The sequence below is a fragment of the Mauremys reevesii genome, linkage group 11, assembly GCF_016161935.1.
Source record: "Mauremys reevesii isolate NIE-2019 linkage group 11, ASM1616193v1, whole genome shotgun sequence".
In the NCBI taxonomy this organism is placed as follows: domain Eukaryota; kingdom Metazoa; phylum Chordata; order Testudines; family Geoemydidae; genus Mauremys; species Mauremys reevesii.
The window spans coordinates 58,249,039-59,302,712 of NC_052633.1; the positions used below are offsets into that span (position 1 = coordinate 58,249,039).

General features: G+C 41.4%; 5 protein-coding genes and 4 long non-coding RNA genes across 12 annotated transcripts; 8 read left to right on the forward strand and 1 right to left on the reverse strand.

The window, feature by feature from the left end:
• Window positions 1-55,327: 55,327 nt before the first annotated feature.
• THSD7B (thrombospondin type 1 domain containing 7B) lies at window positions 55,328-788,725 on the reverse strand. Of its 3 annotated transcripts, none has more exons than XM_039494616.1 (28): window positions 788,609-788,725; window positions 475,669-475,833; window positions 376,214-377,024; window positions 367,271-367,522; window positions 357,143-357,312; window positions 348,758-348,913; window positions 346,600-346,797; window positions 289,189-289,380; window positions 284,235-284,469; window positions 281,231-281,346; window positions 273,674-273,806; window positions 271,168-271,271; window positions 209,504-209,698; window positions 195,864-196,127; window positions 173,489-173,667; window positions 110,328-110,461; window positions 108,916-109,069; window positions 88,103-88,244; window positions 86,590-86,705; window positions 85,455-85,572; window positions 72,040-72,185; window positions 64,626-64,785; window positions 63,983-64,156; window positions 63,793-63,888; window positions 62,378-62,460; window positions 60,846-61,038; window positions 57,588-57,675; window positions 55,328-56,448 (listed from the first exon to the last, which is right to left on the reverse strand). In XM_039494616.1, the coding sequence occupies exons 2-28, from the start codon at window positions 475,805-475,807 to the stop codon at window positions 56,367-56,369; spliced, it is 4,830 nt and encodes a 1,609-aa protein (XP_039350550.1). In that variant the 5' UTR covers window positions 475,808-475,833; window positions 788,609-788,725; the 3' UTR covers window positions 55,328-56,366. The 3 variants fall into 3 exon arrangements, with proteins under 3 accessions (XP_039350550.1, XP_039350551.1, XP_039350552.1); XM_039494617.1 differs by lacking the exon at window positions 788,609-788,725 and adding an exon at window positions 530,808-530,892; XM_039494618.1 differs by lacking the exons at window positions 475,669-475,833; window positions 788,609-788,725 and adding an exon at window positions 406,907-406,994.
• LOC120374644 lies at window positions 534,260-553,776 on the forward strand. The gene is made up of 3 exons (XR_005586193.1): window positions 534,260-534,315; window positions 544,377-544,480; window positions 552,321-553,776. It is a non-coding gene; the product is annotated as an uncharacterized LOC120374644 (long non-coding RNA).
• Window positions 748,652-768,088, forward strand: LOC120374643. The gene is made up of 4 exons (XR_005586192.1): window positions 748,652-748,958; window positions 749,881-750,102; window positions 762,334-762,440; window positions 767,672-768,088. It is a non-coding gene; the product is annotated as an uncharacterized LOC120374643 (long non-coding RNA).
• Window positions 754,033-760,745, forward strand: LOC120374646. The gene is made up of 3 exons (XR_005586195.1): window positions 754,033-754,224; window positions 757,740-757,923; window positions 760,629-760,745. It is a non-coding gene; the product is annotated as an uncharacterized LOC120374646 (long non-coding RNA).
• On the forward strand, window positions 777,408-785,806 carry LOC120374645. Its single transcript, XR_005586194.1, has 3 exons — window positions 777,408-777,534; window positions 779,857-779,970; window positions 785,764-785,806. It is a non-coding gene; the product is annotated as an uncharacterized LOC120374645 (long non-coding RNA).
• A 45,632-nt stretch (window positions 788,726-834,357) lies between the features above and the next one.
• Window positions 834,358-838,503, forward strand: CXCR4 (C-X-C motif chemokine receptor 4). The gene is made up of 2 exons (XM_039493547.1): window positions 834,358-834,512; window positions 836,880-838,503. The coding sequence occupies exons 1-2, from the start codon at window positions 834,477-834,479 to the stop codon at window positions 837,942-837,944; spliced, it is 1,101 nt and encodes a 366-aa protein (XP_039349481.1). The 5' UTR covers window positions 834,358-834,476; the 3' UTR covers window positions 837,945-838,503.
• A 77,212-nt stretch (window positions 838,504-915,715) lies between these two features.
• DARS1 (aspartyl-tRNA synthetase 1) lies at window positions 915,716-983,947 on the forward strand. The gene is made up of 16 exons (XM_039494719.1): window positions 915,716-915,781; window positions 917,601-917,658; window positions 926,486-926,578; window positions 936,514-936,616; window positions 956,214-956,316; window positions 957,682-957,762; window positions 958,451-958,510; window positions 970,047-970,158; window positions 972,150-972,284; window positions 973,270-973,417; window positions 974,356-974,502; window positions 975,650-975,692; window positions 979,403-979,483; window positions 980,184-980,295; window positions 981,509-981,580; window positions 983,316-983,947. Exons 1-16 carry the CDS (start codon window positions 915,716-915,718, stop codon window positions 983,405-983,407), a joined length of 1,506 nt encoding a protein of 501 aa, XP_039350653.1. The 3' UTR covers window positions 983,408-983,947.
• A 10,989-nt stretch (window positions 983,948-994,936) lies between these two features.
• MCM6 (minichromosome maintenance complex component 6) lies at window positions 994,937-1,018,422 on the forward strand. 2 transcript variants are annotated; one of them, XM_039495626.1, is made up of 18 exons: window positions 994,937-995,534; window positions 996,915-997,061; window positions 997,865-997,975; window positions 998,667-998,916; window positions 1,000,447-1,000,612; window positions 1,000,696-1,000,841; window positions 1,002,337-1,002,487; window positions 1,003,143-1,003,284; window positions 1,004,651-1,004,792; window positions 1,004,959-1,005,066; window positions 1,005,556-1,005,711; window positions 1,006,550-1,006,678; window positions 1,007,435-1,007,596; window positions 1,009,221-1,009,356; window positions 1,009,634-1,009,801; window positions 1,012,970-1,013,109; window positions 1,014,446-1,014,495; window positions 1,018,215-1,018,330. In XM_039495626.1, exons 1-17 carry the CDS (start codon window positions 995,437-995,439, stop codon window positions 1,014,449-1,014,451), a joined length of 2,358 nt encoding a protein of 785 aa, XP_039351560.1. In that variant the 5' UTR covers window positions 994,937-995,436; the 3' UTR covers window positions 1,014,452-1,014,495; window positions 1,018,215-1,018,330. The 2 variants fall into 2 exon arrangements, with proteins under 2 accessions (XP_039351560.1, XP_039351559.1); XM_039495625.1 differs by lacking the exon at window positions 1,014,446-1,014,495 and having other exon boundaries at window positions 994,939-995,534; window positions 1,018,215-1,018,422.
• A 6,593-nt stretch (window positions 1,018,423-1,025,015) lies between these two features.
• On the forward strand, window positions 1,025,016-1,053,326 carry LCT (lactase). Its single transcript, XM_039493758.1, has 17 exons — window positions 1,025,016-1,025,676; window positions 1,026,871-1,026,950; window positions 1,028,328-1,028,411; window positions 1,031,622-1,031,724; window positions 1,032,893-1,032,971; window positions 1,033,733-1,034,441; window positions 1,035,228-1,035,873; window positions 1,037,566-1,039,128; window positions 1,040,284-1,040,552; window positions 1,040,774-1,041,064; window positions 1,042,412-1,042,610; window positions 1,043,537-1,043,739; window positions 1,044,242-1,044,351; window positions 1,046,687-1,046,821; window positions 1,048,833-1,049,056; window positions 1,050,994-1,051,230; window positions 1,052,069-1,053,326. The coding sequence occupies exons 1-17, from the start codon at window positions 1,025,016-1,025,018 to the stop codon at window positions 1,052,278-1,052,280; spliced, it is 5,805 nt and encodes a 1,934-aa protein (XP_039349692.1). The 3' UTR covers window positions 1,052,281-1,053,326.
• Window positions 1,053,327-1,053,674: the final 348 nt, after the last annotated feature.

Consider the following 1,053,674-nt stretch of genomic DNA (forward strand, 5'->3'; position numbering starts at 1 on the left):
AAAGCACCAAAATCTGACACTGCACTGCTTTCATTTCTGCTGTGAGCAAAAACTTCCCTTTGCTCTATGACAAAAGGGGACTTTGTGCCTTACCAGGAGAAAGAAAATGAGGAACCAGGAGTTCAAAGGATAAATTCTTTCTACTGACGTGACTAGTTGAACGTACCCAAATGATCATCTTGATTCAGACTCACAGGGTGCAATTCACTCATGTGCAGTGGTCCAGCACAAAGCCTGTGCACACTTTGAATCCCACGTATGTCCCTTAACAAAGGGCTAATATGGCGTATTGAACATTGTGCCAGGCCTCTGCACAGAGTGAATTTCACCCATAAACTAGTCATTACCCAGATCATGTGTTTGAAGTCAAATTTTTAACATTTTCCTTTTTTACTGTAAGTTCTTATTCCGTTGATGTCATTTCATGCCAGCTAAGTTTAACACTATGGACATTGGGGGTTTGCAATCAGTGCTGAAGAAAAAACAAATTTGCAACCTGTTTCGAAAAAATACTTTAAATACTTAAAGTGCCAGTGCCATATTGTGGTTTGTCATGCAATACCTACTATACATTTGAATTTTAGAATTTGCTCTGGGTTTGGTTCCACAGCTTCATGATTGATGAAAAGTCCCAGGTTCTTGCTTTATATTTGTCTAAGCATATTCAAATCCTTTTCTCCTGGCATTAAAAAGCACTTAGGGTGGAATCCACAAAGGGACTTACGTGATACAATGCTAACTATCATGGTGCCTGACTTTTTGGCTCCTAGAAAATCACAGGAACAACACTGCAATCCACAAAGCCTGAGTTAGGCATCTGGTGTCCTAATGCAAATAAGGAGACATAGGGGCCTAAGAAGGCAATCCATAAAAACCAGCACACTATGCCGCACCCCACCAAAGCTTAACAATGGGAGATGCCAATGGGCTAAGCCCTGCCCCTTTCTCAGAGATAGGCACCTAGCTCTGCTAGTGACCCGTGAATGGGAATCCTTCTCTTGGCATGGATGCCTATGTAGTTTCCTGCAGGAATGAGTTAGGCACCTGCCTCACTCCACACAAAATGGCTAGAAGAGGAGGAGGACCAGTTCATGGTATCTAATTTATAACTTTCAGCCAAATAGTTAGAGCACTCACCTGGGATGTGGGAGATCCAGGTTCATTCTCTTCCCCACCCCACCAAAGGGGAAAAAGGGAATTGAAAAGGGATCTTCCAGCCCTCTGGAGAATACCCTAACCACTGGGCTCTGACATATTCAAATGTGGGGGCTTCCTCATTCTCGCCTATTGAAACTGTTCCACTCTGGATAAATAAATAGTGTGATTGGAACAGAGGGACTGGCCCCGTGATCTCCTGGCCCCCATGTGGGTCCCCTAACCACTGGGCTACAGATTAATTCTGTAGTCCAATCACACTTTCATTTTTACTCTGAAAAGGTTGGCACCGAGGGAGTTTAGACACCTACAGTGTTTGATGGGAGTTTTGTGGAGCCCAGTGGGGGACTTTAAGTGCTGAAGTAGCTTTGTGAATTCCACCCATAAGCTCTTTGTAGACACTATACATACATTGTTCTTAAATCTAAAAATTTAATTAATACCAGAACAATTCTAGGAAGAAAAGCCAATCACCTTTAAGGAACGTGGACTTGCAATTGTTCTAGATCAGACCAAAAATTTTTATGAGCTAATACAATGGATTATTATAATAAAAGCAACTACTGTCATTAAGGCTGCATAACAATTAATTGTGGATAAAAATCAATGATTATTTTGAAAAAATTAAAAATGTGGATGTTCTATACTTAAATTGGATTTTTTAATTTAAATTGGAATTTTTATTGTTATATAGATTATAATACATTTTTCTTTTTAAAAATACACCTGTTTACAATGAAATTTGTAAACCAATATATGTAAACCAACATATATTAAGGCCCAAACTTAAATAAAAAATAAATATGCTGAATCCATGAACATCTAGCAAAATTTTTGAGATAGAGGCTGCTTTTCTAAAGAAAGAATCGGGGAAAATCTAACTTTTGAGGTCAGGTTTATAAATATAGCACACAAGGTCAGCCTAAGTAACTTAGGACACTGGCTCATTTTCAAGAGGCTTAGACCAATAAGAATGTAAGATCCAGTCACTTTCATGTAGGCATATTTGAAAAATTTCCCAGGCTGACCTCAAATCATCAGTTTAATTCATGGACTACAGTTAATCCCTCTATTTAATAAATCATTTAGTTGTAAATGTGAAACATGTTTTGTTATGAGAAGTTTATGTATCCAAAAATTAATTTAAATGTTGTTTTGAATAAAAATAAAGTGTATATGCTGTTTTGTGTGTTTAAGTCCCAGTTACCATGCTAATTATCTAGTAAATAAGATATATATCATTCGCCGTTTTCTAAGACACTGAACATGTACAATTTATAAAAATCTAAAAATATAAGCTATATAATTGCTTAAATAAATATATATAGTTATAGTGTACCCCCCTAGGTACCAAAAAGGTTTACCAAATCTCTATTTAGTTATAAATCAACAAGCTTGAATGGTTATATCAACCAATGTGAATGCACCTTTCTTCAGAAAATAACTGAAGTACAAACAGAAAAGTTGATTTAAATTGAGGCTTTCCACTTGGTGATTTAAATCATTATTTAAATTATTGATTTAAATTGCCTTGATTTAAATCAATCCACTCTGCAATCCCTAATATCTTTCAGCTCCCTTGATGAGGGGGCGGGGCTACTCAATGAGAACAGGCGCTTAAAAAGCCAGATCCTAAGTGAAAAGGACCAGCAAATGGGAGTTTTGTGAGGGAGTTTAGGGAGGGTGAGCCAGATACACCTAACATTCTCTAAATTTAGGCCAATAAACATCCCCTCACCCCTCTGGGAATGATTTCTTTAGGTAGTGTATATGCCAAGGATATCTACTCTTTTGGGGGGGTTGTTGAAGGGTGGCAGACTTAAAGACTTTTAGAGGAATGCATGCTATTGGGTCACCTTAGGCTCACGAGCTAAAATCCTGGATTAAGATCCAGCAGTAATTCCTCCTGAGTTATGCCAAAAGGTGAGTCCAGTTTGGTCCAAAACAAGCTATTTGATCCCTTGTCCATTTAAATAAATGGGAATCTTTCCATTAACTTCAATGGGTTTGGGGTTAGACTAGGAGATGGATTATCTCTTTATGCTAGAGGGAAATATGGAGTCAAGAAGGAGGAGGTCTTGGAGGGAAACCCTAGGAACAGGGGCGGCTCTAGGGATTTTGCTGCCCCAAGCACGGCAGGCAGGCAGCCTGCCTGCCGCCCTCGCGGCGCCGGCAGAGCACCCCCCGTGGCTTGCCGCCCCAAGCACACTCTTGGCGTGCTGGGGCCTGGAGCCGCCCCTGCCTAGGAACAAGCAAACTCAGGGAAGAAGTTTAGGTTGAGATTGACATTTTGCAATTGCATTTTAGCTAATAAAGCCAAACCCTAGGGAAAAGGAGAAAGTATATTATTTGGGTGAATATTTTTCAGACTTTAGGTTGTTCACAATTTATTTGCTTTGACTATTCAGTATTTGTTATTCCTATTGTATGGCCGGTTACCTAAGTCACAGGGTACTGTTTTCTGCTCCTGCACTGGATGATTGTAACATTTTAAACAGAAGAAAAATAAGGAGTAAATAATGAAGAAAGCACTTGTAGTACAAATAATCATTTGTGCTTAAATTTGTAAAATGTTTGGGTTTTGCAGACTGGCTTTTCCCAGATACCGACCAGCTCTGCCAATATTCATTAATAACAAATAATGTGCCCCATGGAATCACAACAAACCATGCTTGACATTTATCCATACAAAACTGTTTGCGAACCAAGAGTGTTTTTGGAACTATTCATTCAGCAATATAAACTATATTAGAATTCCCACCCCCCAACTAAGTGTGTACCCTTTGGTTGATCGCATTAGACAACAAAACTGGCTTCAGTTATGAAAACATTCAAAATGTTCAGACAATTAAAAGGCTCAATCCTGTTCACACTAAGCAAAACAAGTTAAAGTTAAAAGCAAGTTAAAAAAAAATTTAAACAGCCATGGCAGCTGTTTATAGATATAATCAGCTATTGATAGATTGCATACTATTAATCACACTGAATGTAACACTCTGCTAATAAAACAGTAGGGACCTAAAATGTGTCATGAATTTTTTTCCATCATGTCTGTATAGTGTAGCCTGATTTGGGGAGGGTAAGTAGGGACAGTGGAATTTATCCACTTAATTTAGTTTTATTTAATAATTAATTTTCTAATTAATTAGTAATATTAATAATAATTAATAGATATTAATAATATGGGTATGGCTCGCCAATATGTGTGATCAGAAGATAAAGTTCGTCTTGAATCAGGCTTCGCAGAATTTATACAAGGAGATTGGGGGTATATGACAGGAAATTACACTGAGACAAAATTAGTCAATCAAGACCTTTTATTTAAAATTAATGAAACAATAAGTAAATATAAAATGTTAAAAGCAGTTTGAGATTACAAAGTTACAAAATATTACAGTTCTTTAAGAGATATGAATCTATGATAATACACAGTTCTAAATGCACTCTATAGCAGTAGCACTAGAGTGAATTTCACACCTCTGATAGAGGAAGTAATGAAAATAGTTATGAGTTTTAGCCCTCTATAAACTAGATGCTTAGAGGTGAAGCAGAAATAAGAATTTGTTCATACTTACAGCTGTGAAAGGACAGAACACTACGACATATCAGTAATTGACAGCTTTCGTAGGTGTGGGGAGGGTGAGGCGATGGAAGATAGAAAGATGGGTGTATCGCCTGTCTAATGGTGGATTGTCACCCTTTTTATAGGGAGAAATCCTTCCTCCTATGCCCAAATTTGTCTTTCCCCCATAGAAAGGTGAGGGTACCTGTTTTCATAGGCTGACCTTTTATGTGCGCATGGATGACAGATATGTACGCATCTGCGGTGTATATGTGTGAGATTTGTGGGCAGAAATTCCCCACTTTTCACCCTATCTAGGTGAAAGGTTAGCAGACATTCAAAAGGTCCCTAGACATTTTGCGTAGGTTTGTATCCTATTATTACTTTTCTGAGTAAGGGTCTTAAAGGTTGCTTTCAGCGTTACGGAGGAAATTGGCCAGGGTGTCTGGCCTGGATGTTTCTAGGTATCTTGCATTTTAGCTATTGCAAATAATTTTATTAATTTATAAAGCCTACACACTTTTATCAAAAAGACATTTTATACAGACCAACAGATTAATCCTCAGGGCTACTATAGTCACTAGCTCTAGCATCATTACAAAATATGACAGAACATATGTTTTCTCCCCAAACTTGCTAGCAGGTCTAACTGGAAGTGTTATCAGATTATCAGGAACTGACTAGTGGAAATGAAGCTGCTGTTATGATGTTTTCTGTTGTTTCTTAGAAAAAAGATCTCCTGGGATTCAACATTTTAGATTTTGTACAAACGCTTCAGAAATGAAATATTTCCAGCACAAGTATGCTGCAGCTTGCACTCTGCAAATATGTTTCTTGGAATAATTTTTGCTGCTACTTCTGCTCAAAGCAAAGGATAACAGGGGCTGAACAACATCTTTGCTGAAAATTGTGGCAGCTGCTGCCTTTGCCAAACTAGTGACCTTAGGTAATGTAGTGTGGGATGGATGACCCAGAATCTCCTTTGTTGAGTGTCAAAGCTCGAACCTGAATTCCCATGCTGAGTTATATAAATATTTTATTACTAGAAGGATAGCCTCTGAATCCAATTACAGTTACCTTCTGTTTTAGGTTTGCCTGCAAGAGCATGTAAGGCAATAAAAATAAGAGCCTTTTTAGAGACTAGGAATTTCTTAATATGAGTGGCAGGAAGGGAAAGAAAGGGAGATTTAGGCTTTACCGTATAAAATGACTTTTGATCTAGAACCCTCTTGGCTGGACTTTGAGTTAGGCCCAGCAGAAATTGAGATAAACCCTGAGCAGGCTTACTGAGATAGGAGAACGATGGGGAGCATGACCACAAGTCATGAGACACTGCACCCAAAGGGCCATGTCTTGTGACTGATTCTGAAATGCCAAGGAAAGGGTGCGTGGTACTTTTTCTCCCTACTCAACATTAAGAACCCAACATATGCAGAACCCACATGGACAGCGTGGGGTTCCAAATAACCATGTATACTAAATACAAACATACCAGCCTTAGCAACATACACTTCTACTCTTTTAGGTTCTGGTGGGCTTTGCTATAGAAGACACGGAGGCCCATTACAGTGCTCCCAAACTATTTAAAGGGATACTATCTAATTTCTATATACTTCAGCTTTTCCCAGGAACAGACATCACTCTAGGCAGGAAGCAGCCATTCCTCTCTGGGGAAGTTGCTTCTCTGGTATCAAACTCTCCCTAATCATCTTGTCAAACAAGACTGACTTGAGACTGGTTCTTTAGTGCTCTTGTTTAGTTGAATATCTGGGTCGTCATTTTGTAGCATGACTTAAGTTCAGAAGGGGCATTCTTCTCAACGTGGGATGCTGAAGGATTTGATCCAGTGCCTTTTTAAAAACCTTCTTGCCTTTAAAAGGAGTGACAAAGAGCCTCTTCTTGGTGTCATGACGTTAACCATAGAGTTCTTCTCCCTGTGAGGTTATTCATGAACAGCAAGGAGGTTTTTCAGGGTAGCATCATACAAGAAGTTGGAAGCCACCTGGAGGTACATCCAGGCCTTCTCATCTACTTGTGATCCACCAGGGAGTCGGATCCAGAGGATGTAGCCAATGGTTAACATTTTGGATAGTCATGGTTGAACCCAACAAAACTGGCTTTGTAACCAGCTCGTGATTTCTCCAGAGCTTCCTATCATAAGGATCTTTCATAAAAGCCACCATTCCACTGGGAAACCTGACTTCTTCTGTACATGGTAGGGTCACCCAAGGTCTAATAACATCTTATAGGCAGGTGATTTTGAAATGTGCATATTAGGACCAGGCAATCATCTGGCTTTCCCAGGATTCCCTGAAATTCTCCTCAATGTCCATGTAAAAAGGAAAACAGATGAAGGGCTTTTTCCTGGACTTGAACAGCCCCTTCAAGATTTTCTTGGGAGTTCTTCTAGGGCAAAATCCAGTACTGTGTAACGTCATCCCCACACCAAACCATGACTTGAATCTCAGCTCAGGGTTGAGGGAGTGGTAGAAATTATTTCATTCTGAATTTCTTGCACAGCTACTTTCCAACTGGAGCACAAATTTGAGGAATGTTGCACTAAGCCTAATACTCTTGAAGAACACCAAGTAGTACATATACATTGGGACTCAGGACCTTAGGATTTCTCTTTACAGCTTTCTGTGTTTATTTGATGTATTTATTTATGGAGAAAGGTGTGGATATCCAAAGATTTCCTGCATCCCTCATACAAACCCTTCCAGATTTCTGAACGCTCATCATTTTTATTTTTTCTTGTTTCCTGATTGTCGTTAGTTTTAACTATGTGTGTGTGTGGATAGCTAGATAGATAGATAGACAGATAGATAGATTCTGTTCCTATTTTTTTAAATTTAATACTTGTTGCAAAGCAAAAGTATTTAACCACCAAAAGAGGGAAATGCAGCCCCAGGAAAAATATACTGTTATATAAGTAAGAGCCATATTTCATAATTTCTCACAGGGCAGTAATATATTTTCATAAACACTCACCTGGTGTAGTGCCATCAAATTTAGGTGATTACATTAATGATCCAAAGCAAAGGGTAAAATCTACAAACTATTCAATATTATGCAACTTGAAAACAACCACTTTTTGCTTCTGCATCCTACAAGGCATAAAGCCTACATGGAAGTAAGCAAGGCCTGTTACTAGGCGTTCAGTAGCAGATGCATTCACTTAAGGGCATGGAGAGATTGTAGCTATTTGTACAGAGACAAAAGATTTCATGTTGACAGAATGGCCATGCACCGCAAGAGTTTAACCCAGTAGGTCCAAATACTTTCTTATTTAATAAGAGCTGTTCAAGAAAATTATTGACATGCAATAGAAAAATCAAACCCTAATTGATTCTGTCGTGATGCAAATCAGAAGTAACTCCATTTTACTGATGTAAAATTAGAGTAAGAGCAGAACCATACACATTGCCTCTAAAAACCTCCTGCTCTTTACACCAATAAAACTAGCCTTAGTTTTTGACCTGTTCCATTATAGAAAATTGTTAGCTGTTTCAGGATATGTATTTGAGAAGCAATCAATCAGCAGCAATGGTGTCTCTGAGCCAAAAGGGCTTAAAGGAAAATTATAATTATATATCATTGGCATCCATCCTGTATGAGAATTTTGCAGTAGATCATGACGTGATCTGGCAGCCTAAAGATCAATGTCAGATTGTGCCAAGAACAGGACTCTAGGGTAGACCAGAGCTTGGCTCCTAAATAGTTGATACCAAGAAGCTCTGACCCAGTGCAACAAGCTATATGTTTCAGTTACCTCAGCTGTGCATCTGAAACGAATTAAAAGTGAGTTTTAAACTGCTGAGCTATGTGGCCCTCTAGTGACCATGACAACGTGCTTGTACTGTAGCATTAATGCTTAGTTTGATTTGGAGAAGCAAAAATTAACAGTATTAAAAGTCTCCATGGAAGTACAGTATATTTTAGAAAAGCATTTAATAATAAATAAGGCAAACAATTAACTAATAATCCAATAAACAGAACAATGCTAAGCCTGATTAAACAACACAGAGGCAAGCACACCCTTTTGTTAAATGATCTGCTTTCAAAACTAAAATTTCAACAAACACACAGTTATTAATAGCAGTGCCTCCCAGTATCTCTCTTCATGCTACACTAAATAATCAGCTTGAAATTGTCTCCTCTCCTTTGAGAATTGCCTCTCTATTTAGAAAGGGATGGACAATTTCTGATTTAGTCCCAACCTCCAATTTAACTTCCTCCCACCTGCCAAACTTCATCCCTGCCAATGCCAGGAATGAACTCTCCTCTGCTAAACTCTTCCACTGCTGTCACCCAAACACCAACCCTCTTCCAGTGGCACTCCATCAAATAAGCACCTGACACATCCCTTTCTCAACAACTGAACCTACCCGGTACCTCCTACCATAGTCTCCATCCAGCTCAAACCTTTTAACAGGGCCCAGTTCCTCTCTCAGCTGTTGAACTGTCTCATATGCCATAGATGCTGGAACTAGGGTGGAGAGGGTGCTGTCTCTATATACAGTATTTGCTGCCTCTTCCATACAGACTCTCTGCAGCTCTCACTACCCAACACCATAAGTTACATTTAAAGTAACCCATCTGATCACTCCCTCAGGCTCCTCCTGCTACAGACGACCTCTCCTGACCTCATCTTCATGAGGCACCTGCCTTACTTGAAGCTAAGAGGCCACTGATGCCCTAGGGTTCCCCCTGCCTCTACTGCAGACAAGACACAGGGGCAGGGCCGCCCAGAGGATTCCGGGGGGCCTGGGTTCTTCAGCGGTGGGGGGCCCTTCCATTCTGGGACCTGCCGCCGAAGTGCCCCGAAGACCCGCAGCGGGGGTCCCCCCACCGCTGAAATTACCGCCGAAGCGGAACCCGCCGCCGAAGTGCAGTCCAGTCTTCGGTGGTAATTCGGCGGCGGGGAGCCCCCACCGCTGGTCTTTGGGGCACTTCGGCGGCGGGTCCCGGAACGGAAGGGCCCCCTGCCGCCGAATTACCGCCGAAGACCGGGCTGAACTTTGGCGGCGGGTCCCGCTTCGGCGGTAATTCGCCAGTGGGGGGTCCTTCCGCTCCAGAGTGGTTCCTGGTAGAGCCCTGCCGGCGAAGACCGGGAGCGGAAGAAGCTCCTGGGCCCAGCCCCGCAAGAATTTTCCGGCCCCCCTGGAGCAAGTGAAGGACCCCGCTCCAGGGCCCCCGAAAAACTCTCGTGGGGGCCCCTGTGGGGCCCAGGGCCTGGGGCAAATTGCCCCTCTTGCCCCCCCCTCTGGGCGGCCCTGCACATGGGTGAATCGCTGCACATCAGAGCATAAGACTGGCCAGCTGTCCCTGGTCATGCTCATGTGTTCAAGTGGCTCACGTCCAGCACACCCCTAAACAGGAGCGGCAGACTGCTACGTGGAAGGGACTCCTATCTGGGGCATGTGTGCTGCTTGAACACACGAGCAGGGACAGCTGCCAGTGAGCCTGGTGCCAGCACCAGTGGGTGGCGGGTGCGGGTGGTACAGCCACGCCGGAAGAGCTGGCAGTGCGGGGCACTGGGTCCTGGGAGTGGCGGCCCAACATGCTGCCCTTTCACTGCTGCGGTTCCTGGTAGAGCCCTGCAGCTCCACAGATAATGATTTACATCCATGGATATCCACGGATATAACTTTGTATCCATGCACGGTTCTAATTATCTAGTGATCCATCCCCTATTGTCCAGTCCCAGCTTCTGGCTATGAGAGATTTAGGGACACTCAGAGCATGGGGTAATGTCCCTGACCATGAACGTATCTCATTCTTTTCTAAACCAGTTATACTTTTGGCCTTCACAACATCCCTGGTAATGAGTTCCACAGGCTGACTTTGCATGGTGTGGAGAAAAACTTCTCTCTGTTACTTTTAAACCTGCTGCCTATTTATTTCATGGAATGACCCCTGGTTCTTGTGTTAGGCAAAAGGGTAAATAACAGTTCCCTATTCAGTTTTTCCACAACATTCATGATTTTATAGAGCTCCATCATATCTCCCCTTAGTCATCTCTTTTCTAAAATGAACAATCCCAGGCTTTTAATCTCTCCTCAGATGGAAGCTGTTCCACATCCCTAATAATTTTTGTTGTCCTTCTCTGTACCGTTTCCAATTCTAAAATATCTTTTCTGAGATAGGGTAACCAGAACTGCACACGGTATCCAGGTTGTGAACGTACCATTGATTTATACAGTGGCATTACGATATTGCCTGTCTTACTATCTATCCCATTCTGAACGGTTCCTACTATTATATTAGCTTTTTGATTGTCATTGCACATTGAGAGATGTTTTCAGAGAACTATCTACAATGACTCCCAGATCTGTTTTGTGAGTAGTAACAGCTAATTTAGACCCCGTCATTTTGGTTGGACAGTTGGAATTATGTTTTTGAATGTGCATTACTTTGAACTTATCAACATTGAATTTCATCTGCCATTTTGTTGCCCAGTCACCGAGTTTTGTGAGATCTCTTTGAGTCTGCTTTGGACTTAACTATTATGAGTAATTTTGTATTGTCTGCAAATTTTGCCATCTATTTGTTCACCTTCTGTTCCAGACCATTTATGAATATGTTGAACAGCACAGGTCCCAGTACAGATCCTTGGGCGACCATGCTATTTACCTTACTCCATTCTGAAAAATGAACATTTATTCCTACCCTTTGTACCCTTTTTTAAAAATCAGTTATTGATCCATTCAAAGATCTCCTCTCTTATTCCATGACTGCTTACTTTGCTTAAGTTTCTTTGGCGTGGGACCTTGTGAAAGGGTTTCTGAAAATATAAGTACACTATATCCACTGGATTACCCTTCTTCACATGCTTGTTGACATTCTCAAAGAATTTTAATAGATTGGTGAGGTGTGATTTTCCTTTACAAAATCTAAGTTGACTCTTCCCCAACAAATTATGTTTATCTATGTGAATGATAATTTTGTTCTTTACTATAGTTTCAACCAATTTGCCTGGTAGGTTAGGTTTACCAACCCATAATTGCCAGGACCTCTTCTGGAGCCTTTTAAAAATATCAGCATTACATTAGCTATCCTCTAGTTACCTGGTAAGAGGCTGATTTTAGTGATAGGTTACATACCACAATTAGTAGTTCTGCAATATCATATTTGAGTTCCTTCAGAACTCTTGAGTGAATACCTGGTTACTCATTACTGGTTAATTTATTAACTTGTTCAAATAATCTCTTATTGACACCTCATTTTGGGCCAGTTCCTCAGATTTTCCACCTAAAAAGAATGGCTCAAGTGTGGGAATCTTCCTCACATGCTCTGCAGTGAAGACTGATGCAAATAATTCATTTAGCTTGTCTGCAACAGCCTTGTCTTCTTTGACTGCTCCTTTAGCACCTTGATTGTCCAATGGCCCCACTTCCTGCTTCTGGTGTACTTAAAAAAACTGCTGTTAGTTTTTGTGTCTTTTACTAGTTGCAGTTTGAATTCTTTTTTGGCCTGCTTAATTATACTTTTACAATTGACTTGCCAGAGTTTATGCTCCTTTCTATTTTCTTCAGTGGGATTTGACTTTTAGTCTGAAATAACTAAATAACTAATTTCAAATCAGGGAAAAACAATCAGAAGGTAACAAAACAAATGTCTCCATGAAAGAGCATAGTGTATGTATCTTGGGTACAGTCTGTAGCAACCCTGAGAACAAATGGCTTCTAAATTCTCAGAAATGTAAAGGTGCCAAACTCAGAATCCCAGTTTCATAACTACAAACTACATATTTATGATATATATTCTCCATGCAAGGTTTTGATAAATAATGAAAAATTGGTGCATTTTAAAACATTTGAATTTTTCCAGCTTCAAATGTGTCCAAATACAGACTAAGTCGAGATCATGAAATTCATCTAATTTGTTAAATAAACTAGGATTTGAACCCAGGTTTCTAAAAATGAAAGGCCATTGCACTTTGTGCATGGTGACACCCATTGCTGCCACTTTCCAGTTCAACTCAAATTGGTGTTAACATAACACTTCAGTAGTTTTGTTTATTTTTGAAAGTGCTGACTGTTCTTTCTACAGCAGGATCAGCTCTTTAAAAATAGATGCACAAATGTAGTGAATTCATTTTGCTGCAAGGTGCAAACACCTTAACCGTGCCACATCCAAGTCCCAGAACATTTATAGTGGATTTTCCATTTCCAAGATGAAATGACCCGGGCATACAATGCATTACTCAATCATACTGTTAAACACAATTGTGTGTATTAATTCTATTAGCTTGCATGTTATCTATGCTAATATAGCTACAAAAGGTATATATTTTGTATATTTTTCTGAAGAGTTACTTTAAACTTATCACACAAATTGGGCTAGAAATGTGACCATCTTCTTGAAGCCCTGCCTATACCAGACTGTGATACATGAGCATGCCTGACATCCACTGCTAACTCATAAGTCAAAGTATAGTTCTACAGAGAAGCACAACTGGCATCAGAATATAGTATTTCTCTTCCGTTGCCAGATATTTTTCTTGCAGCTGGGACTTTCTACAGTACCGTATTTCATTCATTGGCATTTATATATATACCTTCACAGCCATATACTCATGCCAAAGGGAGTGGAGCGCCAGGATCTAGGGTAGTACAGTGCCTTTAAAGCTATCAAGAATTTGATTCCTTTGGCAAATTTATGTTTCGCAAGAGAACTAGTACAGAACAGCCTCATCCCTCAACAGAGACCCTCTCTAAAAATCCTGGCCGTTCCTTTCTGATCTGCAGAAGGGGTTATCTTACTTACCGAAATTCTCTTTGCAGTTCAGCTAGAGAAATTATTATCCATCACATCCCCTCCTTAAAATTATTTTCAGAACCCCCTGATAGCCAGGCGCCTAGATAAGTGTGTTGGGGGATGGCTGAGCAGCCATGAATCAACAGAGAGCAGTGAAATGAATCTACTCAAGCGCAGTGCTGACTTGAGGGAGATAAATTAGAGGGACGGGTGAACAGTTCTGTGGCATATAGAGTGGCAGTTAGTGGAGAACTGGCCAGAGAGTCAGGCTATCTGGGAGGAGTGTGGTGGTTGGAGCACACTCGGTGCTAGAGCCTTAGGGCCTTGAGATGAAGCACCTACAGCCTGACCAGTGTTACATGCAGCCCACTAACTAGGACTGTTTGGGTACAAAGATTGTTGGGCCCAAGAACATCCCCTCCTCCTGACACCCACGCTCCCCAAAAAGGACATTGCTAGAAACTATGTAGTCAGACTGTGGAGCACGGGCTTTATTCCTTAGCCTGCGTAAAAGAGAGCCAAGGAGCAACGGTGTCTAAGAGGGCCTAGCAACCTGAACAAAGAAACCCCTGTGTTCACTCCAATTGGCCCTGTTGCTCCCCTGCCACGAAGCACAGTACATATACCTGTTAACCAGGAAGCAATAAGCTGAAGGTGAAAAGGGGACATGCAGACTGTTCATTTAGCAAACTGAGACTGGATGTGTGCCCAGCTCAGTTTAGATAAGGTTATGGAAGGAAGAGTGCAGGGACCAGGCAGCTTCACTTTCATTCAAGAGCTAACAAGCAGAACAGCCACTTACACACCACACACTGAACAGAATGATATAACTGACTTCACGGGCCAGATCCTCAGCTGGTGTATATTGACATAGCTCTACTGTGGTCAGTGCAAACACTGTCAATCACAGAGTGGTATAATACACTGTATGGGAGTCTCCTTGCAATGAGACTAACCTGAGATACACTAAGGGTTTACGAATGTAAACAAAAAAAATTTACGTAAAATCCACCATATATACATTTAGGAGGCACTTTAAACTTTTAATATTCTACTGGCTCTTTAAATGGCTCTCTAAACTATGAATTAAACGCTTAGGTATTAATTAACATTATCTTATGGATTATCGTATTGCTCGATGGGCTTAACTGAGTGACTGGGGCTATAAGGGGCTAATCTGAGGCTCCCGGAGCTGGACAGCAGACAGGCTGAGCCAGCCGGAACAGTTGAAGCCTAGACGTCCAAGCAGGATGAACTTTGCCCGCGAACTTTGGCAGCACAGCTTTTTGAGCAGCGTGGAGCTCCGAGCCAAAAAAAAATGTGAAAAAAAAGAAAAAAAAAAGAAAAGAGGATGAGAAAAAAAAATCAACATAAAGAAAGAGGCAAATCATCATCAAATTACAAATCTAAAGAAAAAAAAAATTCAAAAAAAAAATTTCTCAAACAGAGCAGCGCCAAAGCACAAGCAGCAAATGCTCCATGAGCGCGTGGCAAGAATCCAAGCAACAAAAGCCACATGGGAAACTCATGGACTGGAGGAAACAAAGGACTCAAACTATCCCACAGTTCCTGCAGTTTGCAAATTGCTGCAGTCTCCATGCTTCTCTGAGGTCAGCGTGGTGCTATCGGGTCCAGGCATGGCAATTCACAACAGTCACTCGCAACCCAACCCCATTTCAAAACCCCCTCTCTCTCCTCCCTCTTTCCTACTTTGATCTCTCTTGAATGCTGCAGATAATGCTGCACGATGCTGCCACACTCAGCCCTCATGCTGCACATGCGCTGGTCCCCTGGTGGCTGATGGCCCCGTGGCACTCATACTCATCAGGGCCCATCAATCTCCTGCAAAAGGGCAGCTGCAGCAAAGATCTGGTGGGATGCTGGGTTGAAGATCTTCCAGGATCGGTTGGTCATCATGGGGTGTGCAATTGGATGATGAAATAACAACATCGTATAATCCCATCCCATCATGGCTGCATGGGCCCCACCCTTCATGTGTGCCCTGAAACCAGCAGCCCCCTGATGGGCCCCTCCTGAACTCTCTCCCCTCCCACTCCTCTCTCCTTACTGTCCTACTGTCCTCCTCATAGAGCCTCACTGCCTTATCACCTCATCACTCATCATCATCTCACCCATTCTCACATTCTCTTATTCTTCATCACACATTCACTCATCACACAATATTCTGGCTGAGGAAGAGTGGGAGGAAGGAGAGGGGAGGAGAAGGGAGGTTGCAGGTGGGGAGTGAGCATACAGAGCCCCCTGGATAGCATACACAAGCACACAGCTCTCATGCTCTCTTCTGTCTTCTCTGCTTCTCTGCTTCTCTGCTTCTCTCTCTCACTCAGTACTTCTGACACAGTTCTACGGACCTAGGCAGGCAGGATATCAGATTCTAGATTTTTTTGATTAGAGAAAGGAGGGGGGAGGGATTTTTGACTCACCCATCATTATTTTATTTGCAGTAGGGGCACAGCAGCTGCAGCCCCTGGCTGGCACAGCAAAAAGCAGCAACAGGACAGCAAACAAATTACAATCATCTTATTATGTATATATGGTATGGTAGATGCTGCAATATATACAATATCATGCTATGCATGCAAGCTAAAAGCAAGCATGCTGCTAGCTCTCGCTGCTGAGCTCTATCTGGCATCTGGTGACACACTCTGTGGGCAGTGACAAGGCTACACAGGCTCCATGATTGCCATGCTATGGAAATCCAGCAGAAAAGGCATGAAAAAAAAATCTGCCATTGCTTTTTGCTTTCTGCCCGTGAGGAGCGACTGACACCATGACCCCACCATTTACAGAGACACAAGCGACAAAATGAATTCAAATTCAAAGGGGAGGGGCGAGGGAGCGGGGGGGGGGGGGGGGGGATAGGGGGATAGTAGAGCTACTACCAACAATGCTCAGAAAGAAAACGCTAGCCTCGGACCGTGTGTGACACCACACATTTTTTGTGTTTAGTGTGGCCACGCACACTCGATTTTATAAAATCTGTTTTACAAAACCGGTTTATGCAAATTCGGAATAGTCCCGTAGTGTAGACGTACCCTATGTCTTTATACACTGCATCCTTTTTTATTATGAGACACTTTCCTGGGAACCTCATGACTGCCCCATTGCTATACTGTAGCCTGCCATGCAAAATTTATAAATCAAAGGAGCAAATTCTGATCTAACCTACATCCTTGCAAGGCTGGAGTAACTCCATTATTATTTACACCAATAGAAATCAAAATCACAGGGCTGTCCCAAGTATTATAACTGCAACATTTAATTAGAGTTATTAAGTAGAATTGGGTGTTTCATTTTTCCCATGGATTAGGTGAATGGATGCTCAATGTGGCTCTCCAATTGCAGAGAATACCTGAACTTCATCAGCCTGCATGCACAAGTTTCTGATTGGCAGCTCTTATTTTTATGTGGTCAGTTAAATCCCATCTTCTGTATCCCTTGAAAATTCCACACTTGTCAGCAAATTTTGCCCTGCATTGTCACAGTTTTAAGCATTACAATGCCTGTAAATTTCATTCTATCTGCAGTGTTTGTGACTACTGGTGCAACAGCAATTTCTGCAAGCTGACTGGGCGGTACGGCACAAGCACATGAATCTGAAATGCTTCCTGGAAATGAAAAGCTTTAGGATATGTGAGAGGTCAGAAAATGAGACACATAATTCAGTAGTATAACTGGGAGCAATGGTTGACTAGGTGATTCACTGGGATTGCCAACTTCCTACTTGCAGAAAACTGAACACTCTTGCCTGGCTCCCTGCCCGACCCCTCAGCTGAGGCCCTGCCCCAGCTCCGCCCCTTCTCCTATGCCCCGCCCCTACTCACTCCATCCTCTCACCCTCTGTTGATCACTCTCCCCACCCTCACTCACTCGATCATTTTCACTGGGCTGGCTCAGGGGGTATAGGAGGGGGTGAGGGCTCCAGCTGGGGGTGTGGACTCTGGGGTGAGGCCAGGGATGAGGCGTTTGGGTTATAGGAGGGGGTTCCAGGCTCAGGGGTGGAGATGAGGGGTTTGGAGTATGGGAGGGGGCTCCGGGCTGAGGCAGGAGGTTGGGGTGTGGGAGGGGATATGGGCTCTGGGCTGGGGGTGCGGGTTCCAGAGTGGGACCGGAAATTAGGGGTTCAAGATGCCTTGGGGCTTGAGGCTGGGGCAGGGGATTGGGGTGCAGGGGGATGAGGGCTCCGGCTGGGGGTGTAAGATATGGTGTGGGGCCAGGGATGAGGGGTTTGGGGTGTAGGAAGGTGCTCTGGTCTGGGATCGAGGGGTTCAGAGGGCGGGAGGGGGATCAGGGCTGGGGCAGGGGGTTGAGGGTACATGAGGGGGGTCATGGGGTGCAGGATCTGGGTGGCACTTACCTCAAGCAGTGCCCAGAAGCAGCAGCATGTCCCCACTCTAGTTCCTATGCGGAGGTGTGGCCAGGCAGCTCTGCGTGCTTCCCCATCTGCAGGTGCCACCCACGCAGCTCCCATTGGCCATGGTGCCCAGCCAATGGGAGCTGCAGAGCCAGCGTTTGGGGCAGGGGCAGCATGTGGAGCCCCCTGGCTGCCCCTACTCCTAGGAGCTGAAGGGGGGACATGCTGCTGCTTCCGTGAGCCACGCGGAACCACGGCAAGCAGGGAGCGTGCCTTAGCCCCACTGCATCACCAACTGGACTTTTAATGGCCCGGTTGGCGGTGCTGACTGGAGTCGCCAAGAACCCTTTTCGCCAGGCGTCCCGGTTGAAAACTGGACACCTGGCAACCCTATGATTCACACCAGAGCATATAATTGAGATTCAGGACAGGGCTATACTACATACCTATATCGGTATAACTACATTGTTCAGGGAGAAATCCACACCCCTGAGCGACGTAGTTATACAGACTTAACCAGGGCTGGCTCTAGGCACCAGTGTTCCAAGGGTGTGCTTGGGGCAGCCCTTTTCAAGGGGTGGCACTCTGCCTTTTTTTTTTTTCCCTTCGGTGGCGGCAAAAAATCTGGAGCCAGCCCTGGACTTAACCCCCGCCTCCCATGTAGAAAGTATAGTAAAAAAGGAGACTGAAACATCAGCCCTTGTATCAGAGGCCTAGTGTGAGGTCTGAGGCCTGACTTCTGCTAACTTTGCTTCATATCAACAAAGCTTGATCACTACTTTAGTTCAGGCCTCAGGCCTCACAAGAAAAAAACAGAAAGCACTGTCAGTGGGACAGCTTCTCCCATCAACATAACTACCACCTCTCCGGGAGGTGGATTAATTACACCGACAGGAGAAGCTCTCCTTTCAGAAGCATATTCACCTGAGAGCTACAGCAATGTTAAAACACTGATGCAGTGTTTTAAGTGTAGCCCTGCCCTTAGACAAGGCTTTTGATTTAAAGAGATTAGGACAAATGGGATTGTACTATAGATAAGTAGTGTGTTCCCCAGTCTATACCTGTTCTAGCAGTCATATGCCTTTTTCTGTGGAAACAGCTGAAAGTTTTGGCAAACATCATTTATAGGCACAATGGACCAAATTTACCCCTGCGTCTCTCCACTGTAGCCAATGAATTTAGTCTCCTCTCTATTAGATTCCACCACTGCTAGTAGTTTTGTTTTTAACACATTTGTTACTTTGTTCTACCTCCTTGATTTTTTAACTCCATAGAAAAGTACCATGGGCAATGGTAAGTTCCAGCAACAATGCATTTTCACAATCCCAGTCGTTCCTTTCCACTGCCTCCTGCCTTGTGTCTACCTATTCACCGTGCTCACTGCTACTACATGGTTTCAATATAAGATAGCGCTGCTGTAGATGGAATTGTGTCAAATTAAAAAGACTAATAATTTGGCCCTTTAGTCTTTGGAAGGATCTGGAATTTCAATGAGCCTATCTTCTAATGTATTCCAATAATCAATAGTTAGGATGGAGAAGAAGTCAAAAGGTTAGGCTGAGAAATCTCTACAGAGTTCTTCATACCTTTACAGAGATCATTATTCTGCAAGCCCTTAACTATAATTACGATAACGGATTGGAGTTCAGGCTTGCATAAAATATTTATTCTGTTTTTGAGCCAAGCTTATTAGTGCCAATGTATTATTAACCTTTCTTCTGTACCAGTGTCTTTTTTAATTTATGTTTTTGGTCAGTTAATTATTATTGGTCTTCTGATCATACCATTATCATTAGAAAAGGTAGGTTCTACGTTCTATAGAGTGAAAAATTTGATACAAATATATTTTGACAAATTCTGGCCCAAGGAAGTCCTGTCTAGCCTTTGAGAGTGCTGAATGTACTCAGCTGCCCATTTTCCTGGTGGTTTAAAACAGGACTCCCAGGGCTGCCATAATGCAGACTGCATTCTCCATTGATCCTACATTCAATTAAGGTATTGTACCCATCCTGGGTAGATTCAGATCTGGGAGTTTAAACAAAATTAAACTCCCAAACTCCCTTTAAAAAAAATTAAAGGAATTTTTATATTTAAATATTATTCTGTAGGAAAATGATTATTTTGACAATAAAAAATGGAGAAAAAAATTCATAGGTTTTAAGGGACCATTATGATCCTATAGCGGGTCTGATCTGCGTAACACAGACCAGAGATTTTTGCCCAGTAATCCCTACATCAAGCCCACAACTTCTTAACTCTGGTTAAGCAAGATCATCTCTTTTAGAAAGCCATCCAGTCTTGTTTTAAAGTCTTCAAGTGATGGAGAACCTACATCCCTTAGTAAAGTTTTCCATGGTTAATTACTATCACTGTACAAAATTGCACCATATTTCTAGTCAAAACATCAGCTTCAGTTTCCGGGTTTTGTTATTCCCTTCCCTGCTAAATTAAGAGCCCCTTACTGTCAGAAACCATAGCAGCAGCAATAGAAAGTCCTCCAAAGTATCCCAGTGGTGACCAAGACAACAAAAAGCACTGTTTAGTTAGCAGGCAGGCATATATTTGCAAGAGCTCAGCACCCACGTATGATTTTTGTTAAAAAAAAAAGTGTCAGACTGTGTTTCCCTTACTTATGCTCAGTAAGAAATCCTCTTGATTTTGATCAATTCCTCCAAATTAGCATTAAAATATGTGTGTAGAAGAACAGTACATGGATTTGGTTAATCACATATCCCTTTTTTTTTAGACACAGGATATAAAACTGAATGGGTAGGTACCATGATATAGCGTATTGCCCATATATTATCAAGAAACATAGCATGCAGATTCTAGAAGCTGTCTTGTTGAAAATAAAAGGCACATAATCATCTTAATTTGAGAGCAAAAGCAGAGCCCCCGACTCCACCAGCAAATGAACTGAAGGGCTTAATACTGCCTACAGGGTTCAACGATCCCTTCCATAGAGTGAAAAGTGAGGCTATGTCTACACTAGAGACCTTACTGAGCCACTGTAAGAGCTCTTGTGTAGCTGCTCTATGCCAACAGGAGCGAGCTCTCCCATTGACATAATTAAACCACCCCCAACAAGTGGTGGTCACTCTGTTGGTGGGAGAAGCTCCCCTGCTGACATAGGGCTGTGAACACCACCACTTATGCCGCGGAAACGTATGTCACTGCGGTGAGTGTTTTTTCACACCCCTTATTGACATAAGTTTTGCCAGCATAAGTGGTAGGGTAGATGTGGCCTAAGTCAGGCTGTGTGTGGTTGTGTGGGCCTCTTCAAATCTTCTAGTCTGCATGGTAACCCCACGGTTTAAGATCAAAGAGATGGAAATACCTGTGCCTACAGGTTCTGCAATGCCCACTGGTTTTGATTGTCTCCGTTTTAAAATTGTCACAAGTTGAACTCTCAAAGAAAGGAGGCACAGAGACGTAAAGGCCATTTTTGAAAATCAGCCCTTAGTGTTTACAATGTATTTTGCAGTGTTGTAGCTATGTTGAACACAGGATATTCGAGACGCAAGGTGGGTGAGGTCATATCTTTTATTGGACCAACTTCTGTCAGTGAAAGAGACACATTTTCGAGCTTACATAGAGCTCATCTTCAGGTCTGGGAAATGTACTCAGAATATCACAGCTAAATACTCGGTGGAAAAGATTGTTTAGCATAAGTAATTCACACATATTTCAAGGGACCATTCAAGTGAAGTGGTCAGTTAGCACCTCTGCAGTCATGGGGTGGGGGGAGGAAACAAAAGATGGGGTGGGAGGATAGTGGATTATAGATTGCTATAATAAACCATAAATCCAATGTCTCTATTCAGGCTCTATTCAGATTTTTTGTGTTGAGCAAAGGTCTGAGTTTAAGCTCCCAGGCTCATCTTTAGAAGGTGTTGTGCAGGTTTCCTTTGTGCATGAGCACTGAAAGGTCAGATATGGAGTTATCACTTTGTGAAATGTGTTCGCCCCTAGGCTATAGGGTGTTTTTGTTTTTTATCATTTTTCTGTGTGAGTTCATTAGACAGCTTAGTAATTGTCTTGCTTCACCCACCCAGTTGTGAATGCCCCAATAACAACCGTGTGGGTGAAGTGAGACAATAGCGTGCACTTACATAGTATAATATATTTGCAAAGCACTTTTCAAACATTAATTAGCTAAATCTGATGACACCCATGTAAGGTACGCAAGTATTATTGATATGTTACAGAGGGGGAAAGACACTGACATCACTAACCTGCCCAAAGTCATGGAGCAGAGGTCAATGGCAGAGCCAGGATTATTCTGACCTCAGGAGTCTTAAACACGTGATCCAGTCCACTGATCACACAGGCAAACACCAAAATGACATTATAATAAAGATGATCTCACACTACAGAATAATCAAATACCACCAATGTAACTATTATTATTACTGGTTGTGTTACACTTGTACCTAGAAACTGGGATCAGCGTCTAAACTTTTTGGAGCTTCTACAAAAGAAAATCAAACGGAACCTTTGGAGTTCCAGCCCATCACTTACTGTGAGGTATTTTGTTACCACTGCATCCAGAGGAGATTAAGGCTGGACATTTGCAGCAGACAGAGCCTTTGCAAGACAAGCTAACCTGCTTGGCAAACATTTACTGCCCAAGCTAGACAGCCCCATATCTACAACATAAAACAGGATTTTTTGTATTGATATTGGAAGCAAGGTAAAGAATTATACCTCTGTGTGAGGCAGATCCTCTTCCCTGTGCACAGGCTGACTACAGAGGGTTTGTACCAGGATGTTCTATGCTAGATCGAGTGTCAGTACATCTGCCTCAATAGTACTACACAGGGGTTGGCTAGTGGATCTGCTTGCTCACCCTGCCCCTAAAATAATTGTTTTGCTAAAACAGAAGGAGCCCCTTGAAAATTGTTTCAACATTTTCTTCCTGTTCACTGTGTTCTACATGCTCTAGTTCTAGCTGTAGGCTAGAATTATTTATACCACACTATAAATATCCACCATTTTTTACAGATACTTGGAGATGAAGTTCCTGCTGCGTCTAACAGACATATTGTGTGTGGTACACCAGGTAAGTTCAAACAAAAATACGTGGCAGATGCATAAACTAACTTGAAAGCCTTAAACATTACAGCTAAGAAATGTAGGGGCAAAATACCAGGTAGTTTCCCCTCAGCCCAAAGTCTGTACGTAGGACTGTGGAATGCGGGTTTGGACCAATGGCTAGTTTATTACTAAGGAGATTGCAAAAAAATTAAGATGTATCAGAGCTGGAGTGGATCAAAACCAGAAAGAGACCAGATTTGTTTTGTATTCATTTGAAAAAACTATTAAACACATGGGCTGTTATTTCACCACTAGATGGTGCTGCAGGGTCACTTTCATGTTGGTCCTGTCACGCTTGGCAACAAAGATTGACTCTTAGTAAGAGTCAAAGATTGACTCTTGACTCAATAAGCTGTTTTCTTCTTTCCAACCTTCTGTGGAATTCCCCGAGGCACTGACAGAAGTCTTTTTTTGAGGGGTCCCACTTCTCTACTGGACTTCTCATCCCATATGAAATATAGCTTAGTCGACTGTTAAAATGTAATTCATTGATGGGAGAATATATTCCAGGCACAGATCCTTTCCACCTAGAAGGGATAAGGACTCAGCTTTCATGTTTCTCATTAACCTTCGTGTATAGGCTGAAAAAGTGCTCATATTGAACATAGAGAAACACGTATTCTGCAAACCAGTAATGTCTGATGATGTCCGTAGTTTGAAATAGTTACCTTCGGAAAAAGCTGGTAGATCTTCCTCATGCCGCTCAGTGAACACGCTGGCAGTTGTTTCTCTGAGCTCAGCCTTGTCTACGAGAATAAAGGGGGAATACATTCAGAAATAGTGTCTTTTCCTCACTTCCCCCCCTAGATTCTAGTGGCAAGATCTGCCAACATATATGCACTTTCCTGCTCTGATTTATGCTGAATATTATCCACTGGAATTATCTTGTGAGCACAGTGTTGCCCATTCTTGCAAAAGTGTCAGATGAGAACTGGTTCCAGGATCAGAGCCAAAAGGAGTTAATGTTAGGATTTTTGTTGTTGTTGCTGTTTTAGTGTGTGTCTGTGTATGCCTGCCAGTGTGTGTCTGTAGACTGATATTGATATATATGGCATTCAAAGAAATATAAATGAAAAGGCAGGTTTATTTTACCACAGGTATCTACCACCCACAGCCTACTATCCCCTCCAAGAATGCTGGCTGCTTTACAGTTCCAGAAGCTATATGCTATTGTTAACCTTCAATGTTTTATTTATTTGGACTTATACAACAATACAAAGTTGAACATCCAAAAATGCTAGGCTCTCTGCCTTTTCTTCTATCCATACACAATTTATAAAGCCACTTAACAGAGCTGCACCTCCTAAAAGGTGCAGCTGTCATCAAATCAAATGGAAAACCAATACCTTATTGCATATCAGAACTTGCCCCTCATGCCTTCATCGTCCCTGCAAGCCTCCAGAAGAACTCAGATGAGCCTTGCACTGAGCCATGACAGTCAGCAGATTTGGGCTATGTCAGGCTCGTGGAGGGGAGTCCAGAATCAGTGGTCCCTCCTAGGTAGTGCCCTGTCAGCAGTCTCTTCTTTCTTATGTCAAGAGGACTCCAGGTTAACCATCTCCACTGACCACCGCTGGGACAGAATGGTTATGGGAAAGAGGCAGTGTCTCAGACAGGCAAGTCCCAACCTATTTCAGGCTTTAGAGGTTAGAACCAAGATCTTAAATTCTACTCAGACAGTAAGGCTAATTAACACTCTTCTGGGTAACAGGACTAGCACGTATTTCTTGTCTTAATTTCAGTGACTGTGTAATACAACATTTTTATTGAACATATTTTCCTTTGTAGTAATATGGGTAATTATTGATTCCAATATTCCCATCTCTCTCTCCCTATCTCCCACCTTTGCTGTCCCACGTGACCATTATGTGAGATCATTGTTACTACCACTGTTATATAATTTCCCCTACCCTCTTAGATGGATCTTACCCATGGCTCAGCACTCTCCTATAGATCGCTTTATCCCCAGAAGTTGCAGACTGACTGTAGTGTTTGTGGAGAATCCATTCCATGATCTATGCTAATCCTTTAGCGTACCAAGTAGAGCAGCCGGTTAGGCCACCTTAGTCCATTCCAAGTGTTGGGTTTGACTAAAGTGCTGTCAGCTACAAATGGAGAGGCCGCATACTATGTTCTGCGAGCTGCAGGATTGAACCAATGGGTCTGTGCAATCTTACTTTAAAACTACATACAATATCTGTGTGATTCATTCCAGAAGCTCCTAATCGGTTAAGACACAACACTGGTGATGAGGACCAACAAGAACCAGAAAATGAAACATACAAAAAAAAGTTGACGACAAAAAAAAAAAGAGGAAGGTATAAGCTTTTTCTGGCTGCTGACATTTTGATACAATGATGCCCATAGAAACAATAGTCCCTCTACCTGCAATTGCAGAAGCGCTCTCCTGCCATGCTGTAATCAGCACTTTGCAGCGATTATGCCTAGCTCTGTCAGACCAGAATCCTGGTGGCAGCCATTTTGTATGTGGCACATCCTCCGGATTGCATCAGAAAGCCTGACGGCATGTCTGTCTTAAGTTTAAAAAAAACGCAGCTGTGTACACAGAAAGCTGAAGATCAAGGTTTTTGTGACAACACATCTATCAAGGCTTACCTCATCTCCCACAGCCACTTTGCTATAACACAGTCTTAACTACAAAAAAAAATTGTTCCCGAGTTCCCTGAATTTCGTGTCCATGATTCTTAATCCTCTCTGGAACCCAGATGGGAACACTGGCTTGAAAGATTAGAAAATCTATTTCTTGCAATGAAGGAAGGTGGGTACCACAAAACGTGCTATGCACCTACACTTTGCAGGAAGTGAGGTGCACCATATTTTTAAAACATTGCCCAACATTGGGGATAGTAAAGACTCTGAGAAAGCTAAAACAACACGCACGCGGCACTTTAAACAACATAAAAACATTGCCTATGAACAATATACATTCCAGCAAGCACGGCAGTCAGAAGGGGAAAGCCTGGATGAATCTCATGCCTGCCTACATCGCCTTGTGAATACATGTGCATTCACAATTGTGGATCACAGGTTAAGAGGGCAGATCAAGTATGCACGTATGTTTGTGAGCTAAGCTGAGAAGACAAATTTGCTGAGCCTCCCCCGCCAATGACTCTCAGCAGAATACTGGACACTGTTCACGTGAACCATATACACTCGGAACCATATGCTCAACAAACAGAGCAAGGAAACCTGGCAACACGTTCAGAGACAGCACATGCAATCTGCACTAAGAACTCAATCAGAGATTGAATGCACTGGTCTCAAGATAGCAATCAACCCGAGACAATTCAGGCTTCAACTACAATGATGACAAATGTAAAATGTTACAAGTGTGGTGGCTCACAAGGTGATTGCCCAGCAAAAAAAGGGTTCTCTGCTGTAGCTGTGGAAGAGGAAACCACTATGCAAACATCTGTAGCTCTATTGTACCCCCACAGGTCAAGACAAATTTCCAAAAAGACGTCAAGATCAAGTGAATGTGCTTCAAGCTGCCGCCTCAGGAGCTGACAGCTCTTACGTCTTCACAGTGTTCCCTGAAAGAACATAAAAATGCATTTGTTTAAAGAAATGCTTATCAGTGATGTAGTCATGTCATATTTTGATTCCAGGAAGAGAACTGAACTTTTAGATACCAGCCCTTTTGGATTAGGAGCAGTCCTCAGACAGGTTGACCAATGTGGTGACATTTACACCATTGCTTATGCCAGCCAGGCTTTTTTACCCACTAAATAACAATACTCTCAGACAGAAAGCGATGCTCTTGCTGTAGCATGGGGATGGTCCCATTTTCATTCATACATGTATGGACGTCATTTCATGATTCTGACTGATCACAAACCTCTTGAACCAATGTCCAATAATCCCTTCTTTTGCCCACCAGCTCTCACTGGGTGGTGGATGCTCAAACTATCAGGTTATGACAATCACTTAGGACACAGCATTGGCTCCCTCTCTCTGGACAGCCTCTCCTTCACTCAGCCCCCCCTGCTTGACCATCAGAGTCCCCTTTTGAGCACATTCTCCATTTGGAGCATGCTCAACAGCAGCTGAAAGATGGGAACCTCCTGGCCCAGTATGGCTCCTTCACGCCCTTAGTCTCTGTACAAGGTCTGTAAAACCCCCATCACAGTATCCCAAATATAATGGTATCTTATATAAATAACACCATCGACCCAATTCAGAATACAGCCCCATATGTTTTAGTGCTCTTTAAAGCTGTCAAACAGACATGAAGTCTAGAGAGTGAAGCGCTCTGTTTAACTAGAGAACACGTGCACAATGGGCACTGGCAATGAAAGCATCTCCACAGTGCATCTCCTCCTTGGGGGAGGCTAGCCACACAGCCCCACTCCTTCTGCCCAAGGCCCTGCCCCCCAGCCACTGGAGCCCTGAGTCCCCATTCCTCCCTGCGGCCAGAGAAGCCCCAGCCACCCGAAGCACTGGGCTGCCAGGCCGCCCCCAACGCCAGGCTGCCAGCTGGCCTCAGCGCTGCCCCCCCAGGACCGGGCTGCCCCCAGCATCGGGCCACCAGCTGCCCTGGCCTGGTGGCCTCTGGCTGGCAGAAACACTGAGCTCGCAGTCCCGCTGTCTTGAGCACTGGCTTGGGGGAGAGGGTGGAGCATGGGCGTTGCCAGGGCTTGGTTTAGGGAAAGCATAGCATCTCCATGACTATTATACACACTGCCCATGCCACAGTGCCTCACCCATATGACACAGCTGGGACCCAGAGGGACCCCACTATGAGCATGAGAGGGTAGTACAAGCCTGCTCAGTCCTTTGGCCAGGTCCTCAGCTGTTCATAAATCAGCATAGTTCCATTGGTCCTCTAATAGGGTGACCAGACGCCCTGACATTATCGGGACCATCTCAAGATTAGGGCCCTTGTCTTAAATAGGCAACCTATTACAACCCAACCTGGTTTTTCACACTTGTTATCTGGTCACCCTATCTTCTAATGAGATTGTGATGTTGCTAATTAGTGCCAATTGTGAGGTGCACATCTGCCCGCTAGATTAGGATTTACCAACTCCTTTTACAGAGGCCTCCAAACAGACAGCATTTGGCAAAACATTGCAGTCCCTACTGGACTGGGCTGGTTTTGAACTGGCAAAGTGAGAGACTGTATAACCCATTACCAAGCTGGCTTCCTCATCCCCCACCCCAAATCATCCAGCTTGCAAAGCCAGCCAGTTTGCAGAATTTAAAATTGTTTCGAAATAACTTAATGCTGGATTTACACGTACAGAATATTTTTAATATTCTTTATATTTTCATTAAATAATAAAGGTGTGGCTATGACCCCTAAATAAATGAATATGTTTTCAATATTGTCTAGATCCTATCAGCTATATGGGGAAAATTAAAATTCAGATTTTATTACCGACTCCTTGGTTATTTGGAGTTATGAAGTTGTCATCAGGCCTTTAATTATTTTTCAGTTTCTACCTAATTTTCCACACTCATTGCTTTACTGATGCTAAGATCTGCCACTGTAATAGAAAAGGCCCCAGGTCTCTTATGATGCCGTGGATTGGAAGTGACAATGTTAATAAAATGTACTAGTCTCTCGTGCCACTAACAGCTATCAATATACTTCTCATCTACAACTGACATGCCATTTAATCATTTACTTTTGGTTCCAATAAACACATCTATTTAAATGGAGTAAATAGGGATATTAGGCTCTTGTTATTATGCATACACTGAAAGACTGGCTATTTTAATATCATAAAGAAATGGGTTCATTTGCCAAACCTCTTCAAGTGTGAACTACAAATCTGAGACATCAAAACTATATTAAATTTATTTTGTTCATGTTGATGTACTTTGAGCCCAACCCTTCATTACATGTGCAAAGCCCCCATTAGTACTCTGGGGATATATCCATGTGGTGTGAATCCATAGTTGGATAGAATGCAAGGTCCTTTGTGTGATAAGGATTGCCTACAGATATAGACCCAGAGCCACAAATGTACTTAGGCACCTAACTCCCATCCATTACTACCCAATCTATGTAGCTTATCAAAAAAGGATGCCTTGATCACAGTTTATAACTACCTATATGGGGAACAAATACTTGACAATGGGCTTTTCAATGTAACAGACAATGGTATAACAAGATTCAGTGGCTGGAAGTTGAAGCTAAATTAATTCAGACTGGAAATAAGGAATACATTTTTAACAGTGAGGATAATTAACCATTGGAACTGTTTACCAAGGGTCATGAAAGATTTACCATCACTGGCCATTTTTAAAGCAAGATTGGATTATTTTTAACAAAGATAAACTCTAGTCCAAAAAGAATTGTTTAGGGAAGTTCTATGGCCCATGTTATACTGGAGGTCAGACTAGATGATCACAGTAGTCCCTTCTGACCTTTGAATCTGTGAATTCCAGGGCAGGACACAAGTATGATGGGACTGAGGCTGACAGTATTGGAGTACAGTTCACGCTGCTGTTTACCACCACGGGATTAGTCTTTGCGACTATTCTAGCCGGCATAATAAGCTAGAGCAGCCCTGTAGCTGCACCCACAGGTCAGGGGAGGCATAAAAGTGGCCTTGTCACGTTCTCCCTGGTTCCTCCTGCCACCCCCCAAGATGAGTATTAGCGTGGCATAGGTGGAGATTGTACCCATTCTATCCCATGTACCAGTGTTGTTTAATAGATGTCTGAAGCAGCCCTTCGCACATGGATTGTCAGGTATCACTTAATTACGTCTCTTCTTCAGAAAGGGCTCCTCTATGGAGACAAAACAAGCCCCTCATTCTCTCCTTAATCAGAATTCAGATCAAGTGAAGACGTGTCTTAGGGGGCCATATACCCACCTTGAGACACAAAATCCCATTAAGGTTATGTGAGTCAAGGGCTCCAGATGGCACAAACTGGTTTTAGCTTTTCATGACTTGCTCTTTGCTGATGTTACTCAAACTATTTTTTTTTATTAAACTTGGAAAAATATTTAGCAGAAGACCTGCTTAAACTACCTGCACTGCCATAAGCCCTAAGTAATTAGCAAGCCCTGGCATTTCATTAGTACAGTTCCTCTAGCAATTCACACATCAGACAAAGCTCAACATCAAGCAGTCACAGCCAGGGCCAAGGGTCAGTTGCTTGCAGATCAATGGCAGGATGTGGCATGCAGTATGGTCACTCTTTGCTATGGAATACTTCCTTGTCATGGTCTTTAGCATGTGTTGGTGCATATATGCGAATGACAAGCAGCACTAGGCCAATGAAACAAGAGAGATTTCTTATGGTGTAATTACAGGGGGTGAAATCCTGGCTCCAGCAACTCTCCAGTGGTGCCAGTGGTGCCAGTGATTCCCAAAATCAGTGGGAATTTTGCCATTGATTTGAACAGAGCCAGGATTTCAGTCAGAGAGTTTAGGAATGCAGCATTATATAGTAGTTACAATAAAAGGCAATGCCATTTTTTTTATAATGAACTGAGTGGTACCAGCAGAGATTGTGTCATGCCACTGAACTTCCCTCTCCTGTCCTACAATGAGTGAGTGCTAGCAGCAGTGGCAGTGGCCCTTGCCCCATGCTGTTGCAATCCTCTGTTTACTGTGTCAAAGCTACAGAAGCCTGTCACTTCAGCTAAGGGCTGCTTGCCTTGCAGGCGCTGAATTGCATGGAAGCAGCTACACACACCCACACTCGGTAGAGTTGTTTGTAAACATCACGTTGACTTTCTCACAGGGAAGGTGCAGAACTTGGCAGGAAGATTGAACCACTTCCCAGTGCGGGGGTCAGGCTCTGAAAGGCCACCCACTGCGGTCAAAATCCTGGGATGGCATTATTAGGGTAATTGGGGCCGAAAGATCATGCCCACTGGTCTAGAGGGAAGGCAGCAGCAGAAGAGGATCCTCTGGGAGCTGGAAGGGGGTAATATTGCTTAATGCTGACAGAGCTCTTTTTCTCTCCTAAGTGTTTTTAAATGAGTAAATAATCTCTGTACTGCGGGAAGTTGAGCGGTAGCAGTATAATAATGGTACTGCCTGTTTTACAGATGGGGAAAAGAGGTCAAGAGACTTATGCAAGGCTACAGAGTGAGTATTAGTGCCAGGATTAGAACTCAGGTAAGTGGAGAGGGCTAGGTCCCAGCAGGTCTTAGGAGGGTAAGTGGGGAGCTTTGGGAGGAAACGCAGCAGTGGGGACATACAGAAATGTTGGAAGGCTCCTATACAATGGCACCAATTTGTGGGGGGGTTGGACAAATCCCCCCCAGGTTTTTGCTCAAAAGTTGCAGAGTCCACAGAGCCAGAGGCACCATGGCCCAACCATTTTTAAGCAGAGGTGGCATACTAAGCTAGAATAGCTACTCTGGCACAATCTGGAGCATTGCTCTGGCTATGTGGGTACAATGCCACTAAAATTTGACCAGCCACCGCTCTGTACAGAGGGACGGGACAGCCGGGCCAAATTTTAGTGAGTGGTGCTGCGATTTGGTACAGGGGAGAACTCAACTCCGGGAGGCACCGGCTCATGTACTGTATGGGTAAGAGAGAGGGAGACTCCTTGGCTGAGGGAGACCTGGTGTCCCTCTTGGTGGGGAAAAGGGCAAGATGAACAGGGACTGGAACAGGGTCCCTGTTAGGGGAGCAGGGACCAGAATTTGCCCTCCACCCCAATAAATATTTGAACTGGCACCACTGGAGAGTTGCAGGTGCTGCATGCCTCTCAGAATTTGGCCTTATGCTTGCAGCCACCATCTCTGAAAGAAGAGACATGAAGTAATATTAAAATACAGAGAATAGAAATGATGAAGGGCACACAGCAAACAGACATTGAAGAAGAACACAGCCTGCTCTGCTGTTGCTCCAGGGATGCAGTCATAGCAAACACTACCAAAAACAAGTTTCAGAGTAGCAGCCATGTTAGTCTATATCCGCAAAAAGAACAGGAGTACTTGTGGCACCTTAGAGACTAACAAATTTATTTGAGCATAAGCTTTCATGGCCCACTTCTTCGGATGCATGGAACGGAACATATATTGAGGAGATATATATACACATACAGAGAGCATGAAAAGGTGGGAGTTGTCTGACCAACTCTGAGAGGCCAATTAAGTAAGAAAAAAACTTTTGAAGTGATAATCAAGATAGCCCAGTACAGACAGTTTGATAAGAAGTGTGAGAATACTTACAAGGGGAGATAGATTCAATGTTTGTAATGGCTCAGCCATTCCCAGTCCCTATTCAAACCTAAGTTGATTGTATCTAGTTTGCATATCAATTCCAGCTCAGCAGTTTCTCATTGGAGTCTGTTCTTGATGCTTTTCTGTTGCAAAATTGCCACCCGCAGGTCTATCATTGAATGACCAGACAGGTTGAAGTGTTCTCCCACTGGTTTTTGAGTGTTATGATTTCTGATGTCAGATTTGTGTCCATTAATTCTTTTGCGTAGAGACTGTCCAGTTTGGCAAATGTACATGTACATTGTACCAATGTGATATATGCCATCATGTGCCAGCAATGCCACTCTGCTTATTCCTGCTTATTCCTTTGTTTCAATACAGCTGAGAAAGGACCTTACATTCTGGCTAAGTCACAGTAACTCGTGGTAACTTCAGCCTGCCACCACTTATAAAGGTGAAGGAGTAAAATAGCTCTGCTACTGCATCGTCATGACTTGGGGCTATCAATGTCCCATAGAACTACCAAGGGAAGTGCTGGATTCTCCATCACTTGATGTCTTCAGATCAAAACTGGATACCGCTCTGGAAGATATGATTTAGCCCGGCACAAGTTATTGGGCTCAGTATAGGGATAAATGAGTGAAAGATGATGGCCTGTGACATACAGGAGGTCAGATGAGATGAACTCTATGCCGTTAAGTTCTATGGAGACCCAGTGCACCATTCACAGACATTTTGCTGAGGCCACACAAGTGGTGACATATAGTGAAGGCGGCCTTGGCTACATCATCTCACCCTCTGCATACGTATGCTACAAAAGCACACTGAAGCAGAGGACAGTGATGCTTTGGGACCTTTAAGGGACATCCTCATGACGTGAATTACCCTGGAAGTTGGTGTTACAGCATATAGAGGTCAGCATTAAAGAGTTAGCAAGTGCTGAGTGATACACCATAGTTACCACAAAATTTCCTATTCCAAGTACAGGAGAAAACTGTGATAGCTCAGATCTGACTGAATGGCACCCCTTAGAAAGTCCTGACATTTTACTGGTATCCACTGTCCTTGTGCATCTGTTCTGCTGATAGAATGCTCTTTACATTGCATAATCACACTCTCGCTTTGTCAAAATTAAAGAATACATACTTTTGGTAATGATACTGCCCTTTAAACACCACCTGAATTTCTACCCTGCAGTTCCATTTACAAATATAGTCCATATGTCTGAGACCTATATCTTTGCTATTATTAATAGGGATGACCTATGGCTAGGAAGTGAAGTTTGCTAATTAATTGTCTAAGTACTTAAAGCCAGTGTATATTTTATACATTTCCCCTTTCTGCACATCGACTTGCTATCACAGTTTTAGTTTCAAGTCTCTCTCATACCTAAAGGGAATGTGGTATTAGAAAGCCTTTTACATGTCTACTGCGATAAGGCTGACAAGATGACTCAAGACCAGCTTGTGGAGAAACAGCCATGCCATGCATATATGAATGATTACTGTCTGAGCCAGAACTAACTGCAGAAAATTGAACTGATTGCTAGACAAATTGAGTCCGCTAAGGCAGAGGCTAAAATAATTGCTTAGGAGAGTATAGGCCCTGTCCAGCAGCTAATTCATTACTTGTGTAATCTCTAACCCAGCACAGAAGCAGCTGACAAGATGGTGGCAAATAGGTACAATTCATACACTTAGGCTGCACTATTTCAGGATCCATTGGATCGGAAAAGATCTCCTGCCATTGTTCATATAGCCAAGGACACAAAATAGCCTTGCAAATGATTACAATTGTCATTACTATAGAAAATACAAGGCGTTTCACTACAGCTCCCACTCCCAAAATCAGCCAAGTGAATTATCTGTTCCTGTCCTAAGGGTATTTCACTTCATCCTGTCCATAAACTGTTTTGTCACATTGAAATTTGCAACCTGTAGGTGGCTGCCACAGGACAATCACCTCGCTAGTTTTTGATGGTGAAGGGGGGAAATCTTGTCTTTGTAGTGGAAACAAGCTAGCAGAGAGTTCCAAAGTCTCCTTCTTTGTGCTGAAGCTCGTCAGCCACTGTTGCTCATTTCAAGTCTCCAGAAAAACTTATATTCATTAGTCTGCGTTTGTGATCCAGACTCCACCACATGCCCTCCATCTACCCATGCAGCACACAGCCATAGACTCAGCCAGAAGTGAGGACTTGACCATTGCCTGATGAGCTCTGTGAGCTGCTTGCTTTGGGCTCTGGCTTGCTGCAGGTATGTTGTACATTCTTCACCCCCTTGGCATCACCAGATACCTGCCAATGGCTTTTCAAAAGTTCCAGCAGAAACCTTTCTTGCTGAGTAAGTAGCATAAAACATTTGGGAATGGTACTATTTGACTCACCGGGTTCCCTGAGGGAATGATGGGAGCTTCCCAGGGGATTATGGTACTTTGACTGCTCCCTCTATTCTCCTGGGGCACATTACGTATCTTGTAAGACATTTCAAATTAGCTCAGAAACAACTGCTTCCGAGACGTGTGCTGGGATTGTGAAATACGTACAAGAGCAATGCAATGCAATGGTGCAGATCAGTGTGAGGGTGCAGGTGAGGCAAAACTGCAACAGTTCATAATCCCAGATAGCACAGCTAGTGTGGATGCACTACCTCGCTGATGCCCATACCCATGTGAGCCCACTGGCTCAGTTGGCTTTAGTGCAGTTCCCTGCTGCAGACATGGCTTTCGAGCACATCCTCAGTCCACTGAACCAAGGCTTGCCCCTTGTTTAGCTGTGTCATTTTCCCTGTATCTACTTAAGAACATAAGAATGGCCCTACTGGGTCAGCCCAAGGGTCCATCCAGCCCAGTATCCTGTCTTCCAACAGTGGCCTGTGCCAGGTGCCCCGGAGGGAATGAACAGAACAGATAATCATTAAGTGATCCACCCCATGGCTCATTCCCAGCTTCTGGCAAACAGAGGCTAGGGACACCATTCCTGCCCATCCTGGCTAATAGCAGAAAAAGGTAGTAAAGCATTCAGGCGACAGATAGAAACATATTTACATATATATATAGTGTTTGTGCCTTTCATTTACTCTTTGTGGCTCTTTGGAGGACTGGCTAAGAAGAATGGGACATTATAATCATCACAGTCCAATTCCTGAGCTGCAGCTTTGCTAGCACTGCGGGAGACAGAGCTGATGCTTTGACAGAAAAGCGCTTTTAGCCCAACTGTTTACAGAGAAAAGTTTGAGCTGAAAAGATTTCTAACAACAAAAAACAAACAAGCAAACCACCATCAACTAAAAACAAAAGAAAAAGCAACAAAAATAAAAGCAGAATCAAAGCCTCAGCAACCCCAGCCCTCCCAGATGACAACCAGAGACACTTGTTATGTACCTGCAGATTCTATATGGTGACTATGAACACCCCTGTTTTGGGAATGAATCTTCTTGCTGATGTGAACATGTAAATTTTTAAAGCATGTGCAGGCGGCGGGTGAGGGGGAGAGAAGGGTCCCACACTTGCACAGGCTGACCTCCCTTTAACCCCAGTCTCCACTGTGACATATTGCACTGAGTCAAACATAGGGCTGTGTGCAATTATATTTGTGCATACAACTGTAATGGGATGCTGTTTTTCCACAATACTCGAATCAGCTGTTTGTATGTGCAAAGTTGTGTCCCAGGAGTCACAAAAACCTAAGTGTGCTAAAAAGGCAAAACACAGCTCACCACTGGGGAATGTACAAAGTGTAATTTGACAAAGCCCAGTAGCAGCGAATGGTGCAAAGAGATACACCTCAATACCAGGAATTCAGAATTCCCGTGCAGATCTTCTGTTGGCATTTGTAAACCCACATTTTAAAATATAAACAAAGGCAATTCAGACTTTAGAGTGTGGAATAGAGAGGCCCTTCTACATCCCACATAGGAAAATATGGCATAGTATACACCTTGAACCTTTATATAATAACAGACCCACTCCTATAGGGTGACATCCTGGCCCATTGCCGGCAATAGCAAAACTCCTTTTGACTTTGATGGGGGTACGATTTGTCTTGACAAACTGGAATATGATGCTTTCTTACTAGGTCTGGGTATGCCCCTGACACTTTACTTTAGCAGTGGAACATCTGCATAACTCAGACATTTTATGAGTTGAGATATTACATCTGCATATGAATTGCTGCTTGTTCCGCTCTATCCATGTTGGTTTTGCCACGACATGCTGTTTTAATACTAGAAAGTGTTATTTTGGATACCATTTATACAGTACTTACATTCTTTACGAGCGCCAAAATCACAGAGTTATTGTAGAATTATTTTATTTATGCTAAAGGAAATCTATATTTTGTAGAGGGAGCAATACCATAAATGGGGAAGTGAGCTCTCTTGGGTGCCAGAGCATATTTAAGTGTAGCTGCTAGAGACTGTCTGAAGCTGTAAAGCTTTGCGCCACATCCACACTCAGGACTGTTTGTATGTGGAGTCCTGGCTACAGAGGCAGAACTGAGCCAAAAAAAATCAGTATAGGATACTGAGCTGAACTTGAATTTCCCCAAAATTTGGGAAAGAGGAAGCAGTTCTGGTCCAGGCTCATCTTTACTGCCTATTACCAATGTGATTGTTTGGTGTACATTCCTTGGCGGTTTGGGGAATATTTATTTAATTTATTTCAGTTTATAAAATCCACTAATCAAAATAATCTCTAGTAGATTTACGCTGCATGCTCCATGCTAATTATGTAGTGCAAATAATTAGTCTTTTCATGCTAAACTAACAAGTGACAATCCTTGGGTCTAAACACATGTATATTCCAGACACAATTAGTCTTCTATTCACTGACAAATATGCCAATACAAAAAAAAATCCATAAAGCTGGTATGTTTGACCAAAAAAAGGTTACTGTGGTTTGCCTTGTGTCATATTAACAAAACAATTTTACCTTCAGTGGATTTTTATGCTGTCAGATTCTTATACAAACAAATGGAACTTGAGTTCATGGAATAACCCCTTCAACCACAGAAAACTAAAATACACAAGAGGCATCAATACAATCTGCTTAAACCTAAAAAAAAATGACCAGCGCGCCCTTCATTATAGATTTCCACACAGAAAAGCCACTGCTGACATTTGCTGTTCATAAGATTACGCTTTTAAAAGAACAGTAGCATCTTTAATCATTCCACTACCAGTGTCCTTACAAACAAAGTTATGACAGGGAGTTCAAACTAAAAGATGAAAATGTGTCCATGAGATGGGTAGATGAGTCAATAAAAATAGACATAGATTTTATAGATTCCAAGGCCTGAAGGGACTAGAGTGCATCTTTTAGAAAAAAGATCCAATCTTGATTTAAAAACTGTCAATGATGGAGACTCCACGGTGACCCTTAGCAAGTTTTTCCAAAGGTTTATTAATCTCACTGTTAAAAGTTTACCCCTTTTTTCCAGTCTGAGTTTGTCGACCTTCACCTTCCAGCCAGGGGATCCTCTTTCTCTGCTAGACTGAAGAGCCCATTATTAAATATTTGTTCCCCATGTAGGTACAATATAACGCCACCCGATATGACACAAATTTGGATATAACGCAGTAAAGTAGTCCTCCGGGGGGGCAGGGCTGTGCACTCCAGCAGATCAAAGCAAGTTCAATATAACGTGGCTTCACCTATAAAGCGGTAAGATGTTTTTGGCTCCCAAGGACAGCGTTATATTAAGGTAGAGGTGTACTTACAGACTGCAATCACGTCACTCCTTAATCTTCTCTTTGTTAAACTAAATGAATTGAGCTGGTTGAGTGTATCACTATCAGGCAGGTTGTCTAATCCTTTAATCATTCTCGTGGCTCTTCTCTGAACCCTCTCCAATTTATCAATATGAATTGTGAGCATCAGAACTAGACACAGTGATAGCACCAGTGCCACAGACAGGATAATCTGGCCTGCTTTGCATTCTGTGGCAGAAAAGAAAAGCCATACACAGATGGGGAAACATATGTGGGTAGAGTTAGGAGAATGTATAGTTGCTGGATGGAGTGGCAAATCTTCTTGCACATGACAGGTAGGCAAGCCACCTTGTACATGGCAAAGAAGCTTATGTTAAGACAAAAAGATGAGGTCTGAGTCATTTAGTTCTTAAACCAAGAACTCTTCCTTTATAACAATGTTGTGGCATTCTGTTTTATTCTAACTTGTTTACCTGCATGGTGCTATTTCAGATTCTTAACTGTGAACAAACACATCAGCATAAAGTTGCCACTGCACATATTTGCAGGGTTGGGCTGGTAGATTCCAATCCATGCAAGGATTTACGCTCACACTCAACATTACACACAAGTAGTCAATGGGACTACTCCTATGTGTAAAACATGGGTATACGTTTTGGCACGATCAGGGCCTTGTATTGTAATTTTAAAACACCCAAATGGATTTGTCTGTAATTTGATATGCCACAGTATAATCCGTCACAGTTTTGACAGTTAAGCTATAAAGTTCATGGGTAGGAGGGGGAGAAAAACAAGGAGAACTTTTCAATGAAGATACTAATACAGCTTTAACTACTGTATAACAATATAGGCAGAACCCCAGCTGTCCACAAACAATTGATTATACACAGCTCGATAGCTGGTACTGTGTGTCAGGAGTGCTAATACAAAATGCATTAGTGCTAAAACAGACAGCTGCCAACCTGCCCAGTGAAACGGGATTAAATACCTACATCCAACTTCAAAAACATGTGAATAAATAATGAGTGTGCCTGTTATTTCCTATCTGTGGTGATTCTGTAGTATATTTATGGGTCAGGTTGCACACTTTCAGAAATTGGGGTTGGAGGGATGGATTTTTTTTCCATGTTGAAGGAAAAAATATCTCTTGAAAAAGCAAATATAGAATATAGTGAAGAAAGCAGCTTTGGAAGACCTTACCCTCTTATGCAATTAGCAAATGTGAATTCCAGTGTTTTAATTCTCTATAATATTAAGTGTGGCTTTCTGACAGTATAGGCTCTCTCTCAGTTGGATGGATGTAGCTAAGTGAAGTAAGATTTGCCCAAAGGGAATGTGGAAGTCTGCAGTGACAGCTCTAAGTGAGAAGAATGACCGACCATATTAAAGGTTAGGGAAGGCAACACTTCCATGATGGTCCTTCTGTGTCTGAGACTGAAAAAGGAATTGATTTCACCATCCCCTAAGATTCCTTTAAAAATAGGATGAGCAAAATATTTTGACTTCTTTTTAGTGATTTTAAAAATCACATCAACTGACTGCTTTCTTTCCTATAAAGTGGGACCATACAGTATGTCACATCTGAGAATACATCCAAAGCCCCACTTTCAAATAAATTGTCAGTAATTCTGAAGCCTGCATAACTGTTAGTGAGAGGACAAAACATCATTTTATTCGAGTATTTGTGTGAAGCTGAAGTTAGCTGGAAACAAAACAAGATCCACAGAAAACATTTTACAAATATATTAGAATCAAAAAATGAATTTTTTGGGAGGGGGACAGGGCTTTACTGAAAAAAAATTGGCAACTTGAACATGAATTTGTGAAATGTTTTGGTCACTTGACATTGGAATTTTTGCCCCTCCCCTCTCCTCCCCTGCCCCCCTTCTTGGCTGAAGAATTCTACTCAGCTGTATTTATATTGGTCACATAAAACTCTGGAGCTTGATCTGAAATTTTTCTTCAGACGTGTTGTTTTTTAAACACAAATTCCATTTTCATTAAAATTGAAGCAATTGACAAAATTTCTTTAAAAAAAACCAAAATGAAGCATTTGTTAGAATGTCAGAATATCCCATTTGGATATTTTTGGAAAGGAACATTTCACTTTTTTTTTTGTTTTGAGGTGATTTTTCTAAACAAAATTGATTGTTTTTTATATTAAACAAACCATTTAAGAAGTCAAAAGCAGAACAAAATGTTTCTATCAACCCAAAATGATTTTTTTAAAATTCATTTAATGGGAAATTTCATTTTCTATTTGTTTTCATTCAGTTTCCGATGGAAAAAAGAAATGAAAACTCACAGGATTTCCCAGGAAATGGAAAATTGAGGTTCCGCACAGGCCTCCTTAGAGAAGACTCATTACTGCTCTAAGTTCTGCAGTGAGTAATGGTGCCCTTGAGACCATTTTGTTAGTTGTGGATCAGGAAAGTACATGGTCATCCCTGGCCAAGCCCCCTCTTGTCCCCTATGCCAGAAGGCCAAGAGCAGGTAGCATAGAACTGACTACAACAGCTTTCTGCCACTTCAGAGTTCCTCTGTGCCAGGCAAATCCCTAGCTGTCCCACTATGGCAGCTTTCTGGATGTTGTGCAGAGGAAAACAGCCAAAGGGGGTGGGGGAATAATCTGGCCCTATATTTCCACATAAACATTTTGAGACTTGATATCCCATTCAGCAACAGGCATCCCATCTACACTCTGCGCATCAGGTTCCCTTTTCAACCATAACTGCTTCCTTTCCACCAGTCACAGCCAAGTGTCTCCATCCTCATCTTGGACAAACAGCAGGCACCGATGTTGACATATTGTGTCCCTCCTCCATCCACATCGCCACTTTCCTTTCTGCCCTCCTGCAGGTCAGTTCTTACACACTAGGTGTGTGATGCTCAGGGGTTCTCAGAATGCTGGTATGATTTAGAGTGTGTGGAGACTGGTGGTTTAGCCCGTGGAACCCAAGGAAATGTGAGAAAAACAAAACCAAATGTCAGCATTATAGAATGCTTCCAAAAGAGTGACATAGGAAATGGGGACAGCTGTCAACCAAAACATTGCTGGGTGAAATCTGAACACTTCATTTAAGTGTGAATCAGAAGAATTTTTGGTCCTGCTTTACGTGAAAATTTCAACACAAGCTTAACTTGGAATTTACCACTGATGCAGCCATACCTGCCTTTCTTTTCACTAGTGATACCTAATGCAGAATGTCTAAAGGTCTGATTCCTGCTCCCACTGGCATCAACGCCAGAGGCAGGTGCTAGCCCTGGCTCTTTTACCAACACATTTTTGTTCCCTCCTTTATCCTAATAACAAACCTATGCTGGGCCTGCTTACTCATACTCATCCTTTGCATTGAAGCTACCCATGGAGTAAGGGATTACTCAAGTGAGTAACTGAATCTGGTCCCTTATTTTCATGCAAGCTTTGCTTCAATGTGAGATGGGCAGGGACTCCTGAAGATAGCAGAAAACACTGTCCCATAAGATGCACTTCCCTATAGTTTTGTAAATCTATATTGTGAAGTCAGTCATTTGAAAAGAATGCAGTAACATGGTCCTGCCTGCACTCACAGTTTAACATATCCCTGATGTTTCAGTTTTCTTCTCTATCTGTTGTACTAAATGGATTTGTCAGAGCATCTCATTTCATTCTCATTCAAGCACCTACTTAATATTCATCATGTTGTTGGGTGACATTTTTATGTCTGGAGCAACACAAGTCTCCCATAAAATGACTCAAGGGCAATAAAGCATAAATTGTCTTTAAAACTGTATAAAGGATTTTGAAGTCACAAACAAGTCATAAAACAACATGTAGTTAGAAAGTGCTTTTTCCTCCCTGGGTTTATCAAAGTAGAACTGATCTGTCAAGCTTGTTTTATTAAGCAAATGGATGTGGAAAAAGCCAATGGCAATTCTGATATGTATTAATTTAGCATCAGAATTGGAACTCAGGAAGGGAGGGAAAAGTGGCCGGATGAACAGGTTCCCTTAGAAGTTTTTTGTTTTAAAAAGCTGATTGCAAGCTTTATGAGAACAATCAAACTCAACGAAGGCACAAAAGAAAAACTAAATTAAACAATGATAGGCACTAAGAAAATAGGACAAACTTATAAAACAAATTATTAAAAGAAAGCACAGAACATACTTGATTGTATTGTGCTCTGTGTGAAGGCTTCAGGCATTAAAGTCAATGGAGCTATGCTGATTTACATCACTTGAAGAACTTTCCTTCCCCTTTAAAACCACCATAAAGGTTAAAAGTTTTATTAAACATGGGGCCTTCACTATGTTGCTAATAGAATTTGAGGTTATTACAATTGAAAGCATTTTCAGGGTGGCATTTTGCAGCCAATGGCCAATTTAAGTCAACAATGAAACTCCCATTGACTTCAATGGCAACAGATTAGAGCCAACATTGAGTGCTTTTGAAAACACCAAGCTACAACTCTCATTTACTTTTCATCATTTTATGCCTTTTGCATGTCACTCAGCCTTTCTCTGTCTAACTTAAGTACTTACATGGCCCCCATTATTGTAGTTTCAGAGCAGCTTGCAATCCTTAAAGTATTCATCCTCACAACACGTCTGTGAGGTAGGGCAGGGTCATTACCACCATTTCATAGAGAGTGAAACAAGGCACTGAGAGACTAAGTCCCAAAGTCACACAGAATGTCTGAGGCAGAACAGTGACTTGATCCAGGTTTCCAGAGTCTGAAGCTAATGGCCTAACCCCCAGACCAGCCTTCACTTCCCCTGTCCTCCTCCTGCCCTTCCAGTGGGTATAAAGTACAGCTACCTGTTTTGTGCAGCTCAATGCATGACATTTTATGCAAACTAAGTAATAAGCTAATTTGCATGTTGGCAGCTGCAAGCTGACTTTAAAATATTTTGTAGATTTTATGCTCATGAAGCCCTGGTGAATGAAGCCCTCTGTTTATCTGCAAGGCCACAGAAGGTAAGCAAGCTTCCCACATATACCCAACATGCCTTAGGCATGTTCTGGGGAAAACTTTCTCCAGGGGTATCAGGACAGATCAAGCACCGTGGCCTATGCAGTTGTTGGTCTCTCTGTTGAGTTCAGTGCTGCCAGCTCTTATGGTTTGATCACAAGTCTCACAATATTTTATATTTTTACATGTAGAAGGTATTGTAACAATTGTTCCTAAAAATTTACCCTAATTTTAGGATGAGCTCAATTGTGGGAAAGCAGACAAAAGTTTATAAAATGTCACAATAACCTACAACAACAAATGCTGATTGGAAAAGGTGTAAAAGGGAACCAGATGGACTGAATTAGTCCAAAGAAAAAGACCAACTGATCTAACTCAAGAACTGTGGTAAAATCATGCCCAGTAAACAAGAGAAGTGTAGGAGTGAAAAAAATCACTGAACCAAAATTAATGTGTCAGAAATTAGGCCTAATTGGACAAAATAATGCAAGGACAGCTTACTCTGTCCATCACTCCCCTTCTGGGAGTCTTAAAAGAAAACACTTTTGGGGGAAATTAGATAGGGGAAGGGAATGCAACAAATGCTGACAAAGAAGGGGACGGCGCAAGCTTCACTGTCATGGCTGCCAACCCTGCCATTTTCTCCGATCCTGGGATCTACTGTAACACCACTGGGCATTTGTTGTCTTGCTCATCGGAGATGTCCTGACCAGACTAGGACAGAGAAAGGGACCCAGATAATATTGTCACCTCTGCTGACTCCAGCTGAATCTCAAATACCAGGTGGGATGTGAGACTTTGTCTCACACACACACACACTTTTTGCATGTTCTTTAGATATCCTCTCTTTCTTACCCCTCCCGTTTTTTTCCCCTCTAGTCTAATAAGAGTCTTGCCTAGCAGGCCAAGACTATATGTTATGTGATGCTGCTTTAAGCCTCTGATGAGAGAGACAACTAAAGCAATGCCTTAAATAGTCAGATCTCAGACTGGCTAATGAAAGCAAGAGCCATGCCTCTGGTTTTCCAGTAGTGAGACTGAAGTGAGAATCAAAGCCAGAAACAGAAGCTGCATTTTCTATCTGTGCTGTTCTTTTCTCTCCTCTTTTGCGCATACTTGTCTTGTTTTCTAGGAAAAGGGACCAGACTCTAAGAGCAACAGCAACAATAACAGCCCAAGTGCAGCTCAACTAACTTTTTTCTCTTTTCCCCAACAAGGATAGTTATGACTATGTAAAAGATTTTATGCAGTGTTCTAGTCATGTTTGTCCCAGGATATCTATATTTAATAGAAGGTTAAAAAGGATTGTTACTGATGTGCTTTCCATTGTACTAAAGCAGGCAGAGGTCGCTGTATACTAAACCTCGAACCTTGTTTAATGTTGGACAGTTTCAGTGTCATATTAATACCTTTGACTCTTTGGGCCCATGTATTCCATTGAAATTAATATGACAAAGGGTAACTCGCTGCTGCTGTAATCCACACACCTTCTGGGTGTGGTGTTCTGTCCCATCTATGGCACCGAGACCACTTAGAGAGAGATTAATGAGTCTGCTCTACAGCCTTAGACAGTTGGCTTTTAGCTCATGCGGTAGAGACTCATGCGCTAAGGTCCCAGGTTCAATCCTGCCCGCCGATGACCAGGGTCTGTTGGTGTTACTCTGGCACACCCCTTTGCTAGTAACCGCCCCGCCCCATCAAGAGCTCCTCCAATCCTGAAGTGGTCTACTTCTTCTTGTGAGCCAGCTTTAGGGCTGAGTCAAGTACAGTCCTACCCCTTCTGGGATACAACTGACTTTGTAAACAGGCTCTTGTTAACGCCTTCCTGGCCAGTGTGGATTCTGCATCCCCCAGCACATTCCTAAAACCCCCGTTCATGCATTCATGTGGGAATCTCAGCTTTTCTTTTTTAAAAACAGTAAGTTTTTAGCCCTCATAGTTGTGGGGAACATGCACTCCAAAAGCACCACACCAGAAGGCAAATCAGGTTATTTTTAAAATCACATAATTTTTGAAGCCAATCTCATGATTTTGGTAGCCTGAGTCATGATTTTTGAATTCTTGGAGCTGGCAATTCTGTGAATCTTTTCTGAATCTTCCAATGGTGGTAAGTTTGTGATGTGATGCTGGAACTGAGACCCTTCACATTAATTGCACGTAGAGGCCACCCTTCATATTTCCATGATATTCTCTTAGCACTTTAAAAATACTGTGCAGCATAGTAAAGACAGAGATTGGGGGTTATTTTCGTACAAACACAAAGTCATGCATTTCATGGGTATGATTGAAGAATAAAGAATGGAAATTCTAGTCCAGGGCCTGATCTGAAGCTCATTGAAGTAAATGAATAGACTCCTAATAATCTCACTGGACTTTAGTTCAGGTCCTTAGAGCACATCATGAAGGCAACATTTGATATAGATTGTGAACAGCTGCATGACCAAATTTCTGTAGAAAAGTCTGAATTATGGTGGCACAATGTAAATATATTCTGTCCTCTCAAAAGAGGGGAGCAGTTTGTTTTAGTGAGAAATCTGACAAAGTCATTCAGCATGAAAGCAATAAATCCGTAGATATTTTAATATGAAGCTTTATAGTAATATACATTACGGTGAGAAATAATTGTTGTAAATGAGCTTTACTTCAGAAAGAGATAAATAGACAAAGCAAATTGGATGTGACACTTGCTACAAATGTCTTCATTAGAGCCTTTTATCTCAATTCAAACTGTCATCGGCTTCATCAGCTGATTGCATTACGATTTGAGGCTGACATTTTCTGTCATGCAATGCAGTAGCTGTACCATACAGGAAATAATTTACAAACATATAACACTATTTATGTTACTGTTGGAAAAAAAAGTGGCAATACTCCATAGTACTTCAAAACAATGGGAAACCAGGCCTAACTTCATTCTTATAGCCACAGAATAGAAAATCAGTCAAGAGAGTCTGAAAGTGGCTCATGGCTTTGAGTGCCTACCTCAGGGCAGACTGGCAAAAGCAAGGCAGACACCCCAAACTGGTGGAATGTTCCATAATTAGATTTGACCAACCCAGCAACAAATGTGAACTCCTTGATCACTATAACAGTCTTACCATGGAGTTACAGACACAGATGGGGTGAGCAAACTTTTTAGCCTGAGGGCTGCATCGGGTTTCAGAAATTGTATGGAGGGCTGGTTAGGGGAGGTTGTGCCTCCCCAAACAGCCAGGCATGGCCCGCCCCACCCTATCCGATCCCCCTTGCTTCTCACCCTCTGATGCCCCCGCCCGGGACCCCTGACCCATCCACCCCTCCTGTTCTCTGTCCCCTGACCACCTCCAGACCCCCTGCCCCTAACTGCCCCCTGTTGCCCCATCCAACCCCCCACTTCCTTCCTGACTGCCTCCCATGACCCCTGCCCCATCCAACCACCTCTTCCCCCTGACTGCCCTTAACTGCCCCCCTCAGCTCCCACCTCCCCATCCAACCCCCTCCCTTCCTGACTGCTCCCCCAGGACCTCTGCCCCATCCACCCCCTCTTCTCTGTGTCCCCTGATCGCCCCCAAAACCCCCACCCCTGACTGCCTCCTGCTGCCCCATCCAATCCCGCCTCTCATTCCTAACGTCCTCCCCCAGTAACCTCCACCCCAACCAACCACCGCTTCTCCCTGACCACCCTTGGAACTCCTGCCCCTATTCAACCCCCTGTTCCCTGCTCTCTGACTGCCCTGACCCCTATCTACACCCCCGGCCCCTGACCACCCCCTGAAATACCCTGCCCTCTATCCAACCACCCTACCCCCTTACCGCACTGCCTGGAGCACTGGTGGCTGGCGGCGTTACAGCCACACCACCCGGCTGAAGCCAGCCACGCATCGTGCAGCACAGAGCATCGAGTCAGGCCTGGGCTCTGCAGCTGCACTACCCCAGGAGCTCACACCCCCGCCGCCCAGAGCATTGCACCCACGGTGCAGTGAGAGGAAGGAGGGGCAGGGGGGGGGGGGGGGCCTCCAGGGCAGGGAGCTCAGGGGGGGGGGGCAGAGGGGTCCCACGGGCCGGATGTGGCCCGCGGGCTGGTTTGCTCACCTCTGCTTTAGACCCTCCAGTCTATCTTGCCACCCAGGCAAGCTGGACTTTGTTGTGATTTTTGGTGTAAGTGACCATTTATCACTAAGATTGCTTCCAATCCCAAGAGACCAGTCTCTTACCCGCAGATCAGTTGGTATCTTTGATCTCATACCAAAGACAATGCCTGTAGCCAATTCTGTAATAAACTAACAAAAGGTTTATTAACTAGGAAAAAGAAATAAAGTTATTTACAGGTTAAAGCAAGCAAACATACACACAAGTTGCAATCAAAATCCTAAAAGCGATAGAGTTGTAGTGACCTGTCAATTCAAAATGTCTTTCAGGGCAGATGCAGGGGTAACCCCTGGGGATTACTGCCTTAATTTAATGTCTTTGGCTCATGCAAGTTCACACAGAAAAGAGATGAAAAATCTTCTTGTCATGTGTCCGCTATTTTTATTTTGCTCTTCCAGCACTGAAACCAATGGGAAGAAGCTTTTTGCATCTAATTCTCCATGGGTGGATGGGGCAGTTAAAGTTTTTGTCTTTTGACCCACAGAGAGAGAGAGAGTGTGCACACAGCTGGATTCACAAGTTCAGAGCAAACATTTTCAAAGTTACAAAGCAAAACTTACATATTTCCGTATAGCACGGAATGCAGACATTACAAGTGAGATTAATGCAGCAAATTCCAAGCATTTCATAGAGTTTAAACACTAAATACATTCTTATAAGACTAATACCTATTTTGAGCAAAACTACCATGAGCTGGTTTGGTTTGCAGCTATGAGTTTTGTCAGTTCCTAACTAACGCCTCCAGCCTTGGGCAGAGCTGGCACTTGGTTTATCAGCATCACAGAGATGAAAGGGTTGTTTTTCATGACTCTCTGTAACTTGCGTCCACCATGTACAGTCTGGGGTAAGCTAGCACCCTGCTTTTTTTCCTGAGTGCACAGAGTTGTACATTGAGTGAAAGTGGTGAAATCAGAATTGCAATCTGTACTGTGACAAAATAATATGTTTCCCTCCATGGAAGGCTAGCAGATTTTGCTGTTAGATGAAAGCAGTTATTTGCTCAATTAAATGAATATTTTGGGTGAGATAAAATTAAGACTAAATGATACTTGCTACAGCATTACTCTGTCTAGACCTTTTTTGCAAACATTATCACTGTTTCTAGCAATGGGTGCATTGGAGAGAGAGCTACTTTAGACATGCTGCTAATATTTAACTGTTGTGTTTTCTAGGCCTACTCAGAACAGGTGTAGATGAGATACAGCAATTTAAACCCCAATCACCCCCAATTCTGTGTCTATGCTAGAGCTCTCACCATTCTTAGCTGGGTGGGAAATTTTAAGGAAAAACCAGCTAGTGTAAACAAAGCTCCTGACACTTGTATTTTGTGTTACCCATTTCATGGTGAGGCCTTTGTGTAGAGAGAGAGGATCAATTGTATGGGGAAACTTTGGCAAACCAATAAAGTGCCTGAAACCACTACAGCTTATTGCTAAAGACAGCCTAGTCAGCAAGCTGTTAAAAGCAAGTCTCAGCTTGACCAAGGCAGGAGGGGAGGGGGGTTTAGGGTGCCACAGAAAGGGCAGCTTGACCCCACGTCCTTCCTGATAAGAATTGTGTTGAAGTTGCTGATACATGTTAGAAGAGCAGGACGTACCCTCAGGAATGTCTATTGGGGGTCTCAAGGCTGCAAGTTCTGGAAAAACCCACACCTGGTTATTCTATAATCAGAAGGAGCCTCTTGCTGGATCACTGAACTTGCTTACTTAACAAGGTTTCTTTAAGGGACATGTCATTCTGTTACTAATGTATAAATAAGGGGACTCGTTTGGGGACTCTTTGGGATTGGTCTCTCCCTCTGGATGCATCTTGTGTTCCCCACCGGCAGACGGGCTGCCACTGTGCCACTCGAGAGCCACACTCAGCTTTGGTAATTATCAAGGGTTGGGGGTGTGTTGCGGACGTGTGTAAGTGCTTGAGACTAGTAAAGTTTAGCTTTAAGTGAAAGCACTCTTGTGTTGTCCTGTTTGTGCCAGCCATCTATTGGTCGGATAGCCGTGTCTCCCCTGATTTATTTCCTGACACCTCCTCACACAGAGTAAAAGTTACCAAGCACTTTGGGTTGAAAGAACCCCGGGTAGCACAATGTTGATTGTCAAGAAACTGTTAAAACATTCATTAAATGGAAAAAATACTTACTGAAGTCTATTCTGAATTATTTGCACGATATTTCTCAAAATTTGAAAGGTGATAGGAAAGGTCTAGAAACTGAAGTCACCATGCCACCTTCTGCCCTCATTTAGGCACATGAAACCCCACTGAAGTAACTTTGGGCATACCTGGCAAACTAACAGTTTGGTCTTACAGTCAAAACTCCATCATAACCCTTCTGCTGGAGAAGGGGTAGCAGCAATAGCATAATTTCTATGGTGCACTTTTGATCTTCAAGGTGCCCAAGTATCCATCACCACTTGTCTTCTACATTGCAATCACAGAGTGGGAATGCACAAGGTAAATCCAAATTATTTAAATAATTAGGTCACATGACTTCAATCTCACAGGGGTGTTACAAGGCTTGATTAGTTACTGTTTGCAAAGAGCTTTCAAGATGAAAAGCTCTAAGTCAGTGTAACCCAAACACCTCCTGGGTGTGGTGTTCTGTCCCATCTTGTAGCACCGAGACCACTTAGGGTAGGTCCATACTTACCACGCGGGTCGACGCGGTGAGTTCAACTTCTTGGAGTTCGAACTATTGCGTCTAATCAAGACGTGATAGTTCGAACTCCCCACGCGCTCCGGTCGACTCCGGAACTCCACCACCGCGAACGGCGGTGGCGGAGTCGACCTTGGAGCCACGGAGTTCAACCCCGCCGTGTCTGGACGGGTAAGTCAGTCGAACTAAGGTAGTTCGACTTCAGCTACGCTATTTGCGTAGCTGAAGTCGCGTACCTTAGTTTGACCCCTCCCCATAGTGTAGACCAGACCTAAGAGAGAGATTAATGAGTCTGTTCTACAGTCTTGGCTATGGGCCATATGGCTTTTAGCTCATGCAGTAGAGGCTCATGCATTTAGCTCTAGAGGTCCAAGGTTCAATCCCACCAACCAATGACTGCTGGTCTATCAGTATTACATAAGCAATAAATAGCAAGTTACCAAGGGCGTGATGCAACTTCTGTTGAAGTCAAGCTAAATATGAATTATTCCCACACCCTTAAACATTGTTTAGGGCATGAACAAGCCCATCCCCACCGTCCCTGTCTATCTGGGGACACTTTTTGCACATCCTCTATGTTGTTAAGTCCCAGAAGTTTTCCTTCTAGTCAGACCCTTTTGATTGATCCTCCAACTGCACAATGACACGAGTGGCATGCAGACAATCTGGCTTCATTCTTAACATATATCCAAGATATTTCCATCTTCTTTGCTGGTTAACTTTAAAGATAAAGGGTTATTGAACTCTTCAATTAATCTTAGCATTTGTTACAAATTCATTCCACTTAATAGCTAGTGTTTTTCTAAGACATTTGCTTTTGAAGGCATTTAGATGTCTGTCTATACCTTACATGATATTTCCACCTTAACAGATAGATGTGAAAGCTGGAAATCCACCATAGCTGAAGGTCATAGAGCTGGAAATAAACCAGAGCTGAAGGTCATAGTTTGTTCTTTGAGTTGTAGATATTCAATAACCAAATCTTGTTTATGCTTGTGAATGCGGCTACCACAATGCAAGTTCATGAACTTATGTCCTTCTGGGCATCCTCACTGGCTTGCACATTACTGCCAACATACATGGATTGATGCACCTCTTGTATTCCTTTCCTTTCCAATGGAAGGTTTGAATTGGGAGTTGCTGTAGTTCTCACCTCACCCACCTGTTGAAATAGCTTAGGTTACTTTTCTTGGGTATTTTGACTATGATGCCATTGTTTCTAAAGACTTTTCTTGGTCCCATACTTTGTTGAAGAGTTCAGTGATTTTTATCAATGGGTCTCCTGATCAGAAGCTTTCAACATTTCCCCAGTGACTTGGTCTTCACCCACAGCTTTGCCAAGGTTAAACTTTGATATTGTTTGTGTTGTGAGATGTTAAGATGTCTAGTTTTGGGTGTTTCGTTTTTTTGTCAAAGTCAATAGTTTCTTGTGGTGTTGGCCTGTTTCGTACTCCTTGAAGGTGCTCCTCCCATTGTTTTCTTTGTTGTTAAAGGCTTTCCTCGTTTATCCTTGACTGGCCCTCCTTGCCAGTTAGTACCTTGTTGAGCTGATCAAATGTTTTATCATTCCCAGTTCTAGCAGCTGCTTCAGCTTGTTTGGTGCTATAATCCACATACTTACTCTTGTTTCTTCTTATGCTGCTTCTATTGCCTTTGGATCAGGCCCCACATGAACATGATGGTGTCTACTTTGGTGCGCTGCCTGCCAATAGGCATTGCAGCTAATTCAACATCCCAGTTAGTATGAATTTCAGAGCTAACACAACAATGGCTACTATTGAAAACAACTAAGCAATATTGTTATCATTGTGTTAAAACCTGCAACTTCAAGGCCATTGACTTGAAAACTAGAGTAACAGCCATGCTATAGCACCAAGGCTAGATTGCATTCATCACTAACCCTTGTAGGAAAGCCAGTTGCAACTTAATTACTTAGGCTTTCTGCAATGATTGAATTGCACCAACAGTAGCTTTTCAATTCCTACCTTTCTCCACCTGAACAATTAGTGCTTTGTGTTCCAATTAATTTGCTTGCCATTGAAAGAGTTGTTTTGCAGAATTTTTCAAAATGTGACTCTTCATAAAGCAAAAATGTTAACAGGTTTTTATCAGAAGGAAATTGAATCTTGATTTCTATTTTTATTCCATCAAAACATTGCCTCAAAGCCAAGCGAAGTCCCATAAATTGCTTTAATTCACATCTGTCCACAGTCCATTTTGCATTCTATTGTAACAAACCATGGTAATGAGTGCAATTACTGGAGGGGGGAAATATGCTTTTATAATTTCTTCCTAGGACATTTATTACGTCATAAGCAAGGGTTGCTTACATTTTAAAATAAGTACAAACTAGATTAGACTGGAAGATAAAAATGGTACACATTAAAATCTATACAGCAGACATACAGTAACTGTGATTAGCATTATGATTATTCATTCATTTTTTTCCTCAAGTGTAAATAAAACTTGTATCCAGCATACAAAATACAAGAGACAGCAGATTGGCTTAAAAACCAATACTATAGCACATATATAATAAGACTTTTGTTCATACCTACTGAGTATGAAAAAAAGAAATGACAATTTAATTCTTCCTTTAATTAAAAGCCAACCAAATCCTTCTAAGTCTTGCTGATGGGTGTAGTCCAAGCAACTAATTCATGCATATGATCCTGTAAGGCCTAGTTTACAAGTTTTACCATTTTAACTATAGTTAAAGCCCCCCAGCATGGATAGTTGTAGAGCTGCTTCTGTATAGGAAGAGGAATAAGCTATATCAATATGAGGCACCTTTATATTGGTATAACTGCATCCACACTAGGCTAGTTAACTGGTATAACTATATCAGTAAAATATCACCACCCAAACCAAAATAATTATATTGGTACAAAAACTGAGTATAGATAAGGGCTTCATTTTTGGCTCACAGCTGGGGCAGGGGATGAATAGCAGTCACTTAGCCTAGGTCATAGTACAAGAGTGGGTGAGGGAGGGTGACTGCTTTGAGCCAGGCAAGGGAAGAACTGCACTTTAGTTCTGGATGAGCTTGGAGCCAAAGAGAAAAGAACAGTGAATACTGTGAGGCTTACTTTAGGTTTCATGATTGACTATAGCCGGGTCTACACTAGACTACTGCTCACATAGCTCTGTTGTACATGGGTAGAAGAGGTGTGATCTCTGACCAACACAGCTGTGCTGGCAGAAGCCCCTGGTATAGCTTGTTTTGTGAGTGGTTTAACCATACTTAGCTGCGGCCACATTAGGAGCATTTTGCTGGCATAGGATACTAGTATTCTCATACCAGTAAAGTGCTCCTATTATAGGCACAGCTTGAGCTTGGAGCTGCAACCTACTAGAAGTGTTACAAATTCAAATCAAATTACATTATCTTTATTGGCACGGCTAGCTGAACAAACGATGCCAACACGTAAATGAAAGTAACTAAGTATCTGTCAGGAGGTAGCTCAGTGCATCAAATAACATCAAGCACATTGTTGGCACTTGAATAAATGAGATCTACCCAGAATACAGCTTCATAAAACTGGATATAAACCAAGTATCTGCCCAGGAGAGGAGCATGCAGCTGTGAATGGGGTTTTATCCCTTGTGCCTCTATAGTAAATTATTGTTAATTGCTGATTCTATGGTAGCTGCATAGCATGATGCTAGTTCTGCTGTCTTGTGCTCTCAGGAATGACTATGTACAACTCTGACAGGAAGGAAAGTCTTTCATTAACTCTGCAACTTTGAGGAAGTATCTTGCCTGTGTTCCTTAGACATTGGAGTAGGAAATGGCTTTCAATTTCAATTCAAGATTAGACAACAAGCAATAGCTAATTTAGAATCGGGTCAGCTGTGGTAAACCCAACTCTGTTTTAAACTGGGAAATTCCATTCCATTCCCCACACTAGGTCTCATCCAGTCTCCAGTACTTAGAAGTTGGTGTAAATCCTAAAGCATGAGGTTTAACATCCCTTCCAAAATTATCATACATTCTGAAAACTCTGGATATCTATATCTTTTTGAATCTTAAGTTCTTGGCCACGGTGACTGCATGTGGCAATGAGTTCCACAATCTAATTCCACTGTCTAATTCAACCACAAATTGTTGCACTAGATGTAATATTCACTTAAAATGTTGTGAAGGAGGTCAGACTAGATTATCATAATGGTCCTTTCTGGTCTTAAAATCTAGGAATCTATGTAATATTAACAGTAAGTGCTGTTTAATGTGGAAATGATTTGTTTCATTATTGCTTGTCTTTGAAAGCAATGACCTTAACCACAGTGGTGCAGCACAGAAGCCCAAGGAGTTAATTGGTTATAAATCTCCTGAATATCTATTGTGACACTGTAAATAAGGAATGTCCAATCTAAAGAGCAGTTCTCTGTACTGATCTGTTTATTATACTGCAGAATAATAATCTTCCAATCCACAGGTTGCCTATGAATTGATATAACACAGCTCACATAGTATTTGTGAACTGAAGACAAACCAATAATGACAAGCAACTGATCTCTTATTTAGACCTTTCCTTTTTTGAGTAACATCTCATAGTAGAACAGTGCAATAAATACATTGATAATTTACAACAGATGCTACCCACTGTGGTTGAAAAACAAGGACCTATAATTGAAAGAATATATATATTCATTGGAGAGCAATGACCATGGAGAGAATGAAGCATCACAGATTGACTTGTAATTCAAAGTGCACTACATCACTCACGTTGAGAGCAGCAACCAAGAGCTGCAGTTGTTTGGGTTTTTTTACATTGACTTTCCTACTCCACTGTTTTTCTCATCAGCTTATTTAATTGGGTTTGTTCCCTTGCCCTCCTCTGTGAACCATTCTGCCTGCACCTTTTCCCACAGAAAATTGTTGTCACATTTTGGCATTCTATTTCCTTTTCTTGTAACATATTACTCTGTATATTCCATTCAAAGTTCTACCTAAGGTAATATTATCACAAAAATCTTAGGCCCCGACCATTACCAAGTAAGGAGGCCTGTTTTCAACACTGTTAGTAGCCATAGACTAGACAGTAGGGTTGGTTGAACATTTTCTGTCAAAGTTATTTTTCAACAGAAATTGACTTTTCACCTAAATAAATTATTTTGCAGAAATTGTCCGCTTTCTGCTCAGAATTGGATTTTTTTCATCAGAAACAATGTATTTCTATCAGGAAATGTTACTGCAGTATCTCCTGGGTTTGCAGCTCTTATTCCCCCATTCTCCTCTGTGGGTCAGGCTGCCCAGCCAAATGACACGTCCCATGATGCCCGATGGCATGTCTCCCCCTTGGTGCACTGTGATATTTCTCTGAGAAAGGACACTGGGCTGCATCATGGGAAATGTAGTCTGGTCAGTGTGGCTGAGGGGGCATGAGAAATCTGAATGACAGCTACCATGAGGCTTCACAGCATCATTTCTGAATCAAAAATTTCAATTTCCAATCAAAAACTTTAGGTTTTGGCTGAAAAAATTTTATTTCCAATTTCCCCTGAAAAGATAAAAAAAATTGACAAAAATTAGAATAATTTTTGCCACCGTTTTCCACAGGAGAAAAACTCCATTTTCTGACCTGCACTAGTAGACACGACGGGACAATGTCCAGACCCACTCAGGTGAAAACTCTGGACTATCCAGGTTTTCATCCAATATAGAGTGTGATTTGAGGCATACTGAAGGGTCAAAATGAAAGTCTTTAACACACATTTAATTCAATATACTGGAAGCAAAATTCTTACTCTCTAACATTTTATTTGCTTATAAATACACATCAATACCACAAGATGGCACTTTCTTACTTGCAACACATACTATTACAAACACTTATCTTCTTCAAATGTTCCCAAGATGTTTACAATGGTAACTTTTTAGTATTTTTCAAACATTTAAAAAAGCAAGACCTTCTACAAACAGTAGTTGTGTCAGATGTATATTAAATGAGGTCAGATAATTAAATTCAAAAAAGAATTTATAAATATTTCAGATAAGAAAATTTAAATTACAAAAGCAGAGTTTGTAGTAATTAAACTGAATTATAATTTAAAATGGCCAGAATGTATCTACATGGTTTGATCTAATTTAAAATACATTTGTAAACAATCAAATTCTCTACCCGTTCATCAAAACATCTATTTACTCATCTTTTTAAAAAAACATATTCAGTAAGAAACCACCTATACCACTTCTTGTGCTGTAAATTTAAACAATCCTTATTCTGTCCTATTGATGGAAATGCCGCAAAATCATATTCCAGGCTAGAAAACAGCATAAGAAAGCACTAACTTTAAAAACCCAGAGAATTCCAGTTATTTCAACACATTCTTTTTTTTTGCATTCTCAAAATACACAATCCAGCTTCAAAGTCTTTTGAACTAAACGTAAACACTAGAAAACTCATTGCTGAAGTATGTGCAGAATAAGGAACTCTGCACTAATATAGTGCATAATGATGAAGTGTCAAATTTGTCATTTACATTGAATGTCACATTTTCCGTAGGATTGTCATGCTTTTTTTTTTTTTAAAGGAAATGTTATGTAAAAAATTGTATTTTTTTTATTCCTATTGTCAAACAGGAAGAGATGCATTTTCACAAGAAAAATTTGGAAAATTTTTCACAAGATCTAAAGGTCTTTGACTCCATTTTTTCAATAAACCAGAGGCAAAATTCCACATTTGCAATATTTATATTCTGCCTGGTATATTACACGTCAAGAGATTCCTCAAAAAACTGAGGAATCTGAAAGTTATAAAAGAGTAAGCAGTTAAGGCAGTTGAAGTATACATTTGGATTTCTTTTATGTTACATGTCCATGTCTCCATCATATGCAAAGGTCAGAGGCTTCTGTTGTGGAGGAGTACTTTGATGCTGTTTTGTTTTTTTGCTGAAAGAAAAATGAAAACATGCTTCAGAAATCAAAAATGTGAATTGAGATATCATTTGAAACCCTACAAATATATAAAACTTTATGCTCTAGCTATTTCCATTTGCAAATTACATGACACCTAACATACACTGGATACATTTAAGAAAACAAGTTATAGGACTATTTCTGAACTTACTGAAATAAGATTCCCACTGAGTTCAAAAGAATTATCACCTGAGTAAAGAGTGCAGGCTAAGGTGCTATTTGAAATATAGATAATTTTTATTCTTAATCTGTACACAAGGCAAAAACAGTAAAGAACAACTACACCTCACAGAAAAACTGAAACAGGTCAATTTAGAAACAAATTCTGCCTGTATCTCATAAATCCTCATTTCTTTTACCCCTTTTTATTGCAAAAAGGTAGAAATATTTGTTACACAGAACTTTATAAGTTCCTCCTTATTTCTCAAGGGATATCATAAAATTATACTTTGATATCATACTCCTAAACATCTCTATATTCTCAACCTGTGAGGTCACAAATAATGGGTAGTTTGGACTTTGATTAAAAAAGAAAGTAGCTAGAACAAAAATTCTTAAAAAACACACAGATTCTGTTTTAATACATACACTCCTAGAGTAAAAAAAGCAGAACAAGAAAAATATACATGGGCTAGATTTCTGGACACAGGAGAATGGTCAAGCTGTCAGGGAGACAGTTATGGCTGCCTGATTCTCTACCCCATTGTGATGCAGCTTTGAGCAGCTTTTTGCAGAATTTGCATTATTCTAACACCTGAGCCAAAGTAATGGGCCAAATTTATATCCGCTTTAATTCAATTACATCAGGGGTTCTCAAACTGGGGGTCGGGACCCCTCAGGGGGTCGCGAGGTTATTACATGGGGGGGTCATGAGCTGTCAACCTCCACCCCCAAACCCCGCTTATCTCCAGCATTTATAATGGTGTCAAATATATTAAAAAGTGTGTTTAATTTATTAGGGCGGTTGCACTCAGAGGCTTGCTGTGTGAAAGGGGTCACCAGTAAAAAAGTTTTAGACCCACTGAATTATATCATTGTGACACTGATGCATTTGACTGTCATGCATTTCAAATGACTTAAATAAAAACAAACAAAACACTTAGAGTACTTACCAAACAAGATATGATGTAAAAATCAGGAAAAGTATGATGAGAAAACCACCAGCTGATACTCCATACACCCAAATCTTAAGTCTACCATCTATTTTAAAATACATTGGGGTGAGAAAGGGACAGGAGACAGAATACAAATCACATTTATTAAGCTTTATTTTACTAATACTTCTAATTTTTACCAGTCTATATATAAAGAGGATGCATAATGTCTTAACACATAAGAATAAAATTAAGATTACTGACTGGAAACTGGTGCTAGGAGCTAACTAGAGCTGGTTGGAAATTTTGTGGCAAACTCTTTTCTGATTTAAAAAAAATGTGTTTTCTGCAAAATCTAAATTTTCTGTAAGAAAAATTTGATTTTGCTGATTTTTTTTCATTTTATTTATGGAAAAATAAAAATGAAATATTTTATTTCAGGTCATCCCACATAGACACAGTCTCCCCTCTTCCTGGCCTGCTGTGGTGTGTCACAGGAGTCAGATGACCACAGTGCATTCTGGGAAAAGTAGTCAAGGTGGGGAATCCAGTCCATAGAACATAATGGGGGGAAAAAGGCAACCTAACTACAACTTTCATGCGGCACAGGTGGACACAGTTCAATATTGAGCTGGCCCAAAGAGAAATGTTTTAATTTGAGAATGCCGAAACTTTTCCTTTTGATTAACAAAACTGACGATTCTGAATCAAAATATTATGTTCTGAAAAACATTCAGGATTTTGCTGTTTGGTATAAATTCCAGATGATGTCAACAAATGTCAACATATTGGATTTTCCCATGATATAGACATTATGAATTTTATTATGCTCTAGAGCCAATGTATTCCTTCCAAGGTATCCAGATACCATGGCAATGGCTGATTCATGATACCCTCTCACCCTCCCTCCTGGTTTTTTAAATTTTTTAAAAAACAGTCTATGAGACAGGCATACTTTCCGGGAAATGCATGTGAGCCAGTGTGAATAACAGACCAGAGACTGTACAAAACTCAATCTCATGTAAGAGTTCAACCATCACACAGGTGCAGCCAATTATTATCTTTTAAATCTGAATGGTGAGATTTTTTCAAAGATTACTATTTTTTAAAATTAGTTTCTTGAGGGAAGTGCAATTTACCTGGTACTACACTTTCCAATGCTACCAACACCTTGCTGGCCTGGGTTTTCAGTGGTGGTACAATGGGTCTTCAGGACTCCCTGGGTATCACAGATGTTCTATAAGGAGCTTGGGGGAGTTACAAGAGGCAGAGGAATGCAGCCTCCAAAAACCATAAACACCAAGGAAAAAGGCTCTGATCTTATGGGAAAGTTGTCCCTCTGTGCTACACTTGAGGCATCTCTTCCCTGCATCATGATTCCTTAGTCAATGACCCTCAACAGTTGCATTCTATCTCCCTCTATGGGAAGGGCTCATCATGGAGTGTCTGCTGACTTTGCTGTTGATATTTTTAATGGGTTAGGAAAGAAGCATGCTGCACCTCTCAACCTGAGCACGGATAGCTAGAAACCAGAGACCTAGAAAACACCCAGGTGGTCACACAAAAAGTGCCCCCTCACCTGATTTGTTTCTTTCTGCTCTCCTTTGCTGGTATAAATGCAGGGGAGCATCCAGCCTTACTTTTAAATTACATCTTGACTTGAGGAATGTCTCTGTACCTGCACTCTGGTTTCATAGAATGTAGTTTAATAGTAATTAGATAAATAATTATCATTTGCTCCAAAACTAGATCTGCATGGTCATGCAAAACATCTTAGGGGACAAAAATGTCAGACTCACCAAGTTGTTATGAAATGTAATTTTACATATATTTACAAATGTAACAAGCAAGTGAACTCAAAAATCAACTGTCAAACTTTAGAGAAAGACACACATACCACTGTTGTTGTATTGCCTCTCTTTCTGGACCATGCTCTGTTCTAAAAACCATTGACTGTACTATTAGCTCAGATATAGTAAATACCAAGATCAATTATTATATGCAAACCAAATAAGTTAATGTAACATTAAAGTTGATTTGAAGTCATACAGATCAAGACACACAGGCAGCCTTAACTCTGTCCCGCATAATATAATAGGAACTTTCATTACATTTCCCGATTTTGTGTGATCATCACAGACTAATTTGCAAACACAAGAAATACAATACAACACAATACAATACAATTATTTTGTGTATTATAGAGTTAATCTCCTTGTGGGGAACTTAACTTGCATGCTTGAGACTTCAGTCTATCAAAATGTCCATCTTAATGTTTTCTCACTATTGTTTTTTTGCATACAATTACTCTGATAAATATTGTTTCAAAATGGGGGAAAAGTAAAATAAAAATTTTAAAACATTTGCAGTGGGGAAGAAAAGATCAACCAAAGCTAGAAGAGCAACCCAGTGTGTTTGTTTCTGAAGACTCTGTATTTTCTGAAGTTCTCCCATTGAAGAATTTTGCCGACCAAACCTAGTTGTTATAGTTGTACTGTTCCCCAGAACTGTTGGTTAGGTTACTCAGTAAAGAATAACATCCAAATTAGTAATCAGATACTATACCCATGAGTCAAATCCACCTACTATTGAAGTAAATAGGAAGCCTGCCATTTATTTAAATAAGTACTAACTCAAGATATCACGTCAGTGCACAAATGCTAATTTCTGACCAGATTGTGATACCCTAATTCACAGCTACTGTAGCACCTTAACTCTACAATGGGACTACTTGAGGAACAAATTGCTACTCATTCTAAAGGTATCACAACCTAACACATAATCTCTCTCTTCTGGTTAAAGCCTTTTTAACTAAATCCAGTTTGTCTCTGTATTCATTCCCATTTTTTCCCCACATCCTTTCAAAACATGACAACACATGATTAATCAAACCTGTCTCCAGTCATGAAACCTGTAAGAAATCTTCTGCTTTAAGACCTTTAGAAATGCTAATGATGCAAGGTGTCTTTCCTTGGTACCAAGCACAACATTTGTAGAACATCACTATTTAGTAGCCAGATGTGATTCCAAGTAACTCCAAGAATTCCATATGGGGGTGCTTTTGCCAAACATTATTGCTTCATTCAGTCTCTATTATATCTCAGCATAATAAATTATGATTATGCTGGATATGACAGCGAAGGAATAAATGAAGAGATACAAACTAGCATACTAGTCTCACAATTTAAACTCTCCTACACAATCCTTGATTTTAAGATTTACAAAATATTACTTCTGTAGAGAAACATGTATTCTTTCTATTCAATTTTTTTTTACCTGGATTAAAAGGCTGAATAGACCATCCTTTGAAAATGTCATGCATTTTTGAGTTGACAGGTTTATTCTTTCCAGCACTGGTTTTAACATCAGCTTTCTTATCTTCCAAACCTGGTACCTTCATGCAGTAATCCAGGAAACCATTTGATCTCATTATTTCTGTATATCCTCTCTCACAACTGCAGACTCCACTCTAAGCAACAAATATTTGTTTAGTATTAAACCACATAGTGCATTCTACTAAGCATGTCAAGGAAATCTGTGATATTTTTCTGATTCCCCCCACCCAAGTATTCTGTGACTTGCTTATATTTATATTCTCAGAAATGTCTTACACTATGCACACAGACAGTGAAAGGCCCAAGTACACAATATATTTTCCCAATCATAATAATAAAGTAAAATATTTATTAATTTCAACAGCAGCCAAACTAGAATATCAGCGCTGGATAAAAGGAAAACCCACAGAGACAGGGCTTACAAAATACAATGGATGAGACCAAAGATACCACATGAAATCCAGTGAAGTCAATGGAAGATTTGCTGTTGACTTCACTGAGCCCAGGATTTCATCCATTGAGCCTGCTTACAGAACTGTGTAACCAACTGTAGCTACACATTCTGAGACAAAAAGAGAGCTTGTTAATATGTGGTTATGGCTGAGAAACTATCACTAACTTAAAGGAAAACAACAACAACATGGGAACCCTTTCAAAGAGCAATGTTTGAAGTCAGACACCTGGGGCTTGATTCAAAGCCCATTGCATCTGCTATTCCTGTTGACATTGGTAGGTGCTGCAGATGCCCAGCATCTTTGTAAATCATGCCACTTTAGGTGTCTAAGAGACCCAAAGTTTGAAAATGCTGTTTATTAGAGACAAGGTGGGTGAGGTAATAGCTTTTATTGGACCAACTTCTGTTGGTGAGAGAGAAATGATATTACCTCACCCACATTGTCTCTCTAATATTCTGGGACCAACACAGCTCTTTGCTTATGTCAGTCTAGATCATGGCCATTAGGCATACCCCAGAGTAAGGGATGGCATGGAGTCGAACCTCTCCAGGGCAAACATCCAACCTCAGGGTACCTGGCAGAGCCCCCAGTGGGCAGGGGGATGTGCCTACTATACCACCTCTCTAGGGTTAGTTGTTTGCTTCTCTGTGCACCAGCCTGACTCTGTAAGCTTGGGGATGTGTCACTGCCTCCTTCTGGCTCTCTCTGTCCCCACCCAGGGAGTAGAAAGGGAGCAGTCTCTGAGCTCCCATCTTTAAAGAAGTTCCAGACCTCTCATATCTATAGTCAACAGCTCAGATAAAAGTCTTAATTAAAAAGCAAAGCAGAAATGTTTCACTGTCAACCCAGCTCAGATTTGTGCAAGTCACCTTTTCCTCAGGATCTAAATTCTAAACACAAATTCCCAGAATCATCTCTAGGTGGTGTCATGGACACACCATTGTTAGAGGGGTTAGAAAGCTTCTAAGATGTTCAAGATAAGATAATTCCTAAAATATCTTCTGCAGCAGCCACTTACCTGGGTGCAGTAGGTGAATGGTTTTTTGCACTCTGGATTGCAGTGTCTGGTTTCAGCAGGCTGGGTGTGAACAGAACAACCTCCTGTAAAAGAAATTCTCATCACCACGTACTTTCAAGAATACATTTTATAATGTTTTGACAAAGATTAATGCTCATCTTTCTGGGGTTGAATAGCATTTTTTTTGCTTATATTAAAATTTATTTATATGCTTTTCTATGGAGCTTCATCATCATAGTAGCTCTGTATGATTCATTAGTTAAGCTAGCTTCACAAGGCAGGGAATTTTTATCCATTTTATTGATGGGGAAAAGGGGTAGAGAGAGATTAAATGACTTTCCTGAGGCCACACAGGAAGTCTAGAAGATTTCCTGCATCTCACACTGGTGTCTAATCCTCATGCCCACTACTCCTTGTACTGCTTGAAGCTTTCATGTGAATATGGAAAATGTGAACATAAGAATGGCCATACTGGGTCAGACCAAAGGTCCATCTAGCCCCGTATCCTGACTTCCGAAGGTTGCCAGTGCCAGGTGCCCCAGAGGGAACGAACAGAACAGATAATCATCAAGTGATCCATTCCCTTCTGCTCATTCCCAGCTTCTGGCAAACGGAGGCTAGGGACACCCTCCCTGCCCATCCTGGCTAGTAGCCATTGCTGGATCTATCCTCCATGAATTTACCTAGTTCTTTTTTTAACCCTGTTGTAGAACCAGCTCCTTTAACTACTTTGCTATCCTTGCAGCTAATGTTTGTTATATAACATTTTAAAAAAATCTTTATACATAGGAGTGGGGTGGGAAGATTTCTATTTTCATATCTACTTATTTCCTCATTTATATAACCAGAAAGAGATCCTAGGGACTTGCAAACCATGTGGACCCACTGGGCCTGGACGTGCTGACCATATAGTATGCTTTTCTATCGATAGGAGTGGATGAAGCTTCCTGGTGCACAGAAGGGAAGAAGAATTGCAGAATCTGCAAGCACGATGTCGTTTCTCCTTCTTTCTCTAAAATTATGTAACACTCACACTGATAACGGATACACAAACTGGCCCACTCAGGCCTTTTTAGTGAATTCATATTTGTGTTTGAATCACCAACAAAACCCGGGCATAAATTGGCAAATCGTCTCATTTACATCCTATTTGTTACAATGATCTGATATGAAGTTGGTGATTTCATATCTGTGTTTCCTAGCTAAATTCAAACACAAATATGTCATTATTAAAAGGACCTAATCAGACAATCCAAACTGAACTTTGGGAAATCTATGTCCAAAATCAGCTAACAATGGTTTTCATTTCTTTCAAGTTCCACATAATTTTAAAAACTCTTTACATTTCCCTCCCATGCTAACCCTAATAACTCTCAGCTAAGCTTCCACACTGTGTCCCATGCTTGTAGACATACCTGTGACATTTACCCCATCTGAACGCTGGCACCACACTGTACGTTTGTTATCTCTCCAAAGGCTGGTTTTCCATGCATAGTTATAACATTTCCCTCCTACAATTTAAACAAGACAAGGCAATTAACCTTCCCATAACTATAAAAACATAAACCTGTAGTGGAATGAAGCCAACGGCTGTGGCTTCAATACCTGAACAAGGCCGTGTCTCCAAGACTTGCTCAGGACAGCTGTCTCGGTTTTCAAAAGACTGAATGATAAAGGTTCTTGATCGAGACTGGCGACCAGTGGTCTCAAAGCTCCTGCCATCAATACACGTTAGCTCACATGAGCTCCACTCTGACCATCCTGTCAAATGGCAATCACCTACACGTCAAAAGAATAAAACACTGTTATCCAAAGGAGACAGCCTCAAAGGATAGTTTAAACATACAGCTAGTCTTTTGGAAATAATGCCAATTATAACCCGCTAGCATGGCTTCTTCTGTTATTTTTGTATCTGCAAAATAATGGAAAAACCTCTTTCAAAAGATCTAAAACCATCAGGTTGAACACACAGCTAATCTGTAGAATCACAAATTCTTATTACTGTCACCTTCATTTTCTCTCCCCCATGCCCTCCAATTGCTTGGCAGAAAGTCTGCTGTGTCTTCTCTTGGATTACATTAGAAGCTCTTTGTGGGCTGTATCTTCCTGTGTACTTGTAGTAGAACAATGGGGCCCTGAGCCTGATTGAAGGATGTTACCACAATGCAAATAATTAATAGCGGTTTGATTTATGATACTAGTTGTGACTGTTAAAACTAGAGAGGGATCCCTGCCCCTGAGAGCTTACCTGGGCAAGGCACAGAACATGGCAATTGTAGTGCATTGTCTTTTGATGGCAGCTCTCCACAAAAGGCATTTTTTACTTGTTTGGATGGAACAGACATAGAGGCATCATGAACCATACACGTGAGATTACGGATTTGGAATCCTTCACCGCATTGTCCACCCTGTGAGTGATAACAATCACATGTTGCTAACTTAAACAATAATCAAATAATAAGTGAATTTATATAGCACTTTCACCTGGAAGGATTTCAAAGTGCTTTACAGACTCTGGTCTCAATCCACAAAGGCATTAGGTGCCTAAACCCCACACATAAGCACCTAAATCTAGGGTTTAGGTACATAAATCCCAATGTTAGGCTTCACTGTGATCCATAAAACTTCTGCCATACCATATAGGTGCCTAAACTCACTTAGCACCCAAGTTTTCAAGGTAAAAGGTCCCTCAGCACCTAAGTTTCTGCCTCTGGGTATGCACACTGCTGCCTCACTCTAGACCATCTCCCAGATCTGGTCCCATTCCAAACCTGGAGAGTGGTGGTGGTACCACTGCCCACCTTATGCCTTTCAGCCCAGTGGTAAGAGCACTCACTTGGGATATTTTAATATTTTCAATTCTTCTCTCAGGCAGATGGTGGGTAAGCATTTAAACAGGCATCTCCCACCTCCAAGAAGAGTGTTCTAACCACTGAGCTATGGGATATTCTGATATGGGGATCCTCAGTCTCTCCTGTTTAAGTTGTTCCACAGTGGATGAATAATGACATAGTGATGGGAGCTGGGGGACTGGACCCTAGGTCTCTCACCTCCCAGCTGAGTGCCTTAACCACCAGGCTACAGAGTCATATCTCTCTCTCTCACTCCCGCCCCACCCCCCACATTTAAGTATTTATCCATACTGGAGCAGTCACTGGACCTGAGAGAGAGAGTGAGACTGACTCTGTAGCCTGGTGGTTATGGCACCCACCTGTGAGATGGAAAACCCAGGGTCCAGTGCTCCAGCTCCAGTCACTCTTTATCCAGAGTGGAAGAGCTTCAACACAAGAGATTGAGGGAGCCCACATCAGACTATCCCATAGCTCAGTGGTTAGAGCACTCTTCTGCTAAGTGGGAGAAACCCGTTAAAATCTGTACCCAGCTCTGGCAGAGGCGGGAGTTGAACCTGGGTCTCCCATGTCCCAGGTGAGTGCGCTAATCACTAGCTTTGGGTAGTCTGGCTAAAAGTTATAAGCTGGGCAGCAGCGGCAGCAGCACCACCTCTTCCTCCAGTCGTTTTGTGTGGAGCAAGGCATGCACCTAACTCATTCTCATAAAAAATGCCTTTGGTAGCTTTGCTGCCTGACTGCAGGAGAAGGGTTCCTGTTCGTGGATCTCTAGCAGAGGTAGGTGAGTTCTTGCTGCCTGGACTTAGGCACCTCTCTCTGAGAGTAAGGCACAGTTTAGGTCACACACCCCTGTTGACAACTCCCACTGGCTAGCTTAGATGGCACCTCGCCTGGTGTGCTGGCTTTTGTGGATCACATTTCTTAGGTGACTCTCTCTCCTGATTCTTTGCATAGGTTGTCTAGGTGCCTAACACAGGTATTACAGATTGCAGTGCTCTTCCTGTGATTTTCTAGGTGCCCAAAAATCAGGTGCTGTGAAGTGATGCTGAGCATTGCAATGCCTATGACCCTCTGTGGATCCAGGCCTATGTAACTAGATTGTGCCCACCTCCTCTGCAGGTGTGCAATGTTGGGGGGAGGGTAAACCTCCTTCTTGCACTTTTATGAAACAGCTGTGATTGGGCAGGCAGGAAGTACCAGGTTCCTCCCCACATGCACTGATCAGCAGATCTGGCAGGACTATAAGGGGAGATGTGCTGCATGCTTGAAGAAGCGTACCAGTGCACTTGCCTCCCCTGCACACCAGGAGGATGCAGGAGGATTTCTGTAGAGTTGAAGAACTAAGGAAGAAAACTGTCAGGAGCTTCTCAGGGTCAGGACATGGAGATGGCGGTAGGTACAGCTCCACACTGCCCTATCGGGGACTGGGCCTCAGTGACATGATCGAGCATGATGTATACAGAAATTACTTTAGCCAGCACTAAGATGTAATCATCTCTAGGGTAGAATTGGCCATAACTGTTAAATAGCTGCGTAATTCTCTAAACAGTTTGGACAAGGAAGTAAGAGTACAATACCCCATGGGGTACAATACCCCATGCATCCGACGAAGTGGGTATTCATCCACGAAAGCTCATGATCCAAAACTTCTGTTAGTCTATAAGGTGCCACAGGACTCTTTGCTGCTTTTACAATACCCCAGTGACTCTGCAGCAGGAATTCAAATTCACAGAGCACAATGACTGGAACTGGCTTTTGATCATCTGGATAATCAGTAAGTGTGAAATTCATAGAGCTTTAGAAAATATTTTCATGATATTCAAACCTTTCCAATTAGCACTGGAAACTGAAATCCTCAGTTTCGCCACAGAATGGATATGTAATGGGAGGAAGGAATGTAGGCTTCCATACATTCCCCTGACAATATACCGCAACTCTGATCTTAGTGGTTAAAAGATGGTCAGTCTTTATAACAATACAATCCTTGAACTCTTCAATGAGACTGCAGTGAATGGTGTCAACAGCGTATGTGTTTATTCTCTTTATTATGTGGACAATTAGCAACTGAAAAGTGGACAGAGACCACCCATTTATATCACGCACCCTACTGACCTGTCATAAAAGCTTAGCAACTTTTGGTTATCATGAAGTAGATCAGATCTGAACCAGAGCTGAAAGGCTCCATACCCTACCACCAGTCACCAGAGCCATACACTCCTTCAGTGCTGCTGTGGAATACTTATTGAAAAGCATTAACTTTATTGGAAAATCAATACCTTTTTATTAAACAGATGACAAAATGACAGTCACACCTTGAAGGATGCTATCGGGAGGAGGGAAGATATGACTGTTGTAGGTGATGGGGTTTGTTGTCCTCTCTTTAAAGATGTGGACTTGTAATGATGTTATGTTTATTACATATGTGCAACTTGAGCTTTATGGAAATGAGCATTTTATAAAACTCCTTAAGTAAAAACTCTGCTTTTATTGGGCTACTCTGGGAAGTGCTACTCTGGATCACCTGGCAGTAGATTCTTTCAAAATAATGGACCTCATTCACAGACCTAAAGGGCTATCTACCAAGTATATTTATTCAGCACTGGGCTTGGTAGCAGGAATCTCAAGACTGGCTTTCTCATATTCATGCAGTACCTTTCTCATTTTCTCTGCACCTCCTCATTGACAGGTAGTGAAATATAAGTGAGGGTATAACGAGTTGGATTTAAAGCAGTTGGTAATCAAATGTCTAAGAGAAGTATTAGTGCAGATTTACTGTATGCAGCTAGACATTAAGTTTTCAACATTGTGTTTCAATCTAGTCTGTATGTAACTTACTATTCTAAATTGCTATTTCACTGCAGAAGCCTCTGTTGCAGACTTGGATTAATGGTGCATGAATAGCTCATCCAGGTGCCAAACTGGGTTGGAGTTCTTAGAAATTACTGGTGGAGACAGAATATGATATGGAAGGAACTCTCAGCAGACAGGGTCTAATCAAACTTCTGTATATTTCAAACTTAGAAGAAAAGCACAAGGAAATGACTAATCGGTATTGTAGAGGACTAAAATGATATGAAAAGACACTTATTCTAGCTGACAATAATATCTACCTCTAATACAGTGCTGTCCACTATAAAGTCAGCCTTTTGTCAACACAGTTACTACACTGTGATACATCAGTGATATCTTTGGATATCCCTGTACTTGGAATAGGAAATAGCTACTGTATCTCAGATATTATGCTGTGGTAAATGTTTACCCTTTAATGGTGACCTCTGTTTATTATTTAAGGCTGGCTTTACAAACAACCAAACCTAACAATGTCCTTCCGTGGCAGGGATCATCATACTTTTTGAAAATGGAAAGTCATGATGCCATTTACAGAGGACAAGGGAAGCTTGCTTTTTTACTATATGTGGTGCATAAATAAAGCAGGAGAAAATACTGGTCCCTATTTGCTTCCTAAAACTATGTAGGACCCATTCCTGAAGTTCCAACCATCCAGTAGAGTTCAGTAGGAATTTGCTAGAGTAAGGATATCAATAATCAGCCCAAATTGAATAACAGGTGATAAACAGAGGAAGCTCCCCGAGGAGGTTATTGGACATACATAGCTCCCAAGAGTAAGGTCTGCTTGGTAAGTGTTCTCTCTCCTGAGGGAAAAGAGTTGTTAATTAAGGGCCCGATTGGGCAAGACTTTCCCTCATCAGTGAGCACCTATTTGGGTATGCATTCTCCTTTGTGAGAAAGGGCTGCATGATCAGACTTTGAGGGCCAGATTTTTGATGGTATTAGGCACCAAATGATGCAAATAGGTGCTTAGTGGGATTTTCAAAAGTGTCTAGGCACCCAACTCCCAATTAATGAAAGTTAGGCACTTTTGCAAATCCCATTGGGAGCCTCTCTGCGCCTTAGAAGCCTAAATACCTTTGGAAATTTGGCATTAAATGCATATAATTTAAATGATATTGAAGCCCTGGATAAATGGTTTGTTAATGTCTAACTACATGTCTCATGTTCCTTTAGTACCCAAATAATAAAAATTAGTAATACTTCATGTTGTTGATGTTTTTTATCCAGGTTATGATAGGATGTTATAGAGGGAAACATTCAGACTCAGGTTTAATTTTCTGCCATTTATGTACCTTATTGCTTTAGGACTGGTAACGTTCACTGCTTCTAAAAGGTTTTCCATCTCTTTGAAGGCTGCAGGTTTGCTCCTTGAAGAACTGGAAATGGCCTGTGATGCATGCAGGTTCATGGACAGTGGTAATCAGGGCTTGACTTGCACTGAACCACTGCACTGCCTTTGGGAGCTGGAAGTGCATTCCGGTACTATCACTGCCAAAAGTGCATTCCAACATATCTTTTTTTAGGACACAAGGACTGACAGTAATACCTACCGCTCTCTGGCTTAAATAATGTGAAAATCTGCAATGCAGAGCATCTGGTGGGCCAGGATCTACTTCTAAGCATGCAAACAGCTCTACTCATTCACACCAAACAACTAATTTAGGATTAAAACGGTTACTATTCTAAGACCACGAAATATTTTACAGATATCCTATAATACAGAAAAGATAAATATTGTATATTACTCATAATTAAGATTATTGTTTATTTAACCATGTCAGGCTACTTTCACAACAGATTTTTCTGGTGTCATTTTAGTCAAAGTCGATTCAACAGAACACCTGTGAAAAACAAGATTTTTGATAACTTGGAAGGTGAATTTACGATTCATTCCCTGAAAAAAATTAGAAGTAAATTGCCTTACATTTATATAACATGCCTCTTCCTTAAGAGCTTTGCTAAAATAAAGGAACCACTCCTCCTTCCCCCCAGCCCCATTGAAGTGCAGCCACCTCTGACAGCCATTTAATAGAGCACAGAAAGACAACACAATAGTTTAGGAAGGAAAGAAGAATACTGTATCCTACTGAAAGTGCCGGGTGAAATCTGGGGTAGACAGGATGTAATTACTTTATCTCAGCTGAAATTTGGCCAGCCTCCAGATTTAACATGCTTCTATTCTGCAAAAGGTGCCATTAACTTAAAAATCTTAGCAATATGTCAGGGTGTCGATTCAGTACCTAACTCAGAGAGAAGTGTCCACTCCCTTATCACCAGCACTATTTCCTACAATTAAAGGCCTCCCATCTAGTACTCATCAGAACTAACCCTGTTTACTTGGACAAGATTAGATCCCAGGGAGTTAGGGCTACAAAAATATTACATTTACATGCATGGGTCACATTATCAGTTGTACCTGGTTTGTATTTAGCAGAACTGAAAAGAGCAGGAGGAAAGGGTGGTCCTAAGTCATCTTGCTGCTTCCCTGATTGTGGGACAGCCAAGGGTCAAAACAGTTCCAGTTACAATTTACAATGGGCTAAGGCTGCTCTAGATTATGCCAGCTGCAGCAGTCATCACAGGCACACTTGCTGCATCCTCTCTTCCCTTTATGGGAGAAACGTGGGAGCAGACGATGGCACAAAGCCTGCTACATCATGATAAGGATAGATCAGAAGAAAGGCCAGGGGATCTGCACTTGCACACACATCTAATGGCCCCAACTCTCTTTGTCCCATAGTGTGGAACAGCAGCCATGGTGAGATCTGCACTGAGGTCATGTGCCCTTGGTGAAGGGAGTGGATTTCCTCTTGGCATTTCACTCATACTTCTTCCTCATAGAGGACAGTTAGTACGGGTTAATGGAGGTGAAACAAATTTCACTCTGTAGGAGTAACTTCGGTGTAGAAAATTCACATCAATTTAATTACAAATTAATTCACATCAGTTACTAAGGAGAGGGGGGAAAAGTGTAAGATAAATCAATGCAAGCACAAAGCAACACGAAGATAGTTAGAAAATGCATATTCCCATTGATAGCAAAGCAAGGGGGGTATGTGTGCTATGCATTGCAATTTAAGAGTCTTTTACATTTGTAGGCCATTTTGATAACTCCACTAAGAAGAATATAGTAATCAACACTCCACAGAATAACTTTAAATTGAAGTGTTTAAGACATTATAAATGTCTAGGGACATCAGTTATTCTCGGGGTCATTGTTATTACTACTTCCAAAATCTGCTACATACATTTGCTTGCTAGCATTGCTGTAAGTAATTATATAATGGCTTGCTAGAGCTGCACTCCAGGAAGAGTTGGCGGAACTCAATTCGGTACTGATATATGTGTACACTACTACAACTTGCACTGTTACAGTTAGTTTCTAAAGGTGTGACTTCAGTACAGCCTGTAAGTACCTACATGGGGAACACATATTTGAGAATGGGCTCTTCAGTCTAGCAGAGGAAGGTATAATGTGGTCCAGTGGCTGGAAGATGAAGCTAGATAAATTCAGACTGGAAATAAGGTGCAAGTCGGCAACAGTGAGGGTAATTAGCCATTGGAACAATTTATCAAGGGTCATGATGGATTCTCCATCACTGGCAATTTTTAAAACAAGACTGGATGTTTATCTAAAATATATGTTCAGAAGAGTTATTTTGGGGAAGTTCTATGGCCTGTGTTATACAGCAAGTCAGACTAGTTGATCACAATGGTCCCTTCAGGCCTTGGAATCTATTAATCTAATGGCTGGATAAAACACAATAGTTCAACTCATGATGAACTCACTTTGTTTTAAAGTGGATGTTAGCATGGTCTTAATGGCAGCAAAAATACTTAGATCTCTGAAAAGCTGTATAAATTAATTGTGTCACCTAATTGTGCCATTTGTCATTGATGAAATGCGTTTCTACGAGCATCACCTGAGAAGCGCCTCACAAGCATAACAACAAGACATACCTCTACTTTGCATGGTGACCATGCCCCGAGAATCCAAGTGTAGCAGGGTTTTACAGGACAGTTTCTGTACTGGCTGAGCTGTGTAGGGCATAGCCTTCCTTCTCCTTGTGCCTGCATAATTATGGCCCGAGTACGTATCATCTGGCCTAAACAAATAGAAAAGATACCAGTACAAAGGATTTATACTAGAAACAGAGAATTACTGGAAATGGAAAAGTTTCCAATATTATAACAGTGTTCTAGTGAGTGATGAATAATAAAGCAGACTACAATGCCGGGTAATGGAGATACTTTGAGTAACATAAAAAGGGGAGAGCTTAGAAAACTCTGGTGCTCAAGCTACATGTAGCTCCTTTCATGTTATTCCTGCAGGGTACTTGTGTTTGACTGCTATTCCATTCATTCTGCTGGACTACCAGATTATTATCCCAGAAGAAAGCCATTTTACAGCAGCATGGGAGTGTTAGGAAAGATGGGGAATTAACTCATAACATGATAATATTGTATCGCTGGATGAGAACACTGCACCAAAATGCAATATTACCACATGCCAATGCAATAGTGGGCTGAATGTGAGGCAGTGGGGCCTAGCAGAAAGAGAACTGAACTGGGACTCAGAAGACCTGGGTTCTATCCCTGGCCTTGCCATTGACCTTGCACAAGTCTCTGTGCCTCACTTCCCCCACCTGTAAAACAGGACTAATGATGCTGACCTCCTCTGCAAAGCACTCTGAAACATGCTACATGAGAGCTAGATATTATTATTGTTACATGAGACCAATCTGTGATTTCTTTGTGGCTAACAGTCAGATAGCAGAGCAGCTTATCCGTTAGTCTTTCTTCTCTTTCTCTCCCCTCCACTCTGTGCCAGTGTTCTTTCCCTCCTTCTCTTTCAGTCTTGTTCCTTCTCTCTCCCCCATATTCTTCTCCTCAAACCTCTTTATTCTCTCAATTGATTTATCTTCTCTCCAGTGTCATTCCCTCTCTCTTCTTACCCAGCACCCCTCTCTCTTCCTCTCCTCTTTTCTCCTTCACCCCTTTCTCCTTCTCTAAACCATAGTCATTTAGTCTTTTCCACATCCTCCCTTCCTTAGAATCATTCTCTCTTCCGTGCCTGTGAAGGCCAACGAAGCTGAAACATCAGCACAGCTTAAGGTTGTGATCCTGCATCAGGATCTGCTAGTCTCCTAAAGTCAATGAGACTCTGTACAGATGCAGGGATTCACCCTAGCAGATCCTCATGCAGGACTGAGATCTCTGGTTGTACAGTAGAACCTCAGAGTTACGAACACCACAGTTACGAACTGGCCAGTCAATCACACACACCTCATTTGGAACCAGAAGTACACATCAGGCAGAGACAAAAAAAAACAACAAACAAACAAAAAAACCCTGTATTTGTTTTTAATGCTATTCAAGATAGATAGATAGATAGAAGCCCATCATCATCTCCTTGTGACTTTACAACTGCTTATAGAAGTGTAGTGGAAAGTATTTTGATTTTTCTTTAATTAAAGCCATCTGAGAGTTCCATCTCTTTCTATGAGGTCTTAATGACACTGCTGACAAACTAACATACAGTGCTGCTATGGTGTGCCTCAATATTGAGTTAATCAATAAAAATAAAGTAGAATATATAATGAATGTTTATAGAGGTTTATCATTAATATTAGCTCATTTTGCACCAATAAGTTTTTTTTGTATAACTATCTTAGCAAAATATTTGGAGAAAACACTTATCAAGTTGACCCTGAATATGTTTAGTAAATATTCAGTGCTGTGGTTACGTCAATCTTATTACTTTAAAATATGTTTTCCAAATATATTCCTTGTGCATGTGAAACATTTAATGAAATACATGACTAACTCCTGATGTATTATTAAATATTACAAGCTACACAACTCTGATGGCAGCATCATTTTTAAACATTCCAATATGTTTTCATTGCATTTTTAACAAAGGAAATTTGAAATTTGATTTTTATGACCAAATTACATGCAACTTGTTGGAAAACTGCAAGCACTCTAATAGCCATTACTGTCCATAACCACTTTTACAATGTCCATTAAGATCCTATTTATTTTCAGTGAAATCTCCCTAACCCACTGAATGGAAAAGAAAAATTATGTTACCATTTCAGAAATAATAGAACTGAATACCATTCATTAAAATAACAGCAATCCTACTTCTTACTCCTTTTCTTTCCTTACAAAAGTCAGACTCACAGAAAACGGTTCTCTCACAAAATGGTCCAATTAGAACCCTGGTTACAATTAAAGGCGCGGGGGGGGGGGGCAGGGGAATCCACATACCGTGCAACCAAGTGACATTTAAAATCATATTATGGACAGAATTTCTGCCTTAGCTTTGAAGGAACTGAATCTGAGAAACAATAAAAAAAAAAAAGGGTCCCCTTAAGTGATGGATTATGAACACCTGAAATGGACGTAAGCAAGGCATATCCAATGCTAACACTGCCAGTGAAGGAAGCACTTATGGTAAGGTTCGCCCATTGGGATCGCAGTACTGTAGATGTGCTCTTAAACAGAGATGGGCCAACACAAATGCATAAAGCAAATGCTCCTGAAATCTGTGGAAGCTGAGAAATGGAGCTGACTCCTCATTGTAGTTATTATGGATACAGAGCAGCCAATTTTTAGCTGCTTGTCTTACAGCCATGCTTAGAAGAAGTCAACAAAAGAAGTCAACTGTTGCTAAGAATGTCTAGTGAGTGTGATTCCTAAAAGATGATTTTTTTATTTTGCTGGCGAAAAGCAAACTCCTTTAAGAGCTGCCAATGGGCAACCTTGCAAAATGATTGTCTATATGTTCACAATGCTGGTCTCCTGCTGTGAGCCCTTGTATGCCATTTTTAAACTCATTTTAAGACTATTTTTGGCTGAGTTGTTATCCCCTGGAAACAGGGGTTTGTAACAGAATTCCTCAAAAAAGCTTCCACCAACACCAGTATATTCAGCTATCACAGAATCAGATTTTGTGCTGTGACACAACCCCATAAATCCTCGTGGTTAAAAAGCAACTCAGAATTTCAGTGGGTTGAAGCAAGGGACTGCAGGTGGTTTGCGGTCCTGGCAGGATTATTCCCACCAGTACATTTCCTTTGTCCTCTCTAGTTTTGAAAGTATCAGGAAAGAAGGTTGCCACTAATTCTCTTGGAACTGAACATAAATTCAAATGTCTAAAGACAAAGTGATCTTTTAGCTTACAAAATTTTAATGATTAAAAACCTTTAAACTCCTGAAAAGTACTTGTAACACTATGGACATTAATTAAGTAATTTGCTTTTATCTGTGCTGAGACTGGCATATTTTTTGGCAAAATTAAAACTGACTGACAATTGAAAACTTTCATTTTTAAGAACAAAAATATCAGATAGCCTAGTCGTTGCATGACATGAAATATTTTCCTGATAGCTGCTATACAAGATAGTTAGCTCACCAATAAACTACAAAATCACAGGATACTCCTGAACTTGACCCATCTTTGCTATCTCCTTTCTCATGATGCTGTAAATAAATCATTGCAAAATAAAAGGAGTAGCTCAGTGCTGAAAGGGCATTTTCCCCTGGGACTATGCACTGAAGTGGATTCCTTAAAGCTCTGATTCTCTCTCTGTCTACATATAGTAGTCAGGTGGTCAGTAGCAACTCAAGTGGAAGAAACACTGAAAAAGTTATTTACTCTGTAGATATCTCATTGATAGAGACTGTTATCTTCATAGGTTTGAAATGAACTTTCTCCCTGTACAATCTCTGGACTGGAAGTGGCAGTGTAAAATCTCTATTGGTTCTTGTATCTCTCAGTGAACAAACTGAATTTCTCTTTCATCGGCTACGTCCTATTAAATGATCTGAAAATGCAGAGATAAAGGCTGCTGAAAACTGAAAGTGTGAAGTGCCTCTTCACTTCCCTCAAACCTGTCAAAAGTTCTGCAAGAAAAGATTGCTGGGCTTATTGTTGCTTGTTACTGCAAATTTTCATTTGGAACCAAGATGCCTAAAATATCTGCCAAAGTTAATTCCAGACCACCTCGGCAGAAATGTTGATATCTGTTTACTGAGGCCTTGAGCTGTTGCAGACTTTTATATTCCCTATCAAACAAGTAGAGCAGAGCAGAGCAGAGCAGTGAGAGGATGGCTTCATGTCAGTTAATATATGGCTGAAATAGGATTATGGAGACCAGGCTAGGTAACAGAGAAGGGAAGAAGAATAAACCCATACAGCCTTGGTCCACTTAAAAAGCAGTTGCACTACCAATGATCCAGCATGCCCTGCAGTTTAAATAACATTGTTTAAACAAACAGCTAGGTCTCCATGCCCCCATTTCAGAAAAGGTTGCTTTTAGTGTCTTCTTTTTCAGGCCAGCTCTATCACGCCAGGCCTTGGTTAGTTTTCTGACCCAGTAAAAAATAGTCCTTTTTCAGCGTTATGAAAGGTTTGAGGCAAAACCATAAAGGGTTTATCTCTTATTCATTTTCTTACCAAAGATAATTGTATTTGCTGGAGTTTCCCCTCAATAAGAGTCTTTCCAATACCTTCAGTAGGCTTTGGGTCAGGACCTTAGAGCACTATCCATTATCTACAGTATTATAAATCTGTGTACAGCAGTTCTGCAGTAAGTAGGAGGACTTCCAGCATATAAAACAAAGTTAGCCTATAGCACTAAATAGCATCCATAACAGAAACTGCTGAAAGCTATAGCTGTAACAGGCAAATATAATTTATTTCCATGCCTCACTAGGCTCGGCCAGGGCAGGAAAGAGAGATACACTCTGTTGATCATCAGTTATAAGAATCAGTATGTTCCCCTTTTGCTGCTATACACCACAGCCACACTCGAAGTGACATACATGCCACATATATAAAAAAGATTTGGTGCTATTCATTTAACCTGAACAGAATCCAATAGGGCACTCCTACACTCCATTAAAATATATCACAGAAGAATAATTTACTATAAGAGATGGGCAGAATAAAAGTGTTAGTGATGTTGCTGAGTTAAGTGACATTAAACCATACATGCATCAACAGTAAACTTTGATCTCATCAACAGTATTTCTGTTTTTTCCCTTTTACAGTAACTTATGTTTCCTGAGCAGGCACTTCACTAACTGAGAAAAGTCAGAGAAACAGATTCTTGTTTTGAATCTCAAATACTAAATAGGAGTAAGAGAGCAGCTGTAGCAGCAGTATATGCAGTTTATCTGCCATTGATTATTTTTGAGGAGTATGCAACTTATTATTTGGCAAATGAGACTCAGGACAATGATAACAATAGTTTCCTTTGTTTATTGTTATCCTTTGCTGTTTTAAGTCTAATTTATGGCTCAGCACTGTTCCCACTGAAGTCAATGCAAAACTTCCATTATTTTCAAAGGAACAAGATCAGATCCTTACCCTGTAAGATCCTCAGAATAGGGACCTGTCATTTTATTTGTCCAAAAAATGCAATGAACAATTATGAAACTGTATAATGATCATTCTTATAATACAAGATAAAGTAACTAAAATTGAGAAGCCTCAAATTATGCTGTTGGAGGCATATACAGGCAGAATTAGATAAGCACAGTTGACCTTCAGCAATATGCCAAGTTACTTAAGACAGGATGGTCTTAGTTTTTAATCAAGAGCTCAGACTGAATTTCATTTCGATAAACCTTTGCCCTCCCAGATTCTAACTTCCCCCTGCATCACGAATACGCAAGGTGGGGAGGGAGGAAGAAGGAAACCACTTGTGCCAACAAAGAGCACGTTTCTGTAACCTCAGTCCTTTGAAGATGTGCTTCAGTTCTCAGAGGGCAAAACAGGCTGATGTTTACCTGCCCCAATTTTCTGTAACTAGGACCAAGGACAGGAAAGAGAATGGCTGCAGGGGAGGCTGTACTCCACAGGGGCCTCCTCTAGAGGAATCTTGTGCAGGACTGGGACTTAAAAATACAATATAATAATTCTACCCTGGATCTTTGCAAGCCTCCTCCTGGTATCCATGGGAGAGCTGCTGTAGATCAAGGAGAGTAGACAGCCCAAGTTTTCAGACCCAGCCCAGACAACATATTTATCAGTGTAATTTGGCCTACTCTGCAGAATGAGTTCAAGACTACTGCTGTAAACTGAACACTTAAACCAATCCATGCAGCATTCCTACTTTTAGGATCAGATTTAGCAGTTGCACAGAGCCCTGTTATAAAATTGAAGGATAAGCCCTTTATATGATCCTAAATCCCTGATGGATGCAAATGTAATCACAGCTATCATGGGTTCTCGCTGGGGACTGCATCCAGGATCTCCAGTTCTAAAACCATGAACCTCTACAGCTTGAGCTAAAGTGGTAAAAAAAATGGTTACTTATTGTGCAGTAATTGTTGTCCTTCGAGATGTGTTGTGCACATGTATGTTCCACTGTAGGTGTGTGCATGTCCAGAGTCATAATGAGTAGAGAAAAGTATACTCAGATGACCAGGTTGCCACCTTGCATATATCAGCGATTGGGACTTTACTCAGGAACGCTGATGTAGTGAACTGAGCCCTGGTGGAATAAGCAGTTACTCTTGATGGAGGAGACTTTAGCAAGGTCATAACAGAGTTGATATAGTCAGAGACCCAGTGTGAGATTTGCTGAGATGACACTGATTGACCCTTAATTCTTGCTGCATAGCTTACAAAGAGCCATGTTGTAGTCCCGAAGGATCTACTACAGTCCAAGAAAAGCCACAGCTAAATGAACGTCCAAAGTATGAAGAGTCTCCTCTGCCTTAGATGAATGGGGTTTCAGGAAAGACAAGTGAAGATTAATTGTTTGATTTAGGTGGAAAGCTAACACTACCTTGGGCATAAACATAGGATGTGGCCTAAGGGCCACATCGTCCTTATTAAAAAAAACAGTAAGAGAAGGGTCAGCTAAAGCAGCTTCAAGCACTGAAATCCTCCTACCAGAAGTGCTTTCCACCAAAAACACAGTCTGCATTGTCAATAAAGATAATGAAGTTGTGGCCATAGGCTCAAATGAAGTTCCTATCAGTTTGAAGAGAACTAGATTCAAATCCCATACAGGTACCAGATCAGACACAGGAGGGTAAACATTGACCAGGCCCTTTAAAAACTCAAGAAACAGGAGGATGAGAAAATATGGAAAAACGGTCTACTGGCAGATGTAATGCGGAAACAGAAGTGAACCAATACTGCCTGGACCATGCTGGTGCAATGAGGATTAGTGATGCTTTGTTTTGTTTCAGCTTCCTGAGGACCCTTGGAATGAAAAGAACTGGAAAGAATAAAGTAAAAGATGACTGACCCAAGGAAGTAGAAAAGCACCTGTGATGGAACCCAGGCTGCAACCTGCCCTCGAGCAAATCTCATATATTTGCTGTTGAGGTTTGTTGCAAACATATCTATTGTTGGGTATCCCTAGTGGTGGAAAACCTGGAGGAGAACATCCAGACTAATTGACTATTTGTATGGGTCTATGAAAACCCTGCCGAGGGAATCTGCTAGAGTGTTCCTCACTTCTGGAAGACGGATAGCTTCAGGGACACTTTGAGACAAATACACAGATGCTACAGGAGGCTAGCCTTCTGGCACAATTTAGATGACTCCCTGCTTGTTCAGATAAAACATAGCAGTTGTATTGTCTGTGAGAACTTGAATCACTTGATTCTTGATGGTGGGCATAAATATTTTGCAGGGCTGACATACGGCCCTAAACTCCAGCATGGTTATATGGGGGAAAATTTCATGAGGCGGCCAAACATCTTGAGCCTGAAGTTGACTGAGATGAACCCCCAGCCTTTTGTAGATGCATCTCTAGCCAGAGTCATTGATGGTTCTGGGGACAGAAACAGAACTCCTTTGCATACATTTATCAATCTAGAGACTGAAGCACCCATGCAGGTACGCAAATCCACATGTTCAGAGGATGCCTACAACGTTGATATACTGAATGAAGCCAAGCTTGCAGACAGCAGAGGTGAAGTCTGGCATGTGGTGTTACATACATGCACAAAGCTATGTGTCTGAGAAGCTGAATGCAGGATCATATGATAATCGTTGGATAGCTTTCTGAAAGGAAGGTTATAGATTGGAACTGTTCCTGTGGAAGATAAGCCATGGCTGTTCCAGTGTAGAGATCTGCTCCTATAAAAATTATGCCCTGAGTTTATTGTATCTGTGATTTGTCCAATTTTATTTTCAGGCCAAGAAGGGAGAACATCAACCTGATTACTAGGACACTGTTCTGGACATGATTTCTTAATACTGCTTGAACCAGCCAATTGTGCACGTAAGGATATATTTGAATCCCAAACAACTGCTGTTATGCACTTGGTGAAAACTCTTGGTGCTCAAGACAAGCCAAAAGAAAGCACAGTGTACTATTAGTGGTTGATGTTTATCAGAAATTGATGGTACTTCCTGTGGGAGGGAGGTATTGCCATGTGGAAGTGACCTGAACTTGATTTTAGTGATGAATTTGTTCAGCTTTCTTACATCTAGGATGGGGTGGAAGCCACCAGATTTCTTTGGGACCAGGAAGTACCGGTAATAAAATCCTTTCCTTCTGTGTTGGTAAGGAACTTCCTCTATTTCTCCCAAGTCTAGAAGAGACCATAGCTCTTGAAGTAACAAGAGCTTCTTGTAAGAATGGTCCAGAAAAGGGATGGGGAAGGTGGGTTGGGAAAAGGAAGGGAGATGAACTGGATTACATATCCCTCCTTTACTGTGCTAAGTATGTATTTGTCCAGCCTGATGTTCTGCAAAGCACAGTAAAAAAGAGACAGGCATAATCAAAAGGGAGGAGATATCGTCAGTGTGCCATCCTCAATCGTAGAGTCAAAATGACTTTGAGGTAGTAATTGTCTTGTGGGAAGGGCCCGCCTCAGTGGAAGATGCCTGGTGACATTGAGAAGTTCTTGATCTTCTCTTAGGTTCTCTGATGAAACAATGGTCTCAGGTAGAGGTGTGATTTAAATAGTTTTCTTTTAGTAGCAGGAATATAGCTCTCAAGAAGTGAAGCATTGCATGAGAGTCCTTCACATGTCATCTGTCCTGGCAGAGAACACTTAGAGCCCTCAAAGGGCAAATCATGAATTGTATTCTGCAGCATTTTTTGGAATGCCGGAAGCCTGGAGACAGGATGAACACCTCATGGAGACAGCAGCGGTGACAGAATGTGAGTCAGTGTCAGTGGCATGTATTGCTGCCTGAAGAGACATATAAGGGTAAGATGACCCTCAGAAACTAAAGCTATAAACTGTTCCCTATATTCTTCAGCAACTTATCAGCAAACTTTGAGATGGCTGAATAATTAAGAAAATAAAATTTAGGTAAGAGATTGGTGATCCTCATTTGTAGTATGGCAGTGGAATAAGCTTTACAACCTAGGGGTGGCCTTAGATTGAGACTGGCAAGATTGCTCATTAGTCACTGTGACCGCCAGGGAACAAGGAAGTGGGTGGGTAAAGAAATAACCAATGTCTTTTCGAGGGATTTGGTAACATCTATCCACCTGCTTCACCATAAGGGGTATAGAGGCTGCAGTCTACTGTAAAATCATACTGGATCTAGAAGTGCTTTATTGATAGGAAGGGCAATGCTTCCTGGAACAGTAGTCTGTAAAATGTCCAGGAAAGCATGTGGGTTCTCTTGCACAATTTCTGCTTGGACTCCTAGAGAAGTAGTCACCCTTCTCATAAGGTCTTGAAAAAAGACTTAAAGGTCTCTGGGAGAGGAGATGTTGACTACAGGCTAACTGCTTCCTCTGGTGAAGATGAAGATATTTGAGAAGTAACGTTAAGTGACTCCTCCAATAATTCTCCCTCCTTCACAGGATCCAGTACAGGAGACTGAGGAACGTTAGCAGGATTCTGAGCAGATGAGTCCTGCACTATACAAGGAGGAGATTTCCTTCTAGACAGTGTGTGAGATGGTGGCCTAGAGTCTCTCACAGGGCAGCCCATAGAGGAAATGGCATAGACAGAGCCATCCACAGTGGAGGACACCATGTTGGAGCTTTCCTGTAAGGAACCCAATGCTCTTTAAGTCATCCATTCAGAAGACCTGTAAGGGGATCTGAAACACCTGGATGGAGAAATAGTTTCCTCCCTTTAAGAGTCGGAAGAGAAAACAGAAATGTCCTCAGAATAGGGAGAAGCAATTGCCATCAGGGTTCTAGGAGGTCCAGGCATTGGCGAGAGACGATATTCAAAAACACATATCTGTTGTGGTGGTCGGAAGTTGATGGTACTGGTGGTACCAGTGAAACCTCAGACTGTGACAATGGTGCCAGGTGCATCATTGGTGCCAGCAGTGCAGAGACAATCTCCAAATGCACTGTCAGTGTCAGACACGTCAATGGTGCATGCATGAGAGAATGCGTCGAAAGTGCTGAATGTATTGTCAGTGCTGACAGCGCTGGTATGATCACCGAGTATGTTGATGATTCAGGGTGTGTCAGTATAGTCTCAGGGTGTCAGTGCTGCTGGGTACATAGATGGAGGAAGCAGTAGAGTCAGCTGTATCAAGGGGAGAATTAGGTAAGAAAAAACAAAGTAGTTCTCCTGTGGATAAGAAGGCCTGTGGAGTTGGAGGCACCTGAGGTGAGTGTACTGAGCTGATGGTGCTGGCACTGCTGATGCAGACTGAATTGGCTGAAGAGAGGAGGGAGGTCCCAGCGCTGGTAAAGGCACCATTCTCAACAGCCCCAAGAGAGCCAGAGTCCATGGTGCGTCCGCAGATGGAATGGGTGAGTGCTTAGGTTTGTGGGGCTTCGAACGAGTACCAGAGAACTTACAAGATTTACTCAGAGACTAAGTCTTAGATTCTCTGCCAGAGTAAGGGTGTCTAGAACACTTTGAGTCTGATGGATAAGATAAAGCATGACGTTTTTCACCCAGCTTGTGCTTCGAGTGAGAAGCAGCTGGAGGGGCACTTCAGGCTGAATCAGAGTTCTCTGTATCTCAGTCAGGGCCTGGTTCAGATGCAGGTCACATTGCCTCCATCATGAGGTGAATCTTCAGGCAATTGTCCCTCTGCTTTTTAGTCCTAGTGGGGAAGGAGGTACAAATGGAGCATTTTTCCCTCACATGTCCCTCACTTAAAGAGTTTAAACAATTGATGTGCTGTCTGTGATATGAAAACAGTCCTGCGCATAGCACATTGTTTAAACACCAGGGATTTTTTCATAATAAATCTCTTGGGAAAACTACTGAACTACAGCTCCCTAAGTAAACTATTAAACATCAACTAAGTATGTACAGAAATGCTCTCTAACCTGGCTCACCAAAGCAAAGCTACAGGGAGCTCAAATCATCATCTCAGGTAGTGAGGGGAACTGAGAAGGAGGCGGTGGACAGGTCCCATTTATGCCCTCATTTGAGATCATGAGGAGAACAGGGACATGTCCACTGGCTAGTGGTACTGCTGGCAAAAATCTCCAACAGGTGCACAGGGTGAACACACACCTGCAGAGGAATGTACGTATGCACAGCCACTTGAAAGAGAACTTCTCTATCTGGTAGCTGTAGTAAACTTGTATCTTGCATTAAAATGGGACTCATAGCATATACTAAACTCAGTTATACAAACTTGACAATATGGCTCACCTAACCTTACTGAGATTGGAATGTACAATATCTTACACATAAGATATACTGGGTATATATACATATTGGGTCAGATCAATGGTCTAGTTTCCAGTCTTTTGACAATGGACAGTGACAGATGTTTCAGAGGAAATGAACAGAACAGGGCAATTTATCAAGCAATCATCCCCTCTCATCCAGTTCCAGCTTCTGGCAGACAGATGTTTAGGGGCACCCAGAGCATGGGATTGCATTCCTGACCATCTTGGCTAACAGCCATAGCTGGACCAGTCTGCCATGAATGTATCTAATTCTTTTTTGAACCCAGTTATACTTTTGGCCTTCACAACATCCTCTGGCAACAAGTTCCACAGGATGACTATGTGTTGTGTGAAGTACTTCCTTATGTTTGTTTTAAACTGGCTGCCTATTAATTTCATTGGGTGATCTCTGGTTCTTGCATTAGGTGAAGAGGTAAATAACACTTCTCTATTAGCTTTTTCCTCAACATTCATGATTTTGTAGCCCTCCTTAGTCACTTATTTTCCAAGCTGAAAAGTCCTAGCCTTTTAATCTCTTCTCATATAGTAGCTGTTCCATACCTCTAATCATTTTTGTTGCCTCTCTTTAGTTGATCTAATAATATGAGAATTAAAAGTCTCAAAGGTTTTTTTTTTAAATACAGCTTGGAATTAATATTCTTAGCATGTTGGCTGTTAAATAATATATCTGAAATGCTCATTTATGTTACAGGAGTACTATTTTACTGAACTGATGGAAACTCAATAGACAAAGAACACAATTAATGCAAATATTAATCTCTTTGATCATTTCTGTTACATGCTTTGATCTCTGCAATCCATCTAAAAAGACCCCTCCACTGGAGCGATCAATCTGTTTTCTCTTTGCCCTCAAATAAATTTGATTCAGATAAACACTATGGACAATTAGAAATTGATGCTCACCAGAAGCTTGGAAAATTATGTTGCAGATCTATTTTAAATAAAACCTACAGTACTTCTCTTCAACTGACCTCTCCAAGGATTTGAAAAACTATGCAAGACTAGATAAGGCCCTAATCCTGTAAATTGTTCTATGGGGGTGGAGACCTATTCCTGAAGTAACTGGGGCGCTACACAAATACAGGGACCTGTGCTCACATACCAAGCTACAGAAATGGGGTCTAAGGAAGTACTATTTACGTTTTTTTTTTAATTCTTAAGGTGATATTTAATTATTTTAATCATCATAAGGTTAGCTGTGCTGAAATTTTGAATCCTGAAATATACAATAAAGCACAAGAGAAGAACTAAATTAAAAAGAGATCCTGAAAACTCTCACCAGCTTTCCTTTTGCACTACATAAATTCTACGATATATATAAATACACTATATAAAAGAGTTGATTTTCAACTATGACTGAATGTTCAGATTTTGGAATTAATTAGTTAAATGATCCTTTGTATACAAGTCTGTTTTCTAAATTGTATTTTTCATGGTTGGGTAATTCAAAACCAGTCTGATGGATTTTTACGAAATGTAACAAAACAAAGAAAAGTCCTTACGTCTATTAAAAACCCTAAAAAAATGTCAGCAGATCATTTTCTAATGATTTACAAGATGTTTAAGTGATTATCACACTTCTAAAATCTGCACAGAAATGTATGTTGCTCTTTATTATTATGTATATGACTGGTTTTACATGCTCTACGGATTGCATAAACATCTGCAGGATTTGGGATATATCTGTGTTCTTTACCCCATGTCAACATTCCAAGGGATGCAGATAAAATGTGACAATAGTCTTAGAAACAAATTTACCTCCAATGCCGCAAGTGTTTGAACATTCTGACCAGGCTGACCATTTGGAAAGCTGACAGTTCACAGCACATTCCACAAGGCAATGAATGCTCAGTTTTTCAGGTTTTTCCAAGTTTAACTGTGTATGAAAAAAACAAACCTAAAATGTCACTTTGCTATTGCTGGTCATAAAATTAGAAACCTGAAAATTCATAGTGACTAAAGTGATACTCTCAAGGTCACCATTTACAGGGAGATTTTTCAGCTGTAATAATAGCTTACGTTTTTATGACATTTTACATCTCAAAGGCTCCCCAGACCCTTGCAAACTTTGGGCCCCATTCTGCAAATCATTATTCACATGACTTCGAAAGAACATAATCCTTTACTTATTGACTTCATTGGGACTGCTTGTGTATAGGGTCTATAGAACTGAGTTCTATACACATACATACATTACTCCATCATTGAAATCCTCCTTTAGGGTAGAAAGAAGAAACTAGATGACTAATCAGTGCACATTATTATTCTGGTACTCTTCTTATATTTTGGTTCCTGAAAACTTCTGACCCTAGCAGGGCCGGCTCCAGACCCCAGCGCGCCAAGCGCGGGCTTGGGGCAGCATTTTGCCGGCAGGGCGGCAGGCGGCTCCGGTGGACCTTCCGCAGTCATGCCTGCGGGAGGTCCACCGGAGCCGCAGGACCAGCGGACCTCCCGCAGGCATGACTGCAGAGGGTGTGCTGGTCCCGCGGCTCCGGTGGACCTCCCGCAGGCATGACTGAGGAGGGTCCGCTGGTCCCGCGGCTCGGGTGGACCTCCCGCAGACGTGCCTGCGGATGCTTCACCGGAGCCGCAGGACCAGCGGACCCTCCGCAGGCACATCTGCAAGAGGTCCCCCGGAGCCGCAAGACCGGTGACCGGCAACGTGCCCCCTGCGGCATGCCGCCCTGCTTGGGGTGGCCAAATTCCTAGAGCCGCCCCTGGACCCTAGCTAAATCGAATATTGATCATAGCAACTTATCTGTGCCATCTAAATGGTAACTGCAAAGCTCCAGCTGGCAGCTTGGGGTACAGTGTCAGAGTACCGTAATTTCCAAAATAACTGAGGTGTATGTTAGACTTTAAGCCATTTCTGTATTGTATTTATAAACTTCACCTGCTCACAGTAGTTCACATTCACTGATTTTCCATCACTGCGCATACAGCTCAAAAGGCGTCTCCGAATCCCTTGTCCACAGGTTGCATTTTCACTTAGCTGACATGTACTCCAATCTAAAGATACGTCATTGCATTTAGTACAGCAAGCCATCATTGACCTTCATTTTTAACTTGAATTACAAAGTGAGTTAGTTCTCTTCATTTAACTGTGGGACTTTAGAATGCGAGTTCATATCACTCTAAGAACAAAGCGGATAAAAGGAAGTTATTCTTAAAGAGAAAAAGCAAGTCTGAATTGGGAAATTCACTATCATATCTCCAATGTCTCTTAAAAAAAAGCAACACATCAGAATATGTCAAAAACTGTTTAATGCTGATACAATGTATCGTTTGAAAACAGTTGGCACATGCAGAAGGCCACATTTTTTGTCTGAAGTAAAATTTCAATTTAATAAAATAGCTATAAAAGTTTCTGAAGTGCTACTGTATTTTAATCTCTGGTGTCTCAAAGCAAAGCTCATCATCAAATGCAGCTTTGTCTAATAAAATATTTTCATTCTAGAAAAAACCTCTTGATTTTTTTTAGCTGTTTTCAACTGTGTGTTAAGCACCTATAGTCAGTTTTGATTGTCACTGCATCCTTCCAAAATGTTGTTAAAAAGGAAGTCAAACAAAAGTGAGCTTTTTAAAAAATAATGGTGACAGAAAAAATAATGTGCTGTGCCCTACACCATGTGAATCATGAACAATGCGAAGTGTGGTTCTGCTCTGAAAAGTGACCCTCCGAAACAAGTTTCATGTTTGTCACTCAGTGGCTTCCTGTTCAAATGCATTTGGATTATCTGTAGAAATGTCACTTTTTCTAACTGCTAACCCTACAAATTTAGTCAAGGATCTGAAAGTAAAGACGGGTTCTGTCCTCATGTATAGGCAGTAGCTGAATTCGCTATAAAGAGGAAAACATTTGTCTGCAATTTTTTCCCCCCAAGACAGCTATAATCAGTTGTAATTAAGATTCTGAACAACAAATTTTACTCTCAAGTACACCTGTATAACCTATATTGTCTTTAAAGTATACTCTTGGTGTCATCTGGATATGACTGACTTCATAATACTGACAATACACAAAAAAGAATAGACTATTTCATTCTTGCTAATTTATGATGTTTTTGCAGTGATAATACAAGTAATACAATCTTATATTATCCAAACATGCACAGATTTATACATGTGCTTAGCTGTAATGAATTCAATGGAACTACTAACACATTTAAAGTTAAGCACCTGAAGGATTGGGATGTTATTCATTGCAGTAAAGAGACAACTAAATACAAACAAAGAGCAGGTCTGCTAAGTAATAAGGTGTTTTTATACATAATTATTTTTAAAAGTAGAACTGTACTTTAATATTATGCTTTAAATTGTCATGTCACATTCTTAACTTTGTAGCAAAGAGTGTATTGAGAAATATGATACCCTGCATTTTTCTTGTGAATTAGAGTTCTGCTTACCTGTTAGATTGTACTGATACTGAAAGCAATTTTGATTGAGAACACAAGGTTGCATCTGTGAATCTTTAGGACAAGTCTTGGTATTTAAAGGCGATCTTAACACATGTCGAGTCCGTGTTTGCATAATATTGGGGTCACATACCTAGATAAAACATTAAATAGCACAAAATATCTTAGTAATTATTATAGATATGTACCAGCTGTAGCTGTTACATATATTTTGCTATTCTGGCATCAGATCTTATTTTATGTTACTTTTACCTTTGTGTTGTTTAAGCCACTTTAAATGTGTTCAGTTATGGACCTGTTTTGAAGGCAGGATCAATAATTAACAAATCCTTAATCCAGTCCTCCTAAGTCTTGGCATCTACTGTGCTCCTCTGTGAGATTATTGAAATATATATATAAAACTTTTCCAAATATAAATTCCATCTCTACATATGAATCCAATCAGGATAATGGGTTAAGGCAGATGGCCAAGAAATAATTTTAGAAGTTTTCTGCTTCAGCCCCATGAGACCCCCAAGCAGAATTCTGTCTCAATAAACATAAAGAAAATGAGTTACTACAAGAATTTTTGTTTCCCTAGTTGTTATAGCTGAGCTAAAACGTGCCTCGCATCTGAAAGAGATGGAAGAGGTGTCTATCTGGGACACAAGACTTCACTGAGTGACACTTACATCAGATGATTAATGCTTAAGCACTCCTTTCTCATGACTCTCAAAAAATCATTAACCATCTGCCAGTCATGTTATTTGTAACTTAAAGACCACCACTTAAATAGATAGCATCATCTGATAGGAATCTTTAATACCAGGACTGTATGAAACATTATCAAGGAATATAGGATGACTGTTACATTGTGAAGATTTAAAGCATATATTTTAGAAAGCAACAGAAGAAATTACAGCAGAGCATTCATTTATTGTATATTACTTTCTGCACATACTGTGTTTGACACTGTAGACAATATAGGGCTACATTTTCAAAAGCATGTGCTATATTATGTAGGTATCTGTGTGCCCATGCAAACTTAAATACAAATGAACAAATCCTCACCTGTGCATACAAAACAGTCCTGCCATCTGCAAATTTCAGTTTCCCTGTACACGTCAGGTGCACCCAGAATTGTGTGTGCAATTTAGCATCCATGTTTTTGAAAAAAAATGCTCTCCTAATTCTTTCAGCCTTGAAAGGTATGTGGAGGTTACCATGTAGCTGTATGCAGCCATGCATGCTGATTATGTTGCAGATAGATCAAGTCAAGAGAGAACTTGGTCTGTTATGTGGGGCCCCTCTCATTTCCTTTATCTCCTTTTCCAATGAACAACATTCCTGTTTTACCAAAGCATGCTGGAAAGACCTAAGAGAGCATGCTCCCACACATAAAAATACCCTGCTGCACTCCTCTGCTCTCTCCTCACCTCACTTGGGGCATCAGCCCCTACTCCTACATGGCTCCAAGAGAAGGATGGGGATGTACAGCCTGTGCTAAAGTATATGTGTGTCATGCTTTTGTAGGGGGAGTGGTCAATACTCATTTTGTCAATGTCCCAGGGGAAACAAAGTTGCAAGGCATCATGTCCTGATTTCCAGAGAAGGTGGAGGGCCTCTTTATGTCCCATCCATTTGATCACTGGAGTGAAATGCTCCCTCGCTCCCCATCGCATGATCTAACGTCATTTGCAAGAGCTTTGGATAGATGGGATCTCTTTTCTCTCTGACTTTAGCTCCATATTGGAGCTGACAGCCAGAGAGATGCTTTCTTTTGCCTGTGCATCTATTAACTTTTCTTTAGTGGCCAACTGAATGTCAATCAGGTGGGGAAAAGTCTGAACCCTCTTAGGACAACAGTGTAAATAATTGAGCATACTTAGTGCCTCCCCCAATATCAGCCAAATTATCACAGACTCCGCCACCCCTGTACAGCTGCTTGGGCTCTTGTGTGCTGCTACCAAGAGGAAACAATCTTAGTGATCTAATTTCAATGACTGTGAGGTTTGCGAAGGCTAATTAGGGATGCAAAGAGTTAGAGTTGTAAGCGTCCTCTCCTACAATACATACTCATGAGAATAGTTACTCTAAAGCCAATGGGATTATTTAAACGAGTAAGAATTATGCACAGGAAGAATGACTGCAGGATTGGGCCATAAAATAGATCCTATGAAAAGAAGCGTTGCCACTGTCAATTAGAGCAGGACTGGACACACAGTAAAAGGGGAACCAATAAAGCATGCTACTAAATGTTGGGATACCACTGAAAGCACTAAACATCAAGGCCCCAAAACACAAACACCTCAAAATTTGTAAGAGAAAACAAACACTAACAAGATTTGGCAATATACAAATGTAAGACTTTGGACTCTGAGTAATAAAAATCCCCAGACAAACCTATGTTTGCAAAAGCTAAAGAAATGCTGAAGGATTATAGCTTGCTTGGCCCCAATAATCATAGAGCGCTCTGCAACCCTCCACCCTACCCCCAACAGACTAAGAGGTAACATATACTGACTTATAACACACATATAACATGAAGGATTGCTAAACGGTAAAGTTAAGAGCTTGGTTAGTTATATTTTAATGATTTATAATTATGGACAGGGAATGAATATAGATAAGGTAACACTAAGGCCAAGGTTTTTCTGACGTGTGGTTTTGCCACTTCTTTGACATCGAATCATTGGCTGGTCTACTTAAAATTAGGTTACTGCTGACAGAACAACAGTATCAGCTTGTGCCAGAAGTTTTGAGGTGAAAACACACAGACCTGTAACAACAAGAAACCTTTTACTGGGAAAACTCATGACATAAAACCTACATAAACAACAACAAAACTGCAGAAATTATGTAAACCAAAGTTTTGCATACGTAATGTACGGGTTACATGAAACTCGAAGGGGTCATGTGCTAAAAGCCAATTGGATAAAGATTAAGTAGTCTGAAATGTGGAAATGTATAAAAATCCAAGTAAACAAGGCCCAAATTGGAGAACGCTGGACCAGAAACTGAAAGGATCATGACATAGATCAGAAGAGGCAACGATCAACATGGAAGTTGGAAGGACTTCCCGCTGCCCCAGAATGTGGTAACTTGGGCTCCTAGAACATGGTAACATGGGGGGAGGGATAGCTCAGTGGTTTGAGCATTGGCCTGCTAAACCCAGGATTGTGAGTTCAATCCTTGAGGAGGCCACTTAGGGATCTGGGGCAAAAATTGGTCCTGCTAGTGAAGGCAGGGGGCTGGACTCAATGACCTTTCAAGGTCCCTTCCAGTTCTAGGAGATTGGTATATTTCCAATTATTACCAATTCCATCTGGTCTGTTATTATTGTGAGATAGAAACGTGTGTTCAGACATTATAAGTGACAATCATTCTGTTTGAAACTGATTAAGCCTAAATTGGGTGGACTTATGACTCAGTTTCCTCACTTTAACCACCAACATAAATACTTGCCGAAAACCTGTATTAAATGTATACAGTGGAAGCAGTTGAAAAATTGTTCATGAGTATACTTACCATATATACTCATTCATAAGCTGAATTTTTTTAGTAAAAAAGGGAAGCATCAGAGAAGGGGTTCAGCTTATGAACAGATATAGAGAGGGGGAGAGGTGGGACACAGCCCCCTCCCTCCCACGCAACAGAGGGGGCAAGGAGAGGCAGCACAGCCAATAGAGCCAGAAGGGAAGAGGCTGGGCCAGAGTCTTTCCACTTCTGGCCACGCTGCTCTGCCCCCAGCCTCCAAAGCAGCTGCAGCTCTGGGGCTGGCAGGCTGCAGCCATGCCATTTGGCCTGCTGGAGCAGCTCTGGCCAGGCCAGAGACATCCTCTCCTGGCCCACCCCAGCTAAGGTGGGAGGGGATGGGATGGAGAGAGAGTGTCGGGGTCCCAGGCTACGGGTGGGGTCATGTGGGGGGTGGTCACAGGGGTTACTCCTCTGACCCACAGCTTCTCGCCCCCCCCTCCTCCCCAGATTTCCCCACCAGTTGCTGTCCCAGCCTGTTGGGGTAAGCTGCTGGCGGGATGGGACACTTTGTTTACTTAGGTTTAATCTGTGCCTGCGGACACTCAAGGTAAACAAACTGTCTCGTCCCACTAGTGGCTTATCCTGATGGCCCGGGAGCCAAAGTTTGCCGACCCCTGAATTATAGAGTCGGCTTATGAATGGGTCATAAAAATTTGCCATTTTTACTTATCCAGCTTGGGGGTGTCAGCTTATAAACGAACCGGCTTAGGATCGAGTATATACGGTAATTCACGACAATATGTTGTTAGTCCTATAGACTACTCAAAAGAAGGACAATAAAGATACCAAGGAAACTCTGGACAGCAAGATGTAAGAAACCTTCTATTTTCACAAATGCTTGGGAATTTCAAATACCATTCTTCAATAAATCATACTGAGATCTATTTTCAAATTTAAAAACTTTTTATAGAGATATCAGGTTAAAAACCACAGCCTTATTGCTTTGCACCTGCCAGTGAATACTGAACTGAATGTGGGAGAAAACGTGAGTAATGCCCTTATTATGAATATTAAAAAGCAATGTCATTGCATTGCAGCACAAATTCTCACCCCAGTTAGACTGCTGTAAATCTAAAACATCTTCCCTGACATCAGTGGAGCTCCTCCCAATTTATACCAGTCAAAGTGAGAGCAGAATCTGTCCCTATCTTGGAAAGCAGCCAGTGATCGCTCAGCTGAATGCACTTGCCCAGTGTTAAGGGAATACTGTTATGTTCTTATATTTATTTATCACCTTGTCAAATAGTTTTACATGGTAATCTTATTGAAATGTACATTGTTATTCAGGAAACAGTCATCTACTCATCTAAAATAAGCAATTGTTCTTAATTATCTGAAAACTAATCCCGTGATAAGTGTCTACCAATAGTTTATTACCTTTCTTGCAATTAATTTGGCTGTTTGTCCTCACAGGAAAGAATAACCTAAATGATTTGCCAATAAGACTCAAAGAAGGTATCTCAGTAGACACTCCTAGTTAGTGTTCTCCTGCATAACTTTACTATACAAAAATCAATGAATGTGCTCAAAGAAGTAGATATGTGCCGGCTCTGAAATACCTGCTTCTGTTTCCTTCAACAGGATAATATGCAGGCAGAAAATATGTACTCTTCGCAGGGATATAGCATCATCCAGTTGTGCACCATTATAGGAGATTAACATAACTCAGCACAGCACATTGTTATATGTTGTCAAATTGGAACACAAATTTATTGGAAAGTAGGGCTATTTTCCCACTCAAGTATCTTCCTAGCCACAGCAGGTAGCAGCACAACCATGATTCAAACAGGTCAGAGTACATCTTGCATTTACTGATATCCAAATAAATAAGTAGTTTGCTGCACCTCTGATAGCCTTCATTTTGATCAGTTGTGCTGATGAGCCATGATGTTTGGAAACAACAATATAAACAACAAACTAAATGCTTCCACTGTCTCTGAAAAATAAAAGATCTTAAAGGGAAAACGTTCAACTGATCAGGTTGAGTCTATGGGAAACATGCAAAAATGTAATCTATGCCAACTGTAACTAATATTCGGTAGCATTATTTGTTAAATTTCCCTTTACGTAAGTTGAAAAGTCAGTGTAGTGCTAGAATTGATTTTCTGGCCTTACTCTTTCATGTTAACTATTTAAAAAATTGAAGCAAATATTTTTGGACTGAGTAAGAGGCAGGAGGGAATGACTTGCAATTAAAAAAATTAAGGCTGGTATTTTCAAAGCTCCCTTTTGCACCTGAGTACTCAAATCCCATGGAACATCAATGAGATTTGGATACCTAACTCTTTTAGGAACCTTTGAAAATCCAGCCTAGAAGAATAAAATATTTACAGTCTGGTTAATCAACTAGGATGGGTATAACAGTGTGTGAGTAATTGAGAGGTATAAATAGTAAACACTAAGAAGGAAGAGGGATTAGTTAGGGTGATACACAGCAGGCGTGATGTAAACAAACATTTATGTTGCATACCAGGAAAAACTCCTAATGGTGATATTATTAGTATCATAATCACTAGCTGTTTAGAGCATTAGGTCCTGCATTGGGATCCACTAGTGCAGACTTCTGTACCTGTTAGTAGAGTCACAGTGATGTCAGTTGGACTTTGCACATGGGTGCAGAGTGCACATTAGTGGGATTGGAAGGGAGACTTAAGCAGCTCTGCAAACGTATAAGCGTATGTATACCAAACACGTCCCCACCCCAAAGAGCTTACCATCTAAACTAGACTAGAAATTATCCGAGGAAAACAAACTAGGGTCTGGTCTACACTGGGGGGGGATTCGAACTAAGGTACGCAAGTTAAGCTACGTGAATAGCGTAGCTGAACTCGAAGTACCTTAGTTCGAAGTACTTACCCGTCCTCACAGCGCGGGATCGAAGTCCGCGGCTCCCCCGTCGACTCCGCCACCGCCGTTCGTGGTGGTGGAGTTCTGGAGTCGACGGGAGCGCATTCGGAGTTCGATATATCGCGTCTAGATGAGACGCGATATATCAAACTCTGAGAAGTCGATCGCTACCCGCTGACCCGGGCGGGTAGTATGGACGTATCCTAGGAATAATTCCTGGAAGGAATGGATTTTGAAGAGGCAGGCTAGGGATACACATGAAGAGAGATTGATGCAAGATCAGGGGCCACAAAGCTGAGAGTGAAGGAGATGAAAGGAAAGAGCGACTATTGGGAGTACAGGGAGTGAGAGGAGAAGAGGGAGGGAGCTATGAGCAAGGACAAGTTTTCATATGGTCTTAAAGATGAAGAAGAGGCACTTGAATTTGATCTCATAAAAGAAACAAAGGAAATTATTCAGTTTTACCTGGAGGTGAAATGGTTGGAAGGGCTGAGCAGGAAGATGAATTCAGCAGCTTTTCAGGATGACTGGAGATAAGAGAGGAGGGTCAGGCAGGAGATGGTTCCTCTGATTAAGGGGAGTGAAGCCCAAGGCATGGGCAGAGATTTGGATAGTGCAGAAAGAGGGGAAAGGATAGTATTATAAAGGAAGAAATTATAAGATATCATGAGTGCTTTGCTCTGAAATGCTGTTCTGTGAGAATGTTAGAGTCCTCATAATTTGAGACATCTGTCGCTAGGCTGGAGAAAGCAGTAGGAAATATACCCAGGGAAAAACTCGGTTTTAGCAGGAGATGGATTAGATAAGACTTAACAGTTTTCATTCATTGCTAATATATATAAATTTATATTTTTCATACAAAAGTATTACTGAGATTCAACAGCATCTTACAGAGTTTCTTCTCTTCTGACAAATCTTAGTCCATTAAATAGATGTCATAACTGAATGTCTTTTCAAAGAGTTTGTTTTCTCTCCTAGTGTTCCAGTAATAACTATTATTTTCTTTGATCAAAGATTAATCTTCTTTTTACTAGTTAGGTAAGTGATTATCCCTTGGTAAGATAGTCCAGTTGGATTGTGCCCTGCATGAGCTTGTGTTTCTTGTAGAGAAAAAGAATTGTAACTTGAATCTACACTATAATTTGCATTATATTTGTACTGATAAACAGTGGTTTCTTTCCACACAGTGGGCTACTGGTGGGTGTAAAGCTGAAAGGTAGGGAGGGGAAAAAAGTAATGCAACCAAAAGACTGCAGATTCAGGGTCTGAAAACAAGATATGTTGTTATTAAAGTACTTATGGGAGTTGTGTGCCTAACTACTGTATATGCCTTTAAAAATCTCCTTTTTCATGTCTACTATTTTTTTATACCATGTAGTTACATATCCCAAGAATAATATTTTTACCCCAATTCACTGTGGGGGGGAGGGAATTATTTGTAGGTGAAATATTTAGCCTACAAAAATGAAGGCAGAGCTGGGGCTTAATTGAAAACCCTTTACAGACAAGTTCCAAGACAAGGTCCCTGACAATCCAGGCACTTAATCCTGCTTTCACTGAAACAAACGGTAATTCTGGTCTTAACTTCAATGGTAATAGGCTCAGGCCCTAAAATTAGGGTATGTCTACACTGCCCGTTGGATCGGTGGGCAACGATCGATCTAGTGGGGATCGATTTATCGCATCTAGTCTAGACATGATAAATCAACCCCCAAGTGCTCTCCCGTCGACTCCTGTACTCCTGTGCCATGAGAGGCGCAGGTAGAGTCAACAGGGGACCGGCAGCAGTCAACTCACCGCGGTGAAGACACCACGGTAAGTCAATCCAAGTATGTCGACTTCAGCTACGTTATTCATGTATCAGAGGGGTAGCGGTGTTAGTCTGGTTCTGTAGAAGCAGCAAAGAATCCTGTGGCACCTTATAGACTAACAGATGTTTTGCAGCATGAGCTTTCGTGGGTGAATACCCACTTCTTCGGATGCAAGTAGTGGAAATTTCCAGAGACAGGTATATATAAGCAAGCAAGATTAGATCAATCACGGAGGATGAGGCCCTGTTCTAGCAGTTGAGGTGTGAAAACCAAGGGAGGAGAAACTGGTTCTGTAATTGGCAAGCCATTCACAGTCTTTATTTAATCCTGAGCTGATGGTGTCAAATTTGCAGATGAACTGGAGCTCAGCAGTTTCTCTTTGAAGTCTGGTCCTAAAGTTTTTTTGCTGCAGGATGGCCACCTTAAGATCTGCTATTGTGTGGCCAGGGAGGTTGAAGTGTTCTCCTACAGGTTTTTGTATATTGCCATTCCTAATGTCTGATTTGTGTCCATTTATCCTTTTCCTTAGAGACTGTCCAGTTTGGCCGATGTACATAGCAGAGGGGCATTGCTGGCATATGATGGCATATATTACATTGGTGGATGTGCAGGTGAATGAACCGGTGATGGTGTGGCTGATCTGGTTAGGTCCTGTGATGGTGTTGCTGGTGTAGATATGTGGGCAGAGTTGGCATCGAGGTTTGTTGCATGGATTGGTTCCTGAGCTAGAGTTACTATGGTGCGGTGTGCAGTTGCACCATCTACTCAGGACACTCCCTACACTAACACCGGAACAAATCAACATACCCTTAGAGCCTCGACCAGGGTTATTCTATCTACTACCCAAGATCCACAAACCTGGAAATCCTGGATGCCCCATCATCTCGGGCATTGGCACTCTCACTGAAGGACTGTCTGGATATGTAGACTCTCTACTCAGACCCTATGTTACCAGCACTCCCAGCTATCTCCGTGACACCACTGATTTCCTGAGGAAACTACAATCCATTAGTGACCTTCCAGAAAACACCATCCTAGCCACCATGGATGTAGAGGCTCTCTACACAAACATCCCACACACTGATGGAATACAAGCTGTCAGGAACAGTATCCCTGATGATGCCACAGCACAACTGGTTGCTGAGCTCTGTGCCTTTATCCTCACACACAACTATTTCAAATTTAATGACAATATATATCTCCAGATCAGTGGCACCGCTATGGGCACCCGCATGGCCCCACAATATGCCAATATTTTTATGGCCGACCTGGAACAACGCTTCCTCAGCTCCCGTCCACTCACACCCCTTCTCTACCTACGCTACATTGATGACATCTTCATCATCTGGACCCATGGGAAGGAGACTCTGGAAAAATTCCACCACGATTTCAACAGCTTCCACCCCTCCATCAGCCTCAGCCTGGACCAATCTACACGGGAGGTCCACTTCCTAGACACCACGGTGCAAATAAGTCATGGTTACATTAACACCACCCTATACCGAAAACCTACCGACCGCTATGCCTACCTTCATGCCTCCAGCTTCCATCCCGGGCACACCACAAGATCCATTGTCTACAGCCAAGCACTGAGGTACAACCGTATCTGCTCTAACCCCGCAGACAGAGACCAACACCTAGAAAATCTCCACCAAGCATTCTCAAGACTACAGTACCCACACGAGGAAATAAGGAAACAGATCAGCAGAGCCAGACGTGTGCCCAGAAGCCTTCTACTGCAAGACAAACCCAAGAAAGAAACCAACAGGACTCCACTAGCCATCACATACAGTCCCCAGCTAAAACCCCTCCAACGCATCATCAGGGATCTACAACCCATCCTGAACAATGATCCCACACTTTCACAGGCCTTGGGTGGCAGGCCAGTCCTCGCCCACAGACAACCTGCCAACCTGAAGCATATTCTCACCAGCAACTGCACACCGCACCATAGTAACTCTAGCTCAGGAACCAATCCATGCAACAAACCTTGATGCCAACTCTGCCCACATATCTACACCAGCAACACCATCACAGGACCTAACCAGATCAGCCACACTATCACCGGTTCATTCACCTGCACATCCACCAATGTAATATATGCCATCATGATGCCAGCTATGCCCCTCTGCTATGTACATCGGCCAAACTGGACAGTCTCTAAGGAAAAGGATAAATGGACACAAATCAGACCAGTTTTAACTGTGTTATGAGCCATTCATCATAATCTTCATGAAGATGTAAATGTTCTATACAATAACATAACTAGTCCATTATAATATAAATGTATTAGCCTATACTGTTCATGTGCAGCTTTCTGTACACTGTAATTTTTTAAAAGGCACTGATATGTTCATTCATCCTGTACTTATTAAAATAGTTATTCTTTCCTCACTGATTTTCAGGCAAACTTTAAAATAAAGCAAGAAACCTGGACTATACTGCATAGTTATATAAAAGCAGACACAGGAAATGTATTTGGCAATAATTAGCACTAATATGGTGCTTTATACTTTCAAAGCACTGTACAACATCTCTTCCAGGTACATTTTCCTCATTTAACAGGTGGGAAAACAAAGAGCGAGAACAAAACTTCTGACCTCATTTATATCGATGCAATTTCATTGATTTCATGAGGGTGGCATGTGTGTAACTGCAGGCAGTATTTGGCCTAGACAGGCTAAGTGATTTGCCCAAGGCATACATAGTTAGTGGCAGAGCTGAAGTTAGAAATCCAGTGTTTCTTGCTACCACTCCATTACTTAAACTGCAGAACTTTGCACTCATTTATCCACAGGTACAGCGCCAACAGAAATAGTGTAAACTTTCCCCATAATGTCCCCTGACTAGAATACTTCCCACCCTCCACTTGGATAGCCCATCTCTAGTTTTGGAAATATAATTCCACATCTATTTAATTCTTTACTCCAGTCTCTGTGTCTTGAAGCCTCTGAACAGACTACTGATAAAGGTATCAGTTGTGATGAAAACGTTACTAATGTATACCGTTGTTTATCAAGAACAGAAATGAGACCACTATTTCATTTCCAACTGCCTCTGTAGGGAAAGCATTTCCAGTCACCACCAATTCAGACCTGTCATCTAAAATTAAAGCCCATGCCAAGTCTACAAGCCAACCACATCTCTTGCTCCCACTTTTAAAATCAGTCGGTATTTAAACACTATACAGATTTAAGAGAATAATAACTTAATTGTTACATATATGGCACCACCATGTGGAGAACAACCACTGAAGTAGGAACAGCTGCTCTCACTGAGTATATATGTAACCTTGTATAATTAACTAATTTCAGACTCTTTATTGTAAATGCCAACAGCTGAGGCAAACAAGGAGGTCACTCAGATCTGATATGGGGGCTATGGCTGTTATCAGCATGATAGCAGAGAGCTAACGAAATAAAATTGAGATAATTATTCCAGGGACTTGCAGCACAACTTGCATATTAACTCAGCTTAAAATGCTTTGATGAATTCAATTGAAGTCAATTAATTACATTTCCAAGTCAGATGAATACACAGTCAAGACACTGTAGGTACTGCATGTTATTTGATCACTGAATATTTAACAGAGATGGCAGAGTTTCAGTTTCTGGACTGTTTGGCTAGTTCTTTGAGCAATCAAATGATGTCTGAACACATTATTGTAACTGGAACTAATATGAAATCTCTAAAGCCAAATGCAAATCAATCTAATTTCTTAATGGTTTTTCAAAACAGGCAAGCTTCAAACTGTTTTTATTTTGAAATGAATTAAAGCCTTCGCGTTGAAACTACATGGATGTTCCTTAGTTACAAAGAAGAAAACTTTATGGGCCAGAAGACAGTCTTCAACCAGTGGAAGCCATGTTTGATTTACTCCTTACTGATAAGAGAACGTCAGAATAATAGGGAAGCTTAGAATAAGTAACTTTGAACTCACTGGGTTCAGCAAAGAAAAGAATGGAATGATAGAAAGCAACATTTGGGTATTAGATTTCAAAAAGGCACATTTTGGGTAATTGAGAAAGGTAGCATACAATGGGAAGAAGTATTAAAATCCGCCACTGAGCAGTAATGGTGGGAAATCCCTATAGGCGATCCCTAAAGGCACTATAACCAAAGTACAACAAGCTGCAGTTCAACTGGAAAAAACGAATGCAAGATGGAGCTGCAGAAAAATCTGAAATGAATCAAAACCACACTGGAAACAGAAAAGGGAGTGAGCAAACAAACACAAATTCTTAGAATCAGAGGAGGTGTCCAGAAAAGAGAAGAGCGGGGGAAAAAAATCAAAGTTTATGATAACCAAAGAAGTATAACTAAGACCTTTTACAAATATATCAGGTGAAAGAAGTATTGAGGAGTCCATTATTTGAGCACTGGCCACTTTCAAGTCCGACTGATTTCAAGAGGAGTCAAGGGCACACAGTGTCTTGAAGGTTAGGAATCCACAAGAGGAAGAGGACATATAAAATTATATTGAACAAGATACTAAAAAGTACACCACAGGGAACAATCCTTCATTGACAAGGAATAGACTGGATGGTCTGCAGGGGTCGGCAACCTTTCAGAAGTGGTGTGCCGAGTCTTCATTTATTCACTCTAATTTAAGGTTTCACGTGCCAGTCATACATTTTAACATTTTTAGAAGGTCTCTTTCTATAAGTCTATAATATATAACTAAACGATCATTGTATGTAAAGTAAATAAGGTTTTTAAAATGTTTAAGAAGCTTCATTTAAAATTAAATTAAAATATAGAGCCCCCCGCACTGGTGGCCAGGGCCGCCCAGAGGATTCAGGGGGCTTGGGGCAAAGCAATTTTGGGGGCCTCTTCCATAAAAAAATTGCAATACTATAGTCTCATGGGGGCCCCTGTGGGGCCCGGGCAAATTGCCCCACTTGCTTCCCCACACGAGCGGCCCTGGGAAAAATAAACCTGCATCTCGGCACAAACCCAGTTTTGAGAAAACTTCTTTACAAGGTATCACTGGTTCTCAGAATCAGCTAGTGCTAAAAGGCACTAAAGTGCATTAAAAGGGTTGGACAAATATTTTCCGTCAAAACCTTTTCTAGATCGAAAACTAGGGTTTTTTTAAAAAGCAGAAAAAAAATCATGTACAATGTCTGCTTTCCTTCAAAATTTGTTGTGTTTTTTTTAATTGAAAAGCTGAAATTAGTCTGCCAAAACCTGAATATGGTTTGGGGTTTCAGAAGTGTGTGGCCAAATATTTGCTGCTTGCTGTGTTTGATTGTTTAAAGAAACAGTAAAAAATTCTGCTTAAAAAAATCCAAAGCTTTTGAACCACCTCAGCTTGTGACCAAACACCTGAGCCCATCCAGTCAGAGATTTTTCCAGGTTTCTGATACTCTGCTGGCTTCCTTGACTCATATCTGTCTCCGTAACTTTGGGTTCATTTAGGTTAGAACATAAGAACAGCCATACTGGGTCAAACCAAAGGTCGATCCTGCCCGGTATCCTGTCTACTGACAATGGCCAATGCCAAGTGCTCCAGAAGGGGTGAACCTAACAGGTAATGATCAAGTTCTCTCTCCCCTGCCATCCATCTCCACCCTCTAACAAACAGAGGCTAGGGACACCATTCATTACCCATCCTGGACTTAACCTCCATGCATTTATCTGTTTCCTAGAGACTGGCTCCATGGGGTCCCTCACAAACTGGAGACAGTTACTGTGGGTTTGTCTTTAGTATAGCTTATGTACATTCTCCACGAACTGAACATTTGAGCTTGTTCCAGAATCTGGGATGAGCCTATGTTGTGAAAACTGACATGCTCAAAATAGCACCTGCATGTGAATGGACAGAGGGTGCTAAAATTAAATTAACCCAGGGGTTCTCAAACTGGGGGTAGGGACCCCTCAGGGGGTCACAAGGTTATTACTGGGGGCTGTGAGCTATCAGCCTCCACCTCAAACCCCGCTTTTTATTGCATTTATAATAATATATTAAAAAGTGTTTTCAATCTATAAGGGGGGAGGGGTCGCACTCAGAGGTTTGCTATGTGAAAGGGGTCACCAGGACACAAGTTTGAGAACCACTGAATTAACCCCTCTGAAGCCTCAGGGAATGCAGGGGACGGGTCTCCCTTGGTAGGGTTGGGAAGGAGGTAGGTGGTGCAGGATATTGCTCTTCTCATGTGATCCCTCTCCCAGTGGCTAATTTTAAATGAAGCTACCCTCCCTGACATGAATCTCCCTATGGCACTGAAATTAAATATAGACGATAATTTTGGCATTTGAGAAAAGTGAAAGGGATGGTAGCCCTAATGGAAAAGCTAACAGCTTGGCTCTTCTGCAAGCCTCAAACTGCTGAATGAGCTTTAGGGTAGGGAAGGCTGTGCCTCCCGAACAGCCTGGCCCTGCCCCCTATCTGACCCCCACCCACTTCCTGCCCCCCCGACTGCCCGCCCCCCTCAGAATCCCTGCCCCATCCTGCTCCTTGCGCCTCACCATCCCCCAGAGACCCCACCACCACCACCACCACCCCAGGACCCCACCCCTGCTCCCTGTCCCCTAACTTCCCTGACCCCTATCCACCCCCCGCTGAGTCCTGACAGACCCCCAGAAGACCCACGATCCAACCCCCACATTCCCTGTTCCCTGACCGCCCCCCCCACCTCTGCCCCCTCCCTGTGCCCTGACTGTCCATGGGACTCCCTGCCCCTTTATCCAACCCCCCCTGGCCCCGCCCTCACCCGGAGCCTCACCGCGTTGTGTCCAGGAGCGTCCCTGAACAGAACAGCAGTGCAGCGTGGATCCGTCGGGGCCTGAGCTCCACCCCACTCAGAGCCGCGTGGTAACGGGGCGGGGCTGCGAGCTCCAGGCTGAGTGGAGGGAGCTGAGCTCAGCCTGGAGCTCCCAGACCCGCCCTGTTACCACACGGCTCTGAGCGGGGCGGGGCTCAGGCCCCGCTGGAGCCATGCTGCAGCGCTGTCCAGAGACACTCCTGGATGCGCTGAGGCTCCGGGAGAGGGGAGGGGCCGGGGCGGGAGCCTCAACCATTCTCTTGGGGGTCCCCAAGGAGCCCAGGGCCTGGGGCAAATTGCCCCACTTGCCCCACCCTCTGGGTGGCCCTGCCGGTGGCCAAGACCTGGGCAATGCGAGTGCCTTGAAAACCAGCTCGCGTGCCGCCTTTGGCACCTGTGCCAAAGGTTGCCTACCCCTGGTCTAAGAGATCCATGTCCAACTGCTATGATTCTGTGAATCTCCTACTGAAACGAGTTTATTATCAATCAATATCCAAAGCACTTGAATTCAAGAAAAGGCAGTACATCCAGGTGCCTGGGAAGGAATTCTACCATGATAAGAATCATAATCAAGTATTTTTCAATCTAAGACTCAAAAGGGTGGGTCATTTCAGAGATAGCTATGACATGGTGGCCATTTAGTCCTGTCAACTGCTAAGAAGTTCATGAACACTGACAATTCTCAAGAGAGCCACAAATATCATGGGGATGGAGAAGCAACTCTTGTGAGTCTACAATTTTCCACAATACTTTCTGGCAACCTGTCTCACAAAAATCTATCACTAAATGTGTGTGAAATATTTCAAACCATATATATATATACACACGCACACACACACACACACACACACTAAAAGGCTTGTCTGAGTTTTTTTCTTTTGCATTTTGAGACAATCTCAATCAAAATTTTGATAAATATTTGAATAAATCATGTATCCAATTTCTTGAAATAGTTCCATTTTTTAAGTGAAAACGGTCTTGCATTGAAAGCCAAAAACTTGTGTTTCGCACATTTTCCATTTGAAAACAGCCATTTTGTTGCAATTTTGAATAAAGCAAAACTGTGAGGGTTGAAAATTGTATTCAACAAAACAGCAGCCTCTGTTGTATATAATTCTACCAAACAACAGTTTTTAATTTCACTTAAGTTTAGCTATGACTGTACTTTGTCCTCTCAGAAATCAGTATAAACCTCAACTTGGTCATCGTTTTCAATATCTTCTTTAAAAGGGCTCAGTACTGCACGACAGCAGTCAGTGGAAGTTTTCCCGTTGATTTTAATGGGAGGAAGATCAGGCCGCATATGTATAATTTTGACAATCATGCTTTGCCTTGAGAGTATACTAATGGATCCATGATTAATACATTTGCTATCCCCTATTTTAAATGTCTCATAATCTAACCCAAAATCATTTAAAATAATTTCACAGTTCTACCACTGAAATTTTTTTGGTGACCTAAATGGAATGAGAAAATATTTCAGTTCATTTCTTTGTGGACAGCTGTCCACACTACAAAAACTGCCATCAGAAACAACAGTAACTGGCAGCAGTGTTGGCAGTATCAGTAGGGAGCCCATGGATCTGACATACTTTGAAATGAAAATATGTTATCACTCCTAGACGAAGATTGTTTGAAATATGTTGGCTGAAGTGTCATGAGGAAGCATGCATCACCATTGTCCATGCTGTGCTTATCCTGTGGGTAAATAAAGGTCACAATAACAAATACCTTCACTTTGTGCATACAAAATATTTGTGTGTACACTTTACACATTCAAAAGCTATTCACATGCAAATGTCTGCACCTGCAAAACTTGGGCACATGTATGTATAGGTGCATATGCAAGAAGCATGGTAGTGGCCTTGCTGAAAACGTACCCCTTAGTATCTCAATCTAATGTTTTTTATTGGTCACTCTGTGTTCACATACACTACAACCACCTCCAATTTCTTTATGTCTGTCGTCAGCAACACCATTGTCAATATGAGCAACTATTCTAGAAATTTGTAAAAACCACAGTGATTTGCTTTTCACTCTTTGATAGAGCCTTGTTTACTCTGTAGTGTCCAAACTTATTTTATTCCAAAAGTGGTGCCGCTATAGAAAATTGTCAGAGCCTAAGTTTGTCTGTCAACTAGTGCTGTTAATAATTTGCATCCATATAACAACTTTCATCAAAGGATATCAGTGCATTTTACAATCACAATTTAATTAAACCTCCAAGCAACTTGTGAAGAAGGTGTTATTAATTATTATACCCATTTTAGAAATGATTAAATTGAAATACAAGGAGGTTAAGTGATTTTCCCAAGCTCACAAAGTGCGTCAGTGAACAGAAATGAGAACTGAGGCATCCTGATTCCCAGTTCTCTACTTGAATCATCATACTCCCTATCTTCCTATAGTATTTGCTTTTACTGAAGTACCTGTGATACAAACCAAGGTATTCTAGTTCTACTCAGGATCCTCATCTCTTCAAAGTCTCCAAAGTGGTCTCATAGTTCTGTTAGGACTGGTGAGGCACAGAGCACTTCTTGCATGGCACGGAGGGCTTTGAACTCCCACTGAGCCAATGTCCTTTGACTATGGGGCAAGTGACAAGTCCTGAGTTCTCATTTCATTTCTCCGACTCTGACACTTTGGGAGTTGAGGGCATTCAGCACCTAAAATGCCTGTTATTTTGCTTAATAATGAAATATAAGTAGGATTTTCAAATGTGCTCAGCGCCGGCCTCGCTCTGTTCTCACTGAAGTTATCACTGACTTATATGAGAGCTATATTAGGTCAATAGTGAACAATTCTGAAAAATTTACCCATGAAGACCAGTGCCCTCTTTGCTGTTAAGAAACAGAGCTGTTTAATTATCTGTGTTACTCAAAATAGCATAGGAGTTGAATGTCTTGGTGACTCTCTAAAATGCTTGAAGAAAAGGATCATCTTCATTTCACAATTTACATCAAGTATTCAGAGTCCTCTGTGCACAGATTTCAGTCTGAGTTAAGACCTCACAATATGCATGTTGTCAACTAGAGATACTGAAGTTATACCTCAAAGACCTGGATAACTCCTGACACAGGATACCCATTTAACTGAAGTCAGGATGGATATTTAATTACGGTAGTACAGCTGCCCTGGAAGAGGTTTTGCAGGGTCAGTACTAGAAATTTTGTTTCACTGGTGCTGTCATGTAATTTTTGTAGCAGTGTGATCAGAAATGATATCTTCTCACAGTGGTTAAAAGTTGGAGGTTTTTTAACCTCTGAGTTTCAACACGCTCATCATAAAAGGTGACATGCATTGCTTTTTCCTAAAATAATCCTTGTCCCCACCTGAAAGAAAACCTGATGTCTATTTCTGTTCTTTGTAGCACAAAGTTTAAGACCTCATGCGTTTGGCAGTTCAAAATGTTATGACTGAGACTTGGTCCAGCTTTTATTCCTTAGAACCCAAAGTACCGTCTCTACCACGGGAATCCTCTTTCATGTCACCACTTGAATGGTTGGCTTAGTGATAGAGCTGAAAACTGAGTCTCTGTTTGATTAGTAGATTGTACTTGGAACATCATTTAATAAGTCTCAGACCCAAACAAGCTACTGCCTACACTTAATATTCCCACCCATTAGTTGTCATTAGTTTGTTAGGCAAGCTGTATACACAGTTCAGGAATATAAATCCAGAACATAATTCCTAAAGCTAAACTCCCTGCTTTTCCTTCACTGAAGTGTATTTAAACTAACAATATATTTTATCTAGCTTGTATAGTTTCTTGGCCAAGATTCACAACGCAGGAGGACTAGCTGGCTCACCAGCCAGGACGCTACACCACAATCACACTCCACAGTATTTCCTCCCCTGTGCAGATTTTCCCCAACCTAGAACCAGACACCTGCCTCCTTACTACAGAATCTCCTCACACAGATCCTTGTGCTGGTCGTAGTGGTGGGTTGGTAGTATTCATAGGCAGGGCCGGCTCCAGGGTTTTTGCCACCCCAAGCAGCAAAAAGGGGAGAAAAAAAAAGCCGCGATCGCGATCTGCTGCTCTACCGCTGCCGCTTCAGTCTTCGGTGGCAATTTGGCGGCTAGTCCTTTGCTCCGAGAGGGAGTGAGGGACCCACCGTCGAATTGCTGCCGAAGACCCAGACGTGCCGCCCCTCTCCATTGGCTGCCCCAAGCAGCTGCTTGCTGGGCTGGTGCCTGGAGCAGGCCCTGTTCATAGGTGCAAACAAATCTGATCCTGTAATTCTTATTCACATGAGTAGCCCCACTGAGCATGTGGGACAACTTATAGTAGTAAGAACCATGTTTGTTAGTTGCTTTTGCAAGATCAGACCTCACTTTATAAACTCTTCAAGACAAAGACTCATTATTTTATGTCTGTTAAGCACCTATATATAGGTGCTTCACAGCAAGTGGGTAGCATAACTTTTAAAAGCAAACAGTCTGTTCAGTAAACTGAATTGATGCTGACACTTCTAATGCCCTAAAATTTCTTGTTTAGCACCTTCCAATGGTGAGTCTGTCACACAACATAGGACAAAAGGGAAACATTTACAGAGTTGGTCATTCCATGATAGCACAAACAACAACTAATTCCATTCCTGGAAACACTCGCTGGTGAAGAAAAAGACATTTCCCAAGACTAGCTGCTGCTATCACAATGGGATTTTGAAAAGCTATCCAAGAAACAGATATGGGTTTGGAACAAAGTGTTATACTGCATCAAAGCCCTGCTGCACTAGAGGTAAGTACAGGAATGAAAATACAATTTTTATTTGACATGTCCCCATGTGGAAGAAGAGAAGCTTGCCTGACTGTGCAAGGAAACTTTCTGTGCCTGCAATAATGGAAACACATGCTCAATCGTTGATCACACTTTTGATAATGAACCCTGTAACACAGGGACAATGTTTATCTGTCATTTAAGTACAGTGCTCTCATATAGGTAAATTACACAAGACAGGTATGTTACAAAACCTGTCTTGATTTTTCTAAGTTAAAATAATAAAGTAAAGCTGGGCAATTATTGTGTGAATCATAACACTGGTGAGTGAGAAACACTGCTATGTCATACCCACCAGGACCAGAAATTTGCACAAGATTCAGAGTTTCCTTCCATCTTTCTCTGGGAGGGAGTGTTTGGGGGTAACGTCATGGATGTAGGGACACTTACAAAGGGCATTTTGATAGTGGCCTGTGCCTTTGCGCAATTCACAGTCCTCTCCTTTCCTCATGGCACTATAGCTCAATCATGCAAGAATGGGCTTCTCACTAATTGCTGTCCCAAACACTGCCTCAAGAGTGTTTAAAGATGTGGAGAAGGAACCAGTGCCAGATAATGCAATTCTCTGCAGGTTTGAGGGGGGAAAAACAGTCATCTTCTCAGCCCCAACCTTGCTTTTCCCAGAGCCAGGTGGCTCCAGTGCTATGATTGACCTGTAGATACCTATGAGAGTTACATAATTCCCCTATAAAATACTTCCCTGTGCCCAGCAGAGATGGCCTTTCCTGGGATCAGGAGTCAGCAGGAGATATGCCATGGAGCTGCTGCTCTCTATCCTCTTTGTACCTGCTTTGGTACCAGTCCAAATGGAGGCGCAATCTGGCCATCTGTCATAAATAATCGCTATGTGTTTTTCTAATTAGTTTTTCTAAGGCAAAGTCTTTGGAGAAATAGCAGACATCTAAAAACATCAAGATTTAACCAGTCTGGATGTAGGATCCATTGAATTTGACTTCCCTTGGAAAGTCAGTTATCCTTGCTACTGAAACGTGTAAAGGGAGCCTAAAGTGACTCAAGAAGAGGAAACTGAGAAGCGGGCATGAAAACATTCCCTTAAGAGACACTGTAAAACCCATTTACCTGTGGACACTGGCTCCATTGTCCCCAGTCAGACATTACACACTCATTAGGGCAGTAAAGATTACACTTTTGGGCTTCATTAGGGATTTCAGACTGATCACACAGCATAATGGGCACAGTCTCGCCTTCACCATCCTCAGCAGTATTTACACATCTACAGGGAAAAAAATTAATAATCGATTACATCTGGTAGATAACAGCTTAATGTAGAGAACAACCGAGGTGCTTATTGACAACAGATCTGTATGTTTCCAAATGAGCCATTATATATATACACACCATGGGTCTGCACAGTAAAGCTGATCAAACTATTTGTTACAAATAATATTAATTATGAATTTAGAGAATTACTTTCAAACCTATGCTAACTCAATGCTGACTTCCTGTATGCATTTGTTATTTGTAAATATTTAATAATAATTGAATAATTTTAAACTATGGGATGCAAGCTTTAAATTTGACTTGTTGCTTTGTGTGAATATGAATATGAATAAATAATTGGTCACCTGTCACATGATATTGTTTCTGCTCCCTGACTGGAAGACAGTGTTTTAAAGAGGAGACTATGAGATAATAAACACACTTCCAGAATAAATTTTTGGAGGAATAATCACTAGTAACATTCATGAAAAGTTGGAGATAGAGGAATACTTTCCTGAATAATTAGTGGTTGCGTGAAATATTTGCAAATAATTAATATTACTCCATAAATCACAGTGACTGAATGTGGTGGATTTTATTTGAAAAAGATATTAGTGAATCAAAATTTTTTCCTTATTGTTATTTTGTTGTTTAGCCTGCTCTACTATACAGCTGGAATGTCAAAGGAAGAGTTCCAATATAGGCACTGTCTGACTTCAAAGAAGTCACGATCGTAACATTCTATAGGTGCTTGGCTGGCTGGTTCTTGCTCACATGCTCAGGGTCTAGCTAATCACCGTATGTGGGGTCAGAAAGGAATTTTCTCCAGGACAGATTGGCAGTGATCTTGGGGAATTTTTGCCTTCCTCTGCAGCATGTGGGTTCACGTCACTTTCCAGGATTATCTGAGCATATCTCACCTAATCATTTCCCAGCTTATAATAGCCTAGTCTCCTGCAGGTTGTAATATTTTGGTCTCATCTCAGTTGTTAGGTTAGTGTGCAGGTGCTGGATGGTGTTGGTGACCTATTATGTACAGGAGGTCAGACTAGATAATCTAATAGTTCCTTCTGACCTTTAACTCTATGACTATGAATAAAACTGCATCTCAGAGCAGCTTTGTCTGTAAACCTTTACATGTCAATGCACACCTCTTTCCACTTCAGAGATGTTGGACATTCACTTTCATAAGTCCAGTTACTTTTTCCCTATGAAAAAAAAAGTTTTAGCTTCTTTATATTTAAAATAATTATGCCTTTCTTTTCACGCACCTGATTTTTCTAGTTTGTATTCCGTCTCCACAGTGGAGGGAATTTTGTTCGCTGTTGATTTTGCATGGCGACCATGGTTCTACTACCCAGGAATACTGATTGCACTCAGTGTAACATGGGACTGCCTCATACACCTGCCAGGGAAAAGAATCAAAATGATTCATTTGAACCACTGAGTATCTCCACAGAAATGCCTTAGGAAAACAACAATAAAAAGGACAGCACTGAAAAACACCCTTGATTATATTTGTTATGCTAAAAATGGTGTAAAGGTTTAAATTCATTGATTCATTATTGACTTGCTGAAAGATGTGCAAATAGGTAATGAATTATATGGATGTAGCATCTCTAGAAAAAAAAATAAATAAAAAGCTATTTTCTAAAGCCTGAACAAGAATTCCATTACAATTTCATTTGCTCAGACTCCTCAACACAACATCTATCAGGTGTCCCTTCACACAATTATACAGCATATTGCATTCTTAGACGTCCGTTAAGACACTAACTGAAATATAAGCAGCATTTACTTTTTGCATTTAGTGTGTCCTTATAAGTCATTCGCTGTACAGAAATTAAATTTTATGCATTCTGAGCACTTTTTAAACCAAAAATTGTAAATAAGTTTTTCCTTAACAGCCACTTAACTTCCATATATCTCTCAGGCAAACACTATGGGTGTATTCATATGAACTCTGTTTTCTTCAAGTAAAGAATGCATCTGAAAGCCTGAAAAATGTTTACAACAGCTATTCAGACTATTAGTAACACTGTACTGAGAAACATTATATAAAAGTCTGTTTTTATGTTTAAATTAATAAATGTATTAACATTATTTTCAAGGAATACTTGAAAGGGCAGCTTCCTGTGCGTTTATTTTCATTGTATTTCACTGAACTTGGCCAATAAATCTAGCTTGCCTGCATAATTGAAGCTGAACTTTTAAGACACAGTGCTCTCCGTTGCTCATTATGAAACACAATACACCATGCTGGGGGAAAAAAAAAGACTGCATATAAGATATTGCTCTCCAGCACACCAAAATCTTCTTTGTCTTGCTGCTGGGGAACCGCTCTATTCTGACAATTACAATGTCCGTAACTCATACCTTTTCTTACAAAATGAGAAACTTTTACCACAGTGTTGTAGCTCACAATTTCATTAAAAAATGGCAGATGATATCCATGCATGTTCTGGCATTAACAATAAGGAACCCTTATTTGCAATATTTTTTTATTGGGGGGGGAAGAGGGAGACTAGAGATAAAGTACTGTATAATGGAAAACAAGATTGCTGCAGTGTCTGTATGTTGGTTGCAAATCAAATGAAAAGGAGAATATTTATTTTCTATTCCTACGGTACTTTTTAACAATGTGAGAAACTAATTTTAACTGTAGGCCTGTCTCCAGCTCTGTGTATACAGTGTTCAGGTTAAGCTGAAAGGGGCATGAGATAAACTGAAAAGTGGAAATATGTGAGGACAAAATGAAAGGAGACAGAGGAATGGAAGCAAGGATTGGTGAAAGGAAAGTAAGGCTTTAACTAGTAAAAGAATCACATTTCATGCCGTGAAAGCTGAAATGGGAAACGGGAGGGTCAGAAGCCAGTTGCTGTTAGAACAAGGAGGTGATAACTGCAACAAAGAAGTCAGCTTAGAAGGATGGGATAAGAGGAGAGAGATAAGAAGTGTAGCTATTTAAAAATAATAGAAATGAATAAAAATGGAAGGAAAAGCAACAAATCTCAGATTACTGAGCCTGTGGATCAAGGATGACAGGATATAACAAAGGCCCTACTTCAGGGACAATAAAAGTTTGTTCATGGGTGGTGTCAGGGTTCCTTCCCCACTCTGAACTCTAGGGTGCAGGCATGGGGACCCGCATGAAGACCCCCTAAGTTTATTTCTACCATCTTAGGTTAAAAACTCCCCAAGGCACAATTTCTCTCTTATACCTTGGATTAAGTAACACTGCCATCACCAAGTGATTTAAACAAACATTTAGGGAGGGCCACTTGGAGCCCTACCTTCCCCAAATATCCCCCCAAGCGCCTACACCCCTTTTCCTGGGCAGGCTTGAGAATAATCCCCCAAACTCCTACACTCCCTTTCCTGGGGAGGCTTGAGAATAACATCCTCACCAATTGGTACACGTGAACACAGACCCAAACCCATGGATCTTAAAACAATGAAGAATCAATAAGGTTCTTAAAAGAAGAATTTTAATTAAAGAAAAGGTAAAAGAATTACCCCTGTAAAATCGGGATGGTAAGTACTTTACAGAATAACAAAAGACTCAAGAACACAGAGGATCTCCCCTCTCGGCAAAACCTTAAAGTTACAAAACCAGTCATAAACCTCCCTCTTACACAAAGGAAAACACAAGCCAACATAAAAGTAAACTAACGCATTTCCTTGCTAAATACTTACTAACTTTATAGGACCTGGATTGCTTGCTTCCTTGATCTGTGTCCAGCAAAAGCCCAGAACAGACAGACAAAGCCCGTTTCCCCCCACCCCAGATTTGAAAGCATACCTCTACCTCGATATAATGCTGTCCTTAGGAGCCGAAAAATCTTACCGCATTATAGGTGAAACCGTGTTATATTGAACTTGCTTTCATCCACCAGAGAGCGCAGCCCCACCTCCCTGGATCACTGCTTTACTGTGTTATATCCAAATTCGTGTTATATTGGGTGGCGTTATATCGAGGTAGTGGTGTATCTTGTCCCCTCATTGGTCCTTTTGGTCAGGTGTCAGCTAGGTTACCTGAACTTCTTAACCCTTTACAGGTAAAAGAGGAATTAATCCCTTACAGGGTAAAGAGGGATTTTATGCTACCCTTAGCTGTATGTTTATGACAGGTGGGATGTGTTTTTTCTGCATATTTTTAAGCCTGAGTCATATTTCAAGCTCTCTGTGCACATAACTATGGGCCAGGTTCACTCGTGCTGATACACGGGGCTGAAAATTACACTTCCATGTAATAACCAACATACTAGTACAGAGCCATCATAAATAAGGGCAAGTGGCATTACCCTGGCACCCTTATCTTGGTGTTTCTGGAGATGGAGGAGGATAATTTTATGTTTCCAACTTCATCTCTCACCAGAGGGATGGGGGTCTTGCCCAAAGTTCAATATCAGCTCACATTGCACAGCAACTAGTGAATCTGAGTTAATCATGTCTTTACACTGAGGCACTGACATATACAAGGTTCAGGGATACTTAGATCTGTGGTTAGGGACCTAATATAAATAGTAAGACATTCCTTCTTACACATGTTTCAGAGTAGCAGCTGTGTTAGTCTGTATCAGCAAAAAGAACAGGAGTACTTTTTGGCACCTTAGAGACTAACAAATGCTCAAATAAATTTGTTAGTCTCTAAGGTGCCACAAGTACTCCTGTTCTTTCTTCTTACACATGTAATGAGTAGTCTAGCAGCAACAATACTGACATATTTTGCTGTACACTAACTCTAATTAATATTAATCTGAGTTACACAAGTGCAATGAGAAGAGAATATAGCCCTTTAATTACCATTTATTGGAGGGACTGCTAGTTTAATTAACATGCAGGAATGACAAATGTCCTTGCTGAAAAGTGTAGGGAGGCAAAGTGTGTTCCAGTGGTTACAGCAGGTGGCTTGGTGCCAAATTCCTTTCCTTCTATTCCTGATTCTGCCACTAACTCATTATTTGACGTTGGGCACAGAGCACCCCCAACAACTGAACTATCCAGGTGGAAATCAGTGTAGTGGTTCTGTTGTTACAGGATGTGCAGTCTGCACTCAGTCTGAACTTCCACAGAAGTTAATGGGAGTTTAACCTGAGTAAGGACTGATGGATTTGATTATAAATTACTAATTCATTTATAACTGAAAAATTGCTTAGGATTCATAGGTCACATCTAGTCAAAAATGGATGTTGAAATAATCCCATTCTTCTAAGCAGGCAGTGCTTTTCTAACATTCCTGCACCGTGTTTTCATGACCACCCAGAAATATGTATTTATGAACACAACCCCAACCTCACTCCAGACAGTGGACAGGAACGGTCTCCTCTTCCATCATTTCCAAGAAGTTGGGGAGTAGAATCATCCCTTTGAGAGGGTTTGAGGTTCACAACTGAGAAAGAGCTGAACAGATGCCACAGGGATGCCATCTCCTTCTAGCTCTCTATAGGTTTTTACTGTGAACAATAGGGTTGCCAGGTGTCCAGTATTTGCTTGGTCAAATAGGGACCCTGGCGGGCTCTGGTCAGCACCACTGACCAGGCCATTATAACTCCGGTCAGCGGTGCAGCGGGGCTAAGGTAGGCTCCCTGCCTGCTCTAGCTCCACACAGCTCCCAGAAGCAGCAGTATGTCCCCGCTCCCGCTCCTATACGTAGGGGCAATCAGGGGGCTCTACATGCTGACCCCGCCCCAAGCACTGGCTCTGTAGCTGCCATTGGCCAGAAACCATGGCCAATGGGAACTGTGGGGGTAGTGCCTACGAATGGGGCAGTGCGCAGAGCCACCTGACCATGCATCCACGTAGGAGCCAGGAGTGGGGGGGGGGGACATACCGCTGCTTCCGGGAGCTGCTTGAGGTAACAGCCACCCGAAGCCTGCACCCCTGATCCTCCTCCCACCCTCCAAACCTCTCAATCCTAGCCCAGAGCACTCTCCTTCACCCCCAATGCCTCATCCTCATGAGTATCTTTGAAAACTCATGGTGATTGGGGGAGGTCCCAGAAGACTGGAAAAGGGCTAATGTAGTGCCCATCTTTAAAAAAGGGAAGAAAGAGATCTGAGGAACTACAGGACAGTCAGCCACAACTCAGTCCCTGGAAAAATCATGGAGCAGGTCCTCAAGGAATCAATTCTGAAGCACTTAGAGGAGAGGAAAATGATCAGGAACAGTCAGCATGAATTCACCAAGGACAAGTCATGCCTGACTAACCTAATTGCCTTCTATGGTGAGATAACTGGCTCTGTAAATGAGGGGAAAGCAGCAGATGTGTTATTCCTTGACTTTAGCAAAGCTTTTGATATGGTCTCCCACAGTATTCTTGTCAACAAGTTAAAGAAGTATGCGCTGGATGAATGCACTGTAAGGTGGATAGAAAGCTGGCTAGATTGTTGGGCTCAACTGGTAGTGATCAATGGCTCCATGTCTAGTTGGCAGCCGGTGTCAAGCAGAGTGCCCCAAAGGTCGGTCCTGGGGCCAGTTTTGTTCAATATCTTCATTAACGATCTGGAGGATGGTGTGGACTGCACCCTCAGCAAGTCTGCAGATGACACTAAAGTGGGAGGAGTGGTAGATACGCTGGAGGGAAGGGCTAGGACACAGAGGGACCTAGACAAATTAGAGGACTGGGCCAAAAGAAATCTGATGAGGTTCAACAAGGACAAATGCAGAGTTCTGCACTTAGGATGGAAGAATCCCATGAACTGCTACAGACTAGGGACTGAATGGCTAGGCAGCAGTTCTTCAGAAAAGGACCTAGGGGTTACAGTGGATGAGAAGCTGGACACGAGTCAGCAGTGCGTCCTTGTTGCCAAGAAGGCTAACGGTATTTTGGGCTGTATAAGTAGGGGCATTGCCAGCAGATCGAGGGACATGATCATTCCCCTCTATTCAACATTGGTGAGGCCTCATCTGGAGTACCGTGTCCAGTTTTGGGACCCACACTACAAGAAGAATGTGGAAAAATTGGAAAGAGTCCAGCAGAGGGCAACAAAAATGGTTAGGGGGCTGGAGCACATGAACTATGAGGAGAGGCTGAGGGAACTGGGATTGTTTAGTCTGCAGAAGAGAAGAATGGGGGGGGGGGGATTTGATAGCTGCTTTCAACTACCTGAAAAGGGTTTCTAAAGAGGATGGATCTAGACTGTTCTCAATGGTAGCAGATGACAGAAGAAGGAGTAATGGTCTCAGGTTTCAGTGGGGGAGGTTTAGGTTGGATATTAGGAAAAACTTTTTCACTAGGAGGGTGGTGAAGCACTGGAATGGGTTACCTAGGGAGGTGGTGGAATCTTCTTCCTTAGAGGTTTTTAAGGTCAGGCTTGACAAAGCCCTGGCTGGGATGATTTAGTTGGGGATTGGTCCTGCTTTGCGCAGGGGGTTGGACTAGATGACCTCCTGAGGTTCCTTCCACCCCTGATATTCTATGATTCTATGATCCCCAGCCCCACCACAAAGTCTGCACCCCCAGCCGGAGCCCTCACACCCCTCACACACTCCAAACCCCTCAGCCCCAGCCCAGAGCTCCCTCCTGCACCCCAAATCCCTCATCCCTGGCCCCACACTGGAGCCCGCATCCCCAACCCAAGCCCTCACCCCCACGCCCCGACCCCCTGCTTCAGCCCAGAGCCTCCTCCCACCCCCTGAACTTCTCATTTGTGGCCCCACCCCAGAACCCGCATCCCCAGACCAGAGCCCATACCCCCTCCCACATCCCAACTTCTTGCCTCAGCTCAGAACCCTCTCCTGCACCTCAAAGCCCTCATCCCTGGCCCCACCCTAGAGCCCACACCCCCAGCCAGAACCCACATCCCAACCCATTGCCTCAGCCTGGAACCCCCTCCCATACCCTGAACTCCTCATTTCTGGCCCACCCTGGAGCCTGCACGCCCATCCGGAGCCCTCACCCCATCCCCGAGCCAGCCCAGTGAAAATGACTGGGAGAGTGATTGACAGAGGGAGGGGGATGGTATGAGCAGATGGACAGGGCCTCAGAGGAGGAGCAGGGCAGGGAGTGGGGCAAGGATGTTCAGTTTTGTGTGAGTAGAAAGTTGTCAACCCTAGTGAACAAACCAAAACAAGTCCTGTTCCCCCTGCAGTCCTGAGTTACCATCCAAACTTCTTCCCACAACTCTCCTGAGATTTTGCTCACTGGTAACTCAAAAGCACAACATGCCGGCTTTCCTTCAAGAGCACTTTTTGCTGCCACCTTGGCTAATCAACCCTCTTATTATTCTCCATGATGGCTTCTTTGTCTAACTGAATGTCTCTCAGATTTAGGATGCAGCTGTGGCCTTGGTTCTCTCTCTGACATCTCTATTTCCAGGTGTTCCTTCACCTGCTGCACCTGTCACAGTGAGTTAGGAGAACTTCAGTAGATTTATGCAGGCTCCTAGTGTCTGCTAACAGGGCAGGTCAACAGAACAGTCCATACCCCATTTCAATACATACTTTATACTCAGTTATATGTTCTAGGTCCTGTTCTGTAAACAGATGCAAGATTGACTTCAGTGGGATTCTGTATGGGTCTGCACTCAGACATTTCTTTACAGGATGGAGGCTGCTATTTGTAACTTTGATTCTGGCCTCACAAATGATGAAGTGCAACTTGGTCACAAGCTGTGCTCCTTGTCACAGTGGAACAGGATCATTTTCTAATTTCTCTCTCCTTGCTAGCAATGATATATTTTAATCAACGCTGATTTTTCTTTGTATCAGCAGGAGGGTCTCCAGGTCATATCTTCTGCTTATAGTTATAGTGTTTAAGAAGATCAAGGGAATGAACCTCATGATTCTGGGTTGCCCAGAGTGTGTGACTCAGCTGTGTTATTTTGTATGACTTACTGCCACTGGCCTTCATAGAGTTTGTTTAATTGTGTGTTCTCTGAAGCACTATAAAGCAGATAGTGAAGTCTGATCTCTGACAACCACCATCCACTCTCTCTCTGTGAAGTACAACCAAAACTATTAAAATAGTTTACTTAAATTGTTTTTCTAAATTCCCAGAGTTCACTGGATGTATGAAACCAAAGCACAGTGATAATATATTCACAAAACCCACAGGTGTAGAAATACACAACATTGCGCTAGCCACACAACCCAACTACTCAAGGAAAGGAACAAAAAAGGACAATGAATAGTTGTATGTCACCTGCCCCCTAGTGTCCTTTTTAAATATTGGGAGTTAACTGGAGTAGGTTCTTAAAAAAAAAAAACTTTCAATTTCCTTTACTTTTAGATCACAGGCCTGATTCAGGGGTCAGTTATGGGACTTCTGCCTCCCTCTGTTGGTGGAGAGGAGCTACAAGCCAGTGATAGCTGGACTAAGGATTTCCGGGTGGTGTAGAGCTGCCAGAATGGCCCTATGCTGCTCCCCCTTGCAGGAACTTGCTCGACACATTTGCCCTCTTCTAAAAATGAATCCAAACTAAACCTTTTGAAGTTTCTAAAATAATTGCTTCACTATTTCCCTCAATTAATTATTTATTATTAATTATTATTATTATTATTAATGTGTTTGGGCCAGAAGTGCAAAATACCACAAGAAATTCTGTTTTCATGGGGTGAAACTATGTCTCACTGAAATCAGTGGGAGTTTTGCCACTGCTTTAAATGGGGTCAGGATTTCACTTATGGTCTTTATGGCAGAATTAGAAGCAGGAAGCACCATACATCTTGTGAAAAATCATATACATTTGAGCTCCTCATCACTTTTTGCAGACTGAAGAGACTACAACAACTTGATTACAGATAAAGAAGAAGAATATATGGACGTTTTGGAGCATGAGCTTTCGTGGGTCGTCTGTTAGTCTATAAGGTGCCACGGGGCTCTTTGCTGCTTTTACAGATCCAGACTAACATGGCTACCCCTCTGATACAAGAATATATGGTGCTTTTATGATCAAACCTAAACTTTCTGAGGTTAATCTATAACTAAACTAAAGACCCTTTTAGGTCTTAACCATAAAATAGATCATTGGTACCTGAAGAGGTCCTCCTTCAGTGAATAAAAGGACATAAAGCTGCCTTGATTTGTACAGAATGAGACTATTACACCAGGGACTACCTTTTGCCTAAGAAATGTGAGCCCAGCTCCCATGGACCTCAGTTTTCAGTCTTAACTATTAAGTATTTTATTAGAATGAACAGAAACATTATTAATCAGTTCATTTCCTCTTGAATAAATGGTGCTGGAGAAATGTCCTAGTACATGAACATCTGAAAATAATTATGTGATGAGTTGGTAGGATTATCTTGTTTACTTCCTCAGAAGTTGGTGCAGAACAAATGTTAACTTACTTATCAGATCACCTAAAGAAATGGGTGCGCTTGCACAGGTGATCCGAATGATTAAAAGAAATAATGGCTATACTTGAGAGACAAAGGGCCTGCAGTTGCAGGGGCTCAGTACTTCTGAAAATCATAGTGACTTCATATTTCATTGAACATCAAGATTTATTGTCTGTCAAGGTAAATATCGACTTTGGCTTTGCATTAGTCAATATTTTAGCAGTCAGTAGATCTTGCTGTTTACCTCAACAGAAGTCAATAGCTGCTTATTATATTAGAACAACCAAACTGATCTCTGTAGCAGATGACTGGAACCCCGAGGACATCCTTTTTGTTATTAATTTTTATCAAAATGGAACAAATTCACCCCTGGTATAAACTAATTTCATGTCAATGATCTTGCACCAGGAATACACTAGACCAAATATGTTTAAATAGCCAGAACCCAAGAAATAAAAATGTACTTTTAAACTATGGAGACCACCAAGAATAAAACTAAAAAGCTGCATGTGCCACATAATCTAGTTCTGTAGGGGAGTGAGCTGATTTGCTCTGATTTCCAAAGGCACTTGATGGCAAGGAAGTCTGAACTTAGATATTAAGCACCCCTATTGAGACTTTCCAGCAGGGTTTTCACTTTTTTTATCCACTTTACGCTCTTTCCCCCAGTGCCCAGAGTTCAAGAGGAGGCAGCTGTTAGCCTGAATTGTGTTGTAATGACTCTTCTTTTGTTACAGTAAAAATCCATGTAGAGCCCAAATGACTTTTTAAAATCTGAACTGCAGTCACTATGGCTTTCACAGACAACTTGACATGATTGGGACTACAGCAAATTGGGAACTACAGCTGCTGTGATGTTTTGTAACCTCCACAGGCACAGTCTGCCTGTCACAAAAGTGGGGGTATTACAAAGTACAGTGTGAGCTCAGCCACATAGTGATTACCTGCAGTTCTGATTTAGGTGCAGACCTTGAACAATCCAAGTTCATCCAAATTTCATGAGAATTTCCTTTTTGTTAGGTGCTGTATTTACCAGTATGAGAAATAATGTTTGTCTCAGTTAGGAACTAGCACATATTTTGTCTTTTGGCTTCATTCAACTTCAGACAACCCGGTTTAAAAAAAAAATCAGTTTCTCTGGCTTAATTTATTCAGGCCGCAAATTGGCAAAGCACCCTTAGGTGCTACAGCAATACAAATAAATAAATAATTATAAACAATATTCAGGTAATTACTGGTCTTAACTGTTTTCCTGAGCCTGGCTGAATTTAGGCATGTTCTTAAATGCTTATCTGAATTAGGGCCGAATTGGGCTATATATCTGCAGGGAGAATATTACCGTATCAACAAATATTATATCAATAAATGTAATGCTGAATGACAACACTAAAAGTGTCAAACTTAAAATACTGTGTAAGGATAGTTTGCATACTCACCAAGACTTCTGAAAATATATCAGCCATTTATGTTTTCAAAGTGTTTGAACAAATCATTTTTAGGCTATGGCTTATTTGCAAGCTACTAGTTGCAACCATTTGCTGTTTGTTATTCAATATCTGGGTTGTATAGTGAGTTGTCTCAATCATATGGTATTGTTTCTGCTCCCTGATTGGAGTCAGGATTAGAACCAACTAAAAGAAGTGAATAATTCATGGTACAGGATTTTGGAGAAATAATTGTTAACATTTGTGAAACTATTACCATTCATGGACTTTTTCATATAAATGCTGGTGATTTGTCCCAATAATCCTACATTGCATGTTTGAAAAAGCAAAACAAATAAAGCACATTCATTCATTAATATACACCTGAAGTAGGAGCTGACTAGCCCTTATGGTAAGGATCAAAGAGGATCACTCATAAGCTTAATAAAGGTTACTAAAAGCTCAGCTGCTGCCCAACTAAGTTTAGAGAAAACCCACAAAACCACTGAAGTGATCCTACATGTGTCCAAAACATTATGGATGAAAAGGAAATCAATTTTACCCTAACATCTATGTGCCATAATACAAACAAGCAAGACCAAAGGCCAGTCTGATGTTTTCTGAGTATATGACTACAATGTGAGGGACCAGGTTAATTCCTAGTTCCATTTTTTAGTTTCCCCTTTCTGTCCAGGAGCTCAGCAGTACATTGCTCAGCCCTTCCAAAGGAGGGACATTTCAGGTTGGCCTGAAGCAACCTTTGTTGTTAAGTGGGTAGTACTGCTGATAGGCTTCAAAGGGATTCCCAGAGCAAGGAAGATTTTTGTGATGTCGGGGGGAGGAGGGGGGAGAAACATTTATGAATCCACTCAGAATTCCCTCCATCCCAGACTACCTAATTATAATTCTCACAGCAGCCTGGTGTGATTCCCAGTTTACAGATGAAGAAACTGAAGCTGGGAGGTTAAGTGATTTACCCAAGCTGGAGAGAGCGCCAGTATGAGAATTGGGATTCGAATGCTGGAACGCCATATTCCCTGGCTCATGCACTAACCACCAGTCCACCCTCATTTTACAATCAAAACAATGGCAAGTCTGAGAAGACATTTATGGATGAAGCCATCAACAAAGGAAGTCCTGGTAATGCTACAATACAAAACTGTGGCTTTAAAGTGAGGGATTAGAAGTAAGGAGTAGAAATGAAGAAAGAGACAGTAGGATACTGTTAAAAAGACAATTGAACTCCCAGTACTTCCTCAGCATATTCTTTAAGTGTTCTTTCCCCCCTCATGCAGTCCCTTTGCCTAACTTTAAAAGCCCTGGTCTGTTAGTCAGTCTCTCATTTTCTTCTAATAGATCATTAAATATGCAAAGACAGGTACCTCCGTAATTCAAATTGATAAGTGCAATGAATGGAAAATGTCTTGTTTAAAGAGTTAATTGAAGTGAGATCTACTAAGCCACAGTTATTATGGTTGGTACTTACAGAAGTAACATCTCACTGACCAAGGTTTATTAATTTATATTTAGCAGAGCTAAACGTTTTTATTTTCTGTAAAGCTGGTGCACACACTAAAAATGTCAAGCTGTATTATGCTAACGTGTGAGCATTCTTTACTGGAACTTAAAATAAGAAATTGGTGTAATTAAATGTGGAAATATGGGACAAAATATTCTCTAATTGTTCATTTCAACAAATTCCATCTCTCTAATTAGCTGCTGCAGGAGTTATGAGACCCTAAAGCTCTGTCAGCACTCGTATGAACAGGCTCGCAGCCAGTAATCCACAGTGCCTCCCCCAGTAGACGTCATGTAACTGTAGAATGATAGCAGCTAACACCATTCCTGCAGTGCTGGAACCAGAGTGCAAGACCTTCTCAACACACTCGCTCTCTGCCTTCCAATGATCTGATATGTTAAAAAGTAGAATTCGCTTGGGGCAGTGCAAAACACTTTAACTGCACTTATTGACTGATCCCAAAGGGCTAATATGAATTGCTTATTCTAGAGTATTGATAGGTCTGAAAACACTAATGATTTTTGTATTTATTATATAATCAATAATACTTCAAACAAGAAGACAGACAGGAATAGCATTAGTGATTTACTGTAACTATGAGCTTTATCACGCAAGATGCTGAGCACAGAGTGGAGTGCTCAACACCTGGCAAGATCAGCTCCTAGATTTCCGAGAGTAGGTTAAATTACTCCTGGTTGCAATCCCAATGTAGTGCAATTTAATCTTATATTATTCTGAAGAAATTGAGATGGCAACATACTTTACTTACGCACACACACACACACACACACACACACTTCACTATCTGAAAACTATTTCATCAGAAGTGGTGGTTCTGGACCTCAGAAATGCATTATGCAATGGGGTACCCAATTCTCACCTGCATGTTCAGTGCTCAAATAAGATTTTACGGTGCCACCATATACAAGGGCCAAAACTAAGGTGCAGACTCATTAGTGAGAATCTGTTGAATTTTTGATCATCGTCTGCTGATTCTAGAGTCTCTAGGTAAGGTAGATTTTGCTTTTTCCCTGACATAAAGCAAGGCAAGCATAGCAAATTTAAGTAGATATGAATAAATTAACGCCCTGTGTTTTGAAACAACACATTTTGCTGAAGCAGAGGAATACGTTCAGCAATAACAAATTAATGTAGTGCCTCTCTGGATCATTCTTAGTTATGCAACAATAATGTTTGATTCGGCCTTAAAGAGAGGAGGTAGAAAAGCTGACTGATGGAGAACAAAGTCCCTTTTTACTAAATGAGAACAATAAAGATCAAGACAGATTGCAACACCAACCTGAGCCTTTGTAGATGTCCATGTTAGCAGGGCATGACAAGCAAAAAGGAGAGAAAATTATATATTAATTAGTTCAGCTACTGTATTGAAAAAAAGCAGAATTCCTGCTTATAAATAAAATTGCTATAACATAAGGTTGTATCAAAATTCCTGGATTTCCCCATCTTTTAGGGGAAAAAACCCTCCAAGTAGAAATCAAACATATATTTGTGGGTGAATGAAAAGCAAAACTGTGCTAAAGAATGAAACAGATTTCATTCAAGTATCTTTGGGGTAGCATAATGGATTCTCAAGATTAAGGTTTTAGGGGTCAAAAACCCTATGAAGCTTTACTGGAAATGTGGCAAGAAACCCCACAATTGCAGAATACCAATCACAATAGAAATTAAAGCCTTGTAGACACATAAATCTTAATTAGGTGATGCTGTGTTTTTTGAAGTATATAGATTAAGATAGACTATATTTCAGGCAGAACACAGCCAGCTGTGCTTTATCAGATGGAGCTGGATCTCTATGAATACTAATCAATGACTACAAAATGGATGCCATTATGGAAAAATAATTGAACAATAAAAATTCAGCACCATGGATATAGTGTACACCATCACTCAAAAGGAATGCAATCGTGTGGGGAGAGTTTACACCTACACTTGCAAGGAACACATTGGCAGTGCAGTTGCAGAATTACTTAAGTGTCCATGAAAGTTGTTCTGTAGCCTGGAGGAAATCTCACTGTAACAGCATGCCAAAGTGAACAGCACATAATCAACTCCTGTTAATACAATCTGGACAGCACAAAGTCCCCACTGCAATTATTTTAATGAACCTTCAAGAGGAATGCACATGTCGAAGTGCCCCAGAAGCCCAAAGCTGGTGCAGCTCCTTGGGAATCTCTCAGCAACATTGCAGCAGTCCTGAAAGCGCCCATGCGAGCACAGTGTGGCTCCACATAGCAAATTCATTCCTTTGAACCAAAAAAGTGCCTTTTCAGTGGATGAGAAACCTGCCCCTGCTGGGATATGAGCCAGAGAGCTTTGGATCCAACAGCCAAGTCCTCTGTCCCAGGAAATAAAATAAAAACAGCAGTGAGCAGTAATAGCACCAGAAGAGCATCTTCTTTGTGCATCTCTATACACTAGGGGATAAGTGTACCGCTGGACAGAAATTTATATCCCAGGAGCACACTTTCAGGTACTCTTCCTTTTTAGAAATGTTTTGAATTAAGTTTCCACAGCAATCTAGAAGTCTTGGCACTAGGGGATGCAGTACTTGGCCATCATATACTATTCCCAACATAATCGCAGCAGAATCAGGGAAAACTAACAACTGCGTTTACAGCATTAACAAAGCCTCGGTTTTCAGATGCACTGAAAGCTTATGCCCAAATAAATGTGTTAGTCTCTAAGGTACCACAAGGACTCCTCGTTATTTATAGCATAGTAATTCACTGCATTTTGACTCCCCCTTTTGGCTGAGGTCAGTATTTCACCTTCCTCATTCTGTTAGTGGAGAGCATTAAATGGTTTAGAAATTTAGGTTTTCTGTCTCCATCTCTGATTTAGTAAAGACACAACATGACCATATAAATAACATTTTAGGGTATGGAACACAATCATATAAAACTTCTCCAAAAGAAGTCTACAAACTCATCATAAGTAGTTTATCAGCATTTTGTCTTCATGTCTTAAACCAGCTAAGGTATATGCCGGCTTCTTTTCTATCCCAATTTTAGTCTTGGACGAAAGTGAGGAAAAGCTGGGGTTAGTTGGACTGATACCATTTCAGCCAAGAAGCACGAGAGATTGGTTAGTCATAGGCTTGTTTTGTTTCTCAAACACATACCCAAGGGATGTCAGAGAGGATACCTGACTGGCCATAAGCAGAAGCAGCACAAATGACTGCTAGAGTTTCATGTATCCTCAGCAACAAAAAAGCTAATTTCTCTCTCCAACAGCGGGAGCAGAAATGGGAGCCAATTCACAGTGTTATTCCCTCTTCAGTCAGAGGGTAGGAAGGGGTAGCTCACAGGGGCGCGTTCGCTCTCATTATCCACTTGGCAGTGGGTGCAGAGAAGGGAGGCAATATACCATCTGAGCAGTCTCAGCAGTGAGATGCAGATGGCAGATAACTTGTAACAACTTCACTAGCACTGGCACTAAAGCAAGTGCCATACAGGGCCTGATATCCCTGGTCCCATCTGGCCTTAAAGTCTATGAGTCTAATCCATCCCCTCTAGCCACAGGGCTAGAAAGGGGATGTAGCTCAGAACCTTATTCTTGCTTCGAATCAGGAAATCTGTCTGAGAAGAGCAGGTATCTCTAGACACCAGAGTATTTGATAGCCTGTAGGGTAGTGTAGCAGAGGTACCCACCTTACTTCAAAATCTGGCAGATGTTAACACTGCCTCTAGAGATGCTATTAACAGAAGTAATTTCTTCTGTGTCATTATAGGTAACACAGACCTCTCTCTGTTATTGGGGTGACACCACATTCATGGTAAACTAACTGAATGAAGGTTTTTTTCATAGCTCTGAAAGTATTGTTGCAAACTCAGACTATTGTTCTAAAATTTTTACAATCTGAGAAATAATGGGGCTTCTTGGATAGTTCTGATATCATATAAGTGGCTGCAGCTGAATAGGAGTTAAGCATGAGAGAGCCTAATTTTATTCACCAAAGTCATGTGCTATATAAGGCTGATGTGCTGCAGAGAAAAACACTGTTCCTATTTGAAACTGTTCCCCAGTTCAACACATGGGTCTCCCCCCCCAGGACCAGCTGGTCAAACCCCTAGGGCTCCAACCCCCCGGTCCAACACCAGGGTTTCATGCCCCCCCTGCCCCAACCCCCCCTGTCACCCCTCAGGGACACTCCCAGATCACAACACACCTCACCTTCCCTCCCCCCTCTTCCCTCTCTCTCCCCTCTCTCCCTCTCTTCCCTCTCTCCTCTACCCACTGAAGAGGGCCCCTGGGAATCCCTCCCCCACAGGAAGCAGCCCACTTTCCCTCCCCCCCCCTCCCCAAAGGAAATCAAAGAATGGAAGAAAAGAACAAAAGAAAGAAAGAATTAAAAGAAGAAAGAAAAAAGAAAATACAAGAAGAGAAAAATAATGAAGCTGAATAAGTTCTGTATAATCCTCTTAACTCTCTCATCTCAACTCTCTCTTTTCTGAGAGAAAACTAAAAGTACAACCACACAAAACAAAAAAAAATAAGAAATTACACAATTACATAAGGAGACAAAGTATCTTTCTAATAAGACTCTCATGACTTAGATCTATTAAGGAAGAACTTGTAAAGACTTGATTAGAACGTCTATCTACTTGAACTCCTTGATGCCAAAGACTCTGGTCCCAAAAACAAAAAGTTCCCAGAGAAAGAAAAAAAGAGAAAAGAAAATCTCTTCCCTTTCCTTTCCTCTTCCTCTTCCAGTCCTCAGGGTTCCTGTACTAACCAGGTACTATGCTGCCCCCTTTTAACTGATACTCACTATCCATGACACGCATCCACCTCCTATGGGTAAACAAAAAAGATTTCCTCTAGTAACAAGACAACAACCACAAACATAAAAACAACCAGCACTATAACTACTAAGCACTATTACATACTAACAAAAGTTTAAATGATTCTTTCTGGGATTTTAGACTAGAGAGCAGCAGAGGAAATGTTGTTGTTGAATGAAGAAATGTGAGGAAAAATGAAGTGTCAGGTTGACTAAGCTCCAGCAGCCTTGTTGTTGTTGTTGGTGAGAAGTTTGTTGTTTCAGCATGGTTAGTTGGTAGCTTAGTAGCTAGAAGCAAGCGTAGCTTTTCACTGCTTTATAGGGCATATACAATGGGGGTTTTTTTTTTGCTTTTGGCTGATGGGCTCTTGGCTTTCAGACAGTTTCTTGCTGAGAAATACAACAACAGGGAGGTGCTGACTCGGTCCCTCCTCTCCTAGCACCTCCACCCCCACCTGATAGCGCGGAGGGGCAGGAAGGGTTCAATGGTCTGGGTGGTCAATAGTCTTCGACATGTGAGCCAGGGTCGCCTTAAGCTGGGCTTGGGCTTCTTAGGCACTTCACACACTTATCAGTCCACTTAACTGGATTTTCCTCTCATCAGTTGGTTGGGGGTTAGTGTGCAGCTGTAGTGTGGTACAAACGCCTGTAATATCCGGCCAAACCTAAGAAGGCTTTGGGCCTTCTTCTTGACCATTGGACTGGGCCACTGCTTAGCCTGGCCTGCCTTGCTGTTGGGGGGTTGATGGTTCCTGACCCCTGGTGTGGTAGGGGGTTCCCTCTGTTTTTGCCTATTTGACACTTTTTGGCCTTTACAGTTCCTGCTGCCCCCCTAACTGCCGAAAAAACAGTTTCAAATGTTGTTCAAGTTGGGGCCATGAAATCAAAAAAATAAATAATCATCAGAAAAAATGGCCACTGCTCTGCCAATCCGCTAGTAGACCTATACCCAGCCACAGTAGGTGGACCAGAAGGTGGGGCAAGGTGGCGAAGCACATTAGCACACATTAAATGCATGATGAAATTCATAGATTTTTTCTGGATTTTTCCCATGCAGTTCATGCAGTGGTACCCCTAGTACCCCTGGTTAAGTAGATGAATGATGGTAGAGCCCCAAACCCAACCCAATAGCTCATCAGTCGTGGCAGTGCAGTTGATGGTTGTGATAGTTGTCTAAGCTTTTACGGCATTACACAAGTCCACCCACACACCCCATCTGGTCCCATCTGGAGAACCACTGGAGACCACCATGCCATGCACTGGGCTGTAAGAAGACACCCCCACCCGCCAATTGATGCAGGAAGGGATGACAAAACATCGCTGACTGCATCCCAAGAGCCCCCTAAACAGAGAGAAAAAGTTCCCTCCTAGAAGTTTCAAAATCTCTTCCCTGATTGGTCCTCAGGTCAGGTGCCCACCAGGTACTATGCTTTAACCCTTTACTAACTATTCATGACACCAGTAAATAAATGCAGGTAGTAAAATGAAGGCTCCCTGGAGCCAAGAAATAAATCTTGGCGTCTGGCAGGGAATATGTGGCAAAGCACATGTATATTGTCTCCTGAAATACTGGGTAATGGTAAATCATCTCCTTACCCAACACCCTGCAGAGGGAAACCTACACCTCCCCACCTGTTTGGATCTTTGCTCAGAACTTCCTACTCTTTCTGTTGGATCATGGAGCATTTTTTTATATGGGTTGAGGTGCAGTAGGTCAAAATCTGATCCGTAAGCACCCTAACCCTGCTCTGTACCTCAAGGCAGGTAGACATCTTCTTGAATGCCCTTCTTTAGGAGCCTGATCCAAATTCACTGGAGTCAATGGAAAGACTCCCACTGACTTCAGCAGGCTCTGGGACCGAGTCCAAGGAGACAATACAGTGAAACTGTGCCTCTCTTTTCCCAAGAGAACCACTTCTGTGTTCAAGACATTTAGCTGAGGAAGATCGAAACAAAGCCAAAAGTTTATTTTATCAGGACAGGTAGAGAGGTGATTAGCAGGGAGTCATTAGAGCCTTAACAGATATGGCAGCTGAGGATCATCAGCTTAAAAGTGGTAGTTAAAGTTAAAAGGCAGAGCTAAAAGAACTGAGAGAAAGGAGATTAAAGAGACTTGAGGATCAGAAACTGTTGGTTCAGTCACTCTCCTTGAAAGTCAGTCCCATATTGAAAGATAGCTGCAATTTTATTGCTGTCCCAGACAAAATCATGGAAAGGCCGATCTGTATGCAACCAGTGAAGAGTTAAAGGACAGTAGCATAATTAATGCCAATCAACATTGTTTTATGAGAAATTGATTTTGTCAAAAAAGCTTGAACAAACTGTATTTTTATATAGCCAAATGCTAGGTCATATGTCCAGGAACAAAGATGAGGGACTTTATTTTGGAAACCAGTGATTTTGAGAGGGGCTTCAGGGTCATGATGCATAACCACCTGAAAATGAGGGCAATGTGCAATGTGGTGGCTAAGAGAGCTAACACAACCCTTGGATTTATAAGCAGGGGAATATTAACTAGAAATAGGGAAGTGTAATTACCACCATATAAGGCACTCATGACACCATTACTAGAATACCGTGCACAGCTCAAGTGTCTGCACTTTTAAAAAATGACATTCATTCTTTTAAAGGGTCCAGAAAAGGACTACAAGATTGATTCAAGGTCTGAAAACATGCCTCACAGTGACAGACTAAAGACACTCAACCTTTCTAGTTTATCCAAGAGAAGGTTAACAGATGACTTGATGATGATCTATACATACCTACACGGGGAGAAAATATCTGACAGTAGAGGGGAGGGCTCTTTAATCTAGCAGACAAAGACATGAGATCCTCTGACTGGAAGCTGAAGCTGGACAAATTCAGATTAGAAATAAGGAAAACATTTTTAAAAGAGAGGGCAAGTAACCAGTGGCACAAATTCCTACGGGTGTGGTGGATTCTCCATCACCTAAAGTCTTTAAATCAAGATGGGGTGTCTTACTAAAAGATATGCCGTATCCAAGCCAAAAGTTATGGGCTTGATGCAGGGATTACTGAGCAAAATGTTATGGCCAGCGCTAATCAGGAGGTAAAAAGAGATGATTATAATGATCCTTTCTGGCCTTAGAATATCTGAATCTATGAATCAATGTTTCTAACGCAGAATTATAAAATTATCTACTAAACATTAATTGGGGAACAAATTTATAGAGCCACACTAAAGTTATTGAAAATGCAAATGTCTTGATAGGCAGTGTCATTGAGGGGATTAATTTACAAACATGGATTGTATGGGGCCATCAGTGAAGTATCTGGGCAACCTAAACATGTGGATTAGAAACACATCAGGATTCCACAAAAAGGACAACACTCTTCTACTACGTTATCTGAAAAGGTACTAAATTAACTATAGCCACTAAGCGATGACTGAGAAAGGATTTGGAATCAAGCAGTGATAACCATATCTTATCGATCAGTGGTTGGCAACCTCTGGCACATGGCTCGCCAGGGTAAGCACCCTGGCGGGCTGGGCCAGTTTGTTTACCTACTGCTCCCACTGGCCGCGGTTCACCCTCCCAGGCCAATGGGGGTGGCGGGAAGAGGCGCGAGCAAGGAATGTGCTGGCCATGGCTTCCCGCCACCCCGTGACAGCAAACCGCGGCCAGTGGGAACTGCGATCGGCCAAACCTGCCGACGCAGCAGGTAAACAAACTGTCCCGGCCCACCAGGGTGCTTACCCTGGTGAGCTGTGTGCCAGAGGTTGCTGACCCGTTATAGATTCTCCATGCTGTTATTTAGCCTGTCAGTGCAGAATTGAAGAGGGTAGCAGAAAAAAATCATTAAAAAACAAACCCTCTCTTTACTGCAGTTCTCTTCAACAGGGTGATTGCATCTTCCCTCTGCTTCTTCCCAACAATCTCTGCCCACTTCCAGAGTGGATATAATGGAGAGCATAACTAGCAAATTCCCTTTAGGCTCCCTTGCCCTTGGGTAAATAATGGACTGTAGTGCTTTAATCTGCTCCACATCTGTCAGCACCAGCAAGTCTTGCTTCTCTTCCCTTCTGTGGGTATTGACTCCACCCCCTGGCTCAAGACCATGCCCCCATCCATCCTGCCTCTCTCCTCAGCATGCCTCTGATATGTCTACACTGCAAATAAAAGCCTGCGCCTGGCTCCGACCAGCTGACTTTGGTCCCAAGGGCTCGAGCTGTGGGGCTGTTTCATTGCAGTGTAGACGTCCAGGCTCAGGCTGCAGTCTGAACTCTGGGACCCTCCCACCTCACAGGGTCCTAGAAACTGGGCTCCAGCCTGAGCCTGGACGTCTACACTGCAATGAAACAGCCCCGCAGCCCGAGTCCTGTGAGCCTGAGTCAGGTGGCACAGGCCAGCCATGGGTGACTAATTCCAGTATAGACATACCCTGAGCTACAAGACAGCTTCCACCTAGCCCTGCTTCTGCACATGTGCAGAGAAAAAGAAAAGACTCATTGTACTACCACTGTAAGCACATATGTCTGTGCGTGTATGTCCAGAGGGAGGAAGGACATTGGGGGAGAGAATAGGAGAGATGAGAGAGCACAGGAGAGATGAGGTCCCACAGGTCCAGGTTAGGGAAAATGAATGCAATCCCAAAGGTGGGGAGAAGCTTGAGGGAATGGGTATGCATGGGGGCAATGACAAAGTTTTGAGGGTGTCTGGTGTGGTGAAAAAAAGAGAGGCATGGGGATGAGAAGCGGAGAAAAACTAAAAACAATGGGCAGGGAAATGAGTGTGATTGAGTGAGACAAAAGATGGAAAAATATTCATTATACTGAAATCAGCTTGAAGGAAAAACAGAACAAGGGTGAGAAAAAGTTAAACCCCAAAATACCAAATAGGCAACGAAAAGAAAATGGATAAGAGAAGGAAAAACACTCACAAAGACGACCCAGTGAGCTGTAATAGAAAGTGTAATAGAAAGTGTAATGCCTAAATGTTAAACAATGCAAAGCAAAGCATGGGCTAGGATTGGGTAGGTTCCTAGGGCACCAATACTGAAGTTAGCCTAGAGCAGCAAAATGCTCGGGGCTGGATCTGGCACCAGCTACTGCTCTGTTCTAATCCCGGCTCTATGAGTGACTCTCTGTGGTTCTGGGTAAGCCATATAACCTCTCTGTCTCCTCATCTCCTTGACTGTAAAATAGGGATAACAATTACCTACCTTGTCTGGGTATGGGGAAGATTAATTCTATTTTTAGAGACCACTGAAAATGAAAACGTCTGAGTAATTATTATTATTTTCATATTCATCATCAGTCAGATGGCTATTCAGATTATGGTTTCTTTTGCTCTTTTAAATTGTTAAGACAGCTAAAAAATTCCTAATTACACTACACCTGTTTCACAAAGTTATTTTTGGACATTCAGGCTTTGATAAACTGTAGGAGTTGGAGTCAAGCTTCATCAGCTTTACTTCAAAGCATCTTATACTGCAGCTGAACAGCACTGTGCTAATTCCAGAAGCATGCACATTTCTACAGTTGCTTTTAGACTGACAAAGTGTAATTCACCGCAAATACACCTTCTGTTTCAATATACACTGACGTAGGCAATGATCCACTGTGTTTCATTTCCCTTTCATTTAGACTTGATAAGTAACCAAACACTAAACATCGGCAAGAAAAGTAATTGCTCACTTCAGTCTTAAAAAAAAATGTTATTTAAATGGTGGCACAGAATTCTTCCCAATGTTTTCATACATGCATCAGACATATTTTGTAAATATAATTTTTCTAATGTTACACATTGATATGGAGAGGATGTAGATAGGGGCAGGTTTACACAACAAAATGTAAACTACATATGGAGAAATATCCCTGTTAGATCACAGACAGATGGATCACATTTAGTAACAGCTATTGTAGATTTTTTTTACTCATTTCCAGTTAGGGTATTAGAATAATCAGGCTGTTGCCTTCCATTATACCAACAAACATTGTCAGAGAGGAAAAATGCCAAAGGGCTGCTCTCCTGCATAAACTGGAGGAGAAAAAAAAAAGCACCAACCATCACCAGAGGAGAAAAATTGATATTTGTAGTTGCTTATGTTCAAATATGGAAGTATTACTCCTAATACAAATACAAAACATTACAACTAGGAGGAAAATATTAGTTTGCTGTAATGTGATTTCCTTAAATACAATAAAGTAGATTCATCAAGGATAAGGCCTGCTTCTTATTTCACTGACAGACATTTGACACTGATGAAACTTCATTGGCTGCAATGAAAATTTCTCCTGATTTACACCCAGGGAAGAAAGATCAGAATCTGATCCTGCACTACATACTCAGGCTGAGTCACAATGGGAGCCCATAGTAATTCAGATGCATGGTATCCGCGTGATACAAAGATTTCTATACTAAGACCTTGTCACTTTGGGAATTTGTTCTGATTCCAGCTGTTCTTCTTGCCTCCTTAAGAAACCCATGTACATCATAGAGCCTTTTCTAAATATAAATATGAGGTCTGATTCTGACCGCTCTTTTCCAGCATGAATCTGGAATGGGTCCATGGAAGTCATCCCAGTGTAAAACTGGGTCCACAAGCTCAGGGTCAGGCCCAGTACGTTTATAATAGGTATACAAGCATAATTATTCCAAACCATTAGATTTATGCAGCCCTTTTCTTACATAATTCCTCTGTGCAGCTGGGTGGATGTTTTGGATACAGCATGTATTATTAAACAAAAAGATCAAAAGTGTGTTGCCATGTCCTGCCATCTGGAAAGGCCTCAATGAATGTATCAGAGTATAGATTTCCTACACAAAAGGAGAGAGGGGATTTTCCTTCTCTGAACCACACAAAGACTATACCTGCAGAGCGAAAACAAAACCCCTTATCACACAGTGCACAGGAATGGCATGATTTTATGCAATACGAATAAAGGAAAACAGAGGTATCACTAAGGTTGGCACTTGACTACTGTAAAAATTGGAACACATACTCGGAAATGTTTGCTATCATCGCTCAATGGTGTATTGATGCTAACATCCTTAAAGTGGTTCTCTCTGATGCCTCCGTTGCTTTTGCCGGCCTGTAGTCAGTTGTTAGTACTACTACAACAGTCATGGGGAAAGAGATCATGGGAAAAGAGACTCACTGGATTTTCACATACTTAATTATTTCAGCACCTAGGACAGAGAACTACTGGAAATATTGGCTTACTCTATACTACATTTTGAGTAAAGATTTAGGCACTTAGGAATCTAAGTAAGTCAGAGGGATTTAGGCCCCTAATTATTATCATTTATATATATGTACATTTATATTGTGATAGCCGCTAGGAGTCATGAACCAGGACCCCACTGGGCTACGCACTGAACAAAAAGACGTTTTCTGCTGCAAGGTGCTTACAGCCTAACTATAAGACAAAAGACAGACAAGCATACTGGGGAATGTATGAGACGATATTGGTCAGCATAAGAGAAGGTGATCACAGCTTTTGAAAATATTGCCATTTTTCTTGAAATTTCCTTCCCTTAGTTTCAGTGAGGCAGCTACATCAGTGGGAGCACTCGTGTAGACAAGGCATCATTGGCTGCCAGCATTTTGACCACTGTGTTGTCAGGACTTGCTCTGAGTAGCTGCAGATGGCAGACATGATGGTTAAAGGCCACCCGTCCTTTGTCCACACTAGCAGGTCCATTGGGGAGCTCACTGTTATAGCGTCATGGGAAATTTTAAGAGAACTAGGCTAGAGTAGACAACTAAGGGGGAGATAAAAGATTCAGTACATGGACTAAATATCAACAGAGAGCAGGAAGCCCAATTTGCATGACAACTTGGCGTATGATCATGAGTTTTAGAAGAAAGCTATAAAAGTTGCTGATCCCGATTAGGGAAGTGGTAAGAAAGAAGAGGCTAGAGTAGACATTGACAGAAGGCCAGTATATTCTATGGCAATGAACTATTTAATGGAAACCTAAACAGATATTTGGGAATAAATCTGTATTCCAGACCCTAGGAAACAATCAGACATATACAGTATGGAATTAAACAAATGTATGGTTGGATCTTACTTGCATGGCAACAATATAGTGATTGAAAAAGGACAGACATTTGCCTGATATTGAAGGAAATAATGGGCCTGATGCTGCACACTTCTACTCCCAACTATGTGCTTTCTCCTGCCTGTAGTCCCATTCAATTCAACGGAACTACACACAGCAATGACTTCACAATCAGGACCCAAGATGGCACCTAATGAAGTTGAGAAATCATTCAAGGAATAGTTCAGACTTGTTCAAATACTAGCCCTTTTAGACACCAAAGGGCATTTTTGTGTGGGCCAACTGGCTAGGAAGGATTTTTTTTTCTTATACTCTGCCTGTATTTCCCATTTTAATTCCATCCCATTAGTCCTATTATGCCCGTGGGACCCACACTGTATAATTGCTTTCTCTCTTTGGTATTAACATGCTTCAGGTATTCATGAAATGCATTGAACTCCCTTAGCTGTTGCTCAGCCATACAAACCCAATCATGTCTACTCACTAATACTACCCCCCCCCACACGCATAATCCCAGCAGAAGACGCAGAGGAGCGTTATTGGTGATCTGGCCAATTAGAAATTCATTGCTCTTTGAGCAGAGCCTGCTATGTAGATTGGATGTATACCCTTCCCAAGCCCATGGAGCCCCTGAAGTAGAGTCAGAGGCTTCTGCCATCTCCCAGGGAAGGTAGGTGCATACCATTCCTCTTCCCAAGAGTTATAGGTTCTTCAGACCTCATCTGCCTTCTGCATGGAAGGGAAAGGAAGCACGGGGTGTTGTGTCTGTGTTTTCATTACTCCATTCAGTTTTATATCAGCAGCATATTTAACTTGTTTATAGCTAGCCCGCCTGCCTAGAACAGTTCTGTTGACTAGAAACAGCAAAGAACCATGGAATCGAGTGTTTTGGGATTAAACTCAATACTCTCCCTTAATTGGACATGCATGGGTTTCTAGAATGCTCTACATTCTTTTTAACGCATTCTTCATCCATTCCTATAATCCTTCTTGACTCCTTATAACTGAAGCAGAAGTTTACAATGTGAATGTTTAGTTCCCCAAAATTGAAATCATATGTCACAATATTATATAACCATCTGGTATTCTTTTCACAAATAAACCTAAAGAGATTAAACTGGCAGGCTTCTCTAGACGCATGCAGGTCATCACCCAGACATTACTACTATCCTGTGTACACACTCTTATCTTCCCCTCACAATTCCCATTTTTAATATTGCTGATGACATGATACAGTCTAATAAATAGCTGGTGCCCTCCCAGTGCCTTCCTGCATATTGATATATCAGCGCATTTTCTTTTTTCTCCTTTTTACAAGTCCTGCCTTAACATTCTGGCATTATAACCTGAAAATGATTAAGGAAATTTTAGTTGTCAAAGTTTGCAGATTAATTTTCTGGTAATCCTACCTGTCTTTCAGTGCTGGTGGAGTGAAGGAACTCTGGACTGGGAAGGCCCCGAAGGTTGTAAGGAGGTCAGGAGAGACATGGGAACCATTTTGTACTGTCATTGCACGGATGGTCACTCCCACCTAATGACAATAGTGCTGGAGCAAACTTCTATGTACAGTTACAGTTACTGTTGTAAGCAGTTATGGTCTGATGTATGTTAATAAGTTGTTACATTAAAATTCTCAAAAGCATATAAATGACTTAGAAGCCTACATCCCATTTTCAAAAGAGACTTTGGCACTTAGAAGCTTACATATCAATGACATTCAAAGGGGTTTAAGCTCCTAAGAGCTTGTGTAGACTATTAGTGCATGGCGTGTAAATCTACAACGCATTAGCATGCCACGCATGAATTGTGCATGTTGACACTGTTACAACCCACACACTAAAAATTCATTGGTGTGCAGTGACCTAGTTCCAGTTCGAAGTGGAGTAGATCAGAGCACATTAGGGAAACTTTAGTGCACAGTAGCAGGGTCCACACCCCAGCTTGCCACATACCAACTGTTCATTTGGATAAGCCCTAAGTCATTTAAGTGCCTTAAACGTTTTTACCCTTGTCTTACTGCATTTTTCTGTATCAAGGAGGTCAATCTGCTGTTGGGCATTTTATACGTGTTGAACCTTTGTTCCAGGTTTGCAACTCTGTAGGTGCAAGGAAGTTCAAATGAGAGTTCTTGCAGGGGAAATGTATCAATGAATTGGCATTTAGTTCAGCGGCAGGTGGTTTCTGAATTCTGATATAGTAATGGGAGGCAGGGGAATTATGGATGTCTCAGGAAAGTGAAATCCAATGGTACAGACTGCTGGGGTCAACCTGGGGCAACTACAACCCTTTTCACATGGGTATAATGTTTGTCAACTATGGATCCAAGGCCTGGGAAAGTTGAATGACCAAGTCAGTTCAAGAAACATGGATATCTAGGGGCCTCCTGTATTATTTATTTGGTCAAAGTGGGTGGTCTACAATCATTAGGTTGGTGGTTTCTACCTCTTGCTACAACAACTATTTTTCTTGTTAGGGTTGTATTCTCTTTAACCTCATTCTTACAGTCAGACTGTGAGTGCTTTCCATTCTGTGTATTCTGTGCAAATGGCCACATGGTGGACCTTGGAGGGTATGCTCTTTGTCAATGGATGAAACATATTGCTATTATTCCCAACATTAGAAACAAATAAAATCAAGGAAGAAATCAACATGCACAGTTTAGAATCATAGCCATTAGAGATGAACAATTCCCATGAGATTATTTTGTCCAACCTTCTACACCAATATTCAATACAGTATAGCAGGGGCAGCTGATTTTCAGTGGCACTTACACTGTCTGGGTCCTGGCCAGTGGTCTGGAGGGGCTCTGCATTTTAATTTAAGTTTAAATGAATCTTCTTAAACATTTTAAAAACCTTATTTACTTTACATACAACAATAGTTTAGTTATATATTTTAGACTTATAGAAAGAGACCTTCTAAAAATGTTAAAATGTATTACTGGCAAGCAAAACCTTAAATTAGAGAGAATAAATAAAGACTCGGCACACCACTTCTGAAAAGTTGCTGACCCCTGCAGTATAGTTTCAGGTGCTTTGTAGAGTCTAGTTTTTAAAGACTCACAATTGGGCTTTCACCACTTTCCTTAGGATACTATTCCAGTGTGTAATGGATCTTACTACTAGATTTTTTTTCTCTTATATTCAAACTAAAATGTCTCTGAAATCTTAGCTGCAGAACTCTTGGTTTAATTCCGACTTTAAGTGCTATCACCAGTACCAAACCAAGCAAAACAATCACCGATTGAAAGAACCATTCCACTCTACACCACTTTCATTCCCTCATAGCTTTCTTTAAAATTTCCTTTGAGAATGAAGTTTTTCAGGTTAATTTCAGCCCCAAAGAGAATTATTTTGCCATATATTATTTTGCTATATAGAAATTATAAAGTTTCTATAAAGTAAACTAAACTGTTTTTGAGTTATATGGGGGATGGGAAGTAGGAGGAACCCCTTCAAATTAAGATACTTTGCTCAAATAATTCCAAATGACTTTGGAAGCTTCAAGCTTCCCATGGAGTTAGTCTTCATGGTTAATGACCTTTGATATGTTTGAAGTCCCCAGCAAAATAATGGAGCAGGTCCTCAAGGGATCCATTCCGAAGCCCTTGGAGGAGAGGAAGGTGATCAGGAACAGTCAACATGGATTCACCAAGGGCAAGTCATGCCTGATCAACCTGATTGCCTTTTATGATGAGATAACTGGCTCTGTGGATATGGGGAAAGCGCTGGACGTGATATATCTTGACTTTAGCAAAGCTTTTGATACGGTCTCCCACAGTATTCTTGCCAGTAAGTTAAAAAAGTATGGATTGGATGAATGGACTATAACGTGGATAGAAAGCTGGCTAGATTGTCGGTCTCAACAGGTATTGATCAATGGCTCGATGTCTAGTTGGCAGCCAGTATCAAGCAGAATGCCCCAGGGGTTGGTCCGGAGGCCAGTTTTGTTCAACATCTTTATTATTGATCTGGATGATGGGATAATTGCACCCTCAGCAAGTTCGCAGATGACACTAGGCTGGGGGGAGAGGTAGATATGCTGGAGGATAGGGATAGGGTCCAGAGTGACCTAGACAAATTGGAGGATTGGGCCAAGAGAAATCTGATGAGGTTCAACAAGGACAAGTGCAGAGTCCTGCACTTAGAAAGGAAGAATCCCAGGCACCACTACAGGCTGGGGACCAACTGGCTAAGCAGCGGTTCTTCAGAAAAGGACCTGAGGATTACAGTGGACGAGAAGCTGGATATGAGTCAGCAGTGTGCCCTTGTTGCCAAGAAGGCCAATGGCATATTGGGCTGTATTAGTACGAGCATTGCTAGCAGATTGAGGGAACTGATTATTCCCCTCTATTCTGCACTGGTGAGGCCACACCTAGGGTATTGTGTCCAGTTTTGGTCCCCCCCACCATAGAAGGGATGTGGACAAATTGGAAAGAATCCAGCAGAGGGCAACAAAAATTATTAGGGGGCTGGAGCACATGAACTATGAGGAGAGGCTGAGGGAACTGGGTTTGTTTAGTCTGTAGAAGAGAAGAATGAGAGGAGGACTTGATAGCTGCTTTCAACTACCTGAAAGGGGGTTGCAAAGAGGATGGAGCTAGACTATTCTCAGTAGTAGCAGATGACAAAAGAAGAAGCAGTGGTCTCAAGTTGCAGTGTGGGAGGTCTAGGTTGTATATTAGGAAATACTATTTCACTAGAAGGGTGGTGAAGCACTGGAATGGGGAGGTTTTTAAGGCCCGGCTTGACAATCATCCTGGCTGGGATGATTTAGTTGGCGTTGGTCCTGCTTTGAGCAGGGGATTGGACTAGATGACCTCCTGAGGTCTCTTCCAACCCTAATAATCAATGATTCTATGAAGTACTTTGGTTCAAAAATCAAAATCTTATGAGCAACTGGAAATGTTAAAAGTGACTGGTCATGAACAGTACCTCATTATTGTGCTGCAAGCTATGTCACTTCAGAGAGAGAAGGAAAGGAAGATCTTTTTAATCTGGCTGAAGGGACAAAAGCCCTTTCCCCTGAATGGTCACTGTATGAGTGTGAGGTTAGAGAGTATCAATAATGAGCAATCTGAAACTGTGTTTGTTTTGTAACTGTAAACAAACCATCTTAAGCGGAGTGGACTTCTTATATATTAGTGAAGGAGACAGCTTTTTCACTGGCACCCACTGTAAGCCCTGCCAAACTGACCGAACATAAATAATGCTGTCAAAAATTGCTTAGCGAGCATTTTTACCTAGCATCTATCGAGCCTGCCAGCTTGAGTTTCAGCCTGCAGAGATTTAGAAAAATGTGAAAGCAGTTTATGTCTTTGACAGGTTCTTACTGTAAAAGTTAAGAATATATATCATGATCAGAGAGAGATGCATGAACAGCTGATTATTGCAGACTCCACACAATTATGTTTGGGCAGGAAGGGGAGGAGGGACCCATCAGTGACTCACATTGTCTAACATTTTGCAAAAAGCAATGGTAAGTCACTGATTTCATAGCCACAATATTGAAAGTTTTTTTAAAACACAAAAGAAAATGTTAGGAATATTTTAGGTGAAAAGTTTTTATGCTTTTATAATAATTCTTTCTAAATTGGGGTTTTCCTATAGAATTTATATTAAGCGAGATCTTTAGAAACTGACTGAATTTACTGGCACAAGTTTTTAGTTATATGCTTCTGAAAACTACACCTGTCTGTACAAATCTTTTCCCCACACTCATCCATTTTTGGAAAGCACAATGGGCCCAATCCTACTTCCCATTAAAGTCAATGGGCATGTGGCCATGGATTGCAATGGGAGCAGTATCAGGTACAATGTTTGCCAACGTTTGCATGTGGGTGTCAACACCAGCTCAATGAAAATGTGTTTTGCCACAAACATGACTCAACTCAGCTGGTCATTAGTAAATTGTCCCTTTGTGAATGAACATTAATTTATTCATCTTGTAATCAAGACACTGAATGACACAGTCTCTTTTTTACTGAAATGTTCATTAAATTTCAGAAGAGTGTCAGAACAACAATATAAAAGAAGTTCCCTGGTTGGGTTAAAGTGGAAAGACCCCCAGGGAAACCCCATCAAGAACCACCGCGCTATTGATGACCACCCACTGAGAAATCCATCAGACCCTAGAATATCTTTGAGGACAGTATTAGTCATTTGTGGTTTTGTAGAATTTCTATATGCATGGGTAATTGTAATTTTACTTATCGCTTTAAATAAAACTTGTAGTAAAGATAAGACTTATTTAGGCATAAGCTTTCATGGGTAAAAAAAACTACTTCTTCAGATGCAAGGAGTGAAAATTAGCAGGCATAAATACTGTATCTGTAATGTCCCGCATCTGTAATTTTCACTCCATGCATCTGAAGAAGTGGGTTTTTTACCCACGAAAGCTTATGCCCAAATAAATCTGTCAGTCTTTAAGGTGCCACCAAACTCCTCGTTGTTTTTGTGGATACAGACTAATACGGCTGCCCCTCTGATAGATAAGACTTTGTACTTCTGCTTGTGTCTGTGGTCACTATTATTGGTCTTCATGTGTTCCTGCTCTCACTTACATTGTTTTCCTACCACTTAAATTCCATTATTTTTGATGGAAACACTGTTTTCACTGGTGTATAACAGTACAGAATCAGATCTTTAAGTTTTAGTACCATTAGAACAATGATCAGAACCAATATCTATAGGGTGCCATATATACCACAGTTATGTTTCTCTGATTATTTGCTGATATCTAGTGTTTTTATTTGTTTTCTTGTACACATTTTTACTGTATTTTTACTGCATTTATTGACCTACTACTATAACGATTTTCAGTCTATGGGCTCTGATTTATTTACAGTAGACTTTTTTTTTTAAGTTCCTGAAGCTTATTCATTAAAGACTTTAAAATTTCAAAGAGCTGATTTTAAGTCTGTTGAACACAGGAGGTTTAAAACACTGTTTAATTAATTGAAAATGTCAGGGGTCCTGTTTCTTCTTTTCAAACAGAAAGGGGCAGTTACATCTCCAATATTGCCATAACAGCAATACTGTATATTTAATAGAAGCTACTTTTATGGGACACTAAGTAGCTGAACATTAAAAATCCAATGACACTCATAATTCATTTGGCATATTAAAATTAAAGTTTTGCAGGAGTCTCATTACAATTCAAGCAATATTCGTTAATTGATATTAAAAATAAACTGTTGCCAAATTATCTCTTTGGTTTATTTCTTTGAACAGTTCCAGTCCATGGAAAGAGGCATATAGTAGCTACAGTATGACTTGTTATAGCATTGTTCTTTAAACTATTATTCCAACAGTGGTGACTGCTCGCCTACAACTGGTTCATATGACAGTACTATAAATTCTAGCTTCGAAGGATTCCATTTTTATTAATAAATTTCAGTAAATGTCTATTTCACTGTACACACACAAACCAATGAAAAATATTTTTTACCAATAATAATCTACAGGTACATCTACACTGGAATAAAAGATCTGCGGCACAGCCCGGATCAGCTGACTCAGGCTTGCGGGCTCAAGCTGCATGGATAAAAATTGCACTGTAGACATTCAGGCTCTGGATGGAGCCCAAGCTCTGAGACCCCCCACCATTGCATGTCTACACAGCAATTTTTGAGCCCCAGAGAGGAGCCGTGTGAACCCAAGTCAGCTGATCTTGGCCAACTGTGGGTTTTTCATCCCTGTGTAGACATATCCTGAATTTACACCTAGGCAAAGTAAGAAAAATGTTACTTAAGAACTTCTGAGAGTTTAATTTAAGGATATTTACTTTGTATATTTTAAGATATGATGTTGAAAATTTATGTTTTAACAGTTATAAAGCTTTGACTTTTTGAATCTCTGTGTCTATTGTCTGACACCCTCCCAGAATTTCCAGAAACTGTGAAAATGTAAATTGATGTTTAAAAATGCTTAAAAATAAACATCAATATTATTCATCATTATAAAAAGAAATAAAAAAATCAAATTCAGCCAAGCCTAAGTATAGGAGAGATTTTCAAAGGCACCTTTTGTGATTACGAAAATGTTCCTTCCTGCATGATAATGAAGAGCCTCTATACAGATCATAGCACAACGCTGCTGTCCACCTCTCCGTTATTTGCATATTAACTAATCCATGCAAATCAGCCAGCCCATACATGATTGTGATTTACAGCATGCACAGCTAGATGGGAGAGTGTGAGTATTGGTCATATCTTACAGTTGTAGGTTTGTTTGGTCTAGAACAAGCTCTGGTTCGTCAAATGAAATGTAGGAACATTATTAAATGGGACAATGTTAAAACAATACAAAAAACCAGAATGGTAATATTTTCTTAGTACTTATGAAATTTAGTAACAAAAAACATTTAAAGACACCAGGATAAAAAGAGGAATAGTGTGCATGTGTGTGTATATATACACACATAGCGTTCCAGTATGATCACATTAATTTATTTGTATTATCTTAGTGCCAAAAGCCATAGTCAAGGACCAGGACCACTTTGTATAGACATTCTATAAACACAGGACAAAAAGATAATCCCTGCGCCAAAGAGCATATATTCCACACTGTATCACATCGTACTGCACCAAAGAAAGAATATAAAAGCACAACTTTTAGCCATTTCCTTAGCATCTCTTTCAATGGGTCCCCCTTCTTTCTTATCCCATTCCCCATGAAGTTTCCATAGGACTCTGTCATGGCTTCTCTTTCACTTTCTTTGCCCTTTGTGTATGGCTCAATTGCAGCCTCTCACATGGCTTCAACTAAAAGTTTTAGGCTGATGACTAGCAAATCTCTATCTCATTTCTGAGCTATCCCCTTCCATCCAAAACCCTATTTCAGCCACTTTCTCTCTGACACCTCCTCTGCCTCCTTCACTCTGCCAATGATGCCTATCTTGAACACTCATTTCTCCATTTTCCCCACAAATGTACCAACATCTTCTTTCAGACACATTGAACATCTCCCTGGAAATAAGATGCAAGACCACCACCTTGTCCAGCTTTCAACGCTTTCTCAAGATTCATTTCTGCTGTAATGCCCACAGACAACCAAAATCAGTCAAGCCATGTCTGGGTTGTGTGACATTTGGCAATAGCTGGTATTATTTACTTGCTTAAAAAAGCAACTGCTAAATGATTTGTAACCATCATGTCATGCAGATTGTAAGCCTGCATAACCATGTGATCTTATTACTGTTGCCATTGTCTTCCCTCTCCAACTAGTTCCTATTGTTTGTTACTCTCCTTTGTTGTATTTTATTTCAGTATAAGTAGATAATCTTTTTTGGGTAGGAAATGTGCCTTCATATGTGTCTGTGGAGCATCTAGCCTAATGTGGGTTTTTAGGCATTACTGTAATACCAATAAGAATAACCTTAACAGCTACTCTTTTAATCTATTTATCCTACTCTACCTTCCAGTACTCAAAATGAAGATGTGTTTGCAGTGCAATCAAGAAAAATCAAAGAATCAATTTTTCAAATCACAAGACATACAATTACTGCATCTGCAATTGTTTAAAGATCATTTTGCCTATTATCATATTTTGTGTTATGCTGAGGTTGAATGACAAGTAAAAATGTAACTGGATAACCTACTGAATAATTGGTAACAGTTCCTGTGCAGAAAAATTGTCATGAAGAATATAAGTGAAGAAAACACTCATGAAGAATATAAGTAACCACAAATTAGAAAGAAAAATAGAACACAGCTATTCAAGGGATTTGGACATTCACAGCCTTTGTACTGTGCCAGAACAATTGTCTCTTTTAGTAACAATAAAAAACTATAATTACCATCCAGTACTTATTTTACACTGTACATTTTCAAAGTACTATACAAACATTGGTCCCAAATCTCCAGTCCTTACTCAGTCCAAATACTCAGCTTCACTGAAAGTCTTGCCTCAGTAGGGACTCCAATGTATTGTGTAAGCATCTTGAAAGCCTCTGATGGAAGGTTCTGTTGGAGTGCAAAGTATTACTAGAGCATTACACATGCATCTGACGAAGTGGGTATTCACCCATGAAAACTCATGCTCCAGTACGTCTGTTAGTCTATAAGGTGCCACAGGACTCTTTGCTGCTTTTACAGATCCAGACTAACATGGCTACCCCTCTGATACTAGAGCATTAGTTATTTCATTCAGTTTATCTGTCTATCTATATATCTTATGGATTCCTCCTTTGTAAATTCTACTCATATGCCTATGAACTAGGTTTTTTCAGCTCAGTGCTATACAATAACCTATGGCACCCTATTTTTTATGTATTCATTTACAGTTAAGGGAGGAGGAGAGCTATAACTGCTCTGAGTATCTTTAAAGGAAGGAATAAAAAACATATTTCGTACGCAGCACAACTAAGACCTTAAAACAGCCCTATGTCACCATCTCTCCAATTTCAAACTTGGCAGCCAATTTGAAATGCTTTAACTACAGCATTTAGCAATAAAGCCATTCCTTAGGTGGCTTAAGTAAAATAAACTGGGGGTGAGAGTCTGTGGGTCAGTCCAATTCTTAGAAAGCTCCACCACATCTGCTAGCTGGCCTTTTCGTTGGGAATCTCAGCAAGGAGGCCAAGGACTGATGGAAACTGAACTATCACCTCAGGCCCAAAGGTGGTGGCACCAGAACACTGGTGAGGCAATGCAGAGAAACTTGCTCTGATGCTGCTCATACTGTACTTGCTCTGTGGACAGAGACCTCCACAGTTTCCCAAATTTTGTATTCTGGTTTCCTTTCATGGACAGGGAGAAGGTCAAAGGGACAGCACTTCACTCCCCCTAAAGCATCTTAGCGGATGTCTGGCAACTATCCTTCAGTGCTATTTTTCAATTCAGTTATCTAAGGGCAGGTCCATACTCACCGCGCGGGTCGACGCGGTGAGTTCGACTTCTCCGAGTTCGAACTATCGCGTCTAATCAAGACGCGATAGTTCGAACTCCCCGCACGCTCCGGTTGACTCTGGAACTCCACCACCGCGAACGGCGGTGGCGGAGTCGACCTTGGAGCCGTGGAGTTCGACCCCGCCGCGTCTGGACGGGTAAGTAAGACGAACTAGGGTACTTCGAGTTCAGCTACGCTATTCGCGTAGCTGAACTTGCATACCCTAGTTCGACCCCCCCCTTAGTGTAGACCAGGCCTAAGTGGTTTTTTCCCCCTCCAAGTTTAGCTGAGGCCCTATTCCAAAATGAGCACTATTCACATGTAAAGCTCCAAAGTTCAGCTACTTTTGAGCTGTCTGAAAAATGTGTAGCAATAATATTTTACAGTGTTTTCAGACTTGCAAAACTCATGAATGAATAACTAGATTTTTGTTAAGTTTTTTTTTAATTACTTTTGAACTGACAGCCAACAGCCCCAAGGGAGAAAGTCATTAGTGAATAAAGAGAGGGTTCTATAACTGAAACTGTTTTACAATCTGATCTGTAGCATCTGCTGTTTTTATTAAATACAAACTTTGTTCAACAATGACATCAAGGGCATTATCTTGTAAAGTTCATTTTTCAATATTTTGTATAATGAAACTGTTTTCTTTTCACCTTGTCCATGACCTTATGAAAAGAACTATACGTTCTTATGTATTTTTTGAGCAGAATTAACCTTCAATTGCTTTATCTAATTACAAAGTGTGAAAAATCACTCTCCAAATATCAGCTGTCAATAGCTTTGAAATTGGATTCTGAAGCTTGTGTTAAATTTAAGTTTCAAAAGTAACAAGGTTGTACACAATGACTGTCTCCTTGTGGGAATGCATGTGTAACATTTGGTATATAACCTGTTGGCTTTTATTAAACTGGGAATTTGGTACCTTGGTTTTAAAAAATACACACGAAAAAGAAAGATGGAGAAAAATACATGATGGTGTGGTGAAGTGTAAAAATTTTAGTGGCAAAAATTTTGGATGGTGCCATTAAAATATTGCAGGTCATCTCAAATAGCTGCTAGTAAAACCTTTAAATCCCAGTATACTATCTTGTTTTGTAAATAAAACTATTTTAAAAACTACACACGCACATTTTAGATGGTCTTCAAAACTTGGTTTGAAATTATATTTTCCTCTTACGTCACCTGTAAGCCATACACCTTAGGCATTATGTACCCACCCTGACAGGCTTCAGAGGAAACACCGTGCTATAGTTTTAATCTCTGCCTCTCGCTCCTGCTGGAGATGTTCATGTTTGTATAAACAATTAAATATTCATTGGATGACAGAGTGCAAGATTGACTCTACGGCCTCTATAGGGCACTCACAGGGCTTTGGGAGACTCAGGTTCGAGACCCTGCTCTAACAAACATTTAATTATTTATTCCAGCTCCAGCAAGAGAGATTGAGGGGGACACCTCTATCCCAGAGCACTCAATAGCTTTGAGTCAGGGCACTCATTTGGCATGTGGGAGACTGAGGTTCCTCATGGGTCTCCCATATCCCAGGTGAGTGCCCTAAGCACCAGGCTACTGGCTATGCTGGGATGGGGTTTTCCCTCTTCTTTTGACCAGAAATTCTATCCTGGACCTGAGGAAACCTTCCTGATGAAAGTTGTATTAAAAGGGCCCTTTCAAAGGAAGGTTTGGTTTCAATGAATCAGCACCTTCTGATGAAAAACTTATGAGCTTAAAATTCTCCAACCTATTCTCAAGATTAGTACAAACAAAAAAAATCCATAGACGTTCTAGCAGTTCTTAGTTTTATAAGGCCTTAAGGTTGCTTGATTTTCCTCTCACATTGGAATAACTTCACTGAAGTTGTGGCAGTTCACCAATATGAGAGGTGACTCAAGGTTTTGAAAATACCATAAATACCTTTCAGAAGTAAACCTGAGTTACTTTAATAGAGCACTGAAGTACAATAGAGTGCACCCACTCTGTCCTGTGGGTGCTGAGATCTTTTTCTTGGAAACCCACAATTAAAGAGTGAATCACAGACAACGTTCTTGATAAAATCTTGAACTAAATGCAAATTAAATGATCAACTACTGTAGATGTAATCTTTGACAAAGGAAATAATGAACTATTTTTTGCCTTTAGCAACTGTGGCATGGTTTGTGCTACTTCAGTTATCTAGGTGAAGAGATAAGTAGATTTAAAATAATCTAAATATGATTAAGATATCTTTTTTTTTACACAGTTTATCATAAAATGGAAACAAAACAAGAAAAAGTTGCAGGAATTGCATTTTGATAAAAAATGTCTGCTTCTTTAAAGCGAGCACTGTTTACAAAGCTGAGTGCGGATAACAGAGAACTCATACTGCAGTAGTTTTGATACCAAGACGGAAAGGAGCTGGTAGCTTGGTGGAGTTGAAATATTAATGTATTAGGCCATTCTGGCTCCCATATAAGTTAGTTAAGGGGAGTTTTAATCAAGTAAATTTAATTGGAGCAGGATCAGGCCTGTTAATCAAACAGTTTTCCTTCATTTTTATTGTACATATTTAAAATTATTAAAAAGAAAAAAGCAATAGACAGGTAGCGTATTATCAACGAGCTATTCACTTTCAATACTTTCATTATCCTCATACATTTGAAATGTAACAGTAAAAACTAATATATATTAACCTGGTAATTCTGTTAAAAGGAGTCCTTTCAGAAGTGAAATCTAGGTACCCACATACTGTGTCCAGATACCGCAGTCATGCATGAACTAAAAATATCTAAACAATCATTTCTTCCATTGGAACTTAATGGAGGGAGACCACAATAACAACAGCGATAATTTGCACAATGCAGTGCAACGCCGTACACGAATTTGTGACTTTCATCCTAGTTACTCTAAACGGAATGTTATTATCTTAGAATGTTATTGTGGGCTGGTTTTATTCCTCTGTAATTTCTTCTGGTGAGGAATATTCCTTTCCTTTTAAATGTCTAAGATATAAAAGGAATCTGTCAACCATGTAAAAACACTAAGCAACCAGTTGTGTTATCAGTGTATGTGTGACACCTGTAAATGATAAGTCTGCGCAGTGAATTCTAAAAACTGATTTCCTGATATGAGGTCTCAATTACAAAACACAGCATATATAATAATGCATGCTAGCTATAACCATACAATTTTGGGGCCATGCATTCAAATAATTCATATTTAATATCTCTCTCTTGGCACAGAAAACATTTATAAGATACAAACGATCTGTATTTCATAATTTAAAACCTACAATACAATATTTGCAAAATATTATTGGGCAAGTTTAAGAGCAGCATGTGGAGAGTTGGCTGTCTCTCTCGTTAAAACTAATGGGTGTTTATAAACTAAATTTCCAGGAATCATGTTAAAAAAAGTTACCCAAATGTTTTCCACATTTAAGGTGTAATAGACATTCAAAGGTCCTATTAAGTTACAACGATAAAAACATTTTATGCTACAAATCTTTCAATTTTTAGACATAAACTACTGATAAACCTGTCGTGTTATCTGAAAACCAGAACAAGACTCATGGCTATATGAGACTAGTTAGCATATGAAAATAATTGACTAGTATAAACACTAACCACCTGTTCTTGCATGTAGTATAAATTGGATAAAGAAAATCTCTTCCTGCTCACAATATAGATAAAAAATTGTACAATATTAGTGTTAACCTACAAGATTTCTATAAAGAAGTGCCAGATCCTGCTCTCTAGAAAGTCAGTTTGAATTTTCCCAATAGCTTTAACGAAAGCACAGACAGGCCAGATATTGTAGTGATAATTTCAGTAGACACTACTGGTTAGAAAGTTGTCTTTATAGAACAGGTCTCTGCGTGCATCTTTGACTATCATATCAGATATACTGACATGCACCAGTGCTGCAGATCAGCCAAAAAAATCAATTTAATCAGCTAATTAAACTGGGTTTATGACTTCCAGAACAGTGAAAAGCAACTAGAACATACTCATGAATCTAGCCCTGTAACTGTATGTTAGTAATATTATTATAGTTATCCACAAACAATTGTTTGTCCAAAGGGTTAATCATGTTTCAGGCATAAAAGGAAAAAAGGAAATAGGTTATACAGTGCCCTGGATCTATACATGAAATTCCCATGAATGAAGTTTCATTGCAGATCAAAGCTAGCATGTAGCCCTTTGTCATGTACTGTTGTAAAAAGAAAAAATATATAAAACATAAGAGGTCTGATTCCAATATCACTTATCCTGGTGTAAATCAGAAGTAATTCCTTTAATATCAGTAAAAATACACCAGTGTCAAACAGGGGTAAGAACACATTCAGGCCCCAGTTTTAAATGTTGCCTAACGATGATAAAAAAATTAAAGTATTCTAATAATAGGAGATATACCGATCTCCTAGAAGTGGAAGGGACCCTGAAAGGTCATCAAGTCTAGCCCCCTGCCTTCACTAGCAGGACCAAGTACTGATTTTTGCCCCAGATTCCTAAGTGGCCTCCTCAAGGACTGAACTCACAATCCTGGGTTTAGCAGGCCAATGCTCAAACCACTGAGCTATTGCTCTCCCCACTTCATTGCTAGTCACTGATTAGAGTTTTTGTTTTCATTTTATAGCCCAGAATGAATTTTCAGAAAAATTGGTACAAAACTCATATTAACACCAAACTCCCAAAGCAGCAGGATGAAAATGTGCCCATTTATGCTGTTAGGTTTACAATATCAACAAACAATTAGGTTGACTTGAGCAGGGATATAGGAGTCTACATAACACAAAAATAAAGAGCTTTGTATATGTTCCTTCTTATGTTTACTAAGAACATAACCATTAGAAAGGTTTATTTACATATCTTGTGGAGAAGCTACAGTATATAAGAAATCAGAATATTTCTGCCTAAAATTAGCATTTTAACTTTCCACAAAAGCAAATTTCTTTGTAATTTTTAAAGGCCTTTACAATTTGCCAAACTATTTGTATTTGCTAACACCACTAGCGAATTTGGTAAATGCAAAAAGTGTGGGAAGAGGTGTAGACAACCAGGTATAGTCAAAATCGGTTCATTTATCCCATATTTGGAATCTGGTTCTGTTACTAGAGAAATTGAAATGACTGTATCACAGCCATTTTGTGCACTCAGCCACCATTAACTGGAAGAGAGAACAACACATAGTTAGAAATAATTTGAGCTTTATGTAAGCATACAAAATAACTGCAGCTGCAGTTTTGCTGATAAGAATGGAAACTAAAATTGAAAGAATGATTAGAATGGGCAGAAGTGTGGATGGCTGAGCTTGGATCTGGGAGTTTGTGATTATGAGTTTTTGCTGATATTATGACTAGGAGTTGCTGTTGATATTAGGAAAATTGTTAGAGTGCAAGGGTTTACTATGAGTTATTAGCTTTGTTTTCAGCAACCTATAAAAAACGAGTCAAAATGTGTAATTTGGAGAAGTTTGAAGAGGTTTTTTTATGAGCTAGGAGGCCAAGAGCCAACTCTCCAGTGGCTATGAGGAAGGCTGGCCACCAGAAAACTGCCACTGACCACTGAACAGCACCTCAGATTTTGGGTAACTATATCAGGGTTGCTCTAGACTTACTATTTTAGATGTGCGCTTTAGACTCAATAAAAAGGATTTTTAGAGGGGAAAAAAACACTCTCATTTGTTCCAATCATTTATCTGACGGAGGAGCTGTGTCCCCCATCACTTTATTTCCTGAAACCTCCTGGAGATAGGAGAATATAAGTTATTGTAGTTTCAGGTTGAGAAAACCCTGTGTAACAGTTCTGTGGTTAGGAACTTTTCACCTGAATATAGTATATACCAAGGATTTATATATTTTTGAAAGTGAAAATGTTACAGATTTCACAGAGACACTGAGGGAATGCAAATTAGGTAAAAATGAATATATGAATTTTGATTAAAATATTTGATGGGGAGAGCATCCCAGAGCCCAGGCTCTAGCCCAAGCCTGAACATCTACGCTGCAATTAAACAGCCTATAGCCTGAGACCCACGAGTCTGAGTCAGCTGACATGGGCCTGTCGCGGGTATTTAATTGTAGTGCAGACATTCCTGAATTGGATATGTTAAATATATCCTATATGTAAGTATTTAGCTTGATTGAGTTTCATCATCATCTTTATAAACTTGACAGATCAGGACTGATGAGCAATGTACGTACTTTATACTATGGGGCACAATCTTTCAGATTTCACTCTCAAGAAACGAATGTTACTTCAATGGATGTTACAGGAACATAAGGGCTATTTATTTTATTTTACTCACCTGCAAGACTATCCATAAAGTCTATGTTTTCTGCCCATCAGATAATTACTCTACTAATACCTGGTTTATATAGATAGAATATTTACATTCTCTCTCCACTACACAAACTCAAATTATAATTGATTTCTCTGATGGATTTTCTAATGCAGATCTATTGCTTGTCTAACTACTAAAGCACCTACTTACTGATGTTTGTTTTATCTATGAACAAATTCGCACAGATATAAACCCTGTCCGACACCAGCTCTTAGCCACAGGAAAATGAGACATAGAAGACCCCCCCACACACAAACACGGAAATTCATGTTTTGGGAACATTATAATCAAAACAAGAGCCTGATCCTCACAAACACTGCTGGGTGTACTACTTACTGCTGACTTCAATATAACTACTTAAGGCAGCAAGCATTATGGCTTGTAAGTGTTGCAGGATCTGGCCCTTAATACAAATAAGTCAGCTACATAGCCCTTATGTAGGATATTACATGTTTACAACACTTGCCAAACAGTAACTCATTAATTTTATAATGCTAAAGCGAAGAACTTCAAGTGCTATATTTAACAGTTATTCTGGCATTATTAAATATATAAATTATATTAATGAGAATTAAAATTCATTGCAATTATAGGAATAAATGTGGATCCAGACCTGGATCAGGACTTTCTCAGTATTCTTGAGGTTTGGGTTTGGCCCTTTCTAAAAGAGCCAGATAAGAATTTAGCGCACAAATTTGAATCCAGATCTGGATTTCCTCAATTGCATTTGGTTTGATGTCCATCTTTAATTTACTGATAATGAACTACCAATTTCCAAATTTTGGAACATTTCAGTTTTTTTGAACTACCCTATTATGTTCTTTTAGAGTAACTTCTTTTAAAGTGGGAAGTAACTAAGCTGCCTGAAAATTAACTGCATTTTTTTTTCTGAAAATTTTATGTGCATTGGTGCGAGTTTGTCAAAGGGTGGTTATCTGAGAAAGCGGTTGTTGTGTGTACTCTCCTGCCACTCTGCAGTTATAGTTATATAACTTCCAGATCACACACCAGCAGTATCACGTTGTCTTTCTGACAGTCACTGAATTTATTAAGGATATTGCTTATTCCAATATTTTATCATGGATTGATATTATGGGTCTGGTCCTCCCCTACTGAAGCCAATAGGAGTTTTCTCTCTGACTTGAATAGCAGTAGGATTTGACACAGGGCAGCTTGCTGCAACGAGAAAGATGATAAGACAATTGGATAATAATTGGGCTAGTGGCAGCAAAGATAATGCTTCTTAGATAGTGAAGGAATCATTTGAATAGATATTCCCAGACAGCCACAGATTGCTTCTTATGAGACTACTGAATGTAGAGTAAGGAACAGATTTGACCTATTCTGAGATAATTTAAAACCTTTTATGGATTAAGGGCCACATTTTCATAACTTCTCAACACCCAACAGATTCTACTCAACACAATGGGAGCTGCTAGCACTTACAGAAATCTAGCCACTTTGTCTAGTTGCCTACATCTTTTGAAAGGCCTGTGTCCTACTAGATGGTGAGAGCCTCTTTTGAGGTGCTGAGCACCCTAAACTGCCGTTCAAATCAAAGAGACTGAAGGGTACTCAGCACCTGGTGGGTTTGGGTCCCCATGCTCATAAGGTGATGTTATTCTTTAGAAATCTTTCAACAGCATTGTTCATCATATTCTGTAGGTTAAGTTAGCATTCAGTGTAGGAAATTGGAGAGCCTTTGTGACATATACAATAACAGGAACAAATAGGTGTTCATTAACTACTTCCCCAGCCAAATGCACAGATCAAAAACAGGGCAAATTTTTAAAAATTGCATACTGACCAGGTTTTTGTGCTTCTGAAAGTCCTACTTAGAAGAGACTCTACTGCTAAATCCATATACAGTTGAATGTTACTCTTTTTCATTTATTAATAAGACTCAATTTTAGCCTCTTCAAAAACTTCATGAAAATATCAGTTTGCACAATAATTACCGGTAATTGACAAGTTCTTGAAAAACAATTTTGTTTGATCAAAAAATGAAAATTCTCATCTCTCTCAGTTAAGCCATAACTAATGAAAGTTTAGAATACTCTACATCTAAATTTAATAAAGTCATTCGGAACTACTTAGAAAATGCATTTTGTTGGCAGCATTAATGAGATCCATGTAGATGCTACAATAAATGGTTTATTCTTTCTCAATAGTTAGAACTGCATATTGTAAATCTTATTTACTTGACTATTTCTTGAGCTGATATTCAAATCTCTGCAGGATATGGGTATTTTTTTCAGAAAGTATCTGAAAGATTATCTACAATTGTTAAGTAAAACAATGCCTGGGATAATTTTCTTACAGTCTGACAAAAAATACAAATATTTTGATACTTAATGGAAACACTTGTGTGCATTTTGGTAGAAAAACTCAACTGATGGGTTATAGCAGGGGTCGGCAACCTCTGGCATGTGGCTCACCAGGGTAAGTACCCTGGAAAGCCGGGCCAGTTTGTTTACCTGCCGTGTCGGCAGGTTCGGCCAATCACGGCTCCCACTGGCCGCAGTTCGCCATCCCAGCCCAATGGGGGTGGCGGGAAGCCGTGGCCAGCACATCCCTCGCCCGCACCGCTTCCCACCGCCTCCATTGGCCTGGGACAGCCAACCGTGGCCAGTGGGAGCCGCAATTGGCTGAACCTGCCCACGCGACAGGTAAACAAACTGGCCCGGCCCGCCACGGTGCTTACCCTGGCGAGCCGTGTGCCAGAGGTTGCTGACCCCTGGGTTATAGGATCTTTAATGCCGATTTTTAAACTTATGCTCAAATCACAAAGTTAAATAAACTCCAGAAAGAAAACGTTGTTCCAGAAACCAGTTAAGGTTGCTCAATGACTTAACTATTACATCATTTACAAAATTAAAAAACAAGTAGATAAGGAAATCAGAAATCTTACACTGCCCACATACTAAACAAGTGTATGCTGGTATCACTCCTCTGATTTCAATGGAATTACACTGGTGTAAAATTGGAGTACCACAATGATGAAAGAAAGTGAAAAGAAATGCTTCATCACAAAACAACAGCTACAGCCAGCCAAAAGAGAGCATCTTGTTCACACATACATGTTCATACATGTTCACCTGTAATGTTCATTGTTGTTCTTACTGAAGTCAATGCCAAAAATACAAAAACAAAAAAACAAACACCACACTTCCAGTTCTAGTGACATAAATGGAATCAGAATTGGAACCATAAAGCAATTTGAATTGAAGGAGAGTAGGATTGGGACCCAAATATATCCACAGCAGAAAAACCACAAAGTTTGCTAATCACAACCTATCTTCTTCAAATGAAGCTGGCATGTGAGTTTCCATCTATATGGAAATTCTGAGGAGATAATAAACAGCAATTTTTGAGCTAGAAGGAGACAAATGTTATACAAACATCAATTTTCATATCAGAATAATAGTCAATGACATGCAACTCACAAACAGTTTGATAAATTTTCTTTGAACTGCTGAAATTTTCTATTTTGCTGTCAGAGAAAAAAAAAATTTCATGCCTTGCTAGTGCTCCAATCTTAAATTATATGGAGATAGTTTTGTAGTGGAAGGTAGTGGAAACTTGTATGTACTGGAAGTAGCCTCTCCATACATAAAGTTAATATAAAGCATTCACCAAACCACCAAACAAATTACCACAGAGTCAGCTCACTTGTTCTCACTCTACATGTAAAGTTTATATTTATCACACTATAGTATGTGGTCTAAATTCTGTCTTATTGGGGCTTCCACAGAAGTCAGTGTCTGTGAAATTAACACAAACATTCAAGGTCAGAATCTAGAACATGTGCAAAAATACATTATTTGTATTGCATCATTATTTATAAACTGCACCTAAAAATCAGTTTATTGTACTACTTTAGTATTATCATGATTGCTTTTAAAACTAATCCATAACTCTAACAAACATATTATATATTTGCCATAAAATATTTAATGAGTACTTTAATTAGTAATTTAATAAATACTAATACACAAAGGAAATGCCATTGATTCTGAATTCATACGTTAGCTTTATACATCTAGTAGATATTTTTAGTTTAGGGAGATTCTATCCTGATAGCAAATTTGTTTTGCAACCCACTATCATAACTGTCTTGCAGAGTGCACTAAGGTATCGGACTCAGTATGCTTAGTATACTAAGAATGGGAAAGGAGTCAATAGTTTTGAGAGAGTGGGAGAAATTTATGAGTGCAATTGTATGATGGGTTGCTTATGATGGCAGGGGGCAGGATTCAGCAGTGCTGAGGCTCACTTCTGATTTGTGTCTTTATGTATTTATGCTTTAGGGCTTTAGCTGGCCTCCGGCAGGGGTCAAGAAGGAATTTTGCCTCATACCCTCCACCTCCCTGTATATCTTCTTCCACTGAAGCATTAGGGATGGCCATGGAAGCAGACAGAACATTGAATGGGGTGGGCCGGGACTCTGAGGTCACACTGAGCGCTCTCTCTCTCTCTCTCTCTCAGGTGCTTGACTGGCTGGTTCTTGCTCACATGCTCAGGGTGTGGGTACAGGAAGAAACTTTCCTCCAAGACAGATTGGCAGTGACTTTGACATGGTGGGGGAAGATTTGCTTTCTTCTGCAGCATGTGAGTTCGCGTCTCTTGCTGGGATTATCTCGGTTTATTTCACTTAATCATTTCCCTTCTATTGCAGGGGCCTCAGGCATTCATGCACCTCGGTATCTCCTATTCTCCATCTGGTTTCAGAGTGGTAGCCATGTTAGTCTGTATCAGCAAAAAGAACAGGAGTACTTGTGGCACCTTAGGGTACGTCCACACTACCCGCCGGATCAGCGCATAGCGATCTATCGGGGATCGATTTATCGTATCTCATCTAGACGCGATAAATCGATCTCCGAACGCACTCCCGTCAACTCCGGAACTCCACCAGGGCGAGAGGCGGAAGCGGAGTTGATGGAGGAGCCGCAGCCATCAATCCTGCATCATGAGGATGGGAGGTAAGTCGAAATAAGATATGTCGACTTCAGCTATGCTAGTCTCATAGCTGAAGTTGCGTATCTTACATCGCACCCCCGTCCCCCCAGTGTAGAACAGGCCTGAGAGTCTAAAATTTATTTGGGCATAAGCTTTCATCAAATTAGGGCTGAATAAAGACTGGGAGTGGATGGGTCATTGCACAAAATAAAAACTATTTTCCCATGCTAATTTTTCCCCCTACTGTTACTCACACCTTCTTGTCAACTGTTTGAAATGGACCATCCTGATTACCACTACAAAAGTGATCTTCCCTCCTGCTGCTAATATCCCACTTTAATTGATTTGTCTCGTTAGAGTTGGTAAGGCAACCCCCATCTTTTCATGTTCTGTGTGTGTGTGTGTGTGTATATATATATATTCCTACTGTATTTTCCTCTCCATGCATCTGATGAAGTGGGTTTTAGCCCACGAAAGCTTATACCCAAATACATTTGTTCATCTCTAAGGTGCCACAAGTACTCTTCGTTCTTTATTCTTGGTCTGTGGAACGTAATAGTCTAGTCTCCTGTGGGCTGTAATACTTTGGTCTAATATTGGTTGTAGGTTTTAGTATGTAGGTGTATGGTGGCCTGATATACAGAAGGGCAGAACGGATGATCTGGTGGTCCCTTCTAGGCTTAAACTCTATGACTTTCTGGGCCATCATAAAATAAAGCTCGGCATGGCCCTATCATCTGAAGAATGCTCACAATTCATTAGACTCAACTAGTCCTACTTGTGGGAGAAAGTTCACAGATTTCTGGAGTTAAGGACTTGAAATGCAGAAAATAAATCTTGTTTTTGTCATGTTCCATACAGCAATTTCCAACCTCTGTGACACTGTTTTGTGTAACATCTCCTAGAGAATAGAAAGGATTCAGAAAAGTGCTGCCTAAATACAATAAAGCTCATATGGTTAAGACACAAACACTGGAAACAGCTGACTCAAGTAATATGAATCACAGAATGATTAAAAGCCCTCATAACTTACATTTAATTGAGCAATAAATCACAACAGACTATGCGAGAGTGCTGATTTATGTACACAGTACATAAAATGAGACAAGGCAGAATACACATCTCATTATACAAGACGATCTCTATTCATTCACTTTTCATTAATGCATAAAAATCCACTTCTCTTTAGTTTCTCGACCTGTGGTTACACCCTATAACATATTTATCTATAAGACAAACCAATGTCTAGCTATCTAACAGTAAATTAGTGTGGATTAACCAAATCTGTCCTTTTCAAACATGTGAATCCTTAAATTGTAACCTTTTATATTAACAATAAAAGACTATATAGGGACTGAACTTTGTTTGGCAAAATATAACTGCCACTACTAAGAAGTAAAAGCCAGAACAGGCTAATCTCACAATACATTTAAGTAATAAGATACAATAGGTGGTTTATGTTGGATGATGATGATTATCCAGCAGAACAGCTCAGGTTAGGTTACAAGCCTAAAGAACCACTGAGTGAAATGTTACCCTTGACTTCAGCCAAACTGTATGGGAATAAATGAGTGCAACCGATGCAGAGATGACATGACTGCTTTTCTAGCACAAATGCTGAAATATCAACTATGGAAGGGCTCTGAAGAAGTTCTGCATTCTACTGCAGTTTAGGGGTGGATTTTACTTCCCCATCTTCCCCAACTCACACCAGCCAAGTACCTGGAATCTTTGGAAGTGGAGTGAATTTCATCTATAGAGAAGGATCTATGCATTTAATCAACATCTTTCATAGAGGAAAGACATTTGTCAATCCCTCAAAAAGCTGTAATTGGACTTGCAACTCCAAAATCATAATGCAGTTCTCTTTCTAGCAGCCTATTAAGGCTGATGATCCTGATACTATCATCTAAAAAGATGTCTAAGTTGAATATTCAGATGCTAGCTTAACTGTGCATGCTTAGTTGATGGCAAGTGAGGAACAGTCTATATAGTCACATGATGAGATATCAAGAGATTGAAAGCGTTCAATTTCACTTTATATTATGCTGCAGTCTTGGGAAAGTAGATAAAAAGAACAACACAGAAGGATAATAATACTGTGTAATAAATGGATAAGACAAAGCAAACTAAGCAAGCATGAGTGGATTAATTTTTGGGTAATGGACACAATAAATCTGTGTAAGATAAAAATATTAATTAGTACTAATGAAAAGAGAACATACCAGCAACATTATCTACTTGAAATGGCAAAAGTAATAATTTTAATGTTAACAATGGAACTAATTCAGATGCTGTATATGAGTGCATACCTGACTTTTTAGTAAAAGTTTGAAGTGTTGGGTATATGAATTAGCATAATTTATTTCTTCATGTTCATTCTCGTTATTTTGGACTAGTACAACTTAATTTCATATATATTCACTGATTGTTAACAAGCTGAGTATCAGAAAGTACTGAGCCACATTGTTAGGACAGATAGGACACAGACAGAATTTCTCTGCTCTGGATGTTAAAGAAACTCCCTCCATTCACTGGAAGTACAAATAATTTATATCAAACTCTCCTTTTGCTTAAACAAAATCAGCCAACCAAACCTAATTCCTTGGTCCTAACTGAAGATGCACAAAATCTGTCAAGTGTGTAAGATAAACTTTCTTTTGTTTCTCCTTTTTTAGGGGCTTCTTCTGGCTTTCTTAACTGGCTTTCCCAACTCCAACAGTAATTTAAGTGCCTATAAAAGAATTGCCCATATTTTTATCTGCTCCCCTTTCCAACTCTGGAATGCCTTTGTACAATTAACTATTGGTCTGCTTCAATGAGTTCACCATTTACGACCCCACTGTTCTCCACTTCCAATTCTTACTAATCTGCTCCCTTCAACATCTTGATTACAGGTGAAATATAACTTCCTTAAATCAAAGTCTTAACTCTGTTGATTCATTTTTAGCCTGCAGCCCAGTGGGCCAGCTTACGTCTATTACATTCACTGCTTTGCATTATATTCTGCTTTATTAGATTCAGCAGTAATGCAAGGAACGTACAGGCTTGTATCCTGTAAGACACTGGCTTCAGCAGTTAGCATGAGGCTTGAGGCCTATCAACTTTGGCATAGATAAACTTAGGTAACTCATAAGTTTTGGGGGACTGGAAGTAGAGTGTAGGGGGGGATTTTGTCCATAATGACATCAGCCAACCACAAAACATGAACAGACACCAGCTTATGGAAGGTTTTGGATGGAATATCTGACTGCAAGAGTGTCATGGCAATGAATTGCCGTATATGATAATGGGGTGAAATCATAAATACACTAACCTATAGAAGGAGGACACCTTAACATTGGTAAGGGAAGGAAGTACAAGTAAGGAAGAAGGGAAAAACTCCTGTTGAATATGCATTAGACATAACAACATCAGCATAATATATTATAAAAGTGGCATCCTCGGGCAGTAGGAGAGAGAGATGTAGCTCTTGGGAGGGGCCAGAATGATGGCCACTGGTGAAGATGAGGAAGGTGAGGGTGATGAGGAAGATAATGGCTAACATTTCAGGTTGTTCCACAGGGGATGGTGTGAGTATGGATGTTCAGATGTACTTTCTGTGTTATCTCTATCTACCTTACTGAGTTAGAGCGGGTGTGACTTTGCTAAATGTATTAATACATTATTTATTTGTAAATATAAGTGAGTTCTTATAGGGAGTGCTGCACCTGTGCACATTGGGGTTCCCAACTATATAATAATTTTAACAATACTCGACCTGATCTTGGGACAAGAACCTGTTAACCCTCAAAGTGATAACTAGGAATTTTTATTCATACTCTATAGATCAGGCTACAAGACCCTTAATTTGAAGGATCCTCCAGTTAAGGCAATTTAGGAGAAACTGTGAACAGGAACTATCTGAGTGTGTGTTTACATTGATTGATACTGAAAATAGAACAGGTTAGCTCTAAAAATGGTTTCATCCATGTACATGGATATGTGTATGTGTCTATGTATATGGAGTATTTCAGCCAGTTTTGCTAATGTCAGTAAAGATGGGAAGAAGTACCACATGGCAGAACTTAATTGGAGATTTCAAAGCAGTAGAGGGAATTTAGCCACATGTCTTCTACTAAAATGGGTTGAAAAGATGTGATTAAGTCCCTTGCACTGTTCTAGCAAATCTCAGCCCAAGTACCAACATACATATCTACAATATAATGATCGCAAAAACTAGGTTTATTTAGCATGAAAAGGAGAAAAGCTGGAGAGACCTTAACTGAGGTTTTCAAATGAATAAAAAGCTGAATGAACACTTTTGATTTTCTCCTTTTATAAGAAGGGGATGGTTAGGAAATTTGGAATAAGTAAAAGAAATACCAATACTACAGTATGCGTGGGCCAGTTTTAAAAGTCAGTCTTTTTCTACAATTACCACTTAGTGGCATGTGATATCCCACAGTCTTCCTCTGTGCATGGGACAGAAGATAAATGTGGTAGCTCAGATACCTTTGTGTGTATATTGTGACTTTTTAATTGCATTGCATTTTTCATAGTACAATTTTTCATTGTACAATTAAAAAGAAGCAATCAATGCCACAGGAGACATTAAAAAACCTAGACTTTTTAGAAAAACGGTTGGATAGTTTCCTGACTTCTAGCAATAGCAGTAGTTGTGCAAGCTTAGTGCAATAACTCAAATTCTTCAGGGTAATACCTGATCACCTGCAGGTGTCTACCTCTTCACACTTGTCTCTTTCTTGCTTACACACATACGGTCATGTGTGCACATACAACATTACACAATTGACTATGCTCATCATGGGGCAGATCCTCAGCTTGTGTAAACTGTTATCACTCCATTGAAGTCAATGGAGCTACAACAATTGACATCAGCTCACCAGTTGAGGATTTGTCAACATGTTTGTTTGTTATGTCTTTCTCTGAAGCACCTGGATATCAGACTAATAATTGAACCTGACAAGGTAAATGATACTGCATGTTCATATTTTATATGTATTATAAATAGAAGTCATTCCTTAAGAGATATCATATGTTGTATTTAAGTCCAGCAGTTTTGCAAGAAACATTTAAGAGACTGAACAAAGAACCAAAACGGGGTATTATAGACTACTACAAAAATCACCTTTTAATTATACTGAGACTTCTTACACAGTCAAATCTCAAGTCACAATGGGAGGATTTATTCAGGCATCCTGTAATGTGGAAAAGTTTGCTGAGAACATTATTTTGTTCAGACTGTTTTATCTTTCCTGACATTATAAATGGCATTAGATTTGAAAAGGTATAGTTTAAGGTCAGTTGTAATTTCTGTTAAATGCCTAGCTAGTCAGAAGTTTATTAATTTGCCATTTTAATTTAAATTTAATAGGAGTCAAAGTTATCTCACTGTAGAGATGGTTTATTTTACTTTAAAATATCGATCAGACTGATTACAGTGTATTGTAGCTATAGACTGGATAATAAAATAGATGGTTGGGGAGGGTTTATTAATATTTGATGCTTTCTTGATCAACAATGTAATTTAAAAAAAATTAAAAATAAATCTGCCCTAGTTACAATGGTCTTTCTGATATAAGTGTGAAGAGTTTCAGAGTAGCAGCCGTGTTAGTCTGTATCCGCAAAAAAACAGGAGTACTTGTGGCACCTTAAAGACTAACAAATTTATTTTAGCATGAGCTTTCGTGAGCTGCAGCTCACTTCTTCGGATGCATAGAATGGAACAGTGTGAAGAGGTGATCTGGTGGCCTACACATAAAATCAGTATCCTGCTGTATTATAAAGAAATGGGACTACTCCTGTGAATAAGGATAAATTCTTGTAGAATGTAGAAAAGGTTTCATTACAGGATAACATAACCATGTTTTTTCTGCATTGTACAAATATAGGAAATCTTATATAGGCAGTGTAATTAAAAGCCATGCTTTGTAATATAGAGGAATGTTCACTTTAAACAAATATGTCACAGGAATTTATTTCTCACTGTAGATTGGTGCCTTTAACCAAAATGACTCCCTCTTCCTCACAGCTTGCATTCTTCTCCCATAAAGAAGACATTGCATTTTGAATACTGCAATAATTTTAACTCAACAACATTCAGCTGTACAATGATACTGTACTAGCTCATTTGAATTGGTGCAGGGTCCACAGAACCAACAGACTAGAACATCAATAGGAACTTTAAATACCCTTGTATCTACACTGTATTTTGTCCAAATGAAAAAATAGAATGGGTCCAACTCGTACTTATTAACCAATGGTGAAATGTGTCCATGGGCAGAGATGACACAAATGGCCCTGAATGCAGCAGTACTCCAGCAGTTCTCTTGAATGAAAGGATTGTGTAATATTGTTACCACAGAGAGAGCACTCATATCACAGTTCCTGGCTTCCTCAACTGGATCAATCATGGCAGTGATACATGTGACCTCAGCATGCCCTGAGATCCCTCACTCTAATTTCTTGCTGAAATAAGCTAAGCATGTAGTCCTCCTGCTGGCTTCTGAAGTTAGCATATGAGGAATGGCTGGCCAGTGGGTATAATAACTGCTCCATTGTTTCTGAACAGCATGCATTTCATCCATGATGGTTTATCTGCCAATGTGAATGGGAGCACATCACATAAGCCCAATCATGGGTATAAAGATGTGTTCTTTCTGACTTAACTTGCTCTCCTTGTTTTGTATCCTCATGAGCAAAAGCCTGGAGAGAATAAGTCTTGAGGTCAGTGAAACTTTCTTCACCAATATAGCAAAGCATGAATTATACCCATTCCAAAGATAACTTTAGTGGTTCAAAAAACACTGAAGACCTGATAAATGTCAAAACAAAGATTTTTACCTAAATAATGTAACAATGTTTAAACAATTGACAATGGAAAGGAAAGATGGTATTGTCAAAAAAGCAAAGTCCTGAGAATCAGGAGACCTTGGGAACATCACATGCCTCAGTTTCCTCAGCTTTAAAGTGGGGATAATATTTATCAGCCTCTCAGTACAGTTGTGAAGCTTATTTCATTTATACATGGAAAAAAATTGGAGTCCTTGGATGGAAGGTGTTACAGAACAGCATAGAATTATAATTAATTTCTGTTAGGTGCTGGTTCACTCAGAATATGATCCAAAGGAATTGACACATCCCTATTTTGTAGCCATTACAACACAAGCATGGTTACATTGTCAGTAAGAGAATCTTTAGAATTTTTTTTGTTCTTTTATATATAACTATATGAGAAAGTAAAGACAAACACAAAAAAATCCTACAATCTTAAATTAAATTTACCAAAGCAAAGGACTTCATACATTTTCTCTCCCTTTGGCTCACCCTATTTCTAGATAATGCTATCACATCTCTTATAATATGTACAGAAAAGGTTATCCATGGTCCTCAGAGTCTTGTATTCTAGGTTGGGGGTACAACGGGGTGAGTTAAGGACAAATTGGCATCTTTAACTGTACACGTTCTTGCTTTTGTCCAAATCATTGGACTAGCATGATTTTAACTATGTGACATAATATTTACCTTTCAGAATGAGTGTGACTGTTCTCCAGAATACAGAGACAAAGGGTATTGAATATTACACTGGAAAGACTTTGCAAAGAAGCATTAGAAAACTTTTTAATGGAACAAACAGGAAAAAAAAAGACTAAATCTGCTGCTAAGGAATAACTAAGGCATCAATCCTATTGTGCTCCTTTGCTCCTAATACAAAGACAAGCAAGAGTAAGTTCAGCCTCAGTCTTAGCCATTGTCACACTGATTTATGACACACAGTCTTGCAACATGACATACTGTCCACTAGAGATTTGGCACAAACCAAACTTCTTTCCTTAAAAATACTGCCCAAACTAATTTAACTTCAGTTCCTGAGGTAAAATGATAATACTTTTTCTACTGGGCAACTTGACCTTCTACATCTGCCTTTCCATTTAGTGGCATTTCAGAATAAAACAATCTCCGTACATTTCCTACTCTGTTACTGCATTTTCTAGTGCATGGTCATAAAAGATATAGGGTTTTTTTCCTTCAAAAAAGCCAACACAGAATTTCAATCAGAAGATGCCATTACTGGCACATTTTCAATCCAACAGATAGAGAATTAAATATACAACTTCTTTTTACAACAACAAAAACTCTTGGAATGCACATTTAATTAAAGAGTTTATAGTGATTTTAATAGATGGAGGAATGCAATCTGGTCAGTAAGGCAAGAGGTTGCCAGTTAATACCTTTAGGTTCTATTCCTGGCTCGTCTACTGGTTCCCTGTGTAACACTGGGCCAGACTGTACCTCTGTCTAGTCCTTTGTAAGTGGAAGATAGTAATTACTGTGAGGTAGAGGAGTGTTATGAGACATAACTAAGGTTTGTAAAGTCCCTTCAGATGCTCAGATAAAAGGCACTACAGAGCTTGAAAGTTAACAGGTATAATTATAGGGAAGGGTGAAAAAACTGCATACAGTATAAAGTGAAACAAGTGTACTTTCCAACAAATTGCTGAGCTGGGCAATTTTTGCATGGAAAATTAGTTCTCATGAATGAAAGTGGGCCTATGCAATACCCCTATTCAATAGAAAACTGTTACACTCCCTGCTTTGAGAAAATGTGAAAGCAAACCTACACCAAGAACATTATACCACCCCATCAGATTCACCAGTTTCCAAGCAGACTGCAGAATTATGAAAATCAAGTCATAAGTAAAAAGGCAACTCTGGGTTCCCTCAGAAGTATCTTTATATCCTTGAATCCTTCCATTTGAAAATAGCTTATTGAAGTTGAATGCAGAATTTGTGATTGCCTTACACAGCCCACTGTCCAGACGTATCCAATAGAGGATAAGTCTGCAGTCTTCATGGAAATTGGCGAATCTGATGGGGTGGTACAAGATTCTCAATGTAGGTTTGCTTTCACGTTTTCAAAAGGAAGGGGGGGGGTCTAACAGGCAGACTACAAAGGTCAGGCTTTGCTTTCTTTCTCCACTCAGGGAGTGGATGGTTATCCTGATGGAAAATATATTGTAATCACTTCAAAAACTCATTTTAGTTTTAGCAAAAAAGTCTATATGGAATATGGGCTTTTTTAGGGGTTTTTTTGCCACTGAGAATTTTTTCCACAGAGCTGTAGAAAAAAATCCAAACAAATCATTTTTTCTATATTATTAAAAATGACTAAAATTGGAAAAAATACTATCTGTACTATAGTTCTATCTTTTTACTTTGGAAATAAGAGAAAAACATCTCTTTTTCTATAGGAGAAATTGAGGTTAAGGGCAGGATTTAGGTATCTGAAACTGAACTCGACATGAAGAAAATCAAAGAAAGTACAATGGCAGAGCCACCGGAAAAAAACACAAGGTTTCTTTCCCCAGTTAAGCAAAGCCAGAACTTGCAGTTTTTATTTCTCCCATCTCAACAAGGTTCTCAGTGTAGCAATCTATCAATATCAATGATGGTTCTTTTACTTACTGGTCAGCAGTATACTGCATTCCATATATACTACATATAGTAGATAAAATAAGCATATAAATAACTGCATAACATTATTGTTATTGATACAATAGTTTGACAGAGCACAGAAATGACTGCATAGAACTCCAGTCCAATAAAAATGTAAGATCCACCTAACTGTGCCTTCGGAAAGGAGTGGGGGAAGGGTGCAACCAGCAGAATTCTGGTTTTCATTTCTGTTAGAGCAGGGCACACTGGACTGCAGTGAGTGCTTTACTACAGATATTCTTGACGTAGTTATAGACCCTAATCATGCACTTACCTGAAGAAAAGAGTAAGCCTGAAATTGACCCCAATTGCATGGGACACAGTCAAAATTAAGAGAATAAACATGAAATCTATCTACTAGTCACAATCAACCAGCGGACAGATAGATACATGTAAGAGGTTTTAACTCAGGTCCTGCAAATAAGGATTTGTATACAGGATGATGGCAGAAAAAGAGGAAAATGTTGCAGTGCTATCTGTCTGCTTCTCAAATCCTTCATTGTGCATGAAAGTCATTGTTTTCTGAGAATGCCTGATTCTACATAAGTATGCACCTTGTTCCATATGTTGACCTAAGATAAGACATGACATCTTGCTCCATTATGGTTACGGTTCTTACAATGCCAGTTATATATCAAAGGGACTTCTGCAGTGAGAGCAGGATTCAAGACAGTAGGATGTGGTAATTATTTAATGTTGCTCATTCCTTCATCTCTTAGAGGCTGCTTTCAGAAACTGACAACTTTGGCATATTTTCATCTTTGGGGCTGAAATTTGGCATATTTGTTGTTAGACCAAAAAGATTTTTTTCTAAAGTTTGAGTAAAAAACAGTTCTATCATTTTCTAGAATGGCAAAAGGGTATAAAAATTCAAGCTGCCTTAACTTTGGCATGTTCAAACTTCTGAGAGCTCTGCTTCAAAATTGTAACATTTTCTTCATGTAGCTTTTTTGTATAGCATATATTTCAGAAGAAGCAGATCTGTTGTAAAGTGTAAGGTAGTTGTACTTCTCATATTCCAATGTATCCATTCTCCTTTCTGGAGTGAACACTTAAAACTGTCAGTGAGGATAACATGTTCGTTTTAAATCAAGGCAAAATCTAAATTTCAGCTACCAGATATTTTCCTCCTATATTTGGATCTAGTAAGACTACCAATTCCTGTAAAGAATATGTTGTTAAATATGCACAAGAAGTATTAAAGAATGCAGGAAATAAAATATTTGTTGTTATTGTTCTCAGCAAGGAAAATCAACTTGCCAACAATATATTTCTGAGCAATCAACAAAGAGATGATCCTTAGAATTCACAAGTCTTTAAAATAAGATACATTTTTAGTAATCCCCAAAACATATAAAAATATTCAAGCTATATACCCCCTCTAGCTCGTATTTAACCTTCCATCCTGTAGAACTACATATTGAACAGTTTAGCAGGTGCATGCTGTGTTGCATATTTAAATAAGGGCCAAAAAGGTATTAATATAAATGTTATGCAACTTCTAACATGCACAGCATAGCAGAGAATATCTGGCAACTAACCCTATAATCCAATCATCTGTTTATAAATAATTGGTACTGAACTTTTACATGCTGTTTCCTTTTAATGTTGAAGGTATTGCAAAAACAATTTCTAGCACTTTGGGTCCTAAAACCAAAGTGATACAATATATTACATAGGTTTGTGTTAAAACACTGGCTGTACATTTCTTTAAAATGCCACAGTTAATCAACTGATTTCACAGGGAAATATGTTAAGCAATTTAAATGATAAGATGCGTAGATCAAATGATTAGATTAGAATACCTCACACACAGCCCACAAGGATTTTGTTTTTTAATCTAAGATGTATTAGAAAGTAACACAAAATCATAGCAGAAATCCATGAGGATCTGATTCATTCCACCAAATCTGTAATTCTCAGCTGGTTCCATGAATGAGACGCAAAGACTTTTCACTGAATTAGTTTATTATAAGTATTAGAGGATTAGTTTACTATGAGAAAAGGGCTCCATGCTTAGAAAAAACAAACAACTATGGCACAGACAGATGGTTAGAAGTTATGGCAAAGACTAACAGCCGATACCATGAGCTGCTGAATGCTTCCTGTAAGGTGCAGTGTCTCCTCGAGTCTTACAAGATTTTGAGGTACCCAATAACTTGAAAGGGCACAAAACATGTCACAGGATCAGATGCTAAAATCCTTCCCTCTCCCCTAAAACTTTGGAACCCAAGTTTTTTCTGCAATCTCCAATGGGAAACCTGAGCCTAGAGGCCTGGTCAAAATACTCTGAAATAAAATCAGGGGAAGATCAAGCAGGAGTAGGAAAGTGATATCAACGCTGAATAAAATATTAGTGACACCATTACTGGACTATTACATCAGTTCAGGTGTGTACACTTTTAAAATGATGTTGAAAAATTGGAGGACGCTCAAGAAAGAGATACAAGAACCTTGTATTTAATATGGTATGAAAAACATTCCTTAAAATAAGAGAGTTAAGAAGATTAATCTATTTAGGTTATTGAAGAAAAAGTAAAGAGGCAAGTTGATTAAAGTCTATCAGTAACTACATGGAGAGAGTTTATCAGATACTAGATGGCTCTTTAAACTAGCAGACAAAGGCATAATAGTATCTCAGGGCTAGAAGTAGAAGCTAGAAAAACAGGTCTCTAAAAATAATTGTAAATGAGAAATTGTCATCCTACAGGGGTCAAACAGGAAATTGTTCTGGCCCAATACTATTCAATATATTTATCAGTGATCTGAAAAACAATATAAAATCATTGCTGGTAAAGTTTGCATATGACAAAAAATTGGTAGAGTGGTAAATAATAATATCAGGTGAGTTCTACAGAGGAACTTGGATTGGTTGGTAAACAGGCTCACTTGAACAACATACATTTTAACACAGCTAAATGTAAGCTAGGAACGGAAAATGTAGATCAGATTTATAGGGACTGTCTAGAGCTCACTGGAAAAAAAAATTGTCAAAATTTTCTGATTCATCAAAATGGAAGCATTCTATGGAGAAATGTCAATTTCAATGAAATTATGATGAAAACCAAGCAGGTTTCCTGACAACTTGCCTATCCAGATCCTTAGCAACCCACGTGGTGGGCTTCTAGGAAGCCAGCGTTTCCAGGCTCAACACTGCTCAGCAGCCCGGGCTCCCATTTCATTCCTCAGAGAATTTTGGTATTTTGGAATATCTGAATTAAACCAAATTTTGAAAAACAAAAAACCTCTGCAAAATGAATTACAATTCTCTGCCCAGCTCTCAGACTTGCTTTTGAAAAGCAATGACTCAGAAGAGGACTTGGCTGATAATCTACTGAACATGAGCACCCAGTGTGATGCTGTGGCTAAGACAGTTGTGATCCTTGGATGTATAAACAGGAGAATATTGAACAGAAGTACGCGGCATCAGAGAGATCATTACTGCAATATTGCTTAAAGCTCGTGTGTTCACACTTCAAAAATGGTGTTGACAAACTGGAAAGAGTTTGGAAAAGGATTACAAGAATGATTTAACGATTAAAAATGTTTAATGTAAAAGAAGGGTTAAGAGTTGTCTTGATCATAGTGAAAGTTTCTACAGGGGGAGAAAATTTCTGTGTAGTGGCCTCTTTAATTTAGCAGACAAAGGTATAACAAGAGCCAATGACTGGAAACTGAAGTTTGACAAATCTAAATTAGATCACTGGAGTAACTTTCTTAGGGATGAGATGGCTTCTTCAGATTTTACTGTCATTAAATCAAGATTAGAGGTTAAATCCTGGCTCCACTGAAGTCAGTAGCAAAACTCCCAATGACTTCAGGATTTCATCCTTGGTGTGTTTCCAAAAGATACGCTCTAGCTCATTGCAAGTTATTTGACTTGATGCAGGAATTACTGGGTGAAGTTCTACAGCTGGCATTATAAATAAGGTCAAACTAAATGATCACAATGGTCCCTTCTGGCCTTAAAATTTTTGAATGTATGAAATCCAAATGGTCTTCCCTAACCATCAGTTGGGAAATACAAATCCTATTTTGGGACTAGTCATGATCATCACAGATAGAAACCTAACTTCATGCCACCTTGCAGGTGTGCCTATTATCCAAGTGAAAACTAGAGAATCTGATGCAGTTCTACTGACATCAGGACTTTCCATTCATAGGCCTATTCCAATGCACAGAGAAGTCAGTGGGAGTCTTTCTAGTAAATCCAAAGGGCTTTAGATCACATCTCATATGCCTAGATAAGGAGGCAAAAAAACTCAACTCCATTTAGATCACTAACAGTCATGTTTCTTGGCAAGGATTATACACCAGTGAATCCCAAAAAGTCAATAATTCTCAACTTTTGACTGTTTCTTTCCCTTAATACCTTCTAAAAGGGGTTTGAAATTAGATAATCTAATAGGCAAGGGACAGGGAAAACTTTATAAAAATAGATTTATTTTTAATAGACATCATCTACTGTATCTTTGGGTGACAAGAGTTCATATCCTTTCATTATGAAAGGAGCTTATTTTCCCTGTATGAGTTACTGTAGAATAACATTTTGCTTCTTTGGTGATCTGCCTGCTCTGTAAGGGAAAGCACTGAGGTATGGATATAATGAACCCTACCTGCATTCTCATATTATATTTCCTGAGAACCTACCACTACTGTTAGACTGCCATCTTTCTTTTTCAATGTATAGAAAGCAATAAAAAGATTTAAAAGGTTGTCTATATCTAGAAGGAGAAAAGGATAAATTGTGAACAACATTAAGCCACTTCGAATCCAGGCTTTCAAAACCGTCATACAGAATGCAGTTACTGCAGCCACAGTTGCAATATAAATGAGTGGTTCCTCTAGCTGTGGGACCTGCAGGGTATTAGATAAAGAAAGACCTAAACAAATAACATTATTGCAAAGTTCCATAAAATATATGTGTTTTTGTCCCTTTGCCAATTAATTTTGACAGACTGAACCTACTGAGATATGAGAGAAGGAAAAACTTTAAATAATGCTTTATCGATTTGATTTAGGGTACAAGTGTGTAAAATCAATCAAAACAGATATGAAAACACTATTAGTCTTTTTTCCACACATAACATTATTTAGGTAGCTGTTTCTAAAATGTTGACTTTTTTTAGGGTAATAATTCAGTCATGGTATTTTTTCCTATAATGTCATTCTTGGACATTAAACATATGCAGATTAACAGTACAGGGCATTTCCATACATTACAGCTTTAATCAGTACTGTATTTTAATAACACTCATGCGACAGTGAGGTGAAGATTTGCGTGTGCCTTCCATTCACTTCAATGGGCACTACTGAATGCAAGTCTGGCCCAAAGTGATGTTACAAAGATGACTTTCAGAGTGAAAAATGAAGACAATGAAATCCTATGAACCTGATTTACAATTAAAATGAATTTAAACTAAAATATTTAAAAGGTAAATCTTGGCCTCACAATGAATGAATAAATAGCAATTTGCTGGTGCAACATATGTAATTGGATTGTAAGCTCTTTGGGACAGGGTCTGTCTTTTTGTTCTTTGTTTGTACAATGACCAGCACAATAGGGTCCTGGTCTGCAACTGGGGCTCTGAGGTTCTGCCATGATACAAATAATAAAACAACAACAAAAGTGGCAGTTGGAGCAGAATTCTCAGTCACATACAAATCGGGATACCCCAGACAAAGGCCTAGGGATGCTATTACAGGGCCTGGATACAGACAGGAGTAATGGATGTGGTTTGTCACTCTTCTCCACCCACACAGGTGTGTGGTCCATTGTACATGCACTCTGTATAGATCCGCCATGCCTCTGCCAGACACATATCTAACCCCAAGTGCAGAAACGTGCCAGGATGTGCTGCTCCCTGCTGTTTAGAGGGGTACAGTGTGCAAATCATAGGAGCTGAATTTGTGTTGGATATGATGGGCTCAAGAGTGTGAAATCCCAGGGAATTATGTCAGGTACTGTATTTGTATGAACCTTGCCTTCTTAATTAGATGGCTGCCTCCAGGTGAGATAGAGTAAAAGTGAACATTTACAAATACCTGACATTAAAATTAAGGGAAAATTTACAGTGATACTGAATGATTTTGTTGTGGTAGTCTTTGGAAACAAATAAAAAAAGAAGAGATGTATTACTTATATATTATGATGTCAGCTTTAATAGACAATCTTCTTTCACTGTATTAAATTACAATATTATTTGAAGAAATGTTTTCCTCCTAATTTTCCATCTGAAATAGTTTAGTGTTATACTTACATGCATTAGTGCACATTCCTGAAAATTATCTTGTAATTGTCTCATAGTAACTTTATAGTACCTTTAAAAAATAAATAGTAATAGTTTGCACAATTCTAACCAGTATGATTTAATTAGCAAAAATGTTATCTTTTGAAATACTTAAAAACAATTAAAGAAGACCAATTTTTTAAATGATCAAGTCAGACATGATCAAAAACATTAAATTAAGACCATAACTTAAGGCATGGAAGATTTTTTTATCATCATACTTTGGAGTTTTTCTTAGAAGCATATCAAAATGAAATTTGAGGACCTACCTCAGTAACTACTTTATAGAAACCGTAAACTCCATAAGCTATTTGGTTGAGAACAGTACTTATTTAATGGCCCCTTACAGCACACTGATCAAAGCAAAGATATTTGATTATATTTTATTGGCTACTTAATACACCTCACCTGATTCTTCAGATCCAGTGTTGGGCATGGACGACCTCCATTGTAAGGCTTTTCTTTAAGCCACTTGGATCGAATTTTCATTCCAGCTCCACAAGAAGAACTACAAGAGGCCCAACTAGACCAGTCACTTAGTTTGCAATCAAATGGACAAGGAATTACACAAGATTCTTCAATGTATCCTAAAACAAAAATTCAGAAAAGACATCTTAGTCAAAGCAATATGATATAAACTGTAACTTTCTTTTCTTCACAAACTTCTCAGAGTAATGTAAGTAACAGTTTGAGAATCATCTAACTAGAAATACTCTATACAAGACTAACTAGAAATGTTCTATAGGACAGAAGAAAGTGGGAAGATATAGTAAGTGTTACAGATATTGAGGGGAGAATTACAGATAACTTCAGTTAACAATAACAGTTGTTACACTGGTATCAAGAGAAGAATTACTGTATGCTGAAGATACTTTTCGTGACAATTATGGCAGTACTGGCTAGAGCTAACAGTGGCTAGGATTTATTTAAAAAAATAATCTCATGGAAGACATGATAAACTTGAATAATACACCTCTACCTCAATATAACGTGACCTGATATAACACGAATTTGGATATAACGCAGTAAAGCAGTGCTCCGAGGAGCGGGGGAGTAGCAGGGCTGCACACTCCAGTGGATCAAAGCAAGTTCAATATAATGCGGTTTCACCTATAACGCGGTAAGATTTTTTGGCTCCCGAGGACAGCGTTATATCGAGGTAGAGGTGTACTAAAGATAACATGATAAGAAGAGAGTTACACTGAAAATAAATAACTATTGGAAGTAACCGCTAGGTGGCAGTTGCATACCCTATAAGAGTCTGCGCAAAACTAAGTTCACTCTAGGGGACTGTGTGAGCACCCTAGATCTAAACTGACATGGTGTTCTCTGTCTTTGGTGACTGGGATGGAAGTAGCTGCCCCCATGTGTTCTTGCTTATTTTACTGCAAATTGTATTCTTCCAATACTTTTATTCGCCCATTTTCACGTCTTTAGATATTATTTTGGTTTAAACATTTTGTATGGGGGAGGGGGCCACGATAGAATGGAACGGGCCACAACAATAGATCACTGGCTGCAGGATCAGCCACCATATCAGAAGGCCCACGCATGCTAACAGCAGAGAATGTAATGATGGAAATGGTGACAACTCTACTCTATCTCTGATCCCTTTGTTTTCCATACTTTCCCTTTAGCATTTTCATCCTGCCTATCCCCTCTGCACATTCTTTGCACTATAAAAAACTGGATTTTCTTACTTTACTGATTGTGCTAGTGCTAATTTAATGTGGTCCTATTGGCAGGGATCTTGGGCCAATGAGAGAGACCAAGACAGCCAAATGGTCATGGAAACAGCCCATTTGTCCATTCAGAGACAAGTCTCTGTGCTCCGGGGTGGGGGGAGGGGAGGGACTGTCAATTCTTGCAGAGGAATGCAAGAGAGTGAGTTTCTTGCACCCAGGGGCGGCTCTACAAAGTAGGCTGCCCCAAGCAGCGCGGAGCGCTGCGCCGCCCTTCCCCAGTCCCGCGGCGGGTCCCCTCTTCCCGCGGCTCCGGCATCCTGGGGAGGGCGGCATTTGGCTCCGGTGGAGCTCCCGCCGGCATGCCTGCGGCAGGTCCACCGGAGCCCGGGACGAGCGGACCTGCCGCAGTCATGCCTGCGGGAGCTCAACCGAGCCGGGAAGACCGGCCCCGCCGCAGTCATGCCTGCGGCAGGTCCGCTCGTCCCGGGCTCCGGTGGACCTGCCGCAGGCATGCCGGCGGGAGCTCCACCGGAGCCAAATGCCGCCCTCCCCAGGATGCCGCCCCAAGCGGGCGCTTGGCCCGCTGGTGCCTAGAGCCGCCCCTGCTTGCACCCTCCCTGTCTTGTCTATATCTGGAACAGCCAGGCACAATTCAGTCTTAAGGAAATATTAATCTCCCAAAATAACTTTATTATAATGTATCAGAAAAACAATCCACTTGTCTGTCAAATCTGAATCCTATGGAGCTAGCATGACACCAGCTGAAACACTATCTACACCATGAGCCAAAATGTACAAGCCAGAACCAGTATCTGCCATTCTGTAAGTCTGGAGAAGATGGAAATAAACACACAGGTCATCCTTAGGAGGTGCCTTTTAACCACTATCAGTCACAAGGAACTGCCAGTGACACTGTCTGCCATCAGGAAAGGAAGGGAAGGGGATGCTGCTGTTCAGCGCCGCAGCACTGCGTCTACCAGCAGCATGCAGTACACATACGGTGACATTGAAAAAAGGCAAGAAACTATTTTTTTCCCTTTTCTTTCACAGGGTGGAAGGGGGTAAATTGACGACATATACCCTGAACCACCCGGGACAATATTTTTGACCCTTCAGGCATTGGGAGCTCAGCCAATAATGCAAATGCTTTCCAGAGACTGCGGGGACTGTGGGATAGCTGGAGTCCTCAGTCTCCCCTCCCTCCCTCCATGAGCGTCCATTTGATTCTTTGGCTTTCCATTACACTTGTCACGCAGCACTGTGTTGAGTTCCTGCTGTGGCCTCTGGAGATTTTTTCAAATGCTTTGGCATTTCGTCTTCTGGAATGGAGCTCTGATAGAACAGATTTGTCTCCCCATAAAGCGATCAGATTTGGTATCTCCCGTACAGTCCATGCTGATCAGCTCTCCACGCTGGGCAAACAGGAAATGAAATTCAAAAGTTCGCGGGGCTTTTCCTGTGTACCTGGCCAGTGCATCTGACTCCAGATTGCTGTCCAGAGCGGTCACAATGGTGCACTGTGGGATAGCTCCTGGAGGCCAATACCATCGAATTGCGGCCACACTAACCCTAATCCGAAATGGCAATACCGATTTGAGCGCTACTCCCCTCGTCGGGGAGTACAGATATCAATATTAAGAGCCCTTTATATCGAAATAAAGGGCTTCATTGTGTGGATGGGTGCAGGGTTAATTCGGTTTAACGCTGATAAAGTCGGTATAAACGCGTAGTGTAGACCAGGCCAGAGCTGCACTAACTCTGTACTGATGTGGGAGAAACAGCCCATATGAGAACACAACAGTATAAACGTCAACTGTGTCTGTTTTAAATGGATTTTATAGTGAAGTTGCAAAGCAAACTTTCTGCTTTGAGATGGAAAACAAGTTGTGAATTCTCACACAGTAAAGGCCATGAACACCTTTACCCAATTAACCAGTCCCTTAGTTCTTGTTTCTGAAGGAACTAGGCTGACAGCTGTTATGAGATCTATTTGAATGTATTTTGAGAACTAGAGAAAGGATGTGTGTGAGAACAGTGGGTGAATGATTTATTAGGTAATTAATTATTTTTATGGATTGTTGAAGCCTATAGCAGCTGTTGAGGCCATTTGGTATAATTTGGCTATTAATTCCAGAGGTGTAGACAAGACAACTTCTCCAAGACTTGCCTCGTGTTTTTTCACTCTTTTGATGTTTTTGAGGCCCATATCATCTGTGGTTACAGCAATAGAAAGTGCTGGTTAAAGGGGAATTTTCAAAGCTAACCACAGGCTAGAGCTTCATGACTTTGAGGAGACTGGATCAGGTTGTCAGGGTCAGAGATGTATTTTCTGCCAAATTTGTTCAGGGACCTCTTGTGAGAGATAACTTAAGGTGGGACAAGCTGGAATCCCAGCTATGAAGACCAAAGTGAATGCAGTAGGTTGTATGCTCCTTTGTGTATTCCCCTTTGGAGTTTGATAGCTCCTGGAACACAGAACTGAGCCTATAGGGGTCCTCCCCCAGGACTATAGCAACCATGGCTCCAGAACCTCCAGATATAATTTCCCAGCCTGTTTAAGGTCTGGGTCAGGGACAGAATAGACTGGAAACTCCTAGAAAAGCCAATGAGGAGCTTTGGATGGAGTGATTTATAAAGACCCTTTGTTGGGCTGTAGCGGGGTGGCCACCCGGTCCTTCTCTGAAGGGCTTAAAAACAGCCCTGGGAGAGGGCTGTGGTAGGGGAAAACCTGGGCTTATTGGGGAAGTAGCCACAGCTGGGCCATGCCCCAATCATGCCGCAGCTGGCCCTATAAAGAGGCTGTGGGCGAGAGCACAGGCAGTCTCTCTCTAGGCACAGAGAAAGAAGAGCCTAGCTGCCTGGGAGTTGAGTAAGGTACCGGAGTAGAGCAGTGCTGGGGAATAGGGCAAGGGAGCCAGGGAGCTCCTGCCTGGAAAACCCTCAGGCCTAGCCAAAGGCCTGAAAAGGTACTGGGGTTGCAGAGGTGGAGCCCAGGGGTAGGTGGAGTCTAGTGATAAATGGTGGCAGAGAACCAACCCAGTTCCAGCTACCTAGAGCCAGTTGAGACCTCCACATAGTTCCTGAGGGCATCACCTGTGACAATCTGGATCTTCCTGAGAGGTCTTTCACTATTCTGTAGAGTTGCTTGAAGTCTCCAATTTGTGCTGCTGCTTCTGCCACAGCAGCCTTCTCTTTGAACCCAAGGATTTCTATCTTGCCTGTATCACTTCTGTATTTCTTTGTCCTTTTCTCTATATCTTACATCTACATCTGAAAGTGTTGCCTGTGTCTTGAATTCTTCCTTTTTTGCCTTGAGATCTCTCCTTTCACCAATCACTGCCCATGGTCCAGATGTAATCCAGGCATCTTTCTTCTGCCCTCTTTGTTGGCCCACTACTTCCTTTGCTAAAGCGACTAGAGTCTTCTTCCAGACTTTCATCAGCCTGGTCCTGTAAAACACTGGAAAGGTTGCTAAATGGCAGTCTGGAATCTGATCTGCTTTTCTTTGTCCTGGAACTGCTCTATTGCTATAATACTCTTTTTGTCTGCCTTCGGGATCTTTTTAAATCTGAGTTGTAATGTTGTAACTAAAAGATAATGATCTGAGCCAACATCCACTTCACTGCTGACTCTGACATCTCTCAAAGGAGATGTCAATCTCTTAGCTGTGCTCACATGATCTATCTGGTTGACAGTCACATCTGGTGATCTCCATTGGAGCTTGTGAATCCTCTTGTGCTGGAAGAGACTTAGCAACCTGGATAGGTTCCCTTTGGTTCTCACACTAATCATGCGCTTCTCAGCAGCCCTCCCCTCGTCACTCCTTATGAGGTATCTGACTTTTTAGTTTTCACCTGCACTTACATACTGAGTTTTTATTAATCTCAGATTGTGCCTTCCTCATAAGGGAGCTTTTCAGAATTAGAATCCTTGTTTCTGTTCTTTGGTCGGCATAAAGCAATTATATTAATATCACAGTTAATATCATAGGCTAGCACTCTAACCACTGAATCACCCTCTCTTTCCTGGTCAGAAAATGGAAAAAACAGTTCCAAGAACAGTTTCACAGATTTTTCTTTTTTTAAATAAAAATGTTTTTCAGTTGAAATATTCAACTCAGCTCTAGTAGTGTAAAGCCAATGCAAACAGCAAATATTGTATTCAAAGGATCTCACCGTAGACTTGATTATGCCTGAGTTTTTAACAAGAAGGATGTCCCCATTCAACATCAGGGTGACAGTCACAGCAGTTGAAGGCTCTGCAAAAGCCCCCGTGGATAGACTAAGCCCAGCTCCCCTGAATCGGAGCAGGTGAGCCCAATCCAACTAATTAAAGAGGGCTGGGCTTCACCTGGGCAGTTGGAGGGAGGAAGCACTAAGACATGCTGAGCCCTGGGAGGGAAATCCACACTGACATGGAGTTAGCTCCTGTGGTGGGTCCCTGGCACAATGAGCCAAAGGCTCAGGAAGTAGCCCTGTGGTTGCTGCTCCAGGAAGAGAGTACAGCTGATTCCCAGAGCTCTCTGGTAGGGGTGGTCTGAAGCCTGGGGCCAAGGACAGAGTTCAGACTATTTTCTGCATATTTGTTAACCTCTGTTAAGAGAGTAAACCTCTTTGCTGAGGACTGGGTGTGGCAGCATATGCTTTGGAGCCAGGGAGAAGCTTGGCCCTATGATACCATCAAACACGGCTTCTGAATACTCTAGATATGCCACTGCTGAGCTATGCAAGGTGCCCCACGCCAAAGGTTGAACCTGCTGATTCTGCGGTTTCCAATAATAGTAGTTTGCCTTCCTTTCATTGAAATGTCCCCCCTCCCTTTTTTTTTTAAACTGGAGGCAGACAATAAGGGTGACAGCTGCAGTAATTTTTCCGCAATTGCTCCTACTGTAACTCTTTTCTAAACTTGCATGACTGTTCCACTTAAAACTTACTCTATTTTAGTTTGTTACAGTCTGATCTACAGTTTTATATTGGCTTGTGTTAAGCAGCCTTTTCATTTATTATTCCAAAGCCATCTGAATTAGTCATCGTTTTTCATCATTTGTTACTTGCTACTCTTTCACTTTCGGTGTTCGTGGCAGATTTTGAGATCTTTGGATTTTGCATGCCCTGTATTCTTATATTATATAAACAATATAGGGGCAAAAAACGGACCCCTGGGATATCTCACTACTATTATTGTACCAACTAAAGAGGCTGCCATTCAAAGCAATTTACAATGAATTATGAAAAGAAAAAGAATTTTGCCAGTGATAGATTTTTGTAAATCACATTTTATGCAGAACTGGAGCTCTGTTAAAATTATGTGAAATATCAATTTTATTGGCTGTGTGACAGCCCAGGTAATTGATTATCAATAGGAACAAAAAGTGCTTTGTTTCAAAGTAGGATTAACCAGAAAGGTTATCAACTGACCTGTGGAGGCAAAATGGGTCTTTAAACAGTATTTACAGGTGTGAGGTCTAGAGAAAGACCTAAATTTATAACAGAAAGAGTTACCATGGCATTAGAGAGTAGTAAGGAATATGAATATAACAAATAAAACTGAAGAAATCAATGGTATTTCTTTCCAATACAGCTAAATTGGGATCCTTCACCAGACCTCTTAACTGTGAAAACTTTCTAGTGTTGAAAGTCCAACTTATTCTATTTTGCTTTCAGTGATAAACTGATAATCCCTCCCCACAGATACTATATAAATCCTGATGGCAGTACCAGTAGAATAATTCCAAAGCAGAACCAGTTCTCAAGACTGAGCAATATTTCACCTTCAAAGGAAGTAGAATGACAATTATCTTTTCCTGCCCTTGTCCTTGCAGATAGTTACTATTTGTTTTGTTAACCACTAAGGGGTTCATACGCTGAGGTCCCTATGTTCAGAGATTGCAGTGGATACACATTTCTTTGCAAGAATCTAAATGTGATAAACAGCTATCCTCAGAGGGGCTTAAAAATATAAAGACTTGTTTATGGATGTCCCATTATTGGAATTCAATGAATAAAATATTTCTAGCCAGATGGCTTCCCAAATGTCTCTGGCCCCAAATGAATAAGCCAGCTTTTGCTGGCCTGGTTGTCCACTAGACCAGCTTCTCTAGGGTGGAAGAATTGTGGAAGCTAGTTAGTTTGTCTCCCCTGTGGGAGACTTCAGGGGGGAGGAGGGATGTGTGGTGTTTCTCCCCTACAGGAGCCAGCCAGCTTGTCTGGTGGAAGACTCAAGCAGCTGGCCTCTGCATCAACCAGCAGGTTGAAGGGAGTCCACTTTAGACATGCATGATAATCCCAGATGTTGGCTACTGACTTCCAGCACTGGCAATTTAGGAAGCAACATACATACATACTATACCAAAAAAACCACACACACCCCAAAACAAACAAGACATATCTATATATTGAATATATTAATTGTAATATTTAATTCAATAATTTAAATATAATACGATTTTCTGAACATTATCAAAAGTTGTATTATTGGCATAGCAAAATGGGAGTGAAGAGAAAAGTCTGATTTCATCTCAGGAGTCATATTGGCCTCTTGCTAATCTTACTATTTTTCCTTTGCACTGAGATAGTTTGTTGTTGAGCCTTTAATATTGGCTCTATATGACATTAATACCACCTAATACAAGATATTGATATTTGCCTGGTTGTTGTTCTGCTAAAGTTAAATTTTTTGAACACAGTATTAAACAAAAGTGCCAAAAGCATTCCATGAGGTTGACTTTAAAGTGATTTGAAAATAAATACCTTTTCTTAAGCAGTTTTTGAAACCAATACACTTAATATTGAATTGGCTTTCAACTCATTTGAATCCACACAAGAGTATTTTATTATTTCAATTAACCAACTTCTAACAGTTCTATCCCTGTTAGGCAACCCCAAAATGCAATACAGCTGGGGACAGATGAGAATGGGCAGACTGTAGCCACCAGAGAGAAGAGGACCAGGAGGAATTCCACACAGGTAGAAGTTTCCAATCAATACTAGGTCCTCAGTATGGAAACTGTGGAAGATACTTCTCAAGATCCAGTTGGTCAAAGGGAATGGAGACACATATGGGACACACTGATGGCAACTTGACTCAACCTGTAAGAAAAAATCAAGCCTGACCACAAAGAGTTCTCCAGCCATCCAAGAAAGCTATACGATTCTTCTTGGGGGATTCAATACTCAGCAGAATTGAAATAACATTCTTCAAGGAATAGACAGACAACAGGACAGTATTCTGCCTTCCTTGAGCCAGAAAAGGAGTCGTGACTCACAGATTGACTTCAAAAACCTATCCAACAGGAAACAATCCATTAGTGATGGTTCATATCAGCACTAAAGACATTGCATCATAGGATATCTCACAGATCATAGATAACTTCAGGAACTCAGAGCGTGCTAAAGAATGCCCAAGCAATCTTCTGAGATACTTCCTGTCCCACGAGAAAAGGAAGACAGAAGATTCTGGAAGTGAACTGCTAGCTAGATATGTGGTGTAGGCTGGAGGGTTTTGGTTTTGTGGAACACTGACCCATCTTCTATGGAGAGAGAGAGGGCTGTATACTTTGCATACTGTATATTCCACATCTGCAGCAGGGGAACCAATCTTTTCAGGGACTGGTTGGCTGGAGTAGCCAGGAGGCTATTAAACTAATAAAAGAACAGGAGGCTAAAGAAGAAGGAAGATAAGAGTACTGAGCACAAAATTAGGAAGCCAAATACAAAATTGATCAAGGAACCAAAGGACATGAAGAGAAGAAATTCTTTAATTGCCTATACACCAATGCTAGGAGCTTGGGTAACAAACAAGAGCAACTGGAATTGTTCATTTATCAGCATAAATTTGATCTAGTTAGTATTACTGAAACCTGCAGGGAATGAGAGACACAACTGGAATTTTAAAATAAATGATTATAACCTCTCTAGGAAGGATCAAGTGGGCAAAAGAGGAGGGGGGTGACAGTCTAAGTAAAAATGGCATTACCTATTTCTGAGTCACTGATAACTTAAAAGAAAATTATCTTGAATCCTTATTTATGTTTAACAGATAAAGCACAAAATGGGATATTAGTTGGTATCTGCTACAGACCAGCAAATCACACTAGGGAACAGGATGACTGGCTCCTTAATATAATATGTAGGGGAAGGGGGGAAGCTGTATAATCACAGGGGAGTTCAATCTGAGTGACATATGCTGGAAGTTAGGCTGCCAGTTTAAAATATCCTTGAAATCTTCTTATAACTCACAATTCCCTAACTCAAAAAGTATTGCATCCAACATGGGGAAATTCTATATTAGACCTGGTCCCATAAAGAGAAACTGATTACCAATCTAAAAATTAATGGCAACTTAGGTACACGTGATCATTACTTGATCACATATATAATGTGCAAGCAGAATAAAAAACAGACCAGTGACATAAAATTGGTGCTTTAAAAGGGCCAATTTCACAAAGCTAAACAATGATGAGCCAAATCAACTCAGAGGAACAATTTATTCTGAAAAAAACGTGACTGATAAACTAATGGTTTAAGAACACTTTTCTCCATGCCCCCAAAACCACAATCCTACAACTGAGAAAGACGTCTGTATTGGTTAGTAAACTGACCTGGTTTGGAGGAGATGTGAAGGCAGCTTTAAGAAATAAAACAACATATAGCATATGGAAGAAAGGAAAGTTGATAGTAATTAATATCAATCAGAAGCTAGGAATTGTAGAAAATTGATAAGGAAAGCAAAGAGACACAAGGAGATCTCTATGACCATGAGATTTAAGAACAGTGAGAAGGAGTTTTTAAAGTATATTAGGAATAAAAAGAATCCTAACAATGACATTTGTTCATTGCTAAATGGAAATGGTAGAAATAATAACAATGCAAAAAAGTAGATACATATTTCTGTTATATATTTGGGGGAAAAGGCATGTGATATAGACATATCATATGATAACACTCTTTTCATTCTACTAGTATCTCAGGAGGATGTTAAACAGCACCTACACTAAAATAGACAGTTTTAAATCAGCAGGTCTGGATGACTTGCATCCAAGAGTTTTAATATAGTTGGCTGAGGAGCTTGCTGGACTGTTAATGTTGCTTTTAAATAAGTCTTGGAACACCTGGGAAGTTCCAGATGACTGAAAGAAAGCTAATATTGTGCCAATATTTAAAAAGGATAAATGGGATAAGCCAAGCAATTACAGGCCTGTCAATCTGACATCAATCCTGGGCAAGACAGTGGAGTGATATGAGGCATGATTAATAAAGAATTAAAGGAGGGCAATATAATTCATGCCAATCAACATGAATTTATGAAATAGATCCTGTTGGACTAAATTGATATCTTTTACTGATGAGATTATAAATTTTGTTGATAAAGGTAATAGTGCAGTTGTAATATACTTAGACTTCTGTAATGTGTTTGACTTGGTGTTGCATGACATTTTGATTAAAAAACTAGAAACACAAAATTAACATGACACATCTTAAATGGATTAAAAGCTGGCTAACTGATAAGTCTCAACATGTAATTGTAAACAGGGAATCATGATTGAATGGGTATCTCTAGTGGGGTCCCATAAGGATTGGTTCTTAGCCCTACACTATTTAACATTTTTATTGATGACTGGGGAAAAAACATAAAATAATCACTGATAAAGCTCACAAATGACACAAATAACGAAGTAGACAGGTCACTAACACAGAGTGAACTGGATCACTTGGTAAACAGGGTGAAAGTAAACAATATGCCTTTTAATATGGCTTAATGAAAATATATCCAGCTAGGAACAAAGAATGTAGGACATACTTACAGGATGGGGGACCCTTTCTTGGGAAGCAGTGACTCTGAAAAAGATTTGGGGATCATGGTGGATAATCAGCTGAACATGAGCTCCCTGTGTGAGTAGGAGTGGAGAGGTTATTTTATTTCTGTATTTTGCACTAATGTGACTCCTGCTGGAATACTGTGTCCAGTTCTGGTGTCACAATTCAAGAAGAATGTTGAAAAATTGGAGGGCCTTTTAGAGAAGATTAATAGTGACAGACACAAGAGGATCAATCTATTTAGTTTAACAAAGAGAAGGGGTGATTTGATTACAGACTATAGGTATAATTCTGTATATCGCTTCAAGGGCCACTGATAACACCACCATTAATTTCCTTTGAACTATGTGGAACAAAATAGCTCAGCTTAAATAAACAAGCAGCTCGGGAAATCCAAACGGAGGAACTGTTTCTAATTATATAGACTGAATTTAGAAAAAAAACAAAGATCTATTAGTTTTACTCATGTGATTAATATTTACATTAGTTGGCAACTGAATGTGAACATATATGAATTAATACTAATGAAGTAAATCTATATGGTTCCACAAATCTAACAGCAATAATTTTATTAACAAGTCCTGATGAAACATGCAACACACATCAGTGGGCCATCTGGTCCATTAGACCAGTTCAACTCCACTGAATCCATTTGGGTTGTGTAACAACCCTCATCACAGGTTTCTGCTCAGGGCCCTCTGCATCAATCACAGACTTCTACCACTAAAGCTAAGAAATTAGCTCCATGAGCTGACAGTAAGAGTAGGCTGTTATCCTTGATGAGAACTAGTCACTAAGGGAAAATGAGATCCAAACTTGTTACTGTTGTACCAGTATTTTATAATGCTAAACCAATAGAGCAAATGGAATTGGGCTTAGTGTCTTTAAATTGATAACAATGTAAGTTAACTCAAAGGACTCTTATGCATGTGATATTACAATTGAATGAATGTTCATAGAATATTAGGGTTGGAAGGAACCTCAGGAGGTCATCTAGTCCAACCCACTCCTCAAAGCAGAACCAATCCCCAGACAGATTTTTACCCCAGTTCCCGAAATGGCCCCCTCATGGATTACACTCACAACCCTGGGTTTAGCAGGCCAATGCTCGAACCACTGAGCAATCACTCCCTCCTACCCTTTTGCAGCATGTAATGATTTAAGGTGTCAGATGCACCATTATTTTGCTTTTTTGGAGATTTAAGAGATACTATAATATCAAAACTTTGTAAAAAACACACACACACACACACACACCCCCCAAACCTTTTACAATAAATATTTCACTGAGCTCAAATATTGAATCACATTGACTAATTTACTCTGGCTTTCTTTTCTGAACAAAAAAGTTGTATTCCTTCATTATCTGTAGCACACTGATTATAGATTCTAAACAGACCAGAGAATAAATTTTTAAAAAAGACAGTAAGTTTAACTCATCATTATAATTATTGAAATTTATCCAAAAGTTGCTTTTATTCTTCAATTTTAGAGCCTTTACAAGCTCTGAAACAGCAGTTTTCTTGGTGCTGATTTTGCATTATGTTTTTTCTTCCTTAAAAAAAAAAAATCAAGTTGACATCCACTATTTGGCTGAAATGTTAATATTAGTAGGTTCTACAATTAATTTTCTCCTTTGATACTGACCTCTGCATTTATTAAGTCAAAAGTACATTTTAAAGTAACAAAAACAAACCTACATTTCAACCTGAGGTCTGGGAATTCTGAACTCTTGCTGCGTTGGCCAGACAACACAGCACAAACAGAACAGTATGGTACTGTATATCACACAATGACCTGAAACCCTATCACTCTCCAAGAACAAAATGATACATTCAGAGAGAAGTGTCAAGTTTTATAATTTCTGTATCTTTTGCAGACATGGTTAATGATGCATATCCACACTTTAGGCCAAATTTGTATCAGTGTGTACACAAACACCTGTATGTGTATGAAATTCAGATTAGTCAGGATCCCCACTGAAAACCTGTACCTTAAGAATCTTTTAGGCCATAACCAATGGTGCAGATAAATAGATCCTAACATTGCAAGTCCACCATGTATAAAACTTCCATGGGTAGGTGTACACATCAAGAAAAAACCCTTGGCACCAAGTCTCTGAGCCCAAGTCAGTTGACTCAGACTTGCAGGGCTCAGGCTGTGTAGATGTTCAGGCTTGGGCTGGAGCCTAGGCTCTGGGACCCACCCCCTTCATGGGATTTCAGAGCCCAGGTTCAAGCCTGAACATCTACACTGCAATTTTTAGCCCCACAGCCTGAGCTCTGCAAGCCGAGTCAGCTGACTTGGGCCAGCCGTGGACGTGGCACAGGTCATTTATTGCAGTGTAGACATACCCTATGAGTTCAAGGGGAGATCCATGTATGGCAGCATTGCGGGTCTGGAGCCCTGCTTGGTACACCTCAGAAAGGTGATTTTATATGTGATCATAGTAACCATTCTTTCAGTGCATTTATTGTCTGCTATGTTCAAGCACTTGTTATATCGTCATACTAAAGGCTCAACTGTGAGCACTGTTGTACAATAGCATAAAGGAATGGGATGGGGGCTTGTAGGAAATCCTTTTGCACGAAGGCACTGGCTACTCCATCACCAGAGCCTGCCCTCCCATGCAGGTGGTCAGGGAGCAGATGGAACTGGTCCACATATCGAAGCTGGTGCCAAGGGAAAAGCGATCTGGGCAAGGAATAGGCTGGCACATGTGATCTCTCACTTTGGGAGAAAGGGAACCAGACTATGACCATGAGTCACAATCTGGTTCCCAATATGCCCCTTACTCAGGCTGGGTTGTAGGATCACAATCCAGCCCAGAGGCTTTAAGTAGTTTTCAGAGGAAAACATACATTCTTTGCTCACCAATCCCTTTTCCCTACCCGTAGAAGATAAAAACAAGGTGAAGTTACAGCACTCACAATTTATAACTAATTGTCCATAATGCAAACCAAAAAATTCAACTATCGGGGCCAATAAGTCAGTGAGGGGAGGGGCTCAGCGGTGTTCCTCGATCTATTTTGCTCAGTGTTCTGTAACTCAGGAAAATCATCTACTCTGCTTGCACTAAGGTACTAGCCTTTCCTTTAGGAAGTATGTTCTTTCTGAGAGGAACAGGAAAGCAACACAAAGCAATCTTCAATATAGCTGTACTCGTCCCATTTATAAAATGTGTATCAGAAATGCTCTAGGACCATTTACAACGGTAACAAAAATATTATAAAACCAATCTAACAGTTATTATTATTATTACTAAATGTATACAATAACAATGGGATCCTATTCAAGTCTCTACACACTCCCGCAACAAATCACAAAAACAAAATTGGATCATCCAGAGAACAGCAAACTCCCCCCCTCACCACCATTGAATATTGTATGACTCAAAGGTCCAATTCTGCCATAGCTGCGTAAATAGCTGTGCCTTGCAGCACAGTCTGAAGATCAATAGACCTGGGCTGATGGGATGTTCCAGAGTTGAGGGTCTCTCCCGAAAGCACTCTACCACCAAATGGCAATAAAAAAATGCCCCCCACCAGAAAATCATCGAAGGTCAAAAGATTCCGGCTCTGTTGGCGTAAGCAGGGGAAGCACACTCCAGATTTCAGGACTTCTCCACTGAGAATATCTTGCTGCCAGCTTCACAATGTGCTAAGCTAGGCATTGTCAACAAACACCCCAGCTAATTTCAGCTGCCAAGTTATGACCCTAAGATACAGGCAAGTCTCTCTCATTCAGAGAACTCAACCCAAACAATAATTCCATGATGTCAACTTTATGGAAAGGGAAGAGTGACTGTATATTTTGTTATACCCTCATAGTCAATGGGGAAATAACCTATGCAGGATTTCGTACATGGCCACTATTCTGCATTTCAGTAAAAATGATGTGAACTGTTGCAAATTTGGCAACAGAAAGTCAATTTAAGAAATTAGATTAACACCCAGCAGATCTAATCAAGGGAGGACATGATAGCACAAAGTTAGATGTTTGTTTCAACTCCCCATCCAGTTTGTTTATACTCTTCCAAACAGTCGGCTTCTCATTGGAATGACTGGAAAAGCAGAAATTTTTCAGTTGTAGAAGGCAAATGTGTTTGTCTTTTTTAAATTATCTCAGTAAAGGCATTTTGAAAAATGGCTTTTAGGTTGATTGGCTGTGGAGCCATAGAATATTCTCTGGGCAAATATTACAAACAGTTCAATAGAATAAAGGGCTTGGAGGAATTATTGACTGACAAAACGGGGCTGTAAACAGACTAGGATCTGGCCCTTTTTTTTTGAACAGATAATACAAGACAAAGTTGTTAGTAGAGCTAGAATAGTTTCCTAACTGAAAGGGAATATTCCAGCTGTGTGTGCTAATGTCATAGCAAGATATCATTAGCTTATAAAAGATGTCAGCTTTGCAATAAACCATTGTCAAATATGTTATCTATATCATTGCCCCTCTTACATAAGGCACAGATTTTAAACCAAACACTTATTTCGAAAACTTAGTTCTTTTCCAATCTGAAAGCTTTTTCACTATTTCCTGGTAGGAGAATTCTGGACACATGGGTCAGAATTAATCTCATTTTACAAGTTTTCAATTTGAAAAAGGATAAAACCTGGCAGATTGCAATTCCTGAACTGCTTGCTCAAACACACATAATAGTGGGCCTTAAATATTGACTAACTTTATTTGCCTATGTTAAAAAGGATCAATTACTTTTTAAAAAATGACAAGCTGGTGTTCCATGGAGAACAAACACAGAGCTAAGGATCTAATCACCCCAGTGGGGAATATAAACTTCTATTTATCTACCTTCATGACAGATGCAGCAATTAGATTGCAAACCTGGTGTGACTATGAGTTGACATGGGACATCAGCCTCAGGGTTTGTCTACACGGAGACTTAGGATATGCCTAGACTGCAATTAAAAACCTGCAACAGGCCTGTGCCAGCTGACTTGGGCTCAGTTTAAGGGGCTGTTTAACTGCCCAGGCTCTAGGACCTGACAAGGTGGTAGGGTCCCAGAGCTCAGACTGCAGCCCAAATCCAAACCTCTACACTACAATTAAACAACCCCTTAGCCCAAGCATCCGAGTTAGCTGACATAGGCCACCCACGGGTGTCTAATTGCAGTATAGACATACCCAGAATACACAGCAAGCTGGGGTGTAAAACCACAGGGCGCTAGTTTTATGCACATTAACTGGCCATGTGGACCCTACTACCATGCAGTAAATGTTTTGTAGTGTGTTTTGTCATACTACGGAAATATTTCAAACAGCAGTAGGACAAAGCACACTAAGGAACTTTTAGTGCAAGGTAGCAGGGTTCACCTGGCCATTTAGCACACAACAGGCTAGTGTGCTGTTCATTCATACCCTGCCTTGCCGCACACAGGTCCCCATGCAGACAAGCCCTATAATATACATTAGTCTTTTGTTTTACTACTTAACTTCATTAACAAAGATAAACACTCTGGTGTTTACTGTATCTTTTTATTTTGTTATGGTTAAAAAAATTCATTTTGTTACAGTAGCAGCAGAGGAAAAAAAAATCCTGATGTCTCAGAAATCCAGCTAAACGAATCTCTCCCATGTCTGAGCCTCTTCAATACATTTCTCTCTCCATACCAATCCTGTAGGTCATCTCCAGGTTTCTAGAGATGTTTATTTGAACACTTTTGGGATATTTTTACCAACTTAACTGCCTACCTTTAAGAAATGTCATCATACCCACTGACAACAGATTCAAAAACCATCTGAGCCAGCACATACCTTTGAGACAAGCATTTCCTGCATTATGGGGAGACAAACACCTCCACATTCTAGTTCCTGTGACAAGGTAACCTCTAATAGTAGTTAAAATCGATGGGTCTAAATCAATACACTGCCTAAATTCCTCTGTGTCTCATCATCAGTACTGAATGAATAACCAATGTACATATTTTAATTACCCCCAAACTGTTTTCATATGCCACCAAGGGTGCATCAACACAGGAAAACTTCTAAGCATTTTTCAGAACTGCCACAGCTGGCTACCAAAAATTTCATCTACTGTGTAGACTGGGTGGGGGTGTATTTACTGCCATGTCCTCTAACTAATTGAGTTACCAGAGGATACTGGATACTGAAAAAATGGAACATGGATACTGAAAAACACAAGGCAATTAGATATTTTTCTTGTGTAGACACCACCAGGTGTTTGGGGTTGACATATTGAATGTCTTCATATTTTTTGCTTGGGGATTTTGTGTTTCAGTTTTATGTTGTCTGTGACCTTAAAGAGAACGCAGTATGTTCTGAAGTTCACCGGCCTGCGAATTCAGTTTAAAGGAAGAAGAAACTCAGACAACATAGTGGTACAAAAAGCAGCTCAGTATAGCAGACACAATTACAACAGTTTAAAACAAACATCCAAAACCAACCATGAGCCCTGAAAGAAACAGGAGAAACCTTCTGAGCTGCAACCCATATGCTCTCCCAGTCTCTCAGGCTACACATGCCCAAAAGGGGGGTTAGGAAGAGCTCCCGCAACAGGGGCCTTAAAGGTACAGTACACAAATTCATGACAATGCCTTACTCTAAAATGAATTCTAGTGTATCATATTAATGGGGACAAAACACACTAAGAAGTGTCTCACTTTACTTTGGTGGAATGTGGTATGTAAATGCTATGCCATTTCTTAATGAACAGTGTTATTATGGATCACACGGCTGAGTGAGTTTCAAAAGGAGACTCTTACCAAAGTATATTTCAGTAGCTTAATGCACAAAGCAGCATACTAGATCGCACAATATGTTAAGTTTCTACAAGAATATTCCAAAACTTAATACACCTGTGCTAGGATGAGTAGCCCATTTTTGTGCCAAAATTTCTCTTGTAAAGCAGAAGTTATTTCAAATTACCAACAAATACAGAAAATGCAAAAACTGCTGGGAAGGGGCTCAGCCCTTTTGCCTGTTCTTAGGAGCCTTGAAAGTACACTGGACCTTTAAGAGCTTGTTCCTTTTTGTACATATTCACATATACATATACACGCACTTCAAAAATAAGGGGAGAACAGGAAAAAAAACAAAAGAACAACAAATAAAATAAATGGGCAGGGAGGAAAAGGAAAAGGCAGGGAACGGAAAGGAAGGTGACATCTTGTTTTCTTAGCCTTTTGGTTCAGATCCTCCAACCCAAATCTCTATGTTGTATCCCTCCTTGGTAGCAAGATTCCAGAAGGTCCATTTTTTCCTCTAGTTTACAAAGAATGTGAGACGGGGAATCCACTTAGGATGGTGGGGTTTTCCCCCAGCAGTCTCACCCCAGTCCTCATGGAACTTAAGGTCCTGCTCCTTGGGCAGCTTCCCGACAGTTTGCTGATGATGCAGGATAGTCCTTAATCTTTCTTGCAGCCACCCCCTTCTGCCTGGACTGTAGCCTCTTATTCCAACTGATGCTGGTCAATCTATTAGCGTCAGCTGGGTAGGTCCCTTGACCACTTAGAGGTTGAGGCAGAGTGGACTTTATACAGCTCATCACAACTGCATATGGCTAACAACAGAAATGAAGATTACTGATAAGGGCAGGATAATAAAAGTCGGTGAATGTTCAAGCATAGGGAAACAAATTTTCAGGCAAGCAAAGCAGCATCCATTTTCACAGGTGTGAACATCAGCCAATGTAGAGCGTCATTCTTAGGAATGTAATAAAAAGTATATAATATCAACAAAGAAGGAAAGCCATGATATTAAGATTTACATTTAGAGAGAAGGAACAACAGCCTGCAGCACTGCACCGGAATGTAGCACTAACACAGGATGTTGCTCATGCTGCTACTGCACATATTTTTCATAAGATGCTTTATAAGATATAGATTAGTAGAATGTGCATTCATGTGTATTAATCCCAGAGGGTGCCTTACCTTGTTTTAAATAAGTTTCTTTGATAGCCAGTTTGACCCATTTAGAAATAAAGGGGTTTGATGCGTTAGCTGCACCTTTCATTCCGTTGCCAAAGAAAACATACAGAACAGCAGAGCTTCTGACTGTTTTGTTCTGATCAAATGGCATTTGATTATCCTTGTAAGTGCCAGGCAATAGAGTATTAGTGTCAAATTCTTTTATGGATGGGTAGATTTTAAACAAAAAGGAAGGAAAATATTTATATTTAAAAAATGAACTTTGAACACAATAAGGTTGTGTGTAATATGTTGTATTAAAATGGAGGAAAAATTCTTTAACAGATATGGCTCCAATTTCACAAATTCAATGGCAGACATAATCGTAACTAAGCATGCCACTTTGTACTCAAGGAAACAACCAGAAATATCTGAGAGAGGTTGAAAAGGAGGGTCCAGTTGGGATTTCAGAGCTAAATTTAGAGCCTATTAGCTATTAGATAGACTGATAGTCGAAGGTGACAACATCTTTGAAAGTTCACATCATGTGAGGATGTTAGACTAGATCAGATTGTTCTTGTACCTAAATATGGAGTTTCAGTACATGTCGTCCAAATTGAACCAGGCAAACCGACTGGCAGAAAATGGCCCCAAAGTTACAAAAGGTAAATCCTTAGTTACATCCTTTCCCCTAGGAATGTCTTTTGGTTGAAAGATTTCTTTTCCCCTGACAAATACATATAGTTCTGTATATTTTGGTGTAAACTGCTAGTGATAGTGTGTATATATATATATATAATGCTTTTAATTTTATATATTTTATTCCACGTGCAGCTATCATGCACCCCTCCACTAATATACATGATAAAATCAAAAATAGTAGCAGGAACACTGAAATATGTAATTAAACAGAAATACAGCATATATCCAACTCAAGAGGAGAGAAAGTTCAACTTGAACATGGTGAAAAATTGGTCTGAATTAGCATGACTGAGTTTGACCTTTAAGGCACACTGCAAAGACCAGCTATTTTCTTCTGCTTTCAGGGAAAGAGAGATGTGTTGAGGGCTAGTACAGCTGGGTGGACATTTGGGGCAAGGTACTTCTTGGGGCTCATTGTTGGGTTTCATTGGTTATTTTCTGGCTTACGGGGAGAGCAGAGACAGAGTTTCATTTTTGTTTGTATGATTCCATTTATAATATGTTTGAAAATCACTTAGAACCTTGAGTACACATTTCTTTCTTGTCCCATCATTAGACATTGAAAGAAAAATAAATTATATTTTCCCAATTGTGTACCAGTTTGGACAGCTGGCGTGCTCTGGGGAGTATAAGGAATAATGTTGCTTCCCTGCTCCCCCATGAGAGAGCACAGTGTACTCCAAATTGAGCGGAGAGGTGATAGACACCAGTCATCTGAAGAGGAACAAGCTGCTGGGATTGGTGCATATCTGCTCAAGAGCTCCAGAGGACACTGCTTTTGTGGGGCCAAATGCCTCCCTGTGGTCCCCCATAGGAGGGCAGCTCTGCACTGTCCCTTACTATGGCAAGACCTTTTTGACTGTCCATTTTGAATCAGATTCCTTCATTTGTTAAGGCCTTCGACACCACATAAGCAGCATAGAGTGATCTGTCCAGAGACAGCTGGTAGAGAATTGTCCTTGCACAGCTGAAAGCCCACTTGCTCAAAGCTAAGGGAAACAGCTCCGTCACCTCCCGCACCGGCTGCCCTCCCAACGTCAAAGGAGGGAGAAGGTGGATCAGAGGCATTCTGGAGACAGGATGTGGGAGGGGGCATGGTGGAATGGAGTTCTGCTAGATCCTCCACTAGTGTCATGTCCATGATTGACCTTATGTAAATGCCAGAAGTTGGAGCAGGCCCCCTGCTGCTCCAATTACTGCTGAGGCCAGAGGCCGAGGATCAAGAAGCTACAAACAGTTCCCTGTGGCCATCACTCTCCACTACATTCAAGAGAGAATCACAGCCATTATACTTCCACATGAATATAACAAAGAAAAACATGGCTCAAAACAGATTCAATCGGTTCAGGGAAGCCACATACAGTAAACTCCTTTTAATTAGTAGTCACACAAGCCCTGGGTTCCTCGAAAGAAGTCACTACACAGAAAAACCCACCTCCCTAAACACCAGCTGCTCCCTTTTTGTAGAAAAGGGTTCTGAAGGAGTGTGAAAATGCAACGCTCCTCTTCCCGTGCAGCACAGAGGCATAATCAATTGTTACATGGCACACCATGTGTCCCATGTGAAAACCATGGGGAGTGGGTACAGCACTATGGTGCTGGAAAACAAAAGCATGGAAAAGCAGTGTTATGAATCTGTGCAGCTAACTGGAACAGTAATAAACAGACAGCTGCACATGGAATTCACACTAGGATTGAATCACTATGTTAGTTTTTTTACTCTTACCACATCAAATTCAAGCTGCTTGTCTTCATCTGGCAGGCCCTCCACAATGTGGTCCCAGGTACTCTCTGCTCTCGTTTGCTCAGATGCATTCAATGGCTCCCTGTTTTACTCAATCACCACCCCATTTGCCCTTCCCTCCACTCTCAGCTTCACACCTTCATTCATGCTATGCTGTCTTTTTTTTCCCAAAATTCCTCTTTAAAATTAAATTACTTCCTTTAATATTTCCTGTTCCTTGTGCCCCTCACCAAGAGTCACTCTACACTCTCCTTTATTTAAATTGTGCTGACTCCTGCCTTTCCCCGCCCCATCACATCCTGCAAACCATTCTATGTGAGCAGGCACCTGTACTCACACAACGTTAGTGATTTCAATAGCGCTCAATGTAGGTGCAAAGGCTGCCCACACAGAGTTCATTGTAAGATCAGGGTCTTAGACTGTGAACCCCTTCAGAGGAGTGATTATTTCTTGCTCTATATTTGAAAAGAGCAATTTAAATAACAATACTATAAAAACACATAGTTGTACCACATCAAAATAAGGGTGGGAGAAGGAACCTCAACTCTGTAGCTCCCAGATTAATACATGTTTTTATAATGTTTTTAAACAAATGGAAAATAAATCTATCCCTGCACTGTGACTATGTGCCCAACTTTACCTGCAACATGTTTCCATTTAATTTCACTTACAAATTCCCATAGAGAAGGATTTTATGAAGGGAAATATCAATGGATCCTTGTACAAAATAGTAACCACTGGATATTGCACTAACAGCTGTAAAAAGTGCACTGAAATGTTAAGAAAGGAGAATCACATTCAGCATTTATGGGATCTATAACAGAGTTGCTCCACTCCAGCAAGTGAAAAGTTACATATGTACTGAAGGGTGCAGAATGAATAGCCTAGTAAGCAAGCACTGAATACCTGGGTTGTTTACATTCATTGTACACTATTTTATCTCCTTACCAGAACTGCTACAGTAGGTTGGTTCCACAAGTTTGCCAGTCTTATCATAACAGGCAATAGCTCGGAGTCGCACACCTTCTCCACATTGGTTGGTCTCTCCCTGGAATCTCGTTCCTAATTGCAGCTCTGTTTTTCCTTCTGCAATAATGCAATCGGACCAATTTCCATGGGGCTGGGTGATAAATGTTTCACAGGGACATGCTTCTGTTTCAACTTGAGGATACACTACTGTATTCTGGCATTTGTCTCGTTTTCTGCTTCTCCCTGTTCCAACCAAAGAAATCTGCTTGTTAGCTTAACATCTGCTGCTTTTGATAACAGTGTGTCATATTATTTATACAGGAGTTTAATACATTAAAACCAAGATGATCCGAAATCTTAATGTAGAGGAATATTTCAAAAACATTTATTACTTGTTGTCAGTGCTTTAAAATGCTAAGCAAGGTAGTTATTTCCAGGGGCAACCAGGGACCTAGAGGAACTTAAGCAAATTTTGTTGTTGGCTAGAGCACTGAACACTATGAAAAGATTTGCCGTAGTAATTGTATGGCTAGAAAATTCTTTGTAATTGTATGTAATATCATTTCCCCCTAATTATCAGATGAAAACAAATTGATTATTTTGTCTCTATTCTTCCTGCAATCAATGGTTGCCAGAGAAACCTACAAAGGAGTCTAAGTAAGCGGCAACTCTTTCTTTGAAGCTACTTTACAAATTAGTTAAACATGCATGCTGCACACAGACTACTTTGAAGAAAATAGAAAAAAATAATCCCTGGTAAATTACTGAGTCTGGAACACATTTAAGTGGTATCCTCCCACCCCCCCCAAGCTTCTGATATATTTTAAAGGAATATTACTTAAGGGTCTTTTCCCCTCTGTGTCTTAAGGAGTACAACACATCTATTTATCTTTAAAGTACAGCCCCACACTGGAGGACAGTGTGGTATTTCCCTAGCTGGTCCTCCCAGAGACATTGTGCTTGAAGGACATGCCTCACTCCACACTGGCTATGAGCAGGTCCCATATGTGGGGGGGCGGGAGCAGACCTTGTTCTTTTTCAAAGGGTGTAGTAGAACCTCTGCTCCCCGGAACTTTGTGATTGCCTGCTGGAATTCTAGAGTGCAAGGGGGCTGATAAAACCCTTTGAAAAGGTGAAACATCTGCTTCTCTTGCAAGGGATTAATTCTGCTGGCCTGTGTGGAATGGGGCAGTATTTGTGCTGCCTGAACATGTGCTTGGGATTGCGTCTGGCCACTATGTAGAAGTGTACAGAGCTGGAAAGAAGGATTCTTGGGTCCTCTCCCATAGTCACAGACACTAGCGAGCACTCTCTCCTGGCTGACCGTTAGGCTGCTGTGCAGGGAATCCAAACCTTTGCTGCTCTGGATCTCTGGGTGTTTCAAGCTCCTGTAGCCTGAATGGAGTCAAGCCACTATCCCAATCTCGGGGTTCCCAGGTACACTTTTAGGGCACAAAGCTTTTAACTGGCACCCCTCTCTGAGTGTTGGAACTCCCTGTCCAGTCCCCACAGCTCCACTGTGCAGAGCTGACCCTTCAGATTCTCCAGTACTTAAACACACCCTCTCCCAGAGATCCACCCCAAAAGTGTGAAACCTCTGGTTACAATTTAACTCTGTTGGGGCACACCATAGTTGTGAAGCAGTCAACACACTTGACACAGTCTAACATCTTCATGCTCTTTTATACATAATCGCGTAAAGCATAGAGAGTATAGATCATACAGAAAACAAACATCTGAAACCATAATGTGGTTCTCACCCTTCTCTTGCGAGTCCTAGGGGAAGATCTGGGTGCAGGCAGGCAGGGTGTCCCCTGCCACATGCAGGTTGTTACTTGGTAGGTGGTCTCTCCCTCGTGGATGAGAGAAAGTGGCTCCTGAGCAGGCCAGGGTTGCCATTTAAAAGCTTCAGCCCTTTGTGTCAAGTGACCCCTTTGCCAGTTTCCTCACATGAGCACAGACTCCTGTCAGGTGACTTCATTGCTAGGGTGACCTCCCCCTTGCGCAATCTGCTCTGGGCAGGACCAGCAATGCTCGAATTACAAAGTGTCTTGGGAGGGACAGAGATCTGGGCCCTTTACTACTTTCAGCGGCTGGGCTCCTTCATCCCAGTAGGAAGTGAGAGGCACTGCCTGGCACCCTGGCCAACTGCTCAGCAGAGATTGGCTCAAGTCTGCCAGGTCCCATCCCACCACTCCTCCTCCAGCAACAAGCTGGGGAGAGAAACAGAAAAGGGGTAATGTACCGAGGGAAGTGGAGGTCAGGGACCAGAGGAGCTGGAAGGAAAGGGGTGTTGGAGATCTGGGGGTAGGGGTGAGGTTGGGAGACCTAAAATGGGAAAATAGGGTAGACAACAAGAGTTGTCATTATAAAGACCCTGGGTGGGGTAAAGGGTTGGAGGACAGAGATTGGGGCAGGACTAATGGAGGCAGAAGGGGTGTTAAATGCAGTGGGAGGCAGAAGGGTGTTGGTTGGCAGCAGAAGGCCAGCAGGCAGGGAGGCTGGGTTGGGACAGGAGGCAAGTTAGAGGTGAGGCAGGGGCAAAAGGCAGATGGAGGGTAATGGTGGGTAGGACAGATGCTGTGGTGGGTGCAGAAGGGGGAGTTATGAATGGGGGAGGAGGTGGGGCAGAAGGGGTAGAGGAGGCAGGGCAGAATGAGGGGAAAACTGGGGTAGGTGTCACAGGTAAGGGAGGAGGGACAGTTAGGGGTAAGGGAGGAAGTAGGGCAGATGGTGGGGATGGGGGGATAAGGGTAAGGGGAGAAGACAGTCTTGCTACAGCTGGGGTTGGCAGGATAGAAGATGCCAGCACAGGAGCCAATCAAAACACACCCTGACACCTCGCTGCACACCGTTTTCAACCAATTTGCACTCGGTAAAAACCCTCCTGCTCTCCCTCCACTCCGTAATTTGAAGTCTGGAGACTAGTCTTTGGCCTAGAGTGAATAGATTTCCAATGATAAGAGTCAACTCCCTCTATTATTATTCTTTTGCCACCAGGCCTTGGAATTTTCAACCCAACTTGGAGGCAAACAGAGTAGAAGGCAAAAGGCCGCACATTCAGAATGGAGTTTGCAGCCTGACAGACACAGCATTTACAATCTCATGTAGCATTTATAAACTGTACAGACATAGCCACAATTCATCACAATAGTATGCCTCCAAGATGCCAAGTCAAGATCTCTGGAGCACACTTCGATAAAATGGAGTTTGGTAAGTAATTATGTAACTACAAAATCAATAGACATTTCTACAATTCCTGAGATTGCACACAGTAAGAAAATACAGAATACACACAATCTACATGCTGAAACGTCTGATTTTCTAGTCCTGCACCCATTAAGGCAATGGGAAATTTGTCACCAGTTTCAGTGGGAACCAGACCAGGACTATAGCTGTACTCTCTATTCATCTCTATTACCCCTCAGATGTATACATATATTTCCAAAGAGAAATGTAGAAGTAGCAAGGCCTTAATTTTATTAGTTTCCAAAACCTAATTCTTTCAAAATGATGTGTTCTGGAGTTCTAAGGATAATTTTACTCACAAATGGGAAACTTTGCAAATTAACAAATAGGAACAAAAACCAAAAAAACAGGGAAATAATTTCCACATTTTTCCAGACAGGAGTTCAAACTATAATGTCTTACACTTAGGTCAGACTCAGATAACAAACCAGTTATCGATTAAATACACTGTTCCATAAGATAGCAAAATCACCACTTGGGTTTTTTTGTGAAAATGTGGTACCTTGAAATATTCAAAGGGAAAAAATCAAATTATTTAATGCCAACAATCCATCCTATAACAAATATACAAAGACAAATTCAGATCTGGGGTAAGAGAATACAACTCACCTGACTTCAGTGAAGTCCTGTACTGTATGCGAATATGATAATATGCTTTTAAATAGTTGGAGAGGCTTCTAGTGGCACTCACTGTTCTGTGCTTTGCCTGCCACTTCATAGCTCAAGAAGCTAATACTTGTCAACCAAAGGCTGCCAGGGTGGACAAGCTGATCTACTAGCAAACCAAGGGCAGGTCTTCACTACCTGCCGATCTATCAAGGATCCATTTATCGCATCTTGTCTAGATGCAGATAAATCGATCCCCAAACACACTCTCCGTCGACTCCGGAACTCCAGCTTGCAAGATACAGAAGCGGAGTCAACGAGGGAGCGGCAGCAGTTGACTCGCCGCCATCCTCATGGCCAGGTAAGTGTAGACCCCCCCACTAGTGTAGACCAGGGCCAAGAGGTAGAGCATTCTACCAGTTAGTAGAGCAGGTATTATTTGTGAACGCCCAATCACCTGGAATTGGGTGACACCCTAAACAAGGAATAGCTACAGGTACTTAGATGGTATGGTGATAGGCACTATGTTTTTGTGCCGAGATGGCACATAGAAATCCGAGATGGTGCTTTGATAACCTAGGAGTGTACGGACAGTAAGACCTTTCATATAGGCCATCACTGGGTATAAAGGTGCTTATATTTCAAAGTGTAGCAGTGTTAAAGAACAGGAAAATTGGTGTTTGTATTTTATTTAAATTCAGTAAGCTGGGCCTAATTCTCCACTCACTGTGACAATTTGAAGAATCTGTCCAACATATGAATTGTGTGTGAGATTATGAACTCTCTGTATATATCTTTACCATTCTACAAACTCGATTTCAAATATTCAACTTCTCTGTGGTCTCTTTACCTGCATGCTGAACTGAAATTCCAGCGGGGGTAGTGGCAAAGGCCTAACAAGAGTGTGGTTAAACTTTGATGATTGGCCATCTAAATAATAAATAGATGGCTAATGCCCGGGGCAAGTCTGTTTTTCAAGTATAAGCTCTGGTAGGAGGTCACGTTGGCAACAAAGTCACCTGGCAAGGGTCTGTGATCACCTGAGGAAGCTAAGCAGGACATCACCTGACAAAGGTGGATGAAAGTTATAAGAGAGCAGGAGCTGATCTACTGGGTGGGGGGAAGGGGGGCATTTTTCTTCACCTCAAGATGAGAGAAAAGCAACCCTACTTGTAGTAGTCTAATGAGGCAGACGACCTGCCTGCCATCCTGAGCACAGAGGTCCCTCAAGCACTCCCAACAGAAAGATGAGGTAGGGAGTAGCATTGCATTTAGAATGTTTAATATTTTCTAAATGAACTGTGTTTCCTTGTGCCTCTTCTGTTAAGTGAAAGAGCAATAACATGTTAGACTTTGTGCAATATGGTTGTGTGTTACATGTTTCACAACCACCACATGCTTGCTGAGAACCCAGAAAGCTCACACCTTTGCTGGGATTCTGGGAGAGGGAGTCACGACTGGACCTGAGGGCCTAGGCAAGTGGACTGAGGAGCTCTAATTCCATAAAGGGATAACAGACAAAGTTAGTGCCCAAAAAATGTGCCAGAGAAGCCAAGGGAGGCAAAGCCTGCTGAGACATAGGGAAGCTTAAAACACTGGGCAATCCCTCACAGCAATCTGGTGGACAGCTGGCAGGGGGGTGCTGACCAGATCTGCGATGCTTCACTAAGGCAGCCTAAATGAATTTGCCTTGCTGTAGTAACCGTAGCAAAGCCAATTTATTGCAATAAAGATACCTGTCACATGTGTCAGTGGGAGCAAAGCAACTGATTTAAGTAACCATAGGAGAACATCAGTTTTACACCAATTTAGGTCTTAGATGAACGTACTCCTGACTTACACTGGAGTAAAAGTGAGAGGAGATTTAGGCCCATGGTATAATATAGCATAAGAAATAGCAGTCAATATAAAAAAAAACCACATATCTAAACATACCACAAAAGGGCCATTCACTTAATTCCTTATGATAATAGCTTAGCTATATGTTTAGGCATAGTAATCAGAGATGGATGAAGAATTTTTATTTCTCTATAAGTGAAGGCATCACTAGGGAAGGCATTATACTATAAATATTTTGCCAGAAACAACTGAAAATTCTATAATGACATTTATGCAAAAGGGTACCTTTATTCTTTAATGAGCTGAGCTCATGAATAAAACACTTTGATTCCATTTGTATACGGAATTATGTTATTGAAAACCTGAATCACTCCAAACAATAACAAAATAATCTTGTAGTTGATTACAAGTTATTCCAGAAGAAAAGCAAAGTGATAGCCACCGTAGTTATACTACTATTCAATTCCTAAACATTATTATGCTGGATATGTTTACTAAAGCCGTCATGTTTAATTTTTCACTCTGCTGTAAAAGCCTTTGATGTATCACCTCTACTAATGGAATAACAAAAAGTAACCAAACTATGGTCCTTTTAAATGCAAAATAGAAAATATGAAATGCTTCAAGTGCAAAGCAGTATACCTACTGTAAGTCTTACCCCCTCCCTCTCAATTCAGTTCAATTTGGCTTAATAAAGTACATCAGAAGAAAAGACTGTTATTAAAACAAATGTACCCGAATTATTAATATTCTGCAATTCTTCTCAGTTTGTTCTGTGTTCAAATAACACATAATATTTTTCCAGTAGTTACTGTAGAATGGCTTGAACCAGGATGTTTTACTAATATTTGGAAATGACCAACTAAAACCAGTATAATGCCCTTTGCAAATTCCATAAGCCCAGCATTACTTACATTATTAAAGCAATAGGACTCCCACAACATTAGATTTCCAACCAGATTTAAGCCCAACAGTTACAGGCAAGTAACCTTGATTTCTTCTTCAAATGATGGTCCCTATGTGTATTCCACACATCCACATGGGTGACTGACAAGCAGTATTCAGACCGGTGTGTGTGTGTGTGTGCACTTAAAGATGCTTAAAAAACTGCAGTTGCCACCATTACATCCACAATGGAGGCCTGAACTAGCATGTAATGTTGTGTGAATGCATGAATGGAACTCCAGGCCACTCTGCATATGCCCAGTATTGGTACCCTCCTGTAGAGATGCTGTAGAAGCAACTTGCGGTCTTATGGAATGTGCCCTCATTCCATCCAGAGGAGGGATATGTGCTAATTGGTATCATGTGATGATGCAACCAGAAATCTATTTGGAGATTCTATGACAAGATATTGCTTGACTTTGCAACCTTTATGCTATAGCGAGAAATAGTCTTGGTGATTTTCTAATTGGTTTGGTCTTTTGTACGTAGAATTCCAGGCCATATCTAACATCAGTGAATGAAATCTATTTTCTTCAGCAGAAGCATGGAGTTTCAGGAAGAGAACAGATACATGGATTGGTTGGTTGACATGGAATTCAGAAATAACTTTAGGGAGGAATCTGAGATGAAAGCAGCGGGAAATCGGCTCCTTGTAAAAAATGGTATATGGTGGATTGGCCATGAATGTTCCCATCTCACTGACCCTTCTGGCCAAAGTAATAGCAACTAAACATGCAACTTTCATGGGAAGGAGGGGACACAGAACATGTTGCCAGAGGTTCAAATGGTGGTCTGCTGATTACTGGGTGAAAAGGTCCTGACTAGGTCTTTCATGAATTTAAGTGTTGTTGGGTGAATGAAAATGGAGGGAGGGAGGTATTGCTGCAAGACGGGCACACAATGAGCTAATGGAAAGACCAAAGTTCTTCAATGACAGGAGATAATCTAAAATGACTGGGATATCTGCAGAGTCTGAGGAAGAGCGATTATGCCATGCCCAGAAACATCTCCATTTAGCTAGATAACAGGTCCTACTTGAATCTTTCCTATTTTGATTAAGAATGGCTTGGATGGCTAACAAACATGAGCATTCTAGATCTGATACCCATCCAAACACCAGGCCATGAAGTGAAAAGGGTCTGGACTGAGGTGTCTGATTTGGCCATCTTCCTGAATTAGAAGATCTGGGAAGAGACAGATCCTGATAGGACAAGTTGACATTCTCAGAAGTTCTAGGAACCACAACTGTCTGGGCCAGGTGAGTGCTATAAGAATGACTCTAGTCCAGCTGTGGTGGAGCTTTCTCAAGACCTTTGGTAGCAGGGGAATGGGCAGAAGGCATATATGAGTTAGTCTGTGCATGACAGCAAGACAGTGTCACCCTGGGAGTTGTGACCAATAGCTGCTCTGGAGTAGTTCAGGGGAAGTTTACTGTTCATTTGGAATGTGAAGAGATCCCACTGAGGTGTTCTCCACTGAGTGAATATTCCATTCAGGACACAGCTGTGTATTTCCCACTGGTGGTCTGGTGAGAAGTGCCTGCTTAGGTTGTCCACTGAAGAATTCTGAACACCTGGCTTGGGTAATGATGTGGTTTCCAATGCACCAATTCCAAAACTTACCTGCTTCCTGGCAGCAGGGAAGGGATCTTGCCCCAACCTGCTTGTTTATATAAAATACTGTGGTGATGTTGTCTGCCATTACTTGGATACGGAGTGAATGTATGAATGGGAGGAAAGCCCTGCAGGTCAGGTGGGCAGCTCTCAGTTCCAGCAGATTAATGTGCAGCCTGACCTCCCATGAGGTCCAAGTGCCCTGTACTGCGTGGTTGTTCAGGTGAAAGCCTCAAACCAGAAGGATTGCACTTGTTACAGTGTGTCCTAATAGAGAAAGGAATACCCTGACCATAGTCTTTGGTCTGTGAGTAACCTGTGTTATCAGATTGCTCATTGTCTGAAATATTTCTTTGGGGAGGAAATCTCTTAATGAAAGTAACCCCAGCATCATTCCAATAAAGTTTGCCATCTGCATGCGGCTCAAAAACAGACTGTTCTTTGTTCACACAGACATCCAGTGCTGCTAGAAGATGGAGTAGCCGAGCTGTCCTGCTAGGAGCCAATCATCCAAATATGGGAAAACTGTGTAGCCATGGTGTTTCGTTTAGGCTGCCCTCACAGAGAAAACTTTCATCAATACGCTGGGTGCTGTTGCTAGTCCAAAGAGAAGGACTCTGAACTGGTAGTGTTCCTGACCTACTGGGAACCAAACAAACTTTCTGTGGGATAGATGAATATCTCCATGAAAATGGGCACCCTTCATATCGAGAGCTGCAAACCAAATTCCCTCCTGTAGAAAGGGATTATGGATGCTAGTGTAACCATCCTGAATTTTGACTTTTAAATAAAGATGTTTGGTTGTCAAAGATAATGGGTCTCCACCTGCTGTTTTTTGAGGACTAAGAAATATATGGAATAGAACCCTCTCCCTTGATACTGAGGTGTCACTTATTCTATTGGCCCTCATTGGAGAAGAGAATCTGTCTCGTGACAAAGAATGTCCTCCTAAGAATGTTCCATGAAGAGGAACCAGGAAGGAGCTTTGTGGGGAGGAAAGGAGAGAAATTAGATGGAGTAACCATGGTGGATAATTTCTAGAACCCACTGTTCCTTCATGATAGAGTCCCAATTGTGCACCAAAAGTGAGAGATGGTCCCCAAAGATTGGGGGGGACAGGGAGATAGAAATGGTTGGCTTAAATAATGTTGGGCAGTTCTCAATGGAGGCATCAAAAGTAGCCCTGAATGGGTGGCTGGGAGGGAATGGGTAGAAGCTGTGATAGTAGAGGATTCTGAAAATCGAGGTCTCTGAACGCTCTGCCACTTGCATGGATATATGACTGGATGCTGGTGGTAGAATGCTTGTGGAGGCAGTTGTCTTGGCTGCTGGTGTTTTCTCTTCAGGGCCAGGGTGTAAATTCTCAGGAAGTGGTGGATCAATCCAAAGTTTTTCGAAAGTGTAGACTTACATCAGTTTTCTCATTAAACAAATTTGATTAATTGAATAGTAAGTTCTCTATGGTGTTCTGCACTTCCTTGTGGAACACTGAAGAGTGAAGCCTCATCACTATACCAGTGTCTAACCCTCTAAATGCTGTGCCCATTGCAACCACTGTAGCTGCCAGGATATTTTTGCCTCTAGTCTGCCTTCCTTGATGAAGGATTGAAATTTGTCTCTTTCCTCAAGGAGATGTTTGTCCTTAATCTGCCAGTTAAAATTATGTTAGTGCAGTTAAAATTATATTTTGTTAACAAAGCCTGATAGTTTGTGATACAGAACTGCAGGCTCATAGAGGAAAAAAACCTTTCTTCCCAGAAGGTCCAACTTCTTGGAGCCCCTGACAGCGGGCATAATCTTAGGATGTTGTGACCTTGCTCCCTCCATGACTGCTTGCTCCACTAGCAAGTTGGGCACTGGATGGGTGAAAAAGAACTCAGTTCCTTTGGTTGGGACAAAATAGCATCTCTCAGCTCTTTTAGATGTGGGGGAGCATAGGCTGAGGTATGCCAGATTACTCTGGCTGGCTCCATGATGCCTTCTTTTACCAGGAGTGCCACCTTGCCTGGATCTGTAGTTTACAGAATGTCCTTGGACTTGTAGGTTACAGAACGTCAAGGAACCAGTGATGGGAATTCTGGACCTTCTCCAGTGGGATCTGAAGATCATTTGCTATCCTCTGCAGCAGCTCTTGGTACTGCCTCTCATTGTCTGGTGGAGATGGTGAGGACAGACTGATTGCTTCTTCTGGAGATGAAGATGAGATTTCCTCCTCATAATGACAGATCTGGTGGATGTGGAGTGGGAGAGGACTCATGGATTGATCCAAGACATCTGCCATATGGTTCCACAGGCCCCAGAAGGGCAACTACGAGGGGTCAACCAGATGAGGGGGACCCCATGGCATCAAGTACTAGAGGTCCCTGGGAAATTCATATTTGGGAGGATGGCATTCGGCTTTCCTTGAGTGCTATCAGGACTCATCTCCATTTGAGGAGATGAAGGACCAGCCTGAGCATCTGACTCGTCCGAGTTGAAGAATTGCTCTCATTCCACTGGTGGGGATGACAGTACCAGAAGGTGAACACTTCTACCTGAGCACTGGAGCAGAGATGGTTCCAGTGTTACTGAAGAAGTTTCATCATCCAATGCTGCAATGTCCCTCAGGAGAACTGGGCCCAAGAGGAGAGGGGACTGTAGCTAAGGGAAGAAGATATCGTCTGGCAAGAAATAAGTATCCATATGTCCCAGTGTTTGGGGCATTCCAGAAGTTAGGATCCACAGTTCTGACGAATCCCAAAATGTTGTGGGTGACCAGTCCCCAAAGGACTGATCTTAGATGGCCCAGTGGATGTTGATCTTTAGGTTTAGGATCGAAGCCACCAATAAAATTGACTGATTCTTTTGCACTTTAACCTCCTGCTTGGGTGGGGGGGCGGTCTTAAGCAGTCCTGAGACCTTAGGATCTGCATACAAAGGCTGGCCCGACCTTGACAGGGTTGGGGAAGGATCTCTTCTCTTAGGAACAGACTTGGACAGGAATCTGTCCTTGTAACCAGGACAGTGCTCCTTACTCTCATGTGAAGCCCCGGATCATGAGTCCTTGGGCTTACACAGCTCTAGGCTCCGCTCCAAAGTTCATGCTTGGAGGGGTGCTGCTTGCTAGTTGGCATCGATATACGGGGGTGGGGGGCTCCATGACCCAGATCTGTGTGAGAACTCATAGCCTTCTCCATAACCTGTTTCCTCACCTGAAGCTCATTATTTTGCATGTTCATGGGGGATACAAGTGGCAAATGATGCACTTTTCAGAGATATGCATCTCACCCAAACAGTAGAGGTAGCATTGGTGGTCATCACTCAAAGAGAAGAAGCAAGAGAAGAAATTCTTGAACCCTGGGACCCCAGGCATAGTCCCAGACTTTAGGGAGGGATTCCCCAGCAAGCGGAAAAACAAGCTATACTATAAAAACTCTATGCTAATATAAAAACAATAGACAATATCTAGTTACAGGCTATAAAAAAGAAGCTGGAGAAATCTGTGTACACTGAGGACTCCGACTCAGGCCATGCAGTGGTAAGAAGAAACTGAAGAGGCGTCAGCCCTTGGTCTGGAATGTGAGGAGATCAACTGCACTTGTGTGGGCCAATGGACACTGCCTGTTAAGAATCTCTGGACTCGGGGGGTATGGTGTGTATGCATTCCCATGTGTAGAATACACGTAGATATGAGCACTAGAAGAAGAAACCAATCTGCTAAAGACAAAGAAATATGTATTTACCTGTCTGACCTGCTTAGCTAGGTGGAGGACAATTAAAGTATATTTACATGTAAGGTAAACAAAGCCATTAAACTAAACAAATGGGGGAGATGACCATTTAACAATCATGCTGGAGGACAGAATCTGCACCCCAGGAAGCCTTCCTGGCTCTTCAGGCTGAGACAGTGGACTTTGAGTATCATAAGGGGAGCAAGAAGACCTTTTAGTTATCCATCACTGTGGTGACAAATTTCAGAGTGGTAGCCATGTTCGTCTGTATCAGCAAAAAGAATGAGGAGTACTTGTGGCACCTTAGAGACTAACAAATTTATTTGGGCAGAAGCTTTCGTGGGCTAAAACTCACTTCATCAGATGCATGGAGTGGAAAATACAGTAGGAAGATATATATATATATATACACACACACACAGAGAACATGAAAAGATGGGGGTTGCCTTACCAACTCTAATGAGACAAATCAACTACAGTGGGCTATTACCGGCAGGAGGAAAAATCACTTTTGTAGTGGTAATCAGGATGGCCCATTTCAAACAATTGACAAGAAGGTGTGAGTAATAGTAGGGGGGGAATTAGCATGGGGAAATAGTTTTTATTTTGTGTAATGACCCATCCACTCCCAGTCGTTATTCAGGCCTAATTTGATCATGTCCAGTTTGCAAATTAATTCCAGTTCTGCAGTTTCTTGTTGGTGAAATAGGAGATAGTGCTCTTTGAGCCTGTGAAAGTTGGATTCCCTAGCGCGGCGGGCTAGGGATGCTGCTAACTTGATGTAGGAAAGAAAATTGCTTAGGCAAAGATTGTAATTTACTAAAATTAAGTTTTAGTCACTAGAAAACATGTTTTGTTTTTTGTTATTTGTAATGACGTCTGTCTCATTCTTGCTTAGTATCACTTATATCTCTTTTCTCTGTTAGTAAACTGATTCTTGTTTTATTACAAAACCACCACAGTGCTGTGTATTAAAATTAAGTGTAAATTGTCAGATAATCTAAAAGGCTGATGTGTGCTCCATCTCTTTGGAGGCAGCAAGGTTCACTGAGAATGTCCAGTGAGAGGGTCTGGACGCTGCTTGGAGATGTCTCTGGGGAACTCAGGAACAGGGGTTCCACCGTTTGTTATTTGCAGGGCACAGTTAGACTGACCGAGAATTTAAGAGTTTGTGGGCAAGGTAGATAGTTCCTGATACACCAGCCTGACACACAGCTTAGCAGCAGCAAAGCTTTCACTCTTGCTAAGATAAAATGCTAAAACAGTGGGGCTCTGAGTTCTAGTGTCCTGAGTATGTCACAATAAGTATCACTTTTGATCCATCTGCAGCCAGGGACAGCTCCAATGTTTTTGCCGCCCCAAGCGGCAAAAAAAACAACTCGATCAGCGGCACTTCAGCCACAGCTCTGCTTGGTGCGCTGGTGCCCAGAGCTGGCCCTGTCTGCAGCCCATGTTGAACTAGTTTGGGTCAATTCCTGCACTGCCTTCACACCTACATGAGCCCTTTCTATATAATAATGGACAAATAATTTGTTCAAAGATGAACAATATTCTATCTGTAATCTGACAAAAGTTCAAAGTCAATTCAGCAACATCGGAAAAAGATTGTTCACAAGTCATGTCCATAAAGCATAACATATAAAAAGATTGATTGTACCTGTGAGTGATCTTCTTCTACTTTTTGTTGATTCACAATCTGAAGAGCATGCTGTAAATTTAGACCAAGGGGTGAATGTGCAATCATCTTTGCAGGGAATTAGACACTCCTGTTCCAGGGCAGGCATAGGTTCTGTCCACTTCATGCATTCAGTGACATCTGCAGCATGGTCATTGTCTGAGAGGCACACAACAGCTAAAGAGAAAAAAAAACCTCTTTGTTAATGCTGATACATTTAATTTCTGCATTCGAATAAACCAGCTACCTATATATGCAACATTTGCTTTTCTTTACCAATAACATAAAGAAAATCTATATTTAGTTATTATTCATACTGCATTCAAAGGTGAGCTAGGTGCTTCACAGACATGGTAAAAGACATATCCTTGCTTCAAAAAGCTTATGATGTAAATCAGACTCTGAAAGTTCAATATTCTCAAAGAGTCCATTGTTTTACACTTTGTGGGCAATATCCAGGGGTGGCTCCAGACACCAGCACAGCAAGCGTGTGCCTGGGGCGGCAAGCCACGGGGCGGGTAGGGCGTGCCAGTTGCTGTGAGGGCGGCCGTCAGGCTGCCTTCAGTGGCATGCCTGCGGGAGGTCCGCCAGCTCCATGGTTTTGGCGGTAATTCGGCAGCGGGTACGCCGAAGGCGCGGGACCGGAGGACCTCCCACAGGAATGTCGCCGAAAGCCACCTGACTGCCGTACTTGGGGTGACAAAATACATAGAGCCGCCTCTGGCAATATCTTGACCAATTATATAGCATAGGACCATCCAAAATCTACTTACTGCTACAGCTGGACAACCCATAACAGAAATTTGATATAAGCCATGATATCCATTTTGCTTCAGAAATTAGAATATAACCCTTTGGTTGTACATGACAGCATTTGAAAAGGCAAAGATATAGATAAGTGCTTGTATGTACTCATAAAGAATGACTACTTATCTTACAGTCAGTTTCACAGTTTCATAGAGTTTAAGGTCAGAAGGGACCATTAGATCACCTAGTGTGACTTCCTATACACAACAGGCTATTAAATTTCTCCTTAATACCCCTATATCAAGCTCAAAGACGTTACTTGCACTTAAGCATTTCAGTCCTCAGGAGACTCAACCATGTGCTACAGGCACAGAACAGGAGAGACCAAGGTGTCACCAATGTCCAGAGCCCCTACAATGGCAGGGAATTGATAGGGTGAGATATGCCCAAATCACCCTATCTAGTGAACCACACCTCACGTTCCAGAGGAAAGTGAAAACCCCCGATCTAGGGGTGGGTGGAATCATCCTCAACCCCAAATCACTGTGATCCTGGGCATGAGAACAAGACGCACCAGACAGGCACCTTAAGAGGATTTTCTGTACTACCTCTGAGCCCTGATCTACCCTGTCCAGTGTCCAGTCTCCAGCTGTGGTCAATCTCTGATGCTTCAGAAGAAGGCAGGGGGCAAAAAACAGAATACATCTAGCCAATTTTGCATTAGGGGGAAAATGTTCCTTCCTGACTGACATTTTGGGGTCCACCCAGACCAGTAAGGGGTTCTGTCACTGCCTGCCCTGTAAGCTGGGGGCCGTCGTACTGTGGAGCCATGGTTCAGATCCCTGACACTAGTAGGCAGCACAAAAGCATAAACTCACATGATGGCTTCCACCAGCCCATTTACTCTTTGCAGGGTAACACCAACAGCCCTTCCAGTCCTGAGCCTCCCCAAATACTTCCTCCCTGAGTTCTTAATTACCAGCCTCTTGGACACCATTCTGGTTGGTCACCACCACTCCCTGACCCAAGATGTGAAACCAGCCCCCTACTCATCAGCTCACTTTGGCACACACACTCCACACAGTTTGCACACCACAGACATGCTTGGAATGAAAATAAACAAGAAGTTGATTTAATAGTAAAACGACAGATTCTAATATGAAATAGTAAAGGGGAAGCAAACATACACAAGTTTTGCAGAAAAGAAACAAAGGTGCAACCTCAGCCTTTATCCTTTCATATTAGAAAATAAATTTCTAATTAGAAAAGGAATAATAAGAGTTACCTACTGCCTTAAAAGAGTTTCCCAGCATACCATCTAGCTATAGGAGGAATCCAGCATTCATGGACAGCCTCCTGCCTCAAAACTGTCCCTCGGTTCTGAATGTTCTTCAGTTCAAACCCTTTTCCATTTTAAAAGGATTTGCAGTTTTGTTTTCCTTCAGTTACTGTAGTTATTCAAAGAAGGGAAAACTCCTTCCTCTCTTTGTTTCTTGTCAGTTTCAAGCTTTCCCCCTTTGCTTTGATAGTTTCTCATTGTTCTTTCCTGAGCTGGACAATGGCAAGGTGCTTGAAACAAGTCTCCTCTGGTTGAGGAGGTAGCCCCTTCTTACTTGGTTGCTTCACTGCCCTTTTGTGAGGCGAAGCTGAAGTTGCATGACAATTACAGTTTTATTTATATACATAGATATACCTTCATAACCATAAACACTGTGTGTGTGTCTCTCTCTCTCATAATGACTATTAAGTTCAGTGCATTACAAGCTTTCACAATAGCTCTTACAGTCAAATAACAGTGTGCAAACAGTTGGTTTAACTTCTTATTGTGGGGGTCTAAACCTTCCGTTCTCCCCTTAGGGAGACTGTCTCACCATCCCTTGCAGGCTGAAGTCCTGAAGCATGAGATTTATTACAATCAGGCTTAATTCAGAGCTCCAAGTGTTATGAGCATGTTGAGGGTGATGCAGGTAATCCTGTTCTCCCCACGGCCATGAAGAAAGGTGATAAAGAGGGAGAATCAGATTCAAAGGCCAGAAGGATCCAGAATGACCATCTAGCCTGACCTGCGGCATACACAGGCCGGTGAATTTCTCCCAGAAGCTGGATTAAAGCGGACCTTTTAACAAGAGATTTAACCTTGTTTTAAAGATGCCAAGCAATGGTGAATCCACCACCTGCCCTGGTAAGCTGTTCCAATCTTTAATTACCCTCACAGCTAAGAAATTGCATCTTATGTCAAGGTTAACTCTAACTTCAACAGTTTGCAGTTCTTAAACCTGCCAAAAGACAAAGGGCTGTTGGCCTCAAATTGTCTGCTAATTCAGGAGACAGTCTGCTGTCCAATGGTATCATTTTTCAGCCCATTCTTTGGGGACCTTGTATAGAGAGTCAGAGAGTTGAAGATTTCATTATAATGCCACTTCTTCCCCTTCTGTTCCCCAGTGCACCACTAATGCTGATTTACTGTTGTAGATTCAAATTTAAAACATTATACTGCTATTGAAGAATTTTTTTTACATTTTATTTTACTTCAATTTTAACCCAGTTCAGAGCTTTCCTGGACATTTGACTATAGTGTGATGCTTAGAGCAACGGCAAAACTGTATTGTATTTGTATTTAGTTTTGCATGCAATTTTCCATGCCTTAGATCCACCCTCCTTGGGTTATGCTGCTAGTGAGAAGAGGTATTTTGGAGGCATATTGTGAATGCATGGCCAGATCTGAGAGATCTGCAAGCCATGGGAGCTGAATCCACCCCCTGTTCTGCAAGGAATGGCCAACCCCATTCCTCAGCCCCCATGGAACAATCAGATGGCAGCTCTGTAAGGGGAACCTCACAGAAATTCCAGTCCCTCGTGTGGGTTTTTCATGTCTGGGAATGATCTGGGCCTCTTGTTCTTAAACTCTGGCAATACTATAATGATAATGCTTAATCCAGAGCCTGGAAATGCCTCTTACATGAGTCCTGACTGCCAGAATCTGAAGACACAATTCTATTTAAAGACCTTTAGCTATGTGAGTACCAGTCAGCTCCAAATAGTTCTCTGCCATCTGGGGATATTGCTAGATTCAGTTGGCATATAAAAGTTTCAGTCATTAGTGAATCACATGTAGGTCACATCATCTAAGCCAGCATGAGAGAGAGAGATGTCTTCATGTAATGATGTTGTTTGGGAATGGGGGCCAAGGGTAGCTAAAGGCTAAGTCTGAACTCTGCCGAATAAAAGATAAAAAGCTCTGTAGCAGCCAAACTCCATAAACTCATGGAGGTTCTGCTGCCAGAACTGTGGATATCAGAGACTGATGATCTGAGCCCTTAGCTATCAACTTAGAGTCACGGAGGATATTTCATACAAAATGAAAGTGAATTTTTCCTTGTGGAAACATTGTGCTTAATAGTTCAAAGCAGGCACACTGTTTAGAGTCTCCAATCATAAACAATGGGCCAAATCCATTCATAATATAACTTCACTGACAGCAATCTAGTTGGATCAGGGTGAATGTGGCTCAATATACCTTGCCATTTCAAAGAGCTTATTGTACATAGACTGCGACCTTTTTCTGGAAAATGTTTTTTTTTAAAATAAGAAAAAACTTACAGCCTTTTAAAAAAATGTTTTTCTCAACTGCTGTTTAGAAGATGAATGTTAATATTATTCTGATTCTGAAATGCTAATAATTTCTGGACAGCTGACATGAATGGCTGATATATCAACATATGGAAATAGCCAGTGACAGGAAGGACAGTTTTGTGGTTATGATGCAGCAGTCAGACTTGGAAGAACTGGATACAAATCCGGTGTGACACTGGGAGAGTCACAATCTCTAAATGTCACTATGAGGACGATGACGCTACCCTACTTCATGGTTGTTTTTAGAAGATACATGTATTAATGTCTGTGTGCTGCCCACACACTAAGTTACAGGGTCAGTATAAGAGGCCTGGACAGAGATTCAGCCTATTGATGACAAATAACCACAACAAACCATAACAGCTTGCACTTTTATCGTGTCTTTCATTATAGGATCTAAAAGCTTCAATAATAATTAATTCTCACAATACCCCCAAGATTATTAAACACAAACTACATACAAGTTAACCAAGGCCGGGACAGGTTGCAACTTGACTAAGGCAATCAATCAGGGGCAGAATCAGGAGCAAAGCCCAGAAGACCCTTGCCTAGACACTAGATAATCTCTCTTTAAGGACCAGCTCTGTTGTCAGTTACACCACAGTTTGGCCCCAGGAGCCTAGTTAAGACAAGTGCTCTGACTTCATGTAAAGCCACATCCTATGCAGTAAAGCTGTACAGCATAACATTATCTAATTTAGATTTTATTATGTCTTATTTTTAAAGATTTGCTCTATTGTTTTATGGAGATTCCAAATTAATCCATACTTTAGTAACTATGCATAATTATTTTAATCTATCACCTAATATAGCTTAGTGCACCAGAGAAAAGGAAAGGTAATTAATTCTTTTCTTATATCAACTGGTCATTGAAGATACATAGGAAATCTATACCAGAATGAAGTCACAGGATTTTTTTTTTTTTAAATACAAATATTTCATGGGAGTATGAGGTGACTTGGCAAAAAATTAGAGAAGAAAAGAATTTATTAAAATGTAACTAGATTTCTGAGGAAAATTCAGTATTTTAAAGAGCATGTAAAAAAATCGAGAGTTGCTAAAGTCTCTTGAGATTCAAGTGACAGTAAGTCAGCATATTAATAACTACCTCCAAATTGCTGATCCTTGCCTTTCACTTTCAATCTTTTTGACCCTTACCATCTCTCAACACTAGCAGTTGAAAATGATACTGAGAGATTCTCATTCTCAATTGCGAAAGCAAAGGGGCAGAGGTTGCTTTCCTCTATGATAAGGCATGGTAATTGTCCTCTGCTGGGAAGGTTAAACAAGTAATAGACGTTGAAGCCTAAGGTTTGAACAGCCTCATTATCTTCATCAAGGGCACCAAAAATTACTTACATAAACTTGCCATATTGTCCCATCTTAAGTATAATTGAGGCAAAGTAAATATTTAAAACTTCTCTTTAGGAGTGTTATGACTGCTAGCATCTTCAGGAGATGAACAATATGCTATGCTACAGGAACTATGCTCTAGCATTTACAACTGCATAATTTAAAAACATGCAGCAATATTTATTATTATATGACAAAATGTCACAATTAATTATATTAACACTGACATGATTTTCAAATAGAGACAGATTTTAAAATAAACATTCTATGTCCCAATGCTCTTGTAGTCTAACTCCCTGATCCTACAAACAAGTACACATATGCTTAATTTTAAGTACACGATTAGTCCACTGAGATAAATGTGACCATTCACACGCTTAACTTTAAGCATGTATCTAAGTGTTCATGGGATCAGGGCCTATATTAGACATAGAACATGGAGTTCAGAGAACTTGGTGATAAAGATAAAGGATGGGCAAAGGAAAATAAGATAGTAAAATAAATAATAATGCAAATCATATTCTACAGCATGCATATCTATTAAGTGATAATATTTTTAAGAGAGACAAATGGCACAGGAGAGGAGGAGTACATAGCACAAGAGAAATCTGGGTGAAAAAAATGGGCTTTTAACAGAGACTTGGAGAAGGAGACAGGGACGCTTGGACCATAAGAAAAGTGATGTTGTTCCATGCATAGGGAGTAGAACAGAAAAAACCTGGAGACAAGAGTGAGACAAGAAGTGAAAGGGAATGAACAAGGTGGCCCAGCCATAGGAGCGAGCTTAGAAATAGGCCATGGAGGGGTGAGAGGCAAAAGAAAAGGAATCGAGTGTCAAGGCTGATGTTATTTGCAGAGTGGAGAAAACAACAGGAAATAAAGTCAGCATAGCTGCAGGAATCCAATTATAAGGTAATGTATGGAAATATGCAACTTATTTTTGCACATTGCAAACATATTAATTCCCTAGTTAAGTTATTGATGTCCTCCAAGGTAAAAAAGAACCCACTTCCAAATGCAGATGAAAGCATGGTGAATAAAGCTAGATCAAGACATTTTAAACTGATACTCGGAACAATGGGTAGCAAGTAAAAGATTATGTCATCCCATTCTTCTTTTAGTCTAACAATTTAGGATGTGGACTCTGCTCCCTTTCTGTGCTTTAGGCACCTTTATGTCTACACATCATGGAAAGAGAACTGGTCAGGAAGGGTTCTATAGTGGAAAGACAAAGACTGTCTGGGAATCCGTAATGGGGGAAAGAAGTCGCAGAAGGGTAGAGAAGTGTCCCTCCAAGTCAGGGCTGCCCAGAGGATTCAGGGGGCCTGCAGTCTTTGGTGGCGGGGGCCCCCCACCTCCGAATTGCCACTGAAGACCTGGCACTTTGGCGGCGGGTCCCAGGGTGGGAGGACCCCCCCGCTGTGAGTCTTCGGAGCAGTTCAGCGGTGGGTCCTGGAGTGGAAGGACCCCCCGCCGCCAAATTGCCGCCAAAGACCCAGATCGAGTGAAGGACCCTGCTCCAGGGTGGGGGCCTGGGGCAAATTGCAAAGGGCGGCCCTGCTCCAAGTATAATTTTTAGATGGTATTATTTAGACCACCCAAGAAATTATATGTGGATGAACACTTCCCTACCCTTTTACAAATGCCTTCCCCCTTTACAGACTCCCAGAGAGTTTTTGTTTATCCAGTTTAAATAATGTTTAAATAGCACCCTTAAAGGCCAAATCTTCAGCTAACTTAAAACTGTTCCTGAAATTTGTACATACCAATGCTGAACATGTTGATACTAAGCTGGCATACATGGACTCAGTAGCCTTACAGTTAGCTGTGGGACAAGGTGAATGAAGTAACGGGGGCATGCAAAAGGCACTCTTACTATTTTGGGAATGCAAAATGAAAGGCCACTTCTGAAAAATTGGCCCCAGTAAACTCCATTTGTATCTAGAAATCAGATTTTGTCCAAGTGGTTTGATTTAAGTGGAGTCTGCTGGAATTCACACAATCGTAGTAGATAACTCATTTTCATTCAATGCTTTATATTTTCAAAAGCCACTGTCAGTGCATGTCATACCACAAATGCATGACTTTTTCTTTAATTTTATTTGAATTATCATCCAAAACATGAATTGATTTATTTGATCTCCCAAAGCCTTGTTTTCATCACTTCAGTCACAGGAAACAATATGATTTGTGCTACATGCTGACTTATATATATGCAACTTTCGAGCAGAACAGCATGAGCCGCTAAAATAAATTAAACAATAAACCAGTAATTGCTTGTTAGGGCACTTTAATTGACTCATAAGTACCATATGTGAAGCAGGAAGGCTGCAGGAACCCAATTATAGGTTAGCTTATGGAAATTAGCAAGTCATTTTGTCACGTTGCAAACATACTCCCTAGTTAAGTTATTGGTGTCCATTAAAGGAAAAGGAATTTCAAATTCAAACACATCTTAGATGCCTTTGATAAACACAATGGATCAAATTTATCCCTGGTGTAACTCCAGTGAGGTTGATTAATAAAAATATTTGTCTTCAATGGTGCTAAATTAGGATGCATTTGGCCCATGTGTGCTTTCCATTAGGCCAGAGATACATTTTTCCCATAATCCTCAGTTCTCTCATTAAACTTCTAAATAAAATGTTCACATGAAGCAATTTCTGCTATGTCAACACTCCACATTTTATGAGTGGGACCAAAGGGCAGTTGTGGTCCATTTGCAGCCTCATGACTCGAGGAAATATAAACAAAATATAAATTTCACCCAACAGTAATTTATGATTCTGTACTATGTAGCAGTTATAAATGGATATGAACAAACACTGCTAATATTAAGACACTGCCAAACAAAGTGTGACAAATTATCATCTTGATTCCCATGATTCAGCTAAGTCACTGGCTAACAGGCCCTGTTTGAACTACCATGCAGGAGTCAAGTAAATCCCTTCATAGGAATTACAGATCAACCTGATTTCTTTCAGACTCACTAGCAGCTAAAGTAGGCTGGGGGCGCAGAAAGTAGCGCCGCCCCGCGCGCGCGCCGCCCCCTTCCCCGGTCCTCCCCTTCGGTCCCTCAGTTGAGCTCCTGCCGCATGCCGCCGCGCAGGTCCCTGCGGCCCCCCGCGGGCGCCGGGGGGGGCCGCTGCGCGCGCGGCGGCGGAGCTCAAACCGGAAAGCGAAAACGGGACCCCGCCAGCGCCGTCCGTCCGCCGTCCCCCCGCCTCCGACCCGCCCGCAGGCATGGCGCGAGCTCCACTGAGCCAAATGCCGCCCCCCCCGGGAAACGGCCGCCCCAAGCGCCTGCTTGGTGCGCTGGTGTCTAGAGCCGCCCCTGACTAGCAGATCTCATATATTTGAATATTGTCTCTCACCAAAGCATAAATTATACCAACGCTCCCATCTCACATATTTTTAAAGTAAATACCACAGAAAAGACAGGCTGCTTAATATTTGAACTTCTGCTTAAAACTAAATTTAGATGATGTTTAGATGCTCCCAATTTACATTCTGAAGTAAAGCTCAAAGCAGGCCAGATGCTTTTAAATTATTATTGAATGAAGCGCTAGGGCTAAAAGAGAAATTAAGCATTTCCTTTTGAACTCTGGCTAGTCATTCTCATCACTGCCACTAAACAGGACTGAACTGGAAACAGGGATGAGTTTGACATTCTGGAGCAAGTTCTATACTCTCATAATTTAATGTACCTCTATCGACTTCAATATAAAACAGTGACTGGCACAGAAAAGGTAAACCAGACACTCCCATATTTCTTCTCTCATAACATTAGAACAAGATGATGGTCAAATAAGCTAACAGGAAAGGCAGTTAAAATTGATTTTAAAAAGTACTTTTTTTATAAAAGGAACTCACTGCTATAAGATATCAGTGGCCAAGAACATAGTAAGACTCCAAAAGGATCGTACATTTACATGAATAATAAGAGTATCCACATTACAGTTACATTAGACAGACTATATTAGCCCTTTGCTTCAGGGCATATGCGAATCACTAACTAAATAAAGTTAGGAAGAAATTTCCCTTATGCCCAGATTACTCCATGATAGAGCACTTTGCCCCTTCCATCTGGTAATGGGCCAGTATCAAGAGACAGGATACCAAACTACAGCAACTAATGGTTTGATTTAGTATGTCCCTGTGTTTTATTTACACATACAACTAAAATGTGTGCCATACTCTAAACTTGTGGCATCTGGAAACTATATTCTTTAAATCACAATTATCTCTAGTTAAATGTGAGCTTCAGAAATTCCTTCAATAAACTTTTATATGGCGGAATCAAGGGTTTTATGTATTTAACATACAGAGATGCCGAACAAATCTTTAGAGGAACACCATTGTTGTATATGGCTACTGCAAAAGCATATATTTTTCATACTTTATATGTTGGGCTCAATCCGAGGCTCAAAAGCAGACTGCACACTGAAGCTCCATTATGTCAGAGTTACACAAGCCGAGGCTTGCAGGATTAGGCCCACTGGCCCCAATTCAGGAAAGCAGCAATTGGAAATAAAAAAGCAATATACGACCAATAGACGAGAAGGAGAAATGGCAATCAATATAAATCAGAAGTTATGAAGTGTAGAAAATTGATTAGGAAACCTAAAGAAAATAGAGAAAAATCCATGGCTGGCAGGGCTAAGAACAACAAGGAGATTGTATCAGAGAGGTAGCCATGTTAGTCTGATTCTGTAAAAGCAGCAAAGAATCCTGTGGCACCTTATAGACTAACAGACGTTTTGCAGCATGAGCTTTCGTGGGTGAATGCCCACTTCGTCGGATGCAAGAGTGGAAATTTCCAGGGGCAGGTAAATATAAGCAAGCAAGAAGCAAGCTAGAGATAACGAGGTTAGATCAATCAGGGAGGATGAGGCCCTGTTCTAGCAGTTGAGGTGTGAAAACCAAGAAAGGAGAAACTGGTTCTGTAGTTGGCAAGCCATTCACAGTCTTTGTTTAATCCTAAACTGATGGTGTCAAATTTGCAGATGAACTGAAGCTCAGCAGTTTCTCTTAGAAGTCTGGTCCTAAAGTTTTTTTGCTGGAGGATGGCCACCTTAAGATCTGCTATTGTGTGGCCAGGGAGGTTGAAGTGTTCTCCTACAGGTTTTTGTATATCGCCATTCCTAATATCTGATTTGTGTCCATTTATCCTTTTCCTTAGAGACTGTCCAGTTTGGCCGATGTACATAGCAGAAGGGCATTGCTGGCATATGATGGCATATATTACATTGGTGGATGTGCAGGTGAATGAACCGGTGATGGTGTGGCTGATCTGGTTAGGTCCTGTGATGGTGTTGCTGGTGTAGATATGTGGGCAGAGTTGGCATCGAGGTTTGTTGCATGGATTGGTTCCTGAGCTAAAGTTACTATGGTGCGGTGTGCAGTTACTGGTGAGAATATGCTTCAGGTTGGCAGGTTGTCTGTGGGCGAGGACTGGCCTGCCACCCAAGGCCTGTGAAAGTGTGGGATCATTTTACAATCTCCATTTTACAAGGAGATTGTAAAATGTTTTAAGAACAAAAAATCATAGCAATAATATAGACCCTTACTAGATGGAGATTGCAAAACTGTTAATGATGCAGGGGGAAAAGCAGAAGTGTTCAATAAATATTTCTGTTCTGTGTTTGAAAAGAAGGATGATGTACTTACATCACATGATGATGAAGAAGTACTTTTCAATCCACTAGAAGCTAAGGAGAATGTTAAACATAATCTACTAGGGATAAACTTTGTAAAGTGTCCAAACCTGAATAACTCATACCCAAGAGTCCTAACAGAATTGCCCAGGGAGATCTCTGGCCCACTGGTATCAATTTTTAATAAATCTTGGAATAGTGAGGAAATTCCAGAAGGCTGTAAGAGTGGTAATATATTCATAAAGGGCAAGTGGGATGACATGGATATAAACCAGTCAGCCTGAGATCAATCCCAGGCAAAATAATGGAAAACCTGATACGGGACTCAATTGATAAAGAATTAAAGGATAGGAATAGAAATGATGCCAGCCAACATAGTTTTATTGAAAAATAGGTCTTGTCAAATAAACCTTATTTCATTCTTTGATGAAATTACAAGTTTGGTTGATAGAGGTAATTGCATAGATGTTATATTCCTAAACTCCTGTAAGGCTTTTGACTTCATGCCAAATAACATTCTGATTACAAAATTAGCACTATATCAAGAAAGCAGATATTAAACAGATTAAGAAATGGCTAAGTGACAGATCTCAAAACATAGTTGTCAATAGGGGATCATCATTCAGTGGGGCTGTTTATAATGGAGTTCCACAGGGACTGATATTAGGCCTTATGCTATTCAACATTTTCATCAATCACTGCTCATAAAATGTGCAGGTAACACAAAGATTAGTAGTAGTAAATTTCAGTGAGGTCAGGGAAGTCATACAGAGAGATCTGGACAGCTTGGTAACTTGGGCCTGTTCAAACGAAATGTGTTTTAATTCAGCCAAATGCTGAGCTGTTTGTCTAGGAACAAGGAATGCAGGCCATATCTGCAGAATGGGGGACTGTATCCTGGAAAGCAGTGACTGTGAAAAGGAATTAGAGATCATAGTTGACAAGCAACTCAGAGAGATGCTGTGGCAATAAGGCTAATGCGATAAACAGGAGAGCAGTCAGTAGCAGGATGAGGGGTGATTTAACCTCTGCATACGACATCTGTGAGACCAATATTGGAATACTTCATACAGTTCTGGTGTCCGCAGTTTTAAAAGGATGTTGAAAAATAGGAGAGAGTGCAGAAAAGACTCACAGATATATGATTCAAAGGCTGGAAAAAATGTCTTACAGTGAGACACTTAAAGAGCTCAGCCTGTTAAATTTATCAAAAGGCAGATTGAGAGGTGACTTGATTACAGTGGACAAATACTTTCATGGAGAAAATACTGGGTACTAAAGAGCTCTTTAATATAGGGGAGAAAGGCTGAACAAGAACCAATGGCTGGCAGCTGAAGCCAGATGAATTCAAATTAGAAATAAGACCAAAAAAAAAAAAAGCGAAGGTCATTAACCATTGGAACGAGCTACCAAGGAAAGTGGTAGATTCTCCATCTCTTGATGTCTTTAGTTCAAGACAGGATGCCTTTCTGGAAGATGTGCTTTAGCCAAAACACAAGTGATGCTTTAGTCAAACACAAGTTATTGGGCTCAACATAAGGATAACTGGGGGAATTTTAATGATCTGTGAGATAGAAATCAGATTAGATGATCTAATATCCCTTCTGCCTTAATCTCTGTGAATCTGTGAAAAATTAGAGCCAGCGCATAATGAGAATTGAACTATTTTTAACATGACTGCTTAGTTTATTATTGTTCAGAAAAATCTATATTCCATGTTAGATAATTATTCTCATTATCTCTCAATGTAGCAGTAACTAGGTAACAAATGAGCTGTGAAAACAGAATTTAGAGATAATTTGGCTTTTTTAAAAATTGAAAATAACTTTAAAGTTCCACAGTATTGACCGTTTCTAAGAATAGATTCATAAATCATCATGATGATCTCATTTATTTTCCATACTGAACTGCTTCCTTTTCTAGGTGTATTTTCTCCAGATTACCCAGATAGCAACATTTAGTCTACTCCATTAGTTTAATGTGGGGGTACATAGTATTCTCAGGGTGCCATGAAACCTGCAGTCATGGAAGGCTTATTTATAAACCACCAGTATAGGAAGGCAAGATGTCTAAGGTCCCAATCTGGCAAAGATTTACAGATGTGCTTAATTTTACTACTGTGATTAGTCCCCCTGAACTCGATAGAACCACTTATGATAGTAAAGTTAAGCACATGTGTAAGTGTCTGCAGAATCATGACATACAGTAGGATATTACAATACAATGATTAAAAGAGAGAAGAAAAGGAACAAATAGTGTTGGGATGGAGATTAGTGATGAAAGGCTACTTAGAAATACTGAAGCAGGTTTTAAACTGATTCTGATATCACCAGTGTGTCCTACCCATTTTTAGATGTCACTGGCATCAGTTGACTGTGACGGAATAAAGGGTGATTTTTTGATGCACAGGTAGAACGGCTGTCCCAGGTGCAGAGGACAACATAAGAAATGCACACTTATCACATGCTTAGACTCTTCATACTTTTAAGATTCTGGAGGCTACAGCCACAAAAGGATTTAGATAGATGCCTAAAGTGGCAGTTAGGTAAGTCCAACATTCGGGTCCTAAAAAACCTGCTCAGCTGCTCTCTAACCCTGTAGGCACCTAAATTTCAGCTAGTAATGCCCCATGGTGCCTAAATTTCTGCCATGGGGCATGCACACAGCTGCCTACATCCCAACATCCAGATGTCCAGTTCACACCTGAGCCCTAGTGGGACCCTCAAACTATCTTGCCTTCAGGGCCCGATCCAGTAGTTCTGCTCACCAAATTGGGCCTCACACAAAATGCCGCAGAAGGTGGTGGCAGCTGTAGTCCTCTCCCACTTATAATGTTTAAAATGCTTAACTTGGTTAAAGCACTCACGCAGGTGCTAGAAGACATGGGTTCAAATCCTTCCTCTGCCTGATGTGGACCAAGAACTTGAACCCAGCTCTCTCTCCCTTTTCAGGTGAGTGCCCTGAGCTATTCTGGGATGGGTTGCTCTCAATCTCACCCGTTAGGGAGAGAAATACATTGTGTATAAATAATGTAATAGTCATTCAAGTGGAGATATAAATTTGGGTAAGTGCCTGAGCCACTGGGGTTTGGAGCCATTTTCACTCTCTCTCTGGCTCAATGACCATATTTTATACAAAGTGGAACAGCTCCAACAGGAGAGATTGAGACACCCACCCCAGAATACTCTTCTGGGTTACACAGTCTGTGGATGCTGTCTCGTTCCCTCACCCCACTTTTATTCTAGCTTTATGGTAGGTTTTTAATTTTGTATTTATTTTCAATGTATATTAAAAGGAAAAATCAATGAAAATATGTAAGATGCTTAATGATAGAAATCATAGTGCAGTCTTCTCAGAAAATGAATCAAAACACAAAAGTGGGTTTCTTTTTATCTCTTTCTGTGATCTACATTTGGCTAAGAACACTAGAGTTCAAATAACTAGCAAAACCAACCAGCGCATTAAATACCTATTTAGGACAGATTATTTATTACAATCCTTGAACATAAACAAAGACAGGCTGTCACGCACACACGCGCACACACACACACACACACAGATTGCATATGAGATTAAGAGGATTAAATATATCAAGTAACATGAGAGGCAGAAAATAAAAAACCACTCAGTCAAATTAGAAAATCAATTCGCACAATACTTTTGAAGAGATTGATCCTGGTATGACTGAGGACAGAGGGAGTTTTGCCACTGATTTAGGTGAGTAAAGAGACTGACCTAAAAATATTACAGACCTAACCCAGTTTCCATTAAAGTCAGTGGGAAGAGTCCCATTAATTTCCATGTTAATTGAATTGGAGGTCGATGAATGGCACCTGTCTCATAAATAGACCTAATTAAACAACTTGAGGAGGGATGTTTGGCAGCAGGTGAGAAGTGCACATCACATGAAAGGAAGGGTTGGGGGGTTGCAACCGCACCATTGCATTTACACTAACCTGGAGCCTCTGTGCGCTGGTCTGGTTTCCTGTCAGGACAGACTGCTTATACCCTAAAGGGCCTTTACAACAGTTTGGTATAGTCAGGGTACAGGGAAGTTTTGTCCACAGCCCCCTACACTGGCCACAGGAGGGAGAGAGAGACAGCATATGAACTGTTACACTAGCTCTACAAGCTCCTGAGGATTCTCTTGTACTAAGAAGGTCCTTGTGCTTTTTACTATGCTGGTTCTAACACAGTTAAGGACCAGAATACTTATATCAATCACTTCTACAGCTACTTGAAATATTCACAACAAATCCCAAACCACATGAATTTTTTATTATACAGCCTGAACATAGAGTCCTGTAAAAGAGTTGCTAAGGTCAAAACTCTTGAGTGAACCACAGGCTAATTTCTGGCTTTGCCTCAAAATGATCTATTATAATAAAGTTATAAGGCCTGATACAAGGCCTGATACAAATCTGAGTGGTACTGCAACCCCATACACCATGTCACAATGCCACTCACTCAAATTTGGCACAGCCATTCCTGTCACACTGGAGGGGCAGCCAGGCTAAATCTGAGTGGCCTGAGGGACAGAGCACTGAAGTGCTGCCTAAGGCGGCAGATGGTGTTGAGCAGCCTCCTAGGAGGAGGAAAATAGGGGAAAGGAATTGTGAGAGTGATCAAAGGAAAAGATAATCTCATAGGGAGGGAGGTATAAAAGTGAAAGGAGAGAGAAGGAGAATAGTCCACAATACTCAGACAGCATGAGCCTAGGGAGCTGTGGGGTTACAATGTTAGAAAGGGCAGGATGAGGATGAAACACAAGGAAACGAGGAAAAAATATGTATCCTGAAGCCAAGTTTAAAAATTAAGTGAATATGATGATGTCAAGAGGTTCCGTAGGATTGATCCTTGGAGATCCTTCAGATGCAGTAAAGGGCAATACACAGTGAAAGGCCTTGACTTGCTCCCTGTGTCCTTGGTTGTTGCTGGTTGTTTTGTGCAAGAAGCTCTGAGAATGAGTACTTAGGGTCTGGGCAGATCCCCCTGGATCTGGAGAAAGCAGTGAAAGGCCCTGATTTCCCCCTGCACGCTTGGCTGTAGTTGAATGTTCTCTTCAGGTAGAAATCTGAAATAATTCCCACTGAAGCCAACAGAATTACATCAGCATATAAATCAGAAAACGAGGCCCCAAATGTTTACCCTATGACACCAGTGCTTCCTAACTGTCTTCACTTCAATATGAGACAGAGTGGCAGACTCCAAAATGAGCACATCTGGATTGACTGAGTACTTAAGTGGGTATAATAGATGCCTTTGAACTTGATGGGCAGTAAATAGCACACTTGACCTTTGTAAAGGTCACTGAATACCAGCAAGTTTCCTTTCACTGTTATTAATCATAGCCTGTGCTCCCAAAAATATGCTGGGTGCCTCACAAAAACAAGTAAAGATACAGTCCCTATGCTGAAGAGTTTATAATTTAAATCTGACAGGACACAATACACAAGAGAGCAGGACAGTCAAAAAAGGGCACAGGGAAACAGAAAGGAAGGACAACAGTGACAATACTATGATCACATAGTTCCTCTCACATCTTGATGCTTCTGTTGGAGAGGGACTGGATGGACTGCATTGAGGAGTGAACACCCTTTTTATGGTGCAGAACCAAACTATATGGAGCATGCCTGCCTGGCAGCATTCACTTGGGATATGTGCCAAGTGAACAGGGGAGAGGGACACAGATAGTCCCTTGCTGCATGGATCTTCTCATTATCGAAAGAGCATGCATCCAGCCTGCACAGCAGTGTAATGCTTTGCGGTTCAACCCAGACCAGTAAGGGGTTGTGTCACTACCTGCCCTGTAGCTCTGGATGTCTCTGTGCAGTGTAGCCGTGGTTCAGAGCCCTGACACCAGCAACATGCTCACAGCACAATAGTCTCACACTGGCTTCCACCAGCCTGGGTTACTCATTGCAGGATGACCCTAACATACTCCCAGTCCCAAATTTCCCCCGAACTGTCTGTCCTGTAGTGTCTAGCCCTCTCGCTGAACACTTACAGAAATTAAGTTAGCTGCTCCCTTAAAGAGAAAGTAGCCAGCAAAGCACTGAATTGGTTTATTGTAAAAGTAAAACAAGTTTATTAAACAAAAAGTCATAGGTTTAAATTCTACCAAGTATAAGGAATATAGAAAGGGTTACAAGCAAACAAAAGTAAAAATACTCTTCTAAGAATAAAACCTGTTTTAACAAACCAGAGCCTCTAGTTGAAAGAAGTGTTTCTCACCAAGTCTCTTTTCCTGCACGGCTAACCAGACTCTCTGGCTAGGACCCTTCACAGAGCTTAAAGTGTTCGATTATTTTGTCTTCTCAGGTGAAGAATGCCAAAATGTCTTATTTTTCCCCTCCTTCATTGACCTTCCTTCAAGAGGCAGGAAGGCTTCCTGGAGATGCAATCTCCATGCCCCCTTATGACTTACCTGGTCACCTTTCCCCACTTGCTCTCCTGATGCTTTTGTTTACTTTGCATGTAAATATGTGTTTCTTTGTCTTTGGTCACACTTTGCTTCATTTACACCCTAGACACATTCAAGCAGGTGGAACCGCATTCTCTTCTCTGGAACAGACACGACTTAGGCATTGCTTGCCAAACACATGTTAAGAACACACTTCCACTTCATATCTGTAAAGTCATTTGTGGGTTTACCATACATACATCACACACAAATATTAATTATCAGTGAGTTATTAGTTTTCCAGTGATGTATTACATGCCATCTTTTGGGTATCTATCATGAGAACAGTTTGTCAACTGGCATTGGGAATTCTTAGGGTCTTACAGGTACTTCTAATCATTAGACTGAAGTCTCAGTGGAGTTGGTACATGGTTGCTTGTGGAGGTGGATTCATTCCATTTTCTCCCAGTCTTCACATTTACTTGTCATCTGGCTCAGATACCTGGTACTGAGGGATGGGATAGGGAATTGGTCTGAAATTGATTAAACTCATCCTGTGCTACTGCGGCGAATTCTGCTCCAAGTGCCATTGTTTCTGCCAGTTGACTAGAAAAGGAGTTACTCTGGATTTGTAATGCTGTAATTGAGAGCAGAATTTGTCCCATTAGGGCTTTTTTTTTTTTTTTTTTTTTTTGGTAAACTAGTCAAGTTTCTCCCAAATTCTGACAACTCTTTATAGCACTGGGGCTTGTCATCTTTACCTTTGCATAATAAAGAATGTTTAAAGGCTTTGCCATCTGAAATTTCCTGTCTAAAACTTATAAACAACTAAATCTGTTCAGACTGACTGCCTGTAATAAAAATGCACATTCAAATAATCTATAACACCTAAATTAAATACCTTTCTCAGTCATTCCAGAATACCGTCCACCTAATGTGAGCCGAAACAGAGATATTGTTACTTGAGACTGGAAGGTCATTTTGTACTTTGAAACAGATTAAAAAAAGCGAGAGAGAGATCGTGAAAAGGTTCTCAGGCAGAACTTGAGAAATCAAAAGTGTTGTGCCTTTCAGCAGACTTGCCCAATGGGAAACTTAACTACACAGCTTTGAATTCCATTAAGAACAAAGTCTGACTGTGATGTGCAGGCGATCCAAAAATAAAATAAAATAAATGTTTTACACATCTTCTTGAACATTCTTAGGTATTGTGGGGGAAAATGTTTTACAGAAACTGTTCCTCAGGGCACAATAGCTTTGTTAAGGACAAAAAATCACCAAAAAGAATAGACTAACAATAAAGATGCTGAAAGATGAATTTCTAAATATTTTGTTTTAAACTCTGATCCCCACTAAGAATTGGAACCAGTATTTTTCCTGGATCATGTAAAGTATTCACTGTTAATCCAACAGAGGAGTTGAAATAGGTTTCTCTTCTAGACAGAGATGAGCACACAATTATTTTTATTGTTCTTACTATTATGTTTATTGCTAAGGTCATCACTAACAGCACATTCATTTTTACTATTAGAAGGCTGCACTATCTAAATGGACTATTTTCTTGTCCTTTTAGTTGAGTTAAGATGGGGATGAGGGAGCGGAGAAAAGACTATGAAAAAATGTAAAGGGTAGTATACCTTCTGTAATGTGTTACTGGTCTTCCCACTTCCTATGCTTTGTCTTACCAATTAGAAACGACATCTCAATTAGTAACTGTAATTCAAGCGATCTCTATACCATATTATTATAGTGAATGGAGATTATGGGGATGATTGGCAAAACTTCTATCGATTGCAATAGGAAGAAGAAGAACAGGCCCTGATAGACGTTCCTTTAGTGTACATTTATAAGGAGCCTGATCCTGCAACCCTTAAATATACCAAACCCCAATTGATTTCAATGGGAATTATGAATGCATAAGAGCAACAGTATGAGGCCATAAAAGTTTTCCATTAATGATTGCTTTCCTAATGATTTTAACCAGATCATCATAATTATTTTCATCTATAGGAACTTCACAGTGATAAATGGATGCACAACTTGCTGGTTTATGTAAAAATTAAAAAAGTAGCAAAAAATAAATTAGTCAACAAAAAAGGTTCCATCAGAAGTTGCCTTATTGTACACATTGCCGGAAGATCATTAATACTTTTAGGTCTCCTCTGTGTGTTCTACTCTATCTATCCCTAGGGTACGACTGACTGTGATACCACTATATGTTTTCTTATATTACAGTCCTTCCAGTGCAAATCTTTAATCTTGACAATAATGAATTGTCAGTCTGATTGTCATCTTATTCCCTCTTTTCACCTTTCATCTTTGCTAAAAACTCACAACAGTTTTTGCCATGAAATTGCTATGTGCATGCTTCCTACTTGATGCTAAATGTTTTCACCAGTTGTCTCTTACAGCACTACTGGGGCATTTCAGACTTGTAACGGGGAGAGCATGAAGTAGGGGAAATGTGTGTGGGTGTCTTTGGGGAGTAAAGTGGAATAAAATTAATCTTCCAAAAATGATTTTTTTGGTTCATGTTGTGACTTTTTTTTTAAATAAAGAAAAAGTTTCTGTATTCTGAAATGTATCTAATGTCTGAAAAATATGACTTGTAAAAAATATAGAAAAAGGCACCAGAACAAGTCAACAGCAAGAGAAGCACTAACAGGCAATGGCAGCTCAGGCACAGGCTCCCATTGATGTTGTCAGTGACATAGCAGTCAACCCCAATGGCCATTTCTGTACCCTCCCACATGCCTTCACTGGCATTGGCCCAATTCTTCAAGGTGTTGAGTGCTTGAAAGGTGCTGAGCATCCTCAACTTCTGCTCACTTTAAAGGGGATTTGTGATGGGGCCTACAATCCCCACACAAAACAGGAAGGGGCTAAGAACCCTCCCTGCCCGCAGACAGAAAAACCAACCCCAACCCAGCTCAGTTGTGAGAAATGTCAGTGATGGAGAAACACACTCACCCCACAGCTGCTTCAGAGAAAGTAAAAGAGGGAGAAATAGGAAGAGAGGGGACAGATGAGCTTGGGACATCAAGAGAACAGCAACAACTCTTTTTCAGACTGCCAGAGGACCTATACCAGGCTGCCTTTAAGAGACTGGGAACCGTCGGGAGCACATCTACACTGCATCTTGGAGCAAGCCTCCCCAGCCAGGTCCACGGACGTGCATTAGCGGGGCTCATGTTAGTGCTCTAAGTACAGCAGTGTAGACTTTGTGGCTCAGGCTGGAGCTTGAGCTCTCAAGCCCAACACCCTCCCCACCCCGAACCTGGCTACAGAGCCCCAAGCTCCAGCCAAAACCAAAACATCTACACGGCTATTTTTAGAGAGCTAGCACAAGCCCCACTACCACAAGTATCATTCCCAGATGCAATGCAGACATGCTCCTGGTGTTCAGGGGAGGGAGCTGTAAACAGAAACCCAGGATTTTTTGACTAGTTTTTATTTCTGGACTCTGACTTCTATTGATTTGATTTGATTTAAGCAACCACTGCCCAGATACAGGACTGACCCAGGCTTCTCAAACTAGGACATTGCACAAGGCGGTATCCATCCCCGCTGACAAGCTTAGAGATCGGAGTACCTTTGAGAAGTGTTCAGCACCACCTTGCAGAATCAGGACCTGAGATCAGGACTAAAGAAGAGAAGCAGCCATACCAGCCAAATAGAGATCATCTTAACTGACATACACCCAATGCAACCAGAGGGAAGTCAGTCCAGAGTAGGATGTGGCCCTATTAGCACTGCCAGCAATTCTTGTTAATGTCAGGGGGAAAAAAAAAGATGCATGAAGCTGGAGGGAAGGGAACAAAGATTAACACCAATTATGCCGATACTGCCATTATGCTTAAAATCAAGCAAACATAAAAAGGGAGCATCCAAAACTTCCTACAGTGATAATTATCTGTTCCATTTTAAGATAAGTTATTTAGGAAATAAAATTTAATGAGAAAACAATTCAATACTTTGAAAACCCATTAAAATTCTCCTCTCATATCACTTTTCTAAGAGACTACTGATGTTTGAAAAAAATTAAATATATATTTCAGACACACAGTAAATAGCAGTTGATTTAATTTTACTATTTCACCAGACGACAGAGAGAAAGACAGAAAGACAGAAACTTAGAAAGCTCTAACTCTTGCTGCTACTCTAATGGAAGTATAAACATCCGTAGCATCCCATTAATTCACAACTCAAGAATTGTTGTATTTGTAAACTTTCTGAACGGGAAGTCTATCAAATTAAGATCTGTAAAGGTATTCAGAATTGATGGACCCACTAAATTTTATTTCTTTGTTTGCTTTTCTAGATCCTCTTCCCTTCATTGCCTGAAACCTTTGTTTCAGTTTCTCTTTAAACCTTTTTCTCATTCTATTCTCAGACTCACAATCTAGGGTTTACATCTTATCAGTTAATTAATTTCCTTCAAAATGAAAATATACCATAAATATTACAAAGAAGAAACCTTGCTCACGTGTATGGTTGTCAATGTTGAGCAATGCAGCTCTTGATCAAAGTGTGACCTTAAAAGCCCCTTATGCTGACTGGCAAAGTGCACACACAATAAAACATTTCAGAATATCTAGCCAAACAGTGACTTATAAAGAATCTCATAAAAACTGGCAACACACTGGTCATAAATATAATTGTGTGGCATATATACAGATTGTGTATGTAGAGTTACATGAGGCTGGAAATATTTTCTTAAAATATGTTTTGGAGACATTTGATCGACAAGTTTGCCCTAGAACAAAAAATGTTATTTTGCCTATTTTCCTGTGTCTCCAATGCAAACTGAGCAAGGTGAGGCTGAAGACAAAGGAAGTACATGTACATCTAATGTAAACAAAGTGATGAAGCCAACCAGAGAAGCAAATTGGCCAGAGGAGGAGGGAGACATAATGGCACCTGCACAAGCAGCAGTGGAGAAAAACTTTATCTGGGATACACTTCAAAGGTTCACGGGACTATAAAAAGAAGGGGAGCAAACCCATCAGTTATCTATCACTTAGGGAACATAGGGAACAGCATCCTCTGAGCCTGTGAATGGTGGATCCTCTTGGCAGGAGCTGCTGATAGCTTGCTGTAAGTGAGAAATTATTTTAGGTAAAGACATAGCTTGCTAGAATTAAGTTTTAGGCACCAGAAAGTTTTAGGCACTATGTCATTGTTTTGTTTGTAATTCTTCTATATCTCTTATTTTTGCCTGGTATAACTATGTTCTTCATTAAGAAACGTATTCTTGTTTTTTTACAAAACCATCTTAGTGCTTTTATATCTAAGTAAGTGTGAGTCCTCAGTTAAACAAACTGACTGGTGTGTGCTGTGCTCTTTGGAGGCACACCGATTAAGTTTGCTGAGCATCCAGGGATTTGGCACTGCAGAAAGACGTCTCTGGGGAACTCAGGGTTCCCTGATTATTACATGCAAAGCAAGGTTAAGATTGGCAGAGTCTTGAGGAGTTTGATGGCAAGGCAGACAGACCGCAGAGTCAGGGAGCTGGCACATGGTTCAGCAGCAGCAAAGCTTGCACGTGCTGAGACAGAGAGGTAACAGAATGGCTTACGGTGCTGGGTTCCCAGAGGAGAGTGTCAGACCTAGTCTGAGAGGTATGGATTTTAGCTTGTGTTTAAAATAAAGCTTCATGTTGGGGTTATAATTTTAGGGGGTGGGTACAGTGAGGATTCAGCAACAGCACACTTGTTTAAACAACATGTCGTGTGAAATCCTGGCTCCATTTGGCATTGACCAGGATTTCATCCATTATTTTTACTGCATTAATGTTACCCAGAGTAATGCAGTGCTTATGTCAGCATAGTTATAACCACTAAGACTTCACTCCTCTCCAATGAGACAAGCCAGGAACTGGTGAGGAGAGGTTCACATTCTTAGCCGATAGCCCAGGGGTCAGCAACCTTTCAGAAGTGGTGTGCCGAGTTTTCATTTATTCACTCTAATTTAAGGTTTCGTGTGCCAGTAATACATTTTAACATTTTCAGAAGGTCTCTTTCTATAAGTGTGTGTGTTTGTATATATATCATAACACTAAACTATTGTGGTATGTAAAGTAAATAAGATTTTTAAAATGTTTAAGAAGCTTCATTTAAAATTAAATTAAAATACAGAGCCCCCCAGGCCGGTGGCCAGCACCAGGGCAGCGTGAGTGCCACTGAAAATCATCTTGCGTGCCGTCTTCAGCGTGCATGCCATAGGTTGCCTACCCCTGCGATAGACCATAACTGGGCAACTACATATCAAAGGTCAAAGAAAACCAACTTTTTCACCTAAGCTGTGGCTGGCCAATGACAAAGTGGAATGAAGAAAAAAGGAGAAATAAAAAAGCCTGTAAACCAATAAAGTTTGAACTTTTGATTCAAGGAGTGGATTAATTCTGTATCTGGCACCTATAGACCACGAGGGACACAGAAGAAATGCAGGTGGAGATGAACTGCACAAGAGTTCATAATTTCTATCATCTGAATATAAATTACATCTAAGGTTTAAGATGGCAATGAAATGTCAGAGAGAGAGAGGAGAAAATGGTGAAGCACAGAAGTCCCTCATAATGGAAGGAGCAAAAGAAAAAATCTCCTTCAGAAATTGTAATGGGGAGATTAAATTGTTGGAGTTCATATAGGGTAAGAGTATTCTGGATGCATTGGCCAAGAATCTGTTCTCAGACACACCAGTGTGCATCCAGAGTAACTACTGCTCTCTGGCCCATTGATTTCTTGCTCATATTGTGTGATCAGTACTGTTTAAATCTGCACTGAAATCAAGAGGATGAAAGAGAGGGGGATGTAGGATCAGAGACAAGGTGGGATTACTAACCACCCAGAGAATGGCAGTGTTGGTACTGTGCAAGCAGTGAAGGTTTTGCTGCGATCAGTGCTCAGAGAGCTAAAAGAAGAGCATTTCTTCAAAAGCTTGCTGAGGAAACTGATGGCAATGAGGGAGTGAAGGTCAAGTGAGGTTTTTATTCTATACTTTTTTTTCAGGCAGAAGCAATTTTGAGTATAAGGCTGGGAAAAATCTGTGTGTGTCATCTAAATACCACACTGCTTGCTCCTTTTTACAGGGCTCAATAAAGGATAATGTGTCCTACAGGTAAAATGTTTTACAAAGGCTTTCTCCAGGCAAAATTTATGACCCATGCTAATTAGATAATTAGTGGGGAAAAGTTAAAACCACAAAGACAGAGGCAGAAAATATGGACCCAGATCATAGCCCTCTACAGACAAATCCACTGGAGACCCAAATATAATCAGAAAAATCCATGACCCTGGGGCTCGAGTTCTTAGAGCATCCTGGGGTCAGTGAGAAGGAGATTTGGCCGTGGCAGAGTGAGTACAGAGTCTACCTAATCTACAGGCATCCCAAAATCTGTGCAGAGATCATGTGAATGTTAAAGTAGCCTTGGAAACCCACGGCTGTCCCCTTCCTGCCAGCATTTCTCAAGCCTCCCTATCCTTACATGGTAGCATTGCTCCCTGAAGAGACTTGAGATATGTCTATATGACAATCAAAGGTGTGACTGCTGCTTTGATCTAGCTACTTCAAATAACAATAGCAGTGAAGCCACAGTACAAGCCTGCCTGGTGCCCTTTGTATTACTCAAGTGGCTAGCCCCTTCTGACAGGGCTTCACTGCCATTGTTATTCAAACTAGCTAGAACAAAACTAGCTCAGGTATGTCTACATGTACTGAAGTCACAACTCTGATTGCAGTGTAAATATACCCTTGGGCTCACTGCTCAGGCCTGGTCAAAACCCTGTCCTCTCAGAGGGACTTGATCACAGGGAATAGGCATTCATGTAAATTTATCAATTAATATGTTATTTGCATGCAATGTCTGCCTTGTAAGGCTCTCAAAGCATTGTACCAAGATGTGTGCGCCCTGTTTTACAGATGGGTAAATGGAAGCAGAGACATAAAATGACTTGGACTAAGTTAAACAGTGAGTCAATGACAGCATGTATGACAGAACTCTGGTGTCCTGACTCCTAGCCTGCTGCTCTCATCACTAGACAGTGTTCTTTGCTCAACAGTGGCAGCGTAATCTTAGGAAAATTTCCACAGAAGGATGATGCCATGGATGGTAATTTCCCCCCCAGCTGTTACATCCTTGCCCAACCTCACCAATGTCTATAGAAGAATGACCACATGGAGCTGACACAGAAAAGATATAGATTATAACCTTAGACCTATGAGTTGCGGTGTTCTTCCACCACTTGCATCTGAAGAAGAAATGTATCACCATGAAAGAAAGCTCATGCTGCAGAAACGCCTGTCTATCTATAGGGTGCCACATTCTCTTGCTTTTTTCTACAGATCCAGACTAACACGGCTACCCCTCTGATACTTGACAGAAGAGCAGATGATTGGATGATTACCGGGGACGGGGTAGAGAAGAGTGATGCTGTGTCTGGCAAATCTTGGTCCAAAAGACCAAGTACTTTGCCATTTGTCTTCTTTATCCCCTGTGGGATATATGGGAGGAGATCTTTCAGCCCATGGGGATGAAAATGTAAATTTGTCATTAGGAAGCAGAAGCATGTGTTTGTTAGATTTTTGTACTTGAAGTTGAAAAGTTTTTGAAGGAGCAAGAACAAAGAATATGTTACCATGCTGAACATTTGCTCCCTCTGCATCTAGAGGAATTTTTCATTGACATGCTAAAAAGCAAACATTCATCTTCTGGGCTGGATTTCCTACACAAATACTGTAACTAAACCATTCATACAAAAACTTCCATAAGGTTGGATTTCCTCCAAATGCTTTTGGGGCAATTTGTGGTTCATTCAGTAACGTGGATGTGTAAATAATCATATCGCCTTTGATAGAAACAATCTTCAACATTTGAAATAAAAAGCAAAGAAAGCATCCGGTAATTCCCATCAGTACCCAAACAGATATTCATCACTTAAGTAAGAAGTCTTTCTTAAAAGCACACCAAAAATTAGTATGGTGGGTAATGGAAACATTAGAGTAGTGGCAAATTGTAACTGGAATTATAGAATTTATAGAAAAGGTCCGATAGATGTTGCCTAGTGGCAACACTTTACAAAGCAATTAAAAAGCTCATGAATTGAAGATTTATTTTCATAACCTATTAGAAAGGTATCTAGACATATCAAACCAAATTATTTCATAAACTGAAATGGTTTTGTAGAAAATGTATTTTGGGTACATTCACTTCAATTCCTATAAACAGCAGAGCAGGTCTGTTTTTCAGCCTCTTTTGCGCTGATGAAACAAAATGTAATCAGTCTCACAAATTAAGATATTTCCTTTCATGAATATTTTGTTCTATGAGAAAATTATAAATTGGTGGGGAAAGAGGAGCATTGCTGATTGAAAGCCTCCCAAAGAATGGCCCCATAGGATACATGCCAGTTTAAACTGAAGAGGTCTGTGACTGGGATACATAAATATTAGTCCACTCCAGCAACAAAAAGAATATCCGCTAAAGCTTTGTGTCATTCCTTTGACAATCACACTGTTTCTTATAACTACAGGATTAAAACTATAAAAGAGACTTATCCCAATCAGTGGAAAACATTCTGAAGAAAGTCTCACTCAGGGGGGACAGAGTTTTAAAAGGCCAGTAAAACTTCTTATACCTTAGTTCAAACAACATGCAAGCCAACATACTGTAGATTTAGATACCATCTCAGTACATTTGATTTACTTGTATTTTCAACAGGACGACAAGTAATTCCAATATAAAACTTTATTCCAAAGCTGTGACCTTGACTTTTATCAAAAGTTCAACTGCAGGAACATTGTTTTGGAGAGCAGCTGAAGAAAGAAGAGAGTTCTCAAAGATTAGATAATGAACTGTCAAATAGAGCTTGTGAAATGCTGCTGCTGTGTCAAATAGACACTTTGATCTAATGTGTGACAGACAACTCAAAAACTATGACGAGGTCCATATGTGGCATACGGAGACTATAAAGCTTGAATTACTCATTTATTTATTTCATAAAGCATTAGGCTTGTGTAGCAAAGACATCCCTAGCACATTCCATGCAGGAATCATCTGTAGCAGGTAAAATGATAAAAGGCCAGGACTGTAAATTAAATACCATATGTTGAAGGTACATGATTAATAGTGTATTTAAAACTGAAACTTAGATAAAGGTCAGGAAAAGAAAGTGCCAAAAGCTGGGCTTCCAATATGGATAATGTTACTAAATACTCATGGGTGAACAATTATTTCAGAACTGCTAAATCATTCTTAAGTTGTTGATAATATCCTGGGTGGCTACATATGATGTCTATTTTAATCATTTAAAAATAAACACACTGTGCTAAATATTCACATCCATGTAAACATCTATCAATTTTTTTTCTTTCAAAAATAGTGGCAAGGAAAATTGCACATTACTTAGTACTTCACTTGCATGGAAATATGTTGAAACTTCAAGTTAAATCTTTTCTTGCTTGGCCAGATGAGAGCATTGTTAAAGTTTCAGGGCCATCTGTTTAGGAGCAAACTGCTATCTTCACAATTTCTGGACATTTCTGAGAGATTCAGAGCACAGTTGGGATTACACAGAAGAAAAGAAAAAATCAGGGCCTGATTCTGCTCTTACTTGCACCGTGTGTCATCATTTACACAGTGGGTATAAAATGCTATCATTCTGACCTGGTACCATTTTATATCCACTTTGCACAGGTGTAAGTGATGACTCAAGATGTAAGGCAGTGGAGAACCAAGATCTCAGTTTTCATCCTTAAAAGACAGACCTGCTGCTATGAATATGGCCTTACCAAATTCACAGCCATGAAAAACGCATCAGACCATGAAATCTGGTCTCTCACTGTGAAATCTGGTCTCATCCTATACTAAGCAGATTTCACGGGGGAGACCAGCGTTTCTTACATTGGGGGTCCTGACCCAAAAGGGAGTTGTAGGGAATTCACAAGGTTATTTTAGGGGGGTCATAGTATTGCCACCCTTACTTGTGTGCTGCCCTCAGAGCTGGGCAGCCAGAGAATGGTGGCTTGTTGGCCGGGCACCCAGCTCTGAAGGCAGCACCCGCCAGCAGCAGCGCAGAAGTAAGAGTGGCAATGCCATACCATGCCACCCTTACTTCTGCACTGCTGCCTTCAGAACTGGGTGGCTGGAGAGTCGCTGCTGCTGAGGGCCCAGCTCTGCAGGCAGCAGCGCACAAGTAAGGGTGGCAATGCCATATCATGCCATTCTTACTTCTGCGCTGCTGCTGACAGCGGCTCTGCCTTCAGAGCTGGGCTCCTGGCCAGCAGCTGCCACTCTCCAGCTGCTCAGCTCTGAAGGCAGCGCCGCCACCAGCAGCAGCACAAAAGTAAGGGTAGCACTACTACAACTCCCTCTACAATAACCTTGCAATCCCCCACAACTCCTTTTTTGGGTCAGGACCCCTACAATTACAACACCATGAAATTTCAGATTTAAATAGCTGAAATTATGAAATTTACAATTTTTAAAATCCTATGTCCATGAAATTGACCAAAATGGACTGTGAATTTGGTAGGGCCCTACCTATGAGATTAGGTACTGCTAGGGGCTGCTTTATGGAATTGCAATCTTACAAAGGGGTTTTAAGACAAAATAAAATAAATATGCTCTTGGGGCAGAATCACAGACAGTATCATTCAATGCCCTAATATACACTAAGATAAACATACAAGAACACACACACGTGGAAGGCTTTTCTTCAGGTTTTAATCTTAACGAGTAGAGCAAGAGGAAGATAATGGCTTGCCACATACCAGCTGAATATATGCTATCATCTAATAAATCAGCATTCATGACTGACTCAACCAAGAGCCATTGTAGTGCACAAAACAAAACAAACTATAGACATGCATATGATGGATTGTCCAAGGTAACAAAAATCCAGCTCAACTTGTTATATAAAATTGTTTATAAAATGAGGAAAGTTGGAGACAGGAACACTGGATGCACTTAAGTTAAAAGAACTATAATAAGGAGTCTTCAAGACTCCTAGAAAAGTCACTGTGGCATAATAACCTGAACGATTTTAGAGAAATGTCGATAGCTGAAATCATTGAAATCTGTCTGATTTCAATCAGATGAGGTGGCTGCTCATTTTTTGACCTTTTTTTTTGCGGGGGGGGGGGGGGAAGAGATCCCTAAAAAAAAAAAACAAGAGGAACAGAGGGCAGGGTAGACTGAAAGGAACAAGCTTCACCATCTTCTTTGCAGCTGCTCTCACCATTTTTTGGGACTCCAGGATCTATCATGATGCCATAGGGTCTTCATCATCCTGATCCTGAAAGATTTCTAGGGCAGATCAAGACAAGAGAAAGGGAACTAGATGTCATCAACACTCCACTAGCTTTGGCTGAATCCTGAACAGCTAAAACATAAACGTGAGGTTCCTGCCATCATCCTCTACCTCATATATATGTTTCTCTCCCTACTTTATTTCTCCTTTTCTATCTTTTTGTTTTTCCATTCTGCATAAAGAGAGTCTGGTTTAGTTAGCCAAAACAACAAGCTAAAGGCAATGCTTTAAACAACTTAATGCTGTTAAAAGTTTCCCAAGTCTTGGAGTAGCTGAAAAAAATGTATGTCTGTAGTTTCCCAGCAGTCTGGCTTCAGGCTATCAGCATCAGAGACAGAACTTTCTATTTTTTGCTACCCTGATGTCTCCCTATGTGTGAGTTTGCCTTGTTTTGTCTGCAAGGAAACAGGATCAGACTTCTTCCACAACAGTAGCTGCTCACAACTAACTTCTTCTCTTGCCCATCCCAACCAAAAGGCGAGTTAATACTCTATTTCACCACTTGTAAAACAGATTGTCAGACAAGGGTTCCCCCCTAAAATACTTCATATAGCTAAAGGGAAATGGAATAATGGTAATTGTTAAAATGAAAGCCTTATTAAACTCTCTTCATTTCAAATGCTTTAACTTCAAATGTGTGCTTAAAAAAAGTTTTAAATATTTTTAATTATGCATATTACAATATGAGTGTCCAGCAATAATTTGACAAAAACTCCAGACTACATTTAACCATGTAATGTTGTAAAAACAAGAAGAGGTTACTCAGTGTAAGATTTTGAGCTGGGGGGATGGAGGAGAAGATGAGGGAAGGGAGGTTTGAGCACCAGCTTCATCGTAACAGGCAACAAGACACCCAGAGATCCATCTAGACTGTCACTGGATGGCGATAGCAGACCCTTTGGATCTGTCTATGATAGAAACAAATAGTCTAGGTGACTTCTGAAATTGTTTGATTCTATCTAGGGAGAAGGCCAACACCCATCTAGCATCTAAGGTATGAAAAGAGTTCTCCTGTTGAGACTTATATGGTTTTGGAGAAAACACCAAGAGATGAATGGGCTTGTTAAGATGATAATACCTTAGATAAGAATTTAGGGTGTGGTCATAAAGAAACTTTGTTTTTGAAGAATACCATAAAAAAGAGGGAGATGTATGCCATTAAGGCCCCAATTTATCTGACTCTATGGGCCGATGGGATAGCCACTAAAAAGGCCATCTTCGTGGAGTCGCAGATGAGCAGACCTTCTGTCACAAGAGGTCCAAGTACTTTTGATCCTTGTCATACAGGGTAGTCTTAGATTAGTGTTGCTTACGCTGTTTTTTCACTGCATTCATCCTAGAGAACTAGGTCGGGGTGGGGAGGAAGAGAATAACAATTTGGAGTCTTTGGAGGAGACATAATATTTTTTATCTGCCTATTTGCAAGTTGGTGGAACTGTGGCAGGTGTTTGCCAAACAGTCCTTGCTGAGTCCAGAAGCATTTCATTAATATATAATGCAACTCAGTATGGTGTTGCTGATTGTAAAATGTCAAGCAATTTGTGTTGCAAATTCTTGACCTTTTCAAGTGGTATTTGAAGAGCACCTGCCAGCCATTATACGAGATCCTGAAATTGCCAGAAATCATGGGACGTGATGGTGGCAGCATGATCGCCTCATCTGGAGATGACAATAAGATAGGAGTCTGAGGGGTGGCCTCTTTATCTGCCCTAACTTTCTGTTCCTGAAACATCTCCTTATGCTGGGGTCTTGGTTAGGAGCGCATTGAATGTCTCTATCCTCCCAGTTGTAGTCAGTGTTCTGTCAAATTGTTGTCTGTACACAGCCCAAGGATCCCAATATGGCCACTGTGGGGACAGGAGATGGCACTCAAGGTTGGTCCCAACATCCCTGGTGCCGACCATGAGAATCTTCTCTGTGGGCATCGAAGAGTGGGTTCCTGTATGTTTGGGTAGCGAAACCCTGCCTGGAGATGGATGAGATTGAAGGGAGGTCTCCCTTCTCCTCCCAGGGGTGGGGGAACTAGCAGAAAATGGTGATGAACCAGGCAACACCAGGAATGATGGCAGCCCAGAGATTGGGGTTGCAGTACCAAGAACTGTTCAGCATCCATAACAATGGAGATTCCATTACATCTGTATCTAAATTCCTGTGGTACCATATGGAGGACTGGTATCCATGTAGCAGTGTGTTTGGTTCTCAAAGCAGATGGTATCATAGATTTAGAGTGTACCAAAGTAGGCACTGATCATGTCTGATGCTTCAGTTTGCATGGTAACAAGAGCTACTGGAGAGGTACCAATAATGAAGCTGTGCTTGATAGTAGCAATCTGGAGGAGTTCTTATCCATACCCTCCTTGTTGCACATAAATGGTACTGAGGCTTGGTCGGAACTCTGTGTCTTTAGAGCTCAAGGACATTCCAGCCCTGTCAATACCGGAGGAGTCTTTTGCCTCTACGGTACTGAGCTCAGAGGTTGAGGCTTCTGAGACTGTCATTCTAGTGGCAGACTGAGGTCTTTTGGAAGCAGGCTCCTTATGACAGAGGGTTAGAGCTCCTCTTCTTGGGAGCCATCATTGAGGTTTCTAAAGTCTTCCCTTTCCTAGAGGAAACCTGAGCTGAGGTCGAAGTGGCACTAGATCAAGTGTCTGAGGGGCGGGCAGGGTTTCCTGACTAGACTCTGAAGTTGGAAACACTCCATCAGTGGCAGCCTCAACTTGATCTCCTAGTTCCTTCTTGCTCTGGATTTGAGGGCCAGGGAGAAGTTATATTTCCGGGAAACATGAGATGCTGCCAGGCAGCAGAAACACTTAGAATGGCCATCACTTACCTGGATAGCCTCCAGAACGAGAGGCAGTTTGAAACCTGGAAAGCCAAACATGCCCTGCTGGGACAGGAACAAGGTAAATCCTCTCACTACTTTACTGTCTACTAGTCGCAGGACAGAGGTATAAAACCTGTGGGTGCCCTGCTAAAGAGCCGGCTTCCCCCTGTTTCCCTGTAGGGTGGCTGGGGTGTATGGGCCAAGACCCTTGGCAGGGAGCCCAGCTGCAGGCCCTAATGAGGGCAGGCTCAGGGTGATCTGCTGAGCCTAGTGGAACCAGCTGGGTTGATGACTGGGAAGGCATAAAAACCCAGGGAAAAGCTAGGGGGCAATGGGGAGGAGCCAGACAGGAAGATAGGAGGGTTGAGGCTCTGTCTCTGCTGGCTGACACAAGCCTCAAAGGCCAGATGACCCAGTGAAGGGTCAGAGCAGGGACGGGTGTTGGGGGAATTGGGAATTTGGGTGTTGTACAGCCACTGTAAATAAAAGAACATGGGTGAAGCACCTGCGAGAGGTGTTTGAGACCCTTTCTTTGGACAGCCCAAGCACAGGGCGCAGGGACAAGGAGAAGGAAACTTGTGCCGCCCTGTGACATGACTAACTACAAATTAAATAATACTAAATTAATAACAAACTAAAAACTATAAACAAGAACTATAGCTGAGGCACACTCCAGGCAGACATGCTAAGGCTCAGTCTCAGGCTGAGGCGGTTGAGAAGGAACTGAGGGCAGTTCACCTGCGCAGCCTGGTATAGCCTCATTGCACAACAAGAGGATGGATGTACAGAATGTGTGCATGGCCAAACAGACATTGCTAATGAAAATTCTCCGATCCAGGGCTCAAGAGGCACATGCACACCTGAAATGGAGTACCCTAGGGACATTACTCAAAGAAGAATTAAAGGTTTTTATTGACATCTTATCCCTTACTTAACCTCTGTATCAGCACAACCAATGGTTTATAGGGTCTAAGTTCTGTACAAACATTAACTTATAAACAATGGTGAAAAACTATAATTGTTATAGTAATTTTTCCATGTAACTTATATGAAGTTTTTACTTCTGCAAAGTATAAATCATTTAGATATAGAACCCGAACTTTTTGTTGCCTGAAGAGGTTGCCTAATGTACCTTAGCCTAGTATTGCCACAAACATTTTTCTACATGGCACTGACATTCCTGTCTCAATACATGACTGACTACTGATTTATACATTCAGTTCTTTCATATACTCTACTACACTTCTCTCCAGAAACCCAGAAAGATGTGGGGGAAAAAGGGTGTTACTACTTGGTCTCATTTTTTCTTACTTGCTGTGTAGAACAAATCCACCTGTTTGCATTGCACGAGGTTGCCCTTGATGTTCACAGGGTAAACTAACTGAACATTTATTTTCTTTAATTAGTGCAGCATAACTGTGCAAGCTATAAAACTTCACCATAATAATGCTACAAGACACACACTGGCAGAAAGTTCGCATCAGAAATAAGGTTTTCAAAGTTTCCTTTAAACACTTTTATCCATCCAAGCATCATTTTGTTGCAGATCAGATTTTTTTTTCAAAATCTATTGGAGATGCCTAAATTATGCAAGTTAGAGATAAAGGGTTATTTCTATTTTATCTTATGTTTCATCAAAGTTAGTTTACTGTAGTTCCAGAATAAAGTGCACTTGCAGAGTCAGGCAAAAGATGGAAGAACTATGGTGGCATAATGGCACAAAGGAAATGCAGCAATGCCAAACTGCCACAAAAGAAAACCTGAAAAAAATAAGTTGAAGATGTTTACACAACTATCACATAGCAATCACACCTTTTTCTTGAATGAAATTTCCCACTTTCCACCTCCAGATCAATTAATAGCAACAAATTTTAGGTTTCAGAGTAGCAGCCGTGTTAGTCTGTATCCGCAAAAAGAACAGGAGTACTTGTGGCACCTTAAAGACTAACAAATTTATTTTAGCATGAGCTTTCGTGAGCTACAGCTCACTTCTTAGCAAAGAAATCATTGGAACATAACAAGCCACTCCTATCAATAATGCATGAACAATTGTTGTCACGAGCAAATGGAATGCCAAAGGCAAAAGCCCAAATGAGGATTTCATCCTGCACTACTTAACCATTGGAATTTTGCCATTTACTTCAATAGAAGTAGTCCATTTAGGGTTGCATCCCACAACCTGTCTAACTCCCATCCGCACTTGCAAAAGGCCCCAAATGCAGCAAAGCTGCCACAGTTTCCACTGCATGGGAAACCAGGAAACACAAGGGGTACAGAGTTAGGAATACCCCTTCCCAAATACCCATTACTTGGGCTTAGAATAGGAACGTGCATTTTCCCCTGAGAACCAGATCCCACAAGATGCTCCACACTTTGAACTCCAAATGACTCCAGAGTTAATATTTTTAAATCAATACATCATATTGTATCAAAATCACATACACTCAGCAGTTTTCTTTTCATTACAAAGAACAGCTGCAGTTAACCGAACAGCATACTGTATATTTAACATCAGGAAAACTCAGAAATGGAAAAAAGCTTCTTGTTCTATAATTCTCACTAGGTCTGATTCACCAGTGTTTTACATCAGTTTATGCCAGTGTAACTCCAGTTCAAACCAAGAGCTGACTCTTATTCACAAAAAGAATTTCCATATGTGAGAAATTTTAAAAGTCCTCCTGATCTGTATCTAATCTAACACAAGGGTTTGCATCAACATTACTGACTTTTATCAGTATTTGAGTGCAATTTTATTCTATGAGACCTTAAATATTATCTTTATAAACATTTCATACAATCTTGGCTTTTTATCTGCAAATTGCTTATTATATATCTGTTCATTTATACCAGCTGCAATAGTGTAAATTTACATTAACGTATTTGTTGATTCTGGTTTGTCTACTGGGAAAATCCTGACACTCTGGATTTTTAATAAGAAGCACTTCAATAAAACAAAACAAAAATATGTGTGTATGTAACTGGCAAAGAGGTTTTTCCACTATTGATTGGAAAAACCAGTATTGATGTGTGAAGTATAATACAAACTGGGATTTTCATGCCACTTCAGAGTTATAGTGAGATTTCACAGGGAGTATTTTGTTCTGATTAACTTGCCCCCCCTCCCTTTTTTTTTAAAGCAACAGTTGGCAGCGTATATTTTGGTTCCAATAAAACATATGCTGGTTCCTGGAATTTATCATTTCTAATCCCAAACCCCATGGAAACAAAATTTACAACCAGCCCCTGTTTATGAGATAGCAAAAAGTTATGCAGCAAGGACACGCTTTTGAGGTAAAGTAGTAAAAAAAAACCTGAAATAAATAAATCAAAGCATCATTTTCTTAAGCTATTTTATACTTAGCAGACTAAATTCTGCTCAGTCACAACACAACCTCAGTACCTAGAGTGCCCAAACTTTGACACAATGATGCGTGTTATGTAGAGCCCTCAATGTCAGCACTTCCATCGCCCGAGGAGAAGTTTATTGCTTGAGTTCACCAGCAATGAAGACTTGCAACTGATCAGCCTGTATTGTCCTCTTCACAGGGAGAGGAAGATGCAGGACCAATTTTAGAACTCCTTCATCTGCATTTGGCTCTCCCTGGCACCACATTCTGGGCACCCTTGCATTTAAGAGTGCAACATGGTTAAATTAATTTTGGATATTCATTCTTGAGTTCAACAGCCATTATTTGGTGATAATGACATTTCTCTAACAAAGTCAGTAATGAATTAAAGAATTTGGGACTGTGCGGAAATTGGGGGCCTCACCTTCAGTCAAATTTGGCCAGCCTACCCACCCACCATGATGGAGGTGCAGCTGAACCAAACTCAGGTGGTGCTGCAACCCCACTCTGGCTCTGCTCCAGCTGCCAGTCCTGTACAGAATGAAGAAGGTCCACTCTGCAAAGCATCCCCATCCCATACATACCCACACAGACCCCTGAATGCCCCTTCCACCCCAATAACCCTCCACCATCCCCCACTTATCCTGACAGCCCCCACAGGCATCCCAGCAGCCCTGACATACATCCCACTTACCCCAGGCTCCAACATGCCCCACCTCACCACCAACATCCCATCCCCCAGCCCCATGCTTCTCCCATATTCCCCCACACACACAGTTCCCACAACTCACCTCACTTCTCCCCAATAACCATGAATCCCTCATCCTGCAGTCCCCCCAACACTCCCCACTGACCCTTCCAGTTCCATCCCAGGGCCTGGGACCTTCCTAGCCATTCACTGGTGCCTCCCCTGGCCATTCACATGGCATAGGTCAAATATGAATGAGTGGTACTGCCAAATTGCAACACCACTCACGCAAATTTGACCCAGCCACTCCTCCATCAAGATAGCGCGGAGGGGAGCAGCTGAACTAAATTTGAGTGGGTGGTATTATTGAGTAGCTGGCAGCATCACTCAGGTTTGCCCTGTTGCAACACCACTCACCCAAATCCAGTGGTCAGAGGACCCCTTGATATGGGGACCCTGTGAAAGTGCACCGAGTACAAATTGGTTATTCTGGGCCTGACCATAGTTACAGGGAGTTACAGGCAATGCAAAGATTTTTACTCCCGATTGAAAAGAAACAGGGGTAAAAAAGAAAGTACTGCTTGTCAGCACTGCTGATTTGGCAGGTGCTGAATCACTTAGCAATAAAGAAATGAAAAGAAGCAGGCCTCAAAATGCATAATGGAGGATCCAAAACATGGATATTCTAAATACTACTCGTTTTCACACACTGGGGTCAGAAGATTACTGAACTGGGAGGAAGGAGAATAGGGTCATTTGGCTTCAATAATGACACTATTCTAAACTATACTTGATAGGCTGTACTGAAATGTCCAACACCTTTCCTACCACCACAGTTCCAAAAGCATGAATTCCACAAGATACACTCACATTTTACTAAACTAAAGCCCGAGAAATCAAGTACATTAAATTGCCGGAATGATATCAGGTTATCACCAGTTTTATATTAAGACTTTAATGCTTGCAGCACCTCAAGACCAACCATAAACCGATAATGTGTTTCATTACTATTATTATAGTTGCTGTCTGAAATACTGACTCCCAGGGTCAAATTGAATTTCACACATCATTCTGAATTTTCTCTACATTTTCTCTATTTTCTCTATAGCTACTTTAATGTTTATGTTCATCTGTGAAGTTCACGCAACTAGAAAAGGTAGACATCTTTCAAGGTCTTATGATAATACATTTTAATCAAGGTGTGCTTACAGAAATACTTTGTTAGGTTTCTCATCAAATAACTTAAACTTGGTAAATGTATTATTTCATTCTGAATTTGCAAAGTATTTAGATTTGAATAAGTTAATGAACAAGGCAAAAGAAAGCATGATACATAAACTAAAACCAAAAGTGAATTAAAAAGCAGGCACATTCATATAAAGGCTACAATTAATCATTATGATGAGTAAATATGAAACAATATATCTATTGAGCTGACATAGCTTTTCTGTTCACCCACCACAGAAGTTAATTATTATGAACAGATGTGCTTAGATTATATCATAATTTATATTCCATGAAACTAAGTATTGAATAAAGCCATATATTTTAATGAACAACTACATTTCCTATTTGTTTGGGTTTTTGTTGATGAGTAAGCTCACCCAGCAACCTAGACTGTTCAAACCCATTCATTTCCAATTCTGCTGCTTTCATCTTTCTTACAGACAGTGATTTTTATGCTGGTCTATTAAGTAATTGTTTCAAAGGTGTATTGACAAAGCACCTGCTGATCAGGACAACCCCCCACGTATATGGCATGCCTGATTTCCAACAGCCAGGGAAACAAATGCCTCAAGGCTGCTCTTGCATATTTGAGTTCTCTCTATGGTTGATAGCTAGCAATAGCAGCCTGTCAGAGGACAGAGAATTAAAAGATCCCTTGGGTGTCCAGTTTTACTCCCTGAAAATGCAGGATTGTTCCCAACAGATTTTTTTCGAAGCATTTCTTACATCCCTTTTTAATTAAAAAAAATTGAGAAAAGGAAGGAGTGGCTTAGACCCTGCCCAGAGTAAGACATATCTGTTCAACTACATGGATTTACCAATATCACCTTTGATTTTCCTCAAACATTTCTAAATGAGTACCTGACATTATAGTGGAATAGTACCTTCACTTATAGTGGAAAAGAGAAAACAAATCAAATCTGAAGATTTATCCAAACTATGGGCAGCAGGGGCAGCAGCTAAAAAGATCTTATTACACAACAATGGTTTGAAAATCTGCCCCCTCAGATTTTCCTTGAGGATACATAAGTCTGATTCACCCTAGATTAAACAATTGCCAAAATAGATGGCCTTTAAAAAGGCAATTATATTTTAATGGGCTGGAAGGCTACTTTCATAGTGCATATATTTAATTAAGAAGTTTGCTTTGCCAACAAAGGCTAGGATAGCAAGAAAAAAAACCAAATCAGTATACAAGAGACACAGATAGAACAAGGATTCAGCACCTTAACAGCTAGAGTTCTATCAAAGAACAAATACTGAATAGCAGGACTGAGACCCTTGGGAACTAGGTATGGGCAAGAACATACAGATGGTGGGATTTCCCAAAGTTGGGGGTGTGATGGGATCCCCCCTGGGTGCAGCCTGGGACTGGGATGCAGCCTGAGACTATGCCCCCTGAACTGTCTCCAGCCTGGGCTGTCTCTCACAATGCCTTGCTAGTGACCAGCAGCAAGTCCCTCCAGGTGCTGTCATCACTCATCAAAACCGCATGTGGAGCCCTCACACCCAGCTGAATTGCACGAATGCTCCCAGAGCCACTCATGAATCACACAGAGAAATCACCAGAGCCAAATCCCGCCCCCAGCGCCCAGCGCTGTACCCCAGGAATATACCGTCTTGGACTGCTCAAGATGGGCAGTGCAAATTTATTAATCGGTTCACCATTTCATCAGTGAAAAGTGGACATGTACCAGCCTTTGTCAAACCTGAAGAGATTTGCCCCACCCGTCATACAAATTCACTGGTAAAGATAAACAAGTAAAAAAATTATTGACTATAAAATGTAGATTTTAAGTGATATTAAGTGACAAGCAAAAAGTCAGAGTGGTTACCAAAATAAAATAAAATATAAGCACACAGTCTAAACTCTCAACCCTATTAGATTGCCTATTAGACTGGGCAACATCTAGATTAAGCAGTTTTTCTCATCCCACTGGATATTGTAGTCCTTAATATACAAGTTTGACCCAGGTTTAAGGAACAATCTCCTCTTTTGGAGTCTTGTCTTCTTCTCAGGGCTTATCTACACTGCAAAGGTGTCAATTAAACTTGTGTCTTTCACCGGTACTTAATCCCCCCCCCAATGAAAGACAAAAGTTTTGTCGATGCAAGTGGCAGTGTGAACGTGACTTTGTCAGCAGGAGCACTCTCCTGCCAACAAAGCTAATGCTGCTCGTGGGGCTGGAAGTATTTTGCCAGCAAAAGTGCCGACAAAGTACCAAAAAAGAGCGTTTACACATGCTGACTTTTAGCAACAAAGCTAGCAACAAATCAACACAGCCTTGTCGTTAAAAGCTGTGTGGTGTAGACAAGCCCTCAATGTCTTAGTTGCTTGCAGCGAAGGTAGGGACAGGAGAAGGGCCCACTATGTGTCAACTCTGTCTGGTTTATATCCTCAGTCCATGTGCTTTGGGAGCACAAGTCCAGGCATGTCTAGGGGGCATTGTTGAGTCTCTCCAAGCAAGGTTGAGCAATTCCCCTGGGGTGGCCTCATGCAGGTGAGTCATTGAATTGTAGCTCCCTTGCTGGACAATGTCTGTTGATAGGTTGTTTGACACTCCACCTGGGCGTTGGTTACTTTCCTTGCTGTTGCCTCTGGAGAGCTAATAGCTGGCTGATTCCCCAATTTATAGCATGTTTTAGTGACCACCATAAAACACAATTCTCTTAACTTCATATACATTAATGATATACATACATGGATAGAGAAATGACTTTCAGAAGATCATAACCTTTCCTCTGATACCTTACAAGGCAGGCTTTATATGTAAGATCATGATTATATGAAAATGAGGAATATGGGGGTTACAGTACGCTCCCGCAAAGAATAGAATGTCACAAGGGGTAAGAAGCTATGTTTTCTAAAAAACTAAGTATTCAAGATTCAAAACAGACAGAGAACATCCTATCTATATTGGGAAGACTCTGTCTTATTACCAGAAATGTTTTCTCCAAAAACTCCTCAACACACCCTGAAGCTAACAGTTGGAAAAGCAATCATTTGACAAGTAGTGCCTGATATATGAGACAAAGGCAGTAGCAGCCAGAACTATCAAGAATCTTTGCTGTAAAATGGACAAATAAGGTTCTTATCACCACCTTTTGCAATTGAAGAATATGGGATGGATTTTCCTCTCATCAGTTTCACCCTGGTGTAACTCCATTTTCTTGGATGGAACTTACCCTGATTTACAAGATTAATCTTTTGGGGGAACTGAATCAACTCAAACACTTAGTGGCTTTGGGAGGGATGCCACTCCCACAAAAAGAGAGCTCAAAATATTACTGTGCAATAATTAGATTGTATTAGAAAATAGCCCACATGGATAAAACACCTGTACATATTTCTGGGCATAAAAGATAATTTCTATGCCACTGCTAAGTAAAGTATTTTGATAATACAACTGTCAAGTCCTATGGGTGTTGAACCTCAGTCCAATCCTCCATCCAGCAGCTCACAGACAGCAGGTGGCAACCAGGTCCCTGAAGCCCAAGTGGGGCACAAGCCCTGCCATGACGTTCTGATCAAGAGAACTCCAAGCTTCATGATAGGACTGCAGACCCTATTTAAACCAGAGAAGGAAGCAGGAAGTTGTCTGTACAACTGGGCTTCACCCTGACACAGGCCACACGTTTGGTATTACCTATTCTAGCCTTCTAATCCTGACTTTCTGGTGGCCAGGTCTTGGTAACTGGAACCAGAGGGCAGGAACCAGGAGGCATTGCCTAAACCTAACCTTCAGGTTCAGGTCCTCTAATTCCATTGCCCGATTCTGACTTCCTGGTATCCTAATCCTAATCCTGGCCTGATTCTGGATCCCTGCCCTCTCTTGATTCTGATCTCCTGGTATTCCACCCCATCCTGAATCCTGCTAATAGGCTCCTGGCCCCTAGACACTCTGCCCATTCCTGACACTAATGCCGAGGCCAGGTCGCTCATGCCCCAGCCCTGACAATAACCTACCTCCCAGATACCAGAATGGTACCATTTCTTCATCTCTCACACAAATACAACACGCTAAAAAAGGTATTTTCAATTAATTGTGTTGCCAGGCCAGACATGACAAACTTCTGTCATTGTAGGAGTGGCACTTCCAAAAGTGGAATAACTAAAAAGAGCACCCTAGGATGCATACAGCAATTGCTGGTATTGCTACATGCTTTGGTGGCACCACTGGGTATCTTGCAAGATAAGGTCCCCATAACCATTCCACCCATCTCTCGTCACTGTACAGTAGATCTAAAATGCCCATTCTAGAATAAACTCTCAGCTTTTCTGAATGGCAGGTTGACTGTGGGTTGTTCATTTATTCTGAAATTGAAAACAGTATTGTAAAACCTCAGCTTTAATCACGCTGCTGATGGACATATGAAACAGGCTATTTCAAGAACATAAACATAAAATTTCATATGTTATGAATATGATATCAAGAAACATTTAGCAACTTTGTGAGGGGTCATATTAAATAAATATTGTGGCTGAGGAATTCCAGTTAGCAACACTAGAGTGATGCTGCCTATTATCTAGAGTGCTAGCAGTAACGTAGAGTAGCAGTATGTGCTTATCTGAAGAAAGCAAATTCAATAATTCCCTGCCAAAAATCTGAATTGGCACTTAGTGAACAGATTAAGAGCTTCAAAATATGTTTATGCATTAAATTCAGTCTAATAATACCAGGATACGTTACGACTAAAACACTATTTTAAAAAATAGAAAAGCCATATAAATAAGTACATTACTTGCGAAGAACACACCCATATAATTTCCACTTTGGTAATCTCTAAAAGGGAATTGGAAACTCTGCACAAAGAATACAGTTAAACCTAGAAGATAAAGGCAGCAATGGCCAAGTACCATCAAAGTACAGACCTTTTCTCCTCTCCATCATCACACCCATCTCAAGAAACTGATCCTAACAGATGTTCCCTGATCAATGCTACAAAAGCAGGGGAAATACAAAAAAAAATCTTTGCCAGGGCTCCCCAGAGGAAAATCCCTCCCCAGAACCTAGTTGTCAGTGTGCTGTGAACAAAATTATAGTGTTAAGAATCGAATCCCACATTTCCATAAAAGCTTCTGTGTTTATTTACCCCACAGTTTAAAAAAAGTGTAGGGGTGAAATCCCTAACACCCACTGACTTCAACAGAGTCAGGATTTCACACTAGGAATATTCATGTGTTTTTTTGCTGTTGCCTAGTTACCCTAATACTGGTACTTCCACACTGCAACAATAAATCACCTATTGCTTTTTGTTCCGAAGGTGCATAAATGCAAGTTCTTCAACCTTTTCAGATAGCGAAACCCCTCCATATCTATGATTAGCATTTCTGGAGTTCCCCAGAATTTGTACATTCTGTTTAAGTGAGATCATTATGAAAAGAGAAAGGAAAATCATTCTTGCAACTTGTTGGAGCAAAAATCTCTGCAGTTTCAAATCTGGCAAATGACAATTGTAGCGATCTTTTGTCTAAACTTCCTCATCTGTGGCCAGGCTTAAGGTCTCTTGTTCTTAGTGGCCATTTTGAGGTAAAGTTTTGATTAAAGCCATTTTTCTAGGAAATGCATGGTAATGTAAATCGAAACCTAAACAAACATAAATGTGTGACAAATCTTATGATCAGTTAGAATTATTCTGGCATCAATTAGCTCTGCTTTTGATATTAGACACATAACAAGGTCCATTAAAATTCTATAAAAGCAAAATAAATAAATGACTACAGTATTGTACAATACACTGAAGAGGTTGGAATTGTTTAGAATACAGAGGAGATGAATAAGAGGGGATAAGACAATGACATTTGAAAGAGAGACTTTGTTGAGAGAGCAAATTGGGCTCTCAATTTCTCATAGCAAAGGAACACTCAATTAAATGGTAAAGCAGCAAACAATTAAAATTGACACAAAATACTTGTTTACATGGTGCATAATTAACCTATGGAACTCATTGCTACCAAATATAATTGAGGCCAAGCACTTGGCCAAAAAAAAAAAAAAAGGATCAGACATTCGTACAGATAATATCTCATGTAACTGTCAGATGTTCTAATTAAGGGCTATATACCCTTACACTTCAGGATCCTGATTATCACTACAAAAGTTTTTTTTCTCCTGCTGATAATAGCCCGCCTTAATTGACTAGTCTCGTTAGAGTTGGCAACACCCATTTTTCATGTTCTGTGTATATACATCTTTCTACTGTATTTTCCATTGCATGCACCCAATGAAGTGGGTTTTAGCCCAGGAAAGTTTATGCCCAAATACATCTGTTAGTCTCTAAGGTGCCACAAGTACTCCACACCCTTTTCACATAACTGTAAAATACTGCATTAAAATGGGCCCGATTCTCTAAGTGCCCTGTGTGACAAAGTGGGATATGTCTGTATCAAATTATGAACTGCATTTTGTATTATGTATTGAACATGTCTAAACTTGCCTGAGGGCAGCCTGTCCTACTGCATTCCGAACAGCTGCCTTGCCCAGCAAAGGTGTGTAACACCCACTTCCAAGATTATCTGAGAAGCCATCAAGATTGCCATCTGGAGTCATCGGCGTCGAAGGCATTTCAACTGCTGGTTCACCCCCATGGAACAATGGGTTTTCTAGACAGCAGCCCACAGTGGCCAGCACAACTGGTGGGGCTGGAGCTTCTCAGTTTGAGAACATGGCACAGAAAGAGGGGTCCTATTGAACAGTGAGGTTCTGCTATGTGCTGAGCATCACCACACCTATGAAGCACTTGCAGAAGACAAGGGGGACTCAGCCCAGCCTGAAAGACTGGTGACCCTCAGACTTGACAGAAGGGGTAAGCTCAGACTAGAGTAGGGTGTGTTTCGGGACTTTTGTTGTTTTCAAAGATCTGTAACACTCCAGTGTTTTTAAGAGTAAAGTTTCTGTGGGTATGAAATTCCTTTTCTAAGCCTGTGTTCCTTTGCCCCAAAGGGGTTAAACTACAAGTCCAGAGTGCCCCCAGCCTAGGTGAAGTTCTGGGGGAGCATGGTTAAGTGACTGTGGGGGCTCAGGAGCCACAGACACTAAGTTTGGAGTCCAAGACAGCTGGATGGAGGCCTTCCAGGGCCCAAGGAAGGGCTTAGATGAGAAATCTAAGTGTATCCTAGAGACCCAGAGCTAAAAATCAATGGGCAGACTCTATCTAGACTCTGCTGGTTTGGGAGGACATGGGCCCCAGCAATTGGGTCCACTTCCAACTGATGTCCATACAGTGGGGCACTGGGCCCAGTTATAACACTCTGCACACAGAGCTCTAACATCAGCTGCCAGAGGAGCTCCCTGTGGACAGTTCAGCAAGCTTGAGAGAATATACCAGTGTTCTTTCAAACCCTTCATCACTTCTGAATTCCTCCAGAATATTTTTAGTTTGCTGCAGTTTTGAACAGCAGAATGTATGTTCAAGTTCTTTTCCTGAAGCTGCTTACTAGTGAGATTAATCTCGAAAAGGATATTATACCACAAAATGAGTGAAGTCACTGATTTGAACTTGGAAAGGCCATTTGCAAGAGCTTCTGCATCTGAACGTGCCATATTGCCAGATGATCCAGTAAAGGCAGTATCATCAGAAATTTCAAATGTTTCCAAGCTTAGAGAGAAGAGGTTTCAAAGCATCAATGCGACTCTCCCATCTTGTTTGACTAAGTGGTTTCACAGTCGGAGAATTCACATGGCGAGTCAGAATCTCCCAATGGTGTGGTGAGCCTGAGAAAAACACAAACACGTTGTACCAGGTCAAAGAAACGGCTTGCCTCCAAACAGCATCTAGCAGCATCATTGACAACCAAATTCAGAGAATGTGCACTGCAAGGACCGAACAAGGACCTAGGATTGATTTCCATCATTCTCCTTTGCACGCCATTGTCTTTATCCTTCATATTACTCCCATTATCATAGCCTTTGCCACGTAAGTTTTCAACAGATAGTGACATTGTTTCAAGCTCTTGTTGAATAGTTTCAGTCATAAATGCTGCAGTTGTCTCTTTCAGTGGTACAAAACCTAAAAAATGTTCCTTTATGAGCCCTTCAACATTATCTTCACGTGCAGACTATTCCATAGCCACAAAATGAATGTTCATCGTCATTTGTTCAACATGACTCATATCCGGTGTACAATCCAGTATTATTGAAAAGTACTTTGCAGAATGGGCAGCTTCAACAATTTTCTTTTTAATGGCATTTGCTAGGATTTGAATCAGTTCATTCTGCATATTTTTTCCTAAGTAATGAACCTGTGTTTCATGATCCTTCATGACTGGATCAAACAAAGCTAGATATTCAACAAATTTTTAAAAGCTTCCATTACCTGGAGCATATAATTTTTCATTTCTACTGTGGCCGGGGAATGCTAAATTTTGCCCACCGAGAACTCCTATTAAAGCAATCAGGCACTCTAATATTTGTTGCCAATATTCTTCTTTTTCCTTGATCATATGTAAATTTTCTTTGTCGATAGTTTTTCCTTTTTTCAATTGTAATTCAAGTTCTTTCCAATTCTGAAAACATTCCAAATGTTCTGTATTTCTTTCATGTGAAGAGAGAATTGAAGCTATGTATTTCCAGTCCTTCGAACCATTTTCAGTAAGTGATATACCAATTGCTTGATTTCTAAACAACTTGCAACAAAAGCAAAATACAGAGTCCTTCGACACTGAATATTGTAACCAGTTTGGATGAATTTCTTCCCCATTAATGAGTTTCCTCTTGTGATGCTGAGCAGAGAATTTTCTTTTATTTCCATCCTCAGGGAAGGGAAATTCATGAACTTGTTTGAGTCCATGTTCCATGATAATTTCCCATACACTGTCACCACATCTGGACCATGAAGCTGCGTCCCCATACTGCAACTTGTTTGTAACTTCCTCATCCTTTCTTCCTTCTACGTCATTTACCGTATATACTTGATCATAAGCAGGTTCGTTTCATAAGCTGACCCCCCGCAGATGGAGAAGTAAAAATGGAAATTTTTTATGACCCGTTCATAAGCCGACCCTATAATTCAAGGGTCAGCAAACTTTGGCTCCCAGGCCATCAGGATAAGCCACTAATGGGCCAAGATGGTTTGTTTACCTTGAGCGTCCGCAGGCCCGGAGGTAAACCTAAGTAAACAAAAGTATCCCGGCCTGCAAGCTGCTTACCCTGATGGGCCGGGACAGCAACCGGTGGGGAAATTTTTTGGGGGGGAGAAGTCAGGGAGTCAGGGGAGTAACCCCTGTGACCACCCCCCTCATTCTTCCCATCCCATCCCAACCCACCTTATCTGGGGAGGGCCAGGGGAGGATGTCTCTGGCCTGGTCGGAGCTGCTCTGGCAGGCTGGGCAGCCCGGCTGCAGCCTGCTCCGGCGGGCTAGACCAGGTGGCGCGGCCACAGAATGTTCCAGCGGGCTGGGCCAGGCAGCGTGCTCTGGTGGGCCAAGCAGCATGGCCACAGCCTGCTCTGGGGGGTGGGGCCGAGCGGCACGGCCGCAGCCTGCCAGCCCCAGAGCTGAAGCTGCTTTGGAGGCTGGGAGGAGAGCAGCGTGGCCAGAAGCGGAGAGACTCTGGCCCCGCCTCTTCCCTTCTGGCTCTGCTGCTGTGCTGCCTCTCCTTGCTCCCTCTGTTGTGGGAGGGGCTGTGTCCCACCTCTACCACTCTATACCCGTTCATAAGCTGACCCCCTTCTTTGGTGCTTCTCTTTTCTACTAAAAAAAAAATCAGCTTATGAACGAGTATAAACGGTACTTCAATTTCTGCATGTGTCTCTGAAGGTGAATAAATTTTATCCACTTCCATATCAGTCTGATGCTGTGAGCTGCCTTCGTCTAGAAGTAAGTTTCCATCATCTTGAGTTTCCAAACTGCTTTTTTTGTGGATGATGTTATAACCCGACACTGACATTATAAACCGACACCGGTTGTTTGGAAAGTAATCCCCTTCCTCATGGTTATCAGATTGGAGTGTGACATCATCACTTTAGTAGTCTATTAAGCATTAACGCTGTTACTTTTCTTTTATGGACCTTATTTATTACATGTGAACCAGTTATAACAAAGAAAAAGTCACAATTATAGATAATAACGCTAAGGTTTAATAACGCTTAAAGATACTCACAGTTTGGATTTATAATGCTGAAAGATGTTGTTCTTTATTCTTTGGCACCAAGAAACACAATTTTCCACAGTATTCACTCGATTCTTAACCATCTACGTGCAACGTGTGTTAAAATGACTGTTTTGACATGTATCAACTCGCAATATCGCCGCTCTACATGAATTTCCGGCTATGAGATCTCGATGTATATTCAAGCTAGGTGTCACTAGTATTGCAGCTCTTGCCGCTGGTGGATGTGTATCATTGTGGCTGAGTTATTGCTTATCAAAATTGCGGAGTGGGTCATCTTGATCCTACATCGCAAATTTTAAAAAAAATTGCTAACGTATTATTTATTTTTGCAGTAAATAAAATATTTGACATATTAATAAATGTTCAGAAATGTAGATAAATGAATTGTAATTCATATTCCCTCCATACGCGCATGGGAATTGAAATAATAACATCTTCGTTATTTTGTTTTTTTCATCTTTTTTCATTTTTTTTATTTGATTTTTTTCCTCGAATTTGGTGCCTTATTTAACTTGGCACCCTAGGCGACCGCCTAGTTTGCCTACATGGCCGGGCTGCCCCTGCGTAGCTGTGATCTTTAAATCTTTGGAAGACAATGTGTCCCTGAACAACTGTAAAGGAAGTCAGAATTGACAGCACCTGCCTTCAGTTTGTGGGGAGACACTGCTCTTTATTATGTTTCTCATTCTCCCCAGTAAGTCCCAGCACAGTTTGATCCTCCTTGGGCTTCTTTCATTGTTCTGTTTAATGATGATCCATCATTTGAAAATATGGCATCCACTATAGATAATTGCTTAGCCCATGTACACTACAGGTCAGATTAAAGAAATCCAGGGAGGACTGAAGAGAGCTGAACTTAACCAGGGGGATGAAAGACAAAATGAAAATCTATCTCCCTTTAAATTTAAAGAGGAGTTTCCTTCAGCTAAGATGATCTTTACTCTTTCTGCATCCTTGTTAAATACAATCTGTGCACTGTCAGACCATATTGGGCTTTTATGATTGAAATGCTCTAGTGGTTTTTATAAATTGTGCACGTCGGACAGCAAGGCTCTGTTGGCTGAGGTGATTGAGCCATTTCCTATTGATCTAGTGCCTTCCCCTCCTCCCCTGTTCCTAATGAAGGCAGAAAGACATAGCCTGGAAATCTTTGATGTTCCATTGCTCTGCTCTTCATTATTTTGATCTTTTATCAATCCTTGTATTGGTAAATGTCTTGTAATATATGTTTTCTGTGTTTAAGCCTTCTGGCTTCCAAAGGCTTTTATACCTGATCAAGATTTTTTGCATAGAAAATAAAAGCTGTACCTAGTACTAGTTTGGTACTTTTGTTTTGTTTTCCAGATACAAGTAGTACATTGTAAAACGTCATGTTAGGAAACCTGCTTGTTTGCTTGTCTGAGTGGAATAAATTGCCAGTTACTGCAGGAAATCAAATATGTATAATTTTATCTGACATGGCCTTTATCATCTGTATTTTACAGAAAACCCCTTCAGATTGCTAAATTGCCTTTGAATAAAATGTATCACTGTGCAGATTACTGTCAGGATAAATTCTTATAGTCTTCTCAGTGATTGTGGTGGTGGCAGAAAGGGACAATGACTGCAATGAGCTGGGTTCTCTCTTGCTAGTGGTTAGTACCTATAAAAAGGGATACACCGTTTCTTTGACAGCCTTTGAAATACTGACACCACTATAATTATTTGAGGTGGAAGCTGGACTAAACACAGAAAGAGAAGGGAATTGTGACAGCACTGCTAAATATCTTGCTTCTGATACCTGCTAAAGTTTCCTTCCTAAGAAAGAGCTCTTTTGTGAACAATGTGTGATGAGAAATTATAATAAATCTTTCTTCACTTTGACCCATCAACTAAAATCAAAGTGAAGAAAAAAATTGTTCTGCAAGAACACAACACTAGGAGATCAATAGCATGCACAGTAATGATGACAATTAATTTCCATGCACAACTCCATTACCTAACCTCAAACTGTGAATTTTATACACACACACACACACACACACACACACACACGTGCGTGTGCACCTCCACTCCCCCCATGCTATCTAGTTCATGGAGTGAGGGAGACAGAAGTAAGATAGGATTGGAGGAAAACTGCATGGGGCAAAACACAAGTGAGTTATGCTGGTGTGATTTGCAACTAGAGCTGATAAAACCCCTTTGTACCACACCATGCCACCAGGTATGCTACGTGTAACGCATGCGTTACCAAAATATTATGTCAAATTTTTGGATGAGTTTTAAGAAATTGTCTTGGGATTGGGTTTTGTATCCCTTCCCTGTAAAGCTAAGTGTTTTAGCTGCCAAAAATCTTAGAGGCACCCCAAAAAAACCCTCAGAACCATTTCATCTATTGCACCTTATATTGACTCACTTGCTTTCTACCCCCTAATCTATTTTCCCAGGACTGATTCTAACATTCCCAAACCTCAAGCAGTTTTTAATAGACATAATTACAACAATATCTCTCTGCCTCAAAAATCTCTTTTCCTCTTCCCCACAAATTTGGAATTCCTACAATTGAGACTCAGTATGAGCAAAAAAGTGACAACCTTTCTAGCAAGACCTCCCCCTTCTCCTCTTCACTTCCAATACCCTCTCCTCTTCCTTCCTTGTTTTTTCTTCTTGTGAGATTTTATCTCACGGTTGCCAAAAACTCAGGAGATTTTGGCAGAATTGAATTCAAATTTAAAATCCATGTCATAGTCTTAAACTGATCTAGAGTGTGTGTGTTGGTATTTTGAAAGGTCTTGATTATAGATACAGGATTATTTTATATTCTAAAGATTTTAAACTTATTTTCCACAAACAGATAATATAGAAATTTACTGAAAGAGCAGATCAGGCCTAGGGTAAAATTTTCAGTTGCATCTAAGTGTTATCAAAAGCCAACAAGACTTAGACTCCTAAATGCCTATGTCACTTTTGAAATGAGACTTAGGTATGTTGAAAATTCTATCCCAACTATGTATAAAGAAATTTCACACTCTATGGGTAAACAACAATGGGTGGAAATTTTTTTATGGGAAACATTTATGGTTTCAATTTGGTCCAAAGTGCTCATCATGATTTAGAGGGAAAAGTAATACTAAGTAGCTAGATAAAAAAGTGGGAGTATCATTGGATGGGAGTGCAGGTTAATGATATTCAATTAACACTTAATTGATCTGCAAGAAATGAGAACTGTAAAGGAAGTAATGAAGAAGGTGGCTTCCTTTTCTTTCTGTCACTCAATAGCTATCTAGATAATTCCACTATGGTCGCTGAGTGCCTCACAGACTATCACATTTATCCTCACTGCATGAGAAGAAGTACTTAGAGAAATGAGAGAAGAGTGTATTATAGAAGCACCATTACTGGCACCTTGCTGGTAAGGATAGGTCAGTATTCCTAGTCTTTCTCAACTGTAGAAATTCATTTCAATTTCAAATTTGTTGTAATAGAGTAATGCTACTGTAGTTTGGTTAAAATTACAGCCTTCCAATAATAGATGGAATTTATTTCGAGGTTTTGTTGTTGTTGTTGTTTTGTCATCATACTTTTTAGTGCTTTTATAGTACTTCTGTAATTCAAGCAGATGGCTGTTTTTTTCTGATGTGTATTAATGTCCTACAATATTATACAACATTAGTCCACTACTCTGACTTCCTATAAATGCTTCCTCAAGACCAACTCTGCTCTGACACCTACAGATCAGTGCTCATTTTGTTGTGCATCAGTCAGGGGTAGCTGATTTTTGTTACTTACTAAATTGGAACCATCAGGAAACCTGTATAAACCACATGAGCTTATTACTGGTTTCCTTGTCCTCCCTTACCATGTGTTTGTTACAGTCATTTGTTTCATTTGCATTGTCTTACAGAGAGTTTTGCTGCAGTACTAGGTTTATAATTATTAGTCATTTTGGATCAACATAGATATATACATAAATAAAATGTAATCTAACAAAATAATTATTTGTTTGGTTGAAGTTTTGTTTAATTTTTCAAAAGTGGCCAATTTACCATATTTTCATTTACATGTGAGCCACTGGGTATAAATAGAGGGGTATATGTCTGGGTGCAAAAAACAGATTTCTTTGTTGTAACTACATTACGGGAAACGAAAGGTGAAATAAGAGACACTAGAATGAAGGGGAGGTTGATAAACTGTGCAGGCTGGGATGATAGGGTTACTTGTGGCCTCATCTGGAAGAGCAGTTAAAAGGCACAGAATCCCAAGACATTTGTACAAATAAAAGGTGGAAGGGGGGTAAGGTCCAAGAGAGAATGATAGGAAAGGAGTAGTTAAGCATGATATTATTAACAACAAGCCAGCAAAAATACAAAATATACAAGTCTCATGAATTTACAACACATTAGAGCAGTTACACTTGTAAAAATTCATTCAAATTTAACAAGTCACAAACATTAATGCATAATTTGACGATGACATAAAATATACCCTTACCTTTCCTGTGTGGGAGAATTCAGACTAAACAAGATTCTCAGGCAGAAAATTTCAGGGCTGCCCTGCAAAGTGTTGATACAGATCCTGGGTGGACTTTCACCCCTCCTCCCAAATATACACACGTCAGACTCTACTCCTGAGCTAACCCTACAAACTTATTTTTTCTATAGTTTGTTTTTCAAGTCCTCGTTACTGATGCTGTCACATGCTAGATCAGTGTTTATGCACTAGCTATCCTCCAAAGGCAATGTGTACAGCAGAGGGAGTGGGACTCAAGCCGCACACACTTGCCAATTGCCAGATACCTAAATCCAATATTTTCCTGGTGGTGGGATTCAAGACGTGGAATGACACCTAACTTTGGACCCCAAGAAGTGTTGCTATACATTCTCCATCTTCCAAGACCCCAAGAAGTGTTGCTATACATTCTCCACCTAAACACAGAAATCCCCCCACCCCACACACCCCTACATAGCAATGAGGGTCTTCACAGTCCTCCTCTCTTCCATTTTCTCATGGTTTGGATGAGTTTTGGCAGCACTGCCCTGTTTTTCTCCTCTCAGTGATAGGAGCTGGTTCGGTGGATTCAAAATATCACTGAACCGTTGTGTTGAGTCAGCTGACCTGTGTACTAACTGCATCTCTCTCTCTCTCTCTCACACACACACACACACACACACACACACACACACACACACACACACAGAGCGCCAATTGCTGACCAGTTCAGGTAACAGTGAAGCACACAAATTTTGGATATTGTTCCACTGATGGCATATCATTGAAGACCAAAAAAATTTGTGTTTCCAAATTTAGTGGCTCCTATGTTAGGGTTTGAGAGGTGTTGGAAAACCTTAACACTTACTAAAGATTATGGGCACCATCTTAATGTCAAAACTCCAGCTAGAAACATGATCAGACCCAGTGACAGTTGTGAAACCCACAGCACAGCTAAATATAAGGTTCTTATTGTACCAATGTGCTTATTTAAAAACTAAGGAGTTTTTAGAGGGAGCTAATCATTAGAGGGAAGCCACTGACAACAGGAAAGAATTATACACAGAATTATACCAAATACATATAATACCACTGTCAAAATTAATTATGAGTCGGTATTTTTGCCAAATTTTCTGCCATAAACTTATTCAATATAAACTAAAACTATCACGTTGTCATTAACCAGCCAACTGTAAAGAATTCCAATATGTGCATCTTGAAATCAATGGTTCTGTGAAAAACAGTCTGCAGTATTTCACAGCTGAAGTTTACAATTAATAAGTCTTTTCATTCAGCTAATCAGCAATTACATTAACCGCACACCTAACCACTATATCTGATAATTATTTTACAAGCAAAACAAAAATGACAATGTTGATGCATTGTGATGACAAATCTCATTATAACTGGGTTACCACAAAATAATTCTAACAGAAACAATGATAAGTTATATTGCCTTTACTATGCTACAACTTGATAATGCACTGGATAACTTTAAATTGTATATGGAATGTGAGCACATTTCTGAATGCTACATTCATAGACAATGCAAGAAGTCTTTCTTTTGTCTTATTTAGTTTTAGAATACTGATTTACCTCACCGCTTCATTACAAATATCAGAGGGGTAGCCATGTTAGTCTGGATCTGTAAAATCAGCAAAGAGTCCTGTGGCACCTTATAGACTAACAGACGTATTGGAGCATGAGCTTTCGTGGGTGAATACCCACTTCGTCAGATGCATGGACTCTTTGCTGCTTTATTACAAACTATATTTCTAGAGACAATTTTGTACATATTTTAGACTATGAGATTTTCCTGAAACAATCACTGCATTTAAACATACAACCACTAGAAACAGGTGCAAGATTGTTGGGTTTTTTTTTCCCTGCCATAATGATGAGTTTTTAATCTGTTCATCAGTCTAAAACAGCCATATGTACAACATACTTGCACATACCACAAAAGTTACCAGCTGGAGCCTGAAACCTGCACTGAAAGAGACAGAATATTCTTATATTTCCCCTCAGTGAGTCTGATTCCGATTTCTATATTATCCATTTAAACACAACCTTTTTATTGAAATGGCCTAGATCTAACTTTTAACGTGCTAGGGACCTAAAGGTGCTACCAAAGTTAAAACAGTGGTGTAGTGAGGCTGTGTGGTTCCCTGCCGTCCCGGAGAGAGATGAGTCCCTTCGGACACCAGAGTCAACAGAGCCAGGGAGCTCTGAGCCTGCCCCCCAGAGGGTCAAGCGTTGCCCCAGAAGTACAAAGACCCGTCCTCAGAGCTCACTGAGAGAGCAACCACTAGGGAGACCAGATGCCTCTGGCCTAGCTCGCGATTAGGAAACCCCAGCAGTCTGCGGTAAACCCGAGGACTGGCCTGACCTGTCCCACACCAACTACCAGGCGGTGTTGCCGAGCCTGCCCTATGCCAGCTACCAGGAGGAGTTGCTGGGCTGCCCCGCACCAGCTACCAGGAGGCGTTGCTGGGCTGCCCTGCACCAGCTACCAGGAGGCGTTGCTGAGCCTGCCCCGCGCCAGCTACCAGGAGGCGTTGCCGCGTCTACCCCTCACCAGCTATCGCGAGTAACCCATGGTGCTGGACCCCCCTGAGGGCACCACCCCAACCCAGGTACCTCAAGAGGGGGAGTTTGGAAGTAGCCTGGGGGCAGCCGACCCTAGTCTGGCTGCAGCACTGCCAGAACCACATCAGTAGCTTGCGGCCAGGATCCCCACTGACCCAGCAGCGGGTCTTCTGCCGCTGCTAAGGCCCCGGGCTGGGGCACAGTGGAGTGGGAGGGTCTGTGTGCCCCCTGCCACCCAACTCAAGGGTGGCAGTCTCCCCCTCTCCCAGGCCCTTTGGAAACTAGGGCCTGGGCCTACTGTTTATATATTGTTGTTGCTCAGCCCCTGCCTTAGGGCCTGACCCACCATTGCCCCGCCCTGACTTAGGGCCTTATTGTGTTTGTTTCTGCCCTTACAAAGGCCGCTGAGGAAGACTCCCATGGCTGAACTAATTCCCCACAAGACATCTTCCCGAGTTTAGTGAGGCGGTGTGGTTCCCCACCAACCCAGAGAGAGAGACGAGCCCCAGCTTACCTCTCTACAAGTGGTTTGAAGAAAGTGAGGGGACAGGTTCTAAACTCATCTATGCATTGTTGTGCTCAAATAGGCTGCTATGGTGGGTGGGTAAGTAAGCCATTAGAATTTCAGAGAGAGAGAGAGAGGGAAGACAGCCAAGTGGCCAATTGTTAACACATTGTCCACCACACAGAAGATCAAAAGTTTCTCTCTTGCTCCTCAGATGAAAAAGACTGGAAATGATGCAAGACAGACTGCTCAGTCCTTGAAGGGGAGGCACTACTTTGATTCTCTCTCAAACAACATCTTCTGCTCAGTGGCTGCCGCAGAACCTATATGTATGCAGACCTCCTTGGCTCAGGGAGGTGTGATGGGAAGTGCAGAACATTATGAAACCCAACAGATGCCCTTCATGTCCCCCCCCTCACCACACAGACACACCTTTATTATCCTTAATGAAGAGAAGCAGCAGTAATTTGGCCAACGAGATTGGAGAGCTTCACATGCAGGAAAGCAAGTAATTCAGCTGAGATAAGTTGAGAGGTTACAAATGGATCCCACTATGGCATGCTCCACTAATGACTGCAGCATTTCATTAATATTCAGGTGCAGTGAAGTCAGGGGGTATAAAAAGGGGCAGTTTCTAGGGGAAGGGGAATGCCTGGGGAACTGTTTTCCTTGTCTGTAGGAGCTTGGAGCAGTTCTTTGTTAGTTTGTTTATTAAGGTTTCTGAGCTAATCAAGTGTGGCTTCCAAATCCTGCACACTCGGTCCTTTTATTTTGCTAATATCTAAATCAATAAATGAGGCTTCTCTAAAGAGATGTTTTTGCTTTCCTTCAGAAGAGCCTCTGGTAATTGGTGGGGGAGGATCAGAATATGTGGTCTTCTGTGCAGAGGCTTTGCCAGGATATGGCAAACAAAAGTGACATTGGAAGTAAACAAGGGAGAAAAGTAGGATGCCTCTAGAATATGCCAGTGTGTGAAATGCAATAATAGGTATTATTTCCATGGAGGAAAAATGGTTTGTTTTTATTAAATTTGTTACCACTGTATTTTCATGACTAGTTTTTTTTTTAAGTGGAGCCTCATTACAGTCTGTCATACATGAATATTTACTTCATCCAATGGCTTTTGAAAAAAGACTTCAAAGAAGCTTTTATAATATAGGTTATGCATCCACTAATTAAATACCATCTATCCCTTATAATGAGCAACACTCTGCCCGCCCCAATCTGAATTTCTAAGGCAACTTGATTATGTCAGAGTTGAGGTAAGAGGCCATTTCTTGAGGATCCTCCATCACAGACATCAGAGAGCAGTAAAGTCATTGAAGGGCATCTAAAGCAGAAGCAATTTTCTCAGTCTTGACACTTTCTAGTAAATTAGTCACTTGTCGAGCAAAGTGACAGTTATACAGCAAAACAAAATCTTGTAGAGCTCTTCATTTATTCTTGGAAATGTTGTCTATGTTACTGTCAAGTAACAGCAAAGTCCCTAACCCGTTTCCTTCTGAAATGCCCTATCTCAGGGGGCTTCTTGCAAATCATTTCTTAATGAAGTTTAAATGACAAGTATTTTTTTTTAGCTTTAGGTATAGGTAACTGTTTTTCCCTACCTCCCTGACATTTTCTATTGTAACTAAATCGCTCTATAGAAGGCAATGTATGGGATACGAATAAAAGATTTGTTATTTAACAAAGCAATACCTCATTATAGGTAGCTTAACCACACCTTATAAATAATTACTAAATAAACAATCATTAGAAGTGCAATATATAGCATATAGAGGATTGCCAAATGTCTGGCTTTACTGTAAATTAATCCAAGCCAGATTCTGTTCTAATTCATGGTGAGTAGCATCTGACTCCAGAAGTGATTTCACTGAGATCGTTCATGGAGTAAGGTGCTATAGAACATATGTAAGAGTATCAGAATCTGGTCCATAGATGGAAATGGATATTTGATAAAATACATATGAGGGGGTGGGCGGAGAGGAAAGAGGAGTTAAATATAAACACATCTTTTAAAAATAATTTTTGCTTATTTTATTACACATAATTGGTATGCATTTATTGCTCCTGTAATTTTCCAGGTCTGTCAGCCCTGAAGATTGAAATCCTCTTATCTAGGCAGGATATGGACAGCAGGGCCTGGGCAGCAAATTGGAAAGTTTCTGCAACCTGAGGCTCTAATATGCGTTGAGACCACTTCTCTCAACTGGCAAAAGGATAATAATGGTTACTTAGGGAAAGAGAGATGAAAGAAATTCACATAAGCATTCTTTGGAGCATAAGTACATCTTGGATAAATATGCTGCAATGTCATGCAAACTGCTTCAACTTTAAAAATTTGGCCTCTCCTCTATAGCTGCTGTAAGGAAGCTAATCAGTGGGAAGTGTGGTGCTGCTATTTGGTATGTGGACTCATGCCTGGGGAATCTGAATGCAGCAGGTCAAGATATACCTGTGCTCTACAACCCCTTGATGAAATGCCAGAGTTCAAGATCCTCCATGAGACTTGTTTATTGAAGTGAGGCTGGGGTCAGATGTCTAAATACTTATGGACCCTAAATACTTATGGAACTTCAGGAGCTCCAAAACCGGTGACTACTTTGTTGCTGAGGGAAGGTGTAAATGAGGGGACATCCCCTTTCTTAAGCAGCAAGGCAGCTGCAGCTGCCATCTGTACATGTCCCTGCAGCTGCGGCAGGTGGCAGCAGAATAAGGCAGCAGGACAGCAGCAGCAGCTTTTCCTTAAGGTTTCCCCACCAGAGAGACTGCCCACTCTTTTTCTTCTCTTTAAGCTCCCTAAGATAAGCTACAGGAGCACTGACAAGCTGGTGCCTTCCCTCTTAGCAGCAGTTGGAGCAGAAACCAGGGGAGGGGCCTAATGTGACAGAGCACTGCACCCCAGGCCTGCAAGAAACATCCCAAGAGTCTCTTTACATTAGTCCCACCCCAAAACTCACTCATTCTCAGTGTCTTTGCCAACCAATAATGCATAATAGTTTGGCTCTAGCATATCACAGGATTAAGAAGCTGTTATGAAACTAGAGTTAAAAGCAAAGCTATGGAAAAATAGAGAAAATTAGATCTGATTGGATTCTGATATTTTATCAGCAACACTTTGCTTAACCCCATCATGTTATCAGGTTCCTTCCCTGGGTTTAGGATTTTCCTCCAGAGGTGCAAAGCAAAAAGCCCTCTATTTTAAAGTGTGAGAGCTTTTCCCGGAGCAAAAGCAAGTACTGTACTTTTTTTTAATATGCTTTGAATTTTGGTAGTGAAGTTCATAGAAAGTTTGTGCACTGTTAGAACAAAAAGATTATCTTCAGTTCACACAGAGAATGGGGAATAAATATGGGGATGACACTTCAATTTATTGAGCCCTCTTTGGAAACCTCCCATGGAAGGTCACGTGGTCAAAACCTCTTAGTCAATTGTATTTTCAGTTTTCAACAGCAGTTTAAAAAACACCACCTTTTCTTCCATTTGCAGCCCACACACTACCAGGGCTTCACTTTCCTTTCCTTTGTTCCCAGATTATGCAACAAATATAGTTTATCGTTAAAAAAGAATTCTAATCCTATAAAGGAGTAAATTGTTATGTCACATTCCTTGTAGCTTAAGATACCCAAAGAATAAGGTTTTCCCAATAAAAATAATATTTAATTAAAATTTGTATTGTTTTCTCAGCTGACCGAGAACAGTCAAATCTCTTAGCCACTATCCAGGAATCAGTCCAGATTTTTGCACTCACACTCTCAATATAACTGGATCTTTATACTGTCCAAGTGCTTAACCATCAACGGTCAGAGTCTGACTCTCTTTCCCACCCTGACCAGTACTTTACATCTCAAATAGTCCCATTGAAAATCCAGCCCCACGTAAATTATTGATAATCAAAATAAGGTAAATGTATAAAAAGATGAGATTTTTATCAATAAATGTCAGTAAAAGTTGATTTCACCATTCACTCACAACTGACCAAAAAAATAATCCTTCAATAATAATCCAAATTTACAGATAGGCAATGTAAGAAAAATGCTGCTAGAGAATGTAGAATTTCATGTAAGGATATTTACTTTGTACTTTTTGACATGAGATGTTGACAATGTGTTTTAACAGTTAAGTACCAGAGAGGTAGCCGTGTTAGTTTGGATCTCTAAAAAGCGTACATGCATCTGACGAAGTGGGTATTCACCCTCAAAAGCTTATGCTCCAATACATGGTAGTCTTTAAGGTGCCACAGGACTCTTTGTTGCTTTTAACAGTTAAAGCTTTATAACTTTTTGAATCTCAGCATGTACTGTCATTAACTAATTACTGTCCTGTAATTTCCTGCAGCTATGAAAATTAACTAGATACATTTTAAAATGCCTAAAACCCATAATTTTGCACAACTGTAAAAACTGTAAGATAAAACTAGAAATAAATGTTTAAAAATAAACATTGATATTTTCCATCAGAAATTAAAAAAACATAAAAATTGATGGAAAATATCAAATGTTTTCTTCCAAGCCTAGATATAGGACAGCAATTCCCCTTCTGGCTTTTCTCACCTCCAGAAGACTGCTTTGAGGTTTACCTCTTTCCACAGCACATCCACTTTATTTTTAACTGGCAAAAGAAGGTTACCTTGAAGATTTCATTACCACCACCTCTGAACGTTGAGCATACTGCCCTTCATGCACCCCAGACTCAGTAGGCCCCTCCTTCAAGCATTTTATTTTAAAACCTAGTATCTCCAATCACTTTGTTTCCAAATTGGCATGTGTAAAAGAGTACAGATTCTACCAAGTTCTACTCTCCACTGCACACATTTGATCAAATTAGTAATACCAACCATTTCTAGATTCAGCACAATATAAAACACTCAGCAAATTCTGTTTATTTCTCCCCGAAACCACAAAGGCTAAACATATTATACATCTACATGGTCAGGGAAAGCAAATTGCAACACATGCCCAAGTGTTGAACTAGGAAGCAGAGTGGACATGGAGGGAGTTCCTACAGCTTCCTGTGTACCATGGAGTCCAGATCCATACCTGCTTTGGAACGAGTGTGCCAGGGTGAGGAAGAAAGAGTGCTGAAGATGAAGCAAATTGCAATGCTCACCCAAAACAATACAGAGAGAGGGAACAATGGGCTGAAACTTCAACTCCCCTTTGGACCATGTAGTACTGGCTGTTAAACAGCTCCTTTGGCATATACCCCAGGTAGGCTCAGAGGATTCCATTCGTCTGCCACAGGCCTTCTGAGCACACAGCAAAGCTTTTTCATGTGGACATTTTTCTTGCCCAGGATTTCATTGTATGGTATTTGAAACTCATCATCCACATAGTGTTAAATCAGTATTCTATGTATAGCCTGTTTCTGCAAAGGCTCCCAAGCCTGGGAAATGCTTTCTTGAAAAGCTGTAGTTAATGTAATGCATGCATACATTTTCTGAATGGTGTTATACCTATTTCCTTTGTTGAATCCAGATACCTGTACTGTTTCGAAATTTGTCTCTGTGTTATGTGGCCAAGGGAAGTTACTATTGTATCAGTTCACAATCTCCTTCAGAATCTTTAAACAAAACACAGGGATTTGACAGCTGGAAATTTCCACTGTCTGCTCATCAACATCAATAAAGCAAAGGATTCTCTATGAAAATAATGTGAATTTTCTGTATTAAAATACACTTTTCAAACTATGGAAAGCACATAAAATATACTACAGTCTATCAATAAGAGAGAATTAATGAAAATCTTAGATTAAACTTTCTGGGGGCGGTGGGAAAAAAGGCTTACCTCTCGACTGCAAACCACGGCCACATGCTTCATTGATTCCCAATATGCCCTGTCTCACAGAATCTGGCACCAGTATACAGTGACTCCATTTATGGGTCTTCCATCTATGATAATAAACAAAGAATTAAGGGGGGTGTGCTATTATGGTTGCTTGGAAGTGAAGACAGCATTGAAGCAAATTAAAAAAAAATCACACTGGAGTGAAGGTTCATGGTACATATCAGTAATTTAGGGGTAAAAAACAAACTACAAGAATGTTGTAATTTTCCCTCAAACAAGCTTTACAAACTTAAGGTCAGATTTAATATTAAACTTATACAAAATCTACATGAGCCGCCAATCGTCCTCCTTTGTTCATTTCTTATTTACAGTCTCAGTGCCTTTTTCAAAGTCTACTGAAATCAATGGGAATCTTATCACTGACTTTAGTAACTTCTTGATCAGAGTCCTCTCCTGCAAACCCTTATTCACGAAGTTAATGTTTTGCAGAATCTGCCTTCTGGGTTACAATGTGTGATATATAAGAATGCAGGTGAGCATCTGCCCATATATTTTTACAGCTGCTTAGAAACATGTATGCATAATGTCTACCGGAATGTGCAGCTTTGTCGCTACATGCATTTTTACTCTTTTCAAGTACATGTTATAATGTCGTGATCTGGGACTCAGAAGTTTGTTTACAAAGATATAATGGATCTCTATTTTCTAATACCTGTATAACACATGGTGTGACATTGCACCCCATAATTTGTATGCATGTATCATTTTTATATCTGAAGGTATGAGTGTTGGCTCTATGCTTGTATTTAAAGTGTTTGCTGTAGGAAGCACATAAGGCAGATTTGGTCAACATAGTGTGAAGAGGTTATGCGAGTAATTGGGAGTACTTAGCTAACAATGGATCTTGGGAGACGCCAATCAACATCTAAGCTTTCCTGGGAATGTTCAAACTAATATGTAATCAATGGTGTCGGCCTGCAAAAAGCTGAATCATTCATAGACATATGACTTGCCCAGGTGACTGCAAAACTCCATCTTGTGGAAGGGATTTTACACAGGAGAAGAGAGGGGTTTCCACCCACAAGAGATAGACTATACAAGTCCCTGGAAACCCCTCCATTTTGTCTTCAGCTAGCTCAAGAGACAGCCTCTCCACTCCAAAGAGATGACTGAAAGAACTGGAACAAAGGACAGTAACTACGGGGGGTGTGAGTGATTGCTCCTGGACCCAGACTAGGAAGGATTCTAGTCTGTCAAAGAAGCTTATTGGAACATCTCTGAGGGTGAGATTTACCTGCATTTAGTTTTCTACTGTATTAGGCTTGCGTGTTTTTGTTTTATTTTGCTTGGTAATTTACTTTGTTCTGTCTGTTATTACTTGGAAACACTTAAATCCTACTTTTTATATTTAATAAAATCACTTTTTACTTATTAATTAACCCAGAGCACTTATTAATACCAAGGGGAGCAAACAGCTGTGCATCTCTCTCTATCAGTATTATAGAGGGCAAATAATTTATGAGTTTATCCTGTGTAAGCTTTATACAGAGTAAAATGGATTTATTTGGGGTTTGGATCCCACTGGGAACTGGGTATCTGGGTGTTGGAGATAGGAGCACTTCTTAAGCTGTTATCAGTTAAGCCTGCAGCTTTTGGGGGACATGGTTCAGACCTGGGTCTGTGTGTGTAGCAGGCTAGCGTGGCTGGCACAACCAGGCAAGGTATTGAAGTCCCAAGCTGCCAGGGAAAACAGGCTTAGAGGTAGTCTCAGCATATCAGGTGGCAGCCCTAAGGGGGTTTCTGTGACCCAAACCATCACACATGGGCAGAGAATTTTACTGAAGAGTGGTAAATAGTTTCCTTCGTTGTGCTATTTGTCTACTCAGAAACTAAAAAATACATATTAATCAGTGAGCTGTGTGCACCTGCAGAGAAGAAGGTGGAGTATCTGCAATAACCATACAATTATCATTAAGGTAGGTTAGTGATTGTGATCCCACATTAGATTAAACTGATATTTAAAATATATTCAGGGGTGGTTTGTTTTCTCATGCATCTTCACCCATTTTTAAAACGGAAGGTTGCCTTTTTAGAATGGTGTTTACACTGGTGGGAGGAGGGATAGCTCAGTGGTTTGAGCATTGGTCTACTAAACCCACAGTTGTGAGCTCAATCCTTGAGGAGGCCACTTAGGGATCTGGGGCAAAAATTGGTCCTGCTAGTGAAGGCAGGGGGCTGGACTTGATGACCTTTCAAGGTCCCTTCCAGCTCTAGGAGATTGATATATCTCCAATTATTACCTTTATTACCACTGAGGCTCATTTTGGTGAAATCACACATTAGTGCTACTAAAATGCATTTTTTTGTTTATACACAGCTAATATTTATATGGTATTTTTTGTGATGAAAAATTATTAAATAAAATGCACATGATTAAAATATAAAATGTATTTCTGGAGAACTAGAAACCCAATGTCAGAGATTCTTAGCTGCTTATTTACAGAACCTGTAAACTGGACAGACAGGAATATCTTCACATTCTCTTTCTTCATACAAGGTGTCCGGGCAGTCCTGTCCCCCATTGGCAGCGTTCTGAATGATAATCCTATATCGGAACTGTTTAATTGCTGTAGCATTGTCTGTAAGAAAAAAATGCAGCAAACATTTGTTTTCCAGGCATAGTTGGCATCATCAGTTAGTAGCTATCTAGGTTAAAATCCCGCCTGAGGTTACAACTAGTAAAACACTGAAAGCTTGATCCTGCAAAGCAGGGAGGGGTGCCGTTCTATATCAAAGATACCTTTATCTGCTTTAGAGTATCAACACATCAGAGGAACAGAACCCAGAATGCTTATGGATCAATCTTCTAAGTGATAAATCACAAGCTAGGGCACTGGGGGTGGGTCTGTTACAGATCATCAAATCAAACAAGAGAATGGGATGAGAAGCTCCTTAACCATCTATCTATAATGTGGAGAAACATGGGGGGAGGGATTATTCAGGACATATACCAGAGGTCTCAAGCTGCCACTAGTAAAACATACTCAGAGTTTTTAAAAATTATAGACAATAACTTTCTAACATAAACATTATTGCAACCAACGTGTGGTGATTCTACATCGACCCTCATTCTAACACAAGGTCACACCAACTAGAAATAAAGAACGTGTCAGATTTACAAAACTGGAGGCAGCATCCTGGAATGCAGTGACACTGAAAAGGACTTAAGAAAATGGTAGTTTCTCCTGAAATAAGAGATCCAGTGCAGTGCTGTAGCTAAGAAGACAAATGGGATCCTTACATAGGAAGTGGAAGTAGGGTGTTGAAATGCTTTCTGGAAAACCAAGTCCCATTCTAGAGTCCACACTCAAAAAGGATGTTGAAAAACTGGAAAGGGGTCAGAAAAGAACTACAAGAATTATTCAAGATCTGGAAAACATGCCTTATAATGAGAAAATGTAGGAAGCTCTATGTTGTTAGTTCATATAAGGAAAGGTCAACAGGTAACTTGATTATGGTCTACAAGTCGATATACATGAACGAGATTTCTGATAGTAGAGGGTTCTTTAATACAGCAGAAAAAGGCACAACAAGTCCAATGGTTGGATGCTGAGTAGATACAAGCCCCCCCCCCTTTTTTTTTTAAACAGCAACCACTGGAACAACTTGCTTGGGATGTGGTGGATTTTTCATCACATGAAGTCTTTAGATCAAGAGCCTGGAAGTCTTTCAAAAAGATATACTATAGCTTAAACAAAAGGTAGGCGCTTGATGAACAAATTTATGGATGCAGTTTATGGCCTGTGTTAAGTAGCAGATCGGACTACTTGATCACAATGGAGCCTTCTGGCTTTACAATCTATAAGTCTATGAATAAGCTCCTAAATATGTACTTAGTTAAAGATCACAAATAGTCCACATTGAAGTCACTGGGATTACTCACACACTTAAAGAAACGCTTCGCTGGATCAGGGCAAGAGTGATCAGCATCCTGTAGGCTCAAATCCTTGCTGATTTGTACACTTCAGAAAAAAAATCACCATGCAGATTAGCCCAATTACAAAAGGAGCGTCTTTTTCTGTGAAACACAGCCAAAACTGAAACTCATCATTTTTCCAGGCAAGGACGGAGATAGATTACATTGGAAAGAATGTTCATATAGAACTTGGCTCTTAGTAGGCATGCATACACTCCGCTCCTGTTAAAGATCCCTCTGATCCTTACTGGATCAGATCCATAAGACTTGGTTCAAGTCAGTGCTATTGAACCATCACCTCCAAGAAGACAACATTCGTTCAACTTCATATATGTGTATTTTAGATTTTTAAAACTCTATATAAATGTGTCTGCTTCATTAAAGATAATGACATGCTTAATGTTCTGATAATAAATAGCATGTTTGACTACAGAAGCCTACTTGCTTTAATGAGTTACGCACTATTTAAACAAAGATTTTTGCAACTTGGAAAACGTATAGTAGAATGTTTTGTGGAAAAGCTTAAAATGTATCATATCAGTGAATCCTCTCCCCAGTATAATGAATGCTGCCCACAACAGAGCACACAGTCAGTTGAAGGGTATTATGCAGGCGCCAAGCCTGAAGTCTTTGCTCAAACTCCCATTGAAGCAGATAAGAGATTTTTTTCTGAAACGGTTGAGGAAGGATGTGCCTGCTATCACTAAAATTAAAAACTAGAAGAAAAAGAAGAATGCATAAAACCAAATGGGTTTTAACTTCAGAAATTACTTCGTATTCAAATCTGCGTATCATCATACAGCAGCATCTCTACTATCACAATGTATATTGCTTACCCACAAAAATCTACAGTAAAAGAACACTGTTATGGTTGCAAGATGTTAGGAAATGCCACAATTAAGGTTACTTGTAAAACCTTAATTCAACCCTCCTGTACATATACATTATGATACAGTCTTCCATTATTTGATCACAAACTACTTTCCTCACAGGAACCCTGCCTCATTCAATGCACAGGTGGACCAGCTCTGGGGATAAATCAGGATTGTGTAGTACAGTTTTGTTTGTGTGTGATTTCCTATATTTTTTAAAAAAGCAAACTGAAAAACCAGATATTTCATCATGTGGCATCATACCAACACCCACATGGTTCATCAACAGAGTTGGAACCTTTAGATCCTCTAACCAGACTTTGGCACTGGAGGTAATGGAATAACTGATAGAAGTAGTAGGTTGTCATCCTCTGTGTGGACCAGTAGTAGAAGGGGATGAGGCATACACTTTGCCACTGGGTTTCAAAGATATTTGCAAACAAAAAAAAGAATGGTGAGACTCAGAAATCTTGGGTTCTGTTCCATCTCTGGACAGGAGTGTTCTCTAGTGGGCACAGACTCTTTTGCCCATTCCCCCTAAACTGTCCAGGGGGGGGGGGGGGGGGGGGGGAGGGGGCATGCCCCAGGCCCCCCCCCAGCCCCCCCCCCCCCTTTCAGGGCCCCTGGAGTGCCTTCTTTTCCGCGGCATGCCTGCTGCGCGTCGGGCGGGTCGATCGGGGCGTGGGGAGGCTGGAGCAGGAGGCGGAGGGGCGGCGGGGGGGCGGCGCTGGCTGGCCAGGCCTGGCAGGGCGCAGGTCAGGGTCAACCCGGAACGCGGACCACCGGCACCGCCGCGCAGCAGGCATGCCTGCAGCCCCCCCCCCCGCCCGGGAAGCCGCGAAAGGCCCGGAAGAAAGGGGCGCCCGCCGCGCTGCTGCGCTGGGGGGGGAGAGAGCTGAGCTGAGGGGGGGCCCCGCCCGCCGAACCCCCCCCCCCCCGGAATCTCTGCGGCCCTGAAAGTGTCCACATATCTTCCAACCTATCCCAGTCCTATATCTTCCCCACCCCTAGCTCCTCGTCCTAGTCCTATTCTCCTTGCTTACCTAGTCCTAGTCTTCCCCTCTGAGGTTGGTGTCCAAGTCCCAATCTCCCCCTCCATTCCCAACCTCTCCCCTTCCCCACATGCAATCCCAGTCTCCTTGCCCAGCCAGTCCCAGTTCCCCTCTCCTGCCTCTCCCTCTCCCCACTGATTCCCAGTCTTAATCTCTTTCCGAGACTCTCATCCAATTTCAGTCTACTCCTCCCCCAACTCCTTGCCCAGTTTCTTTGCCTAGACAATTCCAGTTCTTCCCTCACACCCTGCTTATAGAAGGATGCCTCTTCCCCCACTTCCCCACACTCTTTTCTAGTCCCAGTCTCCCGACACAGCTCCTAATTGGATTGATCCCTTCCCAAGCCAAATAGCTACCTGTTCTGTTCTCCACCCCCATTTCCCTCACCAGCTCCCAGTCCCCTTGCCCCTCTACCAGCCCCACCTATGACAGTATAACTTCAGAACAAAAAAAATAGGCATAGCATCCGAGGGAAAAAAAAACATTCTGACAGGGTCCAGGCTTTGTTCCATTTGGTTTTAAATCTGATGTAAATCACTGTTAAAATAAATGCAATAAGCTATTATCTAGTATTTTATGAACACTTGTCTAGATGACCAAACTACAGTGAAATTGCTAGTCTTTACTCTAGACAGCCACAGCCTGGAACAGCAGGGGCACTGCAGACTTAAATACATTGACACAGCTATAAAGGGGAGTTTGTGTATGCCCTGCACATACAATAGCAGGCTCCAGTGTGTGATATCAGTCTTTTAACGTTCCCCAGCAACACAATTCACCAAATCAAAAGCTCATGAAATAATCTTACCATGTTTTCTTATTAACGTTACTATTACAGCAGTGAAAAATATCTTCCCTACACCAGCCGTCTGTAATATAATTTAGGACGTGTATCGTCGTCTTTCATTATTAAAAATCAGTGGATAAATACCCCTACTCATTCCTAGCTTTACAGCATATCAATTCACACAGATATTGTCTGCGTACCCAACACACTCAGGAATGATCTCTTCTCAAGAGGGAGACAAAAAATGTAAGGGCACTACAAGGTTCAAGAAACAATAGATAGATCCTTCACTACCCATTGCAATATTTTTATTAGGGATGTGACCTTCCCATTCTAACACTCCCCCTCCCCCTTTTAGACCTCTATTGACAAATCATTGAAGCACATCATCTGTGATAAAAGTAGCCATCTCCCATGTGCAAACACCATCCATTTTGTAGGTTATTGAGTAACTCTAGAGGTGAACATTCTGCAATCTTCATTTTATTCCTTTTTGGTTATAATTTTCACTTTCATCCTCAGAGACCAATTACACCAATTATAGGAGACAAGGGTGAACAGAAGTCACCCTAGAGTATTTGAAATGGCAGAGAATCAATAAATTTACTTGTAACAAACTTTGTATTCTTGACTCATCACAGGTATGTGATTCAATTGCAATTCGTTTTTGAATTATGTATTCCATGTGTCTGTGGTTGCCCTAAATGCTGCCTGCATTTCTGAGTTGTGTGATAATCCTTTGCCAAAAGGCTACCTGATTTGTGATAACATTAAATGGAGGGAAAATACCAGTTTTTAATGTTAGAAAAGTTGGATGCAGTTTTACAAGATAAACCACAAACAGCTTAATTGGTAAAACTGAATTTTGCAAGTACAGATTAATCTAATCTATGATGTTATACTGGTACACATTTCATTTTAAATCTGTAATGCAATACGTTCTCTTGCTTGAGCTGTAGCTTAGTCCTTTGCAATCTGCATATTGTTTTCATTAAATAAAACTCTTCTACAAAAAACAAAAGCAGAAAAAACAAAAACAAAAAACTTAACAACCTATATACATATAATGGCTTGTAAACTTCAGATCAGGTTTGTTTTAACTGCACACTGCAAATGAATTTTTTTTTTACAATGCAGCCATATCAATAACAAATCTGCAAGCAACAAACTCCCACAACTGAGAAGATTTAATTTAGAATTATATTAAAACGATAACACTGCCAAGTAAATTAAATAAATAATTTATTCTCATTTTAATTGTAGAGGATTATTTAATAAACAAACTAATTTAAAAGGTAATTTATTCTACTTCATTATATATAGTTTATTTAATCTAAAAATAAACTGTTAATTAAAACAGGATTCACTTTTTAAAAAGCAACTCATTTACCTATAAAATCTAACCGGGACTAATCTATGTAGTCCACTGACAATCTGCAAAGGGCAAGGAGGCTGGTAGCAAAAATGAAAGTATTTTGATAACAACAAGCACTTTCATCCAAACAACTACTAAAATACTGCATTGGTCATAAAAGCTGACAACAGATCCCTGAAAACACAGGAGACTAAAGACCCGCTGTATCAAAGTTCATCTGGTAAATGAAAGTGATAAATGGTGCTTTAAAATCAGCAAAGCTGGGAATCTATTTATGCAAGCCTGGTGTGCCTCTAAAAGTTTGGGCTGGAGTCAAATATATGTTGGCTAACGTACTGATTTCATAGATATCAAGACAATAGCAATAAGGACTTTTGAAATTATAAGCATAAGAATGTTACAGGTTTCAAATAAAGACCACTTACATTTCAAATTTCTTTACTAGGGGGCCACCAACACCCTACAGGGTCTCCCTTAACCCCCACTGCCCCCTCCCCATCCCTTTTCTGCAAGCCCCCCCTTAACCACACTGCCCCCACCCCATTCTCCCTTAACCACACTGCTGTCCCTGTCCCCATCCCCCTTCTGCAAGCCTCCCTTTACCATTGCTGTCCCCCTGCCTCCGCAAGCCTCCCTTCACCACTGCTGCCCCCCTCCTACTCCATATGACTCCCTTAACTGCACTGCCCCCTTCCCCCCTCTACAAGCCTCCCTGAACCCCCGATGCCCCTCCCCCTTCTATAAGCCTCCCTTAACCCCACTGTCCCTTTCCAGCCAACAAGCCCCACAGTGGCCACTGCTGGTGGCAGCCACAACTGCAGCCCAACGCCAGCAGCTCAAGTTGCCAACAGTAGCAGTCACTGGCTGAGGCCAGAACTGCAGGATCAGTTCTAGCTCAGCCAGAAACTGTGAGCAACCAGGATCTCCGAGTGAGATCACAAGCATCCCTGCTTCACCTGTTACCCTGACTTCCTCTCACCACTCTGCCACAGCCAGACCCTTGTGGGAGCAAGGTTTCCTGAGTTGCACTCCTAGGTGTGATAGAGTCTCCCGGGTTTAATCCTGCAGCTTTCAGTGAGGCCATTCTGTCCCCCCACATTCCATTTAGGACTGTCACCTGACCAGACACGGTAGCTATATTCCAGATCCAAAAGCACACTCTAATCAGGAGTTGTGGCCCTGTACAGCACAGCTTCACGTACCCAAATCAGCCAGTGGAGTCCACTACATATCACAGAGTCCAATGGGTAGAATCAGTGAGAGTTTTACTTGGGCAAAGAATGTGGGATTGGACTCATAACAGACAGACATGGAAGTAATGATTTGAAAATCATATAGGGGTAGATTTTCTGAAGCATCTTCAGTTGGACTTGAACTCCTAAACCCTTTAGGCACTGTTGAAAATCTCCCTCTTAAATAGACATAATGCTATTTAGTGGAAGATTTGAGGGATGGTTTGAAACTTTCCAGTAGGCCTGGTGGCAGGTGAAGAGGGGGAGCCTAACAACCAGTCTGAAAGTCTACACTTTAGATCTCACTTCTAATGCTGTGAGGCGATGCTGGCCAGCCAGGTTTGAAAACCTGGGGAGTGTATCACAGCTTTGTTTTAACTAGGACTTTGATTAAACAGGGCTAACCTGAAGTTAGAATAAAATATAAACTCCATTACATTATTTTGTAATAATGAAGTAATTTTAAAACATTAAAAAGTTGCTTAAACAACAAATTTATTAGTATAGAAAGGTCTCTGATGGCCTGGCCATTCTGTAGTTTAATAATCATTAGGGATTAAGGGTACAAATATTTATCTGACCATGCATAAAAGTTGGAGACAAAAAAACTTACCCATTTACTTTCTCATGGACTCATCTATTCAAGGTAACACATACTGTAAACATAAAGACCTGTGAAACTTTATTGGTCTTGAAAACCATTGCCTGGGTGGGCTGAGGTGAACAGGTTTGCTTAAAATCTTATTTATTCTCATTTTCAGAATCTTACCATGTTGGCATGTCGTAGGGCAGTGTGTCCACTCACTGAAAGGGGTAACAACACAGTCTTTTTTACACGGGAGCAGACATGGACGCATGGTTTCAGGTCGGAGGGAATCTGGACACCTATCAATACAATTGTAAATACAACATATGAGAGTCCCTAAAATAGTGTGTGTGTGTGTGTATACACACACACACACACACACACACACTCCATCAGCTAAGTAATAAAAAAAGGATGCACATGGTTGTGGTTGAACTCCATAATGCATAGCCAACAAGTACAACAATTCAGTTCTTTACATCTTGAAAACCTTCCAGGTTTACTATCTAGCTTGTTTCTAAGCTCATTTCTGTTCATACTAGGCCTAATATTACACCCCAGCTACCTCTGGCTCCCAGAACAACTCTTGAGATCTGTGTGCAGCTAGCACAACTTACAACTCACCTTCAGGCTACTCTAAATTGTACGTAGGATTTGGCCCAGCCTTCACCAACCTTTGCTTTAGGAAAGTTCAAAGGTGTCTTAAAGCTTCATTTGCAATCCCCCTCCTGACCTGCACTGAGCACTCTTCAGGCACAACTCAAGATCTAGGTCTATATCTTTATGGGAATTTGTGTCTATAATTTTCTCAGTAGACTACAGTAAATAGATCTTTGTGATTTTGCAGTCAATTTCAGACTCCTAATTTAAACATGAAATACATATTCTAATGAAAAAAATCAGATGCAAGAAGCTCCATGTTTGAATCATGGGTGGAAGGGGAAAGGGGCAGTTCTCTGTGATCAGGAACATCAGCTGTTCTAAGTGGGAGAATAAAAACAGAATTAGCCTTTCACAATCTTTATTTATATCCATGTAGAAAGATTGCTTGGGAAATACTCATCACCTACCTGAACACATCCAACCAATAACTAAATATCTATCTATATGTATATTACTGTACCACTAAAAGATATTAGAAACAAAATTAAATCTGAAAATCATAATTCAGCTAACTGAACTATTAATACATTTTTGTACTGCTTAAAAGTATCAAACAAGGTTTTTAAAAAAGAGATACAATGAAATGCATTGATTCAATAACCATGAATATTCAAGAGGGAAGAAAGAATTCTCAGTGTGCAATGATTTTTTCTTTCATTACATCTAGAATGCAGTGGTATATAAGCCACTGCAATCTATTTTTATTCAGTGTTCTTTTTTATACCCCATTTTCAGTGGCTTTCAGTTTCATAAGGTGGTGTGTTATGTTTCAGCTTACATTTTTTCAAATAATGGGAGGGTGGGGGAGAAGCATGAAGTAAAAAATTCAGTGTGGTAACACAAAGATTATTTATTTGGATAAATTACGTTCCTGAAGCCACACGGCTAGTTTACTACTGCTTCAGCAGTTTTATATTAACACCTAACTTGTCAATTTTAATAAACAATTATATACTGTAAAATACATTAAAAACTAACCATTATTCTGTTATATTACTATCATTATGGTCTCAAAATTCGCCATTTTACTGCCAGGAGCCCCAAGTCTGTAAAGAGCTTCCACATAGGTGAAGAGATCCAAACATGTGACGCTTATTGCAGGATCAGGGCTCAAAGTCAATACATTTAATAGAGTACTATTCCTTTCCTCTCTGGAAACACCAGGTTATTCTAATCTCTTATCACCTCTTTTACACTTTTCTATCATTTTTGGAGTTCCACTAGTTACTTCTTTCCTTCTGAAATACTGGAAGTCCTTTCTTTAATTAAGAAACTGCTTTTGAGAAACTTCAAAGAGGTTTGGTTTTGTGTCTTTAATTTAATTATTTAGGGGGAAAGGGGGTTGCCATTGTAAAACACATTGAAGTGCAGAATAAAGAGGAACAAAATCATCCCAATGAGATCCTCCTTAGTGGCTCAATGACCTCCACATTTTCTGATACAATCCATTCCATTACACTTCACAATTAGAATGTTATTGTAACTATACAATTACATTTGAACAAAACATTTCCACTGAAACCTTAAAATGCAAGAGTGCTGAATTCTGAAGATCCCAGTGCATGCTATAATTTTCCATTTCTCTCATACTACAACCCAAGTCTTTTCTCTATAAAAACTCCCTCTTTCCTCCTCTGCTAGTCCTAGATCCATCCTCCCCTTCTCCCCAAGTGTTTACTTTCTCATTTCAGCTCCATTTCCACTTAGCTAGTAAGCAGAGGATGGGGACAAATAACTATTTTACACATTATATGGCACTACAAATGGTATAACTTAATGGTGATAAATTTACCGTACATTAGTGGGTACCAGACATTCTCTTCTTTGCTCAATTAATTTCATTAACCTCAAGAATTTTAATTAACTTTATTGAAGTGACCACAGCCTGCCCATATTTAGCAGTATTGTTTTGAGACATGCAATAAGATTTAAAACGAGGCTGCAAGGAATAAGCGATGGCTTGATTTTTTTTTATATTGGGGAAATTATCTGTGCATCTCATTTCCTGGGTTAGTAAAACAAAGTAGAAGCTCAGAATATACACAGTGCTAAATAAATGGTTTTAGTGTACTTATTGAAATAGCAATACAAATCAACTCTTCCAAGTGAACTGTTTCCTCTTTTATTAACAGGATTTTGTTAAAAATAGGTTGGTAGCTGTTATGTTCCGTTCCAGGTTATATTTTAATCACAACTTCCTAGCAGCAAAAACATTTGCAAAAAGTCAGAATAAGAATCATAGATTAACCATTGTAAATTTTTTCAGCCACTGAAAAAAAACTGTATTGTGACCCACTGACTGCTACATTTACAAATAAAACTGGTTTATCCATTCATTTTTTGTTATATAAAAAGATCCTCTCTCAGAAGCTGGAAAATTAAGCTAGCAATAAAAATACTTTCATAGCTTCAGTTTTCCCAAAACACATTTGAATATTTGCATTTTTAATGTACTGCAACTACAAATAATTACTCCAGCAATGCAGTCAACGCTGCATCTGCAAGAACCTCTTTCTCCCAATACCTTTTATTTGTAACCTGGCCAAAATTATTCTTCACACAAAAGACCTTCCGTGTTTGCATGCCCACTCCACAAGTAGCTTCTCCATTCCAGCTAATGGTAGCATTGAGGGCAGTTACCAAAGTGTCTTCAGAACAAGGACCCCATGGAGATGTTTCCCAATAAAGCAGTGTGCAAATGTGATCATTACATAAGCGATACTCCTGTAGGGCCCGGTGAGGAGGACAGGGTTTCCCACCTGAAAGTAGTGAAAAGAATAATATATTTATTATTATAATCAAGAGAACATTGTGGATGGATACCACATGTGGAAATATAAAGTTTGTTTTATGAGAAAGAAAGAAAGAAAGAAAGAAAGAAAGAAAGAAAGAAAGAAAGAAAGAAAGAAAGAAGTTGGTCGGTCGGTTTTTGACATTTATGGCTATAGTAACAGCCTTCCAAAATACTGCTTCCCCATTAAATGAGCCTTGAACAAAATTGAATTCTGAGGAACAAACAATGGAAACTGAAATGTGTGAAGTAGATTTCCAATTTCCCATGCTGCTACCACTATTCATAGGCTAATTGATTCCATTTAAATGCCAGCATCACCCTGGCTTTCCAACAACTATATTTAAATATTACCTTTATAATATGTTCACTCTGACAGATACAGCAATTTCCTGCCATATCCTTGTGGCACTGTGACAGAATACACCTGTGTTCACACCACCACACTATTATAAGAACATTTCTACAAAGGTATGCCTGGTGAGGTATAATTTAAAAAAAAAAACTCATAACTTTCTGATCGATAATATGAAAAAAAAATGCACATAGCAACATTATATGTAAAGCTATGAACATAAACTGAAATCATGACTGAAGTATATTTCCCAGATAAGGCTGGGGAGTGGCTAAACCAATTCCTCAGAGACAAAGGGCAAGCTTATGCCTCAGGCAGGTGTCCACAAGGCTGATGGACAATTACCTGCCGAGTGGCCATTCTCTGAAAAGAAAGGGGGCAGGGACAAAAATCTACATTTTAGCAAAGAAACAGCATGGAGTTTTCTTTCTTCATTAAAGTGTGTCTCATCTTCTCCCACGGGAAATGCTTCTCAAAGGGGGGGGCAGGACTATAAAATGAAGGGGGTAAACCCTCCAAGACACCCCTCTCCCTATCCACCTCACTCTGCACCTGAGAAGACAAAAGGAAACAGCCACTGGACTCTAGGGGATGGGTCCTGTCCTGAGAGTTTGGTCAGCAATCTGCTGGAGCATATGGTGAAAAAGTTTGCTTTGCAATTAAGAGTTTTGTAAATAGATACTACTAAACATTTTATCTTTATTTTTCTTTTAACCATTTTTGACTCTATGCCTCATTACTTATGCTCACTTAAAATCTCTCTTTGTAGTTAATAAATTTATTGTACTGTTTCAGCTAATCCAGTGTGTTTAAGTTGGAGTGTCAGGGTACTCTATTTAAAATAATAAGAAGGCATATTATTCCCTTAAAGAAATAACAGACTTAATATATTTGTACAGCCCAAAAGAGAGCTGCACAGTACAGGATATACATTTCTGGGGGAAGATCCAGGACTGGGATTGTGTTGCCAAGGCTAGTGAGAGCCAGGGTATAGCCGGCAGGCTGCATTTACACACAGACACTGAGGGCATGGTTGAATGATGGAAGGCTGTTTGTGAGTGGCCCAGGTGGGCGCTGCCACAGCAAGGCATTGCAAGGCACCCAAGGCTGCAGAGCAGGTGTGACATAGCCCCCCATTAGTCGGGACTCTGCCCTGGTATGTCAGAGACCTTTTTGAATTATGTTTAAATATCTTTGATGTCTATTGTATTAAATGAATGGTTTATGTATTATTGTGGATCAGGATTGTATGTACCTTCTCAAGGTGAGAGATGAGACAGATGTGAGATCAGGATTTGGGAAGGGGGGCTTCAAAGGACTATATTGAACAATGTGCTAGACAAGAATGGACTTTCAGAACAAATATCAAGTGGCTTTCCTGGGGAATATCTAGGGGGAGATGAAGGCAAATTTCCTACCCCCAGTTATGCAAAATCCCAGACTTTTGAAGTTCCATCCATAGGAGTAGGCCATTGTCTGCTGATCACCTGTTACATGAGGCCAAGATCAGAGGTCCAGAATGTACAAAGGAAACAGTGAAATAGTCCTGATTGTTCCGGTTTGGAATCTGAACTTGTAACCATGGGGAAAACCCAGTAGTGGGTTTTGAAGAATCACCAGAGCCCGAGGTGATTGCAATATGCTCCGTGAGATTAGGGAGGCTATACAAACAGAAAACTCAATAATAATGAGGGATTTCAACTATCCCCATATTGACTGGGTACATGTACCTCAGGACATGATGCAGAGATAAAATTTCTAAACACTATTAATGACTGCTTCTTGGAGCAGATAGTCCTGAAACCCCCAAGGGAACATAAAATTCTTGATTAAGTCCTAAGTGGAGCACCGGATCATGTCCAAGATGTGAATATAGCTTAATCATTTAGTAATGTAATTAAATTTAACATCTTGGAGGGGGGGGGGCAGAAATACCAAAGAAACCTACTATAGTAGCATTTAACTTCAAAAAGGGGAATGACACATGAATGAAAATTAAAATGAAATTAAAAGAAATAGTCACAAGAGTGAAATGCCTGCAAGCTGCATGGAAACTTTTTTAAAAAACCATAATAGAGGCTCAAATTAAATATATACCACAAATTAAAAAAAAAAGTAAGAGGAGCAAAAATGTCATCATGCCTAACTGACATAATAAAAGTGGCATTTAGAGGCAAAAAGGCATCCTTTAAAAATTAGAAGTCAAATCCTTCTGAGGAACATAAACTCTGGCAAGTCAAGTGTAAAAGTATAATTAAGCAGGCCAAAAAAGAATGTGAAGAACTAGTAAAAGACACAAAAACTATAGGTATTTTTTTAAGTAGTCTGCCAAACAATAAGTCAGGCCACTGGACTATCAAGGTGCTAAAGGAGCATTCAAAGAAGACATCGCCATTGCGGAGAAGCCAAATGAATTATTTGCATCAGTCTTCACCTCAGATGATGTGAGGGAGATTCCCACACCTGAACCATTCTTTTTAGCTGATAAATATGAGGAACTGTCCTGGATTGAAGTGTGAGTAGAGGTGGTTTTGGAACAAATTGATAAATTAAACAGCAATAAGTCACCCAGCAATAAGTCATCAGAATCAGATGGTGTTTACCCAAGTGTTCTTGAAGAAACTCAAATACGAAATTACAGAACTTCTAACCATAGTATGTAACCTATTGCTTATATCAGCTTCTTTACCAGATGACTGGAGGATAGCTTCGTGACACCAATTTTTTAAAAAGGCTCCAGAGGCAACCCTGGCAATTACAGGCTGGTAAGCATAACTTCAATATCAGGAAAATTGGTTGAAACTATAGTGATGAACTATGTATCTGATAATCCTGATGAACATAATTTGTTGGAGAAGAGTCAACACGGTTTTTGTAAAGAGAAATCATGCCTCAGCAATCTACTCATTCTTTGTGGGGATCAACAAGCACGTGGATGAAGGTGATCCAGTGAATATAGTCTACTTGGACTTTCAGAAAGCTTTTGACAAGATCCATCACCAAAGGCTCTTAAGCAAAGTAAGCTGTCATTCGGATAAGAGAGAAGGTGCTCTCATGGATCAGTAACTGGTTAAAAGATAGGAAACAAAGGGTAGGAATAAATGGAGAGAGGTAATAGAGGGATCTCCCAAGGGTCTGTACTGGGACCAGGGCTGTTCAACATATTCATAAATTATCTAGAAAAAGGGGTAAACGGTGAGGTGGCAAAGTATGCAGACAATGTAAAATTTCTCAGGATAATTAAGTCCAAAGCAGATTGCAAAGAGTTACAAAGGGATCTCACAAACGCAGGTGACTGGGCAACAAAATGGCATATGAAATTCAGTGAAACAGCCTCACAGTCTGAGCCCCATGAGCCTGAGTCAGCTGATATGGGCCAGACGTGGGTTTTTCTTTGCTGTGTTGATACACCCTCTGAGTACATTTCTCAGACATGAAGGAAAGCTCTGTATAAGCTTGAAAGCTTGTCTCTCTTGCCAACAGATGCTGGTCCAATAAAAGATATTACCTCTCCTTCCTTGTCTCACTAAAGTCATATTATTGTCCTTTTCTCCCTTTTTATCCTGATAGACAGCAGTATTTATCTTTTCCTGGTATTGTACAGTAGACTGTTTTATTCATTGTTCAGAATGTTCAGAAAGACTTGTGGCTTTTGATTGTTATTTATGTTTTATTTCTTTTTGAGAAATTCAAAGTCTTCAGTTCAAAGCATTTCACTTCTATTTTAGGTTTTCAGATCATATATTCTTGTGATTATAGAGCATGCGTATTTGCACATGTATTTTCTTTCAAATTAACAATTCTGGTTTTTATTTTGCTTTTGAAATTCTGCATCTATTTTGTTTGCATTTCAGAACATATTGCTACCTTCATGGGAAATATGCAGCTTACTTTAATTTTTTATTTTAATAATTTGCCACCTTTTAGTCTTTTTTAATAACAGTTGCCATTCTGTCTACACTTATATAGCAGTTTTCATCCCAATGTTCTTTACAAACATTGCACACACGCATACGCATGTGATTCCTCTTTTAGGGGTGGCAGATCCTCAGCTGGTGCGAACTGTGATAACTCTTTTGAAATCAATAGAGTTATGACAATTTCCACTAGCTGAGAACTTGCCCCTTAAAAATCAAATAATCCACAGAATAAAATTTATTAAATATCTTTCATTAAAACATAGTTATATTAGCAATGGGTATAATCTAGCCACACACAGATTAATCTTTGCACAGATTTTTGTAAGTGCAAAGATTCATCTCTGTGAGCAGTATTATTAATTATGACTATAATATTGGTGTTTGGGTCTTATCCAAATGCAGTTCTACTCACCCTCCCCTGGCAGTGCCAGGATAGATTTAGTTCTGCTTTGTTTCCCCTCTGCATTTTTACTGGAACATGAGTGGGAACAAGATGACCATTCTGACCAGTCATTAACAACACAGTCCATCGCACACGGTACTTCACAAACCATCTTTTCAGGATGGAGAAGCTCTGAGCAAAGGGTATGTGATACTTCTTCATCTGAAACAAACAAGATAAAATTAAGCATAAAAAAGTGGGGTGAGTGGGACCATTTTCAACAAATATGTTCTATGTTGCATACACAATCAGGCCTGATCTACACTAGGAAATTAGGTTGGTATAACTACATTGCTCAGGGATGTAAAAAATCCACCCCCCTGACCAATGCAGTTAAACGAACCTAACTCCTGGTGTTGACAGCACTAGCTTGACAGGAGAATTCTCCCATTGACCTAGCTATCACGTCTGGTGATGTCAGGGCCGGTGCAAGGAACTTCCACCTTGCGCCCCCCCCAGCCCTGCGGCAGCTCCCTGCCGACCCCTGCCCCGAGGCGCTCCCACCGTAGCAGCTCCCCCGCTCTGCCCTGAGGCGCCCCTCCCCGGGGAGCCGTGCAGCAGCTCCCCACCCCAGCTCACCTCGCTCTGTCTCCTCCTTGAGCATGCCGCCCCCGCTCTAATTCTCCTCCCCTCCCAGGCTTGTGGCACCAAACAGCTGATTGGCGCCGCAAGCCTGGGAGGCAGGAGAAGTGGACCAGCGATGGCGTGCTTGAGGAGGGGGTGTAGCAGAGGTGAGCAGGGGTGGGGAGCCCTGCGGCAGCTCCCCATCCCCCCGGCCCAGGGAGCCATGCCGCACCTCCCCACCCCAGCCTCCTCCCCAAGCACACCGACACTGCTCTAATTCTCCTCCCAGGCTTGCGGCACCAAACAGCTGATTGGCGCTGCAAGCCAGGGAGGAGGGAGAAGTGGAGCGGCGATCGTGCGCTTGGGGAGTAACGCTGTAAAAAAAAATTGGTAGCACTGCTTTTTGGTGCCCCCAAATCTTGGCGCCCTAGGCAACCACCTAGTTCGCCTTAATGGTAGCACCGGCCCTGGGTGATGTACGTACATCAATCAATGGGAGAACCCTTGCCATCGGTGTAAGTAGAGTCTTCACTGAAACACTGCAGCAGCATTGCTGCAGATTTTTAAGTGTAGACAAGTCTTAAAATCTGTATACGTGTGTAGAACAGTATGGAAAAAACTGTTGAAAAGAAAGCACTAAAAGCGTTTGACATATATACACCTTGAAAAAACAAAACAAAAATTTGTTTTAAGTCTGATATTTGATCTACAAGCTTAGGCCAGCTTCTGGGGAATTGAGAACACTGCTAATAACTAAGCCTTTTAGATTTATAAAAATCTAGGAGATAGCAATCATGAGGGAATGAAATGAATAACCTTCAGATGGAACAATACAAATCAGTTATTACCAGGGCCCCATATTTACCAAAATTCTGCAGCTATAGGATTTGTATCCAGCAATGCAAATTGTATATGCCCCTTTCTTGCTTGCACAAACCAGGGAGCTGATGTTTTGATACCTCTGCTGGAGCGTAGGCAGAATGAGTGGAGTGCCAGCTCCTGGAGTACTTCTCACTTAAACCTTAAGAGACATAGGCTATGTCTACACTAGGAAACTTACTGATGCATCTGCACCACTGTAAGGTCTCCTGTGTAGCCGCTCTATGCTGAGGGGAGAGAGCTCTTCCGTTGGCATAATTAAACCATCCTCAATGAGTGGCAGGAGAGTGTCTCCCACAGACATAGCTCTGTCCACACCAGTTCTTCTATTGGTGTAAATTGGTATAATTTTTTCACAACCATGAATGACATAAGTTTTACTGATAAAATTGCTACTGTAGACATAGCCTAAGCAAACAGAGCTGCTAGATCTCACGTAGGAGAGGAGAGAGACTGCACCAGGGAGTCCAAGGGAACCATGAACAAATGTGGGACACCTGGTAGCAATGCCAAGATTGTAATCCCTGTGGCAGGAGGTGGGCAGAGCAATGTAAAGAAAAAAAATGGAGGAATGAGAGTGAGAGGACACGGGTGAGAGAGCAGAAGGTTGAGGCCAGAGATGGTAGGCAGACGAAGTCTATGGAGAGGTTTGAAAACAAGAAGAGGGCTCACAGCACTGAACTGTTAAGGCTCAGGGTGAAATCATGACCCCATTGAAGTCAACAATAGTTTTGCCATATTCTTCAGTGGAGCTAGGATTTCACCCAAAACATAGAACACACAGGCCATGACAGTATGTGATTAAAAACCCCAAACAAAGCACACAATGAAAACATAGTGGGGGAGTAAACACAGCATTGTGTTCAGTTAATTAATTTATTTCTTTAACAAAGATTTTCATAACCTCACTATCAAGCAACAACATTTCTGATGTCAAAATTACAATTAAGAACAAAATGAAATAATAGCAAGTCTCTAAGACAATAGTGAATTTAGGGTAATGATGAGAGATTTCCCTAGGAATGAGAGTTGAGGGTTAGATTGTCTTGTCCATTTAAGCTCAGTGCAAATCAAGAGGATGGATCAAAGGTGGTTCTAAGCCACCTTTATGCCCCTCTCGCCAAATCCTGGGGCTTTCCAGGGTCATTGATGCCCAGTTGCCCTTAGCCTGATAGCTGGAGATATCAGGAGCATGGTGACACGCTAGCCACACCTCCTTTCTTTCCAGAATGCCTCCTACACGTGAGAAAGTGTGGGGATGGAGTACAGCTGCTACATCAGTTCTATCACAATGAGGGATGACACAAAGAGGATCCCCAGGTAGCCAGTTAAGATGGATTTCCAGCTACTTTACACTACTGGTCTGATGCAAAGCAGCTGGATCATAAAAGTCTACATTAGGGTGACCAGATGTCCCGATTTTATAGGGTTAGTCCTGATTTTTGGGTCTTTTTCTCATATAGGCTCCTATTACACCCCACCCCCTGTCTTGATTTTTGCTGTCTGGTCGCCCTAGTCTACATTAAGACTACCACAAATCCCCTTTTCAATATGCATCTATTTACCAATTGTTGTTAGAGCTATTATTTTTTCTAAAGCAAGATAAAACAAATGAATAGCTTCATTTAAAAAATAATGGAGCAGAATTTCCTAATCATTTTATTTGTAACTTTGTTACACAAACCATATAGGAATCTTGAACATTCCATATAACATTGAAATGTACCTTTTTGCAGACATAATTTGTTGTTGATGGAATTTTATCTCACAAACTATAATTGTAAATGGATTCAAAAGAAATGTGGTTAGCTTTGTTGAATCATTCCCCTGTAAAACTTTTCCTGACCCTCCTGTTTAATGATATGAATGGATACGGGTGTGTACGCAAAATATGTAGGCCGGCAGGAAGACAAGATTTGGTAACTTTGTTGAATCGCTCTCATATCTGAATTCTTTAAAGCTCAACTCGAGCTCTTTATGAGTAACAATCTCACTCTGACTGTTACATCTTTCACCTTTAGGATAATTGCAAACCTTTCCTTTTAGGTTTCTTTACCTCATATGAATCTGGGAAAAACACAAAGGAGTACCTATGCCTAATTAGAAGTAGGGAAAAATTAAAATTTAGACTGCCAGCTGCAAAAGAAAGCTGGCTTTTCCCCATTTCACACAGTATGGGAGTTGTGTGTCTCGCAAGGCAGCTGAGGATGCAATTATAACTAAGCAGGTAGAAATCTCTATTGCTTTTGCAAGACAACACATGTACCAGTGAGTAAATAAGACAGGCAGGGCTACTAGTGAGACTGCTTAAAGCTGTCAGTAGGACCACAGTAGTATCTGCATTCATATCCCTCAATAATGACAGACTCATTGCCCCTGAGGTACAAATAAAACTTTCCAAGCATGGTATGAGAAGTAATAGAGAATCTAGCAGGCAGACTATCAGAGACATAAAAAATATTTTATTTTTGTCCTCTCCCTCAGACTTGACATCCCTGATCACTCTATTATTCTAGCCTGCTGAATAATAAAATTAAATCCAAAAACTTCTCTGAAAGAGAGCCTCTGGTCCTGTTGAATTTAGGACTATTTCTACATTGCACTTGGCAAGTTCCTTTCTCTCTACCTACAGACTATGTTTAATCATTCCCTCAGAAGAGTCCATTTTATCACCCTTGGTCTGGATGCTAACATCATGCCTATACCCAAGGTGGAAAAAACCAAAACCTTAAGCCACGCTTCAATTATATACTTGTCTCCCTAAGTCATTATGATACCCACGTCCTTGCTAACATTTTGACAGCTTGCCTCTGCAGCAGTGAGTAACATACACGTGTACATCCAGGTGAGGCTGGATTTTAAGAAGTCATTGGTGCTATAATGCTAGAGGATTACATAATTTAGGTGAGTATCTGCATTCATCTATCCTCTGTTATTTATATTCATAGGAAGAAAGCATTCAAATAGTCAGCAGCAGGGTTATGAGCTGGAATGGACTAACTGGGTTTGAGGCCAAGATGCCATGCTACAAGCACCAGCTCCCCCTTTTCTTCTCTCACAGGGCAGGGAGTTGTCTACATTACATAGTGGACTTGAGGCTTGTGAGTGGCTGCCGATGCTGGACAGAGAAGCTGGGCCTCAGATCAAAATGTGTTGGTTTTTGTTTCTGTGCTTGAACCCTCGTTGCCTTTGAAAGCATCTGTGCTGTGCCTTGTACGATCTGTCTAAAATGTTTCCAGACCAACTAAAACCATTTGAACAAGATTTAATCCTCTTGATGCAGAATGTGGTGGTAAGTGGGTCCTGTTTTTTTTTCTCGATTTTTTCCAAGGGGTAGTTTGTGGCACAAGAATTCAGGTGTCTTGCATAACGTAATAGACAGCCTGATCCTAAGCCCCAGTGGCATATTAGCCACCAGGCCACCATGCCCAGAGGCCCTGGCTAATTAGGGGGTCCTGGAAAAATGGGCACCCCACACCCTGGCCTGCTCCTCCCATCTGGCACTCCTGCCAGGAAGTGGGGTTGGGGCGCTGGGGGGAGGGGAGGCTGCAGACAGAAGGGGTGGGGAGGGGCCCCAGCTTGCTCTGGCCCAGGGCCCCAGAAAACAGTAATCTCTCTCTGCTAAGCCCACTGAAATCTATTCAAGTCTTTCTATTGACTTCAGATCAGGCCTGTTGAGAGTATGTGCAACTTCACTCAGATCATGGCATCGCTCTCATCAGGGATGAGTTATGGCAGGATTCTGCTCCCAGCTTGGAGGAGGGCGCTTGTACTCATTAATTTTGAATTCATGAGGGAGACAGCTATGATGTGCCACACGTACTGGATGAGAGAGCGAGCCAGGAACACAACCACCCTCTCTAATTCTTCACCCTGACTACTACTTCTGACTCCAGCCAAATGACAGTGACAGCAGCAGCACTTTGAGTGCAAGTTCATGGCTCTCCCACTTCAGCAGAAAGAGGCAGATTTCAATGGTTTGATAGATGACTTTGCCACAAAATGCATAAAGATATTTTAAAACATTTGCTTAACTGATTAGATTTATAGTCATATTCACTGTGTGCACTTTTTAGACTGCTAGCAAAATAGAATCTGAGAAAGATAGCATATAAAAAAATATATAATGGGCATTTTTTATTTTCCATGGAAAACTACAATAGGGTACATCTGAAAAGACGACTCCGAGTTTCATGATTTCCCTTGGATGCAGTAATTTCCCAGAGTTTGCTGACTGGACCCATGTTTATCGTATGCCAACTGCTGTGATGTTTGTGTAAAGTTAAATTATTGCTCATTAGTAAACATAGCCACAAAATATATATATTGTTTTAAAAAGCTGATGTTTATGCATCAGAATCAGATAAGGAAAAAGGAACATGGACACTTTTGTGGGGGGAACCCTTTGGTTAACTGGGGCTCTTCAGTTGGCCTGGATTGGATCCAGGTCCCATTTAATCTAACCTACTGCTCTTATCACTCCCTTCATTTGCTCTCTTGAGATCCCAAATACTTGATCAATTTAACAAAAGGCCTCTTACGTTTATTTGGCATGGCAGACAGCCCAGAATTAGTCCCAAGAAATGATGTTTAAACTCTTTGAAGAAGATTTTCTCTGCAATTTACAGATAAATAGTTGGTAGCATTTGGTCTGGGCAATATTTTCTTCTTCCCAATTCTGAGGGCCTACAATGGATTTAAATGGTGTACAGGCCTCATGAAGACCTGCCTCAAAAGGGTGAAATGCATCCTTATTCCGTTTGTGGTATAGATGTAGTTGGCAATCAGAAAACAACTGGTAATAAAACTGTATGTTCAAAAGACAATGGCTGGCATATCAAGTGGGGGGAAAATCACCTATTCTAATAATTGGAAACAAGCTATTTGTTGACAAAGCATTGAGAATGTAAGGGCTTACACCTATAAGATACCGTTTTTAATGGCTACATTTCATCCACAACCCAAACAATAACTTTTTGACACTACTTTTCTGAATTCTTTCATGTTGGGAAATATCTGAGATCCTGAAAAGGAAGATTATAATGTTTTGCATGCTATTACAGAAGGACAGCACCTAAATACTAGGTGATTAGAGCTATATAAACATGATCTAATCTATCAAGATACTATATCCTGTCTTTCTAAAGACAACCATAACAGGCAATCAGTCCCAGTTTCTCAAAGTCAGTGTCCAATAACACTGCTCTACAGCCAAAATGCTTCTGAAATAAATGTAGTCCAACTTTACTAATTCTGGGTCACTGAGAACGAAAATGATGCTTAAAATTGTTGATTGGCTCTAGTTTTCAAGATATTGGGTCAGTATATACGATCCTTGACTTGGGAATGGCGGAGGATAAGTGAGTTATAAAGGGAAGGGATCTCAATTTAAACCAGAAATGACTAAAATACATCTTTGACTGGATCTATGAATAAATCTATGACTGGGTTTGGACAGTACTTGCTTTTTAGGCAAAACAATGAATGATGCAATCTGAAGCTGGTATTGCGTCATACATGATATGAATTGCATCATGTTATTCCTAGAAGTCATGGATGATGCAATCATAACGAAGCTTACATCACTCTGCTGAACAAATTGCCCTATATCAGCTCTAGAAATCATACAGTGTCGTGCTCTCTTATTTGTCAGTGTTTGATTTTGCAAAGGGACACATTTCTGTTTAGCCAAAGTGAGCAGAGATGCCTCGTACTTGTGTGAACAGTGCAGATAACTTCAGCTATGTTTGTGGTGAAGTGACTTTTGCATCACAAAAGCGCAGTATAACCACTATGGTTAAGAAAGCCTATCACCTTTATTTTGGCTGCAAAATTGGAGATCAGGCCAAGAGGTGGGCCCCACACATATGCTGCAACACTTGTGCAACAAATCTTCGCCAGACCAACATCAGTGGCAACTTTGAGGTGATTTGAAGGTTGTTGCTCTCTTGCTTGGTCTGCAGACTGGATACACAAAGTACTGCTGTTTTCTCTGCGAATGGGATAGTCGTGCAAGAGATTCCCACTACATCAAGAAAGATTGGCCACTCCAACAGTCATTGGAGCCTGGGAGGAAAAGTGTTCAGCATCCACCACTTGTTGAATCAAGGAAGATTTTGTTACCACCCTTACACATCAAGCTGGGTCTGATGAAGAACTTTGTCAAGGCCATTGACAAAACAAAGCTTTCAAGTACCTCCGTGAAAATTTTCCAAGGTTAAGTGAAGCTAAGATAAAGGAAGGTGTCTTTGTTGGTCCTCAGATTCGTGAACTTCTTCAAGATGATGCATTTGACATGCACTGCGTGGCAAGGAAAAAGACAGCATGGAAAGCCTTCCAGTTAGTGGCAATAAATTTTCTCGGAAACAACAAGGCAGACAACTACAGGTTGTTGGTGGAAAACCTCCTCAAGGCATACAAAAGCCTTGGTTGCAACATGTCACTAAAGATACATTTTTTGCACTCTCATCTAGTTTTTTTTCCACTGAACTGCGGAGCAGTGAGCGACGAGCACGGCGAGCGATTTCACCAGGACATTGCAACAATGGAGAAACGCTATCAGGGCAAATGGAGCCCATCAATGCTTGCAGACTATTGTTGGACAGTGACAAGAGATGCTCCATTTAATGAAAACAAGAGACAAGCCAAGAAGCGCCGAGTAGACACTGAATAGGACTAAACTATGTACATAACAGTTTTTTGCCTTTTGTTTCATAATAAATTTTAGTTATATAACCCTTTTGCTGATTTTTAAAGTGTTACATAAACAGGACAGGTGAAATATTATCATGTAAAGCAACCATAAACACATGAAAAGACCTAGGTTTACAATTTATGATTAAAACTCTACTATCTACACAATATACATAGACATAAAATGTAAAAACTTAAATATCTTAGAAACAGTAGCCAATCAGTTGTTTTAATTGTCATATTTGAATTCAGCACATCAAAATACATAATAGCACATTTTATCTCTGAAGCAGACGACTTCTCAAAAATTGTAGACCAGTGTAATCTGAAACAAAATTTAAGGATCGCCTAATGTCAAAACCATAGATGGTAAATGTGCATTACAAAAGCATCTGGCCACTGTTTTCAGAGCTGAATGTCATTACAGAATTGAACAAACACTCCTGAAATCTAGGGAAATCCAATTCTGGATGTAAATTTTGCAGCGTGGCGCGGCCCATTTCTAGTAATTGTAGGTGAAATTATTCCCAGCATGGAGTTGTAGCACAGGAACAATACATAGACTTGGAAAGATTTGATCTTTATTGTTAAATGTGAGTGATTTTACTGTATACACACAAACAGATGAAAAAATATTTTCAATGATGATAATAAAAAAAATATACAGATAGGCAAAGTAAGAAAATGCGGCTTGACACTTAACATTTGATTTAAGGGTATTTACTTTGTAAATTTTGATATGTGATTTGACTGTGTTTTAATGGTTACAAATTTTTAACTTTTTGAATCTCAATGTCTACCTGGCACTAAATAATTATTATATGACCCCCTCCCCATTGTGTGACCCTCCTACAATTTCCCGCAACTGTGACATTTTTAAATCAATAAACAATTTTTTTAAATGTCTAAAAATAAACATTGATCTTATTAGTTGAAATTATTTAAAAAAAAAAACCCCAATTCTGCCATGCCTAACTATACGTGACTTATGTATAACTCAAAATTAGAGCTAAGTGGAAATCTGAATCTACATTCTACAAGAAATCGATATTTTGATTTTTTTTCCCCATCTGAAATATTAACATTTTACACAGAATGAAAAATTTCAGTTCTGAAATGTCTAAATATTTTGTTTTGACATTTTTGGTTAAAATATTTTGACATTCCCAAATCAAAACATTTGTTGCAGTTTGTTGAACGGACTCAAAAAGTTTCATTTTGAGTCAGTTCAACATTAAACTGCATCTGCCTATGGTGCTGCAGTACCTCCTGGGAGTTGTAGTTCTGGTACATCCCTGTTCTGTTCATTCCCTCTGAAGCACCTGGCACCGGCCACTGTCAGAAGGCAGGATACTGGGCAAGATAGACCATTTTTATGTCCTCATTGTTCCTACGGGTTGGCTCCCTGGCCAGACCACATCTCCCATGATGCACGTGTCCAAATGTAGTCTGGTCAAGGAGCTAGACCCACAGAGCAGAGCAGGGGCATGAAGCACCCAAAGCACAGCTCCCATAAGGCACTGCTGAAACAACAAGGAGATGCTACTTCATGTTGAATCAACCTGAAATGAAATATTTCATTTTTATTTCCTTGATGGAAAATCTATTTCTATGGCAAAATTAAAATATTTCTGTGGAAATTCAGATTCTGCAGAAACTGCATTTTCCATCAAAAAGTCGTTTTAATAGAAAATTACCGATCACCTCTTAAAATAAAGTTTCAGTTGGACATAAATGGTGTAAGCGCTATAACTGTCAAATATGCCTTGGAGATATATTGATAACAGCTACAGTTCTCTTTCTGCCCTTTTAATTATCTGTAGCAACTACGAACACCATCAATTACCCCAATGCATATTCTAAAACTTTAGCTTCCTCTCAGAGCCAAAGACAATGAGAATCAAATGTACACACCATCACTACAGATGTGACATCCTCGCCTGGGGAACATCAATTAAACTGAAGTTGAAGTACGTTGAAGTACATAATTTTGATTGATAAGAAGTCTTCCAACTATTGTTAGTCCATCAAACCAAAGACTCCCATAATTTACATGTAGATAAAACTTCCATCTCTCCATCTTGCAAAAGAGAACCCCTACTGGGCAACAGACAGGAATAACTGCCCCTTTTCCTGTGCTAAGTGCTCTTTTGTTTCCTATACATTAACAAAGACAGAAATGACTGTGAAAAAATTAAGTTTAAACCAGCTAGGAATAGCTTGCTGGTGACCCATAAAACTAAAAGTTCCAGAGGTCAAACTCCCTAATACCCCAAGATGCCCAATATAGATTTCATCCCAAATTAGAAATTGTATATTTGTCTGCCTTATGACCCAGAAATACAAATCTCTATATATGAATAATCTGCTTTGTTCCTCCAATGTAATGTCGCATATCCCAGGACAAGCCCTGAAAAATGTAAAGAGAAGCTACTAGATATCTAATCTCTCTAGTAAGATGAGAGACTGTGCAGACTAGGAACTATCACAGATGTCTGGTTTCTCTCTAAAGAATTGTTACACTCCTGAAATGATATAAATTGTATGACACCAACAGTAAAAAGAATATTGAAAGATATACACCTAACAGGTTATAACTTTGAAATAGTAGAAGAAATTGCTTAAAAGAGGGGGCAATTCCAATTCATATCTGGGCTAATAGTGAAAAACAATTTTGGAAATGAATCAAACATAAAATGCTTCCGATAAGAAACAAATTGAAGAAATTCGTTATAGACCCATGCCATCTACTGGATATCAACAGAAGTAGCAGAGAAACTTAGGGCTTGTCTACATTTACCTGGGGATCAACGTGTGGCGATCAATACATTGGCAGTCAGTTTAGCGGGTCTAGTGAAGACCTGCTAAATCACAGAATCACAGAACTGGAAGGGACCTTGAGAGGTCATCTAGTCCAGTCCCCTGCACTCAAGGCAGGACTTAAGTATTATATAGACCATCTCTGACAGGTGTTTGTCCAAGCTGCTTTTAGAAATCTCCAATGATGGAGATTTCACAACCTCCCTAGGCAATTTATTCCAGTGCTTAATCACTCTGACAGTTAGGAAGTTTTTCCTATTGTCCAACCTAAACCGCTCTTGCTGCAATTTAAGCCCATTGCTTGTCCTATCCTCAGAGATGGAACAACAATTTTTCTCCCTTCTCCTTGTAACAACCTTTAATGTACTTGAAAACTGTTATGTCCCATCTCAGTCTTCTCTTCTTCAGACTAAGGAAACCCAATTTTTTCCAATCTTCCCTCATAGGTCATATTTTCTAGACCAGGGATCGGCAATCCATGACACGCGTGCCAAAGACGGGACACGAGCCAATTTTTAATGGCACACTGCTGCCTGCCGGAGCAGCATGCCATTAAAAATCCTGCCCAGCCTGGCCCGGCCCACTCTTCTCCACCCTCCGCTTCCCCCGTGGGAGCAGAAGCATAGGCATGCGCACGGGGTGTGCCCAGGCAAACCGTAATGCAGGGGTGAGCAAATGGCCCCACTCTCCCTGTGCGGCAAGCCGCAGAGTCCGCGCTCCCGGGCCGGAGTGCCCGGCTGAGCACATCAAGCCACCGGCCTCTCCCCCGCCTTCCCTCCTCCCCTGGAGCCATGCCACCGCCGAGCACGCAGCGCTCTGGGGGCCAGGACTTCACGCTCCTACGGGGCAGTGTCTGGCTCTGCGTGGAGCAGAACACACCACTAGGAGCCTCATGGTAAGGGGTCTGGGACCATTGGATAAGGGGTGGGGGCAGTCAGAGGACTGGGAGCAGGGTGAGTTGGACAGGCACTTGGGGCGGCCACTTCAGAGAGGGGTGGCACATCCAGTTATTTGGCGGCAATTCAGTGGAGGGTCCCTCACTCCCGCTCGGAGCAAAGGACCTCCCGCTGAATTGCCGCAGATCGCGATCGCAGCTTTTTTTTTTTTTTTTTTGGCTGCTTTGGGTGGCAAAACCCCTCGAGCCAGCCCTGGCTCCTGCACACACATACACCCACATTCCCACCTGCACCCCTTGCACCAAATGGGAGCTGCCCAGGTAAGTGCCCCACACCCAAACCTCCTGCCCCAACCCTGAGTCACCTCCCTCATTCTAGCTCCTGGCCAGACCCTTCACCCCCAGCCCTGTGCTCAGTGCAGAGAGAGGAAGAGAATGGGCCAGAACCAGGGAGAAGGTAGGTACCCACTGTATGTGGGCAGGGCCAGGACGCCAGACTGGCAGCGGGCTGAGCGGGTCCGGCAGCCGGGATCCCAGCTGGCAGAAGCCGGCGGATGGAACCCCTGAGTGGCAGTGGGCTGAGCCGCTCAGCCCACTGCCGGTCTGGGGTCCCAGCCGCCGGCCCTGCACAGACTGCTGCCAGTCTGGGGTTCTGGCTGCCGGACCCTTGCCGGGGTCCCAGCTGCAGGCCCCGCTCAGCCCGCTGCCAGCCTAGGTGAACAGAACCACAGAACAGCAGCGGGCTGAGTGGGCCAGCGGCATAAGATCAACATTTTAATTTAATTTTTAACGAAGCTTCTTAAACATTTTGAAAACCTTGTTTATTTTAGAATACAACACTCGTTTAGTTATATAATGTATAAACTTATAAAGAGAGACCTTCTAAAAAACATTAAAACGTATTACCAGCACGCAAAACCTTAAATTAAAGTGAATAAATGAAGACCCAGCACACCACTTCTGAAAGGTTGCCGACCCCTATTCTAGACCTTTAATCATTTTTGTTGCTCTTCTCTGGACTTTCTCCAATTTGTCCACATCTTTCCTGAAATGTGGCGCACAGAACTGGACACAATACTCCAATTGAGGCCTAATCAGCACGGAGTAGAGTAGAAGAATTATTTCTCATATCCTGCTTACAAATACTCCTGCTAATACATCCCAGAATGATGTTTGCTTTTTTTGCAACAGTGTTACACTGTTGACTCATATTTAGCTTGTGATCCACTATGACCCCCAGATCCCTTTCCGCAGTACTCCATCCTAGGCAGTCATTTCCCATTTTGTATGTGTGCAGCTGATTGTTCCTTCCTAAGTGGGGTATTTTGTATTTGTCCTTATTAAATTTCATCCTATTTACTTCAGACCATTTCTCCAGTTTGTCCAGATCGTTTTGAATTTTAATCTTATCCTCCAAAGCACTTGCAACTCCTCCTAGCTTGGTATCATCCACAAACTTTATAAGTGTACTCTCTATGCCATTATCTAAATCATTGATGAAGATATTGAACAGAACCAGACCCAGAACCAATCCCTGCAGGACCCCACTCATTATGCCCTTCCAGCATGACTGAACTTCTGATAACTACTTTCTGGAAACGATTTTTCAACCAGTTTTGCACTCACCTTATAGTAGCTCCATCTAGGTTGCATTTCCCATTTGTTTATGAGAAGGTCATGTGAGACAGTATCAAAAGCCTTACTAAAGTCAAGATATACCACATCTACTGCTTCCCCGCATCCATAAGGCTTGCAACCCTGTCAAAGAAAGCTATCAGGTTGGTTTTGACACTATTTATTCTTGACAAATCCATGCTGACTGTTATTTATCACCTCATTATCTTCTAGGTGTTTGCAAATTGATTGCTTAATTATTTGCTCCATTATCTTTCTGGGTACAGAAGTTAAGCTGACTGGTCTATAATTCCCCGGGTTGTCCTTATTTCCCTTTTTATAGATGGGCACTATATTTGTCCTTTTCCAGTCATCTGGAATGTCTCCCGTCTTCCATGACTTTTCAAAGGTAATTGCTAATGGCTCAGATATCGCCTCAGTCAGCGTCTTGAGTATTCTATGATGCATTTCATCAGGCCCTGGTGATTTGAAGATATCTAACTTGTCTAAGTAATTTTAAATCAACCGCAGATCACTCTCCCGTCAACTCCTATACTCCACCTGAATGAGAAGCGCAAGAGGAGTCAACAAGAGTCTCCCATCGAAACAGCATAGTGTTACCCTACAGTTAGTAGATCTAAGTACATCAATTTCAGCTACGTTATTCACATAGCTGAAGTTGCTTAACTTAGATCGATCTCCCGCCGTAGTGTAGACAAGGCCTAAGAATACTGACAGCTGAGAGTAATTTGGAAAGTGTCCAAAACAAAATAAAGAGGATTGCCATTCTTCAGCAAAACAGGATATAGAAGCCTAAGGTCACTGTGTGGATCTTAGAGTTGACTGAACAGACAAATAAGCTGCAGAATCTAGAAGTGCTATTGAACATGCGGATAACATTGATGAACAGCTCTCCCCGTCTTCCCAGGTTAACAGGACTAAGCAGCAGCAGTGAGATATCGTGTCAAAGATTATATTTCTCTTTCTATTCTTTAATACAAACAAATGACAGTTATCTTATTGAGTCTACACTCTTATTAATGAGTCCTCAGGTAACTACAGTTTGGATTTTAACAAATGCTATAAGCATGGTCTCCTTTGTAAGCCCAAGAAAATTGGCCTAAGAGATCTAAACAATAATTTAAGCAATTGCTTTTGATATTTAAAATTTGTCCTGTTCATACCAAACCATTCAAATAGGAGGGACCAAGCTCCTAGAAGTACCTTTAAGACAAATACATCCTTCCTCCTTGGAGAAGGACTGGAAGTATGCTAAATGTATTAGAAGCACCAAAGAATTGATAACTGGCGGTTATAATGAAATGTAATAAGGATTCTTGGTGATTTGTATTGTTCCTTGGTTAGTTGCTGGGTTCCAAGACAGGTCTATGTTAATTGCTTACATGAATGCACATGTACCATATTTTTCCGTGTATAAGACTATACTTTTTCCTAAAATCCTTAGCCTAAAAATTGAGGGTAGTCTTATACACGGAAGTAAGCCTCCTGTTCCCTGCCCTCTGACCCCCCCAACCCCTATCCACCCCCCCCACCCCGGAACTCCCCTGCCCTCTCTCCAACACCCCCTCCCTGCCCCCTTACCGCGCTGCCTGCACGTGGCTGGTGGCGCTACAATCAATCCGGGCAGTGTCCGGAGCCGGGCATCCAGGTAGGTGGGGTCGCGGCCGCCGCAGTGCCCGGACCGCACTACCGGAGCCGGGCGACCGGGACGCTGGAGCCGGGCGCTCAGCCGCCCGCTCCCGGCTCCCGCGTCCCCAGCTGCCCGGCCCGGTAGTGCGGTCCGGGCACTGCTGCGGCTGGGGACGCGGGAGCCGGGCGGCTGGGGCCCGAGGGCGCCGGGGACATGGGGAGCCAGGCGGCTGGGGAGCCGGGGAGCCGGGCGGCTGGGGACCGAGGGAGCCGGGGACACGGGGAGCCGGGCGGCTGGGGACCGGGAGCCGGCGGCTCGCCTCCCCAGCCGCCTGGCTCCCGCCTCCCGGCTGCCCGGCCCGTAGTGCGGTCCGGGCACAGCGCGGCTGGGGACCGAGGAGCCGGGCGGCTGGGGACGCGGGAGCCGGGACACGGGAGCCGGGCGGCTGGGGACGCGGGAGCCGGGCGGCTGGGGACGCGGGAGCCGGGAGCCGGGGAGCCGGGCGGCAGGAGTCGCGCGGCCGGGGAGGGACGCGGCAGGAGCCGGGCAGGGCTGCCGCCGGAGACCAGCCGGGCGCACGGCCCTCCTCCTTCCCTCTACCCCTACCTCCGCGTCCTCTTCCTGGGCCTGAGCAGCAAAGTCGGGGGGGACAGCTGCAGTGCGGCTGGAGGGAAAAGAAAACAAAACAAAAAAACCTGGGGCATGGCCGGAGCGGCAAAGCAGGGGAGAAAAAAAAACAAAAACCTGAATTTGGGGTTAGAAAAGTGGGGGCGTCTTATACATGGGGGCGTCTTATACATGGAAAAATACGGGTACTTTGTATTCAGTACATGCCTAGAATGTTCACTAGATCTACATTTGATTGAAAAACTGTTGTTGTATGACTAGGTCAGGGATCGGCAACCTTTGGCATGCGGCCCGTCAGGGAAATCCACTGGCGGGCCGGGACGGTTTGTTTTCCTGCAGCATCAACAGGTTTGGCCAATCGCAGCTCCCACTGGCCACAGCTTGCCGTTCCAGGCCAATTGGGGCTGCAGGAAGCAGCAGACAGCACATCCTTCGGCCCACACCACTTCCCACAGCTCCCATTGGCCTGGAATGGCAAACCGCGGCCAGTGGGAGCTGCGATCGGCCGAACTTCATGGACGTTGCAGGTAAACAAATCATCCCGGCCCATCAGCGGATTTCCCTGATGGCCTGTGTGCCAAAGGTTGCTGATCCTTGGACCAGGTGGTTCTGGGTGAATTAATATATGTTTTGAATGGTTAAGAGCACCAAGCATCCTGGTTTGAGCATACTGTCCAAGGTAAAAGTTACACTAAGAAACTAGCATTAAAAATAATAAGCTAACACTCCCTGGTATCTATAAAAGGGTTTTTCCTAATAGCTCAGTGGTTTGAGCATTGGCCTGCTAAACCCAGGGTTGTGAGCTCAATCCTTGAGGGGGCCACTTAGGGATCTGGGGCAAAAATTAGTACTTGGTTCAGCTAGTGAAGGCAGGGGGCTAGACTCAATGACCCTTGGAGGTCCCTTCCAGCTCTAGGAGATAGGAATGGAACTTAGGAGATATACCTATGTGGGCTATAACACTTATCAAATTGGCAAATCTAATTTGTTAGATTTCAGCTTCAACATTTAACTGGCACCTTGGCAGAGTCATAAAATTGAACCCCACTCCATCTTATAGTGGTGCTCAGCTGTGTGCTGGCCCTCTGCACCGGAGGTAATTCCACCCTTTATAGTTTTTCAGCTGTACCTGAAAAAAAGGAAAAATGACTCCTGCAAAAAAAGTTGCATATTTTAATGACAATTACCAGTTCTCCATCAATAGTTATCCTTGTATCACTTCGAATTTTCCACTGAAAATAATGAGTCTTCTAAAATACTCTGCATATCATAAAATGTTATGTCCCGTTTGAATCTCAGAAAAGAATGCCAATAAACTTTGATTAAATGTTTGCCTATTACAGAGGAAAATGTCAGCAGACAGTAGTAAATTCTGAAAAATTCATAGTGACTTTATGCCAGTTCACTAACAGCAATTGCCTATCTCCTTCAGGGAAAAGCAGTTTGCTGGCAAAATCTTGGCCTAGCCATTTATCAGTTAGTGGAAATATTAAATTTAAAAGCAATAACAATAAAAATGTAGCAATAAAAGATTGGATGTAGGCAATTTTGGATATATTCAGCTCATAATAACAATGCATGAATTTTTTCATGTGGCAACACCAAATTTAGACGAACACACCAGCGGATTTCTGAGCTAAGTTTTATTGCTCACACTACCTCTCAAACTGGAAGGCCAATATCACTTCACAGAAATTCTTACCTATTGGTTGACTTTTTCTAATGCCAGTCAACAGATAAGAACCTCTGTGAAAAGTATTGTCAGTTTGTCACGGAAGGCAGCAGTGTGTGGAATAAGTCTAATTGCAATGGTCCATCACTATTATCAGGGACCAGTAATAGAAAGAAAGAATGAAAAAACAAATAAGATTAGGGGCGAAAATCGAAAATGGAAAAAAGAAAAGTAAAGGATCGGGAGAATAAGCAAATGAGAACTAAAAACTACTGAGGAGAGTGTGAAAAAGCAAGGGACTAAGGATATGTCTACACTGTCACGCACAGCATATGGGTGTGAATAGTAGTGCACACCAAAGAGCAATTTTGTAACTCCCCCATGTGGACCCTCCGGGGGCAAATGAAAAGGTTCCTAGTGTAGTCCTTTTCAACGGGATTACATTAGTGATAACTAGGAACCTTCTAGTTTGCACTTGGAGATGTTAGAGTGCAGCACTTTGGTGTACACTGCTATTCACACCCCCATAGTTTGAATTGTGGATATTGTAGAGATGCCCAAAGAGAAAAAACAAGAAGAAAAATGTGTCTAGAAATGGATAATCACAGTAAAATATGAAAAGCAATCTCCCTAATACCTACCCCACTCTCCCTGCCTATGCCCCCTCAGCTGTGCACAAGTGGGCTCCAACATAATTGCCGCATTAGTGTCTAGGCACAAATGGCTTTGCAGTGTAGGGAATATAGGTGCAGCTGTTTTTCTTCTCTGTTCATCCCCCTCATGCAACTTAGGTCATTCACCCTCAACAACTGTGCTGGGTAATCAAAGAGAAGGTTATGGTCTGTAGTATTTAATTTAGTGCATCAGCGCAAGGTAGCAGCAAATGAATCACCAAAAAAAGTTTACAATGCCCTTTCTGAAGTAAAAATGAACTGTGACTGGGATGCCCGGGAGCCCACACTGAGAATGCTTATTCAGGGCAAACTGCAAGGAATAGAGCAGACAATCCTCAAAACAGGTGGTTTATTCTATAATTAGATTCATCAAGCCAGTAACAAAACTCAGTAATACCATATTGGTTACCAAGAAGCTAAAATACAGTCCCTTTTAAGCAATCCAACCTTTGGCTCCCACCTAGACAGCCAAGTCCAATATAGTGAGAGGTTACTAAAAATCTCATTAACCATATAGAAAGTTCTACCAATCCCAAGAAATCAAACATATGGCCCACCGGGTCAATGAATATTTCAGATCTCACCCAAATACACATTTACAGCCAATCCCTATTAACTAAATCTAAGATTTATCAAGAAAAATAGAGTTGCTATGGTTAAAAGATATACATACAGATATGAGTCAAGTTCTTAGGTCAGTTTCATAGCAGAGATGGCAAGGCTGCTGATTTGTAAAAGTCCTTTTAGAGTCAATTTAAAAAGTTATAGTCGAATAGACAGTCCGTGTGCAGAGTTTGTTCAAATTCTTCCATGAGAATTCCAGGGTGGATCCAGAGTAAGCTTGGAGACCTAAATCTTGTGGGCTTAGACTTTCCCTGTCAAAGTTTAAGCAGATCTGAAATAAAAAGGGTCAGGCCCAGGGCTTCCTTTATAAGCTGAAGCAAGTCGGATGTTGACAGGTAATCCTACCACCTGGACTTTGATGAAAGCAAGCCGACAGTTTGATCTCTATTCAATGGGTCCTTTCTCAGACAGTACATTTAAGTCATCCAAATTACTAAAACAGTCCACAGATAGTTTACTATGTAAAATTACAAGAGTCAAAGAAAAATGAGGACAATAATATTATACCACGTCCCATCTAAATGATAATATCCCCTTTTGAGTGCTGAATCAATAGAATACTGTAATGAATCATTGAAGACAGGCACAAAAGTTTAGCATCTACAAGCTAATTAGATCACATTGTTAAACATCTAACAAGATAAACACAGACAAATACAATTAGTATCTACTCTTGATTCTCTAATAATACAGACCTACATATTAAAGATTCTAGTCTATTTAACATGGCTTTCATAACTATCTACAAGGATGGTCCTGTTTATAATTTCAATACTCTTCTAATATATCCCTAAGGGTTGCTTCCAGGTCACCCAGCCTGCTGATTACTTAATCCTCACTGGCTCAGTGTCACACAAACATTTTCTCTGTGGACAAAAGTGTTAAAAAGCTGGGCCCTTCGTTCATATCCACAAGGGGGACAAAGTCTACAGAGGAAAACGCATAAAATGTTGGTGTGAGATTTGTTTTCCACAGTCCTTGGTATGTTTAAAATACCATCCTTTCAGGTCTCATTCTTTGGGGTTTAGTGGAATAATTATTAATATTTATTTCTAAATTATTTACTTTTTTGAAGTGTCCAAAAGCATGCCAAGCACTTCCCACTACAGGTAAGTGTCACACAAGCCCTAACGAGCCGACAGTCTATTTTCAAACAAGACAACAAAATAGCAATGTACTAATGAGGGAGAAGGACTGTGTTAATACCAGTAAGATCACACAGCTATTCAGCAAAGGCATGTGCACAGTATGGTGGAACAAGATTTATTTTTCTGCCTTCATTTAAATAAGTATATATGAGAAAATGTCCTGTTGACTAATTTCTTCTGTACAGCACAATAAAAATGGGCCTTTGGGAGAGATTTGAATGCAGAGCAAACTAGTTTGGGAATGACCTTCCATAAATAGGGGGCGGTGGACATGAAACAATATTACAAAATTATCACTAGTCTCAAGGTTAAAAAAATGACTGAAAATGATGAAACTGCATTACCTATGTTACCTGAAAAATGCTTATTTATTAGTAGCTGGCCCCTATATATTTATTGTTAGGCTCAAACACAGCCAGGTGCTTAAATAATTTGGTATTCATGTACATGCTGCTCTTGGGAGTGAAAACAAAGGGACTAATTCTGGCTTGCAGTATGCATACACAACTCCTCAGGTGCATCTGAAAACAAAATGAAGATGATTGTATTCTTGGAGAAAAGTATGTAAGCTTAGGTAGTTGCTCCTAATAATTAGTTAACATTGCATATCAATTTGAAAATGTAAAGCACCCTGTAAGTACTAATATTATCCTTATTAGGTTCTATTTCTTTTCCCTCTGTCTTTAGAGCTTTTCTTTTTCTACAACTGCTCCTGCTTGATATAAATTGTGGAATTTATGCAGGTGGGTTGATCAAATCTGATTATGATTAAGTTTTGTTGTTGAGAGTGCCACAGTAGTCTAACTGAAACAGGTGTACTTCTATTTTCTTCTCTATATTGCTTTGTTTAAAATGTTAATCAACATAAAATTTATGTAGGAAACTTTTATATGGACAAACTGGATCCACTAAAGTATTGTGTGCTTTGAAGAGGTATATTCTTGAATATTTAACAGAAAATAATGGCTGTGAGTGGGCTGCTTTACCCAACTAAAGACATGGTACATGCAAATTTTAAGTTTCCCGGGTAGAGACCGAAGGAGTCCCTGTTCTGGCTGTGGCTTTTGAGCATTATTGCAAATAATAAATAGTGACAATAGTGCTTTTTATTATCAGTGGACTACATCTTTAAGTGTCTAAGTACCCTCCCTGTATGCAGAATTCAGATACCATCTTGGTCCTCACGGCTACAAAGTGTTAGAAAGATCCACATTGTGGTACATGCTCTCTCACAGATACTTTACTTTTGTTCTTTCTTCTTTAGTTCTCAATGAAAAGAATGAAAATCAGTCTAACTGAAAGCCTGTGTGTATAGAAAAGTGTGAAGATGCCATTCATGCTCACTGCCTGGCTGTGATTATCAGAGGGAGTAGTGTAATAACCAAAGATCCTGTGCAACTGTAATGCCGACAGATCCCCATCATTTGTGGGTGGGATTGAACCAGAGACCTGTGCAGCTTAGTGCATGAGCCTCTACCACATGAGCTAAAAGCCAACTGGCTGCTAGCTAAGGCTGTAAAGCAGACAAATTTAACTCTCTCTAAGTGTCTCAGTGCCACTCGATGGGACAGAACACCACACCCAGAAGGTGTGTGGGTTACACAATGACACAGACTCGATGGATAGCTTTGCACAGGGCCTAAGTACCATTCAACCCCCCAAATATGAACCACAAATGAAACTTAGCAGTTTGCCATTTCTTTGATGAAACATAACCACCATAAGCAACTGGGACTCCTGTCTCTAACCAGAAAACTTAAAATTTGCATACACCATGCCTTTACTTGGATAAATCAGACCGTTCAAAACAACTAAATAATACTTAGTCCTGCCTTGAGTGAAGGGGCTGGACTAGAAGACTTCTTCCAGTCCTACGATTCTATGATTCTATCATTTTTACTCATAAATGAATGCCCCAAAGAGGAAGCTGTAATTAGCATCAGAAACTGACCCACTTATAAAGAACAGATTTGCACAAACAGCTTTAATGCGTGTTGGCAAAACTCTTGTTTTCAGATACTAATGCTGAATGCTAATGATGATAAATAATTATAAATATCTGGACTCTCTGAAATACATCCCACTCAAAGCCTGCAACTGAGTTTGTACTAAAAAAGAGGATCAAAATAAAAGAAGCAAATAAAATTAGATTTATGCCTCCTGCTCAAAACAGAGCTGATTTAGAAGCAACTGACACAAAATGCATTATATTTTTTTTGTCACCTTGGGACCTAATCCTGCAACAAGATTCTGAGAGTTTCCTATTGGACATGCAGCACCTGCCAGGAAATGTTCTGCAGTGGAAGGACTGAATTCAGAGGTAGATTATGTATTTGTTTTCTTCTTCCATCATGTCTCTCTTCAACTGCACAAAATACAGATTAAAATTGAAGATGAGGTAAGATGATGTAAAGAATGAAGTAATATTGAGGCACCATAATTCAGTGCCATTGCATTTATTTAGCTTCAAAACAGCCTCAAAGAAAAAAGAAATGTAAGCAGTAAGTGAGAATGGTCACCGGTTAGGAGTCCGAAAGAATGACTGAAATCTATTCCCAGAAAAAGAGATACAAATGAAACTGTGATCTTGGGTTAACGAGTAAAATCTATGGGGAAGTTCAAGTTTTGCCAAGTACCAAAATATCAGTCAGGATGACTAGGCAATTTTAAGTTGGTCTAAGTTACAATTAGCTAACACACACTGACATAGCCTCAACACATTTTCCTAATGAAGACAAATCCCCAATTTTAGAGGCACGAAAGTGTTTAATTTCTACTATATTTGGCATAGATTAAATATTAAACAAAAGGGGGGAATCAAACAACCTATACAGCACAATATAAATGTTACATTTTCAGTATGCTTCCATTTTGCCTTTGAGGCTGGAAATTTAATTACATCATTAATAATTATGTCTACATGTATAGCCTGTAGTGAATGATTCCTTTGGAGACAGTTAAAGAATATTAAATATCTAAGCTGCTCCATCTTCTATAACTGGTCCACTGGTAATACTGAAACAACAGTCTAATCCTACCCACAACTCAGCTATGATGGTATCTATAAAAGAATGTATACTGAAAGGAATAATTTAGGATAGTCTATAATGGAGACTGTTCATTTAGAAAAGTTTCAAGTTATTTTATTAATCGAAATGGTTAAAAAGATTTAAAATTAATTTTGTTCTTTAAAAAATTCTGTCATTCTATCATCCCCTTTATTTAGAGACTGAGGTGTTTCACAGCCAGAGAAATATAATATCTGGCAGCTGCTCCTGTACTTCATTGTCATGCAAAACGCTCATTGACTTCAACAGGAAATTTTACTGAGTAAGCAGTGCAGGAGCATGAACTAGTATGGATGGTGTAATTATTAGATAAAGAATATCAGATCTACACACTACCAGAGAAAAATGATAAGGATTGTAGTGTGCTCTTTATCCATGCATACTACCCTCATTACACCTCATTGGTATCATGGATATCAATGGCAGGTGCAAACATCTCTCAATGTACATTATCATCATCAGCCTTTAGATAAGGAAGAAGATTGTAATGTGACGATGTACAGTCTTCCTCTTAGGTTCCTTGTTGCTCCAAGGAGGAGAGTATGCTGCACTGGGTGTATGCTTGTCACAATGTAGTTATGTTGACACATCAGGGGGCATACACTTCTGGGTGCTTTGGAGTGGGTAGAATCAAGGCTCTGCCCAATCCTCAGCCACCTGCATGAGCAGGAACATCGCAAGTCTGTGAAATCTGTTTATCGTTGCACACAGGAAGTGGCAGCATGGAGCCCCAGCTCAAGGGACTACGGGGATCCCTGATGTCCCCTTACTCCAGCATGCAGGAAGAGCCAGGATTTGGCCCTTTATAAGCAAACAGCCAGTAATCCAGTCACATAAAACATTTAGCGTGCATATATGTTTGACAACCACTGACAAATTTCCTGTCAACCAACAGGACTAAAATATGCAAACTAGACTGTGAAGGGCGGGGTGGCTCTGCTCTTACTAATGCCACCCTAAACCATGAAGTTCTGCTCATACAGCAGCAACAGAAGAAGCAAGGATAATAACAAGGGGTGGAATAGCAAACAAGAGAGCGGGTATTCCCTCTGATGTCATTATTGCACCAACCTGTAATTAACTATCTTAGGCACAAGCTAAGGTTAGTGTTACAGGTCTATGTGTAAATTGCTAAGCCTGAATGGCACACACCGGTAGATAACCTTCTTATCCAAGCCTCCATGCCACACGGGCCTTTTACTATATTTGTGTAGGTTCCAAATAAAAATTAAAAATGTCTGAATTGTAAATGGTCTAGAAACTAACTAGTCAGTCTCTGTACAGGGTTTTTTTCCCCCTGGTGTTGGTGAACTACCACTCTAACTTTGCTACTAGATTAAAGGAAAACACAGAATCGGCAAATGGAATCAGAAGAAAACCCCCTCTATTCAAACTCCCTAAAGTGTCAAGCTTGTCAGGCAGTATTTGGACACACTTTTCAAAAATAAGAAGTAAAACAGTAAAACTGGAGGATATCTGATAAAATTTGGTTTCCTACCACTAAAAATTTCACACAGGAAAAAAGCAATAATCTCTCTGTAACTTAGAAAAAAATTCCATTCTGATTATTCAGTTATTAAAATGGGGAAGTGTCATTTTATGACAACTGCTTTCGGCAGGAGATATTTCACACTTACACACTCAGGAAATAAGTAAGGAACAATATTAAAACCTTCAGTGTTAATCTATATTTTCAAAGCTAAGCATATTCTGACAAACTTTCTAATAGACAGTGTTCAAAATTCATACTATATATATGAGCATGATTACATTACTCTAATTTATTTTTTCTCCTTTCGTGCACAGCAATAAAATTTTACCTTCGAACTTTCATTTATTACAACTTTTACTTGATTGAGTGCATGCAGGCACAAAAATGTAATAAACCTTTACTAATCCAATAAATTAGTGAAATCCTGACATTGCAAACAGAATCTCTCTATCTACATACCTATTTGAAAATGGAATTGAAAAATCATTTTGTTTAAAGTTCTAGTTAAGCAACAGGATTTTTTTTTTAATATTAATGTTATAGAATTTCATGTTATATGTTTGGTGAAAACTAGATAATATTTGTAGAGTTTAAATGTAATTATATTGTCAGTTTAGGAGCTGTTATAACTGAGAACTCGACAGACACTAAACAATTAAGGACTCGATCCACCAGGCTGTTGAGCACTGTCAAAGAAGTGCACAAAACCAAAGTGCCAGAACTGGATGCTCAGTGTTTGCTTGGCACCTGTGCAGAGACACTATTGTAAAACTGGACTCATTCCTGTTGCCATTAAAGTCGGTGGTAAAAGTCCCATTGAACAGGCCCACGCAGGGACATGTTCATGATGCTGAGCACTATGAGAATAGCTCTAATCAAAACACAGCTGAGCATTGGTGAATAGGAGGGAATGTGGGGGTAATGGATGATGGTGAGAAAGAGTATTTAGCCAGCTTGTGGTTACTGAAGTGCAGTGCCAGGAATACAACTGAGGTATGTAGAGGCCAATTTTAGGATTTTCAGTTACTCAGTGTCAGCTGGGAGTAGTGTCTTCTTGAACATTTTTAAGAGCTGGTCTAGATGAAACAAACAGCAAGGGCCACCATAAAGATCAGAAAATGACCCTTTGTAGGATCAAGCCCTAAAATGGGTAAGAACCACTATATAACACTGATGATACTTGACCATTCAAAATATCATAAGTAATCATGAACATGTATCATAATCTGTGGGAATCATTAACTCTGTGGGTAAAATACGAATAAGAAAACAAAGGAAAAAAGTAACAGCTTATGCAGCCAAAAACATAATATACTGTAAATGTTGCACCGAACTGTAGGCATAAAGTTGCCACAACCTCTGTTTTCCTCTGAAAGGTCACTTGAAACTGAAGTTAATGTTCTATTGATTAAATAACTGCCACTTTAATGGTTCTCAGAATAATGTAAATAAAACAGATAATGGCATGACTTTCTGCATACAATGTTCTAATCAAACTTCTTTCAATAATTGTCTGAGCAAAGGTAAGAGGAAAATAGGAGGGAAACCATTAGACCAGACTATGCTGAGGCTGTAAAAACTTAGCACTGTATTTTAGGAAAGATGGAGGAATAGATAGATTTGCTACACAAAGGAAGGATAGTTGTGTGAATACAGCACACAGGGATTCATAAAAACTGGGCTCTATTCCCAGTCTTAACACAAATGTCCTGTGATGAATAACCTTAGGAAAGGTTTCAGAGTGGTAGCCATGTTAGTCTGTATCAGCAAAAACAATGAGGAGTCCTTGTGGCACCGTAGAGGCTAACAAATTTATTTGGGCATAAGCTTCCCTGGGCTAGAACCCACTTCATCAGATGCAAGGAGTGGAAAATACAGGAGCAGGTATAAATACATGAAAAGATGTGGACTGCCTTTGGAAAGTTTCTTTTGGCCAGAAATTCAAAACCTAAAAATGTGCACACCAAAGGCAATATTGTGACTGGCTCCTACCTGGGTGTGTGTGGGTGGGTAGAGAAAGTACACAAGGAGTCCTCCATCACTCTATGCCTCATGCACAGTTGTGTCACAGTTGCAATATCTAGACTCAGTGGTTTGCAGGGACTTCTTCAAAGTTCACAGAACTCCACAGGGGAAACCCTATGGAGGGGGTCTGGAGCACAGTGGGGAATATGCTGCACTGAATGGGTGTAATACAGGGTCTCCCAGAGCTCATGTCTTCACTGCAGAAGTTAACTCAAGTTATAACTCTAGTGTTGCCCTCTGAGTACTATCCACACACAAAAACCCTTAATTCAAGTGTTTGGAGCTTTTAACTTGAGTTGGCTGGCCCATCTTGGATACAGGCTATAGTTCAAGCTGGCATAGCTCATCAGTTGCTAACCCAGTTGCTCTGTGCAGAACTCCAATCTCTGTACCTCTCCAGTATTATTTAGCAATATGGCTACACTCATTCAAGCAAGGCTCACTTGAGAGGAGTTTATTCAAGTGTAGATCATGGCAGTGAAGACACAGCTTTGGATTGATGCAGCTCCTCATCACCTCCATTTGGACCAAAGCCTAATAGGTCAGTTAATCACACATGGCTAATCAAACTAACCTGGTCAGTTGTCTGGTCATCTGCACGCATAACTACCTGGATTGCCAGAACAAAAGATGCAAAACCTGTAGCCACATCTCCATTGCTACAATGACCAACAGCCCCACAACACATCTCAACATGCATGGATCCTACACATGCCTGTCACAACATGTGGTGTGCCTCATCCGTTGCATGAAATGCCCTGATAACTATGTGGGGGAAACAAGATAATCACTATACTATTGAATGAACTCACAGAGAGAACACCGTGTCACCTGTGGGTGAATACTTTTCATAAAGCAGTCATTCTATATCTAACCTCTCAGTCCCCATCCGCAAAGGAAATCTACACACCACCTTCAAAACATGAACCTCGGCGCTTAAATTCATAACTCTGCTAGACCCTGAAAATCATGGACTGAACAGAGACGCTGGATTTATGGCTTACTATTAAAAAAAAATCTATAACCCACACTTAATCCCCTGCCAGCACTCCCCCCCCTTCTTTTCTCCCTAGGACTGGAGAGGTGTTAATGGATCACTTCACCTTGAATGGTCCTTTGAAATATGTTTTAACTATGTATGATAAACAATCTGTTCCACCAGGTATTTAGATGTGACACTGAGGCCTGGTCTACACTAGGAAATTAGGTCAGTTTAACTATGTCAGTCGGTAGCAGGATAGTTAAGCCAACCTAAGTCCCTGTATAGACAGCACTATGTCAGTGGAAGAATTCTTCCATTGATGTAGCCACCACCTCTCGGGGAGGTGGAGTACCTATACCAACGGGAGAATCCCTCCCATTGGCGTAGGTAGTGTCTACCCTGAAGCGCAGTTGTGCCTGTTTCGCATTTCAAATGTAGACAAGTCTGGGTACATATCCTAGGCCTGAAGAAGAGCTCTATGTAAGCTTGAAAGCTTGTCTATCTCACCAAACAGAAGTTGGTCCAATAAGAGATATTACCTCACCCACCTTGACTCTCTACCATGATCTCACACAACTGCAAACACTGTGCATTCATTAAGTAGATTAATGAACATGCAGCAACAGCTGGTTCAGACAATGTTACCAAACTTTCATCTGCAGGGGTCCCTGGTTCCTGGAGACCTCCTCCCCGGAGACAGGCTGATATGCTAGTGTCATTGTAATTAATTAAGTATCAGAGGGGTAGCCATATTTGTTGCTTTTTTACAGATCCAGACTAAGAGTCCTGTGGCACCTTATAGACTAACAGATGTATTGAAGCATAAGCTTTCATGGGTGAATACCCACTTCATCACCCACGAAAGCTAATATGTCTGTTAGTCTATAAGGTGCCACAGAACTCTTTGTTGTAATGAATTAGTAAGTTACAAACACAGACAATTGTCATCAATGGAATTCCTTTGTTATAAAATAAATCTACACTCACATATAAACACAAAGGCCATCTGTGGGGACTGAACCTGGAACCTTCGGCAACAGACACTGGTCTCTACACTTCATCTAAAGATGAACTCCTCTGTCTGACAGTAAACTGTACGGTTGTAGTGCCTCAGGCCAGCCACCAGAGGGATATAAGATCAAATACACTAAGCCTTGTATTATTCAGTGGTTACTGGTAACGCTCCTGTGCTGCATGGTACTAGAACTGTCCGGAGTAAATGAGAAAATGTAAGTGTTGCATACCAAGCCAGTTATGCAGGTATAGCGTGGCTGCAAATCCCACGTAAGGCAGCTCTGGGGAATCTTCTCAGTGAAGTTGTTGTCACAGGCAGGCAGCGAGCTGGCATATCCTCTAAGCTGATCAAAGCTAGGCTGCTGAACAGCATGGGTCACAGCATGTCCAAATAGGGCAGGGCAAAGGTCACCTTTACACGCACTTTTGGAGGGGTGTAGTGAATCCCCAGCCATGCCCTACACTAGGGTGACACTCCTGGAGCCAGTCACATCAGCTGTAGTTCCAGAAGTTTCTACTGGCGCTGCACAGAACAGCCAAGGTTTTACACTTGGCTGTGTATTATCATCATTCTTAAGTGGCTACAAGAGAGTATTTTCAGCCAAATATGGAAGGTTGAAGAGAATTCTCTGCTGATTTTGAGTGAAATATGAACTTCTTAAACTGAAATCATAATGGAAAAGCCTTCTGTGAAGCCAGGGTAAATCCTTGCTTAGCAAAGACTTAACCTACCCTCAAATACTGAGTTCAAATGCACTTCAGTAGGAAGACGCTTGTAAGGCATCTCACCAGCAACATACCTTATCTGAAGCTGACAAGAGATGTTAAATTAGTCAGAATTCTATAATGAGCACTCCTACATCCATGAATGTTGAATTTCATTTCATACAAACTGAGATTGTACCCAGTGCTGTGGCATGTTGTATAAACCTTGAGATATGGGAAGAACTAGAGTAAGACTATGATGAAGCAGGGAACCACAGACTAGCTTTTGGGAGGAGAGAGACTCTGGAGCAAACAACCCATTACCAGATTAAAACAACGAGGAGTCCTTGTGGCACCTTAGAGGCTAACAAATTTATTTGGGCATAAATAAATTTGTTAGCCTCTAAGGTGCCACAAGAAATCCTCATTGTTTTTGCTGATACAGACTAACACAGCTACCACTCAAACCCATTACCAGATTGTAGTCACTATGTGGTCAGAGCAACAGGCAAGAAAGATGATCTTAACAGCTGTGTTTTGTGAACTAGGGTGCATGTGCAGGAGGCAACATGAGTGTTAGGGAGGTCTACCATACATTCAGTGATCATGGGGTTACAATCTGATGATGTATAGTATATGCAGGTCTCAGCAATACCTGACACTCTGCCCTGTGTTATTGCTTACTTACTATATACATACAGATGCAAACAAAATGAGTTTTCAGAAAGCATATGATCCCTGTCTGACTGCACAAGATAAATTATTCATATCAACAGACTGCTGGAAAAAGGGGCTTTTACTTACCTCTAGCGGTCTTGCCCATATATCTCAATGTTCCAGACCATGACAAATGGCTGGATAACAACTTTCACTCCCCCCCGTCATCATCCATCTTCCTACTAGGCTTATTTCCTCAAATCCCGGTGATGAACCTCTGTAGTCACTTATCTGAGCAGTCAAAAAATTTATTGCCTCTAACAGGAAATGAAATTCTCCTCCAAGTGAAATGAAATGGACACAAAGGGCAAAAATTCAACTGTGGAATAGGTGAGTGCACTTTCCGCTGTGTTTCATGGGAGCTGCTTACACTTATTCCAAGTCTGAATTTGAACCAAAACGCACAATGTGTGTTAATACTGGCCTAAAATAACCACAAATTTCTACTAAGGATGGTGTTTGGATTTTAGAGGTCCCCCTAAGACAACTAAATTCATGACCACCCATAGTAATCCTGTTTTATCTCTACTGCATATTATATGCCTCAATGGAGTACAAGTGGAGTACTCCCTAATTATGCTAGACTGGCTTTGGCCTCCAGATTTCATTGGCAGGTTCATAGGCAAAGCTTGCCAGGAGAACAGCCCATCAGGGCCACACAGTGGTCACAGGAGCTTTGGGGAGGCCACATGGGCACTGGACTGGGACTCAAGAAACCTGCGTTCTATTCCTGGCTCTGTAACTGACCTGCTATGTTACCCCGGACAAGTGGTTTCCCTTTCATCTATATTATCTATTTGGATTGTAATGTCTTCAGGACAAGGACTGTCTCATACTTATATTATATGTACAGACCCTACCACAATGGGGAATTACCTAACCTTGGTTGGGGCCTTGAGGCACTGCTGTAACAAATATAGAATAATAATGTAGGGTCACATCAGTGTCTCCACACACTTCCTGACTGTCCATGGGTTTGTTTACCAATCACTGGACTTTCTGGGACAGAAAGCGGAAAGTTCTCTTCCTGAAACCAAACTGTAAACAAGATAAGACTGTTTCTGATTAGTCCCAGTCTATCTGGTCCCATTCTGACCGTTGATGTATGCAAATACTCCCAAAGTGACAGTGTAAAGGTTGGATCCTTATCTGCCATACATTCATACGGTATGGTACAAATGCTTTTCAACAACCCGCACATCTAATGCAGGTGAATGTGATTCTGTTACATCTAGTTAAAGGTCTCTTCCTGCAGACAGTTTCTCCTCTGTGTATAGTAGTCTCTCACACAGAACCATGACTAAACTGAGTGTTTCAATAGTGAGATATGCTGAGTGTCTTCCTTATTACAATGAACACACAGACATCATAAATGTGTCTAGTATTTTTGTTTCAGTATCAGTGAAATGAATGCTGAATGTGCACATAGTAAATTAGCTCAAAACTAGCATCTTAAACATGCCTTCCCCAGAGTTTTTAATTTTCCCACTTGGCTATTTTTTCCTAATCTCTCCCTGGTACTTTCTCCAACCTTCACTGTTAGTTTGGGACCAGACTGTGTGTTTAAGCACACTATAAATGCACAAACTTCATCAGTGACAAGCCCCTGCACTTCTTAGAACCTCCTGTGTATGTTTTTGCACCATGCTTTCTGTCTTGGCATAGAATCAGTGAGTGCTTTCCCATCTCTCTTTCACACCTGCACAAGGCACAACTGCAGTCTGTCCCTTTATGTCCTGGGGGGCTGGAGTCCATGTATATTGTAATCACCACTGTGGGAGTGGCTGGGATACAAATGAGGGACACTTTGAATTTTTCTGGACTTAATGATCAGCTATATTTGAAAGTTACATGGCTTGGCTGGTAGCCATTCTGAACCTACTGAGAGACAGGAGTCTAGAGAGGCACAAAACATGATGGGCATTTTCCACTGGCTTTGTCTTAACCTTTAGATTCGTGCTGTCAAAGGAATGCCAAGGTTCCATAGAACCTAGAGTGGGTGACTCTTCAACTTTACATAATTGAACAGACCAGATGTGTGGTAGAGCTCTGTAGACCACCACTGAAGAAAATTTAAATGTCTTTTCTTTATATACTGTATGGCGAGAAATGGTAGAAGAGGAGTGACTGCCACCCTCCAGTGAAGCTGGAGGGAAAGTTAAAACTAAAGCTATCTGGAAAGAAGGACAGTACTTGTGGCATGACATCTAAAGGAACAATCTGGCTTCTTTTACCAGATCCACAGATGAATATTGAGAGCACACATTAATTGCACTAAAGCATTGCTAAGAAAATATATCAGGTTGTACAGTTGTGTATCACATACTTTTGCATTAAAAACTCCACCATAGGTCAATTAAGACAAATGTACGTAACTAGAGTGACATCATGAATATTGATCGTAGTGCAGGCTTTAATTCATCGGTAATGAAGTGAGCAATAGTCCTCGGGGGCAGGGAAAACAGCTGATCCATTTCTAATCAAATTGCGGCACTGAAATATAACCTCAATGGAATATCATCTTTAAAAAATTATGCTTCTCTGTAGTCATGCCTATTTCAGCCCATAAAAATGAATAGGTGAGTCTAGACAAAGTCAAAACCTTAATCTGCCAATAAACGTCTTAACCTTCAGAACACATGACTGGCAATGCCGTAGCGAAGACATAATTGAAGAGGAATATTTAATGTTTTTCAATCAACATGACAGAAAATGACGATCTGAATCTCAAATGAAACTCTGTGCACGGATGACTATTTTTCAAATATATTAGTCCAGCAGCTTCCCCAAATAATGTAAGTGAAAGGTGGAGAACTAGTTCAAAAGACATAGGGCAGGCTGGCGTTTAAAGAGCTAAATTTTATCTACTGCAATAAAACATTTTACTTAGTTCCCCCTTACTTTAAACAGAACATAACCTCATTAAATGACATTGCGTGAAAAGAACATAAAAGCAGTAAGAGAAAAAAATAAACACTTTCAGAAGAAATTAATGTTTATTGCTTTCAGACTTTGATACTAGGCTCTTCTCTACTTAAATGCAGTTTAAATGTATTACTTGCCATGGCTTTTACATTAAACCCAATAAGTCTGGTAACTTCTGATAAAATTCCTTATCTCTTTCTTTTAGAACTCGCACAGAGATCCAAGGTTAATTTGCAGATATTATCTTACGAAATAAGTACCTTAGTCTAGAGTATTTAGAATACTTACATTTGAAAAGGGATAATCAAAAAAATATATAGGAAGCTGTCACTGTTACTGGACTTGCTGCACCTCGGTTCCCTCTCTGGTCTCTGAGTGCACCCCATCATGCCTTTACCAATCTCGGGGTGAAATTTCCTCAATTCCCCACTTTTGGATTAGCCCAGAGGTTTTCAAACTGTGGGGCGCGCCCGCCTGGAATGTGTGGGGGGGGCAAGCAGCAATGCTAGGCTGCTCAGGCCAGCTCCGCATGACAGGGCTTGGGGAGAGAGTGCCACTTCCACCCCCTGACTCACCTCAGCAGGCCACCCAGCCTATGGGTCAGCGTGAACATCCACTGCGACTGCCAATTTCTGCTCTCAGGCAGCCTCCATGCCCAACACTGGCTCTGCCCCCAGAGACAGTCATACGTGCCTTATCCAACCCTGAAAACCTGAGAGGGGGAAGGGCAGGCATTGTGTCTATTTTTGTCTGGGTTGGGCGGGGGGGGGAGGGGGAAGCACATCCAAACATTTTAACTCAAAGTGTGGGCTCAGCTCAAAAAGTTTGAAAACTGCTGGATTAGGCCTGTGTATCAATTGTGCTTAATCAGCATGTCCGACTGGGTCCTGGCACTTTCCCTTTGGGAGTCTGGCTAGTGGCATACAGGGAGCAGGCAGCCTCCTTAAAGCCAAAGTAATGTTTATTTTAACAGTGGGAACAAAGCATTTTCGAACAAACAGTCCATATGCATGTCTACTTTACCTAAAGGCTCACCAAACCTGCATGTTAACACAGGAATGCCTAACTTTTTCAGACCTTCCCCTCACTCCCCTCCCCCTGAGGAGCGTCATGTCTTGACTGGCTCCCCTGAACAACCACCCCCCTCTCCTGAAACAGTGGTCCCACCAGAATTCTTTTGTTCTTCTGCATTCCTGGGCCCTTTCCAGTCCTGACATTGTCTCTCAACTTTCAATTGTTTGCTGAGAAGTGGCTTATCTTGAACCAGTCTTCCCTTTACTTTTTGTTTTTGCCCCCAACAGCCCCTTATTAAACTAAACCAATATATTCACAAACTAAACATCCCAATAACCAGGTCAGATACAGAATTCATGAATTATTACAGAGCAGCTCCAAATCCATCACAGAAACAATTATACAATTGTATAGTAGATAGTTGACTTTAATCTCAATACTTGGCTCAAGATGTTCATCCAGAGGATTTATTCATTTCCAGGCTTTGTATACTATTTGTTTCTCCTTTATTTGCACTGCAGTCTCACATGATTTGATCTGTAAGCTTTGTAAACTATCGGAAAACGTGAGTTCACTTGTTTCTCCCTTTATATATAATTGTTCATTAAACCCAAGGGATATTACGAAATTGATGCTGCTCCAGCATTCCTTACCCAGAAAACACAACCTGGGCTAGATATTCAGGATCCTGCCCAAAATTAATCTCTCTCTCAGGAAAAGAAGATTAATAGATGAAGATCCTCTCAGAACTGTTAAAAAAAGTAGAAGGCTATTGTGAAGAGAAGCGACAGAAAGATTATGGGGATTTTACACTGTTTTCTATGGAAAATGAGTTATTTTTAATCAGATTTATTCCAATGCATTCATTTATTTTAACAGCTTGGGAAAATAGGGTCACATTTACTCTTGATTTACAAAATTATGCTTGGTCAACCATATGCAGTATCACAAACACATTTCTTAATACCACAATAAATAATGTATCAGGAAACCTTGCAAAGTCTGAACTAATGCAGACTACTATGAAATAAAAGAATAACAGCTGTAGAACTATTTTCCTGAGTTAAACTGCATATAGCATTAAAGGGAAAACCATAAGATATTTATTTATTGATAGCCAAGAAATTACCACCCTTACCTATGCATGACTAGAGATCTCTCTGCTAATGCTGCAGCTCAGTGAGTTTTCAAGATAGAGAAGGCTGACTGATTTGGTGACTATTTAGATTCATAAACAAAAAGGAACACCTCCTCACCCTTTTCAGGATCTAGTTGCCTTTGATGTAATACTAAATATACTATAAAAACACAGTGTTAACGGCATAGCAAAACTTTAAGGGTGAAATACTTGCTCAATTGAAAACAGTGGGAGTTGTGCCATTGCGTTAGATGGAACCAGGATTTCAGCCTAAGGGATCATTTTCGTTTGTACCAGGTACTGTAGGGAGAAAATAATCTCATCTTTCATCTACTTCAACACTCAACTAGTGATTTAAAGATTGTAGCAAGAAATGTTTTCCCCCACTACATGAATTCTTTACTGGTCTCCTTTGAACATCAAGCTTTTTACTACAAAATGGACATTCTACAGTACATATAAATTTCCCATTAACAAATGGAAACAACCAGTCAGTCTGGGCTAGACTGAGCCTTTAGGCTCTGCCCTGATCAAAGGAAAGTACATAGCTGCACAGTCCCAGAAGGAGATCTGGAAAAGGAATTGTACTCAGAGATCACACTCTCCTCCTAGTCTTGTGGACAGTGTACGTTACTTCACCCTCTTAGGGGAACAGCTTACTTTCTGGCCAGCTCTGCTGGCTGGCATATAGAGAGACAGAGCCTTCCTCACCCACCTCCCTGTTGGGAGCGATTATTATTGTCATTTCTGGATGCATGTATAAGTACTTTTCTCTTCCTTGTGCACTTAGATCTGGCTCCATTTGAACTCAATAGCAGAATTCCCACTGACTTCAGAGGAGCAGGATCCAGCCCTGTCACTGATGTGTGATTTTTTTCCCCCATCCTGGTGATGTGAGAAGAGATGGGCCTGGTTCTATGTTTTGTTGTTGTCGGCCAAGCATGGAAAGCTTCTTTGACTCATCTTTCACATGTCTCATTTGTTCTGGCTGTGGGCTTGACAGCCATTGGGTCGATATGACAGATATTTGAGGGTGCATGTGACAGTTGCACTTTCACACAACTGGGTGGGAAAAATACACACCACAGTTTACAGAAAAGAATCGAACAAAATCGATACTTACAATCCAATTCCCACACTTCAGTAAAAGTTTGATAAGAGTATCAGAACTAAGGAGTGTTGGAAAGATTCATTAAAGCTGTACAAGATGGGAGGAATTTTGTTCAAACAGTGTTTCAACCAGTGGAAAAAGTGTCTCAGCAATACAGGGATGAGTCAATTTCTAAAGAGACTTCTCCCCATATGTATGTTCTGCTACAAAAGTTTTGTAGAGCCATTTGCCAACTTCCTAAAGCTATAAATTGAACTGGCTGCTCTTATCTTTTTTGCTTGTTTAACTCCTTTAAGCACAGGCAATACCTAGTTTTAGACAATTACAGATGTCTCTCATACCGACAGATTGAAAGACAAATATAGAACAATACATTTTTAAATTATCTATAATCTTCTCAAAGGGCTAATGTTTCTCAGTTCACTCTATGTTTAGCATTTTGTCTAAATCTTCAGGTTTTTAAAATACAGGATTCAATCCACAGATAAATAAAATCTTTATTTAAAATTAGAGTTTGGCTTAAAAAATGTGGCAGATGAACTCAGTTTCTGTCTCTCTTTGTTGTTCTTACCCACACGTTTTTGTGTCTTGACTTAAATTAAGGCCGAGTCCTGTAACTGAATCCACTGTCATGGATGCCTGTGTCTGTATAGAGCCCTGGATCTATAAGAAGGTCTGAAACTATTCCCATAGAAGTCAGTTTCAAAACTCCCATTGATTTCAATGGGTGCAAGATACAGTCCAGGAAGTTCTTTCCCATACCCATCCTAGGTGCTTACCAATCTCCCTCGTCTCATATACATGCTGTTTTCTGTCCATTATCATGGCATGACTAGTCTCTTCTTACTGCTTATACATAGAGAGAGATCTAATAAAGAGTCAGTGCATGCCAATATTGAAGCAGACTTAGTGGGGAGTTGTAATGGGGTATACTGGCCCTTTTAGCCTAGAGGCAGCCAGAAGACACTGTTCCGGGAACATTGGGACAAAGGCTCAGGAAATGGCCAAAGTCAGAAGAGAAGAAGAGGTTTTGGGGAATTAGTAGTTGGATGGGAAAAACCAAGGACACTGTCCCTTTAAGGGCCTGAGCCCAGAAGCTGAATGCAGTAGGGTGGAGTTGGGCTCCTCTCCCTCCCAGCCAACTGAAGATCTCTCCAAAGGAGGACAGTGGATATGCTGCCTTCTCCCTCAGAACAGGGAGAGGCTAACAGAAGGAGGAAGCCTGAGCCAAAAGGCTGAGCTGTAACTAGAAAGGGCTGGGAGTGGCAGTTTTGCAAACAGCAGACTGGGACAGAAGCTTTGCTCCACGTGTGGTAAAGGAGCCAGAGCTGAGTCTGGTGGACTTTTATTTTGGGACGGTGACAGTTATTAAACCAGCCCTGGGTGGGAGTACCATTCTCCATGAGAAGGACTGTGTGGAGTTCTTAAGGGACTGGGCAGAGGAGCAGCAGATGCAGAGCAAAAACATCTCAGGCCACAAGGGGAGTGTTCAGGAAGGGGCTGCCCTATTACAGGAGTTCTGCCTGAAAACTGATGGCACAATATGGCCCCATCTTAATCCCTTCATGGTAGAGCTGGTCAGAAGTTTTGAAATTTTGATGAAGACTGTACCCATATTTGTGGATTTTTGACCTGGTCTACTTTACAGCTAGCTCACTAAAAGAGAAGTCTGGGAAATGTAATGTTTTCCTTCAGTTTTCACTCAATATCACTTTGAGCTACCATTGCGTAAAGGATAATGCAGAAATAACTTGGATCCCAATACTCCTCTGATCATACATTGCAGGGGGGAATCCAACTACAGAAAACACTACTGTGGGGCCTCAAAGGGGAGAGTAAGGATTAATTTATAGAAACACTTCTGTTTCTGCTGCAGGTAATAATTGGAGATATACCAATCTCCTAGAGCTGGAAGGGACCTTGAAAAGTCATTGAGTCCAGCCCCCTGCCTTCACTAGCAGGACCAATTTTTGCCCCAGATCCCTAAGTGGCCCCCTTAAGGATTGAACTCACAACCCTGGGTTTAGCAGGCCACTACTCAAACCACTGAGCTATCCCTCCCCCCTACCCAAAAGAGGCAATGGTCAGGCCAACTCGATGTCGTCTACTATAGTGCATGGTACTAGAATGATCTCCTTCAAGAACTTCAGAAGAAGTTTGTGAGACACCAGCAATTCACACCGGGATTTCTGGGAACTAGGAGTCAAGTTCACACAATCCCACTTTCTCCATCCTATAATGCGTATTCCATCCCATAATTTTCACATTATATTAAAAATTACCATGGTCCTGAACACCACTTTTCAGTCTCTACCTTCTCTCTGGCAGAAGCATGGACCCTGCTCAGTTCAGTGCAGTTGTCATTAGCAACCATCAATACAGGATGCACAATTCACCTGTATCTGTGGGCCTTCAGTGACTATTACTACAACCAGTGATGAAGATGTGATGTCAGAGGACGATGAATGGATGATGAAAACATAAAATAAAAGTGTCAGATTGTTGCTGGAATTCATTCTGCAAGTCTAAATGGTGGACTTCTGGGTCTGAGAAACAAGCACTGAGTAATAGCAACAAATAATAATGCAGGTTTAGGATGATAAGCAGTGGCTGCAGAACTTTCGGATGTGAAAGGCCATGTTCCTGGATCTGTGTGATGAGCTCTCCCCAGCCCTCTATCACAGGGACAGTGGGGAAAAAAAATCACAAAATGAGGGCAACATTGACAGTGGAAAAGCAAGTGTAGATCACACTCTGGAAGCCTGCAATGCCAGATTGCTGTTGGGTCAGTGAGCAATTAATTCAAAACTGGAAATTCCACAGTGGGGACCATTGCCATTAAATGAATCTTGCTGCACAGGACTGGGACTCTTGGTAATGTACAGGAAATAGTAGATGGATCTGAAGCATTGGGTTCCTAAACTGGTGGGATGGTAGACAGGACACGTATCCCTATTTTTGCACCAGCCCTCCTTGCCAGTGAGTACATATGCAGAAAGGGATACTTTTCCATGGTTATGGGAACACTTCACTGATATCTGTGTGAGCTGGTCAGGGAAGGTGCATAACACTTGCCTCTTTAAGAACCCAGGATTCTTCCAGAGGCTGCAATCAAGAACTTTCTTCCCTAACTGGTGCATTCAAATGGATGATGTTGAAATGCCAGTAGTGATTCTAGGGGACTCAGCTGCCCCTTGCTCATGAAACCATATATGGACCAGTCGACAGCACCAAAGAAAGATTCAGCTACTGGCTAAACAGGTGACCATTCAATGTGCATTTCGTACACTGGTGATGTTTAGTGACTAGATTGGAACGTTTGCCTTGCTGAGGTCCAATCATTATTGCTGCATATTGTGTATTGCATCACATTTTTGTATCAAAGGGGGAAAGACTACTGGCAGGGTGGAAGGGTAAGGTGGAGTAGTGTCTGCTTATTTTGTCCATACGGACACAAGGGATCAGTGGAATTACATGGCTGAAGAAGGCCTTAAAAGACTGTTTTAATAGCCACAATGTGATTCTTTTGGGAACTTGTGTGCCTATGTGTGTATAGATCCTAAATATGGGTTAGGTATTGACTACCATTATGAACTCTCCAATGTGGCATGTTTGCTTGGTGCAAACTAATAGTCATATGCAGAGTTTCAAAAAAATAAAAACCTTATTGTGTGCAAATAAAACAGGAAACAAGTTAAAGTGCAAACAAATTAAAAACATTATAGCAACATTGTTGCAGGGTGACCCATATTCATAAAAAGAATAAGTACATCATACATGTTTCTATATTAAAAACATTTCAATGTTTCATTCATGATAAAAAATAGCACACTCTGCTTGCTGACTGGTCCAGTAGTTATCACAGGACAGTGTAAGCGCTATCGTGGTTCTCCTTGTTTTCCTCAGTGTGCAGTGGTAGGGGTCAGGGTTCATGCCTTGCTGCTACATGCTATGCTGGGGATTTAAGAGCATGGAGTTTTCCATGGAATGAGAAGGCTGTTGTGTACAGGTCTTTATACACTGAATTCAATAATGTTCTGCAACATCTGAATTTGTTGCCTGAGCACAGCCATAGCATCCTGGTGCACTTCCTGATTAGGGTGACCAGACAGCAAATGTGAAAAATCGGTATGGGAGTGGGGGGGAAATAGGAGCCTCTATAAGAAAAAGACGCAAAAATCGGGACCATCCCTATAAAATCGGGACATCTGGTCACCCTATTACTGATGCACCAGTCTCTCTCCTGTGCCTCTGCTGCAGCATCAGATCTCTCAATTTCTGGTCCTTCACCCTGTTTTTGGCCATAGAGCCCCTCCAATCACTGTGTTCACAGTCAGCAGCTGTAGCAGACTGGAGGATGTCAGAGAACATCTCCTCCTCTGACCTCCACTTTCTTTGTCTTATCTGGGTCAGGCATTCAACAGGGATGGAGGGGGCACCTCTCAGGGCCATCACAGCAGAGACTGCTGATGAAAACAGACAGATACATTGTTAGATTGGCAGCTGCAAGAGAAAGGTAAGTCTCAAAGCTCCCTTACATTATTCCCATAAAGACCATCAATAAAAATTGCTAGTTGCCACTACAGCTTTGGAGAAGCTTGTTACGGCATCGCTCTGCAGCTCAAGCCATGGTGAGTATGGACTAAATGGGGGATGGGAGTGGAACTGTTGCATAGAAGGTTTAGATGCTGGGTATCCCTAGTCAGGCTATAGGGAAAGTGCAGTGAACTTGCCAATATTTTCACAGGCAGTGATTTTGGATGATATCTTACTCACAAGGATGACAAAGGTCCAGACAACCCAGCTACCACTGACATCCTGAAGTTACCATCGCTCACTTGCTGCGAGCCTATTCACTGCAATATGTAAGTGAAACTTCTCACAGAGTGACACAGGAGTATCTCCTATTGTGAGAAAAGAAACAAGGCCTCTATCCCTAGAAGTGTTCAGGAGAGGCCTGCAGAGTATCTCCATGAGAGTTTCATTGAGATTGTTCAAGAGGGTAAAAGGGTCATCTCTGGTCAGATAAACAAAGTACTCCTCATGGTGTGAATTGTTGTGCCCCTGGAATAGCACAACAAGCCCAGAAAAGGAAAAAGTGATCGCCACTTCCACCTCTTTCCTCTATCTCTATCCAAGCACAGGATGGTAATCTGTTCCAGATTGTGTAAAGCAAACTGGTACGCTCATCTTTTTGAATTCTATTCTTAACCCATATTAGTTGATTGAAGTGCCAACTATATATGCATTCCAAAGCACTAACTTTAATTGTATTCCCAGTGCTGGTTTTAAAAAGTTGATGCCTTAGTTCTCTAAATGCAAGTCTGGGCACCATTTTTAAAGAGGGAAGGGAAGGTTTTGGCCACAAAAAAGGGAAACAAACCTGCTCATAAGGAATAATGCATCTATTTTCTTACCTGAGCTCCCTTCTCCTTCATCACTGGGCTCATCTGTGCTCTCCTGGAGGGACTGGCTCAATGCATGGTTCGTGTCTTCTGCCATGACCCCTCTCCTCGCCCAGCTCTCAAGATGTCCACAGTCAGGGTGCTGGTGGGATCCTTTCCAAGCATGGCACAAAGTTCATTGTAGAAGCAGCAAGCCCATGAGGCAGCCCCAGATTTGTTGCTACCCTCACTTGCCTTTTGATATTCACACTGAAGTTCCTTGGCTTCCACTCGGCTTTGATTCTTATCCTTATCACGTCCCAGGTTTAGCATCCCTTGACCAACCTGCACGCAGATGTCTACATTCCTTCATCTGTTCCTTAGCTGGGTTTGCACAGCCTCTTCTCCTCCTAGGCTGAGGAGATTCAGGCAGGAGTACGTCCAGGTGTAGCTCTCAGTCTGCGCTAGGCTGGAATGGTTGGATGCTTTCAAAGAAGGGCTAGTAGGTGTGTGCTCACCCAGATGGGCAACCAGAAAAAGGCATTTCAAAAACATGCTAAGATTTTTAAAGGGAGGGGGCAGGCTTCCAATATTTGTGACGCCAGGCAGTGAAATTCAAAATTGTGACCAGTGCGGCCACTGTCAGAGGGACAGAGCATTGCTGGAGGACTGTTAGCGTTGTCTCAGTTATGCAATGTCTTTTTCGATAGAAGTAGGTCAACTTTGGCTTGGTGTCCTTTGTCGGAGGGGGGTTATTGCACCAGTGTAACTTTGCGGGGAGATAAATTGAGGTGTGAAAGCAAAACTAAACTGAAATAAGTCAATTTAGGTCAACCTAACTTTGAAGTGTAGGCCAAGCCTCAGTGAAACAAAGTTACCACTGGTCCAAGCAGAATTAATTCCCTGGCATGCTTTGTGACATCCCCGGCCCATGCCCAAGAGGGCACAGTGTACCACTGAAAGCTGGTGGAAGTGCCAAGGTCCCACTTGTGTTACTTGGTTGAGGATTGGCAGTTACAGAACAGGATGCAGAAAGTCCCTCTGCGTGGATGGACTTGTGGGCTTGGGCCCCAAATTCTTCCCTACCCTCTCCATGTCCCATATGACTTTCTTACCTTCTCCATATCCATACTATTTTTGCAGACTGGGGTAAGAGGAATGCACCGACTCTGCATTCTCTTCCTACGGAGCTTTCATATTAAACCCTAATCCTGCAAACATTTATGCTTAACTTGAAGCCAATGAGACTATTCTGATTCTGAAACTTAAGCACGTGCAGAAATGTTATTGCAGAAGCAGGGCCTTAGTTTGCTCCCTTCAATATCTTCTGGTGTAGGACATGGATTGCAGAGACCCTAAGCAATTATATCACATGCAGAACTGAATTAACTCCCCCTGAAACTGCTTTTACTTCTATGAGACATATTTCATCCTTAATATTTATATAAACTCCCAATGCCATCAATAAGAGGTCATAGATCAAGGGCAGAATACCACTGGTCATTTATTTGTATGCTCTTCTGTTTCATTTGTACCCTTTTAGACTGTTTAAAAGGCCAATTCTATTGTGTGAAAACCTCTCAGAAGTTTACAAAGTTTTCATTACTAGTGCCTCTGTGGCATCCATATTAAATTAGTAATTTGACAATTTTCTTGCCATTAGAAACAGTAAATATGTCACACATGCTACACGCTGACTTTTGGTATTTTATTTTTTAACAGCACTGTAAATAACATACTTTGAAAGATAAATAATTGATCATTTATCTCCCAAGCATCTCTGTACTGCTGTCTATCAGCAATCCCCCCATGTGAACAAATTGGGAAGCCTTCCTAAATGAATGATTCACCACACCACAACCTCCTGTGTGCTCCACAGTCTCTTCGTCACAGGGTCCTCCAAAAAAAGCATTACGTGTGATATGCTATGATACCTACATACAAGGAGGTAAGAATGGAATTGATACTTAGAACTTATATAAAACTACCTATCTACATATCTCAAAGGGCTTTACAAAAGTGGATGAGCATTATCATCTCCATTCTACAGATGGGAAAGTGAAATAGAGGGAGGTGGTGGGATTTCTTCCAGGTCACAACGCAATAAAAGCCCCATATCTAGCCAGAGCAGGATTTTCCTGATGCAGGCTATATGGACGACAGCAATAAGGCTGTCCTCAGAGGACCCCCTTTCAAGCCCTGGTGTAGGAGGATGGCCTCAGGACATGAGAGGTGTGTCGAGGTGGGGCTACAGCATGCAGCATCTGGAGATTCTGAACAATGCTGCTGCCCATAGGGCAGTCAGCTGTAACTTAGGCCCCAGGGTAGCCTAGGATTGGGAGATGCAAAAATGGCTTAATGCCACCATATCCCCCATCCACTTGGGACTGGGGTTCTGTGCTGCACCTCCAAGGGTACGTCTACGCTTTGTTTTAAAAACCACAGCAGAGAGTCTCAGAGCCTGGGTTGACAGACTCAAGTTCACAGGATTCAGACTACGGCACTAAAAACAGCGGTGAAGACATTGGGCTGGAGCTCAGACTCAAACCCTCTCTGAACCATTGGGCTTCAGAGTCTGAGCGTCAGGCCAAGCTCAAATATCTACACAGCTATTTTTAGCACTGTAGCCCAAGCCCCACGAACCCGAATCTGTTGACCCAGGCTGAGACTCGCTGCAGCAGGTTTTACAATGCAGTGTAGATATAGCCTATGAGGCTCAGCACAGAACCTCACCCCCAGTGTTTTACACTGTCTACTGCTATCAACTGGATTACAAACTGGAAGAATACAATGCAGTCATAATTGAATATTTCCTTGCTTTTGAAGACCAGAAGGTGAAATTCTTACCTATTTCTGAAAGTTATTTAGTGATGTCTAAATTGTATAAATAGTTCTGTGATGAGGTTCACTCAAGTTTCAATCGTCAGATTTTCTTCTCTTGGTAACCTTAATTAGATCTAGAGCTGCAGCTCCAGAAGAAGTCTGCTCCTAGAGCATTTTTCCATATTAATCTCTTCCATCTCCAATCCCTTCTGAAAACATTTTTTCCAAACTCATTTCAATACTTTTCGTCTGTTCACAATTTAATCATTTTTGAGTAGAGCTCAAAAAAAGTGTAAGGCATCCAGTTTTGGTCATTTACATATCCCTCCTGTTTAATCAGTGTTTGTTGAGGAATAAAATCTCTGAAAAGAAAATGAACTTTGTTTTTATAAAATAAAAATGTGAAGTTATATTTAGTTTAAAAACAGTTGAAAGTGTATTTTATGCTGCATGCTCTGTTTTACAGAGTAGAATATTAGCGTTGGAAGGGACCTCAGGAGGCCATCTAGTCCAACCCCCTGCTCAAAGCAGGACCAATCCCCAGACAGATTTTTGCCCTAGATCCCTAAGTGGGCCCCTCAAGGATTGAACTCACAACCCGGGGTTTAGCAGGCCAATGCGCAAACCACTGAGCTATTGGCATTGATAGGTATTATCCTTTAAGTTATGCATTACAGCCATACATACAGGATTGTATCTAGAATCTACTTAAAGGAAAGAAAAAAAAATCTATCCTAAGTTTTTTCAAATGAAAAAAATTAAGTGCACTGCTATAAAATACAGTAAGTGGAGGATTTTCTTAGTCTGGTAATTGAAAGAATAAAAAAAGGTGGCTGACCTGAACAAAATTCTTCTGACCAGCTGTAGGCACCTCTTGAATGAATAGCTGAAAATTATATATTTTGAACTAGACAGATAGATAAATTTTAAAGATTCCATTCAATAGACTCTAACCTACAGCTCCAATTTAACAGTCTTGCAGGTCACTCAGACTCACCATGCTCTTTAGATAACCTTTATCACAAACATAGATCAACGTGTGTCAAACTCATTTCATAACATTTAAAATAAAAAAGGGCAGTACTACAACTGGTTGTAATGTGCTGATGTTTGTCTTTAAAAAAATTGCTGCAATTCCCATATGCTCAAAGGTGCAACTCCAATCATTTCAATTCTCCAAGTTCTAAGAAGCTTGGTTTTCAGATGGACTGAATACCGGCTGCTGCTACTGTTGGAGCTGCTGGTGCTCAGCACCTGTGAGAATCTGACCACCTCTGTGGTTTGAAACATTGCTACAGAATAGACTGCCTTTTCTCCATATGCTCCATTATAACAACTGAGATCATCCGAGGATCTAGAAACTGTCTTTGAAGTGATTGGGAGCCATTAACTACAGTAGAATACTAAGGGAAGTTATAACCTTGCTCCTCTCTGAAGAGCTAAGGGAATGAGGAACTTTAGCAGTCACGTGACAGTGCTCTGAGGCATTTTGCCTATGCCAGGCAGGCTTAGGCAGAATACTTCAAGGGGCACTTGGTGAGGAGCACCTCAGCAGTGGACCTCATACCTGCTGATATCAAGCACAGGGAGCATGGGCCTTGGCCTCATCCCTAATCAGCCTGCCTGTCCCTTTTGAATCAAAGATCACCATCTGCCAGCCAAATAGCCGAGTACTAAAAAATAATGCTGGGTCTACATCCTGCCTGCCTTCTTTGTGGTTGCTATAAAGGTGGAGGAAAGAGCCCCACCATCCCACACTGAAAGCATATGCCACAACTGGAAAAAGCACAGCCATGATTTAGCCTGAATTTTGCTGCGACATGCCTGACTTCAAGGTGCATATCCACCACCTGATATTTATGTATGCAAGCATAATCACTACATAAATTATTTAGCCTTTTTGAACAGCTGTCTTCCCAAGCAAGTGAACCATGTTTGCCAGTCCTCTTATATGAGTAAAGATTATTAAAATGCTCATAAGATAGAAGTGTTTGTGTTACAATGTTATACCACTGCCCTTACTTTACAACAACTTGCTTGTCCCTGAAAAATTCTAAAATGGGTCTGAGTTCTTTACCTTCAGTTTCAGAATAGTGCTGTGAGGGCTTTGAATTTATCCATCCACTTGAATAAATGATGGTTCTGTTCCCCATCTAAAGCAGTACACAATCTATAATCTGGCTCCTGGATGCTTGCAAAGACAACTACAAAATATATGCAATAGTAGTAATTTTACTGAGTTTGGGCTTGATGAGACCAATACCACCCTCTAACTCAGGGCTAGTCTACACTTACCAGCCGGGTCGACGCGGTGAGTTTGACTTCTCGGAGTTCGAACTATCGCGTCTAATGTGGACGCGATAGTTCGAACTCCGGAAGAGCCGCGGTCGACTCCGGTACTCCACCACTGCAAACGGCGGTGGCGGAGTCGACCTTGGAGCCGCGGACTTCGATTCCGCGGCGTTCTGGACGGGTGAGTAGTTCGAACTAGGGTACTTCGAATTCAGCTACGCTATTCACGTAGCTGAATTTGCGTACCCTAGTTCGACCCCGCTTCTTAGTGTGGACCAGCCCTCAGAGCTATGCTAAATTTAATAGGACAGCCTGGTCAAAGGTACGTCAATCTGCCATGAATGCATGAATGCTCACCTGTCATGTACTCCAACTCCTTATTCTAGGAACACTCAGAGTCCTTGTTCCCACACTGCAATAGATTACTCTGGTTATAATCTAGTATCCCACATGGCCACAAGTAGAAAAAGATTTCCCTCCTTTCTCGGGGCTAGGATATGAGAAGCATATCAGAGTGTGGGGCAGGCAGAAATAGTTTTGTTTCCATACATTAGTTTGTGTTCACTATTTAGAGCTTTGATTGATATTGTTAGCTGTGATTTTTAAATGAATTAGCACGTACAGTAACTGCTAAACAGAGCTGTAGTCTAATATTTACAGTCCTAGTTCCAGTTCATGGTTAACTAAAATTATTCTAAGTCATTCAGAAATATTTTCTGGGTGTGTTAACTGGGTTAAAAAGATCAAGAACATATGGTTGACTAGGTGGTTATATGCTGTTTGCTGTGTTTATTTTTTGGGGAACATGGGGTCTCTCCAAATAATTTGGAGAGTCTAACTTTACACACCTTTGGTAGGTAAAGAAACTTGATCCATCAGAACAAAGGAGTCCACCTATTTACTGACAGACTCCAAAGTCTCGCTTTCAGGATCTTTGTTTCCAGTGGCTTATAAAATAGTGAGTGTTTCCCCTCTCCCCAAGAAGAATTCCAAATAATCTCCTATAGTTTAAATTCATAGAATCATAGATTAGGGTTGGAAGAAACCTCAGGAGATCATCTAGTCCAACCCCCTGCTCAAAGCAAGACCAACCCCAATTAAATAATCCCAGCCAGGGTTTTGTCAAGCTGGGCCTTAAAAACCTCCAAGTATGGAGATTCCACCACTTCCCTAAGTAACCTATTCCAGGCCTTCACCACCCTCCTAGTGAAATACTGTTTCCTAATATCCAACCTAGACCTTCCCCACTGCAATTTGAGACCATTGCTCCTTGTTCTGTTATCTGTCACCACTGAGAACAGCCTAGCTCCATCTTCTTCAAAACCCCCCTTCAGGTAGTTGAAGGCTGCTATCAAATCCCCCCTCACTCTTCTCTTCTGCAGACTAAATAACCCCACTTCCCTCAGCCTCTCTTCATAAGTCATGGGCCCCAGCCCCCTAATCATTTTCATTGCCCTCCGCTAGACTCTCCATTTTGTCCACATCCTTTCTGTAGTAGGGGGTCCAAAACTGGACACAATACTCCAGATGTGGCCTCACCAGTGCCGAATAGAGTGGTATAATCACTTCCCTTGATCTGCTGGCAATTCTCCTACTAATGCAGTCCAATATGCCATTAGCCTTCTTGGCAACAAGGGCACACTGTTGAGTCAGATCCAGCTTCTCGTCCACTGTAATCCTCAGGTACTTTTCTGCAGAACTGCCTCTTAGCCAGTCAGTCTCCAGCCTGTAGCGGTGCCTGGGATTCTTCCATCCTAAGTGCAGGACTCTGCACTTGTCCTTGTTGAACCTCATCAGATTTCTTTTGGCCCAATCCTCCAATTTGTCTAGGTCACGCTGGACCCTATCTCTACCCTCCAATGTATCTACCTCTCCCCCAACCTTATGTCATCTGCAAACTTGCTGAGGGTGCAATCCATCCCATCATCCAGATCATTAATAAAGATGTTGAACAAAATCGGCCCCAGGACCAACCCCTGGGGTACTCCGCTTGATACTGGCTGCCAACTAGACATCAAGCCATTGATCACTCCTCATTGAGCCCGATGATCCAGCTAGCTTTCTATCCACCTTATAGTTCATTCATCCAATCCATACTTCAACTTGCTGGCAAGAATACTGTGGGAGACAATATCAAAAGCTTTGCTAAAGTCAAGATATATCACATCCACTGCTTTCCCCATATCCACAGAGCCAGTTCTCTCACCATAGAAGGCAATCAGGTTAGTCAGGCATGATTTGCCCTTGGTGAATCTATGTTGACTGATAGATAGGTTGACTGATCACCTTCCTCTCCTCCAAGTGTTTCAAAATGGATTCCTTGAGGACCTGCTCCGTGATTTTTCCAGGGACTGAGATGAGGCTAACCAGTCTGTAGTTCCCTGGATTCTCCTTCTTCCCTTTTTAGAAGACGGGCACTATATTTGCCTTTTTCCAATTGTCTGGGACCTCCCGCTCACAAGGGCTCGGCTGTTCTACATTCGAATAACTCATGTAATGGATCATGAGGCTCTCAGGGTATGTCTACTCTTTGAGCTGGGGGTGTAATTTCCAGCTTGAGGAAACATACTCACACTAGCTCTAATGGAGATAGCGCAGTAAAAATAAGTATGGCTGTGGCAGCACAAGTGGTGGGAAGAGCTAGCTGCTTCAGTACATACCCGTCAGAGATGCTAGCTATGTACTTACCCCCTCACACTGTCACTCTATTTTTATCATGCTGGCTCTGTTAACGCTAGCGCAGGTACGTCTCTTCAAGCTGGGAATCACACCCCAGCTCAAAGCATAGACATACCCTCAGTTTTTCATCCATCCTTATGCAGGCAAAACTTTCACTGAGAGTAGCTGCTGTGTTAATGTTCATACAGTACAAACAAGATCGATAAAGCTTAGAGGGACCTTTCTGAGTCTCAGTGCTTTACAGAGTTGCTTTAACCAAAGACAACAGCTCCTAGTCCTTAACCATATAACTTATCTCTCAATTTTTTTCCCCATTTATCCCTTATCATTAGTGGCACAGCACTTTCTCTGTTCTCTTTAGTAAATTCAGTCCCCCTATATAGGTAGATCTGAAAATCTGATTTGCCCCATTCCCTGTTTTAAGGTTATGTCCATGCTTGGTTCATTTCCATGTTGCATCAAAAAATGAGCACATTATATTAATTTTACAATGAAATAATTTATTTCATGGTTCATTTTCTAAGAGGACAAATGATCAAAATGTGAAGTTATGCTGCTCTTATTTATAGGATCAGCTGGAATCTAGGCGTACCACTCTTCCATAAGATTTAAGAATTTACTTAGCCATAAGCCAGGAAGGCAACAAATTTACAACTCACATTCAATACGTTGAACAGAATAAATCAACTTCTCTGAGAAATTAAACAGAAAGTGCAACTTAGTACACTGCCAATAATCCATTAGGGATGGGAGAATTCAAAATGAATTCTTCACAACATTAATAAGGGCTTGGGCTAGGAAAAGATTCATATTAAATCAGAACCCCTAATAAAATTGTTAACTACATGCATCAAACAGGGAATAAATAAAATACTTTGTACTTACAGCATCTTTTACCTGAGGATCTCAAAATAATTTTGAAAGCTTTACAAGTATTAGTTATATATTTTTCCATTCACAATCTTTTTTCTGTCTAAATGAATTATTTTAGATTAACCAGAGACAAGAAAGTATAAAATCTCCATGAGGGTGCACATCTTTTTGTGGCAGCCTATACTGAACTGAACACACATGGCTGGCTAGCTCTATAGGCAATAGTTCTTAGAGGCTGAAAGTTGTGGCGTACAGGAAATAAAGATATATATTTATATAGCTAAGAACACCACAATTAGTATCCCACCCCAGAGAGTCCCCAGCCTTCCAGTGGTATAGATTAGAGTAGGGTGAAGTTTTTTCAGCTAATAATAAAATTGCTGAAAAATGCATTTTTCAGGCACCAAAACTATTTGTGAATTCAGTTCAAATGCAAGAAATAGTATCAGCTGAAAAAAACATCCCTCCCTCCCCCCAAAACACCAGCACTGAGCCAAAATTTATTTATTTACTCATTTCTGGTATAGTGTATTCCTTTTAAACCCTGGCAGAGCACAATATTGGATCTTAAAATGACATCACTTTGATTACCGTGCTTCCCTTCAGTCCCAGCTTGAATTCCAACAGGATTTCAGTGATTGCTTTCTCAAGAACTGGTAGAGCTAATAGCAATTTGGAATCTCAGCTTTCAAATGGTATAGCAGCCTTAACCCCGACCGTGGCAGTGTCTGAGATTATTGGCTGCTAAAATCACCTCACAGTTAAAGTGAGCACGTACATATGTGAGAAAGAGAACAAGAACAATAATTTAAGGCTGCACTGGGGTATAACTACTATTGGTCCATACCTAGGGCAACAGATCCTGAATTTGAGCTTACATTTACATATTTAAAATTTAATTTTTCATTTTAAAAAAGAAAGTATGTTCTATCCCTCATGATTGTGAGTGTAACTGATGTAGTGGAGTTTGCCTAAGTCTGTAGATAGCCTGGGGGAAAAAAAGCTCTGAGAGGGGCAAACTTCCTGATGCATCTCAGCAAAGTGCTGACTCCAAGACCCATTTCACTGGGGTGGGGCCCACCAATACATCCAAACAGAGAACTCTGTATGGCAGGAGAGGAAGAGTGCAGTGGGCCTGGACCACCTTTCCAAGATACCAGGGTAAGCCTCCCTGCTGCTAAACACTTGCCTCTCTGAGTGACAGAGGGGATCCTTGCTGCTGCTCCTCATGTTAGAAGGATGCTTCCACACCACTGCCTGCCACTCCAAGCAAGGGGCAAGGTCACTGTTCAGGGCTACAGTAGTGGAGCCATAGCTGCCTGTCACATGGTGTGTCTGGAGCCCTGCATTGCCTTAATCCCAGTGTGACAACAATAAAGCGGGGGAATGGGACAGAAATATCAAGATAGTAATCAGAATGTTGTGATTTTAAGGTCTGATAACTCAAACTGCCGGAGGGAGCTGGAGTGATACAAATGCTTTCCAGTTCCAAGCACTGACTGTGTAAAACCCCAAAGCATTGTTTCTAAAAGAAAACATGGTTAAATAAAAGGAAATCATCATATTTAACCTATGCATGACTGGAGCCATTAGAAGTATTAAACTGATTTCTTCTAAAAAGCAAACCTACCAATAGGATTAATACATTTTAAAATGGTCATTATGAAAACCAGCATGGAATGCTTAGCAAGTAAACAAACTCTAAAGAATATTCCTGTTTCGTATGCTTCTTGCATTCACCAGCCCTTGTAAAGACTCCTGAGCCCTGTCTTTAAAACGCTAGTGTTAGAAGCACAAAATTGTTTAAATCAGCCCAAAGTAACAGTTAAAATGATGATAATGATTCATTTTTCACACAGCACGAATTGATTTTCATAAATCATCTTTCCTGTTGCTTGTGCAGACCCATATCTATCACTGCTAAGGTTCCTTGGGTTGACACAAGGTATAATTACAGCTAGATCTACGTCTGCTAACTCCCTTTGCTTAAATTATTATTGTAGCTTGCAGCCAATCGGTTTTTCATTCTATTCTCAGCCTCAATGAGAATACTTTAGTAAAGTGTTCTGCCACCAAGACAGCTCCCACAATAAGGACAATAACATGTTCTATTTCTAGACTATTATCTTTACAGAGTCCCACACAGTTTAAAGAACTCCAGTATCAGTAAGGGCCTAAACCTGCAGCATGAAAAGGTGTTGAGAGTGCTCAGCACTGCATACGATCGGGTCCTACATTTCTCATGTCCTACATTCTCTTGTTTTACCACTAACTAGAAATAATACTTATTTGATTATAGTTAGTATCTAGAAACATCGTATGAAAATATTAAACCAGTGAAATCACAGAACAATAGTGTCTGCTTTCTAAAGTACTAATGCAAGATTTACCGATTTTTGCTAAATTTATTTCAAAACATTTTTTCTTCTGTTTGATCACATAAACACTTATTTTGGTTCAGTATCACAGAATAATCTTTTGTTATTAATTTGGTTTCTTGCTAGGTATAGGACCAGCAAAAGGCAAATTAACAAATGACTCTATAGGTATTACAATAAACCAGATTGCTGACTAGCAGAACACTGACTGATCGGTTTTAAAATAAAAAAACCCAAACATTTTATAATCAATTTACAGACATTGCTGATAGCTAAGGTTCAGTCCATAGGACTAAAAACTATTTTAATTCACCCTTCCTTATAATCATTTTAAGAAGCTAACATTTCTTAAATACTTGAAAAAACTGATAGATTATTTGCATGAGTCACACTTATTATATTATGAAAGTTTTTTATTTCATTTCATTTATTTTAAGTATGTAACAGAGAAACTAGAATGAACTACCAACCACAGCCCTTGTTTGTTCACAGCCTACGTGCAACACAATATACATTTCTTAAAATCACACTCCAGCGCACCTCGTTAGCATTTATATTGCTTCAATCTGTTTACAATTGCTTTAAAAAAAAAGCAAGCTTAATGTGGATGGGGGAATATACTAATAATTAAGACAGTTCCCACATCTCTCCATCTGAACTTTAGACAGTAACAGTGTTTCAACATTAATTTTTCTTGGCATCTAAATGAGAAAACTGGGAAATTTCGTACAAAGCCACGCAAATTTAACCTCCTAATTGGATTGACCTTTTTACATACAGAGCTTGCTCTCAACGCTATTACAATCTTGAGTTTCCTTCTAGGTACTGTATGGAATATTCATTCTTGCATACAACCTTCAAGTGTACATGTCGCTACCAAGTAATACCTGGAGAGCCACCTAGAGCTATATGAATTTTGCAAAAAACACTGCTCAAATATTTATTTGTATTTTAAACAAGAGTTGGTCATGTCTTTGTATCCACTTACCAAGAATATTTTAGGAAAAAAAGTTTACTGGCAGGAACTATTCACAGAAACAAGTGAATTTTAGGCAAATGGACCATATTTGTGCAAAGAAAAAATGAATGTGAATATTTCAAGAGTTACTCTCATCCAACTAGGGAACAGTAATACACTCTCTCACCTGTGTCCAATCAAAAGAGTTCAAATATCAAATACTGGCAACAAACTTCTCAGGAAAATGTTAAAGACTGAGAATTATTCATAGAAATTATTTGTTGAGCAATTTCAAACAAATTAGAGAAAATCATGATCAGCACACAGATAATTTGTGGACAGAGAAAAGGTTGAGTTGTCATAGAAACTACTTGTTTTGAATTATACACCCAGATCTGCTAAGGATACAATTTAATAATCTAATCTGTGATACTACCACATGCATCTTTTCTCAGTTGGCTTTAAGCTTTCCTTGTCTTTCCCCTGCCTATCATTTTGCACACTGATCTTTTAAGTAATGTGTCTTGCTAATGAAGTAACTGCTAAATAATTAAATAAAAACCCACTTATGGAAACATTTTATTTGGATGAGACATCTTGTATAAATCCCTCTCCATTACACAAATTATTCCCTTTTATCCTTTTTATTATATTATTTGTATTGTAATACTGCTTCAGGGCATCAGTCAAGGATTCCTCCCCCCTCCACACCCTCATTGTGCCAGGCATTGTTCTCACACACAGCAAAAAGATGGTCTGTCCCAAATAGTTTACAATCTAAGAATAAAATGAGAGTCAACAAATGCATGCAATAAACTGACAGGCAGAGCACAAGATAATTAGATGATTATGAACAGAGATTATGAACTGTGTAGTCCTCCTACACTCTCCACAACTCTAGCCATAACTGAGCCATGAGAAAAAACTACAGAGCAAATTATAAAGATATGGGCTCTGACTGCTAGTTACAGAACCTCCGTGGACATCCTGAGCTAAGGGGCACCAAAACCAGGATTACACGGCCATCCTGTACCTGGAATAGCAGATTTAAGATCACAACTGCAGCTGAAATCAAAAGTGAATTATTACTCTAATATTTTAAATCTATATTATAAAATCAAGAGATGCAAATGACACTTGGGGTTAGGTATGTGGACACATTTGGAACTCCAGAAAATATTAATGGTCACTTTTGTGGTTTCTTCAAGATTAGTTACCAACAGGGCAAGGATTGACAGAACAGAGTCCCTGAAATGTTAAAAAAGATAAACTGACATACAGTAATAATTAAAAAGATGGTCATGGAGAAAAGGCTGGCATTAATATCAAGAGGAAGAAATTGGGTATGCAAGCATACACAGAACCACTAGAGTATTCTAAATTCAATGTACCTGTCACAACCTGAACTTTATTGTTAATGAGGTATTACATTCATCAAGGAAATAGGGTTTTGTAACATTCCAGGGCCCAAATAATTTATTCTTTGTCTCTTTAGTAAGTCAGCAATCCTGAAGATGTATGCAGTGCTGAATACTGATGTCAATATTGGATAGCACACTGGCATCAGAGAACTAGACAAGTGACTGGATTTCAGGATGCAGCAGCAGACACCGAAAAGGCAGCTGAGACTAATGAACCTATCAGCATGTGAAGCAGCTACACTAAAGGTTTACAACAGGACAATAGTTAATGCAGTGCTTTGAACATGTATCAACTTTGTAAGTTCTAAGTATTAGTACTGCTTTTATGCTATTGCAGCCATACCTGGTGTGCCTTTTGATTTGTCACAACTCCCTCTTAAGAGCTCAATTTAGTTACTAGTTCCACTGAAGACTCTGCACAGTTTTGATGCTCAGTCCCACAGTTCTTATTTAAGTAAATAGCCCATTGATTTCAATGGCAATTTTGCCTAAGACAGCACTGTGTAAGGACTGGAAACTATAGCCAAAGCAATTAATGGTATTAAGTACTTTCGTAGAAGGATGAAGACGACAAACAGCGCTTTTTTTCAACTTTGATTTCTAGGACTCTGTGGTAAATAAATCCTACTGCAATAGAGATTGAGGAAGGTTTTAAAAGAGCATCCATGAATGTTTCCAACCTGTCAAATGAGCTATGGTATGTCTTGTGAAATCTCCCAAATTAGGGTTGGACAAGCAAAACAAATGTTCAGTTATAGTGACAATAAAGAAACTGTCCAAAATCCCCAGCTGAAATTCAAAAGGGATTTTTGTGCTACTGTTGCAATGCTAGAAGAAAGGTTTCAATCACTCTCTCACTTCCAGTAGACATTCAGAATATATATGTATTTTTTCTCAAGGAGACTAACTGGAATGTAAATGTGAAAGCAAAACAGACAGAACCAAAAAAACCCCTCCCACATTGCTCATCATGGGCTGACTGGCTGAAAGTGAAAAAACTACATTGAAACTTCCCATTTCTTGTTGGACAGACCAGCAGAGAGATGCCCTAAAATTGGGATGTCTCTGCATGTACAATTACTACAGAGCAACATGCTGCCATGATCAGAGATTGCCCCGGGTTTGTGACTTTGTGACCTTGCACGTTTTCTCTGAGTTTGAAGTTGACACAAGTTTAAGATCCCAATCCTGCCAAAAGATGTACGCAGGTGAACCATTGCACCAGTGGGTAGCCTCAATGGGGTTCCACACCAGTTCCATCTGTGCTCACATCACTGCAGAACTCAGCCGAAATTATCATCACATCACCCCAGAGACCACTTAGAAGACACTCAGCAACCCCCTAACTCCACTGGAGCTATTTACAGCAGCTGAGGATTTGGCCCAGTAAGTCTAAGGACACAAAAAAGCCACATACACATTCATACATATTTCAAAGGGATCTTTGCGCTTCAGCAGGTTAGCTGCTGTTATTTAATTGTTGATCAGGTTCTAATGCACCATCTCTCTCAATGTATTCTTAAACATGTGCCAATTAACTCAACTTGTTATAGACTTGGAACTGTTTCCGTTAATGGCTTCAAACACCGTGCAATGGGAGAATCATCTCCATCTCAGATATAGCATTAAACTGACAAGTTCCAAACTTTTTCAGTTTTGACCTGACAGTACAACTCACTGTGATTAAGGGCTGCAAAATCATGCCTTACGCAATAGAATCTAGAGATCTGACAACATTGACCTTATCGAGACTGATGAAACTGTTGGCTGCATTTCAAATTGTGTATGAGAAATAAGCCTTCATTGCTTGTTTGTAAACTTCCTATAAAATATATGCTTTATGCATTATTAACAAGTTGTAAACCGAACACAAGGTCGGTCTCAAACTGCTGGCAAGTAAACACAGTATTACTCAGCACAAATCTTTTCATTTACATAACATCAGATTCTTGTAGCATAATTAATCTTGGCAGCACAACTAAGCTTTCCTCAGTATGCTCTCTTAAACAGCTGTTATGATGAGAAAAGTATTCCAGATTTTTTTGTGAAAGAATTTAGTGCTATGTTAGTGGAAATGCAAAGAGCCTGATTCTGACACCCTTACTCAGGCTGAGTAATCATATTCCAATAGTCCTATTGACCTCGATGAGAGTCCTGGCATAAGTACTATAACACGAATGCAGGAAGTAAATGGGCAGAATCAGCCCATTAATATTACACTGCTAATATATTCGTTTAGGGAAGGGTGAAATATAAGTCATAACAGCAATAAATGACTTGCGGCAGTGAGTCATTTTATTTTAATCAGAGATGGGCTCAAACTAGAATCCCAGATAATAACAGAGCTAGACTTTGGGGAAACTCAGATCCCATTCCAAAACCTTGTGTTTCACATTAAATTAAATACACTGCTATAATAATAAGTCTTTGCAATTGCCCTTTACCAAAAATAGATTTTAAACGAATGCACAAAACAATATGCACATTTAAAGGTGACCAACTTAAAATTAGCTGCACCTACCTTTATTGTTCCTGCATATGGCTGTCAGTATGCGATTTCCATGCCCACATTTTCCATGATCAGGTACACAGACTCCTTCGGAAATGACCCACTGGTAACACATCGGGTCTTCACAAGGAATAGATTCTACTAAGTGTGGACAACCCTGAGACATACCAATGGGTTCCATAACAACATGCCTTTGTCTCATTCTAAATCCTAGAAAGACAGAACAGAGACATTTATCATCAGTATTAAGATATTTTGTCTGCAAAGGTTGATATATAGGGCATGTGGAGTTCTATGGCATTTCAAACTATATTTTTAATAAAAAAACACTACAGCAATGTTCATAAGTAAGGCTGTGAGTCTGTCACAGAGGTCACAGATTCCAGCCGCACTGCCTCCCACCCCAGCCGTGGTGGCGGTGCCAGTCCCAGGCTGTCCCCTGTGCCTCCCCCCCTCTCCGAGCACCAGCGGGCACCCCAGACTCCAGTCCAGCAGCTGTACTCCCGGAGCCCCCCAGAACACTCAAGATTTAGACAGGGGTATATAGTACAAGTCATAGACAGGTCACGGGGCCGTGGATTTTTGTTTATTGCCCATGACCTGTCCATGACTTTTACTAAAAATACCCATGGCTAAATCTTAGCCTTATTCATAACGCCTTCTAAATATTTGCAACCTCACTGGCCTTGCAAAGAAAGACAGAATGTATCTCTCTATATTTACAGTTTTGTCACTGCAAACAATGTTGGTTGCAGAATTCCAGGAGTCTTGATTTCCACCACAACCCATCCCTCAATTCCACTGCCATTTGATCCAATACATGCCTTTTCATTGAACTTGGATGTAAAACATATGTCCAAATACATGGACATAAAGAAAGAACTATATAGGTCATGATGACAATACAATTTTAAAAAGATAAAGACGACCAAACAAGTAATTCAAAATCTAAACCACAGTTAACCTCCTTCTGGGACTCTGAGATTGAAAAATCTTGTTCTGAGATACAAAAGACCAGTTTACTGAGAAATAATTACTCTGCTTTATGGAGATATAAAATTCATATTGGACCCCCTCAAAATAACATCCTTTTAAAGTGGGAGATTCAAATTTAATATTGGAACAAAAAGGTTACAACATAATTAAAGAACTGAGTACATAATTTAATGCCATTTGAATGAAAACAAAAGTCTTGATGCTATATTCAATAGTGGAGCTAGTATGCAAGTAAGTGTCTTTCAGCATGGGTTTGTTTTGGATATGATAGAGTATAAACTAGCTGTATCCATGGTTTGAATTAGTGGATTTAGCATGGTGTGCAGCCATTCTGCATCAAGCAATGTGCTCATTAGGACTCACTGACTCAGCAGAGTTGGAGGAAGCAAGTCTGTACCTGGATGGAAATCGTCTAGAGAAAACATTTGATGCTGCAGAAAGTAGGGCTGGTGATTCAGAAAACAGCACACTTCCCTCTACTACACCAACATCCCAGACAGAGGACATGGTACAGAGCATGATTGGAGGCCACAAACCTCCCAACCCTGGAGGTGGGGGCTGCTCCCAGCATAATTTAGACATGCCCTCATGTCTGCCTAAATTGCAGCAGTCTTCCCAGGCTGCCCTATGAGCCCCCAGCACTGCCCGAAATCTCCACACTGCTACATGCTGCAACTCTGAGCCTGACATTCTCCTCCCGCCTTCCAGCTCCACACCCAGCGTGCCCCCTACACCAGGACTTTTGAGACAGTTCTCAGAAGACTTTTAGAGCCCCTCTATGTCTCTCTATCCCTTTTACCAAACATAGAGAGGCTGGAGTAGGGATAAGGATCTCACCCATATTTTTCAAGAATAACAGCCTACAACATCAAATATCAGAGGAGTAGCCGTGTTAGTCTGGATCTGTAAAAAGCAACAAAGAGTCCTGTGGCACCTTATAGACTAACAGATGTATTGGAGCATAAGCTTTCATGGGTGAATATCCACTTTGTCAGACACATGTAAACATCAAAGGCCACCTTCTACCCTAGGATTCACCTGTTGGTTCCAACCTATATCAAATGAATTCACGTTTGGATCCAATTGTTTTAAATTCCTATCCTAACCTGCTGATGTTGAGTTTAATTCAGATCTAATTACAGGCTGTAGCATATGAGAGAAACAGTTAAATAACCTTTTCTTCCCTGGTGATCCTGGCAGTTCTCACGAACACAGGGTCCCCATGCGGACCAGGAGGAAACCAGACAGTCAGAAGAACATGGAATGTTGCACAGCTGGGAGGCAGAGGGAGCAGGGCCAACACACAGTTTCTTGTCAACAGGCCTAGTGACTAAAGAGAAAAGAAGTTATGGACTGTAGTTTCATTCATATAAACTTCACAGAGCTTCTGAATTTACTATTGGAATTTGTTCCCTGGAGCAAACCCAATCTGCTAGGCTCTAATTAAGCGGCAAAAAAGAATCTACCTGACCCAAAGTGTTTTATGTTCTAAGGCGAAATATTTAAGCATTGCTTAAGTCCATCCCTATTCAGCAAAGCAGTTAAATGCAGGATTATGTTAAGCACGTGTTTAAGGGCTTTCCAGTCTAGGACTGGACTGCTGAATCAGAGTACCAGCTGTATTTTCACTCTGAAAGGTACCTATGTAAAAATGAAACACCTTACTCAGCAGATCCATGACCTGTGAATATTCAGGACAGGTCTGCTTGCTATAGAGGAAAAAAAAAGTGTTTACATTTTACTGCTATTAATACTGCAGAAACCAAAGGTGATGTGGTGATTAATTAAATTCTCCTCTGGCTCATGCACCACATTGGTTTAACTAAATTCCAACTGTTGTTCCAAATCTTGCCTTCATTCACACCATTAATTATGTAGATCTCCATGGCTGTGCGTGATGGATAGATTGCACAATTCCAGCAGACTCTCCATCTTGGAAGACGATATGGCCCAGATCTATTTACATACAATACATTCAATGAAGGGACCATGGGACTGACTGGAAAAAAGTGTTTTCAAAAACTATATGCATTAGCAAACATTTCTTTGTTTCTTCCTGATGTTCTACCATTTTATGCTTAAAGGAATCCACGGTCTTAAACTGCTTTTACAGAAGGCTTTGGTGCTTGTCTCAGCAAACATTAATGCACAAGGTTCTCTCATGCCAGTACTTCAAGTTCAGATGCAGGAACACTGAGCAGCAACTTAGATTCTAAGTCATGGACTCAGAATTCATACCTCTTGCTCCTCAGGCACTCTAGGATATAACTGTACTATTAAATGGCAATAGATGAAATTTAATTCAAAACTAATGAAAGATACTATTAATGTTAAAAAGACTGCTTTCTGAATGATTTCTGAAAAACAATATTGCCTTTGACATATTCATTTAGGGACTACACCAAGCTGGCAGGAATCCAATTCACCTTACTGCTAAAGTAAATAGACCTTTTCTACAGATTGCAAAAGTCAGAATGACAGAAAGGGTAAGAAAAATATTAGAATTTTAACCATAAGGCTTTTTTTTTATCAAGAGGCTTTCTGCGTTACTTAATAGCCCCTCAGCACTAGGTTTAGCAAAATAAATTTATCATTTTTGTAACTCACTGGGAGAAATGAAAGCAAATCAGTTTTAGGGCACAGAGTCAACTTTAAGAATTAAGTCACATCCCATTCTACTATAACTGTTTCATTTCAGCCATGTTGTGCATCTCTTGACATTATTTTGAAATAAAAATGGTAGCTGTCATCCATACATTTAGAGTATGAATATATAATTTCTAAAAATAACTTGATGAATTAGAAATATGCTCATGGATATGGTCAAATGTCAAAAAGTCCTCCAAATTTCTGCCAGTAGTTACTGCATATTGCAGAGATGAAAACTTTTAACGAAATACTGTATTTCAGAAATAAGAACAAAAAGGAATAGGCTGCATTAATAAACACACGTTACAGTATTAAATGAGCTCAGTCATTTCGACTAGACATGATGGCTGTAAAAGCACTGCTTCTTTTGCCACACGAAGGCCAGGTGAACTCTAATAGAGAGCTGACCATCTGTAAAAGAGTTCCATCATTTGTCTAGCCATCTGATTGGCAGACAACCCCAAACTCAAGGGTGGCTCCCACTAGTTCAAGGAAACAGTTCATTCATTGACCCTGTTCTGAGTTCCAGCAGAGCTTTATTTGCTTTTTTTTATTTGTCTGACTATATACATAGTATTTCTTTAAAACTGTAGCAGGATAACCGGTAGGAAGGAGATGGGTAAAGGTTCTGCAGGAAAGCAGAGAAAAATAGGCTGAGTACCTTTATGGGTAATGCTGTTTTCCTTATTCAAATAAAGTTCTTTGTTCAGTGTTACAATACAGTCTCTCTTTCTGTAATTCTTTTCATTGCCAAATGACAGAACTCAATCAAACATGGCGCCTCCTACAAGGCAGAAATAGTTCATCCTAGATCAAGGATGCTCTATTGCAAAGGGTCAGTGGGAGAGAATTCAGTGTATTGCTGTGATAAATGGACAGAGCTGCTAGACCTCTGCCTATGTATTGGAAGGGTCAGGGTTTATTGCACCTTCTAACTTGTTTGCTAATTGCACTTGTACTGTAAATAAAGCATTTACTTTGTTTGGGAAAAAATGTCATATTTTCAGCTTGATAACACTTGTGTTTCCTCTCAGAATTTCTGGGTCAATGCCCCTGAATCAAATAGCAGCCCATTTACTATAGATTATGTTTGTTCCTATTTTTTAAAAATCCTATGTTCTTCTGGATCTGTAGAATAAGCCTGAAAACTCAGTTGAATGCAAATCTTGTAACTTGTTGAAACACTGCCCAGTTCTATAGCAGTGACTTATATAAATTAATTCTTGGCTAATAAATATAGTCACACTGATGCAGTGAGTTTCGACTATTTATATTCACACAAGGCAATACTGAGATAAAGAACAATGTTCTTTAACCAGAGAGTGAATGCATATCCTGACTACAGAAAGCCTTCCCAAAACTATTTTTCACTCCTCCCAGAAGATAAATAATACTTTCTCCTGGACTTTTAACTTCATCTCTCAAGATTGTTAGTTTAAAACGAACACCTAAACATTTCAGAAATTCATGGCCAGAACAGAGAAGTTTCTAGGTATCTGTTACAAGCCTATTTCAAAGTCACATAACAATGTGACAACGTCAAGATTTATTGTCCCTTAAGGAGTATCTCAACTTTGCCTTCACCTTAGTCGGTATTCACCTCTCAGGACAATACATCTTGATATCCACCACAACAGAAGTCAATATATTTTTAATGTTTGGCAGAACCATACAGAGTTAGTTATTACCAGAGGCCAAGATAGGGATAGTATCCATTTTTAAAAGTTGTTGTTGGTGACGCCAGGAAATACAGGCCAGTGACTCTTATTTCTGTACTAGAGGAAATTAGTTGAGAAAATCATTGAAGACTGAATTACAATATAGAACACCTACATGAGTATACAATAGAAACAAATAATCACAACTTCTGTTAAGGCAAGTCATATGTCTCCAGCCTGAAAGACACTGTTTTGATAGCGATGACAAAATAGTGGGCAAAGGATAACTGCATCATCTTTTTTGAGCTTAGAAATGGCTCTGACACTAGCTCCTCACATGAGACTGTTAAGGAAACTTGCTGCATCCTGTGTCTGATAGAAAGGGATTTTTTATGCATTTAAAAAAATTTGGAAGCTACAAGGTGAAAAGTAAAGACCCACTATCAACTGAAAACTACTTCATAGTATAAATAAAAGGCTAATCTCTGCATGGAAAGAAGTTAATAATAGGTTGCCAGAAGCAACGGTGATTCAGTATATTTAGGAACAATCGGGAAGTCCTGCTACATGAATTAGGTGAAATTATAAACTTTTTGAAAGAGAAAAGATGTCTTCCTGTGTTTGTTCACTTACTAGTACAACATGGTCCCAATCCTGCTTGGTGCATCTCAGCGCCACCACAATAGAAATATATCTGGCAAACATTTACAATGGGGCATAGTGCTTATTATTGTAAATACTATGACTAACCAGCAGAAGGTAGGAGGAATGCAGTTGAGAATCTATTGGAAGAGTCTTAAGGGAGTAGGGATACTGGGGATCAATGAAGGTGATTATGGGAAGCCTGGGTGTGCAGGTAACTTGTTGATGATTGGCTAGAAAAAAGCAAGGGTCACAGGATACTAGAAAGCGTTGAGAAAAGGCCACAATGTACTTGGAAGTCACATTGCCAGAGAAGTCATGAAGAAGAAAGGGAAGGGAATCCAGAAGTTTTGGATACGCTTCAGGAAAGGCTCTGAACCAAACCTTGGAACAGTGTGAGATTATCCCTCCACTAACAGTTTAAAATTAGGATATTTTTATTCTAAGTAAAACTTCATTTTTTATGACTGTCCTTTTCTTTGTGGATGTTCCAGTTTGGTCAACAAAGAGAAATTAAGTAATTTTGTTTTTAAATAAGCAAAAATATAATGCCCTTATCACTGGGCTGTGAATGACTTTTACATATTCCAGTGGCATAAATGGCCCTAAAATATAAATATGCACACTTGATTTTTTTAGACTTCAAAGATAAGAAACTGAACTAAAATCTACAGTCTCATGCAAATTGATTGGGTGAAGCAGACTAACTGCTTACCATATAATAAATAGCTCTATAAATAAATGCACCAGTAATAATGGAGTAAATATTACATGTCATATCAAATACCTTCATGAGAAACAAATCACATTTTTAAAAAAAGTTAGGTATTTTACCTTGAAAATGTTTTCTATATAATCTGCTCCTTTCACTTCAGCTAGCTCCTAGACATCTGAGAACTAAAAATGTTATACCTCTGTGATAAATGGGTTGCTTTCCCTCATGAATTTAAACCCTTAAGATCTTGAATTACAAATTTAAAGCATGCCAGCTTTACACCCCAAAGATTTGCGTAAAATCGTTTTCAGTCTTGCTTCCAAAGGGTTTCCATTGAAGAAGCCAGCTGTTACATATTTATTATTCTATTATATGACTTTAATCTTATAAATTCTGCTCACAGAATGTTAGATCAATAGCTCAACATCCCAACAATGCAGATTTGACATAGGCGTGCTGAATATATTTCACACTGTGGAGGTACAGTCTTCATCTTCTGAAGCCAGGTCATTTTGATAAGAAAGGGCCGGTTTCTTATCTGAGAAAAAGGTTACTCTGAATTGGATCCACTAATCCAGATGCTGGATTATCCAGCTTCAGTAGCAACACTCAGTTAGCAAACAAAGATCCTTTCATGACACTGCTGACTATCAGTTATCTTTCTCCCTGGGTACCAGTCAAATTTTCCTATAGCCAATACATTCTAGCCTATTCTTTCCAAATACTTTCACAAACAAGACAGGAAGGTCAGGACTCAAAGATTTGAGTCTCCAAAATCTAAATTTCTTTGTCGAACTGATTTTTGTCTTCCTGCAGCTGTATCAATATAGGCATGAATTTGAAGAGCAGTGCACATTGAATATAGGACAGGGTTAGTGCTAATTCAAATACAGTACAAGTCCTTTATATGTTCCAGCTGGCTAACGAGTCCAAAGTGGCTGCTAATACCCTTCCTCATTTACACAAATATGTATTTATCCTATTGCATGACACCCCCTTGGGCAACATTTACTGTTTTTAAAGAGAGCAAGAGCTGCCTAAACAGGGATATGATCTCCCAAAAGGTTTTGATGCTGCTCTGGAAAATTGTAAAGGCCCATATGACATATAGGATATATTCTGTTTTGAACAAAGAAAAGTTTGAATAAGTTCAAAAACTGGAGATAAAGGTCAAATTCTGTTCTAAACTATGTTGGCATAAGTCTAGAGAAACTCCGCTGAACTCAGGTAATTAGTCTGGATTTACACTGATGTGACTTAAAACAGAATTTGCCACCAAAATTCTTATACTATGTACCATAAGGGAAAATAAATGACTTATGATATTTAAGAATTTAGTTTCTTTCATGTGTGTATGGAGGACAGATGTTTAAGAAAATATACTATAGATGCCAAAGTCTATGGAGACAAGACCTAGCAGTGTGTTTGCAAGATAGTTCAGTAGTGTTCTTTGTCTAAACAGGGGCAGGGGCAGGTGGGGAGAGAAACAGAGCTAGTCAAACAATTTTTCACAAAACTTCTCAATTGAAACTGAAATGTCTTCCAGAAACATATTGGTTTTGAATAAAGTTTTGTCAGGAAAGTTTCTCCGGTCCAAGATGGTATTTCTGACAGAGAACCAACAAGAGACACACTCCTGGATGAGACTCAGTGATTAGGGCACAAACCTGAGATGTAGGAGACCCAAGCAGGCATCTGAACCTGGCTCTTCCATATCCCCAGTGTCTGCCCTAAGCACCAGGCTACAGAGGCTATTGTTGGATCTTGTGCTCTCAATTTTTCCATTAAAATTTCTAAAAGTCTCGATTTTGTTCTGCTTTGGAAGGAAAACAAGTTTCAAAGCCTGAAAATTTTGCAAAATGGAATTGTTTTTTTCCAGCCAACCCTTGAAATGAAGATGCATTCTGGTGAGAAGTTGAATCAAGATGTTGTATTTAAATAAATGGATTTGCCTTTACATTTTCACTTTAAAAAAAGGCTTATGATAGGCACACACAAAAAACCACAATACATTTGACATAGTGTTTAATTAAGTCTTCCTTCAAAAACACTACGGTCGGTTACAGTGCCTGAGATAATCTTCTCAGATTGATCTGAAAAGAGTCAGCCAACATTGGCTTCTTTCCACTGTGGAAGCCACAAACGTAGCCACAACCCATCTCACAGAGCAGTTCATCATATCTGGAAGTTATGCAGAAAACATTGCTTCTAGTAACAATGCTGAGCACTTTTGGATACAGGCCTTAGCATATCACAATTGTAAACTCTTTGGGGGCAGGGACCACCTTTTTGTTCTGTGTTTATATAGCATCTGGCACAATGGGGTTCAGGTCCGTGAGCGGGCTGCTAGGTGCTACCACAATACAAATCAAAGTTCAAGCACAATCACAGTTTTGAGGCTTACTGCATGTGGATGTGCCCATTAGTGGTTTTGTCAATGCAAGAAACTGTTGTGAGGGTAAGAAAGAGAGCGAAAATTTTATCCTATTGTAGTCACTAAAACAGTTTCCTCACTTGATGAGACACATGCACTGCAAGATAATGAAGAACAAAGGAATCTGTTTTGTTGGGAAGCCAAGGTTTCAGTTTCTTGGAACAGGAGAAGAAGCAGTTGTATATGGACTGAATGGAGTCTTGTTTTTCTGTAGTCTTGAGAGGTTATTTTGCAGGCAGATAGGACATGCAATCTGCCATTAATAAAGATTTGCTTTGGCTTTGTAAGTAAATAAGTCTAAACTGCAATGTTGTGTTCTTACTATCTTACCATCTCTGCTCAAAGCCATATTCTACAGGAGCAGTACACACTGCAGATAAAAAAGATGAGGATAAATTATTCATAATGCATCTGTATCCGCTCATTACTCTTCCAAAAGCAAAATAACTCACTCTGACTCCAACACCTGTCTGTCTGCTCAGAAGGTGCGTCATTATTATGGTTGGCTTTCTCCATCAAATCATAAGAAAGGTTGTGTGTTGGTCTTGAGCAGAAGATTAAGCCATACCAGAAATAGCCTAACATACTGTAGAGCCTCTGAGTTACAAACACCAGAGTTACAAACTGAGCAGTCAATCACATGCCTTGTTTGGAACCGGAAGTACACAATCAGGCAGCAGCAGAGACCAAAAAAAGCAAATACAGTACAGTCCTGTGTTAAACAAACTACTAAAAAATAAAGGGAAGTTTTAAAAAAGATTTGACAAGGTAAGGAAACGGTTTCTGTGTTTGTTTCATTTAAATTAAAATGGTTGAAAGCAACATTTTTCTTCTGCATAGTAAAGTTTCAAAGCTGTATTAAGACAACGTTCAGTTGTAAATTTTTGAAAGAACAACCATAATGTTTCATTCAGCGTTACGAACAACCTCCATTCCCAAGGTGTTTGTAACTCTGAGGTTTGACTGTATTGATAAATAACTGATCCAACAACAAAAAACAGCCAAGTGGATTCAACAAATGGGGACAAGGGGATGAGGCAGGTCTGCCCCTCCTCCTCAACCTGTGAGACAGGAGGAAGACTGAACTCATTCCAAGAGAGACTGGAGAGTGGGAGACAGTATGTCCCCATGACCACAGATGATGGGCCGTGGTTTCAAACCCAGAACCCTTCAGATCATAGGGGGACCCATAGGAGGCAAGGAATCTCCACACAGACATGCTGTGCTGGCTCTGGGGCTCACTGACTCCCTCCTCCAGCTTCCAGGCAGCATGACTCCAATGGAGTCAATTACCAGGCCACTGAGACATTTTTATCCTTACCCACAAAGGTATTTCTCCAGCTCAGCGGCAGCAAAAAAGCATGCAGCTTCATGCTATTGATGAGTCTCACAATATTTCTTTACCTTTCCAATTTATAGATCCCTGTAATAGGCATTTTAGGATAACCTCTAACAACATACCTTCCTTTAATTTGTGTCCCCCAGATTCTATCACACTTTGGACACAGTACACTTCCCGGACTTGTATTCCACCTCCACAAAGGGCTGTGTGCTTATGTCGGCGAGGGTCCTGTCCATCAAGGAGGAGAGTAACTTGGCATGCTTTCCATTCGGAAGTCCTCCATGAAAATCTTTGAAAGAAAATTAGTGTGTGTAAAACAAGGTTTTATAGAAGACCATGGGGTATTGGGTGGTTCTTTATATTAGAAATTTGTTATTCTTTAGTATGCAAACACTTTAATCTTTGTCGTACATCTTCCTACTTCAAGACATACCTACCAGTGCCAGGCAATACATTAATCCAGTACTTATGTAGAATTTTTCACACTTCTATATCAGAGATTAAGTGATTTGCTCCATACAGGGAGTAAGTCTGAAAGCTGACTGTTAATCCTGCCCTCAGGTCACAAGGCCATAACTCTCTGTCAATAACTAAGGACCTAATTGTGAGAGGTACTGAACACTTGCACAGTCAACAGAGTACCAAGTGTTCAAGAACATCTTGGGATTTGGCCTCTGAGTGATAGCTTCATAAAGTTACAGGGTTTATCAGGTACTACCAATTGCTTGCAGAAGAGGACTGCAATACTTGAGTTAATTTCTCTTTCTTGAAGTTGTGACACACATCAGATTTAGATAAAAAGTATTTTCTCAGCACAGTTAATTTGTGTATAATAAAGAAATTAAACACTCAGGAAAGGTTTAAATTCTTACACACAAATATGTAAGTGCCACATAGACAAACACCCACATTTGAATTGGATACATCTGAGGGTTTGTGTATTAGAATACACGGTGCAAATGGAGGTTAAAAATAGCTGATCTGCCAAAAAAAGAATTGATTAAAACTATTGAAAGGAACAAACAAAAATCACGTTTTTCCCATCTCATCTACAAGTCTGGGGATCTTTCAGAGGCACTGACAATCTCAGATCCAATGAACAGGACACCAGACAGAGAAACAATTGACCATCTGCAAAATGGAGAAGATACTTCCTCTCCTATGTGAAAAACTAACATCTACAGACAAAAAATCACTATAAAAATACCAAGTATTATAATGTTTCTGTTGATGCACGTATTGTGTTATCTACATTCCTCCTTAGAGTCTTCTGCAATCTTTTCTATTGTCTTCCTTTCTCCATACTCCCTCAGTCTCCATATGGTCTTAATTTCTTAAAATATATGCAAAATAAGTTTCATTCCTTCCTTTGCCCCCAAAACAAAATACACTCTCCTGTTGTCTCAATTTCACTGGTTGTTAAATTTGCATGATGTGTTTGACTTGTCACATAAATCATAACTGCATGCACCTTTGGATGTCTTTTGTGAAGAAAGATTTCCAGCTTGAAATTCTATGTGTTGTCTTTAGAAAATATTTGTAGGTAGGGCATAGATATTACAAGGAAACTTAAACGGCAAATTATTTGCAAAAAAACCTGAGCACACTTCAACATTTTCTAAACATTCTATCTTGTGAATATCAGTCATTTCTAGCCTCAAAGCACTTATGAATTTTGTAATGTCTTCATGGAAGATGTTGTGAATATTGCCAATTATTTCTAATTTACAGGTACTTTTCAGATTAGCTGTCTTGCTCTCTCTTAAATAATATGCAGTATATCTTGTGCACATTTGGATACATTCACAGGGTTTATTACCAGCAAAGAGGAATATAGTCTGTACATGACATGCATGAAATAATTGTACTCCCACAATACATAAATTATAATGGAGAATTCTTTTGTACAGAAGTTCCTTTTGTAGGTTATCACAGCTTTTCTAATATTCAGTATTAATGCAGGTCTCCAGTTTTCACATGAAGACAGAGAATCACACTTAATTGAAAAAGGTAATCTACCACATTTCTCCCCACAGCAGATTAAAATATCACATCTTTTAGAGTATACAGAAAACTGGATGCCTAAAAATAAGTATATATAAGTCCTTATTTCATCATCTAAATACTTGTTTTAGGCACTTATGCGCTAATTTAAATCAGCATAATTTTAGGCTTTGGACCTTCTGAAAATCAGGCCATTAGCATTCAGAATTATACAACATAACTAAATGTATCTCAGCTCAAACATAATTAAACCTCATCTGTCTACAAGGTTGGAAAATCCCCTTAGAATTGCAGTATAGAGAATAAGTGGATATTTTGCTGCTGAGCAACCATGTGCTGTAGTCATTGCCTGTTTATCAACAGAAAAACTTTAAAGTAGAGGGTAAAACCATATCAATTCAATGGTGTTGCTTTTATCAGAGAGGCCCTATGATGCAATAAGAGTTTATGAAAAGCAAAATTCTACTAATGTATTAGTTGATTTAAATATGCACACTGGCTGTCAGTAAAAAAATTAAAAAAAACAATCATACCAGAGAGATATCGGATATACTAGAGTTATCATCTACTGTATCACAAACCTACCATGCAGCAGCATTTCCCTGCACTTAGTGCAAGGAGGATCTGAATGAGCTCTCCCCTAACATCTAGTGATGAACTGGGGGGGAAAAAATTCAGAAGACCATATTTGCACAGACACATTTACTCTGCCCAGGTGTGCTGCAGATAGAGCTGCTGTGCCAAAATGATCACATAACACAAAAACCAGGGGTCACCCAATGAAAGTAATAGGCAGCAGGTTTAGAACAAACAAAAGGAAATACTTCTTCACAGACACAGTCATTTGCATAATCAACCTGTGGAACTCATTGCCAGAGGGAAATATGAAGGCCAAAATAATAATTGGGTTAAAAAAAGAATTAGGTAAGTTCCTAGAGGATAGGTCCATCAATAGATATTAGACAACATGGGTGGGGATGTAACCCCCAACTCTGCATGTCCCTAGCCTCTAATTGCCAGAAGGTGGGAGTGGATGACAGAGGTGGATCACTCAATGATTTCCTGTTCTGTTCATTCCCTCTGAAGTACCTAGCATTGGCCACTGTTGGAAGACAGTATACTGTGCTAGATGGACTGTTGGTCTGACCCAGTATGGCCGTTCTTATGTGGATCTCAACACACTTCCATAGAAATGAAATACAAATACTTTAAATATGACATTGAATATTTTGTGCAGCTCTAACAACACTTAGCATCTTGAATTAGGTCTATTTTTTTATTCAGAGAGCAAGGATGAGCCGTCTGACTATTTATCTCTACATAGTACCTTCTAAGTACTAGACAAATTTATGTCTTTGGCTTTTAAATTTACACAAGTTCTCCTCTGTGTGATCCTCCATTACAGCAGGTTTCATGTGTGTGTGAAGGATTTCGTGTTTTGAAAGAGTTCAACCCAAGAGATGGATTTAATAAAAAATGTGTATTTTGACATTTCAGTAGTTTGCATTGGCAAGGAGCATCACAAGCAGGGTGCAGCTGCTGAGAATGTTATGTTCTCAACTCTTAATGGTGGGAACTTGGGTCTATCGGTCTTCGTTGCTCCTGTTGAGCATATCATCAAGTTGGAGTAGAGAGGTTATTTGACTTCTGTATTTGTCACTGGTGTGACCCCTGCTGGAATCTCCAATTCTGGTGCTCCCAATTCCAGAAGGATTTTGATAAATTGGAGAGGGTTCAGAGGATTCAGATAAGAGCCACATGAACGATTAAAGGATTAGAAAAACTTCCTTACATAGCAATAAGCTAAATAGAGCTTTTTGAATCTAACAAAGAGCAGGTTATGGGGTATCTTGATTACAGTCTGTGAGTATCTACATCAGGAACAAATGTTTAATAATGTGCTCTTCAATCCATCAGAGAAAGGTATAGCACAATCCAATGGCTGGAAGTTGAAGCTAGACAAATTCCTACTGGAAATAAGATGAACGTTTTTAAAGGTGAGAGCAATTAACCACTGGAACAAATTACCAAAAATTGTGTGGATTCTCTATGACTGACCACTAGGAATTCTTTCAGGGAAGTTTTGTGGCCTGAGTTAAACAGAAGGTCAGACTAGATTATCACAATGATCCCTTCTGGCTTTGGAATCTTGCTGGGTAAAGTGATCTCTGAGGTCGGTCTCAGTCCATTAAAAGTCTTGTAGATTATGACCAGAAACTCTGCTCATGAGCCAATGAAGAGCCAGTGGAGTTCAGGAAGTACAACCATGTGTCAATGCTGGTCTTTGTTACTAATGAAGTGTGTTGTCTTGTGTTGTACCTTTTTCACTTTCAAGCTTTTGCACTGAAGCCCAGGTAGGAGTTATGATGGTCCAATCTGGAACTGAAAAAGGCATGTTTTACCATATCTAAATCCTCATATGTGAGAAGCTAGTGAACCCTTCACGTCAAGTTTCTGTATGCCCAAGAATAATGAGGCCTGTATCTGAATAATGTTAGCCAGGACATTGCCCTTTAGAGCACTCTTACCACTCCCAATTCAAAGAACTAGTCAGCGATTACACTACTGCTTTTTGGAGTGAAAGAGAAGCAGCCTATCTGTTCTGAATTGGTACACTTCCATGTAAGTAGTAACAACTCTAAAAAAGGATTTTCTAGCTTTAAATAAGACACATTATGAGCATAACTCATAATACAATACCTTCACATTCAGACCTCAGCACGCCCTCTAAAATAAAAGAGCAGCTCTTAAACGTTTCTCATTATTTCCAAATACTTTTAATTTTTAGAAAGCTTTGACTTGCTGACAAGGCAAAGAGGTTTCTCGCTTTATTAAGTCATCGTCTTGTTACACGACAACCATGGAAACTCAAGAGAATTCAAGAAATAATTACAATTCTGGCAAAACTGCATATTCCCAGTGAACATGAACACACACATTTGGGGTCCAAACAATATTATAAAATAGTTTAAAAGAAATTGCTGACTCCATGATAGCTATGTTGCAAATAACTTCTTTATAACTTATTTGATTCATAGCATCATAGAAATGTAGGACTAGAAGGGACATCGAGATGTCATCTAGACTATCCCTGAAAGCTATTTGTCTAACCTGTTCTTTACAACCTCCAGTGACGGAGATTCCACAACTTCCCTAGGTACCCTGCTCCAGTGCTCAGCTATCCTTATATTTCAAATATCCTACCTAAAATCTCCCTTGCTGCAATCTTGTCCTACTGTCAGTGGACCTGGAAAACAATTAAGACTACACTCTTTGTAACAACCTTTTACATATTTGACGATGTCCTATCCCTTTAGTGTTCTCTTCTGTATACTAAATTTGCCCAATTCTTTCAATCCTTCCTCATAGGTCATATTTTCTAAACCTCCTATTATTATTGTTGTTCTCTTCTGAATTCTCTCCAATTTGTCCAGATCTTTCTTAAAGTGTGGTGCCTAGAAATGGACACAGTACTCCAGCTGAGATATCACCAGTGCCAAGTAGAGCAGATCAATTACCTCCCATGTCTTAGGTATGATGCTCCTGTTAATACAAAAAAGGTTAATATCACTCTGGGGTGTAATATCACTCTGGGATGTTGAGTCATATTCAATTTGTGATGCACTGTAACCCCTAGGACCTTTTCTGCAGTACTGCTGCCCAGCCCCGTTGTTCTCCCAATTTTATATTTCCGCAGTAGATTTTTCTTTCCCAAGAAGAATACTTTGCACTTGCCTTTACTGAATTTCATCTTATTGATTTCAGGCCAGGTCTCCAATTTGTCAAGATTATTTCTAATTCTAAGCCTGTCCTCTAAAGTGCTCGCAACCCCTCCCAGCTTGGTGTCATCTGTTAATTCTATAAATATACTTTCTACATCATTATCCAACTGGTTAATGAAAATATTGAATAACACCAGACCTAGGACAGACCTCAGTTGATACAGTCTCCCAGTCTGACAGCAAACTATTGATAACTACTCTGAGTATGATGTTTTCACCTACTTGTGCACCCACCTTATAGTAATTTTTCCTAGACTATATTTCCTTAGTTCCTTGTGATACTGTGTAACTTATTAAAGTCCAGATAGATCATGTCTACTGTTTTCCCCCATCCATCCGGCTGATTATCCTGTCAAAAAAGGAAATTAGGTTGATTTGGCATGATTTGTTTTTGACAAATCCATGCTGGCTATTACTTGTCACCTTATTTTCCTCTAGGTGCTTACAAACTGATTGTTTAACAGTTTGTTCCAGTATATTTCCAGGTATTTGAAGTTAGGCTGACTGGTTTATAATTCCCTGGATCCTCTTTGTTCCCCTTTTCAGAGATAGGTACTATGTTTGCCCTTCTCTAGTCCTCTGGGACCTTACCAGTCGTCCATGAGTTCTCAAAGATAATTGCTAAAGGTTTAGAGATTGCTTCAGCTAGTTCCTTAAATACTCTAGGGTAAATTTAGTCAGGGCCCTGCTAATCTCCTCATCTCTTTAGCCTATCAAATTGATTCTCTTTGTATGTACACAGTTTTACATCACTGTATTCACTTTAATTGATTTATTCCTGATTTAAACCAGGTAAATGAAAGAAGAATCAGGTTTTGTGTTTAAATTTGCCAAGCATATGAGTAACTAATAGCAACACAGATATACACACTACGCTTCATAACACTTAACACTGCTTTAATATTTTCCTTTTTGCATTTAAACTATTGATTTTAGGAAATTATTTTAAAATTTTAACTGTAAAGTGAAAAGTTCTTCAAACTTTAGCATCCAGGCATGTGTGGAAACTTATAATGGTCTTACCAAAAAGTCTCCTTTAGAAGAACTAATTTTCTGGAGCTGATGGCAGCAAGTTCTTTCCTTAATTAGAGTGATGGGGATGTACAAAATATTTACCACTGCCCTCTGCTAGATGAAATCAAACCAGCTCAAGTGTTTGCCTTATCCCAATAGAAGGAAGGAAACATCTCAAGAGCTACAGGCTTCAGTTCACAACAGGTATCGTGCACACTCTTCCTTTGTTCCTTCCTCTTCAGGCATGGAGAGTTTCATAAGGGAGCGGTCCCCCTGAGAAGCTTCCTTAGGCAATTGGCAGAGCTTATGAGAAGAACTATATCTTAAAGCAAACTAAACCAGAAGTCAGATTGTGTGTTTCCTAGGAATTAGGGAAGTAGAGGTAAAATATCACTGTACAGATAGTAAGACTAAAATGAAGTTCATATTAGAAGGAATGTGAGTAGGCCTTTCAAATGCTGGAGGAAGCCTTAAGCTTCCAATCCTGGATCTAGGTTCTTTGAACTCATCCCCTTTCTGCAAGAGAAGAAAAGAAAGGATGGAAGTCCACCTTCACTCCAGCAATGCAATGGACAAGGCACACGTGACCCAAGAGTGAGAAAAATATATTCTCTCTCTAGATATTCCATTGACAGTGGGGAGAAATAGCATGCCATTCTCCTCAAACAGAAGATGACACTCCTAGCATATCTCAGGCAACATTATTCTACAACCGTGAGGTACCAGTTTCTAGTATGAAGGATTTGAATCCTGCCAAATTGGCTTTGTCCTTATCTGAAAATTTCCACTAGTGTTTATGGGAAGATAACCACCAGATCAACAGGCTGTAGATGGTAGTATGGAGATATAACATCTCTTACTGACTGCAGATGATGTATGTAGGCTCAACATTTAGACATTTCTGATCTTGTATTTCTCGTATAGGATTTTAGACTCAATGGTATTGGATCCAACAGGTCTGCAATGTATACAGTACCATTGTATAGTTGTTTGCTTTCCAGTTGGTTAGATTTCCTTACATCCAGTATATGCCTCTGCAGAAGAGAGCAGCCAAAGGAAGGACTTCTAGAAATGAAACCTCTCACAAGCTTAACCAAAACACACACTAGCTGATGTTCAATAACTTCATAGCCTACTTCCAGTCCTGGGGGGCACCTAGTCCCTGGAAATCATGGCTAACTAAACGCTGTGGATTGTTTGCAGAATTTTTGCCCCACTGGCTAGGACAATCTGAAATCTTATTGTCATCATTCTGGGCCAGATATGTGAGAATGTTGTGCTAACAGAAAGGGTACCTGGCTCAGCTCCTAGATGGGGTGCAGCCAATAGCAGTCCCTGTGCTCTAATGTGCAGAATGCGAAAAAGCAGGTGGGAATGGGTGGGAAGGAGCTTAGAGTTTCTGGGATCATGAAAATCCCCCCCCACACACAATGACCCATGGTACAGAGCTGGCATACTGAGAGAACAATCTGTTCCATCTTAATAGGTAGAGCAGAGCACACACAACCCTCTCCCTGTGCTACCCAAAGAGTAGCACTGGGAGAGCTGTATGAGGCACCAGCATGGGGTACAGTCTCTGGTGCGCTTGCTGATGTTCCACACCACCATCTATACAGTGCTGTGGTGCAACTGTCATAATCTTGTACTCTAATGCATCAGTGTCAACAAAAATGGCAGGGATGGGAAACTAGGCTACAGACACACCTCTCGTCACTTCCTCATTAACCAGCAGTTTGTGTATTTCAATCAGGTATCAACTGAAACAATTGTACACAGAGCATAAAATCAGCAGGACAATCTCTCATTCTTTTTGTCTTTGAAACTGACGTGCATTTAGGTGGAAGAGTAAAAATCTGTACACAAGAGCTTGTTTGTTGGATTCAATCAAGGAATCAAATTTTTGTAACCCCCCCCCCCCCCGCTAGCTGGGGGCACAGAGCCGATCAGCAATTGGCTGACTTTGAAGGAACTCAATTGCGATCCCATTAATGACACTTGCATAGGTTTCGCCTTTCCAAGAGGATGTGCATCTTGCAGAGCTCCCCATCCCCATCCTCTCTGCCAGAGGCTTTTTGGCTGCAATATGAAGTCAGCAATCGTGGGGACAAAGTGTCTCCTTGTGGGAGGGGCTTGGAAGTCGGTAAGGTCAAAGCCATGCTGTTCCCTCCCACCAGTCCCTGTTTTACACACGAGGATGTTCTTTTGTGTGGAGAGAGAAGAAATAGTCATCCAAGAGGAGCTTTCACTGCTCTTTTGTGGACCCTTTCAAGTTTTCCAGAGCCAATTAACAGATAGCCATGGACACCTGCCCCACCTCCATGAAGTGAGAGAGGCTCTGTGTATGCACAGGAGCTCTCTTTCCTCACCTGCAAAGCCACGGATTCTGCCCCTAGTTCTGGCCTCTGTGCAGCAACTAAGCCACAGTCCCTGAGAGAGGGAGCTTTCCATGGAATCTAGCTGGGCCATGGAGCACAGCCATGTGAGGATTCTCTTCAGGTGTCTATATAATAAGATTGCAGGATTGTCATTGTCTCTGTCACTCTGAAGCCAAAGATGTCCAAGTCAGTGCGAAGCGATGGAAGTGGTTAAAGGCATGGTTGAGTGCACTTTCTGTTCAATCATCACTGGGATTCAGAGAGTCTGGTACCATCCAATTTTTAAGTTCTCAGCCATTTTGACTTCACATATTATACCCAGGCAACAGTAAGACATGTATCTATGCCATTCCAAGAATCCTAGACCATTGTGATATCAGAGGTAATTCAACCAATCACCAGTCTCACTCTCCAGCTAAGTTTCATGCAACAGTTTCAGACAGTGGATTACTTGGTCCAGTTGCTGCACCCGTGTGCCCAGCTGATATCCCCCCAAATCAACACAAATTGCCCAGCACAACCCCCAAGACACAAATCACCAGCACAACAGACAAAATAACCCCTAACACACACAGCCCTTCAACATATCACTTCCCCCTCATTCAACAACCACACAGATTCATATAGCTCTCCCAAAATACCACACCCCACACATAAATCAACATAATCAGCACACACACAATAACCTCGAACATCACTTTGAAGTCTAGAATGTCTGAGTCAGTGTGAAGCAATGGAAACAGCTACAAGCATGGTTGAGAGCTTTTTGTGTGTAGAGTATCTCTGAGATTCATGGTGTGTTGCCTTTCAATTTGTAACATCTCAGCCATTTATGAATTACACCCGTGTGGCAGCATGGGCTTTCAGCTACTAATACAAGAAGAAGTTTACATTTATACTTAAAAAAATATCTTTGAATCATTAACCTTTTTGCAAAAATGGGGGGGGGGGCGCAGAGAGACAGGAATAAATTTGACCTTCATTATCAAAGAGCTTTGCTGGTTCCCAACAAATAGGCAAACAGGGCTTTGCATTCCACTTGAAAAGGTGCTGATAAAAGCATGTAATATACCTGGGGCACGGATGCAGAAGTTCTTTTCCTCCTACGTTGCAGGCCTCCTTCTCTTCTAGCTCAGGGCACTCCTTTCCAGTGCCTACTGCAATGTACTTTATGCTCCTGTGTCTGCTTCGGAATCCTGGTGAGAGATCCCCTGAGTGACAAGTCTTCGAGCAGGTGCTCCACACAGACCAAACCGATGTTTCGCAATCTTTAGGCATGACACATGACTGAAAGGTCAGTGGGATGGTTTCTTGCATACAAAGGCTGTGATGAGAAAATGGGGAAAAAAATCTGAGGAGTTCTTGTTTGTTGCTGGATTTTAATTTTTCTACAGTCCCCTTCCACCTGACTCCCCTCCCTCCCCCCAAAAAATTACATACAGTTTCTGATCTCACTTCCATCAGTGCAAATCCAGAGTAATTTCAGTAAAGTTAATGGAGTTACACCAGGGTAAAATTGGCATAAGTGAAAGGTGAATCAAATCAGGTGTGATATCATAATTAATCTGGCATGTTTTAGGAAAGATTGTATTTAGATTTTTTATGCTAAAGTATCTTGCACAGTATATGTCCAGCTCATCCCCTGAGTTAGAATAGATTCAAAACGCAGTTCAGTGATGATATACTCTGCAAACTTCTTTTTATGAGCTGGATCAAGCCTGTACTTCACAGTCTATCCAGGACACGCACACACACACACACACACACAATATTGCAGAACTGCTGTCACTATAAACAGTTCACGTCACCACATTCTTTCTGTTGGTATATCCAAGAGTCCAAGTGAGTCAGGAGTTCAAATAGTTCCTGTTGAACAACACTTCTGAGAGACTAGAGGGAGCTCAACATCTTTAGGGTGAAGCAATAAATTTAGGTTTTTAAACCTGTGATTCTGGGATCACACCAAGAAGTAGAGTGACATGCTAACCAAAAACATATTAGTTTTAATAGACATTCTGGCTTTGCTTTCTCTTGGCTAGATTAAAACCACTAAATTAAATATTTCTGGATCTATAGAGTGATTCCAACGTCAAATGAAAGCGAAAGCTCCTGGAATTTTGCAGCCGGATTCTGTGGATCTGATTCTCCACTATTTGCTTCTTTTGTCATTGATACCTGTGCAAAATCATTGTAAAGTGCTTGTTCACTTTATAGAAGTGAGCATCAATATGCCAGGTGAACGTGGAGAAGCAGGCCTTAAGAGTTAACAGCTGCAGATAGCTTTATATTAGAATGACTCAGGAGTACCTCAACAAAAAAACAAAAAGCAAATAATCCCTGAAGTACAGCATTAAAACAGCTTTTCAAAAATACATAAGCTTGATTACTTCAGGCAAGTAACTTCTTACAGTAGACAGACTCAAGCCAAGTGCCCATTTTCTCTCTGATTAAATATCCCAATGCTAGCTATAGGAGCACACGTATGCAGGCAGCTACCTGACCAATTCCTTTTTTCTTCTGCTCAATGGCATTTAGTAGAACTGCAAAAGAGAACCCGCAGAAAACAACAATTCCCGCTCCACCCCTTTACAGTCTCTCCTCCTTCACAGCCATCCGCCGTTCAGCCACAGAGCCATCAATGGCCCTCTAGAATAGAAGAAAATCCCTTGTCCACCCTCCAGTCCCATAGCAACTGGTGCAATGGGAGGTTGGAAAATGAGAGAAAATATAGTGACTTAGGGGCAGGGGGTTCACCAGGGAGACACCAAGAAAGTGGAGATGGAGGTGGAGAAGATGGAGCCAGCAGGGAAAGAAAACTCTGGGATGGGGAGTCCCAGGGAAAGAGAGAGTAAGCAGATGTTTGCCCAGACTTGTAAATGTCCATGACTAATTTGCAAGGCTGGTATGAAACTATTACAAATGTAGCTCAGCTAAGTGCAGACTTCTCTTTCCTTTGTAATTTTATTCTTTTCCAGCCCCTAATGGCTCACAGTCAGGGTTTTACCGAATGCAAAGAACAAAGCGTGTAGCTCTTAAAAGGTGGGAAATGTCAAGGGATCAGTTATTGAATCTCTTTTAGATTACTTACTAACACAGTGAAACTAACCAGGGCACATGCTGTCATTCAGGGCTCTTTACTAGAAACTGGATATTTATAAAACTAATATAGAAGTAATCCTTTTACATGCTTCTTCCATAGTTATCTAAAGCGTTCTAGGTGCCTGATGGTACACAAGAGACGTGAGCCCTGTCCTGGAAACTTATAGTCCAATATCAGACACGTGACAGCTAACGGGAAATAAAGCTGAAGGAAGGGTTTGTGAGAGGGAGGACAAGAGTTACACCAATAGCTATTTAGACTGCAAGCTCTTTAGGGCAAGGGCCTTCTCTTTGTTATATGTTTGTACAATGGGATAGTGGCTTCGAGGTGCTTCATAATACATGTAAATACTAAGATCATTGAGTTACTCAGCAACGCTTGGTAGACAATTTAAAAAAAATGTGTAACATCTCTTTTGTGTGTCCCAGTAGGTCTCAAGGAAGAATTCAATAAGGAGAAGGTAGTGGTTTGGTGGACCAGCTCAGGCCACATAACAGGAAGTAGAATGGGAGAGAAAAAGAAGAGATGGTTGTGGGAGAAGGGGACAGAGCAGGAGGACAGAGGGAGCATATAGGCTGTGATCTTTGGTGGAGTGGCTCAATGCTGGGGTCACGGGGGATTAGGCTCTGGCTCCTTGTTAATATATTTTCTGCCAACATAGCCCAGTAAAAGGTAATGTGACCCATGGAACATTTTTGGGGCCAGCTGCACAGGCATTCTACATGGAATGCCAGTGTGGAGAACTAGGAGAGCAGGATATTTTTTGCTCACTCCAAACTGCATCACATTGCTTTCTTGCAAAACCTTTTCCCCCTTTAATTTAAACCCATATTCTCCCCCATGGACCCCAAACCGTGATTCAATTGAATACATACATGAAAAATACTTTCTAGCCAAAGGTAAACCTGTGCTACGGCCTAAGGATAGTCAAATCCCTCCCTTACTGCAAAGCTGGCACAAACAGGAGTACCCTGTGTGTGTTTACTCCCCCCACTCACCAAAAATTTTTACCCTGCCATACACATTTTTCTCCCTCTCTGAAGATATCTTTACACTTCTAGCCACTTACTTCTCTTCATTCCCTCCACCCCCACTGTTTTCCCCCTCCCCCAGCTCTGCCCACTCTCTACTCCTATTAAAGTAAGAATCTGAGATGGATTTTTGAACCCACAGTATTTAACTATGATGGTCAAGTGATTGAAACATGGGACTAGGTCTGATTCCCAGTCTAATCCTCATTCCCTCTATCATGGAGGGCACCTGTGTCACAGTCTCCCTATCTGTAAAATAGGGATACTAGCCTCTTCAGTGAGGTGGGGGGGGGAGGGTAAACATGCTCAGAATGCGACTTAGAGGCTGACCCAACTGCTATTGAAGTCAATAGGATAATTCCCATTGATTTCATTGAATTGGATTTGGTCTTTATATATTGCCCAAATATGGCTTTAGGGGCCTAACTTTAAGCACCCACATTTGAAATTGTTTAACATCAACCCTTCTGTGTCTTAGTTTCCTCACCTTTAAAATTAGGAAACCACTTCCTTACCTCTGGGGTGTTGTGAGGGTGAATTAATTAGTGCTTAGAAACACTAAGTGCAACATATTGTTATCCTAAGCAAAGACTGTAAATGAGCTAAACATGCAAAATTAGGCACTCATATCAGGATGATTGTGGTATAAAAACCTGAATGGAACAGGCTGACAACACTATGGGATAGCTCTCTGTTGTCCAATGGAGCCTAGGATGAGAACTCCATAACAATTTTAATTTTAGATGTAATAGGTGTGGGATCGAAGTTATAGGAGGTGAAATACTTACTCACTAACCCCCTCCATCATTAGCACAGGTATAAAATGTCAATACATTTTAACAATGGATTGGCAAGCATATCCAAATAGCTTCGGAGCTTATACCCACCCTAACCATCTTTAATCTTTTTCTTTGTAATATTAAGCTAGGCAGAGAGCCTTATTTCCCTTTTACTAGTTTATCTATACATTGCTCAGGACATTAGCAAGACAGTGTGCAAAATATTGTTTAAAAACTGTTTAATTTCTAATAGATAAGGACCTAGTGAAAGTAAATTACTGGCCAATCTGATTATACTGGGAAATTTCAGTGGAGCTCAACATGGCTAGTAGGGCACCTGATACCAACATTTTAAAGAGAGTGTCAGCTGAAACTAGCCTTACATACAGCTGTATAACCCCATTCCATGTTAGGGGGTTTATAGCTGCAACTGAGATTAGAAATCTGCGGCAAATACTGGATCGAACAAGTTAACATAAAGCGAGTAAACAGCCCTGAATGGTGTCAAAGAACTGGATTTTCTTTTCATTTTAATATTTCTAGTGAGCAAAGGCAGTGAAAAATAGATACATACACGTGCACATACTCTGGCCAGTGTTACCTCATAACATCTGTTCCCCAGCAGACTCCTATGTGCAACGACCCACTAAAATGTGAGTCTCACTGGTTTGCATCTGTTAGTGCAGAGACCTGAAGTCAAAATAATTGTGGCAGTGCCACCCAAAACCAAATGTAAAGACATGCTCTTTTCTCTTGGACAAAGCTCAGACACAGTCTTATCTATTCCACATGTATTTGCAGCAAACCCACACAAGTAAAGGCTAGACATGTGAGGCATCACTGTTAAGTTTGCTGAGCCTGTTAGGCAAAGATGCAATTTCACTGCCCAAATGAAAAAGATGTTTGGGAGACCTAGGTTCAAATTCCAATCCTAGCTCACTCAGGGATCCAAAATGGGAATGAGAAAATGGCTTGGGAAAAGACTGAACATAAGGCTTTGTCTAGGCTGAGACCACCTCCAAAAATGTTCACTATTACGACAGCACAAGCATTGACCTGTTAGAACTAAAAATGTACTCACAATTCTATTTCATCTATCTAGGCAGGCATTTATCTCACAGTCAAGATCACTCTGGTACCTGGGACCAAGCTTTTAAAAAACGAGTATCTGAAGTTGGGTTCTGAAATTGTTTGGCCTGATTTTTCAAAAGTGCGGAGTACATTCAGTGGGAACTGAGCATGTCCAGCACTTCTGAAAATTAGACCAGATCTACTTAGGAACCTAAAATGGATTTAGGACCCTAACTTTAGGCACCAATTTTTGAACATCTTGATTTAGGATTGTCTAATCTGTCTAATTTGTCTAACCCAACAGAATGAGTAGATCTTGGCCCAATCTCCTGTAGGTTTGCTCAGATGTGACAATGCAGAAACCACCAACGTAAGTGCCAGAATATACATTCTGGTGACTTAGGCAGAGGCTTCTATTTAAACACATGCAGACTCTTTGGAAAAACAAAATAGAAATTCTCTTGTAATCCCTGAAATAAAAGAATGCATGATGTTTGATTTCAGTGATCCTTTTCAGGCCATAATTATTAGAATTGCTTCCACAAAGATTGAGGTCTGGCCACCCTTACATCACCTTCAACTCCCCACAAAGTAATTCTATCTTAGAGCTTCTTTTTTTTAATTTTTTTTTTGTGCAAGGCTGGTGCATTTTGCTTATGCACTTGTGGCTGGAACAGTCAAATGAATCCCTGTAGGGTGCAATTTTTTTTAATTGAATTGAATATCTTATGCAGGGGATTCTTCTTCTCACACATAATGCTTCATGCTGGACAGAGGAGGTTCTTTTGGCTGGCTTCTGCCATGTTAGTTAACAACAATTAATGAGAAAATAAAAGCAGGTTTGAGGCAAGTAAGTTTCGTACCATTGCTAGCCACCTCAAAAGGGCAGGAAGCTTCTATTAGTATGAAGCTTAAGCTTATCGGATAAGAAGCCAAAATGAATTCCCCTTAGTAATCCTGCAGCTGCAAAGAGATGACTGCTGTCTTCAGCCTCATAACACATTAAAGCAGTTTGTGGCCTTAACGAAATACACTTTTTTGGCCAGAGAAGGAGAGTTCTTTTCTATTTACAGATTCATTTGTAACTGTCTAAAACAGAAAGTTTAATTTCCATTTGAGGCATCTTTGCAAATATAGGACTCACTCACAAATATTTCCAATAAGTACTGCTCACAAACATAAGTAATGGTGGCACAAACTACCGCACAAATTAAACAACTTCAATAATAAGGAAGGCACCATGGCTAACATTATACAGTCATATGTGCTGTAACAGTCTCAAATTTTAGAATATCAGATTCACAGGTATTCACCTTCCTGAAATACTCTCTGATAGTCAACTGACCACTTTGATTATCTGGCATTTTTCTTTTATGATTAAGCAGCTAATGAGCATGGTGAAATTCTTAGGACATTTATCATAATTATTCAACACCACGAGAGATTTCAGTACAGACATATTGTGTGGTACTGCCCATTTGCTTCAGTTTTTCTCATCTATAAGATACATCTCATCAGTACCCATTCAACACCCCAAAGAAGAAACCTGGGCCAGGAAAAAGAAAAGGCTCATTTTCTCTTTCCAGTTCCATAGCAGATTTTTGGCTGCCTAAGCTCAGCTCTCCTCAGGGTTATGCAAATGTGTTTGCTCTTCTTTGTCAGTGGCCAAAAATATCATCATTATTGTAAAGAGATGCTTTACAGGACCTGCAAGATCTGGTCCATTCTTCAAAAGCAAGCTGGCAAATATGCCATGCAATGAAATGAGTTTGACATTACCGAGTGATTGTTTATGTTGTCTGGGACATGTTGTAGTGGTGACATTTTAGTTCTAGTATTACATGTGCAGAATGCTTTGGATTTTAGGTTTCTAGTACCAAATTGCACAATTTCCACTAGTAACTGCGTAAAAAAAAAACACCATACCCTTATAATGAAACGTGATGATCTGAGCACTATAAAATAACGTGATCCTTAACTCCCAACCAAATCAATAAAGGCAGCTTATTTTATTTGTGCAATAATAGTAAATTATGAGCTAGATTCACGAGAATCTGTCATAAGAAAGTCTGCCAGAAGGAGGTTGCAGTGATTATATCTGCCCTATAAAGATCAACTAGCACAGCCCAAAAAAGGGAAAGGCACTGGGCAAGAAGGTGGCATGGCATCCCTCCAGCAGCTAATATCTCCAACGGATGGTGATGGGACAGTAGATGGGAGGGCTCTGAGTTACTACAAAGACTTCTTTCCCAGGTGTCTGGCTGGTAGGTCTTGCCCACATGTTCAAGGTCTAATTGCTCACCTTATTTGGAGTCAAGAAGGAATTTTCCCCTAGGTTAGATTGGCAGAGACCCTGGGGGGGGGGGGGTTCACCTTCCCCTGCAGCATAGGGCATGGGTCATTTGCAGATTTAAACTAATGTGAATGGTGGATTTTCTGTAACTTGAATTTTTTAAATCATGATTTGAGGACTTCGGTAACTCAGCTGGAGACTAGGGGTCTGTCACAGGACTGGGTGGGTGAGGTTCTGAGGCCTGCAATGTGCAGAAGGTCACACCAGATGATAATGCTGGTCGTTTCTGACCTTAAAGTCTATGAGTCTCTGCCAGTGGGGCTCTATGGCACCTCAGCTATAAATTGAATCTGCACCTTCCCCCCTACATAGTGGAAGCCTGAGTAGGGAACGTAGTGGTGGAAACACACTCTTCTTTTTCTTGGGGTGACTCTGCCAATGGATGCTTAGTGGCATGGAATGTGTAATTTAACACAATTTGTAGGCATCATCTGTGGTGAAGCAAGCATGGTAAGTGTCAGGAAATCAGTTAACTGGGTATAAGGGGATGTCTACACTGCACACTAAGCCCAGGCTCTGACTCCGGTTTGAACCCAAGCCCTGTTTCCATCCACATACAAATCAGTCTGCCATAGGGAGGGGTGGGAGTAAGAACCTGAGTCCTGCTGTGACTCAGGTCCAAGCCCTGTAATTTTGCAGTGTGAATCCAGCTCAAACTGCAGACTTGAGTCAGAAGGTCTGGGTAGTGCAGTATGGACATGTTAGCACAGCTGTGAGACCAGTGTCCTGTAACTATAAACCCAAGTTTACAATGCAGTGTGGATGCTCAAGATCAGGCCTAGAAACCCCGAGTCCACAAGCTCAGATCCCACAGACCTGGGTTTACAATGAAGTATAGACATACCCTAGAGCCCACGAGCCAAATTCTGATATCACAGGGATACAAATCAGAAGTAGCTCCATTAAAGTCTATGAGGGTAAAATTGGTGTAAGCAAGATTAAAATCAGGCTACGTATTTAGAGTCATGCAAAAAAGTAGAGCTGTCAGAAACTGCTGGAATAGTTTGCCCTGAATCTTCTTCTAACCAATAAAAACATCTGTACTTTGCTGCAGATATAATAAAAGCAGGTACGAAAAAGGCTACAGGGTATATTTCATCTCAGTATGTGTGCAAAACTGCCAGTGACATTAATAGAAGTAAAGCATTGAACACAAAATAACCCCATATCTCTCCAATTTGAATGTGAGCAGGTGCCAGGAGCTACAGATTAGTGAGAAATACATGGAGTTCTCAAAAAATTCAGGAACAAGATTTTTGAAGAACATCTAATGTTACTGAAAAAAAATGTTTCAATCCTAAATTAAATGCAGTGCTAAGATGTTTTAAAATATAAATCTGAGGAGAAATTGGAAAAATAAAAGGTTTTCACTGCTTGCTGTACAGTATTACAACCTTGATATTGAAATTATAGGAATCCATACCGTATGGTCTAAAAAAATGATTAGGTAGCAAAAAGAGGACGGCAGTCAACAACTGCTATCACAGAAAAAAAATGTAAGACTTTATTCTCTCCAATATACTCTCATACCTACCATTGGCATGAATAAGAGTTGCATATGCATATGCTTAAAAACTAAGTGCCTTTGCATCCTGTTACCAGGCAGAACCTGTTTGCCAGCTTTCTACAAAACAAACCTATTTTAGATCAAATAAAAAGATGAATGTGAAGATACCCTTACCTCAGCATAGCATTTTTCCCATCACTCCTTGTACACCTAACCTGCCTTGTCTGATAACCTATCTCTACATCCCATGGCTTGGAATAGTGGTGGGATTTATAACTGTGCAGTTTGAATGTGCTTCGTTCTGCAGAATCTGAACTGAAATCCAGCATAGTTCTTCCAATAAGACTAACTTCTTTAAGGTGAGGCAACCTGCATTTACTCCAAGGTCCAACTTGAAGACTGTAAGTGTATTCCTCTTCCCCAAGAGAACAAGAGATAGGGACATCACAGATTCTTGACTCAGTAAGGTTTGGACAATTGGAACCACCATAGAGTGGAGGAGAGATAACAAAACGAGTTCTGTGTTGTAAACTCCTCACGCAGTCTTTGCTGCACTCAGACCATTTGGAGAATTCTGACACAACACAATCCCGTGGACAAGGTATTAGACAAGCTTGTTCTACAGGTGGCTGTGGTATAAAATATTCACATATTTCACTGGCAACTATAGTTCTATTCAGTTTCTGAATACAATGTACGCTTCTGTGTTGTAGCCCGTGCTGTGCAGTCACACAGTCTGTAGTCCTTGGTTTGACTTCACCATGAGCAAAAGGAACAAGCACACATATCTGCCATTCTGAAACTTCCCACTCAAAGAGTTCAAGGTGCCAGTCACATACTTGAAAGCAGCTCCTTTGGTTTTCGGGTTTGTCCCTCAGTTCACAGTTTGAATGGTGGGTTGTCCAACCTTCTACATGGACACACCACACTGCTCGACTCCGAATACCACCTGACCCGCAGTCACCTATACATCGCCCCCAATGACCTATGAAAGAAAGAAAACATTGAGCAAATGGTTAGAATGCCCTTCTAAAGGAAAAGTGAGATAATCCAGTTCAGAAAGACTAATTAGAATCCATTGCTGCCATTAATCCATACTAGAAACCTCCTCCTGAAGTCAATGAGAGTTCTGTGGTGGAATAATAGCAAGATCAAGCCCGAGAACAGTATATCACAGTTTCAGTATACCAGTAAATAATCATCATCTTGACCCTGCAGTATGTTGAGTGCATCCTAAAAGCCAGACTTGTCTCTCTGCCCATTGACATCACTGGGAGCTAACCCCTTTCAGAGCTTTGAGGAAAGGTGACCAGCCCTCATTTTTCTAATCCTGATCAATATGGGAAACTTTCAAACAGGTTCTCATATTTACACAAATCCTCCCTAACATCCAAAATTATAGGCAGCCAATAACATTTCTGTAATAAAATGCATCCAAAAGCCTAAGGAAACACAAGCATTTCATTTGCGCAGTTTTTTCAGCATAAAAATAATATGAATCTGGTAAAAGGAATAGCTGTCTAAAAGAAAAAAATTCAAAAGTCAGGTTAGACAAAAGAATAAACATTCTCAATAGGGGCAATTAGTCAATAGAATGACTACATGGCAAGGCAGCTGAATCATTAGAGATGTCAAAAACCAGGATAGATTAAAAAACAAACAAAGTAGAAAAATAAGATCCTCCTCTTTGCTGGAGGCTGAAGTGGAAGAACAGACTTTTCTAACCTTATCTACTATTGTATGTACGATAGGCCAGGTTTTGCAAAGTGCTTCATTTGGGAGCAGAGGATGTTCAACAGCTAACAGAAAATGATCAGCACCTCACAAGCATTGAACTTTAAATTACTCTGGAGAGAATAAATTCAATATGTACTGCAACTGCAAGGTACCATAGCACATAGACCAAAAGGAAACTTATTATGAAATTTTGTAAGTGCATATGCAAACACATCAGAATTGTTAACCATAGTTATATTAATCTTATCTAATGAGTTACTAGTACTTTTTTTAAAAAAGATAAAATTTTGCTGTTTCAGCTTTGTTTCATCAAAAAAAATTCTACAAAATAACTGATATCAAGTTTATACTGTATGAAATTACTGGCAACCTGGGGGAAAAAGAAACCTGGACTGAATTTGCTATGTTAAAAAAAGAATACAGCCAACCTGACATGAGAGCTTATCTATATCTATATCTATATCGTTCTTTACCTTAGAAAGTTTCCAATTTCCAGTCACAACACTATTTCACTGGGTAATATATTATGACTATAATGTGCACTTGAAAATACACGGCAACTGTGCTAGAGTTTTAAGAGACCTGGCTGATGAGCTTGCTGGACTGTTAATGGGTGATTTTCAATAAATCTTGGTGCACTTTTTAAAAAGGGTAAACGGGATGACCCAAGTAATTATAGGCCTTTCGGCCTATCATCAATCCAAGGCAAGATGTTGAAGAGACAGATGTGACTCACTTAATAGAGAATGAAAGAAGAATAATGTACTTAGTGCAAATTAACATGAGATTATGGAAAAAATAGATCCTTCAAACGAATGGAGATTTTTTTGATGAGATTACAAGTTTGGTTAATAAAGATAATAGCGTTGATGTAATATACTTAGAGTTCTGTAAGGCATTTGACTTGGTATTGCATGATATTTTGATTTAAAAAACCTAGAAAGATATAAAATTAACGTGGTTCATGTCACACTGTCAGGAGTGGCTCACAACCATGTGTACTTACCTCAGGGCAGGCTACCAAAAGCACCCCAAATGGGTGATATGTTCTAATTAGATTTAACCGAGCCAGCAACCAATGTGAATTCCTGGATCACTATAAAGGTCTTACCATGGATCGACAGACAGTCCCCTTAGACTTTCCAGTCTATCTTGCCATCCAGGCAAACTGGACTTAGTGATAAATGGCGACTTACACCAAAAATCACAACATAGGATGCTTCCAATCCCATGGAACTAGTCACTTACTTCAGATCAATTGGTGCCCTAGATCCTACACCAAAGACAAGGCCTGCAGTCAATCCTTGAATAAACTATCCAAAGGTTTATTAACTTTCTTATTTCTTTTTTCCTTGTTATTTACGGGTTAAAGCAAGCAAACACACACAAATGAGCTGCAATCTAAATCTTAAAAGTGACAGAGTTGTAGTGATCTGTCAATTCAAAGTGCCTTTCAGGGGGGACCCAGGAGGTAGCCCCTGGGGATCTCTGGCTTCAATTTGGTGTCTCCGGCCCTGTGAGAGTTCAAACAGATGAAATATTATCCTGTGTCTTTGTTTTATTTCCTTCATTCAGCCTCCATGCCCATAGGACGAGCTTTCTTGCACATAGGATTGGTTAATGGAAATGCTTTGTATTGTGATATTCCTTGATATCTGATTTTGATAGTTCTTCTGGACGGCGGAGTGGAGGAGGGGGAAAACACACTTCCCATCTGGATTCATAAGTTTAGAGCAAACATTTTCGAAGTTATAAAGAAAACCTAACATATTTCCTTATAGCATGGAATCCAGACATTACAAATAAGATTAATGCAGGCAGCAACTTACAAACATTCTAGAGAGTCTAAACACCAAATACATTCTTATAAGAATGACACACTAACATAATTGAATGGTCTGGTCTCCAGCCATGAGTTTGTCAGTTCCTAGCTAATGCCAGAGCTGGCGACATCTGGCCTGCCAGTACCACAGCCCACATTAAAAACTGTCTAACTGATAGGTCTCAAACTGTAATTGTAAAGGGGGAAAATAGTCACCAAGGAGATGTGTTTTCAGCAGGGCCCAGCAGGGATTAGTTCTTGGCCCTATACTATTTAGCATTATCAATGATCTGGAAGAAAACACAAAAACATCACAGATACAGTTTGCAGGTGACATAAAAAATGGGTGAGTGGTAAGTAATGAAGAGAACAGGTCACTGATTCCAAGGAATCTGGATAGCTTGGTAAACTCTAAGCAAGCAAGCAACATGCATTTTAATACAGCTAAATGTAAATGTTTACATCTAGGAACAAAGAATGTGTATAGGGTGACCAGACAGCAAGTGTGAAAAATCAGGATGGGGGTGGGGGATAATAGGTGCCCCTATATCAGACAAAGCCTGAAATATCGGGACTGTCTGTATAAAATCAGGACATCTGGTCACTCTATGTGTAAGACCATAATTACAGAATGAGAGACTCTATCCAGGGAAGCAGTGAATCTGAAAAGTTTGGGGATCATGGTGGATAATCTGGCAAACGTGAGCTCCCAGTGTAACGGTGTCCAAAAAAGCTGACACGATCCTAGGATGCATAAACAGGGGAATCTTGAGTAGGAGAAGAGAGGTTATTTGGCTGTGGTTCGCCTCTATTTGGCTGTGGTTCGCCTGCTGCTGTAATCCTGTGTCAGTTTTGGTGCTCACCATTTGAAAGGAGGATATTGATAAACTAAAAAGGATTTATAGGAGAGCTACAAGAATGATTAAAGGATTAGAAAACATACAATATAGTGAGAGAATCAAGAAGCTCATTCTATTTAGCTTAACAAAGAAAAGGTTAAGGGGTGACTTGACTACAGTTTATTAAATATTTGTTATCCATGTAGATACTTATAATGGGCTTTTCAATCTAATAACAATCTAATTTTTTCAAACCCATCAGAAAAAGGGTACAACACGAGCCAATGGTTGGAAGTTGAAACTAGACAAATTCAGAATACAGGACAGACAATTTTTTTTTTTTTAAACAGTGACAGTAATTAACCTTTGGAACAATTTACTGAGGGTTGTGGTGGATTCTCCATCACTGACAACTTTTAAATCAAGATTGGATAGTCTTCTAAAAGCTATGCTCTAGGAATTCTTTTGTGGAAGTTCTATGTCCTGTGTTATACAGGAGGTCAGACTAGATAACAGAGTGGTCCCTTCTGGCCTTAGAATCTATCAATCTATTCCTATGGGATTTTTTAGAGCCAGAAGATGACTTGCGATAATAGATGGATTTATAAGAATACATGGAACTTCAGAATACTATGTTAATTTCTGTTTTATCAATTTTAAAATCTGTCATATGTTTACAAGTCTAAAAAATTAGACTTAATTGCAATTATATTATAATGTAATTCAATCAAAAATGCAAATGCACACTCAGCATAGCATTGCAAAGTAGGCTATTTTTCAACTTTTTTTTTTTAAAGTAGAGATCATTAAGAAACTGCAAAACAGGACGCCTCATAAAACAGACTCGGGTGCAGGCAGTATTCCCTGAGTGAAGACCTATCTTGTGACGAGCTTTGTATTTCTGTTGACTTTTTGATTACGCTTAGGTCTGGAGGCATAGTCCAGGCTCAGCAGCACGATCCTGACTAGCAGCCTAAAACTGAAATCTATACTGAGAGCAAAACTCCTGATAAATTAAGAGCCATTTTGTCTGAGCAAGAAGTAGAGGCACACATCTGAGCTGAACAGAGGACTAGGAGAGAACACAATACATTCCACATTCTGCCCCTAAACATTATTGCTACCCCTTCTCCTCCCCAGAGCTAAAGCAAGTTGCTCCGGTGCAAATCCTGCCAAGACTATTGTTTCCTCTAATAGGCAAGTACTTGGGGGGGGCGGGGCATGCGAGATGGAACTGCTTGTTAACTTGCATATTTGCTATGTTAATCTTCCTAGTGCTAGCATGCAAACTACTTGTCGGTGTGAAAGTTAGAATGTTTCATAAATATAATATTTAGCTATTTGTGCCCTGGCTTTTAAGTAAAATTAATTATAATGCTAGCTTTAGTAAGCCTCACAAGATATTTGAATTGCATTATGAAAATATAGAACACTAAGCATTATAATACATACAAGCATAAGCATGTAATTTCTGACATCTTAGACCAAAGGAAAGGTTTTAGGTTTGGGGTTTTTCTGGGGTTCCCTGCACCCTCAGACCTCAATCCTTCTCCTTCCACCATGCATAATCAGTAAAGATAATTCACCCCGAAGCACCAGACAGTATTTGTTCTCTGTAGTACCAACAGCAGCCAATCTCCACCACCCGGCTTTTAAAAGCCAATTAGACTTTTAACAAGGAATTAAATCTCCATGTGCTGAAGGTGCCTCCTGCATATGGATCCAAGGAGAATGATCCCAAGCATGTTGCTACATGCGTATATATGGCTGTAGAAAAGACTGGAGCAGGCAAGCTCGTGGACAAGTGCAATCATGTTTTCAAGTTAACCACAAACTGCTAAAACAAAATTAAATTTTTACTTTTGGCAAAATTGTGTTCCTAGTTGAAACATGTTAGCATGTTTTTAACATATTGTCACAGTGTAGACAATTGGCAATTTCAGCAAAGACGCAAAAGAAGAATCAGATACAGGGATTCAACTAGACCAGCTGTTCTCAGATTGTGGGTTGGGACCCCAAAGTGGGTCATGACCATATTTTAATGGGGTAATTACACTAAAATGTAAATATTTTTGTTCAAGAGAACAAAGCAGCACAACCCCTTACTTTTAGGTGCCTTGCCACCCCAGGGAAACCACAACCCCCATGTTAGAGGCCCAGGCTCCATATATAATGCATGGGGACAATTAGATGCCTAGGCTGAGGTGGCTGTGTGCATGTTCACTGGCAGAAACTTAGGCAAATCGGAAATGTTAACCGTGGAAATTTAGATGGCTACAGAGTTAGGCAGCAGTTAAGTGGGGATTTTGAAAGTCTCAGGGTGAAGATGGGTGGGGGGAGGAAGAGAGAACAGGATGATGTCATGGTAAGGGTCTACCGAATCAGGACAAGGAGATGGATGAGGCATTTCTAGAACAAACAACAAATGTCCAACACACAGGACCTGGTAGTGTAATGGAGGACTTTTACTACCCAGACATCTGTTAGAAAAGCAATGTGGCAAAACACAAAATGTGCAATAAGTTCTTGGAATGTATTGGGGACAACTTTTTATTTCAGAAAGTGAAGGAAGTACCCATGGGGACAGCTATTTTAGACTTGATTCTGATCAACAGGAAAGAATTGGTTGCAAATCTGAAGATAGAAGGCAATTTGGCTCAAAGTGACTATGAAAGGATAGATTTTGTGATTCTAAAGAAAGGAAGTATCAGAGGAGTAGCCGTGTTAGTCTGGATCTGTAAAAAGTGACAGAGTCCTCTGGCACCTTATAGACTAACAGATGTATTGGAGCATAAGCTTTCGTGGGTGAATACCCACTTCGTCTGACGCATGCGGGTATTCACCCATGAAAGCTTATGCTCCAATACTTCTGTTAGTCTATAAAAGGTGCCACAGGACTCTGTTGCTTTTTAAAGAAAGGAATGAAAAGAATAGCAGAATAAGGGCAACAAACTTCAAAAGAGCAGACTTCAACAAGCTCAGAGAACTGGTAGGAAAGGTCCAATAAAAAGAAAATCTAAGGGATAAAGGACAACTGGCAGGTTCTCAATGAGAAAATATTAAAGGAGCGTCAGCAAACTATCCCAATACAAAGGAAAGCTAGGAAGACTAGCAAGAGGCCAATATGGCTCCATCAGGAGCCCATTAATCACCTGAAAAATCAAAAAGCAATCCCAGAAAAAGTGGAAACATGAACATATTGCTAAGGATGAGTACAAAAGAATAGTGCAAGCAACTAGGGACAAAATTAGAAATGCGAAGGTACAAAATGAGTTACACCTAGCAAGGAACATAAAAGGCAATAAGAAAAGGTTCTTTAAATGCATTAAGTTAGGAGCAAGAGAAAGACATAGGAAAGCATAGATCCTCTATGTAGTGGGGAAGGAGAGCCAACAACAGATAACATCAGGAAGACTGAGGTGTTTAATGCCATTTTGCTTTAGTCGTCACAAAAAAAAAGGTGAATCGTGACCAGATACTTAGCACAATTAACATTAACTACACAGAGGAAAGAATGCAACCAGAATAGGAAAAGAACAGGTTACAGAATATTTAGATAAAAGTTTAGATGAGTTCAAGTTGACAATTTCAGAATAGTTAGCAATTATCTCTGAAAATTTATGGAGGATGGGTGAGGGCCCAGAGGACTGGAGGAGGGCAAACATTGTACCTATCTTTAAAAAGGGAACAAAGAGGACCTAGAGAATTATAGACAAGCCAGCCTAATTTTGACACCTGGAAAGATACTGGAAAAAATTATTAAACAATCTATTTGTAGACTTTCAGTGACCTCTGTGACTTTTGCAGTGGCCAGTGTGGCTGGCTCCAGGGCTGTCTCAGCAAAACAGGCAGCCCTGGGCCAGCAGCACCAGCCGCTGCTGGAGCAGTGTGGGTGTAGGAGGGGGCTCAGGTGGTTGGAGTGTGGGCCAGCGCTTACCTCGGGGAGGAGGGGGTTTCACGCGCTGCCCGCGTTTGCAGGCACAGCTCCCACTGGCTCCAGTTCCCAGCCAGTCGGAGCTGCAGAGCTGGAGCTCATGGAAGGGGCAGAGCGCAGAGCCCCCCGGCTGTCACTCCCCCAGAAGCTGCAGGGACACATGGAGCTGGGTATTGAGCCTGCCAGCCCCATGAACCCCCGCCCAGCACCAGCAGGGGTCCCAGGCCACTGCCCAGTCTCCCTCCCCCAGCACTAGCAGGGTTCCCAGGCCGCATGCCAACGCCGCACACCAGCACCAGCAGGGATCCTGGGCCACCACCACCCAGCACCCATGGCACTTTCGGACAGCATCCCTGGAGAACCCCAGCCTCCCGGTCCAAGTTTTAGTTAGGAGTATATAGTACAAGTCATGGACAAGTCACAGGTCCGGTCCATGACTTTTACTAAAAATACCTATGACTAAAACGTAGCCTTAGTGATAAGTAATAGCCAACATGGGTTTATCAAGAAAAAATCATGCCAAACCAAACCTAATTTCCTTCTTTGACAGGATTATTGGCCTACTGGATGGGGTGATGCTGTAGACATGTTTTTATTTCAGTAAGGTTTTTTACATAGTCCCGTGTGACAGTCTCATAAGCAATCCAGGGAAATGTGGTCTAGATTAAATTACTGTAAAGTAGATGCAAAATTGGCTGAAAGACAGTACATAAACAGTAGTTATCAATAGCCTGCTGTCAAACTGGGAGGGGGGGCGGGAAATGTGTCTAGTGGGATCCTGTAGAGGTCTGTCCTGGATCCAACACTGTTCAATAATTTCATTAATGACTTGGATAATGGGGAGGAGAGTATGCCTATAAAACTTGCAGCTGACATCAACCTTAAAGCGGATTGCTAGCTCTTTGGAGGAAAGGATTTGTGGGCTATAGTGGATCACAAATGGAATGTTAGTCAACAATGGGATGCTGTTACTGACTCCAGAATGTTAGCTTTTTAGCAACAAAAGTGTCATATATAAGGCATGGGAGGTATTTTTCCCACTCTACTCAGCACTGGAGAATCCTCAGTTGGAATACTGAGGACCACACTTTTAGAAAGACATGGACAAATTGAACAGGGTCCAGAGGAGAGCAACAAGTATAAAAGGTTTAAAAAACCTGGCCAAGGAGGAAAGGTTAAAAAAGCTGGTTACGTTTGGTCTTGAGAAAAGAAGACTGAGTGGCGGACCTGATAACAGTCTTCAAATGTTAAGGGCTGGTATAAAGCCAAGAGAGGCTTAATTTGCAGCAAGGGAGATTTAGGTTAGATATTAGGAAAATCTTTCTAACTATAAAGGATAGGTAAGCACTGGAATAGGCTTCAAGGGAGGTTGTGAAATCTCTATCATTGGAGATTTTTAAGAACAGGTTGGACAAACATCTGTCAGGGATGGTCTGGTGTAGCTGATCCTCTCTCAGTCCAGAGGGATGGACGGATGACCTCAAGATCCCTTCCTGGCATATATTTCTATGATTCTAAATATTGGATTTAGGTGCCAGACACCTAAGTCCTTTTACGGATGTAGCCCTTAGAAAACTAAGTCTTCTTTTCAAGAGTGACAAACACTTTGGAGACTAATTCCCAATGACTTCCAATGGCACTTAGGTACCTAAGTCACTTTTGGAAAAGGGACTAAGGCACTTCTGAAAATTGTACTCCTTCTGCCTATATTTTCCACAATTAGATTCAGTTGCTGAACAGAGGCACATAAATATTCTGAAAAAGAAAAAAGCTGCATTAAACTATCTGATAAAGTTAAAATATGGCATATATTTCCAAGAGAACTATATGAGCATCTGCTAACAGATAAAAAAATAGCTTTTAAAGAGGATTTTTTAAATCAAATCACATATAATAATCCACTGGCACTTTAAATATACATTCTTGAAATTTCTTGTAAAATATTCCACACCAAATCCCAAAAATTATCTACATATGAAAACACACAAACTGAAGAGTTAGATGCTGCCATCATTTTAACAGTAATAGGCTGTCATATCATTTAAGTATTATTGCATTGAATGAATTTATGAAATGTTGATCATTGAGGTGTAATTACTATAAAGAAGAAGAATGCAGCTTTTCCATGACTTGATTATATCATCATATATTCAGCCTAAGCAGTTTTAATAGATTCTATAAGATGTGTTTTGTTTAGTGCATATTTTTAAGCAGGTGTTAATTTATTAGGTCAAGTATAATAGTCAGGCTTCAACTTAGTTCATGCAAATATCTTTTTAATTAAATTATTCATTTCACTGGATTAGTTTAAATGATACACTGCAGCATATCACACCATCGCTGTAAGACTTTTCTTAGGGATGAAAGATTTTCAGAGTTTAATTAGTGCGACGTACACAGCAACGTTTACTGTTTTTAGAGCTATACATCAAAGTAGCCTAAAAAACCCAGAAAGGAATGTTGGGTATAAAGGAGGGATGGCCAAAGTGCACTTGCCAAAACGCATCATTAGAATGAGTTTACACAATACTGCAGTAGAATTGTTCTTCTCTGTAGTTTTTTGCTCAACAGCTAATCCATAAAATAGCTGCAACTTTAACAACAATCACCCTGACTGGATAGAACGAGAAGAAGAAGCCTGAGCACAAGTTGAGATAGAACAATTTTACGTTAAATGCGAATTTAGGATAAAGAATTACTAAAACAGACAGTCAAGCAAGACACTGTCACTGTCACTGACCACAGCCTCCAAATGCAATGATTCTGTGGTACACATGCCAGGAAATTTGCTGTATGCCAGAGATGGGGGGGGGGAGGAAGCTAAGTACGTGTAAGAAAATCAGATGCAGGACTCATTAATATGGATTCGCTGCACCTCCTGATAATCTCTTTTTGGACACGAGAGTAAACTAATCCACAACGCTTCATTGCTCAGCCAAATTTCCTGCTGTATAGCTTAACTAAGTGGAAGGATGCAGATATTTGCACTCAATAGTGTGCTCTGTAGTTAGTAGTTAATTATTTTTAGGAGCCATTTTAAAATTTACACTTCTCCATAAATAAATTTAAAATCAACTAGAAGTATCTGAAGAATATGAAGACTAATAGTTATTAGAAACCCCATAAAATGATGACACCAAGAAGGAAGCATTCTGGAATGATATGTTAGTTGTCCTGGCCTTAGATAGAAGGCCACCCACAATTAAAAGCTAAAGAAAAAATAAAGTGAACTTTATGTGAGAGAAATCAGCTTATGAAAAGTGGGAAATCTCCATCCATTGCTACATAATGAAAAAACAGTTGACTGCCCAAAATTTAAGCAAAGGAATTATTTTCTTACACAGCAATTTATACTAGCAATAAAGGATATAAAAGTGGCCCTTTATACCGTAGTTGAGCATCCATGGATTATATTGGCAAGAGGGCTCAATTCAGATAACTAATTTACTTATTAACTTCTAGTCTGACTCATTTTCATTGTAGGTAAATAATTCAATATATCATCCTAGCTGTCAGCAAAAGAAGTATAAGTCTCAACAAACAACATATAGATGCCATACTGGGATAGTCCATGTATACAAGGCCTTTTCCTACCAAACATCACCCTTAATATATAAATTGTAGAGTAAACAATATTACATACTCAGCCAGAAAACTAATGGGAGGTAAAGCAATAAAGAAAGAAGCTGAGAACAAGATAAAAAGAGGTAAGAAAAATTCCCACAAGAGACACTTGAGAGTCAACAAATGATTCCTTTATATAAGGGAAATTCACAGAAATGAAACTCAGCAACAACAAGAAATGATAAATGCTCTAGGGAAATGTGTAATTGGTGTATGTGTTACATCAAGTTAATCATATTCAGAAAGGCTGTGTAAGACCTCAAGGTCTAGAACACAGGCCTGCAGCATTACCAGGCAGCAGACATATCCAGACTGCCACCCAGCAAAAACGGTAACCAGATTCAGCTCCATTTCCCATGACCCTCTGTGGAAACAGACCATAGGAAGTTCCATCACAGGGGTTTGACAGCCAGCCAGCCTCACAGTAGTCCATCAAAATGCCTACTTACCATCTGAGAAAATTTCTGTCCAAAAATTTAGACCAGTTCTAACCAATAAAGCACCCTAAGTATTTATAATACGGCTCTTTTACACGACTCCAGCAATAAAAAAAAAGAGCCTTAAATCTTTTATACCTGTTTTATACTCTTAGGGGAATTCTCCAAGAACAATGGAGGCAGGCTGCTAAACTCTGCTCTGTTTGAGGGGACAAAGCCTGCCCCATGCCTACCTCCTCAGAAACAGCCCAAAGCCTTGCCACTCCATACCAGGTATGCAGCAATAGAGAGCAAGAGGAACAGAGTCTCACTCACTCGCCCAGTTCTGGTCCCCCTGGTGGTCATGACGTATCCCCACCTAAGTTCCCTGTAAGCTGCACGGCTGCACAGCAGCCTTCTTAGTGCCGCGCAGGCACTCAGGGACCCCCCCCCCCCCCGGGCACCTGCCGCGGCCAGGGGAGGGGCGCACCTCCCCCAGCCCCAACCTAGCCCGGACTGGACCCAGCTGCAGCTGGCACGGGACAGCCCAAGCTGCGGCCAGCGCACCACGGCACGGCTCGAATCCAGCCGTGGCCTGGAGCTCCTGGGGGAGGGGCCCTCCTGCACCCTAAACTCCTCATCCACGGTCACACATCACCTCCATATTGGTGCACATAAAATTCATTCTGCAAATGGGCAGAAAAAATTAGAGAACACTGCTCCCCATGCAGGCACTCCCAGCCCCACCCCACCCGGTGATGATTTGTCACCCTGCTGGCTGCTCAACCAATGTGCCTGCGCTGCCGGGGAGGGGCACATGACTGCTCTTGTGGCTTCCATTTGTTTCCCTGCCAGAAGTCAACTTTCTGCAGGGAAGCAAAGAAATCTGCAGAGACGTGAATTCTGAGCATGCTCAGTGACACAGAATTCCCCCCCCCCCCGGGGGGGGGAAGAGAGAGAGAGTGTGAGTGAGTGAGTGAGTAACCCACACACCTCCTGGGTATGGTGTTCTGTCCCATCTAGTGGCACTGAGACCACTTAGAGAGAGATTAATGAGTCTGCTCTACAGCTTTAGCTAACGGCCATATGGCTTTTAGCTCATGCATTTCACTTCAGAGGTTCCAGGTTCGATCCCACCCACCAATGACTGGGGTCTGTCGGTGTTACATGTGCAGTTCCTATTAATTAAATTGGGGTATGTCTTCATTGTGCAGTTAACCTGGTTTTAGCCCCAGACCACTACCACCACATAGAAAAACCTCTGACATAAGTTTGGAGCCACTTTAAAGCCTGGCTATCTAACATGGCGGAGTGCATAGGTGAGCACCTGGGCTCTGGCTTAACTCAGGCTGGAACGTGTCACTGTTTCAAGATAACTAGCCTTGAATACCATCCCTCTCCCTCACTCCTCTCAAGGGATGTCCACTTAGGTCCCAGACCTCTAGCCTTTACCTGTGTCTGAGCAGAGACCCATGTCCCACTGCCTTCTAACTGGGGGTTTTCTGACTGCACTCACCTTGTACTTCACTGTGATAATCCCAAGCAGGTCTGGCAAATGTCCAGCCCCTGCTCCTTAATTTCTGTCCAAGACAATGACAGAATTTTTACCAGTAACCACATAGCTATTACAAAGGAGAGTACTTTTATTTAGGGACAAAAGCATACAAAGAAAAGATTTAAAAAAAATAAAATGATCTAAGAGCTTTACCTGTAGCCCATCTGTCCTAAGGCAACCCTGGCATGTTCCAGTCTTTTGTCCCAGGAAGGGTAGAGTCCTTCCTGGGACAAAAGGTCACTTCCATTTGTTGGATCAAAAGGAAGACCCCTGAGCCTATTTTCCAAAATCCTTCATCTCCCAGCCTCCTGACAACAGGTAAAACCACTTACTGTCCCCTCCCACAGGGGGTCCAAGCCTCAAAGGGCGGGTATCTGCATAACCAGCTCTGGGATTTTGTATTAATCACTCCCAAGTGATTTTAATTCCTGAAGACCTTGACAGCCCTCCCCAACCAGCCAGCATACCATCCGTGACGCACAGAGATATACATTACTTTTATAAAATTGAATACAATCATCTCAAGATACACCTGTGTTCGTCATTCCTGTCTCAGAACCCGCCCCTTTTGTACAGAGAACACAAGCAAACACATTCCAGTGCTAAGAGTCCTCCAATGCCCATCCCACATTTCCCCCCAAAGGACAGACAAGTTCTCCCACAACTGATAAAAAAAGAATCCTAGAGTGTCTCGGCACAACGAACCATGGGGATATAGTTCCAGACACACACAGGAAAGTGCAAAAAAAAGAGTGAGGACACACAAATGTGGGTGTGGCTTTGCTGTGAAGATATTCACATCTGGGCTAACCAGGATACCCATGCCAATCATGCAGGTTAACTCTGCAGTGAAGACTATAGAAGTTGGAGTGAGTGCAGACTTGTTGGATCTGCCAAGGGTAAGAGTTCCAAAAACCTACAACAGAATGAAAAAAGTCCTTCTTAGTTCTCCTGTACAGTCATAGAAGAGGAGAAACTCAACAAATATAGAACACAAGAATGGCCACACTGGGTCAGACCTAAGGCCCATCTAGCCCAGTAGCCTGCCTTCCGACAGTGGCCAATGCCAGGTGCCCCAAAGGGAATGAACAGAACAGGTAATCATCAAGTGATCCATCCCATCACCCATTCCCAGCTTCTGGCAAACAGAGGCTAGGGACACCATTCCTGCCCATCCTGGCCAATAGCCATTGATGGACCTATCCTCCATGAGTTTATCTAGTTCTTTTTTGAACCCTGTTATATCTCATTATCATTCACTAACATGAGAAAATTAAAAGGACTCTGGAAAATTTTAATACAACATAAACAAATAGATTTCAGAGAATGTCTCAAACTATCTAACACACTACAGTAATAATGATGTAAGAGCAGTTACTAAATTAAATCAATCCAATAGAAAAAATCTATAGATCATTTTATTTACCAGCTTTTATCTGACAGAAAAAGTCCATATTGCTTAGCTAATTCAGTTACCACCAAGTAATATAACACAGTAATTGTAGCTTGTAATCTGAATTGCTTTTCATGCCTACAGACTAAAAATTATGCAATAATTATGCTCGCAAGGACACAATGACATTTGCTCTTACACTCTGACATGCAAGGCTCATGAACATCAGAAAAAACAAGCTATTTAGATAATGAGTCTATATTAGGAATAAATTGTTTCAGTACTAAATATCAACCCTAAAATGTGCACTTTAATAAAGGTTGCTTAATAAGCATGTTATTGCTTAATAAGGATGGCTATTATAATTATGATTTGTTTAGTATGACATTTAGCTGAGTTGCCATCCGTTCATCATCTGAGAGATCATTTAACAATGCATCTCTCTCAAAGTTTGTCACCATGGCTATGTACTCATTTATGAACTCAGGGACAAAATTAGCAATTAATTAAATATTTATGTTAGTAATTTCAACAGATATTGTCCAAGTCACAATAAATATATAAAATAATGAAAGAACCCTGAAGAAAATGAATGGGCAATTGCTCTAGAAGTCTTATTTTTCTTATGTTTGTTTTTATTTGTGTCTTTTGGCATAGGTCATAACAGGAGGGTTCTATTTAGAAACCAAAAATATACAGAGGAGCATTTGCACCTGGCTGAAATGATGTTTCTTTAAAAATAATGTATTAATAATCACAGTAGACAAAAACCACCAAATATAACAGCATCAAATCATGATTTTATTACTGCCAGACTGAAGAATTACTTCAGGCAGCTTCTATCATAACTCGTCAAGATCATCCGTGTACTTGGATTGAATATTTGCAGTTCGCATAAATCCAGCATCTTTCCATGTGATCACATTTGAGTCCGACACAATAGAAGGCTACAAGTTATTTTTATTTGTCTTCATGGACAGGTGTTGCTGACTCAAAAAAAATGTCAGTTTTGTTTACAAAAATTTTTTTAAACAATTATGAATTATTGGTTACTAGTTGCAAGAAAAAAAATCAGTTAAAGCTAGCTTCCTGGAAAACTCTACTAGAAATTTACTCATAAAATCCTCTTTATCTAGTGGAAAAAATATGAGAAAGAGAGCGTAAATGAAGCTCACATATATATTCAATTCCCATTGAAATTTGTTTTAAAATTTGCATTTTTGGAACTGAGCCAAAATCAAGAAGCATTACTCAAACCTCTGTGAGCTTTGGTAGTTTAGATAAAAAGGAAACAGGGTCAAGTCACTGTGGATTTTATAGGATGCCTCTAATGAGGTTTTGTAAAATTAAAACCCACTTGCTTGTCCAGTTTAGAGATGGAAGAAAGCAAAACCCCACTGTTCAGACACCCTGGACTTTGGTGCTCTTTATTTTTAACATGCATGCGTGGTTATAAGTTTCCATGGACACTGAAGAAATAAGACAACATGGATCCTGTCTCAAAGAGCACAGAGCTAGATTCCCCTTCCATGCCCCCCACACCTGCTTTGTTAAACTCTAGCAATACAAAGCTGGCAAATTTTGTAGATCCAGGTACACCAGCACAGTGGTTGTGTTAGGGGTATGTCTCAGGGAAGAGAGAATGGGTGGAGAGTTGTTAGTGATGGATAACAGTGTGGGGAGGAGGGGAAAGAAAAAAAAATTAGAAATTCAGGTTTAGACAAACTAAATTTGAGGAGGTGGCAGTACATTCAAGACTTGACATTGGAAAGACAAATCTCAGCTGAAATATTGCTTTTTCCTCTTGGTTGTACTTAATTGCCTCAATTCTTTTGCTATTTATTATTAAACAACAATTCGGCAAAAGATCTTCTACTATAATTTCTATGAAAGATGCTATAAAAATAAAATTGTATTGCATTTGTAGTATCATACGAAGCATATAAGATTCCTCTGATTTTTCTGATTAATTTTAAATATGTGCAGTGCTATTTAAAAATTTCATGACACAGTATTAAGTAATTCAGAGTCTTAGTTATTCATCTTATTCTAGATTTGAATAAGGATGAAGTTTAGTGATTTCAGCAGTGCAGTAGTTTTTTTCCCCCTCCAATTTTACAATTAAAGTCTTCACATTATTATCCACATGGGGACACACCATAGACACACTCCACCAAATAAGATGTTCTGCAGTAATGGATAAAGAACAGCGCTTCTTATGAAGATCCAGTGATTTATTAACCTCTTGGCACTGGGAGGCAGAATTTCTCAACACTAAGCACTAATGTAAACTGCATTAGCTTAGCTGTTGGATCATGTACTCACATCAAGGAGACAGCCTAGGAAAACATACTCCCTCTCTACACTCCCTAGTTTTGAAAGCAGGAAAACACCTCCCATACAAAGCTGTTTCTATAATACCAATATACCATTTTTTGATAGTGAATTAGGAGAAACTTTCAGTCTTGATAACTTTGACAATTAGAAAGACAGGTCACACTTTATAGTAAGGTTCAATTCCTAAATGTTTTCAACTGGTTCATAAATGATTAATAGAAGTCATCAGCATGCTACAGACATGAGTAGTGAGTGCCATAGACGGTTATCTACATCAGTAGAAGGTGTTATAGGTGGATACAAGCAAGCTCTTATTTTCTCTAACAATCTATAAGAATTAATTAACCATTTATTAAAACACCTATTAATCCCACATCAGCTATTTACAAATGCAGACTTTATACAAAGTCTGACCAAAAAAATTTTTTTTCTTCATCATTTTGCTTTGACGGAGGACTTCACACTCTGATCAGATTCACCAGGTCCCACGAAAGCTCATGCTGCAAAACGTCTGTTAGTCTATAAGGTGCCACAGGACTCTTTGCTGCTTCTACAGAACCAGACTAACACGGCTACCCCTCTGATACAGGTCCTCAGTGAAAAAGCCAAGAACCCCACAATACAAAGCCCCTTGGAATACTGTATTTCTAGGTTTCCCCTGCTTGAAATCAAATCCATGATTGTGACTGAGGCCTCCTTCCACTCTGACAATGCACGGTCCCTCCACACATGATCTCAGGTGCATAATCCGACCTATAGTTTGATAGTTGCCACATCAGCAAAAGCTGTTTTCCCCCCTCTCCCTGTTCCTTTCACAGACCTTATTCCATCTGGCTTTTATGCCCATAAGAGAATTGTTCCAATTTATTCTTGAGCCATGCATAAGGTCCAGATTTGATGTCTGGACCTGCCTGCTCACTAATCAGGCCTGCAAAGGGTAAAACTGCTGCAGAGGCATTATACTTAGCCAGAAAGAGAGTGACCCACACATCTCTCAACAGTGAACTATACCAGATGATTTATGGAGCAGCATTAATGGATTCCAAAGGGAGCCATAACCAGGCCATCTCTGCTAGAGGTTGATTGCCCTGACACAGGGCCACAGTGGGAAAGTTAAAGGGGAAACCCTGGCAGGCGGTTCAACATCTATTGGGAATTCAAGCTCCAAAGCCTAAGGAGAATTCTCACACTGATTCAGAAACAATGAAATATACTTGGCTTAAATCACAAAAAATTGCCATGTGTTGTTTTAGGCCCCCGAGTGAAACCTCAGGAATGAGGTTGATGTGTTTATAAAATGTAAATGCTTAGAATTAAAGATAAATCTCTGCACCTCATCATGTAGTCCTTTTCTCAAGCAAAATTCCCATTATTTCAATGGGTATTTCACATGAGCAAGGAGTGCAGGACTAGACTGTATATCTGACTTTTGAAAAGCAAACTCATTTCCTCAGCCTATTTTAAAGGCCAGTCATCTGGATTTTCTTATCCTTTTGTGAAGCTAGAGTTATAATGAAGCAGCAAAGAATCCTGTGGCACCTTATAGACTAACAGACGTTTTGCAACATGAGCTTTCGTGGGTGAATACCCACTTCTTCGGATGCAAGTAGTGGAAATTTCCAGGGGCAGGTAAATATAAGCAAGCAAGAAGCAAGCTAGAGATAACGAGGTTAGTTCAATCAGGGAGGATGAGGCCCTGTTCTAGCAGTTGAGTGAAAACCAAGGGAGGAGAAACTGGTTCTGTAATTGGCAAGCCATTCACAGTCTTTGTTTAATCCTGAGCTGATGGTGTCAAATTTGCAGATGAACTGGAGCTCAGCAGTTTCTCTTTGAAGTCTGGTCCTGAAGTTTTTTTGCTGCAGGATGGCCACCTTAAGATCTGCTATTGTGTGGCCAGGGAGGTTGAAGTGTTCTCCTACAGGTTTTTGTATATTGCCATTCCTAATATCTGATTTGTGTCCATTTATCCTTTTCCTTAGAGACTGTCCAGTTTGGCCGATGTACATAGCAGAGGGGTATTGCTGGCATATGATGGCATATATAACATTGGTGGACGTGCATATCTACACCCACATATCTACACCAGCGATACCATCACAGGACCTAACCAGATCAGCCACACCATCACCGGTTCATTCACCTGCACGTCCACCAATGTTATATATGCCATCATATGCCAGCAATGCCCCTGCGAACGTCCAGGGAGTGCGGCGGCTGTTCCTGTCTAGAGGCATGCAGCTTCGGGTAGAAGAAAGGGAGGAAGATGTCCTAGTTGACATGGAAGGCAGAAACCACCTTAGGGAGGAAGACCGGGTGGGGTTGCAGCTGTACTTTGTCCTTGTGGAACACCGTATACGGTGGTTCCAATGTGAGTGCCCTGAGCTCAGACACACGCCTCACCGAGGTGATAGCTATGAGGAAGGCTGTCTTCCAGGAAAGGTACAGGAGCGAGCAGGTAGCCATCGGCTCGAACGGGGCACCCATGAGTCTGGAGAGGACCAAGTTAAGATCCCACGTATGGACTGGTTGTCTAATTTGTGGGAACAGGCACTCCAACCCCTTGAGAAATCTAGTGACCATGGGATTGGAGAAGACAGAACACCTGTTTTCACCAGGGTGGAAAGCTGAAATAGCTACCAGGTGCACTCTGATAGATGAAATTGCAAAGCTCTGCTGCTTTAAGGACAGGAGGTAGTCCAAGCTGATAGGCACTGATGCCTGTAGAGGGGCTGTATGACTGAGCGCACCAGCAGGAAAAACGCTTCCAATTGGCTAAGTACGTGGAAATTGGAGGGGGTATCCCCTTTCCACCATGCGCAGGACCCAACTGTCTGATGTTATGTGAGACCACACACGGAGGAAGCAGTAGAGACGATTCTGGAAAGGCGGGGAAGGATCCTGAATGGTGCCACCGACTGCAGAGGAGTCGGCTCTGTGAGCACGATCAGGTCCCACGCTGTTGAGAACATCTCTGGGCTGGAGGGCAGTCTCAGCTCAACTGTGGTGTGCACCGGGGAGTTTACATGCACCGGACTCAACAGCCGTTGCGGCATCGGCGTCGACATGCCGGGACCGTTAGTTGTCCTGTGCCCTCCAGCAAAGGAAGTGGCTCTGATTGCGGTGCAGGAAGCGTCAGTGGCTGTCAAGCCAGCAAAAAGGAGCAGTCAGCACCTGCTTGGGTTGCTTCTGCTTCTGGCCCGGAGACAAGGACCTGCACTGTGGTGGAGGTGCCAGGGAGCTCTGACGCTGCGAGACTTTAGCAGAGTCTGAATGCGGTGCAGGGCCAGTCGGTGCCACGGGGCACTCCGCACCGAAGACGACGGTGCCGAGTCCCGATGAGCGGAGGAAGGAACCGGGCTAAGTGCTGCCTCCATAAGGAGCTGCTTCAGTCTAATATCCCGCTCCTTCTTAGTCCTTGGCTTGAAGGTTTTACAAATGCGGCACTTGTCCACTTGGTGGGATTCCCCCAGACACTTTAGGTAAGAGTCATGGGGGTCTCTCCCATTGGCATCGGCTTCAGACAGGCCAAGCTGGGTTTGAAGCCTGGAGACCCAGCCATGGGCCAAGGTACCGGATAGGGGAGAAGACCCTCTTCCACCCCTCTAAGTAAACTAATTACAACTATCCTAAGTAACTAGTAACAACTATCAACAATTAATCACAAACTATTAACAGGTACTAAGCGAATGCTAAGGAGAGTGGAGATCAGCGAAGCTGCGCTCCACAGTTCCAACGACCATCACAATGGTAAGAAGGGACAGAGGGAGCGCTGGGTCGGCTGGGGCATATATCCAGCACCATGAAGGCGCCATTCCAGGGGGCGCCTCAGCCAACCCACCAAGTGTTCCTAGGGTAAAAATCTTCTGATGATCGTGCACGCGACACGCACACACCTAATTGGAATCGATATGAGCAAGCACTCAAAGAAGAACAAGAGGACATGGCCAGGCATACCTGCTCCCTGGTGAATTGTTAGCTGCAACAGCCCTACCAGTGCTTTGCTTTTGACCAGGCACTGTATCAGCAACTGAACAGTCTCAGGACTGACTGGATTGGGTGCAGACACCATAAAGCCATCTTTTCCCTCTCACATCCTCTACACCTTAGCTATACCAACCACAGTCCAGGATCCAGCCCGTTGGCTTCATATTAAGTCAGTTTTAAGTACCTCATTCTGTCAGTGAAGGAATTTTCATTAAGTTTCAATAAGATTTAAAGATTTAAAACAGCACTCTGAATTTAATTAAATCTTTGTCATTGACACAGCTTGGCTAAACTGAAACAGGTTTATTTAAAAAAAAAATTTATAATAAAATACTGCTTTATGGATTCTTAGATAGCAAATAGTCCATTCTAGAATCAAACATACAGGACTGAGTCTCAAATTCAGCAAAGCATCTAACCAGATGATTAAGTTAATTCTTACCCAGCTAAGCAGTTAAGTGCTACCTAAAATTAACTGCTTAAGCACTTTGCTGAATCAGAGCTTTAACTCCTACAGTTATGAGAGAATTTGGAATAAGCATGTTTTCACCACACATTATCAGTAACACAGCAGTTCTGTCAATGCTTCTATGCTGTAGGTTTCTATCCTGTTTATACAAAATAAAGTTATGAAAAGCATGAAAATATCCTAACAGGAGATTTGTTAAACAGTAAAACAAGTAAAATCCTGCTTATTAAATCCATATTGCTCTTCTTGTTATAAAAGATGCAATTATTATTTTCCAATGGCAAGACAGAAGAAAATCAGAGTTTTACTAAAGACACCAGAGTGAGATGTAGTCATATTTAAATACCTTGTGTATACATTAGCAAACAATATCATGAACATGCTGTGACAATCAGGATCTACCCCTGGGGAGAACAGAAGGTTTTAAAACCCCAACATGAGCTGTTGAACCAACTGATTGCACACTGTATTATTGTACCATAAAAGTATATCAAGTAAGATCTTTTATGAAAGCTTGTAATGTTCTGAACTCGATGGTCATTATGAAATATGTACACAGACTATGGTTATTAATCCATGTATTTCCTTATATAAAAACTCTGCTCATAACCTGTACTACAACTTCAACTACACTTCAACAGTAGGGAGGGACACCTCCCAAGCCAGTTGTTTACCAGAAGCCAAATTCAAGTACTCCTCCATCGTCCAGCCCAAGAAAAGACAATGATGGAGAGTTAATGAGAAGACAGTGAGACATCCTGGCTAGAATTTCCTTTTTGTCAACTGTCTGAAATGGGCCATTTTGATTATCACTACAAAAGTTTTCTCCTGCTGATAATAGCTCATCTTAATTAATTAGCCTCTTAGAGTTGGTAGAGCAACTTCCACCTTTTCATGTTCTCTGTATGTGTGTATATATATCTTCTTACTATATGTTCCATTCTATGCATCCAATGAAGTGGGCTGTAGCCCACGAAAGCTTATGCTCAAATTTGTTAGTCTCTAAGGTGCCACAAATACTCCTGTTCTTCATGCCAGGAGAGAGAAAGAGAGAGGAAAAAGCCTTTTTAAAACAGGCTTGGAACTGAGGATTGTCATCCAGAAACTAAGGCAGACGTGGATTAAGATTTATTGTGGCCCTGGGCACAAAGAACACTTGGGCCCCTCCCAACCGAGGGCTCAGGGGCACCAGAACCAGGGAGGTGGGAGGGCATGCCCACCCCACATTTTTAAAAGTGGACAGGCCTTGCCCACCCACTTTTTAACATGGGCATAGTAGCCTCAGGCAGGTGCGGAGCAGTGGCAGCCTGGGCGTAGTTTGGGTTGGGGCAGGGGTTGTTGCCCTCCCAGACTACAAGCCTTGGGCCAAAGGCAACAGGAGGAGCAGTGCCACATGTGGTTGCTGCCTTGGGCACAAAGCCCAGTAGGGGCAGCCTGTCACTGGGAGCAGGAGAGACCCAGCAGGGCAGCCTGGCAGCAGCAGGAGCTGGTGGAAGCAGCCTGGCAGCAGGAGCTGGGCATGGGCATCGAGCAAGCCCAGGTGGAGTGTGACCTCCGAGTCTCCCTGCTGCCTCCCAGTGGAGGCAGGGCCTCCTCTCCTCGCAGAGTGTTTCTGCATACGCTGGGAAGGGGGCATGAGGCCAAACCGGAGCCCCTGCCCCTGGGTGCCACTAGCAGTGGTGTGCCCCGGGGGCAGGAACACAGGCCGGTGGCTGCTCTCAGGCACTCCAGCCCGCACCCAGGGCAGATGGAGAATCGGGGGCTCCCTGGCCGACTCTCACCACTGCTCAGCTCCAGCTTCTGGCCTGGCTTGGGCCTCGGGAAAGGACGATGACCAGGGGGCAGGGCCACAGTTCTGGCACCGGTGCCTCCCCACACCAACTTCTACGTAGGTTCCAGTGCTTGGAGGCCCCCAAATTGGCCTGGGCCCTTGGGCACAAGCCCCACGCATTAATCTGCCACTGAACTGAGGGACAACAACATCTAGGCAGGAAGCTGAATCTCTCCTAGAGCTGGAATATGCTAGGAAACTGGTCAAAGGCGATAGGTAACTTGTACCAAAAAAGGGGATTTTACCTAATATGGAAGTGTAAAGCCTGAGGTTTCATCTTTATATTTATTTTCTGTGTAACTCATATATATGTTTGCTTTTTCTTAATATTTCACCTTTGAATCTGTGGTTTTTTCTATTAAATAAACGTTTGGGTTATTTTTACTCCAAGCAGGTCTATGGTGTGTGAACCGTGTGGAGTGCATATGCTAAGGTGAACTGGTAACTGGGGTTTCATGCTTTCAGGGTGTGATGAACCACAGAGGAATGGTCTGAGTATCTGGTACATAAGAATACGGGAAGCATGGATTTGACAAGACTTTGGATTGGAGGGGCTGTTGGTGTTATCCTGTAAAGAGTATGTAGACTGTTGAAAGCCAGGGTGATACCTTGGCTTTTGGGCAGGGCTACTGGTGTCAGGGAATTGAACCCTGGCTGCACAGACTAACTGCCCACAAGGTTACAGAACAGTAGGTGACAGAACCCTTTACTGATCTGGGTGATCTCCAAAACATCACAGGTGCATATCAAACTGCTTACGAGTCTATTCTTCCCTTGGTGCATACATACAATTTTCATGAACATTAATGGGAATTATATGAGAACGCTGAGTGGAAAAGGATGTCAATATGTCTGCTAATTGGCATTCAAGGCATTCAAAGTACACCAGAGCTAGCAGGCCTATTTATTGTGCAAATGTAAGAAATTAAAGTGAAGAGTAGAAATTTTGAATATGTACACATTACATAAAAAATTTGCATGCAACACATTTTAGATGAGAAGCTTCTTTCGATCCATTACTATATTGGGCATGATTTTCATTTTTTAATTTACAGTCCATGTCTGTAAAGTAAGATTACATTTTCATGGTTCCAAGTTCTGGAAAAGGAAACGCTGCTAAATGGATCTAAAAGAGAGTGCATTGATCTACAGAACTTGGAAACAGATATGTAGAAGTAAACATTATAAATTGCTATGCTATGATCTCAGAATGATGTCTCTTAAATGTTCTTCAGTAGTAAAATAACTGCTCATCTAAAAGATTCTTAGAGAAAAGGCTGCCATCAAAAAGAATAGATGAATTTTTAGTAGTGTCCAATCAATTGGAATCTAAGAGGTAGAGATAACCAACTTTCTAAACAATGTAATGCAGAAGGTTGGGATTTTTTGATCCAGGTGCTTCCTTCCAAACCCTAGTGCGTCTGATCCTTTTATCATTTACTAAGGAGGAAGGATCTGGATTTGTGCTGGTGGGAGGAGGGGGAAGATTGGGATGGAGAAGGGAAGTAGACTTTCTTTGCGAACACAGTTCCCAAATTAGAACAGAGAAAAGAGGGAGAAAAACAAGAGACTCAATAATGCTGGGCTGTGAAGAATTACTACATAAAGAGCATTTTCTTCCTCTGAGTGTTTTCTTCTTTTTCAGTTTATTCCTGCAAGCAAAGCCTAGAGAAAAGCTAAGGAAAAACGGGGAACACATTCTCCAGGCAGTCATAAATTCGTTGTCAGTAAATCAGAAGAGCACAGGTACCGTGACTGTTGCAGGGAGCAGAATATCAACTGACAGTTCTGAGCAATGAGAAAGCACAAACTTTTCTTTTTTATTTGCTGCACCATAGAAATTTGAAAGAAAAAAAGAAGAATCAGATTTTCTTTTAGTTCCAATTTACAGATTAACAGTTTAAAGTTGATGTTTTTTCCTTCAACCATTTAATATAATTTCTTGATCCCAAGCTACATCTTAAAAATAAATGGAAAGACCATTTTATACGATGTTTAGTTTACCTTTCACAGGCTTTTTACTGGTAACTGAATACCTTATAGAGGATGCCATTTTAGTTATCCTAATATTGTAGGAGACACGCATTTCTGAATATGCAGTTGTCAGAGCCAGATTAACTTCCGGGAGCAGCATGGAGCCACGGCATCCAGGCAACCTGCCTGAATGCCCCTTTTAATGGCCCGGAGATTGCTGCCTGTGATTTATTTTTGCGGGGCCCCCCTTAAGCCAGGGCCCTGGGCAGCAGCCCCTAAAACCTCTGCCTAAATCCAGCCCTGGCAGTAGTTACTATTGAAGGATTGAATACAAAGGCTAAACTTTACATGTACATCCACAAACCACTTCTTAGAAACAGTTTAAAAGCTTGATCTTTATAGGTCCTAAAAAGCCTACTGAGTGATATGCTTTCACTATACCCAAGATTCCATTGTTTAGCACAGATCCATTTTTCCCCAAGGCCATCACAGATGCAGCAAGATGTACAGAATAAAGAACAATACTATAATAGAGTTTGTTGAACATATACCTGGGCAAATTTTTCCAATGTGCGAGTTTAAACTGCACATTGAAAAATACATGTGTGTGCAGAAATCATAGTTGTGTAAACAAGGGACACCATGTCCACATTTTTTAAAAAGCACAATTCCAAGCACAAATGCAGAATCTGCATGCATATATGTTGTGTGCATATTGTACAGCTGAACTTAGACATTTGTGTTTGAAATTTCAGTCCACGCTGCACCAGGGGATTTTTAGAGTCACATTTTCATAGGCATGAGTAATCATTTAATGAGACTCACCCCTCACACAGGCTTTTGAAAATGTAGCTCTTAATAGGTTAAATTAACAGGTTAATAGTGTGTAATGCATGCATGTTCCCAAAAGTAGACTTTCACATTCAACTTGTTTCTAGTTCCTAGAAGTAGCTTCTTGGAAAATATCTGTACTAATGTAATTATAGGTCCAGTACCCCTGTTGCCTCCAAATTGCAAAGATATTCACACACACTGTCACCAATTTGCACAAAAGATTAAAAAACTAGAACAGTTTTTCACATTACAAATAGATATTTGCATGAAAATTTAATTTTTAAAGAGCTTTGCTATGTAACCCCACGTGGTTTAAATTAAGCATGCATTGATTTCTAAATTACACCTTTTATAAAGGGGTCAAGTATAAATCTTTAGACTGTTTTGAATTAAACTTTAGCACTGGTAATCTTTCTGTAGCATCTTTGTTCTGCTATGTCACCAAGACAGCAAATCAAATGTTTTCAAATATCATTTCAGAGAGATGTTCATTTATCATCTTCATTTTAACTGGGGAAATATAGATAACTGGGTCTGAAAAATAGAAATCTCATTATCTTTACTTGTATTGTCAAGAAAATATAGTGGTTATTATTTAAATATGCTTCAAAGAACTATTACAACTTTTCAAATATGATTTAAAAAAGGCGTACCTGTCACAAGCTGGTTTCAGCTCAAATAAGGTCATTTTTAGGTTCATCATGATTGGACATGAAGTCCCTCAACTTGCTAAATACTGACAGCAGAACAGTGTTACTGCAAGTGTAATCAGAGCAGTGAATGAATTCAACTGATAAAGTGGGGTCACTGAAAGTATATAGCTACCACAAGGTAATCTTTAAGCACTTAATGATCAAACTAGAAATGGATTGCATATATAATAAGATTAACCTAAATACATGTTCTTTTGGTTAGCATTTTTAATGTACTCCTGTTCTACTAAAACAAAAACTCATTTACCAATTCTTAACACCATAGTTTTGTCTAGATTTCATTTATAAGGTTGCTAAACATTAATCCATTAAATTGTCACATTCCAGAGAGGTATCTGACTCAATTATTTACTGTTACTCCTTTTGTACTGGCAGAGAACTGTGCACAACTGTAAATCCAATGTTCTAAACCATCACATATTGAGGCTCAAATTTAGAATGGGGAGAAAATGCATTAACACTAAATACAAGTGCCTCATTTAAAAATTCCGCTGTTGTCATTCCACAGCTTCTGGCATATTGTGTTCGGGTTTCTTTTCTATTTGTAGTATAAGAATAATTGCAGTATCTCCAAGGGCACTATATGGTAGTTGGGGGTGTATGTGAACTTTTGATGATGACCACCAGTGGACAGCAAGTTCCTTCCCATCCATTTACTTCAAGTCTTCCTATACCAGCCCAAGAAATTAGAAAAAGAGGAACAATCAGTGTTGTGCTGATAATAATATTTAGCACTTAGATAACACTTTTCATCCACAGATCTCTGAGCACTTTGGTGTCACTACCCCTACATTAGTGGCCATCTGATTGACATACCTCTACTGGTTCATCAAGCAGCAAAAGAAAATTCAACAGCACCATAATTAACAGTAAACTGTATTTAGAAAGAACACTTTAATTAGCCAGACAGATGGACTATGTGAGCTGGTTGGGAAGACTGCAGAACCCAAACCACATGACTCTTCTTTAAAGCTCCATTTGCAAGTCCAAACTGCAGAAATGACCAACAAACTGATGAATGTAGGGTATTAATAGAACTTAGGGCATGTCTACCCTGCAATTAAACACATTCAGCTGGCTTGTGCCAGCTGACTTGGGCTTCCGGAGCTCAGGCTAAGGGTCTAGTTAATTGCGGTGTAGACATTCTGAGTCAGTCTGCAGCCCAAACTCTGGGACTCTCTCACTGCACAGGGTCCTAGAGCCCAGGCTGCAGCCCAAGCTGCAATGTCTGCACCACAATTAACTAGCCCCTTAGCCCGAGCCCCTTGAGCCAGAGTCAGCTGGCATGGCCAACTGTAGATTTTTTGATTGCAGTGTAGACAGACTGTTAGAGATTAGCATACCCATCTACCTGGCAAAATTTTTAAGATGACACTTTGTTACCAAAAAAATGCATATTTGGGTCAAATTCACCATTTTGTTTTTCCAGCCAAAAACTGTTTTATTTTGACTTTTTCAGAAGGAAACATTTAGATTCAAAACAACTGCTTGTTTATAAGTTTACTTCCATTTTATTTTTAGAAGTGGTAAAAATCCCTCAAAATTAAACTAAACAATTTGTTTCAAAACCAAACATGTTTCATTTGACCCAAAGCATTTTTTAAACTTTAGTTTCACTGAAAATTTCATTTCAGGTTGACCGAAAACTAGTTATTTTTAGTTCAACCACTGAACTAAAAAACAAAACAAACAAAAAATCAGTTATTTACACAGATCTACAACCAAATGTGCAGCCACATCAAACTGCAAAAACAGAGTGCAGAGACGTCCAGAGGGTTGACCTACTTTGTCCAATATGAAAGATCTGTTCTCTCTAGCCAAAGGTTGAAATAACTTTATCAAATGAGCTTTCATTCCAACAGGCACTCTTATGCAGTTCATTGATCCATTGAAAAATAGCATTTTTGGAGACTCATATTCCTTCTTTTTGAACCCCAAAACAAACAAACAAAAGGCACAAGACTTTGTGCTTAGTAAAGTTAATTTAATTTGAAATAGATCCTAATAACCCTCAATCATTAATTACATATTTTGAACCCATGATTAGAAGAGATTGGATGACCACCAAGTAACAAATCATGTTAGAGCTGAGTTGAGCCATAGGCTATAAAGATAATACTATTTGGCTCAAGTAATTTTCAAGTGAATTGATGAACACTTATCTGGGACTTCCAAAGAATTTTAATGTGCATCATTAACATTCTCTTACACTTGAGTAGCTTACTCATTAAACCCAAGCTGATTTGAGCTCTAGCTCATTTGGATTTAGTTACTATAGGTAATGCAAAAAAAGTCATCATTTAGACTTGATCAAGAAATATTTACGTAGGCAAAACTCCCATGCTTTGGCTTTAAATGGGAATTTTGTCTGAATAAGGACTGCAAGATACGGCCTCAACAATACTAAGAAACGTAACTCAGACATGCGAGGAGGAAGTGTGTCTCAGCTATGCATGTATAACTTCAAAATCTGCCCTTCGAATACAATGTAAAGTATTAACTTTGTATAAAATAATTATGAGTCTTGGTGGTCAAATCAACGAGCTAAAGAGACATAAGGCCTGTTGAATCACATATTAACTTCTTATTTAAAATATTTAGGGCCCGCTTTTTAGAGGGGGAGAGTACTCATGCTTCCAACTGAAGTCCATGGGAGCTGCAGGTGCTCAGCATCTCCGAAAATCAGCCCTTAATGATTTCAGATTTTCCACAATGATTTTAATTTGTACTGGATCTTTATATCTATAGTGACAACAACAAAAAAACAAAAAAAAACAAAGATCCTGAAAATTGCAGAAAATTCATGTGTCTGATAATGCACATTGCTTCCAAGGGCAGGTAGCAATCTAAAAATATTAACATGTTCACTTATCTTCTTTAAAATGTTATTTACTGATAATTAATATTCCTTATTGCTAATAGGGCTATGATGTAATGTTTTGTCACACAACAAAAGGAGAACTCCTGTATGTTGAGTCTTCAGGTAATACATAGATCAAAAAGTTTCAGATTTCTCTAACATTTCTTTCTGTGCGACGTCCCAAAATGAATTGCAGCTGCTTTGTATAAATTCCTCTTCCCAACCACTATGATGACAATATCCTGTATTCTTCTAAATATTCTGATTTAAATCCATAAAATAATTTTGGCAGCTAAATTACGCAACTCAATGCTTTCCTGTTTTAATTTTTACATATGCAAGTACACAATATTAATAGTTAGACAATGTTTTCATACATCTAAATGTCTTTGTATAATGACTGTTGCCCAAAGAATTTCCCACTGATAACAAATGTGTTTACATTGCATGTCTATTCATTCTCCACATGTACATTTCTAGCAGAGTAAGACGAAATCACTCCCACGCAGACAAAGTTTATAAAGACTGCATGGGGTCAAACTTACCAATAAAGCCAAATCCCAGACAGGGGAAAATACAACAACAACAGAACATCAGTCCCCAGCCTTAGCTTTCCCCCTCAGCCTGGCTGTCCTCAGGATTTCTTTCAGGATCTCACTCTTCTACCCCTAGCTCTCTCTGATCAGAGTAACATCCACATCCCATATCACCAATGGAATTAAGTCAGACCTGTGACAATGAGTCAGCAGAGTTTATTTAGCAGCAATATGCAAATTTCTAACTCCTGCTAACAGAGTGAGTCAAAAGAAGTCTCGCATTCCTATGTGGCATTGCAGATCCTGCCAGGCTGTTATAACCAGTGTTGTAATGAAACTGCAGATCCCAGTGGCTGACTTGCTGAATATTGGTTAGCAAGTGCACTTCCATAAGGCATGCTATTTTGTGGGGGAAGGGGAGGGTTAATAATTCAGTCCAATGCCTACATTTTGGACCACAAAGACACTTTAGGATTTGACATTTTATTTCTCTCGAATATTGTCTGTTATTTACTCTTGGTTAGAAGTATACATTGCTAAATGGTATATAGACAATGTGATTTTTCAAAAACAATCAGATCTCTCCTCCTGTCTGAGAAAAAAAATTGTTCACAAATACTGCAATGAATGAGAAACTGAATTTCATTGCGCCATGTTTTCAATTGCTTTTTTGCAAGTACTCATGAACATGAAGCTTTGTTCATGGAAAATGAGTTTCGGGCTCATGGTTAAATCCACGTCATGACTAAATGAAATTCATTTTGGATGGAGTAGCATAGAAAACAAATGTTTATCAGATTAGCAGAGATGGATGATAGGTAGCCATGCAGAGAGGTAGAAAATGAAGGGGAGGCAGAGGGGGGCGGAAAAATAAGAAAGTTACAGCTGGAAGCATCCACTCATCACCTGTCTGGACCCATTTTGCACGGGATAAGCCCCCTGCAGCTTCTGTGAAAGGCAGGCAAACTGAGATGCAGGTGGGGACAAGATGGGCACTTTGACACAACGGAGAGGAGTTGAAGACCTTGACAGGTGGAGAAGTATCTCCTCAATGCATCTTCACCAATGTACCTGGAACCCACTGTACCAAAATCCACCCCAGAAGAAGCAACAAAAGGTAGAGCAGCCAGTAGGACTCCACCTGCAAGATGCTATATCTGCTCAAGACCAGCTGGTTCTCCTTCCCTGAAGAACTTCCTCTGGTGTCTGCTCCTCCACCCACAGCCAGGCTGTAGAGGAGAGAGCTGGGTCCTGGAGAAAGGGAAGAGGGAATTTGCTATGAGAGACATTTTCACTTCTGTGAGAGGTGAAAGCTATCTTCTCCCAGACTGTGCCCCCCTCCTCAGTCAATATACCACCATGGGTTCAGTGTTGCCAAAACTCCAATCATTAACACAATTAAAAGACAGATAAATTCAGGACCACATCTCTCACAAAATGGACTGTGCAACATTCCTGTGCAGAGTCCCTAGCATAGAGCCAATTTAATAAACCAGCCAAGGATCCAGCTGCACCATTGCACGTACACACCACACACAAATACTAAAAACTAATTTTACATGTGCCCTTACTCACAATTTTATGTAATGTAAAGATATAATAGTTTAATTTTTATAGCAGTGATTCTGGCCAGGCCAGACTCAAGCTGTTACAAAGGAAAAAGCTTAAGATGTCCTAAAAACAGGAAGTCAACATGAGCAAAGGGACAGGGCATCAGACTGGGACTTAGGAAAGTTGGGTTCTATTCCCAGCCTCCTCTTCTAAACTGCTGCATGACCTCACGCAAATCACTTCCCCTCTTCTCTGACTGTTTTTCTCCTCTAACCCCGTATCTATTATGTCTGCTTAGGCTGCAAGATCTTCAAGGCAAAGATTGTATCTTACTGTGCATCTGTACAGTTTCTAGCAAAATAGGACCCCAATCTGTGTGGGAACTAGAATTGCCAACCCTCCAGGATTGTCCTTGGACTCTCCAGGAATAAAAGGTTAACCCTTAATTAAATATTATGTCATGTGATGAAACCTCCAGGAATATGTCCAACCAGAATTGGCAACCCTAGGGGAACCCTCACACCAACTGCTTGGCCATCTGCCTGAGTAAAACAAAGGTTGGTGACATGATTGCACTCTCCCCATACCAATTATAGTTATACTCTTCCAACCAGGAAAGAAAGATAATCCCATGTGAGTAATCACAACACATTTAATAATGAATATACATACAGTGAGAATAGCTTGCAGGCAAATCCATAGGCTGAATTTTTTTCAGATGTGATAGGAGGCAAAAAAAATTCTAAAAAGCAAATCTGTAAAAAATATCAGTGTTTGAAAACAGATAAAAGGGGCAGAATTCATTCATTAGTTTACTCAATTCTACTGACAGTGCCATTAACAGTATCTCTTTTCCAAATATGCAATAAGGAGATGAGGTTTTCCTAATGGCATTTTAACTTGGAAATGAAGCAGTATCAGATGACCACAATTTTAAAAGTTAGGCATAAGCACGGGTAACTAATTTGCATGCATAGGTTAGGGGGTGTGTGTGTGTGTGTGTGTGTGTGTGTGTGTGTGTGTGTGTGTGTGTGTGTGTGTGTGTGTGTGTGTGTGTGTGTGTGTGTGTGTGTGTGTGTGTGTGTGAGAGAGAGAGAGAGATTGTGTCCACCCAATTATGAAAATCTGCCTGTAAATTTTTGCAAAAAACTCCGCTTTAATACTCTGCCAATTACGATTTTATATTGGAAGCTATAATCTAGCTTTCTCTTAGGAAACAAAAAAAGACTATGTCTAGCCCGGATTTTAAAGCTCAGAATTAGTGTTCATCATAAAAAATAACTATTGCAACATGCTGATGTTGAGGACAAATCCTTTCAAAGAATTTCATTTCAAATACAAGCATTGTTTGAAGTACGTTACCTTACACTACAAAGATGATTATATTTTTTTCAAATGTTTTCAATGTTTTTCAAAATACCAAAATTGATTAGACTGTTTTAGAAACAGTTTGTTAAATTACACTTACATCAAAGGTGCCTTTGAATTTTACAAGTACATGAAACCATTCAAACCAATGAGCCTCTATATTTTATTCAGAACTTAAATATGGGCAAACTGTTTGTTTGTTTTCCTGAAAAGTGTTTTTGAAAAACTTTAGTTAGGATGGGGAGTAAAATTGTATGGCCAACTTAAAAACTCCTGAATCTTGTAATTCTAATAAAAATGCTGATAGAAGCTACTGTAAAATATGCATTCAATGGCATGTATGTTTAAATGGCTCAGTGTAGAAACACCAACATATATAGTCTGACTCTCTAGGATTACGTCTAACAGCTGAGCTGATATGACAAGTCATCGGGTGTCAGTCAAACAAGGTAAAAGATAAGTGGTTTCACTGATCAGGACACACGTCTCTTGCCCGGGGGAAGAACAACAGATGCCACTTCCTGTAAAGTCTTGTGTATTTCCTTTCTTTAGGGAATTAAAGATCCAGGCTACTGAACTGCTTTGGCTGGCAGTTGACCTTTTTAATTTCTCCAGTACACTTTGTTCATAAAACATTTGCTGGTTCAAGAAGGAAAATATCTGAACAAGGAGGTCCAAATGTTTTATATACTAAATCCAAATTCTCAAACCAAGGGGTTAGCCATGTTAAAAAACCCTAATATAAACGTATTACTCACATATGCTAATGCCAACAGCTGACGTTCCAAAGCTAGAACAAAGATGCAGGGCCAAATTCTGTTCTTGCTTACACCAGTGTAGCTTCATTGAAGTAAATGGAGTTAATCCAAAATTCTCTCTCTAAAACTGAGGCAGAATTTAACTCAACATATAATGCATCTGTGTGCATTTCATTTCCAGCTGTATCAGGGCTATTCCTTTCCATATCTGTGGATATTTAAAGAGACAAAACTCCCTTTCTAAAGCAGATCAAAAGAAAAAAAATCCAGAACATAAAGAAAGAACCCAATACCCCTTTTTCATATAAAGCAATAAATTAGTAGTGTTTCCCTGCACAGGGATTGTCAGACTAGTTGAAGAAGCATAGAGGAGAGGATCAGTGTTGGTGGGGAAAGCTGAAGGACCCCAGATAAGCATTCACACAACCTCATACTCAGGCAAACATGCAGCCACAAAGTGGCAGATGGTACCTTGAAATCCACCCACCTTCTTAACTTTCTCGCAGTTTGCACCTATTGTAGCTGTCTCCAAGACCAGCTCATGCATACAGGACAGCAGCTCAGACAGTTCCATACCAGTCAAGCTTCTGTGCTCCATGGCATTCAGTTCAGCCTGGGATGACACCAAAAGATACCCACATCCCTGGCAGCATTTAGCCTTTTGATAAGTGGAGAAATGGGGGAAGGATCAGAGTTATCAGAGGGGAGAGAGAGAGCAGGGCCAGAGGACAGTCTGCATAAAATACATTAAAAAAAACCAGAATGAATGAAACAAACATGGAAAAGAGAAGTGACCAAAAAAAAAAAAAAAGAGGAGAGAAGAGAAGAGAAAAAAAGGACAGAAATAAAGCAACAGGATATGCCAATCCATCCTAAAGGAGGATGACAGTCCAATAACAAAACATTGGTAACTACTTATTTAGACAAACAAACCAGGCCAAATTCATCCTTTGGGTAAGATGATGCAGCTTAATTGAGCTGAGCTGTGTATTGCACCCGCTCTTCAGTAGGTATGAATTTGGTGTTTCATCCTCAAATTATACCATCTGTTCACTGAGCTAAGGAGCTTTACCCCACAGGGGAGCTATTAAAAAGAGTACTATTACCAAGAGTTCTGAGAACAGATCATCAACATTTCTGTGCAGATCTCAACGTACTGAAGGTTGTGTGTGTATTGGCAATAGCCATCTTGGACCACTTCCCCTACACTCTGCCCACTATTCCATTTCCTCTTGGAATATGAGTCATAGTCCTAACTACTCAGAAATGTCACACAGACACCATTGATTAAAAAACTAACTAGTCACAACAAATTCTCTTTCCTCCAAACTTCAGAATCACTTTCTCCCTCATCTTCTTAATAATCATCATTAAAAAGTCTAGTACACTGCCAGGACAGGCAATATTATGGATAAGCAGCATAACACACTCCTCTTTTCACTGTAAGTTATCAAACACTTAGATTTACATCGATTGTAAGCTTTCAGGGGCAGGGACTGTCTTTTTTGTTCTGTGTTTGCACAGCACCTAGCACAATGAGGTCCAGAACTGGGGCTCCTAGAGACATTACTGCAATACAAATAAAAATCCCAAACTCATGATGTCTAAACATTTGGTTTATATAGCAGAAATTTGACACACCATAAATAGATAAAGTGCATGCCAAAATACCACACAATCACTACATGATTTTACAAGGTAAAACTGACACAGCTGAAGCACCCATCCTACCTGTTCTGTTTCTCTTCCTCCCTGCTTCTCTCTGCCTCACCCCTGTATATGCCGCTTGGTCCTTCCCTCCCTGAACACACTGCCCAGCTGCTGCATTTCATTTGCTTCTCTCCTGATCCTCTCCACTCATGACTGGCAGCTCCAGCTCCACCGGTGCATTCAGCCCGAGCACCCTGTTTCCTCCTCAGATGTAGCAGGAGGCCCTTGCTCCCCTTCCTTATTTTCAGACACTTACCAGCCTCTTGACAAGAAGAGCTGGCAGCATGTGACAAGCCAGACTTCCACTCACCATCTGTGGTCACTGGACCAGTTTGGGAGCCAATGGGATATGAAGAGCCTTTGAACTTCTAAAGGAAGTTAAGGTAATAAGGCATTATAAGGGAATGTTAGTATCCAGTAGTTCTTTTTAGTGGCTGCTATTTATTCTGTATTACAGTACTAATGTAAATTACTCAAGGGTAAGAGGAATTGATTGCAGCCAGTTGACACTAAGGAAAGCAGGATGGCAAAACTGATAAGCAAATTGGGAAGCAGAATAGTGGATTTGCTGATTATGTAAATGTGGCCGTCTGAAGTTGAAGGTGTGGGTCTGTATTTCACAGATAAAGATGAATAAAATGGGAAGAGAGAGAGTTTATGGCCTAAGCAATTAAATTTAACTTTCTAACCAATAAACTGAAAATGGGACCTAAACCCACTATACGAGATTTGGGGATTAAACTTTTCTGGGGCTTTGATAAAGCTGTGAGGCCCAGTTAGCTAAAGAGGGACCCGAGTGTGATGAAAATGTCAGATTATTTAATTGCGATGCCTCTGATCTTTAGTTCTGACCTGAATTCTTTTAAATTAAAGCTTTACTTGCAACACTTTTGATATTTGCAGCTGAGAAGAATGTAAGTAATGGTAAAGCTCTGGAGTGGCCCTGCTGAGTGGCCCAATTTTTCTCTACAGATTGTGGATGCAGAATAGTCCAATCTGTTCCAGGGATTCCAGAAATGGGAATGCCTTTCTCCTCCATTTCACCTTAACATCTTGGATTATCAGGAGCTGGAATGGCATGAAGGAGTATGCTAGATATAGTGACTGCCAAATACAGTGAAATCAAGTCCACCAATTCATTTATGTTTTCCTGGAGAGAGAGGCAACCCAAGTTGTCAGAAGCAGATTGGTCTGATGTGGAGCAAGGGATTTTACCTCCTCTGCCAAAGACGTAAGAGAATGCTTGAAATATCATTCCAAGCTAAGAAAGAAGCTAGCTGAGATTTTCAGTTCCTAGAAGATCTTTCCCTAGGTTCCATGCAAGACGTGGTCAGACAGCAAGGCAGGCTGTAGCAGGAGGAATTCTTTAAGGAGACACTAAAGACACAGGATCAACAATAGGCACGGACTCTGGCCTCACTCACAACTAGATTTGGGGAGGGAGAATTCTTTGGGAACTAGGGACCCATAGGCATTACCAGGGGGAAACACAGAGGCTTCTTCATCCAAAATAGGAAATAGGATAACTGACAGATCTTGCCGAGTTCCTGCACACAAGCTGGGAGGCTACAGGAGAAGAAAATGTCATATACTGTACATCATTCCACATGCAGCTACAATACCAAATGAGAGTTTATCTCAACTCTTAGTGGGAAAGAGAGTGCCATATCATATAAACACCTCTTAAAAGCCCAGTTCCCAATTTTTGGAAGATGTGGCTTCCATGAAAGTTTTAAGTGCAACTCCAGTGTCAGGAAAAAGCAATCTAAATGACAGGAGTTACGCAACAGGGAGATGAAAAGACAGGATTTAAGAAGTTTCCTAGAGTAACTACCAAAGCACAATTAGCTCTTTTTTCAGAAAACTCTTTGAATGTAGTATAGAATATGTACCAGTGCACCTGGCCAACATGTCTTACAGCCTGGCTAAACTTGGTAAAATGTAGATGTAGAATCCGGATTAACCAAACCAGACAATCCCTGGAAGTAGAGCAAGCCGAAACTCAATTTCCCGTTCTAACATTTTGAAATTTGGTTATGTTACAATTTGGAATGCAGCCAATTTTTTTCAAACTTTCATTCTAATCAGAAATTCCATAAGGATTATTTATTTATTTTAAACACCGACAGGCGGTGCTTCCAAAACAAAATAGCCTCCTGCGGTCTCCAGCAGCTCCTGACAGAAATTAATTCTTGTAAACTTCACTTTTAACCAGCACTGAATTAAGCAGGGAAAGTGACAAGAATTCTATCAGTCAAGAGCTGCCAGGGCTTGCAGGATCTGTGGCTCCACCATGCAGATTGCTCCAGGACAGGAGCTATCCAACTCCTGGGCTACCTGACTCCTGGGACAAGTCACTCATCAGATGTCAAGAAATCTGAGCAGCCAGCAGGCCCTCGAGTGTGAAAAACCTGGGATCCCCAGCCCTGGAGCAGTCCATGTAGTGGGACCCTGGGGTTGTGTTCCCTAGAAGCCCGTCACACGACTTCTAGGCTCCTGGCTCCATGGCAGGAAGCCCTGACAGCCCATGGGATTCCCGGGATCCTTGCAGTGGAATCAGAGACTGAGCCACAGTTAGAACTATAGGGGAAGCAACCAAGCTAACTGACTGTTTGGGGAAGGACTGGCAGCCCAGAGCCAGCATAACATAGCAATGCCCTAGAGAAGGAACGGGGAACAATATTTCCTTTTTGCTTTATGATTTTTTTTGCTTTGGTTTGGCTGAAGTGTTGCTTGGACCTACCCTGAGGCCCACCTTGTAAGATATTGAAAAATAAAAACCAAGTGAGGAATAAAAACACTCTGGAGTGGGGCTGATTTACTCCAGCTGCCCCCCTTTGCCTGAGAGGGAAGTGCTGAGCCCAGCGAGGCGAAAGAGTTGCCTTGCCACAGACCCCATCTTCCTATTTGTTTTGGAAATGGCTATGTACAGTTACAGCTCTATGAAAATAATCAGCATCATTTTCACAGCAGGTATTTTCATATACAAGAGGAAACAAACTCAGAACATAAGTATTTGCAGTAGATAAGACACAAACATAAAGAGTCACAAGTGACAATTACTGCCAAAGCTCACATTTAAATATACCATAGCTGCAGTGATCAGATTTAATTCTGTCAAACTAAAATGACTAACATTTACAGTGATGATAGTTCCCTAGTTAATTATCAGATAAGCATTTGCTTCAAAATAATTTTATGCTTGTATGTGAATATCTTATTTGATTATAATCATCACAGACTTCTGAAGTTAATTAGGGCTAATTATTTCTTAATGTGATTAAAATACTAGGAGAACAATATAAACTATTTTTATGGGTAGTAGTGATTGGAATAACAATTATTCCAAAATAGAAGATAAAAAAATCACTGATATTTTACAGTAGATTTTCACAAGTAATCTGGCTACAACAGAATTAGTGAAATGTTAAGTCTCAGTTACATGGCATGCTGTTATTTAGACCACTTTTAGTCTCTCTCAAGGGTACCTCTTTGGGGGACTGATTTTGCTGCCTTCTCCTTACTGGATCACTGGACTGCAGTCCTTCCATTTCCAAACTGCTTTAACACAACCACTCAACTGGGTTTAGCCCCTGTACGCCCTTTTACGCCATGAGTCTGACTGTTAAAGTGAATGAAGAATAGCTTCTTCAGAGCAAAGCTTTATTTCTAGAGCTGAGGGAATAACTGCTTTGTGAGTTCAGGGACTGAAGCAAAAAAAAATCCCCAAAAATGTAGTTTGGACTAAAACTTATTTTTCTTTGCTTGCCAAAATAAAGAGAAAAAAATAATTTGCGGTCTAATGAAATGTTTCTAATCAAACAAATGAAAGTTAAGTCTAGTTCTTGGTTTCTCTTTGGTTTGTTCGGGAATGTTTTGCACTTCTTTTTAATGAGCTACATTTCAAAACAGTGTGTTATTTTGAGAAGTTGAACCATTTTGTTTCAAAGTGATCAAAACAATTTTTCCCCGCCAATGAAACTATTTGCCAAATTCAACCGGAATTTGCAAATAATTTTGGTGCACTGAAAAAAAAGTTTTTGCCTAATTTTCTCTTCTCTGAAAAAATTCACTCTGCTTTAACTACTTATTCCTTCATCCAAAGGTACACACCATGCGGACCAAAGGGTAATACCAATAAAAGCTCTATATGCATGGGCCTTACCTACACTTTAATCTTTCCTTGCAACCTTTTTGAACATTCCTCTCACCTCCATCTCTAGGCTGAGTGAAGCAGAGTGCTCTCCTGCAGCTTCGGCCTCACTCTGTGTCTGTCAGCATGTTGACAGCCAACCCACTGACCACCTCTACTTCCTGCCTGAAGAGCATCTTTAAGGTTATAAAAATGTAAACCTTTGATCCTAGGTTCAACCTAGGAAGAGTAAACTTTGCCAGCCTAGTAGGCACCAGGCTGGAGGATATTTCCTACTTAATAACTTCCCCATTGTTTCCCCAAGGATCCTTGGTATTCCCTATGATAACATCTTATCTTTGCCATTGTTTTATTTCTTGTTCCTTACAGCCTCCTTTGATTTATCTCTATGCATCCAAGCAGGTTATCTTGTGATCATTAGCCTAAGTGGCACGGCATATATTTATAAAAACTGTTCCACATAACTCCCTCATTCTCCACAGTAAGTATTTATACAGGACCACATGATTCCTTTTGCAGTGGCATAATTGAATTTGTGAGACAGGTTATGAGGAGCATCCATGCCCACAAGGAATTCCTCAAGAGTATTCATATGGAGTCATCCAAGGCTAAGTAAGCTATCCAGCTATAGAGGGTTGCTATCACACTACCGGGGGAAAAGGATATGGCTCTGTCACAGGGAGGACACTGGCAGCTGGTTACTTCTGGCAGCAGGCAGTGCTCCACCCCTACTCCCAACCCACCTACCATGGTGATGGAAAACCGATATGCTGCCCTGGCAACGAGCGATAAAGCATCACCCCAAAAGGTGGAGGAGAAGGCATGTACACACAAGGCTTGGAGGATCGCAGCCACCATACCCAGGAAGAAACGTAGAGCAGTCATAGTTGGTGACTCTGTTCTGAGGGGGACAGAGGCACCCATCTGTTGCCCTGACATGGCATCGCAGGAGGTATGCTGCATCCCAGGGACCCATATCTGAGACATTATGGAGGGATTGTCTGGGATCATCCGGTCCTCTGACTACTACTCCATTCTACTCATCCATGTGGGACTAATGATACTGTGAGGTACGACCCTCAGAAGATCAGAAGTGTCTACAGAGCTCTGGGACTAAGGGTGAAGGAGTTGGGAGTGCAGATGGTGCTCTCTTTGATCCTTCCAGTCAAGGGTAGGGGCCCAGGCAGAGACAGATGCATCCTGGAGATGAATGCCTGGCTTAGAAGATGGTGTTGCCAGGAGGGCTTCAGCTTCCTTAACCATGGGATGCAGTGCCAGGAGGAAGGACTGCTAAGCAGAGATGGGGTCACCTATCGAGTTGGCATCACAGACACCTGGTGGGATAATACGAATGACTGGAATATTGGCATAGAAGAGTACAGCTTGCTCAGGAAGGACAGACAGGGAAAAAGGGAGGAGGTGTTGCCTTATATATTAAAAATGTATACGCTTGGACTGAGGTTGAGATGGAAATAGGAGACAGACGTTGAAAGTTTCTGGGTAAGGATAAAAGGGTGAAAAACAAGGGTGATATCATGGTAGAGGTCTACTACAGCCCACCTAACAAGGAAGAAGAGGTAGATGTGGCTTTTTTTAAACAACTAACAAAATCATCCAAAGCACAGGACTTAGTAGTGATGGGGGACTCAGACATCTGTTGGGAAAACACAGGAGGGCACAGATTATCCAGTAAGTTCTTGGAATGTATTGGAGACAATTTTTTATATCAGAAGGTGGATACAGCTACTAGTGGAGAGGCTGTTCTAGATTTGATTTTGACAAATAGGGAGGAACTGGTTGAGAATTTGAAAGTGAAAGGCCGTTTGGGTGCAAGTGATCATGAAATGACGAGTTCATGATTCTAAGGAATGGTAGGAGGGAGAACAGCACAATAAAGATAGTGGGTTTCAAGAAGGCAGACTTTAACAAACTCAGAGAGTCGGTAGGTAAGATCCCATGGGAAGCAAGTCTAAGAGGAAAAACAATTGAAGACAGTTGCAGCTTTTCAAAGAGACATTATTAAAGGCACAAGAGCAAACTATCCTGCTGCATAGGAAAGATAGGAAGTATGGCAAGAGACCACCTGGGCTTAACCAGGAGATCTTCAATGATCTAAAAATCAAAAGAGAGTCCTACAAAAAGTGGAAACTAGGGCAAATTACAAAGGATGAATATCAACAAATAACACAAGTATGTAGGGACAAAATTAGAAAGGCCGAGGCACAAAATGAGATCAAACCAGCTAGAGATATAAATGGTAACAAGAAAACATTCTACAAATACATTAGAAGCAAGAGGAAGACCAAGGACAGGGTAGGGCTGTCACTCAATGGGGGGAGGAGAATAACAACAGAAAATGTGGAAATGGCAGAGATGCTTAATGACTTCTTTAAAAGCAGCAAAGAGTCTTGTGGCACCTTATAGACTAACAGATGTTTGGAAGCATGAGCTTTCGTGGGTGAATACCCACTTCGTCGGATGCATGTAGTGGAAATTTCCAGGGGCAGGTATATATGTGAGCAAGCAAGAAGCAGGCTAGAGATAACCAGATTAGTTCAATCAGGGAGGATGAGGCCCTCTTCTAGCAGCTGAGGTGTGAAAACCAAGAGAGGAGAAACTGGTTCTGTAGTTGGCAAGCCATTCATAGTCTTTGTTTAATCCTGAGCTGATGGTGTCAAATTTGCAGATGAACTGAAGCTCAGCAGTTTCTCTTTGAAGTCTGGTCCTGAAGTTTTTTTGCTGCAGGATGGCCACCTTAAGATCTGCTATTGTGTGGCCAAGGAGGTTGAAGTGTTCTCCTACAGGTTTTTGTATACTGCCATTCCTAATATCTGATTTATGTCCATTTATCCTTTTCCATAGAGACTGTCCAGTTTGGCTGATGTACATAGCAGAGGGGCATTGCTGGCATATGATGGCGTATATTACATTGGTGGACGTGCAGCTGAATGAGCCGGTGATGATGTGGCTGATCTGGTTAGGTCCTGTGATGGTGTCGCTGGTGTAGATATGTGGGCAGAGTTGGCATCGAGGTTTGTTGCATGGATTGGCTCCTGAGCTAGAGTTACTATGGTGCAGTGTGCAGTTACTGGTGAGAATGCGCTTCAGGTTGGCAGGTTGTCTGTGGCGAGGACTGGCCTGCCACCCAAGGCCTGTGAAAGTGTGGGATCATTGTCCAGGATGGGTTGTAGATCCCTGATGATGCGTTGGAGGATGATGACTTCTTTGTTTCAGTTTCCACCAAGAAGGTTGGTGGTGATTGGACATCTAACATAGTGAATGCTAGTGAAAATGAGGTAGGATCTGAAAAGGCTAAAATGGGGGTGTGGGAGTTAAAATTACTTAAATTAGATGTCAAGTCACCAGGGCCTGATGAAATGCATCCTAGAATACTCAAGGAGCTGACTGAGGAGATATCTTAGCCATTAGCAATTATCTTTGAAAAGTCATGGAAGATGGAAGAGTTTCCAGAAGAGTGGAAAAGGGCAAATATAGTGCCAATCTATAAAAAGGGAAATAAGGACAACCTGGGGAATTACAGACCAGTCAGCTTAACTTCTGTAGCCGGAAAGATAATAGAGCAAATAATTAAGCAATCAATTCGCAAACATAGAGAAGGTAATAAGGTGATAAGTAACAGTCAGCATGGGAGAAAAATTGTTCTTCTTGTCCTATCCTCGGAGGTTAAGAAGCAATGGGCTGAAACTGAAGCAAGGGAGGTTTAGGTTGGAGATTAGGAAAAACTTCTTAACTGTCAGGGTGATTAAACACGGGAATACATTTCCTAAGGAGGTTGTGGGATCTCCATCATCGGAGATTTTTAAGAGCAGGTTAGACAAACATTTGTCAAGAATGGTCTAGATAATACTTAGTCCTGCCATGAGGCAAGGGACTGGACTAGATGACCTCTCGAGGTCCCTTCCAGTCCTATGATTCGGTAACCCATCACACTACAAAGAATCAAAACAATTTCCCCAAAGTTGCATTTGCAACAAATATCCACATTACTGCCTACACAGATTATTTTTTATTGACATTGATTTAGAACATGTCTGCAGACTGGAGCCCTGATTCTACTCTTCATTTAAAAAAAAAGTTTTAAAATTCCATTAAATTGAAAGGAGTTGCTCCTGATTTTGTATGGGTGTAACAGAGCAGAGTCAGACGCAGTACCTTACATGCCAGACAAATCTCTAGATGAAAATTAAACAAAAACTGGGCCCAATGCCCAGTGAAACCAGCCATCCCTTCAAATAAAACAGAAGAAAACAGTTCATAAAGAAAGAACTAGCAATGTGTGGGGGAAAGAGACCAAAATTATCACAGATGAACTGATCTAAATTAAAAGGTCTCTATCTAGACAGACATTTATACCTAGTTCATCAGTAAAGTACCCAAGTGTATAAAAACCAAAGGCCAAGTGCAATTATATTTCAACTAAAGACGCCCCTGCACCAACCCCTGAAGGCAGCTAGACAGACTCTGGCAGACATCCTCTGGGAAGGAGGAGTTCTACAGTTGTGGTTCCAGAGTCAAGATGACTCTGCCCTTGAACATATTCAGATGGAACTTCTGGACAGCAAGCAACGTCCATTGCCAAGGAGGGGTATAGGGGAGAGGAATCAATACAGGCAGCACTGCAGAAAGAGTAAAGAAAATAATTAAGTTATGATTATTTTAAATTCTGAGAGTTTAAGCAGAGGATCATTCTAGCACAGTAACTAGCAAAAGTTTTATTGCTAGTAAAATGTTCTGCTCTGTATGCTTCAAACCACAGATGGTACATTTCCTTTTGTGTTGATGTGCCACTATGGAGTCTTGCCTCCTGAGACTTGTAAGATTCTGCCTCTTATAATCCTGTGCCCTAGAGACATTTGAGCTGCTAATGTGGGCAATACATAGATTTCCTGTGCCAATTAATGAAATGGGAAGAAGATTAATTTCTTTTATAACCATTGTATTTGTCTGACTAAGTGGCACTCAGCACTGGCCCTGGAACAAAGGTGATATGTCATCTTTTCAGCACCCTGATCCTGGGACTAGTAGGAATTAAATCAGCCAATGATGCAATTTAGAGCATCTTCAAGACTATTTTAAATTGCACCTGGCTCCCCGCACAACCAAAAAGCCATTCTGGCAGCCTGAGATAGCTAGAGTGCAGTGGAGCTCTAGCCACACTCCCTTTTCCCCAGCTACCTCCCTGTGCTAGTTTCAAGTGGTGAAGGAGGCATAGAGCCAGCTATGGCACAAAGCTACCCAGGGTTCCGTCCTAACATTAGCCATTTAAGATGGCTTCCTGGTCCCTTTGCACCACTGAAAGATTAGCCCCTCCATCTTAAAACCTCATTAGTTCCATTCCTGTTACACTCCTGCCTTAACCTTCTCAGCACACACTTATTTTGCAAAGTTTGTGAAAGAATCATAGGATTAGAAGGGACCGCATGGTCACCTAGATGCAGGATTTGTTGTGTCTAAACCATTCAAGGCAGATGACTATCCAGCCTCCTTTTGAAAGCCTCCAGTGAAGGAGCTTTCACAACCTCCCGAGGCCGTCTGTTCCATTTTCCTGCTGTTCTTACAGATAGGAAGATTTTCCTGAGATTTAATTTACATCTGCTATGCTGTAGTTTGAACCTATTGCCTCTTGTCCTGCCCTTTGTGGCAGAGAGAACAATTTCTCCGCCTTTTTTATGGCAGCTTTTCAAGTATTTGAAGTCCGTTATCATGTACCCCTTCAATCTCCTCTTTTCTAAAGTAAATGTATCCAGTTCCTTCAGCCTTTGCTCATATCGCTTGCATTCCATCCTTTTGATCATCTTTGTCACTCACCTCTGTGTCCTTTCCAGTTTCTCCACATCCTTTCTATACATTGGTGACCAAAATTGGACACAGTACTTCAGCTGAGGCCTAATCAGTGTCCAAACTAGTGCCAGTTATATTAGTTTCCCCACTGACAGGCCCTGAGTCTGTTCTCACTTATATTGGTGTAAGTCAGGCATTATTCCATTCAAGTCAATGGAGAAACATGAATGTAAAAGTGATGCAACATTATCAGAATTAAACCCAAAGTGTAACTTACATGATTAATTATGTCACTGCAGAATTTGGCCTGCTTAGTGTGAACAGGGAGTTCCTACTCTCTCGCTTTTCAAACTGTATATAGTAAGAAAGCAAAACATGAAAGTTACCTTTCATGAAACATTTAGGATCACGGATAAATAGATAACTCAGCATCCCTTTAAAAACTGTTCTGTATAATAACAAGAAGCCAATCTGAGTAAAGGGATGGTCTGAGGGGGAAAGGGCCAGGGGGCACATGATCCAGCAAGCATGTATGATGACTGCCTCTAAGCACTTTTTCTAAGCACTTATTCAAACTGTTAAGAATTGACCACAGTTTGTAAAATACAGAGGACTCTGCATGTGGAAGAGAGTGCTTCTAACCAAAGGCTGTCCTGGACCACACTCTAAGGCATCTGTTAAGATAGCCCCGGTAGTAGTAACCTCACAAGCTTGTATATACAAAAGCACCTGACACAAATTTTCAGTGGAATATTAATTTCACCATTTCTCCACAATGAACAGAAACAAAACATAACTTTTTTAGTACAGAGGCCCAGCAGCAACATATTAGCAACTATTTACATATTTAGGAACAGATTACAGACCAGATTCAGATTTGATATAGATCAGGTGTGGATTTGTCTCTGTACGCCTTATATTGGCAAACACAATGGCACAGATCTTTTTAAAAAAAACCAAAAACAGACTGGTACCACCATCAAGAGTGGATTAGCCCCTATGGTGACTAACTCCTACTGAAGTCACTGGCAGTTTTGTGAACATTTGGGGTATACTTCTTGAAGATAAAAAAAGAACAGGGAAGGTAATTGCCATAGGAGTGTACAGCTGGCATGAAATTAAGTTTACAATTGTAGACATTTCTCTATCGGGCTCTGTATTCAATTTCACAAACGTAAGTTCAAAGAAGATGGCTCCCTTAAGCCTACATGTTGGCAAAGAATTTGATCCATATGCAATCGAAATCACCACTTCACATCCAGTGGCTAGACTGGTGTCTAAGTGAACTTATATTTTCAAATACATTAACAAATATTGGGTCTAAATTTATTAAGTAATGAACAGAGGTAAAGGAATTTATGTCCAACTAGTGGTTTATAGTTATACAACGTTTCTTCCAGTCACGCCCTACAGACCTGCTTCAGGACTCTGAAGGTGGTAATATATAATTGCTGCTTTGGTAATCAAAAAGCATAGCACTCTAAGGCCAGGTTTATACTAGAAACTTTTGCTAGTATAGCAGCTTCAATTAGAGGTGAAATTTGTGTGACATTTCAATGCCAGCAAGAGCTCTAGTGCAGATGCAGTGCTTTTGCCAGTATAGCTTATTTTGCTTGCTGAACCAGTACAAGCAAAACATTTCACACAAAAATAAAGTAATTTTAGGAGGATCGCTTATTTACAGAGACATTTTTCTGGGCCCAATTACTTCCTCCTGCAGACAGATAAACTTCGTGGGAAAGTTTCTCACAAGTTCCATTTCCCCTTGCAACAGTGCTTACATGGACACAAGGTGAGAGACTTGGTTCAACAAATGCAAAGAAGTTGCAAATAAATAGAAAGTTTGAATACTCCTTGCCATACTATTTTATTATCCATCTCCTATGAACTACCACAGAGGCAGGGTGTAGTGGTGCTAGATTGGATTTCACTTCTACAGCCCCTGCACCAGCTAGAACCTTAGTATTGTGGCTGTATGTGAGAGGAATGCATTTCACCCATAGTCCTTTCCTTGCACTGATCTCAACTGCTCTTTGCCCCACAAAACAAAAAAATTGTGCTAGAAATTCATTTTTAGACATGTTTAAGGACTCTCTCCTCTTACATAATAGAAATAGAAATCACCAATAGAAATCAATGGGGTGGCATCAGATAACTAAGTGGGATTTGATCCAATGTATGAAGGCTCATACTGACTCATTCCATGTAATGTGGTTTTTAAAACTGTACTAAACCTTCTTGTATACAGTACCATGTACACACCAGAGTTAAACTACAATACATAACTTCCTTGCCCTTCTCCAAGAGGCATGCTGTATTATGCATGATTTTAAAATATATTGGGGACCACAACTCCTAATGACTAGGGCCCTGCCAAATTCATGGTCCACTTTGATCAATTTCAGTGTCATAGGATTTTTAAAATAGTAAATTTCATTATTTCAGCTATTTTAATCTGAAAATTCAGTGTTTAATTGTAGGGGTCCTGACCCAAAAAGGAGTAGGGGGCACAAGGTTATTGTAGGGGGGTTGCAGTATTGCAACCCTTACTTCTGCACTGCTGCTGGTGGCAGTGCTGCCTTCAGAGCTGGGCAGTTGGAGAGCGGTGGCTGCTTGCTGGGAGCCCAGCTCTGAAGGCAGAGCTGCTGCCAGCAGCAGTGCAGAAGTACGGGTGGCAATACCATATCATGCCACCCTTACTTCTGCACTGCTGCCAGCAGAGCTGGACCCACAGTCAGCAGCCGCCACTCTCTGGCCACCCAGCTATGAAGGCAGCAGCACAGAAGTAAGAGTGGCATTGTATGGCATTGCCACTCTTACTTCTGCGCTGCTGCTGGCAGGCGCTGCCTTCAGAGCTGGGCACCCAGCTAACAGCCGCCACTCTTCAGCCACCCAGTTCTGAAGGCAGCAGTGCAAAAGTAAGGGTGGCAACACCACAACCCTACTAAAATAATTTTGTGGCCCCCATGCAACTCCCTTTGGGGTCAGGACCCCCAATTTGAGGAACACTGGTCTCCCCTGATGAAATTTGTATAGTAGAGGGTAAAAAGCACACAAGACCAGATTTCACAGGGGGGGGGATGGGACACCAGATTTCACGGTCCATGGCACGTTTTTCATGGCTGCAAACTTGGTAGGGCCCTACCCATGACTAACTGGAGTGCCGAGCGCTCAGCACTACTGAAATTACAGCCCTAGCAATCAAGATATTTTGCCATCTTTTATGGCCAATTCTATTTGGAATAAACAAAAAAAACCACAATTCCATACCTTCTGACTTCGATGTTTATCATTTCCTTACCTCACAAAGAGTGAGCTTCCCTCTACTCTTCTCCGACAGATCAACTACACTATATAACCCCAATAATAGAGTTTGAAGTGAAGCCCCAAACCTGCAGAGGTTTACTGACTTTGGTGGGAGTTAGCACAAGCACAGGGCTATCCCCATATGGATCCAATTGCAGACTCTGGGCACCACGTTGCTGCTCTCTTATCAGTGTACCAGATTTCAGTACAAATGAAACACTAATGGGCCAAAATCTGCCCAGGGACACAACTCCCATAGGAGTAATAGCATTTGGTCTACGTTCTACAACATACATCATGCCTCAAGTTTAAATTAAACAATATCTTAGAAATACCCCTCTTGCAATTATGACAGAAATAATCACATCAATCCACTGAATTTACAATTGCAATGAATCAAGAGAATAGAGACTATATTTAGTAGATTTTCTATGCTGCTAGATGCCTTCCCAATGTTTCACAAAAGTAAGAGCTGATGGCTAACGCAACCTTTAAAATTAAAATTGCAAAACAGTAACAAAATTAACATTACAAGGCAGTAAATGCACGTATTCAGAAGGGGACAATATGCCTTTATGTTCATATTCTCCTGACGTCACTTGATTCCAATTTCACACAATGAGTTATGCCACAGTACAAAACAGGAACTTTTTAAAAAAATTGGCCTGTTCTCATGCTAGAAACAATTTTCAATCTGCTGTGATTTTTGCCAGACAGGATATTTTATACGCTATACTTTTGTTATTTAAGGAGGTCTTGAAATGTGAAGCAGCATTATTATGTGACAAAGACTGTTCAGCAAACAAGAGAAAAAGCTTTGCTATTAAATGTCATTTTATTGCTATATCAATCAACTAAACAATTTTCAATGTCTGAAAAACAGTGGGCAAGGGAGACAGTGGAGAAAGTTTTAATTTGTTTACATCTTTGGGCTTGAAAGCTTATGTGACTGTTAAGGCAATTTTTGAAACTTTCATTATTGTAGTGATTAGAAGCCAGAGTAAAAATGAATAAAAGTATATTTAATATCCACATGAGATCCTGAACATTTTGAAAAACAAATTTAAACAGTGTAGGAAAGGGGCCCATAAACCATGAGTGCCAAAGGACCGTTGGCCATCTTAATTTAGACATGGCAATGAGGAGGTGGCCAGAAAAAGGTAAGAAGAGAGAAACAGCTAAATCGGAACAAAATTAATTGGGGGAGGGGGTAAAATAAGAGAGGAAAGAGGAAAGGGAAGGGGGGAGAGGATGCAGTAGCTGTAGGTTTGATTTATTATATCAACCCCATGCTCTTGTTTTCCCTAAACCACTGACTGCCACAAACTGGGACTGGACAACAGGGGATGGCTCATTCAGTAATTGCCTTGTTCTGTTCATTTCCTTTGAAGCACCTGGCAACAGCTACTGCCAGAAGACAGGATACTGGGCTAGATAGACCATTGATCTGACCCAGTATGGCTGTTCTTATACCATTAAATTACTGGCTTGAAAAGACTACCTCTTTCCCTGAAACTGCACTTGTGCAACTATGTATATTAATACCCAGTCATATTCATCTGGATTCCCCCTACACTTCTACTAAATTAACTACGAAAATTGATAATTTTAAGTTACTCAGCCTCAGCATTTACCTTGCCCAAATCTCAAATTCTGATACTATAGTTATAAATCTTTAGCTGAATATCATTGTCCCACTCCGTCTCCTTTTGAAGTCAGTAGCAAAAATTCCAACAGGAACATGATCAGGCCATATTTTGACATGGTTACTTTCTTTCCCAAAAGCCATGTTATCAGCAACAAGTAAAAGGAGCTATTCGCCAAACACCATTTAACAATACACACTCAATGAAACATTACAATTCAGAGAAATATTTTAAACACAGGAACTCAGGAGTATTTTTTAAATAAACTTAATTATGCAAAACACTGAATTCATGAATGTGCTAGCAAAACAGCAATTTGAAACAGATGGGTCATAGTTTATAACAGTTTCCTACAGATGGGATTATAGTACAAACTATTTGCCACAGTAGGTTTTGATCAAAACATTGCATAAAAGAAAAATTACATTTCTCCTAGTGTGTACTGCTCAGCATATAGAAAAAAGGTATGAAGTTATGCCACACTTTTTGCAGTGTATGTTGGAAAATTCCTGAATTTTAAGTCTCCAGGAGGTGGTCTCCTATATCCTTATAAACCTAAATTCCCATCAAATGTTCCTTTCCTTGAAGCCTTTTTGCCGACGAAGGCTATCAATACTTTCCCCTAATTTTAGCAGAGATAGTTTAACCAATCTTTTAACTAAGGGGTTCTAACACAACACATCCCTTCAGTAGCTAACAAACTCTGTGCATTAGAGTTTGTGCTTTTAAAACCTTCCATAAATTTTTCTAGCCTCTCATAGGTCATGGACCAGACTCTAAAGGAATTTACTCAGGTGAAGACAATGCAGTTACACTGATGTAAAACTGGTCTGCTTACTAACTAACAAAATCTGTTTACTGTACTAAACAGGATCATTTCATGTACCTTCCACCTGGTTTGTTTACACTATTGAGCTGTTTCATCTTATGGTAAGATTGTAAACTTCATGGGTCAGAGACTATTTACATGCGTGTATAACTCTTCCCACAATAGGGTCCTGCTTAGGGCCTTCAGGTGCTACTCCAATACAAACAATATCCATTTTAGATTCATTTAAAATAACTGTTTAAATCCCAGTCCCACAATCATTTGTGCACAATGCTAACTTTATGCACATACGCACTCGGATTGGTTTCAATAAAGCTAATGATGTTGGTAAGGTGAGGCACATGTGTAAGCCCAGGCCTACACTTTAGAAGTTTGCTAGTACAGCTATTCCAGCATATATAATTTGTACTAGCAAAAAAGTCCTTTTTCCAGTATATCTTATACCAGTTCTCCTGGCATAACAACGATGCCTACACTAGGGCTTTTGCCAGCACAGCTACATCAGTTGTGGGTGTGCTTTAGATCTTTATTGAACGGTAACCAGGACAGAACTTAGGTTTGTGGGCACACTGTAGTCCTTACTAAACATTTGTCAGTCCCATTACAAAACTATTAGAGACTAGTGTAGGTGACTGTCAGCTCAAGAGAAACTTAAGTTCAGCCCAGCACAAACATTGCAGATTATAATGGCAGTGGTCTGTAGCAAAGCTACATGGTACTTGGAGATAGCATCTTGCTGTAGCTATTTCTATCACTTTCATGAGATACGAATAGTTTTACGAAAGAGAGTAAAATACATAAAAAAATAGTAAATACAAATTTACACAAATAGTTTTAAAAGACAACATTTATTTAAAATACCTCCAGCAGTACAAAGCTTTTAGGACTTCATTGAAAAACTTCATTGGAACACTGTCTGTGTGTTCCATTCTATGCATCCGAAGAAGTGAGCTGTAGCTCACGAAAGCTCATGCTTAAATAAATTTGTTAGTCTTTAAGGTGCCACAAGTACTCCTGTTTTTTTTGCGGATACAGACTAACACGGCTGCTACTCTGAAACCTATTGAAAAATCAGACTCTCTAGGCCAAATTTTGCTCTCAGTTAAACCTGTGCAAACCAACTGACTTCAGTATGGTTACACTAATGTGAGCAGAACTGAGCTCTCTTTCATTTTCTACATTGCAATATCAGAATGCATATAACAGTACAACAGTACAGTAGATTCAGTAAATAAACAAACAATTTAGATTGCAAAACCTTTACAGGCATCAATCCTTAAAATTATTGTTTAAAGTTAGTCGATTGCCACTAAATTGTTATCTTATGGTTGCACTTAAATTAACAAGCGCTTCAGTGAACTTACATTGTGAAAAGCAAATGTTATAAAAAAGAATGTGTATTTGAAAATACATTTTAAAAAACACAAATTATGAAACAATCAGGTTTTGGCTATATTCTCTCCAGGTTTTAGCTCAAGCCTAACATACAGTTGTGGCCTTGGTTTATATTCTGTAACCACCATCAATTTTAGTTTAAAATGTGAAAGATGCAATAAAGTTATTAACTAATACATAAACTTCAATTTTTATATATGTTCTGACACATGGAAGTGTTAATACTTAGCACTTTAATTATGGAGAAAATGAAAATACAAGGTTACAGGAGGAGTAAATAGTGTTTGAATTAGGATTGCAACTCTGAGCACCCCATTGCACCCAGTATTGGGCACTGTAACTCACTTATGGCTTTGCTACTTTTCTCTAAATGAAGCCATCTCAGACTCAGGCCACTAAAAGCTCTACACCATACCATCAAGTATTCTCACACACACAATATACAGAGAACAATCTACTATATGGGCAATAGATATAACCAAATATTACACATTTAAATATCACACACATGCATATTTATCTAGCATATCATATGCAGAAAGGATTTTCTATATTGCCATAATGGCAGATTTTTATTGGCTAATATTTAAACAGTCAGCATTTTCCGAGAGTTACTTCACCCTTTTATCTGTGACAGTGGAGTTAAGGCATATTCTTTTTCTCAGCATTGTCAATGGGAAGCCCTTATTTCATATACCAATATTAACCATGTTTAGACCTTTCCAAATCATCACAGTGAATTGATGCTAACAGAAGTGACTGACACCAACATCCATTGTTAAGTTATTTATTTTGGTCAGTAACCACAAAGGAGGTCAACACCAAAGAGTCTCTGCCAAACAGTTTAATATATAAGATGATAAATGAAGAGAGGGAGGAAAGTGGCACAAAGTAAGTGGTCAATGCAGAGATTATTAAACATGGGGATAACAAAATGTTGGTTGATACAATGTAGGGATTTTTTCCACTTTTTCAAAACCACACACGCACACACGAAGATATTCACAACTACCCCTCAGCCTTGCCATTTTCAGTCAGCTAGTTTCTTCAAGGTACTATGGTAGAAATGGGCCTTCAAAAGCCATTAGCATATGGATAGGGTAGTGGCCTTGCAGACCAGCTCAGGAAGAGTGTTTGCATGCCTTGGGGACAGTGTGGAAAAAAGCACAGAGATAGTAATGGGAGAAGTGATCAGTTTGTCAAGGCTGACCTGGCTGGTGAAGCAAAGGAGAGGACCACACAGAAAGACACGGGCAGATGAGCAGAGTGGAGCAAGAATTATGCAGGATCTTGAAGGCAAGGACAAACTACTTGAAAGTGATTCAGTGGAGAAGGGGAAGCCAGTGAAAGAACTCAGAGTGGGGTGCTAGAAACATAAGAGAGATGGCAATCTGACAGCATTATGGCATCACAAAACTAGGGGATTCAGCCCCCAGAGGATATCTTTAGATGTCATCAGGACACTATATTGTCCCCTAGATCACCCCTTTCAGTTCAGGGGGCGTGTCTGAAGTGGCAGTAGTTAAGTTTGTGCATCTTCAGCTGCTGAAACAAATGACTGGTACAACAGGAAGCAAGACGTACGTTAGAGCAGTCCTAAAGCTGCTCTGAACTTATGCCCTGTGCTGCTGTAGGCCCTGGACAACTCAAAAATTATAGAAGAATACCGTGACTTCATCTTTTGCCACTGCCATGCCCCACTCTCCAAGATTCTAATGCTGAGGATCTAGCCCTAAGTTGTTGTTTTTTTCCCTTGAAGATGACATGTTGTTGGCATAGGAGAAAAATCAGCTTGTTAAACTGTGTTGAGAAAATAAGTATTTTGCACATCTCCACATTCATTTGGAAATAATTTGTTTATGCGGCGATAAAGCAGTAAAGATATTCATGTTTAAGTGTAAAACAATGAGAGACAAATTTATCTTCACTGGCAATGAGAGTGTGTTCCACTTTTCTGCACAACCCATTAGCTAACTATACCTAAACCAAAGACTTTATAATGTTATGTTTCTCATTTCATGAATTTTTATAGCTAACGTGTTTTCAGCCAAGAATAATGTGGTGATTAGAAAAAGAGTTCAATAAGAATGTGACAATGTAATAAGCATAGAAGTTAATGAATTTCTCTGTGACTAAAAAACAATTATTGATCACCAAATTTTTGAAAGCTTTAGATCAATTGTTATGTCATTTACTACAAAAGTTTCTAAAATGAATTAATGACAAGTTACGGATAAAAGGCTTTGAAAGTAACAAGTTATTGATTTTTGCAAACTTTCTATGCAATTTAAGGGTTTGATAGCACCTAATTTAGACTAATACTTTTCTTTTTAAATGCATCAAGATGATTTGAAGATTCCCTTTCATAATAGTGTCTGGATTCCTCATAGTTCCCCCCCAAAAAATAGTTAGGAGAACCTATATTTTGACTTACCTGACTTATATAACCTTGTTTATCTACCAAATTATTATCTGGGCTATTCTAAATGTAATTGAGGAAAAAGTGCCTCTTTTTTTAAATCAAACTGCCAAAAATATTCAGCATTTTAAGTATAAATGTAGACACCCTTCAAATACGAAAACAGTTGGTTTTGCTTCATTTTATTTTTTTCATGTTCCTTGAGTTACTTAAACTATTACTACATTTTGTGCAAAACAAACATGTCATTTCAAAAGGTAAAACATTCTAACCAATGGCTTTGCGAATTTGTAAATGCACATGGTTTGTCACTATTACTCTATTTACAGAAGAAGCTACAGAGCTGGATTTCATACTTGCAGACGGATTTGAAAAAAAGAATACTTCTGACTGAGGGCAGTGAGTATTTTGCAGCTAAATTAAATGAAATATAGAAACCATCTGTTTTACACAATGAAATGATTAATTTTTGGTAGACGTTATAAAAATGGGTTATTTTTTGGCATAACATTTATTTGTACGCCACTATAACTGGCAATCCAGCATTCTTCATAGCAGAGTTATAACTACATTTTCCAGTTATCCATCTGGGCCTTTTTCAATTCAGTGGTTTAATTAAAACTCAATGGTATTATCAATCTGTTGCATTTTTCATTTTGATGGTTATTACATTTACAGTACAGCAGGAGTACAAATTAAAGGAGGAGGATGAATCTGATCTTAAAATTTCATTTCTGGTTCTTTAGTAACGTACATTGTTGTAATATTTTCTATCTCATTCATGTTTATAAAACAGTTTTCATGATCTACTTCTTTATGATTACAATAAAAAGACAAAAAATACACTTTGGGAACAGCTTTTCACATCTCACAAGGCTTCTTTCATCATTTATTCCATCAATCTGGTCAATGGATGTGTGCCAGAATTTAAGTTATATTCAAGATCTAGGATACAGCTGTTGATGGTATTTGCTTTTTCCTTCTTAAGTCTTGGTTGTCAGCAATAAAGTACACAGCTAAGAGACAGACCCATAGGAAGAAAATATTAATAGTCTCCTAGGAGATTATTATTATAAATGTCAATTACTGTTTAAAGTTACACAGTGGTAAGACCTATGACAATTAGAAGTAAAGCATGATTGTAGATATTTCATTAAGCAATACAGTCTAATCCAGGGGTAGGCAACCTATGGCACGTGTGCCGAAGGCAGCATGCGAGCTGATTTTCAATGGCACTCACACTGGGTCCTGGCCACTGGTCCAGGAGCTCTGCATTTTAATTTAATTTTAAATGAAGTTTCTTAAACAAACATTTTTAAAAACCTTATTTACTTTACATACAACAATAGTTTAGTTATATATTTATAGACTTATAGAAAGAGACTTTCTAAAAACATTAAAATGTATTATTGGCACGTGAATAAATGAAGACTCAGCACAGCACTTCTGAAAGGTTGTCGACCCCTGGTCTAATCTATGCAGAGACACTGCCATGTTGGTGATTTAAGTTTGGGTCACAATCTTAATTCCTGACTCGCTGGTCTATAAAACAGGAAATAAGGTTTACTGTGCTATAGCATGCTCAGTCCTGATCCAGGAGAGTGGAGAAGAACGAAACAGAAGGCAAGTGGACTCAGTGCATACTTACCTCTGTTATATGGCAGAGGTAAAAAACAAGCCAACAAACCAACCAACTTTTTGTAACCCTGGATAACAAGGGACAAGCAATTGTATTACCAATGCTCCTGATACTAGTTTTCCTTCCAAAATAGGACATTTTTACATATTGGGGCATACAACCTACAAGTGAATACAAAGTATTGCCGTATTTACCAAGTATTAGCACAGGCAAGAAAATACAAAATTATTAAGTTCAAATATAATACAATAAACGTAAACTAGATTCTTTCCCTTTTAATGATAAAATGATTTTAATCATTACAAATGTTCAGCTAAAAGGAGGGAAAACATCTTTTCATATTTGTGCTTTATGTCTTTAGAAAATGAGTACCCTGGAGTCTTTTATAATTATGAAGATACCACAGTATTAGTTCTTAAATGTTTAACAGCACAGCATATTGTAAAATAGAGGTCTCCCAAAGAAGGGATCAAAGACAATAATGGTGATACAAAAATACTATTGCATGTTACAAAGTGAGGACACTAGCACCTGGGCTGCATGGAATATAACAACTCTTTTGGAAACTACAACTAGTTTGGCTGGGATGGGAGTTGGTTTTGGTTTGGGGAATAGACAAAGATAAAATGAAAGCAAAAGAGGAAATAGTGGGATAGGATAAATTTTGCTTAAAAATTAAGTAAAATAGAGTGAGCTTTGTGTAGTCAACAGGAAAACAAAAAAGCAAAAAAAACTAGCATTTCATATGCACCCTCTGTCACACATTCAAACATTCTCCATTTTCTTATTACAATGAAAATCCATAACATATTCATGACTTGATGGTTTCTCAGAATCCATGGATGGGATTCTCATTCTGAAAATGAAGTAGCTATATTATGTCACCATACCACACTGACATTTTATTTTCCTGCACCAGGGAGGACATATATTCCTGCACATAAGGCTCAACAATGAATTGCAAAGGGTAAACTAAGCTATTTTTTAAAACTCCATGAAATTCTAAACCGCATCACGAAAAGACAGAATCTTAGAAGTTAGAAATGGGAAAGACCTATTAGGTCATCTAGCTGTCCCCAGACAGCACAGAGTTGTGCCCTATAGCATGTTGTATTTCTAGTGCTCTGTCCATTATCAGTCTAGTTTCAAAGGTCTCAAGCACCCCTCCGGTTCTCAGTTTCCTTTAGGAAATTATTCCAGAGTCTAATAGATCTGGCTATTATACATCCTTTAACACAGCCTCTAGTAGTTTGGTTGGTTCTGAAGGTGGCAGGGCATTTGGGGCAGCACCATGTAAGGAAGGCAGATATTGTTTAATTATCCTTCCTTAAATGGTACTGCCTCAAATGAGCTGTTTCTCCTGCTTGGTTTGCAACCTCAGCTAAACACGAGGGCAAAAATACTCCTTCTGGCCACACAAAGGTATTCTAAAAGCTTCAAGCTTTCAGGAACAAACACACTTCAAATATACCCTATAAAAACAACAAAACAAGGTTATCTCCAGCAGATATTAACACAAGTGCAGAGAAGCTTTAGTTACTTTTATTTATTAAATGGTAAACAGATCTGTTGAATTGAACAGATCAAGCATGGTTTGAGGGAAGGAATATTTTCATAGCACTTGTGCTGTCCTAAAGAGGAAGGCACATCCTGCCTATCTACCTTTCCCTCCTTCCCTCTCTGGCATTGTCTAGCTATTTGGCTGATGAAGATTCACAATGAAAGATCCGATGCTCCCATCAGTTTTCAAGGGTTTGCGGAAACTCCATTAGTCTTAACTGAAATCAAATCTCCTATTTACATCCTCAGTTTACACAAACGGAGCAGAACCCATAATCTAATTTAAATACATGAAAAAAAAAGAGTCTCACAGAATGTCAGTAAACTATTTTTATTCTTATGTGCTTCAAGTCATTTTCTGGCCTGACATCCAATAAGGAACTACTAAGAAGTATTTTTATCAGATTTAAAGTAGGTTTTCAAGGCATCAACATGCATTATGGAGTGGTATCTCTTAAAGTATGACCTGCATTGTTCTTTTTTTTTCCCCCCAGTCGGACAGATGCAAATCCCATTAAAGTCAGGGGAAAACTTCCATTGACTCCAGGGGCTTTCAATCGGTTTGTGTTCCCTAAAAATGCAGGTAGTTACCCCTACTTAAAAAGAGTGGAAAACTATTCACCTGCTTGACCAATGAGAGCCCACCATCTAACCAACTCCAGTTTGTTGACCTGCAGTACAAAGAATGAGAGCAGGGAAAGGTGCCTGGAAATAAAATACTCAATGGGGACGCACAAGGTCAGAGTAGTCAAGTCAGCAATACCTACCCCGAGGAACCACCTTATTTGTAATCATTTAATATTTTTAACTTGTTGCCTGTCCAGTCCTTTTACTGTCAGTAAAGGGTTCCTTTGGCAAAATAATTGGAACAGTCCTGGATAAAATAATTTTTCTTCCTAGATAATAGCTGAGCAATGCACAAAACTGTATTCCAATAGCTAAATTCGCACTAGACTTGGCATGCCAGCAGTGTGAACACCATTCAGTCATGCTATATAATCGCTACTATATAAACAATGTTTCTTAAGATTGTTCCATGCAAAGACTATGATAAACTTAAGACAGAAAGAGGGTATATCAATAGTATTGCAGTTAGCCAGCATTACTGTAAGACATTGGGGGGAAATTATGTAGTACTTTTTACAAAGGTTGTCCACAGAAGCAAAATCCTTCATTAGAAAGTATCATCTTATCCCACAAACAAAACAAATGACACCTTTAAGCTTTGGTTTTGTTTCCCCAATTCATTCACATTAGAGAAAGTTTAGATTAAATAAAATAGAAAATAAAATGGAAATATAAAAGCGTAACTGGATCTTGCACAAGCTACACATGGAGGAGATGACCTGGATGGGAGGGAGATTTTCAGAGGCATAATGGATGCTGGCACAAGACCTGTTGACTCTGAATAGAAATTGGATGCCTAACTGGCCTTCGTACATCCTCTACCATCTCCAGCATTATTGACTTGCTAAGATTCAATAATTCTTAACATTTACAAAAATAGCATAGGTACCTAACCAAAATAAAATACAACCTTCAAAGCATTAGAAATCTGGTCATGATTATTTGTATATAATTCTTAAAATCTAATATTATTCTGTAAAAATCTAAGGAAATTGAATGCACAAAAGCTTCATTCCAAATTTTGCTGGATTTTTTTTTAATTATTATTCAAAGTCTGATCTTCAACATTTTATCAGAGTTCTTATTTACTAAAGCTAACTACCTTGTTAGGATATTGATTAGTTATTAAGTATGTCATGATTTAGTAATGAATTAAGGTTTTTTGAGGATGTTTATCAGGAGAACTTCAGGTACTAACATCCATACCAAAGAGAATGAAAGCAGAAACCCATCAATATTTGGACAGGCCCTCAGGCAAGAGTTAGAAGTAGCTTATTTTTCTGCAACCAACTGCTTTTGGTTTGAGTGACTTATTTTGCACTACAAGAAACAATGATACAAGAAAGAACAGAAATTAAGTCTTGCATAAAAGAATATGGTCTCTCTCCCTTTTTCTAACAGGCTGCTTCCGCTCTGCCTCATAAAATAGCTTACAGCTGCACTCCACAAAAATATAAAAAAGAGCAGTACAAACAAAATTATAGTTATGTAGCTAACTTCACAAACTCCAAAGTGCTATTCTTCACTCAAATCCACCAAAGTTATGTAGCTCCCATCAGACACTGATATCAGAAAAAAAAAAGATAAAAATATTCAAAAGCACCTAAGTGACTTTAGAAGCCTAAGTCCATTGACTTTAACTGGATTACACAATTTCAACTACTTTAACCATGAAGCCATCCCTTCTCTTGCTGCAATCAACTGTGTTATTTTCGACATGCTTATTGCAAAAGTTGGAAGGCAAGACCTGGGCCCTATGACCTTCACTACACAACCCTGATTAATTCTAAGCATCATCCATTGTGGGCACTGATGAGGGTACCGGGCAGGGTATTGAGGGGAAATAGTATGTGACCACCTGATCATTAAAGACTGGATCGTAACGCCTGTATATGAGGGGGCCAAATTAAGGTTGCATGGGCAATCTTAATTCTGGCATTTCATAAATTTTGGTGATTAACTTTGCAACTCTAACATTCTTTTAACAGTTTCTTGGATGTAGTTTCCTTAGTTTTTGAAAAAGCAAACAAATCAAATTCCATCATTCAGGAACCATGACGACCCTCAGAGTGATCAACAGACTTGGAATCTTTAGTCCTACAGTGCAGGCTCCTGACTGCCATTTAAGCTAACAGGAATAACTGATAGCTACAGTGGGTTGTCATCTTCTTTGTGGACCATCTACTAGGAGATAAAGATGACACTTTTTTGCCAGTAGGTCTTAGATATTTTCTGACAGCGTAAGAATGTCAAAATTCAGGAATCTGTGTTCAATTCCAAGTTCTGGAGATGCTTATAAACCTTTCTGCCCTTGTTCCTCCTAAACCTGACTCCTTCTACCTCTGTCCTCTCCAGCTTATCCCTTTCTCAGCTTGTCTCCCCTTTTTCCAGCTTCTATCTGTCTCTCTCCCCCCAGCATCCCAATCAGGCTACCTTTTCTCCTCCCTCCATCCGCTGTCTAGGCCAACTATGGAGGAACTGCAAGCACAAGAAACAATCTCCTTGCTCTCAGTTCTGGAGACTGGAGCTACAGCAGCCCCTGGCAGCCATGAGGATCAATTGCAAGGCAAGTTCTACTCAGCCCTAGAGCATGCCAAGTAATTCTGTGAGGATGATGAATACACAGTCCAGATGATGCACTGGAGTTGGGTTGGGATGGAGCATGCTCAGTGCAGACTAAATCTGTAGACAATTTAGCTTCCATACAAGCCTCTACTGAGTATGTGCAAATTGCAATTGTCAGATATCTCACTTACCTTGTCTCTCTGAAAAAGTGCCACATTGACTGAAAATTAAGCTTGCCCAATTAACAAACGCATACAAAGCTATTACAAATTTGGACAATAATAAATTCTAGTGAAAAGTTGATGAATTTTTTCAGTTAAAAACCCATGTACAAATGTACACTAGAGATCTGCAAACCCAGTAAGCCATGGGAATGTTAAACAGGGGTGCCTACCAGTCTGTTACTCAATTAAACATTTTTACTAGGCGTTGAAAGGACCTCAGAACAAAGCAATAGCTCACATGCAAACTACAGGGTACAATACCTGACAACAGCATGAGTTAAAATACTGAGTAGAAGATATACCTTAAAAAAAATCACTTGTTTTTTTCCCCCTCTTTGTACATCAAGCCTTGATTGTTATTTTATCTGGTTGGCACAAATTCATTTATAGTTTAACTCCACTGACTGCAAAAGAAACTGTGTTATGTCGAGAATTAATTCACATTAATTGCTCCCTGTAACAGCATTGGCACCTGCCTCTCATGAGTGCCCACTCTCTTCTGGCTGATACGTGCTTGCAATCATGCAGTTTTGAATGGGGCAGCACCCACCTCTCGCAGGTGCCCCCCATCTAGTTGGGTGCGAGCCTGCTTTTCTTTCAGTTTACAACAGGGCAGCACCTGCCTCTTGCGAGCGCCCCCTGCCAATGGTTGTTTGGCAGGTCTTCAGTGACTCAGCCCTCCAGCCAAGTCACATACACGGTCCCCCCTTCCAGAGACTACAGTCTCTAGCTCCTGCTCACAGTCCTGGTATGGGGCTGTAGCACCAAGGCTTCCTCCCCGAAGGCACTGTCTTCTTGAACAGCCCAACAGGAGCCTATCTCTGTACCTTTGGTTGGTGTCCTTTTGGCAGCCCTCACCTGGGCTCAGTCTTCAGACCAGAACGGCCCATCACAGTACCCTCGCCTGGCCTGGCTAGGTTCTGGGCTCAGCCTGCCTGCACTGAGCTGTCCATGGTCCTGCTGCTCTTCCTGCCAGCCAGCCACCGGGTCTTCAGTAGCCTTCCCTAGGCTCAGTCCTGCCTGCAGTGAGCGGTCCACGGTCCTGCTGCCAGGACTAGGACCCTGGAAGGTCCTGCTAGTCCTTCCAACCAGCCAGGCACCCAGTCCTCCCTCTTCAGGCAGCAACTGACAGCTCCGCCTCTGCTGCTCCCTTTTATATGGCCCTTCTGGTCATTCTGCAGCCACTCTAGACTGCCTCAAGGACTTTTCCTTTGCTCTTTTCTAGGGCAGGGCGAGGCAGGGCCATGAGGTCTCCAGCAGGGGGCCTCCAGACCTATTCTGCCTGTCACACACCCAATAATGGTATTTGCCAAAGTTGTGAATTTAAAAAAGAAAAACAGACAGACATTGCATCAGGTCATACAGAAACCAATGCAATATAAATTACAAATGGCCATCCTTTATTGATAATGCTTACTAACTTACTACAACCAACCAAAATACATTCACTCATGTGGCCTCTGATCCAAATGACATGACAATCACCTGACGTTCTCCACTCTGTTCATATTTTTATACCATGAAATCACCATGGTATCTGAGCACCTCTCAGAGTGTACTAAGCAACATGACAGGAAACATTTATTTGTGATTCTCTCCCTTCCTCTCACTTGGAGAAATATAAAGTGAGATTTTTGTTTTAAAATTTATGTATGTTGTACTATTGAAGGTGACTTCAAACACATGCACTTAAATTTGGAATGGGAAACGGGAAAGTATGAGGTGGTTCTTAGATCCTACAGAAGATCCTACAGAAGATAATCCACAATATTGGACTGGCACCTGAGAAACGTCTGCTTCCTACGTAGAAGTGGTTCAACTTCCCTGCAGACAGCTCCATTGTTACTGCAGAGCAGAGATCTCCATGCCACACACAAGAGAGAAAAATCCAGCAATCATCCAGGTCAGAGACTAGCAGAGTTTATTATTAATAATCATGTTTATTATAGTAATGCCTAGGTCCCAACCAAGAATGGTGCCCTATTGTCTTAGGTACAGTACAAAGACAGAGTACCAGACAGTCTTGAAGACCTTACAATCTAAATAGACACCACACACAAGCAGAGTGAACAATATGATGGCAGCAAGTGGTATGTTAGGTCCTCCCTCCTTTTTTTAAGAGAGTTTACTTAGGAAGGGATTAGGTAAAAGGATAGGGAAGGGATATGAGAGGGGACACTGAAAAGAAGAGGACTAAAGGGTCAGGGCAGGTCTGGAGGGAAGCTGAGGAGAAGAGACTGAAGCAGAAGGAATATTGGAGCAAGCTACCAATCAGGATAGGGCAGGGAAAGTCTAATTAAAAATGTAGGAAGTTCTCAATGGCCAGAGGTCTCTGCTTTGGCTGATTCTGCAGCTGTTCCTCCTGCAGCTAGAATCTCTGGCTGGTTCCTCTCCGCAGTTTTTCTCCAAAGCCACAGAGTGGTAGGGAGGGGAGGCATCAATTGGCATAGGTGCTGGAAATAGGGGTGCTGTAGTACTAACAACCCAAATACACAGTTTCTGCCTTCAGCACACTCATTATAAAAGTTGTTCCAGCAACAGCATCAATTCGTCCCTTCCCCAGCACAGTTCTGGGTTGAGGTACCGGGGGAAGGCTGGCCCCAAGTGAGCCTCATTTTACCCCCTCCCTCCCAGTGCTCCACTCCTTGCTTTGGCTGCTTCTGCTGCTGCTCCTATCAGCTGGAATTTATATTTAATTTGGTGTGCACTGGGGAAGGCATAGGAGGCTGTTGCAAATGTCAAAGAAACAGAGGACATGAAAGCATCACCCTTTGAAGTGGATGTGGAAGCCACACACATATGTAGAGTGTGTGTGTGTGTGTCTCTTATTGGAAACCAGATTCAGGTGGGAGCATGCATACTCAAGGCAGTGGAGCCCACTCTGAACAGAGAGAAATTTACTAGTAAAGATATTCACTGAAAGTTAAATGTATTTATTCATTGTGGTCTTTCTGCCTTGGTTACATTTATGAGACTATATTTTCAGCTTTCCTGCTCAGAAAAGCACATTGGAGGCACAGAAGGCAGAAACCCCACAAAGTTGGAATACAGAGAGATTTCACTGTCTCCTCAATTTCTCTCCCCTTTGTGGTTCATGCACAAAAAGCCACACTGAATGCAGGTTAAATTGAATAAGGGAAACTTTATTTAACCCCATGCACTGCTCTGTCCATGTGGCTGCATCGCTTCCAGCATAACTCCTCACATCTCCGTTTTCCTGGTGTTCCATCAACACCTCCTCCCTCCTCCACACCATCAAGTGACTACAGGCCCTCTGCCTCCAGTTCCGCTGATCGTCTCTTCCCTATTTTACAAACATTTCACTATAAACATTCAAAACAAGTGAGTGATGCCCAGACCCCTGCCCATTGTCCCTTTGGCCAGAGGTTGCAAGCACGTAGCCAAATTGGAGTCTTGTCTTTACAACAGATACAGCTGGTACAGAGTCTCTCCCTTTGTAATCTGGTCTCGTCAACTCCTGTTGAGACCAGAAGTGATCTATCTCCATCTCACTGTGACCTGTCTGAGTCTAGCAAATTCTCTGTGAAGTCTCCTTCCTCCCTGTGGGGTTCACCGCTGGATGGTTCTCTCTCTCTCTTTGCATTGTGTGAGGATCTCTGTGTGCTCTCTGGGTGTTGTGTCTGCTGTCTTGTAAGTGCCTCCTGTTCCTTCAGACCACTTGTTCCTCTTCTGTAGTCACCTTGTATGGCCTTGGTGCCACTGCACCCCTTAAGGCTCCTTTAGTCCACAACTTTCTGGTGTCTCTCTAATGGCTCGACTGTCACAGGAATGTCCATCACCAGGGCTGGTAGGTCTTTGGTTGGTCTGTCTTACTCTAGTGTCTGCTTTCTCTGATTGTTGGACATCTCCTCTCAGCTGTGTCTCCATTCTTCTTGCAGCAGCAGGTCTCCCCTCATGGTAGCAGGGTTTTGATTCTTGCCCCATCAATGCCTGCACTAGACTGTTTTGGCACCCTTGTTGTGGGGTTAGCATTTCTGGCACACAGGAATACAGAGGTCTGAACCACAAGAAAGAGCCCTAGTGTAGCAGTCAGTGTTTTCACAGCTGATTCCACCTTACAATTACACTGTAGGTCTGCTGGGGAGGAGATGGTGGCAGTCAAACTCCCATTTGCATGCAAATTCCTTGAACTCCTGAGGCAAGTTGGGGTCCGTGGTCAGTGAATAGCACCCAGAATGCCATATCTTGCAAAGTGTGTCTTCACCAATCACTGACTTGTTTCTTGTGTCAGCCAGGGCATTGGCCTCCCAAAAGATTTAAACAGTCCCCTGCAATCAATTATTGCTTTCATTTAAGATAACTAAGGCTGCTCCCACCTTTTCCCAAGGTTCACTGGGCAACATACAAGGTAACAGTCTCTTCCTGCTAGCAGTTATCATGTGATGAACAGGTGACACCCCTTCCTTTCTATCAAGGAGTGGACTTATGTATTCATGCCCAGCCAGTAAACACTCTTGAGCCCATTTAAGGCAGCTGTCAATGCCCAGAAGCGAGGCACATATTTTTTGCATGACATCCTTACATAATGAGGTGGGGAGAAGAGCTCTCTGTTCTTGTAATAGGATTCCATCATGCAAACCCAGCTTATCTTCACTTTGAAAATATGGTTATGCTTCTACCCATACTTTGCTTTCTTCTGGCTACCCTGCTAGTATTGCTCTCTTGACTTATTGTAGTTTGATGTCTTTCTATAGCCTCTGATTTCTATCAGCTTTGCTGCTGAAACTGGGAGAATGAAACCAGTGTGGCATGGTAATATGTCTTGCTCCTCTTTCTCCAACTCACTGATGTTAGGTATATATGTTCTGCTCAGGATGTCAGCTAACACCAGTAGTCATCCTGGACAATATCTGCTCTCCATCTGGTAGCACTGGAGTTACAGCAACAGGTGCTGCAATCTCTTCAGAACACTAAGGAGGGGCTTTGCCATGATTGTCTCTGTGGGTTTATGGTCTGATTGCTCTATTCCCAGGGTGGAAAAGAGATAGAAAAAGAACTTCTGACTTTGGTATTATTTGGATGTATCCCTATTCAGTCTGACAGGGTTCTGCTAGCATAAGAGAATGGCTGCTCCTGCAAAAGAAAGCTACATCCAGTCCTTTCTCTGTTGCATCACACTGGAGTATTAGTGGCTCTCCTGGCTGGTGGTACTTCATGACAGGGGCATCCATTAGCATGTCAAACGCTTACTGTTGGGAACCTGCCTAGACCCACTCAACGACATGCCTTGTGAGCAGATATATGGGTTCCACTACTGCAGCCAGGTGTGGCCAGAACTTGACCCTTTATCTATCCGATCCCTGTCTGATCCACCCACTGTACACTAGGCTTCCCTTGGGAGCAGAGATCAGTAGGGTAGCCAAATCTCTGTTCTGTAGCAGAAATGCATCCATTCCATTGGATTAGGTCCCTACATGGCTGCAGAGGAAAGGGCAAGACTAAGCCCTAAAAGACTGAACTACCGTATACAATCATATAATCCACTTTTGAGCAACTACACAAAAATAAATAAAGCTCTTGGTGAACACTGGAAATGCCAAACAGTAACTCTGAATAAAATTGTCTAAATTCACAGAAAAGCACTGTGCTCTTGACTTTGCCCTCTGTTTTCATTCGTTCAAAAGCTCTGAGTTATATACCCCTCTGAAATACAGCATTAATACAATCGCTAACAACTGCCTTCAGTGGTGCTGTCAGCTGACATTATATTAGTTATTAAGGTCTTCATTGCATTTTTCCAGAAAAAGAAGAATAGGAATACAATATGTTGGTTTTGATCTCTTCTTTTGTACCAGAAGGTAAGAATACGACATACTCAAACTATATTTGACACAGAGATACAAGAGAAATTCAGTAGGTATTTAATTCCACACACCCTCTATATTGTCAGATTTCCAACTCAAGTGAAATCACTCAAGCCTAAAAAGACTTATACAAGGGTTTATACATTGAAGGGTTGCAAGGGTACAAATAAGGGCAGAATTAAGCTTCACAACTTATTTTGTTTTAGGGGAACTAAATTGCAATGTTGCCAACTCAGCACTTGCAAAAAAACCAAAAATCATATGACGTGTTTTTTTTCTTAACGCTTCAGCGCCTGGAGTCATGTAATTTTGTGTGCGTCTCAGCTTTCATTTAAAAAAAAGTTTCTAGCCCTCATGATGGTGAAGAAAAGCCTGTAAACATGACTGAACTAAAGGCTCAGACACAAACAAAGCAAACAAAAATAACTTCACTTTTTTTTTAAAGTAATGATTTGCGGGGGAGGGGGGGCGCGACTCTGGACTTTTGATTGCCAGATGAAAAAGTAATAAAATGATGAAACTAGTAATAAAGATAAATACATCCATATGGAATAAAAGGGTAAATGTTCAGGGCCTGATTCTTATTTATCTTACTCTACTATAGTTACTCTACCTGGAGTAACTCCATTGCATTCAAGATTTACATCAGTGTTCCAGGCAAAATTAGGCCCCCCTTGCCATCAGACCTGACTGTACAATGCCTAGCACACTGATAATACTACATACATTAACAATAAGCTTTTCATGCAAAATACTAACTTAAGCTAAACAAATGGGACAAAATATGCACAGTACTTTCTAGAAACAAAAGTTGCTTAGGTCTTGCCCGCAAATTATTATACAGATATATACAAAGAACCTGTCAGATCTTCTAATGTAGCATTTTTCTCTACAATAGGTACAGTCTAGTTCTAGTTGGTACCAAAGTCATCCTTGGTGGAACTCAGCTGAAGTCAATGCAGTTCTGCCAGGGATGCATTTGCCATATGATGTTGCAGTTAGGCCTTTCCACTACAGTGAGGCAACAGCTCAAGGCATATTTGAATTTTCTGGACTCTAATGCTGTCAGCCAGCAAGACAGACTATTTCCTTTGAAAATAAAGAGTCCTTAGGGGTGGCAGAACAGACGGAGCCCTAACCTTTACTTGTGGCTCCGGTAACAGATACTGCACCTTAAATAATTTATATGATGTGATCATCTGGTAGCTTCAGCTGCAAGAACAAAACATGCTGAAACAAGATCTGTCCCAATCTGTGCAATAACCACGGTTCAAAGACTGGGTAAAGAGGACAATCTATTAGGCAGGCCAAGGCCTTCAGGAACCTGGAACTTTAAGCACTGAACAAATGTTTATTACTGTTTAAAACATCTTATACCACAGATCTTAGGTTTATGATGCACCATATAGACTTCTTCAACTTTATTCCAATTTTGCTATAAAGCAAAGCAGTGAACACCTTCAAATTACAGGCCAGATTCGCTGCAGGTGTAAATAAGTTAGACAATTGCTATACATGGTACACTATAAATATTTGGCCAGCACAGGAATAGTTTTCATTTAAAATAAGATGCAGAAAAACCCTTAAATGCCAGTAACACTGTATCAGCATGATCAGAAATGGTTAACTGGAGGATGATTTCAGAAGCAGTGAGATGCAGCACGTTCCAATCCCCTCCAGAGAACTGTTAGACTCCTAGGCACTTGCTTGGTTAAGATGAAAAAAATCCAAATAAAATATAGTGTTGAACAAGATGTGTGCTTACATTCACGCTTCAGTCACACCATTATTCTCTGCATCCCAACCTCTAGTCTTCATTTGTACGCTACCTGTTTAGACTAATATCTTCAGCCTAGGAAGCTTCATACTTGTCTATAAAGCACAGGTCATGTCATTGCTGCTATGCAAATAATATGTATCCCAAAGGCATCTCTCCATGACTGAAACAGAAGGGCACTTTACAGAATGAAGACAGTAATAATTCCAACCCCAAACACCATGACACCCACAGAAAGGATCTAGGATTTAAATCTGTGATTATATCCTGTCCTTGTAGGATACACAAACAGCAATAGCATTTCAAGCAGACTGTGGGAAATAAATTTGCTCTTGGCTGAGATTCTGCCAAGCTTCAGCTCGGAGTACATTTTACTTGGTCATTAACTGTTTCATAAAAGGAGTTTATAATGGAAACACTGACAGACTTGTAACTGCAAAATACTGCTAGAATAGTGCTTAATAATGTGTAATAATTTTTTTTAAAAAATACAGAAATTGACAGAGAAAGATATATAGTATGTAGGTCCACAGTTTCCAAAGATTTTTCTTCTCTGTGCACACTAGATACGAGCTCCACTGTCCACACAGGATGGTTTCCATTGTCAAAGATTTGTTTGTGTGCCTAGTCAAGCTGAAAATTAGGTTTGTATTGTGTGCAGCCAAGGTCTAGATGGACTTACAGATTCCGATTGGGTGCACGACAGGAATTTTGGGAAGTGGATTCCTGTGGACTCCACTGCCCACCAAATCTGCAACTCAGAGTGCCACTACAGCAAGGTAAAAGAGACAAGCAACTCTGCCCCCAGCAGCCTGTCAGCAAACACCAGCCAAACTCTTGCTTCCAGCAGGCTTGGTTACTACTTGCAGGGTGACCCTAGTCCTGAATTTTCCCCAAAAACATGTGTTCTGGTCTCCTGGACAGTTCAGTTATTATATTTCCGTTGCTCCCTAAAGGGTCAATATCCAACAGCCTGCTACTTTAAATGGAGTTACCAAACAGCTCAGTTTAAACGCAACACTGGATTAGTTTTGATTTTTAAAAAATAATGTATTTAACTACAAAGAGATAGATTTTAAGTGAGTACAGTGCATTAAAGTCAGAAATAATTACAAGATAAAACACTAGTAGCTAGAGACCTGGTTCAAGGTAAAATCCTTAAAACACATTCCCAGCATCAGAAATGACCAAATTCTCAAGTCAGGATAACCCAAATTTGAAAGGCTGTTTCTTGGGTCTTTTCATGTGAAAGTGGGGGGGAGGAGAAAAAGATCCTAGGGTGCTTTTGACCCTCACTTTTATAGTCCAGTCACCCTTTGAAATGCATTTTCCTGAGGGTCACCCCTAGATAAAGTTCCTTCCTGCTGTGAGGACAGAGAGATGGGAGTCTTGTGCTGAGAGAGGTTCCATATTGTTAGCTAAAATGAAAATCAATCTGTTCCTGACCTCCTTTATTGCCAAAGCATGACCATTTGATAGGTGATTGCCAATCAACTTTGATGACTCCTGCTAGAGGCGTTATCTTTGTCCTTTGTCTTGGAGGAACAGGTTTACCCCATTCACAGACTTGTCTGGTAAACATATTTCAGCTTATGTTCATAACATTACCTATAAAAGGTATTACACATATTTACACATATTTCACCATGATATGATTGACCAATGAGTTATTAGTTTTCAGATGATACCTCACAAGGCATATTACAATAGTGTGTAGGGTGTGAATACAGAGGTGCATTCGGTCAGACCACTGCATATAAGTCATGGCCCCGATAGGCCCGGATAAATTTGCACTGCAGCTTTTCAAATGGTATGGACAGCTACAACAGTGGCATTGGTAAAACTGGGCTGCCAGGAACCATGTGACCAAATTAGAGGAGTGACCTGTTGAGCCTCTCACCATTCTGATTTGGGGAAAGTGCCAGCATTCTCTCTACCAGATATTGGTAAAGTTCCCCCTAAGTTCCAATAAATTTTTCCATGCTACCCACCCTGACAACACACCAGTACCTTCAGAGAGCAATATTTAGTATGAGTGCTTGAAGATAGTCGCTACACAGCAATGAACAGATTCAGCCATTTGTATCATTTTAAAATCTATGACAGGAGAAAAACATGAAAGGTGTGCATATGTGACAGGAGCTAATCATTTTAAGATCTGAACAAATGCTCACAGAAACATTGTATCCCTACTCACCCCGCCATACCAACTTCATTCACAGCTCTTTAGTACCTAGTCTTAACCTCTATCTCGTACCCCTGCCCAAGTTCAAACACTGCAAACTAGTACATGCACAGCCCAGTGACGCAGCTTTCTGAAGAGTACTCTAGGCAGACAGCTCACAGGGCACTTCTTCAAAGGTAATTCTGCTTCTAACAGAAGCCAGGTATATGGAGGAAGGGGAAGGTATGCAACTGAAAACTATGATCATAAATCTCAAAGAGTTGGTAGAGAAAGTGGGTGGGGAGACAGGAAAGATTGTTTGCTGGGAAGATAGAGTAAAAGGCTGCCAGGTTGTGTGTAGGATTATGTTCATGCTTCAAAACAGCCATATCAGTACTATGTGACTCATTTCTAAGAATACAGCAGAATAAAATGGTCAATGACTGTTCCCTTTCCTTTCCATATGAAAAGCAAAGAGCATGTCTAAACTTTCCTTCCTTCCTTAATGAAACTATTATTGATTTTTCATCCTTGTGAATCATTGCCTTGGAGCAATTTCTTTTAGCTGCAGGTTCTCATCTGATTTGTACGCATGCTTAAGGAACAGTTTATCAATAGAGTCTCCAGAGATACATTGAAAGGATTTTTTAGAAAGCTAAGAAATAGTACATCCATCATCTACCATTTTGGTTAAACAAAGAGACAAAACAGAGAATTATTCATGAAGTGAATTGAGCATCATCATTTCCATGCAATATCCTGTGTCACATCAGGATTTCTGTCAGAGTAAAGCCAAAAGTAATCCACATGCAGAGGAAGTCAGATCAAAAGGAAGAATACTAGCATCAGCAAATTGAAACCCCTCATTTCACCACACAAAGTATGGTTATGTTACCATGGAGCCCGTTTACATATGTGGCTGTTTCATATGCTGATAGATTATATCTGGCAGGAGCAGAGTGCAGCACGTATGGCTGTCCACAGAGTTGAGGACAGAGGTGGGGCACTGAAACACATCAACCACCAGTGGAGGGAACTATGAGAAATGACATCATTTGCCTGCATGATTAAATACCGGCATTGCTTTTGTGGAGTGATTTAACAATTGCCAAGAAAAAAGTATTGATAAGTAATTCTTAATAAACAAAGCAGTTATTTCACCTGGTAGAAGTAATTCAAGTTTACTGAGTAATTTCTTTTGAAAGTTAATTAATTCTAAGTACTAATACCAGTACATTACAAGCAATTTTATTGGCTTATAATCAATTTTTTTGTTTTCTGAAGAACTCTTGTTCATGCCTTACAGTATGGATGCAACTACTAACATAAGCAAAGAGGAATAAATTAAACATGCAAAAGTTAAAAACATGTTTTTCTTATGATTATTTACTTTGAGGATATAATTCATAATGCTAGTCTATGCTTGTGTCAGTGGTTTTTTAAATTACCACATGATGAACAGGAACCTAGTTTTCTAACTAGCTGCAAACCAAAAAATAAAATGTGCAATCATTTTCATGAATGGTTTCAATTTGTGACAAGGTTGGGACACACCACCGCAGTGCCTCCTACTAGTTGTCTCCAGGAATTAGCTCAGTCCAGCCCTCTGGAGTGCCCTCTTCAGCTGGTGATCCGCTACCGCTGGTCTGCTGTGTCCCTCCTGGACCCCGGTGCCCCTCTGGCAGTACCTCCACAGTTCTGGACCTCCCCCTCCCAGGGGAACCCCCACCCACTATCCCCACTTCGCCTCAGTCTTGGCTAGTGCCCAGTCTCCATTTAGCTCCCGTTCACTGGGGCAGACTCCAGTATAAGCCACTCAGAGGCAAAGGGGTTTGGACCTGCTGCCTCTGCCTCCCCATGGGCTGCCCCTGCAACCCAGTACCTAATAGACCTTACCAAGCCTTCAGCCTGGGGCCTTCCTAGGCCGGAGCTCCCCAGCTCCCTTGGCCTTTCCCCAGCCCTACTCCACTCAGGTACTCTATTCAGGTCCCTGCAGCCAGGTCCCTCCCTCTCAGAAGCTAGAGGGAGTCTTGGGCCTCTGGCTCACAGCTTTTTTATACAGGCCAGCTGTGGCCTGATTGGGGCGTGGCCCAGCTGCAGCCACTTCCCGAATCAGCCCAGCTTTTCCCCTGCCACAGCCCTCTCCCAGGGCTGTTTTAAGCCCTTCCAGGCAAGAGCAGGGGACCACCCCACAACACCATTATCCATTAAAATTTCATTTTGGACTAATCTTTCCCACCAGCTCTAACCTAGACATATAGCACTGGTGAAAGTAAGTAAATGCATGATTCAGAACTCATCCTGTTTACCCACTTGGATACTGCACTTGCTTAGTTTCCATCTTGCTTTTCTAGCCTTATCTTGCCATCTTTACTTTATGTAGTAAATTCCACAACTTTAATAAAAAAAATTATCCTATGTTTCTCTCGGACCAACACAGCCCATGAAGCACACTACAAAGCATATTGGAAAACAAGATAAGGCATTCGCAATCAAGGTGAATAGACTGTGGAACAAACTTCCAGAAGAAGTTTGACTAAATAAACCAGCACAATGACTAACTACGTTCTGAAGTGTTCCAAGAAAAGAACCTTAAACTGAACAGGAACAAATCCCAGATCAAGATGAATGAGATTAGTTATGTAGGACACATTCAGTGACAAAGAAAAGTGGAGAAAATTATACACATGCAGAGACCTTAGAGATTCATTGGCAAATTCATTCCTAGTTAGTCACAATTAAGTCCTTCACTCAGACTGCCTCTTCAGGAAAATACAGAATGACAGGGATTATTGGCAAAATAAGAGCTTCAGTATCTGTATTTAAAGAGCTGCCACAAAAGAACCAGTGCTGAAATATTTTGAGATTAACAAAGTCCAAAATCTTCTGTGATGCAAACTCACAGAACCTGGGGATTGGGCTCCCACAAGATAATCACATTTTGTAGCATAAACTTCCAAAGCAGTCACTAAAACGTAACTGAACTGCACTGAGATTCAAAGAGAATTGATCATAGCTAGTTTTGGTTGCAGGCGATTTCATTCGCATATATGGTCAGAAATCTGTTGAAGCAGAAACAGACCATAAGCCATTGGCAACCATTGTACAGAAACCACTGTACATTGCACACTTAGACTTCAGAAAATAATCAAGTTTCAAGAGTACTCAATGAATGTAACACACATGCCTGGTAATTTCTTAGAGTTAACACGTTTTCAAAAACAAGGAGTCCGGTGGCACCTTAAAGACTAACAGATTTATTTGGGCATAAGCTTTCGTGGGTAAAAAACTTCACTTCTTCAGATGCATTTTGAAGAGAGTCTATTTAAAAAAAACTAAAGCAAAAACATGCAGGAAAAATAATCTGAAGTAAATAGGATTATTTACAGAGTATTACACATTTCCAAAGCAAAAGCTGTTATACTCAGAATGTGAAAATACAAAATGACCCAATGTTACAAGAGCTATATAGAGAGAATTACTCTAGGTGGATGACTAACAGATAAAGCACAGATGGCAATAAGCATAGAAACTTAAGACAGGAGAGATGAAATTGCTGAATAGGGTAAGAGATCTGTAGAAAGGCTATTGATCCCATCATAATGGCACAGCATGTTAAACATACTACACAGTGTCCCTTCCTGTATTGAGATGTGCAAAAAAAAGCCTGAAGTGTCCTCTTCTCACTAGACATGAAAAATGCCATCAAAGACAAGGTATCCATATGTTGCCATACAGCAAGATACTGTACAACAACTAGTTGGGGAAGTGCTCAGTAATGAGGGATAAATCCCATCCCTTTCTGCTATTATATGATTTGGAGGAAGCCCTGTGATGGGATCCTCAAAGATTTCCTCCCCCACAAAGCCTCCTTTAATTGTCTTACCATGAGAGGAGATAATCTAGTCTCCACTTAGGTCCCATCCACTTCCCACTGAACCAATGGGAAAGTCTTTACCTACATACAGAGAGCAGTAATTTTAATATTGTTTAATAATCATTCTAAAGAAAGTAAAATATCTAGGACTAAAATGGTGGCCTTTTATGAAGGCCTGTCCCAGTTAAGACAAAAGCTCCTCATTTACATATTCTTCCCTCCTCTTATCACCTTACTTATTTCTGTTGCTGTGACAAAGCAACTGTGGGCGCTACTGTCCACACAAAGGCAGACAGTCCCTACTCTAAACGGTCATGATCTAAGAAATGGGATTTTGATACTAGTGGGGCTCAAAGTTGGAGATGTGTGTGCATTTTAAATGCCTCGGAGAAAGAGTTAATTCGGTTCACTTGGTACCTGTAGCTTTAAGGGCGATACATTGTACATTTTGTATTGGCTACATTAGTGGATTCAACATAGAATTACTTTCGCATTTTTTCCACTGTTTTATGACATTGTTGGGGTTGATTTATTTCATTTTAAGCCAAATATTTGGCTATAACTCTCCAGCTAACTGGGGCTAGTGATCAATGCTGCTAATATTGGAATAGCATTTGAATTTTATACTCCGTTTAATCAATCTGTTGATTTAATTTTCTTGTGTAATATATTCAATAAACTGAAGTTACCACCTCAGACTCCTTTGCTTTTGAAACACAAATTTATTTGTGTATATACATGAAATTATATATATATGAGAGAGAGAAAAGATTCAGAGAGTCTCTCCCTGAATCTCTTTTACAAGATACCAATGTATTTATCCCAAAAGATAGCAGATCAAGTGGACCAATTAAAGTCAACCTCCTGATGTATAGGCCTATAAGTCAATATGGTGGTATCCAGTATCAGCAGCTTCACATCCCCTGCATCTGTTCACTAGTTTGTTCTGCACACTATCAATATACTACAAATCTGATTTGGTGCTTTGTGTGCTGTAATTAAATCATTTTGAGGGCTTTGAAAGCTGGCTCATCCATTTCAAAACCCATCAAGGACAAACAAATCAGAGTAACGAAGGTGAAGTAGTGATGGCAAAAATTTTACTTTTCTTTGAGCAGTATACTGTCACATCAATTGATGAGATTAATATATAGAGACCAGCAATAAATAATTCAAGTTCAAATCTTGCTTCTACATTTCAGGTGCTGGTGTACTAACATTTCAAGGACACTTTTTATTCTTTTAAGAGTACGTCTTCAAGAAGTGCACACGTTTCTTCAAAGTAAAAGTTGGGTGGGTTTTTTTTCCAAACACTGTTTACAAGTTAGCTATCAGTGTGAGGGGTGCTTAAATCCATGGAATTCATCCCATACCCCGTTTATTCCAATAATTTAGCATTGTAATCCTCCACTGTCATTCATCCATCCACACTGTTTGCCTTTTTGGACGGTATTTTAGAAAAAGGTCAGTCGTCAAATTGCCATCAATAAATACCAAATATGAAAGTGCTCAGTATTGGAGCTGCCCAACTTGAAGTCACATTACTAAACCAAATAGCATGTTGGGTTTGTTTTAAAAAACTACCTGAGGTGGGCCTTAACAAGAGTATGTTGCAGAAACGTGTATGAAAAAAAATTAAAGAAAGAGTAAGGCTAAGTTCTGCCATCTAGTGCACACACACATTGACTTAACTGGGAGATACAAATTCAAGTGAAAACAAAAATCAGTTCTGAGCAGCATATTTCATAAGATCATTAGGACACAAAAACATTGCTGCTATCATTTCCTCCAGCTTCCCTGACTCACATTTGCCTCCCTTCAATCTATGCAAAAGGTCACAGCACAATAAGTTTCCCTTTCTGTGGCTATACCTATATCACTACCTATTTGTGGCCTAAGAGGTATGATCTAATCCTTAGATTGCTGTCCTTATGATCTTACAATCACCACTTTTCATTTTGATAAGGCATCATTTGAAGTTATGGCCCTATATGATAGTTAAATATATTTTTCTATTGCATGCAGATCATTGCCAAAAAATAAATTGAATTTCGTTTAAAAGAAAGTATTTTTCTTTATTTTTGGGAAAATTCTGGAAGCAATACATTTTTATAATCCTTTTTTTTTGTCAGGAGAACTGTAATGGTAGATGGGTCATTTGTTTAAGAGAAAAGTGTGATCTCTACTGATTAAAATGTTTTCATGGATTATTATAACTGTCACAGGGTGCACCACTCACCACTGGGCTGGTGCCTCCTCCTGGTCATTTTGGGGATTATCTCAAAGCCGACCCCCCCCCCCCCACACACACACACACCCCTACAGTTTACACACTGCCACACTGACTCTCCCTCCAATTTGAGGCCCTTCTCTCAGCCTCATGAACTGCCACATCCTCCAGCTAAGTTGCTCTGTTTCCCCCTTCCAGGGGGGAGAGGTAATCACTGTCCAATAGTCTGGCCACTTCACCAGTGGCTAATGGAGTGGTGGGGACCCAGGCTCACTCACTACTCTGGGTCCCAATCCAGGGACCCTCTAGATAGCAGCCTCTTGCTGCAACTCTTTACTTTCTCCCAATGCTGCTACACCTCCCTGTGCCACTTCCCCATGGCCATAACATCTTCTTCAGCCTTACCTCAAGGTATTCAGCTACCCAGTCTCAGCAGCCAGGCAGGAGCTCCCTCTTGCTCTCCTGGTCCCTGCCAGCAATTGCTCTGTCCAAAGTGCCACAGGTCTCAGCCTGTTAAAGACACAGTCCTCACATCTTGAACTCCCAGCAGCAACTGATCCTTCTCTGCATTGCAGCTCCTCTTATATGGGCCTGGATTGGCTCCCTGCAGCCCTTCTCTAATTGGCTGCAGTCCATGCAGCCTCTCTATGCTGCTTAGAGGACTCATCTCCACTGTTCCTTCCTGGGGACAGGATATGGTAGGACCCTGGCTCCCCTTAGCCCTTTCGACTCCTGTGTGGGGTGGACACTCCATCATAATAATCAAGATCAGATTTCTTAAGAAGGTTTAACATTCAGAGCTTTGAAAATAAGTACCACAGTTCCATTGCACTATGCGCAATGTTTAGGTCCCAATCCTGCAATGATTAGTGCACATTCTTCAGTTTACACACTGAGTAATCCCACTGAACTCAGACTTCTCGTGCACAGTGTGTGTGTATATAAAGTTAGTCTGCAAATGTGTTTGTAGAATCAGGGTTTTTAGTTATATTATCTTAATTTCAAATCAAAGAAATTAAAATACAGTTATGCTAACAGATATCTAATGTTACTTGAAATGTATGAGCACTGAATTAGAGTATGAAGGGAAATACTGTATTGTAGTGTTAATGCAGCAGTATATTGCCATGTTGCAGTGTATATAATTAATACATGGAGTGGTATTAAAATTATCCTGTAATTAATTTGGTATTTCAGCATGAGTTCATTGCTCACAAACACAGATATTTAAAATGTCTTATGCTGGTCATCTTGAACGAGGACCACATCATTATATATTCTGTGTAAGTCACATATTTAATAGAAAAGCTATTTTTAGAAACCTTAGGAAAGTATTTATTTTTTTTAAGAACACGAGCCTGTAAAGTGACTCAGACTTGGTATCATGAGTTCACCTGTAAAATCTAAGCAACAGAAAAAAAATGTAATTAATATCTTTTAATAAACACTAAAATTTACCTAAAGTAACTCTTCTATACATTAAAGTGTAGACCTCAGGGATTAGAAGCAAGTACTGTGTCATTAAAAAGCATTCAAATGGTATATATCACTATATCCAATGGTTCAAAAAGATCAAACTCTAAATCCGAGATGGATTAGAGGGCAGAGTTCAGGTGAGATGTCAATGGATCATAACAAACACCAGTTATCATGTAGCTCTGCATTTATTACTTGCCTATAACCACCCTGAGTATTTTACATATTTGAATTGTATTTAAATTACCTATCTTGATATAATAAATCAAAACTTCCATACTAAAGAGTTAGTGCAAAATCTGAGCAAACTATTCCAATACAATAAGAATGTACATGACACACTGAATTATGATTTACAAATGTCATACTTTAATGCCATGGTCACAAACCGGTCAGTCATGATCTCCGGCGGCAGCATCGTGTGGCTGCCTCTAAGGCAGACTCCCTGCCTAGCCTGGCCCCACGCTGCTCCCTGAAGCAGCCACTGCAGCCCTGCGGGCAGAGGTCTCCCTTCACGCACTGCTCCTGCCTGCAAGCACTGCCTCCATTGGCTGGGAGAGCTGCCAGGGTGGTGCTTGCAGAGGGGCAGCACGCGGAGCCACGTGACCCCCCCCCCGCCCCACCCCAAGGGCCACAGGGGCACGTTGGCCCCTCCTGGGAGCAGTGTGGGGCCAGGGTAGGTAGGGAGCCTGCCTTAGCCTCTCTGCACCCGCCACCAACCGGGAGCCACCAGAGCTAAGTGCTGCCACCCCAACCCTCCATCCCTGAGCCCCCTCCCGGAGCCAGCATCCCAGACCCCTTCCTGCACCCTGAACCCCCACCTTGACCCCCCTCCCAGAGTCAGCACCCTGTACCCCCTCCTGCACCCCAACACTCTGCCCCCTCTCACACTGCAAACCCCTTGGCCCCAGCCCAGAGCCCACACCCCCTCACGAACCCCAACCCCCTGCCCCAGCCTGGTGAAAGTGAGTGAGGGTGGGGGGAGAGTGAGTGATGGAGTGGGGGGGGTGGAGTGAGAGGGACAGGTTAGATCCTGGGTTGCCCTTAGATGCAAAAAGTGATCCTGGGCATAAAAAGGTTGGAGACCACTTCTTTAATATATCAAGCTTTTGTTCATAAGTAATACATATAGGGGAATCACTGCAAATTTAATTGGAGTATAATTCTTCAGCTGTTAGCCACTAATTCATATTGTTTTATCATTTCATTGTTACTATAATATGTAAGCCAAACTCAGAATGTGTTTATTATTAAAAAAATACAACACTGGCACCAGTCACCTTTTTAAAGTCTCCAGTAGAGTGAAAATGGTGGTGTTTTACACAGCAAAATCATAAACAGCTTCTGAAGAGTTATCACTGTAGAAGAAAATATAGTCAAAAAATTCTGCAATGAATGGGTAGAACCAAATGTTTAATGTATTGACTAGATAAATTACATTGGTTTGTCAGTACTTTTCTCAGGAACAGTTGGGTACCAAGCCACGTAAGCCTTAGTGCTGCAAGGATGTCAGATCCTCATTCATGGTGTTCCGACTGGATTCTCTTTGAACATATGCCCTTTCAAGTGAAATTAATCAATCTCTTTATCACTCGCGCAGCATCTGGAGCCATAATCATTACCCAACTGCTGAGAAAGAAATGAAACCACTAATCGCACAGGGAGTAAGGCTTAGTGTTCTGAACAGGAAAGTTTTTATTAAGTTCTAATTTGAAAAGTGATTTTTCATGGCTAGCCTTCCAGGACACACCACACAAAAGGAGGCTGTCCTTCAGCAACTGTCTTCTACTTATATACCCCAGCATATAGAACCAATATATTTAGAACTACAGTAATTAGCTTTTTATCATGCTTTTCTAAATTTAATACCATAATTCTAAAATCACTGGAATACTAAAGTATGACACTTTCATGATGCATTTCACTATGAAACCTCAAGGTCTCTGAATGAAGGAATAGCCACACACAAAAAATCTACATCAGGAAAAACTGGCAGACAGTGGATTAAATACCATGTCATGGACATTAAGGACCATACACTGCCTCTAGTCTAGATAAAAGTACAGCACTCCCATTGATCTCAATGGGAACTCTCTATGCAAACTAAAACATTAAGAAGAAACTTTGGATACCAACCAGCTACTGGAATAAATTTAAAATACACAGTACAACCACCACAACCACCAAAACGTTAGACTGCCACACAATATGCTTTACACATTCAGTCTCAAAGTGAAGTCAATAGCAACACTTCCAGTAGCAACACTGCCAATAACTTCCATTTCAAAAGGAACGAGATTGAGCTGCAAATGTATTCAAAATCTAGAGAAATTCTAAAATCAGTGGAAAGGTCCATTTAACAACCCCTGGTCCCTAGAAACCATCATGAGCCATGTTATGTGAGTACAGATAATATTCAAGCATATTTTTAGTGTTTTGCAATTAGAGGGAGAGTGTCCTCACACTAATTTTCTGTTCTAAATAGATATCAGTTGTATGGATACACCATTACCCCCAATATATTGAATTAGTTCAGTTAAGTTGTTGAGTAAAACCCTTGCTGAAGCTAACTTGAGATGTACATTATTACAAAAATACTATGTAGTACTGAAGTGCAGCAGAGTAATTAAGCCTAGCACTCCACTGAAATGTGACTATCCATTTTTAATGTTGTGCTCTTACCTAGCAACAGAAATCTTTTCAACAGCTGCATTCAATTAAAAAAATATTAACCCCAAGGAAAAAGTATAAAAACATCCCCATCTGTTTTTCTTATCGCTCATTGTGCTTCTTTTGTGAGTGAAATATGCACAACAATGAAATCCAACAAAGTTGAATGAAAAGTACTACAATTCCAATAATAAACTCCCTTTAAAAAAAACCTGAACAATTTAAAAGAAACCACATTTGCAGATTTTCCTGTGTGACCCACAGTTCTGTTCCCATAGTAACTATAAAGAAAAGAAAAGGATAAGATGGCTAACTCATACTTTTCCCTACACTAACAACAACAAAAAAGCAGCCCTATTTTCAAAACCTACTATTGTAAGGGAGGGAAGTGGGACATTAAAAGATTAGTGTAAGAATCTCCTATGTAATCTAGTTTAAAACACCACCTGTTGTGCACTTACAGTTTGCTAGAGAAACATATTGAAAGGCATATAGACTTTGGGTAAAAACTATTGAAATAGTTTCACAAGCACAGGAATACCAATATTAACAGATATATGCAATAAAGTTTTCTTTCTGCAACTAGTCTAGCAAGTATGGTCCTTACTCTAGCAGCTGTAGCAGTGGATTCAGAAGTCGATTTCCTCCTGTATTACTAGTATTTTGTACATTATCTTCAGGTATACAAGAAGAAAATCTTTTAGAACATTTCTACTCTCCCCCTTCCCTCCGTACTTCCTTAGTGGATTTTTTTTCTGTGCCTAGTACCCCAATACTTGCATGACTGTTTGGCAACCTCTTTTGGAGGACAGTACAGCATCTAACCAGTTTTGGTTTTGTTTGTTTCTGTCAGCAATGCCGCCTCCACAATCACAGAGGGCTCCTTGGCACGACATCCAGTACAGTTCTGCTGCATGAGGGGGAGGCGTGAAGGGGGTGTATGCTTCCTATGTGGCATGGGACCCAGCTGGGCTATTGTGACCAGAAGGGCAGCGCTTAGAGGGTAAATGGTGGCAGGGCTAGTAGAGAGCACGGGTAGGCCAGAGGATTTGCCACTTTGCAGATCCTTTGGTCCTCCTACCTACAGGAGAGATACAGCACATCCATTCATTTATGGAATGCCTTGGTAACTATATCTATCTGTACAAGCTGTATCTTATTCATAGCACTCAAAACCACACCAGACACTTCAGATGTACCATAACAAGATCTGGTCCCTGCCACAAAGAACTTCCAATCTAAGATTATACAAGAAGCAACCAGAAATAGTAACAGATATATGATATGAGGAGAGGTACGAGGCAGGGAGCCCAAGGGTTACAAATGTAATGGAAGCTCCTTGATTATTCCAAGAGTAATTTTTAAAAAAAAGTTTGTTAATAAGCTGTATATTTGTGGGGTTAGGAGAGTGTTAGAAGAGCTGAATTGATAAGGGTGAGGGTGATAGAAGGGTTGGTGGATGTAGTAAAGGTAAGCAGCCCAGCGAGGTGAAGTGGAGTAGTGAAACAGAGAAAGGGTGCAAGAAAGGGGCAGGAGCCACAGGGTTGCAGACCAATTAGCAGCATGAGAGAAGGTACAATCCTGTCCATTATGAAAACATCTATTATATTACCTTGAAATCTCCTTGAAGATAGTTGACTATGATATGCGGGAAAGGGGGAGGAGGAGAAGGAGGAAGATAAAATTAGGAAGCAGGGGAAAAGAGATGGATGTGAACAGTGTTAGAGAGAGAGATAGGGAAAGTAATAGGTATGCCATCTGGAGATTGGGGAAGTGGGGAGGAGACAGGAAGAGACAAGTAGTAACAGAAAAGGATAAAAAAGTGATACAAAGATGAAAGTGAAGAGAGAAGAGAAAGGAAAGTGGAAGAAAAAAGGAAGCAAGAAACCCTGCACAACTCTGAGGTCAGAACTGATTTTGTTTACCTCTTGCCTCCACTCCTCTGAAATTCCACAACCACCACTACCATTGGGCACCTTATTTATTTCCCTATTGGAGCCTTAAATCCACTCCGGAGTCTGCCGACTGATTTATATGATGACTAAGTACATTCTTCCTCTGCCAATACAATCTAGTTTTCAACCCAATGCAAGCTACAGAAAAAAATGAAGGCGTTGATTTTTTTTTTAAATAATAATCCCCAAATCCTTTTTCTGATTAGTGTGCTGGATGATTGTTCCATTCAGCATATGTTCCCCATATTAGTTCCTTATTCCCAGACTAATTTTTTTTCTATTTGTTTATTTAGCATTCAACAGCATCAGTCATCTGCTGGCCCTAACATATCAACAGACTTTATCTAGTGAAGGTGTATTTAAACTATATTAAAAAGTCAACAGAATATTTATTTCCATTTTAATCAGTTTTCCAACTGGCTTTTTAGCTAGTTGCAAAAAAAAAAAGGGGGGGGGGAGAGAAGAGGAGGAAAATCAAATTTTCATTTGTTTAATCAACATTTTGTTGCTATTGAAATTTTGAAAACAACTCTCCTTACAAGCCGAGACCTCTTTCCTGAGAAGATTTACACAATAACTTTAACTGACACACAAATAGTCCCATTGACTTGGAAAAATTCTTACAAAAACCATAAGAGAGGCGTGGTTTCTTGTGTTCTCATTAGATGTGTTTGCTGATTATTTAATACAAATGTATAAACATAGCTCAAAGACAGCTGAACTACTTTTGGTCAAACCTTCCTTAGGTTTCTGGCTGACAGAAAAGCATAGAAACTTTCAAACCTACAGAAATATGGTGAAGATTATGAGTGGCTGAAAAATGGGATTCAAGGCTTAATTTCACCCTTAAATAGTGATAACTGACACCATTACAACATACTGTTCAACATAACCTACTGAATTCAAACTGCAAATAAGAAACAATGCTCTGTTTTATTCTAGTATGTGTTTGGATTGTAGCATTAAAGTGGTACCCTCGTTTAAAAAAAAAAAAAGGATTGGGGGTTAGAAAAGTAGGAGACCAGCATGAATTCAGGAACTGCTTCAAGAATACAGTGGTCAAAAGCAGAAATTGCTAAGCAGCACACTGACTTAGTTGAGTCTCAAGTGTCGTGAAACCCCCACATAGGCAGTATATAAAGGTAATTTTAAAATATTTATTTCCCTCATGTGGTGAGCCCTGATAATCTTAGATGGATTTTCATTCTCATCTTGTGAAAGACTATTACTTGTATCTCAATAATCCCTAAGATGATAAGTGGTTCTCTGATTTTCATAAGGAATGAACCCCTTATCAGTAGGTTTGAGATTCAGTCTTTCAAAGATAAAGATTCAGACCCCTTTTAACATTTGGTGCATTTAGATGAAAAAGTGTCTTAACAAATAGGTCAATGATCTTCCTGAAATTAAGACACTGGGAAATGAGGCAGAATCATCTGAAAATTAAACAAAAAAAGGTTCTTTTTGCTCTTGCCCATAACTGCATCACCCATGTTCGCTAATAGTTCAAAAGGCTATCATAACTTTTCCATTATAGTTTATTCCTGAAGGGCTAATGATCAAAATAAGGTTAGCAGGGTGTGTGTGTGTGTGTGTTCCTCTCAGATGTTTGTAACAACTCTAAAATAAATGAAGATTTTTGGTCACCTTTGGCAATCAAATTTGGGTCTCACGAACCCTGGCTTCCTGCAACCTACAAAGACTTGCAAATTAATAGTATATTCTTCAGGATTAAATCTGTTTTCTGTGATTACCTACAACGCAAGTTATTCTTCCAGCATGATGGCTGACTCTTAAAGTTCCTCCATTCAGAAAAGTGAGTATTTCTCTCTTTAACTGAATCTCCATTATTTCCTGATGAGGAACACAATGGGCCTAACTGTCTATGGTCTATGTTTGTTAGAATTGCATTACCTGGCACATCCCTCAAGTTTTTGTCAGATCACTCTCTCTCCCAGAATGTTAATATAGTTGGTTTTCTTCCTTTGTCAATATTTTTATTTTTATTGTGTCACTGAAGTGGGTTTCCCAGCCAAAGAGTTTTGGCTCAGTGATGATAGTCTTTGACTTTAATTCTTGAAGAATTTTCCAACTATATTGGTCTCTTTCAGCTGCCCTCTTCATGTTAGTGCACTAATTTCAGCTGCCAGATATTTTTGTCTTGGTCTTCTAGCAATAGACTTCCTGGGTGATATCCTGATCTATTGAACTCAATGGCAAAACTCTCATTAGAATCAAGGGGTGAAGCCAGAGAAATAAGAACTGAGCAAATTGTCACTAGGCCAATGGGATGGTCTTAACAAAAGGGGATTAGGACTAGTAGGTGTAATCTGTTTTGTACAAAAGATTTTGAATCCTAGATTAAATCTGACACAAAACCCTTCCTTGATTTTAGGTAGCTCTCTTTCCATTTAGACTAGAGAGAGAAAACATTCCCAAGTGCACTGAACATTTAACCAGAAAGAGAGAACTCATTCCTAAAATCACTATTGGTTCTATGTTGTAAAAAGATAGAACTTCTTCTAATTGTCGTCTGAAAAGGGTGCCTTTGCTATCCCTTCCCCCTATTTACACAAACAACTTTGGTAGACTCAGATTACATGTTACAAATCTGAGGATTAAATGTGGAGTCAAAGGCACCACTAGTGACATTTCTTGATGGCCATAAAAATGCACCTTGAAGTTCCAGGAACACATGGCAAACCCCAGGAAATACAGTGGAGTATTGTGAACTAGTACTGAACCCTGGATTTTGTCAGCCATTTTAAACCCATAACGGTCTATTCCCATTACTTGTTAAAAATAGGGAAATATTTGTGCTGATTTACATTTTTAGACCAAGATCTTCATATCAAAGTCTCAAATAAAAACTGCACTATAGATTAATAAGGGTATGAATATTTAAACTTAATAAAATGTTTCATTTGTCACTGTTAAAACAACAGCCATATTTGCATTAAAGAAATTATAGATACACTTTAGGACTGTTCAAGAGATGAAGAAAGTTAACATGATGAAATATGGAAATCACTAATTGGATATCACAATGAACACTATTAATTTACAAGCATTTAAAGGCAATTAGATTTTCTCCAGATAGTAACCGTGCTTTGTTAGCAATTGATAAGCTTCAGAAAATTATTCAGCCATTAAAATTTGCAGAGTAATTTAATTGCTATAATTATTGCTTTTATGTGTAGGCTTGTGGTCACATTACAAGTATGGTGACAAGCTGCATCCTGAAACCAACAGATATCTTCAGTGCAATGCTATATTAATGTATCCTCTCTAGAAACCCACAGCTTAAAAATTTCTATCCTGAATAAGAAAGGCCAGCAACCTGTATTAAATTTAAGTGTGGAAGTCTTGATTAGCTAAGAGAAGAGAATTGTATAATCCCCATGAAAGTCATAATTCAGGTTCCTAGATTTTAGGAAGATGGGGCCAAATTTAGTTGCAATTATATTATTTGAATGGATATGCACTCACTTACACCAAGGCTTAATTTGGCCCCCAAAGCCCAGTTTTACAGTGTGTGGACTTTCATAAGATACTCAACCTAGCACCTAGGCAAGGAACCCCCTATTTCATCCACTTTAGTGTTTATTTCATGCAGGTTTCTTACATCCTATAAGGAGCTCATGTGTGTCCGCATGACTTTATATGATACAACATTCTCTTTAGAAAAACAATTTTACCCTAAAGGTGATTTTTTTGAAAGAAAATGGTCAAAATAATCAAAGTTACAAACCATGAGAGTTAAATCCAAGTTATTAAAATATCTTTTAGTGTAAGAATATTGCATTAATTTACTAAGTAGACTGCAGTTGATATGCACTTACATACAAATGGATGCATATTATTATTCAAGTGTATACGTAACATTGTCTGAGGGTTGTATTGTTGTCTACTTGCACAAAAGCAAACACCCTTGCCCCGCCCATCCTCCAAGGCCTCACTCCCGTCCCACTCGTTCTCCAAGGCCCCACCCCCACTCCATCCCCCCCTTCCTCTGTTGCTCACTCTCTCCCCACCCTCCCTCACTCGCTCATTTTCACTAGGCTGGCTCAGGGGGTTGGGGTGTGGAAGGTGGTGAGAGCTCCAGATGGGGATGTGGGCTCCAAGGTGGGGCCAGAAATGAGGAGTTTGGGGTGCGGGAGGGGGATCCGGGTTGAGGCAGTGGGTTGGGATGTGGGAGGGAGTGAAGGCTCTGGGCTGGGGTGTGAGCTCTGGTGTGGGACCAGGGATGAGGGATTTAGGGGCTCCGGATGGGGATGTGGGCTCCACGGTTGGGCCATAAATGAGGCGTTCAGGGTGCAGGAAGAGGCTCTGGGCTGAGGCAGTTGGTTGGGATGCGAAAGGGGGTGAAGGTTATGGCTGGGGGTGCAGACTCTGGGGTGGGGCTGGGGATGAGGAGTTTGGGGTGTAGGAGGGAGCTGCGGAGCTGGCGCTTGGGGAGGAGGCAGCGTGAGGAGCCCCCGGGTGCCCCTAGGCATAGGAGCCAGAGGAGGGACATGCCACTGCTTCCAGGAGCCAAGCAGAGCCACAGCAGGCAGGGAGCCTGCCTTCACCCCACTGCGCCTCCAACCAGACTTTTAACAGTCCAATCAGCAGTGCTGACCGGAGTCACCAGGGTCCCTTTTCGACCAGGCGTTCCGGTCAAAAACTGGACACTTGGCAACCCTAGCTACATATGAGTGTCCACGCTCCACAACCACACTCCACAAAGTCAAGTACAGACGCTCCCCAACTTATGCAAGCGTTCCGTTCTGGAACACCTCGCGTAAGTCGAATTCTGTGTAAGTCAGGAACGTATACCCGGCAATTACGCAAAAAAAAACAGCAGGAAGTGTCTGTAAGCTAAAGCAACATTGTAGTTAAAATTTAGGATTCACAACAGTAAATAAATTCAAAGTTATGAGTCCACAGACACCTAAACTAGGCCACACTACATACGTAGAAAGGGGTCATGATAACAGTCTGGGAACCACAGACCAATGATGTAACTCCAGCAAAATTATTCCAGTCCCCAGGTTTTACAATTACAGCAACATTGCATGAAGGCAGGTTCTCTCCCTTCCCTACTCTCGCCAAATATTTCCTTGGAGTTCTTAAATTAGAATACGGGGGGTGGGGGAGGGGAAATGTGATTCATTGTACCTGTACATAAATGCATGTAAAGCTAAATATACCCATTAGATATGCACACAAAGGGCAGCCATGTGCGCTCTCATGAGGGCAGAATGTGCACGTGTTTATTTTTATTCCCTTTTTCTTTTTCAACCTTATGGTTTTAAAGTATTGGACATTTAAAATTAAATGCAATATCTTTTGAAAGGTTCTCAGCATAAAAAAAAATAGGGTTTGAAAATGTAATCAGTGAAAACACTAGGGTATTTTTCCATACTCTGTTTTGTTTTTTAATTTAAACACCAGTTGGACTACTAGAAGACATTTCAGCCTATGGGGCAGGATTTATTTTCCTCACCAAATTTTAAAAGCCTGAAAATAGAGGCTTATAACTTAAGTGCTTCTTTCTTAGCCATAAACACCACAGAGCATTACAATAAATCTTGCAGTATTGTTACTGCAACACTGCAGCTAAGGATTGACTGTATCAAACCTAACCCTAGGATCTTAAATATTTGACTGCTAAAAAATATTTTTTTTTAAAACTTCTGCTTCAGAAAGGATATATTTATCAATCGCTGAGGCACATGCACCCTGACAAGAACAGTTCTCTTGTTTTCATTGGAGTTTCATGACAGAAGTGCATGTTCATGAAAACCACTGAACCATCCTTCTGCTAGTTCTATAACATATTTTCTAAGGTCCTCAAGGGTTTAATAATTCTTTGTCAATTGGAATCAAGTGAAGCTGACATTTTAAGAACATTTTATATACACTGCTAAAGACTTACAGTACAATGCATTTCAGAACTGGACAGAAATAAAATAAAACCTTGAAGGACTTCTGTTCTTATAAATCCCACCTTCCAAAATATAGTGGGGATGTCTGTTCAGTCAGCAGGCTTAGTTCTCAGGGCCTACCATTTGTCTCTCTCTTTTGGTTCAGTATATCCAGGACCACCAAAAATTGGGTTCAGCTGGGTCAACTTCCTTATTGGTAACCTCCTAGTCCTACACATCCTGGGGCGAGGTATAGGGGAATGTGGGGCAGGTAGGGGGAACCTGGGGCCTTTACTCCACTATCCCACATCCTGCTTACCTTCCCCAGGCCACTTCAGACCATACCCAATGCCTCAGACGTATAGACTTGAAGGCCAGAAAGGACCATTGTGATTACCTACTCTGTCCTACACATTGCAAGCTACAGAACCTCACCCATCCACTCCTCCATAACCACTGGCTGAGTTACTAAAATCCCCAAATCATGATTTAAAGACTTCTAATTACAGAGAACCCATCATTTACTCTAGTTCAAGCCAGCAAGTGCCGCATGGCTCCACACTGCAAAAGTTGAGAAAGTGTCTCTGCCAGTCTGACCTGGGGAAAGATTCCTTCCTGACCAAATATGTAAATCAGTGAGATCCTGAGCATGTCAGCAAGACCTGCCAGACAGACATCTGGGAAAGAATTCACAGTAGTAACTCAGAGCCTTCCCCATCTAGTGTCCCATCTCTGGCCACTGGAGATATTTGCTAATAGCAGTCACAGATGGGCCACATTCCATTGTAGGCACTCATGTCATACCATCCCCTCCATAAACTTACCAAGCTTAGTCTTGAAACTAGTTAGGTGTTTTGCCCCCACTGCTCTCCTTGGAAGGCTGTTCCAGAACATCACTCTTCCAACGGTTAGAAACCTTCATCTAATTTCAAGCCTAAACTTGTTGATGCCCAGTTTATATCCATTTGTTCTTATGCCAACATTAGCCCTTAACTTTAATAACTCCTCTCTCTCTTGTGTTTATCCGTCTGGTGTATTGTAGACGGGCCAACTCACCCCCGTGGCGCCTTCTGCTGGTGACTCCGGGAATTAGCTCTTTTCCAGTGCTGGAGCGCCCTCTGCAGGCTGGTGATCCACCTGTCCTCTGGCCCCCGTGTCCCTCCCTGGACCCGGTGCCCTTTCACATGGGGTGCTGCCCCTGGCAGTAACCCCTTTCTCTCTGGGTCTCCCCTCCTTGGGGAACCCCCACCCTCTATCCCCACCTTGCCTCAGTATTGGCTACTGCCAGTCATTGTCTAGCCCCACACTCTGGGGCAGACTGCAGTATCAGCCTATTCATCACAGCCAAAGGGGTTTGGACCTGCTGCCTTGGCCTACCCCTGGGCTGCCCTCTGCAACCCCTAGTACCTGTTGGCCCACTGTTAGGCCGCAGCCTGGGGCTTTCCAGGCTGGAGCTCCCCAGCTCCTCTGCCTTTCCCCAGCCCTGCTTCACTCAGGTATCCAGTTTCTAGCTCCCTGCAGCCAGGCCCTTCTCTCTCTGAAGGCAGAGAGAGACTGACTTTGCTTCTGGCTTCCCTGGCCTTTTATAGGGGCCAGCTGTGGCTCAGTTTGGGGTGTGGTCCCAGCTGCAGCCACTTCCCCAATCAGCCCAGCCGAAAGGCTGTCTTCTCAAGCCTCGGCCCCTTCCCAGGGCTGTTTTTAACCCCTTCAGGGCCGGAGCAGGGGTTCACCCTGCTACATGTATGTATACAGAGCAATCATGTTTCCCCTCAGCCTTCACTTGGATAGTGAAAAGAAGCCAAGCTCCTTGAGTGTCCTCTCGTAAGGTAGGTTCTCCATTTCTCTGATCACCGTTGTAGCCCTTCTCTGCACCAGTTTCTGTTTGAATTCATCTTTCTTAAATATGGGATTTAGCTCACTCAATCCAAGGTTGTCCTCTACACCCAGTTCTTCTATGAGGTCCTCAATTTGGAGAATGACAGCTGTTTAATTATCGTCCCTTTCTTCAAACCCCTGAGTCTCAGAGCTGATGCAAGGTGACCTTCTGCTGCCTGCACTCAGGATTCTTCCTACCAGTTGGGTGATGTCTCAAAGAAGAGGAGGAAGACTCACTGCCAGAACTCCTCAGTCAGAGCTTCTCCCATTGTGACAGGGCAGTGCTTCTCCAGGGAAATGGCTTCCCTTCTCCCCTTTTCCCTGGGCTGTTGGACCTGTCTTTATATTGCTGCTTTCCTCAGGATCAAGCTCAGCAGTGCGTGAGGTGCAGAGCTTACCAGATCCTGTACTGCTCCAAGCCTTTCCCCTGCCTAAACCCTGGATTGGGATTTGCAAACCCCATCACGCAAAGTTAATTCAAAAACCATTTGTACAACATTACACGGGAACCAGAGGATTTTTGTTTTGTTTTTCAAATGTAACACTTAAGATTTTGTGACTCTCTCTTAGAAACACATTATGAAGGAACATAGGATACTGGATCTTACCTGTTGTACACCTAGTCCAATATCTTATTTTGTCTGAATTTGTCTAGCATCAACATTCAGCCATTGGGTGATGTGATACCTTTCTCTGCTAAATTGAAAAGCCCACTATTAAATATTTATTTCTCTTGTACGTTCTTATTGACTAATCACATCAACCCTTAACTTTCTCTTTGTTAAGCTAAATAGACTCAAGAAGCTCAATCTATCACTATAAGGCAGGTCTTTAAATCCTTTAATCATTATCGTTGTTCTTCCCTGAAACTTCTCCAATTTATCAACATCCTCCTTGAACTGTGGACACTACAACTGGGTACAATATTTCAGCAGTAGTAGCACCAATGCCAAATACAGATGTAACATAACCTCTCTACTCCTCCTCCAGATTCCCCTATTTATGCATCCCAGGATCACATTAACTCTTTTGGCCACAGCATCAGCTCATTATCCACCATGACCCCCAAATCTTTTTCAGAGACTACTTCCCGGGACAGACTTCCTCAATCAGATAAGTATGACCTACACGTTTTTTTCCCCTAGATGTACACATGTACATTCAGCTGGTTTAAAACACATATTGATTGCTTGCACCCAATTTACCAAATATTTCAATTTACTCTGAATCAGTGACCTGTCCCCTCTTCATAATTTACCACTCCCCCAGTCTGTGTCATCTGCAAAACTTTATCTGCGATTATTTCAGGTTTTTTCCAGGCTATTGATAAAAGTGTTAAAAAGCATAGAGCCAAGAACAGATTCCTGCGGGACTCCACTAGGAACACACATCATGATTTCCAGTTTACAATTACACTGAGACCTATCAGTCAGCCAACTTTTAATTCATTTAATGTGTGCCATGTTAATTTCATATTATTGTTTTTTAATCAAAATGTCATGTAGTACCAAATCAAATGCCTAACAGAAGTCTAAATAAGTAGTATCAACACTATTACTTTTATCAACCAAATGTGTAATCTCATATCAAATTAGTTTGACAGAATCTATTTTCCATAAACCCACGTTGATTAACAAAAAAATAAAGGAAAGTAATATAATGAGTGCCAATCAAGTGTGACAAATATGGCAATTTTCTGAACAAACCTTGTTGAATTAAGCTAAACTTTATTGAATTATGTTTATGTATCATTGTGGGGCCGGGATTGTATGCAAGTCCCTGGGGGCAAGGAAGGGTGACCAGATATCCCCATTTTATAGGGACAGTCCCGATATTTGGGGCTTTGTCTTATATAGGCGCCTATTACTCCTCACCCCTGTCTGGATTTTTCACACTTACTGTCTGGTTACCCTGTGGAGGGGGATCACAGCCCTCCAGGAACAAAGAACAGTGTGGTGGGATTAGGGAGATTCACTCATGTGGTAACACCTCCAAAAAGGTACCACCACCTGGAGATACTTGCATATACTGGTTCAAACTGGATTCTCTAGAGACCAGCAGACAAAGAAAAGACTTTTGGATAAATAACCTGAGTTTAAACTGACTCAGGGCCTGCTTTCTGAGCCATAAAATGGATAAGACCTTCTGTCCAAGGCAGGGCTCCAGTCCTGCCTAGGAAGGATTGGACCTGTTCTTGGGGTTCCTTATTCTGAGCAAAAGGTGTTATGAACTTGTAACCACAGAAAAACCTGTGTGGGGTTTGAAGAACAGTTCACCTGCCAGAAACCTCATTGGAGCTGGGGTGATCTCTGGCAACCTTTGAGCATGCACATACATTCTTTTATTGCTTTTAATGCATTTTCTCTGTAATGCTTTTACCTTAAGAATGCGCATGCTTGTTTAGAAAGACCTAAGTGGTAACTTAACTATGGGCAATTACACTGCTTATAGCCTCTCAGATGAAGGCAAAGCAGGCCTGCTTAGACAGTCTGACTTGCTGGGGAATTCAGTCTAGGCAGGAACTGTGCAGCCTGGAAATATCCTGGTCAGGAGGGAAGAGAGACACGTCTCAGCCCAAGAGAGGTGACTGCTGGAAAGCTGAAAGCCTAAGAGTGGTGCCCTTGCTGGACCACAGAGGAGAAATACAGATGAAGTTGCTCAGAACTGTGACATAATTAATTATATTACCCTCCTTTAATTCTTTGTTAGACTGAGTCCTGTATCAGCCACTCCATTATCTTGCCCAGGCTTGATATCAGGCTGACAGGCCTATAATTACCCAGGTCATCCCATTTACCCTTTTCAAAATATTGGCACATTAGCTTTCTTCCAATCTTCTGGAAATTCTCCAGCATCACACAATTTACTGAAAATCAATAGGTGTAATTAATATCTTCCTAAGTCACTACTGGAATGGAAAGAGTGATTTTACCCTATGAAGAGACTACACCTATTTTCCCCCCAAAATACATAACAGAGATATCTGTTGAACACTTTTGCCTTTTCTGCATTAGTATTGATAATTCTACACCATTTCCATCTAGTAATGGACCAATATTATGGTCAGAATTCTTTTTTGTTCCTAACATACTTAAAAGCTCCTTCTTGTGGTCTTTAATTATACTGGTCATAGATTTCAACTTGTGTCTCTCTGCTTTCCTTATCAATTTTCTACAATGCCTAGCTTCAGATTTCTAGTTATTACTATCAACTTCTCACTTTTTTATTTTTTGTGGCTGCCTTCATTTCCCTTCTAAACCAGGTCATTTTTTAAAACCAATTCAGCCTCTTTCCTCAATTGCTAGAGGAATCTATTGTCATCTATTAAGTCCTTAAACAATTCCCAATTATTCACATTCTTCTGATTAAATTCTTCTCCCAGTTGATTTGACTCAATTGTTTTCAGCTTTGTGAAATAAGCCCTGTTAAAGCACCAAGTGTGTGTGTGTGTGTGTATATATATACAAATAAATAAATAAAAATAAGCACTGGTCTGGACTTTATTTTATAGGACGTCTTGTATTGCCAGTAGTAAAACATCCTTGGATGTTTCTAAATATTGTAGAGGACAATTTCCAAACTAAAAAACTAATTGCAACCAACACAGGAGAATTCTACCTCGTATAGACAAGGAATGTTGCGTGACCTGTTGGTTAGGTATTATTTAGAGTTTCCAATTTAACATGTGGTGATTTGGCAGGGTTCATTTGCCTCAAGATCAGCCACAGCATCACAGTTAATTTGGGAGTGAGGACCCCCAGGTATGCAAGACAGACACTCACACTTAGGCAAGACCTTTTGAATCTACAATAGCTTTATTAGCATAGTCAGCAATATCATAAAGACTTTGACCTAGCTAAGCAGACAGAGATAAGACAAGCATCCAGAATTTGCCTACTCATACCATCCTTTGCAGAGAACCTTGTAGTAGTACAGTGACCCATGAGTGGTCCTTCAGCTGGTAGGCTCCAGGTGTATGGGTCAAGTGCCACCTTATATTAGAGTTTATGCTAATACTAAATAAGCCTAATGCATATTCAGTAGGGGCATCAGCCCCTTTTCCTTATCTGTTTTTCCTTACCCTACTAACGTTGGGATGCCCTTTTTCCATCGGTTAATAGGCCTTTTACTTCAAGTTTATTAGTATTAATCTGTTAGTTGACAAATGCTGATGTGGTTAACTTAAAATATCTAAAGCTAGTATAAAGTGTCATTTTGTGGTTACCTGTCAGCAGTTTAGCAACAATTGCCTATAACAACACTCTATCTTGGGATATAGGGTCATTTACTGGTCAGTTGCTTATGTCAAGTCTTTAAGCCTTGGACCTTAGACAGTTTGGCTAAGCTATTGTTTTACAGTTTGGGACCTGTAGGCTTTTGCATTACTGCATTAATCCATACCTATACCTTATTTAGCATATGCCTGTATATCAATAGCAATAGAAAGAGGAACGGATTAGAGAACTAAAAATTAATGGTAGCTTATCATGACTAATCACATTTATATTGTGTAAACCGAGAGATAGGTTATAACCATTTATGTTAACGTTCCAAATGTGTGAATCGTGTTTCAGTAATATCAACTAGATTGAATTTATACTCACAAATGAGCAATGCCAAATCCTCTTGTTTGCTACGAGGTTCCTAGCATTGGTGTACAGGAAATTAAAGAATCTCTTCTCTTCACGTCCTTTGGTTCTGTTAATTTTGTTCTCAACTTCTTGATTCTCCCCTCTTTTTACCCTCCCATTGTGTTATTTCAGTTTAATAATATTACCCTCCTGACTACTTGAGCCAGCCTGTTCTTGAGGAGATTGGTTCCATTTCTACTGAGTCTCCTCTTCCCATAGAAGAGGGTGGACCAATGTTCCATAAAACCAAATCCTATTCCACTTACCTAACCAGAAGTTCATTTTTAGAATCTTCTGCCTTCTGTCTCCCTTCACTCTCGGGACAAGAAGATAACAAAGAAGATCGCTTGGACATTATTCTTCAGCATGCTTCTGAGTTCCCTGAAGTCATCTCTTACCTGCGATATATCCCATGATGCAGTGTCATTAGTGCCCATAAATGGATCCTTGCCCATTAACTTCAGAAATTCCTCCAATCTCATGTGAGTGATGTCGCATGTCTTGATTCTGGGAAGACAGCACACCATCCTGTTGTCTGTTTATCCTTTGCAGAATGTTCTTTTGATTCTTCTGAGTGTTGAACCTCCAGCAAGGATGGACAGACTTCCTTGGACAGTTGAGGAAACTCTTTATGGGCAAAACTGATTCTTAGAGGCTGGGCTTAGCTACCATGCACGGGCATATCTCATACAGCTTTCCCTTCCCTTAGACCCCCTGGTTTTTAAGAGGTATCTTTCACAGTTTAAATATTGAGGACCTGGTATCAACTTGAAGCAGTGGTCGATCCTGGAGTCTCTGCCAGTTGATCGTGATCTCGAGGCCACTAAAAAGTCTGGCAGCACAGCAGGGCTCAGCAGGCTGCCTGCCTGCTGTGGCCCCATGGCGCTCCCAGAAGCGGCTGGCTGCTGGCACATCCCTGCAGCCCCTGGGTGGGGGCTGCAGCTTCACACACTGCCCCTGCCCCAAGCACTAGCCCTGTAGTTCCTATTGGCCAGGCAGCGCTTGCAGGAGCGAGCGACGCACAGAGACCCGCATCTCCCCTTTCCCCCAGGGGCCACAGAGACATGCCAGCAGCCCAGCTGCTTCCAGAAGCAGCGTGGGGCCAAAGAAGGCAGGCAGCCTGCCTGAGCCCCACTGCACCATCAGCCAGGAGCCATCTGCGGTAAGCGCCTCCCAGCCGGAGCCTCCACCTTGCACCCCTCACACACATCCCAACCCCCTGTTCCAGCCCGAAGCCCCCTCCTTCACCCAAACCCCCTCACCCTCTCCTGCACCCCAACACTCTGCACCAGCTATAAGCCCCCTCCTGCACCAAACTCCCTCCCAGAGCTTGTACCCCTCACTCCTTCACCCCAACCCCATGCCCGAGGCTCAGCCAATGCATACCCCATAGTTGAGAATGTTACGCTGATTTGTGACAATCCCTGAAGGATTAAAATTCATGAATGGTCCAGTGGATTCTATGAGATTAGGTGCAGTGTGACCACCTGACCCCTGCACCCAAACTTCCTCCCAGAGCTTGCACCCCTCACACTCCTGCACCCTAATCCTGCCCCAGGCTCAGCCTAAAGACCCCTCCCACATTCTGAACCCCTGGCCCCAACCCAGAGCCTACACCCCCTCCCAAACCCCAACTCCCTGCCCCAGCCTGGTGAAAGTGAGTGAGGGCAGAATGGAGTGAGTGGGGCAGGGCAGCTCCTGGGATGATCTTAAATTCAAAAAGTTATCTTGTGTGTAAAAGGGTTGGAGACCACTGACTTGACCAGGAGGAATTCCATACAGCTAAAAGCTTCCTCTTCTCTCTAGTAGCCACAGTCCACCCACCCTCCTCTGTCTCTGTCTGAAAAATGTAGATGTGACCTCTTGCCTCCGATAGTTATGAATGGCCAGGCCTCTCTTCTGGCTTCCTGTCTCCCCAACTCCTTGGTGGCCAGCTTCTTTCTTCCTTGAACCTGGTGTACTTGATGTTTCCTGAACTGGGCTGTCTAGGAACTCCTCAACTTCTCTGGTTCTCAATAGTGTCTGTATTTTCCTGTCCAATCCAAGAAGTTTTCCCAGCACCGGCTTTCACTTCATGTGTAGTAAGTCCCTTCTGGCTTCAGGCAGGAAATAAAACAATGCACATCCGTTGCAGGACACCCACAGTTCCATCGCTGGCCATCTTGAAACTGCATGTAGGAGCAGAATCTGGAAGCAAAGCTTTTCACACTCCTGCGCTCAACTACCTCCGAAACTCCCCTATTAGCTGCCCCTGTTTGTGGCTCTAGAATTCACCCAGCAAGATGTTTTTTATATAAAGTCTCTCTGTTTAGCCCAGCTCCATACCTCACCACCAGGAAACAATGGACCACTCAAAGACTTCAAACACTGGATCTGATCAAAGCTCCAAGCCTCATGGCCTTTACCAAGGCACCAACAGACAGATGTGTCTCAACTGCTTACCAAAGGCCTCATGGCCCAGCTATGCAGCCTGTTCACAGAGAACCCACAGATGGAGCAAAAGCACCACTCACTAAGTGCCACTGCCTCCCAGAACAAAGTCTCCTGTTAGCTGCCTCTGTTCAAGAGATAGCATTATGAAAACCCAGACTATACCAAGTGACACTGCAGGGTACAGCATTTCAGTGAACTAAAAGATGGAATACACTAGAGTAGAGGGGGAAATATATGTATATATACACACATAAATAAATAAAACTACATGAAAATACTATTAGGACATTTTTCTTTGGGAATTTCTTATAGTGCTAAGTCAGAGTAGGAATAGGTAACAGACTTCTTAAATCATAGGAACTAGAAAGTGAATAAATAAGAATATGTTGATTCCTACCTGTTTTCCAGACAAATTGATGATCTTTCCTGGCTTCCAAATCAGTTGTTTGTAACATTGAGAGCACAAGTAAAAGCAAGATATTCCTCAGGCCCTGCCATGCCCAATGAGCAGAAACCCAGAGATCCCTCAGAAACATAATTCAGTTTCTTGTCTTCTCTAGTCCTAGAAATGGAAGAAAAGGCAAAATTAGTTTGCTTAAAATACATAGTAATAAAGCAGAGCACTCAGGGTCAGTACTACTCAGTACACATTGCACATCCCCTTCTCTGGCACAGAGTCTGTTATGTGGGTACTTTAGAGATGGTACATGTATAGATATGTACTTTTAGCTCTGGAGGCCCCTGGTTCAATTCTAGGTATCAGCCAAAATGGTGGCCATTACCAATGCCCTTAGTGAGTTCCTAAGCAATTTGCTAGTGTCACAGTTTTAAAATTCAAGGCTTTCACCACAATATGTCATGTGAGAGCCTTATGCAACATTTTTTTCTCTCTTCGCTCTATTTATCTTTTACATGTCCATCATCCATGATATCTCGTATTTCATAATTAAACAAACCATGGATGGAGACAGATTCAAGCTGCAAAGTTCAGTTCTGGATACGAATCCCAACTTCCATGAAGCTAAGGACACTGAGACACAAGATTTGGATTGCCAGTTCATCTCTGCATATTGTATGTAGAAGATACAGTTAAAAAATGGCATTAGAACTAAGAATTGAATTTTGATGTGAAAGTGAACGTTATACATGTAATCTAAACTCTTTCTCCTACAAGATTAGCTTTTGCATTTATATTTCCTGAATTCCTACATTTGTAACTGGTCATTAGTCCCACATTTCATATGTCAAAGTTTCACCGCTGGGACAGGGCAAGCAGAGTGATAAGATTCTTCTGCAACATGTTATTGGCATCATTCGGTGCCTTTCATTAAAGTTATCAGATATTAGAAGTTTAGTTCTGAAATTCCATTATATTTCCAGCCTTATACAAAAGCAGCATTATTACAATACATAATACACAGTGTGGTTCTTGATAAGAAGTCAAAGATAAACCTGAAAATAGTGGATATACACTAAATCTTTTAATTTGGAGTTTTATTGAAATTACTCAAACAGTTTCTATCATGATAAACTCATGTAATTACAGTTAATCAGATATTGACTAACTGCTGTGGAGGATACAGTGTTGTATCTGTTTAGCTTAATTCATTTTTATATTTTAGCTGCATTGCGAAACCTGTAAAGATATCAAATTGAGCTTTTACACAGGAAAAGTAATGCAGGCAATGTAAGACGCTTGCATTCATGGACTTTTCCCAATGTTTTGGGGTTAACGTTACGACCTAGACTTTCAATTTCAAGAACAAACATTGCACCCTGAATTGAAGGGAAAAAAGCAAATCCTAGTCCTCGATCTAGAGCTAAATCCTAAATCTTACAGGGTCAAACAAAGGACCATAAGTGGCCTTGTAAGCAAGTTTGCACTGGGTTAATCAAGCCCAAGAACCCAGCCGCGCCTGGTATAGAAGTGAGGCATAGGGGCTTTGCACCCTACTCTTTGGATCCAGTGCATTGCAAATGGGACGACTTCAGGAGAGAGAGTGACACACATATCTCAATTCCATGCCAGTGGAAGCTCCAAAAAAGTTTTTGTTTCATTTCAGAATGAAAACTGCAAGTTTCAGCCAAAAAGAAATTCAAGGGGAGCAGGGGGAGAGAAGAGATAAGAAATCAAATGTGAGAGTTGGGGCTCTCTGGGTTTCCAGGCTCCCCACTGCTGAGTTGGGAGCCAAGTGTTGGTGAGAGCTGGGGTTCCCAGGGCTTTCAGGCTCCCAGCTCTGAGGCAGAGAGCCTAGAATCCCTGGCACAGCAAGGTTGTCTAGGCACGATCCAACGATCCCTGGTCCTGGAGCTCTGCACCATGGAGCTGCCCCAAAGCCACAGACCCTGGAAGCTGCAAGAGACCCTGAGCTCACTAGGCAACTTTCCAACATAAACTTGCCTGTGATTAGACTAGAGTTCAAATCCAAACTGTTCTTGTGAAACATTTTGGGTTTCGCAACCCAGCATTATCTGGTGAAGTTCTATTCCACAGGAAAAATTTTGGCCAGCTCTAACACTAGGCCATCCTGTAATTAACTCTACGCGACCATCACTCATCTGGACTAATCCTCCTCACTCCACAACAAATATCAAGGGGCACCGCTTCCCCTAATGTCATTCCCAGCATCACAACCACCACGACTGATACTATGTATGACTGATGTCCTGGGGTGGGGGAGAATTGGCAGGGTTTGGCAACACTGGTTCTGTGACATTCTGTGCCTTGGGGGAGCACCCTGTAACCCCATATTCCTCATTTATATACAGTTATGAAGCATGCCTTTTAAGGTATCAGGGAAAGGTTACGATCTTCTGAAAGTCATTTATCTATCCATAAATGTATATCATTAACCCATATGAAGTTATGAGAATTACGTTTTATGGTTGTCACTAAAACATACTGTAAATTGGGGATTCGGCCAGATATTAGCTCCAGAGGCAACAGCAAGGAAAATAGCCAACACTCGGGTGAGGTGTCAATCAACCCATCAACAACCACTGTCCAGCAAGGGAGCTACAATGCAATGACTCACCCGCATGAGGCCAAAAGAGGGGAATTGCTCAACCTTGTCTGGAGACTCAGCAATGCACCCAGACATGCCTGGACTTATTTTCCAAGCACACAGACTGAGGGTATAAAACCAAACACAGGAGGCCCATGTGGGGTCTTTCTCCTTCACCCATCTATGCTGCAATCAACAAGGACACTCTGAAGACTCCAACTGAGAGGACTGGCCCAGATTTCAAGGGTGAAATCTGTGTACTATGAACTGCAATATCCAGTGGGGTGAGAAAAACTACTTAGTCTAGTTGTTGCCCGGTCTAATAGGGAGAAGAGTTTAAACTGTGTGCTTATATTTTATTTCTTTTGGCAACTAACTCTGACTTTTTTGTCCATCACTTAAAACCTATCTTTTGTAGTCAATAAATTTGTTTTATTGTTTATCTTTACCAATGAGTTTGATGAAGTGTTTGGCAAATCTCCTCAACTTTCCATTGATGAAGTGGTGAACCAATTAATAAATCTGCAATGCCCATCTCGAACAGTGCAAGACAGCATATTCCTGAGGTACAGTGCTGGGAGGATTTGGCTCTGGTGACTTTGTGTGTGTGATTCATGAGTGGCTCTGGGAGCATTCATGTAATCTAGCTGGGTGTTGGGTCCCCACATGTGGTTGTGCTAAGTGATAACAGCACCTGGAGGGGTTTGCTGCTGGTCACTAGCAAGGCATTGTGAGAGAAAGCCCAGGCTGGAGAGAGTTCGGGGGGCACAGCGGTCCCACAGTCCCAGGATGCACCCCGGGATCCCGTCACAGGTTCTAATCCTACAAGGAACTTAAGCATGTGCTTAAGTTCAAGAATGCAAGACATCTCTCTGAATGCAATGGGCCTGCTCATAAACTTAAATTTAAGTACAAGCTAAAGTGCTTTACTGGATCAGGGCCAGAGTGCTCAGCACTTTGCAGGATCATGCCCTGTGCAGGCACTCTGCTGCTGACCCTCATGAGACCTCTGTAGGTTCAAATAGGGCCCTGTACATCTGGGACCCAGCCAGCACTCCACATTGTGGAGCTGAATAAGGCCAGGATAGGGACTTTATCTTTCTACTAGAAGATATTTCACTAAAGACACAAATCCAAGGAAACCTCAGACAACACTCACTGCCAGTTGTGGTTTTTTAGTTTTTGTTTTTTATCTCAGGTAGCACTCATCAGCTTCCTTTTGAACACACTTTCCCCAGCTCAGAATTGGAAGGGTTAGTGGGTAGCAGTAACTCCCCAAGGGTAGGAGACTCCTGCCCTAGTCAGGAGGCTTGGCATCTGTTAGTTCCTTGAGAAAGACTACAAAAATAACAGCCTGCTGTTGTCTGAGGAGTACAGAGATTACATTAAGTCTGAAAAAGAAACCCACAGGAATAAATTAAAGACCCTGAACCTGATTCCCATCTCGCTTACACCAATGTAACGCCACTGAGTACACTGATTTACACCGAGGCAAGCAAAATCCGAATTTGTCCCTTTATCTCAGTTTGTATAACACAATTTGAAACACTAGCAGTTCTGTGCAGATATGATAAAAAGTTACCACACAGGCAACATATGCCATCCACAGCAGCATGAATAAATTACATTATGAAGGCCACCAAGATTTCACATCAAATTTAGTTACTGAATATCTCAAACTTCCAAATGTGAAGGCATAGTTAACTGTGAATTGGCAAATACAGAGAGGAAAAAAATCTGTAGTTCACATTTTAAAAAATAAATTTACAGATTATTCAAACTATTAATTCTGATCTGACCTTCATGTTCATGATGCATTTTCCTTATAATTATTTATTGTTTTTTTCCCCAGATGAGGAAATTAAACTTCAAATCACAACTCAAAAATATATTTTTTTCTCTCCCCCAAAATTCTTTTACTGTATTTTCTTTTCTGGTCACTTATAGGTTTCTCTCTCCACTTACTCCCAAATTTAAAAAGTGGCCAATTAGGAGAGGTAACAATGATTTATATAGTCCACGGTTATCCAAGACAAACTCATTACCTAAAATAATCTTGTGCCCACACACTATATATGCATTAACCCTACAAACACTTATGCATGTGCTTACATTTTAAGCACAAGTCATCCCACTGATTTCAGTTGGATTATTCACATGTTTAAAGTTACACGTGCATAATGCTTGCAGGATAGGGGCATCACATTAAACATTCCCTTGATTTTTCCAGCTTATTCAATGTCTTTTATGACATTCTTGGAATCATAGATTATTAGGGTTGGAAGGGACCTCAGGAGATCATCTAGTCCAACCCTCTGCTCAGAGCAGGACCAATCCTCAAACCCCTAAATGGCCCCCTTAATGATTGAACTCACAACCCTTGGTTTAGCAAGCCAATGCTCAAGCCACTGAGCTATCCCCACTCCCTTCTTATATTGCAGTACCCTACCCATCCTGTATTTTCACACCGTGACAACAGTGGCATAGAGCCCAATCCTGCAAATACCCACATGGGTACATTTCTCATGACATTAAAATCAGGACTTGTTCCAGTGCTACACTCGTATGTTTGAAGGATCAGGCCCACACTGTTTACATTATATTTTGAGCTGATATTAAAGATCAATCAGAATGTGAATAAAATTGTTTGCATGCACATGTGACAGTAAAGGTTCAAAATCCATTTGCTTTGAAATACCTTCCACTAATGGAAATTGCATTGTAACAGATGTATTATCATAAATGCCAATGCCATCTTATTAGTGAGCATGTATTTAAGACAGTACAGTAAAAATGGCTAACTAGCAGGAAGTTTATTTCTTTGTTTGTTAATTCTTTCCTACCCACCCACCTCAGATTAAAAATGAAAATTTACGCAACAGAATGCAGGCTGCAGAAGCTACCACGTACCACAAAACTACCACAGTCCCTTTAGAGGGGAGCAGCCATAGAGCACATCAAGGGACTCTGTTCTCTTTGTATATTAAAAATTCTTATTTGGTTATTAGAGTCCTGGATTTTCTAGAGAGAAATTGGTGAACGTTGCCAACCAGACTCTGGCTTTCCCTGCATAGATGGATAGCAAGATGGAGAGGCTGTAATGAAACTTGCTGCCCAGTCCCACACAGGTAACCAGAATGCTAGTGCTTGCACACCCAGAGCACAAGAACCAGAGTCCCAGCAGTGCTAGACACTGCTAAAGCAGCAGGGTCTCTGGCACTGCTGGGTAACCAAGGCTATGCCTTTTCCTGCTCTCAACAGCAGCCAGCCATTAGTGACCAACACTGGAGGAAATACACAATGAACGCACTCTGTTACAATAGTATAGTAATTGATGTTTCTGCAGGTACCCCAAAGAGAAAATAATTAAGATCGCTACCACTAGTGTAGTACCCCTTCACACTCCTTGCAGTGGCTTCTGACATCATAAATCTAGCCCTGTTCTGTATGAATTTGTGCAATATTTGTTACTCAACCTGAAAATGAACTGGCTGAAGTCTGAAAACCCAAGTCAACTTAATTCACCCTTGTCATAAGGAAGTAAAATTCCCTTTGAATTCAGTAGGAGTTGTGCCCACTTCAGCCATGGTTGAATTTGCCCTAGTATTTTTCTTTGCAATGAGAATACTTATGAAGAGAGTTGGGAAAACTATTACATTTAAAAAACATTATGCAACTAAAATAAACCAGCACAATTTTAACAACGATAGAAAAAGCACTTGCATGTCTCATATCTGACCTGAAAATCATTTGGTAATTGTCCAGCACAAAACACTTTAATGATTATTCAATTCTCTTAGCAGAAAAAACAAAATTAAAAACAGTAATAACAGTTTGCCTGGAATACAGGGCAGAAACTCATCACTTATTTATCCTAAGATTTATAGATTCTCACTTATCTTGACCTTTCTGAAATGTTAACACCATGTACTACTAAACTCTGCCCTGCCTTCTGCAAAAGGTATTATCCAAAGACTAATCCTATTTGATTCCTCATCAGCAGATCATAGCTTGGAATGGTGCCTGTCAAACCACCCTTTACATGTGCCATAGATAACCTGTGATAATCAGCAGATCAAAAGTCTTCAGGTAAAGTTATTCTAAATTTTACAAACATTGAGATTTATAGAAAAACTAAAGAAAAAATAATGAACTAGACTGTGAATTTACAGCCAGCCCCGAGTAAGCTCTCTACAGCCACGTCCATGGAGCCAGGATCTGGTCCTTCACTATTAGCTATTGTTTTGTGTGCATGTGTACATGTACACACACATGATTTTTAATATCATGAGAAAATACCAAGCTAAACTGGAAACAGGTTTTATTCCCATATGATTTATACACACACCTCATCAATTCTTCCACTGCTGACATATTTTAGATGAAGATAGTCTTGTGGCTGAAGTGCAGTGACCTAGATTCTATTCTCAGCGTTGCCACAGACTTCCTATGTGACCTAAGACAAATCACTCAGGGCCAGATTCTGCCACTTGTGGAGTAAAGTACTAGTAGTCCCACTGACTTCAACAGAACCACTCAACAAGAGTAAGAATGGCAGTCTGGACCTTCGTGCCTCCCCTTTTCCATTTATACAATGTAGTTACAGATATTTACCCTCCTTTCTGAAGCACTTTGAGATCCATGGATTAAAATGCACTGTGTAAAAGTGCTAGATTTATAGATCTACAACATTAGTTGGCAATTACTTCTAAATGTTGCCTTCTTAATTGGTTATTTATATGAATCAGAACATTAAACTGCAGAATACTTAATGCAGTTTGCTACAATAATTGTGAGAGTGGAAATATTCTTAAAAGAACACACAGTGCTAGTAATATACCTGCATCTGGAAGAGAACTTTTGCAAACAATTAGGGGGTATACCATCTAAGTCAGTCTACTCTGGAGTATTACCCAGAGTAAGTCACACCGGTGCACTGTGTCTACCCTAGGGTATGCATCCATGCAATTACAGCGAGGCAATTATACCAGTAGCTGGTAACTCCAATGTAGACAAGGTCCAATACAATCTACAGTAGTTGGTCCTTTTTCATTTTATAACATCAGTGACTCCTTTTTTAGAATAGATGTTTAGCTGCTGAAAAAAAAGCCACTATAAAAGTTTTCACTACCTTTATTATATCTGTAAATTCAATAATGCCTGCTTCTCGTTCTGCAACTATGGAGGAAACTGAAGGGTTACACAAAGTAACGCTTAACGTACAGACAGTAAAGGCCATTGTTGCATTGCAGCTGAAATGCTTCTGAAATTATAGTGACCTAATTGGGAGAAACATATAAACCCCCAAATTTTCCTGTTTTCTGTCATGAACTTCGGTTTCAGAGTGTATTCTGGAAACTTAATAAAGGTTTACATTTAGAAGTTTAATTATAAACTTAGATGAGTGGGTTATAATGAAAGATATCTCTAGCAGGGGAGCCCAAACAGATGCATTACAAATACATTAAACACCAGAGGATGAACTTTCCATCAGCTAAATGGTTTTAATTAAAATAACGACAGAATGGAACTCTTCTGTGAAACGATATTGCTATTACATCCAGGTCATTGTAAGTATTTACAATGCATGCGATGAAAAAAAACTTGACTTTCAATAATAGAAAGTATATATGATTTTAAATTTCTCTAAGCAGTCCAGATCAATGGGTCAGCTAAAGAAATGCAATTGGAGCAAAACTTAATTCATCTGTATGCAAGTGTATATATTATATTACAACAACAAAACCCTACTTTAAAAGAATATTAAGGTTGCAAGGTCAAGAATTCAGAAGTTTTATCAAAATGTTGGCACTTCCTGTCTTTATTTATACAATCTTATAGTATTTTTTTCCACAGGAACCTTGCCTTATTCAGCGCACACAATGTTTGGTGCTCACTGAATGGTTAACTATTTAATATTTTTTTTATCCTCGCCATTTAATGCATGGCCACATGCATTATTTACTGCACACCAGCCAAACCCTGCACTGAATACACAATTATTTATTTCCTCGTGGACTTTTCTATGGTCTTATAATTGTTGTATCTTAGCGCTTTACAAGCATTCATGGATTTATCTTCACAACACCTCTGTGGTATTATCCTTCCCATTTTACACACAAGGTAACAGAAATTAAGGCCAGAATTGTCAAAAGAGTCAGAGTGTCCGGTTTGAGAAACATAGGGACTCATTTTTCTGACTGAAATTGAAAACAAGGTCTTATAATGGAAAGTGACAGGGGATACTACTTGCACTGCCTTTCCTTTGCACACCTGTACTTAAATTTCTGAACTGTTTGTTTAGTACAGTGATGAAATTTTCCTTGAAGTTTCCTCAGAATATAGCAAAATTAATAGACAGAATTAATAGAATAAAAAACATTCTGAAGATGCCAAGACAAGCAAAATTTTGCATTCAAGTACAAACATTAGGATTTCTTCACAAAGCAATGCTGTGATGTATTTAAAAAACCTCAACAGGCTAGTGCCTAGACTGGATCTGTTACCAGTTTAATATCTGATGCACCTTTTAGCACTGGCAGTCTTATGGACTGGATGATCCAGTAAGTCTTTTCCATCTCTAACCTATTGATTTATAATAAGAATAGTGCCCATAATTGTGCTGATTCTGGAATACTGTTAAAATTGGATTAGCAGGACAAAGGGAAAAGTCCAGAAAGGATATTGCATCTCTATTTAACTAATAGGTTGTGATGTGCAAAGCTTTTGCTAAAACAATGGGTGTGTACCACAGCCAGAACAAATGATTGCATATACATGCCCAGCTACCTGATTCAGGAAATCAGATACAGAGATCCAGGAAAATTTTCCAGCAGCATTGGAACAATTTTTGTAGTGGCAATGCTGAAAGCCACTGAACAAACCTGTAAATCACTTCAAGCCAGAGGGTTCCTGCCGCACCCTGAGCACCGCTAGTTCCAGCACCCCTGAAAATGCTACCATTTTTGCATGCAATTAAATGCAGGTGAAAACATTTGTGGGTGCAAAATTGCATCTCCAAAATTGGAGATAACTGGGAAAAAATCATATTCATAACAGGCTACTGAAGCTATATAAATGGCATAGGCCATCTTCAATTCTTCTTTAAGCTATAAAAATACTCAATTTTGCTGCAATGCCTACATTTTAAAGAATAATATGGTCTCCACAGTGTTGGTACCTATGAATGTTGCCCTTATTACTCTTTCCTTTCCCACTACCTAGTTTTAGGCCAGACACAAATGAGCTAATATAAACAGACACAAACACATCCACATGATAAATTCTATTGTTTCAACAACTCATTTCCGAAGTGCTGAAATAAACATTTGTTCCAATGCATGCTCTGTCATCAGATGTTTACCTCAATACATTTAAGTATCAACCTTCAAAAAGGGCAAGGATTGGAAAACCTGAGTAGCACTCTGTAGGACTCAAGAAACTGACAGGCTGTAGAATAGACCTGTGCTAATGCACACACTAAAACAGGAGTCCCAGCAAATAGCAAGTGTTGTAAAAAGCTCTTATATAATTAAGGCTTCATTATGTCTGCAAAATATACTCTGCAGTAATAACGGTACATTTACTACCACATTCTGACATTTTACTCTAAGTAATTAAAGCTAGAGGTGTCAGAATAAATGAACAAAGGATATTTTGCATCTGACAAAGTGGGTATTCACCCACGAAAGCTTATGCCCCAATACATCTGTTAGTCTATAAGGTGCCACGGGACTCTGTTGCTTTTTACAGATCCAGACTAACACGGCTACCCCTCTGATAAGATATTTTGTGACTTCCTGTTGGTTCATGCAATTTCTTTTCAATTCCCCACCCCTAAAAAATTAGCAATTTGCAAGAGGTCTTCCAGTCATTAGACACAACTGGTAATGGCATAGTGCATTAAGACAAATGTGTAAAGAGGATTCTACTGTGAAGTATAACAATGATAGTAACAAAAAAGTCCAGAAAGGATACTGGAACACACACACACACACACAAACACACACACAAACACACACACTGAGAAGTTGACAGACAGGGGTGTTAGCGTATGAGAGTGTGAGGAGCCTAGAGCTGACCCAGCACTCTGGTCACTAAGGGTATGTCTACACTGCAATGAAATACCCAGGGATAGCCCAGTCAGTAGACTAGGCTCTCGGGTTACAGGCTGCAGGGCTATAAAATTGCAGTGTAGACATTTGGGCTCGGGCTAGAGCCTGGGTTCTAGACCCTTCCCCTTCACAGCCAGGGGCGGCTCTAGGCACCAGCGGGCCAAGCGCCCGCTTGGGGCGGCATCCTGGGGAGGGCGTCATTTGGCCCCGGTGGAGCTCCCGCCGGCATGCCTGCGGCAGGTCCACCGGAGCCCGGGACGAGCGGACCTGCCGCAGTCATGCCTGCGGCAGGTCCCGTCTTCCCGCGGCTCCGGTTGAGCTCCCGCAGGCATGACTTCGGCAGGTCCGCTCGTCCCGGGCTCCGGTGGACCTGCCGCAGGCATGCCGGCGGGAGCTCAACCGGAGCCAAATACCGCCCTCCCCAGGATGCCGGAGCCGCGGGAAGAGGGGACCCGCCGCGGGACTGGGGAAGGGCGGCGCAGCGCTCCACGCTGCTTGGGGCAGCCTACTTTGTAGAGCCGCCCCTGTTCACAGCTCAGATCATTCTGGGGTGTATTAACTGGAATGTTATGTCAGGGATAGGAGGCAACTTTCTTGCTCTACTCAATACTGGTGAGGCCTCAGCTGGAACACTGTCTAATTCTGGGTGCCACACTTTCAGAAAGACGTGGACAAATTGGCGAGAGACAAGAAGAGCTACAAAAATGATAAAAGATTTAGAAAAATCTGATCTATGAGGAAAGGTTAAAAAAGGGGCATGTTTAGTCTTGAGAAATGAAGACTGAGGGGGACCTGATAATAATTGTCAGATATGTGTTGGGCTATTATAAAGAAGCTGGTGATCAAAAGAAATTGATCACATCCACTGAAGTGAGGACAAGAAGTAATGGGCTTAATCTAGACAGGGCCACCCAGAGGATTCAAGGGGCCTGGGGCAAAGCAATTTCGGGGGGCCCTTCCATAAAAAAAGTTGCAATACTATAGTATCATGTATTTGGAAATGTAAAAAATAACCAGTGAAATACATTCAAAAGTTTACTTTTAATAATTTGAACATGATTTAAAAACATTAAATGCTTTAATGGTATGTATACATTTGCAATTACATAATGGGCTGTCGCTGGGTGATGGTGATGGTTGGTGCCAATGGGCTGTCGCTGCCTGGGGGTGGCACTGCTGTTGCTCAGGGCTGAGTGGGGAGCTGGGCTCTGGGTCAGGGGGTGCCCGGTTCACAGCTGAAGGAGGGAAGGGGTCAGGGAGTGCCCGGCTCAGAGGGGCTGGGCTCAGAGCTGGGGGTCAGGACTGTGGAGGGATGGGGTCGGGGGTTGCCTGGCTCAGAGGGGCTGGGCTTGGAGCGGGGGGGGTCAGGAGGGGGTGCCTAGCTCAGAGGGGCTGGGCTTGGAGCTGGTGGTCAGGGCTGTGGGGGCGGGGGGTCAGGGGCATGCCCGGCTCAGAGAGGCTGGGCTCAGAGCTGGGAGTCAGGGCTGAGGGGGGTCAGGAGGGTATCCGGCTCAGAGGGGCTTACCATGTTGCTTACTCCTGCTTCCCCCATCTCCTGGAGCCTCAGCGCGCCGCATTCAGAAGCGGCCCTGGACAGCGCAGCAGCGGCCTGGCTCCACGTGACCTGAGCCCCCGTTGCTCGGCCGCAGCTCACAGCCCCACCCCCTTACCATGCGGCTCTGAGCAGAAGGAGCTCAGGCCCCAGCAGAGCCACGCCACTTTAGCTCTGTCCAGGGCCGCTCCTGGAAGCAGCACGCTGAGGCGCCAGGAGAAGGTGGAGGCAGGGGGGAGCCTCCAACATTCTCGTGGGGGCCCCTGCGGGGCCTGGGGCAAATTGCCCCACTTGGCCCCCCTGGGCGGCCCTGGTACTAGAATAGATTATGAAGGGAGATCATGGAATCTCACTCTGGGAACAGGGGGAGAGGGTAAAAACAGATACTTATCAGGAATGGTCTAGATGAGCGTTTCTCAAATGGTCTAGATGAGCATTTCTCAAATGCAGCCCTCATAGCCGCATGTGGCCACCAGCAGATTTTTTTTTGTGGTCACCAGAGCCTCCAAAGCAGGGGTGAAGATTGGGTGGGGGGGAGAGAGCAGGAGAAGCGCCACCTCCCTGCAGCACACAGCTGTTGCTCCTGAATAACTGCTATCAAGGGCAGCGAGATGTGCCGCCTTGGTGTTTGCACTGGTGCCTCCAGCAGGGATCAGCACCCTGCACCACGCAGCCTCCTTGGGGGCTCTAGGCAGCACTTCTGGAAACATGCGGGCCAACGTGCATGGCACCAGAGGTGGATTCTGCCAGTGGAGGTGGCTGCAGTGTTCAGTTGTCATGGCACCCCATGGGCAGCTCCCCCAGCCAAGGCATGCCCAGCCTGTGACTCTATGGGCGGTTAGTGAATCCCTGACCCACCTTCCCTAAGGTGGGCTCTCAATGAGGGGCTGTGGAAGGCAGGGACAGAGAGACAGGTTCGTCATAGCAGCCACCAGCAGGAGTTGATGGCTGCACTCTGAGGTCACCAAAAAAAATTGTTGTCAGAACCCCCATCTAGATATACTTGGTCCTGTCTCAGCTCTAGAGGGTGGACTAGATAACCTCTTAAAAACAATGAGGAGTCCTGTGGCACCTTAAAGACTAACAGATTTATTTGGGCATCAGCTTGTGGGTAAAAAACCCACTTCTTCAGATGCATGGAGTGAAAATTACATACAGGCATAATTATATATTGGCACATGAAGGAAGAGTGTTACCTTACGAGTGGAGAACCAATGTTGAAGACCAATTTAGTCAGGTGGATGTAGTCCACTCCCAAGAATTGATGAGGAGGTGTCAATACCAAGAGAGGGAAAATTGCTTTTGTAGTGAGCCAGCCACCTCTTAAGGATACTTCCAGTGCTACATTTCTATGATTCTATCTCATTCAAATGATTTGGAATCACCCCAGTAGTGCTAAACCACAACCCTACATGAACTGCATGATTTCATCTTTATTACTCTTGTCCTCCTCTTTTCTTCTCTTCTGCAGTTTGTTAAACTCACTTGTATGTTGTTTCATATTGGAGTGTAAACTCTTCAGGGCAGGGATCATGTTTCTTTGGAGCTTTGCACCACGGAGCCCCAATCTTGAGTGGGGCTATGGGTACTACCACAATACAAGTAATTAAAAACACAAACAAACAATCATAATAAGGCTGTGGACTTATAAAAACTAATATGATAAAATTATCTAAGTAAGGTCAATTATCTGTTCAGCTTGTAGGCAACCAGAGTTCCTGTTACATCATTGGTCTCATCATTTTGACCTTCCCTGCTGTCATCCCCATTATAGTTCAATTAACAGAGGAATCCTGCAGTGGCCTGATGAGCATCTGCTGCAACTACCTGGCAATAATTCAATAAGGAAGCGCCACAGGAAGAAATAATGAGAAGTCAACCCAGTTGTGCCATTTCCCCTTGGGAGTGCAGAGCAGTTTGGTTTATGGGGAAGAGCATGACCTTCGGAAATTATCAGTTCATTTCACATTGCAGAGCTTCAACATATTATTGCTAACTGAAAAACAAAAAACACACTGGTTTGTTTTTCAACTATGCAGTCAAGAACTTTCTGAAATCAGTTTTTCTGACACGTGTGAACTATTAGTATCCCTTTCCAGATTGTAAACAAAAAAAGTAATTGCAGCTATTTTCTGCATCTTGGTTCTACGAAATGAATGGTGCGTTTCACTCACTCTTCCCTGAGTGAAATATTAAAGCTTAGAATGTAGCAAAACTGAAACGATGTACACACACACACACACACACACACACACACACACCATTGGTGCCAGCTGGCAATTGGGTTCACTGTTCTGTAAGAGCAACTTCTAACAGGCCTGACATACTCACTACACCTAGCACACTGCTTTCATAGCATTTATCCATAAAGAATATCATCTGAAGTCTTAAATGAAAGCCAGAATCATTAATATTGCAACATGTACATACAGTATGTAAGAAATTACGTATATTAATACTGAAAATATGTTCCCAAAAGTCTGAATCAAGGTAGGGTTGACAAACATGTTTCTGCCAGACAAAGGAAATATATTTACCTGTCTGCCTCAGTTCATAAGTAAATTAAGCATTCTAAGCCAACACAATGGAAGCCTCATTTCCATACGATGTCAACATGAGGATGTGAAGGCAACATGGAATCAGCACATCAGAAAAGAAACCATGGCATCATCCTGACTCTGGGGACAAAACAATGACCTTTGGGGTATATAAGGAGAACGCAAAAGGGCACCATTTTATCCTGCACCTGAGGAAGTACTCAGGCAAAACAACTACATTCATGAAAATGGAATTCCAACCCGCCTTGGTTGGAAATGCTGCAAAAGACATATAGACTAAGTCATGACTGCTTTTAGACAGCCTGTTAAAGTTAAGTTTAGTCTCTAGAAAAGCATAAGTAACCTTTCCATTTTCATTTTCCTTATTCACCCTCTCTTAAATCTTAACCTTTGATAATAAATATGTATGATTTTTTGACAATAAATATATTTCAGCGCTGTGGCGTTGTGTAGGAATTGATCCTCATTTGAATCAAATGAGTTGGTGTGTACACGGTCCCCTTGGGCATAGCAAGGCTGGTATGTCTATCAGTAGCCAGTGACAGAGGCTGGATATCACAAGGGAATGCTTCAAAGAGGCTCAAAGACTGGGGTTCACCTATTGATAACCTGCAAAGCAAAGCAAGGGCTAGCATTACCCTGAGGAGATTGAATATCTAGCAGGCTGGCGTTGTCAGGGAGCTGACACCCAGTTACGCACCCACAAGTCTCTCTTGCGCTGAAGGCAGAGGGTAACAAGGTGGCTCTCAGTCCTGGGCACACTGAGAAAAAGTGTCACAGCTTCTTGTTGACCACAGAAGAAAGCACAGACTCAAAAATCCTAGGTTCAATTCCAGGTTTTGAAGGGATCTGTGTACTAATGGTTATAGACTGTTCTGCCCATGTCCCCAGTTTTTGTCCCCTTTGTTCCTATCCACCCCCAATCCCATCCTGGCTGCTGCCCCACCACTACCATCCCCACTACTAATTGCCACCATCCCCCACCACCCAGCTCCCGCCCTCCTCCCCACCCCACCCCTGGCTCTCCCACACACACACCAGTCACCCTTCTGCATTAGAATAAGGCGCTTCCTTCCTTCTCTTCCTCCTCCTCACTGCCAGGGTACCAATAGGGGGATCATTGAAAGAACAAAGGAATCTCCCTTTTCTCAGTTGTGGAGACTGGAGCCACAACAGCCACAAACAGCCAGGAGGAACAACAACAGGGAAAGTTATACTCAGCCCTGGAGTATAACTCAGTCACATTCTGTGGGGAAGGTTCATGCACAGCATGGTCGGCATGTAGGAGCTGTAAGGGGATGGAGCATGCTCAGTGCACACTGAATCTTCAAAGCATTTAGCTGCCAAACTAACAAGTTTCTACAGAGCTCATGTAAACTCATTTTCCTCAGAGAGGCTTATAACTTCACCAAGTTTGGGCAGATTTTCATTAGGTTAGCAAAAGACATACCTGACACCAGGATGACACCTCTGCTAGATTTCAAGTCCCAGCTCCAAAGCATAGAGGCATTGGAACATCTCAACAGAAGAGCGGAAATTTTAAAACATGGGCAAAATATTTTTCTGTAACGTCATTCTCAGAAACAATGGAATCAATTTAGCTCAAGCTTTCCAAAAAAAGAATTCAGGCAGACACACAATATGGAACATACCAACCTAAATAGTAGATTGGTAAAGTTGTAAGCAATTGAAAACAGAATCCTATAAGGGGAAACATTGGGCATCTTTAACTACAGGCAACACTACTAATTCTACACACACACACACACACACACACACACACACACACACACACACACACACACACACACTCTTAAGGGAACTATACAATAGAATATATATTACATTAAACTGATTTAAAATGGGCTTTAATCCCAGTAAGGTCTAGCTTGATTTTGGCTCAAGATCAGTATCTGAAGTATACACCAAGTGGCCAATTTTGCTTTAAAACTATAGTACAATATTAATAACCCTTACAGGAACAAATATCTGTTCAAACACATTTGGCCCAATTCTAAGCTGCATAAAAGGAGGTATAAAGGGGTGAAGGACAAGTGATAGGATACAATTTGTATTTTGAAAATGTATTTGCCTAGGGGGAGAGTCTAGACTTCAACTCAACCAGCTAGGACATGCTATAGTAAAACCTGCCTTGTCCATATGTTAGAGTTTTAATCAATCTTAGTTAGAATATGCTAGTTAATTCAGAGTTTAAGGCCAAAAGAGACCACCAACTCATCTAACCTCCCATATACCACAGGTACCAACACCACCAAGCACCTGCACAGTAAAACCAACACCCAAAATTAGTCCAAAAGTATCACAACCCACAGGAGACTAAACTATTACGTGTTTCAGGGAGACAATTGAGGGAACAAGGTGCACCAATTCTCAAGGCCCCTGCAATGGCAGGAAAATGATTAAATGAGATATACCCAGATAATCCTGGCAAGTGATTTGCACCCACATGCTGCAAAGGAAGTTGAGAAAAACCCCAGGTCACTGCAAATCTGGCCTGGGGAAAATTCCTTCCTGACCCAACATACGGCAATCAGTTAGAACTGGAGCATTGAACAAGAACCAGCCAGTCAAGCACCTGAAAAAATGATCAGTGCCATCTCAGAGCACTGGCCCACCCTGTCCAGTGTTCCATCTCCAGCCACAGCCATCTCTGATGCGTCAGAGGAAAGAAGGGGAAAAATACACTGGGGAACAGGGGAGGAGAATCCCTTCCTGATCACTGCAAGTGACCAAGTGAAGCCCTGGAGTTTTTAGACTCATAAGACAAACCAGTTTTGAGCCCCTATAGGCCTGAGCCTATGCTTTAAACTTTTGGCAGGGTATAGGCGGGGTGCCATTATTTGAGCAGGTAACACCCCAGGACTGCTAAGCCCTGCCTTCTACCATCAGAAGCAACCCTCTCATACAATCAGATATATATTTGTCCCACTCTCTCAAAACCAATTAAGGTGTTTGTCTCTGTAACATGAACTGTGAGGTTGTTTCAGTCTTGTGATGGTTACAAACCTTCTAATTTCCAGACTGAATTTGCTGATGGCCAGTTTATACCCATTTGTTCCTGTGCCAATATTGTCCTTTAGCTTAAAGAGCTTTTTATCCTCCTTGGTGTTTACCCCTGATTTAGGGAGACCAATCATGCCTCCTCCCCATCAATCTTTCTTTTTGCTAGACTAAACAAGCTCTTCTAGTCTCTGCTCATAAGATAGAGCTACTAGAATCAGGGCTGGCTCCAGGCACCAGCGCAGCAAGCAGGTGCTTAGGGCGGCCAACGGAGAGGGGCAGCCTGTCCGGCTCTTCAGCGGCAATTCGTCGGCAGGTCCCTCAGTCCCTTTTGGAGGGAAGGACCTGATGCCGAAGAATGAAGCGGCAGTGGTAGAGCTGCCGCCAAAGTGCCGCCGATCGCGGCTTTCCCCCCACCACCACCACCACTTGGGGTGGCAAAAACGCTGGAGCCGGCCCTGACTAGAATGAGCTTCTTTGCACCTGTTCCAGTTTAAATTTATCTTTCTTGAACATGGGTGACCAGAACTGTATATAGTATCATACCAGTGCCTCATACAATTACATTAATACTTCTCTATCTGATACATTCTAAGATTGCATTTGCCTTGTTCACAGCTGCATCACATTGCTGGTTCATTCTGTGATGGACCCACACTCCCAGGTTTCTCTCCTCCTCTGTCACTTCCAACTGAAGATCCTCCAGCTTGTAGCATAAATTTCTATTAGGCTGTAATTGAATGGCCCTGCATTTTGTACTATTGAATTTTTTCCCATTTCTGTCACTCCAGTTTTTAAGGTCATCCAGATCTTCCTGTGTAATATTCTGATCATCTTCTGCATTGACAATGCTCCCCAACTTCGTACCAGTAGGAAGTTTCATTAGCACACTCCTACTTTTTGCATTCCCCTTACCTTTAAAAAAAAAAAAAGGTTATTTTCTCAAAAGGAAGAAATCAGGTTAGTGTGGCATGGTCTATCTTTGGTAAACCAATGTTGCATTTTATCCTCTTTACAGTTTACCTCCATAAATTTAATTATTTTTTTCTTTCATAATTTGTTCTAAAGCCTTGCATACTACTCAGATCAGACTAACAGGTCTGTAATTGCATGGGTCACTTCTTCCCCCTTTCTTAAATAGAAGTATGACAGTAGCTATTCTCTAGGTCAGGGGTCGACAACCTTTCAGAAGCAGTGTGCCGAATCTTCATTTATTCACTCTAATTTAAGGTTTCACGTGCCAGTAATACATTTTAACATTTTTAGAAGGTCTCTTTCTAGAAGTCTATAATATATAACTAAACTATTGTTGTATGTAAAGTAAATAAGGCTTTTAAAATGTTTAAGAAGCTTCATTTAAAATTAAATTAAAATGCAGAGCCCCCCGGACCGGTGGCCAGGACCTGGGCAGTGTGAGTGCCACTGAAAACCAGCTAGCGTGCTGCCTTCAGCACCCGTGCCATAGGTTGCCTACCCCTGCTCTAGGTCATCTGATACTACCCTCCTAGGTAAATTTGCTAGTCTGGTAGCATGGATTCCTAATAATCTCATGCCACAGTATTCAGTAGTCCGGGATTTAAATTATCCAGTTCCCCCTGATTAGAGTGCATCAAGTGCTAAGGTTTTCCTTTTACCTCAGAGATGGTAAATTTCCATTTCTATACACTCATTTTAATCTGCTGTCCCGCCTTCATGTACATGTTCCATATTATCATTTTTATTGATAACCATGGCAAAGTATTCATTTAGTTATGGGCCCAGATTATCTTTCATCTCCTTCCCATCCACACCACATAGCAACCCAAACTCATCCTTTTTATAAATAAAAATCAAACAAACACTACAAAACGTCTTATTTTCATTTGCTTGGCAAGAACTAATTTAGCTTGACGCTTAGAAATTCACGTTATTCCTACATTTTCTAACCTCCTCAAAGTATCAGTCTCTGCTGATCAAACCATTTTTCCATCGCCTATTGGCTCCTGCTTTCTCATAATGTCTTCTTTGAGATGGTTATTCCTTCAGCTGGATCTGGAGCTTTTCTTACAAGTTTTTTCCCCTTATTTGGAATGCAAGTCTCAGATGCTTTTTGAATAGTTGATTTGAAGAAATTCCAAACCTTCTCCACAGTTACGTCCTTGAGTTCTTCAGTCCAGCTGACTTATTTACCGAATTCCCTTAATTTCCCAAAGTCTATCCTTTTGACATAGCTGATGACCTGTTTTTGATTATCTTTCCATTTAATTTAAATGGAATCAACTCACGGTCACTCAATCCAAGGTTATTTCCTACAACCAGCTCTTCTATGATGTCCTCACTGTTTACCAAAACCAAGTTTAAAACTGTATCCCCTCTTGTTGAGTCAGTGACAATCTATCTATCACATCCAGGAAACACTGGGCCTTACCCATATTAGTAGCATTTATTCTCCAGTCAATAACTAGGAAGTTAAAGTGTCCCATTATGACATAATTCCCAACAGTATTTCTAATAAATATCAGAGATCTCCATCCATATTTGAGTCCACCCCTGGAGGTCTTTAGCAGACCCAATAGAATCTTTCACAATCTTTCCACAAAATGATTTTTGACCCAAACAGATTTTGCTTTGTTTACTGTCTCTTCTCATTTCTTCACAATTTACAGCTTCATTGATGAACAACACTACTCCACCACCTCTATCTTTATTCCTCTCTCCCCTAAACAGAAAATTATCTTCAATACCTCTATTCCAGTCAGGAATATTCTGCCATGTGTCTATAATGCATATAATATCCTGCACCAATAGGGCCAGTTCCTCCATTTTATTGCCCAGGCTCCTTTCATTTGTGTACAATCATCTCAGTTATCTGTCTCCCCCAAACCTCACCCAGTTTTCTAGCCGGATTAGTTATAATTCTTTCACTAACTGCAACACCTCCCTGACTCCTACTCCAATCAATATATGTACTTTCTTTTGCTTTGCTGTCCACACTACTACCTTGTAGTGGTCCATTATCCCTTACTAGATCTTCATTTAGCTGATTTTCTTCTTCATGTGCATTGAACCCAGGCATGGAGATTTCATGAATCTCTCCCAACCTTCTCCCCTCATTTCCTAGGTTAAAGAAAATACTAATTATGCCAACCTTTACCCCAGAAGGTTAAATTTCCCAGGGACTCAAGTAAAGTCCATCAGTCAAGCAGAGTTTTCTTTCTGTGAATGCATCCCAGTGACCAATCATCCCAAAATCTTCCTCCCAGCACAAATCCTTGAGCCTTCTGTTGATCTTAATTATCTGGTCACACCTTCACCCTCTTTCTCCAGGGACCGGAGCATTCTACTGACTTTCAACCTAGCTTCCACCTCTTTAAACATTTGCCCCAGCCAAGTGTAGTCATTCTTGAAAGAGGGACTCTAGCAGTGTCATTCATCCCAACACGCAGCTCAGTCAATGGATTTTCCCCCATTCCCACCATGAGCATCCTTTTTCAGCCTCATGTCCATATCTCATACCCTTGTTCCTGGCAGACATCACACTCTTCTGTTCTCTGGATCTGACCTGGGGACAGGCCTGTTATTTCTTCTGAGTATGGAATCCCCAGTCACACAGACCTGTCTCTTTCTGGCATTAATCTGTTTTATGTTCTCTCTCACAATCCCCTGTACATCATCCTCATTTTTCTTCTGGCTCCAGTCCCTGGTTATCTCTTCCTCTCTTCTGCAGGGATGGCTTCCCTTCTTTTCTTCCTCCCCTCCCCAGCTTCTGCCTGTTTCTCTTCTCCTTATTCCCCAGTGCAGCAAGCTTGTTACTCAACTCAATTTCACAACCACTAGCTGGTCTTTTTCTCTGCTTTGTTTCCATGGGCATGTTCTTTCATGGGTTACGTTCTTCTTCTGGCCGTCTCTCCCCCACCCAGGTCCTTTTGTTGATCAGGTGTCTGCAAATCTTCTCTTCTCTTGTGCACTATAACTTCAAATCCCCATCTGAATTCTATCATCATCTCCAACTGCGTCTCTAATGCCTGATGTCAAGTATCAGAGGGGTAGCCGTGTTAGTCTGGTTCTGTAGAAGCAGCAAAGAATCCTGTGGCACCTTATAGACTAACAGATGTTAGTCTATAAGGTGCCACAGGATTCTTTGCTGCTTCTAATGCCTGAATCTTTTCTGCCATGAACTCTGTCAAATGACGTTTCACGCATAAGTGATTTCCATCAGATACCCACTCAAGAGCGATATACATCCTGCAGCTTCTGCATCTGACCATCTTCCATGTCTCCTCTGTTCCTTGGGTCACTTCTAGTGCTGCCTCAGTAGCCATTGTTGTCTTCTCTTCCTAGACCCTATTGCTAGGAGGAAAAACACACACTCTCTCCAAACTCCCATTGAAACTCTGCTTTTAGCTGTTTGTTGCTTCAATGTTCACTAGTGACTGGCTCTTGAACCTAGCAAAATTAAGTCAGCACCACCCCCTCATTAAGGAATATCAGCAAGCACTGAATCAAGCCAAACACCTGGAACAAATCGCTCGCATACACACATCAAGACTGAACCTCCAGAACACAAAATCACCACTCTCCTCTCAGGCCAAACTCCCTCCTGCCCCACAGAAACTCCAGTGTTAGTTGTTCACACGTTCTAAACAAAAACACCTTTTTTATCCACGTCTTCGACATATAAAAGTTATATTGTAAATAATCTTTCACAAATGGCACTCTTTCCTATCTAGATGCATTAATGAGAAGGGCTGAGTAATCTAATGCTAAAGACTTTTTTATAAGGAAACATTCACTGACTAGTGTTTTGCCAAACTTAAGCCTTCATTCTTCCATCTGTAACAATGCTGCTTCAATTTATAATTCAAAATCCCTTAAAACTGGGAGGAATGGATATTGGCAGAAATTCTCTCTCGTGTGGATTTATATCTGGTAGGATTACTAGCTTCCTCTGCAAAATGGCTTTACTTGAAATTACAAGAAATCTCAGTTGTTGATTGACTACCAAGTTAACTGCATTCCTGCTTGCCTACCATCAGAGACAACTCCTACAGCTCCTTCAAATATTAAAAACTTTATTTTCCTCCCAGTTACTCTCAAAATTGTCTGCCATGTAATTTTGCTATCTTACCCAACTTGTGCATTTCAATAGCTCAGAGATGGGAATGTGAGTTACATGCATGCCTTGATGGTAAAAACAGTCAAATATATTGACTATGCTACAATTTATGCAAACAAGTCTAAAATGAAGTTACAATTTAAAATCATGCAAATAATTTATTGAAAGTCCTGTACATTTCTTCAAAGCTCAGTCTCCTGGACAATATGTGCAGGCAGTGTGGGAATCTGACCCATCTTAGACATTTTTTGCTCAAATGGTAAAGATAGTATGGAATCATGAATTACCAAGAGTCAGAACTATATTTGCTACATAATTTTTCTTTAATATACAAGACTAAAAAAAAAAACCTTTTAATAACACACCACAATTGCCCTGGGTTATACAGAGATTGATCCTTAGAAAGTGTAAAAATCTTGTATGTCTTACATTTAAAAACATTGGGATGTTGATGTGCCTGAAATTGCTTTTTATGAGCATCTTATTTATAAGACTAATGGCAAAACTCAAGATTTTCTTGTGTTGGGGGAGGACGATCTTTCTTACCTAAAAGAAGATACAGATGTGCAAGTGAGAAATACATAAGATCACTAGGCAAGATTTAAGTTACCCCATTTACTACTTTTCTTACTACCACAATATTGACAGTAATTTATTAGTCATTCTGTTACCAAGGATTTCAATTTGCTACATACACAAGACAGTTTTTAACATTTTAACAACACAAAACAAAAATCTTCATTTTAACAATCACCCTCTGGCAGAGTGCCTGCCAGGTAGTGAGGGGTAGGGTGCAGAGTGAGGGCAGCTGGCTTCAATGGTTTTACTGAGCATGCTCAGTCCATGTGAGCATGTTCAGTACAAGCCAAGCAGCAAATCTGGGGGGAAGGAGGGGAAGCGACCCTGCCCCTGCCACCACCACCATGCAACCCCTTTGCCCTTGGGAGATGAGAATTAAAAAATACAGGAAAATGCAGCTTTTATCTCTGGGTTGCAGCTCACTCCTGGATCCTGGCTGTACCTACTCTGGCAAACATAAGAATCCTAAATTTTGAAAGCATCCTCAATATTCAGGACCCTCTCCTAAACACTGAGTTTTAGGCAGCTTCTGAGTGCACTACTCACTTGCAGATAGCAGCATTGGTGAACAAATGGGAATGTATTTACAGCCAACATTCCGCAAAACAACTGGAGAGCATTCTAAACACCCGTCAAATATGTGCTGTTCTTTATAAATGAGCCACTAATCTCTTCAAGTGCTATGTAGAATTGACCAAGATTAAGAACTGCATTTAGAACTAGCATGGGCATTCATTAAACACACACAAAACAGCTCGCTCGCTCGCTCTCCATTTAGATACTGCTGATTGTAATAGTTATGTGTGGGACTGAAAAAGCCAGGAGAAAATAACTTCTAATCAATAAGACTAGTAACTAATTTTCTAGAAAAATGTAAGGTTCTCCAAGATACAAGACAGAGAAGAAAAAAAGTCAGTATGAATTGTGACATGGGCCAATGTCTAAGCTTACAGTGGCACCGCTGTGATGCTGTAAGAGCGCTTGTGTAGCCAATTTATTCTGATGACAAAACTAGCTCAATAAGTAGCAGCAGCTATGTTGGCAGGAGCGCGTCTCCCACCAACAGAGGGCTGTGCTCACAAGCGCTTATGCCGGAATTTTTTTTGTCACTCTGGGGTGTGAACAAACACACTCCTGAGCAACTTACATTTTGCTGGCGTAAGTGCTAGTGTAGACATGGCCTTAGAATATCTAAAAAACAATATTTCCGCATCTTTAGAAGTAGCTTGCTGAATATCATCCATGTATCTATATAGGGGTTTTCTTAGTATGGAAGACCTGACCAGTCAACTGTGAACTCACAAACAACAAATTAGTAAGAAAAAGCAAGGCGGGGTGGGGAGGAGAATTAATGCCCATTTGCTCCAGGGTAGTATCTTAAAAATAAATAAAAAGCTTTGTGCTTCCTATTATATAATTGTGCATAGTCTCATGTTGATCTCATTTGAATATATTTATGAACATCATCATCAATTCTATTTAACAAATCTTGTAAACATCACCTATTAGTATTAGTATTAACTTCAAGATTTCTTTTTAAAATTAGAATATAAAACACAACTGTTTTATCTGGCCCCTTCTCTCTCCCTCCCTCCACATGCGCACCCTGCACACCCACCCACACGTAGAAGCATGCTTAGATTCATCTAAGATTTATAGTGGGTTCTGATGATGCAAACTATAGCACAGTGCTCTGGCAGTCTAGGGAGGAGGCCACAACCACCCCTCCACAGGAAGGAATGGAAGAGGCTTGGCCAGGATACACACCAATTCACTATATCCCCTTCAGGTCAGTAGCCTCTAACACCCAACTGTAAAAATCAAGCTGCACCACCTAGTAGAAACCTTAGAAGGAAAATCATCAGTGGCAGAGGCTTAAATTCCCCTGGGGCAAATCCCCCTCAAACAAAGGGAAGTGTAATTTATACCTCCATGCACCAGCTTCAGTGAATCTAGCCCACAGTTATTTATTCATCTTTTTATGTATTTATTGCCAAAGTTATTTATCATCCCATCTTAAACTCCCCTGGTGAAGTTGCTACACATACCATAAACATTTTGTTCTAAAACAGTTATTCTGGATGCTTCAGAACATAAACTTTTGATATTTTAATTCCAGAGATATATTTAAATCAGTGCTACTTAGACACTGCAAGCACTGGAGACAGCATAAGACAACACTGAAATGGTGAAAGAATAGTTCAGGAGTCTACTTCACTTTTTACATATTTGCTTAACTGAATCTCACAGTCTATTACTACATGACAACATTTGTACAGAAATTAGAAATTTTACTCTTTCCACATTTTCCCTTTTTCTCCTTCCGTTAAATGCCAGCTGTTAACATACCCTAACTCTCATCCAGAGGAGGATTAAGAGTTCCTGCCAGAGCTAAAAAATGTTATTCCATGGGGCATCCATTGGATATGGAGTTTTGATGCAGGAATACAATTATTTTCCCTCACTTTTCTATCAATTCACTTTTTTTAAGTGCACTTATACTGCACTAGACTACATTTATCCAAACCCATGACCTAACAGCCCTCCAAACTGATTTTGTGGTAGCTGTGTTGATCCCAGGATTTTAGAGAGACAAGGTGGGTGAGGTAACATCTTTTATTGGACCAACTTCTGTTGGTGAGAGAGACAAACTCGTGAGCTTACACAGAGTGTACTCAGTGCCACAGCTAAATACACTGTGGAACAGATTGTTTAGCATAAGTCGTTAACCTTAATTCAAGGTGAAGTAGCCCTTCAGTAATGGGGTGAGGGGAAGGAGCTAGTATTGTGTATTCTGCAGTTGAACCTCTGCATTTCCATTCCAATGCAGCTAAACGGTTTCTAAATCCATACTCCATCCACTCAATTTTCTCTTTTTCTTTTTACATTTTTCCCCTTAAGAACAGGAAATTTTTGGTAATGCACTCATTTATTAGGTTGAATATTTTGTTTCCTTCTATTTTCCATAAAATATTTTAATTAGTAGTTTTATTGTAATAAAGATTCCCAGATTTTACAGCCAGAAGGACCATTATAATAATCGAATCTGCCCTCCTGTATAACACAGGTCAAAGAACCTCACCCAATAATTTCAGCATCAAGCCCATAACTTCTGCTTGAGCTATAGTATCTTTTTAAATCAAGATGGGATTTTTTTAAGACTTCAAATGATGAAGAATTCACCATATTCCTAGGTAAGTTGTTCCAGTGGTTAATTACCTTCACTTTATTTGTGCCTTAACGGAAAAAATAAAGAAAAGTAAATATATGCACTCCAGCCACCCAACCCCATACCTCTCCCCTTTGTTTTAACAAAAGGGGCTAGTGATTTTGGGTATCCATCATGAAACACCTGAAAGCCGCTTCATTTTCAGAGAATGCGTGCACCACATATTCTAAAAATCAGGGCCCTTTTAAGGTGTCTTAGGTTGCGCACGAAAAAAAATGAGGAATCCCAAATTAACTGTCACATTACATATCTTTGCTGAAAACCCTTTCTTGTGATGATCTCATGTCCCGTGAAAAATAGTCACCCGCTGGTTTCCTTGTTCAGAAAGAGATTGCATTCATATTTAACTCTGACATGCCAGAGTATTATTGTCATATTAAAAATCACACTCTTCATAGTGTCTTAATAGAAGCAGATATGTTACCATGAGGGATGGGGGACAGCAAATCTGAATATCTTAAAGTCATGAACGCAAAAAAAGACAAAAATATAACTTTCCCAAGGGCCTGATTTTCCCTAAGGAGGTGACTTTAGATAGGACTCAATTAAGTGAACACAACAAAGTGAAAGGGAGCGATGTAGTGCAATCTCTTTATCATGAAAGTTGAACTTACAAATGTAGAATTATGTGCAACAAATAACTGCATTCAAAAATAAAACAGTGTAAAACTTCAGAGCCTACAAGTTTGTTTACATTTTGCAGGAGATAATGCTGCCCGCTTCTTGATTACAATGTCACCTGAAAGTTGTTAATGTTAACGCTCACTTAATTTTCGTTGAGGGTGGTTCTTTCTGGTTCTCGGAGGAGGAAGAGTGACAGAGCATGAAGTCTAAGATGCGGAATTAATTGTCTTTTAATTATTGATAGCTTAGATAACTTACATATGACTTAACACACACACAAAAGTTACCCACAAATGCATACAAACCCTTGAACAAGATGACGTTAGCAAAATTTAACAAGAGAGTTAAAATACTTACAGCAAAACAAAGTAGTAGAATTTGTACCGCATGCATTACGAGCCAGCACTTGAGTCGTGCTTGGGAGGAATTTGGGAGTGGGAGAGCCTGGTCTTGGGTGATCAGTCCTGGAGGGGTTGGGCTTTGGTATGATTCTATTGAATCATAGATTATTATTAGATTATTAGGGTTGGAAGGGACTTCAGGAGATCATCTAGTCCAACCTCCAAAAGTGCCGGCTGAAGTTATAGGGTCCCTAATAGGTATAGAGCGTGCGATAATTGGTTGGTCACTTAGGGCAGCTCTTTATTGCCTTATTAGGAGATGTTTTAGAATCGCAGAAGGTTTCACCTGAGAGTGTACTTCCTTGTTTCTGGGTGGCCGTTGTTATGCCTTAATAAGGTCCTGCAGTGTTCCTTGCCCCATTTTTCTGGGTCCCAGGTTCTCGTGCGGGTCACGCAGGGGCTTGGCCAGACAATGTTTGCCTCGGGTGTATTAACAAAAGTGAGAACGGGTCTTCGCATAGCACTGTTTTAACTGCTGTTGCAAGATATTTACGTGCCAGATGCGCTAAAGATTCATATGTCCATTCATGCTTCAACCACCATTCCAGAGGACATGGGTCCATGCTGATGATAGGTTCTGCTCGATGACAATCCAAAGCATCCGAGACAGATGCCACCATCAGAAGGTTGATTTTCTTTTTTGGTGGTTCGGTTTCCGTAGTTTCCGCATCAGTGTTGCTCTTTTAAGACTTCTGAAAGCATGCTCAACACCTCATCCCTCTCAGATTTTGTGAGGCACTTCAGATTCTTAAACCTTGGGTCCAGTGCTGTAGCTAATCTTTAGAAATCTCACATTGGTACCATTTTTGCGTTTAGTCAAATCTGCAGTGAAAGTGTTCTTAAAACGAACAACATGCTGGATCATCATCTGAGACTGCTATAACATGAAATATATGGCAGAATGTGGGTAAAACAGAGCAGGAGACATACAATTCTCCCCCAAGGAGTTCAGTCACAAATTTAATTAACGCATTTTTTTTAAATGAGCGTCTTCAGCATGGAAGCATGTCCTCTGGAATGGTGGCCGAAGCATGAAGGGGCATACGTATGTTTAGCATATCTTGCATGCAAATACCTTGCAGTGTCAGCTACAAAAGTGCCATGCAAATGTCTGTTCTCACTTTCAGGTGACATTATAAATAAGAAGTGGGCAGCATTATCTCCTGTAAGTGTAAACAAACTTGTTTGTCTTAGGAATTGGCTGCACATGAAGTAGGACTGAGTGGACTTGTAGGCTCTAAAGTTTTACATTGTTTTATTTTTGAGTGCAGTTATGTAACAACAATCTATATTTGTAAATTAGAATCATAGAATATCAGGGTTGGAAGGGACCTCAGGAGGTCATCTAGTCCAACTCCCTGCTCAAAGCAGGACCAATTCCCAACTAAATCATCCCAGCCAGGGCTTTGTCAAGCCTGACCTTAAAAACCTCTAAGGAAGGAGATTCCACCACCTCCCTAGGTAACACATTCCAGTGCTTCACCACCCTCCTAGTGAAAAAGTTTTTCCTAATATCCAACTTAAACCTCCCCCACTGCAACTTGAGACCATTACTCCTTGTTCTGTCATCTGCTACCACTGAGAACAGTCTAGAGCCATCCTCTTTGGAACCCCCTTTCCGGTAGTTGAAAGCAGCTATCAAATCCCCCCTCATTCTTCTCTTCCACAGACTAAACAATCCCAGTTCCCTCAGCCTCTCCTCATAAGTCATGTGCTCCAGCCCCCTAATCATTTTTGTTGCCCTCCGCTGGACTCTTTCCAATTTTTTCACATCCTTCTTGTAGTGTGGGGCCCAACACTGGACACAGTACTCCAGATGAGGCCACAATTGCACTTTCACAACAAAGATTACACTACAGTACTTGTATGAGGTGAATTGAAAAATACTATTTCTTTTTATTATTTTTACAGTGCAAATATTTGTAAGAATAATGTAAAGTGAGAACTGTACAGTTTGTATTCCGTATTATAATTGAAATCAATATATTTGAAAATGTAGAAAAACATCCAAAATACTTAAACAATAGAATACCAATTGACATTTATTAACAGTGCGATTAAAACTGATTACTTTTTTTTAAATCACAATTAATTTTTTTGAGTTAATCATGTGAGTTAACTGCAATTAATTGACAACCCTAGCCTAAACTCTTTCAAGAAATAACTGTAGTAATTAGAGGCCACTGACTATACTTAGAATGTTCAGTTTACCTGCCTATCATCAAGAGTAACAGCTACATGATTGAATATCTGAACTATTGTAATCTCTGGGCCTGATCCTATTTTCATTGAAGTAGGTAGACATTTGCCATTGGTACATCCAGTTTGAGTGAACTGGAAGCATTTGACCCGCTTCTGTAATCTAAATTCAATTATTTTTAATAATCGTGCTATTTCAACTGATATAATGTAAACATTTATTTTGGATCTGAAATCCTTTAAAAAGTCTGATGTGCAATAAGATTTTTGCTGACAATTGTGGCTGCACAGAGAAAGCAATTCTCTCAGTTTGGATCCTTCCTAAAACCATATCATAACAAAATTGTGACATGTAAAGTGATTAAGGAAAAAATACCAAGAAATGTTCCACAGGTCTTTGATCCATATATCTTCCAAGCTCTACCCTGAATTAGAATAAATTCCTGCTCACACATAAATCAAGCCTAGTATACAGGAGAAAGTGGCAAAAAATGAAGCATCTTGTCCTACATATGCTACAGTCTTAAACCAAGCCACCCAGTAGTTAGTATGTACTTCACTAATTCATTGCTTTTCACAATTTCTAATGTAAAACAAAGTCGTCATAATAGAATCTAAACAATATTTTCCTGTTAAGTCACTGATTCAAAATTCTGGTCTTGTTTAACAGGCAAGATTTTTTTTATTCAAAATATATCAGGGGAAATATCTGCATATTTTCATTTCTTTTGTTATTTTCCCTTATTAAACAACAGATCATACAATTTGTAAAATAATATTACGTGCCCAGATTATTTGATGCAAACTTGACTATGCACAGCTGCCATGTGCTAAAAGAACTTTGGCTAAAAATAAACATTAAAATTATTCTAGAAATAAAAACTCAGTGTTGCTAACTCTCTTATTTTATCATGACCCAAACAATAGTTGGTGTTTTTCTTAAAGCCTCAGCTCCTGAAGTTATGTTATGCAAGAATCTCAGCTTTTTTCTTTTAAAAAAAATATAAAAGTATCTAGCCCTTATGGCCGTGGAGAAAAGCTTGAAAACATGAATCTTAAGAGGCTCAAAAACAAGAAAACAAATAAAAACCCCAAATTTTATTATTCTTTAAAATATGATTGTGGGGGGACCTCAGTTGCGATTTTGAACTTGAGATTGGCAATACTGACTAAATACTAGGCCTTATCACAAACTCTGTCACCAAGAGCCAGATTGTGATATCCTTTTCCACACTAGAGTAGGACCTTACTCTCCAAAAGGGTCCCATTAAAATCAATTAGGTCTATTTGTGGAGTAAATGGCTATTCAGCATGAGCAACAGCAACACAACTTTGCTCCGAGTGAATTTATATTCTAGCAGATGGTTTGGGATGATTTAGTCTCCTTTCTTTACCGGTCTTCTCATGCAAATATCTAAAAAACAATTACAATGCATAAAAATGGAATCCAAGCGCTGCAGGAAGTGATCCAGCAAGTGGAAATCTTCCCTGTGGGTCTATGGAAATCTTCGTCTGTGCATGTAACGTTTTCCATCCCTAGTGGCTTTCAACATGGAAGACTTTGTAATTTAGAATAATAGAAATAAAACAAGTCTCTATGAGAGAGACTGTGTGAGACTTGCTATGTAACAGCAGCCATCCTAAATTGCCTCAAGACACTGCCCCTTCTCTCCCCCTCAGGACAGACAAGCAACACTAAGGCCAGGTCTACACTGCCACTCACTTAAGTATAATTTACGTCGCTCAGAGGTACGAATAAGCCACCTCTTGAGCGCCAGTGTGGACAGTATTAGGTCGGTGGGAGAGCTTCTCCTGCCGACATAGCTACTGCCTTTCATGGAGGTGGATTTTATTATGCAGCTGCACCGATGTAGCACTTCTAGTGTAAACTAGCCCACAGAAAACTGCACAATAAGCCCACATAGCTACATATAACCACACCCCAGCACACTGGAAAAATATACTGTCTTTCAGAGAGACTGAGGGCTGGTTACAGTAACGCTGTAAGTCAACCTAAGTTATGCTACTTCAGTTATGTAAGTTACTTAATTGAAGTCGATGTAATTTAGGTCAACTTACAGCAATGTCTACACCAAGGTATGTCAATGGGAGATGCTCTCCTGCCTGCTTACTTTATACCTCTCGGAGAGGTGGAGTACAGACATCAACGGGAGAGTGCTCTACTATCGACATAGCTTGTCTTCACCAGACCCACTAAATTGACACCGCTGCATTGATCGCAGCAATGCCAATTTAGCCAGAAGTATAGACAAGCCTTTAGAACTGAGGCCCTTATTATGGGCATTAAAGGCCCAATGGCAGTTTTATTAAGAGGAGGGATCCTGCTTAACTAATTCCCCCCGCTACTGCCCTGGTGGAATTCTTCCTTGCAGACAGTCACTAGTCTTCTGTATTAGACCCAAGTTTTGGATCCCATCTGCTTCCAGACAGCTGGGTCTGAGCAGAGTCCAACTAGACACGGTCTCTAGTTCTGGCCTCTACTAGAGTGCAGGTTCCCCTCTCTGGCACCTCTCCTTCCAAGATTCCTGGGGTTTTGGTCAGTGACTTGAGATGGAAGGCAAGCTCCTTCTGCCCCACTTCCCCAGAGGCATCTTCTCTTTCTGGTGAAGGCATGGTTCCCTTTCCCAGAAAGCATGTCTCTTTTAAAAAGCAATCTAACACTTTCCTCTTTACGTCCTTCCACTGGGGAAGTTGCATGAACCACCACCATCTTCCCCCCCACCCATGGGATTGCTGGGAAAAGAGTTATTAAAAAAAAAAAAACCACCAATGGTTCTACAAGAGCAACCCCAATGTTCTACCAAAGTAGAGCTATTCCGTTAATAGTCCTGTTTCACCTTCCGAGATTATTGTCTGTTCACTATGTACCAGGTGCCCACTATCAAAACGATTATCTAATTCAGGACTGCAACAACCAAACAATATTTCACAAAACGTAATTCAGAATTTGACATAGGCATATTCCTCGAACTGCCACTATTATTTAAATTAGATAATTTATTATTTTTCCACTGCTTGTTCTAAAGAGAGTTACAATGATGTGCAGTGTTATAATGCCAGTTATATCCCATCCAAAGGCAGCTGGATTTCAGTGCCAGTTTAAGTGAAATGAGTCAGTTATTAACAGTTATGATGGTTTATTAATTATTATAGTAAACATCAAACCTCACCTGGATGTACTAACCAGTAAGTTGCTCTTCAAGTAACAGCATGGCAATGTTTTCAAAAAGTATTTATTTACTTATAATTAAAAAGCAGAGACTGTTGGGCATTGCCTGTAATGCAGAAAAGATCAATAAAGCTGTACAAGAAAACAGCTTTACAAAGTAATGTTTTATATATTTGAGATAATTCCTACAAGAGTATTTTTGAATAACTTTTGCTTCTTCCTCCTGTGAATTTCCTGGAAGCTGAAAGTTTCTCTCACCTGTGGATGATAACTTCTCCTCCAGTGGCAACATGGATGTTTGACAGGGTTATGTTACAAGTTAATCTTATCTAAACTGCAAAATGTTGCAGAACATTGCTTCAGCAGAGGTCAGAGTGCCTGATTTCACACTACTTGTTGTCAGCACATCAGCACTGCTTAGTGGTAGATATTCAGTGCAATGCCTGGAAAACCAGAAAAACTACCCTGAGCTCCAGAAATTATAGTTTTCTGTTTATCTCTAATAGCATTTAGATTCCCAGTCATAATGTGATATTGTTGTTCAGGATGACTTAGCTACTTGCAGTGAGTAACAGAGGCAGTATAATTTTACTATCTCGGAATTAGGAATATTCTGACAAGACTTCTCTGTGCCAAGAGCAGTTAATCAAAAAGGGAAATGAAAGTTTCTTCTTTAAATTGCAGTAAGTCCTAGAGACCTCCATCAGGGTCAGGGTCCCATTGTGCGGGGTGCTCCACACGCGCATACGGAGACAGTCCTGGCCCAGAAGAGCTTATTATAGTTTATGAAGGGTAATGTGAATGCAATGTGAAGCAGCAAAAAGGAAGTATACATAGAGCTTGAGTGCACAACTTTTGAGCTATGTATCCAATAAATATTCTATGTACAATCCAGGAAGAGTGAAGTACTGCTACTAATATAATGATCATAAACACCAACGTGAAAGTAAACTAGGATCACTCACTTCTTCAACTGATTCTGCTTGTCCACATCTACACCTTTTTCCAGAGAGTTTGTGCTACATAATCAGAGCATCCATCAGTCTGACCTATTTGTATGCCATCACTAAGACATCCCATGCCCTCTGATACCAATTGGTGATAAAATGTGGGATTGGTTTAATGTTCTGGCGAATATATTTTTAGCTGACATTATTAGGTGTCAACGCTTTTTTAAAAAATGGGAGACATCAATGTTCTTGGAACGAGGAAACTGTGAAAGAACACTGTACAATATCCTTTTGACAGCTGACTGATGCTAGGCTTCTCCATTGTGTGTATGGAGAGAGAAATCCATCCTCCTAAAAAAGAATAGCCTTGAAGAATCCTTTATATGGTCTCAAACTTTCTTTGTATCCTTGTTGGTTCAAAACTTTGAATCCTATTCTTTCTGGCTGCTTAGCTTCTTGGACAAGAGTCTGGAATTCAAGGATTTGTACCAAAAGCAACTTGAAGATATTCTACATGGGGTCTTATTTTTAAAGGGGGAATTTAACCAAAGTGTCACCTTTTAATTTCCCAATAAGGATGTTTTCTAACTAATGTTTTAAAGCTATATCCTCACCTTCTCCTGCACAGCATCTGCCCTTTAAACCGGAGTCCAATTAAGCAGAGTTAAGAAATGAAATCCGGGGGGCATCGTTTTTACTTAAAGATTTCTCTGCTGGATAGCAAGTTAAATGTTACATTCTGAAGCAAAAATGATATTATCATCCATATATTCATTGTGCATTCGCGTGCACACACACACATATCCTGCTACAATCGCTCTAGTTAGTTCTTCTTTCTACGCCAGTGTTTCTCAACACCCAGATGTGGACTGGCACCAGCCTCGGAGATCACCAGGACATGGTGTAGGAAAGCAGCAAGCCAGTCCCTGGTATCAAAAGGGTTGAGAAACACGGTCCTGTGCCACTAATCTGAGCAAGCTTCCTAGCACTTCATTAGTGCTGGACCAGAGCGCTTTCCTGTCAGCATGGAGTGGCTACACTAGACACCTTACAGCGGTACAGCTGTACCAATGCTGCTGTGCTCCAGTGTAGCACACTCCATGCTGACAGGAAAGAGCTCTCCCATCGACATAGCGCTTGCACACTACCACTTATGCCGGTGAAACTTAAGTCACTCAGGAGAGTCTTTTTTCACACCCCTGAGTGACAGTTTTGCTGACATAAGAGGTAGTGTAAGCATGGTGTTAGGCTCTACCAGATCATTTTAAGCCACAAAAAAAACCTCACAGAGAACATGAGCAGTAGTTTGTATTAGCTAGGTTATGCCCAATGGTGCACCTTCAGGGTGCTAATTTCAAAAGTGCTCTGTGTTCGCCTAACTCTGTTGCCACTGAAATGAAGAGAAGCAGACAGTTAGCAAAATGCTGAGTACTTTTGAGAATCCTGCCATTAAAAACTTAATACAAGACTCTAATGTGAGTAAGAGCCTAGTTGAATAATACTAGATGAAGATTTCGGGATTTTTGTGCATATCTTCTAATATTTCTGTCTGTTATTTTCTCAGCTCTACGAGCGTTTGAAAATGGCTATACAAGATGAACTCCAGCAAGTACCATAGTAGACCTACAATCCCATACAGCATCATCATGACAACCAAGCTACAGAATGCTTATTTTGGCCGGGGCTGGTTCTGATCTGAGAAAGCAAGGCCAAGACTGGAATCCACTTTGGGTGGAGAGAGAATTAAATGTCTGCTTAGAGAGGAAGTGAATCTCCAAAAATGTGTGAGTGAGTAACTGACCCAAAAGAATGTAGTTCTAAAAATGCACTGAACTGTGCACAGGTCATTGCATAACACACAACCAAGTCAAATGAAAGCGGGGAAGAGGTTAGGGAAGAAAATTAATCTTGATTGTTTTTTCTTCCTCATTTGACTTCTGGATTTTGCCCCTCATGTACTGGTTCCCAAAACCTTGCCCCATCAGGGCCTAGAGATAGAGGTGCAGTAAGTTTTTATCTCAGTCCATATCCATCTCAATCTTCTTTCCTTCATAAATTCTTTGTAAAAGTATTAGTTTTCATGGGACGGAAATAACTGTCAGATAGGGGCTGTAAACTGACACATATCTACCTATTAGAATCAACCTACATTTGACCCTCATACTGTGACCAGGTTGATGTGGCCAAGATTAATGAGTCAATTATTTCTGGACAAGGTACAAGGCACACAAACTGCTTCACTGTTTTAATACCAACAAGTATGCTCTTTCAACAGCTTTTCATACCCATAAAATAATCCTCTGCAATTTTTCATTAAGACATCATGTGTATGAGACTTATTCTGAAAATACAGAAATCACTGAGATGAAAAGGAAAGAGGCATAATGGTATAGTTCAAGCAATTCTTAAAAACCACTGTCTTTAATTCTTTGTTTGACAAATTTAATCTCCTACGAGATTCAACATAATATAGCATAATAAAATGTTCGGTTTCATCAACCTCACATAAGAGCTAAAAGCCAGTCCATACCACCACCATGTTGGGCACTGAATCCCCACAAACTTAAATGAAGCGCACACACGACACTGAGTAAGAAATTAAATATATTTTAATTAATTAGGATTCTAAGATCTATCACCATTTCAAGATAAGGGTTGAATCAATATAATCCAATTATTTGTTATTTTTGCAATAAGTAACATTACAACATAACTAGTTGCTTAAAATGGTCTTTAAACAAGCAGAACTATTACCCCAGGATCAGTTCTGCACCACAACAGAATGGAAGATGAGCCAGAGCTGCTGTAATGTCTTCAGTGACGCATTCTTGCTTCCTCCTCAACATTTGACATAATCTAGCCATTATGAGCTAGGTACAGATGCAAATAGAGCAGCAACGCTGCACGGACCCCTCTTGAACCTGCAATGTAAGCTCCATGACTTCCCCACCCAAGGCCGAGGAAGAAGTTAGGGAATCTATGTCTAGCTACAAGCCCTAATTATGGGAATCCCTTCTTTCCCTGAGGGCTGGACTGCACTTTAAGACATGGCTTCAAATAAAAGGCAGCGTAAATCCATTCCATGAGGAACTCTGCACAATCCCTGCCAGAGCCTCCTGGTGCAGAAAGAGTGGGGCCCACATGCAGCGCTATCTTGCATCCTTTGAGGTGATGTCCATCCCTGGGATGCATGCAATGGAGCAGTTCACATGGTCTCCAGAGCTCAAAAAACTGCAACTGACCTCAGGCCAAGCACACATGAGGAGCAGCTGGAGGAAGAGGGCTCCCTATGCCTCTCCCTCTCCCTCACAAAGGCCGATCACAATCTGGCCCTAAGTTTTTAACTTGACAGTTCTTGAGGTTCTGGGATAATAATACAGCTATTACGATCACATGCATGCAGCCACCTGCCCACCCTCAAAATTCCCAAAGTGTCAAATATCATGCATTTAAACAGAAATATTGCAAATCACAGAACTCCTGATTCTAAGGATAACAATGAAGGCTTATTCTTAGCATGTACTGTCTAAATTAGACACTGCAGAAAAGGGGCCTACGCACATCTCTAGTGTCTTTTCTGTATTTGTTCAATCAATGAATGTGTATATATGTGTGTGTATTCACACACACCCCTCTATTCCACTTGCACACCCATATCCCAAGAGAGAATGTACTCTCTCATATAATGGAGAATGGTAGACACTAGCTCCATTCCTTTGTTTGGGTTATTCTCACTATTAAAATGGTTCCTTGCATAAAAGGACAAATAGGTGTTAAGTAATTAGCTAAAGTATTCTACTTGGCCTTCTACATCTTTTCTCTGAGCATAGGAAACACTGAATCTTCTTTATAGACTGGAGTTTAAATCAGAAATTTTTTAAAATACGTGTTTGAATCCAAAGGAAGATATTTCTAATTAAGTTCATTACAAACCCCTTTAAACTACTTTACCTACACTTGAACTCCCATCGCTCATATGGTAGAGTCTTGCTTCAATTATTCTCATAATCCAAAGAAAGAAAAATCATAGAAAAACCAGTTAATTGAAAAAAGCAAGTATCTAAAAATAGAACCTACCAAAGTTAACAAGGTGCTAATTGGGATTTGATCATTTATCCCCTTTATTCTTATCAGAGAGAGGGTGCAGGCGCAAGCCTTCAGAAGATCGTATACAATGATGTGTCTGAACACACTCAGGTCTCAGAGTATAATCTTCCTAAAAGCATTTTAATTTTAATAGTATGTTAATATATTTATGTGGGAGTAGGATATGTATAGGCAGTCTAGCTCTTGCCATCTACCTCACGATAGCAGCCTCAGTTATGAGCGAGATATTCTGTATCCATTACAACAATGCCTCTAGATGTTATTTTCCAAAGTCAGGCATAAACTCATCACATAGAATAATAGAGAAATTAGAAACGAAGGAGCCTTTTTGTGTCATCTAGTCCAACCTCTTGTCAGTGTGGGATTGTCCCCTACTGTATCTTCTCCAGTGTCCTGTCTAATCTAATTTTAAGAATCCCGTAGACCCTCTCTTGAGAGTCAATTTCACTAACAGCTTTCACTATTGGGAAGTTTTTCCTGATCACCTACATTTTCCTATTCTTAATTTCATCCCATTACTCCTAGTTTTGCCCCCCATCTGGCCACCCTGAAGTTTCCTCATTACCTGGTATTTATACGCACCCAAAATCGGTAGGCTGCCCTAGTAGTAGTAGTAAAGAGGCACACTGCTAGTTTAAATTTGCTCATTTTGCAATGCCCTCTTTCAATCTGTTTCCGGAGGGGGGGGGGATGGGAAGAGGGAAAGAGATCACTTACTGTGAAGCTCCCAACAGTTTCCCCATCATTTCACTGAATACACTAAAACTGTTTTACATACTAAATCTAATTTATCCAATATCCACACCTGCACTCACAGTGACAGGCCTTATAGTCAATTCCAGTTTTGTAAAGTACCAGATGTTGCTTATTCTTTAACAACTTGATATATAAGGAATAAATTGGCTGTACCATTTCATCTTGCTCTCTAATTAAAGTTCTTGAAAACTTTAGAATTACTGGAAAAGACACAGCTGAAAATGGTTAGGAATAACTAGAAACCTAACGCTTCCCTATAGGAGCCATTTTCTTCATTTCATGTGATTTTGAGCACGCTCGAGAAGACAAGAAAATGTAGTCTCTAAATTAATTTTCTCTCTCTCTCATTTTACAAGTGTTAAGTAAATGTAATTTGCTTGTAAAAATTTCTGGAGTAAAATCCTTGGAGATACGTCCTGTGCCTCTAAAACAACAGCACCTCAAACAGCAGCAGAAGCTTCCCCACGGCACATGTATGTTTCACCTCTCCTCTGGAGAGCGCAAATCCAGGCAGGAAAGGATTATTCAGTTTCCATATCCATTTCAATCTTGATACCTATGCTGAAACTATAATACAAACACCATCCGAAATGGTGGGTTTTGTGGTACGAGATTGGGATTAATGATGTTTGAAACAGCATGTTAACTAAGCAGTAACTTTTGCTCCATCTGCAGATTGCAGAGATGCAATAAAACTGATAAAATTCTACTGTGAGGAAGGGCAGGATTTAGGGAGCTTGCGCAGGGCTCCATAGGACTAGTGATCCAGCTCTGCATGTTACTGTATATTGGGATTTCAATGCATAGCTGGATCAAGGAAGGGTAAACAGATCCATAGACCATTGCCCTCCACAGCGTGTTGATGGAGGAGATATAGAGAAGCCAGGGGATTGAGCTCCGGCTACCGAATATGTTTTGGCAACAATATAAAAAGTCTTTAGAGACAGTTATTTAAATTCTGCTTATTTTCTTCGACTAACTAAACATGTGAATTTTGATATATAAATTTGGGTCAAAGTCAGCCCTGATGTAAACAAGTGCAACTCCCACAGAAGTATTGTGGAACAATATAAAGGACAACAGGTGATTGCGCAGTTTGGTCAGAAAATAAAATATATGGAGTGCAACTCACACCGATCTAGTGTTATAGCTGGTGTGCAAACCAAGTGTAATTTACAGAGCAGTGCAGGGCCACCCAGAGGATTCAGGGGGCCTGGGGCAAAGCAATTTTGGGGGCCCCTTCCGTAAAAAAAAAAGTTGCAGTACTACAGAATACTATATTCTCGTGAGGGCCCTGGGATCCGGGGCAAATTGCCCCACTTGCCCCCCACCCCGGGCAGCCCTGGGGAAAAAAAAACATTTAAAAACCTTCCACATCTTGGCACAAACCCAGTTTTGAGAAATCTTCTTTTCAAGTCACCTTTACAAGGTATCACTGGTTCTCAGCATCAGCTAGTGCTAAAAGGCACTAAAGCTCATTAAAAGGGTTGGACAAATATTTTCCAAAAAAAGTTTTTTTGGATCAAAAACTAGGGGTTTTTAAAAAGCAGAAGAAAAAAAATCACGGACAATGTCTGCTTTCCTTCAAAATTGGTTGTGGTTTTTTTTAATTGAAAAGCTGAAATTAGTCTGCCAAAACCTGAACATGGTTTGAGGTTTCAGAAGTGTGTGGCTAAATATTTGCTACTTGCTGTGCTTGACTGTTTAAAGAAACAAAAACAAAAATCTGCTTAAAAACACCAAAACTTTTGAACCACCTCAGCTTGTGACCAAATGCCTGAGCCATCCAGTCAGAGATTTTTCCAGGTTTCTGATACTCTGCTGGCTTCCTTGACTCATATCTGTCTCCATAACTTTGCGTTCATTTAGCTTAGAACATAAGAATGGCCATACTGGGTCAGACCAAAGGTCCATCCAGCCCAGTATCCTGTCTTCTGACAGTGATCAATGCCAAGTGCCTCCAAGAGGGAGTGAACTTAACAGGTAATGATCAAGTAATCTCTCTCCTGCCATCCATCTCCATCCTCTGACAAACAGAGGCTAGGGACACCATTCCTTACCCATCCTGGCTAATAGCCATTAATGGACTTAACCTCCATGAATGTATGTGTTTCCCCACAAACTAGAGACAGTTACTGTGGGTTTGTCTTTAGTATAGACTATGTACATACTCTACGAACTGAGCATTTGAGCTTGTTCCAGAATCTGGCATGAGCCTATGTTGTGAAAACTGAAATGCTCAAAATAGCACATGCATATGAATGGACACAGGGTTCTAAAATTAAATTAACCCAGGGGGTCTCAAACTGGGGGTCAGGACCCCTCATGGGGTCATGAGGTAATTACTGGGGGTCACGAGCTGTCAGCCTCCACCTCAAACCCCGCTTTGCCTCCAGCATTTATAATAGTGTTAAATATATTAAATATATTTTTTAAAAAGTGTTTTTAATTTATAAGTGGGGGGGGCGCACTCAGAGATTTGCTATGTGAAAAGGGTCACCAGTGCAAAAAAAAGTTTGAGAACCACTGAATTAACCTGGAGCCTCGGGAAATGTGTGTGTAGGGGTCCTCCCTTGGTAGGGCTGGGAAGGAGGTAGGTGGTGTAGGATATTGCTCTTCTCGTGTGATCCCTCCCCCATGGCTCTTGGCTCTATCACTGTTAATCTAAACTGGATAATTTTAAATGAAGCTACCCTCCCCCGACATGAATCTCCCTATGGCACTGAAATTAAATGTAGACTATAATTTGAGAAGTGAAATGGATGGTAGCCCTAAGGAAAAGATAAGGGCTTGGCTCTTTGTGTTAAATAACTGTCTGCAAGCCTCAAACTGCTGAATGACCTTTAGGGTAGGGAAGGCTGTGCCTCTCTAAACAGCCTAGCCCTGCCCCCTATCCAACCCCTATCCACTTCCTGCCTCCTATCCAACCCCCATCCACTTCCTGCCCCCTGACTGCCCCTCTCAGAATCCCCAACCCATCCTGCTCCTTGTCCCCTGCCCCACAAGATCCCCCCACCAACCACCACCACCCTCTCCCTGCCCCCTGACTGCCCCAAACCCTATCCAGCCCCCTCTCCCCCGCTGAGTCCTGACAGACCCCGGAATGCCCACAATCCAACCCCTCATTCCCCATCCCCTGACGACCACCCCCCAAACCTCTGTCCCCTGACTGTCCCTGGGACTCCCTGCCCCTTATCCAACCCCCCGCCTCGCCCCTCTCCCGGAGCCTCAGCGAGCCGCATCCAGGAGTGGCCCTGGACAACGCTGCAGCTGCATGGCTCCAGCGGGACCTGAGCTCCCACCGCTCGGCTGCAGCTCACAGCCCCCGCCCCCTTACCACATGGCTCTGAGCGGGAGGCGCTCAGGCCCCGCTGGAGCCATGCCGCTTTAGCTCTGTCCAGGGCCGCTCCTGGACATGGCGCACTGAGGTGCCGGTGGATGAGGGAAGGCGAAGGCAGAGGCGAGGGGGAGCCTCAGAGATTCTTGTGGAGGCCCCTGTGGGGCCCGGGGCAAATTGCCCCACTTGCCCCCCCCCCACCTCTGGCTGGCCCTGCAGTAGTGGGGGAGAGGAGGCGCGCAGAGCAAGAACAGCAAGATAAAGCAAACAGCAGGAGGGTATAAGATGAAGTTGCTAGAAGACAAGTTTACCCTCCATTATTGCTTATCCTGCTACAGCCTCCTCTCAGCCCCCTTTCTGCTACTGTCCTTTTGGCCCTGTTGACATGTAACCTTGATATGCTGACCAGCCACTTGCTTGTACAGTATTGAAGGGGGAAAAAAATAAATAAAAAAATAAAACACACCTCCCTTAAAAATCTTCCTCCCCAGAAAAAGCAGTACTTTAGGGCCTGCCGCTGACTTCATTTATACAAGTTTTACACTTCAATGAAGTTACTCCCAATTTACAGTGATGTCAGTGAAATCAAAATCAGGAGTTAATATTTTTCTATGGCAAATAGAACCATCAGCATTCCCCTCATTCCTTAAAATTACCTTATAACCTACCCCTGAAACATATGGTCTCCTTCAATACTGGTGCTATTGGCACACTATCAATCAATCGAGAGAAGCAATAGGGAGCAGTTGACATATTCCTTTCTTTTGCCCTAGAGAAGCCTATTGTCTGTCCAACATGCTTGATATCTATTGATCAGACAAGCTGGAGTCCTGTGGTTCCCTCAAAAAATCAGGTCCTAGCGTAAGGTCCTACTGATTGTTATCATATTGTACTATACAACAAAATCATATTGTACAATAGCCCACAGTTTATTCTTTTTTCAGAGTAATCCTCTATAGCAGATAAATGGAAAAACAGATTAAAAACCCTACTGGTCACAGCATCCTTTTGTTCCCAACAATAATGTGGGACAAAAATTAGATATACTAGGCCTTCAGGCATAAGTTATGAATACGCATTATATGTAATTGGGTTACTCCTCACTGTCTTCTACAGGTCATCTGGAAAGTAAAATTGAACTCGTCTCCTCTCAGACAAGCCCTAACAGCACCATTTCATGTGTTATACATTTAGTCGATGTATCTGCACTGAAGTCAGTCACATACAGAGCAAGTACAACTTGCCCAAATGATATAAAAAACAGTAGCCAGCAAACTTTCCCATCAAAGACTTAGCAGGGACAAGAAGTTATCGGTTACTCTCAAAGCTAGGCAATTCAAAAACAAAATATTGGCATACTTTACAACAAGTTTTTTGCTTTATTAAAAAGGTATTCTATCTAAAACCACTGAAATGCACAGCTTCTCGAGATTTTCATTACCATTTTTCAAAGCCTGACTGTGGTTGTGGTCATTTGTCTCCAATTTCTATGCTGAAAAGTTGAGAGGTTCCATAAGGAAGAGACACAAACAGCCCTGGTCTACACTACAAGTTTAGGTAGAATTTAGCAGCGTTAGATCGATTTAACCCTGCACCCGTCCACGCAACAAAGCCATTTTTGTCATGGTAGTGTGGACACAATTCGACGGTATTGGCCTCCGGGAGCTATCCCAGAGTGCTCCATTGTGACCACTCTGGACAGCACTCAACTCAGATGCACTGGCCAGGTAGACAGGAAAAGACCCACAAACTTTTGAATTTCATTTCCTCTTTGGCCAGAGTGGTGAGCTGATCAGCACAGGTGACCATGCAGTCCCAGAACCGCAAAAGAGCTTGAGCATGGACCGAACGGGGAGATGAATCCATGCTATCCAAACTCCGTTCCAAAAGACTAAATGCCAGAATATTTGAAGAAAAGAAGAAAAAAATCTCCAAGAGCATGAAGGACAGAGGTTATAACAGGGACCCGCAGCAGTGCTGTGTGAAGCCTACCAAAGAACCAGAGAGGCAAACCAGACATGCCGCTTCTATGATGAGCTGCATGCCATTCTAGGGGGTGCCCCTACAACTACCCCACCCCTGTGCTTCCCTCCTCCCCCAGCCCTCCCAGGCTACCTTGGCAGTTGTCCCCCCATTTGTGTGACGAATTAATAAAGAATGCATGAATCTGAAACAATGACTTTATTGTCTCTGCAAGGGGAGATCAAAGGGGGGAGGGGACGGGAGGGCGGTTGGCTTACAGGGAAGTAGAGTGAACCAAGGGGGCGAGTTTTCATCAAGGAGAAAAACAGAACTGTCACACTCTAGCCTGGCCAGTCATGAAACTGGTTTTCAAAGCTTCTCTGATGCACAGCGCGCCCTGCTGTGCTCTTCTAACCACCCTGGTGTCTGGCTGCACGTAACCAGCGGGGCGGCAATTTGCCTCAACCTCCCACCTCGCCATAAACATCTCCCCCTTACTCTCACAGATATTGTGGAGCACACAGCAAGCAGTAATAACGATGGGAATATTGGTCTCTCTGAGGTCTAACTGAGCCAGTAAACTGCACTAGCGAGCTTTTAAATGTCCAAAGGCACATTCTACCACCATTATGCACTTGTTCAGCCTATAGTTGAACTGCTCCTTACTACTGTCCAGGCTTCATGAGCCATGGGAGCAAGGGACAGGCTGGGGTAGGTGCAACCGCGCGGTGCTGCCAACTGGGAGAGCAGCCTGAGGCAGAAGCCTCCAGCTGGCATGATATTCCAGGCAGGACTGAATCTCCATTAGACGAAACTTAAAGAAGAGAATGACCTGGAGTCATTCCCATTTTTGTTCAGGCGCCCCTGACTGACCTCACCGAGGTCGGCCAGGAGCATCCATGGGACGATGATGATGGTTAGCAGTCGTATTATACCATCTACCGTCCGCAAGGCAAGGTAAGGGGATGCTGCTGTGTAGCACTGCAGTACCACGTCTGCCAGTGGCACCCAGGAGGCATACGGTGACAGTGAGCTGAGCAGGCTCACTGCTTGCCATGGTATCTCATCTGCACGGGTAACCCAGAAAAAAAGGCAAGAAATGATTTTTTGCCATTGCTTTCACGGAGGGAGGGAGGGGGGCCTGATGACATGTACCCAGAACCACCCGCGACAATGTTTTTGCCCCATCAGGCATTAGGAGCTCAACCCAGAATTTCAGTGGGCGGCAGAGACAGCGGGAACTGTGGGATAGCTACACACAGTGCAATGCTCTGAAAGTCGACGCTAGCCTTGGTACTGTGGACGCACACTGTCGACTTAATGTGCTTAGTGGAGACACACACAAGCGACTGTATCAAATCGATTTCTAAAAAATTGACTTCTATTAATCAACCTAATTTCATAGTGTAGACATACCCACAGAGTTGCTAATGCAGATTTGGGGTGGGAGGGGGGGAGAGAGACTTCATTGGGAAAGAAAAGAGTGTAGAAAGCCCAAAATGAGTAAAGATAGTTTTTTCCCCATTCATTAAACCTCTCTTCATCCATGCATAAACACCTAATTCTCTACTTAGCTCCATGGAGTATTAAGCTCATTTGCGGGGGGGAGGGGGGGGCGCGGGGAACAAGACAGCATCTAATTTGACAGTTTTGCTTTACAAAATACCATTTTGTTTCTGCAACAGGACAGTAGCAAAATAGAAACTACCATTCCACTTCTCAGAAATGAAAGTCATCAGCTGTAACCAAAGTGAAGGTATGGCCTATGGAGCAATGAGAAGGCACATAAAAAGTGATGACACTGGGAACAATCTGGTCTGACGAACTGGGGTCCAAGTGTCCAAAGAGGCTTCTGCTTTGCCTCTATGATGGCTGGAAGGAACTGAGGTGGTCAGTATGCCACACCCGTTTTTATAGTTCTACTCCTGAGCACTACTCCTAGAAGCTTCCACTAGTCCAAGCTGTGCCATTGATGCATCCCAAGAATGGGAATGTGCAGAGGCCACTTGAAGAATTTAGACTACCAAGAACTAGCCAGCACCACAAGAAAGCTCTGCTAAATATTTTTCCATCTCCACAAAAAACCATCACCAGTTTTGCATCTACATAAAATTTACTTTTGGATACAGTTGTTTCAGTTTGTTATATTTACCTATATGTATTGCATATTTTTTCTCTAACTGTGTTGATTTCTACAGTCAGTTATACAACTGGTCAAAATTTACATTTTCATTACAAAACATTAAATTGGGTAATTATAAAAAGTGTGTGTGTGTGAGAAAGAGAGTGAGAGAGACACTGACTGACTGCTGGCAGGCAATACACACAAATGCAGTAAGCCTTCATTGTTTCCACTGGCACTGGAGGGAAAAGGTAAGCGGGAAACAATTATATCTCAATGTCAAAAGAAGATTGAGAAAAAAATATGTCAAATATATCCCATTTGTTATCTCTGTGTTTGTTTTCAGAACAGAGTTTACAGGATACCCAAATATCTACATCAAGCAAGTTTATCTACTTATTGTAAATACCAGCAATTCCACTAGTCATCAGCTAAACTGTCCTGTAAATTTCTCTCTTATTGCAAACTATGAAAAGAGCAGAACACTAAATGCAAAGATCTTGCCACCATTCTGAATGTGCAGAACTGCCCCTCTCCAAAAGAGCTGTATACTGGAATAAATAAAAATTAAATCTTCCAGCAAACACTGAGAAATAGGTACTGACATGTAGCAAAACATTTAATTCTCAGGAAATGGAACTCTAGCACCTCTATACCTCTATACAATGATGGTTGAAAGAATTGTTAAACAGCTGTGATGGAGAAGACAACATTGGTAACAAAATAGGGAAAAAATATACCAAGACTTGTTACCTGTGATATAACATGGCTCATACATGTCATAATCTAAGACCACACTGTAGTCAATTTGAATCTTTCCAGTCCCTTACTGGGCTTTGGATCGTGCCCTACAATATTTCTTAAATTACATTGATAACTATACTTTCTGTCTCCAATAAAAGATTATGAGTATAAAGCAATAGGAATGTTTGTATTCTGTTGTCCTGATTGCTAGATGTAGTTTTATTAATTGCCACAGTACATCAGCTTTGCAAAGCTATCATAAAAATTTACCAGCCCAGCCCAAGATTTACTCATCTGTTTTTTTTTTTTACAATATTTATGCACAACATAAAGACTAGCGTGAGAATAATTTTGAAGGCGCATGCATGCTATAAAAATATTTTACTTGTGAATATAGTTTTTTATACTATAGAAGATAATTTGCATAACAATGTTTTGAATAGAAAGTCAGTTGATTTACCCAAGGATTCTGAACCTGAATCTTTAGCTTTGCCGCGACTGAAATTCAATTATTTCCATAGTTAAATAAGCAATATTTAGTATAATGATGTATCTACCTAAAACTAGGAATTTCACAACTAAGGTTACTACGTGTTGCATCTGACATAGAATGCATGATAGAAATGTTTATCATTTCTAGATGCAAGAATAAGGACTTAGGTTTGGCAACTGTTCACAGCTTTCATGCTTTGTTAAGAGATATCAAAATTAATTGTGACACTAAATCCACACAGAGAAATCGCAATTCATGGCTGTGACCTTATACAATTCAAACAAACAAACAATAGCTTAACACTATTTATTCCTTCCCTATAAACAGCTGACATAGCAAGAGATTATAGCCACTCCCCAGGAGCGCAGGTCAGACCAGTGGGCAAGGAGTAGAACGGTAACTCCATGCATGGTCAAGCCAGAAATTAGAACTATCTAAGTATTATAGGGTTTCTATATAGCACCCAACACCATAGTATCTAAACACTTCCCAGATAAATTTGATCTGCAGGATAACATCCCTAGCTTCCCATTTATGGGAGACTGGAGAAAGGAGAGGGGAAGGTGCAGGGCAGCCCATGATAAAAAGAGGAAGGGACCAATAGCCCATGCAGAACATGTAATCTGATCCGTGGGATATACAAAGTAGACAGTTGCAGTTTGAGTTTTGGGGCTAAAACTCCATCTCAGGGTTCCGGTAACGACATAAATCACTCGAGTTTTGCTCTTGTGGTTTATGATATCTCCAGAGAGCCTAGATTGAATTATAAGCCTATAATTCAGAGTTGACTGTTTATATAAATTTAATAGGATTTCAGTGTAGATTCTGTAATCTAAATTCTGCTTTAGACCAGAAGTTAAAAACAAGGGCATTTTAGCCATCTCAGAGCTTGCACTCAGATCGGTACTTAAATAAGGATAGATCAATGTTCCCCCTCTCCTGAGGATCAGTTATTAACCTTCCCACCAATAGTTCAGGGTTCACTCTGCATGGCGAACATAAGATGTTCACAGTCATAGTAGTTTTGTAGTCTTAGGTTAAAGGCTAATCATGGTCATTCAAAAAAAAAAACGAACAATGTTCTACTGGACTGTTCATTCCACTGGCCAATCTCTCTCATAACAGCAGTGAAGCACTGGGGGGGGGAATCTTTCCTTAATCAGCAGAAGAAAAACATGGGGGTTTGTATTATTAATAAGAAGGTAGGTAATTAGAGAAGTAATAGCTGCCTTCCATCCCGTAATACAGTTAAAGTTGCTTCAGTCAAGACTGTCTGGTGGACAACATTCCCAGACAGTTTAAGCAACCTTTCCAACTATAACAACTTCTATTCTCTGCAGGGTTCCAAGCCTATTTCTGTGTGAGATGGAATCACTACAGAAACTTGACACTTTGGACCTTCAAACACCCATGCCTGTCTCTGAAAAGGTTCTAAAGTCAGTAGAGAGACATATTTCAGAAGCTCTACAAAGAATAATCAGGAATTTTGATTGAAATTCAAAGGGAAAAGCTGCAGTTCCTGTTCCAATAAAGTGACATTAAAACCCTCACTAAGTGACAGGTCTCTCTGCTGAGTATTATGGAAATCAACTTGGTTCCTTGAGAATCTTCCCCCATTAGGTGGATTTCAGAGTTATCTATGTTAGGACTGAGCATATTAAGTTCCAGTTCAGAGTCTTTCCTTCCTCCCAGGTGTATCACTGTCTCAACTGCAATAGAATCAGAGCTCTTCCAACCATGTGATACAGACTCTGTACTATGTACAGCTATCAGAAATTATCATTAAGCTCAAGCGATGGGGGGGGGGGTCCTGCTGCTAGAGCAAGGGGATTTGTGAAGTTAGAAATATCTCTGGTAAAAGTGTTAAGTGTGGAGTCTGGTGGTATGTCTACACTGCAAAAAAAGACCCGCAGCATGGCTGCAGCTGGCTAGATCTGCTTACGCAGGCTTGCAGGACTTAAAATTGCAGTGTAGACATTTGGGCTGGAGCCTGGGCTCAGACCCACACAGTGGCTACAGCACAAGTGTGTACAATGCATTTTTTAGCACTGCAGCCTGAGCCCCCTGTGCTGAGTCAGCTGACCCAGACTCAGTGTCACTTTTTTTTAATTGCAGTGTAGACATACCCCTAGATAACTGGATTCAAAATCTAACAAACATCCAGCCAAGCCTGACCCATAGGAACACATCATCCAGTGTTGTGCCCTGATATGTTGTATATCCCTGAATGTAAAAAACCCACACACCTCCCCTAGTTAGGATATATACAAACTGACTCCTCAAATGCTGGGGGGGGAAATGCATAATACAGCAAATGTTATGCTAAACATCAGAAAATTTGCATCCAAAACCAAAATGGCAAAAGTGCTCCAGGTTCATTGGTTTCTAATTTACTTAAGAAAAAAATATGCAACTCGAATTTGCACTCTGTGCTCAGGAGAGGCTAATAATTGGAATAGGAGAACGATTAAATATCAGGAATCAGGTGCACTAGCAGAATTTAGCATACAGGGAAACTTGCACAGTGCTACAGCTATTTCTAGTAAATGTGTTAAATGTAAGAAACTAAGAGCATAGAATGTAAAGGTGTTTTTTTTAAAAGTGGGTTTCTACAACACTGCTTACTCAAGCAGTGCTCCCACTGAATTTGGCCCAGAGCATACTGTGCATTTTTGCTTTGGCCTTAACCGTTTCTCCTCATTGTACAACTACTGCTTCATGCATCCTGAAGAAGTCTCCTCTTTATCTTTTATTATCCAGCCTCTTCAAAAATTCAATCAATATCTAAATACTGTGTCAAACTGCACCATTTCAATCTACATCATTTTAATACCAGTATGGATGAAGGTTGTTTGAACTGCTCACTCTATTATAGCAGCAGACTGCCGTCTATGGTGCCACCAGTGCACTCGATGGCCTTTTCAAGTCTCCCAGTCTCCACTGCTTCTAGAAGCTGAGCCAGAAACTGTGAAATAGGTACGCAGAAGGCATTGCAAATGAAATGGTTTAGAACACTAGCGTGGCCACGGGACAAAACTGTAGCAGTTCAGAACATGATTCAGCAACGCTAATGGCGACATACTGGATTGTTTATGCTTAAATCTCTCCTATCCCACTGGTTCAATTAGGAACAGTTCAGTTCTCCAGCACAGACATGGTCTTTACATGAAAATGCAGTTTTTATATTTCTTCACTACTCAGTTGCAGTACAGCTGGCCAATTAAATATTTAGTGCCTGATATCTTAATATTTAGTTAGATACAAATAGCCTTGGTTTTGCACTTTCCCTGGATTAAAAAAAAATGTTCTGCCACACCATTGCACATGAACATTTAGGAGTATATCATAATTTACTCAACTGACAAACTAGGAGAAGCATTTATGTTGTAATTCAATCAATTGGTAAAAAGGATAATCTCAATGTTAATGCCTCATGACTGGCACCCAGCACATGACGAAAGACTCATATTTGAATCCAGGGAATGGATAAAATCAATGCTATTTGTCACTAAATAAAGGAGATATTGTATAACTGTATATTTAAAGTTTCAAGAAATTACGTAGAGTAGTTTTCACAGACAAAACCTTGAAGGTATCATTTAATGTGTAAAAAAAAATACAGAGCAAGACAGTACTTTATATTTTTGGTAAAAACTGAAAAGCCTGAACCTTTAAAATAATTTGGGTAATTTTATGGCTAACAGCAGTCTCCATCCTGAAACTTCAACTCCCACTGATATCAATGGTAGTTGCAGGCACTCAGTACCTTGCAAAATTGGACCCACCCATTGTAGATTTGCACCCTCAAGTCGTCAAGTGTCATGTTTCAGGGCATAAAATAGTCATTTGCAGGGATCAGGACAGACTATTTGTTCTCCCCACATATAGTACCTTGCAGTGTGCTGAGTGCCTGCAACTACCATTGTCTTGAAGACAACAAGAGCTGAAAAGTGCACAAACCACTTGGTATATTATTTTGGGGGCTTTTATCTCATTTACTGGGGACGCCTCCGTTCTTTCTTTTAAGGGTGCGATAGTGTGAAGTGCACGCATGAAGGTATGAGCATTAAGTGAAGTTCACACAGTGAAGACACCCAGACAGAATATTCCACATATACCCCTATGCAGTATTTCAACAAAGCTGGCAACGTTAAGAAATCCTGGCTTTTAGGCATGAGCATAGTGTGGGGGAGAAAGAGGGGTGTTGTCCCCCAAAACTGCAAGCCTTCGGCAGGCAGGGAATTTGCCCCACATAGCCCCATTGGCCTGACTGGTGCTGCCCCCCAAAACAGAAATCAAACTATTCCTATGCTTTTAGGTGTAAAGAAAAGAAACACTCAGGTGCTTGCCATCTCAGAGTGCTTTAATGATATTTTGACTTTGTAACATTTTATCTGCCTTGCTGGGAAGTCGCTTTGTAACTGTGATGACAGCTCAGGTAAATCTGCGATCTGAATTGTAAACTAGGTTGGCTGTTCTAGATCAAGGGTCAGTTATCTTTTCCCCCTGAATTCAGCCTTCACATCAACAAAGCAGATATCAATTTCACACACCAAAAGACATGTTAAAACAACATTAATGGACACATTTAAACCATATAAACAAGAACATTCAGCATTAACAATATGATGCTTGGAACAGATGTTCATCTCATGCTGCACTCACTGTACCTAGGTATGGTCATTGATATGTTAGATCACCTAATCTTTTCTTTTGTTTGTACTTAGCATTAAGTTTTCTTTATCTCAACAATGATTTAACATTTGTGGGAATTTTTTTGCTATAAAACACGGAGCAAAATCTTGCTTTTACTATTTGAGGGAAAAGGGGGAGAAAGGAAGAAATGGTAGTGACAGCACAGGTCAGGATGGTATACAGTAGATGGAGGCAAACAGAACATGTGAAGGTGCAACTTGCTATTCCTTTTAAAAAGGAGCAGCATGCACATTCTCCCCCTTCTTCCTCTCTCCCCCAGCATATACTACAGTGCATACGGGGCCAGGCACCTCAGCTCTTCAAGATGCCAGACCACATCCCTTGTGTCTATGGTGTTCCAGCAGATATGGTAGCCAGTCCCCCAACGTAGCTCTTTTGGGGACTAAATTTTGACCAGGGCTGGTTCATTACTACACTTTGCCAATCAAAGGCAATATTTCTGGGCTAGCATTTACAGAGGGATATCTGGCTTCTATCTATGACTACCTGCAGTCTAATTAATTGATCTGATGCCCAATCTTACATGGCGCTGCTGAGTACCCTTAATTCTCACTGGTATCAAACAAGTGGAGGCTTCTTAGCCCGTTACATGATTAGCCTCAAAAGTCCACAGATCTTTCATATGCTTTCTATTTCTAAGGTCCCTGCAATCTCAACTTTGACAACCTGTCTAAACTGAATCTCTTAAGAAATATAGGTGGAAATTGCATTTAACCTATAGTTATGCAAGTTCTATTTGGAAAGTTTGTAGACAATTTTTCCCTTTGGTTAATCCTAACAACATTATCCACTGCTTGCATCCGAAGAAGTGGGTAGTCACCCACGAAAGCTCATGCTGCAAAACATCTGTTAGTCTATAAGGTGCCACAGGATTCTTTGCTGCTTCTACAGAACCAGACTAACACGGCTACCCCTCTGATACATATTTACAATGAAGTTCATAGGAACATAAGAATGGGGTCAGACCAAAGGTCCATCTAGCCCAGTATCCAGTCTCCAACAGTGGCCAAAACCAGGTGCCCCAGAGGGAATGAACAGAACAGGCAATCAAGTGACCATCCCTTTTTCCCCATTCCCAGCTTCTGGCAAACAAGAGGCTAGGGACACCATCCCTGCCCATCCTGGCTAATAGCCATTGATGGACCTATCCTCCATGTACTTCTCTAGTTCTGTTATGAATCCCTAATACAAAGTAATAGTATATGTAGATGTTCCTGCAGTGTTGAAATTTCTTTTAAAGGTACTTTGATATCAATGTATACATATCCATAATATCCTTATAAATATATTAACTCACTGCCTTACAAGTTCTGGCTTGAGCTCATTCTCACTTCTAAGGCTGTTGCCTACCTAATGTTGGGAACATTGTAGTTCAGAAATAAATCATTTGACCATACAACACGAAGTGGAAGGGGTAAACTCTAGTGACACATATGGTGGTAGCTAAGGGCCTCATTCTGTGAGCAGAGCTCCCTATGAAGTCCATGCCTCTGTGTAAGAAAGGCAGGTCTATTTGCAGGATTAGGCTTTTGTCCTGTAAACTACTACTATTACAATCTGCATCCAAGCTCTCCTTAGTTCAAGCTTAGCCAAATCCTACCATGAGCTATTCAGATGCAAGTCAAGAGATGAGTAGTGGGGGAAAATAGTCCCTGTTTATTCCCCTCAACATTTAAATGAATTTACTTTCATTATTCTTGTATCCCTTTTGAGTTCACTTGCTTCAAATATTCACACGACTGAGTTTTGTTGGAATGATTACTCAGCAAATTTCAAAAGACATGCATACATTTAGGGAAACTGAATGTGCATGGTGAGTATTTTACTCCTGAGGGAAAAAATAAATGTGGAGGCTCCAGCATGGTATTGGAGAGCAGAGGCCACTGGCTGCACAGCGGTGGGAGATGACTGTACATCTCCCCTCTGGGACACGGATTTAGCAGTGAGACTGCACCCAACGCTGACACAGGGCAAGGACCAGGTCTACCCCAGAAACACACGAGGGCCCTGCCCCTCCATGACAGGTGTGGACAGTCAGGCTCAGCAAGGTAGGATCCAAGTGTAGAGGGGCTTAGTATGGGTGAGATCCAGATGTAGGTTGAGGGGGTTCTGGGTGCGGCAATCTAAGGGCCAGCGGCTCAGTGAGGGATCTGAATGTGGGGGGAATCGGGATGCACAGGGGCTTATTGGGGCATTCTAGGTGCAACAGTAAGGGGACTCCGTGAGAGGGTCAGGTGAAGGTGGTTGGGGCTCAGCAGGGGGAGAAAAGAGCTCAGCGGGTGGTCCAGATGCTGAGGAAGTGGGGCTCATCAGGAGTGAGGCTCAGTGGGAGGGTCTGGATGCACAAGGTGAGGGGGGAGCTCCCTATACAGGGATCCCTCCCCCTGCAGCTGAGGAGCAATGGGTGTGCAGGAAGCGGGGGAGTTTCCAGAGCTTCCTGAAGCTGGGGAAAGAAATCTGGGGATGGGTCTGACTTGGCCCTAGGTGCAGTGCAGGAGAAGAGGAAGTCCCATCCTCCCCAGCCCAGCTGGGACTAGCAGCTGACCCTGATGCAGGGTAGGAGCCACCAGCAGGGTCTTCCCCAGTCCCGCCCCTTGCCCTGCAGTGAATTACCTCCCTTTCTGGTGGCTGCCCTGGGCACTTTAAACATACTGCTGGGGAGGGTCGCATCACCGCTCTTGTGGCTTCCCTTTGCTTCCACATCAGAAAATAATTTTTCTGTAAGAAAGCAAAGAAATCTGTGGGGGACAAATTCTGTGCATGTGCAGTGGCGCAGAATTACCCAGGGAATAGTATTTGAATAGTCATCGCAGCCATGCCTTCTGACTTTACCAGTGAGAAAACAACCACCATTAGGCAGATCCTTCAGTGGTGGAAACTGCCATAGCTCCATTGATGGAGTCAGATCTTCAGTTCCATGTGACCTATCTGACCACTCTCATCTACACACAGCTCAAAGAGTCAGGGCTTTGGAGCGGATCCCGGAGCAGTGGAGCTGCAGGTTTTTGCCTGGAGCTGGAGCGGAGCCGGAGCACAGCTCCAAAGCCCTGCAAAGAGTGAACAAAGATTGGCAGACGTTGGTAATCAATCCGTAGTTCCAAAAATTGCAGAAAACTTAAACCAATAATTTTGAATATCATCTGCAGAATATGCAATCAGTTCACAGATATAAAAGAGGTAAATTAATCAGAGAGACTACGCTGAAAATTATTCATTCAGCTCTAATTCAAGGTAACGCCAGTGGGCCAGATTCTTATCAGCTGTATATCCAAAGTAATTCTACCATTTTCCTTGGAATTACTCCAGATTTATAGTAGAGTAACTGAGATCAGAACCTGGCCTGTTTACGTGAAATAAAAAAAAATTCAAAGACTTCAGTACTGTTACACTCAGTCATTCAGCTAAGTGAAATGTACTGAGTAAAGGAGGAAATATATTTCTTTGATCTCCTAACTAGCCTGATCCCAGCCCACGCACTGTGATGTTCTCCCCTTGTTTCTAATAGTAACTCCCATTTCAAAACATGTTTCAAACCTAGCAAATAAAACATTTTTTCTAATGAAAAGACATTTTTTTCCCTGATAGCAACAATAACTTCAGAACAACCTAACTGGGGCAATTTCAAAGCGAGCAGGAGAATGCTGCAGCTACAGGAACAAAAAAAAGAAGGAAGGATAAAAGTACCTTGACTTTCCTTTGGTTTGCTTTCAGTTATCTTTGTAGTACAATCTGCCTCAGGAAAATACTGATACTAATTTATCATTTAAAAGCATATTTAATTCAAAGCTAAGTCTGAACATTGTTCCATGTTTAAAAAAAAGCTAGGGTTTTTAAACTGTTTTTTATTTTTTAATTTAAGCAATATGTTGAAGGGTTTAGGATCTTCAGGTCAACAGTGATTCAAGTTATTTTAAATTAACTGGAAATGTATAATTTATCACAGACACACACACAAGCTACCATCTTGTTACCTAGACACATGGATATACATACCCACAAACTTGTCTTTTCCCAGGGATATTGATATTGTCACTAAGCACTCAAATTCTCTCTCAAAGATTTATGCACAAAGCTCCCAACTTCAGGAAGATTGCTTCTCTATTCTTGCCTAGTTTGTAATGCCATCAAGTGGGGTTCAATACTGTGTGTGCAGAGCACCTGAAGCCCATGAGAGTCAAAGGCTCTTGTTACCTTGCAGGAACCAGCCCTTACTCAGTGATGTTCCAAAGCAGTAGACTTGGAAGAGCCCCATGGAAGTTGCATAGACTCATACAAATGTAGAGCTGGAAGGGACCTCAAGAGGTCATCTAGTCCATTCCCCATGCTCAGGCATGGGGGGAGGGAGGGATACATAGCTCAGTGGTTTGAGCATTGGCCTGCTAAACACAGGGTTGTGAGCTCAATCCTTGAGGGGCCCACTTAGGAAGCTGGGGCAAAAATTAGTACTTGGTCCTGCCTAGTGAAGGCAGGGGGCTGGACTAGTCCCTTTCAGTTCTAGGAGATTGGTATATCTCCAATTATTGAATCCTATAAAACCAAGATTCTGAGAGGGCTGTTTTGGGTCCTCCACACAGGCAAAAATGAATTTAAGGCATGATCCAGAACAGTGCTAAGTACCTCCTGTGATATGCTAGGTGTCCTCAAATCCCACTTGAGCCTGGGAAGTTTTTCAAAAAAAAGCTTAGCACTGAGCAGAATCAGGTCCTTAGAAGGGCTGTTTGAGTTTCTGTAGAAAATGCAAACAATGTCCAAATATGCCTTTGATAACTTTCAGAATGACTCTTCTAGTCAGTTTGCAGCTGCCATTTTGGAAATAATGGCATAATGGGATTTTATTACTTCCTTGATTTAAGATTTGGCTAAAATGTACACCTTTCACACTTTTAAAGTGACATTATTTTATTATATTTGAATTTTATATCTTTTCAAAAGGCTTCAAGAGGCCTGATTTTTAGAGGCTCTGAGCACATGCAGGTTCCACTGAAGTGCCAGGTGGTCATGACCTCTAAAAATTTGGCCCTCTGGGTTCTCAGGCTGGGCACATAAAATAAAGACACCCACAATTAGTGAACTCTCAAAATTTTAAGCCCAAGCGATTTGCCCAAGGCCACACAACAAGTCAATAGCAGACCTGGGTCTAGAATTCATGAATGTCTAGCCCCATGCTCAATCCACTTCAACCACATTAACTTAGTTTTAACAAGGAAAGAGTGTCTTAGAATGCCGAACAATCAAACCCATTAGTCACTGCGAAGGTAACGATGTATAATGTGCTAAAGCTCACCTAAATTGACACTCCAGAATAGAACACCGGGACAAAGTCAAAATCTGAAGATTAAGCTGTGTTTCAATAGAAGCAATCTACAGATACTTTCCATACACAAGCTATGGCTGTGATTTTTTTTGAAGCTAAGGCTGTGATTTAATGAACTACTCAAGAGGAAATACCATCAGAATCAGCAGTATAGCTGGAAATACCAAGTCTTCATGCTTTTTTTCATTTTTGCAAGGTTCTTGCAAAATGCATTTGGCTCTGAGGGCTTGTATTACTGTATTGTTAGGGAGTAAGAAGAGATCTGTAATGAAATTTAATTTCTGATGTTTCTCTTTAGGGTGGGAGCTTTTTACTCAAGCCAAAAAGCATGACAAAGTGAGTGCCAGACTGACAGAATTAGGGGCCCAGATCTTGCATATTTCTACCAATTACAATTTAAATTGACAATCTATGAATCCAGCCACCTGCTGAAAACTGACATCAATAACAATTTTCCAGTCAGCACAGATGTGCCATTTCCCCTCTGTAACACATCTCTCTGTAGTTTTTTCCAAGCTTGTCCCTACACACAGAATGCCTACTTTCTTAAGCAGTACAAAAAGCCACTACCTTTCCCTCACTCGGATCCCTCCTGAAGTCTCACTTCTATTGTAATACCTACCAATACCTGTAACAGCATGGGGAGGGGGAACTGGGATTGTCCATACACTACTTTACCACTGTGACAGACCCAGGCCAGTGGGGTATAGGAGTCTGGTAGAGGACAAATATACTGGTCACTGGCTGAGTAGTTTTCTGTTCCCTGAGTGACCAGAGCAGGGGCTGCACTAGAGTAATCAGGAACCTGCTAGAACCAGTCCAGACAGACAAGCTGATTAGAACACCTGCAGCCAATCAAGGCAGGCTAATCAGGGTACCTGGGTTTAAAAAGGAGCTCACTGCATTCAGGAAGGGGGAGCCAGAGGAGAGGAAGAGTGTGTGAGGAGCTGGGAGCAAGTGGCACAAGGAGCTGAGGGTAAGAGGGTGTGTTGTTGGAGGACTAAGGAGTACAAGCGTTATCAGACACCAGGAGGAAGATCCTGTGGTGAGGATAAAGAAGGTGTTTGGAGGAGGCCATGGGGAAGTAGCCCAGGGAGATGTAGCTGTCATGCAGCTGTTACAGGAGGTACTATAGAGAGCTGCAATCCACAGGGCCCCGGGCTGGAACCTGGAGTGGGAGGTTTGGGGGGAACCTGGGCCTGCCCTCTAACTCCTGATCAGACACAGGAGGAGTTGTCCCAGACTGTGGAGAAGATCACTGAGGTGAGCAAATCTGCCAATAAGCGCAGGACCCACCAAGGTAGAGGAGGAACTTTGTCACACCACACACACACACAAAAAGTGTCATTGAAACTTTGTATAATCAGGTAATGGCCAAATACCACCCAAGAACTTTATCTGTACATTCAATACCCACCTCCTTTCCTCCGTCTTCTAGGTTTTTAGATGAGGGCTATGTATGAGCTGCAGGTGTAATTTCCAGCCTGAGGACAAGTACATATGCTAGCTTTGATCTAGCTAGTATGCTAAAAATAGAAGCAGCAGCAGGACAGGCTAACCACCTGAGTATGGATGGTTCCATACAGGATTGTACTTGGGGCAGCTATCTTATCCTGCTGCTCATGCGGTCATGGCTATTCTATCAAAGCTAGTGCATACACATCTACCCGAGCTGGAATTTCCCATTTGAAGTATGTGTGTACCCTTAGTGGAATTTGTCTTTTTTCTACTGCAAGCTCTTGCAGGTAGGGTCCCTACCTTCTTTTAAACTCATGCAGCATGTAGCACAGTGTGGACACTGTTGGAAACAATAGATATTCAACATTTTACCTTCCAGGGAAAGTTGGTCAGAAACTAGATTTCATTCTGTGACACTGGGCTTGCATCCTTCCTTCCATGAGTAAAATGACTTAACTCTTTCAGCAAGGTGGTTGCTATCTTTTTCACCCAAAGTGTAGCACTCTGCTTTATTTTTAATAGGGTAAGTGTGTTGTAAGAAATAAGGTTTCTGGGCTGCATTCCTCTCATGCAGGGCTAACACCACTCCCCCATATAAGCAGGGTAATAGATATGCACAGGGTTCACTCCCAATTCTTCTTACAGTTTACTTTCTTAAAATTAAGAATTTTAAATTTTCTGAAAGTGATCTTAGTTCAGTGTCCACTAAAGTTCTACATGTGAAATAAAGGTGTAACATAAAAATCAATGCACACACACTTATTAGTCCCTAACCCTCTACCAAGAGGTATTTTTAGTAAGTGTAAGCATATTTGGGGTTTTAGTCACTCACAATATACATACACCACTTAAACTGAAATCTATTTTCTTTCTTCCAACTGATTCCTTCCCCGTCCCCCTCTTCTTGCACTCTCATACAGACTGATAAGTGGCTACGGAAGGCATTTTGATTTTTTTTAGTCTGTTTTATTAAATACTTCTTTATTTTAAGGTCAACGATTTGTATCTGACAAATAGATATAAGAACAAGAGGCTTGTCAAATCCGGGGGCTTAATAGTTGTGACAGTATTCCCTGAAATAAAAATTAGGTTCACAGTAAACTGCATGAACCTACTTTAGCACTCATTGTTCAACCCATGAGTATTTCATTTATTAAACACCCCTTTCTTACTCAAGTGTGTACAGAACTGCAACTCTGCTCCCTGAAAGCTCAGATAATCTGACTCGGGTATCCTCCAATGTAGAACAGAAAAGTTGGCTAAGTAGAAATGCCTCTGAAAGATCAGAAACATTCAATCCAGATGAGTGATAAGTGGGAAAAATTAGGTGTTTGTCATCTCTTTAACATAACTCTTTGTTAATGATTTATAACAACTTGACAGGCTGCTTGCTAATTCAAAATATGCTACACAGATTTAAACAGTAAAAGGAACTGCAAATGTTTAAATCTCTCAAGCTTTCAGCCAAGACAAACTCTTCAGCTAGAGTAGATTTCCATTTGCTAAAATAATTTAGGAAAGGATGTTTTCCTCTTGAGCACATACATTTGTCCTGGGGAGGGTCTAGGAAGGGGAGGGGGAAGCTGAGCCAAACCAAACTTTCAAGTTTGTGGAGTGTCAATACATCGCATGGCAATTAATATGCAAGACCACAGAGTGAGATGTGTTACCTCATGATGCAACACCACATCTCAAATAACCAGTTCAAGCAGTGCAGCTGAAAAGGACATGAAGTATGTGTAATAACAACAGAGACCTGGACCATTTGCTCTGAATTCTTTCTGCAGACAGAAGTGTGATGAATGGTCACACAAAACCAAAGTACATTGCTATGACATTTGAGAGAGAAACAGATATGAAGGTAACATCACAAGTGCACTTGAACAAGAAAAAAAGAAGAGGAAAGTCTAATATTTAATTCTACTGGAAAAAGCAAGGACTCAAGACATTCAGGATCACTCCTGAACAGTAAATAAGAGTCAAATCTTCCCCTCCATGGGCAAAAAGAAAACTAGACCACCAGAAACTGAGTTTCAGCTGATCTTGTTGGCAATAGGTAGGGTCAGAGTCATGGCATAGCCTATTCCAAATGCTCACTCAGAGTTAGGGTTTCTGTATAATATAATGCTGACAGACTCAAGTCTTATATTTTTCAGAGGAAAGGAGGCCCAACAGGCATATATACATCTCCACACAGCCATTAGTTGAGAATCTACAGAGCTGAAAACCTGGGGAGGGGCTTCCTCTGGTTCCAAGGGCAAGGAGATGAAGCCATTATGCAGGGCCGGCTCCAGGCCCCAGCACGCCGAGCGCGTGCTTGAGGCGGCATGCCGCGGGGGGCGCTCTGCCCGTCGCCGGGAGGGCGGCAGGCGGCTCCGGTGGACCTCCCGCAGGCATGCCTGCGGAGGGTCCGCTGGTCCCACGGCTCCGGTGGACCTCCCGCAGGCACGCCTGCGGATGCTCCCCCGGCGCCGGGGGCCCAGCGGACCCTCCGCAGGCACGTCTGCGGGAGGTCCACCGGAGACACGGGACCAGCGACCGGCAGAGCGCCCCCCGCGGCGTGCCGCTGTGCTTGGGGCGGCGAAATTGCTAGAGCCGCCGCTGAAACCATTGTCACACATCTCCCCTCTTCCATATGTGTCTACTGGTTATAGCTGGTAATCAGGGTTGGACATGCCCACAGGTATAGGGGAACTCATCCAAAAGGCCCTGACCCCCCCAAAGCCTAACCCACAGATTTCAAATATAGCTCTGGAATATTTTACTGCTTCTCCACTGAGTAACTTTTAAAAAAGTCTTTTTAATCTAATTTTAAGAGACAACAATGAGATGCAGAACTACTTAACATTCCATCAGACATCCAGGAGACAGATGGCCTCTAAACATTCCACCCCTAAAACATCCACCACCACAATTGTTAGGGCCTAATTTTTCCATAGTTTAGCCCCAAATGATTTTAAGCACTGGCTCCACCCCAAACCACAGTCCATGAGAAGCCAGGGCGGTGGGGTTCTCCCAACTGCCTTTTTCCTGGAAGCCCTTGTCACCCCACTCTAAAGCTGCTTGTGCCTGTGCAGTCTCCAGCCCCCTCTACATGCTTTCAGATACTGGATGCCTGGGATTTAAATCCGTAATAGGATTTTTAGTCTCATTTGCTGAAGGAGGGGGTTGGAGGAAGAGAAGAGTGGAGAATCCTCAAAGTCTAGCAGAGATATGAATACAAGTTTCAGCATCTAGCACAATGGGGCCCCAGTCTGGCTGGCCTCTAAGTTCTACTAGAAGACAAATGTTAAATTATAAATCCACAAATGAATTAGGATCACCCGTAAGATTTCAGATCTTCATTCCCAAGAGACATCATCCTGGAGATTTCCTGGTTCTCTCACACCAGAGCATTACTAGCAGTAGTGTAGGAAATGTTAAGCTCTGCATAGCAGCACTAAGAACACTTTCAGAACATTAAAAAGAGATCAAAAATCCCTGTGCAAACACAGATACAAATTTTGGACAAAATTCTCCTCTCAGAGCCACATGGCAGATCTTGACTCTGCTCACCATTCAAATGCACAACTCCCAAAGTTTCTTTTGAAACAAAAGCTAGAAATAAAACAGAATAAAATTAAAAACAAGGAACAAGAAAAACCTAGAAGCTAAAATGTAAAAAAAAAAAAAAAGCACTGTATGTTGGCCCATGTTCTTATTACCTCCTAAGGTCTGGCAATATTGATTGCTACAACACACCCCATATGCAAGGGCAGTGCAGAATTCAATCCACCTGTAAAATCTTTCCACAGCCCTCCCTGACTCCCTCACTGCTAAATACCAGTATGAGTAGCTGGCTTTTATATCGGACCGGATACTGAGTTCAGAGCCTGCTCCCTTACATTATGCTATTCCTTAAACATGTTAGCCTTTATCAGTAGATCCAGATTTGTTTGGGTGGGAAAGTTGTTTTAGTTTAAGTGAACAATTAAGCTTTCCAAACCCTACATGGAATCTGCACTGCTTTCCTGGTGATACTGCAATGCAAGCAGAGCCAATAACTAGGTCAATGATAATGACTCACCAAGTAGAAAGAATGTGCTTGAGTCTGGGTAGACTGCTCCATGCTAAAACCTATCATCCGTAAAAGCACCTTTTTGATTACTTTTGTTTTGCCCTAGAGAATACCTTAATGTTTTATTGGTAATATAATTTCTGGATAGCAATGTTGTCTTGCCAATAAAAGCACAAGAAAAGAAAGGAAATAAGGTGAAAGATTAGAAAAACAGCATTGTTGTTATTAAGCCTTTAAATTATAGGCTTAATTTCAACTAAATATTTGGTGTCTTTTGTACTGTTTATAGTAACCTGATTTTTTTTCCTAAAAAGAAAATCTCATTACTGCAACACAGTGTCAAACACCTATATGGTTAACTACATCTGTGATGACTACGCTTCAGCTACAAGTAATCTGTTAAACAGCACATCCCCAGCTGGGGACCCTAATTAGGGTGCAAACTGCCATCCAATCCCCTTGACAGATTGATGAAGGAGACCTCTCACAAGGTGATCCAGAAGGCAGCATAGATACCATTAATCATTTATCTGTTGATGAGAATACAAAAAATTCTACCATTTAGAGTCTTATACTCGAAAGTACCTTGAGAAAACTAATGCCTAGAACACTAGTCAAATATAATTAGAAGGCAGACTTTAGTCCTTAAGCTTTAAGCTAAACTTAAAATCTAAAAAGACATGCTCAGACTTTAAAGAAACTTGACATTTATGCTTCTGTTACTTTTTTTAAAAGTTGGAAAAAAAACAGACCGGTCATGGAGTTTTGTTACAAGGGTAATAAAAGTAGTTAGGCACCTAAACCCAGATTTAGCCACATAAATGTCAGGTTTAGGTGCATAAATCCCAATTTTAGGCTCCACTGAGATCCACAAAACTCCCACCAAACCCTGAAGATGCCTCAACTCACTTGCCACCTAAGTTTGGAAGGTAAAAGGTCCCTTAGGGCCTCAGGGCATGCACACTGCTGCCTCACTCCAGCTGTCTGGAAGCCTATGTACCCCAGAGTGATCCATGGATCAGGGGAAGGCCGGCAGACAAATACCTATTTCACATGCAGGCCAAACTAGTAGGTGTGCTCACAGAGCACCTACATGATCAGGTCCCATTCAAACTCTGATGGAGGAGGAGGTGGTGGTGGTACTGCTGCTACTGCCACCCCAGGTAACTTTTAGCCCAATGATTAGCACACTTGCCCAGGATGTGGGAGAGCCAGGTTCAATTCTCACTGGTGTTGGGTGGGGAGGGAATTTGAACAGGGGTCTCCCACCTGTCAGGAAATTGCTCTAACCCATGAACTATGAGATATTGTGCTATAAGGTCCTTTCACTCTCTCCTGATGAAGCTGTTCCACTGTAGATTAAATAATGAAAGAGCAATTGGAAAAGGAGGACTAGACAGTGGGCCTCCCACCTCCCTTGTAAATGCCCTATCCACTTTGCTACAGAGTCATCCCCCCTCTGGCCCAATGACTAAGGTCAATGTTATCCACAGTGGACAGCCATTGGGCCAAAGAGAATGAGAATGACTCTTCTGAGAAGCAGGAGACCCCTATTCAAATCCTTTCTCCCCCTGCAGCAGAAAGGAGAATCAAACCTCCTACATCCCAGGTTAATGCTCTAACCAGAGCTAAGAGTTATAAAGTGGGCCCACTTTTACCTTCTTCTCATCTGGTGGCAGCCATTTTGTGTGGCGTGAGGCAGGCACCTCACTCCCACAAGAAACTACTTTGGTGCCTATGCCACTTGACTCATTCCTGTTCATAGATTGCTAAACCAAGATAAGCATGTCCCTTCAGCCCAATTTGTGACACAAGCCTATATACCTTGCCTGCCTCTGTATCAGTCCTCACCCACTGTAACTGAATGGGCAGCTGAGCCCATTGAAAATTTAATTTAAAATGTAAATGCTCATGTTTTCTACAATATGTAACTGTAGATTTATTTAAAATACAAAAATCCATATAAAAATCTATACCAAGAACATTAAGTATTGAATAGCTGTATTACACAAAGTCCTGTCTGCCCTAAACATAGAGGCCTTGAGCTAGCCGAACAAGCATGTGCTTAACTTTAAAAATCACACAAAATAGTTCCATTCGCTTCAATATGACTGCTCCCATAAATTGTGTGCATGCTTAAGTGCTTTGCTGGATTAGAGCTTGAATGAAGCAGTGGCCTGTGGAAGGGCAGTATATGATCGTATAATTAAAGACACTATTGTAGTGCATAGGCACAGAGGGGCAGAAATAAGATTGCATGAGCTGCCTTAATTTTGGCATTTCCTGACTTTGAAGTGCTTTTCTTTGCATATATGTTTTCATCTTCCTCATTTAGTGTGTAACCCCACGCCTCAGACACTCATACCATTCAAACCTCGCAACAAGGTACTCCAGACCTCAGCCGTATTTGCCACACAAGCCTGTCTCACTTACATCTACCCATCACGTGGATTGAGCAGGGATCTTGTGGCAGGGGAGAACAGTATGCCATGTAATTAAGATATATGTGCACAGGCCAGAGCCAAAATTAACTGGGCAACCTCAACTCAGGTGTTTTCTGACCTGAGTGCTTTCCTTTGCACACTTAGCATTCTTTTCATGTAATTTTGTTATGGAATTTCCTAAGATTCTTTTGTTGTTTTTATTTATTTATTTTACAAAAATGGAAAAACTAAAGAAATTCTATCATATGCAATTATTTGCCAGGCAGAAATAGAAGACATTGTCCTGTCCACATAGTATGTAATGGGGCAGGAACCTATTCTATACACAGCATTACACATCATACAGAATGAGACAGGGCTCTTCCACAAACCTGTCTTGTTCCATTCACTCCCTCCCAAAATCATATTCCACAATCAACTACGCAGTACAAATAAAAATTGTCCATGTAAGCAGAATCCCCATAGTACGTTCAGAGATATTTCCATCAGCTTACCTAAGCATTACCAGTGGAACAATCGTAAATCATTAATTTAACAAAAAGCTGCACATATTGGAGTTCATTTTTCTGAACAGTTATAACTCAGCCACATCAAAATTATTTTCACCAGACCAATGACAGGAAAATCTGAAACCCGAGAGCCAAATTTCACATTTCTGCCATGTGCTATCAAGGAACTAAAGCAATTTAAAGAGAGTTTCAGTAAATACACATGATTGCAGAAGTGCGTATTTTCTCCACTCACTTCACTACCACAGTAGGCCAACTCATTTTTTGCTTAAAAGAAAAAAAAGAAAAAAAATGTCTCCTGGCATGAGAAAAGGTAAAAATTTGGCAAAGTTATAAACATTCACAAATTGCCTTTAGAATGAAAACTCTTGGGCAACCTTAACTATGGGAGTTAGTACAACTCAGCTTATACATCTGTCGTCTATAAGCAAAAGGGCTTTAAAGCAAAGTACCTTTACTTTATAGGGTCCTACTATCTGCATGGGAGGCACGTGAACCACCAGCTGAAAGGAGGCTGAATCCCCTGTGAGCTGGTCCCCACCACCGCCTATTGCCTCCAGCCCCAGAGCGCTGGGAGGGAGGGCGGCGTGGCCCCAGTGCCAGAGCGCCAGGAGGGCGGCGTGGCCCCAGCGCCAGCCCTAAACCAAGCCCTAGCCAGGGCCACGATCCACAGGAGAAATGGCAGAAGGGGGTCTGGCGGTGGAGCATGGGGGGGGCCATGCCTGGCTGTTTGGGGAGGCACAGCCTCCTCCACCCTATGATACCAGCCACCCATGACTATCTGCTAAACATTCCAGGCCAGTTCTGCAACCATTGCTCATTCACTTACTCATGCAAACAGTCCCACTGACTACCTTGTGTGAGCACAGATCGCAGAGTCAGGTTTACAGTAATTATATGGAACGATAGTTTTATATATGTAGTTCTGAAAAAATTCAAATTTCATACAGCATTAGCCCCATTAAATCCACTTAAATGAAACATTCCACTGGGGACAGCATATGTATCATTAGCTCAATAAGCATGTGTATTTTTTCATCTCTCAGGATAATCTAAAGTAACGGGAACTCAACAGCAAAGTAGAAACTAGTATCAGAGGGGTAACTGTGTTAGTTTGGATCTGTAAAAAGCAACAAAGATTCCTGTGGCACCTTAAAGACTAACAGATGTATTGGAGCATAAGCTTTCGTGGGTGAATACCCACTTCATCAGACTAGTACTCCTTGCAAAGTAACATCAGCAGTCCTTCCAGTCCTAAATCTCCCCAACTCCATCCTCCGTGTTCTTAAGGGCCAGGCACTCAAACCATTCCCCTCTGGTCTGTAACCCCCACATGTGTGAAATCAGCCCTCCAGTTATGAGCTCACTTTGGCGCCCACACTCCATGCAGTTTGCACACCAGAGACCTGCTTGGGATAAAAATAAACCAAAAATTTATTTAATAGAAAAACCACAGATTCAAAAATGAAATAGTAAGGGAAGGCAAACATATACAAGTTACACAGAAAGCAAACAAAGACACAACCTCAGGCTTTACACTTCCATATTAGATAAAATCCCTTGTCTAATACAAGTTACCTTTTGCCTTTGAACAGTTTTCCTGCGTTCACGGACATCTTCCTGACTAGAAGCTGCCCCTCGGCTTCTGGATGAAAACCTGAGTTGCAAGCCTCCTTTTCAAAAAGACTTTTTCCTTTCCCTCTGCCCTTTCCTGGCATGTAACTCATGGTTATTCAGAGTGGGGGAAATTCCCTCTTGACTTGAAAGCCAGGATGTCTCAATCTTCCCATTAATTCTAATGGCCCATCATTGCCTTTTACTGGGCCAGACTATGGATGGTTACTTGGAGCTGGTTTTCTGTAAACACCTGGCTAGGCAGGGGCCCATTCTTGCTATGAAGTTCTAGTTGAAGTTGTATTATAGATTATGAACACAATTTTCTATATGCATAAATACATAAATTCATAACCACAGTTGGTACACATAGATAATAATGACCATCAAGTTCAGAATATTACAAGCTTTCACAAAAGATCTTACTAATATACTTTTATAGTACAACAGCACAGCATGCAATCAGCTTATTCATCTGCTCATTTTGGGAGGTTAAACCTTCTGTTCTCCCCTTGGGTGTCTGGACTGATTGTCACAGACGGGTTCTAATATAGGGTAATATGATTAAAATTGAATGCTTCCTGGGGGAAAATAATGTGCTCTTCAACTACTATTTAAAATGCAGAGGGAGGGCCCAGGGCAGTGGCTGGTGTGAGAACATGCAAGATCCAAACCCTAGAAAATATCACAGCAAAAGCATGATCATCCACCATTCGATAAAGGAGGTGTTCTTGGGCATAGCCATAGTACTTAAGGTACCTGATTCACAAAACAAAGCAAGTGATTAACATGCTCACCTTGTTCAGGGTAGAAAGTAATGGACAATTTAGCAAGTGAAGCATTTCAGATATGGCTGTTAGGTCAATTGTTCTGTTATTGTTTACTGGTCATTAATATTACTTTCTCTGTTACACTTAATTGAGTCCTTTCGCGTTTTGATCCTTTTTTCCTTTAGAGGGAAGAAGAATTAAAGTCGTTATTGAAAGTTTCTGACCTGAAGCTATTGGTCCCAGCAGGATTATTCTGATTTTACTTTGCAAGTGTAGCAGAGAACAGCAGGTATGCAAATCCCCATGAAGACAGATCCGTATTAATTCTAACTGTGAATATGTAGTCATCTCTGTCATTGGAAAATTAGTTGTATCTTCATTTTCAAATCTTGATTTGCAAAACACTCCCTCAAATTCATCTCTGCAGGGCTTCACTCAACATCCACACCTTTTGAAACACAGTCAACCTTACTGAACAATTCCATCTAGCTGCACCAGCCTCTAAAACTATTCTGGCAAATACCTTCCAAAGCACTTTTAGCAGCTTTATAAATAGGGTCTTACATCCCTTACTGCACTCCCTCATCCTCCTTTACAGAGAAAGATTATTACTATCATTATTAGTGATAGTATTTGGCTAAGAAGTTCACCTTGGTTATGCCCAAAAGAATTTTAGATGCACAGCCACAGCTTACCAAACCTCTTGAGCTCTCCTGTATTTCTACCACCTGCCTTCCCTCTACCAGTTCCCCTGCCTTCCTACATCACAGAATTGACACTGTCTAGTCACTAACCTATTACAAGTTTATTTGTTCTAATTTAAATTTTTTAAAAAGTCTGTCTTGGCGTTTGAGGCAGTTTTAATTAAACAAAATGCACATCATCATCTTCAGATAAACTCCCAAATACAAGTATCTTCCTTTTGAATATAAAAATGAAAGTAATTAATATTCCAACTTCTAGAGGTGCCAGATATCCCAACAAACAAACTCATCAGCTTAACCACATTGATCAGATCCCCCACCTCCCTCTCAAACAACAATCAAACCCCATCACCTCAGCCCATCAATCTTCTTTCACCCTCAACATCTGAGACAAAAAGGATGACCTTTGCAGCATGCCTGGAAGCTTAACAAATTCAGGCTGTTTTGGATTCAGGGGGAAAGAAAGTTCCAGAATTGAGAATCTTTCAAGAACATCACCCTGGTGGAAAGCTACTCCGATCTCTGCTGGAGTAGTGTCGCTTGGGGAAGGGGCCATCAGGTTGACCATGGATGTATTTAAGGGATCCTCTTTAGTTTGTTTTTAGTCCTTGTTTTGTTTTTCCACATTTCTTGCCAAAATTAGACCTGATGTAAGCAGATGCATCAGAGAGATTTGGCCTGATGTATTTAGCACATCAATGGTATAGTGCATAAAACTGGCTGTGTTTTGTTTGTTTCTTATACTTTCTGTTGGGCCATTTCTCTCTCCGTCTTGTTTGTTTGCTCTTTAAAGTTTCTCTTCATCTCCTTTCTAGCTTTGACTCAAGTCATGATCTGAGTGGCATAAACTGCTCTTCTCTATCCCCCCTCCCCAATCTTTTTCTCTGTTGCAGATCACTAAAACCGGAGCTGCATCATGTCTTTTTTTCATTTCTTTTCTTCCATCTTTGTCATTCCATGGTTTCAATCCAGTGATCTTTCTGAACACATTTACAGTCCCAGTTTTTTGCTATCAGCTTCCTTGTTTGCCTCCTCTCTTTCCTCTGTTTTCATTCACCAGAACTCATTCTTGTCATATCTCATCTTAGTTCTGAGTTACCACCACCTTTCCATTTCTCACTCATGCACTCTTTTTATTCACATACCAAATTTTCATCGTCTTTCTACACCTCCCTTAGCATAAGTAATTTTCTGCTATTTTAAAAACATAAGCTGTTTTCTTTTCTATGAACCAAACATTTATCTTGCTGCTACCTGTAGATATTTTAAAGCCTCTCTACATTTGTTTATTCTTCAGCCGGATTAGACCATGGAGCAACCATTGTCCGATTACACTTTTTTGCTTGATCATTTCAGTACACTTAGGGCTCAATTTGGATCTGAAAGTCCGAATTACTTAGCACCAAAAAGTCAAATAATTTAAGTATTCAAAGAGCCTGCAGTAATTTGTGCACTAAACCTTTTCTCCAAGCAGATACAATTAAATATACCTGTGCTTAGGATAGTGAAATTGAGACACAGTTTGACCAAAAACTGAGAAGTTTTAATGCAAGTTTTATCTGATTCTGTTTGAAAATAACATATCAGGAGTGTAAGTGCATTATACTTAGAAAAGTAACACAGACAAGGTTAAGGAAGCAGGAAAAAACATCATCGAACAATGTCTTAAAATGACAAGCTACTCTTTCACATATACACACAAAATAATACATGAATAGTGTTTGCAAACTCCTCCCTCAGATCCATAGGGCCACATGACTGCAGGTTGTATAGCATGTCTGAATTTGCCCAATAAAGTAAGTTGGGCTGATAATAAAAAGTTTAAGCCAAATTCAGATATTTATCATTCTGGGAAGTTGTACTTATTCCTCTACCCAGTTCCCAAAAGGTTTAACCCTAGAAGGTCTGCTTCTTGAATGCCTCTGAGTAGGCTTGTCTGTGTTAGTCCAGAAAATATAGAGTATATGGCACATAGACGCCTGGATAAATTTATTCTCCAAGAAAATATAAATCAGGTATGTTGAATTTCAGAAGTGATTAGAAATTGGGTTTTGGTTTCATAAGAACATAAGAATGGTCTCATACTGGGTCAGACCAATGGTCTTCCGGCAGTGGCCAATGCCAGGTGCTTCAAAAGGAATGAAAAGGCAATCATCATGTGATCCATCCCTGTCATCGTGTCCCAGCATCTGTCGGTCAGAAGCTTACAGACACCCAGAGCATGGGGTTACATCCCTGACCATCTTCTCTAAGAGACATTGATGGACCTTTCTCCATGAATATATCTAATTCTTTTTTTAATCCAGTTATAGTTTTTGCCTTCACAACATTCCCTGGCAATGAGGTCCACTGTGCGCTGTGTGAAGTACTTCCCTTTGTTTTATTTTAAACCTGCTGCCCATTAATTTCATTGGGTGATCGCTGGTTTCAGCCCATTAGAGAGAGAGAGAGAGAGAGAGCGCGCTTTAATCCCATAAATTAATGACTATTCACCATATCTGATAGACCGACAATCAGCCCATGTTATGGGCAACAGTCATGTTATAAATAATCATTTGAATACAAATTGAATAGGTAAATAGGTTAGAAATATTCTTTTTTCTGTATCTGTTTCAGCATATTTTATGACATAGCACACAACTGAGTGGCAATTACCAACACAAAAAATGTGTGAGCAAAGAATCTAGGCCTGGGGTTTTGAGGTGTGCCACAGCCTAGGTAGTATGTCAGTCAACCTGCCACAGTTCCCCCCAACGCCAAAAAAACATAGGCTATTTATTTTTCACTGAAAGTAAGTCACGCACTACAAAATGCTGCCACATAAACTGCAAATTGTTGCAGTACATATCCTTTTAGTAGTGGTAGATGCACTGGAATTTGTTGCAACAGTGGTTTGAGCATTGGCCTGCTAAACCCAGGGTTGTGAGTTCAATCCTTACGGAGACCACTTAGGGATCTGGGGCAAAAATTGGTCCTGCTAGTGAAGGCAGTGGCTGGACTAGATGACCTTTCAAGGTCCCTTCCAGTTCTAGGAGATTGGTATATCTCCAATTAATTATATAATTATAAGATATGATAGGTAGGGATAAGTTATGTTTACGGTTTATACCTGTACCGAATTGCTGGACCTGTTTGGAACCTGTAGTTGTCACAATATCTTAGAGATCATGTGTTATGCCCAGGCATAGCTGCTAGAACCAGGGCTGTGACAGTGCTGCTGCACCACCTGGCTTGAAATGGTTTCCATCATATACAGGGTTAACAGCTTGGTTCAATGGCTCTCAGCAACCCCACTATACAAATTGTTCCTGCACTCCTGTGCCCAGGAATTATTTCTCTCACATAATGCAAATCTCAGTTTCTATTCTGGTCTCTATTTCTGGTAAAAAGAAAATGGCTAGGAAACCAGTTCTGAGTACCACAGCCAAAACAAAGAACACTAAAGTTATCAGATGCCTAAGCAGAGATCCTAAGTACTCCTAGATATAGATTAACCACTGGCCATGTTTTCTGGGACTATATCATGGCTTCTTCTGCCCAACATGATCTGACAAAACAGAAGCATACAGAAGACGGTGTGCTTCCCTAATATGGTACAGTACTACAGCTGTTTGAGTTTTTGCCTGTTGAAGAAATATAGATCAGAAATTGCCAAAATTACAGTTAATTTCTACAAATCTGTGATTTGATGTTTCTTTATTCTGAAAGGCTGAACTGATCAGAAAATGAGCCAGCCCACGGATAAAATCTGTGTACTCACTGTTACTATTATGCTGCTGCAACTGATGATGAAAATTGATATTTTACTTGCCTATTAACAAAAAAAAGTTATTCATTCCAAGCCGGAGTGGAAGTAAAATATTGCTACACTGCTTTAGAATCCAGACCATCTCATCCATTTTAGTATTTTCCAATAGTCACAGTCTTCAGACTATTTCTTTTTTGGGAATCCTTGTCACATTTTCTATTTAGGTCTCCTTCTATCCATCCCCCCATTACTACAGTTACATAATTTAAAATGTTCATTATTTGGAAACTGTTTATCTCTGCATTATCATTTCTCCTTAACTTACCTTCCCCTGCTCTTCTTTTCATACTGTACTTCCTAGTCAAGCTATATGTGCTTGAGTTTTAATAGCTTTCATGTTCTTTGTACTATAATTATGTTTCTATATGTGCTTACAGCCTCATACTGTCCTATCTCTTTTTCCTCATTTTCAGTACCTTGGTCAAGGGCATCTTACATACATATCTGTACACACACAGGAACAGAGGAATTGCCACAGTGGATCAGGCCAGTGGCCCATCTTGTACAGTATCCTGTCTTTGATATTGACGAATACCAAATGCTTCACCAGATGGGGCAAGAAACCCTACAATAGGGAGTTATGAACAAACCTGCTTGCATAGAAGTTTCTTCCTACCCTCCCCCAATTAGTTTATGCCATGAACATGAGGGTTCCCAGACTCTTGGATTTTTAGTTTAAAAAAACAAAGAGAGAGACCTACACCCCTCTTTTCTCTCACTATGTCTTTCACACTAGGGGCTTGTTTAGGCCTGGTCTACACCTAAAACTTAGGTTGACCTAGCTACATCGCTCATGACCTGTGCAATATAATTAGGTCAACATATCTCCCACTGTAGGCACAGCTAGGTCAACAGAAGAATTCTTCCATTAACCTAGCTACCTCCTCTCAAGGGGGTAGATTTACTACAGTAATGGAAAAACCCTTTCTGTCACTGTAGTAATGTCTATACTACACTAGTAGCATAGATACACCCTTAAACTAGAAAGATTTGCTGCTTTAATTATACTAGGATCGTTAAAGCAGCCACCCGTGCCACCCCCCGTCCCATCCCCAAGTGTGAAAGCGATTATACTAGGATAGAAGTGCTTACACGGATATAGCTTATTTTGGTTCAGGAAGCAAAATAAGCTATACCAGTATAACTGTATCCACACTGGGGGCAGGGCTACACTACAAACTTGCATTGGCGCATCTGCGATACTGTGGTGCTTCTGGTGAAGATGCTCAAAGCTGATGGGACAGAGGTTCCCATCGGTGTAATAACTCCACTTCCGTGAGAGGTGGTAGCTATGTCAGTGGGAGACGTTCTCCTGCCGAAATAGTGCTGTCTACATGGAGGTGGGAGGGGGTTAAAGTTGGTATAACTACATCGCTCAGGGCGACCTAGTTATACCAAAATAAGTGTGTGGTATAGACCTGGCCTAGGACTTATACTGGTATAACGATAGCAGTAAAAAGTCACATCCCCTAACCATAGTAAAACTTTTCTAGTATGGACTAGGCCTAAGTAATTACTAAAATCATGAAAACTCAAACTTTGAGACAAGTGTGCCAATTTCAAGCAATACAGTATTATAAAAGTCTTGTTTCTTGAGCACTTGTCAACAATATATGTGTATACAAAGAAGTTAAGAAAGCTTGAAGAAGAAACATCCCATCACCAAATTGAGAGTCCCTGAGCATCAGAGAGACAACTTAAAAAGCAGCCACTACAACATGTAGAAAGCTTTCCTGAATGTCATTTACTGATCCAGAAGTAATGAAGTAGGAGGTAACATGACCCCAGACCACAAATCACCTCTTTCCCCTAGTGCATACATATGGAGCTCAGCAGCTACCATCTGTCTACAACCTATTGAAACATGATCGCTGAAAGAAGATCATGTTAAACCAAAATATATAGGTTTAACCCTTAAATATGAGCTTTATTGAATTTTAGTTTCTTCAGAGGATTACAAAAAAATTTTAAATCACATAAAATCAGACCAAATTACAGAATATTAATATAGATAGATAGATAAGATAGATATTCCTCGCAGAAACATAGTAAAAAAAACAGATCTCTGGTCAGCTTTTGAGGAAAGGCTTTTTAGATAGTCTTTAGTGAGAAGAGCCACTTACTTGTAAACAATAATCAGATAATCCATACACTTTCCCCACCCCATTGAAGTAAATGTCAAAACTAGCATTGACTTAGAGAAGGATCAGGCTCCTCGTATCAATATTCACACAAGTTATAATATTAAACGCTAGGCTAACTGAAAGCCCACATTAGCACTTTTAAAAGATAATATATGGGTATAGAATTCTTCTGCTTTTGAATTTTAAGAACTTGAAATGATCACATAATTACTAAGTGCCTGATCCTGCAAAGACTCATGCATGTTTAATTAATGCTCTTTGATGGGTCCCATTGAAATGAATGAGACTGCCCACAGTTGATAGGATTAAACATACACACAGACATTTTTGCAGGATCAGGGCCTAATTCTTTTAAGAGCCCCAAACAAAGAGATACTGTTGTATTTAGACTAGTATTGCAAGATTAGGAAGTATAAAATTCCATTCTTTAGGCATGTACCCCACTGGAAAATATTGTCTTTGGTATTTGTTATATAATGTTAATGCTGTACACCATCTACATGTAACCAATGGAGGCCTGATGATGATTAGGGCTTTTGGGTGATAATGAAATGCAAATAATTACTAATAATGTAGCTAAGAGTGTAATTCTTTACCATTAATTAGTACCGTAAGTTAGCATTAATTGTACATTTTATCTCATTTTGAGAAGTTTCTTTCAAGCATCAAAATACCTCTTTATTGCTTATATGCTTGTTAAAGAGTATACATGTCTGAAAGCTCTAATTTTTAAAAGTTCATTGTACTATATCTATTTATCTCAGAAGCATTATGATTTCTGAAGATCCTCGTAAATGTTATTATAAGGTTACCTTTCCCATCTTTGACAAGGTATTACTTACACCACATTTTAGTGCTTTCAAATGTTAAAAAGTTCACCCATTATGTTCAAACTTCTGAAAACATTTTATTCCCTGAGCACTTAACTTGTGGAAGCACCACTCACCTGTAAAAGCACAGCCTGTGCAAACTGTAAAAAAATATTACCAGGCCCCTTTCTCAAATACTTTGATTGAAATTCATGTATATCAGATGCACTGTACTAGCTCTCATGGTTTATAAATTCCCCTCCGCCCCCACTCCTACCCCTCACGACACCCCTTTATCGCTCATAGCAAATATAAAAATATGAATAGTTGTCTTCCATCTTCTGCACAGCTTCTTTCACTAACTTCAAAGACAATTTACTCCCCAGAAATATAAAATTAAAAATCTCTCATTTAAGATAAACAGAAAAACGTTCTGTATTAGAAAAATTAAATATTGAAAATGCTATTTTCATATCAATAAAGGTTTAAATCATGTGAGACAACTGAAGACAATGGGCAACAAGTATTCCTTATGGCCATACATCCTTTTAAAACACCCTCCACAAATGGTTAGCTCACCATACCAGTTTGGGGGGATTGGGGAAAGAAAACCAGTCATCACAGGTTTATTGCTGGTCATCATTCTTTATTGTCTCCAACACAGATAAAGAACCGGTTTCTACATGGTTTGACCTTTGCTGAGTAGTAAGACATGGAGTAAATTGAACTATGAAGATGGCTAAGTCAAAACCGAGAACCCAGTGGTTAAGGAAATAAGGAGCATATAAAAGTCCATTGTTTCAATCACTAATTGAAGTGTTAATGTAGAAAAAAGACAAAACAGATGTGCTGCATTATTAACATTCAGAGTACAACTTGAGAAGTTATGTTTTTATAAGCAATCTAGCACTGGACATGGGAGATGAGGTGCATGTAAACCAAAAATGACAACTGAGTACAAGCTATGCTACTTTTAAAAGCCTTTAAACAAGTGCTGAGTTTACAATGTATCTCCCCAGCCCCATTTTTTCCACATGCAGGTAAAAATGTTATTATGTTTTGCCCTGATTAATTTCATATTTAATAGCACTTTTGATCTTTTTAAGACAGTTTTAAAACAGCTTTTATAGCCATATACTAGGGGACACAAAGGGATATCCCTGAAGATTAGCTGCCTTCTAGTTACCCAACAAACCTGTACCATCCTTGACACTCTGCCTGAAAGATAAATTTATCATTTTGACATTCAACTACAAAGAAAACCACAAAAAATGGGGTCATTTTTTATCATATCCTGTTCTATGATTATGTAATACAACATATTCAGGATATTTAAACACTGCAGAGACTACCTGTATAATTCTGAAAAATACTACTGGAGCTCCTCCAGAGACAGTTTATCGCCTGCAGCAGGATAGATGCTATGAACTGCATGATAGTATCCCTCACTTTTCCAATCAAAAGATGCTTTTAGCTTTGGTGATGCAAGAATGGTGTTTACAGTTGAACAGTGACCAGTATAGCAATAAAGAACTATTTCCAACCATTTTTACAGAGCGTGTATTTCAAAAGAAATGAAAAGCAACTGATACTATCCCAAAGCTCTTTGAAGGAAGAAGAAAAAAAAAAGTACTGAAGACAGCGCAGAAACTAGACAGTAAAAAAAAAATCAGATGTTTTGATTTCACCTATGTAGTTGAATCCCAATTTTACACAGGATCGCAGGGTATTTAAAATCAGGACATTGACTGCAGATAGTTGTGCTCGGAGACGTAGCTATTTCTTAAACAAAGCATATACATTTTAATTGCAGATTTAATCTGCCTCGTTTAAACACTTTTGCAACGTTTGTTTAATGCCACAGAAGCGGCACTTTCACAGCAAGCGTCTCAACTCCGATTCCAAGTAGTTTATATTAGTAAAACAAGAACGCCAATTAGACTACAGGATCGTACTCTAAAACGAGCTTTGCTTAACCAGGAAGTGCATCGACCGTGTTACAGTCTAGCAGATTACAGAACCCCACGAATTTCTCCCTTGTCTTAATGCATGCAGAGCCTTTGGGGCAATCGCAATGCAGATTAACCACCACATCGAGAGGGAAATTAACTCTCTCGTCTTTTAACAGGTTGAAGCGCTCCTCACCCTAGCGGTTCCATTCCGTCTCAAGTTTACAGTGCGGAACAGGGTTTGTTGGGCTCCAAAGATTTCCATGACCATCTGAGAACATGGTTAGGCTGAAATAAGATCAGAGTTTGTTGAGGTTTTTTCATAAAATAACCAAGTTTGGGGGGGGGGAGAGAAGAAAAGTCAGTTGTGAGGGATCAACCCTTCTGGGAGCTGTTGCTGCTGCCGCCTAGGTCCCTAAATCCCGGACTCAAGGCGCATCCCAAGCAATGGGCAGTTGAAAACTGCATGCAGCCAAGGTTTAAGGTGACCGTTTACACCGGCCTCCCAAATCAGCATCCCCTTAGGATCTGCCAAGTCAGCACGGGGCGGCTGTTTCCTAGCGGAGTGCGGGCTGCGAGCACAGAAGCCGAGGCGGCGGCGGCGGCTGCTGCTCCCTGCTAAGGGACGGGCACTTACCAGCCTTGCCTCAGTCTGCCACGGGGGCTGGCGGCAGCAGCGGCGCGCTTCCCCGAGCGGAGGAAAGATGGTGGTTTAGCAGCGGACCACCCATCCCAGCGTATATGCATGCAACAGCCGAGAGGGGGTAAGCTCTGGAGGTGGAACAAGCGCTTTCTAACGCCACCTGCTGTACAGCTCTGCAGCGTTATTGGCTGCTAGGTGACTCCCCGAGGCAAGCGGGCGAGCCAGCTCCAGCCCCCGCCGACCCTCCCTTTCCTGATCATTAGAGCAGCTCCCCACGGCAGCCTGGGCTTCTCCTGGCGGGAGGCGCCCTTCGCCCCCGTCCTCCGACCTCAGGTGCCTGGTGGAAGCGCTGCACGTGCCGCGGCTTTATGCAACTGCAGGGGTGAGAAAGTCACTAATGTCCCCCACACCATCCCCTGCACAGAGCTGGGGGCCAGAGAGCCCAGACCCCTTCCCTGCCCAGGGGAGGGGGTGTAAAGGGCTCAGACCTAACCCCCCCCCCGCCCCAGCAGAGGTGGGGGAGAATGATGGAAGACAGAAGGTTCAGACCTCACAGAGGGCAAAGTTGGAGGCTAGAGGGTCTCATTTACACTGGCTGGTTTTCCACTCCCTCTGCTCCTCTACAGTAGCAGCAAGTCTGCCTGGCACCCACCCCTGAAGCACAGGGTGCCCAGTGCAGGATGCACACAGAGGAAGAGCAAGTTGTACCTTTTATCTAGCGGCAGCAACACTTAAGAAATAACTTTGAATTTAGAACAAGTAAAGGCTTCTCTTAGAAGTGGCATAAAAAACAAGGAAACAGAAGTGGGACTAGCATATAGAAAAGATTTTGGCCAAAGCCAGTCATTTGCACTAAACCACGGAAATGCTGTCAGTAATTGGTAACTAAAAAAATAAAATTAAAATAAAGCAGCTTTCCACACTCTTTTAGCATAGCTGCAAAATAGCCATGTTGGTCAAAAGCAAGAGTGAACAATTGTCCCAAAGAATATCTTGTCCCACTGGGATGAGATGGAGATGCAGTAACATGAACCTTTTCCTGGTCTACCAGTATTGGCTTCACGCTATGCGGCCCAAGATGTTGAGTCTTTCTCAGTGACTTCCCTCACCTCAGGTAGCTAGGTGCTGTCCTGCATCTTTGCCACCTGTGTTAGCCATCATTTCACAGCTCTCACTGGACCTGTCCAACTCGCATAATTCCCAAGGTGATATTTCGGACAAGCTCTGAAATATGCTGATGGCATAGCTCAAAGAAGCAATCCCCTACTTCATGGTACACCCCTCCACCATAATGAGGTGCAGGTCAGACTTGGGGAGGGGGGAGTCAGCATCATCTCAGCACGACAACCAAGTTCAGGATCTATTCAAGTTGTAACCTCTCCATACTGTTGTATGGCTGCGAAACCTGGACACTATGCCGCTCAGACTGGGCAAAGCTGGAGCCTTTCCACACACAATGCCAACGTTGTATATTGGGCATAAAGTGGAATGGCTTCATTAGTAATGCAGAAGTTTGTGGTCGCTCAGGTCTACAGGCTACCGGGGACGTTGTCCGCAGGTGGCATCTTATGCTTTTCAGACATGTCACAAAAATGCCACAAGACGTTCCAGCGAACATTGAGGGGTGGAGGCGGCCCAAAGGCAGACCCCCTATTACATGGGTTCATCAAGTCTGTTCCAGTGTTGGACTCTCAGGCTATCAAGCCCTTGCGGCCACACAGGAATGGACCAAATGGTGAATGATCGCTACGGCCAACCATTCGGCTAAGCGTTGAAGAAGAAGAAAATAGCCATCCCAGTACTCATTGTTTAATCTCAAAATTAAAACTAAAGTGTGCAAATCAGTTGATTGAATTACAAAGGGCCAAGTGATCTGAAATTACATAGGATGTGGGAGCCTGCACTGCCAGTCACCATTTGTAATTGTGGGGAGGCGTAGACAACACAATGGCAGTTCTACCTAGCAAGCAGGCACTATTATTACCCATGCTAGAGTAACAGTGAAAAAGCTAAGGAAAATGACAGTGTACTCTGACAGAACAGAATCTGGCCCTTATTTAAGTAGGTATTTTATAGTGATGCTTGGGGGAGTGAGGACACCATTTTGATAGAATGGGAAAGGACTTAGTGGCAAATGACTTCCTTTTTGCCAAGGAATAGAGGCACTGTCTTTGCACCCCTTGCTATACCTGACGCAGTATCCCTGAAGAGGTCTGATTATATCTTCACTCCAACAGGGAGCAGCTCCTCTTGCACTCTGCATTAGAAGCAGCTGCACCAAGAGAAGAAACCTCCTAAGCCTTCTTCCTATGAGACATCTTCTCCTCAACTCACTTTATCTCTTCAGCCAAGTACAAGAAGAGAAAGTAGGTGATAATCCCTTTGGAACACAGCACTTAACACTTATCTGGTAGGTGATAAATGCTGCATTCTAAAGGGATTAGCATGGAAACTTCACTATAAACAGAGGAAAAATCCACTAAAATGCATTGAATCAACTGAGGACTTTTACTTCTCTATGGGTATGTCTATATTAGCTCTTTTTCTCTAAAAGTTCCCAATACTGCTAGCACAGTTTCATAGATTCATAATTTTTATAGCCAGAAGGGACTATTATGTTAATCTCGTCTGACCTTCAACACAGTCCATAGATCCACAGACAATTTCTGCATCAAGCCCATAACTTCTTATTGAACTACAGTGACCTGAAGAAGAGCTCTGTAAACTCAAAAGCTCTCTCATCAACAGACGTTGGTCGGATAAAATATATTACCTCATCCATCTTCTTTCTCTGAGCTACAACATATCTTTCAGAAAGACACTCTGTCTTGATTTGCAGATTTTGAATTATGGAGAATCCATCATACCAGTAGGTAATTTGTTGCAATAGTAATTACTCTCACTGTTAACAATTTGTGCCTTGTTCCTAGTCTGAATTGTCTACCTTCAGCTGGATCCTGTTATGCCTTTTTCTGCTAGACACAAGAAGAGGCATCTACTATCAAGTATCAGAGGGGTAGCCAGCCCGTGTTAGTCTGGAAGTGAGTATTCACCCACGAAAGCTTATGCTGCAATACATCTGTTAGTCTTTAAGGTGCCACAGGACTCATTGTTGCCATCTACTATCAGAATCTCTTTCCTAGATAGGTACTTATAGACCATGATAAAGTAAACTCTTACCTTTTGCTTAAATAAATTAACTAGATTATTGAACTTTGTAAATTTCTTACTATATTTTTAATAATAATCCCAATAAATAACTAAATATTGAGTGAACTTTTTATATTTAGCACAATAAAATCACAATATTATATGTTCTTCAGCATTATTATTGTATTCATCATGCAATACTTAAGGCACTTCCATGATGACTCATATGGGTGAGATTTTCAAAACTCAAACTTTGTCAAACTTAAATGGCTCAAGAGCACAAATTATATTGACTTCAAAGTCACGTAAATGCTTTTGAAAACCTTACCCTGTATTTTCAGGAGTTCAATTATTAGTACAAGAGAACTCCAGACTGGCTGAAGTTCTCAAATAAAGGGGGAATTTTGATTTTTGAGCAAAGTCTGTCACTTTTTAAGAAAAGAAAAGAAATATTCTTCTCATTCTTCACTGATACTTTTTTAATGTTTCCAAAAAAAGCTACCTATACTCAATAACCCTTTTTCTTATATCAGGATATTTTAATGCTCAGATACAATTAACCAAGTACCAAATGACTGTACACATAATGAAATTATCCCAACTATTTCTCATGGCTCTTTTTTCTGCATTGTTGCTGATGGTTCATCCTTATACTCCATATACTGTGAACCTAATTACGACCAGTGTGGATCAAGAATAATTCCACTGACTTCAGTGGCATGAACTGGCATTAATGAATGACAATCAGGCCCTTTAAGTCTAATATATGACCTTTGTGATATGACTGTACATCAGGGACAACCTCGTTAGGCACCAAAAATTAGTCCACTCGACATTTTTCCCAATTTCCCATTCAACAATCTACACCATTTTAAAGGACAAAGTTGCGTCAGCCAAGAATTTCTTCTTTAGTTTTTTTTTTCTTTTAAATCATCCCTCTGGATCACAAAATCCCTTTGATAACATTATTATTTATAGTGCTGATGTTCCTAGAGGCCCCAACAGAGATCAGTGCCCTATTGTGACTAGGCACTGTACAAACACATAACAAGAGAGTCCTGACCCTGAGGAGCCTACTATTTAAATAGACAAGACAGACAAAGTGTAGGAGGGGAAATAGAGGCACAGTGAAGTGATTTGCTGAAGGCCACCCCAATCCATAGCAGAGCCAGGACTCCTGACTTCTAAGCGTGTGTCCTAGCCACTTGGGAACACATATTTCCTTCTCTTTTTTCAGACATCTTCCTGGGAAGTTCCCTGGACAGAAAAAAGCCTGCTAATGTACATAGGCAGTTAATTTCACCTAGTAGCAATTCTGGAGATTTCCCAATCCAGCTGCTCGAGCGGTTGCCAGCCCCCAGTGTAGCAGCACTGATGCTGTGTACAGTGAGGCAAAGGTACAGTTTGCACTAGTGCAGTTTACCCTGAGTTGAAGCAGGGAGTGCAAGTTGCTGCTTGTATCAGCTTTGCCTACCTACATTAGGAGTTTGCACCAGTGCAGCTATGCTGGTGCCTGGCCACCGATGGCTGAAATCCCCAGTGGAGACAGATCCTTGGATGTAAAGCAAGCCTACCAAAGAGCAGTGGGGCATGCAGAACAGGAGATGGTAATTCCAACTGAGTGCCAATTCCTTCCCCAGCATCCATTTTGGCTCAGCTCCTAACCCCTCAAGAGTTAAAATTTCCTCAAAGCCTTTTGGAGGAATAGATCTTCCAAAAGAAGCGCATGAAGTAAACAAGGAGGCATATCTGCACTGGTCAGTTTGAATCACAGAGCCTCAGTAGAGAGAGAGAGAGACAATGAGGAGATAAAAACAGACTGTACAGTGAGAGGATCTTAGAAATCTAATCAGCTTCCCACCTTTCAACCCAGTTCATTGTTTTCTCATCTAGGAATTGGATGATCGTCCTGTCATTCCTGCTCATCTTGTTGGATGGGTCTTGTAGATCTACTTGTCTCAAGTAAAGAACCTGGAAGAGAGTATTAGAAGTGCTAAAATAATTCTCTTTTATGGATTATTAGGTCAGATTAAAATGGGAATACCAAAGCCACTTGAATGACAGCTTGGATCAAGCTCAGAATGACCTGGTTTGTGTAGGCCAGGTGTTATGTAGATTGCAGCTTGCTATTGTGCAAAATTTTGGCAACTCACACTTCAACAGCCAGTTCCAAGGAAATTGGGCACAAAGCCACTTACTACAGACAGATCCATCTTCAGCAAGATAGGCAGAGAAACCTTCCTTTTCTGATTCCCTGTCCTTTGGGGGACTCAGTCAGCCTGCTATATCCTGGGCTGTTTTACAAGCTAATAAAAGGATGGGGTTTCAAGCAACATCAGAGAGAAAGGAAACTTGAATATAATACCTTGTATTTAAGAGTCACATCTCTAAGTATGCTTTTTCCTTTCCGTAAGTAGCAAAAAATTAAGTGCAAAATTATCTAGGAAACAAAACCTTCCATTATTTGTCTTAAAGATGGTCAAACTATTCATTACAAATCATATTAGTTTGTAATATAGTCTCTTTGTTAGAAAATTAATTTAGTCTCTGTTAGAAAATCTTTCACAAACTGATCCACCTATTCTTTGAATGTTTGCAAGTAATCAAGGAATAGTTTGAACCAATAAATCTCAAGACTAGGGCTTGTGTATGACCTATTTACCTCAGCTTTTTTTGCTATTTATTCATATTGCAGGACTGGTTATATAACCCATGGTACTTTTTCTGCTCCCTGTATGGATGACTAAAACATTTTAATTACACATGGCAGAATTCAATTTTTTTATTTCAACAGATATCAATGTTTATTTTAAGCATTTTTTCCATTTTTTATCATTTTAAATTTTCACAGCTATGGGAAATATGGAGGGGGTCAAACAATATTATTTAATGACAGTAGATGTCCAAACAGTTATAACTGTTAAAACACAAATTGTCAAAACTACATGTCAAAATATACAAAGTAAATATCCTTAAATCAAACTCTAAGAAGTTCTCAAGCAGCATTTTTCTTATTTTGCCTATCTGTAAATTTTGATCATCGATAGACATTTTTTTTCTGTTTGTGTGTGTACAACATGAAATCAACATTTACCAATATTGACCAATAATCCTTACAAGCAATGATATGCAGAACAAGAAAGTAAGTATTTTTGGTACACATTTTTGTAAGAATAATTATTCATTCTGAAGTCTGGTGGACTTTCGGGATATGTGAACATTTTCACAAATACCCAGCATTTATTCATACATTCACAAATAAGTAAAGATGGCTCCACAAATCAGAGCAAACCAAGTTAGTTACTGTTATTCATTAATCAGATTTATATTTGTTGTTAAGCAATAGTGGATTTTTGTTGGTGATGGTGTTTTTACAGTATTCTACCAATGCTGGTCTTTCTCCCTCGTTTTTTTTTTTTTTTAAAGGAAATTTACAGAAGAGAACAACTTTGGACCATATGACTCCTATTAGTATACTGGAACTGCAAATACATGGCAGATTTTTCAAGTACTAAATGCCATAGATTTTCTGTTGCAATAATATTAATTTAAGTAGTGCAGTCAACATACATGGCACTATAAACTGTAAGAAAAAAAAAGCCAAACAGATAATGAATCCTAACCCCAAAAGCTTTACAGTTTAGAAGGAGGCAAATATTACAAACAAGACAAGCAGAAGGTAGCTGTAGTTATTGGGGCTTTAATACTTCATGGAAAAGTGGATTTTGAAAACGGTCTTGAATCTGTTTGTTCCAGAGTTCTGTCAATGGTCAGAAGTTATTTTTAATCGTCTATTCTGTGCTTGGATTATGAGAATTTGAAAGAAAAGAAAAGAAAAAAGGTAAGGAAAGAAAGAAAGAAGCTACCCTGTCACCCCTAGAGATGGCCCTTCAGAAATCAATGCTAATGAACAAAGTGCAGCATCGGGAGCGTGCATCTCCTTTGCAGTATCAGTTCTGTGCATTCACAGGGGACTCTATGAGTGCCATTATTTATAATTAGAGGGGGGATAGAAGAAAGAGATGAAGTCATTCATCCATGCTTCACAAGGGGTCATATCTCTCTGGCAGATTTAACAGGGATTAACAAATATTCAGTTTAATAATATTCTTATTTGGGGGGCAGAAATCTATTATCCTACGTAATGGAGGGATTTATCAAGACACCAACCATAATTTGGTAGCAGTGCTGACTTCAACATACACTTGGGTAGTGAGCTCCTTAAGAGGTAGGAAAGAGACAGGATATGTAGCTAAAATATTAACAGTGGTTCTGCACATACCACATTGGGTAACAATTGTTGTCCATTACATCTAGGGTATTGGAAAAATTGGATTGGTCAAAAGAGCCTTTTGGATAGCGGACATGTAAGTAAACAAACTGTTTACTCTGAAAGTTACTGACCTCAGCCAATTTCTCTTTTTGGGGGGAAGGTGCAAAGAACTAAAATGTTTGAGGTGGGGTGGGTCTGCTTTTTCTTCATAATAGGAAACCTGCAAAAAGGCAAGATCCTACAGCAGGAAGTGTCCCTTTTAGAACTTTGTACATTATAAAGTTATCAAAGTGCAAATTAACTTTTACTCTGGGGGAAGAAAAAAAAATTAAATCCTTTACATGCATAATTACCACTCTGGATATAATCCAACACACAACTGGTTAATGCAGAGGATTATTTGCGGTCATAAAAGAACATAATTTACATTTATGGGCCTAGTCCTGCATGCCTTTTATAAAAAGCAGCCATTGACTGCTTCCATGCTAGATTCGTTTGTGCCAGACTCTACAAAGATGGCAAACTCTCACCTGGGGCAAAGCTCACAGCCCATGTTTTATGTATACTACAAAGGATCTTCCAAATTTTTATTTTTGTACACAGTATTCTCAGCGATTCTGGAATTCATTTCCCACCCTTTTGATGAACTTGGGTTCTGTTGACCTCCAATGCAATGTTGCAAGACAAGTCTATTCTCACTTCAAACCAGGAGAAACCTGAATTGTGGAGAGTTCTAGGTTAGTTTTAGTTGACATTGGTTCATTTGGAAACATTGGCTCATTGATGAATTCATATATTTCCCTTTAATTATTTTTTGAACACACATCTAGAGTCTGCAATAAGTGTCTTGAAGAAATACAAACTAATAAATCAACAATTGGTATCCATAGGCTATTACATCCAGAATGCACAAACTGAAGGGTTTGATAAGGAAGCATTTATTTAATATTGAATTTTTGTCTTAGTCATCTCACACACTATGCAATTTACGATTTTGCTATTCTTTGAAATACTCTTGTTTATATATGCGTACAGGGAACAAATGCATAGGGGACTTGGGGGAGAAAAGCTTGAAAGCTCTGTAAGTAGGAAACGAATAGAAATATTTTAATCATACTTGCAGCTAGTCTTTTTAAAATCTGAGTGTTTGGGAGAAAAAAATGACACAATGACAGTTAATTATAACTGATCCTGCAACACTTCAACACAGACTAATAAGTTCAGAGAGCGCTGCCACCGGTTGGCTATCTCCTCAGGAAGCACTGAGCCTTTGCCTAAAATAGGTTCATTTGTTTCTTGGTGCAAAAACAAGTATAATGATTTGCTTTGTAAATACATCTTACAAGGTGCTGTAGTCTTTAGAAAAATGAAGAATGTAGTGAGAGGAACTATGTGCTCCAGCACATGTAGGGTTTAGGATTACAAAGTCTCTTTTAAAAATAGATTTGACAATGTGTACAGAAAGGCCATTAAGACATTAAATCTATGAATCAGGAAAACCACTGTTTGTCTAAGTTATTTGTCTTTATTGTGTGTGCATGTGAGACTGAGCATAAATTACTGCGGAGCTGGAGGAAATAAGAAGGTGAGCATTACGGAATGACAAGTATGGTGTTAGGATGTGAACTGCTGCCTTGATCACTTAGTAATAGTGCTGCCTGCTACAGCACAAGATGGCTATCTTTAGGAAAGGCTTTGGGTCTGTCACTACCCAGGCTGCTGATGCTCCTGCATGTCATGCTCATGACAAGCTTGTGATCTAGGGAAGTGGGAGAGGGTGGCAGTTTGCTTCACAGGTACCATGTCTTATCCGATTCACGGAATGGCATTGATTGTGACCTCAACAAAGACAAATATGTTATAGGGAATAGAGGGGATGGACAAACTGACCTAATATCTAAATTTTGTGAGGAGTCTGCCAGTTTTCTTCAAGAATTTGTAAGGAAGGAGTTTACATTTTAGATGTAAAATTGTGAATATGTTTATTAGGTTATATATGATGCTTATACACAGACACACAAACTCTTATATTTGTGAGGACACTGGCAGATGTGTACAAAGCACCAGAAGTGGTATAATATTTAGATACCAACACAACAGGTACCTTTATAAATATGATATATAGCTGGGACAAAGACAAGGGTGCAAATTCTTCAGCAACCTATATTCTGTGCAATGCCACAGGACTTCAGTGGGATTGCATGGGATGTAGTTTACACCTGAGCAAAATTTAACATAAGGCTTTCCAGTCTGAACAAAAACAGTGCATCCAGTGATTAGACCTGGCTGATACAACTAGCCAAATCATCTCTATGAGCTTGGGTTCTTTGGGTAGAAAAGACTTATAGGATCTTCCACTTTCCAGACAGTGTCAGATCCCAAATCAAATAATTAGTCCACAGCCACTCCTAAGCCCTATTATCTCTTGTCATCGCATTCATAACAGAATACCTGAAGTAGTCCCAGACCACTTATGTTTATCACTACAAGTATCATACAGTTTCCCCTGGTACTGCATCACATTCATGATAGTCTTCTGCAGCAAAACCCAGCTTTACAACAGCATGCCTGCCTCTTTTTCTGCACAGCAAGACTCCAATCAGGAAAGGTTAATAGCTCATGAAACACATCCATGAAGCTCCTTTTGTTTTACACTGCAGGTAGAATCCTTTCCCTGTCATGATTGTTGAACAGGTGGCAGATACATTATATTTTGCTGCACTTCACACGTTTTCCTTTCACCAGCATCCTATAACACTTCCACTGCATGTTGGCAGAATTGTCTTTAGTACACCAGTACCATTATCATGTTATCCAGCTGGACCAACAAGACCATTGCATTCTTAGTTCCCAGGGACTACAGCTATGACAATAATAACTGGATGGTCTTTTCTCGAGATTTCTGTCCTGCACTATCATTTGTTGTAATAAAATGTTTCATAAATATTTCTTCCTCATAGGAGCCATAAGATCTGATTCTGCATTTGTTTCACACTCAAAACTACCTCTGAAGTCAAACAATATACTGCCTGGGAAAATCTCCCACTGGCTTAGGTAGCTCCATTGGTGGTAGCAATGCAAGCAGTGCTACTGTAGAAAGGGCTTAGGCATGATCTTATCATCTAGGTTTAGCAGATTTAGAGAACAGTTTAGGGAAAACATCATTTACCTTCATATACCTTCTCAGCCATGGACAGTGGTCTCTTACTGTCATGAGGCATGAGCAGGGCAGCCAATATGCCTGCTCAATTTCCAGAAAGGAATCCTGAACCAAGGACTAAGGAATTCATAGAACAGAGTTTGCAAAAAGTGTCATATGTTGAGCTTCATCCCACAGCACCCTGATGAACTGATAATCATATCTACGTGCCCTGTTCACCAAGTCATCAGGCACATCAAGGATCCATGACTCCTTCTCCACTGTTTGTCTAGTGGAATAGGCATCTATTCTTGCTATTGCCTCTGCAATTATGCTCTATGAGCAGATTCACAGACATTCCCACATTCCATCTGATCTCTATACAAACTTTAGGAGCAACTTACTAGTTCTGCAATTCTATTTTGACCATCTTTGATGATCCTTAAGCGGATGTGCATTGCTCCAATATGGCTGGGGTAAGAGATCAGCAGCAAGAGGCAGATTATTCCATGTGTATCTAAAGACAGATGAGCAGCTGGAACAGAAAAAAGTCACTGATTTTTAGCTTGTTTATGCAATTCTAAATTCCACTTTCTAGGCATAGTATAAAATAGCATCAAATAGTAGACAAGTGTTTTAAAAGGTTTGGCAAATAGCATTATATGGGGCTAAAGAGGGAATAAATAGAGATCTTCAAGGCCATGCTCACATGAAATCCAGTGCCAGCCTAACCCCTAAAATAAGTACAGTGGAGTCTAGAAGATTTCAGTTCTATTGTAAATCTTGGAGTGGTATATAGACTTTGTTCTTTCAGTCAATCAGGGAAAAAGTTCTGGGTTGGTGAGGAGAAAGAAGAGAAACTAATAAGCGGTTGAGTTGAACTTGTTCACCTGATAGTAGCTCCCTTCCATTGGTACAGTACTGAAAAATATTTTTTTCGGGATCATTCCATGTTAATCTTAATTCAAGATCTGATTGGTGGTAATTGCCCATGATTTGATTGATGTTTTCCCATCCATCTAGAAAACTGAAAACAATCCTTGTAAATGATAAATATTGAATTTCTAGCAACAAAAAGAATGGAAGAAATAAACGTGGATGAAAATTGCAAATATATTTGGTGAGACCCATGCCCAGGTTCTTTTTTTCCCCGTACTAAGAAAAGAGCAAAGACAGCCCTACATCATCTTTGTGCTCCCACAATCCTCGGGGCAGTAAGGGACCATTTTTGACCCAAGCATAATTTAGAGCAGCTTCATAGCAGCTCTAAATCATTACCAGCTGCAACAGCCACCAGGGGCCATGATATAGCCAAGATCATTGGAACAATGGCATGCTATAGCTACACTTCTTCTAGCTATGCTATTTCTACCCCAACCAATGGCTTCCTCATGCCAGGAGGTTCGTTACATGCCTGGAAAGGCACACAGGGCATGTCTTCATTGCAGTTGGGAGTGAGCCTCCCAGACAGGGTAGACAGACTTGTGCTAGCAGGGCTCAAGCTAGCACACTAAAAATAGCAACATTTACATTCCAGCTCCGGGTCTCAAGACCCCCTAAGCTTGAGAGCCTGAGCCAGAATGTCCACATTGCTATTTTGAATATGGTAGCTCGAGCCCCGTGTTGCCTGATCTATTGATTAGGTGATTGATTTAGAATCCCCAGTGAACACTCTGAAATTTGGTAGGTTCAAATTAGGCCCAGTATTATCAGAATTACTGCTTTGGGAGTCCTGTGGGGCACAGCCAGGACAACCACACTCACACTCAGGGAAGGCCATCTGTCACTGTAAAATTATTATTATTAAAATAATTAGTCCAATAAGTAAACCAATCCACACAAGTAAAGCAAGGTACATGGGTGCCAGGTTTTAATAATTTTTGGTGTTGCTCATAACGGGTCCAAGTCCCTCCCCCGACACCTGCCATGTAAACCAATATAATGGATTGGAAGCAGTAAGTGTTTAACATTCTCTCTATATTGTACAATATCACTATCATAAGAAAAATGTATTTAACTAAGAAATATCAACTATTACTACTACTTACATATGACATACTGTGTTTGAGTACATTCTTCCCATCTATACATGATAATGACACAGCTCTTTTGAATATGGAAACAACTAAGCACTCTTGGATCAATAACCCTCAAAAGCAAATACTTTCTAAAATTAAAACAAAATATAGCTCCTTCTTTTGCACCACAAGATTACAAGGGCTATCTAAAAGTGGAGACTCAGAATCAGTACTCGCCTGCTTCAATACATTATATTTTGTTGTAAGCTTATACGACAAATTATATACTTTACTTTAAAAAATATGAAATAATCAAAGTATTGTGCCAAATATGATCATACCCCAAACTGACCGCTGAATTTAAGTTGCATGTTTTTTCCCTCGGGCACTCAGACAGTATACAGCAGTGTTCCCTCTAATTTTTCCCCACTCATGTGTGGAATGAATCTTGTTATGTGCACCAGTATGGAGGTGATGTGTGACAAATCGTCTCAATATTGGTGCACATAACAAAATTAATCGGGGTAGGGCTGACGGGTTTGGAGTGTGGGAGGGGGCTCGGGGTAGGGCAGACAGTTGGGGTGTGGGGGGATGAGGGCTCTGGCTGGGGGTGAGGGCTCTGGGGTGGGGCTGGGGATGAGGGTTTGGGATGTGGGAGGGGGCACAGGGCTGGGACACAGGGTTGGGATGCAGGGGTGAGGGCTGCGGGGTGGGGCTGGGGATGAGGAGTTCAGGGTACAGGAGGGGGGCTCAGGGCTGGGGCACAGGGTTGCAATGCAGGGGGTGCGAGCTCTGGCTGGGGGTGCAGGCTCTGGGTTGGGTCCAGGGATGAGGAGTTTGGGGTGCAGGCAGGCTGCCCCTGGACTGGGGCCAGAGAACTCTCCCCACCGGCAGCAATGAGCTCCACGGAGCGCTGGTGCTGGGGGAGAGGCCTGCAGCAGCCCTACATTGATGGAGCCGGGCCCACATTCTTGAGTATTGCTGGAGCATGGGCACCACAGGCCCACATAACTCATTCCCTATGGCGATGTAGTACAACTCTAAGGCTGGCCAGCACCATAACAGGTCTATACTCACTTTATCCTTGGGGAGACCGCTAAAGGTTGAGCCAGATCCTGGTCTGACTCTTGCATCCCAACGAAAAACTCCAATGGCTGTACCTGAGACCAGATGTTTTATAGAGCTCGATAGTCCTCGTGCATATGTATACATAGCTTTTCTTTCCTTTACCATATCTTAATTTCCTCACCCTCATCATTTTGGGGTGCCCCGATTCTTCAGGTTAGTAAATTAATTAAGCAAAGCTAATTAATGTATACAGTACATCAATTGAATTACTATGATTACCTCTGGTTAAGTATCTGCTAATGTTCTCTCTAAAACTGGCACAAACTGCCTTCTTTCACCACTTGGTACTATTACAAAACAACAAACAGAGTCTTATGCCATCTTGTGACTTAATGTCACTGTTAATTTACTTACTTATGCTAACTTTTTGAGCACTATTCCTAGCCAGACTATAAGGCCCTATACTTATGCACACTGCTTAAGCTATTCTTATAGGTCAAAGCCTAAAGGTCTCTTGCATTTCTGCTACCAACTCCTTACCCCTTTTCTTATGATTATTGTTATAATTACTACATGGCTACACCTGCCAGTGTAAGTCTGTCTACCTGGGCTGGGAGACTCACTCCCAGCTGCAGTGTAGACATACCCAAAGGGGCCTTAATGTTGAGCAGGAGCTGGCCTTTATTGACATGGGTTATATGGCTCTATTTAATCTAAGCCAATAATAGAACTGGTCATATAGACTTTCTGAGGGGAAAGTTATGCCCCTGAAATCTGACAAAGTTGAGCATAAGTAAAAACACTATTCAAAGAACTGTCTTTTTAACAAAAGAATACTAAGACATCTACAAAAGCCTACTTCCCTCCACCAGTGATTGATTAGATATGAAATAACTGGGAAATCAGAATTCACAAAATCCCAGACAGTCTTCCATTTCATGTAAAGTTGCGGTCTTAACCTGCCAAAAGAAATCAAGTGTAAGAATATAATAAAAGGAATGGCACCTCTCCCTTGGACTTCAAGTTACTGTTTGACTTTAAAACTGTCCTTAAGAAATAAGTATGGTGGTTCATTAACCTTGTTGCATTTACACGCATTTCAGAATGGCAAATATCCATTTGATAGATCTATTTCCTATTATCTATTTGACAGAGAATAAATCGATTATCCAGTGGAAACAGAAATTTAAGATGAAGCAGGTACTCCTTATAACCAGATGAAAGTAAGACATCTGGCAGCTGAGTGACATGCTCAATCTGTATGCTGTTAAACTGAACCTTTACTTACAGATCCCCAAGACTGCACATGCCAAACAGCCTCAGGTTATTGAGGTGCAACAATTCTTAACAGCAAACCAGGAAATAATGTAATACTCACAGGAAATGGGTGGTTCTAATTACTGAAGCACAAAGGTGTGATGTAATAAATGTTCTAATTACTTATGGCCAGATCGTGTAAGGCTTCTACTGGGTAGCACTTATTCACTAGCTGATCTCAGTGAGACTACTCACTGAAGTGCTACTCTGTGTGTAAGGTTTGCACTACTGGGCTCTTTCAAGCCGCAATCTATCTGGAGGTAAAGAGCTTCCATCCACTCAAATGATAAATAGTAAACATTTATTGGTACAGACATAAATAATTCTGAAAATCCTCACTGGCTTGAATTGTATTCAACAGCATCTAGAGACTTCTCTGCAATGAATAATAGCAGCTACAAATTCAACACAGTCAGGATATTCAGGAATCCACAAAAGGAAAAATGAAAGTGTTCACTGCACGTATTTCCTCCAGAGTTTTAAAGTCCGACTAATAAGCATTTAGGCCAGATCATCAAAGGTTAAATCATCATTTAACTCCCACTGAAATCAGTGATGTTAAGAACCTAAATACTGTTGATGATCTGGGTCTTAGATATCGAATGCTGAAGAAGCTTGTGTAATACACTGGCTTAGTTATATACTTGCAAGATTTTTCAATCATAGGAAATCGGCATTTAATTTTTTTATATTTTATTAAAAAACAAACAAAAACATTTTCAACAGTTTGGGGGTGTTAATACAGTTATTAATCAGGATATACCAGCCAAAACTTTTACACTCTGGAACTCAAAGGACTACATACCCTGTTGGTACTCAACTAATAAAATAATAATAATGCACAAACACCACACCAGATCATGCACCATAGAACCAAAGGCAGTAGTGACTCTTCACACATAGATCTGCCCACGCTGCAAGGAAAGGGGTGCATGAGCTATCTCTGTGGCAGTGTTTCTACCCACTCCAAATCTAGACACATGTTTGCTCATCTGAGGGTCTAAGGATACCAGCATGGGTAGGAGCCCAAAGGTGGAACTGTAGAACATACATTGTCCCCTCTGGCAACTTGTGGGAATTCCACAGCAAAGCTAAAGCTATATTAACTTTCCTCCACAGTCCCTTTCACACAGGGCCATCCTTAGACATATGCAGAATACGCAGCTGCGTAGGGCATCATGAAATTTGGGGCACCACATTTAATGGTGCCCTACATACGTGCCCTACATATGTGCTTCGTATGTGGCAACGCTGGCAGCCAACCCCATCCCCACCCCCTGTTCGTTCCTGGGGGGGTGCGGGGCCCGGGACAACTCCCTCCGCCCCTGCCCTGCCCTGCCTCTTCCCACCCCCACCCTGCCCCCATTTTCCACCCCTTCTCCCAAGCCCCCTCCCCCAACAACAGACATGGCCCAGGGAATTAGCAAGGGGGGCCTGGCCCTGCACTCACCAGCGGTGGTGGGAAGCAGAACAACCCAGCCTCAGCCTGCTCCACTCTGCTGGCTCCCCGCTGTATCGCTCCGCTTCCCACCGCCGGTGAGTCCAGGAGGGGTGGGCAGACCCTTTCCCTCAAGCCCCTCCCCTGAGCAATACGGCTGGGGCGGGGGGAGGCGGAGCAAGCTAGGGCCAGGTCATTCCACTTCCTGCTGCTGGCACCAGGCCCCCCAGTAATCCCCCAGGCCACTCTGGGCCTGTGGGCCCCCCCCCCCAAAGTGGCCCTCCACAGCTCCTGCCTCCACGGCCCCGCAAGCCTTGAGCGCAGTCCATACCCTCAGGGGTTGTGGGGAGAGCAGGTGCTCGGACTGCATAGGGCACTATAATTAGTAGGGACAGCCCTGCTTTCACATGAGGAAAATACCCATCCCCTTAAGGGGGGGGGGGGGTCCTGAAAGTTTTCAGAAGCGGGACTCATGCCTCCAAACCACACAAGAGGGGTCCATATAGTGCTTTATCAACAGTGTGAGAATTCAGGTCCTCCACTCCCTCAGAAGAATTGGCAGGGAGGGGAAAATGCCTTTAAAGGAACCTCACCGTGTTTCTCTCTCTTCCCCCCCTGCAGATTTTCCCCTACAGGGAAATATGACTTGGCCAGAAAGAATTCTTCCCACAGGTGGTTGAATAATACGAACTAGCTATTTGGTGAAAAATTGGGTTTGGAACTTAGACTTTCTACAACTACATTTACCAAAAAAAGTGCTATGAATTAAGCAAAAATGATCATCCTAGAAAATGGCTTTTCACTCAATAAGTGGGTTAACTGGAAAACAGAAAGAATGCTCCTTGGTCCAGGAACTCTTGTTTATAATTGATCAGATTGTTACATTTCACAGACTGTATCATGACATTCCCCAAATCAAGCTAAGGCCAAAAAGACTGAAAATCATTCTAATCTAATTGCAGATTCAGCAGTAGCAGGAATTTTGTAGTCACCTCCCAATAAAACAAAAGAGGCTTTTGCCAGAAACGAACCATCCCAGCTTGGAAACTGCCTTGAAAGCCTTCATGTACAATCTCCAGAAGTACTCAGATTCCTAAGAAAATATAATGTACCCACTCGGAAGGAATAAGCAATACTTATAAAGAGTTTTCGCTTCAGCAATTTACTTACATATAAAAACATTAGGGAGCAATAACTTTTTTCACTGAAACTGAGCATGTGTCCAGTGTCTTAGTTTTCCTTCCAAAGAGACATCCTACAATCTAAAGAGTGAGATCTCGTCTACACTAAGGAAACTTGCAAAAATTTCCACTGTTACTAACACCATTCAGCTCCACTAGTGGCAGCAAGTACTAGAGCCCAAGGGTAGACCTGCCATTGGAATTTTAAGCACCATATCATCTACTCTGAGCAGTGTTAGATGACACGATGCTTACTATTCTGCAGCACAATTTCAGGGTAACTACTCCTATATTCCCCCTCGGTGGTCCCTTGAGGTCACCCACTTAAAGGTTTCCAGCTCCCAGGTGTCACCGGGTGGAGTCTCATGTCTCACATACTCCTGACCGGGGTTTTTAAGACTGCACAATTCCCTGTTCAATACAGTGATAATCCCAGCAAGCAAGTCTGCCTAAAAGGCCAGTGCCCGTGCTGTACTTTCTCTCATAGGGCTATGACCAATGTATTGCCAGGAGCTACAAGTTACCACATGCTCTTTCTAAGCAAGAACATTTATTCTTCAGATAAAAGCATTGCAGAGCACATCATAAAAAAAACCAAACATTCCAATACGCATGCTAAAAGCTCACCAGAAGTCACCCATCAGTCTTATGGGCCCCTAGCAAGCTAAAGTCTTTCTAAGCCTTCTGCAAGGGTGCATCATCCCCTCCCCCAGCCCCAATAGAAAATCCATCTGCTGGATCAGGCAGAAGAGTCCTGAGTCAGTTTAAACTCAGGCTATTTATCCAAAAGTCCTTTCTTTGGCTCTTGGTCTCTGAGGTATCCAATCTGAACTAGTATATGTGAGCCTTCCCAGGAGGTAGTACCTCTCTTGGGTATTACAATCTGAGTGATTTGCCATAGTCACCACCCACAATTTTAGGTTCCTGAAGGAGCTATGGCAGCCCTCCTCCATAAAGCAGAACAGAATCACACATAAATCATTCATTTAATACAATGGACCCCAAAGATTCAGAATTAAATAAGATCTCCCAAAGATATGGCAGGAAGTTGCCCTCTCTGTCACAGACCATGCTACACTAGGGTTTCCAACATTGCTACCACAAGTGGAGCTAACTGGCATTAAACAATAGTGAGAAATTTCTGCAAAGACTTAAACAATATGCAAAGGGTTAATGCACTAATCTTTCAACCCAAAGGTTGAGGGCAAATCCTGTTCAAATCATAAAGTGAAAATAAACGACTTGGGCTTCATCTAAGAGATTGATTCTGTGAATTGCTAAGTGCCCACAACTCCCACTGAATCCATTGGTACAACCATGGGGGTCACCAAAGGAACAATATGGTCTTGGAACCAACCACATCATTAGTTTTCCCCACACTGGTCATTCCCTCTCACAGTTATACATGTTAAAGAACTGATATTGTCCAGAAATTTCCTCTTTAAACTTCCCCTCTGGTATTTATCCTATTTAGGAACACATTGCACATCTTTGAAACCCTTCATAAGAGACAACCATTCAGTTTTGTAGATATTATTTTTTAATTGTGCAAACTTTGCATGTGCCCAGTGAATAAGGCTTGGCTAGGTAGTAATAAAAAAAAAGAACCTTCAGATTTTGGCCAAATTCTTCATTACAGTATAGGCCATTATTATTGTGTCACAGATCCTAGCGAGCTCCCCATCCTGGCCACCCACTAGGATTGCTGTGAGGGGAATCCAAGCCTCTGTGCTTAGGATCCCCTGTAGTGTTTCAATCCTGAACAGAGTCCAGCCACTGCCCAATTCTTGGAGTCCCTAGGCATACTCTCTGGGTGCAGATCTTCTATCTGTCCATCCCCCCCCTCCCCGCCCACCCCTGAGTGTTGGAACACTCTATCCAGCTGCCGCACATCACTGGGTGCGGCGCTAACCATTCAGCCTCCCTGGCACAGACACACACCCTCCCAGGACTCCACCCCCACAAGTGTGAGGCTTCTGGTTACAAGCATCCTCACTTTATCACCTGAATTTTGAGAGATTCACTTTGCAGCCTAAATGTTCTTTTAACATTGTTTTCTGGGATGGGATTTTATAATGATTACCAATTACTGTGTATGAAATATGAAACATTCGCCCTACTGCTACATTTACTATTCAACCTTAAAACAAACATTTTAAATATATTCTGCCAAGTGTCTGAACTCAAATACAGCAATCAAAACAAAGGCAAAAGGTACAAATAAAGAGGTTGCAATTAGGTAGATGAAATCAAAATTAGCTTGCATTTTGTCACTTAATTGCTCATCTGCTTTGGACAATTTTACAATTCTTCAGCACATGTAAACAAGTATGGGGAAATTTATGAATTATAACAACATAGAATGTCTCCTTTTTTTCCTACACAATAATGAAGAGGTGCTATAGGATTTGTAGCAACAAATGAATGGTGTTTGAGAAGTGGCATTTGCAAAAAACTGATGTTTATTTGCAGTTAGACAATTAAAAATGTTAGTTTTTCAATGGATCTGTTTACCCAGCTATGCAGTGTGTTATAATTATGATCACTCATCCAGAGAACTGCTAAACTAGCACAGCTAATAAAATCAATATGATCAAGAGGTACAAAAACACAGTAAAAAGAAAAATAAAGTTGCAAGGAAAACTATTTAGAATGACACACCTGCCCTCAGCTTCCATACTCTGTTATTCACCAGCTTTTGTGGACACTTGTTCATTGTTTAGACAAGACAGGACAAGAATGGCCATACTGGGTCAGACCAATGGTCCATCTAGCTCAGTCTCCTGTCTTCCAAGAGTAGCCAGTGGCAGGTGCTTCAGAAGGAACGAACAGAACAGGGCAAGCATTGAGTTATCCATCCCATCCTCTACTCCCATCTTTTGGCAATCAGAGGTTTAGGGACACCAAGAGCCTGGGGTTGTGTCCCTGGTCATCTTGGTTAATAGCTATTGATGGACCTTCCTCCATGAATTTATCTAATTCTTTTTTGAACCCAGTTATACTTTGGGCCTTCACAACATCCCCTGGCAACGAGTTCCACAAGTTGACTGTGCATTTTGTGAAGAAGTATGTCCTTTTGTTTGTTTTAAACCTGCTTCCTATTAATTTCATTGGGCGACCCCTAGTTCTTGTGTTCTGTGAAGGAGTAAATAACACTTCCTTATTCACTTTCTCCAAACCATTCATGATTTTATAGACCTCTGCATAACCTCCCCTTAGCTATTTCTTTTCCCAGCTCCAAAGTCCCAGTATTTTTAATCCCTCCTCATATGAAAGCTGTTCCATAACCTCCATCATTTGGGTTGCCCTTCTCTGTAACTTTTCCAATTCTAATATACCTTTTTTGAGATGCAGTATTCAAGGTGCGGGCATACCATGGATTTATATAAAGTCATTATAATATTTTATGTCTTATTATCCCCTTTCTCATGGTTCCTAACATTCTGTTATCTTTTTTAACTGCTGCTGCACGTGGAGTGGAGGTTTTCAGAGAACTATCCACGATGACTCCAAGATCTCTTTCTTGAGTGGTAATAACTAATTTAGATTCATCATTTTGTGTGGATAGTTGGAATTATGTTTTCCAATGTGCATTACTTTGCATTTATCAACACTGAATTTTGTAGTCGAGTCACACAGGTTTTATGAGATCCCTTTGTAACTCTTCTCTGATTTGGACGTAACTATCTTCAGTAATTTTCTATCATCTGCAAATTTTGCCACCTCACTGTTTATTTATGAGAGATAAAGGAGATGACACTGAAGACCCTAAGTCAGAGAAGATTTTTTATTTATACCTCTATTAAGCGGTCTCTGCCTGTTGCGTTTCTACATGGGAAGTAAGTGTTTTAAATGTTCTGTTCCATGTCAGGGTGAAGGCAGCATTTGTCAAGTTTTCTGAGCAACTTGATGGGAGGAGTGAGGGCAAGAATCAGAGTTTTAGAAGCATAAGTGTCTCCCCAGTGCTGCTCACTTTTTGCTTTTAACTGAGTATCTTAAAAATTTCCTGGATTTGTGTATTTTGATTAAGGTAGTTTTAATATTTTTATTTCTAAATTAAACAAAAATAAACAAACTACTAAAAACAGCAGCAAACTGCCCCGTCCCCCCAAGACAAAAAAAAATGTACAAATGGTGGCTTTTGTTTTTTCTTTCTATTGTTCTGGTGAATTTCCAACAGCAGCTACATAGCATTTGGGAGAAAGGATAATGTCTTTCTACAGAAAGGGGCACTTGGCTCTCACACCTTAAAACTACTTGTTAACTCTACTTTCCACCACTCAAGGAAATAAAATCGCAGGTTATAGTTAAGGACAGTCTTTGTGAAAAGGTTAGTAAGCGATTTAATTTCAATGAAAATATTGTAACAAATCTATGGTCATCTATGATTCCACGATAGTCATATTACTTTGTACACCACATCTGCTATAAACTTCTGTGACAGCACAGATAAAATTCAGATGCTTTTTCTCCAATAGCACAAGTCCCTACAAATAGGAGAACCCCCTGCTATTAGCAGTATTGGGATTGTGACACACAGCTGAGCTTTCATGACATTCCATGTGGTAAAGATCAATGGCCCACAAACACTAATTCTTTACAGTTTCAAGTTATACTTCCTGACAGTCCTTGAATTTTTATTTTATACTTGCCTGAAGAAAGTTAGCAAAACACTGGAACCTGAGAGAAAGGTTTGCTGCATAAATAAGCCCTAAATCAACTTGAAATTTTTAAATCCTGTTTAAGTAGAATTAGGTTAATTTCTCTATATTGAGATCCTTTGCAAACCAAGCACAGTTAACTGCAGCGATGAGAGACAGCAAAGTTGTGTATTTATTCGGGGCAAGAGTCCAATAAATAAGACATTCACAGCACTATGCTAAAATTATAAGCAATATTTATGCGACACTTTCCACCTTTATCAGCAAGTGGTTGGAGAGCATTTGGTATCCATCTGATGATGCTGACTTTCACAGCTCGATTGTGACTTGATTTATCTTGATTAGCATAATTATTTGCTAGACCCTTTTTTCAAAAAAAGCTAGTAAATTGTAGGTCAAAATAAAAGTGCCACATAGTGCCTTGACCTTTCAACAATGGTGACATCTGTCATCATGGGTTACCATAAGACGCCCCAATTGCTAGTGCCGGGCGGGGGGGGGTGTTTACTGAGGCAGCTCCTACAAGCCCCATCCATTAGCAGAGGATGGCTTCACTAGGCCTACTTAATACCCAGATGGCAGCAAGTGATTTATGTGAGAAGGTTTCTTCAGATTGCACCTAGTGGCAATTAAGTCTTCAAAGCCCAAAGATGAGCTAGGAACAAAGGTTTTAAACTGTGACAACGGTTTATAGTATTAACTATTTGTGATTCTGTGTTTGTCCACATCATTAGGACATTATCATCAAGTTACAAGGTGTAAAGCTCAAGAACTGTCATGACAATAAGAACGATGTTACATGCATATAATCACCCTTGTCTCAAAGCACTTTCCAAATTTAACAGCATAATATACGAACTATGCGCAGCGATTACTCAACCCACCATTGACATATAGCTTCTTCTGCAGCTGAAATACAGTAATACACAGAAACCCATATGCCGTTTAGGACAGGAAGTAAAGAATATGTTTTCCAGTTCAAAATGCAGGGGGAATCAAGGGAGGCAGAATGTAATTATCCACATTGGATTGTTGTCAGGCCACAGAAATTAGCATCCTCATCTGTACAAATATGCCATAGGGTCTTTAAAGACCACAATTGGTCTCACGTGAAAGACAGCACTTTGAGCAACAGTTTGACCCCTTGTATCCTGCTTGGATATCGATTAAATGTTAACTCAGTAGGAAGAGTCAAGAGTGCTACCCGTACCCACAGGCTGCAGCTCCAGATACAAGAGTGGGAATCTCCATACAGAGAAATAAATCCTGCAAAATGCACTTTTTTCCAACTCCCACTGAGTTCAGTGGCAATTGTGAGGTGCTGAGCACCTCACGGAACAGAGCCTATACTGCATAGAACACATTCAAGTGGAGAAGAACTAATCATGCTAGCAGCAGGCAAATTTGAAAATTAAATCACCTCAGTATGCTCTGCTGCAGTCACTCAAGTTGGTTTTCTAACTGCAGGACAAGAAGTTGTAGAAGATACCATTCTTACAGAATATGCCATGATGCTTTGGATCTTAGTTTTATCTTATATGGGTGACTGGCGAAGAGCATGCTAATTGAAGGACCCTAAAACTGAAGCTTCTAGCTTAGAGCCCATCAGAATTTTGAGTGGGCAAACTTTCTCACTTTTTGGTCTCTACTTCTCAGCCAGTGCAGAGTAGCAAGAGGTTAAAGTCAACTGCAGATCTTCTATGACTATTGTCTTCAGGATAACACTTTTGGAAATGAGGTTTGGGTTCTGCCTCTCACTCCAACCTGCAAATAAAACTCAACATATTCTGTACATTTTTTTTCTCTGAATATTGACATCCCTAGCAACATAAAACCCGGTGAGCAATGTGACAGCTGCCAAGGTCAATAAGAGTTATAGTGAACTGCTGAATAAGTGTTGGCTGCACAAATCAAAGCTGCATAAGGGCAGCCTTAATATATAAAAATATGCAACTTATTCCGAGTGGTTTTTGAATTGAGAATATGTGTGTGCTTATTTATCCCTTCTTTAAAATGAGTTATATAATGAAGTGTGATTAAGTCAATGGGTGATTACCAAAGCCTAGGATCACATTTCATGTCAGTTTACTAGAGACAGTCTGTCCCCGTTGAAAATAAATTTTAAATGCTTTTTTTAAAAACACTCTCTCCCCCAAGAGTAGTTTTATGAGAGCAATGGTAATGAAGGAGAAGGTGGAAAAATCCTAGCAGGAAATTTTAAAATCTGGACCCTTTACTTTGACATAAACTCTGATTTGCACCTACCTGAGCTATAAATACAGGGTTCTGGATTAAGAATAAATGAAAACATTTTTAGCCTCACTGTCTTTGCTATATTAAAAAGGACTTCCTCCACAAAAACAGCTAGCTCATATTATGAATGAGTTGCCTGCCAAATGTTAATTTTTAATGTATGACTTGGAAGAAAACATAAAATCATCACAGAATAGTTTACAGATGACTCAAAAATTGGGGAAGTGGTAAATAATGAAGAGGACAGGTCATTGATTCAGAGCAATCTGGATTGCCTTATTAACTGGCACAAGCAAACAATATGCACTTTAATGTGAATGTACATATCTGTGAACAAAGAATGTAGGCCATACTTGCAGGATAGGGAACTCTCTTCTGGGAAGCAGTGACTCTGAAAGATTTGGGTTGTAGTGGATAATCAGCTGAACATGAATGTGCCACTATGGCCAAAATAGCTAATGCGATCATGGGATACATAAACATGAAAATCTTGAATAGAAGTAGAGATATTATTTTACCTGTATATTTGGTGCTGGTGCAACCACTGCTGGAATACTGTGTCCACTTCTAGTGCCCACAATTCAAGAAGAATGTTGATAAATTGGAGAGGGTTCAGAGAAGAGCCAAGAGCCAATTAAAGGATTAGACAACCTGACTGATAGTGATAGATTGAGCTCTGAGAGTCTATTTATCTTAACAAAGAAAAGCATAAGGGGGGACTTGATTATAGTCTATAAGCATTACATGGGGAATAAATATTTAATAATGGGCTCCTCACTCTAGTACAGAAAGGTATAACACAATCCAATGGCAGGAAGTTGAAACTAGACAAATTCAGTCTGGAAATAAAATGTAAATTTTTGACAATGAGGGTAAGTAACCATTGGAACAATTTCCCAATGGTCTCATGGTGGATTCTCCATCAGACAATTTTTAAAGCAACATTGGATGTTTCTCCAAAAGATATTCCCTAGGAATTATTTTGGGGAAGTTAGAGCATCTTTTTCCACACAGTATGAAACATTGCTCTTGCCTGCCTGTGTTGTACAGGAGGTCAGACATCACTATACTCCATGATCACAGTGGTCCCTTATGGCCTTGGAACCTATGAATCTATGGACACCCAAATTGCTGGCATGTATCAGGCTGCTGGCCATCTGATTGGTGAGGATGATGATAAAATAATGGGATCCACCAAAAGATTAATATCTGGGTTTATCTCTCAATTCTGTATTCCAGTTTATAGACATAGGAATCAGTGTATTAAACTGGAAAAGTTGTATTTTGTTATGCTTTCATGCAATTTAAAAACAAACAATTTAAAAAAGTCCATTCAAAGGAGTTTGATTTCAGACACAGACCTTGGGTGCCAAATTTTATCTCTGAGTAAGAGTTTACAGCCAAGTTATAAAGCCTTGAAAATAGACGCTCACAACAGAAGTGCTGACACAACCTTAAGTGGAGTGCTGTGAAAAATAACACTACAATAATTACAGTGAAATAAGTGTTAAAAAGAGGGATGAGTTCTCTGTCCTCTTTCAGATAGTTGCTTGTTCTTGGATTTTGCTTTGAGCAGGAGACCTACCAGCAGATGTGCTGAAAGAGCTTCTGCCTTTCTTTTATTCTATTTTAAGATTGCTTATTGACACTCTGAAAGGTCTTAACTCTTCCCTCAGTGCAAAATCACCAATAATAAAATCTGAGTACATGTAACATTGGTTGAAGATGAGTGGTTGTGACAGCTATTCAAGCTTTGTCCATAACGACTCACAAGCCATGCAAGTTAGAGCATCTTTTTCCACACAGTATGAAACATTGCTCTTGCCTGCCACCTAGCTGGGAGGATCACAGAGCCCTTCACCCATTGCCAAGTGTGTTAATGAAACTCATTGATTGGTGTTCAGCTTGTTTTTTTCTGAAGTTAACCAGGCTGAGCAGAGTTTCAATCACAGGTGGAGCTGTCTGGTCAAGCAGAGGGGAAATGCTAAGCAAAGGGGCCAGATTGTGTGGCACAGTCACTACTGCTTATGATAAAGAGAATATATTAATACATTTTGTAATAATAGAGCTAGACACAGTAGTTGCTTTACCCAGGGTTAGTGCATTTTGTTTGAAATAAGCAAGACAAACACTAGGGGAAGCACTCACATTTATCAGAGGCCTTAACTTTGTACCACTGCAAAATGGATTCATAATATCCAGCTTCCCTTTATCATACAAGATAGCGTCAAGGCAAAAAGCAGCAAAAAACCTAATATAGTTTACAGTTAATGCAAACCACAAAATTACAAAGCATGCTGGCAGCTTATTCCTCCCTGACTAATGTGTTAGTTTATTGAAGCACCACCGCAACCAGGCAAATGATCATTTTAACAAGGGCTCGCCATTTCAAAGCAAAGCAACTTACCAAACATAGAGGCACAGGATAAGAGACAAATGTTTCAATTTATTCCTTTCTGCAGCTGGGGATAGTTTAAGTTAGATCTAAGACACTATCTCAGGTACATTTGCACTCTTCTTAATAGGATATACAGTTAGTTGTATCTAGAAGCGCCACTGTCTAGTGAAATGGAAGACGTATTTCATAAACTATAAATATTTCCCCCTATCCAGTCATGAGATCTTTGTTTTTCCATTTTCTTTAATACTAGTCAAAAATGGTCAACTCTCACTGAAGTCAATGAAAAGACTCTTATTGACTTCAGATCAAGAACCAGGATAGAAGTCCATCGACTCCAATCAGAGTTGGAGTGGGCCCTTGATATGAATCTGCTCATGCTACTATCACACTATGTTTAATATCTGGGTTCCTAAGTGCCCACACAGTCTTCATTCTGCTAACCATTTTTACTTCTGTATAGGTGGTTATACTATGTTCATCACCATATCTGAGCGTGCTGTGGAACTTGATCCAAAGACCATTGAAGTGGATGGAAAGATTCTCATTGAATTCAATAGGCTTTGAAATTGGGGTCTATAAAGCTCCAGGACTCCCTTTGAACACTTGAAATAATTGGCTTCCAAGGATTATTTTAGGAGTATACTCTTCTGGAGATTTTAGTTTTGTTTGTTTTTCTTTTTGGATAAAAGAATTAATTTAAAAATTGCACTGTTTGAATAAATTGGCCATTTTCCCAGAGCGTTCTGTTGCTTTTTCATATTTCATTACATACATGCATCTCTTAGAATGCAAAATCTTAAATCAGTTAAGTGCTGGGTTAGATTTAGGAAAATCTGTTTTATTTCATGCATATTTCAGTGTTAAACCTGGCAGTGTTTTAGTATAAGAGCATGCAAAATTGATTAAATGTGCTCCACAGTTTTGCTGGAAAATTACACTTGTTTCATGCCCAGCCTCTCAAAATTTTGCTTTACCACATGGGGAGAAAATGACAACATGCCTATTTTCACGTTAAGTACATATAAAATGCTGATAACACAAACTGTGAAGCTACATTTCACTTCAAACATGCTCAGCTTTCACTTAGAACAAGAGGCCCATTTTCAAGTGGAATTTTCAGGAAATTGTCTAAGTGCCAGAGTTGGAAATGAAATGTTAAAACATTCAGAGTTTGAGTTTCTTTATCCCATCATTTCAAATATTATATATAATCTAGTACTATTTACTAACATTTCTGTACACAGATATAAGGAACATGGGTCCCAAACGCAATCTAAAAAGGTTACTAAATAAATTGTTTGTGATCTAGGGTGGAGTTTTCAAAATATGCTTCACAGACAAGCAGTGGCCAATGGAACAATTATGGCAAGTCAGATTGTGCTGGCTTTTCCACTCCACTCTCTGTCACAAGCTGCTTTGTAAATCTCCAGTCTGTGCTCTTCTTTGAAAAAAATACTATTTGCACTATGGGCCAGTTCTACAAAAAAGAAGGCTGGGAAATAGATGCCATCTTTAGGCAACGGAGCAAGCAGTGAGACCAAATCACCACCAGTGCAGTGAGAGAATTCTACTATTCAGGGGTTGTCTGGGTAGCAAAACAAAAAAGTGCACAGGGAAGAGTAGATAGAGGAGGCGATAATGTGAAGAGAAGAAATGATTTCCACCCTCCCAAGAAACGCAGACAACAAGGACACTTTTCACACCAAGTGGTTAAATGGGAGTTTGAGCTCACCTGTACGCTGACATTTCAGAATCATTCCTGCCTTTCTCAGTTCCAATTTCCAGCAGTCTGAAGTAAACTACAGCTCACCACAGATATCCCTGGCCTTTCTAAAAACGGTAGCTCTCCAGTTACTAATATGACTTTTACAAGGGTGAAACAATACTTTCCTAAACCTGTAACTAGCTCTGGACCAAATCCTTACCATATCTGTGTAAATTTATAAATACCACACCCATCACTGTGATATGTCCTGGGTGCAGCACCTGGACAGAGTTCGGGGAGGCTCGCTAGTCTCCATGCCTACAGAGCACTTGAGAAGGGGAGGGCTAACAAAACAGTTGCCACAGAGCTGCTGACCAACCCCACAATATTCCCTGGAAGTAATATCAGTGATTGCCCAAACAATGGTAATGGAGGCACAGGGAAGTAACTCTCCCACAGTTTCTGGGTGAGGTGCGGGCATCTTTCCTGTTCCGAGAGCGAGAGTCAAAGGGCCTCAAAGTCAGCTCTGAAGTGAGTTATCGGAGGATTTGTTCAAACACAGGGTTGCAAGTCAGATTCCTTGGGCCAGATCTTCAGTTGCTGTTAATTGGCTGAGTCCACTGAAGTCAGTGGGGCTATGATAATTTACACATGCAGAGAACCTGAGCATTAGGAAGGTTACCGTTTTTCTAAAGATTCCTGTTAAGAGAAGATTCGGTTTTTTCTCCCTAAACCAATTTCTCTTCATTTCCCCCTTGTTCTTTGGCACTGCTTTGTCTGAAATGAACTTTTCCTTTCTCTCAACTGGTTTTTCATTATTTGACTAACTTGAATGATTGAATGACAGCAACAGAAAGTCTAGTACTTTCCTTATATAGGAACAAATTATTTTTTAAAAAAAGAAAAACTTCTCACATGAGATGATCTCTTTAGACACATGAAATATTAATCAAATTTTTGCAACTGGAACTTTTAAAGAAGATTCTTGTCCCCTTTTTAAAGTTATTTTAAATTTTTAATGAAAATTAAATTTCATCATTTCCCTGGATGAGTCTTTGATAAAGAGCAGATCAGAATCCTCTCCCTCCATTTTCCTGGAAGTTTATAGATGAACGTCCTTGCAGACAGAACACCTGCACACTTAAGGCATGTAGTTTGGCTCAGGAAAGAGTTATTGGCCAGGGGCCTGGGGGTTGCCCGAGGCCACATGAACTTGTGTTTTCAGGCTTCAGCGGGTATATTCAGGAGAACATAGAAAAATGGACCTTTTTTATTTTAAAATCAATAAAATGAGCAATCTTATTAAGTTACAAAAGGGGGTTTTGCTTTACCTTTACCAGTGTTGGTCCTTTATTTTGTCTCATATTTTGTTTTTCTGGTCTTTACTGCCAGACAATAGGTCTCAACCCCTATTGAATTTTAGCTTTCAACATCACTGTCTTGTCAGGCAATTTTTTTTTCTTTTTTGTTAATGTCAGTATGTTGGTTCCCTTCATATTCTGGCTATTTCTTAGCAAGCCAATTAAAGTGAAATTTAGGTTCATAAATAATGCTAGATAAATGCTCTACAAACAGCTTGCTCTTTTTTTGGCTCAGTCAATAGAGCAGAGGTGGGCAAACTACTGCCCGTGGGACCGTCCTGCCCGGCCCCCGAGCTCCTGGCCCAGGAGGCGAGCCCCCAACCCTTCCCCTGCTGTTTCCCTCCCCCCGCTGCCTCAGCTCACTCACTCCGCTGCTGATGAAATGCTCTCGGCAGCAGGGCTGTGAGCTCCTGGGGCAGCACAGCTGCAGAGCCGGGCCTGACCCATGCTCTGTGCTGTGTGGTGGCAGCGGTGGCATGGCCCACCTCCAGCCGGACAGTGTAGCTGCAGTGCCGCCAGCCACTGGTGCTCCAGGCAGCGTGGTAAGGGGGAAGAGACCGGGAGGGTTGGATAGAGGGCAGGGGAGTTCGGGGTGGTGGTCAGGGGGCAGGGGTGTGGATAGGGGTTGGGGCGATCAGGGGGGGGACAGGAGGTTGAATGGGGGCAGGGATCCTGGGGAGGGCAGTCAGGAAGGAGGGGGGTTGGATGGGGCGGTACGGGGCAGTCAGAGGCAGAGGTTCCGGGGACAGTCAGGGGCAGGGCCGGCTCCAGGCACCAGCATTCCAAGCAGGTGCTTGGGGTGGCAATCTGCAAGGCGCGTCAGTCCGTGTGTTTTTGCCGCCCTAAGCAGCACGCCGAATTGCCGCCGTGGATGCCGGAGGCAGTCTGTGTGCCCTTAGGGTGGCACACGCGTTTCTGTGGCGACGGAAATTCGGCGGCAGCTTCTATGTTCAGCTGCCCACAGCAGCAATTCGGCGGCTTCTGTCTTCCAGCTGAAGACAGAAGCTGCCGCCAAATTGCCACCACCACGGAAACGCGCGTGCTGCCTAACAGCACATGGGCTGCCTCCACCATCCGCAGCAGCAATTTGGTGCACTGCTTGGGACGGCAGAAACAGTAGAGCCTGCCCTGGTCAGGGGACAGGGAAAAGGGGTGGTTGGATGGGGCAGGGGTCCTGGGCAGGGGCGGCTCTAGAAATCAGGCTGCCCCAAGCAGCGTGGTGCGCTGCGCCGCCCTTCCCCGGTCCTGCGGCGGGTCCTCTCTTCTCGCGGCTCCGGTTAAGCTCCCGCAGGCATGCCTGCGGCAGGTCAACCGGAGCCCGGGAGGAGCGGACCTGCCGCAGGCATGACTGCGGCAAGTGCCGTGGTCCCGCGGCTCCGGTTGACCTGCCGCGGGCATGCCTGCGGGAGCTCAACCGGAGCCGCGGGAAGAGGGGACCCGCCGCAGTCATGCCTGCGGTAGGTCCGCTCGTCCCGGGCTCCGGTGGACCTCCCGCAGGCATGACTGCGGCAGGTCCGCCAGCCCAGCCTCCCGCCCTCCCCGGCGGCAGGGGACGCCCCCTACATTTTGCCGCCCTAGGCAACAGCTTGTTTTGCTGGTGCCTAGAGCCGCCCCTGATCCTGGGGGGCCCATCAGGAATGAGAGGAGGGATTGGATGGGGCAGCGGGAGTCTGGGGGCAGTCAGTGGGCAGGGAGGGGGGTGTATGGATGGGGCAGGAGTCCCTGGGGGCCGTCAGGGAACGGGGGCGGGGGTTGGATGGGGTGGGAGTCGGGGGGGCAGATAGGAGGTGGGGGCCAGGCCACAAGCCCCTCCCCTAACCAGCCCTTCATACAGTTTAGGAAACCCAATTTGGCCTTCAGGCCAAAAAGTTTGCCCACCCCCTGCAATAGAGAACCAGATGAGGAGTCTAGAAAAGTTATTTCTAACCCTAGCTCTGCTACTCACTGAGTCAATCAACTCTGTTTCATGATCTGTAAAATGGAAAACAAAAATTTAAAGTGCTTTGAAATCTATGGATGAAAAATATTTTTCCTTACCTATAGAATAGGTACCAACAGTGTAAGCTTCTCTGATACTTCCTCACCAGTGTCCTTCACCGCTGACCTTGTGAACTCTAAGGAGGAGACCGTAGTGAGCTCTAGGGAGGATAAAATAGTTCATGCCACTTAAATCCCCGATTTCTTCAAAATGGACTATAGTTTCAAAAACATTTTAGCACTACACTGGTTTCTAACATCTTAGTGTTAATATTAGCAAGGTCATGTCTAGCATAATATGGTATTCCAGGATAATAGACATGACGCAACCTCCACAAAGATGACATTCAGACAGATAGACAGATGTACATATCTTCACCCTTATTTCCTTATGTAAAGCTCCCAATACAAACAATAAAGCAGGTTATGGATATGGGACACTGGGATTTTAATTCTATAGCAAAAATTGCTTTGCGTGGGAGAGATGATTCTGATGTCTATTTTTAGGTGTTTTCTCAGGTGAATCGCAGTAGTATCTAAGATGCTTTCATAAATGTTATGCTATTTAAAAAACAAAGTATATCCATCTTCTCAGAGGGACACATTGAAATTCCTGCACATAAAACCCCGCACATCTGTCCCAAGGGAATAAACACAGATGTATGGGAAAATTCAACTGGCATTACATACTGACAGTTGAGAGACGTGGGTGAGTACATAAGGCCAAATTCTTTTTTTGTTACACTGCTAGTAATCCAGAGTAACTCCACTGGCTTCAGTAGAATTACACCAGGTGTTCAGTGGTAAAACTGAAAGCACCGTGTGGTCTGATGTGAGAAATTTTCTTCCAAAAGCATTTAAAGACTACCTGTGTGAGAATACCCAGCAGAATCAACACTGGTTTCTCCTGGTACGAGGAGCTGCCCCAGTGGGCTGCACCATTTGTGTGTCAAAAAAGTGACAGACACATCACACTCTTACCATACATTGTGGCATACAACTCAAGATAAGCCAAAATGGTATAGCCCAGCATAGTTGAAAGCAATTGTGGTATGCATGCTAGAGTGAAAGGGATGCAACTAAAGGTGAGCTCTTAATGTCCTTTGCAAGTGGGCACTCTTCAAGCGCAACCTCATACTAACAGCTTTATTGGACCCAATGATCCTTGCTTATAAATATATAAAACAGCCTAGCAAAATTCTGCTTACTTTCTCACTCCCAAAAAAACTCCCTGGTGGGTGTGCAGAACACTTACACATTTTCCTATAATCATGGTACAGTTAGGAGAATAGATTTTTGCAGGTAAGCAAGTAAGTTTTCATGACAATTTCACAAGGCTGCCCTAATATACAGCATAGATTTCCATCTGAATTCAAAGCCTATCCTAATCTCAATCTCAGTTTTGGAATCCAGCTACATGTTAACCATTAATATGGCTCTTCAGCCTCTCTTTTCTGGCTCCAGTGAGGATACTAATAGACTCCTCTGCTAATGCCTTCCACAGCAGTTTTTAAATGGAGCCTCCTGGCTTCACTCTGCCTATGTTCCTTTCTGGACCATCTCCTTTTTGCAGCTATCTTTACATGCCACCCCTGACTGCACCCTGGACCAAATTCTGCCCAGTTATGTATAAGTAAATCCAGATTAGCCCCATGAATGGTTGGTCTGGATGTACACCTGTGTCTCTGAGAACAGAATGTGGCCATGTGTGGGTTAATGATGCACTCTTTACAGTACCCAGGGCCGTCTCTACTGTTTTTGCCACCCCAAGCAGCGTGCCGAATTGCCGCTGCAGGCAGCTGAAGACAGAAGCTGCCACTGAATTGCCGCAGCTGCAGAAATGCGTGTGCTGCCCTAACGGCACACGGACTGCCCCCGCCGTCCGTGGCAGCAATTCGGCACGCTGCTTGGGGCCGCAAAAACACACGGACTGCCGCCCCTTGCAGATGGCCACCCCGAGCACCTGCTTGGAATGCTGGTGCCTGGAGCCGGCCCTGACAGTACCACATAAAATGAGAGGCTGAGTCAGCCAGATTCACTGGAAACCAGCTAATAATTAATTTTGCATTTTGTTTTAGTAATCTATATTTAATGTTTTCAGCCAACAGAATTTCAGAGTTCACGATGAGAGTTTTATAATTAATGACCACTCCTCTGGTACATTTTTGTGGATCAATTAATGTCGAAAGGAGTTAAGGGCCCAAGATAAGCTTGTCATTAAATGCTTAGTTAAAAATGCCAGAAGATTCATTATTGCTTTTATAAATTAGGAATGATATGGTGCATTTTTCCTTGTTGGAAAAGAAAAGGTTTATATGTATATTATATATCTCTACATTCACTGTGAAAATTGCTGCATGGTATGAAACATCAGTTACATTAAGATAGGAGAGCATGGGGAGAAAAAAAGTTTGGTGAACCAAAAAATATATATAATTATTTGAACTGGTTTACAAGCTAAAGTTCTGTTGCCTTTCTGTTTTTTACCTGTCAGATGAGACCCAGCTTTCCCATCCCCTTAATAAAAAATCCTAGAAGTAAATATTGATGGTAAATATACATTACAGTTAAATAAAATAGAATGCTCACCTTGTCTTAGTACAGTCATAAACAGCACATTCTTATTATGAAGGGACATTGCCAAGTAGGTAAGGCCCCAGTTAGAGGGTTTTGTTACAATAAACCATGGAATAGTGAGTTGAGTTAAAGCCTTATGTGCCAAATCCAGTGATTCTTAGTCTTTATTCACACAAGCTTTCATTGGCCTCAATAGAAACAGTAAGGGATGAGTACGGATTGACTACTACTACTCACATTATCGACAAGGCATCTTTTCTTGTTTGGGAATTCTGGAAGAAATCACCAACAATTAGCCACCCCTGAATTCTAAGTTTCTGGAAGCATTGTCAACCCAACCATTAAAAAAAAAAATCACAAGTCAGGCCCAAAAGAGTAATCAGATTTTTTTTAAAAAGTGATAGATTTGAGTTATTTTTATTTGCCACCTTCTTTTTGAGGCTTTAGGGTTCACATTTTCAAGCTTTCCTATGCAACTAAGAGGGCTAGAAACTTAAAAAAAAAAATCAATGCCAGCATTCTTAATCACATGACTCCAGGAGCTGGAGTTGGGGGAAACAGCAACAACACTGGATACCATCACACTTGAAAGAATTGGCAACACTGTGTCTAACATATTATTTCCAAAATCACTTCTTTCCTCTCCAAAAAACTCATTATTGTTACTCCTCCTCAAATCTACTCTTCTACCATCAACCAATTAACACTACCCCACCCTTGTTTGCAGGCCCTACTGCTGCTACCCCATCTCACCTTCTCCCCTGGGCAGCAGCAGCAGGCTCTGCTCCCCAGCTGCTCTTCCTCCGGCACCTGGGCCATTTATTTCCTTTTCTGTTCTGTATGACTGGTGGGATAGAGGAAATGATGAGTTACAATTAAACCAATATACATGCCTCTGTAACTAAGCAAGATAGGCCTTCCGGATCCAAATTGGGACAATCCTGTTAAACCAGAATATCCAGCCATCCCAGCTTTCACACACAATAGAAAATTAATGGAAAATGTGACTACAATAGAATTATGCTAGCGCATGAAGGCTACAACTGTGTCAACAATTTTTTATGTCAGAACTGGACTTCTGGCCTTGAAGCTCAAAAAAAAGCTTTGGAGAACTCTATAAAGTGTAGCCACCACAATCAGTGAATAGTGTCCACTGCTGGGTGACCATAACCCTGATATACGCCAAATGTGTGCCTGAGTCAGGAATAGAAGCCTGTTTTCCCATGGTTGAAAACCATTTTTTACCTATAATTAAAGTTCAAGTCTGATGGTGTTATGTATGCAACTGCCAACTTGCTACAGATAAATCTGGACTAGGAGGCCATGTTGGAAAATTACCCTGTCTCTTGTCCAAAGTGAATACTCTTTGAATTCTACATTCACTACTTTCCATCACAATTTTGGGAACAGTGTATTACAATTTTATATCCCACATAATCCTATGTAAAAGCTTTTTCCCCTTTTATTATATTTTAATGTTTACTTTTATCTTTGATGGACTGTATTACTAAATCTTATTTGTAAGATGAGATCTGGAGTGTTCTCAGCTCCCATTGAAGTCAACAAGAAATTAGCACTGAGATTTTCACAGAACTAGCTTTTGAATTCATATATTTTTTCATTTATGTGAGTCTCTTTTTGTATGGTAATTGGCAAGGTTTAACGAGAAAAGATATTCAACCTATATCCCCAGACATGCATAGAAATTTTTTAAAAGGTCGATATTACTTGCTTTGAACTACAACCAAATGATGCATTTTCCATTTGTATATTTGCACTCAGATTTGTGCCTATATCTTAATATGCTGATTGTGACTGACAACTCCATTTTACCCTATCAAAAGCTGTTTCTATATCAGAGACAGTAGCATCATATTTGAGCCACTTTTAAATGAGCCAAGAAATTAATCCAAATGACATTGCATATGCAGCAAAAATATAGAGATTTAGAAAAACAGATATACCAGTTTAGAAGAGAATATTAGTGTATGCTGGCGATCCACTGCTAGTAGTTAACATAGCCAAAGAAAACACTGAGTACTTAGTTTAAAAAGTTAGTAGTACAGCTTGAAACAGCTATGGATTCCAATGCAACTGATCAAAATCTGAACTATTGCTATCCTCCAAGACATGGCTTTAGAACCTGTGAGCTACAAAGGGATAAATATGAACTGTGGCCAAAAAAAAAACAAAAAAAAACCCGATCAATTAAGACAAAAATCTGCCTATTTCCGCAGAACTAGAAGGACCCAGAGGGAAGGAAGACAGTGATTTGAAAAGCAGATTCATGTCTAATAATTACAAAAGAAAAAGAAATCCAAGCTGTACAGAATAAGTTTTCTAGGAATATATCCCATTAAGAAACATTATGCAGGAACTGTCCAAGCCTTAGCACCCCATTAATTTAGGGTAAACATGGGAATTGATAACATTATTGAAAGGAGGGAATTCCAAACCAAACAGCATGTCCCCTTTTTGCAGGCCAAGTTTTCAAAACAGGCATCTCAGAGGTGCACACCCATTTAATACTTTTATTTACATTGTGGTAAATGACCATGGGGTTCAATCAGGATCAGGTCCTCATTGTACTAGGTACTCTATAAACACCCAGGGAGACATTCACCCTACTCTGAAGACCCTACCATCTAATTTAAGATAGGATGCAACAATCAAGTGTCTTACAAACAACAGGAGGGAAAGAGGAAGTTGGATATGAATGCAACAAAAGAAATAATTGGTTACAGAGGCTAACAGCTTTTTCCTATCCTTTTTTTTTCTTTTAAGAAAAACAAACATTTCTGCACCAATGTTGTTGCACAAGGCAGAAGCCAGTATCTTCTCTTCTTCTGCCATTTGCTACTGCTTCCATTTGCTCTATGGTGTTGAGAGAGACTATTCTGTCCTCCCTGCTAAGGGTTCTTCTTAAGGTTTCTATTGGGCACCCTTATTTCCTCACACCAGTTGATTTTCACTTGACTGCTTCATGTGGGACTCTGTGTGTTGGCATCCAAAGCCTATTGTCCAAGTAGGTCCAGCGCTTCCTTCTGATTCTGGTAGAAATGAGCTGCTGGTTGGTGATTTCTCAGATCTCTTTTTTGGTGAAGTCTTTCCAACCAATGCCCAGAATCTTATGTAGGCACTTATTTTTTAAGGTGTCTAGTTTTCTGTCTAATGTTTTAGCAGATCTCCAGCTCTTGCAGCTATAAATTAGCACCAAAATTATGTTTGAATTGAAAATTCTCAGTGTGTATCTTTGATTTCCATACATTGTTGCATTTAATAAATGCTGTGGATGCCTTTCCTATCCTTGATGTCGCTTCCTTCTTGAGGTCTCCGTTAGTTAATCTGGTGCTGCCCAGGTAGATGAACTGTTCTACTTTCTTGATATTTTTGCCTTCTAATGTGATTTAACTGCTTGATACATGGATTTCAATGATGGTCATTTTAGCATAACTGATTCTGAGTCCTGCTTGATCTGCTATTTTTGCCAGGTTGTCTGTCTTTGTAACTTTTCAGAGGTGACACTCAATAGTCTGATATCATCATCAAGTCTAGGTCTTTTAGCATTTGCCATCTACCCATGCTATACCCATGTTTGTGGGGCTAATATGGTTCTTTATGCAATCTATGAGAATGCCAAACAGAGAAGATAAAATGAAGCCTTGTTTCACACCAGTGTCCACATTGAACCACTCTGTTGTCTGATTGTTCTCACTTACAGAGCACTTTTTAATCAATATACATGATGTTGACAACTTTAGCTGTGATTCCATAGGACTGAAGAATATTCCACAATGTGTGTTTGTACAGGCTTTCAAATACTGTTTGAAAAATATAAGTTAAATTGATGAAAGGGGGAACTTGCCATTCTATACATTCTTTATGATAGTTCTTAGTCTGAATATCTGATCTACACAGAATCTCTAGGGCCTGACTCCAGCCTGTTCTTCTCTAAACTTTGCATCCATTGCTTCTTTCATCCTTTGTGGTATCACACTGCAAAAGGCTTTCCCTACAACTGAAAGCAATGCAAAACTATGCTCTGAAATGTCCGTAGCCTCTGTTGGCCAGAAGGTGGGAATGGGCAATGGGGAATGGATCACTTGATGATTACCTGTTCTATTCATTCCCTCTGAAGCACATGGCAATGACCACTGTCAGAAGACAGCATACTGGGCTAGATGGACCTTTGGTCTGACCCAGTATAGCCGGTCTTATGTTCTTAAAGAAATGTAATTCCTCTCCAGTTGTTACAAATCAGTAAGATCACATCTTTGAGGTATTCTGACAATGATTCCATGGTCAGGAGGGATCTCTTTTCTCCAACCTAATTGAACAGCTCTGTCAATTTTTGTTAGAATGGTTGTATCAAGTACTTTTAGCATTTCTGCTGTATTTGGATCATCACCCACCACTTTTTTACTTTTTAGTTTTTTTACTGCAGCCTGTACTTCTGATATCTTTATTTGACCAATGTTAATGTCAAATTTACCAGGATCACATGTTTTATCAAACTCTGATGCTGAGGTAGGATTACTATACTGATGACTCAAATGTTCCACCCATTTGTTTTTTCTGTCCTACCTCAGCTGTAAGTTGTGATGGCAATTACATGCCAGTAAGCCTAACCTCAGTACCAGGCAAATTGGTTGAAGTTATAATTAAGAACAGAATTATTAGACACATAGATGAACACATTTGGGGGGAGTGGGAAGAGTCAACATGTTTTTTGTAAAGGGAAGTCATGCCTCTCCAATCTATTAGAATTCTTTGAAGGGGTCAACAAACATGCGGTCAACAAACATGTGTACAAGAGTGATCCAGTGGATATAGTGCACTTAGACTTTCTGAAAGCCTTTGACAAGGTCCCTCACTAATGCCTCTTAAGCAAAGTAAGCAGTCGTGGGATAAGAGGGAAGGTTCTCTCAATGATCAGTAACTGGTTGAAAGATAGGAAACGAAGAGTAGGAATAAATAGTCAGTTTTCAGAATGAAGAGAGGTAAATAGTGTTGTGCCCCCAGGATCTGTAGAGGAACCATTACTGTTCAACATATTCATGAAAAAAGGGTAAATAGTGAGGTGCAAAATTTGCAGATGATAAAACATTACTCAAGATAGTTAAGTCTAAAGCAGACTGCAAAGGGTTACAAAGATATCTCACAAAACTGGGTGACTGGGCAACAAAATGGCAGATGAAATTCAATGTTGATAAATGCAAAGTAATGCACATTGGAAAACATAACCCCAACTATACATACAAAATGATGGGGTCTAAATTAGTTGTCACCACTCAATAAAGAGATCTTGGATTCATTGTGAATAGTTCTCTGAAAATATCTGCTCAATGTGCAGCAGAAAAAATATTTTTTTAAAAAAAAAGCTAACAATGTCAGGAACCATTAGGAAAGGGATAGATAAGACTGAAAATATCATTTTGCCTTTATATAAATCCATGATATGCCCATATCTCGAATACTGCATGCAGATCTGGTCACCGCATCTCAAAAAAAGATATATTGGAATTGGAAAATGTACAGAAAAGGGCAACCAAAATGATTAGGGGTATGGAACAGCTTTCATATGAGGAGAGATTAAAAAGACTGGGATTTTTCAGTTTGAAAAAGAGACAACTAAGGGGGGATAAGACAGAGGTCTATAAAATCTTGACTAGTGTGGTGGAAGTGAATAAGGAAATGTTATTTAATCCTTCACAACACAAGAACTAGGGGTCATCCAATGAAATTAATAGGCAACAGGTTTAAAACACACACAGTATTTCTTCACACAACACATAGTCAACCTGTGGAACTCTTTGCCAAAGAACGTTGTGAAGGCCAAAACTAAAAAAACAGAGTTTAAAAAAGAACTAGATAAGTTCATGGAGGATAGGTCCGTCAATGGCTATTAGCCAGGATAGACAGGGATGGTGTCCCTATCCTCCGTTTGCCAGAAGCTGGGAATGAGTGATAGGGAATGGATCACTTGATGTTTACCTGTTCTGATCATTCCCTGGCATTGGCTACTGTCAGAAGACAGGATACTGGGCTAGATTGGTCTGACCCAGTATGACCATTCTTATATTCTTATGTAAGTATTTTTCAGTTTTTGCTCTGTATTGGCCCATGTCCTGTTTGGAAATCTCCACAGAGGGTTTTAATCATTTGATAAATGGCTCTGTGGTTTCCTATCATAGCAGCAGTCTCAGCTTTAGCTGCTAGGCCTTCAACGTTTCTTTGTTTGACTTTCCTCACGCTGCTTTTCATGGCTTTTTCTACTTTCGTGGTTGGTCTTATCAGTCAGGAGATTTCCTTACAGTGCTTTTCTTTCTTTGATGAGACATCAGATCTCTTGGCTTAACCAATTCTTGCTCTGTGTTGATATCTACCTGTGACTGCTGTCACATTGTCTCTGAACACTGCCCATTCTTCTTCAGGGCCAGTCTGTGTCTCATCTTCCTCTGTCTCTGGCAGTGCCTCAAATCTGTTCCTTAGTTCAGGTTGGAATTTCTCACAGTACTTTGTTTTCAGTTTTGTACTGTTGATTTTCTTTACAATTTTCTGCTTAAAATTGATATTTCTCTATTTTAATTTCAGTTTAGCAATGAAACCAGCAACTGCAATCTTTACATCTGCTGCTCAATGTACTGTTATGTCTTGGACGGATGACTTGAATCATGAGCTAATGCAGATGTGATCAATCTGATTTTTCATTTTGCCATCTGATGAATTCTATTTTGTGAGGGAAGAAGGTACGCCAAAGAACTAGGTTGGATACCAAGCATTCAATGAGTCTCTCACCGTTTTGGTTGATGGTTCACAATCCATGCTTCCCCATTGCTCTTTCCATTCTTTGGTTGTCACATCCTACTCTAGCATTGAAGTCTCCCATCACAAGGAATAAGTCATATTTTAGGTATTCTATCTATCACTCTTTGGAGGCAATTGTAGAACTCATCTTTGTCAAAATGTCTGGCATGGCTCAGGAGCATGAGCACCAACCTTACGTAGACAATTTAGCAGCTGGGCATAAATCCTAAACTGGCTCTAAGTTCTATACTTAGATTTCACCAACCAATATCAAATGTAAACTCCTCAGGCACTAAAACAGCCTAACCATGGAGTCACAGATGGTCTCCTTGGGTACTCCAGTCTATTTTGTCAGCTAGGCAAGCTTACCTTTGTGATAGGTGGTCCCTTACATCAAAAATCACATCAATAGTCCAGCAGCAAAGAGTCATGTGGCATCTTATATTCTAACAGACGTATTGGAGCATGAGCTTTCGTGGGTGAATGCCCACTTCGTCAGATGCATGTACATGAAAGCTCATGCTCTAATATGTCTGTTAGTCTATAAGGTGCCACAAGACTCTTTGCTGCTTTTACAGATCCAGATTAACGCAGCTACCCCTCTGATATTTAACAATAGTCCAGTTATTCCTAATCCCAAAGAACCAGTCACTTACTCCAGTTCAACTGCACTCTAGATCTTACAAAGACAACACTTGTAGCCAATCCTATACTAAGGTATCCAAAGATTTATTAACTAAGAAAAAGAAATGAGAGTTACTTACAAAGTTAAAGCAGGTAAACATACACACACAAATGCAGTGTTGCCAACTCTTGTGATTGTGTCATGTGTCTCACGATAATTATTGTTTTCCTTAAAGTCCCAGCTCCTGGCATCAAGTAAATATGTCATTATTTCAGCCTTCATTTTTAAAGAGAATGTAATTTTCTAGCCCTTGTGGCTGTGGAGAAAGCTTCAAAGTGTGACCCCAGTGCACTCTAAAGGCTCAAAAAGCAGAAGGCAAATAAAAAGAACCCCAGAGCTGTTATTTTTACATAATCTCATTATTCTAAAGCCAATCCCATGATTCTTGGTGAGCCTGACTCATGATTTTTGAACATTTGGGTTTGTCAATATTGAAAATTACTCACAGTCTTAGACTCTAAAAGCTGATAGACGCTGCTGTGATATGCAAGCTCTATCTGTCCTTTAGGGCTAATTCAGACTAAGCAGCTGGGTATCCCTTGTATATGCTTCAGCCTGGTCTACGCTAGGAAAATAGGTCAGTATAACTACATGACTCAGGGGTGTGAAAAATCCCCCTTCTCCCCCTCTCCAAATGATGCAGTTAAACTGACCCAACCCCCAATATAGACTGCACTATGTTGAGGGCAGAATTTTCCAGTTGACCTGTGTACCACCTCTTGGGGAGGTGGATAACCTCTGCTGATGGGAGAAACCCTCCCATTGGCATAGGTAGTCTCTGCACTGAGGCACTACAGGAGCGCAGCTGCAGTGGTACATCATTTTAAGTGTAGACAAGTCCTTAGGAATCTTGCCCTCCCAAAGTCCAAGCAGAATAGAGATACAGATTCTACTTGTCAGGGTTTTTTATTCCCTTTCCCCAAAGTTCAAGATGATGGGATGAGTTCAGTCCACTGTTCAACATGTAGAATGTAGTCTGCTGCCATCGCTGGTGTCACTGGGTTCTGAAGTTGCCTGTACTCCCCTCCCCAGTTGCAGGGGAAGATTCTGTTTTTGTTGGGATGGGTTCCATTCCAGATGCTCCTGCTCTGCTTCCCCTTTCCCACGTATTAGGGGCCCTGGAGAAGGAGGGTTACCCTCGGATGTGACTCTCCTCACCCTCATGCTTCTACTTGCAAAGTCAGGTAACTGTAGGCCCAGGGACCTGTTTGCATGAGCAGTTTCCCACTGTATGTGCACATTTCTCTTTTGAGCACTTGAGAAGTGAACTTTTTTTCCTCAGACACAATTTAAGAGTCAAGCTGGAAAATAAGATTGAATAAGCTTCATTTAAGTACCAATTCTGGTCCATCAGCTCAACTAAAAACTTACTGAAAACAAACAGGAGAGGGAAGGGAGACACCATCAGAGACACCCTAGGGAAGCAGGAATTCTGAGGTAAATGGTTCTAATTGCAGAGTGCAGCAAACTGGAAAGGATAGCACACGTCCATATGGAATGTGGAGTATCTAGCTACAGCAGAAAGTTTATAGATGAGAGAAGTCATTTTAGACATGAGAACACAGCCCACCCATGGGCACACTTAATGACATCTTAGACCAGCAAGATGCTGTACCTACGAATAAAATGTTTAGTATAATACCAATATCAGAAATGAATAAAACTGCAACACTAGAAAAATGAAATATAGCCCCGTATAGCAATGCAAAGTAACATCAATATCTAATTCAGCAGCATATGAAAAATGATGTACAGACTACAAAAAAAAAAAGTTACTTTTTTGTTGACACATGCAGGCCTTTATTATCTACACCAATAGATACTTTAATGATAGTAAGATTTGGAGGAATAGAAATCAATTCAAAATATAAAACCTGGAAAACTTATAAAAACTAAAATCCTTAGCTATTGAATAAACAGAATGAAAAAGAAAAAAGATAATTTATACTCTTCATTGTTTTCTTAAAGAGACTGTACACTTACAGGTATCTATCAAACATTCTGTTATCCCTTTCATGCTCCTCTGCAGCATACTACTCCACTTGTCTCCTTAAGTCAATAGGAGTTTGGCCCTAGTAAGTACTGACTATGGAATTTGTCCTTCAACGTCTGTAAAGAACTTTGTGGTTCTTGGATAATGATTAAATAAGTCTATACGAAAAAAGTATTTATTTTTGAGCTTTTGAATTTGAAGTTATGGGTTGGGGGAGAGGCAGAAGGCACATGTGGATGAGAAAATTCCCTTGTTTTCTGCCTAGAAAGCGCAGCTTAAAATTTTCAGATGTGACTAGTGATTTTTGATGTGCTCAATTTGAGATACCATTGAATGGCCCAATTTTCAGGAAGGGATGAGCACCCACCCTCTGAAAACAATCAGGCTCATTTACAAGCATGGTCAATTGAACACTCTGAAACTGGGGCACCCAGAAATCACTGGTCCCTTTTTAAAAAGGTGAAAAAGTTACACATATTCAAATTATAGGTCCATAAAATTGCCGCATTCAATTTAAATATACTGGATCCAAAAATCTCCCTTTGTTTATTTCTCTCTATGCTGCCTGTCAGCATTCGACTAAATACACTGAGAATTATAAAGTATTTTCTTCTGACACTTTGTATTCTATACAGCAAACACTGTACTAAGAATTAATTTCAATCAGATTTGAAGTGACCACTTTCAAGTATTCCAAAATCTTAAAGCACAACTGTGTTTGAACGTTGAAGGTTGGGTACAACCTTCACCTATGGAATGAGGAATTTCTGGCTGATCACTTGAGTGTTTGTTCTCTTATCTGTCTAATCAACTTAATAGTAGTCACCATTCATGTCCTAAATATGCAGTTACTTCAGCCTTTCCTGTACTTAATATAAGGATAGCTTGAACTGTAAAAATATTCAGGTAACATTTATTTAGTTACCTCAGGAATTTGGCAAAAATTAAGGATGGCCACTATATCAGTCACTGAAAATTAGAATTTATATATTCAATTATTGTTCCCCTAATTTATAATTATAGCCTTTACTACTTCAAGCTGAAAGCTTTTCAAAGCAGACCTGTGAGCCTCGATACTCAAACAGCTCCTGATTCGCCAAAAGGCAAACTCAGTAGAGCAGGAAATGAAACAAGTCTAGAATGTCTTTGGAGATTAGCCATGTCTTCCCGAATGGCACCACTTGCAAAGACAGGCAAGTGAGGCATCACTAAACCAGTTAACACTGAAATCTTTATCTCAGTTGTATTCATTATATATTCACAGCTCTTTCTAAACTTAGATCAAGAACCAATCATAATCCATTTGATACCCTGAATCTGAAGCTTGGCAATGGAAAAGAAAAATCATACAAGCGGAACTTTTCTTCTGTTGTTGCATACATTTTTCCTTTAACATGATTTGCAGATTGCCTAATTTAGCATTTTTGCATCTTTTTTAGTAGTTTGGCTTTTCCTAAGCTTAAACATTATGGCTCAAAGCCTTATCTTAGCCCCATACCTTCTACATATGCATTGGGTTGAATTTCACCCTTACAGAGAGTCTGCAATAGTTAAGTCCTGTAGAAATACCCATGAAATAGAGCTTTGTACCAGCTCAGGAACAAGAAATGGGACTGGACCCCATGTCTAAATGTCACATTTGTAAAAGACAGAGATCCGCCTAGTAGCTGACCACAGAAAGTATAGTGGCTTGCTACATCAGAGTTACCCACTCTTGTGATTTTAATCACAAATCTTGTGATATTTGGTGTTTATATAAAGCCCTAGCTGCTGGAAACAAAAGACTTTATGAGCTTTCGGTTTTTTTAAAAGTAAGTTCCTAGCCCTCATGGTTTCAGGGGGGGAAAAAAAAGCTTAAAAACATGACCAAAGTGCAACCTGAAGGCTCAGAAACCAGACAGGAAATTAAAATGTTGATTCTTTTTATCTTTAAATCTCATTATTTTTAAGCCAATCTCATGATTGGGGCTGGGATCTGAGTCATGATTTTTGAGTGCTTGTGGCTGGTAATTCTACTACCTTATTCACAGCTAAGGGAGTTCTCCTTTAGCTCAAGCCATTGAAGCTTTTAATTTAGTGCAGAAGGTCTCTTGTTCAATACTACTAACCCCAGAATGTGAGATGCAAGTGAGAGCTGATTGTATGACTAAGCAGCCAGCCCAGATAACTCTGGGACTCACTCTTTGGACCACAGAAGGAGGCCAGGTTTGGATTTGTCAGCTTTTGTACACAAAATATTTGTTACTGTCCTGTGTGGATGGCAACAAAACATGTTGCTTAACTGGGTAAAGACCAGGGCTGTGGCACAGTTTGGTACAAGCTGTACAGATGACACCAAATGCACTTCATAACTTGGTCAGCGCACTACAATATGATCCCTGGCACAGTAGAGTTGGAAGCAAAGCTGGGTCCTTTTGTGTTCAACATCAGATTTTCAACTCAAACTTCTCCTGATTTCTCAAACTGAAAGACACACTGGATTTTAGATGAGAAATGTTTGATGTTATTTTAGCCCGGCATTTGTTTCAGTTGTAGTTTTTATCATCGTATTTTAAAATATTTTAAAAGCATATATTGTAGGGCACCAAAAACAATGCTGGTTTGTTCCTTTTACTTGGTTTACATTTATATTGTACACACACAGTGCCCATTCTAAACTCTGGGTACCCTCAGTGCTCATTTTAAAAATATACAACATAACACTCTGCAATCAGATCCTCAATTATCCCAGCACAGCACTCATCATAAACTCTCAAGCCCTTCAACACCAAAAACCTAGCATTGCTCCCATTACACAGTTTCACAAATCTCCTTTTAATTCTAGCAGCATGAGAGATCACCCCAGAGTTGAAATTGACAATCAGTATTTCAATTAATAATAGCTATCAAAAGCCAGATATATTTCTGTTGCAGAAAATGTTGCCAAAAAAGATACTTATGCACTTTATATGCACATTTACTACTTTATTATCAGCTGAATGGGCTGTACAAATAATATGTCTAGATTAGGACTAGCCATGCCTACAAAATTCTCTCTAATAGGCTCAACTACTTTTTTTATTTAAGTTACCTTGAGGCTTTGTCCAGTTCTCACACTGTGAATTCTTCTGAGCAAAGATTGTCTCACTACAAGCCTGATCCAAAGCCTATTGAAGTCACAGAAATATTTCCATTTACTTCATGGTCATTGGATTGCATTCTATATGTTTGGACAACATCTGGTCCAAATGGCAGGCACTACTATAATACTTTATTATTTCTTTACTTTATAAGTCTTCTCATTTTTGTTTACATTCTGATGTCCCTCTGAACCACACAAATAATAAGAAAAAAAGTTAACATGCTGTTCAATTGGAACGTAAAGCCTACTAAACAGATGTGATAGCTATTGTCAATTGCAGCTTTTCTTTGGGATCCAGCTAATATCAGACTAACAGGTTCATAAACAAATGCAGATTTAAAGATTGTCATTCAAATCTCCTTTTCAGATTTTCTTCCTCGGGAAGCTGATACACTAACTCTTTTAGATACGTTAACTATTTCCTTATATTTAAATCAGACAGCTTCATTTTTCTTTACAAAAAATCACTTACATTAAAATGTTGATGAAAAACAACAACATTTGTGAATACATTTAAAATTGACTTTAAATTTGAATTTGCAGCCATTCCCTAGCAATTAAAATATGGATATTGTTTCACATTTGACAGTGACCAGAGATCTACATTGTTTAGGCCCTAATCATATGGATATTTAAGTACCTGAGTAACTTTTTGTAAATGAGTATGCCCACTAAGTTCAATGGAATTACATGTGTAAAGTCAGGGCTGTCCAGAGGATTGAGGGGGCCTGAGGCAAAGCAATTTCGGGGGCCCCTTCCATAAAAAAAAGTTGCAATACTATAGAATATTATATTCTTGTGGGGGCCCCTCTGGGGCCCAGGGCAAATTGCCCCACTTGCCCCCTGCTCTGGGCGTCCCTGTGTAAAGTTGCACATAGACATAAGTATTTGCAAGACAGGGAATTGAGTATAGCTAAGCAAAATGTTAAGCATATGTATGAGCATGGTATGTAAAATTATAATCAACCCATCTAATTTAGCATTATCCCGAAGCATCTAAATCTGTTCTCCTGTGTGTTTTAAATTTTACTTCAGGTACTACAAAGAAATATCAAGTCCTCCCTTATGGTACATTGCTATTAAAATACCTTAGTATATTTCTCTACATTAAATATAAAAGATTAATTCTGTGTTATGCTCTGTATTAAAATTCTGTGAACTGTACTACAAATTAAAAAAATGTATTTCAGTGCTCCTTGAAACATAGTGGGGGAAAAAAGTAGAAATTATTATTTTCAGTTGCTGAAGGGTTCTTTTTAAGCACACTAGAAAAATATATCTGTCTTAGACACTTAAAACTACTCCAGCAGCCTGGTAAGTCAGCCTGTAGCACTCAGCGATATAAAATCAACATGCTGCAACCACTCAGTTGTGCCACACTGCATACCCAAAAGAAAAATAACGAAAATAACATAATTATGTGACAAAGCAGACCGACAGGAAGATTTAGAGGTATTGAGTTTGTTTTGTTATTTTTTAATCCTTCCCATCACACCGTTCAATGTACTTTGTGAAAGATGGAAGTGAGAAACCCCATCATGGATAAATTATAGAAAGGAAGAAAAACAGACAGCTGGCTTAAGGTAACACTGTTCATTTCACAGTTTCTTAGCACAATCTGGTTTTAGATATATTTATTTTTCCCCCTTATTTTAATTAGCATGAACAGCAGTATGATGGAACCATGCTCAAGACTCCACAGTTAAATTGCGATAAGCTCTTTTTTCAGCTCCATATAATTTTTGGTTAGAAAAAAATTGAACTAGCCTGAAAATTGCCATGTTTACTATGAAGACAAAAGAGTTTTGTCTATAAATTCTGAAGAAACTTGGTCATGCTGCTTTTTGAGTTACAATGTCACTAAAATTGCCATAACTTGAAACATTAGCCTTACAGCTCAAAATGTCTTATCTCTGCACATTTGAGCATTCCATCCCCTTGCAAACTAGTATGAAAGAAGTATGAGAAGAAAAATAAGTTGCAATTAAATAAAGTTAAAATTGTTGCATCTAGTTTTCTAGTGCGTGTGCTGCCTATACGTAAAGACATGGACAAGTTTTGCCCTGTAATGGCTGATTGCATGTTAAGAAGACAATGAGTCCTTACACTCTTCACAGCTAACAAAGAGTCCCCTTTAGCTCAAGTGGCAGAAACCTGTGGGTTTGGTGCTGAAGCACCAAGGATCTTGTCCCAGCTTTGCAGGAACATATGATTTATCTAGTAATGTGTGAGTTTATTTGCAGCAAGAGGCTGATTGCAGGTGTCACATCCTGCCCCAGTATCGCACTGAATGGACACCAGTCTGTTGTGAGTGGCCCCAATCACTGGTTCTCACATGCTTCTAAACTCACTGGCTCTTACCGTGACCAGACAGCAAGTGTGAAAAATTGGGACAGGGGGTGGGAGGTAATAGAAGCCTATATAAGAAAAAGACCCCAAAATCGGGACTGTCCCTATAAAATCGGGACATCTGGTCACTCTACTGGCTCTAGATAGACTCTAGTTACTGTTTTTAGCTCTGGGTCATTAGGGCACACTCCCAGGCTCAGAACTTCTGTCCGAGCTCTTCCTGGGGATATAGGATTCTTCAGCCCAGCTGCCGTAGACCCTGAAATCAGTGAATGAAACCTCCCAAATTCTCCCTTCCCCAGCCACTTGCACACACTCCCTCAGGGTTCCACCTGGCTGTGGGCACTCTGGGCTTCTAGTTTAACCCCTTCAGGCAAGGAAGCAAGGAGCACAGGCTTTAGCAAAGGAATTTCTTTGTCATAGCCACTTTAAAGAAACCTAGAGAGAGGCACAGATTGTTGCAAAACAACAAAAGTTCTGCGATGCGCCCTTTAGTCTGATCTCTCCCCTTCTGCAGGTCTAAGGTTTGTCATTATTTCAAACTAAGCAGAATCCCTCCTGCCTTCTCTCTCTCTCTCTCCAGCCAGACCATCTTACATGTGCTGATGGTCTGCCCCAATGCTCAGAGAAGCACCCCTCCCCTTAATTATAGTTTATTTTGTGGTGTGCATATTCTGAGAAGCTGCGGATCCACCAGCCATGCTGGTACCCCTGTGTAGAAAAAAACATTTTCCCTGAGTTTGGGCCAGCAGTTAAGAGACTATCAAAGTTGATGGCTCCAGATTGCTATGGTGACTTCTCAATGATGGTCTATCAACCATGTGTTAAGCATCTTTCCTGGGTAGGTTGGCTATTTGGAAAGCCACTTAATAACTTTGTCCAAGGCAAGGTTGGACAGGTTCTCAGTACAGAATACAAAATGGAAGTCCTAATATAAAATGCAGCTCACAGGCTGATACAGACATATGTGACTATCACAGCAGCCTCACCCAAAAATAATTTTCTGCCAAAGATTGAAGAGATATAGGTCAAGGTGTGTTAGATGTAATTAAAAAAATATGCCAGTTTGAAATTTTTACTAGCACCTAATAGCCCAATGACAGATCAAAGACAGTTAACATTCCAAATGTTCCATATTATGGATTGGGTTGTTAATGGCCATATATATTTATAGAACTGTTCCTGCAAGTTGCTGAGCACTATGAAGAAAAATAGTGTGCTATTAAAGTATGTTGGGAGTTATGGACACTCAGCACCACTCTAAAGTACATTGAAGGATTGGGCCCTAGAAGCCTTGGTTTTTTTACAGGAAAAGTAAAGTATTTGTAATTGCATTCAGATTTTCAAAATATTCTACTGTAAATTTGAAGGTGTCAGGATAGTGTTGTTATTGGTGTCAAACTCCTGACAGATTCAAAGCAACTGTTTGCACTTTGTATTGTTTGTAGATGCATAGAAGTGTTAAGTACCATTGTTAATGATCTTTCTAGCCAAAATTGGCTTGACATTTTAATCTTGACAACATTAATTTCTATTCAATGCACACTCTTTTTGAAAGAAACATAAGGCCTATGTAACAGGAATAAGACTTATTGTTTGGGAAAGCAAAAAACACCATTTACATGGGCCTGATGCTCACTTTTTATGAAGTGTCCATAGACCGAAGAGGCACACAGCATGGATTGGGTACAGGTGGATATGTGCCATGCATCTGGGAAATGGCTTGCATCAAGAGGATGAGTATGGAAGGTATGGCAGGGTTTTCCAGTCTCTGTAGGAGAGAGTTACTGGCTAAGCAGATTGTGCTTGCCTCATCAAGGAATAAGTAGAAAAAGTTATATAGTTTCTGAATTGTAAATGGAGAAGATGAAATATGTTGCTCTTTTAACTACAGAGGGACATTGGGACAAAGTAAGGAGAAAGGTGGAGCCTCAGGGATTCTCAAACTTTTGTCAGAATGACACCATTTTAATGGATTATTGGCTTCTGGGTCTCCAGACAGCAGGGAGGACACCATTTTGAAGAGCAAAATGGTATCCTCTGCACAGTGTGACCTTTTATATATGGCGCATGCGAGGCCACACTGGGCAGAGCAAAATGGTGTCCCTCCATGCATCATGAGCTTGCACACACCGTAAATGCAAGGTCACACTCTGTGGAGCAACATGGCATCCGCACACTAGGAATCACCATGACCCCAACTGCTGATGGCATAACCCTATTTGGGGTCTCAACCCAAACTGTGGGAACTGCTGCACTAGACGGTAGGAAGGAGGTGAGCTGGTATGGCTAGGCCACAACATGTTATAAATTGGAAGATAGTCTATGGGCAGGTTTTCAGCCTATATCAGAAGCATACCTGATACAGGCTGGGTTTAAGAGCATTTCTGGTCCATTGGCTGAAACTGGGCAAAACTCTGAATGACTTTAATGGTACAGGATCAGGCCTTAAGTGCACAGGGTGATATTTTGCACTTTAATGTGATGAATTTTGAATCTCTGAATTTTTATCTGTCTTCTCTAAATTGTTCATTTCCATACATTCAAATGCTGAGGTTTCTTTTCATTGTAACATTCTTTGGTGTACACACATACACACACACACCTTGTTTTAAAGTTAAAGTATTTAACATTAATGTTCAATTTTGGGTCAGTTATAACAGAATGCGTCTTTCCTATGATGCCAACACTTTCACATTCATATTATCATTTTGCAGAATCAGCTCCAATATCAAAGTTAATAGAATCTGACCTGAAGAAAAAAAAACCCACTAATGTGAGTTGTTTCTGACATCAGTGATATAAGTGCTTGAAAAGAGCTGCATTGTAGGCACCTGGTGCAGCACTGTTGTGACAAAATCCGGAGCTCACTTTCTCCAGTTCTACGTTGTCACAAAGTGGTGTTTCTGTGTAATGTACAGGACACCGAGGGGCTGACAGTCAAACAAGGGAGTGCCAGTACAAATGGAAGCATCAGTATAAACGCCACTTGTTTGCTCTATGCTGCCTTAGGGGCAGACAACAAGCCAATTTACCCCCAACAGCAGCCTGGGAATAGGCAGACTGAGAAAACTCAACAGATGAGATACACACTGAAGTGGCTATATCATGCATCCCATTTCTTGTGAGTAATCCACTTGAGCATTACACAGATGGATTGTGATCTCACCAAGACTCCTCAGTAGAATTACAAGTTTATAATGCACAGTTGGGCCTATATTATCCCACATATGCATATAATATATACATGTTTTAATACTGAAACAATATTTTGACCATTTAAAAATTAAACTATTACTATTATATCAGAACATAGCTCAGCATTCATTAACACCTTCAAGAACATTTTGTAAAGGTATTCAATGGTATTTTCAATTACCCGTCACCGATTTAAGGGAACTGTCCTTCAAAGAGCTTATTTAAGGATTATACGAGTGGGCACTATATCAGTGGATGTACTTGATTTTTATGTAAATCTGGGGAAAGTGTGTGAATTAATTTTATAGGGATGGAAATTACTGACCAGTACCTGTATTCAGAGAGGCACTGATCTATTCGGGTGCTATTGGTAACAGGACAAGACACATTATGCTCAATGCATCAGAGAAGGGAAAAGAGGTATGCTTGCTCCTGAGGTATAGCAAAGCTAAGTTAAATTGTTAACCAGCCTCTCCATCTTGAAAGAGGCTGTGGGTGACACAGCATTTTATTGTTTAGTATTTCTTAAGCAATGACTGGGTACTTGGTGCTATACAAGAGCATGAAGTGCACTAATGCAGAGAAAAATGCAGATGGAGGCCACTATAATTCAGAGTACCATAAAACAGTGCATTGTCATGACTTCAGAGAATAAATTTAGTGTTAAAATAAAATATGGTGAGAGTTCTGCAAGACTGATTTTGGACCAAATCCTGGTTTACGCTGTTGCCTCCTAATCAGTCATCTGACAATGTGGACATGTTCCTCCATGGTAGAACTTCTTCCCAGTTGCATAAGAAGAACTTTAGTGACACAAGCAGTTGACCTGCAAAGTGAGTTTAAGACACTGGAACAATAAGCTGAAGAATAGGACTGCAAGAATAGCTTTATCAAAAATTACAGTCATGACTCCCAGGAAATGCATTTTTATCAATAATTTTACAATAAATTTGTTAGTCTTTAAGGTGCCACAAGTACTCCTGTTTTTTTTGCGGATACAGACTAACACGGCTGCTACTCTGAAACCTATTTTTATCACAGGCACTACGAGTGATTGGGATAATTACTTATGATTCTGGTGTATCTCCATTTTACTCAAATGGCAATTATATAGTATTGAGAGTTTATGGTAAATCTCTAAATATTATTGAACAGTTACTGTGTCATTTGTGGCTGTGTTCTGTTGCAGTTACATTATTTGTGCCACAACTGCAGTTTGGTAGAATTAGAAACAAAGGCATGGTTTGAAATTAGTGCAGATAAAGCACTTAAATTTGTGAGATACATAGTGGTAGGAATATAGGATTTGCCACACCCGATCAAACCAATGAGCCATAGGTCTGGTATCCTGCTGCTTACATTTCAAAAAAGGGAAAGCAACAAAAGCCACATTTAAAATCCACCTATTGTCCTGTGCTGGCCAGGGAGAAGTTTCTTCCTTGCTGAATTTGCTGGTTTGCTAGATCACATGGGTGTGTGTGTGTGTGTGTGTGTGTGTGTGTGTGTGTGTGTGTGTGTGTAATATTAAGTCTTTCCTAGGAAGCTGTGCATCACCCTTCAAGCCATGAAAGAATCCAAGTACTGAGCATCTTCTATGTCCACTCCAAGAACATTTGTTAGGGAATTGTTCCAGTAGGTCTTATGCCAACATGTCTCCTCTATTTCTACCTTGTATATGTAGCCCTGCCAAATCCAATGCTGAATTTGTCTTACAGTGTCTGGTTACCTTGTCCCAACAAGTGGTTTAGTAGCCAAGGTGAAAGGAATTAGGTATTCTTTCCCAGTCAGGCATGAGAGAAGGAGTACTAGAGTATTTCCCACCGTGGTCTCACTGTCAAGTGCAGAAAGGACTTCCTGTCCACCTTGAACCTGGGAACTCTTGTCTAGGGCACTGAGTGAGGCAGCACTTTGGACCAGCTTTCCAAAAAATCCTCCTGCTGTCTTCCCAAGACAGCTTCCCCTCCCTCAGTGCCAACTAAAATCAAGGCTGTAGCCAATCTGAAAACAGAGAGCCTTTGGGATTCCTTACCTCTTCAAAGAAGAGTACAGGACAGCCTCTAGCTAGACTGTCAACAGGCTCATAGAGCGGCTTCATGCCTCCATGAAGCAAGATTTGTAAGCACTGGTAAGTGTGTACACAAGCTGCAGGGAAAAACAACCTGTTTGGAGTTCATCTCTTTAGATTAAAGCCTTTCTAGACAGGTGTCATGGTTACTGATCAAGCTGCAATTTAGGCCCCTTTTAGTCCATCTCGAGTGTACCCTTCAGGTGGCAGGCCTGGCTTCCTGCATCTCACTCTGTGAGAAATCTGACTCTGAGAAATCCAACCACTCTTAAGGTATGTCTACACTACGGGATTATTCCAATTTTACATAAACCGGTTTTTTAAAACAGATTGTATAAAGTCGAGTGCACGCAGCCACACTAAGCACATTATTTCGGCGGTGTGTGTCCATGTACCGAGGCTAGTGTCGATTTCCGGAGCGTTGCACTGTGGGTAGCTATTCCGTAGCTATCCCATAGTTCCCGCAGTCTCCCCCACCCATTGGAATTCTGGGTTGAGATCCCAATGCAAAAACAGTGTCGCGGGTGATTCTGGGTAAATGTCGTCACTCAATCCTTCCTCCGTGACAGCAACAGCAGACAATCATTTTGCGCCCTTTTGCCCTGGCAGACGCCATAGCATGGCAACCATGCAGCCCATTTAGCCTTTTGTCACTGTCACCGTATGTGTACTGGATGCTGCTGACAGACACGGTACTGCAGTGCTACACAGCAGCATTCATTTGCCTTTGCAAGGTAGCAGAGACAGTTACCAGCTATAGCACCGTCTGCAATTGGAAATTGGCGATAACGTTTATCAGTCATTTTGCACCATTTGCAATTGGAAACTGGCGATGATGGTTATCAGTCCTTTTGTACCGTCTGCTGCTGTCATGGGTGCTCCTGGCTGGCCTCACTGAGGTCAGCCGGGGGCGCATGGACAAAAATGGGAATGACTCCCCAGGTCATTCCCTTCTTTATGTTTTGTCTAAAATAGAGTCAGCCCTGTCTAGAATATGGGGCAAGTGTACTAGAGAACCAGAGAGCACAGCCGCTCCGGGTCAGAGCCCCAGAGATCCCACAGAAATGATGATGCCATTCTAGGGGGTGCCCCTGCAACAACCCCACCCGTTTCTTCCCTCCTTCCTCAACCCTCCTGGGCTACCGTGGCAGTGTCCCCCGCATTTGTGTGATGAAGTAATAAAGAAGGCAGGAATAATAAACACTGACTTTTTAGTGAGATAAAATGAGGGGGAGGCAGCCTCCCGCTGCTATGATAGTCCAGGCAGTACAGATTCTTCATTAGACATGAAAGAGGGGGGCTAATGGAGCTCAGCCCCCAGTTGCTATGATGAGGATGGTTTTCAATCCTTTTGCACCATCTGCCAGGAATGACCAGGAGTCATTCCCATTGTTGCCCAGGCGCCCCCGGCCGAACTCACCGAGGCCAGCCAGGAGCACTCATGGGATGATGAGGATGGTTTTCCACCATTTTGTACCATCTACCATCAGGAAAGGAAGGGGAGGGGATGCTGCTGGTCAGCGCCGCAGCACCACGTCTACCAGCAGCATGCAGTAGACATACGGTGACATTGAAAAAAGGCGAGAAACAATTTTTTTCCTTTTTCTTTCACGGGGGGTGAAGGGGAGTAAATTGACGAGATATACTCTGAACCACCAGGGACAATATTTTTGACCCTTCAGGCATTGGGAGTTCAGCCAAGAATGCAAATGCTTTTCGGACACTGCGGGGACTGTGGGATAGCTGGAATCTTCAGTCCCCCCTCCCTCCCTCCATGAGCGTCCATCTGATTCTTTGGCTTTCCGTTACGCTTGTCACGCAGCACTGTGTTGAGTCCCTGCTGTGGCCTCTGTCTGGAGATTTTTTCAAATGCTTTGGCATTTCGTCTTCTGGAACGGAGCTCTGATAGAACAGATTTGTCTCCCCATAAAGCGATCAGATCCAGTATCTCCCGTACAGTCCATGCTGATCAGCGCTCCACGCTGGGCAAACAGGAAATGAAATTCAAAAGTTCGCGGGGCTTTTCCTGTCTACCTGGCCAGTGCATCCGAGTTCAGATGGCTTTCCAGAGCAGTCACAATGGTGCACTGTGGGATACCGCCCGGAGGCCAATACCGTCGAATTGCGGCCACACTAACCCTAATCCGACATGGCAATACCGATTTCAGCGCTACTCCCCTCGTCAAGGAGGAGTACAGAAATCGGTTTTAAGAGCCCTTTATATTGATATAAAGGGCTTCGTTGTGTGGACGGGTGCAGGGTTAAATCGGTTTAACTCTGCTAAATTCGGTATAAACGCGTAGTGTAGACCAGGCCTTAGACCAGATCTCTGGGCTGCAGCTGCCCATTTCACAATTGTGTTAACCTGACAGGCCCAACTGAGTTTGGCATATGTAAGCTTTTCCTGTGGGAGCCTGTAACAGGGGCTGATTAATGACTCCAAAACAGCTTCTTCCAAACAAAACATTGATTCTTTCACCCAAAGGTATATAGCACACAAAGCAAAGGATTACACAAACAAACAAAGTCATATCTGCATATTTCTTCTTACCTACACAATCTTTTCCAAGAACCATTTTTAAGCTCCCCTCTGGCCAGCTAACCCCCATCTTTGGCTGGGAGAAGCCGACTCACCTGCTTCAGCATGCTCTCGTCTATGCATCAGCCCAGTCAGTCCAGCTGTCACACAAATGGTTGACAACCCACTCCTCTGCTTCTTTCCTGGGTTGACATCTTTAAGGTTTAGGCTCTCCTTTTATCCTAGGCTTTTTGGTCTGGGAAGAATACAGCTCACCAGACTCGTTGGATCCAAGGCAGGAGTATTCCCGTTATTAAGGATTTCTCCATTGTTTCCTCAAGGATTCTAGGTACACCATATGATAGCACCTTATATCTGTCATTGTTTTGTTTTGTTTTCTGTTGGTTTGTCCCTTACAGTGTCATTTGGTTTAACTCTATGTATTCAGTTAGGATAATATGACACAGATAATTGTATCAATTTATAAGTGGGGATTATATACATATATAAACCACAACAATATAAAAAAATTCAAGTAACTCCCTCATTCTCTACCCCAACTTATAATCAAATTCATGGAGAGAGAGCCCACTCACCCCCCAAAAAACCCAACATATACTCCACAGTCTCTTAGCAGGATTTGTGTCAATTAACCTGTCTCCCTAGTTTGAAGCACTTATGCTCTCACATCACTTGCATAAAGTCATGTAGGGTATCAGAAGGGAATGTTAAATAGAGGCTTAGGTATCACCTGTCTAACGATTAAACCTTGCTATAGTGATGAAATACAGAACCACAAAGATGCACTATGCAGCATAAAAATGGCTACTCAACACCTCACTGAAGATCAACAGAAAATCTTAGCATTTTATGCCAAAATACATCATGCAGATTTCCTGTCCGAGTTACTTTTTTGGGCTTGTTTATCTTGCTAGTAGATACGGCAATACAGACTTAGAATCACAGAATATCAGGGTTGGAAGGGACCTCAGGAGGTCATCTAGTCCAACCCTTGCTCAAAGCAGGACCAATTCCCAACTAAATCATCCCAGCCAGGGCTTTGTCAAGCCTGACCTTAAAAACCTCTAAGGAAGGAGATTCCACCACCTCCCTAGGTAACCCATTCCAGTGCTTCACCACCCTCCTAGTGAAATTTTTTTTCCTAATATCCAACCTAAACCTCCCTCACTGCAACTTGACACCATTACTCCTTGTTCTGTCATCAGGTACCACTGAGAACAGTCTAGATCCATCCTCTTTGGAACCCCCTTTCAGGTAGTTGAAAGCAGCTATCAAATCCCCCCTCATTCTTCTCTTCTGCAGACTAAACAATCCAAGTTCCCTCAGCCTCTCCTCATAGGTCATGTGCTCCAGCCCCCTAATCATTTTTGTTGCCCTCCGCTGGACTCTTTCCAATTTTTCCACATCCTTCTTGTAGTGTGGGGACCAAAACTGGACACAGTACTCACCAATGTTGAATAGAGGGGAATGATCAGTCCCTCGATCTGCTGGCAATACCCCTACTTATACAGCCCAAAATGCTGTTAGCCTTCTTGGCAACAAGGGCACACTGTTGACTCATATCCAGCTTCTCATCCACTGTAACCCCTAGGTCCTTTTCTGCAGAATAGAGTCCTAGCCATTTGGTCCCTAGTCTGTAACTGTGAATGGGATTCTTCCATCCTAAGTGCAGGACTCTGCTCTTGTCCTTACTGAACCTCATCAGGTTTCTTTTGGCCCAGTCCTCTAATTTGTCTAGGTCCCTCTGTATCCTATCCCTTCCCTCCAGCATATCTACCACTCCTCCCAGTTTAGTGTCATTTGCAAACTTGCTGAGAGTGCAGTCCATGCCATCCTCCAGATCATTAATGAAGATATTGAATAAAACCGGCCCCAGGATCGACCCTTGGGGCACATTGCTTGAAACCAGCTGCCAACTAGACATGGAGCCGTTGATCACTACCCCATAGTGACTGTCCACCTCCCACTTGAGCATGACATCTATGATTAGGAGAATGATTTAGTTTCCCGTACATTTGGTCTCTTACTTCTTTGCAGACTGGCAACAAAAATGCCAAATATGTTGGTTATTTTTGTGAACATTGTTCAGTAGAAACTGGTTCAAAACACACAGAACAGTCTTCAGAAGGTAATGCTTTTCAATTAGTATTGTCCTGGGTCATATTTGAACTAATGACCTGGAGGTGTCCTATATCTGGTTCCCATTACATGATACAGAACATGGAGATGCTAAGTGTTAATTTTCACGTGTGGTTATTTTGTCCAAGTTTTTATTTGTTGAGCTGGAAAAAAGGAGGAATTCACGTACACATTATCAGCAGTGTTAATAATTTTTCCCACTTCAGTCATTTTTCTTGGTTCTTTAGACTGGGTTTTTCAACCTCCCACAAGAGTTTGTGCACTTCAATGCTTGAACTGTTCTTTGTAGTCCTGTAGAATAACAAGTGTCCTCCATTAAATATATTTCCAGAACAGAAGTAGTACCCTACTGTAAGTGGGTCCAGCTCCACACTAGAGAAGTGCCATTATTACAAAACTCGCTATAACAGATGCATGGTAAATTTAGATGCAGTATTATTTAGAGGGAACAAGTGATGCACGGAGATTTTCTTTTGATAAAAAAGTTACGGTCTTTCAGCACTCACTGTTCTATCACTGCAGAGTCACAGCTGGGTCAATTTACTAGACTTCCTCAATACTGATAAAGTAAGCCATTACATAGTGGGTGTTTGTGACACTGTACCTCAAAGTAGCACCGTGGAACCCCCATATTCATCACTGTCATAGGATTATGTTTTGTAGAAAGTATGCCTTGTGAGGTATCATTCAAAAATTCTTGATTTCTTGAATTTTAATATGCTGTTAGTTTGTATGTGCTATCACTGTATGTGAAGTTATGAAGTATTGCTATATATGCTACTGAAATATGTTGTGAGGTTGGGAAAGGCCCAGAGCCAGCCTTTCAGTTGCAACAAAGGAGGGCCAGACAGTGTTAATAGGCCATCAAGAAGAATCAACTATTCCAGAGACTTCTCAGGGAAGGCACATATGCAGTGCACATCACAGCAAGGATCTTTCTAGCAGCTGGAAGACAGTATAAAAGAGGGACAGTGACATTATCACTTGGCCTCTCCCCTCCCTCCATCTCAACAAACACCTGGAAGATCATCTGGAAGACAAAGACTTTGAACTAGGGAGATTGGTCCCAGGCTAGAAGGGGGTCCATCTGTGTACTGAGGAACTGTAAGCTGACTGTACCATCTGTTAGGGTGAGGGACTATTTGATTCAAATTTTACTTAGTCTAAGTTAGAAGTTAAATACAAATAATTTTGCAGTCTCTTAGGTAACAAACTTTGATCTCTATGCCTGCTGCTTATAATCATTTAAAAATCTCTCTCTCTCTAGTTAATAAATCTGTTTTATATTTTACCTAAAACAGTATGTTTTGATTGAAGTGCTTGGGAATCTCAGCTCAGATTACAAACGCTGGGGCATGTCCATTTTCCCATGAAGAAGTGGTAAGCTAATTAGTGAGTTTGCACTATCTAAGGGAGTTCATGAGTGGCTAGGAGATCATTTATGTCCCTGCCCATGGATGGCTGTCTAAGTGCAGTGCGGATCAGAGGCTTGTAGCATCACAGTGTGAGGGATGGCCCAGGCTGGTGGGTTTGGAGGTCTCAGGGGTCCCACAGACCAGGCTGTACCCCGGGGACCCCGTCACAGTTATTTTCAAGGATGCAGGATGAAGAGTTCTATGGATGTTATATACTTTTCAGTATAGGAAAGAAGTAGCATGTAGTTCATTTAAATTTTTTTTTAAAGTAATAAAACTTGTTTTCTTACACCACTTGGTTGCCTTTCTACAGCTTATAAGACACCTTTTCCTACTAAGGAAACAGTCTTGTGTTCAGAAGTTTTCAGATTGAAAAGCTGAGAAGACTTTCTTGCTTTGTATTCAACTGTGATCTGTGATTTACTCATATTAGAGTTACAAGAAACTGTACCAAAAGAACAATTAAATCTACAAATTGTACTCAGTAAAGTACAGTAAACACTGTGAATTCAGAATACCCATGAGGTTGAGAGAGATGTTCAGAGAGGGATTGCGCCAGCTTTATATCTTAAAATGGGTATTACATAGCCACAAGAGTCCCCAGTTATGTTAGCATTATTTATACCTTACTGAATCTCATTCCATTTTATATGTTTGGCTTATTCTGGTCACAGAAAATTCTTTTATTATTTACTTATCTAGTGACTAAATGTGCACTATGCACTTCAGAGTAAATAGACATAGTTCTTAACCCAAAGAGTCTGCAATCTCATTTTAAACAAGACGTAGTCAGGGCCAAGGAAACAAGTGTGACAGTAATAAGATACTGTGGTTACTTATCCTTCTTATGCATGGAACTGGATGACTACATTATTTTTAGAATTAAGGAGATAATTTGTTGCTGTCTTTAAAAAAAGAAAGCATTGTAATAAAAATGATCTTTTCCCAAAAAAGGTATCCATTTACTATACAAAGTATCCATATCAGTATCTTTCTATATACAGGTTCCATATATCCCAGCACAATTTCAAAAGTCTCCCAAGAGTATCTGCAAATATGCATGGACTTGCAATCTACTGAGATATCTCTAGTCCTGAACGGGACACAAATAGTATGCCCAAAACACCTTTCTTGAAAGTCCTCTACTTGAGTTTTCTTCCTGGTTCTCTAAATTTTTGTTTCACTTTTCACTTTTCCATTAGTTTCAGGATGCACTATGTCCTCCATGTTCTTCTCCCATAAGCTAATAAGATTTGTCTCATTTTAATGAATTATAACAGCCATGTATTTAATGCATTATTACAACCTGTTCTACTTGGTATGCACTCCCCAAGTCCTTACTCTTTCTCTGCCAACTTAATCTTACTGGTCTCCTGAGAACATTGTGCTTGACATTCCCCAATATTCCCTCTTGCCTCCTGCAACCTACAAGACATAGAGGTGTTAAGACTACTCAGGCCATCCAGTTGTTGTTTTAGTTCCTTATTTTGCTGTGTTTCTGTCTCTAAATTACACTTTAATTCCCTTATCAGCTCCTTCATTTAACTAGCTTGATTACTTAATGCCATGCATGTCTCATTAAGCCCTTGCATTGCATGCATTTCTGCTCCTTATCTCTTCCCTCGGTCTCCAATTCAAACAATTTCCAATGGTCACTTTCATCAATTGTTCCCAATGCAAATAAAGTGGTCCCCTGATCAATAACATACCTTATTAGAACATGGTCAAGCATTTTCTATTTGTTGGCCAACATTCCCTCTTCCTTATTTAACCTAGCACTTCATTTATTCTTACAATATTTCAAGGCCTTTCTTTCTTTGTTACCTATTTTCCCTTAAGGTAGCCAGCTGCAAATATGTCAGGATATGCTATGCACCCAGACTTTGTGACACTCAAAGTCAAAAACCTCTATACTGCCCCCAGTTTATACCGTAAGTGGATCATGAATCTCATTTTCCAAATGATAAGGGGCCCTCTGGTACAGAAGGTTCTGTCCATTTGCTGGATAAGAGGGCCCAAATTCTTTCTGGGAAGAGTTGGAAGGACTGACACCAGCCAGAGCCCAAGAGTGGAGTTGGGGGTGACTTCCGGTACTCTTTAGCATGCATGTTTGTTCTTTTATTGTTTTAATATGTTTTCTCTGTAATGTTATCACCTTAAGACTAAATCTGCTTGCTTATAAAGTGCTGTGTGGTAATGTATAAGTGTGGACATTTACTTGGTCATAACCTCTTAGGAGAAACCAAAGCGCAGATGCTGGCTTGTCTAGGAAGTTTAGCTTCCAAGGAACAACATAGTGTAGACAGGGAACTATGCAGCCTGGAAAAAAGACTCTAGTCAGGAGAAGAAGAGAGACTCGAGTCTCCCCAAGAGAGGTTACACATGAGCTAGGAATCTAAAAATGGGTGCCCTTGCTGAGCACAAAGGGGAAACACAAGAGCTGTTGCCCTGAACTAGGACATCCAGTTTTTATAAAGACAGGAAAGCATTCACTGGTTTTAGCTTCTACATCCTTTTTCCATCATACTCCCCCCTTTTTCTTGTACACCTCATTCAGCCCAGTATGCTGAACTCGCTGCTGTGGTGTGCACACTGGAACACTTCGCTACTTCTAATCTACAATTGCTTTTTCTCTCTGGTGTTGTGTGGGTCTGCAGCGCTCTTACAGAATTCATTCCCTTCTGGCACTTTCACAACTTTGTATGCTCTGATGATCTTCCCTGGCTCATGCATCAATTCTTTCCTATATTGCTTCCCTTGCTTCTCCCCTCTCTTTGTTCTGAAGGTTAAACTCCATTGCAAAAAACAGTTCCATTTCATTTTGAACATTCTGTTGCTGACTCTCTTGCACAACAGGATGTTCAAAGGGGTTGAGAAATGGATCTTGACACACAAAATTCTGCATGTCTCTGTTTCTGCAGTTAATACTACAGGAGCTGTACCTGTGTCAGCAGTCAGCATGATACAGATGGCAAGAATTACAGAAGCAGGATACAGTGTTATTAGAAGCAATTAAACAGGTGCAGATGGGAAAAGAATTGTCAAAAGATCCTCCAACAAAACCTCATGAATTAAAATCGGCTTGAGCAACTGAGTTATTTGCTCATGTACAGAGGGTATGCGACACCAGAATGGATGATGAAATTAAATCCTTCTTAATTTGTTCTGGCCTCAGCCCATGGTGTACTTTCATGAGCATATGAGAGTGTAGTAGTATGATTTAGAATGAAGGATAAAGAATAATAATGTAGCATGCATTAAATGTATTGATGTATGATTTGATCATATCCTGCCAGCCACCCTTTCTGAAAGCAGAAAGGAATGGCCTAATGGGCCATTGGTAAAGATGCATCAGTCAGAATCTGTGTCTGAGTTGATTTCAAGGCAGTAACAGACCTTCTAGGGTCACTACTTTGTTGTAGGTTTGGCATTTTAAAATACGTAAAAGAATGCAATGATTGTTTTCTCTTGCATTGCAATTTGATGTTCCCGTTCAAATGCTTTGTGTAAATCAATACTGTTTTGTGTGTGAAAAAGGAATTTATGTGTGTTAGAAGATAAGTGTGAAGACCATCACCAGACCAGATGTTCTAGGGAGGAACCGAGGAAAGACGTAAGGGCACCAGGAGATTGCAACACGTCTCTATTGAAGTGTCAGAGGAGGGCAGATTGATGACTCTAAATATGAGACAGGAACCTATCAATGGGGACAAGATAACTGATCAAAACCAGCATGGGATAACTCCCTGAGAGACTTGATGAAAGAACAAGATAAAGGGATGAGAAGAACAATTTCAGAAAACAAGCACTCAAACAACAATTGATTACAGTATGACATGCAAAACTCATTGGTCCCAATGAAGGAAAATCACTATATAAACAGGGTGCCTTGCCATGAAACTTTGGGTTTGTCCTGCCAAGACTTCCCCAAAGCATTGTATTGCATCTGACAGAACCCGGCTCCTACCTACCCGTGATCAGCCTAGCTGGCCACTAGATTGATCTGGTCTCTGGATTGGTAACTATAAGATCGACTAGCAGTAGAGAGAGCATTGCTAATTGTTGTATTTCCAATAAATGTGGCATATTGCCTTTTCCCCTGAAAAAGATTGTGTGCTTCTTATAAGCATAATAATGGGACAGACAAACAAACAATGCAGAGATTGGAAACATTAGACTGCTCTGCAGAGGGGAGCAGAGGGAAATGTTTCGATAGTTGGGACCCTCTTTCCAGATGATGTCATGGTATCCTCTTGCACTGTGAATACCTTTCTGGGGAGAGGGACCCCTGTTATTAGGAAGAGAAAAGAATAATAATGTAGGATTTGATTATTAGAAATACAGAGAGTTGGGTTTGTGATGATGAGGAGAACCACATGGTGAATTCCCCGTTGGGTGTGAAGGTTGCAAACCTCAAGACATCTAGACAGGCTTATGTGCAGTGTTGGAGAGGAGCATGTATGTACCAGTGACATATGGAAAGGTACGACAGAGGTCTTGGAGACTAAATTTAGGTTGCTAGGTAAGAGATTAAAGTCCAGGACCCCCATGGTATCATTCTGAAATGTTTCCAGTTCCAAGCACAGGGCCAGCTAGACAGACAGAACTGCAGGGCCTCAATGTGTGGATGAGGGACTTAGGTTTATTAGGAACTGGGGAACCTTTTAGGGAAGGGCGAGCCAATGCAGGAAGAATGGGCTCCACCTAAACCAAAATGGAACCAGATTGGTGGCATGTAAAATTAAAAAGGTCATAGCAGAGTTTTTAAATTAAGGGCTAAGAGAAAGCTGATAGGTGTGGAGAAGCACATGTTTGAGCACATGGTTCGGACAGAGACTTCCCTCAGGGAAGGATTTCTTAAAGGGGATATGCTATATCCTAGTAAAGAGGAGAGGATAGAAGTTGAAAAAGTACAGGTAGGCGCTGAAGAAAACCCAGTCAAATGAAAAAAGTCCCATTCAATCACATCACATGAAGGCAGACAATTAAATATTGACAATTTTTATAAGTGCTTCTATGCAAATTCAAGAGGTCTAAATAACAAAGGTGGGTCAACTTGAGTGCTGGTATTAAATGAGGATATTGACATAATAGGCATCACAGAAACTTTGTGGGATGATGGTAATCAATGGGATGTTAATTATCAGGGTACAAAACACATAGGAATGACAGAGAAGGTTACACTGGGGAAGTGGAACTATATGTGAAAGAAAGTATAGACTTAAATACAGTAAAAATCTTAAATGAATCAAACAGTACCATAGAATCTCTATGGATAGAAATTCCATGCTTGAATAATAAAAGTCTAGCAGTAGGAATACACTACCAACTACCTGATCAGTATTGTGACAGTTATTGTGAAACATACAGGAAGATTAGTGAGGCTACAAAACCAGAAAACCCAATAATAGGGATTTCAACTATTCCCATATTGACTGGGAACATGACACCTCAGGATGGGATGCAGAGAAAAAAATTCTGGACACCATTAGTGATTGCTTTGTGGAGCAGGTAGTCATGGAACCCACAAAGGAAGAGGCAATTCTTGATTTAGTCCTAAGTGGAGCACAGGATCTGGTTCAAGAGGTGACTATAGCTGAACTACTTGGTAATAGTGACCATACTGTAATTAAATTTAACTTCCTTGTGGGGGGGGAAGATACCAAAGAAACCCACCACCGTGGCATTTAACTTAAAAAATGGGGGGAAACACAAACATAAGGAGACTAGTTAAACAGAAATTAAAAGTGAAATGCCTGCAAACTATTTTAAAACAGCATAATAGAGGCTCAAATTAAATGTATATCCCAAATAAAAAAATAGTACAAGGACCAAAAATGTCATGATTGCTAAACAGAGTGAAAGGGAATACATAGAGGCAAGAAGGCATCCTTTAAAAATTGGAAGTCAAATCCTACTGAGGAAAATAGAAAGGAACATAAACTCTGGCAAGTCAAGTGTAAAGTATAAAGGCAGGCCAAAAAAGAATTTGAAGAGCAACTAACAAAAGACACAAAAACTAACAATGTTTTTTTAGTATCAGAGGGGTAGCCGTGTTAGTCTGGTTCTGTAGAAGCAGCAAAGAATCCTGTGGCACCTTATAGACTAACAGATGTTTTGCAGCATGAGCTTTCGTGGGTGAATACCCACTTCTTCGGATGCAAGCAATGGAAATTTCCAGGGGCAGGTGTGTATATATAAGCAAGCAAGAAGCAGGCTAGAGATAACGAGGTTAGATCAATCAGGGAGGATGGGGCCCTGTTCCAGCAGCTGAGGTGTGAAAACCAAGGGAGGAGAAACTGGTTCTGTAATTGGCAAGCCATTCACAGTCTTTGTTTAGTCCTAAACTGATGGTGTTAAATTTGCAAATGAATTGGAGCTCAGCAGTTTCTCTCTGGAGTCTGGTCCTAAAGTTTTTTTGCTGGAGGATGGCCACCTTAAAATCTGCTATTGTGTGGCCAGGGAGGTTGAAGTGTTCTCCTACAGGTTTTTGTATATTGCCATTCCTAATGTCTGATTTGTGTCCATTTATCCTTTTCCTTAGAGACTGTCCAGTTTGGCCGATGTACATAGCAGAGGGGCATTGCTGGCATATGATGGCATATATTACATTGGTGGACGTGCAGGTGAATGAACCGGTGATGGTGTGGCTGATCTGGTTAGGTCCTGTGATGGTGTTGCTGGTGTAGATATGTGGGCAGAGTTGGCATCGAGGTTTGTTGCATGGGTTGGTTCCTGAGCTAGAGTTACTATGGTGTGCAGTTGCTGGTGAGAATATGCTTCAGGTTGGCAGGTTGTCTGTGGGCGAGGACTGGCCTGCCACCCAAGGCCTGTGAAAGTGTGGGATCATTGTCCAGGATGGGTTGTAGATCCCTGATGATGCGGTGGAGGGGTTTGAGCTGGGGACTGTATGTGATGGCCAGTGGAGTCCTGTTGGTTTCTTTCTTGGGCTTGTCTTGCAGTAGGAGGCTTCTGGGTACACATCTGGCTCTGTTGATCTGTTTCCTTATTTCCTCATGTGGGTACTGTAGTCTTGAGAATGCTTGGTGGAGATTTTCTAAGTGTTGGTCTCTGTCTGCGGGTTAGAGCAGATACGGTTGTACCTCAGTGCTTGGCTGTAGACAATGGATCTTGTGGTGTGCCCGGGATGGAAGCTGGAGGCATGAAGGTAGGCATAGCGGTCGGTAGGTTTTCGGTATAGGGTGGTGTTAATGTGACCACCACTTATTTGCACCGTGGTGTCTAGGAAGTGGACCTCCCATGTAGATAGGTCCAGGCTGAGGTTGATGGAGGGGTGGAAGCTGTTGAAATCATGGTGGAATTTTTCTAGAGTCTCCTTCCCATGGGTCCAGATGATGAAGATGTCATCAATGTAGCGTAGGTAGAGAAGGGGCGTGAGTGGACAGGAGCTGAGGAAGCGTTGTTCCAGGTCAGCCATAAAAATATTGGCATATTGTGGGGCCATGCGGGTGCCCATAGCGGTGCCACTGATCTGGAGATATATATTGTCATTAAATTTGAAATAGTTGTGTGTGAGGATAAAGGCACAGAGCTCAGCAACCAGTTGTGCTGTGGCATCATCAGGATACTGTTCCTGACAGCTTGTATTCCATCAGTGTGTGGGATGTTTGTGTAGAGAGCCTCTACATCCATGGTGGCTAGGATGGTGTTCTCTGGAAGGTCACCAATGCATTGTAGTTTCCTCAGGAAATCAGTGGTGTCACGGAGATAGCTGGGAGTGCTGGTAACATAGGGTCTGAGTAGGAGTCCACATATCCAGACAGTCCTTCAGTGAGAGTTCCAATGCCAGAGATGATGGGGCGTCCAGGATTACCAGGTTTGTGGATCTTAGGTAGTAGATAGAATAACCCTGGTCGAGGTTCTAAGGGTATGTTGATTTGTTCCGGTGTTAGTGTAGGGAGTGTCCTGAGTAGATGGTGCAGTTTCTTAGTGTATTCCTCAGTGGGATCTGAGGGAAGTAGCTTGTAAAATTTGGTATTGGAGAGTTGTCTGATGGCCTCCTTTTGGTAGTCACACCTGTTCATGATGACAACAGCACCTCCTTTATCAGCCTCTTTGATTATAATGTCAGGATGGTTTCTGAGGCTGTGGATGGCATTGCGTTCTGCACGACTTAGGTTGTGAGGCAAGCGATGTTGTTTTTCCACAATTTCTGCCTGTGCACATCGGCGGAAGCATTCAATGTATAGGTCCAAACTGTCATTTCGACCCTCAGGAGGAGTCCATGTTTTTTTAAGTACATCAGAAGCAGGAAGCCTGCAAAACAGTCAGATGGCTCACTGGACAATCAAGTTGCTAAAGGAATTCTCAAGGAAGACCAGGCTGTTGCAGAGAAGTTGCATGAATTCTTTGCATCATCTTCACAGTAGAGGATGTGAGGGAGAGTCCCACACCTGTGCCATTCTTTTTAGGTGACATATTTGAGGAACTGTCCCAAACTGAGCTGTCAGTAAAGGAGGTTTTGGAACAAATTGATAAATTAAACAGTAAGTCACCAGGACCAGTCACTCAAGAATTCTGAAGGAGCTCAAATATGAAATTGTACATACTACTTGTGGTATGTAACCTATCATTTAAATCAAACCTCTGTACCAGATAACTAATGTAACACCATGTGTCTGATGAAGTGGGTATTCAACCACGAAAGCTTATGCTCCAATACATCTGTTAGTCTGAAAGGTGCCACAGGACAACCGAGGAGGGGATATGATAGAGGTCTGTGAAATCGTGAATTGTGAAAAGTGAACAAGGGAGTGTTATTTACTCCTTCACAAAGCACAAGAGCCAACAGTCACCCAATGAAATTAATAAGCAGCAGGTTTAGAACAAACATAAGGAAGTAAGTCTTCACACAAGGCAGAGTCAACCTGTGGAACTTGTTGCCAGGGGATGTTGTGAAGCCAAATGTATAACTGGGTTCAAATAAAATTACATAAATCAAGATGGTCAGGCATAGATGACTTGTGCCTCCCCATGCTGGGGGTGGGGCACAATCTAAAGGCGAGTACATGTGACCACCTCATGTGTCTTCTTGACCAGCAACCTCCTCTGCCCTGGGCCTAGTCCTGGGGCTGCTGTGCTCCCCACACCCTACGTTACCTGAGTAGGTGGCTTTGCACCTCTCCTGCTGCGCCTTCCACCCACCCCCCCCCTCAGCACATTCGGCCACTCTCCCTGGCAGCCAGGCCCAGGCTGGGAGCGGGACAGAGCTGCTTCTCATGTAGCTGAAGCTGGCCATTCCAGGTCGCTGCTCTGTGCAGTGTAGCAGCTGCTGGAGAGACCCTGGCTCAGGAGGTGGCAGCAGGCCACCCGCCACCCAGATCCGGCCACTGGGGACAGGGGCCAAGCAAGGCAGAAATATGCCAGAAGGGAGAGGGGACTCTGGCTTGCTCCTAGCAGCCAGGCCCAGGTGGGGAGCAGAGGGTACAGGGTGGGCGTTCTGCTGCGCAGAGCAGCAACCTCGCATGGCTGACATGAGAAGCAGAAGGTCCCACCCCTTCTATCCCCAGCAGCCGGCCCCGGGGGGGCAGCCCACCACCACAACCTCCACAGCCGGGTTCTCTCTCAGGCAGTCGCCATGCTGCACAGAGCAGTCACCTTGAGCAGCCGGCATGAGACATGGCTGGTCCCACCCTTTCCACTCCCCTCTCGGGCCCAGCTGTCAGAGACAGGGGCTGAGCATGCTGGAGGTCAGGCACAGTGGGAGAAGGACAGAGCCCCTCTCACCCTCCCCCCCCCCCTTGCCAGTAGGGGAAATCTGGGGGGGTGTCTCTTGACCTTGTATGTCCCCCAACACATCACCTAGGGATGCAACCCCTTTCTTTAGGGATCCCTAAACTTCTAACTGCCAGAAGTTGGGACGGGATGACAGGGGATGGATTGCTTGATAAATTACCCTGTTCTTTTCATTCCCTCTGAAGCATCTGGCACTGGACACTGGCAGACACAGGATACTGGGCTAGATGGACCATCGGTCTGACCCAGTAAAACCATTCTTACCATGTGAAAAAACAATATGAAGGAATACTGTGAAACTTATTCTGTCCACACAAGCAATAAGAACAATTCTTAGACCACAGCAAAATTCAGGACTACAGTCTACTCTGCAGACTGACTTTGTAGGACTGTGACCTAAGACTAAAAAAAAAAAAGGGAAATAAATATCTGTTGGTGGTAGTAGACCATGTTATTCTTCCAACATGGAAAGTAACCTGTAGCATCAATGGACAATATTGTATGGTATCTAACTATAAGAAATTTCTGTATGGAAAGTTTTCATGCAATGTCCCCTTTCCAAATTTCTGTTTTGTTCCTCAAGCACACAGTCTTATTGGCAAAATTATAATTAAGGTTGGCAGAATTTAATTATTTTTCATAATTGTGAAAGATATCTATATTTTTAAGCTTTTTTATTTATCAATTTACATTTTCACAGTTACAGGAAATTATGTGGGGTCAGACAATAATTATTTAATGACAGACATTGAGATTCATAAAGTTAAAGTTTTATAAAAACACAAACTGTTAACATTACATGTCAAAATATACTAAAGTAAATATCCTTAAACCAAACTCCAAGAAGTTCTCAAGCCGCATTTTTCTTACTTTTCCTATCTGTAAATGTTGATCATCATCAATGGAAATATTTTTGGTATGCGTGTATATGTTGCAATCAACATTTACCAACATTTTCTACTACAAATCTAATTCTTCCAACCCTAACTATAATTCTGCCTCTCAGGCTTTCAAAACGAAATTATTCAAAGTGAACCTGACCACCCAAAAGATGTCAAGAATTATGTTCTAGTCTTTATTGTAGCGATTTATCCATAACCTGACATTTAAAACCACTGCTAGATTGAAAGGATGCCATATTGTTCAGACTAGCAGTGATATGCATAAAAGAGAAGGGACTATAGAAGATTTAATACAGATGGCGATTTGGACCTACTTATTTCCAGCACATGGATTAAAGTGTTATTTTAATTATTGTACACATAGTGTTGTGTTTATTTGTATTGATTTAACAATACACACAAAACAATACAAAGACAACAAATCTCATATAAATGAATTAACAATAATCACCTAGCCAAGTAGTTTAGTGTTGGGGCGGGGGGAAGATAGCTCAGTGGTTTGAGCATTGGCCTACTCCTAGGGTTGTGAGTTCAATCCTTGAGGGGGCCACTTAGGGATCTGGGGCAAAAATCAGTACTTAGTCCTGCTAGTGAAGGCAGGGAGCTGGACTCAATGACCTTTCAGGGTCCCTTCCAGCTCTATGAGATAGGTATATCTCCATATATTTATTTTTATTTAATGCTGCCATGACTGGAAATGTAGGCAGCAAACATCGATCTGTCAGTAGATATTAAAACCCCTGCAATTCTTTAAGGTCTATTGTCACACTGCCTGGAGTGGGTCACATCTAAAAATGCCAACCACAGGACAGATGGTCAGAAAACAGGGTAGATACCCCCAACTGGCAGTATGTTCTATCATTAGACTTTATCAAGTGATAAAAATGTACTCCTGGATCACTATTCTAGTTTTACCATAGAGTCACTGCCAATCCCCTTAGGCATTCCAGCTCCTTATTACCACCCAGACAAACTGAAGTTCTGTGATATTCATTATTATAACCAAAAAACACCACACATTAGGTTCTTCCAGCCCCAGGAGGCCAGTCACTTACCCAGATAAATGGATACTTTAGATTACACACCAAAAACCATGCAGATAGCCAATCCTTTAATAAACTACAAGTAAGGTTTATTAACTAAGAAAAAGAAATGAGTTATTAAATGGTTAAAGCAGATAAAATACACTACAGATGGATCTAAGCATATAGTCCAAATTAACAGCAGGGATATTAATCTGCTAGTTTTCTATAAATCACTCTAGGTTGCCCAAATAATTTTGGAGATCTCAGACTTTTTGTTCAAAGGTCCCTGGTTAGAATTCACCAGTCCAGAGATGGGGTAGGAAAGAGGTGGCCAGGGCTCTTTGTTCTCTCATTTTATATCTTGAGCCTTTTTGCTGGAAAAACATAGGTTGATCAAATGAAGGAATGTGTGTAATCAATAACAAAATAAGTATAATCTTTTACTCTGACTCCATTAAAATGTGGAAAACTGTGTCCAGATGCCTAAAGATGGACCACTGGTAATTGACAAGAGATGTTTGTTATCACACTTGTTCTGTGATTGACAAGATGCTGGTGGTTGACAAGGGGTATTTGTTATCAGATGTGTTCTCTGACTGATGAAATAATGAACCATTGACAGATGCTTAAGAAAATAAGAACTTGTTGCCACAGATGTTTTTGGGAACAATGGTTTTGTCACAGATATCTTTAGTTGATCAAGTAGGTAAATTGAGATATCTGGAATAGAACTCAGATCAATCATGGGAAAATAATTTCTTCATTCTAAACAGAATATAAAGGGAAGAGTTCTGGGAGTTAGTCAGGAATGGATCAAGCTGCAAGGTCATTTCTCCAGTCTGGTATGTATAGCTTTTCTATGTTATGTTTTTGTAATCTGACTAATAGAGTTTGATTAAATTCTGCTTAAACTCTCCTATCTAACATCTTGTGTTGTTATTCTTATTAAATTCAAACACTCACCACCTCACACATGAAAAATCAGTCCCATTATTTGTATTCATAGATTCCTTATTCCATAAATACCTGGTTCCAAATGTCTGCTTTGTGCGGTCTCATAGAAATTGACTATAAATCTCTTCTAGAACAAAAACACAAGGACCATAGCTCATAAAGAAACCTTTATCCTTGTAAATATACCAGGTAAGGCTTTAGAGATGTGACGAGTACTCAGATATTTAAAATATCTGACAGACTGAAATACTGCTGTATTTCACCTTGGTAATGGCGTTACGCTCAATGTGGCTTCAAAAACGGAGGCAAAGTTTTTACTATCAGAGAGCTGCTTTGCTTCCGGGTAATAGTGTAAGGCTTCCTGCTTGTTGCCTGCTCTAGGATTCTCCTTCATGGAAAAATAAAGGATTATAAAATTGACTTACACAATATTTAATAAATCACTATGGTATATCCAAAAGCCATTTCAGTATTACAATAAAGGTAGGAGACAGCTGCCACTGGGAAAGGTATCAAGTATCAGAGGGCAGGGGCGGCTCTAGAAATCGGGCTGCCCCAAGCAGCGCGGAGCGCTGCGCTGCCCTTCCCCGGTCCCGCGGCGGGTCCCCTCTTCCCGCGGCTCCGGTTGAGCTCCTGCCGACGTGCCTGCGGCAGGTCCACCGGAGCCCGGGACGAGCGGACCTGCCGCAGTCATGCCTGCGGGAGCTCAACCGGAGCCGTGGGAAGAGGGGACCCGCCGCAGTCTTGCCTGCGGCAGGTCCGCTCGTCCCGGGCTCCGGTGGACCTGCCGCCGGCATGCCGGCGGGAGCTCCACCGGAGCCAAATGCTGCCCCCGGGAAACGGCCGCCCCAAGCGCCTGCTTGGCGCGCTGGGGTCTAGAGCCGCCCCTGTCAGAGGGGTAGCCGTGTTAGTCTGGTTCTGTAGAAGCAGCAAAGAATCCTGTGGCACCTTATAGACTAACAGATGTTTTGCAGCATGAGCTTTCGTGGGTGAATACTGCTTGCCACTGCTTGCATCCGAAGAAGTGGGTATTCACCCACGAAAGCTCATGCTGCAAAACATCTGTTAGTCTATAAGGTGCCACAGGATTCTTTGCTGCTTCCACTGGGAAAGGTAGGCATCTAACTGCCACTTGTGCCTTTGAAAATCTCCCCTGCCATTAATCAAACGAGTTAACATGAAATGGAAGTTCACTTTTTTTGCAAAGCTACAAAAAAAATAATTTTTACTTTTGATTGTCACTCAATTTACAGTTACCGAACTGGTTAACCAGTTCGGCAATATTAGTAAGCAACCTTCCTAAGGCAAGAGCCCTTTTATTGAAGAGTTGAAAAGCTTTCTCATATGCACAGTAAAAGTATATTAACCTCCTCCCTTCAAACAAAATATATGTCCTTTGAGAAAGAGGAAGTTATCTAAGAACTAGAAAATTGCAGCATCAAATCTGTCGAAGTTACCTGTCACATTGGTACATCATCTAAGTGCCAACAAAGCAATCAACAACAGAACAAAGTAATTTGCACAAACCAATCTCTCCGCCTGCTGAAACAGGAGGAAGAAGTGTTAAATAGGCATTTATGCCCTACATTTCAATTGGAAAATAAAAATTCAAAGTACTTACACATTATATACTATTTCAGACAAAGTGGTCACAAAATAGGAAGATTTTGCAGTCTTTGAAAAATAAAGCTGGGCAAATCAATGATTACTCATAGTCCATCATGCTCCACTCATGCTGATTATTAAATAAAACTTGTTAAGCCTCAATCTACACATCTGTATTTCATGTATATGTAAAGACAGGAATCAGAAATTCACTTTATTGAGAACACTTAGTTACTTCCCTGGTATAGCAGTCTTCTACTCTCCAGACAGTTTCCTCAATCACAATTACAATTTGCATTGCAGTAGTAGAGCTTTTAGTCAGGATTCTGGGCCCCCTTGTTCTAAGGGCTATACAAACAGGCAACAGTAAGAATATCCTTGCTCCCAAAGAGCTTACAATAGAACCCATTCTACTAAGCTAACATGCTGTCTTTCCAAACTTTCATCCATGACTCCAGCTGGAGGTGAAGAAATCCTCATTTAACTTTATTTGTATATCTTGATGGTTCCAGCACCCCACTTAATTCCACCTGCAAGCCCATCTAGAAGTACGTAGGGCCTGATTCAGTGGTGCTGAGCACCTGCAGCTCCCATTGCCTTCAGCTGGAATTGTGGGAACTCAGCGCTCCTGAAACTTGTGCTCTTATGGAAGAAATAACTAAGTCACTTTCATTCCTTTTGAGGACGTTGCTTTTAGAATGGAATGTGTCAGAATATAAATGTGTAAGGTCTAAGACAATGGGCAATATTTTTGCCTAATGTGCATTTAATACAAATTGTGAGCTAATCTCAGTTATGCACAACTAGACCCGGCCCCAGACACATAACATACTCGAAAATCAAAGTTGGGATTGTGATCCAAGGCCATCAATTTTCCTATCTAAATATTATTGAATATTAAGTCATTTTAGGTACTCTCCTGGCAAGTTATTCCTTTTGATTGGAATCCTGGCCCCACTGAAGTCAATGGGAGTTTTGCTATTGACTTCAATGGAGCCAAGATTTTACTCTCAGTGCTTTTGAATAGACCTACACGTTCTACTGTCTCACAAAAAGCTGCTGTAAAATATGGTACCAATAACAAGATATGTCTAAGTAACAAGAGAAAGTTTGTTCTTCAACATCACACTTTTCTTATGTTTTCATCCTACATTTCTTGGGTAAATGCTAACATATCTTGACTATGAACTTCATTGCTCTGTTTGATTTCTTCTGCATTCTCCTCTACATGTTTCTACTGCATTCAGATATTGGCAGAATTTGCTGAAAAATGAAGGTTCAGTTGACCCAAAACTATTAGTGAATTTGACCCAAGATCACTAAATAGTTTCAGCCAGAAAAATGTTTCAGACTAGAGTCACAAAATGTCAGGGGAGGTGGTGGTAGTGGTGCCCACCTTATAACTATTATCACAGTGAGTAGGGCACTCACCTACAGGGCCGGCTCCAGGCACCAGCATAGCAAGCAGGTGCCTGGGGTGGCCAATGAAGAGAGGGGCAGCACGTGTGGCCGTTCAGCGGCAATTCGGTGGCGGGGCCATCACTCCCTCTCAGAGCAAAGGACCTGTCGCCAAACTGCCGCTGTAGAAGAAGCAGCGGTAGAGCTGCCGCCTATCACGAATGCGACTTTTTTTGCTGGTTGGGGCGGCAAAAACGCTAGAGCTGGCCCTGCTCACCTGGGATGTGACAGACTCAGATTTAAGTCCCCATTTTGGAGCAGGAATTTGAATCCAAGTTTCACCCTCCTCTCCAGCCACTTTGTAATGCTAGCCTTTTACACATGCCTGGAAACAAAAAGTCTTTCAAGTCAAAAAACATGTTTCATTTGGCCTGACACGGCTTTCTTTAATCAGTGTTCCGAAATTTTTTTGGAATTACCAGATTCGGTTTGGCAAAATTGTGCAAAATTTTTCAGGACTAGCAACAAAAAAAACCAACCCCAAGTTATTTGCCCAGCTCTAATTGTAAAAATTAATGAAAAATATGGGAGCCCTCTCATGGCCAAAATACCTCAGTTCCAATGGGTGCTTACTGAAGACTCTAGCTTGTTAGATCATGCAGCTACTTCATATTTCAAAAGGTACTGTGTTCAGCTTAAATCCTTTTATTTAAGTTTTATATCTTTTACTCAGACTATAGAATGGATCTCTTCATTTACAACCCTGTTACATTTTGTCACCCAAGGATTCTATATTGAAAATGTATTTCAATAATCCGGGTCCGAGGGATCCAGGAACAGAGGCCAGATTCTCAGCCAGTGTAAATGGGCACAGCTCCACTGAATTCAAAGTTGCACCAGCTGAAGATCTGGACATCCATCTTTAATTCTGGTTCTATGAAATAGCAGCACATTGTTCTGCTCACACAGCTAGATCTGCCAATAGGTTCACTCTTTTCCGGGAGAATAGTAGTTAGAAGGTAAACATGGACATCAGGAGATCCTGGTTCCAATTCCAACTGTAATTCTGGTAGAATATGGGCTGGGAATCAGAAGGGAGAGCCTTTTTCAATAAAAATCAAGGGGGATATGGGTTAACCTCCACTCCAGTGCCACTTCACACCATCACTTTTCGTACATGTGGTTATTGTACAATTTTGCATCCACCCTTTCTAACAAGTAAAAACCACTTGTAAATTTACTTTGCCCCTTTTGCATTTGTTCTTTTTCCTCTACTAGGCATCTTTTCCTCTCACTTTGAGTGTATTTTCCCTTCATTTTCATGTTTCCACATTAGGCAATAACTCTCCTTTCTCAGGTTGTGTTCTCTGTCAATTTTACATTCTTACCCTTTCCTCTCTTGTGGGCCCTGTCCCAAGCCTCACTGGACTTCCCCAACCTTTTCTGTCATAATTTAGCCTAAACAGAAGACAATGTGCAAAGCAGAAATTGCCATAATCACCATCAGAAAGTCAGTACTGCATTGGCTAATTCGCTAAATGTGTACCAAAAAGGCAGGCGAAAGGGATTATTGTCTGTTTGTTCATCTGCTTGTCAGCTGTGTTTTGTGCTATTTGTTTGTTAAACCTCTTTTACAAAGGGCAGCCTGCATTAAAACAAAAGCTCCAATATGAACAGTGCTGACAGGATACTTCCCGCTCCCTCACCTACCCTCAAAGTGCTGCAATCTCACAACCTATAAAATGCCCCTATTATCTATTGCTAAAGGAAGTTTCTTGTAACTCATGTATTGATTAAAACATGTATTTAATGATGGCAGCTAAAACCTGGGACTGTGCACTGAATTACATATAAAATGCAGAAATACGTTAAAAAAACATGCAAATAATTACACCCAAGTTGGGTAAAAGGTTTTCCAGCAAAATTAAATTGCTGCTTCAAGTTTCACTTATTCTCAGTGAGAATCTTTTCCCATCATAATGGGAGATTTGGGGTAGGATGGGGGTTTAAATAACATTGTTAAAGCTGTACTCTCTTCTTCTTGGTGGCTCATTGATTCATATGTGGCAAGTGTCCCGGTTCAGAAATCAACTTAGGTGGGGCAGTCCCTATTTTTAGGCAAATATCAAAATCATGGAAATTTACCTAATTGCCATAAATGTAATTAGGTTGGTGTTTTTTTGTTTGTTTGTTTTTTAAGGGTAATGCTTTTCAACCTGGGGTCCAGAGACTACATCTCAGGGGTCCATGAAAGGTTGTCATTACCATAGAACAGTGGTTTTCAACCTGTCGTGCACGTACCCCCTGGGCATCCACCAACTACGTCTAAGATTTCCAAAGGGGTCCGTACCTCCATTTGAAATTTGAAAGATCTGCAAATGAAAAGAGGTTGAAAACCACTGTTTTAGGGCCTTAAAACTGATTTTTTTCCCCTCTTGTTTTAAAGGACTGAATTGTGTGGCCACTAGGGTTATATGGACCTATGGTTACAGCAGAAAAGACTCTCTAAAAAAAGAGAGAATCAGTCATTAAGTCATTATCTATCTAGATCGTTGAATTTATTATCATTATTGGGTCTAGTCCTAAAGTTACCTTATTCAGAAGGAAGTCCCATTCACATCAAGGATACACTAAAAAGGTCAGGATTTGGCTCTTGATTACAGGAATTTTATAGTGCCCAATACAGTAGAAACTGAGTGCCCAGATTTCCTACAGATTATGCGTGAGTAACTGGTTTTCAAGTAACCTTGGAGAGGGGTTCTCAGTCTGGTTAGGGAGTTTCACAAACAGTCAGAGATCCTGGTATGGAAGAGAATGAGAACCTTTGATTGAAGACAAATACAAGAGTCCAAGAAACTAGGTGATGTGTGAGAATGACTGAATCTGCTTTCAGAACTGCTTTGCTTTGTAATTTCCTCTCTCTGTCTCTCTCTCAAAGTAAACAATGCAACCTCTATAAATCAACACCCTTTTGGACTTCAAAACCAAGAGGAATCTCTTTACTAACACAGCACTCAGATTAAATAAGTTTAAATACACTGTTGGACTAGAAAATCGTCAGTTAGCATTAGGGGGAGGGAGAGGAAAGGAAAGGGCGGTTGATAACTCTAATTGTTATTGTTTTCCTGATAAATTAATAGTTCCAGGAAGTCTTTTATCTGTCTAAAGCTAGTTTAGACTTTAAATTTTATTCAGAAACAATCATGCGTGGAGCTTTAAGCCACAAGCCTCAAATGCCATGTTTCTGTGGGATCTACTCCCTCTATGCATCAGAATGCTTAGCACACTGGAGAAATCAGACACTGAAAACTGCAGAGCTGCCTAGAAACTCAAACTCCAATTTCAAGCCTCCCAAACCAAGAGCTGAATCTGTACAGTGTGACCACACCAAGAGGTGAATGGTTTGGAGCTGTTCATCTTCTGATGGGCTAAATGCACTTTGGAATCCTGGGGTGGGACTGGTGACCTGAAATGGCCCTGGCAGCAATTAAATACCCACTGTCCTGTCGCTTAGCCCTTATGTCCCTTTTCCTGCTCTTTATTGACTTCCTTAATTGTTCCTATTGTCATCCAGATACAGCTATTTAATACAGCCCTCTCTCTCTCCCTTTTCCAAAATGCCTGGAGCTCAGTAATACAATTGTCAGGATCTGATAGGATAGAGCTCAAGTTCTGGGCTATGGATAGAGCCCTACCAAATTCATGGCCATGAAAAATGTGTCACAGACCATGAAATATGGTCTCCTCCCATCCAGTCTTGTGTGCTTTTACCCTATACCATACAGATTTCATGGGGGAGACCAGCATTTCTCAAACTGGGGGTCCTGACCCAAAAGGGAGTTCGGGGGGTGGGAGGGGTGTCACAAGGTTAGTGGGGGGGGGTTGCGGTATTCTCACCCTTACTTTTGCGCTGCCTTCAGAGCTGGGCAGCCAGAGAATGGCAGCTGTTAGCCTGGCAGCCAGCTCTGACGGCAGCGCCCCGCCAGCAGCAGCGCAGAAGGGTGGCAATACCATACCATGCCATCCTTACTTCTGCACTGCTGCTGGTGGCGACTCCCAGCCAACAGCCACCGCTCTCCAGCTGCACAGCTCTGAAGGCAGAACCGCCTCCAGCAGCAGCAGCAGCACAGAAGTAAGGGCAGCAGTACCGCAACACCCCCCCACACACAATAACCTTGCAACTTCCCCACAACTCCTTTTTGGGTCAGGACCCCTACAATTACAACACCATGAAATTTCAGATTTAAATAGCTGAAATCATGAAATTTACAATTTAAAAAATCCTATGACCGTGAAATTGACCAAAATGGACCGTGATTTTGGTAGGGCCCTAGCTATGGACCCTTTAAGGCCCTCCTCAACTGAGTTGTGTGAGCAGAGAGACTCTTTCTACAACAAAGAAGATGGGGGAGGGGATCTCCTCATATTCAACAGTCCCGTACATCATTCTGATGAATCAATCTAGCTAGGTAGATTTTTTTCCCCTCAGAAAAAGAAAAGGCTGTGCATTATTGAAATTGTCCCACTGATTGGAAATTGAACTTTTTCCCCCAAAGAACTGCACTTTGACTTCATGGCTGAAGAGTACAGGAGCTTTAGTAGATTAATAGTCATTGACAAGCTTTTTATCTGCTGACTCAAACCCATTATTAGCTAGTGCTTTTCTCCTGATGGTCATTAGCAAATTGCAGACTAACACTGGAGCCCTATAAACTCCCGCCCCTAATGGATTCTTTCAACAGCCTGCTATAATGTGACATTATACTAATGCAATCCTTAAAGGCAAACTAGTGCTTAGTCAGAAAAAACAAGTTCAATGGCGTAAGCAATTTCATATTATTTGACAAAGGATACAACTGTTTAGGGCCCAACCCCGCATTCCTTATATAACCCACACGCTTTATATTACAGCAGCCTTTTTCCACTGTGTTTATCCAAAGGAGGTGTGACATGGATCTTAGTTGAATACTCTGTGTGCTGCATGCAGCTAGAAAGACCCAGAAATGTCCAGAACAGGGTGTGGCAGTTGCCTGCATGCTCAGTAGCTGTTCTGAAGCTGCATATGAATCTTTCATTGTGGGCCTACCTGGTAGGTAACACCTTAGCCACTTGCTGAGAACTGAGCCTGTAAGAGCACAACAGGGGAAGGTTATAAATACAGGAGTTAAAGACAGCCCTGTGGACTCAGTGGCTTATCAATGCAGGACCAAGAGATGTTCCCTATGGTGAGGGTTGGGTCCTACTTCCTGTACCACTTTGGATACATTCCAGCTTTATTTCCTAGAGAAGCATTCTGTTAAGATAATATTTGACCCACCCTGGTGTGTTTTATGGACCTAGAGAAGAGCTGGGAGGTGGGGGGGAAGTGATTGTTGTCCCCAGACACTACTGTATAGAACTTACATTGAGCTATCAACTCTAAACTGTATTGTGTCTCAATTAAAGAGAATGGGGTAGCATTTAGTGTGCTGAGGTTTTGTGAATTCGTGCCCAACTTAGCTGGATTTACAGAGAGAAGATAATGCCCTATAAAGTGAGAGCCTTATCGAGATCCAGGAAATGGATTTTTTATATGCTGACCCCAGTCACTGAACCACTTTGGATACAGGCTACAGACTTCTGTTTCACCAGCAATTGAGAGGATGAATCCACTATTAACACAAGGGCTGGAATGCTACTACTGTGGAGCTCCCCAGACTGATTGGTGACAGGGTTCTGAAGTATTTGAAAGGACTGAGATGCTGCCATGTTTCAAGCTCTGAAAAGTCCAAGTGACACACCACACTACGTATCAGGGTCATGCTACAAAGACTGAGAAATCACTTCAGAGAGAAGACCAGAGGGGGCGGTGCCAATGTGTGCTGAAGTATGGAAGAAGCCATGTTGAAAATTTGCATGTGTATGTTTGTAACAGAAACAAGCAGGAAAGTTGACTAATAGCTTTGTTTAAAAAGTTATTCATAATATTCCAAATACTATTCACAATATTGTGTACTATTTAAGATGGGTTGTGTGTGCATTAAATCTTGTACTAACAAAGCGTATAGTTCTTTCTCTCTCTCAGAAAACTGACTGGTAATTAACATCCTTTACATACAATAGCCCAGAAGGTTAACTCTGTAATGCTCTATAAAGAGACAACTCCAGCCTGTGCTTCAGCAAAGAGTTACCCTGAGGTGCAGGAAGAAAGGGAGTGTACAGTGATACAGAATATTGCCTGGTTGGTGTGCATAGTGTTGAGCCAGAGTGTCCTTTCAGTGGACGAGGCATGCAGAATAGGCCCTTAAATGCTAATAAGCAAGTGCCAGATTGTGGCCAAGGCTACCCAGCCATGTAGGAAATTTTAAGAGGGAATAAGCACCCCCCGCATGGTCTCCCCTCTCTGGGCTTTGTAGGAGAAAGAGGAAACTGTACAGTGGCTGCTGCTACTCCCCTGGGCAGGAGTAGCTTCAACCCTTCCCTACAATGCACCTTCCCTACAGTGCACCAGGAGGAGGTTAGTAATTTCCTACAGACTCGGATCATGCCAGAGAAAGGAAGGCTTGGCAGCCTAACAAAGTCATGATTCCTTTCCTGGGTTGGTGTACCAGCACACCACCCTATACAAAGGGCAGATGAACACAGCAATGTATTAATGACTGACTAAACAATTGGAAGGTTATTGGGTAAACTTATGATCATGTGGGCATCCATGGATAAGAATTCAATCTAGAGCCTATGGAGCACAGTAGGATAGTGATTTTTGTCTGGGCATTGGTTGTTTACTCCTTCACTGCAAATTGTCCTTACTAGGCTTGTTTTAATTGTAATGGTTTTTAGTGCTCCTTTAATTCTGTGGATTTCTTTAAAAAATGGTATTTGATCAGCATGCTATCATGTGATTACCATAATCAAATCAAACAATGAATTTGCTCTATTTAAAGTGATCTATTTCACTATTTAAAGTGATCTATTTCATGTAAATAGGTGTAGCAAAATTGCTGGAGTGTATAATGTTGCTAGTTGATGCTATAATTGCATATAATGATGCTGTAACAGTGAAAGGAGGTTATAATGCATCTTATTTAAAGTGGGCTTCTAATCTGAAAAATGACTCTCTAAAAGTGCCATCTTGAGGTTGTTTACTGGGGCTTAGTGCCTTCCTGATTGATCTGCTCTCCCTCTTCCCACAAAAACCCCCAGAGTCTATCCTTGCAAAGTCAAATCAAAATAAAGGGGCTGAATGTGTTGGCCTCCAGCCACCAGATGAATGGTTACTTTTCCCTGGTGGCTGCATTTTCTGTTTCAGAATCTCTGCTTTCATTTAAAAAAAAAGTCTCTAACCCTTCTGATCACAAAAATCCTTTTGAAATGAATTTAAACCAACCTGTTTGCCCCAGTATGCAGACACCTGAAATAATAGCCTCAACTGATGCGATTTGCCCCATTCACTTCAGTGGAGCATGAACTCTAAAGCCAATAATGAGCAAGTCTGAGGAAGGACAGTCTACTAAGTCAGTCACTGACACTTGAGAGACCCTGGTTCAATTCTCAGCTCTGCCACAGACTTCCTCTATGATCTTGGACAAGTCATGAAGCAGGCAGTTTAAACTGTGGCTGTCTGCTGTTGGAGACAGAGATTCTGGGGTCAGCTGGCCTGGAGAGACCCTGAATTCTGGTCTTATTTACCCAGTGTAAGCAATGGCTCCTCATCTCCAATAGCAGACAGCCACAGTTTAAACTGCCTGTTACACACACACACCAGACTCTGGTTCGTAATGCAGAGTGAAATGTATTGTAGTCAGAACAATAGCAGATAATCTCAAAAGGCTAGATTCTGCCCCCGCCCCTCTCAGTTGAACAGTACTTTATATCATTGGTTTTAAAAGAGACTCTTGTGGTGTCAGGTACAAATGAGCTTGAGGGTGGCAGAATCTGGCCCAAAGGGAGCAACTCTGTGGAGAAAGATAGCCTGGATTGTGAGCCCCTTGTTTACAATGGTGAGGAATTCTATGCTCAAGTAGTCCCCTGGGACTCCAGTGAGGCTACACAGTGTGTAACAGCTAATTGTGATCAAGGGGTTCACAGTCAAGCCACCAGTCACTTTTCTGACTGTAAACAGCACTTTAAAATGTAAGAAGTATGCTGCCCAAAGTGAAGGGATATACAGCAAACACATGGTACTGCCACCTTGGAAGATGCAATATCTGGGTGATTCCTAAACATGTTTCTCTAAAAGTGGCTTAAGCAATAAGGTCACTTTATGGGGTAGCTGTCTTCCAAGTTCAGTTGTGAAAGTTGACATCCTTTCAGAAATAAAGGAGCACAATATAATTTAAACAAAATAATAATTTCTCTTCAAGTTGCATATGAATTTAGATTCCAAAAGAAATCACAAGTGAGGTTGTGGTTTTTGTTCAACACTAACTCAAAGGCTATAGTATATATTTCTTGTTTCGTGGGGAGAGGGGAATTGCTTCTCACTACAATCCTCTAAACGTGTGTGTGTGTGTGTGTGTGTGTGTGTGTGTGTGTGTGTATAACTTTACTTATGTGAGTAGTCTCACTGATTCCAAGGGAACTATGCAAGTGAGTAGTTATATGTATGTATATGTCTGGCTTACGGCCAGATCCTGCATATTATTTTGGCCAAGTGGAAGTCATTATCCATTTTTATGGAACACCCATGATTTAAAAAATGTATAAAATGCTACCATTAAACAAAATCGGTGAAAAGAGCCAAAGAATTGTGTGCAAAAATTAAATCTTTCATTCCATTCCTCAGCCCACTGAGGCAAACCCAGGGGAATTTATCCCTTAAAGCTGGCCTTTCATAGGCACTGAAGCCATTGCATTTCCTGCCTAGATTCAGGTAGCTTAAAAGGATAAGGTCATATCTTTTAAGATGTACCACTGGATTCCTCACTGCTAGAGAAAATTAAAAAGGAAAATTGCCTGTCACACCCAGAGAGCTAAGATGATGAAGGCTGAAGTCTGCTCAGATTTTCATTCTTGGGCTCAGCCTTTAAGGTTGGTTTATTTATTTATTTAATGCACCTTGTGTGCTGTTTAAATACATAATCTTGGTTTTCACAAAAGTGATAAATTAGCCTGGAGTTCCAATCCCTGTTTTTAGATGGTCTGGACAAGTCTTGGGGAATTTTATCACTTTGATGGCATGTAATCTTCAGTATTAGAATGAGACATTTCCTTTCTGTTTTCATTCACCATCTAGCTAGGTGCCAAGACTGATGGTGCCAGGACTGACATGCATAAGAAGCTATTTGCCATTTTACTAAAGCTTACATGTTATCTTTCACTTCTACTATTATTTTTCCATACATACTCTTTTGGAGACCAGTAGACATATTACACTGCATGTCTTTGTAAGTGTCAGATTACTCAATCAGACAGTGACCTTGCTGTACTTTGGCAATCTTAAATATGCATTTGTTAAAATAGGCAATGGGGACATGTTGACATAGCCTGTTGAGCTTTGTTCCATTGTTTGTATGAAAGATTCTATACAAGCTGCTAATACATCCCTTTGCCTGGACGTACTGCAGCTTAATCTTGCATTATATATCATGTTTTAACAATATCTGCCAAAATAAATTTTTAACAGCTTCAAAATCTAAACAAGACTATAATAAAGTAACCATAAGGATCTAATTTAAACCAACAGAAGCAAAGGAATTTAATACTTAATTTCCATCTGTAATACACCTGATAGTACCTAGCCATAGCAGAATTTTGCCAACAAAAGTGTGTAATGTAGACAAGGCCTTAGTGGAATGACAGCTCCTCTTGAGAAGAGGCCACTATCCCCTCAGGTTATGCATGCCTAGAAGTCAAAATGCTGTCCTGTGCTGCAGCCCACCAAGCCCTACATGCAGACTCATCCCTGGCTAGGGGCTAGCCTGCAAGCTGTGGGTATATGGACCCCCTTAAAGCCCAAACACCTCCCTTATCGAGGTCCAGATATCTGGTGTCCCCCACCACCACCATGATTGATGGCTTGCACAAAATCCTTGGGGATGTGGCAGGACTTTTCCCTCCCTTTGAGGAGCTGGTTAACAGTTTCTTCCCCATGTCACTAGGGATGACATCCACCCCATCACAAAGGGTTTTAAAAATGGTGACAACGCCCCAATCAATCATTTTGGCCTAGAGCCACTACAGAGCAGAAATCATCAAACACTGATCCAAAGGAGCTCATCTGCTACAACAGAGATATCAAAGGGAGACAGGAGCAAGAAGAGATGCACAGTAGTCCCGTTAGAGAAGACAATTTTCCCCTATGAAATGGATTTCCCTCAACCCTTTTCCCCTCTCCTTCATTTTCCACATATTTTACCACGCAAATCCAGGTTCCCCGTATGGAATCCCTCCCCCTTCCAGCTGGGATTCTGATTAGCTTGGGAGTCTGTCTTTGCCAATCCTTAATGAGCTAGAGGGACACACTGCCCAGAAGCTGAGCACACTGCCTCCACAACCCAAGAAGCAAGGGACTGGCGTGACATTCAGAATTTAGTTCTGCCACATGCTAATGATAGCCACCACTAGGCCAGCCTTCATATTTGTATTTTAACAAGGCACAGCCTTCCACGCCGGAATGAGAGAGGGCAAGGATAGCACTGAATGAGTGGGTGAGTAATTTGTTCAAAACCACGAGTTTCAGAAGAATGTTAGAACTCTAAGGCCTGATCTACACCTAAAAACTTAGTTCGACCTACCTACACACCTGAGAGACATAGTTAATCCAACCTAAGCCTCAATATAGACAACACTAGGTCAACAGAAGAATTCTTCCCTCAACCTAGTTAGCACTTCTTAAGGGAGTGGATTAACTACAGTGACAGAAATACCCCTTCTGTTACTGTAGCAAGTGTTTACATTACAGTGCCACAGCAGCACAGCTGCAATGCCGTAGCTGTGCCACTCCAGTGTAGATGTTCCCTAGATTACCTTGGTAACCCTTTCAATATATGCAGCAATGTATACACCTGGAATCCAATGACTTTACACCTTTTAACCCACCTTCCCCCTTGATAAGGTATTCACTGTATTTTCCAACTTCTGCCAAAGACAAGGATGATATTTTGGAACACACACTTCTGTTTTCCTTTCTGTTAATGTTGAATTAACAGCCCAAAACAATGGACAATATGAAAAATGTATTTATCAACAAATTCAGATTGTATATACAATGCTAACTAAAAATCCTTAAATGAATAAAACATGATGCAAAACATAACTGGGTGTATTTTTACTAGGCAAACTTAAACCTTGATTTACTTCCATTTCACTAAAACTTTATTGCTTCCTCGTCAGATAGGACGCAGACTCCTTTCTGTATCTCAGACAGTAAATATAGTTAATGTGCTGAGGCTGCAATGCATCAGCAGTGAAGCTGTTTAATAGTGACATAAGTTATTTCAGTGACTTTTCCCACAAGTGAGAGATGAATCCATGTGCTATAAACTAATACCACAGGAATGATGCTATTTCATCCTAGCAAAGTGCCTGAACTATATTGTTTTTGTATCCTGGTGGGATGCTACAAATGTAGCATGTATTACAACTATATGCACTTAGGCCATTTTTCTTTGTTTTGGTTTGGGTTTTTGTTTTTTGTTTTGTTTTTTTTTAATACTTTCCTACACTGAAAATTGAATTTCAGTGTCCGAATGATGGCAAAGCCAATTACTTTCATTTGAACCTGGTAAAATCTGCAAACCTCAGAGAAAAAAAAAAGCATAACATGTTATATACATTTTAAAATAATTATACCTCCAGAACCTGAGCAAGGGACTGCCCCACTCCCATCACACCCATATACCACAAGTGCTGCCCACCAAGGTCCCCATCTCCATTAGGCCATCATTATCTCAAGAGATCATTTTAAAGTTTCCAGAACAATTCCGTTCAACCTGCAGTTTGAGTGCATTTTTGCTAGGTAACCAAGTATTGCTGGTCCCTTAAGTGGTCACTTATAAAAACAGATTTCACTGTGTATTGTGATTCTTTGATAGAAATCTCACATGCAGGGAAACAGAGTGAACATTTTGTAATACACTTATCAGAAATTACAGGAAATATCTTTTATTGACTGATGGTAAAGTTCAGTCAGCTAATAGTATTCATCTATTCAATATTAATACATTGTACATTCACACCAGTCCTTAACCTCCAACCATGCACTCTTCTCCCTTGTTGTACAGGTTCTTGCTGATTTCTTCTAAGATTGACTAGCCAGACTATGATATACCTGATGCTTTCTCCCCTCCCCTGGATGATTTTGCCATGACAAAAGTGTCTCCCACGCTGTCTACCTCTAATTAAGGGTGCCCCCGGACATTTTTCACGTGGTATGCATAACTAAACATGGTGGAGAACACACAGGGCCAAATTTCAGTGAATGGCATTTCCACTTGGTACACGGGGTCAAAATGCCACTTGGTTTGAGTCCCTCTCCAATGGGGCCCAAGGGAAAATTGCCTCTCCCCCCCCCCAAACTCAGGAAACCCATCCCTACCATCCCCATTGGCATCCCAGCCAATGGTACACACTGTGTATAATGGGCATAGGGCTCTGCTGCCTCCAATCCCTCCAGCGGTGTCAGCAACCCCATGCCCTCTGACTGCCTGACCTCCCTTGCTGCAGTTCCTCCCCACTGTATAGCTTTCCCCTTTAACTTCTCATTCCTTCCCCTCACAACACAAGAATTTTCTGAGCTCCTCCAGCCTCAAAGAGCCACCCCTTTTCTCACCCCTCCACCTAACTACCAACCCATATACTATCCCTTTCTTTTCTTCTCCTCAAACACGAGTGCATAGTCCGCATCTGTTGCCTCAAGTTTTTTCCTCCAGCTCCATCCTAGATTCCCTCTCCAAACTAGCTTCCACCATCTCTGCTCCACAGACCTGCTCTCAGCAAGATCTAAGGACAAGTTCCTCTGTCCTAGAGCCACCCTTCTCTCTATGTCTGGATGATATCGCCTATTCATATGACTTTCATTTTCATCTCTATGCCACTGACTCACACATACACCTCTCCACTCCTGACCTGCCTCCTTCCACCCAAGTTTGTACCTCAGGATCTCTGACATCTCTTCTTGCATGTCTCTCAGTAGATATGCTTTTCCTGATCTTGCTTCCAAAAACCAATCACCATTATCCCTGCGCTCAGACCTCTAACCTTGGACTCTTCCCTCTCCCTTGCCCCACACACCCAGGTTACTTCTGCCTTCACAGTATTTCTGAAGTCTGACCTTCTGTGTCCAGATAACTAAAATCTTATCAAGGCTGTCATTGACTCCTGTCCTGATTATTGTAATCACCTCCTCAATGCCCTTCCCAAAAAACACACATCACCCTGCTCCAGTTCATCCAAGGCTTGCTCCCTCTCTGATGCCTCACCTTTCTCCACCTCAGGGTTAATAAATCTTCTAAATCCTGATGTTGATCAAAACTCAGGCCTTCCCACTTACGTGTCCTAGTCTCCTCTGACCATGGAGCTGCCCTGATGACGCTGTTGATCTGCTTCTCCCTCAGTGGTCTCCAGGCATTTTTCCATACTATCTCTTGCACATGGAATACTCTTCCTGAGCTCACCTGTAAAAGCACCATCCTCTCCTTTACTTTCTTCCTGAAGTCCCACTTCCTCTACAATGTCTACAAGAAACTAGCTGACTAGGTCATCTAAGTATCAGAGGGGTAGCCATGTTAGTCTGGATCTGTAAAAAGCGACAAAGAGTCCTATGGCACCTTATAGTCTAACAGAAGTACTGGAGCATAAGCTTTCATGGGTGAATACCCACTCAGTCAGATGCATGTGGTGGACATTTCCAGAGGCAGGTATAAATATGCAGGCAAGAAGCAGTCTAGAGATAACAAGGTTAGTTCAATCAGGGAGGATGAGGCCCCCTTCTAGCAGTTGAGGTGTGAAAACCAAGGGAGGAGAAACTGGTTCTGTAATTGGCAAGCCATTCACAGTTTTTGTTTAATCCTGAGCTGATGGTGTCAAATTTGCAAATGAACTGAAGTTCAGCAGTTTCTCTTTGGAGTCTGGTCCTGAAGTTTTTTGGCTGCAGGATGGCCACCTTAAGATCTGCTATTGTGCGTCCATGGAGGTTGAAGTGTTCTCCTACAGGTTTTTGTATATTGCTATTGCATTTATCCAACTCCCAAGTGAACTGCTCTTTGTCATGAAGGGAGAAGTCAAGTGCTGGGGAAAATGTGTAGGAACTCTGCAAATGAACATGGGAATGAGTGTGGGTAAAAGATGAAAGGGCTGGATTCTGGGGGGAGGCAAGGAGGGTTTTTTCCTATGTTGAACCTAAAAAAAATGTAATTAATAAGCCATGATCTATTACCACCTTGAACCTTTTCACTTTCAGGCAGGAAATATGGCCTCTACTGAACTTGGAAAGTGTCTAGCATATTTTGGGAGTCCCCGTGTCTAAATAAATCATAATTTTTTTGATGCTGTAGTAAGCAGGCTGTCTCCCTGGAATTGCATGGCTGTAAGTATGCCACTTTGTATGTCCATTTGGGTCTTAGCAGTGGTCAGGCTAGAGGTCCTGCTCCTGCTCCAAAATTCAGGAACCTTTGAACTAAAGGATAATTGCTTATCAGTATAGGGCCTATAACCATAGCTGGAAAAACAATGGATTTTTGCTTCGCGGGTAATTTAAAAAATAAACAAACCTAATCCAAAATTTTATTTTGAGTTGAGTTACACTCTATACATCACCCATTCTCATGCAGCTGAACTACACGTCAGGGTTACCCACTTTGACAGTGCCAGGCATGTCATTCTCACTGCCTCAGAATAAGTTACTTACAGGTATATGTGATATTCAGCACCAATTTTCACAGGACTTAATTAAGATGACATCATTCTACTGGGGTGTATGAACACTATCCCTCTTTTGTTTTCAGAGCCTAGGTTAGAACTGAGGAGCTCCTGAACCAGTCAGCCCATGTTGCCTTGTGTGTCAGGCATCACTAACCCGATTTTGTTAGAACTAGAGATGTTCCTCATGACTGAAGTTTCATTAAATATACCAAAGCTGATGAGAGCTGCAGTGTAACAATTCAATTTTACTCCCCCCACCCCCAGTACCTACAAATAGACAGGCACAAAAAGTTCAACATCACTATTATAATTACAACACATCTGAATTCCACAGTCTTTAATATAATTGCAAAGGAATCCTGTGAAAAATGTATATGAAATCTTAGCTATTCTGTGTCAATGAATGTATCTCTAAAGGCAAGTCCACAGCATTTTGGACTATTTCTTCCCAGCATTCATTTGTCAAAAAACTAACTGGAGTGCAGAAGTTAAATGCTTTTTCCACTAGAAATGTGTATAGTATACAGGCTCTGTGAAGTTTACACGTGTTTTCTTTTAAAACTCTAAATTTCTATAGAGAGATTGGCTTAATACCAGCAGTTTTGCAAACAGTTCTTATTCTGACATATCATCAGAACTTTCAAATCCATTTACCTTCTCTTAAGCTGTGATAAAACTAATGTTATTTTCATGTAAATCTTCAATACTTTTAGGCCTGGTCTACACTTAAAAATTAGATCTAGCTATGTTGCTAAGGGCTGTGAAAAATTTCAATGCCCTGAGCACCATAGTTAGGTTGATCCACTAACCCCCAGTGTAGACACCACTAGGTCAATGGAAGAATTCTTCCATTGACCTAGCTACTGCCTCTCAGGGCTGGTCTACACTACAAGGTTAGGTCGAATTTAGCCATGTTAGGTCGATTCTATAAGCAATGCAGCTACACAACCAACCCTGTTTCATCGACCTAAAGGGCTCTTAAAATCACCTGCTGTACTCCTCCCCAAGGAGGGGAGTAGCGCTAAAATCAACCGTCTTTCAAATTTGGGGTAGTGCAGATGCAGCGTTGTGCAATTCGATGGTATTGGACTCCGGAAGCTATCCCAGAGTGCTCCAACATGACCACTCTGGACAGCAATTTCAACTCTGATGTACTAGCCTGTACACAGGAAAAGCCCTGGGAACTTTTGAATTTCATTTCCTGTTTGGTCAGCGTAGCGAGCTCAGCAGCACAGGTGACCATGCAAACCCAGAATTGCAAACAAGCTCCAGCATGGAGTGAACAGGAGACACTGGATCTGATTGCTGTATGGGGAGAAGAATCTGTGCAGGCAGAACTTTGATCAAGCAGAAGAAATGCTAATATATATACACCAAAATCACACAGGGCATGGTGGAGAGAGGCTACACAAGGGACAGACAGCAGTGCCGTGTGAAAGTTAAGGAGCTCAGGCAAGCCTACTACAAGACAAAAGAGGTAAACGGTCGCTCCAGGTCAGAGCCCCATACATGACGCTTCTATGATCAGCTGCATGGCATTCTAGGGCGGGACTCTACCAGTACCCCACCACTGTCTGTGGACACCTGCAAGCGGGGAGTCTCACACAACATGGAGGAGGATTTTGTGGATGAGGAAGAGGAGAATGCGCAGCAGGCAAGCGGAGAATCGGTTCTCCCCAGCAGCCAGGACCTTTTCATCACCCTGGAGCCAATACCCTCCCAAGCGGGTTCCCGGGCCCTGAAGGCAGAGAAGGCACCTCTGGTGAGTGTACATTTGTAACTACGGGGGTTAAAAGCAATTGTGTTTAATGTTTGACTTGCCCTGAAGAAATGGGATGCATTCGCGGCCAGTACAGCTACTGGAAAAGTCTATTAACATGTCTGGGGATGGAGCACGAATCTCCAGGGACATCTCCATGAAGCTCTCCTGGAGATACCCTAAAAGCCTTTGCAGAAGGTTTCTGGGGAGGGCTTCCTTATTTCATCCTCCACAGTAGGACATTTTACCATGCTAAGCCAGTAGAAAGTAGTCTGGAATCATTGCAGCACAAAGCATGGCAGCGAATGGTCCTAAGTTTTTGCCACATTCATGCAATATTCAGTCTTTATCTTTCTGTGTCAGCCTCAGGAGAGTGATATCATTCATGGTCACCTGGTTTAAATAGGGGAATTTTTGTAAGGAAACGGTAAAAGGACCCCATTCATGCTGGGCTGTTAGCGCTTGACTAAAAGGGATCATCCCGGAGAATAGCCACGTGGTGGGGGGAGGGATGTGCTGCATGCCACCCCTCCTTTTAAACAGCAAACCCAACCAACATTGCTTGCTATGGGAAAGGAGGGTGCAGCAGTTTGAAACCATTCCCACATGTTATGAAGGCGGAAAAAGCCAACCCCACGTACCCTTTGGCATACCCATGGCTTCCTGGAAACCGAATTCTTTTGCCCAGCCGTGTGTGATGTGTCACCATACCGGCAGGAGCTCAATATAAAAAGCAAAATGCAACCTTGTACCACAACCTCCCTAGGCAACTTGTTCCAGTGCTTAATCACCTGACAAGAAGTTTTTCCTAATGTCTAATCTAAGCCTCCCTTGCTGGAATTTAAGCCCATTGCTTCTTGTCCCTAGCCTCAGGGGTTAATGAGAACAACTTTTCACAGTCCTCCTTGTAACAACCTTTTAAGTCCTTGAAAACTGTTATGTTCCCCTTCAGTCTTCTCTTCTCCAGACTAAACAAACCCAGTTTTTTCAATCTTTCCTCATAGGTCATGATTTCTAGCCCTTTAATCATTTTGTTGCTCTCAACGGGACTTTCTCCAATTTGTGCACATCTTTCCTAAAAAATAGTACCCAGAACTGGACACAATACTCCAGCTGAGGCCTTATCAGCGCAGAGTGGAAGAATTGCTTGTCATGTCTTGCTTACATCATATGAATTAAGTTGCTTTCCAGATTTTGAGCCAGCTGCCAGAACATAGCATGGACTCTAAGGGCAGGTCTACACTAAGAGCGGGGGTCGAACTAGGGTACACAAGTTCAGCTACGTGAATAGCGTAGCTGAATTCGAAGTACCCTAGTTCGAACTACTCACCCGTCCAGACGCCGCGGAATCGAAGTCCGCGGCTCCAAGGTCGACTCCACCACCACCTTTTGCAGTGGTGGAGTACCGAAGTCGACCCCGGCACTTCCGGAGTTCGAACTATCGCGTCCAGATTAGACGCGATAGTTCGAACTCTGAGAAGTCGAACTCACTGCGTCGACCCGGCTGGTAAGTGTAGACTAGCCCTAAGAGTGGGAGCAGGATCTGCCTTCCTCTGCTGCCCCAGCCAACAGTAGAAGATCACAAGTCCCAGTAGCCTTGTGCAGACCCCAGATTCCCAAGAAAGTCTGAATACTTCTGCCAGTGCCTCTAGTACAGCAACGACTGCAGGGCTATGCCTACAATTTTCAAACAATTTCCTCATCACTTGAATTAGCGCATCTATGATCTTATACTACTCACCTCTTTCCCCTTGGATGTATCCCTCTTCCTTAACTGCTCTGACTCTTCCAGTGTTTGCCCTCTTTCTCGCTCACTGCTGATTGACTGCCTATCATTCTCAGGGCTCCAAGTAGCCCAGGATTCCATAGCCATAGCATTTGCTGTAGAATCCACCCCTTGATGTAGAACTGTGCTTTCATTAAATAGATCTCATGTGATTCCATTCTTACCTGTACCAGTGCAAGTCAGAGTAACTCCATTGAAGTCAATGCAATTTCACTTGTTTAGAACTGGTATAGGAGGCAAATCATGTCCTTTGTTTCTAGGCTTCATGGAAACATAACCTTGAAGACTTAAACTGTGTATAAACAGATGCAGGACTGTCTACCCTGGCCTGCAGACAGCAAGAAACAATAGCTCAGAGGGATGATCATTTTAGCTGAAACATCAACTACTCCACAAACTTAACCCATTTCCCATGCCTCTCTGGGTGCCAAAAGCACATAATGAAAATGAGATGGTTAAAAGGCAGTGCAGCTAATTTGCCTCTCACTATTTTGTACTTCAGTAGAGTTCTACCTGATTTACCCTGAGACAAGTGAAATGGGAAATAGGCCCCAGGTGTGCTGGGGGAGGTCTAAAGCAAAGGCTCATGAATACACCTTCTATTGTGGCTTATTGTTTCAATTATTAGATATAGTACTTCATATAAGAGGGTGACAGATATAATAGGGAGCCCATTAACTTTAATGGGAGTAGGATTAAACCCTCAATAATTCTCCAGCATGTCTTTCTCTCAGATCATGGGCAAAAGAATTATCCTTATTTTGTTCTTATGCTCCCTAAATCCAGCATACGTGTTAATATAGACATGAGTTACATTTTCTTTATTACTTGTGTATAGGATCCTTGCTTTCAGGCACATATTAAGAACTAGAGACTATCTTCTGACCTCCTCCTTCATAACAAGGACCCATTTTTATTTAGGGTAGGTCACAAACCATTCATCAGTAGAATTATATATTGTATTCCTTACTCAGGAGTACAGAGTACAATATATAACTCTAAACTATGGAAGGATTGTGACCTACCTAAATAAAAATGAGTTCTTTGTGTGTTTCTTTGTAGGTAATCAGGACACTATAGGTTGAATAGACCAGAACAAAAAATTGACAGTTTGTGCTGTAATTATCTGTCAACTATCTCACAAAATAACCCACATTATAGGGGATAGATAACCTACATAGGGCTAATTATTTCAGCCTTGTAAGTAAAATGTGAAAAATCACTTCTAATGGCAACTCAATGTATTTTCCAGCAACTATTCTTTCAATCCAATCATTCTACCTTTAATCCAGAGCTGCAGCACACTTTCAGGTAAAACACTTTGCGTACATCAAACTCTCAGTAATCTTATTTTTCCCCCTATGTCATACATACATTCAGTAGCTCTATGCATCCACAATACCTGCTCAGCAATTCTCCTTTTTTATGCTTGGCCTTTTCAACTCAAACTAATGTCACTGAAGGTTTTTCTTTGACACATTTTCAGAAATTTCTGCACCTTAAGATTTGAATCATGCACTCTTTATAATGCCTATTATAAACAAACTAAGGTTGCATGTGTAAACTAGAAACAGGGAGTCTGATTCTCCTCTTACACTGTGTAGACATTTACACCAGTGCAAAATGGATAGGGAAAGTGCACAAGTTTTCATCTGGCAACACTTACATCCTCTTTGCACAGGTGTAAATGCTTATACAAGGTGCAAGGCAGCAGAGAACCAGCCACAAACATTATGGCATATGATTTGAGGAGGTAGAGAAATATGGAAATTCTGAATGCAAATGCCATGTAAATAGGATGAGTTAGAAATACTAAACTATACTTAATATATATATATGCGCACAATATTTTCACTATATACAGCCCCAAAGTTTCCTTGATACATGATCTCTCTGAAACAGGACTTAATAAACAGCTGACTAAATTGATGGCTGTTGGACTATCAATCTCTAGAAGATGTGTAGGATTGCACTGGTCAAATAAATTATATAAAGAGTAAAGATTGAAGAAAGGCACTGATGCCTGCATGCCGATGGAAAAATTGACTTCAAGCCAGAGCAGACAAGAAATATTTTGAAAATACAAATTATGTACTAGGACTACTCCCCAGTGGAGTGAATAAATGAACAGCACAGATGCATACTTTAGTATGGTCCCCACAACATAAATGGCAACTACAACACTCTTAGGATTTGAGCACACACTTTCTCCTGTAGTTCATGGACCTGAACTGTAATAGCACAAGTAATGCTTATTTTATTGGTTTGACTTCATTTTCCTCCTCAACTTCTGCAACAGAAAATGCATTTAATAAGGAAAGCAGTATTGTTGAATGGGTAGGACACTAGAGCGGATCTGTGTTCTATTCCAAGCTAAGCTAATTACTTGTTGTGCAACCTTGTCACTCAAACTCTGTGCATCAATCTATGACATGGGGGAAGTAATGATTGCTAACCTTGGTAAAGTGCATTGAGATCCATGCATGGAGTGAGCTATTTACATGCCAAATATTAACATAAAACATTAGCTATATTTATATAAACATATAGATACTTGATGCAAGGTTTTATTGAACATATTACCCAGTAGAGAGAAGTCTACACAGCTTAAACTCCGTGGAGACCCCATAAGGTTCTGATAAAAAAGGTTACTCCTTATAGTCCTTCTTTGGGCATTGACTGTCCAACCTCATGTTCTGATTGGCCAAGTGAACATTTTTTGTAATGTCACAGCCCTGAACCAACTCCCAGTGGCTAGAACTTCCTTTCTTAAAATAAAGCCCATATGGCCCATCATGTTGTATGGGAGCATAGAAAAGATAACAAGGCTACAGAGAGAAGAGGGGCAGCTTGTTGGTTAGGATGGAGAGGAGATGGAGAAGGAGAGACCATTTTAAACTGGCCCTTCCCCTCCATAATGCCAAGTTGCACCGTCAGCAGCATTCTGGGGATCTCAGGCACTTGTAAGTGTAAAAAGTGAAGTGAGAACTGTGGAAAAATCCTGTTTAATTTTTAGAGTTAGAGGTAGTTAAGAATGAGTTCTGGGGTCACACATTGCTGCTGAAATAGCAGCTGGGCTTCCAGAAGGGTGGAAGAGGTCCTTAGTCTCGTAAGAGTGAGTTATAGAATTGTATTCAACCAAGAGCCAAGCTACACTATTGTAAGCGCTTTTACATTATTGGGGAATCTTAGCTTTTACCACCTTTATAACTTGTAGAGTGGCACTAGCAGTTTCCTGCACTGAGGTACTGCAAGTCTCAACTTTGTTAGTGACCTCTCAACCAAATTTGTCTAGTTAATTTAAGACCAGATATCAGATGAGTGATGTTTGTCCTCTTGTATTCCAAAAACAGAAGTACCAGTTTACAATGTAAGCTGTGCATCACACCTATTCAGCCAGAAAGATGCTGCAATTAGAGGAGTGAGGGGGAATATTTGCCAGGAAATCTAAATGAAACACACTCTGGCAAAGAGCGCATAAACAAGCCTTCACAATACAGAATATTGGTAACTTTCCTTAGTCTGTAAAGACGAGACAATTTAATAATGCCAATAAAAGTGATGAGTGAATGAGAACGGTGTCAGGTTCAGAGGGAAAAGTGTAGGTGATCATTTATCTATCTTAGGTAATCACTGTCATATCTAGACTCTGACCACAGTTTAAAAAACTGAACACTTTTCAATAAGAGCCATTATGGTCTACACAATAAAGGCGAAATATCTTGTCAGGTTCACCCATGTTATTGATTTGGTCTGTTCTGAAACCAGCATATTAAATCCTTCTAGACTTGCTGTTTAATAGGGTTTACTGGGTAAATGCATATGCAAGAAGCTTCCATCCATCATCATTTTGACATGCAAGCTAAAGTCACTTTTAATCTCTACATAATATATGGGATTATGTATTCATTTACTATAATCTTGGCGCATCAGTTCACAACAGGAGGCTAATATGCAAAGCCCTCCTGAATAGCTATTTGCCCACTCCTTGAGTATGAGGTACAATATATGAATGCCCTTTCATTATACAGCTGACATTCATTTGACAGACAACACTGCCATGGAGTTTTTGGTCAGACAAAATACCAGAATACCATAGCTGAGCGATCCTTTGGGCATTAGAAAACAAAGGAAAGGGGAAAACAGCTGACGTGAAAAATTGAAGGAAAATTGAAAGGTGCAGTCAGAAGGCAATGGGAGATCCAGGCAAAGGTGGGATAGTGGCTAGGAGAAGATTCAAGAGACCTGGGTTCAATTCCTGCCTCAGCTGCAGACTTCCTGTGTCACCTTAGACAAGCTACTCAATCTGCTTCATGCCTCAGATCCTGGTCTATAAAACATGGCTAGTATTTCCTCTACCTCAGTAGAGTGTTGTGACCATAAATTCCATTAATGATGGGTGGTGCTCTCATGCTATGGTTCTGAGGGCCATATAAATATGCAGACTAGGTCTGTCTAGGTGCAAGTAGCAGAAGCAATAGCTGTCCAATCAATGATTTAGCTGCCAGCCTTGCGGAGCAGTTGCTACAGGTGCTAAACGTATGTTGAGTTCGCACAGCAGGTGCACATGGGAACTAAAGGAAGGGGGAGAGCACACACAGTTTAAGCCTTGAGCATATTTACTGGGTTGATCTGTCCTTGAATCTGGCCAATCTCTAACTAAAGGGATGCCAGACCACTTTCCATAAGCCCACATCCAAGGCAGCATCTCTTCATTCCCCAAACCCTACAGATAGTCCCTAGGAAAACCACTGGAGCAGCAGGCTGTATTAATCTTTCACTATGTTCCCTGTGGGCTGCATCTAAGTGTTTTTTCTGTCTGTAGGAGCTTTGGCAGCATAGCTGACATGGGGCACCCCTGGAGGGGTGCTCGGGGTGTAGTATGTCAGTGTCCATGAGTACATGTTCCCTTGACCCTGACATGCAGGTACAAGTGGTGCATCCCAGCCTTTTCCCACAACCACTAGTTAAAAACTAGGTAGATTACTTTCAATCATCATCCTTATTGAAAAGTTTAGTTACCATATCTTTATAGTTATTGTTGTGGTCCTCAACACTGAAGTACCTGAGAAAAGCTTCAGGAGGGTGGGGGGAGAAGAGAAGAGAAGGGGAGCCAAAGGCTAACATCAATTAAACAAACCATATATATCAGTGGTTCTCAAACTGGGGCTGCCGCTTGTGTAGGGAAAGCCCTTGGCAGGCCAGGCCAGTTTGTTTACCTGCCCTGTCCGCAGGTCCGGCCGATCACGGCTCCCACTGGCCGCGGTTCTCTGCTCCAGGCCCATGGGGGCAGCTGGAAGCAGTGGCCAGTATGTACCTCGGCCCACACCACTTCCAGCAGCACCCATTGGCCTGGAGCAGAGAACCGCGGCCAGTGGGAGCCGCGATCGGCCGGACCTGCGGACGGGGCAGGTAAACAAACCGGCCCGGCCTGCCAGGGGCTTTCCCTACACAAGTGGCAGCCCCAGTTTGAGAACAACTGATATATATGGTCAAGTGTCAGGTCCCCATGGGGGATTTCTTCCCCAAATACCAGACTCCCCACAAAGGAACTCAAACTACACAAGAGTGAGAGCAGAAGTTATTTGGTTTAACACGAAGCAGAGGCATTGGAAAGAAAGGAAGCTGACAGTCTTGGAGCTGATGCATTCTGACTAAATGTTAAAGCTTGTCATTAAACACGGCACAAATGCCCGAGAGGACAGCAGCACAGGCTTCTGGGTCTCCAGCATTTTAAACTCCCAGCAGATCAGATTTGAGGCAACGGTGAACAAGGAGTTCCCCAGACAGACACAACAGTGCTTAAATTTCAGTTCTGAGAGGAGATAGCAAGGCAAGCCCTACTTCAGGGCTGAAAGAAGCCCAGAGTGAAGTTTCAAATGAGAGTCTTATTTGTACATGTGCTTTAAATTATTTTCATGATCAGAAAGGAAAAGACAGCTAAAGATGGTACATAGTTCGAACTATGTACCTGATCTTCTGAAAATTCCATCCTGAAGTGCCTAAGAGCGACCTGGAGAACAGGTCCCATTGATTTTCAACAGAACTTGTGCTCCTATGTTAGGTGCTTATGAAGACATTTAATTTCCAAGATGCATCTACTAAGTAGTCAATCTATATTAAAATTTGATCTAAATTAAAAACATGCAGGCCATATGATTAATCATCACTATCAAAGTCTACTAGGTCTCTCTTTTTCTCCCCATGACAATGGGAATTCGTTTACCAGCTATTTGTTATATATACACAGGACATCAAATTAAATATTGATTGATAAATAGCATTTCATTTTCATTGCAAAATTCAGAGTTAAACTTGTCTATTCAAATGAGATTAATCTTTATAGAAGCTGCTCAAAAATGGTATGCAAAAGAGAAAATGTTCAGTTTTCCCATTTTTTGTCAAAAATTGACAATTAAAAGTTTCATTGACATTTTAAAAATTTTTAAATGTTGAGCAGCGCTAAAATTTACATTGTAATTGCTATATCAAACATTATTCCATTAAGATCCCTCTCTGCTTCTTTATCTACAATTTATTGGTCCACTTCCCAATCAGTAATCTGAAAAAATGGGGGAAGAGGACATATCCACAATGTTAAGTTCATGTGCACATCCTCACTTGATATTTCAAAGGCAGAACTGGAATTTTCAAAAATGTTTAAAATATCATTGTAAGTAGAGATGAGCCCCAAGTTCAGATCCTGAAAGTGTGCATATACCAGATACCCCATTTCTTATTCTATATTTCAGGATGAGGCCAAGTGACTGCCTTGGGATCACAATTAAACTTTTAAATACCAAGTCTACTACATAGTGGCATCAGTCAGTCATTCAAGACAGCTTAATATTTATTCAGTTCACTTCAATGAATTAGTTATAAAAGACTACCTTGCTGTAATTTGTTTCAATATATGTTAGATATTCATCACATGTGAAGTAAATCATCATGTTCCTCATTTAAAGGGCTTGACGACCAAACAGTCTTTGTCACACTTCATTCCTGCAAAACACACACAGCAGTATGTAATACTCCATACAACTCCATGGGGATTTTAGGTCTGATAAAAATCAATAATGAAGATGCCAGACTGAGTAGTGACCTATCTGTACAGCAGGAAGCATCTCATACAAACTTTATGCAAAGTCCAGAAGCACCGTTAATTAGGATTCCAAGAAAAGAAATGAAAACCATTTTTAAACCACTTGTTTGACCCTCACTTTTATTAATATAATTAAATATAAAACAAAATGAACATTCTAAGTAAAATGTCTCCACTTTCCTATAGTGCTTGCATTCAGATGAGGAAGTACAAAAATGTACAGAATAGTTCATAAAGCTTTGTACAGCGGCACAGGTACTGCACATGCAGAAACAGTTTTTCAAAGCAAGAGTCACACAGTTAAAAGGCCACAAACTCCCTAAATCAGCCACATATCAGAAGCTGAAGGTAGATGCTTTTTGCTGATCTAGGAAAGCCACCACAAAACCCAGCTGGACCAGCCATTCTCGATATGGATGAGAAAACATCCTAGATTAACCCTGCTGGTGCAACTACAACAAGAGAGCATTCACTTCTGGACAGGGCATGTTTGCATCATTACCCTCCCAAAGGGTTCTGGGGGGAAATAACCAATAAAAATCATGCTGAATCAGATCATCTCTTGTGCCCTTGTCACTAACCAGCATGTGAGTAATCGTGCCTAGTGGTCAGAGCAGAGGCAGTCAGGCTAGGAAGAGCATACAATCAGAGCCAACGGACAGAACCAACCAGGGCTGGAGCAGACAGGGTGGGACAGCAGCAGGGCTGAGAACAAAGGAAGAGCAGGCTTAAGCCAAGCCAGAGCTCACTTGTTGCCATTGGGCTTAAGAGCAGGCTTGTTGACGTCCTCAGCCAATCAGGTAGCCTTACTATGCTCATAGGCTCAGCTGTGCTCATAGGCTGCCTTGAAACTGGGCAGGTGCAGCTGCAAATCTTCATTCCAGACAGCCCCAGCCATACCTCTCTTTAGCCACTGCTGTCCACTTTTTGGACAGCATCGGCCAGCCGCAGATCTCCCTAGAAGAAGCAATTGTGGGCTCCCTGCAGCAGTATTCCCCCCCTCCACCCGGTGTATTACTTTCTTTAGCCAGAGCCCAGTGTCTGGATTACACTGGCAGATACTGGAGTGTCCCAGAGCTGAACAAACCCACAGTGTGTGTGTGTGTGTATTTCCTGTGTGGGAAGAAAGAGTGTGGTTTTAATAAGGAACAGGCTGACATGTAAAAAATATGCTATTCCTTTTTAAATAAGAAAGAGGCATCTGATATTTGAAGCATCTGATCCCAAAGGACCTGAAACGTTGAAATCAAAAACTGATCCGATATGAGGAAAACTAATTGCCTGAAACAGCACAGGCCCTGTTCTGAATAGCCTTAAATGGCTAAAAATGCTAGTATTTATTTTGCCTGAAACCATGGTGAATAATCCCCTTTCTTTTGAGTGTTTGCTTTGCTGCAATGAAATCTCCTATCCAGAAAAAACTCTTCCTTGCAAGATGTTTCAGAGGTAAAATCCACAGAATGATTTATTATATAAAGGAGGACTTCACTGAATTCAGAGCAACTGCTTCAGACCAAGAACAGTAACGGGCCTCTCAGAGAGGCTTCCATAAACCTAAGTTGTGCTTTGGCTCTGAGCAGGTGCATCTGCATGTGGATAATGCTGTATTTCTCTCTCTACTACAAAAGATCAGCAGCAAGGAAACCCATGGAAGAACAGACAAAAAGACTGCCTGGCCTCCGAATGATTTAGTAAAACACACCTGGGCTGCAGAAGCTTTAATCTCCATACATTGTAGGTACCTGCAAGGGACAGCTAAAAATGGAAGATTGATATAACACGGCCAAATTCTGCTCTCACTGTAAAGCTGGAGTCACGCCATTGATTTTTTCAGTGTAACACAGCAAAATTTGGCCTTGAACTGTTACTCTAATGAGTTTCTCTCTTCTCCTGTGCACTACTTTTTATTCAGTGTGGCTTGCTGCAGCCACTATTAGTATTACAGGAATTAGAGCTCCCTGAGGTTTCTCCAGGTCTCACTATATTCTCTGGTTTTCCTCTACTCTAATCATACCATAAAAGGCATGATGCTAGCTGAGAAGATGGCAAGCCTGTATAGAACATGAATGTAAGATTGGTCTTTCCTTACTTAATAAATGACAAACTAATGTCACAAACAGTTTACATATTTAAAAGCACCAAACAGTGGATTAAAATACATATCCCATTGATAACCGTCATATAGCTACAATCCTTTTTTCTGTTTTGAAGTAATATCTCCCATTGGTCTGAGAGAGGCTCATTCTGGCTGAGTGGGAGAGTAACAGAAGGCCCCTGTCGTCACAACCCTTTCCCAGCCCAAAGACCACCTTTCAGCCTCTCAGATTAAAGGACTCAGCAGTGTTATGCACACTGCCAGGAATGAACAGCTCTTATCTGCAAGGCTCACAAAGATGCTCTATAAATGAGAGATGCAATATTATTGTGAGGTATATTTAAGGCACATTTGCCATGTTCTGGCCTCAGTATAGGTAGAATTACAAAGTCACTGAATTAGAGATACAAGATGGGTGAGGTAGTGGTCTAATATCCTGGGACCAATATAGTCAAAACTGCTTACAAAATAAATAAATCACTAAGTGTGTGTTTATTCCAATTTCTTCTTTCCTTGGTGTAACTTCATTCTCTTTGAGGGAGTTACATTGGGGTGAATTTGGCACAGTCTCTTTTCCATAGGCATGCAGTAAACACAAGTGCTTAGCCCTGATACTCCAAATGTATTAAACTTATTAGGCAGAAGTTCCCAGGGCGGTACTTTACACCATTATGTAACACTGAGTGGAAATGATATAAAATGGGTAGATGCCTGGGGGAAAAAATATGATGCCAAACCTCTTTGGAAAAAGTGTGATGTAATGGTTAGAGGTGGGTATGACTGTTATGGCTACTGACATCTATTCTTCATTCTGCCACTGATTCTGATCTTGAGTAAATCAGTTAAATAAACAGAATCATTGTAATGCTGCTATAATTATTATGTACTGTATCTTACAGGTGTATTGTGAGTCTTAGTGAAGTGCTATAAAATGCTTCAAGTCCCCCAGAGGGAAGTTGCTACAGAAATGCAAATTATTAAGCAGTGAAATTCTTCATGTGTACACACAGTGTAAGATGCTATAAAAAAGTCATTAGGCCATAAAGATATGTGAATAATCATGTGGGAATTACAACATGTGAATTGGAGGGTGTGATTGGAGCTTTATATTCAACTGTTTGTATGAGCTCACCATTGATAGAGCCAAGCTGCTCTTAGCAACTTGACAATTTTCCTAAATTCCATGAGAGGAAAATAGTTGTGACTTGCTCATTTGAGTAAGTCACTCTTGTTTTGCACAATCTCCTTCCCCTTTATTGCATGCCTATCTGTTCTGGCATCACTTGAAAGTGGACTGAGGTGTATTTAATGACTGGATACCCATTATATATCATGTAAATCCTATACATTTCATCAAAAATGGAAGTGTGCAGGATGACACAAAGACAGACAGACAGACAGCTGGGCTCTTTGTTGTTTTTGTATTTCAGCTGAAATGAAAGATTTTATTCAGACAGAGGCATCATTGAAAATGTAATTGCCCTGTGTGAAATTGCCATGTTTTTCAGTAATAATAGGACAAGTTGTCATTGTTGTAAGTTCACTCACTTCAGTGGAGTTATCCCAAAAATGATTTTGGCTCACTGTGTTTAAGGGTTTATGTGCATGAAGTATGAGTCATCAGTTTGTACTTGGGTCTCACACAACTGATAATACATTCAATTCAAGCAGGAGGTAAAAAAAGAAATAGGAGGAAGAAGAGAATTGGGTAGCCAGTCATGAAAGACTGAATGGTAAGAAGAGGAGGGAAATAGTTGTGTGTTAACATTTTGGCAAATGCTGCAATGATTTACATCCTGCCCTGAGGGTTTCTTTGAGGTTTATATTGATCATCTTGAATTGTGTTTTCTTAGATCTACTAGAGAATAGCATTAATATTGGTTGGGGGAAAAGAAAGAATTTACACTTTGTTTTTACATCTTTTTCCAAAGTTTGGTAGGGAGGAGATGGACAATCACAAGGACCCACTCGTACTTCTATAGGGCTTTTCATCCATTGATCTCAACATTAATTACAGGATGTAAGCATTACCCCACAGTTACAAATGGGGAAACTGAGGCACACACACAGTTGACATGACTGGTTCAAGTTCTCACAAAAAGCCAGTAGTAGAGCTGGCAAGATAACCCAGCTCTCCTGACTGACTGGACCATGCTGACCAAATTTGAGATGTCAAATTGAGCTTGAGTCAGAACTCATCTCATTTCAGAAACCTTTAAGCAATTTTGATGTATGTTATTTTAAATGTACTTGAAATAGAGAATGCAGAGAATGGTGACCAAGAAGGACCTGAAGCCAAATAGGACTACACATGCAAATAGCTCCTGAGCTGAAATATAAAGTTACTTCCCCCATAAAAAATGCTCTGAAGTTTTGTCCACACTTACCTCTTTGACAAAGCCACATCTCAGGTTTTATTTATTCAAATAAACACCCAGGTAGCTAATCCCTTATTTTATTTTACTCCCAATACTGAGGAGACTTTAGATAAATGGTTTGGGCTTGTCCCCATCATTAAAAAGTAGTAAGATAAGAAACAAATATTAGAGAAAGTGTTATCCGATAGAAGAGTTGAGAATTCTGATCATGACAAATTTTTACTCTGAACCCAACAGAGACTGGAGAAATTGAACAGACTATAATGGCTTGTGCACTGGAGATTTTTAACATCCCCGAGACTTAGCCGAAGCAAAAACAAACATGTTACATGACTGCAAGAAACCAAAGAACTGAAAGGAGGAGGATGGTGGTGCTTCAGGGAATTACAACACATCTATCATGAAGGCAATAACCCCTGGCTGGGAGTGTTTACTACCCATGAGCCTCTGAATCCTCACTCCAGGTACTTAAAGTTTTTTAAAGGTGTTTCACTCATTTTTAATGCTTTTATTTTTACTGTTCATCACTTTCTCCTCAACTTTCCCTTTTATTAATTCAATTTCTTTCTTTGCTCTGTGCTCTCCAGGAAAGGACACAGTTTGTAAAGGTGTATATAGCTATCTTTATATTGCAGTCACTTCCACGTTCTGCCAGGCACTTTCCAAACAGAGAAAGATACAGCCCTTCTGGGGCCTCTATCATAGAGGGTCAGGGGACTTAGTGGCTAGCACGGCCGTTTTTCCATCTACACCCTGGAAGCTGGGAGAGATGCCTGGCCCATACCCCTAAGCCGGAGGCATCACAGCCTTGATCCATGTTGAGGCCTTGCTCTTAATTGAGCAGGGTAGGGCCACATAGGCCCTCCAGCTCCACCATGCCCTGGCCTCTTGGGGAGCAGCCTCAGTAGAGTCCTCCACCGTGTTTCCTAGTCTGCCATCCTGAGCCACTGCCTACTTACTCTCCTTCAGTTTGGACAATAGGGGGCCACGCCCCAATTAAGAACTGGATGATCCCAGAGTTCAATAACGGAGCTCAAAATGAATAGAGCCCCAAAAAGCCTGTCGGTTCTCAAAGGGGGTTGGAGAAAGCACTCCCTGTAGTTCTGTCTCAGGCTCAATCTTCTGTCTGGCTTCCCCGGGAGAAAGGCTTGTTCTCCTTGCAGCTGCTTTGATTTTTCACCTCAGCCTATGCTTCTGAGCTCTTTTTAACCTGCTCTTCCTGCTGGAGCATGCTCTGCAGGCTTGGAAGGGTGCAGCTACCTGGGCCTAGCGTTGTCCTTTAACTCCTTTTGGCCTAGTGTGGGGTTTGTACACCCCATCACGCCTTCATTTGTCTTTGCTGCTCTTCAAGGGAAGAGTGGAGAAAAGAATAAAAAACAGACATGCTAAGAGCTTGCGCATACTAAGTGCTGAGCATGCTGGCACTCTAGCAAAGCACTTAAACCCAGGCTTAATTTTAAACATGTGAGCAGTCTTGTTGGTTCCAATGGAGCTACGCATGTGCATGAGTTAAGCACTTGTATAAATGCTTTGCTGGACCAGTTCCACAGTGCTCAGAACCTTGCAGGACCAGTCTCTAAGTGGTCAGGGCAATGCATGGCTTATTGCATGACCACTTATTGCAGTAACCATGTGTTACTGGTTACACTTCTGTTTAATATACTCTATTTTCCTCTTCCAGTCTCCTTCTTTCAGCTACTTATCTTACTCCTAATACCAGTAGTTAAGTAGATTGGAATGTGGGGGGAGCTCTCATGGCTCCAGCCAAAGAAGGGAAAGGGAATGTTGCTTACCTAAAGCAGGGAGAGAAAGAATAACCCATGCCCAGTAGCAGTCAGTGTCTATTTTGCTCCCTATGAATGGTCATCCCTCTCCATCCACACAAGTGAGAGTTATCTCCTAAGATAAATGAAATAGGTTGTCATCCAGCTTCTTGTAAGCCTTGCCGAGTGGGTCTTCAGGTGGGATCTACATGGTCACCTACTATGTGCATAAACTGATTCTTCATCGGGACATGAAAATGCCAAACAGCAAAGGATGCTTCTTTCTAAATTTACAGTAAATACAGAATTGCATCTTAAATCTCTTAGGATGGAGATTCCACCACCTTCCTAGGTAACCCATTCCAGTGCTTCACTACCCTCCTAGTGAAATAGTTTTTCCCTAATATCCAACCTAGACCTCCCCCAGTGCAACTTGAGACCAATGCTCCTTGTTCTGTCATTTGCCACCACAGAAACAGCCTCACTCCATCCTCTTTGAAACCCCCCTTCAGATAATTGAAGGCTGCTATCAAATCCCCACACACACTCTTCTCTGGACTAAATAAGCCCAGTTCCCTGAGCCTCTCTTCTGCTGGACTCTCTCCAATTTTTCCACATCCTTTCTGGAGTGGGGGCCCCAAAACTGGACACAGTACTCCAGGTGTGGCCTCACCAGTGCTGAATCGAGGGAAGTGATTATTCCCCTCTATCTGCTGACAATGCTCCTACTAATGCAGCACAATATGCCGTTAGCCTTCTTGGCAACAAGGGCACACTGCTGATGCATATCCAACTTCTTGTCCACCATAATCTCCAGGTCCTTTTCTGAAGAAGAACTGCCGCTTATCCAGTCGGTCCCCAGCCTGTAGCTGTGCATGGAATTCTTCCATCCTAAGTGCAGAACTCTGCACTTGTCCTTGTTGAACCTCAGATGTCTTTTAGCCCAATCCTTCAATTTTCTAGGTCATTCATGACCCCTCTCTACCCTCCAACATATCTACCTCTCCCCGCAGTTTAGTGTTATCCACGAACTTGCTGAGGGTGCAATTCATCCCATCATCCAGATCATTAATGAAGATGTTGAACAAAACCAGCCCCAGGACTGACTCCTGGAGCACTCCGCTTGATACTGACTGCCAACTAGACATTGAGCTGTTGATCACTACCCGTTGAGCCCGATGATCTAGCCAGCTTTCTATCCACCTTACAATCCATTCGCCAACCCATATTTTTTTAAACTTGCTGGCAAGAATACTGTGGGAGATTAAGTCAAGATATATCATGTCCACTGCTTTCCCCATATCCACAGAGCCAGTTCTCTCATCATAGAAGGCAATCATGTTGGTCAGGCATGACTTGCCCTTGGTGAATCCATGTTGACTGTTCATGATCACCTTCCTGTCCTCCAAAGACTTCAAAAAGGATTCCTTGAAGTTCTGCTTCATGATTTTTCCAGGGACTGAGGTGAGGCTGACTGGTCTGTAGTTCTCTTTTTTAAAGATGGGCACTATATTTGCCTTTTTCCAATCATCCGGGACCTCCCCCGATCACCACAAGTTTTCAAAGATAATGGCCAATGGCTCTGCAATCACACCAGCCAACTCCCTCAGCACTCTCGGATGCATTAGATCTGGACCAATGGACTTGTGCATGTCCAGCTTTTCTAAATAGTCCTTAACCTGTTCTTTCACCACTGAGGGCTGCTCAGTTCCTCCCCATACTGTGCTGCCCAGTGCAGCAGTCTGGGGGCTGACCTTGTCTGCAAAGACCGAGGCAAAAAAAGCATTGAGTACTTCAGCTTTTTCCACATCATCTGTCATTAGGTTGCCTTCCCCATTCAGTAAGGGTCCTACACTTTCCCTGACCTTCTTCTTGTTGCTAACATATCTGTAGAAACCCCTCTTGTTACCCTTCACATCCCTTGCTAGCTGCAACTCCAATTGTGCTTTGGTCTTTCTGATTACATCCCTGCATGCTCAAGCAATATTTTTATACTCCTCCATAGTTATCTGTCCAGTTGTAGGTCTGCAGTGTTGGCAGAACTATTTAGGATAGTTTCCACAATGCCAGGATATGTTACACTTTGCTCAGTTCTTCCTTTTGCTTTCAAGAGCAGAAAAATCGTTAAAGCAATTCAAAGTTAGAAAAAATTGTAAAGAGTCAAGTAAAATAATTGCCCTAGTATCGTACTTGTGATCTCATGAGCAAAATCACAAGGCATTAGGGTATCTAGGTCATCTTCAAAGCCTGACTGCAGTGATTGGATTTATGGAGATTATAAAGTTAAAATAATTAGAGAGAGATTGAAGGTATAAATCAAATACCTGAAATTGACCTTTTGAAAATCTGTTTGTTAAACAGTGCAGATATTTAAAGCCAAAACACTCACCGGTATTATAGAAGTTATATTTAAGCATAGTGTAGGGTGGGACCTCCTTATCAATGGCCAGTTGGGATACACATATATATGTGTGAACATGGAATGGATCTCCAAAGAGCAGGCCAAGTTTTGCACTCATTTATACTTATACAACCATTAAAGCCTAAGTGGTTGCGTAAGTATAAATGAGAACAGAACTTAGCCTCACCATCTCTAATTTAAAGGCATTAACTAGAAATAATTCAGGAATTAATACCACAGCAACAGTGAAGTGAAGAATACAGCCAGCTCCATATAGAACTAAGAGGACACAGGCAGTATTAACTATTATGCTTGCTGTATTGCCTGCCATTTGACACCCACTGTTGTGACTGAAGTGAGTTTTCACTGTTTGCAATACATACAGCATTAGGAGCCATATTCTGCTCCTTCACATGGGTGCCAGCGTAAGGGGCTGCGATGAAGTTCAAATTACTCCAGAATAACATTGATAGGATCAGTTCTGGGCCCAGAGCCAGGGTGACCAGATAACAAGTGTGAAAAATCGGGACAGAGGATGGGGGGGCAATAGGCACCTATGTAAGAGAAAGCTCCAAATATTGTGACTGTCCCTATAAAATCAGGACATCTGGTCACCCTACCCAGAGCCAACCACTGGTGGTCCTCAGTCGGTTATGCAAAAAAAAAAAAAAAGTGGTCTTTATTTGGCTGTCACTCCCTTCAGGCAGGGCACCATCTATACCATGGCACCATCTTTCCCAGTGCAGCGGGGTGATTTGGTCAGTCATCAGGCCTAGTTTGGGCCTCTGACAGCCTTCATTTCAGTTCAGTGTCCCTTGTTCTCTGGAGGAGGTCCCTGCTGGACTGGCTTCTGGGATGGTAACCCCTTGCCCTGCCCTTCTTGGGGCATGTGGTTAGTAGGGGGGCCCAGGCCCTCCTGCTTCACTAGGTCCTGGCCCAGGGCACTGAAAGTATAGCAGTGGGGTTGGCCTGGGTTCAGCCTGCCCCTGTGCCCCTTCCTACAGCACCCTGTGCCTCAGTTTAGGGTGTGCTCACAATCTGAGTTACAATCCTTGCTTCAACCCCCCATAATCTAGGGCCAATACCTGTGACCCTTAGGTAACCTTTCCATAAGTTTGTGTCACAAAACCAGGAACAGGAAGACTCCCAGCCAGACCCCCTCCATAGCAGAGCAGTTCTACTCCAGGAAATGGCTTCTCGAGCTTCTTTTATACTGGTCCTTTCCCCAGAAACATGCTCAGCAGTGCCAAGTAGTGGGACAGGGCCTTTTGGGCCCAGTACTGCACCAGCCCTCTCTTGCCTCAGTGTGGGATCTATACACCCCAGCTCATCCAACAACAAGCAAGGCACTAGGAGGATTCCACAATATTCCTGCATCAGGCCTACCTTCCTTCAGGGAGCTGACAGGCAGCAGTCTCTCAAGCAGTTCCTGGTCCCAGCTAGTCTTCTCAGACTGAGAGCTAGATGTCTACTCTCCTACCCAGCCAGCTTCCAACTGATCTGGGCTCTCCCCTTTTAACCTCTCCAAACCTGGCACCTATTGCAGATGTAGCAGGACAGAAGTGGACTGAACCCAAGAAGCTCATTACCCCTTTCCTGGCCAGTCTAGGGTTTGACTATCCTATCAAAAGTACCTAAATAAGACAGCAGGATTTAGCCCAACAATTTTAGAAGCAAGGCTGGATCAAAATTTCTTGTCTAAACTGTTTGATGGAAAATTGAGTTTTTCCACAAAAAGTGTTTGTTTCTTTGTTTTGCAAAAGCAAACCAACCCCACCCGACCCCAAACATACATATTGGCCAAAAAAATCAAAATATGTAAATTCAAAAGGGCAAAGTAATGCCTCAAGGGAACTATGGCCTGGATGCCTTAAATTTCCATTCCCTCTCCCATGGAAGGCCACACTACAGCCCCTGTGATGCACCACAGCCAGGCATTCCTATGATGCATCCCAGCCCCTCACCAAGACAGGACAAGGTGGTACGTCGTGGGATACGTACTCCAGACAGCAAGCCCAGCCTATAGAGAAGAATGAGAGTATAAAGTACCTGAAGGTTCCCTGGGGCACCAAAGCACTCATTTGAAGAAGAAAAATAGTTTGTAACTGAAATATTTTGCAGGGGAAAATATTTTGTGACCAGTTCTAGTGAGAAGTTGGTATATTTCTGATCGAGTGAAATAACATGGGGCTGGAGAATCACAGCCCCAATCTTCGCTTGTATTTTGCCCTACAGCACACCCAGAGAGAATCTTACATTGTTTTAGGTAAGCTATTTGGACAGTGCTATAGCGTCAACCAGACATAATCCAACTTCTTTGAACGTTAACATTCTTTTTATTTCAGCAACATGCCTATATCTTGGCAATAGTTCCACAGACATACACTTTCCAAAGTTGTCAACAAAACATACAGCTGGTTTACTATAGACATAATAGTTGATTTATTACACACAAATACTTAAAAGTGGGGAAATGTTAACTAAACAACCAGTAATGCATTTCAAATTGAAAATAAGATATAAATAAATAGGCACTCAGTCACTGTGACACTGTATAATCTTTTAAATAGGTAGGTGGAAATTTTTCCCCCTCTAGGACACGTCAATTCAATCTTTGCAAAAGGTAATTCTGTCATCAATGTTGTTCCTGAAAATACAACTTTTGGTTCAAAACTGTCATTCTACAGTGTGGTAACTGGAACAGTCTGTCCCTGAGATCTCTCTGTAACAGTTGATATTGTGTCCAGCAGCTGCTCCTCCAGAAACTGAGCAGGAATCTAACTGGGCATTTTCAATTGACAAGTCCATTGCTGCTGTACTAACATCTGCCGAGTTAACCATAATCCTTTTTTGCACATGTAGGTGCAGAACCCTCTGTCCCCCCGAATTACAGTGTATGAGACTGGCCCTGTAATATCTTGAATGGCAGCTGGCATCCTGAAGACTACGGCAGTAGTATAGAATCCTCGAAAGCTTGTCCCTGAGCTGATTTCCAATACTATTTAGCCCCCTTTTTCAGTAACATCTTCATTACAAGTGTTGGTAAGTTTGGCAAAAAAGTAGCATAGAATCATAGTGTTAGAAGAAACCACAAGATCATCTAGTCTAATCCCCTGCCAAGATGCAGGATTTGTTGTGTTTAAACCATCCAAGACAGATGGCTATCCTGTCTCTTCTTGACAACCTCCAGTGAAGGAGCTTCCACGACTTCCCTAAGCAGTCAGTTCCATTGTCCTACTGTTCTTAGGAAGTTTTTCCTGAGATTTAGTCTAAAATCTGCTATGCTGTATTTTGAACGCATTGTCTCTTTTCCTGCCCTCTGTGGCAAGAGAACAATTTTTCTCCATCTTTTATACAGCAGCCTTAAGTATTTGAAGACTGCTAACATGTCCCCCCATAATCTCCTCTTTTCCAAAAGAAAACACACCCAGTTCCATCAGCCTTTGCTCATATGGCTTGCATTCCATCCCTTTGATCATCTTTGTGGATTGCCTCTGTATCCTGTCGTTTCTCTGTATCCTTCCTATACAGCAGTGACCAAAGTTGACACTACTCCAGCTGAGGCCTAACCAGCACCGAGTAGAGCACTTCCCATGACTTGCATGTTATGCCTCTGTTAATGCAACCCAAAACTGCATTTTCTTTGTTTGGAACAGCTCCACATTGTTGACTCATGTTGAGGTTGTGATCCACCACAACTCCCAGATCCTTCTCAGCAGTGCCGCTGCCAAGCCAGTTATTCCCCATTCTGTATTTGTACATTTAGTTTTTATTCCCTAAGTGTAGCACCTTACATTTGTTTTTGTTGAATTTCATTTTGTTGCCTATAGCTCAGTTCTCCAATTTATCAAAATCCCTTTGATTTTTAGTTCTATCCTCCCAAGTGTTTGCAAACCCCCAACTTTGCATTATCTGCAATTTGATCAGAATGCTCTCTATTTCTACATCCAGGTCATTAATAAAGATGTTAAATAACACCAAACCCAGAACATATCCCTGTGGAACCCCCCTTGAGACCTTCTTTCAATCTGACACAATTCCAGTAATAGTTACTCTGTTTGCGGTTGTTTAACCAATTATGTATCCACTTAATGGTAGTTCTACTGAGCCTGCATTTCTCCAGCTTACTTAGGAACAAAAAGTCATGTGGGACTGTGTCAAAAGCCTTGCTAAAGTCCAGGTATATTATGTCCACGTCATTCCCCCATCCACCAAACTAGTTACCTTGTCAAAAAAGGGGGGGAAAAAACCAACCTGTTTGGCATGATTTCTTTAGTAAAATTCTTAGTATTATTGTAGTAATTCAGCCAGCATAAGCAGGCTTTCAGATCTGAAATATTCCTATATGTAGGTGCACTCCAAATTGCTTTGACTTTATCTTTCACTGGGCATAGTACCTGGGCATCCACTTTATATCTCAAGTATAACACTTATGTGCCAGGACTAAACACTTACTCTTTTTCAGGTGCAGACCTGTTCCCTTTAGCTTGTTTAGCACTTCAGCTAAATTTTGTAAGTGTTCTGTTTCAGTGGTACCTGTAATTAGCATTTCATTCAGATATACTGCTCCACTGGAACTCCCTGAATCAATGCCTCCATGGCTCTTTGGAAAATAGCCAGGGCTGAGGACATACCAAAAAGTAACTGATTATATTTAAAACAGTCCTTTGAGCATTTTGAGTGACTGCTTGTAATCTTCTTCCAGTACAATCTGTTGTTAAGTATGGCTCATGTCTAACTTGGCGAACAATTATGCTCCTACTAAAACTGCAAACAGATCTTCAATTTTTGAAATTGGCTGTTTTAATTGTGAAACCTTGTTTATAGTCAACACCATCCAGCTTCAAACACCGGTACTATTGGTGCAGCCCATTCAGAAAAAAACTTTACAGATTCAATACCACCAGTTGCGTGTTGTCTTTTTAAACACAATTTCAACTTTTTATTTCACAGCAAAGGGTACAAGTTTGGGCTTGAAACAAAACCTGACAGTTTTTTTGTAGATTTTAGCAGTAGTGCCTTTTTAAAATGCCCACTTCATCTTTAAGTACTTCCTTACATATATTTTAAACAGTTTCCAGAATTAGATCTTGTGATTTCAAGTGATATATCTTTCCTTTCCACTCCAGTGGAAAGGAGTCAGCCTACCATTCTACTGGGCAAGTTAGGGCCAGTACCAGTAATCACTAGCAACAGTAAATGCCTTACTTGACTCTGATGGCTAACCTTCACATTGGTGGCTCCCAGTATTTTTACCACTTCTCTAGTATGTTTTTAATTTTACCCTGCATTACTGCAGTGGAAGTGGTTCACTACCTTTTCACCAGGTATCATATGCTTCTTGGTTCATAATAATCATGCTACATCCCATGTCAAGCTCAAATCATACCCCCCCCCACACACACACACACACCCCATTTCAAGTGAGGCCAATGTGGCTGGGACCTACTTTAGGTATATTTGTTACCCATTTACTATAGATAGTATAAGCTACTTCCATTTTTTCCTTCTCACTACTTTCCTCCTGCAGTACATGAAAGGTATCATAGCGATTAGATTGCTTTTTATCATGGTTTTGTATGTCTGCTTTCTTGGTTTTGTTTCAACTTTCTTGAATGTGCCCAGTCAATCCACAAATGTGATTTTTAACTCAGCAGACCATTGGTGCCTATTAACTATCTCTGTTTTAACTGCCTCCACAATAATACTCTCTGCTAGACAATTAGATCTGTTTCTAGGTTGCCTTGCAATTTTGTGCACAGTACCTTGTATTTCCTGCATGCTATTTCCATCTCCCCAGGCTCCTGTGACTTATGTTTGTAAATCCTGTACATTTTTATTTGCAGATTCCATAGCCTGGACCAATTTCAGAGCTATTTCAAATGTTCACTGTGGTTCAGACAGTAATCTTCTTTGCATTTTGTCATCATTAATGCCACAGACTAATCTGTCTCTTAGCATTTGTGTCAGAAGCACACCATAATTACAATCTTGAGACAGCTTCCTCGGTTCTGCCACAAACTCTCCTCCTGTCACCCTGGATTTCCTTGTCCCAGAGTTAAACTCAAATCATTCTGCTATTTTACTGGGTGTTGGGTTGAAATGGTTTTTATTTTAAAATAACAGCTTTACTAAGCTCATCAAAAGTTTTTATCCCTGAGCTTTTTAGGGGTTAGCAGGTTTCTCATTAAACTGAAGTCTTGACCCCTACACTGCCAAGTATTATCGTTTCTTCTCATCTTCACCTATAATAGCATTAGCAATGAATAAAATATATTTTTCAGTATTCTTCCCAAATTAAGTGTTGTGGATTAAATAGTCCCATATATTGCAGCCATTTCACCTGTGTTTCTATGGGTGTATAGACCTTATTTACAGATGTCTTCCCAGACCTATTTCTCTTTTTTCTTTCAGCTCCACCTCACCACCATATGTTGTAATATAAACAAGATATAATCCAACTTCAAGTATTAACAGTCTTTTTAGTTCAAGCAACTTGCATACATCTTTGCAATAGCTCCATTGACCCACACTTTCCAAAGTTGACAATGCACAACACAACCCTGGAACAGCCAAACATTTCCTTGTTTTAAGCTATCTGCCTACTCCCCCCAATGGCTGGATTATACACTGTAGAATAGACAATGTCTCTTTAAATTATCTGGTCATTTTGTTTCCTAAAAGTAACTGAGGATAGAGATGGGGTAGGAAGAGGCATATGTACTTTGGTTACATATTGGACTTCTGTAGAATAATTTGGGGAATAGTTACCGTGACCTGATTAGCATCCCTTTTAGTGGTTTTAAAACATTTCAGACAGTGGGGGTATTGCAGGGCATGCGAATAGATCCCTAGATAGCACCACTTCATATGTGAAGAAGGGATCAGCTACTAAATATAACTGTGCATTGATTTTTGCTGACTAACATGGAGAAAATCTTTTTCTCCTAGTGGTTCAAGGTTCTTTTATCCCTGCACTTGAGGGGTGGGGTGGGGTGGGGTGGGAGAAGAGGGGGAAATAGCTAGCCATTGTATTCTACAAAATATTCTTGCCTGTAGTCTTCTTGAAATATCAATGACAGATAATGGACTACATTTCATATTTGAGAAGTAGTTTTTTTAAAAAAAAAAAAAAGACTGAAAGCAATGACACTCATTAGATTTGCTCTTCTGCTTCCGATGGCAAGGCAGAGTAATTTTCCTCATACCTGCTCCTTTGCCCCCCACCCCATTTCTTTCCCATTCGTCTTTAGTCTCGTTTTACTTAAAAACTCATTTCGTTGTCTCCTGAGCTCATTAATGTTCCCTGCTTCAAAGGCCTTTTATAACAACATATTGGCACATATGTATTACTCTTTATATGAAATAATTTTGTTTAAACTTTCTCCCACTTGTCAGGTAATCTCCAGTGTGTGCTCTCATATTACTATCCCTAGACGAGTAGTATATTTATCATAAACACTTGTTATAACTATGGTGATTATAATGAGAATTCACAAAGTCCAAAAGTAAAGTACAAGGACTTCACATCCATGAGGGAACATTTGCACCAAAGAGGAATGTGAAGGTGAGCTGTATTTATAAAATAATGTTCTTTTCTTTCATGTTCCTTGCCAGTGTAAAGTATTTGTTCAGACTACAGCTGGGCAAATAATTCAATTAATTTTTTATTTGGCTAACTTCACCTCATTGAATTGTTTTCAAGCAGCTTACAGTTTTTTTGTATAGTTCAATAATGACTTGAAATTTGGCAAATAACTCTTTTGGTCTGTAAATCTGTAAAGCAGTGTTCATACACATTCAAAATTTTGATTGGACATGTGTCAAATACTATGCTTGTTCCCTCATTTAGAACCAGCTTTCTGGAGAGAATGCTTATGTCTATGATTTGCTAGTTACATTTTTTAATAAAAATAAGGTTTTGCCATTAGAAGTCCAATATGTGTTACCCAGTTCCTTTTTCTCTTTTACTAAAATGTCCCAAGTACACTGGGCTCTCGTGTGGCATCAGTTTTTAAGGATCACTGCCCTAAGTGAGGAGTTATGTCCCACTTAAAAGGACACTAGTGCAAGGATATTTTTATGAGCTATCACACACAATGAATATTTAACATACAATTAAATCCAAATTACATCCTGGGGAAACAATTCCATTATTCCATTATCAGTGGTACTTCTCTGAAAGTGAAGTAGCATGTTAGAGGTTTCAGGAATGCCTTTATCACACAAGTTTATTTACTACAGCCACTACCAGCAGCAGCGCTGTAGTAAAAGCTTGGTCTGTTTTCCCATTCTAAACTCTGTTTTCAGGACTTTATATACAGCAGACATAAAGTGTACTCTGGGCTGAAATGTAGCATATAAAGTCTCACCCAAAGAGAAGAAAAAATTGCTTAAGAAATATGTCAATCTATTTGGACCTGAAAATGCAGTTATTCTGAAAAAGCAATCGGTCCCAAACCCCAGTGTTTTACATATTTGTTTTCCTTTAAAGCAGATACACCAGTTTCTTCATAAGGAACCAGTGTTTTAACACAAGAGGTGAAATCCTGCCTCATTGAAGTCAATGGGAAAACATTCACATCAATGGGGCCAGAATTTCAACCAAGATCTCTCAGTTGTGTTGTGCCTTTTGTGGATGTTACACAACAACTCCAGGGACAAGTCAAGCAATGGTGTTCACAGGAAGAAACTATGGCCTTTGTTTTCTGGATACTGCACCTTTAAATCTCTAAGAACTCTGGGTATTCACCCACGAAAGCTCATGCTGCAAAACGTCTGTTAGTCTATAAGGTGCCACAGGATTCTTTGTTGCTTTTACAGATCCAGACTAACACGGCTACCCCTCTGATTCTTAAGAAACAGGCGTTTCTAAGAGGCAGCTTGTAACCGCATATTGTGTTCTCTCCCCCCGCCTACTTTTGGTTCCTTAATCAGACTGAGGTCATCCACTTGCCATCAGGTCCTTGCACCTGACCATTTTCCCATTGGAAGAGAGGTATTGCCAACCCCAAATGTCCAAAAAATTATGAGTCAGGCCACAAAAATAATTCGATTTCCTTAAAAATCATGGGGGATAACAACTGTTGGGTTCCTTTTGTTTGCTGTCTGGTTTGAGCCTGTAGGGTGCACTCGGGTAACCTTTTCAAGCTTTTTTCCTGCAACTACGAAAACTCGACGTTTTTATTTTATTTTAATTAAATGAAAGTTGAGATTTCCTTACAAGTGTCTCCATTCTAGAAGCTGGTGCTTTAAGAAAAATACCAAATATCACAAGAGTTGGCAACACTGGAAGGGAGTGCTGGCACATTGCTCCCTGAAGGGAGTCCCTGGTGACTAAGTGAGCCTATCAGTTCCAGAAAAATATACAGGTGGCTCAAAAAGAGCCACAGCTAGAGGCAAGAAGTTCCATTGGAAAGAGCTCAGTTGAAGTTTTCTAAGAGGTTTATTACAAAACGAAGCACATTTTTGTACAGATAGGCAGCATACATTTAATGAGAGGGCTTAGCTAGTTTTCTATTACAAGAGTGCAGTTTTAGAGATAAGCTGTTTGGTGCTCCCCTAACACAGAGGCTTATTTTTCATTCACATAAAGGTTAGGCCATTGGTCCTCATACATAGCAGACAAAGCCTTTGAGTACTTATGAAGTAACTAGTCTTAATTCCTTCCATCCTAAGTGGCAATGCCACACATTTAACTTTTGAACACTTTTAAATAATAATGCTTTGCATTTCTGTAGCACCTTGTTGGGGGAGAGGCTTTAGAAAGAAAAAGCTTGAGAACCCCTGCTCTATAGTGTCTAGCCATTCCCAAGGCTAAAGGCCAGACTCTCAGCTGTGCCCAAATTAGCCCTTTATGCCCCTACTATACCAATTTTGATGCTAGTTCTGTGCCAGCCCAGTCTCCACTGTAGATTAGAGCAGCTTCCGGTTGTTTAAAATTATAACCAGCTGCCCACAGCTTCACATGGGTCATTTTGGCAGCCAGGAATTGCCAGGGTGTCGAGTGGATAAAGCCAAACCCTCTCCTGTGCCAGGGCAAGGGAGGGGCAGTGGCACAGGAACTGCTACAGTGTTTGTGCCACCAGAGGATTCCCTTGTGCAGGAGGAGCACTGCACCAGCCACCTACGCTGCCTCTCTGGCAGTTTTGCACCGAGAGACCTCAAAATTCCCCCGTCTAAAAGGATAAATGGTAACAATATATGGACCAGATCTTTCATTCCTTGTGCCCCCAAATTTCCCATTAGCCCATCCAGACGTTAAACATGAACAATTGCTCTGATCTAGAACCAGTTCAATCAATGGGGCTGTAGTTTTCTATTGACTTCAATGAGTTCTGGATCAAGCCTTAAACTGACAGAGCTGTTCTACAGCACCAAGTCTCAGAGCATTACCACAGTTTTAAAAAGATATTTGTTTAAAAAAAACAAACCCTGGAATGAGTAACTGAGCGTCCACTTTAACTTCTGTCTCCTTCCTTCCTTGCCGGATGTAGGGTTTGACCCCATAAATCCAGGGATAAGCCAAGATCAGAGGATCTCACACAGCTCCCTTGGCTCCTCATGGGTTTGTTTTCTGTAGCACTTTCCATCTGAAAACAAAGTGCTTTCCCTATAGTCATGTAGCAGCACTACATCCCTGGTGGAAGAGAAGTATTTTCCACCAATGAAAAATAATGTTCTGAAGCAGAATGAACTTGCCCTAGGCTGCACAGAAAGCCTGTGTCAAAGTGAAGACCTGGCTTGGCCCTCCTGCCAGGTCACTAAGATCCTCCCCTTCCAGGAAAATCAAGCTCCGTCCAGACCAGTTAGCAGCTTCAACACCCTGCATCACTTCTCAGTGGATGGTAGAGAAACCCAGGCCTGTCCTCTACAGTGGGTTCCAGTCCAGGGACCCAATAACAAGCAGCCGGGGTCTGTATGGTCCAACACCCTTGCTGCTGTTTCCCTGGGCTTCTTCCTACTTAACTGGCATCCCCCTCCGCCTGGATTTGCCTGCCAGCCTCCAACACCCTGCTCCCAGAGCATGACTGTAGACTACCCCCATTAGGGCTTACGGCTCCTGGGCTTTACGCAGGCCCCTCCTGTTCCTGCCCAGCTGAGCCCATTTCCAATTGGCCTGCTTGCTGCCTCCTTCCTCAGGTGCAGCCTGGGCAGATACTTGGCCTGCCTAGCCACTTTAACCCCTCCAAGCCTTGTGGGGTGGGGTGGATAGAGTGTCACAGGTGCATTTAATGCTGTAAGAATGAAACATATATAGTTACAATTCTCTCTGCATAGACAGGGAAGAATAAACTGTTAACATGATTAAAACTGGAAGGAAAAGAGAATGCCTCTTCCAAATTTACTCCTCATAAGCAATTGATTGGCAGGTCAGCATAGGCTCAATCCTGCAAGGTGTCGAGCTCTCTGGCCCCCCCATCCAGCAAAATGCTTAAAAACATTCAGCCTCTCTTCATAAGTTATGTGCTCCAGCCCCCTAATAATTTTTGTTGCCCTCCGCTGGACTCTTTCCCATTTTTTCACATCTTTCTTGTAGTAGGGGGACCAAAACTGGACACAGCACTCCATATGAGGCCTCACCAATGCCGAATAGAGGGGAATGATCACGTCCCTCGATCTGCTGGCAATGCCCCTACTTATACAGCCCAAAATACCGTTAGCCTTCTTGGCAACAAGGGCACACCGTTGACTCATATCCAGCTTTTCATCCACTGTAACCCCTAGGTCCTTTTCTGCAGAACTGCTGACTAGCGATTCGGTCCCTAATCCGTAGCAGTGCATGGGATTCTTCCATCCTAAGTGCAGGACTCTGCACTTGTTCTTGTTGAACCTCACCAGATTTCTTTTGGACCAATCCTCTAATTTGTCTAGGTCCCTCTGTATACTATCTTTACCCTCCAGCATATCTACCACTCCTCCCAGTTTAGTGTCATCTGCAAACTTGCTGAGGGTGCAGTCCACACCATCCTCCAGTTCATTAATGAAGATATTGAACAAAACCGGCCCCAGGACCGACCCTTGGGGCACTCCGCTTGAAACTGGCTGCCAACTAGACATGAAGCCATTGATCACTACCCGTTGAGCTAACAATCTAGCCAGCTTTCTATCCACCTTATAGTCCATTCAGCCAGCCCATATTTCTTTAACTTGCTGGCAAGAATACTGTGGGAGACAGTATCATAAGCTTTGCTAAAGTAAAGGAATAACTCGTCCACTGCTTTCCCCCATCCACAGAGCCAGTTATCTCATCATAGAAGGCAATTAGGTTAGTCAGGCATGACTTGCTCTTGGTGAATCCATGCTGACTGTTCCTGATCACTTTCCTCTCCTCTAAGTGCTTCAGAATTGATTCCTTGAGGACCTGCTCCATGATTTTTCCAGGGACTGAGGTGAGGCTGACTGGCCTGTAGTTCCCCAGATCCTCCTTCCCTTTTCTAAAGATGGGCACTACATTAGCCTTTCTCCAGTCATCCAGGACCTCCCCCGATCGCCAAGAGTTTTCAAAGATAATGGCCAATGGCTCTGCAATCACATCCACTAACTCCATTAGCACTCTCAGATGCAGTGCATCCGGCCCCATAGACTTGTGCTCATCCAGCTTTTCTAAATAGTCCTGAACCACTTCTTTCTCCATAGATGGCTGGTTACCTCCTCCCCATGCTGTGCTGCCCAGTGCAGCAGTCTGGGAGCTGACCTTGTTTGTGAAGACAGAGGCAAAAAAAGCACTGAGTACATTAGCTTTTTCCACATCCTCTGTCACTAGGTTGCCTCCCTCATTCAGTAAGGGGCCCACCCTTTGACTTTCTTCTTGTTGTTAACATACCTGGATAATAGACACTGTAGACATTTTAATCTCTTTTCTTAATTAGATGATCAGCTTTAATGATACTTTATTATATGCATTTAGATATTTTCTTGTGATGTCAACAATTTACTGTACTTAAGGGGATGTCTGGCACTCAAATGGTGGACACTGGCTCTGGGTATATCATTTCTTCAGTGTTCATTTATTTTGTCCCCCATGTCCTTTTATGATTTACATTTCCTAGTCTCCTCATATCAGTCACTCTGTTTTCTTCACCTCCTCATTACTAATTCATCCCGCTTTTGAATCAACATTCAGATCAGCAGGTTGGCTCCTGTGCCTACACTTACAATCAGCTCAACACCAAGACAACAGAGTGCAATCATCACCTTTAAATCCACACATTAGCGTAATTTAAGGAATGTTTATAAGGTGACGTGTTTAGTAGGAAGAATATTGCATTATGTTACATTCTATGCTCCTCTATTTCACTCTGTATTTTAGCTGAACAGACACATACTTGTCTTATGAAGGGATTGGGTTTTAAGTGCCATAAATAGATTTTTTTTTAGTTTACAGGCTCTTTCTAACTTCATTATTCTCCCTGCCACACAAAATAAAGTTTTTCTACATCGCTGTTGCTGCTGTAGAGAAATGCATTTTCTGTCTTGCCTTAAAAAGAAAGATACAGCAAAACACTGACGGCACAAGAAGCAATTTGAATCCTGTGATAGAAAATATATCCCTAGCAGACAATGCACAGTAATAAGTAATAGTATAAGAACACTTTGACATTAGAAGAAAAGTGCCTAGTAAACCATTTTTAAACAAATACGTTTTCTTTTGCCGTTTTCTTTGGTAGCAAAGAAACGGAGGAAAGAAAGTAGAAAAATGTATGACTGCACATTACTCGATAACTACAGAACTGTTTTTAATAATGTACGTTATTTCTGCTTTTGGACAGGCAACATACAGAGGTCAGGCACTATTACAAGTCACTTTACTCAAGGTGCTTTTATACACGCTACTGTTATTTTCACAGTCATTATCCTGTGTCTGGAACAGCAAAGACAAGAGTATGTCATAGTACTGTGACTGCCTTGTTCTGTGTGTTTCGCTCTATGTAAGTTATATTTGCAACAATAGTTCACCAAGTATGTATCGATTTAAAAAGTGTAATATTGATGTCTAAGGCTATGGGGTTCCAGCGTGACAAACCACACTTTAAATGCCATCCAAAGGGATGCTCTGTATCTTATCTGAATACAGGATCTTATCGACTAATTTACATCGCTTCTGCAGTAACATGATGAATTTTGAACTTTAATAAATGCTAGTTTGTGACTAGCTTTATGATTTCATCTTAATGAGCCTCATTTTGAATGTTAAATGTCTGACAAACATTGGGAGTTCCCATTACTCAATAGCTCTTCAGTGACTTATGAGACGACAGTTATGGCCTCAGTCCAAACGGTAGTAGACAGGCATCCATATCATCCAAAGCACCAACTGATGCTTTCAGCAGTAGAATAAAATTCAAAAAGAACAATCTGAGGGTTTTTTGTTTGTGGAATGTCCACAGTTGGATCCCAATGTTTAAAAATGCATGCATTATTCAAAATTCTGCTACATGTGGGTTACTCTTTTGACACTCAAAATTTGAGCTGTGATGCTTCATAATGATTAGCTGCATAAATCACATGGTATTCTTACTCTTCTCCACTGGCTTCTGGTGCAAATGATCATGGAAAGAGAACTTCAAAGGTTGTTTTTCATCAACATTATTGCCAGGAAAACATCACTGCATCAACATTCACAGGAAATGAACAGAGAAGGGGAGTGGGCAGAGCTGAAATGAATTAATGGTTCAGTGCAGACAAGCATCCATAAAGGACTGCACGATTGGACTCAATGAGAGTGATTTCATTGAATCGAATGGCATCTGGATCAGGCCCAAAGTGTTTTCCACCAGTCACCCAAATCTACTCAATTGATGAGCCAATTCAGTGTGATTGAAGATGTTTGTAGAGAGAAGTTTACATTCATGCTGCCAATACTGTATCTATTCTCTGGCCAGCCTGGACAACATTACATGCAAGTGTGTCTGTGGACCAGCAAGCAGGATTCATATAGAGCCCTTGCAAATGTAAACTCTCAAACTATTTGATACTCCATATCTACCACTGGACTATTATTAGTTTCATGATCTTCATGTCCCCAGCTAATGGATACATTAAATAATGACAAGCAGATAAACTTTGAAATATAGTGTGAAATAATTATTATACTCTTTTGGGTGAAGCCCTAAACCAAGTTTCTGTTTCTTTAAAATTCCCATGTCACTTCTCATAGAAACTTCCTCAGACTTGTCCAGTATAGTGTATGCTAGGTGACTGCCACCTTCTACCCAACAGGGGATTACAGGCTGAATGTATGGAGTTGTAAAGTAACCCAGGGTTCTAGATCAGTGTAATCTATTATTTTCATTTCATTTTCCTTTGATCTATAGTTAACTTTAAATTGCCACAAGCCTGTAGCTTGTGTCTAAACACCTCGTGTTGCAGCAAAAGATTACTCATGTTACAAAACGATTACTCATGTTACAATCTGAATTCACACCAACTATTTTGTTTCCAATTATTCTCAATTATTTGCCACATCAGAAAGCGAGAAGGAGGCATTAATTAAGTAAAATATAATTAACAGAAAGTAGTTCCGACACCACCACGTTTATTTCAGTGAGCAGGGTGTGAATAGCAGGGAACAAGTAGCAATGACACAACAGGAGAAGAAGGAGAGTTTATATAATATGTTCTTAAGAGACATCAGCATCCAATATGTTTATAGATTGAAAAATGTGCAAAGAGGCACACTGGCAGAATTTGCTCTCAATGATTCTGGTTAGAAATCACAGCTAGCCAGTGACCAAATAAGTGGGGGAATGGCTTGGTTTAGAAATGCAGCCTAGTGACAGTCCTTTTAATATCATGAGTACTATTGTCTTCTCAACACCGAATCTAAATCTTTTGTAAGAATTATGCCATAGCTGAGGTCCTGTACATGAAAATGGAGCCCCCAGAGCCTTAGGAGGCTAAGGAACCACTGTCCCTATCTTCCCCAGCTCTAGTCTCTAGTACTAGAGACAGGGTTAAGGTTACAGTTGATTTATGTTACAGTTGCACCTAGAAGCCCTGTTACTGCAGCCCCATGTGACGCATGCTGTATAAGCACATAACCAGATGCAATACCAGAAGAGTGGTCAGTCTTATCTTTTTAGACTGTAATATGGTAGGAGGTGAAACAGAGGCACCGAGATGTGAAATGACTTGCTCAAGGTCACACACTCAATAATGAAGCCAGAAGCAGCCCCAAGGTCTCCTGAGTCCCAGTCTACTACCCACTCCATTAAACCATTCTGTCTCTCTTAAGGTGTAAGGAAAATAACAATTACAGATTAGAATCAATGGCTTTACTGACCTAACAGGTAATTATTATTTTTCAGAAGTATTTTAGTGACTAATGCTTTCTAAAGTGATTAGCAATTTGGGGTGCTCAGCTTGAGATTCCATGAAGAGTCCTGAAATTCAGAAAGTTCTGGCCACTTTCCCTTTTGAAGAAAAAAAAATACAAACTCCAGATCCTTTTAAGGTATTGGGCACACATGGGTGGCGGGTGAACGAGCCTTTGGGGGAAGCTAGCCCCTGGCCCCTCCCCCTCTGCCCGAGGCTCTGACCCTCCCCCTCCTGTTCCTCTCCTCCTCCCCTGCGCGCCCCCAGCCCCGGAGCAGCTTGGCCCCAGTGCCCCTAGCCCCGGAGCACTGGGCAGGCGACGTGGCCAGAGCACCCCCAGCCCCAACGCACTGGGTGGGCAGCACGGCCGGAGCACCCCCAACCCCAGTGCCTCCAACTCCAGCTCCAGAGTGCTGGGTGGGCAGCGCAATGTGGTCCCAGCCCCTACGCGTGCAGCCTCGGGCCTTGCAAGCACCAGCCCCAGCCTGCTTGCTCCAGCCTCTCAGCCACAGAAGAGTGGGAAGGGACCTGGAAGAAGGCAGGAGAGGGTCTGGGGGTGGAGTGTGGGCGGGGCCACACCAGGCTGTTTGGGGAGGCACAGCCTCCCCTGGCCTATGATTCCCGCAGCCCATGTGGGCACCCAAAAATCACTAGTCACTTTTTAAAATCTTGCCCAAAATCTCTTTGTCTCAGTAAAAGGTTGAACAGCAAATTACATAAATTAGTTCTACATGGTGTAAACAATGTTTCCTTTTATCACTTTTAAGTTTGTTGCCTTTTCATTTCATTTCAGTGTCCCTTTCTCCTCATATTGCAAGAGAGCAAACAAGAAGATTCACCTCTCTACCACTCACTTTTATACATGTTCCATCATGTCATGTTTTATTAGACTCCTCTCCAACATATATAATCCCAATTTCTCTTCATAGTGAAATAGTTTCATGTTTCTAATCAGGTTAGTTGCCTTCCATTGGACCTTTTCTAGTTCTGCCTTTTGAGATAGAGGGGAGTTGAAGACTGTAATGCAGGTGAGGGTGTACCATCAGTTTCCATATTATGGATATTGTCTTAATACAGCACGTTGATGTAAGCTAGCATCTCAATTGCTTTTTGGACTGCTGGTGTGCATTGGGAAGTGGTTTTCACTGAGCTGTTCACAGTGATGACCATGTCTTTTTCCCAGAGTTGTTACAGCTAATTTCAAGCCCATCAATAAGTATGATTAGTTCAAATTGTTCTTTCAGTGTGAATTACTTTCACTTGTCTACGCTGGATTTCATCTGCCATTGTGTTACAAATTGCCTAGTTTGGTTTGGCCCTTGAACATTCCACACAGTCATCTCTTTATTAATCTACTCTAAGTAATTTTGCCTAACCTGAAAATTGCAGCACCTTGCTGTTGACATACTTTCCCAGATCATTAGCACAACTCCTAGTACAAGTCCTTGGGGCACCCGGCTATTAATTTATTTCCCATGGTGATAATAGTCCATATTTATTTCTCTTAAACAGTGCCTAATCCACGCTGGAACTTTGTGACTATTTAGTTCTCAAGTGGCTTTGTCCAAATAAGCTATATCTGACATAGCATTTTCATTCTCAGCCCCTATTTTCAGTTCTAGCAACTTCTAACTTTATCTTCTGGGCTGAAATTTCTCATGCTTGTTCTCAACATAGAGATAAACGTTTCTTGAAGAAAAAAATCTAAAGAAAATCCATTCATACATTTTGAGTTACCCAAGGGTAGAAGATCTTTCAGACATTAAAAGGTTTATTTATTAATGGTCAAGTGCCAATAGTGGCTCAGAATCTGGGCTGCATTTGGGCAGTTTTGTTTTGAAGAAAGAAAGACAGACCACTGCTACTTTGTGTTAAAAGTTGCTGGGTTCTGGATAACATGATTTTTCTTCTGACACATTTTAAACACTGTTGATACTTTTTCTGCTAACGATCCACTGATGCTTTATAAGCTGAATTAATGATGCTATCCACTTTTAGGCCACATCTACACTACACAGTTTTGCTGATAAGGCAGATTGCGTTGACTTAACTATGGAGGTATACACATTGCAATGCTCCTCCCACTGCTTTAACTCACCGGCTACGCCAACATAATAAAACCACCTCAACGAGAGGCATAGCACTTAAGGTGACATAGTTAAAGCAATGCAGTGTCAGTGTGAACCCTACATTTCTTACCTCGCCCTAAGTGGCCTCCAGGAGGTATCCCACAATGCCCACCAACCGTGACCACTCTGGTCGCAGTTTTGAACTCCACTGCCCTGCAGCCAGGTACACAGGTACACGTCCCTCCCCTGTTAATGCCCCGAGAAGTTTTGAAATTGCTCTTCCTATTTGCTTGGTGTAGAGAGCTCACATAGTTACTGCCCAGCTGAGCAGGTCAGCTCCATGCAGCAAACACACTCCTGCCTGGAGTACATGGAGATGGTGACTCTCCTGGGTCTGTGGGGCGAGGAGGCGGTACAGTCACAGCTCCCCAGCCGCAGGAACATGCTCGGGGCATGGAGGAAGAGGGCTCCAATAGGGACACGCAGCAGTGCCATGTAAAAATCAAAAAGTTGCAGCAGGCATAGCAGAAGGCAAGGGAGGCAAATAGTTGCCTGTGGTGCAGAGCTGCAGAAATGCTGCTTCTACAAGGAGGCGGCCGGGGTCAGGGTGGTGCTGGTGCATAGCCCCCACATTGTGCTCCTCTTATCGCCTTGTGTTCATAACGCACAGCACAACAGTGAAGAGCAGTGCAGGACCCATGCTTTCTGGCACAGATGGCTGGCTTGCAGGTTACCAGAGCAGTTGCAAAGCTGCTGGAAATCTTGTAGGATGCCCATGGAATGATGGGATTGAGAAACCTGCATCATCTGATACTGAATCTGCCTCCATGAGGCATTTCAAACCCTTCCCAAAACACCCTGCGACCAGTTGCACAGCAGGATAACTACCCATGGTGCACTACTCTCTGTGTTGATGCAAGAACTGCTACTGTGGATGCCCTCTGCTGACACAAGGAGCATAGTATGGACATGTAACAGCGGCTTAATTACAGCAGTGGCTGTACGTCGACATAACTTAAGTCAACTTAACTTTGTAGTGTAGACATAGCCTTAGACTGCATATGTCCCTTCCTCATCTTGTACATTTGTAAGCATCGAGACACCTGTTTAATGTCACAGATGATTATTTTGCTGTGTAACCACGTGCACTTCAAAACATTTATTAAAGCTATTGTAAATTGATCCAGATAGAATTTGGTACTGCAATTTTGACCATGAGCCTTTCTTCAGAAATATACTATAAAAGAAGAATCTTTGTTTTAGACCATTCCCAGGCAGAGCTGCATAGATGAAAGTCACAGCCAACTTAAATATTTTTATTGTCAGGTGAAGAGGTGGCTGAGGAGCATACAAAGTGCTAAGAGGCTTTTGCAAATTATTAAGTGTCAAAGCAAGGTTGAAATATTTGATAAAGAGATGCCATTCATCAAGGTCATATACTAAAAGGAATGAAGAGTGGGTATGACATTTCTTGGACTGTGAGTCACCTTGTTTCCACCTACCTCCAGAGCGAGGGAGTCTTGCTTGTAGGATCTGAGTGTTAGTTCCCCAACACAACCAGCCTGTCAGCCACTCAAACACTCTCCTCTGGGTTACATCAGTCCTGTCTTTGCTTGCAGGTTCAGGGCAGATGCACACACACCCTCCTACACGTCCTCTCAAAATATCCCCATGTGGAATCCAGCCATTGATCACTGGATACCCACAGAAACCCCAGATCCTCTGTTCCCAAAGGAACAGCATACATAGTTTACCAGTTTTACCTTAGATCACTGCTCCTGTATCACACAGAGCACTTGAGTTGAATTATAGAAGAAGCAGAAATCTGAGAAAGAACAGAAATTCAAATAAAAACCAATGTTAGAAATTGGAACAAATGGTTGCATGTAAAACATGATCATATCACACATTCTAATGTTTAAGCTTAACTAACACGTTATCTTCCTGTCCAAAGAAGCCTGTCTCACCCAAAGTTCTCTCCAGTGTTTTCAACTGAACCTGGCTGAGACCGCTTTTCTTGTGAAGCATGCTCACTGTCACTTTACTTCCTAGGTGAAGGATGCTGGAATATCTCTTTTTACACCCAAAATATACCAGAACAGATCTTTGATGTTTACCTCAAGATACAGTCGCTCCCCCCAACCCCACACTTTGCTGTTTTTCCTCAACTCTCCGCCAGTTGTTCATTAGCATTTGACTTAGAATGCTAATAGACTCCTGTTGTATGACATACAAAACACAAGGGTCCACCCCAGAGATAAGTGTCTGGAGGAGTTTGTCTCAAGACACGCTTCCTCTGAGTGACTGTTTTTAACTACAGACCTATAGAACATAATGTTTAGCGTATACATACCTAGGTCCTCACATAATCTCTGTACATGCATCTCACAATGTTTTTCATTAGACCTTTCACGACACACTTTGGTGAGCCCAGAGGATCCATGTACTTCTGTATGCCCCAGTGCTCTGCCAATTGTCATACAGAGGTTTTGGGTCAGAGTGGGTCTTGTGTTTAATGCTCATGAGTGGGAGTAAAGAAATCAGCGGTCTGTTCCCAGCTCTGTCATTGAGTTGTTGTGTGACCATGGGCAAGTCACAGGCAATCACATTTTCAGAAATGCAGACTAATTATCTACCTCAGTTTTTGAGATATCAAATTTGAAACACCTTGTTCCTGATTTTCACAGTGCTGAGGACCCACAGTTCTCACTGACTTCCTTGGGAGCTTCCTGCCCTCAGCCCCTCTGAAAATCAGCCACAAAATGTCTCAAGTCAGGTACATACTTAGTGAACACTTCTGAAAAATGTGCCCTCAAGCTTGCTGCCTCAGTTTCCTTATGTCTCCCCGATGGTGAGGAAAGGATTCACTCTGTAATGTTTGTGAAGCACAGCAGCCTTTGAATGGAAAGCAGTAGAGAAGTGGAAAATATTATTTCAATACCATGAGAGTGATCATTCCTGTTACAGTATGGGAAAAGTTTGAACAAAATCAAAACAGCACAAGAAAGGATGTTGATGTTCAGAGGCCAAATGAATATGGAGTCCACATGAGACCAGGGTGTTTTGCTTTCACTGCAGCATGGTGGCTATTTTATTGATTGTCAGCAGTTTTCTTGTGGAAGCCTGTCTCTTGCTGGAGGACTAATCATCAGCGATACTCGTCTTTGTAGAGATTTGTTTTTCTCTCTGCTTTGAGACAATGGCAGATCTGTTGGAGTGGTCCTTAGTCTTGAACCCTGCTGGGTTTGATATCTTAGTAAAGATTTTAGCTGCTGGGACTGAATACTGCTTTATAAACTATTCTGGCTTCAGACTCTCCTGGAGCTCACTTGATTAAGCTGCAACAAGACAACAAACACTGGAAAGGAGCATTGAAATGACTGCAGCCAAACTGCAGGCCACTTTGGTAGCCGATTGCTTACAGCTCGGAGCTCAAAGGGCTGCAGGTTGCTCACCAGGCTGCAATCTTTTCTCTTCACAGAATCAGCTCTCCTTAGCCAGCTCGGCAGCCTCTTCTCCTCCAGCATGCCCCTCCCTGGCCTGCCTCTTGAGCTCCTGCCTAATCTCCCATCTGTGCATATCTGGCCAGGGCTGGGACTAATCATTCACAAAGAGACCAACCGAGCTCTGTAGCCCAGCCCATGTGATCAATTTCACTAATTGTTTCCTTTGTAATTCTTTATTTCTATCATCACAGCACACAGAGACCAACCAGGATAGGGCCCCATCGTGCTACACAGACATATAGAGAATACACAGATCAATGACAGCTCCTGCTTTAGGTTTCTTTTGCATTCTTTGAAAAGCTCAGATTGACAGTCATATCTGTAAATTCTCACAGGGCAGGGGTCCCCAACGCGGTGCCCGTGGGTGCCATGGCGTCCGCCGGGGTGTCTAAGTGTGCCCGCGTACTGGCCGGCAGACGAGTATCCACCAAAATGCCGCCGACAAGCAGCGTCATCCAGAGGCGTCACCACTGAAATGCCGCCGATTTTGGGCGGTAACGCCTATGGATGACGCTTCTTGTCAGTGGTATTTTGGCAGCGATGCCTATTGACGTTGCCGCTTGTCGGCAGCATTTCAGCGGATGCTCGTCCACCGCCACGGTCCTCTGTGGCTCGTCGTCTGGCACCCGCCAGATGTAAAAGGTTGGGGACCACTGCCATAGGGTATGTCCACACTGTGCAAAAAATAAACAAAAAGGCAGCAGCGAGTCTCAGAACCTGGGTCAACTTTGTTACACCCACCTCTTAAATCCAGGGTAACAACTTACACTCAGGGGGTTCATGCTATGGGGCTAAAAATAGCAGTGTAGACATTCCCATTCAGGCTGGGTCCTGGGTTCTGAAATGTGGCGAGGAGGTAAGTCTCAGAGCCTGGGCTGGCTGCTATTTTTAGCCTTGTCAGCTGACCCAGGATCTTGAGACTCACTGCTGCAGGGGTTTTGTTTGGGTTTGGGTCTGCAGCATAGATGTACACACAAACACTAACTAGATAGTGTCAGGAATACATTATAGAGTTCATATCATAGTAAGGTTGTATTTGTATTTCTATTAACTTGTGTCCAGCACTGTGACTGGAGAGTCATGAGAAAACATGACCCAAAACATTGCAAATATAAAAAAATCCAGGTTTGAAAACTAGTTCAGACACAGAAAAAAAAAATGCAAGACCAAAACAGTCACATTAGAAAATGGTTAACCGGCTACAGGTTAAACAAGAATGAATGAAGATTTCAGATACCCTCACATAGGAGTTCTGAACTGGGGATAAATGAGAGTCTAATCAGATCTTGTTTTATTTGATCATTAAAATGGCCAACTCTAGTCTATTGTTGTTTTTCTTAGAAGTCCTTTGGCTTTTTTTTTGTTTTAATGTGAAATGCTTTTAATCAAATGAAAAGATTAAAAGTTAGACAAATCTTTTCACAGTGCCTGAATGGTCTGAGCTCACCAGGCACAAAAAGAGTGTAAAACAAAAACAGCAGAATTTGAACTTGAATAATAAAATCAGTGACGTGCGTAACACTGAGGAAAGGCAAATACTCTCAGCAAGCACGTAAAACAAAGGCGAGACCATTTTCAAAATTATAGAGGGGAAATAATACCCAGGTGCTCTAAACGTAGTGTCACTTGCAATTTCTTAGGGTATTTCTACACTGCAATTAGACACCCACGGGTGGCCTGCGCCAGCTGACTCAGGCTTGGGCTAAGGGGCTGTTAAATTGCGACACAGACGTTCAGGGGCTGCAGCTCGAGCTCTGGGACCCTCCTGCCACACGGGGTCCTACAGTCTGGGTTCCAGCCTGAGCCCAAACGTCTACACTGCAATTAAATATCCCCTCTGCCCAAGCCCAAGTCAACTGGGTTTTTAATTGCAACATAGACATACCCTCAGAGACAAGTCATAGGCTTTGGGATTGGGTCACCTACGTGATCTTACTTCTTTTACATTTATACCTAATAGAATAATAATAATAAATGTTTGGAAATATCAGTGCACTTTTAGAACTGCTATCACAAACCTGATCGCCTCTTTCTTTCCTACCCACCTCACTCACTTTTGCTATACAGGGCAAGAACAAGTATTAAAAGATACAAATCTAATATATACTGTGCTGCAAGGATTGTTTTCTTCTGGGCACATTGCACCTGCAGCCTCTCCCACGGGCAGATAAGAAAATAAGCTATAATTATATATATTGATATAATTTAAGAGCAAGTTATATAAAATTGCCATGCTAAGCCTGCTCATTAACTAGCTGAAATGCCCTCTCTGGGATGCCTTTTTCCTTTCTTTTAAGAAATCCCAGGAGTCAGTTCTTAGCGTTTTTGTTATTTTACTTCATTTCTAAGTCTCTCAGACACACAAAAAGCATTGTTCATATGCCAAGATGGATCTCAATATGTTTGCTCTAAATTATTACTAGATTGCCAGACCCTGTTTTCAAAACCAGTGGCTTGCTAAAGTAATTAGCAAGCTTCAAAATGTAGTAAAGACTGCATCTATTCAACTGTATAGTTCTGCAACACCTAATTAGGAAGAGTTAGCCTGCATAAAATACCCTTGTCAATGAAGGGTTATCTGACTAGTTCTTTTTAATGACTGTTAGTATCAAATTAATAAGGAAAACTATACATTTAACAAAAGACTTTAAATAAAGTGTACTAATGGTAATAATGAATCACAATATACAGAAGACCAAGATGCTTCCAAAGGAGTAACTGTCTATCTTTGAAGCACCCAGATGCAATTTCTCACTGAAACGCACAGCAAGACATAAGGAGAATGATGTGTTTCGTAATGATCTGTCATACCTAAGACACTCAAATGCAGGCCATTATTTGGTTAATTTCACTTCTTTGCATCTATACTCAACTTTTTAAATTAAGGTTTTCCTTTTTCACTTATTTTTACACATAGGATTACTCTATAGCTAAAAAATAGCAGTACTTGCTATATTTTGGGCACATTGACTGATATACAAAACCTCTGATAAAGGCCAGGTGGTGTACTTGGAATTATCTCTGTTCTTTCTTTGTAGGAAATCCCAGACACAAGCTGCCCTCAAAAGAATGACTGAAAAGCCTTTTCTTTTTCATTTAAGGAATAGTAGCAGAAGAGAAAGTAAGATGATCACCAGGAAAGGAGACTGATATAATTCAGTTCCCTAGAGAACAAGATAATAATCATTCTGCTTTATTAGTAGTACTTAAATCCAATCCTAAAAGCACTTACATTAAACCTATCAGTACCCTAAAACATAACCAATCTTTCCCAGCTAAATTCACTGCAAACTGTTTGAATATGGCTATTATAGAGAAGAGATTTCAGTTCACAACTCAGAACTCTATTGATGTCTGAGGCATTTACATTTCCTCCAGCTACATAAAGGACTGGGGCATAGACATTCTGGCTTAGCAGTCACAGCTGAACTGCCGACATCTCTGCAACTCCTGGTGTGACCTGAGCACTGCCCGGCCACAGATGGCCTCCACCTTCTGGGGGGTCCATCTTAATGTCCTGTGAGGAAAGGATATACCCCCAAAATTCTGTGAAGGATTGGTCACAGGTACATTTTTCCAGTTTCAGATAGAGGCCGTGCTTCCACAGTCTTTCCAAGATGGAACAAACGTGGTAAAAATGCCACTCCATTTTCTCTGAATATGGTGAAAATTCTGGCAGACTGTACATGATCTAGACACTCCAAAATGACAGGCATGGCATAACGGCTTCAGACCGTCAGCTGGTTTAAGGCCCAGGTAATCTATGCAGCAGTGTAGCATCCCATGCTTCTTAACAAAAAGGACCAGAACCCCTGATGGGGAGGTGGAGCACTGGATGAAGCCTTGGCCAGTTTTCTCTGGATGTACACACAAAGGGTTGCCAGTTCTGGCTTGGACATTATATAGATTTGTCCATAAGGAGCCTTCACCCTGGCTTGCAGGACTATGGGGCAGTCATAATCCCAGTGTGGAGGTAGTGTGTCCACATTTTTCTTTTTTAAAATGTCCACATAATCCTGATACTTATCAGGGAGATGGGGGCTCAGGCTGGGAGCTGTTCTACTGGCTAGCCACCATCATCAGGGGTTCCCCGACAGGTGCTGTCACCTCCAAATGGCTGCAGGGACAGGGCTGGCAGTACGCAGGCAGATCCTTTGGCAATGTTTATAGTGGAAGATGATTCTTTTCTCTCTCCGGGAGATGCAAGCCAGGTGACACTCAGAATAAGAGGGAAGCATGGGGAATGAATCATACTGAATTGACGCAGCTCCCAATGTCCCTGGAGTACAGCCTCTGGGGTACTGTTTCCTATGTCAATGGCCCTGAGGACAGGAGAGACCCCATCAGTCGTCTCCACAAGAATTGACATAAACTTTAACCAGAAGATTTGTAGGGTTTTGGCAGCTTCAGCATCTATGAAATTATCAGTAGCCCCAGAACTGATCAAAGGAGTGGGGAATCGACCTGGCCCCATCTGCGGTATGTAACCCTATCTGTACTTGGAAATGTGGAGAGGACCCACATGTCCCCGATCAGGTTTCCCTTGAATTGTAAGCATAGTCCCCTGGGGATGCCCAGCCTGGGCCTCCATACAGCCTGGGTTTGCTTGTTTCCCAGTTCCTCACTGGTGGCAATGTGAGGCAGTCCACTATGGTTAAGAGGTGAGGGCATGTCCTGATGCTCTGCAATAAAAGCATCAATTATTGCACCATCAACGTTTCTTCTCTTCCAGGGGAAAGCATCGGTGGCCCAGAAAAACCTGCACTGGTTTGTGGTTGGGCCTGGGGTTTCTGGCATTTCATGTGGATGAGGCAGCAGCATGGTCCCCTGCTTATCCTTTTACACAGCCAATTGTCAGTACAGGGAGGGAGAGGTCAATAAAAGGATCCAAGCTGGTCATGGTCTCAGTGCAGGCTAGCTCATCCTTTATGTCCTCACTAAGTCCACACCAAAACTGGTGCAGTTCAGCTGCTTCATTCCACTCAACGTCAAGCGTGAGTCTCCAGAATTGAGCAGCGCAGGAGGCAGTGGGCTGAGTGAGCATGATGCGGGCCATCAAAAATAGTGGAAACAAATTGCAGGAAGGCATTCTAGTCAGTTAACACCGAGCTGTCCTACTCCAGTGGGGGGAGGTCTAATCCAGCACTTCTCCAGCTAACGAGTCCCACTCTGGCCTGGTCGATAGGTGACATTCAAGGGTAGAGCAGGAAAAGGAGATGACACTGGTTCAGGAACCCTGTGAACATCTGACCGTTCCCCAAGCCTGGACCATAGTCTTCTCTTTCTGGGACTACGCTAGCTACTCACAGAGTGTCTGGTTTTCTGCTACATGCTGCACCACTTGGGCCCATAGCAAATGGTTCTCAGTTTGGAGCTGAGTGACACATTCCTGCAGATCTGGTACCCCTGGGTCCAGGAGGTGGTGACAGACCCATCCCTTTCAGATGCCTGCTAAGGGGCTTCCACAGATGGGGGTCAAAAGGGTCTGAGCAAACTGAGGGTCCAGGGAATAGGCAGTCTTGCCTGGTGGTCATAGCTGGGTTGGTGTCATCAAGTCCAGGATGGTCACAGCGTAGTAGTCAGCACACCAGGATCAGCACAATCACTAGAGCCAGGATCAATAGGGAAGAGTCAGGGTCAGAGGCCAGAGATCATAGATCTGTTTCCAGCCTGGTAACAGGAGGCAAAAATCAGGGTCAGAAATTGGAGATCAGCAAGCAAGGTGCAGTCTGGAGTCACTGCAAACCAGAAGTCTGTGTAGTTGCCTAAACAACTTCCTGGGCTACATTTCAGGCTTAAACAGAGAGCCTGGGTCAATCAGAAGGCCAGAGGGTGCTGACTCTGAACACTCTGAGCAATACTTCCTGCGGTGTCTAATCTCCATAGTGTTCTTTGGCCACAGCTTTTCATAACCTTCTAGTGGCGATGTGGGAATGTCAGCTGTCCCACAGATCCCAGGTTTCAGTCCCATGGGTCCTTACAAGACAGGCTCATTCCTACCTTTTATTACTCTCACTATTTCCGTTGTTGTGCCTCTGTGCTTTCGGCACACTCACCACTACTCCTGGGACACACGGCTCCAGCTCTACCCATTCCCAGGACTCAAATAGTTGCAGAAGGTATCCCTCAGACCTGCCTTTCCCATAACATCTAATGAAACAGACAACCATTCCTCTGCTGGACCATCCCATGTCGTCATCCACTTCACTTATCACAGTTCAAATTGGGAAGAACTACCCAGGAAAGCAGACTTTAAAAACACAGATTCCAGGCATCTAATAGCTATTGACTGCACAGGACCACTACCTAGGTATGGGGTGGATGCAGACAGCAAAAAGTGACATGAAGGAAAGTTGATGCTGATCAATGCAAAATCTGCCACTTAGAAACAAACAAAACTATGTTTTGACTATGACAGCGTTTAAAGACTATAACAGTGTTTAAAAGAGAACTGGATAAATTCATGGAGGTTAAGTCCATTAATGGCTATTAGCCAGGATGGGGTAAGGAATGGTGTCCCTAGACTCTGTTTGTCAGAGGGTGGAGATGGATGGCAGGAGAGAGATCACTTGATCATTACCTGTTAGGTTCACTCCCTCTGGGGCACCTAGCGTTGGCCACTCTCGGTAGACTGGATACTGGGCTAGATGGACCTTTGGTCTGACCCAGTACGGCCGTTCTTATGTTCTTATGTTCTAATGTATGTAAAACACAACCTCATCAGTGATGATGCATCTGATATAGGCTGCATCACTGAGACTTGGCTGTATGACACCACAAGTGGTGCACTAGCTCACCTCATCCCTATGAAACAAACCTGCAGCCAGACCAGGACTGCTCACTCAGCTATAGTGACTTATCTCTCAAGCAGAGCCTGCAGTGACTCATCCCTCAGACATGCTGCAGAAAACTATCCTTGTGCAGGGCTCAGATCAGATGACCCCCAAGCACAGATATTTTCACTCTTACCATCAGAGCCACGAGTTAGTCTTTGGAACAGCACCACTCAGCTAGGAACCCTCCTGCTGCCTTGCTGTGTTACAGACTCCATAGGCTTCCAGCCTGCCCCTGTTCTTGCCTGAGCCTTGCTCCAGCCTGATTCAGCCTTGTCTGTGCCCTATTCCAACCTTGCTCCAGACCTGCACCTGCCTCCTGACCCCGAGGCTCTCGGACTGACTCCAACCCAGCTTCAACCTTTGGCCTGCTTCTGGACTCTGACTTCAATCCTGATTTGGCTTGTTCTGACCCATGGCCTGTCTCCAGACCCCAGTTTCAGTGGTGCCCATGGCCCAGTCCTGACTCTATGTCTGGCTTCAACCCCTGTCCTCAACCATTGCTCCAACCACCAGCCCTGACCACCTAGAGCTCAGACCCTGACAATCCCCTAGGATACACAGGGCATCACAGGCCTAGACAAGACAAGAAGGCAGGCAACTCTGTATTCATCTGCTCTGCAAGCTTCAAATGCAAGAGAGGTGCCTCAGGTAAGACAGCTTGATTTGAATTCACCCATCTGAAAGTAGAAACCAGAGCCAAAGCTAACAGGTTTTATGCTCATTTACAGACCGCCGCAGACTATAGGATTCATAGAGAAGCTCACTGATACCTTATCGGTGACGGTGATAAATCTCCCAGGATGACGTGTCTGGGGTATTTCAACATGCATACTAGCAATGCCATAGATGCCAAAGTCCCAAAACTCATCTCCTCACTTGCTCCCTAGGACTGTCACAGGTCATCTCTGGTCCAGTTCATGCAGCCAGTCAGACCCTGGACCTGGTCTTCAGCCTAGATGTCAAGATTGAGGCCATCACAACCCAGGCATTGTCTTGGAAAGATCATTTAAGGCAGTGACCCTAGACCCTCCGGCTCCCAGGCAACAAGGAAGACCCATGACCCTGATTTGTTGGAGACCACAAAGACTCATAGATGCCAACAAATTCCAAAGCCTGATAAAGGACAGCAGCACTCCATCCACAGGATGCTCAAGCACGGGCTTGGAAACACTGAAATTGCAAACCAGACCAAGTTTACTATGCAGTGTAGACATAGCCTCTGTTACATCCTTCCAGCCCATTCCAAGCATATTTTATTCAGGGAAAGTGTCTGTCTCATTCCTGGGACCAGACATGCTGAGGAGCCAGTAGCAGCAGCAACACATCTGCAGAGAAATGTGCATCACTTCTCTTCTGCAATTGGAAAACTGCAGTGCCCATGGTGCACTTAGATGAGGCAGTGATGGCAGAGAGAAGATGGAGGGGAATTGGCGCAGAGGGTTGATTTTAAACCAGGAAACATGAGGCTACTTTTACGTTTTGCCCCTGGCCCTGTGAATCCCAAGGGCAGGCCTGTAAAGTGATAAACTGGAAACATGACTGAGCAGGGAGAAAGATATCCTCTCCCTTCATCCCAAGGTAGGGTTTTGAGTGCTACCTGATGTCAGCTGACAAGCTTGTTAGCAACAGACAGCCAGGCTGACAGACCCAAAGCCATCTGCCCCAGCTGTTTCCTGCTCTGCTGATGTTATCATGCTGGCTCATCTTGGTACATTTTGTTGTTTTTTAAATTCTGAATTAATTCATTCATATTTAAATATTCAGGTATGCTTTCTAAAGTGGGTGGGTGGACACTGAGCATCTGGAGCTTGTGTGGAGCAGATTGCATGTCAAAGGAATGGAAAGTTATGGGAGCTAGTGGGCAGCACTGCTAGAAAATGATCATTGGAAAAGCAAATTCCTTTCAACTACATACTCAAAAAAGTGTAATTATGTATTACTTACTTAGCAACACCAATGTAATTAATTTGCAGCACTTTAGCTACCCAGTACCTTGGTTACTGTAACTGTAATTTAAATTTAATTGCAGCCTAATTTAATTTACAATAGGTGACCTACTTAGAGATTCTCTGAGACAGAGAAAGTGAGTATGTGCATGTACAAAATTTACAATCCCTGAAGCAGAAAGATGGCTTTCTGGGCTCTCCTGACTCCACAGCCAAATGTATGTGAAAGTAAATGGACAGGAGACTGCATTGCTTAAGGCAGGTTGCATTCATTCAGTATTTGTAAGACGCAGTTCAGGTCACTTTTCACCCTCTTACAAAAGATAGTTCTGCCAAAACACCGTGCAAACTATATCCCCATTTAAGCAGCCTGATATGCAACAGAGACCACTCACATGTATAGCAGTCCCCCATTTCGCAACTTGAATGTATAGAAACTCCCCATCCAGAATCGTGATGTGTTTCAGGGGCTTCTGTGTCATGGAAGAAGATTCCACCTCTCCCCAAGAAATATTTATCTTTCTTCAACTTATCCACCATTGCATCAACCAGTTGACAGCCTGATAAATTCTGATCTGCCTGGAAAGAGTAAGATCCTTATGATAGTTGGAAAAATTCTTCATACGTAGCAGACAAGAACCAAACAGATCAGACAACAATGGCCACCACAGTGGGGGCAGAACCATGCCTTGAGGCCAAACAACTTCTCTGGAGTTATTTCAAACAAGTTCTAGAGGGGCTGCGGCTGCGGCAGCCTGCAAGTTAGACCCGGACCCTTTGCTGTCAAGGATCCATTGATGGCAGAAATTGTTAATGTCTTCATAGAGGGAGGCTAATGTGCTTTGTGGGATGAGACGTGGGTGATTTTAGTGACTGTGCTGGGAGTGATGAATGGATTTTATATTGGGACTCTTGATTATGGACTGTTTTTAACTATCTGCTGGTAATAAACCATGTTGATAGACTAGGTGCTAAGTATGCATGGAGTTATTGTGTTACCTGAGAGGGGAAACTGTGAGGCAGGCATGCCTATCATGCTGTGGCCTGCTGCAGGAAAGCACTCCCAGCAAGGCTAACACAGGTCCTGTGATGGAGAGGTAGTTTTCCAGATAGTTAGCTTCTCTCTCAGCACATGCTCAGTGTAATCCATTAGGTGCATGAATAGGCACATGGGCCTTAGTGTGCCGAACTGGAGAAGCAAACTTTTTCAAATAATGCTTTAATTTTTTCCCCCAGAGGCAGGTGGGTGCCATACACTCTGTTGGGGCAATACTGAAGCATTAGACCCTGGTATGATGATCTGAGCCTTGGTTTGATCTCTATTCTATCTGTGACCAAAAAAAAAAAATTGCCAGAATATTTCAGCTCTAAGAAAAGATATTTTCCCCCCTGGGGACTTATCTCATCAAATAGTCCCAAATTTGGATCAATGACCATATCCTCCGTCCCGATGAAGCACACCAAATTTCAAGGCAATCTGTTAACCATGTAGATTTTAGAGCACTTAGAACACTCAGCCTTTAAACAGAAAGCTGATCTTAACCTTAACGATAGAAAAGCTACCTGTCCCTCTGCTATAATACTTCACAGTGTATGTAGTTAGAGTTGCCAGATTTTTCTAAGTACATAATGCAAGAGGGCTTTGTAGAAACTAAATACTGGTACATGGAAAGACTCCTTTAGATCTTCTGAAAGAGAGGTCACAATAATTTCATCTGCAATTACTAGAAAACCCTTTTAGTAAAATCCACTTAGACAACGGTACAATGTGCTACATTCTGTGTGCTGAATGCAGGCATGAATTTGTGTTTGAGGTAGCACCTCTCTTTTTGTATGTGAATGTGTGTCTGCTGCTTTCAGTTTTAATAGTGGTTTGATGGATCAACACTTTCATCCAAAATAGCTACATCACGTATTATTACAAAGAATAAGAGACTGCTCCCCGAGTGTATTCTTGGGTGAGCCTAGACAAACTTTGTAAACTCTATTCATTATTTTAATTGAGAGTTAAGCCACTGACTGATGTGTTATCTCAAATAGGGCTGGCCAAAAAGCAATTCCATCTTGTGAAATTTTTTGAGGTTTCACAATTTTTTTCCAATGCAGAATAAAAATGAGACCTTTAGAAGTATCATGAAAAAGCCCACCCAGCCCAGAACAGGTAACTAGGACCCCCATCCTTGATGTGAGAGACCCACGTTCAAGTCCATGTTCTCCCTGTTTGAAGCAAGAACTTGAACCTGGGTCCCCTACACCCCACCTGAGTGCCCCTAACCACTAGGATATTCTGGGGCATATGCTCACATTTTCCAGTTGCAAATACGTTACCATGAAACATTTTGATTTCCATGAAAAAAGCTTCACTGAACATTTTTCAACTAGCTTTAATCTCAAACTATTTTTAAACATGGGTTATCTGAATGCTGGAAAGGCCTCAATTCAGTAAAGTACTTCAGCACAAATTTAAAATTAAAACTGTGCAGAAAGCTAAAGTGCTTTGTTGAATTAAGAAGAATGGATTTCAAGAGTTCTGAGTTCAATTCCCAGCTCTGCAACAGATTTCTTTAATAAATTACTTATGACCAGCTTTTTAGAAGTGCTCAGTAGCCTGACACACCATCATTCATAATAGGAGTGACTCATTTGAGCACTTCTGAAAATCTGGCCACTTCGCTGAGCTTCCTAAATAGAGCTGGGTTCTTTGGCAAACTTGCTCCCAGTTGCAGGCACTGAACTCTTTTGAAAATCTAGCCTATAATCTGACTGTGCCTCAGTTCCAAGTTGGTAAAATGGAGATTCTACTTCCTTTCTCCTACCCTTTGTCTATCTTCTCTATTAGATTGGAAGCTCTTCAGGACAATGCCATCTGACTATCTGTGTGTACCACACTTTGCACAAGGGGGACCTGATTTTGGTCAGCGCCTCTATGCAGTACTGAAATTCAAAACATTAATAAATGATACTTATATCTAAGAAAGGTCCACACGTTCCCAAATTTGAAGGGACTCTGGATCCAAATTCATTCCTATGGTTTTAGCTCTAGCTTGCACCCAAAACTGGAAAGGTGTATTTTCCAGTTGCAGTTCAGATGTGGCCAGAAAACTCACTGAAACCCAGGATCACCCAGGATTTACAGTATTTAGAGCCAAAACCTTGAGATAACACCTCATCAGATTTTAACTCCATTAATCTTCATTCCAGACCCTATCCTGGTTCAGTCTCAAATGTGAACTCCACACCCTGCCCCTAAACCTGATCTGGATCCTAATCTTCACACTAGTTATTAAAGTGGGTTGGCCTATCACTCCCCAACACTGTATTGTTGCATATTATATAGGATTTCCATTTTAATCTTCCCATTATAGAAGTCACCTGTGCACTCACAATAGCATGTAAGTTTGGTAACTACTTTTGAATGCTGTGTCCTCCACAAACCCATGTATACACCAGAGATCAGAGAGAATACATACAAAACATATCATAGAGCTTTTGCATGAAAAGTCAGACTCTGATACTTTCCTGAATTATAATGACACCAACTGCTCTTTATCTGTTTCATTGATCCTGTCACAGGTTCAGATTTCTAAAGCCATTTGCAGGAGGATGATTTCAACAGTCAATATTTTCAGGCATCCAAAAAAGATTTACCTGCTCTGCTTCTCCCTTTGCCCTATGTCACAGGGTGAGCTGGACCTGTAAGAGGGGTTCAGGTTCCATCTCTGACCTGTACCTGATTTCCCCCAGATCAAAGGAATTCTGGGACTTGTAGTGGCAGTGCAATTAGAATTGTAGGCTCAGAGCAAGGCTTGCTGGGAAGGAAGGAAGTAGAATAAAAACCAAGCCACTTTCTCACCTGATCAAAGCAGTGAGTGAATAAACTAAATCAGAGCTATTCTTAGCCATAAGTTGCCAAGTATTTTTTTTCCTCTTAGAACAGATATTTTGCTCTTCTAAAAATAATTTTTTGCTCATCTCCAGTTACTTTGTGATGTTTCCTCTTAGAAGTGAAGAGGCAAATTAACCACATGAATATGAGGTAAGAGGGCAAAGAATCAAGAGTAGCACCACATAAATTTAAGCACTCTTAGAGCACTTCATGCTCTTTGCATGTATGTTTCCATGTAATCTGGTGGTACTATTCCAACAGGGAATAATGTCAAACCCTAGGGAGTAGCCAGTCTTCCTTTTACTCCCTGTATTTCTTTTCTTTAAGAGCACACTTGTTTTCCACCAGTTTTTCAATGGCAAATTTACTCTTATCAGCGGTGCGCACTGTAGGGAGGTGATTGTTTGTTCAAAAGAGTGCTGTTATTACAGAATGTCAGGATAATAGAATCCCCGCCATAATTCTCTATTATTTGGAGTGAACTGGTGATTTTTGGAGATTTACATTTTGTTTCCTAAAGTGAGATCAGCGCTGCATAGAATCAGCCCACTGAAAATAAATAACATCTCTTGTTTTGCACACCTCATTGTCAGCTGACTAAGGATTGACTGCAATTTTGTTCTGGCAGTATGTTACTCAGGCTTTAAAGAAAAAAAGAAAGCAAGTGGTCATTTTAATGGATGAAACACTGGCCTTTCATCTGTGGGAAGATTAACCTACCCTCCCAACTGAAAGGCTGTTTGGTGGTCTCAGATGCAGTGACTGATTTCTCTTACCTGTAGAATAAAATGGTCCCATTTAGTCCCCTCTGAGTTCAGGCAGGCCATGGTTTGCTTGTACATTTCATATAAGATACAGAGTTGGGATCCTGGCTTAGGATACAAGTGATAATGAATTTAGTGGTTTCCTTCTCTTCCATCCCAATTTGTGCACATCACAGAATCACTGTTACAAGTTGGCATGATTAACAATCTCTGCTCTCAAGGGCAGACCCATCCTGGAAGAGCAGGGATGTCACAGGTCAGAATAAAGTTAGACATTAAAATTGCTTTAAAAAATCGATAGGGTGCTAAAACAAGTGCATTGTTCCCAGCATAGCAATTCCAGAAAGCAATCATGTTGTGCACTGCTCCCAGGGAGGGTCTATTTTCCCCTTCCAAGAGAAAAAACAAAACAAGCCAAAAAACAAAAGAAAAAAAATGAAGCATATGCTTTAGACTGGGTATCATGCAATTTGTTTTGTTTTGGAATAGGAAATTTAATCAACAATTCTTTGGCTATCCCTTTTTGGTTTAATTATAGCCGCTGCACTAGGCACATCCCAGATGCGTAACCATGATTACACTCACATACCACTCAGAAGGTAAAGAGCAACTTCCACCTATCTTCAATACATTCATATTAGGCTGTTTTAGTGCACTAAATGTAAGTGCATAGTCTGCCACCTCGTGGAGGCTACAAGCAAAACTCACCTTGATTAGCTAGACAGTATTTAAAGCTCAGGCTACTGTGTAATAGATTTCTTCTCCCTCACTAAAAAGGTGAAGAGGGCTAAAGAAGTCAAGTCAAATACATGAAAGCAAGTAGCTCACATGAGAATATAGTCTGCTGGCTTTCCCTCCCCAGTTCTAACAGTTTATAGAAGTTGGAAAGTTTGGGAAACTTCCCTCATCAGTGAGTTTGCCCAAAATGCTAATGTTTTCCTGTTTCATTATGGCCAGAGTGAGCCCAGGCCTGGCAAAAAGAGTCATTGGAGAGTATAAAAATCAAAATTAATGCATTGAATGTCTAACAGATATTATATTATATCTGTCTAATCAAGCCAGTAGATGCCTGAGCAGTCGGCCAAGAGTTATGAGAAGAATGGGCTGATGAGATGAGATAGAGAGGCATAGACATACCACATACAGTATGTCCCAGGGAGCCCCATCCTTCAGCCATTAGGCATATTTTATATTTATAGTGCAGTAGTGCCTAAAAGTCACACCATTTCAGCTCCTGTTTTCTAAGCCTTAATAGGCAGCAGGTTTAAAACAAATAAAATGAAGTTCTTCTTCACACAGCGCACAGTCAACTTGTGGAACTCCTTGCCTGAGGAGGTTGTGAAGGTTAGGACTATAACAGCATTTAAAAGAAAACTGGATAAATTCATGGAGGTTAAGTCCATTAATGGCTATTAGCCAGGATGGGGGTAAGGAATGGTGTCCCTAGCCTCTGTTCGTCAGAGGGTGGAGATGGATGGCAGGAGAGAGATCACTTGATCATTACCTTTTAGGTAATGCTGGGGCACCTAGCATTGGCCACTGTCGGTAGACAGGATACTGGGCTAGATGGACCTTTGGTCTGACCCAGTACAGCCGTTCTTATGTTCTTATGTTATGTTCTAGGCCTAGGACAAACACACGCTGCCTCCACTCACCACCTACATGGGAGCACGTTCTTCCTCATTCCTGATCAACTACAATGTGCATTGCTCCCACATAGCTGGAACAGTCTCTGCTGTCACAGCAGGAAGCAAAGCTGGTCCATGCCTTGATTCAGGGAAGCACTCCATTTGGTTCCAGGCTGAGAAGAAAATATAAATGCCCTTGGCAGTTAGTATAAAAAAGCTTGATGACTTACTGCCAGGGAACAGTAAGAGAAATAACCAAATATAAACAGACAAAACTCAAGGCCTTTATTCCAGCAGGGGAAAAATAACCTTTTAGTTCCATGGCACTTGGACCCTTCCTCCACCGTAGGACCAATTAAGCTCTCTGCAGGGCCAAGGCACCAGGGTTTAGCAACCCAAGACTCCCAATCTCAAATAGCCTCTATTCCTCCACAACATGGAAGAACCTTATACACAGTTGCCTCCACCTTTTATGGAAGTTCTTAGCCACAACTAGAGGGCCTTCCCTTCAGAATTGGGAGGTAGGACTGTTTCTGCTGGGTAGGGCTGGTCCCAGTACAATCTGCTTCCCCACACCAGGCCAACACAAGGAGAAATCACATGCGGCTCCATCTCAATGGCCAGTACCAACCCACAGTGCACATTGAGACCAACGTCCTGCTAACACATAATGTTTAGTCACATGCAGGTGATCTGCAAAGGGGGAAAAGAATGCCCTTGAGTTACCAGAATCCTGTTATGGGAGAAAAGAAGCACAATAAGGGAGAACAGTGGGAAGAAGCCCTGAGGGGCCAAGTTGTTCCCTCCAGTGGAGATACCTGAAGAAGGGGGCTGAGGGGACAGAAAACGCCACTTGGTTCACCTCACTGACTTGCAGAGAACTTGGACACTCTTCTCCTACACAGATGAATCTGGGCTTCAATCTCTTCCACCTTCCAGTTGTAGCAAATGCAATGGCCCAGAATCAGCTCCCTGGATTCCCCTGGATTGTAGGGTAGGTAGCCTTAGGGGCATTTGCTGTTGCAGTTTACAGAAGTGGGTAGTTGGCTAGAGATTCAGTTACCTCTTTGGTCTGGGTTCTTATAGGCCTCAGCCCTACAATGCGTTCTACATAGGCAGATCCCTGTACCCATTTGAACCCCCACTGTAAGGATGTACGGGTCCATCCACAGCACCTGACTGCAGAATCTGTGATTTAGTGGTTCTCCGTAGCAGGGGAACAGAAAAGTCTGAGCGCTAAAGAATTCAGGAAAACCGACTAAATAAAAAGCAGACTCCTAAATCCTCCATACAGCTTTTGTAGCTCACTTGGCTATTCAGTGCTTAACTGCTCATCCCTGTCTAATAAAAACAAAACCAAAACGATCTGAGAAGGTATAGTATATTCTTTGTCATGTCCCATAATCAGTTGCCATCAGTTCTGAATGCAACTGAAATCAAAGACTAAACTGTAATAAGAGAGCCTGCAGCCCTATGTCTGTGTATCATTTATCTTAGCCCAACATGTGCTCAGAGTCTCTGGGAAGATTCTACAGGTTGCACCAAGGTGCTAGCATTTGCAGCCCTCTTATCTTCATACTTCTGAATGTTTCCCAGGGGATCTTTTCTAAGTTGTATGGTCAGTTTTTGGAAGGAAGCGATAGTTGTGTTCAGCTTCCATATATGGTGAAAAATTGCTTCCTCTACTTATTGTGCCAAGATGGGCAGGAAAATACTTATGTTTGTCTTTCAAGGATACAATCATTATCTGCCTTAAGTAAAAGTGGCACAGAAAGTGCCTGAAATATTTTAAAAGGGGAAGCCTACACGTTGCCATCACATGCTACTGAAACAGTCTCATCTCTCCATGTTTATTTTTGAATGTCCTTCCTGCAAATGCCAAAAAGACTGGAGTGGATTGTTATTAATTTGCTACTCAACCCAGAGCAGAGCCCAAAAATGGTAGCAGCTATCTCACCTTGAGATGGGACTGGTGGGGTGGAATGGCTGGCTTAGCCAGAATCCCTACAGGAGCTCTGGTAAAGTGCAGGCTGGAGAGCAAGTTTCTATACTCTTTAGCAGGATGCAGCATGCATCTTCCCCTTACATCCTCCAACCAAGCCCTGCTGCGTGGGGCGGCAGAAGGCAGATCCATGGAAGTGCTGGACATGCATGGCACCTCCGTTCCCAAACCTGACTGTGGCTAGCCCCTGACCTGAGGTACAAAGGGAGTGAGGAGAAACCTGGCACCCTCTCTGTCTTGTACATTCACACAGAGCCACCACAACCAGGCCCGGTGTGATTTACTGGAGAGCCAGTTCAGACATATGCAGATACAGTCAGATATATAAAGCGCTTGCTAAATTCTAGGTTTGGACATAGAGACAGCTGGGAGCTTGGTAATGGCATAGGGAGCTCATTGGTTTAAATCCATCCCAAGGCATTTGTGACTGAAAGTTATGCCTAGTTTGCCAGCAATACAAGGTGCAGCTCAGAGAATCTCCTGAAAAGCCATTTCTACAACCACACCTACAAGAAATGAGCTAGCAATTATAGTTATTTCTACTGAGATATAGAACAACAAATTCTTTATTTTGCCATGCTGCAGACTAGCCTTTGCAGAGTGTTTGTATCCTCTTATTGATGGTTCTCTTCTACTTCTTCCCCCTACACTTCCCTATTGTTCTATTACCTTGCCCCAGACCCCCCTTTATTCTGTCACATCTAAAATTACATTGTCGGCACTCTGAGGCAGAGACCAAATTTTCTTATCTATATTGTGTAGTATATTTCCAGCATAAATAACAACAAGAGAAAGAAGACTGATTAATTCAAAGCACATTGTAGAATGCATAAAGGTTAGCCTGAGTGCCTATATGTTCAAGGACAGTAACTTATGGCAAGGTTACTCGGGGACCTTTAAGGACCAAAAGATAAATGAGCTTGGGGTCCTGATCCCCTAAGCAAATAGAATTTAGGCTCCAGCTGCCCATCAGTAGTAAATAAGTACTTAAGTGAAAGCAGCAGTTTGTCATGGAGTGAGTGGCCATTTTTCAAAGGTGTTATACTATTTGGCTTTCAGAGTCAGAAAGAATCAGTAAAGGCATCACATATGTATCCTACTATACCTGAGGGGTCTTTGGATGGGGTTTAATTTCTGTTAGATGAGGGGAGAACTGACAGTTTTTCCCCTATTGGGGTGATATGGTCTCTCTCAGCTGTGAGACAGCTCTTGTGACCAGAAAAGTGACCAGCTGTAGGACTGCTCCATCCTTGATTAGGTTCCATGAGATGGAAACTGGGTGGAGCAGCAAAAGATGCCAGAAGAGAAAGATGGGGTGGAATGTGTGGAAACTACATGATCATACCCCTGCTTCAGAAGCACTCCCTAACCATGGCCAGTTCTTTCTCCTTATACTCTTTTGAAACCATCAGACCAGATCCATCACAAGTAGACTCTGGACTTCCTCTGAGAGACAAAAGTACAATGCCAATACCTTACCATCTGTATACTGCATTCAGAATTTATAGACTGGATTCATAAAATAACCTTAAGAGACAAATCTGTACACAGTTGCCAAATACTTCCAGCTTCAGACGAAGGCAACTTGTGTTCATGACAAGTCACGGTACAAACACCACCACAAATCTGTGCAAAGCTATAAACACTATTATAAACAAACTCTACAAAGTTTTTATCACGACTCATGAACATGTTTAACAATTAAATTATTGGATTAGACTCAGACTAACTGAATCTGGCTGAGGGTTTAGAATGGGGAGCTTAAAAAAAATCACACTTCTCTTATCAGAGCAAATCCCTTTTTTAAAAGGGCTTGTGTCAGACTGATAAATGAGAATTAGACCTGTTAGAAGCTTAAATGTTCTATTCAGTTCTTAAGCCTATTCTTCAGGCAACTAATATCTCCCCAGACCTGGTGGTGTGAATTTTCCTACCACCCTTTCTTAATTACACATACACTGACAGAAAGAGAATTGTGTGATTCCAGCCTCCATGTTTCTGTCTCCAAAAATGACAGAGAAGGCTCAGTCTTAAAATGGAACAGTATCTGGTAAGACTAAACAGCAGTGGTACAAGGTTATAGTCACAGAGCAGGAAAACTATTAATGGACTGTTACTGCAATCAGTTATGAGGGCAATACTTTATAAGTTGAAGCAGGTCAAAATTTTTGTTTGGAAGTGTATTTCAGTGAAAAAAATGACTTTTTCTAAACAAAATTTTCTGAGAATGTCAGTTTCATTGGAAATTTTCCATTTGTTTTTCAGTGAGTAACTGATAAACTGACAAATGATTTTTTTTGTTCAGTTTTCAGTTTTACATTTCCTCCTTTTTTTCTATTTTGCCAATGAAGAAAGAAAAAAAAGGGAGGGGCAGGGGCAAAAATCTCAAAAATGATTTTTTGTTTGTTTCTTTTCAAAAGTCCAACATGCTTCACATTCTGGTTCTGGATTTTCATTAAAATTTTCTGCAGAAGTTTTTTCCTCAAAAATTCAGAACGGTTTTTAACATTTTTCATGAAAAACTATTGTCATTTTTCAACTGATTCTATTGTACATTGGCCCTACACTAACATTTTTATCAATGACAGGAAGAAAACATATTATCATCACTGATAAAGTTTACAGAGATGACAAAAACTGGGGGAGTGGTAAATAATGACGAGAACAGGTCACTGATTCAGAGTGATCTGGACTGTTTGGTAAACTGGGTGCAAGCAAACAATATGTGTTTTAATATGGCTTAATACAGGGGTCAGCAACCTTTCAGAGGTGGTATGCCAAGTCTTCATTTATTCACTCTAATTTAAGATTTTGCGTGCCAGTAATACATTAACGTTTTTAGAAGGTCTCTTTCTGTAAGTCTATACCATATAAGTAAACTATTGTTGTATGTAAAGTAAATAAGGTTTTTAAAATGTTTAAGGAGCTTCATTTAAAATTAAATTTAAATGGAGAGCCCCCCGGACCGGTGGCCAGCACCCAGGCAGTATGAGTGCCACTGAAAACCAGCTTGCATGCCGCCTTCGGCACACATGCCATAGGTTGCCTGCCCCTGGCTTAATATATATATGTAGGAACAAATAATTTAGGCCATACTTACAGGATGAGGGACTATATCCTAGGAAGCAGTGACTCTGAAAAAGACTTGGGGGTCGTGGTAGATAATCAGCTGAACATGAGCTCCCAGTGCAATGCTGTGGCCAAAAGAATTAATGAGATCCTCTGATGCATAAACAGGGGAATCTTAAGTAGGAGTAGAGAGGTTATGTTACCTCTGCATTTGGCACTGGTGTGACTGCCACTGGAATAGCATTGCCAGTTCTGGTGCCCACAAATCAAAAAGGATATTGATAAATTGGAGAGGGTTCAGAGAAGAGCCATGAGAATGATTAAAGGATTAGAAAACAAGCTGTATAATGATAGACACATAGAGCTCAATCTAGCTATCTTAATAAAGAGAGGCTTAGTCTGTAAGTATCTATATGGGGAATAACTATTTAATAATGGGGGGAAAAGCAAAAAAAAAAAAAGCATAACATGATCCAGTGGCTGGAATTGAAGCAAGACAAATTCAGAGTGGAAATAAAGCATATATGTTTAATGGTGAGAGTAATTAACCATTGGAACATTTACCAAGGGTGGTGGAGGAGCCTCCATCACTGACCATTTTTAAACCAAGATTGAATATTTTTCTAAATATAAATTATTTTGGGGAAGTTTTTTAAGACAGAAAAATCATATTGTCTAATATTGGAGTCTCTGTATTTACAAATTTTTTCTTAAAAGCAATATGTACACTTATTTTCTTTTATTCAATAAATACAAAATACCTCTGTGTATGAATTTTTCAAAATCAATACTAAACTTTTTTTTAAAAGCCATGAAAAAAAGTAATCTATTTCTCTTTGGGAATTATTACCAAGCAAGTTGATGCCCAGCTGGATACCGGTAAAGCTTTTCAATGCAATAAATAGTGCTGATATAATTTCACTGACATATAGATCAGGATAAAATAGCTAGTTCATAGCCCAGTTGCTTGAAATACATTCAAGTATGAGCAGCTATGAGAAGTGGGAAATAAAACAAGAGTTTATAAAATTTCTTGCTAGTGTATCTAGTTCAGTAAAAGAAGAGTTGATTGCAAACATACAATGAGGTTTTAGAGCAGAGGAAAGATTGTTATCTTACACAAAGTCCAACATGTAAAAGGAGAAAATAACCATTTTAATAAGGTATAATTATTGACTAGACTCAATATAATAGCCTGGCAAAAATCATTTTCTAAAATTACAAGAATTTACTATTTATTAAACATGTCACCCAAGCATCAAAATATTAAGGTAAGTAAGAGGTAGTCTAGAATATAAAATGGTACAAAGAGAGCATTGCAAGCAACTTCCTTGCAGTGTGATTAATCAAAGCCAATTGTACTTGAAGTCCTGTGCGTAGACTGCCATTGTTGGTGTCCTCCTGCTCATCCTCATTGCTAGCACATGTAAGAACTGAAGTTGCCATTTCCCCATAAGGTGTGAGGAAAGTGTCCATGAATGGTAATCCATGTCAGCTTCTAATGGCCTCTGTTTTTGTAGGAGAGCTCTCTCTCACTTTTTAGCACCTCAAAGGTTTCCAAGACTGGAGATCTTAAAGCAGAAAGTGGTTCCTTAGCCACTGACAGGCCTCTGAATTTGTTTACTGTTGCAATCACATCCAATGTGAAATTATTCTTGCCTACCTTCTCTTCAGAGCAATGTTAAGTGATGTGCTCCTTGAACACACTTGACTGACAAAGACTTTGGCAAAAGGAGAGAAGGATCAGATGTAACACCGATAACCCCGGTCATCGGTAGGCAGGATTGAACCTGGGGGCCTCTGGAGCTTAGGGCATGAGCCTCGATTGCATGAGCTAAAAGCCCTGTGGCTCTTAGCTAAGGCTGTAGCCATCTCATTAATCTCTAAGTGGTCTCAGTGCCACTAGAGGGGGACAGAGCACTACTGCTAGGAGGTTGTGGGTTACACAGATACTAAGCATATAATATCAATAGAGACAAAAGCAAGCAGACTTTATCATCAGTACCAAACTTACTGGGAGTTGAATACTTACCATAGGGTCTTACACAATACCTACAGAAATTAATGGAAAGACTCTGACTTCAATGGGCATTAGATCAGGCCTTAAGTGAAGATGAAGCTTCCTCCCTGACTCCCAACAGCCCACCTCGCTCATCCTCAGAAACCTGCCTGGTCTCCCATCATTGTCAATTTTTTCTTCCAAAAGGGGAATCTCATTTTTGATCAATTACCTGTAGCTGGCATTTTGAAATACTAGCCATAACCCAGAGTCCTTTGCATTGAATACAACGATGCTTCGAAGGAAACATACATCACAGAAGATTTTGGAGTACATTTGAGACTGAAGTTGTTTGTAGCACATGGCAGAACAGAAACCAGGAGACGCATTTTGGAGGGGAAACCCAGAATGAACAAACTCCACAAGGAGACACCAGCTCAGAGATGTCCTGTTGGTGAGGGACCATGATGAGATTTTTATTTTCTAGCAATGCCCCTTAAGTGGTAGGTGACTGTCTACTTTGCTATGTGAAAGGCTTCCCCCTATGAAGATGGAGAAGCTGAATCCTTATATATCTGGCAGATCATTTCCATCCTTTCAGCTTCTTGGAGCTGCTGGAGCTTTGTTTTCACCAAGTGGCATTGTTGGAAACAGATGGGGCAGGAACACTGAAAGGGAAGGGATAAGCAAGTTTCTGTATTTCCCACTAGTACAACTACGCCCCTTAATCTGTGTGTTACAACTGTGGTAAGAGGGGCCTACTTTCCAAGGGGTTTACATCATAAAACTTTGGGCAATAGGTTCAAAAGCACCTGTGTCTCTTAGGAGCATAAGTCCCATTGAATACGTTACCCTTCCTATTTTAAATATAAATTTATAAACCCCTCAGTTAATATTCCCTTTTCACAAACAAAAGGAAGGAATTTGGATTCCCTAACTTCATGCTACCTGATTAACAATGATGTGCTAGGGACTATGTCAATGGTGTAGATTGGATTCAACAAGTTTGACGTAAGATAGCAGCAGAGGTTGTGCAGTTTTGTGCCAAGATCTGAAAACACTAGATCAGGCTCTTTACCAAGCTCTTCTGAAGAAAGAATAAAAGGGAAGAAGTGGGAGAATTGGAAGGCAATAGCAGACTTCGCTAGCTATCAGAACTGTGTGTAGCTGGAATGCCTCCAACCTTCGAAGCTGAGCATTATGATAAAAAAATCACATTGAATTGCTCTGTCTTTTGGCATCACTGCAACTTCTAGAAAAACTAAACTAAGGCACAAATAAGAGGCAAATCTTTGAGTAGGTCTAATAACAAGTCTAGTCTGCTTAGCAGCCATGCCACTCCCTTAGTCTGTTAATTAGAGACATCACATTCCCCACACACTCCACAGCAGCACCTTCCAGTAAACTGGCTGCTTTACACTGGTTCTGGTAATGGGACACAGGTATCCTGTCTTACTCTTTCCTTTCATCTCCTCGGGGATTTAGTTTGGATCTTAGTTTCGTAAGCAGACATTGCCTTCTGGGTAACTGGCACCCCAGGGAACTATGAGGGTCCCAATTTGGGTTCCCCTGGGTTATGCCACCCACCACATTCATCTATGCAATTGTTATGGGAGATCTCACCAGGTGGCTCTGTTGGACAGTCTTCTGAATTCTTTTTCTTAGTGTGCAAGCAAGTTCAAACTCTTGGGAAGATAAACTATGTTGTTGTTAGGCTGGGGTTGTGCAACACTGTTTGTGGAGGCAGCTTCAGGAGAGACAGATCTGTTTGAGCAGTAGAAACGTTTGCTGTATATTTGGGCTACGATGAGAGTCAATTCTTCAGGCAGAGTCATTGGGAACTGAGCATTGGTGTTGGGCTGAGATTTCACTTTCACCTAGATAATTAGATACCTTAACATCCCAGGATAACATAGCTTCCACAAGAGTGCACTGCTCTGTCCTTTCCACATACAACTGCTCCAAACCCCTTGTCACCTCTTCTTTGAGTGTTACTGAATATGCAGAGCAGGAATTTGTATAAATTACTGTGTACACTCTTAGGTTAATTTATTCTGGAAAACAGCCAAATGATGCCATAGACTGACTGTATGGCTCCACCCTCTCCTTGCCCAGCCAAAACAAAATCATGTGGATGACTAAAGATTTAGAGTTCATACTGAGGTGCTACCTGGAGGGCGAGAGAATATGATGCCATGTTGTCCCACCCCACACACCATCTTTTCATCTCATCTATTGGAAACAGTAGAGGGGATGTCAGGAATTAGTACGGGAATTAAGACAGAAAGGAAAAGCAAAATTTGTCAGATTTCTTCATCAGATCCTGGTTATGTATTGAGATGATTAAAATTAATTACCCACTTATATTTACTTCTCAGATCATGCCTGAAAATAGTTTGAAGACCTCTGCTTTAATCTGTGGGGTGGGCCGCTATAGGGGAGCCCACAGTAACATTTGTGGGGGGTGCAGCTGGGGCCCGGCGAAGCCTCCACAGGGGATGGGAAGGAAGCACTGCCCAGCTCCACTCCTGGCCCCGGCCCTGATCGCCAGCCCCATGCCCGGGGTCCCGGCTGCTGGCCCTATGCCTGGGGATCCGCTCCTGCCCCAACCCCCATCTTTGGCCCCCTTACCCCTGTTCATGTCCCTCCTCCTCCCGGAGCTGCGTGCCCACTCCCAGCACCATGGGGGAGATGCAGACAGAGATAAGGGAGGGTGTGATGTAAAAAGTTTGGGGACCACTGGTTTAACGAGACAGACATGATGTTGACTAATATAGTTTATTTTAATAATTAAAATATGAGATTAGGCAGGACCAGAACAAATGAAAAAGAAATTAAAGCAGCTGAACATCACTTACATATAATGAAAACATCTCAAATAATGTCAGACTGGGAAGCATTATTGAAATGCTCAATTCTGGAAATGAAAATTTCTAAGCCAAATTAATTCCTTCTCAGATGTTGACTGACAAAGAAACATGGCTTTTAGGGTCCCTTTTTCCTTCTCTGGCTTTTTTACTCTGTGTAAAGGGGATGCAGTGCTTAAGTCCATCCCTGTTCAGGAAAGCACTAAAGCATGTGTACATGGTTAAGTGCCCTTCCTAAATATGGATAGTTCCTGAATTGGGGCCAAAGTCAATACATTGCTATTTGTAATAAAAAAGTATGAAGTCTGTGTTAAGGCTGTACATGAAGTAAGCCACCCTCTCAGTCATTTGAGGATTTTCATGGAACAATGGCAGAGTCATTAGCTCTGAGGAGTCTGGCTTGACCTCCTACTGAGCAGATCAAACCGTTTTTTGATAAGCAAGGCCAAAATCCCAGGGACTGACTGTACAAATGGATTCTGGCTGGACAAAAAGGGGATAGGCAGTTGTTGGGGAGCTGTTCAGAGAAACCAGATTGACACAGGCACCTGCCGAGATGTCTGAAGAAGCTAGGCCTGACTAGGTCCCTATCACAGGATGGTGGAGCTTTAGGAATTTATCATAAAATTAACAATAATTGGTTTTAAGACGTCTGTCTGCTCAGATTCCCAAAGGAAAGAACTGCAGATGCTGAACTCGGTCAGATCTGCTGGGTAAATAGTCAATACAAAGGATTCGTAGCCTAGGGCCTAGTCTAAAAGTGGGAGAATTGCAAAAATCCACACTGGGACAGGTAAAAGCACGAGGCCAAATATCTGAGGGGTGCGCTCAGAGAGACATGACTGAGGGCAGAGCTGCAGCTAGCCAGTAATCATGGCACCAGGTCTGAATTTGCCCCTGTGCTACTTTATAAGCCTTTTACTTATACATTATGAACAAGTTTAGTGAGCACAAGTGTTCAAAAAAAATTTATAATCAGGCTAGATAAACAGAACAGTGAATCAAATTGGATTTGTCAGTACAATTACAAAACTACATCTCAGTGCTTTCAGCTGAATCACTATTGCAGATTAGAATATTAATATTTGTTTATATGATGGTTTTACTACAGAGAACCCTGAATAAGAGTACTGCGGGTGTTTACAGTGAGCATCTATGAGTAGTGGGCTTGATTCTCTACTGCCTGGCTCCTTTTGCACTCATGTACAGGAGTGCCAGAACAGGGGAGGCCAGGGAGCCATGGGCCTCCCACTTTTTACCAGCTGTAAGGGTGAGTGACAGGGGGAGGGGCAGAGAGGAGCTAGCAGGGGGCAGGGCTTTAGGGGGAAGAGGCAGTGCGAGGGCAGGGGAGAAGGGGCAGAATCTCAGGGGCGGTGTGGCACAGGGGTGGGGCCACAGTTCAGGCACCTTGTAGCCCCATACACTTTTAGGGTGCTTCCACCACTTCTGGTCATGTACACTGTGAAAAGTGAGTGTAAAGGATGTGCTTCACTTCAGAAGTTATGAATCTGATCCAGGAATCACTGGGTAAAATTCTTTGGCCTGTGTTATGCAGGAGTCAGACTAGACGGTCATAATGGTCACTTCTAGTTTTAAAAATAATCTATGAAAACCCTACCAAACAAGAATGGTAGCATTTTTACGGCAACTGCTCTTAGGGTAGATAGCAGTGGAGAATCAGGTATTTTGGTGGTTTTCATTTTTGTTGGTTGTTACTGCTGTGTGGTGGGTGTTTTTTCCCCCTCTTCCCATTAAAGACCTGACTGGAGTGATTAGATTTACACTGGTGTCAGTGACAGCAGAATTCAACCCAAAATAGCAATGTGTGGTTTAGAGAACCTAGTTCTATCAAAATTCAGTTCCATTCTTCTAACTGTTGGGGTCAAATTTACCCTTGAACACTTGCACATTGACTTCAATGAGTGGCCTCCCCTCAACATTGCTGAGTGCAGAATTTGGCGCTTTGTGTTTAGATGTCCAAATTGAACTTTTAAAGCTTGAGCCGCTGCCAAGATTACAGTAGCAGCAATGCAATCCTTTCCCTCCTTAATAGAAAGTACAAAAGTCAAAGCATCTCAAATAATCTTGTTCTGCACACTATATGGAAAGCATCTGCAAACATGTTGAATATTAATGCTGAATAGTATTGGCCTGTACAAAACAAATAGAATTAAGCTTTTTCGGGCTGGGTATTTCCAACTAAGAAAATTACCCAATAACTTTTCTGCAACATGTACAATTTGCATAACCAAGAGATGGCAGCACTCCATCAACCATTTACTTGCTGCATTCATCTGAAATGTAATTATGTGCCTGTAGGCACTATACCTCAAGTATGAACAATACTATGAGGACTGAAAACAATGTATTACCATAACAAATGGAACTAGGCCAAACCTTTTAAAAGCATCTTTTTCCCTTACAAAGACCTGTGATGAAGAAATTCATTCACCAGCACATTAATTATTTATTATCTCTGCCTGCCCTAAGAATTGGGTTATATGGGGAGGCCAAGTAGCCTTCATGACACCAGAATATAAAAGATATACATTTTCAAAACATGTCCAAGATTAAATGTGATTTAACTCCACTTTCATAATGACATAATATTTACATATCAAATACTGTATTTGTATTTTGGTACTCAGAATGCTACAGCAGCCCACAACTGTTTCATAGTAACAGGGGGTTTTTGATCCCTGGAAATTATCTGGAAGATCTGCGCACATTATTTAGTACCTAATTCTGTAAGGTGCTGAGCACTTGTTGAGTGTCTTTCAACAGGCTGAGGTTGAAAAGAGTTAAGAGTGCTCAGTTTCTTGAAGAGGCATTCAGCACCTCACAGGATGAGGCATCTTCCAGGTGCCTTTGCTAACAATGATAGCGAAAAGATTTCCCCATTGTGGATCCCATTATCTTTCTATAAAAGTCTAGAGAATCTATAGAAAAGCCCATCAAATCTGTTTAAAAGAGAAAGAAAACAGTACAGAGTCATCCTCCCCAGTAGCATGGCAGGGATGTCTATTAAGAATAGAATAGAATGTGGCCAATAACAGGAGAGAAAGTGAAAGTCAGACAGAAGTTAAGAGGGAAAGGAGTGTTGAGAAATCAAATGTTCTTTTTGTTGATCAGTTGGTTTGTTATTACGCACTGTATGGCACTAGTGAGAGAGCTGGAAACAAGAACCTATGCAGAGCATGAAACACAGCTAAAGTAACCATTTTCACCTATTTTTTCCTCCCCTTAAGGATTTATTTTCTAGTGGCAGCGCTCAGAGAGAACATAAATTTGGTTTATAATCTAGAAGAAAGCTCAGAGAAGAACGGCACAAACACTGCCCACATTTGCATGGTAAAACACAGTTACCGTCATCATTAGTCTTGGCTGCATTATTTATTGTAAAGAAATTATCCAACCTGGTTAACCCTTGTTTCAATTTGGGAATCTTTCTAACCTGATCCTGGTTCTGCCTGGTTATTTGTTAGTAGTTGCAGAATAGTATATGCAAAAAATTTCAGACGATGGGCAGTTCATGAACTCTTCAGTTTAACAATTTGCCATTTGCTGAGAGAGAGAGAGAGAGAAGCATGTGTGTGTGAGAGAAAGAGAGACTGGTCATCTAAATCACGTGGTATTGTTTCCATTTTCTAACTGAATGACTGAACGTGGTTCAGCAGGAGAATAATAAATAACTAATGATGAGAATAGAGTATAGCCAAGATCAAATGCACTTACTGTCTGAATTGCTAAAATTAATGAAACTTTTGGGATTCACAAACATTTTCACAAATGACAGTCAACAGAATACTTGTGAAACAAAGAGTAACATGACCCCTTACAAGTTGGTGGAATGAACCAACACACTCATTTATGAAAATATTTGCTACTCCGCCTCTGTATTATTCCACAAGCTCTGATCATGGTTGCTGCCAACAAGACCTGATTATCCTCTCAGCTGATATTGGGTATCAATGGAAGGCTATACAGCAAACAAGAGCAGTAGAGCATAAATGCCTCCTAATGACTATTTGCACCTGGCATGAAACCTGAAGAAGCCAATATCTACTGTTGAACTATTTGCTCTTAACAAGCTAGTTTTGCTTGAGTTACAATAAAAGTGTGCAGAGTCCTGTCTGAAACCCATGTTGCTATATCTATAGTCACAAGAAGCTGTTTATATACTGTAAATATATTGGTGGTTGCTGACCTGAAAAAACCTATTATAACAACAAGCCTATTACAACCATGCCTGATACAAAGGGCCCATTTTCTCTTCATATTTATCCACTCTCCATGCTGTTAAGATACAGGGACAGGAATACTACCAGGCTGCTGGTGAACAGGAGATTAACTGCAGCTCAGCCACTCCCTTCCCATGCACAGATGCTCAAAGGAAAGGGTAGGTGAGTAGCTGCATGGGAGACAGGGGTCAGAATGCCTTTGGGAAGGTTTGACTCCACAACAGTGGCTCATTAGGATTGGGTTGAATACTAAAATGAGGATTTTTTTTGGTTTACCTTTTGATTTTGTTATTTTGTTTGATATTGTCTCTCTCTCTCTTGTTTATAAACACAGACCCTTGAGGCAAAGCCTGTGTACAACTGGGGGTTTTATGCTCAGTCATTCCAGTAGCTAAAGAAATTCAAGAGTTGCTGTACAGTCAGCAAGAATCAAATAATTTTCAGCAGAGTTACTATATGTCTGTCCATTTGACCCCTGCACAAATAATCTCTCCCCAGTTATGGTGAAAAGAAACTGTTAATGATTCAGGCTTGAGTCTGCACGCACTCTGCAATGTATCACTCCCAGTGCCGCCTCTGCTCCCTCATCACATCAATGGCCTTAGGTCGGAAAGGGAGGCTTAGTAGACAAATTGGTTAGAGACCAGAGGAGAATGCACTGGTCATGATATTCATATCTCTTTTACCTCAATCATAGAATCATAGAATCATAGAATTCAAGATCAGAAGGGACCATTATGATCATCTAGTCTGACCTCCTGCAAGATGCAGGCCACATAAGCCGATCCACCCACTCCTTAAGCAAGCGACTCCTGCCCCATGCTTCGGAGGAAGGCGAAAAACCTCCAGGGCCACTGCCAATCTTCCCTGGAGGAAAATTCCTTCCCAACCCCAAATATGGCGGTCAGCTGAACCCCGAGCATGCGGGCAAGACTCTCCAGCCATACCCTCTGGAAAAAGGCTAACAATATCCTATCATTGACCCATTGTACTAATTACCAGTGTAGCACTTAATTGACCTATTGACTAAGACTATCATACTATCATACTATCCTATCATACTATCTCCTCCATAAACTTATCTAGCTTAATCTTAAAGTCATGGAGGTCCTTCGCCCCCACTGTTTCCTTCGGAAGGCTGTTCCAGAATTGCACTCCTCTGATGGTTAGAAACCTTCGTCTAATTTCAAGCCTAAATTTCCTGACTGACAATTTATATCCGTTTGTCCTCGTGTCCACATTAGCACTGAGCTGAAATAATTCCTCTCCTTCCCTGGTATTTATCCCTCTGATATATTTAAAGAGTGCAATCATATCTCCTCTTATCCTTCTTTTGGTTAAGGAAAACAAACCGAGCTCCTCAAGTCTCCTTTCATACGACAGGCTTTCCATTCCTCGGATCATTCTAGTGGCCCTTCTTTGTACCCGTTCCAGTTTGAATTCATCCTTCTTAAACATGGGAGACCAAAACTGCACACAATACTCCAAATGCAACCCTGCTGATGTTTTGTCATTGAAATCAAGAGGTTGCACTAGCATAAGTGAGAGCTGACTTGACCCATTTTCTTTTGGGCTTTACAAATATTTTCAGATTCTAGAAGAAGTAGAATGGCTCCTGTTCACTTCTCTGCATCTATTGCCCACCCATGGTACAGGTTCATGCTCTACTTCAGCATTCTACCTTGGTATGTTAGAACTCTGTTTCCCTGGAATGTCAATGTGCATTACTCCTGAGTTAAGTGTGTGCCATTCTCTGTACTCCATCACAAAGCCCATGAGACTCTGGCATATGGATCACTTTCAGGATCAGACCTAAATTCAGGGGATCACGGTGATTAGAAGCTCCAATTCAAAATCTGAACCTAGTATAGTTAAAGGATTATGGGCCTTGAACTTTTCCCAGGTTCAACTCTGTGTCGTCCCCTCAAAACCTCTATCAAGTCCAAAACCCGCAGAGCTCTGTGTCAGATATATACAAATCTTTGTGCTGCTTGTAATCCCTCTACTAAATAACAGTTTATCATTTCTGTTCAAAGCACTTCACAACTGTTATCTGATTGCTCATAACAGACTTGCAAAGGAAGCCAGTATTTTCTGACTGCAGAAAGGCTGGCTGAAGACCACAGAGGGAGTCGGAAGTGAGATTGGAACAATTACGTTTCAGGAGGCTCCATCAAAAGAAAGTCTACATCTTATCTAAGATATTCATTATTTCTTGCATCTTTACTTTATTCCCACTTTTAAAATAAACATTTGGCCTTGATTCTTTTTTCCCTTGAATCAGTTTGACTCCAGTGTAACTATTGACTTCACTGATGTTACTTCTGATTTACTGATTACACTAGCATGAGAGGAGAATCAGACCATCTGCTGGAACATGTCTGGATTTAAACTTTATTTCTGAAAGTGTGATCTTGCTCCTCGATCTATTTTTTTAAAACTTTCCCAGCAATAATAGTTTTTCTGTTAAAGACGTACGTATACTACACACTTCCTCATTTATTCCTGATATTTTTAATTATGTCATCAATGGGTTTCTTCAGATGATAGGCAGGAGGCAGTATTTCTGAGAACTCGTGCTAACGATTAACGCATTTAAAAAGCTTTATTTTGCTGCCATTCTCAATGAAACAAGAAAAGTTAGAAAGAAAAGTCATTACAAGCAGACAGTCTTTGACCCTGAAGACAAATGTACAATGTTGGCATAGCTACTGGAATGATGAGTTATTTTATACTACCTTGTAGAAAAAAAATAATAAAACATCCTGTATATATAAAAATAGTGACTATTAAATGTGTGGCTAATGCAAGTGTATCTCATTCTTTTTATAAGAAATAAGTGATGACAACACAGTTTTCAGCAGAAAGGACTTACGAATATGTAAGCATGCACTGCTGATCTGCGTAAACAAACATGCAATTGCACATGCAAAGTATGCACTTAGTTGTGCACCTAATTTGCTCAGTCATTTTCCACAGGCAAAAAAAAAAAAAAAGAAAAATATATGCGATACATGAGACTAGTACATTTTGTGCATTTTGCATTTCCTTATTGCAGTTAGTAGAGTAGTTTAGTATGTAACATACCCGTTTTGTTTTTTTTATTAATTTATTAATAAAATTTCAGCATGGATTTCAGCAAATCAATGCTATTATATGTTCTTTTCCTTAGTAGTTTGTGTTGTGTGTTCTTTCCTGATTGATATATACCTATATATATATTTATTTTTTTTTTTTTTTTTTTTTTAAAAAAGAGAAGGGGGTCAGTCAAGAACAGGTATAGAGAGAGAGAGAGAGGAGACAGGCCCCTCCCCCCCCCCCAAAAGCAGGGAGAGCAGCAGCAGAGCAGCCAGAGAGGCAGAGGCAGTCTCTCTCCCTCTCCTGGCCACACTGCTCTCCCCCAGCCCCCAGCAGCCAGCAGCTCCAGGGCTGGGGGGCTGCGGGCTGCGGCCGGCCCCGCCTGCTGGAGCAGGCTGCGGCCAGGCCTTTCAGCCCCCCCAACCAGAGCAGGCTGCAGCCGGGCCTCCTGATCTGGCCTGCCAGAGCAGGCTGCGGCCATGCCACCCACCCTGCCAGAGCAGCTCCGGCCAGGCCAAAGACATCCTCCCCTGGCCCGCCCCAGATAAGGTGGGAAGGGATGGGGAGAGTGTGGGGGTCCTGGGCTAGGGATGGGGTCATGTTGGGGTGGTCACAGGGGTTACTCCCCTGATGCCCTGCTTCTCCCTCCGCAAAAAATATTTCCCCACCAGTTGCTGTCCCGGCCCGTCAGGGTAAGCAGCTGGCAGGCCGGGACACTTTATTTACTTAGGTTTACCTCCATGCCTGCAGACGCTTGTGGTAAACAAACTGTCTCGGCCCACCAGCGGCTTATCCTGATGGCCCGGGAGCCAAAGTTTGCCGACCCCTGAATTATAGGGTCGGCTTATGAATGGGTCATAAAAATGTTCCATTTTTACTTATCCATCTTGGGGAGCGGGGGCGGCTTATAAACGAACTGGCTTATGATCAAGTATATACGGTAAGTGGAATCAGGCCTGATCAATGAATAAGAAACCTCCAAGGAAAACCCAAGTGCTAGTGATTCAGTATGTGTCACTCGTTCTTTTGAGCCATAAAATAGACACAATCCAGTTTCAAGATGAGAGCACTATATTGGCATATGTAGCCTTTTGTTTACTGAATTATAAACAGTGTATTGCTGTTGCCCACCATTTCTGCAGCAGGTGAGGAACGGTACTGAGAAGATGTTTGTTCAAAAGAAAAAAAATGGATTCAGTACAGAACATTTAAAAAAGCCTGTGCATTAAGACCACAGTGATGATTGTTGTGTTCCAGTATGTGCATGCTCCCATTTCAGCCAACTGAAAATTCCAATTAATCAAGTCAATTAAAAGGAATTGTAGGTAACCATTTCATAGCATCCACTTTACAAAAGAGATAAATCATATCTAGTCAGATGCCTCAAAGTCACTTAACATTCATGCTGGAAAGCACAGGGCTAATATTACCAGAAATAAATGTTGGCCTGAAATCTACCGCATGTCTAAAATTATAGCAAGAAGGACCACTTGCTATAGTGAGAGCCACTCATCTCCTTTTGCTTTTTCCTGAAGTGCAGGGCTCTAATGGCCTCTTTCTCCTCCTGGGTGCACAAATTAACTCTGCTGCATGTAATAAACTCCAGTGTTACCTGATGGGATACTGATGACATTGTATATATTTGCTAAGTTGAAATACTCCAAGCAACTGAACACTTTCTCCTACATGCAGCTTGCTAGGTACATTACTCTGAATCTAATTCTTTCCATCTACAGAATCAGAATTTCCATTTATTAGTTGTTCAATATCTTCAGCGGATGACAAATTAATTGGAACACTTGAGAGTGTGTATTACAAAGAACTGACAAAGGTATGCTTCTTTAATTATGATGAACTGAACAGAAATGTTTGTTTGTTTGTTTTTTTTAAATGCAGAATTTTGTTGCTCAAAGCCCAGACAAAATTAAAGAGTATTCCGGGGGGGCGGTGCATGTGCAATCTTTTTATTTTCTAGATTAGTAATGCAATTCTCCCACTGTTTTGCTCTGCCCAGCTCTGCCCAGCATGCCCAGTGATGTCAGCAGCCCCAGTGATCATGTAGCTGGTCCAGAGAATCTATTCATGAAGAAAAGCCAATTCTATTTTTATTCAACAGTCAGCAACATTCTGAAGTTTTCAGTATTCATCTTTTATATTTTTAGTCTTATTTTTTACCCTATAGAAAAATGTAGACAGCCACTAAATGATCAGTGTAATACCCAAGCCAAGCTGAACGCCTGATGGGTAACTATAGGACAAAGCTTCTTCAATTCTACCTTGGAAAAGGCACACCAGACAACTCATTTCTTCCTCTCTCTTTCTAAGGTGACTGTTCTAAAACTATTTTAAAGCTATTCCTATTTCTAGCTAATTTTCTTCCTCAAATTCTTTAGTTTCCCCCTGCACTTCTGCTTTAGATTTCTTTCCCACCCCAACCCACAAGCAGCCCTGCTACTCTGTTGAGCAGCTGTTTATTGAGTTCAACCCTAGCATGTCTGGTTTTGTAACATGCTCCAGTGATGGGTATAAGGATGTTTTAAACATTTTGTCACACAAATTCCTTAGGGGTTGACTTCACTGATTATAACAAACAAACATCAACTGGAAAACAAGTTGTTAGTGACTTTTTCCCCCTAACTAGGTAGGTTACACTAGCTCTTTTGTGAAGCATATAGATTGTACCATTTGGTCCTGGATCAGAGGAGGACTGTTTCATGGAAAGCGAGGGTGTTTTAGGATTAGGCAGTTTAATAATAGGCAAATCTCCCTTTCCAGGGTCTAAATGGTTGTGAAATTTAAAGGAGGGTTGAAGTTTCTAAACAAGTCACTGTTTTGGGACACTCATGTGTGTTTATCATACTGTGCACTCCTAGCATACTGAGATGAGATATGTGGAATTGTCCTCAGTGATCTTTTGTCAGCAGGGATTGGAAGTCTCACAGGCTGTTCTCCCAAAATTTTGGTCCAAACATGCAGAAATTGTGGGAGTTCAACCGAATTTTTCATCTAGTCCTTATGAGATTTGCACCATCTAGGCTATACCCAGATTAGTTATGGAAAACAGGTCTCTTTAGGACTGGATCCAAAGACCGTAACAAAAACTGTAGGGACATGTTTGAAACTAGGAATTTGAAGTTGACCCCTAAGATTCAAGGTTTGAGCCTATCTGAATCCTATCGATGTACCTTTCAGAATACAGAGTTTGAGCAAATGTATACAATACAGATTTAATTTAAGAACAGAAATAGAATTGATTAAGATTTTGTTTAAGATTCACTAAAGAAAAGGACTTTTTGCTTAGGGAAATATTTAAAATGCCCACAGCAGAGGGGCAAGACCACATCAGAGGATTTGGATCCAAATTTTGGATTCCAAACCCACCCAGAATTCAGGGTGCTCAGATTTAAGTGTTTGTTTGAAACCATCTATAAATACAGGGCTTGATTCTCTTCTCACTAATTCTTGTTTTACACGATTTGGCTTTAATTGAGTTCCTCCTGATTTACCCCCAATTTAAAGGCCTGACCTGGCAACACACTGAAGGAGTTTCAAGTCAATGGGACTATTCACATGCTTAAAGTTAAGCACATGTTTAAGTGCTTTACTAGATCAGGGCCTATATGAGCAGAGAATCAGGCCTGATAGCTCTAGTTGTATATGACCATGGGTTAGGTTTCTCAAATTTGAGCTGTGTGAATTCTTTTAATTGAAAACCATTTCAATACAAACTCACAAATTTGAGTTCACCAAAAAGTTCATCTGTGAGTCTGAGACAAGCTCTGAGTAAACCTGGGTCAAATTACAAGTGATCATCAGACAATTTATCCTCCCACAGAGAAATCTTGTAAAACTCAATGGTTTAGACCAGCAACCAAAGAAAACTTGACTATCGTGGATGAATTCCACTTTAAGTTCTAAGGTTTGTTCAAGCCCAAAACTCAAAGTGAAACCCAAGAGGTGGAAACTTATATGAACCAAAACTAGATTTGTCCAAACCATCTGTGAACAGAAAACATAACTCTCACACTGCTCTTTTTATAATTAGCACCCGTAATGCTATTCTATAGCAGAAACGTATGGCTCATTGGGTTCCTAAACTGAGCCATCCAAGACAAAGGCAAGTTGGAAAAAGAACTGTGTAATGAGGAGCTGACTGCCTAACATCAATATTTCAGAAAATAAAAATATCCCCATGGTCACTTGCAGAATGAATTCACGAGCTCCTGGAAGATTACACTTCCAGGTATTGATATCCCGCTCCTCTCTCTTGGCTCTATATCTTGGTTATCTAGTGTGACATTATTGACATAAACTGTGACCATATAGATCATTGTTGCAACCACGGTCCTATGGTTGCACCAGCTCTTGTACAGAGGAGGCCAAGTGGGGCATCTATGGAAAGGTTGTAGTTTGCTGGTTATGATTATGTTGTCTGTATGTGTGTATTATTTTTGTATTTGAAGTTATGAATATTGGCTATGTACTCGTTTGATTCTAAGTAGCCTGGGTGAAGCATTTGGTCAGCTTCTTGAGAAAGGACTATTCTCAGTAAGTGCCCAATCAAGAAACACTTAACTGACAATGGACTTTGGGAGCCACCAATCCACATCTGAGCTTTCCTGGGAACGTTCAAACTAACATGTAAACAATGGCGTCGGCCTGCAAAAAGCTGAATCGTTCATAGACATATGACTTGCCCAGGTGGCTACAGACTCCATCTTGTTGCTGTGATTTTGCACAGGAGAACAAAGGGGTTTCTGCCCACAAAAGAAAGAATATAAAAGGCCTTGGAAACCCCTCCATTTTGTCTTCAGCTGGCTCAAGAGATAGCCTCTCCATCCCAAAGAGATGCCTGAAAGAAACTGGAACAAAGGACAGTAACTACGGGGGTGTGAGTGATTGCTGAACCCAGACTAGGAAGGAGTCTAGTCTGTGAAAGAAGCTTATTGGAACATCTCTGAGGGTGAGATTTACCTGCATTTAGTTTCCTACTGTATTAGGCTTAGACTTGTGTGTTTTTGTTTTATTTTGCTTGGTAATTTACTTTGTTCTGTCTGTTATTACTTGGAACCACTTAAATCCTACTTTTTATACTTAAGAAAATCACTTTTTGCTTATTAATTAACCCTGAGCAAGTAATTAATACCTGGGGGAGCAAACAGCTGTGCATACCTCTCTATCTGTGTTACAGAGGGCAAACAATGTATGAGTTTACCCTGTATAAGCTTTATACAGAGTAAAATGGATTTATTGGGAACTGGATGTCTGGGTGCTAGAGACAGGAGTACTTCCCAAGCTGTTTTCAGTTAAGTCTGCAATTTGTGGGGGTGACATGGTTCAGACCTGGGTCTGTGTTTGTAGCAAGCTAACGTGTCTGGGTCAACAAGGCAGGGTACTGAAGTCCCAAGGTGCCAGGGACAACGGGCTCAGATGTAGTCTCAGCACATCAGGTGGCAGCTCCCAAGGGGGGGTTCTGTGACCCAATCTGTCACATCTAGAAAATGTAAACCTGTCTTTAAGTCTGCTGCAACTGGCTGCTACTTAACTGCTGCATTATGCTCATCGGTTAAATGTCTTTGTGCCTCAACTTTCAAAGGTTACAGCATCTGTGTAGCCAATGCCATCTAAGATGAATATCCATAATGGTCCTTTTTAAATGTCCCACACACTTCCTTTCTCCCCTATGACAGGAGGTCCTTGAATGGTCCCTTGAAATACGTGTTAATACTTATAGTAAACAATCGGTTCCACTTTGTATTTTGTTGTAACTCTGGGAACATTTCCCAGACCTGAAGAAAAGCTTTGTGTAAGCTGGAAATCTTGTCTCTCTCACCAACCAAAGTTGGTCCAATAAAAGATGTTACCTCATCCACCTTGTCTTTTAAAAAGAGAATATATTGCGGTCTCTTTTCAGTACTTCCAGACAGGAAACCATTGCCCACAAGCACTTACAGTACATGCTTGCATTTCTGTCTGGTACCAGAGTCAGTTCCACCACAATGAAACCTCTGCGCTGCTACTGAATGCTGAGAGAGAGAGCATAGTGGGACATGTCTCTGTGAACAGGGTCACACATCAGTTACTGGTGATCGTAATAAACACCTCTCCCCATGGTTAACCAAACACCATGTGGCTCATTTTCTGTGTCATTTAGCACTTCACAGATAAACTAAACATCCTGCTCTACCCTGAGTGGTGACTCAGTTCTTCCTAAATACTTAGTTGAAGTTTGTTTACTGCCGAGCACTGTGCTCCAAGGGGGAGGAAGAGAGGTCTGACTCTTTTGTCTGCTCAAAGATCCCCAAACTTTGTCAACTCTTATTTATTGTTTTTTACTTTATATAAACAAAATTAAGCTGTGGAGAGTCTATTAACAAAAGACCTACACAGCACAACCCACGGCAATCTGCAAGGTATGACTTAATCTTCCAGGAAAATCAATTTTACTTCGAATAAACTAGCAAAGAATGGGGATTACTCAGGGGAATTAGTCTGAGAAGTATGATAGAAAAATATAGATTTTTTTTCACCACTGGAGTATGGTGCTGTAGTGCATATTCAGTGTGGTATAATTATACAGAGAGTTCTTAAAGCAATTCCAGGTTGGTTTCCCCTGAGGCTCCTTAGATCCAAGTATTTCTACTGAAGATAAGAAAACCAATATGAGAGACTAACACCTGTTACATTAAAAAAGAAAAAACAAGCATCTTGAATAAGTGTCTATGGTCTCAACAAGCCACCAAAACCCCACTTAGAAATCATAGAAATGTAGGACTGGATGGGGCATTGATCGGTCATCTAGTCCAGTCCCTTTAAGTATTATAGACCATCCCTGCCAGGTGTTTGTCTAACCCGTTCTTAAAAACATCCAATTACGGAGATTCCAGAACCTCCCTGGATAATTTGTTCCAGATCTGAACTTTGTCAGAATACTTTGTGTCTCTTTCTTGTTTTGGTAAGGGAGAGTTTGACCTTGTGCTCCTATTTTCCATATCTGTGGCAGGTCCTTTTGTGACCATTTGGAGGAGTGTAGAAGGGTGAAACTATGCTAATACAAGAGAGGTTAATAAATGCCTTGTGTACAGCTGCAATGAACTTTATTCACAGATGGTAGGGCTTTGTTTTGGAAAGTGAGCCATTGTAAAGAAACCAAAGAAAACTAATTCTGCTCTCGGTTTCATCTATGCAATTATTTTTTTAAAATTTGTAACTGACATTAGAATTTGAAGAGACAATGTGGACCAATCAAGATATTACCTCACCCACCTTGTCTCTCTAATATCATGGGACCAACACAGCTACAACAACATTGCATATAGCAGATTTTGGAGCATTTTCCTTTGGGGAATTATAGCAATATCCACCCCCAGAGTTTGGAGGAAGCAGAAAGGCTCCACACCAACTGTTTGCACACCTGTGCCACCCAGCATACAGGATCATGGATTCACTTTTTACCTCTGTATTATGTTTCTGTACACTTGATACTCAGATAGGAACTGAAATCTATTGGTTTTATCCCAGTGTAGACAGATAGAGCTCTCTCTGCTCCATCACTAGCTGCCAGCAGCAGGACTGAGAATAGAACTGCACAAAGCTAGCAGTTTTTGGAATTCACTTGCAATCCCACGTTTTAGCATTTATACAGAGCTTTTAATCCTCAAAGAACTTTACCAAAATTAACTAATTAACCCTCACAACCGTCCACTATTGAGGTAATTCTTATACCTGTTCTACAGATGGTGAAATTAAGCCACACAGAGGTTAAGTGATACACCGACCTCTGCAGAGAGAGTTAGTATCTGAGCAGGAACTGCTGTTCAGAGATTCTTGGGGCCGACTCCTACTCTCAGACCACACTTCTCTTGTGTTTTCTAGAGGTGGACCCAAACCAGAACGCACCTCTGAACACTTCCTTAAGTTTGGATCTGGCGTCAAACTGCTTGGCTGTCCCTCTGTAAAGGATGGAAGCAAAACTTCCTATCTGAACATGGGGAATAATTTAGATCCAGATTCAGACCTGAGTTTTGCAACTCAATCCATCTCTAATATTTTCATAAGTGTTTGTGAATTTGATTCTGAGTGAAATGTTGCTCTTATTGGAGAGAGCTCAGCTTTTCCTAGCTAACAACCCTTATATTCTCTATCTTTGCTAAAATAGTGAATTTGTAATTTTTCCCCAAGACAAACATTCATCTTTTTTACAGAGAACTTCATAATTTTCCAACAAAATGATACCGTTTTAATCTGTAGATAATACATTTTGGCCTTGTCCATGCAAGGGCTTTTTGTACCTGTGTAGCTACACCAGTATAAGTGAACTGTGCCAGTGTAAAATAAGCTACAAAGATACAGCTTGCCCTGCTTTGAAGCCCTCTTTATACTTATGCACCATATCTACACTGGGGCTTTGCACTGGCTCAGCAGCAGTGATGTAGCTGAAGTAGAAAAAATACCTTGCAAGTTTTTAATCAAAAGATGTACTAAAACATTGAGCTGAGACTACAAATCATTTCATGTAATTGTATGTAGGGGCATGGAGGCGTAAGATTTCATTTGGCTGGTGATTAACATTTGTTCCGTATACCTACAGCTATGAGCAGAGCTGGCAGCTGTATACTGCTGTACTCTCATTGAGTGTCAGACCCATGGCTCACGTTGTCCCAGTTGCATTTCAACACATTTCCCCTTTCCCCCCCTCAACCTCTATACCCCTATTCTTTGCTGTAGGAAATAACAACTCAGACAACAGTAATGTCTCTTTTCCTTATTGGTAAATAGTGCAAGCACAGCTGCTGTGATGATGATGATAAGGCAGAGGTCTGTTCTCAAATGGAAAAAACAGAATGGCAGTTTACATATTGGCTAGAAAACAATCAAAAGAACCTGCAGCCCAAAGCAGCAATCCTGTTTCTATCTCACTTCATTGTCTTAATGGGATTCTTATTCTTATTCTATATTTAGAGACATGGGAAACTGTGCTAACCACACTACCCATTGTTTCTTAACCTCAAACAGCTTATATCAACTGCTGTCCTTTAAGGACACTGAATATAGAATCTAATCAAGCTAGCTAAACAAGATTTTGGAAAATAAAAATAAAAATTTTCTTCTTAATGTGGGGGGAGGATGACTCCTCCTTCTGCTCACCTCTCTACAGAAAAGTGGGGGAAAGGATGGGCTGAACTAATCTTTGCTTTTATATATAAGTTTCTGGACTTTTTTGTAAAAACCCACAGTAGATTTTAGCTCATTGCAGTGTGTCTGTTAGCTTTTTCCATCATTCATCCTGACCAACAAATGGATATAAAGATCTCAGCAATTTCCCTTCCCAGTGGTTGGTTGAAAATGAGGAGAGACCAGAGTGCCACACAATAAATACCTGGGGATTTTCCTCTTGTTTACAACATTTAGGCCTGGTCTACACTACAGGGTTAGGTCAAATTTAGCCACGTTAGGTTGATTTAAAAATGAATGCATCTACACAACCAACCCCATTCCGTCGACCTAAAAGGCTCTTAAAATCAACTGCTGTACTCCCCAGCGAGGGGAGTAGCGCTAAAATCGACTTTTCTGGGTCAAATTTGGGGTAGTGAGGATGCAAATCGACGGTATTGGCCTCCAGGAGCTATCCCAGAGTGCTCCATTGTGACCACTCTGGACAGCACTTTGAACTCCGATGCACTAGCCAGGTACACAGGAAAAGCCCCAGGAACTTTTGAATTTCATTTCCTGTTTGGTCAGTGTGGCGAGCTCAGCAGCACAGGTGACCATGCAGTACCCCCCAGAATCGTAGAGCATAAAATGTTTCTACGCTCCCCCTATCATCTCCGTCCCTGAGGTTATCACAGATTAGAAGGCAAAAAAAACCGCACTCGCAATGACATGATTTCCAAGCTCATGCAGTCCTTCCGCACTGATAGGGCACAGCTTAATGCATGGAGGCATTCAGTGGCAGAGGCCAGGAAAGAATTAAGTGAGCACGAAGAGCGGAGGCAGGACGTGATGCTGAGGCTAATGGGGGAGCAAACAGACATGATGAAGCATCTGTGGGGGAGCAAACAGACATGATGAAGCATCTGTTGGAGCTGCAGGAAAGCCAACAAGATACAGACCCCTGGTGCATCCACTGTATAACCGCCTACCCTCCTCCCTGTGTTCCATAGCCTCCTCACTCAGATGCCCAAGAATGCGGGAGTGGGGGGGAGGTTCCGGGCACCCAGCCACTCCACTCCAGGGGATGGCCCAAGCAACAGAAGGTTGTCATTTAAACAGTTTGATTTTTAGTGAGGCTACAATAAGCAATGTAGCCTTGTCCTTCCCTCCTCCCGCAACCCACCCGGGCTACCTTTTCCGTTATCTCATTTTTTTTAATTAATAAAGAAAGAATGCATGGTTTCAAAACAATAGTTACTTTATTCAGAAGGGAGGAGGGTGGTTGGCTTACAGGGAATTAAAATCAACAAAGGGCGTGGGTTTGCATCAAGGAGAAACACACACAACTGTCACACCGAAGCTTGGCCAATCATGAAACTGGTTTTCAAAGCTTCTCTGATCTGTAGTGCACCTTGCTGTGCTCTTCTAATCGCCCTGGTGTCTGGCTGCTCAAAATCAGATACCAGGCAATTTGCCTCAACCTCCAACCTCGCCATAAACATCTCCCCCTTACTCTCACAGATATTATGGAGCACACAGCAAGCAGCAATAACAATAGGAATGTTGGTTGCGCTGAGGTCTGACCAACAGCACCAGCGAGTTTTTAAACGTCCAAAGGCACATACTACCACCATTCTGCACTTGCTCAGCCTATAGTTGAACTGCTCCTTACAACTGTCCAGGCTTCATGAACAGATTCCCCAAAGCTCGTCGCTGGGGAGCAGGAGAGCAGAGTTGCAGGGGAAGAGATGGAGCCATACACCATGCACTGGAGGTTGCTAGGAGCCGGGCAGGGAAGACGTTCCCAGAACCCCTGGCCAAGCTACATGTCCGACGAGGACGGTTACCAGTTCTACTGCACTGTCTGCTGCCAGCAGCACCCAGGAGGACCAGTACGGATCCCCGAAGCTCATCGCTGGGGAGCAGAAGAGCAGAGTTGCAGTGGGAACGGTGGATGACAATGGTTAGCAGTCCTACTGCACCATCTACTGCGAAGGCAAGGAGCTGCTGCTGTGTAGCAATGCCAGCTGCTGCAGGTGCTTCTATGCTGAATGCTTGGAGGTCCAGGTAGGGCAAGGTACCTCGGCCAAGGCAAAAGAGCAAGAGCCTTGGAGCTGTTACATGTGTCAACCACAGAAGTGCTATGGGGTGTTACAGCGCCGACCAGACTGGAATGTACGGCTGCAAGACTTCTTCACCAGCGACAAAGGACAGGAATAGGATGCACCTAAAATCTAAAAAGGCCCGCACATTTCCCAGAGTCACTACCCTTGATAACACTGGTCTACAATTTTTGAGAAGTTGTCTGCTTCAGAGATAAAATGTGCTATTTATTATGTATTTTGATATGCTGAATTCAAATATGACAATTAAAACAACTGATTGGCTACTGTTTCTAAGATATTTACGTTTTTACATTTTATGTCTATGTATATTGTGTAGATAGTAGAGTTTTAATCATAAATTGTAAACCTAGGTCTTTTCATGTGTTTATGGTTGCTTTACATGATAATATTTCACCTGTCCTGTTTATGTAACACTTTAAAAATCAGCAAAAGGGTTATATAACTAAAATTGATTATGAAACAAAAGGCAAAAAACTATTATGTACATAGTTTAGTCCTATTCAGTGTCTACTCGGCACTTCTTGGCTTTTCTCTTGTATTCATTAAATGGAGCATCTCCTGTCACTGTCCAGCAATAGTCTGCAAGCATTGATGGGCTCCATTTGCCCTGATAGCGTTTCTCCATTGTTGCAATGGCCTGGTGAAATCGCTCGCTGTGCTCATCGCTCACTGCTCCGCAGTTCGGTGGAAAAAAATCTAAATGAGAGTGCAAAAAATGTATCTTTAGTGACATGTTGCAACCAAGGCTTTTGTATGCCTTGAGGAGGTTTTCCACCAACAACCTGCAGTTGTCTGCCTTGTTGTTTCTGAGAAAATTTATTGCCACTAACTGGAAGGCTTTCCACGCCGTCTTTTCCTTGCCACGCAGTGCATGGTCAAATGCATCATCTCGAAGAAGTTCACGAATCTAAGGACCAACAAAGACACCTTCCTTTATCTTAGCTTCACTTAACCTTGGAAATTTTCCACGGAGGTACTTGAAAGCTGCTTGTGTTTTGTCAATGGCCTTGACAAAGTTCTTCATCAGACCCAGCTTGATGTGTAAGGGTGGTAACAAAATCTTCCTTGATTCAACAAGTGGTGGATGCTGAACACTTTTCCTCCCAGGCTGCAATGACTGTCGGAGTAGCCAATTTTTCTTGATGTAGTGGGAATCTCTTGCACGACTATCCCATTTGCAGAGAAAACAGCAGTACTTTGTGTATCCAGTCTGCAGACCAAGCAAGAGAGCAACAACCTTCAAATCGCCACAAAGCTGACACTGATGTTGGTCATAGTTTATGCACCTCAAAAGTTGTTTCATGTTGTCATAGGTTTCCTTCATATGGACTGCATGACCAACTGGAATTGATGGCAAAACATTGCCATTATGCAGTAAAACACCTTTAAGACTCGTCTTCAATGAATCAATGAACAGTCTCCACTCATCTGGATTGTGAACGATGTTGAGGGCTGCCATCACACCATCGATGTTGTTGCAGCTACAAGATCACCTTCCATGAAGAAGAATGGAACAAGATCCTTTTGACGGTCACGGAACATAGAAACCCTAACATCACCTGCCAGGAGATTCCACTGCTGTAGTCTGGAGCCCAACAGCTCTGCCTTACTCTTGGGTAGTTCCAAATCCCTGACAAGGTCATTCAGTTCACCTTGTGTTATGAGGTGTGGTTCAGAGGAGGAGGATGGGAGAAAATGTGGGTCCTTTGACATTGATGGTTCAGGACCAGAAGTTTCATCCTCTTCCTCCTCTGACTCAAGTGAGAATGATTCTGGTGCATCAGGAACCGGCAGTCCTTCTCCGTGGGGTACTGGGCGTATAGCTGATGGAATGTTTGGATAATGCACAGTCCACTTTTTCTTCTTTGACACACCTTTCCCAACCGGAGGCACCATGCAGAAGTAACAATTGCTGGTATGATCTGTTGGCTCTCTCCAAATCATTGGCACTGCAAAAGGCATAGATTTCCTTTTCCTGTTCAACCACTGGCAAAGATTTGTTGTACAAGTGTTGCAGCATATGTGCGGGGCCCACCTCTTGTCCTGATCTCCAATTTTGCAGCCAAAATAAAGGTGATAGGCTTTCTTAACCATAGTGGTTATACTGCGCTTTTGTGATACAAAAGTCACTTCACCACAAACATAGCAGAAGTTATTTGCACTGTTCACACAAGTACGAGGCATCTCTGCTCACTTTGGCTAAACAGAAAAACTAGAGCCAATTTTAAGCATCATTTTCGTTCTCAGTGACCCAGAATTAGTAAAGTTTGACTACATTTATTTCAGAAGCATTTTGGCTGTAGAGCAGTGTAACAGAACGTCAATGATTGCATTGGCTACTTTGATCACAGCAGCCTCCACAGTAGACTTTCCCACAACAGTAGCGGTGATGGTGAGCTGAGTGGCTCCATGCTTGCAGTGGTATGGCATCTGCATGGGTAACTCAGGAAAAAAGGTGCGAAACGATTGTCTGCCATTGCTTTCACGGAGGGAGGGGCAACTGACAACATGTACCCAAAACCACCCGCAACAATATTTTTGCCCCATCAGGCATTGGGAGCTTAACCCAGAATTCCAACAGGCCGTGGAGACTGCGGGAACTGTGGGATAGCTACTCACAGTACACCACTCCATAAGTCGATGCAAGCCACAGTGGTGAGGACACACTCCGCCAACTTAATGCACTTAATGTGGACATACGCAATCGACTGTATAAAATAGATTTCTAAAAATCGACTTCTATAAAATCGACCTAATTTCGTAGTGTAGACATACCTTTATACTATATCTAATTGAGCAGGCAATGATAAGGGAAAAACATGGCAAAGAAGGTTTATTCTGTTAGGGCTTGACTTTGCTAGAAAATGTTATGATGTTGAAGAACAATTGTGAAGAGTCAAGTTACCTGAAGCAATGTCGATAGTGAGTGATTGATCATTATGAGTGACTGGACATTGATAAGTTGTGTTCAGCATCATCTCAGCTCATTGTGCTTTAACCTTAACTAGCCAACATTGTCGTGTTCAATATCGTATCAGCTGACTCAACTCTTCACCACTGAGTACAGGATACTTTTTTTTTTTAGTGAAGACAGACTCTTCCAGTTACATGAGTCACAAATTCAGTGCTCCTCACCCCAAAAACCTATACTAGGCAACATTTCTCAACAGATGGAGACTGAAGCTCTCCATGCAAAAATGAACTCTCAATTACCACTAGCTAAAAAATTGGTCCATTTGATTATATTGTACATTCTGAGATCATCTCTGTACTAAACTTCTGGCTTTTGCCTACGCTATAGTGGACTTTCAACATAGATGGGGCTCATAATCCTAAATGCTCTAAAATTTTAAAACACACAATTTGCATAGATAGTCTTTGCCTCTTTCCCTGGTAATTTATTCTTGAATCACATAATCCTGACTGTATCATTCCTCCAATAATTATCCACCTTCTCCCAGTGTTTGTAATCATTAAGGTCTCTCAACATTTTGTCCTGGACAGTGTCATAGGAACCAAGTCTTCATCCCTCTTGACTAGTGGAGAAGGGTTGCCGTCAGAGACCTAATTATGGCTTCCTGTTATTGAGCCACCTGGCCCTGGTGCCTAGTAGGAGCTGTAGAAACCACCTTGTGGCAACTTCTGCCACAGGCAACAGGTCTCTCAGAGTGGAGGATTTCTTTTATAAATGGAGACACTGAGACAAAGAGAGGTTGACCCAAGGTTGCTCAGTTCGCCAAAGACCAGGCTAGCCATAGACTCCAGGTCTTCCAGTACCCTGCCCTGTCATCTGATTGTTCAACATGTATTCATATTGAGCTGAGGAGGAAATAGTTTATCCACTATAGCACCCAGCAGAGCAAGTGGGAATTCTGAGGTAAAATTCCCATTGAATTGTTGATATGCAGGAAGAGGGAAGTGAGAGTGGGGAAGCACAGCTCCCCAAGCAGAAGGGTACAGTGCAGTGAGAGCATCCACCACCACCACCCTCCTGTTTCAATCTACTTTAATCATTGCTCATGTCTCATATGCATTTCATGATTTACGAGTCCCAGGCTTAGTCAGTGGTAAAGATGAAAACAAATTGCTGTCTGGGAGAAACACCAGAGGCTGGCCTCCTTCCTCAACAGCTGCTGCATCTTGACAGAACACTAGGAGTTCAATCACCTTCAAAATCAGGACGCCAGTAGGATTTTTATACACTGAAATTATCCCCATTTCCTCCTCCTCTCCTCCCCCCTCTGAGTCTCTCTTTCTCTCAGGTGGTGGCACTGCAGCACCATTTGTGGCCATCTATGCATATCCCTTTGTCAGACTTTACAGTGTTTCTTAACAAATTATTAGAAGAATTTTCACCCCCTGCCCGTTCTTCCCCTTCTGACTGATTCAACTGGTTCTCAGGGGCTGCAGTATTGTTGTTGGTTTGTTATTAGTTGTTCCAGACAAAAGTATTTCTAAAGGGGAGGGAGGTATTAGTCATTTCTTAAATGTGATGTCTGTCTCTGATTTCCCTATTCTTATTCTCAGAATTTTTGTTTAGGCTTCATTTCTTCCTGTCAGAAAAGGCAGAATGTGCTTTGAGAAAGAATGTATCATGTTCAAATTTAATGAAAGGATAAAATGTTTGCAACTTCTTTGTTTATACAAAAAAAATAATCAAGAAATGAACATTGCAGTTTAGTGGCAACATCACTTAGTTAGGTGTGATAGCTGGGTTAGCACCTCATGCACTCCTTACTTCAGCAAAAATTCCCAGTAGGCCTTTAGGCGTGTAAAGCTCCTAAACCCGACTAAAGTTTGAATGTTCCTGCATTGTATGCCCCCTATGTAATATGAATACAGGCCACAATACTTCCAGCCCCCTCAGAACTTTGTCAATACAATGTTAAACTAATTTAAATTAATGTCAATCCAAATCCCTCACTAAAATCATTTTTTAAAAACTGTTTTGAAAATCATTAGAGTCCATCCCTTTCTATGTTAAGAGATAGAGATTTGGTGACATACTGGCAGCTAGGTACAGAAGATAAATATAATGCTGATTTACTCAACTTGCAATCCCATTGATTTCAGTCAGGCTCACCATGTTTTTAAGACTGGTATGCAAAGAAGTAATTAAAGTTATAGTTCTACCAAAAGATTATTTATCTTTTCTTCCTGTTGTGCCTGTTAAAGCAGCATTCTTATTCAAAGCTAACAAAAAAATACCAATGGGAAAAAACAACTGAGGGTCTTTTAAAAAATAAAAATAAAAAATTCTTTGCCATGAAGGCTAAAAGCAGTCTGACACTGTTAAATATATTTTACAAATAGGGGTATGTGCCTGGTAGATTGACTATCCAACTAATTAATTAATTAACAATACTCTACATTTATATAGTTCTTTACATCTTCAAAGTGCTATGCAAATATGAACTAATTGATATAGCCTGAAAAACAGTCCTGCCAGTGTAATATCACGTATGCATTCACAGGATAACAAATTATTAACTAAAAGGAACAATTTCTTTGGGATATCATCATCATAAATTACACACTTTTTTAAAGATATTCTTTCACCCATCTGATTAATGATTGGATTGAGGCAGATTAATTTACTTACGGCTTGTGGAAACTTAATAGGTGGAAACTTAATAGAAGCCTGATAGAATTGTCAGAGGTAATTGATGCTTTAAAGAGCATGAAATCTGGAAAAGCACCCAGTCGGGGCAGATTCACAATGGCCTTTTTCAAAGCACAAAGGGATATAAGCTCTTTGTATTCTTTAGACAAGTTTAATGAATTGTATAACATAGGAATACTCTCTGCTTCCTAAACCATGAGAGGCAAAAGTTGAGCTAATATATCAAACCAATAAGGAACTTCTTCATTAACTTTAGATGTTGTGTAAACATGTTCCCCTTTTCAAGCAGGTTTCTGGTGATTCTAAATCATTTTTTAAAAATTGACTTTTTAATTGAAATTTTTGCACAGAACAGTAAAAAAAATGTTAGGGAAAGACAGAGATTTGACAGCTCTTAAGTCTCTTCTCACAACAATAAATAATTATATGGAACTTGAGGGTCATATTTCTATTTCAGTCCTTTTTCTCTGCTTAAACACTGAAATGATAAAAAAATGTTTGCATTAAACAAACAAAAACCAGGAAAATAATCTCAACCATTTTTAGTTTCAATGATGAACGCAGAGGGCACATTACAAAATCTTTGCACCAGGAGCGAGTCCTGTTAGTTTATGATATGCACAGGAATTGGGCATATATATTTGAGGGGAAGAATTCAAGGTGGAGAGAATCAAGTCATTCAGTTTACCACAACAGACTAGCAGTTTCATCTGTAAAATGCCTGGCTAGATCTGTGAGAGAGAAAAATACTTTCTTTTAAAGTCAGCTTTTCTGTTCCTGATCCCTCTCTCTGTTACTTACTACCATGAAGTTCTGTCTGCTGCATTCACACTGCCCGTCTTCACATTAGCTCTCGTACCAGCCAATAAGTAAAAACTATTGTAATGCTGTCTGGTTTGTAAATGAGAGGAACAATAATAGAAAGTCTGAGCCTGACAGTCAGCAATCCATGGTGATTACAAAGAAAAGGGGCTGCATTTTTTTTGCTGTGTTTTGTTATTGTTATTAAGGTCAATGTCATCCATCAAGACCTAGAGTTATTTCTGACACGGTTTCAAAGGTCAATTGGTCATGTGCAGTGACAATAGAAATCCATGGAAAAGTGTACCCGAAATCTAGGGAATGCTCCCTTTCACTCACTATTGTCCTGACCTTACTCATATTTCAATGCCAGAAAACAACAAAGAGAGGCATTTTAAAACACTGATTAAATTAAAGTGAGCATCAAGAAGAAACGGCGAGCAACTCATTTACTTATAGACTGGAGCCAGGGAAATTCCCTCTCTTAGGTGTTGGTTCCTTTATTTGAAATAGCCAGTTTTCAGCCAGTGAATATATTTCATCAGTCTCTGGGTTAATCAGTGGTACAGTTTCAACATATAGGCCTGATGCGGCCACAAATGAAGTTGATGACAAAACTCCCAATGAGTTGAACTGGAGCAGGTCCTATACTATGACTCCCTTGGACTGTAGCTTCAGGATTTTGTGCACCTCCCCTGACTCCATATTTCACAAATAAAACACTCCCAGTCAGCTGAAATCCTGGGGATTCACCCAACACATACAGAAAAAAAGTGCTGAAATCCACAAAATATGAAGGGGCAGATGTTGAATCCAGCACCCAGCTAGATACTGGGGAGATGCACAAGGGAAATGAAATTCCACCTACAATCCCTGCTGGGTACTGGCTGCACAGACATGAGGCTGCAGTAGCCGCTGCAGCCCTAGTGCATGTTCTCCTGTCTTTTGCTCCGCAGGAGAAGGGAGCAGTGCTCCCTAGTGCACCAGTAGGAAGATAGCTCCTGGAGAGGTGAACTTTCTACAAAGTGCCCCTAAATCCTTCTCCCCAGACCCTTGCACACAAGACCCATACTGGATGAGTTTGTTCCTAATACCTTGTGCTTTTAACAAAAGAGCCACTCTGGGAAAGAGTTTTGTGGGTGTGTTTGTGGAGAACATAAACAAGGTAACATCTCAGATAGTTAAGAACTATATATTGACCACATCTACTGAGTTGATGTAATGGGTGCCACATTCTAGGTGTTTCCAAACCTGGGGCCATGCAATATTTCTGATATATGAAATATTAGCAGGCACCTCATCTCAATTTATGGTAGGAAATAAACATTGAGTCTAGCTGTCCAGTGACTCTACTACCTGCCTATTATTAACCATGTTGATCATGATAGCACATAAAGGCCAGCCAACAACAGGGCCCATTGTGCTAGGCACAGGACCAACAGAGTAGGAGATGGCCCCTGCCCTGAAGAGCTGTGGGGAGGGACATAACACACAAGCAGAGTGAACAATGTGCTGGCAGCAAACAGCATGTTAGTGCCATAAATATGTTTGATTGTGGGTTTTGCTTTGTTTTTGGGGGAGAGGGTGAGTTCAGAAGGGATAAATTAAATGGAAAGAAAAGGGAAGGGCAAGAGGATACTGAAGGAAAGGGGACTCAGGTGGCAGGACAGAGGAGACAAGGGTAAGAAGGGCAGGTGCAGAGTGAAGCTGAAGTAAAGGGACAGAGAGGCAGACGGTTGGAGCAAACAGCCAATCTGCACTGGGTAGAGAAAGCCCTTTCAAAAGTAGAAAGTTTTCCACATACCCAGAGACCTGAAGGTGTGGATTAGATAGTTTCAATCATTTCTAGTCAATTTATCTCATCTAATTTGGTAATAGTTTACTTTACAGGCCACAAATTTCATGCGAGTGCTCACTGCTTTCACGGTAACTGTGCCGCATTTAATGGCAATGGCAGTACCAGAGAATGCAATGGAAATTAGATGGTAAATAATTACAAAGTAAACAGTCACTTTTATCTTCTCTAATGATGTAGCTTCATCAAGTAAAACCCATTAGTTAGTTACTTACTATGGCCCAAACAGATCCCATGAATGAAATCGCATATTTAATATTTGCCCAATATATAAACAGTAAAATGCTACCTCTAATTTTTAGTAATGTTTACCATGTAAAAATGAAAAGCACACACTGAAACGTGAATTCTGCTGATAAGGTTAGAGCAGTGGTTTTCAACCAGGGGTCTGCAGATCCTTGGGGGTCCTCAGATTATGTGTCAGATTTCCAAAGGAGTCCACGCCTCCATTTTTTAGGGGTCCACAAATTAAAAAAAAGGTTTAAAACCACTGGTTTAGAGTATAATGATCAAGGACACAATAGTGTTATATATACAGATTTGCCCACTCAAGATGAATAGAAAATTAATTTGTTCAACATGCAACAAGGAATTCACATTCAATTAAGCAAATGAAATAATGAGTGTTTTCACTTACACAGAGTCAGAGATGAATCTATTGTCACAGTTATAGTGCTAGCTGCACCTCTGGTGCCTCTGTGGTCTCTGAGGTCATGTCTACACTACAGTATAACACCCTTGGCTGGCCCATGTCAGCTGACTCAGTCTGCGGGGCTCTAAAATTGTAATGTAGATATTCAGACTGGAGCCCAAACATCTATACTGACATTTTCTAGCCCCACAGGCCAAGCCAGCTGACATGGGCCAGCCAAGAGTGTTTTACTGCAGTGCAGACATATCCTGAGTGCACCCACTAAGGTGTCGGGTCTCAAACCTTTTTGCAGGGGGAGGAATTCCATAATTCTCCCCCTCTTAAGGGTATCTATACAAACATTTAGTTTGTGGCAAACCCATGAACCCCTTTGAGTGAACTCTGTTGATGGGAATAGATATGCATCTGTATAACTGAGGGCAGAATTGGACTAATATAGCTAAAATTAGAGTTATTTTTGGTTGGTCTGCTTCATATATGAAGACCCATACAACATGGTACAGTATATAGAAAATATAGGCGTTATCCCCAGATCTGCCATTTTTCAATGAAACTAGGTATTTATGCTGCACACATCACCAATGTATCTGAGAATCTTTATTGCAATATGAGATCTGTGGGAAATGTTTATTTTTAATCTTGTCAAAATGTGGCCAAAACATCACAAGCCTATAGAAAAGTCTTCTATGTTAGACTATTATAACAATTATTCATGGCCTTACCCTCTGAATATGCTGAGAAGGGTCCAACGTGAGGAAAAACACTGAAAACCTGAGAGCAGAATTTGGCCCTGTGTGACCTCAGCATGTTACTTCCATATTGAAAGAGCTACATTTTTTGTCTGTCAACATCAAATTGATTTTAAAATTGCCTTACAGACTTAAGACAGTGCATACATTTGTGACTTGTCTATTAATCTGAGTTGCTGACTCTACCTGAGATCATCTGATCCTGATCTATTGGAGACAGGGGCGGCTCCAGGCACCAGTACGCCAAGCGCGTGCTTGGGGCGGCAAGCCACGGCGGGCACTCTGCCGGTCGCCACGAGGGCGGCAGGCAGGCTGCCTTTGGCAGCGTGCCTGCGGAGGGTCCGCTGGTCCCGTGGCTTTGGCAGACATCCCGCAGGCTTGCCGCCGAATCCGCGGGACCGGGGATCTCCCACAGGCAAGCCACCGAAGGCAGCCTGCCTGCTGTGCTTGGGGCGGCAAAATACCTAGAGCCGCCTCTGATTGGAGACACAGGTTGGGTGATCTTTTATTGGCCTAACTTCTGTTGGTGAGAGAGACAAGCATCTGGTCTATTGATCATTCAAAAAAATGTGAATTAAATGGTATGTGTCTGCAGACCCAGAGTAAACCACTGGTTGCGGTTACAAATGCTGAGTTAACAGACTCATTTCAATTTCATGATCTATTATTCCACACAAACGTATCCTCTCTGGCAAAGGGCTCATCTACAACACAGAAACAAAGCTGTATTGTGGTTTACTGGAAAGCATCATGGAATGTATTTGTATAAATGAGCCTTTTCACCCTATTAGGGTGAATTGTTTTGCACTGATGATAAAATAAGCTGTATTAGCTCTGTTGCAAAGGTATGACAGTTTGATACTAGTTTAATAGTAAAAACTATTCCACACCTATTCCATTCCAAAATAGAAAAATAGAAATTTTGAAAAATAACCACATAAAATCTCTTACAGTATTCTGCCTGCATTAAGTTTATAAGTTATACAAATGGAAGATATAGTACATTGGAAATAGGACTGAAGCTTCACCAAGGCAGTAGCAATTTTGATAATGGTTCAGTAAAAATCCAGAATTCCCAGGGGCTTAAATATTAGTGGTTTACAACCATTATAAACTGTATCTTGACCTGAACACCATAATCACATGGTATTTATTAACATTCTAGGCAAAAGGGTAATTTACAGAAAGTGGCAACAGGGATAAGGCCTGGTCTACACTGTGGGGGGGGAAATCGATCTAAGTTACGTAACTTCAGCTACGTGAATAATGTAGCTGAAGTCGACGTACTTAGATCGACTTACTGTGGTGTCTTCACCGCAGTGAGTCAACTGCTGCAGCTCTCCTGTCGACTCTGCCTGAGCCTTTCACGGTGATGGAGTACAGGAGTCGACAGGAGAGCGCTTGGGGATCGATTTATCGCGTCTAGACCCCCGCTGGTTCGATCGCTGCCCACCGATCCAGCGGGTAGTGTAGACATACCCTTAGAGGCATGAACACACTTCTGTATCAGAAAGACTGAAAAGGCTAGGACTGTTTTATTTAGAGAGGAGATGGGTACATTAAAAAAAATGGAAAAAAGAAGGTAAATTCAGTGCTCCTGTTTACCTTCTTTCATACTTTCAGAGCAAGGGAACATTTAATGAAACCGAAATACATTTAAAACTGATAAAATAATTTTTTTCCACAATAAATAATCAATCTTTGGAACGCATTACCACAAGATGTCAGTGAGTGCAAGAGCTTATCAGAATCCAGGAAAGGATTAGGCATTTGTAGGATAATGAACATCCACAATTATATTAGATAGGATAAAAATGTAAGAGATATTGACCCTCATGTTTTGGGTCATCTGCCTCCCCCTAACTGCCAAAGGCTGGGAAGATGCTTCACCTATGGAAATGTCCCATAACTGTCCCATATTGGGATTTCTGCACCTTCTTCTGAAGAATCTGGTACTGATCATTATCAGAGACAGTATAGTGAACTAGATGGATTGCTGGTCTGATCTGGTATGACTTTTCTATGAACAGCCTTTTTTAAAAAAAACACAAAAACACAGCCCAGATGATATGACAATGGAGAAAATGCCCCCTTAAAATTACTTTAAAACTATTTACAGTGAACTGTTATTCCAAGGTGCTAAACCAACTGATTTACTATACCGCTTTCTTTGTCTTTTTACTTGTAAACAAGACCAACACTTTGACAATAAGGACAAATGTAGACCTAGCTTGCAATTTAAAAAAAAGCTGTCAACACTCCACAACTGTTGCTTTTATTACCCAACTCCTCTCCCCTCGCCCCCCCACCGCCCCAAAAAAAACTATTTCATTTTTAGCCATGGTAAATCACCAAATTGCTTTATTTCCAAAGAGAACTGCTACCTTTTAAAAAAGCCTTTGTATGCAATATATTCCACAGTGCTAAGCCTCATTAGTTTTGCTCCAGCATGCATGTGTTCTTTACCAGCATCCTTATTTTGTACAGAGGTATCCTTTAAGGAAATTGAATGCTACAAGGTCTATATATCAATGTTATGAAGCTGTATTTTTCATGAAATCTGTAAATAAGGTCAACATGATAGGGATATTCCAGAAGACAGATCCCTTAATAGTTTTTGAGAAACTGCCTGTTTCCCTGTAAAAAGTCAATTTACTTTTGACCCATACCTATTAAGCGGAATACTTGATATAAAATGAAGCAAAGTATAATTCCAGCACTTTTCATGGCTTTTGGTAAATATTGTTAGGCTGATGTATGCGAGTATAGCTACCCATAGCTAAAGTAGTAAGGTAATGAGGACTTGGGATGAAAATGAAAAGCAGCTCAGAACTTCCTTCAGGACTGTGGGACCAAGCCTGCTCCCACTGGAATCACTAACTTCAAAAGGAATAGGATTGGACTCTGTTTCACAGTTTCTTTTTCCGCCTGTCCCCCGTCACCAGCTCATCACAGCCTATTATTGCAAAAAATTATTGAACTTAGGTTAAAAGGTCCAGATGCTCTCCAGGTCAGTTGTGACTGAAAATCGTTATACCTTGATGACTATTCAGTGGCTTGTGAGAAATAAATTAATGGCTGAGTCCAGTTCCTGGTGAACAGCTGTCCACCATACAAAAATCACCACCATAATTGGAGTGACAAAGAAGGAGAAAAGGTGAAAGAGAGGACAGACAAAAACGGAGTGAGGAGGAAAATACAGGTATAGAAATACAAGGAACCAAGTGAACCAATCAAAAACAGCTTAAAAAAAAAGAGAATGGATCATAATAGTTAACAATCTAGTAGTTTTTTTTAAATCTCTAATCTCATCATACTGCCAGGACAGGATATTATCCTCCAACAGAGAACAGATCAGATATTCAAACTGATATTATACTTGGTTTTAGTGAAAGAAAGAAAGAAAGAAAGAAAGAAAGAAAGAAAGAAAGAAAGAAAGAAAGAAAGAAAGAAAGAAAGAACTCACATGCACAAAAGTGAGCAGAATTGAACAAAATGCCTGCACAAAGATTGGAGAAAGGAGAAGAGAAGCAAGAGATGGACAGCAATAACGACACGATCGCACACACAAAAACTCCCATCCATCTTTGTGGGACTTTTGTGCGCATAATGGCTACATAGTCCAACTGGTGAGAGCTGGAAAGACAAGGTTGACAAAAAATAGATTTAATGAAAAGAAATGGTTGTATTTCACTTATTGAATTGTCATGGTGCTGGGCAATTAGTGCACAGCAACTTGAGAAGTCGGTTATTTCTTTTAAGAGAGAAATGAGTGGCCAGCAGACATTGGATCCATAAATTATTCTAATCCACTTTTATTTACAAGTGTGCAGTTTCTGAAGATGGGCTTTGAGCAGAGGTAGTTTTAGCAGTAAAAGCAGCACAGTTGTCACCAACTCCGGTTTGGTGACTCTCAGCTTTCCTTTCTACCAACACAGACCAAAATCTTTATCTCTCTCTTCTTTAAAACTCCACATATATTTCTTTCTTGCAAGGTTTTAATTCAGGACTCAGAGTCTTTGTAACCCTAACTAAAAAACCATTAAACTCCTTTTGTTCTTATACTCAGCCACATGTTCTCAAGGATCATTCAGGTGGGGAACCCACCTGCTGGGTCTTGGAGCCAGCTTGACTAAGATTTCCTTACAACACCAAAGGAACTAAATAATCACTTTGTCACTTTGATGGCACTTATTTTACTGCAAAGGGACCCTCTTAGAGACAGCCCCTAATTGCTTAATTGCTGTCCAGCAAAGACCACTTGCTTTTCACTTCTGACTAGCACTGCAATGGATACAACCCTGTTTGGGGAAGATCTGTATGTGAGTTGGAGATAACTTGTTTTATAAAATGAATCTGACCCTTACCGCTTTTGCAACAATATTTTATATCTAGTTATACTGCTGGCTAGTTCTGGTCCATCAACACCAACCAGAACTAATCAGGACTGTAGCATGGGCTCAATGTCCAAATCCTTGTGTAGGAGGAAGCCAGAAGAAGAAAAATTAACATTTCTGCTACCATAACCAATAGTCCTCCAGAAGTAGGAACGCACACACTAAATGGTGGTGTGTGATACCATCTGTGCACTTCACAAGATCCAAACAGGATGCTCGTTTAGAACTGTTCACCCATCTCTTATCCCCCACAATCATGCTCCACTGCTCAGCTTTTCATCCATGTGTATCTATGCATCTACCCTGTCATACACTTTAGTCCTACATTTTTGTCTAACAGAGTCACTCACTTGCACAGTGCCTAGCAGAGAATCTAGCGAGGGCCTGAGGTTGCCATCACTATATAAATTATATACAAGGGTCACTGATACTCCAGGTGTTTGTGGGGTTTTCAATCTATGTTTTTGCTTTTCTCTGTTACTAAAGCCTCTCTCTTGACTGGAACAATGCAGCCATCATTTCTTGCTCCACAATCCAAGAAGGCCATAAAAGTGCTATTCCAAGTGCACCGCTTGAACTCACTCTCCCGGACACTTTCTGCTTTTTAGCATCCTGGCATGTGTTCACACGCATTCCAACTCACTGCACTCTAACATACGCTCATTAGGGGAATATTGAAATCTGCCTCCATTCAGGACACCTCTGTCTGGAAAATATAAACTGCAGTGTAAAGCCTTGAGTGGCAATGGCTTCTATCTGGCAGTATCTCTAGCTTTCATCAACTGCTGGAAGAGATCAGACACAGAATTATGACCATGATGAATAAGATGATGACAATTTACTAATATTATTCCTCCTCATTGATTGGCTATCAATATCAGAAGTATGTGAGCAAAATAAATGTATTCTTGTGTACAAGTAAACTGTATCTCCATGAAGTCCATGTAACAATGGAGGCAGCATGTTCCATTGGATAGAATCAGGAATCGTTGGTACGATTCCCAGCTCTGCCATTGATTCTCTGTGAGAATTTTGCCAAACTAGGTTTCCCCAGGTGTAAAATTGGTATTAATCCTTTGTAAAGCACACAGAGAGCTGCCTGTGAGAATTGCTAAGTATTATTATTACAACAAGCTATTTGTCACAAACATGCCTTGTTATTTCAAGTGACAAGCCCCTGAACTATATTGAAATGGCTTGACACAAAGTTGTGAGGGAGCAACAGAAGCCAAAAGGAAATCTCAAACAAAGCTTAATGTCTAATTGAGTTTAATGGCATTTTATCTGTAATCCAACGATGTAAAAAAAGCCTCTAAAATGTGCGCACATTTTTGCTTTCTAACAGAAAGTTTTACCCTGATGGTAGGTCAGTCTTTGTTGGCAGCCTGCACTAAGTTTACTAATGTATCTATTGGAGTGGTTCCAGCTTAAAAAAAAAAGAGTTTGGTTTATATTACTTGTTTTGTTTTGATCACTTCTCTCTAAAAATCTCACACAATGGGCTAAATCAGATTCAGTGGTAAATGCTGAAATACTATAAGGAGTCCAAATGGCTGTGGATTCTTCCCATCTGTCATGGGTTGCAACTAGAATACTATACTAGCAAAGTGATATTACTTTCAAACTAAAAATAAATCATCAAGCCAAGTCTGTGTCGCTAATCCTGTGTGTGTTGTCCTACCAGTGACCTTTCCCTGGCCAGTACAAATTATACTCTTTAGGGAATTCATAGAAACTCACTCTTCTTGCTAGCTTGTTTCTGTTCTGCTTGTGAACCAAGGCAGCCAGCTACATCATACTGAACCAACCATGTTAATGTACAGCATTATGGGTTGTTGTGCTGCTCTCCATTATGATATGGCCCAGCTACTGTCGTACTCATATCTCTGAACTTGTTTACTAGTGATCTGTAAAGACTGACACTGGTTTGGTGTAATGGTAAAAAAAGAAGTGGGTAAACTAACCTAAACTAGACTCCATACTGCTGAAGTGGGTAAGTGCCATCTGTGTTTACCTCCCCATACGCTAGTGGTGGGAGCTCAAGACTGCCCTGTGCTCTGTGTGGTTGCAAGGGAGTGGGAGGTAGGGAGCCTCTTTACAGACATGCACAAAGACGATTTGAGCTGGACTAACATCTCAGCCCTTGCATCATACTCCTAACAGGAATAGGGCTCATGTAAAGCTCCCTTGCTGGAATGTATGCTCCCTTTCAGCAGCAAGAACTAAATGGGTGTGCATACATGATGCTCCATTTCAGAGGAGTGACAAAGTCTACTCCATGGCAGATTTCCTCATCCTCCCATTAAATCCTGCCACGTACAGGGCAGGCAGGGTCAGAGCTGCTTCTCTGTTCACCATCCTGTGCTAGGCAAAGCAAGATTCAGCTAACCCATTATAAACATGATTTACAATGGAGATGCTGGTACAGCCTTATTGACAGGAATGTTATGATTAGTATCAGATAATACAAATACCCATAATGGCTCATAAGTTGAAATGGTCTGTTTAGCACATAGAAAACACATTTGCAGAAGAGTGCAATAAACAAACTCATCAACCAATAAGAGAAAACTGCTTCATTTGTATTTTAGAGAAATCTAATCAGTGATTCAGAACAGGAGAGTGAAACACAAATACTCAGTAGAGTGGGTTGCCAAGCAAAGTGTTATTCATGACAGACTGTTTCATATCACATTAAATTACAAAAATATGAATACCTTTTATTTACTTATGGTCTGATCTTCAGAGACTGTAAACACCCATGATTCCTATTGACTTCAGCTGGAGTCATCAGGTACAAAAGCACATCTGAAATATGCCAAAGGTGCCCACATTGGAAGTACCCAAAATAACAGGCTATTTTAAAAAAAATTAGTTTATATGACTGGCTCAAGGTCCCACAAGACATCTGTGGCAGAGTCTGGAAGAAGACTTGGGTCTCCCAGTCCCATGCTTGAACCAAAAATCTTATCTTTGTTTCCATGCTTCTTCTGAAAATGTCAATTTGCATGTACAAATCTGCAGCTTGCCTATAGAAACTGGTGCCCATGAAGTTTTGTGAGTGAAAATTTAAAAAGTTGACTATTAAATTCTCACTGTTCATATCATCTACTTTCTTCAAAACAAAGAACCATAACTTCTCATCAGTTTCATAGAAGTTTATAGTAACCAATAGGTGCACAAGTGAATAATGTTTTGTTTACTCCAAAAGTCATGAGAAAGAACTCTGATAAAATTTAATCAGAATGCATCGCTAATTGTTCCCTTTACTATCTATGTAATCAAAATAACTTTAGGAGTTAGCTCTGTTTAGTGTAGCCATCCTGAAAATGGCACTGTTCAAATCAGGAAGATGGGAATCAATCTTCAGAATTCAGATCCAGTTCCCATTTTCAAACATACCACATTTCATGGTTTTAATTCAACCTCAAAGAGAGGAGCTATATGTAAAGGTTGGGTCTAGATGTGGGTTGAGATTTTAACTTCCCCAGATTTTAAGTGGCTGAGTTCAGACTCACATCTGTCAGAGAGATTACAGATTTTCAGAGGCAGACAATAAGCCTGGAGAGGGGACATTTGAAAATTGTTTGTTATAACTTCTAAACAAAGAAACATGTTCCCGTCTTAATAATAATAATAAAAATAAAATACACTTATACCACAAAGTATTTTTTTAAATAAATGTCCATGGTTTGAAAGAAAAAGAAAAATAATCATACATTTTTAAACAGAAAAAAATAAAAATCAGCTGAACTATAAGCATTGAGAAAGATGAAGATTTTGACACACGCACTCCTGGAAGTATAAGAATGGGATTCATGTGGCAGGCTCCAACCGTTTGCAGACATGAAAAGGATTACCTTTGAAGTGTAAAGATCAAAAAACATTTTTTCAGGTAATAAGATCTCTCTCAGATGGATTTCAGTAATAGGAACTGGCTTCTCTATAGTGAAGTAATAAAAAAAAGGAGCAGAACACAATAAAACTACAGCTAAGTCATTCACCCTTGGATACTCAGCATAAGGTCTCCCAAAGTTATGAATGAAGTTTACAGTGGTTAATGTAGCATTTGCACATAATGGAGAAATGTGTAGGAGTCATCTTGATGAGACTTGAAATAACTTGGGGATTGTGATGACATCATAACAAACCCCAAGAGCAAGGCTCAAGCTATCTGTGACATCACAGAACTCAGAGATGCACCAACACACTTTTTCAGAATGTCTGTTTTTCAAGGAGTCTCAGGGGGCTGTGGGTGGAGGAGAAAAAGAGAAAATAAATTCTATTCCACTTCTCTCTCTTTTCCATGCTTTCGCATGCAAGGCCTGCTGCTTTTCTTCCTTCACTACTTCTTTTTAATGGCTCCCTAGCTTTCTTGAGCTCGTTCCTCCTTCCAATGACATCAGCAAACCAAATATTAGTATAGCCTTTGTTTCCAGTACAGATTCACATTAGGCATTCCATTTTAACTTTTGTTTTTAATAGCGCCTTTGATCCCAGCATCTGAAAGCGCTTTACAACAACAAGGGTGCCTCACACCATGCCTGTCAGGTAGAGCAAGCATTCGTATAAACACTTGTTAGAAGCACAGAGGCAAGTTCACTAAGTGGCAAAACTGGGACTAGAAACCTGTGCTTCTGACAATCAGTCCCCTGCTCTAGCCATTGAACAACATACTCTCCCATTGTTATTTCTAAGGCTCTCCTGCACTCCCAATTTACACTTTTTATTGATGATACTAAATTCAAAGTGGTGCCGCACTGAGTGAAGTAATATTGAAAGTTGGGAGAATTGTAAGAATGTAGTGAAAAAACTAACTGATTTATGTAATGTCACACCGGCAATGGACAAGCTTTTGGTGATCTCAACCCCTTGAATCATTTTTGTTTAACATATTAGCAAAGGGCTGATTCCATTGAAATAAATCCATCCCTTACAGGGTCTATACACAGCCAGAAATGTATTGGATGTTTCCTGCAGTTCATTTAAGTCCCTGATTCTGCTCCCATTGCAGTCAATGGCAAAACTCCCATTGAAGTCAGTAGTGTAGGATCAGGCCCTGGCCCACAGATTTACCCAGTTCAGCTGTAGAATCAGATTTCCAGTGACATTTTTGCTTTTTACTCAATTTTCCAGCTAAGCTGAGCTGACAAAAACACCGAGACATCAAGTGATTTACTCGGGGTTACACAATGAGTCAGTAGCACAAGACCAGATTAAAACTCAGGATACTCCCTGGCTCCAACAGTTCTCTTCCCAGTAGTTCACACAAGCTCCAGCTGTTTGCCCTACTCACATGAACAGAATTTAGGGAAGTCTGGGGAGAATTTCATTTAAGTACAAATTCAGCTGGCAGCAGGCTTTCTGCTGTCAAACATTCAACTGGATTTTAAAGGACTTCACATCAATTTCTAGAATGAGGCCCACTCGTGTCACCCCTTTTAACCAACAGCTGTCTCTTTTTCTCTTTCAGTTATCTAAGAAGCAGAAAAGGTCTTTGGAATTTCTGATTTAATACGTCTTCTATGAATGAAAAAGAGAAACAAGTTTAACCACAGAACATTTGCTCTCTTATTGACTGCAGCCCTGGGAGACTGTGTTTGCAGCCATTCTGCATAGGGACCAGCTGAAGAATCAATCTCCCTCACTAGGAAGGCATGACATGGAGGAGACCTAATCAAGCCAAATTACAAGAGTTGGTATTTCAAATAATTATTGCAGATATAAACAAAACTTCACAAAGGAGCTGTAGAGCTTAAGCAGACTCCTGAGGAATCCCCCAGCATAAGGGGAATCCCAGATGCCACAGGGCAAACATCCCCCTTCCAACACAGAGGGCCTGAGTAGGAAAAAGAGGATGTGATCAGTTTGCCACTGCTCTAGGGAGATTTCAGCTACTTAAACAGCTCTTTCAGGCCTTTGGCAGCTGGGCTTAATTTAGTACAGCTCTGAGGCTGCTCTAACTTGTACTGGGGACAACATTGGTCTCAGGATAAAAGGAACACAAGGAAATGTAAATCCCCTTTTGCCCCCCAACACAAGTTTTGCACCAGACCTGGAAATGTAGGCCTATATCGTTCTCTACCTATATAAATTACAAGATTGTGCACTATGGAAGTTAAGGGCAATTCCCAGGACTAATGTTGTAAATAATTTTACCCAAAATATTGACTTCCTGTCTTCATGGAGGATACATGTAAGAAAATTAAGCCCATTTTTAATAGCATAAGTCACCAAATTGATCTTGTTTTAGAAATAAGGCAATTTCATGAGTATTTATGTAATGCTGAATTCTATTCAGTGCTAATATTTTGGGACATCTGAATAATAAAAAGTGGCATTTAGTTTAACAAACAAACAAACAAAAAAGCCATGCCCACTCTTAGTATGAAACATGAGTAAGAGTGATGGAAATAACTAGTTATGTTGTGTAGCATAACAGCAGTAATATATTTTTGCTAACACAACTTGCCTGGGTGCTGAAAGGAATGTTTTATTCTCAAACTATTTGTATAGCCTAAACTCAGCATTCCAAGCAGGGGAAAAAGTTGCCTCTTAAAGAATAGCAAATCAAAGATGCAACATGAGTTTTCTGAGTAATGGACAGCTGCCTAGCACAAGATCTAACAGGATCTCAAACATCCCAAGTCTTAATCATGTGAAACTTTCAGGCAAAATGGCAGTGGAAACAAAATGATTATTTACTTGTTAACTGAATGAATCTGTTATGAAGTCAATGATTTTACCTGCTGTGAGCATATAGGTATATGGAAGAATATATATATTAGTAATTTCCCCCCAAAGATAGCAAAGTAAAACAAATTATGCCTCACAATACCCTGGTAAGCTAGGTAAGTATTAGTCCCATTTTATAGATAGAGAAATCAAAGTACAGAGAGATTATGTTACTTGCCCAAGGTCACACAGGAAGACTGTGGCATGGCCAGGAATGGAGTAAGTCTGGTGATGTCAAAGAGTTCTCACTTAGAGTTTACCTAGTGGCCTGGTCAGCTAGATAATCCTTAATTTTCCTTAATATTTAACTCAGAGCTTTGTGAAAAATAACCATGCGTTGAGGTTCCAGGCAAGCTCCAGCTATGAATTTCCTGGCTTCTGTCCATTTGTTTCACCACATCCTAAATATTAATGTTATTATATTTTTTCCATTGTGGGATTGAAAGGATTTATTGACTCAAGAGACCAGAATATGTCCAAACTCTCAGGAAATACATACTGTTCGGTAATTAGGCAATTTTCTTTGTAGCTTTGTAAGGGCTAGAATAGCACAGCTTCTTTTCTAAGCAGAGTCTGTTATGTAGAGAGGAGGTGGAACATGCACAGACCCTGCAGGAAGAGCATACAGCATAAGTGGAAGAATTCCGACTGAGAAAAAAAAAACATCTTTGTAGAAGTTAGAGTTTGCTCCAAATCCTGCCTGGCAGTTTGTTTGTTCTTTTTGTCATGTAGGTTGTATTGAAATTCTCTCCTTGCTTGCGTGTAACTGCCATTTGCATTAACTAGGAGCCCAAACAATACAAGCTTACTAAGAACGTGTCACTAAGTGTAAGAAATCTTATACATTTTATACTTATTTAAAGTTTACACAGCTTGATCCAAATTCTTGCTGCCCAATGCACATAGCGACATGCCAAGAAAACTCATAGGTGTGAAGATGATGCCTCACACAGCCTACAGGCCTGGAGTTGTGCAGTGTAATGGTACACACAAATGTGTACACTTCACATCCTGACCCAACAATGGGAAGTATGCAACCTCCATCCTTGCAAGATTATTGATGCTGGAAGAGCGATGTCGGTCAGTCTGTCCCCCATAAAGTCTGGGTGTCTAGCAGTAAATTTTACAAATTATTTCCTCACCCCAATGAACAACTTTCTCCAAATGATTGGGAATTTTAAACAAACTACAACTTTTACCATTTTTTTCTAAGTGACGATAAAAACACACTCCTCTGCTTCCTGTTGTCATGCTTCACATCCTCTGACTTCACACAGAAGGATCACAGGAGGGTCATGACCTGGAGGGGGTAGGATGCATTCAAGGATGCAGGGTTTACCTACTAGGAAGGCTAGAGGGGTGGGGGAAGATGGTGCAGCCTGGGTTAGCAGGGCTTTCACCTCCCCAAGCTAATAGAACTTCCTGCTATTCTGTTCTTTCCTGTAAACATCTCTTCCCCATCAAGAGTCCTTGTTCTTCATCTCCTGAGCTAAGTTTACCCACCCGTCCTACCAAGGCCTCCTGCAGGGCCCAGCTATAGGCAGAGGAGTGGTCCTTCAGATGCTGAAGGAAGGAAAGCAGCCGGTCTGGTTCATTGGGGAAGGAATCTAACTGGTATACCTTCCTGCTGCTGTCCTCTGTGGATTCCCTTTTCTCTTGTGGTCTCTGCTTCAATCCCAGCTCCCTGGCTGGATACTGTATCTGCTGCTGCTGGGAAAGGCAGGTATAACTGAGGCCAGATCATTGTCCCTCAGGATGGGTCATTGTCCATCAGGATGAGATAGCCAATCAGATATGGTAGAAAGTTATTGTTGAAAACCGTTATGTGACAGTTCAGCACTAGTGAGGAATCTAGGAGCACTCCTAAATGACATACTGAATCGACCATTTTTGGGTGTGCACCTTTAAGTGAAAGAGAATTATGTGGGGTAAAGGATCAGTAGGTGAAGGTACAGTGGTGGATTGGTGGGGGGGGGGAAATAGAGGAGGAAGAGAACTTAGGGAAAGAGATGCAAGGACTCAGTCCTCTCCAGTGTAGGATCATTTCGCAGAGTTTGTACAGACAAAAGGTCTGTCAGCTACTACCACAGTGAAAGACAAGTAAGCATAAGTGGTCTTGATAACCCAGACCCCTGGTCACTGTGGGATGATCCGCAGGCCCACCATAAGGTCCACCTCCAAGCTCTGACTGAGGAAACTGTTCTTTGTCACCTCCTAACTGGACTACAGTATTGCATTATATGTCTGGGCATGAAGCATCAAACCTGTCCTCCGTTCTGTACATTGGCTTTCCAAGCCTATTCAGCCAAGTTCAAGGTGTTGGCACCCATAACGCTCTATGGTCTGGGCCCAGGATATCTAAAAGATAATCAAAAGCTTCAGGATGAAGACTGTGGTTGACAACTCTGTCCGTCAGACACAATGGAACCTTCTACCATAAGATGAAGTTTGTCTGTACAGTAAAGAGAGCTTTCTTAGGGGCTAATCCGAGACTCTGGAGAGAACTCTCATAGGGACTAAGAACTATAAACCTCACCTCCTTCCACTCCTACTGCAAGAGGCACTTCTTCAACTTTGTCTTCTCTGACCTAAACCCATAGCAGAGTGTAGGTATTTATTTTAATAAAGCCTGCCAAAACATTACATTGCACCCACTATTTCTCCTCAGGGACAGGATGAGAGAGAAAATGAGCCACACATGACAAACATAAGTCACATGACTTAATGCACTACTGGAAGGTGCTCAGATACTCAGCCATGAGGACAGCATGAGAATCCATACAAAATAGGACAGAATGCCACCTCCTTCACTCATACAAACAGAATTCTAAGACGACTGCTACCCTACATCTGCCTAAAATGAACTTTGTTTCACAAGTCACTAAATACACTTTGTCTACTGACCTAAAATTCATTTTCCTCTAAAGCTCATACAAATAAACCTCATTCATGGGAACATTAGTTAAAGGGGTTACAAATATGGAAGCAAGAAATTCAGCTTCCGATTCAATTAATATTTCCCCCTCCCCCCAACACACACACACACACCATTTGGCCAGCTAGACACACTGCAAATTCAAAGGTAAGTGAAATTTAAATGTTATTAAGAAGAGCAAACATTGCTCTGTATAGACCTTAAAGGGAGCACACACTTTTCAATAGCATTTCTCTGAGTTCTTAGGAAGCCCTGTCTTTGTCTTCCAGTGTAGATTGATAAGCAATTCAGCTGCCAAATTACTACATACAGGCTACTTTTTTGCTTGTTTCCCTTAGCTTGATAACTCCATTTTAAACTGAGTCTCCTCAAGGTCATCTGTCGCCCAGTAATTTCCATTATCACTCAGACTCTGAGGAAAACATTTTCTTTGATAACTTAAATTTGTCAAGATTGGTGCTGAAACCTGAGCTTTATTATTAAGCATCAGATAAAGGCTTTTAAAAAAAAATCACACCAGTGGAAAAGATCACTTATGTACAGGAGTCACTTTAAGTATTCTTGTTGAATATTTGAAAGATGAACGTATGTATAAACACACATCCTTTATATAACTATAATAGTTGGATATTCACTGTTTGCCAGGTTCAGTCAGCTTCTCAGGTGTGGTTCAGAAAACCCAAATGGTCAGAAAACTCTACGGGCACTATTCTCATTCGCACCAAGGCTACTTTACAGTGCCTCAGCTTAAATGTTGAGTGTGCGTACATTCAGCCTCCTTTCTAGAATAAATACCCTAGGGTTCCAATGGATTTTTCTTTTTGAATTAGTAATTAATAAACTCTTCAGTGGGGATAATTAATCAAGCAACTTAAAGTAGATTAATGGAGACTCTATTCAGAGGCAGAATGAACATTGCCCAGTTTAATTAGTTGTTCAGAGTGGATCTCACTGAACTAGAACGAAGCAAAAAACCAGGAGATGAGGTTTGATTTTTAGGCTCTGCTACAGTGTTGCCAATTCACATGTTTTTAGTGTCATATCTGGAGTTTTTCTTGAAGTCCAAGCTGCTAGAATCAGGAAGTCATGTGAATGTCAGCTTTCACCAAAAAAAAAAAAGTTCTATTTTTTTGAGAAAAGCTTGAAAGTATGACTCAAGTGTATACTGAAGACTCAGAAACCAGAAGTAAAGTAAAGAACTCAAAATTTATTCTTATTGTTTTAAATTTCCTGATTCTTTGGGGCCTGAGTCATGGTTTTCAAGCACTTGGGGTAGGCAATATTGCAGCTGCTTCATGTGAGAACAAGCAGAAATTACTCTAAGAAATTCTAGTACTCACTACTCCTACCAAAACAACAAAGAATCCTGTGGCACCTTATAGACTAACAGACGTTTTGCAGCATGAGCTTTCGTGGGTGAATACCCACTTCTTCGGATGCAACTGGTGGAAATTTCCAGGGGCAGGTTTATATATGCAAGCAAGAAGCAAGCTAGAGATAACGAGGTTAGTTCAATCAGGGAGGATGAGGCCCTGTTCTAGCAGCTGAGGTGTGAAAACCAAGGGAGGAGAAACTGGTTCTGTAATTGGCAAGCCATTCACAGTCTTTGTTTAATCCTGAGCTGATGGTGTCAAATTTGCAGATGAACTGGAGCTCAGCAGTTTCTCTTTGAAGTCTGGTCCTGAAGTTTTTTTGCTGCAGGATGGCCACCTTAAGATCTGCTATTGTGTGGCCAGGGAGGTTGAAGTGTTCTCCTACAGGTTTTTGTATATTGCCATTCCTAATATCTGATTTGTGTCCATTTATCCTTTTCCTTAGAGACTGTCCAGTTTGGCCGATGTACATAGCAGCGGGGCATTGCTGGCATATGATGGCATATATTACATTGGTGGACGTGCAGGTGAATGAACCGGTGATGGTGTGGCTGATCTGGTTAGGTCCTGTGATGGTGTTGCTGGTGTAGATATGTGGGCAGAGTTGGCATCGAGGTTTGTTGCATGGGTTGGTTCCTGAGCTAGAGTTACTATGGTGCGGTGTGCAGTTACTGGTGAGAATATGCTTCAGGTTGGCAGGTTGTCTGTGGGCGAGGACTGGCCTGCCACCCAAGGCCTGTGAAAGTGTGGGATCATTGTCCAGGATGGGTTGTAGATCCCTGATGATGCGCTGGAGGGTTTTAGCTGGGGACTGTATGTGATGGCCAGTGGAGTCCTGTTGGTTTCTTTCTTGGGTTTGTCTTGCAGTAGGAGGCTTCTGGGTACACGTCTGGCTCTGTTGATCTGTCTCCTTATTTCCTCGTGTGGGTACTGTAGTCTTGAGAATGCTTGGTGGAGATTTTGTAGGTGTTGGTCTCTGTCTGTGGGGTTAGAGCAGATGCGGTTGTACCTCAGTGCTTGGCTGTAGACAATGGATCTTGTGGTGTGCCCGGGATGGAAGCTGGAGGCATGAAGGTAGGCATAGCGGTCGGTAGGTTTTCGGTATAGGGTGGTGTTAATGTGTCCATCAATTATTTGCACCGTAGTGTCTAGGAAGTGGACCTCCCGTGTAGATTGGTCCAGGCTGAGGTTGATGGTGGGGTGGAAGCTGTTGAAATCGTGGTGGAATTTTTCCAGAGTCTCTTTCCCATGGGTCCAGATGATGAAGATGTCATCAATGTAGCGTAGGTAGAGAAGGGGCGTGAGTGGATGGGAGCTGAGGAAGCGTTGTTCCAGGTCAGCCATAAAAATATTGGCATATTGTGGGGCCATGCGGGTGCCCATAGCGGTGCCACTGATCTGGAGATATATATTGTCATCAAATTTGAAATAGTTGTGTCTGAGGATAAAGGCACAGAGCTCAGCAACCAGTTGTGCTGTGGCATCATCAGGGATACTGTTCCTGACAGCTTGTATTCCATCAGCGTGTGGGATGTTGGTGTAGAGAGCCTCTACATCCATGGTGGCCAGGATGGTGTTTCTACATATCTACACCATATCTACACCAGCAACACCATACCTACACATATCTACACCAGCAACACCATCACAGGACCTAACCAGATCAGCCACACCATCACCGGTTCATTCACCTGCACGTCCACCAATGTAATATATGCCATCATATGCCAGCAATGTCCCTCTGCTATGTACATCGGCCAAACTGGACAGTCTCTAAGGAAAAGGATAAATGGACACAAATCAGATATTAGGAATGGCAATATACAAAAACCTGTAGGAGAACACTTCAACCTCCCTGGCCACACAATAGCAGATCTTAAGGTGGCCATCCTGCAGCAAAAAAACTTCAGGACCAGACTTCAAAGAGAAACTGCTGAGCTCCAGTTCATCTGCAAATTTGACACCATCAGCTCAGGATTAAACAAAGACTGTGAATGGCTTGCCAATTACAGAACCAGTTTCTCCTCCCTTGGTTTTCACACCTCAACTGCTAGAACAGGGCCTCATCCTCCCTGATTGAACTAACCTCGTTATCTCTAGCTTGCTTCTTGCTTGCATATATAAACCTGCCCCTGGAAATTTCCACCACTTGCATCCGAAGAAGTGGGTATTCACCCACGAAAGCTCATGCTGCAAAACGTCTGTTAGTCTATAAGGTGCCACAGGATTCTTTGTTGCTTTTACAGATCCAGACTAACACGGCTACCCCTCTGATACTCCTACCAACAGGAGCAAGAGCAGGATCATCCCTTCTAAAAAACCTGTGGGAGTTGGTTAAGATGGCAGAAATCACCACAAAAGTTCCTTTTATGGAGTTTCTTAGTCACTGTTCCATCAGGGCTTGCAGCCCCATCCTGGAGAGTAAATCTGGTGGTTCCCCAGCAATCCATGGATCTTGAGCGATCTGCTGAAGGTAAGAACTATACATACAGAGCCCCTGTGCTTCCATGCTAGCTCCATGTCCTGGCAACCAGTGGCGTATTATCACCTAGGCCAACAAAGCCTAGGCCTAGGGCAGCAAATTTGCAGAGGCGGCAAATTTGCTCGTGACCCCTCCCAAACTCCGCCCCTTCCCCAAATCCCCGGCCCGCCTCCTCCTCCAGGCGCACCGTGCTTCCATTCTCCCCCCTCCCTCCCAGGCTTGCCACGCGAAAGTGCTGGGAGGGAGGGAGAAGCAAGTAGCGGTGCACTTGGAGGAGGCAGAGCAGAGGTGAGCTGGGGCCCGCGGGCGCGGGGAGTAACCCGGGGGAGCCGGGAACCGCTCCCCGCCCCAGCTCACCTCTGCTCCACCGCTGCCATTCCCCGAGCATGCTGCAACTCCCCTTCTCCCCCCTCCCTCCCAGGCTCACTGCGCAAAAGCGCTGGGAGGGAAGGAGGAAGGGAGGGAGGCAGAAGCGAGTAGCGGCACGATTGAAGGAGTCGGAGCAAAGGTGAGCTGGGGCCGGCAGGAGCAGGGAGTGACTCTTGGGGCGGGGCAGGGAACCGCTCCCTGCCCCAGCTCACCTCCACTCCACTGCTGCCATCCCCCAAGCGCGCCACAACTCCCCTTCTCCCCCCTCCCTCCCAGGCTTACCGCGGGGAAGCAGAGGTGAGCTGGGGGGAGGCAATTTTTTGAGGGCCTAGGGGCACCAAATTTGTTAATCCGCCACTGCTGGCAACCCCCATTTCCTAGCAAGGACTCCCTCCCTACCACCACCACTTTTACAGGGCCTAAGAAGCGTGTACTTTATGGAAGCAATTGCCCCTCCCCCCTTGCACACTAGAGAGATGATACATGTCCAGAGGGACCTCTCAAGTGCTGATCTTGAGAATACAATCATGCCTCAAATCATTCCATTTCTTGCTCTAGATTTCACTCAGACAACACCCATTGCCTTCAATGGGAGTTTGCCTAAAGTGAGGGCTTTTAGAATCTGGCCCATTGAAATCAGTGGGAGTTTTGCCTGAGGAAGGTTTTCGTGATCTGTGCCACAGCAAGTTAATCAGCAAGTATTTTTTCAAGCAGCTGAAAAAGTTGCATACCAAGAAACAAGAACTGTAAATAGGGAAGTACTTGAAGAACTGATGCACAAGAGTGATACGACACCTGACTGCTTCCATTACGTAAATGTAATTTATTCAGACAAACAATTAGAATCATGCATCATTTCTGTACTAGCTGCCCCTCAAGTTCACGCAGTGGGCTGATATCTTGTGTCTGAAAACAGGAAGCTCCAGCTGTAACATGAAGTGACCCAGACAGTGAAAAGCTAGACAGTAAGCTAAATTGGAAGACAGGAAGTTAATGTTCATATTCATACCACAGACAATAAAGTAATAAGCAGGTTCCTCTGATATATGTTTGGCAATATCACATGTCACTGAAAGTTATAAAATATAAGAGAAAACTGCTGATATAAATGTTTATGGAAAGACAGAATGATGCTAAGAACCCACTAGATCAGGGGTGGGCAAACTACAGCCCAGGGGCCACATTCGGCCCTTCAGATGTTTTAATCTGGCCCTCAAGATCCCGCCAGGGAGCAGGGGTAGGGGCTTCCCAGCTCCATGCCCTGGCTCCTGGAAGCAGCGGCATGTCCCCGCTACGGCTTTTACAGTAGGGGCAGCCAGGGGGCTCCACATGCTGCTCCTGCCCCAAGTGCTGTCCCCCGCAGCTCCCATTGGCCAGGAACAGCGGTCAATGGGAGCTGCAGGGGCGACGCCTGCAGATGGGGCAGCATGCAGAGCCCCCTGGCTGCCCGTACCATAGGAGCCGAAGGGGGGGGACATGCCGCTGCTTCCAGGAGCTGCTTGAGATAAGCACCACCTGGACCCTGCACCCGACTCCCTCCTGTGCCCCAACCCCCTGCCCGAACCCTGATTCCCCTCCTACCCTCTAAGCCCCTCGGTCCCAGCCCAGAGCACCCTCCTGCACCCCAACCCCTCATCCTCAGCCCCACCCCAGAGCCCACACCCCCAGCTATGGGCCTCTTCCCTCCCACCCCGCATCCCAACCCCCCCTGCCCCAGTCCGGAGCCCCTTCCCATACCCTGAACTCCTAATTTCTGGCCCCACCCAAGAGCCCTCACCCCTTTCTGCACCCGAACCCCCAATTTCATGAGCATTCATGGCCTGCCATACAATTTCCATACCCAGATGTGGCCCTGGGGCCAAAATGTTTGTCCACCCCTGCACTAGATACATCATCCCAGTTTGACAGTGAACCATTGTTAACTACTCTGAGTATGGTCTTTCAACCAGTTGTGCACTCACCTTATAGTAATTTAATCTAGACCACATTTCCTTAGTTTGCTTATAAGAATGTCATGTGGGACTGTGTCAAAAGCCTTACTAAAAAGCAAGATACACCTCTACCCCGATATAACATGACCCGATATAACACGAATTCGGATATAACGCAGTAACGCAGTAAAGCAGTGCTCCGGGGGGGAGGGGGGGCTGCGCACTCTGGTGGATCAAAGCAAGTTCGATATAACGCAGTTTCACCTATAATGCGGTAAGATTTTTTGGCTCCCGAGGACAGCGTTATAGAGGTGTATATCACATATACAGTTTCCCCCATTCATTAGGCCAGTAACCTTGTCTGCTTCTGTGATCTCCTTTCTTTGACCACTTCAGAACTTGCTTATTGGATTTCACAACTCCCTCTTTTCCTATAATCTCCTCCTGGCTGCCTCAGATCTCCACTCTGAATCAGCTGCTCTTGGTCTATTGCTACTGTCATGTGAACAACCCTCTTCTACAAATAACAATTTATGGTGAGTTTATTTGCCTACATTACAATGAAGTATTCTTCATAAGGCACAGGCAGGAGAGAGGAGCCCAAACCAAAACCCCAGGTCCAGATCTGGATTTTAAATCTGTAAATCAGGAGTAACTCCACTGAAGTCAATGGAGTCCTTCCAGATTTACATCTCACTAACTGAGAGCAAAACATGTTCCTTTAGCTCTATAATAGACAGAACCAAGAGTCCTGAGCCATACACTCTCAAACTCAAGCTTCTCCAAGTCCAGGATGTTCAAACTCAGTCCAGTATACAGACAGGTTTTAGCTGCAAACTCACCTCCAGATCCATGATTTCGGTCCCAGCTCACCTCTACCCAGTAGGGGCCTGGTCCTGCACTTCTGAAGGCAATTGGAGTTTTGCATTTGACATCACTGAGAGCAGTGACTGGACTCTATATAGGCACCCTTTACTAGACGGGCCTCTGAACTTTATTTGGAGTGTTCCGGGGAGGGATAGCTCAGTGGTTTGAGCATTGGCCTGCTAAACCCAGGGTTGTGAGTTCAATCCTTGAGGGGGCCATTTGGGGATTGGTCCTGCTTTGAGCAGGCGGTTGGACTAGATGATCTCTGGAGGTCCCTTCCAACCCTAATAATCTATGATTCTATGAAAAGCCTGTGTACTGCAATCTAGCCTTACAGACTACAACTCCCATGATGCCTTGGGGAAAGAGGGGGAGACTTCCTCCTGCAGGGAGAACAGGTGGTGGATGCCACTTTGGGAAAGGGAGTGAGATTGCTGCTGTGGAGCTCTGCCCATACCAGGAGCTGTGGCTGGGAGCCTACAGGGGCTTTGATTGAGCAGGGAGCCTCAGAGGCTTCACTGGAGCCAGGGCAGAGACTGTTGCTGTGCCTGGAGCTGACTGAGGTGGGCCTGCAGTGAAGGAACTGTGAGTAACCCCCAGTCTGGTTTGGGAAAGTACTTGCAATGGAAGAGGCACAGGAGAGAGACTGAGTCTGAGGAGAGGCAGAATGATCTTCCCATCGAACCAGGACTCAGAGCTGCTGACCTTTGGTGGGACCAGCTTCAGTTGTCAGCGGGGTTGTGCAGCTTGTTACCTTGGCTGGTCTGATCCACAGAACCAACTGAGTACTGTCTCCAGCTGCAGAGCTCCAAGTGCACTCACGCAAACTAGTGTCTGGGACTCTGAAATCCAGAGGAATGTACATTCCAGGGTGGGGTAAATGGTGGCAGTGTAAATGCCAGTTAGATACGTTTCATTTATTATTGTATACTGTGTTTGTTAATTGATTTTATTCAATTGCCCCCTGTGGATTTAAATTAGTAGTGACATATAATCTTAGTCTGTTATACCTTGAATTTTTTCAGTTATTAAGTAAAGGTGTGTTAACTCTAATTTAAGTGTATTGGATGTATATTATTTATAATTGGTATTTTTGAGTTATACCCATGCTACAGATTATATTATTATTATTTATTGTTAGAATAGCTTTATTCCTGGAAGTTCCCAAGGCATGCCATTGAGTGTGTACAGGGGCCAGCCAGGCAGAGGCACCACCAATTTTAAATTCCTTTAGGAGTAAAGGAACTGCAGCAGAGGGATGAATAGAGGATTCCCACCTATCCAACAGGAATACTCAGAATCTTCTTTGATGTCAACAACATCAGGCACCCAGGCACATAAGTGAGTGTTGTCTGCTCCCAAGTAACCCAGGGAGGAAAGGGGGGTTACACCTAGATCCCAAGTAGTGCTACCACCAGTGCTAACTTTTCACCAGCAGCCATGAAATGGGAATTTAAATCCTGAAAATTAAGTAGCCGTATTGGCTTCACAAACACTTCACAAGCAACCTGGCCAACTGCAGAATATGTTGCAAGATCCACCTATTTGTCAAACTCACCCATCATAAGAGAAGACAAGGGGCCTAATCCTCTCCTGCCTCGTTCCTTGTGCGGTGCTTTACAGTGCAAGGTGGGTATAAAACACTAGCAAATCAAAATGGCTGCAGGACTACCCAAGGTGAAAGGTCCTGGCTGAACCAGGCCCAAGGAAATACTAACATGGGGGGAGGCGGGCCATTAGAAAAGCTCCTGGAACTTGGGAGAAATAAGGAGCAGAATTTATTATAAGCTCACTATTGACATGTTTGGCCAATCCAAAATTACCTATTCTGCTCCTAAGTACTACAGGTATAAGCACTAGAATACCTTGCAAATCTTAGGTTAGAGAGATACATCATTTGAAACTCGACATTTTGATTGTATCATTAATTGGCTTATTTTCAGGAAAAAAACAAAAACAAGTGGATTCTCTTGTACTTTCAACCCAAACATTGCAGCATTGGACTAATGCCTTAGAACCAGAAAGTGAATTGAACTAGAAAGAAAAATGAAACGTTTCAGATTAGTTTTACTGTCTCAGCTGAGTAAAGGGCAAAAAGTAAATTAAAAAAAAATCAGTGCTGAAGAGTAAATGAGATTTTTCCATGTTCTTTCAGGTTTTATAATTTCAGTGTCATTTCCTGATTTTTTTTAATTAGGTGATTTTTAATCATAGTATATCCTTTTAGCCAACTAAGGCTCTCATTTCTATTTAATTTTTTTCCTCATGAAGAGCACTCCAGTATTTTCAACAAATGGAGAAAAAAAATACATTAAAAATTTTTTTAATGACTGGCATAACCACCGCTCTTCCCTTCCAGCACATGTTAAAGAACAGTATCCCTGAGCTATTGCCTCACTGCACCATGACACAGCATGCATTTAAAAATACATTATCTAATTCACCATGGCATTTTCTGGACTATGTAAAATGAACGTTATAACAGAGAAAAATAATTTTCCTGAGGACAATAAGAACATATCATGTCTGCTTAAAACTTCAGAAAAATAAAACTAGAAAAAAAAATATGGATGACCAGATTCACTGGTATATTCTGGCTGCCTTGTATCACCAGAGCACCACATAGCAGCTGGAGTGTACTGGTGAATCTCACCATTAGCACTTTTCATCAGTACTCAACACATTTCACACTGAAAACACGGGGCCTGACCTTCCTTGTTACACAAGTGAAAATCAGTGTAAATCACCAATAAGTGGATTGAGACTTAACAGATCTAAACTATTAATAAAAGGAGAATTCAGTCCTTTGGATAATTCTTGAAGATCCAACATTCATCATTCAGGAATATGGGGATAATAATCATGCTATTATTTGTAAATAACTAATATGAAGATAATTTGTTTACTTTTTCCCTAAACATTGGTATTGACTCTATTACACAGTCCTGCAGTACAAACTTTATATGACGGGACTTCCCAGTGCACATCAGAAAATCATTGAAGCACAGAACCAAAACTAATGAGACATTTGTTGGGTTTTCACAATCATATCCTGGCAGTAGATTGCAGCTGATCTAATGCTTTACTTTATTGCAGGTAATGTCATTATTTTCCACAGTTTTGCCTGGAGGGTTTCCTCACTGAAGCCTCCTTTTCATCTCATTCACCACCTCCGCTCGCCAACTTTTTTAATTATCTTGTTTATACTCTTGTCTTCTTTACTACATATGAATCCCATTGGGCAGTCCACCATCCCAGTTACTTGGCTATCCATTTTAAAAGTCTTGATTCCGTAAGGGAGGAGCTGGAGGGCAGGCACCATCTTGGCAGAGAGAAGCCACTGTAGGAAGTAAAGAGGACTGTGTTGCCTTGGATGTGGGTGCACGGAGCCTAGGGAAAAGGACTTGTGAAGGACACTGCTAGACCTGGATAGGTGGTGAACACTTTAGACTTAGACTCACATATATCCCGAGGCAAGGTGACGGTCGAGTAGCCGAGCAGCAACATACCTTACCAGGCCAGAGACTGAGACCAAGCAGCCACCAAGCAGCATATCTCAGCTTTATGTGCACCACCGGTGGTATTAGAGGCACTAGGAAGGGAGGAGATTCTGGGCATCTCCGAAAGTTGGGGGAAGGGATTGTGTTACTGTTTCACCCCTGTTGTTGAATTCACTTATGTTTCCCACCCCCAGTCTAGCCCGTTGGTCTGTACCCATTCCCTTCCCTAATATTCTTTTATATAAATGGTTACAAACCTCTCCTGTGTGTGTCATTTGGGTCTGTGTTAGGTGTTACCACACCCACATAAGCAAAGGGGAAAAATGCCCAACCCAGAGAGGAATAGGTGCAGGCCAGCACCTGTGGGCAGTGCGTGGGGAGAGAAGGGTAGCTGGCACGCTACATCTAATTTTTATTCTGCTTTAGACTCATCCATAGAGTATAACCTCCATTTTGATTATAGTAGTCTAGCAAACTGATATATATATTCAGGGCATCCAAAAAAAAGGGGTTGTCTCCCTGTAAACAAGTTCACTCACCACTAGGTGCCCCCTCGGGGCCAGGCATAGCAGCTTTCTCACTTATCTAGCAACCCATGCTGACGATAATCACTCCAACCCTCCAGTGGCTTCTCTTCCAGTGACAAGCCCCTCCAGCAGGATCACAAACTTAAGTGCACCTCTTCCTGGGTCACAACTGTGCAAATTGAAAGTCTCCAGAATGTCTAACACAAACAAATTCTTCCCCATCTCTGGGGATCTTCCTCAGCCAGTCATCAGCTCAGCCTGTAGTCACCATGCTGGGCTTGATAACCCTTCTGGTGAGCTTAAAGGTCCCCTTCCTTGGGGCTGGTAGGGAAACCCAGTCCCCACTCTCTACTCTGGGTTCCAGCCCAGGGCGCTGTACTGAACAGCTAGGCTATGGAGTTCTACATATTTCTATAGTTTTCAATAGGTCGCTTCCTATCCAGCCCCTTAAGTTCTCCCTCCTGGGTGTGTCTACACTGCAACATAAGCCAGGTTTAAAACTCAGGCTTGAGTCTAACCCCCTTTCTGTCTACACACAAATCTCTCAGACTTGGGCTCAGACTTAGGGTGCTAGGACCCTTGAGGGTGGAGGTTCTGGGCCCATGTCAAGCTGCGACCCAGGGTTTGAGTCCTATTGCTTTGTAACGTAGACACAGCCTTGCTTGACTTGGGTCCTGGGCATCTCCCAAAGCATCCCACAATCCCATGGGCCAACTTCCTTTGTCTTTTCTATCCCAAGAATCTCCAGATCAACTCAAGTAAAAATGAAAGCCACCCCCTTTGATGTACAGCAGCAGCTCAGTGAGTCAGCATTAACACTTCACTTGTCTTCTGATCACTGAACTGCAAACATACCATCAGAGAATCTTCTGTGTTTGAAATGGAGACTGAGCAGAGCAAGCCTTTTTCAAAGCATACTGCTTCATGGTCACGGGAGCGCAGCCAGATTTTGGTGAATCTCTGGTGCAAAGATGGCAAAACTGTGGACTTTAGTAAAAGTACCAGGAATGACCATGCATACCAACTGATCGCAAAGAAGCTAGGCAGCTTTGCAAATTTATCAGACCAGTGACCAGTGCAGGGAGTGTATTAAGCAGCTCCACACAAGCAGCTTCCAGGCAGCTCCAGCCAACCGTGGTGCATGATGACGGGATGGCGCCTTGCTGGCCCCAGAATCCAGCATGGGGACTGACAGGAACCAGCAGCAAGCACTGAGTGAGGAGCATGGAGTCACTGTTGATGAAACTGGCCCCAGAGCAGGCTTTGGAACAGGATGAGCAGCAAATTCTGCATCCATATTCGAAGAAGCTGTTTGATTCCCTTCCCATCACCCGCCTGCCTGCGAGGAACATCCTGCTGCTGAACCTGTAGCAGTCACGGAAGGAACAGAAGCTGGCCCCCTGAGCCCGGGAAGAATCAATGCAAACATTTTGAAAAGACCAGGCTAGCAGCATGTATCCATTAATGGCGGACTGTATCCCAATGCCTTGGCCTCCCTCACCCCTACCATGTAGAATGCAAAATGACAACCAGGAAATACATACAGTAAAGAACACCGTTAGAGAGTATTTTTACTGGAAACGCACAGATTTTTGCTAGGGCCATTCCTGTTTCTTAAAAACAACAACATTACATTTCCATGCCTTTATGTTTGCTGCTTTGTAATCACTTAACATTCTATGGAGCTGCCTGGAAACAGTGGACTGCTTGTGTGTATTTGAGAAATGTGATCCATTTTCAATACTAGCCTATTTCATTTAGAGGTCATCTATGCAGTCCATAAGTGCCACAATCATTTGTTCCAAGTACGACTGGGATCTGAATTTTTGTCCAAAATGTACTGGGGTTGGGGAGGAAAAAGGCTATGGAGTTCTATATATTTGCATGCAGCCGAAACAGACTAAGTCATGTGGAAGCTAAAGCAGCATCCTGTTGATTCCCTCATGAATTCTGACCCAATCTCAGGTGCTGATAGGTGCAAACTTTTCCTGAAGCAGGAACTCCAGATAGGTAGTCACATTGTGAGGAAGGGTGTATTTTCCAGGGCCAACTCAGTAGCTGATCAAGCCACTCCACTCAGACGTGCTGTTCAGTCACTAGATGTTTGGCTGCATACACTTCAGCCCCCACTTTGGCTGCATACACTGCAGGTTTCCCCATCAGCAGCTTGGAATAACATCTCCCATCGCCAACAGGACACCACAAGAACAGTTATGTCCTCCAAAATGTGAAACCCTGAAATGCTAGATAAAACTTTTTATAGCACGGCCACTAACCACCCCCAACCCAAGTAGTTATGCAATTTTTGTAAAACAAAAGCTACTTTGAATTTTTAAACTTACCATTGTCTCTACACTAATTTAACTATGATTAACCAGGCTGTGTCCAGGGAGATTCTGTGGACTGACGCATCCCTTTCGCAATGTATTGCAGTTCATTTTTTAAATGTAACATTTTATGTCTTTGAAATTCCACAAGAATTAATTCTGTGCTCCTCCACTGAGCTAGTTGAGACCATAACTCTGTGTGTCTTGTGCTATTGCAGGCCCCTTGACCTCTACTGGCCACTACACCTCCACAGGTTGACCTCAGTACAGCAGAAGTCTGACCCAGCATACCTTCACGGACTCTTAAAGAGGATGCGTTTCCTTCATGAACTGATAGTTGAAGTTCTTGAGAAGGCCAACAAACAGGTCTAGTACCAGAAACAGACAGACTTAAGATTGGAGAAAAGGCATAGCAAGAGTCAGGAGGACAGGCACAGGCTGGCCACACAGCCTGAAGACAGGGTTTCAGCACAGAGGAAGCACTTGCTATGCAGTTCCTGGAATAGGAATGTCAGCTAAGGGAGGAGGATAGAGCTCAGCAGAGAGAACTGTTCAATCAGTGCTGCAAGTGTACCGGCTCCTGCTGCCTCTCCCACAGCCTAGGTGACTGTTGTACTGTTTTAACGCATTTATAAATAAAGCCTTTTATGTCATCAAGAAAGTTTTTTGCTATCACTGCATCTCATTGTATAATCATGATTTGAAGTAAAGCTAAACACATGATCAGGAACAATTAGAAATTAGTCAGAAAACGCTATTCCTCTATACAACTAGGTACAGCAATCCACACTTCAATTGCTTCCTTATATGAATCCATACTGTGACTCATCCCCACTGCAACCCACCCCCCATTTCATAAGTCATCATGTCATTCATAACTACATTCCAGGGCAATCAAGCTTCCATCCCTCCCCATGCACTGAACCCTTCCTACAATTAAGTAGCCCCATCCCCCCACAAGCACATTCACGGAGGTACCATTCCCACTCTTTCCTTGAGCCATGCAAGTCCATAATGTGGGAGAACAAAGCATCCCTGACTTCTATTGCCTGGATGCATCCAGCTCCAGCTGCGGTAGGTGGACTTTCTGGCTGAGTGTACCACTTCAGCAGCCCATCGCTGTCATAAGTCCATTCAGAGGGAAATGGCGCACCTCTTGCTTCACAAAGATTGTGAAAAGCACAACAAGCCATGGCAGTGCAGACAGCATTGATGACATTGGCATCCAAATGGGTCTGTAGGCATTTCCAACAGGATTGCAGTCTGCCAAATGTGTTCAACGAGCATTCTACATTTTGCTGAGAGTGTAACTAAACTGCCTTTTGCCAGGGTACGGTTTCATAAGCGAAGGCAAAAGGAGATGCACAGGATTCCCAAGAATAACAGTAGGGACAGTACCTCCATTTATGACCATGTCATTTAGTGGGACTAGTGCCACAGCCTGTCCAGGAATGTAGACTCCCAATTGGTGAAACACCCTGGTGTCACGAACTTTTCCAGTGCAGCCCATGTTAATATTCATAAATTGCTGTCTGTGGTCCACGAGGACCTGCGTAACAATGGAGTAGTATCCTTTGCCATTTATGTATTCATATCTTCCTTGAGGAGGTCAAATTACGGGCACATGAGTCCCATCAATGGCCCTGGCACAGTCTGGAAACCCCATTCTCTCCAAGCCTGCAATTACCTCAAGAATATCTTTTATGCCCGCCACCTTGGGTAAACCACACATGTTTAGCTCAGAAAATTCCACCATCACTTTACCCACAATCGACTTTCCAGCACCAAACTGGTTGGCAACAGACCTGTAGCAGTCTGGGTTAGCCAACTTCCAGATGGCTATAGCAACCTGCCTCTGGATCAGCAATGGTGCCCTCATGTGTGTGTCTTACACTCAAGGGTTGGGGAAAGCTGCCACAAAGCTCCAGAAATGTAGCTTTCTTTATGCGAGTATTTTGGACCCCTGCTCATCATCCCAGGTCTGCATGACTATTTGATGCCACCATTCTGTGCTTGTGGATCTGCGCCAGAAGCACAGGTCTGTGTAGGGAGCATCAGCGGCTACACCGAGTGTCATGAGCAGCATCAGCCAGTTCAAGTCTGCCTTGTCTGGGTAACTCCCCCTCCATCATAAATTCTATTAGTGGGTCAGAAAACACCACCACCATGTCCACCAATGCCTCATGGAAGCTCTGCCCATTTCCTGACTCAGGAGTGAAAGCACAAGCAAGAGAACTTAAGGAAAAAGGGTCTCCTTCATGTTGCTCAGCAGGCTGTTCAAACTTCCCATAACATGCTGGGCAGGCAGTAAAATTCTCTCATAGTGCACCACAGTCAAAGAGATAGAGCAACCACATTTCAGGAGCCTGGGATATGGTTAGTTTGACTCAGGTCTGCATTCTGCAGTATGGACACCAGAGCCCTAGGTTCAAGCCTGGATTAGAAAATTCTTAACACAGAGTTAAGAATTATTGTAGAACCCTCAGGGTCTCTAACACTGGTCAGCTGACTGAAGTCCCGCTAACCTTGGGCTTACATTGCAGTTTGGTTTTCTGCAATCAGAAAGTTGGCAACCCTAGCCCCTCCCTTCCCACATTCCCCCTCCCTCTGTTGCTCACTCTCCCACACCCTTGCTTACTCACTCAGGGTGAGTGGGAGGAGGGTTGGAGTGCAGGCTCCGGACGACACTTACCTCAGGTGGCTCGCAGAAGCAGCCAACATGTCCCTGCACCACCCCTGCAGCTCCCATTGACCGGGAACCACAGCCAATGGGAACTGCGGGCAGGGGTGGCTCTAGGAATTGCACTGCCCCAATCAGGGCGGCACGCCACGGGGGGCGCTCTGGCGGTCGCCGTTCCCGCGGCTCCGGTGGACCTCCTGCAGACGTGCCTGCGGAGGGTCCGCTGGTCCCGCGGCTCCGGCGGACCTCCCGCAGGCATGCCTGCGGATGCTCCACCGAAGCCACGGGACCAGCGGACCCTCCGCAGGCACGTCTGCAGGAGGTCCACCGGAGCCGTGGGACCAGTGGACCCTCCGCAGGCATGCCTCCTGCGGCACGCTGCCCCAAGCACGCGCTTGGCATGCTGGGGTCTGGAGCCAGCCCTGGCTGCAGGGGTAGTGCCTGTGGATGTGGGCAGCACGCAGAGCCCCCTGACCACCTCAGGGTCACGCCAGCCATTTCTGGGAGCCGCTTCCAGGAGCCTCGTGGAGCCAGGGCAAGCAGGAAGTGTGCCTTAGCCTCACTGCACCGCCAACTGGACTTTGAATGGCTCAGTCAGCGGTTCTGACCGGAGACCCCAGGGTCCCTTTTCAACCAGGCGTTCTGGTAAAAAACCGGACACCTTGGCAACCCTAATTGCAGTGTAGACATACCCTCTATCTCTCCCAGGCCTCTGCCTGGAGAGCTTTCCTTACTCTGAGCTTTCTGCCTGGCTCTCTCTCCAGCCCTTTCCCCAGTGGGGTTTTATCACCACCTAGGCCTGGCCCTCATTCCCATAATTTCAGCCAACTTCTGCTCTTTATGGGAAATGTGCCTCATTCCCCTCAGGTGGGGCTCATACTATAATCAGGTGGGCTTAGCCTCAGGCTCTCCAGCCCACAGCCAGACAAGCCTCCCTGTTGCACTTCTAAACCAACAGAATCAGGAAAGTTTTCAGTGACATACATTTCTGTATAAATTGCCTGGTCTAGTTTCCTGCCTTTAAGATTTGCTTTCATTCCATTTTACTAAAGCTAAAACCTAAAATGTAAACATAAATTAAAGGAATTAAAAAAAGATCAGAGATGATTTGTGAATCACTTTGTGAATTTATTTATTGCTGGGTTTACTTTTATTAACATGTATTAGATCTTGTAGCCTGTATGGTGACAAAGCACCGACTTCTTTCCACACTCACGCTTTTAAGCTGCAATATGGTTTCCTGAAGTTGCAATTTCAATTTGTTCATTCTTCCCCCTTAACTCATCTCTTTCCTCTTTTTCATACAAAGATGCCATTATGAAATCCTTCAAATATGCTTTTAAAGTTATCGAGATTATATCAGTGACAACTGACACAGAGTGCTCTCTCCACCTGAAATGGCTTGGCAGGAATAGATTAGAAATATTTGGTAAAAGAATAGAAGCCTGCAATGGTGTGGGGGGACCCCATCCTCCAGATAGGATTCTGTTCTGTCGCATCTTACATCAGATAAAACCTCTTCATTAGTTTTCTCCAGGTAGAGCATGAATTGTACCTCTAGCTTTCTGTACTTCCCAGTATTTTCATGAGCATTCATTTGTATTTCTAATAGGTCAGCACACAGATAAGTGAACAGTACATAAAGTTCTTCAGCTAAATGTTTCATAAACAGATCATTACAGAGATCTTTGGTGCACTATTGCTATAGTTTTGTACACAGTTAGCAAGGAGAACACATTTATTTGGAACAATATTGTTCTATACAAGTATATATGCAGATATCTCATAGCATTTGTCACAGAGACAACGAAGTGCCCCAACTAGCAGCTAACCAGATTGCTTTGAGAAGTCCCAATCACTGGATCTCGGGTGTTTTAAGCCTCAGAGTCTGAACAAAGTCCAGTTACTTCCCTGTCAGGTTCCCCGGGCATAGTCAGGGCACAGATCCTCTATCTAGCACCCCATCCTAATGCTGCAAACACATGAACCCTCTGCACAGTCCCAGGGACCAGTGCTGACTCAGACTCTGCCGTAGCTTAAATATGCCCTTCCCACAGAACTCCACCCAAAGGTGGGAGCCTTCTGGTTTCCCTTTTCAAGAGTCCACATGGTAGGGGTAGCATTTAACACGCAGATACTTTGCCCAGAAATCTAACACGCTATTGTTCATTACCTAATCCCATGAGAAATACATATATTTATACAAAGATAATCAACTCTACACACATTTCCCTGCTTCAGTTTCCTCACCACTCCATGGCATTCTTTGGGCTGGGGTCAGAGTCCTTTAGATCTATCCACAGTCTTCTCCTCCAGTGCATGGCTTGTTTTCTGAAACATGGAGCCTTCGCCCTATGCCAACTTGCTTCCTCCAACGTTGGCTAGTCTGTGCCCTTCTTTCTTCTGCCCAAACTTCCTGTATCTCTCCAATGAGTACTTTATTAAAATCCTGCTTGATCACCTCACTTCTTCGTCCTATATCTGGGAATTTTCCACTCCTCTACTTCTCCTACCCTTCAGGCAGGAAGAGGATGTACTTTCTTCCACCTGCAAACCTTTAGCATATATATTGTTCAATCAAAACCCTCAAAGTTAGGTACTCTTGATTGTTCACAGTGCTGCGTACATCTGTGACGGGGCTTGGCAGCAACAGTGGATACAGATCAACTGAGGGCTTTCCGTAATACAGCAATTTCATAACTTCATAATACCAGCTAGAATTCATAAACTGCACAGACAAATTTCCAAAATCATCACGGCATTATATGTAGATGCATAAATAGATTTGTAGATGTTACATGTGGCCTCATTATACATGCTGAAGAAAGACTGTATGGGGTCAGCATTATTATATACACAAGTATTTGAGTAGCACTGTTATACACTTGTGGTATTTCATGCTGTACCTATCTATGTGGCTGTCCCTTGGTGGCTGCCACATTTTGTAGCATTTGAATTAGGCAGTATTTTGTTATTCGCAGTGGTCAGAATTGTTACACATGGGTCCCTGAGTTTAAAGGTTTAATCCATATTCAGAAGTGCTGAACACCCACAAATCTTACTGAAGTCAGTGAAAACCGGAGGTACTCAGCAACTCTATCAGACCACATGTGCTTAGATACCTAAATATGTATTTAGGAGCCTAACTTTAAGCCTCCCGTCTCTCTGTTCAGCAGACTTGATCTGCAATCATTACTCCAGTCTCAAGGCACAGGCACCACCTCCTGCCTGCCCCCAAATGGAACCATAAAGGAAGGAGTCCCTGGCAAGCGGTGTTCCACAGTACGCAGTTGTAACCACTGCTGCCACAACCAGCCAATTTGAGCCCGGGACTTTCAGCACAAACCTCCACTACCTAAGCTAAAGGAATAACTCCATTAGCTCAGAACAGTAGTAGGCCATAATCCTTTGTAAATCAACCATAGGGTGTATGACACACACTACCATGCTACCCAATCCCTCAAAATCCTCCCTCCCCCACATAACGGGACGATGGCAGTTCCACTCTGCACAGGACTGAAAAACAGCCAGGCTTTTTGGCAAAGTGCAGATCTGAATATCTGAACAGTGATAGTATAGTGATCTGAAGAGGCAAGTTAAATATTTGTCTAGTTAAAAGAACAGGAATGGTTCCATTTCAGTCCAGTGTGCAATACTAAAAGAAGCTGTAGGCCAGTGTCTGTGCACACTGTGATGAAAATAAAGTCTGGGGGCATTTCTTTTTTTTTTAAATGAACTGTGTATAACCACTGTTCAGCCTTTTCCCCTACATGAAAGGAATGGACATCAAAGTACATGTGCACTGAATTTAAATATCTTCAGTCTCAAATAGCTTTGTATGTTTTATTTCTCTCTGTACCCTTACTGTTATGAAATACTGAGTACATTTACAGCCTGCTTGGTCCTCTTGTCAATGAACAAAAACAGCAACTTTTTTTGCTTCTGCTGCTGTTTCAAACAAGGTGTAATGCAGAGAGTATAGCGTTCCTGGGCATATTTATGGCACAAAGCACACTTCACAGCTGGTTTCAAATGTCCATGTAAAACAACTGTGAAAGCAGACAACATGAGCAGGAATGCAGGTTGCTAAGCATCTAAAGAACAAGAGAATTACGGGAGTATGTGATTTTAGAGAAAGCTTTCAAAAAGAGTTCTGTGTAAGATTGAAAACTTCTCTCTTTCACCAACAGAAGTTGGTCCAATGGATGATATTACTTTACCCACTTTGTCTCTCTAATTAATTTCTTTTGGAAGCTTTCCTCCAGGTTACTAAATCAGAATAAGCAAGTTCCTAAGAAGTGTAGGATGGGGTCAGGTGTGCCAGACAACTCCTCACATGTTGTATCCATCACAGGAAGAGGATGCCAAACAAATGTTTTCTATTGAGCGGAAGGGTTCTAAACATCTCACAAAGGTGTTAGATAAACAAAAGGAGAAAGAGAAGGTGATGGCAAAACTCTCTATGAAGTGTTGTGGCTTCTATGTGGAAGACAAGAGAATTTCCCTCCATTTAACAAAATGAAAATAAAGAAATACTAAAACTAAATCTGGTTCTCTATGCAAAATACAAGTTTGTATGAAATTAGACCTCTAAGGTAGAGTAAAAGTCTAATTTTTAACATTAAAAACCCCCAATCAAAACAGCAGATACCTTGCTTCAAACTGCAAAGTTCTAATGTGAAAACCACTACTATAGCAACAAAATGTCAATACTTTAATTAAATACACAACTTTACTGACCAACAGGATTATCCATATACCAATTAAATTTTTTCTCTCCAGAACTAGCTGTATCAGGCAGCTATTGATTATCCAAAAAGCAATCTCTGGGCATATTTATTGAATAGAGTGAAATATGCATCTGATTTCAGGCAAAATAATTATGAAATCAGACAACCCTAACAGATGTGTGAGATGATAAAATCTAGAAACAAGGGATAGCTAGCAAAGTAATGCAATGACACTGTGATCCATATTTTTAAGAAAAGCCTCAGGATAGATTAACAATAGCAGGCTCATAACAGTCTGATTTGTTTATTTAACAGAAGTGGTTAAGGAAATGCAGAAGCAATTGCATCCAATAAAAGTAAAGGATGTCTACAATTAAAACACGCAGTGGTGCAGCTGCACTACTGTATCGCTTCAGTGAAGACCCTGCCTATGCCTACACAGGGGTTCTCCGGTCAGCATAGGTAATCCAGCTCCCCAAGAGATGAGGCAGATACAGATTTAGAGCTAGCCCAGAAGGGGTTGAGAACGGAGCCCAGAGACAGGGCTAAAGACATTAACAAAGGCACAGGGACAGGCCCTGTTGGACCTTCTACCCCAGAAGAAGGGGTTCTTAATCCATTTTAAACTATGTGTGACTTAGCCAAAAGGCTCAGCCACTAAAGACCTGCCAGACAGCAGCTAGAGGGCACTGCCTGCAACTGCAAGCAGAAAGAGTGCAGTGCAGGTTCACACAGGACAGAGAAGAGGTGTGGTGCGCGTGTCCCACAGGACAAAAAGGGCTCAAATCAAAAGGCACAGGCAGGCAGGCAACAGAAGCTGCAGTGAGTGTTCGAGTCATCATTATTATTTATTATTTTTTTGTTTTGTGCAGTAATTTTTTTTTTTTTTTTTAAGGTCTCTCTCTAAGTCTATAATATATAACTAAACTATTGTTGTATGTAAAGTAAATAAGGTTTTTAAAATGTTTAAGAAACTTCATTTAAAATTAAATTAAAATGCAGAGCCCCCTGGACCGGTGGCCAAGACCTGGGCAGTGTGAGTGCCACTGAAATCAGCTCGCGTGCCGCCTTCAGCACGCATGCCATAGGTTGCCTACCCCTGGTATACAGGGTGTTTTTTGTAGTGGCAACCTGCATTGAGGAGAAAGACGTGCTCCACTGTGGCTTTGAACCTGCACTGCTACTCAAGATTGTAGGAAATTCCACAAAACCTAGTTTTGGCACAAAGAGGAGGAGAAGTTTTCCAAAGTAATACCATGCTTCTCTCTTCCACATAGGGGAGTGTAAGTCTCCTTTGTGTACACAGGAGCAGCCAGCACAGGACGGATGCATCATTAATAATATTAATCTTTTCCCAACACACCTGTAGATTGGGGTGGAGGAAGATTCTGCACAGAATCTGACTTAAAAAAAAAAAAAAAGCAAGTGAATGAATACAGTAAGAAACCAGCTTGAGCCAAAGATGAGCAGAGGTGCTGGGCAACCTTCCACACACATAACTCTATCAATGTATTTCAGTGCTGACCTGCAGCTACCCTGAGTTCAATCCAGAGCCCTCTCTTGAACAATGCCAGTTATTTAGTGGCGTTAATGTACACTCATTCCTATCCGAGGCCTAGGCCAAGATTTGAAGCCATAGCTTCAGAGGTGAAAACTCATATCCTGACTCATTGCACCACTCCTATCTGACTCCCTGGCAAAGGCCCCGCTGACTGTAGAACCATGTTACATGAGATTTCACAAACAAAAGACAAGGTGGCAAACAGTTTAATTAAAGAGAGGACCTTTTAAAAAAAAATAGGTTGGATTCTCAATGCAGTAGAGAGGTGGGGGCCCACAGGGAGCCAGTCATCAGGTATGGCTTTATCTTACATGGCTGGCTGTGGTTCCATACCAGCAAAGAATTAGCTGTAGCAGAGCCTTACTCTGATACTACCCCTCCCTTTCTTCCTCCCCAGCACACTTCCTTTCTTCCCCTTATACTAAAAGTAGGGGTTGCAGTACACAATGTGGCAGAGTCTAGCAGCAGAGCGTATGCAGGAATTCATCAGTACAAGTCTCCAGCCACTCTAAGTTGACTCAAAATGAACTTGGCAAACAGGAGAATCTAACCCATAGTGTCTGGTTTTATTAGTTTAGTTTAGATTAGTGAAAAATATCCATTTCCCAAAATGCTGTTTTGTGTTGGATTCTAATATTCTTAAGATGAAGCAGAAGTGTGGTCTAAGGGACAGGACATTAGTGCTTCTAGACACGACTAATATAAAAACTAAAAAGCAAGGTACCACACAAGCACTGTATGGGTGTTGGCCCCAGCTTCCTGTCTATCTGAAAGAACCAACAGGCCCCTGTAGCAGGGCAATCTGCCCTTATAATGGCTTGAGGAGTGAGACAGCAGCAAGCCCTGGCCTAAGGAAAAGCCCACAGCAGGCAGGTGTTGGGAATCAGCTAATCCAACTAAGCAGCGACTAATGATTGGCTCTGATTCACAGCTGGAAGATATAAGTAGGACCCACCTGAGGCAAAGGGGGAGGGGGCATGAGAGAGAAATACTTTCCCGAGCAATGCCAGAAGTCCGCAAGAGGGTAAGAAGGCCATATGGTCCCCCTGAGGCTAAGAGAGGGCCCCTTAAGCTACTGGGGCGGTAGAGGACCTTGCAGTACCAGTCCAGGTCAGGACAAGAATTTGCTACTTTAATATTTTTTTGTGGTGGGGGGGGCAGTATCACTGGCAGCCTGGCCAGCGGGTGGCTGAGGGATTGGCTAGAACAACACAAATAACGTGTTCTGTGATCGGTGCTCTCTTTGTGAGGCACTGATCGATCAAAGTGATGCACTGATCGATCAAAGTGATGGTGTGGGGCAGAGCAATAGAAGAGCCTGCACTGAAGGCTAAAACAGAGTTGGGTGTGGCTGACTGATTTGTTCCCCAGCAGGGGGACAGGCCCAACAGACTATAAAGCTGCTGGTAACATTTTGGTTTTATCTGAAAGAGGTGTAAAGGGAACTCACAAGCGGAAATGCAATTCTTGTCATGCCTGGCACTATTTTGGCTTCTACCAAATATATATGTATCTTCTGAGCCTGAAGATATGGAGCTAATTCCCTACAAACTTTCCTTTCCCCAGGCAAACTACCAACATACTTTGAAGTTCCAAAAATGCCCAGAAACATAGAAGATCCCTGAGGCGCCATGGGAGGTCACATCTTTACACCAGCTGAGACCCCTGGCAGGACACCATTAGTCCCTGGCTGTCTGCTCTAGGTAGAGTGACCAGATGAGACCTGAAATATTGGGATGGGGGGGTGCCAGTGGAGCAACAACAACCCAACCAAGAGCCACCAAAGCATAGGAAAAATTGGTGGGGGCTGAGCACCTGCCGACAGCTCCACACCCCGCCCCCCCCACACCAGCTCACCTTCGCTCTGCCTCCACCTCCCCTGAGCTGGCTGCCGTGTCCTGCCATACAGCTGATTAGCGCAAGCTCCTTGGGCGGTAGTGTGCCAACCCCTGCACTCAAACCAAATACGCAATTCTTGTGGTCAAGGGTGTAGTTACAGAGTAACCATGTGAACCACAACATGGCAACATCAATAGGCTTGCTCAGTCCTGTATCAAAGATCAACAGCAGTGATAATTAGCTCCTAGGCAGCACTGTTCATCTTCAGAGAACTTTGCAAATGTTGGGCTGAATTCTCAGTTGGTAAGTGTCAGCCTAGTTCTGCTCAAGTCAATGGAGGAGCTATGCCAATTCATACACATTGAGGATCTGGCCCAGGCCTACACAACTTGTAAAGCAGTGAGGGCCATATTACTCCAAAGAAAACAGCTGAGGGCTGAAACCCCCCGGCCCTGCCGAAACACATACACCCCAGCACCGCCCAAGTATAAAGCCCGCCCCCCCACTGCTCGCCCACTTGGCTCATCATCCCCGCACCCGCCAGGCTCACCTACTCACCCCCCCACCACCCACTCGCCTCCTCAGACCCCCTCCCCCACTGCTGGCTCACCCGCCCGCCTGCTTGCCTTGTCATCCCCACCCCCCACCCAGCTCGCCTACTCACCCCCCCGCTACCCACTCGCCTCCTCAGCCCCCCTCCCCCGCCGCTGGCTCACCTGCCCCCTGCAACTGCCCGCCCACTCGGCTCATCAACCCACCCCCGGCTCACTTGCTCAGCCCTCCACCCCCACCTCACCTGCCCCCCCGCCACTGCCCACCCGCTCGGCTCGTCATCCCCCTGCCGCCTGCTCACCTCCTCAGCCCTCCCACCCGCTGCCGCCACTGGCTCACCTGCTCCCCCCGCTGCCAGCTCACCTGCCTGCCCACCGCTGGCCTCTTACTGCCACTGCCCCTGCCCGCTGCTGCTGGCTCACCCTCACTCCCCAGCCTGCCACTGGCCTCTTCACCACCCCACCCAATGGCTGGCTGGCCAGTCAGCCAGCCGTTGGCTCGCTCCACCCCACTGCTTGCCTACTCACCCCCCGCGGGCCGCACAGTGAGCCCACACTGGCTACATGCGGCCCGTATGTTGTGCAGGCCTGATCTGGCCTATTAACAGACACCCATGTGATGGGAGAAAGAAGTTTAAGCATGGTCACAATATTACAAATGAGGTCACTGAGGCAGAAAGGTTATGTGGTTTTCCTAAAGCCACAAAGAGTCAATGTCACAGCCAGGATTAGAACTTGGATATTCCTGATGCCCCGGTCATATATCTCTGTTCTGTACCTCATTACTCTAAGTAATGGCAAATATTACAAAGTGGGCCTGATCCTCTGAGGGGCCGAGAATCCTCAACCAAAGCAACCCATTTTGCTTATGTCCATGTTATTCTGTCAATTGACATCAGGGAGGGAAGGAAGTATCACAAGAAGGGATCATTACCCTGTCTAAATTATGGTTTTAAAACATGTTGGCTAAAATACATTAGGTAATTTTTTTTTAAAGAAACCTTTTGTCCTAACCTAGACAAGGCTTTACTTAAACTTACAGGGCAAGAACTTTTACACAGAGTTCCTGATCCTCCTCACAGTGGTATAGATCTGGAGTTCTCTATTAATGTCAATGGATTTATACCGGTATAAAAAACACTGGTATAACTGAGAGGTAAGCCAAACTGCCAAGGCACAGTCCTTGCTTTGTGCTCTACTACAGCCTATGTTTGATTATGTTGAGACTTTACAGGAAAAGTGACCATCTGTAAACAGTCTTCCACTTCCTTTCTTTTCCATCTGTACTAGGCTGTCTTCCCCCCCACACACACCCCATTCCCACCGAGTTCTATGTTACTCCATACTTACCCATCTATGTCCAAATTTAAAACTGCATACCCATTCTAAACCCACACCACTGAAATGTTATATTATTACACGTTAGCTGGAAGAGACAGACCCTACAGGTATTTTTACAGCATTTTAAAAGTCCACCTTCTATCCTCATCTAGAAAAACCTATAGTCTAGACACACCCTAAAATAGGAGGAAATGAATTGTTAGATTAAAATGAAATCAAACTACAGATAAATTATCATTTTTAAGTATCAGGGGTTCTTCTGTTAGTCTGGATCTCTGAAAAAAACAGCAGCATCCTGTAGACTAGCACAGACTAACAAGCGCAGCATGTGATGATGAGCTTTGGGTGAATAATAACTAATCTTCATTATCTTGCTTCTCTAGCTTGCTTATATAAACCATATAATGGAAATTTCCCACCACTTTATCTGAAAGAAGTGGAAGTTCACATTCAAGCTCATGCTGCTGCAGAACGTCTGTTAGTCTATAAGGTGCCACAGGATTCGTTGTTGCTTTTATCATTTTTAAGAGACTGAGAAAGCCTTGTATTTAGAATCCACTAACAGTTACGTTAAACTGAGAAAACTAAGGAAAAAAGCAAATGCAACCTACCATTCACTACTCAAATACAATAACTAATTTATTTTATTATTTTCACTTTAATGCATATTAACTTTGCATTTAGGATTTTACATTTTTAAACTTCCTTTATCAGATCTTTTCAGTTGACTCAGAGCATAAACTAATCAGGAAAATCTTCTTTCCCCTGCTTCAGTCCTTGTGGTTTGTTGTTAGATTTAATCTACTCAGTATTGAGATACAGAGCATACTGTCCCATGTAATGTTTACACTTGAGATATGTTATCTGTTCGGGCTCTGTGTCTTTAGTGGTGTTGTAACTACAAAAGATGTGTTTAATAGCAGCTAAAGATACCACAGTGGAATAATACTGACAATGAGGTGATAATTGGAACCTGAATGATGAGGTACCTGAAAACAATAGTTCACTCTAATTAACTTTTACCATCATTAAGAGGGTTAATGATTATATCAGTGACCTCCCAGGTAAATTGATTTGAAACTACTATATTCAAAACTGTAAAATAAAAAAATTAAAAAAATTAAAATCAGATGATAGGCCAAATTCTGTTCATAGCTACATGGCTGTCCCCTCAAACTAACTCCATTAGCTTCAAGGAGAGCAGAGCTTGGTCCAATGTGTAAATTTAACCTTCATACCTCACTGAAGTTGTTTCATGTAGCCTGCACTTTCTGAATAAGCAATATACATCAAAGGTATACCCCTTTCTGGTACCTATGACTATCCTTCTAACGTGACCAACTTGAACTAGATAGAGGCAGGAAGACCTATTTCAACAGCTTTCCTGCAAGCTGCCTCTGGAAAGCAGTAGGGAGGAAGTAACAACACACAGTGCTACATACAGTCAGAGCATCATTCCCAGAAGAACTCAGGACTATTATCATGCACTAAAAGTTCTGTGATTCATATTAATATAGTCTAATTTCAAACAGTACAATGTTAACGTGCTAAGGAACTTCTAGTGCACATCAGCAGGGTCCACACAGGCCACAACACACTGGTGCGAACACACACACCATTCAGACAAGCTCTAATGCAGGGGTCGGCAACCTTTCAGAAGTTGTGTTCCGAGTCTTCATTTATTCACTCTAATTTAAGGTTTCACGTGCTGGTAATATATTTTAACGTTTTCAGAAGGTCTCTTTCTCTAAGTCTATAATATATAACTAAACTATTGTTATATGCAAAGTAAATAAGGTTTTTAAAATGTTTAAGAAGCTTCATTTAAAATTAAATTAAAATGCAGAGCCCCCCGGACCAATGGCCAGGACCCAGGCAGTGTGAGTGCCACTGAAAATCAGCTTGCGTGCCACCTTCAGCACCCGTGCCATAGGTTGCCTACCCCTGATCTAATGTAATACCACCAAAATGTTATTGAACTTCAGGCTTCCAAATGGGTTCATGTTCAGAAGTACAGTAGTTGCATTTTGTCAGCCCAGGTGCTGGCCTATTGGATTCCTGCATTGGCAGGTGAAGCCTGCATTAAAGGGGCTCCATCTACCAAAACTGCAATGGCCCCTCTCAGATAAGAGGGGGACCACAAGGACACTGGAATCAACTGATTACTGGGGATTTAAAAAAAAAACGAAAAAACAAATGGGAATGAAGAAGAAAATACCTAGGTAAAGCTGTCTCCCAGGACAGCACTCACTTCTCCCATAAGTGAACATTTCTGGCCTTTGGTAACTGGGAAAGTGGACAGAACCCACCTCCCTCAGTGAGGCAGGGGCAGCCACTGATCTCCGGAATCAGATGATTATAGAGGACAAAGACTGAAAGAATCATATGATCATAGGACTGGAAGGGACCTCGAGAGGCCATCTAGTCCAGTCCCCTGCACTCATGGCAGGACTATTATCTAGACCATCTGTTGTCTAATCTGCTCTTAAAAATCTCCAATGATGGAGATTCCACAGCCTCCCTAGGCAATATATTCCAGTGCCTAACTACCCTGACAAGAAGTTTTTCCTAATGTCCAACGTAAACCTCCCTTACTGTAATTTAAGCCCATTGCTTCTTGTCCTATCCTCAGAAGTTAAGAGTTTTTCCTCCCTCTTCCTTGTAACAGCCTTTTATGTCCCCTCTGTCTTCTCCAGACTAAACAAACCCATTTTTGTCAATCTTCCCTCATAGGTCATGTTTTCTAGACCTTTAATCATTTTTATTGCTCTTCTCTGGACATTCTCTAATTTGTCTACATCTTTCCTGAAATGTGGCACCCAGAACTGGACACAGTTCCAGTTGAGGCCTAATCAGCTTGGAGTAAAGTGGAATAATTACTAACTTGTTTCTTGCTTACAACGCTCCTGCTAATATATTTCAGAATGAGGTTTGCTTTCTTCCCCCCCCAACCAACAGTGTTACACTGGTCGCTCATTTAGCTTGTGATCAACTCTCACCCCCAGGTCCCTTTCTGCAGTACTCCTTCTTAGGCAGTCATTTCCCATTTTGTATGTGTGCAACTGATTGTTCCTTCCTAAGTGGAGTACTTTGCATTTGTCCTTGTTTGAATTTCATCCTATTTTCTTCAGACCATTTCTCCAGATCCTTTTGAATTTTAATCCTATCCTCCAAAGCACATGCAACCCCTCCCAGCTTGGTATCGCCCACAAACTTTATAAGTGTACTTCTAACACGGACAGACCCCAGTCATTGGCGGGTGGGATTAAACCTTGGATTTCTAGAGCTTAGTGCATGAGCCTCTACTACATGAGCTAAAAGCCAACTGGCACTTAGCTAACTCTTTCTAAGTGGTCTCAGTGCCACTAGATGGGACAGACCACCACACCCAGGAGGTGTGTGGGTTACATACTCTCTATGCCATTATCTAAATTGTGGTAATGGTGTTTATGAGGTAGACATTAACTAGATAAGACCAGCAAATTTATTTAATATGGAGCTTGTGAAAAACCTTCATATGACTTTTGGTCACTACTGACCGGGGCTGGATTTGAATTGATGACCTATCTAGATCCAAGGCCATCAGTCTCACTAACAAACCCTACAATGTTTGTGGAGTTTTGTTTTTTGTATTACTCACTTATAGTCAATTATCATTGGATCTTTAACCTGGCCTCCAGCTGTGCAGGTGTAATTTTGCCTGTACACATAACCGTCCAGGTACTTCTGTTGCATTAACATTTGCTCACACATTTTAAAAGTTTTCATCCTGTGTTTACAGGTAATCAAAGCTGTATGCACAAAGCCCATTCAGATACATTGGCTTTGTATATCACCTGCACACACAAAGGGCTAGTACAAGAAATGTCCATGCACAGATGTGTGTACCAAAGTTGCCGCAGACAAGTGGATAAAAAACTGGCCTTTTATCTTTTCTTTTCCTTGATCATTGACTCGCTCCCTATTGATTTAAGCATGATATTATCCTGGTGCTTTCTGTGGCACATTTCTAACAAGGTAGTGCTTTATTATTGACATGTTATTTGTAAACTGTATTTTTCTACCCTTAGGACAATCACTGTTAAAGTAACTCACTGCATGATTATAAATTAAATTATAGAAACGTCACAGATTATTCATTTAGACTAATTTTGGCTAGGTTGTGGTAGTGGTATTTCTGTGTATCTTTAAAAAATTGTGATATTAAAGCATTACCAGTTACTATCTTGACCACTTTCCTTATATGTTGTATCTTTTTCTCCTCTCCTCTGTCTTTTACCTCGTAAACTCTTAGGGAAGGCAACCCGTCTTCTTTTATGTCTGGAAATTGTTTAGCACCTTGCAGACACTACCCAAACAAAGAACAGTAATAATCATAGGAGTGTCTTGTTTGATCCAGTGCCAGAAGTCACAAAGAATCCCATTAAACCCTCAGAGGAGCAGCACTCATGGATTTATTGCCTAGTTTATATTTTTCAGGATTAATGGTACTAATGGAAATAAACTTTCACCTGAATTATTCAAGACCTACAATGGAAAAGGAAGGCACATTGCAGTGCGAGAGAGAGAGAGGGAGAGATCATTTCGCCCATGATATTGTAACAAAACTGGAATTTGAATGTATAATTCAATTTTTGTTCTATTACACTGGATTGAGAGTCAGGAGGTCTAGGTTATCTTCCCAGTTCTGTCAGCTAGCTGCTGTGTAGACATAGGTAAATCACTTCACCACTCTGTGCCTCAGCTTCTAAATCGGTAAAAGGGAGAATGTCTTTTTTGCAAAGCATTTTCAAATCTACATATGAAAATGCTTTGTAAGAGTTAACTACAACTAATATAGTTTTCTCCACTGAAGTAAGGTCTCCAAGTCATGCCTTCCCCTTTAATCTTGTTTGCTACCTTCTACCAAAGACTTTAGCAACACATTTTAAGTGGCTTATGATAAAAGGGCAGTACAATGAAATCAACTCTGCAAATCTTATTTTGCCTAGATTTAATTATGATTAATCTCATTGACTTTGATAACTGTTCTAACATTTCTAATTATACACAACATTTGCACCACATTGTTGTAATCTCTCTTATTTCATGCTGTGTAGTTCCATTGTCTCCTGACCATGTAACATACAGCCAATATGACACTTTAAATTCTAGAGATTTGCACCTTGACACTGAATACAGCCTGCCGGTATCATAAATACCAGCATTAGCATTCAGACCCACGTCTAAGTCATTCTGCTACATCATTTTCTTGCTGTAATAATTTTATTCCCTACTTGCAATATTTTAAGTGACAGTGTTTTGTAAAGATTAGAATATATTTTCTGAAAAATGTTAGAACTTCAGTTGTCTTTAATACTCTTAATATTGCCGCAGTCTTATTTTGAAGATTTTGTCATAAAACTGGGAAATGTCCCTCCCAGAAAGAAACTAATATAACAGCTGTTCTAAGGTAAGAAGTAGGCTATTTTGAATTAAAATAACTATATTCTATGTGTTTTAAGACTGAAATGTAACCACAGAAGGGCTTTATGTTAATTAAAAGGTGAGTTTAGTACAGGGTTAATAACCTTGATGCCCTAATTGTGATCATTTTGTTTTAAATTAGGAAAAGGACTTGTATACAGGGGCCCCACAAAATCTAATAGCCCCAGGTGAGTTAATTCAGCCCTGCCTGTAATATTATTAAGTTCTATTTCATCTGTGGGATCTCTCTTGCACAATGCTATCTTAACACTTGCTCTACTGGTGCAAATTTCAGGGTTTGTCTTTTTGTTAAGCAAGCACTGGACTGCAGCCTACTCAATACATTTCTGCAAGTTCTCCTTTGGACCTACTCTTAGAATATCAGAGTTGGAAGGGACCTCAGAAGGTCATCTAGTCCAACTCCCTGCTGAAAGCAGGACCAATCCCCAAATCCCTAATGGCCCCCTCAAGGATTGAACTCACAACTCTGGGTTTAGCAGGCCAATGCTCAAACCACTGACCTATCCCTCCCCCCTCTTGCTCTTTATTGTGTATTACAGACACTTCCTTTGGCACTGGGATAGCACATGGCTGCTAAAAATACCATTCCCTTCCCCAGATACCTGGTTCTAGCATTATACACTCCATCACCATGGTTATTATCTCTTTTGATAAAACATATTTTGTTAAGATGTCTTGGTCTTCCTGAGCCATTGGCTCAATTATTGAAATTGTTGCCTCTTGTGGGTCAATGCCTGTAGCCCATACTCAAGGAAAACTCCTTCTAGCAGCCTCTGGCCAGATTCTGCAGGCCTGCGGAGAATTGCTTGGATGGGAACTTTGTGAGGATTGCAGGATTTAGCCCATGAGGAACTAGAGTTAAAGAATTAGCTCAAGGTCTCAGCAAGATTAAGGCATCTAAACATTATATATATATATATATATATATATATATCACAAAGGAAAGTCTAGTGAAAAGGGGAAGCCAAATGATTAAATACTAGATGAGACCATTACAAAGACCTTGCATTAAGCAAAAGTATTACAGAGTGGCTCCAGACGACATCCTCCAGGAGGGAGGTACCTAGACATGGACTCTGAAACGAGAAGGCCCTGATTCAGCTGGAATTTCTGAAAGGAAGATAATGACAACTTGGCCAATTTTTATCACAAATCTGCCATCAACAAAAAACAGGATTATGGCCAATACATTAGCATTCCAATCTCTCTCTTTATAAGCTTACCTCAGCAGGAAAGCAGCCAAAGGGACTTTAGAGGCAAAAGCTTTGGCTGCTGGGTCCCTAGAAAGCTGCTTGGAAAAAGAAGGGCAGAAACAAGTATGGAATATGCCCTTGGGGAGCATTAGAGAGGGAGCTGCCCTTCTGCCAATTCAGAGGTGGCACTGGACCTGATTTTACACACACACACACACACACACACACACACACACACACACACACACACACACACACACACACACACACACACACAGTTTTTCACCCATGTAACTATTACTTCAAGTTCATTCCTGAACAACATATATAGACAATGAGGCCTTCAGTGAGTAGAGAGAGAGGATTTCTTAGACTCTGGTAGCCAGTCTCTACACAAAGGAAGGTAAATACTAACCAGGAAAATGGTCCAAGACAAGCCCAAGGTAACACCACTCATATGTTCAGGACATTAGTTGTTCTGTGAGTGTCTTTGGTGTTCCAATAAACTACCTGGGCTCATGAACAAAACATTTCACATTACAGACTCATTTAAACCAGGATCCATGAGCCCATTACAGGAGAGATGCCCATGTGACACCCAGCTCATAGAAACATAGGACTGGAAGGAACCTCGAGAAGTCAAGTCCATCCTGCTGTACTGAGGCAGGACCAAGTAAACACAGACCATCATGACAGGTGTTTGGCCAACCTGTTTTTAAAAGCGTCCAGTGACAGGGATTCCACACTCTAGAGCCAAGGCTCTAGTTCCCTGCAGGTTGGAGGCTCCTGGAGTCTCAGCTTCAGCCTGAGCGCAAATGTCTACACAGAAATGAAACAACCCCAAGCCCCACAAGTCCAAGTCGGCTGGCATAGGCCAGTGGGGGGGTCTGCTGTGTAGAGATACCCTCTGAATACCTTTCTCAGACCTAAAGAAGAGCTCTTTGTAGCTTGAAAGCTTCTCTCTCTCTCACCAACAGAAGTCAGTGCAATAAAAGATATAACCTCACCTATATTGTTATTCTAATATCCTGGGACCAAGACATCTACCACAACACAGCAAACAATATGACTTGTAAAAGTCTTCCCCAATTCTCAAACAATGTTTGGTGGCAATCAGACTTCCATATCCTATTTTACCAAGAATTTGGGTGGTGGAGAGAGAGGGGAAACCTTTGCATCTTCAGACTCACAGGAACAAAGTTGTGTTGTTTTGTTCTTTTTACCACCTGAGAACTTCTGCTTTGTTGTGAAACTTTGTAATGCAACACAATACTGAGATGATGGAATGTGCTTTTGTAATGAGTTATTCATTTTTAACAAGATTCTGCACCATTTGCAAACAAATCACAAGGCTTTGCCCTTTTCCCCCAGCTGTGCTGAACCCCACCCCCCGCCCCATTCCCACTGAAGTTAATCAGAAAGATAGCTACTCAGTACCTCTGAAAAATCAAGCTTCCGTGTTTAAACCAGGATGCATACCTGCTCTAGGTTATTTCACCATAACACTCTCATTGTACACTAATTTCTGTGGTTTCCTGTTTAGTAATATTTTCAATATAGTTTCTTTCCCTCACTGATGGCCCAATCCTACTAACCATTACTGAGCTAAATTCATTCCTGCTGTTTCTCCACTGAAGCCTATGGTTCCTCCAGGAATTAATTTGACCCATTACGTTTAACTCATTGTACAGCATTTTACAGTCTTATTCAATGGGTTTACTGTCTCCATTCGTTTCTGGTCTCTCTCAGAGCGGCCAACAATAGACTTCTTACCTTACTTAAGTATCACTTGGAGTCACTAGTTGCTTTATTCCCAAAAACTGGAGTTGCCTGTTGCAGTCAGAAGCCCTGACACTGTTGGGACTCTTAAATCCAACTTTAAATGTTATTGCAGAATTCTAGATTTTTAAATGATTCAAGAAAGTATTTAAATGACTTCATAATGATTTGTTTCCCCACCAAAGACAACCTTCAGTTTTGCAGGAGTCCTGAGGTTCCCTCCACCTGAAATGCTATTTCTTGACCACCCTTCCTCCTGGCTGAGGAAGAGGAGTGGATATATTAGCTGCTTGCACAGCATTCCTAATCTCTGCTGGCTTTAGTAGCAAGAGATTGGCAACTGTGAATCAAACCCAGGCCTCCCACAAGCTGTTCAATACTATTTTTAACCCATAAAACGGTCAGTAATACTCCAGCAATGGACACCTGTTATTTCAATTGACTGTGGAATCATTCAACTTAAATAACTACAAATGCATGCATCTGGAGACTCCCCTCATGAAATAGACACACCTGTCTTATTTGAACTGCAGTGTAGCTGTGTTGGTCCCAGGATATTAGAGACAAGATGGGTGAGGTAATATCTTTTATTCGACCAACTGCTGTTGGTAAGAGAGAAATAGGGAGCTGACCCGAAGAGCTCTGTGTGGCTCCACAGCACCTCTCCCTCACCAACTGAAGTTTGTCCAATAAACGATATTACCTCACCTGCCTTGTCTCTTTATTTTAGTGGAGTATTCACAGCAGCAATCCTTTAGTCTGTTTGATTGTACTGTATTTCCACAGATTTAAAAGAACAAACATGGCATGCCACAAGCAGTGCAGTATTTAGGAGAATCTTGAAGACTTTACTTGACCCTAGAGGAGCAACATCTACTCATGCATTTTGCTGTTTTCTGTTGTAAATTAGAGCAACATGAGTGGTGGAACCAGAAAATCCCCACTCTTCTCACACAGTGGGCGGATGCACAGTTTTGTTTTTTGGCTGTGGGAGGGAAGCTAACATCATGGTCTTTATCATGTCTGATGCTTGCTAAGCATGGGATTCCTAATTCAGCAAGACATCCTTATTCAGGACAGCACTTAGACATGTACTTTAAGCAGATGCTTACCTGCCTTCCTGAAGTGGGGCCTGAGAGATGGAACATTTTTCCTCTGCAATTGGCTCCACACAACTCCTTACCCCATAAACCACCATTCATTTCCCCACCTGTCTCCTGAAGGCAGCACAGGGTTTGGCCCATTGCAGATAATTATATTGAAATTTGAAAGTTCAGAGTGACAAGAGCAGAGGGACATTTTCATATTAACAGGTTTCTTTATAATAAATATTGAACAATTTTATGAATTATTCTCAAAATAATGTTCAGTAGAACCTCAGAGTTATGAACGCCAGAGTTATGAACTGACTAGTCAACCACATACCTCCTTTGGAACTGCAAGTATGCAATCAGGCAGCAGAGAGTCCCTCCCCACCCCAAAAGCAAATACAGTACCGTCCTGTGTTCAACATAAACTACTAAAAAAAATTAAGGAAAGATTTTTTTAAAAATTGACAAGGTAAGGAAACTGTTTCTGTGCTTGTTTCATGTAAATTAAGATGCTTAAAAGCAGCATTTTTCTTCTGTAAAATTTCAAAGCTGTATTAAGTCAATGTGCAGTTGTAAACTTGAAAGAACCACCATAAGATTTTGTTCAGAGTTGCAAACAACCTCCAATCCAAAGTGTTTGTAACTCTGGGGTTCTACTGTATTGTAGCAAATGTTAAAAATTCTCATTGATCTATACACCTAGGACCTCATCCAAAGCTTTTTTAAATCAGCGGGAGTCTTTCCATTTACTTCAATGGGCTTTTGATCTGGCCCGTTACACACACGTTTCAGCTTTTAACATCATCTTTTGCTAACTATGTTTTGATAGAACTGAACTGTTAGCATTTAAAAGTCAATACACTTTCACTAAGTGCAATCCTGTAGTCCTTACTCCTGTAAAACAGCCATTGTACTCAGTGGTCCTTACACGGTACTGAGAAGGTTCAGTGGGAGTTTTACTTGAGTATGGAGAGCAGGATAGGCTTGAAAAGCTGATGTTGTTTTTAAAAAATCCTATTGAAGAGGCCAGCAGAGTGCTTCCACCATCAACATTATTTAAACAAGGAGCCTGAGTAAGTGCCAGCCAGCCAGAGAGATTGCAGAAAATATCTTTGAGGAAAATGCTGTGACCATAGTGAAAGAACCCGGCATGACCCTGGGAAAATTAACTTGTGGAAAGCTTTAAACAAAGAACTGTGGGCAGATCAAGACCCCTCCAATCAGTCTAGCAACACAAAAACCAAAAGCTAAGCTGGTAGGGAAGGAAACATTTGATAGGCGTTTAGAAGGGTTATGTTTATTCTTTTTCATTAAGCTAGAGGATTATTGTTTTGCCCGGGAAACATTTCAAAACATTCGTGTTTAATCCATCCGTAAGTTGTCTTATATGAGTGTAAGAAATAAATGATAAGATAGAAAGTCTTGAAACTTTATTTGATAGCCCATTTGATTAAAAAATATTTAATATATCTAAAAATTAAGGGCCATTTATCATTCTAGATCCACGGATAGAACCCCGGTTGGGTTAATGAGAATTGTACCTGAAAATGGACTGCAGGATGTAGCCGGGAAGCTGGGTTGGGGCCGGACCATGCGGCTCCTGGAAGCCGTGGCATGGCCCCTGTCACTGAGTGTGGGGGAGTCAGGGCCCTGCACCCCCCAATTCCTGCAATTCACCATGACTCTCAGCCAGCCAGTAAAACAGAAGGTTTATTAGAAGGCAGGAATACAATCCAAAACAGAGCTTGTAGGTACAGACAACAGGAACCCTCAGTAAGTCCATCTTGGGGGCAGGGAGCCCAGACACCGGTCTAGGCTTCCCTCCTTTTCCCCAGCCAGCTCCAAACTGATACCCCTCCAGCTGTCCCAGCCAGTCACACCCCCCGGCTCCTTCTCCAGCCTTTATCCAGTTTCCTGGGCAGAAGGTGTCACCTGGCCCCAGTCCTCTCCTGGCTCAGGTTACATGCTCGGGTATCGTTCCTCAAGTGAAGTCACACCCTGCTATCCCATCACCAATGCAGATAATACCAGTAAAACCCCCACGCAACATTCCCAGGTCAATCGTCCCCACTCCCTACTCTGTCACAGCCCCATTCTGGCTCCTACATGCTCCAATGGGAGCTGCAGGGGGTGCCTGCGGATGGGGCAGTATGCAGAGCCGCCTGGCCACGCCTCCATGTAGGAACTGGAGAAGAGACATACCACTGCTTCCGGGAGCCTCTTGAGGTAAGCACTACTCAGAGCCTGCACCCCCTGAGGTGACTGTGTCTGCCGGGCTGAGCCGGCAGTACAGCCAGGGCTGGGAATCGCTCCGGCCTCTCGGGAGGAGCACAATCAGCCAGGCCAGGGCCTGCCCCAGCCAGGCTCCCTCAGGACCCACTTGCCTGGAGGGGCCCAGCCAAGCTCTCCACACAGCCCTCCCTCAACTGTCCAAGATTGGCCAGGCTTCTGCACCAGTCCCAGGCAGCTCAGTTCCAGGGAGACAGGTGGGGCCTCACAGGTGGTGGGAAGCAGAGATTGTCTGGAGCCGGAGGTGCACTGGGGTCAGACCAGGAAGCAGAGAGAAGCCGGTGGGTGGGGCTAGGGGGTGGAGAGGAGCCCTCGGCCTGCCAGCAGGCTGGCCAAGAGGAGAAAGTGGTGGGGAACCAGCGGGCTGGCGGGGTCTCAGGGCACAGTGCAAGCAGAGCAGGCTGGGGCCCTGTCTGAGCATTGGCCTGGCTCCATGGCACCACTGGTGCCATTGTAAACCCGGCACTGGATTCCTGCTCCTCTCCCATCCTGTTCCACATTCCTGCCTTGCTCCTGCTCCATGTGTGATCCTCGTCTCATCTCTGCCTTCTACTCCCACACTCCCCTCCTGACCAGTGGCTGCCAGTCCCAGCTCCAATCCCAGCTCATCTTCTGGCTACTGACCCCAAATTGACACCTGATTACTTTTCATAGATCCTCCCATTAGGCCAGACTACCCACTCCCCAATTTCTAACACAAGCACTCCCAAGTTAGGAAATGCCACGATGAAGGTTGCCTGTGCAATCTTGATTCACCCCTCTTCTGTGTATGCATTATGCCACAGTCTTTAGTTACATGATCCCATGCTACTTTTTCCCTGCCAGACCCCTGCCACATTCAGTGGACATCATGAAGTGTTTCCCTGTGTTAAGTTCTCCTCACACCTTCTATGGGCCATCTTAATTATCACTTCAAAAAGTTCTTTTTCCTCCTGCTGATGATAGCTCATCTCAATTGATTAGACTCTTCCTGTTGGTATGGCTACTTCCACCTTTTCATGTTCTCTGTATGTATAAATATCTCCTGTCTGTGTGTTCCAGTCTATGCATCCGAAGAAGTGAGCTGCAGCTCACGAAAGCTCATGCTAAAATAAATTTGTTAGTCTTTAAGGTGCCACAAGTACTCCTGTTCTTTTTGCAGATACAGACTAACACGGCTGCTACTCTGAAAACTGAATGGATTGTTATTCAAGATGTTATTCAAGATTTTTCCTCATCATTCACTGTGTAGCACCATGCATTATTTACTGCACACCATCCAAAATATTAATTTCTTTCTGGGCTTTACTATGGTGCCCTCATCATTGTATCTTAGTGATTTATAAACATTTATGAACTTATCTTCAAAACACCTCTTTTAGGGGAGGTGGTATTATCATCCTTCTTTTACACATGGGAAATAGACACAAACTGAAGACAAAATTGTCAGAACTGTTCACTAATTTTAGGTACCCTAACCCAATGTGAGAAGCGTAGGGCCTGATTTTTCAGAGTCCTTAGCATTCTATAGCCCTTTTTAGGTTCAGAGTAGAGCTCCTATTGACTTGATCTGCATGTGCAAGTGCTCAGTACTTCTGCAAATCAGATCCTATCCCAGGCATCTAAATGTTCGGTACACAGAAAATGAGGAACTCACAGTGTCCACCTGTGAAAATTTTGGTTTAAGTGACTTGCCCTGCATCACACAGGAACTCCGTGGAAAGGGCAGGTGTTGAATCCAGTTCTCCATGGTGCCATTCAACCACTTTAATTATGAGAGTATCTTTTCTCTTCCAGCCAGGGATGACTCCAGGCACCAGGGAAGGAAGCAGGTGCCTGGGGCGGCCAATAGAAAGGGGTGGCACTCCATCCAGGTCTTCGGCGGCAATTCAGCGGCAGGGCCTTCACTCCCTCTCTTCACTCAGCAGCGGCACTTCGGCAGCAGCTCAATCGGTTTTTTATCTTTTTTTTTTTTCTTCATCGCTTGGGGCGGCAAAAAAGCTGGAGCCGGCCCTGCTTCCAGCAGTTCTCTGTCTCAGTCACCACACACCTTCCAACTTCTGCAACAAATATGGCTGAGATCCTACAGACAACAGTGGCAGGAAGAATGAAGAAAAAAAGGGTAGGGGTCCTGTAGAAAAAAATTGTATGTGATCCTGTAATTAAAGACTATTATAATACATACTCACAAGGGGGGGGAAAACTGAGGGTTGTCCAGCTAACCTTAATTATGGCATTTCCTAACTTCTCAGTGTTGGCCTTTCAACCTTGATGTTACATTAAAAACATTTTACGAAAGTAATTGCCTAAGTTTTTAAAAAACGTAAAACCTAATATGTCAGAAATTCCATCACATGGAACCATACTGACCACATATGTATCATCAGCAAGATTGGGATCTTTAGAGCCACAGCACAGTCCACTACCACTTGAGCCAATGGTGTATCTATAGCAGTAGAGGGTGTTATCTTTAATGTGGACCTGTCAATAGAAGGGATCGAGAGGACACACTCTGCCAGTGGCTTTCACAGCTATTTGTTGACAGCAAAGGAGTGTTGAGAGTCTGAAATAATGGGTTTTATTCCAAACTCTGCAGGAAAATGTGCTCTAGTGGTTATAGACCCTTCTGCTCCTGTCCCCTCGCAGCTGGCTCCTGTCCACTCTGTGGTTTTGGGGATGATCTTCCCAAATAGAGTCTGGGGTGCTGTGAAGCTCGTTATGCACAGCCCACTGGAACCAGATGCTGAACAAAGCAGATCTCTAGCCTTTAGCACTGATGATCACTGAACACCACATGCTCTGCTCCTATCCCCAATCCCTCCACTGCTATCTCCCATGGCTCCTACCCACCCCCACCCAAAGCTTGCCCCTGCCCTCCCTGGCTCCTGACCATGTTCCCCTACTCTGCTCCTATCCCCCCACCATGGCTCCTGCCCCTCCACTTCCCTCTTCTCCACCCCTTGGTTCTGTTCGAGGCCATCTTCTATCCTCCCTGGCACTTGCTCTTCTCCCCTGCTCCAGTTTCTAACACCTGTCCCTCCCTAGGCTCCTATCCCCTCTCTGCCCTGCCCTAACTCTCTCCTGCACCCCTCTGCATTCAAATCAGGCTACTTCTTTCCTCCTCCTCCTCACTGCCTGGTACCAACAGAGACAGCACGGAGAGCACAGCAGATACCATCTCCCTGCTCTCAATTCATGTGTCCGGTGCCACAGTGGCCCTGGCCTGACAGGAGTAATCACAGGGCAAAAAGCCCTGCTCAGCCCCAGCATCTCTGGGATGGAGCATGCGCAGTCATTTTGTGGGGATCGTACTGGCACAGATGCGGCAGGGTCAGCAGTTAAGAGCAGTGAGAGGATGGAGAATGCTTAGTGCAGATAATCTTCAGAGAATTCAGCTGCCAAATCCGGACAAGTCTTTACTGCGCATGTGCAAACTGTGATCAAATTTGGGATGTCAAAAGACACATCCTGACACAAGAACACCCCTCTGCCCAGGGAAATTTCAAGTCCCAGAATGAAGGCAGTAGAGCTGCTCAATTATTATTTTTTTAAAACAAGGGCAAAACAATATTTTCCCCCAGTCTCGTTCTTGGACATCGCTTTTTGTTGAAACTTTCCAAAAAATGTCAACCAGAGGCAGACACCCAACAAGGAAAATTTCAGCCCAAACAGTTAAAGTTTGGCAAAGTTAAAAGCAACTGAAAACAGGGTCTTTTAATTAAAAGAGTTGCAATTAACATTGTGAGCCAGATCTCAGCTGGTATAAACTGACATAATTCCAACTGCACAGCTTGGAACTTGGCCCTATGTTATTATTTCAGCTATGTCTAGAGTAACTGGTATATGGAACAAATTTTGGCTACAAAAGGCCTTTACACATTTAAATTCTGTTTGTTTTTAAATATGAGTTTCAAAAATTTCATAAAAATAAAAATATTTATATTCAAGTATAAACATAAGGAAGTAGTTTTTGTATCAAATTAAGATGATTTAAACCATATGGATTCCATTGATCTCTTTGAATAAATGTATCATCTATGTTTATTGAAAGACCCACTTTAAGAAACCAATTTTTGTAGCTCCTTCTAATGGCTACCTAACACAGATGTCTTTGGATTAGCCTGTGCAGTTCTGTAAATAAGGATTTGTATACAGAAATTCAATATTAGGTACAATTCAACCCACAAAATTTGTCTCCCAGATAAGCTCAGTAAGATGTTTTAAGCACGTTGCTTCTCGGTTCTTATAGTGAATTAAGAATTTAGGTTGCATTACTCCTGTTTTACAATAGCTTTTGGTCAGGCAACATGTTGATTTTAAAGCTGGGTTAAACTGTTCTATGGCATTAACCTCAGCCTCAATTCTGATGTATTAATTCTTTCCGAACCTCAGCATTATTTGGTTTCTTATAATCAAGGCTTGTTAGTTGTCTCATGTGTTAACAATATTACATGAGGACTTACTTTATCTCTGGGGTTTAAACTCCTCTATGCAATTCATTGCCTTTGGTAGTTATACTAGGAGGAGCTGGAAGCATAAGTCATTTTAAAGTTGGTTTGAAAACATAAGCAAATCTCCTACAAAAATCTTCTCTGCGTTCATGACCAGAAGCGATGACGGGACCTGAAGAATCCATCCCATAGTTTACAGAAGACCAAGTACATGCTTGAACAGGCGAATAGACCTTTTCTATGTAGACCACCAGCAAACCTGGGTGTAGTCTTGCATCTGAAGAAGTGGGTATTCACCCACGAAAGCTCATGCTGCAAAACGTCTGTTAGTCTATAAGGTGCCACAGGATTCTTTGTTGCTTTTACAGATCCAGACTAACACGGCTACCCCTCTGATACTGGGTGTAGTCCTTAAAGCTGCTAGTTACTTAGCCTAAGAATAAGTTTTAGTCTATTAATGGGACACAACAAAATAGGTATTCACAAAAGTGAATACGATTATATAATGCCTTGTAGTTGCTAAGAAAGAATTTACATTTGTATTATTTCAAAAGAATTTATCCCCATGAACAGCTAAAATTTGCATAGGCCCCTATAGCCCGACAACTTTCCAATTACTCATTTGCTGATCTATCCACTCATCACTTCCCTGCAGAATTGCTGTGCAACACTGAAAACACAAGTATCGCACACAGCCACAGGGAGAATCCATGGTTTCTGTGGCGTATTGGTCTATTCACAAAAGGACTCTCACTTCTCAGTTTCTCAGCTGCTGTGCCTCTCCCCACATGTGGACGTTATGGGTCAGATTCTCATTTCCACTATGGTCCTTGTATGCCATTCTCGCAGTGTAAGGAGGTTTAGGAGTGGGTGTAATAATAATTTATGTCCACTTTAAGTCAGAGTGATGTAAAGAGGACTTAGTGTAAAAGAGAATCTGGTCGATGGGTTTTAAGATGTGATAATTAGTATATAGGGAACTGGATTGAAACCTGTCAACTTTTTTGCACTTGGGCCATTTAGGATGTGCAGGGTAAAATACTGGCCTCATTGAAGTGGATGGGAGTTTTATCATTGAAGTGGATGGGAGCTTTATCATTGATTTCAATGGAGCCAGATGTAGATGAAATCCTGCAGTGTCTATATGTACCTCTTCTAGCCTTGACTAGAACTGCATGGTTGACCTAAAAGTCCAAAAGGATTCTATTATCCCATCCCAATTTCCTGAGCCATCCAATCCCCATATTTAGTAGTTTGGTAAAATAAAATAAAATAAAATAAAATAAAAGCATATTTTCCTACTGCATGCTCCTTGGGTTAATCTAAGGCAGAGCTTCAAGTTAAAATACTTTTTTTAAAAGAACTTCTTTCAGGAAGAGGAAAGAACTCTTCTTTCTGTTCTTTGCTGTCAAGGAGGCAAACTGCTTTTTCATCCTTCTCAAGAAGTTCACAGTATGATTGGCAAAATATCAGGAATAATAGGATAAAATGGTGATGTAAATCCCAGAGGGAACAATGCAGCTTTTGTGCAGAACTCTCATCAGAAATCTTGGAAATCATGCAATGGGAAGTGATGCTGGAATTTGGGTTCTTACTCAGAGCTCTTACATGTTAAACTTACAGCACTTAATTTGTTAGTCTCTAAGGTGCCAAAAGGACTTCTTGTTTTTACAGCCCTTGAAATGTCTGAATAGCCTGAACTGCAAATAAATCCATGATTTTAGTGTCTACAATCAAAACCCCCCACAACACCTTTCAAGATCCTTGGATCCTACACATGCCTATCACAACATGTGGTATATCTCATCCAGTGCATTAAATGCCCAATAACAAGTTTGTGGATGCAATTATACAATCACTTTGCTGTTGAATGAACTCTCACAGGAAAATGATAAAAGACAAACAACATATCACCTGTGAGTGAACATTTTTCACAAAGCAATCACTCTATAGCTGACCTATCAGTCCTTATCCTCAAATGAAACTTGCACAACACTTTCAAAAGATGAGACTGGCAGCTTAAATTCATTAAGTTAGACATTAAAAATCATGGATTAAACAGAGACACTGAATTTATGGCTTATTACAACAATCTGTAACCCACTAACCCCCTCTTTGTCCTATGACTGCAGAAGTGTTAACAGGCCACTCTACCTTAAATGCTCCCTTACAATATGTTTAGCATAAGCAGTTAGCACAATCTGTTCCACCTTGCTTTTTGCGTGAGGCTGGGAGTTCTTTTCTCAGGGTATGTCTACACTGCACAGTTGTCGCAAAACTTTTGTCTTTTGCGGATACTTAACCCCCCCCCCCACTTCCCGCGAAAGACAAGTTTTATTGACGCAAACAGCAGTGTGAATGCGGCTTTGTCGGCAGGAGAGCGAAGTTTATGCTGCTTGCAGGGCTGGAAGTATTTTGTCAGCAAAAGTGCTTGCAAAATACTGCAAAAGAGTGTTCACACTTATCGCTAAAGCTGCATAGTGTAGACAAGCCCTCAGACTTGAAGAAAAGCTCTGTGTAAGCTCGAAAGCTTGTCTCTCTCACCAACAGAAGTTGGTCCAATAAACGATATTACCTCACCCACCTTGATGCTCTCATACCCTTAACCATAAACTTGACTAGAAGGTATGTCTTCAGTGCAGAGTTAACTCAAGTTTTCCACACTCTCAAGGTAGCCTGATTTGAGCGAAAGCAGATACACTGCAAAAAACCACTCGAGCTGCTGTGTCCACACTGGTGTGCATGCACTCACTTGTGTGTGGCACTGAGACTTCTGGGGGCATATCCCATAGTAATTTGCACTTCAGTCAGCTGAGCCAATCTATTAATTCCTTCCCAGCGAATTACCAGTCCTTTCTAGGCCTATGGGAGGAATTGTGACATGGCACTAGAAGGACTGGTGACACTTGAGGACAGCAAGCCTGTATCCATGCTACAGAGTGGTTGCATTAACACCAGATGAGGTGTACTAACTTGAGCTGTAGCCTATACCTCTTGAGAGGCCAGCCAATTCCAATTAAAAGCCCTACCACACTAAAGATAAGGGGTTTTGTATGTGGAAAGGACTCAAGTTTGGGGCAACATTCTAGTTACAGATCAAGTTAACTTGGCAATGAAGGCCAGCTGCAAGTGTACACCTGCAGGAATGTTTACTATGATTGCTCAGTTTGCATTATTAAACTTTAGTCCAACCCACACACATATTTTCAAATCAAGCCAAGGCACTAGTTCTCAAATGAGAAGTACAGCCCCTGTTAGGGGCTCCTGTTAGAAGTCATTGATGCATGGTATTCAGGACCTAAGTGAATGGGTGGATTAAATCACTTCCTTGAGGCTCTTTTGTAGTGAAGAAAATCTGAACACAAAAGAGGGTGCTAGTACCCACCAGCCATCTGACAAGCCTGCGCAGTCAGAGGGACAGGGTGGCACTAATGGGGTTTCCTAGGTTTAAGACTCTTTGAAAATTTTGCTATTTTTGCTGAAGCCATGTTCTAACAAGTTTCATTAGAATGGTAAGTAGGAAGCATGGTCTAGTGGGCAGGGACCAGGCTGAGCCCTAGAGACTTGGGTTCAGTTTCTGAGTCATCCAAAAACGTCCTGTTTGATACAGGACAACAAGGATGGGACCCAAACTAGGCAGATATTGTCTGGGAGCCACAGAATAGGCCTGTCAGGTCTATGGCATCATTCCCCCCTCTTTCCTCCCCCCCCCCCCCGGGTACCATGTTGAAACCCCATCATTGGAGATGAGTGAAGGTAGGGCTCTGCCATGGTTGGGGATGGGGTGAGAGGAGAAGCTAGTTCTTGCGGCATTTTCCCTCCTACATATCCCCACCCTCACAACAGAAATATCTCAGTTTGTGGGATATTAGTTACAAGTATTTAAAGAACTCAAAACTATGATCAGCTTGGGAGCGACCTGAACAAACATAAAAATTTGTTGCCCTTTTTTAAAAAACAACAACACTTTGTGTTCTTATAATTTATTACTTAACTAGCTCCCATATAACTGGATTCCCCGCTGCTCCCACTCAGAAACATAACACTTGATACATTCCTCCATTTTGAAACCAAAGGTTGGTCATTTTCTGTATCAACTTGCTAATAATAAAATAATAAATTTCCACTCTAATATTCAGATTTCAATGTTTCAGGTTTACAGATAAACATTTTTACATATAGATATACAAATATATATTCTAACAGGCCAATATGCAAATGTGGGTTTTTAAACAAAGCAACTCCCTATCATTGAAAGATATTGGTAACTTCCGAAGAGTCCAGTGACTAGATTGGTTCACAAGGGGAAAGAGAGCTGGTTGCCTTGGAGGTACAATGAAAAACAATTGGCAATGGAATCAATTACAGCTGGAACATGGGGGTACCATGACCAAAAGAGTCCCTTTCTGGGACCTAATAGTTGTGTACTGCCTGTCTCAACAACCTAGACATATTTCTCTAATTGCTGGAAGTTTAAAAATATGTCACTGTAATATACACACACAAGCACACACACTTTACTCTGCTTTCAGAGTAATTTTTTTTAAACACATACTTTGGGCCGAGTTGATTATAATGCATCCTATCAGCTAGGTAGATATTGCTTTGCAGAGAGGTCATGAAATCCACAGCAACAGAAAAGCCAGTGAAAAGCCATTATTTCACTCTCTCCTTTTCATTTTAGTATAGTCATAAAGGTATCCAAGGCACTGACTGCAGCCTTTGAGATGTTTTAGAAATGTTATAATGATGCCAGCTGGTACAAAGAAAAAGTTTAGGCTAAAGGCACAGGTACAGTAACATTATATAAAAAATAGTCAGTTAAACTATTCCCCAAATTAACTGTTGCTGTGTAGCCTGCGGCTATAAAAATCTTGATTGGCCCAGCAAACTTTCAAAGCCCGCATCCTGTCTGTCTTCTTGCCTTAGGGAGCCTTTTGTATGAAACTCATTGTTAAACAAAGCAGCTACTCCAGCAAAGGAATCACTTTAGGAATTTAAGCCGCATGTGAAAGGATTATCAGAAGCCATTGTTTTGATGTTTCTTAATTTGCTGTGTTTAAGAGAGGAAATGTTAAACCCGTTTATAGTCTCAATTCATTAAAACCCCTTGGCTTGTTTCCATGGAAGTCAAGTTAATTTCCCCTAAACTGTTCTAAAGTGTAGTTTTTGCATAAAGTGTGTATTAATTCTAAGTAAATGATGCATTTGAAGTTCACTAAGCCATGCACCCACTGTGTGAAAGTGATCAGTTCTCTCTTGCATATATCACAGAGAACTGGCATATACAGGACTCTAAATAGGGGAAGAGCAATATAAATGTCAACAGATCTGAATAATATTCAATAAATAACATTTAGTAATTAGAAAAATGCCACTTCACCTATTTCTTGGGCCTACAGCAAGTAGTGTTTTTAATTCACTGCTTTAAACAAATTAATTAATTTTATTACTTTGACTTTGCTTTTACCAAGCCATAATATTCCAGAAGTAGTTACCTTTATCACATAGGTGTCAGGTGAAGATTCTTACTGCCCATCCAGACTCCTCACTGCTTCTGGAAATCCAAAGATATAAGGAGTAAGGACATTTTCCATCATTGGTGGGCAAGAGCACTGGTCCCTTTCCCACTGGATTAGAATTTTACCACAGAAATTCATGTATTTGTGACCTCCACACTTGATTATTGTAACTGCTGAGCTTAACAAAAATTGCAATTGGTTCAGAACACATCACCACACCTGCACAGCAACACAAGCTACCAAGAAGAGCACATTGGCCCCGGGCTCTGCTCTTTTCAATCCCTTCCTGCAGGTTACCAAGTCAAATTAAAGATTTTACTCCTATCTCCAAAGCCCTCCCAATTTAAATGAGGCACCGCTTGACAATGTGTGATCATGACTTCCCTTGACAGCTCTGTTACGCTGCAACTATGAAACTGTCAAATTCAAGAGTGAAACCTGCATGCGCAGCAGATAATGCTTTCTCAGTAGCTTTCCCACAAATCTAGAACTGCCACAGAAGAGATCAAAATGATCCACAATCTCAGGACAAAAAGAATGAGGAGTACTTGTGGTACCTTAGAGCAGGGGTGGGCAAACTTTTTGGCCCGGGGTTGCGCAACTGTATGGAGGGCCGGGTAGGGAAGGCTGTACCTCCCCAAACAGCCTGGCCCCAGCACCCTATCTGCCCCCTCCCACTTCCTGCCCCCTGACTGCCCCCCTTAGAATCCCCAACCCATCCAACCTCCGCCCCGCTCCTTATCCCCTGACTGCCCCCTCCTGGGACCCCCACCTTCATCCAACCCCCCTGCTCCCTGTCCCCGACTGCCCAGACCCCTATCCACACCTCCGCCCCAACAGCCCCCCTGGGACTCCCACCTCCTATCCAACCGCCCTCTGCTCCTCGTCCCCTGACCATCTCCTCCTGGGACCGCCCACCCCTAACTCTCCCCAGGATCCCAACCCCTTATCCAACCCCTCCCCCCGCTCCCTGTCCCCTGACTGCCCTCCCAGCCCCTATCCACATCCCCACCCCCTAACAGGCCCCCGGGACTCCCACTCCCAACCCTCCCTGCCCCTGAACCTCCGCCCCATACAACAGCCCCCTCCTCCCTGACTGTCCCCCAGGACTCTCCACTCCCTTACCCAACCCCCCCACTCCCTGCCCCCTTACCAGCAGCAGGAGCTCACAGCCACAACACCCAGCCAGAGCCAGCTGCATTCCCCACGCTGCCCAGTGGGAGCGGCAGGCCACAGCCCGGTCAGCACGGCAGCGGGGGAAGGGAGAACAGCAGGGGAGGGGCCGGGGACTAGGCTCCCCAGCCGGGAGCTCAGGAGCCAGGCAGGACAGTCCCATGGGCCAGATGTGGCCCCATGGCCGTAGTTTGCCCACATCTGCCTTAGAGACTAACATATTTATTTAAGCATGAGCTTTCATGGGCTAAAACCCACTTCATCGGATGCATGCAGTGGAAAATACAGTAGGAAGATATATATATACACATATATATATATGTACACAGAGAACATGAAAAAATGGGTGTTGCCATACCAACTATAACGAGTGTAATCAGTTAAGGTGTGCCCGCTCTCCTGACCGCACCAGAGTTACTTGCGGGGGGCTCCGTCCTTCTCCCTCTGTGCCTCCTCCCGGCACACTTCCGCCTCACTCAGCTGCTCTCTCTGGCAGCCAGGCCCAGGAGGGGAATGGGATGGAGCCGCTTCTAATGCCAGCTGAAGATAGCTGCTCCAGGTCGCTGACTGAGCAGTGTGGCAGCTGCCTGAGAGACAGCCCAACTGGGGAGGCAGAGTCCTCCCTCCCATGTAGGGTTGCCAAGTTTCTAATTCCAGAAAACCAAACACCCATGCCCCACCCCCTGCCCATCCCTGCCCTGCCCCTCCCGAGGCCCTGCCCCTCCCCAAGGCCATGCCCCCGCTCACTCCATTTCCCCTCCCTCCATTAGGACCACACATTATCACAGCTGCAATGGGTCCATTCAAGGCCCATTCCTGAAACCCAAATACAAATCCATAGAGCACAGCCACAGAAATGCACCTGTCCAGATACCTATATAAATAAATCTGTAGAAACTGACACCCACACCTACATGCAGATTCACACATGTATTCATGTGTACACATCTAGCATGCACTAACACATATACTTCCACGTTATTTATTATTACAATTGTTGTTTAGTGCCTAGAGACCCCAACTAAGATCAGGGATCCAGGGTGGTAGGTGCTGGACATACACGTGAAAAGAGAGAGTCTGCAACAAAGAGTTTATAATGTAGCTAGACAAAGGTGGGGAGAAATATATAATACATTGTGTCAAGTATCAGAGGGGTAGCCGTGTTAGTCTGGATCTGTAAAAGCAACAAAGAATCCTGTGGCACCTTATAGACTAACAGACGTTCTGCAGCATGAGCTTTCGTGGGTGAATACCCACTTCTTCAGATGCAAGAAATGGGTATTCACCCACGAAAGCTCATGCTGCAGAACGTCTGTTAGTCTATAAGGTGCCACAGGATTCTTTGTTGCTTTTACATATAATACATTGGCTCTTCTGCAATTACTAATCAACAACATTCACTTTTTAAGCAATAATACATTTCTTTTAGAGTTCCCTTCTCTTTTAAAAACTTGTTATGAAACGAATACACACATTTTATGTCATCAATTTTTTTGTGCGCAAGCCAGCAAAAGGAATAAAAGTCAAAGAGTTAGGCTGCAAATTTTATTCACACAGGTATACACATATGCGGCAATACACGCACCTCCCTACACAAAGACACAGTCTCTTACACACATACAATGCATGCATGCACACATTTGCCTGCACAGGACACTTTTTAATACACTTTTCCAGGGGCAGCCTAAATCACCCAGCCAGAAAGGGAGGAGAGTGGGCTAGAGGGAAAAAGATGGGGGTGAGAGGAGAGAGGATGGGGAGGGAAAGAGGCCAAAGATGAGAGCAGGGTGGCAGAAAGAGGGGGCAGTGAAGGCGAGAGGAGGGGTGGGGGGCATGTGGTGTGGATGAGGATGCAGGAGGAGGCAGAAGGCTACAGATGCATGAGGATGTAGGGGGCACAGGGGTGTATAGGGATATAGTGGGAGTGCAGCAGTGTATGGAGGTGAATGGGGTGCAGGGCTGTGTGGGGTGACAACTCTGGGAGGTGGAGAGAACGGGTGGGAGAGCGCTGTAAGGGGTACAGGGCCAGGCTGGGTAGGTGTGGGGGGCAGAACGGTATGGGACGGGGGAAGGATGCAGTGAGGAGGATGGGGGCTGGGGGATGGGATGCAATAGGGGTGTGGAGGTGTTGGGGCAAGGAGGGATGCAGTGAGGGGGTGGGGGTGCAGCCCCATTCCCAGCACTCAGAGACGGGGATACATACCTCCAACTCCTGGGTGCTGGCGATGGGGCGACAGACAGACCGTGGTTCACTACAGGGCATGCGCCGCAGCTGGAGCCCAGCCACAGGAGGAGCACGAGGAGAAGACGGCCAGGCAGCAGTGGGAGAGGCGCACGCCATGTGACCCCTCAACAGCCACCTGCTGAGCGCTCGGGAGTCGTGGTTGCGCTACTTCCTCCCCTGCCCTGACCCATCCAGTTGGAGCTGTGCCTTGCGGGCGGAGGGCACGGCAGCATGCAGACCCCCCCCCGGTAGCCCCTAAGGCTAGGAGCCGGACAGGCCGGCTGCTTCCCAACCTGGGAGCTGTGCAGCCCGGTGGCTAGCAGGGAGCCTGCCAGCCCCAATGCAGGTGCCGTGAACTGGACAGTCAACAGCAATGCTGACTGGAGCCGCCAGGATCCCTTTTCAATTGGATGTTCCGGTCCAAAACCAGACGTCTGGTCACCCTAATCCCCTGGCACATTTCCCGCTCACTCGACCCCTGTCCCCGGCAGTAATGCCTGAGCAGTGAGCAAATCAAACTGGGTCACCACCGCTTCCCCAGCCAGGTTCTCACAGGCAGCCACTTCACTGCACAAAGCTACGACCCGGAGCGGCCACCCTTAGCTAACACAACTAGTGGCTGGGGACAGGAGCCAAACATGCCAGGGGGCCGACATTGCGGGAAAAGGACATAGCCGCTCTCACTCCTCTTCCCCTGCAGGCCGAGCAGAAATCTGGGGGGGACACTTGACTCCGAATGCCCCCACCTACATATTGCCTATGCACAATGCACACCATGACCACTCTGGTCACTCTTGAGCTCCACTGCCCTACAGCCAGGTACGCAGCCATGCACCTCTTTTAAAGCCCCAGGAAGATTTGAAATTGCTCTTCCTGTTTGCCTGGTGTGGAGCACTCCTATAGCTAGTGCCCAGCTGAGCAGGTCGGCTGCATGCAGCAAACATGCTCCTGCCTAAAGTACATGGGAGGTGGTGGAACTGCTAGGTCTGTGGGGAGAGGAGGCTGTGCAGTCACAGCTCCACTCCAGCCACAGGAACGTGCTCGGGGCATGGAGGAGAAGGGCTGTGCAAGGCCACGCCGCAGTGCCATGTAAACACTAAAGAGCTGTGGCATAGCAGAAGGCATGGGCAGCAAATAGTCGCTTTGGTGCGGAGCCACAGACATACTGCTTCTACAAGGAGGGGGCTAGGGTCAGGGTGCTTAGCCTCAGGCTGTGGGAAAAGAGAGCATGATTTTAAGGAAGAATTAAAAGAAACAGAATTAAAACTTTCCCTGGACAAGTAAAAACAGACACCACTGGCATTGACTTTTTCATATAGATGTAAACTGCACCGGGTTAAATTAACAATGCCAGGCTCAGCACAATACAGCATCACACATTACTGTGGCTCATAGTTAAAATTCTCCTTCAAGGCCTCCCTCAACTGAATAGCCACCCCACTGAGCTCCTCTTATAGCCTTGAGTTCATAACAAACAGCACACTACTGAACAGCAGTGCAGGTTCCCTGCTTTCTGACACAGATGGCTGGCTTGCAGGTTACCAGAGCAGTTGAAAAACAGCTGGAAATCAGTAAAATGCCTATGGAGTGATGGGATTGAGAAACCTGCATCATGTGACACTGAACGTGTCCCAATGAGGCATTGCAAACCCTTTTCAAAACACCCTGCACTCAGTTGCACAGTGGGATAGCTACCCACGGTGCACTGCTCTCTGTGTTGATGCAAGAGCTGCTACTGTGGATGCCCTCCGCTGTCACAAGGAACATAGTGGGGACATGCAACAAAATTACAGTGGTGGCTGTACGTTGAGGTAACTTAAATTGACTTATCTTTATAGTAGATATACTGTAACTCTAGCCGTGATGAGCAGTAGTAGCTGTCAGCAGGAGAAGCTCTCCCGTTGACATAGCGCTGCCTACACCAACACTTACATCAGTGGTTATCAATCCGGAGTATGTGTACCCCTGGGGGGTACTCAGAGGTCTTCCAGGGGGTACATCAACTCATCTAGATATTTGCCTAGTTTTACAATAGGCTACATAAAAAACACTAGCAAAGTCAGAACAAACTAAAGTTTCATAGACAATGATTTGTTTATACTGCTCTCTATATTATACACTGAAATATAAGTACAATATTTATATTCCAATTGATTTATTTTATAATTCTATGGTAAAAATGAGAAAGTCAGCACTTTTTCAGTAATAGTGTGCTGTGATACTTGTATTTTTATGTCTGATTTTGTAAGTTTTTAGTTGAGGTGAAACTTGGGAGTACACAAGCAAATCAGACTCTTGAAAGAGGTATAGTAGTCTGGAAAGGTTGAGAGCCACTGACACATCACTCAGGGGAGTGGCTTATTCACACCTCTGAATGACATAAGTTATACTGACATAAGGTCTAGTATAGACAAGGTCATAGTTTGGTAGGAAGTCAGATACTACAGACATGGGCACCATATAAGAATACAAATGACAGACCAACCATATAGACCTTCCAGATCTAGCACAACAAAGCCAGGTGAGGGCAGGAGGAAAAGTCCTACCTATAATTCATCTTCATGTCATGCTTCTGATTAAACAGTATCTGTACTTCTTCATTCCATTGTTTTTAATAAAACGTGTCCAGGTCCCTCTTGAGATGAACTTCAGTTACTGGTTTTATCAGTTCAGTTTATATCTACATATCTTTTCTGTACCTCCAAGACTTTTCTGAGTTCAGTTCGCTATGTTGCGAACCTTCTGTTTTTAGTCTACAACATTATTTCTGACCACTCTTAGTGGATATTTAACCCAGACATTTATTTATGCAGAACTGTTTATGTATGGAACACTTGTCATACAAAAAGCATTAGCTGTCTTTCTATGTAAGGTATTTATAAAACAGAATGTAAGTGCTTACCCTATCCAAATTGGTCTCTATTCATCTATATTTCCCGGACCCGCCGTTTTGGACTACAGTGTTGTCATTTATACACAGAGGGCTGGATTCAACCCGAAGTGTTGTCTGCTGGGTATTAGAGGAGCTGCACAGCAGTCTGAACCCTCAAACAGAGGGTGTCTGGCTTGGACAGAATTCCTCTGAGGGACTCCCCAGCAGCACACACCATGGTGTGCAGTATACTCCCTAATTCCACAGGCAGCACCCCAGCCCCTTGCGGGTACAGAGTACCTTTGGGAGTGCTGGAAGGGAGCAAGGACTGTACTCCCCATGGGGATTCCGGCCAGTCAGCCTTTATGCAAAGGCATCAAGGGCCTAAATCTCCTCTCACTTACACCAGGCTAAATCAGGAATAGTTGACTGAAGTCAATGAAGTTACACCAGCATAACCTGTGAGGTAGGTATTATCTTCCTGGTACATATGAATAAGTTGATGCAAAGGGGTATTAAATTATTTGCCTTAGATCACATGGCAAGTCAGTGATAAAGCCAGGAATAATACCTGGAGTCCCAACTGACCTCAATCCTGTGCTACAAGCACTACCACAGGCCCTCCTTTGTCAAAATTAATATACTTTTTCTTATGCCACAAGAGGGGAATGCAGGAATTGCCATACTGGATCAGACTCGAGGTCCAGGACCCTGTCTCTGACAGCGGCCAGAATCAGATGCTTCCATAGAAGGCAGATGTGGAGACAGCTACCCGCCTCTTTAGGTCTCAACCTGATCTCTATAAGGACTTGTCTTCACTTAACATGTTGCAGCTGCACAGCTGCACTGATGCAGCACTTCAGGGAAGACACTACCTACGCTGACAGGAGGGCTGCTTCTCCCACCCACGTAGGAATTCCACGTCCCAGAGAGGCTGTAGATATGTCTGTGGGAGAAGCCCTCCCATCGACATAGCGCTGTGTACTCCAGGACTTATACCAACCTAACAGCATCACTCAGGGATGTAGATTTTCTACATCCCTGAGCAATGTAGTTGTACTGACATAAATTGCTAGTGTAGACCAAGCCTAAGTTAGAAATAAATCAGTTTGAGCCCTGAAAGCATGAGGTTTAAAATCCCATCCACAATTTTTTATTACAAAGTATGATAACTCTCACTGTTTTTCATATCCATATAAATTTTCAATCCCTTATTCAATCCTGTTAAGTTCTTAGCCGCAACAGCTTCCTGTGGCAGAGTTTCTTAGTTTAATCACATTGAAAGAGTATTTCCTTTTACAGGTTTTGAATGTTCCACCTTTTAATTTCAATCTTGTTCTTGTGTTATGAGACAAGGAGAAAAGAAGTTCCTGATTTACCTTTTATAGAACATTCATTATTTTATAGGCTTATCAAGTCCTCTCTTATTCATCTCCTTTCTAAAGTAAACCATCCTAGCCTTTTCAATCTCTCTTCCACACCCTTGATAATTTTCATCAGACTTTTCTGAACTCCTTCTAGTTCTGCAATATCCTTTATGGGACAGCGTAATAGGAAAGTACTTTCCTGATTTCCAAATGCACTCTGTCCACTAGCTTCACTCATTTTCATAGATACAGTGACATATTCAAAGGGCCAGATTCCGCATTGCTCTGTCCCTTGTGAATTCATTTGCACCAGTACAAAGTGCATGCACCATTCTGATGAGGTATCATTTCACTATTCACTGATAGAAAGGATAACATAAAGGGTGGGATCCTCAAAGCAATTTAGGCCTGGTCTACTCTACAGAGTTAGTTCAAAGTAAGGTAGCTTACGTTAACATAACTCTGCAAACATCAACACTAAAATGTAGCTCCCACCAATGTAAGTCACCCAATACACCCACTTCAGAACTCCACCTCCGCGAGAGGCGTAGCGCTTAAGTCAATGTAGTTAGGGTGAGGACACTGTGTTACTTACATCGCCTGTTGACTGACAACCCCCCGCAGGACTCACACCTGGAGCTCCCCAGCCCCAAGACTGACAGACCTGTCAATGCCTCACAATGCCCTATGCAGTTAAATTAGTGGAAGTGCTCCTGGCAGAGATGAGACATACTTGCCAATAGTGAGGGGGTAGAGTAAGGGCAGTGGCTGCAGTAGATGTTACTGAGCATGCTCAGCCTGTGTGAGCATGCTCAGTACAAGCCAAGCAGCAACTCTGGGTGGGGGCATGTGACACACACACACACACACACACACACACACACACACACGCCCCAAGCCTTGCCTCTGGCTCCCGGTGAGGACGCACACTGCCAACAGAAGGAGCATAGTGTGAATGTGAAACACCGCTTTAATTACTGCAGTGGCTGTACACTGACTTAAGTCAACTTAATTTTGTAGTATAGACGTGCCCTTGGGTCTTGCAATGCTGAGCATCATGAGCCTAACTCTAAGGAGCCTAGAAAATCACAGGAACAACACCGCGATCCACAAAGCCTGAGTTAGGTGCCAAGATTCCCCTACAATGAATAGGGAGAGATAGGTACCTGAGAATGCAATACACAAAGCCACAACGCTAGCATATTAGGCAGGGAGCCACCTAAGCCAGCCAATGGGAGATGCCAATTAGAGGGGAGTGTTCTAAGACCCACCCCTCTCTCAGAGATAAATGCCTAAATCCAGACTGCAGGGAGGCGCTTTGCTCTGCTTGTGATTGAGGAACGGGGGAAGATAGGTGTTAGGCCACCTAAGTTGCATGTAGGAGCCCAAAACAAAATGGCTGGCAGGGGATGGAAGGTGAAGCACCTCTCTTATAACCTTTAGCCTAGTGGATAGGATATTCACTGAGGATATGGGAGACCCCCAGGTCAAGACCCCCCACCCTCATGAGGAGAAGAAAGGGATTTGAAAAGGGATCAGCCGTTTCTCAGGTGAGTGCCTAGCCACTAGGCTACGCAGTTCATTGGCCCAATTAATAATTATTCAGTTGTTTAATTAAAGTGGAACAACTTCAGTAGGAGAGATTGAGAGAGACCGCTGTGAGAATATATCTCAGATCAGTGGTTAGCGTACTCACCTAGGGTGATCAGATATCCCGATATACCACTTGCCTGTGGGGCCCAAGGAGCTCTTCGGTGCCCCCCCTCTATTTGTGAAACTTTTGCATATCTTTTGAGGCATGATCTGCATACATGTATATCCCTGTCATATACGACGATAAATTTGCACGGTAGAATCTGTAAATCTGTATTTATTCATGCCATATATAAGCAAATAAAAAAATTGTTGCCTCTAAGCTTATAGAAACTTTTTAAGAATAACTGAAATCAAGAAATTGCACCAGCATTGGGTGAACCAGTATTAAATAGTGTTTTACCATAGGTGATAGCCTTAGAATGTTAAACCTAGTCCTTTAGTTCAAAAGGCTGCTTGTATCACCTCTGCTTTCACAAACTGATGCACAGCATCAGAGAGATCCAAAGACTGGCCAATGGCCTTTTCAAGCGCTAAAATAGCAAATGATGTCAGTCTCTTGTCGGCCATTGTCGATCGAAGATATGTTTTAATGAGTCTGAGCTTCAAAAAGCTGCGCTCACCACTAACAACTGAGACTGGCAAAGTGAGCAGAATCCTCAAAGCTAGCCACACAATAGGAAAAGTGTCCTTCAGCTCTACATCATGAATAAATTGGAGAACTTGGGGTGGAGAGTTCTTCCCGTGTTGCAAAATGTGACAGATGTTGTCCAATTTGATGTAGAGGTCCAAACATTCCCCATGTATCAATATATCTACAGTTGTTTGTTTTTTACTCCAAATGTATCTAAATTGCTTGAGAAATCAGTTACATAATTAAAACAGAATGAAAAATTCCACATACAGAATACCTGAAACATGTTACTTCAAACATTCTATTTTCCTGTTTGTCGCTAACAACAAAAACAGCACCCTGCGCCCAGCGCCCCCACAAGCCCGACATCCCAAATGGTCACCTGGGTCGCCTGCCCCTAAATCCAGCCCTGCTTGTTGGCCATCACTGCAGAAAGGATGAAATGTGTATGGAGACTAAACTCCCTCTTGTACCCACAGGTAGTTTCTGAAGGTTAAGGATTAGAGAGACAAGTGGGGCAGTAAGGACTATGCTGCCAAAACTAGAATGCCATGGCCATGGAATTCCCACAGAACTTGGGCAGATTCAAGTGCTAATGTGATGAGCTGTTCATGGTGATTACTTCAGTCCTCCATGGAATCAGGCTATCTACCACTTTATTGTGATCCTGGTGGGGGCATGCCACAAGCTCCCCCTTATTGATATTAAATAGCAAGTCTCCATCACCATTCCCCTAACTCAAAGTGTGCAGACCTGGTGTGTTAGGCTTAGAGGAATGGTGGAAGGAGGTTTCCTATTTAATGGTAGGAGAAGGGAACTTGTGATATGTCCCAGCTAACACCACAGTGATACCATTGGGACGGATGAGTTTATAAAAATATAAATAATTAGATTAGATTGGTTGATAACTAAGATTAGATAGAAATCAGATTGAAAGGATAGAGGATTCCTAATTAACAGCTGGGGGGACAGAAATCATGATGTGCCCCACCCAGGTCTTCTGCTCCCCATGCTATACCCTCTTTGGGAATAAGCTGAGGTTTTCTGTCTGCAGGGCTCATAATGTGTCTCATTCTCACAAGCATTAAATTACCTTATTTTTAGATGGACAAAAACACCTATGCACAGGCAGAGATTTTTATTTTAGCTAATTTGTGGCCTGGTCTACACTAGGAGTTTATGTCAAATTTAGCAGCGTTAATTCGATTTAACCGTGCAACCGTCCACACCAGGAAGCTAATTAGTTCGACCTAGAGGGCTCTTTAGTTCGAATTCGGTACTCCACCCCGACGAGGGGAGTAGCGCTAAATTCGACATGGCTATGTCGAGTTAGCCTATGTGTGGATGGAAATCGATCTTAGTAGCTCCGGGAGCTATCCCACAGTGCACCACTGTGTTGACGCTCTGGACAGCAGTCCAAGCTTCGATGTTCTGACCAGCCATACAGGAAAAGCCCCGGGAAAATTTGAATTTCTTTTCCTGTCTGGCCAGTTTGAATCTCAATTCCTGGTTGGACATCGGGGCGAGCTCAGCAGCACCGGCAACGATGCAGAGCTCTCCAGCAGAGGGGTCCATGCAATCTCAGAGTAGAAAGAGGGCCCCAGCATGGACTGACCGGGAAGTCTTGGATCTGATCGCTGTGTGGGGCGATCAGTCTGTGCTTTCGGAGCTGCGCTCCAACAAACGTAATGCCAAGACCTATGAGAAGGTCTCCAAAGCCATGGCACTCAGAGGATATAGCCGGGATGCAACGCAGTGCCGCATGAAAATCAAGGACCGGAGACAAGGCTACCAAAAAATCAAAGCGGCAAACGGACGCTCCGGAGCCCAGCCCCAGACATGCCGCTTCTACGAGGCACTGCATGCCATTCTCGGTGGGTCTGCCACCACTGCCCCACCAGTGACCGTGGACTCTGAGGATGGGATAGTGTCGACGGGCAGTTTCTCGATGATGTTCACAGATGGGGAAGATGAGGAAGGGTTTGTGGAGGACGAGACAGGCGACAGCGCTTACAATACTGATTTCCCCGACAGCCAGGATCTCTTCATCACCCTCACAGAGATCCCCTACCAACCCTCCCCGGCCGTTAACCCGGACTCTGAATCAGGGGAAGGATCAGTCGGTAAGTGCTATAAACATGTAAACATTTATTTTTTAAAAAACAGGAATAAAAACTATATGAAAAGAAGGTCAATGCATATGGGGATAGAACAGAAATCCTCTTGGGAGAGTTCCACGAAGCTCTCGTAGAGGTACTCGAAAAGCCTCCGCAGGAGGTTCCTGGGGAGAGGTGCCTTATTGGGTGCTCCGTGGAATCACACTCTTCCGCGCCAGGCTATCCTCACGTGGGAGCATTGCCTTGACGAGCATGGCAGCATAGGGCCCTGGTCTGTGAGGTGTATGCTGCCCCAGGGTCCGAGCGCCTGGCATCCACAAATGGCAAGGCAAGCTGCCCTTACCATGCCCTTCCACCCTAGCCATGAGTCTCTCCGATGCCCTGAGCCCCAGCCAGAGCCCTCATCCCCCTACACCTACTCACCCTTCCCACATACCCCTCACCCCTTCCTGCAAACCCACCCCTTCCTGCACACCCTCCTGTAACCGTCCTCCCCGCAGAGACCGGTGTAGGAGCAGGAGCCTGTCATTCCTCGAGTGTAGAAGCGGTCTGTACATCACTGCACACCGTACCCACCACAGTCTGCGACCCTGTTTGAACCCTTTAACGTGAATTCATTAGTAAAGAAAACTTTGTTAATTAACAATGTTCCATTAACTTTATTTTTAAACATCTGTTGGAAGGGGGGAAACCTGGTGAACGGGGTATGTAACCGCAGAAAAAAGTCAACAGTAACTGAAACAGGGGCAGGTTCAGCTTCTCTGTAAAGAAACCTGCTCTCTGAGGAACCTAGCTTTCAAAGCCTCCCGGATGCACAGCGCTTCCCGCTGGGCTCTTCTAATCGCACGGGTGTCTGGCTGAGCGTAATCAGTAGCCAGGCGATTTGCCTCAACCTCCCATCCCGCCATAAAGGTCTCCCCCTTGCTCTCACAGAGATTGTGGAGCACACAGCAAGTTGCAATAACAATGGGGATATTGGTTTCGCTGAGATCCGAGCGAGTCAGTAAGCTCCTCCATCTCCCCTTGAGACGTCCGAAAGCACACTCCACCACCATTCTGCACTTGCTCAGCCGGTAGTTGAAGAGTTCTTTGTCACTGTCCAGGGCGCCTGTATAGGGCTTCATGAGCCAGGGCATTAGTGGGTAGGCTGGGTCCCCGAGGATCACTGTAGGCATCTCCACATGCCCAACAGTTATTTTGTGGTCCGGGAAGAAACTACCTTCCTGCAGGCGTCTAAACAGACAAGAGTTACTGAAAACACGCGCGTCATGAACCTTGCCCGGCCACCCGACGTAGATGTTGGTAAAATGTCCCCTATGGTCCACCAGTGCTTGCAGCACCATTGAAAAGTAGCCCTTTCTGTTAATATACTGGCTGGCCTGGTGGGCTGGTCCCAGGATAGGGATGTGAGTCCCATCTATAGCCCCACCGCAGTTTGGGAATCCCATCGCGGCGAAGCCATCTATGACGACCTGGACGTTTCCCAGGGTCACTACCTTTGTGAGCAGTAGGTCAACGATTGCGTGGGCTACTTGCATCACAGCAACCCCCACGGTAGATTTGCCCACGCCAAAGTGGTTCGCTACTGACCGGTAGCTGTCTGGCGTTGCAAGTTTCCAGAGGGCTATGGCCACTCGCTTCTGCACACTCAGGGCTGCTCGCATCCGGGTGTCCTGGTGCTTCAGGGCAGGGGACAGCAAGTCACACAGTTCAAGGAAAGTGCCCTTACGCATCCTGAAGTTTCGCAGCCACTGCGATTCATCCCAGACCTGCAGCACTATGCAGTCCTACCAGTCCGTGCTTGTTTCCCGGGCCCAGAATCGCCGTTTCACAGCATGAACTTGACCCATTGCCACCATGATCTCCGCGGCGCGGGATCCCGTGCTTTGTGAGAGGTCTGTGCCACTCTGACACTTCATGTCCTCACCGTGCTGCCGGAGCCTCCTCGCCCGATTTCTCAGCAGCTGACTGTGGAAGAGGTGGACGATAAGGTGCGAGGAGTTGACAACGGCCATAAGTGCAGCGATGATCGCAGCGGGCTCCATGCTCGCAGTGCTGTGGCGTCCGCGCTGTCACTGACCAGAAAAGTGCGCGAACAGATTGCCCGCCGGCGCTTTCAGGGAGGGAGGGCGGGAGTGACGGTTGAATGACGACAGTTACCCAAAACCACCCTCGACACATTTTTCCCCCAGCAGGCATTGGGGGCTCTACCCAGCATTCCAATGGGAAGCGGGGACTGCGGGAACTGTGGGATAGCTGCCCAGAATGCACCGCTTCCAATGTCGACGCTTGCCCCGTTAGTGTGGACTCACAAAGTCGAATTAGTGTCCTTAGTGTGGATACACAAATTCGACTTCATAAGGTCGAATCCACAAATTCGACCTAAGTTAAATCGAACTACTCTTGTAGTGTAGACATACCCTGTGTTTATCAGTATTTTTAATACTTGCCCAGAACTGAAGGTTATTTCCTGCATTCTCCCTGGTTTCTTTTTATGGATGAGACATTAGCCCCTGGAATCCCTGTTCTTAATGAGCTAGAACAAATCCCCCCAAAGGCTTCCCCCTATTTCCCTCTGAATCCCCATTTGTAATTCAACTCAGCTCACAACATTTCAAACAGGCCTGCTCTGTTACAGAGGGAACCCTTATTTCTCCCCATCCTGCCCAGAATGAGTTACTTTTTATTGATTGTGGAACTACTGAAATGGAGAATGACTATCAGCTTCATCTGTTGCTAACTTTTCATGCTCTTGCCCCTCAATGGCCCTACTGTCTTTCCTCCTATCTGATGGTTTGCTTCTTATGAACTTCTTATTGTTTGCCTTTCCTTCCCTGGCTATTTTTTGTTCTCTTCACTGTTTAACCTTACTTATCCAATGCACCCTTCATTCCACACATAAAAAATTTAACTTCAGAGGGAGAACAATGCCAGGATCCCCAGTCTTTGTTCATTTTTTACATTTCTTTCGTGTTTCTCTGTACAAATTTTCTGAAAAGCCGGGTGCACAAGTTAGACCGGCTCCTGGGGAGATCTTACTTAAGTTACTAGCACTTACAAGGAGTTAATTAAGCTGACACAGACCTTTCCTTTCAAGCATTGTAAGGGTGATACTTTCACAGGAACAAGCTGCTCTTTAACCACTGTGCATAGGTTTACTGCTGACTTGCATACACAATGGTTGTGTAGAGAATACTTTTAACATGCTCTTTTCCCTCTCCCTCTATCTTCCAGCCAGTGTCTGGTCCTGTTTAATTTTACTGCATGAATCCTCGCAAGTTAAGTAAAACAAGTTGCCCCTATAGGTTGGAATTTATCTGTGTGGAAGCTGGAAGGTGCATTCCACATAAAGGTATAGTCTACAGTGCATCAAATGTAAACCTACCTGATCCTTAGTGTTTTGTTACTCAGCAATAAGTATTATTTCCACCAACTTTCACCCAGAGAATGGGCATGGGGCCAATAAAGCACTCACTGCCATTCCTTGTCCACCTGCCCGTTCGGACAGTAAACTGTACAGTTTTTGCATTGTTACAGCTTATGTGCTATTCCATTCCTTACCTAGAAGTGGGGGCAATACTTTTATTTATTCACTCACCTCCATTTCAGTATGTATGCCTGATTCATAATCACAGCCAAAATGCATCTTCTAATTCTCTACAGCATATACATATGATAACCTCCAAGCACAATTTCGTAATTAATATAGAAAAAAGGACTTCCCTCTATTTCAGAAAAATGGCACATTAGGACTGAAGGCTGAGATTGTCAAAGCTTCTTAGGACAACCAATTTGCATTAATTTTAAAAGGAACTAGGCATCCAAATCCCTAAAAATTAACACCATGGAAATCCTGTCTTCCTAATGCATCAGACACTGCTCTCCTGAGTAATGGACTGTGGACTAGTTTGCCTTGGGTTTGTTTTGATTTGCTGGGTCTTGGTTTGCTGCTTGTCTTGCAGCATGCAGCCTTGCACTGGCAAGAGCACAGATAGATGGCCAGAGAGGTTTTGTCTGTCTCTGTCATCCATGATTTCAACTGTTTGTTTTGAACAATCATTCGGAATCGGTCCCGATTGGCTTTTTCTCAAGGTTTCTTTACAACAGGGACACTTATGCACTGAATCAGTAAACTAACAGATCAGTGATTTTGATCCCTCTTCTGATAAACAAACAATATAGAATAGAATTTATCTTTATATTGTACCTTTTGAACTCCAGATATCTTAAGGTGCAAATATTTAAGTTAGATACTAGTAGTGCAGTAGCTCTGTAGGTCAAAAGAGAGGCGGTGATATGCTCAGCAAGAGCTCACACGCAGATGCATGGCCTTGGACATTAGAATCTGTTTAATTTGAAGAAGGAATAGGACAGCAGTTGGTAATTACTACTCTTTTAGATACAAGCCATAGAAATTTTAACTTCCAGTTTCATATATATTTTACAAGACAAAACATCCTTCCTATGACAGGGTGCTTTTAGCAGCCAAAAATAGAACCTATGGGAAGCCAGCCCCCTGGTCATTTGGGGTACCCAGGCTACTGGGTGTGGTTAGAACAGGACAAAACAAAAAAACCCTCCAAGAGCGCAACTGCCAAATCAAAAAAAAAAAAAGTGGCTGGAATGCTGCCCCTGGAATTGTGCCGCCCCAAGCACATGCTTGTTTGCTGGTGCCTAGAGCTGGTCCTGCCAGCCAGGGTTTCCAGCAGCTGAAGGGAGAACTCATTCACAGGTGGGGGCTTGTCTGGGCTCTGCTTGTCAGCCAGAGCCAGGAGGATTGGGAGGCAGCCGGTGTGAGGACAGGCTGTAGCCTAAAGGATTTATCTGCTTGCTTGCATAGATATATCTTTTCTTATAAGTTTAAGTATTTGATGTATTGTAATAGGTTTATAGATTTATATTAAAAATAAGTTTAGCTGCAATGCAAGAGACCTACAGGCCAAAAACCTGTATGTTAAGCTAAGGCAAAGTTAGCATATCTATATTAAGACCTTTTACCCAGAAAGTAAAGTTGACCTTCATCTTGTTACCTAAATAGATTTCAGTACGCCTAGGTCTAAGACCTTTTACCTAGACCAATAGACAATGAAGAATGGCTTAGGGGTTTCTTTCGAAGTTGTACCTATTGACTTAACAGATATAGTACAAGGAAACTTATGTGCGTACGTACATGTCAACAATATGTACATACATACTAGCCTATGGGGTAAGTGTACCCTAACATTTCTGTGGGTGAGGAATGAAATTTGGGCATAAAAGGAAGAATTTCTGGCAATTGTGCCCTATAAAAGAGATGACCCACCTCACTATCTTCATCTTCATCAAACTATCGATGCTATCCATCCACGATGGCTAACAACTATTAGTAGGCCATACTTATTTTCTTTTCAAACTTTAAGTTCCAAGGGGACTAGGCTAAGCTTGGTTTCCCTAAACTTTTGTTCTTAGTTTTGTTTATTAGGTTTTAATTTTAAGTTTAAGTTAGTTAAGTAAACTCTAAGTTAGCTTTGACAGCTCTTCACATTAGTTTCCTCTGCACACCTCTGCAAGAGGTGAGAAACTTGAACTCCCAGAAGCGAGGTCCTGTGTCTTTCAACACCAGGTTATCAAGATAGGGTGTGAATATATTAACCCAAGTTTTGCAGCATATAATATTGTATTACCATATGTATCTTTTGAATAACAGTAAGACAATTGTAACTTTGTAACTCTGATTATTTTACCATTTACTTACTATTTCATTGATTTTAATAAAAGGTCTTTACGACTATATCTACCTCAGTGTGAGCTTCCTGTCATACCCCAGAGGGTCCTTTGTAAATTCCGTGGAGCCTGATTTGGGTCAAGAACTTTTATCTTCTGATCAAACAGATTGGCGAGCCTAAAACCCATACTAATTAATATTAATAATTATTTATTATCAATAATTAATAGAAAATTCAAAAGTAAAATTAAATTAAATTGATACATTAAATTAATATTATTAACACACCCTAGATCAGGCAACAAGCTGAACTGGGGAAATGATGGAGGAGTTGATATGATGGCTGGTAGAGCAACAAAAGGAGATGCAGAGGATGCTGCAGGCATTCCAGCAGACTCAGCAGAGCGAGTGACAAGCTCTGCTGGAATAGCAGAAAGAACAACAGTGAATGTTCCAGAAGTTCATACAGGAACAGGCCCAGGTACTGCAGCAGTTAATACAAAACATGATAAGTTCTGCTGCAGAGAACAGAAGTCAGGCAGAGGGGGTGGGGCTGGGGCTGACATTTTGTAAAATGGGCCCTGGGGATGATGCCCATGCATTCTTACTGACTCCCAAAAGCATTGCTGCTGGCACAGGCTGAGGTAAAGGATTACAAGCCCTACAGTTAGCCTCTTATCTGACAGGAGAAGCTCAAACCACTTACATAGCATTGAGCAAGGAGCAGGCCAAGAACTATGACATGTTAAAGGTTGCTATGTTGGACCGTGTACACTTTCAGCCAAAAAATACCAACAGAAATTTAGGGTGGCTAGTGCAGGCCCTCTCAGAGGTCCAGAGAGACTGGGCCACTTCCTGCTTTTGAGACTCCTAGGCATAATAAAAATAAAAAATGACAACACATGAAAACAAAATAAGGCACCAAAAAAAGAGTGAGACATAATGGTGAATATTTTCGTATTTAACAAATGTTTTTCTAGACTTTTTCTGTGCAAATGCACTAATTATTGAGGAAAAATCTAGCTTTTGTGCAATGTCACAGTTGATATTAAGCATGGTGAGCCCATTCAAACGCTCTTGTCCCATAGTTGAGAGAGTACGCCACATTTTGGTCCGATAGGGATGCGCATAAAAACAAGTTGCAAAACTTATCAAATGTCAAAAAATTAACAAGTGTCTAAATTTGAGGCCCCTTTGAGCTTGAGGCCCAGGCCAAGTGGCCTTCCTGTCCCCCCTCTCCCCTCTGATTGGCCCCGGCCAGGTGGACTTATGGGATAAGGCCCAGAGCATTTGCACAGAAGTTGATTAATTAAGCCAACCAATGGCTGAGGCCAAGGGGGCAAGATGTGGAAGTGGTTATGGAAGCCATGATATTAGGGCAATTTACACAGATCCTCCCAGATACCAAGATCTGGATGAGAAGACAGCAACCAGAGATGGTGGAGGCAATAGTAAAATTGGCTGAAGTGTGTGTTGAAGTGGATTTTCCAAGGAACTTGTCCAACACAAGCAGGAGTGAGGAGGCAAGATCACTCAAGCAGTAAGACCTGCGAGTACAAAAGAGGAGGAAAGAATGGCCACTTCAGCCAGCCAAGATATAACCTGCTCCCAGTGGGGGTGGCAGAGGGGAAGGTCACATTAAGTGGGACTGTCATATCTGGAATATGGACTGGGGGAAGATAGCAGCTGGACTGGGGTGATTGGGGATATTGTGTATGGTTAGAGTAGGAGCAGGTTTGGAAGGTTAGAAGGGATCACTTGCACTTGTATTGAAGCTGATAAGATAATTAGCTCACCAGCTGGATGGCTCGGAGAAGGCAAGCAGTATAAAAGCCAGGGCACAAAAGTGGGGTTCCTAACTGCTGCTATGTTTGTGTTGTACCTGGAGCACAATGGAGAAAACAATAATAAAGAGTACTTGATTAAGGTACCTGGTGGCTTGCATATGCTGTTTAATTCATCCAGAGGGCTCACTAGCCAAGGTTTCCAGAAGCTGAAGGGGGAACCCATTCACATCTCCTCAGAGCTTGAAGTCCTTACTCAGTCAAGTCTTGCATTGAATTCAGTGGGGGGCTTGCCTTAGCGAAGATTGAATAAAGGCTTCAAGCTGCAGCTCACATTTTGTAGCTTAATAATAAATTATTTTCTACAGGGCTAGATGACCTATTGAGGTCCCTTCCAACCTTACAGCTCTATTATTTAGTGAGCTGCCTGTGTGTTCATAGCACTTTACAAAAGTAAAAAGAGACAAGATTCCTGCCCCAAACAGTTTACAATCTAACTCAGACACTACTTAAATACCAAAAGGATAGGTGCCATAGAGAAAAAACATTGAAAGACAGATAACTTAAAACATGTTTGGTTCTGTTCAGTATCTTCATCAATTATTTGGATAATGGCATAGCGAGTACACTTATAAAGTTTGTGGGTGATACCAAGTTGGGAGGGGTTGAAAGTGCTTTGAAGAATAGAATTAAAATTCAAAATGATCTGAACAAACTGGAGTAATGGTCTGAAGCAACTAGGATGACATTCAATGAGGACAAATGCAAAGTACTTCACTTAGGAAGGAACAATCAGTTGCATACATACACAATGGGAAATGACAATCAGTTGCACACATACACAATGGGAAATGACCCCTAGGACAGGGGTTCTCAAACTGGGAGTTGGGACCCCTCAGGGGGTCATGAGGTTATTACATGGAGGGGGGGGTTGCAAGCTGTCAGCCTCCACCCCAAATTCCACTTTGTCTCCAGCTTTTATAATGGTGTTAAATATACAAAAATTTGTTTTTAATTTATAAGGAGGGGTCGCACCCAGAGGCTTGTTATGTGAGAGGGGTCACCAGTACAAAAGTTTGAGAACCACTGGCCTAGGAAGAAGTACTACAGAAAGGGATCTGGGGGTCAGAGTGGATTGATCACAAGCTAAATATGAGTCAACAGTGTAACATTGTTGCAAAAAAAGCAAACATCATTCTAAGATATATTTGAAGGAGTGTTGTATGGAAAACCTGAGAAGTAATTCTTCTGCTCTTCTCCGTGGTGTTTAGGTCTCAACTGGAGTATTGTGTCCAGTTCTGGGTGCCACATTTCAGGAAAGATGTGGACAAATTGGAGAAAGTCCAGAGAAGAGCAACAAAAATGATTAAAGGTCTAGAAAACATGACCTATGAGTAAAAATGGAAAAACTGGGTTTGTTTAGTCTGCAGAAGAAAGGACTGAGTAGAGACATGATACCAGTTTTCAAGTACATAAAATATTGTTACAAGGAGGAAGGAGAAAAATTGTTCTCTTTAACCTTTGAGGATTGGACAAGAAGCAATGGGCTTAAATTGCAATAAGGGCAGTTTAGGTTGGACAGTAGGAAAAACTTCCTAATGTCAGGGGGTGATTAAGCACTAGAATAAATTGCCTAGGGAGGGTGTGAAATCTCCATCATTGGAGATTTTTAAGAGCAGGTTAGACAGACACTGTCAAAGATGGTCTAAATCAGGGGCAAACTTTTTGGCCTGAAGGCCACATCTGGGTGGGGAAATTGCATGCAGGGCCATGAATGTAGGCAGGGGCAGGGGGTTGGGGTGCAGGAGGGAGAGCGGGGCGTGGGAGGGGGTGCAGTGTACAGGAAGGGGCTCAGGGCAGGGGGTTAGGGGCTAAGGGCAGGGTATTGGGGCACAGGAGGGGTGCGGAGTGCAGGAGAGGGCTCAGGGCAGGAGGTTGGGAAGCAGGAGGGGTGCGGGGTGCAGGAGGGGGCTCAGGGCAGAGGGCTGAGGTGCAGGATGGGTGCAGAGTGCAGGAGAGAGATCAGGACAGGAGGTTGGGGTGCAGGAGGGGTGCAGGGTGCAGGAGGGGGCTCAGGGCAGGGGGTTTCAGACTCAGAACAGGAGGTTAGGGTGCAAGAGGGAACAGGGTGCAGGAGGGGGTGAGGGAAGGGGGTTGGGGGCTCAGGGCAGGAGGTTGTGGTGCAGGAGGGGTGCAGGGTGTGGCAGGGGGATCAGGGCATGAAGTTGGGGGCTCAGGGCAGGGGTTGGGGTTCAGGGTGCGGGCTCCAGTCCAGTGCCACTTACCTGGAGCGGCTTCAGGGTGGCAGCATGCAGAGCCCTCTGCCCCGCCCCCAACCCCCTCCCCGCTCCACAATCCATATTTTGCCCCTTCCTGGTTTAAATAATAGTTAATCCTGCTATGAGTGCAGGGAACTGGACTAGATGACCTCTTCAGATTCCTTCCAGTCCTATAATTCTATGATTCTATGTGAAGACTTGGGGGGCAAATCAGAACAGGAAGGTATGACTGTTCTGCAAATGGATTACGTTTCCCCCCATCAGTCAACTACATTACTCTAATTGTGTCTACACTGCCACTTTCAGCACTAAAACTTTAGTCATTCAGGGGTGTGAAAAAACACCCCCCCCCTTAGTGACAAAAGTTTTAGTGCTGAAAAGCACCAGTATAGACAGCGCTTTATCACCAGAAGCCGCACTCCGAGCGATAAAGCTACCACCCTTCGTTCGGGGTGGGGTTTTTTATCGCCGGGAGAGATCTCCCCCGGTGATAAAGCGTTACTACACTGCCCATGGCACACCGCTGTTGCGACTGCACTGTAACATGGGGAGTGTAAACATACCCTAAAAAAATGAAGATCTTCCCCATTACTCCACCAATTTAACTGTCACTGCCTCCCTCAACTCCCCTATCAGAACTGCTATCCTTCTAGCTGTATAGGACTCCCACTGGAAATACCCAGTGCCCTTCCTTTAAGGCAGCAGAAGTATAGCTTCTCTGAAATGTAAGGCATGTCACAGGAAATTGATCATACTACCCCTTCAGCACTTGATGATCTAAGGACCAGGAATCAAACATCAACTGTTCTGAACACAGAATAAATACATACTAAATTATTCTGCAACTAAATGGACCTCATGGTCATCAGCTACAATATACAGCGTAAGTCTCATGGACTTTGCAGCTGTTAGGGGAATAGAACCCAAGAATCAAGACTTTGCTCCTTGACCTATAGGAGAATGTTCCCCAGCTGCACTGATATTGGATTTAAACCCTTTGTGGATCAGTTGCTAAAAAGTGATAGTCACAAATACTTTTGCAGGTTAGGCACTATATTTAAAGAAAGGCAGTAGTACACATACAGGTTCACTAGCCAGTATGCTGAAAACATTTCCAAGTCATTCTCCAAGGCTAGGCATAAATTGCAAGTCTTAAAAATGTATAAAGACATGGATTATGAATTTCCTAACTCCTTGATGCATCTTGACCATATCCCAGAGAGATTAAAAGTGTGTCTTCAAATTCAGTAAATGCCACTGAAATATATATTGCATGTACTTTATCTGCTAACATATTTACACAGTAAAGTAATCTGAAGTGGCTACTTAGTTTGGTTTTTAAATCATACAACAGTCAATCTTTCCTTAAGGACTTACTTTTGGTGAAATAATTGTTACCCAAGCACAGCTCTGCCTTCATCGGGGGGGGGGGGCGGGGGGGGGGGGCAACTGAAGGGGGGATGTTTGTTTTTTTGCATTTTTGAAAGAAAAGGGACAGTGCTCCACACATCTTCCAAACCACAAAACAACCGTTACAACTTGAAACCACAGTACGTGAGAAGACTGAGCATGTGATTACCTAAGACGTCAACAAATGTGGTTTGAACTGGGCATTGTGCCAAGTTCTTTGTACAGAAACCCTAAGGAAAAAGGAGTAAAAATGTCCCTGTTTATGACAACCGTCCCTTAGCACCCGACGAGATCTTTCTAGAAGGAAAGAGACAGATAGAAATGCTATCAGGGTCCTTAGATATATCGATGCTTCTTCCTGTTTTTATAACCTTTTCTTTAAGGTTGATAAAGCATCACTTTGCACACAGTGTCCTGAACACAGACTGTACCCTACACCTATTTTTAGAATAGCCACTCCTGATGTTTTTCAAAACTTTCACTCAGAAGTGAACAAATAGTCTCAGAAACAGGTATGTTTAGGCTACAGTTCCTAGAGAAATAGATGAAGATACAAAATGGCTGCTTCCAGTCCTGCAGCCCTTACTCATGTGATCAGTCCCACTGACTCAAGTGGAAGATGAAAGATCAGGATCCTAGGCTACCATTTGAACTTATTGGCAAATGTGATGACGTGTATTACTCCAAGTAGGAACTACATATGATAAGCATCTACAACCTCACACTGCCCCTAATCATGTTCAACTTACATGTGGGCAAACAGTGAAATAATTTATTTGTGAACATGTTTGCTAAACTCAGCTCACCATTTGATTCAGTTACATTCATGCCCTCTTTTGTTCACTTTTCCAGGAAAACTCATGCAGCCATTTTATGTCCACATTAATGTTTGGGGAGGAGTTTTTTACCTATACAAATACAGTTACTCATGACCAATCAGGTAGAGTCAAGTGCAAAAGAAAAGAAAAGAAAAGAAAAGAAAAGAAAAGAAAAGAAAAGAAAAGCATTCATATGTGAACAAGTATGTTCATGTCAGAAGTGCTTGCCTGAACACTTTGTATATCCATTGTATTTCTCTTGATGGGAATGTGACAAGAGAAAATTAAATGTATAGTCTACTAAGCAACCAATAAAACTGACATATAATCTCTTCTCCCCCGTCCCCCCACTCCTTCAATCAGGAAGAAAAGTAGCTATTTTAAAATGTGAGGTCCATGTACATAGCCTAATGTAACGCTCCTTCTTGTGCAAAAGCAGACAGGAAAAGATTTTGAGTACCCTAAAATTTCCTAGGCCTACTTGTCTCCTACTTTGTCACCTTCCTTAAGTGCTCCCCCCACCTTACCTGAGTGATTCAACACCCCCATGATCTCGTCAGACAATCAGGGAACAGGAACTATTTGACTTACATAACCTTCACAAATATCGAGCAACAATCCTGCAGTACCGAACATTCAAAGGAGCACTCATCGCGAAGAGTCCAGCGGGAAAAAAAAATAGACCCAAATACCTGTAAAAATTATTAGTAAATCAGTGAACTGCCACAAACATTTCTACCAGCTCTGTACCAATGTCCTTGACTTTGACAGACAAAGTGAATGGATTTGCCAGGCCCTATTTGTATATCCACTGTCTGTGCCTGAACAAGTCCTGCAGATTGGGAGAACTTCAGTCTACAGGGCTGTCAGTCTGGCAGCATTCAGAGGGGGATTTTTGTTTTGTTTTGTTTTAAGGGCAAAGGTTAATCTGTGTTTTCAATAGTCATCTCAACACATACATTAACATTGCCTTCACCTTGCTGAAGATAATTAGCTGCGTAACAAGTGAAGGGTATAAAAATTTTCTTTGAGGAGAAAGTAACTCAAAAAAACACAAAGTGGGCCATAGCCCTACCACCATGTCAGGAAAGAGTAGGTCATTGCTCGAAGACCATGCAATGGCTGTATATGCACGTCCTGGCTTCGAAGCATTCAGAAAATGTTTTGAATTCTGCAGTGAGTTAATATCTCACTGGGAGAGACTTAGAGCACACAATCCACAGAGAATGGACCAGGTGTCTAGCAAAATTTGCTCCTTATGGCACTGAACTTGGCTGTCCCTCCCTGAACTAGCAGGGCAACAGATTTCAACACCAACTTGAGAGGAAGCAGAGGGCAAGCATTATGCCTGTCAGCCAGATTCAAACATGGCAGTTACCGTTGTGAAACACACAGCCCTAAGTCTGGTTTTAAGAGGTTTTATAAAGAGTGGAGAAACTTTCCCTACTCTATAACATCAAGAATGCAGAATCATGTTTTGTCTGTCCATAAGTACCTTGGGTTTGTTTATTTGTTTTCTGGTTGCATCAGTGGAAATTGGCTGAATCCTATTTTAAGGCAATATTAAATTAAATTAAATTAAGGCAATATTCATATGTGCAGATTGCTCCTGAAGACTGCTAGAATTAAATTGTATAATTTAGCTGTTATTGGCCTTGGATGAACAGACTGAGTTAGAAGAAGATTTTTACTCCCGCCTCTGCTTTCAGAGCCATCTCTCAGCCACACAAACAAGACATTTCACCAGATATTTTGAAAACTGAGAAAATGAACAAAAGAGACCACCTCAGACTGCCCAGTGCACATGCAGAATGTAGAATTTCTTTCCCAGAAGCAAGAATTAAAAGAAAGAGGCAAAAGTGGTAAAGACACAATGGTAGAATCAGGTAGGGTGACCAGATGACTCGACTTTATAGGGACAGTCCCAATTTTTGAGTCTTTCTTATATAGGCTCCTATTGCCCCCCAGCCCCTGTCCCGATTTTTCACACTTGCTGTCTGGTCACCCTAGAATCAGGTGCCTAGCATACTTTGCTACAATGAGTATTTGCTTTGCCTTCTACGCCCCAGTGGGACCGCCATTTTGAAGACTGGCTTGAGGAGAAGTGGTGGGGCTGATGCCCAATGCCAAACATGTCATTTACTGTCATGTAGGCCCAAAGGGATGAAGTTAAAATAAATACCGACCAAGGCATCCTGGGGCATGTGTTGCATTGCTAGCTGTCTGGGTACTAGGACACAAAAGCAAAGTGGAATGGATCTAATTATCTTCTAAACAGCTAGGCCCCATTTACACTGGCTGAAGAAATCATAATAGGGCCCATGGGCAAAGTACATTTTCCAGTGTCTGAGACTTGTGTTCTAACATGATATTATTGCAGCCAGGACATCAGATTTTTTTACCTATCTAGATGGGAATAAACTATGTTGTAACCATGTATCCATGCTGTGATACTGCCTTCTGTTTACAGGCAAGACCAAATTGTGTTATATACCATAAAATATATGAACTATATAAAATGTGTAAAATGGGCCTCAGTGCATTGCTAGCAAGGGCCATACTAGCAAATACAATCCTTATTAACCAGAATTGAACTGCGGGGCAGGCAGGGCCTCAGTGGAACTTTATAGTACGACACTAAACCAGGATAATAAACCAGGAGGAAAACATTTCTTAGCAAAACACAAGCATGTCCAAACTGGGGAAGCCAGAACCCTGCCTTGCTCAGGCTGAAGGAATGATTTATAGTATAGGTAATAAACCCCAACTTTTACCTTGTCTTCATAATCCTGATCTGATTGCAGTTCTGGAAGAAACCTGAAAATGCCTCCTGGAGTGCCCTGCCATATAATCAAAGATAAAACCTTCCGCTTCACTGATGTGCAAATGGAGACATGTTTGTTAGAAGGATTAACCGAGTTGTTCAAAGTGTCTCTTCAGAGTCAATTCAGTCTACTCTGCTTCCAAACAAGCAATAAACTATCCACCGTGCAAGCAGATTTTCTTACCCATAAACACCACCAAAGAGAAGAAGAGGTCCAGAAACTTGGTCCCCTTTGAGTTTGGACTGATCAATGTCAACAATAATTTTGACAGGTTCTAAAATAAGCACTGTCTATCTTCAAAGTGCTTAATAAACATCATCCAATTAATCCCCACAACACCCCACTCAGGTAGGGAGATAAGCATTGTTATCCCAATTTTACAGATGTGTAAAGCAAGGCCGAGAGGTTAAGTGATTTCCTGATGGCCACGTAGGGAGATGGCATTAGAGCACAGGAATTACACTGGTTCCTACTAGAACACAGTACCTCTTTAGCATGCAGCCACTGACATCTTGGCCCGGTGGGGATCCAGGCAGACAATGCTAAGAAAGCTGCCACTTGACACCCAGCTTTCTTGCATTCTCTGCATGTACTCTGCCACTCACAGGCTTGATGTCTGTCCCCCTTCAGCAGACAGATGTAAGGGAGAAGCCTACTCCCCCAGCATGCACACAACTTCAAGCAGCTTGAGACCCTATTGATAATATGTCCAGCCCAGACTGTGGCAGTAAGAGTTTGTTTCCTAAGGAATCTGTTGCCTCCTCCTTATTGTCTTGGGCCAGCTGGGCCACAACACTGGTTTCCTCTCCTTTTTACAAGAAAATTGTCCACTCCTCACCAATCTTCACCCCAAACATATATACCAGTTTGGGGCATATCCCATAGCCCCAGCATCCTTGGGCTAGCCATGTCAGTTATGAAAGGAAAAAAATTGCTTGAGCCCCAGCACCTTTTTCATTACAAATTAAGCACTACTTAACAGCCCCTTCCCAGAAAGCTGCACTGCAGTTTGGGGCATGTAGGTCTATGTTAAGGCAGGACCACAGGCTACTGGCCTTGCAGACAGGTGGCCTCCAGATTTGCTAAAGCCAGCTCATATTTTATAGAATATCAGGGTTGAAAGGGACCTCAGGAGGGCATCCTGTCCAAGTCCCTGCTCAAAGCAGGACCAATCCCCAAATCCCCCTCTCAAAGATTGAACTCACAACCCTGGATTTAGCAGGCCAATGCTCAAACCACTGAGCTATCCCTCCCCCCAAACTTTACTAAAGTTATAATTGTTAGTGCTATTCTGAATCTATTTCCATCATGTTTATTCTCCAAGTCTTCCCTTTAGCTAACCATTTCCGTTGTGAAGTAACCATCTTCTTTCCGGATAGTTTCCAGATAAACACTTAGCAGTGAAGGGTTCTTCATAAATTTCTTCTTATAGTACTCTCTGTGATCTCTCTACCAATTTAAAAATATGGCCCATGAACCTTCCATAATCTCCTATTAGCATACTAATAGGCCAATTTTGTTTGATGTCATAATTCCTGATCTTTCCATCACTCAAAGTCATATATGAATAATAGAGAAGGCTGCATGCTTCATAGAAACACTGTCAGGATGCTGTGCTGAGGCATCATTAACATTACTGACTGTGAAGATGCAGTACAAACACAAAGCAAAGATTAGTAATTTCTAAGAAAATTACTACATACCTGCAACATTTTGCATAGTTTGCATTTCAGGAAGGCCTGCTCAGGGCTAATTTACATGATTTCTGAAAAATCTGTGCAATACAATACATAGCAGAAGGAGAAAAAACATCTTTTTTGTGCTGGCCCTGTAATCTGAAATGAAACACAGTGGGTGGAAGGATCCCAACCATTCAAAAGGGATTTCTCGTTCATACACGAAAGCCCATTTTGGTAAGCTGTACAATGAACAGAGTTTTGCATGTAGATGTGAAAGCAGTGGATATTTCTAAAATGAGATACTGCCTAATAAATGGCACAATAATTTGATTGAGAGTGTGTCCATTCATATTTAAAACACACTCATACAGGGGGACAGCACAATAACATGTGTTACAAAGTGAGGAGCAGTTTATCAACATAGTATTGTTATTCTTTATTTCCATCATAGTGGCACCTATATGCCATAAATCAGGGATCAAGTTCTCTTTGTGGTAGGTGTTGTACATACAGAATAATGTAATAATCATTATTCCATTAGCTGAAAGTTTATTTTGTTAAAGTGACTTCAAAGTAAAGTGATGTTTACAATAATTAAACTAAATGCAATTTAGTTTTTTACTCCATCTCTGTGAATCTACTTTGTAGATAATTTCTCACTGTGGAAGTTGTATTAGGGACTACTTTGTTCTCCAGGGAGAGGCATTGATATTTATTTTTAGTAGACAAAAATAGGTTAATGATTCACAATTTGAGAACTTGCATTGTTGGCAAAATAGTGTAAGGACATGTAGGATTTCACTTCCCAGAGTGCGCATTTTCAAAAACAAACACATGGCAAATGGGTGAGGGTACGATCTGATTTTCATAGTAATTTTCTCACCAGAAAAACATTTAATGCAAAACACAAGCTTGTAAATTGCTATTTGTTAGCACTGTCTCTGGAAGATTAGTAGCTCACTCATTGAATTACATGCTTCTGCAGAAACAGCCCCTTTCTTTTATCAGGTTGGAAATCATTAACTCACACACTTCAGTCCCCCTTACAAAGAAGTTTTCACTTTTTTGGGGAGGGGTAGTTAGGAGAAACAAAAGGAGCTATAGATATAAAACAGCTATGTGAATACTGGCTTCAGCAGCCTGCAGCCAAACACATTTCAATGCCATAGGTCCCATTAGGATCTCCAAATATCCCACATAGTCTATATGTGCAACACAGCTTCAGTGCTATCCACTCCATTAAGTATGTTGCCAGCATCCACACTTCCCACTTTGCCTCTACATATCTACCCATCCTAGTGCTACCCATCCTATTAAGTAGTACACCAGCTCTCAAACTTCTTATACAACCTTAAAGCTGATGATACATTTATGACCTTTTTTAGTTGTATGTGAATTTGTATGCCATAGACTTAGCCTCAACAGTTGGAGAGACAGCAAACTCGTTGTAGCTAACCTCTGCCTCTCCCAGGTCAAAATGTGCTCTCCATTAAAATGTATCTGTCTGTCATCTCAACTTCTGTCAATTTAGGACCAAAATTTCCAAAGTGCTCAGTTCACATCTAGGAATCTAAATGAAGTGGCCAGTTTGTGGCAACTGCCTGTTGCTGAACACTTTTGACAATCTGGCCCATAATCTATGGTTGCATATTTTTATAGTGAACTCCTCAAAATATGCCCAGTCCCTGGAAAGCCTGGATTTTAATCACACTAAGGTATCACTAAGGTGAGCTGAACTTCCTGCACTAGTGAAAACTGTTAATGAGAAAAATGTTTGGCAGGATCAGGCCCTCAAATGTTATCATTTGACCTTGGGAAAGGTACCATAATATATCTAAATAAAGAAATTCACACTCATTTCACACACTTGCAATTGGTCTACTGCACACTTGAAAGACCACAAAATACATTAATGTTTCATTTTTAATGTTGATTCTCATCCATTGCTTTTAAGATCATGTGTGACAGGTGTCTAACAAGAGGACATGAGTGTATTATAGACACATCTGAAAAGCTGTTTGTTTTGTTGTATATGTAATAGAGATCGTTAGTGAAAAATTTACCTGCCTGAATAATTAATTATGCCAGAATGGTAGTCACGCCACACTTAAATTTGGGTTCTTGTTTTTCACTTACAATGGGGCATTCAACCTCTGGAGATTGTCTTTGTTTGCTTGTGTTTTAAACAGAATATCCAGCCCCAATTTTCAGGATATAATCTCAACATCGGCTTGAATTTTCTGAGATTTTCAGGTAAATCTGTTAATGAATTCCCAAATTCCAATAAGCTAAAATTTAGCCTTTAAAAAGTTCACACTGAGTTTCATGATGCTTCTGGCCCCTCTAACTAAAAAACTAGAGACTATCTAAAGTCAGAAATTTGCACATAGTGAATCTGCGTCTCTAATATAATCATTTTGTTAACTAACAAAAAGACTAGTGTTATCTGTCATAACTGAATACTCATGCACCTTTGTTAGCTAATGGAGACCACAGCTTATATTAGCCATATGTATTCTCAGACATGGTGTGAAGAAACCCTTCTACAACATTGACTTTTGTCAGATGCCCAGGTAATACTCCCTGCATCCAAAACTGGAGGCTAACACAGAGCCTAGACAATGGGCATTGTTAGGATAGGGGGGGTTCTATTGCTTTGAGAAGACCTTTGACAAAGTCCCACATATATGCCACGGAAGGACCTCAATGTGACTTATGTGCTTTGTTATCTGCAAAATATATAAAATATATTACACACACACACACACACACACACACACACACACGATACTCACCCACCACAAAGAATAAACTGAACCAATGTTTCCAAAATAATTAGTATTTATTATAATCCAGTATAGAATGGATGCTACGGTTGTGAATAAATTACCCTAATTGAAACCTATGGGATTACTCATGAAAGTAATTTACCTGCATAGGTGTTGGCAGCATTAGATCACTGTAAAGCAAGCATGCCCTTACTTTATTGTCTCTGTATGCTTTTGTTTGTCCTTGCCTATTCCATCATTGCCAAATCTGGTGATTTATTGTAAACCTCAGAATATTTTGCTTTTCTTAAATTATTACCCAAAATCTCAGGTTTTTTAAGCTTCTAGCCCTCATGTTTACAGAGGAAAGCTGGAAAAAAGTGACCCAGAATTTTTTTTTTAAATCTCATGCCTTTTCAAGCCAATCTCCTTAATTTTGGGGGTGCTGACTCATCTTTTGCAGCTCTTGTGGGCAGCAATACTGCCATTCTAGCACTGTTTCATATCACTTCCATCTATTTTCTAGCTGTTACCCTCACTGTACACCCTTCAACATAAGTGCTACTCTGAGTCTGGGCTGGGGTTGAAAACCAGCTGTGGGGAAGAGAGGGTTGGGTCCAATGCTTAATTTGTGCCAGAGCTGAGCCCCTGCACCTCTAGGTTTGGCAGTTCCGAGCCCTGGCACCTCTGGGCTTCCCACCTCAATTGCTTGTGCCCGGTAACTAATTGCCTGATCCGCCCACCTCTTTTATTACAAATTAAGCAGGGGTTGGGTCCACTTTGAGGGGTGCCCTTCCCTCCTCTGGGTCTCCTCCAGGTCATCCAGCACAGTGCCCCGTTATGAGGGCGAGCACAGGGCACTGGCTGAGAGGGGCTCCCCCCACCCCAACTCCAGCTACCACCGCGCCAGTCTGGAGGCGGAGAGCAGACCCCTGGCTGTCGGGGCACTCAGCGCCCCACGGAAACGGCCGCAGGACAAGGGGCAGGGCACGGGCAGCAGCCTGGCGGAGCCTCCCCTCCCCGAATGAGCACCCCGCCCTCCTCCGCCCGACCCCTAGGCAGCGGCTGGGGCAGCCGCACATGCTCACTAGCGGCCAGGGCATATGCGGCTGACACCCCCCCGCCTGGGAGGAGCCACAGGCAGGCTGCGACCGCGGGGGGGGACCGGGGGGATTATAAGAGTCCGGGGCGCGCCGGAGGGACTCCGGAGTTTATGTGGCGCAGCTGCAAGTTTCGGACCGTAGCGAGACTCGTGGGCAGCTTGGAGGCAAGGAGCGGGGGGGATGGCGCACGTCGGGGACCGCCCGGACAGCGTGGATGTAAGTGCGGAGAACTGGGGGGGCTGAAGGAGAGCACCAGGCTCGGGCGGGAGCCTGCCCCCAGCACTTTGCGCGGCGCGGGAGAGGTTTGCCCCGGTTGGCGCCGCACCCAGGGAGCGCCTGGCGTCGGGTCTGCAGCCAGGAGCCCGCACACGCACCCATGTGCCAGCTGTTTGCAAACAAAAGTGCATTGAGTCCTGGGGCCAGCGCGCGGGCAGGGGATTGCTAGGGGCAGGCGCGTCCTCTCTGCTTGGCTGGAGACGGGGGCGCAAGGGGCTAGGCGGTGGCTACCTTCGCCTAACGGGACCCGATGTGCACTTTGCGTTTCTTCTCCCTCCTTTCTCCGCGCGCGCGTGTGAGGCGCATTTGGGAGGCGCCCGGCGCTGGACTTGCAGGGCGGGCATCCGAAAAGACCTGAGCTCTGAACCCCGTTAAAACTTGGCGGGGTTTGCGGAAGGTGAAAGGGCGGAGTTTGGTCCCCAGCTTCTTGCTGTACTTGCGTCCCCTTAGGCGTTTTAAAGCGCAGCTGTCAGATGAATTTCAAACACTTTCCTTCCATCCTTGCTGCCTTCTCAACCAGTGCCAACGACAAGGGCTGTCCGTGCTGGCTTGAGCGCACTGTTACAATGTAAGATTTCGGGCGGATGGTGCCGCCCTGATGAGTTTGCTACCAAAGATAAAAGTTGGATCCACTTGGATCAAGCCAATTTGTTGCAGCAGCCAGCCCCGAAATTCCAGTGTCTAAACACAGAACGAGTCTAGTTGCTCCTAGGGTGCCCAAAGTGCTGGGGACAGGTTTTGAAGCCCTGGATTTTTATTTTTTGGCTCTGCTATTTTTTCAGTTTAGCCCGTGGAATTTTGGGACCAGGTACCAGATTTGGGGATTTGCAGTGCTGTGGATCCAGGATTCATCAGCCACATGATATTTTGGAGATGTGGTGGTGGAATATGAGTGCCCACACTTTCTCTCCATTTAACCCGTGAAATTTTAAAGGGGGGGGGAGATAGGGCCAAAAATTGCCTAGATCTGGCAAGATTCATCTTTTATCTATAACTTGTAAAATGCATAAATAGATCAATCCATTGGGAGCTTGTGTATCAGATTGTTAATAAGTGCCTTATAATCTCCTAGGATGCATAAACCCTCTGAAAATATTATATTTATATAATTTTTATTATATGTATATAAACAAAGAGTAATTGCATAAGAGTGGCCATTCCCTCCAACCTGTGTTGTTTTGCCAGTTTGGTTCTTTTAGCCGTTGGTGGTTTCCTGATGCACTTTCATGCCTGAGGCCGCCACTGTTTCGCTTCCTTTTTCCACTAGTGGGCACAGTTCAACAGTTTCCCCAGCTAGGCTCCAACAATCCCTCTTAGTCCCATGACCCCCTGCAACCACAGCAGAGGGAGGGGAAGGTGTTTGCTCTTGGTGACCTTTCTAAGGGTTGTGGCTCTCCTCTATTTAAGAGGTCACCTCTTCTGAGGAACTGTCAGTTGTTCCTCTGCAGGGAACCCTCACTATTATTGTTTTCTCTTGATCGCATTAGTTGAATCAGTGGGAGATCTGGTTAGAGGATGCTTAGTTACAGACCTCTACACTTCTGTAGTAAGAATTAAAATGAAACTGTTCTTATGAGTGATATTCTTTGGAGACAAGTATCAGAAGGGTAGCCGTGTTAGGCTGTATCCACAAAAACAACTAGGAGTCCGGTGGCACCTTAAAGACTAACAAATGTATTTGGACATAAGCTTTCATGGGTAAAAAACCCATTTCTTCAGATGCATGGAGTGCAAGTTACAGATACAGGCATAAATATATATTGGCACAAGAAGAGAAGGGAGTTACCTTCCCTTCCCTTTTTTACCCATGAAAGCTTATGCCCAAATAAATCTGTTAGTCTTTAAGGTGCCACGGGACTCCTTGTTTTTTGTTTTTTTTTATTCTTTGGAGAGCTATCCTACAGTAGCAGGGGATGGGCTACCCACTAGGCGATGCAATAGACCTTTTCCATTGGTAAGGTGAATCTGCTAAAAACAGATACAATAGATGTACTGAAACCAAGATAACATTTCAGAGTGGCAATTATCCTTCCCGCCCGCTCCCCACACACAAACATTGTTTCCCAAAGGGGAGGGAAAATTAAGTAGAAGTGATCAAAACTTTTAAATATTGTTTAGATAATTAAGTTTAAAGTAAACTTCATCTTACTATGGTTTTTTTATTAGCATTTGGAAGTCTTTCCCTATCCCTGACCATGCCTTCTTAGGAGGCTCTTTAGACATTAAAGTGAAAATATCTATACATAGTGAACAGTCTTAGTGGAAGTGGAGTTGAGGTCTAACAGCTTTTCTTTCATTTTATTGTAGATGTTTTCTGGGTTCACCATTGAATTTCCTGATAATGGCACTGATGAGATTGGTTCGGGCCGTGACTATGGGGACTTGGAAGAGCCATGCTTTGGGCATGAAAATGCTAATTTCAACCGTATCTTTTTGCCAGTCATCTACTCCATCATCTTCCTGACCGGAATCATTGGCAACGGATTGGTTATCGTTGTCATGGGCTACCAGAAGAAATTAAGAAGCATGACCGACAAATATAGGTTGCACCTTTCAGTGGCTGACCTCCTGTTTGTCATCACTTTGCCATTCTGGTCTGTGGATGCAGCTATAAGCTGGTACTTTGGGAACTTTCTGTGCAAGACAGTCCATGTCATTTACACTGTCAACCTATATAGCAGTGTCCTGATTTTGGCCTTCATAAGTTTAGATCGTTACCTGGCAATAGTCCATGCTACCAATAGCCAGAGACCAAGAAAGCTGTTAGCTGAAAAGGTAGTGTACATAGGCGTATGGCTACCAGCCATGCTTTTGACAGTGCCTGATTTAATCTTTGCCAGTACTAGTGAAGTAGATGGAAGGTATGTATGTGATCGCGTCTACCCTCATGACAACTGGCTGATTTCATTCAGATTTCAGCATATTTTGGTAGGATTTGTGTTGCCTGGTCTAATAATCCTGACTTGTTACTGTATTATAATTTCTAAGCTGTCACACTCCAAGGGTCACCAGAAGCGCAAAGCATTGAAGACTACAGTCATTCTCATCCTTGCCTTTTTTGCCTGCTGGTTGCCTTACTACATTGGCATCAGCACAGACACCTTCATTCTGCTTGGAGTCATCAGGCATGGCTGCAGCTTTGAGATGATAGTACACAAATGGATCTCTATTACAGAAGCCATAGCATTTTTCCACTGTTGCCTGAATCCAATTCTTTATGCCTTCTTGGGTGCCAAATTCAAAACATCAGCACAAAATGCCTTGACATCAGTTAGCAGAGGATCAAGCCTTAAGATCCTTTCCAAAGGCAAACGTGGTGGACATTCTTCTGTTTCTACAGAGTCAGAGTCTTCAAGTTTTCATTCCAGCTAACACAGTCTCCTTCCCATCATTTTGTAATAAAGAACATTTAAAAAAAAAAGATTGAGATTTCGGAAAAAACAAGACTGACCATAATGTACAGTTTTATTTACGGTTGGAATTTTATATTTTCTTTTAGTTTCTGTGAAGTTTAATTGACTTATTTATATAAACATTTTCATGTTGATGGCAAAATGTCTAGGCAGGACCTGTGGACAAGTGGTTAGTTCACCAAGTTTTAGTACTTGTCTGGTTGTATAGATACGTGAACTAAACACTTTTAGAGTGTAGCAAGTGACTGTTCAAAATTTAGAAAATGTTTTTTTGTTTGTACGTAAATGTTCCAAATGTGTTCCTGTTTAAAAATTATTTTGAGTGATATTCAAGAATTCCCCGCCACCCCACTATAAGCTGTTTGGTTTACAATAGTTTAATTCTGCTGTAGACAATGTCACTTATAACCAAAGCCTCTTCTGTCAAATGCTAGATTTTTTTTTCAATTCTCAGTAATGGATTGCTTTGCAAAACTCTGCTATGTAAGGTTGTTAATAAAAGTACATGATAAAAACTACTTTGAGTGGTATGTTCTTCAGATCTTAATTCCATATACTTTATTTTTCTTACCACTTTGAGTTGGTTATTAATGTTCAGTCTTTGAAACCAACATAACTCATCTGATAAGGGCCTAGGGGAAAACAAGAGGTTTCAACTATATTGCTTGTCCAATGATGAAACAAACTATATTCATCAATACAGACAACTGAGCAGCTTAGGGCATTTATTTTGTACCAACTTGTTAATGCTTTTTCCATTAAAGCACACATTTAGTGTAGCCAACATTGCCTTTACAATAGCTTATCCCCGCTTTAGTTAAACTGTTAATGGCTATTTGAAAACAAACAAAAACCCTTTCTTTATTGTAATATACTGCAACCAGAATGTCTTTTTAACTACCTTAACAGGTGCTATCAGCCTTTTAAGGAAAATCAAAAACATCCATGTTAGAATGAGATTCTAACTGCTCATGGTAAGTATGCAACTTCCATAAAATGCTTTTTTTCAGGTGCTGTCTGATACCTGCATGTAACAAATCAGATTGGCAGTGTGTAGATATCTTGAAAGGAGATTTTACATTTAATGTAATTATATACAATCCAAGTTAAACTCCCACTCTGTATAATACACATCAGAAAAATTTGAAATCATGTTTGTAAGTACAACTAGAATACAATCTAATACAAGTTCTCATGAGCCTTTTGCGATATCCTCACAAATAGATGATTTCCTGTCCTTTAAAATCATTCTACATGTGCTTCCCCTATCCCCTATAAGTTTATTATATTTATATTGTAATGCCTAAGGCAACATTGGGGTCTGATTCTGCTGACACTGACATCAATGGTGATAGATTAGACCCATAGTTTGCAAGTCAAAGGTGACAAATGCTCCAATTTAAAATGCCACTTAAGCACATGCTTAACTTTAAGCAGGTGAGTAGACTCATTGCAGAGAAGCATGTACTTTACCAAATCAGGGCCCTGCCACCCGTTCCACAAAGCACAGATCTACTTAAACAGGAACAGTCCTCCAAAATGAGAGGATAGAGATATCCCTCCTCTTTCATCTGTTCATAACATTTCAAAACCCCTTCCTGATTTCTTATAAAGTCAAATCCTACACTTCTGCAATAAGCTGTAAGGTTTTATAACTGGCAGTTCCATAAGCCAACAATAGTCAAAGTAGCTGAACCAAAATCCTTTCCTCTAATAGACATTTTATTCCAGCTGCAAACAAAGGTGGTATGCTGTTTCCTTTGTGAAAAGTGTTTTCATCCCATAGAGCTTTCTCCATTGAGCTGCCCACATCCTGGTATGAATCCCAAGCAAAGTCAATAGTTCATTTGCCATGCAGTGAAGTAGCTTATTGTTACTGAACTCATGTATAAACCATGTTACTGAGACAAGGTTTCTTAAAAGTCAGTAGTGTGGTTTCATTTCTATAGTGTTCAAATTAAAAAAAATCACATGCATGTTGCCACTAAGCTTAATTAACATATTCTGAGGACAGTATAACTTATTTATTCTGTTTAAAATTTCAAAAACTGTAGTTGGGTAATTTACATTTTTTGTCCTAGGGAAAAAAATACTATTAGATTTCCAGCAGAAGAAACTATTACAATTAGTGTTACAATCCTATTTCCTTATGCTAGTTACTGCTGTGTATTAAAACTCTGAATTCAAAAGTAGTAAATTACAGATATCCAACCAAGAAGGAAAGCTCTTTGAGTATAATTTTTGTGTTCCCAGTTAAACAGAAGACATTGTCAAGTGCTTTTTACATGACTAACAATCGTAAGTTTGTTGTTCTGGTATTTTTAAAAGATATATTGTTCATATTAGCCACACAACTCTCTTAATTGAAGCAGATATTGGCACTTCAGAATACACTGAGTCAGAATGTGTTCCCACATGGGTGAGTATCCTAATGTTTTTATGGGGTTGCAGTGGTGTAAATGAGAGCAGAATTTGTAAAATGTGTTAAATCCAAACATTTTCTGTATTTCTATTTCCTTGTTCTTTATTATTTAGGATACTTGCATGAACACAGGATCTTTGTGTCAGAGTTCATCTGCTTATTCCCCACCTGAAGTCATGTAATCCTCAGTGACATCAGCCGGGGAATTAGCAGCAGGAACAGATGAATTCTTGAGGAACAAAAGATCCTGTTTTCATCCAATTGTCCTGCATAACAGAAAAAACAAGGGAAGCAAAATGAGGAAAAAAGATATGGGGGCAGAACTTCCTAAATAGAATGTTGATTTCTTGCTTTTTAAGTTTTCTGTAAAGCATCAGTTACTCATTTATTTTGACTCATTTATTTCCACCCCTATCCAATTACACAGTCTCCTTCAGTTCCAATCACAAAAGACTTACTGGCTATCAACCTTCTGCTGTTTAGTTGTTGATGAAATGTTTGTAGCACTCTTAACATTAATTTAAGCCATTCCCATTAATTTAAGTCATTCCCATTACGCTTTGCAGTCAGTCGACCTTTACTTTAGGCAGAGAATTAGTGGAAGAGAATGTGCAAGAAAACCAACAGTGCATGCTACCAGTGAAGACCATTGAAAGGAGACCTTTAAAAACAAAACACAGGAAGTGTTTGTGTGGAAAATAGGCTAGTGAATTAAAACATCAGAGGCCAACTCCTACAGTCTTTCAGGATTTATTGCACAAAATTACCACTGACTTCAATGGAATCTGAGAGAGTAAGCCTTGCAGGATCATGTCCTCAACATCTAGTAAGAGTTGTAAGATCTTATGGGATTTGGCTCCAGAAAAGAAAACAAGTCAAAAATAGAACATATTTTTAAAGAAGTAAACGCAACTTGAAATATTACTGAGATTTATGGAGACATTTGTAAATTAAATACAAATCTGTCATGAGGAAACTCATAAGAAATTACAGACCCAGTTCTTTTCTGTTACACTACTACACTACACTTCTGCAGATTTGCAACTGTGTAAACAAAATGCAGAACTTGCCTCATTTTTTAAAAAATGTATTATCTTTAAATACATCATAAAACTGAGGGCCGGACTTTGCTCTTATATCCGTGTAAATCAGGAGCAATTTCACTTTAGTCAATGGATTTACCCCAATGTAAAACTGGTGTCAGAGGTGAATCAGATCCTCAGGGTCCAGTCTACACATTGGAATAATCTCTGGGCAAATCAAACCCGCACATCAGAATTTTAGGAATACAAAAACTTCAGTCTCTTTCCAAATTAGTCATACTTTAGTAAGCAGAATAATCAGTTAATTGTTTAATTTTTAAGACCCATAATGCCTAGTCACACCACTTTCATTATATAATAAAACAATAGCTATGTCTACCCTCTCCTAAAAACATCAGACAACGCACAGCAAATGCAGCACACATATAAACTCTGGTTACAACCCAGTTCATATATTTTTACTTGTGCTAAAGTGATATACAGGGTTAAAAAATCTATAATATATTCACCGAGGCCCAAATGCTCTCTTCCCATGCAAAAGTGCTCAGAGGGGAATAGAGTAATACACACTCAAACACCTCAGCTGTACTTGAATTGCAGTTTGCAAACTCTCCTTCACTGGTCTGGGGGACTCTCAGGGTTCAAAAGCGAGCAGCTGAGTAGAGGGACTCCTCCGGATTCCCCTGCAAATAGGGGCAGTTCTGTGTTTTTTGCCATCCCAAGCATGGCAGTCAGGCAGCCTTCGGCAGCATTTCTCAGGAGGTCCACCGGTCATGCTGATTTGGCGGCGGTTCTGTGGGTGATCTGCCAGTCCCCAGGGGCGGCTCTAGCCATTTCGCTGCCCCAAGCATGGCGGCATGCCGTGGGGGGCGCTCTGCCGGTCGCCGTTCCCACGGCTCCAGTGGACCTCCCGCAGGCATGCCTGCGGATGCTCCATCGAAGCCGCGGGACCAGCGGACCCTCCGCAGGCACGCAGGGAGGTCCACCGGAGCCGCCTGCCGCCCTCCCAGCAACTGGCAGAGCACCCCCCGAGGCATGCCGCCCCAAGCACGCGCTTGGAGTGCTGCGGCCTGGAGCCGCCCCTGTCGGTCCCGCGCGTTCGTCATACCCACCGCCAAATTGCTGCCAAAACCGCGGGACTGGCAGACCTCCTGCAGAAACCCTGCCGAAGGCTGCCTGACTGCCGCCCTCACAGTGACCAGCAGGCCGCCCACCGCGGCTTGCTGCCCCAGGCACACGCTTGCTGCGCTGGTGCCTGGAGCCGCCCTGCCTGCAAACTTGTGCCTCAGCTTTTGCAGCATGGAACAGTAGCCATACTCCCATATTCTGTCATTCTGAGTGGTTTGGGGGAGTGCACACTGAAGGGTTAAGGCTGCCTTGGGAAACATTAACTCGCCACAAATTTTCCTATAGCTTTCATTTGAGGACCTCAACACACTTTAAAAACATTAGGTAATGCTCCCAATGACCCACTGAGGTAGGTAAGTACTATATCTTTTCATAGATTGGTAAACTGAGGCACCAAGAGGTTTAGATCCTGATTTTTAGAAGTGCCAAGTGCCTATGGCTCCCATTTACTCCCCTTTTTAGCACGTCTGAAAAAATCAGGCCCTAAGCAACTTGCCCAGGGTGACACAGTGAGCCACTGGCAAAGTCTGAATTAAAATACAATCACTTAGCTACTGCTGTGATGGGAGCATTATAAATGCTAAAGATTAGTTCAGCAGATACCTCTATCCCCTGGAGCATGCTAGGCAGAACCAAGTTCAAAGTAACTGTCTATTTTCCTTCACTCTGCTGCCCCAACTGGGAGCACAGTCAGAATACTTTGTGTTGTTGGAGAAGGCATTACGCAATAATTCATTACATTTTATATTCTCTCTCCTATGCTGGCCAAATCAGATGGCATGGACTCGACACTTCAGAGCTCAGTTCTGAACTTGGGTGGTTCAGAGGTCATAAACAGAAGTTCCAGGATGCAATAAGCAGGTGAAAGAAAGCTCTCTTGTTTTTCCTTGGCTAGTCTTACTGCACAAACCTTTTAGAGTGGGTTCTACATCCAAGCTTATGTATAAATCAGAACAAAATCACCAGGAAAATATAAAGGAAATTACAATAAGCCATGTAGCCATTTACACAAATGCTGAAAGGTTTATCTTGTGATGGTGGAGCTCAAGTTGGACAATGAACAAAATGGCCCGCTCTACACGTTCAGTTGAAAAGCCCATTTTTTATATTGTTTGGGAAAGGAAATAGCATGATGAGGAAGTACTTCCTTGATCCAGACATGCCCCAAAGTTCCCAAACAATGGTGCATTCTCATATAGTGCAGAGTGCTGAAACTTGGGAAACACTTAAGCAGATAGGGCCCTGTTAGTTTTGCTCAAAGGATGCCACTCCCTCACTTTATGTTTGAAAGCTCTACACGTTAAGTTTCTCCTTGTTGTTAAAACACAAACACAACTGCCCGTCACAAGTAGGTAGCAGTGTAAGAGATGACTGAGATCACTGATTATGAAGAGTCTACAGTATTTAGAATTTCAGAAAATGTTTTCTCTCAATTATACAAAATTTCTTGACTTTTTAATTTTTTTCTCCCAATATATATAATCTTTAACATGCCTAGGGTTCATTAAGCTTTTCACACCTACTGTAGTGCAGTAAACAAAGTTCTGATTCTGCTGCCACTCTGGTACTGATGCAGTGCAGAGTTACATGGTAGAAACCAACATGACGTTTGCTCAGAACAAGTCCAGTCTGAAAGGAGGCTGGCTCACATGTACATAATCATACACTTTCATGTGTAGATCCAAGAAATAAAATCCTGATTCAGCTGAAGTCATTGGCAAAACTCCCATTGATTTCAATGAAGTGAGGATTTCACCCAAGGTTATATTGCAGGTGGGATAGAAGGACACAGTGGTTAGCATGCCTACTTTCTCAAGTGTAGACAAGTCTCCTGTGACATATTCTCACTATCTGCAGAATCATGCCTTTTATTTGGACACATTCTTATAGACCAATCCAACGCCAGCTGAAGCCAAATGAAGTCTTTCCACTGACTTCAATGGGAGTCAGCAGAGATGACCTATGCCTGCCCATAGTGCGTGTCTGGGGGGTGGGGTGGGAGAAGCAGAGTGAGGGCAGCCGGCTCCAGCACTGTTACTGAGCATGCTCAGTCCTTGTGAGCAGGCTCAGTACAAGCCAAGCAGCAAATCGGGGGCGGGGGGAATATGACCCTGCGTATCACATACACACCCCCAGCACCTCTGGGCCCACAAAAAGGTAAACATTTTAACATGGAGCACATGGAATTGTTCTGATGAATGTAACTGAAATAAAATACCATATAATTTACTTTTTTCAGCAATGTTTTGTCTTGCTGTCAGGAGCCCTGCATGTGCAGCTTTCAACAACTTATGAGCAGTTAGTTCTAGTGGCACCTATGTATTTAAAAGAAATGGGCCAATATTTTTAAAATATCTTCTGAAATTCACATCAGAACAGACTCTCACCAGACAAAGAAATTTAAAATTTTCATTAAAGTATCACACTGTGCAGTCATTTTTTTGCTATTGATGTTTTCCCCTGCTGTTTCTACTTTCCTCTTTTTGAAGTTACAAGAATATTTCTCTCTTCTCCTGCTTTGCCTGCTTTTTTGATATATCTTTATAGATTATCAAACAGTTCTACAAAACTATACGTAACGTAAAATATGGAGGAGCAACAAATAAACACTTTACAAAGCACAGATCCCTGGCTGTTAGCCATCTCATGTACCTCTCTCTTCCACATCTGGGTTTTGCCTTAGACAGAAGGTAAATTCCTCCCATATCACATGAAATTCTTCAATTTCCTATTGAAATGTTGATTTTTATTCTCAAGTTTCTTATAATGCAAACACAACCCAGGCTTGTTTACGTCCTAGGCCCTTATTCAGCACTCCTTAATCAGGTACATCTCCCGCTGACCTCATCAAGAAGTCTGTCTGAATGCAGTGTGCTGAAGAGGCCCCTTATCTGTGTGTCAGTGTCCTCAGTGATGTCAACACATCTCTGAGAATAGGGTTTGTCAATTAACTTTTGTTCTCCATGCTGGTGGCTACCACTGCAAAGCAATCATAAAGCAGGACAGCCGTCATAATTATCAGTTTCATGTCTAAGTGTCACCCTTCCCTCAGCGTGCGGAACATTGCAAAACAGCCACAATAAACGTAACAAACATGCAAAATGCAAACAGAACATCCTGACAACATTCCTCTTACCTCCCACTCCCTTCACTCTTCCAGGTTGCACCCTCGGTAGCCATTTCCCATGCTTGTCTTTGCACCCCATCTCCCATGCTGTCCCTTATACCAGGATTCTCCATCTGGGGCACCAAGTGGTCTTCAGTCAATTGCCTATTTAAAACACACTTCTTCTGCTAAGCTTGTCAACGATAATCCACCAAAGAAAGACATGTTGTTACATTTAACTACATTGGGCTAAACTGTACACTCCATTACCCTGGAGCAATGCCGCCACTAAAGCCAGTGGATTCATATCAGGAAAACAGAGAGCAGAGATTGGCCTCTCTCTCTCTCTATTTTAAGTGTTGGTTGTTGTTGTTGTTTTAAATGACACTGGTAGTTAAATATATTTTGTGCGAATCTGGATCGTTATGGACCTGAAATATACTACTTTCTGGTTAGATTTTAAGCTCTTGGAGACAGGGATCATTTCTCTCCTGATTTTGTACAACTGGCCAGCACACTCTTGGAACTCAAACACAAGTGTACTGATGAATAAAGCTAGGGACCTCTGACAAGAATAAAAGGGGAGAGGGAAAGGATTATTGTATAAACAAATGGTCAAGGTGAATATACTTAAAAAACGATGGATATAGTTGAACACCGGGGAGAATAATTTTAAATTATTCTTTAAAAGTGTGGATGGATGGACTGAGATGGATGACAATAGGAAACTGAGTTCCACGTCCCCCACAACAAAAGCTTGATCATCAAGATGGAGTCAGAGCACAAAATCCTGTCAGCATAAGGTTGAAGGAGATCTTAATAACAGTGGCGTTTTAAACTAGAAGATATGTAATAGAGCGTTGCAGTTAGACTACAGAGAGAATATGATGGGATGTTCTACTTTTCTAATTATAACTTTTAAGATAAGTCAAATGTGAGAAGCTAACCACTATCAATCTTCATCCAATATGTACAAAGTCCTCAGAGGGTAGACACTGGTTTTCATCTTGCTTAAAAAATTTTACTAGTTAAAAATTAGAAGGGCTTTGCCATTTAAGCATTCAGTTTTTGCTTTAAGTATTACCCTGTAAAGCTCTCCCGACTGTTAACTGAAGCATGAAGCAAGGGAGAAACTGGTTTAGAGTTTAGAAGTGGGGCTAGGAAAAATGCTTTCAGCCTCAGCCTGAATCCCAGCTTTCGTGTAAGGCAAGAAAACATAGTAACCCCTATTTCTGTTAGCCAAAATGAATTGTTGTGCAAATCTAAGTTGTGTTGTCTGCATGACTGGCGCTACCCTATGCTCTTGGTACCCTGAAAGAGATGGAAGTGCTATGCTCTGGCCAGAGTACCCAGCACGCAACATCACAGCAGCCTCATCGGTTTTGGAACTGAACAGCATTTCTAGCTAGTGCTGAGGGGGTAGTGGAGTCATGACCCACTCTCATACTGCCCCTTCCCACTAGTTACTACCCAGGAGGGCAGTAAGAGGGTCTGCCCTCCCCAACACTTCGTGGCTGACTTCTGCATAAAGAGTGGGTGATGTGTGAGGGGTACAGTGTAATTGAACCCTCTCAACCCTTTGCATACCCAGGCAGGGGCCACGCTGGCCCTTTATGCCTTCACAAGCTGCAGATCTAATCTGCCCTCTTGCTTCGGTTTCCTTGTAACTGCCAGCAAACAGCAGAGATGATTTGCCCACTCAACCATCTATTTATCTAAATCCCTCCTGTGACTGCTCAAGCAGGAAAAGGGCACCCGGCTATGGATATATTTTTCCCTTAAGTGCACAAGCACCAAGGAAACTGAGATAGGCAGACAGTTATCATTTTCACCATTAAGTCCTCAATGAACTCAGGTCACTCAGTGCAAGCAGGATGTTTAAGTGCAGATCAGCTGCTTGTCCAGCAGGCAATAAGCTGTTATATGTCATTTGTCCTGACACAGGTTTCACTTGTCTTGGTGCCAAATAATAGAATTTTTCACAAACCTACCACTAGGTCAATAACATGTCAACAGCATACCAGCCTCATTGTTAGCCCGCAGTGTCTAACTTATGCAACATTGGACCTGATACTGCTGCAAGTGATTTTGCTTACTGGCAAAATGGTTGTCAATTTAAGATAAAAATAGTGGCCTTGATTTTCTACTCCTTTGCACCTTATGAGGATATACACCTCCATACAAAGTGAGTGTAAACCACCACCAGATCATGCAGCATTTCACACCCACTGTGCACAGGTACAAATGACTAGACAAACTGCACGGCAGTGGAAAATTAGGCTCATAATTCCACATACACTTTATAACTAGCGAGAAGGGCTTCTGCTTTGAAGAAATGCAACTCGCCCCCATCCCCTCCCCCAAGATACCGTATGTGTGAACACAAACATAAAGTAAATAACTGAGGAGGGCTACAGAACATGTCTGCACACAAATTCAGCCCATGCACCAGAAAATTAATTGAACCATACAGCATCTTCCCTCTCCCTTCCACAAAACTCAACGTGAGCTGTCCATCTATTTGTGAACAAGCTCTTCAGCCACTAAAGTATTTTTAATCCTGAATCAGCAAAACCCGATAATGGATCTGAGCTGCTGCAAATGAAATTATTTTATAAAGAGTGGAGTTAATCCAACCAAAGGTCAGTGGAGATCAAAAATGCTGTCCGTTCAGGACTTAATGATATGTTTCTACCTTTGTGAGCTCCTAATTTCTTTAGATACCTAGGAAGTTATGTCATGGCTAATGCCTCCCAATTGTATGAATGAAACCATAAGCCCATTTTAAATCTAATTACTGATGATTATCCAGCTCTAACTCATGGAGAAGGCCTGCCATTTTCTCCAATTGGAAAGACTAATTTAATTATAATGACTATTCTTTCCAGATGCTCTTATTTGTTCCAGAGTATGACAATAAATATTCAGGGTTTCTGGCAATGAAACAATTAATTGTTATGATCTGGAAAAGGTGTACAACTAGTTCTAACACACTGGAATTGTCACACTGCTCAACCATTTTTGCCTGTACTATTGGGATTCACACAACTCCGCATGCAATATGTCATGGATTCATTCCCAATAATGAAGGTAGTTGAGAAATCTGAGCAGGTGCTAGCAGGGGTGTGAAAACAATTTTTATAGTAGAGGAGCTGATGATGGAAAACATGTATTTGGTATTACTACTTCAAGCCAGGGGGTGCGGCAGTACCCCGAGCATCCCTAGTTCCAGCACCACTGGGCGCTAGTAAATTATATTCCTCTAAAAGATTCATACATGGATTTTTTGTGGTACTGTATCCTATATTACTTTTTCAGACTGGACAATTAATAAAAATTGGTGCAGTGAAAACCTAATGTATAAGATTGATAAATTCATAGTACCAGAGAGAAATAAATAAAATATAAGCTAGTATCAAGGGGAGGGAGGGAGGCATTAAATATGACCCAGGTATTCAAAGTCCTAGTAAGATTTTTCACTAAGTTAAGCCTGAAGACTAGGACACACCAATGACTAGTTAGAAGGGGAGATTTTTATGGTGTTGCATTGATCAAAAATAACATAAACCCCAGAAACAACAATAATAATAGGCAGCAAACTTAGTAGAAATAATGTCTTCATAGGTAAACTTCTATTCCCTTTTTCTCACCACAGCCTCCCAAATTCACCCCTTCTCCTCCCATAACTAAGACCACACTGTCATTAAAGGAGGCCTTCTTTTAACTGAACTCCATGGAAGAGAAAGTGTGGGGTTTTAAATTATATTTTGGAAAGCTGTATAAAAACAAATCACAAAGATTTGCTAAATTGTTTATCTTCATGCAGTTGGAGCAGTTGCATTTGAATGAATAGGACTATTCATGGTTCATAATATTAAGTACATGCATGACTTTTTGGAGGATCAGGGCCTAAATGATTCTTCTAAACCAAGGACTTGAGGAGGACTCATTTTATATGACCGTTAGATGAGCCAGATACATCCTTCATATAGCTCCCTTAGTCCCAGTGTTTTAAGCATTTAATAGAAGCCAACAGTATAATATGTACGTAGAAGACCTTGCATATATTGGAACCATTTGATCCAGATGGATGATAATTTGCTACTGAGGTTCAGACCTATTTTAGGTGATATTTTGGAAGGGATATAATTATAAATTAATTAGATATAGGCATCTATAGCACACACACACACTGCCAGGTCTCTGCTTTCCATAGGGATTAAATGAATACAAGGCTAAATATTTGGAAGGATCCCTTTAATCTCAGAACTGATAAAGCTTTACATTGTGTCCTTTAATTTTTCAGACACAATCCCATCTATATCTGGAGTCTTCCACAATTTAAGGCTTATAATTATTTCACTAATTTCCTAAGTGGTATTTGGGACCCTTTGTACATTAAGGAAATTCACACTGGTACAACTACATAGATTTACATCAGACCAAACTCCCAATGTGGATGGCGCTGTACCTGCACAACGCCAAACTTATTCATGTTCATTTTATTTCAGCATGACATCAGTTAAGCACGCCTACATTAGGAGTTTGCACCAGTGTTGTTTTACTAATGAGAGTTTCCTTAATGTAGACAGGGCCTGAGATTACATTTGTCCACTGTAACAGTTTTACCTAGGTTTCTCCTTCAAGAATTGCATCCTCATGAAAGGTGCCAGTCTGACAGTCTTGGAAACTGAACCGCTACAGCACAAGCCGTGTTGATGTAAGTTTCTCTAATTTGGAGAGGTCACTTCTGTAAATGAAGAGAGTGTTCACACCCCTTGCCATTCGCTCTTTGGCCTCTATAATCAGATTGCCAGCAAGGTTACCATGTGATGTAGATGCCTGTCTAATAGCAGCTGGACTGAGACTACGAATTTATTTCACATAAACCACCAACAACCATCAGATGTAAAAAACTTTCAGTCACTACCAAACTGGGCAAATTCATATCAGGGGCCTAGAGGTAAAACTGAGCTGTCTAATCCCATTACAGTTCCCCTGTTAAATTGATTTTGTTAAAAAACAAACAAACAAAAATAATCAGATCACTATTACTCAGATTAGGACCTACAATAAAAACACACAGTATTTTTCCACTGAGAAACACACTTGGAAAATGCTAGATATTAATTCACTCTCTGTATATCACACCCCTAAAGAGTTTCAAAATGCTTTAAAATGTTAGATAATCAAGATTGCTGATGTACTTCAAAGCACAAAGAAATACCTGATGGGTAGAGAAAACACACCTATTGACCTCACAATCAATAGATATTGAATTTTCCCCACTGAAATTTTGCTTTAAAAGTTAGTAACCAAAAATGTAAATTCAAGTAAATAAAATAATCACCTCAACATATAAGAAAAAACAAACAAGGGGAAAAAATGAAAGCCTTAAATAGTCCAAATGTCAGAAATACCTAAACTCAGATTCTCTCCTTTTGCAAGCAAACAGATCTTTTAAACCTTCTCTCATCACCACCAACACTAACAACGAAAAACCTAAATACACAAATCAAGACTCACTGAAGGATTCTTTGTTTTAACTTGCTGAGCTGCACAGATATCTTCAAAGGCCAATCAGCTAGTGGTAGCCAAATCATGGAGCCTCAAGGACATCTTCAAAGTGCCACTGACTGCCCACCAGAGCACTAGACTACATTGACCTTTAATTGACCTGTCTACAAATAAGGAGCATTACATAGAATCCACTGTGGTATCAATGCAGAATTTATCTATGACTGAAAGGTGTAAAAATGAAAAGAGCAGATTTGAGTGTTTACCTGCTTGTCATTAACACCAACTATGCAGTAGTATGGTAGCCCTGTCAGTCCCACGATTTTGGAGAGACAAGATGCAAAGGTAACATCTTTTATTGGACCAAGTTCTGTTGGTGAAAGAAACAGAAGGTGATCAAATAAAAGATATTACAGGCGAGTCTCATCTTACGCGCATTTAACATGCGCGAATTCAGCTTTGTGCAGTCAGCAAAAACAAAAAAAAAGAGAAAAATAACAATTTAAATACTGTATCTGCAGTGCAGGCAATTCCGCCGGCCATTACACTCAATGTAATTTTGACTATACGCGATTTTCGCTTTACACATTGAAAGCGGAACATAACCCCAGCGTAAGATGAGACTAGTCTGTACCTCACTCACTTTGTCTCTCTGTTAAGACAAATTGTTAGTTAACAATTGATACTGTGAGAATCAGAGGTAAATCCTAGTTAAGTCTTGGCTGCCTGAGTGTGGATTCTATTAACATTCCTTATTGTTAGTTAAGATAATTACCCAAACTGGATTACAGATAAGCAAGCTTTAGATCCTCCCTATATATATAAAAAACATGCGAGGCTGCATTACCTTTCTACCTTATTAAATTTACTGCACCCACATAGAATACTCAAATTTAGCCCATCTATTGGCTGGCATGGATAAATTCTTTTTAATCTTATTTTAAGCTGATATACCAGAGGAGAAATGTCATGCTGCAAAGTTAAAATACCATACCACTAGATTTGCATATGCACACATAAGGAGACTTAAGTGAAATCTATTCCTGCCTAAAACAATAACCTGATTGGTTTCTACTGACTCCAAAATCTACTCATGTCTTGAGTTAATTGCAGCTCAAAAAGCAACACCCTAGTTCAAGGATCATCTTTTTGTTCAGTGTTTGAATAGTGACTAGGGCAATGGACCTTGACTAGTGCTCCTAGTGCTATAACAATACAAATACTAAACACTGATGATAATAATTAATAATGCACCATTTACTCCTATTTTACCATCTGGGGCTCACTTAAATGAAGTGTTTCAGAGGTGTTAATTATGCTTGATGGTAGGTGAAATAATTTACTCTCTGTAGCCTTCCCAGATGGTCCATCTCTCAGAAGATACTAGTATTTTTTTTTATACAAATATCTGGTAATGAAATGTTTCAATGCAAACTTTAGTACTTGGGAATACTCTGTGTATTAGATTGCACAAACAAGCATACAAATTATGCTGGCAGCATGTGATAGAAATACTATAACTCTTCTTTTCCTACTTAATTCTATTTAATTCTATTGAGATATGGACAAAATGCAGTCTATGAGACTGAGCATATGGCTGGGAAGCAGGAATTCCTGAATTCTAATCTCTGCTCTACCCTGATATACTCATGTAGCTCCTTGGGAATGTCACTTCTCCTTTAAGTGATTTAAAAGCATCCACACAAGGGAGTTGCACTTACTTAATTAAATCAGTTTCTAGGCCAATTTAACTACATCCATACAACTCGTATGTGCAAACAAGATCTTAATCAAAAAGACTCACTCCACTTTTCTCTTCTGTCTCCCACTCATTCATCAATTGCAGTTTAGTTTGTGGGAGGAAATTTTTGGCCTGATTGAGCCCCAGATTCATCTCCCTGCCTGGGCTCCTGAATGGGGTCCCTTTTAAAACTTCTTCCCCCAGCAGACTGCCAGCCCACAGTATTACAATGCACCCCCAGCCATAACACACCTAAGCCTGACTGCAGGCCAGAGGGAGCAAAGACTATGGGCTAGTCTACAGCGGCAACGTTAAAGCACTGCCACGGCAGCACCTTAAGGTAGCTTGTGTAGTTGTGCCAGTGCGCTGGGAGAGAGCTCTCACTTCCTCGAGGGGCATAGCGCACTGGTGCACTGTCTACACTGGCATTTTACAGCACTGAAACTTGCTGCACTCAGGGGAGTGTTTTTTCACACCCCTGAACGAGAAAGTTGCAGCGCTGTAAAGTGCCAGTGTAGACAAGCCATATGGCATTGTCTTCACTGAAACAAAGGGCTTGTCTTCACTACCACCCTACATCAGCACATCTCCATCAATACACCTGCACCCATGCAGCGCATATGATGAAGATGCACTATGTCGACAGGAGAGTGCTCTCCCATCAAAGTAATTACTCCACCTCAACAAGCTATGTTGACAGGAGACACTCTCCTGCCAACATAGCGCAATGTAGACCGTGCTTTAAGTCAATGTAATTTACGTCGCCTGCGGGGGTGGCTTTTTCACACCCCTGAGGTAAGTTACATTGACTTAAGCGGTAGGTACACAAGCCCAAAGGTGGCTTTTAAAAGCTAGATAACTAATGCAGGATAGTTATCTTGCTGTAAAATACTAACTAAAGACAAGGCTCATAGCTTACCTCACCTAGCTTAGCTCACGGTAAGACTAAAGTGCCTTATCTCCACTACGATTTTACAGCGGGATAGCTAAGGCATGGTAGTTATCCCATGTCAGTGAAGACACAGCCAATGACTCTGCTCTGGAAAGGGGCTGTGTAGTGAGTTGGTGTGGCTCCCCTCCTGCCCAGCAGAGGGAGCGCCCTTGCAGGCACCCAAGTGGGCGGAGCCACCACCACCTGTCCCCGCCCCCCAGAAGTCAAGGGGCGGGACAGGAAGTAGAAAAGCCGGCCGCCAGAGCTCAGTCAAAGCCCAGCCGCCGCCAAGAGCAGACGTGCTGGTAGGAGCTCCTGACTGGGAATCCTCCAGGACCCGAGGCAGCTGTCCTGACTGGCCGGAGCTTCCCCACGCCCACTACGATGAGGAGCCGCCGGAGCTTCCCCGTGACAGGTACTGGGAGGAGCCGCTGGAACTCCCCCGCGCCCACTACGAAGAGGAGCTGCTGGAGCTTCCCCGCCCCTGCTGCTACCCGGAGGAGCTGCCTGAGCACGCCTGGCCGGACTTCCCCGAGGAGCTGCTGGACCTGCCACCAAGCCCTGGTCCCGAGGAGCCTATGCAGATTGACTGGCCTGGAGCTGGTGCCCCGGACGAGGTAGGCCCTGAGGGGGAAAGTGGAAGTAGCCTGGGAGTAGCCGACCCCTGTCAGGCTGCAGACGCAGAAGTCCCAATGTCAGTGTGTTGCGGTCAGGACCCCACTGACCAGCAGTGGTGATAGCCGCTGCTAGGGCCCCGGGCTGGGACACAGTGGAGTGGGTGGGCTTGTGTCCCCCCTGCCACCCCACTCGCGGGTGGCAGTTTTCCCCCTCACCCAACACTCAGGTGTAAGGACCTGGGCCTATACACCTACTGTTTGGTTGCTGCTCAGCCCCTGCACCAAAGGGCCTGAGCTCCGTATATACCGTTTGCTGCTCAGCCCCTGCCCCAAAGGGCCTGAGCTCCTTATATACCGTTTGCTGCTCAGCCCCTGCACCAAGGGGCCTGAGCTCCTTATGTACTCTTTATTGCTCAGCCCCTGCACCAAAGGGCCTGAGCCCATTGTACTGTATTGCCGCTCAGCCCCTGCACCAGAGGGCCTGAGCCCATTGTACTGTTTACTGCTCAGCCCCGGCACCAAAGGGCCTGAGCTTCTTGTATTGTTTGCTGCTCAGCCCCTGCACCAGAGGGCCTGAGCTTCCTAAACACTGTTTACTGTTGTTCAGCCGGTTCAACCGGAGACGTGGAGTGAGTCGGTGTGGCTCCCCTCCTGCCCCAGGAGGGTCGAGCCCCGGCCCAATCGATTACAGGCTGTTACAGGGAGCCATATAATGTCTTCAATTGTACCTGCTTCCACTGCTGGGAAGGCATATCACCATCTCAAGCAAATGTTGCCTCCACAGTAGTATATCCAAGGAGACCTGAGGAGCTAGCCTGTGCCTAATGCAGCAGAGGTTGTTCTTTGCCTGGTTAGGGCCCCTAGTGCCAAGAATGCAAAGGAAGACTAGTATCAGAGGAGTAGCCATGTTAGTCTGGTTCTGTAGAAGCAGCAAAGAATCCTGTGGCACCTTACAGACTAACAGACGTTTTGCAGCATGAGCTTTCGTGGGTATTCATGTGCTGCAAAACGTCTGTTAGTCTATAAGGTGCCACAGGATTCTTTGCTGCTTCTAAGGAAGACTAGGAACACTGAGTGACACTGCAATCCAGCGCATGCAATCACAACGCTGTTTAAATTTGGCCTGGCTGCCCCTCTGTCACGGGAGAGGGGCAGCTGGGGGCAAAGCTGAGTGGTGTTGTGACCGGGGCGGCTCTAGATTTTTTGCCGCCCCAAGCACAGCAGGCAGGCTGCCTTCGACGGCTTGCCTGCGGCAGGTCTGCCGGTCCCACAGCTTCAGCATACCCACCGCCAAATTGCTGATGAATCCATGGGACTGGTGGACCTCCCGCAGGCAAGCCGCCAAAGACTGCCTGACTGCTGCCCTCGTAGGGACCGGCAGGGCACCCCCCGCAGCTTGCCGCCCCAGGCACGTGCTTGCTGTGCTGGTGCCTGGAGCCGCTGCTGGTTGTGACCCCATGCACAAGGTCACAATGCCAACAGAGAGGAGCCACGCCCAGCCACTATGGGGTGACTGCAGGACAGCAGGGCTGCACAGAGGGTTTTGGGGACCCAGGGAAAAATCTGAAATTCTTTCCCCCCACTCTTCCAAAAAACATTAAATAGACTGAGAGGAGCCCCTGAGGGGTAGGTACTCAGGATATTCTGTTACCAGGGCCCTGAGATCCTGCACTGCTTCTGATACTGCCTAGTTTGATCCTCATTTCCTAGTTATTCACAGACTTTCTTAAATGGTACTCTTTCACACTTTGCAGCTTAGCCTAAGGAAATCCTGCAAGAACAATGTGTGACTGAAATATATGCAGGTTTCCCAACTGGTAGTAAGAACCATTAATGTTGCTTTAACTAGCAGCAAGATAGAGAACTCCACTACAAGCAAAACACTAAAGGTATTTGTTTTGTACAAGATTATTTTTGATTCAAGGTTTTCCAGTTTTATTTTGTGGTACACACTGTAAAGTGCCCCCGTAACCTGAAAGGCCCATCTCACTGCCAAACTACACTGCTTCCCCTGATAAACTCGAGTAGGTAGAATCTCCAAACCCTTCCAACATATACTCCCAGCCCTTCCAGTTAATGAATTCTCTTGCAATCTCCTTTCAGCTATTGACATCACCCTGTGGCATGCTCCAGCATGGTAATATCAAAAGAGGAGGCCTAATTTTCTGTTTGTAAAATCTGTCCACCCTACATCATGGTACTGCTCCATCTTTAAAAAAAAAAAGTAAAGTGAATGTAGTACTGAGAAAGATGCTGACTTGATGGCACTGGAAGCTGATATCCTGTATGTATCTACAGGAGAGATGGCTGTGCAAGCTTCCCCTACACTGCCCTCTCAATGTTCTTCAGTCTTGTTCTAGAGCAAACACCTCTATAGGTGAGGGGATATAGCGCAGTGTTCAGGGACCATGGATTCCACAGCCTGTCTGCTGAGACTGTCAACAAGGGTGCCAGCTGATTCCAATTATCCACATCACAAAATCAACATTACACCTTTCCACTGTGAATTGGATTTAAAACACTAATTTGTTTCACATAGGCTAATAAACAGCTACCAGGTGGATGGTTTTCAACCATTTCCAAAACAGGCTGGATTTGGATCTGGAAGGGAAAAGTTCTGTATCCTATTACAGAACCTCTGAGCCAACCAGTCTTTCTTTTTCCTTTTCCTTTGTATGTATTTACTTAGATTTAGATAGTGCCTACCATCATCTCTCACTAGTTAAAAGCTGTTGTGGATAGTCTTGTATTCGTAGCATATCAAATTGCCATGCCTTCTCATTTTCCAATGTGCCTTCATTGTGCAGAGTTCCTTCAGCGGAGGGTGCATGCAATACAGTAAGAGTAATGATTCTGACGGCAGGGATTGTGAGTTAGTGGGGCGTGGGGACTTGATTCTCTCTCTTTCCCAGAAGCTGCTCATATTGGCTAACCAAACACCTCAAATGTTTCCATCCTCAAACTCTAAAATTCCATTTCCATTTTTTACTTGGGGAAAAAAACTTGGTAAATTATTAAATATATGTATTCAATGTTTTTTATCCACTGAGATATATACAAGATGCAGTTACTTGAATTTCTTTGACTCGAACATGAACAACTATCAGAAATGTATCCTACACATTAGTATATAGTAATTTCAGGTACAACAGTAAAAGAAAATATAAATTGAAAACAAGATATTCTAAAATGCATAGAATTTTGTAAATTAGTTTTACAGTCTACTACTTTGTGACACATTCTCTAACTGTAGTCATGAAAAACAAAAAGCAGCAACCACCTAAATCACTGGCTTCAGTTTGTTTTTATGCTGGAAGATAAAAAGCAAATACTGTTACCCATCCAGTTATGACAAGAAGAGGCATAGTGTGAGACATAGGTGCTGGAACTAAGGGTGTGGGGGGAGGGGGGACGCACTTCCGCACTTCCTGGCTTGAAGTGGTTTCTATCATATACAGGGTTTACAGTTTGGTTCAATTACTCTCAGCACTCCCCGCCCCCCATACAAATTGTTCCACCACCCCTTGTATGAGAAGGACTATAAGAACAAAGCAGATAGTGTTATCATTTTTATCAGGCCAACAAAGAAATTTTAATGCTCAGACTTTTGAATTCACAGTGCAAAAATGTTCCAATGACAGCACTGTTGCATTATCTCCCTTTTGCTTATCTCTTACACTTAAACTGCATTTCCTCCAGTTTTCTGTAAAAAAAACAAAGGTGTACCCAGTGCACCCATTTCCCCACTCAAGCCTCAGTGTTCTCAAGCATCCTAGCTCCAACAACCGCTTCTCTCCTCTTGGATGTATAGCCTTTAAAAAGGAGAGACTCTGGCCTAGAACCTGATCCAAAGCCTACTGGAGATGCCCACTGACTTCAATGGGCCCCTAAACCAGGGTTTCTGGTACAGTAGCCTTTCCAATTTCCTTTACCACAATCCCAGCTAGTGGACTAATTTTGATTAATTGTGATTTTTCAGATAATAGGTCTTTTCAGAGGAAGTGTCACACTGTTCCCTGTGCAGCTTCAGTGATGCAATGATCAGAAGAACCATTGGTTTTCTCCGTCGTTTCTTTTCTTTTATACATTGGCTTTTCAATATGTTTGCTCAAATTAAAAAATTACCTAATTGGGCATTAGAACTTCAAAATCTTCATGTCACTAGTTATAACCCTGTTTTGTATAGCTACAAAAATCAACATTCATTCACTAATCATCCCTTTCTAAGCACTTTTGTTCTTCTGAAATAGCCCAGCCATTTGTCTGAAGTCAAAAATGGCATCTATATGTAATTTCCATGCTAATTTGGCACCATCACATCCTTTTGATGACAGTCTGTACTGTTTCCCCTTTTTCTTCTGCTCCTTTCAGCTGCAGGACCCAGATGTTAAGTTCAGGAAAGTATTTTTTCCTGGCAGTGATATCTGGGTCTGTCATTGGTATCTTTGCTGATGGCTGTTGTAAAGCTGCCTATGAGACGGTACAAGATCAGACTGCGGACAGGCTTTCTTATTTTAAGTTGTCTTAACTATGAGGGAAGTAAACTAAAATATCACAGACATGTTCACATTTCAGATCCCGTGATATATAATGTTGCTTATCTGTTTCCACTGTTGACAGCTCTTTATCTTCCTCCCTAGCATCTGTAATCAGAAACTGGAAGTGGGTAGCAAGGGGAAGACTTTCAAAAGTGCCAATAAAGCACTAGAGGTGGTGGCACAGTTTTAAAAAATTGACCTAAAAGAGGAAAAGCTGGGTGTAAAGGAATCATGGGGTGAATGATGAGCGAAAGGGGAAAGGTAAAAGAGAAAGAATGAATGGAAAAAACACAGAAGATTAAATGTTTGTGAAATTTCATCTGTCTCTAAAATGTGATGAAAGTCTTTCAAAAAGGAGCAATGGAAATGTTGTTGATACTTAATACTTTTTCTCCAATTTTTCTTTCCCTTAACCCCATGCTTCCCTCCTGGGATCAGTTGCCACAGCATTTGATTCTTCATCATATTGAAAAGGTATTTGTCTCCTCAGCGGCTATTGTATCACGTACTCATCACATGTTGGCTTGCCTGGAGTACAGAATGAATCAAGCAGCTTGCATCTACCCCTGAAGCACAAAAATAGCACCTATGCAGCCTCATGAGTGACAAATCCACATTTTCCTGAAAAGAAGGCCTCCGCAAGAATGTACAATGTGTTCCCTTTGTACCTAGATGGAAATATTAACTCTGCAGTTCAATAACAACAAATTTTTAGAAAGCATCCATCATAGCCAGTATTACCAAATGCTTTACAGTGAGAGGCAGAACAGAGTTGGGTACAGGAATTCAGAAAAAGAAAGGGAAAATGAAAATGTATTGAATCACAATCATAGAAGAGAAAGCTAGTAGAGATTTGCTTGGTCAAGAAGCAAACAATGATCCTTGCAGGCTGTTAACAGGGGAGAGAAAACAATATATGGGTAAAGTAATGGGGATAAAGAAAAGGTAAGAGGGATTTAACTCCAACTGTAGGTGAAGACAAATTGAGAAGTTCTAAAATGAGATAATACTACTATTTAGCACTTCTTATTATTCTTACAGATCTTTCTACAAACAAGCTTATGGAGATTAGGTGCTGTTTGGAGTTTGTGATCAAAGTGTCGGAAACAATCGGTTACACTTGTGACCATGAAAACTTCAGATCTGAGTGTGCAGATGGAAAAAGGAAAGCATGCCCATAATTAGCTGTTTTGCATAAAAAAGTTAGAACAGTGACACATGCTAATACAAGTGAGATTAGAGGCAGTAAGAAGACAAAGGCAGCAGCTTCAGAAATCCGACAGAGATATTATCAACTCTTTCTGTTATGATGTTAAGCCATTTTTTGCAGCTGCAGGCTCTTCTATTATCAGGGTAAATCAAAAAGAATAGAATTTTGCATGAATGCAAGCACACCTGACCCTCCAAGTTAGATGCAAAGCTTGGACTCCAGCTCCTCTGTGAAATAGTAATAATCAGGAACAGTACTCTGGGTATTGGCCTGTGAAGAAGCACACCAAGATGATTAGTACAAGTAAGGATGGATGAATAGGCTGATAATTGTATTTAGATAGTTCTGTTACATGGATCATAGTGGGAGGCTACACAGATTCAGGGAAACATATAATAGAAATAATGGAGCTACAATTGAACCATGTTGGACAGGGAAGCAAGAAAAGCAGCAGGAACTGGCAAGCAAGGAGAGAGGAGAGATGTGTTGTTCTTGAATGTTGTATTATGGGTGTCTGTTAGATACTGAGTCCTTCATTAGGTCATGTTAGCATAATTAGCAGACAGATGCAGGAAACCCCAGCTGGGCAGGGCAGCACAGAGCAGCCAATTGGAGGGAGTTAGAAGATGAAGCACAATAGTAGAAGCACTGTACTACGAAGCAAGGAGCAGAGGGTCAGTACACACAGCAGCAGCAAATGAGAGTGGCTAGCAGTAAGGGCAGCATCACAACTCCAGCAGACAAGAGAAAACAGAATTTTGGTTTTGGTTTTTGTCTGATTTTATTTCATTCTGAGCCTTAGACAAGATTATCTAACCATTTCCTTCCCTGACAGTCAGATAGGATGCAATTAGATGAAACTTCATGTGGGTGTGTAAATTTGATAAGTAAGAATACAATGAGATTGTTTTTGTCCTGCAGCTCTGACAACAGCATTTTTTTCCAGCCAACAGCATCCATTATGAAGGAAGAGTACTGCATATTGCTGAGCTGCATAGATTACATAACTGAGAATCTAAATTCAGTCACCAATTGGCTGCAGTGATCTGAAGAGACTTAGAAATTTCCCCCAAGCCTCTAACTTAGGTTTCATGCATGCACTTGTGAATATCCAATATCTGAATATTTTCCAGTAGCTAGTGGAAACATGTTGCTGTTGAAATAAATTACTAAGCTATACATTTATTATCTGCATCACACACATTTAGTACAGAATTATAGATGTTAGGGCTGGAAAAGACCAATTAATCATCTTGTCAATCACCCTGAAAATGAAAGAATGTTCCTTACTACCAGTATCAAGAGAATTAAAATCTTATTGTAGCAACATCTTTGTGACAGTAGTGTACTTCCACTGCAAAGAGAATTAGCTCTCATTGGTTAACAGTAGCTGCAGAATGTGAAGGGATTTCTAATGTGTCTTGGTAATGCGTCATGAATATGCTATATAAAAGTTCTACTAGAGCTCATGGAGAGGCACAATTTGGCCTGGTCTACACTGACTGCAAAGTTGATGACTTTCAGTTAATTTGATTCTCCACAACTGTGTTCAAACATGGTAAAAATCTACAGTGTAAACCAGCTCCCCTTGCTCCAGTATATTTCAAGTGAGTTAAAAGTTTTATTCCTCCTCTTCTCATCCTATGTCCATATTTATAGGTGTCAGATGCTGACAAGAACGATTAAAGTACAACCTGCATCCTCATATATGTTACCCATAACAAAATGCTGCAATATTCTATGGTCATCACCCAAAACACTGGAATAATGCCATGTAAGTAAAGTTGGTGAGAAAATGTTTGTTTCCCAAGAAAAAGTCAAAGATTTTCACTGAAAGCAAAAGTATCTCTAGTATTCAAGACCTTGGAAAAAATTTTGAAGGAGAAAGTAAAGGACATTGAGGTCAATGGTAATTGGGACAAAATACAACATGGTTTTACAAAAGGTAAATCATGCCAAACCAACTGGATCTCCTTCTTTAAGAACAGATTTTTTAGACAAAAGAAATGCAGTGGATCTAATTTACCTCGATTTCAGTAAGGCATTTGATACGGTTCCACATGGGGAATTATTAGCTACATTGGAAAAGATGGGGCTCAATATGAAAATTGAAAGGTGGATAAGGAACTGGTTAAAGGGGAGACTACAACAGGTTGTACTGAAAGTGAACTGTCAGGCTGGAGGAAGGTTACTAGTGGAGTTCCTCAGGGATCAGTTTGGGGACCAATCTTATTTAGTCTTTTTATTATTGACGTTGTCACAAAAAGTGGGAATGTGCTAATAAAGTCTGCGGATGACACAAAGCTGGGAGGTATTGCCAATACAGAGAAGGACCGAGATATCATACAGGAAGATCTGGATGACCTTGTAAACTGGAGTAATAGTAATAGGATGAAATATAATAGTGAAAAGTGCAAGGTCATGCATTTAGGGATTAATAACAAGAATTATTGTTATAAGCTGGGGATGCATCAGTTGGAAGTAACAGAGGAGGAGAAGGACCTTGGAGTATTGATTGATCACAGGATGACTATGAGCTGCCAATGTGATATGCCTTGAAAAAAGCTAATGAGGTCTTGGGATGTATCAGGCGAGGTACTTCCAGTAGAGATAAGGAGGTGTTAGTACCGTTATGCAAGGCACTGGTGAGACCTCATCTGGAATACTGTGTGCAGTTCTGGTCTCCCATGTTTAAGAAGGATTAATTCAAACTGGAACATGTACAGAGAAGGGCTACTAGGATGATCCGAGGAATGGAAAACCTGTCTTATGAAAGGAGACTCAAAGGCGACTTTTGGTTAGCCTAACTAAAAGAAGGCTCTGGGGAGATATGATTGCTCTCTATAAACATATCAGAGGAATAAATACAGGGAGGGGGAGGAATTATTTAAGCTCAGTACCAATGTGGACACAAGAACAAATGGATATAAACTGGCCCTCCGGAAGTTTAGACTTGAAATTAGACAAAGGTTTCTAACCATCAGAGGAATGAAGTTCTGGAACAGTCTTCCAAGGGGAGCAGTGGGGGCAAAAGACATATCTGGCTTCAAGACTAAGCTTGATAAGTTTATGGAGGGTATGGTATAATGGGATAGCCTAATTTTGGCAATTAATTGGTCTTTGACAATTAGCGGTAAATATGCCCAATGGCTTGTGATGGGATGTTAGATGGGGTGGGATCTGAATTACTACAGAGAATTCTTTCCTGGGTGTCTGGATGGTGAGTCTTGCCCACATGCTCAGGGGTTAGCTGATTGCCATATTTGGGGTCGGGAAGGACTTTTCCTCCAGGGCAGATTGGCAGAGGCCCTGGGGGGTTTTTGCCTTCCTCTGTAGCGTGGGGCATGGGTCACTTGCTGGAAGATTCTCTGTGCCTTGAAGTCTTTAAACCATGATTTGAGGACTTCAATGGCTCAGACACAGGTTTGATACAGGAGTGGGTGGTTGAGATTCTGTGGCCTGCGTTGTGCAGGAGGTCAGACTAGACGATCATAATGGTCCCTTCTGACCTTAAAGTCTAAGTCTAAGATATTGCAAATTCAGCCTGGGTTGTGAAATTCAAGCTGGGTTTTTTTGAGGTTTTTGTTTTCTTTTTTCTTGGGAGGGGGAGGAGATCCACACCAGCACAAGATTCTACTGACCTATATCCACTTCCAGTTAGCTATGCAAATCCATTGCCTCCTATGTGCTCAACTCTTGTAGGTCAAGATGAGGTGATAAGGACAAATCCATGCTGACTGTTAAAGAACAAATTGTGTCAAACCAACCTGATAGCTTTCTTTGACAGGGTAACAAGCCTTGTGGATAGGGGAGAAGCGGTAGATGTGGTATATCTTGAATTTAGTAAGGCTTTTGATACTGTCTCGCATGATCTTCTCACAGTCATGCTGGAAGGACATAATGAGTGGGGTCCTGCAGTGATCTGTTCTGGGTCTGGTTCTGTTCAATATCTTCATCAATGATTTAGATAATGGCATGGAGAGTACACTTATAAAGTCTGCAGACGATACCAAGCTGGGAGGGGTTGAAAGTGCTTTGGCGGATAGGATTAAAATTCAAAATGATCTGGACAAACTGGAGAAATGGTCTGATGACAATTCAATAAGGACAAATGCAAAGTACTCCACTTAGGAAGGAACAATCAGTTGCACACATACAAAATGGGAAATGAATGCCTAGGAAGGAGTACTGCAGAAACAGATCTGGGGGTCATAGTGGCTCAGAAACTAAATATGAGTCTACAGTGTAACACTGTTGCAAAAAAAGCAAACATCATTCTGGAGTGTATTAGCAGGAGTATTGTAAGCAAAACACAAAAAGTAATTCTTCTGTTCTACTCTGCGCTGATTACGACTCAACTAGAGTATTGTGTTCTGTACTGGGAGAGCACATTTCAGGAAAGATGTGGACAAATTGGAGAAAGTCCAGAGAAAAGCAACAAAAATGACTAAAGGTCTAGAAAACATGACCTATGAGGGAAGATTGAAAAAACTGGGTTTGTTTAGTCTGGAGAAGAGAAGACTGAGGGGAGACATGATAACAGTTTTCAAGTACATAAAAGGTTGTTACAAGGAGGAGGGAGAAAAATTGTTCCTCTTAACCTCTGAGGATAGGACAAGAAGCAATGGGCTTAAATTGCAGCAAGGGAGATTTAGATTGGACATTGGGAAAAACTTCCTGCCAAAGTGGTTAAGCACTGGAATAAATTGCCTAGGGAGGTTGTAGAATCTCCATCATTGGGGATTTTTAAGAACAGGTTGGACAAACACCTGTCAGGGATGGTCTAGATAATACTTAGTACTGCCTTGAGTGCAGTGGACTGGACTAGATGACCTTTCGAGGTCCCTTCCAGTTCTATTATTCTATGATGGTATTGACTTCTGCACCTCTTCAAATCAGAGGCCGTTAGTTAACAATCCAATTGAAGATGAATAAGCCAGGATAAAATCCATTTCACTCCTACCTTAGTAGTGTCAGTTCTTAAAAGGAGGAATTGTACATATAAGCCACATACTTGAATATTTACCTATCTGATCTCTATGGACAGCTGCTGTTTGCACACCCAAGTTTGGGGAGAGGGGGTAGGTTGTATGTGCAAAGAGTTATGTGTGCACTTGCATTCACAAATAGTTGCAGGAGCGAATTTCCAAACCTGCCAGTTTGAATCTTGGCTCTTTAGTATAAGATTAATTCACAGATTAGACAAGTACCTGAATTCTATAAGAAAAATACACAGTATATGTATAGTGAGCCATAACTTTTGGAGGGGGGTTGTTTTGTTGGATTTGTGTGTGTGTGTGTGTGTGTGCGCGTGCATGTGTGCACATAAATAGCTGCTTGCTTTTTCTTCAGTAGTTAGTCAAATAATTTGCACATCATACTTTTCTATATAGGGTCTTATACCACCCCCATCACCATGGTATCAGAATGCATTCCAGAAGTGCATTAAGCAATGTGACTTACATCATGTGGTTTGTTCTCTTTCTCATCCTCGACCGCAGAGAGAGAATTACATGTGCAGTGTAGTTTTGGTTTTGGTGGGGCAGCTTATAGACATATAAGGCAGCCTTATAAACAGTTACATTCATCACTATTTAAAAACAAATTACAATCACTAACAAAGGCATTTGACATGAAAGCTTGTTTGAGAACCACGTTGTCTACAAAAAACACTTTGTGGAACTCCAACTCTCAACATTCTTTTGAAGTTTCACTACTGATATGCTCCTTTGAAATTATTTCAGACAACTTTGTTATGAAAGAAAAAGTAATGAATATTGCCAAATGCCTTCTGAAGAGTTCAGATAATTGCACCTTCATAAAAAGAAAAAAATGTCATCCACATTCCATGTGATATTAGCTAATCAGAACTTTTGTGACTATGCTGTAATCAAAACCCAAGCAGGCTTTGTTTTATTTTTGTTTTGTTAGAAAGACCAGCAGAAGAAAAAACAGTAGCAACTTGCAAGCAAAGGAAAAAAGGTAATCTAAATAGAAAAATGGTTACAGTTAATGTGAGTTGTTTTCACTAGAAATGCTTCTGGGATTTGCTTTCAAACTACAGACTTATCTGCTTTCATTTGATAAGGGACAATGCTACACAAACTGTCTGAGCCCCGTCGACTCTCTGACCAAATAAAAGAACACACGATTCACACTTACAGGTAGGAAAACATTCAAGTTCAGGTAACACAAGAATAAAGAGAAAAGGCCTAGCTTACAAATGTGCATACAAATGTGAAAACACTTAGACTCTATTTTATATTTGTAGTGTATTAAAGATGCTAGGGCACAAATTCTGCCCTGAAATATGCCTACAAGACATCAATGAAGTTGATGGGAGTACTTTGTAATTACATACAAGAGCACAATTCTGATCTGTTTCATAGAGATAACATTCAAACTCTATTTAGACGGATCAGACATTTTTCTTTACAAACAACTGCTAAAGTTTCCCTTTGTTATGGTTTCTTTCATTATCTAAGGATGTGTTCGTACCATCACTGCATTGCTTGCTTCCCTTTATTACACTCTTATATGTTAGTTCACTGGTCCTGTCTCTCTGTACTTTTGGCAGTCAGAATCTTCTTATGTTTCAGAAATGGTGATGGCAACAAAGCAAGCTGAAGATTTTGGTTCAAGTCATACCTATACCCTTTGAGCCTTTAAAAATCTTACCCATTATTAATAATCACCCCATAACCTCCCCTTCCTGTACAGCAATAAGTTCTACTGATATCAATGTCTTTATACTGGTATGGTTGCATCCAGCCTATGGAGAGTCTTCTTAGTGTATATGCAAAAGGCTTCAGGTGGCACATGACCTGGATTCATCACCAAATTTGGTCCACTGGTTGGATCATTAGCTACACTGACACGGGCCGGGTACAGTGTAATACTTTATCTATGCTGGTAAGCAATGCCAAAGGCTAGGCTACACTACCAAGGGTGTGCCAATACAGCTATACCAGGATAGCTATACTGGCAGAGCCTCCTAGCATGGACGCAGCATATGCTGAGAGAAGGAGGTTTTCTGCTGGCACAGTAACACCACCACCCCAAACAACATTAGCTACGCTGACAGAAGCACTCTTAGTCTTCTGTCAGTGTAGCTGCATCTACATCAGGGTTTTGTCTGTTGAGTAGGTTTTTTCACACCCTGACTGACACAGCTATTCCAACAAAACTTTGTAGTACAGACTTGGCCTATGGGATTTTACTCTCTGAGAAGTACAGTAACCTCCCACACACCATGAAATTGAACTGGAAAATAAAAAATAAGGGACTAAATCTTGAAGTCTTTTCAAGGAATATTTTTCTCTAGTAAGGACTCAGTAAAAACTAAGGCCCAGAGCCTCCCCTCTTATGGAAATACCTAGCGAGCAGGCCTGAGGGGAGGAAAACTAAGCTCATTATCACATAGTATAATTTCATGGCAGAGAAAGAGTTGGGCAGAATGAGCTGCAATGCTGTCCCCAGAACCCAGAAGATGCCCTGTAATGCAAGCAAATTCTGTAAATCTGCTGAGGGACAGGAGCTTTCTGCACAGCAGACTCTCACATTGGCTCTGAGGCCCCCTAATTCTGTTGCAATGTGGCCCTAAAGCACAGGTCTAGTCACAGCTCCTCCCAGCATTCTGCCCCTACAGAGGGGGTCTCCAGTGCAAGGGGGTTCCACATAAAATCTACAGAACCCGGAGCTGTACTCCCTTTTCCTGGTAATCTGTGGAGGGCTGGTTGGAGAACAATGGTGGGAAGACAATGTGTCATCTCCCACCTGATCCACCCTTTCTCAGCCCAGGCCCACTCACTCCCTTTACATGGAACCTGACTCTGTGGACAGTCCTTGTCAGGGTCCCAAGAAAGACAGGGCAACTTATGCAAAGAACAATGAAATCTGTGTGCTAACTTATGCAAAGAACAATGAAATCTGTGTGCAGATGTAAATTTCTGGCCAGTCTGTCTCTAGCTTTGTGGATCCATCAGCCATTCCTTCCCCTTCCTCACAGAGGGAGGCTGCGGTAGCTGCTGAGGCCACTGTAGACCTGAGGCTTCATTGATTACAGAGCAGCTCCACTGCAGCTCATTGGTCTTTGAGTGGGGATTGAGTCCTCCCCCACCCTATCAGGAGAATTCCTATAGGCACAGCCAGATTATTCAGGCTGTGCACTGACAAAGAACTTCAGGATATGGACCAATCATTAACTACAATAGGAGTTTTATCTGTATAAAGACTACATTTAATTTAAAAAATAATAAATTAATTCAGATTCCAACAAAGGTTCTGGAACCCATTCTGCTTTGGAGGCAGAGTGCTCAGGGTAGGAGAAGAAAGAGCACATTGACATGTTCTTCAGCAAACCCAGTGGCCACAACTTCGGAGTGACTATGATGAAATCTGAAGGGAATTCCATGCAACTTCTCTCATAGAAGATTGCCACAATGTAGGGACTGTGGGGAGGAATTCCTCTATTTGAAGACCAAAGCTCTGATACACTGTATAAAACATGGCTTGATAAAGCATGCTGTAATATTTAGACTAGTTATTTGCAAATATTTTGAGCCAAAATTTCATCATTTGAAAGTTAAGTGGCATTTTTTTACCCATGAAAGCTTATGCCCAAATAAATCTGTTAGTCTTTAAGGTGCCACCGGACTCTTCATTGTTTTAGTGATTTATTCCTACCTCAATAAAATACCACTTACAGATGATATTATGGTATATGTAAGCTATACAACAGACACTGTGTTATTTATATTTCTAAGGAGTCTCCATCTGCCATTTTGCAAGGCAGAGAGGATACAGCTTTTTACAGTGAAGATGCACTGTTGTGTTCTCTCAGAGAATTTACATTTGTGCTACCTTATTTTGTTGTTTCCTGTAAACTCGAATAAAAAGGCATTCCCACAAAAAGTATGCAGTTGTAAGTTCTCAACTTTTTTATTTCACACATGAAAGACTACTTTAAATATTTGCCTGAATTACATCCTTCATATTATAACAACTTCTAAAAGTTCAGTGCTTGAAGCTCTTTTCTCTGCCAATGAAATAGATCTATCAGTATTAACATGTTAATTCAAATATGTGCTTTAATGGGATCCTGACCCATGACAACCATTGCTTTCTGCATTCATAGTACAAATCAGCATGAGATGGCTAAATTCTCACATCTCAAACAAATATTCAAGACAGACCAGTTAAATGGTTTGCAAAAGACTTAATCTGACATAGTATTATCAGTTTTCTAGTCTTTCTTGACTATCCATGTAGCACGTCCAGGATACATAAAGGTAAATGTGAGCTAGCACTGCTGAATTTGTGCTAAATTCAAATCTCCAGCTCTGTGTTTTGAGATAACATTGTTAAATTTAAACCAAGATTTTGAATGATTCAAGATATGCTCTTCAGATTGTTTCTGCTAAACCGTAATGTGTTTGTCTACAACATATGGTATAGTCATTACTTAAAGGCTGGTTCTCAGCAGTACACTTCTTTCCCTATAACCCAGTATGAAGATTGGAACTGGGGACCCATCTGCTCACATCTATTGACTTCTCAACATAATCTCAAAACATTCAGTTAACTGTTGCCACTCTAAATATTGTAAGGATTTTTTATAGCATGGCAAATAACAGGAATGTGATTTCACCTTATCCAGATCTATTTTAAATTATTGCCAGAGAAAAGAATAAAGGGAACAAACAGCTGCAGTACTGAATCATGTAAATACAATGACATAGCTGTATAATGCAGGCTCCTTGTTACACTACTTTCCTATTTTTCAAGTGAGGAATGTACAAGTGATAATTGTTCTAGTTCAGCAGAAAAACACTTTTAAAAAGTACACCCAAGAACATGGAGGTGATCCCTTATATGGGGGTATCTAAAATACAAATAAAAAGGATCTGGAGATATTTTATATTTAATTAGCTATATATGAGCGTGTAAGCAATAAAAGGGAAAAATCAAAGGGTTGCCTGTGTGGTGCCTCTTGGTAAAATAATCAGCTTTGATGTTACTCTTTTGATAAACCACAAGATTTTGGGTCGAGCAAGGGGCAGCTCTTTAGGATTTGTTCCCATTTGACATGGCTTTGACAAACATTTGTAGATTTTATCCCAAGCCAAAACTCAGAACATATTGTATTAAACTATCTTTACAGGACAGCCAAACACTGTGATGTTCCTTGAGCATTCAGAAAGACAGGGCAGAGGAAAATGTGGGAGAGTGAAACTAAAAGGAAAAATCTAAAACTATAAAGAAAATGACAGCTGAGTCAATGGGACACATCTATTCATAGAGGGGCAGGTCCCCAGATGTGTAAACTGTCATAGTTCAATCGAAGTCAATAACTCTCCTCAATATATCAAATAAGTGAAATCAGACTGGATGGATTGAGAACCCATTCTGAGATATATTGTACTACCAAGAATGTGTTCATTTTTAGAAGTATATATTTAACACCAATTCATGATAACTAAAGCATAAATGTTGGTCACCACTCTGACCAATCTGGCCTTTTACCTTCAACTCAGAAATAATTTTTCTGTTATTAATTCTGTGACTTCACTCTAACACATGAGATAAGAATAATAAAATGGAGTTGGGAGAGGGAGACAAAGAGAAGAGTGCTGCAAAATGGTAGGAGAAACAGAAAAGTATGAAGATTATAAAGCCTGTTGGAGCATGAAAATATGCATGCACAAAAAATAACATGATCATAACTTTTCACGGTATACCTCAGTCCTTTCTTTCTTCAGAAAGAAATCTATTATCTTTTAAATTCAGTTCTTCTCTTTTCTTACATAGCTTTCCTCAGCAACAGACTATATGGTCCCATATAACCAGAACAGAGCTAAGTAGAATCCTAGAGTGAGATTCTGTGCTGAGTCTCCCACAGGGCTTGTCTGCACTTGAAAGTAAATCCAAATTAAAGTAGTGTATAAACTTAAAGCACAATAGCTATTCCTGAATAACTCCATGTGTAGACACCCCTAAATGGAGCAGCACAGAACTCACAGCATAAGGACAGGGGAGGCTAAGAAGGTGGGAGGCCCCGATCAGAACTTAAACAACACTGAGGTCTGTATAAATTATGACAAACTCCTGGGGCTGCCCTATGTGCCATAGTTCTTCCCAGAATCTTGGCAGCACTGCATGTTTTGTGACACACACCACATGCCTAGCATACCCCATACACCACATTTTATGAGGGGTCCTTGGAGGACAACCTTATGGCTGTCTTTCTCAGTGCCTGCACCAGGGAAATTCTTACCTGATCCAGATGCAAGTCTTTCAGAGTCCATTTATGCCACTCCAGTCCTTTTACCCAGCATAAAAAGCTCAGAGCAGGTGTAATGCTGACAGACCCCAGTTGTGGGAGTACAGGATTGAACCTGGGGCCTCGGGAGCTTAGTGCATGAGCCTCTACTGCATAAGCTAGAAGACATGGCCTTTAGCTAAGGCTGTAGAGCAGACTCACTAATCTCTCTCCCTAAGTGATCTCGGTGCCACTAGATGGGACAGAACACCACCCCTAGGAGGTGTGTGGGTTACACATGGTCAAGAATCTCAGTTCTAGTCTTGAATATGACTTTTGAATACTGTTCTAACATAGCTTGGCTCTAGCCTCCCCAAAGAGCCAAAAACATTAGAAAATATTTTAAAAAGAGCCATGTTTTTCTTCCAAACATGACTCCATTCTCAGTGTAGACAGCAGCTATGTCTATTACTCTTTTCATATGATAGCTCTGCTTGAGTTCCCTAAATAGTTTTAGGATTGTTTAGATATGTCCCTTTTTTAAAAAGAAAAATGTATCTTGATGGTTTGTATCAATCCCTTTCACAATTTTGTAAACGTTCAACAATGAAAGACTGTTTGACTGTGTAGCAGGGTAAACCCTGCTCCTGCTGTGAGGGGTTTAAAAATGGCCTGGCAGGGCTTGAGAGCAGCTGCTCTCAAGGCTGGGCTGATGGAGGAAGTAGCTGCAGCTGGGCCCTATAAGAGGCAGAAGAGGCCAGAAGCCAAGGCAGTCTTCCTCTGCCTGAAGAGGAAGAAGGGCCTGGCCGCAGGGGCTATAGGCAAGGTATCTAGGGTGAAGCAGGGCTGGGGAAAGGCTGGGGAGCTCCAGCCTAGAAAGCCCCAGGCTGCGGCCTAGCGAAGGGCCAACTGGTACTGGGGGTTGCAGAGGGCAGCCCAGGGGTAGACCAAGGCAGCAGGTCCAAACCCCTTTGCCTGTGATGAGTAGGCTGATACTGCACTCTGCCCCAGAGTGTGGGGCTAGACAATGACTGGCAGTAGCCAATACTGAGGCAAGGTGGGGACAGAGGGTGAGGGTTCCCTGAGGAGGGGAGACCCTAAGAGAAAGGGGTTACTGCTAGGGGGCAGCACCCCATGTAAAAGGGCACCGGGTCCAGGGAGGGACACGGGGGCCTGAAGACAGGTGGATCACCAGCCTGTAGAGGGTGCTCCGAACACTGGACTGAGCTAATTCCCAGAAGCACCAGCAGGAGGCGCCGCAGGGGTGAGTCCAACCCATCTACAGACATGTATTACCAACCAGAAATGTATTCTAGAGTTCTGTTTGAAAATACAGGATGACTCAAAGCTAAAACAGCACTCTACAGAAATAGCTTATTTAACCAAGTTGTTTTTTTACACTCTCCTTTTTTCATTGTTTTCCACAGTGCCAACAAATTTGTGGCATATGGTGTGCATGAGAATATGTCATCTCAAAAATCAGAAAGAAGAAAGTAGGAGAAAATATCACAGGGGCTAAGTGTACTTACCAGCTGGCAAAGAGGGAGATGTTGTGAGCAGTAGCAAGTTACAAAATGCCCACCTTAGGACGGCAGCTTTGTGTCTCTGCCATATTTAAAGGGTCAGGCCCCAGGAAGACTTTCTGGGAAAAAGTTTCTGTAAGAGAATGACTCTGTATCAGGAAGGGTTAGTACAGGGATTAGGCAGACAGAAAAGGAAACACTCCTGGAGAAGGGATAGTTTTTGTATACCACCACTATAGCACATTGCAAATTCTGATAGCTAGCTCAGAATATGTGAGTAGTAACCAAAAATCACCGCCACATTTTGAGTGTTTGGTGATCTACAAGAAATGGTATCTGTCCTGATCCAGTAGATAAGAGTCAACATTATAAGCATTGCAGCAACGAAGGTTTAGGTTGGACATTAGGAAAAACTTAAAGCTTAAGCACTGGAATAAATTGTCGTGGGAGGTTGTGGAATCTCAATCATTGAAGATTTTTAAGAGCAGGTTAGACAAACACCTGTCAGGGATGGTCTAAATAATACTTAGTCCTGCCATGAGTGTAGAGGACTGGACTAGATCTCTTGAGGTCCCTTCCAGTCCCATGATTCTATGAAAAACTGCTACCACAACTTCCAGAGTAGCAGTCGTGTTAGTCTGTATCAGCAAAAAGAACAGGAGTACTTGTGGCACCTTAAATTTGTTAGTCTCTAAGGTGCCACAAGTACTCCTGTTCTTTTTGGCATCCTTGTTGGCAATATCTGGAGAAATACTAAAGACTGAATGTGCATAAAGACTGAACTACCATCTCAACCCTACAGCCTGCTATGTCAGTGTTATATTCAGGTACTTGAGAGCAGGTGTGAACTCACTGAGGTAGCTGAGCTCTGTCCCTCTGTTTCTGTTCAGGTCCCTTGTGACTGGTGTGGTCTCTCTGAAGAAGGCACAGCCCATTTGCAGCAGGCTTAGCACCTTCATGCTGTAGCCCTGGTCCTTTTTCATTCAACTCATCTGTGGAATTGGCAAACAATGCCCTTCACCTGACATATTTCCATATTAAAATGAAGCAAAAGTTTTTATATAAATATAAACTTATTGCTAGTCCATTATATTTTACTATTCCCACAATCCAGTCATTGGCAGACAATTATTCTATGTACTCTTAATTGTAAACGACAGGTGAGAATGCATATTCCAAAGGGTCTCTTATAGGTGTGACAACATTTGAGTGTTTTAAAATTCTTTCAGATAAAGTGAGGTTTTCCAAAAGTAACATCAGAGAAGAGTGTGGCTTTGCAGAGGGGCAGGGAAACTCCACAACCCCTTAAGCCATCCTTGTGATTGTTACAATGATCATAGTAATTCTGCAGAGATACTCCTTTGTCAAATTGAAAGTTAGCAATCAGTATCAATGGGGATCTGTAGGATGGGAGTCTATAGAGAGAACATTAAATTGTCAGAGTGAAATGGCTTCAGTGAAAATCTATGGAAGCCGGGTCAAAATAAAACAGGTTTATGTCACTAAAAGTCAATGCAGACCATATTTACGATGTTCAGATGATATGAAATAAATCTATCTGAAAAAGAGCTCTGTGTAAACTCAAAAGCTTGTCTCTTTCACCACCAGAGGTTGGACCAATAAAAGATATTACCGCACCCACCTCGTGTCTCTCATATCTTGGTACCAACACAGCTACAACAAGAGTGCAAACACAAATCTGTCTGGAAATTCATGTCTAGATCTTGTTACCGTGTTTGAACAAAATTAAACAAGGTAATTGTGAATCTGTAGAAAATGAAGTACTATGTCAGTGACAATTATATATGCATATGGGGAGCCAAATCTTCAAATGTGAGAACTGAGCTCTGCACTAGGTCCTTAGTGTGGCACTTAAGCACTTAAAATGGGTTTTTAGGCTGCTTAGATTAGGTTCACAAGTGTAGGATCTTAACACTTAACATAGGCTCTCGCATTTGAAAACTTGTCTCTAGATGCCAAAAGGAAGCAAAACCACAGAGAAATGGAAGGTATAAGTTAAATGTGGCTACAGCAACTCTAATTCATCCCTATTGTACTTTGGTATTATCAGGTAGCAGCAGAACATTGAGCAATGAACTTACATATCTCTTTGAAAGTATTTACAATTACTTAGTGCACAATTTGTATAATAGGCTCACAGTATATTGGTACAACCTATAGGGTCCCTAAAGAGCTTCTCAGCTCCAGATCCTTGATCATTTGATAACACTGAGTCCTGCTGAGTGAAGGCTTGAGTGAAAGCAGTAATTCAGAATTTCCTTCCTTTCCTTCCTTAACGTTCTTTTGACATTGTTTTGTGTGTTTATTGTATTGTAGGGCATGGCAAACCTGATAAGAGAAAAGCAAAGGTCAAGCCCACACTGGGAAGGTAAAATGAGTTTCCTTTCAGATACTCATATACCCTGGAAAACCTGGTAATTTCTGACAGATATGATCATACTTTCTGACATGGAACAGACAGACAGGTTTTTGGTTAAAGAGCATTCTCTGTCGTCATGAGAGAGTCAAACACAATGCTAACCCTCAGGCATCTCTCTCCTCTGATGGACAGTCAGCATGGCTCATTTCCTGGGCATCAAGAGGGGAAATGTTTTTTTGCACAAACCACTGCACTGAGAAGAATTGGAATAATATGCTTGATGACAGCAGCAACACACAGTACCTAAAAAATTCCCCAGCAAGTTAGAATCCACTTTTGAATAAAACTATGTACATCATAGTTTAGGCTGTGCACACAAGAGTTGATCCCAGATGACTTGCTTCTCTCAGTTGCCCCACAATTTACAGTTGTGACTATCATATTCTTTGGGCAGTTCATTCTCCTCAGTCATTTTAAGCTTGTTTCTCTAGAGGGAACTAAAACAAAAATCACATTACCGTACCCAAATGTGGTGGTCGTTTTAATTTTAGTAACTTTCTAAAAGGATAAACTTTTTTTTCATTTCCTCTGTTTTGCTACAGCTTCTCTTCTAACCTTCCACTGTGTCAGCTAATACCATTGCTCTGATACGATTAGATGCATTCAGCAGAGATAATGAGAGAAGATAGCTGTGACCTGTTGGGATTTTTTTTCCAAAGGGAAAATTTCCCCAATTCCCCTCCCTCCCCGCCCCCCATACCTAAATCCTGTATCAGGCCAACCATCTGTCCAGCTGATAAAAGCTGGATGCTGTTTTCACACAAGCCCCTCATTTCTGCTCCTGAAATCGTCTGGGCATGGCTACTACAAAATAACATTCAGTGCCTCTTCTCCCAAGAGGAGAGTTTGGCCATTGCCTTCATAGCACTCCAAGGCCCTGATCGGACAAGATCAATTCTCAAATGGATCTCAGATTCAAATCCCAGTGTGGTGGAGGAATCACTAGCCAGACCTTGTTTCTTAATTTTAATGAATAAAGGGCATTCATATTTGTTAATGGATCCCTACAATGGGAGCAAAACAAGCAGAGAAAGAACAATTTGATATTGGTGGTGGGTAGGGCTACTGGGAGCATGTACCACAGAAATTCTGCACTGGAACACAAATTTATAACATATTTAATATTTGCATTATGACTAATTAGAACACCTAGTTACATTAGATAGGATTTCCTTTTTCCCAGCGGATATAAATCCTCACCCTTATGGCTACAAGCCAACCACTAGCAGATGAGGGTTAGGAAGAAATTTCCCTTTTGGGCAGATTAAGAACATAAGAATGGCTGTACTGGGTCAGACCAATTGTCTATCTAGCCCAGGATCCTGTCTCTGGCAGTGGGCAGTGCCAGATGCTTCAGAAAATGAACAATTCTGAGTGATCCATCCCCTGTTATCCAGTCCCAGTTTCTGGCAGTTGGAGGTTATGGGACACTGAAGCAAGAGGTTGCATCCCTGACCATCTTGGCTAATAGCCATTGATGGACCTACCCTCCTTGAACTTATCTAGTTCTTTTTAGAACCCAGTTATAGTTTTGACCTATACAATATCCCTTGGCAACGAATTCCACAGGTTTACTGCACAGTGTGTGAAGAAGTACTTGTGTTTTTTTTAACCTGCTGCCTATTAATTTCATTGGGTAACCCGTAGTTCTTGTGTTATGTGAAGGACTAAATAGCACTTCCATATTCACTTTCTCCATTCCATCCATGATTTTATAGACCTCTATCATAGTCCTCTTTAATGGTTTTTCTAAAAGATAAACAGTCCCAGTCTTCTTAACTCTCCTTGTATAGAAACTGTTCCATTCCTGTAATCATTTTCATTGTCCTTCTTTGCATGTTTTCCAATTCTAATATATTTTTTGAGATTGGATGACCAGAACTTCATGCAGTATTCAAGTTGTGGTTGTACCATGGATTTATACAGTGGCATTATGATATTATCTGTTTTATTAACTGTCCCTTTCCTAATAGTTCCTAATATTTTAGCTTTTTTGATTGCCGCTTCACATTGAGCAGATATTTTCACAGAACTATCCATGAAGCCTCCAAGATCTCTTTCTTGAGTGTAGCAGCTAATTCAGAGCCCATGATTTTGTATGCATAGCTGGGATTATTTTTTCCAATGTGCATTTCTTTGCACTGATCAACATTGAATTTTGTCTGCCATTTTGTCACTCAGTTTAGCGAGATCCCTTTGTAACTCTTCACAGTCAGCTTTGGGTTTAACTATCTTGAGTAATTTTGTATCATTTACAGACTTTGCCACCTCACTGTTCATCCCTTTTCTCAGACCTTTTATGTCAGTGATTCTCAAACTTTTGTATTGGTGACCCTTTTCACACAGCAAGCCTCTGAGTGTGACCCTCCTTATACATTAAAACCACATTTTTTTTTATATTTAACCCTATTATATATGCTGGCGGTGGAGGTTGACAGCTTGCGACCCCCAGGTAATAACCTCAAAACCCCCTGAGGGGTCACGACCCCCAGTTTGAGAACCCCTGATTTATGAATAAGTTGAACAGCACAGGTCCCACTACAGATCGTTGGAGGATCCCACTATTTACCTCTCTCCACTGTGAAAAATGACCATTTATTCTTACCCTGTTTCCTATCTTTTAATCAGTTACTGATCCATGAGAGGATGTTATCTCTTATCCCATGACTGCTTACTTTGCTTAAGAGCCTTTGGTAAGGGACCTTGTCAAAGGCTTTTTGCATGGGCGGCCAGTGACCTGGACATTGGGGGAGGCTAGCCCCTGGCTCCTCCCCTTCTGCCCAAGGCCCCACCCTTTCCCCTCCCTTTCTCTTCCCCCCCCCCTGGAGCCCAGCACCCCCACTATGGCTCCCAGCCCCAGTGCACTGGGTGACACAGTCCAAGCTCTGGACCGGCAGCATGGCCCAAGTGCCAGCCACCCCAAATCCCCACAGCAGGCCAGCCAGCCCCAGCCCCAGCCTGGGCCAGGGCAGAGCACCGGGAACTGCAGGAGGGGGCCTGGGTGTGGAGTGTGCGTGGGGGCATGCCAGGCTGTTTGGGGAAGCACAGCCTCCCCCAGCCTATGATACGCATCACTCGTGGCTTTTTGAAAGTCCAAGTACACTACATTGACTGGATCAGCCTCGGTCACAAAGTTGTAGACTCTCTCACAGAATTCTAATAGATTGGTGTGGCATGATTTCCCTTTACAAAAGGCATGTTGATTCTTCCCCAACACATCGCATTCATCTGTGTGTCTGATAATTCTGTTCTTTACTACAGCTTCAAACAATTTGAAGTTAGGCTTACCGGCCATGATTGCTTCTGGAGCCTTTTTAAAAAATCAGTGTTACATTAGCTACTCTCCCATCATCTGATACATAGGATGAGTTAAGAAGCAATAGGTTATACCATAGTTAGTAGTTCTGCAATTTTGTATCTGAGTTCCTTCAGAACACTTTGGTGAATATTATCTGGTTCTGATAACTTATTTCTGTTTAGTTTATCAATTTGTTCCAAGATCTCCTCTACTGACACCTCAATCTGGGGCAGTTCCTCATATTTGTCATCTAAAACGAATGTCTTGGGTGGGAGAATCTCCCCCATATCCTCTGCAGTGAAAACCGATGCACAGAATTCATTTAGCTTCTCCACAACAGACTTGTTATCCTTGGGTGCTCCTTTAGCATCTTGATCATCCAGTGGCCCCACTGACTGTTTGGCAGGTTTCCTACTTTTGATGTACTTAAAAAAATTGGCTGTTAGTTTTTGGTTTTGGGAGCGGGAGGGGAGTTTTGGCCTAAGTTTAGAGTGTGATTGTTAGGTGTATCTGCCTCTTACACTCCCTCTCTAAACTCTCCTGTTTGCTGCTCTTGTTTGATAGCTCCTCTGGTCACTTAGGAGCTGGCTCTTTAAAACCCTGTTCTTCCTGAGTTAGCCCCACCCTCTTGTCAAGGGATCCTAATGGGGTTAGCAATCAAAGGATAGCAGGGTAGAGCCTCACTAGCAAGCTCTCAGCCAAGCCTGGCAGACTGCTTGGCTCAGTACAGAGGCCCCACAACAGACCACACTATATACTTTAATCAAGCAAGAACACAGCAAACAAGCAAGCACACAACAAACAAACAAACAAACTCTCCCCAAGGGTCACAAAGTCTCTCCTCCTTCACCCGGAGAACACCATCGCAAAACTCCCATATGCTGCTCCTGTTTGGTAGGTTATTCCATAATTATTCAGCATGTGATTGATTTCTTCTTCCTCTGGTACTAATTACAGTCAAAGACAGGACACTGAGCTAAGTGGACCTGGGTCTGATCTGTGATAGTATCTCTTATTTAGAGTTCTCCTGGGATTTTTGGTTGTCCCAATATTTTCTGCTGAAATTAAGCTTTCATTTACAAATTCATGTTCCTCTAGCCTCTCTGTTTGGCCTAACAAAACCTTCTCAGTGTAAACTGATTCAGTGCTGTCTTCCTGAATCTGTAGACTCACAAACCAGAACATCAGCTCTATAAGAATTGAGATTACTAACCTCATTCATCTCAGTGAGCTGCTAACTCTGAAACCAGACATTATGTCAACATTAATAACTTTTATTTAATGATCATTTAGTAGAAATATCCGGCTAATGTTGTTTATATGCTGTGGTTAGAGTCATTTGAGAAGTTATTCCACAGAGTAAGGTCTGTGAGTTTCAAAGATGCAAATAATTGAATGTTCTGTAAACAAAAATTTTTCATGAAAGTATGGATACCCCATTTATATCAAATGAAAAAAACAGGAGTTGTACAATAAATAATAGTTTAGACTTCTTGAAAATTCCAGCCTAAGGGTTTGGTGCTCAAGTCCCACTGAATTTCCTTGGGAGAAATGCAAACCTCTATATTAATAGAAAATAGTCACTCAGTATGCTGATGCTACTATTACCTGTTTAGTTGTTGATCTCTATAGTGTAGACATCCAGTCTTCAACACAGCACTTAATGACATCACGCTAAAGAGCTCACTCACTCTTGAGCTGACACAGGCTGAGGACTAGTCTACACTATCAGCAAAGCCCCCTAGTGGAGATCCAGTGTATACTGGTGTGATGTTGCACTCCATATGATTTTATGAAAATATGCTAATGAGTGTGAATATAATGTAACTGGAATATGCTTCATGCAAAAGGTCTCTTGTAAGGTATCATTACAAAGCTTATAATTTACTGAGTGTGATCATCCAATCTGTATAAATGTATCATTCTTGTATCTGAAACTAACAATATGAAATATAACTCTGAGGTCCTATTGTAATTATGCAAAGTGTGGGCCATTAATGGTGGTTTGGAATCTTGATGGCTCCCATCAACTAGGAGAATAGGTTGTAAATGGCTCTGTTTATTTGCAAGCCTTCCTGTGAATCAGGCCAGAAAGAATGAAGGCTTGGGGTCTCACAGGACATGTGCCCGTGTCACCTGGTACTGGAATCCATCTTAAACCTGGTGCTTTTCCATTTAGAAGGAGGGGTGGGGACTCAGACAGATAAAAGATTCCTGCCTTGTGCCAAAGCTATATAAGGGGGTGGAACAGAACAAAGGGGGCTGCAGTCATGAGAAATCCGCTAGCTACCACCTGAGCTGGAACAAGGACTGTACCAGGGGAAAGGACTGTGCCCAGACTAGGAAGGAGTCTAGTCTGTGAAAGAAGTTTATTGGAACATCTCTGAGGGTGAGATTTACCTGTATTCAGTTTCTTAAATGTATTAGGCTTAGACTTGCGTGTTTTGTTTTATTTTGCTTGGTAACTTACTCTGTTCTGTCTGTTATTACTTGGAACCACTTAAATCCTACTTGTTATACTTAATAAAATAACTTTTGCTTATTAATTGACCCAGAGTAAGGAATTAATACCTGGGAGAGCAAACAGCTGTGCATATCTCTCTATCAGTGTTATAGAGGGCGGACAATTTATGGGTTTACCCTGTATAAGCTTTATACAGAGTAAAATGGATTTATTTGGGGTTTGGATCCCGTTGGGAGCTCAGGTGTCTGGGTGCTAGAGACAGGAGCACTTCTTAAGCTGTTTTCAGTGAAGTCCACAGCTTTTGGGGGACATGGTTCAGACCTGGGTCTATGTTTGCAGCAGGCTAGCATGTCTGGCTCAACAAGACAGGGTTCTGAAGTCCCAAGCTGGCAGGGACAACGGGCTCAGAGGTAGTCTCAGCGCCATCAGCTGGCAGTCCCAAGTGGGTTTCTTTGACCCAACCTGTCACAACTGGCAAAAAGAGTTATTTTGTCACATAAGCATAAGCTATACCAAAAGGCCTCTTTTCTGGTATAAGCTGCTTCTACACAGGGGGCTTTGCTTGCCAGCATAACTATGTTGATTAGAAGTGTGATTTTTTTTCACACTGCTAACTGATGTGGCTGTGCCGGCAAAACTTTGTAGTGTAAGCCTGGCCTGAATTTATTGGCCTGCATCACAGAAAGCACATCTTATCTCACTCTGAGAGTATGTAAGGGAAAAGTTTGCTAAATGGAAATGGCCTTGTTATCCACTTCAAAAGATGTTACAGTTGTTATGTGTCTATTTATTTTTCACATGCACCCTAAGCTTTTCAAAAGAGTGCATGTTCCACATCAAACAAATTAATAAATCCTGTGGACCCAATCCTTCTTTAATTTTTAACAAAGTCAAGGGCATTACACCTATGTACAACAAGTCTGAGATCAGAATCTAGTCCTCCATCTATAAAGGCATTTCTCCTTATATAGCTGTATTTTTCCCATTTTCCTTCAGTTCCTTTCTCTCGCCTCCTTAGTGTCCCTGCGCAGCTGCCAGAAATTTCTAAATTGGTGAGCTCACTCTCTCCCTCCCTTTCCTTTTCCCTTTCTCTCCCTCTGTCAATTTCAATGGGCTCCTGCAGTTACTTGGACAGACAGCATTCCGTTGCCAAGCAACTCTCTGAAAGAGAGCGCATGCTGCCCTTGCACAGACAGAGTGTGGCCGTCTGTTCCAGTGATGCTGTGGCCTAATTTCTGTCTCTCTTGTATTAAGTACAAAAGGGGACATCTCCAAATGTGGCGGGAGAGGGAGTATTGAATTATTTGCACTATTTTTGTTTGTTTGTTTTCCCCCCACTCTCCTGATTGGGTGAATCCCCTTGCAACCCAGGGCCCCCAGAAGTCATGCACGATTAATCCACTTGCATGCATTTGGAACTGTTCACTGTGCATTGCAGATCACTGCCAATTTTCTGTTAGCTTTTGGCTGAAGTAATAGTACTTATGGAGATCTGTTAAGCTTTCTCTTAACTCTCAGTTAAGAATAACTTTGCATGTAAATTCCCATGGCCATTCATTCATAATCTTTTCCTACCTGACTCTTTTTCTCCTATTTGTATTACCATGGTGCCTTTTCAGACATGCAAGCACAGTCTTCCTCACTTTCTCTCCTTTCACCATGTCTTCCCAAGACAAAGAACAGCCAGCAGGTTTTTCCCCAGCCCCAGGAGAAGTCAACATTTTATCGATCCATTTAGAGATGTTTGTCAAACCTTCTCAAAGTTCAGGGATATCTGGGTGCAGATTTTCTAGTTTGAACTCATCTCTATTCCATATCACATAATCCCCTCACTTCTTGTTAGAGACAGGAGTATCATAAAAAATGATTTTAAAGGCCCAGTTCTGCAGTGGTTCCGTACATTCTTTTATTGGCATGATTTTAGTATGATGGTTACTGATGGCAAATGCTGTGTAATCCATGCCTCTGTCATCTCTATTACAGATTGCAGCAGGCTCACTCTACCGGCAGTGCATGTGAACAGAGAGAAAGCTACAGAGCATGAAGCAGCCCAATATTGCTGCAATGCTCTGTGCATTCCACTGACTCACCTTTCACTTTTGGACAAAGTTTGAAGTCCCAGTCCTAATCTACAAGTCCCAAAATGAGTTGGCACATGGCTACAGAGACAATCAAGAATCTTCATCCACAACTCTCCAAGACAACTGTAATCCACAGAGACAATGCAGTTAAGTAAGGCCCTGTATGCTTCATACACATATTAAAGATCCCATAGAGCTTTATGTAAGGGGAGGGGTCCCAGCCAGAATTTCCAACTTTTCCCCATATTGATTATGGGGCATGCTGTGTGTCAGTTGGCAGCTACTCCCATCCTAGAGTATTTCAGTGTACACATTGCAAAGAGTAGGATAGTGCATTTGTATACCATTGTCTTCTACGGAACATGATCAGAATTGCTCAACTGTGTGCCATTGTTCTTATACTGCTAGCAAAGCAGCTAATGTGGTAGGGTCGTGTTCTTTTGGAGCAAATGATGTGGCTTCTGTTCCTGCTATTGTGAGAAGCAAGAAACCATGGTGTTCAGTCTAGGACTGTGAAGTCAATGTGTAGCTTATGAAGTGTTCTGGGATCCTCTGGAATGAAAGATGCTATTTGAATGGAAAATATTAGTATTTTAATGTGTCCCACATATATATCATTTGGCATTGCACAGTACCTCAAGCTTCACACACATCACACATGGTGGAATAGCATGGAAGTCTATCCTCTCAAAAACACAGACTGGTAACACTAAGACAACAACAACAACAAAATACACAATCTAATTCTTGCAATGAAGACAAATTGCCAATCACATTTGTAGTTAACCTTAAAAAAGAAAAAAGAAAAAAAAAGAACCCCAGAAGTTGATGCTGGAGTTGGAGATACCAGTGAACATAATTCCTGTGCTCCTTTACCAAACAGACTTTTATCTGCTAAGAACGGCAAGGGCCCAAAACAATCTATCACATGGATATTGAACTCCTCGCCCACTGTCAGATGCATCCTATTTTATAGATTCCTCTGGTCCTGCATCAATTTAAGATGACACTACAATTTGGCCCACTGCCAGCAAGCAGCAAGTGAAATAACGCTCCAGTTCTTTTGCATTGGGAACACGCAGCTGTCTTCAAAGGGAAATAGACTAATCCTAGCCCATTTCTCTTTGTCAATACATGTTTAAATAGCTCTGCACTTGGAGGGAAACTGACTAAGATTCATTAGTTTCCTTCGGTATCTAGCTCATTGCTGGTGGAAAGGGAAACAGACCAGAAAAAGAAGTTACTCAGTGCAGTAATGATGGCTCTTTGAGATGTGTGTCCCTATCAGGAGCGGTGCCAGGGTTTCTGGCACCCTAGGCAGAATTCGGGGGGTGGCATTTTGTGCACTCCCCACGGGGCGCGTGGGAGCTTCCGGTTCCGCTCCCATCGTGCCGCTGAAGAAGGACTCTCCGCCGAAATGCCGCAGGCAACAGCGGCAGTCATTGAGCTGCTCAATTGCCTGCCGCTGTTTTCCGCGGCACGTCGGCAGAAGGTCCTTCTTTGGTGGCGCGACGGGAGCGGAACCGGAATTTCCTGCACGCCCCATGGGGAGCGCACAAAATGCCACCCCCCGAATCCTGGTGCCCTAGGCGACTGCCTAGGGTCGCCTAATGGAAGCGCTGGCCCTTGTCCCTATGGGTGCTCCACTATAGGTGTGCTTGCATCCCTGTGCTGCTGATTGGAGAACTTTGGTAGCAGTGTCCATTTGGCCCGCACATGTGGCCATGTCTCCCCTCATGCCCCACCAGGAGGCTAGCCTCCCTCACTTACTTCTCTATCACAGAATCATTGACAAGAACTCTGAAATAGAGGGGAGGAGGGTGAGTTCTGGAGCACTCATGGAACACACATCTCAAAGAACCTTCCTTACTGCACAAGGTGAGTAATTTTTCTTGAGTAATGTCTCTATGGGTGCGCCATTGTACGTGACTCCTGAGCAATATCCCCACTGGAGAGCCGGGGCTTTGGAGTCAGATCAGTTACAGATGACAGCATCATGGAGCCGAAGATGGCATCGGAGATGGAGTCCCCAGTGATCGTATAATGTTCTGGGAAAGTGTGGACTGATGTCCAGGTTGCTGCTCCACAGATCTCTAAGATAGGGCCATTCTTGCAAAAGGCAATGGATGATGTGGAGTATGTATGAACAGTATCGGGGCGGGGTGTTATACTGCGAACTTGATAACATCATCTAATGCAGTTCGAGACCCACTTGGAGAGGCTTTGTGCTGATATTGCTGAGCTCTTTGATCTTTCTACAATGGAGAGAAAAAGTCTTGGGGACTTCCTGAAAACCTTTGTCCTGTCCAGATAGAAGGTTAGGGCTCTCCTGACATCTAAAGCATGTACTATAGCCTCCCTGCTGTCTCAGTGTGGCTTGGGTAAAAGGTCGGATAGTGAATCAGTTGATTCATGTGAAATGGGGAGGTTACCATGGGAGTGAATTTTGGGTGTGGTCTGAGAGTAACTTTGTCCTGAAAGAATACCATGTAGGGGGGATGTGCCATGAGAGACGCTATTTGTCCTATTCTCCTAGCTGAGGTAATCGCTACCAGGAAGACTGTTTTCATTGAGAGGTAAGTAAGTGAACAGGTAAGTGGCAAACAAGTTTGTGGTCAGCGTCCCCCACTGCCTGAATAGATCATGAAGTACTAGTGGGTCTAGCTCCCACTCAAGACCATATGGAATTTGTGACTGAGACTGTTCACTATGGAGTTTTGTGTGCCGGGGAGATAGGCTGCTGACAGTGTGATGTTGTGGGAGATACACCATTTCCATAGTCTTATCGCTCCGCACAGAGGGAGGGCGACCTGGCTCCTCCTTGTTGATTTATGTAGTACATATGGGCTACGTTGTCTATTAGGACTCTTGTGTGCAATCCTTTGGTCAGTGGGCGGAAGTGGGCACATGCAATCCTAGCCGCCTTTAGCTCCAGGAGGTTGCTGTGAAGAGATACCTCTTTGGGTGACCACTTCCCTTGTGTAGTGAGGTAGTTTAGATGTGCCCTCCAACCTATGAGCTATGCGTTGATAGTGAGAAGCAACGACGTGGGGGGTGGAGTTTGTGAGAAGGTGATCCCTTTGCCAACATTGGCTGGGTCTTTTTCCACCAATCTAAGGAGTTCTAGAGCCTGGCAGGTAGGGAGATGGGTTTGTCTAGTCTGTCCCTGTTTGGTTTGTAAACTGAGCTGAACCACATCTGGAGGCATCACAATTAAAGCCTGGCATGTGGTATTACTGCTGTGCCTGATGCCATATGCCCCAAGAGTTGGAGGCAGTGTCTGATATATGTGGGCTGTTTTGAATGGTCTCTATGAGTGTGGCCAGAGATAGAAATCTGTGTTGACATAGGAGAGCTCTGACCTGTACCGAGTCGAGGTCGGCCCCTATGAATTCTAGATGTTGCACTGGAGCGAGGGTTGATTTCTGGTTGTTGATCTGTAGGCCCAGGTCTGTAAACATGTGCATTGATCAGGAGTTAACAGCATCCATCATGATGGACTTGGGTAGAGTGTGGGGGAAGAGAAACTCAGTCTCCCACACTGGGACATTATATTTTTTGTCTGCCCACTTGCTGGTATGTGCCACTAACGCTGGGGTCTGCCAGATGGTTCTTGCTGGTTCCAGAACGGCCTTGTTAATGGGTAGGGCAATCTTTGAGGAAGAGGATGAGTGGAGTCCATCAAGGAGACAATGGTGGGTGTCCTTGACTTCCTCTAGTGGTATTTGGAGAGTGTCCGCCACTCTCTTCGGGATGTTCTGGAAGAGGCGAAAGTCATCCGCCAGAGACGACAGGGGAGGCATGACGGCCTCATCTAGGGAGGAGGAGGAGATGGTCCTTGGGTCACTTCTTCCTCAACAGCACCCTCATGTTCCTCCACGATTTCTTCCAGAGGTTCCGAAGCTTGGAAAGCCATGGCCAAAGGGGTGTGCCTTGAGGGTTCTTGGGTGGGGCTAGAAATTTGAGAGGCATGGTGGTGATATGCAGCCTGAGGGTCCCAGTATGTCCACTGGAGTGGTGGTGGCATAGAGGTCAGTGGTGATGCCCATGGGTGGCCATACGAAGATTGTGGTGGTGGAGCCATCTGAGGTTATGCTCAAGGACCCTGCTGATATTGGGCACTGTAAGGAGATTGGGAGGAGTACTGTGATGCCATCTCCTCAGGTTCGCTATCTGAGCCCTCACTAGAGAGCAGGGGAGCATGACAGGGTAGTGGGGAAGACTTCCATGCCAGTCAAAGACTCAGTGCAGAGGTTTTGGCACCAAGAAGAGGGGACTCTGATACTTCTGATACACAGAGGTCCCAAGAGTGTTGGAATTCCGGAGGTACCGATCAACTCAATCCCATTGGCGCTACTTGGGGAGGCCGGAGATCTTGTCCATACCAGTGGCTCTGGTGCCGAATAAGGTGTCGATGATGGTACCGATGTCGGATCACATACCGGCAATATATTTTTAGAGGAGTGCTTACTCTTGTCCTTGTCCCTCGCTGCCAATGACTCGGTGTCAGTGCCAATCTAGTCCATGAGCTTGTCAATGGTACCTGCCACGGAGGACTTCCATGAGACATGGGTACTGGTCTGCAAAGGTCTCAGTGCTGATAGTACCAACGATACCGAGTTTGCCAGAGAGCGTTTACGGCTATCTTGGGGCTCACTGTGGGGACCTCCTGCTCTCTTCTTCCTTTTGTGAGAGGGGTCAGAGGGTTGTTTCTTCAGCCCACATCCTTTAGATGTGGGTACACTACTCAAAGATGAATTACATGATCCTAGTCAATTTCCTTCTGCAGCCCACTTCTGCCATCAGTTACACCTGTACAGCTCCACTGATTTTACTGAGGTTGCTGGTGTATTAAAAACAAAATTTCTCTAGCCCTCTATTGTTAATGTAGTTTCTCTTTAAACAGGAAAGGGTCTAGTAGGGAAAATGACTACAAGAATGCTAGTTAGTTTCACTCCATAGGGTAAAGGATTTTTGCTGCCTCAAAGACCAAACATTTAGGAAGATGGAAAAGCAGAAAAATAAGAAAGGGGAGTACTGACAAAGAGCAAAAGGAGAAAGGAAAAATAAACAGGACAGAAAAAAGAGACACTGAAGAGGCCAAAATGGAGAAAGAGAAAGAAGGGGAAAGGGTGGGTCTTTAAGTGCTCCACATACATGTTTGCCACTGAATGGAAAATATGGTTAAATGAAACACTGAATGCAATAGCTAACTTAAATCTTAGATACAATCTAGAACTTGGTTTCAGGTTGGTTTTGTAGGGGAGGGCATCAAGATTAATCCATTGGCATGGAAAGACCAATTCCTCCTCTAATCTGGAGTCAGGACTGTCCTTTGCTCCCCTTGGAGCACAGGATCTATTTTATTAGACCACCTCAAAGATTTTTGGAAGCAGTAGGGTTTCAGGTGGCTTCAGGCAGGACTCTGTTCAGCTGGTGGACTACTCTATTAATGGTCTCATAACACAATTACTAGGGGTCATCAAATGAAATTAATAGGCAGCTAGTTTTAAACAAACAAAAGGAAGTATTTTTTCACACAACACACAGTCAACCTGTGGAACTCCTTGCCAGAGGATGTTGTGAAGGCCAAGACTAAAACAGGGTTCTAAAAAGAACTAGATAAGTTCATGGAGGATAAGTTCATCAATGGATATTAGCCAGGATGGTATCCCTAGCCTCTGTTTGCTAGAAGCTGGGAATGGGTGACAGAGGATGTATCACTGATTACCCGTTCTGTTCATTCCCTCTGGGGCACCTGGCATTGACCACTGTCGGAAGACAGGATACTGGGCTAGATGGACCTTTGTTCTGACCCAGTATGGCTGTTCTTATGGTCTTATGTCTAGTTGGATATTATATTTCATCTTCAGTTATTGAAACACTGGCCCCTAAACCTCTTCATTCACTGCACTGTCTTCACCAGTCACCTTGGTGTATAGCAACCTGTGACAAATGAAGCAGAAAAGGAGGCGAGAGTGTTGATGGTGGAAATCCTGTTCTGAATTAAATTAAATGGGAGAAACATATGGGAATAGAAGTGTGATGGGGTACAAGAAGGTAGTGAGGCTGAGAAGGGGCCAATTAACTGGATAGGCTACAGCTGAGGAGAACTGGGTAGCCTAAGTAACCCCTGAATGTTGATGGAGCCCAGGTGAGATGGACTAGGTGGGACTAGTATAAACCCAAGAAATTGGCAGCAGAAGAGGGCTGAAGTTAGTGAGCCTATAGCCACTCTCTGGACATTGGAGAGGGAAGGAAGGAAACATAGGTAGGAGAAAGCCCAGGGAAATGGTAGCAAGGTTTAAGATGGTGCAGAACTTGGCTGCTGATTAGAGGGTCCCTGAGCTGGAACCTGGAGTACAGGGTGGGCCCAGGTTATCCTACCAGTCAATGGAGAAGTGGCCCTGTCTGGGCAATGAATAGGAAGACTGCCTGAGACTATTTGTATGCAGACACTTTGATACCCCAGAAGGGGAAAAACAGATAATGCCCTTGCAGGAGGGCCAAATCACAAAGAGGAAGTAGCCAAGCCACAAAGAGCAAGAGATGAAGAGAGAGTTCCCTGAGTCACAGAGACAGAGACAAAGAGGTGGCAGGGTGTGATTGAACGAGTATCAGAAGTGGATGTCAGACCTGGAAGGACTTTAATCCCCAGAGCAGCCAGGAGGAGCTACCCAATCAGCGAGTGGACACCATGACGGGGAGAAACATATAGGAAACTTCTATTTTATACCATGACTGTGGTGGAGGCCACAAAAGGTTTCTCCACCTTAGCAGCCACCAAGTTCTGATCCATGGTATTCTGGATGGTGAACAGCCTAGTTGTCTCCATTCAGTTATGGACTCGAGGGCTTCTCACTGTGCAGTTTGCAATTTATTTCACAGAGAAGATCACTTGGATTCAGGTGGGGCCAAAAGCTTCCAGAGCCATGTCTTGGTAGGGGAGAAATGTCTGGGTTTTGGACAGTTTGGGTTTTTGAAGTTCCAGCGATATCTGGCAACCTGTAGACAGCAACCTACAGTTGGAATCATGTCCTAACCAGCTGGTGAAATGCAGCACTGGGACCAGTTCTCTCCTGCACCAAGAGCTGCTTATCACAAGAGAGTGGGGAGACCATCAAGGAGCTGGTTATGGCTCCCCTATTCTGTGGACCAATCTGTGCCAGCCCTAGAATGAGTTAGAGAAGCATAGGGGTACAATTCTGCTCTCTCAATGGTGGTTTATAGCCTTAATTTTGACCAACAGGCACTAATTACAAACTTAATTCAGCTTGGCACATCTGGCTTACCATAAAGGCAGACAGTCTGATGCAGAAGTTCATAATCACTTGGATGGTCAGATCAATAAAGTGGGCAATCTGTCCCTTTTACCTTCACAGTTTACATACTGACTCAAAAGTCAAAACACTGAGTGCCATAGCCTTCCCTTTTGTCATAGCAAATGGGAGTTCTGCAGGAAGAAATCAGTCAACACTTCAAGATTGTATCAAAAAACAAATAGTACATGAAACAAAGACATTTTACAACTAAGCATTTTCCCTTCTTTATTTTTAATGTACTTTGAATAAGATTCTAAGAACACTAGAACAGAAATACAAAGATAATTCTAACCAGTTCAGTACAGTGAGTATAACTAATTTTATTTTCTTACCCCTTCGTTATTTGTTTTTCTCCTCATAAGTTTCCCCAACTCATTCACCTTGTAGAAGATGCATCCTCCTCTGCTCCTTACATTTGCTAGAGTCTTTCATATGGAATTACTTCCTTTAATTCCTGCTGTGCATGAGTGTGATATCTAGTTCCGCCTCATTTGATACCAGCTCAGATCCTATCAGAATTTACACTTCTCTGAGTCTCATACAAAATGCTTTAATGGGTAGACTAGATTAAAAAAACCACCCTCATTTCATCAAAGTATTTAAATTGAACTTAGATTAAAAAAAAATCCTAACACTCTCACCTGAAAATTCTTTAAAAAGCAACTCCATTAACCTACCTACATGAGTAACTATAAGCTGCAGCTTGCCTCATTTAATCAGTAACAATATTCTGGCAAGCCTCCCTCCAGTCCCCAAATTTACAAAGCAATGGGATGTTTCCAGAGAAATACAATGAATTGTAGGATGTGAGATATAGTTCAGTAACCTAAAATCTATGGACCAATTCATTGGGTAGGCTTCCCTCCAGGCAGGAGATGAATAAATCCCAGTGATGGGAACTACCCATATCTCATGAGGAGAGACTAGGCCCCTAAAGTCCTTCTCTAGGATGAACTGTTGCCTTCAGTTACATCAATGCTGTCTCACAGACTTCAATGAGAGATTAGATACCATAGTGATAAATGCCTTAAAAATACCTGGTATATATATTTAAATATAAATATGGACCCACCTGCATTTGTCAATCATACTAATTTGTCCCGAGATTGTTTCCGATCTTACAAGGTAAAAAGGGTTGGGTGGGGTTTGTTAGATACACACACAGAGGTTCTACTTGATCTTAAGTTTTCAGTGCCTTGATTTAAACAAATGTTTGTTGTGTAATATGCTTTCTATCCTCCAGTTCAGCTGTAAGAAGTGGCTACACAAGGAGCTCTGGCAATACCACTTCATTAATGCAGCATCTACAGTGAACATATCCAGTGCAGCAGGCAATAAAACATCTGGGACATCTGTTGGTAGTAAACTAAGGACAGCGCAAAATCATCTGATACAGCTGAGAACTCCAATACCTAAATAAGTTATTTAATTTAAAATCATAGAATCATAGGACTGGAAGGGACTTCAAGAGGTCTTCTAATTCAGTCTCCTGCACTCATGGCAAGACTAAGTATTATCTAGACCATTCCTGACAGGTTTTTGTCTAACCTGCTCTTAAAAATCTCCAAAGATGGAGATTCCATAACCTGCAAAGGCAATTTATTCCAGTGCTTAACCACCCTGACAGTTAGGAAGTTTTTCCTAATGTCCAATCTAAATCTCCCTTGCTGCAATTTAAGCCCCTTGCTTCTTGTCCTATTCTCAGCAGTTAAGAAGAACAATTTTTCCCCTCCTCCTTGTAACAACCTTGTATGTACTTGAAAAATGTGATCATGTCCTCTTCTCACTCTTCATTTTTCCAGACTAAACAAACCCAATGTTTTCATTCTTCCTTTATAGGGTCATGTTTGCTAGACCTTTAATCACATTTGTTGCTCTTTTCTGGACTTTCTCCAATTTGTCCACATCTTTCTTGAAATGTGGCACCCAGAATTGGACACAATACTCCACTTGAGGCCTAATCAGTGTGGCGTAGAGCAGAAGAATTACTTCTCGTGTCTTGCTTACAACACTCCTGCTAATACATCCCAGAATGGTGTTTTCTTTTTTTGCAACAGTGTTACACTGTTAACTCATATTTAACTTGTGGTCCACTATGACTCCCAGATCCCTTTCCACAGTACTCCCTCCTAGGCAGTCATTTCTCATTTTGTATGTGTGCAACTGAGTTTTCCTTCCTAAGTAGAGTAGTGTGCATTTGTCCTTATTGAATTTCATCCTATTTACTTCAGACCATTTCTCCAGTTTGTCCAGATCATTCTGAATTATAGTACGATCCTCCAAAGCACTTGCAACTCCTCATAGCTTGGTATCGTCTGCAAACTTTATAAGTATATTCTCTATAACATTATCTAAATCATTGATGAATACATTGAACAGAACTGGACCCAGAACTGATCACTGCGGAACCCCACTCATTATGTCCTTCCAGCATTACTGTGAACCACTGATAACTACTCTCTGGAACTGGTTTTCCAACCAGTTATACACCCACCTTATTGTAGCTCCATGTAGGTTGCATTTCCCTAGTTTGTTTATCAGAAGGTCATGCGAGACCATATCAAAAGCTTTACTAAAGTGAAGATATACCATGTTTACCGCTTCCCCCTATGCACATGCCTTGTTACCCTGTCAAAGAAAACTATCAGGTTGGTTTGACACAATTTGTTCTTGACAAATCCATGCTGACTGTTATTTATCACCTTATTATCTTCTAGATGTTTGCAAATTAATTGCTTAATTATTTGATCCATTATATTTCTGGGTATAGAAATTAAGCTGACTAGTCTGTAATTTCCCAGGTTGTCCTTATTTCTCTTTTTACAGATTGACATTATATTTGCTCTTTTCCAGTCTTCTGGAATCTCTCCCGTCTTCCATGACTTTTCAAAGATAATCACTAATGGCTCAGATATCTCCTCAGTCAGCTCCTTGAGTATTCTAGGATGCATTTCATCAGGCTCTGGTGACTTGAAGACATCTAACATGTCTAAGTAATTTTTAATTTGTTCTTTCCCTATTTTAGCCTCTGATCCTACCTCATTTTCACTGACATTCACTATGTCAGACGTCCAATCATGACCAACCTTCTTGGTGAAAACCAAAACAAAGAAGTCATTAAGCACCTCTGCCATTTTCACATTTTCTGTTATGTTTTTTTCCACCTCTTTGAGTAATGAGCCTACCCTGTCCTTGGTCTCCCTCTTGCATCTAATGTATTTATAGAATGTTTTCTTGTTATCCTTTATGTCTCTAGCTAGTTTGATCTCATTTTGTGCCTTGGCCTTTCTAATTTTGTCCCTACATACTTGTGCTATTTGATGATATTCATCCTTTGTAATTTGACCTAATTTCCACTTTTTGTAGGACTCTTTTTTATTTTTAAATCATTGAAGATCTCCTGGTTAAGCCAGGGTGGTCTCTTGCCATACTTCCTGTCTTTCCTATGCAATGGGATAGTTTGCTCTTGTGCCCTTAATAATGTTTCTTTGAAAAACTGCCAACTATCTTCAATTGTTTTTCACCTCAGACTTGCTTCCCATGGGATCTTACCTACCAGCTCCCTAAGTTTGTTAAAGTCTGCCTTCTTGAAATCCACTGTCTTTATTTTGCTGTTCTCCCTCCTACCCTTCCTTAGAATCATGAACTCTACCATTTCATGATCACTTTCACGCAAGCTGCCTTCCACTTACAAATTCTCAATCAGTTCCTCCATATTTGTCAAAATCAAATCTAGAACAGCCTAGTAGATTTCTCCACCTTTTGAAAAAAAAATTTCTCCAATACATTCCAAGAGCTTGTTGGATAAATTATGCCCTGCTGTGTTATTTTCCTAACAGTTGTCTGAGTAGTTGAAGTCCCCTATCACCACCAAGTCCTGTGCTTGGGATGATACTGTTAGTTGTTAAAAAAAAGCCTCATCCATCTCTTCTATTGGTTAGGTGATCTGTAATAGACCCCTACCATCACATCAGCCTTGTTTTTTACCCCTTTTATCCTTACCCAAATACTTTCAACAAGTCTGTCTCCTATATCCATCTCAACCTCAGTCCAAATGTTTACATTTTTAATATATAAGGAAACACCTCCTCCCTTTTCCCCCTGCCTGTTCTTCCTAAGCAAGCTGTACCCTTCTATACCAATATTCCAGTCATGTGTGTTACCCCAACATTTCCATTTTCCTTCTGATACTTAAACCAATATTAAGGCAGGTTTGTGGCTCTTTCATTAGTTTTGCTTGCAGCCAGTGTCACACTTTCTTTCATACTGCCCCCCTCACGCTTGGGAGGCGCTTCCTGTAATAATATGCAAAGCTACCTCATTATCCTCCTTCAAATCCCTCCTTACAAGTCTCCTTTGCAGTGACGTCTCTAAAAAAACTTAACAACAGTTAGGCAAGTGGTTCTCAAACTTTTCTACTGGTGACCCCTTTCACATAGCAAGCCTGTGAGTGCGACACCCCCTGCCCCCAATAAATTAAAAATACTTTTTAATATATTTAACACCATTATAAATGCTGGAGGCAAAACGGGGGTTTGGGGTGGAGGCTGACAGCTCGCGACCCCCATGTAATAACCTCGTGATCCCCTGAGGGGTCCTGACCCCCAGTTTGAGAACCCCTGAGTTAGGCCATTGGTGTGTGGAAGCCACTGCCCACCGCACTAACCAGTACTGTCTCATGGTTTCCTCATCTGTCTGCATCTATCTGTTCTCTCATGTTTTATACTTAAATTGTACATTCTTTGGGGTAGGGACTGTCTTTTTGTCCTGTGCTTGTACCTGTGCCTAGCATGATAGGGTTCTGCTACATGATTAGCAATCCTAGGTGCTACAGTAATATCAATAATTAATAATAATATGACAGCCTCTTTCAACAAGCTGGCCTCCTTGGTGAGAGGCTCAGGGATGCCAAAAGGAACTTTTAAAACTATGCAAAAATCTTTCCCATTTTATTGAGAGAAGCACTTCCTATCTTGTGAACTTCTATGCTGCCAAGCTGAGTAAATGGCTGTAGATCTCTTTAACTGAACCCCATGTAGCTAAATATTCTCTTACTGAAGAAAGATGTATTCAACCATTCCTTTCACCTTCAACCTTTCGATTCAATTCTCTGAAAAGCAACTATCCATGCAGCAAGGATTTAGGAAGACAAGCAAACAGAACCTAACCGAACCCACTATTGCACAGCATTTAAATAAAGCAGAAGTTGCTCTCATACCTGTAGCCAAGTGCCCTGTACCTACTTCCCAGAAGTATGTGATCCAAGACAACTGTGAAATGGTTCTCTCTCAACAGTTAAAGTTGTAACCAGCTTCTGTTATTAAACCTCAGTTTAGCTCCTTTATAAATGGTTTGGAAAATTTGGTTTGGCCTGAAAATTTCCAGATTTACTCTGAATGCAAAGGATTCTTGTGGGAGGTGGGTAAGTGTGGTCAGACCTCTTTTCTACTACAGGTCATTAAAAATTACTCTGATTTGAAATTGTATCTTTTGTCTAATGTTTCTACATCACTCTGGCTCAAATATGGTTTTTTACAACACCTTCAAACTTTACACATACTTGAATCTCCTTGATAACTCATGCACTGTCTCTGTGTAAACTGAATATGTTGTAATTAACCAAATTTATTAATGATTTTTGTTGTCGGTAATTTGGGATCCAATCCTGTTCCTATTGATTTCAATGGGAATTTTATATTTTTTTTTTTGCCATAGACTTCAATTGAAAGACGATACTCAAAGGCTAGTTATCAGTGGTTCACTATCAAACTGGGAGGATGTATCTAATGGGGTTTCACAAGGGCCAGTCTTGGGTCCTGTTCTATTCAATGTTTTCATTAATGGCTTGATAATGGAGTAGAGAATATGCTTATAAAATTTGTGGCTGACACCAAGGTCGGAAGGGTTGCAAGCACTTTGGAGGACAGGATTAGAATTCAAATTGATCTTGACAAATTAGAGAATTGATCTGAAATCAGCAAGATGAAATTCAATAAAGACAAGTGCAAAATACTTCACTTAGGAAGGAAAAATCAAATTCACAACTACAAAATGGGGAATAACTGGCTAGGTGGTAGTATGGCTGAAAAGTATCTGGGGGGTTATAGCGGATCACAAACTGAATATGAGCATCAATGTGATGCTGTTGGGAAAAAAATAATGTCATTCTGTGGTGTATTAACAGGCCTATTGTATGTAAGACACGGGAGGTAACTGTCACACTCTACTCAGCACTGGTGAGGCCTCAGAGTATTGCGTCAGTTTTGGGCATCACACTTTAAAAGGTGGACAAATTGGAGAGAGTCCAGAGGAGAGCAACACCAGTGATACAAGGTCAACAAAACCTGATCAATGAGGAAAGATTAAAAAATCTGTTGAGAAAAGAAGATAAAGCGGGGGTGGGGAGGACCCAAAACCAGTCTTCAAGTATGTTAAGGGCTCTTATAAAGACAACTGTGATTAATTGTTCTTCATGTTCACTGAAGGTAGGACAAGAAGTAATGGGCTTAATCTGCAGCAAGGGAGACGTAGGTTATATATTAGGAAAAACTATCTAACTATAAGGGTAGGTAAGCTCTGGAATAGACTTCCAAAGGAGGTTGTGAAATTCCCATGACTGGAGGTTTTTAGGAACAGGTTGGATAAACAGCTGTCAGGTGTGGTCTAGGTTTATTTGTTCCTGCCTCAGCACAGGGGGCTGGACTTCATGACTTCTTGAGGTCCCTTCCAGACCACAATTCTATGATTTTGTATATGGCATGTAAATGCATTCTTGTCAGGGAGGAACTTAAATTAGTATTTTAAACAAAGTTGTGGGGGTTTGGAATAGCTATTAGAAATCACAATTGTTTGATATGAGGTGCCATTATGGAAGTATTTAATCACAAAACAGTACCAACTATGTGCCACAATTTGTGCCCAAGGGTGAATCAGATACACATTGTCTGCAGTGCCATAAATCAATACAGTAATTGTGAAAAAAGTGACTAAACTGCAGCAAGCGGTAGTAACTGCTCACTGAGCATCCATTTTGCGTAGTTCCTCTACTTCATCCCCTCTCATGGCTTTTTAGAGGCAGGCTAATTTAAATGTCACTTATTCTAAAAAGAAGGCAGTGTTTTGGATCTCTTGCAAGAACTATTCAGACGACTAATTGAATAGCTCCCACTAAAAGCATTTTGTCAGGGTTTGTGGTTTTGAAAAACAGAACTAGCAACAGTTCACACGTAATCAGTGATGTACTGTGCCATGTTTTCCTCTTATTCTGGGACTGTGCATGACTGTTGTCTTCGGGTTCAGGAATTTCAAAGTACGTAGTCATTGTAGACACTTATGCTAATGAGAAAGTTTCAGGAAAAAATAACTTCTACCAACCTACACAGTGGCTGATCTCTTAATAACATGAGACATTAACATTGGAAGGAAAAGGACAAAGCACAGCTACTACAGCCATCAAAAATTAGAGGCCTCATTTGGTGCAAAGATAATAATGGTTTGATATCCAGTGTTATCAGTTACCAAAGAGAAAGTATGTGCAGTGGTCAGAGCAAGAGAATGGATGAAGTTCTACTCCTGGATATGCCACTCACTTGCTCCATGGCATTGAGCAAGTCACTTAATGTCTTTGTGCCTCAAATTTCTCATCTGTGCAACTGAATAATGCTTCCTACCCTCACAGAGATACTATAAAATTAAAATAAACAATAATTAATTAATTTACTTTTCAATTTATAATATTAAAAATTCCTATCAAAGGATCCAAGTGTTTTTTGCATGTTAAAACACAGTGACAGAAAAAAAACAAAACCAGAAGCCTCTCATCTCCAAACTTGGAAAATAAGCAATAAAAATGAAAATCAATCCCAAACAATATCCCAAGCCATTCACGTGTACCAGCCCTCATTGTATCTCTACATCAGGGATGGCCAACCTGAGCCAGAGAAGGAGCCAGAATTTATCAATGTACATTGCCAAAGAGCCACAGTAATATGTCAGCAGCCCGCCATGAGCTTCCCCCACCCACTCCCAGTGCCTCTTGCTCACCAACAACCCCGCTGATCAGCGCCTCCCCCTCCCTCCCCGCATCTGCAGATCAGCTGTTTCATAGCATGCAGGAGACTGGGATGGGAAGTGGGAGGAGCGAGGGCATGGCAGACTCAGGGGAAGGGGTGGAGTGGGGGCAGGGCCTGTGGCAGAGCCAGTGGTTGAGCAATGAGCACCTCCTGGCACATTGGAAAGTTGGCATCTGAAGCTCCAGCCCCGGAGTTGGTGCCTATTCAAGAAGCTGCATGTTAACTTCTGAAGAGTCGCATGTGGCTCTGGAGCCACAAGCTGGCCACCCCTGCTCTACATCCTCCTAAACCCACAAAAATATATGAGGTTTGCAGGGTCCTCTGAAGGTAAAAAATTCAGGCTATTTTGGACTAGGGCAGGGAGCAAGGCCCCTCACAGAAAACATCTTGCAAGGAATTTTTAAAATGAGCTAATTCCATACTGAGTGCCTCTGCTGATTGCAACTGCAGGGGGAGTGGCAGTTTCTCAAGCAGACAGATCTTAAATTATGTAGGGCTTAAAAAGTCAAAACAAACCCCTTATACTCCATATAAAAATCCATAGGCAGTCAACACATGGAGCACTGGTGTCCTGTGTTCCTGGACAGATGTGCTCCTTAACAGGTTGGCCGTTGCATTCTGCACAAACAACTTTCTGGGAAGACTATAATGAAGAACCTCACTGCTGTAGTATAGTCTTAAGGTGACAAAGGCATGGAACATGGAGGCAAAGTGCAATTAGTTACTGGTTTGTAAAGTGCTTTGAGATTCTCAGATAAAAGGTGCTATAGCAGTGCAGGGTATAAGTATTTTATTGTCATCAGACATATAAGAGAGAGGTTCCTTAAACACTTTCATACTGAGAGAAATTTTCAAGTACCTGTACTTAAAACTTAGACCCATTAACTTTTCACTCATTGTTAAATATTTCCATTATATTTTGCACAACTGTAATGATACTTCTGAAATGTCACATTGGCTGGTCCTCCAGCCATTTAAGCCAGTGGAACTATGCATATGAGCAAAGTCTGCAGGATCAGGTTTACAGTTTATAAGCCAGTGCCATTCAACCAAAATATGTTATTTAGAGGCAACAGCAAATGCACCAATGAAAACCATAAACTGGATACACACATCAGTGAAATCTTCTATCTCTAATGCTGTTTATGTCTCATTTACAACACAGGAATTCATGACAATATAAGTCCTTCCTCAAAAAAAAAAAAGTTTTCCCCTTCTGGACACTGTGACGCAATACAATAGTTGGACAATGTTGTGTTTAATACTAACCAGTCTGGCAGCTCTTGTGCTTTCTTAACATCTTTCGCAGCTTCCTTATGTTGTTTTTAAAGGGCTTTCTTTGAATAAGCTTGTTTATAGCACTAAAGGAGGAAGAAACAAAGCAATTGTAAAGCTTGTTAAAAAGTAGTTCATATGCTATTAAAGGTGACCTTGCCACTTCCAGTTCTATTTATTCTACTTCCTTTCCAAAGCAGGCCCTATTATTCTATATAAAATGTAAGCACTTCTGAATAGAGGTAGACCTGAACTCAAAGCCAAGTTTGAACATGTAGCCTGTTAAACTTTTAGAAAGTTCAAATCCAGATTCAAATTTACCAGTGTAGGCCCATCTGAAAATGGGCTCTTCAATCCAGCAGACAGAAGTGTAAGATCCAAAGGCTGGATGTTAAAGCTAGACAAATTCAGAATGGAAATAAGGTGAACATTTTTAACAGTGAGGGCAATTTATTATTGGAACAATTAACCAAGGGCTGTGGTTGATTCTCCATCAGCAATTTTTAAATCAAAATTGGATGTTTTTCTGTAAGACATGCTCTAGTTCAAACAGGAATAATTTTAGGAAAGTTCTATGGCCTGCATTATGCAGATCAGACTAGATGATCACAGTGGTCCCATCTAGCCTTAGAATCTATAAATCACAGCAAACTGAAAACTAAAACTCTGTTTATGCTGGGATCAGATATACAGCAGAGTTCTAGCATAGTTTCCCTGATCAGGGTGACAAGAATATTTTTCTGAAAACTCAGCTAACCAACCAAATGCTACAGCCCTGAGGGAAGGTCTACACTACGGGGAAAGGTTGATCTAAGCTATGCAATTTGAGTTATGTTAGTAGCATAACTCAAGTCAATGTAGCTGAGATCTACTTGTCACGGGGTCCACACTGCGCAGGGTCGACAAAAACTCTCCGGCCAACTTCCCTTACTCTTCTCATACCAGAGTACCAGAGTTGATGGAAGAGTGATTGGCACTCTTCACTAGACCCGCTAAATCGACCCCCGGTGGATTGATCGCCGCAACATCAATCCCACCAGTAGTGGAGACTAGCCCTGAGTCTCTGCTGATTTACATTGGTTTTACACTGGAGTAGCTCCACTGACTTCAGTAGATTATTCCTGATTGACACTGGTGTGAGAGCAGAACTAGGCCCTAATTCCCTTCCTACTACTTCACCTCAGATGTAGTCTACACAGTAATTTTACAACATAACTCTAAATCAGTCTTCAGACAAAAAACTCTGTCCACCTTGGATAGGGAGATTCTGCTAGAGTTCTACTAGAAACAACATAGCTGTAGCTAATATAGTTCTGGTCCACATGTGCACAGAAACTCAGTGAGAGCCAAATCTTCTGAAATTGACTCAGTGAGTAACACCAGTTAAGTGAATGTAGTTACACCAGGGTAGATTTGCCTTATACTCCTTAAGAGGCTGAAAATATGTCATTTCTCAATTACTTTAAATTCCCATTGTTTTATTTAAATCTGACTCTTCAAAAGTAATTGATAGATATCTATTTTCATTTGGTGTTTAGATGCCATGTGACAGGAGCAATATAAAATCCTAAGAAAGTTATGGTAACAGATCAAATGTTAGTTTTTGAAAGATTTTTCATGTTGCTGTTTATACACAAAAATATAGGCTGTATGTTTTTGAAAAGTTACCTTTTGACTACTCTTTCCTGTCTACTAGACATTTAGCATCTCCTGGAAGATATACTTTCTCATGAACTTGTTTTATTGAACAGAACTTCATCTCTATCCATCTATCTTGAAATTCTGTACTGCTTCCCAGCCCTGTAGTATTTGATCATTTCCATGTTAATAAGATTGGCAATAGAAAAGCTCCGTGTGGACTTCTCCCTTTTCACAGGTTTTGTTTGCTTGTTTGTTTTGTTTTGCACAGAAAGTTCTGCTTTGGATCATTTTCTTTAGGAGTAAAGTGACATAGGATGGAAATAGTTGATGATCTGATTGTTATCTGCTAATAAGGGGATATTTTACCAAAGGGGGAGCTTAGCAGATATTCCTAAAGGTGCTCAGACTTTTGATTCATCTTCTCTTCTCTGGAAGTTCATTTCACTGCTGGATCCCTTTGACTGAGAACACTTTGTCCTGGATTTCATGCACTTAGTTTTCAGCTTTATGATATGTTTTAATCCAGAGGAACACAACTGAGGTTTTGGTTTAATTAATTTAAAGCTAATAACAATGTTAAACTGGTAACCTAGGAAACTGGCATCCTCTCTACATTGACTGAGTAGGTACAGCACAGGCAGTGGCAGTACAAGCTTCTCTGTGTTGCCCCAACAATGTGCCTCACTCGGGCAGGTCTACACTACGGGGGAAAATCGATATAAGATACGCAACTTCAGCTACGTGAATAACGTAGCTGAAGTCAAAGTATCTTATATCGGATTACCTACCGTCCTCACGGCACGGGATCGATGTCCGAGGCTCTCCATGTCGACTCCGCTACCGCCGTTCGGGTTGGTGGAGTTACGGAGTCGACAGGAGCGCGTTCGGGGATCGATGAGACGTGATATATCGATCCCCGAGAAATCGATTGCTACCCGCCGATACGGCGGGTAGTGAAGACGTACCTTCATGCATTGAAGGAACAACACTGTCTTAAGTGAAACTGTTCCGTCTATAGTGGGTACCAAGAGGGTAGTTCAGTCCATATGTCCATTAAATCCAGGCCTTCTCCACTGAGACTACCAATTGTGAGTAGCTGGTTTTGTGATATGGTGGTTTTCTCTGACAGTGGCATAGGCTCTTGCATTATACCATTGCATAATCTAAATTCTTCAGGAAGCAAGTAAGTTATATGATTTTTTTTAATTTAAAGAACAATTGTTCAATTTCAAAAAGAGGAGAAAGTAGTCCTTACTGCATGTTATCAGCATCTTTAATCACAGTTTAATTGGAAAAGGCCAAGGACTGAAAGGGCATGAAGACTGATCAAGATTGAGCCACGTAGGCAGGACAGAGTAGGGGAATTTCCAGGTTGAAATTTAGCAGACATAGTCTCAAGGCAAAAGCAAATTTAGGTCTTTTCATAGGAAAAGAAAAACAAAAACAAAACAAACCCGCTTGATCCTCTAAGACACTATAAAAACCCAGCTCTTCATGAGTCAGTTGTCACATTGACCAACAAACATTTCTGTAAATGTATGGAATGCAAATCATTTGCTTATAGCACAGAAAGATAGATTAATTAGACTTGTGTTTTACAGAAACAAATAGGAAGATTTTAAATTAATGAATTAAATGTTTGGATAATTGACAGTTTCCAACAAAGCTGGAAAGATATGTGATTGGAGAATATTTTAAATATTTTATTTAAATATCTTCCATGACATTATTCTCATCCACTTTTTGCAATTAGAGAGGGTTCAAATCCACAGAGCACAGAGGGGCTTAAATGTAATCATAAGAACATATTTAGTAAAGAAATATTCAGTGATTTACTGTTCCATATCCTTCATGGTTAACTCAGACAGAGAAGCCATGCATAGTGAATTAGTTGGAATGTCCGCAATGAATCAAAAAAAGACGTCATTCTAATGTGTGGCATGCACAAATTTCTATAAGCAACACTGTGGTCAGGTAAAGAATTTATTAAATCTGAAAGAGCAACAACAAAAGGGTAGCATAGGATTTATATAGTTTCATTTATGAAAAAAAAAAAGATTAAATGATAATCAGTTATATTCGGTTCAACTCAGTTTCCCTACTACAGACATTGGGCCACATTCTCATCTTTTTTATCTGCTGTAGAGGGAAGCACAATGTTGATGAAGAATAAAACCAGCAACTCACCATATGCTCCCTAGAACACCAAACAATGCAGAGGTTTCAAATGCCTGTGGATGGTGCTCTACAGCAATTGGGGGGCAGAAGGGGCAGCATTAGGAAGCAGCTGCTCTCTGTGGTATAAGGCATACGCTTGCATAAGGTTTCCTGCGATCCCTGTTCCCCGTTTGCTCAGTTTATTTACCCCACTCTCCCTCCAGCACTTTGTGTCAAGAAAGCTAATTCTCCAGCTGAGGAAATCTGAATGATGCTTGTGTGTTGATTTGAGGAGGGAGTGGAGTCACTTGATATAATGACACAAAGTGCTTTCCACAAAAGTTATGTATATGCTCTCAACCCCAATGGCCTATGGAGCAATGAATCTGACACAAGCACAACCACTAGTCTGGTGTTTCATATATTTCAGCATAGACGGTTCCCTATAGGATTACAACTAATAACATGAATACTCTTGGGATCCAAAGGCACTTTGCAAATTACATATATATACTCCTACTGAAATGCTGCCATCTCTGGGAAAGTGGTAGAAATCAACCAGTACAACTGGATGAAGGGGAATTTAACTAAAGACAACAGGGAAAACTCCTGTTGCTACAAAAAGTACCATGGAATATTTAAGGTTTGCAGACAAAAACCTTGGGTTTTTTAAAGTCTCATTCAAAAACCCATAATAGCATAAAATCTCTAAAGAGTTAGACTAGAAATATAGATTATAAATTTCCTGATATTTGCAGAGTTACTTTCATAGTACAGCAGAGGCCAATTTTAAAGAATGAAATCTTTCCTATGGTACTTGAAAAGCAAGCACCTAACGTTCAGTTTGCAATGTTTTAACTAAGGCAATACATAGTTTGCTACCACTTACGTGTTTGTCAAAGTTATTCTCCCAATCTATGTATAGACTGTCTATGATTGCTAAACATATTATTTAATCATTCAAGTTTTCTGAATAGAATTAAAATATGATACTGTAAATTGTGTCACTTTCTTTGTGTTCTCTTTATACAATACAAGGAACATATAAAGAACAAACAAAATTACTGCATACAAAATACTAAATAAAAATACATTAAAGTTGCAAAGTGAAGCATTCAAAAAACAAGAAATGTCCAAATTAAAGTGCAGATCCTACAAAGGCTTAAATACATGGTTAACTTTATGCATTGCAAGTAGTCCCACTGACTTCAATTAAAAGTTAGTGGGGCTTGAGTTTCAAAATCACTTAGGTTCTTTTGAAAATTTTACCCTAAACCCCTGTAAACTGATCAAATCAAAACCAATTTTCACCAGACCACCAAAAGGCAGATCTGTGAACTGGGATTATGTTTCTGTCAAATTTCAAATTTATAACATGTACTGCTAAAACACTGGAGCTGTTCGAAGAAAGGTCACAAGCATTCAAATGTAAAGGGTAAAAGTGTGTATTTCCACACTCCTTGATGGCTAACCTTTTTTTGCTCAAACTTAAAAATAATTGTTCATGAGCTGAGAACAAACATACAAAATTTCATCTCAAAAGATAAAAATTTAACAAAGTCATAAGGATATTTAAAATAAAAATATTGTTCAACCTTATCTACATATAATTAACTACATATAATCTCAGATGAGATTTTATTCTCTGATCATCGGGAAGACCAGGGACTAATTTGAGCTCTGGTATAAGTGGCATTAATCTAGTGAACTCAATGGAGTTACCTCGTTCACACCGAGATGATTTTGGCCCCAGGTGTATTTTCCTGACTGGGTCTGGCACTGAAAGGTTTCAACTGTAATGAGAGAGATTGCAGAATGAATCATATTACCTATTGGCTAAGTACTGCTTCTTGCAAGCTATAGTAGTTTATCTTCACTATATGATAATAATGACTTTTCTCAAGCACAAAGAATTATGGTTTTTATCAATGGTTCATGCCAAACACACACCCTTAAAAGAAATCAGCCTAAAGCAGGTGCATTGAGCTGTCAGACCTTGAAATTTGTTTTGAAACCAACCACCTGTTAGTGTAATTGTGTAGCTGTTTTTCCTGGCTTATGGGATTTTAGTTCAGCTGTTGTTCTCATGATAGCATTTATTTCCTCTAGGAATCACTCAGTCCACTTCCACACTTCCACTGTGTGACTAACATCTCAGGGTCTGATTCAATGTGTACATGTAAAAAGGTCTGTTGTAGTTCCCTTAATCAATGGCAGACTTTGTTTACAGATAAGTCGTATGATTTCTGTAGAAAAATGTAAGAACTGTATATTAAATCCTTTTTATTACATATAATCATTTACTCTTCTGAGTTCCTTGCTTGTTTTAGACAGAGACAAAGAACATTTACTCTTAATGGATGAGCTCAAGGATCACATTTAGTGTTGGTTCCTGACTCATATTTTACTAACAGAGTAGCACTGTTCCTGCCACAGTATCTAAGGCCTGATTCAGCATTTCCATTATAACCTTCCATTTCAAGGGGTTTATGACTTGACTGCAAAAGTTTATTCCAGGTTGAAATTTAGCAGACAAAGTCGCAAGGCAAAAGCAAATTTAGCTGACAAAATCTAAAAGAAAATAAATCTATATTTGGGTTACAAGTATTAAAAAAATAAACAAAAGGTGACTTAAGATGCTTGTTATGTTTCTATAACTCAGAAATGGCATTTTATAAATAACACTGTGCTTGTAGAAGCAGCAAAGAATCCTGTGGCACCTTATAGACTAACAGACGTTTAGCAGCATGAGCTTTCGTAGGTGAATACCCACTTCTTCGGATGCAAGACTTCTTGCATCCGAAGAAGTGGGTATTCACCCACGAAAGCTCATGCTGCTAAACGTCTGTTAGTCTATAAGGTGCCACAGGATTCTTTGCTGCTTCTACAGAACCAGACTAATACGGCTACCCCTCTGATACTGTGCTTGTAATTAGTCTAAAATGGACAATAGTTGGCTTTGCGTTTGGAAACAATTATAAAGATAAAGTATTAGATCATCTATATCAGAACTATCTTCCTAGGGTACAGGATCCTGATTAATGGGGCCCAAAAATGTACAAAGTACTACTCAGTACAGAAAAAAATAAGACCGGATCACTGCAGTGAAGATCTTAAAAACTAATTTCAGACATGACAAAAAGGGAGGGGTCACAATGCACAAGGGAGTTGTGGGGAGAATGGAGAGCATCCACATCAGTAAGATTACATAGTTGTTCAGTGAAGGCTAGTGCATGGCAGGATGGAGCAAAGAATTTTTTTAAGATGATAAAATAAATAGACTGAATAAGTAGAAGATTTAAACAACAAATTTCTTGTATGCTTTATGAAAGTGGGTCTTCAGGAAGGATTTAAAAGAGAAGGCAATGGGTTTGCAAACTAGCTCAAAAAAGGACACCGATTTATAAACAAAGTCTTTGCATTTATAAATAATAATTTAGTAAGTGAGCAAATAGAGTTTTTATTGATATATGTTAATGTTTTATAATAAGCACACAATTAAAAAAAGATACAGATCTATATGCATAAATGAGTTATTCATGTCATACAATGTGTTGTATGCTTTCAGAGATACTTATACAAGCTACTGAAGAACTGATAAAAGTGCAAATAATGGAAACTTTAATTACAGTAAGCAATCCCTACAAAAGTGCACATAGGGAAAGTTCAACGGATCTTTCTAGTAACTGCACCCTCACTATCCCCATGAAAGGGCCTGCCACAGTTTAGGGTTGCCAGTTTTGGTTGGATGTATTCCTGGAGGTTTCATCACATGACATAATCTTTAATTAAAATTTGAACTTTAATTCCCAGAGGGCTGGCAACCCTAGCACAGTTCAGACCCTTTGTTTTCTGGATTGCTTCCTGCCAGCACCCTATTAGACACGAGTCCCCCTCCCCCTTCAACAGGCGGGGAGGGGGGAGACACAGGGTACCACAGTGGTAGTGCTCTTCCTGCAAACTGGAAGGCTCTCTGAGGCACAATGCCTTCCAGTAATCCTGCTGTAACCTTAGAATTAATTCAGGGTGCAAATACACCTGTCACAGATAACAAGTTTTTACTCATCAGCTACATAAACTATATAATAAACAAGTTTGGTGAATGACATAAGTATAATCACAGAGACATGAAAACTTTATTAAAAATACAAATAAATAAAAGCATTAATGCAACTGAACCAAAAATAGATACATGCAACAGGAAAGTCCCTAGCGCTGTCATGCTCACTGCTGGAGACCGTGGAAAAGACAGACAGAAGGTAGTCGTGGAGTACACCGTAAGTGAGAGGCGACGTTCCAGCTTACTCCAGCCTAGTCAATCCTGTTGTGCCCAACTAAGGTCAGGCAAACACCATCTTTACACAACTTTTCCCAGTCTCTCCACACACATCTGGGATCCTCTCAGATGAGTTTTCAGCCCCTTGCCCATATGTGGTATTCCTACTGACCTTCTTTGGTATTCTGGAGCATCATAAACTTCCGAAGTCTTTCCCAATGCTTTCAATATGTCAGTGTGGTTTGCTCAATAGCTATATCTACACAAACATCCCCCCAAAAGCTACTATAAACTTATTTTTGCTCATTTGCGATTTAGTTGTTTGTCACAAGCTACATATTGCTAAATTTTATGACCTTAGGTGAAGCACTTGTGTTAAGTCCCATAATTATTAGGGCTCAGGCCTCAACCTTTTGCTAACCTTATTAGGGTTGCCAACTCTGCAGGATTGTCCTGAAGTCTCCAGGAATTAAAGATTAATCTTTAATTAAAAAGTATGTCATGTGATGGAACCTCCAGGAATGTCTAAACAAAACTGTCAACCCTAAACCTTATCTTGATACTATTTACTATTTTATGTGCTTCTCTACTTGTATTTCAACTATATGGAAATCACTTAACTACTAACAGTATTATTATCACCAATATATAAATTAAGCTTGCCTCATAATCTCCAAAGGATCAGGCCATGGGTCACTGGTCAACAATGCTGAATTTGTGCAGCTTCTCCCTGCCCTCAAAAGTGGATGTAAACATAAAAGTATCCATCAAATAGCTCCTGGCATAAAAACAATGGAGGGTAAAATATTAGGATACGATATTCTGCATTTTTTTTACAAACACACTGATAATTACAGAATCTGAGTCCAACTTCAAATATCTTTATGACAGAATTAATACAGAACCACATTTTTGTAAAACTGTGAAGTATTAAATCCCAGTTCGCTGCAGTTTTTTCACTGTTATAAGCAGTGATTAACTATGCATCATATGAAATTTGAGTTGTTTCCTCTCAGCTATTTGAAATCACCCTGGGACCCATTACAGTTGAAGTGCCAACAAGATTTTTCTCCTGTTTAATGTACCATCCATCACAGATCACAGTACATGTTGTTTTATTATTAAGAAGAACTCTTCCAAAACTAATTGGGGAACTCAATTATCAACATCTTAATGAAAAAAAATTACAAAACGTTGTATGAAGTTCTGTAAAAGAAATACCCCTTGCTTCTTATCTAAGCATGTATGTCTCCAAAGTTCCTGTTTTGTAGAAGTTTTATTAATTGCAAATGTTGTTTGTTAGAGGAAAACCATGACTGAAGCTGTAAAACAAAGAGAATAGTTGTGGCTTTAATCCTTTGAATAAGGCTTTGTTTCCCATTGACTAAAAACTTCCTAAAGGAAGTGGAGCTGGGAAAATCCAGGAAGGATTTGGATTTGCCAAATCCAGTTCCTACTCAAATTTGGATGCAAAGCCTTTGTTATTCATTTGTGAAGTTTGTGATTTTTTTTTGATAAATTACAAACTACATACTCACCAACATTTGAAAGTTATAAAAATAACTTAGCTTTCTCTCTTTGCCTCTCTCTCAAACACACACACATTGAACTCTTTTTTTTCTTAAATCAAATACTAATTCAAGTTTTCTTTTACAGATACTGCAGGGAGAATTTATGTTTGTATTTGTTTGGTTGTTTTTAATTACTTGCAGGAGCATTCAGACATTGAGCTGATGAGGGCCATATAAGTATAGTACCTAGATAGATGAATTTGGGGAGAAAAATACAAATGCAACTTTTTACCCCATTGAAACATGTTCTGCAGCATGCAAAATAGGAGAAACACTTTAAAATCACTTTCCATGATAAAGAGTGATTGCACACTAAAAAGTGCACTAGTTGGCAATAAAGCTGAGCTCTCTGAGGCCTTTCCAAGACACCCCAATTTTTGTGTTTTCACGAAAACATTTTACTTCTGTACATGAGTTTAAAAACTTCCAAGATTTGATTAGCCAAAAGCATAGCCTCTTTGTAGTCAGAGCCTAAGCAAACATTCATTACTATACAGGGAGTCCCTGCATACATTGGGGTTGCATTCTTGAAAAGGTCAATGGATACTGAAACAACGTATACCGGGAATTTTTTCCCCCATCAGAAATAATGGAATAAGGAAGGGATGCATTCACAACTTCAGCACACTCGCCTATGACAATGCTCTTTTTGCCTAAACAGTGTACCTTTTTATGACAGGTTATACACTACACCTTTTACACATAAAATGTTGAATAAAAAATGTAGAACCCTACCAACACCGTTCAAACACACAGAACATTTTAATTCAGTAAATACAATATAGTAACACAGTATAAAACAGTGTATTATATAAAAGAGCTAAACTTAGGTAAGGGTGGCGTCTGAATGCTCCTGCAAGTAATTAAAAACAACCAAACAAATACAAACATCAATTCTCCCTGCAGTATCTGTAAAAGAAAACTTGAATTAGTATTTGATTTTCTTGGGTGGGCTTTTCCATGGCTGGCTTTTTGGTTGTGTAAGTCTTAAAAAAAGATTTTTATCAACGTTTGCTCTCCTGCGTGAATCTTTGAACACTAGATCTCCCTGTAGCAAGCCACTGCATCATTGGCAGCCCTGGAGATTTTGGCAGACCGCTCATGAAAAGGATCACCACTCTAAGATTTCTGCCATCTCATTCAGCAATCCAAAGAAACGGGAGTGATCCTTTATTTGTCAGTTGCTCAGCGTGCGACTCCAAGAACTCCTGTACATCCTCCTCCTCGAAGCCGATATCTTTCACCAACTTGACAATTTCTTGCTCGAGAGAAGAAACGGCATCAAATCCCACGAAGCTGTGGACAGCATCTGGCCATGCACGGCGCCAAAGGCCGTTCATACATTGCCATGTGACCTCGTCACATGACACATCACTGTTTTCCACACCATTCAAGATGTTGTAGAACTTCCAAAACTCTTTACACTAGGCTTTCCTTCACCTGCTGTCTCCTTAATCATTATGGAGAATGTCCTCTGTAGGTAATAAGCCTTGAACGTGGCCGGCGGACACAAGTACAGTACTGTACCGTACAACAGGGAAACATGTTCCAATTCACATTGCTCCTGATACATGTAAATGACGGGTATGTACAACCAGGAACAATGTAAATTGGAACACGTTCCCCTATTGATAAGAGAGGGATATCCAAAACAGATAAGGGGGAGATGTATACTGTATCTCTGGACACTGCTGTCAGAGGCAGGGGCCGAACATGTACCCCTGTATCACAAATCAGATGACTTTTTAATTTTTGATCCTAAAAGGATTTTAAATGAAATGCCTAAGCTCCTTCCCAAATCACATTTTATATTTAACTCTCCATTTCTGATTAATTAAAGTGCATGTTGGGAGATTAAAGGGTATCTGATAGAGTTTTATAGATTGTTACACAGACAGGGATTGATCATGTAAGGTGCTGAGCACAGTCAACTCATCCTGACTTCAATGGGCTATGTGACTGCTCCACATATTGCATCAAGCTCTTAAGTACAATCAGCACTGTATTTTAATAGTTTTTGTGATATTGATATCAACACGAGACCCAAGTTTTATAGCATTAGGCCAGCCTCCAGCATAGACCATTCGTGCCTCCTAATACTGGGGAAAGGGAGCACATGTGTCTCCTCTGAGAGAAACTTCCAGCCTCACCTCTCGGGGCGAGGGCAGCCAATCCCTCTGGCTCCAGGGGGGATGAGACCACAGGAGCGGGAAGCATGCTTCTGGGCCCAGCTGGGGCCAGCTCCAGCCCCGGCTGAGCAGAGGCCAGGGAACCTGCTTCTGGCACCTTCCCATCCTGTGCCCAGCCCGGGGACCGCCATGGTTCTTCCTGCCTCAAGAGTTACCTGCCAATGGGGTGAGAGCTCTGTCCTTCCGCTGTGCCTCCCTCCGGCATGTTCGGTCCCTGCCTGACAGTGGTGCCCAGGGAGCAGAGCAGGATGGAGCTGCTTCTCATGCAGCTGAAGCGTTGTTTTGTGCAGCACAGCAGCTGCCTGAGAGAGCACCCAGCTGGGGAGGCGGCAGCGGCAGCCTGCCCTCTCCACTCCCCACCCAAACTGGGCTGCTGGGGACAGGGGCCGAATGAGCAGAAAATGTGCCAGGAGCAAAGGGGGACTCTGGCTCACTCAGCCCCTGTGCCAGGGACGGGGACCAATCGTGCCGGGGGGGCAGATGCAGTGGGAGAAGGATAGAGCTCCTGTCCCTCCCCCTCAGCAGGCCAAGCAGAAATCTGGGAGAGCACTTGACCCCATAGATCCCCCCCCTACACGTCACCTATGGGCTGAGGATGCAAATGCTAGTATTTTAAATATCAAGAATATCAATATCTAAATACTAGCATTTGTGCCTAAAGATCAACTATGTCTGTAATATTGAATGCTAACTTTAAAAACTGAAGTCTATTAAATAAACATGAAACCTTTCAGTAGGGACACAGGGAGATATAAATAAGGGGCATACCTTTAGCACCACTGAAATGCAATGGAGTCAATGAAAAAAATGTTGGTAGGATAGAATTGTAAAATGGTTAAATGTCTGCCAGAAAAACCAAACCTGGGACTGTCTATTCTAAACTGAGCAACTAGGAATTCTACATTGCACTTCTGATCATAACACTTGCCAACTATCTTTCTTTTCAGATAGAGAAGCTAGTTTTAATTTAAACCCCACACAGCTGACCAGATCTCATCTTGGCTTTGTGATTATGTGGCTGAGGCATAAATTATTTAGCACTAACACATGGTCTGTCATGTCTTGTTACTTAAGTGTAATATGCTTTTCATCCATGTATACTCAAGAGGACCACCTGATTGGCTGCTGGTGATGTTATCCCCATTTGGTAATCCGCAGTGAATCCACAGGGAATAGCCAGCCCATTCTAGGCAAAGTTCCTAGTGCCTTTTTTACAGGTCTGTGCCTAATAACAGGTTTATTCCTACTCATCACTCTTGGGTTCACTGCAGGTGAATTAAATGGTTTTCAATAAAATTGCCTCAGTGAATGTCAACCATTTTCCATAACAGAAGGTGCAGCAGATGAGCTATTGTTTACCTTTAAACAATGCCCCTTCTACTTTTCAGCAAGCTTGACCTGAATTTTGTGCCAAGGGACCTGGATTCTGCAGCACTCTGGTGCAACTGCTTGGAAATCCTACAGCAGCTTTAAATACACAGACCATTGAGTTTTGTATTTAATCAAATATAAAAATGAATACAGTTAGTACAGTTTCCCTATTTTAATTTATGTCTTTATTTTCAGTGTGCTGCAGCATTTTGTACTGAAAATGCATTTCTGTATTGTAGGACATGGGGAAGATAAGATTTTTGGAAAGTTGGGGATCATGGCACATGGAGAGGTATGAGATGTGGTTTGGACTGTGGGAAAAGCACATTAGGTGGATGTTTCTTGTAAATGGATGAGCAATGAAAAAGTTAATGCTGCCCTTTAAATTCCCACCTTTAGGATTCAGAGTTACTATCCTGTTTAATAGGGTAGTTCACTTAGAGCTATTGCTTCAAGCTGTTTGCAGACATAGGCAAACATCACTGCATCAGTTTGCATTTGGACAGTTCTGTGACAATTTTTTTTTTAAATGAAAAAGCCAATTCTGCAGCAAATTCAGTGGTAGTAAAATTCCAGAGAGCAACGAGCCTTTCCAATATAGCAGCAAATGCACCTTTCATCTATAGTGAGTCACAGGATTTGCATTTGCTGTCACTAAGTGCAGCAGTAAGAACTGGGAAAGAGAAATCTGACCCCTCTTGAAAGTCTACATTTTTGGGGTGCTCTTACATTACTGTTAAAAGATAATACAACTATCAATATGCTAATTATCTAAACTTACCTCTCCACTAGACAGAAGAAAGTACCACAAAGATTCTCAAACTAAATTCCCTTTAAGCTGCACATCCATGCACCAGGCTATCAAGGGCTACGGCTGGAGGAGAGGTGCCTCTCCCTCGGCATTTGAACTGCTGTGGCCGGGAAGAGGCACCTCTCCCCGAGCCCGTTGAGAGAGAGCTGTGGGGAATCTTCTCTCCCTGCTGCAGCCTACACCCCAAACCCCTCATCCCTGGCCCCACCCCAGAGCCTGCACACCCAGCTGAAGCCCTCACTCCCCACACCCCAATCCTCTGCCTCAGCCACGCCCCCTCCCACACCTAAAATTTTATTAATTGAGCCCCACCACACATCACCTCCCTATCAGTTCACATAACAAAATTCATTCTGCACACGGATGTAAAAAATTAGAGGGAACATTGGTCTCAAACAGGATTTTAGAGACAAGATGGGTGAGGTAATATCTTTTATTAGACCAGCTTCTGTTGGTAAGAGAGATAAGCTCACACAGAGCTCTTCTTCAAGTCTTAGAACATGTGGTAACTGCTTATGCTAAACAATGTTTCCCCTTGCATTTAGCTGTGACACTGAGTACCTTTCCCAGACCTGAAGAAGAGGACAGTGTAGCTTGAAAGCTTGGCTTTCACCAACAGAAATTGACCCAGTAAAAGATATGACCTCACCCACCTTATTTTTCTAATATTCGGGAACCAACAGAGCTACAGCAACACTGCATACAAACCAGATTTTCTCCCTTTTGGTGATGCCTTCCAACTGCATGCTGCAATTCAGGGGGCAAGGAAGGATTTTGTCTTGTGTGATGTATGTGAGTCCGTGGCTGCTACAGTCCATAACTCTGTGAGATGGATCTAGAAAGGGAAATTACCGCACGGACTTGAGCTGGGAGCAAAGCCGGACTAGAGCCAGCACAGACTACGCAGGGCAGGGCATGATGAACACCAGCCATACAGCAAGAGCTTCGTTAGGCCAAACGCAGACACTCGAAACTCCAATTTCACTTGATCATTGCCTGTTAGGTTCACTCCCTCTGGGGCACCTGGCATTGGCCACTGTTGGTAGACAGATACTGGGCTAGGTGGACCTTTGGTCTGAGCCAGTACGGCTGTTCTTATGTTCTTATTTAAACTGGACTCGAGTGCTAACCAGCCCGCCCAGCCTTGGGGGGCGGGGGAGGAGAAGCAGCCACGGCACCAAACAGCTGGGCACAACCGCCATTTCTGACATCAGCTGGGCGCTGGCACCTGCAGCGGGCGGAAGCACCTGGCTTTGCTTCAGCGCGAGCTATTCCCCAGGTACCGGCCTGCGCGAAGGGTACAGAGGCGGTGGCTGGGGCTGCGGGGCGTCCGCCCGCGGGGAGCGCAGACTGGCCGGGGGGGCTGCTGGACAAGGCCGCAGCGAGTGCCGGGGGGGGGGGCGCTGATGGTCCTCAGTCTCCCGGGGGCGGGAGGAGCTGAGCGAGAGGAGATGCTAGCGGGGTAGGGGAGGGAAGGCCGCGAGCGGGCTCCGCACTTCTCGCGAGAGAACAGAACTCTCTGAGAGGATACGGCCGCAGGTAGCTGTTCTCCCGTTGCTGACAGCCGCTCTCGCGAGCGTTGTGTGCCCGGAAGCATTGCGGCCACGCGGCAGAGCGGACTGAGAAGTGTGTGCGGCTAGAGCCGAGGAGTGGGGGTGGGGAGCGGGTTCGCCACGTCCTGTACGGGAGCCGCCAAGGGACAGAAGCTGCTGCAGGATCCGGCCAGATGCCCAGCGCCGCCCGCAAGAGCCAGGAACGCGACCGAGCGAGCATGGAGCCGCCGCCTGCTGATGTGGGTCCGGGCGGTGTGAGGGAAAAGGCACCGGGTCCGGGGGGCTGGGCCGCCCGTCCCTGGAGGGGTGCTTGGGCTGCCGTGAGGGACGGGGGCACTGCCCACCCCGGGAGGCCTTCGGGGGCTGCTGGCTGCAGAGGAGGCCCTGGGGAGGGGAGGCAGGTGTCCCTAAGATTCCCCCCCAGGGCAGGGAGCGGGGAGCCAGTGCCCACTCCACGGAGATGGCTTCGTGCTCGCGTCCCGCTCCCCCGGGCTCCCAGAGGAACTGTGCCCAGCCTCGGGAGTTGGCCTGTCACAGGGGCTCCTCCCCCCGCAAGGGGGCAGCTGCACCTCTGTTTGGAGATCTCTGTGTTTATATGGCCCTTCTCAGTCTAGTGTCTGAGCTCCCAACAAACGAATGGCTTTTTATCCTTCATGGGGTTGTGTCATAGGTGTGTACACGATCGGGGTCCTCACACGAGCAATGAGAAACACTCCAATTATTCTCATGGGACAGTCAGGTACCAAATCAACACCTCAGTGTCCCTGCACCAAAATATGAGTTATGGCAGCATCCTGGTGGCCTGGGAAGCGTTTGTCTTACACTTTGAGATCACAGGTCAAAGCTGAGGAGTGGTAAGCCAAAGTCTTTTTGCATATAAAGAAAACATTACCTTAGACTACATCAGGGGTAGGCAATCTATGGCACGCGTGCCGATTTTCAGTGGCACTCACGCTGCCCGGGTCCTGGCCACTGGTCCAGAGGGCTCTGCATTTTAATTTAATTTTAAATGATGATGCTTAAACATTTTAAAAATCGTGTTTACTTTACATACAACAATAGTTTAGTTATATATTATAGACTTCTAGAAAGAGACTAAAAATGTTAAAATGTATTACTGGCACGCAAAACCTTAAATTAGAGTGAATAGATGAAGACTCAGCACACCACCTCTGAAAGGTTGCCAACCCCTGGGCTACATCTGCTCTACACTTCAGGCTCTGAGATTGATCAACTGGTGGTCGATTTAGTGGGTCTAATGAAGACCCACCAAATCGACAGCAGATCGCTCTCCAGTTGACCCCTGTGCTCTACCCCCCACAAGAAGAGTAAGGTAAGTTGCCGGGAGAAAGTCTCCCATCGACCTCACCCCATCCTGCAGCGTAGATCCTGCGGTAACTCAACCTAAGGTACGTTGACTCCAGCTACGTTATTTACATAGTTGGAGTCGCGTAGCATAGGTCGACTTACCACAGTAGTGTAGACATAGCCTTAATAATGGCATGTGGGACAAACATCAATAACACGTACCCAGAGAGTGACTTGTTTAATTTTAAAATGTGAAAAAGGAACCCTTCATAATTAATTCTGGGCAAGATGGCTTCACTAAAAACAATAGACTGGTAAGCCTCTGTTAGCTGCAATTAAATGTACACAACTGCCAAAATATTCCAATAGAATAAGAAGCTTGCCAAATCTTTTCACTTGTCAGGCACACACCTGAGTAAACTGATGAACTTTACTTTGTTCCCTGGAGATCTGCAGATTTGGGCTCCAGGGGACTAAGAGGGAAAATGGATTCCAGGATTGGGATCTCTCTATTTATAATACCCTGTTCCCATGCATTTAATCTTGTAACAGTTGTCAATGGTACATCAGCTTATCTTGGCTATCATAATAACACATAGGGAAGCTTATAGGAAATAATGCTATAATTATTTTAGATTACCCTGTTGTCCTAACATGGGCCAATTGACTATGCAATTATTTTTTACATGCTTTAGTATACATTTTTTTTGACACACATAATTTTTGTTTGTCCCCTCCAACACCTTTTAGGATTATGCTAAGGAGAGATACGGCGTGTTACCACTGATACAATCACAAGAGAAATCAGGTCAGTTACAAAAACAAAACAAACTTCTAAAACAATTGATACTATGTTGGATACTTGTGGTGCCAGTTTTGAACTAAAACACTTCTTTGCTAGACTGTTTTTCTGTCTCCCTTGTCACTACTTGTCTCCCTATCCATGTCCATTTATACTACTACATTACAGGTGTCAACAAAAAAAAATTCATTCCAATTGTTACTCCAGAATTATTGCTTTGAAATGTTAAAGGCTCTGAAAGAATTTGCATTGATCTGCAAAGACAAGTGATGAAATATTAGACAATAAAATATGGATGTCACTCAGGCCAGATCTACACTTAAAATGTAGGTCAAAATAACTACGATACTTGGGTATGAAAAAATCCAGTCCCGAGTGCTGAAGCTATGTTGGCCTAACCCTTGAGGTAGATGCAGCTAGGTTGATGGAAGAATGCTTCTGTCGACCTAGCTTCTATCACTCAGGGACATGGTGTTCCTACAGAAATAGAAAAATCCTTTCTGTTACTGAAGGCTGCATCTACCACAGGGTTATGTTTGCATAGCTACAGCGCCATAACTATGCTGCTATTGTCCATGCAGTGTGGACATGGCCTAATTTGTTAAAATGTTAATTCTTTAGCAGGGAAAGGTCCACAGACCCTCACGCTGCCTATTCAGCTTGTTTGCAGTACTGGAAGTAGAGACAGACCTTTCAGTCACTGAAGCAACCTAAATATCCCTCAAAGAATCAAGAGTCTTTCTCTTTGTCTCCCACTGCAGGCTTGACTCTTTCTCAGGATTAAAATAAAATTGCCATGTACAATGTTACTGTTCTAAAACTGACTTAGTAAAATTTAAATTAGTTCAGCAAGTCCTAGGAAATGGAATGGCATTTGTTCCCTTGGTTTGGAGTAAGCACTCTGATGAGATATTGCAGCAGCTATCTAGCCATATAACTATATATGTACTTATGGCCCTCATCACAGTACATGAGCACCTAACAAACATGGATTTTTATTCTCACAACACCGCTGTGAAATAGGGAAGTATTCACATTTTACAGATTGGGTTCTGAAGTACAAAGAGACTAAGTGACTTGCCCAAGGTGTCACACAGTCTGTGACAGAATGAGGAATTGAACCCAGGTTTCCTGTGATCCAGCACCTTAACCACTGGACTAGTCTCGGCTCATAGCCTTAGATGCAAGAAACTATGGCAGAAAATAGTAAAACTTCAGGAAAAACCTGCCCCTTGTACACATCCTCCATAATGGATTGTGTAAAGGGAGATCTTTGCCTCTTCTGCAGAAAGACCAAGACTTGGCAGTTGCTGCCTCTCCAAGAAAGTGATTGTGTGGGTTCTGCTCAGGGAAATGCAGAGCAAGGCAAGCAAATGAGGAAGGGAGGAGAAAGAGCCACAGGAGTAGCAGCAAGCAGTGCCTCCCTAAAATGGATCAATGGCTACATCTACATTATGAGCTGTGCGGGTGAGTCCCAGTTTGCGTACACATGCTTGTGCAAGCTCTCATCTGAACTAGCACAATAAAAATAATACTGTAGCTGCAGCAGCACAGGCTAACCGTCCCATGTATAAGCCCGCCTGAAACCTATGGGTACATACTGGGAGTGGCAAACCTATGCGGCTGCTGTTCTCAAGCCAGAGAATCCAAAGGCTGTAGGAAGCTGCTGGATACTACATCCATAGCCACTGCTGGTGGTTGCAGCTCTGCACAAACTATGTGGGGCCACCGAAGGACAAGGAACTGACATATCAAGATATACTAACAAAGAAAAGGTGATACATATTTATGGGCCAACTCCATAAGGATTGCCCAAGCTGCTTTTCCTCCTGTGCCCTTCTCCAGGGGGATGCTGACTACCCCAGCAAGCAGATCTGGTGTTCCAGAGCTTCTTGGTTTGGAGATTTGCACCACAATAGAGTCCCAAGAGCAGCTCCCTCCTGCTAGTTTCAGACCTTCCACCAAGCAGCCTTGTGGACCTCCTTATCTTGATAAGGCGCAGTACCCTTCTTTGCCTTTCAGAGAAGACCCTGCACCAGAGATCTCAAATCCAAAGAAATCCCACCAGAAATGCTGTGAAGGGGGAAAGTGCAGGAGCTATGGGAAATTCAATAGATTCTGCTTATTAACAACCCCTCGGTTACTAGCAAAAAGTTGCCATTATGCAGCAGTTGCCAATAAGCAGAGGGCAGGTTTGTGGGGTTGCAGCTGGGAAAAGAAGTGCCGGGATGTGCCTTCCCTGGCTGGAGGCCCTTCAAAACTGCCTATGGATAGGGAACTGGAACTTCGATGCCCAGGCTTTCAGTGGGGAGGAGGGGTTGTGGGCAGGGCAGCAGCTGGGGAGCATGAGGGCAGGTCCCTCTACCTGCTGTGGGTCTGGAGGGAAGCTGTGAGCAGGGCAGCAGCGGTGTGGGGTATTGTGCAGCTCCATGGGCCCCCAGCACCCCTGCTCTCTGTGGAAAGCCCTGGCATCCAGGCTACAGCTTCTCTCTCTGCAGCTGCCCAGCTTACAGCCCCCCTCTCCTAGTATGCAACACTGGGACTCCAGCAGGGACTCCCCCATTAAGTGGGGTACAGGTATCCCAGCCCCGTATTTCTGTGTTCTTGATGCTGGCAGATTTGTGGCATGTTCTAGCACTTCTTTCCCTGACTCTAGCTCTGCAAACCTGCCTGCATCTGGCCGCCTCAAAAAAAAAAAAAAAAGTTCTCAGTATCGAGCATTGCCAGTGTCCAAATCCATTCCACTTGGTATTGGAGGAGGTAGTCAGATCTGAGTGGGAAAGCCCCTCAAAACCAAAACAACTCACAGAAGAAGGTAGAAAACTCTATAATCACAAATCTAAGACCAAGGTAGATGCCACTTTCTCATTCTTAGTTAAGAATGTGGTAACATAGGAAGGGAGGCCTCTTACCAAAGGACTCCACTGACAGAAGAGTGGTCTTATTGCTTAGAGCCAAACCAGACTCATAATTTCCTTTAACAGCATCAGCAATATCTACCCCATGGTATCTTGCATGGATTCACAGTCTTGGAGGAACTACCACTCAAGACAAGAGAGCCCATAATTTGGGTGCTTCCTTCTTGAAAAAGTTTATAGTAACTGTTCTTCTCTGACGTCCATATGGACACACTCCCCTTCTCAACCAGAGTGGTGAATTACAACGTGCTATATGTAGTCACATGTGGAAAATCATCATAGAGGGTAAACAGCTTCTAGAAATTGTTTAGAAAATCATTGGGTAAAATAGTGGCAGAGAGACCAATAGAAGCAAAGAAATAAAAAGAAAAGACAATGACTAGACAGCACAGGAAGAAATACAGACCATTCTGCAGAGAAACAGCAGACATAAGGGACAGATTGTCCTACTTTACACGAGAAGAGATTGCAGACCTGTGATCCTAGATTTCCTATATGATCCTTCAGAGTGTGGCAAGAGCTGCAAACCCATCAATTTCCAGGTGGATGAAATGATGTATATTGAAGACATACAAACCATGGAATATGGTTCCTCTGTCATAAATTAGAACAAACTCCTTAAGATCAATAGCCATGTTCTTGCCCAAAAGAGTCTTACAGACATATCTGTAACGGGGCCATATGGTCATCAACCTATGGTTTGGCAGGATAGTGCCTGGTGCTGTAGTTCTTCAGTAGATGAGTTCTAGTAGGAAAAAAGAAAACTTTGTTTAGTTCATCAAAATTAACACCCTCACCCCCAGAAATTCTCTTACTTTTAAAATCACAGTCAGGATTTGTGGATTCTGCCTCACTGAAAAATAGGACATTTTGTATATGCTTATCTGAAAATGTTTTCTTCAGATTACAAGGTCCACAGAACCAACGTGCCTGAGAAAAGTTGGGATTTATAAGGAGAAACAATATTCGTTTAAAAGAAAAACAGTGGAAAAGTACTTGTCTACATGTTCAGCTGCTCAGATCTTCTCACAAGTCCTTACAATTGTAGTTTGCTCTACGATATTCTCCCTACAGTTGAACTATGTTGTCACTTTCCTGCTAAAAGAAAGTGTTTGGTGATCACTATGTGTTGGAAGGGCACAGTATAAAAACATCTAATTGTCTTAATATGGTAAACTGTGGAGTACTAATACTATCTCTTCCTTGCCTCTCATTATGGATTAGTCTTTACACATCCTACTTGATCTCAGTGTGACATTGAATACTGTTGCTCATGCTATGTATCCAGCACACTCCTCTTTGAATACTTCCTTTCCACTGTCTCTCATTTCGCTTTTCCCTATGAAGTGCCTTTAGGTTTTTGTCAAGAACCAAAGAAATTGGCCATCTCTTCCTGAGGGGGTGGTGTTATCTTTAACCTTGACTATCACCATTAGGTCAAGGCCTTTGTTTTTGTCTGTATTATCCATTGGCTTCTAACTCTGCACTAACTTCCCACTCGAAGTTTAGATTCTGAAACTGTCTGTTCACCTGGATAAAAAGTCCTTTTTGGCTTGTGTCTTTGGCTGTTTTTGACTGGGGTTTTTACTTACATATTTTTTTCCCCATATTTCATGTCTCTAAGTTTGTTCATTATTTTGGAACATTACTAGAATACATCCTTCTTTGACCCTCAGTCACTTCCCAACTTGTTTAATGAAATTGCTTCTCCTTAAATTTAGTGGCATAAATTTTCAAAAGTGATTTTGAATACTTCAATTTTTTAGCGCCCACGTTTTGAGACATCTTAGTTGAGTAACCAAAATCAGTAGTCACTTGACAATTAGCCCGAAAGGTACGGAATGATACAGCCAATTTATTCTCCCAGTCTAGGAAACAGGACTATAATCATCCCACTATATTCATGGATTCCTATTTCTCTCCAAATCTAAGTAAAAATTGTTCTGCTACTTCACACAACATTTTCATAGGTATTCCTCCCTACTACACTGATCTCAAACCCATCTCCTCCTTCAATCATGGCCTTTTTGTAACTCTATAAATTCAGTCTCTCTTCTGCTAATGTTGGCAACCCTGTGGCTATTTGATGTTCTCACGTCCCATTAAATCATGTCTTTAGAATCTTTCCTGTCTGCTTCAGGCTATGATTGCTAATTAAACCCAATTGACTTTCCCTCCCTTTAGCCCATTTCCCTTTGCTGTAACTACTTGCATCTTTACAGCCTTTGAATTTCAGCTTTTTTTTACTCAACCTTCATAAGTCATCTTCCACTCTCTGCCTTTTATATTTATGCAGCACCATAGGAATATCAAAAGGCACAGACCCCGCCTCTAGGAATATACAATCTAAATTGGGCAAACACTGATAAAGACAAAGGTTTGGGGGAGGGAATGAAGGAGCTTTGTTTACAATGAAGATTGACTTGTACAGTTGATACAGCTTGTTTTATTGGTTAAATTTTTCCTTGTTTAGAATAAGGTCAGCCACAAGAGAAGCTGGAGTGGAATTAGTGGATAATAAGTAATTTAATAGTGTGTTTTGAACAACAGGTGAGGATTTTTGTCACCCTAAAAGGAAGTGGCTGTTTTGGGTGTAGTGCACAGTATAGAAAAAAGGCATAGATGTACAAGTGGGAGGAAGAGACAGAAGGAACAACAAGGTGAAAAGAATGGGTACAGCTTAGGGAGTGAACAGGACGGTAGATAGAAATAAAGGTTGATGTGTAGGCAGAAGCAAAAAAGTGTAGCACCTTGAAGGTGAGGACTTGGAGCTTGAGTTTGATCTGGGAAAAGACAGCCATTAAAGGGACTCCTGGGAGAGGGGACATAGTTGGAACAGCATGAAGGGAGGATTGTTTTAGCTACAACTTCTTGGATGCCTTGAAGAGAGATGAGGGTCAGGGTTACAGTCATGCAAGGCAAGAACAAATCTTGGCATGAACAATCAGCATGTTAGCAGAGAGAGGATAGAAGAGTGAATTTTAGAAATGTTAGAGAAGCAACAATCTACAAAAGTAGCTGTGTTTACTTCTGGAAAAATAGTTTTCTTTATTCTCTCTTTGGAGCTTGTTTTATTACCCTTTCTATGTAAGGTGAAATAATTCAAATTCATTTTTAAACTATATAAAAATTCATAGCAAAATGTGAGTTGTCATGGACCATTGTGTACAGTAAACTTTTAGAAATGTTAATTTAATGTAGATTGCTTGTTAAGTCTAATGCATTAGAGATTTGTAAAAAGAGTGACATATCAGTCTGTCTTTATGTTAGCTCCTGGAAAAAGTTGTAGCTTTGAAACATTGTGATTTTAAATTAAGGTAATTCTAGTTCTGCCTAAATATCAAACTTTTAGAAGTGCTGGAAACTAGAGGTTGCACTATTTGCATATTTGCAATAGCAATGCTGAAATTCAAAGATCGGGAATTGTTACTCGATAACACCCTTTCCAGCTGGGTAGATTTTCCATCTGAGTCCTCTGTGTACTTTCGTTTTGTAGCTCTTTGTTTCTATGTGTCTATTATTTGCAAAGGAATGACTAGTTCTTTCCTATTTGGAGGAGTAGTGCTAATTGCAAAACAACTATGAATGTGTTGCTAACAGAATTTTAGGTGAAATGACATATATGTTACCTAGAACTATCTTAATGTACTCATGTTGTTGTAAAAAAAGAATTTTCCAGACCAAAAACTTAAATCCCAGAAATTAAATCCCACCCCAATAGAGAATAATACTATTGCAGGGCAAGTTGTGAAAGGTATTCAAAGGCAGAGAGGAGTTCAGAATGGCAGACAGTAACCTGGAGTGGGCAAGCGATGGGAGAGTTCTGATGGAAAGGGAAACTCGGAGTAGGGATGATCGGGTTTCTAGTTAGGGAAATTACATTTGGTATTTGGAAAAGGTGGATCCCACTGAATGGAGAATCCTAGAAGCAGGGATTGAGCTCTGTTACCTTAGATTTCTGGTATAACATATCTCTTGTGAAGATAAAACCATTATCCCTTTTAATGAGTAGTGGTTTTAACCACATATCAACTATGAATGATTAGATGTTGTTGCTAGAATTTGTGGGTTATAAAAAGTTACTTATACTGTAACTGAACATTAGATACTGTTTAAAAATAAAAGTGAGTGTTCAACATTATTCAGCAAAGTTACAGCCAAGAAATTAGGAAGAAGTACAATTGAGAAGACAGGTAGAAATAAAGCTATTCTCATGGAGTTACCGTATTAACTGTTTGCGGCAGTGTGAAATGTCAGTTGTCTGGTTAGTTAATCCCTTTAACTATCGATTTATTGGGGAAAATATTTTGAAAATACTTTAATATGCTGCTTTATGGGCCATATTCTGCCCTTGACTGACCACACACAATTCCCATTTATAGGAATTTAAAAAATAAATACATATGGTCTTTAGAGTTTTATGAGATGCACAGAGGCATGTAGTAAGTGAAGTTCTCATTCTTAACTGACTTTCCATTCTTCATTCCAAAGTAGTGATGGCTTAAAACTTAAAAGCAATATGCATTGCTTCCAAAATTGCACTTTAATCAAGACACTTAAACCATTGTCTCTATGAATCGTTAGACCATGTTAGTGAACACATTATGAAAGTCTAGTGTAGACAGTGCACTGTATAACACATAGTAAGCTGGTAAAGCCTAGGAGGACCTTGGACTTTTATAGTGTGTGTTAGCATACATTCACTAACGTGATCTAACACCACATCCTTAAATCCTAATCTAGACAAAGCCTTAATTTTCAGAATGGCCTTTGGTTTTCCAGTGTCACTTCTTCATTCTTGGAATTTTTTCCTTTCTATTTCGCAGTCTCCATTTGGCTATAGTTAATATAACATGGCACTTCAGCACCAGCCCAAAGATGGTATACAAATTTCTAGGCTTGTAGGTTATGTCTGCACAGTCTGTGGGAGTGAGCCTGGGTTGGCTAGAACTTAAAAAATAGCTGTATATTCAGTACTTTGAACGTGTGGTTTGCACTGATGCTCCGGCTCTGAAGCCCACCCCCTCCTAAGCTCAACAGCCTGAGATGCAACTTCAAGGTGCTGTCTATAGAGCTATTTTTACAGTGCTAGCATGAGCCGTGCTAGCTCAAGTCTGTCAACCTAGGCTTGGAGGCTCACTCCCATGGGCTGTGTAGACATACTTTTAAAAATTCCGCCTCTTTGGATATTTAAGCACCTAAAGATGCAGAAACATGTCTAGTGGGGTTTTCAAAAGGACCAATGGATTTAACTCCCAAAGTATAATGTAGGAATTCTGACTAAGCAATCATTGTCAGACAAGTAAAAGACTGTATGTTACATAGAGATTTCACTTGCAAGGCATAAGCCCTGTTCTTCCACAGCACACTGGGCCGTATTTTTAAAGTGATTTAGGCCCTCCGTGTCAGTATTGAGCTATATAAGTTTGGGTTTGCTCATGTAGAATTTTTTTATGGATCCATCCATAGCTCTGTAGTGTTTCTGGTTCATGCTTTTTTGCCAGTACACCTGCAAAATAATTTACCTGTTATAAGGTTTTATGTCTCCAAAGGGCTGTAAAAGCATTAATTAATTAATTAACAGAGTTTAGAAACTGATGTTCAGCATGACTTTCTACCTACACTACTTCTAATCTCTAAACTCATTTAGACCTTGTCCCCAGTGACAATTACAAGTCAACCTGTAAACTAGCCTGAACCATCTTAAAGCTAGTTGATCAAAGCAATTCATGGCATGTTGCAAATGGGACTGGGGTGTTTTTAATGCTTTTTAACACCCATTAATTAGTAATGGTTTTGGTTTTGTCATACAAAGATGAGCAAGTGCTGTAGAAAAGTCTAGTGTTTAGAATGCAATGACAAATAATATTTATATTAAGATCAACATATCAAAATAACTTTTTCATTTGATACAGATCGAGTTTTGGTTCGAATAAATGACTTGACAGTAGAGAAAGCTGATGAAGTGGTTTGGGTTCGTGGCAGGATTCATACAAGCAGAGCTAAAGGTGAGATGCATCCAAGTTTTTTCTTGTTTTGTTGTTACAATAAACTGAGTATTTTGTATTTTCCTTACAATGTCTCCTTCACCAGAGAGAAGCAACATTATAAAACTTCTACTACTTATGTGTGTGTCACAAGAAAATACCAGTTTACTTCCAGAATTTCACTATCCTTTTTCAAAACAATTATTGGCACTTATTTCACATTTAAATTTTAGTTATCGTAAAAACAATGCAAATTAGAGAATGGCAGCTGCCATCTTGCTGCCCTATGTGATAATTTGAGACAGTAGCAGTCTCTCTCTCTCTCTCCCCTCCCCCCCTAAAATGTTAGAGAGAAGAGAGACTCTGAGGTTGTTCTTTGTTAAACTGGAATCTGTATTGAAATAACACATTTTGCTGTATGTAGCATTACTTTTACTAAGTTTACTTTGTAGGCAAACGGTATCCAAGAGTTTTAAAAAAGACGATCTTAGTCATTCTATTTTAGTTGAACTTTAGAGATTTGTTTAAAAACATACTTTCACAGCTACATAAACATTCAGATTTCTAAGCAAAACTGAATCGCATTCCAAATCGCTGCACAGACCAAAATCACTCTGCAAGCTGAATAATTAATTTATGGCTTAGTTTTTGTTGACATCTTGTCCTCTAAAGAAAACAAAACCATTGTAGTTTCAAATTACCAAAAAACTTCAAATTAAAACAAACAAACAAAAAAATTCCCTTTCTCTCAGCTGAGAGAAAGGGAAAGTCCTCTGTAGGTCCTGAGTACTATGGGCTGTCACACAAGGCTGACAGCCATTTTTCTTCACTGGAACCAGAAGTTCTCCCTTGAGATTCACTTGCAGTGTGCAAACTGAAATAGGCTTTGGCCTTTCAGGTTACATCAGACACTGACAACTGTTGGGGCTGATTTCAGCTGTTTTTGTCTATTCTGTTGAGAGTTGATAGTCCTCCCCAGATTTGTTGAGTAAAGAACATAAAGAAAATGGTCCTCAGAAATTACACGATAGTAATCTGAGAACAGGAAAAAATGCAGAAGGCAAAGAGGGGAGAAGAGTTCAGTCCAAAAAATTCCCTGAGAAACCAGTTTAGTTAATCTTTCTGTGGAGATAATAAAAAAAAGAGAATGAGAGAGAGAGAGAATAAAAAGAGAATGAAGGAAAGAGCGAGCTTGTTCTGGTTTCTCTTGCTTTGTCAGAGTCCTACCCTCAGATCAGAAAATAACCTTAAGACAATTAGACTCTCTCTTTATATGATTTTTAAAAGTTTTAATTTGTTCTCATTTAAAAAAGTTAAATTTAGGGAGATCTGTCTTGAGTTCTATAATTGTGCTCCTGAGTGCATTCTTTGACAAAAAATTGAAATTTCTGCGCACAATATTTTAAAATGCTACAAAATTCTGCAAGTTTTATTTGTCAATAAATAAATGCAGAGGCTCCAGCATGGCAGTGAGGAGGGGCTGCACAAAGGTGGGAGATCACCTTGCAGCCTCCTTACCCCCAGGACCCAGACTCATCGGTGAGGCTGCACCTAACATACATACAACATGATGGGGGCAAATTTAGCTACAACGAGTCAGGAAAAAGATCTTGGAGTTATCATGGATAGTTCTCTGAAGATGTCCACGCAGTGTGCAGAGGCCGTCAAAAAAGCAAACAGGATGTTAGGAATCATTAAAAAGGGGATAGAGAATAAGACTGAGAATATATTATTGCCCTTATATAAATCCATGGTACGCCCACATCTCGAATACTGTGTACAGATGTGGTCTCCTCACCTCAAAAAAGATATTCTAGCACTAGAAAAGGTTCAGAAAAGAGCAACTAAAATGATTAGGGGTTTAGAGAGGGTCCCATATGAGGAAAGATTAAAGAGGCTAGGACTCTTCAGTTTGGAAAAGAGAAGACTAAGGGGGGACATGATAGAGGTATATAAAATCATGAGTGATGTTGAGAAAGTGGATAAGGAAAAGTTATTTACTTATTCCCATAATACAAGAACTAGGGGTCACCAAATGAAATTAATAGGCAGCAGGTTTAAAACAAATAAAAGGAAGTTGTTCTTCACACAGCGCACAGTCAACTTGTGGAACTCCTTACCTGAGGAGGTTGTGAAGGCTAGGACTATAACAATGTTTAAAAGGGGACTGGATAAATTCATGGTGGCTAAGTCCATAAATGGCTATTAGCCAGGATGGGTAAGAATGGTGTCCCTAGCCTCTGTTCGTCAGAGGATGGAGATGGATGGCAGGAGAGAGATCACTTGATCATTGCCTGTTAGGTTCACTCCCTCAGGGGCACCTGGCATTGGCCACTGTCGGTAGACAGATACTGGGCTAGATGGACCTTTGGTCTGACCCGGTACGGCCTTTCTTATGTTCTTATTATGTATGCACCCAACGCTGATATAGCACAAGGCCTGGGTCTGCCCCAGAAGCACCCACGGCTCTGTGCCAGGTGCATCAGGTGTGGGGCAGGCAGGCTCAACCAGGGGGGATCCAGGTGTGGGGTGAGAGGATTCTGTTCGGGACAATCTGGGTGCAGACAGCACCATGATAGCATTGCCAACTTAATCCCCAGTGTAGATGCAGCATGTCAACATAGCTAACTTCGCTTAGGGATGTAGAGTTCCTATGCTAACAGAAAAACCCATTCCATTGGTGTTGGCTGCATCTACATTATGGGGTTATGGCAATTTAGCTACACTGACATAACTATGCCCTAAGTCCTGGGTCCTTAAAGTTAAGAACACAAGCGAAGAGAAGAATTTATTTGTCTTTCTATATCCACAAATGAATACAGTGTTACATTTAGAGTTGGTCACATTTTTATAATCAAAAAGCTTGTCTAAAGAGAAAAATTTCCTTTTGAACAACATGGAAAACATCTGAAATTTTTTCATCAAAACAAAATTAAAAATGGTCAGTTGTCAGTTCCTTTGGTTCTGCTTCCCTCTTCCTTTTCTCATTTTTCCCCCCAGTGGAGAATGGGTAGAGGGGGCATTAAACAAACATTAAATTTTTTTAATAGAAAATATTTGATTTTTTTTCGCAGCCCTTGTTCTATTTTGAGAGATACAGTAATTATATAGAGGCTTATAAGAAAATATGACACCTTAGAAGATTGAAACCAGATTTCTTGGCACAGCTTATTGCAAGATTGTTTTTTTTTTTCCCATGCTACACTGATGGAGGCCTGAACATTTTATATGGGAAACATCTTAGATATTAAGGTCTTATTTTCACTAGGAAAAAAAATATGCTTTAAAATCCTAGTTTAGACAGGGCAGGTAATATATTTTAGTTAGCTGAGGTAAATCCTAGGCTCTCCCCTACTGCAACCAATTAACAACTCCAACCAACTAACAAGTGTTCAAAACAAACCTTTTTCCCTGTGTAGGATCTCTTGCATTGGGCTGCCCTGTATTATTTTTTACCCATATCTTTTAGTGAGACTTTGTCTTGGCTATAACAGTATCTGATTTGAACACTGACGTTCTTATTATGAGACAAACCTTATTTCCACATGTGAAAGTGATTGAATGTAGGCTGTTAAAGCTCTTCATGAACTTTAAGTTTTAAGGAACATCAAAAGATTTTGATGCATGAAAAGAACTATAAACCTAAATATTTTTCTTGCATTCTGATGCTTTCTTTTTCCCTTTGTCTCATCTCAAAAGGCATCTAATCTTGAACTAGATATGATCATGTCTCCTCTTTGATATTTTGTTTCACATGGTTTAGTCCTTTGGAAGAAGTTCAGATTTTTCCTGTTTTCTTTTAACTGTGCTGTTTTAATCATCCCCAGCAATGAAATTTGTTTGATCACTTATCATTTTGTGTGATTAGAAATAGCTGATATGAGAAAAGAGAATATTTTATGGAGTATACGAACAAGCCAAACCAACATTACTCGTGACAAAAATATTGGAATCACTTTGTAATGCAGCCTCCCATCAGTCTGTAGCAAACAACTTTTCACTTTTGGTTTTAGTAAAACTGCTACATTTTTGTTTCTAACCTGTGCAAATCAGTGTCCTCCCATTTAGTTTACCGTCCTCTCCTTGAATATTTACTAGTATGATTACTATGTATCTGTTCTGAACTGTGTGTTTTTCTTAAACCCTAAACCAACATTTCTCAATATCTATTTTATCTGATCACCTTTCTTTGTTTGCAACTCCATAGTGGTGTGTTCTTTTTTTAGTAAAAATTAACACTTACAAAACACTGGTATTTGATGGATGTAGAATAGGGATAATTTATCTGTGGAAGATTATCTTTGATAGATACATATATATCACTGAAAAGTAGATTTGTCTTTGTACTGTTAGTTTGTGGAGGCATATTTTACAAACAAAAAACAGTACATTTACCTCTGCTGTGCTCTGTTTAACTGTAAAGCTGTGAAGACTTTAATTTACAGCAGTCTCTTAATGTTGTTTGTGTTACACACGCAAGTAAGCTCATCCTTACATACCTACTTGTCTCCTTTGTTTTCGCCTTCCATCCATGAGATATGGAATTTTTTTGTGATCTGTTTTCTGAAAATCAAATACACTGAGTAGAACTTCTGCAGTCAGCATAATAGGGTAAAAAGTCTTTAGTGTTCACATCATTGCGATGTTAACTTTTAAGTACTATTTGGTGCTTGTTTCATTTTCATATTAGCATTGACTGTTTTGTTTCTTTCAAACAATGTGTATCAGATGCTCTCCATTTATCTATTGAGACGTGTTAAAATTGTCTGCAGCTGCATGTTAGAGCTACGTTATTGCAAATTAAATCTGCAGTTCGAATTCTCAAGTCCTGTAATGCATAATTTGAACTGAGAATATTTGTGTATGCAATGCAATGCATTTCAGAATATTAAAACTATGACATTATTCTTGTAATTAGCCATTAGATTTGACCAAAATGTCATCTCATACAAAAATGTCGGTAAAGCTACTGGTCGCTAACGAAAGTAAGCATTCAAACACTGTCCCTTGGGGAAGTGTGTTAAGTCCCGGGTATTTGGCTGCAACTGTGGCCCATACTGTCCCTAGCAGAAAGATTGTATTCATATTTGACCGAGAGATGTTGAACTTTGGCAGAATCAGGGAATTCCCGATGTGGAAAGAGAGATTGAAATGGAAACTAGCACAGAGAGCCCAAGTGTTCTCCACTTGTGAGTGGGACATGGGTTGTGCTAAGGGAGTTGAGCATTGCTTTTGTTTGAATGATGATAGGACGTTCTCTGAAAGATCAAGGAAGCTAGTATCTGCTGATGTAGAAGAGGTTCAGAAACGTATCTAGGGGTTGGAAGTCCGCAGGAACCATCAGGAATTCCAGAAGTCCTTATCCGTTCCCATTTGTTGTGGCTAGAAAAAAAGAATGGGGATATATGCATGTGCATAGCTTAACATGCTTTGAATAGATGTACAGTCCCTAGCTAGTATGCTACCCCAAGAGTGATGATGCCTTACACTGCCTAATAGGAAGCTGTCGCTTTTCTGTTTTGGATCTGAGAAATGGATACTATCAAGATACCCATGGAACTGCCCAGTATAAAAAACCAGCCTTTGTGTGTCCACTCGGAGTCTACAAATTTCTGAGTGCCCCCAGGGAATATCAGGGGCCCTGGACACATTCCAGAGGTTAATGGAGTGAATGGTTAGTGACGTGAACTTTATGAAAGTCCTGGTGTATCTGGATGACTTGGTAATGTTCATGCACACTTTGGAAGAGCATGAAGAACTCTCGTGGAAAGTGTTGGACTGCCTGCAGGAATAAAAGTTGAAACTCTCTCCAAACAAATGCCAGTTTTGTCAAGAAAAAGTAAAGTATATAGGGCATGTTGTCTCTAAAATGGAGTTACTGCCGATCCAGATAAGCTGGAAGCCATGATGACATGGCCAAGACCAAAATCTTGAAAGAATCTTGAGGTTCTAACGTTATTACAGGCTATCTGTAGAAGGATTTTCTGCCTTTTGTCAACCCTTAAATGAAATCTTAAAGGAAAAGGTCGGGCTCTGCATGTAGGTGCCAACTACTACAGAGTCAACCCTTTGGAGAGTGGGAGACTCCCAATTGTAAGAACACTTTTTGGATGTTATAGATGCACTGACACCCATTTTTTTTAGTATCACAGAAGCATGTATGTGGCTGTTAGTGAGGAAGAACTGGGAGGATTCTCTACCAAGAATATCCAGATGTATGGAGACCAGTTGCCTATGCTAGTAGGAGTCTAGCATTGTCAGAGAAAAACTGTCCAGTTCACAAACTAGAGTACTTGTCATCAAAGTGGGTGACTGAGAGACTGTGAGATTCCACAATTATATCTCTATGGAGTGAAATTCACAGTCCATACATATAACAATCCTTTAACTTTATATCCTGAAGTCCCATTTGGATGCCATGGAGCTTACATGGTTAACAGCACTGGCCACCTGTAATTTCCAGAATATGTGAACTTGGATGTTGATGCATTATCCTGAAGGGCACCTAAGGGGAGGTTGCCAGACCATGAATTGACATCCCAGATACTGGAGTGAGAGCTTTGTGTAAGATGGCTGAGATCTGGCCTATTGATGCAGTCGTGAACCAGATTAGGGCTATCAACATGCTTAGAGCCCCTCCTGGTGCTATATCTGAGGTATATACAAATACCACCCACCTGGATCTTACCTCATTACACAGATTGCACCAGGAAGATACCACTAGTGCCCAGCTTTAGAGATCCTAGGCTGAAAGTGATCCTGATTGCCAAAAGGTTAGGTAGACCTGTGAATATCATACAGAATGCACATCCAGATATCAAACTGACCTTGAGAGAGACTAGTAAACATTGAAAGGAGGCCTATTATGTCAAGAGACTAGGAACTTGCTTCATCACCTTATTGTCAGCTAGTGTTGCCAGGAGATTTCAGGGACCTGGTTCTGAAGTCCTTGCATGATGAAGGGGGGCATTCTAGGATAAACCAGACACTTGAGATGGTAAGAAGAAGGTTCTGTTGGCCCAGAGTAGCAAGGAATGTAGAGGAATATTTTAAGGATTATGCCAAATGTTTAGCTCAAAAGACTTAACCCATCTTCCCACTTAATATCCAAAACAAGGGACCCATATATCTTTTGTGTATTAACTTTCTGTCCTTAGACTCTAACAACAAAGGGAATATTAACGTATTAGTGATAACCGACCATTTCACTTGATATGCACAGGCGTTCCCCACAAAAGATCAATATGTGCTATTGCTGTAGCCAAGATATTACGGACAAGTACTTTATGCACTATGGTTGGCATGCCAGAATTCGCTCTGACCAGAAAATAGACTTATTAAAGAACTACTACAAATAATTGGTATAAAATAATCTTGGCTGTCTCCGTATCACGTACAAGGAGATCCACAGTCGGAACGTTTCAAAAGGATGATTTTGTACGTGGTTGGGACTCTCAGCCCAATGCAAAAGCACAAATGAAGCCAACACATTTCACAGCTAGTACACATTTTTAATTGTACCAGAAACGATGCTAATGTATTCTGCCTTTTATTATCTAATGTTTAGGAAGGAAGCAAGACAACCTTTGGACACTTTTTTTGGGGTGACTCCAGATGACTTGTCTCCCTGAGATGTATCTTATAGATATACTTTAATTTTTATATATATAACTCTCTCTCTCACACACTTACACTTACACTTAAAAAAAAATTAAAGCAACAACTGAAGAACTCCTGTCAACTGGCTATGGAGACGGAAGACAGTGAAGTGAAGACAGAAACTCAGAATTAGACTCAACGTGATCAATGCATAAAGGAGCAAGAACTACTCCCAGGAGACCAGATTTTGACAAGGAACTTGGGAGGAAGAGGGAAGAACAATCTTGGAGACAGAGGACATTCAGAACCCCATCCATTCAGAAATTACTTGGGATTCCCGTATATCGACTCCAGAGAGAAGGAAGAAAGGAGATAATGTCAGAACTCTTTACAGGAATCACTTGTTGCCTATTGGGAAGTTGGTATGGTTTCCTGGAAATGAGTCTGGGAAGAGATGGCAGCTAAGCCTACTACTAGAAGTCAGGCTGTTCCACATAATTGTCATGGTTTGGTGGTGAATTTGCACCCTCATCACCTTGCTGCACTCAAGTATTGTCGGGCCTGCAACAACTCATCAAGATATATGGAGCCCACTAATGTGGAATAAACTGGACCTGTGAATCTAGGAAAGTCCACCCTCTGGGGTAGTGTTACTTGTGGGTTATATGGTGTTATTGATGTACCCACTCCAAATCGATCTTCCCTTTCCCTTTTATATGCTTTCTCTGTTTCCCATTGTAAATAAAGTGTACCTTGATATTGTGTGTGTGTGTGGGGGGGTGTCAGAATAGTATGTTCACCGGGTATCAGACTAGTCATAGGGATAAGTACCAGGTTGGAGATAGTTGTAACAATAGAGGAAAGTAAGGTAGGTTCCTGACTATCATAAACAGGTGAACACACCACCAGTTAGCAGCTAAGAATCCAGGCAGTTGAAACCCACGGTGGCCAAAGCAGAGGGACACCTGTAAGGGTTCCAGTTGCTGATTAGCTGCCCTTACGGGTACAGCAAGCCATAAAACCCCATTACATATAGACAGTGTGTTGATTTTAGTGTTCTGCAATGTAGGTAACCAACAAACTTACAATGACAATTTTTAGGGAAGCATCTGGCTTTTAGCATGTGCACTGTCAACAATTTAATGGAAATATTGCTGTATCATTATGAGTCAGAGCTGGATATTAAAAAGGTGTTGACGCATCTTGTCAAGGGATGTTAAAACAATGGAATGTATGTTATTAACACTCTGTGTCTGAACAAAATGCAATTAAAATCATAAACTTTGCTGCAAATTAAATTCAGTAAATTTTCATTAGAAGTGTGAAAAGAAATGCCAGGTTGTTGCAACTGTCAATTAAATCGGTTTGAGTGGGTTTCACTTCACTGAGTGAGAGAGACGTATTTCAGAAATCAACAAACTGCATTGTTGTACTCTCTGCAAGCTACTACCATTGTCTTGCTGTCTATTCCTTCAATTCTAGATTGAATAAATTGATCTTCTAGGAATTTCCCTCAGGTTTTTAACTGTTTAAGTTCTTGTCCTCCTCCAGAATCAATATTCTTTCTCGTTTTGTGTGTGTGTGTGTGTGTGTGCTGATGTTTAGTCCCTATGACATAAAATCAAGACTTTTTTGCTCTCAGTGATTGTCAGAGCAGGTCTGTAGTTACCTAGATGCCTTTAACTTCATTTATTCTTTAATTTTGGCAGTGACTGAGTAAATTTAGGAAGGGACAAGGAGAGAGAGACTGTTTGTTTGACTTATTCTAAAGTGATATAGACTGGAGAAGACTCTCGGTTTACCTGCAGTTCATGTAAAGTGAAACCTTGGGGAATAAAAGTGGGAGAAACTTTAGGAAAAGTAAAACTTATGACTAAACTTCTGGTATTTAAAAATAATTAAGATTTTAGAAGAAGTGTCAAAAGGCAAGTGCAACAGTAGGGCCATTCTCACAAATGAATTATTTGGAAAATATCAAAATTAAGAAGGGTAACTTTATCAAAGATCAGTGAATACTGATATGCTCTGTAGTTATTCGTACAACCATTCTGACCTCTTGTGATTTGTAGTTTTCAGTCCTAGCTTTCTATCTTGTATAAATATCAGTGATCTTACTCAAGTTGCTTTAAAAACAGATTTTGTTATTTATAGAAAAAAGTTGTTGGTTTTTTTTTTTCATACATTAGAGATAAGATCATTCTGGCTTATCTGCAATTTCGAATGCTCATGCATATGTACCTTGTTTCGTTTGTGTTAAAACTCAGGCTTAATTTCAAAGTATTAAAACATTTTTCATTCACAAAGATCCTGAGTAACTTGGCCTTAATACACCTGCATTTTTTTCTCCTTTTATTCAGGGAAGCAATGTTTTTTAGTCCTACGTCAGCAGCAGTTTAATGTGCAGGCTCTTGTGGCTGTGGGAGACCATGCAAGCAAGCAGATGGTAAAGTTTGCTGCCAAGTAAGTAAGCAATTATATCCTGTTGTCAAAGTAAACAATGGTGGGAACCATGACTCCAAGGGGTTGGGACCATTTTCACACATTAACATCAATGCTTCATTTGTTTTAAAATGTAGTTATTTAAATTGTCAGTTCACTATTGCGTTGAATACATTACACTTACAAAAGATAAAATAGAACAGAGGCTTGAAATTCATTCTGAACTGCTGAAGCAGCATTCTTTCTCCACAGACAACCTACGCTTACTTCCAAGCCAGCTAACAAAAAGCCTGGCAGGCTTAGCATAGTGGGTCACTTTTTTAATTTTGTGTTTAGGGGGAGAGGTGGGGTGTGTGCACATGCTCAGTCTTTATCTTCCTTAAGTAGCAGATCTGCAGCCTAGTAGAATGTTTTTTAACTAGAATAAATATAAGCCCTGAACTACATTTTATTTGAAATAAATTCCATGTTGCAAATTGATTACTGAGTGGGAGAAAGTTGAGAGTTGTTTTTATGAACCTAATTGATCTAATTTACAGCTGTTTACAATTAGTTATTTGCCTTGTATTATTCTTAAGGCTAAAATGATGAATGTGAGTTAAAGGGGTCTCTTCTCCTTGCCCTCCTTCCTTAAGCTTGACTGGACTTTCAGGTTTTGGGTCATCTGCTACTTTATATGTCTGTGTGGAAAAGGTGATTTTATAGTAGAACTTTTTGAACTTGCAAGTCTTTTAGCTGAATGTCCACAAGTTAAGATATAGAACCAATCAATAATATGTTTAACATGTGGCACTTGAGGTGCTGCTGTTCAGTCCTTGGCACTACCCATGTGACTGGGAATGTAGCCCCCAGTAATTAGCTGTAAGAGTGTGAAAGCCTTTGATGTGTTAGAGGAAGGGGGGATGGGATTCAGTATACCATACACTCCCAGAAGCAGAGTTAGAAGGTTAGAACAGTGCTTCTGGTGATTAGATGTAAGGCAACGGGAAAACAGAGCCAGCAATGTTTGTTGTTTGGCGGCACTTAGTGTTGACACTACCAGCAGGATACATGATGTTTACAGGTGTTGAGGAGCCAAAGTGAAGTGTTCTGTGTCTCCATGTGACAGTCTGTGTTTAGTTTCTTCCCAGCACTTAATAGATACTTTGAAAGAAAAAGGGCTTTCTCTCCTGTTATGCTGTCTAAAGGATCATCTCCACTCTGGTGGCTTCCTTTATGCCAATGAATCCTGCATAAACCCTTCTAGCCCTGGCATCCAGCCTTGTTCATTTTTGCATCTTCAGCTGTCTCAGGCATCTCCTGTTGAATGTCTTGCTGTTATCTTTATAAAACTGAATTTCTTCTTTTCCTCCCAGTTTGTCTCTTCCTCTTCTTTCTAATCACCATTGATACAGTTCCACTATTCTTCCCATTGCTGTATCATTTTTTATTTTTTCCTCTACTCTTTCCCCCATGTACATTCTCATGCTAAATCCTGACACATCTTCCTCTTAGCGCTGTCTGTGTTTTCCTTACTATCCCTATGTTCAAAACCATTTTCCCTACGCCCTGGAAGTCAGTTGTTTTGATTGGTGTAACTTTCTTACTGCTCTCATTTCATCTCTTTAATCCCTCACAGCCTTCCTGTTTTTTTACCACACGAAATTCAAGCACCTTGTCCTCACCTTCAAGGTCATACATAATCTTACCCCATTCACTTTATTAATTTCTTCCTATGCTCTACCTGCTCCTTGTTGCTTATTATTTTATCTTTTTCTTCATTCATACTGCTCCCTATGCTTCAAAGAGTCTGCCATTTCCTCTCCATCATTTCCACTCCCAATCTCCTCCTCGTAAGCCCTGCTAAACTCATTCCAGGACTTCTTCATACCTTGCTCTCCTCCCAGTAATCCCTTTTTATCTGACCATACTTCAACTGTTGTCTTCATTGTCTTGTGCCAGCTAAGATTGTTTTGAGCCAGTGACCATTACCTTTTGCAAATGTAGTGCTATAAATAAATGATCATGTGCTTCCCTGCCTTTCTTGCTGTCTTTTTCCTTCCCTTCAACTTGTCTCTTCCTACCCAAATATGAATTGATGAAATATCCTTTATCTCATAAAATATTTAAGATTTAAGTTGACCTTTTCCCCTGTGGCAGCATGTAGACCTCATATATGAAAGAATACCCATAACTCTTGACTCTGAGTTGCCTTGCTTCCTCTGTCTGCAAGCTTGTATATGTCTAAGAACTGTTTTAAACATCTGGTGACATGATGCATATGTGGTTTACAAAAAGACCCTACGATAATCTAATATCAGATTAACAAGATTCTTGTAAAAATTCTCACAGGCAGTAAACAAACTAGTTCCTCTTTTTGGTATTGACATATGAAAAATGAGAACTTTCATAATCTGCCGTGGTCTAACAGTATTAACATACTGCTAATATATTGTATTCTAAATGTTCCAGCTTTCATGCAGTATTTGTCTTTCTCTAAACAAAGAGAATATCTATCTAATCTCCGCTTTTAAAAAGAGATTGAACTGTAAATTGATCTATGATACACTTCTGCTTTTAATTTTTATAAAAAATAAATGAATTGTTGAAAACAATGTAGTGCCCATAAAAGATGCTAGATTAACAGCCCTGGAATTGAAGTCCAGAGAACACACAGTGCCATGGGCAATATCAGTTCAAGCTTCCCCTAACTTTCCCATCAAAAAGTCTCAGTCCATTCTTGGAGTGGACCCTCTGTAGAAGTAAGGAGGGTACTTGTCTCCTTGCCATTTCCATTAGAAGCCTCTGCTGAGACTGCCAACAAGGGTGTTAACAAATTACTAATTGCACTGGTTAAAACTTGTAGTCAAAATATTTTGCGAGTTATATTTCCCAGAAGGCATAGGGTGTAGGTGGTGGTGCTGACTTTTTGGTTTGTTTGTTTTAATTCTTTGCTGGGCTTTTCCCTACTTCTCAGTTTGTACCATAGAAGGTCATGTGGTCTAGCAGTGAAAAAAAAACAAGACTCTAGGTTCTAATTTTAAAATGAGTTACTGACCTGGTGTAACCTTGGTCAGTAACTTGGCCCCCCTCTGTTTCAGTCAACCAGCCAGAAAAATGGGTTTAAAAAAAATCTTGCTGGGAATTAAATGATGCAGCTGAGTTGAGCTTAGCTGAGTAAATAAATCACATGCCTTCAAAATGGAATTAGAATAATTTTAAATCATTCATTATCTATTCTTAGACCACTACAGGGGAAAGGTCTCTTCTTCAGCATTGCTCCTATGTCCATCATAAAGGCCCTACCAAGTTCACGGCCATGAAAAACATGTCACAGACTGTGAAATCTGGTCTCCACCCATGAAATCTGGTCTTTTGTGTGCTTTTACCCTATATTATACAGATTTCATGGAGAGACAAGCGTTTCTCAAATTGGAGGTCCTGACCCAAAAGTTGCAGGGGGGGTCACAAGGTTATTTTAAGGGGGTCACAGTATTGCCAACCTTACTTCTGCGCTGCCTTCAGAGCTGGGCAGCTGGAGAGCGGTGGCTGTTGGCCAGGCACCCAGCCAGCAGCAATGCAGAAGTAAGGCTGGCAATACCATACCATGCCATCCTTACTTCTGCATTGCCGCCTTCAGAGCTGGGCGCCCAGAGAGGGGTAACTGCTGATCAAGGGCCCAGCTCTGAAGGCAGCAGCGCAGAAGTAAGTGTGGGAATACCGTTGTGATGGGTTCCCCCCGGGGTGCCACTTGGAACTAGGGTACCACTGAGCCCTCCTGACCCACCAGCCTGGGCTCCCTTTACACTGCACTGATGTGACAGGCCCTCAAGCTTTCTCCAGCACACATACAGGTAGAGACACACCCAGCTGCAGTTGTATACAGATGCTTAGATCAGCTCTGCATGGGAAGGCTTCAGCTAAGGAACTGCCCAGCTACCCAAGTGCATACCCCGCTCTGGAGTGTAAACCCAAAATTATACAGTCTTGCACTGCACAGTGATCTGTACAGTATAAGCTCATGAAATTCGTCTACTCCCTCAATGTGGAGAGGGAATATACAATACCTTTTGCCCCAAGATATAACTCTCCCACACTGGTTTGTGATAAAGCAAAAACAAATTTATTAACTACAAAAGGTAGATTTTAAGTGATTATGAGGGATAGCAAACAAATCAAAGCAGATTACCTAGCAAATAAACAAAAACGCAATCTAAGCATAATATACTAAAGAGATTGGATATGAGTGGCAACTTCTCACCCTAAATGATGATTTAAGCCAGTTGCAGAGATTCTTAAGGGGCCAGCTTCCCATGCTTACAGCTTTAAAAAACCCAGGTATTCCTTTCACAGTCTAGAAACCCCTCTAGCCTGGGTCCAGCACTTCCCCCAGTTCAGTCCTTGTTCCTCAGGTCGTTCCCAGAGCCTCTTTGGGCAGGAAGTCAGTGAAGAACGATGATGAGGTCACTCCCCTGCCTTAAATAGCTTATGCATATGGCGGGAACCCTTTGTCTCCAAGCTTGGTTCCCACGCTTGGTCGGTGGAAAAACCCTGGTATTCCAAGATGGAGTCCAGTACCAGGTGACTTAGTCACATATCATTGTAAGGTCACAGCCACCATGACTCAAAGGCTGTTTGTAGCATCTTCAGGAAGGCTACCCGGTGGGAGATTAGCTTTTTCTAAGACCTGTTCTCTCTAATGGCCCTTCCCAGCCAGCTTTCTAGACTGATTGCATTCTGCCTAGTGGACGTTCCCCAGGTGTAAACACATTTGTAATAGATGCATAGACAATATTCTTAACTTCAGATACCAAAATGATACATGCATACAAATAGGATAACCATATTCAGTAAATCATAAGCTTTTCAATATCTCACATGACCTATCTTGCATAAAATACTTCATAGTTATGCCATAATCAAGTATCACAACCATACCATGCCATCCCTACTTCTGTGCTGCTGCTCGTGGCGGCACTGCCTTCAGAGCTGGGCTCTTGGCCAGCAGCTGCCGCTCTCTGGCTGCCCAGCTCTGATGGCAGAGCTGCCACGAGCAGCAGTGCAGAAGTAAGGGTAGCAGTACCGCAACCCCCCCCCCCCCGATAACGTTGAGACCCCCCACCCCCTATAACTCCTTTTTGGGTCAGGACCCCTACAATTACAACAGCATGAAATTTCAGATTTAAATATCTGAAATCATGAAATTTACTGTTTTTAAAATCCTGTGACCATGAAATTGAGCAAAATGGACCATGAATTTGGTAGGCCCTATCCATTATAATGAAAGGGTTGCACACCTTGCCATGTTTGAATGAGTTAATGAGAGTATAAAACTACTGGTGATGACTGTTTTTCCCCTCTGACTTTATCAGCATGATTTAAGCTGCTGGTGCAGTAATCCTCAGTGGCATCAATCAAAGGTTCTGTATCAGCATTGTTACTGCTGCCTTGCCTTATAAATGAGGTATTGACTCCAATTCCAGGGAAGTTGGTTAGATTTGGTTATTGTAAATTGTAGTTTAATATTATAGCAGGGCATCAGGAACAACTGTAGCTAAGGTATCATAAGAATTTCCATTCTAACACCATGTTCAGCCATTTGTAATTTGCTGAAAATTTCCAGGATTGGCCTCTCCCTGAAGGTCAATTTTTTTTGTTCAGGTCTGAGCAACAACAGTTTGTTTTCTATCTAAAGTAAACTAATAAATACACAAGCTTCTTACAGTTAGTTCACGAGAGTGTTGTTCAAAACAGCAGCTAAGAGAAAGTGATTCACTGCCAAGTGGCTATTGTGGGTTTTTGCTTGCCAAATGAAGCTGTTGAAAGATTATCATCACACAGAGACTGCCATAATACAGTCATGTGGTTAAAACAGAAAGTATAGATTAATACACGTACAGATAACAAAGAGCGATTAAGGCATTTAGTGGCCATTGTAGCAACTAAACTTTCTGTCAGCTTTGAGGAAAGAAAGTTAGTGTAGAGCAGTGGTTCTCAACCAGGGGTACACAGAGGTCTTCCTGGGGGTACATCAACTCATCTAGATACTTGCCTAATTTTACAACAGTCTACAGCAGAAGCGAAGTCAGTACAAACTAAAATTTCATACAGACAATGACTTGTTTATACTGCGCTATATACTATTCGCTGAAATGTAAGTACAAAATTTATATTCCAGTTGATTTATTGTATAATTATATGGTAAAAATGAGAAAGTAAACAATTATTCCGTAATAGTGTGCTGTCACACTTTTATATTTTTATGCCCGATTTTGTAAGCAAGTAGTTTTTAAGTGAGATGTAATTTGGGGGTATGCAAGACAAATCAGAATCCGGAAAGAGGTATAGTAGTCTGGAAAGGTTGAGAGCCACTAGTGTAGAGTAAGGGAGTAGATTGTCATACAGAGGTCCTGTTTTCTGTAGAACAGCTTTATAGACATAAAGACTAAAAGATTGTGAATCCTGTGTAAATCAGTGTTTTTCTTTGTTTTCTAGTTCAGGTGCTCTCACATCTTGTAACTTTACTGAATTAACTGCTGATATAATGTGCATAAATATTGTTGTGTTTAATAGAATACAGTTTTGGTCAGTGTTTGTGTAGCTGATTCAGGTAAGCTGTGTGAATACTAAGGAATTTTACCAAAAAGCTCCCACCTGACCAGGGGAAGCTCTGCCATAGACAAGTTTAAAACTGCTTTCAACAGTAATACCACATTTGTTAATTAAACATACTGATATCTGTTTTAACTAAAACTATAGCTACTTCTATTGAACAGTGATCTCTGGGTGCTTGAACTGCCCATTGGGACTATTAGCAACAGTCTTAAAATAGAGCAGCTTTGAGATTGCTCTAATTGGCACTGGATGTCACACAACCCCAGATCAGAGTAAAAACTTGGGGCTTGTCTATACTTGAAATGCTGTCACACTTCAGTGTAGACACTACATGCATCAACATGAGGGACTCTCTTATTGGGGTAGGTAATCCATCAACCTAGCTACTCCCTCTCGTAAAGGTGGAAGAATTTTTCAGTCAACCTACCATTTAACTTGGGGGTTAGGTTGGCTTAACTACATTGCTCAGGGATGTGGATTTCTCACAACCTAACTTTTAGTGTAGACCAGGCCTTAAAGTCACTTTTGACCCCTCCTCAACTGTGCTGAGTACAACTCAGCCGTAGCTCAGGACCTGAGTTTTTACTTGCATGCTGGATTTGAAGTCTGGCATAAATGAATAAGAATGTAATTGTGGTTACACAAATAAATTGATTTTAAAGTAAGTTATGAACATTTGTAAATGAAAGGTGGAGCACATGCAGGAGAAAACTCCATTAAGCTTGATGGATGTGGTGCCTCTGTATGCGCACCCGGTTAATTGCACAGCTGTTTGGTTAGAGCAAAGCTGCTAAAGCAGAAGGAGACTGTAGGATTGACAGACTTAATGGCTTTAAAGTAATGGGTAGTGGAGCTTTTAAAGTGGCTCCAGACTAAGGAGCTTTACAGCATTTTTGTAACTAACCATTTGTTCACAGCAAGGAACCTGCAAACTCTTCTAGCAAAGACTGCAGAGTTTGTAAACTGTGCTAGGTAAATAGCTAAAAAGCAACATTAGAGCTAAAACCCCAACCAATTAAATGTTAAATTGGTTGTATTTCACACACATTCTATAAATATATTTCAAATATATTCTATAAATATTTTCCCTTTTACCTGTATTTAGACATTATTGTTAATACAAAACACAACATATAGAGGATGTACAATGTGGTAAGTAAATATCACTTGGAGTTTTCTAACTCTTAAATATTTAAGTTTACTACCTTAGTGGTACATCAATGCTAGGTATTTTTCATTCAAATTATATAGTGTGGTGTTATTTATATATGCACTAACTGAAAATCAACTGGTATCATAGGTTACAAAGATAATTTACTATACATATAGAAATTCATGTGTGTGCATATACATTTAATTTCAATAAAGAATAATTGGAATTATTGTACATTTGCCAAGGCTTTGTCTACACTGCACTTTTGTTGTCAAAACTTTGCTGAAAAAACCACACCCCTGACCGACAATTTCACTGACAAAAGCACTGGTGTGGACAGCGCTATGTTGGCGGGAGAGTGTCTCCCACCAATATAGCTACTGCCGCTTGTTAGGGGTGGTTTAATTATGCCAGCAGAAGAGCTCTCTCCTGCTGGTGTGGAGCAGCTACACAGGAGACCTTACAACGGCACAGCTGCAGCGGTACACTGTGCTGCTGTAAGGTCCGTAGTGTAGAAATAGCCTAAGTTGCTTCTGGTTCCTTTTTTATAACTGGAATCGGTCTTTAACAAAAACCCATACATTGAAATCAGTGGTGCCAGTGATCAGTCCTGGAATGAAAAATCTGACTAAGAAGCAGTTATGTAAGTCAGCTGATCTTAACTAATATTATGATCTTCCCCTCTGTGCAGAATTTGGTCAGAATTTGAATTTCTAATTGGTAGTGAAGGAAAATTGCTCTTACCATATTAAAAACGTTCATCTTCAGTTAATGTGGCTCTATTCAGATTTGCCAGACTGTCGCTGGTATTGGTATCATGGTGTTAACGACGGTGCCAATTTTAAAAAGGAAAGGGGAGAATCAAAGTACAATTGTTTCAGACTCTAGGGAAAATAATTGCAGAGTAAAACTTTGTTTTTGAACTATCATTTATTTTGAAAAGAAGAGGGAGCTAGTAGCTGTTTGTATAACATTTTAACATAACATCCTCCATTTAAAATTGCATAATTAATTTAGCAACATGGTTTTTAAATGTAAAAGTCCGTCTGTATTTCAGCTTTGCACATGATCTTTTTCACCTAAAAGGCATATTGCTGCTGCCTGCAGACTTTCTTAGCAATTTTAAACAGCATCAGCAATGCTTTCCTCTTACGTGCTTTTTGTAACACTTCTCCATGGCATTCACCACATTTGAGGCCCCTGTTTAGTAATTGGGTAGAGTGGATTTTCACCCAAATGAATTTAAAGAAGGTGTTCTATTAGTCTGTACACTTGAAATACATTTATCCTATAGTACAGGGGTGACCAAACTTACTGGCCCTCCGAGCCACATATGACAATCTTCATAAATTCCAGAGCTGGGGCACATCTGCTGGGGCTTGAGGCTTCAGTCCCACAAGAGGCATCTGATGGGGGGCAGGGCTGAATCCCCAAAACCCCCCTCCCCGCTGGGCAGAAGCCCCTACCTCACCATCCTGCTGCAAAGCAGAGATCCTGAGCCCCGCCCCCATGGCCGTCTGGTAGGTGGAGAATGTGGAGTGGTCTGAGGGGCTCTGTGAGCCACACTTTAATGGTAAAAGAGACGCATGTGGCTCACGAGCCACAGTTTGGCCACCCCTGCTATAACATAATCATATTGATTCAAGAGACTGTAGCAGGTTTAAAAGTACTAAGAGATTTTCTTCTTAGCTAGTGACATTACCTGGGAAATATTTTGAAATATATACCATTCAGAAATTATTGGCCAAGCTTTTTGAAGGCCTTATGCTCAATTTGTATGTAATATAATAGGTTTTGAACATCATACCTAATCCATTCCAGAATTTCAGAGAATGTTTTAGGCATCAGCGGGCGGAAACCTATTGATCTGAGGGGAAATTGGAAAACCGAGTGCTAGTCTGCACTAGAAGCACTACAGCAGCACACCTGCTGTAGCATGTCTGGTGAAGACGCTCTCTGCCAATGAGTTTACCTGCAAGACAGTAGCTATATGGATGGGAGAAGCTCTCGCGCTGTCCACATTTTTCTCCTGAAGGGGGGAAAATGGGAGACACGTGAAGCAGCTGCCAACTCTTTAGCACAGCCACAGCCTCATGCATCTCTGTAATTGTCTACCAGTCAAAGAACTGATAGCTGGCACAAAGTTAACGCCTTCCAGCATAACAATACCCTATTTTATCTCAGTTTTTTCCTCCCAATAGAGTTTAACCTCTAGACATCCTGAATGACTTCTCTCCCAGACAGAAGAATAAGGGGGGAGAGGGCAAGGGTGTGTGCACACGCGCACAGGCCCTGGCATGAAAGGGAGAATGTGGTAGTGAGGCGTAGGGAGAGATGGGAATGGGGCATAAAGAACCCTTACTAGAGAAGAGATGGGGGATCCTGGTATTGGGGAAGGGGGCACATATAGAGCTCCTAGCATGAGGGGAAAGGTGGGAATCGGGGATGGGGGGAGGGATAGCTCAGTGGTTTGAGCACTGGCTTGCTACACCCAGGGTTGTGAGTTCAGTCCTTGAAGGGGCCATTTAGGGAACTGGGGTAAAAATCTGTCTGGGGATTGGTCCTGCTTTGAGCAGGGGGTTGGACTAGATGACCTCCTGAGGTCCCTTCCAACCCTGATATTCTATGATTCTATGACAGACAGAGCCTCTGGCATGGGGGCGGAGAGAGGAGTCTTTGCCATGGGGGAGATAATGGGGGACCCTGGGATCCAGAAGGAGGCTCACCCAGAGGCCCTGGCCTGGATGAAGTGGGATTGGAAGAGAGTGGGAATGGGGCACACGGGGGGGATATTGGAGGACCCTGGTATGGGGGGGCACACAGAGCCCCTGGCTTGAAGGGAATGGAGGCGATGGGTGGCAAAGAGGGGAATGGAGTTCAAAAAGATATAGTGATGGGGGGAGGGGGTGATGGGAGACCATGGTAACAGGAAGAGGGTAGAATGGGAGACAGATAGAAACACACATCCACCCCCCACCCTCCCAGGGAAGTTGCAGGGAATCCCTGAAAAAGAAGAGGATGGTGCGCGCACACCTTGTAGAGAGGGAATGAGAGGAAGCCCATGGTGTGTGCATTGAGCTCAGCCTACACAAGCTATGAAGTGTCTAGCATTAAGTAGACTAAGGGTATGTCTTCGCTACCCGCTGGATTGGTGGGCAGTGATCAATCCAGCGGGGATTGATTTATTGTGTCTAGTCTAGATGTGATAAATCAACCCCCAAGCGCTCTCCTGGCGACTCCTGTACTCCAGTGCCGCGAGAAGCGCAAGCAGAGTTGATGGGGGAATGGCAGCAGTTGACTCACCGTGGTGAAGACACCACGGTGAGTCGATTTAAGTACGTCAACTTCAGCTACGTTATTCCCCCACCCCACCCCAGTGTAGACCAGGGCTAAGCGGATCAACTAGACAGCTGTGCTTAGACCATTGGTCCACAGGGATGTATGCTTGGGATCAACTGTTCATAATCTTCCTTTGGGTTACAATTAGGGTTCTTTGTCACCTTGACACGTTAATCCCAACTATACATACAAAATGATGGGATTGAAATTAGTTGTTGCCACTCAAGAAAGATCTTGGAGTCATTGTGGATAGTTCTCTGAAAACATTAGCTTTTTTGACTGTCGCTGCACATTGAGCAAACAGAATGTTAGGAACCATTAGGAAGGGGATAAATCAGAAGACAGAAAATATCAGAATGCTACCATATTAAATCCATGATGTGCTTACACCTTGAATACTGGTCGCTCCATCTTAAAAAAAAATAAAAAATAAAAATTAAAGGTACGGAGAAGGGCAACAAAAATTATTAAGCCTATGGAATAGCTTTCATATGAGGGGAGGTTAAAAGACTGGGACTTTCCAGCTTGGGAAAGAGACGGCTAAAGGGGTAGATATGCTAGAGGTCTGTAAAATCACAAATGATGTTGAGAAAATGAATAAGGACGTGTTATTTACTCCTTCACATAACACAAGAACAAGGGGTCACCCAATGAGGTTAATAGGCAGCAGGTTTAAAACAAAAGGCAAGTACTGTTTCACACAATGCACAGTCAACCTGTGGAACTCAATACCAGGGGATGTTTTGAAGGCCAGAACTATAATGGGGTTCCAAAATGAACTAGATAAGTTCCTGGGGGACGATCCATCAATGGCTGTTAGCCAAGATGGTTGGGGATACAACCCCATGCTCTGCGTGTCCCTAGCTTCTGACTACCAGAAGCTGGGAGTGGACGAGAGGGGATGGATCACTCAATGATTGCCTGTTCTGTTCATTCTGTTTGAAGAACTTGGCCTTGGCCTCTGTCAGAAGACAGGATCGTGGGCTACATGGACCATTGGTCTGACCCAGTATGTTGGCTGTTATGTATCATTATTAATTAAGTCATATAATTAACTAAGATGTTAAAACTGACCCATTGCCGCCTTTAGCAAGTTGTAATTCTTTTGATGCTAGCCTTAAGTTTGGAGAATTATAATGCTGGGGTGCTAACTGAAAAAAAAAATCGATATAAGATCACGATAAGCTAGCGAATAAGAAACGAGCTGAAAGTAGTATCTTCTTATATTATAACTTACCCACTCACACGATCGCGGGATCGATGTCCTCTCCATCCTCCGACACCGCCACGCCGCTCGGGCGGTGGAGTTCGAATCGATAAGTGTTGGGGGGGATCGATATATATCGCTAGATGAGACGCCGCGATATATCGATGAAAAAAAAAATCGCTCGCCACCGATATGGGTAGTGTAGTCGTAGCCTGGAACGTGCAAATGTTACTTTGCAGTCATTAGGTTTTTCATAGAATTTGTCGCTTTTATGTAAAACCACAGTGGACCAACCTGAATGTGAAGTAAGTTGCATGTGGAGTTACACAGTACAATCTTTCTCTGCAACAGTATCTCCTAATTCCAGGCTAATCAAAAGGACAGACTTCACTATTTAAATAGGAGTGCCCTCATTAAATTAACAATACAAGGGAATGATGATTTTTTTAAGAAATATGGGTGCATATGAAGATTAACTTTTAATTCTTATGTGTTGGTTTAATTGGAAGAGGAAAGATCTGAGAGCCAGGACTTGTGGGTTCTATTCCCATCTCTTCTGTTGAGCTCAGTGACTTTCACCTGTCAGTTTCTGCATCTGAATAATGGGGCATCTGCTTACAGTTCTTACTTAACAAGAGTTTGTCAGGCTTACCTTAAATAATGTTTGTAAAGTGCTTGAAAGCCAGATCTTCACTACAAAGTTTTGCTGGCATAGCTGTGTTGTTTAGTAGTGTGAAAAAACCACATCCCTAACCCACATAGCTATGCCAGCAGCCCCCTCCCACACATGTAGGTGCAGCTTATACAGGCAAAAGCAGTTCTTTTGTAGGTATAGCCTATGTCATTCATGGAGATGGTTTAACTATATTAGAAAAAGAACTTGTTTTATTGGTGTACACTATCTTCACAAGGGTTTTTTGCCAATAGAGTTGTATAGCCTCTGTATTGTAGACTAGCCTTAAGATCCTTGAATGAAGTTGAGATTAATACAAAATAACATTAGTTGTAATAGTTGCACTGTTTATACTTTCATAGGACAGAAACATGAAAAAAACACCCTTCCCAATCCGTCACCTTCTATCAGCTAGCTAGGAATGGTACACACAGTGAAAATTTGTATTAGCTTAACAAAGGTAAATTGTATACAATATCCATATAACTAGATGCGTGAAATTATTATTGTAAAATCTACTATATGAGATAATTATTCAGATAAGTTAATTGTTGTGTTCACAGGTCTCAAGTATCTCTTTCATTATTGTTCATCACCTCAGAGCTTTGATTGCTGATAACACTTATGCTTTAGGTCATATTGTTGAGAAATGTTCAAAATGTACAAAGCTATATCATATATATTTTATTGATCTTCAGTGAAAGGAAGTTAGGTTGCAGTCTGTGTTGTATAGCTAATGAATCACAAGCATGTTACCTCTTTCAGTAATAAGTCATGCAGTTTAAACAAGTTCAGTCAGTTTTGTTTTTCCTTTCCAGCTAATGGACTTTCCTTCAGTTTGTTATTCTGTTGGTTAGAGTTAATCTTCAGACTATTGCATCAGCTGATTTGTGTGGCAGATACACCAGTGTATATCTGCTAATGATGGCAAAATATTAAGATCTTTGATCTAAATAGGAACTCCCTCTTTCCTCCCTCCTTCTCTCCTATTAGAGGCTGTGTGTGCCCCTCTTCTGCCATACCAGGATCCCCCAATCTCTTCCATAACCAGGAGTCCTGTGTGTCCCATTCTTTCCTGTCCCCTCTTCCACTTCTCCTTCTAGATTTGTTGCTTTTAAAAGTATTCTGGCGTGATAAATTCAAATGGAGGTAATAATTTTACATTATGTAGTTATCCTCCATTTTAAATTTTAGTTTGACAGTTGTTAAGTCAAATTTGAAAATCACACTTGTATGAAAAAATTATACCTACTGTTACAAGTAATCCCGAATATTGCAAAAAATGAAAGAAACAAACAAAATATTTATTGGTCCTTTCACTATATTAACTTTGTGCATTTGACAGTATATATTGACTTTGTGCATTATTCACTTTGTGGGTGGTCCATTTCACTGTTCTCCTAATGGTCAGGTGAACTGCCTGTTTCATACATTGACATGAGACCCTTGTACTTTTGTTCTGAGGGTAGATCCCAGGTTCTGCAAGAGTGTTACCAGTAACACAGCAGTACAGCTGCTGCTATATCTGATTTTGGGTCCAGAGTGACTCCTTTTCTCTGGGCCCCTCAACAAGTCTGAGGTGAAGCAGTAGAAGTGGGGGAATTGAGACTAGTCTCTCTCTTTCATTTCTCTGGCTTCTGTATATGGCAGGGAGCACTGGGAGTCTGATGTTAAGGCTGTGGGATCTCTTTCACTGGCTTGAGGAGCACCACGAGCATGGGAGCCAACTCTGCAGGCCACAGAACAGAAAGCACCTGGTGGCAACATGGACAGATAAACCATTGAGGGGAAGAGAGACAGAGAGAGAACGGATGCCCTCCTCCAAAATAAGACCAAAAGAGACAAGGGTCAACCTGCCTTTTCCCCCTTTTCCTTCCTAGAGCTAGGAGTGCAGCAGAACCAGGAAGTGCAAAATCCTGGAGGGAGTCCTCTGTTCAGCTCACTAGATGCCTCCATAGAAGTAGGGCCCGGAAAAAGTGTGGGACCTGGAGAGCAGTTGTATCTCCTGTCTCAGGAACCAGGAAGCCAGGAGAAAGTCTCCACTTCTAGAGAGATGAAAGGCAGTGGGAATTCCGCATCCCTGGCAAGACTCACTCTGCAGCAATGATTGGGCTCAGAAGAACAATGACAATCCCCTTCCCAGCTTCATCCATAGGAAGTTGGAAAGTAGCATGTTGGAAGGCTGAATGAAAGTTAACAGGGAAGATGCCTCGGCAGTAGCGTGAGGCTGGATGTGTTTGTAAGTTTCAGACCAGCTCTTGCTCCCCTCCTTGAGACAGTCGTATCAACAAAAACATAAAGAACGATCTGTGTAAAACATTATAAAAAAGAATTTAAGAAGTGTCTGGGGAGGCGATTAGAAAATTGAGGGGTTTTTAATTAGGCTGTTTAAAAAAAAAAAATCTTTGACTGTTTCTTTAATTTTGAACTTAATTCTATACAACATTAAAATAGGTAGTGCTTTGATGGAAACTTACTAAGTGTCTGCTTCACATGGAATCTCTCAGAACAAGAAATGACTGATTCATTTAAATCAGAAAAGATCTTACACAGTAGATGGTTCAATGAACATCCAAGAATTCAGACATTAATCACACCCTCTAATTTGTCATTCATGTTAACTGAAACACAAAGGTTAGCGGTTTGATTTTTCAACTGTAATCAGTTTGAGTTTAAAAATTCAGATTCTGTGTAATTCCAGTCTTGACTGGAATCCACATTATATGTATTGAAGCCTTCAATTAAAACCATGGATACTCATTTATATAATGTGAATGTTTATGGTAACATAAAAGCTAGGCCTCTGTGTTCATTAAAATAAACTTGCTTGTGTCTGATGTCCATTGAGATGCCCACATATACCTGGCTCTAGTAGCAAGTGTGTTTTGTGCTTTGTAAAGCGCTATTTCAAAAAGGGAGGAGTAGAAATACAAGGACCAGGGACTCTTTAGTTCTCTTTAATGACTTCTCCATATCCACAATCTCTGCTTGTGTTGCTGAAGCAAACTTGTGACTTCATCTCAGTTTCCTCCAGCCTTTTCTGTGGGTAGACCTTCTGAATCCTCATTTGTGTCTTCATCTCTTTCCTTTCAGTTTGACTGTGCTGTAGCATTCTCCTCAAATCACAGCTTGTAAAACTCTAGCATGTCCAGAATGTTACTGCCTCCCTTCTCCCATGTAGAAAGAAAAAGTACTCTCTCAGCCTATAAAAACACCATTGGCTTCCCATTCATTTAAGTATCCCATTTAAAATTGCTCTCCTGATCTGTGTAGTCTCCACAGACTTCCTTCAGCATATCTCACCCTCCTCCTCATTCTTTATTTCCTCCCTGCTCCTTCTGTTCATCTAGCATTGACTTCTGTTTTTCTACATACTTTTGCCACCCTGGTGGAAAAGCCTTTTCTCTTTTGCTGCTCCTGTTCTTTATAACAGTCTTTCTGAATCTCTTCATGGATGGTTTATCTCATGTAAAATCTTATTTGAATATGTAATTTTTTTGTGTATTCTTAATTTCTCTTCTCCTCTGCAGCTGAGCTTCAGTTTTAGATAAATTATAAAAAAAAAAAAATTATAGGGTGGAATAGTTAAAGCTCAGCATTGGTCTTGCTTTGTCTTGCTTTGCATTTTACATCCATTGCTGCCACAAATAGCTGAAGAACTGGATGGACCAGACAAAACCTTCAGTAGTCTATATAAAATGACTAAGAAATGGCCAGGAGTACTGGTACCATGCATTGTGGATTTATTTTCTATATGGCTTAACGCTGCTTTTTGGTTGTTGGTAGTATCATTTCTTTTTAAAAACACATGAAAAAGAAAACAAGGCTTTTTGCTGTCTTTTGTCCTATACCATTGACTTTAAAAAACTGACAACCAGCAGAGAACATTAAGAAATATTTTGTTTATTGTGTGGAGTAGAGTTTGGCAGGTATAAGGGGAGGGCATGTGTTTTTCAAGATTGAGTTGTTTTAACTGGTAATTGTCAGGTTCTTTTAGATGGCAGATAACCTGTTTTCCGCATTACCCATTGTATATTATTCGGTGTGTACAGTAGAATTAGTTATCCTTTTGGATATGGTTTATTAAATATTGTTAGTATACTTGTCCATAGTATGACGACACTAGAAAATAAAGATGAAGAATCTGAACTTCAGAAAACTAGCTGGAAACTCTGTGTATATTTTCCTAGTTCTGAATCCTCTCTTTTGGTAGACTTCTTAGAAGCTAACTGGGTACTATAAAATTTAGATACATCTCTTCTGAAGCAAATGGAGCCATCTGTGACGTTGCACTCTATATGATTTTATTAAAATATGCTAATGAGTTTGCTAATGAAATATGCTTCATGCAAAAGGTCTCTTGTAAGGTATCATTACAAAGCTTATAATCTACTGAGTGTGGTCATCCTATTCGTATAAATGTATCACTCTTGTATCTGAAACGAGAAATATGAAATATAACTCTGAGGGCCTATTGTAATTTTGCAAAGTGTGGGCCATTAATTGTGATTTGGAATCTTGATGACTCCCATTAACCAGGACAATTGTCTGTAGATGGCTTTGTTTTACTGATAAGTCTTCTGGTATACGTGTGTGCTGGCAAGTGGGTAACGAAGTCTTACAGTGACGTGATCATGTCACTTGAACTGGAATCCATCTTTAACCTGGTGCTTTTCCATTGAGAAGTTGGGGTGGGAACCCAGAGGGACAAAGGATTCTCGCCTTATGCAAAAGATATATAAATGGTTGGAAGGGAACAAAAGGGGGCAGCCATCATGAGGAATCCCCTAGCTACAACCTGAGCGGGAACAAGGGCTGTACCAGGGGAAAGGACTGTGCCCGGACTAGGAAGGAATCCAGTCTGTGAAAAAAACTTATTGAAACATCTTTGAGGATGAGATTTTATCTGTATTCAGTTTTATTACTGTATTAGACTTAGATTTGCCTGTTATATTTTATTTTACTTGGTAATTCACTTTGTTCTGTCTGTCACTACTTGGAACCACTTGAATCCTACTTTCTGTATTTAATAAAAATCACTTTTTACTTATTAATTAATCCAGAGTATGTATTAATACGTGAGGGTCGGGGGGGGGGAGCAGTGGCAAACAGCTGTGCATATCTCTATCAGTGTTAGAGGGCAAACAATTTATGAGTTTACCTTGTATAAGCTTTATACAGGGTAAAACGGATTTATTTGGGGTTTAGACCCCATTGGGAGTTGGGCATCTGAGTGTTAAAGACAGGAACAGTTCTGTAAGTTGCTTTCATTTGAGTCTGCAGTTTTGGGGCATATGGTTCAGATCCTGGGTCTGTGTTGGAGCAGAGTGGTGTGTCTGGCTCAACAAGATAGGGTGCTGGAGTCCTAAGCTAGCAGGGGCAGAAGTAGTCTTGACACATCAGTTGGCAGTTCCCAAGTGGGTTCCTGTGATCCAACCCGTCACACCATCAACTTATATTGATCCAGAAACTTCTGGTTAGAGTTAAGTTATATTGCTGATGAGAACCAGCACTGAACAGAATAAAAACAGACCCTTTGGCCTACACCCTAGGAAAAAAGTGAACTGGCAGTTTGAGATGATTCTTCCAATTAAATGGCAGAGAAATTAATATAGACCAATAGGATCTAAACTACAAGTTTATTTAATCTAGGACAGGCATTGGAAGGAAAGGAAGAGTGTATATATATATATTTTTTCTTGGTGCAGGCATTACAGTAGTAAAAATAGACAAATGCAAACAATTTAAATTAAGGTGTGCATCTTTGGATTTAAATGAGCATTTAACACAGCTCACCTGTACCTGAAAATAGGCCAGTTATAGCACAAGAATATATGTTACCTATCATCTATAACAGAGGGAAGCTGATCACAGAAGCAACGAAAGGCAGGCCAAGAAATCTAGGGATGAAGAATGTACTTAGTGGCCTGTCAAACTAGCTTCTTTTCTGTCCCTTTTGAGTACCTCAACTTTTTTACTCTGAAGGCTAGTATCTGCCTCCCTGTCCGTGTGTAGTTTAATTTTTTTTTACCAAAAGTAAATGCAGACAACTATAATATTAACATGGATTTGTATCTTAAGTTATAGCTTAAATGAACTTTCTGTTTGATCTCACCAGCAAAACACAAACAAACCTGCAGGTGATTGATTTAGTTCTCACCTTAGTGTTCCTGTAATTTGGGGGACCACCATTTTAGACCCCACAGCCTGCAAAACATGCACCCTACTTTGAAATCTGTTCCTAAAAGATGTTTGACTCTGGAATCTGTTACTACCTCATTCTGTTGCAAGTACACAGAGCAACCTTTTTCTTTTTTGTTTTGAAGAAAGCAAAAGTAAGAAAAAGCAACTCCCAGACAGAAGTAGTAGTAATCAAATCTGAAATGTTGAAGAAATGTATTTAATTATTACCCCTTTTCTCCCCAACCCTCCACCCCAATGTTAATTTATTGCAACTGGGAAAAATTTTTTTAGCAAAGACCTCTTGCTAGCTCAATACTTGTATATAAATAATAATGACTTTACCTAAAATGCTCTAGTCTGTTATATTGTTCCAGCATTATGTACAAAATGTCGTTTTCTTGGTGGGTGACATCCAAATTAGTACTTAAAAGTGTGATGAAATTATTAAAATAGCTATCTCTATTGACAGCATCAACAAAGAGAGCATTGTGGATGTTGAAGGCATTGTGAGGAAAGTGCATCAGAAAATTGGAGGCTGTACTCAGCAAGATGTTGAGCTGCACGTCCAAAGGGTAACATGTTTTTAAACAAATAGTGCACCTGGGTAATTATTTCTGACACCTTTTTAATACAAATTTATAAAAAATGTCAAATGTATGTTTTCAGTAAAAGTTCATAAGATTTGTAGACTCGTCTTACAGTAAACTGCATTAAAACACAAACTTAAATGCTTAATACAGTAAACATGAAGCACTTTTGTGGTTTTTGTTTGGGTTTTTTTACACACACACTCATGCAATTTTAGGAATTTGTGGTTTCCATCTGCTCTTTTAAAAAAAAAAATCCTCATTTGGAATCATATTTTGAAGTTTATAGCTAGAACACTTTGGCTAGGATTGGCTTTTAATTCCAGTTCTGATTCTTGTCAATAGCAAATTCTGTCCATAGAGATCTGCCTCTTTCTTTTTAAGCATAAGGCAAGAATTTTTTTAGATGTTTGTTTTAGTACAGAAAAATGCGTATGTCTTCACTGTGATGCAGAGGAGCTATGCATCATACATGTCCCCTCTAAAGTTTTGTGACATACATTTAAGAGAGTACATAAATTCCCCATAGTTTGCATATTGAGGCTGGGGAAGTGCAGTTTGATAGAATTAGTATTTAACATTTATATGGCATCTTTCACCAAAAGGACACTTAAGCACTTCACAAACTACACCCTCAGGATGACTGCATTTTAGTAGTTTGTATAGGTAGAGTCCAGCAGCCCGCCAATGTATAATACATTACACAGGTGCAGTGAGGAGGTATATTTTAGTCAAGAATATTGAGGAAAGCCCCTAGACTTACTAAAAGTTCCATGAAATTTGTTTTAATAATCATGCAAATCAGGCAGGTTGTGGGTTCTTACGAAAGTGTCCATACATGCCTTACCCTACATTTAGAGAGTAAGTTAAGGGGACTGTCTCTTAATCTGTGTTTGTGCAGTGTCTAGTCCAACGGGCTCCTAATCAGGGCCTCTAGCCACTACCATATTGCCAATATAATAATACTTTAATAAGTATCCACATGGACTTCTATTTATCTTCCTCAGAAGGGAAAAGGACTGATGTGATCTTCCAAAAGCCCAGTTATGAATCATTAGGCTGGCATCTTCAGGCTGTCTCTCCTTGATGTGCTTATTCCAAAAAAGATATAAAATTAATTGTTTCCTGTTTTTTTGGAGGAAAGAAATGACACTAAGTGTTCCAGTACAGCCGTGAGAATAAAGCCAAATAAACATTTCCGTCTTTTGCCTTTTTGAGTAAAATCACATGCTTCCAGTTAACGATTTATGCAAACACTGTTTCATGTTTATGCCAGAAATACCTTTTTGTAAATCACCCTTTTGTTTTGAGCTGAGTTTTATGCTATTTCTGTTACTATCTCACTTTCAGATCTATGTGATCAGTTTGGCTGAGCCCCGACTGCCTTTGCAGCTGGATGATGCCGTTCGAGCTGAGGTGGAAGGAGAGGAGGTGAAAACTTTTGTCCCTAACACACCTGTGAATTTTCATTGTATTTGTAGCAAAAACATGAAAGCACTTCTTAATGCAGTGATTTTTGCTTTTTGACTTTTATTTAACTTCCTTTACATCCAGACTCTGTGTGTTCCCTGAAACCTTCTCATCTATGTGATACTTGCTGTGGTACAGTGGGAGTCAACAGCTACATAATTTGCAGATACTGCTCTGTTGTACCAATTAGTGTTACAGGACCTCATTCTAAAACAAGTTACTTGTGCATGTTTCAGGTTTTTGGCAGTCCTCGAGGCTAGTTTATGCATTGTATCCATTGTGAAAGGCCACTTCTTGAACACTTGTGATCACACTGGGGGAACAAAGAACTGGTCATAGATTGCAAGGCCAGAAGGGAACATTGTGATCATCTAATCTCACCTCCTGTATAACACAGGCTATGGAAGTTCCCCAAAATAATTGCTTTTGAACTAGAGCTTGAACTTGATTAAAAAATTGCCAGAGATAGAGAATCTACCACAATTCTTGTTTGAATTGTTCTACTAAGTCCCTCAAAATAGTATTAGAAGTCCTCCCCTGGATTTGCAAATACTGCAAATGCTTTATAACCAAAGTGTGTTTCACTCTGTGGAATGTATTTCTTTGTGTGTATATGTTTTCATTACATACCTTTTGTACAACTGTTTAGGAAGGAAGAGCTACTGTAAACCAAGATACACGGCTGGACAACAGAGTAATTGATCTGAGGGTAAGGAACTGGTTATGTTACATGGTTAACTGCCGCAATTTAGAGCTTAAATATCCATGAGAACCCTAGGATTTAAGTTAATTGTTTTGAGCTCATGTTAACTGATCATTATAGATAACATTGGGGAAAAAACTATTGCACTAGTAATAATTGTGCTAAACATATGCACTTGACTTGAAATCCTACCAAGGTTTCAGTGTTTCATGATATAAAGGTACATAGATTTTAAACAGTGTCCATGTCCTCTTTGATGTCTGATTGACATAGAATTCCAAGGATTCAGGTAAGAAAGTACTCTATGAATACAAGAGAGAGATACTGGATGACAAAATAAGGACTCGAAAGCATTTTGGGATGTAAGTCAGAGATGTATGTGGCTCAGTGAGCTCATTTTAATTTGAGTTCTTGGTCAAGATTTGAATTCAAGCTCCCAGACATGAAAGGTTAGATCCATTGTGGAACTAATCCTCAGTTGTATATGTCTGAAAAGCCTGGGCTGCCATAGTGGGAATAGAAGAATCACAAACCTCTGAGAATTATGCTCTATATTCATCAGTGCTCCTGAGTAATTGTCATTCCTGTTTGTAACATCATTTAAATAGCCAGGGTCCCATGTAAAAATTCTAAGAAATCTTTAAATTCAAATAGAACTCAAATGCAAAGTTTTGCTCTAAAGAGCAGATGGTTTTTGTTTAGAAACAGTCCAAGAAAAAAAATGATCGTAGTTATTTAGATTATAGTCTTTGGGACAAACACCATGAAGGGGGAAAAACAATAACAGAAAATGTGGAAATGGCAGAGGTGTCTAATGATCTCTTTGTTTCAGTTTTCACCAGGAAGGTTGGTGGTGATTGGACGTCTAACATAGTGAATGCCAGTGAAAATGAGGTTGTATCAGAAGAGGCTAAAATAGAGAAAGAACAAGTTAAAAATTATGTAGACAAATTTAGATGTCTTCAGGTCACCAGGGCCTGATGAAGTGCATCCTAGAATACTCAAGGAGCTGACTGAGGAGATATCTGAGCCATCAGCAGTTATCTTTGAAAAATCATGGAAGGCGGGAGAGATTCCAGAAGACTGGAAAAGGGCAAATCTATAAAAAGGGAAATAAGGACAATCCAGGGAATTCCAGACCAGTCAGCTTAACTTTTGTACCCGGAAAGATAATGGAGCAAATAATTAAGCAATCAATTTGCAAACATCTAGACGATGATAAAGTGATAAGTAGGGCTGTCAAGCGATCAAAAATATTAATCGTGATTAATCGTGTGATTTTTAAAAAACTAATCACAATCGCACTGTTAATAGAATACCATTTATTTAAATATTTTTGGATGTTTTCTACATTTTCAAATATATTGATTTCAGTTACAACACACAATACAAAGTGTACAGTGCTCACTTTATATTTATTTTGATTACAAGCGTTTGCACTGTAAAAAGACAAAAGAAATAGCATTTTTCAATTCACCTAATACAAGTACAGTAATACAATCTCTTTATCATGAAAGTTGAATTTACAAATATAGAATTATGTACAAAAAAACTGCATTCAAAAATAAAACAATGTAAAATTTTAGAGCTTGCAAGTCCCACAGTCCTACTTCTTGTTCAGCCAATCGCTCAGACAAAGAAGTTTGTTTACATTTGCAGGAGATAATGCTGCCCATTTCTTGTTTACAGTATCACCTGAAAGAGAACAGGCATTCTCATGGCAGTGTTGTAGCAGGCATCGCAAGATATTTACATGCCAGATGTGCTAAAGATTCATATGTCCCTTCATGCTTCAACCACCATTCCAGAGGACATGCGTCCATGCTGATGACAGGTTCTGCTTGATAACAGTCCAAAACAGTGCGGACTGACGCATGTTCATTTTCATTATCTGAGTCGTATGCCACCAGCAGAAGGCTGATTTTCTCTTTTGGTAGTTCGGGTTCTGTAGTTTCCGCATCAGAGTGTTGCTCTTTTAGACTTCTGAAAGCATGCTCTACACCCATCCCAATCAGATTTTGGAAGGCACTTTAGATTCTTAAATCTTGGGTCAAGTGCTTTAGCTATCTTTAGAAATCTCACATTGGTACCTTCTTTGCTTTTTGTCAAATCTGCAGTGAACTGTGTTTGCTGACCGTGTAACTACTTTTATTTTATATTAGCTCAGGTGACCTCATTTTAAACACAATTTAACCAGCCAGTGTGGCTGGAGCCAAATCACACTTAAACAGAGTCTAAAACAGGGATAGGCAACCTTTGGCACGCGGCTTGTAGGGTGACCAAACGTCCCGATAAAATCTTTGTTCTTTGTCCCACGTCCTGACCACTGTATGGTTGGGACACCATTTGTCCGATTTTTTTTTTTTTCTTCGCTGGCAGCGGTTCCAATATTTTGTTCTTGTCATCTGGTCACCCTAGCCGCTCGTCAGGGAATGCTGCTGGTGGGCCAGGACGGTTTGTTTACCTGCAGCATCTGCAGGTCCGGCCGATCGCAGCTCCCAGTGGCCGCAGTTCACCATTCCAGGCCAATCGGGGTTGCAGGAAGCAGCGCAGGCTGGGCCACCTCCTCCCGCAACCCCAATTGGTCTGGAATGGTGAACTGTGGCCAGTGGGAGCTGCGATTGGCCGAACCTGCGGACGCTGCAGGTAAACAAACTGTCCCAGCCTTCCAGTGGCTTTCCCTGATGGGGCGCATGCCAAAGATTGCCGATCCCTGGTCTAGAAACTATGTTCTAGATTAGGGAACTGTAGTTTCCAAACTCAGTTTGGCCTCATCCACAATGGTATGCTAAAACAAATTAGCCTGAACTTCTTCTGAACTGTGTTTAGAACCACATTTTAACCCCAGAGTTGATATGGTCAGTGGGAAAGCAGGGCAGAAGTGTATATATTTTGAAGAATACAAAATTCAAGGAGAGAGACATGGTATGATACAAGAGGCATAATTAGGAAGAATGAGAGAGAATTACAGAAGAGAAATTTTAAGGTAAATGTTGTGAGAAAAATACCTTGACAGTCATACCGTAGTAAGGACTAGTCTCCTAAATTAAATGGCAAAAAAACATTCCTAGATGCAATTGTAAATACACTGGGCAGTAGGAAACATTTTATAGAACAATTGTGCACTAGATAAATACACGAAGATTACCACCTAGACCTTTTACATTTCAAATGTTGGTTTGTTCTACATTTATGGAAGTCTAGGGATGAACATTTTGGTTCTTAAGATTCCTTTAAAGAGCGGATGGGAATGAAACATCTGATACTTAAGCAAAATGAATAGAAGTTCAGCCAAAGCTACTTAGGGAACAAAGATATGAGTGTGGGGAAAATTACTTTGGAGGATTAAGCGACCATATCATCTAAGTAGGATTCTGCTAGGCCTTAGTCTCAGATATGGTCTAGTGACTATGAGAAACATCTACAGCTGGGGGGGATATCTTCAGGCCCAGGACTCTTTATAACCACTGCCTCTGCTCCTCCTCCTCCCTTGGCTTCCCTTCATTCATGGGTCACAGGTAATAAGAGAAAACTCAATGAATCTGATGCTGACAATATCTCTTCTCTATGATCAGCAAAAAGGAAGTTTAGGTTAACCAGGAGGTCAGGGTCTTTCTATTTAAAAAACAAAAGCCCTATGTGGCAGTTTCATACTTAAACCATTTGTCTAGTTCAGGAAAAGAGGTTTGAAAGATTAGACAGCACAATAAAAAAAAAAAGTTCTTTTCTGCTACCTCTGGTGGTCTGTCTGACATTCTGCACTCAGCACACACATTATCCCATGAAGCACTGTCTCTTACAAATTAATAGGAAGTGCTGTGTAGGGCAAAATGGACTCTGCAACAGGACAGGTAGCAAAGGACCTTGATAACAGTAAATTTAGGTACTATTTTTAAATTATGATCCTTGGCTTTCTGTAAATGTCAGCACTGCCACTTTTGTCATTTTAAAATAGTGTGTATCAGGGAAGAAAATCATTTAAAAGCTTCAGGTTCTGGCATTGCTTTCTAAAATATCCACTTTCATGGACAGCCATGAGCTGCTCTGAGCACTATAAATAAAATTCATTTGAGAGGCTAGTGGGAGGTGAATTGAGAAACAATATATCCCAGCTTGGACTGATACAAAAGGTATCAATCTTGTGTTACCATTATAGGATTCAAAATATTGAATCAACATCCCACTACCTCTCTTGTATGCTTGTACTTAAATGTGCTATTCAGAGACATACGTGCCTTTTGTTTTCATATATATGACGGCCAAAACTGTTAAAACAAAAGGCCCATTGACAGAATATGCCCCTCTGTTCAGAAATGACACACTATTGTAATAATATGTACAAGATATGCCTTGTGAGGTATCATTTAAAAATTCATAAATTGTTGATCAGTAATACCATGCCAAAATGCACATAGCAACATATGTAAATTTATGAACATGTTTCCCAGATAAGTCTGGGGAATGGCTAAATCAATTTCTCAGAGACAAGGGGCAAGCTGACACCTCAGCCAGATGTCAACAAGGCTGATAGACCATTACCTGCTAAGTGGCCATTCTTTGGCAAGGAAGGGAGCAGGGACAAAAATCTACCTCTAGGCTCTTAGCAAAGAAATAGCGTGGAGTTTCCTTTCTTTACTAGATTGCCTGTCACCTTGCTCCCACCTGAAAATGCTTCTTAAAGTGGGGGACAGAGTTATAAAAAGAAAGGGCAGACGTGCTAAGACACCTTTTCTCTCTCTGGCATTGCACCAAAGTAGACAAAGGAAAATAGCTGTTGGATTCAGAGTGGGAGTGTGGGGTCCTGACCTGAAAGCTTGGTCAGTAATCTGCTGAAGCATGTGGTGAGGAAGTTTGCTTTGCAACTAAGGGTATGTCTACACTGCAAAATTAGGTCAAATTTATAGAAATCGATTTTTTAGAAATCGATTTTATACAGTCGATTGTGTGTCCCCCCACTTAAGACCATTAACTTGGCGGAATGCATTCACAGTACCGAGGTGAGGTCGGTCAGGGGTACTTGGACATAAATGGGAGTGACTCCAGGTCATTCTCTTTTTAAGTTTCGTCTCATGGAGATTCAGTCCTGCCTGCAGTCGTACTGCACCATCCGCTGCCAGCCTAAGATGTATAAGAGAGATGGTGTGGGTGGATCAAAACAAAAGAGACCAGATTTGTTTTGTATTCATTTGCTCCCCCCTCCTCCGTGAATAGCGGGGGGAGGGATAGCTCAGTGGTTTGAGCATTGGCCTGCTTAAACCCAGGGTTTTGAGTTCAATCCTTGAGGGGGCCATTCTGTGTGACAGTTGTGTGTTTCTCCTTGATGCAAACCCACCCCCTTTGTTGATTTTAATTCCCTGTAAGCCATGTCGTCAGACGCACCTCCCTCCATCAGAGCAACGGTAAACAATCATTTTGCGCCTTTTTTCAGCGCAGACGCCATAGCACAGCAATCATGGAGCCCGCTCAGATCAGTGCAGCAATTATGAGCACTGTAAACAACACGCACATTATCCTGCAGTATATGCAGAACCAGAACCTGCAAAAGCGAAACCAAGCGAGGAGGCGACGGCAGCGCGGTGACAAGAGTGATGAAAACATAGACACAGACTTCTCTCAACGCGCGAGCCCCGGCAATGTGGACATCATGGTGGTAATGGGGCAGTTTCATGCCGTGGAATGCTGATTCTGGGCCCGGGAAACAAGCACAGAATGGTGGGACCGCATAGTGTTGCATGTTTGGGATGAGTCACAGTGGCTCCGAAACTTTCGCATGTGTAAGGGCACTTTCATGGAACTTTGTGACTTGCTTTTCCCTGCCCTGAAGCGCAAGAATACTAAGATGAGAGCAGCCCTCACAGTTCACAAGCGAGTGGCAGTAGCCCTGTGGAAGCTTGCAACGCCAGACAGCTACCGGTCAGTCAGTAATCAGTTTGGAGTGGGCAAATCTACTGTGGGGGTTGCTGTGATGCAAGTAGCCAACACAATCATTGAGCTGCTGCTATCAAAGGTAATGACTCTGGGAAATGTGCAGGTCATAGTGGATGGCTTTGCTGCAATGGGATTCCCTAACTGTGGTGGGGCGATAGACGGAACCCATATCCCTATCTTGGCACCGGAGCACCAGAGCACCCAGTACGTAAACCACAAGGGGTACTTTTCAGTGGTGCTGCAAGCACTGGTGGATCACAAGGGACGTTTCACCAACATCAACATGGGATGGCCAGTGTCATAGGTCTCACCCCCACTTAGAGCTGTTGGGTTCCAAAATGGGGACCTGCACTGGTTTCCCTCTAAACTAAAAATCCTAGTTTAGATCTGGTAAAAGCTGCCACCACCCAATCAGGTACGTGGATTGGGACACAGTCCTTCCCCAAAATCCTTGGGGATCCCAAGAGCCCCAAATCCATGGAGTTCTTACACCCAGGAGAAATAAACCATTCCCCCCTGCTTCCTCCCCCCTCCCTTTTCCTAGGAGAGATACCGGGATCTGCTACAGAGGAATGCCTCCCCCTCCCCTTTCCCTGAGAATCCACTCAAGGAAAGATCAACCAAGTCCTTTATAGAAAAGATTTATTAAAGAATAAAAAGAAAGTCACTGTCTCTGTAACCAAGATGGAACAATACACAGGGTCTAAACTTATCAATCTCTGGAGAGAATTCCCCGTCCTTTCTTTCTCAGTAAAAGCAATAACAGTACAGAAATAAAGAAATTCTATAGCAAAACACAGAATTGCAAATACAGAAATAAAAGTATAAGAATACTAGTTCCTTGCTAATAGTCACTAGCTTGAATAGAAGAATTTATTGCAGAAACCTGGGAGGACTTGATTAAGATGTCTGGACTCTCTTAATTCCCAAGAGAGAGACTCTAAAAACAAAGAACAGGGAAAAAACTTCCCTCCACAGGGATTTGAAAATATCTTGTCTCTGATTGATTGGTCCTCTGGTCAGGTGGTCATCAGGTACTGCATGTTAACCCTTTACAGGTAAAAGAGACCTTAACCCTTAACTATCTGTTTATGAGAGCCAGGAAAGGTTAATGACGCTCGCGTCTTTAGGAACTGGTCTGTTTAAATGGCTGCAGGAAGGGATTTACTTCTCAGACCAGAAAATAACTGTTGGGGATGTTGAAATGCCTATAGTTATCCTCGGGGAACCCAGCCTACCCCTTAATGCCATGGCTCATGAAGCCATACACAGGCACCCTGGGCAGTAGTAGGGAGCTGTTCAACTATAAGCTGAGCAAGTGCTGAATGGTGGTAGAATGTGCTTTTGGACATTTGAAGAGTTGCAAATTTTATCTAGATGTTGAAAATGAGAAATTGCATTATTTCTCCCTTTTTAATTTTGCTATTTAGTGATTCTTGTAATAGTTAAAAGTCAGTCAGTTATAGCAGGCAGAAAGCAGCAGTAAATGCTTCAGAATTCCTTTATGAATTGTTTTCTGCTTCTCTGTATATTTAAATAGGTATAGGTTGTAAAAAGCAAGATGTAAAAATTAGGTTTTTTTTTTTTAAAGTAATGAATAGTTTGGATTTGTCAAAATTCCTAATACATATATCAAACAAAGGCCATTTCTTGTGTGGTGGTGCCGATTTTAAATGTATGGAGCACTACTTTTAAGTAACTGGTAGTTCTCACTACTTCCCTAGTAATACAAAGAAACTGTTTTTTACCCGGCTGAAAATATTCTTTCATACGTTAGAGTGACAAATGCTTTAAACTAATAATTCTGAGCCTGCAATAGGCACTGACTTTTCATTCATTGAAGAATAAATATAAAGAATGCTTACTCCTTTTGCACACCATTTAAAAATAATAGTTTGGTTGGGCATAAACACCCCTTCAGCAATTGTTGGAATTCCCTAGCTCCCCACCACTGGGGATGGGGTGGGGGGATCCTGCAGCTCCTTGCCACCATGGGGATCAGGGGGACCGGGACCCTGGAGCTCTGCGCCCCCATGGATGGTGGGGGCCTTGGAGCTTTTAGCTACCCCACAGCTGCCCAGCCCCTTCCCATTTTATCATAGATATTTTTAGTAAAGGTCACGGACAGGACACAGGCAATAAAGAAAAATTCACAGAAGCCTGTGCCCTGTCCCTGACTTTTACTAACAATATCCATGACAAAATCTTAGCTTTACTCATAGTTCCTGGCTCTGCACCTCTGAGCTCAAATTGCAACTCTCTTATAACTCAGTCCTGCAAGGTGCTAAGTTCCATTGGAACAATTTTTCCCTCTGTCTAGGTATTTTGTATGGCTACAGTCACTCTGTTGTAGACAGCACCTTTTGACTGAAATGTGCTCACTATATATTTACAAGCTTAATTATATCTTTAAAATGTATCTTATTTTTAATTCTACTGTGCATTATTAAAATGGCCAAAAAATAGTGGTCGATAGCCAAAAATGGGAAGAGATTATGACCAAGAAAGCACAGGGTTCAAATAGTTAACAGTATTTCTTCCATTGTTTGTGACAGGCCAGATGAGCTGGCATATGAAACCAAAGCAGAAGACCTACTTCGAACATTAATACGGCAATGTGTTTGTTTCAATTTCCCGTTTAATTCCATGAAGGAATCTTCACAGACTATGGAATGGACTCAGTCAATGCAATTTGCCAATATATCAGTGGAAGATTTTGTGTTGTAGGGAAAATAATTGTGGTGGTGTAACTTTTTTTTTAAAGGCAAAAATAAAAATAATTCACAGTGAGAGCATGTCACTATCTTTAATTTGGTCTTTTGTACTTAAGTATTGTAGCACTTGGGTAACAGCATTACATACCACTGTAAAACCCCACAGTACTAGATACATCAGCAGAGATAGTTAAGGATTGGGTGACAGCTTGAATTCCTTTCTTTAGCCAGGTTTCAGAGTAGCAGCCGTGTTAGTCTGTATCCGCAAAAAAACCAGGCGTACTTGTGGCAGTTTAAAGAAGTCTTTAGCCAGTTCAGTTTAGATCTGTGTTGTCCTAAGGCTTATTTTACTGCAGTGAAAATGTTTAAATGAGAGAAGAGTTGCTTCATATTGACAGGGAATAATCTGTCACATCTTCAGTTCAGGACTGGCTGGCTCAGGAAACCGGTAATAGGATACAGAGCTTTTCACTTCTAGGTCAGCAGTTTGAATTTGTTTTACATTGGTAGTGATGGCTCTTTAGCAGCCTTTGTGAAATGAGTTGGTGGCCTGTTTAATTCCTGCTGAATAGGTTGCCACATCACAATGGACTTTAAATAGGTACCTTTGTTGGCAGTCTCCACAGAGAAGCCAATGATTGAATGGGCATTGAAAATCAACTACCATCTCACCTTTAGAGGTGGTCCTATCAGGTCAGCATTGAGGCACTTTGAAGAGGGTTGCATTGTCACTGCTTGTGCTGTACCCATAATGTAACTAAATAAAAGCATCAATCTCCAGGCCTGTCAATCTGACAACTTTCACAAATACTTAAAAAAAAAAAAAAAAAAAGAGAACTTAGTACTGTATGTGGGGTTAAGAAGGCATGGTCTTTGCTCTGCGGTCTTGCTAAAAAGATAGAAGAGGAATTCTTGGGGAAACTACTTATAAAAGAGAATGGTTAGATCTCAGGTGGCTGTATTACTGTGTACAGCTTTAGGCTGAAGAACAAATAATTGCTTTCAGATTGGGAAGGAAGAGAGAGCAAAATCCCATTTCTTTTTCTTTATTTTTCATGATTTTGTAGCCCAGGAATTCTCTGTCTCCTGGAATTAGTGGTAGTCCATCAAACATATGGAAGAGGCATTATTACTCTGCCACCTAAAAGGAATACTGTAGGAACTTGCCTCTGAGCATTTTGATAGTGGCATATCATATAGTGGCATATATCTCCTTCCTAATCAGATATAAGGCACTGACAATTTAGGTCCCAAATTTTGTGCGTTGGATGGTCATCATCTGGTGGACAATATCTTCCAACTTTTCAGTATTAAATTGCAAAATAGAAAACTATCCGTCTGGATCATTCCCACGGTCTGGATGCAGCACTCTATACTGCAGTGCCTAAGCCCACAAGGCTTGGGGTCAATTTGTTGTCTTGACATCTGTGCCTTCCTCTTGGAGTGACTATATTTTGTAAACTGAGCAGGGCAGGGATTGAAAAAAGGTAGAGGGGACTCATTTCTTAACTGTTATTCAAAACCTTAGTTTCTGCATTCTGAAATTATTGGGAGCACAGTTGTGGTTAAGACATCAATCTGTGAAAACTCCAGCAACTATGAAGAGAGTCTCACTCACTCATACACTAAAATATATAATTAGACTGATAATTTAGAGTTTATTGGCATTTTATTACAAAGCCACAATATTTTATACCTTTCTATTTTGCTTTTTCAGTTGAGTGAAATTTTCATCTTCCGATGGAGATGAGACTAGGTTTGTTTCCAAGCATTCAGTATGCTGTCTGTCTAAACTTGGATGATTATGTGATCTGTTTTGATTGTTTTATAGGTATATGTGGTTTGGTGGCATGTCGTGAAAAACCACAAGTCTCTCCTCACCTAACAGATACACTGCAGAAAGAAGAAGTAAACAGTGCTATGACGCAGATCTTATTTTTTTTTTAAATGTTAGCTTTTGCAAGCAACTGAAAGATCTGATATATTTATATACAGCTGTAGATCACTAACTGTCAAGTTTCATGCTGTATCGGCATGAAATCAGGTGTGGGTTCAGTGTTGACGTATTGAAATATTTTTTCAGTATTGACTTTTTTCACACCAAAGCTCCAAAAAGCGTTAAAGGAATATTTAGTGTACTTAGATGTACAGGTGGATTAACTGTTGCACACATGAAAAGCAATATCCTTATAACCGTTTTTTTTAAGTTTTCACTTTAAAAGGCGATTTACATTTTGTAGCAAATGTGAAAGACTGAACAAAAGGCAGTTTACTTGACCAGTTTTTGTGCTAAATTTTAAATGCTTTTATGTCTCTTCTTTTTTTTTTTTTTTTTTTTTTTTTTTTTGGGTGGGTGGGGTATATCTATAGGTACATCTTACATTACCTCCAAAGGCCCTGTATTTCAGTGGTCTCTTTAACAGGACTAAACTGATTTTTCTCCCTTATGTGTTTTACCAAGGTCATTGTTTTTATCTTGTATTCATTTAAAGCTAATTCATTATATATTTCTGCATCTGTTTTGGTTCAGTGCAATGAAAGCTTTCTAATAGATTTAGCTTTTACAGTGTTATCGTACTGTAAATCTCATCTTGGAGAAGAATGATGTATCTCACAACTCAGTGGTTCTTTAAGAGGGTGTAAAATTCACACTAGTGCCTTCTTGTAACTGGATGCACTGTAAAGTGAAGTAAAAGGGTTTCACTTGTTACCTTTGCTGTTGCTGTTTTCAGGTCATTAGTAATTCTCAGTTCAGACTTCTCTCTTTTTCAGGCCATTGGGAATATGGGATAATAAGCACTCCTGAGAGTGCCTAAACATTCTCATGGTCATGACAAAAGTAATAAAATTCAGCAAGTAAAACTAATTCAGGATTCATTATTTTATTTCCTTTCTTATAGACCTGTACTAGTCAAGCTGTCTTCCACCTTCAGTCTGGTATCTGTCAGCTCTTTCGAGAAACTCTCATTCACAAGGGGTTTGTGGAAATTCAGACTCCCAAAATCATCTCAGGTATGGTGTGGCTTAATGTGGTATGGCATTTACTTAGCACAGCAATACTGGATTGATATTTGAGGGGCTGAAAAATGATTTTTTTTTCTTTTTAACAAGCAATAAATTACTATCTTTTAAATTTAGAATAGCATCTCCTAGAAATCAAAAACTGTTCTGTTGTTCTCCTCTCCTTAGACGTTAGTAGTTGGCTCACTGCTTGCACCTTTTAGTGTTAGTACTCCTGACAAGAAAGGATTATTATTACCTGACTTGGAGTCTCTCCTGGGCATGTAAACATTCTGTTAAGTTAAACAAAGATTTCTGTTAGTCTATAAGGTGCCACAGGATTCTTTGCTGCTTCTACAGAACCAGACTAACACGGCTACCCCTCTGATACTAAACAAAGATTGAACTTTAAGGTTCTGTTAAGTTAAACAAAGCTTGAACTCTTGAACCTGAACACTCTTGAATGTTGGGTACCACCAATCTAAAATCCAATACATTTAACTTAAATGCAGCTTCCCCACAGAAGAGCCTTCTCTCACTTGATACTGAACATAAAATCATTCCGTGGTAGAAAATATTGCAAGTTGTCACATCTATAGAGAGCAAAATAAGGTTATTTGAAGCTGCTAGCATAGCTTTGCATGGAAGCAGGGCTTAATGGCTAACGCTAGGAGTTGGGAAATGTAGATTCTGTTCCTGGCTCTGCCACTGATTTGCTGTGTGACTTTGAGCAAGTCAGTTAATGGCTCAGTGCCTCACTTCTCCCATCTGTAAATTGGAGATGGTATGTGCCTGACAGGGGTATGGCAAGGCATCAGTAATGTTGCTAAGGTGTATGGCAATTATCTGATGGAAGGTATTATATCAGGGCAAAGTATTAGCAGTGGTATTCTTTCTTTGGATGTGCCTTACCCAGACATCTTTCTTAGAAGTGGATTTTGTAAATCTCCTTTTATTTTATGAGATCAGTTATCAGCTGAGACTGTAGCGGCAGCCTTTTATAACCTAATATGCGCAAGCAACTGTCTTACTACAGAAAATCTCACTGAACGCAACAGTTCACCTCCTTCATGTTAGATGTCTCTGTTATAAAAACAAGAAATGATGCTCTAGTACAAATGGCTCACAAGGTCTCTTTTTATATATGACCCTCCAGGAAGTGTGCCATTCTTACTGTGTTGCATACCAATAGTGCAAACATCCTATTTGTTTCAGTGAGGTTATGTTTATGCAAAATCGTTAAGTAAAGTAGGTACAGTCTATGTATGCTAATTTTCATATTTAAATATCCTAGCTGTTTCAGTCTTCAAGATTTCAAAAGTTGTTGGTTCATGCTCAAGAATAATTATGTTACCGTATTTACTTATATTAAGCCATTTCTACTGAGAATGTGCAAAAACAGCTGCTGAAAATCTGAGATTTTAGGGGAGGCGGTTGTGTTGCAACTCAAATGGCATAACGTTTTTGCACATGAGTTTGAGAAGAGAGGTATTGATAAAAAGAGAAGCTTATCTTTGTGGGAGAGAGGATAATCTTTCAGTACTTGTATAGTATTCTCTCATCTTCAAAGCTCTTTAAGAACATTAGTTAACGATTCCTCACAACATCTTTTGCTACCTAGGTAGGAAAGTATCATTCTCATATTATAGACAGAGAAACAATAGTAAAGTGACTCACCTGAGGGCACAGAAGGGAGTCAGTTTCAGTTGTGGTATTAGAATGCAGGAGTTCTTTGCTCCTTATGACTTTGCACTCAAGTGTGCGCGCTCTTCCTGTCTCAGGATAACTTTTTATGCCCAGCATGTTACACCCCTAAACTGAGTAAAGGATTTAGACGTACAATTCCCATTGAAATTAATGGCTGCTCTGTGTATATTCCCCTAATTGGTTTTTGAAATATCTCATCCTAAGCTTTACATATGAACCCAAACGTACTTGAATAGATCAACCTCGGGCTTTGTAAGTTTTTATATTTTAATTGCTGTAAACATTTGCTTTTTCAGCTCCCAGTGAAGGAGGAGCCAATGTGTTTACTGTATCCTACTTCAAAAGCAGTGCCTACCTGGCTCAGTCCCCACAACTGTACAAGCAGATGTGTATTTGTGCTGACTTTGAAAAGGTTTTCTGCATTGGACCAGGTCAGAATAACTTTGTTTTATCAGAGTTTTTCATGCTGCAGTGATGGCTTAGCTTAGAGCAAGCCTGTGACAAATGGGATGATGTGCACACGCTGAAAGTTTGAATCCTTTCGCTTTTTCGCTACATAGTGAACAAAAGTTTCAAGGCTACTAATTGGGCTGACATAATGACCGTGTTTTAAGGGGTAAGCTGGTGGAATAAAAGTGCAATGCTCAAGTCAGATGCGTTGATAGAAAGCACTGGTGTTCTCTAGCCGATGTTCCCATGTAATATTCCAGGCCCTATGATGAAAAAGAGGGAGGACTGCAATGGAAGTTAATAATTCAGTGATGAGCTAAAACAAGTTAGCAAAGCATCTACTGACTCTGTGATGCCAGAAGCTGATGATTCTTGATGAACATGCTTTACTTGTCCAATACCAAGCAGTTTAAAAATATGCTTAGTTTTTTACATTCTTTAAATTTATTTTAATTGCTAAAATGCACCCCTCCTGTGTTGTATGTCTAGAAACAACTTCATTTAAACAACACGCCAGTGTAAATTGGATTGAGAGCAAAGAACCCTAGTCCTTAATTTCCAATCTCCCTTTCCTCAAAAGCTTTTGAAAAACAGAAATAGCATCCGCTGAGCACTAACATATATCTTTGTCAGAACCGTAAAACTGTTACATTTAAAGCTGGTAACTAGTGATTTATTTCTAAATTGGCAGAACAACATCTAAAGTAAGAGAATTAAAGATTTCTAAAGGTACCAAGTAAGTCTTGCTCATTAGCAAAATTAAGTTCAGGGGATAGCCCATCTCTACAGGAAGAGTTGTGTGTGGTTTTAGGTAAGAGGAATTGTCATGCTCACATACAGTAATGCATGATCGATGCAAGACATGATGTGATTGATTGATTGAGTTATTTTTTGTAAATCAAATACTATTGTAGTCATTTCCTTTAGGATACAAGGTTGTTCAGAATTTGTATTCTAATTTTACAGTGTTTAGAGCTGAGGACTCCAATACACACAGACACCTAACTGAGTTTGTTGGTCTGGATATTGAAATGGCTTTTAATTACCACTATCATGAAGTGGTTGATGAGATTGCGGACACCTTAGTACAGATATTCAAGGGACTTCAAGAAAGGTAAATAGAGCCTTTTTCATTCTGTGGACAGTTTCATCTGCTTGAGATCTCTAGGGTCCTTGCAGGAAAGTAGTGGGTGCTCCATTCTCACTCTTAACTGCTAGGCACCTGATTTATACCGAGAGAGCTTCAGAATTAAGGCTCTTACTCTGCTTGACTTTCCCTGTGCATCTTAGATTTTGGAATTCACTGAAGAAATGATCTTTTTCTACCCGGGGCTGTAATTCCTAGGGTATGTCAGAGTGCATTAAGAAAACTCACTGTTGGAATGGCCTCCTAACAGAAATGATCTGTCCTCAAATTTAAATGTCCTTACTCTTGTGCACATACAAATTCTTTGTCCTTATTTTGATATTGAGCTATATATTTGCTCTTACAGAAATTTTTTTAGAATCCTATTTATTGTAGCCAAGAACAGTATTTTCCATTTTTTGCCACATACCTCACATGACAAATCTGGTTCATCAAGTACTGGGAGGAAATCTAACATCCGTTTACAAATTATGCAGTATCTTGCTGCCAGAAACACAGATCTTATTACTCGACCAAAAGGAAATCTGTTTTTTTTATGATGATTGATTTACGTAATACTTAATTTCAAAGGAGTAGAGCTAGTAAAGAGGGTTGGGGTTTTTTTGTTTTAAGAGCAATGATTCTGAGGATAAGTCTGGTCAGGCAGTTACTTCTTGAGAGAGGAATGAAGCAGCAAGAGTATTGTTAAAATATTTAACTTTTGTAATATTTAAATGGGGATTGCATTATCTTGGATAACATTCAGTTTTGATTATATAGAACTCTCCCAGAAACTGCTTCAAATTAGTTTGTGTTGCAAGAGTGACCTCTTGTGGCAAAAATGTGCACTGCCTTTGTAAGCTTATTTGACTGCAAATGAAATAACTCTTCTCTTCCTCCCCCCCCTCCAAAAAAAATGTAAACAGGTTTCAAACTGAAATTCTGACAGTGAACAAACAGTTTCCTTGTGAACCATTCAAGTTTTTGGAGCCAACTCTGAGGCTGGAGTACCGTGAAGCTCTGGCTATGCTCAGGGAGGCTGGAGTAGAGATGGGGGATGAAGACGATCTAAGGTACATACATATTGTTGGAATGTAGCACAATCTTGTAAAAGTGGTCTAGCACTGTCTGTTAAGGTGTCGATTTTGCATTGTGTGACCAAAGAGCATGAGAACACATCCCAAGTTTTGAAATGAAGAATAAACTAGACCATATCTGTTGAAAAATTAAAGTGACTGGATATGAAAATAATTTTTTTTCCCCACTGTAGATTTTATACCTTAGAAAGCCCTGGGATCCAACACAAAACAAACTAAAAGTACAAAGAGGGCAGAACTCCTTTTAAGAATAAAACATTTGTCTGCCTGGCAGTGGCAGGAATCTGTGTGAGCATGATTTTAGTTCAAAAACTCTACAGTCAAAAATCTTGCTTATTGATCAGCCCTTCTACCATGGAAATTTGCTGTACATTTTTTCCTGTTTAACATAGGTCATGATCTAATTCCCATTGATATCGATAAAGGCCCTGTGGGTTCACAACAGCTTCCAAGTACATTTACCACATTAAAACATTTCTGCTCTTTCACATCTGTACAACAACATAGAGGTGTGTGTTACTCTACAAGTAAATAAAAATCAGGGCTTTGGAGTGGAGCTGGAGTGCGGAGCAGCTCCGGAGCAGTGGAGCTGCGGGTTTTTGCCTGGAGCTGGAGCGGAGCCAGAGAACAGCTCCTAAGCCCTGATAAAAATAACAGATCTCTGCCCCCAAAAGGTTGTAGTCTAAGGGTACAATATTGCAAAATGCTTATTTCCATATCTAACTGGTATAATTTTACACCCATTTTACACAAGTGTCAATGATTGTGCAAGGCAGTAGGGAATGAGGCCCATAATCTTACCCTAGTAAAAATAGTGTGAGAAGAACTGGCAAGGTAATAGCAAGCACATATGTAGATATCAGTTAATTCAGGGGGGTTATATTTCTGCAAAGTGGGATGTTTTAGGACACTACTCCACTTCATTTAAGAACACAAAGAAAAGTGATTCATGTTTTTAAAATTCTGAGTTGTAGGATCTAAAACTATTCAGGATCTATTTGTATGTTTTCCAAAGGAGGGTGTGGGGGAACCCATCAGATATAAATCTGTTACGTTCTTTGAGGTGTATGTTTGGTAACGGTCTAAGTTGATTTAGTCTGATGGTGAGAATATTTCTTTTCAGCACACCTAATGAAAAGCTTCTGGGTCGTCTGGTGAAAGAGAAGGTAACAGTCACTTCAGAATAAATTACTCTCTTTATTAAAACTGAAGCTTAATCTCAACATAGAAAACGAGAGAGAAATGTCTGTTTTGTACAAAACAGCTTTTTGCACCTCTAATGCAGGCTCTTCTCTGAACAAGCCAGAGTCATTTGGGCAGCGTTCTATGATTGGCATAAGACTTTCTCAATGATTGTTCTAGATCAGTGGTTCCCAAACTTTTGAGGGTCATGCCCCCACTTACCCATGTCCATGCCCCTTGGGGCTGGGAGTGGGGCCGCAGGTTTGGATGGGGGAGTGGGAATGAGAACAGGGGTAAGGGGGGTGAGGTTGGAGCCACAGCTAAGCTGGGGGTGGATCTAGGGCCAGGAAGGGGGCTGGGAATGGAGCTGCGGCCAGGGGCTGAGGCTGGGGCGAGAGCAGAGCTGCAGCTGGCCATGGTGGGGGGCTGCGGCTGGGTGCAGGGCTGCTCCTGGCCCTAGTCTTGGCCCCGGGCCTGGAAGAGAGCTGAATCTGGGGGTGGAGGCAGGGCCAGGAGTGGGGCAACAGTCAAGCCCCCGGCCAGGTGTGGAGCCGCACCAAGTCTGGGGACGGGGGCTAGGTGCGGGGATGGAGCTGGGTGGTGCTCCCTCCCTGCCCCCTATGGGGGCTGGCCCAGGATCACTATGCCCCCCCCCAAAAAAACGTTCCTACACACCCTTCTAGGGGGGTGTGCCCAGCAGTTTGGGGACCTCTGTTCTAGATGTGTGTGTGAATTTTTTTTTACTATTGTTCATCAATCTATTGACAATTTATTTTCTTTCACATGAATAATTGTTCTTAAAAGCAAACCATAAAGTAAATATTTGAATATCTTTTTATTGGCTTGTTTAATATTTGTTGTTTACCATCTCACTAGATTGTAAATTCCGAAAAGATAATGCTTTAAAAAACTACTCTTCCCAGAAAAGATGTTTAGTTGCTCTAACCAAAACACAATGTGAGTTTTTCCTGGTAGTTTTGCAATAACTAGTTCACTGACAAACATCATTCTGAGTACATTCACCCTGGTGCACTAAAAATAAAATGTAGTCATTTAGTCTGGCTTCCATTAGGAATGGTGGGAGAAGGAAAATGTGCTTGGTATATTAAAAAAACAATAACACATTTACAGAAATTAAAAGGTACAGAGACTAGAGTGAAATCCCTGCAAGCTGCTTTGACACTTTTCAAAGACGACATAATAGAGGCCCAACTTGAATGTATACCCCAAATTAAAAAACACAGTAAAAGAACTAAAAAAGAGCCACTGTGGCTTAACAACTATGTAAGAGAAGCAGTGAAAGATTAAAAAGGCATCTTTTAAAAAGTGGAAGTCAAATCCTAGTGAGGTAAATAGGAAGGTGCATAAACACTGCCAAATTAAGTATAAAAATGTTATAAGAAAAGCCAAAAAGGAGTTTGAAGAACAGCTAGCCAAAAACTCAAAAGGTGGTAACAAAATGTTTTTTAAGTACATCAGAAGCAGGAAGCCTGCTAAACAAGCAGTGGGGGCCCCTGGACAATTGAGATACAAAAGGAGCACTTAAAGACGATAAAGTAATTGAGGAGAAACTAAATGAATTCTTTGCTTTAGTCTTCACGGCTGAAGATGTTAGGGAGATTCCCAAACCTGAGCCGTTCTTTATAGGTGACAAATCTGAGGAATTGTCACAGATTGAAGTGTCACTAAAGCAGGTTTTGGAATTAATTGATAAACTTAACAGTAACAAGTCACTGGGTCCAGATGGCATTCACCCAAGAGTTCTGAATGAACTCAAATGTGAAATTGCAGAACTATTAACTATGGTTTGTAACCTGTCCTTTAAATCAGCTTCTGTACCCAGTGACTGGAAGATAACTAATGTAACACCAATATTTAAAAAGGGCTCTAGAGGTGATCCCGGCAATTACAGACCGGTAAGTCTAACATCAGTACAGGGCAAATTAGTTGAAACAATAGTAAAGAATAAAATTGTCAGACACATAGAAGAACATAAATTGGTGGGCAAAAGTCAACATAGTTTCTGTAAAGGGAAATCGTGTCTTGCTAATCTATTAGAGTTCTTTGAAGGGGTCAACAAACATGTGGACAAGGGGGATCCAGTGGACATAGTGTACTTAGATTTCCAGAAAGCCTTTGACAAGGTCCCTCACCAAAGGCTCTTATGTAAATTAAGTTGTCATGGGAGAAGAGGGAAGATCCTTTCATGGATTGAGAACTGGTTAAAAGACAGGGAACAAAGGTAGGAATAAATGGTAAATTTTCAGAATGGAGAGGGTAACTAGTGGTGTTCCCCAAGAGTCAGTCCTCGGACCAATCCTATTCAACTTCTTCATAAATGATCTGGAGAAAAGGGTAAACAGTGAGGTGGCAAAGTTTGCAGATGATACTAAATTGCTCAAGATAGTTAAAACCAAAGCAGACTGTGAAGAACTTCAAAAAGATCTCACAAAACTAAGTGATTGGGCAACAAAATGGCAAATGAAATTTAATGTGGATAAATGTAAAGTAATGCACATTGGAAAAAATAACCCCAACTATACATATAATATGATGGGGGCTAATTAGCTACAACTAATCAGGAAAGAGATCTTGGAGTCATCGTGACTAGTTCTCTGAAGACGTCCACGTAGTGTGCAGCAGCAGTCAAAAAAGCAAACAGGATGTTAGGAATAATTAAAAAAGGGATAGAGAATAAGACAAATAATATCTTATTGCCCTTGTATAAATCCATGGTACACCCACATCTTGAATACAGATGTGGTCTCCTCATCTCAAAAAAGATATACTGGCATTAGAAAAGGTTGAGAGAAGGGCAACTAAAATGATTGGGGGTTTGGACGAGTCCCATATGAGGAGAGATTAAAGAGGCTAGGACTTTTCAGCTTGGAAAAGAAGAGACTAAGGGGGAGGGATATGATAGAGGTATATAAAATCATGAATGGTGTGGAGAAAGTGAATAAGGAAAAGTTATTTACTTGTTCCCATAATATAAGAATTAGGGGCCACCAAATGAAATTGATGGGCAGCAGGTTTAAAACAAATAAAAGGAAGTTCTTCTTCACACAGCACACAGTCAACCTGTGAAACTCCTTGCCTGAGGAGGTTGTGAAGGCTAGGACTATAACAGGGTTTAAAAGAGAGCTAGATAAATTCATGGAGGTTAAGTCCATTAATGGCTATTAGCCAGGATGAGTAAGGAATGGTGTCCCTAGCCTCTGTTTGTCAGAGGGTGGTAATGGACGGCAGGAGAGAGATCACTTGATCATTATCTGTTAGGTTCACTCCCTCTGGGACACCTGGCATTGGTCACTGTTGGTAGATAGGATACTGGGCTGGATGAACTTTTGATCTGACCCAGTATGGCCATTCTTATGTTCTAGGACAAGGAACTTTATATTCAGGAATGCTAGAGCTCATAACAAATGCAGTGTCCAAAAAGCTAGTAAAGATAGTACAGTAGTGCCCCTTTTTAACTATTGTTTTTCAAGCTAAGATATGGGTAAAATAAATGGATCAACTGTTTCTCCTTTTCTTAAATTGTGCAAAAGTTAATAAAAAGATGAGGTTTTAAACTAACAGACCTTTTGTTTAGATTTAAAAGAATAATTGGTTGTCGCTTCCTCTATGTAACCCTCACCTCACCCCATTTGATCTAGTATTAACTTTATTAAAATATTTCATCTTCTTACAGTACGATACAGACTTCTATATTCTTGACAAATATCCCCTGGCTGTGAGGCCTTTCTATACAATGCCGGACCCAGGAAATCCTGTAAGTAAAGTTGTGTAGTGTTGTCAGTGTAAAAAAAGCAAAGTCTTAATCTAGCTATGAAAACCTAATTTGACAAACCACAGCTGAGTTAAAAACTTTTTCTTATGTGATCTGCATTTCCAATAAGATTTGTTATTCACATTGGTATTAAGAGTAAACCAATATCTGATGAGTCATACCTGTATTATCTGCCAGAAAGAAAAACAAACAGAGCTGTAAATATTAGAAACCCATAGGAGAAAACTTCCCAGCAGAGGCTTTGTCTGTCAGAGTACTGCTGTTTCTGTAGTCACTAAGGCATGGAGAGCAAAACTAGTCTTACAGGGGAATAAGAGCTGTAGCCGAAGCCATGCTTTCTTTAGTTTTTGTATGGAGTCCCCTAATTGTTGCCAGAATGGGCTCTGCATTTTTACGTTTACATTTGCTGAAACTCCAAATACAAATGTTGTGATCCTGCAAAATGGGATGTGGCAGAATTCAGGTTCACAAATCAGTTTGTCCAAATGTGATGACAGGAAGCAGAGCTGAGTTTACTGATGCAGCCCACTACTTCACACCGTCACCTAGCTGCATAAAATATCATAGGTGAAGTTACTGAAAAGAGCATCTTGGCTGGTTGCAGGCTGAGCAGGTGTCAGTGGGAAACACACCCTTCTCTCCAACTTCAGTTACTAATGAAATGCAAACTTTTCCTTTCCAGAAAAACTCCAACTCCTATGATATGTTCATGAGAGGGGAAGAGATTTTATCTGGGGCTCAGAGAATTCACGATCCTGAGCTGCTGACAGAAAGAGCCCAGCATCATGGCGTTGGTAATAAAATGTTTAAACTTCGAAAGGTTACAAATTGTGAGATAGAATTTGTTTTTTTCATATGACTTCCAAAATCTGCAAAGCATTGGTAATGAGGGAGAGAACAGTTCAACGTTGAAGCATGACATGAAAACCTTTTTCTCTGTCTATTTCTGTCTTTAGTTTCAGACATGACAGGCATACTCCTTGTCTGAATCATTTGCATCAAGGGAGTTCTGAATGTTTTTCTATACCTTTAAAGGAAGATTTGGGGCCAGTTTGAGACCATAATCTGGGGCAATATTGCAATAGTAATACTGGCTCTTGGATAACAAACTAATTTCTTCCTAATTTAACCATTTTTAATCCATTATAGTGTTAATCCTTAAGAAAAATCTAAACTGTTTTCTAAGAGCTGTAGAGAGTACAGGAAGTAGGAAGGTTTTCTGCAGCAATAGACAGGGTACTCTTATGAGAGCAAGTCCCACCCTGGCATGGTTCTGGTATACCACTTCCAGTGCAACTCCCTGCTGCTGCTGACCCTTAGGCTTTGAACCAGTAAGAGGGGAATGGGTCATGTAGGGAACATCTGTCAGTGGAACTGGGGAGGGAATCAGCATGGATGCAGCCAGGATAATAGAGGGAGACAGAAAGGAAGTGAGCGGAAAACAGAAGTGAATCAGCAGAGGTGAGGTGAGTATTGAGTCAGGATACTTTGTGAAGGGTAGCAAGTAGGGTGGCAGTACATCTATCTTGGAGGTAAGAAACAGCAGCTGGGAGAGCTCTCTTGCTGGTGGCTGTGAGGAGACAGAGAAGCTGAAAAGAGTACACTGAGCTTCAGCTTCTCAGAATAGTGTACCAGCATGAATGTTCCACTATATTTCTCAGCTATGTAAGGGTTAAGATTACCATGATGTACAGTAGAGGCCTAGCTGCTATTTTACTAAAAGGCATTCCCCTAGTAAATCACATCAGGGGACTTCATGGAGTTTCATTGATTATAAATTAAAGACAATATTCCAGATAAAGTCATAGCTTCTAGACAGTGCTTCATTATTTACATCTGTTTGATGGCTACAGACCGACATCTGGTTTCACGGCTTCATTACCCCAGTTTTTGTTTTGTAGAATCATTATGGACACACCCAAGCATTTAGTCTTTGGGCTTCTTTGAGTATATTAGTAAGATGAGACATTAGCTCTGCATGAAAATAAAAATTATTTTCTTCTCTAGACTTGGAGAAAATAAAGGCTTACATTGATTCCTTCCGTTTTGGTGCACCTCCCCATGCAGGTGGTGGGATAGGTAATGTATCTGCCTTGATTTTATTTTTTGCTAGCTTCCAGTCCAAGTTTAACATCAGATGGTCAGTCTCAAGTTACTTTATGATTACAGTAATCAATCAAGTGTTCAGAATAAAATTCAAAAAGTTAACCTGGATGTATGATGTGGCCTTGTTGAGCAACATTGTAAGCTCCTTATCTAAGAATATTTAAGGAAAGAAGCTTAAATTGTGAGCATTAGTAATTTCGTAAAATGGAAAATATTGAGGGACCAATCTGCCAAGGTTCAGAGGCACAGAGCACAAGAATAAATCACATGTTAGTCACATTGATCATTCTGATTCTCAACTTTAATAAAAAAAAATACTCTACTTCCTATGATTTCTTATAACTGACTTAAAGTGAATAAAGATAGTGGAGGCTTTAGGCCCCTCACTACTTTTGATTAAACCATTCTGAAGTCAGGAGAAACCAGTGATTGCTTTTATTTTATTCATGGTGAAGTTACCCAGCTGAATCTCATTGATCAGCTACTTGTTCAGCAAAGGTATTGAGGTTTAGGGGCTTCCTATGTATGAGCATTTTAAATATTAAAGTGAACAAAAATGAGAGAATTTTTCAAAGTGTATAGCATTAAATTTTAAAATGCATTTTAAGCACAGCAATTTGCAATTGCACACACTGGTCTCAGCAGCAAAATGTGACCTATTCATGCATTTTGAAATAGAGTTCTATGTGTCCTAAACACAGTAAGTGCCCGAAACCAATGCTCTCTGTTTCGGTCTCCCTTTGCATGGGTGTCTTCTTATCTTTGTAAAATGAATTTAGAAAACTGTAAACAAATTTTCGGAACAATTTCTAAATCAGATATATTCTTCAGTAATTAGATTTATAAGAAATTGTAAGCAACTCATTGCAGAGAGGGCTTTATGTCCGATGCAAGTGTTAGTGAGCTGGAAAGGCAGCCTGAATGGTGAAGTGGCAACATTTGCTGATGTCCTGACCAACCTAATAATTGTCTCTAGAGAAGACTGTGAGGAACTTCAGAGGGACCTAACAAAGCTAGGTGAATGGGGAGCATGACGGCACATAAAATTCAGCATTTATAAATACACAATACTACACATTGGAAGGAATTATAATTTCAGTTACATCCAGTAGTAGGTATGAGTTCTAAATTACCTATAACCACTATGGGGTAAAGAAGAAACTTCCCCTAAGCATAGGTTATTCCATAATTGTCTACTAAAGTTTCTGACACTTTGCCCTGAAATATTTGGTACTAGACACTGTCAGAAACTGCTCAGATGTGTACTGGCATCTACTATGTTCTTAAGACAGCACTGATTTTTTTCATGATTTTTTCTCCCCATCTTTTTTATTATTATTTATTATTTATTAATTGTAGCACCCAGAGGCTCCCAATGAAGTTGGGGCCCCATTTTGCCCTTTAGGGCCCACCTACTTAGTGTGCATAGCCCAATCCAGGCACGCAATAACCAATTTTATAAGGCAGAGTAACACATGGCAGAATGTGTGTGGTGGTGGGAAACTTGCATTTTTTTGGTGCTAGTTCCATTTTGTAGTCAGTTATGCTGATACCTGAGAGCAGTTGCTGATATCTGAGAGCAGTTGTATGCCCTGTTGTGTGGTCCTTACTCTGCTGTATATAAAGCTTGCTAGAATTGTTAACTGTGTGCTCATGTTGTCAAGAGTTAGAAACTAATGACTGACTAGACTGGATTTAATTTTTATAGGGCTGGAAAGAGTAACTATGCTCTATCTGGGACTGAGCAATGTTCGTCAAACCTCCATGTTCCCTCGAGATCCCAAACGACTAACTCCTTAAGACGTCTGTGTGAAAGTTTTCTCCAGTCCCCTGCTATTGATCAGCCTATACCCTGACTACTTGTAATATGCACTAAAATAAGGAAGTCAAATCTACTGAAGTGCCACAACAATAATATTTTGAATCCTTCATTACTATCTGTTTAAAGGGAAGTATTTTAATAAATCTGGAATCTTTGCAATAGGTGTATGTACGTTTTTAATGTAATGTCATACTTACATTCAGTTAATGTTATACTAGTGCATTACTTAGCAAGTTTCTAAACACTTCAGTTTTAATAACTTGTGCAATAAAGACTACAAAAATATGAATTTTTTTAACTTACAGCAACAAGATTGTATATCTTGTAATACAGTATTTGATCGAAGCTTAAACAATAACTGTAGACAATGGTAACCTAAAAAGCAGGCGGAAAGTAGCAAGTTGCTAACTAACTAATTTACCTGATAAACTAAGTATTGTGAAAAGTTGAACTTTCTTAACTAAGTGTTCATACTAAACTGTAAAAATAGATTGCAATAAAACTCAAAGTAAATTATCTATTCTGTATCTGTTTTTTTCCTTTTGGGTTCATATAAAATAATCCTGAGCATACAGAAGTTGTTTGGAAAGAGATGCTACAAACACCTGAAGTTTAATTGTTTGTTTGTTTGTTTTTTTGTGTAACTCCTTCAGAAAGTAATATAAAGACAATGGAATCACTCTTAGTTTTGTGTGTATTACCCATTTATGTGGTGGGAACCTGCCCCACCCCTGTCAGGAAGGGGTTAAAGAACTACTCTGGGCAGTCAGCTCCAACCCCACACACTTGTGAAGCTTGCTGCACCAGGAGAAGGCCAGCTCCTTAAAAGTGAGTATCTAAGCCCAGTAAGGGGTGGCACGTACACAGACGCAGAGCTAGGTCACAGAACTCCCTAAACCCCCAGAGCAGGGACTGCTGACTAGAAAAGCTGTTTAAGATTCTCTGCTGCCTGGACCCTCTGGATAAGTAGATAGACTTTGTTTACCTTGTTTATTTTCTTCTCTTCCTTAGAGCCCAGGAAGATCAGCCTAATAAGGGGTTCGAAACCCAGCCCTGGCAACTGACCCCATTGCCTTGCAAGGAGAGTGGGGCAAAGCTGGACTTTTTGAGAGTTACAGAACTGTTCAATTTTTCCTTTCTGATTTGGACTATGGAGAGGGAGGGAGGAACTGCCTCCCTGATATTCACAACTCTTTAGACCAACCCTATAGCAAATCCTGTTGCAAGAGAAAGGTGTTGGGGCAAAAGAAGCACCCAGAATGGCATGTTGTAAAGGTAAAGTCTCTGACAACATACAAAACAGGAATAAGTGAGGAGAAATCAGCAAAGACATTTCAAGAGTAATGCATAGAAAATGAATTTTAAATAGAGATTCCTATGAGGTGGTTTCTTAATGTCCAGTCCTTATGGAATAGTTAGTAAAAGAGGGAGCACGTTTTTAACATATTTACACCATCATTTTAAGACAGGAGAATAATGTGATCCAATAAATATTGGGTTCTGTTAATTATAAATCCTATGAGCAGGGTGAATTGAGCAATCTGCCACTGTTTTGCATCTCTGACATATAGAACTGAAAAACTACATTTTTTATTGATTTTTTGTAAAGTATTTTATATTCTGTTCATAAACTTGTACATTATTTCCCCAACACAGTGTTGCCACCTGAAAGCTCTTGTATTAACTACTCTTTACTTTTAAACAATCCATGTAGATATATGGGGGAGGGGGGAAAATACAAATTAGGATGCGTGTATTTGATTATAGCCACAAGCATCAGTTTGTGGAGCAATTTCGTCATATTTTTCCTTATTTCTAACACTGATCAGTTTTTGTTTTGTTTCTTTTAAATTGCTTGAGATTGGCTTTTCCCATCTCTCAATAGCTTGTTGGTTTTTTAAAGCCTACCAAGGTCAGTTGTGCCTTCTCAAGATGATGCATTGCCTTCTATAATGAAATAAACTAAAATTATTAATCTTTGTATATATGAAAAGTCTACTCGCAAAATCTTCAGAATGAACATTTTGTTTTGTTAGAAACATAATTTTGGTGAGGCTAATATTTGAAGTAGGTTTTACCTTGTGAGTGAGGCTATGTTATAGGCTGTGACTCTGAAAATATCAATGCTAGATTTACTTTTATGTTGTCTGTGGAGGGCCAGGTGTTTGCTGGAATATGATGTATTTAGTAATAAATTGCTGATTGCATGAGAGGTTTTAATTATGAATACACTATTTATGGAAATACATATTTGTGTGTTGATTACTTTCATGCAGGTAATTTATTTAATATAGAACATCTTGTCGTGGAAAAATTGTGTTGCCACCTGAAAGCTCTTGTATTAACTACTCTTTACTTTTAAACAATCCATGTAGATATATGGGGGAGGGGGGAAAATACAAATTAGGATGCGTGTATTTGATTATAGCCACAAGCATCAGTTTGTGGAGCAATTTCGTCATATTTTTCCTTATTTCTAACACTGATCAGTTTTTGTTTTGTTTCTTTTAAATTGCTTGAGATTGGCTTTTCCCATCTCTCAATAGCTTGTTGGTTTTTTAAAGCCTACCAAGGTCAGTTGTGCCTTCTCAAGATGATGCATTGCCTTCTATAATGAAATAAACTAAAATTATTAATCTTTGTATATATGAAAAGTCTACTCGCAAAATCTTCAGAATGAACATTTTGTTTTGTTAGAAACATAATTTTGGTGAGGCTAATATTTGAAGTAGGTTTTACCTTGTGAGTGAGGCTATGTTATAGGCTGTGACTCTGAAAATATCAATGCTAGATTTACTTTTATGTTGTCTGTGGAGGGCCAGGTGTTTGCTGGAATATGATGTATTTAGTAATAAATTGCTGATTGCATGAGAGGTTTTAATTATGAATACACTATGGAAATACATATTTGTGTGTTGATTACTTTCATGCAGGTAATTTATTTAATATAGAACATCTTTAATTTGTTGTATGATTTTAGATAAAACATGTAATCTTCCCATACATTGGTCACTCCAGCTGTAAAACAGTGGTACTTAGATACCTAATCAGTGTGCTGTACTTTATCCAGTAGGCTAAAATTTTCAAATATGGGTGCCTAAAAATTAGGCACTTAATTCAATTTTTATGCACCTCAGTATAATGGACTTGTTTTACAGATGTGTTGAGCATCTGTGACTCCCAGGTTCTAAAATGTTGGCCTTAACATTTAACGTGTTTAGAGATCCTTCTGTAGGAGGAACTTTATAGATGCTAAGTGTTGTTGCCACCTTGATGTTAAAGTGCCTGGGAAAGCAGATACTGGTTATAATACAAGGATCAGACTATGTGCAGCTGTGGAGCATTTTTCAAAAAGGCTAATCAGTTTTTGCAATTGCCATCTAACAAGGCTTTAAGCTCTAATGGTTTGTGATGGAGTTCTCTAATAAAACATAATCAGTTTAAGATGCCAAAAGCTTTGATAGAAGTCATGCAATTCAGAGAATACACTGCACGGATTTGCTGTTGTGATGATTTACTGTGGAATTCTCCCAGAATTATTTATTTCTGTTTAAAATCTGTTGCAGTGTCCCAGTTGTATTTAACAAGCTAAATGGATTATAAATACAGCTGATTATCAGAGATTAATTACTACTAAATTCTAGCTTCAAAAGAGTTGTTTATTCAGCCAATCCAATGGGAATTAAATTCAATTAACTTTTTTCATACAGAGCTGGTAATGTATCCAGATGAGTCTTTTTTGGAAGCCCCATTTATGATAAAAATTACTGCCTCGTGTTTTGTGCCAACAACAAATTGAGGAAAGACTGTTTCAGAAAGAATTAAATGCAGGTTGCCATTTGCTCCCTTAGCCATGAAAGTATGCAGCATGTTTGGTGCATACATACCATGTAATCGCTGCGGATACTCTCTGGCAATGTGCTGTATCTGTTTTTCCATAGGAGCTGTCCTAGCTCATGTTTCAGTTCAGTTTATTCACACTGGCTGCACTAGGGCCATATTTAGAATGTGAAGCTGGACTTCTCTATATGCATAATCCTTAATGTGCAATTTCCTCTTGGCTTCCTAAAGAATAATTCACAAGAATAAACACCTTCTGCATTAAGATTTACATTCTGCTATGGTGGTGGGTTTTTTTAATGTGGGGGTAAAACACTTTATTATAACATACAGTTACAACTTTACAGATAGTTCTCCTACAGTTGTATGGATGCTGTCTTGATAAATATTGAATCTCCTATAGCAGATTTAGAAAAATCAATTGTGCATAATCCTTAATTTCCACCAATTTTCAGGAGGGATCCCAAATTTTTTATCATTGATCTGCATGACTGCTTCCTTTTTTCCAATCCAGACTTCTATTTTTTGTATTCTTAAATATATAATGACATTAGAGTCTGATAAACATTCCAGAATCTGAAAGGATATTAGAGAGCAATAGCCACAGAGCCTCTGTAAAACTTGCTTTACTTCTAAAATTTTCATACAAAATAAACCTAGGGGGTAGTTCTCTTATGAGAACACTTCTGTATTCTTCAGAAGAGAGTTCTCTGTCCCGCTGAGCCGATTCAAAGGCAATTCAGAGCTGCCAATCAGCAAGCCCAGGGCTCTGAAGATCATCCACTGGCTGCATAGAAACAGAGTCCTGCCTTTGCCAGCAGGAAATCAGGCAGAAGCTAACCTTATTAATATTTCCATTCCCTTATTTAACTTTAGCAGTCAGAAGCATGCAGTTATGGGGTGGACCTACAGAGCAGTGGGCTTCCTGATTGACAGCTCTGAATTGCCTTTGAATCTGCCCAGCAGAAGGACAATCCACTTAGGAGTATTGCCAGGCATACTATCCTGTAGACAATAAACTAGCAGAGAAACCAGTCTCTCCTATTATGAAGCAAAAACCATTTCACAGAGCTAGTGAAAGTTGCTTTGAACATTAAGAGCAAGAGAAGTTGGTGCATTTTATTAATAAGAGGAGAAAATTCATTTTATAGTATCTGGCTTTGATATCCCTATTCCTTTTCCCCCTCTGGCTGCTCCATTCATGCTTGGACTGGGTCCTGCCTAATTACAGCTGCCTGGCTTGAGTTTTCTTTTCTTAACAGTTTTACTCCGTCTCATCTCCAGCCAGGTGTCAGATGAGGCAGAGAAACAGAATACTTTGCTCCAAAAATCACAGTTAAAAGAAAAAATGATGTATTTAGATTAGCTTCCTTTATATGCACTATTATATACTTGTGAATGTTAGTCTGTTTTCCTTTCCTTTCCATCTAGCCTGTTTTCTCTTCATTTGTAGTCTCTTCATCTGCAAGTATTTGTTCTCCTGCTTGTGAGAATCTCTTGGTCTTAGTGGTCACCATTTTTTCTAACTTAACTTCACAGTGCACTTTTTTTTCCTGAACATCTGTCCACTATTAGAATTTGGTCAAGTGTTCAGTTTGTAATGACAGTGCCTGGGGTGGTGGTGAGGAGGGTATGGGAAGCAGTATGCAGATTCCATTAACTTTCACATGGTTTTTTAAAAGACTTAAAGCCCTTCTACATATGAGAACCAAAACAAGAGTTGGATTTTAGCATGAGTAATATCCATGTAACATGAGTATTCACATTATAAAGTATCAGAGGGGTAGCCGTGTTAGTCTGGATCTGTAAAAGCAGCAAAGAATCCTGTGGCACCTTATAGACTAACAGACGTTTTGCAGCATGAGCTTTCGTGGGTGAATACCCACTTCGTCGGATGCAACTTTATAACATTATAAAGTTATATGTGGATCACTTTTACAAGTGCACTAGTCATTAACAGGCCAAATAAGGCTAATGTGAACTAATTTCTGCATTTTCTGCTAATTTCTAATGCCATGGCTTTTCTTTAACTTCACATTGACCTACAGGGTAAATGTTTACATTGCTAACAAAATAGACATTGTTCACAGTGAGGAATGTATTTGCTCGTTCTACCAATCTAGTGTGTTGAGGTCAGAAGTGGAAACCAATGGAAATTACTCATCTTAAGTGACGATCCCCTTCCTGAGTTCTGAAATAAAATATGGTGGAGAGGAAGGGATGGACTAGATTCCGCCAATGTTCCAAATAATGGTAGCGTGCCATGATACATGTGTTCTGCTGCAGTCTCATGTTACGGAAACATTAACTTTCAGCATCAAGGGGATGGCCATTAAAGAATGACAGAGATCACAAAGAATACAAAAATAATCTTTTAATTGCAAGAGAAATGTATTGCCTAAATTTTACAGCAAAGGTCAGTGTACCTGGATAAGGTAGATAATGTTAATTGCATACAGATAAAAAGCAAACAATTTGCACAGTTCAGGGCCTGTATTGCTTGTCTACCTTTTTTCTTCACCCAAATCATGTCTAGCTGCTTCCTCCATCACATCTTTGTACCTTTTGCACTTAGAATCCCAGTACTTCCAACATCAAGAAATCAAAAATCATGATTGGCCCACAAAACCCCAGTCTCCCCCACTCACACTATACAGTATTGTTCTAATTTTCTCTTTTGATGTTTGAACTCCCCCTCCATGTCAGAGAGAAATTTATTGTTAGCCACTCTCCTGAATGCATTGGGTAAGGTGATTTTGGTCCTTGCTGCCCCCACATCTGCCTATCCCCTGCCCAGCCATTAATCCTCACTCCCCAGTCCCCCCATCAGTTCTGCCCCTGTTCAGCACCCCTGACCCAACCAAGATCAGTCCAGCCCAGCCATCGATTCAGCCCCTTAGCCCCAACAACCTCACTTCTTCTTTTCCTGGTGTTTTTCACCTCCCCTATCCTGGGCTTCGGGGCCTGAAGCGGGGTCTGCTTTGCTCCTTCCCAGGCCAGGTATTGCAAGCAGGACAGGAAGAGAGGAGGGAGCAAAGCTATGCTGAGCTACAGGGTTCTTTGCTCCTTCCTCCCATCCAGTGAGAATAGGGGAGTGGCTCTGCAACCTTCCAACAGGTCTGAATTTCACAAGGGGGGGTGGAACTTCTTACATCATCGGGAGATGAGCTCTAGCACCCACTGAAATCCCCACGCTCACAAAAAAAATTCTGTAAGTTTGCAATGCTGGAACCTGCTCCCTGACCTGATCTATTGTGCTTCAGTCTTCTCCAAGCCTTTTCTTAAAACAGTCCTAGTCCTCCACTCTCTTTCTGTGTGTTGTCTGCTTAGGGCTTGATCCTGTGAAGCACTTGAAACACATGCATGGTGTTAAGCACTTGCTTACGTTTTTTGTCAGATCAAAAACCTTTATTTATTACTTATCATGCTAGCACCTAAGAGCACACTGAGCAGCAGACAGTACCTGCCTTGAATAGCTTACAATCTAATTCAGAGGTGGGCAAACTTTTTGACCCGAGGACCACATCTGGGTGGGGAAATTGTATGCAGGGCCATGAATGTAGGGCTGGGGTAGGGGGTTGGGAATGTGGGGGGGGGTGTGGTGTGAAGGAAGGGGCTCAGGGCAAGGGGGTTGGGGTTAAGGAGGCATGCGGGGTGTGACGGGGGGCTCAAGGCTGGGGGTTGAGGTGCAGGGTACAGGAGGGGTTTGTGGTGCGGACTCCGGCCCGGCACCGCTTACCTCGAGCGGCTCCAGGATGAGAGTGGCGCTAAGGCAGGCTCTCTGCCTGCCCTGGTCACATGCTGCTCCCAGAGGTGGCCAGCATCTCGGGCGGTAGCTCCTGGGGATGGGGCAACCCCCGAAGCTCCCATTGGCCGCGGTTCCCCATTCCCGGCCAATGGGAGCTTGCAGGTGAGGGCAGTGCACAGAGCTCTCTGCCCCTTTCCCCCTCAAGGGGCCGTAGGGACATGGTGCCAGCTGCTTCCGGGAGCAGCATGGGCCCAGGGCAGGTAGGGAGCCTGTTTTAGCCCCGCTGTGCCATGGGGCTGGCAATCCCACGGGCTGGACTGAAAGCCCTGATGGGCCGGATCTGGTCTGCGGGCCGTAGTTTGCCGTCCCCTGATCTGATTAGACACAGCAGACGGAGTGTAACACACACAGTGAACTATGTGATGGTTTGCTTATTTTGGGGAGGGGTGGGATAGAATTGCTAACTTTGTAATTTTTAAAAACTGGACACTTGAGTGGGAGTGCTGGAACCTACCCTGCCTCACCTCTTTCTGCCCAAGGCTTTGCCTCCCCCACCCCCTTTGCTGCTGTTTCCCCCTCCCCATCACTCACTGCTCCCCCACCCCTCAAGGTTGGGTGGGACTCGCCTGCACAGCTGGGTCTGGAAGCTGCAGTGCTCAGACACAGGCAGGAGATGGCCCCAGCTGAGTAGGGACTGGCACAGGTGATGACCTGGCACCTCCCATGCCCTCAGTAACCAGAATTTTGGTGTCCGGCCAGTAGATCTGACCAGATGCTGCCAGGTCCCCCTTTTGACCAGACTTAGCCTTTTATAGTAACATGCACCTTTGCAAATATTTCACTAGACATATTACTGATTCATATTACTACCTGTTCATATTGGCTGCTAGTGTTAAAGGACCTGGATGTTGGCTTAAGGATGAAGTAAACGGCATGGAATCCAGTCACTCACCTTGAGCACACAAGGATTTACTGACTGACTGTCCAGTTTCCATTGTTCTTGGTTACAAGCAACAGCAGCCCCAAAATCCAGAGCTATCTATTTTTAAAAAAAAGGAGCTCTAAATACTGTTACTCATAGCAGTTATTGACTCAAAGGGTACAGCCAACTCATTGACTATACTTGCAATTTGCTATTAAGAATGTTCAAGAGACTAAATAACCAAGCCCAGTCAAATGTACTGTCTAAAGACAATACAGATGGTACAGGATAAAGAGTTAATATATTGCCAGTCCTTCCCAGGAAGTGAAATTTCACAATGTGTTCAGTTCATCTTACCCTGATGATGTGCATCCCAAATGCCCCCTTAAACTAGCTATTTTTCATAGGATAGTTGTGTACAAGTTACAGAATCCTGTTCACATCACTTACAGTTGAACTAGCCAGCTTGGTCTTTGGTGCTTCCTGTACTTTCCTATTTTTCTACTGAATATTAAATTCCAGACGTGAAGGGGCATGTAGATACTCCCCAATACAAAGCATTCATACATCTTACATTATTTCCTTGAAATTCCATGTATCTTTGATTCCAGATATTACATTTTAGAACATAATGCTCATCCATTTAGCTTTTGACAGTTTTTGTATTTGCAAAAGCCAAGTGCTGAGCTATACTTGTCCTGGAGCATCATGGGATATATGCCTTAGCATAAGTAGGAAAGAATAAGTATAATATAATTTATCATGATTGCCCAACACACACATGTGCACATATATATATATAAAATATTAATACCAGGTGCATAATACCTATCAATATAATGTGTATACACACACATATATATATGTCTGGACTAGATAGCAATTGTTCATTCAATGTGGACTTGGCATGAAAGGAGTTAAAACATTCCTGTAAAACCTTTAATACCTCCTGTGTTCACCTTACAGGTATTTAACCTTATCAACTCTTTCAATAACTCCCATGTGCATTTACTGTAATGCTTTATATTCATATTTGGTTTATCTCCAGCAAAACTGATAATTCTACAGGTAGCTCTGCTGGGGTTTATGATGGGTTAGTGGTGTTTTTTGTTTGTTTGATTTTCCTACTCTGGACTCAAGTTCATCATGGTAACTGATAGGTACATTTTATCTGATCTTTTGATAAAATTATAAATTACTGCAATTGTTCTCATCACATGGTGTTTGTGTGACTGATTCCTCTGTTAACTTTGCACTCTGATCTTGTACTTCTCAAACTTTGCTTAGAATTGGTGGTAAAAAGTGGGGTTACTTAGGGCTTGTCCATATGGAGAGTTATGTGCGTGGCAAGGTGGAGTGTAAATCTACAATGCACTAGCTGGCCATGCACTAACTCACTGGAGAACAGCAGCAGATCAAAGCACACTACAGAACTTTAATGCACTGTAGCAGGGTCCACACATCCAGTTAGCGTGTGGCAAGATAGTCAATGCACAGCAGACTCAGTTGTAAATGGACAGTGCACTGTCTGTATAGACAAGCCCTAACAAATCTTCCCAGGAATCAGTTTCTACATCTGTCACATGGGGTGATAACTTCTTGCATTACAGGCATGTGTTGAGGCTAAGTTGCTGTTCGTAAAATGACTTGGGTAGAAGACATTATAGCATTTCTGCAAAAGTACTTTGTATTGATGCAATTTGTAATATGATAGTATAGACCACAGCACAGTGCTAGTTGTATGGGTACATGACTTCTAGCCAAGTTGATCCATGTGCAATGGAGTGCAGACAGTAACCTAGACAGAACACTTAAGCAGTGAAGACTGGACTTAGGGACAGTGCTTGGAGGAGTATTTGAATTACTTGTATTAAGTTCCATCCATGTTGGTACATGATCTGAACTTTACCCAGGTATTAATCCTGCTGAAGTGTAATCTGGTTGTGGTATATGTGTATAGATGCAACAACCTCACTAAAACAGCAAATTTAGTGTAGACAAGACCAGAAACGTAGAGCAGAAGTCTGTTGATGTTGAGGGTGTTTTTAGTGCTGTCAAATGATTAAAAAAAATTAACTGTGGTTAATAATGGGGACTGGTCCTGCTCTGAGCAGGGGGCTGGACTAGATGACATCCTGAGGTCCCTTCCAACCCTGATATTCTATGAATCACAACATTAAAAGTCACCACTAAACACAGTTTTAATCACAGTGTTAAACCATAATAGAATACCATTTATTTAAATATTTTTGGGTGTTGGGCGAGTACTGTCTTCTTCAGCAGAACACTCAGGAGCCTGAAGGCTTTTTTTTCAGCCAGCTCTTCCTATTTCCCCAACCCCAGCTCAGCTGCCACCAGGTACACAGGCAGGGAGAGGGGGACACCCTGACATCCAGCAGTGTTGTCAGGGTACAATGAGTACAGCAATGACTGTTTGAGTACAATACCATAAAACAGTTTAGGATACAGTTCTACTTAACATTTGTCTTTAAATAAGTCATACCTATGCTGAAATGGCTCCTCTCCCAACTCCCATATAAAACTGAATACTCACTCCTCCCCCCCCCCCATATGTAGTAGTTAAGCATGTTGATGTTTGTATATACAAAGGGGGATGTCACAGGGGATGGGGAAAGTTTTTTGCGGGGGGGGGCAGGCAGGAAGGAGTTACATAGAGGGTCATGTGAGGTGGTCAGGTGCCCCCTATGTGTCCCTCCCATGAGGGCAGTACAGCAGGAAATGTCTCCCGCACCGCTGCGGGGAAGGAGGTGGTAGCAGCAGTGGAGCCGGGCGAGGCCCGTCTGCCCCCAAGGCATGTTGCCCTGCTCCACAATTCATGTTTGTTTAAAAAAGCCCGGCACACGTTAGGCGCGGGGCTTACCGCTGACAGGGGCAAGGCCTCCCGCAGGGGAAACAACGCGAGGCTCCAGCGCGAGCCACTGAAAATTGGCCCGCTGGCGCCGCCGCCACAACGGAGGGGCAGCTGGGACAAACCTGAGCGGTTCCCGTTTAAGTTGAAGTGAGGGTGGTTCAGCGGGGCACAGTTTGTGAAAACGGCGGCCGGCCGGCAGGTGCCGCTTGTCGCCGGCTCAGCTCACAAGCCTGGACTCACAGAAACGACGGACTGGAGGGGACCTCGGCCCTCTTCAAGCGATTAGCAACCGAAGAAAGGGGCCGCCACCATCGCGCATGCGCGGCCGCTGCTGCCTGCGGTGCTCAGACACATTCCCCAGCAGAGGCTGGGCTGTTGTTTCACGGTCCCTTAATTTGCCGTCCGCCGACTCGCAACCTTCCCCTTTAAATGCCACCTCCCCTCTATCTGCAGGCCGTGTCGGGTTTGGCGCGAAAATTTTGCCGGGGAACATTCGGAAGAGGCGGGGCGCGGGCAGCGGCGGCCGCTGATTGGTCGGTGGTGGCGCCCGCTAGCCACGTGGGCTGTGTCCGCAGCGCGCGAGTTGCTCCTGGACCGGTGGCGGTGGGAAGGCTGAGCACGAGCCATGGATTTAGCGGCCGGGGATGCGGGGGCCGCGCCCCAGCAGCTCCGCGATGAGGTGGCGGAGAAGTGCCAGAAGCTGTTCCAGGACTTCCTGGAGGAGTAAGTGTCCCCGGGCAACGGCAGCTGTGCGCCCCCCACCGCCGCCGGCGGGACGCGGTCACGGGGCGGGGGCAGCCGGGCCCTTACCCCGCACCGGCTGCGCTCCCGCCCCTACGCGCGGCTGTTGCCCTCCCCCTCATGGCGGAGATGCTCCCTGCAGGAGGCGGGAGGAATGGGCGGGGGAGGGGTGCATCTTGCGGCTGCTCCGAGGTGCCCGACCCGGCTTCGGGAGATGCACCTTCCTTACTCGGCAGCCTCCTCAGCCCTGTCTCCCCGGGAGCGCGTCGCTGTTAAAACCCCGGACGCTGCGGGGTGGAGGAGACCTGGGTCAGTGCGGCTGCTTGATGGGGGCTGAAGTCTCTCGGCACCTCCCTGCACTGATGCGGCCTCTCCTAGTTACAATTAAACACACCTGCGCTTTGTTTGCAGCTGGTTGGTGTCCATTATGTTTGACCTGAGGGGGGAGGGTGGCTTCCCTCTGGTTTACTTCCTTTTGAGCATTCCCTTGTTAAAGCAAAGTATAATCCCAGATGTCTTACAAATTAATAAATGGTTAGACCCTTATATGAGATTTCTTTGTACCTTACTCACTTGTGCTTTGCTTTGTGCATTTCGGATCGCTGTGCACAGAAAATGCTAATACTTGACAGAAAACAGCCTTTATTTTGTACCCTTCGTTTCTTGTAAGATCATGCACATGTGACACACAAAGGTTACTGTTAGCAAGACTGCCAACTTGTTTTGGCCTAGATTTGAACTGTGTTTAGATTTGGTGCTCCATAATATCTCATTGTCATGAATAGGAAGTCTCTTCTAAGGCTTGTGAGAGAGAATGTGGGTCTCCCTTGGGTTATTTGAATTTTCCCAGAGAGAGCTTTTCTTCCAAGTCATTGTCAGGAATATTTGTTCAATAGCTGTTAATGAAGCTTTGTATGGCGTGGTCGAAGGTTCCTTCATCTCTTGGTTGCTTAAGTTTCATTTTTCACATTTGAAGTTCAGATTAGTCCTCCAGGGGGTCTTCAATCAAAAACCAAGGCTGTCACATGGTGCTATTCCTCATATAATCTGTAACAATCATAAAGAAATAAAACACATTTTACCTGTGCAGGTCATTGTTAAACTATAAATAAAATCCTGTCTGGGGAACCAGGTATGTGAAATACAGATCCAGTTGTATTAATTCATGTTGAAATCGCTATTTGTGGATCAGTGGACAAAGGGGCAGGAGGAAACTTATATTTGGCAGTGACATTTGCAAGTGCTAGTGGTATATGGCTTTTTCTCCTACCCCCTTTTCACAGGACACTGAAGAATTGTATTCAGTTGCTGTTTGGTATACAGTACTGCAAAACTTTTTCCCTGAAATGGTGTCCCTTTCAGATTCCAGAACAGTGATGGGGAAGTCAAATACTTGCATGATGCTGAGGAGCTAATCCGCCCAGAGAGGAACACATTAATTGTGAGCTTTGTGGATTTGGAGCAGTTCAACCAGCAGCTCTCTACCACTGTCCAGGAGGAGTTCTACAGGTAAGGCTCACCTGAGAACTGGACAACATGACCTGGATATTACAGTTAAAAACATTTCCCCCCCATTACATCAGAACTTTCTGCTGACTGGCCCAATTACTAGCTCTGCCCACTTCAGGTGCTGTGTTTAGAACTATCAGCAAACATGAGGCAAATAGGCAATTGCATTTGTGCTGTGAGGAAAAGTAGATGGACAATATGGAAATACTAAATTAATCCATCCATTGTAGTACTTGCTACTTTGAAAATACTTTATTGAGCCAGTTGCTGTTTTTTAGTCTCAACATCTGTTTCAGGCTAAGCTTGACCCAGAAGACTTAGGGCTTGTCTGCACTGGCACTTTACAGCGCTGCAACTTTCTTGCTCGGGGATGTGAAAAAACAGCCCTGGAGCGCTGCAATGTTCAGCGCTGTAAAGTGCCAGTGTAGAGAGTGCACCACTGATGGTAGCTGTGCTCCCAGCGCTGGTAGCTATTCCCCTCGTGGAGATAGGTTTTTTTTTAATAGAGCTGAGAGAGCTCTCTCTCTCCCAGCACTATGCCGTCACTGCACAAGCCATGTTAAAGACATGAAGTGAAGATGTGCCCTTAGTAGTGAAATAAGCTTTACCCAACCCCCTTTTTATAATGAAGAGCTAAAATGTGTTATCACACAGTGTTTCATATTTGGCATTTTTATACTTGCTTACATGTGTCCTGGCATACTATAAGCCAAAGCTTACAAAGGGAGCTCTTTGACTGGTTGTAAAGGGAAAGGAGTTTTGTGTAACTTCTGTAAAATGTGAAATTCTTTCCTGTGTTTCAGAGTTTATCCTTATCTGTGTCGAGCAGTGAAGACTTTTGCCAGAGACCATGGAAATGTTCCTCCAAACAAAGACTTTTATGTGGCATTCCAAGATCTACCTACCAGACACAAGTAAGATTATATAATTTTAATAGTTGAAACACATTGAGCTGGACTAAGCAGACATAGGATAAAGAAGATCTGACAACAATAAACACATGACACAGCAATGAAAATTTGAATAAATTAATAGATTCCAAAGCCAGAAAGGGACCACTGTGATTATCTAGTAGTCTGACCTCCTGTGTAACACAGGCCAAATAACTTAGCCAAAATAATTCCTAGAGCATATCTTTTAGAAAAACATCTAGTCTTCCACAGAAATATTTCCCAAGCCCTCTGTCACTTGTAAATAGACAAGCGTTCTGTGACTTGTCTATTTTAAAATCAGTTTAAAACATGTTTTTTTCAAAACACAACTCTCATACATTTGTAATGCTGACTTAAACTTTAGAAATCATCCAAATTATGTTCATCACAGATAATTTTAGAAACACAGAGTAAATGAGCAAGTTTCATTAATGCTAAGCATGATATCTGCAGTAACATGTCTGTTGTAGAATTATGTCGGTGTGGTACTGAATGCTCTTAACCACCCCAGTTAAGGAAAGCACTTAAGCATGTGTTTAGATTCCATTGCATTACTTAAAACGTAAGCACATATTTATCTTAAGTGCTTAAGTATTTTGCTGAAATGAGGCATAAAACTGGAATGCCAGGTCACCTAGGATTTGAATGGCTATTAATCTGATATTTTTAACAGAATTCGAGAGTTGACATCAGCCAGAATTGGCTCATTGATGCGTATTAGTGGACAGGTGGTACGAACCCATCCAGTTCATCCAGAGCTTGTAAGTGGAACCTTCCTGTGTCTAGACTGTCAGACAGTGATAAAAGATGTGGAGCAACAATTTAAATATACACAGCCAAACATCTGCAGAAACCCAGTCTGTGCCAATAGAAGGAGATTCCTGCTGGACACAAACAAATCAAGATTTGTTGACTTTCAAAAGGTATTTCCATGGCTTCCCTAGAACTTTGTTGGGTGTATGTGTTAATGATGTCTGCATATTTAGAAGGTGCTACTGCCACTAGTTCACATTTAATCTTGATTATATGGAGTCAGATAATTTGCAGTCCTAACACAAGGGACTTGAATTTATAAGTGGCTGTTTTCTATCTCCAGAAGATGTATTTTTAAGTGTTTGAAGTTACATATGAGACTTAAGCAAGTTTCAGACTTGAGATGCTTTATTCGTCTATAAATAAAATACACACATTTTAAGGCAGGAGAGCGTCAATGCCAGTTTCCCATAATAAGCAAGGTAAAATTGTTCTATGCAAATATTATGCCAACAGTTTTTTCTATCCACCTAAAATAGAGTTTAACAGTTATTAACTTTGGTTATGACTGAATTATATTAATATGGAGTGGTTCAGATGAGCAAAGCCAACCCATTTTATCAGGCTTTTAAAAAACAGTAGCCTTCATCTCTTTTTTATGCTGAAACACTTACTTTTTTTTAAACATGGTTTAATGAGAATGCTATTTTGAATTTCAAATTTATTTTGTTATTAGGGTGTGTAAAAATTGACGATTTTTTTGAAAAAATAAAACATTGGATTTTTTTAATTGAATTTTTTTGTTTTATTAAATTTTTTTCTTTAAAAAAATAAACCTATAATCGGAATTTAATACAAAATATGTTAAGACCTACATTTATAATCTCTCAAAACATTTTAAATGAAAAATAAATATGCTGTTTTGTGTTTAATTACATTCCAGCTACTGTCCTAATGCAGTTTGACACAAATCATGAACAAAAAATTATGTAATAAATAAGCAATATATAATTCACTGTTTTCTAACATACTAAAAATGCACATTAATAAGAATCTGAAAATATTAAGCTTTATAATTGCTTAAATCAATGTATATTGTTATAACATACATGCCTAGAAAGCAAAAAGATGTACCAAATCTAGTGTAAAAGCTCTATTTAGTTGTAAATCAACCTGATTTTTCTAATGATTATATTAACCAATGTGAATATTTTCTTTCTTTAGAAAATAACTGAAGTACAAGGGGAAAAGTTGATTAAAATCTACTTAAATTGAGGCTTTCCACATGGCGATTTAAATTGCCTTGATTTTAAATTAATCCACCCTGCTTTTTTACAATCTTTACTGTGTAGATAGGGCCTAAATTAACTTATGCACTCCTTTTGAGGAAGGAAAAGATTTAGCTCTTTAAGTCTGTCACTGCAAGGCATTTTCCCCAGCCCTCAAATTATTTTTCTGACTTCTTTGCACCCTATCCAGTTTTTCCAGCATCCTTAATCCTCTGCTCCAGTAGGACATTCTAAATAGTCACCTTTTTTTATTTAAAAGGAAGTGGCATGATTTTGATATGACTGAAGCTTCCAGAGGGCAAATGCCATTTCCCCACATGTTAGATATAAAAAAATTAGAAATACTTTTAAATTGCTAAAAATGTAACTTGTCAGTTTCAGCAGAGCATTTAATATTCTCTTCCTCTTTAGGTTCGCATTCAGGAGACGCAGGCTGAACTGCCTCGAGGAAGCATTCCTCGCAGTGTAGAAGTGATCCTGCGTGCTGAAGCGGTAGAGTCAGCCCAGGCTGGTGACAAGTGTGACTTCACAGGATCGCTGATTGTTGTGCCCGATGTAGCTCAGCTCTCCACCCCAGGTACACTGCTGTCTGTAAATGGCGACTTAAGCTGTCCTGTGTGCATACTTGAAACAAAATTAAGACTCTTGTTCATATGGCAGGTGTGCGTGCAGAAACTGGTTCCCGTGTCAGTGGTACAGAGGGTTATGAAACTGAAGGAATCAGAGGACTTCGTGCTCTGGGAGTCAGAGATTTGTCCTATAAACTAGTCTTCTTAGCATGTTATGTTGCTCCAACAAATCCACGGGTGAGTATTTCAAGAAATAGACTTAAAGATCTGACTTGAAGAGAGTGGTGGGTTTTTTGCCTCTCTGAGAGAGTGAAGCTTCAGTTTATTCTGTTTATGATTTTGCCCTGGATATGATGTGTTGCAACTGTTATATTCCTCTTCCATCTTGGTTTATGTAGCAAAGTCTCTCTTCCCATGTTGTTACTGTGACAGGGTCTGTCAAACCTTTTTTGCCCTCTGCTAGAGACATCAGTGCCCTGACACTTCCTGCCCAAGGAAAACCACTCAGTTTAAGCAAACCAACAAGATAGTCCTCCAGAAGCCTAGAACAGTCAAAAGGAAATACTGACCAATCAAAAACCAGCAGGCTCTTTAAGATGGTGTGCCTGCTTTTGCTTAAGGGCAGAGCTGGGTGAGACTGGGACAGAGGAGGAACTCCTCAAGGATAAGCCAGAACTCAGGTTCACATCAGGGCCTTGCCCTAACCGCTGCAACTTAGCATGTACATTTTAAGGTTGCCTTTTTTTCCTCTTTGTATAAAAGGTACAGACAACCTAAACCTGAGTTGTTGATTTGTTATTGTTTAGAGACTGATGCCAAGTTTGCAACACAGGCTGCCCTATGCCAAGCGGCAGCCAAGCCTTGCAGATTCTGGCAGGGAGCACATGCAGTGCTAGGCTTGGGCCTGAAGGGGTTACTAGAGAGCAGCCCTGCCTCCCACACATATACTTCAGAGGTGTAACTATCTGGCCTACTGTAGAGTTTTAAAATAAGAAGGTAGTAAATGACCTGTCTCCTATCCAGTCATACATCTTTCCTGTCTCTCCCTGCATCTCAATCTCCTGGGTGTCTTAAGGTCATCTTAAATGTGACATGAACAATACCAAGCTCCTGATCTTGAAATTGTGAATCTTTGGGTGCTCCCACTGTACAAATGAACTAAAAACAATTTTTAAATCTATCTGTGGCTAAGTTTTAACATAATTTGCATAATTTCAGTAGCAACTGGACATCTGCATAGGTGTGTATTTGAATCCTTCTTAAATTTGCAGGAAGCAGAAGTATACTTACTCTAGTATTAGTGATATGCTTTCCGTTTGCAATTAATTTCAATAGAGAATTAAAAGTACAGTTTTAGCACAGACTCTTTAACCCATTTCACTACTGAATTCTCTTTTGCTATGGGCAAAATGCTGCATGTGGCTCCATTGCTTTGAGAGTGAAGGGGCTCAGTGGTATTACTGGAAAAGAAAAGGATGTTCCAAATGTACTTTTTCCATGGAAATCAAAAAGCATAACTTAAATTCCTCAATTTTTGATTTCCCTGTTAAACAAACCCACATGCTTCTGTAGAAATCCCAGCAGGCTACACTGAACAGAAACCTTATTTGTCTTTTCCATGCTAAACTTGTGTGATTTCAAGCCTGTAGTTTTCTCTCTCCTCCTCCCCCCCCCCCCCATACTTTGGATTTGTATCATGTTACCTCACTCTTACTTTCTTATTTGTATTTAGTTTGGTGGGAAAGAGCTCCGAGATGAGGAACAGACTGCAGAGAGCATTAAAAACCAGATGTCTGTAAAGGAATGGGAAAAGGTGTTTGAAATGAGCCAGGATAAAAACCTTTACCACAATCTCTGTACCAGCCTCTTCCCTACTGTACATGGTAAGAGTCCAGCTGTTATCGCAGGGTGAGCAGATAGCATTCTTGATAGTATCCGCCACTGCTATTCAGTAATGTGTTGGGACGGGTTGAAGACATGTAACTAATATCTCAAATCCTCCTGTCTAGTTTTTATAGTGCTCTATAAAAGGTTGGGTTTTTATTTAATATTTTGGAATTAAATGCAATCAGAACAGTAATTTCCGTTACAAGGTTGACCTGTTTATTTCTAGTTGTTCCGTAAACCCTACAGCCTAGCAGTTGGATGCAAACATTGTCTGGTATAGACACTCAAAAACATCCAAGGGATAGGACTTCACATATCTCTGTTCTGAATGGAGTGTATGAAATATTGTTCAGACAATAGCTGCAATTTGATAATATTTTGATACTGGCTCAGAATAATTGCTTGTGAACTCACTTAGGTCCCCCTGTTGTGTCCAAAGATTTGGGGCTGCTATAGTGCCAAGGAAATCAGCTTCCTTGTAATTTACTCTACCTTAAAATTGCATCGAGCATATAAATGCTGTTTCCAGTGCATGTTGTTGAAATACATGAGATTTTTAAACTTCCATTGGGTTGAATTTTTATCTACACAAAGTGTAACATCCCAAAGCTGCATTATGGGCCTTCACTGGAACTTCTCTTTATGGTGCAGGTAATGATGAAGTGAAACGAGGGATTCTACTGATGCTCTTTGGAGGAGTTCCTAAGACAACTGCAGAAGGCACTTCATTGCGTGGGGACATCAACGTTTGCATTGTTGGAGATCCAAGTACAGCCAAGAGTCAGTTTCTCAAGTAAGCATATCTTTAAAATCCAGCACTTAAATGTTGCCATTTGTAACCAGAGCTAGGAGTGTATGTTGGGAGAAAGTTGTAAAGCACTTAATGAATATGGGAAGGCAATGCATTTGCCTCCTAAGCTAGTACTTTGATATGTGTATTCAATAACTTTAAGGAGCACTGTCTAGTAGTTAAGAGTTAATCTTGTAAGGCTTAAAATATTTCTCTTCCTTCAGGTTTTACTGTATCCCAGAGAATTTAAAAAAAAAAAAAAAAATCTTTGAGTCAAGCCATACTTGAGGTGTATCTGTACAGCATATTTGTTCAGCCTTACCTCAGGTAAAGAAGAATAAGTTATTTGAGCACCTGTTTCCAGAACCATGCAAACACCACTGAATATTTTTTGACATACAGAAGCAAACAATAAACTCTGTTGGCTACACCGTAAGAACAATGTGGTGGTGGTGACATTAGATGCCAAAAATGGACTGGTGCTTGACAAATATGGTAACAAGTGTTGCTTTTGACAGAATTTGAGTAATAAATGCACTATATTTTTATACCCCTTTACAGCAGAAATAATAGTACCATGGTTCATACTACCCATTTTTTAGAAAATAAACAAGTAAATGTATTATATTGTTTAATATTTGGTAAATTAAAACATCAGATATGACATAATGCATTATTTTTATGGGGTTTCCACTCACAGCATAGTCTAGAGGAATGAGCATAGATTTTGAAATAGGAAGAATTAAATTCTAATTCCAGTTCTACACTGACTTGTGATGAGGCCTTTGACCAGTTATTAAACATACAGGTGGAGGGAAAACACAGATAAGATTTTTATACTTTACTTCTGAGGTCCAGTAGGTTTTTTAGAGGTTTAATGTTTGCATAGCACTCAGAACATGTTGGGAAAGTAACTGAAATACTTCTCTGATGGATTGTATTTAGTAAGGAACAGCCTATCCTAAATTATCAATTATGGAGGGGCAATCTACACTCACTGCTATATTTGCTTTCCACAAGCTACTCTTAGTATAACCTTTTGACAGATGTACCCGAATATTTAGATGCCAATATCTAAACTGTATTGTTACATTTTATTAACCTAAATTTGGGATATTGCAGATTATGTACTATCTCAGGGATCAGCAACCTTCCGCGTCCTCAGGTTCAGCTGATCGCGGCTCCCACTGGCCGCAGTTTGCCGCTCCAGGCCAATGGGGGTAGCGGGAAGCGGCGGCCAGCATATCCCTCGGCCTGATAGAGTGGTAGAAGGCATCACTGTGTAAAAGTTATTGTATCTGCACCTCCTGCAACATTTCTAATAAAAGTGGATAGTTAGTGCAGACTAATTGGTACCTCTCTCCAACAGACATGTGGAGGAGTTCAGTCCCCGTGCTGTGTACACCAGCGGGAAAGCCTCCAGTGCTGCTGGTCTAACAGCTGCTGTAGTGAAAGACGAGGAGTCTCATGAATTTGTCATTGAAGCAGGAGCCCTGATGTTGGCAGATAATGTAAGTCCACTAACTAAAATCTGAAGCAGCATTTAAGAATAGTAGGGTTCCAGTATTCCCTGTGTTGTTTTGATTCACTGTATACAATTTTGCAAAAGTTTTTTGTATTTTTTTGAGCTAGCTGCTGTAGAAGTTGGATGATCTTATTTCTTTACTCTTGTTTTAGGGGGTTTGTTGCATTGATGAATTTGACAAAATGGACATACGAGATCAAGTTGCCATTCATGAAGCAATGGAGCAACAGACTATATCCATAACAAAAGCAGGAGTTAAGGTAACTTGCACCATTCCTTGCAGAGTTTGCATGTGTACCTATGTATTTGTAACATATATGTTTAAATACAGGTTACTTAACCTTTTTGAGCCTCGCTTTCCCCTATCTGTAAAACTAAGAAACCTACCTTGAATGCATTGAGCCTTATATAATAATTTTAAAAGTGCCTGCTGCAGTATTTCAGATACTACTATCTTAACTGTTAAAATGATGACCTTTAATGTGAACTGTATATCAGGGCAAAATACTAGTTAGCCAAAACTCTTTCGTGGCATCATTTCTACTGCTTTTGTTGTGCTGCTGCTGTCAGTAGAGGTTCCCTCTAAATCAGTGGGGATAATGCAAAGTATGTGGCTGCATTAGCAGACAGATGCCTAAATTCTATACCTACCAGTTGGAAGAGAAGTCATAACTTGTTGCGTTTCCTTAGTAAGTGGCACTGACAAGTGACATGTTAAGGCTTTGGTAATTTTTTTCTTTCATTGTCAGGCTACTCTGAATGCCAGGACCTCCATTTTGGCTGCAGCAAACCCAGTTGGTGGGCGTTATGACAGATCAAAATCTCTGAAACAGAACATAAATCTGTCGGCTCCCATCATGTCCAGATTTGATCTCTTCTTCATTCTTGTGGATGAATGTAATGAGGTAAATACAGGGGCAGGAGCTGTCAGAGCCTTTTCTTCTCTCTCTCTCTCTGCAGTCTACAGAATTACAAAGCTGGAAATACACATCTGCTGTACAAATTATGCTGATTTCTAGTAGTTTGATTTAACTTGTGCTTTGGCTGGTCACTGAAGCTGTGACTGCTGCCGATAGTCAACATGGTATTTGCTTTGGTGTGCTAAGACCACAGTTTACCGTATCGTCTGTGTTTTCTTGTACTCCCCTGTCAGTCTGTCTCTCCTTCTTTTATATGTTATCTTAGATAGCCTTATACCCCATAGAATTTGCAGTCTTTTTTGCTTTTTGTACCCTGTTTAGTACGATGGGGTTCCTATCAGTGACTGTGGCTCTGAGCCTCTATAATACAAATAATAAGAAAATGAGATGTAGAAAGCGTTGCCTTTCTCTGTTCCCTTCTCTAAGATTGACTCTCTAACAGGCATGGAGTTGATGGAATACACAGAAAGTAGTCTGAGATGACAGTGAGGGAATTCTAAATTCTCTTTTCCTTCAAGTTCCAGATTCTACCACTTGTTTGACTGAGATACTATTCATAAAGTAAAGTTCCAAGAGGTCATGGCCAGTCTCATTTAGGTTTTTTTTTTACTACCTCTTCCACCTCTTTAAAACTGCTAATGTTCCAGTGGTATGCTGTGGCATAGAGTTTTGATAGTTTTGCTTCTGGAAAAAGTAGCTCTGACATCAAGGGAACGAATGGGGGAGCAAGAAATGAAGGAACAATGTCCCTGTTGTGTGTTAAGTTGATGATGATGGCTTCACTGCTATAAGAAAATGATCTAACAAAGCAATGACTTCTTAGGTTACAGATTATGCCATTGCCAGGCGCATAGTGGATCTGCATTCCAGAATAGAAGAATCTGTTGATCGTGTGTATTCACTAGATGATATCAGAAGGTACCTGCTATTTGCAAGACAGTTTAAACCGAAGGTAACTTTACTTTTTATATTTTATCTTAGAATACAGAAAGGTCTAAGGAAGTGAAGTATCAGAGGGGTAGCCGTGTTAGTCTGGATCTGTAAAAGCAGCAAAGAATCCTGTGGCACCTGCATCAGACAAAGTGGGTATTCACCCATGAAAGCTCATGCTCCAATACGTCTGTTAGTCTATAATGTGCCACAGGACTCTTTGCTGCTTTTAAGGAAGTGAAGTTACTACTCTGCTTAATGCTTTCTTTGTGCAGGTAGAAAGTAAATCAATGAACTGATCCCATAGTATAGCAGTTAATTAAGCTGTGGCGTGGAAGTTTGGAATATTTTGGATCCACTTGCTCTCCTTATAATTGCCAGAACCCCCGATAGCACAGTTGAGATTGGGTTTAAAAACTTGAGCTGAATGTCTGTCAGTACCAAAAGCAAATGAAGAGCTTCATCATGTTTAATTCATATCTCTGGGTGTGGGAGAATAATCATTGCCTCAACAGTATCTGGTAATCTGTAGTGTAGTGACTTTGTTGTATAATCAAGCAACTGAATTGAAAAACTTTTTGTTTTGAAAGGTTACTGCACATAAGAAAATGTAAATTTGAACATAACTGAAGCAAATTCTTTGTTGTTGTTTATCCAAATTACAACTTTAAAAGTGGCTTTTAGAAATATGCAGTGGAACTTTCAGAAGTTCCACTAATGGAAGCAGTATACTTAAACCAGTTCATTATGAACAAATGTACCATCTTATTTCAATCAGATTTCTAAAGAGTCAGAGGACTTCATAGTTGAGCAGTATAAACGATTACGTCAACGAGATGGCTCTGGAGTTACGAAGTCATCCTGGAGAATCACAGTACGACAACTGGAGAGCATGATTCGACTGTCTGAAGCTATGGCCCGAATGCACTGTTGTGATGAGGTAACACACAGCTTTTAAAAAAAAATAAAAAAAAATTAAAGAGCTACATAAAAGCAATTAGCATTTTGGTCTTGAAACTTGACAGTGATACTCTGAATTTGCTTTTTCCTGGCCATTTTCTTCCCCAGCTTAAAATAAGGTCTCTGATTCACACAGTACTCAGTTGTATGGCATGTCAACTCCTCTTTCATGTTGCTGCCTTGTTCTCCCATATTTAAAAAATCTCTAGATGTTGTTGGGGGGGAGGGAGGGTAGGGGAGGGATACTGTGGCTCACATTTTCAAAGTTACCTAAGATGTATGTGATCTGCCCGATTGACTATTAATTCATGTGCTCAGCAATATTAATATAAATATTCACTGCTCATCAAAACATGTAAGGCAGGAGAAGGATAATATTATGAAGATCTACTCAATCTACTGAGATACAGCTTCATTGGCATTGTGATTGAGTGGGTTTGGGAGATGCTGCCACTCTTCCACCCCCAATCAAGAAGGAGCCAAGCAGAACCCAGCAGGGTATCTAAGCCTCACTGTTGCATTGCCAAGTATAAGGAGCCCAGCAGAGCCTATGGGTGTATTTGAACTCAGTGAGGGGGAGCCAAAACCAGGGAACCCAGAGAACATGCATGATCATATTTATGCAGTTGTTCAGATCTACTGAACGTGGTTTCTTGTATGGATGGGATTTGGAAAACTTCACTACTTTTTTTTCATCATCTAATCCCAGTTTAAAAACCCATCTGCTTCAGTGTGAATATAGGATTAACATGATTTTACTCATCACTGTTTGAATTTGACACATTTTGTTCTAAACTGTTATGATATCCAAAAAATATCTGCTAGTTATGTTCTAAAGATGCTTGTCAGGTCAGATTTTGGCTAAGTTTAGTTTTAAAAACCTTGCAGCCTGTAGTTGGGCTAATGAAGATGATTCTAGTTAATTTCTTTCTGGTTCCAAGGGGACACACTTCAATTATAAACATTCTTGAATACTGTTGCCAGTCAAACCTCACAGCATTGTGTTGTTTTATTGGAAACCTGAAAGTGAAACAAGCGAGTTTAAATTTTCATAGTTCAAGTACTGTGCAAAAAATCCACTAGTGAATAGTAAAAGTGTCACTTTCTAAGAAAAGGTTAGGATTATCTGTAATTTAGGTAATGTTGCTTGTTGTGTTAAGGGTTGATGTCCTATCAAAAGTCATTAAGTGACCTTATAAAAATGTCATTGTGGGACTCGATGTTCTCTATCTGTGGGCTCAGTTTGAACAAAAACTTTTTTTCTAATTGCCAGCCCTGAAAACTCAGGCTATTTATTCATCAGTAATCCTATGCAAATTTTCTGAAAGTCACAAGCTGCCAGAGGGCATAGTTTGGCCTTCAGAATCTTTATAGTTTATGGCAATTGCATGAGATAGAAAGAACCAACCTTGGTTGTCAGCTGAGGGTGAGTTTCTGGGGCTGGCAAAAAAAAAAAAAATTCTACTTTTGATGTAGGATTAGTGAGATGTGACCTTGGAGACCTCTGCAATGCCATTCTTTGTGATTCTACCCTGAGAAGTGACTATCTGAAGTACAATTCCTAGGTTCTGAACACAAGAATATGTTTTGCAAATCTCTCCCAGGTTCATCCAAAACATGTGAAGGAAGCATTCAGGTTATTAAACAAATCTATCATCAGAGTTGAGACTCCAGATGTCAATTTAGACCAAGATGACGAACAGCAAATGGAGGATCAGGAGGCTGAAGATGGAGTCAATGGTAAGTCACTTGCTGACAGTTTCTGGCTTTGCTCGTGAATGGGAGGAGGGACTTTCCAATGTTTAGTGCTTAATGGTTTGACAGAGTGCATCTGTCCTTTTTGTTTCCTGCTTCAACCTACTTTCTCATGCTCCAAGGCTTGAGTAGGGGATTGTACTTAACTCTGCCACTGTCTTGCTGTGATCTTGGGAAAGTCAGACTGCTTCAGCTTCCAGATCAGCATAACGATGCTAATTACCTGAAGCTTAAATTTCATTCATAAAAATTGTTGATACAGGCGGTGCAGATGCTGCAGCAGGTGTCAATGGCCTTGTGAATGGGATCAGTGACCACTCTGAGGATACAAACAAAGATGCAGCCCCCAAGGCTTCCCTGAAACTTGGCTTCTCTGAATACCGCCGAATCTCTAACCTCATTGTGCTGCACCTCAGGAAAGCAGAAGAAGGTAAGAACTAATTTAAAAACTGTAAAGTGAATGGGCTACATCATCACAGATGCTCTTTGATTATATTGTAGTGCAGGGCTTCAACTCTGATCTGGCATTTGTCAGCAACAACATAGCTGGTTCGTGTAATAAATTTAGTTTGGGTCCGATTCCACATTCGCAGCATTGGCCCATTGCCATTCAGATCAATGAAGCCATAATGCCAAATTCAGTATCATTCCAGCATGACTTTAATTTTAAGACAGCAGAATGAAACGGCTTCCTCAGTGACCTCAGTGCTCTTTATAAGAAAGATTGAACCAATACTAGAAAATTACAAACAGTTTGTCAATGCGCTATGTTTTGTGTGTCGACGCATGCTTCATGAGACTGCAGAACAAATTATTTGCCAGGACTAACATCTGAGTGATCGGATCGGTACACAAAATAAAAGCAGAAGTTCAAAGCAGACCCATTCACTGAGGATGTCATCGCAACTGGCAAAGAACTGGTCTCTGTACTAAAGGAGGAAAAACAGCAGTAAAGGCAGAATCTCATTGAGAGTATGGACATGACACACAGCAGGAAGAAAGCATAACCAGTCAACGAAGGCAAAGCAACATCTCCTAGAAAATGGTAGGGCACTGAACAAACAACTTAAGATGCAGCTTAAGTGGCAAGAAGAGCAGGAGACTTTTGTATACTGAATTAACCTCCAGAATTAATGCCCTTAAGAATGGGAAAGCTGCTGGCCTAGTCAGTGTTCATACTGAACAAATGAAACCATTTGGACCAGCAATAAAGAACTGGTTAATTAAGTTGCTCAGATACATACAAAGTATCCAAGATCTGGCAACAAGCATGTGTTGTGGCACTCCTGAAGCTGCAGAAGGACACAGTGGAGCTGAAGAACTTGCATACCTATATCACTGCTGTGTCCTCTACACAAACTGTAAGAGCATCTCATCCTACACCGCCTGTCACAACTAGTTGAAAAGGACCTAATCCTAGAGCAAACTGGATTCCGCCCAGGCAAGTCGTGAACCTGTCAAATGCTGAATATCACTGGATACATTGAAGATGGCTTAGAAAATGGTATAGTAAGAGAGTCAACAAACACAGCACCTACCAGCAGCATATGACACAGTAAATCCCTGAAGGCTCCTCGCTAAAATATACATGATGAAAGGTCATCAACTTGTACAACTGATAGTGTCTACTAGAGAACCAATGTTTTTACTTCAAATAACACGGCAAGTGGAGCCTATGGTGGCAACAGAAAAACTGCCTACCAAAAGGGAGCATATTCTCCTCAATACTTCTCAGCCTCTATGTGAATGATCAACTCAGAGCTGGTGCTTGGCATAAGCAGACTGAACAATTGCTTAGGGCCCGAGCAGCTCAAGGGCTATTAGCTTTTTTTATGTGTTGCGTGGGGCAAAAATGCATCTGCTTAAGGCCCCCAATGGGCTAGCACCACCTCTGGATCAACTGGCAAAAGAAGTTTTATCTTGCCAATGACCTAGGTGTCTCTGCCCAAGCCACAGCTCTTGCCCAGATCAAAGCTACGCGAACAACAGCACTGTTAGGGCTCTGTCTGTCACACCGAGAATCAAGTGCATGCCAGCGCAGCCAAAATGCAAGTCCTTCTCTTCCATTTTTGGAATCGTGAGGCCAATAGACAACTCGGCATCATCCGGAATGGGATATCACTTGCCCACTGGTGGAATCCTGTCTATTGTGGAGTGTTGCCAGGCCGCATTCTCTCCTTCAAGGCACAGGTGGAGAAGATAGAAGGCAAAATTAGCACCGAGAACAGTATGCTCAGAAAGCTTGCTAATTGCAGGGATCCCCATTTTGAATCCTAAGAGCCACTGCACTTGCACTGAATGACAGCTGCCACAGGTGTCTAAAACCAACAGACATGAACAAGCCTTTATGTGCTTGCTGGAGTTGCTCCGCCAGATATCAGGAGAGTGGTCACAAGCAAAATTGAATGATAATGACAAGTTGAAGATACCAGATGTCTGCTACATGGTGACACATGTCCTCCCTGGCAGCAACAGAACTGCTTAAAAAATGTAGCGCACACTGCTCAAAATACTCGACAAAGATGTCAAAATGCACGTTGATGTTGCCGAATGCCTTCCTGCAGGTACCAAGAGAGATTGATAGACCTGGAGATGTTTAAATAGCCTCCAAGCAAGAGCTGGAAGGTCAATATGCAGAAGTGGGGGCTATGCTAATGACCCGGACACATGTGACTCCAGTGAAACACACACCATCTGTAGGTCTGCCAGCTTTTGGAGGAATCATGGAAGATCTCACCAGGGCTACAGACCAAGCCATATTATGTGCCCAATGCTGGAGAAACCTATGATTGTGGTATAAGGACACAAGAAGAATATCCTCTCAGACCATACAACCCATTCAGAAACCAAGTTCACACAAATCTCATGAGGAAACTTTTCTTAGGTTAGATTTTGGGTTCATTAACACCCAGTCAGCCAAACCAAAGAACGTTGGTTTGAAAGTTGGGAGAAGGGCTGCATGGTTTGTCTTCATGAATTGGATTGGGGGCCCTTTTTCACAGCACCATGGATCCACAATATGTCAGCTGAAATGAGGTCACTGCTAGGTGAAACATGGCAGCTGTTTGACAATAATATAGCAATCCTACAGAAAAAATTAAGATTGGAAGTAAAGATTGCAATATCCAGTTAAAGCTGCAAAAGTGGTTTAGGTAGACAGAATGTGCAGTTATTACAAAAGACACTAGTGTCTTCCTCTTTGGACAGAACAATAATGCTTTACTTGGAGGAAACTAGACAGTGCTGCTTGCCACTGCTTCTTACCTTTTGAATCTTCTAGCTGGTGTTTTTTCCAGACCGTGTATTTAGTTTGTGAGCTGCATGGATGGATAGAAATGAGAACTTCAATTCTCAGTCTAAATGTGACTCCAATGTGATTGTGACATGTCATCAGACACTTCTCATTTCCTGGGAAATCAAAACTCCTTGATGCAAATAATCTGACAGGTTATTTTGGGCTTCTCTTTTCAACATTGTAAATGTTACACTAAACCTTCTCTTTGACAGTTTGATTAGTATCCTCCTGCTGCTGTATATTTATGCAATCTGGGGATTGGCATTGTAACTAGAATAATCTAGGTTTCTTTTTTCCTTGCAGAAGAGGATGATTCCTCATTAAAGAAGAGTGATCTTATTAATTGGTACTTAAAGGAAATTGAATCAGAAATAGAGTCTGAAGAAGAGCTTATAAATAGAAAGAAGATCATAGAGAGAGTCATTCATCGACTTACACACTATGTATGTATGCAGTTGCGTGGATATTTAAAAGGGTTTTTAGCTTATAAATGGTTTTTTTGATACATTTGACAAGTTAGGAACATACAGTATCTCTGTGCGCAGGCACCAATAATTGGTGCTGTATAAATACCTAGATATCTTTCTGTTAAAACTCTGGTCATGGAAGGAATGTCAGAATTACAGGCTGGAAAAGAGGTGAGTGGGTGTGAGTGAGCTTCAGGAGTTACATACTTTCCTTGTCCAAGATTTCCTTTGTCCTGCTGAATTGCAAACTTGAAGTTGTTAACAGTAGGCTGTGATACTCCCTGAAGCTTTTCATGGACTCCAGTTTCTAGGGCTGCTATTTTTCTTGTAGTGACTTTGAGGCATTCCGTAAATAACGTGAGCCTCCCGAGGAATGGAACTTTACCCTTTCTTTTGCCCATGTAGCTGAAATATTCTTGTGATCAGGGTTCCAGGGCAGGCCACAGTGATATTGCTTGGTTAGAGCAAACTGCAAAGAATGGGGCTGATAATCCCCCAAACTGGTGGTTATTCTGATACTTAGATTCACCAAGCCAGCAACAAAATAGCTTCCCCACTACCTTACTGGTTTACCCAGAAGCCAGAAGTACAGTTGTCTTAAAGCAACCCAGCCTTGAGCTCCTACCCAGACAGCCAAGTCAAATACAGGTTTACTGAAAATCTTATTCATCATATAAAAAGTTGTACCAATCCCGAAGGACCAGACACATTACCCACCAGGTCAGTGAATATTTCAGATCTTAACAAGAATTAGCTATAAGCATGTCTTTGGGTAACTAAACTAAAGTTTATTAAAAAAGGAGAGAGTGAGTATTGGTTAAAAGATCATTATACATACAGACATAAATAGAGTCCTTAGGTCAGTTTCATAGTAGAGATGGTGAGCTTTAGAGTTGCAAAGAGTTTTTTTTCAGAATTAGTTTCATAGGTCAGAGTCCAGTGTCCAATATTAGGGTGACCCACTCTGGAGCTGGGGACCTCAGTCTTGCGACTCAAACGTCCCCTTATGAAGCTTAAGCAGATCTGAGATAACAGGATCAGGGGCCAAGAGCTCTTCTTATAGTGCTTTGGCAGGCCATCAATAGCCTCCTGACAGCAGGCATTCCTTGGGTGAAGAACAGTGGCTTTAAAGTAACCTATTTCCTATGTATACACAGGTAACTAGTTGCATTCATCAGCATAAGGTAATTATCCATTAAGCAGTTGAGAAACAGTTTACTACAAACTTCAATGAGAAATCTAGTCAATTATGTTCTTACACCCAAGTTCTATCTAAATGTTAATATTTCCCTTTTGATCTCTGAATCAATAGATATAGTAACAGACAGGAACCGTCTCTTTACATGGTTAACATCTAACAAGGTAAAAGTAAACACATACAATTAGTGTAACCTCTAATTCTCTAACAATATGGGTTTGCATTTCAAAGCTCTAGTCTATGTGGCTGTGTTAGCCCTAGTTACTATTTATAAATAGCTATTCCTTATATACTTTTCTAATATGTCTTTTAAAGGTTAAATTTAGGTCATTTAGCTTGCTAGTTGCTTTCTGGCTCAATGTCACAGTCTTCACTCCTGAGTTTAGGTCTCTGTCACTGTGGCGTAACTCGCTCTCTGGAAATTTAGATTCTATCTTTTCTCTCTCTGTTAAAATGACAGCTGCCAGAGGGAAGCTGAGAAGTCAGTTTTAATCAAAAGCCTAACTGGAAAGTACTCCTTGGTCTATACCTGGCAAGAAATGCTGCTTCTCATTATGGCAATGTTTGGGGCAGGCAAGTCTACTACTTAAAACAGTGTACAAACGTTGCTAAATTGGCTTGCTATGTAAATTCTGCAGTGCCAAGAGTTACTGTTTTTAGGGGTAGCCGTGTTAGTCTGGATCTGTAAAAGCAACAAAGAATCCTGTGGCACCTTATAGACTAACAGACGTTTTGCAGCATGAGCTTTCGTGGGTGAATACCCACTTCTTCGGATGCAAGTGAAGAAGTGGGTATTCACCCACGAAAGCTCATGCTGCAAAACGTCTGTTAGTCTATAAGGTGCCACAGGATTCTTTGTTGCTTTTACTGTTTTTACTGTTTTTAGGGTTTATCTACCTTGGGAGGGTACCTATTCCTGACCAAATAGATTAAGCTAATTTGGTATAAGGCACTCTTATTCTGGAATAGTCATCCTCAAGGAAAATCCTAAAGGGACATAACCTCTTTGCAGCTCAAGTGCCACCCAGATCAATCTCCAGCAAGAAATGGGTTGGTTGTTCAGTCTCTCTGTCATTGGCAATCTTATTGTGCCAACTGAAGTTTTCGGTGACTATGTGATTGCCAACCATGTAGGGGCATTCAATTTGTTGGTCTTCCATGCTAATAATATATCCGTACCAAGAAAGCTGTCAAAACTGAACCAGGGCTGATGAAGGTAATTGCTGGGTTTGGCTATGAATATCCTCATTGCTGATTTTGTCCTGCCACTTGATATGGAGCAACTGACCAAGACTGAGAAAAGACAACATCGGTCCAGTGCTCTTCAGCCTTCCTTAGTGTCCATTCCTATTTTCGCTGCCATACAAAAGAGTTGGTATAACTGTAGGTCTGTAGATACACCGCTTTGTAGAAACCTTGTTGTCACAATGTCTCCATAGAGGCCGTTTAAGGTTCTGGAATACGGCAGCAGCTGCTGCTGTATGAGCATCCATATCTTGTGAATATCTTCCATGTGGTCTGTGATGCTTCCTGAGTATTTGACAGTTGCCACCTACTCCAATATCGTGACTAGGCAAGTTAGTACTGAGCTAGTTGTAGTCAGGAGCTGGAGGCTGATAATGGCCAGGGACTTGGTTTTGTCCGTATTAATAACAAGGCCAGTGCATGTTGCTTTGTGCCCAACCAGATCAGCCATCCTCTGCAGCGATTCACCAAACCGACCCAACAAAGCAATGTCATCAGCATATTCAGGGTTTCGAAAACAAAATGGTATTCATCCTAATGTCACCAGCAGCTGCCTTTTCATGAGCTGAACATGCCTGGAGGGTGTTTATACAGCAGCTGACCACCTACAACAACCTGGTCAATTATCCTTGTAGCTGAAATGGAAGAGTCATCTATTCCACATCCTTTCTGTAGTGGGGGGCCCAAAACTGGACTCAGTACTCCAGCTTGGGTAAGCCTATCCACATTCGTTTTAATCTAGATATCGCATCTTAAAAATAGTGAAAATGTGGTGGCACAGGCTTCAGTGTCTTATTGACACCCAAATGGTTCATCAGCAGAGTTGGAACCCTTAGTTTTTCCACCCTGACCTCAGCCATTTCAGCTAATGGAATAACTGATAACAAGAATAGGTTGTCATCCTCTGAGTGGAGCAGCATTAGAGAGGGATGAGACACACACTTTGCCAGTGGCTTTCACAGCGATTTGCCAGCGCCAAAGAAATGGTGAGACTCTCTGGAATCTTGGGTTTCGTTCCAGGCTCTGGAGGGAAGTATGCTCTAGTCAACACAGACTCTACTGCTCCAACCTGTCCAGTATATTCCTCACCCCTGATTCCTTGTACCAGTTCTGTTCTCCCCATTTACCCAGTCTAAATCTGTGTGTCTCAGGCCTAGTCTCTCTTGCCTACCCAGTCCTGGTTCTCCTCTGACTCATCAGATCTGTCTCCCCTAACTTCAGGCTCCTCACGGATACCAGCTCAGTTTTTCTCTCACCTTATCTTCCAGCCCACCCCTAGTCCCACCAGGCTTCTTGTCGTGATTTGCTTCTTTCCCTGCTCCAGATCTGGTTCTTGTCTCCTCTGCATTTGAGTCAGTTGACTTTTTCCTCCATACTGCCTGAGCACCAAGAATTGGGGGTATTGAATTTACAGGAAGGGCAGGCTCCTTGCCCTCAGTTCCACTGCCTGGCTCTACCTCCGCTTGGAGCAGCCATTACAGGGAAAGTTCTGTTTTGACCCTGTGGCCCCAGACCGGATGGAGCATGCTCAGTTGCTCTGTGAGGATGGCGCTCGTGCAGTCTGGGCACATGTATGAGCTGTCCTCAGAAGATGGAAACTTTGGAGATTTTTAATTGCTAAAATCTAAGTCTTTACTGAGCATGTATGAACTGTGAATTTACCCCCACCCCCTAAAATTATAATTTGGGCAGATTTTCCCAGGGACAGCAAATCACACGTCCCTAGCACCCAAATTTCAAGTCCCTACTCCAAGTATGAGGGCACAAGAACTGTTGAAAGAAAAGGTTGCCAAAATGTTTTTACATTGTTTTATTAATGTATTTTGCCCCCTAATCTCATTCTTGGGAGTAGTTGAACCATTTTGGCTGAAATTTTCAAAATAAAAATTCATCTGAGACATACCGGCATGGAAAATTTCAGCTTAGATGGCTAAGGCTTGGTAGTGTTATAAACAATTTAAAACATTCCTATACGGGAAAGTGTTGAGCAACTTTTAATAATAGGTGGTGCTACCTGCCCCGCCTATAAGAAGGGTCAGCTGCTTTAAGAGGCAAAAAACGGAAAAACTACCAGAGGAAGAGAGCCTGTGGAATCTTTCTCTGCAGGGAAAAATTGAAGCAGACAGCATATACAATGGAAGAGTGGGGAGAGACGGGGATAATGAAGTCTGGGTAGCATGAGGACTAGGTGAAATAAGGATGGGCATGCAGGATTAAAGGGGTAAAAGTAGCAGTGAACCACATCCTTGGGAGAAAGGCTGATCTGGTTGTTAGAGCACTAGGCTGTGGGAGACTTGGATTTAATTCCCTGCTCCACCACAGTCATCCTCTGGCTCTTGGCAAGTTGCCTAGACCCAGATCCCCAAAAGTATTTAGGCATCAGACGCCTGTTGAAATCTGTGTCTCAGTTACTCCATCTGTACTTGGATATCATAGCAATGGGGGTGCTATATAAGTACTTACAATAGAAACATGCAAAAGGGAGGTGAGGGAAAAGATTTAAAGTGCAAAAGGGAGTTGACTTTTCTTTAAAAAAGAACAAACACTTACTGCATTAGAATTATATTTAAAAAATAACTGTGTTCAATATTAAGGCTGTAAGCCTTTGTGTGAGTAAGGATTTTTGTGTCTGTTTCAGGACCACATTCTAATAGAACTCACCCAGACTGGGCTAAAAGGCTCCGCAGAAGGAGAGAGCTTTGATGAAGACCCATACCTGGTAGTTAACCCCAACTATCAGCTGGAAGACTAGGGGTTGTAACATACCATAGTAGGACTTAATTTGTTAATTGCATGTTGGAAATGCATTCTTTGTACATTGTTGCAATACTCACTGAATAGTTACATTCTTACATTTGTATGAACACTTTTGTGGTGTGGAGCAGTACTCTTAGTAATACATGATTATTCATAGATATTCAGCATTCCTGGAACGTGGTTTTATATAAGTGATAAATTATATAATGTTTCTGTGGGTTGGTTTTTTTTTTGTTTTGTTTTTTTTAATGGTCCTCTTCCAAACAAGGCAAGGTAAGGCAACATGAAATCTTCAGCATGGAGCTATCCAGATGCTTTTTTAACAGTGGGGAAATTTGCACCATTCTTCTCTAGTATCTGTTAGTGAGATTTTATGATGTAGATTTTTACAATTCTGTTTTTCCTATTAAATAAATAAAAAATTGTTAAATGTCTGTGTGTGTCTTGGGGGATGGCTTTGTTCTGAGACTGGGTGCTGTTTCACTTACGAACTTTCCTCTTACTCTGCTCTGCAAGCTGAAAATAATATAAATACTTGTATTTCAGACAAGCTTTTACCTTCAGTGTCTAGCTGATGCTATTTGTAGAGGGTTTCTTTAAACCTTCTAATATCAGGTAATTAGAAAATCTGACTTTCACTTTATTTTAAGATATACTTTTTTTTTTGTTGCGTGTTTAAAGTAAATCAGTCAAAACAGAGACAGGTCCAAAATATGATGATGCCTGATGAGGGCAGACTGTCTTGTCTTTGGTATACTTCCTGGTTTGTGAACTGGCAGAAAAGTGCAGCCACACGGTAAATGTGGATTCTTAGGGTGTGGACTTTGGTGAATTAGTAACTAGATTTTTAACCTTCAGTCCTTCAATCAAATCTTGCTCAGGTGAAGTTGTGCAATGAGAACCTTCTGACATATGTTAAAAAAAGGCAAAGAAAATCACAAATGTGAGCAACTGGTAATTTTTACTCTTCTTGTTTAGCTTTGTCTTCAAAAGAAGTAAAGATACAGTCACAATGAGCCAGACAGTGTAGGGACCTAAAGATCTCTTGTGACTGATAGAAAATACTGAAAGAAACACTTTTTTGGTGGAGTGATTGTCCACACATTCTTGGGGTGTGGGGAGGGGAGGGCTGACTTGTGAATGGGGCCCACGTGTGAAATTGTATTCTTTTGAATAGCAGTGGCCATTGGGACTGTGCTCATGTCCTTCCAGACTGCTGTACCCCTTGTAGAAGTCTGATTTTTGTCTTGCATACCCCCAAGTTTCATCTCACTTAAAAACTACTTGCTTCTAAAATCAGACATAAAAATACAAAAGTGTCACAGCACACTATTACTGAAAAAATGCTTATGATCTCATTTTTGGCATATAACTATTGTACTTACATTTCAGTGTATATAGTATATAGAGCAGTATAGACAAATCATTGTATGAAATTTTAGTTTGTACTGACTTCGCTAGTGCTTTTTATGTAGTCTGTTGTAAAACTAAGCAAATATCTAGATGAGTTGTTGTACCCCCTGGAAGACTTCTTAAGTACCCCCAGAGGTAAATGTACCCCTGGTTGAGAACCACTGTCTTAGGCCCTAGCAAGCACCATAATTGAGGGTATAAGGGGTAGGGGGGCCTCAACTTGCCACCCCATGCCTGCGAGGCAGAATTCTGTGGTGTCCACGTGTCTTCACCTGCAGAGATACTTAGTTAGACCTATTATTGTTGAGGTGGGTTTTTTTTAGTTATATAGACAAGTTTAATTTACACATTTGTGTAAAAAATAAAAAAAAAAAGTAAAAATAAAAGTAAGTTTTAGTGAGATTCAGGGCATTGGTCGGATTCTTGCCCCCCCTGCACCAGGGCCAGACCCCTCCCCCGTACACCATACATGGGCCTAAAGTGGCTGGTGGCAAATCTCCAGAATTTAAGGTATGGCTTTCTTGCCATTCAGTAGGGCCTGTCAACAATAGCCGGTTGAGGTGCTTCCTGTGCTTAGGAGAGGGGCACATGGCTGAACACTGGTCCCTTCACAGGACATTTTCAAAGCCCCCTCTCTAGAGGCTTGAGAAGGCAGATTGAAGCTACATCTTCTGGAGGTATCTCTGCAGACATTTACAGATCCTGGCAAGCAACTGGAAAGACCACCTTTTCTTGGACACTGGCACTTCTCTAGTGCCATTTTGCCACCAACCCAGGAGAACATAACAGAAGAACATAAGAAAGGCCGTACCGGGTCAGACCAAAGGTCCATCTAGCCCAGTATCTGTCTACCGACAGTGGCCAATGCCAGGTGCCCCAGAGGGAGTGAACCTAACAGGCAATGATCAAGTGATCTCTCTCCTGCCATCCATCTCCATCCTCTGACGAACAGAGGCTAGGGGCCACAGGTAGCACAGCACCAAAGATGAAAGGTGCAGCTCCCTCTACGGTCACAAGACAAAAAATTCATATCCTAAGATTGAGCCTAACCCAAGCACTAAAGTGGAATATGTACAGATGGTTGCATCATACAGCACTGCACTGCTACTGGTATTGCTCAGGCAGCAGGCCCTTCTCTGGCATGTGTGCATTCACCAGATTACTCTGACAGCAGTGATACCAAGGAAACATGTTGCCAGGCTAATCAGTACCAACCACTGGGGGCCTGGTGACACATGCAGCACCGATGGACTCATCTATATAGAAAATCTTGCTGGCAGAGAGGCAATTCTTGGCACCAGCTAACTTGGCCCAGTACCAGATTCCCCAGTCCTGGACCGACTTAAGAGCTGGTTCCTTTCATCACCTGTTCGAACTGGCCACAGTCCTCGCTCAGCTGGGGGACGCTGGACTGGCATGCTCCCTCTAGGGATGAGGACTTTGCTACATTATCCTGAAAAGGATGAGAAAGCTGACTATTCTTGTTGGAATGTGACCCTTCCCTACCATAGATAACCTAGTGGGATGTGAACAGGCAGTCAAGGAAGGAATCCTTTAGAGATGCGCATTAATCTGAATCCAGAAGGGAACCACTGAACTGGTACCCTCCTGTGTGCCCTCCTTCCCCTCAGTAACTTTACCAACCTTGGGCCTGTAGCCTTTTGTTCTATTTAATGTTAATTGTACTCCAGTGGGTTCTGCTCTGGTAGCTACAGGCTCAAGTTCAACAGAATTATCAGTTTGTTCTGGCTCTACAGTCCATAGGAACACATGAAACCGTAGGCAAATAATGCAGACAGTTACAAGAGCCATCTGTCTTTTAGTACTTTAATAAAAGTTACCAATGAAGTTATAAATGTCACAGCATATATAATTCCTAAAGATTAGTACAATGTATCAATTATACCTACAGACATACATCCTCCTAGATGGTGTTAGTCTGCTGGACCTCTCATGGATTGAGTTGTTCCTGCTGGAGTTTCCCATAGGAAGCTCAATTTGCCTGCTCTAGGCACCCTTTTTTATACTGCTAGTCTGTCTATACCTACATTTTACCTATGTACATGAAAGTGTCAACCCTCTCTTTCTTATTGGTCTGTGTCCCCTAGAAACACAAGAGACTCCGAATTCTATAGGCTGTGTAGGTTCTTGTTATTGATGTACCACCTTTATCTCACAGTTAAAGGCATGTACTGGATACAATAAATTTAAATTATAAAGTGCTGTAACAACAAATAATCTTCCCGGCTATACTTTTTTGTAATATTACCAGTTGGTACCTCTTTTTTTTCCCCCATAATCTTTCAGGTTATTTCTCGGTCATTGACTTACACCATCATTTCTTGTCTCCAATAGCTAAGCTAAAGTCTTGCAGGCATCAACCCACAGTTTCTTGAATTTCAGCTTGTCCTACTCATTTCTACTACATAGTTCCTCTAAATACTGATCAGTCTTTATACTTTAATAATCCTACAAATCAACTCTGATTAACATACAATGAATATATGTAATATAACATTGATTAGTCATAACATCACACAATAAATGGATACTAAACTAAAATCATTGGCTGCAGGCCCGAAGGGCCTCCTTGGGGTTATCAGTCCATACATTAGGAAAATGGCTTCCTCAGCAGACTCCAAGGTAATTTTCCTCAAAGCAACTAAGCCAGCTGGCTCCAGTACCAATTCTGGTAACAAGTGTTGGAGGAGGAACAAGAACCTAGCAGAGAAGACCTCCAGCCATTGGCTATTTCTTCCTTGTCCCTGAAAAGACAATTAAGTTTCCCTCTATATCCCCATTGGATGAACTAAAAGGGTTTTGGGATCTGATTAGAATGTTGTATATCCCTCAGAAAAGCAGCATAAATTATTGGACATGCTATAGCCATATTCGTTGGGGAGAATGGTCTTACCAATCAAGTAGGGGATTTTAGAACAGGCAAAGATTATATGAGCTACTCCTGCACGTGTCCCTGTGATCTCCAAGTATGCAGATGGAAGATACCAGGTTCTGATGGATGTAAATATTTTTTTCAGCATTCCATCCCAGGGTGTCTGGTTGTCCATGCTATCCAACAGAGATCAAAGCAACAGACCAGATCTAACTTCTCTGCAAGTGGGTCTTTCTTGTTGAAAGCATCCTTGGTGATGCTTCAACTACGAGTTTCCAGTTATCAAGAACTTCTTGCAAAGTATGATTCTTGACTTGAAGGTCAGTCAACACCTTCTCCACTCACTATGCCTTGGTGCAAGGCTCCAGATCAGATGGAAGCTTCACTGGGGCTGTCCTTCAGCTGGTATTTGAAATAGGACTCCTCTTGTTATGCTTGTAAGAAGCACACAGGATCTTTTTCAGGGGAAAAGGCAATACGCCACATTTATTGAAGATACAACAATTAGCATATGCATTTAGTCACACTCACACTGTCCTGCCAGTCGATGTTACAGTTACCAGTCCAGAGTCTGGATCAATCTTGTGGCCAGCTAGGTTGATCACGGGTAGGTAGGAGCCAGGTTCTGTCGGTCATGACACGATGCTCTGGGGAAGTCTTGGCAGGACAAACCCAAAGTTTTGTGGCAAGGCACCCTGTTTATATAGTGATTTTTTTTCCTTCACTGGGACCAATGAGTTTTGCATAGTCATGGTGTAATCAATTGTTATTTGATGAGTGCTTTCTTAAATTGTCCTTCCCATTCTTTATCATCTTCTTTCATCAAGTCTCTCAAGAAGTTATCCCATGCTGGTTTTGATCACAACTATTTTGTCCCTATTGATAGGTTCCTGTCTCATCTTTAGAGTCGTCAATCTGCCCTCTTCTGACATTTGCGTGTTGTAATCTTCTGGCGCCCTTGCACCTATCGTCAGTTCCTCCCTAGAACATCTGATTTGGGCCTTCACACTTATCTTCTAACACACACATTCCTCATTCTGTCACACACAACAGAATTGATTTATACAGAACATTTGAACAGGAACATCAAATTGCAATGCAAGAGAAAAACAATCATATTCTTATTTTAAAATGCTAAACCTACAACAAAGTGGTGACCCTAAAAGGTCTGTTACTGCCTTGAAATCTGCCTAGACACAGATTCTGGCTGATGCATCTCTACCAATGGCCCATTAGGCCATTCCTTTCCCCGATTCAAAAAAGGGTGGCTGGCAGGATATGGTCAAATCATACATCAGTACATTTAATACATGCTACATTATTATTATTTATCCTTCATTCTAAATTATACAAAATACAAACAAAATCCTTCTACTATACTCTTACCCACCTCCCAGGATGGGATATTGCTTGCTAGCCATCAAGAGAGGAATCTTTGTGACGATCACTCTGAGAGAATGGATACTCACCCCCACACTAACTGTGGTTCTTCAAGATGTATTGGCCACACACATTCCACAATCTACCTTCCATCCTCATTAGTTCAGAGTCCTGTCACATGGGATTCGTTATTGGCAAAGGAACTGAGAGGTGGTTGAGATATCCCCACCCTCTCTATCGGGTGGCCAAACTGACTGACACCTCCCTACCCCCCGAGCTGCATACAACAATCTTCAGAAGTTCGAGAGCCAGGGCACACCTGCTGAGGCTCAGGGCTTCAGCCCAGCAGGAGCTGCCTGACGGGGCTCAGGGCTTCAGCCCTGCTCCTTCTGAAGTCATGAGCCCCAGCAGGTGCGCCCCAAAGGGATGAAGCCCCAAGACCCCCCCCCTCCCCACTGGGCAGAAGTTCCTACCCCACCACCCTGCTGCAAGGCAGAGGTCCCAAGTTCCCTTCACCCTCCCCAGTATAGTAGGTGGAGAATGGAGGGAGGATGGGGTGGGCTCCATGAGCTGCACTTTAACAGTAAAAGAACCGCATGTGGCTTACGAGCCATGGTTTGGCCACCTCTGCTTTATATCCTCAGATACAGTGCTCACAATGCTCCAGGGGCACAGGTGCAGCCCCAACAGATGCTGCTGTTCAAAGGATTATTATCTAAGCACTAGGAGTAGAGTTTGTATGGATAACACCCCTCAAAGAACCACCTTCCTTACTGTAAGGTAACCAACCATATTTATGTTTGCATAACCTATGCCTGGCTAAGTGGGGCAACAGTGAAGTGTTCTTAAAAATATCTTTGTTTTATCATCCTTGTGCTAGGTGCTCGTGGGCATGTTATCTGCACAATAGATAATGCAAGCTAAAGGTTAATTTTATTATTTCTGCTCTAGCATAAATAGCATAAAGCAACTGTTCTCTCAAGCAGGTTAGCAAAGATGGATCTAGGTTGTAAGGTAGTGTTAATTTTTCTTGTCTTTTTTCCTTGTTGTGGGGTAGACTGGAAACTAGTTCAGGGTTTTATTGCCATTGCTGGTCCCCTAAACAACGAGTCAGTAAGCAATTTAAATCTTCAAAACAAGCTCTTAGGCAAAGAAGCTCTTAATATTGTAGTGGATGAAGGACATAATTTTTTGTGCCACCAGCCTTTTTTGGCTTCTCTGCCACAGTACTTCTCCCACCTTCACGCAAGTGGTGTGACACATTATAAAATCTTTATGCCATGGATACACATCCTTCCAGAGGGGAATGCCAAGAATCCAGAAGAGGCTACAGTTCAGTGCTATAGACAACTTCTTAAGACTCTTACTGCTGCAAACCTTAAGCCAGTGATAATTCTGCATCATAAGCATTTGCCTGGGGTTGTGCTAACACAGTCCACACTTGGGAAGCACAGGACCTTTGCTGACCTCTTTGTGGAATATGCTGAGTTTAACTTCCGTTCTTTTGGTGATATGGTTGACATGTGGCTCACTTTTAGCGACTTGCCTGAGATCATTGAGAGCCTGCCGTATGATGATCCACAGACCTCTCTCCAGAGTCTAGCTGCTGCACATGAAAAAGCTTATAAAATCTACCATGAAAAATATTCTTCAAAAGGTAAAGAGAAAATGGGAATGGAGTTCTGTTTGACTTTCCTAAACAGTGTGTGAAGTGATGAAACTGTAAATGGCTGTGTGTGTGTGTGTGTGTGTGTTTCGGGATAGTAGCGAAAATGTCTATAGAAACATTTTTGAATGACCAGTTTCTCTGAAATCTCTGTATTTTAAAATAACAAAGTATTCCCCAGTTGAGTTCACACCATAGAGAAATAGCTAAATTACCTTCTGTTTTCTTTAACAGCTTAAGAGTATCTTGGACATTTTTAAAGAAGTGAAAATTGTGCGCTAAAGGTTATGGTCTACATTAAAATGTGCATAACCTAGGGCTTAATTCAAAGCTTTGCACTCACCCCTCAAAGACCCGGATCTCCTGCTGGCTTTTTTCTATGTTCTTAAGTTAAACTCATAGAGACAAAAGAAATTCCTAGGAAGCTTCAGTGGGAAATCTCCCTGGCTTCCGGCTATCTTGCCTGGCCAAGCTCCTTGGTGGTCTGTGTGGTGGATTTAAGGGAAGCCAGGAAGCCTTGGGAGTCTGGGCTCCAAGGTTTTGTGAATCTAGAGCCACCCACCAGGCACAGTGCTCTAGAGCTATGGTTCCCAGAACTGGGCAGAGAATGGGAATTCCCTGTTGTAGAGAACTTTGAAATTTTTGGTTTTCATTCCTAATCAGAATGAAATGAAATTTATAAATTCTCTGTGAAACTGAATGACCATTCTCCATCCAGTTCTAGCAGCAAACCAGGCTTAAGACTTTTTTTCCCCTTTAGTCCATATTTTGTGGGCTTTCTTTTTGTTGGCTTTTGTTAAGATTCTTTTAATGCTAGTGCATAGGTTTTGGGTAGAGATGAAGCTTGCCGTCCTGAAATTGTTCAACTTAGGGACTTTTTTAAGTAGATCATTTAGTTTCTCAGCCCAGAACAGTTTAAAAATTGACCCATCAGACCTAGAACTCTTTCCCTGAACTCCTGCTTTCCACTAGTGCTCTGTGCGATCAGCAGCTGGTGTTGAGCAGTCTAGGACACTTGCTGAACTCCTACTCTTCCCCCCCCTTCCCCCCAGTGGACATCTTTTAAATAATGTAATCTAGAAAAATTGGTTTCTAATATATGTACTGTGAATCTGCATCTTTCATTTTTTTCCCTCCTTCCCCCAAGTAAATGATATAATAGGCACTTTTTTCTGTATTTTTCAGATGGAAAACTGTCCATTGCACTGGAAATTGATCATGTCTTTGGGAGTGCAGCATTGGAATCTTTTTTAGCCTCTCTTAGGGTGATACTTTATTTTCTTGGAATTCTTGTCTATTAACTTGAACTTGATAAGTTTTTATTCCTTAAAAAAATGCTAATTGCAGTTGTAATTTGATCTATCTGATTTAGTAATGTCTATTTATTTCAGTAGTTTAATCATGTGAAGCTGCACTAATTTTAAACAATGACCAAGTTGTCCTGTTTGGTAAGCATTACTTAAAAAGCATAGACACTATATTCGTCAGTTAAATCTTCATCTGAAAATGTAAGCCTATGAGTAACTTCATTCTCATGAGTAGTCCCAGTAAAGTTGCACAGGTGCATAATTACTTTAGGATCCAAACCTTTGAAAGATTTGATGATAAATTTCATTCACAATTTGCAGCTGTAATAATGTGCATGTTCTGCATGTATTATAAGGCTACTGCAGAGAGATGCCACACTGTTGTTTTCCATGTGATTCCAATTAATAAGAGTTCACATTTTAAATACTGACTAGTAAAAATCCACTTTGCCTGTTTTATTTCCTATTTAACTCTTGTCTCCAACTTTATTTTTCTAAAAGCTTTGTAGGAGCTGTGATGATTCTAATGGCTCCAACCTGAGCTATTCATGCTCTGTTGGCCAAGTATGTCCGGTTGGCACAGTCTGGAGAGAAACCAGTCCCTTCAGACCAGTTGTCAAGCTAGGGCTCAGTTGAAGTGGTAGGTTGTAAGTTTAGAGTTCATCTGACTGGAAATAACAGCTCTTCTCTACTGTATTGAGTTCTTTGGAAAGATCAAACACTACCTATTAGTCTGATTTCAATCTCAACATCTTCTGGACTCAGCAGTGACCAAATACTTCTTAGGCATTGCATTCATTTGCTTTTCAAGTGAAATAATGAGACAATATGTGCAGGTGTGGCACTACCAAAGGCTTTTAAAAATGTACTTTCTCCAGGTGTGTATTAATAAACTGTTCTGAACCCTGTTGCAAAACTTTATCTGCATTGCCAAGACTAGTCATGAACTTTCTCAGTCTTGACTATTTAATAACTAATTGCAAATGATAAATGTTAAACACACAAAATACTCTGTTTGAATCATATGATCAGCTTCCATATTGTTGTAGTCCTGAGAAACAACCTTACAGCTGTAAACCAAATGACACTTTGATTCTACCTGTTGTCCAGTGGGATTGGTAGGAATTATACTGTTTCCTGGTTCCCCTATTTCTGTAGGACTTCTGAGTCCTAAAACTAGAATCACTGGTAATCTTTCAGGTATTTCTATATAATACTTCATTCTAAGGATAGTGCCAATTCAGAGGAGACATTAAGAAATGATTCTTTTTCCTAAGCAATTTTTAATAGCAAAAATTATTTCTGGAGTAGTGATTTGCCTTTTCTTCTTTCCAGGACTCTGTAGATTTTCTCTCTCTCAGCCTGCAGTACAACTGTAGAAAGGAAGTAGACTTAAAAAGGAAGTTGAATGAGTTACAGGTAATTTTGAGCAATGTTTCAAAGTAAAAATAGTACTATAGAGATTTCTAGACTGCTTTGGACTTTTAGGGATCCAATCTGCATTCGGTTACACAAGTGCAAATCCTGTGCCAGTGCAATTTTGTGACTGTATAACTGAGGAAAGAAATATGCTCTTAATGTTTTAAATTACTGTGTAGAGATCTTCACCAAAGGGAAAAATGTTCTAAATATATTTTGCATGTGGGGAAATGCATTCTTTTTCACAGCTACTTTTCAAGTGTCCTCAAAGGAAATGGAAAGGATTATTATTGGGGTTAACATTAATATGAGATAACATATCAATGGTAGAGTGGAGTAGATGGGTTTAAGACTATTGCCCATATACTGTAATTCTGTTGAACTGCTGAAACCACTAGCTGTGGTTATATGTAATGTCTTTAAAAGATTAATCAATTAGAAACAATTCATTTTACAGTTAATGCCTGTTTATAGCCACTTCCATATGAGGAACTCAAAGTAATTTACCCTCTTAAATCCTCTATGAGCTAGGTGTATGTTGTCACAGTTGAGGAAAACTGCACCTACATTTAGTGGTCCAGCAAGGACACCACTGTCAGGCTTCCGGCCCAGTAGCTGTTGCCTTGCTTGGATGGGGACCAGTGTTTTTCTCTCCCTCCTGACTGGGATGTTTCCAGTCTGCATAGCTCCCTGATTGTACTGTGACTTCACTAGCAAAAGACAGGCTGCGTAAGCAGACCTGCTTTGCTTCTCCCCTCAGAGACGGCACACACTGTAATGACCAACAGTTATAAGTTGCAGCACTTCCTATGCAGGACTATTTTATTCTTAAGGTAAAAGCACTACAGAGAAAACACATTAAAACAGTAAAAGAACCTGAATACGTGCTAATAAGATTGCCAGAGATCACTCTGGGCTCTGACAGGTGATAAGTCTTTCAAACCCCTCAAAGGGGTCTCTTCTATGGGCACAAGTTCGTAACAGCCTCAGCTCAAAACTAATGCCCAGTCTTAGGGGGGCTCAGTAAACCCAGTCCTTCCAACCCTTCCTGAAGGATTGGGGACCTCCATGGACCACAGGTCCTGTTCATTTGCTGGATCAGGAAACAGGCCCTGAGCTTGTTGGCTATTTATCCAAAAATCCTTTCTTTGTCTGGTGGTTCCTGTAGAATCCAGTTTGAACTAGTGTATGTGTACTTCTCCAGAGGGTGGCTTCAAAGAACGGATAACTGGAGGAATTTTATTAGCACTCCCCTCTTCGTAGAGGAGCTGTATACAATCACCAACACACAAACAATTGCATTTTTAGTACAATGAGCTCCAAAGACGTTAAGATAAACATTATTGATTTACGTTTAATTCCACCAAATTTGTCCAGGATATTGTCACCTGTCATACATTATTCCCGTTTTTGCTGATGTGAGCACAGAAGTTGTGTGTCTTGTTGAAGGTCTCATAACAGGTGAGCAGCAGAGCAAGGAAGACACCCCAAGTCTCCTAATTCCTCCCAGTCCTGTGCCTTAAACACATGACAGTTGTTCTTCACTGAGCACCCAGATGTTATAGTGATGGCCATGTTAGAGAGAGAGAGAGAAGGGAAGCTGCCTGTGCATCATCTATGCAAAACACAAAACAGGTTTAAAAGATGCTCATTGTTTTGAGAAATCCACAGACATTGCTTCTACAAGCCACACAAAGCCGGGGAAATCCACACTCTCACTGAAGCATAGCTAAATGGCTCTGTTTTGTCACCACAGATCAGACAACAGCCATGCCAGGAAACAGCTGTGTGTTGCTCCTTGGCATGTCGCTACTGCTTTTTTAACTTAAAACAGGTGTTTGAAAGCACTGAAAATGCAGTTTGGGCAGCAATCACTGATGCACTGAGCAACTGAAATTACATTCTGCCTTTTATCCAAGGCTTTTAAAGCGCTTCACTAAATTTTTGCAGCATCCCTGTTAGGTAGGCAAGGAGTTTTGCCTCCATTTTACATACAGGGACACTATTTTATTCATTTCTGGCTTTACAACTGCCCTAACAAGCTTTGTATGTGTAATTGTTTACTTGTGATAGCAATGGTGGAAACATTATCAAGGACAGGGCTCAAAATAAGGTTAGATCACACAGCGATGAAAGTACCAAAGGTCTCTCTCTATTAGTGCTCCTATCAATTCTGGCACAGGTAATGAATTACAGCTACCACATTTACTGGTGTATGTGCATCCAGCAAATGAGTTACAGAACCAAGAATGGAAGACAGGATTCCCTAGTCCCCTGGCCACTTGACAGTACTTCCTCCAGTTAACCTTTGCAGCTAGACCAACCATTTTTGTTGTTGTTGAAACAATTTCTTAGCTAAGACCTTTTTTATTTATTTATTTATTTATTTATTTATTTTTATAGGTTTTTTTAATGAAAAATCAACCCCCCAAAACTTTAGTGTTTTGAAAATAAAAGGTTGTTTTTGTCCCCCCCCCCAATTATCCCTTTTTGACCAGCCCTCCTTAAAAGTAGGGATGGAGACTGGTGCCAAATATCTCACTTCTCAATCCCTTCCCTTATTCCATATGCCTTCCCTCAATCCCATGAGCCTTTCACCTCCACTCTCCCAGGCACTAACAGGCTTCCACTCTCCAAGCAGGCATTAAATGAGCCTTATATTCTCTCCCCTCCCCCTACTTATGTCCCTGACCTCTTGAGCACTGAGCCACTTTTGTCTCTGCCAGGTCTGCCTTGGCCCTAGACGCTGCTCTGAACATCTTGCCTTACTGCCGCCTCTACTGCTTAGCATGAAGCAGAATGCAAAGTTCAGCAGCAACAGGAAGCTGGGCAAGTCTGCCATGTGGTTTGGCAGATATGCCCTGATCCCCTCATTCCTCTGGCTATATATGTTCCACCCCACAGTACCACCTGGAGACCTCCCAGGAAACAAGCCAGTTCTCAAAGTAAATATCCAAGGGTTAATATTGAATAGGCTGCATACGTGTGTATATATGTACGTATTTTTTGTGGTACAAGCAATGCGAATTTTTTTCACACACCCCCCCTCTTGATTATGTGTTAATCTGCCTTTTAAACATTCTTATCCCTGACGTGCAGTTTTGTAGGCATTCTATCAGGTTTTGTATCCCATGTTGAAAATAATAAATGCCAAACTTGTACCTTTGCTTATCTCCTTCATACAGCATGATGCCATTTTTTGTCTTACAGACTATCAAGGAGAACACAAAAGTTTTACTCTTTGGTCTAAAACTTCATGAATGTAACTCCATGAAAGAGAACCCATTTATAACAGTAGCTGGCATTTTCCAGGGTAAGTGACATGTTCAGAAGGAAGGATTCAGTTTCCAACTCTGCCAGAAACTTCCTGTAAGATGTAGGGCAAGGCGCTTAATCGTTATGCCTCAGTTCCCCATTTGTCAAATGCAACGTAACATTTCCTTCTTCCCATACTTTATCTGTTTTGTCTGCCTAAATTGTCTTACTGTTTGTACAACACCTTGTACAATGGGTCCCTGATTTTGGTTGGTTCCTTTAGTCTCCACTAAACAAGAAGTAATAATAATAGCCACATTTCGGTTGAGCATCCGATCTAAACTATAAAGCTAATGTTTCGGGGACTCAAATATTCTCTTCCCAAGCAGGTAGTATTGGGAGAGGCAGTTTTTAAAAGACTGGATTTCAAACCATGAGCTTATGTATATCGTAATTTATCCCGACGTAATGTGTAGTCATTTTCTTAAATCCCAGGCTTTGACACATCCCTCATTCGTCACTCGCATAAATCTCCCAGCACAACACACGCTCCCACAAGTCATCGGTTTAAGGTTTCTTAGAGCTGTCTGGAAAATGGAGCAGCTTGGTAAGCTGCCTGCCGGTAGAATCTAGAACCTTCCACCACCACCATTTCCCTGATTAACTGCTAGCCTGTGCTCCCGCACAGACAGAGCTTTACTTCTCCAGAACTGCTCCCACGTACCTGACTAACTGCCAGCCTGGAGGGCTATGCCTACAGTCATTTGGTTGAGTTGCACATGTATCAACCCGATTTTTTTTTTGTTTTTGTTTTTAACTGCCAAGGTGCAGGAGGAGAGATGAGTGAGAGAGGGATGTAACTGCTGTTATTTTACCAAAATTTTACAAAACAAAGATCACTATTCTCACTCTCCCAAAGCAATCCTGAAATTGCCTGCCTAAAAGTGTTATCCTTACCATAAACTTGAGTGCTTACCATAAATCCACAGATCATCACTAGTTTTACTGCTAAGGTAAAAGGTGAGAATAAAAGAAGGTGCAAAAAATGAGAATGGGATAACAATACAAAGTAGCTAGGGGAGAAGCTTTTATTGTAGCTATTTAGCACTTAGACAAATCTATACATACACAAGCGTTTATCAGGTACATATGGGGAACTGAACTGGCTAATATCAGAAGTCACATGTTTTCTTGCAACTGAGTTGTATTTTTCTCTTGTCTTTCAGCAATTAATCAAGACAAAGCATTAGCAGTGGGATATGATGTTAATGAATTCTTAAACTACTCATCCGTTCATAAAATTAGGTACACAGTTTTTGTTCCTTAAGTGAAGTCTTATAAACTCTCATGTCCTGTAGAAGACAGTGTGCTAGACAGATGGTGTCCTAAAGCCTTTAATAAACATGCTAGTCAAATCATTTTTAAATGCAGTTTCTTTTTAACTAGAAATGCTCTGCATTTCTTTCTTCTTCATCCATTGAGATTGCATCAGGCCCAACGGAGTATCTTGTACTCCTGTAGAACCTGCCCCCATCACTACAGCTTACAATGCAATGCCTTTTTGAAGGTGTTTTATTGTCACTCTTGTGAGGCTAGTTGGATTATACACAAGTGTATGTAGTAGCTGTGTATAATAGTATAGTAGCTGTACAGGGGGTCTTTGAGATTTGCAATAGCATCGTTCATTACTGTAAGCTCCTCAGATTACAAATTTAGCCCTTGTGGGTTTCATGACCTACATAGTTTAGTAAGTGCAGTGCTCATGGAGTCAATATGCGCCACAAGGGTTTTGTCTTCATCTTTGACCCAGGTGTAGTCAGACGGGTCATATGCACCCAAAATGCTGGCTTAGAAATGTCTCCTGTGCAAGTCTGTAGAGTTAGTCAATTGTACACCAGAAGTGACAGACAATTGACCATTGGATTGATTAGAACATTAAGACAGCACAGTGTAGCTAGTATGTTGGAGCTGAAAAAGAAATGACTATTTATTAGCCGTATAGTCTGCAATCTGTAATAATGCCACCAATCATGACTCTCTTAACATTTTTTTTTTTTAATCTCTAGTCCCCATGTAGCTAATACAACTATCCAAAAAAGACTACAAGAGGGCCAGGCCGCTGCTCTTGCTCCTCTCTCCTCCTATCAAACAGTTTGGGAAACTTTTGCTAACCAGTCCGAATTGGAGAGAGACGCGTTTGTGCATGATGTTTTCCCAAGTGGTTTCCTCTGGGGCACATCCACTGGTTCCTTTAACGTTGAAGGAGGCTGGGCTGAGGATGGAAAAGGAGAGAGTATTTGGGACTGGTTTGGGCAGCAAGGTCATGTCCACATGAATCAAACCGCAAATGTGGCATGTGACAGTTACCACAAAATTGACTATGATGTTTACCTGCTCAGGGGTCTTCAGTCGAAGCTCTACAAGTTTTCTATATCCTGGCCCAGGATTTTTCCCACTGGCATTAGAAACAGCTTCAGCCCCCAAGGTGTAAATTACTACAATAAATTGATAAACAGCTTACTGGACTCTAATATTGAGCCCATGGTGACCTTGTTCCACTGGGACCTCCCACAAACACTGCAAGATCTCGGTGGATGGCAGAATGAAAGCATTATTGATACTTTTGCAGACTATGCAGACTTCTGCTTTGCCACCTTTGGGGATCGGGTTAAATTTTGGATTACCTTCCATGAACCTTGGGTCATTAGCTATGCTGGCTATGGCACTGGACAGCATCCCCCGGGAATCACTGATCCAGGAGTAGCATCTTATAAGGTACCCACAAAGAGGAGCTTGCATTCTTGGGGCTATTGTAGTTGTGCTTTTTCTTTGATTACATTCTGTTTGTGTTGATTCTGTGACCTGGTGGTGGGGAAATCTCAAATGATCTGTATGTAAGGCCTGCGCTCTCTCATCAAGATACATCCATACTGCAGCACTTATAAGAAATCTGCTAATTAGCAAGGGCTTGATTGATAGGCAAATAAAGAGTTAATACTTAATTGTAGCAAAACAAAGAGAATGAATGTGTTTGCTTGTATCCCTCTCCTCCCAAAGCCTTTATTGTCACATCACTCATCATTTTAGGCTGGGATTTTCAAAGAGGCCAAAGGAGGTTGGATTTCAATGGGAGTGCGATTTGAAAAACCCAACCTTAAATTGCAAGACATTCAGGACAGGTACTGTATCCTGCCATGTGTTTGTGCAATGGCCTATACATAGAGCGAAGACTCCACTTGCAACTGAATTGAAGGTGTATCTGGGTTGGACTGTGGCAGCTTCTTAACATTGCTTGTCACAGCTATGAAATAAGTTGACTGAACTTCAAACCTCAAAGCTTGAATCTGCATTTGCGGCTAAGGTGTCAGGAGAGGTTTCTTTCCTCAATGGATTCAAACTAGTTTTATGTAGCACTTTCTATGAACTTGACTGGGGTTTTATGTTGGGTAGGAATGTTTAATTTTTATATGTACTTAATCTTAATATCTAAAAGTTCTTAAACTGCTGGCTCCAAACCTGTGTGCAGTGCTGTGACTACTTCCCTCCTTCTTCTCTCCCAAGGTGGCTCACTCAATTATTAAGGCGCATGCAAAAGCCTGGCACTTATATGATGACCGATATCGTTCCCAGCAGCATGGTAAAGTGGGAATTGTGCTGAATTCAGATTGGGCTGAACCAAAGACCCCAACAAGTTCTGAGGATGTGAAGGCAGCTGAGCGCTACATGCATTTCATGCTAGGCTGGTTTGCTCACCCTATATTTGTTAATGGAGACTACCCAGATATCCTGAAGTCCCAGATCCAACAGACGAACCAGCAGTGCTCTATCCCAGTTGCCATCCTCCCTTCATTTAGTGAGGAAGAGAAGTCCATAGTGAAAGGAACTGCAGATTTCTTTGGTCTTTCTCATTACACTTCCAGACTGATCAGCACTGCAGTTAATGACACCTGTATTCCAGCCTATGAGAATGTTGGGAACTTTTCCCAACATGTTGATTCTTCTTGGCCACAGACTGCCTCATCTTGGATCAGAGTGGTCCCTTGGGGGCTGAGAAGGCTGTTGAAGTTTGTTTCCCAGGAATATACAGGGACTAGGATCCCAATTTACATAGCAGGGAATGGTGTGCCCACAGAAGATGGAGGGGATGTTATTAATGACACGAAGAGAATGGATTATTTCAGGCTGTACATCAACGAGGCTCTGAAAGGTATGCAGTATTTATTTTTAAATGGTTAAATGTTATTTAATTGGGCCAGTGTTTTTTCACTTAAACTTGTGACAACATGTGAACATTCCCACTTGTGTGGTACCATTAAAGCTACATCCTCTGTCAACTGCAGCTACTAGATGTGACTTGATCCCGCAGACCAGGCCTGAATAAGTTTCCCAGACCTGAAAAAGAGCTCTGTGTAAGTTCAAAAACTTCTCTTTCACCAGCAGGAGTTGGTCTAATAATAGATATTACCTCCCCCACCGTATTCTCTCTGTGCATACTATGTAATGCAGGCACGCTTGGGCCCAACCCTGCACTGAGCTCTGGGGGAAGACCCTTGTCCTTATACAAAGCCCTATTGAAGTCAATGTGCTACTAGGCAAGTGTCTGAATCCACCAGATTGGATCTCCTTGCAGGATCAGGGCCAAAGTGCAGAAGACTGGCATATCTCTGCCTAGAGTATGAAAACATCATTGTGTGTGTGTGTAAGTGTAAAGTGCTTTACAAAGCAGCTCAGTATCATTAACTGTGATTGGTGACCTACCGCTGTTGGTAATCTCCATCTGCTGGTTGTAGGTGGATGCACCTTGGTAGGGCAGTGTGAGGAAGCTGGCACTGCTGCCCCACTATACACGTTCTGTGGTTAATTATAGGACTTCTTTCTCCAGGAAAGTCCAGTCAGCACTGAATTTACATGACAGTTCTGTCTCAGTATAGTAGTAGGTCCATAAGAGAGCCGTACATTTGCAGTGGCTAAAGACACTTGACCTTCAAAATATAAACATGTTGGCTTAGGGGCCAGAAGAAGGAATCAAAAGTGAGGGTTTGAAAGGAACAAATAGTCCTTAGGGACCTAATTTCCATTGACTTGTGAGGGGAGTTAGGCACCAAAGAGCCACTTGTGCCTTTGAAAATCTCCCACATGGTAGCACAGCTCACCATGACTAGGTTGTTGGGCCAGCTTATAGCTGAGTTTTGAAACTATCTAAATCTATGCACATAGAAAACTAATTTGATTTTTCTCCCTCCCACCTCTTGTAAGTACAACAAATTGTGCCTTGCCAATCATCGTTTTCAGTGATAAACAAGTTATAGATTACTGCCCTGGAAACGCTCAGCCAGGGAGACTTGAGGTTTTTCTTAAATAAAAAAGAAAACGAGCTAGGGGAAACATATTCACAATATTAACACAGTTCCTTTTCTTTGAGCAAGTGCATCTCCAAATTAAAAAAAAAAAACAAAAAACCAAAATATTTTTTAAAAAATTAATATTTTGTATTTCTAAAAACAACTACTAAAAAAATCAGCATGCTCTAAGTATTATAAAAATACAGGATAGTGAGTGCATTTATCACTGCCTCCTAGTGGTTGCTTTATAAAAAGAAGTCCTGTAACTAACAGGTGCCAGATGGGCCAGATTTTTTGGACTCAAAAGATCCTAGATTCTGTCCTCCACGCAATATATATTGACATAGATGACAATACTGACAATACTGCACAGTACAGAGATTGATTACAATGTGTTATGGTTACTGGTGGTCTCGGATACATGAGATACTTTTCTTTAGCCTCACAATGCATCCTTGGGTGTGTCACTGTATCCTTGTTTGTTCCTTTGTGTAATATTGCCCATTGTCCATAAAAATATTCAAAGTCTAACGTATTTCTCTATTGTATTTTAACAGCTATAAAGCTAGATGCAGTTGATGTTCGGACATATATTGCCCGATCCCTGATTGATGGCTTTGAAGGCCCAATGGGTTACAGTCAACTATTTGGACTACATCATGTGAATTTTGAAGATGGCAACAGACAAAGGACACCAAAGGAGTCAGCATATTTCTTCTCCAGTGTTATTGAAAAGAATGGTTTCCCCAAAGAAGTCATGGACAGATCTCTTCAGTCACTGACGTGTGATTCACCCCCACCACCAAGGTTACTCAGTTTACCAGCGTCTGACGTACCTTCAAAGGCAAAGGTTGTTTGGGAAAAATTCTCACCCCAAACTAAGTTTGAAAGGGACATGTACTTCTATGGAACCTTCCCAGATGATTTTACGTGGGGCGTGTCCTCCTCTGCCTACCAGATTGAAGGAGGTTGGGATGAGGATGGCAAAGGGCCTAGCATTTGGGATAACTTCACCCACATCCCAGGGAACATAAAAAATAATGAGACTGGAGATATAGCTTGTGATAGCTACAACAAACTAGCTGCAGATCTTTACATGCTGACAGCTTTAAGGGTAAAGAGCTATCGCTTCTCTCTGTCTTGGCCTCGCATTTTTCCTAGTGGAAGAAATGATTCCATAAATAGCCACGGGGTTGATTATTACAACCGACTTATCAATGGTTTGACTGCAAGAAATATCACTCCTATGGTCACTCTGTACCACTGGGATCTGCCTCAGGCTCTCCAGGACATTGGTGGCTGGGAGAATGATTTGTTGATTGAACTTTTTGATAGTTTTGCAGACTTCTGTTTCCAGACTTTTGGAGACAGAGTGAAATTTTGGATGACCTTTAATGAACCCTTCGTCATTGCATGGGCTGGATATGGGGTAGGAGATCTTCCACCAAATGTGAAGGATAATCCAGGTCACACTCCCTATAAGATTACACACACGTTACTAAAAGCTCACGCCAAGGTTTACCATATGTATGACCGTAAATACAGAGCAAGTCAGAAAGGGGTTATTTCTTTGAGCCTCAGTACTGAGTGGGTTGAACCAAAGACACTGGATGATCCCAGAGATGTGGAAGCAGCAGATCGCTATCTGCAGTTTGTTCTAGGGTGGTTCGCACACCCAATTTTCAAAAATGGGGACTACCCAGAGGCCATGAAGTGGACAATAGGGAACAGGAGTGAGCTACAGAACTTGCCATCCTCCCGTCTGCCAGCTTTCACGGCGGAGGAGAGAGAATACATCAGGGGCACAGCTGACGTCTTCTGTTTCAACACCTACACCTCCAAAATTATAAAGCATAAGACCACCAGGCTAAAACCATTCTCTTATGAGGATGACCAGGAGCGATTGGAGGAGGTTGATTCATCCTGGCCTACCTCAGCACTTACAGAAATGAGACCTGTAGCCTGGGGTCTCAGGAGGCTGCTGAATTGGATTAAAGAGGAATATGGCAATCCCCCAATTTACGTAACTGAAAATGGGGTGGGAACAGAGACCAAATCTGACGTTGATGACACTAACCGGATATTTTACTACAAAACATACATCGATGAAGCTCTGAAAGGTATTGGGGTTATTTACATTAGTGCTAGCATGATGATGAAAGATTTCCACCATCATGGGCTCCAGGCCTGCTTTTTCTCCCAGTGAGGAATGCCTTTTAAAAGATAAGCATCCCTTGTCTTCCCTAACGCATCAGGAACTGAAGATGCTTAGACTGAAATGTGCAGCTTTGCCAGGTCTAAATTGGAGGTCACCCTGCAAATAGTTTTGCAAACAAAAATTGAGCTTTCTCAGCTCCTTTATGCTCACCTTCCCTTCTCGTTCATTTACCCTTCTTTCTCTTCTCTTATGCCACGCTGGCTGATGCTTCTTGGATGGATATATTGAGTCAGGCCTGAATAGCTAGCAATTACCATCCAATGGTGGTTCTGAATTAGGAAGCTTTCACTTTTGTTGTCCCTTCCGTGAGCTGCAAAGTTAGCTTAAACAGCATGTTGGGGATTTCCATGGTTTGGGGGACTCTCCAGGTGTGGAAGAGCCAGCCTGTACCACCCTAGGCCCCGTAAGAGCGTCAGAGGAGAAAGGGAATTGTCTTAAAAAATACTGAACCACTGGCTCTAGAACAGACCCTTGGGGAACTGCTGCAGCTAGGCATCGTTTAGTGCAGCCTTATGGATCTGGGGCATGGAGCCTTGATTTTTCTACACTCAGGCCTTAAGGGGGAAAAGGGGTGTTGATGATTTTAACTGAGGTAACTAAACTAGAGATGATGCTGCGCCATGAAACTCAGCTCTGGACTTTGAGAGAAACTTTAAGGGTGTTCAGATTAAGGGTTTTGTCTTTTTTTCCTCTCCCATCTCTAAACTAGAACAAACAGAAAAGACATTGGAGCCTTCATTATCTTCTGATAATGCCAATTGGTAAACCAGGCTGTAATGTACTGACTTTGCATGTATGATATTGCCCTCTAGGGACTAGCCCACCCAAATAGTAAGGGATGTTTCTAAAGCTACTAGCTAAGGAAGGTCTCCTTTAGCTTGAGGATGGGGCTTCTAGTCCCACTTCCTGAAGGGGTGTATGAGTCATCAAGTGTTCGTGTTCACACATGAATCCTTTGCAATACCTTGTAGTTTACATTAGGATACTTCACTGATACTGTTCTATCACATATGTTATCCAAGCAACTGTTTTGTTTTGTTTTTTAAAATATTTTCAGCCTACAAGTTGGATGGTGTTAATCTTCGAGGATACCTTGCTTGGTCTCTCATGGATAACTTTGAATGGTTGCATGGTTACAGTGCCAGGTTTGGACTGCACCAGGTTGATTTTGAAAATCCCAACAGGCCAAGGACCCCCAAACGCTCTGCAGTGTACTATGCTGAAGTCATACGTAACAACGGGATCCCATTACCAAAAGAGGATGAGTTTTTATATGGGGAATTTCCAAAGAATTTTTCATGGAGCGTAGCAACCGCAGCATATCAGGTTAGGAGATCATAATGTCATCTGTACATTACCAGTGAACAATTGATTGTTTCAGAGGACACTCAAAGCTTTTATAAAACTGGGATTTAGTAAAATAGGAGGAGCTTATAATAGCTAATATCAGACTGGGGGAACGCAAAGACACTTAAGAATAAAATATGTCCTAAAATGGGAATTTAACTTCAAAAATCAAGAGATAACTTGTTTTTATATAATTATAGATTGAAGGAGCCTGGAGAGCAGATGGGAAAGGACTTAGCATTTGGGACCAGTTTGCTCATACTCCCTTGAAAATTAGCAATGATGAAAATGCAGATGTAGCTTGTGACAGCTACCACAAGCTTGAGAAGGACTTGGCTTGTCTGAGAGCTCTTCAAGTGTCTCACTATCGCTTTTCAATCTCCTGGCCCCGTGTTCTCCCAGATGGAACTACAAAGCATGTAAATGAAGCTGGATTAAACTATTATGAGAGGCTTATTGATGCTCTCCTTGCATCTAATATTAAACCTCAGGTAAACAGCTATATATAATAAGATTTCAGGATTGCCACTACCTGTGTGTCATATTGAAGCCTAGAATGTCTGTTGTCAGTGTGAAGCAATGGACACAGCTACTAGCATGGTTGAGAGGTCTTTTTGTTTAGAATATTACCAGGTTCAATCACCATTGGTATTTGCAGTCTGTTACCATCCAATTTTTTAGTTTTTCAGCCATATTGGGCTTTTTTTTATGCATGTGACTTTACACCTGTAATACGGTACAGACTTTCCAGCCCTACATTTTTATAATTCTATTAGGTGAAGTCACCTCAAGAGGTCATCTTGTCCAGGCCCCCATGCTGAGGCAGGATTAAGTACACTTAGGCCACCCTGTCAGCTGTTTGTCTAACCTTTTCTTAAAAACCTCAAGCGTGGGGGATTCCCTAGGTAACCTATTCCAGTTCTTACCCTTTTAGTTAGAACATTTTACCTAATACCTAACTTCAGTCTTCACTGCAGCAAATAAAGATGCTTGGGACTGTGAATCCCATAAAAAGCTGTTAATAACAATTTGATACCAAAAATAATTTTTTTCATTTTCTCAAATTGCCATGTGCAGTCGTCCCTGAGTCCTGTTGCTGAACTCTCAATTTTTATGGACTTCAGGGGGAGTTGTGGTTGTTCAGAAGTCTTGCAGGATTGGCCTCTATCTTTGTAAATAACAAAATCAAAGTTTATTTTCCCCTTCAAACGTGAAGCACCTGAATGTCTCAGCCTAGCAAAAAATAGGAATTTTATTTAAAAGGGTAAAGAGGTTTTCCCAGCTGCAATCCTTCGTGGTGTGAAATGTGGGGCTGAGAAGAGATGCTTGATGCTCAGGGAATCTTGGGTGTCTTTTTTAAAAAATCCCTACGTTTATAGGGCTATCAATTCACTGTCTTGCATTGGGTGGGTGCAGGGAGGGGAGGTACCAGATTCTGATTTTAGCTTGCTTTGACAACAGTTCATCCACTTGGGTCCATTGCTGGGCTGTTGTGACTATTGATTACATTAAGGATCAAATCCAAACCTGGCACAAATAGGTGCATCTCCAGGGCTGGATTTTTACCAGTGTCTGAAAAGACTGTAGAAGTAATGAGTAGTAGTATTTGTGTGTATTAGTGACCACTGTATTGGGCTGCGCACAATACAGGCTTCAGGAGATTCCCTTTGTGATACTGAACAATGTAAATGCCTGTCAGTCAGTGATAGTCATGTGATGATAATGCAGGCTTCCGTAAGTAACGTCATGTTCCTTGTCCATTTCTTCATGAATGAGAGTGAATCAGTGGTTATCTCATAAAGTAACTAGTGATGTTTGTAACCCGTCTCTCTACATAGGTAACTATTTACCACTGGGACCTCCCCCAGGCCCTGCAGAACGTTGGAGGGTGGGAGAATGAAACTATAGTTCAGAGATTTAAAGAATATGCTGAGTTACTTTTCCAGAGGCTGGGAGATAAAGTGAAATTTTGGCTAACCCTCAATGAACCCTATATAATCGCAAATCTTGGCTATGGCTATGGCACGTCTGCTCCAGGTATGGCTACTGTCTTTAAGCTGTGTTCTCCAGTGTGAGTAAGAAGCAAGTTCATGGTTAATCAGGAGACAAAGGATGATTTTATGGTTAAGGCACTGGATTGGGACTCAAAGGTCTGAGTTCAATTCCTGGGTCTGCCACAGACTTTCTTTGTGACCTTGGGCAAGTCACTTTTATGTCTCTCTGCTTCAGTTCCTTAGCTGTAAAATGGAGTTAATTTATACTGGGAGTTTCCAAAGAACTTTTAATAAAACATTCCTTCTGCAACATATCAGTTTGGGAAATGACAATGTGAATTACTAGTGGACAATCAAATGTGTATGCAGAAAACACACAGGTTTTATAAAAATTTTTTATAAAGGTTTTATTTAATAGGGGCATTGCAAGGATAAAATCTGTGAGGTGCTGAGTACTAGATAGGGTGATCAGATAGCAAGTCTGAAAAATTGAGGTGGGGGTAACAGGCGCCTATATAAGACAAAGCCTTGAATGTTGGGACTGTCCCTATAAAATTGGGACATCTGGTCACCCTAATACTAGAGTATGGAGGGCCATATAATTATCCAGAGAGACAGGACCATACAGTACCTTCTGTGGAGACACCTGCATGTGAGGTATGGAACCTCTGCAGTACTCACGCATCACATCCTTGAAGTCATCCCCTAATGGGAGATTTTAGACATACAGCTTCCCCACATCATGGATCTCCAGGAAGGGGAAAGTTCCCTCAATCCTATGGCAAGAGATTCTCTCTGTATGTTGTTCTGGACCCCTCTGCCCTGCAGTTTGGCCCCTGTAGTGCCAGATGAGATGGTGTTTCTTCTTTTACTGGCAGTTCTAGTTGTTCTTTTTGTGTTACTCTGCTGGAAACGGCAGGCCTGGTTGTGGGAGCAGCCCTGTCTCACCTCATGTGTTGCTTTCTTCAGGAATCTTTGCTAGACCAGGTAAAGCTCCTTATATAGTAGGGCATAACTTAATAAAGGCCCATGCTGAAGTCTGGCATCTGTACAATGAAACCTACCGTCCTAAACAAGGAGGATTAATCTCCATTACCATTAACTCTGACTGGGCTGAGCCAAGAAACCCTGACAAGCAGGAAGATATTGACGCTGCGAGGCGATACGTGCAGGTACACAGGAGATCTCACCAATACACCCTCTGCTCTTTCTCCCATTTTCCTAATCCCGTGGTTACTATGATGCAGAGATGCCTTGACCTGGATTGCTGCCTTGCCATTTTCTAGCAGATTGTTGCAGTGAACCAAGCCTAACATTGAGGGTCTCAATATCTTTTTCATGTACCAATAGTTTTAATTGTGTAGACCCTCCTTAAGATTTTTGTCTCCCAGGGACACCCACCCTCTCCTTGATAACACCCTGTAGCAGAGCAGTTATACAGTAAGCAGCAGAGAAGAGCCAAAATAGAAATGCAGCAACACAGCCTTGCTGTTCTTACTGATAACGTAAGGCACTTCCCTGCATCTCTGTTTGCTCATTCATTTAAAGTTGCTGGTAAATAGTATGGCACAAATTTTGCCATTGGCTAGTAGAATTAGTTCAGTTTCTTGCATGGCATTCAGTTGTAGATGTGTTATTTAACCCCTCAGCCCCTTTCTTGTTTCCTTGGCTTAGTTTTACGGTGGTTGGTTTGCTCATCCCATTTTCAAAAACGGGGATTACAATGAAGTGATGAAAACGAGGATACGGGAGCGCAGCCTGGCCCAAGGGCTGAGCACATCACGGTAAGTGCCTGGTAACAAGACATGAGCAAATACGGTAACTTCCACCTTGTAAAATTCCACTGTCCTGCTGGGATGTGTGTGTGGGCTAGTAAATATTCATGATTATTTCAAAGCTGGGGTGAAGTAGTTATGATAAATTTGCAGTGACCCTTACTCCTGAGCTATTATGTTACAGTGGTTAAAACAGTGGCCTCGCTGTAACTCAGGTGCAGTGCCAGTAAAACTCAGCAGACAAACTACCTTCTGAGTGTCATATTTATTATGAAAGGATGGGGAGGATAACGAATTGGGATTCAGGGTTATGATGATAAACCATATGAATCATTTCCCCTTGAAAATAAACCTGGTTAGGCCAAGGAACATTCTCTAGCCTGCTTAGTTCTGCAGTGGTGGGATCCCAGCATTGCCTCCTAATCTGTAGTGACTCACATCTTCTTTACTATGCAGTCCAGCAGTTACCTAGCAGTGGTTTAAAACCTTAACTCTAGCAATAATATTTTCATTTGTTTGCTGTCCAAGATGTGAAGAATGCCCCTAACAACCTGTAACCCCTCTTTTTGTCATATGACTGCAGTGGTGTTAACTGGCCACTCTACCTGGAATGGTCCCTTAGAATATGTGCTAGCTACTTATGCTAAACAATCTGCTCTATCATGCATTTAGCTGTGGTCAGGGTCAGCTTTAGGCTGATTCGCCCGATTCCCCCAAGTTGGGCCCCACACCTAAGAGGGCCCCACGCCGGTGCCTTTTTAATTTTTACTCACCTGACGGCACTCCGAGTCTTCAGCGGCGGGTCCTTCAATCGCTCGGGTCTTTGGTGGCGGGTCCTTGAGTGCTGCCAAAGACCTGGAGCAAGTGAAGGACCCGCCACTGAAGTGCCACCGAAGACCTGGAGCGCTGCCAGGTGAGTACGAATCGGGCCCTGCACTTGCTGAAGCTGGCCCTGGCTGTGGTGCTCCGAATACCTTTCCCAGACCTGAAGAAGAGCTCTGTATGGCTCGAAAGCTTGTCTCTCTCACCAACAGATGATATTAATTTACCCATCTTGTCTCCTTTAAGGAGGAAAGCTTTGTCAGGGTCAGTCCCTTCCTGCTTGCACCAATTCACTGGTGTAGCTCAATCCATTTTTCAAGACCACCAAATAAAGTTGTATGAAAAAGTGCTCACCGTCTGTACACAGGATTAAGTCTGACCTGTTTTGTGTAGAGTATTTTACCTACTTGATTTCTGACCTATGTAAATTCAATCTGTTACTCTTTTAAATGAGCAAATGGAGAGGATTTGGGATAAATGAATTTATTATCTTAATTAAATACATCTATAGGAGTTGCTGTAGAAAGTTCTCTTTTGCTTTTGGGTATAATGTTAAAACTATTTCTGCACATCTCATTTGCAAACAATGAACTTCTGTAAAATCACTTTCTTCAAGAGTTTCTTTGGGGTAATGGCACAAACAGGCAGCTCAAAATTGTACATTGGATGCTCTGCAGTAGAAGACCTAATTCTCCTATACAGATGCATTGAGTGTTGCTTTCAGCTGCTCTTAAAAAATAGTATGTTATATTGATCAGCTGTGAAAAATTGAAGCCCGGCAACTCAAGAAACTTAATTCAAAGGCACCAGTCTGGCCAGATGGTACATCATTCCATTGTGCTATCACAGTTTTATCATGAGATGTTGGGAGCAACATCAAACTTCTGTGCTGCAGATCACCTTCCCTTTCACAGAGTCTGGCTATACCCTGGCCAAATAGTGAATCGTCTTCACTTTCATAGCATGGTGTAGTGAAACTGGCAGAGCTGTGCTCTTGAGCTGTGCAGTATTTCTGATCATTTACCTCTGAAAAGGTAAAGGAATGTTTGATAAAATGTGGTCTTGAAGAAATTGCTTAGCATGCTCTGGAAAAGGTGTGGTTTGGTGATTGGTAGTGCATTAATACTTGAGTTCTGGTCCCAGCTCGGGAAGGAGTGTGTCCTAATGGTTGGAGCAGGTGGTTGGCTGTCAAGATTCTTGTGTTCAAGTTCCATTTCTGCCACTGTCTCACTTTGGGCAAGTCTCTCAGTATTCAGGTCAATACAATGGGTATTATGATGCTTACATCAGAGGTTTTTAGGTTGAATAAATTTGTGTCCATAAAGCACTTTTCACAATCACAGTGGGCTGTGTAAGTTCAATTATTTCTCATTATTATTGTTAACATTCTAACAGGTATGTAGTTTCTTTAAGGGAATTCAGTTTTTTTCTGAAACTTGAGATTTGTTTTGTGGTCAATCCTTTAAACATTTCCCAGTAAAAGGAATTTTAGTCTTTTTCTTGTTTTTCCCTTTTAATACAGACTCCCAGAATTTACTGAAAGTGAAAAGCAGAGAATTAAAGGCACATTTGATTTCTTTGGTTTCAATCATTATACCACAATATTGGCATTCAACTTAAACTATGCTTCTGCCATCTCATCCTACGATGCTGATAGGTAAGACATAAGCATAAAGTTATAGTCAAATAACACAGTCAAACTAGAGTCTGTGCCAATATGATCAATGTTTAAACATTAAAAATTAACTTGGCAAGCTCTTGGACTTTTAGACACCCAAGACTTGGGCTAGTAAAATATTCACTGGGTCAGAAGTTTGGGTGCTGTCCAAAATTCAGGGAATAAATGTGATACTTGCTGCCCTTGCATCACAAGCTTATGACACTGAATTTTTAGCAAGCACAGTTAAGAACAGAACCAGTATTAAAGGAAAATGTGTTTGTCAGAAGTTGATATAAAAATGGTATCTTTATATACTCTGGCTTTTAAGATGGCAGACTATACTGGCTTCTAGATACTTAATAGTTGCCTTTTTTAAATGTGTGTTTGTCGTAATGGAATTTGTGTACCAACTACAATGTGAAGCTTTAAGGGTGAAACAACTTAAATACTAAACATACATAAAGCTTCTTATTTTAATATTAAAATAACCATCTGGCCTAGTTTTGTATTTAATAGCAAATACGGGCTGCTTTTAACAACTTTTTTGGTTTATAGAAGGGGGAAATACTGGTAATTTTCCTCTCCACGTATGGTCCCACATAAATAGCTGTTTTGTCATCAGTGTATGGAGAGAGTTTGTAGATAACCAACTCTCACTGAAGTTATGGGAATTATCTACATACACGGAGGGGAAAATGAATTACCAGTATCAGTGAAAATATTAACCACTGCCTTAAACTATATCAAACTGGACTTGGGAAGAGCTCTCAACAAGCAAGGATGAGGATGGGGACACATCACATAGAGGGAAGGGATTGTTAGAGCTCACAAGCATCCTCCACAAATGATTTAAAGGCCTGCTGAAAAAATCTTTCACATTTGTACTCTCTGTATTTTATGTCTCTTTTTTTGCTTTTTTTGAGTTTTATCGGTTGTACATAGAAACTGCCTTGAACTCAGTAGCTCTCTGAAACCTGCCCATATCTTTGAAACTTGAACCCTTCTGTAATTTTAACCAAAAACTATATACACTATGGACTCAGTCATTTATTGTTTGCATCCCCAAAATTGCCATTGATGCACAAGGAATGCAGGATTGAACGTACACGCTCTCTTGGAGGTGCTAAAGTTTTTAGCTATACATGTTAGAACCTGGGTTATTTTAGGGTTAGTTTTTGACATAGCTTAAGCCAGTGGCTCTGAGGCTCTTTCAAGGTGAACCACATCTTAATAGATTAGTGAGGTTCGCCTCCCCACACCCAATCAGATCACACCTCATTCTCAAGGCCACCGCAGCAACTGCTTACCTGGGGAAAAGTAATGCTAGAGGAAAGTTATTTGTGTTACTGTCTTTAATTAAATTTTGTTCTTTGTCCCACCTTTTGCAAGACCATTCTTTTAGGTTTTTATTTCACCTCCATATTCTCCCCCCCTCTTTTTTTTTTAAAAACAAAAATAATTTGCTCTGTTCCTCTCTCCCCTCAGGCTCCTTTCCTTCCCTGCCCCCAGTGGTTCTCTCAACCTCCAAATGCTACTCAGTTCCCTGCTTCCTTTCGTTTCTGCTGTCTTGCCAATGCTACCTCGGTCTCTTCTCCCTTATATTTGCTGCCTAATTTCCCTGATTCCCTGAACATTCTCCTCCACCGTGGGAAGGTCTTGGTGATGACTGCCAGCTTCAGTCTTATTGCTGCTTCTGTTACTTCAGTCCCAAAGACCCAGAAGTTGAAGGGTAGAATTTGTCGGGCAGCCATTCATGTGATCTGTTAATATTTCTTGTTCATGAAGTTATCCCAGGCACTTCTATAGAGCATATACTGTTGACTCTGCGACAGTAAGCTCTTCAGGGAAGGAACTGTCTGTCTGTACAGGGCCTAGCACAAAGCCCTGACTGGAACCTCTAGGCACTGCTGTAATAAATAATAATGTACAATTTGATTCTTGACCTAAGCTGCGGGAGTTGGCAGAATAAGGTGTTTCATCATTGTTACATTCTGATTCTCATCCACAGGGGGGTAGCTTCAGTAACAGACCGGAGCTGGCTGGGCTCTGGTTCCTTCTGGTTAAAGGTGACCCCCTTTGGCTTCAGAAAGATCCTGAGGTGGATAAAAGAAGAGTATGATAACCCTCCAATTTACGTTACTGAGAATGGGATTTCTGAACGTGGAGACCTGGGCCTCAATGACACTTGGCGAATACACTACTACAAGAGTTACATTAATGAAGCATTAAAAGGTACCGGTTCCTTCTGATCAGAACTATGCTTTCACATTTTACCAGGAAACTTATAACGTAGTGCTTGTTCTTAGTTCAAGTAACACTGGCATCATGAAGGTTCTTGGCTCTTGTCTCTCAGCAGTCCCAGTCTCCTGTGCTGGCAGAGGCCAAATACTAGGGGCCATTGACTCAGTACAGAATTAAGACCAATAACTTAAAACACTTGCCACCTAATTCTAGACTTTTGTTCTTTGCCCCCGTATGTTGCATCATACTCTGTTTGCCTATGATGTACCTAATCACAGCTGCAGAGAGAGCTCGTCCTTTTGTTCAGGTTTCCCTGATGGAGCACTAAGCGTTGCTGTGTCTGAGACCAGCACCATCAACTACACCATGTATCTGCATTACTGCTGCAGTGTACCTAGCCTCCAGTGGTCTTCAGTGAGGCAGACCCTTGTTCAGACTCTCATCTATTGTGAGAGTTCACTTTGCCATTCAGAACTGTTGTTCACAGTAGCTTATGGTTCAACTGTCTGCTCAAAGAATGGTTTCATGAGAATTAAGATCAGTCGTCATGTTGCTATTTAATACCTCATCTGTGTAAACACATACTAGCCTATTGTCAGTACTACCTGCTGTTGTTTCATGTTAGTTACAGCAGTGGGTAACTGGGTGGTGGTGGTGAAGTGGTATTCTTCCAAGCTGTGCCCACTGCAGCACTGCTAACCTAAAGAGATCATAAATCCTGAGATTTTAAAAGACCATAGTGTGTTTTTTGGTATGTTTTGATTTTGTTAAACTCCTCCTGCCCCTCCCCAGTATTTGTGTGAAAACTAAATCTATTGGGCAAGATGATTTTGGCTCCAGGATTTCTCACCCCAGCATCTGCCTGTCCCCTGCCCAGCAATTAATTCTGTCCCCCATTTTATTCCTCCTGGGGTTCTTCATTCCTCTGTCTCAGGATTGGGAAGTTGTAGCAGGGTACCCTCGATCCCTTCCCTGTCCTGTTTAATTGCTCACAGGAGGGAGCAGAACCATGCTGGACTCTTTGTTCCCTCTTCCCTTCCTGTGAGAACAGCCGGCAGAGGGGGAGGAACTCTGCTGGCTTCCACCAGGGTTAATTTTTCAATGGGAGCAAGGGCTCATCAACTGTGAAAATAGTGTGAGAGTTGGCAATACTGCCTTAGACATGCCCAGATGAGAGTACTGATGGAAGATCATGCAGCTGTTCAAAACATGATCATATCTCCTCTTTATTGGGAGATATCACAGGAGCGGTTTATACACTGCAATGTGAAGGCTTTCGTCACAGTCTGAAAGCTTCACTTTTTTTTTTAACTGACAGCTTAGATTCTGGAGCACAAGATACCAGCCATCAGAGTACGGTTCACTTCCTAAATTACACACACAAGATAAAGTGAATGAAATAAGGATTTCCCTTTAACTGCTAGTTCTGAACTAGAATTAAGGATGGGTTGAGGTATGAAACCTGGGTATATAAGGTAACTAATTCCTCCAACACTGTGATCAGATATGCCAAACCAGTGGAAAAAATGCAGAAATTGGGCTTGGTTTTGGCTTAATTGGCTTGAAGCGTCTTTTTTTTTTTATTGCCCCTGCTTGCCAGGAGCCAATGTGGGGAGAGAGTCGGGTGCACAGTGGGCCCACCACAGCCCCAGACAGCATGCCGGAGGGATCTAGTCACATAGAGTGTTTGGCGTTCTTAGGGATTGGCTTGTTTTGAAATGGGACTAGCTTGATTTTTGGCTTATTGTGAAAGTCAGGGTGCTTATTTACCAAGTGAAGGTTGGCAATGTGCTATGCATATCACTTTGGTAGCATACTGAATTGCCTTCCATATTGACAGATGCCAAGATTAACTTATTTTAAGGCTTGTTATCTATTATGTTTAATACCTACATGATCATGCTTTCACATTTGGTGCATTTCAACAGCTGTTGTACTTGATGGTGTTGATCTCCGAGGCTACACTGCATGGTCTCTGATGGACAACTTTGAATGGGCAACAGGCTTTGCTGAAAAATTTGGTTTGTATTACATCAACTACACTGATCCCAATCTGCCCAGAATTCCCAGAGAATCTTCAAAATATTATTCATCAATCATACTATGTAATGGCTTCCCAGACCCAGCCAATGGACCACATTTGTGTCTCCAGCCACAGCCGGAAGGTAACTAACTAGAAATAGAACATAGGGATTAATATTAATGGCTAAGAGCATCCTAATGATTTCTACGTTTATGTAATAAAGTACATTACTTTGTAGAATTCCCTACAGCCCCAGCATAATCCAAATTAGGGACTCAGTTACAGTAGTTGCTAACTGAGCTATTATTGGTGAATACGCTGGGAACTGATGTTTCTTATGTTGAACTACATGGGGCTGCTGCATACACCTTCAAATATTACTTTACATTTTTATGAATGAAGAAAAACACTTTTGCTGCAGATTGAGAATATTGTCAAAACTAGGAATTTCAGTCCACAGAGGAGTTTAGGTCCAAACCCCTAGAACCAGTTGAGCTAACTTAAAGGGTATGTAATACTTGTATGGCACCCTTGGTGTATGTGATGCTTTTCAAAACATAGGGATCTAGCAGTCTTTGGAGAATGTGAGACTCTTTAAATGAAACACTTTCCTATCCAATAGAAAATGATCTCTGCCTACATGGCAGTGTGTGAAGGTGAGACTGTGCAACAAAATAACTTCTGAATATTTTTTCTGGTATTTTCAAAAGTGGTTTCAGAGAGTTAGGTAAACATAATCTAGCACCAATCATTAGATTATACAGCTTTTAATAAACTTTTTTTTTTGAGAGAGAAGAGTGAATTTCCTTTTGAATGGTCTTAGGTTAGTAATTGGTCATTTTAATTTATCTTCCCCCACCTGTTGTATACTGATTAGCTGCCCTCAAAGAGCTATGAATGAGTGAGGAGAAATCAAATAGTTGTGTACATGAAGTAGTTCATAAAGAGGTATTGATGATATTCAATTCTTGTCTTCCCAGGTACTACTACACCAACTGCTAGCACAATGGGGTCTGTGCACAATGCGTCCAGTGGGAAAGTACAGTTTTTAGGATTCAGTTTAACTTCACTGAATGCAGAAATAGGACTGTATGTTCTATTTGCTTTTGCTCTGATTGGTGTGTTAGGACTTGCTCTTTTTTCATACAAATATGGCAAGTTATCCAAAAGAGTGAGTAAACCATCAGGCTAGAGTTACTTAAAATATACATTTTTTAAGTACCGTATGTGCGTGTGCAACATAAAGACATTCCCTTCTTCAGGACCAGACACACAATACCACCTGTACTTGTTAGCTACTGTTAAAGCTAGGAACAACAGATGAAAGAACCTCTTAACTTAAATAGTTACATAAACTATAAGTGCTAATTGGTTAGCTTTTTTTATGTACACCTATTTTTAAATCAAAACTAAGTGGCAAGCTGTTCACCATTTTTTATCTAATTAAAGAACTTAAGGAGATCTCTTCTTGAGCCAATTTAAGGCAAATGCTAGTTGGCACTATGACTGACTGACTAGTACAATATTCCAAAAAGATAATACACATTTAGAAACAACAAAAGCTGTCAGGTAAGATCACTGGTCTTGAGCATCTGTCCCCCTCATCCTGGATGTAAGTCTCTCTTGTTTAGAGGAAGACACTGCTGCTGTGACATTTGCTAGTGTTAAGCAACACTCCCTCACAAGCATGGCATACTTCCTTGTATGTAGCTATTTTGATTTAGCTTTACAGCATTTGATCACGTCTAGAAAAGGTCTTCAAAATGAACTCTATATCCAGTTTGATTTACACTGTGTAAAATTTTAAAGACAAGCTCAAACTATTACAAAATTGGAATGCATTCAACAAATTGTCCTGGAATGTCAGTTTTCCAAAAAGATGTAAATTACATCATCAGTCTAATCAACTTACTGTGCTTAACTTTCACATGCCAAGTTTCTAAACACTGTTAAAGACAACAATGTAAAATTAGAAAGTAGGGACAGACTTTGGTTTGAACAACCATGTGACAACAGAAAAATTAAAATTTTAGATAAAATGAATTGGTCTTGCTGAGTTTTTGTACTATCACTTGTAGTATTAAGCACTTACATAGATCTAAAAAATGTATTTGCTATACTTACCACAACCAAACTTCAAGTTTTGTATGTTAAATTCCTGTGTTTGGTTCCATCACTCACCCTACTCATTCAAAGTTGGTTGTCTCCTTAGTAAACATTCCTTCATTTACAGCTGGAGTCCCTTTCTGTTTTTATTAGAAAAATTAAGCTGTCTAATAGTCTTAAAGCCTGGCTACTAACAGTTCTTGGGCAACAGCATTTTCATCTCTGTCCAAAGTAAAACAAGAGAAGGTAATGCAAATGAACTTGTTTAAGCACAAAAGAGGTAAGTTGTAAAAGAGTTTGTACATAGAAGTTGCTCTGGTTAAACTTAAAGGCATGATGATGAAACTTGGGCAGACACTTATCACACCTTTAGCAATTCTTAGGTGTAGATCACGATCCTCTTGCATGTAGCTGTTAAGAACTCCACTTTGTAGCTCACTGAGTTTGAAGGAAAGCTACTGTATGGGAGCTATTGTAAAT

Coding starts and splice junctions, on each gene's coding strand:
- THSD7B (XM_039494616.1), bottom strand. CDS start 475,807: ATGTTTCTGAGGGATCTCTGGGTTTCTGCTCATTGGGCATGGCAGGGC. Junction 348,914..357,142: donor GGGACACAAATTAAAGGAAG/GTATGTTGTTAG, acceptor TTTTCTCTTTAG/TCACTAGGCCTGTTGACAAG. Junction 88,245..108,915: donor AATGGAGCCAGTGTCCACAG/GTAAATGGGTTT, acceptor TGTTTTATCTAG/GTATGTGACCCCAATATTAT.
- DARS1 (XM_039494719.1), top strand. CDS start 915,716: ATGCCCAGCGCCGCCCGCAAGAGCCAGGAACGCGACCGAGCGAGCATG. Junction 979,484..980,183: donor TGCCGGACCCAGGAAATCCT/GTAAGTAAAGTT, acceptor TTTCCTTTCCAG/AAAAACTCCAACTCCTATGA. Junction 980,296..981,508: donor AGCCCAGCATCATGGCGTTG/GTAATAAAATGT, acceptor TTTCTTCTCTAG/ACTTGGAGAAAATAAAGGCT.
- CXCR4 (XM_039493547.1), top strand. CDS start 834,477: ATGGCGCACGTCGGGGACCGCCCGGACAGCGTGGAT. Junction 834,513..836,879: donor ACCGCCCGGACAGCGTGGAT/GTAAGTGCGGAG, acceptor ATTTTATTGTAG/ATGTTTTCTGGGTTCACCAT.
- LCT (XM_039493758.1), top strand. CDS start 1,025,016: ATGGATCTAGGTTGTAAGGTAGTGTTAATTTTTCTTGTCTTTTTTCCT. Junction 1,028,412..1,031,621: donor GGAAGTTGAATGAGTTACAG/GTAATTTTGAGC, acceptor TTTGTCTTACAG/ACTATCAAGGAGAACACAAA. Junction 1,043,740..1,044,241: donor CTGCGAGGCGATACGTGCAG/GTACACAGGAGA, acceptor TCCTTGGCTTAG/TTTTACGGTGGTTGGTTTGC.
- MCM6 (XM_039495625.1), top strand. CDS start 995,437: ATGGATTTAGCGGCCGGGGATGCGGGGGCCGCGCCCCAGCAGCTCCGC. Junction 997,976..998,666: donor GATCTACCTACCAGACACAA/GTAAGATTATAT, acceptor TATTTTTAACAG/AATTCGAGAGTTGACATCAG. Junction 1,005,712..1,006,549: donor TTGTGGATGAATGTAATGAG/GTAAATACAGGG, acceptor ATGACTTCTTAG/GTTACAGATTATGCCATTGC.